Here is a 1,153,433-nt window from a genome sequence, read left to right on the forward strand (position 1 = left end):
ACTGAACCTTCTTGACCATGTGGGACCTTGTCAAGTGCCAATATAAGCCATCAAGGGTATGGGATAACTTGGTTTCTTTTTCAAGGATGAGCATTTCAGTTGTCAAAGTCTTGACTGACCAGATGTTTTGGAAACAAGTGAGACTAGCTTGGGTGGGAACATAGATTCCTCCCTATACATCTCTCATTAAGAAAGAACTAATTTTAGAATTGCAGCACCCTGGAATGAGTAGGTTAGAAAAGAAGTGTAGGCTTTTTTGATTGTATAAGTGTGAACAGTGAACAAGCTCTTCAGACTCCTGTCCATGGACCGGAATTGCTATCGATGCCATAGATGCCTAATAGTTTCCAGGCCAGCCATCATAAGTTGGAGTCCTCAACTCAATGGGCAGAATGGTGTGAGCCTTGCTACTGTATTAATTATTCTGCACATTGTTTTAGACTTGTTGTTTTGTCAATTCTTACCATTATGTAGTGGACAGGTGTGGGACTTGTTTTATTAATTATTTTACACATTGCTTTAGACAGTCTTTTATATATTTCATGCTTTTTTTTCCTTATCACTTACAATAAATCACTTATCATTCTACCAAAATACCCTGCAGCAACGTTGGAGTGTATCTTTTCCCTCATTGATCTAAACCCTTTGAACCTGTTCATCATTCCCTCTGTTGATGTTCAGTCATTCAGTCCGACTCTTTGTGAGCTCATAGGGTCTTCGTGGCAGGATATGGAAGTAGATTGCAGGCCTTTCTTCCCCACAGATACTGCTGCTGCCCAGGTTGGTACCAGGCTGGGTTTAAGCTCTGGACCATCTGCTTTGAAGTCCAGTGCTGATGCCACTACACCACCAGCCCGTACCAGTTGTTTATCTGTAAGCATAGCTCTGAGCTTACATTTGCCAAGTAATTCAATTTTCCAATCCACTCCTGTTTAGACTTCTCTGGCTTTGGTCTGCCACAGTGTTCCAACAAAACTCATGTTGCAGCATCTCATCTTTAGCCCAGGTAGATTAGAGCATTCTGGACTTAATACTGAGTTTGGCAATTTCAATTTTTGCATTTCACATGCCAGCGTTTTTTGTTTTGAATGTTATCCTTTCTATGGCTGCTGATCTCAGATTTGTTCCACTCCTTATTAACATTTCCTCCAGACGTTCTCGCTATTCACCACTGCTTTTCCCACCCCTTGAGAACAACTCCATGATTGCTTTTGTCATTCACATTCTCCTGCTCTACACCTGATCACAGACCTTCCCTTTTTTTCTGTCATTCTTTGCATCTTAAAACTTCTGCTCCCAGTTCTGCCTGAAGCATTAACTCTGTTTCTCTTTGCATGGAGCCTGACCTGCAGAGCAATTGTAGGCTCTCAGTATCTGCATTGTTGTATTTCTGGGGTGCTTTCATTGTCTCAGTCTGTGTCACTATAAAGACTTCCACCACTTGGGAATCATAATTTACAAATCGCCGTTGGGAGTACCAGGTAGAGAACTGGGAGCCCGGTGGTATAGACCTTAAGATGTAGGAGCAGAATTAGGCAATTCAGCTCATGAATTCTGTCTTAAATTTGTCTCCACAATCCTCCGTGGAAATTAATTACATAGATTCACCGGCCTCTGGTTGAATAAATTCCTCTTCCTCTCAGTGGGACATTCCTTTATTCTGAGGCTTTCCCCTCAGATCATAGATTCTCCTACAAAAGGAAACAGTCTTCATGTCCAACTCTGTCCAGGCATTTTGGCATTTGTTTGGCTTCAATGAGTTCCCTCCCCCCCCTCGCCCCCACTCCATTAAGTACTCACTACAAGTCATCAAACTCTCCTCATGCATTAAATCTTTCATTCCTAAAATCATTCTGGTAAACCACCTCTGAACTCTTTCTAGGGCCAGCACATCTTTCCTTAGATATGGGGTCCAAAATTCCTTACAATATTTCAAATGCATTCCGACTAACTGCCTTATAAATCCTTTGCAGTTTATCCTTGTTTTTATAATGTCCCCTTGAAATAAATGCTAACATTGCATTTGCTTTCCTTACCGTTGTGTATTTAATTGGTGGCATCTGTCGGTCTCAAGAGACCATGGATCTGAACCTGGAGTTTCCAGGGTGCAGGCCTGGGCAGGATTGTATGGGAGACCGGCAGTTGCCCAAACTGCAAGCCTCCCCCTCTCCACACCACCGATGTTGTCCAAGGGAAGGGCACTAAGACCCAAGAAGCTTGGAACCGGTGACATTGCAGAGCAATGTGTTGTTAAGTGCCTTGCTCAAGGTCACAAGCACATTGCCTCAGCTGAGACTCGAACCAGTGACCTTCAGGTTACTAGTCTGATGCCTTGCCCACTAAGCCACGCGCCAACACATTGTGTATTTAATATTTCAGTAATATTGTATATATATTGTTTGATTAAACATTCTTTGATGTTTACATAATTCATTACAGGTTATATTTAAAAGTACATGAATGGCATATGTTATTACGCCACCACATCATAAGTGTGTGACTCACTAAAGTTAAGAACAAAGTCAGTTATCTCTGTGTTTTTCTTTCAATTAGTTTTGTGTTTTAGAGTTTCAAAACATAACAGAGGCGATGAGTAAGTTTTTAAATGAATCCAAGGTGACTACTTAACCTGTTGAAGTGCAGTACGATTTTTTTCTTTGCAAGGGGAGAGAAACAGTTGAAGGGAAAAAAAAGCACAGCATGTGGTTTTTTTGGGATGGTCGAGTTAATGCCAAAGGCCGAAAACAGTCAAAATTTACAGGTTCATAAACAACCAGTACTGGGTAATAATAAACATAAATAAAAAAAGCAGAAATGGCTGGCTACATCGGAAAAATAGAAGTGTTCAATAACACAACCCATAATTGGAAAATGTACACTGAGTGAGTTGAGCAGTATTTAAAAATAAATTAAGCAGCCAATGAAAAGTGAGTGCCAGTTTTTCTGAGTGTAATTGGTGGAAGAAATGCAGTTTTCTTAGAAGTTTAACTGCTCCAATCAAACCAGCTGAAAGGAGATTTGCTGATATCATGAAAGTAATGCAGGAACATTTAGAACCAAAACCACTGCTGATTGCAGAATGTCTTAGGTTTCATAAGCAGAATCAAAAAGTAAGGGGAGACCATATCAGCTTACGTGGCTGAATTGAGGAGATTGTCTGAACATTGTCAGTTAAGTGATGTGCTTAATGATGCACTGAGAGAGCATTTAGCTTGTGAAATCTTACAAGAAAGCATTTAAAAATGGTCCCTAACTGAAGCACAACCCACATTTAAAAGAGAGGTGAAATTAGTGTATCAATGGAAATTGCAGACAGAGATGCAATTGAGTTGCAGTCAGCAAGTCAGTGAGCATGAACAAAATTAGAACATCTAAACAGATGTCTGGCTGAACAAATTGTGTTACCATTGTGTAGGGGTGGAGGAGGGGTCAGATACACTAGATACAATGCAGATTTAAAGGCAAAATTTGCAGAAAATGAAACAAAGGACAGATACAGGGTGCATGTCAGGCAGACAAAAATAAGTGGACTGTACAGGGAAGAGAAAAAGATGTAAAGTCAAGTTGCAATTTCAAAAAAGAGAACTAATGTTGAAAAATCTGATAACAATGAGAGTGACACAGGACTAGGTACCGTTGAGCTATACAATCTGAAAACTAACAAGAATCAAGCAAACACGAGGAAATCTGCAGATGCTGGAAATTCAAGCAACACACACAAAATGCTGGTGGAACACAGCAGGCCAGGCAGCATCTATAGGAAGAAGCACTGTTGATGCTTCAGGCCGAGACCCTTTGGCAGGAATCAAGCAATATGGTTTACATCAGAAGTGAAAGGCAAATTAATTGAAATAGAACAGGTCACTGGCCTAGCTGTTTCAGTCATTCCACAAAGTGAATTTCAATGGTGTTTCATTAACACTGAACTGAAGCTTGAAGATATCCAACTAAAGACTCAAACTGGAAAAAATAACTCCTTTGGGAATGACATTTGTAACAGTAAAATACAACAACCAACAAGCCACATTGGGGTTGTATGTGGTTAAAACAGGAGGGCCAGCATCTTGGGGCCGTGACTGGCTGAGACAACTACAAATTGATTGGATAGCCATCAACTATTTGCATACCACATTCCCTGCAATGGAGTCAACTGAATGTAAATTAAAAACAGTGCTGGAAGAAACCGTAGCTGTATTCAGCAACAGCATTGGAAAACTCAAACATATCCAGGGTAAAATAGTGCTAAATTAAAATGTCATACCTAAGTTTTGCAAAGTTTGTCCTGTTCCCATATCATCCATGATAAAGATAGCAAGTGAATTAGATGGGATGGAGGCTGAAGGAATTCTTTCCAAGGTTGAGTGGAACCCATGATAATGCCAGCGCTCCTCGTAACCGAGAAGAATGGGTCTGTCAGGAACTGTGGTGATTTTAAGGTCACCATCAACCCAGTACTGAATGTAGATCAGTAGCTCTGACCAGGATAGAGGATTTCTTCGACCTTCACTAACTGAGGCCTACCTACAGGTGGAGATGGATGAAGAGTCCAAAGTGTTTCTTGCCATAAGCACTTTCAAAGGGCTTTATTGATTTTATAGGCTTATAGTAGCAACTACAGCAGCACTATGGCAGAAAGTTATGGACCTGGTGCAGTCAGTGTTACATGGATAACATCAGTATTACCAGAAAGGATGACAAGAAACCCCTCCAATATCTTAAAACCGTGTGAAAAAGATTAGAAGATTATGGGCTCAGGGCATGATGTGACAAGCATGAATTCTTTAAACCAAGCATCACTTACTGTGATTGCACCATTGAAGCATAAGATTTACACGAGTGTGCTGAGAAAATTCAAGCAGTGGTGGATGCCGCAAGACCAAGGAGCATGTCACAGTTGTGATCCTTTCCAGGATTTGTCAATTACTTTAACAGGTTCCTGCCAAACCAGGCTATTGTGCTCCACCCCTTAAATTCACTACTACGACTGGGAAGAAATGGTAATGGACAAAGCAGTGGTGCTGTCAGACATTGCACTCCCACATTATGATCCACATCATCCAGTGAAGCCTACCTTGTGGTCTAGGTGCAGTCATACCACATGTTTTGAGTGATGGAAGAGATCACCCTGCAGCCTTTGTATCACATTCCCTGACCACTGCAAAGAAAAATTATGTACAAATTGACAGGGAGACATTGAGTCTGTTTTGGGGTATAGACCATTTCAACCAGTACTTGTACGGGAGACAAATTACCGTCATTACTGTCTGTACCCACTAGTGTCCATTTTCAACCCACAGAGGGTGTTCCACTAACAGAAGCAGCATGAATGTTGAAGTGGGTTCTGTTTCTTGGAGGATACAATTACAAATTCAAAAGGACAATTAATCACAGAAATGCTGATGGATTTCCTATTTACCTTTGGAGAAGGAAAACATGAAAAATTTACTAAAGAGAGTATTCCTCTCAATATAATCTACCTAATGCAAATTGCAAATGTCTTTATTATGGCAGAGATAATCAAAATCGAAAACAGAAAAGATCCCACACTGTCTGAGGTCTACATGGTGACCCAAAATGGCTGGAATGGACAGCAGAAACTCCAATTCCTTCATTTTTACCAGTGTCAGTTTGATGGGAGGGTTGCCTTATGTGGGAATAGAGGGTTGTTGAGTGTTGGAGCTACTTGCCGGTCATCTAGGCATGGTCAAAATGAAAGTGTTGGCTCACAGCTTTGTCTGTATAGATCAGTAGATCGAGCATCTTGCCATGCGCTATGTGGGATGCTAACACGCCCAGAAGATGCCAAGACCAGCACTTCTCCATCCCTGGGAATGGTTTACAATGCCCTGGCAGAGGATTCATGGGGATTTTGTCAGATCATTCATGGGCACAGATTTCTTGGTGGTATTGGATGCAGATACAACATGGCCAGAAGTGCTCCCAGTAACTTTCACGACAGCCTTGCTTACTGCTGTTGTGTTGAGAAGCCCTTCTCAAGGACCGGTGTTGAAGATCACTTAGCGGTGGCTATGGACTACAGTTTGTTGTGGAACAGTTTCAGACATTCCCAAAAATGAAATGAATAAGACATGTTACATTTACACTGTACCACCCAAATAGCGTGGTCCGGAGTCGAAAGAACGCAATGTCTGCCGAACACAGTACGCTGACACTGAATCTGAGCTCTCCAATTTCCTTCTTGCTTTTCACAATGCAGCACACACGACAACCAACAACTCACCAGCCACGCTGTTCCTAGGTCACCCCTTGTGCTTTTCCTTGGATCTTCTCAAACCCAATCTCAGAAGGAGAAAGCAAGACGAAGAGCTGAGACAAATAAAGGGGTTTTCAAACAAGGAGGTTTCTCCCCTGGGCAAGAAATGCCGGCGAGTGATTACAGAGGTGACCAAGAGTGGGCATTTAGAAAGATTAAGGACAGAACTGGACCACTCTCTGACACAATGGAGATTGTGACTGAGATCAACTGGAGATGACACATCGATCAGTTGAAGAGAGTGGAGTCAATTGTTAGAGAAAAAGAGTGCAAGATTCAGGTTCCATTTATTGTCATTTAAAAACCACAAATGCAATGCAGTTAAAAAATGAGATAATGTTCCTCTAGAATGATATCAACAAAGCACATGACAAAATAGACTACACCAGAAAATCCATGTAACGTTTAGCAATCCACAATCCACAGTCTGGAGAGGCTGCTGCGTGTTAATATCGCGCTACAGTCTTAGCGCATTCCCCGGAAAGGGGCTCCAAATCCACCAGACAAAACAAGACCAAAAACTAAAGCTACAAGACCTGCACAAAACCACATAGTTACAACAGTACAAACAATACCATAATTTGATAAAAAACAAACCATGGGCACAGTAAAAATAGTCCAAAGATGTTAAAAGACTATAAGTTCGAAGGAAACCACCACACAGTTTCCACAAGTCCTCAGGGTCCTGATAGACTCATCATCTCACGTAGGCAGCAGAAGGGAATACTGTCAGAAGCACTTCCTGTAGTCCCAGAGTCAACACCTACAATTACCACAGAGGAAGCCACAAGTCTTTCCTGCCAAGCACAGTGATCCCCTTGTCAGGAAAGACGCTATCCTACAAGACTATGAAATCCTCTACAGAGATTAAATCTTTAGGCATGAACGGGATGATTTAAACTGTATTATGCTGTGGATGTGTGTACAGTATTTACAGACAGACAAACAGACAGAAAACTAGTCAGAGCGGCTGTAATAGGCTGCATGCATGGCCAGCGCATGCGCACATGTATTATATTTGATAGCATACTATGTATGAGCACAAACATAAATAAATAAAACAAACAGATCAATAAATATATATAAGACTAGACAGCAATGTATTATATAATTGAGTTGAGATATTGAGTTGGATTCTATAAGTCAGCAGGGTAGACTGTTGTGTATTTAATATGTCAGTAATACTTGAGTAATATTGTAAATATATTGTTTGATTAAGCACTCTTTGTTGCTTACATAATTTTTTGGAGTTATATGTAAAAGTACACGAATGGCATAAATCTGTCATAAGTGCACAACTCACTATAGTAAAGAACAAAGTCGTACATGAGTTATCTCCAGCTCCATGTTTTTCTTTCAATCAGTTTTGAAGTTACAAAACAGAACACTTACTACCATACCCTTCAAGTTAACCCTAAAGGAATCCTGAACTAGGACTTCCAAGTCCACTTGTACCTCTGATTTCTGAATTCACACCCCATTTAAAAATAGTATATACCTTTATTTTTCCTATACTCCCCTATTTCCCTAATCTCCATTCCACCTGGCACTTCTTGGCCAATATTGGTACCAATGACATAGGAAGGAAAAGCAAAGCGGTTCTGAAAAGAAAATTTAGAGAGCTAGGTAGAAAGCTGAGAAGCAGGACCTCCAGGGTAGTAATTTCTGGATTGCTACCTGTACCACGCGCCATTGAGGATAGAAACAGGATGATGTGGCAGATTAATAAGTGGCTGAGAAGTTACTGCAGGGGGCAGGGCTTCAGGTTCTTGGATCACTGGGATCTCTTCTGGGGAGGTATGACCTGTACAAAAGGGACAGGTTGCACCTGAACCCAAGGGGGACCTACATTCTCATGGGCAGGTTTTTTAGAGCTGTTGGGGAGGTTTCAAACTAATTTGGCGGGGGGGGGGGTGTTGGGGTAAGAGCCGGAGTGACTCAGGATAGAACGGTTGGTAAAAAACAAAGATAGCGTGTAGTAAGTCTGTGAGGAAGGGCGGATAAATGATAGGACAAATTTGCTGTGAATGTCAGTGCATTAGGGATGCAGGATCAAAATAGGGAGCAAGTTGTTACAGTGTTATATCTCAATGCACGGAGTATAAGAAATAAGGAGAATGATCTTGATGCATTATTATGGATTGTCAGGTATGACGTTGTGGCCATCACAAAATCATGGCTGAAGGATGATTGTAGTTGGGAGCTGAATGTCCAAGGTTACACATTGTATCAGAGGGAGAGGAAGATAGTTGGTGGGGGGGGGGGGGGGGGGCGTGGCTCTGCTGGTAAAGAATGGCATCAAATCAGTAGAAAGGTGGAAGATGTTGAATGCTTGTGGGCTGAGTTAAGAAACTACAAGGGTAAAAGGGCCCTGGTGGCAGTCATATACAGGCCTTTCAACAATAGCTGGGATGTGTATCCCTGATTACAATGGGAAACAGAAAAAGTGTGTCAAAAGGCAATGTTCTGATAATCATGGGAGAGTTCAACATGCAGGTCGATTGGGAAAATCAGGTTGGTAATGGGTCTGAAGAGAGTGAATTTGTTGAATGCCTCAGAGATGGCTTTTTAGAGCAGTTTGTCGTTGAGCCTACCAGGGGGATCAGCTATACTGGATTGGGTGTAATGTAATGAACCAGAGGTGATTAGGAAGTTTGAGGTCAAAGATCCCTTCAGAGACAGTGATCACAATATGACTGAGATCAACTTGAAACGATAGGGAGAAAGTAAAGTCTGAATAGCAGTATTTCAGTGAGGTAAAGAAATGACAGTGGTATGAGAGTGGAGCTAGCCAAAGTAAATTGGAAGGAGATGCTGACAGGGATGACAGCAGAGCAGCAACAGTGTGAGTTTCTGGAAAAAAATGAGGAAGGTGTAGGATAGATATATTCAAAAAACAAAGAAATACTCTAATGGCAAAGTGGTACAACCATGGCTGACAAAGGAAGTCACAGCTAATATAAAAGCAAACGAGAGGGCATACAACAAAGCAAAAATTAGTGGGAAGACAGAAGATTGGGAAGCTTATAAAAACTTACAGAGAGCAAAAGAATCATTGGAAGGGAAAAGATTAAATATGGAAGCAAGCTAGCAAACAATACCAAAGTGAATAATAGAAGATTTTTCAAGTTTGGAAAAATGAAAGAGAGATGAGAGTGGATATAGGACCGCTAGAAAATGAGGAGGGAGAAATAATATTGAAGGACAAGGAGAAGGCAGATGAACTAAATGGAGTATTTTGCATCAGTCTTCACTGATGACACCAGCAGTGTGCCAGATGTTGAAAGCTGTGAGGGAAGAGAAGCAAGTGCAGATACTATTTTAAGGGAGAAGATGCTCAAAAAGCTGAAAGACCTATGGGTACATAAGTCACTCGGACGAGAGGAACTGCACCCTAGGGTTCTGAAAGAGGTAGCAGTAGAGGTTGTGGAGGCATTAGTAATGATCTTTCAAAAATTATTGAAGTCTGGCATGGTACCAGAGGACTGGAAAGTTGTAAATGTCACTCCACTCGTTAAGAAAGAAGGAAGGCAGCAGAAAGCAAGTTATAGACCAGTTAGCCGAGGGGTGGGCAAACTTTTTGACCTGTGGGCCACAAAGTGTTCTAAAATTTGACAGGGGGGCCGGACCAGGAGCAGATGGACGGAGTGTTTTGGTAATACACCACAAAAGAGAAAATAAAATATCATGGGATATGTAGAAAACATGTGCTTTAATTTCAATTGAAAATGAACAAATGTATTACAACAAAATATCTGTCTTTGAAGTCCCATGGTATTTAGCTATTTATTGAAATGACTTTTAAAACACTGAAAATTAAATGAATAAAATACAGCTTTTTTAATAGTAACAGTTATTATTTTAAAGCTCTGAAAATTCTGTTATCCTTCAAGATATTATCATCATCACTCTCCTCCTGACTGTCTTTATTTCAAAAACGGTAGGAGATAAAGGTCTACTTGTCCTGCTCCTTCTTATTGAATTGTCCCCTGTGCCAAAACTCAACAACGACCAGCACAAGGACAGACCAGTGACAGCGCGCCAGTATGCGGAGCACGTTATTTGATCTGGAGCGCATTTTTTATTTTGAGAACATACGTGCACCTGCGCACTACTCATGTCCATCACTTAACAGAAATGACATGTAACATGTAAGGCTTATTGAAAAAAATATTTTCAAATGCATTTTTTACATAACACAACGAAGAAACTTATTTTTAATTTCAGTGGGAACAGTGTTGTTGGTCTCCCTTTTTAGCCAGCGCATCAAAGTCTGGATTTTGTTTTGTTGTGGCGATTCTCAGGATGGATCTGAGGTGTTGGTCAGTTAACTTGGATCTGTGGCTGGCTTTGTTGATGTTCATGACGCTGAACGCCTGTTCACACAAATAGGTCTGGCCGAACAAAGAGTAAAGCGCAAATGTGGAGTAATACGCTGCACCTCAACAAAGGTCAATGTATATAAAGTGCATCATCTATTGGGAAAACGCCAGAATTGCGGGGAAAAAAACGTTAACAAGGTTTATTAATATAATTTCATCAAGTCCTGCGGGCCGGATTAAAAAGCTTAACATATAAAAAGCATATGGCCCCCGGGCCGTAGTTTGCCCATGCCTGAGTTAGCCTGACCTAGGTGGTTGGGAAGATTTTGGAGTCAATTGTTAAGGATGAGGTTATGGAGTACTTGGTGGCACAGGACAAGATAAGACAAAGTCAGCTTGGTTTCTTTCAGGGAAAATCTTGCCATCAAACTGTTGGAATTCTTTGAGGAGATTACAGGTAGGATAGGTAAAGGTGGATGTAGTATACTTGAACTTTCAGAAGGCCTTGGACAAGGTGCCACATAGGAGGCTGCTTACCAAGAGCCCATGGTATTACTGGAAAGTTACCGGCATGGTTAGAGCACTGGCTGATTGGTAACAGGCAGCGAGTGGAAATAAAAAGATCCTTGTCTGGTTGGCTGCCAGTGACTAGTGGTGTTTTGCAGGGGTCAGTGTTGGGGCCACTTCTCTTTATGCTGTATATAAATGATTTAGAGGATGGAATAGATGGCTTCGTTACTTTTACACGGATGTGGCAGGAAGAACGAACCCAGGTGCAGCACTCTGACATGGAGGCAGGATCAAGAGGCAGAATCTCCATAGCGAGCACAGAATTGAGACCAGACTGAGTCAGGACTAGGGAGGCTTGATTCATGGAGATACGGGATTGAAGACTTGGAGCAAGGTTCCTCTCTTTCTGAGAGTCAACCAACAATCTGGCAAGGGCTGACTGGAGCTGTCGGGGTCTTATCCTCCGGTGGCTAATGGAAACCAGGTGCTGGTGATTGGGAAAGATTGGGAATCAAGTGTGGGGATTAAGGACCAATTAGATTAGGGAGGAAAGGGAAAAGGTGGGAAATGCCAGCCAGGACCATGACAGTTGCCAAGTTTGCAGATGATACAAAGATTGGTGGAGGGGCAGGTAGTGTTGAGGAAATGGGTAAGCTACAGAAGGACTAGGCAGATTCAGAGAATGGTCAAGAGAGTGCCAAATGAATGCAATATTGGAAAATGCATGATCATACACTTTATGGAAATTGTTATCATGGACAGCTGTGGAGGTCAGGTTGCTGTGTGTGTTTAAGGCAGATCTTGACATCTTCGTGATTGGACTTGGCATCAAAGGTTACGGGGAGAAGGCCAGGGAGTGGGGCTGGGGAAGGCATAAAAAGATTAGCCGTGATTAAATGGTCTCATTCTGCTCCTATGTCCTATGGTATTATGGATTCCTTTTAACATGTTCTTCTGCAGGTTCTCTGCCTCCGCAATTCTACCTGTTCCTCAACTCATTTTGTATCGTTTACAAATTTGCCTCTGCCATAAGTTCCTTCCTTCAGATCACTGACGTCAGCTGGTCGTCGGGAGCGCTGTTCTGGGAGTCGAGAAGCCGCAGTAATAGCGTCGGCTGGTCGTCGGGAGCGCTGTTTGGGGAGTAGAGAAGCCGCGGTAATGTCGGCTGGTCGTCGGGGGCGCTGTTCGGGGAGTAGAGAAGCCGCGGTAATGTCGGCTGGTCGTCGGGAGCGCTGTTTGGGGAGTAGAGAAGCCGCGGTAATGTCGGCTGGTCGTCGGGAGCGGTGTTCGGGGAGGAGAGAAGCCGCGGTAATAGCGTCGGCTGGTCGTCAGGGGCGCTGTTCGGGGAGGAGAGAAGCCGCGGTAATAGCGTCGGCTGGTCGTCGGGGGCGCTGTTCGGGGAGTAGAGAAGCCGCGGTAATAGCGTCGGCTGGTCGTCGGGGGCGCTGTTCGGGGAGTAGAGAAGCCGCGGTGTCAGCGTCACGACCATTCCCACGTTTGCCGTTTGAAGATGTCGCTCGCTGGTTGCGGCAAGGTGCCGCTGCGCTTCCTCTTGAGGGCTGGTTCGGGCTGGAACTCGCTCCGTTTCTGCCGGTCCAATAGCGGCTCCAAGGTGCAGTGAGCAAGGCGGGGCGACTCGGACTTCACCATGTGCTTCGGGTCAGAGAATGGGTGGGTCGTGGGGTCGTTAGTGTCTGACCGATAGTTGGACCTTCTGGTGTCTCCCATTGACTCTGAAATCAATCCCCGCTCTTTCCTCAGAGCCTGGTAATTGTCTCTACAGAAGTGCAATAAATTCAGTTTCGAACGTCCACCTGAAGCACTCCTATCTCTCCCCTTCACTGCTTCCAGCAACACAGGATGGGACAGTTGTTCAGATAAAATGCTTAAATCTCCGGGATTGTTTTGTAATGTTATTTAACACCGACAAAGTTCTTTAGGGAAAAAAATCTTAAGCTCTTGAGGCTGTGCTCTAATGGGTAAACCCTAAATTTTATCATTTCTGTGATATCTGGAATTGAAGCAGATTCTCAACTGTAGCCTAAACAATTTTCCCAAAGGATTTAGTACGATTTCTTTGGTGTTCTCTTTGCTGATAAAGCCAAGAATAGCATATGCCTTTTACAAGATCCTCAGTTTGTCTGGCAGCTTCAAAGACTACATCCCGCTGTGTTTGTTTTTGTAGCTTCAGCATTGTTATTGTTTTTCCTCGTTCTAACCAACAAGATGTAACATTTAATGCTTTTCGGCCTCGTGTCCTTACAATTATGTCTTGTTAAGTTCTATTAATATTTTGTTAAAATGAACAATTGACAAGATATCAACCCATGTGCAATTTTGTAGGATTTTCTCCAGCCTGAAAGTCATCCTTACTTTCTCCTTCACTGCCTTAGCCAATTTGATGTTCAAATTTTTTTTTTAATTGTAAGCACTTTAAATTTCCACTCAGTATTTTACGTGGGACTTGGTCAAGCACTTTTAAAAATACCTTTACACAATGATCACACTACTTTTGTCATCCTTTTTTTTCCAATGATGTTCAGGCAAGATCAGCATATAAACAGATGCTGGAGATTCAAACCAACGTCTAAAGTGCTGGAGAAACTCAGCAGGTCAGGCAGCATCTATAGAAATGAATAAACAGTTGACATTTTGGGTTGAGATCCTTCTTCAGGACTGAAAAGGAAGGGAACATATATCAGAATAAGAATTGGGAGAAGGTGATAGATGAAGCCAGGTGGGTGGGAAAAGAGAACTCTTATCACTTAAGCTGCCGGGAAGATGGGATGAGTGCGGCTGTAAAGGGAATAGAGCAGATGTGGGTGATAGCTACATCAATGGTGAAGGAAGGGAAACCCAGTTCTTTGAAGAAGGAGGACATCTCTGATGCTGTGGAAAGGAATGGGAAAGGATGTGGTAGAGACAAAGAAACGGAGAAAAGGGACTTGCATTTTTACCAGAGATAAGTTAGGAAGAGGTATAGTCAAGATAATCATGGGAATTGGTGGGTGTATAAAAGATGTCAGTTGATCGTTTATCTTCAGAGATTAAGAAAGGGGAGGGAGGAGTCAGAAATGGGCCAAGTGAATTGAAGGGCAGGGTGGAAGTGAGTGGTAAAGTTGATGAAATTGAGCTCAGCATGGGTGCATGAAAACAGCACCAATGCAGTCACTAATGTAGCAGAGGAAGAGTTGGGGGAGATAAACACATGCTGCTCATATGCCAAGTAATTTTTTTGGATTACTGCTTGTGAAATGACCTCCACTGCTTCTCTGGCAATGATCTGTTGGTTTCAGATGTTCACAGGATTGGACTGTAGCAGACTTGTTCTGCCATTTATGATGCAGCTGAATCTTTTTGCATGTGGTTTTATCAAACCCATCCAAAAATTCTTTTGTTTGTAGCTTCAGCAGGAGTATTACCTGCAATGGTAAAGTCCATATTCTTGGCAATTTCTGGTTAACTTATTGTTTGTTTCCGATTGGATTTTATTAGTGGTTGCTTTATTCCTGGTTCTAATCTCTCCCAGAAGCAGAAGCATGTTTGTATCTACATCTGTAGAGAGGAATGGTCAATTGACTTTTCGGGCTGAGAACATCTTGGCCTGAAATGCTGACTTTTTATTCCATATTTGCAGCCTTGTCTCTGAAGGTCCTGCAGCATTTTGTGTATGTTGCTCTGGATTTTGCTGTATGTTGCTGGGTTCAGAATCAGAATCACTTTATTGCCAGTGCATGAAACGTACCAGAAAGGATTGTGGTTCGGTGCCAAGCATAAAACACAGGATAGTACTGTAACAGAAAACAGTAGCAACCAGGAGTTTACAAGACAAGTGCAAACAGCCATGAGCAATGAATAATTAGCTGATACTCATGCAGAAACGTCAATAATCCAACTTAAATAATTATGAACATATGAGCACACTCAATAATTAAAAACACAACAAGGAGAGCAGGAAAGACCATTTAACAGATGTCCAGGGTTTATTTAGGGTATTACATCTGAGTGAGTTTTGTTGAGATGCTAGATAGCTACAGGAAAGAAGCTTCAGAGATGATGAGTAGTCCTGGTGATGATGGAATTGTAGCATCCCCCGATGGCACTTTGGTGAATAGGTGACTGCTAGGGTGGGTGGAGTGAGCAATAGATTTTCTGGCTCTTTGCTCTGTCAATGAACACGTTCTTTAGTGTCAGTAGCTGACAGCCACTGAGTGGACCACTCACTGCAACCTGAACTTGGAGCGGACAGAAGAGGCAGGAAACCATAAAGTGATAGACGTGGTCACAACACTCAATGATGGCTGAGTAAAAATCCATCAGAATACACTCCGAGATGCTAGGTTCCATAGCTGATGTAGGAAGAACAATCACTGCTGGGCCTTCCTAGTGATGATCATAACGTGCTTGTCCCACTTCAGTCTGTTAGTAATGGTAGTCCCCAGGAGTATAAATAACTTGACCACTGACACAGCCTGACAGTTCTAGTATTATCCTGCATTCTTCCCAACGCCCTTCATCTTCACATTTTTAAAGATGCCGCTATCGAAGATGCATTGGAAATTTGTGTTAAGATTTTCTATTAAATACATGCTTAAGTTCCCTCATTGGCTTTAGGTACTCGCGCTCTGAACCATGTGACAATATCTGCTTTGACAACTGCCAACCTTATTTTCAAATTACTCATCCAGTATTGTCTCTGTGAACTACTGAGCCGGTGGCATCTCTCCAGTGAAGACAGATACAAAAGTGTCCATTTAGGTTCTCATTCGTGCATTCTGTCTCTGTAGGATGTATCTTTTGTGCTTTCTAGCCCAGCTTACCTTGCATCCTTAACTACTTGTGAGGGTTACAAAGTTTTTTGTTCTCTTACCCCAGATGTTCTTTGGACTTGTACCCTCTTAACATCTCCCAAGTTTATTTTCACACCATTGCCTGACACTCTCATGAGCTTCCTTTTCTAACTTCATAACTAATTGGCCAGGGAGATGATACTTGCTGGAGACCTGTTTTGGCAGTAGGCAAATTGCTGTAGGTCGAGCTTGTTTGGGAGGCTGGAGTAGATGCGTGGCATGACCAGCCTCATGAAGCACTTCATGTTGGTGGTGTGGCTGCATCAGTACATGATTGCAGATTGATTAAAGGCAGTGCAGTAAAAATGATAATGTAGTATCCCTGGGACTTAGGTGGTTAGGCGGACTTTTCTGGAGTATGTTACTCTATTAGTACACAATATACTTGGCTTTCACTTTCTGCGACAAGAAACACAGTATTGCACTAAGTTTACCAGTGAACTTGTTGAGTTTAAAGGGCACTCCAGATCCTGTCTCCTGTAGCATATCTATTTGTTCCTGACCCCTGGACTTTTAGAGCTGATGCCAGCTTTGGCCACGCGCCTAGCCAGACGACATCTGCACTCCATACTCTCAGCGCTGGCTCCAAATCCTGCTTGTGCTCTGGACTGCGACACATTCTGAGCTAGTAAGTCAGCCAGATGCCAAATCATCAGGATTTCTGAGCAATTGGTTAAGTCTTGTCAGAGTTTTACTATTGTAAGCGTTAGTGTTAGATGTGAAAATCAAGATTGCGAATCAGTGATTGAGGAGCACAGAGAGAACACAAGGCAGAAAATACTGAGGGAATAATGATGTTGGACAACATACACATATTACATAGTGGAGCATGTAACATGTATAAAGCAGCAACTCGCACAATGTGCTGTGACTGATGAAGGTCTTGGTCCGAAATGTTGACCGTTTATTTCTCTCCATAGATGCTGCCTGATATGTTGAGTTTCTCCCGCATTTTGTGTGCATTCTTCAAAATTTCCAGTATCTGCAGAATTTCTTGAGTTTATGTTGAGAATTTTAATTTACATATAATTGAGGCAAAACAAATTTATTGAAGTAGCTTTTGAAGTATATTGTGTTCAATGTTTTTTGTTGATGCCGTTTTTGTGTAGGGCCTGGTCCTTGGTGTATATGAGGGAGGGAAAGTGGATGAATCTGTTCAGTTCACAAAAGCAGCAGAAGCTTTTGACTTTTCTATATCTGGAAAACTTGAGGAACTTTTGACCATGTAAGTATAATTTTCAAAGATAATTTGGAGACAAATTATGGGAAAGATATTTGATTGCTATGAATGAGTTCAATATATTCTTGAATCATTTGTTTATTGTATGAGTATACACTGTCGCACAGTAGAAGTGAAAAAAACTTAGAGGGAGATTAATTTGATTTGTCATAGGTACCTTGAAACATATAATGAGATGTGTCATTTGTATTAGGCACGTGTTGGAGCAGCCTGCAAGCATCACTATGCTTGCATGCCCCTGGTTTACTAACCCAAACTCAGATGACTTTGGAATGTGGGAGAATACCAGAGCATCTGGAGGAAAGCCATGTGGTCATAGGGAAAACGTATAAATCCCTTACAGACAGTAGCTGGAATAGAACCCTGATTGATGATTGCTGGTGCTGTAAAGCAATTCTGCTATCCGCTATGTTACCGTGCCTTCCCCCCCACCCTGATGCTGTTATACATGCAGATATTGGTCAAATAGATTGTAGGATCACTACATTATGGGATCATTTTTAACTTGGCAATACGCATGTTAAATTTCCCCAAAGTGCTATATTTGGATGAGAAGATTTGAGTGAAGTAATCAGAGATGAAATTGAAAATTGGCATTTTCAGTATGAGAAAAAGCAAAATAAAAGGGAGTTTGAGTGAAAATTTGATTTTATGATGACTGACAGTGCCACTGATTGTATAGGACAGGGACATGCTTGGAAAACTAAAAGATTTCCTGTGGATTGTCATGAGGGGTGGTAAGTAATGCAGCAGTAAGTTTTTTAACATTTTCATGTTTTAGTCTATTTACAATTATGTTTATTTTTAAGATCTGGTCCTGCACTTAAAAAAGGAAGAAGCCGGGTATTTTATGGACTGCATCAGGTATGTTTTCAGATTAAATCTGTTTAGTGCTTCATTCAAGTCAATGAAGAAATGTTAAAATACTGATTTTATTGATGAATGATGTGATTGAGTATATAAATTATGGAAATTATCTGATAATTCTAATTACTTTTTTACAAGCACATCAAAATGCATGGAGTTTTCTGTTTATTATAAATGTATTAGGTGATCTGGTTATTATAAGCTATTATTATAATACATTCAGAATTTAATCACACCGTCTCTTCATTATTTAAATTACAAAATTTTGTGCATGGTAATTACTTTGGAGTTGGCAATCTGTTATGAGGTTGAATACAGTTCAGAGCTTGCATCAATACAGTCTGCCAAAATACAGACATTGAAGAAGCTGGATAATTATTGCATTTCTATAATTCCTCCGTAAATTAGCTTTTCGTTGAAACCAAAATAATTATGTAGAACTAAAACCTGGGCAGGTGACAGAAGTATTTGTAGGGAAGCACTTTGGATCTTCTGATCATAATTTGATTAGTTTCAAAATAATTATGGAGAAGGATAGGACAGGTCCTCAGATTGAGATTCCAAATTGCAGAAAGGCCAATGTTGATGGCATCAGAAAGGATCTGGCAAGAGTAGATTGAGAAAGCTTGTTTTCTGGCAAAGGCGTACTTGCTAAATTTGAGGCCTTCAAAAGTGAAGTTGTGAAAGTATAGAGTTTGTATGCTCCTATCAGAATAAAAGTCAAATTTGACAAGTTTAGGGAACATAGGTTTTTTGAAAGATATTGAGGCCTTGCTTAAGAAGTTGAAGGAGATGCATAGGCCAGATCTACGCAGCTAGGAGCAAATGGAGTGTTCGAGGATTAAAAAAAAGAGAATATGAGGGAAAACAGGAGGGCTAAAATAAGCTATGAAGTTGCTTTAGCAGGCAAGGTGAGATTTCCAAGAGCTTCTATAGATATGTTAAAAGCAAAGGACAAAATTCGTCCCCTTAAAGATTAGTATTGTCATCTATGTATGGAGTCAAAGGAGATGGGGGGATCTTAATGGATTCTTTGCATCTGTATTTACTCAGGAGATGGACTGGGAGTCAATAGAACTGAGGAAAAACAGCAGTGAGGTCATGGACTATATACAAATTACAGAAGAGGAGGTGCTTGCTGTCTTGTGGCACATTAGGGTGAATAAATGGCCAGGCCCTCAGACCTTGTGGGAGGCTAGGGCAGTAGTTACAGGAGCCATAGTAGAGGTATTTAAAATGTCCTGAGACGCAGGTGAAGTGCTGGAGGATAGTAAATGTTCCGTTGTTCAAGAAATCCCTAAGGATAAGCCGGGATATTAAAGGCTGGTGAGCCTGACATCAGTAATGGATAAATTATTGGAAGGTATTCTTAGGGACTGGATATGTAGTAAGTACTTGTAGAGACAGGGCCAGAGTAGGGATAGCCAATGTGGCTTTATGTGTGGTAGGTTATGTCTAGCCAATCTTATAGAGATTTTTGCAGAGATTACCAGGGAAGTTGATGAAGGCAAGGCAGTGGATGTTGTGCAAGTGGACTTTAGCAAGGCTTCGACAAGGAACCACATGGGAGACTGATCAAGAAGGTCAGTTGCTTGACATTCAGGATGAGGTAGTAAATTGGATTAAACATTGGCTTTGCTTGAGAAGCCAGAGAGTGGTGGTAGATGGTTGCTTCTCTGATTGGAGGTCTGTGACAAGTGGTGTACTGCAGGGATCAGTGCTAGGTCCATTGTGTTTGTCATCTATATCAACAATATAGATGATAATGTGGTAAACTAGATCAGCAAATTTCAAAGTAAAATTTATTATCAGAGTGCATACATGTCACTACATGCAACCCTGAGATTCTTTTCCCACGGACATTCTCAGGTTTTATGTGTGGTGACATGCATGTACTCTGATAATAAATTTTACTGTCAGATGACATCAAAATAGCAGACAGCAAGGAAGACTATCAAAGTTTGCAGTGGGATATGGACCAGCTGGAAAAATGGCAGATGGAATTTAATGCAGACAAGTATAAAGTGTTCACTTTGGGAGGACCAGACTATGTGACAGTTTCTTCCCCCAAGCTATCAGACTCCTCAATACCCAGAGCCTGGACTGACACCAACTTACTGCCCTCAACTGTGCCTATTGTCTTGTTTATTATTTATTGTAATGCCTGCACTGTTTTGTGCAATTTATGCAGTCCTGGGTAGGTCTGTGGTCTAGTGTAGTTTTTTTTCTGTGTTGTTTTCACGTAGTTCAGTGTAGTTTTTGTACTGTTTCATGTAGCACCATGGTCCTGAAAAACGTCTCGTTTTTACTGTGTACTGTACCAGCAGTTAAGGTCAAAATGACAATAAAAAGTGACTTGGCTTGACAAACCAAACTTAGGCAGTGAATAATAGGGTACTAGGGAGTGCAGTAGAACAAAGGAATCTGGGAATACAGATCCATAAGTCCTTGGGAGTATTGTCACAGATACATGGGATCATAAGAGCTTTTGGCACATTGACCTTCATAAATTAATGTATTGATTACAGGATGTTACACTGAATTTATCTAAGATGTTGGTGAGAACTAATTTGAAGTATTGTAAAAAACACGAAAAGCTGTCTGGCCTGCTGAGTTCTGCCAGCATTTCATGTTTTTTATTTATTTCCAGCATCTGCAGATTCACTGGTGTTGCCTTTGAAGTATTGTGTTCAGTTCTGGTCACTTATTTATAAGAAAGATCAGTAAGATTGTAAGAGTGCAGAAAAATAAATTCCAATGATGGTGCTGGGATTTGAAGACCTGAGTTATAGGGAAAGGTTTAATAGTTAGGGCTTTATTCCCTGGAGTGAAGGAGAATGAAGAGAGATTTGATAGAGGTTTACGAAGTGATGACAGTAAATGCAAGCAGGATTTTTCCACTGAGGTTGGGTGAGACTAGAAATAGAGGTTATAAGAATGAAAGGTAAAATATTTAAGGGCAACCTAAGGGTTTCTCTCAGAGGGTGGTGGGAGTGTGGAGGGACAAAGCAGAATAATAGTTTGTCATGGATTAAATGAGTGAAAGGGCCCGTTTCTGTGCTGTAGTGCTTCATGAGACCAAATGCCAGAAACATTCAACAGAATCCGTGGAGGGTGAAACAGTCAATTTTTGTCATCAGTGATCCTTCATCAGACTGGAAAAGTCTGAATGCAAGCATATTTTTAACTTACAGAAGAGGGAAGGGGTGGAGTGAACAAAGGCTATGTCTTTGATGCCATGTGGGCCAAAGTAATCAAGGTAATCATTACTTTTAAGTAATGGCAGTTGGGGATAGTATAGAAATGAGGCAAACAAAAACAGAAGTATTTGTCCAAAAAAGATGGTTAGCTGAAATTCTTGAATTCATTGTTCATAGTGATATGAGATGTTCATAGGGATATGATGTGAGATGAGGTGCAAGTTTATATTGGACGTTACTGGAGCAGTGTCGGAAGCCAACAGAGAGATCAAAATGGGAGTGGGTTTGAGAAATAAAATAACTGGTAACTGGAAGCTCGCACTGAATGGAATTTGGGAAGCAAATTCAGAAATTAGAGGTACAATAGGACTTGGGGTCCCAGTTCAGGATTCCCTTAAGATTAACTTGTAGGTTGAGTCAGTAAAAAAGAAGGCAAATACATGTTAATCATTTTGAGAGGACTAGAATATAAAAGCAAAGATGTACTGCTGAGGCTCTACAAAGTGTTGGTCAATACATTTGGAATTTGGAGCAACTTTTGGCTCCATATCTATGGAAAGGGTTCAGAAAAGTTCCCCAAGAATGATTCCAAGAATGAAAGGCTTAATATCTGAGGAATGTTTGATCTCACTGAGCCTGAACTTGATGGAATTTGAAGGATGAGGGGGATTGTATGGAAGCCTATTGGATACTGAAAGGCCTGGATAGAGTGAACATGGAGAGGATGTTTCCATCAGTAGGAGAGTTTAGGATCTGAGGGCACAGCCTCAGAATAAAGGGATGTCACTTTAAAGCTGAGATGAAGTGCAGTTTGTTCAGCCAGATGTTTGTGAATCTGTGGAACCTGTTGCCACAGAGGGCTGTGAAGGCCAAGTAGGTAGATGTATTTAATGCAGAGATTGATAGTTTCTTGATGGATAGGGAGGTTAGAGATTAAAAGAATAATTAGTTGTGATTGAATGGTAGAGCAGAATTGATGGACTGAATGGTCTGACAGTGCTGTATTTTATGGTCATGTGAAAGCGTTCTGGAGAATGTTCCACCTTGTGTTCGATTTCTCCATTGCAGTCTTTTTTTTCCTTCTGAGGTGCAGATTTTTATTTAAGTTCTGGTTTTCATTGTAAGTTTCCACTTACAATGTGTTGCTTCACATCTGTGAAAGTACTCTTCTTGGATAGCTTCAGGCGTGTGTTGCTTCACATCTGTGAAAGTACTCTTCTTGGATAGCTGAACATAAAGTTACATATGTTTGGTATGTGCCAGGTCTGATTCATTGAATTATTATAATGGAGAAGGACTGACCATCTTTTTATTGTCCAGCTTTTGTTTTCAGTTTTTAAAAAAAATCTAAACATTGTGAATATAGCACAACATAATTGTGTATCCTTAACCACATTAGCCAGATCAGATAAAAGGAGCAGAATTTTTTCCAGCTGGAGTCTTACAATAATCTGGTAATTTCTGGTTATCATTAATGACTCTTTTTTCAGATTAATAAAAATATTAACTGGATTTAAAATCCATAGCTACGAGACTGAGGTTTGAACTCTGGATTATTTGTCTGGTAATTTAACCACCCTGTGGTCATTGTAGATCAACTTGAAACTTCAACCCAATGTTATTTTAAGATGTTTTAGAAGGAAGAAAAAGATTTACAGTAAAATATTACAACATCTGCCCTCTTATCATAAAAAAATTTGCTTTAATAGGATTTTCCCCATATTGTAGTTGTTGGTCTTGGTGACAAAAATGCTGGAGTTAATAGTTTGGAGCAATGTGATGAAGGCAAAGAAAATATTCGAGCTGCTATAGCAGGTAAATTCCTTAATTTATCTATGATTTTTATTAGCAGCTAAAAATACATTAAGATCAGTGACAAATCAAAACTACAGTTTAATGTGTGGAAATACTTTTAAAATAACAGAGTAATGGTACAATGAAGACAGGTTATTACTATTTTTGATATTTTTATCTTTTCCCAAGATCAAAAATGGTTAGTTGCTGGCTTGTGGCTATGTCAGAAATAATTCAAAAATTGTTGCTGCTTAAAATTCATGAGAACTTAATAACTAATTGCTTCATATTATATATAGAATGTATTTTTTAAAAGCCAACTTAAAAAAAATGGACTTTAGTTCACCTTCATTTCTTTTTTTTTCTGAAGTAGTTTAAAAAAAAACCCTCATCTCCCATTTCCCACACATCTACCCTATTCCATCCTCTCACTATCATAATAGCAATATGTCCATACTTAGAGCCTCATAAGACTGGATGACTACCCATTTCAATTCAACCTTCCATTCCCATTCTAACATGTCTGTTCATGGTCTCCTCTACTGCTATAATGAGGTCAAACTCGGGTTGCAGGAGTAACATCTCGTATTCTGTATGAGAGGCCTCCAGCCTGATAGCATGAACATTGATTTCTCTTACTTCCAGTAATTTCTCCTCCCTGCCCCCTCTCTCCTCTCTGGTTACCTTCTCACTCCTCCTCACATGCTCATCACTCCCTCTGGTTCCTCTTCTTCCCTTTCTTCCATGGTTCACTGTCCTCCCCATTAGATTCCTTCTTCAGCCTTTATCTTTTTTACCTATCCCTCCTAGCTTCTTACATTATCTCTTCCCCCTCACCTATCCATCTCTCCCCTCACCTATCCATCTCTCCCCTCACTTATCCACCTCTCCCCTCACCTATCCACCTCTGCCCTCACGTTATTTACATTTACATTGTTGTAAATGTAAATCAGGGAGCTTGTAATTGGCTTTCAGTTTTTTTTGTAAATTGCAAGCAGTATATTGAAGTTAAAAACACAGGCTGCTCCACAGACTGTGATTGTATATGCAAGAGTTAAGACAACGGGTTTGTGTTAATTGGCCTGCATCCGACCAGACAACATGGTTAAGTTATTTGCGTCATTGTGACTTGAGTGCAAGTGGGCAGACCAGATGAGTGTTGTCACTTAATGTATCAAACATATTCACAGGTATAGGCAATCAATAGTTTTTGTGTACATCCCATATTTGTGTACTCGGAGATAGCCCTGGCAATATTGATTTTAGGTGAATGACTCTGTTGTCAAAAGGTTTTGGGATATTTGTGCTTCTCCCAAAGAATGTGCAGTCACCTTGTGAAAAATGGCTGGTTTATTGTGGAATCCCTGGGAGACTGTGGTCCATGTGTACTGTTATCCACCTAGGGTGAAGGCAAATCAGTCTTGGGACTCGGGTGCTAATAGGAGCCCAAAATCCATTAACAATGTCCAGAGCTGAGAAAGTGTTATCTTCTGGAGACAGGTCATTCAGGATCGTGGCAGGGCTGAAGACAATGAGAGGCTATCTCAATATGGTCTTTTTGAGCACGGTATAGTCTATTGTTAACTGATATGATCTATCTGGTTTCTTTACTGGCCATATAGGTGAGTTAATGATTGATGAGGTCTCTTCATATTATCCCCTGATGTTTTAGTACTTCACTTTTCTCTGGACCACTGTCAGTGCATCAGTTTTTATGGGATATTGCTTATGGGGTTTATGTACATCCCTCTTTATTTTAACTGGGTTTATCTTTACCCAAGCAGGATTGAATCTAGCCCACAACTCTGGGGGTTGCCGCCAGCTATTTGTCTGACTGCGAGGCTGTGTTTTCCAGTTCTGTAATCTGGTCAACAGTCAGATTGGACAGAAGGCACTGTCAGGGTTGAGGACTTTGATTCTGTTGTAGTCTCTACATTTATTGGTGGATGACTTTCATGTCCCTTTCTCCTGTTAGGGCACTGTCTCTAGCCTGGGAGACTACAGCTGTCACAAATTATTGCCTCTGCCCTTCTATATCTAGCACAGCAGTCCCTCGCTACATGCCCTGGTCAGTGACAAACAATGCAGTGTTCCTGTGACTTCACAGCATCATGTCCGCACGCCACCTTGTGACCTTCTTCCCTCTCTCTTGATCTACTTACCCAGCTCATGAAATTACTTTGGAGTAGGTGGATCACACCATTATCCCCAAGTCAAAAACGTCCTGGTGGGTTCAGCTCAACCCTTCTTTTAACTGGATTATCCCTCCCTGGATTGCCAAGCCCTGAATCTTCTTCATAGGCCTGGTATTTTCACTCTGCATTGTTCATGGTAGGTTCACTGGCCTTCTGAACAACTGACATTATCACTCCGCACTCCTCCAAGTCATTGCCTCACTACTCCCTTAAAGTTCTGTTATCTTTCCTCATTGCTGGCATTCCCATGAGTTGCCCATGCTCCATCCTGCACATGTGGAATCATGCTGTTTCAGGTACTTCTTGGGCAGTTAGCTTTAACCAATATGTGTATATCTGTGGGGTAGGGCACAGCTGGTGGATTTTGATCATTCTTCTAACTCGTGCCAAAATTCTGCATTGCCACATGCAGCTCTAAAGAGGACACTTTGGATAGGATGCTCCGCTTTTCTCCTGGGGTGAAGAATTTGTGGATGGTGGTGAGGAGTGTGGATTCACTGGGGTTCTGAGCCTGTCATTGCCTGGTTTCTATAGATTCCATTCCAACAGACAGTACACGGTAAAACCTTTCCTGGTTGTGGGTCCTTTCCCACTTGTCAACTTCCCAGTTTACTTCATCTTCCTCAGAGGTTATTCCCATGGCTGCTTCCCACTGAGCACCCACCTGCTGGGCCTTTTCCCATTTACTTCTCAGTCTGTCCAGATCCCTTGCTGATTTAGTCATGTATTGTTCTAATTGTTCTGCCCATTTTTCACTTCTGTCTCTCTCTCTTCCTGTAAATGTTTAACTTCCTTTAATCTGTTCAGCTCTCCATTTGTATTCTGTCTCGCTGTTCCCTGTACTCATCCCTTCTCTTCTGTAGCTCTACTATTTGTACACTATGTGATTCCAGACACTTTGTTCTCTCTTGTAAATATACATGATATAGAATGACTGCTGCTTTATCTTCCTTCTGCTTTGATTGGCTTTTCCACCACTATCAATGTAATCTGGGGTCCAGCTTTAACCCACCCAGCTTTGTCCATTCTCTGTTCAACCTTCTTCTCGTGGTTACCAACCTTTTTAAGCCCAAGATCCCCTACCTCAGCCTCAGTGAAAGGCAAGATCGACCTACTAAATCACTTACACACATGCATGTGCACAGGGCAGAAGGGACCGGAAGTGGTGCCCCTCAGCCCCGGAAGCGGTCTCTCTTCGCAGGTGGCTTTCCGTAGCGGGAATGTTGCTATGTTACCATTATCTTAATTGGTATTACTTATTTTTATAATGCTTACATTACACCACCTTTAATTCTATGTTTTATTATTTAATTTTATTTCAACAGAAAAAATAAATGAATAAAAATTGACTGTTACACTCAGTGTGATGACTGGGGCTGAATAGTTTCTGCTAGTTCCCTGAAATTTGGCTCATAACTACAGACAGCCAGTTTGAGACAGTCTGTAAGGTGTCTGTCAGTAAGACGGCTCCTGTACTTGGATTTAATAATTTTCATCTGTTGCAGCACAGCCCCCTCGCAAACCTCCTGACAGAGGACAGTTTGTTAGACTGAATGTTGAATCTGCCACATTTTTCTGATGTTTTGTATTGGTAAACTATTGCTGGGACTGTAGTATAAGTTTCAGAGGTACGCAAGCTAATTACACTTTTTTTCATTTCCCAGTTCTTTTACCTTTGGGCAATGTTGGAATTTAAAGGGGGAGAAGTGTTGCAATGTGAGCATTATAAAGATAGGTTGATGCGGATTAGGATAATGGTGATGTAGCAGTGCTACCGCTGGGAGAGCTGTTTGTGGGGAGGGGTTGTTTCCGGGTTGCTTCCGGTCTTTTCTGCCTGGTGTGCATTTTTCTTTTTTTTTCAGGATCTACTGGGAAAGTCTGAAAGATCGATCGGTCGATCGCGATCGACTAGTTAGCAACCATTAGAGTACAGTATATACTCTGAGCTCTCCCCTCTTCCTAATTGAGCCCACAATGTTGCTATATCTCTTTTATGTAGACAGTTAAATATTTTTGCACTATCACGTGTATTAGGCTTTGATTCTCAGGTTTTCCCATGCACAATCAAACACACAAAAGAATTCCCTGAACATGTATACATGCACCCTCTGGCATCCCAAATGGTTTCACCCACAGTACCCAAGTGTTCTCAGTGGCCACACTGTATGTAATTCATTGCCCACTGAACAAGTAAACATGCACCCTCTGGTGTCATGAATAGTATCCCCCACACTTCCCAAGTATTCTTATTCGCCATGCTCCACTTACTATGTTGCTTAGCGAATTAGTATATACTTACCCTCTGTCATTCTGAATAGTCAGTAACCACCTATTGCCACTGATTTCCCTGTCTCATCAAACTACCATGTGTTGTCTGATAGATGGTTTCTTACACAAAACATGCGCACTTGCACATACACACACGCACATACTTTTGTATCTACTAGTTCAGCTCTCCACTGTGTCCTTTGATACTCTGTGATCCTGGGGTCATTTATCTAAAACAGATTTAATTATGGGTTTTTTCAAAATACTCACCCACTTAGATTGCTAAAATCACTGGCCACACTGTGGGTCATGATTGTAAACTGGACGTGCCTCCAGCTGTTATGACTGTGACTAAAATCACTAGAGAGACACTGAAGATGGTGATATAGCAGTCTTTATTCGTAACAACAGATGTCAGTCTGGAGACACTCTCAGTAGAGTCTCACAAACTCAAAAGTACATCACATTTTTTTTATATCCCTGAGATCTAAGATCACGGGTGATTCAATACAATTTCAGTACTTACAATGACATTATATACTTCAGCAGTTTGGATCGACAAATTGTTCCTTTGAGAGACATAGTGGAAGCACATTTAATTGATAAGACACCTCTGAAGGTCCAATTGTCTTTAGGAGAAACTAGTTAACACAAATATCCTAAAACCTTTTGACAACAGAGAGTCAGACCCCGAACATTACTGTTGCCAGAGCTGTCTCTGAATACGCAAATATGGGAAGTATACAAAAACTATTGATTGCCTATACCTATGACCATATTTGATATGTTAAGTGACAACATCCATCTGGTCTACCAGCTTGACCTCTAGTCACAATGGTGCAGATAACTTAGCCAGTTGCCTGGTTTGATGCGAGCCAATGAACACAACTCCATGATTTTAACAATCGGCTCTTGCATATGCAATCTCTCGGTCTGTGAAGCAGCCTGTGCTTTTTAACTTTAATTTACTGTCTGCAATTTACAAAAAAAAACTGAAGGCTAGTTGCAAACTTCCTTAACTTAAATACAATTACAAAGGAACTGAAGCCTGGATCTCATTTGAATTAATATCTGCTATATTCACATAACTCCAGAATACTCCCAAACAGCAGCCAAGTATCAATTCAGGTGCTTGACACCTGATCACCAGTCATACTTTGCATTGCCCCGTGCGGCAGAGAATCGTCAAAGCTTGCCCTCTGTTTCTATAATAGGTTTGTGTGAGTAGTGAATTTAGAAGCAGTGCAGTGAGTGACCTTGTTGCAGCTGTGTTTACATTATAATCTCAGCTCAATAACTTTCTGGGTGTTTACAGCTTTTTATTTACGGTTTAATGGCTGTTAGCAAATCTAAAATTATAAGTTTTTATTTGTATATGTCACACAAATTTAGTAATAACGATAAAATCTGATGTGCAGTATTAGTTTAATTGTTAGTCATATTTTTTAAGGATATGAGTCAGTTTTTCTAAAAAAACGTATGCAGGGCTTCAGTAGCAGAAAATTTAACTTTTTTATGTCTTTCAGTTGGATGTAGGCAGTTACAAGATCTAGAGGTTACTCATGTGGAAGTTGATCCATGTGGAGATGCCCAGTGTGCAGCAGAAGGATCTGTTTTGGGTTTATTTGAATATAATGAGCTAAAGAAGAAAAAGAAAACAGCGGTCACTGTCAAACCATATGGAAGGTATTGAAGTATTTTGTATATACAGAAACCCTGCTATTTTATAAAGAATTTTTTTTCAACAAAGTACTTAATTACTAATATTTTGCTGGGTTCTTATTTTAACCAAAATCTAAACATAGCAGGATTTATAACTTGTTTGCATCTCTTCTTACTGATACAATGCGTTCTCTTCTGGTTTCAGTTGTGATGTTGGTTAAGATTCCTTTGAATAATGAATGTTGTCTTCAGAGAAATGGAGACTGTTCTTCTAATGTCTCCAACTACTTTTGTTTGAGATTTAAAGTAATTGCACTTTTTCTGTTTTAGTCTTATTGGTTTAAGCTTTTAAAAAATATGGTATGTAATTATTTGTCTTTAACTTTTTGTTTTATTATTTGCCACTACTGTATGTGTGTGTATGGAAATTACATAATTATTTAATAGATTAAAGTAATGAAGATTCCATAATTTGATTTTTTTCATTAATTATTCTCTTCTCAAATTAGAACTTAATTGCTTAATATTTTGTTCGCCATTAAATTAGGTCAAATTTAGCAGGCACTAATTGAAAATACTCTATTTTTGCTAGTTTGGAAAATGAAGCATGGCAAAGAGGAGTACTATATGCAGAAGGGCAAAATTTGGCTCGGCATTTGATGGAAGCACCAGCTAATTACATAACTCCATCTAGCTTTGCAGAGATCATTCAAGAAACGCTGTATTCTACAAGTGATAACATTAAAGTGCACATAAGGTAATTCCTGCATTTTGTTTTAAATAACAAAATGAAAGATAGAATTGCAGAACTGATGAAAAATAGGTACTTTTGTAGTTGAGTATATTATTCTCAGGCATTGTTGAGCTATTAATAGTACCTGTAATTAATTATGAAGGTGAGTATTTATTGGACTTGTTTAGAGGCTTATTTATTAGTCAAGAATCTGAGAATCCAAAGTCAAATAATTAATTTCCTCAATTAAAACAAATGAAGTTTCAGTGAAAATGCCAATTTGTTGATAATCTCAGTAAGGGAAAGAAACTGTGGCTTACTTGGTCTTTCCTATTTATGACTTCAATTGTGCTGAACTGTGATTTCAATAATTGAGAAAGACACTGAAGAAACTAGGGATAAGTCAAGCCATCACTGCCAGTATTTCCAAGAGTTAGTGAATTGAAAATAATAGGTATTCTGTCTGATACTGACATACTATTTTCCATACATTTTTCGTAGATCCAAATCCTGGATTGAGGAGCAACAGATGGGAGCTTTCCTTAGCGTAGCCAAAGGTTCAGATGAAGAGCCAGTATTTTTAGAGATTCACTATAATGGTTCTGCAGTCCCCAGTGAATCACCATTAGTTTTTGTCGGAAAAGGTATTACATTTGACAGGTGAGTTCTGAACTTTTAGTTTTATATAAGCATTCTTCTTTAAAACAGTTGCTAGTGTGCTGACCAAAATGTTGGAGATTAAATCAAGTTATTTATTAATGTTCTGGCATGTTCATTTTGAAGGCAAGTGTTTTAGGAGAATGCCTTTGAGAAAATTTACAATGCAAATGCATAAGCAAAATCATTATTTTCTTAATCTGAGTTCACTACTATAAGTAAGGCTTCCTATTTTTCGCAATGGTATGGTAGACCTCAGCTTGAAGTATAGGCTCTTCCCAGCACTCTTACCTGATGCAGAAATGGGATGCTGGATGTCAACAAGTATTTCAACTCAAAAAAAAAATTAATTCAACTTTTAGTTTACCTGTTTTGTTGTATAGTAGTACTAATATTCTGGGTTCTTTACAGATTTACTCTCCAGCTATAGCATTACTTTAATAATAAATTTTGATTCTGTTGCAGAGATGTATTTTATAGTCTTCCACCTGGAATTGAGTTTAGCTAACATATTTCAACTTTTTCTTTTGTTAGTGGTGGAATTTCAATTAAGCCTGCATCGGGTATGGATGCAATGAGAGCAGACATGGGAGGAGCTGCAACAATCTGTTCTGCCATAATGACTATAGCATCTTTGAAACTTCCCCTTAATATTATAGGTAAAATATTGTTGTATAATTCACTTGGAATAATGAAAACTTTGAGGTATTACTAAGTTGAGGATCTAGACAATTGCTGTCTGTTCCTGCACAGTATTTATTAATTTAAGAAAATGTTATTAAAAAGCCATTGAGTAGTGAATTCTTTTTTATGTACTTGTGGAGACACTATTTGCATTAATATATTTAAAAGCTGTAAATTGTAAAGTTATGTAGCTTATTCTTGGAATACATTGTAATTTCTTGTCATTGCAAATATTCCTTTTGTCCCTATTCTTTAAAAAATGTCTTTAAAAAAAACTATGCTGGAAATCCCATTGTTACTAAGTTAGTACAGCCAAAGAAATGTTTGCCTCCAATTTTTCTACTTTGCTTTGTCCTGGAACAGGTCTTGTTCTGTTCATCTTTTGTTAACTGAATAACTTGGCTTTGAAATGTTCCCTCCCTTCCCTAGAAAGAGGGTTTGGGTCCATCTAGCCCTTCCCAGGTAGCTCTCAAATAAAGTATTCATGCTTCTCCTAGATGAACTCTTTATGACAGCAAGCACAATAGTAATAAATGGGTCTTTATTGAGTTCACTAACAGTTACTCATGACTAATGCCTTGGCCTCCAATGTATACTCACAATGTATACTCAGTGGCCACTTTATTACGTTTACCTGTACACGTCGCGTCATTAATGCAAATATCTAACCACCGAATCATGTACTAGTGACGCATTGTATAAAAGCATGCTGATATGGTCAAGAGGTTCAGTTGGTGTTCAAACAAAACATCAGAATGAGGAAAAAATGTGATCTAAGTAACCTTGATCGTGGAATGATTCTTGGTGCTAGACAGAGTGGTTTTAGTATCTCAGGTACTGCAGTGCTCTTGGAATTTTCACACAGAGCAGTCTCTAGAGTTTATAGAGAATTGCATGAAGAATGAAAAAAAACATCCAGTGAGTGGCAGTGCTGTAGGCAAAACCACTTTGTTAATGCAAGGGGCCAGAAGAGCAGAGCCAGACTGGTTCAAGCGACAGTACCTCAATAATCGAGTGTTATAATAATGGTGTCCTGAATATCATCTCTGAACACACAATGTGTCAATCATTAAAGTAGATGAGCTACAACAGTGGAAAATCACAAACATACACTCCATGGCCATTTTATTAGGTATAAGAGAGATATTTCTCTATTTGCACAGATTGTCATCTTTTGTACATTGGTTGTTGTCAGTCTTTATTATTCATTGATTGTATTGTATTTCTTTGTTCTTTTGTGAACGCCTTCAAGAAATTGAACCTCAAGTTAGTATATGGTGACATATGTGTCTTCATAATAAATTTATTTTTAACTTTGAAATATGCCCTCTCAGCAGGTGTTTGTACATCAGACCATGCAACAAAGTTACTGTATTGAATTGGTTTATTATTTTGTGGAAACCACCGAGGAATCTCCCTTCTGTCCACAGCTGGCAAGATTATGGTGAAGATACTGCTCAACTGGATCAAGATCATCTCAGAAGATGTGCTTCCTGAAAACCAATGTGGCTTTAGGGCTTGAAGAGCAACCACTAACATGATTTTTACTTTGAGGCAACTCCAGGAGAAGGCGGGAGAACAGCAGCAACCATTGTACATTGTCTTTGTTGATTTCTCACAAGCATTTGATATGGTAGACAGAGAAACACTCTGGGAAGTGCGCAAAACTTATGGCTATCCAGATAGGCTGGTTACGATGATCAAGTTGTTTCATGAGAACGTCTGGCAAAGTATCTATCAGAGGAGATGTCAGCAAAGCTTTCACCATCAACCACGGGGTAAAACAGGGATGCGTTCTTGATCCAACTTTGTTCACACTATATCTTGCTGCAGTTTTGAAAATAATGGACCATAATTTAGACAAAGGTGTGTACATCAGGACTCACTCAGATGGAAAATTGTTCAACCTGTCAAGTCTCAAAGCCTCAACCAAATCAAGAGAGATATGTGTCAGAGAGCTTCTGTATGCAGACGACTCAACCCTGGTTGCTACTGAGGTTAATGTGATTCAAGAAATTGTAGACTGCTTCTCGTTTGCTGCCACTCTTTTTGGCCTAAGAATGAATGTCTCTGAAACTGAACTTCTGTACCAGCCTCCTCCTTTGTGTAGACCCAGTGAGACCCAGCCACCAGTCATAATGGTCAATGGGGTAGCGCTGAAATGTTCTGACTCTTTCACTTACTTAGGAAGCACTGTGACCAACCCCAACTCATTAGATCTGGGAGTTGAGAGGAGGAAGCACTGTGACCAACACCAACTCATTAGATCTGGGAGTTGAGAGGAGAATTCAATCAGCTACGAAAGTCTTTGGTGCTTTGCAGAAGTGACTTTGGTCTCGCTACGACTTTAAAATGGCAACCAAGGTCAAAGTGTATAACACAGCTGTTTTACCATCTTTGCTTTATTCAGCTGAAACGATGACATTGTATTGACCAAGACACAACTCAGGAATTTACGCCAAATATTACGCATCAAGTGGCAAGAGAGGGTACCAGATGTGGAGGTGCTCAAACGTGCTGGGACAGTCAGTGCAGAATTGCTCATCACAGCCTCTCAGCTGCATTGGACTAGTCATGTCACAAGAATGAGCAATGATCATTTACCCAAAGCGTTCTCTATGGCGAGCTACATGAAGGAAAGAGGAAGCATGGAGGTCAGAAGCTGCACTACAAAGATGTGCTCAAGTGCCATATGAAGAACACTGACATGAATGTCAACACCTGGGAGAAGGATGCTTTGGACAGAAGAAGTTGGTGCTGCATTGTCAAGAAGTCAATCCCAGCTATCGAGGAGAAAAGGAGGAAGAAATAATGAAGCAGGTCATGAACGCAGACGTTCGGTGCTAGACCAGTCAAATCACAAATGCAACCGATGTGGGAGACAGTGCCAATCCAGTGCTGGTCTTGTGGCCCATAAATGTGCCTGCAAAGACTAAACTCTCAGCACAGTCAACATCAAAATCAATGGACAGCCGAATAGGAAGATTATTTTCATATGTACTGGGATACAATAAAAAAACTGTTCTGCATGCCCTCCATAGAGATAATTTCATTACATCAGTACACCAAGGTAGTACGAAGTTTTAAGTAGATTTGTTTGTGCATATGGCTTACCGTATACTACACTGAGATTCATTTTCTTGATGCTTTTACAGGTAGAATGAGGGCAGATCTCATTGAAACCTATTGAAAAGCCTTGATAGAGTGAAGGTGGAGAGAATGTTGCATCTAGGACCAGAGGGTACAGCCTCAGTATAGAAGGCTGTCTCTTCTATATCTACCTCTTCAACAGAGGTGACAAATTTCTTTAGCTAGAGGGTGGTGAATCTGAAATTCATTGCCACAGACGGCTGTGGAAGCCAGGTCAATGGGATATTTAAAGTGGAGGTTGATAGGTTCTTGATTAGTCGGCATCAAAGGTTATGGGGAAAAGGCACCGGAATGGGTTTCATAGGGATAATAAATCAGCTGTGATGGATAGGCAGAGCAGACTCAATGGGTTGAAAAGCCTAGATCCTCTTTATCTTGTGATTTTATAATTTTCAACTTTGTCAATGACATAAAACTGGGTGAGTTGTGAGGAAGATGCAAAAAAAATGTCAAGGTGAAAAAGACGAGGGCAGATATAATGTGGATGAATGGGAAATTGCTCAGTTGGTAGGAGAAACAGGAAGTTAGATAATTATTTAAGTGAGAGTGGATTAAAAAACGTTATTGCAGAATGCATGTTGGTTTTTTAAAATTTCTGTCACACCACAAACAATTACAAAAGCAGATAGTATGTTAACTTTTATTCCACAAGGTTTTGAGTAGAGGAGCAATGCTATCTTCGTACAATTATATAGGGCTTGAATTGAATTGACTTTATTTCTTACATCCTTCACATACATGAGAAGTAAAAACCCTTACATTATGTCTCTGTCTAAATGTGCAATCATAGTAATTTATAATAAATAGAACAGACAATGTAATAAGAAATACACTCAAAGCAGCGTAAGTAATCCGTCTGATGGCCTGGTAGAAGAAGCTGTCCTGGTCCTTGTTGGTCTTGGCTTTTATGCAGCGGTACGATTTCCCGGATGGTAGCAGCTGGAATAGATTGTGGTTGGAGTGATCTGAGTCCCCAGTGATTGATTTGACCATCCTTGGAGTACTATGTATACATTTGGGCTATGTCCCTAAGAAAGTTCAATAGAGTGTAAAAGTTTAATCAAGCTATTTCCCAGAATACTAGTATTTTCAATGAGAAAAGATAGACTTAAGTAGGCCTGTTTTCACTGCGGTTTACTAAACTGAAAGGGATCTTGTTGAAATTTTGACTGAGCTGCAGGGTATAGTCTTAAGATACACAGACAACATTTAGGACTTGGGTGAGAGGTTTCTTTAATTTTAGTGGTAAACTTGAGGAATTTGCTACAACAGTCCCTGGAGATCAAGTCACTGAATATATTGAAGAAAGAGCTTTCTAGACACAAAAGAATTAGGAGGGAAGGGGAGAGAACAAGAATGTAGTTTTACAATTGAGGATATGCCATGCTACTGAGTAGCACTAAACCAAAGAAAAGTGTTTTAAAATCCAGGCAATTATGTTGAAATCTAAATTTTGAAAGATTTTAAGATACTGAGTCAAAGATTTCTCTTTTCCTAATGAATTGTAATTCTTACAGCTGGAACTTAAGGAAGATGGCATGTGTAGTGGTAAAACATTCACATGTGATTAATGTGTCTTTTAGGTGTGACTCCATTGTGTGAGAACATGGTGAATGGCAGGGCAAATAAACCGGGTGATGTGGTGAGAGCAAAGAATGGGAAAACTATACAGGTAATGCTAAACTTATTAAAATGTTTTTCTAATAGCAAGCATAGCCATTTTCTACATGGTTACTTTTAAATGGGTATGAGGGAGTTCTGCCTTCTATATTACATGTTACAGATCTGATTTTGACATAGCTCCATATTTTCACTGTATGAATTATCCTATATTTTTTTAAGGTGGATAACACTGATGCTGAGGGTCGTTTGATACTGGCTGATGCCCTTTGCTATGCACATGAATTCCAACCCAAAGCTCTTGTAAATGCTGCAACTTTAACAGGTATTGCTTTCTTTGTAAAAGATCAGTAAGTGCATTTGATGACAATTTTAGACTGTAGGATATAGGAGCAGAATTGGACCATTTGGCTGATTGGATCTGCTCAATAAATCATGGCTGATTTATTACTCTCCTCAACCCCATTTTCCTGCCTTCTACTTGTACCCTTTGATGCCCTCATTAATCACGAACCTATCAACCTCTGCCTTAAGTATACCCAATGACATCGCCAGCTGTGGCTATGAATTTCATACATTCAGCACCCTCTGGCTAAAGGAATTTTTCCTTATCTCTTTTTTGAAGGGTTTCTTCTGAACTCCAATGTGTACAGGCCCAGAATCATCAGTCTGTACTCATATGTAAACCCTTTCATTCCTACGATAATTCTCATGAATTCTCTATGGACCTCCTCCAATGCCAGCATATCTTTTCTTAGGTAAGAGGATCAAAACTGCTCACAATAGTCTGACCAATACATTATAAAGCCTCAGCAGCATATCCTTGCTTTTCTATTCCAGTCCTCTCAAACTGAATGTTAACATTGCATTTGCCTTCCTTACCACTGACTCCACCTTTAGGAAATCATGTGCAAGAACCCCTAAGTCTCATTTTCTTATGGATGAGCTGGTGTGAAAATCATTCTAACTGCAGAAGGATTGTTTTGCACTGGATGCTTTCCGTGACAACTTACAAAATCTATTCAAAGCATAAAAAAAATCTATGAAACCCCGTGGTTTTCATAGATAACTGCTAAGCCAGCAGTTATTGTCCACACCACAGATGCTCTGAGAAAATACTGATGGATCTCCTTGAGTGACTGCAATCAGTGTGATATTGTGTCAAGACATTTGATGCATTAATATGACTGACTTGATCAGTTACTTCAGAAGAGAGTTAAGAATTAGGAGTAGGTGGTTATATTGACTGTTTATTCCTCTCCATAGATGTTCTGACCTGCTGAGTTCCTCCAGTGTTTTGTGCGTGTAATTCTATATTTCTGTACTATCTTCTGCAGAATCTCTTCTGTTTATTAAGAGTAAAATACATTTATGTAACCCTGTACTGCTATACTGACCAGGGAAGAGCAGCAGGTTTATTTCCCTTAGGAAGGTTGATGAACAGTTTTGATTTAATCAAGGTTAATTACTCAAGCATTTTATTAATTTAGAAAACTAAACTCTATTCCCTATTTCTTCTATGGTAGGATTTGAACATCTGATACCTGTTCAGTTTAATAAAATGTCCACTATAGTAGTATAACTAAGTGACCAGAGAATTATTCGGCACATGTAAGACCATGGTTAAATAACTGAGTTGCAAGCATTAATAACACCTTTAAAATGTTCAACAGCAGTGAATTGATTTAAGTTATTTTTAACAGGGGCTATGGATGTTGCCTTGGGGTCAGCAGCGACTGGAGTTTTTACCAACTCTGACTGGTTGTGGGAACACCTTAAACAAGTAAGATTAATTTAGTTTTATGCCAAGTATTTAAGATATAATTTGTACTTCTATGAGACTAATTTAGCTTTTCTACACTTGTGGAAGAAATCCAGAGCAGAAGAATGGCGTAGATCAGAGGCAAGCATGTTCAATTCTCCCTCTCGATTAACCTACAGTTTTTTGGGGGGACTGAAAAATAGTTTGCAGTATAATTCCATGAAACTAATTGGCCAACTTTTGCTGAATATACTGTGTAGAAATACAGTAATGGTTACAGAAATTTGTGAATAATGGTTTTCAACATCTCCATCAAATTAATTTTAAAATTTTGATATGGTTACAGAATGAATTAGTAAATTATCGCCATAATAATCAGAAGTGTTGTAAAACCATACACCGATTCATGTTGTAAATTGATGTAGCAGTATATAGTAGGATTGATTGGAGTCAAACAAACAATGAATACATGCAACTATGGGATAGGTAGGTCGCATCCGGAATTATTTCCAGGTAGCAGACAATTTCCTTCCATGTTGCTCTGACATATTGGGAAATCGTGTACTAGGCAAGTTACAGCAGTGGTTTGCCTTCTGCCAGGTGAGGTTTTTTTTTAGAAATCACCAGCTCTTAACGGGAGCTGGCTGGATTTGAACTTGGGACCTCTGGGCCAGCAAAGTCCAGTGCTGATGCCACTATGCCACTACAGTTCACTAGTTTGAATGTTGGCCTCATCAAACTCAGAATGGTGTAGCGTTATTGTAATGGAATATCTGAATATAGAGTCATTGAGCACTACAGTACAGAAACAGGTCATTTTGCCCATCTAGAAATGCCACCTATATTTCTGCCCAGTCCCATCAACTTGCACACATACCATGGCCCGCCATATCCCTTCAGATCATGTAGCTATTTAATTTTCTCTTAAATTTTGAAATCAAACTAGCATCCACTACTTCCGCTGGCAGCTCTGTCCACACTGTCACCACTCCCAAGTGAAGAAGTTCCTCCTCGTGTTCCCATTAAACATTTCAAAGTAAATTTATTATCAAAGTACATATATGTCACCAGAGATTCATTTTCTAATGGGGATACCTCAGTAAATCCATAATAGAATAATAACCGTAATAAAATCAATGAAAGAGGGCATTGAAAGAATGCCCAACTGGACATTCAACCAGTGTGCAAAAGACAACAAACTCTGCAAATACAAAAAGAAATAAATAATAATTTTCATCTTTCACCCTTAACCCATGACCTCTAATTCTAGTCTCACCCAACCTCATTCTCCTAAACTGTAGGGAATAAATTCCTAACCATTCAACCTTTCCATATAACTCAGGTCCTTAAATCCCAGCAACATCCTTGGAAATTTTCTGTGCACTTATTATAACTTCCCTGTAGGTAGGTGACCCGAACTGCACACAGAACTCTAAATTAGGTCTCACCAGTCTTTTACAAATTGAACATAACATCCTAACTCCTGTACTCAGTATTTTATTCCCAGATCCTTCTGTTCTACTGCACTGCAGCCCAACCGCTTATTGTGTATATCCTACCCGGGTTTGTCCTCCTAGAGTGCAACACTTCACACTTGTCTGCATTAAATTCCATCTGCCATTGTCCAGGTCCCACTACAAGCTTTGATAGCTTTCCTCGCTGTCCACTCGGCCCCCAGTCCACATATTTGCGTTATCATCCAGGTCATTGATATAGATGACGAACAACAGCTGAGGAAGCACTGATTCCTCCAGCATCCTGCATCACAGGCCTCCAGTCAGAGAGGCAACCATCTGCTATCACTCTCTCCGGCTTCTCCCGCAAAGCCAATGTAGGCTTTGCTAAAAATCTATGTAGAAAGCAACCACTTCCTTGGCTTCATCAGCTTTTCTGGTAACTTGTCAAAAAACTATAAGATTGGTTAGACAAGACCTACGATGCACAAAGCCATGTTGACTATCCCTAATCAACTTCCGTCTATTCAAATACTTGTATATCTCGTTCCTTAGAATACCTTCCAACTACTGATGTCAGACTTGGTTGTCTGTAATTTCCTGGTTTATTCAATAATGGAACAGTATTAGCTAACACCCATTTCTCCTATGGTTTATTAAGCTTTCAATATCTCTGCTAGTGGCCTGCAATTTCTGCACCAGCTTCCCACAATTTACCTGAACAGTAAACACCTCCTCCTCCATAATCTAATCCATTTTTTTAAAATACATTTTTAAGGTTCCGAAAATTTGCATGTTTTGAAGATTTGGAGCATCTTTTTTTGTGTCTATATGATCCACAATGTGTGCTCTATTTTGTGATGTGAGGAGTATCTTAGGAGTGAGCCATAATTATGCACTATTATTTACTATTATCAAGTGTAGCATGAGAATAAAAATACACTTATTGAACATTTATCTTTTGAGAAAGCCAACATGGATTTATTGAAGGTAAATTATGTTTAATAAGGCAGAGTTTTTGAAGTACAAAGAGGATCAACAAAGGAAATGTAATTGGATATTTCTGATCTTCCAAATGTGCTTGATAAAGATCCACATGAATAGGTTACCATCAGGATTGAACTCATTAATAAAAGGGGCTATAAGAGGATAGATATTAATGTGTCTATATAAGAGGAAAGAATTCTAGTGAAAGACTGTTACTGGGTTTGAATGGAAGCGCAGAGTTCAATTCCTTTTTGTAATATATATTAATAATTTGGTCTTGGATATAGATGTCATAACATACAACTTGGAGAAGATACAAAAGTGACGTAATGAAGAGGACAGAAATATGTTTAGAAGATATAGACAAGTTGGTTCGAAGGTCGAATTTAATGTCAGAGAAATGTATACAATATACATCCTGAAATGCTTTTTCTTCGCAACCATCTATGAAAACAGAGAAGACCTTGCGTCTTCTGGCCCACAGTGTAAAATTTTCCAGCCTCCTCGATGACACACGAATATCCTGCTACGACACCGACCCTCAATCTACCTGTCTCGAGAGTCCTGAGATCTTAGGCTTCCGGACACAATTGAGAATCTCAGGCCAATCCCTTGGCATGTTGAATAACGGCCAGTCGTGGAACCCCGAGAATGGGTCCCATTCCCACAAGAACCAAAGCCTGTGTGTAACTCCAGGTCAGGGTCTTCAAAAGAACCCTGAAAGGGGAAAAATAAAGATGATAATGATAGAAATAGAGCTGTTTCCGAAGATGGAAGCAAAGGAGTCGCCGTTAAGCTCTGCCCTTTTTTGGTATGGGTAAATAGATGACAAACAAAATATAAAATGTTGCACTTTTTGTGATTTTAAAAAAGCATACAGAACTTCGGGCTTTGAAAATGGATGCATAGAGTACAAGAGCATAGAAGTGCCAATTACCTCTTATAAAACACTCTTAGCTGTAACAGGATATTGTGTTCTTTCTGGGTGCTGTGCTTTAGGAATATTGTAAGGGTTTTTGAGATGATACAAAAAAAAATAATGATAGTTTTGAAGCTGAGAGAATTTAGCTATGTGACTGGACTGGGGAAGCTAAAGTTGTTAATGTTATAAAAGTATTTGAAATCAGAATGGTTACAGACATCAGAAAATGAGAAACTTTCACGGTTGGCAATAAGAGGGAACATAGATTGAAGGAGTGACTAAAGAATCAAGAGTCATGAGAAAAATCTTATGTAATTATATAATTCAAAAGAATTGTGCAAAGAATACAAACAATGGAGAGCTACAGGGAGAGGATGGGGAGTGAAACTAATTGGATTGTATGAACATCATGGCCTACGTCCAGCTTGTGTATTGACATATTGGATATGAATCTGAGCAACCTGGCCATAACATAATTTTGGGCTTGTGCGGTTTTTTTAGGCTAGTATTGTGACTGGAGATCGTGTGTGGAGGATGCCACTTTTTCAACATTACACCAGACAAGTCACAGAATCACAACTAGCAGACCTGAATAACATTGGCAAATACAGGTGAAAATTGCATCTTGTCATTAACTTTTAATGTTAAAGTTACATTGCTTTACATTGAAGGAATTGAATAATATGTATAACAAAGAGTATGTGATTTAGCCCTTCAAGGATGTTTGCTCCATTTTGTGAAATTGTGGCTTTTACAATGTAATTTTACCGAAAGAGACTGCTTACCACCTGCTATGCCTCTAGCATATAGGCCAGCAATGAAGGTCCAACTTCTCTGTCTGCCCTTGGCATTTTCTCTACTGTGCACCAGGTGTGGGTCGGGGTCCTCAATTCTGCCTCTGCAGTACGGCGCCAGGTTGTTTTAGGTCTCCTGCGTTACTCCACCCTTCAGGGGTCCAGTGAAGTGCTGTCTCAATGGAGTTGGCCTCACTTCCCATCATGTGCTCAATCCATCTCCAATGTTTCCTCATGATGACTGTGGCTATGTCTTCTTGGTGACCCTGAAGGAGAAGGGTGTGGTTGGAAATCTTTCTTGGCCAGAAAATAAGGAGGATCTTCCAGAGGCTCGTGGTGTGAAATGATGACAGCTTGGCAAGGTCACATGCTGTCATGCGCCAGAATTCTGACCTGTACAAAAGTGCGAACAGAACACAGCTCATACAGTGTCACCTTGTGGTGTAGACACTGTATTTGGTTGAACCCCATATGTTGCTCATTGATTTGAAGATGTTTCTAATTTTGCTGAGTCTGCACTGGATGTTGTCCTTGGTTCCACCTTCCTGCTATTCGGGTAGGTGAATCTGCCGGTGCTGGGTAAGCTGATGACGTATGCCTCGACGGAGGAGGAGACTCTGTTGAGGGTCACAGTCTCAACAGTTCCTTTTAATATCAGAGAATATATACAATATACAAACTGAAATTGTTATTCTATGCTGACCCACAAAATAGAAGAAAAACTCCAAAGAATAAATAACAGAAAAAGAAACACAAGAACCCCAAAGCCCACCCCGTCCCACGCACAAGCAAAAACATTTACCCTCCCTCCTCCCCCCCACTTATTCCAGTAGGGAGCATCAGTGCCCACCACACACCAAGCAAGCAATAGGAAAGCCCCAAAAGAGAGACTGACCTATTGTTCACTCAATCAATTTGAAATGCCACAGGCACTCTCTCACTAACAAGGGAGAGAGATATCAGTCCTTTCCACAGCGAGAGGGCAGACAAATAGCTTGCTGTTTCAATATTATAGTCTGAAGCGTCACTTTCCCCCAGTTCAAGAATCAGCAGCAAACTCTCACTCACCATCAAGAGAAAGAGCAAGAGTGATCACCTGAGTGCAGAGGCCTCTGACAGTCACACCCGCTGTTTCGAAGTTCTGGTCTCCCACGGCACTTTAGTTTGTGACACTGGTGAGAAATTGAGGCCACAGGGCCATATCCCAAAGGCAACTGTCTTCAGGCCACTCCTGGAGATATTGAAACCCTGTCGATCAGCGAGCTCCAAGAACAGGAACCCACCACCATGAAGAACTGCAGTTTGAATGCAGCTGTAGACCGAGGACTCCTGAAAGGACCCCAGCTACCTTGAAAAAGAAAGAGGCATGAGAAAGAAGAAGAATTTAAGCTGGTACACAAATTGGCTGGGAGAAGTCACTCTCTGGCTCCATGTTATCCTGAGTCTCAGTCTGTCTCTGGCTGACTCTGTCAACCTCAGACCAACCTGTCCACCAAAGGCACACAGGCGCTGAGTTTTCTCTGAAAGAGACTTGTACATACAAGTTGTTCTACGGGGGCCCGAGAGGTTGCTCAGCAAAGATTCATTTTCTATTGTTTAACACTCATTTTTGGCTCTGGAATACCTAATATTATTAAATGCCTTTAGAGGAAGGATAATGGATAATCAGTCAGCTGTATTGCATGAATGATGTCTTTGCAGAGTCCATCAGCAGAATGTGAAAAAACGCATCTTGAGGAGGGAAAAAAATTCTGACTGAGGTTAGAGACTGAACCAGATGCACGTCAGCTGTGGCAGGGTTTGCAGGCCAGTATTTCCTACAGATGAAACCCAAAATCATGAATGGCTGTGATACTTCACTCCCAGATGAGCTCAATACCTTTTATGCATGCTTTGAAGGGGAGAGTAGAGTGTTACACCTGTGTGAATGCCTGCAGCATCTGGTGACCATCCAACCTGTCTCAGAAGCCGATGTCAGAACATCTTTCAAGAGGGTGAATACTCGCAAGGTGTCAGGACCTGATGGCATACCTGGTAGGGCTCTGAAAACCTGTGCCAACCAACTGTTAGGAGTGCTTGAGGACATCTTCAATCTCCCATTGCTGCAGTCAGAGCTTTTCACCTGCTTCAAAGTGGCAACAATCATACTAGTGCCTAAGAAGAATAGGGTGAATTGCCTCAATGACTATCGCCCAATTACACTCACATCTACTGTGGTGAAGTAAAGAGGTTGGTCATGGTTAGAATCAACTCCTGCCTAAGCAAGGACCTGGACATGCTGCAATTTTTACATCGCTACAATAGGTCTATAGCAGATGTTATCTCACTGGCTCTCCACTTGACCTTAGATCACCTGGGCAATAGTAATACCTATGTCAGCCTGTTGTTCAATGATTACAACTCAGCATTCAACACAATCATACCCTTAGTTCTAACCAGCAGGCTCCAAAACCTCTGTACCCCCCTCTGCAACTGGATTCTTGATTTCTTCACCAGGAGAGCACAGTGTAGCACATCAGAAATAGCATCTTTTCCTTGCTGACAATCAGTATGGGTGCACCTCAAGCATGCACACCTAGCCAACTGCTCTACTCTTTTTACACCCACACCTGTGTGGCTAAGCACAGCTCAAACACCTTCTATAAATTTGCTGACGACACAACTATAGTTGGCAGAGTTTTAGATGGTGATGAGGAAGTGTACAGGAGCAAGATAAATCAGCTGGTTGAATGTTGTCGCATCAATGACCATCAGTAAGACCAAGGAATTGATTTGAAATTCAGGAAGGGAAAGTCAAGGGAATACACATCAGTCCTCCATTGAGGGACCAGCAATGGAAAAGGTCAATAGTTCCATGTTCCTGGGTGTCAACATCTCTGAAGATCTATGCTGGGCCCAACATATTAATGCAATTACAAAGAAGCACAACAGTGGCTGTATTTCATTAGAAGTATGAGGAGGCTTGGGATTTCACCAACAAAAATTTCTGCAGAGGGCGTTCTACTTGGCATTACTCTGGTATGCACAGGATCAGAAAAGCTGCAGAAACTTGTCTCAGCCAGCTCCATCATGGGCAGTTTCTTCCCCAGCATCAAGGACACCTTCAAAGGACAATGCCTCAAAAAGGCAGCAGTCATCATTAAGGACCCCCATCACCCAGGACATGCCTTCTTCTCTTCGCTGTAATCAGGGAGCAGGTACAGGAGCCTGAGGACACACACTCAACATTTCAGGAACAGCTTCTTCCCCTCTGCCATCAGATTTCTGAATGGACAGTGGACCTCAATTTTCTCTCTCTTTTTGTACTATTTAATTTTTGATATACGTATACTCATTGTAATTATTTTTACTATTACGTATTGCAATGTACTGCTGCTGCAAACCAACATATTTCACAACTTATGCCAGTGATATCAAACCTGATTTGGAGAAGTTGATAGCAACTTCTATTTAATTTTTAATTGATCATGTGCAGTTTCCTAAATTGTTGTTAGTTTAACAATGAACACTGATAGCCTTGATGTCATGAATACAAGTTACAGGACACTTTCAGAATATAGCTTAGCATCTATAGGAATTATAGATTAATGTTTCTTTGTCATTTTCTCATATTTCCTTATGAGATACAAGGGAGCCATTCAGCACATTGTGTTTATGCCATCATGTCCTTTTTCCCCAAAAAATACTGGGGGATCTCAGCAGGTCCAGGAGCATCTATGGAGAGAAATAGAGGCAATGTTTCTGGCCGAGACCCTTCATGAGTCCTGATGAATCGTGAAGGGTCTATAGGTGAAAATGTTGACTGTTCATTCCTCTTCATGGATGCTGCCTGATCAGTGGAGTTTAAACAGCATTTTGTGTGATTTCCAGCATCTACAGAATCTCTTGTGTTTGTTATCCCATTTCCCCACATTTTTTTCCCTGTAACCTATTAACACCCAAACTGATTCTTGTGCTGGCAAGGGTGATTTTCAGTCACCAATTAACTTAACCACCAGCATATATTTTGGAAGTAGGAGGAAACTGGAATACCTGGAAACTCATGTGGTTACAGGGACCATGTACAACCTCCACTCACAGTGCACAAGAGGCCAGAATTGTACCAGAATTATTTTCCCCACATTGTTTTCATTTAACAAATTGTATTTCTGCTAATATCAAGTTATAAAGGTGCCACAGGAGCATAGTTATATCCATGTTCTATTTTGTGTGACTTCTTATCTGTACTTGCTTTCCTTTGTTAAGACATATGTACAGTACATTAATGCTTTGGGTACTCTTTTCGACAAGCAGCTCAGCGTTTATAATTCTGAGAAGTCTGAGGGCCTAATGTTATATCATCTTTTTCATCATGTGCAGAAATTTTTTAAGAGAATCCAGATTCACAACTCCTCATCGTGTTGCAAGTACCCATCTCCAAAAAGCTATGCACATTTTTCGTTCTGTTGCTTACATTGTAAACTGCATGTTCATTTTGTCACTGTTTCTATTATTGCATTGGCTCATAATGCAAGGAATTTACATATTTTATTTAGTTTACTTCAGTCCATTTGACTTTCGCTTACTGTACCTCAGTAACTTCTTGGATATCTGTTTCAAGTCAAGTCAACTTTTATTGTCATTTTGACCATAACTGTACCATATGCTGGTACAGTGCATAGTAAAAATGAGACGTTTTTCAGGACCATGCTGTTACATGACACAGTACAAAATCTAGACCAAACTACATAATAAAAAAAATGCATATATACTTCATTATTAGCAGTTGGGCATCTAGCCATCTAAATATCACTTAATAGATTTTCTTCTTTACGCTGTTTTCCTCTTCTCTTAAAATTTGATTGACCACCAAGCTCTTAGGCCTACCTTTTAGTCACCTGTTACAGGTATTGCCATCAGGAAGGAGGTGCAGGAGTCTCAGGACACTCACCACCAGGTTCATTTATTACCCCTCAATCATCAGGCTCTTGAACCAGAGGGAATAACTTCACTCAACTTTACTTACCCCATCACTGAACTGAACACAACCTGTGGACTCAATTTCAAGGACTCTTCTTCTCATGTTCTTGATATTTATTACTTATTTACTTCTCTTTTTGTATTTGCAGTTTGTTGTCTTTTGTCCATCCTGTTGGGGGCAGTCTGTCATTGATTCTATTGTTTCTTGTATTTACTGTGATGGCCTGCAAGGAAATTAATCTCTGGTTTATATACGGACATGTACTTTGATAATAAATTTACTTTGAACTTTGTTTATGCTTTGGTAAGAATATCTGGACATGCTATATTCAGTGATCTTATGTAAATGCTGATCTATATTGTAGCTGAATTTTATCTTGGCATACGCAGTGGTGTCAGAATAAATGGTACAATATAACAAACTGTATAATTATGGAAATGAAAGTGAATTAGTCAACCACGAAACTTTATCCACCTCGTAGTGTTCCAGACAGTGTTACTTACAATCGATGAGCAGAAATTGAGGGGAACAGTATGACAGACCATCCCACAGAAATTGTTACTTTTGTGTATTATTTCTAGAAAGAGAATTTAAAGATATGTATTCACCCAGGCCACTTGTTAACTTTGACTTTGCTTTGATATACTCCAGCAGGTCTGGTGGAGCATGTACAGCTGCAGCTTTCCTTCGAGAATTTGTAACGGTACCTCACTGGGCTCATCTTGACATTGCTGGTGTAATGTCAAACAAAGATGAAGTTCCTTATCTACGCAAGGGAATGGCAGGAAGACCAACACGAACATTAGTGGAATTTGCAGTCTCCCTGAGCCAAGAAGATCAGAAATCATAAACTGCATATTTATTGAATATTTCACATGTTTTCCTTCTTCATTTTTAGAACAATGGCAAAATATACCAGTCACATTATTTGTGTCTGTGAATTAGTTTAACTTTACATTTACTCCTCACCTTTGAGCTAGAATTTGATAGTTAATTTTTAGAGGAGATTTTTTAAAATTAACTTTTATAATCATGAAGATAATTGCAGGGGTGGTTTCTACCCGTATTACAAATGATTTTATTTCCTGAACTATGACCTATCATGCTACAGAGGAATGTTTGTAGCAGCACCAAAATTGCAATGTGCCCTATCTTTCTTGTTCAGTTACAGTAATAACCTATCAGGTTTTGAAAAATACTGAATGTAATTGAGAAATGTCCAGTTGAAAGGAAAAGTCAATACTTGCCTTGTGCTTTTATTGTTTCTTTGACCTTTTATAATAAGCAAAGTTGAGCCCATACGTCAAATAAATGAAAATAAACTGTACATAATCCTTATTGATCATCCAATCATTGCTAAACACATTCAATATAGGCAAAGTGAATGTTGAATAATTAAACAGTATAAAGAAGGAAGGTGTGAAAAATTCCAAAGCTGTGACAATAGGACATGAGGAATAACTTTAAGTAGCATACTGAGAAACAATGGTAGAGACTTCTGGATGGATGAACTAAAATCATGCAAGTGTCTTCATATGATTTTGGAAAACTGAGACAATATTCTTTATGCATGATAAAAAGTGCTCTGCAAGTGCCACTGAAAGCTGTCCAGCCTAAAGCAGCACTTGAATATTTTAAGGTCTCTAACTAATTTCTTGTTTCAAAGTAGTGGTCCTGAACCTTCACTCTCTCTTACTCCACATAAAGAAGAAACATTTTACTCCTTTGCAGACCGTCGGATGTTCAAACAATTTGCTTGCATGCATCTTGATCTGAATAACATTCAGCCTTGGAGTTCTAAGTGGTAAGAAGCATTCAGATAACAAACTGCAAGGTGATGATTATCACAAGCAATAGAGAATCGTTACATTTTCTCCCTTTACATTCAATGGCACTATCATCTCCAAATCCCTCACATCATCATCTTGAGATCATTGTTGACCAGGAACTTAACAGGAGCAGGTTCAAGACTGGGCCTTCTGCATTGAGTGGCTGTTCCTCACTGGCTGAAGTTATTCTCTCTTCTAGAAGGCACAATTCAGGAAATACAGTACTGTGCAAAAGCCTTAGACTCCCTAGCTATATCTAAGTACCTCACTTTGCACAGTATTGTAATAATTTCTGTATTGTGCTATACTGCTGCAAAAAAATCAAATTTCATGACATAGGAGCAATGATAAACCTGATTCTTTTAGGGATCTCTATTGTGGATGGAGAGTGGGAAGGAGCCAGTGAAGGGGAATCATGGTTTGGAAAAGGGGAGGGAGTGGAAAGAACCAGAGAGACATTCTGTAATGATCAATAAACCAATTGTTTGGAATCAAATGACCTTGCCTGGTGTCTCATGGCTGGGTGTGTCTGCATCTGCTCTGTCTGCCCACCCCTGGCACTCCTCTGCCACCTGTCCCACACCCCTCCCATGGCACTCCATCCTTGCCATACATAACACCCTTGGCTCCTGCTAGATTTACAAGCTTGCTCTCTGCTCCACTTTGACATACAGTATTGTGCAAAAATTTTAGGCACCCTAGTGTTAAATGTATGTGCCTAAGACTTTTGTTACAGTACTGTACTCCAGTTGTAAACAAAAGATTCTGCAGATGCTGGAAATCAGAGCAACACACACAAGATGCTGGGGGAGCTCAGCAAGTCAGGGAACATAGTGGAGACCCTTCATCAGGACTGGAAAGGAAAGGGAGAAGATGCTACAATAAGATGGGGGAGGTGAAGGAGGAAAGCTAGAAGGTGGTAGGTGAAGTCAGATGAGCCTGCAAGGAGGGATGAAGTATGAAGCTGGGAGGGGATAGGTGGAGAAGAAGGAATCTGATAGAGGAGAGAGGGCCATTGAAGAAAAGGGAGGAGGATAGGTGATAGGCAGGTAAGAGGCCAGAGTGGGGAATTAAAGGAAAGGGGGAGGTAAAGATAATCTAAAGTTGGGAGAGATCAATGTTTACGCCATCAAGTTGGAGGCTACCTAGATGGAATATGAGGTGGTGGTCATCTAATCTGAGAATGGCCTCATCATGGCAGAAGAGGAGGGCATGGACTGATAAGTCAGAACGGGAATGGGGATAGGAATTAACATAGTTGGCTGCAAGGAAATCCCGCTTTTGCGAATGGAGCAGAGGTGCTCGGCAAAGCAGTCCCCCAAGCTACGTCGGGACTCACCAATGTAGAGGAGCACGAGACAGAGTGGATGATCAATTGTCGGTATTTCTATAAATAATCAAGAATCTTAAAGCAGCATGCCCATTGGACATTCTGTCATATCCTAAACGTCCCCAGACTGTACCATGTACAAAACGGCCAGAGGCATCTTGCTAAGGTTATTCAAAAACAGTACATGGAGAAATAACTTGCACCTTTTTTTCACTTCAGTATTTGCTTTTATATTAATGATCAATAATAATGTAGGTAGTAATAATGCATATTTCATTATACCCATTTTACTGGATATTCTTTTCTGAAATCAGTAAGAAAGTTGAGAATAATATTTAAGTGACATGAGATCTGCAAATCTGTTGAGTGAAGAATGACTGCCCATAAACAAAATTACCCATAATGCAATCAGTGCTAATTTACTGTACAGTATTAACCAACTGCACCAGATTTTAAGTCCTCTTGTTTTTCACTTAATAGTTGTAGAATACGTTGGCCATCGTTACTCTTTGTCAACTTTCATTAGTTCATTTCCACTCTCACTTCCTTTCCACCCATTCTTTCCGAGATTCACCTATAGCTTGCCGGCTCTTCGTCTGCCTCTTCTCCCCTTGCCTCTTCTTTCAGTCCAGATGAAACGTTTCGACTCTAAATTTTGACGGTCCAGTCTACCCTACAGATGCTGCCCAACCTACTGAGTTCCTCCGGCAGCTTCTTTTGCTTTATTTGTTTAATTTTCGAATGGAATTTGAAGCAATGCTTAGGTTGGTTTGTTGATATCAGATATGGTAACACCATGGTAGTGTTTGAACATCAATTATCATTTCAAAGGAACTTCATGAACTGAACTGGCAACCAACACGTAGTGCAGATTCCACAAACTATAGTGATTTAACATAGCGATTAAATATTAGACAGGGTCATAATAAAGCGAAACTGTCATTAAAAATTAAGACACCCGGACAAAGCGTCAAAATATAAATCACAGGGAACTTTTACACGAATATGACAGAAGGGAAAACCAATAGGTCATCTCGACGTATTCACTCGGTAATCAAACTCCTTTAAAATTTGCTATTCCCGGTTAAGGGTCGAAAGAACTGTCCAAACTCCGCCTGCACTTTCTGCGCAGACTCGGGGCTGCGCGTGCGCACCGAGATCCCGGAAAATGGCGGCTTCGCTGTCGGGGATGTTCTCACACCCGCCGCAAAACCCCAACCCGCCACCTCCACCGCCGCCCCCCGGGTCCGGGGCCACGGCTGTGGCCTCTGCATCCACGGCCGTGCCAGTACGGCCTCCCAGCACCCTGGTGGACGAACTCGAAGCTTCATTTGAGGTAATGGCGGTGCGTGAGGGCCGGCGGTTTTTCAGCGGGGAAGGTGGCTGCTGTATCCCGGGACGGATGGGATGGGAGGTGCATGAGTGCTCTTAATAATCAGCCTTTTATTGCACCTGCATTTATTGCGAAAGAATGAATAAGCTGGATTTTTAGAAAAAAACGGATTTATATGAAGCAACACACACAAAATACACACATATAACGTGTGTAGCGATTAAAATTAGAGAAGATAAACTGGACAATTCAGGAGAAAGTTTTGTACTAGTAAACTTTATATAGTACTTTATATGTATGTAGGACCATTTGCCTTTTATTTCTATCAATGTCAGGTAAATTTGAAAGCATGTTGCACGAAGTATGGAGATAATTTCTTAAATTTTTTATTTATCATGGGTGATTAATTTATCAATTAGAGAGAATTCTGGATAATAAGTGAAACAGTGTTGACAGACAGACATACTTTATTGAACCCGAGGGAAATTGGGTTTCGTTACAGCCACACCAACCAAGAATAGTGAAGAAATATAGCAATAATTGTTGATAGTTTCTGTAGCACCATTTTCCAGCTGCAGGCTCTAACAGCTGGACGAGCAAAGACAGCAAATATATGCGATTGTCATGGTGAATTAGTTACACTGGAAAGCACACAGAATCTTGACTTGGAAATACATCATTGTTGGATCTGAATTCTGGAACTCCTTACCAAACAGCAGAATGGAATACATTCATCTGGAGGGTTGCAGCAGATCAATATGGTGGTTCACTCACTCTTTCACAGGGACAATACAAATTTTGGCAGACCATAAGAACATAACATATAAGAAATAGGAGCAGGAGTAGGCCATCTGGCCATGGACTCCTCTCCACCTACCTGCCTTTTCCCTATGACCCTTAATTCCCCTGCTATGCAAAAATCTATCCAACATTGCCTTAAATATATTTACTGAGGTATCCTCCACTGCTTCATTGGGCAGAGAATTTCTCAGATTCCATACTACTGTGTTCTTTTGTTATTCTTTAGAATCCTTTGTATGTTGTACATCTTCATTTTTGTTACAGTATAATGTTACTCCCAATACAATGGCTGGATGAGGTTTTACAATTCTTTGATAGTCTGAGTAAATCATGCCCTTAATCCTGTCAAACTTGTATCCCATTGGAGAAACACTTACTTTGGCTGCACTGCTCACAGTTCAGATTGTCATGTTCATATTATATTTAAAACTTAATGTTTGGAAAAGTTTCTTGTTTCTACTTTTTCCACAAGATTTTATTACACTAGTGTGATTGTTGGCTGCTCTGTCTATTTAATTGTTTCCCTTTCATGGACATGCTTAGCTTACCCCAGTTTAATAACAAGCTACCTCACAAATATTTTGCTGACATATTTGGTTACTTGCTATCCCTGACCTTGATTTGTACTCCAATTATAACATAATGGAAAATTGCTCTTGTGCTGGATTGTTTCTGTTAAATTAATTGAGAATTTCTTGTAGGCCTGCTTTGCATCATTGGTCAGTCAAGACTATGTGAATGGCACAGATCAAGAAGAAATTAGAACAGGTGGGAAACCTTGGAAGAATTTATGTAATGGTATAAATAATTATTTAAGCACTAGCTTGTCGTTGGACCTAAAATGATTATGAAAGCTCTTTCTCTAATGTGTTAAGTTCTGGCAGAAACATTTTTCCCAAATATATTTGCATTGTTACAAAGATGGAATGAACTGTAGTAATAGTTTTAAGGATACTGTATATATTATGTAGATGCTAACGTATTTTTGGTTGATTATTTATCTTGCTCGTGTATTAATAAAAGCAATGGCCTTATGAGGCACAAAAGGGAACATTTACATACCTGGGAACACTCAGACAAGATTGAAAATTAACCTTGATATTCTAACTGTAGTCTGCATAATAAGGGAAAAATAATCATGGATTAGGCGTTAACTCATGTTTGTGCTTCTTGAGATAACTTGTAAAATTTAGGACACATTGACCTGGATTTTGTGTGAGCTGTCTTACAGACATACAAATTTGGAGCAGCTGTATGACACTTAACCCCCAAACTTAAGATCATGACTATTCTGAAGTAATGTCTACTTCACCTTTATGTCGGCGTATGGTAACCTTTCATACTCTGTTTCTCTATCACACTTTTATATGTTGAAGTCTTATTTTTAAACAGTAACTCTTAGTTGAAGTTTCTCCAGCAAGAGAAAACATCCTCTTGACATCCACTCTGTAAATATCTTGCACAATTTTATTGCACTCGAATCCCCTTCACTCATCTATACTTCATCTTTAGAGGGCTAGCCTGTCTAACCTTACCTCTTAGACAATTCAACCATTCCAGGTAATTTTGTCTAGAAAACCTCTGAACTGTTTTCATCAAATTAACACTTTTTCTCAAATAAGGGGATCAATAACTTACATAGTACTCAAGAATTGGTCATACTTCTGTCTAACGTAACAAGCTTAACTTCCGTACTTGGGTATTCAATTCTCCTAGCAATAAAACAATGACATTCTGTTTAGCTTTGTCAGTAACTGTACTTAATTATCATTTGGAATCGTGCACTAGAACTCCCAGATCCCCCTCTTTCTCTCTGTCTCTCAACACTGGTAAGCTGTTAGGGTGACCTGATAGTAAACTTTTTCATTTTCCTATCAAAATGGACAATTTCACATTTTACCACATTTTGCTGGATCTTTGCTTATACACTTAACCTCTACTCCTTTGTACCCTCCTTAACACTTCTCACAACTTTTGTATTTTGAATTATTTGCATGTTTAGTAACTGTACTGTACCTTCAGTATAGTTTTCTTAAAAAAAAGTTCAGCTCCCAGTCATCCCATGCTGTGCATAGGTGGATGGAACTTCATTGGCTTTGGGATTTTGGTTTCAGCAAGAATTAGTGAGCTTTCAGTGGCAATTAGACTTTGGCTGCATTTTTCTGAGGTCTTGCTTCCAGCCATCTTGACGGAAAACAAAACTGATATCAAAGAATTTGGCAGCTTTTAAATGTCTGATTTTTAGTGACATTTATAAATAAAATATATGTAAACAATTTAAACACAATGTTATTAAGTTGATAAATGCCACCTAAAGTAAACAAAACCACTTCTGGGTCTTTAAAAATTTAAACAAATTAGAGTATTAAAAAAAAACACCCTTGGGAGGGATTGCGTCGACTAGGACTGCATTCCTTGGAATGTGGGAGATTAAAAGGTGACCTGATAGAGGCATAAGCTCATGAGAGACATAGAGAGGTGATGCTAAAAATAAGAGGTCATAGGTTTTAGATTAGAAGTGAGAGGTTTAAAAGGGACATCAGGGGCAGCTCCTTTGTGTAATGTGTGATATTTGGAAAGAGTTGCCAGAAATTGTGGGCAGATTAACAACATTTAATAGACTTCTAGATAAGTAACACACAAAATAATGCTGAGAAACCTCAGCTGGTCAGACAGCACCTCTGGAAAGGAATAAAGAGTCAATGTTTTGGGCTGAGACTCATCATCAAAAATGAGTTTTGTAAAGTCTTTCTGGAGTATCCGCCTGTAGCCAGGAAGGCTTGTGGTGTTCACAGATTTTAATCACCATTGCATGTTTCAGAAGTTCTTCATTAATTTAACAAAATAAATGCAAACTGCCACAGACTTATTAAGCATGTAATAGAGTCATTTGCTTCTAAACAGCTTACAATTTTATTCATAAATGTGTTCATCTATAATGCCACAGGTGTAGAGCAATGCATTCAAAAGTTTTTGGATGTTGCCAGGCAAACAGAGTGCTTTTTCCTACAGAAGAGGCTGCAGCTTGCTGTACAGAAACCAGAGCAAGTCATAAAGGAGGTAAAGAACTTATTTCCTGTCATTTTATAATTTATTATGTCTCTGAGGGGGAAAAAAATCAATTGAGTAATCAGCATTACGTGCTGAAATAAAGTTAACAGAGTTGGTGGATTTGAGTCTAAGATGATTTCAGGAGTCATGGATTTTATTAGCCTGCGTAATTGTCAAGATATTGAATTGTGTATATTTAAAAATCTGCAGAATAATGGGACAGTTGTTTATACTTTTAATACCCAAAAGTACACACAGGGCCCTATAAATTATTGGTGGAGTACTTGGAAATATATACAGTTTGGACAACAGGATCCTAAATTTGGATTGTACCCTACAACTTCCATAATATTGAGATGATACAATTGGCTTTAATGTTACTGAGCCTGTGACAGAGGAAGTGCAAAGTAGAGTTGGTAAGGGTGACAAGTACAACAGGCTTATGCTAACTTTATGTGGTCTTGTTACCCAAGTATATTACCTTGTTCCCATGTGTATTGTAAATAATGACACAAGTGACTTGGAAATCCTCACAGTGCTATAATGTTAAGAGTGGCCATTGTAGTTTGATGTCTTTCAACCAACTTTCCAACAAATTTGAGTTACCTAAATCTAACTTTTTTAGATATCTACAAATTAGAAATTTTTTACATAAAATTCTACCATCCTTCCCCAATTCAACTTCAATGGACTTTTTAGGTATGATTTTTACCTTAAATCCCTATCAGAAGGGATTAGTGGCTTTTATTTATAACATGATTATGAAGATACAACCAGAAATATCAGGTAGAATTAAACAAGAATGGGAAAAAGAACTTCAATATAATATATCAATAGAAAAATGGGAAAAAATTTTACAAATGGTTAATTCTTCTTCTATATGTGCTAAACATGCTTTAATACAATTTAAAATTGTACATAGAGCTCATATGTCTAAAGATAAACTTGCTCGATTCTACTCTCATATTAACCCTCAATGTAACAGATGTCATTCAGATGTGGCTTCATTGACCCATATGTTTTGGTCATGTCCCACCTTATATAATTATTGGAAGGACATATTTGCTACCATTTCCTCAATTTGGAATATCGATTTACAACCTCATTTTATTACTGCAATTTTTGGTATACCAAATGAGGATGGTATTAGATTCAATTAGATGAATGATTGCTTTTGTAACATTAATGGCCAGAAGGTCTATATTGCAAAATTGGAAAGAAGTAAATCCTCCTACCACATTTCAGTGGCTCTCTCAAACTATTTCTTATCTGAGCTTGGAAAAAATTAGAAGCACTATTTTTGACTCATCAGTTAAATTTGAAGAAACTTGGGGACCGTTCATTCGACATTTTCATATGAATTAATCTGACCTCTCCCAGACCTTCTCTCTGTCTATTCTTGTTCTGGTATGGAGTTCTGGAGTTTTTGGCACTATCATATACAAATAAACTGTTACTATTGCCCATGTTAGTTTAGTTTAGTATTTTTTTTTCTTAATATATATTTTTTGCTTGTATTTTTATAATTTTTTCTTTTTCTTTTGACGATTATTTTTTATTTTTTTCATATAATTATTATAGACTTGATTGATAATGTACTATGTTTTTCTGTTGATATTTTAATAGGATATTGTTATCCTACTATTAATTCAATTTCAAGTCTTATGCATTTATAACCTATTCATTATTATATTATGTTTTTTTTATATATGAAATTCAATAAAAAGATTGGAAAAAGAAAAAGAGTGGCCATTATGTGGAAAGGAGTGATTGATCTTGTGTTCTCTGATCTGAAGTCAACTGCCCTACTGACATCGGGGAAGATGAATTTTAGATCAGAGAAAGTGTACAAATGATCAGTCAGCACAAAGTAAATCTAACAAATTACATGAACAGCAAAGACTATCTGGACCTTGAAACAAACAGAGTATCTTCCAATTAAAAGGCTTTAACCATGTTGTCAGTTCAAATGCTTTGTACTACTCAACTGTTCCAATGCTTTACACTGCTCAGTTCTTAAAGTTTACCTTAATGTATGTTTTGTTTATAAGTTCCTTAATTATTTTGTAATCTTTCAAGGCTTAAACATTAAAAATATTCCTTTTGGAAGTATTCTTAACAATATGTATGCATTTTGTAGGATGTTTCAGAATTGAAAAATGAGCTACAGAGGAAAGAAGCCTTGATCCAAAAACATCTGAGCAAGCTGAGACACTGGCAACAAGTCCTGGAAGAGATTAATGTACAACCGAAAAAATCATCAGATCTTGCTCAAGGACCTTTAGCCTATCTTGAACAAGCATCTGCAAATATCCCAGCCCCACTAAAACAAACGTGATACTTGTAAATATCAACAAGGCAGCTGGAAGTTTCATATAAACTGTTCTCCTAAGTCCCTCCCCTTCCCCACCCTGTAGCCCATTTCCTTTAGTATCAGTTCCAAGTAATCCTTTGAATGAAGGTAGTTATAGAGTGTAAATATACAGTGAGTAAATCACATTGAAATTGTCTTCATTTTGATTTGAAGGCATAAATATTAGCTATATGCAATATTTGTATGAAAAAAGCTGTAATTATCTTGTGTATACAGTTGTTACAATAAAAATGTACAACAGATCTGTAGCAATTATATAAAATTGAGGAATTTTTTGCAGTTTTCAGAGCCAAGTTTGCATTGGAATTATTTACTAGATACATTCTATATAATGTTTTATAAAGCAAGTATTTAAAATATCTTTGTGAAAAGTATAGTACCTATACTTTGTTAACCGTGGAGTCTTTGAAGAGAAAAGCATTTGCCTAGTAGCATTACAAACAAGAGAAAATCTGCAGATGCTGGAAATCAAAGTATACACACAAAATGCTGAAGGAACTCAACAGACCAGGCAGCATCTATGGAAAAGAGTATGTTCAACATTTCAGGCTGAGAACGTTCATCAGGAAAACCCATCACCCTCTGTTGCTCCTTCCCCTTCTGTTTATTGCTTGGCTCTCTGTCCTCTCCTATCAGATTCCCAGTTCTCCATATCTCTTTCACCAACTGACTTCCCAGCTCTTTACTTCACCTATCAGCTACTACTTTGTACTATTTCCTCCCCTCCTCTGTCTTTTCCAGTCCTGAAGGGTCTCAGCCTAAAACATCAACTATTTACTCTTTTCCATAGATGCAGCCTGAGCTGAGTTCTTTCAGCGTTTCGTGTGTATTGCCTTGTAGCATTGGTGGAATTATGGTGAATACTCATTGGAATCCTTGGTGTTCAGATGCTGAAGCTAACATCTGTCCTTGTCTTTGCCCATGCGCTGCAAATTGTAGAAGTCTGGGACTTACAGGTTCAAAGGCATTTGTGTGGCAGAATATGAGTGGAGTTGATGGGATTAGGAATAGAATATGTTACAGGGAAAAATAGTAGGGAATCGGATTGTTCTGTGAGCTAACTTAGACTCAAGGGACCATGATAGCTTAGTATGTTGTAAGGAAACAATATATGGAGTGGAACTCAATAATAGCTTTCACAGCCATTCATGATAAAGAAATGTAAAAATTTGGAGTAAAGTAATTCCTGTCATATCAGTTCTAAACAGCTTACTACTTTGAGACTGAGATCTAGGTTGCTCAGCTAGGGGAAATGTCATTTGGTACCTCCAGACTCTTAACTAAATAACAGCTTTCAAAATTGTAGAACAAACAGGAATAGATTTAGTTGCCGGTTGTATTTACAAACACTTTGAGCTTGGTCTAAATTAAAACATTGTAATAGATCTAAGATCTTTTCACTTTTGACAAAATGACTTCAATGATCAAAGATTACAGAACACAGCACAGAAATAGTGGGAACAGACAATTGTACTTTTGAGTACTGCTCAGGTTTTTACTATATTAACTGAGCTGTTGATGTGCCATCTAACTACAGTGCAAATCAGCACCAATGAAAACCCTATTGCAAGTGTGAATAAGGCCAAAGAAGCTTTTCAGTGAATACACATATTTTTCTCTTAAGCAGGGATGTGATGATACTTTAGCCCATACAGTTAATTACTCAGTGAATGGAAACAAAGAACAACTTTTGCAACCACAGAATGCACTTTGGAATGTGCATTGTTTTACATATAAAGATGCACCAAAGCAAATAGTTTCAACACACATAAAATGCTGGAGGAATGCAGGACTCGTGAAGAAGGGTCTTGGTCTGAAACATTGACTGCTCCTCTCCGTAGATGACCGGAGTTCCACCAGCATTTTCAGAATGAGATTGAATTTCACTGGCATATGCCGTGAAATTTCTTGTTTTACGGCAGTAGCATATTGCAATGCATTAAAAATGAATTAGTGTAAGTGTGTGTGTGTGTGTATATATATATATATATATACACCCTTACTTACCAGACAGTGATGCAGCCAGTTAGAATGCTCTCCACAATATATCCGTAGAAATTTGTGAGTGCCTTTGGTGATGTACCAAACCTTCTCAACCTCTTTGTGAAATATAGCCGATGTTATGCCTTCTTTGTAGCTACATTGATATGTTGGGCTCAGGATAGATCTTCAGAGATGTTGACAGCCAGAAACTTGAAATTGCTGTTCGCTTCACTTCTGATCCCTTTCCAAGGACTGGTGGGTCTGCCCTTGTACTACCCTTTCTGAAGTCCACAATAGATTCTTTGACCTTACTGATGTTGAGTGCAAAGTTGTTTGCTGTAACATCTCCCAACCAGCTGATCTGTCTTGCTTCTATACACTTCCTTATCACCATTTGAAAGTCTGCCAGCAATAGTGTATTGTCAGAGGACTTACAGATGCCATTTGAGCTGTGCCTAGCCAAACAGCCATGGGTGTAGAGAGAGTAGAGCAGAGGGCTAAGCACATTATCAGTGAAGTGCAGATGTTATTTTCGATCAGCACAGACTGATTTTCCAGTGAGGAAGTTGAAGAGGGAGATAGAGGCCCAGGTTTTGAAGCTTTTTGTTCAGACCTATAGGAATTGTATTAAGTGCTAAGCTATGGTCAATAAACAGCAGCTTGACATAGGTAGTTGTATTATCCAGGTGATCCAAGGCTGTTTGAAGAGCCAATGAAATTGCATCCGCTGTAGACCTATTGCAGGAATAGTCCGGGTCCTTGCTGAGGGACCAGTTGATTCTAGCTATTACCAAACTCTCAAAACACTTCACTGTAGCTGCGAGTCCTGCTGGATGATAGTTAAGGCATCTCACCCTGCTTTCCTTGGGCACTGGTATGATTGCTTCCCTTTTGAAGCAAATGGGAACTTCCAAATAAGAACACTTGCCAGTTGCTTGGCACAGGTGTTTAGAGCCCTACCGGGTATCCCCTTGGGGCTTGTTGCTTTGCAATGGTTCTCCCTCTTGAAAGGTAATTTGACATTGGTCTCCGAGATAGAGATTGCAGGGTCACTGGCTGCTGCAGGGATCCATATAGATGCAGTTTTATTCTCCCTTTCAAAGTGTGCATAAAAGGCTTTGAGCTCCTCTGGGAGTGAAGCATCGCTTTGTAGAAAGTATTGGCCTGCAAACCCTGCCAGAGTTGACTTGCATCCAATTCCACCTCTAACCTTGTTTGGAATTGTTCCTTTGCTCTTCAGATAGCCTTCCGTAAGTCATACCTGGCCTTCTTGTCACCCTCAGCAGACTACGAGCCTCCTGCTTTATGCAAGGCTTTTGATGTGGGCATGTACAGTATGTTCTCATAGGCACACATTCATCCACACAGGTTTTCATGAAGTTAGTGACAACTGTGGCGTACTCATTCATACTCGATGGATCTTGTTCCCTTAGATTTTCAAAGGCCTTTGACAAGGTGCCACACGTGAGGCTGCTAAACAAGATAAGAGCCCATGGTATTACAGAAAGATGCTAGCATACGCAGCACAGTGGCGCAGAAGTTAGCATAATGCTGTTACAGTGCCAGTTGTCACCAATCAGGATCTAATTCTGCTGCTGCTTGTAAGGTGTCTGCCTGTTCTCCCTGTGACAGTGTGGGATTCCTCTGGAATCTGTAGTTTCCTGCCACATTCCAAAGGCACATGGTTAGGGTTAGTTGTGGACATGCTATGTTTGCACCATGAGTGTGGTGACCATTTCTGATTTGACTTGATGCAAAATGATGCATTTCGCTGTATGTTTCAATCTACAGGTGGCAAATAAAGCTAATCTATAAAACACCTATTTAAAATGTCTTATAAATGTAATTGTTCGAACCACTAGCACTTTGTCTGGTTATTTGTTTCACAGACCCACCACCCTCTATGAAAACTTGTCCCTCAGGTCCTATTTAAATTTTCCACCTCAAGTTAAATCTATATCATCTGAATTTAGACTCCCTTATCCTGGGAATTTTGTTCATGATTTTATAAACTAAGATCACTCCTCTGCCTCTTTCACTTAAAGACAATGGTACCACCTTATTCAGCTGTCCTTATTACTTAAATCCTCCATTCCCAATGATATCATTGTAAATCTTTTCTATACCTTGTCCAGCTTAATTATATCCTTCCTAATGCATGGCAACTATGACTACAAACAATATTCAAAATTCAAAGTATGAGGGGTAATTGATAAATTTGTGGCCCAAGGTAGAAGGAGTCATTTTTAGAAAACTTAGCACATATATTTTTCAACATAGCCCCCTCCTACATTTACACACAGTCCAGCGGTCGTGGAGCATACGGATCTTGAACCTCCAGAAAGTGTCCACAGCAGGGGTGATTGATAAGTTTGTGGCCTAAGGTAGAAGGAGATGGGTTATACAGCTCTTGTTACATGCACATGCAGTTCAACTCTTTGAGTGATTATGCAGAAAGTTTGAAGTTAATAACTCATCTCCTACCTTAGGCCACGAACTTATCAATCACCCCTGCTGTGGATACTTTCTGGAGGTCCAAGATCTGTATGCTCCACGACCGCTGGTTTAAGTGTGTAAATGTAGAAGGGGACTATGTTGAAAAATCAATGTGCTAAGTTTTCTAAAATTGACTCCTACCGTAGGCCACAAACTTATCAATCACCCCTCGTAAGTTTACGAGGTACATATATATGTTACCATATACATCCCTGAGATTCATTTTCTTGTGGGCATACTCAATCTACAGAATAATAATCATAACAGAATCAATAAAAGACCGTACAGACTTGGTTGTTCAACCAGTGTGCACAAGTCAAAAAATTATGCAAATACAAAAAGAAAGAAATAACAAAAATAAAGAAATAAGCAATAAGCGTTCAGAACATGAAATGAAGAGTCCTTGAAAGTGAGATGTAATCTCACCAATGTCTTGTACAGCTGTAAATACAGAAGTTATTATTGAAGGGTTAATCATTTTGGAAATGAATGTTTCTAGGGCTGGTTGAAATATTCCAGAATTTTAAAATTTTACAAGGGGTCATCCAAAAGGAATAGTTGCAGTTGTAGCACTGATATTAAAGAACCTATAGGGAGTAGAGAGTAAATCACATAGAATCATTCTGGGTGGAACTAATGAACACGAAATTCAAAATAAATTTATTATCAAAGTACACATATATCGTATACAACCCTGAGATTCGTTTTCTTGTGGGCATACTCAGTAAATTCAGGAACTATAATAGAATCAAACACACCCAACGGGCAAACAGCTGATATGCAAAAGACAACAAACTGCAAATAGAAAAGAAGAAATAATAATAATGAATAAATAAGCACAAACTATCCAGACCATGGGATGAAGAGTCTTGAAAGTGAGTCTGTAGGTTGTGAGATCAGTTCAGTGTCAGGGCAAGTGAAATTGAGTGGAGGAACCATCACTAACTCCCACTCAGACAGGAGTTGATACGCTTCAACACCAGCCTCCCAAAACACTTCATCACTGTAGATTAAATACCACTGGGCAAACTGTGAATTCTGTCTCTGAAGATGACATGCGAGCAGCCTTTAGGAGGATGAAGGAGATTAATTAAGTTGAAATTGTGCCCAGAGAGAACTTGAGATACTGTTCCTCACATTATATTGAGCCTTGTTGGAATAGTGAAAGAGGACATGGACAGGACACAGTAAAAGTGGATTGGAGACTGAGGTGGAGAGGGTCAACAACTTTAAATTCCTTGGAGGACCTGTTCTGGCCAAGCATTTAAGTGCAATTATGAAGAAAGCATGGCAACTCCTCTACATCCTTAGGAGTTAGCAATGATTCAGTATGACATCTAAACTTTTGACAAACTTCTACTGATGTGCAGTGCAGAGTATGTTGATTGGGTGCATCACACCATGGAATGGAAACACCAATGTCCTTGAATGGAAAATCCTACAAAAAGTAGTGGGTATAGCCCAGTTCATCGTGGATAAAGCCCTCTCCAGCACTGTGCACAGGAAAGCAGTGTCTATGATCAGGGACCCCCACCACTTAGGTCATGCTCTGTACTTACTGCTGCCACCAGGAAGAAGTTACAGGAGTATCAGAACTCACACCACGAAGTTCAGTAACAGTTATTATCTCTCAGCCATCGGGATCTTGAACCAAAGGGAATAACTTCACTCAACTTTACTTGCTCCATCATTGAAATGCTCCTATCAACCTATGGACTCACTTTCATCTCATGCTCTTAATATTTATGTGCCAACCAACTAGCTGGTGTATTCACAGGTATCTTCAACCTCTTGCTCCTTTAGTGTGTGGTACCCACCTGCTTCAAGGAGGCTTCAATCGGTACCCAAGAAGAGCATGGTAACCTGTCTAAATGACGATCGCCCAGAGGCACTTACATCTACAGTGATGAAGTGTTTTGAGAGGCTGGTGTTGAAGTATATCAGCTCCAGTCTGACTGGTGACTTTGAATCCGCTCCAATTCGCCTACTGAAACAACAGGTCTACAGGTGCTATCTCATTGGGTCCTCACACAACCCTAGAATGTCTGGAGAGCAAAGATGCATACATCAGGATGCTCTTTATCGAATCAGCTCAGCATTTAACACCATCATCCCCTCTAAACTAATCAGCAAACTCCAAGACCTTGTGCAATTGGATCCTGGATTTCCACATCTGTAGACCCCAGTCAGTTCAGATTGGCAATATCATCTTCACAATCTTCATCAGCACAGGAGCACCACAGGGTTGTGTACTTAGCACCCTGCTCTCCATGCTTTACACCTATGACTATGTTGCTAAATACAACTCCATTACCATATACAAGCTTGCTGATGACACCACTGTCCTGGGCTGTATCAAAGGTGGTGATGAATGAGCATTCAGGAGGGAGCCTGAAAGTTTGGCTGAGTGGTGTAATAACAACAACCTGTCCCTCATTGTCAATAAGACCAAGGAACTGATTGCAGACTTCAGGAGAGGGAAACCAAAGGTCCAAGAGAAGTGGAGAGGGTGAATAAATTCCTGAGTGGACCTCTCCTGGACCCATCATATAAATACTATAGCAACGAAAGCACAACAACACCTTCTACTTCTGCAGAGATTCGGCAGACCCCCGAGAAAGTAGCCTTGGCAAAGTTCTGTAGATGTGTGGTGGAAAGTGTGTTGACTGGCTGCATAATGGCCTGGTATGGGAATACCAATGCCTTTGAGTGGAAAATCCAACAAAAGGTAGTGGATTCAACTCAGTACATCACAGGTAAAACCCTCCCAACTATTGAGCACATTTACATGAAATGTTGCTGTGGAAAAGCAGCATCCATCATCAAAGATCCTCATCATCCTCTTTTCTCACTGCTGCCATCAGGTAGAAGGTACAGGTGCCTCAGAACTCACATCACCAGGTTCAAGAACAGTTACGACTCCTCAACCATCAGGCCCTTGAACAAAAGGGAATAACCACAATCATTTAAGGATTCTTCTGTCTTGTTATTTGATATTCGTTATTTATTGCTATATATTTATTATCTCCATTTGCACTGTTTGTTTACAGTTAACAGTTCCTGATCTTTACAGTTTATAGATCCTGTTTATGGTTACTGCTCTATAGATTTTTTAAGTATATCTGCAGAAAAAGAATCTCGGGGTTGTTTACGGTGACATATATGCACTTTGATAATAAACTTACTTTGAACTCTGAAGTTATCCCACTGGTTCAAGAGCCTGATGGTTGAAGGTTACTAACGGTTCCTGAACCTGGTGCTGTGGTCCTGAGGTTTCTATACCTTCTTCCTGATGGCAGCAGAGAGAAGCAAGCATTTCCTGGGTGGTGGGGATCCCTGTGACAGCCTCTGTGTAGATGTGTTCAATAGTGGGGAGGGTTTTACCCATCATTGACTGGGCCGTATCCACTACTTTTTGTCAGATTTCCCATTCAAGGTGTTTTCATTCCAGGCTGTGATGCAACCAGTCAATATACTGCTTACTGCACGTCAAAAGAAGTTTGTCAAAGTTTTAGAATCATGCTGAATACTAGCAAACTTCTACAGAAGTAGAGTGCTGGTGTGCTTTCTTCATTATTGCACTTATGTGTTGGACCCAGGACAGGTCCTCGGAAATGATAACATCTCGGAATTTAAAGTTGCTGACCTTCTCAACCTCTGATCCCTTGATGAAGACTGGCTCATAGACCTCCAGTTTCCTCTTCCTGAAGTGAATTATCTTAGTCTTGCTGACATTGAGTAGGAGGCTGTTACTGTGGCACCACTCAGCCGGACTGTCAATATCTGTCTTCTGTGCTGATTTGTCACCACTTTTGTTTTGGCCTATGACAGTGCTGTCATCAGTAAACATTAAATATGGCATTGGAGCTGTGCTTAATCACACAGTCATAAGTGTAAAGTGAGTAGAGCAGGGGACTAAGAACACAGCTTTGTGGTGCAACTGTGCTGAAGGAGATCGTGAAGGATATGTTGCCAATCCAAACTGACTGGGGTCTGCAAGTGAGAAAAAATACTGAAGGTCAAATTACACAAGGAGGTATTGAGGCCAGGTCTAGAATATTAGTGGTGAGAAGCCCAACCCCTCCACACTCACAAGGTAGAGATAATCAGGCATAGTATAAATTTGAAAATTAGAGGTGCAAGTATCAGAAAAATCATGAAGCTCTTCATTTCGGAGATGTACAAGGAATTTGCCAGTGGTACAAGTCAAGATCTCAAATTAATGACCAGGCCATTTGCATCTCAAATGATGGGAAATTAATTCATTTTGGGGGTGGTGGATCATCAGGAATCCAAGAGGGCTGCTGAGGCTCAGTTAATTATTGCATTCAAAACAGAGAAGGCTAGGTTCCTATCTATTATATGAATTAAGGATACAGGGGTAGAGCAGAAAAAAGATTAGCAAGCAACACACACAAAATGTTGGTGGAATGCAGCAGGCCAGGCAGTGTCTGTAGGAAGAAGTACACTCGACGTTTCAGGCTGGTGGCAGTAGATGCTGATAAGATTGGTGATGGTGTGGGAGACGATGGCCTGGTGCTCCTTAGTGGGGTCACGATCGAGGGGTAAATAAGAGGAGGTATCAGCGAGTTGTCGCAGAGGTGAGTATACCAGACTACTACAGCGCCCCCCTTATCAGCGGGTTTTATGGTGAGGTTGGGATTGGTGCGGAGGGAGTGGAGAGCAGATTGTTCGGAATGAGTGAGGTTGGAATTGGAACAGGGTATAGTGAGGTCGAGACGGTTGATGTCCTGTCGGCAGTTAGCAATAAAAGATATCTAGTGCAGGCAGAAGACCAGAACGGGGTGTCCAGGAAGAGGAGGAGGATTGAAGACGGGAGAAGGGGTCATCGGTGGGGGTGGGAGAGTTCCTGCCGAAGATAAGGCTTGAAGACGGAGCCGGCGGAAGAAGAGTTAAAGAGTCAGTTTAAAGTCGGAACAGGCTTGAAGGGTCAAATGGTCTACTTCAGCGCCCAATCCCTATGTTCTAGTGGACAATTATATTTTCTTGGCAAAGACGGGAAACACAGCGTTACGGGCGAAGTCTGGGACTCAATATCCCGCTGGTTACTGGCCTAGTCTTTCAAATGAGCACGTCTTCAAGCCCCGAAAGGGGGGTGGGGGTGGTGGTCTCGGCCCAAGACTGTTCATTCGCCTCTTTAGATGCTGCCTGGCTCCAGCATTTTATTTGTCAAGATTTCCATCATCTGTATAATGATGCAGAAAATGTCATTGGATCGTCGCCACGTAACATCTTACGAACTTAAGTTCAATGTATTAAATTAGGAATGAAGCCTCTTAAATGTTGTGAAAATATTATATTACCGATATTAGGGACGCGTTATAAGCGTCTCCACACCTCAGTGTAAATGTAGTGTATTCGCCGCAACTCCACGCAGGGACCCGTGACAACCAATCAGAGAGCGAAGCGGTGCCAGCAGCTGTCCAATCGGCGGAGGGGAAATTCAAACGGCGGGGCGGTTAATGTCCGCTCGCCGGTCCCCCGCGGCACGATGGTGAGGAAGCGGTCGCAAGGCGTGGTGCGGACCTACGGGAAATACGGCACCCGGACGGTGAACGGTGCCAAGTGGCTGAGTCCAGACGTGGGCTCCAAGCACCTCTTCTCGTCGTCGGAGTCCGCGAACGCGTCCTCTTCGCTGTCTCCGAACACGGACACCAGCGACGAGTCCTTTGTCGTCGGCAGGAAAAGGTGCCTGGCTCCGCTAAGTTTTCTTCTGGGAGGTGCGTGGGGATGGTTTTGGGGACAGGGAGAGGAGTCAGGAGTCAGATTAGGGTTCAGGACCAGGGACGTGGGCAATTGTACTGTTAAAAGTTTCCGTTTCCCCAGGAGGTCCCTTGAGTGTCTTTCTGGAAATCGGCGCATTAGGGTACTATAATCCCTTTGTATTTATGCCAGTCTACAGCATAATGTATTTTCCTGTCATTGTTAATTCGCCGCTTTCTCCTTGATGTTTAGTTTTCCGTCTCTCCTACTTCCTGTACGTGCCCCTGCGTTACTGCATCTGCAATCATATAAACACCCATTTTTTTCAAGACACTGTCCCAGCTGTCTGGTACAGCAACCAAACGACGTACTACATGTATTCTCATTCCTCATGTACTTTTTGAATTATATTATACTATTCTCCCTTTAAACAAAACCGTACAGATCATGAAATATATAGTGGCGTACTCGTCAGTATATAGTGGTAATTCAAACCATCATGATCTCCCGGTTCTCGTTGAAATCTTCACACGCTGCTCCACTAATCTTCTAACTATCCACTAAAAGTAAAAATAATTCTTACACATCTTATTTGTTGCTGCACATTTTATTCTGCAATTGTTGAACATAATTGTGATCTTATCCTTGAATACAATATATATTGTATAGCTCGAGTAGAATATATACTGCATCATTGCATGGATATCGCCTGTATACACCAAAATAACCTGGACATCATAGAATTTCATAATTTATCAACAACGGCAATAGGTAAATACTTTGTATTTGTCATGCTCTAATGCTCCAGCAGTCTCTGGTTAGGTTTTAAAACTCTCCATCTTTGCTTTCATACCTAGTATACTGACATGCTCTGAATGCTGTATCTTTCCTCTTCACTTCTTCCCCTTTTTCAGTCGTTTTAAAAGTTATCATCTTTTTCTGGATCATCTTCAAGGCTTTGAACAGATATGAAGTTGGTCTGTCTTGTGCTCTTGCTAGAATGTATTGGCCTGGCATTAATAAGCCATGACTGGTGTCCTGGCCAATAATAAATTAAAATAATTGAGCCCAGAACACATGCACTCTTAGGACACAAACATTTTTATTTTGTGCACAAGGAAAACAGTATAACCCCTGTCACCTGCTCTGTTCTGAAGGTTGAACAGAAAGCTACTACTGTCATAAATAATTGGCATTTTAGTTACTGTACTGAATATTTGGTAAAATATATTTGGAACATTTCGTAAATGAATTACTTGCAAGATCAATTACCATTCACAATTCAGGAGTTGAAAGTCAATTGAAACTACAAGCTGTTAGCTGATGACACTTTGAAGTTGGTAAAGCAGTTGTCCTTTAGTTGTTCAGTGTATTTCACATTCTTCCATTATTCTTATTTCGTCTATCTCTGGCACCCTCACAGAGGGTGGGATGCACAGACCCCTTGCTTAATGGTTAATTCCATGACATATAAAAAAGGTTGGGACATAGCTTCTCTGCAGAGTCTACAGGGAAGCTATGTTCTTGGTTAATTACACACTGCCAACACCTACCTGTCTGCAGTAAGCAAGGTAGGCTCCAAGTGGACTCACTTCAAAGGTCTCTGTTGCCTGGGTTGACTACACACTGCAGCAGTCAGTTTCTCTGGATGTTGTCTTTAACCTTTGCCTTACTGCAACTTCCATGCTGCTAAACATCGTTAAGGATCTTCAGAATTTGGAAATTGCCTCTGTGTTGCAGTGTAGCCCCTTTTTTTTTTAAAAAACATCTAACTCAATCTATGCTTGATTCAATCTATTTAGTTGTTCTGTAAATAGTGGTACAGTGGATTTTTGTTTTTTTTTTCCTGGAATGTGTAATTCTTATGTTATATGCCTTCAGTCTAATTGTAACATTTGTGTCCTGAGGGAGTGTTTGCCTCATTAGTTTAAGAAACAGAAGCAGGATTAGGTTATTATCTCTGTATCACTTTCCCTGGGCTTAACCATGTGCTGAATCTCTAATCTCCCACATTGTTTGTATTTTTTTTATGTTGTATTTAAAATTTATGAATGGTCTCTCTCATGATCAGCTGAATTACAGACTTGTTTTCTGACTAGTTGGATGGGTATATGCACAGGAAGGGAATGGAGGGTTATGGGCTGAGTGCAGGTCGGTGGGATTAGGTGAGTGTAAGCGTTCAGCACGGACTAGAAGGGCTGAGATGGCCTGTTTCCATGCTGTAATTGTTATATGGTTATAGTTTGTTCTCTCCAGTTCTGTTGTACGTCTGGAGACACAAGAGACTACAGATGCTGGAATTTGTTGAAAGTCAAGTCAAGTCACTTTTTATTGTCATTTCGACTATAACTGCTGGTACAGTACACAGTAAAAACGAGACAACGTTTTCCAGGATGGTTCTATATGAAACAGTACAAAAACTACACTGAACTATGTGAAAACAACACAGGAAAAAAGCTGCACTAGACTACAGACCTACCCAGGACTGCATAAATTGCACAAAACAGTGCAGGCTTTACAATAAATAATAAACAAGACAATAAGCATGGTAGAGAGCAGTAAGTTGGTGTCAGTCCAGGCTCTGGGTATTGAGGAGTCTGATAGCTTGGGGGAAGAAACTGTTACATTGTCTGGTCGTGAGAGCTCGAATGCTTCGGTGCCTTTTCCCAGATGGCAGGAGGGAAAAGAGTTTGTATGAGGGGTGTGTGGGCTCCATCATAATGCTGTTTGCTTTGCAGATGCGGCTTGTAGTGTCAATGTCCTCAATGGCAGGAAGAGAGACCCCAATGATCTTCTCAGCTGACCTCTATCCGCTGCAGGGTCTTGCAATCTGAGATGGTGCAATTTCCGAACCAGGCAGTGATGCAGCTGCTCAGGATACTCTCAATACAACCCCTGTAGAATGTGATGAGGATGGGGGGTGGGAGATGGACTTTCCTCAGCCTTTGCAGAAAGTAGAGACGCTGCTGGGCTTTCTTTGCTATGCAGCTGGTGTTGAGGGACCAGGTTAGATTCTCCACCAGGTGAACACCAAGGAATCTGGTGCTCTTAACGATCTCCTCTGAGGAGCCGAAGATATACAGCAGGGAGTGGTTACTCCGTGCCGTACTGAAGTCTCTTGTTTTGTTCACATTAAGAGACATGTTGTTGGCTTTGCACCAGTGTTAGCCACTGCACCTGCTCTCTGTATGCTGACTCATCATTCTTGCTGATGAGACCCACCACAGTCGTATTATTGGCGAACTTGATGATGTGGTTCGAGCTGTGTGTTGCAGCACAGTCATGGGTCAGAATTTAGAAGAAAAGATCTGCAGATGCTGGAAATCCAAGCAACAGATATAAAATGCTGGAACTCAGCAGGCCAGGCAGCATCTATGGAAAAAAAGTGCAGTCGAATTTTCAGGCCTAGTCCTGCCGAAGAGTCTCAGCCCAAAAATTCAACGACTCTTTTCTATAGATGCTGCTTGGCCTGCTGAGTTCCTCCAGCATTTTGTGTTTGTTGGAAGAACTTGTTGAGTCTTGCACATTTTTGGGAGGAAAGGAATTGTCTCCCTGATATGACCTTTCTTTTTGCCTCCTCTGTATTCGCTGTCCTGATGTATGGTTTCTATGATGTACATTCCTTTCCTCCCATAGATGCTGCTCTGCTGGATGAGTTCTTCTGTGTCTATTCCTCCACCTGCTTAGGATATCTTCTGGCCCAGGACTACATTGCCTTCATGATACTTATGTGCTTACCATTGCGTTGCTCCATCTCAAAAGAAAATAGTTGACGTATCTTGGATATTACAGACTGTTGTTAAATTATGATTATACTCAGTCAACAAAGTGGCCCATTGCTTATACTCCATGGAGTCAGAATATGTACCTTTAAGCTTTCTCATTTCAACCTAATTATTGTATGTGTTTCTGACACATGCATGGTTCTCCAGTGGAACTGTTCCCTTGTGTCTGAGCCATGCAGGAGCTATCATTTTTACTGGATATTAATTTCATATGTGACCATGCAGTATACTATATACTGCATTTGTTTGATGGGTAACTTGAATGGGCATTCTGTGGATGGTGGCTCATATAAAATCTGCAGTGAGCTCTGTTTTTCTCCATGTAATTAACCTGCAAAGAAGAGAACTATGCTGTCACTACATCTGTGGGTTTGTTACCTGCTTGTACCTTGCAAATGGCCTGAATAAAAGAACCTCACATCTTTAATCTCCATCTCTCTACTGATGGATATTATGCTTTCCCTTGAAGGTGAAGTCTATCACTTTGCCTGAATTCTTCCACCTACCATCATGTAAAGATGCCTGGTCTAGGATAGTCTTGAAATTTCCCCCCTTTTTTCTGCTAGTGTCTTTAGGCTGATTCACACTCTCCATCTGTTTCCTGTGGTTCCTTTGTTGTATATTGCAATGTTCAAATCTCTGGCTCAACCAAGGTTCACACAGCTCTATCAAGTAGCAACATCCCAAACTCAACATTTGTGTGGTTTCCTGTATGTCCCTTTGGTTTGCTATTTGCATAAGTAGATAAACATGTGAGTATTTTTAATTGAAGTTGATAACTTAGTAATATTTGATACAGTGATGCATTAGAGATGTACTACATGGTGCATCTTGAAGGTGTAAACTTACACTTTGTCTTGTACTTTTCTCAAAAGTGCCTAAGCCCCCTTTTTTGATGTTACTGAGGTGTTATGGAAATTTGAGGAAGGGAATTTGAAGCAAGTTAAGAATTCTTTCAAAAACAAAAGCACCAAGTTTTGTCTATGTAGAAGAGAGTGGTGTTAGGTAAACTATTAGTGCACTTCTCACCAGATTCCCTCATTCTATTCCCTGTAAATTTGAGGTCACCCAAAATTCTGCTGCCCAAATCCAAATATGGATCCTTTTGCTTGCAGATCTATGCTAGATTCTGGTCAACCAAAGCTATTTTCCAAAAAATGCTTTTGGCTGTTCCCTTCTCAAATGTCATGCTCTCCTTAAGCTTTATAAACCCTTGACTTAACTCTGATTCACCAATTTTCTCCTCATAAATCTTAATTTAATTCCTCTCCCATTGGTAGCTGTATTTCTGACAGCTCAGATCCCAAATCTTAGATTTGATCCTTAAATCTCTCTGCTGTTATATCTCTCATGAAGAAGCTTCTTTTTAATTTCAACTCTTGATCAAACTGGAGGACATCTCTACCATGTATGGCTGGTACTGTACAACATTTTAATGCTATTTGGCTTATTTTAAAATTTCTTAAATATAAGAATTTGGTTGTGTGGGGGGGGGGGTTGTAGACGAATTTGTGCAATTAGAGATGGGTTGGTATGACATTGTGGGCGTCACTGAGTAATGGCTGAAAGAAGGGTATGGTTGAGAGCTTAACATCGAAGAATATTGTACCGGTGCCAACCTGCTTGGGACCTAGTGCCCTTCCCTTGGACAACATCAGTGGTGTGGAGAGGGGAAGGCTTGCAGCTTGGGCAACTGCCGGTCTCCCATACAACCCTGCCCAGGCCTGCGCCCTGGAAAACCTTCTCACGAGACTAACGGATGCCTATCTATCTATCAGAGTTTAGAAATTGCAAGGGTAAGAAAACCAGTATATGAATCATGTACAGGCCTCCAAATAATAGCCAAGATGAGGGGTTGAGATTGCAAAGGGAGCTGGAGAAGGCATGTAATAACAGTAAAGACACAATTGTAATGGGGGACTTAAAAATGCAAGGAGATTGGGATAGATATGTCCCACAGAGCCATAAGTTCTCAAATGGCAGGGGTAGGCAAACGTGGCTGACAATGGAAGTTAAAGATTGCATAAAAGCCAAGAAAAGGGCATATAATGTAGTAAAAGTGCGTGGGAAGTTGGATGATTGGGATTTAAAATCCAACAAAAGGCAAAGGACTAGAAGATTGCAAATGTCACTCCACTCTTTCAGAAGGGAGGAAGACAAAAGAAAGAAAATTATAGGCCAGTAAGTCTAACCTCAGTGGCTGGGGAAGTGCAGGAGTCACAAAGGTTAGGTTTCACGGTACTTAAAGACTAATAAGACAAAGTCAGTATGGTTTCTGTAAAGGGAAATCTTGCCTGACAAATCTGAGAGATCTTCAAGGAAGTAACAAGCAGGGTGGACAGAGGAATGACAATTGGATCTCATGTACTTGGATTTTCAGAGGCTGTTTGAGGAGGTGCCAGACATGAGGTTGCTTAAGATAAGATCCTATGGCATTACAGGAAAGATATTGGCATGGATAGCAGAATAGCTGGCAGGCAGGAGGCAGCAAGAAGGAGATTTACAAGGATGTTGCCTGGATTGGCAGAGGGTGAGAGGTGACCTGATAGAGGAGTACAAGATGATGAGAGGCATTGATCGTGTGGATAGCCAGAGGCTTTTTCCCAGGGCTGAAATGGCTAACCTGGGGGTGGGGGGGGGGGGGAAGGAACACAGTTTTAAGGTGCTTGGAAGTAGGTACAAGGGGGATGTGATGCACCATCAATAACTCTCCCTGAGACGTGAAGTCGAGATATCGGCTTTTATTGACTGGAAGAAGGAACAAGCAGTAGTTGACCACCATACTACATCCTGGAGAATGAGGCCGGGCTCAGGCCTCAATTGCCTTTATACTGGGGTCAGTGGGAGGAGCCACAGGAGCAGTCAGCAGGGGGTGTGTCCAGACAGGTATATGTAGTTCACCACAGGATGTCAGAGCTAAGTTTTTCAGACAGAGAGTGGTTGGTGTGTGGAATGCACTGCTGGCAGCAGTGGTAGAGGTGGATACAATAGGATCTTTTAAGAGACTCTCGGATAGGTACATGGAGCATAGAAAAATATAGGGCTATGCATTTGGGAAATTTTAAGCAGTTTCTAGAATAGATTATTTGATCGGCACAATATTGTGGGCCGAAGGATAATGTGCTGTAGATTTCCATGTTTCTGTATAATAAATGGGGCCTTTTCTGGTTGACTGCTGATGACTTGTGGTGTTCCTCAGGGATCAGTTTTGGAACTGCTGCTTTTCTCATTGTTTGTCAATTATTTAGATAGTAGAATTGATGGTTTTGTGGCAAAGTTTGTGGATACTACAAAGATATGTGGAGGGGTAGGTAATGCTGAGGAAGCAATGCAATTGAATGGGCAAGAAAGGGGCAGATGGAGTACAGTGTTGGAAAATGTATGATAATGCATTTTGATAAAAGGCACAATAGTGGAGACTATTACTTAAATGGGGAGAGGTTCAAACATCAGAGGTACAGAGGAACTTAGGAGTCATTGTGCAAGACTCCCAGAAGGTCAGTTTACAGGTTGAGTCTGTGGTAAAGAAGGCAAGTACAAAGTTGGCGTTTATCTCAAGAGGAATAGAATATAGAAGAAGATAATGCTGAGCCTTTATAAGACACTAGTCAGACTACATTTGGAGTATTGTCAACAGTTTTGGGCCCCATATCTCAGAAAGGATGTGTTCTCATAGGAGAGAGACCACAGGAGGTTCACGAGGATGATTCTGGGAATGAAAGTGTTAACATATGAGGAGTGTTTGGCAGCTTTGGGCCTGTACTCACTGGAATCTAGAAGAATGTGGGGGAGGGAGGTAGATCTCATTGAAACCTACTGAATGTTGAAAGAGCTTGATAGGGTGGATGTGGAGAGGATGGTTCCGAAGGTGGGGGTATCCAGAACTGGAAGGTATAGCCTGAAAACTGAGGGACGACTCTTTAAACAGAGGTAAGGAGGAATTTTCCCTTAGCCAGAGAGCAGTAAATCTGTGGAATGCTCTGCCCCAGACTGTTGTAGAGGCCAAGTCGGTGGGTATATTTAGGGTGGAAGTTGACTGGTTCAGGGCATCAAAGGATATGGCGAGTAAACAGGTGCATGGGGTTGGGTGGGATCATGGATTGGCCATGATGGAGAGGCAGAGCAGATTTGATGGGCTGAATTGCCTAGTTCTGCTCCTATGTCTTATGGTGTGACTTTTTATAATGGAAGTTGTCACTGAAAATGGTAATACAGTACTGTGGATTGGATACTCCACACAGGAATGTAACTTTTCTGTTAAGTATTTATACTGTAGAAGGAATGTTTGAATTTTTTTTGTTTTGTGTATGTTGATGTTATTGCAGTTTCTACTACTTTGCCTTCCATCTTGAGCATTGTCATGTGCTTCTGCCCATACAACTGCAAACCTGTATGTGAGGTTGCTGAGAAATATTTTAATTGCTGGAATTTAATGTGCGGTCAATGATTCTAGAAGTATATGGGTTGTGAGGCAGCAGTTTTTTTTAGAAAAGTGCTTGTTGGTCATCAGTCTGAAGTTTGAATATATGAAGGAGATAAACTGACAAGGGGGAATGCAATTAAGATGGAAGGAGATTTTAATGATCCCCAAGTGTTTTGTAAGTCAGAAACCACTTCTGTAAATGAGAGTTTTACATAATTATTTCCCTTATTCATATTACCTGTTGGAAATTGCCTGTTAACTTTTGGTGTGAATCTGCTGGGAAATGCCATCTTTGGGTGATGTTCAAACAAGTCCAGGACTTTGCATGTTCTATTCAAATACAAAGGTTTGAATGCACTGCTAGATTTTTATCTGATGTAAGTGTAACTGCTTTCTTCTATTGGGATACTAACAGCTTCAAAATTTTGACATGAAACAGGAATGTGACTGTTGTTTAAAATTTATGGGGAGGCTTATTCTGACCTTCATCACCACCCCTCCCAGCCACCCCTTTCCCCAATCAGATAACATAATTGTTCCGTACCAGTTCTGGGTGGTGCAAACGACCTCAAATTGTGTCCAGAGCGCTCACAAGCAGCAAGTTTCCCTTTCTGGCACTGAGAAAGGTAAGCAGAGGCTGTATGGAATTTAGCCAGTAAGCCTTATTATATTCATTTGGGTCATTATATTCAATGCTGTTTGTATCCTTGTGATGAAACAAGGTATTTTGCACTTCAGATTGTGCTGTTACTTGTAGTATTAAGTAGCAATTCACCCTGTAATACTGTTTTGGGTCTATTAATGGATTCCCAGATTGATTATAATGTTGGTGCACTTCCCAAATCTCTGTCCCCATAACTAAGAATTGGGGGCAGATGTACACTATATGGCCTTTCCATCCAGCTCTACCTCTTAATATAATCATAATCTATCTCAGCCTTTCTTGGTCTTGAATCTATTTTATGAGTTATTCTCTGCAGTTATTTGGTACAGAGAATTAAAGTGAGATGTAGACTCTTGCAAGAACTACTCCATTATTTGTATGACTGCTTTTCTGTTTCTGGCTCTTGAATTTTGATCTCTCAATTGGGTTGAGGGTTGAATGATCTCTTAGATTATTATCTATTGTAATGCCTGCACTGTTTTGTGCACTTTATGCAGTCCTGGGCAGGTCTGTAGTCTAGTGTAGTTTTTGTGTTGTTTTACGTAGTTCAGTGTAGTTTTTGTATTGTTTCATGTAACACCATGGTCCTAAAAAAACGTTGTCGCATTTTTACTGTGTACTGTACCAGCAGTTATGGTCGAAATGACAATAAAAGGTGACTTGACTTGACAAGATCTGTTCCTGGGTGTGACCAGATTGGCTCCAGGCAATGGTCAATAGAGATTTTTACAGTGTCTGTACCTTTTGTCTAATTCTTCCGGCTGGAAACCAGATGGGAGTAATGTACTCTCTAATGTTGTGCTTGGTTTTCTATAATGGGTGCAAGGAGCGTCTAAAAATTGGAAGTTTTGATTTTGGCACTGTCATAATTTGCAGTATTTTCTCCTTTTTATTTAAAGTGGGCACATAGATTTCAAAATTTACCTGTTGCTGATGGTTAAATAATAGTATCTCAAATAGCAGCATCTTCAAATGTCTGTTTGTATGGAATTATTTCTATGAGTGCTCACCGACTGGCAGTTTTTCAATATCCCAAGGAAGTGGCCTAGAAGAGTGCCTTCAAGTTTCTGAGGCTGTGTGGCCCTTGGGATGAGCCAACTCTATGCCAGTGCTGCTGACTGAAGCATTGTGGGGAAAAAACGGAATATTGGGAACAGCGAATCAGCAGTCGGGGGCTCTGTACCCAGATTGTGCTCCCTCTTTCTCTGGGTGGGGGCGAGTTTGTTGCCGATTCTCAAGTCTGAGAACTCTGGTGGAAAGTGATGTGGCAGACTTTAACATTGTAAATCAACAAGTTGTTTTGTTTGTCTTCCCTCTTGTTGAGTGACATCTCTCTGCCCCTTTATTAGGGTGAGGGACAGCCTGTGGTATGTTGAATTGATGGGAGAATGCTTAGCTTTTGTTGTACTACAGATCATGGTCTTTCTTCGAGCCTTTGTTTGGTGGGTGGACGGTCCTGATGCTTTTTAGCTGTAGTAAGTGAGGAGAGTTGATGCTTCACTGCTGCTTGTGCGTGGGAGGAGGGAGCAGTGGGGGCTTTGGCGTCCTAATATTTTTACCATCACTCATTCGTTGGGGCACTCTACTGTTTCTGTGGGTGTTTGTGAAGAACAAGAATCTCAGGTTGTATATTGTATACATTCTCTGATATTAAATGGAATTATTGAATTCATTCCTAGAAAAGAAACATTTATTGGATCTAAAATGCCAAAGCTTCAATTTTTTTAATATGCATGAAATCTAAAGTGTTCCAGAAATTCTTACTTTATTTACTGTATACTTTTTGAAATCTTACTCTAAATCTTTTCAGACTGCGAGGAGGAGTATTGCGTAGCTTTTCAAAAGGCAAAGTGTTGAGAAAAAATGTTAAAAAGCAACAAAACACTGAAAGCCAAAAGAGGAAAAGTTATCTCCTCCGACAGAGAAGGGCTTTGCGATATAAGGATCATAGCACTACTTCCATAGAAGGCGAAAGTCAAGAAGACAGTATATTTATGGAGGAGAAAGAAAACCATTTTCCTCATGTTACCAGGTACATGTTTATATGTATACATATTTGCAAGTTTTTCTTGAACAGTTTTTAATGAATTGAACAGCTTTGAGCTGATATCTTGAATGATTCTTCAAAAATTAATGACGTACAAAGCATGTTGTTATTAATATCAGATCATAGTGAATGTGCTGGCATGCAACTCTGGAGGTTTTTCATGCTCTGATCAATCCACTACAATTGTGTACCCATTTCAAGTATATTGTGGGAAATTGAATACCTGTGACTTAACCATCGGTTTAGTTAAATAGAAAATTGATAGTGATTTAAAGTTTACAGGGTACTGCTATGCAAGACCGCAAGATATAGGAGCCGAATTAGGCCATTTGGCCCATCAAGTCTGCTCTGCCAATTCATCATGGCTGATCCATTTCTCCTCAGCCCCAATCTCCTGCCTTCTGCCCTGAATCCCTTCATGCCCTGACTAATCAAGAATCAATCAATCTCTGCCTTAAATATACATAAAAACTTGGCTTTCATAGCTGCCTATGGCAAAGAATTCCACAGATTCACTACCCTCTGCCCAAAGAAATTCCTCCTCACTTAAGTTCTAAAAGGACGCTCCTCTGTTTGGAGGCTGTATCCTCTGATTGTTGACACTCCCACCAGAGGAAACATCTTTTCCATATCCACTCTGTCACGGCTTTCCACCATTCGATAGGTTTCAATTAGATCATCTTTCATTCTTCTGATTTGCAGTGAATACAGACCCAGAGCCATCAAATGCTCTTCATAAGACAAACTGTTTAATCCTGGAGTTATTTTCTTGGACCTCCTTTGAACCCCCTTCAGTTTAAGCATGAGCCTAAGATGATGCACACAGTACTCCAGATGCAGCCTCTAGTGCTTTACAAAGTCTCTGCATTACATCCTTGCTTTTATATTCTAGCCCTCTTGAAATGAATGCTAACATTGCATTTGCCTTTTTCACCACAGACTCGGGCTGCAAATTGATCTTTAGAGAACCCTGCACAAGGACTCCCAAATCTTTTGACGCCTTAGATTTTTGTATTTTCTCTCCAGTTAGTCAACCCTTTTCATTTTTTCCAGACCCCCTGTGGAACACCACTAGTCACTGGCAGCCAACCAGAAGAGGCACCCTTTATTCCCACTCTTTGCCTCCTGCCAATCAGTCACTGCTTTATTCTCGCTAGAATCTTTCCTGTAATACCATGAGCTCGAAGCTTGTTGAGCAGCTTCATGTGTGGCACCTTGTCAAAGGCCTTCTGAAAGTCCAAGTACACAGCATAGACCGACTCTCCCTTGTCTGTCCTCTATTGGAGAATAAAGTTGCATCGTTTGCTGTGTGGCCAGAACTATGTGGCCAGCCTTGTGTTTGCTGTTTGCTATGTATCCAATTTATTGGCCAGAATGTAATCTCTGTTTTGCCTCTGTACTATTCAACGCATCAGTGCCTTAAGAATGTAGCTAACAGTGAAAAACCAGCTTTATAATTACCATGTATCCAACTTATTAGTCAGAATGTAATGTCTGTATTGTCTCTGTACAACTGAACGCATCAGTGCCTTAAGAATGTAGCTAACAGTGAAAGTAAGTATGTAGAGATGACGGTGGTAGACAGTGTCGTGGCGTGGTGTGGTGGTATGGGCACCAGTCAAAGCTGGGAAGGGGGACACGTGTTCCAGGGAGTAGACTAGAGCAAGTATGGGCTACTGAGCAGAAATATTGGTGGTGAATCGAGAAGCTAATGTGCTGGTGATAAGCGTTGCAAGTGGATAGGGTATGCTAATGTAACTGAGATAGGAGACGAGGGTATGCTAATGAAACTAAGATAAGAAATTACTATAAAGAATACTGTGAACTAGGCTAGGCGGGCAATTAGTGACACGTTCATTAATTGCCTCAACTTTTGTTTGCAAATAAAGGCTTAAATTTCTCGAAGAATCTTCTGCGTCTCCTGGTTATTTCAAGAAACCATGACACCTGCTTGTCATTTCCTCAAAGAATTCCAACAGATTTTCCCTGAAGGAAACCATGCTGACTTTGGCCTCTTTTAGCATGTGCCTCCAAGTACCCTAAAACCACATCCTTAACAATCGACTCCAACATCTTCCCCACCACTGAGGTCAGACAACTGGCCTATAATTTCTTTTCTTCTGCCTCTCTCCCTTCTTCAAGAGTGGAATGACATTTGCAATTTTTCAATCTTCTGGAATGATTCCAGAGTCTAGTGATTTTGTAAGATTGTTAATGCCTCCACAATCTCTTCAGCCTCTTCTTTCAGAACCCTGGGGTGTACACCATCTGGTCCAGGTGACTTATCTACCTTCAGACCTTTCAGCTTCCCAAGAACCTTCTCTCACACTTCATGAGCCCTGACACCTGGAACTTCCACCATATTGCTAGCATCTTCTATAGTGAAGACTGATGCCAAATACTTATTTACTACTTCTGCCATTTTCTTGTCCCCATTACTACCTCTCCAGTATAGTTTTCCAGCAGTCCAGTAACCACTCTCACCTCTGTTACGAACCCCGTAACTGGGTATCTTACCAGCAAAGATAGGAGTATCAGTTGAAGTCTGATGATACTATTTTTAATAGTATTTATTAGTAAAAATACACAAAAATAATATCAATGCAAATATACAGATAATATACAACATCAATACTAAACCTAAAAGTGCGGGTATAATAATAATCAATACGAAAGAAGCTCTATCGTTGTTGTCTAGGGGATAATGAATTGTCCGATGGAAATATAAAGTTCAGTTCAGTTCATACAGGCTGCAGTAGTTGTTGTTCACTGTGTTGCAATTGGCAATTGTTGGGGGGGGGAGAGAGAGAGAGGGAGAGAGGGAGAGGGGGAGAGAGAGAGAGACTTTCCTTTTACGATCTTGATCCATCTCCGTCCTTTAGCTAGACCGTTCCGTGGAGGACTCGTCACCCAGGCAAGGGTGGACACACACAAGCCCCCACCGGTTTTGTAGCGTCTCTCCTGGTGCATCTGAGGGGTGTTCCCCAGACCCTACTTTTATCTCCACTCACAGGGTCTCAGATGTCAATCAGGTTGGGATGATGCAATCCCTTAACCAGACCACTCTGGTTGCCCCCTGAGGGGTTTCAATGAATAGAACAGTACTCAATACACGATTCCTTCTCCAAGAGACAATAGCAGTAATCTCTCTCTTTGTCAATAGGAGACATTCCAACCCATGCTGTGCCCCTCTCTCATAAATTTCTATGAGCTGTTTATCTCTCTCATTTCCTTTGATAACAGCATTGGAATAGTAGCAATTTGCGATTCTCCAAAGGGGGGGGGGGGGCATTGGCGATTCTGTACCCTTCTGTCCATCAGAGTTGCTCCTAATTTGTAACACCTCTCATTTATATTTTATGTATCTGAAGAAACTTTTGGTGTCCTTGTTAATATTATTGGCTAGCTTATTTTCGTATTTCATCACCACCACCCTAATGACTTTTTTAGCTGCCTTCTGCTAGTATTTAAAAGCTTCCCAATCCCCTAACTTCCCACTAATTTTTCTCTATTATATGCCCTCTACTTGGCTTTTATGTTGCCTTTGACTTCCCTTGATAGCCATAGTTGTGTCATCTTTTCTTTGGAATATTACTTCTTTGGGATGTATATATCTTGTGCCCTCCAAATATGCTCCTGAGGAACGTGTTTTATATTAGAATGAATTATTTTAGTATTAGTTTGGGTGGAACAACCTGTCTAAAGGAACATAGTTCCCAGTTAAAATTTTACTTGAATCATATGAATTGTCATTCCATGCCATTAAAATGAATGGAGCTACTGAATCTGTTGGGAGATTCCCCGTCATAATGTTGGGAAGCACAGGAAGATCATGAGGAATTCAACACTGAAGAAGTTGCGAGCACTCAGCTGTGAGCAACTTCGGAATTTCTGCATGTTTGTACTTGGCTGGGTTCTTCTGTTTCCTAGTAGTTAAGGAGGAAAGTGCTGGGAGTTGAGTGCAGAATTGACAGTTCTCAGGAACATCAAAGATGAGCAGAAAATAGTTTGAGGGGAATTATTTTTGTAACATGATACATTCCAAATGTGAGCCACACTGGAGACTATCACTAAGCATTGAGGTATGCAAAGAATTAAATGGGGGGGGGGGGGGAATGAAATGGTATGAGAGGAGAGGCAGATCTGGGAAGTGGAATGAGTCTTTTCAAAGACTTGCAGATTTGATAACCAAATAATTTCATTGTATGCTGTGTCCTTTCTCAATCCAATTAATAACTGCAATACAGTTAGACTCTAGAAGGCATTCTGTTGTTGTGATTCTGTTCTGGAATTAGATTTATCAAGTTTGTTTTTTAAAAAACACACCTTCTGAAATAATTTGTTATTTTATTAACAATACCACTTAAAATCTTTCTTCTTTCCTTCCTTTCTCTCTCCTTTTGGGGGAGGAGGAAGGGTGAATTTAAAACAGGCACAAAGAACGAATCCCAACAATGCCACAGTCCAAATTTGTCACTTATCGCCGGAAACTACGGAACCACAAAATTGAGTCAAATCAAGTTAGAAATAGCCAGCTTCAGATGAGGAAAAAGGTAAGCTGGTATTTCCTATGCTTCCCACTGATACTTCGCAATCATCTTAAGTAACAATTCGAACCATGATTTTATAGGCGACTGCATCTGAGATGCAGCAGAATGCTAATTATAGAAATTAAAAATGATTCTGCAGTAATTTACATTGTGATTGGCTGTCTTACCAGCGAAAATATGTTCAAACCATCAGTCTGTGTATCACAATATAGACAATAAAATGTAATTAAAAATATTTCCTTCTTTCTTTCCCTCCACAACACTTCAATAGCCCTCTGTCTTGTCATTAAGGGCACTAGTTGGCTTAACTTGGAACAATGGATAACACTGGATTCCAAATTTAATTCTTCTTCACAGGTTAACTGATACTTGTGTTACTTTGGCAAGTGTATTCTTTGATTTAATTGCTCCGTCATGGGGAGATAAAATTATGCTTTTTTAATGCAATTACTCAAGTAAATGAGAATGATTTGGTTTCTCTCTGGTTTTGAGGGTTCTCTGGTGACTGATGAACTCAATATGAGAAGTGCAGCTTCTCCCATAACGGGGGCAGGAGGTAGCTGATGGGGCATTGAGAATTGGTGTTTACAATTCTAGAATATTTTTATTTTCACTGAATTGATGCAGGCCAGAGGTGTACAAGATTTGGGGTAGGGGCAGCAGGAGAGTGGCTACCTTTTCTTCTTCATGCCCCACCCCCAGCCTCAGTGCAGACTTTCAGCAACCCTTAAGTTAGTTCTTTTTATTCTGTTCACCTGGTCATTTTCAGAGAGACCTCCAATTCTTTATTTATTTCATGCTATTGTTACCTCAAATATGCAGAGAATGGGTGGGAAAGACTTGGGGAAAGGGCCATAAGTTAAGAGGTCTAAGGAAAAGTGATTGGGTGAAAGTCTGGCCAATGGAGTTTAATGCAGGGGGTGAGGAATACAGTGTTGTTCACTTAAAACTCAGAAACCAAGCGAAGCATATCAAAATGGTGAGCAGTTACAGAGCTCTGAAATGGAGGCAACATGCAGGTATGGCAAGTAACTGGGAAAGCTAACAGTATCTTATTATTTATTGGAGAGGGAAATGAATGTAATGCTTCATTTTTATAAGAAAGAAACACATCTGGAGTACTATGTGCAGTAATAGTCTCATTTCAGGAAGGAACCTAATTCATTGAAGGTTTAGTGCATTACCACCTGGAATGGGCAGAAAAGCTTGTGAATAAAGGTTGGGTAGGCTGGACTTGTATCTGATTAAAACTTAGAGTGCAAGGGGTCTTGATAGAAATGTCTGTTCCTAAGGAATTTTCACAATATAGATGTGGAGCAGAAACTTCCCTTGAGAGTATAGATGCAAACACAAGAAAATCTGCAGGTGCTGAAAATTCAAGCAACACACACAAAATGCTGGTGGAATGCAGCAGGCCAGGCAGCATCCAAAGGAAGAAGTACAGTCAACGTTTCAGGCTGAGACCCTTCATCAGGACTAACTGAAAGGAAAGATAGTAACGGATTTGGAAGTGGGAGGGAGAGGGGGAAATCCGAAATGATAGGAGAAGACAGGAGGGGGTGGGGTGAAGCTCAGAGCTGGAAAGGTGATTGGCAAAAGGGATACACAGCTGGAAAAGGGAAAGGATCATGGGATGGGAGGCCTCAGGAGAAAGAAAGGGGGAGGGGAGCACTAGCGGGAGATGGAGAACAGGCAAGGAGTAATTGTGAGAGGGGCAGAGAGAGGAAAAAAAAGAGGGAAAATGAAGGGGTGGGAATAAATAAGGGTATGGTATACTGCGTCTGGTGCTCCCGGTGTGGCCTTCTATATATTGGTGAGACCTTACGCAGACTGGGAGATCATTTCACTGAACACCTACGCTCTGTCCCATTCTGATACGTCTATCTGTGGCCTCCTCTACTGTCAAGATGAAGCCACACTCAGGTTGGAGGAACAACACCTTATATTCCGTCTGGGTAGCCTCCAACCTGATGGCATGAACATTGATTTCTCTAACTTCCGTTACTGCCCCTCATCCCCATTTTACCCCATCCCTGATTTATTTCCCCCCTTTCCCCTTTTTTTCCCTCTCTCTGCCCCTCTCACAATTACTCCTTGCCTGTTCTCCATTTCCCTCTGGTACTTCCCCCCCCCCCCCCCCTTTCTCCCTAGGCCTCTGATCGTCGCATGATCCTTTCCCTTCTCCAGCTCTGTTTCCCTTTTGCCACTCACTTTTCCAGCTCTTAGTTTCACTCCATCCCCTCCTGTCTTCTATCATTTCGGATTTCCCCCTCCCCCCCACTTCCCAATCTCTTACTATCTTTTCTTTCAGTTAATCCTGACGAGGGGTCTCGGCCCAAAACATTGGCTGTACTTCTTCCTATAGATGCTGCCTGGCCTGCTGCGTTCCTGAGAGTGTAGAACCTGGATTGCTTTAAAAATGTGGGATTGCCATTTAGGATAAACATGAGAATGTTTTGAGCACTCTGTTTCTGAAAATCTCCTCAACTGTTGATGGGAGGAGAACCTGAATATATCTGAGGCAGTGGTAGATGGATGCTTGATAGCATGTTTGGGGTGGAGTGATGAGAATTCTTGCTGTTAAAATTTGGAAATGCAGATTAGCCAAGAGCTGGATTGGTTGCTGAGGCGTCAAATGGCCTCTACCTGCTTCTAATTTGTTTGACTGTATTTGGCTGGTTGAAATCGCCCATTATCACCACTCTGACTTTTGTATATCCATGCAAATTTGCTTTTCAATTTCCTCCTCACTAGTTGGCAATGTATAGATGGTTCTAGTACTTTAATACCACCTCTATTGTTTCTAAAGTCTGGACATATGGTGTTTACTTTTGACCATTCCAGAACAACTTCTTCTCAGCAGCACTAATCTCAAGAGGCCGGTATTCGATACCCACCCTTCTGCGTCACCTCTTCAGCTACATATTTAGTTATACACTGCTCTTCTATACAATGCTTTAAGGAATTAAATAATCTGTTCTTTACTACCCTTTAGGTTTTGCTTCTTGGCCTCTTCCCTAACTTCTCAAAATCCACCTGTATAACCACAGTCCCTTTTATTATGTAGCAATCTCATTGGTTTCCAATAAAGATCACAACATTTGCCTGTTCGTATATCCCTTTTGGAGTTTTCTGCAACTGCTTAATGATGCCCTTGTCATGGCACAAGGAAAGCAGTATAATATTCTGGAATTATGACGGAAAATCTGACTGATCCCCTAACAATAGCAGCCCCTATACTTTTTGCTCGCTTGACTTTTTTGAGTAAATAATTTTTATAGTACAATAAATTGTAGTACAAAGTCAATGGAGATGACCAAAATGTAAATTTTCAAAGACATTGAGTGAAGAGCATGCCATTTCTATGTTTTGAATAGAACTGTTCCAAAAAAAATCGTGAAACTATCTTCGATAGTTTAGAGGCTTGATCATTGTGGTAACTGTTAATAATGAAATAAACACCTTTGAAACATTAGCACATGAAGCAGCATATATTAATGTTTCAGGAGGATAGCTTTTCCCAGTCTGATGAAAGGTCAGAAACGAATTTTATAAAGCAGAGCGAAGGAGAGAACAGTATTTGATAAAAATCAAATTCGGGTATAATTAAAGAACAGCTGTGGTGATGGTATTTGATGAAAAGGTTAAAGGGCTGTTTATTAGAGTCCTGCAGTTCAGGTGAGTGGGTAGTTAGAGTGGTGAAATAGGACTTAAAAAGCAGAGGGGAGAAGAGAGTTGGGAATGGATTGGGATTTATCCGTTTCAATGGGAGAGGAGGATGGCAAATTTAGAGAGAAGGGCAGTTGATTTGGAGGATCATCCTGGGTGAGTAAGGTTGAAGTCACATCGCTAAAGTGATTGCAATGACAGACAAATGCAGAAAATGGAAATATATGCAGGAAAGGCAGGCTTAAGGGTGATTTTTGTTTTCTGATTCCATTATGAATGAAAGTTGTGACATTCCCCAAAGAGTATTAAGTTGGTTTTCTTCAAAAGTGTACCTCACACCATGGATTTGAGTAATGGGCCAGTTTTAGCTAAGTGACATGAATATTAATTAAAGTGATTGTAATAGAAGAGTATAAAGTACTGATTGAAAGCAAGTTGAATACAAAATAACTGCTAAGATTCGTGATTAGGCCAGGACAAATGTATCTCCCTTCTATCTGAAGACAGGAGAATTTATAATGGAGAATAAAGAAATGGCAATAAATTAATTAAATTTTGTGTATGTTTTCATAGCAGGAAGCAGAAAATACCACCCAGAAATATGGGAGCTCTAAAGGGAGAATAAGGAACTGAAAGAAATTATTAGTTTTAGGAGTCTGAAAAAATTATTGATTCTAAGGGCTGATAAATCCCAAGGACTAGATGATCTACGTGAGCTGGCTGTCAAAATAGTAATCAAGTTCAAGCTTATTGTCATCTGACCATACATTTATATGACAAAATGAAATGAATTTCCTCTGGACCATGGTGCATCCACGCAACATGTATCACACACAGCACGTAAATCAAAATGTCATCCTGCAAATGGCGGCATCCATTAGTCTCGCGAGACTGTGGATCTGCCCCTGGAATTGTTTCCAGGGTGTAGGCCTGGGCAAGGTTGTGTGGAAGATGGGCAGTTGCCCATGCAGCAAGTCTGCCGTCTGCATGCCACTGATGTTGCCCAAGGGAAGGGCAAGGGCCGATACAGCTTGGCACCATTGACGCAGCAGGAGTTGCCAGAGCGAGATTGAAGGCAACATCGGACTGCCTTAGGGACTTCAGCTCTGGATTTGTCCTCAGGGTTTACTCCCGAAGCCTTTCCCATGAGTGGGTATGGCTGCAAGACAGCGGAGGTTTGAAATCAGAGTTTTCCCTCTCTTAGATGGACTGCCTTCCCAGGCTGGCGAGCTCCATCTACCCGATGCACTGGTTTTAAGGAGCCAGGACCCGCCTTCACCCCTTATCCTGTCAGTAGAAAGAGTTCTGCCAGGCTTGGAGGCTAAGCCACCCAAGACGGCAAATAAGTTAATAAAATATAATAAAAAATGCATATAGTAAATGGTAGTGCAGGTAAACTGCTTTTTTAAAAAAACTAAGCAGTTAAAAAGGGTATAAAAACAGTTTAAAAAAAAATTCACTGTTTAATAATCATCTTCCAAATTCAGCATATTTGGTAATGGTCCTACAGATAGGGCAGCAAATGAGGCTTCACTATTTGAGAAAGCTGTGACAAGCAGACCTCTCAGTCTATCATCAGCAGTGCATGTAAATGTACTATAATGGAGGATATAATAGAGCTCCTAGAAGAGGATGATGAGAATGATCAGGATCTGCTTGGAATAAGAGCTGAAGGCATTGACTATTCAATTGGAGTTCTTTGAGAATTTAACCAGCAGAATAGATAAGGAGCAACCTGTTGCTTTGATGTGTATCGATTTTCATAAGGATTCAATAAGGTGTCACAGAGGAGGTAAATCAACAAAGTTAAAGCCTGTGCAATCGGATAATGTGCTGATATAATTCTGGAAATTGGCAAAAAGCAGAGTGACAATTCCTCTTTCTCAAATTGACATGCTGTGTGAAGTGGGATACTTCAATGACAGGTGTTCGAGTGCCCCCTATTCACAATCTATATCAATAACTTCCAAGCCTGCTGCTATTATATTAAATGGAATTGTGAGTGGAGAGGAGAATGAAAAAGGAGATAAAGAATACGATGTGGAGGGATATGAAGCCATGAAGGAATAGCAGGCACATCATATAAGGAGGGCATGAACAAACTATGTCTGTATTCCTTATAGAGTTTAGAATGAGCAATCTCATTGAAACAAGCAATTCCTCAATGGCTCACAGGCTAGATGTAAGGAGGATCTTTGCTTTGGCTAAGAGGTCTAAGCATAGAGTATATAATTTTAGAATAAGAAGCAGGCCATTGAGACCTGGGCTGACAAAGAATTCATGCTGAGTATGGTGAGCTTTTGAAATCCCTATCCCAGTGGTCTGAATGCTTTATCATTAGCTGCATTCAAGGTAGAGGTTAATGGCTCTCTGAAGATAGGAGGAATTGAGGCATCTCGGGATAGTCCAGGGGCGTGCCATTGAGTTTGTTGATCAGATGTGATTCTGATCTATGATGGAGCAAGCGTGATAGGCCAGATGGGCCACTGCGATATTCTTATAAGGCAGGCTTGCTGAACAGATCTCGTGACCCATATTTGATCCGGCCTTGGGCACTTCTAAATAGAGCTTACACATTCTTCCTGTGAGTGCATAGATTTCCCTTGGCTGCTCTGGTTTCTGGCAGGCTGGCAGGTTAATTGGCAACAGTTGTCTAAGTGTGGGTGGGGGTTTTGAGATTTGTGGGGAGATGATGAGAATAGTTTATCAAGGTAATAATTAGTGGGGTAGGGATAATGGGAATGCTCTGACTTCTGGAAAAAAATTAGCTTGGTACAGATAGGGAACTTGATCTGTCTGTGTGGTGAAGAGCCTTTGTCATCAGTGGCCACTTTATTAGATACGCCTGCTCAGTAATGAAAATGTCAGTTGGTCAGTCCTGTGGCAGCAGCTCAATGTATAAAAGTGTGTTGACTTGGTCAAGAAATCCAGGTATTGTTCAGAATGGCGAAGAAATGTGATCTAAATGACTTTGTGAATAATTTTTAGTGCTAGATGGACTATTTTGAGTATTTCAGAAACTGCTTATCTAATGGATTTTCATGCACATCAGTCTCTAGAGTTGGTGCAGAGAATGGTGTTTATATATTAAAAAAATTCAGTGAGTGGAGTTCTGTAGACAAAAATGCTTCACCGGTGAGAGGTCAGAGGAGAATGGCCAGACTGGTTCAAGCTGACAGGAAGGGGACAGTAACTCAGATAAACAAGCATTACAACAGTGATGTGCAGAAGATCATCTCTGAGTGTACAACACATTGAACCTTGAAGTGGATGGGCTACAGCAGCGGAAGACTGTGAACATACACTCGGTGGCCACTTTATTACGTACAGGAGGTACCTGCTAAAGTGGCCCCTGAGTTTATGACTCTAATTTTATGTAATGAACAAATGCTATTTGTGGTACACGAATTAAATCTAATGGGTAAAAATGTTGAAAACTGGGAGGTATTCAAAAATTAATTATATTGAATTAATAGCCCCAGGAAGTCCGAGTTATATGTGCAACAAAATGTGCATAGTTGATTCAAAAGATAATGAACAATGAACAAAAGATAATGAACAATGTAACGTATGAAGTGAGAAAGCAAACAAAAGGGGAAAAAAAACTACCATACATCTTGGTAAATAGGATATGGAAGAGTGGTTAAGAGTAGAAAAAGTTGATTAAGCAGTTAAGAGCTCAGATGTTTAATAGCGGGAAGTAGTGATGGTTGAGTGTTACTCAAAGAGGAGGCCTATGTACATAGATAATTAAAATATCATAGACAGATGAAGTATAATTAGGTTAACGGGATGTTGAGCTTAAAGAGAACTGGCATGCAAGGAAATATACATTTTGCTATAACTGCCGAAGTAACTGTTGAGAGTATCTGCAGGTATGCCCCGCTTTTTGAAAGTTCGCTTTACGCCACTTTGCTTTTATGAAAGACCTACATTAGTACCTGTTTTCACTAACCAAAAGAAATCTGAAGAGGATTTTTGCTTTTACGAAAAAAGGCTAAAAGTGAAAATAGCGTTCAGAGTTTGTTTTGCAGCGAGCCATTATAGAGGCAACGCGCACCCCGAGTAGCGGGAGTGGTGCTGCCAAGCTCCTTCCCCAGGAACTACACTCAGCATCAAACCACCATAGCTTTGAACTGTGTCTGTGAGCATCTGTGCTTTATCTCCATTTATTGTGTGCAGCCATTAGCAAGATGTGTCCTAAGGTATCAGAAAAGCCTAGGAGAGCTCGTAAGGGTGTTACGCTTAGTGTAAAACTGGACAATTAAGCAATTCGATTGTGGTGAATGAAATAAAGATATTGTGCTTGTGCTGAACTTGCCTGCATCCACCATTCACTATTTACCTGCTTTTACTATGTGTTAATGTTACTTGGTATGATTTGGTTGGTTATTTTTTGGGTCTGGGAACGCTCAAAAATTTTTCCCATATAAATTAATGGTAATTGTCCAGTGACGTCATCGTCGAGAGTGGCAGCTTAAGTCACTAGCTCCTCCGGGAAAAACGTGTATTAAGCCCCATTAACCTGTCAAACATAATATTTTTTGAAAAATATTTGAACTGAAAAGAGGGGCAAGAATGGGGAAAAGGAATGGAAATTAAAAAAGCAACTCTGTGGAGCCTGCGTCCAAGAGGAGTGCAGTGAGCGGCTCTCCGACCCGACCGCGTGCGAGCGAGGCGGACGCTGAGCCTCATTCAGACGAAGCGGCAAGTATGTTCGAAATCCTGAAAAAAATAATGGAGGTCCAGAAAGTTGTAAAGCAGCAGCTCCGTGATATTAAGGCAGAGCTCGCCAGCGTTAAAAATAGTGGTGGCAGAGACTCGCATTGAGAAGGTGGAAGATCGCGTTCAAAATGTGGAACGGATACTGAACAAGACAATAAAAATCATACATCACCAAGAAAGTAAACTGCTTGATCTAGAGGGAAAATCATGGCAGAAAAATATCAGAATGTACAACGTTTCCGAATGAGCGGAGCGCCCGTCTATGACGGAGTTTGTCGGAAAGTTACTGCGGGACGCGCTGGATCTTCCCCTGGCTATGAAGCTGGAAATCGAGAGAACGCACCGCGCTCTAGTCCCAAAACCTACCTAAGATAGAAAACCACGATCAATTATAATTAAATTCCTTCGGTACAGCACCAAGGCGGAGATTCTACGAAGGGCCTGGGGTAAGGAGAGTGTTTTTAGAGGATAAAGTAATATATTTCGACCAAGATTACCCCCCCCCCCCCCCCGCGGTCCTCCAGAAACGCAAAGAATACTCCGAAGTAAAGTGAGTACTAAAGCAAAATAAGTTTAGATTTCAAACTCCGTACCCTGCTAAACTTCGAGTGTTTTATGACAACCGGATGCAGTTGTACCAGGCAGTGGAAGAGGCGACTACAGACATGAAGGCCAGAAGATTGTCCGTCAGCATGACCAAAACGAAAGAAAGCCTGGCTGAGGAATTGTCTCGCTTGGCTTGGGAAATAGTGCGAGAATCGAGAAGGCAGGAGACAGGAGGAAGCCGAGAGAAACATATCAGGAAGAGACTGAGAGTTTCCCAAAGACAGTCCTCACCCTGTCCAGAAGAGCCATAAGGTTTGGCTAACTTTAAAAGTGCTGAGAAGCTGAACAGAAGCAAAAATACAAGGTGATATACCTATCTCGAAAAATACTTATTATAATGTGGATTTTATATTACTTAGTTGTTATTCTTTATTCGCTCACTTACTCCTTTTTCCCCACCAAAATGAGAATATATATATATATGAAATATATGTGTGCATATATATGTGTGTGTGTGCATATATATGTATAGATGTGTTTGTGTGTATGTATGTATACGTGTATATATATATATATATATATGAGGAGTACACAGGGAAATCTTTTCTGTGTAATGGAATTGTTCACTGACTTTTACGAATACTGCAATGGGGGCCCTCAACTCACAAATAGGAGGGGTTATCCCCAACAGCTAGACATTTCCACTAGCTCAACGGAGGGTCATTTACTAGAGACCTCAGCCTTGAAATCACATGTTCGTTGCCATTTTTGTTATTATTTGAGTTTCTTGGTTCTTATTTGTTCAGAGAGTAGATGGATTAAGTTTTATTCTAATTTCAATGATTCATTGACAGATAAATACAGATGGCTAAGTACAAGGTAAAATTCAGTTCTTTTAATGTAAATGGGCTATTAAATCCAATCAAATGTAAGAGAATTTTATCCAAAATGAAAAAAGAACAAGGCCATGTAGTATATTTACAGGAAACTCATTTAAGTGATAATGAGCATAAAAAAACTAAAGAGAATGGGTTTCACCAATCTGTTTTTCTCCTCATATAAATCAGGACATAGGAGAGCAGTTGCTATTCTTATGTCAAGTAAGCTAAATTTTGAAAAAATATTTGAAATGTGAGATAAAGAAGGCAGATATATTCTGGTAAGGGGGAATATAGATGGCCATTCAGTTACTCTATTGAATATATATGCACCCTGGGGAAGTGATACTGGTTTCTTTTAGAAAATTACTGATATTATGATAACGGAAACAGAAGGTCTCCTGATATGTGGGGGAGACGTAAATTTACAATTACAACCAAAGTTAGACTCTTCCAAAAGAACAACCTATAAAACAAAATCTTTACATAAGAAAGTTAATACACTTTTTGAGGATGTTGGTTTAATTGATATATGGAGGGACCTTTTCCGTGATAGAAGGGATTACACTCATTATTCTGCTCCACATTCTGTATATACAAGAATAGACTATTTCATAACATTTGGAAAAGACAAAGACAAAATAAACACCTGTGGAATTGGGACAATAGATGTAAGTGACCATGCACCTATATACTTATCTGTTGATTTTGACCTACAACCAAAGAATACTATTTGGAAATTAAATTCAAGTCTCCTCAATGATCCCTATCTTGAAGAACAAATTAAAAAAGAAATTGGTCTCTACTTAGAATTTAATGATAATGGAGAGGTTTCACCTCACGTTTTATGGGATACTCTGAAGGTGGTCTTAAGAGGGAAAATTATAGCAATATAAGAAAAAAATAAGAAATAAAACATCAGAGGAATTACAAAATAAACTGAAGGAACTAGAGAAAAAACATAAATTGAATTTGGCACAGGATACATTAGGGGAAATTAAAGAATTAGGAATGAAATAAATAAATTGGCTACACAAGAAATCAGGAAAAACTTAATGTTTCTGAAACAGAGACATTATGAAAGTGGATCGAAATCGATGAAAATACAATTGTATACAAATACAAAATAGCAGAAAATACAATTCATAGAATTAGGGACCCAAGAACGAAAATGATAAAAAAAATAAGCTAAGTGAAATTCAATAAGCTTTTGAAGTGTTTTACAAAACACTATATTCCAAAGTTCCAGGGGGAAGCATAACCCAAATTGACACCTTCTTGAATTCTCTAGAGTTACCCACTTTAAGCGAAGAACAAAATAGAAGGATGACTGCTGACATAACTGAAGTTGAATTAAAAGCTGCAATTAGTAGGCTTAAATTAAGCAACTCACCAGGATCAGATGGGTATACGGCAGAGTGGTACAAATAATTTAAAAATGAGTTAATTCCTGTTTTACTCCCCACACTGAATTGGACTCTTAAAGGCTCAAATGCCACCCAGTTGGAAGGAAGCGATAATCACAGCTATACTGAAAGAAGGCAAGGATAAAATGGAATGTGGGTCATTTAGACCAATATCCCTTCTTAATGTAGATTATAGGTTATTTACCTCCATCATGGCCAAACGGTTAGAGGAGTTTCTACCCATACTGATACGTAATGATCAGACAGGTTTTATACGACAACTGCAGACTCGACAATATACGAAGGACACTTCACATTATGGATCATATACAAAAAAATAAAATCGAAGCAATAGTGATAAGCGTGGATGCTGAAAAAGCATTTGATTTAGTTAATTGGAATTTTCTTCAGAGTTTTACATAGATTTGGTTTCCAAGACACAATTATTAAAACTATACAGACACTATATGACAATCCTACTTCTAGGATTAAAATCAATGGATATTTATCAAATAGTCTTTCCCTCGAAAAGGGCATGAGACAGGGTTGTGCATGGTCACCTCTACTCTTCGCACTATATCTGGAACCATTAGCTTAATACATCAGACAAAATGAAGATATCAGGGGAATTACTATTAAAGGGACAGAGCATAAATTGGCTTGTTATGCAGCTGACATTTTGATCTAGCTGGGGCAACCAACATACTCTACCTAATTTGATGCAATCCTTTGAACAATATGGTCAATTATCAGGATACAAGATCAACATAGATAAAACCCAATTACTTTCATATTACTATAGCCAACTAAGAGAAATTGAAAGTCGATACCCCTGGGCACAGCACACAGAATCTTTCAAATATTTGGGCATCATTATGCCAAAAGATTTGGCAAAATTATCAGAATGTAATTATCAGCCTTTATATAAAAAAAAAATTAAGGAAGATGTGGAAAGATGGAGCCTGATTCATTTTTTCAGTCTCAGTTCAAGGATTGAGTCTATTAAAATGAATATACTGCCCAGACTGTTATCTCTTTCAGACCCTACCAATAGAGATTAATCAAAATCAATTCAATGAATGGAACAAGATGCTATCAAGGTATATTTGGCAGGGTTGTCTCAAAACTTTGCAATTAGCAAAGGAAAGGGGGGGGGATGGGGCTTGCCTTCTCTTGGAGATTATTATTTTGCAGCACAGATCAGAGCTGCGATATGTTGGTGCAACCCATCATATGACGCTCAATGGAAAAACATTGAGGAGCGGGTACTTCCCATCCCCATACAAGCAATTTTGGCTGATAACAACCTGCAAAGGTACATAAATACCATTGATAATGCATGGGTGAAATTGACTCTTAAAATATGGAAAACCACTATAAAAGAATATAATCTAGAGGGAGATATTGCAATTCTTAAATGGTGTGCATATGACTCTGATTTACACCAAATAAATTGGATGCTAGATTTAAGGACTGGACAGCTAAAGGAATAACAGTTCTTTGCAACATAATGAAAGAAGGAACACTGTTCAGTTTTGAAATGCTTAAAGAGAAACACTTAATAATAATAAAAAAAGATTTTTATCGGTATTTACAGATGTGACAATATGTTAATAAGACACTTAAAAATGTAACCAAGGCAAATACATGCTTGATAGAGCTCTTTAGAAAAGCATATAATTTAGATAATGGTAGTAGAATAATTTCAAGCATGTATAAGGGGTTGTCAAATCTTAAAACACACTCGACTTCACACATTAAAACAAAATGGGAGAAGGAAGGAGGAATAATTATATCTGAGGAAGAATGGACAACAATATGGAGATATCAATGGAAGTGTACCAATTCACAGAAATGGAGGGGGTTTGGATGGAAAAACTTGATAAGATATTTTATTACACCCTCTCTGAAATCCCATTATGGTAGTAACCTCCCTGTTTGCTGGAGAAATTGTGGAAATCAAAATGCAAATCATTATCATATTTTTTGAGACTTCCCTGTTATCAAAAACTATTGGACGGGGATACACAATGCCCTACAAGACATCTTTAAATGTGAAATACCCTTGGAGAGTAAGACCATATATTTTGGATATATACCCCAAGAATGGTTGAAAACAGATAAATATTTAATGAATATACTGTTGGTGGCTGGTAAAAAGACTCTTACTAGGAAATGGTTATCACAGGAGAGCCCAACTTTAAATACATGAATGGAAATTACAATGGACATTTACAAAATGGAGAAGATAACAGCATCTGTTAGTCATAAGCTGGAACAATTTGATTCATTCTAGGAAAAATGGTTTAACTACATAATGCCTCATAGGCCTGATTTTATTCTCACAAATCAATGAATATGTTGTAAAAAAAAAGATCACTCCCTACTTGTACATAGTTCTTTCCTTTTGCTTGTTTTTTCTTTCCACTCTTTTATATAAGTGTATACCTCAGATAAATACTTCATGGAGATTTGTGATTTATATGATGTATATGTACAATGTCTGAAATACATCTTAGGGAAATGTTTGATGAACTTCAATAAAAAAATAAATTACAAAAAAAAATAAATTAATGGTAATTGCTTCTTCACTTTACGCCATTTCAGCTTACAAAAGTTTTCATTGGAACGCTCTACTTTCAGATAGCAGGGGAAACCTGTTTCATGCTTTTCTGGATATTTAAGAGGGAAAACAGCATAATTATAACCAAGGCTCTAAGGGTTACAATGTAGTAACTAGTAATGTAAAGTTAGAATGTATGGAATGATTGGACTGAGGTGATTGAGTAGTTGGAGGAAAGCTTTTTTCTGGTTGGGAGCCAAGGCTAATTTGAATAGTCTAGTAATTACTGAATTTGGAAACTTCTGTACATGGGATGGTGACAATTTGGAATTATTTGATAAATAGCAGATGATGCAGTTGGTAAGTTTATTTTAACAGATATGAATTATGTCACAGTTCAAAAAATGAACTACTGGAAGAATTCAGCAGATCAGACAGCATTTATAAGGGAAATGGAAGTCATTCCTTGTTTGAGGCCCTTCATCTGGACCCGAAACACTCATTGTTCATTTCCCTCACAGATGCTGCCTGGTCTGCTGAATTCCTCCAGCATTTTGTTCATTGTTCAAGATTCCAGCATCTGCAATCTTTTTTTGTCTCCAGGTCACCGTTCAGCTCTGATCTCATTAAATGGCAGAATAGGCACAAAGAATAAATTGTCCATAGATCCAATATTGAGCTTAAGGGGGTGCTGTGCAGATTTAACAAAATTTATATTTACATTTGAAGAGTCAAATGACAGGTTATTTGAAGTTGCTGTGCATTTCCTTGATAACAAGTTTGAGTGGGTAATCTGAATAAGTTGAGAAAATACTGAACATTCAATTGGGAGAGATGATACTGCTTTAAAAAGAAAATAAATTACAATCAGGACAACATGGCCTAAAATGTTAGGTAGTATATGAATGGAAATTAGGAAGTAGTTGTCTGTGTGTATGTGGCTCATTTGAATAACTGAGGTATGATTTTTTTCATTTTTTGTGGACTAAATTCTGTAATTGTGCTGAAGTGAGATGTATTAAGTTTATCGAATAATTTAAAAAGTAACAAAATGAAGATGTGGGTTAAGACTGGTCGGCGCGGATAAGAAAGTTTGGGGTTTGGACAGAGTGGGGGAGTGGGATCAAAATCAAGCGAGTGATGCATTAATGTAGGTTTGTTCTTAACAAAAAAAATTAGTTGGCTTTGTGCAGAAATACTTAAAACTGTTCACAAAACAATCAAACCATGGAAAGTATAATTCTTAAAGACTTTAAATGATGCATTTTAATGAGGGTCAATGAATTGAATCTACTCAAGATTCAATGGCAGTTCCATTGTTAAGTCCCCTTCTTGACATCCTGGGGGCGTGGTGGAAAAACATTCAAGAAGGTAGACACTTTACAAGGTAGTCCTCTTAATTGTTACTCCATTCACCACTCTCTAAACATTTATTTCTTCCACCATTGGCACACAGAGAATGTAATGTACCATCTGCAAAATGCATTGCAGTTATTTGCTTGGATAATAAAATTCATGTCTACTACCATTAAGAAGGGATGTGAATGTTCTATCTTTGGAAATGTATTGTCATTGCCATGAAAGTGAATTTTGGAACCTTCCTGCTGTTGGAGTACCCTCACCAAAAGGAATGAGGTGTTGGTGACTCCAAAGGAATGAACAAAAAGAGTTGCATATTGAGCACAGCACATTATTGTGCTTGAGATTTATTTGATATTGTGATTAGTTTGGTTGTGGTTGCCATGTGACATTTTTTGCAGTATTGTTTGCAAATATGAATTATAACTTTCTGCATTTGGGGATACTAATTTTGGGTCTGTCAGATTTGTGTGTATGGAACACAATTCTGATTCATCAAATTTAAACCCGACAAACCTATGGTTCTGTTTTAATTTGCTTTGTAGATTAAGGTATTAAGCACAGATATATGGTCTTTTAATTTGGTCCAAAAATAATGGTTTATGTTTCAAGGAATTTCAAAATTATAAAATGTAGAGTGCTTCAGGAGCTCAGTAGTCCAGGTAGCATCTGTAGAGGGAAACAGACATTCAATGATGTGGGTTTAGACCCTTTAGCTGGTTGACTGTTTTCCTTTACAGATGCTACTTGGCCTGTAGGGATCCCCTAGCAGTTTGTTTTTTTGCATCAGATTCTAGCACCTGCAGTCTCTTTAGAACTGTATGCAACTGAGCTGTGGGCTGTAATTTAAAAGCATAATTTGAATGTTGATTTCATAGTTGTCTTGGTATTTGTACCTAAATCAATTACTTTTCTGACCTTCTGTTCCAGGGTTTCATTAGAAGATCAGGTCAATCTACCGAGTCATCACTTTGCTGTGATAAGACGAAAGTGTCGAATCCCAGCTTCGTAAAAAAGCTCAACAGACTTCCGTTGCAAACCAGCACACCCTCTTGTACTCAGAAAGTGAAAATGAAGAAGCCATCAAGATGCTTAATTTCTGTTGATAGTGAAAATGAGGAGGATTACGCGTGGAAAAGCAGTGTTGAGCCTTGTACTGTTGAAACGACTGACCTCCCTAGTGTGGTGGAAATTTGCTGCTTCAGACAGAGTAATTCATTATGTAAGGAGCTTGTCTCTACAGAATTTTCAAATTATTCAGAATTCCTTAGACTGTCTCGTAAAAAGCTGGAAGCTACTTGTGGTTTTGAAACTGACCATAAACCTGTGGCTTCAGTAGAAGATTTTGAACATGTAAATCCAGTAACTTCTCATCCATTTCAAGTTCAGAACGATGGTCGACATCAAACTTCACACAGGTCGTTTTACAGTAAAGAATTATTTTCTGATGACCCTGAAGAATCTCAGATATCTCCCAAGGTTGGCTTAATTCATGAAACAAATGATCTGAAAGTACTTGTCAAACACCCTTCGGCAAAGTCTGGATTAATTAACTCTGCCTTAAATCTCAATTTAGTAAATAAACAGGAACACTGTGAATGTGAAAACAGGGATTCCAATTTGAACTTCCAGCCTGTAGTAAAATTAGATAAGTTTTCAGTAGAAAACTACTTGCATAATCAAAGCTCATTGACCACTGAGCATGGTTTTTCTAAAGCAAGCTCTTCCCAAAGAGGTGCTGAAAAGAAACAGCAGATTATTAATAATCTGCATGTAAAACTCACACCCCAAAAATGTTTGGTAAAATCATCTGAAAGCCTTGTTTGGAAGCCTATTGTGTTACTCCGCCATCTTGAACTACAGCAGCACCTGCCACAAAAGAGAAGTTCAAGAAATTCACTATGTGTATCTGATGTTGATTTTGATAAATATAAATACTGTTGTGAAACGTTAGGTAAAGAATACGCGTATCGAGATAGCAGCTATGTAAATTCACATCCATCTGCAGTACATCTGAATTTGCAAACTGATTGGTTAGGTGCGGAATCAGTTCAAGGCAAGTCTCTTAAAGGGTCTGTAATTGACAATAATGTTCTTCAAAATATTGGAAGGCAAAACAACAAAACACTTTCAAAGGGAAATTATTGCCAGATGAAAACAAAGAGGCTATCTAGCCAAAATAATCTTACGAGTAGCTCCAGTATACTGGGTGAGCAGAATACTTTCACTAAATCAATACATCAAAAAAGGTCAAGTCCTATTTCAACAACAGTGAAATGTCAAGAGAAATCCTCACTGGATGCACTTAAGCCTACACTTCTGCCAGCAGCAGAGGTAAGGAACTATAATAATCATACTATTGCTTATTTGTTTGCACTAGTTTGTAATAACTTGTCTCAGTGAAAATCTTCTCCAAGTTGGGGATTGGTATGTTCAAGTCCTACTCCAGCATCTAAGACCTGTACTCTTGAGACAATTCCATTTTTACACTATGTAATCCATATTGAATGCTTCCATCATAAAGGAAGCACATGGGAATAAGCCATTAAGTGTCATTGGAGTTCTATTCTCAAAAGCAATTTTTTCCTTGGGCTTTGTGCATCTCCATATAACATGCTTCCTTTAGTGTCCAAAAATCTATTTGTATAATTTGTAGTTGAGTGTTGCCTTCCAGGATTGATGTTTCCAAAGATTCGCTGCAGAAGTTTTCCTTCACTCAGTCCAAATCCTGGTTCAAAATGGGAACTGCTTAAACTTTTGTTCTTAAAGGCTCCTATTTGAGGTTGTTGGACAAGTCTGTGGGCCGGCGATATTGCTGACATTTGTGCAAATGTATCAATGCATGGAATCCTACTGGGCATTTGTAATATGAAATATGCATGTTGTACATTTAAAATTACTTTCCAAAAGTCCAATTTGTACTCCATGCCTACAAATGGCACAGGCCTCAAATGCTGAGAGTGAGTAAACCAGAGTTGTGATGTGCTTTAACGTTGGTTGGATTTTCTGACTTTACCTGCCTTTTTTTTGTAATTTATTTTTTCTTGAAGTTCATCATCAAACAAACATTTTCACAAGATGTATTTCAGATACTATACAAATATATAATCATATTTGCCACAAATCTCCACATAATATTTATCTGAGGTATACACTTATAGAAAAGAGAGGAAAGAAAGAACAAGCAAAAGGAGAAAACTATGTACAAGTAGGGAGTGATCTTTTTTTAACAACCTATTCATTGATCTGTGAGAATAAAATCAGGCCTATGAGGTGTTATGTAGTTAAACCATTTTTCAGTTTCAACTTATGATTAACAAATGCTGTTTTCTTCTCTATTCATCCATGCTTTTAAGGTTGGGCTCTCCTGTGATAGCCATTTCCTGGTAAGAGTCTTTACCAGCCACCAGCAGTGTATTCATTAAATATTTATCTTTTTTCAACCATTCTTGCAATATATACCCAAAATATATGGTCTAAGGGTATTTCACATTTAAAGATGTCTTGTAGGGCATTATGTATCCCACTCCAATAGTCTTTGATAACGGGACATTCTCAGAAAATATAAATGTCAAAATTGGGTTCCATCTTCCTTACTATTTTTATATATAGGCAAATAATTGCATTTTGATAATTTTGCCAAGTCTTTTGGCATAATGATGCCCAAATATTTGAAAGGCTCTGTTTGCCATGCCCAAGGATATCTACTTTAAATTTCTCTTGGTGGGCTACAGTTATATGAAAGTAATTGTGTTTTATCTATGTTGATCTTGTATCCCAATAATTGACCATATTGTTCAAAGGGTTGCATCAATTTAGGTAAAGAATATGTTGGTTACTCTAGAGAGATCAAAATGTTATCTGCATAACAAGCCAATTTATGTTCTGTCCCTTTAATAGTAATTCCCCTGATATCTTCATTTTGTCTGATGTATTGAGCTAATGGTTCCAGAGAAAACATAAAGAGTAGCGGTGACCATGCACAACCCTGTCTTGTGCCCCTTTCTAGGGTAAAGCTATCTGATAAATATCCATTAAGTTTAATCCTAGCAGTAGGATTGTCATATAGTGCCTGTATAGTTTTAATAATTGTGATATGTAAACTCTGTAAAGAAAATTCCAATTAACCGAATCAAATGCCTTTTCAGCATCCATGGTTATCACCATTACTTCAATTTTATTTTTTTGTATATGATCCATAATGTGAGGTGTCCTTCGTATATTGTCTTATGTTTGGTGTTGTTGTATAAAACCTGTTTGATCGTTATGTATCAGTGTGGGTAGGAACTCTTCTAATCGTTTGGCCATGATGGAGGTAAATAATTTATAATCCACATTAAGAACAGGTATTGGTCTAAGTGACCCACATTCCATTTTATCCTTGCCTTCTTTCGGTATAGCTGAGATTATCGCCTCCTTCCAGCTGGGTGGTATTTATGCCTTTTAGAGCCCAGTTCAGTGTGGGGAGTAAAACAGGAATTAATTCATTTTTAAATTATTTATACCACTCTGCCGTATATCAATCTGATCCTGGTGATTTGCTTAATTTAAGCCTACTAATTGCAGTTTTTAGTTCAGCTTTAATTATGTCCAGTCATCGTTCTATTTTGTTCTTCGCTTAAAGTGGGTAACTCTAGAGAATTCAGGAAGGTGTCAATTTGGGTTATGTCTCCCCCTGGAACTTTGGAATAGTTTTGTAAAACACTTCAAAAGCTTCTTGAATTTCACACAGCTTATTTTTTTTATCACTTTTGTTCTTGGACCCCTAATTCTATGAATTGTATTTTTTGCTATCTTTTTTTTTTCAGTTTCCACACCAGTATTTTCATAGATTTAGATCCACTTTCACAGTGGCTCTGTTTCAGAAACATTAAATTCTTCCTGATTTCTTGTGGTAGCTAAACTATTAATTTTATTCCTAATTTTTGAAATTTCCTCTAATGTGCCAAACTCAATTTGTTTTTTTCTAGTTCCTTCAGCTTATTTTGTAATTCCTCTAATGTTTTATTCCTTATTTTTTTCTTTTATGAAGATATCGCTATAATTTTCCCCTCTTAAGACTACCTTCAGAGTATCCCATAAAATGGGAGGTGAAACCTCTCCATTATCATTAAATTCTAAGTAGAGACCAATTTCTTTTTTAATTTGTTCTTCAAGATAGGGATCATTGAGGAGACTTGAATTTAATTTCCAAATAGTATTCTTTGGTTGTAGGTCAAAATCAACAGATAAGTATATAGGTGCATGGTCACTTACATCTATTGTCCCAATTCCACAGGTGTTTATTTTGTCTTTGTCTTTTCCAAATGTTATGAAATAGTCTATTCTTGTATATACAGAATGTGGAGCAGAATAATGAGTGTAATCCCTTCTATCAGGGAAAAGGTCCCTCCATATATCAATTAAACCAACATCCTCAAAAAGTGTATTAACTTTCTTATGTAAAGATTTTGTTTCATAGGTTTTTCTATTGGAAGAGTCTAACTTTGGTTGTAATTGTAAATTTAAGTCTCTCCCACATATTAAGAGACCTACTGTTTCCGTTACCATAATATTAGTAATTTTCTGGAAGAAACTAATATAACTTCCTGGGAGTGCATATATATTCAATAGAGTAACTGAATTTCCATCTATAATTCCCCCTTACCAGAATATATCTCCCCTCCTTATCTTCCATTTCAGATACTTTCTCAAAATTTAGCTTGCTTGAGATGGGAATAGCAACTCCTTTCTTATGTCCTGATTTATATGAGGAGAAAAACAAATCAGTGAAGCCATTAATTTTCCATGCGCATTATCACTTGTGTGTTTCCTGTAAATATAGTGTATGGGCTTGTTCTTTCTTCATTTTTGATAGGATTTTACTGCGTTTGATTGGATTTAACAGTCCATCGACATTAAAAGAAATGAATTTTACTTTGTCCTTAGCCATGTGTATTTATCTGTCAGTATTCCACTGAAATTAGCAGAATAAAACTTAATCAGTCTACTCCCTGAACAAATAAGAACCAAGAAGTGCAAATAAAAAGAAGGGTAACAAAGGTGTGATTCCAAGGCTGAGGTCTCTAGCAGATGACCCTGGGTTAAGCTAGAGGAAACGTCTAGCCGTGGGGAATAGCCTCTCCTACCTGTGAGTTGTGGGCCCCCACTGCAGTACCCATAAAAGTAAGTGAAAAAATCTATGTTCACTACACAGAAAAGATTTCCCTGTGCATTCCTCCCATGTATATATTCTCATTTAAGTGGGGAAAAAGGAGTGAATGAATAAAAATAAAATAATTGAGTCATATAAAATCCATATTGTGATATGTATTTCTTGAGATAAGTATAGCACCGTCAGTTTTTGCTTCTGTTTAACTAATCAACACTTTTGAAATTAGTCAGACCTTATGGCTCTTCTGGAGGGGGTGAGGGCTGTCTTTGGAAAACTCAGTCTCTTCCTGATATTCTTCTCTCGCCCTCCTCCCATCTCCTGCTTTCTCGATTCCCTCACTGTTTCCCAAGCAGAGCGGGATAGCTGCTCAGCCAGACTTTCCCTCGGTTTGATCACGCTGACGGGCAACCCTCTGGCCTTCATGTCAGCAGTCGCCTCTTCCACTGTCTGATACAGTCGCATCCCACCTTCATAAAACACTCGCAGTTTAGCAGGGTACGGAGTCTGGAAGATAATCTTTCTTTGCTTTAATACTCGCTTTGCTTCAGAATATTCCTTGTGTTTCTGCAGGATCACTGGGAGGTAATCTTGATCAAAATATATCAAATTCCTGTTCAAAAATTCCTTCTTTCCCCATGGTCTTGTGCAGAATCTCTGCTTTGGTTTTGTGCTGAAGGAATCTGATTACTATTGACCATGGCTTACCCTCCCTGTCTCCAGAAGGCCTCGGGACGAGCGCTTGGTGTGCTCTCTCAGTGTTGAGTTCCTTAGTCGAGGGAATCTCCAGCATGTCCCGTAGTAACTTTTCTAAAAACTCCACCATAGACAACCCCTCCGCTCCTTCAGGAACATTATATATCCTGATATTCTTCCATTGTGACCTTCCTTCTTGGTCAAGTAGTTTATGTTCTTGTTGATTTAACACTTCTATCATCTTACTTAGCATCCGTTCCACGTTTTGAATGCGATCTTCCACCTTTTCAGTTTGTGTCTCTGCCACTGCTATTTTTTGATTAACGTTGGTGAGCTCTGTCTTGATATCATTTAGTTGCTGTTTTAAGTCTTTTTGGAAATCCCGTATCTCTTCCAGAATTTTTATTAAATTTGCCATTTTGTCTGAATGAGACCCAGTGTCAGCCTCGCCAGCACGCACACGTGTAGGATGGATCACCAACCTTTTTTGCACCGCGGACCGGTTTAGTATTGACAATATTCTTGCAGACCGGCCAACAGGGACGGGGTGGGTGGGGGTGTTAATCGTGACCAGATATAAGTGATAAGTCAACTATAAGTCACTTACAAATGGCTAATACACTCAATTTCGTTTCTAAAAGGTAACAAATTTAATATTAAACACACAGCGCATATTTTCTTCAGATGAACATAGTGATAAGTCAATAATAACTCACTTGTAAATCAATAGCATCATGACATTTTAAGTAACGTTTGGATATTAAACACACAGCGCATATTTTCCTTGTATGAACATATGAAATCATTGCAACACACCAATGAGAGGACAAGGTAAGGGCCGGAGGTCTCTGTGCCGGGGCTGCAGTGGTTGCAGCCCAGAGAGAGCGACCGACTGAACAAGGAGTGTGACAGAGCGTGTGCTTGTCCCCCTTGTAGGTAGGTAGGTAGGATCTATCTGCCGACTAAGGTTTGGCTCGAGGGATGACTTTCAGTAGATCGCAGCGAGGTAGTTGCTCTGCTACTTACGAAACCCTCAGCCCAAATTAGGTTGCCTGTGAATATTTTAGCACCGGGTTCCCCATGAACATTCAGTGTGCTAAACAGGTTTAGAGGCAGCGCCCATCTGTCCACGCTCCTGACCAGTAGCAACGGTACTTCCTGTCGGCTGCATGAGGCGGCTGGTTACCTGACGCCAACTAGTGATCTCTGGCGCGAGGGTATCACTGTGTTAAGACGACTGATGACCTTGCTTGCGTAATAACCTTGGGTGGGTTCAAGTTCAACAGTGGGTGTGACAGGGAATGAGGAAAGGTGCAGCTGACTCGTATCGTTTCATATCACCAAATCATATTGTTTCCTCGTGGCCTGTTAGCACATGCTTTGCGGCCCGGTGGTTGGGGACCTCTGGTGTAGGAGAGCTGCTTGCTGTACCCCTCTCGTCTACAGACTCCGCAATGATGCTTTTTTTGTCTCCATTCCTTTTCCCCATTCTTGCCCCCCTTATCAGTTCAGATATTTTTGAGAAAACTTGTATTTGGCAGATTAACGGGGCAAAATAAACGTTTTTCCGGAGGAGCTATATTTTAGGCTGCCATTCTGAACGATGATGTCACTGGAACCGGCTTTACCTGGCTCGTTGTGAAAGAGTCAAAGAGGCATCCACTTTCCTCCAGACAGGTCCCTTTTAAAATTTCCACCTGAATTTCTCCCTTTGCAGAAAACATCTTGGACCTCACAGGAGAATGCCTGAGACTAATACAGTTGGCCCTCCTTATCCGCGAGTTCTGCATGCGCGGATTAAATCAACCGCGAAACGAGAAAACCCAGAAGTTCTCTTCCAGCACTTGTTGTTTGAGCATGTACAGACTTTTTTTTTCTTGTCATTATGTCCTGAACAGTGTAGTATTACAAATATTTTACATAGCATTTACATTGTGTTAGGTATTATAAATAATCTAGAGATGATTTAAAGTATACCGGAGGATTTGCGTAGGTTACCGTCGATCGGGATTTTTAAAAAATCGTAAGTTCTCTGACTATGAAAGTCGGAACAGGTACATCCGGTATTATTTAGCGTCAGTTAGTCAAACATTTGTCTTAGTATATAGTACATATTTTACCTTTCTATACATATAAAATGCTTAATAATGTATGTTTTAGCAACCGGCTCGGGAATGGAAGTTCCTGAGTTCGATCTAGTGACAGGTCGCTCCCGAACGCGCTCTCCATCCGTGTCTGGTTAATGTGGAGGATCAAAAACCCAAGACCCCAAAATCCAATAATTAAACCACTGCGTTGCTTAGTAGTAATTATAGCTTTCATCGGGGCAGGGCCATTCTCACTTTATCCTTTAAAATTGTTCCGATCATTGACCAACTGTAGCCTAACACTTTTCCAAAGACCGATGGCGTTTCACCTCTGTCTGATTGCTTTATTATTTCCACTTCATTTTCAATCGTGATTATTTTCGTGAACAGAAACAGTATGGATTCCGAGCTCTGCCACCGGGCCCTAATGTCCACCCCACAGAGGCAGGTTAAATAAGGTCTGGGGTTCTGCTGGGTCCTAAGGTCCACCGCATTGAGACAGGTTGAATAAAGGACTTGAGCATCTGCGTTTTTTGGTATCCGCAAGGGGTCCCGGAACCAATCCCTTGCGGATAAGGAGGGCCGACTGTACCTTATTTTCTGGCTGTCCAACTTGGTGGAAAAGAGTCTTATCTCCTCTGATAAATTAGAATTTGTATTTCAGTCTGACCCCTTCTTGTTGTTCTAATCATCAGTAAATATAGTGTTATTCTATTTGGTCTCATTATAGGGTAACCTTTCTTGTGGATCAAATGGAATTGAATTTTCGTTAAGGAGAGTATCATCCTTAAGTAAAGATGGTGTGTCTCAGGAGAACCCTATATCATTGCCTTAAATTTTCTGTTGTGACACTTAAATTACCACAGATGTCTGTGGCCCTATTCAAGAAGGTATTGTAGGTAACTGTTCTGATCAAGATATTCAATCAATTGAAAAATTATCTAATTACTTATCCCCACTGGTTTGTGAAGCATTGCTGAATGTTAACTGGATGCTATCAAAAGTACAAGTGCTTTATTCATAATAAGCTATTTAAAGATGTCTTGAGGAGATGAAACAAGTAATACAACTGTTAACTACAAAAACACGAGATTCTGTAGATGCTGGAAATCTTGAGCAAAGCACACAATGCTGGAGGAACTCGGTAAGTTAGGCAGTATCTATGGAGGGGAATAAACAGTCAATGCTTCAGGTGAAGACTCATCTGCTCGCTTTTACACCTGTCTCTTCCCCTGCAATTTTATTCTGGTTTCTGATTCCTTCCTTTCCAGTCCTGGTGAAAGGTCTTGGTTTGAAATGTCGACTGTTTATTTTCCTCCAATGATGCTGTCTGACCTGCTGAGCTCCCCCCAGCATTTTCTTTGTGTTGTTAACCTCAAGATTAATTTCTTCATCTGTGTTTTTTTTAAATTAAGGTCAACTCTTCTAGGAATTTTTTGTTCAACAGTTTGCAAAAGAAACCTCTTAACTATGTTCTGATATACTAACAATCTGAAACTGCCACAATATTTTTGTTTTCAACACATTTTTAAAATTTTTTTTCTTTTGCCTTTGAGGGAGGCAATTTGGCCCATCAAGAAAGACAAAAACTTCAGGTACTGTACCTGCAAGATGCACAATGCCCTTGGAATTTGGTTTGAGTGTGAAAATTAGAGCAGATCACAGAACTTCCTTGCTGTTGGAGTACCTTCATCAATAGGAATGCAATGTTTCCAGAAATTAGTCCATTTTGGATTGAGTAATCTGCTGACCTTGCTGGTGACTCCCTGATTTCAAAAGAATGAATTAAAAAAAAAGTTGCCTAAGTTATTATTCTTGTTTAACATTGTGAAAAGTTTGTGAAGAGCTTGTATTCTGTTTATCAGAAGATTTGATTTGATGTACAAATCATTCATTGGGCTAATCCTGTAAGTGCACTGATGTCAGAATCAGTTTTAATATTACTGGCATATGTTGTGAAATGTGTTGTTTTGTGACAGCAGTACATTGCAATGCATAATTTAAAGAAAACCTATATATTACAATAAGGAACTTGCATAAAAATTAAATAAGTCATGCAAAAGGAGAGCAAAAAAATTGGTAGTGTACATGGGTTCATTATCCATTTAAAAATATGATGGTGGAGGGGAAGAAGCTGTTCCTAAGCTGTTGAGTGCGTGTCTTCAGGCTCCTGTACCACCTCCTTGATTGCAGCAATGAGAAGAGGGCATGTCTGAGTGATGGAGCTCCTTAATGATGGAAGCTGCCTTTTTGAGTCATCGCCTTTTGAAGGTGTTCTCGATGCTGCGGAGGCCTGTGCCCATGATGGAGCTGGCTGAGTTTACAACCTTTTGCAGCTTCTGAACCTTTATAGTGGCCTTTCCGTACCAGATGGCAATGAAACCAGTTAGAATGCTCTCCGTGGTACATCTGTGAGAAATTTTCGTGACAACTTATTTTATACGAAACATAAAGCACATTCTGCAGATGCTGGAAATCCAGTGAGACACACAGAAAATGCTGGAGGAACTCAGCATGTCAAATCCTCTGCACAAGATTGGGAAAAGCTACAGTGGGCCCCTCCATATCAGTGATGCAACATTCCCACTACATCTGTAGAAATTTGTGAGTGCCTTGATGATATACCATGTGTCCTCAAACCACTTGTGACATATAGCTGCTGTTGCCTTTGTAATATGTTGGGTCCAGGATAGACCTTAAAAGCTGTTGACACCCAGGGACTTGAAACTGCTCACCCTTTCCGCTGCTGATCCCTCAATACAGACCCTTTAAGCAGGAGTTGATTCAGGCCATCACCAACTTCTCAAAGTACTTCATCACAGTAGATGTGAGTACAAGTGAGTGATAATCGTTCAGGCAGCTCACCCTGCTCTTGGGCACTGATATGACTGGAATAAGTTAACGGAAATCATGTAGCTCCTTTGTTCCGTGAAGTCTACCTGATGTACTTGCATTCAAGTTGGGCAGACAGATGGGTCTTGGGGAAGAATAGTTCTCCTTTATCTCTCTATCCTTGAGTATTTCTTTCATTTGGTTGTGCTAGTGAGGCCAGCTTACGATAGGGAACTTGGTGTTAGATGACCTGAGGAGTCCTTGTGCTTAGGGCACCAATACTGTTTTATTTGATAGATGTTAAGATAGTTGTATGAATGTAACAAGATCTGGTCATCATTTGAACTTAATTTGCCATCATAGTTCCATCACACTCCATTCATACTCTGCAATAATCAAAATGGTAAAGTAGAAGGCTAGCCATTGCTTCCTAATATTGTCAGTCTCCCAAGTATGCAATTCTGAAGAGGTGTTCCTTGCCAGCTGAACAACAGTGGGTACAGAGCAAAGCAGGCAATGCTTTCTGTGTCTGAAACTTATTTGATGCTTATCCTGCAGGTTTGCAGTCTGTATCTAAATTTAGTAAGTCCTTGCCATTATTTGAACTGAATAATTTGCCGTAATTCCTGTTTACGCTTTGTGATATCCCCAGTGAAAGTCAGTTAATTTTTCCTTCACCCTCATTAAATATAACATTGTCAATATCACCAGCAGCATTATTCCAAGGAATACCACTGAACAGAAGATGATCATGACTAGATACCTGATTCCTGTGCCTGTATGTTTGTAATCCATTGAGGAACTTAACAACTGTTGAAACATCTTAAAGGAAAAGCCTGTGAGATTCCTCCCCAATTGTTCCAGGACAAGGCAATTTGCTGTGCATTAACCAACTTACACTTTCTACTGTAGTCTAATGACAAAAGGTCTGCATGATGTGTCAGTTACTAAATAAATGCAGCAACTTGACTTAACTTGATCTCTATCACAGAGGTTTTTGGCCAAACTACTCAGCTGTCAGTTGGATAGACTTAATAGTAGTAAAGTCGACTTGAGTCACACAACACGCTGAGCTAGCAATTTTTCTTTACATTTTTACATTTGTTCATTCACCATATGAGGCCTGTTGCATAACCAAAAACCCCACATCACATTTCAAACAGATTTAAAAAAAAAATTGAATCCACCGCTTTGGGCAGTCGGATTTGGATTTCTGTACTTCACTTATCACAAAGTGGGAAGTAAGGAAACAAAAAAAAAGCATCAGCATAGCAAACATTTTTTTGTTGAGAGAAGAGCAGGCCTAACAGGTCCACACTTCAGATGTGATAGGGAGGTGTGTAAAAGAAGTGGGTAGTTGCACTACTGCTTAGGGAGAATGTCACAGGGACACTTGAGGACATCCTGCAAGGCCCATCCAGTGAGGCAATATGGGTAAAGTTTGGGAATAAGAAAGCTGCCATCACTGTGATGAGTTATATGATAGCCTCCCAGTCACCATTGGGAGCTGAGAGATATAAAAACAACCCAGTGGGCGAATATAATTTTCTCTAGTGGTGTCAGGGTCTCCCTCTTTGACAGAGGTTTTATTGGGGCAGAAATTGTTTGGTCCTTGGAGGGTTTTTGATGTTATATGTAGATAATCCAACTGGGGAAGAAACCATAACCAGACCTTGCTTTGGGAAGTGAGCCTGTTCAGGTGATAGGTGTTTCAGTGTGAGAGTATTTTGAATAGTAATGATGACTCTGGACGTTGTACGATTGATATCGATAAGGCAGGACGTCAGTGGTGCGTGTTGAATTGAAAGAAGGTTAATTATGACAGTCTTGGGTGATAGTTTGGGAGAGTAGATTTTGTGCGACTGTTGTTAGGCAAGTCCATGTCCGATTTGTGGGAGTTATTTGGAGATCAGGACAGATACATGGGATTCTTAAAATACACTGGAAAAATTCATGGTAAGCCATTGCCACCATATCAGGAGAGAGCACCTTTACTTCCCAGCTACAAAGGCTTAACATGAATATTGCATTGTAAAACTTTGCACATTGTGCTGTTTGCTCTATACTCAATAAGGTAAACAAGAGATATGCAAGTCTAATGTGTTGACTGGTGTTACGCCCGTGCCCCAACTCTGAGGGGCCGAAGGGTACAAAGTAGCCCCCTCCTTTTTGAGAATTGCAAGATCGCTTTTAATTCAGGTCAGGAGACCCAGGAAATGAGGGAAAGACATGCAGAATCCACAAGGGGTTTGGAATGTCCTCGCCCCTCAGCGATACAAAGCCACGGGAAATGGCCATTGTCTCTTGGAGACGGAATTATGTATTGAGTACTGCACTATTTATTTGAAGCCCTCAGGGAATGACCAAAGTGGGCTGGTTGAGGGATGGCATCATTCCAACCTGACTGACATCTGACACCCCGTGAGTAAGGATAAAAGAAGGTCTGGGGAACAACCCCTTTAGATGCACCAGGAGAAACGCTAGAAATCCCATGACAGCATTTAATAGCAACAGCCGGTGGTGACTCGTGTGTGTGTGTGTGTGTGTGTGTGTGTCCATCCTTGCCTGGATGACGAGTTTTCCACGGAACGGCTTAGCTAAAGGACCGACTACAAAAACGGAACTCTTGAAGGATTGACATCATAAAAAGGAAAAGCTGGCAAGTTTTAAAAATCTGTCTCTTGACTCCAACCAAAGGCTGCAGCCCGAATGAACTAAGTGACTTTGATATTTCCATCGGATAATACATTATCCCCATGACAACGATAGAGCTTATTTCTTATTATTATTATACCCGCACTTTTAGATTTAGTATTGACAATGTATATTATCTGTATGTTTGCTTTGATATTATTTTTGTGTATTTTTACCAATAAATACTGTAAAAAATAGTACCATCAGACTTCAACGGACCTCTCTGTCTTTGCTGGTAAGTGACCCAGTTACGGGGTACGTAACACTGGTAACTAAACATGACATTTAAAGTCGAACTTCTTGATGCCATATTGTAATTAGTGAACTATCGGCTGTCTTGGGTTACGTAAAAGTTCAATTTTGTAAGCCTAAAACTCTAAGTCAAATACCTGTTTTTAAGAGAATTCACTTTGCATTGTTCTTTAAATACTTGCCATAATTCTTTCATTTAATTGAATAATGCCCCTAAACCTAGTCATAATTAACCTATTGGAATATATACTGTATAGAGTTATTAATGAATGCCATGAAACATTTTTTTATTACAAGAGTGCAAAATACTTAAAATAGATATATGTAAAATTGCATAAAGTTAGATTTTGGTTGTTAGGATATGTGTAACCCAAGAAGGCCCTGCACTTTAGAAATTACATCTTGATAATGCATCTTTTCGTCTGGTCCATCACAAAAGTATGCTCCATCTCTGATCAGTGTTGTCAGGCAATGATGATCATAAGAACTTGCAGTTGAATTTTGTTGCACTTTATAAGTTATAAAAGTCAGGTTGCTTTATCACAGTTGTTTGGATAAATCCATTTTGGCTCAGTAATGTTTTAGTTACCATATTAATGTAATATTTATGTTACCACTTATGATGGAAAATGCATTAGTCACCATCAAGTGTTAGATCTCTCAGTGGGAGAGCATTTTGGAGCTAGTGATCACAATTCTATCTCCTTTACCATAGCTTTGGAAAGGGATAGGAACTGACAAGTTAGTGAAGTGTTCAATTGGAGTAAGGGGAAAAATGACCCTATTGGGCAGGAATTTGGATGTATAAATTGGAAGCAGATGTTCTCAGAGAAATGTATGGAAACGTATGTTCAGGGGATATTTGTGTGGAGTTCTGCATATTTATGTTACAATGAGACAGGGATAGCATGGTAGGGTACAGGAACTGCGCTGTACAAAGGGTGTTGTAAAACTAGCCAAGTAGAAAAGAAGAGCTTACGAAAGGTTCGTAAAAACTAGATAATGATAGAGATCTAGAAGATTATAAGGCTAGCAGAAAGGAGCTTAAGAATGAAATTTGGAGACCCAGAAGGGGTCATGAGAAGGCCTTGATGGGCAGGATTAAGGAAAGCCCCAACACATTCTACAAGTATGTGAAGAGGATAAGACGTGAGAGAATAGGACCAATCAAGTGTGACAGTGGAAAAGTGTGCATGAAACTGGAGGAGATAGCAGAGGTACTTAGTGAATACTGAAGCAAAGTATTCATTATGGAAAAGGATCTTGGTGATTGTAGGGATGACTTACAGTGGATGGAAAAGCTTGTGCAGGTAGATTTTAAGGAAGAGGATGTGCTGGAGCTTTGGGAAAGTATCCAGTTGGATAAGTCACCAGAACCAGACGAGATATATCCCAGGCTACTGTGGGAAGCAAGGGAGGAGATTGGTGAGCTTCTGGCAATGATCGTTGCATCATCAATGAGGATGGGAGAGGTTTCGGAGGATTGGAGGGTTGCGGATATTGTTCCTTTATTCAAGAAAGGGAGCAGAGATAGCCCAGGAAATTATAGACCAATGAGTCTTACTTCAGTGGTTGGTAAGTTGATGGAGAAGATCCTGAAAGGCAGGATTTATGAACATTTGGAGAAGTATTATATGATTAGGAATAGTCAGCAACCCTCCAGTCCTCTGGAACCTCTCCCGTCTTTGTCCCGATATTTTTCTGTGAGGAAGAAAGATAAGATGGCAATGTAACCCAGGTTAATTAAACCTAAAGATGTAATGTTAGAAAGCTGCACCTATGGAAAGGTGAAAGCCAAGTTTACCAAATTAAAAATAAACTTTGTATTAATAAAAGCTATTTGAGAACGGGGCATGTCTGATGCAGTGCGGGAAAGCAAGAGAAATGCGGTAAACTATTAGAAGCTAAAGATATAAACTGTTAAAAGTAGAATTTGTAGTAAGTATCTCTACCTTACTTGAAAACCTCAGAATGAAATCCCTGGAGGAGAGACGATAGCAATAAAAGATCTATTGAAACTACAGCTATGACAAGCAGCAGCTCTAATGAGACAATATTGGCAGAGCTGAGTGTCCAATATCATGTTACCAGGAATTAGTTCCATTAAATCACACCAAGGGATCTAGTCAGGTTTTTTTTTGAAGAAGTTTGTGAAATGAGAGAGAATTTAAACAGGAAGTCAGAAGTGCTGAAATTGGTCACAGAAAGCCTCTGTATAGGATTAAATCCCAAAGCCTTTTGCATGTAGATTTAAAAACGTAACGCTGGAGTTGGTGCAACTACCTTTTGACAAAAGAGGGAGATTGACTATGGCTCCAAGCACGATGTGTGAGATGGCAAATGAATATTTCACATCTGTACTCACCAGAGAGTTGGGCATAGAAGCTAGCAAGATCAGGGAGGAGAATGTTCATGTTCTAGGTCATCTTGATGGCAAGAAAGAGCTGGCATTAGAGCTCTTAAAGAGCATTGAGGTGGATAATTACAGAGCCTGATGGGATTTATTCCAGATTACTGAGAGAAGCAAGAAAGGAACTTGCTGGGGCCTTGACTGAGCTTATTACCTAAGGCAATAAAGACAGACTGGAGGATTATATGTTGATGAGCCATTCATCAGTGGTAGGGAAATTATTGGAGAAGATTCTTGGGTATAGGATAAACTTGCATCTGGACAAGCATAATTAGCATGCTTTGTGCAGCATAGATAAAGTCTTGCAAACTTGATTTTATATTTTATATTATAATTTGGACTAAAATGTAGTTGGTCTGATTAATAAATTGCAGGTAACACAAAAATTAGCAGAGTTATGGATAGTGAGAAGGTTGACAGAAGATCCAGTACGATATACATTGATTAGAAATCTAGGCAGATAAGCAGTAAATGGAGATTAATTTGAACAGGTGTTTTACTTTGGGAGCTCAAATGCAAGGTGGAAAGTATGCAGTAAATTGCAGGTCCATTGCTCCCTGAATGTGGCAACATAAGTAGATAGGGGCATAAATAAGGTACGTGACATGATTGCTTTCATCGGTTGGGGTGTTTAGTTCAGAAAGTCATGTTGCAGTTGTATAAAAACTTTAAGGTACATTTGGAGTACTAGTTGCCATACCTCAGGAAGGATGTAGAGGCTTTGGCAAGTGCACTGAGGATGTTCACCAGGAATTGCTTAGATTAGAAAGAACATGGCCTGGATTAGCTACAAGAAGTGGTTTGTCAAGCAATCTTTTCTCTAAAGTGTCTGGGCCAGAGAGATGACCTCAGTACAGGTGTCCCCCATTTTTGAAATGTTCGCTTTACGACACCTCACTGTTATGAAAGACGTACATTAGTTACCTGTTTTCTCTAATGGTGTTTTCACCATTACGGAAAAGGCAGCGTCCACCCCGAGCAGCCGAGCTCCTCCCCCAGAACTGCTTTCCAGCCGGCATTACCTAAACACGTGCCTGTGAGAATCTGTGCCTGATGTCAATTTATTTTGGGCATCCGTTAGAACTCATCTTGCTAAGGTATCAGAAAAGCCTAAAAGAGTGCGTAAGGGTGTTACACTTACCATAAACTAGACATAATTAATCATTTCGATCTTGGTGAACAAAGTAAGGACATAGTGATTTTGGCAAAGGGTTTGTGGAAGTTGATTAAGATGATGTTGAAGAGGTTTTGGCATCCCATGACCAAGAACTGACAGATGAAGAGCTGATGAAGAGGAAAAGTTAACAACTAAAACCGAACACAGTAGTGAATGGCCCGAAAGTGAAGTCGTCCAGGAACTGAACGTGAAGCAATTGCATGAGATTTTCGCTGTGATTGACAACGCTGCAATGAATGCAGAAAAGTATGACTTTAATTTTGAAAGGGTATGTAGGTTAAGGGCATATTTGCAGGATTGTTTGAGTGCTTACAAAGAACTGTATGATAGAAAAATGCGCGAGGCTAAGCAGTCAAACATACTGTCGTTGTTTAAGCCATCCACATCAGCCACAGCAGACGACGAACCTCGACCTTTGACATCGAGGCAGGCAGACATTGAAGAAGGTGACCTGCCTGCCCTGATGGAAACAGACAACGATGAGATGACACCCCAGTCTCCTCTTCCTCCCACCACCCCAACCTCAGCCTAACACACCATCAGTGTGCTCAATGTCTTCCTGATTCTGCTAAGTGAAACTACACTGGATGTACATTCTTTCTACTTTATATAGGCTGTGTATTTTTATGTTATTTGGTATGATTTGGCAGCTTCATAGCTTAAAGGTTAATGGAAAGAGTGCTACTGCCGAGAGCACTTGGCGCCGTGTGCTTCTGCCAAGAGCTTTTGCCGCAAGTCTTTCCGCCGAGAGTGCTTGCGTGAGATTTTCGCTGCGGTGGACAGTGCTGCAATAATTTCAGAAGTATTCCTACTCTATATAGGCTGTGTATTTATCAGATCATTCCTGCTTCAACTATATGTTACTGTTATTTTAGGTTTTATGTGTTATTTGGCATGATTTGGTAGGTTATTTTTTGGGTCTGGCTCACAAATTTTTCCCATATAAATAAATGTAATTGCTTCTGCACTTTACGACATTCCAGCTTACAAACTATTTCATAGGAACGCTCTACCTTTGAATAGAGGGGGAACCTGTATATAAAATTATGAGGTGCATAGATAGTCAGAATATTTTCCCAAGGTGAAAATGTCAAATGCTAGAAGGCATAGTTTTAAAGGAGGAAATTTTTCAGGGAGACTTGTGAGGCAATCTATTTATTTATGTATTACAGCCAGTACTACTTGGGTATATCCAAAGTAAGAAAGGCATAAAATTTTGTCATATTGCAGAAAAGACACATGAGAGTGACATAATTAAATGATGTGAATTTTATATGATAGAAGAGATTGTGGGAAATGACATGGAGAAGTAATGATCTCCCACAGGTCAAGCAGTATACATGAAGTGGGATCAACAGTTGACATTTCAGGCTGAAGCCCTTCAGCAGGACCAGGAAGGAAGCTGGAAGAAGCAGAATAAGAGGGTGGTGGGGAGGGGTAGTACAGGCTAGAAGATGATCGGTTAAGCAAGAAAGGAAATTGCTGGGGCCTTGACAGATCATTGGGGGAGGGTGGGGGAGGAGTGGTGGTGAAGTGACAAGCTGGGAGGTGATGGCTGAAGAAGTAGGAATCTGATAGGTGATGAGAGTGGGCCATGGGAGAAGGGGAAGGAGGTGAGGCATGAGAAAGAGGTGATAGGCAAGTGAGAAGGGGTGAGAGGGGAGCCAGTATGGGGAATGGAAGAAGAGCGCGAGAAATTATCAGAAGTTAAAGAAATCGGCGTTCATGTCATCAGATTGGAAGATAACTAGACAGAATATGAAGTGTTCTTGTAACATGAGAGTGGCCTCATCTTGGCAGTAGTTAGTCACCTAGCTTGTACTCCTTTCCCTGCCCTGCCTTCTTCTGTCTGCGCTTTTACTCCTGACGAATGGTTTTACCCATTGTTCCTTTTCCTGACCTGCTGAGTCCTTCCAGTATTTTGTGTGTTGCCCTGGATTTTCAGCATCAGCAGAATATCTTGCTTGTATTAATAATCTCCAAAAATCTGCTGGCTCTGCCAGCCAAATTTATTAGCATTACCACTCTCATTTCCAGATAACCAGGCCTGGAGACAAGGTGGAGCCACCCAATGTCTATGTTCTGTACAATATAACTGATTATTTTTTTGTTTGCTTTTAAACCTAGAAAAAGAACTTGAAATCATCATTTATGAATTCATCAGTTTCTACACCCTTGGGCTCTCGTAATTGGTCAAAGTTCAAGGCAGCTCATTCACTTCACAAAAGAAAGCAAGGTTTGGAATTACTCCTCTTATCAATTGACTTTTCCAAAAAAACAAAAATGGCACTTGTAATAAAACCAGGTAGGATATGTGATCTGTGATTTATCTATTTTTTGACTTGGGGCCTGCATCAGCCCTGCCTATTTCATGTTGTGGTGGGGCTTCAGGTGTTTTTCCAGTTCATTGTTTCATGAAGGCATGGCAGTAGATTTGAGGTGGACTGCAAATAAAAATTCTAATTTGATATATCAATTCCCATTGTAAATGTTAGGTAGTAGTCTCATAAACAGTTTTGCTGTCCAAACTGTTGATTTTTTTTTAAAACGTGTTATCTCAGTATAGTTAACTTATTTTCTTAAAAGTGCTGTAAATAAAGGTTACCTTTTTAATCCTTGCACTTTGAACAAATTGCAGTTGTACCTGTTTACTTTAATGATGCTGCAGTGAAGCTGCTGTGTCATTTTTCCTAATCAACTATTAATTTGTAATCAAACTTGCCATTAAAGTTGAAGTAATTTTGAGTGCTTAACTACAGTCCGAGTTAACTTTCAATGTAAATTAAACATTTCTACGAGATTTGAGTATATGCGATGCTTAACTACAGTTTTGATATTGTTTTTTTTTGTTCCAGTTATTACGCCTGTGAAATTAAACCAAAGCATTCTGGAACTTGCATGTGCCTCACAAAGAGCAAAGAGCAGCAATCAAAGTAATTTGATTGCACCCCAGCGTACATTTGTTTCAATGGAAAACTTAACTCCAACTTCAACTTGTAGCAGCACAAAAAGATCTAAGTTATTTGAAAGTTCAGAAGTGGTGCGTATTGAGACTAGGCATCAAAATAATGCTTGAAAAATTTGAAGATGTTAACCTTAAGTAAAATATGCAAAAGTAAAAAGACAGGAAAGTCCTGTTTATACAGACTGAGTTTTATAAATTTCACTTTGACTTTGCTGAAGTAAAATTTTAGCTCTTTGTCTTTTTATGAGAGCAATTATAAATCATCTGCACAGTCAGAATATTGCACACCAACTTTCATTTGATGTCTTAACATTTGAAAGGCTTGTGTGGGATATTTGGAGCCAAAGAAAATTGTGAATCAGGTAATATGAATTGCAAGGACCCATAATGTTTGTCCATTTAACCACAAAAGATTCATGAAAGCAGTGAGCAATTGATTATCTCTTTTCAGGATAGTTGCATGTTTTAATTGTTTTTATTTGTATCTTTTAAACCAATTTGAGTTTTGTGATATAATTCAAACATTTGATTTAAAATTTTCAAATATATATCATGCTAATAAGTAATTTAAACATTCTGAAACATGGTTCCACAGAGCTATTGAACAGAAACTGCCAAACCTTGACTATTTTTCCCAAGTAGCCAAAAATATTTTTTTTTTGCTCTGATCTTTCCATGGGTGTTTAAGAATGGGGATTAATGGTGGTTTTGCCAGTGACATTTACATCATGTAGATGAGTGAATAAAAACAAAAATGGAATGTGCCAAATTTTCTGGAGCTGGAAGGGCATAAAGAAGAGAGTGGGCGGCTGAACAGATGGATCATGCTGATTAAGATGTTATGCATGGAGGATGAATTTCCTTGGGCCACAATTATTCACTGGCAGAAGTATCAGTCACTAAATGTTTTATAATTCAGTGCCCCAAAAAATTGTTTCTATGAAGTCATACTTTTTGGAAATTAACTACATGAGATGTAGGATGTAACAAAGAATGCTAAAATATTTTCAAGATTATTGCTGCTTTAGCCTTCCCTACAACTACGAAGACTTTTAATATTTTTTGATCCTGTTAGTGCTACTAAAATATATTTCAATTGACCTATTTAATATCAGAGGCTTGTGGAATTTAAGTTGTGATAAATATTAACATGCAAATATTTGAATTGTATCATACAGCTCTTTTTCAATTGCCCTTCAGGAAAAATTGTCATCTGCATTACTTCTATCAGTAATTCAATCAGATGAAGAGAGAGTGTACAATGAATGTCATCAAAATGGACCAATTACTTTTAAAGAATGCATTCCATTATCCAAACTCGGGAAGTGTGAAAAAGTCGGAGAGGGAGTCTATGGAGAAGTTTTTCAGACAAAAAATAATGGAAATGATGTGGTCTTCAAGGTATGTCAAGTGATGATTTCATAGAGGATTTACAGTTGATATCAGAATTTTACAGCAAGGTAAAAAGTGTTGCATATGGAATGTATATTGTTTGAAGTATGGCTTTGTACTTCTCAAGAGTATTAACGTTTTTCTTTTCAATACTTCCCTTTCTAAAAGGTGTTGTCACGATAGTTTTTGGTAGTGCACATTAGAACCATTTTCAAAAAATGCTTTGCAATTGCAAAATCAGCGAGGATTTTGCCGTATGCAACGTCTTCCAGTGAGATGGTGATGTGTGTGGTTGCAGCGGCTTCTATGGTGTTAACAAAAGGTGCTTCTGCCATATTTAAATGTATTTTTAATAATCGCAAGATCATGTTGAATATTAAGAACTTAAAAGTACTGCAGGTCTACCCCATCGGGGAGCTGCTTGCTGGCAGAGGAAATGAGGGAGCTGTGCAACATGCTGGCTGGGTTGAGCGAAGAGTACAGTCAAATAGTGAGTGACTGTCTTGGTTCGTTTTCTTGTCATCGCGAGACTCGTTTGAAACATTAAGGTGGTATGCAGCAAGTTTGATTTATTGGCGGAGTGTAGGGGCAGATGGTGGGGGAGCTGTGTGACCTCAGTTGCAGCAAGGGCTAGCCTCAAGCCATGGTGTTGTCTGTTTACAGCCGCTGATGCACCCCACTGAGTGTGGCGTGGCACAGCTTTTGGGCTAATACCCCCCCACCCCACTCCAGTGTTTGCTTGGCAGGACAGTAGTCTCAGGGTCTGGACGATATATATACATTTATAGTGTGATTATATTTTATCGATATCCTATAAGTGTTTGCTATCTTGTACGTGTGAGGACCAATACATGGTGTCGTCTGTTTACAGCTGCCGGAAAGAGGTGGAGTTGGTGCGCTCCGCTGAGGTGTTAAGGCTGGAGTTGGTGCTGGTCCCCCTCCCTCCCACACCCCCCCCCCCCACATGTTTGCTTGACAGAAGAGAAGGTCGTCTACAGATTTTGGCAGTGTTGGATGACTCGAGTTTGGACTTTTTTTTTTATTGAGTGGCAGTATCTTTCTATCTTATATGTGCTATGTGTGCTTTGTGCTGTGTGTGACTGTTAGTTCTGTATTTTGCACCCTGACCCCAGAGTAATGCTGTTTCATTTGGCTGTAGTTTTGCATGGTTGGATGACAATTAAACTACATCTCTCAGTCACTCTGACAGCACCTCCCATGTATTCTTCCATAAGAAAGACAAGGGCAGTAGGAGCTTTGGAATCTCACTACTTGCAGACTCCTGGCCTAGGTGTGCATTGTCTTGATTTGAAATTATATGACTAGATCTAAAAACTGGAATTTCACGTCCAACAGCACTGAGAGTACCTTCAGAAAGACTGGCGGTTTAATAAACCCCATCTTCTCAGGCAAGAGTAATAAATGTTGGCACTGCCAGCAGTGCTGTGATCTTGAGTAATGGATAAGTAATTAATAACTAAGCTTTGGCATCAGCTTCCCTTTCAAGCTATAGTGCATCGTCTTTACCATGAAGGATTGGTTTCAGTGAATGCCAATTACTACATTTTAATTTGCAATGGCAGCTTTAATTTGTAATCTTGTTTTAGACTAATTTGAATTGTACCCTGTATCCATCTGATAAGACCTTTAAAAATAGAAAGTGTTTGTTGTTCATCTCTGAACCTGCTCCATCATTTAATTGGATCACAGCTGCTCTCTACCTCAGTGCAGAATCTAGCATGCTTGGACCTTTGGTGCTGGACAAACAGATGCTCCAAACTATTAGATGTTATTTTATTTATAACCCTATATACTTTTAATTACGTCTATCTGTTCCATTGAAGCTGGCAAGTTTAAAATGAGGTTGGAAAGGAACACAGAAGGATCATAGACAGCAGTTGCGTTTACAAGGAATACTGGAACCTGGGCACCAGTGAGTGGGTGGGTAGCATAGCAAACGCCACCTGATGACCAAAGATCCATATTTTGGAATATGCAGACGTGGATTCTCAGAATTTTGCTATACCATCCCCAGATCCCTTTAGGATGCCTTAATGACTGTCGCCCAGTAGCACTCACATCTACAGAGATGAAACGCTTTGAGAGGTTGTTCATGACTGGACTGAACTCCAGCCTCAGCAAGAACCTGGACCCATTGCAATCTGCCTATCGCCACAATAGGTCAATGGCTCTTCACACAGTTTTAGATCACCTGGACAACACAGGTCAGGGTGCTGTTCATCGACTGTAGCTCAGCATTTAACACCATCATTCCCACAATCCTGATTGAGAAGTTGCAGAACCTGGGCCTCTGTATCTCCCTCTGTGATTGGATCCCTCAACTTCCTAACCGGAAGACCACAATCTGTGCTGATTGGTGATAATATCGCCTCCTTGCTGACAATCAACTCTGGTGCACCTTGGGGTGTGTGCTTAGCCTACTGTTCTACTCTCTCTACACCCACGACTGTGTGGCTAGGCATAGCTCAAATGCCATCTATAAATTTGCTGATGATACAACCGTCATTGGTAGAATCTCAGATGGAGACAAGAGGGTGAGCAGGAGCAAGATAGACCAACTAGTGGAGTGATGTCGCAGCAACAACCTGGCACTCAACATCAATAAGACTAAAGAACTGATTGTGGACCAGGAAGGGTATGAAAAAGGAACACATATAGTCGGCCCTCCTTACCTGCGGGGGATTGGTTCCGGGAACCCCCACGGATACTAAAATTCGCGGATGCTCAAGTCCCTTATTTAACATGTATCAGTGTGGTGGTCTTTAGGACCCAGTGGAAACCCAGACTTTATTTAACATGTCTCCATGCGGTGGACATTAGGACTTGGCAGTGCAGCTCTGAATCTGCAGTGTTTCTGTTTACGAAAATAATCACGATCGCGATTGAAAATAAGGTGGAAGTTATAAAGCGATCAGAAAGAGGTGAAACACCATTGGTCATTGGAAAAGCGTTAGGCTACGGTCGGTCAACGATCTGAACAATTTTAATGGAGTATGTGAAAGACCCTGCCCCGATGAAAGCTATAGTTATTACTAAGCAATGCAGTGGTTAAATTATTGAAATACTTATGTTTATTAAGTGTTTTATATGTATAGAAAGGTAAAATATATACTATATACTAAGAAAAACGTTTGACTAACTGACACTAAATAATACTAGATGTACCTGTTCTGACTTCAAATCCGACTTAAAGATGGACTCAGGAATGGAACTCATTCATAACCCGGGGACTGCCTGTACTTTTAAGTCATTTCTAGATTACTTATAATACCCAATACAATGTAAATGATATGTGAATAGTTGTTATACTGTATTGTTTAGGGAATAATGACAAGAAAAAATAGTCTGTACATGCTCAAGCAACGAGTGCTGAAGAGAGAACTTCCGGGTTTTCCCAATCTGCGGTTGGTTGAATCCGCGCATGCGGAATCCGTGGATAAGGAGGGCCGACTGTACTAATCTTTATAGAGGGATCAGAAGTGGAGAGAGTGAGCAATTTCAAGTTCCTGGGTGACAAGATCAACGAGGACCTAACCTGGTCCCACCATATCGATGCAGCTATAAGGAAGGCAAGACAGCGGCTATACTTCATTAGGAGTTTGAAGAGATTTGGTATGACAACAAAAACACTCAAAGTTCTATAGATGTATTGTGAAGAGCATTCTGATCTGCTGCATCACTGTTTGGTATGGCGTGAGGCAACTGCCCAGGACTGAAAGAAGCTGCAGAAGGTTGTAAACTTAGTCAGTTCCATCTTTGGTACTAGCCTCCAAAGTACCCAGGATATCTTCAAGGGGTAGAGTCTCAGAAAGGGCATTATTAAGGGCCCCCAGCACCCAGGGCATGCCTTTTCTCATTGTTGCTATCACGTAGGAGGTACAGAAGCCTGAAGGCACACACTTAGCGATTCAGGAACAGCTTCTTCCCCCCCGCCATCAGATTCCTAAGTGGACATTGAATCCATGAGCACTACTTCACTTTTTTTAATATATATTTCTGTTTTTGCATGATTTTTAATCTCTTCAATATACACATACTGTATTTGATTTACCTATTTAGTTTCCTTCTAGATTATGTATTGCATTGAACTGCTGCTGCTAAGTTAACAAATTTGATGACACGTGCTGGTGATATTACACCTGATTCTGATTCTTATCCAGAAATTTATCACTTTTGAATGCAATCAAAGCCTCTTGGGTAGGAATTTCCTAAGCACTCCATTAATATGGCTTCTGACTTTTTCCTAAATGACCTATCCTTTATTTTGGACTCTGAGTAGGATATACATCTGCCCTGCTGGGCTCTGTCTCAATGATGTCACTTCTCATTCTGCTAAACTGGAAGCATAACGTGGTCAGCTCAGTCTTTGTATGTGCGTTTGACTGGCCGTTCCAGGAACGAATCTGGTGAATTTTTGACATACTCTCTTTAGGGCAGGTATATCCTCCTTTGATAATGTAACATGTGGTCTTGTCAAGGCTCTATGTAATTGTAGTGAGACAAACCTTTTCCTATATTGAAATCTTTAACTGTCAGCTAACTATTACTTGGATTGCACTACCTGTATGTATAATCTATATTTTCATTTATATTTATCATTATTATTGTTACGAGCAAAGAGACAACATCTGCCAGAAGTAAATTCCTTGTGTGTGCACAGGTACTTGGCGATTAAAGTCTGATTCTGAAGGTCAGGATTCATTTTGTCTTCCTTATTGTAAATATACATTCTCTTCTGGTTACTTTCATACAGGAGACTCGGGGTCCGTTAACTTCAATACTCTCCAGACTCTCAACATTTAAAAAAAAAAGTACTTGACATTTAAGTTTCATTAACAGTGTGTTCATAAACACAATTTTCCATATAGTGTCCATCTTCCATATCATCCACTCATTTGGCTACTCTATATCCTTTTGAATTCTTTTTACAACCTCATTGTTACCAACTAATTACTCACCCCCCCCCCCCCCCCCCCAGATTCGCTGATAAAACATAGTCATTATGTGCCATGTCATATGTTGTGGGTGATCATGGTCTTCCTATCCCTGACCACGTTTGTTCTTGGCAAATTTTTCTACAGAAGTGGTTTGCCATTGCACCCTTCTGGGTAGAGTCAAGGCAGGTGATCCCAGCCATTATCAATACTCTTCAGAGATTGTCTGCCTGGCATCAATGGTTCCATAAACGGGACTTGTGATATGCAGCAGTTGCTCATACAACCATCCATCAGCTGTTCCCATGGTTTCATGTGACTCTGATCGGGTGCTAAGCAGGTGCTATACCTTGCCCAAGGTAACCTGCAAGCCAGCAGAGGGAAGGAGTGTCTTATACCTTTGGTAGAGTTGTATCCCCACCCCACCACCCATAATAATGACACAAAACTATTATATTTGTTCTTTCAGACAAATCATTAATATAGAACATGTAAGGACTTAGAGCAGTAATCCCTGTGTTATCCTACAGTCAACCTGAGAAGGACCTTTTTATTTCCACTTATGGTAGTTTTTTTATTTCTTAACCCACTTTGTCTATGCTGGTTTATATCCCATTGCTCAGTGACTATGTGGGACCTTAGGAAAAAAATCATCTGAAAATCATTGCATTTACATCTATTTGAGTAGATACCTCCAAAGAATTCCAATACATTGGGCACGATTTCCCTTTCATAAATCAATGTTAACATTGTTTAATTATATTATTTACACAAATTTTGATGTTGCATCCTGTAGTACAGATAATTGGGGAAATTTTGATATCTTTGACAAGCTCACAGGTTGGTAGTTCTCTGTTTTACTTTCTCCTTTATTTCTTAAGGAAAATTGGGTCACATTTCCTTATATCTGCTCAAACCAGTCCAGAGTCTATAGAATTTTGGAAGATTATGGGCAGAACAAATACTATTTCTTTAACTACCTCCACATTAAAGTCACTCGTATCCTTTGTTACCCACAGCATAGTTATATTTGAGTTGCTGAAGGATTAGAATTGGGTTAAATGCCAGTTATACTAAATAACCAAAAAGAAGCAGAAATGAGATTTAACCTGTAGGCATCACTTTGTATCAGTCAAGAACAATGAAAGTCTGGACAGCTTCAAATGTTGTCTGTATTAAAGTGGCAACATTATTATAAACAAAAATGTTTTTTTCAAAATTTTCTATTTTTTAAAATATTGCACCTTTGACTAATATGGCTGCTAAAAGCCTGAGATTTTTGTCAGATGCTTGGGTATTAAGATTATGGAGCTAATATTCATGTTTCATTAGCTACACTGAAGAGAAAAGCTACAATTATGTATATATTTTTGTTTCCAAAAAATGAAAATTGACTTTTAGATAATACCTATTGAAGGCAAGAAATATGTGAATGGTGAACCACAGAAGAGGTTTGCAGAGATTCTTCCTGAAATAATCATTTCCAAGTAAGTGTTACTTTGTTAAAGATTGGCATTTAACAATGGTTCATGATTATTACAAAATCAAGATGAAGACATTTGCTGGTGAACAGACCATGTCTCATAATATAGTGCAGAAAAAATGTATGCAACAGTGAAAAATTCCCTTTAAGTTGGTTAATGATTTCTTTTGAACATTAAAGTCTACAGGTATATTATGTTATGAATAGGGGGTTTTGGTAATCAATGTCTTCATTATAGTGACACAATATTATGTACAAAGGCTAGTAATCCTGGAGCCTGCATTTGAATTCATTTCACCTCAAGACAGTTGAGACAGTTAAGTTTAATCGAATAATAAACATACTGATAATGATCATGTAACTATTAAGTAGTTGTAAAAATTCATTAAGTTCTCAAAAATCTTTTAAAAGGATATATTTTCCTAGTCTAGTTTAGTTGTGACTGTCCACCAGCACCAAAAGATTTATTTCTGAATGCTGAAATAATAGATCAGGTGATTCAGTTGTGTTAAAGCCTGTAGGTGGTGTGGGAGAGCTTCCACCCATATTGCCATAGGACATTTGGTGCTGAGTGATAAATACTGGCCTCGCTGGCAATATCCTAGTTTTGTTTACAAGAAAAAATGCACTTCACATTTACCTTTATCCTATACCTGTCAATATTTATGGAACTGTTATTTATCAAAGTTTTTAATGTTTTGGTATGAACTTACCAGCACAGCTTCGAGATTTTTCTAAAGTATTGCAGGAAATATTAACTTGCTCAAAAGGTGATTCTTTGCTTTCTGTCCTTTAGCCTTGAGGGGTCCCTTTGACTGTAGCTTGTCTGGTTGCTTCTGTATAGTTGCAGCAGTTACTCTGGTTGATCTGATAGATATCCCTTCCATATAATATTAATGTTGAAGGCTATGAGTTTTCTCCCTTTTGTTTTCACAAATTAAGCTGTAAATGAGAAATTAAAATGCACGCAAAAAACCAAAATGCTCATGCACTCTTTAATCTGCCAAGCAATGCAAAACATTAAAGATAGAGTACATGGCCTTATGATCTTTTATTGGTCAGGGCTGACCATAGATTGTTTAGAGCTAAAAGCCAGGGCAGAATGATATGGAGAGCAAGCTGTTGCCCATGTAGCAAGCTCCCCTTCTTCACACATCAGATGAACCCAAAGGAATGGCAGAGACCGATTGTGGTAAACTATGTATACCTGTCTGGACTCGCCCCTCTGCTGACTGCTCCTGTGGCTTCTCGCAAAGACCCCTGTATAAAGGCGATTGGAGGCACTGCTCCCCCCCCCAGTCTCCGAGATGCCGTGCTCAGTTTTGCTGCTAATAAAAGCCTATTGTTCACCTCCTGTCTCCGAGAGTTATTGATCGTGCATCACCGATACAGTTTGGCACCAGCAGCATTGCAGGAGCTACCAGTCGATGTTGAACTCGGCATAGGACTGCCTTTGGGACTCCAGCTCTGGATTTTTGCTTTGGGGTTTACTTTCGAAGCCTTCCACACGACTGGGTATAGACGCAAAGCAGTGAAAATTTGACAAACCCCGTCTGCCCGAAGTGATTGGTTTTAAGGCATCAGTAACCTGCCTTTGCCCCTTCTCCTGTCAGTAGAAACAGTTTCACTGGACTTGGTAGCTAAAGCACGTGAAGACCGGCTGAACTTGGTTGTCAGAGGCTGTTTGAGACGCATGCCATTGGGAGGATTTAATAGGTAGTGGGGATTCATCCCTATTACCACCCTCTGGCTGTAAAAACTTTAAGGAACCAATGCTATATGGTACAAATGAATTTCACTAAGTTTGGGCACATTTTTTGCATTTTTGTAGCAAGTACTATTTATCTCTGATAGTTTGTCTAAGGCTCTCAGCTACATATTCAGGTTGTATAGGCCATGCTTTTTCTCTCCACTGGTGTCTTTTTCCTGCTGATGAATCATAAATGAAGCATGTTCTCTACTTGTGTGAGGAATAATACATGGAATTAGTACTTAAAAGGTATTTGGACAATAGTTTCCATACATAATGTTTAATTGAGCAGGACCCTTGAATTGTTTGTGGACCTGCATCTAGAAAGATTGGGAATAGACTGTTGCACTGTGCAACTGGCATAACTTAACACCTTCCCCCTCCCCCTCCTCTGTTCACTATTTATATGCCAATCAAAATTATGGTCATCTTCATCCAGCTTCCCCTTATTGCCACTTATATATGTATATCCCTGCTACACACTAGTTATGCGCTGTAATCCTGTCTGGTCAAGAGCATACTTTGGTGTAATATGCATTTTTTAAAAGGATTTCACTGTCTGTTTCGTGAGTTTTCAAATTTTACACTGTAAAACTCCAGTTTGCAGGAATTCTTTTACTGTTTTGACATTACAAACAATTAGTAATCCTAAATAGAATTTATTTTTCTCTCCTAGGAAACTGAGTCAACTGAATAAAGGAAGTGAAAATTCCACTGTTGGATTTATTTCTCTGTATTCGTAAGTAAATACGACATTTTCAAGTGGTTTCCACAAGTCTATTTTCATTTGCCATAAGACTCAATTATGATGTGTTAGTAAATGTTGTTTTTGTTCTATGCAATGGTTGTTTCAAAATGTTGACAGAACTTTTACTGCACTCCTAGAATTTTCTGTGGAAATTTATTTTTGGACTTCCACAGCTTTGTTTTTTTGGTGAGTGGTAGAAAATTGGGATCATGATATTAATGCCAACCTACTTCATCTCATTTCTCTTTCTTGACATTTATATCAAAAGAAATGTGATTGTAATCACACACCAATCAGTAGATGTGCTGTTATGTTTGTGATTGTAGTTGCTCATCAATCAGTACATTGTTTTGGTTGACGAAGCAGACACACATTTCTCAGAAAATAAAGTGCAATTGACAAATTAGCTTTGTTAATAAATTGATTTGCTTAATCAGTAAATGAGGAATTAAATGGATTTCTCTGATAAGATGATGGAATTTTGTTGTACTGTACTGTTAAAGGCTATTCGGCCTCTCCCACTTTTATCAGTATAGCTAACCAAAAGTTAACTACGGCCTGTGATTTATTCTTCTGCCTTTAAATATATGTCTGCACACTACCCCAGATCTTCCCACTTCAAATTCTCACTAGTAAGTCCCATTTACTTTACATTGCCTCTATTTGTTATTCTAACTGAAATATACATATCCACTTCACATTTCCTGGTCAAATCTACATATTCTGACAGTCTCTTTAGCTTTGCCTAATATCTGGAACTATGCCTCTTGGTGTTTATTATGTTCTTGCTTAATATTTTCTCCAAATGTAGATGTATTTTTTTTTTCTGTCTTGGGGATAGAAGGGGCAATTCAAAGTCACAGTAATTCCATTATGAACCCTTAGGGATATGACCTCCAGTCCAAAAGCTAACCATTAGTTTACCATTATGTATCCTTAATTAATTTCGTAGTTTGTAAATAATTGCAGGGTATTTTGTTAAAGGAGCATGTCCAGCCAGAGGTTGTGGTCCATATTGGTGTCTTTGACATATTTGGGATGATAGATGCATCCTGTAAACATTTCAGGGAACTAAGAATAACATTTTTAAAGAGTAGCATTTCAAAAGTTGTAACCTCTGGAAACTCTGAGCAGATGAATGTGTGACTGGGGGTGTGTGTGGGAGGAGGTGTGCGCATTAAGTTTCTGTTGTATTGGGAGCATTTTGATGGGTAGTGGGATCTGAACAGGCCATATTAGCTGCACTTCATCAGGAATGGGAGCAATGTTGTCACGGAGGGGTTTTGTTAAAGTTGCTGAGGAGGTTTTGGACTAAATTGTCAGGAGAATTGGAGTCTAAAAGTAAAATCCAAAGTGAGAAAAACTAAATTGGAAATAAAAGATAGGGATTTAGGTTTGGGGGCAATTTTGAAGATGAAAATAAAAGGTAAATAGTGCAAAGCAATGTCAGTAAAGGACAAAGCTGAACAATGACACAATTTAAAAAAAACTTGTGATCTGTTGGTTCAGAGAATTGTTGCAAGGTGATTCAGGCTGGTCAGGACTATTTGACAGTTTGGAAGGAGAAGCTGAAAGGAGGAGGGTTATTCTGAGTAATATTGTTTCTCACTATTGCAGTGATCTCATTCAGTAGCCTGATGGTTGTTGCTAAGTAATTGTTCCTGAACCTGGTGGTGTGGGGCCTTCATCTCCTGTACCTCCTGTCCAATCATAGTAGCGAGAAGCGGGCATGCTACTTATAAATGTTCTTAGTGGTGGTGAGGGCTTTGACTGTGATGGACTGGGCTGTATCCACCACTTTCTATAGACTTCCATTCCTGTGCTTTGGTGTCTTCACCAATTTGTGTTAAAGGCAAGCGATGTCTGTAAGCAGTAAAACTTGAATAATGTTCAGGGCTAATTGCAGAGTTAAACTTCATGTCTGGAATGACCACCTCCAACATAAGTTGTCTTGATGTTTAATGAAATTACTATCACGAAGGTCATCACTATCAATATTTTTGGGATCATCATCGAACAGTGAAACTGGATCAGCTGCACACATACCATGATTTGAAGGACAGATCAGAACTTTTATCATCTCATTATGAGTCACTGACCATGCAACTCAAGTCTTTACACTATAATGCAAGTCAAGAACATGATGGAATATTTCCCATTTGTTCAAGCTCGGTGCCATCTAAGACAATATACCTACTTAATGGGCATCCACTCCTCCACTTTAAGCTGTCACCTCCTCCGGTCCTGCTGGATCAGAGGTGCAATTTATGCGCCATCTCCAAGACACTGTCAAAATCTCTTCAAATGCGTGACATCTGGCATCTAGAAGATTGAGGAAGTCATGCACGTGAAAATGGCTTTGTCGGAGAAATTCCCTGTAACTTGAACAAAATCCTGAAGGGAAACTGTTATTGTTCCATCATCATTACTGGTTCCAAATCTGGAACTTGCTAACATTAATTGAGTTCTTTTCAATATACAAAATGCAATAGTTTGCAAGAGGTGGCCCAGCACCACATTTTCAAAGTAATTGGGTAGGGATCAAACATACTGACATTGCAGTGAGACACAGTTCCCATAATTGAATAAAGGAAAAGCTATCACATTGTAACCTCATCAAAGTGCTCAAGTAATGAAACACCACTGACCTTGAACAAATCCCGACTGGCTATAATTGATTAAACCATGTGACAATTAATTTTGTCCCTGCTTGTCTTCAAAATTTTCTTTTAACTGATGAGTAGTTGACTGCCCTGAAATTATGATAAGTTATTTATCCTGTGACAGTTTCTGTTTGAAGATATAATGTTGTTTAAACTGAATGTCTTTCAAATAATAAGCACAAGATCCCACAGATGCTAAAAATCCAGAGCACACACGCAAAATGCTGGAGGAACTCAGCAAGTCAGGTAGCATCTTTGAAGATGAATAAATATTCACCGTTTTGGGCCCAGATCCTTCCAATCTTAATGAAAGCTCTTGGCCCAAAATAACAACTGTTCATTTCCATAGATGCTGCCTGACCTGCTGAGATCCTCCAGTATTTTGTGCGTTTCTCCAAAGAAAGTTGCATTTATGAGACTAAAAGAGATCGGAATAGAATTGGGCCATGTGGCAAATTGAGTCTTATCTGCTTTTTGATCATAGCTGATTTATTTTTCCATCTCATCCATATTCTGCCGCCTTCTCTCCATAAGCGTTGACACCCTGACTAACCAAGAAGCTATCAACCTATATTTTAAGTATACTCAATGACTTGGTCACCACAGCCATCTATGGCAATGAATTCACATGATTCACCACTCTCTGTCTAAAGAAATTCCTCCTCCTCTGTTAGAATGGAATACCCTTTTATTCTGAGGCTGTGCTCTTTGGCCCCACTACTGGAAGCATCCTTTCCTTGCCCACTCTAACCAGGCCTTTAAATATTTGGTAGGCTCCCCTTATCCTTCTAAACCCCAGCAAGTGCATTTGTATCATGTAAAATTATTCTATCATTTGCAGCCAACTATCTTGAAACCTCATCCTTAATAATAGACTCTAAAATGTTACCAACTAAAATCAGGCTAATCAGTCTATAATTTGTCTTTTCTCTCCCTCTCTTAGAAGAGTGACATCTGCAATTTTTTAGTCTTTTATTATCTCCTCTGGTCAATTTGCTTTGGTATCCCATTACATATACACATTTAGAAGCATTTAACATTTGACTATTAGCAAATCAACTTTGTAGGTGTCAGCGCATAACTTTTAAGTATATTGAAATCTAAATTTCAAGTTCTATGGCTATTGTGGCAGGAGAGCAGGAAAATGGGGCAACCTCTGATACGCCACTATACATTTGGCCAGGCAGCTGACATTGGGTCCAGGCCGGGGAAATGGCCTGTATTCCCAAGACCTCTAACAGTGTTTTTTGTGAGTTTTAATGTAGCAAGTTTGGAATGAGCTGAGCACTCCTCCAGACAATCTAGTGACCCTTCAGATCCAAGAGTTATGGAAAGCAGTACCTGCTTCTTCCATGCTAATTGTAATCATACTTTGGCAATGTTTTTAGCTACTTGGTGCTTTGTATCTGGTCTCTTTGACCTAAATTATGATACTTGTTTTGTGTAACTGCTTAAAGTCAATTAGAGTTCTTGTTTTATAGCGTGCATTGTGTCAAAGATTCTTACCCTCCAGAGCTACTTAAAGCTTGGGATAAGTATAATCAAATCAAGACTTCAGAGAATGATCGCCCAGGTAAGAATAGTAGTTGCTTATTCTAAAATGCTGCAGAATGAGTCGTTGCACTCAAATATTTTGGTACATTTAAGAATAAATATGACCATTCCAACTGCTGAAGCAGACACACATAACTCCCTTGCAACTTTCTGAAAGTCCTTTGCAAACTTTGTGTAAAGAATATCCTAATTGCTTCATGTCATTATAGGTATCCAATAAATTCAGAGGAAGGGAAGGTCAATTAGCAAACGAAGCCCACTTTTTCCAAATCAGGACTTCTCACACCTAATGTTAGCAGAGTTTTTCAACTCAAATCATTCATACCAACCATGATACCTATCTATACTAGTGCTCATCACTTACTTGGCAAATATAATTTCATTTTCCATCACAGCAAATATTTATGGGGAAAATTGATGTAAAGTATTATAGCACAAACGTGCTCAACCAGCTTATTCCCTACATTGTAAGTTAATCTTGCATATTTCCTTAATTCTCAAGTCTTAGTTTCCCCTTTCCTAACACCCACCTATATTCTTAACATCTGTTTTGTTTTGGGCATCAGCTAGGAGTGCATAACTTGCAAGTTTCCTTATCCTCGCCCAATGCTCTTACACACTTGTTCTGTCAATGTAGATGCCACTGATGTTTTCATTTTCTTACAATCTTCAAACTTAATTGTTTGTATTTTCCTTTTGATAAAACGTTTTTCAATTTTTCATTTATTTTTGTCCTTGTCATTCTAATGACATGTTGTATCCAAGCCTGCATTATGTGAAACCCAGAAATGCCATGGTGCAATAGAACTAACAATTTAGATTGAATTCAATGTTGCATCAGATGGAATTAACTTTTGTTGGAATTAACAAACACCTCATTTTCTCCTTGCAATGGATAATTGCTGAAATAGTTGAAGGTGGTTATGCTTTGGTCATTGCCCTTGAGAAACTCCTGGAACAATGCTGTAGGCATCTCATAAAATCATAACCATATTGTAGAAAATTTCTTGATTTTATTTTGACTTGGATATTTAAAAATTTGCTCTTGATTCCAAAGCATATTGGCTCTGTCCACCCTTTAAAGTTGTCTGCTGCATACTTCCACTTCACAACCCTGAGGTGAATTTTTAAATTGTCATCTTCTGTCGGTGCTTTGGTGGCAATGATTAAACAGCAAAATTGGTGAACTTTTTCGGCAGTATCTCTTAAATATTTTAACATAATCCTTGCTGAATATTCTGCAAATTCCATTTATTGTATCTTTTCAATAATTTCATGTTTTTTAATATTTGTATATGAATGCACACTTTTTCACCATTTTTCCTCTTTGTACAGTTTATAAATTACCAGATAGCATTTTAAGTAAAGTGTTGAACAACAATTCAAAATAATTCATTGGCCCATACACTTTTCATGTGTTACAATTGGCCTTCAATTTGCGAAGTTTAAACTTAATATTCAATAGGCAAATAATTGTAGACTACAACTTTCACAATACAATTTAACAAGTCAATCTTTGTAAAATAATGATGAAAAACTTGTAACTGAAGAAACTTTTTAAAAGAAGCATTTTGAAGTAATATAAAATGTATAATGGTGGAGGCAAAAGCAGTAAACATAGGGGAAAAAAAACCTACAGCATAATACAGGACCTTCGGCCCACAAAGCTGTACCGAACATGTCCCTACCTTAGAAATTACCTAGGGTTACCCATAGCCCTCTATTCTTCTAAGCTCCACGTACCTATCCAGGAGTCTCTTAAAAGACCCTATCGTATCCGCCTCCACCACCTTTGCCGGCAACCCATTCCATGCACTCACCGTTCTCTGCGTTTTTAAAACAAAAAATAACAACTTTCCCCTGACATCTCCTCTGTACCTTCTTCCAAGCACCTTAAAACTGTGCTCTGTTGTGCTAGCAATTTCAGCCCGGGGAGAAATCCTCTGACTATCCACGTGATCAATGCCTCTCATCATCTTATACACCTCTATCAGGTCACCTCTTATCCTCTGTCTCTTCTAGGAGAAAAGGCTGAGTTCACTCAACCTATTCTCATAAGGCATGCTCCCCAATCCAGGCAACATCCTTGTAAATCTCAAAGAGAAGGATTTTTCAATTTCTGCTCAATAAAGTTGGTTAATAATATCAAGGATTTTATGTTTGAACTAACATCTTCTAAATTATCGATTTAAAATGTAAGTTATTTCAGAGTTTACAAAGTAATTATTTAATGGTGCAAAGGCTTAATTGTCTTAATTCCTGAAGTTATTAATAGTCCTTAACAATGTACAGTGAAATGCATTCTCTTCCCTAGATGAATTGCAGAATGACCAACTTTACATTATTTTTGAATTTGAATATGGCGGATGTGATCTAGAAAGTATGAGAACAAAGGTATTTTTAATACTTATATCAAATTTATTAAAATTCTGCTGTTACTGTAGGTACTTTCCCCTTTATTGAATTTACAACATCATCCTATTCCAACAGGTACCTTCCCTTGAAGAAGCAAGAAGTATACTACATCAAGTAACTGCATCCTTGGCTGTAGCTGAAACAACTTTAAATTTTGAGCACAGGTAAGGGTGTGGAGGAAGGAAGAATCTTGCACTAACCTTTGCAAAATAAGAAGACAAGGCTAAAAATGGACTCCAATATACTTGGGGCACGTGAATTATATCTTGAAGGTGTGGGTTTAGTTCAGTGACTTGATTTTCTGTGACAAGGATATTGAGGACCGTAGTGAATATATATTAGTGCTCGGAAAGTCATTTATAATCCAGTTGCTTACCGGAATAGCCAAAGGAACTGATCTGTAGTACCTATGAATATAACAGCCATTGCTTGGTATTTTTTTCCTTTCCGCAGATATTCGGAGCTTCTCTTCTTAAAATCAGAGTTTTACGGAATGTTTTGTGGATTATCTTCATTGTGCTGATCGCTGGTTCTGTTCATGAAATGAGCTGAGAATGTTTGCTTTTAAATCCTATGTATGCCTCTTCATAGGTGATGACAAAGTTTCTGAATAAGCGTTGATGATTTGTGATATTAAATTGCCATGGAATTCTAACTTAGGAATGTATTTACTTCTGTGTTTCCCTTCCAAAATTTACAAAGAACAGAAGTTATCTATGTTGTGTCTTTAGTATGGTACAGAAATTAACCAAGGTAATTCATTTTACAAAATTTGAGCCATAAATGTGTTAGGTCTCTGGAAAAGTTTAGAAAAGTAATTTAGAGGAGAGATGGAAGCCTAGAGACTTGAGGATACTTCCAAGTTTTGGGCTTAGTTATGTGATGAAAGGGTTGTCATAGGTTAATTGAAATTAGACTGTGCTACAGGCGAGAATGGAAGAAGTACAGAGATATGAGGTTGTAAAGCTGAAGCCTGTTGCAGAGTTAGAGGAGTAAGGCTAGGGTAGAGGAGCAAGGCAAGGTCTGGGTTCCTGCACTCAATCTGCTAAAATTAGTGTGACATGGTACTGAAATACAGCAGATGAGAAATCCAGGACGCAAGTATCTGACTTGTGCTGATCTCTCCAATGGCTGTAGTTAGACATTGAGTTGGAAGATTTAAAATCAACCACTTGTTAAGTTCACTGTCTAATGGAAAGTGCATGTGCTTTTAAAAGTTGATTTTCCTCTTGCACTATCTTATAAATGTGGTGGAGAGTTGCATGTCCGTAATGCAGTTCGCCTTAATTTCTGTGTATTTAAATACAGTGAGGGAGAGTACTTCTGATGAGTGATCCTTCATGGGATATTTTCTTGGCATTAGGACTGGTTCATCTTTGGCTGATTTGGAGATTTTGATTGCCTGCTAGTAACTGTTTAGGAAGATGCTTTGGGGAATTGTGTAGAAATAATACTTGTCAGTCATTTCTTTTCTCCATAAGACATATCAACTTGAAGTATACTCTGGAAATGTGGCAGAATATTTCATTTACTGATGCATAATTATGAAGTTTATCCCTTTGTCATTGTATCATGGACCAGTATGCATTCTTCACAAAAAGCTACCTAAAATGCTACAAAAAATGGACCTTGTATCTTGTACCAAATATCTGGCATCAGACGAGGAAATCTGCAGATGCTGGAAATTCAAGCAACACATGCAAAATGCTGGTTGAATGTAGCAGGCCAGGCAGCATCTATAGGAAGAAGCACTGTTGACGTTTCGGGCCGAGAGCTCCTTCCTATAGATGCTGCCTGACCTGCTGTGTTCCACCAGCATTTTGTGTGTGTTATCTGGCATTAGAGTTAGCTTAACATGAAGTGTGTGTGTATATTAATTAATTATTTTCAGGCTTTACTACCCCTGAGCAGAACTACATTTCATTCCGTTGGTAGCTTTTGACCCTCCAAATCTGAGCAAAAGGTTGGAACAAAAGCTGTCTGTCCTTTTTTTTTAAATTACCATTTGTGGAAATTATTATCAGATGGAAGTTCTTGATTTTGCATCATTTTGTGGTTCCCTTGCTGGAATTGCATTGAATTATCCTTTCTACCTCAGGAATTGTAGAGCTTAAATATTTTTAAAAGCTGCAATTTTTTTTATGTGAACTGTGCAATTAATTCCTAAAATTCAATTTCAGAGACTTGCACTGGGGTAATGTTCTTATCAGGAAAACCAGCACCAAAGAAGTTGAATACAGGTTGTGTGGGAAGACTTTCAATGTTAACACCCATGGATATGTAGCTCATATAATTGATTATACCCTATCAAGAATGGGCAAAGGTTAGTAATGTTAAATTGTGTACTGGAAAACTGTACATTTGTATTAAATAGTGTTTTTTTTTGTTAATCAATTGAACATAGTTTTTTCATGTTCCTGATCTTAACTTGAAAATTAGAAGCATTGAAAATAGCTTTTAGTTTAATGTTAACTTTATATTGCTTAATATACAAAAGCCAGGAATAAGTTTAATACAAGCCTGTGTACAGTCCTTTTTAACCTTAATGTTCTCAAAGATGTAAAACATTTCAAGGTTATAATTTATGTTGGCAGGTTTTATTTTCAACCTATTAACACAAAGCATTTTCATTTGCTGAAAGGCAGTTCAGATGTGAAGATTAATTAAATTGTCAAAAATCAGAGATTATTGTCCATGTACTTTTATCACTTGATATTCTCAAGTTCAATGAGCAAGAATAGTCTTATTTATCATTGCTTATGATAGTACCTATTGGTAATCAGAACTAGATGGCAAACTATATTTTCTCACTTAGTTTAAATATTATTTCTAGCAATACAGTAAAACCTTATGATGCAACACTGCAGAAAGTTTAAAACTACTCCACCCCAACATAAGTATAATATATATTTGATGGGAAAATAATTATAGAACTTGATGAAGCTTTGTTATTAAATTTCAAGGCTAAAAATTAGGACTTTAAAAATGGGACCAGTTACCTAAAACTAAACATTTGCTGTAATCATTGGTCAGTAAAATGCTTACATTTTGAAATAAGAGGTCGCGTTTGTTAAAGCACTTCATTTCCTCTCTTACTACCTACCAATCTACCCAACCATTTAAATTATTGGGTAGAAAGTTGTTTGATCAGTTTTAACAACGTATATAACTCTAAGCTTATGTCTATTTTTTTTTTTGAAATCTTGTACATTATTTGAGTGTGCTTCATGTTTGTATTATCTTTTATTATCACCAATTACTTTTCTCTCAAGTCCTCACGCTGCTAGCCTCAGTTTCCTACCTCAGTGGGTCTTGTTTCAATATTGTACAGAAATCGTTTCATCTAAGAAGATGTGTTCTGTGGAGGATCAGCAGTAATACAAAATGTTATGCCACAGGAGTTATAGGGAAAACTTTGCCTGCGATAAAATATAATATTGATCCACCCTGCTCTTTCCCTGCAAGCTTGTATATACTTAAAGAATTCCTGTTTTTGATTGTAATCAATTTTGAATTCTAGTTTTGTTTTTAATACTTTGCCAAGTAACTTCAGTCTGTTGCTTTGTTACCAGCTTGTCGGTAGGAAACAGTTTCTAAGTCACACAGCAGAATTTTTAAGGCATTAATAAAATCTTTTCGTACTTTGAGATTCATTTGCCCATCTGTTTGCACTCCTCCTCAGTTCACCAATCACCTCAGAATCCTTTCTATTTACACCCCTTATCTTCTCTAAGCTGGCCATCTTGCCTCTCCACTCCCAGTCCCCTTGAATATTGATCATTTGTTGTCCACTGATGCTGTTTGACCTACAGGATTCTAGTACTTGCAGCCTCTTTTGTCTCCATTCCTAGACTCTCCACATAAATTGAACTTCCTCAGCTCTATTCTGCGCCATTTTCAATGCTTTGGCATCCTTAATAAAATGTGGTACTCAGCGTTTAAAATTCAACTGAAGTTTCAATAATGTTAAACATAATTTCCTTTTTTTGGTATTTGTATTCCTTTATTAATAAACATAATTAAATAACATAGTTATTTAAAAAGCCTTCTCAACTCATTCTTCGTCAATGGGATGTATGGAAAGGGGGCTGTGGATTTTCAGGTTTCCCTGTCATACCTTCCCTTCACCCACCCACTCAGCGTAATGAGCATATGTTGTTTCAGAGTATGCTGGTCTGCCAAAGTGAACAAGTTTATGCACAGAACCTTGGTCACCCTCAAGCACTGTCCTCTTTCTTCTTTTGCCAATCAGCACATCTTACATATAGTACCGGCATTAAATTTCATCTATCTTCCTGACGTCTACAATGGATCTGCCTCATTTTCTACATTTGAGTTTTGTAGCATCTACAAACTTGGATTTGTGCTGTGTATGTTTAGGTTCAGGTATGTCAGAAAAAGGAAATAACACATTTTATTTGAGTTTCAAATCCAAGTGACCACCATTATTCTCAGCCTCTTAACAATCTTTTAATTTTATCTGTGGTGTGGGGCTGTTGCTTTTAATGCCAGAGACCTTGGTTGTGGAAGTATGTCCTATATGTGGAATATACATTTTAAATATCTCATTGGCAAATGTCCCGAACTAGTCAAATAAATGCTGATAATCAGTCATTTAGCTCATTGGTAGTTGATTTTGTTGCTATTTTTTCTCTACTGCCAACATAAAGCCTCCATAACAAACTAAATGATTGCAGGAGGCTGCCAAAGCACTTAAGAGCCAACAATACTTTTGTGGTAGTCATAGTTACACTGTAGAAAGGAAATGACAGATCTGTGACCCATAGTTTCTAACATGAAAAAAGGACCAATTAATTTTAAATGAGGGTTAATTGATTTAATAAATGCTGATGAGTGTAATGAGGTAAATTGCCTTAAATGATTTTATATATTCTGATATATCTTTTGTGACTTTCTGACTTGATAGAACACATTGAGTGGAAATATACCAAATCTGACTGTGCTGCGTGAGTAAATTGAAGTCTAATGGCATCTTAGAGAAAGCATCGCTCCTAGTTTATGTTTTGAATGTCTCAATTATTATACATTTCCAGTACTCATTACTTTTTGCCATGAAATCATTTCTACTCCTCAGATGTTGTGTACTTCTGTGATCTTTCTGCTGATGATAGTTTCTTCCATGGTCAAGGAGATTACCAGTTTGATATATACAGAAAAATGAAGGAAGAAAATCTGTGAGTAATGAAAATATTGAAATAATTACACTTTTATTTATCAAAAGCATGTATTCATTTTGTTATGTTATTGGATTTTGCTCAAAATTGTTTATAGTTCTAATGTATAACCTGTTATGTAGGAAACTGCATTGAGGTAGTTCAGTTGTCAGAACAACAGTGGGCATTTTTGAATGTTCTTTTGAGATGGAGATTATTTAGAAAAATCATTATGGTTTGGAATTGGGAAATGGGAGGTGAAGGTGCCTGGGTTGCAGGGGAGAAACAACAAACAATTGTGTCTACGATTTGTGATGCACTGACAGAGAAAGAGTCCAGTTGGTAACATTTTACTGAGAGTTGGTCTTAGCCTGGGATATTGCCTTGGACATTGAGCGAGATCTTTCTGGTTTTGGTGTGGTATAATGTCCAACTTATTTAACTCACATGTAAAAATAGTGGGTTTATTATCACCTTTGTTAAATGTTTTTGTATTTTTACAGTATTTTCAAGCTAAGCTTTGAGATTATAAATGTTCAGATGAGTGCCACTGATCAGAGAAATGCTTGGCATAAAGGAGCATCAAACTAATGTTAATTTTTTTTTACATGCCTTTTTTATATATAATGGCACCTTATCTCCTTGCCGGTTCATCACCTCCCTCTGGTGCTCCTTCCCCTGTTTTTTCCATGTCCTTCTGTCCTCAGCTATCATATTTCCCCTTCTCCAGCCTTTTATCTCTTTTACCAATCAGCTTCCCAGCTTTTTACTTCTCCCCTTCCCCTCTCTAGGTTTAACCTGTCACCTACAACCTTGTAATTCTTCATCCCCTCCCCCACCTCCTTATGCTGACTTCTCATCTCTTTTCTTCCCCCCAGTCCTGATGAAGGGTCTCATCCTGAAACATTGACTGTTTACTCTTTTCCATAGATGTTGCCTGATCTGCTGAGTTCCTCCAGCATTTTGTGTGCGTTGCTTTGATTCAACTATAGCAGCCATCAGTTTTGATTTCTGGTTATCCACGATACTTTCAAAATGCATTTTTGCATTAAAACTTGTAAATCACTAACTTTTATGGAATAATTATAGACTTGCACTCCCAAGTTTATTAGAAGTTATCCACGCTCTGAATCTTAAATAGCAATACTGCATATATTTCTTTACTTTCTACATCCCTTTCTCTTATTAAACCTTTTTTTCTTTTTAGTAACAATTGGGCAGACTACAATCCACATACAAATGTGTTATGGTTGCATTACCTAGCTGACAAAATGTTGCACATGCGTTACAAGAGAACAGCCTCCAAGACTCTCAAAATGCTTAAAGGAATGTTTCAAGAGTTCATGAAGGAATCTCTGGATTATAAGAGTGCTGTAGATTTACTTCAATCCAGTCAACTCTTTCAACAAAACTAAAATATATTGACTTTAAATGTAGTAATGTAAATAAACTTGCATAACTAATAAAGCTTTTAAGAATATTGTAAAATATGTACTGTATTGTCCAAATAAATTTGCATTGTAAAGTAAAAACAAAGTGCTGTTGATACTCTGGTTGGATAATTTCTGTATTGAAAGGGCTGATGTATCTAGTTTGTATTTAGTATTTGGTTCTGAAGAAAGTAGTCATCTGGGTTGTTAAACCTTTAACTTTATTGCACTCTGTACATACAACTGACTTGAATGTCTCCAGCACTTTCTGTTTTTATTTCTGATTTTGTCAGTTTTTTTGTTCAGTATTTATGTAAAAGCTGTCACGCAGTCTCAGATTAATCTGATCTTTAAGACTTGTTGCCAAAATGAAATTCCATTCTGAATCATTTGTTATTGACCAACAAGTAATGAAATATAACCTTTCATCACTGAGTTTGAAAATGGCTTTTAAATATTTTGTTTACCATGTGCACAAAGAAGCCAGGCAGTTTATAACACATTGAAACTGACCAGCATGTGAAAGTAAGTTATTTCCTTCTGTGTTTTAGCCTGACAGTTGATACTTGCAGCTAATTGCACTATAGGGGTTCTTGTGGCTGTTTCATTTCATAAAATTAAAAAACACTTTAAGGCAGTTGGCTGCTCTTCAGCCCATTGTCTGAAGGAAGCTCCCCGCCTTATTGCATTTTTCAGCACTAGGGCAATTAGCTCTGTTGGATCTTCTAAGGCACACCCACACTGTTGGGGGCAGTGTTGCTTTACTAAAAATAACAATTTTCTGTAATGCAAAGCTTTCTCATCTGTGAAAAGTTAAATATATAATTTGTTTAAATTAGTTTTTCCCCACATGAAATCCACTCATGGGATTTATTCTATACCTCAAACGCTGAGTACTGATTTATAATTCTGTAAGGTCAGATTTGTATTACACTAACACCCATGGAGCAGGGATCATATGTACATTTTAAATGTGATGTGGTTTCTGTCTGTCATTGCCTAAATTGTGACACTTCCAGGTTCTATCTTCCTGCAAGATAGAAGGAAAATTACTTGTATGTCTTACGGTTTTCGGTAACTTTACTGGGTGTTTTTTTTTATATAGAGTGCCCAATAGTAACAGGGATATCAAGGAACAGATAGAGATACAGATCCTGGAAAGGCGTAATAATAACAGAGTTGTTGTGATGGGTGATTTTTAATTTCCCAGATATCAATTGGCATCTCTACAGCAAGGGGTTTAGATGGGGTGGAGTTTGTTAGGTCTGTTCAGCAAGATTTCTTGACACAATATGTAGATAAGCTTACAAGAGGAGAGGCTGTACTTGATCTGGTATTGGGAAATGAACCTGGTCAGGTGTCAGATCTCTCTGTGAGCATTTTGGAGATGGTGATCATAATTCTATCTCCTTTACAATAGCATTGGAGAGAGATAGGAACAGACAAGTTTTTTTTTTAAAAAAAGCATTTAATTGGACTAAGTGGAATTATGAGGCTATCAGGAAGGAAATTGAAAGCTTAAATTGGGAACAGATGTTCTCAGGGAAAAATATGGAAGAAATGTGGCAAATGTTCAGGGAATATTTGTGTGGAGTTCTGCATAGGTACGTTCCAATGAGACAGGGAAGCTATGGTAGGGTACAGAGGCCGTGGTGTACAAAGGCTGTAATAAATCTAGTCAAGAAGAAAAGATAAGCTTACAAAAGGTTTAGAGAGCTAGGTAATGTTAGAGATCTAGAAGATTATAAGGCCTACAGGAAGGAGCTTAAAAAGGAAATTAGGAGAGCCAGAAGGGACCATAAGAAGGCCTTGGTGGGCAGGATTAAAGAAAACCCCAAGGCATTCTACAAGTTTGTGAAGAGCAGGAGGATAAGACGTGAAAGAATAGGACCTATCAAGTGTGACAGTGGGGAAGTGTGTATGGAACCGGAGGAGATAGCAGAGGTACTTAATGAATACTTTATTTCAGTATTCACTATGAAAAAGGATCTTGGTGATTGTAGTGATGACTTGTAGTGGACTGAAAAGCTTTGGCATGCAGATATTAAGAAAGAGGATGTGCTGGAGCTTTTGGAAAGCATCAAGTTGTATAAGTCGCCAGGACCGGATGAGATGTACCCTGGGCGAGGGAGGAGATTGCTGAGCCTCTGGCGATGATCTTTGCATCATCAATGGGAATGGGAGAGGTTCTGGAGGATTGGAGGGTTGCAGATGTTGTTCCTTTATTCAAGAAAGGGAGTAGAGATAGCCCAGGAAATTATAGACCAGTGAGTCTTACCTCAGTGGTTGGTAAGTTGATGGAGAAGATCCTGAGAGGCAGAATTTATGAACATTTGGAGAGGTATAATATGATTAGGAGTAGTCAGCATGGCTTTGTCAAAGGCAGGTTGTGCCTTATGAGCTTGATTGAATTGTTTTAGGATGTGACTAAACACATTGATGAAGGAAGAGCAGTAGATGTAGTGTAAATGGATTTCAGCAAGGCATTTGATAAGGTAACTCATGCAAGGCTTATTCAGAATATAAGGAGGCATGGGATCCAAGGGGACATTGCTTTGTGGATCCAGAACTGGCTTGCCCAGAGAAGGCAAAGAGTGGTTGTTGATGGGTCATATTCTGCATAGAGGTCGGTGACCAGTGGAGTGCCTCAGGGATCTGTTCTGGGACCCTTACTCTTCGTGATTTTTTACAAATGACATGGATGAGGAAGTGAAGGGATGGGTTAGTAAGTTTGTTGATGACACAAAGGTTGGAGGTGTTGTGGATAGTGTGGAGGGCTGTCAGAGGTTACAGGGGGACATTGATAGGATGCAAAACTGGGCTGAGAAGTGGCAGATGGATTTCAACCCAGATAAGTGTGAGGTGGTTCATTTTGGTAGGTCAAATATGATGGCAGAGTATAGTATTAATGGTAAGACTCTTAGCAGTGTGGAAAATCAGAGGGATCTTGGGGTCAGAGTCCATAGGATGAACAAAGCAGCTGCGCAGGTTGACTCTGGTTAAGAAGGCGCATGGTATTGGCCTTCGTCAATCGTGAGATTGAGTTTAGAAGCTGAGAGGTAATGTTGCAGCTATATAGGACCCTGGTCAGACCCCACTGACCAGGGCTCAGTTCTGGTTGCCTAGCTACAGGAAGGATGTAGAAGCCATCCAAAGGGTGCAGAGGAGATTTACAAGGAGGTTGCCAGGATTGGGGAGCATGCCTAATGAAAATAGGTTGAATGAACTCAACCTTTTCTCCTTGGAGCAATGGAGAATGAGAGGTGACCTGACAGAGGTGTACAAGATGATGAGAGGCTTTGATCGTGTGGATAGTCAGAGGCTTTTTCCCAGGGCTGTAAATGGTTGCCACAAGAGGACACAGGTTTAAGGTGCTGGGGAGTAGGTACAGAGGAGATGTCAGGGGTAAGTTTTTTATGCAGAGAGTGGTGAGTGCGTGGAATGGGCTGCCGGCAACAGTGGTGGAGGCGGACACGATAGACTCTTTTAAGCGACTTTTGGATAGGTACATGGAGTTAGAAAAATAGAGGGCTATGGGTAAGCCAAGTAATTACTAAGGTAGGGATATGATCGTCACACTTTTGTGGGCCGAAGGGCTTGTAGTGTGCTGTAGGTTTTCGATGTTTCTAACTCTTTCCAATTTACTCTCTCCAGGCTGCTCATGATTTTATACATCTCAATCAAGTTTCTCCTCAAGTTTATCCAATCTTTCCACATGGTTGCCATTTCCAATTGGATTGTTCTCTACAAGATTTTTTTGTCTCTCCACATCACTGAATATACCATTCTATGCTTTGATATACTTCCCTAAAAGCACTTCCACACATCCAGTTAGTTTTAAGTATGGTCAATGTATTGCAGTAACTTTTGGGGTGTTGTCTTTGTCTTTACCCTGCAAAGTTAAGTTCAAAGTTTCAAAGTACTTTTATTATCAAAGTATCTGTACAGATTCACTCTCCTACAGGCAGCCACAAAACAAAGAACCCATTTAAAGAAAATATCAAATGCTCAATGTGTGTGTGTGTGGGGGAGGGGAGAGGGGTGAAGGAGGAAATCACACAAACAACAAAAAAAAGTGAGCATATTACACACAAAATTTTAAACATCAAACGACAGAGTCCACGAAACAGTCCAGAAACGATAGCCAGAACTAGTTGGAGAAAGGCTTTAAAAGAAATGGTGCAGTGCTAAATACTTTTAAATAGAAGTACTAAGATATTCAATCTATGATAATGAAAGCACAACAAATGCCAGATGGTGTGTGATTTGCAGGTGATTTTCCAAAAAACCTGTTGTCCTTGTTGTCAGCATATTTTTGTGAGATGCTGTTGAAAAAGCTCTGCGTTGCTGTTGGAACTTTTGCCTATTTACAGATTGCAATGTGCTGCGATAGTGATGGGCTACATAATCAATTCGATGATAAACACTTAGACTGCATTGACCTAGATGTATTAAGTCTCTTGAGAATTGCAGTAACATCCAGTGAGCCAAATGTCAAATGTTATCATTCCTATTTTGATGATGGAGAGGTTTTGAAGGACAGAGAAATTAATTGTTTGTGGCAGAATACCAGATATGATGTCAAACAAAAGCTAAATGCTGGGGAAGACCCTAAGTCGGGCAGCATCTGTGGAAAGGGGAAGTCAGCAGTTTGAGTATGCAGCCCTTTATGACTTTTCTCCCAGTATTTTCTGTTTTCTTTTGTGCAAATACAAAGAAAATAAGTAACAGTTCAGTGTTGGGGTGAGTGAAGTTATCGCCGATGGTTGAGGGATAATAGCAATTCCTGAGCTTGGTGGTGTGGTTCAGTGAGAAGAGAGCACGGCCTGGTGAGTGTCCTTGATGGACAGCTCTCCATGTTAATGTGCTCAATGGTACAGAGGGCTTTCTCTGTTACCGGCTGTATCCACTACTTTTTTAGCATTTCCCTTTCAAGAGCATTGATGTTTCTATGCCAGGCCCTAGTGCAACCACTTACTATACTCTCCACCACACATCTATAAAAGTTTATCACACCAAATCTTCACAAACTTTGAAGGAAGTAGAAGCACTGCAGTGCTTTCTTTGTAATTGTACTTGCGTGTTGGACCCAGGACCAATCCTTTGAAAAGATAACATTGAGGAATTACCACCTGAAGAGGAATGGCTTATGAAGCTCCAGTTTTCTCCTCCTTAAGTCAATAATCAACTCCTTGGTCTTGCTATCATTGAGTGGTTTTTCTGGCACTTCTCAGCCACAGTTTTAATCTCCCTCCTTTATACCAGCCTTGATTCAGCCAATGACAGTGGTATTACTGGCAGACTTAAATGTGGCACTGGAGTTGTGTTTAGCCTGACAGTAGAAAGCATAAACAAGTAGCACAGGGGGCTAAGTATGTAGCCTTGTGGTGCACCTGTGCTGAGGGAGATGGTGGAGGAGATGTTGCCAATTCTAACAGACTGGTGTCTGCAAGTGAGGAAACTGAGGATCCAATTACACAAGGAGGTATTGAGGCCTAGGACTTCAAGCTTATTGATTAATTTTGAGGGGATATAGTATTAAATGCTGAGCTGAAGTCAATGAAGAGCATCCTGATAGATGAATCTTCACTGTCCAGCCAATGAAATCGCATATGCTGCAGTGGTCCTGTTGTGAAGGTAGGTGAAATGGAGTAGATTCTCAGGCAGAAGTTGGTTGATGGTTGGGCTGAGCTGCTCTCTAATCTTGGTAATTTACTTTCCAAACATTTTCTCATCATATGGGGAGCCATCGTCAGTGTGCTACTGATTGTGGTGCGTTCTCTGAATGCTTGGCCTTTATACACTTTTCAATCAGCTGATTGGATGTCACTTCAGAAACTCAATTGTGTGATGTGGGAAAGAAATCTCATTGCTGATTGGCTTTGTGGTGAACTTAATGCATTGTGGTCTGCAACTTTGCCTGTATCAGCTCACAAATAGGATTGCAGTCTACGTGTCTGTTTACTGAATTATTTGCGGAAAGCCCCGCTTTGAGGAATTCTCTTGCATGCCATATTTGCTTGTGCCGTGACTTTCACTGATGCCCAGTCCTATTTGGACCCCTCTTGATTTTCAGGGGTAGAGACTTGGGAGAGTTGGTCATGCCACTTTACAGAATGTCTGTAATGAACAAGTTTTAGTGGAAGCATCACATACAAAATGCATTTTGTGTGTGTTGCTTGAATTTCCAGCATCTGCAGATTTCCTCGTGTTGAAGTTTTAGTGGAAAATGGTATTATTTAAAAAAACTAACCTGAGCTATTAAAGCTGATAAAACTGATCAGCTGGTCCTGAGAACGTTGTAATGAGTACTCTCCACAAGATTTGAAGGTGAATGTAAAGATTTGGTAAGTTTGAGTCAGGCCTCCAGTTTTTCTCTGCAAAATAGTTATATTAAATTACAATTTTAATTTGAAACTAGAAGTACACTTGGGTTTGGCAGGGAGCATTCCCTAGAAAGCTGTCCATATTGTGATATATATTTTTTTTGGTAACAAGAACCTCCTCATCTGCTTATGTGTCAACTAATGCAGCTTGGAAAAATTGTTTATTGACTTATCCCACTAATTTCAAGTGAATTATTCTGTATTTGAGAGTTTTTGTAGTGGTTTGAAAATCTATAAGGAAAAATTTATGTTGGCTCAACTGCCTTAATGTGTGCCCTAACTGTATATCCACAATTGATCAAGGTCTTCTGTTCCAATAATTTTGTTCATTTTCTCCCGTCTCATTCATTGTAAAGCACCCAGACTTTGTGCCATCATTCTATCTCAGTGAATGTAATATGGGCCCCATAAGTCTGTACTGCCATCTAGAAAGATGACAACTGATCCTCATTTATTAATTATTAATCTTTCTCATCTCAGTCTGAGCAATATTGGGTGGGTTATAAGCTCTGACCCCCGAGGGCTCTGATGCTCAGGCAAAGAAATCTCTTTTTGAGTCCAAAATGATTATCCATTCTGAGACTGTTCCAGGTTCTTGGTCCTCCAGCTTCCAGAAATAACAATTTATTGGCATTTACTCAGCCAACCCCTCACGGAATTATCCACATCCGAGGTCACATCTCATCATAACTCCAATGAAGACGAGCCAATCCTTAGAAGTTCAGGCCAGCCTTTCCATGCCAAGAATTGATCCAACCAATTTACAGCAGAAAGATTCCAAGGCAAGTTTACATCCTTGGATACACAGAGGAAAATCACTCCAGGTGGGTTCTCTTTACTATCACATCAATTTGTGAGTTAATTCATAATATTGTGAATCTAAAGCAGAATAAAAATTAGCCTTTAACATATTCCAGTCTTTACAATCTGATATAAATTTATCCAGTGATCACAAAGGAATTGGTGAATGAATAATTGTTATGATTAGTATAATAGTTGTATTGTCTGAGGATTTGATTATGTTGATCCCTATTCAACTGGTTTTTAGGTGTAAGTAACAGCATTCTTTCTGAGTTTAGTTGACAATGCTCAAAAACTGTTTTGTTTATTTTTATATATGTATATTTACAGCATCATTGCAATTTTAAAAACTGTACAAATAGCACCATGTTCTCTGGTTACAATGCAGCACTTATTTCATTAACAAAAACATCACGAGTCCTATATTTCCTTAGTGATTACTTTGTGACATTAACAATATGTAATAAGTTTCAATTGCCCATAATTTCTGGCTGTCACCCGCACTACTTGGGTAATAATCGTCCTGTGCCATAGTTCTATGTACACTCTGCAACAGTGTTATGGTTTACTCAGAATGGTTCCTTTAGGTCATTTAAACCTTTATAATCACCCCAGAATTTATCTTTGCAAACAGGATCTTTTCGTTAAAGGAAGAAACAAAAGTCTGAGATAAGGGTTCAGTTATGAACAAGGAGTAAAATTTGTTCAATTCTAACATTCAAATAAATGAGTATTGTCAAGCGTCAATAAGCAGTCAATTATTTCCATTTTGTTCTTTTGCTGCTAACCCCTTTAGCCGATTCTGTAAATTAACACCTGCTCTAAGAATGAAGACATGTAAGCTTGCAGTACTGTGTACAATGTGAAATAGCGTATAACACAACACGATTAAATAACAGGACTGTTTTAGTACTGCATTCTGTAACTTTATCTTTTCAATTACTTTACATATGAGGTAGTCTTTCATTTTTGATCTTAATATCTTGCTTTTGAAGTTTATCTACATTTGCCTTTCACTAATTAAGATAAATGCTAAAACCATATGTACTAGTACATTTAATAAAAGCACAGATTACCTACATTTTCTTTTAAATTAAACAATTTTTCAAAGATTTTCTGTATTACCAAAACCAAAATTGACAGTATAAAGTGCAAGAGATTTTTTTCAAAGGAATAGCATGCTATCCTATTTGAGCTAATATTTGTATCAGAATCTTGAAGTCAGCAATTTTCCACACAGACAGAGGGACAGGGAGAAATGCAAAGGGGCAGAGAGGGATGGGGGGGGGGGGGAAGAGAGGGATAATTGTCAAACAATATATATTGATTTTAGATTAAATATGACAGAATTTAATTACTTCATGCTCAGAGCAATATTTATATATGCTGGTGAAAATTTCCTTACCATTTTAAGATGGAATATCAGAACTGTGAATTGAGGACATCACAAAAAATGTAAAATGAAATTTTATTTTAAAAAATGTGCATTTAATTCAGTTTTAAAATGAAAAATATTTAGTGAACCATTCTTGTTGCTGAGGATATTTTCCTTTATTTTGATTTTCGGTGCTATCATTTGTAATGCTGTAACGTGAACAGAAAAAAGTTAATTTGCAGTCTTAGATATCATGTGATCTTCAACAGCATGACATCAGGATGATGTCTTAAAAGGGCATTTTAAATGGTCTTTATGTAATTAAATAGTCATAGAAAAATACAGCACAGAAACGGGCCCTTTGCCACATCTAGTCCGTGCCAAATCATTTAAACTGTATATTCAGAGTGACCTGCACCTGGATCATAGTCATCCATACCCCCCTACCATCCATGTACCTGTCCCAAACTTCTCTTAAACATTGAAATCAAGCTTGGATGCACCACTTGAGCTGGCAGATCATTCCACACTCTTGGGGGCCCTCCAACAGAAGAGATTTCCCCTCTTGTTCTTGTTGAGTGTTTCACATTTCACTCTTAACCCATGAACTCAGTTGTAGTCAGTTGAGTTGTAGTCCCATCCAACCTCTGAAAAAAGCCTGTTTGTATTTACCCTAACTATTACTCTCAGAATTTGCTATGCCTCTTATCAAACCTCTCCTCAATTTCCTGCTTCCCAACAAATAAAGTCCTAACTTACTCCATATTTCCTTGTAATTAATTTCTTCCAGTTCTGGCAACATATTTGTAAATTTTCTTTGTACTCTTTCAACCTTACATCTTTCCTGTAGGAAGATGATCGAAACTATAAACAATATTCCAAATTAGGCCTCACTGGCATCTTAATACAACTTAACGTAACATCCCATCTCCTTTACTTAATACTTTGATTTATGAAGGCCAATGTGCCAAAGGCTTTCTTTACAACCCTGTCTGCCTGTACCACCACCTTCAATAAATTATGGGCCTATATTCCCAGTTCCCTTTGTTCTGCCACATTCCTCAGTGCTCTACCGTTCACTGTGTAAGACCTACCCTGGCTGGTCCACCAAAATTCAGACAAGTGTGAGCTGTTGCACTAAATTCTATCTGCCATTTTTCAGTCTGTTTTTCCAGCTGGTCCAGATCCCACTGCAAGCTCTAATAGTCTTCCTTGCTCTCTACTATATCCCCAATCTTAGTGTCATTTGCAAACTTACTAATGTAATTAACCACATTATCCTCCAGACCATTGATATATAGATCTCAAACAATAATGGACCCGCACTGATCCCTGCAGCATTCTGCTAGTCAGATGCCTCCAGTCAGAGGCAACCATCTACTCCTACTCGGACTTCTACCACATAGCCAATGTCTAATACAATTTACTACCACATCTTGAATGCTAAGTGACTGAACCTTCTGACAACCTCCCATCTTGGACCTTGTCAAATGCCTTGCTAAATTCCATTTAGACAGCATCCACTAGCTCCTTGAAAAACTCTACAAGATTGGTTAGATACGACCTACCACACACAAAGCCATGTGGACTAGCCCTTATCTGTCTGTGTCTATTGGGTACCTTTGGAATACCTTCCAATAACTTCCCTCTTCTGATGTCAAATTCAATGGGGTATGATTTCCTGGTTTATATTTAGAACCTTAAACAGTGGAATAATATTAGCTATCCTCCAATCTTCTGGAACTTCACCTGTCACTAATGATGATCTAAATATCTCTGCACAGGCTCCAAGGGGACTTGTCAGTCCCTGGGGATATATCTACCAAAACCTCCTCTTCTGTAATCTGTAAAGGGTTTGTGACTTTGCTGATTTGCCTCACTTGTATTGATTCTGTGTCCATTTCCTGAGTAAATACTGATGCAAAAAATCAATTTAAGATCTCTCCTATCTGCTTTGGCTCCACGCATAGATTACCATGCAGAGGACCTTCAAAGGGACCAGTTATCTCCTTTGCAATCCTCTTCTCTTAACATATCTGCATAACCCCGTGGGATTCTCCTTCACTTTGTCTGCTTGTGTAACCTCATGCCTTCTTTGATCCCTCCTGATTTCTTAAGTGTTTTCTTGCATTTCTTATACTACATGACTACTTCATTTGTTCCTACCTGCTATGAACCTCCCCTTTTTTCATAACCTTAATATCGCTTGAAAACCAAGGTCCCCTGCACCTGTTGTCTTTGCCTTTTATTTTCACAGGCACAAACAAGCTTTTACCCTCAAAATTTCACTTTTGAAAGCCTCCCACTTACCAAGTACACCTTTGCCAGAAAAAACAGCCTGTCCCAAGCCACTCTCGACAGATCCTTTCTGTTACCATCAATATTGGCCTTTCTCCAATTTAGAATCTGAACTAGTGGACCAGACCTATTTTTTTTCCATATTTACTTTGAAACTAATGGCATTATATTTACTAGATGTGAAGGGTTCACCTACACAAACTGTCACCTGCCCTGTCTCATTTCCTAATAGCACATCCACTCTCTCATTGAGACTTCTATGTACTGATTAAGGAAGTTTTCCTGAATGCATTTGATAAACTCTTTCCCCATATAGTCCTTTTGTAGTATGGGATTCCCAGTCGCTATGTGGAAAGTTAAAATTGCCTACTATAACAACTTTGTTTCTTACAACAATCTGTGATCCTTCTACAAATTTGTTCTGTTAAATCCCACTGGCTGTTGGGCGGTCTGTAATATAGCTCCATTAATGTGGTCATACCTTTCTTATTCCTCATTTCTACCCATAATATCTCACTAGATGAGTTCTCCAGTCTGTCCTGACAGAGCACTGCCATGACATTTTCCCTGACTAGTAATGCCACCCTTCCTTTAATTCCTCCCACTCTATTGCATCTAAAACAACAGAGCCCTGGAATATTGTGCTGCCAGTCCTGCCCCTCCTGCAACCAAGTCTCACTAATAGCTACAATATCATAATTCTCTGTGTTGATCCATGCCCTGAGTTGATCTGACTTTCCTACAATACTTCTTGCATTGCAAGAAGTTGCTATGCAGCTCAGGACATTAGTCACACCTTGCTCAACCTTTTGATTCTTGGAGTTCGTAACAAGATCTCTCCACTATACTTTAAATCTGTAGTTTAGAGAAGTATTCTCAAAAAAATGGAGCAATTGTCATTTCTTAACACTATTCTCCAAATGAAGTTGGTAAACAAGAAATTTAATTTCAATGGTTACCTTGTTACAATAATCCCTTCTTGAATACTTTATAAATTTAATCTAATTTTCTTCAGGCATCAAGTGATTGTCACTAGAATTCAAAGAAAAATACCTGCTGATAATTTTGTTCAGTCGTACTGGAAAATAAATCTTTCACGATTTGAGATATTGATTCAGAGTACCATGGGTCATATGTTTAAACAGTCTATCAATTTTCTAGTACTTATTTCTATTATTTCCAACTAAAATATTGATTATAATGCAGGTTTATTATTCCCTACAATTTGGCATCACCTTGACTCAGCAACACACAAAATTTACGACGGGCTCGATGAAGTGGTTTCCCAATTTACACACTTCATCAAGCACCTCCGCACCATCCGCCAAAATCAAAACTTCATGGTGGTCATATATTTGAATTATGATTCCCATTCTGACATGGTAGTCTGTGGCCGTCTCTTATCCCAACATAAGACCACCTCAGGGTGGAGGAGTAACACAAGACCGTAAAATATAGGAGCAGAATTAGGCCATTTGGCCCAGTGAGCCTGCTCCACCATTTCATCCTGGCTGATCAATTTTCCCTCTCGGCCCCAATCTCTTGTCTTTCTCCTGTATTCCTTCGTGCCCTGATCAATCAAGACTCTATCAACCTCTGCCTTAACTATTACATAAAGACTTGGCCTCCACAGCTGCCTGTGGCAACGTATTCCACAAATTCATCACTCTCTGGCTAAAAAATTCCTTATCTCTATTCTATAAGGATGCCCCTGATTGAGGCTGCATCCTTTAGTCTTACTCACTCCCACTGCAGGAAACATGCTCTCCACATCAATTCTATCAAGGCCTTTCACCACTTGATAAGTTTCAATTAGGTCACTCCTCATTCTGAATTCCAGTAAATACAGGCCTAGAGCATATAAACCTTCTTCATATTTAAAACATTTAACCATTTAATGCTGGAATAATTTTTGTGAACTTCCTTTGAAGCCCCTTTAGTTTCAGCACATCCTTTCTAAGATGAGGGGCCCAAAGCTGCTCATGATACTCCAGATGAGACCTTACCAGTGCTTTATGAAGTCTCAACATTACAACATTGCTTTTATATTCTAGTCCTCTTGAAGTGAATGCTAACGATCAGAATTGGAATCAGGTTTATTATCACCAGCATTTGATGTGAAATTTGTTAACTTAGCAGAAGCAGTTCAATGCAATACATAATCTAGCAGAGAAAAATAAATAATAATAATTGTAAATAAAATAAAAAAATAATAAACAAGTAAATCAATTAGGTATATTGAGTAAATTGAAAAAAATATAAAAACAAAAACACTGTATATTTAAAAAAAAAGGTGAGGTGGAGTCCAAAGATTCAATGTCCATTTAGGAATCGGATGGCAGAGGGGAAGAAGCTGTTCCTGAATTGCTGAGTGTATACCTTCAAGCTTCTGTACCTCCTACCTGGTGGTAACAGCAAGAAAAGGGTATGCCCTCAGTGCTGGAGGTCCTTAATAATGGACGCTTCCTTTCTGAGTCACGGTTTCCTGAAGATGTCCTGGGTACTTTGTAGGCTAGTGCCCAAGATGGAGCTGACTGGATCTACAACCTTCTGCAGCTTCTTTTGGTCCTGTGCAGTAGCCCCTCCATATCAGACCTGATACAGCCTGTTAGAATGCTCTCCATGGCACATCTATAGAAGTTTTTGACTGTATATGTTGACATGCCAAATCTTTTCAAACTCCTAATAAAGTATAGCCGCTGTCTTACCTTCTTTATAACTACATCGATATGTTGGGACCAGGTTAGATCCTCAGAGATGTTGACACCCAGGAACTTGAAGCTGCTCACTCTCTCCACTTCTGATCCCTCTATGAGGAATGGTATGTTTTCCTTCATCTTGCCCTTCCTGAAGTCCACAATCAGCTCTTTTGTCTTACTGACATTGAGTGCCAGGATGTTGCTGTGGGACCATTCCACTAGTTGGCATATCTCACTCCTGTCTGCCCTCTTTTCACCACCTGTGATTCTGCCAACAATGGTTTGTATCATCAGCAAATTTATAGATGGTATTTGAGCTATGCCTAGCCACACAGTCATGGGTATATAGAGAGCAGAGCAGTGAGCAAAGCACACACCTCTGAGGTGTGCCAGTGTTGATCATCAGCGAGGAGGATATGTTATTAACAATCTGCACAGATTGTGGTCTTCCGGTTAGGAAGTCGAGGATCCAATTGCAGAGAGAGGTACAGAGGCCCAGGTTCTGTAACTTATCAATCAGGATTGTGGGAATGATAGTATTAAATGCTGAGCTTTCGTCGATGAACAGCATCCTGACGTAGGTGTTTGTGTTGTCCAGGTGGTCTAAAGCCACATGGAGAGCCATTGAGATTGCATCTGCTGTTGACCTATTGTGGCGATAGGTGAATTGTAATGGGTCCAAGTCCTTGCTGAGGCAGGAGTTCAGTCTAGTCATGACCAACCTCTCAAAGCATTTCATCACTGTCGATGTGAGTGCTACCGAGCGATAGTCATTAAAGCAGCCTACATTATTCTTAGGCACTGGTATAATTGTTGCCTTTTTGAAGCAAGTCGGAACTTCCGCCCGTAGCAGTGAGAGGTTGAAAATGTCTTTGAATACTCCCGCTAGTTGGTTGGCACAGGTTTTCAGAGCCTTACCAGGTACTCCATCGGGACCTTTAGCCTTGCATGGGTTCACCCTCTTTCAAGACAGTCTAACATCGGCTTCTAAGACGGAGATCACAGAGACATCAGGTGCAGCAGGGATCCTCACAGCTGTAGTTGTGTTCTCCCTTTCAAAGTGAGCATAGAAGGCGTTGAGTTCATCTGGTAGTGAAGCATCGCTGCCATTCATACTATTGGATTTTGCTTTGTAGGAAGTCTTGCAGATACTGTCAGAGTGTCTGATGTTGCCTCCAACCTTGTTCACATTTGCCCTCCTCATCACAGACTCAACCTGGAAGTTAACCTTTAGGGAATCCTGCTTAAGAACTCCCAAGTCTCTTTGTGCCTCAGATTTTTGTATTTTCTCTCCATTGAGAAACCCTTGCATTTGTTCTACCAAAGTGCATAACCATACACTTCTGGACACTATTCCATCTACCATTTATTTGCTCATTCTCCTAATCTGTCTAAGTCCCTCTGTAGACTCTCTACTTCCTCAAAACTACCTGCCCCTGCACCTATCTTCATATCATCAGTAAACTTCCCAACAGTCATCAAGTCCATCATCCAATTCATTGACGTATAATGTAAAAAGAATCTGTCCCAATACAGACCTCTATGGAATGCCACTAGTCACTGACAGCCGACCAGAAAAGGCTCCCTTTATTCCCAATCTTTGCCTCCTGCCAATCAACTACTGCTTTATCCATGCCAGAATCTTTCCTGTAACACCATGAGTTTCCAGCTTGTTGAGCAGCCTCGTGTGGCACCGGGTCAAAAGTCCTAGAACCCTGGGGGGTATGCCATCTGATCCTGGTGACTCTTCAGAGCTTTCAGTTCCCCAAGAACCTTCTCTCTAGAAATGGAACTTCACACACTTTATGACCCCTGAAACCTGGAACTTCCACCATATTTCTAGTGTCTTTCACAGTGAAGACTGATGCAAAATAATTATTCAGTTTGTCTGCTATTTCTTTGTCCCCCATTATTACCTCTCCAGCATCATTTTCCAGTGATCTGATATCCATTCTCACCTCTCTCTTACACTTTTAGTATCCTCTTTAATATTATTGGCTAGCTTAATTTCTTATTCTATCTTTACCACCATAATGATTTTTTTTTAGTTGCCTTCTGTTGATACTTAAAACTTCTCCATTCTTCTAACTTCCCACTAATTTTTTCCTATTATGTGCCCTCTGTTTGGCTCTTACGTTGGATTTGCCTGTCACCACAATAGGTCAATGGCAGATGCAACCTCTCCGCGCGGCTTTAGACCACCTGGACAACACAAACACCTACATCAGGATGCTGTTCATCAATGAAAGCTCAGCAGTTAATACCATCATTCCCATAATCCTGATTGAGAAGTTGCAGAACCTGGGCCTCTGTACCTCCCTCTGCAATTGGTTCCTCAACTTCTTAACTGGAAGACCACAATCTGTGAGCATGGATGATAAAATTATCCTCACTATCAACAATGGCGCACCTCAGGGGTGTGTGCTTAACCCACTGCTCTACTCTTTACATACAGATGACTGTGTGGCTAGGTATAGCTCAAATACCATCTATAAATTTGCTGAAGATACAACCATTGTTGGTAGAAACTCAGGTGGTGATGAGAGGGTGTACGGGAGTGAGATATGCCAATGAGTGGTGCTGCAGCAACAATCTGACACTCAATGTCAGTAAGATGAAAGAGCTGATTGAAAGAGGTTCAGGAAAGATAAGATGAAGGAACGCATACCAATCCTCATAGAGGGATCAAAAGTGGGGCGAGAGCAGCTTCAAGTTCCTGGGTGTCAAGATCTCTGAGGATCTAACCTGGTCCCAACATATCGATGTATCAATAAAGAAGGCAAGATGGTGGCTATATTTTAGGAGTTTGAAGAGATTTGGTATGTCAACAAATACACTCAAAAACTTCAATAGTTGTACGGTGGAGAGCATTCTGACAGGCTGCATCACTGTCTGGTTTGGAGGGGCTACTGCACAGGAATAAAAGAAGCTGCAGAGGGTTGTAAATCTAGTCAGCTCCATCTTGGGCACTAGCCTACAAAATACCCAGGACATCTTCAGGAGGCGGTGTCTCAGAAAGGCAGCTTCCATTATTAAAGACCTCCAGCACCCAGGGCATGTCCTTTTCTCTCTGTTGCCACCAGGTCAGAGTTACAGAAGCCTGAAGGCACACACTTAGCGATTCCAGAACAGCTTCTTCCCTTATGCCATCTGATTCCTAAATAGACCTTGAAGCTTTGGACACAACCTCACTTTATTTAATATACAGTATTTCTGTTTCTGCATGTTTTTAAAAATCTATTCCATATAACGTACAACGTGCTGTAAGGTTTCATTGCTAATGTAATGATTTCTCTGTAATGTTCCACTGCTGAGGTAATGGTTTCTCTGTAGCAGCAATGTTTGAGTTATGACTGGAGGTAACAGGTCATGCTAGCCAATGAGTGGGGTGTTCTTTTTTGTGGGTCTTGTAGAAAGGGAGGATGCTGCAGAAGGAGTGTCCACGGAGTCGGTCTGGGTGGAAGTCAGAAATAGGAAGGGATCAATCACTGTGCTGGGAGTAGTCTATAGGCCCCCAAATAGCCCTCGGGACACCGAGGAGCAGATAAGCAGGCAGATTTTAGAATGGAGCAGGAAATACAGGGTAGTAGTTATGGGCGATTTCAACTTCCCTCATATTGACTGGCACCTCCTGAGTGCAAGGGGAATAGATGGGGCTGAACTTGTCAGGTGTGTTCAAGAAGGATTCCTGACACAGTATGTTGACCGGCCGATGAGAGGAGAGGCTATACTGGATCTAGTTCTGGGTAATGAACCTGGCCAGGTGACAGACCTCTTGGTGGGGGAGCATTTTGGTGAGAGTGACCACAACTCCCTTAACTTCAGCATAGCTATGGAAAGGGATAAAATCAGACAAAATGGTAAAGTGCTTAACTGGGGAAGGGCTAACTTTGAAGGGATGAGGCAGGAACTATTGAGAGTAAATTGGAAACAGATGTTCAAAGGGGAAAGCACAGAAGTAATGTGGGAGAAGTTTAGGGACCACTTGAGCTGGGTTCAGGATAGGTTTGTCCCACTGAGGCAAGGAAAAAATGGTAGGAAAAGGGAACCGTGGCTGATGAAACATGTGAGGCAATGTGTCAAGAGGAAGAAGGAAGCATATGTTAGATATAAGAAGCAGGAAGTAGGAGGAGCTTATGAGAAATATAGGGTAGCCAGGAAGGAGCTAAAGAAAGGACTTAGGAGAGCTCGAAGGGGGCATGAGAAGGCCTTGGCATGTTGAATTAAGGAGAACCCCAAGGTGTTCTATGCGTATATGAAGAACAGGAGGATGATGAGAATGAAGGTGGGACCTCTAAAGGATAAAGAGGGCAACATGTGCCTGGAAGTGGAGGAGGTTGGGGAGGTCCTAAATGAATACTTTGCTTCAGTATTCACAAGTGAAAAGGATCTTGATCAGGATGAGGTCGAAGTAGAGCCGGCCTGTGTGCTGGACAATGTGGAGATTAAGGAAGAAGTAGTGCTGGATCTTCTTAAAAACATTAAGATTGACAAATGCCCAGGGCCAGATATGATACACCCCAGGTTGTTGTGGGAATTGAGAGAAGAAATCGCAGGAGCATTAGCTATGATCTTTGAACCCTCTTTGGCTGCAGGGGAAGTGCCAGAGGACTGGAGAATGCAAATGTAGTTCACTTGTTTAAAAAAGGTAATAGGGAGAAACCTGGGAACTATAGACCGATGAGTCTTATGTTGGTGGTATGCAAACTACTGGAAAGGATTCTTAAGGATAGGATCTACGAGCATTTGGAGAAGTACAGTCTACTCGTGGATAGTCAACATGGCTTTGTGAACGAAAGATTGTGCCTCACAAGCCTGATTGAGTTTTTTGAAGAGGGAACAAAATAAATTGATGAGGGTAGAGCAGTGGATGTGGTCTACATGGACTTTAGCAAAGCATTTGACAAGGTCCCTCGTGAGAGTCTCACCCAGAAAGTCAGGAGGCATGGGATAAGTGAAATCTTGGCTGTTTGGACAAAAAATTGGCTTAAAGGAAGAAAGCATGGGGTAGTTGTAGAAGTAAAGTATTCTGCCTGGAGGTGGATGACTAGTGGAGTGCCGCAGGGATCTGTCCTGGGACCCCTGCTATTTGTGACTTTTATAAATGACCTGGATGTAGAGGTGGAAGGATGGGTGAGTAAGTTTGTGGATGACACAAAGATTGGAGGAGTTGTGGATGGAGCTGTAGGATATAGGCAGGCTGCAGAGTTGGTCAGAAAAATGGCAGATGGAGTTCAATCCGGACAAGTGTGAGGTGATGCATTTTGGAAGGACAAACCAGTAGACTGAGTACAGGATTATGGTCAGTTACTTAAGTGTGTGGATGAACAAAAGGACCTTGGGGTTCAAATCCATACATCCCTCAAGGTCGCTGCGCAGGTTGATAGGGTAGATAAGAAGGCCTATGGGATGCTAGGCTTCATAAATAGGGTGATTGAGTTCAAGTGTAGAGAGGTCATGTTGCAACTCTACAAATCTCTGGTGAGACTGCACTTAAGAGTATTGTGTTCAATTCTGGTCACCTCATTATAGGAAGGATGTAGAAGCTGTGGAGAGGGTGCAGAGGAGATTTACCAAGATGTTGCCTGGTTTGGAGAACAAGTCATATGAAGCAAGGTTAACAGAGCTGGGACTTTTCTCTTTGGAGCGTAGAACAATGAGAGGGGACTTGATAGAGGTCTAGAAGATTATGAGAGGCATAGATAGGGTGGATAGTCAGTACCTGTTTCCCAGGGCACCAATAGCAAACATCAGAGGTCATATGTACAAAATTAAGGGAGGGAAGTTTAGGGGAGACATCAGGGGTAAGTTTTTTTTTACACAGAGTGTTGTGAATGCCTGGAATGAGTTGCCAGGGATGGTGGTGAAGGCTAAAACATTAGGGGTATTTAAGAGCCTCTTGGACGGGCACGTGGATGAAAGAAAAATGGAGGGTTATTGGGGTAGTGTAGGTTTAGTACTTTTTTTAAGGGTTATATTGGTTGGCACAACATGGAGGGCTGAAGGGCCTGTACTGTGCTGTCGTGTTCTATGGTTCTATGGGTCTGGGAGCTGGGAATTTGCAGTCTTGTGCCGGGGGAGAGATGAGGAGAGAAGATGTGAGTGGAGAGAGTTGGTCGGCCATGGACAGAGTGGACTTGGAGTGAGGGTCTGAAGGTCAGCAACGATCGGAGGAGGTCGATGGTGGATGAACGGCCTTATCAGTGAGCTCCAACATTGCGCATTAGACTGTTATAGAATGGGCCCTTTTTCTGTTTTTTTGTTATCTTTCCTAACCATATAGTCAAATTAAGAATTATAAAGCTCAGTTGGTTAATCACATATGGTGTACTGTTTGTTATTTCTTGGTACTGCCTTGTAACAAGGAGGACACATTGTACAGCATCCACCCAAATGAGATTTCTTAAGTTTGGCTGGGCCGGGGGGGTGCTATCATCCCCTATATTAAGCCACTAACCAAAGTGGGAGTTACATACGTAATTGATTTACTTGTTTATTTATTATTATGTTTTATTTTATTTTATTTTATTTATTACGATTCTTTTTTTCTTGCCTTTAGAATACTTCTTCCTCTTTGGGATGTTCCAATCCTGTGCCTTCAAATTGCTCCCAGAAATTCCAGCCTTTGCTCCTCTGCTGTCTCTTCCAATCAATTTTGGCCAACTCCTCTCATGCCTCTGTAATTCCCTTTATTCCACTGTAATATTGATACATTTGACTTCAGCTTCTCCTAAGATTTCAGAGTGAATTTGATCACTTTCCCCAAAGGGTTCTTTTACCTTAAGCTCTTTAATCAATTCTAGTTCATTGCACAACATCCAATCCAGAATTGCTGATCCCCCTAGTGGACTCAACCTTGAGCTGTTTTAATAAGCATCTCGAAAGCATTCTAGAAATTCCCCTCAAGAGTCCTGCATCAACCAATCTACCTGCATATTGAAAACCCCTCACGACTATTGTAACATTTGGCATCCATGTTCTGTCTCCCATGGTAACTTGTAGACCAAATCCTTACCATTGTTTGGGGTTCTGTATACAACTCCCATGAGAGTCTTATTATCCTTGCAGTTCCTTAGCTCTGTCCATGTAACAGTTTCAGACTCCGCAATACCCAGAGCTTGGACTGACACTTTACTGTCCTATTGTCCTGTTTATTATTTATTGTAATGCCTGCACTGTTTTGTGCACTTTATGCAGTTCTGGGTAGGTCTGTAGTCTAGTGTAGTTGGTTTTTTTTTTGTCTGTGTTGTTTTTTACGTAGTTCAGACTAGTTTTTGTACTGTGTCATGTAACACCATGGTCCTGAAAAATGTTCTCATTTTGTAATGTACTGTACCAGCAGTTATGGTCGAAATGACAATAAAAGTGACTTGACTTGATTCAACAGCTTCCAACCCTACGTCACCTATTTCTAATGATTTAATGTAATAATTTAACAACAGAGCCATGTCAACCCCCCCACTGCCTTCCTGTCTATCCTTTTAATACAATGGGTATCCTTGGATGTCAAGCTCCCAATTATAATCTTCTTACAGCCATAATTCAATGATGCTTACAACGTCATACCTGCCAATCTGTAACTGTGCTACAAGTTCATCAACCTTATTCTATATACTGTGTGCATTCTAATATCTTTAATCTTTTATTCACCATTTAGGATTTTTTTCCACCTTTTACTTTGCCACATCTTCAATTTTGTCTTCTCATTAGTCTCTCCTTGCTAGGAGTCTCACCAACCACTGCATCTGTTTGTAAACCAACGACCTCATCTTCAACACTATCATTCCAGTTTCCATCCCCCTGCCAAATCAGTTTAAACACCTGAACAACTCTAGCCAACCTGATCGCAAGGATATTGGAGCCCCTCAGGTTCAGATGTAACCTGTCCCTTTTGTACAGGTCATACCTTCCCCAGAAGAGATCGCAATGATCCATAAGTCAATACTCCTGCCCCTTGTGCCAGTTACTCAGCCACACATTCATCTGCCAAATCATCCTATTCTTACCATCACTGGCACATGGCCCATTCAGCAATCCAGAGATTACTACCCCGTAGGTCCTGTTTCTCAGCTTTCTACCTAATTACCTAAAATCTCTCTTCAGGACCTCTTCACCTTGTCTACCTATGTCATTGGTGCCAATACGTACCAAGGCAATATGAGAATGCCATGGCATAATCAGAGATATCTCTGGTCCACACTCCTCTCCTATCAGATTCCTTCTTCTCCAGCCCTTTATCTTTCCAACCCACCTGGCTTTACCTATTGCCTTTGAGCTATCCTCCTTCCTCTCCCCAAACCTCTTTATTCTGGCGTCTTCTCCCTTATTAGTTCCGAAGAATGGTCTCAGTCCCAAACATGGACTGTTTATTCATTTTCATAGATTTTGCCTGACCTGCTGAGTTCTTCCAGAATCTTGCATGTGTTGCTTTGAATTTCCAGTAGCTGCAGACATTCTTATGTTTATAACATTGACTCTTAACTATTTTTCATTGTTTTAATATTCAGGGGAGTGAAAATGCTGCATTTAGTTACAAGGACTTAGTCATGATGAAATCTTGTCTTTAACTTCCTAATGTGTTTGTGGTGCTAATGTTTTCACAATGGTGTTAGGAAGGAGATTATAACATATTGACTAAACAGTACTGAAGAAATAAATATGTTACTTAGGATTGAAATGGAATATTGGTCCTTTTGGTTTTCTCTGATTGAAGCTACAGAGTGGATGGTTCGATTACGGTTGGCCTTTAATTGCTGCAGCACATTGTATTGGTTAACATTTTGCATCGAGAGGGTGTTGTCAATGCAAAGGAATGTTTTGTCAGTATGCAGCTGGTCAATTTTGCAGATGTTTCTTTCAACATGATTGATGGATCTTTCATCAAATTCCTATTGAGATGTAGGTGACAGAGTTTTCATTTTACTCTTGCAGCCACAGTGTTTATGGTCTTTAGTCAATGAAAAATCCCCTCAACCACCTCCAAGATGTTGATAACAAACATCCTTTATTATTGGGCCCTTACTTTCCATATTTGAAATGGTATTAAAAGAGTGTTGCTTGACATACATTTACAGTGCCTATAAAAAGTATTCACCCCCTTGGAAGTTTTCATGTTTTATTGTTTTACAATATTGAATCACAGTGGATTTATTTCAGCTTTTTTGACACTGATCAACAGAAAAAGACTCTTGTGTCAAAGTGAAAACAGATCTCTACAAAGTGATCTAAATTAATTGCAAATATAAAACACAAAATAATTGATTGAATAAGTATTCATTCCCTTCAAGTCAGTATTTAGTAGATGCACCTTTGGCAGCAATTACTGCCTTAAGTCTGTGTTGTTGTGTCTCTTAGCTTTGCACATTTGAATACTGATTCTTTTTCCCCCCATTCTTCTATACAAAATTGCTCACGCTCTGTCAGATTGCATGGGGATCGTAAGAGAACAGTCCTTTTCAAGTCCAACCACAAATTCTCAATTGGATTGAGGTCTGACTTGGCCTCTCCTGGACATTCCTTTTGTTTTTAAACACATGCCATTCCCTATTCCCAGTTCCTCCATCTCCACTGCATCTGCTCCCAGGATGAGGCTTTCCGTTCCAGGACTTCTCAAATGTCCTCTTTCTTTCAGGATCGTGGTTTCCCTTCTGGCGGCATCAAAGGTGCCCTCACCCGCATCTCCTCCACCACCTGCACTTCAGCCCTTAACCCATCCTCCCGTCACCACAACAAGGACAGGGTTCCCCTTGTCCTCATCTACCACCCCACCAGCCTCCTGATCCAACACATTATCCTCTGCAACTTCCGCCACCTTCAACAGGACCCCACCACCCAGCACATCATTCTCTCCCTACCCCTCTCAGCTTTTTGCAGGGATCATTCCCTCCGCGACTAGCTGGTCCACACGTCCCTCCCCACAGAACTCCCACCTGGCACTTACCCCTGTAAGCGCAAATGCTACACCTGTCCCCACACCTCCCCCCTTACCATCATTCAGAGCCCCCGAGAGTCCTTCCAGGTGAGGCAACACTTCACCTGCGAGTCTGCTGGAGTTGTCTATTGCATCCGGGGCTCTCAGTGCGGCTTCCTCTACATCGGCAAGACCCGACGCAGATTGGGGGACCGCTTCGTCAAGCACCTCTGCTCTGTCCGTCACAATAGACAGGACCTCCCGGTTGCCACCCACTTCAATTCTGCCTCTCATTCCCATCTGGATATGTCCATACATGGCCTCCTCTACTGCCATGATGAGGCCAAACTCAGGTTGGAGGAGCAACACCTCATCTACCATCTGGGTAGCCTCCAGCCTGGTGGTATGAACATTGAATTCTCCAATTTCCAGTAATTCCCTCCCCCTCCCCCTATCTTAGGTCCCTCTCTGCCTCTCTCCCCTTTCAACTTACTGCTCCTTTACCTCTACAGTTCTTTCATGCTTATCCCCTCCCTCCTTTATCCTTCCTCTGATTGGTTCTTCACCTGGCGCCTCTAGCCCTTCCCCCCCCCCCCCCCAATCTCTATTACTGGGCTTCGGCCCTCTCTTCCCCCCATTCCTGATGAAGGGTCTCGGCCTGAAACATTGGCTACTCTTTTCTCATGGATGCTGCCTGACCTGCTGAGTTCTTCCAGCGTCGTATAGGTACCCTTTGTTTTTAAGCTATTCCTGTGTAACTTTGTCTTTATGCTTGGGGTCATTGTCTTGCTGGAATTCAAATCTTCTCTCAAGTCTCATTTTGCTTGCAGACTGCATCAGGTGTTCCTCCAGGATTTCCCAGTATTTTGCTGCATTCATTTTACCCCCTACCTTTGAAGCCTTCCAGGGCCTATTGCAGTGAAGTGTCGCTACAGCATGATGAGCCACTACCATGCTTCACAGTAGGGAAGGTGTGCTTGTGATGATGTACAGTGTTTGTCTTATGACAAACATAGTGTTTAGTCTGATGGCCAAAAAGCTCAATTTTGGTTTCATCAGACCATAGAACCTTTTTCCAACTGACTTCAGAGTCTCCCACGTTCCTTCTGGCACAAACTAGCCAAGATTTCTTGAGTTTTTTTTCAACAGTGGCTTTCCCTTTGTCATTCTCCCATAAAGCTGTGACTGGTGAAACACCCAGGCAACAGTTGTTGTATGCACAGTCTCCCTCATCTCAGCCACTGAAGCTTGTTACTCCTCTAGAGTTGTCATAGGTCTCTTGGTGGCCTCCCTCTCTAGTTCCCTTCTTGCATGGTCACTCAGTTTTTGAGGATGGTCTGTTCTAGGCTATTTACAGCTGTGCCATGTTTTTTCCATTTCTTGATGATTGACTTCACTGTACTCCAAGGGATATTCAATGACTTGGAAATGTTCTTGTATCTATCTCCTGACTTGTGCTCCTCAATAAACTTTTCACAGAATTGCTTGGAGTGTTTCTTTGTTCTTTTGTTTTCATGGTGTAGTTTTTGCCAAGATACTGACAGATACAGGTGTATTTTTATGACAATCAATTGAAACACCTTGACTACACACTGGACACAACAGATCTCCATCTAACTAATTATGTGACTTCTAAAAGCAATTGGCTGCACTACTTATTATTTAGTGTGTCATATTTCCCCTATACCAACTCAACCCAGGTAGCACAGATAAGAGTTCCCTTTGTCTTGCCTTTCACCTCAACAGTTTTCTCATCCAGTGCATCATCCTTCCACATCATTTTTGCCAGTTGCAACAGAATCCCTTCACCATCTTCCCCTCCCTACTATTTCCTGCTTTCTGCGGGAACCACACTCTCCACTCTCCATGATACCATGGCTTGCTAATCCCTGTGTCCATTCCCTCCCCATCCCCTTGAACTTTCTCTTGCAACTACAAGAGGAAAATATGTCCCTACACCTCCCCCACCACCATTTTGCACATCAAAATTCACATGAATAGCCTCCAACCTCAATTACTACATTTGGTGTTCTCATGACCTCCTCGATGTCGGCATGAGTGTGTGTAAACTAGGTGACCATTTTGCAGAACATTCATGCTCTGTCTGCAATGGCCATCCTGACCGTCGAGTTGCATGTCACTTCAACGCTAACATCTGCCTTCTTCATTCTCTACTACCTGGATGAGGCCCAATGCGGGCTAGAAGAACAATCCCTCATTCCTTCAGGTGTTAACAACCAATGGTATGAACACCAAATCTTCAGACTTCAGGTAAACTACACTCCTTCTCTGCTCTTTTCTCTCTCCTTCTAATTCTCACCTCCTGCACCTGGTTCCATAGGCCTATCAATCACCTACTTCACCTGCTTCTTCTATCTCGTCCCCCATCATTTCTCATCTCAGCATTCCTCCCTCATTTGTTTCATCTTCCTGACATCAGGTTCCAACATTTGCAACCTCTTATGTTTCCACTTATTACCCTCTAGTCTCAACCTCCCACCTCTCCTTTCTGCCTCCAGCTTGACTTCAACTGCCCACAATCTCCCTCATTTCTTGGTTCACCATTTTACCTGGGGTCTAGTTCTCTTCCTGTTCTAGGTATCTGGAACAATAAACACCACAAACCTAATACTTGACATTTTTCTACTGTCAATGCACACTTAAAATAGAAGCATTCAACTCAGATAATAAAGTACCTAACACCAAAAAATGTTGTAAGAGAGGTTTAAAGGAGGATAGGACAGTGAAATTATTTAGTCAGGGAATCCCAAAGATAAAGATCTTACCAGCTGAAGTGAGTGCAATGAGGATGCTCAAAAGGCCAGAATTGGAGGATTGCAGACGTAAGAATGAAAAAATGACAGATTACAAAAAGAAAATTGAACCCAGTGCCCCAGAGGGATTTGAAATCAATCAATCCATTAATTGTGACTCTTTAGGCAGGAGACTGTCATGCCATGTATAAAACACATTGAGCCATGAATTCATAGGAGTTATTGAAATAATCAAGCAGGTGGCTGAGGAAGGCACTATGGAAGGTTCAACCCCAGAGAAGTTTGGTACTGATGTAGTCAAACAGCGTATCACATATGAATAGACAGTGTTAACAGATGGTCTAGATACGTGAAGCCTAATTCATCTCTGTCAAAATGATACTGAAGTGCAAATCCTCTTGCTCTGTTAGACCCATGGAAGGAAGACAGCCAAAATTGATGGTGAGGCAACACTGCTTATAGCAAGGATTGGAGAAGATAATGTTAATTTTAGCAGAAGAAAATTTGTTTATCTTGTAATTCCCTCTCCTGGGGACTGTGGACCTCTCGGTTAATGGTAGGTGTCCAAGGCATAAAGAAGGGTGTAAACCCCGGCTGTAATTGATGTTAGATGGTCTGGCTATTTTGTGGCTATGATGGTGCTGATAGAGGTTGGTGTTCCAAAGGCTGTGGGCTGTCATTGTGACTGTCTGTCAAAACCGATGGTTTATTTCATAATGTTTGGTTGCATTCCTGTGAAGTATCTTAAAAAGGATCTATGTAAATAGATGGCAAAATCTATTGTTAGATTACAATTGTATAACATCAAAAATCAATACAAGATTCAATGCATTACCATGGGGCTGGTTTTGATGGCTGGACTTGTAGAAATATTCTTGATGCACTGTTGAGATTTTGGTCCAGGCTTGGAGATTTAGTGATCGCAGGAAACTTATTGATCGAACATGATAAGCTTTTCTCACATGAAGTTAGGTTTGGAACACTGACCACCCGGACTGGTACATCTTCTGTTCTCTTCTAAAATTCAAGTTCATAAAAGATACATGCTATTAAATCTCATTAATTACATCTCGCGCTATAATTGTTTTAATGAAATAGTTCTATCACTGAAATGTTCCCACAGCTTATGGACTCATTTTCAAGGACTTTTCATCTCATGTTCTCAATATTTATTTATAATTATTATTTCTTTCTTTTTGTATTTGCTCAGTTTGCTGTCATTGGCACATCGAGTGACTACCCAACATGGTGCAGCCTTTCATTGTTTGTATTATGGATTTAGTGAGTATGCCCATGAGAAAATAAATCTCAGGGTTATATATGGTAACATGTGCGTACTTTGATTGTAAGTTTTCTTTGAACTTTAGATTTTATCATATATATAATCTCAGAACAACTCAGCATTATTAATATGCAAATCCCCAGCAATTTATGGTTAGGAGTAGATGCCCAGTGATCTGTGAAAATGCTACCTTACCTTTAAATTCTTAATGATTTTTATGAAGCCAGTATATTTGCACATTAAATGTCCAGGTGAGCATGCCATAGGAATTCAAGTTAAATAATTTTAAAAAACAGTATAAATACCTCATCTGGCAACATGAGGTAAAGACTGTTAATTGACTGCCCTTGCGCATCTGTAGTACTTCATTAAAGCTACGAGTTGTAGGACACTTTAAACATTTCAAAAAGTAGCCTTATCCTTACTTTCACTTCCTCTCTCTTATTCCTGATTTTCTTTTAGATTTCTTTGCTCTATTGGGCTCAGCATTGAACTAATTCCCTCAAATTTATCTTTATCTCCATCCTTCCTCAGTTTATTTCTCAAATGCTTAATCTCCTAGATGATCTATTGTTCACTGAGTCCTATAATGCCCTATTTTCCCTCACCATACTGTTTTTCTTGCAGCTCAAACCTAAATAATTGGAAACAATGCTGATATTAACATGCATGAAGCCCATAATAGTAAAACCTAGACCAGCAATAGCCAAGTCTGGACCAGTGTTTTAAATATGAATGTAAAAAGTTCCAAAGTTCAAAGTAGAACTAATAATCAGAGTACATACATGTCAGGACATACAACCCTGAGATTCTTTTTCTGTGGGCATACTTAGTAAATCTATAGGACAGTAACTGTAAACAAAATCAATGGAGGACAAATTGTGCAGATGCAGATATAAATAAAGAGCAAAAAAGAAAGAGCATGAAATAACAAGAGTTCTTAAATAAGTGTTCAAGAGCCTGATGTTTGAGGGGCAACTGTTCTTAAACCTGATGGTGCGAGTCCTGAGGTACCTGTACCTTTTACTTGACGGCAGCAGCGAGAAAAGAGCATGGTCACCAATGGGTGATGGGGATCTTTGATGATGGATGCTGCTTTTCTACAGCAACGTTTCATGTAGATGTGCTCAATAGTTGGGAGGGCTTTACCCATGATGTAATGGGCCAAATTTACCAAGTTGTAGGATTTTCCACTCAAAGGTATTGGTGTTCCTATGCCATGCCATAATGCAACCAGTCAGTACACTTTCCACCACACATCTATAGAAGTTTGCCAAGGTTTTTGCTGAGATACCAAATCTCTGCTGACTCCTGAGCAAGTAGAGGCACTGTAGTGCTTTCTTCACAATTATATTTAAATAACAGTGTGCCATCACTGGTGGTTACTTATCAATAAAAGGTTATTCATGGCCTTTGGTAATTTTATTATAAAAATGCACATCAAGTAATTGGGTTGGATTAGATAAGCCACTGGGTATTTACATGAATATTCTTTTCACTATCTTGCCTGGCCCACTGAGTTCTTCCAGTAAGTTGTTGCATAAAATCTTTCTGCGACTGATTAACAGAAATTAATCATATAAATTCAAATAGTACCTTTTCAGAAACTGCCTTATCTGCTGAGTATTTCAAGCATTTTCAACTTTTAAAAGTGCAAGCGAGGTGCCGGTGTGTGGTGGTGACATAAGTAAGAGAGGGACAAGTCATCTCACTGTTTGCTCAGGTGCGATGGGACGTTGGTACCGAAACGGTTAACAGTGCTAGCCAAAGTAAGATTGTAAAAGTTTTTAAAAAGGTACAGAGGAGTTGCTGAGTCGTGGAACTGTTCATCTCAGAAGTGGGACCTTCAGCCCATCCAGTCCTTGTTGACTATTTTGCTGGTCACTACTAATCCCATCTGCCCACATTAAGTGCATATCCTTCAATGCCTAGCCTATTTAAGTGCATGGTAAATATCTTTTAAAGATGCTGATTGTTTTTTTCCTGATTCCATTACCTGTTCTCAGCATGTTCCATGTATCAACCATTTTTTGTGTTTAAAAATAAAGGAAACTTTCCATTCAAATCTGGACCAGCTGGAAAAAATGGCAGATGGAATTTAATGCTGACAAGTGCAAGGTGTTGCGCCTCAGTAGGACCAACCAGGGTAGGTCTTACACAGTGAACAGTAGGGCACTGAGGAGTGCAGGAGAACAAGAGGATCTTGGGAATACAGGTCCTTAATTTATTGAAACTGTTGGCATAGATCGATAGGGTCATAAAGAAAGCTTTTGCTTCATTGACCTTTATAAATCAAAGTAATAAATACAGGAAATGGGATGTTATGTTGAAGTTGTATGAAATGTTGCTGAGGCTTTATTTGGAGTATTGTGTGCAGGTTTGGTCACCTACCTACAGGAAAGATGTCAATATGGTTGAAAGAGTACAGAGAAAATTTACAAGGATGTTGCTGAACTGGAGGATCTGAGCTATGAGGAAAGATTGACTAGGTTAGGACTTTATTCCTTGGAACGTAGAAGATTGAGGAGAGATTTGATAGAGGTATACTAAACTGAGGGGTATAGATATGGTAAATGCAAGCAGGCTTTTTCCACTGAGCTTGGGTGGGATTAAAACTTGAGGTAATGGGTTAAGGGTGAAAGGTGAAAAGTTTAAGGGGAACATGAAGGGAAACTATTTCACTCAGAGCGTCATGAGAGTGTGGAATGAGTTGTCAGTGCAAGTGGTGCATACAAGCTTGATTTCAGCGTTTAAGAGAAGCTTGGAAAGTTACGTGGATGGTAGGGGGCTATGGAGGGCAGGTCAATGGATGAAGCAGTTTAAATGGGCCTATTTCTGCGCTGCACTTTTCTACGCCTCTAACCCCTTTAAAGCACCTTTGGCTCCCCTTAAACCCATATCCTCTTGTTTTTGATATCCTTACCACGGAACAAGTATCCAGATTATCTACTACTTCAACCTCCTTCAACTCGGGGAAAACAACCTATTCAATGTTCCCTGAAGTCCTCAAATTCAGTAACATCCTGGTGAATCTGCTTTGTACTCTTACCAGCTCAACCACATCTTCCCTAGTGTGCTGAATGGAACTGCTCACCATAGTCAAAGTGAGATCTAACCAGTCTATACCCAATCTAAAATAGGTTAGCATGTAATATCCCTTCACCACCTTCTGGACTTGTGTTGCCACAACAACAGAAGAGAACAAGGAAAATCAGGCACAAAAATGTGTTTTTTTTTTAAAAAAAACTTTTATTGAACTGAACTAGAATGACGTGAGAGGTGAAGGGAAATGCATGGCCTAAAGAATTAGAGTGTGATGAAATAGATGAATTCTGTCTTTGAGGTGGGAGTATACAGGAGGATTGAGGGAAGATTCAGTAGGAACATATGGGAAATAGAGTGTAGTACTATCTTGAAGCATTGGATAATTGAAGGGGGCAATGATGACTAAGTTCAGAACATAGTACGAATATTTTTCTACTTAGCCCTGGAATGGTTGAACCTCCTTCCTGGGTTACATTAAGTAGTCCCTCTCCTTACTAACTGAAGTCATTGTCTTCAAAGAACTTTAGCTCTGGATATTAAACTGGCCACACCTCCTCTGTGTGAAACACCCCCCTGTCATAGAATCTCTTTCACACAGCCATTGGAATAAGAGCACAACATTGTGGAGGGAATTTTGTGGCCTTAAAATTACACTTCCTATTCAATAACACTCCAGCATCAAGTTAATAAGCACTTAACACAACAATGTAGTATTCAAAATGCTTTGTTTCCTTACAAATTTGTAATTATTAATCTCCATCTAAATTCACTGCTAGAGATGCCATATCTTCCACATATTTAACAGATTGAAAAAACAATTTACCTTCAGGTTTGAAGTGAAGCTTCCAGGTGTAGGACTTTGGATAAAAGATCTATTGATGTTACTTTCACTGTTTGCCAAGGAAATTTGCTTAAACCTCCTGTCATCCTATCAGTTAGATGGAACAGAGTTATGATAGATGAAAGTTTTGAGTTTGTAAATAAACCTTATTTACTTTAAAAAATAAATCTCAAAGTCATAAAATACTTAAGAATCAAGAGAAAGTTCCTCTTAGAGGTTTTAAGGTGGTGATATGAAAAGATGTCTGGAGGTTAAATGCAGCAAGCAGGATATTTTCGGTTTTGTAACTTTTTATGGGAAATGGAATGATACAAGGACAGAGATTTATGCCCAAGTGAATCTGAAGGATTTTGTGCTGCATTTAAAGCTTCGATAACCGAAGCTGCCGAAAACAAGATACTGGCAACATTACTGTTGTGCCTCCAGGCGTAAAAAGTGGACTACTGAAAATGTGCACTTTTTAGACAAGACAAGAATTGTTTTCTTAGCATGCAACTCAGTGGGCTACTAAAAGGTGAGTGACCATACCTTTATCTGAAAACTGACTTACTGGATTCAGTTTTCATCTTTAATGCTCTTGGAATAGAGTTTTATGCATGATGAGGTATGTACTGGAAGACAGATGAACAGTATGGGTGGTGATATTAGGGTTGTGGTGTGGGGACAACAAGCATGACTGAATACTTCTGAAATTCTGCTGTAAGATACTGAGCGCTGCAAATTCTTAAGGTTGTTTCTAAAAGCACCCTGATTCTGTGCAACTGATACCACTGGTTTGTTTGGGAGATAAATCTGCTGCATTGATGTACTCCAGCTGACTCACACAACTGTAGGATTCTGAAATTGATAAGTGTTCCTGGGGCCTGGTGACAGGTGCTCATGAAGTCTGCAATAAATCCTTGAACCTACCTTTCCCATTGCAAAAACACTGCTGAGAAACTGCAAAGAAATTATGCCCCTGGCATAATGATTCTAGCCAAAATTTAAATAAGCAATCTCTACATAATGTTCCTTCCACCATCAAAAGACTCAAATGTAGTTGCTCTGTGCTGTGGCCACTCAGTCTATATTTTGTTTCTGTGCCAATGCAGCATACCAAATTGAAAGACATACAATTGAAATACATCTTCACGTTTGAGTCTTTTAATTTAATATGCTGCATTTGCACAGAAACAAAATATAGTTTGAGTGGCCAAAAGACAATAAGACATAGGAGCAGAATTAGGCCATTCAAGTCCATTGATTCTGCTCCACCATTCCATCACATGGCTGACATGGATCCCACTCAACCCCATACACCTGCCTTCTCGCCATATCCTTTGATACCCTGACTGATCAGGAAACTGTCGACTTCCACCTTAAACATACACATAGACTTGGCCTCCACCTCAGTCTGTGGTAGAGCATTCCACAGATTTACTACTCTCTGGCTAAAATAAAAATCCTGCTTACCTCTGTTCTAAAGGGTGACCCCTCAATTTTGAGGCTGTGCCCTCTAGTTCTGGGCACTCCCACCATAGGAACCATATCTCCACATCCACCCTATCTTGTCCTTTCAACATTCGGTAGGTTTCAGTAAGATCCCACCCCTGCATTCTTCTAAATTCCAGTGAATACAGACACAATTCTGCTCCTATGTCTATGGCCACATTGCAGAACTCTTCCATTCAGTTTACAAAAATGACTAGGTTTCTAGTTACCAGTCACTTTGATTTATTCCACTATAAGTATTCCAAAGAGGCTCAACGTAAATGCAAGGAACAGCATCTCATCCTCCCACTGTTTCCATTAAAGCTGTCAGAAATCAAGAATGAATTCTATCATTCCAGGTAAAACAACTTTTACATTTTGTATTAGAACTGAATCGTCACTTAACTGAAAATTGTACTTTTTTTCCCTCCATGAATGCTGTCTGACCTGCTGGGTATTTGTTTTTGTCTCTGATTTCCGCAACTTTTTTTGCTTTTGCTCATTAATAATTTCTTCATGGGTTTTGAGTATTCTACACCATCCCTCTTTAAATAAAAGGATACCACCAAGATTTCGATGCCAGGGACATTACACAAAATGGAAATGCTTTTTTCCATCAATGACGTCTTGCACCTTGGTGAACTTGTTTCACAGGTTCTGTGTTTCATAACTCTGCTGGCAGCTGGTGACTTTTTAGGTTGAATGTACCATAAATAAATGACCAATGGTCAAGAGTGTGAAAGCAATGGATGAGGCTAAGAAACAACACACACACAAAATGCTGGAAGAACTCAGCAGGTCAGGTAGCATCTATGGAAAAGAGTAAACAGTCGATGTTTCAGGCTGAGAGCCTTCATCAGGACTGGAAAGGAGAGATGAGAAGTCAGAGTAGGGAGGGGAGGAAGAAATACAAGGTGGTTGGTGATGGGTGAAACTGGAAGAGCAGAGAGGTGAAGTATAGAGCTGGGACATAGGTTGATGAAAGAGATAAAGGACTGGAGAAAGGGGAATCTGACTGCAGAGGACAGAAGGCCATGGAAGAAAGGAAAGGAGTGGAGCATCAGAGGGAGGTGATGTTCTGGTGAGTAGATAAGGTGAGGGAGGGAAATGGGAAGGGGCTTCCACTGCGAGGTTGGAAAATCCTTGAGTAGGAGGGAGGCAAAGTGACCATACTGGCTTATTCCAATGCCAGAGTGCGAAAAAACAACTCTGGCATGGATGGAGCAGTGAAGACAAAATCTGCCTCTTGACGACAATGCTCAGAGCATGGTTTTGTCATAAGAAGCATTCTACTTTGCAGGAGACCTGATTCAGATTATATTATCATGCAAACAAGAGACTGAACTAATGTTAAAATGACTTGTGCTAATGATGGATACAGATCAACTGCTGGACTGGTCACCACTTAATGCACTGACAGTATAAGTGAATTAGCATGAGTGTCCTTTCCCAACAAACATCCACAGCAGTGAAGCCCTAGTTATACTCATTTGGTTCCCTTGGGTTAGCTACATAATTCACTTAGCTCACACCAGAATCCTGAAACTGACACTGTTCCAAACTCTGTCATGGTGGACAACCAGTATTCCCTTGAGTTAGAGTGGTATTTGTAATCTTTCCTTTGAACTTTGAAGTGCTTGAGGAAAAGTTGTAAATACCCTTCTAACTCAAGGGGTTCGCTGTTTCATGTCAACTCAAACTGAAAAAGAATGATTAGAATGGTGCTGAGAACTAAATGTCTAACATATTTGGCAGATGAAGCACACCACCCTGGAAACTACACACTAGCCAACGGGCACCATCTGCCCCATCTGTGAATAAATCTGCATGTCCTACATCAGTTCCCCTAATAATGCCTGATCCAACATGCAAGCAGACCATCCTCAATTATGTAAATGTGAACAATAACTGCAATATTTCAACAACTCATTCATTGGAGAGAGGTTAGGGGAAAAACTGAAGTCACACAACACAATATTAGTTAGCATGTTTATCAGAATTGAAATCCTTAATAATCACAATGTGATTAGAAGATTGAAGCATTATTGGCAGAAGAACTGCTTGAAGGCTTGGGAGTTGTGCCCTAAATTGGTACACATTTCAATTTGCAAACAAGTGCAAGCACTGAAATCTGCAAACCCCATTTATCTTATCAAATCTGGGCAAGGAAGATAACCAGTACCGTCACAAACCAGTTAATTGCACAGTCTCCACAGAACATTTATTTCAGTAATAGATAAGTGAACTACATTTTGGTGACACAGATTTTCTATTTGAAGCATGACAGCTATCACTGACGAAGATAACCCTTTCTCTCATGAACCACACTTGAACTTCTAAGTGGCCTCCATAAAGGTTTATTGTGCGGAATAGCAGCTCAACCAGCACGATACAAATTCCTTTGAGTTTTTTAAAATTTTGAAAATGAGATTGAAGTAATTTTCTGTTGGAAACACTACATTTTTGGTCTAGAGAAATTTTCTATGCATAAAATGTAGGATATTTCAATATGCTTGCTATGATAATTTGCTGAAAACAAAATGCATTTTATTTCCCTTGCATAATAGAGATTGTTGCAGTTACATTTTTAATTAAGAAGTAAACCATATTAGCTGAATAGGAACTGAGGATTTTTTTTCTCCCTGGAGCAATATGGGTCAACATTTTGATTGTTTGACTCTCATTGAAATGTCCCAAATCGCAACCACTTACCAAGAGTTTTTTAATAACCTGATCACGTTCTGATAGCTTATCTTGAAGCTTATTAATGAGGTGCAAATCTTCTGGTTTGGATTCATGCTTTTTTGATTTTTCTTCGATTTCTTTCAGTCTGCAAATGATTGCAAGTTTTAAAGAGTTTGTTATGAGTCATTTATAAACAGATTGGTGTAATTAATTACGCTGTCACTCGACAGGAGTTTGCACAAGGCAAGATAAATAAAGTTGGATGAGTTATTTTATCCTGTGGCAAAAATATCTTGCTAGGTTTATATTTCATGCACCACGTACTCAGATGATTTCACCACTGCACACAGTGAGGTATTTTTTACACTATGTCACAGTTAAGAAAAGGCAAAAAAAAGCCTGAAATTCTAATGATGTCAGGTTAATAATGTCTTGTCAAAAATGTAGTTCTCATATTATATAGCAACAAATGAAGTTCTCTAGCCAATTTTGATTCTACACAATGCTGTCAATTCTGTTTCTCCACATATTCTCTCTCACAGGTCCATTAACTACCTGCTAATACTCCTACCACTGCTCAGGTTAGGGGTAATTTACATTGTCTACTGACCCTAGAACCAGCACGACTTTGGGCTGTCGGAAGAAACTGGAACACCCGAGAGGAACCCACCTAGCTACAAATAGCACAAGTTTCACACCTCAGAGCCAGAGGGCAGAATTGAACCCAGGTTGGTAGCTGTGCTTCCTGCCACACTGCCAATCTACTTTCTTTGAAATACTTTTATAGATCATCCCTTATTATAACTGGCAATGAGCAAAACTGAACTGCTTGTTTGGTTGATTCAGAGAGGATTTAAGTAAGAATCGATCACATTGGTTAGGAAGAAGTTAGAATGAACAAAACTGGGTCAAAATTGCAGAATTCTCACCACCCCCCTCCCAATGACCATCACACAGGATGTACATCAGTCTGAAATGCCACATCACTAGGTACAATGGTTGAAGCTTCTCTTCAACCACTTGGTTCTTGAACCAACTTGGACAACTGTAACCACTACCTCAGTACAGTAACACTATGACCTCTTTTTCCATTTTGCACCACAATGGACTTCTGTTCTAATTGTGTTTTCTTGTATAGTTTATGTTCAATTTGTATTTTCCTTGTGAATGTTGTCTCTGATGCTATGTACCTGTGATACTGTTGCAAGTTTTTGAATTTTGCCTGTGCATATGTGAACTTGCTAATAAACTCAACTTCACCTAATAAACCAGATGTGTTAATGACAATCCACTGTTTCTATGGTCATCATAACTAAATCTAGTTGTTTTTCTTTTAAGTTCCATATATAGATTCTATAGGGCCCTTGTGGAAAATGAATTCTGATCTTGAGGTTCGTTAGGTTAGGTTTTTGGTACCTAAACTGGCAAGTTAACAATGGCATCAACACCCCATCATGCTCCATCCATCTAGAAAGTGGAAATAAATTTCTTAAAATTGCATTTGTCCCAGTTGTTTCCAGAAATTCCAAAAGTGCAGTATGAACTTAGTGGCATTGACTTGGCCTCAGATCTGAGCACCATCAAATTGACCACAGAACTTCCATGCACAGAGTTGTTGATTTTCACATACATCTCAAAGCACTATTTCTTATTTCATTCTAGTGGTTTAACAGGGAACACTTACTCAGTTTCCAAGGAAACTACTTTTGCTTGGAGGCTGGTTTGGGAGCTACTGAAATCAGACACAATGCCTTGGATTTCTTTTAAATGATTTTGTTTCAGCAAGTTGACTTCCTTTTCATGTTCTGCCTTCAACTCTTCCAATGATCTATAATATGGGAAAATAGAAGTCGGGTAATATTGTAATACCAAAGTTCTTTTATTAAAAAAAAGCATAAATGTTTACATAAGATCACTTGTCGGATGATTAATCTTACAAAATATTCTTTGTTTTGCTACATTCAGAAGCATTCATTGTCCTTGACCAAGTTAACAGCAGAGCCCAGGAGTGTGGCTTAGTCAGATTTTATCCAGTTATTTTGTGGGCAAGTCTTTTTCTGGCTCTTTTTCCCCACAAGGCATTACTTTGGGCAAATCATTTTCCCCCTCCCCCTTCCCACTTCTTCAGTTCCCCACTCTGTTCTCTCTCTTACCTTTTCACCTACTTATCATATCCCCCGGTGCCCCTTTTTCCATGGTACACTTTCCTCTCTTCCTCTCATTCCTTCTTCTCCGGCCCTTTGCCTTTTCCACCTATCACCTCCCGGCTTCTTACTTCCTCACCTTCCCCCACCTGGCTTCACGTATCACCTCCTAGCTTGAACTCCTTCCCCTCCCGATACCTTCTGGCTTCTGCCCATTTCCTTTCCAGTCCTGATGTAGAGTCTTGGCCCAAAATGTTGACTTCCATACTTCATAGATGCTGCCTGACCTGCTGAGTTCCTCCAACATTATGTGTTACTTTGGGCAAGTCTCTGATGCGGGGCATTTACAAAGGGCTGGTTCACACCAGTGGACTTGGAAATCATCAATACATTGTCAGAAAACTTTGTTCCTTCATTCACCAAGTCCAAAGCATTCGTAGACACCAGAAAGAAGCACGGCCCAGATCAGAGCACTTCGTTAAATCTGAGCACTTTCCCTTTTATCCCATTCCCTTTGCTTTCTCTAACAAAATACATCTTGGTTAAACAAAAGCTACTAACTTGTGATGCTCCTGTTTAATTCTCTGCCGGAGGGCTTCTTGATTCTTTAATTCCAGTTCCTGGCTGAGCCGTTCCACATTGTACTGAAGGAGCGTCCTTTCTTTCTGCAGCTCAGACATTTCACTCTGGGACATTAATAAAGCCTCTTTCAGTGTCTTTAGCTGATGCTGGTAGTCATCCTCCTTCAAAAAAAATGTTTACAATCATAACACTTTGCTTATTTATATAGCCACTACCTTCACCTGCAAACACAAATCATGATTTTTCTAGCAACTGTGCTGTTAAGTAACCAGGTTTGAATGCGCATAGTCATTTCCTATCCTTTCTCATGACTGGACGTTAAACATGGCACAAGTTGCTTATCAGCACTGTAAGAACACAAATTAACTACAAACTGAAGTATGTGGTTCATCATCAAGTTCCTTAAGGGCATCAAGAGCAAGCAGTAAATTCTCATCTTGCCAGAGTTGCCCAAATCCCCAAAATAAACATGAAATAGCATCAACCCAGACTTAGCATTTACCAGGGGAAATGAGAGGAGGCCTGATTTTTCCAATTTGACTGATGCTTACAGAATTATAAAGACTACTGCATGGAGGGAACCTGCCAGCATCGCAATAAGAACATTTTCAGCTGGTCCCACTCACTTTTGCTCTCTTCATACCAATGCAATTATATTTCCACTGAAGTTTTTACCATTTCCATTTCAAAAGCAGTATTTGAATCTGCCTTGCAGCTACCCTGCCAGTGCATTCTAGATACTAAACATTCCCTGTGCAAAACATTTTTCCTCTTGTCACTTATGGATCTTTTATCAATTGCCTTCACTTTATAACCTCTGATCTTTAACTTTTCTACCATTTGAAACTGTTTCTCACTGTCTACGCTGTCTGAACTTCTCATGATTTTAAATACCTCTCTCAGATCTCTTTGCAAACTCTTCCATTTCAAGGGGCATAACCCCAATTTCTTCAGACTATTCATGCAACCAAGGTTGTTAATCCCAGGAATTATTTCTGGTAAATCTCCTATGCAGCCTCCCTAAGCTTTTCACCTTATTATTACAGTAGAATATCCAAAGATGGACATAATATTCCCCTTGTGGTTTGCTACTTAATAGAAGTTTATTGGAACAGTGGCAAAAATGTGTTTTTAACAGCTATGTGGATCAAACTATTGCTCTGAGCAGGAGATTTTTACATGGCCTGACACAGCAACAAATGCTATATATACAGAAGCATTTCTGTGTGGCTGTGCAGCTTAAGGGGGACACTGACTGTCTTTCAAGCAGCTGATTAACTATCCCTTTTGCCCTACTTAATGAGCTCTGTTCCAGGGGTTCTCAACCTGGGGTCCACAGGTCTCTTGCTTAATGGTATTGGTCCATGGCAGAAAAAGATTGGGAACCCCTGCTCCCTTCCTTCCCACCTTCAGCTGCAGAGATGCTGAACAGCCAGTGATTTTCAGCAGCCAGCACTGCCCTGCGGAATGGATCCTGGACAACAGGAGCTACCGCTTACTTCCCCGGATCTTCACACTAATTTGTACTCCTGCTACAGCAGCAGGGCACATAACAATGGAAACTGTGAATACACTGAAATGATTCCAAAAGTGGGATTGCATGTCTTGTATCAGACAGGGAACTCCCTGCAGTATATGTCCACCAGACATGGAGACTAAACTGGTGGCTGGTGTAGTGCACAACCTCATCAACTGAAGACACCGTTCGATGCCAAAGGAAGAGCAGTGAGGAAACTCAACACCCAAGTGCAGCTTGAAAAGCAGAAGAAGCGAAGAAGGCCCAGAGGGTGTCAGCGTCCATAGCCTGAGGAGGTGGTGGCTGTCTGTACAGATTATAACGATCTCTCTGACAGAAAGATACTTCATATAGGCAGACTGCAAATTCATGCCTCCAAAGCAGCTCAACTGACCCTTGTCATATTCCAATGGTTGGCAACAACATAGTAACCAGGAATTAGTAAAGCAGTGAAGATGGTATTTAATAATAAGGACTGTATGGAAGTGTAGCAGTAATGCATTACAGCTGTAATATCAGGGATTGATTCCCACAGTTGACAGTGAGGAGTTCATACTGTGACCATGTGAGTTTCCTCTCACATTTCAAAGATGTACTGATTAGGATTAGTGAGTTGTGAGCATGCTATTTTGGCACCGGAAGTGTGGTGACACTTGCACTCAGCACGACCCTCGCTGATTTGATATTATTCACGCGACACATTTCATAGTATGCTCCAATATGCATATAAGTAAGGCCAGTCTCTTTTCTGCTATGATTGAAAGGCATGGATGAATGTGTGAATCCCTTATCCATTTATCCAAATGTCTTGCTTGTTCCATCACTTTTCAGTTCTCTGGCATCCTGACACTTTCTGTGAGGATATGAAATTTATTTTCATATTGCTGAGCTGGGTGGTGACTGTCTTCCCCCATCCCCCACTCCCAGAGGAGACACCTCTCTCCTGACACTTACCTCAATGCTGAGAATTTCCAGGTCATTTTTAGTAAAATGAGCATCTCATTTCCCTCTCCCCTCCAGTGTCTGATACTTGGATGCCAGAAATAACCAAGTATCAGGTTGTCAAAGGCTGGTAGGAATGTGCTGGGAAATTACTGTATCTGTTTTCACCTGATGTCCTGGCCATTCATAAGTATCCACTGGGCCCAACTTGTCTCAGAGGATGCAGCTTCCTCTGATACTGGGGCCTGTGCATGTGAATGTCATAATCGTTGTCTGAACCTTTGGACCTCAACACCACCAGAACAGGATTGACACTGAGATGGGAAGTCCCCCAATGTTTACTTCCATTAAAGAAATCTGTTAGAGCAAATTGGTTACAACTACAAACGTTTGTATTACCTGCTGTTTACTTCCCTCCTCAATTTTGAGGGCTTGTTGTTTTAGGGTCTCAAGCTGGGATTTAAGATCCTGATTTAACGAAGAGACGTGCTGAACATTCTGCAGGAGAGTTTCCTTTTCTTTAGCCAACTGGGATTGAAGCAACTGGACTGTGGCTTGGGAAATAGTAATTTGTTGTTCTAAACTCTTCTCTGTATCTGCAAGCTGAAATAAAAAGAGAATAAGAATTGAAATCTTTGATATTTTAGCTTTAATTCATTTTTTTTTAAAACACCTATGAATAAACTCATGATTTCCAGGATCAAGTTTCAAATGTTAGTATTTAGGAAAGGTTGTGGTAGACCATCATCTTGAGCAAGTGAAGGTCTCTTGTTGAAGATACCCCCAGAGTACTGTTGGCCTGGCATATTAAATATAGACCTAGGGATGATGAAAGACCAGTGATATACTTCAAGGTCAAGATGTTGTGACTAGGAGAGGAAGCTGAAGGTGGTACCATTCTCCATTTGTGTGAAAAGAATAATCAACTGCCTCAGCTGCAGTGCTGCAAAGGTTTTGAAGATAATTTTCTGGTCTTAGACTTCCTGTCTGCTTAAGGTAATTCTAAAATGCCTTTAATAGTTTAATCTTCCTTACGCAAGGATTTCAGCAATGGAATTTTCACTGGTTACCAGAATGGAAGGGGATGCGGCTATTGAAGCTTCATGAGCAGCAGTTTCAGTGAGAGCAGATAGTGGAAGATGAGCTCACAGGAATTCCCAATCCTCCTGCTTATTTTACAAGTCCAGGACAATGTCCCCGCACGTTTCTGAAGAACCGTGGATGCCAGAACTTTGCTTTTCCAGGAGAACATCATAGTAATGTCACCTCCTGTGATGTGACTCTACATCACTTCTCTTGCTAGAATGTACACCGACACACTGAGCTTCCTTGACCACAACTCCTCCAGAGAAAATATTAACGGCATTGATTTGTGGGTCATAACTTACCTGCCTCTCGCCAGTCTTTCATCACAGCCATTGGCCAGCAACTTCTTTGCCCCATTTCAGGTGGGTTGGCTTAGAGAAGAGTAAGGTTGCGAATGAGGCCAAGGACTTAAACAGTAGATTGGCCTCCAAGTAACAGTCAGGTGGACCTGACCTTGGCTCTGCAGTGCATCTGTTCAAAATTCATATCTAAGTGATATCCAGCTCAGAGCTAAAACACACCAATTTACTCATTCACTATTTTAAATCCAGGAGTTTAAGAGGAAGTGTTGCTGTCTCACTGATAATTGCTTCAGGCAGGCGAAACTTGCTGATGCAAGTATAAATTTGTAAACTGCCTAATTGGCAGTTGCCCCCACATCTGTTTACCTTTGCTTCAAGTGCTCCTGTTACGTCTTTCCACTTTTTCTGCAGGGTTTCCAGTTCAAGTTCTTTCTCCTGCTGCAGGTGAGCTAGGGCAGTCTGCTTGTCACTTGCATGTTCTTTCTTCAGCCTTTCCTGCAGCTTCTCGCCATCACATCTGAGGAAGGCATTAAAAAGAGCTTTCACTTTTTAATCCAGAGCTAAACTGCTCTAAAGCTCCAAAAAAAAAATCTGCCAGTCTTTTAAGAAACAAATAAAACTGAATGCAGTGTAGAAACTAAAGCGACTCAAAAAAGGATCAGCATCAGGCTCTGCATAGGTTCCTTATCTGCAAGTTTTGTATTTTTCAAACTGGTGGTTGTGTGTGTAGAGGGGACTGGATGAGACTGAGATCCCCAGACTGGCTGTATTTGCTGAACATTCCTTCTCTCTCATACTCACATACAGCTATGCCTAAAGTTCTACACTGGCAAGATGGGTACTCAGTTTATTGTTATCCCTGGTCCTCTCCTATTGAGGGAGATACCCTGAGGTTCTTTGTGTCAAGGCGAATGCTATAGAGGTAGATCATTTAGTAGATCCAAGACAAATTAAGGGAGAAAAGGGGGAAATAAAGAAAACCCATCCCTTTGTGCGCTACAGCTACAGAACAGCTTCTTTCTACAAGCCATTAGACTTAAATTCACATGTCTGTACATTGCAACAGGGTCATAATGCAAAGATTTTTACTCATGTTGTGGGATGAATGTAAATAAATTCTAAATTCTACAGCTCCTAGTGTTCAAAATGTAGCGGAATGGAATGGGCATCACTCACTAGAATATGGGTAAACTGGACACTCTGGGGTTTTACTCCTCGGAACAGAGGAGGAGGAGAGGGGATCTGATAGGAGTATTTAAAATCATGGAGTGTACAGGCAGAGAAACTGAATTGGCAGTGGGTCATGGACCAGAAGATGAATGGCAAAACAGCCAAAAGTGACGTGAGGAAAAACCATTTATTTTTGTTTAGCGCAAGGGATTAGGCGCTGGAATACGCCACCAGTATTGTGGTTGCAGCAGACTCAATCCCACTGCTGCAAAGAGAAGGAAGGATTTACAGGGTAATGGGCAGAGGGTGGGGAAATGGAATGAAGCTGAATCACACTCACTTAAATCTTCTGTAATCTTTTTGTAATTCAGTAATGTATCATTCTCCAGATATAGACAGAGACAATCCTAGAGGCTCATTCCCATGATATTCTGACCATGTGCAAGTTCATGTGATATGGTGTCGCATTACATTAAGTCACCTGACTTTTATACATACAGGCCAACCCCAAGCAACATATAGGTTTTGATTTTATAGATACCCATGATTTTGTCCATAAGTCAGAAAAAAAGTTCAATTGATTTGCTAACCACACCTTCACAGTATTGTCATAAATGACATCACAAGCATATAAGATTTATAACACACAGTCACTGAAAGTGGAAAGAGAGTAGTAACAAGATGTGCCATTTGTAGGAATAAACATATATATGTTTGTTGGACTTTTGATTCCAATATTATGGGAGCTCACTTGTACAAATATCTATGAGTCAGGTGTTCATATATTCAGGATAACCTGCGCAGGAATAATCTTATAAAGGACACTTGCTAATGGAATGGTTATATATGGTTTCAGGCCATGTGTCTAACCATTTTCAAGATGCAGGAAGCCCCCAAATATTGTACAGAACAGGGTCAAAAAAAGGGCCAAAAGTATGAAGTCTATTCTCCATGTCTTTCCCTACAACTCCCTGTTTTCACTTCAACCCTTATCCGCACATTCCCCATTAGTGAAACTCCCTCTTCTCTTTGTCCTGCCTCCAGGCTCCCTCTTGCCCCAAGCTCTCGAGACCTTGAGATTTTAGGGCTCGAGGCTCCTGTTACAATAGGTTAAATTCAGATTGTAACTCCAGCCCATCTCCATTCTACCCTGTAAAATCTATTGAATTGGCTGGTAATTACCCCCACCCTCATCCTAAGACCTCTGTCCAGTGATTTCAAAGCCCTGATTACTAATTTCCCACCTTTTATCTTACTGAGATCTCAGTGGCAGAGGAAGCTTTCCATCAGTGTGAGGGAAATGCACAAGTTTTTAAACACACAGCTCATTATATTTATCCACCGTAGTGAATACCAGGCAAAGAGATTTCACTCCATCAAAGCCACTGCTTTCATGGACTGTGTGTTGAAAGTTGTCTAAATCAACACTGAATGTTGCTGACAAGGCTAGCCATTATTGTTTGCCTCATTGCCCCTGGAAATGAATAACCTATTGTTCAGAATGCAGCCCAGAGTGAAGCACACTGTGTCTAACCTGGCACTGATGATAGTTTGCTGTCACTGATGGGCATAAGTGAACCAGACGAATAAAGTCGTTCTGATTTCGCATCTTTTACAATGTTAATTTTCTTGGATGAGCAATGTATATATATATACTTTATATAGGTGAGTATCTTTAGAAGTGTTTGATTTAGACATGACATGGGAACAGAATTAGGCTATTCGGCCCATAGAGTCTGCTCTGCCAATCCATTATAGCTGAAATATTTTCCCTCTGATCCCCATAATCTTGGCTTCTCCCCATAACCTTAGCTGTCCTTACTAATCAAGAACCTACCAACATCCACTTTAAATATATCATAGAAACATAGAAAACCCACAGCACAATACAGGCCCTTTGGCCCACAATGCTGTGCCGAACATGTCCTTACCTTAGAACTACCTAGGCTTACCCATAGCCTTCTATTTTTCTGAGCTCCACGTACCCATCCAGGAGTCTCTTAAAAGACCCCATCGTTTCCGCCTCCACCATCGCTGCCGGCAGCCCATTCCACGCACTCGCCACTCTCTGCGTAAAAAACCTACCCTTGACATCTCCTCTGTACCTACTTCCAAGCACCTTAAAACAATGCCCTCTCATGCTAGCCATTTCAGCCCTGGGAAAAAGCCTCTGACTATCCACACGATCAATGCCTCTCATTATCTTGTCCACCTCTATCAGGTGGTCCCTCATATCAGATGACTTGGCCTTCACAGCCATCTGTGGCAATGAATTACACAGATTTACCACCATCTGGCTAAAGAAATTCCTCCTCATTTCTGTTCTAAAGGGACTTCCTTGTTTTCTGAGGCAGTGACCTCTGGTTCTAGACTCTCCCATTATTGGAAACATTTCCTACATATCTGCTCTATCTAGGCCTTCATTGATAGGTTTCAATGAGATCCCCTTCTTATTCTTCTAAACTGGTGAGTATAGGCTCAGAGCCTTCAAAAGCTCCTTTCATTCCCGAGATCATTCTCGTGAACCTCTTCCAATGTCAACAAATCCTTTATTCGATAAGAGGCCTAAAACAGCCCACAATACTCATGTAAGGCCTCACCAGTGCCATATAAAGCACATTACCTTCTGATTTTCATATTCTTCTCCTCTTGAAGTGAATGCTAACATTGCATTTGCTTTTCTTACCAACGACTGCAAAGTTAATCTTTAGGGAATCCTGCACGAGGACTCCAAAATCCCTTTGTACCTCTGGTTTCTGAATTTTCACTGGTTTAGTAAGTAAAGTTAAAAATTAACTTCACTTCACTTTAGTAAGTAAAGCTAAACTGCTTTTGTTTAGCAGAAAAACTTTTTAAAAATTACTGCTTTTGTTGTATCAAATACAATTAGAAATGGACATCACATTGCTAAAAAAAAAAAGCATAATTGTGTTTATCACATTCACATAATACTCTGGATCTACTCCAATATGTCTACCACTACAACTGGTAAACAGCAGATGTGATCACTTTGTCTCTTCTCGCTGCTCTGGGCCATCTAGACAACAGGAATTTGCACATTAGGCTGGTTACAGCTTGATGTTCAACATTATCACCCATCCAGACTCACCATCAACCTTCAGGACCAAGGCTTTTGTAACTCCCTCTGCAACTGGATACTCAACTTCCTCACTGCCAGAGAAGAGAAAATCTACATATCCTTATTGCCAGGTCTCAGTGGGTAAGGATTGGTAACATCATCTCCTCCTCGCTGACAATCAACACAGGTGCTGTTTATTTAGCTCCCTGCTCCATTCTCTGTACACACGACTGAGTGGCTAAGCACAGCTCCAATGCTGTCCTCAAATGTGGCGATGCCACCAATGTTGTTGGATGAATCATAGTTGGTGACGAGTCATCTTACCAGAGCGAGGTAAGTCACGTGGTTGAGTGGAGTCGCAAAAACAACCTTTTGTCCAACATAGCAAAACTAAAAGAGCTGATTGTTTACTTCAGGAAGGGGAAGGAGGTGAACATCCACCAGTCTACAGTGGGGGACTGGCAGTCGAGACAGTCAGCAGATTTAAATTAGTGGGTGTTTGACCCAGCACATAGATGGAATCATAAGGACAATATGCCAGCACTTTTTGGAGGTTAAAGAAGTTTGGCTTGTCACTGAACTTTAATGTACCTATACAGATGTACTATTTTCTTACTGACTGCATCATGATCTGGTATGACAATTGGAATATAAGATGCTGCAGGGAGTAGTAGACTCTGCCTAATATATCATTGGCACACCCTTCCCCACCAATAGGAGTATCTACGGGAGATGCTATCTCAAGAGGACAAGATCTTTCATCAGACGTCCCTACCACTCGGGCCATACCATCTGTTCACAGCTACCATTAGGCAGCAGATAAAGATTCCTGAAGACCCACCCCATTAGGGTCAAGAACAGCTGCTTCCCTTTAACCAACTGGTTCTTAAAAGTAACAGCGAAACCCTAATCACTACAATTTAGAAACACCGTGACCACTCCGACCACTATGCACTAAAATGGACTTTTGATATTTATTGTTCTAATTTTGTAAAAATAGTGCATAATTTATGTTTACTTTGTGAATGCTGCTATATGATGCTATTGCCCCTGATACTGCTGGAAGTAAGCTTTTCACTGCATCTGTGAATAAATGTACCTGTGTATTGACAATAAATTGAACTCGGTTTTGACTTTACTCATTTTATTTGGTCACATGTCACTTCACTGCAATGAGGAAATAGAACGGACCCCAAAAACGATAGATTAGCACCAAACCTTCAATAGTGGTTGTGTACTTTCATGATAAACATTACCACAGAGGAAGAGGTAACCAATTATAAATATAAAACTTCATTCTTCTCATCTCACATAAAAACCAAAAACCATATAAACTCTGCAAGGAAAACCACTCAGTGAATTAATCTCATGAAATCCTTACTGGATTTTTTTTCATTTCCAACACATTGACGCAGCCATAAAGAAAGCAAGACAGCTGCTATATTTCATTAGGAGTTTGAGGAGATTTGGTTTGTCACCTAAAATATTTGAGAACTTCTACAGACCGTGGAGAGCATTCTGACAGGCTGCATCACTGTCTGGCATGGGGAGGGGCCACTGCACAGGACCGAAAGAATCTGCAGAGGGTTGTAAAATTAGTCAGCTCCATCTCGGATACTAGCCTCTGTGGCATCCAAGACATCTTCAAGGAACGGTACTTCAAAAAGGCACCATCCATCATAAAGGACCCACACCACCCAGGACATGCCTGCTTCGCATTGTTACCATCGCAAAGGTACAGAAGCATGAAGGCACACACTCAGTGGTTCAGGAACAGCTTCTTCCCCTCTGCCATCCGATTCCTAAATGGACATTGAATCTCTCACTACTTTTTGTTTAACTTCTGTTTTTGCAGTACTTATCTTAATTTAACTATTTAATGTACATATATAGATACCTACTGTAAATCGTTTTTTTCCACATTTATCATGTATTGCATTATACTGTTGATGCAAAATTGCCACATTTCACAACAATTGCCGGTGATATTAAACCTGATTCTGATTCATTCCTCCCTGGAATCTTTGCTTCATTTATTTAAATTTCTCACCACTGACATTGTTAACGATTGATCTGCTTTCTGTTCTATTTTGCAATGGCTCCACACAAAATGTTTACTTGAGAGTAATTAAGGCGAGTATTGTTAGGCGAGTATAGAAATCTAGAACTGAGAGACATTGGTAAGTATGTATTTTGGGAGAATTGTGAGAATAAAAATGGACCATTATATAACTTCCCCTTTATAATATCAGGAATTACTGAAGTAATTCAGTAGATTAGGTTTACCTGCCACTTGATACTTTCTGCCGCAGAATAACACCATCACAGCATTCAGGCTGGAAAGAGGTGGCCCAACACGATTATTGAATCAGTTGCTCTGCATCATTTACTCAACTAAAATTCTACACTATGTTAACCTGCCAAATTTTATATTATTCACATAAATCAATAAAGTGAATGACAAATCATAATGATCTCATTTATGCTATTACCATTTCTGGTTTCAGAATTGACTTTATACATACATGCCCCGTGCACTAATGGCTCTCAGGATTATATGGACCAAGACTACTATTACTAATGCAGTGGTAAGTAGTTAATTAAAACATCTGCTATGGGATACGGTGTGCTGCACTAAAAGATCCATTTATGGCAATCTACAGCCCCGAGTACAAGTGCATTAATGTGTGCATCGTGATGATTTACTTCTGACAAAAGAATGGTGACATGAAATTACTTAGTGTGTCATATATTTCAATTTATTGAAGAACAATTTTTAGACGAATATGCAGTATTTACTGTGAGTTCTACACATAACTCTGGTCTTAACCTTCTAGGCTCTCTGTGCCTGCAGTGCCACCATTCACGCCTGCTCAGTGTTGCCTTATAGCATGCAACATATTTCTGGACACCACTTTCTGGACTTTGGATCACAAACACATGACCCACAGATGGCAAGCATAACTCTCATAGAAGTAGATGCTTGTAGACCTAACTTAGCATATTTTAAGGTACGTGAGGCCCAGAGCTGGAAGCCCATCTTGGGGATGTCCTCTAAGTCATACACAATGTTGTGTCTGTGCACAACTACACATATATTAAATAAAAGCACACCCATGGGAGATGGCTTTAACTGGTGTGTTCACATTGCAGAGGAGAGAGAGAACAATGTGCGTGGATAGATAACCGTCCATGCACAGATCAATAAATAGGGCGAAGGGGAGGGGGTCATTACTCTAAAAAAATATAGATCCATACATTACACTTCCTCCTCCTTTAGATTAAATCAACATAAAAATGTATATGTACAAAACATTCAATTTCCCTTTTATAAACCCAGATCTCAAATAAACATACATTCACAATAAAAGTTCAAAACTAACTTCATAGTCTTCTAACTTCATAGTCTTCATAGCTCTCTTTCTTTCAGGATAGTACTTGTGAAAGTGTGGAGTGGCATCAGGTTTGCTATCTTGTCTAAGAAAACAACATTCTCGGTTGCTGGTGTCACATTGCTATCAGTGACGTGATCATCACTGAGAAGTAAGTCCAGTGACTGTAACGTGTCCGCCTTGTTGGATGTGGTCAACTCAGGTGTGATCTTCGGTTGAGCATCTCCATATCTGACCTCTGGGTGTCCACTTGTCTTCTTGGTGATCACATGCTGGGACTTCCTGACCAATCTCAAAGCTCCTTGCTGCTTCACTTGGAAACTGGCTGAGCTGATAATTCTGCACTTCCCTCTGTAGGTCTGGTTTCAGGAGGTCTATGTGAGATCTCAGATTCTTGCTCATGAACAGCCTTGCAGGTGCTCGATTTATCATCACATGAATGAAGTTCCGATACACAAAACAGGAAGTTGTCCACCTTGTGCTGTCCTCCTCGTCCGTTGCTTTAATGGACTTCTTGAAGTTTTGGATAACCCTTTCAGCTTGCCCATTGGTGGGTGGTGAAGAGCTGACTTGCTATGTCTGATGCTGTTTTTCTTCATGAACTGTTGGAACTCTTCTGACGTGTTTTGCAGTCTGTTGTCTTTCACAATTTTTTTCTGGTAAGCTGTTTCTGGTGAAGATAGTCCTCAGAGCAGACAGTCTTTGGTGATGTAATTGACTTCATTGGTATAACCTCCAGCCACTTTGAATGAGCATCCACAGCAATCAGAAACATGGCATCCATGAATGGCCCAGCAAAGTCAATATGTACTCTTTGCCATGGTGAAGACGGCCATACCCACAGGTATAATGGTGCCTGTGGGGTCTGTTTATCTATTCCTGGCCACCATATGTAGCTCCAGGCGAGACTCTTCATCTTGACTGTACCCAGGTGTCCTTCATGCTGATTTTTTAAAACTCTGGCATGCAGCTTAAAGGGAACCACAAAATGAGATCCAACACACCAGGGTTCTTTGACATACTGATAGTTGGTCTCATCTCGCTGAGAACTCTGGAAACATAGGGTTACCGTGAGCTGGCCATCCTTGCTTGGTGAGTTCTTGGCCTTTGACAATGTCCGGTCATTCCTTGATTCCCGTTGTATTTCAGAATTTGTTACTGGTAACTGGTCCACCAATGTGTTGTGGAGCACCGATGCTGGGTCGCAGTATGAAGACTTCTTCCCTTCAGTTGCCAATAGAGGAAGATGTGACAAGCATTTGATGCAGCAGTGCAGCAATGTTTGGGAGAAACCAGTGGTGCTAGTTTACAAGGCCCAAGTATGGCCTGAGTTGTGACACATTTTCTGGTTTGGGTGCCTGTAGCACTGCTTCAGTTTTCTCTTGTGACTTATGTAAGCCATGTCCACAATGACATGTCCACAGTATGAGATTTCATTCTTGAAAAACTCACATTTCTCTCTTTTTGAGCACAGACCATACTCGCTCAGCCTTTCACTGTTACTAGTGTCTCTGACTGCCTCCTCGTATTGTCTAACTCTCGCTGTTCGGTCCCATAACTGTCAGTGCAGTTGGCGATATTCTCTGACATTCATACTTGTCGCCAATTTGTTGTGTCGGTGCACAACTACAATCAATTAAATAAAAGCATGCATGCGGGAGATGGCTTCAACTGGTGTATTCTCATTTAGGGGATGGGGAGAACAATGCACATGCGTTGACAACAGCACAAGTGCAAACTACACACACAGCATACGAGCTGTCTTTTGGGACTTTTGTCACTTTCATGATTCCTCTGAGCAGCACGGTCCTTGCGTGGTCCAATATGCTGTCCGCCAAAGGGACAGAGGTTGGCATCAACACCTGTTTTTTGGTATTATGTCAACTTCTTGTTACCCTGACCTAGAACTTCGAATGTAGACCATTCTCTTTGCCTTGGGAGTTCTCATCCATGATCCAGACTGCAGTTTACATACCACCAGCAACTGATATTAAGCAAGCACTTGCAAAACTGCACAATGTCATCTGCAGTCAAGAAACAGCCCAATTGAATGCATTTCAAGTTATATTTAGTGACTTTAACTAGGCCCGTTTGAAGAAAACTCTGCCAAATCTTCACCAGCACCTAACCTGTTACACCAGAGGTCCCAACACATTAGGCTACTGCTACACTATGATGCCTATTGCTCTTTCCTGAGACTGCATTTTGGCAAATCAGATAATTAGGCATTAATTCTTCTACCTGCATACAGACAGAGCCTAAAGAACAAGGCTCCAGAGATCAAGACAACTAAGAAGTGGTTGCAAGAGGTGGAGGAGTGGGCTGGGCCCTGTTTAATAACTCATCTGAGTACTTGAATGACTATACCAGGGTCTGTAATGATTTTATTAAAACATCCGTGAGTGAGGATAGAAATAGAAACATAGAAAATAGGTGCAGGAGTAGGCCATTGGGCCCTTCGAGCCTGAACCGCCATTCAGTATGATCATGGCTGATCATCCAACTCAGAACCCTGTACCTGCTTTCTCTCCCTACAGGATGTCCCCTCAAAATTGTTCAGGGTTTTTCCCCAGTCAGAAGCCCTGGATGAACAATAAAATCTGGAATCTGCTGAGAGCCAGATCGAAAGCATTCAAATTTGGAGTTCAAGAATGCTACAAGAGGTGCAGGTATGATCTCCGGAAAGCCAGTTCAAGGGCCAAGTGAGGATTCTGGACTGGACTGGAATCAGTGAGAGATGCTTGATGGTTGTGGCAGGGTTTGAACGCCGTAATGTCCTACAAAGTTAAATCTTGCCACATAGGGGACATCAGAACTTCACTTCAGGATGAGCTCAATGCTTTCTATGCTTGCATTGATCACCAGAGCAGGGAGGAACTATTGCGCACCCCTCATGTCCCCTGATGATCCCTTGGTCTTAGAATCTGAAGATTATGTGCAGGTTGCCTTCAAGGGAGTGAACCCAAGGAAAGTATCTGATCCAGTTGGAGTATCTGGCTGAGTACTGAAGACCAGCTGACTGGTGTATTCACAGCTATCTTCAATCCCTTGCTCCGGCAGTGTGCGGTACCCACCTGCTTCAAGCATGCTTCAATTGTTCGGGTACCCAAAAAGAGCATGGTAATCTATCTAAATGACCATCAGCCAGTGGCACTTACAACCACAGTGATGAAGGGTTTTGAGAGGCTGGCGTTCAAGCATATCAGCTCCTATCTGAATGGTGACTTGGATCCACTTCAATTTACCTAATGAAGCAACAAGTCTACAGCAGATGCCATCTCATTGGCTCTTAAAGAACCCTGGAACATCTGGACAGTAAAATGCATATATCAGGATGCTCTTTATTGGTTATAGCTTGGCATTTAACACCATCCCCTCAATATCAACGTGTGCAATTTATGCAAAGTTATAACTTATGCAAAAGCATAACATTTATTGAAAGAAGAACAAAGGAGGAGTTTGAAATGTTGGTCTAACTTTGTGTTTACTTTAAGTACGGCACCACGCAGTCACGTCATGATGTATGCAATTCATTTATTTTTACCTATAACCTGTAATGAGTTATTTACACCACACCAACAAGAATGCTTAATCAAACAACATACTTACAACATTGCTGAAATATTACTGAAATATTAAATACACAACACTGACGAAGCGTCTCAAGCAGAAATGATGACAGTCCATTTTCCTCTACAGGTGCTGGCTGACCTGCTGAGTTCCTCTAACAGTTTGTATTGCACCCAGGGTAAGCTTCTGATATGATGAGATAGGTTCAGGATTGTAATAAATATATTCCAGTGCAAGTGCTATTTTGTAGAATGTAACGTACCGCATTTTCTCTCTCCACTTAGCTTCTACTTGTTGTGTTTGTTGAAGGTGTTCATTTTGCAAGGAGGAAACCAAAGCTTCATGTTGTTCTTTCTGCTTCTTCAATATCTCCTGATAAATCAATAAAAAAAGATAATAAGTTACCTATATTTATCCCATGTATATCAAAACATCGAAACAGACAGTGAATTGCATTGTTTGAATCAATGACCAATACAGTCAGAGGGCGTGCTGGGTGCAGCCCACAACTGTCACACACTCTGTTGCCAACACAACATTCCCACTACTTACTAGCCCTAACCTGTACTTCTTCAGAGAGTGGGAATAAACCGGAGCACCCAGAGGAATTCTACATGGTCATGAGTAGAACTTTACAGAGAGCAGTGGAAATGGAACCCCAATCTTATGATCACTGGCACTTCAAAGCATTATCCTAACTGTTATGCTATTGCGCCATCCCCCAGTGAACCCTTAAAAAAATAGTGGAATTATCATATGATTAGCTGCTATTACTTAAGAGATGATTATTCATTGACTACAAACTTTTAAGGAGTACTTTTAGACATGTGTTGAAGGGCTATTGCTGAAGTTTTCTGCACATTTAAAGTAAGCACAGACTGTGCCCTTTGGCACCTTTCTACCACCTAAACTAATCCCATTTCCCAGCATTAAGTCTGTATGCTTCTGTGCCTTGTCTGCCTAAGTGTCTGTCTTAAGCCTAGAATTGCATATTGCTCCACCATCTCCTCTGGCAGCAAGTTCCAAATATCAACCATTATCTGCATAATAAAACTTTCCTCTCTTATTCCTTTTCACACTTTTCTTCTCACCTTAAGTGTATATTTTTTGAAAATATAACTACCATGGGAGAAGGTTCTGGTAATCCACTATATCTATGTTTCTTATACTGGCAGATAATTCAGCCTTCCCGTTCCTGAGAAACAAGCCCAGTCTATTTCATCTCTCCCCAAAACTAATCTTCTCTCATCCAAGTAACATCCCAGTGAATCTCTTCTGTACTCCTTTTTAGTGAACAGAAATGCACACGAATCTCTGGTGTTTTGTAAAGGTGCAAAGTAACAGCCAACTATTACATTTTATGCCTCAAACCATGAAGGCAAGCATGCTGTGTGCTTTCCTCACCAGCCTATCAACATAATGAGGAAGGAAGTGGAAAGATGCAATTGAAATTTAAAGGAAAAGTGGATGTAAACATATGTGATAACTGAACTTCCAATATTGTTATTCCCCATTCATCATATCTGAACTGAAGTTTATATTTTGATGGTTTTATTTATCATTTTAGCATATTATGAATTTGAGTTTGAAGTGTCTATTTCTCTTTTCATTGGAAAAATAGTGGGAACATGAGACAGAGAAACAAGGTTTTTCCAAGACTGTAATTTCATAATTGGGGAATGTGGAGATGGGTATTCACATACATGTCTCTGCTGGAACCAACTACGTTAACACAACAGAAAGGGAACATTCAACACATAAGGTCTGCCAGAACAAACTAACATTATTGCCTTCTACTTGAAAATTGCTTTTCATTTGGCACTCTAACTTCCATGAGAGGACGTTCTGTATGGCAGGAACTTGCAGGGCAGAATAGCTCTGCCTCACTGTGCTAGTGGTCCGCATTTGCACTGGAGAAGGCTCCAGCTGAAAAACAGCAGAAGAAATTTCCCACTGCTGCCAATACTCCAGTTTCCAGCATTTTACAATCCTGTCACTGTCACTGTAGAGTCAATGACTCAGAAAGCTCAGAAACAGGCCTTTCAGCCAATCATCTGAACCATCAAGCCTTCCATACCCCTCTTATCCATGTACCTGTCCAAAAGTTACTTACATTTTACAGCTGAACCTGCATCTACCATTTGCACTGGCAGCTTGTTCCACACTTGCACCGTGCTCTGAATGAAGAACTTTCCCCTCAGATTCCCCTTAAATATTCCACCTTTCACCCAAAACCTATAACCTTTAGTTCTAGTTGATCCACACTGATCGTGTGGATAGTCAGTGGCTTTTTCCCAGGGCTGAAATGGTTAACACGAGAGGGTACAGTTTTAAGGTGCTTGGAAGTAGGTACAGAGGAGATGTCAGGGGTACCTTTTTTTATGCAGAGAGTGGTGAGTGCATGGAATGGGCTGCTGGTGACGGTGGTAGAGGCGGAAACGATAGGATCTTTTAAGAGACTCCTGGATAGGTACATGAAGCTTAGAAAAATACAGTACTATGGGTAACCTTAGGTAATTTCTAAGTAAGTACATGTTTGGCACAGCATTGTGGGCCGAAGGGCCTGTATTGTGTGGTTTTCTATGTTTCTATGTTTCTCTCAAACAACCTGAGGGGAAAAGCCTGCAAGCAGTCACCCAATCTATATTCATAATTTTGTAAATCTCAATAAGATCTCCCCTCATCTCCTGCACATCAGGGAATAAAGTCCTAACCTATTCAACCTTTCTGTATAATTCAGGTCTTCGAGTCCTCGTAAATTTTCTCTGCACTCTTTCCAGCTTTTTGATATCTTTCCTGTAGGTAGGGGACCAGAACAGCACACAAAACTCCAAATTCAACCTCACAAGTGTCATATACAACTTCAACTGTTTGTTCACTGTAACATTGTGAATTGAATTGAATTGACTTTATTACTTACATCCTTCATAAACATGAGGAGTAGAATTGTTACGTTACTTCTCCGTTTAAATGTGCAATATGCAATTGATAGTAGGTTCAACAGGCAGAATCCTAAGCTGGAACTGCAGAACATTTGTGCTTCTGCACTGGGACTCCATGAAGACTTCCATATTCATGTGAAGTCAGCAAATCTTTGCTGAGCATCTCGAAGATTTAAAGTTCAGGCTTTCATATCCACACACACTCTGCACAGCCGCCCCAGCTATTAGCCACTGACATAGAGAAACACTAGCAATTCCATGCAGTAATAAATATGCAAAAAAAGGAAACTAGTTCATTAAACTCTCATGTAACTCTGCCCTGAGACAGCAACAGGAGTTAAAACCTGCCTGTCGAATCTATAGCAGATTAGATTAGCAGGCTTGGTAACTCCATTTGCTCCAAAGGAGAGTTTGAGGGAGAGAAGTTGCAGGCAATTCCTAATTATTTGAATTCCCTTTGGTACTTTAATCTATTTATTTGGTTTTAATTAGTTTTAGGTATTTGCTTTTTAAAAGTTATAATAATTGTAATATTCCTTTAATTGGGTGGTTACTTTGAATTGCCTCTGAACGATTTTAAATGTCACTGAGATTGGGGAGCCTGGGCATACCTAATTTCCAATGAGTTGAATCCCCTTTGTTATTTTAATGTTCATATTTATTTGGTTTAGGGTCTTACTTAAAATTGTTACATATCATGGTGGCTGGGGCCTGTTCAGATGCCAATGTGTAATGTTGTTTGCACTGGGAAGGCTGGAGTTGAGGAGGATGTTGATGCTTGCATGGTAGAAGGAGACTGAGCAAGCAGGTGAGTGTTGAGCATGGGTGTCAGGAAACCTGTGAAAATTGAACCTGTTAACCTCACCATGTCCTCCTCAAATCAGAGATACACATCTGAGGAAGGCCCTTCAGCTCCAGTCTGTGCTGACGATCAAACATCAGTTCACACTGATCCTACAAGGGAAGGAAGGAAAGTGCGAAGCCCATCTGACTACCCTGTTAAGAACTGTGTTTTGTATTTCATTGCACCATCTCTACAATCTCCTTCACTATGTTGTCAAGAAATTTTGAAACATGTTTGCAAAATCCTATTTAAAAATCACCCACGCAAGTTGCGGACAAAGGCCATCTCAGCACTGTATGTGCATTGTTCTGATCCCTCCTCCACTTTGAACAACTCTCACTGACTCTCAGGGCAGGAATTCAATCTGTTTCCCATTTGTAAGTAAAAATAATCTGTTTAGAAACATCCTCACTCTATGTGTGCATTTCTTCAAGAGCTCTATTGGTCACAGTACATTGAACATTATTTGAAAATCCATCTATACTATTCCCTTTGTCTATCCATCCACTTGTTATTACATTTTTAAAAATATGACTTGCTTGTAATAAACTTATGTTCACTTTCCTCGATTAACCTATCAATTTCTAAATGATTTTATAAAGGAATTTATAAATTCCATTCAGTATAATTGCTTCATTCAAGTCAACTATCAATTGTTCAATGTCATTCAACAATACAGTCACTTTCCCATTTCATTATTTCTGAGGTTTACAGAATGGCATTGCACTGAAAATGGGCACTCAGCCCATTGTGCTTTTGTCAGCTCTGGTATGCTATTTTTTCCCCACTATATTGCAAGATACTTCCCTTCAAGGATCAATCACACTGCATTTTAGAGGTTCTGAAATGAATGATGAGTCCTCTGGAGATGCAAGGGTATTACCGGGAAGGATAGAGCATCTTGAAGGGGTAGGGTGTGGGGGGGGGGGGTGTAGTGCTGGTGTGGTTAATAGGATCTCACACACTCCTTTTTGTGATTGGCCTGTAGATATTGCTGTTGGAGAGTGCTGGCCTTCAGCATCTTCCCACCAGCTGCATTTTTAGGCCACTAATTGCAGTCTTCAGCCATAAATTCCTATGAACCAGGGCGGAAGCAATGGGGGTACTTTGTTCATCATCCTGGAAATCCAGTCAGAGTACATAAAGGAGATAAGGTTGTGAAATGACATTAGAGATAGCCCTCCATCATATCTTAGTACTGGTTGAGACTTTGCCTGCACCAGAAGCCTTTTTCTGTTTTACTGTCGGATAGCCTTTACCACCAGTTCTTATGACAGCACTGAGGTTGTAGCAAACATGCAGAGAGTTGAGGGCACTCAAGACACAGTTTTGATGAACAGATATTCCAAATTGCTCTGTAAAGGAGCACCGACTATCTCAGAGCCTTTATGAGATCTCCTCTGTTCATGGATCATAGATGGGTAAGTCCTTGAGACTTTGGTTTATGGAAAATCTTGACAGTGCTGACTATCAAGACACTGTACTGGGTACAGTTGCTGGTTTTATATCTTATTCTTCAGATGGCTATAGATCAGTTTATCCCTCAATGAGCTATGATGGTGCTCGGAAGCTTAAAATGGATCTCATTAGTGCTTTTGGTGGCCAAACCAGGTACTATGGACATTATGATGCTCCTGTTGGTTAAGGAGTTATCGGATTGCTTGTGTGAAGTGTTGGAGAGACCAGAGTTTTCTTTGGAGGTTTTTTAGTATTGACTTTCCTGTAGCAGTGACTCTGTGTTTAGGGGTCAAGTTTACGGAAATGACTGGACAGATTAGGCAGAATTTCATCCCACAGTTGTGAGCTTCATTCACGTCGATCAATATTACTCAGCATGGTTTGGTGCAATCATATGATGAAACCATTTTTTCGGACCTGAACTGTCTAAAAACCTCAGCTGTTTCGTTTTTACTACGTGCTCCAGGGCAAAGCACAGAAATAAATCACTGCCCTTCCAGCTTCTCAAAAGCTCCAGTGGGAATGTTGCAACAGGTCAAAATAGAGATGTTTAGGCAGTTCCTATGTTAGGCTCAATTGGTGTCCATTTTGCTGGAGGTGTCAAAGACTGATTTATTTATCTGCAACTTCATCCCTACTCAGCAATATTTTGGAAATACTTCTTTCTTTGAGTGTTGAATCAATTGATTTTAGCATCACAGATTCATACAGCATGGAAACAGGCCCATTGGCCCAGCCTGTTCTTGCGAACTATACCATATAACAATCACAGCACGGAAACAGGCCATCTCGGCCCTCCTAGTCCGTGCCGAACTGTTAATCTCAACTAGTCCCACCTACCCGCACTCAGCCCATAACCCTCCACTCCTTTCCTGTCCATATACCTATCCAATTTTACCTTAAATGACACAACTGAACTGGCCTCTACTACTTCTACAGGAAGCTCATTCCACACAGCTATCACTCTCTGAGTAAAGAAATACCCCCTCGTGTTTCCCTTAAACTTTTGCCCCCTAACTCTCAAATCATGTCCTCTCGTTTGAATCTCCCCTACTCTCAATGGAAACAGCCTATTCACGTCAACTCTATCTATCCCTCTCAAAATTTTAAATAACTCGATCAAATCCCCCCTCAACCTTCTATGCTCCAATGAATAGAGACCTAACTTGTTCAACCTTTCTCTGTAACTTAAGTGCTGAAACCCAGGTAACATCCTAGTAAATAGTCTCTGCACTCTTTCTAATTTATTGATATCTTTCCTATAATTCGGTGACCAGAACTGTACACAATATTCCAAATTTGGCCTTACCAATGCCTTGTACAATTTTAACATTACATCCCAACTTCTGTACTCAATGCTCTGATTTATAAAGGCCAGCATTCCAAAAGCCTTCTTCACCACCCTATCTACATGAGACTCCACCTTCAGGGAACTATGCACTGTTATTCCTAGATCTCTCTGTTCCACTGCATTCCTCAATGCCCTACCATTTACCCTGTATGTTCTATTTGGATTATTCCTGCCAAAATGTAGAACCTCACACTTCTCAGCATTAAACTCCATCTGCCAACGTTCAGCCCATTCTTCTAACTGGCATAAATCTCCCTGCAAGCTTTGAAAACCCACCTCATTATCCACAACACCTCCTACCTTAGTATCATCGGCATACTCACTAATCCAATTTACCACCCCATCATCCAGATCATTTATGTATATTACAAACAACATTGGGCCCAAAACAGATCCCTGAGGCACCCCGCTAGTCACCGGCCTCCATCTCGATAAACAATTATCCACCACTACCACTACTCTCTGGCATCTCCCAGCTAGCCACTGTTGAATCCATTTTATTACTCCAGCATTAATACCTAATGATTGAACCTTCTTAACTAACCTTCCAAGTGGAACTAAGTTAACTACCTCAGCTGGTCACATTTACTTGCCAGTCCCATTTTGGTTTTTATAGACTATTTTTGCTATACAAAGACAGTTTGTTCTGAGTCTCATGCCTCGTCTCAACTCTACTTATTGGCTGGTGTTGTGCTTTCAATGAAAATACTACTAAATCTATCTATATGAATGTTACCTTCATATATACCTCAGAAAAATACGTGCTACAGTGTAAGTTTTTCCAACATAGCTTTGTCCCTCCGTTTTCCTCTAGGAAATGTTACACCTTGAGCACTAGGAATGCAGTGAATATCCCTGAAGATTCCATTATCTGAGAATGTCCATTCCTCCAGAACGTTCACATGAGTGCAGGTAACAACATTGCAGTTAGGGATTGCTATTTGTTCAGCTGCTGGAATCCAGTGAGTGTGCCTGAAATTCTGATATTTTCCCTTTACTTTTGATAAGGAATCTTCACAAAAAGCCCATGTCAAATTTTACCTCACACAATGAGCACATTCCCTATCATTCCAATAGAAATTTTAACCCTGAGGGATTAAGATAAGTATTAATTAATTCAGATTAATATAGGTATTGTTTTATTTGTGTTTTAAGTGCATTATATTAAAATATTTTTAAGTTTAACAGTCATTTTATGGTTTAGAAAAGATTTAGTAGTTCTTGGAGGTTAGGGTTTGCCAGCTTTGAAACTTCTGGCTAGACCAGGGCTAGAAACACAAGAGAATGCAGATGCTGGATTCTGGAGAAACATCAGCAGTTCAAGCAACATCTATGGATGGAGATTAAGAGTCATCATTTTGAGTCAAGACCCTTCACCTGGACCCGTCATCTTCTTTGTGTGTTATGGGATGGCTGGTTGTCAACGTTTCTCCGCCTTTCTTGGCTGGGCTTTTCCTGCCCCTCCCATCACATGCTGTGTCTCAGGGAGTCAGCGAACACTCCACTGCAACTTCTGATTGTCCAGATTGTTCCAGATAAGTTGAACTTTATTCAGAGGTGAGCCTCAACCATGGGCAGTGCTCCTTTGATTTTTACTCTAGCCCATTAGCCTCTCAGTCCTGTCCAAATTAAAGCATTGAATGCATTTTAGCTACCATGTGGTATCCCTCTATTGTTATCAATAATAATAGATTTTTTTATTCAGTTGTTTGTGCATAACTATGCATACCATCCAATATTGAATTCAATATTTTCAAATTTTCAAGTTTTTATTGACATTTTCTTCTATTAGTTTCCCCTCCCTTCTATAATTGTTTACAGCTTTTGATTTTCTTTCACCATGATATTTTCAATGATTCATTCCAGGTTTAATAATCCTGCTGTTCATTCTTATTTTCTGCAGCATGCTGCTGCTTTAAATACTTCCCATTGCTTTATATACCTTCTCCACAAGGATACTAGTGCCACGTCAGTGCGGCAGAGGTTGCCTTTTGCAGAATTTACTCACACTGGAATGCCAGTCCTTCCCTTTTTGCCCAGTGGGGCAGTTCTCTGTGGCACTGTGGTACAGTTGGTAGAGGTGCTGCATCTGAGCTCCAACAATCGGGGCTTGATTCCAACCTCTTTTGCTGTCTGTGTGGAGTTTGCACTTCCTGTAACTGCGAGGGTTCCTTCAGGGGCTCCAGTTGATCCCTCATAACAAACAAGTGCAGGTTGGCTCTTAATGTACTACAGTAAAGTATCCTCCGTGTGGGGGCAAGCAATAGAAACTGAGGGAATTGATGGGAATGTGGAAAGAATAAGAAAAAAGGGGTCAGTGTAAGTTTAGTGTATACAGTATATGGGCATGATGCTGGGAGCAGAAGTGATAAAACAAAGGACCTGTTTCCATGTTACTTTACGGCTGTGTGGCATTTCCAGTTACAAGGGCTAAAAGCAGTCTTGTCTGACTCAGATGAAGTTTTGTTTTAGAAAGTTATTCAAAGGCACTTACTTGCATTCTGAGCTGAACGTCAAAGCAACACTCATTTATCAACCTTGCACATTGATAAGTGCCTAACCCAATACGCAACTTTGAAAAATTGAATATGTATGAAAAATGACACCCATGCAGTGGAAGTAATCCAGAAAATTGCATCAATTCCAAGTAATTAAGTTTACATAAACACATGCCTTCAAATGTTGTAATAAACTGCGATTTGACATGGAAGCTGGCTGGATAATTGCCTTTGCTCCAAATGTCATATTTGACACCGGTCCAAGTATCAGTGATTTAATGATAGCTCATTCCAACATAGTTACTATAAATACTGATCACATTACAAATATGAGCAAGATTTTGTAGCATGTGTCTTGGAGTGCAACCATCCTTACTGTTGATCCATTGCCACTGCAATAAACAACTAATTTTAGCTAAATTACCACCTCTGATATCCACACTCACCTGCAGATCTGATATCCACACTCACCTGCAGCTCTGATATCCACACTCACCTGCAGCTCTGATATCCACACTCACCTGCAGCTCTGATATCCACACTCACCTGCAGATCTGATATCCACACTCACCTGCAGCTCTGATATCCACACTCACCTGCAGCTCTGATATCCACACTCACCTGCAGCTCTGATATCCACACTCACCTGCAGCTCTGATATCCACACTCACCTGCAGCTCTGATATCCACACTCACCTGCAGCTCTGATATCCACACTCACCTGCAGCTCTGATATCCACACTCACCTGCAGCTCTGATATCTTGTTGAGTGCCTGTTCCCGATCCTTCAGTACGCTTTCATAACTTGCTTGCAGTTGTGTACAGTGAGGGTCAGGGTGTTCTACGCCCTTATTTCTCTGCTCCATTAAGTTTTCCATCCTAGAAATCTAGAAAGCCAACCAATGTTGAGTAAGAATAAGCATGCTAAGCTGCTTTCACCTGCAGGTAGTTCTGGAGGAACTCACCTGCTGTAGGGAATCCTGAAGTCGATTATGAAGTACCTCCTTTTCTTTCTCTAACAGACGCCTTTCGTTCTCGACTTTGATGTTAATTTCATCCAGCTGATTTTGTAGTTCCTGCAGTACCAACGTTAGTTATTGTAGATGTAAACCTTACATTATATTTTTGCAGAATCAAATTATTTGAATTAACTGTCTAAAAACAATTTTCCATTACAGTAACTAAAGTAGACAACTGAACCACTCACAGCAAAGGTTACACAGCCTGTATAAAGTATGGTATTAGCTTTCAGGCACTGATGTCTTCTGCAGTAACTACCATGTCTTTTGTTGCTGTAAGATTCACCATGAAATGAACTGTCATAAAAAATCCTGTAATTGAAGTGGGAGGAGTGGTTACCACCTACAGTAATCCTTGAATGTTTTATATCCCTTCAGCTTGATTGGATTCGATGTTAGTTTTCAAAACCAGACAGGGTAGCACTTGGTTAGAATTAAAACACATCAACGTGTCAGCTTCGACACAGCTCAGCCACAAGCCGTGGATACTATTCCACTGCACACCTGTGACATTTGCAAGTCCCATGCAAACCACAAAATGTGCAGACTGGTAAAGGTCACTTGCAATCTATATGGTCTGGAAATTTATTGCTGAACTATCTGCATCCTTCCTTTGGAAAAGAATATTAATTAATTATTAAACATTTCTTTCTACTGGTCTGAGAGATAAGGTTTGGATTTCAAAACCAGATTTCATGGTATTTTAAATCCTGTTTTAATTATTCTTATTTTTATATACATTACCTATAAATTTATTTCTGCATTACTTCAGACTATACTAGTAACTTCACACCATCCTGCTGTTTCGTACTAATCCTTGTATTTATTGTTGCATTTATTATTACCGGTTTCTTAAGGTTGTCATAGCTAGAGGAGATAACGGGGATAAGCTCCTGCTACCTATAAAATACTTCTGGTGGCATGTGACTCAACTAGCCTCTGACAACCAAGTCTTGCTCCTGGCCTTCAAGTGTGTCTTAGCTACTAAGCCTGTCAGAGCTATTTCTACTGACTGGAGAAGGGGCAAAGGCCTGTTACTGGCACCTTAAAACCATGTGCTTTCAGCATGTGGGTCTCATCAGACATGGTTGGCAGCTCATCTAGGAGAAGGAAAACTCTGATCTCAAACCTCTGCTGCCTTGTGACTATACTCAACCACAGGGAAGGCTTAGGGAGTAAAGTCTGAAGAAAAATCCACAGCTGGAGTCCCCAAGGCAGACCTATGTTGAGTTTAATGCTGACTGGCATCTCCTGTGATGCTACTAGTGCCAAATTGTATCTGTATATGCCATTCCTTGAGACTCATTAGCTTTGTGGAGGGGGGAACCCACTGTATGGCGCCAACTTGCTCTCCATATTGTAATGTCACGGTGTGCATAGTGGCTTGTGTATCATGTAGACAGTTGGAGGCAACCTTGAACAATGGAGGGTCTCATATCATTACCATGCCTGCTGTTTACACTGTGAACTTAACATGAACAATGAGTTTCATTGTACCCTGGTGTCTGTGACATTAAGCTACTCTAATGTGGATCTGAAGCCGTGTTATACAGTACACCAAATGCAGCATAGGTAAGAAAAGCTCAGGCAGCCATGTACCTTCTGCATTCTTTTCCTTTCTAATTCCATTGAGGTCTGTACTGCCTTGATCTCAGTGGTATGCTTCTTTACCAGCTCCTCCAGCCCTTTCATCAGCTGCTCCTTCAGACGAAGCTTCTCCTCTTCTGCCACTCGCTTCAGTTTCTTCAGCTCCTCTTCATGCCTCTTATGAAGTTCCTCTTTCTCACGAGCAAGAGCCTCGATGACCTGTAAGATAGCAGATTCTGAACTGAACTGCTTCAAGGTGAGATTCCCAGAACTTACTGATTTTATTTCAGAGTTCCAGCGCCTGTGGCTTTTCGTTGAATAAATGTAACATGGAACTAAAGTATCAGCAATTCCTAACAATGTTAATGAACTGAACAGTAACAGCTTATATCACGTAGCCTCCTTAACACAGCAACATGTCCCAAAGTAGGTCACTACAGGGTAAAACAAACAAAATTTGGCCACAACCGACATAAGGAACCAAGCGTTAATCTGAAACCCTGTTTCTCCTCCCACAGATACAGCCTAACCTGCTATGAATTTCTAGCATCTGAGTACTATTTTTGATTTCCACAGCTCTTGTGTCCATTTGGGTTCATCCTAACAAATTGAAATGCACTGCAAGAATGAGGGGATGAGCTCCCTGGAAATTACTGGTAAATTCTGAGAATTTGGGCAGAGAACTGAGAGTGAGAGGAAACCAAGGTGGGAAAATAGGGACTGAGCAACGTAAACCAAAAGAAGAGAGAAAAACACAAACAGATGGGAGGAAGATGTACTGGAGAGGAAGAACTCCTGTTGCTGAATGACTGTAACCTACAAGCTCTGGTGTTCATCCTGAAGGTTGAACTTCACCTCCCCAAAATGAAGGTCCAGAATAAGCAAAGTAAACTAGATTTGGATTTGCTTTTATTTATAACTTCTGTAATTTGCTGTGTTTTGCGAAAAGTTATAAAATACTACCTGACTTATATTAGTCTTGTTGAATCAGTGAAACTTTCTTGGTTGGAGGCAATACGGCCAGCATAGCAGAATATTTAAAGTTTTAATTCATACAACTTATTTTTAAATCTTTTGATTTTGACTTCCAATTTCTGTTGTTATGAAGCAAATGATAGGTTGCTGGCTCTACATTTTGGGACTCCTTACTGAAAAAGAATGTAGAAGCACATCCAACAAACATAGCCATGGATGAAGAGCGATGATCATTACTGCTTCCTCAGGGGCAATCGTGATGAGCAATAAATAATATGGCAACAATCTTTAAGTGAACAACATACGAATTTTGCCCACTCAGTTATAGTGAGAGTGTTAACATTTGTATGGTAATCTTGTTGGGAGAAGTTCTATTTGATTTCTCTAGTGGTGGAATGAGGACAAAAACTAAAATGGGTCCATGCATAGTAGCACATGATCAAATACACCATGAATGTTGTACTTGTTTGAGTTTTAAATATTGTTAACAAGGATGAAAAACATTAACCAGAATGATCCAGAAGAAAATTTTGATAGACTCTCATGTAATTTTTGCCTTTTTTCTTTGAGCAGGAGCAGTTTAACAAGACTAAATTAGATTTGACTGATTTGGCCTTTACTGCTTACAAGCGCAATTTAAAATAACCACCATTGATGCTTTAGGTTCTTTGATGTGCATTTGCATCGTGGATGTAAGTTTAACAGGGTGTTTTTTTTATTACAAATGACATTGCAGAAGAGATGAAGAAATTTCTTCTGGTCATGTCTGTGCCAGGAAGTGAAATAGTTGAAGAATTGGTTAAATTAGCTGAACTAGTGTCCCACACCCAGTACTATAGTGCAAAGAAACACATTTAGCAGCTGGAATCAGTACCCAGATGAAGGTACTGCTGATGTTGCAACCAATTCAAGATGGATTACTGAGTTTGAAACTAAACTGGTAAGATTTTCCTGTGACTGCATAGTCTGTAGAATCTGGGGCATGGCAGGTGCTCAGCGAGAAGAAACTGAATTTTTTTAACCAAATGTTTGATATTACCCAGGCACCAAAGATAGTGACCAAGCAATCATGAAATTTGCAGCACCCCTACCCAGCAAAAGGCTCAGACTGTTGACATGACAGTGCCCAGCTTTTCATAACCTTTGAGAAAATGAAGAACTGCTTGAAGTGGAAATGTTATGATTGTGCTATCATGTGAAGTGGAGCTAATGTCAAGTCAAGTTTATTGTCATTTTTCTATATACACGCATATAATGTATATAACCGCATAAAGTATATAGAAATGAGGTGTTTCGATTCAGTTCTCAAATCGGTTAACTCAACCTCTCTTTGTGCTCGCCACTGCCTTTTGCAGTTTAAGATTGTTCATAGAGCCCATATGTCTAAATCTAAACTATCTTGATTCCACCCTAGCGTTAGTCCGCTCTGTGGTAAATGCAAGAGGGGCGTGGCCTCTCTCATCCATATGTACTGGTTCTGTCCTAGCTTGGAGAAATTCTGGAAAGATGTCTTCACTACGTTATCGTGTATTCTGAATCAGCACCTAGAACCAAACCCCTTAATTGCTCTGTTCGGTTTTTGGGGCGAGACAGATTTATGTCTGGGTCCGACCAAATGCCGAATATTATCCTTTGCCTCACTCCTGGCTAGACGCTTGATCCTCCTCAGATGGAGAGATGCTGCCCCGCCCACTCATGCTCAATGGCTTAATGACATCATGGCCTGTCTGGACCTCGAAAAAATTCATTATTCAGTTCTCAATTCAGATCTAAAGTTCCATAAGGTCTGGGGACCTTTTATCGAGTACTTTCATAACCTTCCTCTTGACTAGGGTTTTTTTTTCTTTTCGGTCCCTTGCTTTCAGCTCCTTTTTTTTTCTGGTAGAAGGCATTATTACCCTCTGTTGCTGAGTGTATTCACAGTCTGGGAGTTTGGCTGTCCTGACTTATACTCTCTATATTGTGTTGTGGTTAGTCTGGAGTTGCTGTTGTTTTTTTCTTGTGTTGTGGGGCTTGGGGAGGACACTAAGCTTACTTGTCTTTAATTTAGGTGTTTTTTTTTGCTAAATTCTCTTCCTTTGCAGCATATTGTTATTGTATGCTTAATTTTGCACTGTTTTAATGTTCCTCATTGGGATTTGGGGTTTTTAATTTGTAAAATGTTTTGAAAAACTAATAAAAAAAAATTAAAAAAAAAAGAAATGAGGTGTTTCTCCAACCTAGGGTGTAAAGCACAGTAGTACACTTAATACACAATAACTTATGAAAGTAAGGAAAAAATCTACAGATGAATCACACATAAATAACAAATTAAAGCACATCAATATAAAATATTGTACTGGAACAGATTAACCAATGACACTTCGAATATGATGTGGCAGGGAATTCAGAAGCCTGATGGCCTGAGGGAAGAAGCTGTTTCTCATGCTGTCCGTTCTTGTTTTTATGCATCAGTGTCTCCTGCCTGATGGTAGAAAGTCAAAGAGGATGCTGGAAGGATGGCTAAGATCCTTATTAATACTAAGGGCCCTGAGGACACAGCACTTCTGATAAATGTCTCTGATGGATGGTAGGGAGACCCCTATGATCCTCTCAGCTGTTCTCACTGTAGGGGCATCTGGTCCGATGCTCGACTGCTCCCAAACCAGATGGAGATGCAACTTGTCAGGATGTTCTCAGTGGTAAAATACAGTTAAGATGGGGAAGGTGGGGGGAGCCTTGCTTGCCTCAATCTTCTTAGGAAATGGAGATGCTGCTGTGCCTTCTTGTTTAGGGAGGTGATATTAAGGGACCAGGTGAGGTCATCATGATGTGAACTCCCAGGAACTTAGTGCACTTAACTCTCTCTGGAGGGGCAGAGGGCGATGGTTTGCCTGCACCTTCCTGAAGTTCACAATGATTTCCTTTGTCTTCTCCATGTTTAGGATTAGATTGATCTTCTCACACCAATCCACCAGCCATTCCATTTCTTCTCTATACTCCGACTTGTCATAATTCTTGATGAGGCCAACCACTGCTGTGTCAACTGCAAACTTAGTGGCATGGTTTGAGCTGAATCCTGCAACACAGTCATGCATCAGCAGTGTGCATATCAGCGGGCTGAACACACAGCCTTGGGGAGCGCCAGTGCTCGGCGTAATGGGACTAGAGACGTTGCTGCTCACAGGGACTGACTGTGGCCTTACTGTTAAGTCCAGTATCCAGTAGCAGAGGGAGATGTTGAGACCCAACGAGGACAGTCTCCCCACCAGTTTCTGGGTAATATGGTGTTGAATGCAGAACTGAGTCTATAAACAGCACTGGCATATGAGGCCCCATTTTCCAAGTGGGACAGGATAGAGTGGAGGGCAGAGGCTATTGCCTCATCACTGGATCAATTTGAGCAATAAGTGAATTGGAAAGGGTCCAGTGTATCTGGGAGAGAGGCTTTAATGTGTTCCATGACCAGCTGCTCAAAGCATTTTATAATAGTTAATGCTAATGCCACTGGATGCTGGTCACTTAGGTAGGTTACAATTGCATTTTTTGGCACTGGAATGACGGTTGCCAGCTTGCAGACTGAGGGGACAATGGATTGTTCCAGAGAAATGTTGACTATATCCATCATCATCTCTGTCAGCTGAGCTGCGTAGCCTTTCAGAACCCGTTCTGGTATATTCTGCCCAGGGTCTTCCACACCTTAGCTTCAGCCAGATGGTGTATCTGATTTCCTAGGGGGTAAGGGTGCCTTCCTTGCCAGGTGTACAAGACTTCTCAGGGAGTGAAGCATCCTGGTCATTGACGTGCATGGTAGACTTGTAATCCGTAATCCTCTGAATTCCCTGCCACGTGTGCCTTGTGTCTCTGGTATCACAGAAGTAGCTGTAAATTAGAATGCTCCCATTTCACTTTCCTGATGGAGTGGAACTGTTGCATTTCCGATCTAAAGGCAGCATCACCATCCCTCAGCTGTGCATTGACCTCTGCATTAAGCTATTGCTTCTGATTTTCCCTCACCTGGATGTGTTTTGTGATAGTAACATCCTCAGTGAACTTCTCTATGTTGCTGGTAACAGAATCTACATATTCCTCAATGTTAGCATGGTTGCCATAGCTAGCAGCCTCCCTGAACATTCTCCAGTTCATATTATCAAAGCAATCCTATAGTTCAGAGCTTGCACCCTCAGGCCAGGTTTTCCCACCCTTAGAACTGGTTTGATCCGTTTGATCACTGGTTTGTATGCTGAAATTAACATTACAGATAAGTGATCTGAGAATCCATGAGAATCTGAGAGTGCATGGTAGACTTGTAATCCATAATCCTCTGAATTCCCTGCCACGTGTGCCTTAAGGACTGCTTTATAGGCATCTGGTATGTTAGAATAAACCAAGCCTACTATGTTTTCACCTCTGGTAGCAAATTCAACATGCTGGTGGAATTTAGGCAGGACTGATTTTAGGTTTCATGGTTACTTCTGGGGTGCCTAGGGATGACTCATGTAGCACCAGTACTCTCAATGGATACGATTAAATATTCCCGTTTCAGTCTGATACAGCTAAAAAGCACAACTGCTTATAGGGTCAGTACAGTCAACAAAGATGTCTTAATGCATTTGAACAAACTCCTGCTGCTTAAAACCAATGGAAACAACACCAATTGTGGTCGGAAGTGCCCATGGAGGACACCTTGGAGGAACTGCAGGCGTAGATCGGGGTTACAACTGCGTTTAAGGAAATGGGGTTTTAAACTCCCTGTACCGTCTATCTTACTGGCAAACATGCAGTTTCTGGTGAATAAAATCAATGATTCAGCTAGGTGCTGAATCAGAGGGACATCAGGACCACGTGTGTCACTTGTTTCACGGAACCCTGTTTAACCCCTTCGGTACCAAATGCAGCAATCCAGATTGACGGGTTTAATATATGCCGGCAGGAGAGATCTATAGAGTCTCTGAGAAGCAGAGGTGGAGGAGTATGCCTCATGATCAACTCCTCTTGGTGCACAAATATATCAGTGCTGTCCTAATTCTGCTCACCAGACCTGGAATACCTAGCAGTAAAGTCCTTTCTGCCTACCACAGGAGTTCTCTGGGGTCATTCTGGTAGCAGTTTATATTCCACCTCAGGCCAAGCAGGCTTTAGATGATCTGAGTAATAGGATCAACATGCATGAAACAGCACACCCTAACACCCTCACCATTGTTTTGGGAGATTTTAACCAGGCCAGTCTAAAAAAAATCACTATGCATCTACCATCAACAGGTCACTTGTAAAACAGAGGGAACAACACACTGGACCATTGCTACACCACCATCAAGAATGTCTACCATGCTATTCCACACCCTCACTTCGGGAAGTCTGATCACCTGGCTGTACTTCTACTCCCTGAGTACAGGCAGATGAAGACTATGGCACCAGCAGTGAGGACCGAGAAGGTATGGACAAGGGAAGCACAGGAGCGCCTACAGGGACTGCTTTGAATTGGTGGACTGGACTGTATTCAAGGATTCATCTTTGAACCTGGATGAGTAAGCTGCAGTTGTTCCTGACTTCATTAAAACCTGTGTGGATGAGTGTGTGCCTACAAAGACTTACTGTACATTCCCAAACCAAAAGCCAATCTTTGAGGCTCTTACTAATCGAGTACCTATCAACCTCTGACTAAAGAAATTCCTCCCCATCTCTGTTCTAAAGCGAAGTCCTTTAAATCTGAGGCTGTGCCCTCTGGTGCTAGACTCCTCCACTACGGCAGACATCCTTTCTACATCCACTATATCTAGGCCATTCAATGTTCAATAGGTTTCAATGAGATCCTCCCCTTATTTTTCTAATCTCCAGCAAGTACAAACCCAGACTCATCAAATGCACCCTTTCATTCCCCAGATCATTCTCATGAACCTCCTCTGGACCCTCTCCAATGCCATATCCTTTGTCAGATAAGGGGCCAAAACTGCTCACTATTCTCTAAATGTGGGCTGACCAATGCCTTATAAAGCCTCAGCATTACATCTTTGCTTTTATAGAGTCATGGAGTCATAGAAAAGTACAGCACAGAAACAGGCCCTTCAGCCCATCTAGTCCATGCCAAACCATTTAATCTGTCTACTCCCATCGACCTGCACCCAGACCATAGTTCTCCATACCCCTACCATTCATGTACCTGTCTAAACTTCCCTTAAACATTGAGATCAAGCTTGCATGCACCACTTGCACTGGCAGCTCATTCCAAATTTTCGTGACCCTTTAAGTTTCCTTTCATGTTCCCTTAAAATTTGTCATCTTCAACCCATGACCTCTGGTTGTAGTCCCAACCCAACATCAGTGCAAAAAGCCTGCTTGCACTTGCCTTTTCTAAACCCCTCATAATTTTATATACCTCTATCAAATCTCCCCTCAATCTTCTACGTTCTAAGGAATAAAATCCTAACCTATTCAATCTTTCCTTAGAACTTAGGTCCTCCAGGCCCAGCAACATCCTCATAAATTCTCTCTGTGCTTTTTCAACCTTATTTACATCTTTCCTGTAGGTAGGTGACCAAAATAGTGCACAATACTCCAACTCAGGCCTCACCAACGTCTTATATGACTTCAACCTAACACCTCATCTCCTGTATTCAATACTTTGATTTATGAAGGGCAACGTGCCAGAAACTTTCTTTATGAACCTACCTACCTGTGCTGCCACTTTCAATGAATGATGGGCTTGTATTCCCACATCCCTTTGATGTCCCACACTCCTACCATTCACTGCGTAAGACCTAACCTCACAATGGTCTGCTTTAAATTCCATCTGCCATTTTTAGTCCATTTCCCAAGCTCTGATTGTCTTCCTCAATGTCCACTAAACTCCTAATCTTGGTATCATTCACAATTTGATAATCCAGTTAACCACATTATCATCATTGATATAGGATACAAACAACAACGGACCCAGCACTGAAGCCTTTGGCACTCTACTTGTCAACCATCTACTACCACTTTCTGGCTTCTACCACAAAGACAATGTCTAATCTAGTTTACTATCTCATCTTGAATGCCAAGCGACTGAACCTTCTTGACCAACCTCCTAAGTGGAACCTTATCAGATGCCTTGCTAACATTCATGTAGACAGCATACACTGCCATGCCTTTTTCAACCTTGCTGGTAACTACCTGGAAAAAATCTTTAAGATTGGTTAGACACAAAGCCATGTTGACTATCCTTAATCAGCCCATGTCTTTCCAAATACTCATATATCTGATCCCTTAGAATACCTTCCAATAATTTTCCCACTACTGATGTCAAGCTCACCAGCATATAACTGCTTATTTTTAGAGCCTTTCTTATACTGCGGAACAACATTGCCTATCCGCCAATCTTCCAATACTTCACCTGTTGCTAATCATTGATTTTAATATCTCTGCCAGGGCCCCCACAATTTCTGCAGGCCTCCCACAGAATCTGAGAAATCACCTTGTCAGACCCTGGGGATTTATCCACCCTAATTTGCCTCAGGTACAGGGTCCATGACCTTGTTGCTACTTTGCCCCACTTCTAAAGGCAATGTGTCCATCTCTTGAGTAAATACAGATGTGAAAAATCAATTTAAAATCTCCTCCATCTCTTTTGGCTCCATGCATAGATTACCATTCTAATCTTCCAGAGGACTAGTTCTGTCCCTTGCAATCTTCTTGCTCTTAACATATCTGCAGAATCGCTTGGGATTCTCCTTCACCGTGTCTGCTAGGGCAATCTCATACCTTCTGTTAACCCTCCTCTTAAGTGTTCTCTTACATTTCTTATACTCCATTAGTACCTCATTTGTTCCTACCTGCCTATACTTGTTATGCACCTCCTTTTTGTTTCTTAACCAGGGTCTCAATATCTCTTGAAAGCCAAAGTTTCCTAAATGTGTTACCTTTATCTTTTATTCTGATAGGCAAAAATAAGCTTTGTACTTTCAAAATTTCACTTTTGAAAGCCTCACACTTACTAAGTATACCTTTGCCACAAAATAGTCTGTCCCAATCCACGCTCTGATACCATCAAAATTGGCCTTTTTTCAATTTAGAATCTCAACCTGTGGACCAGAGCTACCTTTTTCCATAGTTACTCTGAAACTAATGGTATTATGATCACTAGATGCAAAGTGTTCCCCTGCCTTGTCTCATTCCCTAATATTCTAGTCCTTTCGAAATGAATGTTAAAATTGAATTTGCCTTCCTTACCACCGACTCAACCTGCAAATTAACCGTCAGGGAATCCTGCATGAGTATTCCCAAATCTTGTCTGACACCTTGGTCCTGCTACAATGAGGCCACTCTCACATTGGAGGAGCAACACCTCAAATTCTGCCTGGCTAATCTCCAACCAGACGACATCGATTTCTCTAACTTCTGGTCATTTCTAACCCTTCCCCCTCCTCTCTTTCTCCATTCCCCATTCTGACTTCCCTTCTCATCACTTGCCTATCATCCCGCCCTAGTGCCCCCCCTCCTTCCCTTTTTCCCCAAGGTTCACTCTCGTCACAAAACAACACATTTCACAACATATGCCAGTGATATTAAACCCGATTCTGATATCAGTACACGTATAGGGTTAGCCCAATGGATAACTTGCACATCAATTCAAACTTTCTGATGAGCAGAATACAAATTCTTTACAAACTTACCACAACATTAAACAAGAAAAATATCTCAAGCTTGAGAATAGTGCTCAATATGCAACTTATTTTTTTCATTCATTCTTTTGGAATCAGGGAGTCACCAGTAAGGCCAGCAGTTATTCTTTTCTCATTGTTGCCATCAAGGAGGAGGAACAGGAGCCTGAAGACACACACTCAGTGTTTTGGGAATAGCTTCTTCCCCTCCACCATCAGATTTCTAAATGAACACTACCTCACTACTTTTAGTTCTCTTTTTGCACTACTTATTTAATTCTTTTATGTATATTTCTTATTGTAATTCACTGTTTCTTTATTATTATATGCTGCAATGTGCTGTTGCTTCATACCAACAAATCTCATGACATATACCAGTGATATTAAACCCGATTCTGATTGTCAAAAATTTTATCTTGTGACCAGGAATGGATGAGAAGCTAGGGAATACTATGAAGGAGTATAAGCAATGTCAAGAAAATTTCAAGTATCCAAAAATAATTTCAGTTGCTGGATTTAGCTGAAGGAACCAAGGACTATCTCAGCACATATCAAGAAGGCTCTCAATGTAGTTAACATAAAATATATTCCGCCGTCCAAATATAAACAAATAGATGGGTATAGATTAAAGCTAGTTGTCAGTCTGACAGAAATGTGCAGTTTGCAGGCAATTGGAGACCTCTTTTTTTTTTACAAGTACCCTTGACTCAATCACCATTTGCTACAAACCTCATAGAAGGTGGTCAAGATCTAAAGCAAGTTCAGACTTTTACTGAGGTAAAATAAAATGACCCAATCCCTCAGGATCAATTCTAAGTAAGAAGTGCAAACTCTCCCCAAACTGCCAGATTAAAAGTACAGCTTCAGCTTTCACAGTGCAGCACAGAACCAGGAATATAATGCACTAACATACTCGGCATAGGAGCACACACAGGATGTAAATAATTAAGGTTTGGAGACATATTCAATCATATGTATAACCCAAAAATCCATTTTTATAAAGAGCCATTAAAGGTTTTGACATGAAGAGTGGAATTTTTTCCTGTAAACATTTGTGGATTTGAAGAAGAAATGGGAAGCAATGCAGTATTTACCAGGCTACCAATCAAGATTGGGTGGAATTGGAAATTGGCAAAAGGTACTGGAAGGAAAAAAAATGTAGAGCAAACTTGAAAGATCACAAAGAGAGGCCGGCTAATAAAAAATATCAATGGTCAAATGGTGGCTGAAGTCAGGGAATATAACTAGCATTGTTTATCACTATTTATAAAGATATGAAGTCAGAAATTCCAGAATTTGCAGTAGGAGTGAATATGATCTAAAAACTTAAAACCACAGGAGAAGCTGCATTTGGGAAGTTGTTAGGGCCAAATGAGTATTATTTGGAAATGTTCAGAGGGCTAAACAATTGGTTTCAGTGATAATGGAACATAATAGAGATTTTATTCCGACTCTCCTGGATGCAGACTAAATCCGGAAGATTGGAAAATGAAATATGATTCCCATCTTCATTGGTATTGGGATCAGATTATTGGTTTAACATATACCAAAATACAAGGAAAAGTTTGACTTTCATTCTGTTCGTACAGATCAAATCATCACAGTTCATTGAGCCAACATAAAGTAAAACAGTAACAGGGTGCAGAACAAAGTGCAACAGTTGCAGAGAAACTGCATTGAAATGAATCCTTGAAATACTTTCCCTGTTTGAGCTTGGTCTGAAAACATTACAAGGAACCTCTTTTTGAGGCATAAATTTTCTGAAATACCACCATTCTATGACAGGGAGGCCATGCATAATTAACTTAATGCATAATCTTTAAGAAGTGAGCAAAGTAATAGATATGGAAGTGATAATATGTACTGCCTCCCTGAATTTCATATATTCCTGTCATGCATGCAAAGTGTTTTTATGGAGCTGGTTTAAAGAACTCTATAATAAACTGTGGCAAGATGTGTTATGTTTGAACTATATGTTGAGCTTTTAAAAAAAAACTTTCTATTTTTATACATCTTCTCAAAACTTTGTGCATTGCAATTCTTTAAGCATGATACTATTAAAATCAACTTCGCCGTGATAGCTTCCCTTCATTAACTTCAAAGGTCAAAGTACATTTATTATCAAGTATATAACCTTGAGATTTGTCTCCTTACAGGCAGCCACAGAACAAAGAAATCCAACAGAACCCCTTTAAACAGAAGACCATGAAACACCCAGTGTGCAAAACAAAAGAACAATTTGTGCGAACAATAAAATGCAAGCGTATAACATTCAGAACTAAAGTTCATGCAAGTGAGTTTATAGCCACAAAGCCAGTTCATTGCTGTAGCTGGACCAGGAGCCTGTAGTTTCAGACCTCTGACTCAGTTCAGTGCAGACAGGAGTAAACCTTGCTGAACACCTGCCTGTTCCTTGCCTCTGGCCCTGACACCCCAACCTTTTCAGTATGATACAGCACTTAAATCAGCTGAACCTTGTTCTTGAAATCAGTTCCTCACCCTCAGACCCAGGCCCTGATACTTCGATACACTCTTAGGTCTGGGCCTGACCTTCCCAATCTGGTCCGGTACTTAACTCAGGCAACCATCAGCTTGTTCTTCTTTCTTGGGTTTGGGCACCGCCACCTCGACTCTGCCTTGTCTCACCTCGGATCTACTGCTTCAAACTGGCTACAAGTCCTCTCCAGCAATGGCTAAATATTGTCATGTCTGCACTCTAGAGCCTGGGCCCTGTCACCTCCATTTGCCTCATACATGATGTGTCACAATCGTCCCTCACCTTTGAAACCTTAGTTCAGACCACAAAAATGCCACATTGCATAGGTGGTTCAAAAGCTCAAATCCAAAAGGGAAGTTAAAGGCTATTGATTGCAGTGATCATTTTCCAGAAAAAAGTGTGATTTTTAAAGTAGTTAGTTGTTCTGTTTGCTACCAGTAAGACATTGCTGTTTTACTCCAGTGCCATCTTAAACCAGATCTTCTTTGAAATAAGAGGGCAGATGGGGAGAGATAGGAAAGTGACCAGAGTACACTCAGGCAGCAGTCATTTACAATCTATACACAGACAAAGGCACATCTGCCTGGCAGTGATCCTGCAGACATGTGTCCATGGGTACTGCTTCAATGGAGGATTAAAGTCAGGCTTTAAGGAGATAATCATCCAGAAAATGATAACGAGCCAGAAAAGTGTTATCACTGAATAGATCAAAAGCATCAAAGCATTGATTTTTAATGAGGTTTATAATGAAAAAAATACAGCATAGGCTATTAGAAGAATAATTCCTTTTGGTTAAATTATTAATATCATTAATGCTAATAAAGGGAAAGAAGACAAATAATTAAAGAACATTTTGTTCTATATTAAGAAGATATCATGATAGTTCATATTTGCATGGAAACAACTTTTATAGAGGCTTTAAGATGCCAATTGCAATGAGAAACACAAAAACATAAGGACATGGAATAGGTGCAGGTGATTTGGCCCACCAAGCCTGCTCTGTCTTTCATTGAGGCAATAAAACACAAACTGCAGTGTATTAATCACTGTAAGTTGTCTAAAGATCACCAACTGACATTAAGTTTCCAAACAATTTCAGCAGTTGTTATTATATGAGGGGTGATTGATAAGTTTCTGGCCTAAGGTAGTAGTCAATTTTAGAAACCTATCACATTTACTTTTCAACATAGTCCCCTCTCACATTTACACACTCAGTCCAGCGGTCATGGAGCATACAGATCTTGGACCTCCAGAAGTGGTCCACAGCAGGGGTGATTGATAAGTTCTTGGCCTAACGTAGAAGGAGATGAGCTATTAAATTCAAACTTTCTTTGTAATCACTCAGAGTTGAACTGCATGTGCATGTAACGAGAACTGTATAACTCATCTCCTTCTACCTTAGGCCATGAACTTATCAGTCACCCCTGCTGTGGACCACTTTCTGGAGGTCCAAGACACCAACGTCTACAAAGAAGGGATCTGTATGCTCCACGACCGCTGGACTAAGTGCGTAAATGTAGGAGGGGACTATGTTGAAAAATAAATGTGTTGGGTTTTCTAAAATTGAATCCTTCTACCTTAGGCCACAAACTTATCAATCACCCCTCGTATATTGTAGGTCATGATCATAAAAATAAAACAAAACTAAGCATAATTCATCAGCTGCCACAACCTATAAAAGAAACTCAGATTTGGAAAGGTGAACACATCACCTGCATTGAAATATTCATACAGCAACCCATATCTAAAGCTGACATGAACTCATGAATCTTCCCATTTGTACCCCCTCCCTTCTGTTTTCTCTGGACCCATGGAGTCTCCAGGTTTTGACCACCATTATCAAAAATGCTAGCAATGTAGAGTGCTGCAAATACTGTAAAAATATACAATGTTCAATTAATGCCATTGGATATCAAGCTGATGAAACAGAGTAATGCACGTGAACTGTCTATGCCAAGGTCCTAGCAGCAACAGCTGAGAAACGGGTTATCCACTGCCCTCCAAAGAGAGAGGATTTGGAACCCTGGTAGCAAAGGCCCCTAGATTTTCAGACAATGGCATGAAGCACCCGACCTGAGGAAGAGTTGCTCTGGACTCAGTATAAATGTGGACATCTTTGCTAGTCCTCCTGGCTGTATGAAAACGTGGAGCTCCGCGGGGTGTGAACAGTGCATGCTCTGACTATATAGCTGTTCTTGGAGTTATGGGAACCATATTGATATATAAAAAGTTACCCACAGCATAAATCAGACTGGTACTTCATAAGCCCATATTTGGTTTCTCAATGTTGATCTTAACAGCTGGTAAATCTATCAAACACTGAGACCCTTGACATCAAACAAGCCACGCTCATTTACCAGTCAATTTTTGTTGCGTTGCTTTACAACAAATGTAATATTAGATTAATTATAGAAGTGTTAATAAGCACCATGATGACTGTGTTTAGCTTTTGGCAGCTGGCAGCCAAGGAAAGACACGTACTTGATGTGTAAAAGTAAGACATTTATGAGGATATTTTGGAAGGTTGCCAGCTAGAAGCTTGGAACTCGCAAGTAACAGCACATGGGAAGGAATCTGAAAAGGTGACATCATTTTGAGTGGAGAAGAGGAGATGGGGTGTGTAAAACTTACAATTGAACAATAACATTCAGAATACATGTCTGGATTTGATGGCAGGAGAGGAGTAATAAGAAGGGTGGTGCTGGTGGAGGTCTCGACCTTGCTCAACCAGCTTTAAAAATTCAATTACTGTATAATCCTGTCCTGTTGAATGACAGCAAAATGCTTCCTGCAGCTGAAATTACAGGAGCAATTGTAACCCCAATGAGCCATGTAAGGCATTCAAATGAAAGGTTTTCAAATATGGATCCATCTTGCCTCATAACCATCTTCTTAAGATGCTAATGGAAAGAGGACAGGGTGTAGATATTTTTAAAGTATTTTAATGAGGCTGGACTCTTGTACTTTTTCTCTTTTTCCAGTTTTAGCACTAAACTCTAGAAATCTGGCAGCCAAAGGACAGTGTGGAAGAGGACCATCACTGAAGGATGCCCATGAAGAGCAGGATTGCTTTTAACCTCTGCATCAATCAGATCTCCGCCATCAGCCAAAGTCCATAGGGCACAGGAGCAGAGTTATGCCAATCGCCCATTTAGTCTGCTCTGCCATTTCATCCTGATTGACCTATTTTCCTTCTCAACCCCATTTTTCTGCCTTCTCTCCACAACCTTTCATGCTCTGACTACGGTAATTGAGAAACTATCAACCTCCGCTTTAAGTATGACCTTGCCCCCATAGCTGCCTGTAGCAATGAATTCCACAGATTCACCACCCTCTGGCTGAAAAAATTCCTCCTGATTTCCGTTCTAAGTGGACACCCCTCTATACCGAGGCTGTGTCCTCTGGTCCTAGACTCCTCCACTATAGGAAACCTCCTCTCCATATCCACTCTATCTAGGCCTTTCAACATTCAATGGGTTTCAAAGAGATCTCCTCTCATTCTTCTAAATTCCAGCAAGTACAAGCCCAGGGCAATCAAACGCTCCTCATACAACAACCTTTTAATTCCCAGAATCCTTCTCTTGAACCGCCTCCGAATTCTCTCCAATGTCAGCACATACTTTCTTAGATAAAGGGTCAAAACTGCTCACAATATTCCAAGTGAGGCCTCACCAGTGCCTTATAAAAGCTCAGCATTATATCCTTGCTTTTTAAATTCTAGTCCTCTCAAAATGAATGCTGACATTGTATTTGCCTTCCTCACCACCATCTCAACCTGCAAGTTAACCTTTAGGAAATTTTAATCCTTCTATCAAAGTGCATGACCATACACTTTAAAACACTGTATTCCATCTGCCACTTCATTGCTCATTCTCCTACCTAAGTTCTTCTGCAGCCTCCCTGTCTCTGTAACACTACTTGCCTCTCCACCTATCTTTGTATCATCCACAAACTTGGCCACAAATTCATCAATTCTGTCATCCAAATCATTGACATATAACATAAAAAGAAGCGGTCCCGTCACCGACCCTTGCAGAACACCACTAGTCACTGGCAGCCAAACAGAAAAGGCTCCTTTTATTCCCATCCTTTGTCTCGTGCCAACCAGCCAATCCTCTATCCATGCTAGTATCTTTCCTGTAATACTATGGGCTCTTATCTTGTTAGACAGACCCATATGAAACACCTTTGTCAAAGGCCAGCTGAAAATACGCAACATCCACTGAGTCTGTTTTGTCTATCCCATCCCTCTCCAAGGAATCTGATGCCATCTGTGGGTTAGGAATTGACATAAGACTTCTCACTTTCCCCATGCCACCGTTCCTGCTCGTACCCCACCAATCACTTCCAAGGACCTCCTTCAATCACTTTGCAACACCACATAACCTCATGGTTAAGCGTTTACCTATGTTCTCCCTCCTCTTCTAGCCTCAATGCTCCCTATCTGAACTTGGTACTTCAGTTCTAACAGCCCAACAGACTGCTAGCCCTTTGCTGATACCAAGAAGTTGTTTGTTCGCAAGTTGAGAATAGGTTCTCACAGTTAAATCCAGTGTGTTGTGAATTTAGTGTGGACATTCACTAACACACGTTAAGATTAATTTGCCAACTGGTGTAAACCATAAACCTTCAGACTTAGGGACAGAATTAGACTAATTGGTCCATTAAGCCTGATCTACCATTCCATCATGGCTGATTTATTTCCTTCTCAAACTCATTCTCCTGCTGTCTCCCCGTATCTTTGATGTCTTTACTATCAAGAACCATCAACCTGCACTTTAAATATAAATCTGAAATAAGGTAAATAATTGTTAAGAATGATTCAACATTAGGAAAAATACCTTAAGGGAGAGTAGAGAAAGTAAGGACCAATAAGGAATAAAAGGAGGTTCCTTAAAAATACCTTTTATGCCTTAACAGCTTTTTGGATACTTGTTTTGATAAATTCTTTCTAACAAATAATCTTACAATAAAGATACTACAATATATCACTAACAAACAAGAGAAAGTCTGCAGATGCTGAAAATCCAAGCAACACAGACAAAATGCTGGAGGAACTCAGCAGGCCAGGAAGCATTTATGGAAAAAAGTACAGTCGACTTTTTGGACTGAAGTTCTTTGTGTGTGTGTGTGTTGTTACAATATATCACTATTAACTTTGTAATATTGTACAGTACTACAGACTGCAGAAGAAGGTAAACTAAAAAGGATGCAAACACTGGAAATCTGGGACAAGACAAAAAGGCTGCAGGGACTTCAGCAGGTCAAGCAGTATCTGTGGATGGAAGTCGACAATTGACACTTTGGGTCTGCTTTCACCAGGATGGATAGAAAGTGATGTGATAGTCAGTGGAGGGAAGGGGTTAATACAAGAACTGAGAGGTGATATGTGCATTCAGGCCAAGGGGTGATAAGCAGATGAGGGAGGGAGGAGAGTCTATCAGAAGCTGGGAAGTGATAAAGGGCTGAAGATGATAGAATCTGATAGTAGAGGATGGTGAAGGTAAACTAAATTGTCATCTAATTGCCTAGAGACCTAAGAGTTAACAGTGAGTTTGCACATGCCTACAGAAAATATTTGGTGATAATTCCATTATCTTAATTTATTTTGTGTGAATGAGTTGTTTTGATCTGACTCATACCTGTGTTAGCTGCAGACTGTGCTCAGCCTGAACATCTTTATTTCCTTGCTGCTGTTGGTCCCATACTGTTACCTGATGCTGTAGCTCTGACACTTGATTCTTTAAGTCATCGAGTTCAGCCAAAGCATTGAGTTTGGACTTGGAAACTTCCTTGTTCTCGTCTAGATATGAACAAAATAAACAACAGTGTAAGAGTAAAATGAACTCCGCCATGAATGGTCCCAAGCCTGGCTGCAAAAGGAAGAGGTTTAGGCATGGGGCTAGGAACCCCATCCTGTGAAAACCCAGTACTGTACTACAGAAACTCCAACAGAAGCTCCAAAGACCTGGTGGGAGTTATATACAAACAGTGGCCAGGATGTAGGATTAAAATAAAATGGGGGACAGAGAAGCATGTAATAAGGACAATGTTACAATAGTCATGGGAGATTTCAATATGCAGGTAGATTTGGAAAATCAGGTTGGTGTTGAATCTCAAGAGAGGGAATTTGTAGAATGTGTGCACGATGCCTTTTATGAGCACTAAAGGAAAGGCAATTCTGGAATTGGTGCATTGGAACAGATTTAATTAGGGAGCTTAAGGTAAGAGAACCTTTAAGAGACAGTGACCATAATATGATAGAATTCACCCTCCAGTGTGAGAGGATGAAGATAAAGTGAGGTTTATCAGTATTACAGTGGAGTAAAGGGAATTACAAAGGCATGAAAGAGGACGTGGCCAAAGTTAACTGGAAGGAGACATAAATAGGGACGACAACAGAACAGCAATAGCTGGAATTTCTGGTAGAAATTTGGCAGGTGGAAGATAGATACATCACAAAGATGACGAAGTATTCTAAACAGAACACGAGGAAACCACAACAGTCAAAGATAGCATAAAAGCAAGAAGGACATACAATAGAACAAACATTAGTGGGAAGTTAGAGAACTGGGTTGGGAAGTGTTTAAAACCAACAGAAAGCAACTAGAAAACATAAGGAGGGAAAAGATGAAATATTAAGGCAGGCTAGGCAATTATGTAGAAGAGTATACTAAAGTTCTTTTTCAGATATATAAAGAGTAAAAGAGAGCGAGAGTGGATATTGGACCACTGGACCATGATATTAGAGAGGTAGTAATGGGGATAAAGAAGTGGAGGATGAATTAATAAGTAATTTACATCAGTCTTGTCTGTGGAAGATGCCAGCAGTATGCTAGAACGAGGGTGTCAGGGGACAGAACTGAGTGCCAGAGGGCAGAAATGAGTGTAGTTGCTATTAGTATGGAGAAGGTGCTTGGGAAGGTCTGTAGGTACATAAGTCACCTGGACCACATGGACTATATCCAGGATTTTGAAAGAAATAGCTGAAGAATTTGTGGAGGTATTAGTAATGACCTGTCAAGAATCACCAGATTTTGGAATGGTTCCAGAGGACTGGAAAATTGTAAGTGCCACTCCATTTTTTAAGAAGGGAGGGAGGCAAAAGAAAGGAAATAATAGGCCAGTGAGCCTTAATTCAGTGGCTGAGAAGATGTTGGAGTTATTATTAAGAATGACGTATTGGAGGCACATGATAAACTAGGCCAAAGTCAGCATGGTTTCCTTAAAGGGAAGTCTTGCCTGACAAATCTGTTGGAATTATTTGAGGACATAACAGGCAGTATAGACAAAGAGTCAGAAAATGTTCCTTACTTGGATTGTCATAGGCCTTTGACTAGGTACCACACATGAGGCTGCTTAACAAGATAAGAGCCCATGGTGTTACACAAAGAATACTAGTATAGATATAAGATTGGCTGACTAGCAGGAGGCCAAGAGTCGGAATAAAGGAAGGTCTTATTTTGGTTGGCCACTGGTGAATAATGGTGTTCTGCTGGAGTTGTTAATCGAGACCACGTCTTTTCCAGTTACATGATAATAGTTTGAAGGCATTGAAGGCATTTTTGTGAAGTTTGCAGATGTTACAAGGATGGGTGGAGGGGCAAGTAGTGTTATAGAACATAGAAATTTACAGCACATTACAGGCCCTTCGGCCCACAATGTTGTGCCGACCATGTAACCTAATCTGGAGACTACCTAGAATTTCCCTAGCGTATAGCCCTCTATTTGTCTAAGCTCCATGTACCCATTTAAGTCTCTGCAAAGATCCTATTGTACCTGCTTCCACCACCACCAGCAGCAGTGCATTCCACACACCCACCACTCTCTGTGTGAAAAACTTACCCCGGACATCCCCTCGGTACCTATTTCCAAGCATCTTAAAACTATGCCCCCTTGTATTAGCCATTTCAGCCCTGGGAAAAAGCCTCTGGCTATCCACACAATCAATGCCCCCCATCATCTTATACACCCCTATCAGGTCACCTCTCATCCTCTGTCACTCCAAGGAAAAAAGCCAAGTCCATTCAACCTATTCTCATAAGGTATGTACTCCAATCCAGGCTACATCCTCGTAAATCTCCTTTGCACTCTCTCTATAGTATCCACATCCTTCCTGTAGTGAGGTGACCAGAACTGAACACAGTACTTCCAAGTGTTATGAATGCAGGGAGTCTGAAGAAGGACTTGGACAGATTGGGAGAAAGGGCAAAGAAGTTGCAGATGGAATATTGTGTAGAGAAATGCACTTTTGTAGAAGAAATAAAGGCATGCACTATATTCTAAATGTGGAGAAAAACAAAATATCAGAGTTGCAAAGGGACTTGGGAGTCCTTGTGTGGGCTTCCCCAAAGGTTAACTTGCAGGTTGAGTCAGTGGTAAGGAAGGCAAATACAACGCGAGGATTTACTTCAAGTGTAAGTTCGAGAATTCAATGTTCATGCCATCAGGTTGGAGGCTACTCAAATGGAATATAAGGTGCTGTTCCTCCAACTTGAGTGTGGCCTCATTGTGACAGGTGAGGAGGCCATGGAATGTTATATTGGAATGGGAATAGGAAGTGGAATTAAAATGGGTGGCTACTGGGAGATCCCACTTCTTCCAGTGGACTTCTTGAAGGTGCTCAGTGAAGCAGTCTCCCAATCTATATCAGGTCTCACTGATATACAGGAGGCCAAGCCGGGAGCACCGGACACCGGATACCGGACAACAGACTCACTTGCTCTGCTTGCAAGGATAAGTGCCAGGAGGGAGATCAGTGGGGAGGGACAAATGGACAAGGGAGTTGCATAGGGAGAGATCCCTGTGGAAAGCAGAGTCGGGGGGTGGGGAGGAGAGAAAGTTGAAGGTAAAACCTGAGTTACGGGCATAGCCAAGCACACTCAATTCTCAATTGCTAGGAACTTTCAAACTATTTTAATGGTGTTTAGTATTGTGGCTTTCTGGGGATTTACATAAATATTGCCGTGTAGGCTTCATTGTTTATTGTGCAGTAACTTTGGGATGATACCAGTTGTAGATATTACTATTGGGTCAATGTATATCTCATTCATTTTCCATCATCTTTCAATTGCCTCTTTTAATACAGCTTATACCTGATGCTTTCCCACTTATTGATTTCTGTATGTTGTGTGTGTTTGGAATGTCTGTATTTACTAAGTAAGTGGTCCTTGCTTGTTTATCTTGTAATATTAAATCTAAACAGTTATTATGGATTGCCTTATCTGTAATAATGGATTGGTCATAATATAATTTGTAAGACTGTCTCTAAAACTGGATCAGGTTTGTATTTATAGCAAGGTGTGTTGTCCTTTGACTCAGTATTTTAAAGCATGATTTTGGTGAATGATGACTGCCACTTGCTTGTGCCTGTGTAAGTAATCAGACTGAGTTCACCTGCTGTAGATGCGTTGGATTTTTTCTGGTTTCTCTTGGCATTTTCTGCATTTATTGTATTTTATTATAATCTCTTGTCTTCACCCCCAGTCCTGCCTGGCCACATGGAACCCCTCTGTTTCTGGGAAAAGGTCTCCAACTCTGATCCAGGCATTCGACGCTTCACCATCACTACCCAGTCTGCTCAGATAGTGGGGATGGCTTCCGTTGTGGGTCGTGTTCTTCCATTGGTTCACTTTTTCTTCTGTAGTGATAGTTTCTTGATTTTTCATTTAGAGTTAGTGGTGTGTACTTCTTATCAGAGTTGCATATGCTCACACTGAGTGCTAAATCCTGTACTTGTCGGTGAAAATATATTCTTAGGAGTTTTATCTGACTGTTGTGTAATATTTTAATGTTTTTTATTCCCATTCCTCCTTCTGTCCTACATAGTGTTAATCTAAGTGTGTTTGAGCATACATAGTATTTTCTAAAAATTGTAACTTCAGTTCTCATTTTTGTTTGTAAATTTTCCAGATTGGTTTCTCACCAAGATATTACGCCAAAAGAATACATTAATATGGGTATAGCTAAAGTGTTTATTGCCTTTGTTATATTTTTACTGTTGAGCTGCTTGGCAGGTTTTCTTAAACCTTGAAGTAAATTCTGTTGAACGTTTTCTCTTTATTGCACTATGATTTATTTTCTTTGCTTGTTGATATCCCAGAAACAGTACATATACGTTTCATAGTCATCCATCAGTTGTTAAGCTGCTCTGCTTTATATTCTACTAGCTCTATTGCACCTTTCCTTGTTTAATCTAGTCCAAAGTTCATGGTTATATCTTTAGAATATAATTCTAATATTTGAATTAATTGCTTTAGCTTTACTGTTGAAGGAGCGTAACATTTAAAATTTAACTAAGAGAGCACATTTGTGAATCTGCATGAGCGAAGGACGTTGAGAATGGTGATGGTGGAGTGCCGTAGGAGGGATGTGGGACAGATGGTAGATAAAGAGTGCCAGAGATGGGGGGGGGGGGGGGTGGTGTGGGGGCAGACATACCCAGCCTTCAGACATCATACAAGGTCATTTGATTCCAAATAATTGGTTTATAGATCATTACAGAACATCTCTCTGGTGCTTATTGCTCTCTCCCCTCTCCCTTCCCCCTTTACCAACCATGATTCTCCTCTCTCTGCCCCACTGCCTCTCAGTCAACAATACAGACCCATATCAGAATCAGGTTTATCTTCACTCACATAACATATGCCATGAAATTTGATTTTTTTTTGCAGCAGTACAGTGCAAAACCTATCTATCTATGTATATCTATACACACACACACACACACACACCTATATATATATATAAAAATAATATATATGTATGTATGTGTGCCTTAGACTTTTGCACAGTACTGTATATGAGTGCCAAGGTATAATTCATTTGTTGTCTCAGATTTGATACCCTAATTATTATTGTAATTATTATTTTTTCTTCTGTATTTTCAGTTTGTTGTCTTTTGCACATTGGATGTTTGTCCATCCTATTGGGTTTAGTATTCCATTGATTCTGTTGTGTTTCTTGGGTTTGCTGTGTATGCCCACAAGAAAATGAATCTCAGGGCTGTATATGATGACATAAATGTACCTTGGTAATAAACTTACTTGGAACTTTGAAGAGAGAACTCTGGCGAGTTGCTGTTGGGGTGATAGGCTTAAGAAGAAGGAATTAATGAACAGAAAAGCTAAGAGGGGTGAATGGCAGATAATAGTTCTTATGCATTACTCAGAAGTTACATCTTACACTGGCGCATTGATCTTTTCAAGTCTGTGGAAGCCAAATTTTTGGTTTCCAAAGTAGGCGTGGCAATGGAGTATGCAATGAAATTGGCTTTACTTGGTGAAATACAGGTAGAATGCCAACCTCATGGTGCTTACAATGACTGGAGCGACCTGTCAGTAATCACACCGCTCTCTGATTGGTTTCCACAGCAGGGCAACGTACTCCAGTTAATGCTAACCTGCTTTGAGACATACACCAAGCCCCTTGACCCACCAAATCCATGCTCAACATCAATCATCCACCCACAAATATACTAAAAGCTACATTAATCCCATATTTTCAATCTCATTTTCTCATCAAGTCCTCCCAGATTCTTGCACTCACCTACACACTAGACTGTAAATTCAGTGTGGACATTGTCCATCACACCTTCTATGCCACTGTTTATGATTAATTTGACAACCAGTGTACTAAGATTTAAGTATGCTGTAAAGTAAGTAATTGTTCAGATTGATTCATCAGCTGGAAATGAAATAAAATTTTAAAAAATGGAAAAAGTTGAGAAAACAATGAGTAAAGTAAATCAGAGGAAATGAGAATTCTTAATAAAATCTTTTATATTTAATATCATTTACTGTGGCCAAGCAACAAACCAATCTATGTGAGTTTGGGATGTGGGAGGAAGCCAGTGTTCAAACTGGAAACCCATGGGCTCACTGGGAGAACATACAAAATCTCCACACAAGCAGCATCCAAGATTAGACCTGGATCACTGGTGCTGTGAAGTAGCAACTCTATTTTGCTTCCATTCAACTGCACCTTCTTGTGGCCAGGGAAACATTTAAGAATGGCATACTGGATCTTTGCATGTTGTCCCGGAGGCTTCAACGGAGGAGTTGGAATGGGATTTGCAGAACCAGAATCTCCAGGAGCTCTGGAATCCTCCAGACATGCTCAGAAGGCAGTAGGGACAGATGGTTCAGAAGGTTAATACCATTAAGGAGCTGGCTAAGTGCAGGAATAAGGTCTGGTAGTAGTCAAGATCCGTGAACACTTCTTCAAAAATATAAACCACATTAGCCTTAGGCACTACTCAAATCACCATGCATCTATCACACACATGGCGTTTTTTTTGCTAATTAGGGCTCCTCCCCCATTGTCCACCTATACAATTGCAAACTCACACCCACATCTCTCAGGGGAAGAGGAAGATGGGCAGACAACTGGAGGACAAAACTCTGGATGTGCTTGGATTCTGACTATTTTAATTTTGTCTTTAACAGCATTGTCTATAGGGATCACAGTGAAATAGTTGGTGGAAGCTCAGATTGAAAGGTCAGGCCTGTCATCTAAAGCAAGATCCAAGAGTGTGAAAGGGCTAGCGGGCTGTTAGAGCTGTCTGGATTTCTGAGGACGTGGCAGTGGGACACAAACGTACATCCTCCTCTCTCAAGATGACAGCTTAACCGTGCCACTCTTCCTGGGATCTTGTTGTTGCCTTCGAGCTGCTCGTAAGATGGCGACACCCCATGCTGTTCAAGGTCACCCTTTAAAGACAGCTGCTCTCTCCTCTAGTGACAGACAGCAGCTTTCCCCGATTCAGACTGCAGCCCCTCAGTCTGAATGAGCACTAAACATGGTTAGTATTATAGTTATAGATCCAACTCTATATAGCAGCCTACTTAGCAGATGTAGTTCCCTAGGTTAGTAATAGCACAGGATTTATACTCTACTGTCAGTAGAATGGTGGGAATATAGAAATGATGTGGCAACAAAACTAATATTTTGCAAACACTTCTGTCACAGAAAAACACAGTCAATAAAGCTGTGAGATTCACTGTTTATGCATGCAACTGTTTGTACATTTTACATTTGCAGTTCTGAGCAAAGAAATTATAACGGTGCATAAAAGAATAGCACTGCAAGAACATGAGTATTAAACTGAAGGTGTTAAAATTAAAGGGGCAGAGTATAAAGCTTGTCCATCAATGAGTGAAGAGGTAAGTACTTTTATGACTACAGATTGCTCCCCGTGACCATGTTAATGTTGAGGCAGGCTGGAACAACAAAGTCCTGTCAACCCATGCAAGTCAGAGTCTCAGACTCTTGCGGCAAGGGTTCCATATTTAACAAATATCGACTGCAAGTTACCTCCCAGAGAAAACAACAGGATCCCTATCATTTATGTAAAAGAAACACGGTCAAATTAACATGCTCACACCTACATTGCTTAGTGTGTGATAGACTGCTGATAATGCTGGCTGATTATTAGTGTGTAACAGCTGGAGTAACAATGGGCCCTATAATTAGCAATGTCATTGCAATGCATCATCTATTTCCAAAATCTTTGGTATTATCACAATTGTGACAGTGTTGTTTTATATCTGCATTATGTCAATGTTAAGAATCTAATTAAAAATAAAACAACTCCTTTGCAATAACATACATAAATGGTCAAGCAGTTGAGAATAAAGCAACCATCACAGCCATCACATTGTAATTGTTAGTGCATGAATTCCACACCTGGGTCAAATACAGAACAACTTCTAACAGTAGGTCAAGGGCACATAATGCAGACATTGAATGTTTAGTTTAAGTCCAACATCTAGCATGTAATTATTGGTGGATCTAGTTCCAACTTAACATAGAACATAGAATAGTACAGCACAGTACAGGCCCTTTGGCCCACAATGCGGTGCCGACCCTTAAACCCTGCCTCCCATATAACCCGCCACCTTAAATTCCTCCATATACCTGTCTAGTAGTCTCTTAAATTTCACTAGTGTATCTGCCTCCACCACTGACTCAGGCAGTACATTCCAAGCACCAACCACTCTGAGTAAAAAAAACCTTCCTCTAATATCCCCCTTGAACTTCCCATCCCTTACGTTAAAGCCATGTCCTCTTGTACTGAGCACTGGTGCCCTGGGGAAGAGGCACTGGCTCTCCACTCTATCACTCTTAATATCTTGTATATCATGTCTCCTCTCATCCTCCTTCTCTCCAAAGAGTAAAGCCCTAGCTCCCTTAATCTCTGATCATAATGCATACTCTCTAAACCAGGCAGCGTCCTGGTAAATCTCCTCTGTACCCTTCCCCATCCTTCCTATAGTGAGGTGACCAGAACTGGACACAGTACTCCAAGTATGGTCTAACTAGAGTTTTATAGAGCTGCATCATTACCTCGCGACTCTTAAAACTCTATCCGTCGACTTCTGAATACTAACACCCCATAAGCTTTCTTAACTACCCTGTGAGGCAACTTTCAGGGATCTGTGGACATGTACCCCCCGATCCCTCTGTTCCTCCACGCTACCAAGTATCCTGTCACTTACCTTGTACTCTGGCTTGGAGTTTGTCCTTCCAAAGTGTACCACCTCACACTTTTCTGGGTTGAACTCCATCTGCCACTTCTCAGCCCACTTCTGCATCCCATTAATGCCTCTCTGCAATCTTTGACAAACCTCTACACTATCTACAACACCACCAACTTTTGTGTCGTCTGCAAACTTGCCAACCCACCCTTCTACCCCCACATCCAGGTTGTTAATAAAAATCAGGAAAAGTAGAGGTCCTAGAACAGATCCTTGTGGGGGATCACTAGTCACAACCCTCCAATCCGAATGTACTCCCTCCACCATAACCCTCTGCTTTCTGCAGGCAAGCCAATTCTGAATCCACCTGGCCAAACTTCCCTGGATCCCATGCCTTCTGCCTTTCTGAATAAGCCTACCGTGTGGAACCTTGTCAAATGCTTTACTAAAATCCATGTAGATCACATCCACTGCACTACCCTCATCTATATGCCTGATCACCTCCTCAAAGAACTCTATCAGGCTTGTTAGACATGATCTGCCCTTCACAAAGCCGTGCTGACTGTCCCTGATCATACCATGATTCTCTAAATGCCCATAGATCCTATCTCTAAGAATCCTTTCCAACAGCTTTCCCACCACAGACATAAGGCTCGCTGGTCTATAATCACCTGGACTATCCCTACTGCCTTTTTTGAACAAGGGGACCACATTCACCTCCCTCCAATCCTCCGGTACCATTCCCGTGGACAACGAGGACATAAAGATCCTAGCCAGAGGCTCAGCAATCTCTTCCCTTGCCTCATGGAGCAGCCTGGGGAATATTCTGTCAGGCCCCGGGGACTTATCTGTCCTAATGTATTTTAACAACTCCAACACCTCCTCTCCCTTAATATCAACATGCTCCAGAACTTCAACCTCACTCATATTGTCCTCACCATCTTGAAGGTAATCTTTTGACTGCACTTTTATGAATAAAGTAACCCCAAAATGTTAACTGTTTCCCTTTCCGCAGATTCTGCCTGAGCAGTTGAGTGTTTCCAGCAATTTCTGCTTTTATTTCAGATCTCAGAGAAATGTACAATGGAAATATGGAAGTTGTTCAGGGAAAATTTGCATGGGGTTCTGGATAGATTTGACCCATTGAGGCAGGTTAACAACAGAAGTGGAACGTCTAGTCAACAGGAAGAAGGAAGTAAGGATGTGAAAAGGCTCTTGAGAGTTATAAAGTAGCCAGGAAGGAGCTCCAGAATGTACTGAGGAGAGTTAGAAAGGGGCATGAGAAAGCCTTAATGAATAGGATTAAGAAAATCTTCAGTGTGTTGTACGTATATGTGGAGAACAAAAGGATGACCAGAGTGAGGGTAGGACTGATCAGGGATAAAAGAGAAAATGTGTCTGGAGTCAGAGGATGTCCTTAATGAATACTTTGCTTTAGTATTCACCAGGGAGAGAAACTTTGATGAATGTGTGACAGTGTAAAACAGGCTACCATGCTGAAACTTGTCAATGTTAAGAAAGAAGATGTGTTAGAACTTTTGAAAAACATTCGGAAAGATAATATTAGGGGCCAGACAAAAATACCCTATGTTACCACAGGAAGTGACGGAAGAGGTTGCTATGCTTTTGATGATGATCTTTGCATCCTCACTGGCCACAGCAGCAATACCAGAAGATTAGGGGGTAGATAATAGGGATAATCCTAGAAATTATAGACCGGTGAGTCTTACATCAGTGGTGGGCAATCAACTAAAGCGGATTCTTAGAGACACAATTCATAAGCATTTGAAGAAGCGTCGTCTGATCCAGTATAGTCAGCACAGCTTTGTGAGGGGGAGGTCATGCCTGCCTGAATTCTTCAAGGCAGTGACAAAACAATTTGATGAAGACAGAGTGGCTGGTGTGATGTATATGCACTGTCATAAGTAGTTTAACAAAGCTGCCCCCAGTAAGCTCAATCATAAAGTGAGGAGGCATGGGATCCAGCAAAACATGGCTGCATGGACTCTTGATTAGCTCACTCCCAGAAGGCAGAGGGTAGTAGACAGAATGGATTCTGCCTGGAGGTTGGTCCCATGCCTGGGATTCCTGTTCTTTGTGATGTTTATAAATGGCTTGGGTGAGAAAGTGGAACAATGATTTAGTAATTTTCCAGATGAATGAAGGTTGGTGGTTTTCTGTACAGTGTAGAAGGTTCTCTTGGTTACAGTGGAACCAAGATAGGATGCAAAGCTGGGCTGAGAAGTGATAGACTGAATTCAATCTGGAAAAGTGTGATAAACTTTGGAAGGTCAAACTCGAAGGCAGAGTACAAGGTTAAGGGCAAATGTCTTAGCAGCATTGAGGAACAGTAGGATCTTGGGGCCCTTGTCTATTGATCTCTCCAAGTTGCTGTACAGGTTGATAGGCTGAAGGTGTACTGTGTATTGGCCTTCATTAGTTAGGGAATTGAGTTCAAGCACCAGAGGCAATTCTATAAAACTTTATTAAACTCTGGTTAAGCCACACTTGGATTAGTGTGTTTAGTTCTGGTCACCTTATTGCAGGAAGAATGTAGAAGTTTTAGAGTGGGTGCAGAGGAAGTTTACCAGATGCTTCCTGGATGATGCAGATGGGTGCTCAGTCATGCCTTTCAGCCCAACTAATCCATGTTGACCAAGATGCCCATCAAGCTACCCCCATTTGCCCCATATCCTTCTGATCTTTTCCCATCCATTTACCTGCGCAACTAGCTTTTAGCTGTTGTTATTTAATCTGCCTCAACCACTTCTTCTGGCAGCAAACTCCACCTGCATCCCACCCTCTGTGTACCCTTTGTAGAAAGTATCTTTTTTGTGTACCTCATGATGTTATACACACGAGATCATTCCTCCATCCCCTACGTTCTGCATGGGTACATATTCTTTGCAGTTTAGAAGAATGTGTGATGGCCTTATTGAAACATAAGATCCCAAGTGGGGACATGACAGGATAGATGCTCAGTTTGTTTTTACCAGTGGGGGAGTCTTGAATGAGGGTATTGATGTACCATCAATAACTCTCGGAGATGTAAGTCAAGATTGGCTTTTATTAGCTGGAGACTGAGGGAGGAGCAATGCCTCCAATCGCCTTTATACAGGGGTCTATGGGAGGAGCCACAGGAGCAGTCAGCAGAGGGGGGGGGGGGGGGGCGTGTCCAGACAGGTATATGTAGTTCACCACAGGTATGTATTTACAATATACTGTAAGTGGCAGATCATTCAAAATTCAAAATGAAGAGACAATAAAATCTTTTTTCACAGACAGTGGTGAATCTTCATAATTCTCTACCCCAGGGGTTCTAAAGGCTAGATCATTAGAAATGTTAAGCTAGAGGTAGTTTAATTTTTGAAAGATCAGAAATTCAGGGCCCTGAGGAGCTGCCACAGGAGGGGTGTTGAGGCCAGCATTGATCAACCATGATCATATTGAACACAGGGCAGGCTTAAGGAGCCTGGTGGCCTACTCCTATTTTCTGGTGTTCAATAAATAAACTCAGCTATTTCTGCACAGCTGACAGCTATATTAATTAAAAATCCACAAATTAGACATAGGGATATCTGTCTAAAATGATTACTGCCCTATAATACATCTGGATTTGCTTCACTTGGCTGAACAACTTGTAGAAATGGATTTGGCAGACTTTAATATTTATGTTCATGCAACTCATCTCAGGAATTTGTGCCTGAAGCCATAAATTCTATAGACATCTCCAGCCAGAGATTGAAGTCGTAAAATCCCAGCTGAAATATTTTCTCTTCTTTTGAGCAGGTGTATTTAGGTCTTGAACCAATGTTTCCTTGAGAGATACTGGAAGAATATGATAAATAATGATGTGGGGAAGCCAGCCTGCATACAATTCGATGCCCCAAGGCTCGACGCAGTGAATACTAATGTTCTGTAGGAAAGCACCACAGTAAGGAAGTTCCTTCAAACAATGAAAGGGGTTTCACTTCATGGAGCCATGTGAGTGGCAAAACAGCAAAGTATAACAACCATAAATTTACATGTTTTTGCACTCTCTTCCTTTGTATATAAAGTATATTTTTATTATGAATAAAATCTAATATTAAAATTAAAAAAGGGTTTTTACCCCAATCACTATTACTGATACAAATGGATCTCAATTTATTTATTTATTTTCTTTAAACTCCTTAGCATTCATGATGGGATTTGCACTCATGTCTCAAAATCAATAGTCAAGGCCTCTGGCTACTCAACCAGACACAGAAATATGTCAAACACGAGGAAATCTGCAGATGCTGGAAAATCAAACAACAACAACACACAAAATGCTGATGGAACACAACAGGCCAGGCAGCATCTATAAGGAGAAGCGCTGTCGACGTTTCGGGTCGAGACCCTTCATCAGGACTAACCGAAAGGAAAGATAGTAAGAGATTTGAAAGTAGTGGGGGGAGGGGGAAATGCGAAATGATAGGAGAAGACCGGAGGGGGTGGGATGAAGCTAAGAGCTGGAAAGGTGATTGGCGAAAGTGATACAGAGCTGGAGAAGGGAAAGGATCATGGGACGGGAAACCTCAGGAGAAAGAAAAGTGGGGGGGAGCACCAGAGGGAGATGGAGAACAGGCAAACAACTAAATATGTCAGTGATGGTGTAAGAAGGGGAGGAGGGGCATTAACGGAAGTTAGAGAAGTCAATGTTCATGCCATCAGGTTGGAGGCTGCCCAGCCGGTATATAAAGTGTTGTTCCTCCAACCTGAGTTTGGATTCATTTTGACAATAGAGGAGGCCATGGATAGACATATCAGAATGGGAATGGGACGTGGAATTAAAATGTGTGGCCACTGGGAGATCCTGCTTTTTCTGGCGGACCGAGCGTAGGTGTTCAGCGAAACGGTCTCCCAGTCTGCGTTGGGTCTCACCAATATATAGAAGGCCACACCGGGAGCACCAGACGCAGTATACCACACCAGCTGACTCACAGGTGAAGTGTCGCCTCACCTGGAAGGACTGTCTGGGGCCCTGAATGGTGGTGAGGGAGGAAGTGTAAGGGCAGGTGTAGCACTTGTTCCACTTACAAGGATAAGTGCCAGGAGGGAGATCAGTGGGAAGGGATGGGGGTGATGAGTGGACAAGGGAGTCATGTAGGGAGCTTCCCACCATCAACTCTGCTCTCAAACACATCTCTCCCATTTCCCGCACATCTGCCCTCACCCCATCCACCCGCCACCCCACTTGGGATAGGGTTCCCCATGTCTTTATCTACCACTCCACCAGCCTCCCGGTCCAATGTATAATTCTCCATAACTTACGCCACCTCCAACGGGATCCCACTACCAAATACATTTTTCCCTCCCCCCCCTCTTTCTGCTTTTCGCAGGGATTGCTCCCTACGCGACTCCCTTGTCCACTCGTCTCGTCTCCCCACCCCCATCCCTTCCCACCAATCTCCCTCCTGGCACTTATCCTTGTAAACGGAACAAGTGCTACACCTGCCCTTACACTTCCTCCCTCACCACCATTCAGGGCCCCAGACAGTCCTTCCAGGTGAGGCGACACTTCACCTGTGAGTCGGCTGGTGTGGTATACTGTGTCCGGTGCTCCTAGTGTGGCCTTTTATATATTGGTGAGACCCAACGCAGACTGGGAGACCGTTTCGCTGAACACCTACGCCCGGTCCGCCGGAAAAAGCAGATCTCCCAGTGGCCACACATTTTAATTCCACGTCTCATTCCCATTCTGATATGTCTATCCATGGCCTCCTCTACTGTCAAGATGAATCCAAACTCAGGTTGGAGGAACAACACCTTATATACCGGCTGGGCAGCCTCCAATCTGATGGCATGAACATTGACTTCTCTAACTTCCGTTAATGCCCCTTCTCCCCTTCTTACCCCATCCCTGACATATTTCGTTGTTTGCCTGTTCTCCATCTCCCTCTGGTGCTCCCCCCCCCTTTCTTTCTCCTGAGGCCTCCCATCCCATGATCCTTTCCCTTCTCCAGCTCTGTATCACTTTCACCCATCATCTTTCCAGCTCTTAGCTTCATCCCACCCCCTCCGGTCTTCTCCTATCATTTTGCATTTCCCCCTCCCCCCACTACTTTCAAATCTCTCACTACCTTTCCTTTCGGTTAGTCCTGACGAAGGGTCTCGGCCTGAAACGTCAACAGCGCTTCTCCCTAAAGATGCTGCCTAGCCTGCTGTGTTCTACCAGCATTTTGTGACAGAAATATGTCTCTTTCCATTATGGCTAGTTTGTGCAGAGGTTCTGTACACCAGCTGCTTCTGGTGGTCAGATCAATCACGGTGGTCTTGGCGATGATGGAACATCGGTGTGGGAGAGAGAAAAGAAGGTTGTAAGTGCCCTTTGGGAGTGAGCCTGATTATACACTGTGACTGTAGTTTTTCCCCAGGTTGTGCAGTGGCAACAGTATGCTCAGGTCAACCTGAGGAGCAACAATTTGCAGTTTGCACACTCAGGCATCACAGAGGGCTCTAAAACTCAAAGCCTCTCACAAATTTCTACCAATTTACCTTACTGTGGAGAGCATTCTAGCTGGTTACACCTTTGTCTGGTATGGAGGGGCCACTGCACTGGGTTGGAAAAAGCTTCAGAAAATTGCAGACTCAATCAGCTCCATCACAGACACTAGTCTCCCCAGCATCAAGGACATCTTCAAAATGTCGGGCCTCAAAAAGGTGGCATCTATCACTAGGGACCCCATCAGCCAGGACATGCCCTCTTCTCATTGCTGCCATCATTGAGGAGGTACAGGAGCCTGAAGACACGCACTCAACATTTTAGGAACAGCTTCTTCCCTTATGCCATCAGATTTCTGAACAGAGAATGAACCCATACATACTGCCTCTCTATTTTGCTTTCTCGCTTTTTTGCACTACTTACTTAATTTAATATATATATTTCTTACTGTAATTTATAGCTTTTAATTATGTATTGCGAAGTACTGCTACCACAGCACACCATATTTTATGATATATACCAATAATATCAAACCTGATTCTGAGGACTGCCAGCACTAATTGTCTTCTCTGACAGTTATAGGGAAACTTTTTTTATACAGATAAAGCAACAACCTGTGGGTCGTTTTAATTCACATCTAGTTTGCTGCTTTCAAAGTGACATACTCCATATTTTGTTGTAAGTTAATTTTGGAAGTTGTAAGTAAAACCTCTCTATCTAATTTCTATCAGCAATTAATTAATATGAGGCACACTGTATGTCATCATATATTCAAAACACATGGGGAATTGAGATGTGTAAATTGTGAGAGGGAGTGCCTGGTTCAATCTCACAATGGTTGAGGCATCAACAAGAATTGGGTGCAGACAATATCTAGACATATTGTACATGTGCTAACTTAAGTAAGGAGGTCTGGCAGATAGCATCTGGCTGAATACCTCATTGCCAGATCTGACCAACAAGCACTAAGACCTCACTTGGTTTGATGGTGAGAGGAGCCTCCACTGTCATTGCCTTCCTCTGCAGATGTCATATCATCCTCAATGTGCACTTCCCTCAGGATGGCTGTAGAGGGGAAGAGACGGTCACCCACCTCTTTGCAGGCAGTGAATTTGTTAAGAGGGTGAGGAGAAGGATACAAGGGTCCATGCCATAGTTCATCCCCTGCAGTTGTGTGTCGGAAGACTCTTTGATACATCTGTTTCACACTGAGACAGACATCAAGTGTTGCTAAAAGGTCATCAACTTGGCGAAAGACCCCCTTTGGTCTTCCAGTGCAGCAAACTGTCTGTAAGGGAATTGTGGTGAACTACATATGCCTGTCTGGATACGCCCCCTGCTGACTGCTCCTGTGGCTCCTCCCACAGACCCCTGTATAAAGGCGATTGAGGCCTGAGCCCGGCCTCTCAGTCTCCAGGATGTAGTATGGTGGTCACTCACTGCTTGTTCCTTCTTCCAGTCAATAAAAGCCGATATCTCAGAGTGAGTTATTGATGGTGCATCAATTTTATTGACTGGAAGAAGGAACAAGCAGTGAGTGACAAGCTGTGGACTGGCATAGCAACCCGATATTCAACTTCCACATCACCCAGTCCGGCTTCTGGTTTCCTATAGATGCCAGGAGGCAGTGGTTGGGGAAATGCACTGGTGCGACGTCAGTGGATCTGACCGTGACTGGCTTCAATGTGAAGCAGAAGTCTATCTGGGACTGTCCTGAGCTGCCCGAGTGTGTTACGGTTCAGCTCCCCCTGCATGGGTGCTGAAGGTCGGACACATCTTTGCATCTTTAACCGTTTCCATCAGGAGTCTGGAGCTGCTGCCCAGCCTCCTGTCAGTCCGACTGAGTTGTCCAGCTACATCAGCAATGTGTTTGAAGTCTTCAGCCGGAACGGAGGATGTCTGGCAGGGACTTTGCTGGCCGTTCGCTCAGCACAGCTGAGGCATACACGTTAATTAGCTGCAGCCGATTGTTACTGTATTTTACACCAGCCACATGGAGCTGTCCACCCATTGCCTCATTGACACCAGTGACAGAGAAGTTGCCTCCCCACAGCAGAATCCCCACAATATCATTTCCCACCCCCGACCATACAGATGATTCCCGGGACCATGGTCTGGGTCCCTTGTAGCAGTGCTGGGGGAGGTAAGTGAGTATTCCTTTCTAATCTCTGGTTCTGAATGGTCTGTGCCCTCCATCTCCTGGAGCTGTGCTGCTCTCCAGGATCTGGGGGTCACGGATGGGTGATAGATTGGGATCTCAAGATGGCTGGCCTTTCCTCAGTCCTGGTCTCAGTCTTTTCTGGTGTCTCCATACTGGCAGGGAGTAAGTCAGCATTTTTCTGGGGGTTGTGGCGTTGGGTCCACCTCTAGGCTGAGGTACAGACACAGTTGGGCAGGTTTTACGGAGATTGCAACTTTTGCTTGCTCTGCAGTCCTGCTTGCAGATGACTGTAGTCCATTGGGCTACCACAGTTCCAGGCCTGTTGCAGCTACGACACAGTCTGGGTTGAGCAGGCATATGCCACATAACCGTGGTTCTCTACGATGGCAAGCACTGAAGGTGGGTTGATGACGGCTCCATTAGCATCCACCCTTAACTTGACCTTCACCTGGTACTTGCTCGTCCAGGTCCAGAATAGGTCCTCGAAGTCCACACAGCTCCCTGCTCCCTCGAAGTAACAAACTAGAAAGGTGAAGACATGCACAATGGGTTGGTTTGAACATGTGGGTTGTACAGGTGACCATCATCACATCCTTCTTGGCTGGGAGAGTGAAGGATAGCTACACCTTCCTCAGTATTAGTGGAACCTCATTCCTCTTCTCCCGAAAGTCCAGTAACATCTTCTGCCACCCTGCAATGGTGCATAAAGGTAACGTCAAAGTACCCATTACCTGTTAAGTCCTGGAGGGAGTAGATAAATTTATTTAGAGATACAACGTGGAACACACCCTTGCAGCACAAGGAGCTGCACCACCCAGCATTTCACCTATTTAACCCTAGCCTAATCACAGGACAATTTACAATGGCCATTAATCTACTAACCGGTACATCTTTGGATTGTGTCCTTCACGTTGATCTTGCAGCACTCCAGCTGGATCTTCTTGGTGACGAGGTCCCTGGTGAAGGACCTTATCTGCCACCTTCACAGTGTTTTAGATCCTCTGTCCTCCCGAGGCATTTGTCGCTACAGTCACCCTGATGGATCTGGTTGGCTATCGCAAGTTTAGTTGGTGGAAAGAGGTATTAGGTTAGTATCCTAACTAACATTAGGATCCAGACTTACGTCAGCAGGTTAAGCTATCATTAGGCAGCAATTTGATTGCAGAGAGTCACTGTTGTCTTTCTTCTTCAACATCTGAGTTCACCCACGAATCTGCTTCGGAGATCTGTCTCTCTGATAATAGTCCTGCTAGATCTTGGGAAGTTGGCCCTGGTGATCACCAATTGTCCTCTGCCATGTAAGCCCCTGAAAACTTTTAGTAAAAGGGGAAAGATTCATACAATACTAAGATTGTATCATTTCTGGTCACCTCCTTACAGGAAGGATGTGGAAGCTTTAGAGAGAGTCAGAGAAGACTTACCAGGGTGCTCCTTGGATTAGAGAGCATGTCTTATGATGAAAGATTGCGCGAGCTAGGGCTTCTTCTCTTTAGAGGAAAGGAGGATGAGAGGTGACTTGACAGAGGCATATAAGATGGTAAGAGACTACAGTGAACAGTCAGCACCCTTCTCCTAGGGCGGAAATAGCTAATATGAGTGGAGGATAGTTTAGGGAGAATTAGCGAGGTAAGTGTTTTACCCAGTGAATGGTGGGTGCATGGAACACACAACCAGGGGTGGTGGTAGAGGCAAATACTTTAAGAGTATTTAAATGTCTCTTAGATAGGCACATGGATGAAAGAAAAGTGGATGGCTATGCAGGAGAGAAACGTTAGGTTGATGTTGAAGTAGGTTGAGAGATCAGGATTACATGTGGGCCAAAGAGTCTTGCAATGCTATATTGTTCCATGAAGAGAACCTGGAGTAAACTCATCCTAAGAGAACCAAGTTTCTAATTGTGGTCTCTCCCTTGAAAGACTGTTCATCAGTGTTGTTCACAGAAGGAAACAAACTATTCTTAGTCTATACTGGTTTTGTGAGACCTTTAATCTATTTCAGTGTGGACGATTATTTCTGAGTGAGTTCACCAAGCCACTCAATTCAGAGTTTATTAGGGATTGGCTACATATGGGCTCGGCAGTACCACTTATATCCTACATTCAAACAAGCAAAATATTGTGCAAGTTCATTGGAACCGCTGGCACTCTTGGTGGGGCGGGGGTCTCTTCTGTATTTGTATCAACAGCCAAATTTTGTTGGCTTTCAGAATCACTTTCACCACTGATTTCAGCCACAAAAAAACCTTCCATTTAAGGAAAGAGTTAAGGTTTTGCTTATACAGGGAGAATATGTTTCTGGAGGCAAGACCAGGTACAAGGTGTCGAGGATTGTAAAAACAGGGCCACTCAACACTTCTTAAAGAGCTGCTCCTCGCTTTTAAGTGAAAGCTTGGGAATACATTATGTCAGCTAAACTGAGGAATGTGTGGTAAGTGGCATTTATACTTAATTTAGGAAAAAGTAAATTGTTTTCTTTCAAGCTGAACTCTTGCAACTCCCAAAGCAGAGTTACAGTTTCCTGAACAAGTCAATGTGTCTCAGACATAATAGGCACAAGTTAATGGACATAACTTTACACAATGTTGGATGAACAGTTAATACCTCTATAGCAGCACTTATTCTTCATTAAGATATGGCCCCAGTGTTACTGTTTCCTGCAGAAAATTTATAAGACAGGAGGAAATTCAGTCCATCATATAAATTTATTTACTTAATGAGATACCACATAGAGTAGCAGCTTCCAGCCCTTCAAGCTGCACTGTCCAGCAATCCTCTAATCCAATCCTAGCCTAATAATGGGACAATTTACAATGACCATTAACCTAACAACTGGTACGTCTTTGGACTGTGGGAGGAAACCAGAGCACCCAGAGGAAACCCACATGGTCACGAGGAGAACTCCTACAGGCAGTGGCAGGAATTGAACCTGGGGTCACTAGTACTATAAAGCATTGTGCTAACCACTGGGCTACCGTGCTAAGATAGCTACCCAGCCTAATCCAGTGTCAAGCATTTGGTTCATATTCCTGTGGTTATACCACTTGACATACGTATACGAGTTTCCGTTCTGATCCTTCAGGATAACTTTTATAGAAAGCATATACTACTTTTTGACAAATTCTTGTGTTCAATAGAACAATCTAGGGGTACAATGAAGAGCTAAAGGCAGGAACTCTGAACAGAAGCTGATGGCCACAGGTTGGTCACCATTGGACAAATTAGTTCTTGTAATCTCCTTGCACTGCCACCTTCTTGACAAGTGGAATCAACAATGTACCCTACCTGCTTTATGGATTAATACAGCTTTCTGTTCTAAAAGTCTCCCTCTCAAAAGCTGAGCTTCATCTTCCATCTTTTGCAGATTTTCACTTGACGTTGCCAATTTATTGTCTGCTTTTTGAAGTTGTTTTTCCAAATCCTAAAATAAATATTAAAAATATATGATTATGTGGAAAACCTGTAGGTTCAAAGTCAGAATCATGTTTAACATCACTGGCATATGTCATGAAATCTGCTATTTTGTGGCAGCAGTACACTGAAATGCATACTAATGACAAAGTATAAATTATAGTAAGAAAATATTTTAAAGAATAAAAATCACATTAAATTAATTAAGTAGTGAACAAACTTTCCTATTGCTGATCATTTGAATGTGATACCAATGTACTGAAATGTATTAGGATTGGGTTGAATTCATAGTCTTTCCATCCAGTAAATGTTTTCAATCTGTAAACATTTTTAGATTGTACTTTGGGAGGTTTACATTATGTCTAGAAGTATGTACAATATAAGGTTAAGATATGGCTTATATTTTGTAGAACATTAGAGAGTGAGAGTGAGAGACAGAGTGGGGGAAGAAAGAGAGGGGGAGGGGGTGGGAAGGGGGAAGGGAGAGGGGTTGGTAGAGGGGGAGAGAGGGGGGAGAGAGAGGGGGAGAGAGAGGTGGGAGAGAGAGGGGGCAGAGAGGGGGAGAGAAAGGGAGAGAGAGAGGAGATGAGGCAACAGAGCAGTTATCACACATTTTGTGTTTGTACGGGAGAGTACTATGAGATGGGAAGTGATTAGTGGAGATAGAAAAGCAGATGAGGGAATGGCCCCATGCGGAGATTCCATCACCAAACACATCTTCTTTCTATTTTTAGTGTTCCCTAGGGACCGTTACATGCTTCTCTTTTCAAAGATGCTGCCTAACCTGCTGAATGCCTCCAGCATTTTCTGTTGTTATTTCAGATTTCCAACATCTATTGATTCTTACTTCAAATTTCAATAATTATTTTACAAGGATATTATTCCCTGCTGATTTTCCTCTGCATTGCCCTGTAGAGAAACAATTATAGTCCTGTGGAATTTGAAATGTACCAGTGCAGGTCACTTTAATAACTCTTAAGATCAGAAAACATCTTTGTATAACCTGCCCTCTTTATTTGCTGAACAACACATGAATTTGGAGCAGAATTAGTCCACTTGACCCATCAAGCCAGTTCTTTCATTTAATAAGATTATGGCTAGTCTGATTAAAACTCAGACCTGTGTCCCTGATTCATGGTTCTCAAAGAAAAAAATATTTGTTTTACCTTTCTCTCATGGGCAACCATTTATTTTTAAGCAGTGACCTCTAATTCTAAGTTTGCCCATAGAAAGAATGCTATACCCATCTTTAATAATATGTACAAATTATAAATAGTGCACTGTTCACTAAATAGAATGCATGGTTGGTGAAGCAAATGAGATGATTCCAAAAGGGTCCTTATATAAAACATTTCTTCAGATCGCATAATTGAGATATAACTTACCCACTGAATGCTATTAAAATACAGAAGAAACAACTTGCAGTAATATAAAAGAAAATCCCAAATATTTTCTCAGATAAGGTAAGGAAATGTTCCATGTGAGGAAAGGTAATGAGCTGGGACAAAACTTTGTGGAAGTCATTAAAATGAGGAACATGTTTATGAGCAGTAGACCAAGGGGCCTTTGGAAAAGATGGCTAAAAATTCTAGTGCTAATATTAGTTTGAGGGAAGGGCAGAGGATTGGGAATCGGAGAAGCCAAGGGAAGAGGGAGACACATGCAACAGTGAACATACTAGCCTAGAAATTGGATTGCACCCTTTTCTGTGCACTGAACACCTGGTGTGTTTACAACTAACAGCTAATTAAGTCTCCTACAAAAACTCATGAAATCGGTGCCCCAGCTTCATGCCTGAAGAGGACCCCATTGTTCCCATCAGCATTAACACGAAAGCTCGCAAAGGCTGTAGTTTTATTGAACAGATCAGACTTTAAAGAAGCTCTAAATCAGCTACAGCATACTTGTATTAAAAGCTCTGGTGAGCAAAGAAACACATGGGGGGGACACAGTGATCTCCTGTAAAAAGTTCCTTCCTACAAAAATACAAGAAACTCTGCAAATGTTGGAAATCCAAAGCAATACACACGAACTGCTAGAGGAACTCGGTTTCTCGACCATTATATGTGCATTCCTTTCTACACGTTTGCCTGACCTGGTTGCATCTCTCGTTGTGAGAGTCTCCAAGCCACTGAGAACTGCAGATGACCACAGGACAGGGGTGCAGCCTGCAATTCCAATGCAAATTATATAAAAGCTAAGGGAGGACCAGTGGTGTCATTTCCATTATCCTTACCAGTGAAAACGAGGCTGGCATGCCCTGTGTACATCAATGTCACAGTGTCGATCCTTTACGTAACATTTCACTGGGGATTTCAGGGAGATGTACTTCCAGATCTTAAAGTGAGTTTTTAACAGAGGGGTAGCTTGCCCCTGAAAACTCCAATTTTTGCAGACAATGGGGGAAACCTGCAGTGCAGGACTTGAGACATCAAAGGTACACCACTGTTATCATGTAAACAGCAACTGCAATAAATTGAAGTACATTGAAGTGCCGGGCAATTTCACCTGAAACTGATCTCTAGAGTGACCTACTTGGGTGAAATCTCTTCCATTTGCAATTTATGCATGAAAGCTTTCCTTCTAATAGATTCAACCTTTAGGCTCCGAAACGCCAAACAATACACCTGTGTTGAAATTGTATCAAGCATGTCATCCCACTGAATAAGTAGTCTCCAAAATATGAATCCTGATGGAAGGATGCATTAAAATATATTAATTCCACTGATAATCAATTAAAATGGTGCTGAAGAATTTACAGCTGATTAATTCGCTTTAAGGGTAGTGAAACATTTCAAGTACACCTGCTCACCTGGATTTTGAGCTCTGCAGCGTTCAGCAGTTCCTGATATTTCTGACATTGGGTTTTAGACTCATGCACGATTTGGTCTTTGAGTTCTACATCTCTCTCCAGCTTCTTCAGTTTTAGCTGCAGTGCCACCTCCTGAGCTTGCAGACTCTTCTTCTGTCCAGTCTGCCACTGTTTCAGCGTCTCAGTTACTGACTGTTGCAAAGCCTTTTTCAGAGATTCCAATTCCTTTTGATGTGAGACTTGCAGTTTGCTTACTTTTTTCTCAAACTCTGTGGTTAGCCTCATTTTTTCTGATTTTAGGACTTCCAGCTCTTGGTTCAAGCACTGAATATCCATTTTGTGCTTCTCTTCTAACTTAAACTTTTCATTGAAGCAGCCTCGGAGCACTTTGCAATTTTCCTGAAGGCTTTCTGACTCCTGGTTTACTTTCACAATCTCTGTTATTGCCGACTGTTTGTCTTGCTCTAGCTTGTGCTGGATCTCCATGAAGTGTTGCAGGTTGCTCTCAAACTCCTTCTTAATATTAAGCATCTCCCTTGACAGTGCCACTATTCTTTCTGCGTGTTCTCTCTCCATGTTCTTCTCCCGCTCTGCTACTTGCTGTTTGTAAAATTCAAACTGTGTCAAGACCTCTTCCTTGGCTTTCTTGTGTTTCTCCAGGGTGTCCTCAAGAGACTGAATTTGATGTCTGAAATCTATTTCCTCCCTCACTCTGTTCTTATATTTTGAGATCTTACTCTGTGTCTCAGCAAGGATGTGTTGGATCTCCTCCTGGTGAACTTCCTTAAGAGCCTGCAGGGAAGCCTCATGCTCATCGCTTTTGGTATTTAGTGAATATATGACCTATAAAAACATTTAAAAAAACACAGTGGTTAAAATAATGCGATATTAGACAGTTGAAATAAAAACCAAATCATGAAGCTTGCATGTCCAATCACAAACAAGAGACAAGCTGCAGATGATGGAAATCCAAGCAACACACACAAAATGCTGGAGGAACTCAGCAGGGCAGGCAGCATCTATAGAAAAAAGTATAGTCGATGCTTCGTTCTGAGACCCTTCATCAGGACTGGAAAAAAATATGGGGAGTTAGAGTAAGGACGTGGGGGAAGGGGAAGAAGAAACACACGATGATAGGTGAAACCTGGAGGGGAAGGGGTGAAGTAAAAAGCTGGGAAGTTGACTGGTGAAAAAGATACAGGGCTGGAGAAGGGGGAATCTGATAGAAGAGGACAAAAGGCCATGGAAGAAACAAAAAGGGGGAGGAGCATCAAAGGGAGGTGATAGACAGATGAGGAGTTAAGGTGAGAGAGGGAAATGGGGATGGGGAATGGTGACCAGAGGCAGTGGTGGTGGGGTGGGGGAGGGGGGTGCCATTACCAGAAGTTCAAGAAATCAATGTTTATGCCATCAGGTTGAGGCTACCTGTACAGAATATAATGTGTTGCTCCTCCAACCCGAGTGTGGTCTCATCCTGACATTAGAGGAGGCCATGGACTGAGATGTTGGTATGTGAATGGGAAGTGGAATTAAAATGAGTGGTCACTGGGAAATCCTGCTCTTTCTGGTGGACGGAGCGTAGATGCTTAGCGAAGTGGTCTTACAATCTGCACTAAGTCTCACCAATATACAGGAAGCCACACCGGGAGTTCTGGATATTTGAAATGTGTATGTTTGGTCAGAATTTGACAGAGGAAGATTAAGATCGATGGTGGTGGGTGTGTTGTTTGTCCTATTGTATCTTGGTACGTGGCACAAAATGGAGCCAGTGAGAGCAGGAAGTGGCAATTGCTGATTCTGAGTGGAGCAGCGACTGGCTTGCATATTCTTTGTCAGTCAGAAAATGGGTTCTTGAGTAGAGACCGTATTATGTGTGTAGCATGACACGCACACACAGAAAAGTTTCTCATTGGATTTTATAGACAATAGGTGCAGAAGTAGACCATTCAGCCCTTCAAGCCTGCACCGCCAATCTGAGATCATGGCTGATCAATTCCTATCAATACCCGGTTCCTGCCTTGACCCCATATCCCTTGATTCCCCTATCCATAAGATACCTATCTAGCTCCTTCTTGAAAGCATCCAGAGAATTGGCCTCCACTACCTTCCGAGGCAGTGCATTCCAGACCCCCACAACTCTCTGGGAGAAGAAGTTTTTCCTTAACTCTGTCCTAAATGACCAACCCTTTATTCTCAAACCATGCCCTCTGGTACTGGACTCTCCCAGCATCTGGAACATATTTCCTGCCTCTATCTTGTTCAATCCCTTAATAATCTTATATGTTTCAATCAGATCCCCTCTCAATCTCCTTAATTCCAACATGTACAAGCCCAGTCTCTCTAACCTCTCTGCGTAAGACAGTCCAGACATCCCAGGAATTAACCTCGTGAATCTACGCTGCACTTCCTTTACAGCCAGGATGTCCTTCCTTAACCCTGGAGACCAAAACTGTACACAATACTCCAGGTGTGGTCTCACCAGGGCCCTGTACAAATGTAAGAGGATTTCCTTGCTCTTGTACTCAATTCCCTTTGCTGCACTTGCTCATTCACCTTCAGTGACTAATGAACAAGGACTCCTAGATCTCTTTGTATTTCTCCCTTACCTAACTCTACACCGTTCAGATAATAATCTGCCTTCCTGTTTACTCCCAAAGTGGATAACCTCACACTTATTCACATTAAACGCCATCTGCCAAGTATCTGCCCACTCACCCAGCCTATCCAAGTCACCCTGAATTCTCCTAACATCCTTATCACATGTCACACCGCCACCCAGCTTAGTATCATCAGCAAATTTGCTGATGTTATTTTCTATGCCTTCATCTAAATCGTTGACATAAATCGTAAACAGCTGTGGTCCCAATACCAAGCCCTGTGGCACCCCACTAGTCACCACCTGCCATTCCGAGAAACACCTATTCACTGCTACCCTTTGCTTTCTATCTGCCAACCAGTTTTCTATCCATGTCAATGCCTTCCCCCCAATGCCCTGAGCTTTGATTTTACCCATCAATCTTCTATGTGGGACCTTATCAAATGCCTTCTGAAAATCGAGGTACACTACATCTACTGGATCTCCCCCGTCTAACTTCCTGGTTACATCCTCAAAAAACTCCAACAGATTAGTCAAGCATGATTTACCCTTGGTAAATCCATGCTGGCTCGGTGCAATCCTATCACTGCTATCTAGATATGCCACTATTTCATCCTTAATAATGGACTCTAGCATCTTTCCCACCACCTATGTCAGGCTGACAGGTCGATAGTTCTCTGTTATCTCCCTCCCTCCAATCTTAAAAAGTGGGATAACATTAGCCATTCTCCAATCCTCAGGAACTGATCCTGAATCTAAGGAACATTGGAAAATGATTACCAATGCATCCGCAATTTCCAGGGCTACCTCCTTTAGTACCCTAGGGTGCAGACCATCTGGACCTGGGGATTTGTCAGCCTTCAGTTCCATCAGTCTTCTCATCACCGTTTCCTTCCGAATGTCAATCTGTTTCATTTCCTCTGTTACCCTATGTCCTTGGCCCATCCATACATCTGGGAGATTGCTTGTGTCTTCCCTAGTGAAAACAGATCTAAAGTACTCATTAAATTCTTCTGTCATTTCTCTGTTTCCCATAACAATTTCACCCAATTCATTCTTCAAGGGCCCAACATTGTTCTTATCTATCTTCTTTCTCTTCACATAACTAAAAAAGCTTTTGCTATCTTCCTTTATATTCCTGGCTAGCTTGCGTTTGTACCTCATTTTTTCTCCCCGTATTGTCTTTTTAGTTAAGTTCTGATGTTCCTTAAAAACTTCCCAATCATCTGTCCTCCCACTCACCTTAGCTCTGTCATATTTCCTTTTTTTTAACGCTATGCAGTCTCTGACTTCCTTTGTCAACCACTGAGGCCCCTTTCCCCCCTTCTGAATCCTTCCTTCTCTGGGGGATGAACTGATTTTGCACCTTGTGCATTATTCCCAAGAATACCTGCCATTGCTGTTCCACTGTCTTTTCTGCTAGGCTATACGTCCAGTCAACTTTGGCCAGCTCCTCCCTCATGGCTCCATAGTTTCCCCCGTTCATCTGCAACACTGACACCTCCGAGCTGCCCTTATCCTTCTCAAATTGCAGATAAAAGCTTATCATACCTCCTAATGGCTCCTTTACTGCAAGATCACTTATCAATTCCTGTTCATTACATAACACTAAATCCAGAATAGTCTTGTCCCTGGTCGGCTCTCGTACAAGCTGTTCCAAGAATGCATCCTGTAGGCACTCTACAAACCTCCTATCCTGTGGTCCAGCACCAACCTGATTCTCCCAATTCACCTGCATGTTGAAATCCCCCATAACTACTGCAACATTACCTTTGCCACATGCCAATGTTAACTCCCTATTCAACTTGCACCCAATATCCATGCTACTGTTTGGTGGCCTGTAGACAACACCCATTTGGGTCCTTTTGCCCTTACTGTTCCTCAGTTCTATCCACACAGACTCTACTTCTCCTGACCCTATGTCCCCCCTTGCAAAGGACTGAATCTCATTCCTCACCAACAGGGCCACCCCACCCCCTCTGCCCACATTTCTGTCCCTACGATAGCATGTATACCCTTGTACATTCATTTCCCAGGTTTGATCTCCCTGCAGCCATGTCTCCGTTATCCCAACAACATCATAGTTACCCATTCGCACCTGGGCTTCAAGCTCATCCGCCTTATTTCTGACACTTCGTGCATTCAGATATAGAATTTTTAACCCATTTCTCCTCTCTCTGTTTGAATCGCTGCCTATTGTGCTTAACCCAGCTCCCCGAACTCCCATCGGACTATACGCCCCTAGAATTTTGTTGTCCTTCCTAAGTTTACTTATTCTTTAAACACATTTAACTCCATGTTCCGTCAGACCATCCCTCTGTACATGAGTCCTCCTTATCACTTGTTCCGCCTCACCTTCCTCTACTACACACTTAATATTCCGGAACTGTGTAGTCCCCACCTGTCCTTTATTCTTCCTCTCGCTATCCTCTCTCACATTCTGGATCCCCGCCCCCTGCAAATTTAGTTTAAACCCCCCCCCCCCAAAGAAGCACTAGCAATCTTCCCTGCAAGAATGTTAGTACCGCTCCAGTTCAGGTGTAAGCCGTCCCTTCGGAACAGATCCCACCTTCCCTGGAACAAGGACCAATTATCTACAAACCTGAAGCCCTCCCTCCTGCACCATCCTCTCAGCCATGGATTAATCTTTATAATCCTCCTGTTCCTTGCCTCACTCGCACGTGGCACAGGTAGCAATCCTGAGATTGTTACCCTGGAGGTCCTGCTCTTCAGCTTCGCACCTAACTCCCTGAACTCCCTACGCAGGACCCCCTCACTCATCCTACCCATGTCATTGGTCCCAACATGGACCACAACATCTGGATTCTTGCCCTCCCTCTCGAGAATAACCTGCACCCGATCTGAGATGTCTCGGACCCCGGCACCAGGAAAGCAACATACCGTCCGAGACTCCCGATCTTCCCCACAAAATCTCCTATTCGCCCCCCTGACTATAGAATCCCCTATCAATACCGCTCTCTTCCCTTCCCTCCTCCTCTTCCTAGTCGAGGGTCCAACCTCAGTGCCAGAGACAGGACCACTGCAGCTTGTTCCTGGTAGGTCATCCCCACCAACAGTATCCAAAACGGTATACTTATTTGGTACACATGACAATAATACAAGCAACACCAGGAACAGTGGCAGGGATCGAACACTGTCAGCTAGCAAAATCACAGGCCGGTAACCTCCAGTTATTTGTCCATTGGAGATGAAAAGTTGCAACCTGCACACCAGTAGTACTGGAACTTACAACGCGTACAACTTCTGTTCCAAACTGAAATGCAGAATCAGATTATTCCTGGCAATGGAATAACATTTTAGTATTTGATGCAGGACATAACAATTGCTTGTTTATGGTTAACTCATGGATGGCATGGCTATGTAATATGTTTTCAGCACACAGAAGAATGAGAGGCTGTGCACAGAAAGAATGTGAGTAAGGGAAATATAGCTCTAATATAGAGAGAATTTGTCTATATTTAAAATTTGTTTAATGCCATTGTATTAAATATTCAAATCAAATAATTAATTCATACAGTCTGCTTTGTTGAAAGAAAAGGCCCATGGTAACATAACTGTTTACACTTATGATAATGAAGAAGCACAGAGTTCAAAAAGATGGAGACAGAGGCAGAGAGAAAACCACAGACAGAGCAAAGACAGTATCTTCTTTCAATCCTGTTTGAGTCCTATCAAAGACTGTGAATTTACACTAGTGAAGCAAATAAGGCTTCTTTGGTGGGGAAGGAGAGAGAAGGATCGAAACTGACAGCAGGTAAAATCAGAAGAATCAGAATCAGATTTAATATCAGTGACATGTCATGAAATGTGTTGCTTTGCAGCAGCAGTGCATTGCAATACATAATGATAACTACAAATTATAATTAAATATTATATATATATATTAAATTGAATAAGTAGTGCAGAAAGTGAGGAAAAATATTAGAAGGGTATGAGTAGGTTGTAGCCAGCTATTCAGGAAATTAATAATGACAGTCAATGGGACAAGTGCATTGGAACAGAATTAGTAACTGCAGGAAAGCATGGTCCTAGAGAGTGAACAGGCTGGAACTGTTGAGGACTATTTTATTCTCACTACACCTTGGTCCATCCATCATTAGAATGAAGAAAAAGACATGAAGAATTATTTATGTAACAGGTAATAATTCCAAGAGGAGAGAAATAATGATAACATTGATGTGTGAGAAATACTATAGTCTAGAAATTGGACCATGCATGGTCCAGGAAACTGACTGAATAAACCATCATTGGGGAGATTGCTAACCCCACTTTAATGCAAGAAAATTTTCAGGTTGAGGTTTTCTAATGTTTGGTACAATAAGATGAAATAAATTGAGCAGTGGAAATTAAGTTGAATTCTATTTAGGTGATGTGTTATGGACCAGATCTTGATAGAAAATGCCAGCTGACACTCACCCACATAAGCTTTGGAACTCACAAGTGAATGCTAATATCCCAAACCTGCTGGTCGCCCTACACTACAGCTATGGAAATCAGAGTCCCTGCCTTTCCCAAGTTGAGAAACTGCACGTTGAAACTGGTGCAGAAACAGTGTATTAATTCACTTCCCTGACGAGGAGTAGCTAAATATGACAAGGTGTAGGTTTGAGATATTTTACATTTCCTTGAATTAGATGGATCTCATGAAATGTTTGAATTGCCTGAAAGCACTTCAATTGTTTTTTAAAATTGTCTATATTTTACATACCTTTCCAATTGCTTCGTTGATTTTCTTGTTTTTTTTAATATTAGGGGTAGCATATGTGGTCAGTGCAGTGATTGCAGGTGAATACAATGTCAGTTTTCCAAGCTGGTTTTGCCTGAGGACATTTTCTGGTCACGTGACCACATTACATCACACAAGTACCTCCTGCTGCACAGGGCCTCACAATTTAGGATTGGAACTTTCAAGTGGCAAGATGATATACACTGGAATTACATCAGTGTGTGCGATGAAGAAATATGCCAGTGAGTACCATGTGGATCAGCAGAGCGTCATTGGATAAGTCAAAATCAAGCTGCTGTGCAAAAGCATTACAGGTAGATAGTTTCAGATACACAACGTACCCAAGGAAACATAAATTAAGCATAAATTATTTTTTTTACAAGAAATAACACAGATAGATTTTTGTCTAAAGTAATCAAAGTGTTACTAAGTTGTAGTGATTAAGGTGTTGTCAGTTGGTTCTAGAACTGAATGGTTGAAGGGAAACTGCTGTTCTTGAACTTACTGGTTTGGAACTTCAGGCTTCTGCACCTCCTGCCTGACGACAGCAAGCTACAGAGCTACAGAATAACATTGAGTGTCCTTTAAGAGACAGCCTTCTGAGTTGAACTACAGTCATCTGTGCATTAGTTGGCACTTTGGTCTGAAGTGACATTTACCATGATGACAGCACTTGCATATTTAGGGCTTGAAAGCATAGAACATTTACAGCTCTGTACACTCCCTTCAGCCGATGTTTTGCCAACCATTTAACCTGCTATAAGATCAATCTAATCCTTCCCTCCCACAAAACCCTCTATTTTTCTATCATCCATATGCCATCTTAGCATAAGTTTGCAAGCCTGATTTCAAAGGGTCAGCGTTAATGCAAAGCGTCACTTCCAAACCATTGTCTTTTAAATCTGAACTGCACAGACACATCCCTGGAGAGAAGCAGCAGAGATGGACTTTAATGGGAGTTGGTGTAGCCTTAGTTTTATTTCCTACTTAGCCTGTTTATTCTTAATCTTTTGGTGCTTCCAAAGTAAGGAGTACAATGAAATAATTGTGCATGACCCCTTGGCAAAGGAACAATTAAAGATGGATTAATGGAATGTAATTGTACACTATTCAGGCAAACGCTGATCATACTTTATTTAGTAATCTTTTGGATTTAATTTGCCACTAGTAAATTGCATACAGCAAGTGAATATTAACACTGCTTATAGATAAGATTGGAAGTGATTTGGGAAAGAAATTAATTCTACAGAACTATCTAATTGCCAGCACCTTCAACTAATCATGACAAGTGGTATAGCAAAATTAAATGAGGAAAGCTGATTAATGCTATCAGGAAATAAGGTTTGTGAATGGATATGAATGCCTAAGTCATTTTTTTAAATAAATGCAGACTTCATTTTTTCCAGCCTTGCAATTGTTGATGTTATGGTGCAAAAGCATTGTTATTAGCAAATCATTTAGCTTCCTAGTGCTGACTACATTCTTGGAAATGCATGTGTAGGAATTGGATGAAGACTGAATCAATTTTGGTTTGATTTGGTTATGGTTGTACAGCTTGGAATCTCATTTATTCTGGCTTAAATCAAGTTAGGGAACAGAGTGAACTGAGTTATCGTTCTTGTAATTGTATTTTAATATGAGTTAATGACTTCAGAATACAAAAAGAACCTATTCAAAATTCAAAGCAGCCATAATAAAGAATAATAAAGAATCGATTTCTTTTTGATTTAGATGGACTGTGTTATGAAGCTTAAAGAAAATCACATTTCTTCAATGGTTTCAAAGTCACGTAGCTGGATGTTTGCATGATCAAAGCTATGCACACTAACAGCTTAAATGTTTGATAGTGCGAATAAGTAAAAATAGCTAGAAACACGTTTGGCCGTGCAGAATGATTAAAGAAGACAGCTAGAGATTGGATATCTGGGCAGATAGGTTATAATCTGATGAATGGGAAGGCTTAGGACTGGTTAAGATATGTTAAAGTTCAAACAGAGTGCAAATCCTAATGAAGAAATGTACTGTGTTCAGAAGATTTTATTCCTATGTAATCAAAAGGCACTCTTCTGGAGGAATACAAGAAAGCAAGCAGCAAAAAGATTCACTAGGTATAAATTAAGCCAGAATACTTGTTTCAATTTACAGTAAATGATAATCTACACACAAATTACAGATAAAATTTTGTACTGAACTTTTAAAATTCTAAAATCCCCATTTAGTAGTTTCTGAAAAGTATCAGTAGAAAGATCTTAAGTGACCATCATTTTGTTTTGCATGATCAGAGAGGGCTCAGTGGTTATGTAGGATAGCTATTTTGTGAGGTCATTCCTTTGGTTCTATTACCTATTCGTTAAACATCGATCTGGAATTACATTTTTTCTGGTTAGTCTGATTGAAACCATATACTGTATTGAAAATTTCAGTGAAGATCAGCCAGGTCCTCTGTCACTGAGGCGTGCATAATGAGACCATGTCTCTGGGGTGGCATGGTAGCGTGGTGGCTAGCAAAACTCTTTACTGTACCAGTGACCTGGGTTTAATTCACTTTGCTGCCTGTAGGGAGTTTGTACATTCTCCCCGTGACCATGTGGGTTTCCTCCCGGTGCTCCAGTCTCCTCCCACATTGCAGGTAGGTTAATTGGTCATTGTTACTTGTCCCGTGCTAGGATTAGACTCGGTGATTGCCCGGCAGCATGACTCGAGGGGCATCCTCTGTGCTGTATCTCAATAAAATAAAAATTATTCTGAATGCTGGGTATGTTGAGTAAAACATGCCAGTGATATTGCATCTCCCACAAGTTTGCTAGGATGAATTGCCTCCCAGTGGTGACCCAAGAAACATGTAGCTCACAGATCAGCATCCACAACAACAAAATTAAGAAGCAGAAGTGGCTGTGGATTCTGAAAAGAAATAGCTGAAGCTATGTCATATTATTTTTACCTTTCTGAACCAATGAAGAGAAGACCTAATCTTGTAGCATCCGTGCTAATACCAACACCGATCCCAATCCAACCATCTACAGTACATTCATTCTCTTGTGTTCTCATGACCTCCCTCCCCCCCCCCACCCCATGATATGGAAATTTTGTGAGGGTCCCAAGGCAGATTCAGAAATACAAGAAACAGGAGATTTTGTAGGTGCTGGAAGTCTTGAGCAACACACACAAGATGCTGGTGGAACTGAATGGATCAGGCAACACTACGGAGGAAAACGGACAGTCGACATTTTGGGCTCAGAGTCTTGATGGAAGCGTCTCGGCCCAAAACACCGACTGACCATTTCCCTTCATAGATGTTGCCTGACCTGTTAAGTTCCTCCAGAATTTCATGTGTGTGTTGCCTACAAATAGAATTTGTCTTGTTCAATTTCCCAGTTGCCATGATTTGATTCAGAAGTTGCTACTAATGTGACTTACTCTGGGTAAAATCATTTTACGATAGAGCAAAGCTGAAATTAAAATGCTGATCAAGTTATTTTTGGGCACTTGTTCTTCACCATTCAGTTAGCATTACTATAAACTACCTTCTCCAATTATGGAAGAGACCAGAGCACAAAGTAATTGATGTTTATGTATAAACCAAAAGAAGGATCCTTACTCTAGATCACCTCCAGTGTGTGGTTGAGTTCTGCATAGTTCAAGCAGAAAACCTTTTCTCTCTTGAATTCTCCAGTGCCGGTGAAGAACAAAGCATCTGAATACTAGACTTCATATCACATGCAGTTTTAACCATACACTTCTAACATTGTCAACAATCAAACATATCTCTCATTGTTTTACTCAGGAGTTTGTGCATCTATCCTTGAGTTCCACCAGTGAGAGGACCAGGGATTCTAGAGATCCTTGTTAATGCTGTGATATCATGAAAACTCTTTGTCTCTTGGTTTAATCCACTCCATGTGATATGGATTGAATGCAGTGGACACAACCTTTGGATTGGGCTGCAGAACAGTTATTTTTCTGATAGTTTAACTTTGTTATGCCTGATTGTATTTTTATAGAATCACCCATATACATGCAAGTTTTCCACTGGTTAGCTAGTGGAACTTCAATGGATTCAGTGGTCTGGTAAAAGAAGACGAGACCACCTTTGTTTGCACTCTTTTCTCTTTGTCCCTCACAATGCTTCTCCCTTTGTTCTAGTAACACTTAGTAAAATGATCATAAGCAACAAGTTGAATGCCTCATTCTCAACTTCCAAATGCAACACCACCTAATCTATGGACTCACAGCAACAGCTTGGCTGTGTTGATAATATATCTGTCCTGTGGAAAAAAGATGCTCAAAACTTTTAAGTAAGCAAGACAAAGTGCACTTGCCATTAAACATTGTGGAAAGTTGACCAAACCTTACCTGTCTGGAAAGTTGGGAAAATCCAACCTACTCACTTTCAAGTCAAGTCACTTTTTACTGCTGGTACAGTACACAGTAAAACTGAGACAATGTTTTTCAGGCTATGGTGCTACATGAAACAGTACAAAAACTACAGTGAACTATGTAAAAACAACACAGAGAAAAAAAATTACACTAGACTACAGATCTACCCAGGACTGCATAAAGTGCACAAAACAGTGCAGGCATTACAATAAATAATAAACAAGACAACAGGCACAGTAGAGGGCAGTAAGTTGGTGTCAGTCCAGACTCTGGGTATTGAGGAGTCTGATAGCTTGGGGAAGAAACTGTTACATAGTCTGGTCATGAGAGCCTGAATGCTTTGGTGCCTTTTCCCAGATGGCAGCAGGGAGAAGAGTTTGTATGAGGGTTGCGTTGGGTCCTTCATAATGCTGTTTTCTTTGTGGATGCAGTGTGTAGTGTAAATGTCTGTAATGGTGGTAAGACAGACCCCGAAGATCATCTCAGTTGACCTTACTATCCACTGCAGGGTCTTGCAATCCGAGATGGTGCAATTTCTGAACCAGGCAGTGATTCAGCCCTATCATCCTAGTGGAAAGAGACACCAACAGCAGAATCAAATATTATTTATTCTCCAAAACCCACTCAGATATTCAGCTTCTGGTGACTTAATTCTAGCCCTCACTACAACTTGGTCACAGAGCCCTCATTTAAGTTCCATAAGTCAGTGCAAAGGTACCGCCTTAGCATCCATATGCCCTTCAGCTGAACGTGGCAACAAATAACTCAACTAAACTGCCAGTGGCTGGTGGTATATGTGGCACAATGGACAATGGTTGATGAATGCCAGCTCCGTCAACACCTGCTGCAAGAATTCCTTGGGCCAATAATTTAAGCACTACAGTCTTCAGCTGCTTCATATCAAATATTTTGCTGCCCAATTTAAAGTGTGTGTTTGTGAGGGAGGGGTTGGTGGGGTGGTCATAATTGCAGCGCTTATCTTGACCTGCCCATCAACATGGACAACAATCAAGCCTAAGCCCGAAGACAAGTTAATTTTGTGCCACACAATTACACTTATCAAGAGGGAGAACCTAGCATCATACATAGACCCCTAAACATCATACAGTATTACCATGTCCACCAGCTTAAAGTTCTGGGATCATCATTTCCCAGAAACATAAAGATTTTGCCTACTAAAAAAAGTCTGGAATTATGCAACAAGTAACTCGCCTTCCTGTTCAAAACCTCCAGCATCTACAAGACTAATGTTAAGAGTATAATGGAATTCTTTCTATTTACTTGAAGTTGAAACAATACTCAAGAATCTGAGCACTATTCGCACCAAAGCAATGCACTTCACTGGGATGTAATCCACTGATTTAACTATCTGGTCCTTTCACCAACGGAATTTCACAGCTGAAATGTGTAGCACATACAGAAACACAACTAAGACTTCAATAGCTGTACTCAACCATTAGAATATCCTAATCAGCTCATCGCTTCTGATTTCTCTGTTAATAACCGACCTCACAACAATCGTGGCCTGAACCCATCACAGAAATTCCCTGTGTCATCAGAACTGGCAAAGAGAAAAAAAAAACAACCTTAGACCAGTCGTTCTCAGTTCCAATGAAGGGTCTCAGAATCAATATATTGTGGCAAGCATTTGGCCCATGATGACAGACAAGAAGAGCTCATTTATCTCAACTGCCATTTTTTATTGCGACAAGCAGAGTAACAGAGTGCCATTGCTCAGTGAGAACCAACTCAATCACATACAGATGGGGAGGTCATTATTAAACACCAAGGTTACAGTCAGGGTGACCCACAAACACACAAGCAAACAGCAGTGTAACCTGAGCTAATACGTAACAATAAATTAACTTGAACATCTCACCATAATTCCACGAACATATTTAAAAACAAGAACAATATGTAGCGCTGGCCGCTAGGAATGCAGGGATGAGCTGTTGACCACGCCCCTGGAGGGGCATAATATTAACCATTTCTCTTCCCAAAGATATTGGAGACATTATCTGATCTACTGATATTTTCCCCAGCATTATTTTTCTTTCAGATTTGCAGCATCTGATTTTTTAAAAAATTCTTATTAGTAATTTCAGCTTTTAATCTTCCTGCCTACTCAAATATTTTGCTTTCAACTTATTTCACCAGATATGTTATTCATCCTTATTAAAACTGACCCTCCCTAAATGTGCACTTGTAGAAGATTCTGTGCATTGTCTTGAAGAATATATGTTCTACCTCACACTCCCCCCCCCCCACCAATAACAGTTAGACTAAATACTTTGTTACTTGTCCATTGATGTTTGTGTGGTTGTAATAGGTCTGCTCACTGAGTCACCCAGCACTGAAACAAGGCAAAGACAGCTTCTATCCCATAGTAAGAAGATCTTGAATTGGACCTCTGGCATGATAAAGATCAGCTTTTGATCTCTTCATCTACCTCATTATTGCCCTTGCACTTGATGTGTCTACCAATACTGCAATTTCATTGTAGATTTCTGTATTCTGTTATTGCCTTTCCTTTTGTACTGCCTCAATGTGCAATGATCTGTTTGCAATGATCTGTCTGGATGGCATGTAAAACAAAGTTTTGTATTGTAACAAACCAATTTTCAAATTGCCCATGCCCCTTCCACACTAATCCTGTTCACCCACATTAGGCCAGTAGCCCTCAAGTGCTTAGAATTTTAAATGATTGTGACAGCATCTGCCTCCACCACCCCTTCAGCTGAGCATTCTGGATTCCAAGCACTCTCTGTAATAAAAAAAAATCCTCTTTAAATCCCCTTGAAATCTGTGTCTTCTCATCTTAACTTTGTATGCTATTGTCTCTGATGCTTTCACCATGGAAAAATTACCATCTACCGTCAATCTATTACCCTTCTCATAATCTTAAATACCTCCATCAGCTCTCCCCTGACTCTCTTCTGCTTCATGGAAAATAAAATCTGTTTTTCAAGTCTCTTCTTATAACCCATAATTAACTCCAGTCCCGTCAACATCCTGATGAATCTCCTCTACACCTCTTCCAGCTGTCTATCACGCTTGTTCAAGTCAGCACAGTGACTTAGTAATTAATTGTGCAAGTTCATTCTTTCTTCCATTATCATAAAGCCAGCTGATTTCTGCATTTAATACTATATTATTGTGTAGCAACTCACATGTGAAACAACAGAAGGGGATTATGTCCTAACATCTTTGTCTATTCTCCCTAAAGGTTCTTTTGATGTTCCATCCTGAAATCTTTATACTTGTTCCCATCTCAATATAGAATGTAATTTCAGAAATTCTTAAGGTTCCAAAAGAGAGTCATAATGTAATTAAAGCATGCAGCAACATTTTCAATTGTTAAATATACTTTCTTTGCAGACTGCTTACACCATCTGGATCTTAACTCCTGACAGATGGTCAGGAAGGAGATGTTTTAATGACTTATTGAAACTATTCCAGAACTATCTGACAGGAGGTGAGATTCAAGCAAGATTCCATTTACTTGTCCTGAAGAGAAATGATCCATGAAATTTGGCTCTTGGGATTTAATATAGTTAAAATCTTTTTTTAAAAAAAAGATCATCATTTGCTAAGAGCAATAAAAGTAGTGGTGCGCAAAATGCCCTTTACCTGCTAATAGAATGCAGACCTTCAAAGGCAGCATGTAGGCTGGAAAAACATTCAAAAGATCCAAAACCATCCATCACATCCTGAATTATCAGTGACACTCACTAAATTATATTTGTGATTATTATATTAGATGATATTTTGGTTGCTGTCTGAGAAAAGGAACAGAATAATAAAAAAAAATGCAAACTCAAACATTCAGTAAAGCAGCTGTTGGAGCACTGTTCTATTCTCACATCTAACTATGTGCCAGATATAGGAAACTTACTCAACCTGTCATCAGGAGATGAGTGCCACTTGATTCCTGATCACTAGCTACTGTCTGCGATAATGTAGACTAGACTGTTGCTAACATGGCATCTTTTGCTTTAAAATTAGCATGCCTGTATATCAGATTTAAGCCAAAAAAAAATAATGCTATCTTATCTTAAACATAATTTATGTTTTTATAGACCGTTACAGTTGCTACAGACCGACATCAATCCTTCCACAAGGTGAATATCTACATGGCATGCACAGTGTCAAGTCTTATAATTTTGGTTCTTGCAAATCTCGGTGATATTATCCTCACTGCAAAATAAAGCACACCTGAGGACTCTGCATTATCAAACTGATGGTTTGCTAAAATATCTTGAAATACTCCTGTGAATACAAGCTTAGTTTTGTATTCAGTATTACAGTTGAACAAAGGGAACTATGGAGCTATGAGGGAGGAGCTGGCCAAAGTTCAATGGAATAATACCCTAGCAGGGAAGACAGTGGAACAAAAATGGCAGGTATTTCTGGGAATAATGCAGAAGGTGCAGGATTGGTTCATTCCAAAGAGGAAGAAAGATCCTAAGGGGAGTAAGGGGCGGCCGTGGTTGACGAGGGAAGTAAAGGGCAGTATAAAAATAAAAGAGAAGAAGTATAACATAGCAAAGATGAGCAGGAAATCAGAGGACTGGGAAGCTTTTAAAGAGCAACAGAAGATAACAAAAAAGGCAATACGCCAAGAAGAAATGAGGTACGAAGGTAAACTAGCCAAGAATATAAAGGAGGATAGTAAAAGCTTCTTTAGGTATGTGAATAGCTAAAAAATAGTTAAGACCAAAACCGGGCCATTGAAGACAGAAACAAGTGAATTTATTATGGGGAACAAGGAAATGGCAGACGAGTTGAACAGGTACTTTGGATCTGTCTTCAATAGGGAAGACACAAACAATCTCCCAGATGTAATAGTGGCCAAAGGAACTAGGGTAAAGGATGAACTGAAGGAAATTTATATTAGGCAAGAAATGGTGTTGGATAGACTGTTGAGTCTGAAGGCTGATAAGTCCCCGGGACCTGATGGTCTGCACCCCAGGGTACTTAAAGAGGTGGCTCTAGAAATCGTGGATGCATTGGTAATCATTTTCCAATGTTCTATAGATTCAGGAACAGTTCCTGCTGATCGGAGGGTGGCTAATGTTGTCCCACTTTTCAAGAAAGGAGGGAGAGAGAAAACAGGGAATTATAGACCAGTTAGCCTGACGTCAGTGGTGGGAAAGATGCTGGAGTCAATTATAAAAGAGGAAATTATGACACATTTGGATAGCAGTAGAAGGATCAGACTGAGTCAGCATGGATTTATGAAGGGAAAATCATGCTTGACTAATCTTCTGGAGTTTTTTGAGGATGTAACTATGAAAATGGACAAGGGAGAGCCAGTGGATGTAGTGTACCTGGACTTCCAGAAAGCTTTTGATAAAGTCCCACATAGGAGATTAGTGGGCAAAATTTGGGCACATGGTATTGGGGGCAGAGTACTGACATGGATTGAAAATTGGCTGGCTGACAGGAAACAAAGAGTAGTGATTAACGGGTCCCTTTTGGAATGGCAGGCTGTGGCCAGTGGGGTACCGCAAGGTTCGGTGCTGGGACCGCAGCTGTTTACAATATACATTAATGATTTAGATGAAGGGATTAAAAGTAACATTAGCAAATTTGCTGATGACACAAAGCTGGGTGGCAGTGTGAAATGTCAGGAGGATGTTATGAGAATGCATAGTGGCTTGGACAGGTTGGGTGAGTGGGCAAATGTATGGTAGATGCAGTTTAATGTGGATAAAAGTGAGGTTATCCACTTTGGTGGCAAGAACAGGAAGGCAGATTACTATCTAAATGGAGTCAAGTTAGGAAAAGGGGAAGTACAACGAGATCTAGGTGTTCTTGTATATCAGTCAATGAAAGCAAGCATGCAGGTACAGCAGGCAGTGAAGAAAGCTAATGGCATGCTGGCTTTTATAACAAGAGGAATTGAGTATAGGAGTAAAGAGGTCCTTCTGCAGCTGTACAGGGCCCTGGTGAGACCCCATCTGGAGTGTTGTGTGCAGTTTTGGTCTCCAAATTTGAGGAAGGACATTCTTGCTATTGAGGGAGTGCAGCGTAGGTTCACAAGGTTAATTCCCAGAATGGCGGGACTGTCATATGTTGAAAGATTGGAGCGACTGGGCTTGTATACACTGGAATTTAGAAGGATGAGAGGGGATCCGATTGAAACATATAAGATTATTAAGGGATTGGACACGCTGGAGGCAGGAAGCATGTTCCCGCTGATGGGTGAGTCCAGAACTAGAGGCCACTGTTTAAGAATAAGGGGTAGGCCATTTAGAACAGAGATGCGGAAAAACTTTTTCACCCAGAGAGTGGTGGATATGTGGAATGCTCTGCCCCAGAAGGCAGTGGAGGCCAAGTCTCTGGATGCATTCAAGAGAGTGTTAGATAGAGCTCTTATAGATAGCAGGGTCAAGGGATATGGAGAGAGGGCAGGAATAGGGTACTGATTGTGTATGATCAGCCAAGATCACAGTGAATGGCGGTGCTGGCTAGAAGGGCCAAATGGCCTACTCCTGCACCTACTGTCTATTGTCTATAGTCCCAGCAAAGGGATCTAAACAAAGTGTGTAGTCTAGTGATTATTGTACTGATCTCAACATCTCAGAACTGGATTTCAAATGAAGGCAAGAAAATAACCTCATTGAAGCAGATCTACTGATTTTGTTGGTTAACACCAGAAGAACTCATCATGAGAACTGCTGGATTATCCTCAAAACTCAACTGGAAGAAGACATTCCTTGTCCTCCTACCCTCATGTTATCTGTTCAGTTCCTTCTGTGATGGATTTTGAATGCCCTGAAAACAGCTAAAGATGGAAATTTTATGCCAATGATCCAAGAAACTCACTAGCTTTTGCAATATTATTAATTAACTTGATAGGCCAAAAGGCCTAATTCTGCTCCTGTATATAATATTGTGGTTTGTTTTATCAACGCCATCTTAACTGCATTCGAGGGTTGACTGTGCAAGCGCGTGGACGTTAGTGAGTTAGACCAGCGTGAAGAGTTTAAAAGGAGAGAGCTTTATAGAGCCGGCGAACAGAGTAGAGACAGACAGCATAAGAGGGCTTTGGCTCAATGGGACTTCGGCGATAACGGATCAAGGCGAGGTAGGTTACCTGTGAAGAATAGAAACAGGAAGTATGCCTGTGAGGCTGGTGTTCTGTACTGGGTGTCAGATGTGGGAAGTACATGAGAATCCCAGCCGGCTACATCTGCGCCAGATGTGTCGAGGTGCAGCTCCTTCGTGACCGGGTTAGGGAACTGGTGCTGCAGCTCGATGATCCTTGTCTGGTCAGGGAAAGTGAGTAGGTGATAGAGAGGAGCTATAGGCAGGTAGTTACACTGGGACCTTGAGAGACAGGCAAGTGGGTGGCAGTCAGGAGAGGGAAGGGCAGGAGTCAGGTGCTAGAGAATACCCCTGTGACTACCCCCCTTGACAATAAATACTCCTTATTAGAGTATTGTTGGGACGGACGGCCTACCTGGGAGAAGCAACAGTGGTCATGCCTCTGGCACAGAGTCTGGCCCTGTGGCTCAGAAGGGTAAGGAAAGGAAGGCAGTAGTGATGGGGACTCTGTAGTTAGGAGGTCAGACAGGCGATTCTGTGGACGCAGGAAAGAAACTCGGATGATAGTTTGCCTCCCAGGTGTCAGGGTCCAGGATGTTTCAGATCGCATCCAAGATATCCTGAAATGGGAAGGAGAACAGCCAGAGGTCGTGGTACATATTGGTGCCAACAACAAAGGTAGGAAAAGGGAGGAGGTCCTGAAAACAGACTACAGGGAGTTAGCAAGGAAGCTGAGAAGCAGGACCTCAAAGGTAGTAATCTTGGGATTACTGCCTGTGCCACGTGACAGTGAGTGTAGGAATAGAATGAAGTGGAGGACAAATGTGTGGCTGATGGATTAGAGCAGAGGGCAGGGATTCAGATTTCATGGATCATTGGGACTGCTTTTGGGGTAGGTGTGACCTGTACAAAAAGGACAGATTGCACTTGAATCCAAGGGAGAACCAATATCCTGCAGGGAGGTTTGCTAAGGCTATTGGGGAGAGTTTAAACTAGAATTGCTGGAGGGTGGAAACTGAACTGAGGAGACGGAGGAAGGGGCGGTTGGCTCACTAATAGAGAAAGCTTGGAGACAGTGCAAGAGGGAGGATAGGCAGCTGATAGAGAAGGGAAGCTCTCAGACCGATGGTTTGAGATGTGTCTATTTTAATGCAAGAAGCGTCATGAACAAAGCGGATGAGCTTAGAGCGTGGATCAGGTACTTGGAGCTATGGTGTTGTGCCCATTACAGAGACTTGGATGGCTCAGGGGCAGGAATGGCTTTAGATGTTTCAGAAGGGACAGGGAGGGAAGCAAAAGAGGTGGGGGCGTGGCACTGCTGATCAGAGATAGTGTCACGGCTGCAGAAAAGGAGGAAGTCATGGAGGGATTCTCTACTAAGTCTCTGTGGATGGAAGTTAGAAACAGGAAGGGGCCAATAACTCTACTGGGTGTTTTTTATAGACTACCCAATAATAACAGGGAATTCAAGGAGCAGAAAGAGAGACAGATTCTGGAAAGGTGTAATAACAACAGGGTTGTCATGGTTGGAGATTTTAATTTCTCAAATATTGACTGGCATCTACCTAAAGCAAGGGGTTTAGATGGGGTGGAGTTTGTCAGGTGTGTTCAGGAAGGTTTCCTGACACAATATATAGACAAGCCTACAAGAAGAGAGGCTGTACTCGATCTGGTATTGGGAAATGAACCGAGTCAGGTCTCTCAGTGGGAGAGCATTTTGGAGATAGTGATCACAATTCCATCTCCTTTACCATAGCATTGGAGAAGGACAGGAGCAGACAAGCTTTGAAAACATTTAATTGGAGTATGGGGAAATATGAGGTTATCAGGCAGCAACTTCGAAGCATAAATTGCAAACAGGTGTTCTCAGGGAAATGTACAGCAAAAATGTGGCAAATGTTCTGGGGATATTTATGTGGCGTTCTGCAAAGGAACGTTCCAATGAGACAGGGAAAGGATGGAAGGGTACAGTAACCATGGTGTACAAAGGCTGTTGTAAATCCAGTCAAGAAGAAAAGATTATGAAAGGTTCAAAAAACTAGGTAATGATAGAGATCTATAAGATTATAAGGCCAGCAGCAAGGAGCTTAAGAATTAAATTAGGAGAACCAGAAAGAGCCATGAGAATGTCTTGGTGAGGAGGATTAAGGAATACTCCAAGGCATTCTACAAGTATGTGAAGTGCAAATGGATAAGACATGAGAGAATAGGACCAATCAAGTGTGACAGTGGGAAAGAGTGTATGGAACCGGAGGAGATAGCAGAGATACTGAATGAATACTTTGCTTCAATATTCACTACGGAAAAGGATCTTGGCGATTGTAGAGATAACTTACAAAGGATTGAAAAGCTTGAGCAATATAGACATTAAATAAGAGGACGTGCTGGAGCTTTTGAAAGCATCAATTTGGATAAGTCTCCGGGACCGGATGAGATGTGCCCCAGGCTCTCATTGGAGGCGAAGGAAGAGATTGCTGAGCCTCTGGCAAAGATCTTTGCATCATCAATGGGGACGAGAGAGGTTCTGAAGGTTTGGAGGGTTGCAGATGTTGTTCCCTTATACAAGAAAGGGAGTTGAGATAGCCTAGTGAGTCTTACTTCAGTGGTTGGTAAGTTGATGGAGACGATCCTGAGAGGCAGGATTTATGAACATTTGGAGAGGCATAATATGATTAGGAACAGTCAGCATGGTTTTATCAAATGCAGGTTGTGCATTACGAGCTTGATTGAATTTCTTGAGGATGTGACTAAACACATTGATGAAGGAAGAGCAGTAGATATAGTGTATATGGATTTCAGCAAGGCATTTGATAAGGTACCCCATACAAGGCTTATTGAGAAAGTAAGGAGGCATGAGATCCAAAGGGACATTCCTTTGTGGATCCAGAATTGGCTTGCCCACAAAAGGCAAAGAGTGGCTGTGGATGGGTCATATTCTGCATGGAGGTCGGTGATTTGTGTTGTGCCTCAGAGATCTGTTCTGGGACCCTCTCTCTTCATGATTTTTACAAATGACCTTGATGAGGAAGTGAAGGAATGGGTAGTAAGTTTGTTGATGACGCAAAGGTTGGAGGTGTTGTGGATAGTCTGGAGTTCTGTCAGAGGTTACAGCAGGGCATTGATAGGATGCAAAGCTGGGCTGAGAAGTGGCAGATGTACTTCAACCCAGATAAGTGTGAAGTGGTTCATTTTGGTAGGTCAAATACGATGGCAGAATATAGTATTAATGGTAAGACTCTTGGCAGTGTGTTAAGAAGGCATACGGTGCATTGGCCTTCATCAACCATGGGATTGGGTTTAAGAGCCGAGAGGTAATGTTACCCCACTTGGAGAACTGTGCTCAGTTCTGGTCACCTTGCTACAGGAAGGATGTAGAAACTATAGAAAGGGTGAAGAGGAGAATTAGAAGGATGTTGCCTGGATTGAGGAGCTTGTCTTATGAGAATAGGTTGAGTGAATTTGACCTTTTCTCCTTGGAGTGGCGGAGGATGAGAGGTGACCTGATAGAGGTGTATAAGATGATAAGAGGCATTGATTGTGTGGATAGTCAGAGGCTTCAAATTAAAAATGGTTCAAATTAAAGACCCTTCACCAGTTTTGAGCCAGATGCTCCCCCAAGTGCTGGCGTGTGGGTTCCTGCATTTCTTTGCTTTTTATTTCAGGATAGGACATGTGTGCATCAGCTCTGGACTCAGTAGCAGAACAGGAGGTCAGCTGCGAACGCAGAGGATGGGGATGAGCCTACCTGCAAAGAGAATATTAGAAGCAGTTCTCTACACACAGAATGAAGAACATTTCAGAATGGGATTTATCATCATTGTCTTATATGACATGAAATTTGTATTGTATTGCTGATACAAAATGGCAATGATATACATAAATCAGAATCAGAATCAGGTTTATTATCACTGGCATGTGGCATGAAGTTTGTTAATTTAGCAGCAGCAGTACAATGCAGTACATAATATAGAAGAGAAAAATCCCAGAATAAAATAATGATAATAATAAATAACTGAATCAATTAGAGTATATGTATATTGGATAGATTAAAAATTGTGCAAAAACTGAAATACTATATATTAAAAAAATGAGGTAGTGTCCAAGGATTCAATGTCCATTTAGGAATCGGATGGCAGAGGGGAAGAAGCTGTTCCTGAATCGCTGAGTGTGTGCCTTCATGCTTCTGTATCTCCTACCTGATGGTAACAGTGAGAAAAGGGCATGCCCTGGGTGCTGGAGGTACTTAATAATGGATGCTGCCTCTCTGAGACACCAGTCCCTAAAGATATCCTTGGGTACTTCGTAGGCTAGTGCCCAAGATGGAGCTGACTAGATTTACAACCCTCTGCAGCTTCTTTCGGTCCTGTGCAGTAGCCCCTCCAAACCAGACAGTGATGCAGCCTGTCAGAATACTTTCCATGGTACAACTATAGAAGTTTTTGAGTGTATTTGTTGACATGCCAAATCTCTTCAAATTTCTAATAAAGTATAGCTGCTGTGTTGCTTTCTTTATAATTACATTGGTATGTTGGGACCAGGTTAGATCCTCAGAGATCTTGACACCCAGGAACTTGAAACTGCTCACTCTCTCCACTTCTGATCCCTCTATGAGGATTGGTACATGTTCCTTCGTCTTACCCTTCCTGAAATCCACAATCAGCTCTTCTATCTTACTGACGCTGAGTGCCAGGTTGTTGCTGTGACACCACTCCACTAGTTGGCGTATCTCATTCCTGTGCGCCCTCTCGTCACCTTCTGACAACAATAGTTGTATCATCAGCAAATTTATAGATGGTATTTGAGCAATGCCTAGCCACACAAACTCCTATAAATTACAAAATAAATAGTGCATAAAAAAGGAGGAAAAACAATTCAGAAATCTTTTGGCAGAGGGGAAGAAGCTGTTTCTGAATAGTTGAGTGCGGGTCTTTAGGCCCCTATACCTCCTCCTGATGGTAGTAACACAGAAGCCATGGTGAGGGTCCTCAGTGATGATGCCACCTTCTTGAGACATCCTTGACAGTGGGGATGGTGCACGTGCCAGAGCTGCCTGAGTCTATGACCCACTGCCACCTCCTATGACCTGGGTATTGGAAGCTCCATAGCACAGTCACCGGTCAAAATGCTCCCCACTTTCAGAGGCCCCGGATTAGAAGCTTGTTGATTAATACTAACGGGATGGTGGTATTGATCGCTGAGCAGTAAACAATAAACAGCAGCTTGCCATGCGTTTGCTGTTCTCTAGATGCTTCAGAGCAAACTGGAAAGCCTATGAGATTACATCTGCTGTTGACCTTTTGCAGACGTAGTTGAATTGTAGTGGGTCCAGGTGCTTTCTCCAGCAGGAGTCATAACCAACCTTGAAGAACTTCTTTACAGTAGATTTTAGAATCTTTTTATTGATACATAATCTTCCACAGCCACTAAAGGATACAAAACTTCAACAAACTGATATATATATATATATATATATCAATAAAGCTGAAGAAAAAAAGCTGATTGTAATATATGAAAATTATAAAAAATATATTTTTATAAGGAAAAGAAAGAAAAAAGAGAACCCCAACGAAGTAAAAAAACCCTACTAACTACAAAAAAAAGAAAAAAGGAAAGAAAAACCATTAGGAATCAACCCCCAGAACAATAGTGTGTGTGTGTGTGTGTGTGTGTGTGTGTGTGTGTGTGTGTGTGTGTGTGTGTGTGTGTGTGTGTGTGTGTGTGTGTGTATAGAAAAAGAATCATCAACTGCCAATTCATGTTTATATAGAATAAAACTGGAAGGAAACCATATAAAATAATTCAAATTAAATGATAATATTTGGCAAAAGAGCCCCAACTTCTCTCAAAATCGAATCGAGGATCAAAAAGTTCTACTAATTTTTTCCAAACTGAGACATGACATTACTTGCATTTGTTACATTGTTGGCAAGAAGAGCTATTTTATTAAAATGGAAAGATACCTCTGTCCCTACATTAATCCAGTGGTTTTCTCAAGTAATGTTATGTCTCTTTACAGTAGATATGAGTGCTACTGGTCAATAGTTGCAGAGGCTGCTGACTCTGCTCTTCCTGGGCAGCAGTGTAATTGCTGTCATCTTGAAAGAGGTGGGAACCTTAGACCACAGCAGCAAGAGGTTGAGGATGTCCAGTAACACTTCAGTTATGTGGTCAGCATTCGCCCAGGTACACCAGTGGGGCCTGGTGCTTTGCAAGGGCTGATTTTTGCCCATCAATGGAATTGCTCACTCATTCTGTGATATTGTTTTCTTGATTCCAGTTGTTAAATATAATACATGCACAAATGCACTGTTTAAGTCACAGACTTCAAAACTTTATTCATTAAGCTGAGTCCTGAATGCCTTCTCTGATCAATACATAAAACGCCACTATTCAAATCAGGGGGCTAGCTCCAGTCCACACACAGCAGGCCATATTTAACCGTCATGGTTAAAACTGATCACTTGAACACTTACCTCACAGCTAATGTGAGACCTTGCTCTGTGAAATTACACTGTTACACATTCCTATAATACAGCTGAATCAACATACACCATAACACTTTTGTTTAGAACACACTTTGACGTATTTGGGCAAGACACTGTACAAATAGTTTGTAAGAATTAAAAATAATATGCCTGTTGAAAATACAGCATAATATTTCAAACTGTATGCGTTGACATTTAGCATTGAGAAGTGAAGGTAAATGGAAAGCAATACACATTGAACAACATATGATTTAAGTAATTAAGAGACACTAACATAAGAGTAAGATGCAGTGATCATTGCAAAGCCTGGTCTATAAGATGGATATGTCTAGAAAATAGTCATTCCATGCTATGTAGTTTTGTGAAAGGGCAATTGCCCCAATAAAAGCAGCAGTTGCAAGACTGAAAAGGAAGAATTTGAATAAAGGTCATCAAGCCAAAGAAATACAAGAACTAAGGGGAAAAAAATAATTTTCACTGATTGCGATTATCTCCAGAAAGACAGCTGTAATTGAGAGAAGATGTCAAATAAATGGAAATTTTAGGGAGCATTTATCAGAAATAAAATGTATTGTAAGAGGAGATTTTATCTTTCACACAGTAGTAAAGTTCAGTGAAGTCCTGGTGTTGGACCGAATTTGGATAATTTTCTGGAATATAATGCACGAGTTCTGGCTAGGAATAGGTTACATTAGATTTATTGATGAATATCAATTCAGAATTTTTTCATCAGCATTTTGCAAATGATGGCCGTAATTGAGAAAGTAAGGAAAGTCACAAATTTTAAAGGAATACTATTGCAGTCGAATGCACCTAACATGATCTCATAGCTATTTGTGAGGGTTTGCTGTGTTGAAGGGAAAAGATGTTGCATATAATATGCAACACGAGTGAATCTGCAGATGCAGATTTTTGTCTCCTGTAAAAACGCTCTCACAGCTACCTAGACTATTCCTCCTCCCACCTTGTCTCCTGCAAAACTGCTATCCATTTCTCTCAATTCCTCCGCCTCCGCCGCATCTGCTCTCAGGATGAGGCCTTTCTTTCTAGGACAAAGGAGATGTCTTCCTTTTTTAAAGAAAGGGGCTTCCCTTCGTCCACTATCAACTCTGCCCTCCATTGCGTCTCCCGTATTTCACGCACCTCTGTCCTCACCCCATCCCCCCGCCAGCCCACCAGGGATAGAGTCCCCTGGTCCTCATCTATCACCCTACCAGCCTACAGATCCAATGTATAATCCTCCGTAACTTCCGCCACCTCCTATGGGATCCCACCACCAGACGTCTTCCCCTTCCCCCCACTCTCAGCTTTCCGCAGGGATCGCTCCCTAAGTGACTCCCTTGTCCATCGATCCCCCCATCCCTCCCCAACAAACTCCCTCCAGGCACTTATCCCTGCAAACGGAAGAAATGCTACACCTGCCCCCACACTTCTTCCCTCACCACCATCCCAGGCCCCAGACAGTCCTTTCAGGTGAGGCACCACTTCACCTGCGAGTCAACTGGGGTGATATACTGTATCTGGTGCTCTTGATGTGGCCATTTATACATTGGGGAGACCCGCCGCAGACTGGGAGAGCGTTTCACCGAACACCGGTGCTCAGTCCTCCAGCAGTGGTGGGATCTCCGTGGCTACACACTTCAATTCCACAGACCACTCCCACTCCGACATGTCTGTCCATGGCCTCCTCTACTGTCAAGATGAGGCCACACGCAGGTCAATGGAGCAATACCTTATCTCCTGCCTAGGTAGCCTCCTACCTGCCAGCATGAACATTCAACTCACGGACCTCTGTGATACCCCTGACCCCCCCCCCCACCCCCTCCCTATCTATAATTTTAGTCTGGTTCTCTTTCTCTCTCTTTTCCCCCCTCACTATAATCTCCCCCTAGCCCTACCTTTCTTTCTCTTTTATTTCCCATAATTCTCCACCTTCCCCCAGCCTATCACTTCCCAGCTCTCTACTTCATCCCTCCCCCCACTTCTTATCCCCACCTCGACCATCCCATGTTATTTCACTCCTGATGAAGGGTTTCGGCCCGAAATGTCGTCACTACCTCCTCCCATAGATGCTGTCTGGCCTGCTGAGTTCTGCCAGCATTTTGTGTTTTTATTTGCATATGTTACACTTACAAACAATGCAAATGACTCAAAGCAGTTTTCTGCTACAACACAAAACTGGTTCCTAACCACCTAAATGCAGAAGCTACAATTTTGGGGTTAATCAGCAAATATTTTAAGAGACATTGTCAAACTAGAATGAAAGGTTTACAAAAAGTCACAGTAAAAATGTACAACATTTATACATGAGACAGAGACAGTTGGGGGGAGGGAAATTTATGTGCTTATGAATGAGAGTAAATAAAAAAGTATAAGAAATTGATAGATATGTAGATAGATATAAATACTTCATTGATCCCAAAGGAAATTAATAGTCATAGTAGCATTACAACTGCACAGATATACAAATATTGAAGAGAAGTAAGAAAGAATAAAAAAATAAGTCACTTCAAACTGTCCAACAGGAGGGGGTCATCACTTCCCCGGCTTTAGGTTGACTCATTATAGAGCCTAATGGCTGAGGGTAAGAATGACCTCATATATCGCTCTTTGGGGCAGCGCAGTTGTCTTAGTCTACTACCAAACATGCTCCTCTGTTCAGCCCACAGAGGGTGAGAAACATTGTCCACAATTGCCAGGATTCTCTGTGGGGTCCTTTGTTCCACCTCAGCCTCTAGTGTATTCAGTTTGACTCCTTTAACAGAGCCAGGCTTTTTAATCAGTTTACCGAGCCTGTTGGCATTACCTGTGTTGATGCCATTGCCCCAGCACACCACCGCATAGAAGATTGTACTGGCGACAACAGACTGGTAGAATGTGTGAAGGAGAGGCCTGTGTACTCCAAAGGACTTCAGTCTCCTCAGGAAGTAGAGGTGACTCTGCTTCATACTGCACTTTAAATCTATTTTATTGTAGAGTACAAAGAAACAGCAGTACAAATTTGGTAAGAATTTATTTGATTTAATATACTTTAAAATGGTAAAAGAGGACACAATGGGAAATACTGATAACTTTCTAAGGCTTGATGGTTTCCACTGCAGAGTATGAAAAGAAAGAGGTGGGAAAATAGTAGATGTATTTAGTCATAATTTTCTGAAGCTTTGTACAGTATATGAATTGAAAAATTGAAGTTGGCATTCAATTTAAGAAAGGATGTGGGGAGAAATGGACTTGATGGCAATTAGGAACTAGGGAGATGACATTTTTATATGGCAGTAACATTATGATTTGATCTAGATGGTACCATTTGAGATAACTGGATATGGCTTTTGAAACTTTCAAAATGGAATTGGACATGTGGATGAAAATAAAGAATGTGTAAGATTATGGGAAAAGTGCACAGGAATAGAGTATTTAGGAAAACAATTCAGCTACTCAAGCTATTTTCACTTTTCTATTAGATCATGGCTGCTATATATTTTTTAGCTCCATTTGATTCCATTAACACAATGCCTTTATCTGATAAATAACTATCAACATCAGTCTAGCAATTTTTATTTGTTCAGTTTCAACAGCATTTCCAATTAATCATTTCCCTTTAAGAGAAGTTATATCGGTATAAAGGTCAAAGAAAGTAAGCAGGATTTATGAAGTTTGGGTCATTACAAGGAGGTCATTGGCATGATGGACATAGGGACGGACGTTCTCTATGTGGACTTCAAGGCTTTCAAAAAGAACATTGACAAGCAGCTTTCAATATAAAATGGAATCCAATTCAACCTTCTAATGTGAGTAACTGACTTGGAGGCGGGAAAATGAGCAGAGACCAATAATAAAGATAATAATTTCAATTGTCATTGTGTGACAAAATATATTACTGTTTCATTATCAACATCAAGTATTTCTGGAAATACATGGCAATTTGAAAGAGGACATGGATCAATTAGAGTGATGCTGGGCTTAAGAAGTTAAAATATGAGGACAAATCATATAGTTGTAATCCCTTGAGGTTTGCCATTCTAAGGTTAAACAAAGGGTTGTTTAAAATGGATTAGGTAAAATATTTTCAAAGGAATGCACTTTCTTTGAATCCAGGGAAAAATAAAGGGAAAATAAATGTTCAAATTAAATTCAAATCCAGGACATATCAAAGTGAATTAAGGTAAAAATCTTTCAGAGTGTCGTGGAAATCAGTAACTGTCTTCTCTAGGTGGATAATAGAAATCTTCAAGACCAAGATCAATAAAATGTTGTTAGATGAGACTCTCAAGTCATATGGATCGAAAGACAGTAAATGAATTTGAAGAATAAATCCCCCAGATTCAAACTTCATGAATGTCTGAATGGTCTGTTCCCAATATAAATACTTCTGGTGTGCAAAAACAAGTTAGTTACAGAACTAAGTATAGCAACTAGGGCAGTATTAACAGTGACACATCTGATGAATGTGCATGTTATAAATCACACTGCCTCAACTATTAACAATGTTCCAGCTGAAATAGGTTCTAAGAATTTTTAATGATACAGCAGTTATTATTGAGATGCAAGCTGAAGCAGGGTGTATTTATTTTTACATATCAATCTCTTTTTTAAAAGTATAAATAAGGCCATAATGTCCACAGCTGATGTAATGAAATCGTGGACAGACAATACTGAATTAATGGTGGAAGTATAGTGATATTATTGCATTTGTTCCTATAGTTCTCCCATACGCTGGAATTATTCATTGCAAATTATTCCTGCCAGTGGTAAAATGTATCCATAGAGACTAGAATATTTTAGCAACAGCCTATCTTCAAACCATCATACACATGACTTCTCTTAATTTTATTCTTGAAAATGGGAACCCAAACCATTAAATCGGAATAAATGCAAGAGCAGGTTGAAAGTCTGTGGATCCATTTAAAGATGGTGCAGCAAGCATTCCTCGAGTTGCTGACCATCACAGCTGGCCACCTTTGAATCCCAAGATCTTTCACAGATTTGGCATTGCTATAGCCATCTGTACTGCAAGCATTTGCCCATAGTTGCAGCAGATCATACTGCAATACGACATCTACAAGTTTGCTGACAGCATCACAATTGTTGGCAGAATTTCAGACGTCGACAAGGAGGCATACAGATCAGCTGGTTGAGTGGTGTTGCTGCAACGATCTTGCACTCAACATCAGTAAGACCAAGGAATTGATCGTAGACTACAGGAAGGTCACATTGAGACCAGTTCTCATTGAGGGATCAGAAGTGCAAAGGGTGAACAGTTTCAAGTTCCTGGGGGTCAAAATCTCCAAGGATCTATCCTGAGCCCAACAGATTGATGAAATTACAAAGAAGGCACGGCAACAGCTATATTTCATTAGGAGTTTGAGGTGAACTGGTATGTCACCAAGACGCTCGCAAATTTCTACAGATATACCATGGACAGCATTCTAGCTAGTTGTATCATATTCTGGCATAGAGGGGCCACTGCACAGGATGGGAAAAAGCTGAAGACAGTTGTGAACTCAGTCAGTTCCATCATGGGTACTGCAGCTGCAAAACAGCAAATTTCATGACAATATGCAGATGACATTAAACCTGACTCTTGATTTTGATATCCTGAAAATGAAAACTAGTGCCTCAGGAGAAAGACTGTGCCATTTCTGCATTGTGAAAGACAGAATCTCTTTGAGAATAGTTGGTTTTGATGCTAGGCTAATCACAAGTCAACAGCAGGATTGACACTTGACCTCAGGGAGCTTTGGGCATAATTCATCAAGACTGTCCCAGAATTGTCTTAATGTGAGTTGTACATATGGGGGAAATACACCTAACACCCATTCCTTAGAGTGTGATTTCTTGTGAAACTGCAGAGGAAGAGAAATAAAACAGATTTGTGTTGTACCTCAAATTACAGCAGCCTCAATTTTTCCCTGGGTCAGTGGCTCTGGGCTCTGATCTATCATTAAAACTTTAAATTCTTCCACAGAAAACATATTACTTTCAGTAAACATCAAGCATACCTTCATTCTGTACAATAATTGCTATTTATCCATATTAAGTTTCCAGCTATCACAGATCAAAACTCTTTATAATGCAGGTGAATTGTCTTAACACTAGTTTAATTGGGGGAAAATGAAGCAGCATCTGTTCAGCTTTGTGAAAGATCTCAACCCACCTCATTTACATGATGTCTGTGACTACCCAACTCTAAATGAATGATGTATGCATATTTTTTCACTAAAGCAAAGCCTTCAGGCAAATCTATTGCCTCACAGTAAATGAAAGCAACAGGAATCCTAATTATTTCCTTGGCTAAACTTGTTTTTCTTTCCTTGATGAAAAGGAGAAGGAAAAAGAAAGGGAAGAAAGGAAAATAACTTTCATTTATTTACTGCCTTTCACTGTCAGAGAACAAGCCGACCCAATTTACAGCTAGCAAGTAAAACAAGGTGCAGGAAATTCTCAGCATATTTGGGAGCATTCGTGGTGAGGGCAAACGAGTTAACATTTAAGACTTAAGGTCTATCTTCAGAGTTGCAATGCTAATTAAAAAAAAACTTCAATCAGAAATTTTAGCAGCAGAATGTCTTTTATCCCCTTCAGCCATCAGTAGGACTACGGCTGTTGTCGCACCCTCTTTCCAGCTCAATTTCTAATCTTAGTTTTGTTTCTCTCTTCACAGATGCTGTGTGACCTGAGGACTCAGAGCGTTTCTGATTTCTCATGTCTAGCATGGAGTATTTTGCTTTTGTAGAGCCAAAGTCTATTTGGAATTTGATCACTGAGTGATGTATGGCAGAAGGAGCCCATGTTTTACATCCTAGCTACTCTGTCCCTTCGGTAAAACGATTTACTCCATCTGCCTGTTCTTTTCCCCCAGGGCTCTGCAAGTTTCTTACCTTCAAGCATTTATCAAATGTTGATTTGAAATGTACTACTGAATTTACCTTTTTTACTCTCCCTGCAGGGCACTCCAGACCTCAGTGATTCGATGGTGAAGAACACGCTACCTTATGTCATCTCTAATTCCATTGCCAATCACTTTAAATCCAAGGTTCCAGTTAACATCTCCTCTATCACTGGAAGCAGTTTCTCTTCGCTTACCCCATCAATACCCTTAAGCTCTGGAGGACAGTCTCACTTCCCGAAAATGAGCTCATCAGACCCCTGAGCCAGCAGGGCTGACTGGATACGATGTTGTGGTACCACGAAAGAAGTTCCCACAACCCCTCCTCCTTATATGCTGCTGGCTGTTGGTAGCTGTTTTTTTACTGTTGCATGTACCAAGTTACAGTGAAAAACTTTGTTCTGCATGCTATCCATACAGATCAGTTCCCCGCATCACTGCGCTGTGGTGGTACAAGGGAGAATGGTACCAGAATGCAGAATAAAGGGTAACAGTTACAGTTACAGGTAGACAAAGGCCAAACAAGGTAGATTCTGAGGTCAATTAAGACTCCACCTTATCGTACTAGAGGACCGTTCGATAGTTTTATAACAGCAGGTTAGAAGCTGTCCTTCGCAGTGCCTAGTATCACCCAGCATGAGGTGAACCCTCTAATCTAACCTGTTCCTTTAGAGTACCAGTATTTGAGAAGGTGCTCTGTGAAGACAGGCTTCCTGGCACAGTGGGGGCTTGCTACTGCACTTGGTAGTGTCTGTAATCTCCTGTAGGCAACTTCTCAGTCTGCAGGGGAGCCCTGGAAAGACCATATGTGTTAGGGAGCTCTGCAGTCTTGTTCACCCGGGGATATACCATCTCACCATCAAACATGCCTCAAAACTGTAATGAGAACATTTGCAATGTTGTGCAGTCTGCATCTTCCTGCAAATGTTGATTTCAGGATATCTCTGAAAGGACCATCTGTATTTATTGAGACGCAGCATGGAATACGTATTTCCAGCCCTCAAGCCATGCCGCCCAGCAACCCCCTGATTTAATCCTTGCCTAATTTACAATGACCAATTACCTTACTGACCGGTATGTCTTTGGACTGTGGGAGGAAACAGCAGCACCTGGAGAGAATGTAGAGAATGTACAAACTCCTTACGGGCAGCAGTGGGAATTGATCCTGGGTTACCTGTACCGTAAAGCATTGTGCTAACCACCATGCTGCTGCACTACCATTCTACTCCAAGGGATAAATGGTGCTGATGCTAATGACCCAGGAACAGCTGCCCCTACTGGACCTGAATTTTCAAATAAAGCTGAAATCATTTCTGGCGATCCAAGGTTACTTGTATTTGTCTTCTTACACACTTTGAACACCAATCTATGGTACAACTGCAGTAGGAATTCACAAAGTGCGTCCTTACCTATTTCTCCCATGTAATATTTGCATAGGACTAGTATCTGGATACATGTGTAGGGGTGATTTCTATGTTAAAAGCCATACATTTAGGTTGGATTATATGTGAATGCTTTGATGTTAGACCCAGGAGTGTGCTACCATCTCCTTCATGTGCTGAGCTGGATTGCAAAGGAAGCATTGATGTGGACTTGCTTCAATCCCCCAATCTTTGACTCTACTGTAACCATTTTATCTGGACTTGACTAAGGTGTTGATTAACATACAACTGATGCGGAAGAGCCCATTCAATGGGTGTGCTTGAAAATGAGGCCTCCTGGGTATGATTGCAGGAAAGATAGCGGCACTAATGAGTGAGGTAGTACTAAGGTACAATGAATTCATGCTAAACAGATTTTGGTAAGGCTCTTCTTCTGATATCTGGGGCTCAACCACCCCAGAACCTTTCACGTCCAGCACTCTCTCCACCAGAGATGCCAACATGTCTTCCTGAGGGGCTCACCATCCAGTCACCTGTTTTTGGTGATCTTCACTGAGAAAACACCGCCAGTTTGTGGCAGCAGTGGGGTGAGATGGTGGCCGCTTTGGATAACTGTGCACAATTGTTATGGAGTGTGTGTAGACGTTTGGATGTGGGGGTAGAGAGGAACAATGTGCACAGCTGAGTCAGAGAGTAAGTGACTGGCAAAGTTGTTGGCAATGCATGCGAGATAGTGCAGTGGAAAAGGGGTGTGGGCAGAATTAACTTGTAGAAAGTGTGCTGGAGGGGAGAGAATGACAGCAGAAGCATGCATGACTTCTTCCTCATCACCCTTCAAGAATGTATCTAATTCTCATTTCAATTTAATCAATTATCTAATAGATCAGCAACACATCACAACATTCTATTATTTCATGCTCAGCCAGTATTCAATCAGCACTGTATTTTTAGTTGAAAAGGAAATGAATCTCTTCTTAGTCAATTTAAGAGAGAGAGAGGTGGAGATAGATAGACATAGGACAGTCGGAGTAGGAGCAAGTATGACAGAAGGGAGACAGATGAAACAGAGGTTGCAGTGAACAGAAGAGGGAAAAATGTTAATGTAAGTTTGAGAAGAGAAACAGCATTGTTAGATCTTAATTTTTTTTGAAGTTTTCGCCTTGTTCCTACCTCATAGGCCCTTCACAGCCCTACCTGAAACTTCCGAACACTAGCCTCTGCATTAACCACCAGGCCTCCTCACTCCCCACAGCTGCAGACTGCTGACCCTCTGTTGTGTGTCCTAGTGCCCCATTTACAAATAGACAGTGCCCAGAAGAGTGCCGGTGGTGCTCTGTGCTAGAGAGTAGCCAGCCATTGTCACACGGTATAATATACAGTAATCATTAAAACAGGCAAGAAACAGCGTTTAAACGTCTTTCAAATGAAACTTGTAGGCGAGGATTGGTCATGAAATTACAAGGACAGCTGTATGAGCAAATACCCCAGTTTATGAACGGCTAAAGATTTTCAAATCACTCCCCATAGCTCCGTGTGGATTTTGTAATTGCCGCTAAAGATTATGCTTGTTTTGCCCTAAACATTGTTCTTAATCCACTTGTGTGTGCCTCGCCTGCCGATCACCAGTTGGTGTACGCAGCAAAATTTGAACCTGTGACGATGGCGAGGTAAGAGCTCGATGGGGAAGTTCAGCATAGGTCTATGTACTAATGAAGTAGACAGCATGTTGAAAGAATGTAATAGACTGTATGATAGTATATCAATTAGTCATTTTAGTCCATTAACATAGGACAGGTGCACATATTTGTTGCAATTCATGCTTTTTGATCAGTGTAATAAGGACAGCTAGTAGAATATTATACAGTAGATTAATGTGTGAGGGAGAGTCAGCAATGTAACACTGGAAGTGCCAGAACCATTAATTTAGAACTTCAGACCACAGAGAATTACTGTATAACTGAATAATGTCGTTATAACTTCCAAGACAACCAGCTCTGCGGTGAAAAATCTTGTTTACTTCCCAGGTTTTGCAGATTTGAATCACAATTTCACACCACAGGAGGCCACTTGCCCATTCTACCTGTGTTTATTGGTAGAACTGTTGAAAATGAACCACTCATCTTCTTTCCCATGACCACTCAAGAATTTACCTAATTATCTTTTGTCTCAATAAATTCTCTAACAACTTTGCTTTTGCCATCCATCCCTTTGCTCTGCATTCCGTTTAAAGAGAAAATTCTATGTAAAAGTCTTTCCTCACATATTTTCTTAGACCTTTAGACACAGGAGCAGAATTAGACCATTTGGCCCATCAAATCTGCTCTGCCACTCTATTGTGCCTGATTTATTATCTCTCCCAACCCCTTTCTCCTGCCTTCTCCCTGTAATCTTTGACACTCTTACAAATTAAGAGCCTATCAACCTCTGCTTCAAATATATCCAATAATTTGGCCTCCATAGCTGTAGAAATGAATTCCACAGGTTCACCATCCTTTGGCTAAAGAAGTTCCTCCTCATCTCTGTTCTAAATGAATATCCTTCTATTCTGAGGCTGTTCCATATGGTCCTAGACTTCCGTACTATAAGGAGGATCTTCTCCATATCCACTCTATCTCGGCCTTTCCATTATCAATAGGCTACAATGAGATTCATCCCAGTGAATACAAGTCCAGAACCATCAAACACTCCTCATGTGTTACTACTTTCAACCCCAGGATCATTTTCGTAAACATCTTCTGGACCCCCTCCAATGTCAACACATTCTTTCTGAGATATGGAGCCCAAAACTCCTCACAATACTCCGAGTGCAGTCTGATCAATACCTTATAAAGCCTCAGCATTGTATTCTAGTCTTTTTGAAATGAATGCTAACATTGCATTTTACCTTCCTTACCACCAACTGAACTTCAAAGGTTCATTTATTATCAAAGTATTCAACTTGAAATTCTTCTTCAGGAAGCCATGAAACCAAGAAAGAAAAGAAAGGCAACAGGATCATCATCCCCAATGGAACACCCAAATCATCTCCAAATTTACAAATCACAGACTCCAACAGTTCCAGACTCACTTCCAAGATGAAAAACATAAAAGACGTAAAAGAAGTGAAATATATGGCTTCCATGATCTATCCAGGAGATGCTGACCGAAGGAGCATTGTACACAGGTGCCATCTTGACTGGAAGGTTAATCAAATTCTTTACAAAACCCCTTCAGCTTGCCATTTGATTGCATTTGTTACATTAATACCAGGAGATCCATTTTATTTAAATGGAAAGATTCTAATCCCCCTACTACATTTCAGTGGTTTCCCCCAAACTGTAACATGCTTAAACTTGGAAAAAACTAGGAGTGGCACTATCGACGCTTCGGTTAAATTTGAAGAAACTTGGAGACCATTTATTCAACATTTTCATATGATGTAAGCTGACCTTTTCTGAATCCTTCTCAATAACTTTTTGTTCATGTATAGAGGAGTTAATGACAAATAACGATTCTAACCACTGAAACAAGGCAGCCCAGCTTTTGTTTGGTTTTGTTAGTTTAGGGTTTTTTTTCTCCTGTAAAAATCTTTTTTCTTTGTATCTTTTTCATGTTCAGTTACTAAGAGATTGGGAGGCTTAGATTACACATGTTACTCGGAGTCTGTTGATGTATACGTTAACCGTTATTAATGTAATCTTGATCTCTTTGTATCACTATCATTGTTTGAAACTTAATAAAAAAGATTGATAAAGAAATTCTTTACAAAAACTTGCAAACCCTTAAGGAATCCTGAAGGTCCCTTTACACCTCTGTTTTCTGAATTTGTTTCCCATTTAAAAAACAGTGTATGCCTTTTTCTTGAGTGTACATTTTTCATGAACTCTCATGGTCCCAGAACACATTTAACACATTCAGGAAAGCTCACCAAAGCTTCTACTCTCTGAGGAGGCTGAAGACAGTTGGACTATGCACTTCTATACTCATGTTCTTCTAGATTTGTGCAGTAGAGAGCATCCTAACATACAACATCTCTGCATGGTACAGAACCTACAGTGCAGGAAGGCTCTACAACGGGTAGTCAAAACTGCCCGACGCAACACCAGCACACCCGCCAACAAGGACATATATTCAGTAAAGTGCCTGAAAAGGCCAGTAATATCATGAAGGATACCACCCACTCTGCTCATGGTCTGTTTGCCCTACTCCTGTTGGTGAGGAAGCTAGATAGCATACAGGCAAAGACCACCGGACTCAAAAACAGTTACATTCCTCAACTAGTAAGGCTGATCAATGCCTGCATCCACTAATCCAAACCTTCACAACCCTCAACAACACTTCTTTATTATTTCCTGTCTCTCTTGTGCCTAGCTTCTCTTTATGGTGTGTGTGTGCGTGTGTGCGTGTGTGCGTGTGTGTGTGTGTGTGTGTGTGTGTGTGTGTGTGTGTGTGTGTGTGTGTGTGTGTGTGTGTGTGTGTGTGTGTGTGTGTGTGTATATAGTGATATAGTGATTTTTATTATTGTGTTCTTTATTGTTTTTCTTTTTGTGCTGCATTGTAACAACTGCTACTACTACCACGTCGACTCAGGCCTAGGGGGTCGGGCACGATGACGGATTCTCCACTCCCTCTCCCTCATCAGTGTGTTCAGTTCATCTACATTAGCCACGCCGCTATCTTCTAGGAGCGTGTTGACCGTAGTCTTGGGAGGGCACCCAGGGTTCATCCTCCCATGCAATGACTAGGCTGGCGGGTAGCTCAGGGTGGCGTAGACAGTGCCCCGCTAGTTGCAGTCTTTTCGTCTTGATTTTAGTAGTGAGCATCAATAGGTTGTCATGGAGCTTGATGTTCTTCATGTGTTGTCAAGAGTCATCTGGAGCATTCGTGTATAGCAACCATCTAGTGACTTTCTCATGGTCTTGGTGAGTGTCCACGTCTCGCATCCGTACGTGAGACTATGAAGATCCTCTTTTTGAGCCTCTGGTCAGGTTTGACCTCCAGATTTCCTTCATGTCGTTCATAGCCCTCCACGCCAGCGCCTTCCGTATGTTTATGTCCTTCTCCGAACTCATCATTCTTGACCTGAGGTACTTGAAGTCTAAGACTTATTTAATGCCCAGGTTGGACTGGAGGATGTTCCATACTCATACCACGACTTTACCAACAGAAATGGACAATGCCTAGTTGTTTTCATCGAGGAACATAGTCTCATTCCCGCCAACACACAATCTAAGAAGCGAGCTGGTAAACTGTGAACATATGAAAACAGAACCTCCGTCATCAGGAAACATTTCGACTACATCCTCGTAAGAACAAAATGGCGTAATTGTGTGATCAACACAGAAGCCTACAGCATCTTGAACTCTGTCAGTTCTGACCACAGAATAGTGTCAATGCAAGTGAGACTGAGCCTGCGGCAACCCAAAGCCACAGGAGAAGATAGACTGGAAGGCATTCTCCTCACAACCTATTCTTCAAGCCCAGTACACTGTGGAAGTGAGAAATCGCTTCGGCCCACTGGAGAGGGAGGAAGAAGAGACTGCCACCGACCGCTATCAATGGCTCATAGACACACACACAGATGCAACAAAGTGTCTGCCTACTGTGAAGCGAATCAAAGAGAGCCGGATCTTGAAACATCCTGATGTTGTTGCAGCAAGGAGTGTGGTCAATGCTTGTCATGCCGAACTTAGAAGGAGCTAAAGGGAAGAACTAAGAGACAAGTTCAAGACAGTAAGGAAGAATCTCTTTGCCGTCTCTGACCGACTAGCTGAGGGGATTAGAGGGGTAGAGGCTACTAATGAAGGCAAGCAGCATGGTGCCTAGACAACAAGATCAGCAGTCGGAAGATTGGAACTGCAGTAATAATTATTTTGTTCTCTTTTACACTTGTGTACTGGAAATGACATTAAACAATCTTGAATCTTCTACCAAAGTGCATGACCATACTCTTCCCCACACTGTATTCCATCTGGCACTTCTTTGCCCATTCTCCTAATTTGTCTAAGTCCTTCTTCAGACTCCCTGCCTCCTCAAAACTATCTGCCCCTTCATCTGTCTTTGTATTGTCCACAACTTTGGCCACAAAGCCATCAATTCCAGCATCCAAATCATTGACATACTGTATAATGTGAAAAGAAGTGGTCCTAACACCGGCCCTGTGGAACATTAGTCATTTTCAGTTAACCAGAAAAGGCCCCCTTTATTCCCACTCCTTGCCTCCTGCCAGTCAACCAATCTTTTATCCATGCTAGTATCTTTCCTGTAATACCATGAGTTCTGATCTTGTTTAGCAGACTCAAAAGACTCCTGAAAATCCAAATAAATAACATTCACAGACTTCCCTTTGTCTATCACATCTGTTACTTTCTCAAAGAATTCCAACAAATTTAAAGGAAAATTAAGGAAACTGTGCTGACCTTGACCTATTTTATCATGTGCCTCCAAGTACCTTGAAATCTTATCCTTAATAATGGACTTCAACATCTTTCCAACCAGAGGTCAGGCTAATTGAACTCCATCACTGAACTGTTTTCACAACCTATTGACTTGCCATCAAGGACTCACCATCTCATGTTCTTAATATTTATTGCTTATTTATTATTATTGTTATCATTTCTTTACATATTTGAACAGTTTGCCCTGTTGGGTGTGGTCTTACATTGACTCTATTGTGTTTCTTGTATTTACTGTGAATGCCCACAAGTAAATGAATTTCAGGGTTGTATATGATGACATATATGTACTTTGATAATAAATGTACTTTGAAATTTGAACTTGAATTTCCTGTCTTTTGCCTCACTCCCTTCTTAAAGAATAGAATGGCATTTGCAATTTTGCAGACCTATGGAACTATGTCAGAATCTAGTGATTCTTGAACGGTTAATAGTAATGCCTCCATAATCTATTGAGCTGCCTTTTTAGTGCCCTAGAGTGTAGTCCATCTGGTCCAGGAGATTTATTTACCATACTTCTACTCTGCTAATTCTTAAAACCCATGTCTTCTGATTGGCTCTCTGAAAGCAAGTCAAAACAATGAAAAATTTATTTGTAAGACAAGGATACTTGGAAGCAAAAGTTTATAAATCAAGAAGTGTGATTTTACAAATTTATACTCCATTCCGGAACTGTGAATGCTGAAAATCAGTCACTTTCTGAATATCTGAAACATTTGAAGTTTGTACAGCTTAATTGTTTTATTTTTGTTACTTACCAGAGATAGATTATAGAACAGAATAAATATCATGAAGAAGATCCCTTAAAATATAACAAAACTTTCAAGCATCCATTGCCACCTGAGTCTTGACAACTGATTGTACATCTTGAAATTCAGCAGGTGCCATTCACCCTTAACGGAAAGACAGAGTGAAGAGAACTGCACAGAAACTTTTCATACCCTTATAATGGACAATCTGTTCGGGGGTGATCATGAAGTCAAATTGGAAATTACAAATTCTGTAGCTCAGCAGGCCCTAGGGATTGAGAAGATCACAGCAATGTGGAGGAGGCATTGGTAGAATTTGCAATGATAGATGAAAATTCTAAAATTGAGCTGTTGAGTAACTAGGGCTCATTATGGATAAACAAGCACTGAAATGATAACAGAACTCCAGCAAGTTAAGATAGCAGAGTTTAGAAAACCTGTAATTCATTGAATTAGGTTAATCATAAAGACAGAAATGTGACCTGCAATGTTAACTGTGTTTCTCACTCCACATATGCCACCTGACTTACCGAGCATGTCCAGATTTTTAAATTTTTATTTCAGATCTTCAGCATGAGTTTTTTTTTTCTTTTCCTATCCTTTGACTAAAACCTAATTGACATAAATGGAACCAGGTTAGTGTGATTCCAACTAGATGAATGATGATCGAGCGATCAGCAGATCAACAACATGGTGAACTGAAGACAAGCAGGTTGAAAAGAACAATAAGTTATCTTATTCTCCAAATATAAAAGGTGGCATTCGTAACTATGAATAGAGCAGTAACTGATGGTGTGATATGCTTAGAAAACACAACTGTCTGATTCTTAAGAGGAATTTTTGTTAAAACAAACATGTGTTTAGTGATAGGAAAAGATTAGACATGTGATTAGTGACCACATGATCTATTTTTAAAATGTGATTCTTCCCAAGTTTTGTCATTTCCCTAGGCTGACTTTCTATTAGACAAAGCATGGAAGTACTAGCTTTTTGAAATAACTATAAATTATGACAGCCATAAAGTCTATAGTCACATGTTAATGTTGTTAATTATGCCATAGAACATTGGATGGCATAATAGGTATGATCTCTTCTATGTTATATTTGTTTAATATTTCTTTGGGCTTGAGCCTGCTTTCTGCTGATATTTTTTTAAAAAATCAGATTTAGTTTTATGGAATCCTAGCTGGTAAGATCCTGATTCTAAAAGGCAAGGCTGAAATCAAACTTTGCCAGCTGTTTTGCTGGAGAATCAGTCTGCCGAAACTGCTGAAGATTAGACCTGTCACAGGAACAGTGATTCTATTCATTTTGGAAGCAGAGGAACTGCTAAGAAGCAAGGGTAAACATAAAGTTACTGATTTGGTTTAAATCATTTGCTTTGCCATTAATGGATTGTGAATGCTTCCAAATGGCAAAGCCTATTAAAAATCAATCATACAACAAACTAATTTAAAAGGGAATGACATTTTTCTAAGAACAATAAAATTAAAATTAAATCCATTAAATACTTGTAAATGGCAAAAATTATTAAAGTAACAACTGATTCAGAAATATTCAAGTCGTTTTATACTTGTCCTTCTCCATCACGGTGTTTCCACTGCATTGAAGTGAATAGGTTTGCTTTTCCCATGTAGTAGCTAATCTTGTAAGCAAGTAAACCAGCAGATATGCCAGGGGTTTGTAGCAAGATCATACTTAGCCCCCAGAGTCACTGTGAAGTCCAGTGTTAGAACACAATGAGGGAACTGTGTAGGAATCCAAACTTTCTGACACTTGAAGAGGGCAGGTTTTGGCTTTGTGTCTCACTTGATTAACATGAAATGTGACAACTACTGTTAGTTACAGAATAAGTAATATCAATGGAACTAAGAACTTCCAGACTCTTCTTCAAAAGGTACCTTCATGGCCAAATGAGCAGCTAAATTAATCTCCGGTTCAATGATTCATCTGAAAGGTGTCACATTTGATGGTGCATTACTATCTCTTACAGCATGGAAAAAAAGCAGCCTAGATTATGTGATTAAGCCTATGGAGCTTGAACTGACAATTTTCTGAGTCAACAGGAAGAGTTCAACCACTGAACCTTATCTCTTTCTCTTTCACATATTCATACACACCCATCTGATACCTTTAGACATAGGTATGCTTACACAAATATAGAGAAAAGGTTCAAAGGCTCATTTCTTGTCAAAGCATGTATCCATATACAACTGAAATCTGTCTTCTCCAGATAGTCACAAAACAAGGAACATGAAAGTAATTATGAAACATCAACCTCCCCCCCACATAAAAAATGTCTTCCCAATCATCAAACCCCCTCCCCCACATAAAATAACTAACAGAACATCAACCCTCAAACACGCTCCCCTCACACAACAAAACGGAAAAGGAACAGGTGATTTAAAAAAAACACAGAATATAAAAACCTTAAGTCTGAAAGTGCAACGGAGACACATTTTCAACGTGGCCAAGGAAATGATAAAGGTAATGCAAAGAAAACCTTTAGAAATATGTAAAGAGCAACTATCAGGGCACCTTTATGTTTGATCTGTACGTATTCCCCTTTCAAGTTTGCATTTATTATCCATCCCTGCTTGTAGTGAGAATATGCTGGTAAGTCTTTGGGTTCCATCGCAACAATTTTTTCTTTCCTTTTTGCATTTTAATGCAACTGTATGATTTGGTAGCCCCTGGAGAATTACCTTAGTGCACAAGCACAGTCACATACACACTGCGTTAGTGAAAGATGTGCTTGTCTTGAAATTTCGCTGGTTTAGTTTTTTACTCTATTTATTCCCTGAGTTTTAGTTGAAAGCCCATGCAAGCCTTCACGTGCTAATTAATCACAGCTAATCCCATTATTTTATTTTCACTGCAGCTAATTATCATATTGCCAGGATATAAAATTGACACAAAGTTATTTTGGAAAATAAATTTCAAATAAAATTATACATTGTGATTATGGGAGAAATTCAACAGAATTGATAATCAACACCAATAATAGGTGAATAATCATGAGTGTGGTATGATGAACCTCAACTCTTGTCGGTTTAAAATTGTGTTGTATGATGGTCATGAACATGGTCAACATTCCCGTTTGGCCATTCTCCACCCATCACTTTAAAAAAAGAAAATGAAATCACGCACAATGACAATAATCCACCAGTCACTATTTCTTAATAAAATTCCAAAAGAAGACACCATGGTTATATTTGCTCATGTTCAGGAATCATGTTTGCTCTGTCCAGGAATCTGTTGGATGTTATACAAAGAATATATATAGTCTCTCTTGCAATTTGTATGTCAAAGAGGTCAGTTTAAAGAATGACTTTATCTATTGCTTAAAGTCTTTATGTTCACAAATAAATAGAAAAAATCTAGTTGACAACCAGCCCTCAGCAAACTAATTTCTAGCTTCAATAAACTGAAACCTAAATAATGCATTAATCTTTGTATCTCCATTCATTTCTGAGGCTTGCTTTTGATTGAATTTGTCTATTAATGGCCTCCTGCTGCTTCGACTGCACTACTTGACTTCTTTACCCTAATAAGGATTTATTTTTCTCCTCTTTGAAGTTAATTTACTGTATCTAAATCTGAGGAAATATTTTATTGTGGAAAGGAAAGTTAATTCAGGCATGCTTCCAAAAAGGTAGAATCTGCCAAACGCCATTAAAATGTTGCTACTAATTCACATGTATGTTAATATCAAATGTTGGACTGAGCACCTGACAATAATCCTCTGGCCTCAGGATTTAAGAAAACTCAGAGACATGTCCATTCAGTGGTCAGAACTGCCGGATTGTGCCAGATCCACCCAAAAGGCTGCAGCAAGAATTTTGTGACCTATTTGTCAGTGGGACAAATTATTAACCTAAATTTAAATTGTTAACAAAAGTAGAAATTACTGCAAATATTCTGCAGACCGGCTGTTTTTTTTTCCTCAACTGGCAATTTGGAAAGAGTACTTTACAAAAAATTGCACAAAAATTATTGCCTCTTTTCATGCTATAGTAAACCATTGGTTGCACCACCAAAATTACGGCTTGGATTTACCACTTGCTGGACTTCAGGTTTACATTGGAGAGCTGGAAAAGCATGGAGAGTTGGAGCTGTGGTTCCTTGCCCAGAGAACCTGACTCCTCAGCACTCTGGATATGGTAAGTGGTGCTCAATGATTACATGGGATTCATGAATCCTGAAGCAACCTAATTGGAAAGTTCAAAGAAAACGTCAAAATAAATAAACTGTACTTACTAGCTGCCTGAGCAGTGAGGTTTGTAGTTTCCAGTAACAATGATAATACTAACTCCTCAAGGGGAGGGTTGTTAGGAGTTTTAGCAGGGTATATTTTTACTGAGGGTGTACAAATAGCCTTCTATTCAAACGAGGTTCGGATTTACTGGATTAGAATACTGTCACTATAGAAATTAATCAACAGTGACGCAGTGTGGTGCTGCTTCTGTTATGGAACAATGTGATGGAGATGCTCAAACTAATGTTAGAGCTGGGCAGAGCAGTGACTCTGGTGACTGAAGCTTCAATAGAGAAGAAACATTGAAAAAATATTAAATACAAGAACATAGAACAGTACAGGACAGGCCCTTTGGTCCACAACATTGTGTTGACCATGTGCAATCTAACATTTCCCTTTGCATACCCCTCCATTTTTTTCATCTATGTGCTTAAGAATATCCTAAAAATCCCATCTACCATCTGCCCTGGCAGTGCATTCCACACACCCACCTCCCTCTGGCTGTCTCCCTGTGTTTTCCTGCAATCACCTTAAAATCACCCCCTCTTGTATTAGCCCCTTCTGCCCTGGGAGAAAGGTGCTGGCAGACCGAGCCACTTTCGTCTTTCCTCATTATCGCAGGTAACATCTTGGTAAATATCTTCCAGCACCATTTCTGGGAAAAGCACGTGACTCCGGCAATACTCACTTCCAGCACCTGCCACTGCCCAGAGGGGAGTCTGCCCCCTCCCCTCCTGGTGCTCTCCGGCCACGGCAGCTCAGAACGGATATATCAGAGAGTTGCACGAGTATCAGGGTGGTAATGGAGAATGTTGTTCGTGGCCCCAAGGTGAATTGTTGTTGCCCACACCAGTCTGAGAGCACCTTACACACCTAACATTGTCATCAGCCACACATTACACAATCTTGAGGGACCGATCATATTGAGTTTGAGTGGACCTTCTTCCCTCAAGCAGGGGGAGCTTCTTCACCCAAACGGTGGTGAGATTGTGGGACATGAAGCTGGCAGAGGTAGTGGATGCGGGTTTGATCTCAATACTGAAAAGATATTTGGATAAGCACATGGATGGGAGGGATATGTTCCAGGTGTGGGTCAATGGGACTTAGGCACAATATCAGTTCAGCACAAAGGGTTTTTTTCTGTGCAGTAGTGTCTTACCACTTCAACACTATCAATAAACTATTTCCTGATTCTATAATTATGATTTGCAACAGAAAGGTGCTTGATTATCAACAAAAACCCATGCTCAAAGTACTCTTTTTTTGGAATAGTGCTGGTGAATAGGTCAAGATCAGGAACCATTTAGAAAGCTGGTCAATGTCAGTAGTCACTGCTCAGTGTTGTAGGCACAGCAGTTCAGATTAATGTCATAGCAACGTATCAGTAAGGTTGACGGTGAAAGAGTGGAGGCTAGCAGGATAGCAAGAGCAATTGCTCATGACAGTCCAACTGAAATTCATTTTAAGCTGTTGTATCAATTAGCCTCACCATGGGATATGAAGTTTCAAAATTGATTACTCCGCTTACTTTACATGTTCCAAGATACAGTGCGAAGCACATCTTGCATACTGTTTATACGGATCAAAGCATTACACAGTGCATTGAGACAGAGCAAGGTAAAGCAATGATAATGCAGAATAAAGTGAAACAACTACAGAGAAACTGCAGTGCAGGAAAGCAATAAAGGCTTTTGATCCTCCACCTGATCGCTACTTTACTGAGGCAGTGAGAAGTTTAAACAGTGCATAGAGGGAGAGACTGGTTTCCATGATGCTTTGAGCTGTGTCCACAACTCTCTGCAGTTTCTTGTGGTCACATGCAGAGCAGTTGCCGTATCAAACCACTTTGCATCCAGATAGAATGCTTGCTATGCAGCATCGACAAAAATGGGTAGGGGTTGACAGGGACATGCCAAATTTCTTTGCCTCCTGAGGAAGTAGAGGCGTTGGTGAGCTTACTTGGCCATGACATCAGTATGGTTGGATCAGGACAGGCTGTTGGTGATGTTCATTCCTAGGGACTTGAAGCTCTCAACTGTCTGAATCTCAACACTTGATGTGGACCGGAACAAGTGCACCATCCCCCCTACCTCCCCACTCCCTTCCTGAAGTCAGTAAGTTTCATGTTTCACTCAGGTTTTCAGAATTGTGTGTTGCTACTTCCGGGCTGCTTTGTTTGGTGTACCCTTAGGGGCTAATGCCCTTTCATGATTGCTACTCAGTTGGGTTCTGAGTTGAACGTGTTCCTATCAAGGACAGCACAGGCTCCATTTTAACACTTCCCTTTGGGTGTAAGGTAATCAAACATTGATTCGGGTGCCTCACTAACCAATCTTTTTTTGAGCTGGCCCCAACTTTAAATGCAATCATGTATCTGATGCACCATCAATAACTCTTGGAGAGGGGAGGCAAATGATAGGCTTTTATTAGCTGCAAGAGACCACCACACAACATCCCGGACACTGAGGGAGGAGCAGTGCCTCCAATCGCCTTTATACAGGGGTCTGTGGGAGGAGCCACAGGAGCAGTCAGCAGAGGGGCGTATCCAGACAGGTATATGTAGTTCACCACAGAATCCAAATTCTAAGCAAATATATTCTGAAAGTTGCAGGGATAAATACTGGCTAAGACTTCATTCCTTCTTCAATATAGTGCAACTAGCTCTTTTACATACCTAAAAAAGACCTGAGAGCCTTCACTTCCTATTTTAATGAACTTTCTTATTTGAAAGATGGATCGTCTGATGGTTCAGCCCTCTCTCCATGCTGCACTTTGGTATTAGCATGGATTTTGACTTCACTTCCCATGTCTCCCCTCCCCCTATTTTCTTTTCTGACCTCCACTGAAACCTCCTGCATGTTTCCCCTCTGCAACATCAGGTGAAAACCTTCCTCATCATCCAATACATCACCTACTTTTACTACCCTGCCCTACACATTCTTATCTAATCAATGACAAATAATAATGGGTCCAGCATCAATCTCTGAGGCACATTACTAATTGTAGCCTTTCAGACCGAGGAACAATGTTCCACCACCACCACCCTCTTCTCTTAAAAAAAAATCAAGCCATTATGCATCCAATCAGCCAACTCTTCCTTGATTCTATTGGACTTAACCCTCCAGAGCAGGCTATCATATGGAACATTATGAAAGGCGTTGCAGAAGTTCCTTTATTTAGTCGGGTTAGCAAAGAAAAACCTGGGAACTATAGGCCCGTAAGTCTGTAATCTATGGTATGCAAGTTACTAGAGAGGATTCCTAGGGATAAGGTACGTACATCTGGAAATTAGCAGATTAGCCTCATTTTGATGATACCTTTGCTGCCTTCCCAGTTGAGGCAAGTTCATTGGCTATATTTAAGAGGGAGTTAGATATGGCCCTTGTGGCTAAAGAGATCGGAGGTATGGAGAGAAAGCAGGTACAAGGTTCTGAGTTGGATGGTCAGCCATGATCATACTGAATGGCAGTGCAGGCTCGAAGGGCCAAATGGCCTTCTCCTTCACCTATTTTCTATGTTTCCCATCCACCAATGCCTGATCCTTGTCTAATGATGATGCAACTATCTCAGCTAGGGCTCCTGTAACAACTTCTTCTAGCCTCCTATAGTGTTCAGAGATAAACTTAGTCAGGCCCTGGAGATCTGTCTACTTTCATACCTTTTATGACTTTCACCACCTCCTCTAATGTGACTATCCCCAAGACTTCCTCATTTATTTTTCCTAGTCCGAAGTATGCATATCTCTCTATGGTAAAAACAGAAGAGAAATATTCATTTCTTATGTTTATTTTCAATATTTAATATTAATGTCTCATAAATATTCTCAATATTTGCCATCTCCTATGATCCTTAACAAAGGCGTCCCTTTTGGTCTTTTTGAGGGCCCCTTATTCCCTCTGTAGTTAGTCTTTGTCCCTTAATATACTTTAAAAAATCTCTTTGAATTTTCTTTAATCTTGCCTGCAAAGCTATCTGATGCCCCTTTTTGCCCCTTAATATCCTTCCAGAGTACACTCCTGCATCCCCTAAGCTCCTCCAGCAATTTATTTGATCCCAGCTGCATGTACCTGACCAATGCCTCCTTCTGTTTCCTGGCCAGGGCCTCGTGTTCATTTTCTGAAGTGTGGACATCATTGACAATGCCAGCACTTATTGCCCATACCTAACTGCCTCTGAAGAACGGCATCTCCCGCCTTTTTCCCTGCCTACACTCACTTATTGCTGAAATGTTCATCTCTGAGATTTCCTTGAGCATCTAAATGAATCTATTTCATTGTGATCTGCTAGCCTGCCTTATTGTACTCTTAAGGCCATCCAGCATGCCAAGTCCCAGCTCATACAAAGTCCTGTTGACCCAGCACTCCATGTTCACTCAGTCATGTCAGCTGTCCATAAACAATACCTTCATCTTAATGCTTTCACCCTTGGTTTTGATCCCCTTATGTACTTGCACTTCTCCCTTTCTTCTTAACTTCTCTTCCAGTTCTGGTGAACATCCCTGCATTTAATTGCTGCACCATGGCAGTTTTGTCTTCAGTCAGCAAAGCATCAAGCTCAAGAAATCCTTCAAAATTTTACCACATTTCTGTTCTCCACTGGGGTGCTTCATAAAAAAAGAACACTTCGCTACCCATGTTTTAGTCTTGTTAGGTGTTATTTTTAGACAACATTATATAAATTGAAGCTGCAGTTACAGTAATGTCCAAATTTCCAAAACAGGGTGGAACCCCACCACCTTTTGAATTGGCACTGAGAGTGTTAGCCTCCCATTCACAGCAGATGCATAAGATAATTTGTTGGGCATTTGCCTCTACAGTGATTTCAACATCAAAACCGGAAAGGGAAATGCTTTGCAGGTCATTCTGCATCCGTGGGAAAGAGAAGCAGTTAACGTTTAGGCTAAAGGCTCTTTGAAGGAACTAGGAAGGAGAGAAATTAAATTCACTTAGCTGCAGGGAGGGTGCAGAGGGGATTGTCTCAGAAACGGTGTCAATCGAGGAGAGTGAGGAAGGGGATGTCTCTGGAAGGGTAAACCAGGGTGAGCATGGAGAGGAACTGGAGCAAGCTTATCTGGTAAGTGAGTGAATGAGAGGTGTTTGAGAATGAGGACATTGACAGAAGTGCAGGGATTTTAAAATGCCAAACAGGAAGACTTGTGTTTTTTTTTGGTTGATTTCACTTTTGCCTGTTAGTTCTTAGTTTCTCCCCCTTCCCAGCCTTATCAAAGCCTACTAAGTGCACTGGCATCTGAGGCTTTCCAGAGACATGGAGGATTCTTATGCCACTCTTTGACTACATTCTACTAACAAACAATTGCCTGCTCCCACATTTCTCTCAGCCATCTTAATGTGCACAGAACTAACCTCGGTAATCAGCTGTAGACATCAAACTTCTAGTGAACATATCCAAAACCTGTAAATAACCATTTCAGATCAAATTATTATGCAAGTAAAATGTTTAGGCTAATTAATCCCAGATATTTTTTTGCCTTGCTTGGCAACTAATTTAGCATTTTGATTTATATTTTATTTTGCTGGCTTACATTTTTGTTTAACAGGCAAACTGAGCCTATTTCAATTATGCTGTTTGTCTGGTTGACTAGTGACAGTGATGAACTGACATATGGCTAGTTGCGTGCATGTATTTTATGCCTTGCTGATTTCAGTGAAGTCAGATTACTATTATAGAATGGGGATTCATTTCTGATTGTATTGAGACTAATATTCAATTTCAAGAACTAACATGTTGCTGCTGAACAACATCAACTTAAAACCAATTCCGTTAAACTGTCCTGCCGACAGCGCTTCTCCCTATCGATGCTACCTAGCCTGCTGTGTTCTACCAGCATTTTGTGTGTGTTGTTCCGTTAAACTGTGTCGCATTCACTGGAAACTTATCCATTAAGAGAATTCTGTGTGTATGTGTATTAAATAAAATCCAGTTTAATCCAAATATATTTTAGTCCAGGGATTTTGTAATGGTACAGGAAACTCTTACAATTTTCAGCCTAAAAATTGAAAAATGTAATTATCTGGATTTCTTTACCCGAGAAATATTCTGAAATTTTACGCAATTTAAGTACTTGGAATGGTCTACATATTTTTATGAATAGCAGACAATGCAGAACAACTTAAATTCCGCCACTCTTGGAAGGGCAAGTTATGCATGTTCCTATTTTGCACACATACACAAGTGTCCCTAATATGCCCAGTGACTGGCTCATGCATTTATTTCCATGCACTTCCCTGCAACCATATGCACATTCTAGATGGGCAAAGAAGCAAGTCAGCACCACTGGCTGAGATGGTACTAATCACCATCTCCAGTACTCAAGCAGAAGATCTCAACAAATAGCTTTAGTCTTCAACATGGGAAATTAAAACATTTTTAAAATAACTCTATCATAAAAACTAAACTGGTAACTTAGACAAGCACAGGCTACAGGCTTTTTCTGGTACAATCCTTTAGAATTTTTATTCCTGGGGTGAAATGATATCACAATTCACTTGAGCACATTTGACATTGCTACTGACAATTTCAATTAGAACTTCCATTTTGTTTTGGCTTATTTTAACCAAGGAACTCCTATTGGCCAAATAGAATAAAATTAAAAGCTCATGGAATTTTAAAAAAATCTCTGGAACACGAGGTTCAGCTGCAAAGCACACTTGGTTTGGTTTGTACTTCCATCTTATAAATGAACACAGTATAAACAATGACACATATTCAGGGAAAGGTCCCTGCTGTGTTAATTCGACAGTCTAGTAAACAAAGCATGTCAGTCTATCAGACCTGTGCCAGAAAGCATTTTGAAATGCTTAGAGGTAGACTTTTTCTAACCACCACTATTGGCATGTGGTGAACTACATATACCTGTCTGGGCACACCACCCGCCCCCGCTGACTGCTCCTGTGGCTCCTCCCACAGACCCCTGTATAATTGCGATTGGAGGCACTGCTCCTCCCTCAGTCTCCAGGATGTTGTGTGCTGGTCTCTTGCTGCTAATCGTGGTCTCTTGCAGCTAATAAAAGCCTATCGTTTACCTCCCGTCTCCGAGAGTTATTGATGGTGCATCATGGCAATAAATTTGAATTCTGTATGATCTTGTAATTCTGAAATTCTTGGATGAATATTGTAGATGCAAGCCTTTTCTTGTTACCCTTGAAGCAGTTTGCAAGATGTCTTCTTCTCAGCAACGGTCTGTGCCATCAACTGGCTGTTGAAACATTGCTTTCAATTTGTCTGAGTGATAAATAACATATGTCCACAGCATCACAGCCATAACCACGCTATTAATGATGTTCATGTTGGTGGATTGATACCTTTTTATAAGCACAGTAGTAACATACTATATTCTCCTGATATTCATCATCTTAATTTATAAGAAAAATCATGCAAGTACAGACAACATCAGATGAAGTGTCTATTTTGGTGTGGAAATTTATTTTTCTGTAGCTTTTGTAGAACATTTTTAGTTGCCTCATGTGCCAATATCCAGTTTCTGTACCCATTATAAAAATGCAGTGAACTGTGATTAACACAAGGCTTCACATTGCAAATATTGTCATAGTTCATCTTTTCACTTGAAATTTTAGTTAGACCAAGGGACTGGAAACTAAAGATGTAGTCATACCAAAACACTGAATTTTAAAATAAATACAACTTGCTCTGAGCCATTAGACAAGAACACAAACAATTTTAAAATTACATTAGGTTTGTAAAAATACATTTTGTTGTAATAACCACAGAAAATACCGAAAACTCTCAGGTCAATGCAGAATGCTAAAGAGAAACAGTTAACATCCAAGATGCTGCCTTGACCTGTTAAGTGCTTCCTGCAATTTTAATTTCAGATTTGCATCTGTAGTTTTGCTGATTGATCACTGTAAATCAACATTTAGTCTAGGTAGGTGGGAGATAATCAAAAAGTAGAAGGCATATGAGAAAGAATAGACTATTGAGGTACAAGGAATAAAACAAAGGGACTGGTGGAAATGCTCCCTTTGAGCCAGCAGGGATGTGATGGGATGAATGGTCTCCTGTATGCTGTTCAACCTCAATGATCTGTGTTTACGAACACTTACCCATAAAACAATTATGATTTACTAATAATAGTTTCCTTTGAAAATCCTGTTCAAAGGACAGAGATCTGTGACCTCAAAGCTTCATATATGACCTCACATACCCTTGTTAACTTTGCCCTTGGATGTCAAGGTTTACTCAGATTCCTTCTCTCAGGGTCATTCTAGGTTGCTGCTGCTGCAGATGTCTGCCATGCCTCTCAATGCACTGTCCTATTTGGGAAGTCAGCAAAACTAGAATTCAGCATGGCTTTACCTACTCTTGCCTTAGGCACAAGAGCAGATAGAGTTGGTGCAGCCAATTACTTGCATTACAGCCTTCTCCAAAGTGTAGGCATTTGTAGATTACACAACTCCTTAAGCACAGCCCTGTTCATTTACACAAGTATCCTTGACTTCAAGTTCTCTATTCAGTCCTATCCTGGGCTATGAAGTCAAAAAGCCCTTTGGAGCAGAGCTTAAGTTCAAAAACTTGGTGGCAAGGAGCTTAGTCACAAATCTAGAACCTCACCATCCATTGCTGTAAGAAAAAGGGTAGGCCACAGGTTCTCAAAGAAGCCATAACTGTGACTATCTTCAAGTTAGGAGACAAATCTGACTAAAATAACAAAAAATGGTTGTCCCTGCTATCTACCAGAGGGAAAGACATCATCACAGATCCTGTCCAATTATAGTATGAATTCTGTCCATTTAGAGGCACTGTGGATATGGTCTTCCCCTACCTGACAACTGTACGTTAACTCCAAGGGAAATACAGGGAGCTTAACAGGACCTTTTTCAGCTTCACTTTTGACTTTGACTCATCAATCAGGTGGATATGTGAAGAGGCTTCTTCAAATTTGGATGCCAATAGAAATTCTTTTCCACCTTCCATTTTCTTCAGGCTGTCAGGAAATGTGGCAGAGAGTTGGCCCAAAAGCAGAACAGCAGAGATAATTCAGCAGTAACGCTAGACAGCAAAATAGCCGACACGACACGACACGACACGACACGACACGACACGACACGACGCGACGCGACGCGACGCGACGCGACGACCTAGCTGGTTCAATGAGTGAACAGTTCAATGAGGGACAGTGGATGAGAAATGGGGTTAAATAGGCAGCAGGTGATGAGTCAAGCACAAGCAGCAGGTGGATCCTATTAGCTGAGTGGAGACTGGGAGGTGCCTGCAGGAGCAGACCTGACACATACATGTCCAGCATCCTAACCAACAGATTCACAACAGAGCCAATCTTAGTTAATCTCAATATCAGACAAGGTTATATCACTAACCCAAAATTTGTCTTAACTGTATTGCAGCTCTTCACCTCTAACAAACCTCCTACTGGAGGAGCAGACCAATGGTAAATTATTCAGCCTTAGTGTCAGGATTTTCATTAAGTATGTGCGAGAATGAGCTTTGAATTCAACTGGCCAATGTGCTTCCACTGTACAATACTGCCTTCTAATAATAAAGGATCATGGTGAGACCAGAGCAAGTTTCAAACTTAAAGAGAATGTTGGTCTTAGTGCAATGTTTCTATACCACCCCTTAATGGGCAAGATGAGGACTTGGGAGAGAGAGAAAGGAATTGCAGCATAACCTTCCCACAGCACAGCCAGCATAAGGATGAAGGAAAATGGTTGCCTGGAAACCAGAATTCACTGTCTTTGTGCATTAAATGCATGTTCTATACAGTACTAGCTCTCAGTCAAATAACTCATATATAGTCAGGAAAATGGTTAAGCTTTTCACCCTGAATCACCTTTACTTGTGTGGTTCCCAGTGGTGCATATGCCTGTAGAGAACACATATGGGAACTGGGTATCTGTTCTATAAGGGGAGATTAAGCATGCTGGGCCTAGAAATCCACAGCTTAGAAGAATGAGAATTGATCTCACTGAAATATATATTTCTTACAACGCCTGACAAGCTATCAGCAGGGTTGATGTTTCCTCTGGCTCAGATGTCTAGAGCCAGTGGTTACAGTTTAAAAATGAAGGATCAGACATTCATAATTAAGTAGAGAAGATGTTTCTTCATTCTTTGGAGTGGCTACATTTGAGGTCTTTGGGAGCTCAGTCATTTAGTACATTCAAGACAGAGATTAAAATGTTCAGAGAAACTAGGTGTTCGTGCAGGGAAATAGATTCAAAGTAACAGACCAGCAATGACTAGTGGATCAATACATCTATTACAAAACAGCTCTCCACATTTCTGAAGGCTGAGAAACCTGCTTCTGTGTGTTACAATGATGATATTTGGCTAAATGAAATCTGTGTGCCTGTAAGTGTGCACAGCAGTTAAAATATGCCTCCTTTTGGAGAGGCACTTGTACACATCTTTTTTGTTGTGTGGTAAGTATGTGTTTGTGTGTCTACATCATCATATTTCTTTGATGATCAATGGGTGGACACACACCCCAGCTTCACCCCCATGATATGATACCCTTGACCAAATGGCACTTCAGAAGTTTTCAGAGGGCTTGTCATGGGACATGCACTGGCACAGCAGCTTGAGTAGCACCTACTGGAAGCAGTGTTCCCAGTGCAGCCTCCTCTGCATTGGTGAGGCCCAACATAGTTCGGGGGCAACTTTGTCTAGCACCTTCACTCTGTCCACAACCGGGAGGACTTCCCGGTGGCCAATCATTTTAATTCTATTCCAGACTCCCATTCCAAATTGTTGGTACATGGCCTCCTCTCCTGCTATGTTGAAGCCACTCTCAAGCTGGAGGATCAACACCTTATATATTCATTTGAGTAGCCACCAACCTGACAGCATGTATTTTGATTACTTCAATGTCTGGTAGTTTCCCCTACCCCCACACTTACTTTTTTTCCCTTTTCCATTTTCCAATCTTAGCTCTTCTCTTCTCCTCACCTGCCTATCAACTCCCTCCTTCTTCCCTTTCTCCCACGGTCTACTTTCCTCTGCTATCAGATTCTTCCTTCTTCAACACTTTGCCCATTCTACCCATCATTTCCCAGCCTCTCAGTTCCCCCATCCACCTGTCCTCCCCTTACCTGACTTCACCTTCTAGCTTGGCCTCCTTCCCTCCCCACCACCTTCCTATTTTGGCCCCTTCCCCTTTCCTTTCCAGTCGTGATGAAGCGCCTCAGCCTGAAACATTGACTCTTTATTCCTCTCCGAGGAGGCTCCCTGAGCTGCAGAGCAGTGTTCCTCCACCATTCTGTGTATGTTACTCTGGATTTCCAACATCAGCGGAATCTCTTGTGTATTGATTACCACTCAGTTTCCTTCTCTAACCACTCAGATAATGTCTTTTATCTGTGATTCAAAAGAAGAAATTCAGCACCTTGGGCAGCACCTGTGTAGGCAAGAACAGAGTTGCCGATTCATTCAGGTGGGAAACCTTTCACTACTTTGATGAAAGGTCATCAATCTGAAATATTATCTTCATTCAGTCCTGCTGAAGGGTCTTGACCTGAAACAAGGACTCTCTGCTTCCACAGACACTGCCTGACCTGCTGTTTCTCCAGCAGTTTGGTTTCATTTTGCTCCAACCTACTGTATCTGCAGTCTCTCGTGCCTACATTATGAGCCTTCATTTCTGTATCTCCACAGTACTTTGAATATTTTTGTCCATACAGCTGTAAATGATCATCACGAATGCTCAAGGTTCACATTTAATAGTTGGATATCAGTTGATTGCTAATACTGTAGAAAGCCTGGCCAGAAGTTGCAATAACTTTTTTCAAATGTGATTGGTAATAACTCAAATTATCGAAACATGTTTTAAATTTCAAAATAATCTGATTGGATGAAAAGCTCATCGTATCATATCAGTATCGTGTTCTCTATCATAAACTTTTGGAATCTGTGCAAGATAAGTATAATGCACTGCAGAGCAAATTGATGAGTGCTTTAGGCAGATGGCTCTCTTGTCATTACATGACTATTTAAGCTAATAGCTCAGCTTCAACATGCCAATTACACCACATTATCAGCAAATAAAGGTTAGCAAAGGACAAATCAATAAATTACATTCTACTATTAGTGGACAATGAATGGTTACATATTTAAAACAAATGGCTCTGTAATCCAAGGGTACGACTATTCTGTTAGAAATCTAGAAAGAAAGCTGAACAAGCATTGTAATTCAGCTTTTTTTTTAAACCAGGTCTATTACTTCTGTCTGTGCAGCAAATTAAAAAAAAAAATTGGAGAGGAACCAAATGAAATATCCAAGGATATCAGGTAATATGGAAGGAGAGGCAGGAAGGTAAGGGAGGTGGGGTAGCTCTCTTAATTAAGGATGAGATCAGGGTGATAGTGAGAGATGGTATAAGATCTAAGGAGCAAAATGATGAATCCATCAAGGAAGAGATCAGGAATAATAACGGGAAAAATATCACTGGTGGAAGTTGTCTATCGGCCACCGAATAATAACATTACAGTGGCACAGGCAATAAACAGAGAAATGTCTGAGACATGTAAGAATGGAACAGCTGCTATCGTGGAGGACTTTAACTTGCACATAGATTGGGTGAATAAAGTTGGTCGAGGCAGTATTGAGGAGGACTTCATAGAATGCACCCGTGATGGCTTTCTTGAACAGCATGTTACTGTACCTAAAAGGGACCATGCTATCTTAGATCTAGTCCTGTGCAATGAGAAAGGTAAAATTAGTGATCCTGTAGTTAGGGATCCTCTTGGAAAGAGTGATCACAGTATGATTGAGTTTGTCATACAAATAAAGAGTGCAATAGTTTTATCTAAAACCAGTGTATTATGCCTGAACAATGGAGACTACAATGGGATGAGGGAGGATTTGGCTAGTGTAGATTGGGAGAACAGGCTCTATGGTGGGACAGTTGAGGAACAGTGGAAGACTTTCAAAGAGATTTTTCACGGTGCTCAACAAAAGTATATTCCAGTTAAAAGCAAGGACAGTAAGGGTGGGCAGAGCCAGTCATGGATAACTAAGGAAATAAAAGAAGGCATTAATATAAAATCTTGTGTGTAAAAAGTCATCAAGAGTAGTGGGAAACTGGAAGATTGGGAAAACTTTAAAAAGCAACAAAGAACCACTAAGTGGGAAATAAAGAAAGGGAAGATAAATTATGAAAATAAACCAGCACAAAATATAGAAATGAATAGTAAAAGTTTTTCTAATTATATAAAGCAGAAAAGCATGTCCAGGGTGAATATAGGTACCTTGGAGGATGAGAAGGGGGAATTGATATTGGGTATTGAGGAAATGGCCGAGGCTTTGAATGACTATTTTGTGTCAGTCATCACGGTGGAAGACACATCTAACATGCTGAAGAGAGATGTTATAGATGCGATGGGAGGTGGGGACTCGGTACCATAACTATCACTAAAGAGGTACTGCTGAGCTTGAAGATAGGTAAGTCCACAGGGGACTGAAAGAAATGGCAGGTTATAGTAGAGGCTTTGCTGACAATTTACCAAAATTCTCTGGACTCTGGGCATGTCCCGGCAGATTAGAAGATGGCGAATATCATGCCACTGTTCAAAACAGGATGTACATAAAAAGCAGGTAACTATACGCCAGTTAGTAATATCTGTAGTTGGGAGAATGCTTGAAGCTATCATTAAAAAAGTAATAACGAGGCATCTGGAAAGTATGGATCCATCAGGCAGACACAGCACGGATTCAGCAAAGGCAGGTCTCTTTTGATAAACTTACTGGAGTTCTTTGAAGAAATAACAAGCACAGTGGATAGAGGGGAACAGATGAACATTATTTACTTGGATTTCCAGAAGGTGTTCGATAAGGTGCAGCTTAAAACACTTACCCATGAGATAAGGATTTGGGGGTGATGTATTAGCATGTAAGAGGACTAGATAACTATTAGAAAGGAGAAAGTTGGGATACATGGGTGTTTCTCTGGTTGTTAATCAGTGATGAGCAGTGTGTCCCTGGTTTGGTGCTGGGCACTCAACTGTTCACAATATATAATAACGATCTGGAAGAGGAGGCCGAGTATAGTGTTTCTAAGTTTGCTGATTATACTAAATTGAATGGAAAAGAAAATTGTGCAGAAAATGGCAGAATATAGCACTAATGGTAAGACTCTTGGCAGTGTGGAGGATCAGAGGGATCTTGGGGGTCTGAGTCCATAGGACGCTCAAAGCAGCTACGCAGGTTGACTCTGGTTAAGAAGGCTTATGGTGTATTGGCCTTCATCAATCGTGGAATTGAATTTAGAGCCGAGAGGTAATGTTGCAGCTATATAGGACCCTGGTCAAACCCCACTTGGAGTACTATGCTCAGTTCTGGTTGCCTCACTACAGGAAGGATGTGGAAGCCATAGAAAGGGTGCAGAGGAGATTTACAAGGATGTTGCCTGGATTGGGGAGCATGCCTCATGAGAATAGGTTGAGTGAACTCGACCTTTTCTCCTTGGAGTGACGGAAGATGAGAGGTGACCTGATAGAGGTGTATAAGACGATGAGAGGCATTGATCATGTGGATAGTCAGAGGCTTTTTCCCCAGGGCTGAAATGGCTAACATGAGAGGGCACAGGTTTAAGGTGCTGGGGAGTAGATACAGAGGAAATGTCAGAGGTAAGCTTCTTTAACTCAGAGTGGTGAGTGTGTAGAATGGGCTGCCAGCAATGGTGGTGGAGGCGGATACGATAGGGTCTTTTAAGAGACTTTTGGATAGGTACATAGAGCTTAGAGAAATAGAGGGCTATGGGTAACCCTAGTAATTTCTAAGGTAGGGACATGTTTGGCACAACTTTGTGGGCTGAAGGGCCTGTATTGTGCTGTATGTTTTCTATGTTGCTAAGATATGGAGAGTCTGTAGAGACATATAGATAGGTTAAGTGAGTGGGCAAGTGTCTGACAGATGGAATATAATGTTGGTAAATGTGAGGTCATCCACATTGGAAGGAAAAATGGAAGAGCAGATTATTATTTAAATGGTAAAAATTTGAAGCAAGCTGCTGTGCAGAGGGACTTGGGAGTGCTTGTGCATGAATCACGAAAGGTTGGTTTGCAGGTGCAGCAGGCTATCAAGGCGGCAAATGGAATGTTGGCCTTCATTGCTAGAGGGATTGAATTTGAGAGCAGGGAGGTTGTGCTGCAACTGTACGGGGTACTGCTGAGACTGCACCTGGAGTACTGCATGCAGTTCTGGTCTGCAGTTCAGTTCTGGAAGGATATACTGGATTTGGAGGTGGTACAGGGGAGGTTCATCAAGTTGATTCCAGAGATGAGGGCGTTAGATTATGAGGAGAGATTGAGTAGCCTCAGACTGTACTTGCTGGAATTCAGAAGATTGAGAAGAGATCTTATAGAAACATATAAAATTATGAAAGGGTTGGATAAGAGAGAAGCAAAAAAGTTGTTTCCAGTGATAAGTGAGACTAGAACTAGGGGGAATAGCCTCAAGATTTGGGCAAGTAGATTTCAGATGGAGATGAGGAGGAACAGCTTTTCCCAGAGAGTGGTGAATCTGTGGAATTCTCTGCCCAATGAAGCAGTGGAGGCTACCTCAGTAAATATATTTAAGACAAGGTTGGATAGATTTTTGCATAGTTGAGGAATTAAGGGTTATGGGGAAAAGGCATGTAGATGGAGATGGGTCCATGGCCAGATCATCGAATGATGGAGCAGTTTTGACGGGTCAGGTGGCCTCCTCCTGCTCCTATTTCTTATGTTCTTGTGTAATTAATATAGTTTGAACCATGCTTCCTAGCATCATAAAATTACACCCTGGTTTGTCTGTGAATGGATGTACTAGTGCATTTCATGTCAGATGTTCCAAAGAGTTAGCAATGAGCCCTCAAAGAAGCAAAGATGATGCTGTGTGACTAAAACTACAAGATGGCAGAATTTCATCCTCAGTCATAGGAATTAGAGTAACACATGAGCATTGTGGTCAGTTTTGAAAATCTGGTTCTTCAAAGTAGTTCTTCAAAATATGCATTCATTACTATATCACAGAGTCATAAAGTCATATTAACACAGAAACAGGCCCATCAGCCTAACTGGTCTTTGCCAACCACAGCATCTTTCCTGCTGGTCCCAGTTGCCCATAACCCTCCAAGCTCCACCACCTTACATATGAGGGGTGATTGATAAGTTCATGGCCTAAGGTAGAAGAAGATGAGTTATACAGCTCTCGTTACATACATGTACAGTTTAACTCTTTGAGTGATTATGCAGAAAGTTTGAAGTTAATATCTCATCTTCTTCTACCTTAGGCCATGAACTTAACAATCACCCCTCGTAGTTACCCAAATGCCTGTTAAATGTTGCCAGTTCACTGACCATAACTTTGAACTGTTTCTAGGACCTATTCAGTCACTTTCAAGGACTCTTTCACAACTTAGATTCTACTGTACGAGTTTGATTTTCCTATAAATGAATGGAAGAAAATGAATTTCATGATAGCATATGGTAAAATGTACATACTTTGATAATAAATTTACTTTGAACTAAATCCACCTAGATCACTTCCTCGGTCAATCATTCCAGATACTCCCTACCCTCTGTGTTTTACCATTCAAATCCCTTTTAAATCTCTCCCTTCTTTTGTCTGTGTGCTTTAGTTTTGTACTAGACCTTGGGGGAAAAGACCATTTACTTTATCCATATCCCTCATGTTTTATACATTCTATGAGGTAATCCCTCATTCTCCTGTGCTCCAGTCTCTCCCAATTAATTAGACCCTCTAGTCCAGACAGCATCCTTGTACATCTCTTCTACACCCGCTCCAGCTTGACAATGTCTTTCCTGTGACAGGTTAAACAAAACTGTATGCAGAACTCCAAATGCTGCCTCACCAATGACGTGTAACTGCAGTGTAATGTCCCTACTCCTGAACTCAAATCCTGGACTGATGACAGTCAGCATGCTGAATTCCTTCTTCAGCACACTGTAATCTTGCATGGATGCTTTCAACAAACTGTGCTCTTGTATTCCCACGTCCGTCTGTTCAGCCACACTTGACAGTGCACTGTCATTCACTGCATGAGTCCTACCCTTGTCAGAATGCGCAAAATGCATCGCCTCACACTAAGCTAAGTTGAAATCTATTTGCTATTTTACAGCTCATCTCCATAACCGATCAAGATCTCTTTTCAATTCATTGTAGCCTGCTTCACTATCAACAAAACGCAATTCTGAATCCCTGTTGTGAGCCTCCTCTCAAATCCCATGTGACCTAATTTTCTAGACCAGCCTGCCATGTGGGACCTTGTCAAAAACCTTACTACGATCCACATAGATTCATTAAAACCCGACCAATTAAAATGTAAAACTTAAACATCTATTGTCCTTTAAACAATCAATAATTTGATTGAACTGAGTCCAACCAGCTGAAAGCCTACAATAATTCCTCTCATTACAGATGAATTAAGCTTTTTCTTCAGATACCACGTATACTTCCATAAGTATTCTGGTTATAACTTTATAGCAATGAATAGGCTAAAATTTAGACACCTCCTTATAAATTTTCAATTGTTGTACTTCTAACAGAGAGACTAGGGTTGCAATCCTATAATTTGTGCCCTCAGACCCAAATTCTCTTCAAGGAGGGATTGGTGAATTATTAACTTAGGTTTTGTGATTAATCAATAAGGACTTTAGTTTATTTCTAACCCTGTAAGTCCAGAATAAAATATGAATCCTGTTAATTCTTTCTAGTAGATCAGTTTCACAAGATATATTCCTTCAAATGGTATTTACAGTAGACTGGAGGAAAAAAATACACATCTTTAAAATATGCAAAAGTAATTCCAAAATGCAATCTATTTTCTCTTGCTTTTGAATGTTTAATTCAATGACATTATTTATAATTGCTTTCTTATTTGTATACCTCAGTGACATTTTCAAAGTTCATTGGAACTTGATTATATCCCAGTGGATTGGACTGTAATGAATGTGATTCTGGGTCAATGATCTGTAGGCAAGTTCAAATCCCTCCGAATCAGCTGGGGTATTGGAAGTAAATAATAATTTAATAAGTCTGAAACTTTACCTTCAGTAATGATGGCCAAAAATTGATTGAATTTCACAAAAATCACTGTAGGTTTCCTATTGTCCTTTCAGAAAATAAATTTGTTGCCGTAATGCTGTCAAATCTATATTGACCACATACCCATAGCTGTGTGATTGACTTTTAATTTGCCTTCTGAAATGACTTGGTATGCCACACAAATCAAAGGCAATTAAGGATGATCAATTAATGCTGGTGCTGACAGAGCTTCTGACTTAATAAACACAAACTCTCAGATCATGATGCCTTATTTTAATTGTGTGGAAAGGATTTAAGTTTTTGATGAAAGGAAGAATAAGAGAAGGTTTGGCCTTATCAGAGAGGGTGGGCATTGAAAGTGAAATGTAATAGCTGATTATTTCATGGACATCTCTAAAGGAACTGGAGATGTGGTGCCTTAATAGTAGATGCAACATACATGGTTTTCAGACACCATCTGAGAAAATTATGTACTTTTTACAAGATGTGCATCCAGTAGATGATGAATATTACATGGCTGAAAACGATATAGCTGAGGCTGACAATTAATGTGGCCATGTAGGTTGCCAGTAGATTAAAAAATGTAAACACTGGCCATGTTTGATATATCTTAAATATACTTAAGGTCTCAAGTATTCAGACAGAAGGCACTTTGAATATAGTGGCCAATGCCACAAAAGCAGCCTGGACAGGCAAGGTAAATAGTTGAAGAGATGTTGTCCATTGTCGGAGATTAGCTTTATTTGCCTTCTGTATGTCAACACATACAGTGTCATTTGAACCAATGGCCAATAAAGTCCGATATGTGCAAGAGGCAGTCTGCAGGTTTTGCTGTGCTTCCAGTTCCAACAAACCATGTCCACAACTTAATAAACCTTACCAGCCCATGAGACTTCGGAACATGAGAGGAAACTGGAGCACCCAGAGGAAACCCATGTGCTCATTGGGAGAAGGTACAAACTCCTTACAGACAGCAGTGGAATTGAACCCAGGTCGCTGGCACTGTAAATCACTACTATAAGACCAAAAGACATAGGAGCAGAATTATGCCATTCAGCACATTGAGCCTGCACCGCCATTTCATCGTTCATCCTGGATCCCATTCAACCCCACACACCTGCCCTCTCACCATATCCCTTGATGCCCCGACCAATAAGGGATCTGCTTTAAATATACCTACAGACTTGGCCTCCACCGTAGTCTGTGGCCGAGCATTCCACAGATTCACCACCCTTTGGTTAAAAAAAATCCTCCTTACTTCTCTTCTAAAAGGTCACCCCTTAGTTTTGAGGTTGTGTCCTCTAGTTCTGGGTACTCCCACCAGAGGAAACATCCTTTCTACATCAACCTTATCTAATCCTTTCAACATTGAGTATGTTTCAATGAGATCCCCTTGCATTCTTCTAAGTTCCAGTGAGTACAGGCCCAAAGCTTCCAAATGCTCCTATGTTAACCCCTTCATTCCTGAAATCATCCTTGTGAACCTCTGCTGGACTCTCTCTAATGACAATACATCCTTTCTGAGACGGGGGCCCAAAAAACTGTTGACAATACTCCAAATGTGGCCTGACTAGTGTTTTATAAACCTTCAGCATCATCTCCTTGTTTTAATATTCTATTCACCTTGAAATATATGACAGCATTGCATTTCCCACAGACTCAACCTGTGAATTAACCCCCAAACCTCATCCTCCATAATAGACTCCAACACTTTCCCAAACACTGAGGTTAGGTTAACTAGCCTATGATTTCCTCTCTTTTGTCTTCCTCCCTTCTTAAAAAGTGGAGTGATATTTTCAATTTTACAGTCCTCCAGAATCAAGTGATTCATGAAAGATCATGACCAATGCATCCATTATCTCTTCAGCAACATCTTTCAGGACTCAGGGCATGTAATCCATCTGGTCTTATCAAGCTTAAGACCTTTGAGTTTGCCTGGTAGTTTCCCCTTGCAATAGTAATGACATTCACTCCTGCTCTCTGACACTCACAGACCTCTGGCATACAGCCAAGTGTCTTCCACAGTAAAGACTGAAGCAAAGTACTTTCTAAGTTCATCTGCTAATTCTTTGTCCCCCATTACTACCTCACCAGCATCATTTTCTAGTGGTCCAATATCAACTCTCATCTCCTTTTATTCTTCATATAACTGAAAAAACTTGCAGTATCCTGCTTTATATATTGGCTAGCTTGCCCTCTTATTTCATCTTTTTCCTTCTTATAGCTTTTTTAGGTCTCCTTTGTTGGATTTTAAAAGCTTCCCAATCATCCAACTTCCCACTCACTTCTGCTACATTATATGCCCTTTCCTTGGTTTTTATGCAGTCCTTTTCCTTTGTCAGCCACAAAAAAGTCATTCCATAGACATTCAACAAATTCCCTCTCTTGCGATCCAACACCAACCTGATTTTCCCAATCCCCTTACATATTGATGTCATTACAATAGTGACAATACTCTTATTATATACCCTTTTGAGCTCCATTTGCAATCTCAACTCCACATCTTGGAGACCTATGCATGATTCCCATAATGATCTTTTTATCCTTGCTGTTTCTTAACTCCACCCACAAAGATTCGACATTCTCTGACTCTATGTCACCACTTTCTAAAGATGTAATTCCGTCTCTTACCAACAGAGCCACACCACTGCCTATGCCTTCCTGCCTGTCCTTTCGAAACAAAGTATATCCTTTAATGTTAAACTCCCAACTATGATCTTCTTTCAGCCACGACTCAGCAATGGCCACAACGTCATACCGACCAATCTCTAACTGCGCTACGAGTTTGTCCACCTTATTCTGAGTGCTACATGCACTAAAATACAGCACCTTCAGTTCTGCATTCTTCGCCACTATGCCGCCTGTACCATGCTATTAATTGTCCATTACTTATCTAGAGATACAGCGCGGAACTGGCTCTTCCAGCCCAACGAGCTGCACTGCCCAGAAAGGCAACTATTTATCCCCAACCTAACCTAACCCCAACCCTAAATTACATCGACCAATTGACCTACTAAACCATATGTCATAAACTGCAGCATCCAGAGAAAACTCATGCTATCACAGGGAGATCGTACAAACTCCTTACAGTCAGCTCTGGAATTGAACTCTGAACTCCATTGCCCCAAGCTGGAACAGCGTTGCACTAACTGCTACACCACCATGGCAAATTCAGCTAAAGACAGACAAGGGCCAAAATATCAACAAAGTGAGAAAATAGATCACAGATTAATGCACCTGATTTTTAAAGAGCAAGGAAAAATTACCAGCCTTCACCATGCCTATTTTTTGTGTCTCAAGACAAATGGAACTTTATTACATGGACAAGGAGGGCTGCAAAGCTCCTTATGAATTCAGAAGGCTGTGCGAACAGGAGAAGCCATGTTATACATCAAAATTGACAGTATTTCTAATGGAAAAGAATAGATGTGGAAAAACTACAGCCTTTGTACTGTGAAAGTGGCAAAAATTATTGCTTGTTCCCAAATGTTAATTCCATTCCTTACGGCAAACCTATCTAAACTGCTGCATTTCCAGACGCAACAAGATCCCACCAGGAGCCACATACTCTCTTCCCCACCCATTTCCACCTTCTGCAAGGATCATTCCCTCAGTTGCTCGCTGGTTCACCTATACCTCCCCACGCCCCTGATCTTGACTTCTGGCACTTTCCCTTGCAACAACAGGAGGTGCCATACCTGTTACCAAGCCATCTCCCCTACTGCACTCTCTCTACAATGGCCACCCCTAACTTCCAGTTGCAGATCATCTCAAATCTTCTTCCCATTTCCGCACTGACTTGTTGAGCCTTGGCCTTCTCCCCTGACAGGCTGAAACCAAGTATAAACTACAGGAACTATAACCTCATTCTCTACCTGGATCGTCTACAACCCAATGGCATAAACAATGAATTTTAAGATTTCAGGTTGTCCTCACCTCCAGTTCTCCCCAGCTCTCCTTCTGTCCTCCCATTTTGGTCCCCTTTCCCATACATCCCCGAACCCCATCATCCATTTTCATCCCTCACCTACTCCTCTTACATCCTTCTACCAGCTACACACATCACCCACCAGACAACACACCCCCCCCTCCCATTTCATTCTGATTCTATCAGGTCATCACCTTTCCCTTAGTGATTCACATTATCACCTCCCTTACTTGTAACTTTTGTATTCCTGCTGATCACCCTCCCAGCTATATCTATACTTGCCCTCCCATCTCTTCCCACCCCACCTGCCTTATTTTTCTCCCTGTCTTCATTCATCATCTACCTGCCTCTGTCACCTGGCTCCACCTCTTCCCCTCCCCAATCAGGCTCAATGTGCTTACTATCCCTCACACCTTCTCGGTTCACTAATTAACTACTGACCCTGTCTTATCACTCGTTCTCTCCTCTTAATACTGGCTATCTTCACCCCTCCACTCTCAGATGTAGGATTTTAATCTCAAAATCCCTTTACTCCACCCCCCCCCACAATCAAACCACACTTCCTCCACAAATATTGCTTGACATGAGATCCTCCAGTTGACTGTTGCTCCAGATTCCAGAATTTTCCATCTGTTACTTCTCCATAATTATTATTATACTTTGTACTATTTTACAAAAGAGACCAGAATACTGTAAAAGCTGTCAAGAGTTTTGATAAAGTAACAGGTATGAGGCAATGCATTAAAGCTGGCAGGAAGAAATTATGTCTCAAGAGTTGCTTTCATTAACAAAAATGTGAAAAATTCGATCAGCTGCTACAAAAGTCTGGCCTTCCTCCAGAAGACATTTACCACTAGTGGCGCAAATATCAAACTAAGTCCATGTCAACGCATTAAACGTGACGTGCATTGCAAATATAACAATGATGTTCAGTTTTTAAAGCACAGAACTGCAAGACACTCATTCACACTCAAAGGGATTTTAAATCAAGCTCTGAGGATTAAATCGACAGTATGTGAAATGTAAGCACACAACTTCAAGTCTGATGGAGCTGGAAAGCAGCCAAACATTTAGTCTGAACATCTGGCTCATAATTAGAAAAGCATTCCAGCATAAGTAACTGAAGCCATCTATTTAAAGACCTTCAATTATGGTAAGGGTTCAAATTATATTTCACTTGTCAGCCTACCCTTCACAGAAACATAACTTGTACAAGGGAACACCAAAACATATCATCTCTGCAGTCTCAGGCAGGAGACAGGAATTCAACATCACCACAACTCTCCATGTTGTGAATCAAAGCTGATATGTGGAAACAGGTGACCACTGCATTGATGGGATTCTGATCAAAAAGCACATGCCAAGATCACAGCATTTTGTGCGCGTTGCTTTGGAATTCCAGCAATTGTAGATTTTCCTCCTGTTTGTGAGGCCAAGATCAGCCTAGGTTGCAGACACAAGAAGATCCACATACTCCAAGGAACTCACAGGTGGACAGAAAGTAGGGCAGAACATACCTCCCTTCACTTGACTATTGCCACAGTGAAGGATACTTCCTGCAGGACAGAGAGAAGAACTATTCATAATACTTGCTTTTTAGGCACAAAGCAGATGCTTACATGTTCAGTAGGGCATGTTGGACGTGCACTCATTATATGCAGGAAGGACACACTAGTCATATTGAAGGGAAACTAACATGCAGGGCCTTTATATAGTTAAATATATTTCTCACAACAAAGAGGAAGGCCATTTGAGTCAATGCCAGCTGACAGCCATCCTATCCCACAGTCATTTCCTGGTACAGTATAATGGTTCTCACTCAGATCCTCATTGTCTGCACCCTAGTTTTCTGACTGCTTGTATATTCCAGGGGCAATTTTATGCTAAGCTATTAACATAGCCATCGGCATACTTGGGATATGGGAGGAAACCGGAGCATGTGAGGGAAAGGCACATGATCATGAAAATTAACACAAAATATTCATTCACCTCTTCTACCATTACCTTATTTCTGAATATAATTTTTCCTGTCTGAGTTAATAAAGGACTTGAATTAACTTTTGCTAATCTTTTCCTTTTTATACAGAAACTTTCACAGTCAATGTTTGCTTTTCTTGTATTGTGTGTTCTCAATTTTTTTTGGTCATCCTTTGCTGAAATCTGAAACTTTCCCAATGCCCAGGCTTATCCACCTTTTTAACATAATAGAACCATTTTGTTTCTTTAACAATAACTTTAGTCTCTTTATCTAGCTGTAGCTAGGCCCAACATTCAATTGTGTGATTAAATTATACTATAAAATCAGCAGAAAATGCAATGGATCTGCAATGCTATGCATCCACGTTAAAAATCCTTTGCATGTTATGCATCTGTGTATAGACAATGTTTGAAGAAGGGACATTGATTATGTTTAAGGCATCCGATGTTAACTTCATACACAGATATGCAACAAACACCTCGTGAGGACCACCGAAAGTAAAGTAGGGCCCGAATACCGGGGATAAGCCAGCTCTCATTTTATTTAAGGAGTCATCAATAACAGGAAGGTTTGTCGAGTGTGGTTTGGTGGTGAGTTCTTTGCATAGAATGAAGCTGAGGACATCCTGAATGGCCTTGCTGCAGACTCTACGTCTGCACCTTGAAAGCCAGTTGAAAGAGGTCAAGGGGCTGGTGGCAGCGGTGAAAGAGCAAATCTTGCCTTCCATTAGGAGAGTAGAATCATGCAGTATTGTCAGTAGAGCCTCCCACATCAAGGCATTTGCTGGCCGAGCAATCCGTTGCAGGATTGTTCACTTTAGCACTATGGCTACATATGGCTGTGGTTGCAGATCTAAAGCTCCAGTACTGCCCTACTGGTGACAACTCTGCTATCAGCTGATGCATTCCATTTGTATCTGAGGATATGAGGATCTCCATGAACACCTTCATGTCAGATGGAACTCCTGTAAAGGACAGACTTTGCACACAGTTTGTGCAAGAATAATGCTGGACTGCTCCATGCTCCGGTGTTGTACAGGCTGGGCAATGCTCTGAATCTCCACATCTAAGTCATGTGATATAGATTTGGTGTGTGACTTCACCCTTTCTCCTCGGCTTGGCTGGTCTAGAGATTGGCACTTTCAGAGATCTTCCTGATAACCATGAAAAATCAGGAGATCTTGGCAAGATGCAGTGACACAGTGTCTTCTTCCTCTTCTGACTACTGTGGTTGTGCTGCTGGATCCTGGCCAGTTAGCACATTTTAAGTATCTGAATTGAGAGAGGCACAAGAAAGGATAAGTCAAGGAGACAGATCAGGGTTTACGTTTGAAACTTATGGGTACTGTAAGAAAGAGATACTGTGGGGTGAGATTCAAATGGGACAAAATGTTCCTATGTTGCCACCCCATTAGCCACGATGATTCCAAATCCATTGCTGGCTACCTGCTCATAGAGCCAGTCCATTTTAGACCTTCTCCTGCAACAAGGTTGGCAGAAACTTGCTGTTCATCAACTATAGCTCAGCATTTAATACCATCATTCCCACAATCCTGATTGAGATGTTGCAGCACCTGGTCCTCTGTACTTCCTTCTGTAATTGGATCCCCGACTTCCCAACCAGAAGACCACAGTCTGTACAGATCGGTGAAAACATATCCTCTTCGCTGACAATCAACACTGGTGCACCTCAGGGGTGTGTGCTTAGCCCACTGCTCTACTCTCTGTACACACATGATAGTGTGGCTAGGCACTGATCAAATGCCATCTATAAATTTGCTGATGATACAACCATTGTTGGTAGAATTTCAGGTGGTGACGAGAGGGTGTACAGGACTGAGATCTACCAACTAGTGGAGTGGTGCCACAGCAACAACCTGGCACTCAACATCAGTAAGACGAAAGAGATGATTGTGGACTTCAAGAAAGGTAAGATGAAAGAACACATACCAATCCTCAGAGAGGGATCAGAAATGGAGAGAGTGAGCAGTTTCAAGTTCCTGGGTGTCAAGATTTCTGAGAATCTAATGTGGTCCCAACATAGCGATATAGTTATAAAGAATGCAAGATAGTGGCTATACTTTATTAGGAGTTTGAAGCGATTTGGCATGTCAACAAATACACTCAAAAACTTCTATAGTTGTACGGTGGAGAGCATTCTGACAAGCTACATCACTGTCTGGTTTGGAGGGGCTATTGCACTGGACCAAAAGAAGCTGCAGAAGGTTGTAAATCTAGTCAGCTCCATCTTGGGTACTAGCCTACAAAGTAGCCAAGATATCTTTAGGGAGCAGTGTCTCAGAAAGGCAGCATCCATTATTAAGGACCTCCAGCACTCAGGGCATGTCCTTTTCTCTCTGTTACCATCAGGTAGGAGATACAGAGCCTGACGGCACACATTATTATTTTTTCTCTCCGCTAGATTATGTATTGCATTGAACTTCTACTGCAAAGTTAACAAACTTCACATCACATGCCGGCTATAATAAACCTGATTCTGATCCAATTCTGAGAATGTTAGTGACTGACTCACAATCTGTGTGCATGTAATGCCTGCCATGGTCAAATAGCATGAAGAATTTATAAGATCGAGATGTACTGCAAGTGTTTGAATAATGGCAGGTGGGATTTATTGCTGTCTCGGCTGCCCCTGATCAGGTGTGTGAGGACACCCTGAGAATCTCAGCTAACACTAATCTCTCTGGCCCTCACCTTCACTGGCGTTTTATTTTCAACCTCAGGTAGTGAGTAGTGCATCCTTTTGACTTGCCCTTTAGGAGTGCTGTTCGTGAAATGCATTGCCTGTTCTGCCAAAGGTGTAATCAGTGCTATCCAAGAACAACTAAGGTTCCAGTGGTGATTAAATTTATTGCTCCTATTGCCCTTAAGGGACAGCATATGAATTAACTAAACTTGGAGATTATATTTGATAAGATTAGGCAGTTTTTAAAATGTTGATTTAGTAGGATTTGTTTTAGCACAAGATAAACTGCACATTTTTAATCGATGTTATCTGCAAAATTCAGGAGATCAACAGTATGCAAAATGAGCTCACAGTTTCCCCCAAAGGAAAGGATCAGGGTTCTGATATTGCAGACGAAATGACACAGCAAAGTTTTGTAATCAAAAGGCTGTAAACAGAACAAAGAAGCTACTTAACTCAAAGTTAGCTCCTTGCAAGGCCATTTAACCTCATCCCAGTTTCCTGATTTTTACCTCTATCCAAGGATATTTTTATATCAACTTCCTTTAACGACCTTTCCTTTTTTGTAGGTCTAGTTCTGATTTTTTGCCCCTTGATATTAATTGACCAGTAGTAACAATCAACTGCAAGCTGCATCATCCAAGGCTTTCAGAATGTCGAATATCTAACAGACTTCCTGTGGTGATACATGTAGCTTATTTCTACAAACCTATCATCAGAAAAATGGCAAAGTTTAGTGGCACAGAAGTACATGCACAAAAAAATTACTTCTTATTTGCCACAGTCTTGCTAGTGCATGATTTTTAAGCATTAACACTGTTCAAAGATTTAGTGGTGAGGAGACACCAATCATGAATTTTTCCCCATTAGTGTGCACAAAGTCTGAGTAATTTCATGATTCCTGACCACCTGCTGAAATAGATCATTGTGAGGTGTTAAAATATACCAGTGGTTGTCTAGTCTTCATGCACAGGGACAAGGTGAAATAATTGTGTCTGTTTCCAGTGTTTGTTTTTATGTCTACTCATATCTAATTACTTCTGTGCAGCCTGCTCCACAGAAATAGCTCTATTATATGAAACTTCAAAGAAAAGTTTCATTGTCTTTGATATAAAGTAGTTATTGTACAATAAGTTAATCAAGGCTTCACACACAACGTAGTATATTTATTGTACTATAATAAATTAATATAGTATGATTTATCACACTATAATAAATTTCCTGCTAGGATAAAATCAGAGACTTATACATTTATGCAATATGGCATAATAACAACACAAGAGATTAGCTTATATCTAATAAGTAAGTATGTTCTACAAGGCTGTGGTGGCCAGTGCTATCACGTTTGCTGTTGTGTGTTGGGGCAGCAGGCTGAGGGTAGCAGACACCAACAGAATCAACAACCTCATTCATAAGGCCAGTGATGTTGTGGGGGTGGAACTGGACTCTCTGACGGCGGTGTCTGAAAAGAGGATGCTGTCCAAGTTGCATGCCATCTTGGACAATGTCTCCCATCCACTCCATAATGTACTGGTTAGGAACAGGAGTACATTCAGCCAGAGACTCATTCCACCGAGATGTAACACTGAGCGTCATAGGAAGTCATTCCTGCCTGTGGCCATCAAACTTTACAACTTCTCCCTCGGAGTGTCAGACACCCTGAGCCAATAGGTTGGTCCTGGACTTATTTCCACTGGGCACGATTAACTTATTATTATTTAATTATTTATAGGTTTATATTGCTATATTTCTTCACTGTTCTTGGTTGGTGAGGCTGTAACAAAACCCAATTTCCCTCGGGATCAATAAAGTACGGTATATCTGTCTGTCTGTCTGTTAAACATTCAATACCCATCTAGTGTAATTTCTGATACAATGCATGATACAGGAAGGATTATAAATTGTCAAATTAAATGGGCTGCTACTGTCAGTCAGCTCCAGCAACTCAAGTTGAATCCTGGCCTCCAGGGCTGCCTGTGTGAAGTTTGCACGTTCGCCCTGTGACGGCATGGGTATCTGCTGATGCTCCAGTTTCCTCCCATATACCAAAAAGGTGTTGGTATGTTGATTGGCAATAGTAACCCATCACTTATCACGTACTGTATTTAGTTTGGTGGGGTGGAGGAAGGGTGCGAGTAATGGGTAAATGAAGGAGAGTAGACAGTAAGGGAATAGATTGGGGAATGAGATTGATGGAGTTGTTCTGAGAAATGGCATAGACTTAATAGGCCGACCAGCCTCATTCCATGCCATAAATAAGAAAAAATGAAATAAAATAAGAACACAGTGACTGTGTTTTTAGCGTGGATTGGGCTTCACTGAAGCAAACTGGTTTTAGCTAAACGAAAATAGATTATTTTGTTAACATCACCCTGTTGTTTACGGGAGTGTGCAGTGCACAAGTTAGCTGCTGCACTTGTCATGTTGGAACACTTCATCAAGTAGCTGTTCGGCCGTGGCCTGCTTGGGGTGTCCTAAGGTCGTGACAGGCTCTTTCAAAATGATGCATTAAACTTTCCTCAATGTGACACTAAATTTGCAGTATCAATCTTGAATCAAAGTCGATGATCCATATATAGAGCGAACATTCAATCAGTAAGTGGTTTCACATTCTTGGAGATTGACAATGCAATGACATGTTGAATCTGTTTTACAGAGAAACCATGGATTTCAAGGACTCCTTTCTATTTTAGTGAACCAAATTGGGTGAAACAAGGCACAATAGATTTTGCCCCAAGTCAATCTGTATTTGAAGAATAAAGATAGACTAATATTTTATTTATCATCCTTCGTCAGAAATGTTATCATGATGTTAGCAAAGGAAATTGGTGAAAATGTAAATTAATTGGTTTTTCCATCACTCGCAATTTCTTTCGGGCATATGGTAAAATCTAATGACCTTTAAAAGTTACAAGAAAGATCTTTAAAATAGTTTCAATCCTACCTTATGATTTATCTTCAGAAAAGTAATCTTACTATAAATACATATAAACTATGACACAGCTACAAAATCTTGTGATTAAATACAACAGAATTTCCATTTCTCGGTCTATTTCTGTTAAATATTAGATACAGTACATTTCACTGATGTGATTAGGAGAATAAGAATCATATTCAGATTTCATATTCTCCTAATCACATCAATGTAAAAAATAGATATAGGGATACTCATCTTGTTAAAAAAAAATCACACTCCTATTTTCATTATTGTCCTGGCAAGCACAAGGTAAACTTTATAAAACAGTTCATAGAACATTGCTTCGTTGTGTCTCTGCGTATCACACCGGCAAGTACTACAAGATGCACGGAAAGCCCTTTGGAATATAATTTAGAATGAAAAGTAACAATCCAATATAAGTGCTGCTTTAAGTCGCACAAACACTGTGTCAATTCTGTCAAAAGCACTTCCTAAATCCTTTGATCCCAAACATGAAAGAGGAAGAAATACGCTTACACCTGGAAGAAGATAATTATAGTTTTTAATATTGTTTAGATTTCTTGTGTGGCAATTAAGCCTAACACAATTCTAACTGAAGAATCACGGTAACATGCTGGCATGTTCTCTCTGCGGTGATTCACTGCTGTCATCTGTTGAAATGGATTCAGAAGCTAGAAATGATCCTTGAAGAATCAGACTTGTGCATTCCATGTAAGTAGGCATGCTATGTGGGATGAATGAGTTTCTTGAGTCATGATGCAGTTTCCTATTATTTTACATTATACTTTTTAGTTCCACGTGTCAAAGGCAGTATTTCCCACAACAGATATAAGGTGCAATTATCAAGACTTACAAAAAAGCTGGATGAACTCAGCAGGTCGGGCAGCATCCGTTGAAAGAAGCAGTCAACGTTTCGGGTCGAGACCCTTCATCAGGACTAAAGAAGGAGGGGGCAGGGGCCCTATAAAGAAGGTCGGGGGAGGGTGGAAGACCAATCAGAGGAAAGATCAAGGGGTGGGGGAGGGAAGCAGGGAAGGGATAGGCAGGAGAAATGAAGAAGGAATCTACGGGAAAAGCACTACGGGTAGTAGTAGAAGGCAGCATTATGAGAGGTGATAGGCAGCTAGGTGAGGAGACAGAGTGAAGGTGGGATGGGGGAAGGGAGAGGGAGGGAATTACCGGAAGTTGGAGAATTCGATGTTCATACCAAGGGGCTGGAGACTACCCAGATGGTAGATGAGATGTTGTTCCTCCAACCGAAGTTTGGCCTCATCATGGCAGTAGAGGAGGCCATGTATGGACATATCCGAATGGGAATGTGAAGCAGAGTTGAAGTGAGTGGCAACCGGGAGATCCTGTCTGTTGTGGCGGACAGAACATAGGTGCTCGACGAAGCCATCCCCCAATCTGCGTCGGGTCTCGCCGATGTAGAGGAGGCCGCACCGGGAGCACCGGATACAATAGATGACCCCAACAGACTCACAAATGAAGTGTTGCCTCACCTGGAAGGACTGTTTGGGTCCCTGAATGGTGGTAAGAGAGGAGGTGTAGGGACAGGTGTAGCACTTACGCTTGCAGGGATAAGTACCAGGTGGGAGATCTGTGGGGAGGGACACGTGGACCAGGCAGTCATGCAGGGAATGATCCCTGCGAAAAGCAGAGAGGGAAAGATAAAAGAGGAAAGATGAAAGATGAAAGGTGCAACTATCATTAGCTTAACCATAAGTAAAAGGTAACTTTCTCATCACAATGGGAGTCCTATTCATTATGCCACTTCATGCACTTATGAAAGCACACTGCAACTTAAAAACTCCAACTGAAGCACAGTTGAATTCTTCCAATTTTCAAGAACCCTGTGCAATGTGATTATTGCAGGTTCTTACAATTGCAAAACACCATGCAATATTCAATAACATAATTTTCAACTTCCTGTAAAATAGATTTAGTATTAGGAAAACTAAGGACAGACAGTTATGGAATCCATTTATAAAAGCAGTGCAGGTAGGAGTGAAGTACTTTCCCCTGTTTTGCATTATGAAACTAGATCATTGTCAGCTCTCACAGCTTTCATGCAAAACTTTCATTTCAAGTGATTTCCCTCCAAAATTGATGCTCTTGATGGGAGACTGAAAAATAATTGGCCTCTTGTGTTTCCCTTAGTTACATGTTTAGTGCTTTGTATTGTTATGATCTTTTAGGTACCACCCCATCGAGACTGAGGAAGGGGTGGCTACATCGCAATGGTGCTGACATTGAAGTGGCCATAAAGCACTTGGCTGTCCTACTCTGGTGAACAATGCAATATAATGAATCAGAATCAGGTTTATTATCACTGACATAAGTTGTGAAATGTGTTGCTTTGTAGCAGCAGTGCAGTGCAAGACATAAAAATTACTATGAGGTACTTAGCGGCCAAACCAAACCAAAACAATTGCCGCTGCTGGTGACGCAACGGATTTGTTACACTTGCATGACGCAGCCTCATTCTAATAATGATTGCTCCAGAAATCGAGGGTATGCATTCGGCCCTTTATTAGCAGTTAGCAAACATGCAATCTTGAAGCGATGAAACTTCAAGCATACCCAAGTGTAAGCTAAGCATAATTGAACATTATTGAGCGGTCAGCAAAAGACATGACATGTGTCGACCCCCACCCCCAGCTGCTACAAACTGCAATGAACATAGCACAAATCTGAGATTAATATTGCCTTCACTTTTACCACGCCACCACTCATGTCACAGATTACCATAATAAACATAATAAATGAGCAACACAGAGTACAATGCAACTAGAGCACAGATGCATGGCTCCTACAAGGTTTAAATAAACAAACAAAAGAGGAATAATGAGGTAGTGTTCATGGACTGTTCTGAAATCTGATAGCAGATGAGAAGAAGAAGGATTGTTTCTTTTTTTCTGGATTTTAGAGATATTGTGGCCTGTATTTCATTTTGAACTGAAATACACAATTTTATTGAAAAGCAATAATGTTTGATCTATGTTCCATTCCATAGGACCAAGAGACAACACCTTCATTTGCCAAATTCCTGTTGCTGTCCACACCATCTGTGTAGAAATAAGCCTCCACAGATTTCTGCCAAGCCAAAAAGTCCTGAAATCCATTTTTACAACCAATTTCCCAGTTTCGAGAGGTCAGCATACACCCATAGACTCTGAAAACTAGAACTCCACAGATATGAACAAAATGGGACCTACCTCTGTACAAATCCCACAGTGTTTGACAGAAAGAAGCTGAGCATAAATTAGTGAACAGTTTATAAGAACTTTTGCATTATCAAGAGGATTATCCTAAGAGTAAATTATAAGAATTTATGAGATAACTAACAAAAGAGTTAGGAGCAAGAGTTGGGGGTGTGAATATGTGTAATCACAACTTCTAACCAGAGAATAGCACAGATCTCAATTATACTGCACAAGTATCAGAATCTATGAGGTTTAGATTGTGCTATATAAAGTATAATTGCTGTGAATGATATAGACCAGTTAAATAATTTTCAATAGGGAAAGGTAAGTGGCACAAACTGAATCACAAGCTTTCTGTCATATTACCAATTCCATACATTACTTCTCATTTTCAGATTTACAACTGCATCTCACTAAATGCTGCTTCCTGCAGCATTTATCAATAAATTGATAACTGATTGCAACTTGTTGCAAAATACCACTCTGGTTCTAGAATGCTAGTTCTGGCTTCCAAATAAACTGATTCCTAAGCACTGGAACCTGGGTCTTAGCACTGAGATCTGCAGCTGGATCTTCAACTTCCTCACAGACACGACCCACGCGGTAAAAATAGGGGACAAGCTCCCGTCTACAATCACTCTGAGCACTGGTGCCCCACAAGGCTGTGTACTCAGCCCGCTGCTATACTCACTGTACACCCATGATTGTGTAGCTAAGTTTCCATCGAACTCAATATATAAGTTTGCTGATGACATCACAACTGTAGGCCGTATCTTGGGTAATGATGAGTCTGAGTACAGAGAGGAAATTAAGAACTGGTGGTATGGTACGAAGACCATAACCTATCCCTCAACGTCAGCAAGACGAAGGAGTTGGTTGTTAACTTCAGAAGGAGTAGCGGACCACACGACCCCATCTACGTCGGTGGTGCACAGGTGGAACAGGTCAAAAGCTTTAAGTTCCTCAGGGTGAATATCACAAATGACCTGACTTGGTCTGACCAAGCAGAGTCCACTGCCAAGAAGGCCCACCAGCACCTTTACTTCCTGAGAAAGCTGAAGAAATTTGGCCTGTCCCCTAAAACCCTCACTAATTTTTATAGGTGCACCGTAGAAAGCATTCTTCTAGGGTGCATCACAACCTGGTATGGAAGTTGTCCTGTCCAAGACCGGAAGAAGCTGCAGAAGGTCATGAACATAGTCCAGCACATCACACAAATCAATCTTCCATTCTTGGACGCACTTTACACCACACGCTGTCGGAGCAGTGCTGCCAGGATAATCAAGGACACAACCCACCCAGCCAACACACTTTTTGTCCCTCTTCCCTCCGGGAGAAGGTTCAGGAGCTTGAAGATTTGTACGGCCAGATTTGGGAACAGCTTCTTTCCAACTGCGATAAGACTACTGAACGGATCCTGACCCGGATCTGGGCCGTACCTTCCAAATATCCGGACCTGACTTGCACTACCTTACTTTCCCTTTTCTATTTTCTAATTATGATTTATAATTTAAATTTTTATTAGATTTACTTCAATTTGGACTTCAGGGAGCGCGAATCGCAGAATCAAATATCGCTGTGATGATTGTACGCTCTAGTATCAATTGTTTGGTGACAATAAAAGTAAAATAATATTACGGAATACTGGTAGCTTGGGTTGGCTATTTGGAAGTTTGATCGTCAAACTTGGAAAAAGGTTTGCAAATACTTCAACTCCAATTGAGAAGCCATCTGATGTAGTCAACTATGCATTTCATATTATTTGAAGGGACCTTTGTCAGCTGCGCCATGCTTTACACAAGTGTGGATTTAGTAAGAAATGGTTTCAACTGATATAAATATATAGGATTATGTGAGGCATCAATAAGGGAGTTAGACACAATCTTTTTCTGATGATATGGGTATCAAAAACAAGAGAGCAGAGCCTTAAGGTGAGAGTAAGGCATTTTAAAGGGTTCTGAGGGATTTTTTTTTTAAATGCAGAAAGTTATTGATATCTGGAACTTGTTGCCAGAGAAGCTGTGGAATAAGAGACATCTGAATGGTCACTTAAATAGGCCTGCATAGAAGGATATGGACCTAACTCAGGAAAATAGAACTAGATGGGCAAAATGATTGGCAAGGATATGGTAGGCTAGACCCACTTCTGTATTGTATGACTCCATAACAACTACAGACATATTTTTAATGGTTTGTTTGAGTTAAAGTTAGTTATCCCTTAACCTTATACGATGCAGCTAAATGTGGAATATTTTTGTCTTGCAAGAATAATTTGTTCAGAATTCTAGAGCCTTGGAACACAACATTTAGCTGCTTTGCAATCTTGTTCCATGCAAATCTTCATATCAACATTTTATGGAAGATGCCACTCAGAATAAAAATCGGCAGAACTCTGCATACATCTCAGTTATGGGGAAAGTCCTTCCACCTGTTCTGGCTATGAAGATTACAATACTGAGTAAGAAAAAAAAGATATCAACTTTTTTTATCAAAGTTATCAAAGCTATGAAACAAGCAATGTGCCTTTTGCCCCAGCTGTAGTGATAAGACTCCAAAATTTGCCTTGAGTTATTAATAAAATAGGATGGTTCTATTAGCTAGAATCTTACATACTAGAATCTTAAGATACTTGGGGCAGAAAAACATATTGCTTCACGTGACTGCAGAAAGCTATTTTAAAATGTTATGAGGATCTGCGGCCTCTTTCATTTTTGGATTTTTTGTGCCGTTGCAAACTTCAATATTAGCTTTTTATATTTTATGGAAAGTTACAATTAAAAACAAAAATACACACATATTCTACTTAAATTCCTTCCATTTCCTCTCAACTCCATTGATGAGGTTTGCAGTGTGGAGCACTTGATTCAGTGGTTGCATTTAATATGCCAATGCATATATAAAAAATAAAACTCTATGTTCAACCTTGGAGGGATACAAACTTCATACGAATCCACCTCCAGCCTTACACAATGACTATACGCATATACACTTCCACCCAGGCAATGAACACAGAACAGTACAGCACAGGAACAAGCCCTTCAGTCTACCATGACCCTTAGAATCTTCATCAATATTTTCCCTACCATTGGTGTTTGTTCTTTCTAACCTTGTTAGACAAAGGAAAAATTGGCTGTTCTCCAGTCTTCTGACATTCACTCATGGTTAAGGAGGATACAAATATCTGACAAAGTCCTAGCAGTCTCCTGTCTTGCTTCCTTCAGTATGCTTGAATAGATCCTATCAGATCCAGGGGATTTACACATCTTAACGTACAGTATGTCAGGACACCCAACATTTGCTCCTCCTCAATATCAACATGTCCTAGAACAGGTGTGCCCAACCTTTTTTATACCATGGACCCCTACCATTAGTCAAGGGGTCCATAGACCCTAGGTTGGGAACCTCTGCCCTAGAAGGTCAATATCTCCCTCCCTAATTCACCATCACCCATGTCTTTCTCCTTGGTGAATATTGATGCAAAGTACACACTAAGGACCTCACCCACTTCCTCTAGCTCCATGCATAAATTCCTTATGTATGCATACTTGACTCTGTTTTATTAACAGAGTCAACTCTGTTAACTCCATCCCAGTTTAGTCCCTTCCTATCTACATCCATGGCATTTGATCTTTTGATCACACTCTTGATCCTTTCAATAACTTCAAGTTCCTTGGCCTTGGTCATCTCATTTTGACTATGGATGTCCAATCCCTATACACCTCCATTCCCCATCAGGAAGGCCTCAAAGCTCTCCGTTTCTTTCTGGACACCAGACCCAACCAGCTCCCCGCCACCACCACTCTCCTCTGTCTTGCAGAACTGGTCCTCACTCTCAGTCATTTCTCCTTTGGCTCCACCCACTTCAAACAATATAATGTAGCCATGGGCATTCGCATGGGTCCCAGCTATGCCTGCCTTCTTGTTGGCTACATGGAACAGTTTATGTTCCAAACCTACACCAGTATCACCCCCCAACTTTTCCTATGCTACATTGACGATTGCATTGGTGCTGTTTCCCGCACCCATCTGGTGTCATCGAGGTTATCAATTTTGCCTCCTGCTTTCAACCTGTCCTGGTCCACTTCTGACCTCTCCCTCCACTTTTTCCAATCTCTCTGCCTCTATCTCTGGGGACAATTTAGATACTGATATCTTTTATAAACTCACTGATTCTCGCAGCTACCTGGACTATATCTCTTCCCACTCTGTCACTTGTAAAAATGTCGTCCACTTTGGCAAGCACCTACACTCAATCCGCCAGAAAAAGTGGGATCTCCCGGTGGCCATCCATTTCAATTCTACTCCCCATTCCCATTCCGACACGTCAGTCTATGGCTTTCTCTACTGCCATGAAGAGGTCACACTCAGGTCGGAGGAGCAACAGCTTATATTGCATCTGGGTAGCCTCCAACCAGATGGTATGAACATCAATATTTCAAACTTCTGGAAAATGCCCCCATTTCCCCTTCACCATTCCCATTTCTCTCTCTTATCTCCCCACTTTCTTCCATGGCCTTATGTCCTTTCCTATCAGAGTCCCCCTTCTCCAGCCCTTTATCTCCTTCAGTAATCGGCTTCCCAGCTCTTTACTTCACCCCTCCCTCTCTCCTGGTCTCACCTACCACCTTGTACATCTTCCTCCCCCCTCCTCACCTTCTTACTCTGACTTCTAATCTCTTTTTTCCAGTCCTGATGAAGGGTCTCAGCCGAAGTGTTGACTGTTTACTCTTTTCCATAGACATTTCCTGGCCTGCTGAGTTCCTCCAACATTTTGTATGTATTACATAAACTCCTTCCTTGGTCCTTTTCCCACCTATTCTCTTACTTCTGATAGACATATAAAATGTCTTGTGATTCTCCCTAATTATACTTGTGAAGAACTTTTCATGGTCCCTTCTAGTACTAATTTCTTGTTTAAATTCTTTCTTCCTTTCTTTATATTCCTCAAAGGCTGAGTTTTATTTCAGTTTCCTCAACCTCACATATATTCCCATTTTCTTTTTGACTATAGTTACAATATGTCTTGTCACCCCACGTTCCTAAATCTTGCCATCCTTACTTTTTACCCTCATAGCAACATGTTGGTCCTGAACAAACAATTGGGCTTTAAAGGCTTGCCTTTTGTCAGATGTGGCTTTATCCTCAGTCACTCCAATCTACTTTCTCTAGTCTTTGATTAACACTGTTGTAATTATTCTTCCCCTCAGTTAGTAGTTTCATCCAAAGACCAGTCTTAACTTTATCCGTAACTATTTAAAACTTATGCAATTTTGGCCACTGTTGCTAAAATGCTCTCGCACTGAAACTTCCATCGCCTGGCAAGGCTCATTCCCCAAAATAAGATCCAGTACAGCCTCATCTCAAGTTGGGTTATCTGCATATTGTTTCAAGAAACCCTCCACGAGGCACCGAGCAAGTTCCAGTTAAAATTACCCACCACAGAAACCTTGTTACTTTTATATCTTTTCCACATATCTGTTCCTCTAACTCCTGGTGGCTATAGGGAGCCTATTGTGGTAAACTATGTATACCTGTCTGGATACACCCCTCTGCTGACTGCTCCTGTGGCTCCTCCCACAAACCCCTGTATAAAGGTGGTTGGGGCACTGTTCCTCCCTCAGTCTCCAAGATGCTGTGGTCCCTTTTGCTGCTAATAAAAGCCTATCATTCACTATCTGTCTCCGAGAGTTATTGATGGTGAATCACCTATATTATGTAACTCCATCACAGTGACTGCACTTCTAAAATTCCTGAGTTCCGTCCACATGGCCTCATTAGATGACCCCCTCTAAGGTGTCCTCTCTTAGAGCAGTGTGACAGTCTCCTTCATAAGTAATGCAACTTCTCTATCTCTTTTATATTCCTCTCTGTCACTTCTGAAAAACCTATACCCTCGAATGTTAAAACTGCCAGCCCTGTCCTCCTCTCAACCAATACTAAAAAAAAAATTGCTTGTAACAGAGGTGAGTAACTGAATGTTGTAAGAAGCAATTAGAATTTTTTTTGTTACAATTGTATGCAGATTGCAAAAACGTCTGCTTTGTCAGAAAAGCTCCCTGACAGCCCTCCATTTTAGCAGGCAAAAGGGAGGCTATTAGATGAGATGCATTACATTATATAAAGTACTTTAACAGTACCAGCCTAAACTTTGACAATAACACATCTGAAAACAAGCATTATTTCACCTACTAAAGTGCCATGGATTGAAGTTAATTTTGGATTTGCTATTTGAATTAATTCTAATGCTAAGGTGTCACTGTTCACAAGCATATTCTCACACATATTCTGCACAGTTTTTCTAAAGTGCACCTTGTCCCTAATCCCACACTGCATTTCCAGGATAATCTAGCAGAATGCTCCACCCTAAAAAATATTACATTTTATGTTAGAGTTTGTAAGAGGGGAATTATTTGTGCGTGAATGCACTCACCTTCTGATATTTGATCCTATTCACTTCACTGACTGGAGATCAAGGATAAGTTCCTCACTCTGTCTGTTTAACTTCATGTTAATCTACTTTCCCTCCTCGGCTTTTAAACAAAAAAAAACCCATAAATTACATTCGTTTTCATGCATATCAAACCAAAAAAGTATTTTCCCTAAAGCCAATCCAATGACCATTCCCATATCTTCTTGGAAAAACATATCCCTGATTTCCAGATTACTGGGCTAACAGTTGCCCCCTCCAACACTTCCAGTTCACAAAATTATTTTTTTATTCCCAATATGATGCATATTTCCTTCTCCCCTGCACTAACTCTTAGTCCCTGCTCCCATCTCTCCAATCAAAAGACACAGTGCTTTATCTGCCGCTTAGTTCATAAAGACTCCCGTCTCCTTTCGCAAACGCTTACTGTTAGGCCTGGCTACAGTTCAAAACTGACATTCCTGTTAAAAGCAGAAAATAAAAGGTTCTCAATAGTAAAATTGAAGTGCCAAAACTTACTTCTGTGACTCTGTCTAAACTTGAAGGGGAATTCACAAATTTCAATCTTGTGAATAATATGAGAGCAGGGTATACCGGGGGATCTATTTTACCACTTTCTGATGTTTATATAAAAGATTTTTATCCTACACAATACTGTCTGTACTATAAATATCAGAGAAAGATGATAAATTAACACAGGATTTCTGCAAGGAATATTGCATTAAGTAAAGGGAGGGGAGAATGGAAAGTAACCTCCACCACTGGTGGAAAAGCACCAGTAAACTAACGCTGCTAGATTCTCCTGAACACGATGGGTTGTATCACTGGGCCCAATGGAAGTAGTCTTAGAGACAGCGAACAGGATGATTGTAATCCACCGAGATTCTCTTAGTCTGCAGAGGTCCACGAGGATTTGAAAATTTGAAATTAGAAACCATTATTCAATAAAGACAGGTTGGCCTAACATATGCCATAGAGAAAAAACTGAAATCAATAGTAACATTTAGAAAATGATAAGACAATCAAGTAGAGACAACACGGCTTTCTGAAAAAGAAAGATTAACTACTGTTCTTACGTATGTTATAAATAGAGTGGATAATGGGAAGTTGGTAAACATTGTGCATTTGGGTTTCCAGAAGGCAGCCTAAGGTGTCAGTTAAAAGGCTACTGCAAAAAAAGTCGCAAGATTGGGGGTAATACATTGGCCAGGATAGGGAGCTGACTAACAAATGGATTATTTTCAGGGTGACAAGAAATAAATTGTGGATGCCACAGAGGTTAGAGCTGGGGCCTCAGTTACCTATAAGCAATATTAATGGATTAGAAGAAAGGACTGAGTCAAGTGAGCCAGATCTGCTGATGATACAAAGACAGCGGGCCAGCTGGTTGCAAGGAGGATGCAAAAAGCCTGCAAAGGATAATAAGTAGGTTGGCAGTGTAAATTTAAAATGGATGTTTTGATGCATCTTCAGAGGATGCTGGTGAAGCCACTCCTGAAATACTGTTCACAGTTTTGACTTGGTTTGAATTTATTACGTACATCCTTCACATACATGATGAGTAACAATCTTTACGTTATGTCTGTCTGAATGTGCAATGAGCAGTTTATAGTAATTTGTAATAAATAGTATGTACAACAGGCCAGATAATACAATTGTATTGGTGTGAATTAATCAGTCTGACGGCCTGGTGGAAGAAGCTGTCCTGGAGCCTGTTGGTCCTGGCTTTTACGCTGCCGTACCATTTCCCAGATGATAGCAGCTGGAACAGTTTGTGGTTGGGGTGACTCAGGTCCCCAATGATCCTAAGGGCCCTTTTCGCACACCTGTCTTTGTAAACATCCTGAATAGCCGGAAGTTCACATCTACAGATGCGCTGGGCTGTTTGCACCATTCTCTGAAGAGTCCTGAGGCCTCTGTTACCTATAAGCAATTTACTGTTCCCATACCAGGCAGTGATGCAGCCCGTTAGGGTGCTCTCAAATGTGCCCCTGTAGAAAGTTCTTAGGATCTGGGGGCCCAAATCAAACTTCTTCAATTGTCTGAGGTGAAAGAGGCGCTGTTGTGCCTTTTTCACCACATAGCTGGTGTGTACAGACCACGTGAGATCCTCGGCGGTGTTTATTCTGAGCAACTTAAAGCTGTTTACCCTATCAACCCCAGATCCATTGATGCCAATAAGCGTTAGCCTGTCTCCATTCCTCCTGTAGTCCACAACCAGCTCCTTTGTTTTTGCAGCATTGATGGAGAGGTTGTTTTCTTGACACGACTGTGTCAGGGTGATAAGGGGAAGGAAGTTCAAGGGGGATATTAGAGGAAGGTTTTTTACTCAGAGTGGTTGGTGTGTGGAATGCACTGCCTGAGTCAGTGGTGGAAGCAGATACACTAGTGAAATTTAAGAGACTACTAGACAGGTATATGAAGGAATTTAAGGTGGGGGGATATATGTGAGACAGGGTTTGAGGGTCGACACAACATTGTGGGCCAAAGGGCCTGTAATGTGCTGTACTATTCTATGTTCTTCTCTGTGGGCTACCTCATTATTATTTGAGATTAGGTCAATCAATGTAGTGTTGTCAGCAAATTTAATTAGCAGATTGAAGCTGTGGGTGGTGGCACAATCATGGGTATAGAGAGAGTAAAGGAAGGCGCTTAGTACATAGCCTTGAGGGACACCTGTGTTGAGGGTCAGAAGGACAGAGGTGAGGGAGCCCACTCTTACCACCTGCTGGAGATCTGATAGGAAGTCCAGGATCCAGCTGTACAAGGCAGGGTCAAGGTAGAGGTGTCTGAGCTTCTTGTCGAGTCCGGAGGGAATTCTGGTGTTGAATGCTGAACTGTAGTCCAAGAACAGCATTCTCACGGTTTGTAGAGCTGTGGGTATTGGGTCATCTGTTGACTGGTTGTGTCAGAAGGCGAATTTTGGGTGGTAGCAAACTGCAGATGTAGTCCTTGACCAGCCTCTCAAAGTATTTGCTTATTATTGAGGTGTGTGCGACAGGATGCCAGTTATTCAGCCTTGTTGCCTTGGTCTTTTTAGGTACAAGGACAACAGTGGATGTTTTGAAGCAGGAGGGCACTCTATACTGGGGGAGGGAGTGATCAACATTGAAGGAATTACATACTTCATAGTGCAGAGAAGGTTCATCAGATTGATTTCTTGGGTGAGAGGGCTGACACATGAAAAAAGAATGAGCAGGTAGAGCCATCACTGAGTGGTGTTTAGGTGGTCTCAATGCCACAAAGGATATTCAGAAAGGATTGAGAGGTTGTTTCCCCTAGTGGGGGGCACTTAGAGTAAGGAGGCACAGTTATTGAAAATGTGGTTGGCCACTTAAGATGGAGATGAGAAGGAATTTCTCTCTCAGGACGTGGTAAATGTTTGGAGTTCTTTGCCATAGAAAGCTGTGGAACTGGAGTTGTTGAAAATATACAAGGGAGCCAAGGAACAAGGTGTGAGGTTGAAGCCAGCAAGGGATCAGCCATTATCCTACTGAATCACTGAGCAAGCTCCTGCTGCTTATGTTCTTACATTTTTAATACACGTTTCATGATTGGCTTCATAAAGGGCAGAAAAGTCAAAGTAAAATGGATTATCAAAGTATGTATATTTTACCATACACTGTCTTGAGAAACAATTTCTTGTAAGCAGTTACATGAAAATAAAGTAATACAATAACTTTATGAAAAACGACATAAACAAAGACTGATAAACAACTCATTTTAATTTCATCTAACTAGGCGAGTTTCAGGTTTTGCCACTGAGTGTGAGGACAGAGCTAGAATCTCATAACAATATGACTGTAAATGGATTCACATAAAATTTGTCAATACCTCAGAGCAAAACTTTGTAATTTACTGTCTAAATGTCAGGTTGTGCTAAATAAAGCAGCAGACACATATAAGAGTTCAGACAGGTTTGAAGCATTTCAGGAAACATTTTTAAAGCATCTAATTCACAATTTCAACATGCAATAAGGTAGAGGAAATATAAGGTAGAGAAATATATTTACTCTGCTTTCAAAATGTCATTTCATTGGAGGAACAAATTGGATTCGTAGACGAGCTGTATTAGAAGTGGGAATAAGAATGCCCAGCTCCTGTATACAATGCATATTTAGCACAAGCTACCAAGGATAAATTTTACCTCAAATACTACAGGTATTGGTCCTAGGAACAGAAATAAAGGCAATAAAAATGTGTTAAATTAAGGTTAGTAACCAGTACCATTTATCAGATGGTCCAAGACTGCTTTGTACAAAGTAGTACATATTGTCTTGCTTCATTTACTCTATTCATAAATGCCAAATTTTCACATAGCCTTACAACACTTTCATTGCTCCCAGTACAGATCCATACTTCAGTAGTGCATGCATTTGAAATGTATCTTACAAATTTAAGAATGCACATAAAATCACCAATAATTGAACTGCATGAGGCAGGGTTACTTCCTATTGCCAGTGCGGACTAAATATTTACTTTTGTTTTCCATTATGTCCTTCTTTAACACGTCAAGCCTAATTATGTCCTTTCATGAAAAGATGCCACATCAAAGAAACAGCCTGAAATACAGGCGGGAACAGAAATGACAGCTCCTTACATCTTAGAAAAGGGAATAATAAAGGTACTGGAAACCATAGAAACAGAGAAAAATGGCATCAATGACCTTGCCCAAGTTTAAAATGATCAATATATTATATAAAATAGTTAGCTACTACTTTTCCACTTTATCTCAAGACAAGGAACTAAAATAGGTTCAATTTGTGTTGCATCTGAGAAAGTCATAATAATGTGGCGGTCAGTGGTGTTAGGGAGCAGCAGGTAACAGTATTAGTATTGATTTATTCTGTTCACATGCACCAATATACAGTAAAAGCTTGTTTTGCATGCTGTTCATACAGATAAATTAATTCATAGAGTATTGAGGTAGAATAAGTTAAAACAGTAACAATGCAGAATCAAGTGTAAAAGCTACTGAAAGTGCAGTGCAGGGAAATGATAAAGTGCAAGATCACAACAAGATAGATTGTGAGGCCCAGAGTCCATCTTATCATACAAGAGTATGATAACACTGGGGTAGAAGCTGTCCTTGGGCCTGGTGGTACGTGCTTTCATGCTTTTGTAACTTGTGGCTGATGGGAGAGGGGAGAAGAAAGAATACCTGGACTCGGGTGCGTCTTTGAAAATACTGGTTGCTTTACAGAGTAATGAGAAGTATACACAGAGCTCATGGAGGGGAGGCTGACTCTTGTTATACACTGAACTGTGCTCACAACTCTCAGAAGTTTCTTGTGGTCTTGTGCAGAGCAGCTGCCATGCCAGACTGCTATGCTTCCAGACAGAGTGCTTTCTATGGCACATCAATAAAAATTGGCAAGTGGCGACAGGGACATATCAAATTTCTTTATCCTCCTGGGATATTGTGAGAAATAACCCAGCAGTAATAGATGAAAATCAGAGAACTTTTCTGTCAAAAGATGAAAGCCTTGGTCTTTCCTGTAGTGGAAAAGGTTGGGTTTCCCTTTAATGCTAAAGGAGGCCTGACCTCCAGTGAGAGCTGCACAATTTATAGGCCTCCAATATGCACAACAACTGATGTTAAAATGGGTGCTGAACATCAGTTTCTGCCACTACAGATTACTAGCAACCTTTCAGCATGACAGATGAATGAACATAGAACATAAATATGGAAGTACGGTATCAGGTTATGTTATATTTCTGAGATGGCACCAGCAGAATAACTCATCAAATGGTGACATCCTGCGGACAGTTCACAAACTATTTCTACTACAAAACTCTGTGTGATTGGAGCCTGTAATTTACATTCTGATGATGTGAGTTTGGGCCAAATATGTTATCTGATGCTTTTGCTGTCTCTGGGAGAATTCAGCGCGGTTGAGAGCAGAGTGCATGACCCCAAGTTATAGCACGAATCTACGATCGGCTCCATCACCTCTTGCCAATTAAAGCTCGAGCAAGTCTGAAGTTCACGAGGACAAGAGCAGAAGGTGAGCGGGTATTCAGGATCTTCTGCCTCTGTTTCACAGGTCTCCCGCTCCCTCTCGCTCGCTGCTGCTGGAGGGAGGAGTAGGAGTTTTGGGTCCCAGACTGCAAGGTTTGATCAGCATGGCTTGTGACTGTGGACTCGTTTTTGGAGGACTCTGCAGTTCATGTTACATGTGTTTCTGGATTCTGGTTACTTTTTATTCGATTGGGGCATTTCATTGTAGATTGGCTCTGCAGCCTGCAGTCAACAAATGACACAGCTCTCGGCTGAACTGAGCTGAACATTCCTACACCGTTTTGAGGACTCTGCGGTTTGATATTTAATATTCTGTGTGTTATTCACTCGCTTTTTGCCGTTTGCTTCATTTGTTCTTCTTTTGCACTTTGTTGTTTTCTTTGAACAGGTTCCATGATACTTCTTTGCTTCTGCAGGAGAACAAATCTTAGGGTTGTATACTGTACATACTTGACTTTCACTTTGAATATGTGAACTCTGCTCCTGTTCACTAAACGCAATTGTTTTTTTAAATATAGATTGATATTACACACAATAAAATGAATACAGTTCAAGGCCCTTGGATATGCATTTACTTGGCACATTCTGAAGATTCATCTTGCATAAACTGTGGTGCTGCAAAAGTAATCATCCAGTTGTGAAGAGAATGACAACAGAAGCTTCCCATTGGTTTATCACTCAAATACCAGCATAGTTATACAGGATCTGGGAGGAGCAGCTGGTTCGTTTTCATCAGTGACTCACAGTGCACAGAGCATGTAATGGTCCAAGATTAAGATTAAGCTGGATTTCTAATAGCCAAATGATGCCATCAGTGTAATTTGGGAACACATCAGTATGGTGATATTGGAACTGGAATCGGTTTATTATTGTCACATGTACCGAGTTTGTGATATTTGTTCATGCCACTGGACCCGGCCTTCTGATGTCAAGAGAGCGCAACAGCTTTTGCATGTTAAAAACTCTCACACACTGGTTTCCTGTCATCGTCAGACATGACGGACAGCCACCACCAAGGTACAATGAAAAATACGTCTTGCATACTTTTCATACAGATCAATTATTACACAGTGCCTCAAAGCAGCACAATGCAAAATAACAGAATAAAGTGTAACGGCTATAGAGAAAGTGCAGTGCTGGTAGACAATAAAGTGCAACATCATAATGAGGTAGATCGTGACACCAACAGTCCATCTTACTGCATCATACTAAGAAACCATCCAGTAGTCTTATTACAGCGTGACAGGAGTCCTTGAGTCTGGAAGTATGTGCTTTCAGGCTTTTGTAGCTTCTGCTCAATGGGAGATGTGAGAAGGATGTCCAGGCTGGGTGTGGGCTCTGGTTACATACGGAGCTACGACCAGAATCACAGGCAGAGCAGTTCTACGCCAAGCATGATGCATCCAGATACGAGGGTTTCTATGGCATCAATAAAAGTGGGTGAGAGTTGATGGGGATATGCCAAGGTTCTCTAATCTTCTGAGGAAGTATATAGGTCCTGGTGAGCTTCCCTGGCATGTCACCTGTGTGATTAAATCAGGACAGACTGTTCACTCCTAGGACCTTGAAACTCTCAACCCTCTTGACCTCAACACCTCTGATATGAACAAGATCACATGCACCATCCCCTGAGGGAAAGGTTGTTACCATGTCTCTAAGCTCTGTATCTGCTTCCTGTACTCTGATTCATCATTATGTCAGATACGACTCGCCCCAGTGGCATCAACTGCAAACTTGTAAGAGCTGAATCTGGAGACCATAGAGAGTAGAGAAGGGGACTGATGACACTGCTTTGTGGAAAATAAACAAGGTGGAGGAAATGCTGCCTTACTGATTGTGGTCTGTGGTTAAGATAAGGATGCAATTGCAAAGGGACATGGAGCCCGGTGTTGAGTCTGGTTTGAATTATAGTTTGAAAGTGGAGTGTAGCCAATAAACAGTAGTCTAATGTCGATGTCTTTACTGTCCAGATGCTTCAAAGATGAGTTTACGACCAGGGAGATGACAAACACTGTAGACCTGTTTCACTATTTGAGAAAATGGTGGATGTAGGGCACCTGGATCCATTAGCCTGACCTGGCACACAACATGCACAATCAACACCATCCATGTTGCCAGCTCCTCTTCACTACACTCAGCCTCAGTTTTTCAGGAGTGCCATGGATTCCCAATGTGGGTACAATGATGACGACAGAATGGAGAGCACAAAAGGGAAGGAAAGGTTCGCAAAAGACCATTAACAGCATCAGCTGGGGGAATAGAGTTGAGAAGCTTATCATGGATCAGGTTGGTCCTACACAGACATGGACTCCATGGGAATAGTGCTATGACAGTACCATGGCCTCAGGACTGAAAGCACGTCAACACTCTGAAGCAGTAGTGTGATGATAGTTGCTGCAAACAAAACAAAGGCAGTTCAAAAACCATGATACCCATCATTTGATTCACCTACCACAAACACTCCATTGCTTAGGGACATTCAGACCTAAGCTCTCTAGACCACAAAAGAAGCAACAGGAAACAAATCTGAGCAGTTTCATTCCTGATCTAAGCAACAGAAGATCAAGGTGTAGTGCAACCAGTCAGTCACATGTCCTCACATGTGCTTCAGCTCCAACATAGTGGGATTTTGGGTGGGATTTTCCTTGACGGAGTAGCACTGTGGCACACCTAGTAGAGCCTCTGAATCACAGCTTCCGTGATCCAGGTTCATCCTAACCTCTAGTACTGTCAGTGCAGATCCTGTGACTGCGTGAGTTTCCTCCAAAATCCCAATGACATGAGTTGCTGGATTGATCCCCTCTACTGAATACAAGAGTTGTAGAATGAGAACGACAGGGGGAATTAATAAGGTAGTGGGATTGCTTCGTGAGCCAACATGATCTTGAATGGCCATTTTCCTCCTTCTGGAAGAAATTGGCACAGACACCAGGATACAGGCTCAAAAAGAAAACCCATGAGTGGATCCAGAGCAGAGGCTAAAAAGGTGAACTGGGAAAAGAGAGAAGCATGGGTTAGGAAGAGATGAGGGAAGTCAGGACACAAGACAGTATTGAACAGAGGAGGAAGGCAGAGAGGGTTAATAATGGCAAACACAAAGACTAATACCATTAAACTGATGATATTCTGCAGTGTGCCAAACATCATAGCAAACTGTATTTGTTGTGGCTATTAATCAGTTATTACATGTTTATGTTACTGTTTACGAAACCTGTGTCCTGTATACAGTGTGTTCAGATTTATGGTAATGATTATGTTAATATTGTAATTACAGAAATGCTAAGTAAAAAGCATTGTGTATGAACAGAATAAGAGAATGAGTAAATTCGTGGTTAAATTTAATGTGCAATAATCAGTAAATGTAATTTAATATTTAAAGTAGGGTATAATTTAGTGCATGTAGAGGATTTCATATCTATGTTCTTTGTAAGAAGGAAGCTGAATATTAAGCAGTGTGATAAAAATGGAAAACAGAAAAAGCTGCAGAAGGAAACATATCAGGTCAGGCAGCATCACAGAGGGAAATGAAACAGTGTTAATGTTTCCAATCAAAGATCTTTGCTTTATTTCAAACTTCCAGCATCTGTAGCTTTTAGATTTAGATTTTCTATTACATATTACCTTTGATACACCAGTGTACACTGAGGGATGATCTTGAGAGATTGTTGTTCCAGATGATGCTATTTGCTTGGTGAATTGTTTTATTTAATAGAGGACATTCTGTTGCCTCCGCTCACAAGTCTGTATGATAGTGTTTTCAGTAACACCAAAGAAACTACAGAGTTTGTTTCCTCAGTTATTTTTGCCAAACCATTTTTAAATGAGTGTGCTAAACAACACTGGCAGGCAGGATTCAAAATCTTTAAAAAAAGATTAATTTCTTTGCAATCAAGGAGGGGCCATCATCCACAGCTGTTAGTTTTTATGATAATTCCATTAAACTGTTGTTCTAATAAATATACAAATCGAACATCCATTGTGGAAGGCATCCTCTCAAAGCAGCTGTGTGTAAACCATGGCAATAAATGGCTGAAGTTATCAGTTGCAATGATGCCAAGAAAACTGAAGCAATGCTGGAAAATGATTTATGACTTCACTGGGCTGGGAGTGTAAATATGAGACTCAGTGTTTTCCTATTTGTGGATTGGAACCTTTCTAAAAAAAAACACCACAGATATTCTTCAAACTCATGATTGAATCAATTAGAAATGCTGTCATCTGACAGCCAATTTTATATTCAGAAATGCTGGTGTCAAATAACATTACAAAATATAACAGTGTTTCTATAAACAACAATAAAATTCAAATTGTAATCAAGATCTGTCATTAGTGTATAAAAAGTGATAACTGCACACACCCCTACACATATCAGAATGGAAATTAATGCTTACTACATCACAAGAACAAATATTATTTAGTTTCAGTGCAAGGGAGTTCTGTGGTTTTGCTGAGATTATGAGCTTAATCCAAGAACAACTTTCAAAGAGAAATATTTAATTATACATAAGACGAAGAATGAGACTATCTAGATATCAAAGAACTGTCACAGACATTTTGGACAGAATGGCTTTCTTGTATTCTACATCATTCTAAGTTTTTTTAAATGCACCGTAAACTGCGTTGTCTCATTGTGGCACACAGAATGTCAAAATCAAGTACTTCATTCAGATCGAGCATTGTTAGAAATATGATGGGATTAGAAACACCTGGAAGAGCAGAGAATGAAGAAAGGGGATGGCGGGTAACAGGAAGCAAACATAGAGATGAAAGTAGTTAGGGGAAAACTGAAACAGGACAATGGTTTCTTTGGGAAGATCAGTAGTATGAGGTAGGTGTAACAAGTACTTTCTTGTATGGTGAAGGGAGTGAAATCCCCAAGGTTCTGCCTAGTAAAGCTGAAATAACTCTGGCAACTTGAGTATCTTCCATTACAGCAGATCTGGCCTGTGGGTTAATCTGTGTAGCACTGTGGGTTGGTTGTGAAATCAATGCCTATGTTGTTCAGGAGTTAGATTTCATGCAGTGGGTGGTTTACTGGGTTGGAATGTATCTGTCCTGATAAATTCACAGGAAAAAGAAAATCCTAAAAAAGGTATTATTATTTTCCTTTGGTAAACTGATTAAGTGGATTCTATACCACTGTCAACAAAAAAGATGGCAATACCTTTTCCTCTAAGAATAATGTTAAAACAGTTAATATTGATGGTTTCTATTTAGCAGGTTAAATTGAATATTCTTTAACAAAAAACATCTGTAAGTGATACAAACTGATTGAAGTAAGATGGCAAAGACAATGCATTCTCAAAATACAGTGTTTGCAGAACTGGATTAGCCAGAAAGTTTCACCAAGTTAAATACCTGAAGAGAGCTGTGTCGAATAACTCAGAATTTGTTGATGCTGTCTTGCTGAGTGAATAATGTTCATGTTATCATACATGTTAACTTTCCAGATTCATGTACTGAAGAAACATGAATTGTTGGAAGTTGCTTTGCAACCTCCTTTGTTATACATTACTTACAATACAATATTGTAAGATGCTTTACTTGCATATTGAACTCAAATAAAACTAAATATGGAAAGTTAAAAATTAGCAGTAAACAGTGTAAGTAACCATTTAATATGGAGTAGCTGATAATACAATGCCAATTGACTGCTTTAACCCTTAGTGCACTATAGGAGCACAGTAATTATGTTACTAAACCAGCAATCCAGACAGCTGAACTAATGATTGAGAAAGGCATCGAGTACTTTAGAGTTTCATTGTCCAGCACTTGTTTGGGGAATCTGTAGGATGGAAGGGTTAGATTAATCTTAACAGTAAGCTAAGAGGTCGCCACAACATTGTGGGCAGAAGTGCTGGTACTGTGCTATACTTTCTATGTCTGATGTTCTTAAGCAGCAAAACAGCCAGGTAAGTACCATGTTACTGGACCACATCAAAACCAATGTCTGGCGACTGTGTACTGTTGGTCTTGACAGTTAGAATTCTTCAGTAGAAATCCTGTACTATACACTACAGACACAAATTTAAACTGAAAAATCTTTTACCCTTAACACTAGGTTCTTTGGCACTTTGCCTTATTTTAATCAATTTTCTGTCTTTTAATTGTCGAGATACAGACTATAAAATATTCATATAAAGTTTTAAAATTCCTACTTAGTCAAATGGTAGGTTGTTATCTATTTTCTTTGCTTTTAGCACCAGCTTCCTTTGCATTTAACTACTTTCATAAAACACTTGCATCTTACAGACCCTTTTGAATTTCCTAAGAATGTATAAGCACATTTGCCCAATGTCTTTTTCCAGTCTTTTTTTCTGTAATTCTTTAATTCTTTATTCTGTATTGAGATAACATATTCCAGATTCAGCTTAAGGTCCTATTCCTTTCACACATAATTACTTTATGGTAGGAGAAGGAATTTACATCTTTTAAACCCTGTGAACAACGGAGCTCCTGCTTTTCTGGGCTGGTGTGTCATTTAAAGATCTCTTATCCTGTTGATAGCTTAAAAGCCTGAAGCTTCATGTCTTTGCATTTTAAAAACAACCAGTTTTTACCCAACATTCCTTTGCCATTTTTACAGTAACTTGGAGACTAAAATTATATACCAAAAACTGCAACTGTTTCCTTACATTATTTCTTACTGTCCTTTATCATCATATATCCAATTATCTTACTAGAGAGATACTGATCGTATATCTTAAAATTAAAACTTAATTACTTACACATTATATCTAATAGCTCATAATGAGCAAAACAATCAAAACTGGCATTCTGTCTACAGCTTTCATTATAGGCTCTGTTGCTTATTAGGTGATTTATGGTAAGTGGACCCCTACGATGACTTAACAGTTGGCAGAGGTCAAGAAGGCAATAAACTAGGATGTAGAGTAATTAACACAGATTAAATTGCTTCTGATACTAACTGGACTTCATTCCAATTTCATTTAATTTATCTCTGTTTTACAGGCAGTACGATTAGAATGTAGTAAGTAAATTAAACTTTTTAAGTATTATAATTTGATGAGTTCATATTTTGTTTATGCTCTGCTGTTTGTACACTAGCAATGTAGTGATATAACAAAAGGGCTATTTAAAGTGGAAAAAGATTTTGCATGGTTGGCATATGCATGCACTTTTTATGTAGCCTTATGAACTGATTGTGAATTATTAAATCATGTGTGTTAGTCGCTGTTCACTGCTAGTCAAATCGAAAAAGCTGCTCCTTTGGTCTTCATCAACCTGTCTGTCAATTATGGCATTTGGTAGGAGTAACTATAGCATTGTCCTTCTGAAGATAATGGCTCTTAAGATGATTTTTATATTTGTTGTAAACTCGGTGCGACGTGGCAAGTTTTAACGATACATCCATCAGTGCTATGGTTTGTCAATGGAACAGAATTTGATTCTACCTCGAGTTCACGGCACAACACATCCTTCACTCTACACAAGCCTCTTCAATGATGAAGGAACGACTCTGGCAACTTAATGAAGCCATAGCAAAAGTCTACTTGACAAAGCATGGAAGCAGGATGGCATGTACAGAACTAAGCAATCCCATAGACAATGAGTTAAAGCTTTGCACGTCTTCCGGTATCCAATCATGTATGGTGGGCAATTAAGCAACAAATGGGTGGAAGAGGAGGAGGGTCTGTGACTGTCAGAAGAGCCCAGTGGATAAAATCCACCATAGTTTACTCTGAGATCTCCATATCACTGAACACAAACTAATTATTTGATTCAAAGCAATACACACAAAATGCTGGAGGAACTCAGCAGATCAGGCAACATCTAATGAAATGAATAAGCAGTGGACGTTTTGGCCCAAGACCCTTCTTTAGGACTGAGAAGGTAGGGGGAAAATGCCAGAATAAAAAGTTGAGGGGAGGGGAAACAGGCTAGCTGGAAGGTGATGGGAAAGGTAAAGGGCTGGAGAAGAAGGAATCTGATAAGAGACACTACACAGGTTTATCCTCCACCTTGAGGGTGGTCTCATTTTGGCACAAGAGGAGGCCGCGGACTGACATGTTGGAATGGGAATGGAAAGCAGAATTAAAATGTTTGCCCACTCGGAAGTTCTGCTTGTGGCAGATGGTGCAGAGGTGCTCAACAAAGCGACCTGAATTTTCAGTGGGTCTCAGCAATGCAGAAGAGGCTACAACAGGAACACTGGGCACAATAGATGACCACAGCAGGTTTGCAGGTGAAGTGTTGCCTCATCTCGAAGGACTGTGTGTCAAAAGCACTAAACAAGGACAGGAGAGGTAATTATATGCTCCAGAACTCATTGCTGAGATTCAACCCAAGCTACAGTATTTACATAAAAACTTGTAAAGTTACCTTGGCATGTTTTGTATATAACAAATGATAAAAAATAAGATATGGATTTAGACAGCCTGTCACTCATTTCTGAAAATGATGGAGGTGGTCACGTCTTGGTTGTAGACATTGTACATCAAGAAAGTTGAGAATGTCATCAAGAAGCCTTCATAAAAGCAACATCAATAACAAGAGAGACACTTGCAATGTGTCTGAATGAAATTAGATGTGATCTCAGTCTCTGTGTAGGAGCTCCCCCAAGCAGTATCATAAGCCCAACCATGATCACCTGCTTCATTAATGATATTTCCTCCTTCATGTGGTTATAGAAACATAGAAAACCCACAGCACAAAACCGACCCTTCAGCCCACAAAGCTGTGCTGAACATGTCCTTACCTTAGAAATCACCTAGGGTTACCCATAGCCCTCTATTTTTCTGAGCTCCATGTACCTGTCCAGGAGTCTCTTAAAAGACCCTATTGTATCCGCCTCCACCACCACCGCCGGCAGCCCATTCCACGCACTCACCACTCTCTGCGTGAAAAAAAAACTTACCCCTGACGTCTCCTCTGTAACTACTACCCAGCACCTTATAAATGGGACTTTTCATTAACAGCTGCATTCATTCATTCATTATGTGCCGTGTCGGTATGACATAAGCGATCAAGGTCTTGACTATGATTGCTCTTGGCAAATTTTTCTACAGAAGTGGTTTGCGATTTCCTTCTTCTGGGCAGTGTCTTTACAAGTTGGGTGATGCCAGCCTTCCTCAATACTCTTCAGAAATTGTGTGCCTGGCATCATTGTTCGCATAACCGGGACTTGTGATATCCACCAGCTTCTCATATTTCTATCCACCACCTGCTCCTATGTCTTCACGTAACATTGATTGGGGTTGGGGGGGGGGGGTGGGGGCTAAAAAGTTGCTACACTTCGTCCAAGTAGCGGAGGAAAGGAGCATCTTACACCTCCTTTGGTAGAGACGTATCTCTAGCCAGCCACTCAATGACTGCATTATCTGCACACAAAAAATGAAATCTGTCCTGCAAGATCTGGACGTTATTCAGGCTTTGGCTTAGTAACCAGCAATGTGTGTGCCACTCAATTTGACAGAATTACTATTTACATATTCAGTTTATACTGGTCTGTACACATACATGACAATTCAACCGTCAAAACCATCAGGTATCCTGTATTTTCCAAACACTTTGATTATTGTTACTCAAAACACAGAATAATCTTGGGTATAGAAATCACTTAGATCATTGAATAGCAACAATGGATATATAAGCATATCAACTATTTTATTTGCATAAAACTGAAGCAAATGGAAATAAGATAAGCCCGTTCAAAGTCATGATAGGATAATGGTTCTACAGAAATGATTAGATCAAAACGAACAAAAACTTTCCACATTTTAAAACAATTAGATTAGTCGATTAGTCATTCCATGGCTTCCTCTCATGCCATGATGAGGCCACCTTCAGGGTAGAGGAACAACACCTCATTTTCTGTCTGGGTAATTTCCAACGTGGTTGCACGAATTTTGATTTCTGCTTCCATAAAACCATACGATAGAGGAGGAAAGTTAGGCCATCTGGCCCATTGAGTCTGCTCTGCCATTTCATCATAGCTGATCCAATTTTCCTCTCAGCCCCAAGCTCCTACCTTCTCCCCATATTCCTACATGCCCTGACCAATCAAGAAACTATCAACCTCTGCCTTAAATATATATAAAGACTTGGTCTCCACAGCTGCCTATGGAAATGAGTTCCACAGATTCACCATTCTCTCGCTAAAGAAATCCCTCCTCTTCTCCATTCTATAAGGACATCTCTCTATTCTAAGTGTGTGTTGTCTGGCCTTAAACCCTCTTCACATCACTCTATCAAGGCCTTTCACCATTCGACAGGTTTCAATGAAGTCACCCCTCATTCTACTGAATTCTAGTGAATAAACACCCTGAGGCATCAAACACTCTTCATATGACAAGCCATTCAATCCTGGATCATTTTCCTGAACCTCCTTTGAAGGCTCTCCAATTTCAGCACATCTTTTCTAAGATAAGGGGCCCAAAACTGCTCACAATACTCCAGTAAGGCCTCGCCAATGCTTTATAAGATAACAACATTACATCCTTGCTTTTATATTCTAGTCTTGAACTGAATGCTAACATCACATTTGCCTTCCTCACCACAGACTCAACCTGCAAATTAACCTTTAGAAAATTCTGCACAAGGACTCCCAAGTGTCCCTTTGTACCTTAGTTTTTTGTATTTTTCTCTCTATTCAGAAACTAGTCAGGCCTTTCATTTCTTCTGCCATACTGTATTCCATCTGCTATTTGTTTGTCCATTCTCCTAATCTGGCTAACTCCTTCTATAGCCCCTCTACTTCCTTAAAATTACCTGCCCCTCCACCAATCTTCATATCATCTGCAAACTTTGCAACAAAACCATTAATTCCATCAACCAAATCACTGGATATATAAAGTAAAAAGAATCAGTCCCAACACAGACCGCTGTGGAACACCACTAATCACCAGCAGCCAATCAGAAAAGGCTCTCTTTATTCCCACTATTTGCCTCCTGCCAATCAGCCTCTGTTTTATCCATGCTGGAATCTTTCCTGTAATACCAAGGGCTCTTAGCTTACTAAACAAACTCATGTGTGGCACTGTGTCAAATGCCTTCTGAAAATCCAAGTACACAACATCAACCAATTCTCCTTTGTCTAACTCGCTTGTTAATTCCAACAGATTTGTTAGGCAAGATTTTCCCTTGAGTAAACCATGCTGCCTACAACCTATTTTGTTATGTGCCTTCAGGTACCTTAAGACCTCATCCTTAGTAATCAATTCCAACATCTTCCCAACCACTGAAGTCAGACTAACTGGCCTATAGTTTCCTTGCTTCTGCATCGCTCCCTTTTTGAAGAGTGAAGTGACATTTGCCATTTTCCAGGCTTCCAGAACCATTCCAGAATCTAGTGATTCTTGAAAGATCATTACTAATGCCTTCACGATCTCTTTAGCCACCTCTTTCAGAGCTTTGGGATTTACATCAGCTGGTCCAGGTGACTTATCTACCTTCAGACCTTCCAGTTTCCCAAGAAACTTCTCTCTAGTAATGTTAACTTCACACACTTCATGACCCCTGATGCCTAGAACCTGCACCATTTTGTTAGTGTTTTCCACAGTGAAAACTGATGCAAAATACTTTTTCGAATGATTTGATTTCATTTTTTACCAACAGAACAATGCCACCCCCTCTGCCTTCTGCCTATCCTTTCGATACAATTAAGCATCCAGCTATAATCTTTCAGCCAAGATTCAGTGATGACTACAACATCATACCTGCCAATCTGTAACTGTGCTGCAATTTCATCTACCTTATTCTGTATTCTACACGCATTCAAATACAACACTTTCAGTCCTGTATTCACTGTTTTTGATTTTATCTCCTTTTACTTTGCAACTCATCCCGATGACTGCAATGCTGCCCTATCAACAGCCTCTCCTCACTACACGTTGCCTCTGTTTATAAACCAGCTAACTCATCTTCAGCATTATTATCTGCCTTTCCTACGATACTTCTTGCATTGAAACATGCACAGCTCAGGACACAGCTGCACCATGCTCAACCTTTTGACTCCTAACTTTGTCTGAGTTCTTACCAACATCTGCCTCCACAACCTCTCCACTAACTGTTCTGACACTCTAGTTCCCACCCCACCGCAACTCCAGATTAAACCCCAGCATGCAGCATTACCAACCTTCCCATATTAGACCCCATCCAGTTTAGGTGCAAACTGCGCCTTCTGTACAGGTCCCACCTTCCCTGGAAGAGAGCCCATTGATCCAAAAACCTTCTGACCTCCCTCCTACACCAACTCTTTAGCCAGATATTAAACCGTATAATCTTCCTAGTTTTGGTCTCACTAGCACATGGCAAGGGTAGCAGTCCTGAGATCACATCTCTGGAGGTCCTGCCCTTTAACCTAACTCCCTGAACTTGCTATGCAGAAGCTCATCACTAGTCCTACCCATGTCATTGGTACCTATATGGGCCATGATTTCAGGATGTTGATCCTCCCACTTAAGAATGCTGAGGACTTGATCTGAGATATCCTGGACCCTGGCACCTTGGGGGCAAGATAACATTTGGAATCTTGTTCTCGCCTGGTAAAAAAAGTTCCCTCCTTCTCCCCTCTTTTCCTATTCCCCAATCAGGCTTACCTCTCATCTGCCGATTACTTCCCTTTCTCTGATGGTCCACCCTCCTCTTCTATCAGATTCCTTTCCCTCTCTACCCCTTTACTTTTCCTATCCACCTGGCTTCATCTATCTCCTTCCAGCTATCCTCCTTCCCCTCTCCCCGCCTTTTTATTCTGACATCTTCCCCCTTCCTTTCCAGTCCTGAAGGAGGGGCTCAGCATTTTATGTGTGCTGTTGTAGATTAATGTTCAGGTGGGAATGGGGTTGAAGTTTATAAAGGTAAGGATAAATTAAAATAACTAATGAAAAATGCCCCTAGTCCACTGAGCTACTTGTTATAAAATAACTGAAGTCTGTCTATGGATAGAGTTGAAATTTAGGTATGAGAGGATGGAATTTTGCTTCAGTGGGTTTCTCGGTGCTTGTGAGGACAATGTACAGAGCCATCATTCAGGAAAGGAAATTAATGTGGAGGGATCTATAGTAGGTTGGATGGCACACTTGCTCTGGAAAACATTACTTTTTCTTCTGTCATTATGTCATAAATTATTAGCAGAGTAGATCTGATGAAGTTCAGGCTCTTTTCCAATCCATGTACCGTATGTTCTTTTGCAGTCCAACTTTAATATTTTAATTCAGAAGATTAGCTTAGAAATCTATACATCCAATAACTGAATTTTAAATTTACAGACAAAAAACTTGTCCAAATGTTAAACCCGTCACAGTTGCTATTTTTAAGTTTATTGACATCATCAAAACAAGACTGAAATTGCCATTTCTGAAACAAGAGAATTTATCATCTTTGTAAAATCAATGCAGATCTTGCTTAGACATGTGCACCGTTCACAGATGTATTATTAAATATGTTTTATCCCAGGGGCAGTAATTGAATGAGTTCCTGATGCAGCTGCTGATTTGTTACTGCCAGAGATCTGACCAGGAAATTGCTGCCTTTTCGCTGTTTGATGACTTCTCGCTGACAGTCCCAACTTCAGCTTGAGCATGGCTTCGTCAGCGGGCTCTGAGCAGGGGACTGCTAATGAGAATTCCTTCTCTAACGGAACATTAGGAATTATTACCCAAAATAAAGAGATTTGCCCAAAACAATGACAGTCAGGAGCTATGATCAAGTTCTCATATGTACATAAAGTGTTTCTCTAAATTAGAATCCTTTTGTGAACTGCGGAGAGTTTAAGAATAAGACTTCCTCTACATGGGGTAATAATTTGGCAAATGTGTAGCTCGGGTTGTTGGTTGATGTCTTGCTGCTGACTCTCCGATCTTGGCAATTTACTTGCAAATGTTTCGACACAACATCGGCAGAGCGCTTCTGATGTGGTGTGTCCTGCAAATGCTTCGTCTTTGCATACTTTTCAATCTGCTGGTCATTGCAGACTGGTTGTGATGTGAGGGCGAAGCCACGTCGCTGACTGGCGGTGGTCAGGAATTTTGCCTGCATCAAAAGGGATACTATGTCTAGGAGCCTTGTGAATGATGAGGATCAATAGTAAACCATGGAGACCATCTGACTGGTTACATCCAACCTGCCATGGAGGCTCCAATGTGCAGGATCGGAAGAAGTTGCAGGGGGTTGCACGCTCAGCCAGCCCTATCACGGGCACAACCCCCTCAACATTAACATCTTCACAAGGTGTTACGTCAAGGCAGGGGAAGAGGGTCCATCACTAAGGACCCTCACCGTCCGGGACATGCCCTCTTCTTGTTACTACCATCAGGGAGGAGGACAAGGAGCCTGATGATCCGCTCTCAATATTTTACCAAGTTTCTTTCCCTCTGCAATCAGATTTGTGAACAATGACCCATGAAAACTACCACCCCGTTCCTCTTTTGCACTCTTTTTGTTTTTTTTTTTGCATCGTAATTTTTATGTCCTGCACTGCTGTCAGAGAGAAACATATTTCACAACATAAATCAGTGATAATGAACCTCATTCTGATTCTGAAAATTTAGCTCAATGCATTGTGAACTGTATAAATGGAATGCAAGACAAGCTTTTCACTGTATCTTGGTACATGTGACAATAATAAACCAATAATAACATCAGTGCTGACTCATGATCATGCAGTTTTTGGGAAGGTGACGACTGGCATTGTCTGGTGCATATGGACAAGTGTAAATCTTTCCTATATTTAAAAACATTCAAATCGATATTAAGATACTTATCTTTAAAATTAACAGGAAATCACCATTACCACATAAAGACACAAAACTAAGTAGAATATTCATCTAGAATGTTTCTAAAAAGTTTTTGTCATCAGGATTTGGAGAAGTAGGAATAATATTTATATAATTCCAAATTTACTGTCTCTGCCAACGAAAGTGATCTCTATGTTGCTCCCTTCAGTCTATTTTCACCTAGCAACAATCTATTTTAATTTGGAGTATCGTGTCAACATATAGTGCTAAAAATTAAACAAGTCCAATTTAAAAAACAGGTGTATAGAATTAGTTACATGGGTGAACATTACCACCTGCTGCAGTTTAAAATATTCTGCCTCTGAAATGCATTATTGCAACTAAAATATAATTTGCCACAGCCTTGACTATGTTATTTCATTTTTTATAGAAGTTTTTCTTAAATCTAGTTCAAAGCTTGTAGTGAATACTCAATAAGTATCCCAGCTATCTTCCTACCAGAGTTACTGAAAGCAGAAAGTATTTTCCAAAGCATATTGAATGCAAAATGAAATACATTTAATACACAAATAGGAAAACCACAAACTGAAAAGTGATATTAACTTCACATATCTTTCTATATTAAGTTCAGTCGTTGTGTTTTTAATGAGATGAAATTAACCAGATTTTTATTTTTCCCACAGTTTAATAAAAGTAGATAAATAGCGTTCATGTATCTAGGTATGACATACTGAGGTCAAGAAGTAAAAGGAATTTACCAAAATAATCAAATGAAAATCCTTGCATGGGCTCCGTCCCTGCTTATCATTTTCCTCAGAAATGTAGACTGTAACAATCGCGGGCAACAACAAAAAATGTATTTTCTCCACCATATGCTTGCATTAGGAGCTTCAAAGATTAGTATTTTAGGGGCATGCTTATAATTTCTGGAAAGAGCTATATTATTTTTGAGAAAACTTGAAAGGAGGAAATGTTCCTCACAAACCTGGTCATACACGCTTCATGAACGAAAGCACCCGAGGGGTTTCATTTGCATTCTTTATGATGAACACCAAGTTTCTGTTGTTTGATCTGAGGGTTTTGTTTGCCAATAATGACAACAATCAGCTAACTTTCATTGCGCTAACGTGGCAGAAAGGTCTATTGGGAAACAGACGTTAATCACCTAAAACTTTGCAGGCGAATTTAATAAATTAACCTGTTAGCCCGATGAATGGAAACCTCATATCAAACTCTTCGACATTTGTTGAATATTATATATTTATGATATTGTTTTAAAACCAGAGTTTTGGTGTTACTGAACATTAGAAGTGCAAGCAACGTAACAGCAATTAAAATTGGACATGTTCCAATCTGCAGGTCGCGCTTGCACCTCTCTAATTTTGAAATGCGTTTGCAGCCACGGTCCTTACCTTGGTTAACTGGGCGATCTTCTTACTCATTTTCAAATGCATATCGTGGTCGTAGTGCAGCAGCGGGTGCGCGAGAGTTGTTTTCGAGCCGTTGCATTTGGCAGCGTGATCTGCCCAGCTCACTCCCGTCGCCATGGTTCCCAGGCTGGCAGAGCCCCGGGGAAAGCGCAGCTCCCCGTGCCCAAGGCAGGCTGCAGGCGAGCGCTGTCTAGACTGCTCTCGCGGATGGTCAAGCCCCTCATGGAAGGAGCGCAGTTGCAAGGCAAGAGCGGTGCATGCAACGCCAGAACTGTTCAGTCAAATGATAGTTCAGTGCCAACCGTCGGGCTGGGCTGAGGAGGCATCAGTGGGTGGGCGCTGTGTCTGTAAACACGGGGCAAAGTTTTCAAGAAACATCTGTTCCTTAACGTGATGTAATGCACACAGAACGTGTAGAACTCCGTGGGGAGGGAGTTAACAGACGCGTTATCTGGATAATTTATTTCACAAATGTTTAAATAAAAATTAAAGGCAGTTCACACACTTATCTCTTTAATAAATGTCCAGATTTGGGGAAAACACGTCCAATCCAGAAGCAGGATTCGGCAGACAGGTGTATATTTGGGTGATACGTCTAATCGGGGGGAGGTGGTCTTCCAAAGAAGAGTATTTGGAAAGTCTGCAAGCCGTGCCGCCTACTATAAGCGCTACAGACTCGAAAGTCACAGAAGCAATGTTATTACTGAACTCTGGTGACCTCTAAAATCAGAGAAGGTTTAAAATTTTGAAATAAAAATAGCAGGTGATGGCCTGCTTTCTCATTCCCTCAGAAATCTGGGTTATGGAAAATTGGTAGTGCTGCAGTTAACATGCTTTTGAGCTGATAACTTCGCTGTGATGGAATCAAAGTTTATTTGAGGAAGTTCAAATGTAATGAGAAATATGTTCTAAATCATCTAAATGTTCTTTCAAACTGTCCCCGTTGTACTCCCAGTTTCCTGTGCTTCCCTGGTACAAGGGGAAAACATATCACTACTTAAAAGTTGCTAATTTGATTGGCAGGTTTATATCATGGGGAAAAAACGAAATTGGTTGCATTTCCACACATACATAACAAAAAAAATACCCCAAAACCAAATACATGAAGTGTTTCTGGTTAGGCCACACTTGGAGTACTGTGTCCAGTTCTGGTCGCCTCACTATAGGAAGGATCTGGAAGCATTGGAAAGGGTACAGAGGAGATTTACCAGGATGCTGCCTGATTTAGAGAGTATGCATTATGATCAGAGATTAAAGGAGCTAGGGCTTTATTCTCTGGAGAGAAGGAGGATGAAAGGAGACATGATACAGGTATACAAGATATTAAGAGGAATAGATGGAGTGGACAGCCAGCGCCTCTTCCCCAGGGCACCTCTGCTCAATATAAGAGGACATGGCTTTAAGGTAAGGAGTGGGAAGTTCAAGGGAGATATTAGAGGAAGGTTTTTCACTCAGAGAGTGGTTGGTGCGTAGAATGTACTACCTGAGTCAGTGGTGGAGGCAGATACACTAGTGTAGTTTAAGAGACTACTAGACAGGTATATGGAGGAATTTAAGGTGGTGGGTTATATGGGAGGCAGGGTTTAAGGGTTGGCACAACATTGTGGGTTGAAGGGCCTGTACTGTGCTATACTATTCTATGTTCTATGTATTTCTCTCTGTCGTACTGTAAAATAATCAAATTAGCAAAAGGATGCTTATTCAACAAATAGGCTTCAAGTGAGGGACAGTGACATGTTGCAACAGAGAGTAGCTGGTTACATACTATAATTCTTGAAGGAGTACCATATGCTTTGGAAATAGCTGTCCTGTTTTCAAAACCTATTGGACGGGGATACACAATGCCCTACAAGACATCTTTAAATGTGAAATACCCTTAGAGAGTAAGACCATATATTTTGGATATATACCTCAAGAATGGTTGAAATATTTAATGAATATACTGTTGGTGGCTGGTAAAAAGACTCTTATTAGGAAATGGTTATCACAGGAGAGCCCAACTTTAAATACATGGATGGAAATTACAATGGACATTTACAAAATGGAGAAGATAACAGCATCTGTTAATCATAAGCTGGAACAATTTGATTCATACTGGGAAAATGGTTTAACTACATAATGCCTCATAGGACTGATTTTATTCTCATAAATCAATGAATATGTTGTAAAAAAAAAGATCACTCCCTACTTGTACATAGTTCTTCCCTCTTACTTGTTTTTTCTTTCTACTCTTTTCTATAAGTGTATACCTCAGATAAATACTTTGTGGAGATTTGTGATATATATGATTATATGATATACATGTACAGTGTCTGAAATACATCCTGTGGAAATGTTTGTTTGATGATGAACTTCAATAAAAAAAATTACAAAAAAGGAAATAGCCAAAGCCACATTGTAACATAAAGTATAGTATTTTTTGTGAAAGTCCAAAGTAAATTTATTATCAAAGTACATATATGTCACCCTGAGATTAATTTTCTTGTGGGCATTCATAGTAAATAGAAAGATGCACAATAGAATAAATGAGTTGGACAAACAACCAATGTGCAAAAGACAATAAACTGTGCAAATACAAAACTGAATTGAATTGACTTTATCACTTCAAATACATGAAGTAAAAATGTTTACATTACATCTCCATTCAAAAATGCAATAGGCAATTACAGTAATTTATAATAAATATTATGAACAACAGGATAGTCAATATAACATAGAAATACAGTAGTATCAGCATGAATTAAGTGGTCTGATGGCCTGGTGGAAGAAGTTGTCCTGGAGCCTGTTGGTCCTGGCTTTTATGTTGCGGTACCGTTTCCCTGATGGTAGCAGCTGGAACAGTTTGTGGTTGGGCTGACTCAGGTCTCCAATGATCCTTCAGGCCCTTTTTACACACCTATCTTTGTAAATGTCCAGAATAGTGGGAAGTTCACATCTACAGATGTGCTGGGCCGTCCGCACCACTCTCTGCAGAGTCCTGCAATTGAGAGAAGTACAGTTCCCATACCAGGCAGTGATGCAGCCAGTCAGGATGCTCTCAATTGTGGCTCTATAGAAAATTCTTAGAATTTGTGGGGGGGAGCTATACCAAACTTCTTCAACCGTCTGAGGTGAAAGAGGTGCTGTTGTGCTTTTTTCACCAGACAGCCAGTATGTAGAGACCACGTGAGATCCTCGGTGATGTACGTGCCGAAGAATGTAAAGCTGTTCACCCTCTCAACCCCAGATCCATTGATGACAATAGGAGTTAGCCTGTCTCTGTTCCTCCTGTAGTCCACAACCAGCTCCTTTGTCAGGGTGATGACTTCTTCTCTGTGGACTGCCTCATTATTATTTGAGATGAGGCTGATCAGGGTAGTGTCATCAGCAAACTTAATTTGCAGATTGGATCTGTGGGTGGTGACATAGTCATGAGTATACAGAGAGTAAAGTATCGGGGCTTAGTACACAGCCCTGAGGGGTACCTGTGTTGAGGGTCAGAGGTGAGGGAGCCCACTCTTACCACCTGCTGGCGATCTGACAGAAAGTCCAGGATCCAGCTACACAAGGCAAGGTGAAGGCCGAGGTCTCTGGGCTTCTTGTTGAGCCTGGAGGGAATTATGGTGTTGAGTGCTGAACAGCATTCTCACATAAGCATTCCTGTTCTGCAGTTGTGTAAGGACAGTGTGTAAAGCTGTGTCTATTGCATCATCCATCGATCGGTTGTGTAGGTATCGGAGCTGTAGAGTCCTAAAGAGGTTGTGGAATCAGTTCAGCGTGGGGAGAGTGAAGTTTAAGAGCCTGATGAAGTTCAAAATCCTCTGGTTCAAGAGTCTGATGGTTGATCTTAAACTGTTCTTAAACATGGTGGTGTGGGACTTGAGGGTCCTGTACCTTCTTCCTGATTGTGCAAGAGAGAAGAGAGAATGCCCTGGGGTGTGGAGTTCCTTGAAAATGGAAGCTGCTTTCCTGCTGCAGTGCTGCACATATATGTGCTCAATGGTGGGCAGGGCTTTACCTGCAATGGACTGGACTGTATCCATTGTATATTTGTAGTTTTGTTTCTGTTCAATGGCATTGGTGTCCCCAAACTAAACCGTGATGCAACCGGTCATTATACTCTTAACCATACATCTATAGAAGTTTGACAAATTTGAATCTGAACAAACTTCTAAAAAAGTAGAGGCCCTGCCAAATACCTACGTCAGGATGTTGTTCATACTATAGCTCAGCATTTAATACCATCATTCCCACAATTCTGATTGAGAAATTGCAGAACCTGGGCCTCTGTACCTCCTTCTGTAATTGGATCCTCGACTTCCTAACCAGAAGACCACAGTCTGTACAGATCAGTGATAACATATTCTCTTCGCTGACAATTAACACTGGCGCACCTCAGGGGTGTGTGCTTAGCCCACTGCTCTACTTTCTATATACACATGACTATGTGGATAGGCATAGCTCAAATAACATTTACAAATTTTCTGATGGTACAACCATTGTTGGTAGAATCTCAGGTGGTAATGAGAGGGGGTACAGGAGTGAGATATGCCAACTAGTGGAATGGTACTGTAGCAACAACCTGGCACATAACGTCAGTAAGACGAAAGAGCTGATTGTAGACTTCAGGAAGTGTAAGATGAAGGAACACATACTGATCCTCATAGAGGGTACAGAAGTGGAGAGAGTGACCAGCTTCAAGTTCCTGGGTGTCAACATCTCTGGGAATCTAACCTGGTCCCAACTTATCGATGCAGTTATAAAGAAGCCAAGACAGCGGCTATACTTTATTAGGAGTTTGAATTGATTTGGCATGTCAACAAATGCGCTCAAGGAACTTCTATAGTTGTACTATGGAGAGTATTCTGACAAGCTACATCACTGTCTGGTTTGGAGGGGCTACTGCACAGGACCAAAAGAAGCTGCAGAAGATTGTAAATCTAGTCAGCTCCATCTTGGGCACTAGCCTACAAAGTAGCCAGGATATCTTTAGGGAGTGGTGTTTTAGAAAGGCACCACCCATTATCAAGGACCACCAGCACCCAGAGCATGCCCTTTTCTCACTGTTACCATCAGGTAGGAGGTACAGAAGCCTGAAGGCACACACTCAGCGATTCAGGAACAGCTTCTTCCCCTCTGCCATCCGATTCCTAAATGGACTTTGAAGCTTTGGACACTACCTCACTTTTTTAATATACTGTATTTCTGTTTTTGCACATTTTTAAATAATCTATTCAATATATGTAATTGATTAACTTGTTTATTTATTATAATGTTTTATTTTTTTTTTAAAACAAATTTCATGTCACATCCTGGTGATAATAAACCTGATTCTGATTCTGCTTTTTTGGAACATTTACCTGTTGGAGACAGGACCCCTGAAGCGGTAATGCCAAGGAATTTGTAGTTGCTGACTCTCTCAGTTTTGTTATGCTTTTTGTCATTTCATAGACCGAACTGTTGTTTTTTACTGAACTTTCTGTTTCAGCTATTAATTAACATCAACTGATAAATGTGAAGATGTATTAACCGCAAAAATCTCATTTTTGTTCTGGTATGTTAATATTTAGATTTGTACCAAAGGATATTAACCTATAAATTTAGCTATAAAGATAAAGAAAATTTGTGTGTTCCTCTAACTGCAAAGAGTCGACCATAACATTCTAGTGAAACGTCTGATGTGGATTTAAAGACAAATCAAGTTGAATTGAGTTCATTGTTATGCATACAAGTACAGTAAGGTGTTTGCAGCCGCACCACGGGCATTTTGACTCAGAGTGCACAGAAAACATACGTTTCCGAGTGGAAGAAAACTACACAGCAAGGGATTAATGTAAAAAAAATCCGTAACTAGAATTCAAAAAGTACAATCAAACTATCCATGGTAGTGCTAGAGATGGTCCCTAATGTACCATTGCAGAGGTTAAATTAGGGTGTGCAAGTGGATCCTAAAGCTTAATGGTTGTAGGAAGGTGGCTGTTCCTAAATTGGTGATGTGAGGCTTGAGGCTTTTGTACCTCCTACCTGATGGTAGTGGTGAGAAGAGGGTTCTTGATCGCAACACCTCCTATATTGTAATTGGACTTGATTTATTATTGTCACAGTGAAAAGTTTGTTTTGCGCACCTTTCATATAGATTATTTATTACACAGTGGATTGAGGTAGAAGATAACAGAATGCAGAATAAAGTGTTACAGTTACAGAGAAAATGCAATGCAGGTAGACAACGAGCTGGACAATAGTAGTAAGGTGGATACAGAGATCTTATCGTACCTTGTATAGTGTTACAATGACAAGATAGAAGCTGCCCTTTAGCCTGGTGGTATGTGATTTTGTACCTTCTGCCCAATGGGAGGGGCAAGGAGAAAGAACGTCCAGGGAGGTTGGGGTTGCAGTACAACAGGCTGCTTTACTGAGGTAGTGAGGAGTGCATAGAGGGGAGGCTGATGTATGTGATGTGCTGAGCTGTCTCCACAACTCTTTGCAGCTTCTTGTGGTCACAGGCAGAGCAGTTGCCACAAGATGTATATCCATCTGGTATTCTGTACATGCTGTCAATGATGGGGAAGGCTATGCTGTGTCCACTACTCCATGCAGTCTCTTGCATTCCTGTGCATTGGAATGGCTGATCCAGGCCTTAATGCAACTGGTCAGGGTATTTTTCCCTTTTCCAGTGTTCATTGCATTCTTGCCATCAGCAGCAGGGGAGGTATAGTTGTGAAACTATTGAGTTAATGCACTTGTACCATAATTTAATAAACCCATGTCAGGTCTCCCCTTAGCCTCCAATGCTCCAGAGAAAATAATCCAAATCCAATAATCCTGAATTCTGTACCATTGATCCTGAAACATACATTTGATTTGCATCAAGCCAAGTAACAAAATAACAAAGTAAGATAAACTATTTATGTTATATTTATGTATATTTAAGGCAGAGGTGAATAGATTATTGATTGTTCAAGGCTTGGAGGGATGCTCGGAGAATCCAGAAGATTGCAGCAGAGAGGAAAATTGGATTAGTTATGATGAAATGCAGTGCTGACTCGATGATCCAAGTTCTGCTCCTATACCTTATGGTCTAAAATATCAAAGTAAGAATGGAATTAAAGCTGGTTTCCATAACAATAACCATGAAGCCACCAGACTGTCATAAAGATACATTTAGTTCACCAGCATTAATCCTGAACTGGTCTGGCCTGTATGACAAGATCCACTGATTAGAGTGGCTTGTAACTGCCTCCTCGGTTCAGGGATAATTAGTAATGGACAATAAATGCTAAACATTTTCAGTTACATTAACACCTGCTGAGCACCTAAGATAAAAAAGGGTAACAAAACAATGAGCAAAATTTAATATTTATAAGACATTTTATAGAATAAAACGAAGATCAAAACATACATATAAAAAGGTGAAATAACATGAACAAAAAGAAATCATTGTTTTAAAAAGTACAATAACTTAAACCTTGAAATAATTGACTATCCACACCTGCGCAATAATTTTTTTCAGACCACAGAGACTGTTGAGCAGTGTTTATGGCTTGTTTCATTATTAAAAATAATTTTCTTTATATTCCACTCCACATATAATTTTTGTTCTTTTTTGCAGAACAATGGCTTGCCATAAAGTTGACCTTGTTATTTTGTTGATTCAGATTCAGTTTCAGAATCAGGTTTATTATCACCGGCATGTGACATGAAATTTGTTAACTTAGCAGCAGCAGTTCAATGCAATACATAATCTAGCAGAAAAAATATAATAATAACAACAACAACAACAACAATAATAATAATAATAATGCAAATCATATTTGGTATACTTTATACATACAGTATACATATATTGAATAGATTAAAAATCATGCAAAAAACAGAAATACTATATGTTTAAGAGAAGTAAGGTAGTGTCCAAGGTTCAATGTCCATTTAGGAATCGGATGGCAGAGGGGAAGAAGCTGTTCCTGAATCACTGAGTGTGTGCCTTCAGGTGAGAAAAGGGCACGCCCTGAGTGCTGAAGATCCTTAATAATGGATGCTGACTTTCTGAGACACCGTTCAGAATGATGGTGTTAAATACTGAGCTATAGTCAATGAACAGCATTCTGACATTGGTGTTTGTATTGTCCAGGTGGTCTGAGGCTGTGTGAAGAGCCATTGAGATTGCATAATCCGTTGACCTATTGTGGTGATAGGCAAATTGCCATAGGTCCAGGTCCATGCTAAGGCAAGAGTTCAGTCTAGCCTTGCCCAACCTCTTCAAGCATTTCATCACTGTCGATGTGAGTGCTACTGGGCGATAGTCATTAAGGCAGCCCACATTATTATTCTTAGCCACTGGTATAATTGTTGCCTTTTTGAAGCAAGTGGGAACTTCCACCTGTAGCAGCGAGAGGTTGAAAATGTCCTTGAATACTCCTGTCAGTCGGTTGGCACAAGTTTTCAGAATCTTGCTAGGTACTCCATCGGGACCTTCCACCTTGCAAGGGTTCACCCTCTTTAAAGACAGTCTAACATCAGCCTCTGAGACAGAGATTACAGGGTCATCAGGTGCAGTAGGGATCCTCATGGCTGTAGTTGTGTTCTCCCTTTCAAAGCATGCATAGACCATTGAGTTCATCTGGTAGTGAAGCATCGCTGCCATTCATACTATTGGGTTTCACTTTGTAGGAAGTAATATCTTGCAAGCCCTGCCAGAATTGTTGTGCATCCGATGTCACCTTAACCACGTTCAAAATTGTCTCTTCACCCTTGAAATAGCCCTCCACAAATCATAGCTGGTTTTCTGGTACAGGCTTGGGTCTTCAGACTTGAATGCCACAGATCTAGCCTTCAGCAGATGACGTACCTCCTGGTTCATCCATGTCTTTTGGTTTGGGAATGTGCAGTATTCCACACAGGTTTTAATAAAGTCGGTAACAACTGCAGCATACTCATCCAGGTTTGAAGATGAATCCCTAAATACAGTCCAGACCACCGATTCAAAGCAGTCCTGTAAACGCTCCTGTGCTTTCCTTGTCCATACCTTCTTGGTCCTCAATAAATGAGAGAAGGCTGCAACTTCATAGTATGTGGAGGAGTGGGAAATCTTGGTCAGTACCTTCTCAATTTCTGTATTTGGTTGCATTTTGGTACACAGAAGTCACAGTCAAAGTTGGATTATTTTTTTTGGTGCACTGGAGACTGGGGGAGACCTGACAGAGGTTGATAAATTTATGAGAGGCATGGCCAGTGACCTTTTTCCCCAATGTAGAAATGTTATAGCTTCAAGGTGAGATGGAGAATATTTAAAAGAGATGTGTAGGGTAAGGTTTTTTTTCCCACAGAATGATAGGTGCCTGGAATGTTCTGCCAAGGGTGTTGATGGAAGTTGGGGAAAGAGAACACATTCAAAGGAGTATAAAAGCTATGAAGTAAGGCAGTTAGAGAGAGGAGAGACAATGCAAAAAGTCTGGAAAAGGAAAACTGCTGAAAACAGTTTAGGCTATGCTGGTGCAGACAGAAAAACTGAAGCAATGTCACAGATGGGCCACCTGCAAAATAACTAGCCAATTCTAATTCAGACAGAGAAAACAAGTTAACTGAAGTTGTTGAATTCAGTATTTAATAAGAAGAATGCAGCTTACCCAGACATGATAAAATCAGAATAACAGTCAGAAATCGGAAGGCACAGAATTGTAGAATAAAAGTGACAGCTAACTGGAAGCTGAGGAAAAGTCTTGCCAATTGAATGCAGGTATGCACTTTGCAAAGTGGCTTCCCAGTTTATTGGAAGCGAAATAAATTTTGGGCGAGCCCATGAGATTGAAGTATAACATGGAATGTTATGAACTTATTTTTAAAAATCAGAAAACCTTGGAACTTCTGTTTTCTAGACTCATGCAATTAATATCTCAGAGCCAGAAAGTGTGTTCCATGGCAATTATGAAGCCCAGCACTTCATTAAAATCTTAGTCACAACTTACTCAACAACAAGTAACATTTTCTCACCTTTTTTATAGTAAGAATTGACATTCTGATTAATTCATGGATTTCTTCAATTGCTCAAGAGAAGGTTACAAAGGTGCTGTAGTGAGTCAGCATTTTGATTTTTGTACTCAACTTCACTTGTACCTACATCAGAATTTCTGTCAGATTTTGTTTATTGCTAATCTCACAGTTATTCTCATTGCGCATTCTGGACTGTTGGTTCCTGCACTGATCAGAAAGGCCGTGACAAATCTGTACAGTGAAACATAACACAATTTCAGCAGTGTTGCCTTCCATTTTGACTTTCTGCTTGTATGACTGCATTATGGCTTGATTCTTTAATTGATTTTCTCTTTCTTTCCATTCTGAATTGCTCCCTAAATCTTTCCTGCAATTTACACCGGCTGCCTAGACAGACAAACAGATTCAGAAGTTTGATTTAGGAAAGACAAGTAGATTCTTAAGGAAATTAATGATCAAGTTAATTTTTCTCAAAAATTGATGTGACCATTTAAAAAATTGCTTTCACAAGTTATTATGACATGTGTGTGTAATTTTAATAAAGACATTGTCCTATTTTGTGTGGCTATTTTCATTTTTAACCTGTATTGTGTGGAACATTGTTATAGATGGTTCTTGTTGCTATGTGGGGTAAGGGAAGTGGGGAGAACATTATTCTGCCTTGTCAGTTTCAGTCAGTTCAGAGGTCAATAATGATTCATTAGAGTTCCCATTAACCATAGGATACTGGACCCTGGTGTCTTTGGGGCAATTCTGAAGGAAGCAGCGCAATCTATGGTACATTTTTTCAAAATTCCAGATGTATTTCATGCAGCAAACTGTTTCAAACAAATTACTTTTTAGTTATTTTGTTAGGGCTACACATGCAGGCTCCTCCCAGTCTCCAGCCAGCTAACAGGAGTCAACTACCTTTTGTTTCCAACTCATCACCCACAGCCTATTTAAACCCAGCTCTCATCTACAATCCTTATTCACTCGTACAAACTAGCCAGCCTCAGCCAGTTGCTCTTAGGCTTCAGTTACCTTGTTGTGTTAAGTATCTGTTCTCTCTTGTTTTGTGGCCCCACATGGCTTGTTATTTTGCAGTTTATTATTAAGGTTATCACTCAGCACTGCATTTTTTTTTAATCACCTTTCAATTCTAAAAGTGTCTCTAACCAACCCAAATTTGACCATAAAATATTGTATTTTTGATGTAAGTGTTTTATATGAGCAATCCCAATGGAGGCCATGATTATACATTCCTGACCAGGATCTGTTTATCCTGGTCAGCTGCCTATGTGAAAATGATCTGACCATTTTCCAATCCAGTTGATCCCATTACAAGAACTCCAGTAGAGTGGTTATTTTAAACAGTTCAGGCAGCTGTTTATTTTGCGATTATCTGGCCACTAAGTAGTAAAGTCTTGTGTTAGTCTAAAGATGTGACATTAATTACTTACTGAGAAGCAATTACCCATTCAATAAACTATTATGAGTTGTAAGCATTTGTAAAAGATTATTTCAATTTAAATGGGGGGATTATTGGAAAAGTGACAACTTGTATCACCATTTGCTCCACATAGGGTCACCTTCAATCACCCAATCACAGTCTAAATGAGCCTTTATACAGTTGGAGGGCTTTAGTTTAATTAGTATTTACAGGCCAATAACTTATTGTCCTGACACATGACTTTGTCATCATTATTGCAAAAACTTGTTTTGTAAATGCATCTCTGTGATACTTGATTATATCACGAAGTCTGTTGGGTGTTCTACCATTATGGATTGACAGCACATTGCATTTACGTTTACTTAAGTAAATTATCTAATTAATTAACTTGTCAATAATCTTGCCATCCTGGTAAAATACTTCCCTAAAAAATTGTTGACCTTGCAAAAGTTAAACTGTTGATGGCTTCAGTTTTATAAAAAGCAATAGATTTTATTAGAAAAATTTAACATAAATGATTTTAGAGGGAAAAAGATGTATTAACTTTTGAATTGCTCTTACATAAAAAGGATAATTTTAACTGCTTTGATTTTTAAAAGGGTTACTTTAAAATTATTGAAATTTTAATTTGCTTAGCAATCCAACTGACCTCTTTTGGTTGAATACTTTTATTTGAAAGTTGTTGGAGAGAAGGAATACTGATCAGATGCCTGGGTCTAAACATACATTTTCATAGTTTTATGCAATTGAAAATAGATCTAACTCAGAGTAGAGCAAAACTTCTATGCCACTCAGCCTGCATGAAAAAGTTTACCTTTTATATCAGGATGCTTCCTATCATTTGAATTGTTGCTCCAGTGTTAAACTTGACACATAGGCAACCATAATGCTCGGCTTTAGCTTTCCAGTTTGATTGTCAAACCTACTTGTGTGCATACTCATTGAACTATTAGCTACTAACTATCTCCAAAGGGATCCACCACTAAATATATTTTTACCTCCTCTCTCCACATTTGGTAAGGATTGCTCCATCCACGATTCTCTTGTCCATTCATGCCTTCCCATTAATCTCTCTCCCAGCTCTTATCCCCACAACTGGCCTAAGTGCTACACCTGCCCATACACCTCCTCCCTCGCCTCCATTCAGGGCCCTTAACCATCTTTCCAGGTGAGGCAACACCTCATCTGCATATCTTCTGGGTTTGTCTATTGTGTCCAGTGCTCCCGATGCACCTTCCTCTACATTGGTGAGACCTGTCAACAATTGGGGCTCCGCTTTGTTGAGCACCTCTGCCCCATCCGCCACAAGTGGGTCTTCCAGTGACCAAATATTTTACTTCCCATTCCCATTTCAATACGTCAATCCATGGTCTCATCTTGTGCCAAGACGAGGCTATCCACAGGATGGAGGAACAACACCTTATATTCAGTCCTCCAACCTGATCTCGTGAACATCAATTTCTCCTTCTGATAAACAAGTTCATCCCCCCTTCCTCTATTCCCCACTTTGACCTTTTACCTCTTCTCACCTGCCTATTACTTCCCCATGGGTCCCCTCCCCTTTCCCTTTCTCCTACGGTCCACTCTCCTCTCCTATCAGACTCTTTCTTCTCCAGCCCTTGACCTTTCCCACTTACCTGGCTTCACCTATCACCTTCCACCTAGCCTCTTTCCCCTCCCCCCACCATTTTATTCTGGCATCTTTCCCCTTCCCGCTCAGTCCTGAAAAGGCATGAAATGTCGACTGTCATTTCTTCTCCATAGACGCTGCCTGACCTGCTGAGTTCCTCCAGCATTTTATGTGTGTTGCTTTGGATTTCCAGGATCTGCAGAATTTCTCATGTCTGTGAGCTACTAGCGAAAGGTGTTCTTCAGGAAGCCATTCTGTTTAATGACAATCCCAACTTGGACTTTATTTTTTTGCCGGGCTGCTGCAATGCGATCTGTAGCCTCATTACTTTCACTTAAGGCTGTTCTCACTCAAGATTGAAACCGCATCGCACCTTCAACTACATTTGAAAAACTCAGAATACACAGCTCACCCTTGGCTTTCTCCATTTAGGTTTGCAAGGTCACATGCTCTTATCCACAATTCTCTGCAAAGTTTTGTTTATGAAGACCATGGATAAACAAGAATACCCTGAATGAGATCTTTGACTTTCTGCAGCCTGAAGTTCAGATTCACAAACTGGCTTGGATAGCTCATAGAATCAAGGTCATAGTTGATTTTAATTTCCTAATAGATCATTCCAAGCTATGCCACATCTCATAATTTCATGCAATCATGAACTTCTGTCTGTACGTGCGTATTTGAGTTTATGTGTACATTCAGTGGCTGTTTTATTAGGTATACCTGTACACCTGTTCTTAATGCAAATATCTAATCAGCCAATCATGTGGCAGCAACTCAATTTATAAAAGCATACAGACACGGTGAAGTTGTCGTTGAGACCAAAGATCAGAATGGGGACGAAATGTGATCTAAGTGACTTTGACCATGGAATGATTGTTGGTGCCAGGCGGGTGGTTTGAGTAGCTTAGAAACTGCTGATCTCCTGAGATTTTCGCACACAACAGTCTCTAGAGTTTACAGAGAATGATATGAAAAACAAAAACATCGACTGAGTGGCAGTTCTAAGGGTGGAAATGCCTTGTTAATGAGAAAGGTCTGAGGAGAATGGTCAGATTGGTTCAAGGTGACAGGAAGATGACAGTAACTCAAATAACCACGTGTTACAACAGTGGTGTGTAGAAGAGCATCTGCATCTCAACGCACAGCACATCAAACCTTGAAATGGATGGACTACAGCAGCAGAAAACTACAAACATACTCTCAGGCTAGGTACCTAATAAACATGAACATAAAGAACATTGTGTGTGTGTGTTGGGAGGGTGGGAGGGTTAGTGAAAGTTTGTAAAGAGGAAGTTGAATGAAGGAATGAGGATTATTGTGAGTGTAAGAGAGTGCGTAGAAGCAAAGAGTAGGTGGAGTTAAATCCCAAATGAGGACTTACTTGGAATATTGTACAGTCGGCCCTCCTTATCCGCAGGTTCCGCATGCACGGATTCAAACAACCGTGGATTGGGAAAACCTGCAAGTTCTCTCTCCAGCACTTGTTGCTTGAGCATCGTTTGCCTTGCGTCTCGTGTACAGACTTTTTTTTCTTGTCGTTATTCCCTAAACAACACAGTATAACAACTACTTACATAGCATTTACATTGTATTAGGTATTACAAGTAATCTAGAGATGATTTAAAGTATACGGGAGGATGTGCATAGGTTATATGCAAATACTACGACTTTTATATAAGGGACCTGAGCATCCGCGTTTTTTGGTATCCGCAGGGGGTCCCAGGACCAATCCCTCACGTATAAGGAAGGCCGATTGTATGTCATTCTTGTTGCTACACTGCAGAAAGATATAAGAAGAAATTGGATAGGCTGTGCCTGTTTACCTTGCAGCAAGAGCCATGGGGAAGCATGATGGAGGTTAATCAAATTATGAGAGGCATAGACATTTTAGATAGCCGGTTTGTTTCCATGGTAGGGGTGTCTAAAATTGGAGGGTGTGGGTTAGCGGTGAGAGGGAGGTTTAAAGAGATCTGAGAGGTAAATCTTCCACACAGAGTAGCTGGTATGTGGAATAAACTGCCAGAGCAGGACATGGAGGCTGGAACAATGACAGCATTTAAGAGGCATCTGGACAGATACTTGAACAAACAGAGGAAGAGGAATATGGAATTAATGCAGGAAAATTGCATAGACCCACTAAGCACCTGCAGCATTTTGTGTGTGTTGCTCAGAATAATATACAGTACATAGTTATGATGGTTGGCATAGATCTGATAGGTGGAGGGCCCTGTTTTTGCACATCTAAAGAGCAGCACTGGTCTTTAGGCCGAGCACTACTCCCTGGATCTCCCTGGAAACTCCTGGCAGGAACACTTGACTGTAGTCCTGACCATGCCTCCTGAATGTTAGCAGTCAGTCAACTTTTCAGGATCGCTCTCTGAGAAGCACAGAGCTACTGCCTCTCTTCTAAAACCAGTGCACCAATCATCTTGAAGTATCTTTCAGTTATTGCAGCAGTTGGGCTTGTATTGTGCATGTGGCCTTTGCAGGATTAGCTCTGACGTCTAAGTACAAGTCACTATACAATATTGAAAGACATTGATAGCTTTGTGCAGAGCATGATGGATATTACTTCCTATGGAAGGAAGATCACGATTCCTACCTGAATATTTGCAAACAGCAACTGCTGAAACATTCTGTAGGCCAAACAGCATCTGTGGGAGGAGAAACAGTTACTGTCTGGGTCTTTCCACAGATGTTACCTGACTTACTAGCACTTGCAGGGTTTTTGATTTTCATTAGTAAACAGTATTTGAATGCTTGGCAACACAGTTTTAGCCTGTCTCAAAATTAGGAAAAGAATTCATAGGACCAAGTCTTTCCAAATGAAGAGAATAAAATTAAAGACAGAATATTCATTTAAACACATGAATTAGAAGCAGGAGAAAGATACTCAACTCCCTGAGCCTGCTTTGCCATTAACTAAGATCAAGAGGAAACCAATTATAGCCTCACTTGTCAGCTTTCATTCATTTCCAAGTAGCCAACTAACAATTATATTTAGATCATATCATTAATACACTCTTTTGGCCACAATCTATGCATGTCCTGTGGAAAAGCGGAAAAATACTTGAATACTCTAAATACAAATTAACTAGTTAAAGTACTTATGAAAGAAACAGTATTTATATTATCAAAGTGTGTCAACAGCTCAATATTGGAAATTATTTTTATGGAAAAAGATTATATGTAGCACAATTTTCCCTGTGTTTATGAACTATTTTCATATTATGAATATAGTTGTTGCTCAGTTGAAAGCCAATTTTCATTTGTATTGTCCCTCACTGCCCTCTAGTGGTAAATATTTGAACTTTGAGTCTAATTTTTTAACTATGGAAGGATTTATTAAAAGCCAGAAATAGCTTTTATACTTGAGGATTGATCAATACAAATACTAGAGAGGTAAAACAGTGTTGTATGTTTCCTTAGCTTTTCTCATGTTTAAGGCAAGAACATTGAGATTGAGGTGTTCTTTGAAAAGTTCTTCCAGCAGATGATGATTGCCTCTCTACTCTTGATAAGTTAATCTTATTGCTACTGTATTATAGACAGATTTGACAGTGTTGTAAAATCTGTGCCTGTCATGCCATTACTCTTTCCACTCATTGTCTATTCACCATCTCTCTGACCTTAGATTTCTTGGATAAAGCTGGTTTTCTCCCTTGAGATGTGGTAAAGCTTCTAACTGAAGACCATTTTGTTTGAATATCTATCACCTGCCTGTCAAGAAAGAAACTCTACAACCAAGCTCTGACAAGGGAAGATATTATGAATTGAGGAAAGCATTCAGTGATGTTTCAAAGTCTCCTTGGGAAAGTGTAACATCCCTACTGACTCTTGGGAATCTTTAGCCACGCAAATTCAAAGTGAGGGAGCACGAGGACAAGCATTGAGAACATCAGGTCCGTTCACTGAAAATACACTGGAGCCTAACATAAGTGATGGAAGGTGCACAGTACCTCCCCAGCTACTCACCCGTCCACCTCATTAAGTACTCCTGGACCATCTGTAGCAAGCTTTTGGATTCCATATTGACTTCAAAATCTATAGGATTAGTGTGGAAGGAAGTCATCTTTGGTCCCAAGAGAACTTCACAGAAAGACCCAAGAACAATTAATGTAGTAAAAGAGACTTCACAGTAACATGAACAATCACAACAAATATATTCCTGATCAAATGGGGGAAAAATTGGGACATGTGAACTAAAACTTCATTTCAAATCTGTGTTTTGGTGGCAAAGATGGAAGGAGGGGGTGGAATAGAGACCTAGGGGGTACAAGAAGTGAGATTGGAAGGACACTGAATTCTTGCTGCACTAGTGGAACTTACAGTCATAGAGTTTGGCTGCTGCTGTGGAATCATTTGAGCACACTGATGATGATTTTATATTTGAAGTATGGAAGGACTATAAGCCAATGTAGTTTGCTGATTTCTACCAGTTGTGCCCTTTTACAATTTTCCAATTCTTGGCACCTTCTCTGCCAGTCGTACCTTGGCTGAACAGTCCTAAAGCTCAGAAATTCCATTGCTATCATTTGCCTTATTAGCACTCTCTTGCTTTGTGGCTTTATGGTATACTTCAGGAGCTGATGCAATTCCAAACAGAAGCCTAAGAAAACGGTATCAGGCAAAAGATGTGTTAAAGGTACACAACTTTGAACTTGGTTCATGTAGTTTAAGTTGCCAGAATCCAGAGGATGCATCTAATTTACTAAAGTACTTTGCATTAGCAAACTGTGACATAATCTCTTTACGAATAGGCATTTTGAAATGCTCTCTTTTAATGGCTCGATTCAGGTCTCTTGGATCTAACCAAATCCTCAGTTTTCCAGTTTTCTTATCAACAATGACAAGCCAATTGACCCATTCAGTCAGTTCATCAGTTTTTTTTATAACTCCTAATCGTTCCTGCTTCTTATATCTAACATATGCTTCCTTTTTCCTCTTGACGAGTTGCCTCACATGTTTTGTCAGCCATGGTTCCCTTTTCCTACAATTTTTTCCTTGCCTCAGTGGGACAAACCTATCCTGAACCCAGCTCAAGTGGTCCCTAAACTTCTCCCACATTACTTCTGTGCTTTCCCCTTTGAACATTTGTTTCCAATTTACTCTCACTAGTTCCTGCCTCATCCCTTCAAAGTTAGCCCTTCCCCAGTTAAGCACTTTACCATTTCATCTGATTTTATCCCTTTCCATAGCTATGCTGAAGCTAAGGGAGTTGTGGTCACTCTCACCAAAATGCTCCCCCACCAAGAGGTCTGTCACCTGGCCAAGTTCATTACCCAGAACTAGATCCAGTATAGCCTCTCCTCTCGTCAGCGGTCCACATACTGTGTCAGGAATCCTTCTTGAACACACCTGACAAATTCAGCCCCATCAATCCCCCTTGAACTCAGGAGGTGCCAGTCAATATGAGGGAAGTTGAAATCACCCGTAACTACTACTCTGTATTTCCTGCTCCATTCTAAAATCTGCCTGCTTATCTGCTCCTCGGTGTCCCGAGGGCTATTTGGGGGCCTGTAGACTACTCCCAGCACAGTGATTGATCCCTTCCTATTTCTGACTTCCACCCTGACTGAATCCATGGACACTCCTTCTGCAGCACCCTCCCTTTCTACAGCCGTGATACTATCCCTGACCAGCATTGCCACTCTCCCCCCCCCTTTCAACCTCCCATTCTATTCCTTTTAAAACACTTGAACCCCGGGACCTGCATTATCCAATCCTGCCCTTCCTCCAACCAAGTTTCAGTAATGGCTACAACATTGTAGTTCCACGTACTAATCCATGCTCTAAATTCATCCTCCTTGTTCCGAATACTCCTAGCATTGAAATAGACACATTTCAACCCCTTTAACTGGCTACAATTATGTTCTGTCCCCTGCTTGTCTTTCCTCATCAACTCAGAACTCTTAGCATCATGCCCTTGTCCTTCTACCTTAATCCCTTAACTCATATTCTGATTCCCACCCCACTGCCAAACTAGTTTAAACCCTCCCCAACAGCTCTATCAAACCTGCCTGCCAGGATATTGGTTCCCCTGGGATTCAAGTGCAACCCATCCTTTTTGTACAGGTCACACCCGCCCCAAAAGAGGTCCCAATGATCCAGAAATCTGAACCCCTGACCCCTGCTCCAATCCCTCAGCCACGCATTTATCCTCCACCTCATTCTACTCCTATTCTCACTGTCGCGTGGCACAGGCAGTAATCCTGAGATTACTACCTTTGAGGTCCTGCTTTTCAACTTCCTTCCTAACTCCCTGTAGTCTTCTTTCAGGACCTCTTCCCCTTTCCTACCTATGTCATTGGTACCAATATGTACCACAACCTCTGACTGTTCTGGAATTTAGAAAACTGAGGGGGGATCTTATTGAAACGTATGTTGGGGAAGTCCAGAATGAGGGGTCACAGTTTAAGGATAAAGGGGAAGCCTTTTAGGACTGAGATGAGGAAAAACTTCTTCACACAGAGAGTGGCGAACCTGTGGAATTCTCTGCCACAGGAAACAGTTGAGGCTGGTTCATTGACTATATTGACTAGATATGGCCCTTGTGGCTAATGGGATCAGGGGGTATGGAGAGAAAGCAGGTACAGGGTTCTGAGTTGGGTTATCAGCCATGATCATGCTGAATGGCGGTGCAGGCTCGAAGGGCCGAATGGCCTACTCCTGTACCTATTTTCTATGCTTCTCCCTTCCACCGCAGGATATCTTGGACACAATCAGAGACATCCCAGACTCTGGCACCTGGGAGGCAAACTACCATCCGAGTTTCTTTCCTGCTTCCGCAGAATCGCCTGTCTGAACCCTTAACTATTGAGTCCTCTATTACTACTGCCTTCCTCTTCCTTTCCCTACCCTTCTGAGCCACCGGCCCAGACTCTGTGCCAGAGACACAGTCACTGTCGTTTCCCCCAGGTAGGCTGTTCCCCCCCCCCAACAGTACTCAAATAGGAGTACTATTGTCAAGGGGCACAGCCACAGGGGTACTCTCTAGTACCTGACTCTTTCCCTTCCCCCTCCTGACTATAACCCACTTGTCTGTCTCCCGTGGCCCCAGAGTGACCACCTGCCTATAACTCCTCTCTATCACCTCCTCACTCTCCCTGACCAGACGAAGGTCATTGAGCTGCAGCTCTAGTTCCCTAACATGGTCCCTTAGGAGTTGCATCTCAATGCACTGGAGTCTAGTTCTCTTAACAGATTTTCTCTCAGACCATTATCCAGAATATGGCAAACAATTCTGCCTTTAATGAGGGAGTTTGTCAAGTCTGCAAACTCGCATGTTTTACTGCAGTTTCTCAACTCGGTAACAAATTAATCAATCGTTTGACCAGTTTTCTGCTTACATGTAAAGAATTTGTACCATTCATACGTCACATTGCGTGCTTCAAACTTGTCCATTATCGCTTTTAGATTCAAATTATCTCCATTTTTAGAAATAAAATGGTTATATACCTCAATTGCCTCATCCCCTATTACGTGGAGAAGGATCACTGCTTTCGGTTTTTTCTTTTTTTTTATCTGCTCCGATCGCTAAAAAATAAATTTCAAATCACTGTTTAAATCTTCTTCAATTTTCAGCTACATTTCCAGTCAGCTGAAGTGTTTTTGGAGGTTGCCACCCTTCCATTTGTAAAGCTGTTAGCAAACAATAAAATTAAAGTTTGCGCTCTATTTTGTTTTCAATTATCTTTGCTTCTCCCGTGTTTAGCGAACGTATTATTCTTCCAGACCAACTTCTGACACTATGTTGTGTTCTTTACACATACCGTGGGTTTCCAATACTGAAACATATTCTGGAAGAATAGAACTAAAACATTTATTTACAACAGCAACAACTACAAGTGTGTCTTACATCGCCATGCTTCTTGATGTTTCTAGATCTTTCTCAGATTTCTGCGCATGTTCCGAACACTGTCCAATCACGTTCTGACGTGTGAAATCACCACACTATCAATATCTAAAAACCTATGTATCTCCATCTTGAAAATGCTCAATGAGGGTAAAACGATTTCTTCTCATTCTCCTTGAATAGCCCATCCTTTATTTTGAAACTGTAACCTCTGGTGCTAGATATCACAGTCAGACAAAAATAAACAATGAGAACAGTGTATGTGTATTTTATTAAATTAATACATCATGGACATAGATCAATGTGTGTAATTTACTACTTTCATTACCTATAAAGGTGGTTGAGACCACTGGGTTTCAGTAGCACAGAAGGACTAGCAACATTGCATGTAGCAGAAAACTTGCACTGGAGTCCAGGGAAAAAAGAAATCCAGCCTATTTCTAATCCAAAACCCAACAATTTTGAACAATTCTTATAACCCAGATCACAAAGCTGCAAGCATTTTGTTAAAATGGAGAAAAGCTGTGAGCAGTGGAGACTCAAAAGAGGTTCAAAATACCATTACCACTCAAAGGTAGCAATTGAGGGAAAAAAATCACAGAAAGCCAATGCAATGCTAGACCTTATATTCACGTTAAGAATATATAGTTGGGATTTGAGTTCCTTGAGTCTACTCCACCCAAAGAAATTGCGGAATATATGCACACCAATTTCTTCCACTTAGGTTTCCACTCCATTATTGTTCTTGGTTAACAAAAATAATCTACAAATCTTACAGCTTTTGTTCTGGTTGTCTTTTTGCTCTCCTTCCCTTTTAGTTTGATACTTGCAGAATAATGCTTTTGTAATACAGGAACATATCCCAGCTTGCGCTGTAACCTAAAGAATACAAGAAAAGCAACAGAGACAGAAAAAAAGATGTCCAAAAGAGAAAACTCCAATTGATTAAACCAAAGTAAGTTACAAAATCTATCAGCTCCCTTCCTAATTTATTCAGCATGTGCAGTATTAGCTTATGCTTATGTGGTTTTGGCAGTCGAGTTGGCAGTTTAAGTCCGCTTCAAAGACACTGAAGTAACAATCCAATGCAAAGGAAATGCAAAGATGCCAGAAGTACCATTATTTGCTTAAGTGTGTTCCTTCTCCAGTAGACAATTAATTTGTAAAAAGTTTGTAAAATCAGACATCCCACCTCTCCTGGAAGTTCCGGGAGTCTCCTGCATATTGATACCGGCTCCCTGACACCCACAATTATATACAATATCCCGGAAATCGATTCTTTTGTGAGCGAGCCAGCGAACAACGAGGGGGGAAGTGAGTGACAGACAGAGCAAGAGAGTGACAGAGAGAGCATCCTGATTGGTCTCGCTTTATGCTAAGTAGACATCAGTTTTCTCTGTGGGCGGGCTTTACAATCGACCCCCCCCCCCCCCCATTGTCCATCAGTTCAGTTTAGTGTCCTGCAGCAAAATGGCAGAGTGTTCTAAAAAAAGAAAATATAAAACGTTCTTCACCCCAGACTACACTAAAATGTACCCCTGCCTAATAGGGGTCAAAAATAATGACAGTGTTGCTTGCTGCACTGTTTGCAACAGTGACTTTTTTGCTGCCCATAGTGGGTTAAATAACTGTAAAAGACATGATGTGAGTTTAACAGGTGTCATTCATTCATTAGAATAGCTAACGTTATTTGAATTAGCTGGCTAGCTGCTAAGGAGCTACTCTATTGATATCCTACGTGATGAGGCCAAACTCTCTGTAGACTTGCTTAAAAGTTGTAATAGAAAAGCTATTTGTATTAGCATTTAGCTATTAGCATTGAGATTGCCAACAAAGTACTGAACAAGGAATATATGTGTGTGTATATGTGTAAATAATTTCAATACGTAATCAAATAAATTGTTGTGTTCTTTCATAATTGAATGTCCTGTATACATAAACCCTTAGAGGTGGACCGGGGGCGGGGGTGGTGCTGCTACCTCCCTGAAATGAGTTTTTGCAGGGTGGGATGTATGCAATTACTGTATGCCGAATTTCCCGGGGAGCTAGGAGATTCTTTTCCGTGGATATTAAATACCGTCACTTCACAAGGAGGTGACAAGCTATAAATTAATTCTGTTATTTCACCAGGAAGATTTCTTTCACTAAGAGAGAATACACACATTTACTCTTCCCACAGCTGCCTCACAACCCTACCTAGTACGAAATTAGGAGCAAATCGCTGCACTTTATGTTTCAAGCCCACAGACATTTGAGGCGATGCTTCTCCCGCGAAAACGTTTATTCCTTTATTCGCATTTCCCTCGGCAGGACTTTGGCAGCGAGGGGAAGTGGCCGCCGTCCCTTAAGCCGGAACAACAGACGCAGCACTTCCGGCCGTTGCCTCGGGAATCTCGCGATACCCGATTTGAAATTTCGGGCGGTCGTTTGTGGTGCGGTTGTTGGGAAGCTGGAAATTTGGACGGACAGGTGAGAGAGGGTAACTCCGGCAATCGGAGTGAAGTTGGGATGGCGGAACTCCGGCAGCGGGAGGAGGATGTGGGGTCTCCGGCCACCGGAGCGAAGTGTGGGCGTGGGTGGTGTAATCTCAGCAACCGGAGAAAATTTTGAGGGGGTTGGTGTAGGCCCTGCAAATTTGGGAGGAGGGGGAGGGATTGTGTAACCCTGGCAACTGGAGAGAATTTCGAGATGTTGCTGTAACCTCAGCAACTACAGGAAGGAGGTCGCCCTAGTAAGAAAGGGTGAGGGGACTGGAGGAGAGGGGAAACTCTGGCAATAGGAGAAGGACAGTTGATACACAGCAACTGTATGCAGGGTATGTCAGGAGGTCAGGAAGTGGGACTTGCAACCTCGGCAAGGAGGTGGTGAGCTTGGAAGGGAGCAGAGTAAGCCTAGTAGTGAAAAAGAGGAAGAAGGTAAGTTCCTTATCTTCAACAACTTCAACTCCATCATGGACACTAACGTCCCTAGCATCAAGGACATCTAAAAAGGCAATGCCTCAAAATGGCAGTGTCTAGCATTAAGGATCCCTGTCACCCAGGACGTACTGTCATCTTATTACCACAAGGGAGGAGATGCGGGAGCCTGAAAACACACACTCCACATCCAACGTATTATTTTCTATTTCCGCCAACTTAAATGTGATCCTGCAAATCTTTTCCTCTGCCTCTTCTTGGTTTATGTAAGGACCACTGGAAGTTACTCTGTAATTGCAGATGTAATCTGTGATAAAGGTTCACCTGTCCCTCTTCTAACCTGTTCCACTATTTTGAATGCTCATGATGTGGCCTCCTGTATATTGGAGAAAGCAAGTGTACTCCAGGCAACTGTTTTTCAGCACATGCAGTGACCATTATATGTTTCCATGTCATTTTAACTTTATCTCCCACTTGCATACCAACTTGTTTCTTCTTTCCTTTCAGAACACAAAAGATTCTGCAGCTGCCAGAAATCTTGAGCACCACGCACACAAAATGCTGGAGGAACTCAGCAGGTCAGGCGGAATTAGTTGAAGGAAATGAACAGTTGACATTTCAGACTGGAACCCTTCTTGAGGCCTCGTCCCAAAATGTTGACTGTTACATTTCCCTCCATACATGCTGCCTGACCTGCTGAGTTCCTCCAGCATTTTGTGTGTGTGTGTGTGTTTTTTTGTCTTTTCTATTTCAATGGAGTAGCTATTTGCAAATTAAAAGAGCAATGTCTTGTATCCTGCTTGGGTAGCTTTTACCCCAGTCATATGAACATTTAATTTTCCAACTATGTAGCCCACAGCTTTGCTGTTTTTCTCCCACATGCACTTGCCAGTTCAGTTTTTCCTCCCTCTTCTTGTATCTCCTCCCCTCCCTCCATTGACTCATCATTTCCCTCCCACCTGATTTCACTATCACCTGTGATTCTCTGTCTCATGTCTGCCTTGTACTACTCTACGCTGGCTCAGTCCAGATGCAGAGTTTGATCTAAAATGTCAACTTCTGTTTCTTGCTTCTGCAAATGCTGCTCAACCTGCTGAGTACTTACAGCTTCTTATTTATTTAGAGATACAGCATGGTGACAGCCCTTTCAGCCCAACAATGCTGCTCCACCAGTTAAACCAAGGCAACCAATTAACCTACTGATCTATATATCTTTGGAATATGGGAAGAAATGGAAATGCTTAGAGGAAAATCACAAGGTCATGGGGAGAAAGTACCAACTTCTTGCTTCGATAGATTCTTGAACATCTGAGATCATCTAGCTTTCTGTTTTTATTCTAGATTCGACCGTCTTTTTCTACTAATCGATTTATTTTCTCAGTCTGTGATCTAAGCTCAGTAACTGTTTTCTGTTACATCAGCAAGCAACTTAAGCTCTGTTAGAGGAGGTGTAGAAAACTTAACTTTGAGTACCAGTGCCCTTTCATTTAGCAAAATGGTCATTTGATAGATGACTTTTGTTTCAGCTTCTCAAAAGAAGTATAGTTTATGATTCATTAGCATCTTTTCTTATCATCCATGGTAGATCTATCCCTCAAAAGTTAAAGGCTTACTGTACTTTATGAAATTTAGCACTACAGAACTTGCTGTCTTCATTAATTTGGGTGGAATGTAATTCAAATGTACATCTGGGTGAAAAATTATCTGGGTTTCTTTGGAATCCTAGGGTTCTGTGAGAGATTGTGATTTAAAAAAAAACATAATTTTTTGAACTCTGCACAAAGCACGATGCTAGCGCTCATACTGGTGGACAGTGACTGAGCAACCCTGTTAGCAAAGTGTTAGAGGTCTCTCAGTGTGGCAGTGCGCAGTAGGAATGTGCTGACTTGGTTGAGTTCTCTCCCTCCCAAATTGCCTCCCCTGCTGTGTGCTGCCCACTGATTTAAGGATTTGAACAAACTCTACTGGTGCAGTAGAAAATTGGATGGTAATTTTTATTCTAAAGGTAATCCAATGAAGAGGAGGATTCTAGGTGTAGGTCTACGGACAATTCTGATAAGGTTTATGATGAAGAATTACAATCTTCTGAGTCATTTCACTGCTCTAGTGCAACAACAGACACAAAGAAGTCTGTCTTATAAGCTGATTGTTTACTGATAAGCTACTTATCCATGGGTTTTACATTGTCTGGTGATCCAATTGTCCTATTCCATTGTGCCTAGTCTGTGGCAAAACAACTTACAAATGTAGCAGTGGCTCCAGCAAAATTGAAAAGACACTTAACTGCAAACCACAGCCATATGACACATAAAATTGCAGATTATTTTAAATAGCTATTGGAATCTCAAAACAAACAGAGTAAAGCTTTTATTAATGAAGTCACAGATAGTAAAAGGGTTCAGGAAGAGAGTTAATTAGTAGCAGAAAAAGAAAAGGTTGGTGGGAGCCTGATAGTACCAGCATGTAAAATTATAGTGTGCTAGGACAAGATGCAGTATGAAAAATTGAAAAGGTTTTGCTCTCAAACAGTACACTAAATGGATGTATTGATGACATGTCACACGATGCTGAAGAGGTTTTGTGTGATAAACTGAAGAACAGCTTCTCAATCTAGGTTGATGAGTCAACAAATTTCACCAAGAAATAATCATGTTGTAGCATTTATAAGATTTGTAAATGACGGTGAAATTCAAGAGAACTTTGTCTGTTGCCAAGAGCTACCCCAAGCATGCAAAGGCCAAGATATATTTAATGTTTTGTCTTCATATCTGGAAATAAAAAAGGAACTGTGTTGGCATCTGTACTGATGGTGTCTCAACAATGCTGGCTCCATGAGAAGTTTTGTTTCTCTTATATAAAAAAGGAAATTCCTGACGTCGTCACAACATACTTTCTTCATAGAGAGGTACTGATGTCAAAAGCACTTGGAGATGAAATAAAGGTTCTGGATGATATAAAAATGGTTAACTTATTAAACAAATACTAGTTCACTTGAGAATATTTAAAAAACTGTGAAAACCTGGCCAAAGAGCACACCATTCTCCTGCTACATACAGAAATCCAGTGGCTTAGCATTCTCAAAAGAATGTTTGAGCTGAAAGATGAATTGCAGGAGTACTTCCAAGAAGATAGTAGGCTGGATTCTGCTGAGAGCTTTGAAGGTGAAGAATGGCTGCAGAAACTAGCCTCCTTAGCAGACATTTTTCATCATATGAACCAGTTGAACAAGGTCTTGGAGAAAATGTTTTGACTTCAAGTGATAAGGTTCTTGGATTATAAAGGAAATGGAATCTTTGGAAACATCATATTGCAAAAGGAAATCTTGAAATGCCTCCACTGCTGAGATTGAATTGAATTGACTTCTTGCATCATTCACGTACATGAGTAAAAATTTTTATGTTACATCTCTGTCTAAATGTGCAATCATAGTAATTTATAATAAATAGAACAGTCAATGTGATATAGAGTACACTCAAATCAGCATAAGTTAATCAGTCTGATGACCTGGTGGAAGAAGCTGTCCCAGAGCCTGTTGGTCCTGGTTTTATGCTGCAGTACCGTTTCCCGAATGGTAGCAGCTGGAATAGATTGTGGTTAGGGTGACTTGTGTCCCTCCCTGTCTTTGCAAATGTCCGGAATCATGGATATCAGAAAGTCTTGAGCCTTTTTGAAAACCACCTGGTAAAACTGCAGAACAAAATTGAACAGGATTTTTCCTACCTTTCAACACAAGAATATGTGAGGGACCCTTTCTTTGAATCTTCTGGTCAGCCTGAGAACTTGACTTTGAGAGAAGAGGAAGAACTTTTTGAGCTGCAGTCTGATTGTGGACATAAGATGAGATTTACTCTCCTGCTCCTGGCCAGTTCTGGATTTCTGTGAAAAAAGCATATTCTGCCTTTCATAGGAAAGCAATGAACATTTAGCTGCAGATTTCAGCTTGTTACATGTGTGAGCAAGCTTTTTCTTGTTCAACAAGTATCAAGAGCAAGGATCAAAATAGTCTTCTTTCAGTTGCAGGTGAAATCTGTGTGTGCTTATCTTAAGTTCGATCCAGAAGTGAGTATTTGTGCAACAAAAACAAGCTCAGGTTTCACATGCTAGTCCTGATCATGTTACTTAGCAAGAAAATGTTTTTTCAAAGTCTTCTGTAAAATTGTCTTGGGCTGTATTTTTAATCATTGTTTTGGCTTACGGTTTTTAGTAACTTTACTATTCAACATTGCCAATAAATTTGTTGTGAATAGCATTAATGAAAATCAATTTACAACCTGTATTTAAGTTAAATCTACCAAGCCTACCTTTAGAAAAATTAAATCCTATTTTGGCTTAAGCCAGTTATTTAACAGAGATTTATTATGTTTGCCTAATGAGTTTTTAAAATTTATGAAAGGGGAAGAAAGTGATTAACTTCAAGAAAGGTAATCTCAGTTAAGTACCTGTTTTTTTGTTCAAGAAAGGTTGACAAAATTGATAATTATTTTTGGATTTTATCTATGACTTAATGATCACGCTAATGTACCATGGGCTGTTGATATAATAATTTTTATGCAGGGGTTCCCTGAGACCTGAAAATCATTTCAAGGGTTCCTGCAGGTCAAAAAGGTTGAGACAGGCTGATCTAGATGGACAATTCCATTGTATTATTGAAGGAGTGCTGCTCTGTCAGATACACTATTTTGTATGGCCCTATTGTGCCTTTTGGGTGAATGCAAAAAGTTGTATTCCATGTAAAACATTTATCCTGGTTAAGATTTATCAAGCATTTTAAGTATCTGGTTGTGAACCTCTTGTTATTTGCAGGAGCTGCCCATATAGTTGTTCCTACTTTATGGAAGTGGTTACGTTTCCAATTGTATCAGAATATTAAATAGTTTGGCCAATTATTGACCACATTCCATCTGGACTAATTGATTCCCCACATTTAGATTCACTTCTAGCTTGGAGAAATAGAGTTTCAATTTAATTCTTTTTCAGCCTAATACTTACGTTTGTTAATTATTGGAATCTTAGACTGAGAAGTGTATTTGTAGACTTTTTGGTCTTTAATTTTCAAAATAATATGATGCATCATTTTATAAAGTATTTTTTCTTTTTTAAAACAAAAATTTGTGATTTAATGTATATTGCTTATTTAAGCCTTGTTGAAAAATGGGGAAACAAAAGAATCAACAGCTTCAAATTTGCCGAGCCTTTGAAATGGCCCAGAAAGGACATCAAAACCTGGCAAAGCTGGTGGCAAGTCTTAAGAAACTATATGATCAGGTAAACTGGAGTGTAATTTGTTCTGGAGAATTGTGGTATTTGTTGTATTTTGTGTTTGTGTCAACCATCTGTGTGCTTCAGTTTGTTAAGTTTTACTGTCTTAATCTGAATGAAAATCGTACAGTGCCTTGTAAAAGTACTCAGTCCACAACCTTTTGATCAGATGAATTAGTATTACAATCAGGGATCTTAACCAATTTAACTGAAAGATTTTACTTGTGAATCACGGTAGAGCCCAAAAAAACAAGGAAAATTGTAAAGCATGAGAAACTAAAAATTCAAAATCTGAAATGTCAGTAGTTCAAAAGTACTCAACCCCTTTGCTCAGCCCTTAGTTGAACCACCTACTGCAGCTATTACAACCAGTAGTATTCTTGGATAACTCTTTATTAGTTTTTCCCATTCCCCCTCACAAAATTGCTCAAGCTGTGCCAGGTTAGTTGGGGAGCTACAGTAGACAGCAGTCTTGAGGTCTTGTCAGAGATATTTGATCAGGTTAGGTCAGGTCTCTGATAGGCTGCTCTAAGACATTAATTTTCTTCATTTGAAGCCAGTCCATGGTTGCTCAGGCAGTGTGATTTGAAAGTTGAGCTTCCTCCCCAGTTTAAGCTTTTTAGCAGAGGCTAGCAGGTTTTTATACAGGATCCCTCTGTATTTAGCAGCATTCATCTCCCCATCAATACTGACCAGGTTCCCAATTTCTGCCGCTGAAAAGCATTCCCTTAGCACAATGCTACCTCCACCGTACCTTACAGTAGCAATGGTGTTACCTGACTGATGTGCAGTATTAGGTAAATGCCACATGTAATGCTCAGTGTTGAAGTTGTAACTTACTGCCAACAAGTTACACTTGAGTCTCATCCAACTACAAGACCACCTTCCACATCTTTGCAGTATCTTCTAAGTAAAGCTTTGCAAAGTCTTACGGGCAAGGATATGCTTTTTTTAAGCCAGGGCTTCTTCCTTGTCACTCTTCCATTGTGCAAGACTCTAGAGATTGTGGAGCCATGAACTTCATCTCAAGTTGCAGCAACTGACTTCTGCATTTCATACAGTGATTGTTGGCCTCATAATAGCTTCTCTTACAAGTGCCATTCTTCTCTGTCAACTAAGTTTAGAGGTGTGGCCTGACCTTGGCAGTGTGGCTGTGAGGTACTATAATAAGAGTTGATTGGAAATAATTACTTGAACTGGAATGTTAGTCTACTCTTAACTGACTATAGCTTTGCCTTCAATATTACAATTCCGAGTAAACTCATCTCCAAGCTTCAAGACCTCAACACCTCTGTTTACAATAGGATCCTTGATTTCCTAATCAACATACTGCAGTCAGTAAGGTTAAGCAACAATACCTCAGCCACAATTATTTTCAACACCCTCAAAGTTGCGTCTTCGGCCCCCTACTTATACAGACACGACGGCCATGTTCTCTTCTGACAGGTTTGTAGATGATACCACCATTGTGAGTCCTATCTCAGATAATGATGTGATAGAGAGTCTAGTGAATAAATGTCATGACAACAACCTTTCTCTTAATGTTGGCAAAACAAAAAGAGCTATTCATTGACTTTGGGTGGTGGGGGGGATGTGCATGCTCCTGTTTACATCAACACCGCTGAGGGTGAGAGGGTTGACGGGTTCAAGTTCCTTGGAGTGAGCATCACCATTAGCCTGTCTTGGTCCAAACATGAAGATGTTATTGCCAAGAAAGCTCATTAGTGCCTCTAGTTCCTCAGGTGGCTAAAGAAATTTGGCATGTTCCCTTTGATACCCACCAATATTTATTAAAGTACCGTAGAGTGCATCACAGTCTTGCCTGGAAACTGCTCTCTGTAACTACAAGAAACTACAGAGTGTTATGGACACAGCTCAGCATGTCAAGGAAATCAGCTTCCCCTCCATGTACTTTGTCTATGCTTCTTGATGCCACGGTAATGTAACCAGTGTGATCTAAGACCCCATCCTTAACGGACATTCTCTAATACCACCTTGCCTTATTGGGCTGAAAATTTAAAAAACTCTAAACGTGTGCCATCAGGCATAGGGACGGCTTCTACCCTGTTGTTGATAAGTCCCTTATACAATAAGATGGACTATTGACCTCACAATTTACCTCATTACAACCTTGTACCTTAGTTTTCATGTACTGCACTTTCTCTGTAATTGTAACACTTTACTCTGCATTCTGTTATTGTATTACCTTCTATTATCTCCATGCACTGTTCTAATGAATTGATCTATATGAATTTTACGCAAAACAAGTTTTTCACTGTTTTGAACAAGATTTTAACCTCCATATATGTGACAACAATGAACCAATTTACCAATATTAATCCTGTAAAATAATGGGAGATGTTTAAAAGGGGGTAGTAAGGGTTTGGGGCAAATATATTTCCAATAAAAGGGTAAGATGATTAAATCTAGAGCTCATAAGAAGCTGAAGGGAAATCTGATTAAATTTAATATCAGGATTTAATAACTTGAAGTATATAGTGTTTACTTGATAGCTATATTACTTGGTTATTTTAGCAAAGTTTAGTTAATTTGAGGGCTTATTGTGCAAGATCCTATTCTCAGTAGAGAATTTTGCTGGATTGAGTGGTGTTTCTGATGCACTGCTTTTTTGTTGCATTTACAGTACCCAAGATAACTCATTTTAACCCATTTCATTTATTAATCATAAATTTAACAATGTTGCAGGATGAACTTAAAAGTTCTTTTCATGAAGAATTTATCAATTTGCTGAAATATCCCATGACCATTTATAAACGGGAACCAGCAGTAGAAAGAGTGATTGAGTTTGTTGCGAGGTTTGCAACTGCATTTGAACAACCTGAGGATGAGGAAGAAAGTGATGATGATGAAAGCTCTTTCATGCTTTACCTCTTTCAGTTTCTGCTTAAGGTATGGTGTTTTTCATAAGGTACAGATACTTGTTTCTTTTTATTCTCAGATTTTATTTTTCAAAGTACTACTTTTAATTTATCCAACAAAAGACTAATATCTGTATTTTGTGTAAGATTTAGTATTAGCAGTGTCCTGGGAAATTGTAATACACAGAAGAATTTAACAAAAGCAGTAGTTTTCATAATATCTGACAAGTTGACATACAAAGATTACAGACTAGAACCTGTCCTATTTTGTTACAAATGCATCTTTCAAAAGAGATAAATTTTACTAGTTGGAATAAAAAATTGCAGATGCTGGAAATTTAAAACATAAAATGTGGACAGTACTCAGCTTTTCAAGGTGTGTCAGTGTTGAGAGGAATAATTTAGGACCATTTAGCAAAACTGGAAAAGTGAGAGAGCAATTGTGTTGGGTTGTAGTGAGGTTGAGATGATGGTGGGAATTTAATGCAGCACAGACCAAAGTGGTTAAGGTGACAATTTTTTCACAATTATAGTACAAAAGAAGTTTTAAAAAAAACAAAGGTATAGGCATGTGCAATATGAAGAAGTTAGCACAGTTACCTGGCAGCCCTGAGGAGCTAGGTTTGTTCCTGCCCGTAGGCTTTCAAACACCTTTGTTCTTGTTGCTTCATAGTTCCTGTAAATTATTCCTTTGTGTCAGGAGGTGGCACTTGGGAAAATGCAACTTTTACTCTTTTACATCTTCTTCATCCATTATCCAATGACACAAACAGTTGTGTCTTTGTTATTGTGAGTGTTTATGCCTGTGTAAATGTTTGCATGTGTTTAAAAGAGGAGAAATGAAATGCAGGTTGTGTGATTGGTAGCACATTTTGTTCAGCCTGCAAGGATGACCGAGTTTCTACTTGCCTGTCACTTCAGCTTTTTCCAGCATTTTGTTTGTTTGTTTTAAAATTTTCTAATGTTTTGCTGTGATTTTTCACCTTAAATTTTTCTCAACAGTCTCACAGTGCATGCAGCCATTCCGTTCGATTCCGTGCCTGTCAACTTATCAATCGCCTTCTTGGTAGTATGTCAGAGAATGCCCAGATTGATGATGAATTGTATGATCGTATATATGAAGCCATGCTTGTGAGGTTGAAAGATAAGTTTCCAAATGTGCGAATACAGGCTGTGCTTGCCTTGGCCAGACTTCAGGATCCCACTAATGAAAGTTGTCCAGTAATTGATGGTATGAATTCAAATATCCAATGCATATGAATATTTGTTCTTGTAAATTTTTAACTGTTTAAAACTGTATATAATTCTGTAAATGTTTTGCATGGTGTACATACTGGAATATCACCATCCTCAGGATTGAAACAAAAGTGGTTTGGCTACACTGCAGTCCTGCTCCAATGCTGTTTTTCAGAGTTTTAAGTATCTCCCTGGAACTCCCAGGGGAATTAAGTAACTCCCTTTCAAAAATTGGAGTTTCGTACAGAAACAGCTAGTTCTTGAAGTAAAGGAAGACTATCAAAGTTTTCAGCAGAATCTGGATCAGCTGGGAAAATGGGCTGAAAATGGCAGGAATTTAATGCAGGCTGGTGTGAGGTGTTGCACTTTGGGAGGACAAACCAGGGTAGGACTTAGACAGTGAGTGGTGGGGTACTGAGAAGTGCAGTAGGACAAAGGGAATTTGCAGTACTGATCCATAATTCCTTGAAAGTGGTGACAAAAACTTTTCTCACATTGGCCTTCATAAGTCAAAGTATTGAGTCCAGGAGTTGGGATGTACGCTGAAGTTGTATAAGACATTGGTGAGGCCTAATTTGGAATATTCTAAGCAGTTTCGGTCACCTACTTACAGGAAAGATATTAATAAAATTAAGAGTGCTGAAAAATTAACAAGGATGTTGCAAGGATGAGTTATAAGGAAATGTTCAATAGATTAGCACTTTATTCCTTAGTGTATAGGAGATTGTGGGAAGATCTGATAGAAGTGTTCAAAATTATGAGATGGATAGATACGGTAAATGCAAGTAGGCTTTTTCCACTGAGGTTGGGTGAGACTAGAACTAAAGGTTGTTGGCTAAGGGTGAAAGGTAAAATGTTTTAGGGGAGCATGAGGGAGAACATTTTCACTTGGTGTTGAGAGTATGGAATGAGCTTCCAGTGGAAGTGGTTGATTTGGGTTCAATTTCAATTTTTAAGAGAAATTTGGATAGGTACATGGAATGGGAGGGGTATGGAGAGCTATGGGCCGGGTGCAGGTCAAGGGAACTAGGTGGATTAATAGTTTGGCACAGACTAGATGGGCTAAAGGGCCTGTTTTGTTCTGTAGTACTACATGACTCTATGTCTATGACTCAAATAAGATGTTAATGTACACAGGTTGAGTACTCATTATCTGAAATTCCAAAATCTGTAAGCCTCCAAAATCTAAATTTATTATGAACGCTGACCTGACGCCACAAATGGAAACCCCCACAAGATGCTAGGAGGATTCCCTGGTGATGTGCGGATTTCTGCACACCACAGACAGTTCCAAGAACTGACCTCACATATGTAAAGAGCAAGTTAATATAAATAGAAAAAAACTGCATAAAGCAACAAATGAAGATCTTGATTGTGTATTGAAAGAGTGTATTTGTCAGTGTCAGAGAACATGTGCCACTTAATGGTATGCTGATCATGAAACAAGCAAAGATCTATCTTGACGAACTTAAAATTGAAGGTAATTGTAAATATTCAGCAGGCTTGTTGCAGAAATTTAAGAAAAGTAATTGCATTACATTTTTAAAGATTTGTGGCGATAAAGTGCCTGCTGATCATGAAGTAGCAGAGAAATTAATTGATGAGTTTGCCAAGATCATGAAAATCTAACATGCAGAATTGCTGCATCTGTACATGTGTGCGATGAACAAGTGTAAGGTAAAGACTACTTACCATTAACACAAATTCAGAGTTGGAAGTAATGGCAATCCCAGGCTATCTTTATATATTCCAAAATCTGAAATCTGAAACTCTTACGACCTCAAGCATTTCAGATAAGCGGCACTCAACCTGTGTCAACCTATTGTCTTGATGAAATGTGATGAAGATTTTGATATTTTAATTAAAATACACTAACCCAATGTAATTTATTTAGCATACATGTATTTGATTGAATGTGACACCAATCCAGAGGTGAGAAGAGCAGTGTTGTCTTGCATTGCACCATCATCCAAGACTCTTCCTAAAATCATTGGACGCACTATGGACATTAAAGATAATGTCAGAAAGTTGGCCTATGAGGTGGGTGGTTTTAAAAAGTGGCTATGAATATTGATGCATGCTATTCCCTGTACCTGGTTCCTTCTCTTTGTTCTATCAAATCAATACTGAGCGTGAATATTCATTGGGAAGCAGGTCATGAAGTGGGGAAGAGGGTCAACCTCAGAAAGATGATAACAAGAGTAAGAGAGTATAGGAAAGATTATTGGGGATAATTAACCTGTTGTTTGATATCGTAGTGGTGACTTGTGAATAGACCTAGGGTTTGATTGCATAGGTGGTTGGAGAATGGATCTAGGAAAGGAAAGATATGCAATGCTTTGAAGACATCCATGATGAAGGGATTAGATAGGTTGCACTGCTAAGAAAAAATGCTCAAAGATTAACCTACCTGGAAGAAGTTGGATGTCTTGGAGTTCATGACAGCTATCAAATAAAGTGGAGCTTCCTTTACAATAAAATTATTAAAATAATCCTCAGTCCTGATCTTAAGTTGGTCAGTAAATTTGATTCATCCTGTCTGGACCTGGAGTATTCACTACAGGCCTATGCAAGTGATTTCAACACATGTATTCAAGCCAATTGATATTATTGTGTATGCTTGTGGGCCTCTGTGTATGGAAGAACTGGATATAAGGTACAGGGATTAGTGCTTATGCACCAAATACATAGACCTATATCTTAAATGTACAGTATATCATTCTCTCATTTTATATACCAGGTGCACTGGCACCAAGCTCTGCAATTCTCTCCCTAAGATGATCCTTGAAACTAATTTCTTTCATATGATTACCCCTCAGAATCTCTTAATTTCATCTATAAAATATTTTGGAATACTGGTCTAGATTAATTATGCATTTTTTAATAAATTACTATCAATATGAAAAGAGATTTTCATATGTTTTGCCAATGATAATTTGTTTAAATTAACACCAACTTTTCAACATTTAACATAAAAATTGAACAATACAAATTCAGCTATGTCATCAATTGTGTCTTTTAGGTGTTGGCGGAAAAAATACATATAAAAGCATTTTCCATTGCCCAGAGAGTAAAGCTTCTTAAGCACGGTTTGACTGACCGTTCGGGTAAGTTATCAACATATAATGTTGTCACTAAAATGTATGGAATTTTAAAGGCTTCATATAAAACACTTATTCAGAGAAATCTATTGTTGGTCAATGGAACTTAAATTTTCACAATGGCTGCTGTACAACTGAGAAACAAAAGATTCTGCAGATGCTGGAAGCCACACAAAATCCTGGAAGAACTCAGCAGGTCAAGCAGCATCTATAGAGGGAAACAAACAATTAAAAAGCAATTATGATCTGATGAAAAGTCTCTGTCCAAAATATCCACTATTTCCGCCCAGACACTTCCTCCAGCATTTTGTGTGTGCTGAAGCAGTTGTTGATGGAGTATGTATTTGAAATTGGTTCTCTTGAGGTCAATGGCAACAAATCCTGTAAGTTACTATACTACCATGCCTTTAGTAGGATAAGCCACTTTAGACAATTGACTTATATAATGTACTAAAGAATTCTGAGAAGTATCTTGCCCAAGTTTTTAAGATTCACTCCATGCTCTAGATATGGAAATACTTCAAATGATGATGTGATCTTGTTTTACTCTTATTATTTTCATGGATTTTATCTTTCTAGATCCAGGATGGTGATATTGCTTGGCAGAGGGTACTTAATGGAATCTAAGATATTTCCTTATGACAAAAGAGTGTGTTTATTGTCACAAGTCATGTACAGTTTAGCTCAGTTGAAATGTACCTATTCCTGCTAGGAATGAAAGTAGCTGTAGATAATGAGGCAAAACAATTATGCAGTTTAAAAGTAGAGAAATGTTTGAGATGGAAATGTAATTTAATGTAAACACAAAAGGACCATAAGGAAATAAAGTGAAACATAATATAAAAGTTTGCTGAGATGAAACTTATAGAAAATCTTCACTTCTGGCATACTTCAAAACTGCTTTTTTCTGTTGCAATGTGGCTTAGTTATTAATGCTAAAACCTATAAGCATCATGAATGCCAAATTTTAAAGAAAAGTTTTAATTGTTATTTTATTCTTTCTTTCTAAATCTTTTTATTATTATTAATAATATGGACAGAATACAAATGATATATTAATAAAGAAATTACAAACATACAAATTCCATTTCAGATGAAAAAAGACATAAACAATAGTTACAGTATAAATGAGTTTACCAAGACATAAACCATACAGTATATGTATGAACATGGTAAGTCTAAATATTTCATAATATATGATATAAAAAACAGAAAAAAGAAAGAAAAAAATATAATGCAAAATTAGCTAATCTACTAATCTAATAACTAATAAAGAAGAAAAAAGAAGCAAAAAAAAGAAGAAAAAAAAAGAAACATTGGAAAAAGAAAGAAAAAAAAGGGGCTGTATATAATATCTCACAAGAATAAATATTCATCAATGCCGTCACTTCCGGTCCTCTCAACATACATAAGCTAAAAGCTGGGAAATCAAATGAACTTGGAACAGGGTCATATTACATCATATGAAAATGTTGAATAAATGGTCTTCATAACTTTTCAAATTTAATAGAAGTATCAAAAACACCACTTCTAATTTTTTCTAAATTTAAACATAACATAGTTTGAGAGAACCAATTAAATACAGTGGGAGGGTTAATTTCCTTCCAATTCAACAATATAGATCTTCTAGCCATCAGAGTTAGAAATGCAATCATTCGACGGGCAGAAGAAGATAAATGCAGTGAGTCTAACATTGGTAAACCAAAAATTGCGGTAATAGGATGAGGTTGTAAATCAATATTCAAAACCGCAGAAATAATATCAAAAATATCTTTCCAATATTTTTTCAAAAATGAACAAAACCAAAACATATGAGTTAAAGATGCGATTTCAGATTGACCTCTATCACAGATAGGATTAATATAAGAGTAAAAATGAGCTAATTTATCCTTGGACATATGGGCCCTATGTACGACCTTAAATTGTATTAATGAATGTTTGGCACATATCGATGATGTATTAACTAATTGAAGAATTCTATCCCAATTCTCACTAGAAATAATAAGGTTAAGCTCTCTTTCCCAATCATTTTTGGTCTTATAAAGGTGCTCTGAACGTATCTTCATAATTATATTATAAAGTTTTGAAATAAGCCCTTTTTGAAAAGGGTCTAATTCAAACAAACTCTCCAAAGTATCTGAAGGCACAAAATTTGGAAACATAGGGAGTAGAGAACTTAAAAAATGTCTAATCTGTAAATATCTAAAAAAAATGAAATCTAGGCAAGTTATATTTGTTGGATAATTGCTCAAAAGACATAAAACAATTGTCCAAAAATAAATCAGAAAATCTTAGTAATCCCTTAGTTTTCCAAGCCGAAAAAGCTTGATCTATAATGGAAGGGTGGAAAAAACAATTAGATACAATAGGACTATTTAAAACGAATTGAGTCAACCCGAAAAATTTCCGAAATTGAAACCATATACGTAGTATGTTTAACTATCGGGTTGTCAATTTGTTTCGGCAATTTAGAAAGAGCAAAAGGGAGAGAAGTCCCTAAAATAGAACCCAGAGCATAAGCTGATACAGATTTAATTTCTAAACTCACCCAATGAGGGCTGAAAGATCCACCCCAATCTTTCAACCAACATAACAAGTATCTAATATTAACTGCCCAATAATAAAATCTGAAATTAGGTAATGCTAACCCACCTTCCTTCTTTGTCTTCTGTAAATATATTTTACCTAACCTGGGATTTTTATTCTGCCATATATATGAGGAAATTTTTGAGTCAACATTAGTAAAAAAAGATTTCAGAATAAAAATTGGTATCGCTTGAAAAATATATAAAAACTTAGGTAAAATAATCATCTTAATAGCATTAATCCTACCTATTAGAGATAAAGATAATGGTGACCACTTAGTAAACAAACCTTTAATCTGATCAATTAAGGGTAAAAAATTAAATCTAAATAAATCTTTATGGTTTTTTGTGATTTTGATCCCTAAATAAATAAAAGAATCATTAACTAATTTAAAAGGTAAATTTCCATAAATTGGGACCTGTCTATTCAAAGGAAACAATTCACTTTTATTAAGATTTAACTTAAACCCAGAAAACTCACTAAATTGAGCCAATAATGATAAAACTGCTGGGATAGATTTCTCAGGGTTAGAAATGAATAGTAATGAATCATCTGCATACAAAGATAACTTATGAATGTCTGTCCCACGATTAATACCCAAAATATCCTGTGATTGTCTGATGGCAATTGCCAAAGGTTCTAAGGCAATGTTAAATAGTAATGGACTAAGAGGACATCCTTGTCTAGTACCCCGAAATAGGCGAGAAAAGGGAGATCTTTGATTATTGGTAAACACTGAGGCTACTGGAGTGTGATAAATCAATTTAATCCACGATATGAATATCGGACTAAAATTAAACTTCTCCAACACATTAAATAAGTAAGGCCATTCAACTCTATCAAATGCTTTCTCCGCATCTAATGAAATCACGCATTCTGAAATGTCATGTGAGGGAGTATAAACAATATTCAATAATCTCCTAATGTTGAAAAAAGAATAGCGATTTTTAATAAAACCGGTTTGATCTTCTGAAATAATTTTGGGTAATACCTTCTCCAATCTGGATGCCAATAACTTGGAAAAAATCTTGGAGTCTACATTCAATAAAGATATTGGTCTATAGGATGCACAGTTAGTAGGGTCTTTATCTTTCTTCAATATTAGAGAAATGGAAGCTCTATAAAAAGATTGTGGCAAATTTCCCAATCTAATTGCTTCCTCAAAAACCTTACATAACCAAGGGGAAAGAGTAGCGGAAAAATTTTTTAAAAATTCAACTGTATAACCATCTGGACCCGGTGCTTTCCCAGAATTCATTGAGGAAATAGCCCCTTTAATTTCTACATCCGTAATAGGAGTATCCAATATTGAAAAATCATCAGATGATAATCTTGGAAAATTTAATTTCCCAAGAAAATCACACATGGTATTACGATCCTGAGGAAATTCAGATTGATACAGGGAGGTATAGAAATGCCTTATTTATCTCATCATGATTAACTGTCAAATTCCCATTCTGCTGACAAATCTTAGTGATTTGACGTTTAACCAAAGCATTCTTCAATTGACTAGCTAACAGTTTACCAGATTTATCATTATGTATATAAAAATCAGATATGATTTTCATTAATTGATTTTCAATCGAGGATGTAAGTAATAAACTATGTTCCATTTGAAGTTCAACCCTTTGTTTGTAAAGCTCCTTACTAGGAGCAATCGAATATTTCTTATCAATCTCTTTAATTTTATCGACCAATAAAAGAGTTTCCGCCTTAGTACGTTTTCTCAAACCGACAGAGTAAGAGATAATCTGTCCACGTATATACGCTTTAAAAGTGTCCCAAAGTGTTCCGCAGGAGATATCATCTGTGGAATTAGTTGAAAAGAAGAAGTCGATCTGCTCCTTCACAAATTTTATAAAGTCCGAGTCTTGCAATAAGGTAGAGTCAAATCGCCATTGTCTGGCATTAGAAACTGTATCCGTAAATTTCATAGAAAGTAATAATGGAGCATGGTCAGAGATAGCTATAATATCATAGTTACAACCGATTACCAATGGAATAAAACAAGAGTCTACAAAAAAATAATCAATTCTCGAATAAGAGTGATAAACATGTGAGAAAAAAGAAAACTCTGTCGTTAGGATGCCGAAATCTCCAAACATCAAAAACTGCATTGACAGTCAAAAAAGAGTTAATACAAGTGGCCGACTTATTAGGTAAAGTCTGAATATATAAAGATTTATCCATCAAAGGATTTAAACAACAATTAAAGTCACCACCCATTATTAACATATTCATTTAGATTAGGTAAAGAAGTAAATAAGGACTTAAAAAAGTCAGGACAATCCACATTTGGAGCATAAACATTAACCAAAGCAACCTTTTTATTACAAAGTAAACCCATAATTAACAAAAATCTACCATTCGGATCCGAAAAAATATCATGTTGAACAAATGGAATAGAGGAGTCAATAAAAATTGAAACTCCTTTTATTCGAATTTGCATGATACTGTTGACCCCGCCAAAATCTAAAAAAACAAAATTTGTCCTCCTTCCCCACATTAGTTTCTTGTACAAAAATAATATGAGCATTAAGTCTTTGGAATACTTTGAAAATCTTCTTTCGTTTAATTGGATGATTTAAATCATTAGTATTCCAAGACACAAAATTAATGGTCTGAGCCATAATTATAAAATCAACACTTTGGTATAGAAAGGGTTAACCAACTTGTAAACTCATGCACCCGGAAGAGGAACAAAAGTAAAGAGAGGACCCGGAAGTGACGACAACGCAGACATATTTGAAGTTCAAAAACAGCCCAAATGAAAAAACTAACACAAACTGATGCAAAACAAATAGAATTAGGAAACAGACCATCCCCCCCACCCCCCAAGAAAAAGAGAAAAAGCCAAAATATGACTTCAAAAAGGAAAGAATGAGACTAATTCTACCCCTATGTCAGCAGAAGAACACTCCGTATATAAAGGATATATAAAAAAAATCACCCCAACTTTAAAAATTAAAATCGCTATAATAAAAACCATATTTCTAAGTATAGTCAGTTGTAAAAAATAAGAATACAGTCACTAAAAAAAAAACTTATAAATTTGGCTCTAGCCCAGACAAAACAAAAAATATTTAAGCTATGATAAGCGATGCATTGTAGGAAGAAGACGAAAAAAAGAAAAAAAAACGCCATCTTAAGCAAAACCAAAAATCTTTTTCAAAAAACCATCTTAATCACAAAAAAATTCACCTTCAAAGGGTTAAAAATATACCTTCGAAGGAACAAAGTTAATAGACAAGAATGTAGTATAATGGTTAAAATGTATAAGACAAAGCAATTGATATGACGAAAACACACTTTAACTTAAGTATAAAGTATAGGATAAACCTACACCAAAAACCAGAGGTTAATTCTGGTTTAAGAAATCAAGAAGCATCTTACACGATCAGAATCGTTCATTTATTAAAGAGTGGTGTCTATAGCAGTAGGGAAGTTCTTCTCCAGATAATTTCTCGCTTCTGAAGTTGAAAGGAAAACCTGGCGTGGAGCATTCAACGGAGAAATTCGAAGCTTCGCAGGGTATAGGAGCGCAGGTTTCAGATTTTTCTCATAACATTCAGCCATCAACAGTTTAAAAAGAAGCCTTTTTTTTAAAAGATCAGGACTAAAGTCTTCAACCAGATGGAAGCAGTATTCTTGAAATTTAACCATTCCTGGCCGACGAGCTGCACGTATAAGTTGTTCTTTGTCGTGTACATAATGGAACCAGACAATTACAACCGAAGGTTTGTCTGTAGCACTCGGTGATTGACGCCGAATTCTATGTGCCCGATCCAATAAAGGAGGGTTATTCGGGAAAATTGTCGGAAACGCTTCTTTTAATAGTTGAGCAAAATATTTCAAAGGATCATCTTTTTCTATGCCGTCTGGAAGACCAAGTATACGTAGGTTCTGTCTTCTGGACCGATTCTCAAAATCGTCACTCTTGGCTTTAAGGGCTTCCATCAGCTTAATGGTCGAAATTAAATCCTGTTGCAGTTTTTCAATAGTCAGTTCTCGCTTCCGAGCATCTTCTTGCAGAGATGCAATAAGAGCTTGTTGCTGGTTAATTACTGAATCCGTCTTAACCATGTAATCTTGAAAAGCCTTTATATCTTCTTTAAAAAAATTGTTGTAGTTCATCAAATTTTTTGTCCAAAACCTCCATAAACAACTCATGTTAATTGAGTGTGTTGTGGCGGAGCCTGCTTCTTTCCGTTACCGTTCGGATTGCGTCCGGGTTCTCGTCCTTTAGACCTGAGAGACATTTCTGTTTGCATATCTTCAAAAGTTCACGACAAACTCTTAACAGTGAGTTCAAAAAAAATTAACAAAGAAACTTTCGGCATAGGTAAAAATAAGCTGAATAAGGGTGATCAAAGGTTAAAAAAAAAAGTAAAGGTTGTGGAGCGAATCCAAAACAGTACTCACTCCATGAGTGTCTCCCGCTGACTCTCAATTGTTATTTTAAACATTTGGAATTAACAATTTTGTTAACTATCAGCAAATTTGATCTTTGGCGTTATGTAGGAGCTTTTGTGTTTATGGTACTTTTAATATGTATTTTACCTTTTCAAGTAATGCAGTGATTTTTATTTCATTTATAGATGCTGTAAAAGAAGTGGTAAAGAAAAAGCTGTTGCAGGCTTGGCTTCGCATACTGGATGGCAATGTTTTAGACTTGCTCCATTGTCTAGATGTGGAAAACTGTATTGATGTGGCTGAGTCTGCACTTAATGCTTTGTTTTCTCAAAGCCCTCTTGAAGAATTAGTTAATAATTGTCAAAATCTAAATAATGGGTGCGTTTAATATGTTTGCTCTAATTGTTGATGTTAATAGTTTAATATGACAAAAGGCATAATTTACCCAAGCTTGATAACTGATCCAAAAAGGCCTGGAGATCATCGGTTTCCTACCATGGTTATTTACCACAAAATCAAATAGAGAATTCAGAAGAAGATTCTGTACCAGAATGTTTGGAACATGGAACTCACAACTGTGGAGTAGAAAATGAACATTACAGATGTACTTAAGGCGAATATTTGAGAGAGGATACAGAAACAGAGGGGATGTGCTGATATTGTATAGATGATGAAGAGAGGAGAAGCCTTAGTTGGAATATAAATGAGTAATGTACTATCTGGAGTGAATGTTATCTTTATTGCTATATTTTCTACATAAAAGTATCCCTGTTTTGACGAGGGTGGATTTACAGTTTTACAGTATAGGATGCAGTCATCTTGCCCATTGTATTTTTCACATTTACTTTCTATCTGTTGGTCTCTAACCCACTAATGCATGACACTTAATGCACATCCAAATAGTTTTTAAATGTGATGAGGGCTTCACCACCCTTCTAGGGTGCCACTGTCCTTGGAATGACTTCTCTTTTTAATCAGCTCTAGTCCTTCTACAAGCTATTAAAATATTTGTTTACAGTTACTGTTTTTGCTGAGGAAAACTAATCCCTCCCACTAACTCAAAGTTACTTCTCTAATAACCTTATTGCCCCAAGCTATATGTTGATAAACCTAGCTTGACTAATCTTTGTTCTCAAAATTCTCCCACCCTGCCAACACCCTCAAAAATTGATGTCCAATTTGTGCCCTCTTTATAATGTGATTGAATTTGTTCCTAATTGGTTGATCTGTGACCCAGCTAGTTTTTATGTGGTTCCAGCATAATCATGTCCTAGTGTTCTATTTCCTGCACCCTTTCCTTACCATTTTGTGGCTATGCATTCCAAACATTTTGTATTCCTTTATACTTATTAGTGCTTTTAACTTTTATAATGCCATCTAAAAGGAGACTGTGTGTCCTCCCTGTATAACACGCGAGTTTTCTCTGGGTCCTCCCACAGTCAATTGGTCATTGTAAGTTGTCCCATGGTTAGGCTAGAGTGAAATCAGTGGGTTGCTGGGAGGCACAACTCAGTGTTGGAAAGGCTTATTTTTGTGCTGTATCTCTAAATTAAAAAAAAGTTTCCGTGTCCTTCCCAATATGCAGAAACTGATCTACAATGTCACTTGCAGTTTGTGGGTTACTACTTCACAAAGATTGGTTACAAATGATCTAAATCATTGTGCCAACTCCAAAATAAAAAATATAGTGAATTACTCAAAACAAATGCTTCATATGTTTGATTTTTCAGAATAATAGTGAATTACAGCATTTTAAAAATCATTGACCTGACTTAGTGTGTTTTCTGCCTTTCAGGAAAATAATACCAGCAGAAGATCTAACTTGTGAAAATGCCCTGTACTGGAGATGTCTCTGTAACTATGTGAAATCAAAGGGAGATAAAGGGGAAGAAGCCTTAGAAAAACTTTTGCCTGAAGCAGCTACATATGCATCCTATCTGTTGAGGTATTCCTTTTAAATTGCTTATGTATTTTAAAATGTTTTGTTGTCTATATGATTAAACAATGCTCTGAAAAGTTAATAATTCTACAATTATTGATCTTTTCCTATTTCTGATTTGATTTGTACTGCCATCTTTATCAATACTAAATCATCAAAAAACATCACTCAGTGGATTTTCAAAAGAAAGTAATGTCAGTAGAGAAATAAAAGTTCTTATAAAACAGGAAATTTTGATTGTAAGTTTGCTGGCAAAGAATTGAGCAAATCAGATGTCATGATACATTAATTATTGTTGAGATGCAGTCCAATCCTGACACCTTGATCAATAATAAAACCACAATTGGAATATGAATGAGTTCTTGGTGACAGTGTGTGTAAATATATGTGTAGAATAGTTAGCTTCAGAAACTTTTAAAAACAATTGGTCGTTCTTCCAACAAAAGGAGAAACAAAAAGATAGGTAACTTTATAATTCTGGAAGATTAGGTAGTGTAGGCTATTGTTTCAGCTAATCAGAGAAGTAGAACCAGAGGATCATGGTACTTGAAGTCACATAGCACACATAACTGCTACCTCTCAATGCCAGCAATCCAGGTTCAATTGTGGCCTCAAGTACCATCTGTGGAACTTGCACATTATCTCTGTTGTGGCCTGTTTCAGCTGTTGGTGCTTCTATGCCCTTTCGAAAGACTGGTAATGTAATTGCCCTTTCTGAATTATTTCCTGTTAGTAGAGTCTTTGGGGGAATTTATGAAAATATTGTGTGACTAGGGAATGGCATTGCCATTGGTATACAATGAGGCAAATGGCTGCTTCCTATGTCATAAGGAAATGTTGAAATTATGTTTGATTGGGATAAATATTTGGAATACTGTATTTAGCAGTCACGTCTAAGTAGCTTCCTGAGGAAGACAGAAGAATGAAATGATACTTATTCAGGTGCATATTAGTAAGTTTTAGCAATTGGCATGTATTTCAAATATCTCTGGTACCAGTGCACACATGAATTCAATCTGAATTAATTTTAGTCATAATTGCACCTTGGAACTTTACAGTCTTGCTTTGGAGTGGACATGTCCTAAATGTACAGTCCAATTGACTATGAATCATTCTATTCCTTCTGATTGGCTGATTGAAAACATAAGTCCGATGCCCAAATTATTATTAAGTTTTGGTTAAGTCAGGTCCACTTGACACAAAGGGACTGTACAGATTCACAATTGGAAAGGAAAGGATAAAGCTGGAGAACTACCAGCTATCTGATCTACCTGGTTTTCAGACAGAATTTGGACATCAAACTTTTACATAGTGAGTACAACAGCATGGTATAGGAATTTGGCCAGTGGTGCTAGTGAGGTATATTTTGATTGGCTTCTCAGGTTAGTGTATTGTGTCTCCAGAACATTCCTGCATTGGTGATTTTATTTGTCCCTGTATGTCTGTCATAGATTACATTTCTACTTGTGTATTGCATGCATATAATAAGTGTCCTTATCTTAATTTGTAATTCTACTTTTGCAGTTTCTGAGAGGGGTGAAACTAATTAAAATTAGCTTACGATTTACTATTTATTCTTTCTGCTGTTAGTTACCTGAAAAATCTTCCTGTTCTGAAAGAATCGATGAAAGCCAACTTTGCAGAAGTTGAAGATGTAATGAAGAAAGAATTCATAAGCCAAGAGCTGCTTAATCTTGTTGGTTGCCTGGATACATCAGAAGAGGGTGGCAGGTATGTTTTGATAAATTTACTCTAAATTTTCAGGAAGCTTGGAGAATAAGTATCCAATTAATTAAAATTGGATATGACCTGATGAGCTATTTTTGTGTATTATAAACAGCTTAAGAGTTTTTGATTTAACAAAAATATTGGAAGTAGAATGGAACAGAAACCCTCACGAAATTCTCTAGTCATTCTTAAATTTAGTGGTATGCACAATGATGGAACTATACATGGTTAATATTAATGTTAATGACTGTAGCTTGTCATGTTCAGTGTTTGTAAGTACTGAGGGATGGAAGTAAAACTTGTTTTTCTAGAGTAGGCATCTTTTGTACACCACACACAATTTTACTTTTCATTAACACTACTACTACATGGAATACTTTGACATGGTACTGATTATTCTTATAGCTGAACTTTCACAAAGTGCTTTAATAATTTGCAATTTTCCTAGCCATAAGACATGTGAACAGGAGAAGGCTGTTCAGCACCTCTACCTGCTCTATCATTCAAAAAGATCAAATCAGCCATGATATTTTTTAAATCCATTTTCCTCTCCTTTCTCCTTAACCTTTGATTCCTTTAGTTCTGTATTTTTTTCAACTATTTATGCAAATTCCTCTTTAAAAGTTTGTTTACTCGTAAGTTAACCCAGTTCAATTCTCATGCTGTCTCAAGAGATTGTCAGTTTCCTCCATGGCAGTGTGGGTTTCCTCCAAGTGCTTTGGATTACTCCCACATTCCATAGATGTATGGGTTAGTAGGTTAGTGATCACGTAAGTGTAACTGCTGGTGTGGGCTTGTTGGGCCAGAAGGCCTGTTCCATGCTGTATCTCTAAATAAAAATAAAGAAAGAATCTACATCACTCTGTGAGTTATTGAGCACAACAACTTGCTCTGTTCATTTTCTTTGAATAATTTTCAGTGTTACTCTGGTTCATTCTAATTACTTAACCAAATATTAGAAATGATTCGTTATCTGTCCTTATGAAATTTCTTGCCAATTTAACCATTCTATCAAAACTCTCCATGATTTTTCTTTGCCATAAGAACATTGATGGTTTCTCTATGAACTAAAATTACAGTTCTTTGATACTGTTCTACTAAATATCCTCTGTGCATTCTCTATCATATCAACACTGAGAGCTCTCCACAATGGCCTAACTGATGGTATAACCAGTGTTTTATAAAGTTTGTTATTGCTACATGTTTTGTCTTGTTATTCTTTTATTTATGAAGCCAAGTGTCCTCTGAGCCCTTTTTAGTCCACTTTTGCCTTCTTGACATCCTCAAGTGTTATTCAAATATCTATCTTTGTTACTCCATTGCCTTGAAAATTGTCCCATTTTGATTTCATTGCTGTTATTTTCTCAAAAGTATATTTACTTTATGCTTCTGAGTTAAGTTTTAACTGCTTGGTATTTGCCTGTTTCTTATGTTCTCTTTGTATCCTCCTAAAGTTTGCTGCTACACTTCCCCCTATTAACTTAATTTTTGATTCTTGCATTCTCTTCAAATTTTAAAAATAATGTTCCATGTGTTTAAGACCTGGTCATTAATGCATTAGAAAGACCAGTTGCCTGAAAGCATTGTTGCACGTTTCTCTTCAGTATGAAAAGCAATTGTTCAGATAAGTGTTTTTCTGTTAGTCCAATCAAAACTACCTCCTCTTTGATTTTGTGGACTTCTTGATTTTGTAGACTTGTAGATTTTGTAATATATCTGTGTGATGCTTTACAATGCAAGTGGATCCAGAACTGGCTTGTCCACAGAAGACAAAGAATGGTTGTAGACGGGTCATATTCTGCATGGAGGTTGTTGACCAGTGGTGTGCCTCAGGGATCTGTTCTGGGACTCCTTCTCTTTGTGATTTTTATAAGTGACCTGAATGAGGAAGTGAAGGGGTGGGTTAGTAAATTTGCTGATGACACAAAGGTTGGGGGTGTGTGGATAGTGTGGAGGGATATCAGAGGTTACAGTTGGTCATTGATAGGAAACTGGGCTGAAAAATGGCAGATGGAGTTCAATCCAGATAAGTGAGGTGGTTAATTTTGGTAAGTCAGATATGATGGCAGATTATAGTATTAATGGTAAGACTCTTGGCAGTGTGGAGGATCAGAGGGATCTTGGGGTCCGAGTCCATAGGACACTCAAATCAGCTGCGCAGGTTGATTCTGTGGTTAAGAGGGCATATGGTACATTGACCTTCATCAACCATGGGATTGAGTTTAAGAGCTGAGAGGTAATGTAACAGCTACATAGGACCTTGGTCAGTCCCCACTTGGAGAACTGTTCTGGTCACCTCAATACAGGAAGGATGTGGAAACTATAGAAAGGGTACAAAGGAGATTTATAAGGATGTTGCATGCCTTATGAAAATAGGTTGCGTGAACTTGGCCCTTTCTCCTTGGAGGATGAGAGGTGACCTAACAAGGGTGTATAAGATGATGAGAGGCATTCATCATGTGGATAGTTAGAGGCTTTTTCCCAGGGCTGAAATGGCTAACACAAGAAGGCATAGTTTTAAGGTCTTGGAAGTAGGTACAGAGGAGATGTCAGAGTTAAGTTTTTTTATACAGAGCGTGGTGAGCGCGTGGAATGGATTGCTGGTGATGGTGGTGGTGGTGAATACAATAGGGTCTTTTAAGACACTCCTGGAAAGGTATGTGGAGCTTAGAAAAATAGAGCGCTATGGGTAACCCTAGGTAATTTCTAAGGTAAGGACATGTTGGCACAGTATTGTGGGCTGAAGGGCCTGATTTGTGCTGTAGTTTTTCTATGTTTATGGAATGAATGCAGTCTGAAGTTGGAGCTTGTGAAACTGCATGGAATTTCTTTTAATTTAATGGAATTTTTGGTGCAGGTGGATTCTGCAGATGCTGCTTAATTCTGATTTTTATTTTGTGGTCTGATTTGCCAGGAAATGTATGCTGTCAGTGTTGAAAGAAATTCTACTCTTGTCCAATACCCCAAGTTCTCTTGTAGCAAAACTGATGAAACAATTGCTGAACATACAGAAAGATGATGATAGAAGGATTCGGCTGGTAAGAGTGTAGTTCTGCTATGAACATTTCTATGTGAAAATGTGTGTTTCACTGAACTATTAATTCAAGAAATTAGTCATTTCATCGGGAAAGTAGAACTATTGGGTGTTTGAGTCCTGAGCAATAGACTTTGTTTTGACTTGGATAATGTGTAAATGAGCATAATCATCATTTTAGAACAAATTTAAGCACTGAATCCCACTTCACATTTTCTTCCAGAAATCCAAATGATATTACAAGTACTTGATTCTAGAGTGCTAATTGGACAGTTGTTCTCTCCATAGTACAGTGCATCAGTAATTTATTGTAGCATCACCATACTAAGTTTGAGTGCTGAGAGAAGTGCAGTCACAAGGGTGAATTTGCATTTTGGCGAGTTCTCGTATGATATGATTATCACAAACATTTGTACTTTGTTCCATAAAACTATCCTGTGACTTTGACAAATCAATTTAATGACACATGCTGTGAATACTACTTTCTCAAGGCCTGCCACTTATAAAATTTCACTGTGCCTGCTACAATTTGACTTTTTCTTGTTAGGAGTTGTCTGCCACAAGTTGTGATGCCTAAACTGCAAGTCTGATTTCAACTCACTGTTGTCAAAATTAGACTGCATACAAAATTTATCTGTCTGTTGAGAGTGTAAGTTAAAGTCCTTTAGACTAAGAAAACAAGTTCATAACCTTCATATGATGACAAAAGAGATAAATTTTTCATCAATCATGACTCTCAATGTAGTAATTTAGGAAATTTCAAACAAGCTAGGCCGGTGAGCACTGGTAGAATCACTAAGTGCACACTGGTGTGCTCGAACCAACACTGTTGTCTGGAGAGAATTATTAAGGAAAGGAGGACTTTGTCAAGGATCCAACCTCAGGAACTCTAGAAATGGTATATGACTTTTCTTTCACTTGCACAGTTTACACAGAGTTTGCTTCTGCCATTAGAAGATGAATCTCCTTTTTAGAAAAGACATCTGCTACAACAAGATGTGATCTACCCACTATAAGATATCTGGGGCCAGCACCAAAAGCCCTTTGATTGTGATGCAGCATCAGGTGACTGGTCTGCTTAGCTGCTCAGTGACTTAATTACTGCTGCAAGCTTTCGATAGGATCCTCAATAGATACAATTTGACATTGAAAAAGAAAATCAAGATCCCTTGTGCCTGCTTCACCATTTACTAGGATCATGACTGATATTTTACCTCTACCGCTTTCTTGGACTAATCCTGTAAACTTGATTCCCTTGGAATCTAAAAAAAATCTATATTGATGTATTCAGTGACTGAACTTCCATTATTCACTTGATTGGTGAATTCCAACCTCTTTAGTGAAGAAATGCAAGCACGTTTTTTCTGTTGATGCTGCGTGAGCCAGCATCAATGGTGAACAGTGAAATGTTTAAGGGGAGTATGTGGGACAACTTCACTGAGTGCAGAACGAGCTGCCAGAGTAAGTGGTGGATGCAGGTTTGTTTTCAACATTTAAGAGAAATTTGGGTAGGTACATGGATGGGAGGGATATGGAGGCTATGGATGTAGATCAATGGGACTAAGATGATTAATAGTTGAGCATGGACTAGGTCTGAAGGACCTGTTTCTATGCTGTAGTGTTCTGTGCAGTATTTTTGGTGAAGACAGATGTGAAGTACTCTCTTAATACCTTAGCTATCTGCTCTGCTTCCATGAGCACATTTCCTTTCTATTCTTAGCTTCTCCTTTTTGCAACCCTTTCCCTGTACCAGGTTTGAGCAATAGATAAATTATTATTTAACAATACAGGTTGCAGAAATAATATCAGAAGTCCGTGAACCCGCTATTGAGGTGGATGTACCAGAGGATGCTGATGAAGAAAGGAAGAGACAAGTCAAGGTATAGCTATGTAGGCTAGTGGCTACTTTGGCTATATATGATTTGTAACATTATGTATCATTTAAAATTAAATTAAGAATTGAGATGCAACACACCTGAAAGCTATTTTATTACATTACTTGCCAGTGAATAACTTTAAAGTGAAGTAATGATTTACAGAATTTCAAAATGGATAAAGACTTTTATAGACAAGACATGAAAAGATCTGAAGATGCTGAAAATCAAAGTAATACACCCAAAATGCTGAAGGAACTCAGTAGAGTTCCTCCAGCATTTTGTCTGTATTATAAAGACTTCTTTCGTGATGGTTTTGAAAAATTGGTTTTGAGATCACAATTTGTGTGGTGTTTTTGATACTAAGAAGGAAGTCAATGTTGTAAGGTTTTGTATTAGAAAAATAGACAAATGATAAAGGAGATCCAGGCTAGTAGTATTGGTCTTATTATGGCACAAAATCAAACTTTCAAAAGAAGGAATTGTGCCTAGATTTTTAGAATTTAGCCAAATAATTATGTTGGGCATGAAAACATCCATATCAAGTACAGTGTCCTATTAGTTATGGCACCAATGTTATGGTTGCAACAATGGTACCAAGTTCCATTGTTGCAACATGTGACATTTGATTCAAAATTGTAACAGAAGGGATCAAAGAGATGGTTTTAATGTGATTAAGAAAAATCATCTATTATGTTGATGTATAAGTTATTGTTCATTCTCAATTCCATTGTAATTTCAGCAGACTAACATTAAGAGTTAGAGATGTTAAAAAGACAAATCAGTGAACTATAATTTTATTAAGAGCTGAGCAGTTGCAGCTCCAGAAATGGGCTGAAGCATACTGGGAAATGCTGGTAGTGTGATCAAATGCTGCCAGTGTTCACCCTCCAAAGCTGAAGTGCATAAGTTCTGAACTTGTTAACCAAGTTCTACTGTCACTTTCTTGGCTGCAAATAAGCTGGGAGTTTAGTAATGGAACATAAACATTGAATTCCACAGCCGTTAATATACTAAAAAAAATCTGCCAGCTGAATCCTAGCCTATCATTTCAATTGAGAGGATAGACTGTGTGGGGGGCCGGGGGGGCGAATAAAGACAACTCGCATTTTTTTTGGAGAGATTTCTTTAATTAAACAATATTTTAGTTGTTTAAGTGTATTGAAATGAATTTAATTTTTAATATTTGAAACTGGTAAATTGCTTAATAGTTATAGAATGCTTTTAAATATTAAGGACACTTCGAAGAATTCTTAGTACTGTAAGAAGGCAGGTCTAATTTTCCAGCTCTGCTTACTGTTAATTCATCTGTTGTGATCCTTATATTAAAAAATGCATAGATTTTTATACACCACCTCCAAGAATGATTGATCATCCCACCTGCAAATTCTAGCCCACTTTTATGAATACCTGGATATTACTGTGTTAATATGGCTCTTTTCCTTTTCTAATTCCTTTTCCTAGCTTGCCAATATTAAAGTTCAACTGATAGAAGCAAAACAAGCACTGGAAGACATCATAGCTGCCCAGGATTTCATTTCTGCTTCAGTGCTGAAGCAGAAAATTGAGGAATTAGAAAACATCAAAACTGAAATGATGAGACCAACTGAACAACCTGAAGTTGAAGAAGTTACCACTGAAAAGGTACATATTTTAAAAGACTTAATAACTAATGGTCATCATTACATGTTAAGTAGATATGAATAGAAATATGCAATTTACTAAATATTGGCCTTATCATGCCATAAACTAAAATAATAATTGCCTCTAGGTCAATCCTACTCTGAATACTGTTTGTTCAAGATTAAATTCTGTGTTGTATTTGAATCCTGAAACCTCAAAGATATTTGTCGTCAAGTTTATATGAATGAATCAATATATGCATTAGATCTTTGTTACACATTCTAGGTCAGCTCTAGGTGACCCAATACAGAATTGTTATTCCATCCATAGTTAATGTGTGCCCTCCACATCTCCTCTCCTATGTCATTCTCTTAACATGGACTAATTTCTGCACCAGCTTTTCTTAAAAATAATTCAATTTTAGAGGGTGTCAGTTAATTATGAGATTAAATTTTTGTCTTGAAGTATAACTGCGTTGGTTTCAAATTGCATAATTGAAAATATTCCGATTGACTATATTGCTATGTTTTGTTAATAAATATGATTATGAAAAATGTAGCTTTTTTCTCTCAAGACACCATAAAATAATTTCTGAAAAATGCTTGTTCAAAAAGTAATTATTTTTATCTAGCTGTGTTATCAATGTAGACCAGTGGTCCTCAACCTCCGGGCTACAAAGCATATGCTACTGGGCCGCAAGGAAACAATATGATTTGGCGATATGAAACGCTGTGAGTCAGCTGCACCTTTCCTCATTCCCTGTCACGCCCACTGTTGAACTTCAACCCACGTGAGGTCATCATTCGGTCATTAACCTACAACTACTCGATGAGTAAAAAAATAAACGTCACTTGAGAGTTTCTTTGGAAGAGGTGGTAGGGGAATAAAAGGCCTAACGATGATAACACAGAGACAGCTGAGGCCGAGACTGCAAAATAAAACAAAGCTTTCTTCAACAGAAAATACGCTGAGTTGTACATAAAGTACGTAAAGTTGTACATAAAGTCGCATTAATGCGACTGGTGACTCGCACGCTCCAAGCCCCTTGTGTGTGGTATGTGGACAAGCTGTCTAATGAGGCAATGAAGCCCTCAAAACTGCTTCACCACCTTGAGTCCAAGCACCCTGCACTTAAAGATGAACCCGTTGGGTTTTTTTTGAGTGGAAAAAATGTGAGCACGTGGGACAGCAGCAAGTGCTGAGAGCCATCACCTCCACAATTGCTGCTGCTCTGAGAGCATTGTACTTAGTGGCTAGCCGTATTGCTGAAGTGAAGAATTGATTCTGCCTGCTGCCAAGGACATGTGCCGTGAACTGTTGGGAGAAGCTGCAGCTAACAAGATGGTACAGGTTTCTCTTTCAGCTACCACAGTTTCAAGGAGAATCGATGACATAGTGGAGGACATCAAAGCTCAGCTGTTGGAACGGATTACCGAGTCACCATGCTATGCTATCCAGGTCAACGAGTCTACCGATGTCAACTACAAGGCAATACTGCTGGTTTATGTGCGATATATATTTCAAGACAGTGTGCACAAGGATATGCTGTGTGCACTGCCGCTGCCAACTAACACAACTGGGGCAGAACTATTCAAGTCTTCAAATGACTACATGTCAGGCAAACCGTACTGGTCATTCTGTGTTGGAATATGCACAGACGGGGCTGCAGCTATGACTGGACAGCTGTCTGGTTTCACTACCTGAGTCAAAGAGGTTGCTCCTGAATGCCAGTCTACACACTGTGTCATACACAGGGAAATGCTAGCTAGCCGAAAAATGTCATCTTGTGGCGACCCACTTCCTAGCGTACTCGAACTGGCTCACAAATAGCCAGTGCGCAGGCACAAAGGCCAGGTCCGCAACAAAGGGAAAAAGCCTGCAGGGGTTTGTGAGTACGTGTCCCTTACAGCATCCGTGTCTGGGGAGGGCAGGATGAGGGAGGCTTTAAAGCAAGACTGAAGTTCGAATAAAATCATCTTTAATTGCAGTTTACCGACTCCGTGTCGTTATTTTAGCGCTGCGTGTAGCACACCGCTACAATCTGATCTTAACAGCGTATTGAGTGACGTTGAAGCTATCAATCACATCAAAGCTAAAGCCCTTAACTCACGTCTGTTTGAGCAGCTTTGCAAGGAAATGGGTGCACAGCACAAACGCCTCTTTCACACTGAAGTCAGGTGGCTATCAAGGGGGAAAACCCTGGCCAGGGTATTTTGAGTTAGAAGAGCTGCTACAGAGATTTGTTTCAGGAAAAAAGTCACCACTGGCAGCACACTTCAGTGATGCGGAGTGGATAGCAAAACTCGCTTATCTGTGTGACATACTCAACCTGCTCAATGAACTCAATTTGTCACTTCAGGGGAGAATGACAACTGTCTTCAAGTTGGCAGATAAAGTGTCTGCTTTCAAAGCCAAACTGGAACTGTGGGGACGGCGAGTGGACAGGGGCATATTTGACATGTTCCCAACATTAGCTGGGATTTTGGGAGAGACTGAGGCTGCACTGTCCTTCTCTCAGCTGGTGTGCGATCACCTATTCCATTTCCAACATTATATCTCTACGAAGCTGGGTTTTGTGCAATGAATGCAATGAAAACTAAACTGCGGAATAAACTGAACATAAGGAACCCCCTTCGAGTATCGCTATCTTCCATCACCCCTCGATAGGACCATCTTGTTGCATGGAAACAAGCCCAGAGCTCCCACTGATTCAGCAATATTGGTGTGTTGCAATGATTTTATATGTTCATATGAGGAAACTATGTGCTGTGTGTTTAGTATCCAAGCGTTACTTAAAATGTTATGATGCTATTGACTTATAATTGACTCATCACTATATTCATGTGAGGAAAATATGCACTGTATGTTTAATATTAAATTTGTTAGATAACCCCTTTCAGAAACGAAGTTGACTGTGTTAGCCACTTTATAAGTGACTTATAGTTGACTTATCACCTATATTCTGGTCGTGATTAACACCCCACCCCCGTCGGCCGGTCCGCGGTGCAAAAAAGGTTGGTGACTCCTGAAGTAGACAGTGGAAGTAAATAAATTTATTAATATCTTGGATCTAGTGAAGGCTTCACATCAAACCTGAAAGGCTGTTTGTTATCCACAAACTTTCATGGAATAGTTAAATTGATATTATTTTCTTGTGTTTTCTCTTTTATTTCTTCATAATTAGGATGACCCTGAAACAATGTTAAAATGCCTGATCATGTGCAATGAGCTTCTCAAAGAAATGACTGTTACAAAGGGTCTGGGTTCAACCTTGAATGGAATCACAGAAGCTTTGGTATGGCTTTCATTTTTACCCCTTGGTGTCTTAACTCTATCTTGATTAGTCTGCAAATCAAACGTTCTGGATTGAAGTGAGATTTTAGGACGTGTATTTTGTTCTCAATGCCATGAAAAATTTCTATATAAGATTGTGAAGGGTGAGAGGTTATTAAAATATTAAAAGAGCTTAAATCTTATTAATTTAAAATTTAATCTTCTGGTATCCATTAAACTTTTTTTAAAATATGCTAGAAGTAGTGCTAACCCAAAACTTGAAAATTCAGACAACAAAACCAATGCAATAGGACTGTGCAGCAATTTTTATGTGTTTCTGAAATGTAGGTATTGTAAGCAAAGTCAACATTTAATGTCTGTCCCTAACTGTTATGAAGGAAGTGATTGTGAGTTGAAGGTAATACATTTCCAAATCAAGATGACATGTGACTTGGAAAAGAACTTGTATGTGATGCCATTTCATAGTTCTAGTTGTCTAGAAGACGTGAATTCTGTAATCGTATGTAATACAAGTAGTGTTTATGTGGTAGAGGCAAATGTTCAAGTGCCTATCAAATGGTCACTTTGATCTGAATGGGTGGGACATACATTTAACTAAGCTTATCTAAATGGTGGAAAGAAATTAATTACAGAAGTGTGAAAAAAGAACGGTGAACTGCCATCAGAATCCACCTGAAGCAGATGATTTAAGCATGAAAGCAATGGATAAATCTATTTAATCGTGTCCTTATCAATCTGTTTGTCACTAGAACTGTTCCCAAGTTATTTTGCAAACTGTGTATCTAATCTGTGATTAGACATCTGAATGCCTAACTGGAGAAGGTAGTGACTCAATGATACCAGAACCAAACACTTTGGGTAGGGGAGCAAAATATAAGGGTGTACCCAAAAGTTTTGAATGGGTGATCTCACAATCTTCCAAGATCACAAGACATAATAGGAGCAGAATTAGACTATTCGGACTTTAGTGTCTGCTCTGCCATTTGATCGTGGCTGGTTTATTATCTCTTAACCCCATTTTTCTGCATCTCCTCATGATATTTGACATCCTTATTCTAATCAAGAACCTATCAACTTCAACTTTATGTATGCCACTGACTTTGTCTCCACCATCATCTGTGGCAATAAATTCTACAGATACACCACCCTTTGGCTAAAGAAATTTCCTCTTCATTTCTGTTATAAAGGGACATCCTTGTTTTCTGAGGTTGTGCCCGCTAGTCCTACACTCTTCCACTATTGGAAACATCCTTTCCACATCCACTGTATTTAGGCTTTTAAATATTCAGTAGGTTTCAATGACATCCCCACTCATTCTTCTAAAAAGCAGCAAGTACAGGCCTAGGGCTATGAAACTCTCCTCATACATTAACCCTTTCAGTCCAGGATCATTTTTCGTGAACAACTTCTGGACCCCTCCAATCTCTGCATAACTTCTCTTAGATAGAGCTCAAAATTGCTCACTAATACTTCAAATGTGGTCTTGTCGAATACCTTTTAAAGCCTCAGCAGTACATTCTGGCTTTTATATTCTAGTCCTCTTGAAATGAATGTTAACGTTGGACTTTGAGTCAGTAATAAATGTAGGTTAACCTTTAGGGAATCCAGCATTAGAACTCCTGAGTCTCTTTGCACCTCCAATTTCTGTATTTGTTCAACCAACACACACAAAATGCCGGTGGAACGCAGCAGCCCAGGCAGCATTTATAGGGAGAAGTACTGTCAACATTACAGAGGCATGAGAGGGGAGCTGGCTATGGGTGGTTGGAAGTGGACACCAGCAGGGATGACAGTAGAACAGCAATGGCTTGAGTTTCTTGGGGCAGTTCAGAAAGTGCAAGATAGATATATCCCAATGAAGAATAAATATTCCAATGGGATGATGAGGCGATATTGGCTGACAAGGGAAGTCAAAGATAGCATAAAAGCAAAAGCGAGGGCATGTAATAGTGCAAAAATTAGTGGGAAGTTTGAGGATTGGGAAGCTTTTAAAAGACAACAGAAGACAACTGGAAAAACCATAAGGAGAGAAAAATGAAATGTGAAGGTAAGCTAGCTAATGATATTAAAGAGAATACCAAAAGATATTTCAGATTTCTAAAGAGTAAAAGAGAGGGAAGAATGGACATTGGACCATTGGAAAATTGCACTGGTGAGGGAGTAATGGGTGACAAAGAAATGGTGGATGGACTTAAGTATTTTGCGTCAGTCTTCTCCATTGAAGTCGTAGAGGTATGCCAGAAATTCGAGACTGTCTGGGGTCAGAAGTGAGTGTACTTGCTATTTCTATGGAGAAGGTGATTGTAAAGTTGAAGGGTGTCAAGGTAGATAAGTTAAACTAGACTGGATGGACTATACCCCATAGTTCTGAAAGAGGCAGCTGAACAGAATGTGGAGGTATTAGTAGCAATCATTCAAGAATCACCAGATTCTGGCATAGTTCTGGAAGACTGGAAAATTGCAAATGTTACTCCATTCTTTAAGAAGGGAGGGAGGCAGAAGAAAGGAAATTATAGGCCAGTTAACCAGACTTTAGTGTTTGGGAAGACATTGGAGTCTATTATTAAGGATGAGGTTTCAGGGTACTTGTTGGCACATGATAAAATAGGCCAAAGTCAACATGCTTTACTTAAGGGAAAATCTTGTCTGACAAATCAGTTGGAATTCTTTGAGGAAATATTAGGCAGGATAGACAAAGGAGTGATATTGTTGTCTTGGATTTTCAGAAGACCTTTGACAAGGTGCTGCACATGAGGCTGTTCAAAAAGATAAGGGCGCATGGTGTTACAGGAAAGATACTGGCAAGGATAGAAGATTGGCCGATTGGCAGGAGGCAAAGAGTCAGAGTAAAGTGGGCCTATTCTGATTGTCTGCCATTGACAAGTGGATTTCAGCAGGGCTCTGTATTGGGAGCACTTCTTTTCAACAATTTGGATGACAGAATGGATGGTTATGTGGCCAATTTTGCATATGACAGGAAGATAGGTGGAGCGACAGGTAGTGTTGAGTAACCAGGAACTCTGCAGAAGAACTTGGGCAGTTTGGGAGAATTAACAAAGAAGTGGCATATGGAATAGTGTGTATGGAAATGCACTTTGGTGGCAGAATAATGGCTTAGACTATTTTCTAAACAGAGAAATTTCAAAAATTGGCTGCAAAGGGACTTGGGAGTCATTGTGTAGGATTCTCCAAAGGTTAGCTTGCAGGTTGTCGGCGCAAGGAAGGCAAATGCAATGTTGGCATTCGTTTCAAGAGGAATAGAATACAAGAGCAAAAAATGTGATGCTGAGCTGTTATAAAGAATTGGTCAGGCCACACAGTGTATTGTGAGCAATTTTGGGCCCCTTATCTATGAAAAGATGTGCTGGCAGTGGAGAGAGTCTGGAGGAGGTTCGTGAGAATATTCCTGGGAATGAAAAGGTTAACCTAAGACGGGCATTTGATGGCTTTGGGCCTGTACTCACTGGAGCTAGAAAGAATGGGGGGGGGGGGTGGGAATCTCATTGAAACCCTATCGAATATTGAAAGACCTAGACAGCGAGAATGTGGAGAGGATATTTCCTTTTGTGGATGAGCTTAGGACCAGAAGGTCACAGCATCAGAGTAGAGGGACATACATATAGAACAGGGATGAGAAGAAATTTATTTAGTCAGAGGGTGGTGAATCTTTGTAATTCATTGCCTTGGCCAGCTATAGAGGCCAAGAGATTGAGTATATTTAAAGCAGAGGTTGATAGGTTTTTGGTTAGACAGGGCATTAAAGGTTACTGAGGGAAGGCAAGCTAATGCATTTGAGAAGAATAATAAGGCAGCCATGATGGAATGACTGAGCAGATTCGGGCTGAGTAGCCTTATTCTGCTCTTCTGTTTTATGGTCTTTTCAAAAGGTGTAGAGGTTGGTAAGTTAATTGATGCATTGTAAATTACCCCTTTGTGTAGGTGGCTGTTGAACCTGAAGGAAATTGAGAGAATAAAATGGCAGTAGTGTAAATGGGAGCTTGATAATTAGCTTGGACTCAGTTGGCCAGGGTTTTTTTTTGTGTGAGGGAGAGGATTTAATTTACTTTGTGTGTGGTTGTGACCCTTGCTGGTTTTGATTTGAATGCCATTTAACTATACCTTTTAATTGTTATAGATCAATCGCATTAAAACCATATTTCACAATGTTGTATTTCTTTTCTCTCCAATACATTTCTTTTAGATACTACCTAGTATCGCAAATGTTAATCCTGCTGTAAGAAATATGGCAGTCTTATGTTTGGGTTCATCTGCATTGCACAATAAAGATTTAGCACTTCAACATCTGCCATTGTTATTGCAGGTAAGTAATGGACTGGTCTGTACTTGAGTAAATATTTCATTTCAATACCTTGGTTGTGATTTACTGGAATCACTGAGTGTTGTAAGGATTGTCAGGACAGCAACGTCTCATCAAACGGTTTGGGAGGGAAAGAAGAATGATATTCATTTTCATATTCATTGATCACCAAAGCACAGAAACGGGCCCTTCAGCCCATCAAGTCCATGCCATCTTGTTTTCCCACTTAGTCCCTCCATACCTTTCATCCATGTCCTTATCCAAACTTCTATTAAATATTGCAATTGAACCCACATCATTCCACTGACAACTTGTTCCACATTCTCACTACCCTCTCGAGTGAATAAGTGTCCCTCAGGTTCCCATTAAATGTTCCACCTGTTTCATATGACTTTCAGGTCTAGTCTCACCAATCCTCAGCAGAAAAAGCCTATCTATGAAAAAACCCTATCACTATCCTTCATATATAATTTTGTATTTCTCTAAGACCTCCCCTTATTTTCTTATGCCGCAGGGAATAAAGTCTTAACCTTTCCTTATAACTCAGGAGGTCCTCAAGTCCCGGCAACATTCTTGTACGTTTTCTCTGTACTCTTTCTGTCTTGATATCATTCTTGTAGATAGGTGATCAGAACAGCACAGAAGTGACCAAATGTACTTCACTAAAGTCTTATACAACTTCAACATAACATCTCATCTCCTGTACTCAAGTACTTTAATTTATGAAGGCCGATGTGCCAACAGCACTCTTTATAACCCTATCTACCTATGATACCATTTTCATGGAATTATGGAGCTGTATTCCCAGATCCCTCTGTTCTACTGCACTCCTCAGTGCCCTACTGTTCACTGTGCAAGTCCTCCTTGGTTTGTCCACCCAAGGTGCAACATCTCATACTTGACAGCATTAAATTCTATCTGCCATTTTTCAGCCCATTTTTCCAGTTGGTCTAGGTCCACCTGTAAACTTTGACAGCCGTAATAGGTTTAATAGGTTGTTCAGGTGGACAAAAAAGAATTCTAAGGGCTACAAACACTCAGTTTACAGTTTACAGTTCTGTCACCTGCCCTAACTCACTCCCTAAGAGGAGATCGAGTGTTGCACTCCTTCTCATTGGGGTTTTGCATATTGATTAAGAAAGCTGTCCTAAACACATTTGGCAAACTGTATCCAATCCATTCCTTTTACAGTATAGTAATCCCAGTCAATAAGTGAAAAGTTAAAGTTATCTACTGTCACACCTTACTTATTTTGCTATCTCTACAAATAAGCTCTTCTAAATCTTGCTGACTATTGAATGGTATATAGTGCACACCTGTTAACTTGGTTATCCCTTTCTTATTCCTCAGTTCTATCCATATTGCTTTAGTAGACAAGCATCCATTTTGTTCTCACTGAGCACTGCCATGACATTTTCCTTTCACAAACAAGATAAAATCTGCAGATGCTGGAAATCTAAGCAACACACACACAAAATGCACAAAGGGTTTTGGCCTGAAACATCAATTGTACTCTTTTCCTAGACACTGCCTGGCCTGCTTAGCCTCAAGCATTTTGTGTGTGTTGCTCTGATGACACTTTCCTTGATGAGTAATGGCTCTGAACCCTCTATCATGTTTAAAGTAATGTAACCCCAGAACATTGAACTGCCAGTCCTGCCCATCCTCCAACCAAGTTTCACTGATGGCTCCATCATTATAATTCCATATGTTTATCTCAGCTGCATTACTGACAATACTACTTGCATTGAAATGCTGTATATGCAACTCAGCACATTAGACCCACTGTGCTTGGCTTTTCACTTCCTATCTTTGCATGTAGGCTTTACAACCACTCACCACTCCCACCCCCAGCCCCCCCAGTCATTCCACTTTATGTCCTGCCATTTTGTTTCTTCCTGCCCCAGCAATTCTAGTTTAGTCCTCTGGAGCAGCACAAACAAACCTTTCCAGAACGATATTGGACCCTTCCAGTTTAGTTGCAAATCGTCCCGTTTGTACAGTTCTCACCGTCCCTGGAAGTTAGCACGTAACATGGGTAACAATCCTGAGATCATTACCCTGGAGGTATTACTCTATTACTTGGCATTCAACTTCCTGACAACACACACAAAATACTGGAGGAACTCACCATGCCAGGCAGGATCTATGGAAAAGAATTCCTCTTGACTGTACTCTTTTCCATAGACGCTATCTGGCCTGCTGTAATCCTCCAGCATTTTGTGTTGCCTGGATTTCCAGCATCTGCAGATTTTCTCTTGTTTGTGACTTAACTTCCTAAACTCACTTTTCAGGACCCTGTCACCTTTACTGCCTATGCCATCGGTAGCAATGTAGACCACGACCTCAGGGTGCACAACCTCCCTTTTAAAAATGCTATGGATTTGATCAGAGGAGCCTCTGTCTCTGGGAGGCAACATACTATCCAGGGATCTCCTTTCTGTCCCTCTAACCAGTGAATCCCCTATCACCAATCACCACTGCTTACCCTTTCTCCCTTTTTTTTCCCCCCTTCTGAGTCACAGAACCAGTCTGTGCCAGAGGCTGACTTCTGTGGCTTTCCTTTTGCTAGGCAATCCCCTCCAACAGTATTCAAAACAATATACTTGTCATTGATGAGAATGACTGCGGGGGTACCCTATTCCCTTTCCCTCTCCTGACAGTCACTCGGTTATCAGTAACTGCCTCCCTGTTCCGCTATTTTCCAAATGATCTGTGGATCATCCAGCTGCAGTTCCTTAATGCAGTCTGTAAGGAGCTGCAGCCATAAGCTCTTGCAAGTGTAATCATCGGGGTCACTGGAGGTCTCCCTGACTTTCTACATACTGCAAGAGGAGCATGCCGCCACCCTGGGTTCCATTCCCACTGCTCTACTGATGCAATAATAGAAAGAAAGAAAAAAAACTTAACAGAAACCTGCACCTTAGCCTCTACCTCTTGAACCAAAACTTCAGTTGTCCACTCTAATCCTGTCCAGTCACACTATGGCACTTTGAAGGTAACCTTTTTTTAATTGGCCCTTGCAATTTGCCTAACTACCCATTTACAAATATGAATTCATATTTGTGCCTCCTTTAGGCTTCACTACCTGAAAATGAACAGAAAGTCTTGACAGAAACACTTTTTAGAATAATATAAGCAACACCATGAGAGGATTGACTAAATGTCACTTACTTAAATTTTGTTAATCTGATGATTGGCGCTCGGCTGTTTTTTGGTGTTTTTTGGCTCTATCTCTATCTCTCCTTTCCTGTCACTAGCATTTCTTAGCAGAAATGATGGGCAGAGTAATAGAGAATTGATTGACATGTTTTGCAAAGCCTGACTTGTTTCCTACTTTTATCATTCTCTGAATACAAAGGAAAAGCAGATGATGCCGTTTCCATATTTAACAATCTTTTGAATTTATTTGTTTTTATAATAAAATTTTACTGATCACATGATGTACTCTTGAGAGAGACCCAAAAATGCAAGATCTAATGAGCCACTAACTTAAGCCATCCAAGATGTATGCTGGAGGAAGCTGTGTGAATACTGGTACCAGCAGTGTCTTAATAACAGACTGAGTTTGCTTGATGACGTTGAGCTTGCTTGATAGATTTTTGAATGTCCACAACAAATTTTCAAACAACAAAAGCCAAGAGCATGGTTATCAGATGCTACATTTTTACATGGTCTTCATGTGAGCCAGAGTTGCTTGTCTCAAACTGTAAGGCTGAAATCCAGATCTCTCTCTGGCCCTTGACTATCTATTCAGGGTTTTTACAAGACCTGCCAATAAACATTTTGTGTGTATCCCATCAGCTTTCTGTAGGCTGTTTGTTCAGAATGTACATCTGCAGTGAAACCTGTATACATCTTTACCCGTGAGTGAGTGGGACTTGGGCTTTCCTTTCCCCTGGTCTAACTAGGAGCCACTCAAACCCCAAGAATAATTACATACTGATTTTGTCTCAATGTTAATAGCTAAATTAAGTTTGTAATTAATTATAGTGACTATAAGTGTCACATAGAGTTAAGGATTGTAAGGTTAAAGGGTGTGAGGAGGATTTGGTATGAGAATACAGACATTTTCAAGGTGTTCAGTAACTCCTACTTCCACAAACCCCCATCCTATCCCCCACCACCTTGTCCCTAATGGCCAATGATTAGCAATAATCCCTTCACTAGAATGAGGTGATACAACTGCCACCATGCAGTATCTTATGAAAGAGATTTTAGGTGTGACTGACTGTCTCCTCCTGTCACTTTCACATGTGTGAGAGCTTCTTGATCTACAGCTGATGCCAGATAATGTGTTCACTGTACATCTCCAATTGCCAGTGGCTTCAGTGCAATGTTGGAAAACAGTAAAACACTCATTCTTATCTATTACGTGATACCTCTCGGGTCAGAATGAGTTCCAGAATGCCTGTCAGAATTCTATGTAGCCACAGTGAGGCTTCACTTTTGAGAGTTGCGGGCTGACCTTTGTCATTGCCAATCATAACATTCGAGCTACTGCTGAGTCATTGAAGAGTATGTTAAATATTGCATGCACCAATCATGTAATTGAGAAGGCAACGTGAAATTAGTGTACTGCCTCCATAAGAAATAATCGCACTTTCTTTCTTTGCAGCTGTTCTCAGTTAAATATTCAATTTGCTGTAGTGACTTTCTTCTAACTAAATAAACTCTAAAATGTCTTTTTTGTACATTTATAGATAACTCAACTAGATGAGGCCAGGGTGAAAATCAGTGCACTGCAGGCAGTTTTTGACATTCTGCAAGTATTTGGGATTGAGGTTTTCAAACCTTGTAATGACACATCACAAGTATCTCAAAATGAGGAGATTGGCAGTGAAACTGAGAAATCGACATCTGAAGAAGTAACAGAGAATTCTGTGGAAACAAACACAGTTAGCAGTATCCTTACACTGCTTTTGGGATACTTAGACAGTGAGGTAAGGATTACCATTGACTTTTGAAATTGAGTTTGTTGTATCTGGATGGTAATGGAAAAAAAATCATGGGAGAGTGAAGTTTTGAATATATATGTTTTATGCATGTAAAATTGGATCATTTGCAACATTTCTGCTTTAATGTTTTGAAGAACACAAAAAAAAGAAATGCCCTGCTCTGCCATTTGATAAAATTCCCCGTTGCAGTTTTTTGTATTTATTTTTTTCCTGTTTTTACAAATTCATTCATCGTCTACCTATTGCCACCTTGCCAATTCACTAACCCTGACTGTATACCCCTTTGCAAGCACTTTGTTTCCTCCTTGAGGCTTAGTTCTTCAATGCCCTACCATTTACCATGTATATCCTAATAATCCAAATAGGACATACATGGTAAATGGTAGGGCATTGAAGAATGCAGTAGAACAGAGTGACCTAGGAATAATGGTACATAGTTCCCTGAAGGTGGAATCTCATGAGGTTAGGGTGGTGAAGAAAGCTTTTGGTATGCTGGCCTTTATAAATCAGAGCATTGAGTACAGGAGTTGGGATGTAATTTTAAAATTGTACAAGGCATTGGTAAGCCCGAATTTGGAGTATTGTGTACAGTTCTGGATCACTGAATGATAGGAAAGATATCAACAAAATAGAGAGAGTACAGAGAAGATTTACTAGAATGTTATCTGGGTTTCAGCACCTAAGTTGCAGGGAAAGGTTTGACAAGTTAGGTCTTTATTCTTTGGAGCGTAGAAGGTTGAGGGGGGGGACTTGATAAAGGTATTTAAAATTATGAGGGGGTAAATAGAGTTGACGTGAATAGGCTTTTTCCATTGAGAGTAAGGGAGATTCAAACAAGAGGACATGAGTTGAGAGTTAGGGGGCAAAAGTTTAAGGGTAACACGAGGGGGAGTTTCTTTACTCAGAGAGTGGTAGCTGTGTGGAACGAACTTCCAGTAGAAATGGTAGAGGCAGGTTCGGTGTTGTCATTTAAAGTAAAATTGGATAGGTATATTGACAGGAAAGGAATGGAGGGTTATGAGCTGAGTGCAGGCCAGTGGGACTAGGTGAGAGTAAGTGTTCGGCATGGACTAGAAGGGCCGAGATGTCCTGTTCCCGTGCTGTAATTGTTATATGTTTATCTCGTTGTCTAAGCCACAGCGTAATATTATGTGGATTGTAAATGATTGTCAAGTTACCTTTGCTACCATCTGGCATTTGGTCAATTCCTAAGGAATTTGGGATGGTTATCAGTAATTATGCACCATCTCTACAGCTAACTGCTTTTACAATATTAGGTCAAGATATACAGTCGGCCCTCCTTATCCACGAGTTCCGCATGTGCGAATTTAACCAACCGCAAAGCAAGAAAACCCGGAAGTGCTCTTCCAGCACTTGTTGTTCGAGCATGTACAGACTTTTCTTTCTTGTCATTATTCCCTAAACAATGCAGAGTAACAACTATTTTACATAACATTTACATTGTATTAGGTATTATAAGTAATCTAGAGATGATTTAAAGTATACGGGAGGATGTGCGTGGGTTATCGTGGATCGGGATCGAAAAAAATCATAAGTTCTCTTACTAAGTAAGTCGGAAAGGTACATCCGGTATTATTTAGCGTCAGTTAGCTGAACGTTTGTCTTAGCCTACAGTATATATTTTACCTTTCTATGCATATAAAACACTTAAGAACGTATGTTTCAGAGCCGGGATTGGGAACAGAAGTTCCCGAGTTCGATCCAGTGACAGATTGCTCCCGAGCACGCTCTCCATCCGTGCCTGGTTGATGTGGAGGATCCAAAACCCAATAATTAAACCACTGCGTTGCTTAATAATAATTGTAGCTTTCATCAGGGCAGGGCCTTTCTCACTTTATCCTTTGAAGTTATTCTGATCGTTGACCGACTGTAGCCTAACGCTTTTCCAATGACCGATGGCGTTTCACCTCTTTCTGATCGCTTTATTATTTCCACTTTACTTTCAATCGTGGTTGTGACTATTTTCGTGAACAGAAACACTGCAGATTCAGAGCTGTGCCACTGGGTCCTAAGGTCCACCGCATTGAGACAGGTTGAATAAGGGATTTGAGCATCTGCGTTTTTTGGTATCTGCGAGGGGTCCCGGAACCAATCCCTCGTGGATGAGGAGGGCTGACTGTATGCTAAATTTTAGTCCTTTTACTCTCTTGTTTAGTGATACAAATTACTATAAGCTTGGTGCTTTCATGAATACACTCTCACTGGATCTCTGAACTAATGTTTTATTTTGTCTTTTGTTATCTCCTTTTACCAACCACATTGCTTATACTTCTTGGTTATATCATTCCTTATGTCTGCCAATATGTTATCCGTTATTATTAGGTGTGCTCCAATATTCCTATTTCCCACTTGCCCTTCCACCAGCCTTCTGCGTCCTCCCATCCCCCTCCCCTTCCCACATGGTTACTAATGTTATGGGTGGTATAACTACTTGTGTTTTGTTTAGACAGCAGAACTTAAGACTGTAGCTGCTGAAGGTTTCGCGAAACTACTTTTTTCTGGAAGACTTTCTAGTCCCAAACTCCTTTCCCGGCTTATTTTATTGTGGTACAATCCTGTGACTGAAGAAGACACCTTCCTTCGACATTGCCTAGGGGTTTTCTTTCCTTTGTATGCTTTTACCAACAGGTTTGTAATTTATCTACTGTTCCTGTTGTTTCATACATGTTTTCAGATATTCTTTATTGTTTTTGGGAGTTCCATAAAATAGAAAACTCTTGTTACACTCTGAATGAAGTGTAAAACGTTATATGGTGGTACTTCACTCAATGCTCTGAATGTGCTCCCAGGAACGAAAACAGCAATACAATTTGTGCAAAAAGTGGAGCTTATAAAAGAGAGGTGAATTACTAACAACGCTGATATCTAACACTGATCTGACACGAATCCCCACCTCCAGCGTTGAATTGCACTGTTTAGTGTGGAGAAGCAGTGTGTGAGGACCGGTCCTGAGTGGGGTGTTGATGCTCAGTGCTGAGATACAGGGCTTGATTGATTGCACTGGCCGGTATGACGAGTGTGGGCCATTGTTGGAAATTGGCAATGCCTGCACTGTATGTTCAGCTGTCTTCTCCAACATTTGCTGTGCACCCTACAACCCCTTCTTTGCCAAACGGCAAAACCCTTTTGCACCCAGAGGGTTTTTATTGTAATAGGCTCAAGTGAGAGTTCAAGCAGCAGCTTCCATCACATTAAACAGAAGATAAGGGCGTTGTCATTCAAGTAGTTAAATATGTTCAAAAGGCAAATGACAATACAGGAGCAGGGAACACTTACAGTGATTAGGTGAGACTTCACCTGGAATATGGTGTAAAGTTTTGGTCTTTTTACATAAAGATATGCATGCCATGGAGGTGGCAAAAACTCAATTTGCCATGAGTGGTGAGATTTACAGATGAGAAACAGTAAGAAAATTGGATTTGTATTCAGTGGAGCCTGGAAAATGAGAAGGGACAAAATTAAAACTTAGAAAGTTCTCACAGAACTCAGAATGTGCAAAGGATGTTTTCCTAGCTTAGCAAGCTAAGAGGTTCAGGACTGAGAAAATGAATTCACACCAGGATTTGAAGGCTCTGTGGAGTTCACTGCCATAGAAGGCAGAAGGCCAAGTCGTTGAGCAATATTAAGAAGAATAAATTAGTAGGTACAAAATGTTTCAAGGAGTTTATGGAGTAAGTGGGAATATGGTACCAAGACAGTCTTAATCATATTAGAAGGAAGAGCAGGCTCAAAGGCTATGTGGTACACTCCTGCTCATTTCCTTTAATGTTTCTGTTTTACCATTCCCCTGCCTTAAATGCCGGCCATGATTCAGGCACACCACCATATACTGTGAGTCAAAGACTATAGATTTGAGCCCCACAACAGACACATCACAAAGATCTAAACTAACATTGTTACCTCCCATTTTGCTTTCAGAGGGTTCATCTTTAAGAGGCAAAGTTATGCCAAGTCCATATCCACTTGAAAGGATAGGATACTGCATTTGATATCCAAGCTATTATTTATCCATCCATTAGCATCACTGAAAGAAATTATTTATTAATAACATTACTGAGTTGATTTCCTAAAACCACATATCCACATGTTGTGCATTTCTGTGGTATGATGATGATTTGGTTGTAGTAGTAATGACTAAATGTTACCACGTATGTACCATTTATCATGTTTTTTTGTGAGAACTTGTATGTGTTTAGCTCTGCTTGTGTGTACTGTAGAACCTGTTTACAGTCAGTTAATTTTGCTGTTACTAAGGCTACGTCCACACTAGACTGGATAATTTTGAAAACGCCGGTTTCATGTAAAAACGATAGGTGTCCACACCAAGTGTTTTTGAAAATACCTCCATCCACATTAAAGCGAGTATTTGAGTGAATCTCCTCCTACCGGGCATGCGCAGGACACATCTACAGAAAACAAGTGACATGTTTGGGGTTGAATCTCGCCGTGAAAGGGTTGGTGTGCGTTTGTGCAGTTACAGACTAGAAGAACTTAAAATGAAATTGCCAAACGACGGACAGCTATTCGCTCTCATGCAGGGGGACTTAAAACTAGAAAAAAAGACAGGAGTGTATGGAGACAACCGACAGGGAGTTCATGGAAGTATGACCTAGCTGACGACGTACATTGAAAAACTGACTGACTACTATTTTCCTTTTTTGGCCTTAACATTTTCACATCTATGCCAAACATAAGCTACTACTTAAAAATGACATTTTGGAAGTAGTGACAATTGCATCTATTGATCGTTTGCACAAGCAATACATTAACAAAGCACCTTGTTAAAAGAATAAAACATGTCTGCATCAGTGTTATCTTGTATTTCCATACAATGTTACATTAGGCTGTAACACATCTGTTGTCAGAGAAGTACTTGCATTAATAGGTAAACCACCTTCAATAAAGCAAGGACAGAAAACAGGGCAAGGTAAGTATACTTATTTATTCAGTAAGTGCCCACTGTGTTCCAAGCGAGGAATCCTGGAGCACATCCTCAGCGGTGCACAAGATCATTTGGTGAGGGACGGTACCGATGGAGGCATGATCAGGTCCTGAAGACCATTGCTGAAGCCATCAGTGCAGGAGTTGAGTGGGCGAAGTGGTCCCGACCCTCCAAGCAGACCATTGCCTTTGTCAGAGCTGGAGAACAGACAATACCCGCCAAAAGAACATCTGCAGGTATCCTGACATCTGCAAGGGGCTGGCAGCTGTTGGTGGACCTCGAAAGGCAGCTGAAGTTACCCAACCATATTGCAGCCACCACCCTGCGACCAGACATTGTCCTTGTGTCTGAGTCTACCAAGCAGGTGGTGATGCTCGAGCTGACAGTCCCATGGGAAGATCACTTGGAAGAGGCCTTTGAAAGGAAGCTATCTAAGTATGCAGGACTGGTCAGCAACTGCCAGCAGGTTGGATGGAGAGCGAGGTGTCTCCCAGTGGAAGTTGATTGTAGGGGATTCGCAGCCCATTCCTTAGCCAGAGCCTATAGCAATTTGAGCATCGAGGGAGAGAGGAAGAGGAGAGCCATCTGCAGTACCACCGATGCGGCAGAGAGGGCCTCAAGGTGGTTGTGGCTCAAGAGAGGGGAGCCATGGAGTCACGTGTAGCTCGTTATCTGGACACAAGCTGGGGTCTGATCAGCCCCGGCTGGGTCACCTGGAGGAGGGCGTATGATGTTGAAAGACCCGAAACACCCGATGATTCCAGGAACATTACTGATGCTGTGTCCAGAAGCATCAGTAGATGTATGCACACAATTGGGTCAAAGTATTTGGTGAGTACATTTCTAACTCTTCTAGCTTCAGTCTCATCGCCATCTGTTCTGAAATTGTTAAGTTGTGTGGGGGTGGGGGGGGGTTGTGTTTAAGAAAACAATGAATTGCCGCCGTCTGTTCTGGCATGTCATAAAAGCGTTTCTAGAAATCTGGTAACCCCGTCTACACTACTCTTGCCCATGAGGCATTTTCAAATTTACATAGTCTGGAAGACATTTTAGAAAAGCTCCGTTTTTGGGGGAGGAAAATGCTGTTTCAGTGTGGATGGAGGGCCAAAATGAAGAGAAAAAGCTTCAGTTACAGATTTATCTGGTCTTGTGTGGATGTAGCCTTAGTTGCAGAATATGAATCATTATGTTTCTGTCTCAGATGCTGTGCACGGTGTTGAAAAGTTGCAGCACATTGTTTTTATCCTGGATTTCCAGAGCCCGTTTTGAAATTGCTCATTATTGTGTTACTTTATGGGAGAAACCCATTTTATAGTTAAAACTTCAAAACAAGTATTGATCAGTAAAACTAAATCAAGCTTATGTTAAATATTTACAATAATTCTCCTAGGAAAAATCAAGAATGTTTCCAGGAAGCTTTCTTACCTACTTTGAGGACCCTGTTCTATGCACCAGCTTCTTCTCCTTTAGCTGAAGTTAATACACTTCATGTGGCAGAACTTTTTGTGGATTTGACTCGTGTAAGTGCAGCTAATTTGAAGAACAAACAAACAGAAGACTACCAGGTATGCTACAATAATAATATGTAGATAAGCAGTACCTTTCATTTACATAATTGCTTTGGAGTTATGGAAACAAGTATTTGATAGAATTAAGCCTGCTTTGGTAATGTAATAGATAATGAACTAAATGTTTGGTATTTTGGAATTTAACCATGTGGTGCAAGTGACTTGGAGAAATAGATTCTTAAACTGGAAACTGCAAAAAGGGAATTGGCTATATATAGATATTAAGGTATGCAAAGAAGATGGTAATAATTTGGACAGTTAAATGAAGTGATGCAGCTGGAAATGAATATATATGTCATGTGTTTCTAACAAGATCTTATTTGTAGATTACTGAACTGAGATAGACAATGATTTTAAATAAGTTACAACTTATTATACATCTATGGTCTTCTAGTCCTGACGAAGGGTCTTGGCCCAAAATGTCGACAGTGCTTCTCCTTATAGATGCTGCCTGGCCTGCTGTGTTCCACCAGCATTTTGTGTGTGTTGTTTGGTCTTCTATATGGTAGCTTGTGATGCTCTCTAAAATGTTATTTTATTTGCATAGGAACTTACAATTCATGATAACTTGGCTGTGAAGATTTGCAATGAAATATTGAAAGATCCAGATTCTCCAGATGTTCGAATATTTGTCAAAGTTCTGGCATTGCTTGATCTTTCGACAGGACTGCCATCACACACAGAGCAGTTGTGTGTTCTCCTGAACAAAATTAAGGTTATGTTTGTGATTTTTTTTTTTTTTACACATCTATATTGGAAAGAAACAGATTGCTTTTTCTTAGAATTTGAATTAATTGAGTTTACTTTGGAGCTTAAGTTTAGTAAACTTGCTCTTATCCCTTGGGTTGATAAAAATAAACAAATTATTCAGTAACATAGCTTGGGTTATCCCTGTAGCAATATACAGTAGCTATTCAGTCCCTTCATGCTGGTTTCCTGTGGAGAAATACTATTAGTCCCATTTCCACTCCATATTTTCCTCACTTTTCTCATGGCCTGTCCTGGACTGGAAGTGTTGGGAAGCTCCCAGGCATACTTCCTGATTTTTCTGATATCATGGCTTAGCTCTGGTTACTTCATTTTTTGTTCTGTTCAAAGCAGTGTAACCTGATATGAAGTGTCCTGAAATTAATTTGAAACGCACATCTTTTTCTCTGTTCCACCACCCAAGTCTCCTAGTGGAAGCTAACAATTCCCATACTCTCATTTTAAGCCTCCTTCCACCGCATCATCAATTAACATTGATCTTTTGTTGAAAATTAACAATGTAACTGCAGTCCACTACTATTGTATGTCAATATTTGAGTAATGTTTAAAATATTTTAAAATATTTGGTAAAGTTATCTATCACAATTTCTGCCTGCCATATCACTTATAAAGATGTTTGATTATCTAAACTGAAATAGATGGTATTGTTAAAGCAATGGTTATTAAAAATTCCAAATTTTGATAAATACGCTAGAAATAATTTTAGTATATGTAATGGTATCTTTGAAGAATGTGAAAATATGGAAATTACAGTTTTGATATGAATTTGAAACTTAAATATGTTAATACTTATCTCCATGTAGGAAATGAAAAACAAAATAAATCAACGAGTCATTGAGAAAATTATTGCTCACTTAAATGGAGGATTAAGAGAAGGCGAAAAGCATAAATGTGACAACACAATGGAAAGAACAAAAGAAATTAACAATGGTATGGTCTGCTTTAGAATTTGTAAATTTAACCTTAAAAGGCATATGAATTAGGAATAGGAGAACGCCACTCACGGTCCCTCAAGCCTGCTCTGCCATTCATTAAGATAATGGCTGATCTAACTATCACTATTTTCTATAGTGATGGAGTCTGGGATCAGAATACATAGCCTTATGATAGAAGGGTGTTCTTTAGCTGGATGGTGATGAAACTGTGGAACTAGTTGCCACAGATGGCTGTGAGGGCCAAGTCATTGGTATATTTAAAATATAGATTGATGGGTTCTTGATAGTAGGGGTGTCAGTGACTATGGGGAGAAGGCAGGAGAATGGAGTCGAGTGAGTGACAAGCAGGAGGCAACAAGTGGGAATAAGGGGGTCCTTTTCTGGTTGGCTGTTAGTGACTGGTGTTCCTCAGGGGTCAGTATTGGGACCACTACTTTTCACATTGTTTGTCAATGATTTAGATAATGGAATTGCTGTGTGGATGATACAAAGATAGGTGGAGGGGTAGGTATTGCTGAGGAGGCAATGTGTTTGAAACAGGACTTAGACAAATGGAAAGAATAGGCAAAAAGTGGCAGATGGAATACAGTTTTCGTAAATGTATGATAATGCATTATGGTAAAAGGAACAATAGTGCAGACTATTATCTAAGTGGGGAGAAAATTCAAAGATTAGAGGTACAGAGGGACTTAGGAGTCCCTGTGCAAGACTTCCAGAAGGTTAATTTGCAATTTGGGTCTGTGGTAAAGAAGGCAAACACAACGTTGGCATTTATTTCAAGGGAATAGAATATAAAATAAAGGAGATAATCCTAAGCCTTTCTAAGACACTAGTCAGGCCACACAGAGTATTGTCTCCATAACAGTTTTGGGTCCCATGTTTCAGAAAGTATGTGTTCTTACTGGAGAACGTCCTGAGGAAGTTCACCAGAATGATTCCGTGAATGAAGGGGTTAACATATGAGGAGTGTTTGGAAGCTTTGGGCCTGTACTCATTGGAATTTAGAAGAATGCAAGGGGATCTCATTGAAATCTACCAAATGTTAAAAGGACTATATAGAGAGGATGTTTCCTCTGGTACAGGTATCTAAAACAAGAGGACACAGCCTCAAACTTTTAGAACTGGAGTAAGGAAGAATTTTTTTAGCCAGAGAGTACCGAATTTGCAAAATGCTCTGCTACAGACAGCGGTGGAGGGCACGTTGTGGACATATTTAAGATGGAAGTTGATAGTTTCCTGATTGGTCAGGGATTCAAAGGATATGGCAAGAAGGCACGTGTATGGGGTTGAATGGAATCCGGGATCAGCCATGATGGAATGGCGGAGCAGACTCGATTCTCTGAATGGTCTAATGGTCTATGTTTTCTGTTTTACCTTCCTGTCTTCGGTCACTGTGCTCAATTTGGATCTAGTTTGTCAACAGTCCTCTAATCCCTTGCAGTTTAACTTTGAGGGCAAAACTAGCATACAGGACCTTGTCTAAAGCCTTACCAAAGTCCATGTAAACCATTTTTACTGCTCTGCTTTCATCAGTTTCCTTTGTTACTTCTTCAAAAAAAAAACCAAATCAAATCTTTGAGATATATTCTTGCCTGCACAAAATCATGCTCCTGCTTCTGGGTCCAGTGCTATCCAATTTGTATTCCAATGTACATACAAATCTTTTTATAATTAATAATTATCTAACATGTCAAATTTTATGTGGTATTTTTATTCTGTGCAAGGAAAGAATTTAACAGACTGAGTTGAGTATTAAGCCTATAGGGATTAAGAATAACACAGAATGTTGGAAGAACTCAGCAAGTCAGTCAACATCTTAGAATAAATTGTTTAGATCTCTTGCATAGGCTCTTGTGCAGTCATGGCAGGTTAGGAAAATGCTATCTCAGGTAAATAATGCTGTGGTGGTATGGGCATTGGATAGCCTAATATTCTGTCGTGAGGCTGGAAGGTGCTCCGTGATCATCTCATGAAGGAAGAGATCAATGTGTGTAATTCTCATGGGTTACTTTACTATTCAGTCGTTTCTGTTTCTACCAAGTGTCTACATTTTGAAAGCTATTTTCTATATTTTGAGAATTGAGCAGTATTGATGTATCACATGCAATCTTGGGAACACTAATTCACCATCCCCACAAACTTGTTTTAAAATGTGATCTTTTGACTACTTTGCATCATTGAAAGGATTGAAGGGAACATTTGACTGTTTCCTTTATTGCAGATGAGAATAAATCCCAAGTTGAAGAGAGTGTAAATGTTTCAGAACATCAGAATAATGAAACAGTAAATGGTAAGTGGGGGCAAAGAAATGAACAAAACCACTGAAGAAGGTAATTTTAATTTATTTTACGCACCATGGCTGCTGCAGGGTTATAGAAAGGTGCATTAGTCGTCTTCAGACTTTTTTTTTTACAAATGTATATCTATTGTACTTGTTGCCAGTCTGAAGGAAAAATGGAAAATACTGAATGTACTCCATACTGACAGAATGCCATTGATGGTAAACTTAATTCTTTTGTAGCATAGGTGGTGTGTGATTATATATTATTTCCATAAAATAGTTTTCATTTCAATTTGTATAAACTGATTTTTATCCTAAATTTTGTCTTTACATATAGTTGGAATATTAATATAGAATAAAGTTTATCCAGATGTTATATCTACCAGAAATGAGATGTCTGTACTTTGCTTTATAACAAGGTAAAGGTGTATCAACTGCCAAATCTGTAACCAGAAGCAGAAGGACCAAGAAAGTACCAGATCCCTCTGATGAAAGGCAAGTATTGATAAATTGTCAATGATTGGAAATGCTTTAAGGTTTCTATAAATGCACTGATTTATGATCTTTAGTGAAATAAGTTAAGATGGATGTTAGTGTTGAAAATCACCTCAGATTAGCTGACAAGACATTTATTCTGTATTAATTGAAAAATCCATATATCATAGAAAATCTAACTAAAACACATATCCACCCTGGTCTGTATGAAAGCACAGATCAAACATTGGAGGTATTAGAAATTAGGATAGAATTTGCTATTTTTTTGGACCCATATTGTGATCGTAATGCTGAGTTGATGAGTTTTCATAACATACTTCACATAATTTAAAAAGGAGAGAATCTTTATGATTTATAATACAGATTGACAATTGTATAAAAATTAGCCAAAGCAATTAACTACTGTAGAAATAAAAAATAGAAATTGCAATCTGTTTATAGTAAAATAAAGAATTGAATTGACTTTATTACTTCCATCTTCCATCTACATAAGGAGTAAATATCTTTATGTTATGCCTTTGTCTAAATGTGCAATATGCAATTTATAGTAATTTATAATAAATAGTATGTACAACAGGATAGTCAATATAACATAGAAATACAGTGTGTCAGCATGAATTAATTGGTTTGATGGCCTGGTGGAAGAAGCTGTCCCAGAGCTTATTGGTCCTGGCTTCTGTGCTGCAGTACCATTTCCCGAATGGTAGCAGCTGGAACAGTTTGTGGTTGGAGTGATTTGGGTCCCCAATGATCCTTCAGGCCCTTTTTACACACCCGTCTTTATAATTGTCCTGGATAGTGGGAAGTTCACATCTACAGATGCGCTGGGCTGTCTGCACCACTCTTTGAAGAGTTCAAATAGATAATGGACAATAATGGTGCCATTCTCTTCCTTCCTCTGTGTGGTGAACTACATATACCTGTCTGGACACGCCCCTCTGCTGACTGCTCCTGTGGCTCCTCCTACAGACCCCGGTATAAAGGCGATTGGAGGCACTGCTCCTCCCTCAGTCTCCAGGATGTTGTGTGGTGGTCTCTTGCAGCTAATAAAAGCCTATCGTTGGCCTCCCATCTCCGAGAGTTATTGATGGTGCATCACTCTGTCCCATCAAAAAAAAATCATTAAGACCTAATCCATTACATTTGGCACAGTCCAGTATACTTAAGTATGGACTACGTTCAGTTTCCTTTGAATTTTTTATAAGGGCACCTAAGAAAGTACTTATATTAATGTTTTACAATTGTGCGATGTATTTTCTTGTACATTGTAAGGAAGCTTTTTGGAAGTTCAAAATTATAGTGTCAAAAAACAACAATATCCTTGTGAATTACAAAGATTTCACTAAATGTTATACAGTAACACTAACTTTATCTTTATGTCAATAATATATTTAGCAGGGCATTTTCTTGGTAAGAATGAAAACTGTTTCCTGAGTAGTTAGTCTGCAAGTACAGGGAAATTCGGATCTAGATTGAGGCTGTGCATTATCTGGAAATATTTAACAATACCCACGTGAATGATTTAGATAGGTGAATTTGATACCTATGCATCATTTCTTTGTGTCTGAGAAGCAGAGAGTAGTCAGGAACCACCATAATGGGAATTTGTACATTGTACTAGATGAAAAGTAGCAACACCAGTTGCTTCATAAAATATACAAGTTGTGTGGAATATGTAATGTGTCATTGTGATAAAATACAGTCAATTTTGAGATTACTTGAGCTGGAAGGGCGACTGCATCAAAGTGAGTAGATAGATATATTTCAAATGGGAAATGGTAGAAAAATTTTCTTACAACAGTCTTCCTAACCTTCTGCTGTAGCATAGATGAAAGTAACTGATTTTTGTTGACCTTGCAAAAGTATTGAAGTTTATAAGCATATTTTGGGCAATTACATTTCTAATTCCAATATGTCTTAGTAGTATGTTGTTTCTGCTTGCACGATAGGGTGAGTAGGTAAGCATCATGTAAGTGAGGCAAGAACAGTTTTTCAACTTCTAAGCTTTAGCTTTTAGTTTAAAAATTTGCTACACAAATCTTAAAGAAAACTGAAAATCGTGGGTTTTGCACACAATCTCCTTTTTCTGTAAATGTTTTGCTGAAACTCTTGAGTTTATTGCCTCTTGAATTTGATTGTAATATTAATAGCATGATTTTATTTCAGTGACAGCCCCGATTTTGTAACTCCAGCTCCTTCAGTATCCACAAGATCTTCAAGACGAGCAAAAACAGCAGTGCTGGAAAAAACAAAAATTAAACTTTCTCAATTACTGGACGAAGGAACTGATTAGCCTCAAAACTATATTGCAAATATCTGCTATTGTAATATATTGTGACTTTTCTATTACCAAATAATTCAGCTGTTGCATTTATTAGCATTAAATTGAAATGCTACTATATTTAGCATTTTTAATTGCTTTGCCATATATATAAAGTAATATTCTTTACAAGTAGCATTTCTTATTTTGGCATAAAATTTGCCAATATATCAATGGAAAAATATTAGAATTATTTCCTTATTATTGCATTGGAAAATGGCCTTTCGAAAGAGTGATTTCTTTCTTTCCTATTGCTATGTTGTCAACTTAGTGTTTTCTACAGAAGAAATTGCTTAAAATTATACTACAAATTAAACAATGCTTTTTTAATTGGGGAAATGTGTTGTTCGTGGTTTAACATTTTATTTTAGATCATGTCTATAGAATAACATATTTTGATCTTTTAAAAACAGAAGTTTGTTGTTATAAATGATGCTGCGTAGCTCAGAGTTAAACCTGTACCTTAATCAGCAGTAAAACTAGATGAAGGAATACAAAATTTCATTGACGTTTTCTACAAATGAACTGTCAAAACAAGATATACTTTGTATTGACTTAATAACCAGTCAGTGTAGACGACAAGAATGCCATATTCCATGGGTCAATAATTGAAGACATTGAAGTGGTCTTAATGGGTCCTATTGAATTTATCCTGTTGAATTGTTGGACTCTAGTTAAGTGAACACGGTTTAATAACTATCTCAAAATAAATAAGCAACAACTCTTGATTGGAATAACACATTGAACAATCGAAGAACAACATCGTTATGAATAATGCTACCTTTTCACATAACATATCCAACTGCTGAGGAAGCTGCCCTCCTCAAAAACAATTAGTGATGACCAATATATGTATACTAGGTTTGTTTATACCCTTCTCATCCTGTGGATGAATTGAAAATGCAACTTCATTTGGTTTTGTATTTTAAAAGTAGACTTTGTTGGAATTAGAACAGGGAAACTTACCGAAGGCTATTACACAAGAAACCAAAAGTGGTGAAAACACTGGTGAAATGAAATTATGATGAATAATCCTATATCCATTCAACCTTTGCTATGTACCTGCTAGAGCTGTACCAATGATAATCTCTTTCCCCAAATGTAAAACTTGGGTAGATTGGCTTTGCACATTTTGTGCAGAATTTCAGTGTAAGATTAAAGGTCACATGTATACAAATTACTACAGGTTGAATTTCCTCACTTCTGCAGGTTGCCTGATACAAATGCTCAAGTCTCAAGGTATTTTTAACAGGATGCAGCTATTTTTAATCTTTCCTCTTGTTGCTGCTTTATTTTCCCATTTTTTTCCATTGCTAATCATATTACCAGCATCTTGTGTACAAGACACTCATTTAGATGTAATCAGAGCACAAATCAACTGAACCGTACAATAGGATGTTCCATTAACCTAGTCTCAGCATCTTCATTTTATAGGTTTATTCTGTCCTTTGTGTAAAGAAGTACTCTCCATTGGTGAGTACTTATTGCTGAGATCATATTTTATTACTGCTATTTCCAAACTTGCTACTAGAGTTAATAATCCTCTATGTAGTTAAAAATTTTAATCATAAGTATTTCAGTTAGGTCATTGTTAAATTTTTCCATTTGAAAATATGTGCACTTGCAACCTGTCCTTAACATAACCCATTCACCAGTTTGCACAGAACACCTTGCAAGACCAGTATGAGCAGGACTGTACTTCACTGGGGTTTGAATTAAGAATTTATACAACTAATATGGCTTTGTTTCCTTTTTATATTACAACAGTACTAAGATAACAGCCCAACAATATATTTTTTAAATTCTTTCTACCCAATTGCCATCTTCCTGTGATTTTCTCTGTTTAGATCCTTAAAGATCTTACTTCCTCAATGGTGCTTATTTTATAAATATTCTGATCCATACATCCAAGATGGATGGCCTCATGCTTCTCTGTGTCCAAGTGAGTAGAAGGGATGGTAAATACTTTGGAGCAAATTCAGAAGTAAGGGAGCAAGGCTTGATTTCATGGTCCTTTTAAAAGTGGCAACTTTAATTGGCTGACAATGTTGTGGTCTCTTAATTTACAGGAATTAATGTTGTAATATTGATGATTAACTGTTTGTTTCCAAATTGTATCAATTTGCTATTTTATGCCCTGAGACAGAACACTTCTAAGGTAATTTTAAATCAGACAGATGAAAATGACTATAACCTTAAATATCAAATCACTTAAACAATTAACCATTTACTAAATATTAACCAATACTCACCCTTGTCCATGGAAGTTACTTCTCCCCATTGAAGTGAATGTACTTGTTTGCCTTACACCAGGTATAATTGAATACAGGTTTAGCAGGTAGATGCTCCAGCACCAGCTTAGTTTCGGAGTGTGGTTAGGAACTTTATGAAGAATAGCTAGCAGGTTTGGAGCTATTGCATTTGCACAGGAATCCTGAACTTCCTGGCACACATCACTTACCAGCTAGCAATCTCTGCCAAATTTAAGCTAAATGCTTTCTGAGCTTGCATAAAGCTGAGCTCTTCCATCTCCTTAGTCTCCATCCTTTTTGTTTGGTCAGGAATGGTTGAGCTCCTTGCTACAGATCTCTAACACCACCTTGTAAATATTCCATCCAGCTTCCAGGACTGAGAGCATAATATGACTTGCAATTTCTTTCCTCTTAAACTCCACTAGGGTAGATCTCTATATTCACCATAAACATTGTCATTAAAACTTGCTGACAAGGGACTTAGGACAGAACAGAATGTTGCAAGTTTGAGCATGGGGAAAAAATACTATGTTCGCTATTGTTAAAGGATGAAACTAAGGACAGATTTTGAGTTGAAGGATAACCTCAGTGGAAAAAGTAAAAGAACATTTGAAGCAGGGAATGCATCAAAGGGTTAGTGAAGGAGAAGAATGACCCTCTTAGTATTCAGGGTGTGTTGAATGTAAGAATTCTTGACAGTTGAAAGGAAGAAAACCCTTATTGTTAAAGCAACGAATGAGAATTGCAGCTCAAGAAACTGACGAACAACAAGCTGTTGCTGCAGCAGGAGACAAGTTGGGAACATGGGTGGCAGTGTCTTTCACTGAGTGTGGCAGCTTCAAGGATATTTAATCATCATGGATGGCCTGAATTGTGAAAGGTGAAATTAAAATACGGATCCTTATGTAACAGGTCAAAGCTGCAGCCGATTGATGAGAGGTGTAATATATTTCCAAATTTAAAATCAAGGGAAATGATGTAATTGATAAATTAAGCTATTGCAGTGTTGAATTACTTTTCAGACTGATAACTTTTTAGAAAATTAGATGTAAAAAATTTTTAAGATGCAGAGAAAGTAAGGTAGTGAACCAAAAAAAGGAATATATAGAGTAAGGTACAAACTCAAAAGGGTTTGTTAGTAGCTAAATTTGTATACAAAGGGTATACAAGTACTAATAAAATAAGTTAGATCTGAAGGAAGAGTACAAAGCAATGGAGTTGTTAGTCTAAACTTCACGTGCGACATTTCCTTTTCTATGTAACCACCAGTATGCCCAGGACTTGCTGGGAGATGAAATCCTGGGCTTTCAGGAGTTATTAAAGTCTGGTTAAGAAAAAAAAGGTGCGTAATAGGTAGGAACAAATGTACTTGTGGAGTACTGTATAAGAAATGCAAGAGAACACTTATGAAAGAAATCTAAAAAGAAGGCATGAGGTTGCCCAAGCCGGGGGTCGGCAACCCGCGGCTCCGGAGCCACATGTGGCTCTTTTACGTCTGTGCTGCGGCTCCCTGTTGCTTTGGGAAATAATTGGTTGTGGCGACCCTTTTCCTGGCACATCCGAACCGATTCACAATTAGATAGCCTACGGGGGTTTGCGAGCACAGAGCTTTGGAGCCTCTGCGCCATGGGGGGCAGGTTGAGGGAGGCTTAAAAGTGAGGCTGAAGATTTCGAATAAAGTTTTTTCCTTCGACTGCAGTTACCGACTCCGTGTCGTAATTTTAGCGCTGCGTGTAGCACACCGCTACATGGTCAGTATTTAATTAAAATGTATTTTATGTTAGTTTGTTAGTTTTTGAAATGTAAATCTAAATTTGAAGATTATGGTGATCTTGTACAATCTAAATAAGACGTTGTGGCGACCCATTTCCTGGCACATTGGAACCGGCTCACAATTAGCCAGCGTTCAGGCTAAGGGAGATAGCCTATGGGGGTTTGTGAGTACGTGTCTTTTGCAGCATCCGCGCCCATGGGGGGCGGGTTGAGGGAGGCTTAAAAGGCTGTTTAGTTCGAATAAAGCTATCTTTGATTGCAGTTTACTGACTGCGTGTAGCAACCACTACAACGTGTTTTTATCGCTGGCTGTCCAGAGGGGAGGTGCTGAAACGCTTTGTCGCGTGTCTGGAAGAAGTGAAAACTTTCCTGGGCAGCAAAAGGGCTCAACTTTCCTGAGCTGGAACAGCCAGAGTGGCTGGAAAAGCTACACTTCATGGTAGACATGACAGCGCACCTGAACACGCTGAACACAGCTCTTCAACGGGGTACAGCCCTGCACATGTTGGAGGATGTTTTGGCATTCGAGCGCAAGTTGACGTTGCTTGCCAGAGATTTACAGAAAGGCACATTGTCTCACTTCCCCAATTTGAGAGAGTTCAAACAATGTCACGACATGATAAATTCGGAGTATTTACATTCTGCAATCATTGCAATGCAAACATCGTTTGGGAAACGCTTCTGTGAGTTCAGAGAGGAAAAAAACACATCATCCTTCCCGGTCACTCCCCTAAGCATCGATCCATCCCTACTGAATACGACTGCATTGTCAGGTGTGAGTCAACCTGACCAAGTATGATAAATATTTTAATTGCCTATTATTTTACGTATATTCATATGTTTTCATTGTTCAGTGAAATAGTCCTTTTATTTTTCAGGTTGACAGCTGGCTGACGTTATTTTTGGTTTGCTGCTGGCGGCAAATTTAAGTTTGGCATTTTTCATAAATACAAGAAGGACTCAAATAGACGTAGAGTATTTTACCTAAAAGTAACCTTCAACCCAACGTCTTTTTTTCGGAGTTCAAAATGTTTTTGTTGCATGCAGAAATGTAATTTCGTTTTCTCTGCAGGAGTTCATCAATTTCATAAATGCAACACATTATAGTTTGTTTATACATAGCATAAAGGCAAAACAAAAAGTTGTATGCAGTGTTATTTCATTTTAAATGTCAAACGGGTTTTGCGGCTCCCAGTGTTTTCTTTTCTGTGGGAAACGGGTCCAAGTGGCTCTTTCAGTGGTAAAGGTTGCTGACCCCTGGCCCAAGCAGACAAGGTGAGGGAGAATTCAAGTGGACTCTTTGGTAATGTTGAGAGTCGAAGGATCGCAAAAGGGATATTGGTCCTCTGGAAAATCAGAATGGTAATCTATGCATGGAGCCAAATGAGATGGGGGAGATTTTAAATGGATTTTATGCATCTGTATTTACTCAGGAGATGTTTGCTGTCTTGATGCAAATTGGGTGGATAAACCCCCAGGCCCCGCCAGTGTGTTTTCTCGGATTCTGGGAGGCAAGCACAGAAATTACAGGGACCCTAGCAGAGATATTTAATTCATTCTTAGTGACATTTGAGGTATTGGAGGTTAGCTAATGTTCCGCTGTTTAAGAAAGTTTCTAAATATAAACCAGGAATTTATAGACCGGTGAGCCTGACATCTGTAGTGGGAAAGTTATTAGAAGGTATTTTATGGGACCAGATTTATAAGTATTTGGATAGACACAGACTAATTAGTGATAGTCAATTAGTGCCTAATGTTATAGTGTTTTTCAAGGAGGTTACCAGGAAAGTTGATGTAGGCAAAGCAGTGGATGTTGTCTATGTACATGGACTTTGGCAAGGTCTTTAAAGAGGTCTGCACATGGGAGGTTAGTCAGTAAGATTCAGTCGCTTGGCATCCAAGATGAGGTAGTAAATTGGATTAGACAGTGGCTCTGTGGGAGAAGCCAGAGAGTGGTAGATGATTGCCTCGCTGGCTGGAGGCCTGTGACAAATGGTGTGCCTCAGGGATTGGTGCAGGGTCCATTGTTTGTTGTTATTATCAATGATCTGGATGATAATGTGGTTAACTGGATCAGAAAAATTTGTAGATGACACCAAGGCAGTGAGGAAGACTATTGTAGCTTGCAGTAGGATCTGGACCAGCTGGAGAAAAGGCAGTTGGAATTTAACACAGATGTGTGTGAGGTGTTGCACTTAGGCAATGGTAGATCATACACAGTGAACAATAGGGAACTGTGGCGTGCAGTAGCAGAAATATCTGGAAATACAGGTCCATAATTCATTGAAAGCGTCATCATGGGTAGATAACGTGAAGAAAGCTTTTGGCACATATTGAATACAGGAGATGAGATGTTATGTTAAAGTTGTATAAGATGTTGGTGATATCTAATTTGGAGTATCGTGTACAATTTTAGTTACCTAACTACAGGAAAGATGTAGATAATGTTGAAAGAGTACAGAGAAAATTTACAGGGATGTTGCTGGGACTAGAGGACCTGAGTTATAAGAATAGATTGAATAGGTTAGGGCTATTCCTTGGAACAATAGACTGAGGGGAGATTTGATAGAAGTAAATGAAATTATGAGGGGATTAGATAGGGTAAATGCAAGCAGACTTTTTCCACTGAGGTTAAGTGGGACTACAACCAGAGGTCATGGGTTAGGGGTGAAAGGTGAGAAGGTCAAGGGGAACATGAAGGAAACTTCTTCACTCAAGGGTGGTGAGAGTGTGGAATGAGCTGCTGGCACAAGTGGAGAATGCAAGCTTAATTTCAACATTTAAAAGAAATTTAGATAGGTATGTAGATGGTAAGGGTATGAAGGGCTATGGTCCAGGTATAGGTCAACGGGACTAAACAGCTTAAATGGATTGGATGGTCTAGATGGGCTGAAGGGGCTGCTTCTATGCAGTACTGTTTTATGACTATGGGGCTTTCTCAACCCATAGCTAGGTTCTTTAAGGAAATCAGTGGCTAAGTCCTGTCTTGCTCAGATATCACACTGGGAACTTTGGATTGTGCAAGATTTGAGACTATTGATGTTAGTGGGCATTGTAGTACTTTGAATATGAAGTCAGAGCATTAGTTACTTAAAGCTCCCTGTTGTAGTATAAGTAATTCTATATTTCTGTCTAGGTCGCATTCATACTAGGACCAAGGTTAACCTGAAATACCGGCCTGAAAATGTTAAAGGCTGAGCTTCAAGTATTCATTAAACAATAGCAGCCGCTGATGAGGACAAGGCTCTGGACTGCTTCCTGTAGCACAAGTGTCACCCATTAATGAAGGTGAACAATTGAGGTGAAATTCACAGTTGCCTCTTGTGAGTCTTTGGCTGTCTGAGAAAAATGTATTTAAAGATTGTACCCTCAAAATCTGGCAACAGCTGATACTGTACTGGGTTGCTGAAATTGTTATATTTTTGTACGCTATTGAGCCATGGAATACATTGGGGAGGCTTTGCAAACCCCTGAGTAGATACCACGAGTGCCTTCTCCATACAAAAAGAAAATAAGTTGTAACAGCAGAATTAGGCAATTTGGCCCATCTAGCTCTGTTCCACATTCAGTTACTTCTGATTTATTTCCCTCTCAGTCCCATTTTTCCACCTTCTCCCAGTAACCTTTAATCCCCTTATCAATTAAGAACTATTGACCTCTGCCTTCAATACATCCCATGAGAGGAGATTCTTGGACCTGGCTGCCTCTGCGCCAATGAATTGCACAGGCTTGCCACCTTCTGGATAAAGAAATGCTTCCTCATCTTAGTTTTAAACAGGTGCCTCTTTATTTTAAGCCTGTGCCCTCTGATCTTAGACTCTTCTATTGATGGAAACATCCTCTCCACAAGGCCTGCAGCATCCTTCCACACTACTGGTTAGGGGACACACACTTGGAACTTAATTGGTGCCATGTGAGCAAACTTGCTATTAATACTTCAACACTCTTTTTTTGTGATGTTGTACAGTCAATGTTCCAGTGAACCTGGTTGGTTTAAACTTAGGATGCAGAGGAAGTAAAAAAGACATGAGTTTCAAGGGAGTATGAGAAACAGGACTCCACTGTGTTTTCAGGGACATCACCTGGTGAACCAGCTGTTGAATCCCTGGGATCATTGTATAGTTGGATGATTAGAGTTTTACTGTAACAGCAGAGTCCTCTCCATGACGAATGTTTGCAACATCAAGGCCCCAGTTACACTCAGCTAAGATACACAAACATATTGTTTAATATCAAACTCCCAAACACTCACTCTAATCCAAACTGTATCATGGCAAGATATTTCCAGGTGGATAGAGGAAATGACTTAAGGTTGTTCTCAAATATCTTTTACAAAGTTTAACTTCTTATCAACTTGTGGGAATCTCAAGACTATTCTAATTGAAGAAGATGCATTCAGAAACTTCTCAAATAAGAAAGCTGCTGGGAGCTCACAGAGGCCTAGCATGATAGGCTCAGCACCTTCCCAAATACCATCTTGCTATGCACATGTGTCCCTGCATTACTTGTAGCAGAGACTGCACTGATGCAGGGTTTCAACCCAGAACATTGGCAAATCCTTTTGCTTCACAGATGCAGCTCAATCCTCTGGCAGGTTTTGTGCTGCTCCAGATTTGAGCATCTGTAATCTGTGTCTCCAACTTATTTTTAAAAGTGTGTTTCTAGTTACCTTTAATTTTGTAATTAAAAATTTTACATTATTATGATGCTTGAATAATTTTCAAAAATCATACACATTTTAAACTATTACAAAATTTATCAACAAATGAGAGAAAATCTGCAGATGCTGGAAATCAAAGTGATACACACAAAATGCTGGAGGAACTCAGCAGGCCAGGCAGCATCTATGGAAAGGAGTGAACAGTCAACATATCCTGATGAAAGGTCTCACGCTGAAACGTTGACTATTTACTATTTTTCCCAGGTAAGTTTCAGTTTGTTTCAAAGGTGAGCAGTGCTTGCCTCTGAATACACAACCTTCGTCATTAGACCTAATGCAGTCACTAGTTGCTTACCTTGTGAAAAGTTCAGGACTTTACATTGCAGGTTGGAAAGAAATTATATAGGAATATAGAGACGCCTGTACTGCAGTCATGGGGCAACCCATTTCCTGTTTAGATAAAGTGTGTGCTGTTGCATACAGTTCTGTTGTAAACCCCCAGCTGTGACATTTGACTGAAATTTTGGATGCTTTTCTTCAATTGTATTGGAACAACATAAGCAGAAAGCATATGGAGTATAAATCTTATGGGAGAAGCTTAGGGTCATACTTAGGCCAGGTTAAAACAAGCTTAGTGAAACAGCTAAATGGCATTCAGTTTCCCCTATAAAAGAACCAATACCATGCATAGCAAATAGAGTATATACTGTACATTAAAATACAATTACATCTATATATTGACTATCACAATACTTCCCTTTTGTTCTCCTTTCCTTTTTCCTCTCTATACTTTTCTAAACTGGTTATATCTGTAACAATTCCAAGGTGTAGTTGAAGATATTGACCTTCAGTAACTCAGTTGATTTTCAGTATTCAGACACTAAATCAAACCAGCAGTCTAACAAATATTACCTCTATTTAACTATTGTTTTTTGGGCAGTCCCTTAAATAAGTCATTTTATTTACTGGATCCTGTTTCAGTAGGATGGTATAACACATATTGTTAAATCTTATTGCAGTTCTAACTAAGGAATTAATTCTAAGGAATTGCAGCCAAGTAAGACTGGCCACATGGAGTCCAAGCAAAATTAATTCAGAGCCTTTGAAACAGTTGGAAAAGGAATTCTACGTGTTTCCAATAATGGCCAGTAATTCAAAATCTCTTGCAGACATTTATAACCCAATGCTTCCGGAAAATAGGCAAGTACAACTCACGCTGGCAAAACTTATAAATTTTAAATACCTTGGGACATATAATAAGTGCAAAAACAAATTATAATAATTAAAAAATAACATTGAAGGATCTGCATCAGATTTCGCCCAGACGAATAAATGTCCTTGCATACCTTTGTAGAAATTAGTTTTCATAAAAATTTCCCCAGATTATTTAATCGTAAAATTGCTCTGAAAAATATATCTGGTTTCACAAGTCATGACCCTTTTAAAATCAGTGCCAAGTACTGAAAGAAACGTTAACAGCATAAAATCAACTAGTCGAAGGCAATAATGTGGAAATCATTCTGAAGACTATAGCTTCTGTGCAATGATATGACTTCACATACAAGCTACTTAAAAAAGAAACTCTAATTCAGGATTCTGATTGTTTTATTTCATCAAGTATTACTTACAGAGCCAAAGATCTTAGAAAATGACATTAAAATAATATGTACACTAAAATAAATAGAAAAATATTTTGCAGTGCAAATACATATATTCCTGAAATTTTTGCTTTTATAATTTCTTTTGGTAAAAGTACACTGAAATTAGCACCAAGATAAACAGGACAACAATTTTTAAAAAATCTTTCACAGTTTAAAGGTGCACCAAGTGACCTAGAAGGTATCAATTTAGAATAAAACAGTACATGGATTCCATAGCAAGGTTTATTTTAAAAATTAACAATGTCCCAACAAACACGTAAACTAAAGGTGGACATAGCCATTTTATTTTCATTTCAGTTCCTCTTTTGGCTTCATTTGCTTTTTCTCTGCAATTTTGCTTTTGCTCTTTTACAAATTCATCACACTAATGCAATATGTTGAAAATACATGCTTCAAACTCAAGCTCATTAGTAGTTAATGTACCATTTCCAAATACTAATTACTGCAGGGGGAAGATGTGCAATGATGAAAAGTAATTGAATTGAAAATCTGACCCAGATTTTGCAGTGATGGTATTAACATTTATAATCATTACCCTGCAAAACTAATAGTAACTGGGATTTCCATGCATGTGTACAAATGCCATTAGTTTCTCAGTAATTTGCAGTGAGGCAATGGGGCTGTTGAGTGAGGGAGCACGAAGTTGCTACTTGCTCACTGTTGGAAAACTGACCCGCCAGTGCAAGAAAGGGACCTCCCTTCAATGAAAAGGAGATGCTACGAGAAAGCAGGGTAAATGATAATCTTAAAGCACTCTCAGCTGAGTTATTAAGTTTGCAAATAGTCTTTCAAAGATTTTGTTTTACTCTATGAGCTTGTTAATGTAACAGTTCCAAAGGGGTTTAAATTTGTTTTTAGGTTCTTTTGATTTTCGTTTAACTTATTGAAGAGATTTTAAGTATTTGGGATTACTGATGTTTTTGAATATTTCCAACATTTAAATGCTTTTAAGGAATGTGAATTTGCTCTCAATTCTTTCTTCGTTTTCTGAGTGGAATTAGCTTAGTCCATTATACATGACACCTGTACAATGAGGGCTCTTGAACATAAGGCTTTGTCTTGGGAAGGCTTCCTTGTTTTTATTTCCATTTGATCACTAGTTAGTGTTGTATGTTTGGCAAATGACGTTGATTTACTGGTGTCCAAAAAATTTGGATATTAAAGCCTTATCTACAGCATCTTCCTGTGAGTATTTTCAATGCTTTATTTTTATTTTAATAATGTTCTTATAATATATTGTTTTATTTTAATAATAAGGCATCCACAATCATTTCCTTTTTATATTATTTAATATAATTGGCTATGATAGGAATCGTTCTGAGGTTATTAAATTATGGATAGCCTAATTATGGATTAACTAAAATGAGAACAAGTCTTCAGGAAAGAAAATCTGTACATAATTTACCTTCATGGCTAGTGAAACGGAACATTGGCTGTGGGACATACTCTGCCCCATTGGAACTACGTAGGAAAAGACAAAAGATGAATGTCACAGCTTTGAGTGCATAGTTAAGGTGTATCCCTGCCACTTAAGGCACAGTCCAGCACAGGTCTGTTTTATATCATTTAACCTTCTGTTCAGGGTCTGGAGCCTTCCCTCAACACTGTAGCAAAAGGGGTATACTTCGAGTGTCTGGAGTTAGTATTCAAAGGATTTTGGAATACACATCAGTATTGAATACTCAAAGGGGTTTTGCAAGTTGGATGAGCTACCATTGTAAATATGTAATTCTATAAGTTTACTTGACATATAGATTCAATTTCAATGGCCCTTCAATCAACTCTGGAACATCTGGACAATGAAGGTGCATACATTAGGATGCTATTTATTGACTACAGTTCAACATTCAACACTATCGTCCCCTTGAAAGTAGGTGATTATAGCAATTGAAACAGTAGTTAATCATTTATTGTTATCTTGGTATTAAGAATTATAAAACATCATGTCAGGAAAGTAAGGTTCTTTTCGATTCACCTGTACTCTCTCTCTCTCTCCCCCCTTTCCTGGGGATTTGTTGTAAAGACTATATTTCCCAATTACAGTTTCAGTGCAGCTCAGTTTTAGTCAGTCACAACAGTTAATATTACACAAAATGTAATAATTTAGTGTACTAAAAGGAATGCTGTAGATTAATAAAATGACAACTCAATTTTGGACTTAAATACTAAGAAACATATAGTTCTATTTAATTGTCAGAGTTCTGCAACTGCTAAATTTTGGAATAGCTAGATCACAGAGGTAAGGAAGGCTTATTCACATTGTTTTCCTTTTGTGGAATGGACCTAAATTCCCTCTAGGGACACTCTTTCTCAACCCTTTCACATCACCTTCCGTGAACAGCCAAGCGAATGGCTGCACGATAACAAATATCTGGAGGTCCTTTTCTAAACCTCTTTAGTTCTCTCGTCTTCCCGAAAATCCAACCATCCTTGTCCTCAAGTTTCATTAAACTACCATTTGTTTTTATCGTAGCATGATACTTTTTTGAATATACTTCTCTTAAGTATCCTAGAAAATTTTTCTTTAGTGATTACATACTGTTAAGGCTCAATGTTATGATGAGTGTGAAATAAAATTGAGATAGTTGATTAGAAAAGAGGAAATGTAAAGAAAAACCGGAGGAATTCTTAAGAAAAAAGATAGAAGAAAACATTGTATAAAATGGCCAGTAATAAAGTTTGAAGAATATTTTCCACAAAGATTAAAAGAAGCAAGTTGATAGCTGGGTACAGTGGACAAATAAAGAATTGAGGACAAATTGAATTAATGAAAGATGCATGCATCTAATTTGCAATTAAATGAAATGGAGAGAAGTGTAAAGTTTTGAAAGTGAGAGAAACTATAACAAAATTATCAAGGAACATAAATGGCATATGTAAGAATTAAACTACTTCAATTGTCAAAGAATAAGCAACCTAAACACAAAACAAACAAAGGAAATGACAGGTACTGAATAACAAATTTGACTTTTACTTTAGGTTTTATTAAAGGGGTTAATTCTATTAGCTAGTGAAATTATTAAGAGCAAAATGCAATGAACAACCTGCTGGAGGGACTCAGCTTGTCGAGCAACATCTGTGGGATGATCACTGCAATGAATGGTTTCAGCCCAAAACATTGACCAAAGCTGCTTGACCTGTTGAGTTCCTTCAGTAGAATGTGTGTTGTTTCAGTTTCCAACATTTGCAGTCTCTTGTGTCCTAAATAAGAACATAAGTTCATGTTGGAAAGAAACAGAGTAAGTAGACAAACAGTGGTATGCATATATTATCAAAAAAAAACACCAAGGGAGCAGATAGTAGAGATATAACAAGATAAATGATAACTGGCTCAATTGGTAAACTTCCCAAAGTGCTTTATTGTACCGTAACAAAACTGTTGCCAAGACACATATTTGGGTAGAAGTCATGTTCTAAGAGGAGCTTGGTCAAAGAGAAGTCCTTCTAAAAGAGATAGAGAGACACAGATTTTTAGGATGGAAATTCCAGAGCTTAGAACATTTGTTAGTGATGTGGACAAAGGTTCCATACAGTGGTGCTTGAAAGTTTGTGAACCCTATAGAATTTTCTCTATTTCTGCTTACAGTTGACCTAAAGTGTGATCAGATCTTCACATAAGTCCTAAAACTAGATGAAGAGAACCCAATTAAATAAATAACACATAAACATTACACTTGTTCATTTATTTATTGAGAAAAATGATCCAATATTACACGTATTTGCTGGAAAAAATGTGAACCTTTGGGGTAATGCCTTTTACAAAAGCTATTTGGAATCAGGTGTTCCAATGAGCAATGAGGTAAGACTGGAGTGTGGGTTGTAGAGGTGCCCTGCCCTATAAAAAGGACAATGTCAGCTTATTGATGGAGCCTGCTCTTCTCAAGAAAGGTCTGTTTATGTGTACCATGCCTTGATCAAAATAACTTTCAGAGGACCTTAGAAGAATTGTAGAGATGCACGAAGCTGGCAAAGGCTACAAGAACATTTCTAAAGATCTGAGTGCTCATCAGTCCACAGTATAATTGTCTACAAATGGAGGAAACTCAGTACTGTTGCTACTCTCCCTAGGAGTGGGCATCCTGCAAAGATCAGACCAAAAGCACAACGTGCAATGGTGAAGGAGGTGAAAAAGAACCCAAGCAAAAGACCAGTAAGAACCTCTGGAACTTGTTAAAGTCTCTGTTTATGTGTCCACTATAAGAAAAACACTGAACAAGAATAGTATTCATGAAAGGGTGCCATGGAGGAGTCCACTGCTCTCCAAAAAAAAAAAATTGCTGCATGTCTCAAGTTTGCAAAAGACCACCTGATTGCTCTGCAATGCTTCTGGGACTATGTTCAGAGGAAAACAGGCACTGCACACCAACACCAAAACCTCATCCCAACTGTGAAGCATGGTGGAAGGAGCATCAAGGTTTGGGGCTGCTTTACTGCCTCAGGGTCTGGACAGCTTGCAATCGTTGAAGGAAAAATGAATTCAAAATTGTATCTAGACACTTCACAGGGAAATGCCAGAGTAGCAGTCCGTCACCTGAAGCTTAATAGAAATTGGATAACGCAACAAGACAATGATCTGAAACAAGTGTAAATCAACAGAATGGTTTAAAAAGAAGAAAATTTGTGTTTTGGAATGGCTGAGTCAAAACCCTGACCATAATCCTATAGAAATGTTGTGGAAGGACCTGATGCAAGCAGTTCATGCAATGGAAGTCCACCAACATCCCAGAATTGAAGCAGTTTTGTAAGGAGGAGTGGCCTAAAATTCCTCCAAGGCGATGTGTAGGATTGATCAACTGTTACCCGAAATGTTTGGTTGAAGCTATTACTGTATAAGGGAGTCACACCAGTTACTGAAAGCAAAGATTCACATGCTTTTTCCAACCAATGTAATATTGAATAATTTTTCTCAATAAATAAATGAACAAGTATAATGTTCTTTGTTATTTATTTAATTGGGTCCTCTTTATCTAGTTTTAGGACTTATGTGAAGCACTGATCACATTTTAGGAGATAATTATACAGAAATAGAGAAAACTCTACAGGGTTCACATACTTTCTAGTACCACCGTAGATGCAGGTGTGCTGAAATTCAGAAAACTATTAGACATCTAAAATTGTCCCATTTAATAAAATAAATAAAACAACGGCTATTAACTTCCAAGATATGATGTTGGAATCTTTATTTGATTAGAGAAGAGCACATCGGGATGGAAAATATAATTCAATTATATATTGAAAAGAACACTATAAAATCTTAGACAATTATGAAGGCATGAAAGCAGAATTATATCAAATAAACAGACAAATTAGGTTCAGTGATCCATTGATTGAGATGCAGAATCAGAGATTGAAGATCTGCAGAATACACAAGATATATAACAAAGAGAAATTCTAAATAGAGCATCATCTTGGGAAAATTAAATTTAAAGAAAAATAAATGACAGTACAAAGGTAGAGTAGACCTCCAGAAGATAAAGCAACCTGTCTTAATAATTACCATCTGGTGGTGGACATCCATTATCACAAAGTCCTTTAAGAGGTTGGTTGTGGCACACATTAAGCCCAACCTCCCAGACAACCTCAGCCAACTGTAATTTGCCTATTGTCAAAAACAAACCATGGCAGATACTATTTCCCTGGCCCTATACTGTACTTATGTCTGGATCATCTGGACAGTAAAGACACCTATGTTAGACACTGTTTATTGATTACAGCTCCATCTTTAATACTATGATTCCAAGCAAACTTATTTCCAAACTACTAGACATAGGACTCAACACCTTTAGTTTTAACTGGATCATTGACTTTCCTGACTAACAGATTATAGTCAACACGGTAGCATAGCGGTTAACATAACACTATTACATCGTGAGTAACCCAGGGTCAATTCTGCCACTGTCTGTAAGGAGTTTATATGTTTTCCCTGTGACTGCATGTGTTTCCTCCCACGTTCCAAAGACATAAGGATTAGTAGGTTAATTGGCCACATGGGTGTAAATGGATGGTGTGGGCTCATTAGGCTGGAAGAACTTGTTACTATGCTGTATGTACCTCTAAATAAATAGAAAATATTCTCAACAGTAGTGTCCCAAAAAGCTGTCCCCTACTTGACTTCCTATACATCCATGACTGTGTAGCTGGATTCCGTTCTAACTCCATGTACAAATTTACAGATGACACCACCATTGTGGTCAAACCTCAAAAAAAAAGATGAACTGGAATACAGGAAGGAGACGGACAGCTGAAGGGCTTGTACAATGCTGTCTTGGTCTATGTATTTAAGATACAGAAGCCTGAAAGCATGTACCAGCAGGTGCAAGGACAGCTTCTACCCAGCTGTTATAAGAAATGTTAAGATGGACTCTTAACTTCATAATCTACCTTGTTATGGACATGTAACTTATTGTCTGCTTGCATCACACATTCTTTGTATTTATAACACTCCCTATTCTGCATTCTGTTATGTTCCCTTGTACTTTCTCAATGCACTAAGTTTTTCCCAGTATACCTCGGTATATGTGACAATGATAAACCAATTCACCAGAAAATGAAAAATTACACAAATATGACTAAATACAATAAGGAAAAAAATAAGAGTATGAGGCAAAACTGGACAATAATGGAAAAACAGAAAATAAAAGTGTATATAGATACTTAAAATGAAAAGTTAATGTATTGTGTATTAGGCTATCACGAAGTGAGTCTGGAAATACAATGAGGTGATGGATGAATGAGAGGATACAATTTACATTCTACGAATTGCTGGAATTGAGAAGAGTTGAGCATGGGATAATCATTATCACTGCCGCAATAGCAGAGGGCAAAACATTGAAACTGCATGTTGTGGAGTCTTGATAGATTTCAAATCCAGGATCTTAAAAGAAGTGATTGAAAAGCAATCATTCCCAAGAACAGGTTGAGTTGCCTCAACAGCAATTACCCAGTAACACTCACACTGACCATAACGAAGGGCTGTAATCATACCTAGAATTAACTCCTGCACGAGCAAGGCCATGTACCTGCTACAATATACATACCACCACAATAGGTCTACTGCACATGCAATCTCACTGGATCTCTACCCTGTTCTGGAACATCTAGACAACAGCAAAGCATACATTAGGCTCTGTTTATCGATTATAGCTCGGTATTATCCTCTCAGTATTAATCACCAAGCTTCTGAACCTGGGCCTCTATATCTCCCTCTACAACTAGGTCCTCAACTTCCTCATTGTGAAACCACAAGCAGCACAAATTGGTGATAACATCTCCCCACTAACAATCAACATTGCTGCACCTCAAGAATGTGTGCTTAGCTCACTGTTCTACTCTCTGTGTGGCTAAGTGCAGATGAAATGGCATCCATAAATTTTCTGATGACCCCACTGTTGTTTTTAAAATATCAGACAGCAATGAGGAGACATCCAGGGAACAAAATAGATTGGCTGGTTGAGTGATATTGCAACAACTTCACACGTAATATCAGCAAGATCAAAGAACTAACTGCGGACTTCAGGAAGGGAGAAGTTGGGGAAACATACACCATTTCTCATTGAGAGGTCAGTGGTGGAAAAGGTGAGTAGCTTTAACTTCTGGGTGTGTAATCTCAGAGGATCTGTCCTGGGCCCAGAACATTGATGCAATCATGAGAAGATATGCCAGCAGTACTACTTTGTTAGGAGTTTGAGGACATTTGGTATGTCACCAAAGACTCTTGCAAATTTCTATGGTACGGTAGAGAGTATTCTGACTGGCTGTATCATAGCCTGGTGTGGAGGCTCCAATGCACAGGATCACAAGAAGCTGCAGAGGGCTGTATACTCAGCCACCTGCATCTTTGGTACAAGCATTCTCATCATCGAGAGCACCAAGAGGCAGTGCCTCAAGAAGGTTGCATTCATCACTAAAAGCCATCACCATCTGGGATATGCCCTCTTCTCATTACCACCATTAGGAAAGAGGTAGGAGGCACAGGAGACTGAAGACTCACACTCAATGATTCAGGAACAGACTCTTCCCCTCTGCCATCAGATTACTGAGTGTTTTTTTTCCAAGGTCCATGGTCTATCGAGACTAATGGAGGCCTACACACACTGAGCGGTCCATGAACCCATGAACACTATATCATTATTCTTTTTTTTTGCACTATTTATTTTGTAATTTATGGTAGTTTTATGCCTGTACTGCTGCCACAAAACAACCCATTTCACAATATGTAATACCGTGGAATTAAACCTGATTCAGATTCTGAGAAGTAATTAATGATATAGTTGACATCTGGATTTTAATGCTTTGAAATTCCCAAGATTAAGAGAAGGTTCCATCTGATTGGATAATGGCAAATGTAACTTTCTTTTTCAAAAAAGGGAGCCAGAAAATAGGAAACTACTAGCTACTTAATATCTGATATACAGAAAATATTAGAAATTACTATTCAAATGTTATAGGAAAACATTTAGAAAAATTCAAAGTATTTTGGCAAAATCATATGACTAATTTGTTGGAATTCTTTTAAGTAACATGCTATGGATAATCAGGATGGGCAAACTATTTAAATTTGCAAAAGGCTTTGATAACATTATTGTTGAAAATAAAAACTTATATTCGCATGAATAGACTGGCTGGCTCATAGACAGCAGGCCTAAGTCGGTCTTCTGGTTAGTAATGTGTTTATTTGCTTTTAATACAAGAGGAGGCTATTCAGCCCACTGGATCCATGCTGGCTCTTAGATTGCCTTTTATAAAGTATGGTATAGGACATTTAGGAAATCAACGTGGAGTTCGGAAATAAAAATTGTGTCAACAAAGATACTCAATTCTGAGTATGAAACTAGTACAATACACAAAAGACAACCACTGTTTTATCAGAAAGCTTTTGATAAAGCCCCAAATAACAAGTTGAAATGTAAATTGAAGTCTGCATAGGGATGGGCTGTGGGCGGGTGGGGGTTAATAGTTTCATGGATTGAAAATTAGTTGACAGACAGGAAACAGTAGTAACTAGCAGAGAACCACAGGAATCCGAACTTGGACCTCAGCTATTCATTAGATACTAAAATGATTTGGATGAGAGAACCCTATGGTATACTTCACAGTTTCAAACTTAATTTTGACAGTACAAGACAGGCTGAATATTTCCATGGCTGGGGCACATAGAACAATGGGTCAAGGCAAGGGAGTTCTGACTTGAGATAGATGATGAGCTGTGATTGTATTGAATGGCAAAGTAGGAGCAATGAACCAAATGGCCTACTCTTGCCCTATTTTTTTTGTTTCCCAGCACACAATCCCATTTCCCCTTAGATGTCAATCTGCTTGCCTTGACTCTTTTGTTCCTTATCTCAGAATCAGATTTAATATCACCCGCATATGTTGTGAGATTTGTTACTTGCTCTAAGGAGTAATCTACATTCAGCAGTTAATCCAACTGAGGCACTAACAGCTGCAGCACCAAATTGAGTGAAACATTTTTATTGCTAGTGGAAGTTAATACAATGGTAGAGAGTTTATGCTTCAGTCATATACGTCAATGCCAAGGCTACGGAATCAAAGTTAAGAATATTTGCATCCAATGCATTAATATTATTCTATAAACAAGAAAGCCAGTACTGGCCACGGTAGTCTCATGAGTTCCATGGTATACCAGACCATTATCTGGAACGGGCAGGTTGTCATATGAGAAAAGATTGGACATATTAGCCTTGCATCTGCTGGAGATCAGAATGATTAAACATACAGGATCCTGAGGGCTCTTGGCAATGTGATGTGGGAACATTTCCTAGCGGAGAATCAGAGTTAGAGTTTCATTCGCTTGCTATGTGCTGTGTTTTATGATGTGGGAGATCATGGCCTTTCTATGATCACAATTTTCTTGGCACATTTTCCTACAGAAGTTATTTGCCATTGCTTTCTTCTGGACAGCGTCTTAGAGGTAACTTTTAAAAATGAGGTACTACTCATTGAAGGAAGCAACTCTTTGAATATTTTTATCAATCATGGTCTCCCCATTGGACCTTCACCATCCAGTACATGCAGACTTATTACTACCAGGAGGGAGGAGGTACAGGAGCCTGAAGACCTACACCCAACAATTTAGGAACAGCTTCTTCCACCCTGCCATTTGATTTCTGAATAGTCTATAAATACTACCTCATTATTTTTATTTTTGCAGTTTATTTTATTATAGAATTTGTATTTCTTTGCACTGTACTGCTGCCACAAATATCACTTCATATATATTAGCAATTATAAATCTTATAAGATGAAGTTATTTTATATAGTATCAGGAATGTGGCATTGAGGTTACTAGCAATCAGCCATATTCTTATTGATAGCAAAGAAGCCTCAATTCTTAATTCATACAAAATTTCTAATGTCCTGCAGATCTATTGTAAGATCATCTTTCTGTAGTCTTTCCAGCAAGCAATTATGAAGACAAAAGCAATGTTGACTTCTTTTGAAAGAGGGTGGAGTACACAGCTAGAAAAATATTGCTACAGCTGTATAGATAGATTGTTACAGGGCTTTGATCTCCTTATTCAAGTTAAGACATACACACCTTGGGAGATGAAACCAGGTGAGCACTTACACAGTGGACAGTAGGGGAGTGTGGTGAAAATATGGATCTGTGAGTACAGATCCATAGTGCCTTGAAAGTGGCATTACAGGTAGATAGGGTCACAAAGAGAGCTTTTGGTACATTGGCCTTCATACATAGAAATACTGAATACAGGAGTTGGGATATTATATTGAAGTTGTAAAAGACATTGGTGATGCCTAATTGTATTGTATTGTATGCCGTTCTGGTACTCTACCTACAAGAAAGATATCAATAAGATTGAAGGAGTACAAAGAAAATTTACAAGCATGTTGCTGGTACTCGGGGACTTGAGTTATAGGGAAAGGTTGAATAGGTTAGGATTTTATTCCATGGAGTGTACGAGAATGAGGGGGGATTGGATAGAGATATACAAAATTATGAAGAGTATAGACATGGTAAATGCAAGCAGCCTTTTTCCACTGAGGTTGGTGAGACTAGATGTAGGTCATAGGTTAAAGGTGAAATATTTAAGGAGAACTTCTTCACTCAGTTGGTGCGGAAAGTGTGGAATGAGCTGCCAGCAGAGGAGTTGGATGTGGGTTAAATTTAAGATAAATTTGGATAATTACATGGATGGGAGGGGTATGGAGGGCAATGGTCTAGGAGCAGGTCAGGTCTAGGCAGAGTAACAGCTTGGCATGGACTACATAAACCAAATGGCCTGATCCTGTGATGTAGTTTTCTGTGACTCTTTAATTGTTCTCCAGTGACCTTGGGTTCTTAGGTTATGAAATAATTCAGCTGCCTCCAGTATCTTCCCTTTAGTGTAATTGTCCTTTATCACTCAGAATAAAGACTTAAATATGGAGAATTGGCTCAAGTAGAAGAACCTGAATTATACTATAACAGGAGTCCAATATTGGTGATGAAATTAAGTACTTGCTGAGATCCTCTGGAAGCTGTTTACTATAAACATGAAAGACCAAACTGATGACATATGGATGCTTCGATTAATGAATATTAAATTAAAAGGAACAATGACTAGTCAGTAATGGATGTTTAATTGGGCAATGGAGAAAAATTGAATGCTGCATGATTCTGCTGTATGAATGTCATCTTTCATAATCTATTAAGTGCTCATTAGTTCATAGAAAGTGAAATCCAATATTGCACTTCACAGTGAACACATGTTCAGAATCAAGATATTTTGTAGAAGGTGATGTTGTTCTAAGATTTTTACTGAAAAAGCAATTAAAAGTTAGACAACCAGCATTTACTGGTGTGGTAAAAGGTAGTATAAGAAAAATAGTGAGTGATTAGCATATTGTTACATATAGTGGACCAATAAACTTTGGTGCAATAATCATTCCTTCAGAAATAAAGGGGAGGTGGCCTGTCAGATTTTCTGGGCAGATATATGATTTCTTCTAAGATCATCTTTCATGTAGTCTTTGCAGCAAAAAAAACAGGAAGACAAATGTAATGTTAACATCTTTCACAAGTAGACAGATAGATGAAGATATCAAAAAAGAGGGCTAATGACTATAGTTGAAAATGCTAGTGAGATTATATTGAGAGTTGTGAACAACTTTAGACCATTGATTTATTAAGACACATAGATTTTAGAAAAGTCAACATTTATAACTCAAGATTACTGAGCTTCACTTGCTTTCATTTAGGGTGGGTAGTTAAACAATTAGAGAGAAAAAGAACATTGTTGCAATTAAAGATGGTGGGTTTTGACTTTCACAGAGATAATCAAAAGTCACTGACAGGAAGTCCCAATGGAGATGCCACCTTTCATACAGGTAATTGAAAAGGGGAAACTGCATCTTTATTATTAAGGATTTAAGAATACATAGAAATGCATATTTTTGCTGTAGTCAGAATATTTTACACTGAGGTCGGAGGAAATCTGATCTATGTTAAGAATCCAAATAACTGATGGATTATCGGCTGACAATATTACTAGCTTTTGGGGGGGGGGGCAGTTATCCTTTGTATTATTAATCATAATGCATAAATGAAACAACTTATAAATACCATCTTAAGCTTGGGGAATGACTAAGTGATGTGATCCAGATAAAAATAGAAAGCCATAATTCAGTTTCACTGAAGAATGTATGAGATTTATAAAGAATAATAAACAGTAAAGAAATCATGAAAGGCATTTTTATTTTATCAACAAGCTAAAAAATATCTCATTCAAGAAAAAGTGAACATTACTGTACAGCAAATTAGGATGAAAATTAACAGCGTATAAGGCAGTAAGCAGATGAACTGCCCTTTGCTGTAAATCTTTAAAGAAATGACCCTGCAGACAGATTTTGTTCTATCGGTTATCACATTCAACGTAGTAACATTTTATCACAGGGTGCTTCTATCAGACTAAATAATCTGGAAACCAAAGCACATGTTTGATTTTCCCTGAGTGAAATGTCACTAAATGAGAGTACTGATACAAGATTGTATACCTGGGCCTTGTTTTACAACGACCAGTTTTTTTTAGGCCTGCAACCAATTTATTGCTGTTGATATTTACAATCAAATGAAGCAGATACCAGTGTCTACATATATTATATCTATAAATCCCATTTCCCCATAAAGAAAAGGTCAGAATATGCTCGACATTTTGAGGTAGTTTTAATCCTGCAATAAAGCTGTTTCCATAAAAGAACCATTTAAACTATTTAAAACTTTGAGAACTTATTTAGCTATATTGATACAAATTATAAAAAAAATTACAACACAATATACACAGAAAATTAGTAAAGTGTGATGTAAATGGAGTACAATAATTGAAGAGCCTTACTTTCCAAAAACATGGGACAGTGAAGATAAATCATATTCCATAATTTCCCTTTCAAAACAAGTAATACAAACTTTTAATGGATTATGATTTACAGTCTATATGATTTGGTGAAACTTGACTTCTGAACAGAAAAGCTTAAAAAGAATGAATAATTAATCAGTTATTGCTATAGTTATATACATGTATGAGACCTAGCAGTAACCTAAAGGAACATTAATTTGTAGATAACTCTAATGGGCTCTTGCGAGGCAATAAGCATGAGATTTTTTTTTTGAATAAAGAGAATTAGTGCAACTTCAATATCTACAACATTGTTCAGACAGCTTCAGGTTTTGGCTACAAAGCAGCAAACAGAAAAAGATACTGCTAAATACATTCAACCTGAATCAATAGGCTGAATTAAGGCACTAATTAAATAAATTCTGAATGAGATAAGACAACTTTCTTCTTAAAATTCCAAATTTACAGTAAGATGTGCCATGTCTTGGTAGCAATGATGTGTAATCCCAGCCATCCATTATAAGGGTATAATTCCGCATCAAGTTGAGTTGCCTATATGAAAATTTAAACACATTAAAACATGCTAAAATATGTGAATAAACTTTTCAGCATCATTCAATGGCATTTATATTCTAAAACAGGGGCTTTATCTACTCGCTAATTTTCTTCTTCAAATTAAACTGATTTTTTGGTCCAAAAAGCTCTTTCATTATTTTGCCATGCGTTCAATAACCCATTGAAAAAAAATTATTCATTTTACTTAATTTGCTCAAGAAAGTCGAACAAGTATATTTTCTCTTCAACAACTATGGAAAGGAAACATAGAACTATTGCAGTAATTAAGACAAATTGATTCTGTACTAGTTCATAGTGGGGCAATTTCATCAGATCCATTTCCCATTCTTTTCCCAATTTCTTTAAAGACATCAATTATGTTTTCAAAGGCAAAAAATTCTATAATATAATTATTTTCTATATAAAGTGCTTCTTCACACTCACCTTATGCTTTTCTTCCCAAACTTGCAAACCAATGACTCCAATTCTTGAATCATCCACTAAGCAGAACAGCTCCTCTCCACCTATCCAATTTAAGCCAATTATGCTCCTATACACCTCTATAAAATATCTTAACCATCATTATTCATGAGTGGAATCCCAGTTTCTCCACATTCCTTAAAGCTGAAACCCACCTTTCCTGGAACCATCCTAGTAATTTGTTTCTGCATCTTACATCAGACCATCATATTCTTCCTAAAATTATGCAACTAGAATTAGATTAAATATTCTAATAACTGGCTAATTAAATTTTCTCATACAAACTTCCATTGTTTCTGTATTCTACACATCTATTTCTAAATCCACTGATTTCAAAGACTTTAGTAACCACTCTCTCAACATGTTCTATGATTTTTAAGGATTAATGTACATATACACCCATGTCCCTGTTTCTGCACATCCTTAAAAACTGCCATTTCCTCTGCATTGCTCTCATCCTTCGTGGTAAATTTAATTCCACAGACCTTACTTTTGTTAGCTAGCCTTATTTCACTTTACCATTCCGGCACTACACTGTTCATTGAACATTATAGTTCTAAGTTTCATCTACAAAGTTCAAAGTTTTTTTCTGGTTTCCACGTGATCCCAACACCAACACTATATAATAACATTGTTTACTTCCTTCTGATGTGGAAAATAATCATTCATCACTATCTTCTGTTTCTAATCCTTTAATCCTGTGGACAGGTTTGCTAATTATTATTACATGACGCTTTATTGACTGCGATTTGAAAATCGATACCCCTGCCATATCACCAACAAATTTTAAATCAGTCAAACATGATTTTGCATTAACAAACCTAGACTGGGAGCAAGCAGCTTTTCTATTTTTTGCCCTTCCAAAATTTTTAGAACCTCTACTTTTAGGTCATTCAATGTGTCTGCCAACCTCTCCATTACTGTGATATTGATTGTATCTCTTCATGTAGAATATAAAGCACAGAATTAAGCAATTCAGTGCGAGCAATCTATTCTTTCACACACTGTTATCGGAATTTCCCTTTATCTTCATATCTTTAACTACCTTTCCCTTTATTCTATGCAAAATATTTGCCTCATCTCCTTTGAGAGGCGAATTCCACATTTTCAACATTCACAGGGTGAAAGAGTTCTTCTAAATTCCCTATTTGACTTAGAACACAGAAAATTACAGTAAAGTACAAACCCTTTGGCCCACAATGTTGTGCCAACCTTTAAACCTACTCTAGAACCATAGAACATTACAGCACAAAAACAGGCCTTTTGGCACTTCTTGGCTGTGCTGAACCATTTTACTGCCTAGTCCCACTGACCTGCACCTGGCCCATATCCCTCCATACAGCTATCATCCATGTACCTGTCCAAGTTTATCTTAAATGTTAAAAGTGAGCCCGCATTTACCACTTCATCTGGCAGCTCACTCCACACTCCCACCACTCTCTGCGTGAAGAAGCCCCCCCAAAATGTTCCCTTTAAACTTTTCCCCCTTCACCCTTAACCCATGTCCTCTGGTTTATTTCTCCCCTAGCCTCAGTGGAAAAAGCCTGCCTGCACTCACTCTATCTATACCCATCATAATTTTATACACCTCTATCAAGTCTCCCCGCATTCTTCTACGCTCCAGGGAATAAAGTCCTAACCTCTTTCTCTGTAACTCACTCAAGTCCCGGCAACATCCTTGTAAACCTTCTCTGCACTCTTTCAACCTTATTAATATCCTTCCTGTAATTTGGTTATGAAAACGGCACACAATACTCCAAATTCGGCCTCACCAATGCCTTATACAACCTTATACAGAGTCAACCTGCGCAGCTGCTTTGAGCGTCCTATGGACTCAGACTCCAAGACCCCTCTGATTCTCCAAGAGTCTTACCATTAATACTATATTTTGCCATCATATTTGACCTACCAAAATGAACCACTTCACACTTACCTGGGTTGACCACCATCAACCACTTCTCAGCCCTGTTTTGCATCCTATCAATGTCCCGCTGTAACCTCTGACAGCCCTCCACACTATCCACACACCTCCAACCTTTGTGTCATCAGCAAACTTACTAACCCATCCCTCCACTTCCTCATCCAGGTCATTTATAAAAATCACAGAGAGTAAGGGTCCCAGAACAGATCCCTGAGGCACTCCACTGGTGACTGACCTCCATGCAGAATATGACCCAACTTTGCCTTCTGTGGGCAAGCCAGTTCTGGATCCACAAAGTAATGTCCCCTCGGATCCCATGCCTCCTTACTTTCTCAATAAGCCTTGCTTGGGGTACCTTATCAAATGCCTTGCTGAAGTTCATATACATATCTACTGCTCTTCCTTTATCAATGTGTTTAGTCACATCCTCAAAAAATAAATCAATATACCTCTCCCCTCCAATGAAGCCCTCCATTTTTTCTTTTATCCATGTGCCTATCTAATAGGCACTTAAATGTACCTAAAATTGGAACTCTGGAACAATTGGAACAACTGGAAGCACATTCCACGTGCCCACCACTCTCTGTATAAAAACTTACCTTTGACTTCCCCACCCCATACTTTTCTCCAATTACCTGTCTGTTATGAATTTGTACATTCTCCCTGTGACTGCATGGGTTTCCTCCAGGTGCTCAGTTTCCTCCCACAGTCCAAAAGATGTACTGATTAGTATGTTGTCCTGTGATTAGGCTAGGGCTAAATATATGGGCTGCTGGGCAGTGTGGCTTGTTGGGCTGGAAAGGCCTGTTCCACATTGAATCTCTATTTCCACTGGGAATGAGTCTCTGCCATCCACTCAATCTATGTCTCTTATCATCCTGTACACCTCTATTAAATCACATCTCATCCTCTTTTACTCCAAACAGAAAAGCCCTAGCTCACTCACCCTATCCTCATACAGCATGCTCTCCAATCCAGGCAGATTCCTGATAAATTTCCTCCGCACCCTCTCTAAGCCTTCCACATCCTTCCTATACAGAGACAACCAGGACTGAACACAATATTCCAAGTATGATCTAACCAGAGCTTTCTAGAGCTGCAACGTTACTTCACGGCTCTAGAACTCAATCCCCTGACTAATGAAGGCCAACACACTCTATGCCTTCTTAACAGCCCTATAAACTTAAGTGGCAACTTTGAGAGATCTATAGATATGGACCTCAAAATACCTCTGTTCTTCCAGGTCGCTAAGAATCCTGACATTAACCCTGCATTCTGCCTTCAAATTTGACCTTCTAAAATGAATTACTTTTCATTCTTTTCTGGACTGAACTCCATCTCACCCAGCTCGACATCCTATCAGTGTCCTCCACAACCTTCTACACTATCCACAAAACCACCAATTTTTGAGTCGTCTGCAAACTTACTAACTCACTCTTCCACTTCCTCATCCAAGTCATATACAAAAATCACAAATGCCAAGAGCCCCAGAACAGATCCCTGCAGTACACCACTGGTCAATGATCTCTGGGCAGATTATGCTCCATCTACATCTACTTCCTATAGATAAGTCAATTCTGATGCAACATAACCCTGGATTTCCCTGGATTCCATGTTTCCTAACTTTCTGAATGAGAACCTTATCAAATGCCTTTTTAAACTCCATATATACCATATCCACTGCTCTACCCTCAATGTGTTTTGACACACTCTCAAAGAATTCAATCAGGTTCATGAAGCATGATCTTTTCCTCACAAAGCCAAGCTGATTATCCATAATCAGACTATACTTCTCCAAATGCTTATGAATCCTCTCCAATAGTTTGCCTACCAGTGAGGTAAAAGTCATTGGTCCATAATTTCCAGGGTTGTCCTTAATGGTCTACTTGAACCAAGGAGTAGCATTTGCCACCCTCCAATCTTTGGTACAACCTCTGTGACCAGTGAGGTTGCAAAGATCATCACCAAAGGCACAGCAATCTCTTCCCTCAATTCCCATAGTAACTTGGTATATATCCCATTTGGACCCAGGGACTATCCTAATGTTTTTCCAAGATTCCAGCATATCCTCTACCTTAATGTCACCATGTTCTAGCATATCAGACTGTTTTACGCTGTCATCACAAAGATTAAGGTCCCTTTTACTGGTGAATACTGAAGCAAAGTATTCATTAAGGACTTCCTTGACCTCCACTGACTCCGGACATGTGCTTCCTCTTTTATCCCTGATCGGTCCTACCCTCACTCTAGTCATCCTTGTTTTCTTCATATACATGTAGAATGTCTTGAGTGGTTTCCTTAATCCTACCTGACAACACATTCGCTTGTCCTCTTCTAGCTCTCCTAAGTCCATTCTTAAACTCATATCCTGGTTACTATCTTACATTGACATTTTCTGGTTTTGTTTCTAAAAGTAGAAACATGATCAAAATGTAACTTGCTACTGTGTTAAAATTTGGCCTGAACTAAAAGAATGGAGACCAAGTCTATTCCTTTGATTTTTCATTTATTACTGGTTATATATTTACCCAGCAACCTATTCTCACTTATTCCCTATCATATTTTCTTTAAAATATTTTTCTATACTTTTTGAAGTATATTTACTATTAAGTTTCCCTCTTTTGTATATATGTAAATGTATACATTTATTTTTGTATATATGTATATATGTAAATATATATTTATTTATGCAGTGAACTCCTATATCAGTTCTTTTCTCAAAGGTGTAGATCTAACCCATACCTGTCTTTGCCTTGAAGCCCTAGCACTGAAGGTAAAATAGTAAATCTTTGATCCAATTTAATTTCCCAAATTAAATTTAAATTGGCCCGTCTTAATTTGAATACCATGACAGATTTTTCTTTAGGTTTTTTTCTAAATCTGATACTTTTTCCATTAAAAATCTGCACCTTTGTGCATACACTGCAGGGGCCCTAGCAGAGATATTTAAAACGCCCTTAGCCACGAGTGAGGTGCCAGAGCATTGGAGGGTAGCTAATGTTATTCTGCTGTTTAAGAAATGCTCGAAGAATAAGCCAGGAAATTATGGGATGGTGAACCTTACATCAGCAGTGGGTAAGTTATTGGAAGGTATTCTAAAGGACCAGATATACAAGTATTTGGATAGATAGGGACTGATTAGGGATAGTCAACATGTCTTTGTGCATGGTAAGCTGTGTCTAATCAATCTTATAGAGTTTTTCAAGGAAGTACCAAGAAAGTTGAAGGCTAGGCAATGGATATTGTCTACATCGACTTCAGCAAGGCTTCTAAAACAATCTCGCATGGGAGGTTGGTCAAGAAGTTTCAATTGCTTGGCATTCAGATTGAGGTAGTAAAATAGATTAGGCATTGGCTCTGCGGGAGAAGCCAGAGAGTAATAGTAGATGGTTGGTGTGCCTGTAACTAATGGTGCTGTGTCCGTTGTTGTTTGTCACCTCATGTATAATGTTGATCTGGATGATAATGGGATAAACTGGATCAGCAAATTTTCAGATGCCAAAGGGATGCAGTTGGCAGCAAGTAAGACTATGAAAGGTTGCAGTGGGATTGGGACCAGATGGAAACATAGACTGAAAATGGCAGATGGAATTTAATGCAGACAGTTGTGAAGTACTGTACCTTGGGAGCACAAACCAAGTGGGACTTACTTCGTGATCAGTAGGGCACTGAAGAGTGCCGTACAACAGAGGAATCTAGGAATACTGAACCATAATTTCTTGGAAGTGGCTAAGTTGCTAAATAGGGCCGTAAAGACAGCTTTTAGAGTCATAGAGAAATACAACACAAACCCTTTGACCCATCGAGTCCATACCAAAAATCTTTTAAGCTACATTCTCCCAACGACCTGCATCACAACTGTAGCCCTCCATCTCCTACTATCCATGTACCTATCTAAACTTCTCATAAATATTGAAATCGAGCTCACTTGGATCACTTGTGCTGTCAGCTTATTCTACACTCTCATGACCATCTGAGTGAAGTAGTTTCTCCTCAAGTTCCCCCTAAACTTCTCATCTTTCACCCTTAAGCCATGACCTCTGGCTGTACTCCCACCCAACCTTAGTGGAAAAAGCCTGCTTGCATTTACCTCATCTATGCCCCTCATAATTTTGTATACCTCTATCGGATCTCCTCTCAACCTTCTACATTCTGAGGAATACAGTTCTAACCTACTGAATCTTTCCTAACGACTCAGGTTGTCCAGACCCAGCAACATCCTTGTAAATTTTCTCCGCACTCTTTCCACCTTGTCGACATCTTTCCTGTAGGTAGGTGACCAAATCTGCATGCGATACTCCAAAGTAACCCTCACCAATGTCTTACAGAACATCAACATAACATCCCATAAATAAATACATTGATTTATGAAGGCCAAAGTGCCAAAAGCTTTCTTTACGACCCTATCCACCAGTGCAGCCACTTTCAATGAATTATATACCTGTCTTCTTAGTTCCCTTTGTTCTACCACACTCCTTGGTGCCCTACCATTTACTGTGCAAGACCTACCCTGGCTGGTCCTACCAAAGTGCAAAACTTCGCACTTGTCTGCCATTTTTCAGCCCATTTTCCAGCTGATGCAGATCCCTCTGCAAGCCAATGTAGCCTTCCTCATTGTCCACTATACCCCCACATTTGTGGGTGTCACCCACAAATTTGCTGATCCAGTTAACCACATTATCATCCAGGTCAGTGAAATGATGACAAACAAAGGACCCAGCACAAATCCCTGCAGAATACCACAAGTCACAATTCTCTAGTCAGAAAGGCAACCCTCCTTGATCACTTTCTGGCTTCTCCCACAAAGCCAATGTCAAATCAAATTTACTACCATATCCTGAAAGCTGAGCAACTGGACCTTCTTAACCAGCCTTTTGGCCATTAGCCTTCACTGAGCACTGTAACATAAAAACACAGAAAGCCTACAGCACAATACAGGCTCTTTGGCCCACAAAGCTGCGCTAAACATATCTTTACTTTAGAAATTATCTAAGGTTATCCATAGCTCTCTATTTTACTAAGCTCCATGTACCTATCCAGGAGTCTCTTAAAAGACCTTATAATATCCGCCTCCACCACCATCACCGGCAGCCCATTCCACGCACTCACCACTCTCTGCATAAAAAAAACTTAACCCTGACATCTCCTCTGCACCTACTTCCAAGCAACTTAAAACTGTGCCCTCTCATGCTAGCCATTTTAGCCCTGGGAAAAAGCCTCTGACTATCCACAAGATGAATGCCTCGTCATCTCATACACCTCTATTGGGTCACCTCTCATCCTCCGTCGCTCCAAGAAGAAAAGGCCAAGTTCACTCATGTACAAACAAGCTGGATGAACTCAGCAGGTCGGGCAGCATCCGTTGAAATGAGCAGTCAATGTTTCGGGCCGAGACTCTTCATCAGTCCTGACGTTTCAACGGATGCTGCCCAACCTGCTGAGTTCCTCCAGCTTGTTTGTACGTGTTGATGACCATAGCATCAGCAGTGTACTTTGTGTTTGCCGAGTTCACTCAGCCTGTTCTCATGAGGCATGCTCCCCAATCCAGGCAACATCATTGTAAATCTCCTCTGCACCCTTTCTATGGTTTCCACATCCTTCTTGCAGTGAGGCGACCAGAACTGAACACAATACTCCAAGTGGTCAGGGTCCTATATAGCTGCAACATTACCTCTCGGCTCCTAAACTCAATCCCATGTTGATGAAGGCCAATACACCGTATGCCTTCTTAACCACAGACACAACCTGTGTAGCAGCTTTGAGTGTCCTTTGGACTCTGATCCCAAGATCCCTCTGATCCTCCACACAACCAAGAGTCTTACCATTAATACTATATTCTGCCATCATATTTGACCAACCAAAATGAACCACGTCACACTTATCTGGGTTGAACTCCATCTGCCAATTCTCAGCCAGTTTTGTATCCTATCGATGTCCCACTGTAACCCCGGACAGCCCTCCACACTATCCACACACCCCCAACTTTTATGTCATTAGCAAATTTATTAACCTATCCCTCCACTTCCACATCCAGGCCATTTATAAAAATCACAAAGGGTAAGGGCCCCAGAACAGATCCCTGAGGTGCATCACTGGTCACTGGCTGTAGATGGGTCATACCACTGGTATGACCTGTCTACAACCACTCTTTGCCTTCAGTGGGCAAGCCAATTCTGGATCCATAAAGCAATGTCCCCTTGGATCCCATGCCTCCTTACTTTCTCAATAAGCCTCGCATGGGATACCTTATCAAATGCCTTGCTGAAATCCATATACACTACATCTACTGCTCTACCTTCATCAATATGTTTAGTCACATCCTCAAAAAATTCAAACAGGCTCTTAAGGCAAGAGCTGCCTTTGACAAAGCCATGCTGACTATTCCTAGTCATATTATGTCTTGCCAAATGTTCATAAATCCTACCTCTCAGGATCTCTTCCATCAACTTACCAACCACTGAAGTAAGGCTCACTGGTCTATAGTTTCCTGGGTTATCTCTACTCCCTTTCTTGGATAAAGGAACAACATCTGCAACCCTCCAATCTTCCAGAACCTCTCCCAGCCCCATTGATGATGCAAAGATCATCGTTAGAGGCTCAGCAATCTCCTCCCTCGCATCCCACAGTAGCCTGGGGTACATCTCATCCAGTCCCAGTGACTTATCCAACTTGATGCTTTCCAAAAGCTCCAGCACATCCTCTTTGTTAACATCTATATGCTCAAGCTTTTCAGTCTGCTGAAAGTAGTTGAGATGTTACATTGAAGTTGTATTAGATGTTGGTAAGGCCCAACTTGGAGTGTGTAGTTTTGGTCAACTACCTGCACTAAAGTTGATGGAGTGCAGAGAAAATTTACAAATTCACAGGGACTTGAGGACGGACCTGAGTTATAGGGAAAGGTTGAACAGGTTAGGATTTTATTCACTAGTGCATAGAAGAATTCGGGGAGATTTGATAGAGGTATACAAAATCATGAGGGGGATTGATACGAAAATGCAAACAGGCTTTTTTCCAGAGGTTGAGTGAAAATAGAACTAGAGGTCATGGGTTAAGGGTGAAATGTTTAAGAGGAACATGAAGAACTTCTTCATTCAAAGGGTGGTGAGAGTGTGGAATGAGCTGTCAGTACAAGTGTGGATGCAGGTTCATTTGAGAAACTTGGATAGGTACATGGATGGGAGGGGTATAGAGGGCTATGGTCCAGATGCAGGTTGATGGGACTAGGCAGATTAATAGCTTTGCAGGGATTAGATGGGTATTGTAGTGTTCTGTGACTCTAAGACTTTGCCGTTCACATTGCCTAAGCTAGATCCAGTATTGTCTCTTTTGAGCTAGCGACACAATGACCACAAAAGCTCTCTTGTACATATTTCAGGGAAGTGCTACTTCTTTTGGTTCTTATATGACTTCTTTTTCCAGTCTACATTAAGATATTTGTAAGCCCCACATTGTCTTCACTATAAAGTTGAGGACTGCATTTTGGTTAGAAATTCACTCATCTGTCTCTTTCCAACTTTATGGTGGCTCTTATTATGTACTTAAACAAGAACATAAGAAATAGAAGCAGGAAGGACTCAGCCATCTGGCCCATCGAGCTTGCTCCGCCATTCAATGAGATCATGGCTGATCTGGCCTTGGACTCATCTCCACCTACCTGCCTTTTCTTCATGACCCTTAGTTCCCCTACTGTGCAAAAATCTATCCAACTTTCTCTTAAATATACTTACTGAGGTAGCCTCTACTGCCTAATTGGGCAGAGAATTCCACATTCACCACTCTCTGAGAAAAACAGTTCCTCCTTATCTCTGTCCTAAATCTACTCCCCCAAACTTGAGGCTATGTACCCTAGTTCTCATCTCACCTACCAGTGGAAACAACTTTCCTGCCTCTAGCTTATCTATCTCTCTCATAATTTTATGTTTCTGTAAGATATCCTCCCATTTTCCAGAATTCCAAAGAGTACAGTCCAGGTGACTCAATCTCTCCTTACAGTCTAACCCCTTCATCTCTGGAATCAACCTGGTGAATCGCCTACAAAACTAGTATATTCTTCCTCAAGTAAGGAGACCAGAACTGCCTGCAGTATTCCAGGTGCAGCCTCAACAGTACCCTGTATAGTTGCAGCATAACCTCCCTGTTCTTAAATTCAATTCTTCTAGCAATGAAAGCCAACATTCCATTTGCCTTCTTGGCAGCCAGCTGCACCTGCAAACCAACCTTTTGTGATTCATGCACAAACACTCCCAACTCCCTCTGCAGAGCAGTATGCTGCATTTTTTCCCCATTCGAATAATAATCTGTTCTTTCATTTTCCCTTCCAAAGTAGATGACCTATCATTTACCAACAATTGTACCCCATCTGCTAGACCCTTGCCCACTCAACCTATCTACAGCTCTCTGTATCTTCTGCACAATTTGCTTTTCCATTCAATTTGGTATCATCAGCAAATTTAGATACACTACACTCGGTCCCCTCTTCCAGATGGTTAACGTATATTGTGAACAGTTGCAGGCCCAGCACCGACCCCTGTGGTACACGGCTCACCACTGATTGCCAACCATAGTAACACCCATGTATCCCAACTCTCCGCTTTCTATTAGTTATCCAATCCTTTATCCATGCTAATACATCACCCCAACTCTCACTATCCTTATCTTATGGATAAGTCTTTTATGCGGCATCTTACTGAACACCTTCTGGAAATCCAAGTAAATAACGTCCATCTGTTCCCCTCTATCCACTATGCTTGTTATAACCTCAAAGAATCCATTATGTGCCTGCCTGATAGAACCATTTAGTTGTTCTATTGTTTTTTACTTTGAAATTCTTTTATTAATTTTCCATTTCTAATCCTATACTTTTGTGAAATATTGCCAGCATCTGTTTTTCTTACCTCAATATCATTCTTGTCCAAAAATCTAAAAAAGAGGGTGGCATGGCTTTACCCAACTTTCGTTTATATTATTGGGCAGCTAATATACGTTGTGCTACCTTCTGGTCTTTCTTCCATGGCCAACCCGAGTGCCCTAACTGGGTGGCGATGGAGCTGAGCTCCACTAAAGAATTATCTATCTCTGCACTTCTTGGCTCTGCACTCCCTAGTAGTCTGCCCAGATCAACAGCTAATCCTCTTGTTTGACACACTTTGCGTATATGGGCTCAGATCAGGAAGTGCTATGGTTTCCAGGGGTTTTCAGTTTTCAGCCCTGTTGCTCATAATCACCTTTTTTTACCTACTACATACGGTTCAGCATTCCAGGTTTGGTATAGGAAGGGCATTAGACATTTTGAAGATCTTTTCATTGATAATCGCTTCGCTTCTTTTCAGCAGCTCTCTGTTAAGTTCAATCTGCCCAATGCTCATTTTTTCAGATATCTCCAAATCCGACACTTTATTGCTCCTTTAATTCCTAACTTTCCTGAAATGCCTGCGAAAAATGCTATGGACCTATTTCTTTCCATGAATCCACTAGGTAAAGGCTTAATATCAATCATCCGAGATAAACTAGCAGCCTTATGAAAGGCCCCCATTGATAAAATCAAAATGGCCTGGGAGCAGGATTTAAATATCTCCTTATCTGAGGAGAGCTGGGATTCAGTTCTCAAATCGGTTAACTCAACCTCTCTTTGTGCTCGCCACTGCCTTTTACAGTTTAAGATTGTTCACAGAGCCCATATGTCTAAATCTAAACTATCTCGATTCTACCCTAGCGTTAGTCCGCTCTGTGATAAATGCAAGAGGGGCGTGGCCTCTCTCATCCATATGTACTGGTTCTGTCCTAGCTTGGAGAAATTCTGGAAAGATGTTTTCACTACGTTATCGTGTATTCTGAATCAGCATCTAGAACCAAACCCCTTAATTGCTCTGTTCGGTTTTTGGGGCGAGACAGATTTATGTCTGGGTCCGACCAAATGCCGAATATTATCCTTTGCCTCTCTCCTGGCTAGACGCTTGATCCTCCTCAGATGGAGAGATGTTGCCCCGCCCACATGCTCAATGGCTTAACGACATCATGGCCTGTTTGGACCTCGAAAAAATTCATTATTCAGTTCTCAATTCGGATCTAAAGTTCCATAAAGTCTGGGGACCTTTTATCGAGTACTTTCATAACCTTCCTCTTGACTAGGGCCTTTTTTTTCTTTTTGGTCCTTTGCTTTCAGCTCCTTTTTTTTTCTGGTAGAAGGCAATATTATCCTCTGTTGCTGAGTGTATTCACAGTCTGGGAGTTTGGCTGTCCTGACTTATACTCTCTATATTGTATTGTGGTTGGTCTGGAGTTGCTGTTGTTTTTTTCTTGTGTTGTGGGGCTTGGGGAGGACACTAAGCTTACTTGTCTTTAATTTAGGTGTTTTTTTTTGTTAAATTCTCTTCCTTTGTAGCATATTGTTATTGTATGCTTAATTTTGCACTGTTTTAATGTTCCTCATTGGAATTTGGGGTTTTTAATTTGTAAAATGTTTTGAAAAACTAATAAAAAATTTAAAAAAATATCATTCCTGAATACCCTGTACCCGTCCTTGTTGGACCACCATTTCGAAATCTCAAGCTGCAGCTCTCCAAATGTATTTATCACATCCCATGTATTTGCAGGCATACACTGTTAGCACATTTTAGTCTTTTTTACTATTTCCTTCTCTTTGATCTTGCTCATTTCTGAACAAATCTTTATTCTCCCAGTCTTTTAGGAATGGTACATGTTCTCATGTTCTTTACCTGTTAAATTAGTTTTAACAATTTACTAAAGCATCTGTTCAAATTAGGTCCAAGCCCTGCAAAGCTGTAATCAATCTCTCTTGACATGGACCCTGTTGCTCTAGAATGATGTGATTTCAGTAAAGTCAGCTAAAGTTGTACATCATTTATTATTGGTGTTACTGAGTTCTGGGGCACGGGAAGGACATAGGGGATGAAGATTTATAGTAGCAAAGAATAAAATACATTTTATTTGGTTATTTTTAGGGAAGATCAATGATATACAAAGGCTAAGTATCTCATTCAATCTAAGATTTCAATTGCAAACATTATCTTGCTCTTTTCTCACTGCCCTGCAAAAATTTCCTATAAAGCATTCATCCAGTCAAAAACTAGATTCATTTTTAATGAGGCAAAACACACATGAATTAATCATATTTATAATTCTGTGTAACTTCAAATAAATCTCAATAAAAATCCACAGGTAATTAAATGCAAAAAGAAATGTAAAATCTCTGTTCTTGAATTGTTCTTAGAAAGGTTTAATGCTGTATCTCCATTGCACTGGCATTCATAAGATTGGGTACAATCAACATAAGCTGTCACAGTACCTTATAAGTACTATAAAACTTGTCAAAAGTTTTCAGCTTTCTCACCTTAATTTGCACTTTCTCTGACCATGTCCCTTCTGTATACAGAATTCCAAGTTGGCACATCAGGCATCCATCCTGGCTTCACATTCAAAACTACTGAGCATCAAGTGTTACTGTAACTAATCAATTAGTTGTGTGATCGTTTTATTGTTGAATACTTCAACCATGTCAAAACGAATCATAATGAACAGCTTTTGCATGAGACCAAAGGGATGATTTGTAATTATAATGTAAAGTCGTGTGCACCCGGATTGCAGACAGGACATGAATGTTCCCTATACTATACCAGCAGTTTCTATACCTCACTTCCCCCTGAACAACTTTTATTTCTTGGCACTTTTTTTTTGCACACAGTCACTTCCCATGAGTAGCAATATGGTGACAAGAAGTCAACCTTTGATTTATTGGTCTCAGTTACCATCACAGGATAGAACAATACACTGAAGATGCAGAATGTTAGTAAAGTGATCAGCAATCATTGTACTTTCTTTAAACTTGCATTTCCTTAAGTAACATAATAGAACTCCAAAGTAAAAGCAGGGAATAAATATGTCAGAATGACACAGGAATTCACTTTCCCATTATAATAAAACTTCAATAGTTGAATCTTACCTATTTGGAACTGTAATCTATTACATGACAATCTTTGTTCAACAGCTGATTCTCTCATCCTCTTCAATGAAGTTGCACCTGTGTTGACGTCTGTATACATTTTCACTCTTCCTGCATTACCTTTCACTACTTTTGCATTTTCCTTTTGTGTACTCATCTCGTTTACTGAGCTTGTCTCCAGTGAAGGAAAGAAATTGTTGTTGACTTGGCAAATCATTGACTGCTTGCTTGCAAAATACTTAACTTTTTTAGATGATGAACAACTTAGTCCATTCTCATTATTTGCCCTATCTGTATGCTTTCTCTTTCGTTTTGGTTCACGTAGGTTATGACCTACAGAGTTTAAACTTTGTGATTCAAAAGTACTGACAACAGGATTATTTATTTCTGTACCCGGATTGGTATTTACTTCAGTGTATCTTTGAAGGTTATTCGTTACTTTAATATTAGATGAGTTATTTTTGGAAAGCTTCCATACACCATAATTTCTTAAACAGCTCTGATCCAAAGAGTTAATCTTCCTTAGAAATACCCTGCATTCTTTAAAGTTTGCCAGTTTCCAGTTCACGTTCCTGCAAATATTTTCTTGGTGCCCACCCACAACAGATGCTTCCTTTTCTGAATCCTTTGTTGTACCATCAGTTATTTTACATTCTGAGTTTTTCAACAAATTTAAATTCTTTAAATCAGCACCTTTGTTGTTCAGAGTGGTTTTATCTTGGTTTTCATTTTCCTTTCCATTGGTCAGCAACATGGATTCTTTTGCAAATGAAAAGCCACTTATTTCAGAATCTTTTTTTTGACTGCCTTTGCTTTTTGAGTTTACTAGGTCAGGTTGGTATGGTGTAATTTCATTTAAATGCTTCCAAGCAGACTTCCATTGCTTGCATTGAACTCTGTTGTGCAACATTTTGCGGTGTGGTTTACAACAAATCCTTTTGTTATGTTCTACCAGAAGCCTTTTGGGTTTATAAACTTTAAATTTTGACATTCTGTTTGACAGATGAAAATGTCCCCTTGGCCTTACAGGCAATTCTAGTGCAAACTTTTTAAGGTGCTTTTTCAAACTTTCTGCATGAGGGCTGTAGGCAGAATCAACTAGATTTCCTGATGCAATAATTCCTTTAGCATTGAGAACCTCTAGGGGATCGCGGGCATTTTCTTTCCTTACAATGGCTAAAGAATGAGTTTCTGTTGTTTGCATAAACCATGCACGAATTTTATCCATATTACAATGTCCCTGAAACAACATTTGGATGGGGGAAATTTGAACCTGATTCTTATTATCTGCAATCATCACTGATTTAGTGACACCTTTGAAGTGAATTGGGTATTTTCTTTTGTCAGAAGAAATCATCAATTCTGTGGCATCAACAGGGCGCCAGCCACTATTGATTTGTCTAAATCGCAGCTCAAGTTCTTCCTGCAGAGTTTGTTCTGAAGTGGAGCTGTGCCACCACCTGAGTGAAGTGCCTGATATGAAAACAGGATCTGTTGACATTTCAAAATCAGAATCAATTTCAGCTACTTCATTTTTTGTTTCCTCCTTTTTACTTTCCAATGTAACATTTGAGCAGGTATTTTCAGCTGCTGTTTTATGACCCAACTTTCTGCTTTTAGCAAGTTTATTTCCTGCTTTGTTTAAAAGCAGCTTTCTAGATTTACGTACTAGGGCACTGCTTTGAGAGAATGAACTGGAGTTTGCAAAGGAATGCAAGTAGTACAGAGCTGGCTTTCTAATTCTAACCGAATGCCTCAGGGGGAGATTATGTTTTACTTCCTTTTCAACAAGATTTTCCTCTGATCTTATTCCACAATTACTTTGAATGCTGGAAGTCGTCCCAATACAACTTTTGATAATTGTATCTTCGTATTGTTTATATGAAGGTGGGGACTCCTGTTCTAACGGAGGTAATATACTATTAATACAGACTTTTCTTTCTCGTGGTGATACAGCATTAACAGTCACAGATATACCCGAAATCTTCACTTTAGCAGGGCGTCCAGGTTTTCGCTGTCCACTTTTGCAAGTTTTAGTTGGAGGCTTGCTACTTGGACAGACAGCATTGCCAGTGGTATGAAGCGAAACTGGTTTATCTTTTATGGGCCTAACTAAATCATATCCATATTCACATTCAGTCAATGGTGATGCAGAACTATCAGTCTTGCCATCAAATTCCTCTGCAGTGGAATTCTGCACACTTTCATTGCATTGCACTATTTGGTTTTCACAATTCTGTTTCAAATTACTCTCGTTAGCATTTCTGAGGTGATTGTTTGTTAACTTCTTATCGTTCTCAGATACAAGCCTTTTGAACCTTCTCGATCTTCCATAAACAACAGTAATTTTAATATTACGACTCTCATCTGTGGAAGGGGGATTGACTTTTTCAGTATGTGCATCTTCAGCCACATACTCAATAGCTTCCGATAATTCTACTTTCGGTTTTGGTGGTCTGCCCTTGGGCCTTTTAACCTGCTTTTCCACTGGTGGGCCTAATTTTTTGGGTCGACCAGGTCTTCTTTTTAGAATGGACTCAGCCACTTCCTTTGAAGCCAATGTTATTTCTACCGTCTGCGTGTTTGAACAAGGAGAACCATTACAGCTGAATGAATCCAGATTGCAACTTACATCCTCACAGGCTTTTAAACAATTTTCCGAACAACTGTCCAAGCAGTCTGCTGCATTAGATAAATTTTGGTAACATTCCACTGTATCAACACTTTCAGAAGCAGACTGATTTTGGATATATTCAGCTGTTTTATCACTTTCACAGGCAGGATTTTGGAAAGACTCTATTGTATTATCATTCTCGCAACCAGATGATTTGCCTGCCTCTGGCTCTTTAAGATGAATTTCTTCAGGGTGAACTCTTGAAAGATGATTGTTGATGTTAAGCTTTGAAGAGGACACAGACGTCAGAGCATATTTAACTCCTTTATCGCTGTTTATCTCAGAAAGAAACATAAGCTTTATAGGGCTGTTGTAATAAAGGGAACAACTCTTATTCATTTCTATTCTGTTTAAAGGATCAGTATTCTTATGAATCAAGGTATCACAAATTGCATGACGTAGACACTTTTGCTGCAATGGCGGATTTATGCTCTGGCAGCCACTGGGCAAGAACAAATTGGAGTCAAATATGGCACCAGAATCAGGGCTACTAGAAAATAAATTATTTACTGTATTCTCCAATGTTTCCAATTTGGCAACAAGTTTTGAGTTACTATTGTTACAAACATCAGAGTCATGATGATCCACGGAAGAAGCAGGATTCAATGAATCAACATTTAACACTGTGGGTGTTATTTCCTTCCTATTATTGTATTGATCCACAAGTTCATCTGGTTTTTGTGATGCATCATGTATTATGTCAGGAGAATTATGCTTGCTTGTACGTTCTTCCATATCTAATAAATCATTGGTTCTTTTACTGTTACTATCTTTGCCCTTCAGTAGCATCAACTGAGTAGAACTTGCTTCTAAATCTTCAGGAACTTCACATACATTCTCTTGCTCTTCACTATGGAGCCTTATCTTCATGGAATTGGCAACATCAGGCATTTCACAAGCACTACTCTCATAATCCATGCCAGATTTTTTTGCCTTAATGGATTTTCGTTGGAAATTTTCAGGAAAACAGGCAGCATAGAACATTTTTCTTGGCTCAGTAATATATATAGAATATCTTTCTGGAGGCAAAATTTTTCGTTTGGCCCTTCCAATATTAGATCTATAATCCATAGGAAACTCCTGAAAACCATAACCAGGTTTCTTAGTATTCTCCCTTGAAATCCCCATTCTCATTTCATCCAGCTCAGGAATGTACAACAGATCGGAGTTTAAACTTTCTTTTGAACTGGCACACTCTGTCACAACTCTGGTTTCATTTACAACAAATTTTAAAGATGGTGTTATGTCACTAAATTCATGTTCACATTGGTCAGGCAAATTACCAGGATGCAGAGTAATGTTATCAACATTCTGCAAATCTTTATTGAATAGTAAAGATTCTTCTTCCGGTGAACTTTCTTGAGTATAATGCTCTGTAAATGTAGATTCTTTTTCTGGTGAACTTTTATCTTTATTACTGCTCCTTGCTGACTTCCTTCCAAATTTTTCAGGTGCTGATTCCTTCTTAAAAAATAGTTGATCAAGATTTGCAAGGTCTCTTTTTATTTGAACCGTCTGCCGTCGAGATGATGGTGAATCGGGAGAATTATGCAGAGCATTTAAAGTTTCTTGCCGCTTCCGCAAACGAGTTTGAATAATTCGGTTTTTCTCATGTTGCTTAAGTAATTCCATTAAGCTAATATCACCGAGTTTTGCTTTGTGTGATAAAGATGATGTGATTTCTCTCAATTTAAGACTATCATTATTATTACAAGGATCAGCATTAGAAAGGTTTGCCAAAAGTTGGCCTTTATCTGATGTTTCAATTGATTTCAATCTTTCATTTATCCGCTCCATCACCTCCTGAAATGAGGCAGAATGTTCACCTTTTTCTAAGTCATTCAAGGATTCTGATGACCTACTAATTTCACTTCTGACTACTTCAAATTCATACATTCCTGGTTGGAGTTCATCTGCTGACTTTGGTCTGGTCTGAGTTTGATTTGAGACCCCAGAGTTACAACATTCTTCCTCTTCTGGTGAAAGAGAAGGAGGCTGTGTGATGATAAATTCAACATTATTGGCATCTAAGGTAGAAATGGGTTTGTTGATTCTATCAATTTCAAAACCATCCGTTTCAACTGGTGATAAAGGTGGAGGAGAAGGACTTCGTGGTCTACTGTAATCTTTGACTCCGTATGTGGGGACCGGAGATTCTGTTGCTGTTGTGTTGGAAGCCCCTTCAATTGGAAGTTCGCTGCAATCTTGAACAACTTCTCTGCCCAAAAAGCTTTCAGTAAAATGTTTAAATGTCCCAGTGCAAACTTGGTATTTGTTGATTTTGCTACATTCTTTGCAAACTCCATTATTTATTATTGTAATGCCTTTTTTGCATGATGAACAATGCGAGTCTTTCATACAACTATGGCGAGGAACCCATGGAAGAGGAACCGACCAATTTTCATACCATTTCAATCTATTACAATTACATGACTCCTCATTTGGTTTAGTTTCACTGAAATTAAATAAGGAATGTTGACGTTCTGGGCATCTTTGTTCTCTGGATCGTACATTGAAAGCACCTCTTTCTTGTTTTAGACACTTCAGCATTGTTATAAGAAGTTTCTGATGAATATGGCACAATGTAGATAAAATTTCATTCAATGTCGTTACTCTGTAGCTTATGCAACCAGCTTTGTTGGTAGAGTCAAATGTTCTTCCTTTATCAGCTTCTAAGCCATTACTGAAAAGATAAAATAAATATAAGTAAAACACAATATTGCAATTTTTTCTACACAATTCATTAAGTTGATTGTTAAAATTTAATTGTTTAAATGCATCACTCGAACATCAATGTACTGAAGTAATGTTCAAAATCTCCTTTCAGTATATGTTTACTTATAAAGTTGGGTCATTTTTACATAAAGTACCATGCCCAACTTTTAGACCTACTTACACAAATAAGAAATAAATGAAGGCTGTATTTTTTGTTTTAAACACAATTTCTGCTAACAATTAGAAGAACTTTGCAAAATGCATACAAGAAAAAGAAATTAAACGGGAAAAATTATCAGAGAATGTCAATTTTATGGGGTTGAATTATTTAGAAAGGCCTACAAAGAAATATCTTCAAGATTTCTATTTTGAGTGCATCCGTACATCTTTTGTACACTTAAATTGTCTGCTATAAAACCCAGTTAATATCAGTTTGCACTGAGCCAAAATAATTTTGCATAATGACATTATGTTAATAACATTAATAAGGGCTCTTCATCAAGTTGTTCAACATGAAGATTAAAGAGTTGCTATAAAAATGTCATATCTGAAAAATGCAATCATAAATGAAACTTTTACTCATTTATTAATCAAAACAAATCTTAATTTTCTTCTTTAACCAGTTTAAACAAGCACCCCAACTCAGAAATCTTCTTTAAATAGAAACTGGATAGCATTGATTGAAGATTGGTGAGAAGCACTTATTGTATGAAAATCTACTCGCACTATTTAACAATTACAGAACATTGTTTTGAGTTTTGCATTCCAGAGCCATCAGGTATTTTATGCAGATTTATGATATCAAATGATTAACTTTGTCTTTTTTTTGTCCATTGATAATACAGGAACATTTTAGAACACTGCTTCAATGATTAACATTTTTGTTTTAAAATATTGATTAATTTATAATGATCACATTTAGAGTTGCTGGGTAACTGAATATTTACTTCTAGCTAAAAGAAAAGCTATTCAGCATCAAAAGCACCTCAGCTTTTGTGCAACAAGTACAATGATGCTGGATAAAATTCAATTAAGAGACACCAAAAATAGTCAACTCTAAACTCAAGAATTAGTATTGCTAATATACAAGTAGCAATGAAAATTAAAGCTATTATAAACAAAATTAAGAAAAATATAACACTAATTTCAATTAGTGTTCCTGAGGGGATTTTTGAACCATCTATTCATCTTGAGCCTTAACATTTTAAAAAGTAGAATCTGCATTATATTGCACCACCTAATCCTAAGGATATAATTTAAGTTATTCAAAAATACTATTGTCTATTGCCTAAAAATCATCCATTGTCTATTGCCGTGTAAGTCACATTATTTAATTCATTTATTTGCAAATAGCAAAATGTTTGTGCTGAAATTTGAGTTAAACAAAATTAATGGTAGTTCATTGAAAAATAGGTTAGAACAACCAACTGTACCAAAGGATTGGGACAATTCACTAACCTAATCTTCCAAGAACTTGGCCAAAAATACAGTCAAGTTGCTATGGCAAGCCTTTACTGAGGCTGTGGTAGTATAGGTTCCTGTAAATAAGATAATGAAATCAAAAATACTTCTGAATTTTATATATTGCATGGCTGAAAATTGCTTTAAAAATTCATTATAAATTCTAAGAGTATCTATCTTGCACTTCAAAATGTGTGCAGATAATTTTTAAATACAGGAACTGGACTACTTGTAATTATCCTTCACAAAAGAACTAAAGGAACATACTTTTGTTTAAGCTTAAAACTTACTTTGAAAAAGCATTCAAATAATTTCCTAGGAAATTAATTATCTAGTCTTCTTTCAGTTATAAAAGCTAGATTGGCTCATGACGTTTTTTTTATAACATAACTGTTATAAAAATAGACTGTATGTACAGAATACCCCTCTTAATGTGAAATGCCTTTCACAAAGCCACATACTTCCATAACTTCCCACAATCATTCAAACTGCTTTGAGAAAAACATGATCACTGACAGGCTACTTCCTCTCTACTAAAACATATTTCATGGCAGAGGAACAATACTGTAATTTCACACTGTTAACATTTCTTTAATGTATTAGTGGCTGATATACCAACAGTGGCTTAGCATTTTCTAACTTTATTTACCTCATCACATCTCAATTCAAAGTCATCCTACAGAAATGCAGCAAAATTCTCAAGTCATTTTAAATATTTCGAAGTGGGACCAGTTTAAGCTGGTTTAAGCCCCATCCTCTAACCTGTAAAGCATTCATAATTTTATTAATACTGTTAACATCAAAATATATGTTGTAAGGTGATTGTGGAAGTACCATTTCATGGTGGAATGAAAATGTAAGCTCATTGATCAAAAAATGTAGAAATCTGAGTTAATCAGCTTAACTCTTCTAAAAGATCTACATTAAATGTGATTTTTTAATTGTGTTAACGTCAGCACCATTCTAACTATATTTGTTATAGCTTACCTCTACTATGAAACAAAATGATAAACTTTTATAATTGACTGCTGCATTAGATTTAAAAACAATGATAGGATAAATCTGCTTTTTTATCAGTGGCAATAATGAAAAGACATGTCATCTATACATATTTCTCAACACAGTTAATGAACTTATTGATCTAGAAAACTGCTGATGTGATGTATCTTCCTGGTTTGGTATGATGAAATTGCTGTGAGTTTCATCCAAAATTCACTAGTTCATTAAGGGTTTAAAGATGAAAGTGAAACATCCATTGAACAGTTAGTTTAGTTAAAAATAATTTATCATAGCAGCCTACGAACTTTTGAATCAAGTGTTCTCTGCTGATGATCAGTATATATAAGATTTGCGTTTGCATGAAGTAATAAGTAAGAAATTACCTATTACTTTAAGCTAATTTAAGTTTTTGGATGAAATGCCCAAAAACTTATTATTAATGTTTGCTTCTCAGTTAATTAAAATCTTTGTTTAAAAACACTAAACTCAATTTAAAATTGTAAAATTACAATTTTATCTTACATAGTTGTTGTTTATTTAAAAAAAACTTTCAAGCATCCACCTGGCGCTCATAAAACCGGTAATGGTGTACATTTCCTGACGTTAGCAATGGCATTTCACTTATATTTTTCCTCTTGTTGCAATTGGACTTCAGTCATCATATCAAATTTGCAAATTCACCATCAAAAGGGGTGTGATTTTTAATGACATCATTTTACAATTAGAACTTTCAATTAAGAATTGGTGAAAAGTAGCATTAACAAAGAGTTATAGAGCATGGGAAATAGCCCTTCACCCCAACAAGGCAGTGCTACATATCAACACCTATTTACACTAGCCCTACATATTTATGTACTTTTTAAAAATTCTCCCCAGATTCTACCACTCATCTACGCACACTAGGTGCAATTTCCAGTAGCCAATTAATCTACTAAACTACATCTTTAGGATGTGGGAGGAAACTGGAGGACAAGGAGAAAACTTATATAGTCACTAGTCCATGTGAGTACAGAGGTCAGGACTGAATTGGAATCTCTGGTGGAGTGAGGAATAGTATTTAACAGTTATTGCATTGAAAGGAGAGAGAACACAGTATTTTATTCAGTATAATCTGAAAATAGGAGAGAAATGTGTACTGCCTTTCTATTAAAAGTTATCCACCATGTATAAATTCATCGCATAAAACATAGCTTCTTTGTGATAAGTTACACAAAGTCCATATTTCAAACTGCTCATTTCTGAGCACTGTCTCATTAAATTATAATTACTTGTGCTCTTTTCTATTTGTATATGATCACTCTAAAAATTAACCTAGCATCTGTGTTCAGGATTCCAACAGACCTTAAATGTAGCTGTGGCAGTCATGGACAGCTTCTATTTGTATATTGTTATGTTTTATTTGTTCTCACTAATCTTTTGTGAAAGTTAGCTTTCTTCTTTATTTGGGATTATTGTCCCGAGTTTCTTTGTAGAACACAACTGGGGAATTAGAAGTACAATTCTTATACATGTTAAAAATCTTGAAGTTGCAACTCATTTAACAATTATGTGTAATATATGCATCAAATCAGCTTTTCAATTTTTAGTGAGGCATGCCATGAAATATATTATTGGATACGTTTGATTTTGGAGATTGGAGTTACAACTTCTATGGGCAGAGATTCATTCAGAAGGAGCAATCAATGAACTTGTAAAAGATCAAAGTGATTCGGATATATTGTAGCAGTGTGCACAGCTAACATATATTCAGTTGGAGATCTAAGATACAAAGATTCTTCATACCCAGTTATGAGGATATGGAGAAATATGGTGGAAATCCTAAGAAATGAATATTCAGACTTATCGAGACCTAACTCCAACTTCAAGTAATTCTAGTATGCTTCACCTTTCTTTGTATCCACTTACAATCACAGATCTCAATAGTAATCAACTCAGAACGTTTCGTACAAGGCATTACATTGTTTGAACAACACTGATGTAATTATGAGCAACCTCACTCATCCCCCATCAACAAAATAAACTTTTTCCTTCATTCATTTACCAAAAAATAGATTCACATGAACCCTGGAAGTTAACAATTTCCTCCTTTAACCATATCTTGTCCCAAAATGTGTGCCACTGAACCATTTTATATTAGCAAGGTCCTCTATTCCATTTCTCAATGCCACAACAAATATTTCCAGATTAAAATGATAAAAACCTTGTCCATTATCACTCTCTGATTGCTTTTATTTTGGAAGTTACTCAGTGCTTAATATGAGAACAAATTCTACTAAATGGAGAACTTGAATTAGTTTCATTGTTCAAAGCTGGAGCAAAGTACTTGAACCTGGGAGGAATAAATTGTTACACTGATTGTAACTGCATGAAATGGACCCAAGACCAGAGTTGCATAGATTTTGAAACAATAAGGATATTAGGTGATAAAAATATCAAAGGAATTTATGTATAGTCAGCATCCATTTAACCTGGCCATGTTTGCCAAAGAAAACGATTTAATCTTACTTCTTAGAACTCACTCCACCATTTTCAGTTAGCCACATCTCAGTAATTATTTTGATGTTATAAGTAGATATAACACTAGTACAGTAAAATGGACTTTTGACCCAAAAATCGACCTCACTACGCTCTTGCAATTTATTGTCTACCTGCCCCGTACTTTCTCTGTAGCTGTTGAACTTTATTCTGCATTGTTTTTTTTCACACTGTGCTACCTCAATGCACTGTGTAATGATTTAATCTGTATGAACAGTATGCAAAACAAACTTTTTACTTTACATCAGTACATGTAACATTAATAAACTAATTCCAATTCTATTTTCCATTTAAATCCCCCAATTATTTTAAATTTATGCCCCTTAGTTATTGACTTTTCTGCCAAAGGAAATAAATGCTGCCTCTTCATTCTTCTGAAGCTTCTATTTTCTGTTTTCCTTTATTAACTCTCTTCTCAGCCATTATAGTCCCAAAGAACCCCACCCTAGCCAATTTTTCTCATAATCATCCCAGCAACAACCTTGAAAATCACACCCGTACTCTTTATTATATTCCTTTAACATCATATCAGGAAATGCACATAGTATTCTAGATTTATTCTTAATAATGTTTACTTAGTACCAATATGATCAAATAGCTTGTAGATTAGCCAAGGGAGCTATTGTACATTTTAAATATCCATCCTTATGGATCAATGGTTTGCACCCAAAAGTCCCCATTCTTCCGTATATCTCAATGCTCATTTCACATTATCTTGCACAAATGAATATAAAGAAAGGTCAAAAAAAGCCAGTAGTTTTGTTTGACATGGTTGAAAACCTGCATTTATCCTTCCGTTCCACCCCTCCCTCAGATGCCTCTTAACCTGCATGTTTCCTCCAGCAAATTGTTGCTTCAGATTCTAGCATCTCTAGAGTTAGTTATTTAGAGTGCCTTTTGCTTAAGAATACACTACATTTGTCAGGAAGTTAAATGACATTCAGGAGAGTTTCTGTACTCCCCCCAAAAAATGCAGAAACTTCCTTAGAATTATCTAAACCTTTCTACAGTATTAACCCTTCTTAAGCTTTTCCTTAAGATCTTTCACAGCAATATCAGCTAATGTGATAAACAGAACATATACATTGCTGTTTTATTTCTAGTCACGCATCTTTCCAATCTCTTCTCCTTGACTTCTCATCTTCGAGTTAATAGCTTTCAATTCTATTCTTCCACATGGTTCCACCTATTTTGCTGCAACATACACAAAATGCTGGAGATCAGCAGGCCAGGCAGACAGCACCTATGGAAAAGAGACACCTATTTTGCTCTTTGCTTATCTTATTTTTGGCCGAGTTTTCTCAAGCTTCAATAACCAGGTAACAATTACAGCATTGAAACAGGCTATCTCGGCCCTTGTAGTCCGTGCCGCCCATTCTGCTTTGTATTTCTTTCTCAGCCAACTTTTAGTCAGGTTCACTCTGTTGACATTCAATAGAACTTCCAATACATGCCTTTTCAAGCTTAGTGAACAGCAAACTTCAATGCAACATCTCATTTCCCAAAATAAAAGCAGAAAATGCTGGGAACACTCACACCTAGGAGTTCTGACACAACTAGTGAGGAGAGAAAGTGTTCTAACATTTCAGGATGATGATCCACCTGCTGAAGAAAGATCATTGACTTGAAATGTTAACTCTTGTGTCTCTCTCCACAGAAGCTGCTTCACCTGGTTAGTATTTCTGGCATTTTTTGCTTTTATTTTGGATTTCCAGTCTCTGCAGTTTTACCCTCTAATATTCTTTTAACTTCACATCTACTTTTATTTTCCATTACAGCTTGTTTTTTGTGCTTACCTTCTATTCATTACACTCACCATGTTTTACTACAAATGATATGATCTCACTCCCATGCATAATTTTCCTTGGTTTATTTCAACTCTATTAAGGTGCCAATTTTTTTCAGTTTCCTCTGTATATACATTTAAAACACAAAGCTGCTTTTGTACTACAAACACAACACAGGAGAGAATTTAGAACTTTCTTCATCCTGAAGGTAGTGAATCTTTGGAATCAACCACCAAAGAAGACAGTGAAGTTCAAGATGGAGATAAATAGAATTTTAGATATTAAGAAAAATGAAGTGGTAAGTAATTAGTGGAGAAAAACTGTGCTGAAGTTAAGGTTAGCCATGATTATTGAACAGCAGAGCAGGTATGAGGGGCTGAATGGCTTCTGGTTATTTTTTATTTCTTGTTCTGTTCAATGATTCAAATATATTGTGCATTGTTTCCATTACAAAACAAACTCTTCTTCAACCTATTAAATTTTACCGTCACAAAATTTAAAATAAGAGAATTTTAATCTGAATATTCCAGGTAAGGCCTAAAAAAATAGTGCTCAGATTGATTATGCCTCTACATGTTTACAAGTTTATTCCAAGACAACAGCTTATAATTCATTTTTCAGCATACATGCACAGAACTTCTGCTACTCCAATTTGAGAAAGTGTAAAGATGTAACCAAAAGCAAAGCTGTCTTTAATTCTTACCGCAGAGTGTCTGTCTCCTAATCAGGGATGCATCTTCTCAGCAATTCCCTTGCCACCCCGCTGCTGAAAGCAATGAAACAATGCAGGGTTGGGGAAGGGGCGGTGGGAGAATAAGGAAGGGAAAGGAGCAAGAAGAGAACAAGGGAGAAGAGAAGAATATCAGGAACAAAGGTGAATGCCATATTTGCTTTGCCACCCAATCTCATATTAAATGAAGTTTTTTTGATCAGGAGATCAGTCTTTAAATGGTCAACTTTTGCATAAATACTTCAGAAACACAATGCGAGGCATTGTTTTGAAGTAATTGTTTTAATTTTGCACTGGAAATTTTGCAATTTGATTATCTTTCAAAAAGGATTCTAACTGTTCTCCAAAAAATCCTTGCACTAATCTAATAATAAATAGAGTCAGGTGCAAAAGGAATTATGTCTGATATACACACACCTATGGAATCTAATTGTGGAACTAGAAAACAGAATCGTGGAATGACACAAGATCACTTGAGGTATTGTTTCTGTACTGGATCTTGACAGAACTACCCAATTAATCCGACATCCCTGTTCTTTCTTCACAACCCTAAATTTTGCCTTTTCAAGTATTTATCTAGCTTTATTATCAAACTCATTTACAGTCATATTGAATAATTCATTGCAGAAAACTAGTCGATTTGTAAATCATCTTTCCTTGTGTAACATCTGTTTTGTTTGTCATTTATCTTAAACATGTACCTTCTGGTTATTTTGAACACTACAATCAATTCCTCTCCCTTTAATCTTTCTATTGCAAAGAGGAAAACCCTGTTTATATGAATTTTCCCCATAACTTACATCCCTTATGCATGGTAAAATTGTAATCTACTCTACACTCCTATGCTTTTCACATTCTGTCTAAAATTTAATACCTAGAGGTTTGCACAATATTCTAGCCAAGACTCTAACAAAGACCAACTGCTTGTGCACTCTCTTTCAAATAATTCATTTACTTAATATTGTTCTCTCACTCTTCCTATAAATATGAGCAACCTAACACTTCACTACATTAAATTTCATTGTTCATATAACTGCCAAATTCACCAGGCCTATTAACTTCCCATTTATAGTTTAATAGTTTTACAGATTTCAAACTTTGAAATTATATATAACAAAGCACAGGTATTTCCTGTAAATCACATACAGCAATGGTCCCACTACTCGCCCCTGGGGATATCACTGCATATACTTCAGACTGGAAAAATAAAACTATTCTTCTACCTTATGTCACTTAGCCAATAACCATATAGTTCATGACCTCTTAATATCATAGGCTTCATTTTTTCAATGTTAATCCTAATGCTCTCACTATATGACTCCAAGAACTAAAGTACATCCTAAGCTTGTCCTTTTTAACAATTATGCTATTCTGATTGATGAATAATGGCCAAGTTTGCATTTTGTATTTTTGCACAGGGGTTTCAAGATGTGCCAAGAGCTTTTAAGACTTTCACTTATACTGTCTTTGGTAACCAAAGGTGTATTTTATCAAGAGTAGGTAACATTTTTATATTTTTCACTGAAAATCTTTTAAGTATTTCCTTCTACTTTCATTATTTCAAATTCTCTATTCTTCTTCATTTACGTGTTTGGAAACTACTTCTCTTTTGTGAAGACAGATCTAAACTACTTATTTTAACACTTCAGCCATGCTTTCTGCTTTCATAAAGTGGTCACTTGTTTAGTCTCATCTACTAGGGCATCATTCAAGTTATTAGAGAAAGATTTTCCGGTTAACTTTCATAAACACATATTGTTATTCCATATCTTTCTTAGCAAATCCTTTTTCTTGTATTGTTTATTTTTACTCGGAATTAGCAGCTCAAGGTCAAACACAGCAGTATGATCAAACAATCTAGGCTTGTTGTGGAACTGGAATGGAACTCAGTACTGATTCCATTCTCTTCATGCTTTTTTATTTGACTAAGTTCCACCTGGCAAGTGAAGAAGTACTTGGCCAAAGAAAAATATGAAGAGATTGTTTTGGAGGATATAGAAGTGGCAAGTGGATTGCAACCTAGAGAAGTGTGAGGAAATGAATTTGGGGGGGGGGGGGAAACAAGGAATGGAAACAGATAATAAATGAGAAGACAATAAGTTGTAGAGGAATAGCTAGCTCTGGGAACACACATCCAAAGATCCATGAGATTGGCCAGTGAATGAAATCAGGTAGTTCATACGGCATCAGGGCCTTACCACGATTAGAGAAATAAGAAAAGGGTGATTACGCTAGGGCTGCATAAACCATTAGTTAAGGTACAGCTTAAGTGTTGTGTACCACTCTTGGCACCAACTTAGAAGAAGATAGCATTAGAGAAGGAGTAAAGAAGAATTACAAGGATGCTGTAAGAGCAAGAGTAGAATTATTTTTTGGAACAAAGGAAACTGATAGATTTAACAGAGGAGCATATAGTCATAAGATATCTAAAAAGGGGGAAAGTACTGTGCTTATTTCTCTTGGGTCAGCTGTTAGTTATTAGGGTGCACACAGTTAACTTAATCGGTAGAAGGATTAGAAGGAAATTAAGTAAATATTTCCTTCATCCAAAGAGCAGTTGGGGTATGAATACATTGCAGATCTGGAGCTCAAGGCTGAAAGGGTGATGGAAAGGTGAGAAACAATCATCATATGTAAAAAGATCCTAAACACTTGGAGAGCTACAACCTACAAGGGTACACATAAAGAATTAGGAAATAGGAATAACCTAATTAGATCAATTATTGACCTGCATGGACAAAATGGATTAAAGCCTTTGCTTATGCAGCAATACTGTAAATGCATGCTTAGAACATTTTGGCAAATTCACAGTTGCTTTGAACTTCTGTAAGACTTCCATCCTGCCAAGTGTCAAAATTCCCTCAATGTCCTCTTATTTTAAAGGCTATAAATTTTATCTGATTGCAATATCCACAATTCTGTTTGTATAGATTTATATTGAAAAAATGACAGGGACTTATGGGTTAAAAAGTGTTTTACATTCCCTCAAGTAATGAAAATAGCAAGGAGACCTTGAATTTCCTGCACTTTTTTCAAAAGATGATATGGATAAACCATATCCTTCAGAAGGGAAATTAAGAATGGCAGATAAAATTAGAGTTAGGCAAAATATGAGGAAGTATGTTCTCACACATGATGCTCTTAAAAAGCTGCAGGTGTAGGGAAAACAAATTTTTAATAGAGTTCAATAGATTCTATTAGATTGGGGTATCTAACGATTAAGGAGTATGAAGAGATAAATTGAGGTATATATCAGAGTAGACTCAAGAGACTGAGGAGTATGTTTTTGTTTCTGTTCCACTATTAATAAACTCTGTGTGTGTGTGTGTATATATACTTTAACAATAAATTGTTTTATACATTCTTCTACTTTCTCAGTACTTCGTTAATAATCGAGAGTACAGTAGTTTTGAATTTTTTGTGTAATACTAATCACACAGGAGGTAGCTATGGATATTCACAGACATGAACACCAGCCTAATTCCACTGATCCTATTTCAAAATAAAACTATGACACCACTTCAGTACCCACTACATCCAAATTTTACTACTACACCATGGAAAGACATTATTTAGACCACTGAGCAACCTGCACCCTCCCAGCCCCAACTACCTGCAAAAGTAAACCAATCAGCTCCATTTCAAAGCCATTTTATCTCCAGAAAAACAAAAATCCCTCAACTGATCCCAATACATAATCTTCAAATCTGATAGGAAAAATTATATATATGAGATCTATATACACATGCTTCAAAAGCAAAAGAAAAACTCCTTGACTAACTGCATCATGCATACTGTCAATAATGCTTGCAGTGCAGCGAGATCTGATCGTCAATATGCTTTAGTTAGTATAACAGGACAACAGAAGAAAAAGAAAACTTAAGTATTAGTTATGTTAAATAATTTCAACAATTTTCTTCTCTTCTGTCTAGTGGGATGCAGAATAAAGAACATGGAAGACACAACTTCACGATCTACTGTACATAAAAAAATAACAACAATCACATTTTACTAGTTTTCAATTTTATGTGCAAAAGCATCAAAGTGCTTTACTACAAATTACAACCTATAAACACAATTAAAACAGCTGAAATCTGTACAGATTGAGCATTATTAAACAACACATCATAGGAAAACAGAATCACAGTAAATGTATAACACCACAAGACATTGTCCAGATAACATTGTTTTCATTAGAAAATATTGTAATAAATAATTCATGAATATAGTGCAATTGATTTATGCATAAATATAACTAATCATCTAAAATCAGTTTTACATTAACCAATTTTTAAAATCAAGGCAGCCACAGAGTTTAGCTATATTACTGTGATAATGGAAATACTGCACTGCAATTTGAAAATAAACAGGTGATAAATCTGTATTTACTATAAACTAAAATTAGTTTTAATAAACATAATATATAATATAAAATTTCCCCATCATCTACCAGAAAATGGTTTTGAACATTACTGAGCAGTAGTTCTAAAAACAGAGGCACTGTTTTGCAATACAAAATTTTTTTCAGAAACATTCTTAAGTACTAAACTTGGTTGTCACGATATTAACATTATGGGGAAATCTAATTAAAAATAGATAGTGGCACAGTAGTCAAACATGTAGTGTTTCAAAAAACTATTTTCCTACCTCTAAAGATAATCAAAAACTTGTGTTTTATACACATTACAAAAGGCTAAGAAGCTCTCATAAATTTAAGAAAAATGTAATATCACTAAATTTATATTATTCAATTCCAAGGCCTTATTTCAATTAATACTAGCAATATTCTAAAAAAAAATGTTGTCCCTATTTTAAATTATGCATTCTCTCCATTCAACCTAAACTGCTTTAAATTGTTGGTTATTTTAATATTTTGATTTGAAAATAAGAAATGAAATGGCATTGAAGTGTTTGACTCAAAAACGGTGACAGTTCCTTTTTTTTAATTGAAGTCTGAATAAGACTGACAATGTAAAACAGCATGAAATGATTTAAAGGATTAAGAGAACATTATTCATACTACAAGAAAACATAATATCGTGACATCCCTAGTACTAAGCTGGAACCATATTTAAAACGTATTTTGTAAAGCCTGAACTTAAATTGTGACCAAATTCTAAAAATTAATAAATTAAATAATGCCACTTCTGTTTTTTTATGGCAAATTAGCAGAATGCTGCCATGTCTATACTGCCAAAGCAAAATAAGTCCAATCTTTCATTGTATCTGAGATTTTAATGAGAAAAGGTAACTTCATCTAATCTTTATAATTCTGAATGGCATCTCCTACATCTTTAAAAACCTTCCATATGAGCTACAAAGGTACGACCTTAAATCCAAATTCACACAAAAGTATTTTTCTTTTAAATCTTCCCTATTCTAAGTCACAAATTAGAAAAATGGATCATTAGCAACACAAGAGACTTAAATCTGTCCAAAGCTTTTCTTATCTAATCATAGAGACCCTGAATTCAAAAAGCTATTTTCTATTAAATCTATATCAAAATGCAACAGTTGAATTTGGTAGTCTTTCAATGATAATGCATATGATCAACAAAAACTGAATGCACAGATTAGCTTTGTAAAACTAGAAGAAAAGCAGCGGTTGGTTTTGTATCAAGAATGATGTAAGGATGAAAAAACTCATTTGTAAAACAAAGCATTTTTAAAAGTCTCTGACAAGAAAACACTTAACTTAGCAGCAGGTAAGTTTACAGTTAGCAAATTCCGCTATGGGAGTGTGAAAAATGCAACCTTGTTATCATATACTATACCTACATTTTTCATTAAATACAGACTAACAAGAGCAATAAAACATACTATTCTCTTCAGTGCATCTTATGCATCATGCTCTGTACAGTGCTATTAATTTGTTAGTCATTTTGTCCACCTATAGCTTATCCAAGTTTCAATAAAATGAAGAATTTTTCAAATTTTCAATTTAAGCATCTTGAAATAGGAGCATCAATTCAGGGATTACTTCCCTTCTTAAACTTGCAGCATGTGACATTATACATTGTTTCCTCATACAACTATGGGTGATGGGTACTTAAAAAGCTGACTAAAAATGAAAATTTAAACCTTTGTTATGTTCTTAAAGATTGAGCTTGCTGAAGTATCAATCCTTTTAAGCATGGACACAGAAAGATTAATGTCCCATTTTACCGAAATGCCAATTTCATCCACTGTGTCTCCATGCAAGACCGATGGGGGCAGGGTAGAGAGTTGGGGAAAAGAAAAATCTCCTCATGATTGCAGTGAAGTCAGCCAGTGGAAGGCACGGAACTTGAGAGTGGACTGTTGCCTGCAAAGTAGCACATGGTTAAGTGGACTGGGGAAATTACATGGGACAAAAGGAGGAAGCGGTAGCCTCATGAAAAATAAATAAATAAATATTTTGCCAACAGTACTGAATACTTAGTACAGAACTTTACAGCTCTTTGAAAAAAGTATGTTTAAACCAGCCAATCCCTTTGTTGGCATTCTCTAATTTTGCACTTTAAAATGTGAAATGTATGTCTGCTTTACTACACAATTTGAAACATACTGTGTAACTTATACACAATGGCCCAGACTTAAACATAGCACACAATGTGCTCCAACATCTTCATTGATTAAAACATGTTTACATTTATCTTTACGTTTATGAATTTACTATACCTTTCAGTTGGCAGGTTGATTTTATAGTTAAGAATTAAACTTCCTTACTAGTCAGTTTGTTTCTTTTCCTGACTTGGGCTCAGTGAGCCAATCCTATAAATAATGCTATGTTTGACTACTATTTGTGTCTTTCAACCCAATCACTGAAAACACTTATAATGTGGCAATTTTCTTACTACAACTTTTCTAAACACAATCAATTAGTATTATTCTACAAGAGCATTAAGATGAGAACTAGCAAATATGACTGTACTTAAGTATATTCCTTTTGAAGTATAGTCAAATCCCTGCTTGAAATTATGCTTTGCCTGAAGGCCAAAGGGTGGTTTTACAATATTAGTTAAATAGCATTTACTGTATGGTGAGGTCCATCTGAGTTACATCCCTTAGGAGGATTTATGCAGACTTGTTGCTACTTTTGGAGCTGCTTGTCCCTGAATTTGTCATACTGAACAACCCAGCATCTGTTAATCTGAGCTTCTTCTTCGGAGGTGTCTTCAGTGTCCCAGATCGTTCTTTTACTTTGTATTCTAAAGTGCTGTGAGGTACACCATAAATCCCTTGTGCTTTAGAGACACTCATTTTTCCACTCATTACCATTGTAATAGCTTCTTCCAAAATGTCATGATCATATTGCCGATAGCGGCCACGTTTTTTTCGTGGTTGTTTACTGTCTTTTAGGCTAATATGATCCTGACTATCGTTTTCAGATGGCACATCAATTGTGCCATTTTTTACATTAAGACATAGCGGAGAAAGGTCTCCATGCAGTAGGTAGGAATCAACACTAGAACGAGTCAAAGGTAAAGAACATTCAATTTTACTCTGCTTGGGTAGGATAGTTTTGAGCTTTTGAAGAGCTGATCCTTCCAGCAGTGAAGAGGTTTTAGATACCTGGTACATAACATCGAGGAGGCCACAGCTGTCAGACTGGGATTTGGGCACAGAGCTTGCTCGTACCTGAGGAATTTTTAACTGAACAACAGAGCTACTGACACTTTCGTTATGAAGGTTGTCATCTTTTTCTTTTAGCTGCGTAACCATTCTTTGCAGGGTTAACTGATGGAGGTAACTGGAAGCAGTGGGGAATTTCAATTCTGAGGTTTCTAGATGTGAGAGTTTTCGGTATGTGCTGCATTGATCAGGACTACGTTCTGCCTGAGCTCGAGCCCACAATGCAACTTTTTGTAGAAGAGCATTAGGTTCCCCAAAGGTCTTCGAGAAACAACCTTCTCTGGTGTCTCTTGTTTTACTTTTCAATGGTGCTGCTCCTCCTGATAAGGCTTCCAAATGATAAAGTAAAGTCTGGTGAGGTATTCCATAAAGTATGGCTGCTTTGTTCATGTCCAATGCCCCTGACTGAATGTCTTTCAAGGCCTTTGAAAGCAAACCATCTGCAAATTCAGCACTTCGTTTCACGTGCTCTTCAGTGTTTTTCTGTAGTCTCCTAGGATGGATGGAATGAAACGATGGTAAGCTGACGCATGAGACTGGCACACAGCTATGGAAGGGTAGGGTCCACTCCTTTATTACAGGCTTGCTTGGGTAACATCACTGCTTCTCTCACTGTTTAAGTCTTTGCGTTCTGGTTGTGATTGCTTAAAGTTGCAAAAGGTTACAGTTCTGGTGGGCAGTGCAAATGTTTGATTGCACTTCTACAGCAGTCTCAGCAAGAGCTTTATGTTACAGTTCAATATTTGTGTTAATGTTTCTTGAAGTTGTTATCTCGTGATAGTTGCTTGCAAAACAAAAATACAACTTTCACAGTTTTAGAGCTTCAATTAATGTCCTTTTCAGCTAATTCCTAAATCAATGTGTTAGTAGAAACGTGACGTTACCGCTAAACAAGTAATAAAAGAGTCAACCCTCTTTTGTTTCCAGGCAGGGTATTGCAATCACAACATGCTAAGATCATTTTTTTCCAAAATATTGCACAAAACAAAGCACAAGCCACAGTAACACTGCACAATAAAAATCCACAGTGACAATCCAAATGTGACATTTTCAGAACTAGTAATTTTAAACACATTCAGATAAACAGATAAGGATGCAATTCTAGTTTTGGCCACATGCCATTGCAGTAAAAAAACATCATTTGTTTTGCACTTTTCATTAAAGAAAGGCACACAAAGTCTTTACAAGTGTTCAAATATTAAAGACAATTGTCCTAGAAGTACAACTTTCTTTCAAGGTTGCTTAGAAATACATTAAGTGCCAGAAGTGTCAATATAAATTAAATTAGTTACATTAGTGTGTAAATACTAAAGAATACATTACAATTATTTAACAGTAACTTGTATGCTTCTAGCTCAAGGAACTGTAACAACACCGATAGGCATTTTGCTGAAATAATTTCTGCAGCTACCTACAATTCAATTGAGTTCAATTTTTCAAATTTTAAGATAATGTTCTTAAATGATGATACAAATATTATATTGGTAGTCTTATTAAATACTGAGTAGATAATTGTGACAGGTAATAAGAGCAAGATACGGCATGGAGACAGAAACTTCAGCCCACTAAATTCATGCTGATCATCAATCACCATTTATATTAACCCTTCATTAACCCTATTTTATCTCCACATTCCTATCATTCCCCTCCACCCAGATTCTAACACTCACCTACACACAAGAGGCAACTAACACTGACCATCAAGCTCACGTCTTTAGAATATAGATTGAAGCAGACCACCTGGAGAAAATTCACAAGTTGGCGAGAACATACAAACTCCACATAGACATCATTACAGGTCAGGATTAAACTCAGATTTCTGGTACTGTGAGGCAGCAGGTCTACAAGTTGCACTACTGCCACTCCACCACACTACACAATAAACAAGCTGGAAAAGAATCCCAATTGCCAGCAATTCTATAAACATGATTAATTGTTAATAGCACAATATTGACAAAGTATTAATCATCAATGCCTGAATTGATTTTGCCCCTCATATGGTAAAATTACACAAGGTAATTTTATTTCCCCTTTGAAAGAGCTTTTGATATCTTAAATGTGAGAATCATAATGCTTTAGGGGCAAACAACCAAATTGATCTACATGGGCGCTCCTGAAATGGGTGTAAACTAACATTAAACTTCATGGAAACTTGATTAAAGAGACAATGTATTCAAACCTTAGTTTTGGAGTTCCCATCATCGTTCTCCAATTAAAAGTACCTCTCTGACAAAATGGTTTTTGACCTGAAAACGGTGTTTCTCTTTTCGTGTATGTGTCTGAACTTACTGAATGTCTCTAGCTCCCTTGTTTCCATTTATTATAAATGTACCACAAGATGCTATACTGAATTACTCTAAAAGATAAATAAAAATGAGGAAAAGTAAAGTAAGCTACATGATCCCTTGAGCTTGCTATGTTATTCAAAAAGATAATTTCTAGTTTTCAACCTTGATTCCATTTTCTTTGCCCATTTTTTTATACCTTTTGATACTCTTGGAGCCTAAAATTATTTATCTTTTTAAAGTATACTCTCAACAATAGGGTATTCACTGTTCTCTCCAAAGATCAGGACACACAATTCTTGATTAATAACAACTTAACAAGATATTTTGGTGGTGACCTGACAACTAGGAAGTGATTGCAGTAAAACATCAGAACAGCACACCTGGTGAAAACTAGTCAAATGAACTATTAATATAAACAGGAATATTACAGATCTGGCATAACGGACACAGGAAGACTGGAAGGAAGCAAGGCAAAAATATACACGAAATTTAACTTTACAAAATCTCATCTCTTTTGAACCTTGTTAAATTTAAGCAAAGAACATATTACAATATACAATTCAAAATCTAGATATATTTAGACCAGTTCATGTTGAAAATGTTGAGAATTAGTTACTTAAATATCTTGTAGAAAATTACTATTACTTACTGCAGAAAATGCAATCTCTCCTACACTGGACGCAACAACTGTAGATTTAGTGATCACTTTCTGTTGCTGAATACTAACAGTGAGTCCACAGCAACACCATGAGCTCCTGGTTATCCTCTACTTTAATTCTCTGCACCTCTCCCACCCTAATCCATCTGTCTTTGTCTTCATATACTTTTTCACTTAAGATCAAGTTCAAGAGTGTTCTCTAGTGCTCTTAACTTGACGATAAGTTTTACAGATTCATATCTAATCACCTCGACACCTTCCAACAGCAGGTGCTGATTATGGAAAATATTTGCATCAAGCAATGAGAATGGAGATGGTGAGGCTATTGCCTGGACCAGGGCCTCATTTTGATACACAGTATGTGGGTGGTCCACATGTAAAGCCTCAATGCAATCAAAAGGAAGGCAGCCAACTTTACTTCCTTAGGTGGTTAACGAGGTTTGCAATGTCACCCTAAACTAATAAACTGCAGATGTACTGCTGAAAATATCCTGACTGGTTGCATCAATGTCTTGTACGGCAATTCAAATGCACAGAAATGTTAGAATCTGCAGAGAGTAGTGGACTCAGCCCAATACATCAATGGAACATTCTCCCCTGCCATCGATGATATCTATACTTCAAGGGGACCATCTATCAAAGATCCTTTTATCTGGGCCATGCCATCTTCTTGTAGCTACCATCAGATAGGAGTACAGAAGCCTGAATTCCCATAACAGCTACACCACTTCAACCACCTGGCCTTTGAACCAAACACTACAAGTATAGCAATACTTTGACCACTTTGCACTACAATGGACTTCAGTTTTTTGTTCTAATTGCATTTTCTTGTATAATTTTGCAGAACGTTTTTTTTCTTGTGAATATTTTGTATCTGAAACTACATGCCTGTCATGCTGCTGTAAGGAAGCTTTTCATTTCACTGTGCATACACATATTTGTGCATATGACAATAAACACCACTTTGATCTACAGTATATTTCATAAGCTTCAGTGACTCTGCTCTGCTGGTCTTTCCAATGCTTCCCTTCCCTTGAGTATTCTGCCTGTGACATTTAACTTGGACCTATCTTGTTTTGACTCAATGGAATCTCCTACTTAATTTCCCCCCCTTTTTTTATCACTTTTGTTCTCCACTCGACCAGAAAACCTTTCCTTTAACTACTAATACAACTCATACCTCTCCTTTGCCCCCAGTTCATCTCTTTTGCTTGGCTGTGTTTTTGTTTACATTCCCAGTTAATTTCATTTAGGATACTTGCAACTAAAACAGCAAAAGGGTGAATTAGACTTACACAGTTAGGTTGGATTTAAAATCTCCCATGAGAATTAAGAAGTGTATTAACTCAGTGTCATACCCACATTTGTATTTTCATTCTCAAAACACAAATTCAGAAATGCTATTAAAGGAACCACAACACTAAGTAGCCAAGTCAATGACTTTATGAAATATATATGTAATAATGGGACAAATCATCTGTGAAATTTTATGCTAGCATGAAATTCCACAAATTCTCCACCTCTTATGCTGAGGGTGATCTCCCTAAACCTGTTCTTTATAAACTGGATATAAATGTGGAGAGCCCTTTGAAATCAACGGGCTTTGAATGCAAATGTTTGTGGCTTTACTCTTCTGGCCTACAGCAATATATTTAATTTTTAATGGGTTTTGAGTGATTGTGAATGTTGGTGAACAAAGATATTTATAAACTTTCAATTTAAACTGCAGATTTGACAGCCAGCAAGCGTGTGGGAAGGACCTCACTATTCTTGTTTGCTTTACTGCATATTTCTCTTAGATCCAAAAAAGCATAATAAACAAAAGTATCCTGATCAACTGTCCTTCTCATCAGCCTGCCATAAAATTATCAAAACTAAAGCCAGTAAAAAGTAAGTTCATGAAGTATCTGTTCAGAATTAACAAAGGTATCTAAATTTTCTTTCTGAAATTGGTTAATGGCAGGCATAATGAATGAGGACCGAGATTTGATAATGGGAAAAAAGGGGTGCACCACTAATGTAAACAAACATTATAAATACAATATAAACTAGTGTCTCTAGTTGGAGACAGGGTGTAAAATACCCTAATATTCCAAATTATGGCATTTATCCTTTATCAACAGAAATAAAATGCATATAGTTTAAAGTGTCATTATGGAACTAAGAAATAATTCTCCATTTGATCTTTACCATTTCCATACTGTGGAAGATTTCTTTTTTGATCAGACAATAGTTCGTATTTAAAATTGAGCTGAGAATATAGTCTGGCTCTATTTTTGTTTTAAAAAAACTTTGCAGATGGCAATTCTGATGGATGCAAATGTATAGACAGAAAAGTTGTTTTTACTAATGGTGTTTGTCTAAGGAAATATAATTCTATACAGAACGCAAGCACGTTAAAGCTACAATAACGTGAGCATTGATTATTTCAACTCTTTAAAATGGTCTAGCTATCCACATATCAACAGTGGGGCTGTAAAAGGGCTGGAGCAAGAGCTTGTATTAAGGAAGTACCATTTTGTTTTTCATGCCTAATTAGTTTTGTGCTCCCACTCACCTCCTCTTAACTTTCCCAGATGCCAAGGAGTCAATCTTGCTAAACTTACATACTTGTCTGGCAAAGCAGCAAATAGGCCACAACTGGAAATATATTGGAACATTATATGCCTAGTCAATTTTAATTACTTTTGTGAGAATACCTAAATAAGACTATATGATATAGAAGCAGAAGTAGGCTATTCGGCTGATCGAGTCTGCTCTGCCACTCAATCACTGGCCGATCCAATTCTTCCAGTCATCCCCACTCCCTAGCTTTCACCCATACCCTTTGAAGCTCTGGCTAATCAAGAACCTATTCATCTCAGCCTTAAATATGACTTGGCCTCCACTGCCACTCATGGCAACAAACTCTACATATTTACCATCCTCTGACTAAGGTAATTTCTCAGCATCTCAGTTCTAAAAGGATGTCCTTCAATCCTAAAGTCATGCCCTCTTGTCCTAGAATCCCCCACCATGGGAAATAACTTTGCATATCTAATCTGTTCATGCCTTTTAACATTTGGAATGTTTCTATGAGATCCCCCCCCCTCATTCTCCTGAACTCCAGGGAATACAGCCCGAGCTGCCAGACATTCCTCATACGGTAACCCTTTCATTCCTATCAGTCAACTTTCCAATCTACACCATTCTAGGATCTGCTGTGATTATGAACAAAATAATTATACCCAGACTTGAATTTGGGCAAATTCCTTTACCATCTTGATTCTGATATACTCTCAATCTTTAATGGCAATATGAATTTTATTATGTGTGTGCCTGGAATAAAGCATTTAAGAACAAGGTTAAAGTGCTTAATGATCAATTAAAATTTAAGTCGCGAAGATGAAAGTAAAACAAATGGGATATAATATGTATTAGTGGTTTTTATTTCAAAACATGTTGCAAGAAGAAAACTTATAATAGTATTATTTTAAATACTGAAAAAAGTAACAACAATCTGGCTAAACAAGTTAGCACTGATATTTGACACTTCTGGCACTTTAAAAGTTTTCAGATACTGCACTAGTACGATATTCCAAAATAAGTTCTGTGAAGGTGGAAAAAGATAAATAGTATTTTTTGTGCATTCCTTGTGCACAAAAAAAAACTACCAACATACAGGAGTACAAAGTTGTTCAGTGATCTACCATATGAGTTTCTATTACAAAATTCTCAAACATGCAATGCAAATTGAGTCAGTAAACAGTTAGAAATTGTTGTTTAATATTCACTGCAATCAAATCTACTGTCAGTATATTTGTCCCTGCGTCATAACATAGCACCTATATAACAAAGCAAAATGAAACATAATAGAGTTTAAGTTTACTTGTCAGAACTATATCTGTAAAAAGAAAAATCACATCACAGAATTCTCTTTTAAGTAAATTAAAACCAACTCAAACCAGCTCATTTTGTCATTAGAAATTTCTTTTTGTAATAATGAATGAAATTCAGTTGACTTCATCTGCAAAACAAGCAAACTAGCAGCTAGAATTCTTGCTGCTTTATTAGAATGCCACAACGGGAAAGGTGGGGGTGGGAGGGCAGTTCCCACTTGAATAACTCTGATATTCAGCTTTTTGTTTCCTATATGGCTTGTCTTTACATAGATTCTGTATCCATATCCACTCTAACAGTTTACATCCAGCCTGTACAAAGGTTCTAAAGTTTTTACATTATAAAATACTAAATGTTGAGCATCTTTTGGAGAATAGATCAAATATTGTACAAACATTAAAAGTATTATACAGGAAGATTAGGTACTTAGCTTCCTGAGACTTATTGCTCAATTTATAATCGAATCAAGATGCATAAAAACAAATACGCCAACTATTAACTTCAGGCATAATTTTGATGACTCGGCAACACCACTGCCAGCTGGTTTGAAAAAGTTTTTGACAGATCCTTCTAATTCTTAATGACAAGTATTCCGGTAAATGCTTTCACAATAACAAAGGTTTTCAGTACAAGTGTTCTGCAAATACCGTATGTGTATAAAATCAAAATGTACTTGATACTTCTAAATCTTGATGACAATCGAAAGTCTGGATGAAGGCTCCCAAGACATGACCACACAACAAATCACAAATCTTTCATTAAAGAAATACTTCCAGTCTATATTGCAACACCCATAGAAATTCTATATGTTAATATAATTCAAAGTGATAGGGAATTAACATGTTCATAGAGCTTTATCACTCTCAAAATATAAATCTTATTTCAGAAGCAAATACAATTCACAGTCACTGAGTCATATAAATAATTTGCAACTTAGATTGTTTATCAAAGTAAATAAATTTTAAACTTAATTAGTTTGAAGAGACATGAATATAGACTAATTCCCTTTTAATACAGAATCTGTAACAAAGTCATAATGGCAATACTCTTGGAACACAGATGTAACATTGACTTGTGTGGAAGGAACAAAACACAAGTTTAAGACAAAAGAAACAAGAAAAATAGGTCACGTGCATATGGTTTAAATGTAAACCCTTTGGATCAATTTCTTCAATGATACTTACCCTGATAATTTGGTAGTGGTTGATGTAAGACAAGATCCAGTTGATAGTGTGGAATTTGTACTATTCTTCTTTGTTGACAGATCAAGCACTCCATCTGCTAATAGAAAGTTTGGTTCAATTTTTCTAGAATACACTCTTTAAGGTGTTTAAAGTTCAGTGATATTTACATCTTGCTCTTTACTAAATAACAAAACCAAACCTGTCAGCTCAAATCTTCAGATAAAATTCCAGTTAAATATTAAAGATGCCATAATCTTTATGGATGCCTACTGACAATTTCAATTTTTCAAAATGTAAGAAATAGCTTTGAATTATAAATAAAACTATTTATGCATTAAAATCAATAGACAGGGATTCAAAAAAACATCAGCAACTGAGGATCTCCAACATGACCAAACTCCCTGGATAAAAGGGAATGAATTGAACATCTCGCCTCCACTCTTTACAAATAAAAAATAGGGCCACTTCAACTAGGGATCTCTTATTAAAGCAGAGAGAATGCCAACACTTTGAACATTACCAAAATAAGCCTAATATGGAGAACATAAGAATGGTGTAAGTGCAAGCAGAGAAAGCAATTATTCATCTTTGACAGAGAATATTTCCTCCGTCAAGTCCATGAAAATCATTAGTCTCTTGTCACAGAGATAACTTCGAGGGTTATTCATTTCATTTCAAATTTAATAACTAAGTTCATTAAAAATATTGGTGAAAAATTGAAATGTCTGACATTAAAATAAATTTTAATCTGTTTTGAAGAAAAAGCATGTGAAAGCTCTATGAAAGTCATTTTCCAATTTTGGAAAGACAATTACAAAGATGAACATGCAGTATTCCAAAATCTTTACTTCCAGTGCAGTGTTGCTAACTTTGCAAAAATAGCTATTGTATCACCAGAACTTTTATACAACTTCTATATATCTTGTAGAGCTGAGAATACTAACAGATCAATGGAGTTTCCTCTTCCAAGTTTGTGGGAATGCCAATGGAACTCAACAATTTTATTACCTTTGCTACTAACTCTCATCTTGCTCTCAGTTTACTCAGACTATTTTGAACATTTGTCTGCCTTTTCTAAAAGAGTCTGTCTCCATTTCAGGAGACAAACTAGCCACAAGTATTTACTATCACCCCAAGGACTCTCACAGCTCCCCATCTTGTGTCTTATAAGGATGTCATCCCTTTCTCCCAGTTTCTCTAACTCCATCATATCTGCTCTCAAGATAATGCGCTCCATTCCATGACATCTGGAATATCTTCCTTTTTCAGGAAACATCTCTTCTCAAGCGCTCTCTCGTATTTCCGCATTTTAGGACTTCTTTCATTCCAACTCTCTCCAGACAAGAGAGAGATAGAAATACCCCATTCCTCGCCTTTCACCCTCCTAGCCTCCACATCTAGCATATGTATTATCCTTTGTCATTTCAGCTAGCCCAATGCCCTTGAAAAGAAAAGTAGTGGATACAGTCCAGTCCATCATAGGTAAACAGCACCTCACAACTGAGCACATCTACAATGGTATGTAACCCTCAGGTTTGGCCACTTCCCCAGACTCAATTCCAGCAGCTGATTTATCTTCAGAGCAATCAGGTTACAGTAAACGTGGGGAATGGTGTCATCAGAAGCTCCCAATTGATCCACTGCTTGATCTTGACCCTCCTTTCCCTTTGCCTTCACGGTGATGGCAAACTGACACATGGCCTTCACCCCAGGTCTGCAATGCTCTCCCATTCCTCGTCCCTGCCCAGTCCCTCATGCACCTGTTGGGACAAAGCATCAGCATCAATGATCCTGCTTCCCGGCCGGTACTTCAGGCTGAATTCAAAGGCAGACATTGCCGCCAACCATTGATGCCCTTTGGCAACCAGTTTTGTCGAGGTCAGGATATAAATCAGGGGATTGGTGTCCGTCCTCACCTCAAACTTGGCCCCATAGAGGTAGTCACTCAGCTTATCCACCACTGCCTATTTCAACGTCAGAAATACCAACCTGCATGCGGGATAGTTTTTCTTGAAGGGTGAGACTCCGACTGACAAATGCAACAGGTCTCAACACAGTGCCCTGATCCTGATACAGGACACCCCCTAAGTCCTCTTGGCTGGCATCCATGATGCAGTACATATGGTAATCGGGTGGTTGGTCCTCAAAAGCCAGCACCGTGGTCAGCAGCTCCTTCAGCAACTGAAAGGCCCCCTCACATTTTGCATCCCATCTTGGTCCAAAGGGCCCCGTTACTTTCCACCCTCCTGTCCTTTTCTCCCCTCCCCTTTCTTCTCCAAGGGAGGGCAACCACACAGAAGCTGATTCAATGGGTGACTCACTTTCGCGTAGCCCTTCATGAATCTCCGATAGTAACCACAGAACCCAATGAATGAGCGCAGAGCGTTCACAGTCTGGGATCTTGGCCAAGTGGTCACTGCCTCTAAATTAGCCAGATTTGTAGCTACTCCATCCCATGAGACTATGTACCCAACATTGCTAACAGATTTATTTGCGGGGGTGGAGTTTCAAGATGGCGATGTAAGCATCTGCCTTTTAGGCACTCTTTACTTTTTCAACTATAATCACCCTTTAATTAAATCTTTTTGAACCTAACCATATGAGTTGATACCTTTGATTAACTCTTTTTTTCTAAAACAATATTTGATTTAATCTTGTCAAACTTAAAATGGCTACAAGCAAGAAATTGTCTAAGGATCCTCTATCCATCGACGCTATTTCTCATCTTCTGGACGCTAAACTTGCAACTCTGGAAAGCAGGCTAGAAAGTAAATTGGAAAGTAAACTGGCAAGTTTGGAAAATAAGCTTACCACGAAAATATCTGAACTCGAAGGATTTGTTAGATCGCTTGATACTAAGCTTCAATCGCAGGCATCAGAAATTCAGCGGCATGAAGATAAGATCACGACTCTTGAAAAATTAATTTGCGAAAAAGTACGTACAATTGAAGCGCTGGAGAAGAAGGTACACTCGACTGTTAAAACATTAGATCAGTATAAGTTTAAAATTACTGATCTTGAAAATCGATCTCGCAGACAGAATTTGCGAATTATCGGGTTCCCCGAAAAAGTTGAGTCCGGTGATTTAACTGAATTTTTCTCTAAATTATTGTGGGAAATTTTCGGTGCTGAAGGTTTGCATACTAAACCTGTTATTGACCGAGCTCACAGAGTTGCGAGGTTTTCAGCTGCGAGTGGCAAACCACGAGCTGTGATTGTTCGCCTTCATTATCTTCGGGAGAAAGAGCTTTGAATTCGATTAGCTCGTAAAAAAGGTATGATTTCTCACAACAGCAACACATTTCGAATTGTTGAGGATTATTCATTCGAAGTAATGAGAGCGAGAATTGCTTTTAAACCAGTGATGGCAGAGATTCATTCGATTGGACTTAAACAAGCTTTAAAGTTTCCAGCGAATCTTAGAATTACGTTGAACGACAACAGTCAGCAATTTTTTAATACTCCGGAAGAAGCGAAGAAATTCATTGAAGAATATCGATCTTCTAGTGCAAGTTGAACTATGTGTTATGCTGAAGATTTTTTGGAGAGAAGATGCCATTTCATTTTAAGTTTTAACCTATGAAGCTGGGTTATAACTTCTTATCCTGATCTACGGGTCTGGTTTCTTTTTTTTTACTATCACCATCGTTTATAGATGCTCTTTTAACTTTTTATAATATCTCTTTTTTTTTATTATTCTTTTTTCTGTTTCGGATATACACGTTTATATTTTGTAATAAGGATTTACTTCTTTTAAGATGTCGTTTCTTCTTCCCATAAGACTTTACTTTCTGTAAACATTTATCTGTTTGCCTGCACTTGGAAATGGGACGAATGTTTTGGATTTTTTTGGTCTTTTTTTAAATTAAATATTGTAGTGTCTATTAAATTTTTTTTAATCCTATTTTGATAACTTTTTTTTCTATTAAATTTTTTTAATAGATCGTTGAACTTACATTTATATTTTGTAATATGGCTTTTTCAAAATGTCGTTTCTTCTTCCCATAAGCTTTTGCTTTTGAAACGTCATTTTTCTTGTATTTGAACATGGAATCTTTTTTAAAGGTATATTACACTTTCAAATTTTAATGTTTATACCTTTTTTTAATTAATGATCGTTTGTTTTATTATATTATTTTTTTTCATTCTGATTGATATACATTTTCTCTTTGCAACCCTATATTTAAATCTGGGTGTTATATAGTTTTCTTTTAATCTTTTCATGGAGCTGCCATCTTGAAATGGGGTTAATATTAGTGTTAGTTTATGCACCTGCCGCTTGGCTTTCTTTCGAGGGGTGGGGGGAGGGGTAGGGATCTTTTTTCACGCTTTTGCTTTTTATTTTTTTGCTTTTAGTTTATGGGCCGACTTTAAATTATTAATATTGTTGAAGTATCATGTTCTTCGGTTGCTCCTGTACCATTTTTCCTTCTTCCTGAATTATGGGTTATGTGGTTTTTTTCAACCTTTCATGGTATATACAATTAATATTAGCATGATGGATAAGTCTATTAATTTTATTTCTTGGAATACTAATGGTTTAAATCATCCAATTAAACGTAAAAAAATATTTAAAGTATTCCATAGACTAAATGCTAATATTATCTTTGTACAGGAGACCCATATTAGGAGGGAGGATAATCAACACTTTTTTAGGTTCTGGAAGGGTCAACAATTTCATTCGAATTGTACTGCTAAAATTAGGGGTGTGTCTATTTTTATAGACCCCTCAATCTCGTTTATACATCATGAAATTAGGGCAGATTTTTGTTGATTACTGGTTCACTTTTTAAAAGTGGCTTTAGTTAATATTTACGCTCCAAATTTTGACTGCCCTGAATTTTTTAAACGTTTATTTACTACCCTTCCTAATCTAAATGAATATATGTTGATAATGGGTGGAGATTTCAATTGCTGTTTGAATCCTCTGATGGATAGATCTAAACCTATTCGAACTCTTCCGAATAGATCAGCTTTACTTATTAACTCTTTTATGGTCGATTCGGGAATTACTGAAATATGGCGGTTTTTGAACCCTAAAGATAAAGAATTTTCGTTTTTTTCACATGTATATCATAGTTATTCTAGAATTGATTATTATCTTATCGATCATCGTTTATTAGCAGATGTTATTGACTGTAAATATGATTCTATTACTATTTCGGATCATGCACCTTTGAAGTTATCTATCAAGATTTCGGACTCTTTCATTAATACTAGATCTTGGGAGACTCAACGCTACTCTGTTTCAAGATCCAGAATTTATTACCTTCATAAAACAGCAAATTGACTTATTTTTTCAACAAACTATACTGAAGAGATTGACAGAGGAATACTTTGGGACTCTTTTAAGGCTTTTATTCGCGGACAAATTATCTCATATTCTGCTGGTAAAAGAAAACAAAGATATTTAGATATAGCTTTATTGGTGGATAAAATTAAAAGAAATTGATAAGATTTATTCCGTTACTCCTACCAAGGAACTTTATAAGAAGGGAGTTGAACTGCAAATGGAACATAGCTTACTGTTATCTTCTTCAATTGAGAATCAATTGATTAGGACCAGGGCTCAATTTTATATCCATAGTGATCGAACTGGTAAATTGTTAGCTAATCAATTAAAAGCTATTTCGACTAAGCGACAAATTATTAAAATTTGTAAACAAGATGGTAGTCTGACTACGGATCATAAAGAAATTAATAATACCTTCCAAGATTTTTATAAATCTTTATATCAATCAGAATTTGATGGTGATCTGTCTATGATGGATAATTTTTTTAACAATTTGAATATTCCCAAATTGACAGATGAAGATCTAAGTTTATTTGATGCTCCTATTTCTATGGCTGAGGTAGGAGAGGCTATTTCATCGATGAATTCAGGGAAAGCTCCTGGCCCTGATGGTTATATTATAGAATTTTTAAAAACTTTTTCTTCTTTGCTTTCCCCTTGGTTATGTGAAATCTTTAATGATGCATTTATTAAGAAGAGACTACCCCAGTCCTTTTATGAAGCTACTATCTCTTTAATTCTTAAAAAAGTTAAAGATCCTACTTTATGTGCATCTTATCGCCCTATATCATTATTAAATGTAGACTCTAAGATTCTTACAAAAATTTTAGCTATTAGGTAAGAAAAGGTACTATCACAGATTATTTCAGGAGATCAAACTGGTTTCATTAGGAACCGATACTCCTTTTTTAATGTTAGAAAATTAATTAATATAATTTACACTTCCTCACCCACAACCCCAGAATGTGTTATTTCATTAGATGCTGAAAAAGCTTTTGATAGAGTTGAATGGACATACTTATTTAATGCTTTGAAGAATTTTAATTTTAGTTCTAATTTTATATCATGGATTAAATTAATATATTATAAACCTGTTGCTTCTGTTCTTACGAATAATTATAGATCCTCTTTTTTTCAATTATCTCGTGGTACGAGACAAGGTTGTCCCTTAAGTCCTTTATTATTTAATATTGCATTAGAACCTTTAGCCATTGCTATTCGTGAATCCCCTAATATTTCTGGTATTACCCGTAATGAGAAATTATACAAGTTATCGCTCTATGCTGATGACTTGTTGTTATATATTTCTGATCCTGATAATTCTATTCCCGCTATTCTATCCTTGTTGGCTCAATTTGGTAGTTTTTCTGGTTACAAATTAAATTTGGATAAGAGTGAACTTTTCCCTTTAAATGCACAAACTTTACTGAATGACAGGATACCATTTAAAATTGTTACTGATAATTTTATTTATTTAGGTGTAAAAATTACCAAGAAATATAAAGATTTATTCAGATTGAATTTTTTACCTATGCTTCATCAAATTCAACAACTTACTACTAGATGGTCTCCTTTATCCTTATCATTGGTTGGTCGGATCAATGCTGTTAAAATGATGATTTTACAGAAATTTTTATATTTATTTCAAGCTTTACCAATTTTTATTCCTAAGTCTTTTTTTGATAGCATTGATTCAAAAATTTCCTCATTTGTGTGGCAAAATAAAAACCCCATATTAAGTAAAAGACAGTTACAGAAATCTAAAAAAGATGGTGGTTTAGCTTTACCCAATTTTAGATTTTACTATTGGGCGAATAATATTCGGAATTTATTATACTGGAAATTAGATTTAGATTTACCATTGTGCCCACAGTGGGTAAATTTAGAATGTAATGCTACACAAGGATATTCTTTATTTTCTGTTCTTGGCTCTTCTCTCCCTGTTGACTTAGCTAAACTTAATAAACAGATATCTAACCCTATTATCAAACATACATTACGAATTTGGTTTCAATTTCGTAAATTTTTTACTCTAAAAAAACTTTGTTCTTGATAGCCCTATCTTACTTAATTTTTTCTTTAAACCCTCTTTAACAGATCAAGCTTTTAGTATATGGAAAAGGAAAGGTATAATATGTTTTCGCGATCTTTTTTCTGAAGGTAGTTTGATCAACTTTCTAACAAATTTAAATTACCTAAATCTAATTTTTTTTAGATACTTACAAATTAGAAACTTTTTATATAAAGTTTTACCATCCTTCCCTAATTCAACTTTGATAGATTTTTCAGATATGATTTTTACTTTAAATCCCTGTCAGAAGAGATTAGTGGCTCTTATTTATAATATGATTATGAAAATACAACCAGAGATATCAGGTAGAATTAAACAGGAATGGGAAAAAGAACTTCAATACAATATTTCAACGGAAAAATGGGAAAAAATTTTACAAATGGTTAATTCGTCTTCTATATGTGCTAAACATGCTTTAATACAATTTAAGGTTGTACATAGAGCTCATATGTCTAAAGATAAGCTTGCTCGGTTTTATTCTCATATTAATCCTCAATGTGACAGATGTCATTTAGATGTGGCTTCATTGACCCATATGTTTTGGTCATGTCCTACTTTACATAATTATTGGAAGGACATATTTGCTACCATTTCCTCAATTTGGAATATTGATTTAAAACCTCATTTTATCACTGCAATTTTTGGTATTCCAAATGAAGATGATAGTCGATTCTCTCCTCCAATTAGACGAATGATTGCCTTTGTAACATTAATGGCCAGGAGATCTATATTACAAAATTGGAAAGAAATAAGTCCTCCTACCACATTTCAATGGTTTTCTCAAACTATTTCTTGCTTAAGTTTAGAAAAAATTAGAAGTACTATTTTTGATCCATCAATTAAATTTGAAGAAACTTGGGGACCGTTCATTCGACACTTTCATATGAATTAATTTGACTTCTTCCAGACCTTTACTCTTATTATTCTTGTTCAGGTATGGAGTTCCGGAGTTTTTTGACACTACCATATACTTATAAACTATTATTGTTGCCCATGTTAGTTTAGGTTTAGCTTTTTTTTTATTATTTCTTTAAATATACATTTTTTCTTATATTTTACATTTTTTTCTTTTTCTTTTGATTATTTTTACTCTTTTCATGTATAATCAATATAGATTAGATTGATATTGTATGATCCTTTTTCACAGTTAATAAGATATTGTTATCTTATCAATTCAATTTTAAATCTATTGTATTCATAACATATGTAATATAATATTATGTTATTTTTTTTTAAATTAATAAAAAGATTGAAAAAGAAAACGATTTATTTGCCAGACTTAAGGGCAGATGCTAACTCAGAATTCTTCCTCTCCCCTGGGGAGAACAGTCTACTTCTCAATGTTGGAGCTCATGGTTTTCCTGTCTGTTCGTTCTCCATTGATTTTCTCCCCGGGTGTCGACTTCCAACTCCATTCCAAGTCCACTCCATCCTGCAGTCTACAACTTTCTGTTCTGGCATCTTCTCTCTCCATGTTCCACCGAACAAAAGACCGGAAAATCCCTTCCCTCAAACCCACAAGAAAGACCAACCTGCCTCTCATTGGATGGCACACATTCCAAAGCCCCCGTTATCTCTAGTCATAACCCAAATTTTGCTGCTAGAGAAACCAGTACATTAGCAGTGAAACATTACAGAGGGGCCATTACAATAGCAATGAAACCTTACAGCACGTTACAGGTAGATAGTAAAAGAAAGCAACATCCTTCATCAAGGGTCCCCACCGCCAATGGGCATACAGTCTTCTCAATGCCACCATCAGGAAGGAGGTTCAGAAGCCTCAAGACCCACACCACCAGGTTCAGGTAGTTATTATCCCTCAACTATCAAGTTCTTGGAACAGGAGGGGATAACATCCCCCATCCCAACACTGAACTGTTCCCACAACCTATGAACTAACTTTCATGGGCTCTTCATCCTAGGCTCTCAATATTTATTTCTTATTAATATTTTCCTTGTTTTTGTTTTCTTTTTTGTATTTGCACCATTTATTGTCTTGTGTACATTGGTTGTTTGTCTTGGTGTAAGTGGTTTTTCATTGATTCTATTATGTTTCTTTGTATTTACTATGAATACCTGCAAGAAAATGAACCTCAGGATAGCATTTACGTACTGAAGGTGACATACATGCATTTTGATAATAAACATATTTTTTGAACATTGAGTTCCAATATCAATACCACCATCTCTTCTTCTCCTACCACCCTTTTCCCATGGTCCCTCTATGACTTCCTGGTCTGGTCTTCCCTTCCCACCTATCCATTCTTTCTGAGCAACTGGCACTCTTCCCTAGGACCACAGGTAATGCAGCACTTGTTCTTACATCTCCTCCTCCTTCACCATCCCAGAATCTAAACAGTCCTCCATGTGTACCTCCTCCAGCCTTGTATATTGCATTTGGTCCATCCAATGTACTCTACGTTGGCAAGACCAGCACAAACTGGGCAATCAATACATAAAACATGTTTTCTCTGTCCGCAATGGCCAGCTAATCTCCCAGTTGCATGGAATTTCAATTCTACTTCCCATCCCATGCCAACCTGCCCATCTTTGGTCTTCTCCAGTGTCCAGTTGAGGTCCAACAAAAAAAATAGAAGAACAACACATCATATTCCATTTGGTTAATCTATAACTCCATGGTAGGACAATGAATTTCCCAATTTTAGTGGTCACCACCAGTCCCCCAAGCTCCCTACTACCCTCCTGGTTCCACCCACAACACACACAGTTCACCCACTGGATTCTTTACCCTCACCCTCCTCATTGCTTTCATTTTCCTACTTTCCTAATAGTTCCCATTATCACCTTCCTTATTTATCTGATTCCAGCTTTTGTGTTCCTGCTCATCACCCACCCAGCTGTCTCCACCTTCATCCTCTTTTCTCCCAACTTGGCACATTCTGCCTCCTTTTTTTTTTGCCTGTCTCCACATATCAACCATCTGCCTTGGTCTCTGGGTGGCATGATATGTAGTGGTTCATGAACACTTTACATCCCCAGCGATCCAAGTTCATTTCTCACCAGTCTCTGTAATTAATTTCTATATGTGTTCTCACAGTAACTGGTTGGGTTTCTCTGGTGCTCCAGTTTCTTCCCACATTCCAAAAATGTATGAACTAGGGTTAGTAAATTGGGGACATACTATGTTGGCGCCGAAAGCATGGCGACACTTGGGGATGCCCCAGCACATCCTCAGACTGTCTTGATCGTTGACATTTCACTGTACATTTCGACATACAGAAGACAAATAAAACTAATCTTAATCTCTGTCTCCAAAATTCCTCCACTCTCCTCCCTTGCCTGGGTCAATTTCCCTGTCATCCTTTGTCCCTCCTTGTCCAAAATCACCGCTGACTGCTGTCCTTCTGCTCCTCTTCTCGGCTTTATAGTGGCTATTACCCATCTCTACTTTCTACTAAAGCAGATTATGGTCTTTTGACCCAAAATGACAATTCCTTCTCCACACCATTCTCTCAACCCACTGAGCTCCTCCAGCAGATTAATTATTGCTCCAGATGCCAACATCTGCAGTCACATGGCTGCCTGATTAATTCCATTGTATTTCCTTATCTTTTATATGGAGCTGACACCTGGAATTCCTACTGCTAACACCATAAACCCCAGGTTGGGAACCCCAGCTCTACAATGGCCAGATTGTAATTTTTACTGCAAGACATTTCAAGGCTCTGCGGGAAAAAGAATTATTAAAATAAATCACACAGAGGCAATTTCTGTTGTTCCTGACTTTGACCAATAATATTTCATCCCTAAGATTGCATACTGCTCTTTAATATTCATGACAATGTCCAGAATAAGTGCAGCTCTCAACTTTGATGCAGAGGTGGAGAGGTCCTTACTGCAGGGTCATATTACATACTGTTTAGAGGATTGGGTGTAGAAGGCTTAAGTAAACATCATGTAAATGTTTTAAATTGTAATTAAGTATTTTTTTCTTGACTGTTTCAAAATTTCTAGTCTTTGCTCAAGCTCCATTTTTACCTACCAAGCGTTCCAAAATTTTGTCACTCTGAAACAACTCTCTAATGGCTATTCGCCATATTTATTTCAATCCGTTCTGTTGTAACTGCCTTATGCATCAGGATAGTGCTATAAGCTTTTCTTTTTGGCCACTATTTCCTAGAACGTGAAGACTATTTGTAAGGTTAGCTCTTTATTCTGTGCTCAATTTTTAACCCAGATACCTATCCAGTTATAAGATTACAAAGCAAAGAGCAAATTGATCACCTAGTCACTGAATCCATGCTGGCTCTATGCAAGAACAATTTAGGAAACACCACCATTTAATTTACTGTTACTGATTTTATCTTTTCCAGAATCATCCTATGCCACCATGTCTTAATTACCTTACAAGCTTTTACTAGTTACCTGATTAGTCACAATTCATCCAAAATTGCTTAAGATGAAGGTCATCCCATCTCAGCTTCCTATTAACCCAGTAAACAGAGCCAATTGCTCAATAAATCTTAACCCCTGTGCCACCTACCTCTTTCAACTACTCATTTAACCTCCTAACTTTTTTAGTCTATTATCAGTTCTCACTTTAAAAAAATCTATTTTCCTGGAGTGGGCAGCTTTGGGAAGGCAGCATTTTTGTGCTTATCTGTAATTACTCGCACACGTCATCTTCATAGATTGCTGCTGTTCCTGCTGCTGATGGAAAAAAAACTCTCCCTGCTGGATAGAAAATAGCAGTATTTAAACTCAGCGATAATGAAAGAGCAGCACCCGTCCTACATGTCTTCACCAAAGCTTCTTTCCTATAGCTATCCAGCTTCTCAACAAAACTCGCTCAGGTGTTGTACCCTAACTGTCCCCGTAAAGTGGCCTTTCCTGCTCTCCTTGTTCAGTTGATAATTATTTAGTCTGTTCATATGTTCACATTTATTTTAAGTTTGATTATTGATGTTTGTGCATTTGACCGTTCTGCTAATTGTTGATTGCTCACAGCTGTCTGCACTATTGCCTTGTAAATTGTTGGCTGCTATTGTGTTTTCTGTTGTGGTGTTTTCCTGTGTTTTATGCTTGGCACAGAACCACAATCAATTCTCGTATGTTTCACATACTGGCAATAAAGTGATTCTGATGCATTTTCATGTCAGGCGGTTTGTGCCTTAGAACATTAGAAAGCTTTTGACAACAGGCCATTCAGTACAACAAAGCTTGCCAAACTCCTATTAACACAGTGTATTGAATAACTATCAGTTTAGATTTGAAAGTCCCTAAGGTTCTACTCTCAACTATACAACTAGGAACAGTTGAAGTCAGAAATTTACATACACCTTAGCCAAATACATTTAAACTCAGTTTTTCACAATTCCTGACATTTAATCCGAGAAACATTTCCTGTCTTAGGTCAGTTAGGATCACTACTTTATTTTATGAACGTGAAATGTCAGAGTATTAGCAGAGAGAATGATTTATTTCAGCTTTTATTTCTTTCATCACTTTCCCAGTGGGCCAGTTTACATACACTTTGTTAGTATCTGAACGGTGGCCAATTAGGAAAAAGGGAGATGCAACGAGACCTGGGTCTCATTGTACACCAGTCATTGCCTTTAAATTGTTTAACTTGAGTCAAACATTTTGGGTAGCCTTCCACAAACTTCTCACAGTAAGTTGCTGGAATTTTGTTCCATTTCTCCAGACAGAACTGGTGTAACTGAGTCAGGTTTGCAGGCCTCCTTGCTCGTACATGCTTCTTCAGTTCTGCCCACAAATTTTCTATCAGATTGAAGTCAGGGCTTTTGTGATGGCCACTCTAATACCTTGACTATGTTGTCCTTAATCAATTTTGCCACAACTTTGGAGGTATGCTTGGGGTCATTGTCCATTTAGAAGACCTATTTGCAGCCGAGCTTTAACTTCCTGGTTGATGTCTTGAAATGTTGCTTCAGTATATCCACATAACTTTCCTTCCTCATGATGTCATCAATTTGGTGAAGTGCACCAGACCCTACTGCAGCAAAGTACCCACACAACATGATGCTGCCACTCCCATGCTTCACGGTTGGAATGGTGTTCTTCGGCTTGCAAGCTTCACCCTTTTTCCTCCAAACATAATGATGGTCATTACGGCCAAACAGTTCAGTTTTTGTTTCATTAGACCAGAGGACATTTCTCCAAAAAGTAAGATCTTTGTCCTCATGTGCACTTGCAAACTGTAGTCTGGCTTTATTATGGCAGTTTTGGAACAGTGGCTTCTTCCTTACTGAGCTGCTTTTCAGGTTATGTTGTTTACAATATATATTAATGACTTAGATGAGGGAATTAAATGCATCATCTCCAAGTTTGCGGATGACACGAAGCTGGGCGGCGGTGTTAGCTGTGAGGAGGATGCTAAGAGAATGCAGGGTGACTTGGATAGGTTAGGTGAGTGGGCAAATTCATGGCAGATGCAATTTAGTGTGGATAAATGTGAGGTTATCCACTTTGGTTGCAAGAACAGGAAAACAGATTATTATCTGAACGGTGGCCGATTAGGAAAAGGGGAGATGCAACGAGCCCTGGGTGTCATTGTACACCAGCCATTGAAGGTGGGCATACAGGTACAGCAGGTGGTGAAAAAGGCAAATGGTATGTTGGCATTCATAGCAAAAAGAATTTACAGGAGCAGGGAGGTTCTACTGCAGTTGTACAGGGCCTTGGTGAGACCGCACCTAGAATATTGTGTGCAGTTTTGGTCCCCTAATCTGAGGGAAGACATTCTTGCCATAGAGGGAGTACAGAGAAGGTTCACCAGATCGATTCCTGGGATGGCAGGACTTTCATATGAAGAAAGGCTGGATCGACTAGGCTTATACTCACTGGAATTTAGAAGACTGAGGGGGGGATCTTATTGAAACGTATAAAATTCTAAAGGGATTGGACAGGCTAGATGCAGGAAGATTGTTTCTGATGTTGGGGAAGTCCAGAACGAGGGGTCACAGTTTAAGTATAAAGGGGAAGCCTTTTAGGACTGAGATGAGGAAAAACTTCTTCACACAGAGAGTGGTGAATCTGTGGAATTCTCTGCCACAGGAAACAGTTGAGGCCGGTTCATTGGCTATATTTAAGAGGAAGTTAGATATGGCCCTTGTGGCTAAAGGGATCGGGGGTATGGAGAGAAAGCAGGTACAGGGTTCTGAGTTGGATGATCAGCGATGATCATACTGAATGGCGGTGCAGGCTCGAAGGGCCGAATGGCCTACTCCTGCACCTATTTTCTATGTTTCCATCTGTCATTTATCTGCCCACATCTGGATTTTGTTTAGTTTTAACTCTACTGTTTCTGCTGCCCGAATGCTATCAGCCTGTCCCCCTAATCTTGTTTCATCGGCAAACTGTACAGGCAGTCCCCGGGTTACGTACGAGTTCCGTTCCTGAGTCCGTCTTTAAGTCGGATTTGTACTTAAGTTGGAACAAGTACATCCGGTATTATTTAGCGTCAGTCAAACATTTGTCTTAGTATATAGTATATATTTTACCTTTCTATGCATATAAAACACTTAAGAAACGTATGTATTCCAATAATTAAACCACTGCGTTGCTTAGTAATAATTGTAGCTTTCATCGGGGCAGGGCCTTTCATATGCTCCATTATTTTCACTTTTATCCATTATTCTTTAAAATAGTTCCGATCGTTGACCGACTGTAGCCTAATACTTTTCCAATGACCGATGGCGTTTCACCTCTTTCCAAACGCTTTATTATTTCCACTTTATTTTCAATCGCAATCGCTTCCTGTCAATGGAACAGAAACACTGCGGACAATGGGTCCTGAGGTTCACTGGGTCCTAAGGACCACCGCACTGAATTTCCCCGGGTCCTAAACTCCACCGCGCTGAGCCAGGTTAAATGGGACAAGTGGGGGGCTGTGCTGGGTTTGGGTATTTGATCCTCCACAATATTCTGCATGGGAATTTAAACTGGAGGTGGCAGTGTTTTTTTTTAAATGAGGTCGAGTTGCGAGCTCGACATTAACCCGGCACGGGAGTGGTCTGTCACTGGATCAAACTCAGAAACCTCCATTCTCAAGCCCGACGCTGATCTCATTGCGCCACCAGCTGACTGGAATTTGGGGGGGGGTTACAGGATGAATCTTACTAACAAAAATTTAAGCCAAATACAAAGTTAAACACTCAACACAGTGTCAACGGCAATGACTTAAAATGGTGGACGGTGTTGTGATCCTACTTAAAATGGCAGACGGCTTTCTCCTTCCTCAGTTCGTAAGTACGAGTTGTCCGTAAGTCGGACATTTATAACTCGGGAACTACCTGTAGTTTATTTGTTACATGCTTATCCAAATCATTAATGTAAATTAGAAACAGTAGCAGCCCAAAAACTGATCCCTGCAGAACCCCACTTTTAACATTCTCTAGATGTGAAAATAAACCACACCATAACTTGTTTTCTGTTTTTGAGCAATTCTGCACTCATTTGTACACCCTGAATCCCCACTTCCTGTAATTTGATTATTAATCTCTTGTGGGGTACCTTGTTAAAAGCCTTCTGAAAGTCCAAGTAAATGATGTCAACAGCTCTATTGTTATCATACATTTTAGTTGCCTCCTCATAGAACCCCAGCATATTAGTAAAATATGATTTTCCCTTTCTGAACCCATGCTGGCTTTCTGCTAATATGCATGTTCTTATCAGCTGCTTTTCCATCTCATTCTTTATTACTGCTTCCATTATCTAACCTACGATACACATTCAGCCTACTAGTCTATAGCTACCAGGGTCACTGCAGTCACCCTTCTTGCATACCGGAATAATGTGTCTTGGAGACGTACCTTTAGGAATGGCATTCTTATGTTGCTAGGTCTTCATGCTGATAGACAGCAAAAATCCTTAAGCTGATGAATAAGGCTTACGTAGTTGAGATTTTAATTAGAAAAATTTGACTTCTCCAGCCTGACTCATTTGAGATCCATCTGTCTGACTGCTAATATGACTTGTAACACCACCTAACCTGTGAATAACTTCATAATCAAAATGCTTGAGTACTTTCCTTCTCACCAAGCCTCAGAATGTCTACACATTGGATTCTAGATCGAACACTCTTCCTTAAATCATTTATTTAAAAACATTTATTGTACGAATACGACTGTCAACAGCACTAACCACTTATTATTTATCCAAAATTGCCAGACAGTAACTTAAGAATGGGTCTGGAAATGGACATAGAAGACTAGACATAGTAAGTACATTAACTTCTTTTCTTGTAGGAAATTAATGAAACTAATACAGGTTCTTATAGCAATTAAAGTTTTATGGTCATATCAAAAGTAGCTTTAATTATGTGAATTTAAGTTCCGCAGCTATCATATTCAAAATTTTGTCTCTGTTTTTTTTTATATAAAGTAAATCTCTGGACATTAGTCCAATAACTACAATGGTACTCTATGCCAATAATCTTGTACATCATTGCATATACAAATTTAAATAATATTTTAATGTTTCTTTTTTCTAAATATTTGATCTTGTGATACAAGCTCCATTTATGTAGCTACAATTAACTTGAACTCACTCGCCCCATGTCCATAACACAATCTGCACTCTTTTTATCTATTTCTTTTTTTACTTGTAAAAGGCAAAATTTCAAAACAATAGAAGACTTTATTGCATTTTCTGTGAGTGCTCTTTTAACTACTGTAAGAAATGCAATTTCTTGCAACTATTGCAACTACTACTAAGAAATGAGGGCTGATTTTGTAATCAAGGAAATTTAGTACTGAAATGATTAAATCTTTAAAAAGAATCAAGTTGCTTTTGATCCCTCAATGTGTGTATAGACATTTAACTTGCTCTAATATGGCATGTTTTAACCCCAAAGCAAACTAATAGTAACACAGACATGCATTTGAATGCCTTGACATAGAAGGCTGTGGAACAAATGATGATGAATGGGATTAGAATAGATGGATAGTGTGAACCTGGTGGGCATATGAGTTAATAACAAATATCATGACATATGCCAGTGATATTAAACCTGATTCTGATAATGAGAGATTTGAAGCAAGTTGATTTATTTTTAAAAATCTCAAAATTTTAACTTTTCCCCCAGTTATTCAATAAAGCAAATACATGTCAACCTTGTGCAAGATTGTCAATCTTGCCAATTGGAATTGGATTGTCAATTGGAATTTGCATTCATTCAGAATAAGGCTGAGGCAGTTTCATTCATTACATCAATTTCGACCTAGCTTTGGAACCAAACTGCAAATGACAGGATGGTAATTTAGAGGAACAGTTTCCATTAAATTACTTCAATTATGAACATCTTAAACACGCAAACTCTCAACATTCTTCCCACCCCATCACTCCAAATCCCTAATTAAAGAGAAATTTAATTACCTTGTTGAAAACATTTCTGTTGATTTTTATTCACAGTGAGGTCTAATGGTCCCTCCTGCTCCTGATGAAAGGAGTTCTGGGTTTGGTTGGCAGGAGGGTCATTTGGGACCGAAACAGATTCATCGGCTGATCCAGTCTGAGTTCCATGAACACGATTACTTCTGGATATATATTCAATTGCAAACTGACGAATCATTCTTTTCATTATTTCCTGAGCAACTAAAGGAATGTTGCGATCACAGTTCTGAGGAAGGTCTAAAAATAATACAGTAAAATAAAAATTTATGATATACATGTTCATTTGCAATTAGGGCACATAACATCACATTTTTCCTTTCCAAATATACAACACTATAACATAAAATGCTGTTAATTTAGGCCAACAAAGAACAGGTTCAACATAATAATAATTTAAAATTGCCATCTAAATTGTTCGTACTGGATTTGCACTAGTCATGAATCAACCTTTTCTACCACTTTCACTTTTAGCTGTTCATTCACAGCACATGCTCCTTCATTCAAAAATGCAGCGTTTTGGCATTTAATAATAAATAATGGGCCATTCAGTGACACTGTAATTATCTTCAACCTAAGTACCACTTTCCCATGACAGCAGCATAAGACTTGATGATTTTTAAATATTAAATATCAATCACTCTCTTTGACAACGAGCCTTTGTGGTCCTTGAGTCGAGAACCTGGATCTACCCTAGAGGAAGAAATTTCTTTTTACCAGAGTCCTGAACTGACTGATCCTACGCTTTCAGATCATTACTCCTGAAGCTAGATAGTCCAGGCATGATAAATCTTTACAGCATCTATCCTGTTTAGCCTAATATTTTTTTCTAAATGTTTTCAGTTTTATCACTTTTCATTCTTCAAAACTCAAGAGAATAAAGGCCCAGTTTATTTTAAATCTCCTCATAGAATAATCCTGCATTCCAGTTATCAATTTAGTAAATCCTCATTGCATCCCTTTGGCATAAATCCAGTAATATATACAAGACCAGTAAATCCAGTAGTGCAAGGCCAGACTTGTACTTAATTGCCCTAATGTCCTCTTTCCAGGAACTCATAATTACAGAAAAATATCATTTTCCCACTCAAATCATCTTGTTATAAAGGCCAACACTGTTTGACTTAACTTTCTTGTTACTGTATATTAATTTTATCATTTACATACAAGGACGCACAAGATCCTACATCACTGCCTCTAAATCTATTATTTTAAAATGGTGGATAACTTCATTTTTCCATATTATATTCTAATACTGTATCAAATTTCTAATTCCTTTATCCTGTTTCCATCTTCCTGAAGCCTCCCTTATTTTCTTCACAACACACACTAACAGCTTGATTGATAAACTGACCTATTATTGTCACACGTACCAAGGTATAATGAAAAACTTAGCTTCATATAGATTTCAGTATTACAGTACATTGAAGTGGTGCAATGGAAAACAATGGAATGCATAGTAAAGTGTTACAATTATAGAGAAAGGGAAGTGCAGGCAGACAATAAGGTCCAAGGCCATAACAAGGTACACTGTGATATATTACACTTGATACCCTCAAAGTCAGTGACACATCCTACCATCAGCTGGTGCCATAACAAGCTGGGCCACCCCACTAGTTACAAGCTCCAGAGAATTATTATCCCTACTGTTTCAGTCTGTTTATCAGTCTTCATTCACATCAGTGTATCATCTCCAATCCCATTTGTCATAATTTTGTTTGATAACGTTATGCAATTCCTCTGGAAGCCCAATACACCACATCAGTTGGGTAGCTCTTAGCCATCCAATTAATTACAATCTCAAATTTAAAAAAAAACACAATTTGCCTTTCAGAAAGACACGTTGATTCTGCTCAATCTTTTACTTCCTTCAAAAAAAAATGCTCAGTCTCCATCTCCTTTAAAAAGAAACTACCAATTTTCACACTATTGATGTCAGGTCAACTACAATGAAGAAATAAAGTTCCCAATTTTCTCAGTCTCCTATAGCTAGTGGGATTAAATTTACAACCTTTTAAAATTGTGGAAATCATTCTTGAATTTAGATACCAGGGAAATTACCATCAATTTCAAATATCTGCATGTTTGAAATTTGCTTTTACTCCCCATTCTCTCCCCAATGGTCCAATTAATACTAATTTGTTTCAGTTTCATATTTGGTTTTGCTCTGTTCTTTCTGGGTGGCAGTTTTATGAAGGAAGGCAAAATATTGCCTGAATCTCTCCACATTCAGTCTTCTAATTTCAGTTTTGCTAGCCTTTTCCTTTTTACCCATCTTTTGCAAATGTTATTAAATTATTCTCATATTCTACATGACTCTTCCTTTTTAGTACCTTGGTCTTGGATTGTAGAATTCAGAAACATTCTGAGTCATTAGTCTTACTACTCCTATTGGTAACATTATACACTTTTCTTAGATTCTTTAACTTGTTATCCACAGTTGGACTATATTTTCCCTGTTGGATTTTTGTACATTAAACTTGTTGCAAACTATGTATCAATTCCATCTAGACTCTCTGCACTGCTTTTATCCCATCCTTTGATACCATGGTCAAACCTCAACCTTTTTGCTGCTGACTGATCAATAATATTTATACCAATGATATTTATGACTAATTTTAAGCAGTAAGTTTTACACTTTTATCTTCAGTTCTGCAATAACATGTTTATCTCTGGATTTTAAAAGCAGCAGAGGATTTCATGAACAAGATTTTAAGACTGTTCTGAATATTTTGAATGTATTAAGAGCTAATGCTATGTCCATTCTTCCTCCATTTAGAGTTTTAATTGTAAAAGAACAGCACTATTTTAAAACAGCACTTCTGCACTGATGTGAGCAACTTATAAAAGATTACAATGCCAAGTATTATTCCCTTGTGACCACACAAAGTGATGTAAAGATCAGGATGAAGGAACATCACATAGTAGAAGAAAATAAGGTCAAGTGCAAAGTTATGCATTTAGACCCAGAGCTCCAGACTATCATGTGTTTCCACCAGAGATAGGCTGTCTATTTAAATCCCTTCAAACTCTTCCATTACCCATTGCAAATGAGGCTGCAAGGCTGGGAAGAACCACCATAAGACCTTTGACTTTCTGACTAATCAAGAACCTATCAACCTCTGCATGAATAAACCCAGTGACTTGGCCTGCACAGCCATCTGTGGCAACAAATTCCAGAGATTCACCACTATCTAAATGGGCTTCCTCTATTCAGAGGCTGTGTCCACTGGTCCTAGGCTCCACTGCTCTATCTAGGCTTTCAGCATTCAAAAAAGTTTCAACAAGATCCCCCCTCATTCTTCTAAATTCCAGTGAGTACAGGCTCAGAGCCATTAAATGCTCCACATACAAAAACTCTTTCATTCCCAGAATCATTCTCATGAAACTCCTCTGAACCCTCTCCGATGTCAGCACATCCATCCTTACATAAGAGGCCCCAAAACTATTCACAATAGTCAAGTGAGGCCTCACCAGTGCCTTACAAAGACTCCTTCCACCAAAGTGCATGACCACACGCTTCCCAACACTATTCCATCTGCCACACTTTGCCCACTCTCCCAACTTGTCTAAGCCCTACTGCAGCCTCCCTACTTCTTCAACACTACCTATCCCTCCACCCTTCATATCATTGGCAAACCTGGGTGCAAGGCCATCAATTCTGTCTTCTAAATCACTGACATAAAACGGTCCCAACACCGATCACTGTGGAACACCACTAGTCTCGGCAGCCAAACAAAAAGGTTCCCTTTATCATGACGTTGGCCTATTTTATTATGTGTCTCCAAGTACCCCAAAGTCACATTCTTATCAACCAACTCCAACATCTACCCAGCAACTGTCAGGCCAAATGGCCTATAATTTCCTTTCTTCTGCCTCCCTCCATTCCTGAAGAGTGGAGTGACATTTGCAATTTTCCAGTCCTCTGGAACCATGATAGAATCTAGTGACTCTTGAAAGATCATTACTAATGCCTTCACAAACTCTTCAGCTACCTCCTTCAGAACACTGAGGTGTAGTCCATCTGGCCCAGGTGATGTATTTTCCTTCAGATCTTTCAGCTTCCCAAGCACCTGCTCCTTAGCAATAACTGCATTCACTTCTGCGACCTAACACTCTAGAAATTCTGGCCTACTGCTAATGTCTTTCACAGTTGTGAAGTTTATCTGCCACTTCCTTGTCCCCCATTACTACCTCTCCAAGTCCTTTAAATGGTCAGGTGTCCATTATGCTATAAAAGGATTATCAAGAACGATAGCTTTCTGTACTAAGGAGACAATTTGGCCTTGAAGAATACCTGAGAGGTGCAAGACCAAAGGAAATAAAGATACCTGACACGTGTGACCCATTTCCATGGAATCAACACCACCAGGAAAGGCAGATAACTGTTCCTAGTTGAGGTATTCAGTGCTAATTGCTGCAACTTCAGGGCACTTCTATCAGCAACTTAAAATTGTTCTCTGGACTTTTCCCTCTGTGAAGGTAGCCATAAAGACAAGATCAAGCAATGCAAGAAACAATTCAGGTATGCTTTAAGCCTCAACAAGTGAATGGTCGAGCTGAAAATAGTGATGTGTTCTATCGTTGTAGCATATACACAACACTTCAATGTGATCCTCACAGCTGTGGCTGTGTCAAAAGGCTAGCAGTAACATTACTATTGATTAAATATCAAACTAAAAAATTACTGCAACATTAAGTGCACAATTCAATGTTTATTCATTCTTAAAAAATGTAAACAATCAGCGGCAATAATTCAATTTAGGTAACATTATAACAATTCACAGTAACAGTTAAATGACAAGAGCAACTAAACAGAGAAAATCATAAACTAGTAACACCTATGTCATACCACACTGCAGCCGCAAAATATATACAGCAGTAAAGGCTCTCAAGCAAGTGCACATTGTCACTAATCCTTGAACTTTTGCGTAGCATCAAGATAGTATTTTTCTAACAATATTTTGCCCGTTTTTTAAAATCAAGAATATGGAGCCAGATAGGATGACCAAGAACTTAATAATCCAAAATAGGGATATTAGGCTGAGCTGCCATTCAGGGTATAGCAACTGACACCTGGAATGCAGCAGATGATGACTGTACTTCTGAAGCAACCTCAGTCTGTTTTATTTTGGCTCTGGGGTTGGTTTGGGAAATGTGGAAGGCAGCAAGCGATGCCCCATTGACAGTGGATGTGCAGCTGTGATTGGCAGCTGACTTGCCAATGCCACAATTTTCCATGCCCTCCAATGAATCACTAACTGCTCAAATGCTATGGTCAAGGATATCATAGATGGCTTGATGAAATGGTTATAATTCACAAAAATGCTCTGTGCCACGTTATAAATGGTTCCAAATAATTGTTGATATTGCCTAAGTTGTTCATTTACTTGGAAAGTTCCTGGAGCATTTACCTTTCCAAATGCAAACATGTTAAATCTGACTAGCAACCCACCCACTGCCCCCCCCTTTCCTTGAGTTGCCTTGGAGAAGAGGCAATTATTACCCCAAACTCCATTCAACCATTTCCTGGCCTCTGAATTGACAGTCGACCAGGTTACTTACTAGGCTTCATCATTACAGCTGCACCAGGCCTGGATCTGCCAAACACAAAAGAGCATAGTAGGTTGGGGTAGGACTGCTGGAACACCAAGAAACAACAAAAACAAAAAGCTACTCCTATGCGCAAGGGGATGCACACTTTCCTGCTACATTAGAATTTACATGGTGATAAGGACAAGAAGACAGTCCTTTTTAACTATTTTGCTTGGAGGTGATCATCCTCGTCCTGTCTTCCTTATAATTCTTTCCTTCCAGGACAAGGTAACTTGGCTTTGCTGGCCCTGTGAGGATAAAAGCATGGTGTGAGAATGGATGCAGTTTCCATTTTAAGTGGAAAGCAAAAATGTGTCAAGTCCTCTAACGCTGCATTTCAAGTCCTAACACTTAGTGCTGCTGACCTTAGCTGTCATCTTAGTCAGATTTGCAGACAACATGGAGATTGGTGGAATTAATGATAGTGAGGAAGGTGACAGAACAGCATAGAGATCAATTGGAAATTTAGGGAGAGAAATGACAGATGCAATTTATAATGCAGCACCTCAAGTGCAAGACATTTGTTGTGGCAGGGCAAATGAAAGAGAGAAGAATATATTAAATGACTCTTAGGAGCACTGATGCTTAGAAGAACCTTGGGGTGCAAACCCATAGCTCCCTGAAAATGGCAACAAGTGGATATTATGGTAAAGGTAACATACAGCAAACTTGCTTTCATCCATTGGTATGGTTGGTATAAAAGGAGGTCACAATAACTTTCTATAGAACTTTGTGTGTGTGTGCGATTGCTACACTATACGAAGAATGGGAAGGGTTCAGAAAAGGAATATTAGGATTTTTTTTGGAGTATTCGCTACAAGAGAATTAGACAAACTGATTGCTTTTACTAGAGCATCTATTAGGATGCCTGTCAAGCTCTGAAGTACAGTGGATTCTAGTTAATTGGGCCATCGGTTAATCCGGGCAGCCACTTAAAAACCAAAAATTGAGAAACTAGTTATAATTCCCTTCAGTTGTTTGGGACACTACAGCACTTAATAGGGATGGGGGCAGTTGCCAAACAGTTTCTAATTAGAGTCAGTCGTGTGCACTTGTGTGGCCATTAGACATGACACCTAGCTTGGAGTGAAGATTTTCAATAGTGAAAAAGGATCTAGTGCTTTCTCGGTGGATATGAGGTATGAACTCTTCTCGGGCTTTCAGCTGGCTACAGGTATTGATTTTAACTGTTTTAATGACAAACTCTGCTACCTTTATCAGGGATAATGTCTAGGCATGTTTAGCCCAGTGGTATACAGTGGCATGCAAAAGTGTGGGCACCCTGGTCAAAATTTCTGTTACTGTGATAGTTAAGTGAGTAGAAGATGAACTGATCTCCAAAAGTCATAAAGTTAAAGATGAAACATTCTTTTCAACATTTTAAGCAAGATTAGTGTATTATTTTTGTTTTGTACAATTTTAGAGTGAAAAAAGGGAAGGAGCACCATGCAATAGTTTGGGCACCCCAACAGATTTTAGCTCTCGGATAACTTTTACTAAGGTCTCAGACCTTAATTAGCTTGTTAGGGCTATGGCTTGTTCATAGTCATCGTTAGGAAAGGCCAGGTGAAGCAAATTTCAAAGCTTTATAAATACCCTGACTCCTCAAACCTTGTCCCAACAATCAGCAGCCATGGGCTCCTCTAGGCAGCTGCCTAGCACTCTGAAAATTAAAATAAACGATGCCCACAAAGCAGGAGGTTATAAGAAGATAGCAAAGTGTTTTCAGGTAGCCGTTTCCTCAGCTCATGATGTAATTAAGAAATGGCAGTTAACAGGAACAGTGGGAAATCATTGAAAATCTGTGGATAGACCTCAAAAGAGCAGTGCACGCAAGATGGCCCAAGAATCTCACAGAACTAGAAGCCTTTTGCAAGGAAGAATGGACAAAAATCTCCCAAACAAGAATTGAAAGACTCTTTAGCTGGCTACAGAAAGCGTTTACAAGCTGTGATATTTGCCAAAGGGGGTGTTACTAAGTACTGACCATGAAGGGTGCCCAAACTTTTGCTTCAGGCCCTTTTCCTTTTTTATTATTTTGAAACTGTAAAAGATGGAAATAAAAAAAATCTTGCTTAAAATATGAAAGCAATGTGTCATCTTTAAAGTTATGCCTTTTGGAAATCAGGTCACCTTTTACTCGCTTACAGAAATTTGCCAATCATTTGCACGCCACTGTATATATCCCTGTTGTCCATCCCTCCCGATTGGTTAGTCCTCATCTTAGCCCGATGGGGTGCACAGTGAAAACCAGTATCAAGGTGCACAAGAGATGTACCTGTTTTGGTTACCCAGAGAAATTGGGGGTAGCAGAACACTGCATTTGCAATGGCTGTAGGATTGATGTCAACAGCACAAAACCACTGTGCTGTGCCATTTGCTTTTACCCCGATGAGGATGGCAAAGTTTGTCACCCAAACACTGGTTAAAATTGATACCTGTAGTTGGCTGGAAGGCCAAGAAGCATTTATTTGTTTTTCCAATAGCATTAATTGCGTGTTTATGTTCATAAAGCATTGATTTTTGTTTCTGATAGTTGGCAAGAAATAAACAGTGAGACAATTGAGAACTGTTTTGCTCACTGTGGTTTCAAATGTTCAGGCTTGGAGATGCCAGAAACTGTTGGGAGTGAAAATGAGACGACTTCACTACTTCAAGTTAGCAACTATGAAGAATGTAATCATGAAAAGCCTTGTATGAAGGCAGTCCATTCTCTCCACTAGGAGTCTGCACTGATGTTGTTTGCTAACAGTCAAAAGAACATGGCAGCGTACACTAGATGAATTCCTCCGTCAATAACTATTAGGGCCTAATAGTTTCATAGTACTGTAGTCATATTGATCTAATGTGTTCTGTATTTAATTTAAATATGTAATTTGTCTTTTTTGATACCTTTTTAACTACTTCCATGAAACTTCGGTTAACTGGGGCAGCTGCCCCATTGGGCCAAAATGTACTGGTCCTGATTTGTCCCAATTGAATAGAATTACCTGTACATAAAATCATGAGCAGTACAGATAGGGTAAATAAAATCTTTACCCCAGGATGGACAGGTTAAATACTAGAGGGCATAACTTAAGGGGAAGGGGAGCGTTTAAAAGTGTATATGGTTTCATTTTTTGTCTATACAGAGAGTGGTAGATGAGTAGAAAGCCCTGCCTAGGGAGGTGACAGAAACAGATACATTAGGAAGTTTAAGAGGCACTCAGATAGACACATGAACAAGCAGGGAAGAGGAGGATATTCCCAAAATGATTGGAGCAGTTTAGATTTGCCTCATAGTTGGCACACATTCTACGAAACACCAGGAACTTGGAAAGCTAATGACATCAGGATTCTGGTGTGCAAGGTACTCCACCAATGTATCTTTCTCAAAGCCACAATACTTCAACATGCCGTGAAAGGGCACAGGAAAATTTAGGAGAGGTACTTCATATAGAAAATCAGTGCCAACTAACAGTCTTTGTAGGGGGCATAAATAATCACAAGATTAGGCAATTAACTTGCTCTTATTACTCAATGTGCTGGTTTTAAATCAAACATTAGTTAAGCAATGAAACACAAAGTTCTGATGTCCTCCAAGTAGAGGCAGATACCACTGTTGCTGACTCATCACCTGCTTAGGTAGTGGCTGGTGAGACTGCAATGTTAATACCAGGTATTGCTCAAAAATTTATGTTCAGGTTTGAACTTAAAAGGCAGAGAGCAAGGAAGGTGCCTTACCTTATCAGCCTTGATCAGGTTGCTTAACTTCTTGCGTCATCATTTAGGATATGTGCAGACTCAAAGATTTCTACAAAGAGCAAGCAAGGCCTCTTTCAGGCACTCTGGCTAACTTTTAAGGAGACTGCATCCTTGCCATCACTCAACTCATCTTTCTACAGCTTGATTTTCGCCAAAGACTGCAACACTCCTGCCAAGCAGCAGTGCTGCTACCTCTTTTCACTGTAGGCCCCTGGAAAAAAGGAAACAAAATTGAGAGAAAGGAAACAACCTTTATAGCAATTTATATCAAATATTGTTTGGCAAAAGGAAATTACTGGCGACTCACCATAATTGCCATGCCTCAATGTTGGTTGTTAGTCTATTTTGACTTTTTTGGTATTGCTCGCTTCCAAGGGTAGTAATTACTTACACCTCTTCTGAGCTTCTTGCTATATCAGCTTATGTGCTCCAGTATAATGCTAATAACATTCTCTGGAAATTGTACTGCAAGCGTCTGTAAGATTAGTGTAGAGACTTGCGTAAATTTTGGCCTAACTTGCCTTTATGCCAATCCTGGTATTTCAAGGCCTATTAAGCCACTAAAAAATGACAATCAAAACAGAAGTTATTTTGTGAGCAACCAGTAGATGGTGTCAGTGTATCTTCAAAAAATTAAACTTGGCTGGAAATGTAAAGCACTATTTGGAATATGTAAACAATTGATCCAAAGTGATTTATTCATTGGAAGGTACTAGACACAATGTTAAATAAGGATGTACATTTCATGCTACTTCCAGTATATACTTTTATCTATGTACATCAATTGCAATAAAAACCTGAACATATTTAGTTCAAACAAAATTGCAGAGTAATTTCTCATCAACAAAACTGAAGATTCAATTAGTTTTAAGAATCAAAGCATAAATATTATACCTTTTGTATGAAAGATAGCATTAAGAAATTTGTCTGCTTGGCATTCAAGCTGTTCAGTGTGGGACTGCCCCTGAGATAGAGAATCCTCAGTAGATGTCAGTGTTGGAGGTGCATTCACAGATGAGATATGCTCCTAGAAACATAAAAGAATTATGCTCAGAAATAGCTTTAAAATAAAAGGAACAATAAAACGGTTTTAGATTTCACATCGAAAACATGCCATATTTGATCACCAGTTACTATTTTTAGTCGATTTTAAATTAACCTAAAAATTTAGCTCCTTGTACAGGACAAATTTACAATTATGAACCCACACATGTAAATTATTTTAATGAACAGTCAAATAGGCACTCCATTCGTGCTATTGTTTTATTTTTTTGCTTTTATCCAAATGGTCACTCATCTAAGTTTGTGAAGGTTCTATTTATTGCTTTAAAATTAAGACTTAGATTGCTATTGCTTCTCTTAGTAACCTGCGCACCTTCTATACGACTTCAAAAATTCTAGGATGTATGTCATGGCCTGATTCTCATTTTTCAATTCCACAGCAGCATTACATCCTTGCTCGAGCTTGTTCATTCGTTATGCCACCATACTCCAAGAACAGTGTTGAGTGCATCTATTATTCCTTCACTCTGAGACTGAATTATATCTTTTTTTATTTGAACTAATTTCAGTTTTGTATTTTCCCCCAAATAATTTGTTTCACTTTGTAAATTCCAGCTCTTGTCAAAATCACCCCTCTGTGTTGGCTTATTAATATCTCTACTTGTAAAGGTGCCATGGTAAAGGCTAAAGTTTCTTTTACAAATGAGATCTTCACATTAACCGTAATTATCTGTATGATGATTTCCCCATTTATCATTTTTATTTTCAATTCATCTTGGAAAGTTGCTTTCTCATTCTTATTATCTGATTTTTTAAAAATGTAATAAAAGTGGTTACTGTTTCCCTAAACTTAGCAGATTATTTATTTATAATCCACTGAAAATTCTCACTGGTTTTCTCCAATTCATCCTCTAGTGTCTTTCCCCATTTGGCAGTGGTATACTTCACTCCCAACTGCTTGACAGCTTGTTCCTTGTTCTCAAGAATTCAGGTTTTGCACTATTCTTATAGTTTCTACTAGGGACCAAATTCATTTCTCACAAAATGTATAATTACAAATACTCTGGATCCAGTTGCAACCTGGTCCAAACTAGCTAAAAAGCATTTATTGAAACTTTCTCACTGCCTACAACAATGTGTGCTACTTCCTATTTAATTTTATTCACAATTTGACCCAGGCCAACCTTATTTGGAATGCCTAGAATGGATGGGTTACCTTAAAGTTGGACAGAGGAAAAGGGGCACTACGCAACAACACCAAACCCTCATCTCATCTGTGAAGCACAGTGCAAGCATCATGGTTTGGGGCTGCTTAGCTGCCTCAGGGCTAGGATAGCTTGCAACAGTTGAGGGAACAATGAATTCAAAATTGTATTGAGACATTTTACTGGAGAATGTTAGGGTAGCAGTCAATCAACTGAAGCTTAACAAAAGTTGGATAATGCAATAAGACAATAATCTGAAAGACGAGAATAAAACAACAGAATGGGTTTCAAAAGAAGAAAATATGTGTTTTGCAATGATTGAGTCAAAGTCCTGACCTTAATCCTATAGAAATGTTGTGGAAGGACCTGAAGCAAGCAGTTCATGCAAGGAAACCCAGAGTTTAAGCAGTTTTGCAAGGAGGAGTGGCCTAAAATTCCTCCAAGCCGATGTGCAGGACTGATCAACTGTTACTGGAAACATTTGGTTGAAGTTAATGCTTTACAAGGGGGTCACACCAGTTACTGAAAGCAAAAGTTCACATACTTTTTCCAATAAATACATGTAATATTGGACAATTTTTCCAAATAAACAAACAAGTATAATGTTTTTGCGTTATTTATTTATGTTCTCTATCTAGTTTTAGGACTTAAATGAAGATCTGATCACATTTTAGGTAATATTTATGTGGAAATAGAGAAAATTCTACAGGGTTCACAAACTTTCTAACACCACTGCACATCATGAATATTCCCAAACTTGACTTGCAATCTAAATACAGAAATTACTGTTCTGGATAATGATACAGTTTGGTCTTCCCTTACCAAACTTCCAAAGACTTTTACATATTCAGTATTAAAGTAGCAAGGTGGCATGTAGCGGTGAACAGATTAGGGCAGAGGTTCTCAAACCATTTTATGCCACGGACCAATACATAATGCAATGAACCCCTGGATTAGGGGCTAGCAAATACCTATATAACAAAAAAATCTGCAGTTATGCTGACTATACATTCACTTATTAATTTATTTCATTCCACCATAGCAACTGTCAAGAAAAAAAAGTTTTGTAACTACCAGCCTTAGACAGAAGGCACAAGCAAAGACCAAAAACAGCTTCTAATCTCACCCAGTACTGTGCACCAGTTTAAGGGTGAAAGATAACTTAAACTTCATTCACTGGATACAGAAATTGCAGTAATTTGTAGGTCACTTGTACTAATGAAGTGCGAATCCAGGTGATACAGCTTTTTTAAATTGAGATTCACATAACAAATAAATGTAGCGCTAATTTATGCAAAACTATTTCAGCAGCTAATTCAAAAAGAGCAGGTCTCACAATCAGCATTTGGTGATTTTTGTGGAAGAAATACTGGCTAGGTAAATTGTTGGTAATGAACAAATAATACCAGTGATTTCCTAACATCTACTCAAGTTTCAAGCTGGGATTCAGTTAATGTTGACTAAGACTGACACTTCCATTATGCAGCATTCCTCCACTGCCGTGCCTTTTTCTAAATGTTCACTGTTCACCCTCATTTCCTACAATAACTTAGAACATACTCTATAGTAACTTTGAGCAATACTGGAATTTATTATTAATTTATTCTCCATTCATTTTGTCTACTACCTTTCACTTTACAAGTGAAATTTCAGCAGCATTCTCATTGGTTTTTTAAAAAAAACAGCTATAAAGTTGAAGTTTTCCAACCACACATTCTGCTTTTATCTATTGATAATCTTCATTGCTATGCGAGTAATAGGCAAGTAACAAACATCTTTTAATGTTCACTTTTTTAAAATGCCACATTCTATCCTCACTTTTACCCTACTGACCTCTTTTACCTTGCTTCTCATTTTGGTTCTTGTTAACATACACTATAAGCACGCAGTTCACCTGATCAAATTTTCCCTCCTACAACCATCACTGAATGTTGATTGTGATCATGCTCTTTGCAAAAATCCTAGTTCAAAAATAACATGAATACAAAAATATGGATATATAACAAGTAAATGTAGAAGCCGTAAGTTATATAGTTCATCGAGACAAACTTAAATTTTCCTTTGGAATCACACAGCTTTCGACTTACCTTGACTTTTTCTCTCCTTATGCAACAAAATGAACAGTTTTCATTCATAGACCAGTCAGTCACTTCTTCGGGTTCACAGTCTTCAATGAAAATAAAAAATATTTTAATCTATTATTCAGTACAAATCAAATGCATTTTCTGTAACTACCAAAAGACAATCAACAACTATGCAGGTGACAGCCTTTCAGCAAAGCATTAAGTCTGCAATTATAGGGATGTTAGTTTAAAATCACACTAATCTTCCATGGACCAACTTTTTTCTGATATGTCACTGGAAACTTGATCGCTGTGCAATGCCCTGGGGGCAAGAATTTAAATTATACTAAATATAAAAATCTTCTGATTTAGAATTTTCCAGGAATTGTAGAAATTAGATGTTGCACTAGGTTGACAATTGAACCTATCAAAGTTTCATTTCTATTATAATTAGTTTTTGCCACAACAGCAAGCTATTTGTTAATCACACAATTCTGAAAATAGCAACATCTGCAAAATGATGATTTAACTGTTTTGCGATGGTTAACTAATAAGCATTAGTTATTTTTCAGTACCTGAAAATTCTTTTGTCTATATGCACATCACAGAATTAGCGGAAATCAAGAACTGTAGCTTAATGTCCAGGTGTGTTGCTTGCAATGAGAACAGAGTCAAAGGATATACATGTCTGATGCTCCATTCACCACCCCCACCCCCCGGACTGTTACAGTGACAAAAATGGGTTCATGCTTCACCACCATAGTCACTGGCAGTGAGTCAAAGAGGCTTCCAGGATTCATCATCACTTCTTCAGGAACCAGTGAATGAACTGCACTAAAACTGATAGCACAAAGACAAGTGTGATAGTCACAAAGCACAGAAACAGGTCTATTAGCCTAACTGGTCCAATCGAACCAAGCTACTCACCCAATCTAATCTTATTTCCCAGTGTTTGATCCACGTCATTCTAAACCTTTCCTATACACATGCTTGTACTACTTCCTACTGCATATCAACAACTTCTCTGTGGAGAGTCGTGTTGACTATTCCTAATTTGGCTATGTCTATTCAAATACTTATACAGGTCTCTTATGATAACTTCAAATCATTTTCCAATGACTGACGTCAGATTTACCATTCCACAATCTCTTGGCTTGTTTTTATAGCCTTTCTTAAAACAAAACATTAACTATCTTTCAGACCTTTGGCATGTCACTCATGGCTAAGGACATTTTAAATATCCCTGCCAGGGCCCTGCACTAAGCTCTCACAACATCTGAGGGGACACAATGGAGATTTATCCACAAAATCATGAAGACAGCAAGTACCTCTTCTTCTATAATCCATGACCTCACCACTTATACCCATAGAAGTCCTTGTGATTTTCAATCACCCTGTCTGCCAGAGTAGCCTCATCCTTTTTTTAGATTTCCTGATTTCTCAAGTATTCTTGCATTGCTTGTACTTGTTAAGTACCTCATTTCATCCTAACAGCCAACTCCTTATATGAACTTCTTACTTTTTTGTTACCAGGCCTCAATATTCCTTGATAACCAAAGTTTCCTAAACCGGTTAGCCTCATCTTTTATTCCAACAGGAACCTACTGTATATATTCTGTGCTTAGAATATTTTACTTCTGAAGATCTCCCAGTTACCAAACATCTGTTTCAAAACAACCTAACCCAACCCCATGCAAGTTCTCCCTAAAACAACTTCACATTTCAGTCCTGCAATTCCTTGAGTACATCTGTTCCAATCTATGCTCCCAAGTTTCTGCTTAATTGTATCATAATTTCTCCTCCAATTAAATAGTTCTCATACCTTCCACTCCTATCCCTCTCCAAGACCATGATAAATGTCAGGGAGTTGTGGTCACTATCTCCAACTTTACTGAAAGATCCGTCACTGACCTTGTTCAATCCCTGGTATCAGATTCAGTATGGCCGCTCCTCCAGTCAGCCTATCTGCATATTGTATCATGAATCCTTCCTGGATAGACTTAAATTCTGCTCCTTTAAACCTTTTGCACTAAGGAGGTGCCGATCAATGTTAGGGAAATTGAAGTCACCCATGACAAAAACCCTGTTGATTTTGCACCTTTTCAAATTCTGCCTCCCGATCTGTTTCTGAATGTCTCTGTTGCTACTGGTGGTCTGTAGAATACGCCCATTAGTGATTGCTCTCTTTTAGTTTGACTTCACCCACACCGACTTAGCAGACAATCCCTCCACAACAGCCTCTTTTTCTGCCACAGTGATACTATCCCTGATTAGCAATGTCACTCCCCCACCTTACTCCCTCCCTGCCCTTTTTGAAAATCTGCACCCCAGAAGATCCAGTAGCAATTCCTGTGCCTGTGACAGCTTCATCTTCGTACGGCCACAGCTTTATAGTTCCATGTACACACCTATGCTCCAAGTTCATCACTCTTTTCCCCAGATACTTCTTACATTAAAACCCACACTTCAAACTATCCATTAACTGCAACTTTGCTTATCCTGCCTCACAGTCCCTCTATATGCTGCAACAACCCATACACCAACTTCTCTGGCCAATCACTCTGGTTCCCATTGCATGTGAAACTAATTTAAACCTTCCCAAACAGCTTTTGCAAATCTGCTAGCAAGTATATTGGTCCCTCTCCAGTTTAGGTGCAAGTTATACATTCCCCAGAATCCCAGCGATCTGCAAATCTGAAATCATGCCCCTGCTCTGACACACATTCATCTACCAAATCACTGCATTCTTACCCTCACGGGCACATGGCACAGCTTGTAATCTAGAACTTACTACTCAAGGTAACACACATAAAAAGCTAGAGGCAGCATCCATAGAAAAAGAATAAACAGTCAACATTTCAGGGAGAGACTCTTCATCAGGTCCTGAAATGTCAACTGTTTACTCCTTTCTATAGATTCTGTCTGACCCGCTGAGTTCCTCCAGCATTTTGTGTGTTGTTTAGATTTCCAGCACCTGCAGATCTTTGTGTACAATGTTCTGTGTATGTTACTCAAAATGGCTTCTTTGTCTGATATGCTGATATGGGAATTGTATTCATTTGTTAACCAATGGGGAATGTTATTTTGTCTTGTGAGGCTGGGAGCTTGGAGGGTTTTCGCTGGTTTTCAGGGGAGGCGGGAAGGTGGACTTGCGCTGCACTGCTCGGTCGACCACCGGGGGTGGTCCCAGGTGCGAAGACGTGGAGGTCAGAGGAAAGTGACGAGGGGTCAAATGGTTTGATGGTTGAACTCCAACGATGTGCACTAAACTGACTGAACTTTGATAAGTTGGCACCTTTTGCTTTTTCTTTTCTTTCATATATATTGTATTGCCTAGTACTCTTAGTTTTAGTAAAATCTTTAAAGTATTTCATAACGGTATCTGATGTGAATTTGATACTATGTGCATGCGCGAGGCATAAACTTGATTCCCACAGCACCTGCGCGTACGGGAGGTGGGGGTGGTGTGTGGCTGGATCTCATTTTCCCCTAGACATATACCAGCCTGTTGGGTGAGTGTTACATTCGTGTTTTTACTATTCAAGGTCCTGCTTTCAGCTTCCTATACTCTCTCTTCAAGACGTCATCTCTTTCTTACCAATGTCATAGGTGCAAGTGTGCACCACAGCTACAGCTTCTGGTTGCTCATCCTCTAAACCCCCCCCCCCCCCCCCGTTAGAATGCTGGAGACAAAATCTTAGATGTCCCTGACTCTGGCACCTGAGAAGCAACGTACCATCTAGATGTCTCTTACACGCCCACAGAATCACCCATCTGCTCTCCTGACTATTGTATCCCCTATCACCACAACACCTCTTCTCCCCCACCCCCTTTTACTTTGAGTCTGGCTCTACAGTTCAGTCGCTGTGAACTCTATTCCATTCAGTCCTTTTACAGTATTGAATCACGTCCATTCTTGTAATTTTTTTTAAACACACCCTTTCTAGTTTAATAACATGCTTCCTACAGCAAGGTTGCAAAAACGGAATACAATACTCCAAGTGCAGCCTCACCACCAGCTTGTATAACTGCACCATGATCTTCCAACATTTATAAGCAACTTCATTTTTGCCAGCATGTCAAAAGCCTTCACCATCCTGTCTACCTAGAACTCCACTTCTAAGAACCCATGTACTTGAATTTCAAAATCCCTTTATTCTGCAACAAACTCAGGGCCATGCTGTTAACTGTCAAAGTCCTACCATGATTTATCTTTCCAAAATGCAACACCTTGTACTTATCTGAATTAAATTACCGTCATTCTATGGCACATTTACTGAGCTGATCGAGATCCTCCAGTAATTTTTGTCAACTTTCTTCACTGTCCTCTATCCCAACTATTAAGTGTAATCTGCAAAATATTAACTAAGCCTTGTACATTCTTATCTAAATCATTGATATAGATGACAAAGGGCCAATGCACATTTGTCAAGGACCTTTAGTCAGAACAACAATCTTCCATTATCACCCTTCACTTCCTACAATCGAGCCAATGCAATCTACCCTTCCAGAACAGTCTACCACATAGAAAAATGAAGGCCTTACTGAAATTCACATAGAGCACATCTACTGTCCTGCCCTCTTCGACATTCTTGGTCACCAAAAAAAAAACTCAGTGCTGTGCTGCCTACCCCCTAGTTAACCCAACTTTCCAGTACAGGTACCCCCAGTGGCCACCACTTGGTACATCTGCTCATTAATTCAAAACTAATCAGCCAATCTTATGACAGCAACTCAATGCATAAAAGCATGCAAGCGTGGTCAAAAAGTTCTGTTATTGTTCAGACCAAATATCAGAATGGGGAAGAAATGTGTTCCAAGAGACTGTTGGTGGAATGATTGTTGGGGCCCAGACAGGGTGGCTTGAGTGTCTCAAAAAACTGTTGATTATGTGGGATTTTCATGAAATCTCTTGAGTTTAGAGAATGGTGTGATAAACAAAAATATATCCATGGAGTGGCAGTTCTCTGGGTTTAACAGCCTTGTAAAATGAGGTCAGAAAAGAATGGTCAGACTGGTTCAAGCTGACAGGAGGGCAACAGTTATTACCTGACAACTATCAAGCTTTTAAACCAATACAGATAGCTTCATTCACTACAACACTGAACTGAGTCCACAAACTACACTCACTTTCAAAGACTCTAGATACCATGTTTTCAGTATTTTTTGTACAATGTCTTCTGCACTTTATTTTGTCAGTCTTTATATATAGTTTTTTTTCATAAATACCATTATTTTCCTGTAAATGCCTGCAAGAAAATGAATCAAGGTAACATACAGTTGCAAGATAAAGTTTGTGAACCCTTTGCAATTACCTGGTTTTCTTCATTAATTACTCAAAATGTGGTCTGACCTTTGACTATGTCACAATAATAGACACAATCTGTCTAAACTAAATACATAAACATTGTACTTATTCAATAGAGTACACTATTTAATATGTGAACCTCTGGGATAATGCCTTCTACAAAAGCTAATTGGAGTCAGGTGCTCCAATCAATGAGATTGGAGTGTGGGTGGTAGTGGTGTCCTGCTCTATAAAAAAGGACAATGTCAACTTACTGACAGAGCCTGCTCTTCTCAAGAAAGATCCGTTTACGTGTACCATGCCTCGATCAAAACAACTTACAGGGGACCTTAGAAGAATTGTAAAATGCACAAGTAGGAAGAGGCAACAAAACGATTTCTAAAGACCCTAGTGTTCATCAGTCCACAGAAGAAAAATTATGTACAAATGGAGGAAATTGAGTACTGTTGCTACTCTCCCTAGGAATGAGCATACTGCAAAGATCACACCAGGAGCACAAAGGACAATGCTGAAGGAGGGAAATAAGAATCCAAGGATACAGCAAAAGACCCACAGATAATCACTAGAGGAGGAAACTATAGCTCACCTAAAAAAGTCAAATAAACATTGTTGTGTGTCTCAAGTTTGAAAAAGATATTGTACAACGCTTCTGAGACAACGTTCTGTAGAGCGACTAGAAAAAAGTTGAACTTTTTGGCAAAAATGCACACCACTATGTATGGAGGGAAAAGGGCAATGCACACCAACACCAAAACCTCATCCCAACTGTGAAGCATGATGGAAGTCGCATCATGGTTTGGGGTTGCTTTGCTGTGCCAGGGCCTGGACAGCTTGCAATCACTGAGGGAACAATGAATTCTAAATTGTATTAAGTCATTTCACAGGAGAATGTCCGGGTAGCGGTCCGACACCTGAAGCTTAATAGAGATTGGATGATGCAACAAGAGAATGATCTGAAACAGAATCAACAGAATGATTTAAAAAGAAAAAAAGTGTTTTGGAATGGCCAAGTCAGAGTCCAGACCTTAACCCAACTGAGATGCTGTATCCCAGAAGTATTGATAAACTGAAGCAGTTTAGATTGGAGAAATGGTCTAAAGTTCCTCCTTGCCATTGTGCAAGTCTGATTATCAGTTACAGGAAATGTTTGGTGGGGGTTATTGGTGCTAAAGGAGGTTCTACCAGTTATTAAATACACGGGTTCACATTTTCTCCCAGTCTGGACTGTGAATAATTAAACAATGTGTCCAATAAAGACATGAACACTACAATTGAGTGTTATTAGTTAAGGCAGATTGTGTTTGCCTATTGTTGTGACTTGGATGAAGATCAGATCACATTTTATGAGTAACTAATGTAGAAAACCATGCAATTTCAAAGGGTTCATAATTTTTTTCTTGTAGCCGTATGTAATTCAATAATAAATTTAGTTTCACTTGACTGGTTGACAACAGCAATAACTGGCTGTTTACTGGTTAGTCTGACATTGTACTTCCTGTCTTGGAACCTGTAGTTTCAACGGCTCTTCTGAGAAGCTGAGCCTTCTTCACAGGATGAAGAAATGCACTGTGCAGCATACCACCATAATCTTTGGCACTACCATTCCACCTCCAGATCCCCTATCAGATCATTGAGCATGCACATGGTTGTTGCTTGCACATGTTGCTTTGAAGTGAAATACAATAACTACTACATCTCCCAGACAAAACTGTTTTTCTTTTACAATATATAGCATTATATAAGAAAAAAAAAACACTGCATGGGATTCATAGGATAGCTCACATTTAATGAGATGTGACCAGCTTGAAGAAAGTGAAGGTTTTGGTGGTACATTGGAACATACAAGGCAGAATCAGATAGTTCAAGAATTGAGGTTGCAAGAAAAAAATCCTACCTCTGTTTAAAATAATCATAAAGCAATGATTTTGAGAAGGGTTAAAAGTTACCAATATTGTTTTCAACTACATATTGTGGGCAAAGTCATAAATTTAATTGTATAACAACATGTCAAAAGTACAAAAATATCATAAAGGATCGACCCATTATATTGAGAGATTTGACCATTAGTCATGCCAGATACAGAAAAATAAACTTTATCCCCTCTCTGAAACAGTAAATTGTTCATGTTAGAGGATAACACTTTCATGTCAGCAAGCTGAACACATTCTTGTGCATTCACCCGTAAAAAAGTGCTTCAGTTTCATCTAGATTATTCACATATTCCCATCTCAAGTAATTGTTAAAATCGTGTGGGAGGGCAACACAAAGATGGTGGCTATAAGAATCTTACAGCCCACTGTGCTTGTACCAACACATTAAAAGAACTAAATTTTGCAGTTGATACTGGAGAAGCCTGTGGAAGACTGTCAGCAAATAGGGTCTACACTGAAATCGGAAGCTACCATTTTTCCACCTCCTACAACCTATCTTGCCTACCAGTTACACAGTCCCACAAGTACAGGCTTCCAGTGAAGAAACCATCAACAGCAACATCCACAGCTATCCTCCAAATCATAAGAGTTAACTGGATGGTGACAAAAGTAGATCATTTTAAGGAGTTGTAACAGTAACAAGGCTTCTTGGATTCTTCCTACAACTTCTGCAGATTTTACAGGAAAACTACCTTCTGTATTAAAAATTTGTCTCCCTGACACAGAAGTCCCATACAATATAGGACTGTCGGCAAACCAAGTGACCAGTACTAAACTCAAAATTAAGGCTACCATAAAACACAGAATTATGGCATGCATTATACAAGGATTTCCAGAAAACTTTTGTCCACTACTCTTTTGAAAGCCAGAAACACAAGTAAAACTTACATAATTAAGAAATGCTCGAGATAAATTATCTGAACTTCTTAACTTTTTTAATTACATTAATTATACCATAGGAATAAACTATTCAGTAACCAGAACAGCTTACAAAAAATATTTTCAAAATCATAACAATTTGCAAATCATCCACATTTGGTAATAAGGAGATTAAGGCATTAATACCAGAAATCTCGATTAACATAACAATCCGAGCCTCCTTTGCAGATCAAGGAGGATCCCATTAAATGTCATTCTAGGATTTCCAGTGATCTACATTAATAATATTTAGCAGATGTTCAAATATAAAAGCAAAAACTTTACATATTTTATATGCATCTTAATTTCTTGCACACTTACAAAAAAATCCAATTTGATGTTATAATTAATGATACAAAGGGCATGACAAATTACTTGAACAGGATGCAATCTTTGGTTAACATCAGAAGCTTCCAATTGACTTAGCATAATCCTTTTCCAACCTCCATAAAACAATGTCCAACATAACTTGAAGTAACGAAATTCCTTATAAACCCTTCTGGGCAAAAGCAAAGCCACAATCATTACAGTAAGATTGTTATTTTGTTATTAAGAATTATTCAACAACAAATTGTTCAGGGAAAATATGAATATATTGGACTACTAATTCCTAATTTCACTAGAAAGACTGGTAGTTGTCTTCTATAAAATGACTCTTGAAAATGTAGTATTGACAAAAATAGAGTACTATCAATCTGTTAGATTCAGAGGACTACAACATATAAACAGGCCTATGGCCTAGTTTTCTGCTTTGCCCCATCTACCTGCACTCAAACCATAATCCTCCTCACCTCTCTCTCATCCAGGTCCCTAACAAAATTCATCTGGAATGTTAGAATGAACTCACATTTACCTATTCTGTTGGCAGTTCATTTGACACTGACTCTAACCTCTGGTGAAAGTAGTTTCCCCTCAGATTCCCCTTAAATATTTCACCTTTCATGTTAAACCAATGACCTCTAGCTCTAATGTCAACCAACCTCAGGGGAAAAATCCTACCTTCAGTTCTTTTTCAGATTAACACTATAGTGAAGTATTTTTACACTTCTAATAGCTTGGAGTAAAGATTCAATTTCATAATTTGCATTCAGTGGCCAAGTTTACAGACAACACGAAGGTAGGTGGAGGGCAGGTAGTGTCGAGTAAGCTAGAAGTCTGCAGAAAGACTTAGATTAGCAGAATGGGCAAAGAAGTGGCAGGATGGAATATACTGTTGGGTGAGTCTGTTTGAAGAAAAATGAATAAATAATGTGGGACCTTTTAAGATAAAGTATCTAAGAGTAGCATGTTCTTGTTATGAAGGTTAAACCTGACAAGCTTAGAGAACCATGGCTGACTAAAAATATTTACAAGTTGACTATATCTAGTTAAGAAAAGGGAAGCAAACATTAGATGTAGGTGGTCAGCTGCAAGTGAATCCCTTGATGAAGAGATTACGAGGGGAAAAAGGACGAAATAGATCAGGCAGGTAAGGTACGGTTAAGGAAAATCCCAAAGGGTTCTGGAGATGTATCAGACAGGAGTTAGGAAGAGAGTTTGTCCCTTATAGATCAGCAAGGCTACTCATGTCTCAAGACACAAAAGAGGGGTGGGATTATAAAAAATATACCTCTTTGGTGTTTATACTGAGAAATTCTTGTACTTGCAGCCTTTGCACATTAAGGCCAATAAATCCCTTGGATCTGACCATGTGAATCATTGGACTTTGTGGGGAAACTTGAGAAGAAACTGAGTCTCTTGCAGAAATACTTGCTTTATTGCTAGCCACTGGTGAAGATCTGAAGACTGGATGGCAGCAAAAGCATCCGGCTGAGATGGTGTACCTGGCCGAGTACTGAAGACAGCAATCTGGCTGTAGTGTTTATGGACATCTTCAACCTGTTGCTTCAGTAGTTTGAGATACTCACCTGCTTCAAGCAGGCTACACTTATACCGGTTTCCAAGGAGAATCTGATAACCTGCCTCAATGACCATCATTCAGTAGCACTTACAGTGGCAAGAAAAAGATTATGAACCCTTTCCAATTACCTGATTTTCTCAATTACTCATAAAATGTGGTCTGATCACAATCTCCTTAAACTAATAACACATACATTTGTAGTTTTCATGCCTTTATTGAAAACATTGTTCAATGATTCACAAGTCCAGGCTGGAAAAGTATGAAACTTTATATTTAATAACTGGCAGAACCTCTTTTAGCTGCAAGAACCTCCACCAAACATCTCCTGTAGCTGCTAATCAGACTTGCACAATGGCGAGGAGGAATTTTAGACCATTCCTCCACACAAAACTGTTTCAGTTCATTAATACTTCTGGGATAACTTGCTTGAATATCACTTGCATGATCACGACACAGCATCTCAATTGGGTTAAGGTCCGAACTCTCACTTGGCCATTCCAAAACAAATTCTCTACTGTTGTTAATTTACTCTTGTGTTTCAGATCATTCTCTTGTTGTATCATCCAAGTATTAAGCTTCAGGTGATGGACCTCTACCCTAACATTCTCCTGTAAAATGTCTTAATACAATTTTGAATTCATTTTTCCCCTTCAACAATTGCAAGCTGTCCAGGTCCTGAGGTGGCAAAACAGCCCCAAACTGCGATGTTCCTTCCCCTATGCTTCAGTTGGGATGAGATTTTGGTGTTGGTGTGCAGTGCCCATTTTCTTCCAAACACAGCCCTGTGCACTTATGCCTAAAAGTTTAAATTTTGTCTCATCTGTCCCCAGAACATTTGCCCCAAAAGCATAGTGGAACATCCAGCTGGTCTAGAGAGCAGTGTCTTCCATGAGCACCATTCTTGTTTAGTATTTTTTTTCTTATAGTGGACACATGAACAGAGAAGTTCTACAGATTTCTGCAGGTCTTTTGCTGTTACCCTCGCGTTTTTGTTCACTTCTTTCAGCATTGCACATTGTGCTCTTGGTGTTAACTTTGCAGTATGCTCATTCCTAGTGAAAGGAGCAACAGTACTGAATTTCCTCCATCTGTAGATTATTTCTTACTGTGGACTGATGAACACTCAAGTGTTTAGAAGTGTTCTTGTAACCTTTATTTTTAGAGCATATTTGCATCATGCAAATATTTAAATCCAGTCTGTATTTAAATCCAGAATTGTATTTTAGAAGTAATCACTGCAAGAGTGTGAATGGTTTTGTTGTTGAGATAGTTACACTATGTTTTCTAAACCATATGATGGGGCTAGGTTTGAAATATTTATACATTGGAGATAACATGTTGACCTCTGCCCTCTGAAAACACACACACACACAGACAGAGTAACCCTTGGGCTCCCCCAACTCGCATTTGTCTAGGGGAATCGGCCTTCGGCCCTGCCAAACTGGGTAATCACGTTTGTGTGGATGCTGTGTAATGTACCCCCAGTTACAAACCCAGAACACTAAATATCAGACAGTACACCATATGCAATTAAATGATAAGACTTCATGAATCTTAATCTGAATATAGGGTTAGTAATGAAAATAAACAAAAACAAAAAAAAAGGGCCCAAGTCAAAGTCCTCGTTGCAGCTTACTCAGAAGTCATCCTTCCACCATTGATCTCCTCTGAATGTCACCAACCTTCAGACCCTCAGATCCCAGTCCACTCCCTCCAGTGTTCTACCAGCTTCCGCACAAGGCTTCACAGTCATGGTAGTCTTTCTTGGGGTAAACACAAGTTTAAAATGGGCGCCTTTTTTCCTGAAAGTGAAAATCCTCTTCAGATTTCTTTTGGTCTTTCATAAAAGCCAAGTGGCGTAAAGCGAACTTTCGTAAAGTGGGGGACGCCTGTACTCATTTAGTTCATCTGCCATCTCCTTGGCCCCTATTATTATTTCTCCGGCCTCATTTTCTAGTGATCTTTTATCCACTCGTCTCGCCTTCTCATCGGCATTCAACAAACTCACTCCATCTCCAACTGATTTTCCCAGTCGACCTGCATGTTGAAATCTCCCATGGCTATCATAATACAGGTGACCCCTATTTTTGAACGTTCGCTTTACGACAGCTCACTGTTACGAAAGACCTACATTAGTACCCGTTTTCGCTTTTACAAAAAAAAAAGATGCCTGCTTTATACGTGTATTTACCCCGAAAAACACTACCATGACCATGAAGCCTTGTGCGGGCAGTTGTGTGCGCATACGTGTATTTATGCAGGCATGTAATTACGTAGGTGTGTACGTGCCAATTTTTTCCCCTCCAAATTGATTTTGGCTCGCTATCTTCCCGATTTTGATAAGTGAAACTACACCATACATACAATATTTCTACTTTATATAGGCTGTACATTTATCATATCATTCCTGCTTTTACTATATGTTAGTGTTATTTTAGGTTTTATATGTTAATTGGTATGATTTGGTAGGTTATTTTTTGGTTCTGGGAACTCTCAAATATTTTTCACATATAAATTAATGCAATTGCTTCTTCATTTTACGACATAATGACAAACAGTTTCATAGGAACAGTCTACCTTCGGAAAGCGAGGGAAACCTGTAGCCCAATTCTGCTCCTATTTCTCATGGTCTTATGTATCCTCGATTTCCTCACTTGCAGGTTCCAGTGAGTACAGATTGACAACATCTGCACAATCACCATCATCTGAGGTACACCATAGGGCTGAATGCTTAGCCCCCTGCTCTGCTTACTTTATACCTATGATTGTATGGCTAAGAACAGCTTAAAAGTCTAATTTAAGTTTGCTGACAACACTACTGTTGTTGGTTGAATAAAATGGTGAAGAATTGGCACATTTGTTATTGAAAAGCTGGCTGATGGGTGCAACAACCAACTCTCACTCAACATCAGCAAGATTAAAGAGCTGATTATTGACCACAAGAGGAAGAAGCAGTCAGAGATCAATGAGCCAGTCTCATTGGGGGTGGGGGTGGGGTAGAGAAGAAAATCTGAGGTGGAGAGGGTCAGTAACTAAATCCCTGGGCATTATCCTGCCAGAGGACTTCTCCTGGGACCAGCATGCAAGCACCATCACAAAGGCAGCACAACATTGTCTCTACTTTCAAAGAAGTTTGTGTAGATTAATCTAAAATTTTGACAAACTTCTACAGAAGCTCAATGGAGAACATCCTGACTAGTTGCATCACAGCCTGGTATGGAAACACAAGTGCCAAGGGATATGAAGATCTGCAGAAAGAGACTGATACTGCCCAGACCATCACGGGGAAAGCCCTCCCCACCACAGAGCAGCATATTAATATGGAGCACCACCACAAGAAAGCAGCATTCATCAAGGACACCCGCCTACTACCCAGGCCATGATCTTTTCTCACTGTTACCATTAGCAGGAGGTACAATAGCCTTAGGTTCCACACCACCAGGTTCAACCTACAACCATCAGGTTCATAAACCAGCATGAACAGCTTTACTCTCACTCAACTTTAAACTGATTCCAGTAAGTCACTTACTTTCAAGGACTCTACAAGTCAAATACATGAGCATTTTAATTATTTTTATTTGCATAATTCTTTTGGATTGGTCATTTTTAAGTAGTGTTTCATCAATTCAATTGTGTTTCTTTATTTTCATACAAATATCTGCAAGGAAATGAATTGCAGGGTACTACATGGTGACATAAACATAGTTTGATAGCAAGTTCACTTTGACTTTGATGTTGTTCTTTTGTTTAAGGGTACCAATCTATCAAACTAATGGAAAGAGTAATAGACTGTTGAGGAAAACAAACGTCTATAGATTTTTACGTTTGAGTAAAAAGCTGTTGTGGCACCACTCTGCCAGATCTTCAATTCCCTCCTTTAGGCTGATTAGCTACCACCTTTGATACAGCCTACGATAATGGTATAATCAGAACATTTGACCTTAGCATCGAAGCTGTGCTTAGACACACAGTCATAAGTGTAAAGCCAGAAGAGTGCATAGCCTTGTAGTACACCTGTGCTGACTGAGATTGTGAAAGTGATGTTGCCAATCCGAACTTACTGGGATTTGCAAGCGATGAAATAGAGGATCCAATTGCACAATGGTTTTGATCCTGCAATACTACTTGCTGCTTTAAGTTCATGAAGACCTCTTCCCCCATTCACCTTCATAAAGTTCCTCCTGCCCTCTAGTAACACTGTTCTCCAATTTTAGCCTCAGAAAGCTAAAGAAACAGAAGACTAAAAAAAGTCAAAATTTAACTGGAGGCAATATTTTCTTTAAAGATGACCTTCTTTCTTTCCTTTTAGGATGGCTTCAGGATATCATGGAAGCAAAAAATAAAGTGTCAATTGAAATTTCTACATAAACACATAGACACAAGTGCTTTAGAATTTAGACACTATTATCGCCCTCAGTTTATTGGTAAAACTTGGGAACCAGGACACTTCACTACAGAAACAAAATTTCAGGAATACAGACTATGAAAAGCAGATACCAATCCATAACGAATGGAATTTAACTACAAATTTCCACAGTCACCTATCCACTTTCAATACCGTAAGTTGCAAACAAGCTTGCCTTCAAACTCCTAGACTTAAAACTCAGCACCATGAACAACAGATCACAATGAGTAAAGATGGACAGCAACACCATGATTCTCTTCAACACTGGTGCCCTGTAAGGTTGCATTCTCAGCCCTTTACTTCAGACTGCATATGCTCACAGATCTGTGGCAAAATTTTGCTTGAACTCTTATCTACAATGCCGTAACATCCGTAATGGGCCAGATCTCAAACAACCATGAGATGGAGTATATACAGTTAGAGAACTAATGCAATGGTCTCAAAAAAACAACCTTTTCCTCTATGTCAACAGGTTTAAGATTTGTGGAATACTGTACAAGGATGGGCTACACCGATAACCGAGGGGACCAACATCATTGTGGCCAATTTTGCCAGAGCTGTCAGGGAGGGCTCAAACTAATTTGGCAGGGAGATGGGAACTGGAGTGATAGGATAGAGGATGGGACAGTTGGCATACAAGTAGATGCACTGTGTAGTGACACAGAGGAAGGACAGGCAGATGATAGGGCAAAATTTCAGTTAGTAGTACGAGTTGAAGTACAACATGGGGAGCAAAAGTTGAAAAGAGTAATAAATAGAGGCCTGACTCTGTTATATTTGAATGCACACAGTATACAGAATAAGGTAAATGATCTTGGAGCAAAGTTAGAAATGAGCAGGTATGATATTATGGGCATCACTGAGTCATGGCTGAAACATGATCACATATTGCATCAAAAGGACAGGCAGAAAGGCAGAGGGGGTGGAGTTGCTCCATTGGTAAAAACTGAAATCAAGTCCTTAGAAAGATAACAGAGGAAATGATTTTTTATGGGTAGAGTTAAGAAACTGCAAGGGTAAAAAGACCCTGATGGAAGTTATATGCAGGCTTCTAAGCAGTTGTCAGAATGTGGGAAATAAAATTAAAATGGGAGATTGAAAAGGCATGTTAAAAGGGCAATATCACGATAGTGATGGGGAATTTCAGCATCCAGACAGATTGGGAAAATCAGGTTGGCAATGGATTCCAAAGGAGGGAATTTGTAAAATGCCAATGAGATGGATTTTTAGAGCAGCTTGTGGTTGAGCCCACTAGGGGAAAAAGTAATTCTGGATTCAGTTTATGTAATGAACCAGATTTGATTAAGGAGCTTAAAGGTAAAGATATAAAATAATTCACCTTGCAGTTTGAGAGGGAGAAGCTAAAGTTAGATGTATTATTTCAGTGGAGTAAAGGGAATTATAGCACGAGAGAGAAGCTGGCCAAAGTTGATTAGAAGGTGACACTAGCAGGGATGACGCCACAAAAACAATGACTGAAGTTTAGAAGGTGCAGGATAGATATATCCCATGTATGAATAAACTGAGTAAGTTTTGTGTCAGTCTTCACTGTGGAAAATACTAGCAGTATGCCAGAAATACGAGTTTCAAGGGGCAGAACTGAGTGCAGTTGCTATTACTAAGGAGAAGGTGCTCGGGAAATTGAAAGGTCTACAGGTAGATAAGTTACCTGGACCCGATGGACTACACCAAGGTTCTGAAAGTTAGCTGAAAAAATTGTGGAGGCAAAGGCATTAGTAATGATCTTTCACCAATCACTAGATTCTAGAATGGTTCAGGAGAAGAGCAAGTTTGCAAATGTCACTCCATTCTTTTAGAACGGAGGAAGGCAGAAAAAAGGAAGTTATAGGCCAATTAGTCTGACTTCAGTGATTGGGAGGAAGTTGGAGTCTATTATTATGAATGAGGTTTTAGGGTACTTGCAGTTTCCATTTGCTGCATTGGATGACGGAGTGGAGATATGTCTCTACCGGTGTAAGGTGCACCTTCCCTCCACTTGCCTGCAGGTCACCCTTGAGCAAAGTGTAGCACCTTTTTAGCCTCCCTATCAAAATCACACAAAGCCATGAGAGCAGGTGGTGGATGGTTGTATGAGCAGTTGGGACAACCCTGGGACCACTGACACTGGACAATCTCTGAAGAGTTCTGATAACGGCTGGGTCAACCGTCTTGTAAAGACACTGTCCAGAAGGCAGCAATAGCAACCACTTCTGCAGAGCCATTTGCCAAGAACAATCATGGTCATGAGACCATTATCACCTACATCATACAACATGGCACATAATGATGATGATGGTTTGCTGCACATTGTTCACTACTGCTGTGACAGAACCTAAAAAAAAGGGGTTGGTTGACTTGGATCAAAATTATTCCAGAACTTGGGCTGGAATAATTTTGCATACCTGTATGCATCAACTATTGTCACTATAGTGGGCAATTCAAGAGAAATTAGTATTTTAATGGTTCTCCCTCTATTTGAGAAATCAATTAACTAAACAACCAGAGTTTCAGTTAGATTCTCAGCTGAGTATTGAGGCCAGACAAATCCTAGCAATTTTTGCCTAACATGACTCAGAGCTGCATAATGTAATTTTTATTTGTTCAAACTTTTAAGTTTGGAAATTAGGTATTACCCAGCTTTCTCCCCCCTTTCAAGTTCTAAAAGATGAATTTTATTTGAACTGGAAGTTGTAACAAATGTTGTATGTTATGTGCAGAAATGGGAAGAGAGGTAGAAATATTCCACTATGTGTATAAATGCAGTCATTAATAACTTGCACACAAAAGTATGGACAGAAAATGCTTGCCATAATATCAATGGAGGAAAATAACTATACAAAATGTAATGTCCCTGGTGCAAAATAACGTAACTCATATGGTATTAAAAGAATAAGAATCACATTGACTGTTTCAAGTTCTGCAATTGTTTTCACTTTAAGACAGTTACATGACAGAATTACAAATTTGTCAAAAGTTAACTTGTCAGTTGTCAATTACACGCATAATTGTTTATTGAAGTGCCCTAGCAAAATGCTTTGCTCAAATACACATTTGATAAGAAAAATAATGTTTCAAGAATCAAGAACCTGCAATTCTTAATGGAATTTTAGTTCAGCTGGAATATAGTGAAATCCATACAAAGAGAAACTGAAGTAGTTTAATTGTATACTTTAACAATATTTATTACTATTGTTATATTTAGAAAACAAAACACATTTTACCATCAAATAAACTGAGGTCTCTGAGTAACCTTGGTCCATAAAGCCCTTCTAAGATGCTTTCGAACCCTGTAAATAAAATATCAAAATGTTAGTTCAGATGTGCAAGAATTTTGATAAAAGATAAGGTCATCTATAAATGCTTAGATCGTGGCCTTGGGACCCCTTCTGTAACTGACTTCTGGACATCCTAACCAGCAGACCACAGTTGACTAGGATTAATCATAACATTATCAAACTTGGCATTCAACACTGTTGCTCTTCAGGATTGCTCAGGTCCCTGCTCTACTCCTGTGTATAAACGTGACTGTGTGACCAGATGCAGCACTATTAATAATGATATCAATCCATGATACCACTTTTATCAGCTGCAGTCAGACCAAGTACAGAAACAAAATGTTGAATGTCAAATTATGATGTCAGATAACTTGGCCCTTAACCAGTTGTTGACTTAAGTTAGGTGAACAGAGCCTTCATCAGAGCTAATGTAGAGATAGTTGATAGTTTCAAGTTCTTTGGCATCCAGATCCCCAGCAACCTCACGCTCTCTTCCATGATGGGGTGATCAAAAAAGTGCAACAGTGTATTCACTTTGTTAGGCATCAGAGAAGATTTGGTGTATCCACAAGCATTCTCTTGAACTTCTACAGATGAACAGTAATAATCTGACTGGTCACATCTCAGCCTGGTACAGCAACTGCTCTGCTCTGGGCCAACCAAGCCTGGAGTGGCAAGCACAGTCTATTATAAGTCCATTCAGTCCATCTTCATGATGCTTTGCTTCAAGACAGTTAATAGTATTGCCTCTTACATTCTGAAAGGAGATACAGGAGTCTGAAAGCCCAGATGTCTACACTTAAGAATAGCTTCTTCCTCACTGTACTAGACGACTGAACCAAATCACCTCTTCTGAGTGGTAATGCCAGGCTCCTGAACTCTTAATTCTACATTCCTCGGTTATCCTGTTATTGTCACTTCTGGGTTTTTTTTTGCGGTACTCCAGATTGCACCATTTACACAACTTCCTATATTAAGCATTTCATTTACTTGTGTCATCACTTACACTATCTATTCAGCTTCATAAAAAACAAGGAACTTAATTGCACAGTGGTGTAAAAACAACTAATATAACGTACAAAACTTTTTTGACTACCATATCATCCATCTTTATCATTTCTGCAGTATTAGCAGATCAGTCAATTAACTTGGGCTCAGTTACAGAAGTAGAGATTCAGGATTTTAATTTCTTAGTTTAAAACTCTGAAGTAACACTCCAAAACATGAAAGAAAACCAGGTAAGCTGCTTTTCTTTAGATATTCACATCTGATTCTAAGAGGGAAAAAAACAAATTTCTGCCAAGTCAGGAACCTGGATGCATTTTCTTCCATCTTCCATAACCACTGCATTTGCAGCATCAGCTTAATCTGAAATCTATAAATTTAAATACCAATCTCTTTTCTAGCACAAGAGAATTTTGTGATGGAAGCTAGATAGCAATGCCAATTCCAAAAATTGTTTACAATTTATTAAATCCATAATAGCTCTTCAAAACATCTCTTTGGAATGGCAGCCAGCATAAGCAAGATATCTTTGCCCACCAATGCATACAAATATCATACAGTAAAAAAAACCCTTAACCTACAGCAGAGTACATTGGGAGTTTAAAACAGTACATAGACACACAAATCTAGACTGCAACCAAGAGCACAGAAGTCATAAATGCTCCAGTTTCCTGTGTTAGATGGGGACCAGGACCTGACATCAGTTGTCCTCAGACTGGGCAGATAGTGGAAGCAGTATTTTAACTCTAGATTATCAGTTGCAACCTCTCCCTCATTACTTGGCACAAAGTTTCAGGATAAACAGAGTAATGTCACTAGTTATTTAATAAAGAAGAATTAAGACTGGTGATCTGTGGCTTTCCCCAACAGTCTCTTAATTTTAATAAAAAATGGCACCCCACATCTTATACATCTAGTTAACTTTCCTGTCGGATACAGTAAGCCCAACACCAAAGGATTATTAACAAGTATACTTGTTTTATTTTGACAATCTGATGTTGATGTTAATATTGCACTTGAACTGATGTTAGTACATTACTAACCAAATTTTTTAAATCAATCTACATAATGGAAAAATGAAAATTAAACTGCAGATTTATGCCACATTCACCTCAAATGTTCTGTTGTGAATTATAACACTGTGCAAAAGTCTTAGGCACCCTAGATTCTTTTTTAAAAATATATATTTTGTTTTAAATATTTATTTCTTGTCTTCATCATGTGTGTCAGTTGAAGAAAGGAAATTTTAGATTTACAAACTTTTTTTTTGTATTTCATTAAAGTAACAACATGTAATAGACCACTTTTCAAATAAAAAATGGTTACTTTGTAGGTATTTAGCCCAGTGCATGATTAAGCATAGATAGCATTCAAGTGTCAATGATCAACAACATGAGTTGAATGAACTAAAATGATTAACTGAAACAGTGTAGAGGAATCAGACTGGGCCAAGGACAACCAAATTAAAAGGCGAGGGTGTGGCAGATGTGACAGTTTATCCTTAAAACCGTCAATTCCTACACCACAGCAAGAGTGAGCTTAGCAACATAGTAATGCTGCATCACAAAGTCTCTTCCAAGCAGAAATTTAAGGACAGACAGGTGTTTCAAGATGTTCTGTCCAAACCCTTCTGAAGAACCACAAAGAAATGAGCAAGTTTGAGGGCCAGAAATCTAGTGGCTAGCCACAGAAACTGAGTGCAGCTGATGAGAAATACATCAAACCAATGTCCCTGTTAAATCATAAGTTCTGCTATCAGCTCTGAACTCACAGAAACCACTGGAACCCAAGTACACCCCTCTACAGTCTGGTGGCCCTGGCTTTTACGCTACGGTACTGTTTCCCAGATGGTAGCAGCTGGAACAGTTTGTGGTTGGGGTGAGTCGGGCCTCCAATGATCCTTCAGGCCCTTTTTGCACACGTCTTTGTAAGTGTCCTGAATAGTGGGAAGGTCCTGTGTGGGTGGCAGCATGCTACAGATGTAGTCCTGCCAAAAAAACGATTCCTCCAAAGTGGAAACAAAACCAAGTGGCTCATCTACACACAAAAACACAAGGACTAGTGTGTTGAACATTGGCAGCAGATGCTCTGGACTGACAAGTCAAAATTTGAAATTTTTGACTCCAACAGGAGGCAGTTTGTCTATAGGAGAGCTAGAGAGAGATACAAGGATGAGTGTTTACAGTTAACAGTGAAGCACGGCAGAGGTTCCCTGCAGGTTTAGGGCTGCATTTCTGGAAATAGAGTTGGTGATCAGGTAGGAATTAATGGAATCCTCAATGCTGAGTAGTACAAATTGATTCTTAATCATCACAAAGTACCATGAGGGAGATATCAGATTGGTCCAAATTTCATCCTACAGCAGGATAATGACCCGAAACACAGCCAAAGTCATAAAGGCTATTTTCAGCAAAAAGAAACAGGAGTTTTGCAATAAATGGTATCAGTATCAACTTCAAGGCTGTCTGGGATTACCTGGAGAGTCGAGCGAAACAGCCAAAGTCTGCAGATCTGTGGCAAGTTCTCCAAGATGCTTGGAATAACCTACAAGCCGATTTTCTTATAAAACTGCATGACATTCTCTTGGTGGTCTAAGAGAATTGATGCAGTTTTAAAGTCAAAGGGTGGGTCACACTAAATATTGATTTTATTTTAATATAGTGGCATGCAAAAGTTTGGGCACCCCTGATCAAAATTTCTGTTACTGTGAATAGCTAAGCGAGTAAAAGATGACCTGATTTCCAAAAGGCATAAAGCAAAAGATGACACATTGCTTTAATATTTTAAGCAAGATTACTTTTTTATTTCCATCTTTTACAGTTTCAAAATACAGGCAGTCCCCAAGTCTGACATTTTAAGTCATTGCCGTTGACACTGTTGTGTGTAACTTTGTATATGGCTTAATTTTTTCTTTGCAAGATTCACCCTCACCCCACCTCTTTTCCAGTCAACACTGCCCCCACTTGTCCCATTTAACCTGTCTCAGTGCAGTGAACTTTAGGACCTGCCGCCCGCAGTGTTTCTTTTCCGTTGACAGAAAATGATCACGATTGAAAATAAAGTGGAAATAATAAATTGATCGGAAAGAGGTGAAACGCCATTGGCCACTGGAAAATCATTAGGCTACAGTCAGTCAACGATCCGAACAATTTTAAAGCCCTGCTCCGATGAAAGCTACAATTATTACTAAGAAACACAGAGGTTTAATTATTGAAATACATATGTTTCTTAAATGTTTTTATTTGCATAAGGTAAAAAATATACTATATACTAAGACAAACATTTGACATGCTAAATAATACTGGATGTACCTGTTCCTACTTGCGTACAAATCTGACTTAAAGACGGACTCAGGAATGAAACTCGTTTGTAACCCTGGGACTGCCTGTAACAAAAAGAGGAAAAGGGTCCAAAGCAAAAATTTGGGCATCCTGCATGGTCAGTACTTAGTAACACCCCCTTTGGCAAGTACCACAGCTTGAAAACACTTTCTGTAGCCAGCTAAGAGTCTTTCAATTCTTGTTTGGGGGATCTTCATCCTTTCTTCCTTGCAAAAGGCTTCTAGTTCTGTGAGATTCTTGGGCTGTCTTGCATGCACTGCTCTTTTGAGGTCTATCCACAGATTTTCGATGATGTTTAGGTCGGGTGACTGTGAGAGCCGTGGCAAAACTTTCAGCTTGCGCCTCTTGAATCCATTGTGGATTCTGAGGTATGTTTAGGATCATTATCCTGTTGTAGAAGCCATTCTCTTTTCATCTTCAGCTATTTTACAGATGGTGTGATGTTTGCTTCCAGAATTTGCTGGTATTTAATTGAATTCATTCTTCCCTCTACCAATGAAACATTCCCCATGCCACTGGCTGCAACACAAGCCCAAAGCATGATTGATCCACCCCCGTGCTTAACAGTTGGAGAAGTGTTCTTTTCATGAATATTCTGCATCCTTTTTTCTCCAAACATACCTTTGCTCATTGTGGCCCAAAAAGTTCTATTTTAGCTCAGTCAGTCCACAGGACTTGTTTCCAAAATGCATCAGGCTTGCTTAGATGTTCCTTTACAAACTTCTGATGCTGATTTTTGTGGTGAGGATGCAGGAAAGGTTTTCTTCTGATGACTCTTCCATGAAGGTCATATTTGTGCAGGTGTCGCTGCACAGTAGAACAGTGCACCACCACTCCAGAGTCTGCTAAATCTTCCTGAAGGTCTTTTGCAGTCAAAAGGGGGTTTTGATTTGCCTTTCTAGCAATCCTATGAGCAGTTCTCTTGGTCTTCCAGACCTCAACTTGACTTCCACCATTCCTGTTAACTGCCATTTCTTAATTACTTTACAGAGGAAACGGCTATCTGAAAATGCTTTGCTATCTTTTTATAGCATTCTCCTGCTTGGTGGGTATCATTTATTTTAATTTTCAGAGTGCTAGGCAGCTGCTTAGAGGAGCCCATGGCTGCTGATTGTTGGATAAGGTTTGAGGAGTCAGGGTATGTATAAAGCTTTGAATTTGCATCTCCTGGCCTTTCGTAACAATGACTGTGATCAAGCCATAAACAAGATAATTAAGGTCTGAGACCTTGGTAAAAGTTATCGGACAGCTCAAATCTCTTGGGGTGCCCAAACTTTTGCATGGTGCTCCCTTCCTTTTTCCCCACTCTAAAATTGTACAAAACAAAAATAATACACTAATCTTGCTTAAAATGAAAAGAATGTTTCATCTTTAACTTTATGACTTTTGGAGATCAGTTCATCTTCCACTTACATAACTATTCACAGTACAGGCAGTCCCCGAGTTACGAATATCCGACTTACGAACAACTCGTACTTATGAATGGAGGAAGGAGAATCGTTGACAACATTGAAAATGTGTTGAGTGTGTAACTTTGTATTTGGCTTAACTTTTTCTTAGGAAGATTCACACTGACCACCCCCCCCCCCACCCCGTTCCAGTCAGCACTGTCCCATTTAACCCGTCTCAGTGCGGTGGACTTTAGGACCCGGGCTGCTGAATCTGCAATGTCTCTGTTCCATTGAAGGAAAATAATCACAATTGAAAATAAAGTGGAAATAATAAAACAATCGGAAAGAGGTGAAACGCCAGTCAGTGGAAAAGCGTTAGGCGGCAGTCGGTCAATGATCGGAACAATTTTAAAGGATAATGTGAGAATAATGGAGCATGTGAAAGGCCCTGCCCCAATGAAAGCTACAATTATTACTAAGCAATGAAATGGTTTAATTATTGAAATACATATGATTCTTAAGTGTTTTATATGCATAGAAAGGTAAAATTATATACTATATACTAAGACAAACATTTGACTAACTGACGCTAAATAATACCAGATGTACCTGTTCCGACTTGCGTACAAATCTGACTTAAAGACTGACTCAGGAACAGAACTTGTTCATTAACCCTGGGATTGCCTGTAACAGAAATTTTGACAGGGGTGGCCAAATTTCTGCAAGCCACTGAACTGTTTACGAACATTTATAGTAATTTATTTTAGTATTTAGAGACTTCATTTCATTCTTGAAAGCATCTTCATTTTACATTTTTAAACATGTGTCTAAGACTTTTCCACAGTATTGTTATTCTCCAAGCAGTGTGAATCCTACAAATGGGAAGACACTGAATGGTCTGAGCTCTGGGATATAAACCGACAGATTAAACAAAACCTTAAGTAATTCCCAATCCATGATATAGAGAAGCATTTAAAAACTAAGCAATGAAATAATTGAAACATAACTATTACCATTAAAAATGTAAATGATCAAATAACTTACCTAGATCCTTTGTTTAGTTGCAATAAAAAAGTTTGTGAACCCTTTGCAATTATCTGGTTTTCTACATTAGATCCTCATAAAATGTGAGACATGGGAAATCTACAGCACAATACAGGCCCTTCAGCCCACAAAGCTGTGCCGAACATGTCCTTACCTGAGAAATTACCTAGGGTTACCCAAAGCCCTCTATTTTTCAGAGCTCCATATACCTGTCCAGGGGTCTCTTAAAAGACCACATCGTGTCCACCTCCACCACCATCACCGGCAGTCCATTTCATGCACTCACCACTCTCTGTGTAAAAAAATTACCCGATATCTCCTCTGTACCTACTTCCAAGCACCTTAAAACTGTGTCCTCTCATGCTGGCTACATCAGCCTGGGAAAAAGCCTCTGACTATCCACATAATCAATGCCTCTCATTGTCTTATACAACTCTATTATGTCACCTCTCATCCTCCTTCGATCCAAGGAGAAAAGGTCGAGTTCACTCAACCTATTCTCATAAGGCATGCTCCCCAATCCAGGCAACATCCTTGTAAATCTCCTCTGCACCCTTTCTATGGCTTCCACATCCTTCCTGTAGTGAGGCAACCAGAACTGAGCACAGTACTCCAAGTGGGGTCTGACCAGGGTCCTATATAGATGCAACATTACCTCTCGGCTCCTAAACTCAATACCATGATTGATGAAAGCCCATGCACCATATGCTTTCTTAACCATAGAATCAACCTGTGCAGCAGCCTTGAGTGTTCTATGGACTCAGACCCCAAGATCCCTCTGATCCTCCACACTGCCAAGAATCTTACCATTAATAGTATATTCTGTCATCATATTTGACCTACCAAAATGAACCACCTCACACTTATCTGGGTTGAACTCCATCTGCCACTTCTCAACCTAGTTTTGCATCCTATCAATGTCCTGATGTAACCTCTGACAGCCCTCCACACTATCCACAACACCCTCAACATTTGTGTCATCAGAAATTTACTAACCCATCCCTCCACTTCCTCAACCAGGTCGATCCCCGAGACATACCACTGGTCACCGACCTCCATGCAGATTATTACTCATCTAAGTCCACTGTCTTCTGTGGGCAAGCCAGTTTTGCATCCACAAAGCAATGTCCCCTTGGATCCCATGCCTCCTTACTTCCTCAATAAGCCTTGCATGGGGTGCCTTGTCAAATGCCTTGCTGAAATCCATATACACTACATCTACTGTTCTACCTTCATCAATGTGTTTTGTCACATTCTCAGAAAATTCAGTCAGGCTTGTAAGGCACGAGCTGCTTTTGACAAAGCCATGCTGACTATTCCTAATCATATTATGCCTCTCCAGATGTTCATGAATCCTGCCTCTCAGGATCTTCTCCATCAACTTACCAACCACTCACTGGTCTATAATTTCCTGGGCTATCTCTACTTTTTTCCTTGAATAAGGGAAGAACATCTACAACCATCCAATCCTCCGGAACCTCTCCCGTCCCCACTGTTGATGCAAAGATCATAGCTAGAGGCTCAGCAATCTCCTCCCTGGGGTGAATCCAACTTGATGGTTTCCAAAAGCTCCAGCACACCCTTTTTCTTAATATCTACATGGTCAAGCTTTTCAGTCTTCTGTTAGTGATCCCTACAATTACCAAGATCCTTTTCCATAGTGAATACTGAAGCAAAGTACTCATTAAGTACCTCTGCTATCTCCTTCGGTTCCATACACACTTTTCCACTATCACACTTGACTGGTCCTATTCTCTCACACCTTATCCTCCTGCTTTTCACATACTTGTAGAATGCCTTGGCGATGTCCTTAATCCTGTCTGCTAAGGCCTTCTCATGGCACCTTCTGGCACTCCGAATTTCTTTCTTAAGCTTCTTCCTGCTAGCCTTATAATTCTCTAGATCTTTATCATTACCTAGCTTTTTGAACCTTTCATAAGCTATTCTTTTCTTCTCGATTTGATTTACAACAGCCTTTGTACACCACGGTTCCTGTACCCTACCATCCTTTCCCTGTCTCAATGGAATGTGCCTATGCAGAACTCCATGTAAATAACCCGTGAACATCTGCCATATTTATTCTGTACATTTCCCTGGGAACATCTATTTTCAATTTATGCTTACAAGTTCCTGCCTGATAGCTTCATATTTCCCCTTAATCCAATTAAACGCTTTCCTAACTTGTCTGTTCCTGTCCCTCTTCAATGCTAATTATGATCACTATCTCCAAAATGCTCTCCCACTGAGAGATCTGACACCTGACCAGGTTCATTTCCCAATACCAGATCAAGAACAGCCTCTCTTCTTGCAGGCTTATCTATATACTGTATCAAGAAACCTTCCTGAACACCCATAATGAACTCCACCCCATCTAAACCCCTCGCTCTAGAGACTTCCCAATCAATGTTTGGGAAATTAAAATCTTCCACCATGACAACCCTGTTATTACACCTTTCCAGAATCTGTCTCCCTAGCTGCTCCTCGATGTCTATATAAAAAAACCCAGAAGAGTTATTGATCCCTTCATGTTCCTAACTTCCACCCAGAGACTCCTTAGACAATCCCTCCACGTCTTCCTCCTTTTCTACGGCCGTGACAATAGTGCCACGCTCCCACCTCTTTTGCCTCCCTGTCCTTTCTGAAACATCTAAAGCCTGGCACTCGAAGTAACCATTCCTGCCCCTGAACCATCCAAGTCTCTGTAATGGCCACAACTTCATAGCTCCAAGTACTGATCCACACCCTAAGCTCATCCATTTTGTTCTTAATACTCCTTGCATTAAAATAAGCACATCTCAAACCATTGGTCTGAGTGCGTCCCTTCTCTATCACCTGCCTATCCTCCCTCTCGCACGGTTTCCAAGCTTTCTCTACTTGTGAGCCAACCGCCTCTTCCACTCTCTCTTCAGTTTGGCTCAGCATAACCCGTGCTTTTTGTACAGGTCACTCCTGCCTCAAAAGAGGTCCCACTGATCCAGAAATCTGAATCCCTGCCCTCTGCTCCAATCCCTTAGCCATGCATTTATCCTTCACCTCACTCTATTCCTATACTCACTGTCACATGACATAGGCAGTAATCCCAAGATGTGGTCTGATCTTCATCTAAGTCATAATAAAAGACAAAGACAATCTGCCTAAACTCTCAACCCAAACAACTGTACTTTTCATGCCTTTATTGAACACATTGTTTAATCACAGTCCACGCTGGAAAAAGGTGAACCCTTATACTTAATAACTGGTAGAACCTCCTTTAGCGGTAATAACCCTCACCCAATGTGTCCTGTAGCTGCTGATCAGACTTGCACAATGGCGAAGAAAAATTTTAGACCATTCCTCCTTTCAAAATTGTTTCAGTTCATCAACATTTCTGAGATAATTTGTATGAATATGCCATTTTCAGATCATGCCACAGCATCTCAACTGGATCAAGGTCCGGACTCTCACTTGGCCATTCCAATACAAATTCTCCTTTCATCAAACTATACTGTTGTTGATCTAAAAAGCAAACACGAGGAAATGTGCAGATGCTGGAAATTCAAAAAAACACACACAAAATGCTGGTGGAAAACAGCAGGCCAGGCAGCATCTATAGGGAGAAGCACCGTCGACGCAAAGAGTGATGGGCAGAGAGAAAAACATTGACCTAACTTCTGTTAAGGCCGCTCCTCCCCTTCTTACCCCATCCCTGATTTATTTATTCCCCCCTCCTTTTTTTCCCTCTCTCTGCCCCTTACTCTTTGCTTGTTCTCCATCTTCCTCTGGTGCTCCCCTCCCCCGTTCTTTCTCCCTAGACCTCCCGTCCCATGATCCTTTCCCTTCTCCAGCTCTATCCCTTTTGCCAATCACCTTTCCAGCTCTTGCCTTCACCCCACCCCTTCCGGTCTTCTATCATTTCGTATTTCCCCCACCCCCTCCTACTTTCAAATCTCTTACTACCTTTTATTTCAGATAGTCCTGACGAAGGGTCTTGGCCCGAAATGTTGACAGTGCTTCTTCTGTCGATAATGCTGCCTGGCCTGCTGCATTCCACCAGCATTTTGTGGTTGTTGATTTACTCATGTTTCAGATCATTCTCTTGTTGAATCGTCCAATTTCTATTAAGCTTCAGGTGACAGACCCCCTACCCTGATATTCTCCTATAACATGTCTGATACAATTTTGAATTAATTTTCCCCTCAATAATTTCAGGGTGTCCAGGCCCTGAAGCAGCAAAACAGCCCCAAACCATGTTGCTCTTCCACCATGGTTCAGTTGGGATGAGGTTTTGGTGTTGGTATGCAGTGCCCAGTTACCTCTAAACATAGTGTGCATTTCTGCCAAAAAGTTTAACTTGTGTCTCTACTGTCCACAGAACATTGTGCCCAGAAGCATAGTGGAACATCCAGGTAGTCTTTTGCAAACTTGAGACATGTTTGTTTTGGGGAGCAGTAGTTTTCCTCCATGAACACCATTCTTGTTGAGTGTTTTTTCCCTCTTAGTGGATACATGAACAGAGACTTTAGCAAGTTTTAGAGATTTCTGCAGGTCTTTTGCTGTTACTCTTGGCTTCTTTTTCACCTTCAGCTTTGCACATTGTATTCTTGGTACGATCTTTGCAGGACACCCACTCCTAAGGAAAGTAGCAACAGTACTAAATTTTCTCTATTTGTAGGTTCTTCTACTATGGACTGATGAACACTTGGGTCTTTAGAAGTGTTCTTGTAGCTTTTTCTAGTTTCATTTATCTCTACAGTTCTAAGCCCTCTGAAAGTTGTTGTTATTGCAGCATGATACACATAAACAGATCTTTCTTGAGAAGAACAAGCTCTGTCAGTAACTTTTTTTAAATTTATTTATGTATTTATATAAATGACTCAAAATAACTTTCGTAGAAGACATTACTCCAGAGGTTCACATACTTCTTTTTGAACCTAGACTGAGATTAAGTGTTACTCAGTATTGACAAAAAGTAGTACAACTGTTTGTGTGTTATTAGTTTAGACAGATTGTGTGTGATTATTATTGTGACTTAGATGAAGATCAGACCACATTTTATACTTAATGAAGAAAATCAGGTAATTGTAAAGGGCTCACAAATTTTACTTGTAACTATACCTATTTCTTTCTGAAATAAATGGGTTGTTTTTTTCTCTCCAAATTACGTCTAACCTGGTGCAGATTTGTCAGGAAAATTCATTTGAATCCTGAACATGCTGGCCCTACGGTGCAAATATCACAGCAGTTCTACATGAAACTGTCAGCTCTGATCCAATGCAGCATTCTAGGAAACCCGACTTCTCTGCTCTAACTTAGCCAACTTGCTGATTGAGTCAACTGTGAGTGCCACAACCTTCAATTAGAAGTCAAAATATTGTTTATTACCATTTTCTCTAAGTACTAATAAAATTCAGAAAAATCCAGAGGCTTAAATTGCTATGAGCATGATGGCTTAGATTTAGTCAACTCTTGGTAAAACCACAAGAAAGCTGTTGTTGTCAAAGGTACATTATGTCTTTACAGAAAGTTGTGTGATGGAGAATCCCATTTCCATGTAGTAATCCTATTGTGTCCAGCTTTGTGCTGTTCATCTTTTGCCTACACTGTTTATTGTTTTCTCCAGCTTCGCTATTTCCATTTAGGGAGAACTTGAACAGAGAGAATGAACACACCTGGAAATGGCATTGTCTGCCTTTCATTTCTACACACCACTGCGTTTATATTACTTCAAATTTCCACATGACCACCCAAGTATCCTGCTGTTGGGTCTCAGCCCGAAATATCGACTGTACTTTTTCTGTAGATTCAGCCTGGCTTGCCGAGTTCCTCCAGCATTTTGTTAACCGCCACTTTATCCTGTTTACACATCTTGCATGTTGTCTCTAATCCCCAGCAGGTGGCAGTCTATTACCCTGCTTGACATCTTTTGCTTCAGAAACTGTTTTGATTCATTACAAAAGTGAACTTTTAGAAGGAATTGCCATTTAGAATTTCACAATAATAACATTACATTTGTTTAAAACCTTAATTTGGTCTTGAGCAAAATAAATGAAACTTTACTCCCCTCCCCCCAGAAACCACCGAGAATGTTTGGGGATAGTGCAATCTGCCTATTAAGTTTAACAACAAGTTCAGTATGTTCATGTTTACAGAGGCCATTCAACCATACACACAAATGCAGGCAAATGTACCTCTGGGGTCAAGGTGCAAAACAGTGCTAACGGTTATACACAGCACAAGACATAAATAACTGCATATAACAAAGCATACAGTCGCAAAAAAATATATATAGCCTAAGTCCCATGTATAGGTCGGTAGTGCATGGGATACTGTCCTAGAGCCAGGTTTCTGCAAGAACAAGCATGAAGCAGTTCTTCTTCATGCACTCATGCAGCTGCAGACAAATGCAATCCAGCTTAAATGCCACTGAGTGAACACTGGAGAAGCAATGACAGGTGAGGCTCGCCCCCAACTCAGCTGCGCCACCTTTCGCACCCCGCCTCTCAGCAGCTGCAACCGGCAACCTACGACATGAGGGCCAGGAACACACAAAAACGAGGTCACCACAGCTCCCCCACTAGTCTCACCAGTGAGTGGGACTTGGAGTATTCTACATTCCCAATGTCCAACAGGGCCTTATAATCACAAGAAACACATTGAAGACAATGATTTGCATTGTCTCTGATGTCTTCCTCCTTGGGTGGTTGTAACAGATGACATGGTACACAAATCCAGCTCCACCACTATTGAGCAACTCACTGACAGAGTGAACCTGTAGTACTTGATGCTAGTAATATCTAGCAGTGTCTTGTGATTGTAAAAAAAAAGATTGAATAACAATTAAAACAAACTAATTAATGAAAGGGTGCCACAAAAAGGTTTATAGTTTTAAACCATACTTAACTAATCAAGGAAAGTTTTTAAAAACAGACTATGGCATTACTTCCAAGGCTGAAATTCACATCCAGCAGGGGTATAAAATAGCTGTTAGTACAATGAATGCCCTTAAAACCACTGCTCAAATTTCATGAGCGTCAGCAAACACTGCAGCACAAAAACAGACCCTTCAGCCCATCTAATCCATAATAAACTATTAATCTGCCTAACCCCATTATCTGCACTCACCTAGACCATTCCCCCATTACTCCTCACATTCACGTTACAATCTAACTTCTCTTAAATGTTGAAATTGAACCTGCATCCACGCTTCCTCTGGCAACTTGTACTGAGTGAAGTACACCTCGTGTTCCTCAAACATTTCACCTTTCATCCATAACCCATGATATCTAGTTTTAGTCTCACCCAACCTCAGTGGAGAAAGCCTTCTTACACTTATTCTATCTATAAGCCCTCAATTTTGTATATTTATACCTCTATCAAATCTCCCGTTGTTCTACACTTTAGGTAACACAGTCCTAACCTATTCAATCTTTCCATATAGCTCAGATCCTGGTAATATCCCTTGTAAATTTTCTCTGCACTGTTCCAATCTTATTGTCATTATTCCTGTAGGCAGGTAACAGAACTTCACACAATACAGCAGATTCTGGTTAATTGGGACACATCAGGGCCAATACATTTGGGCCCAATTAACCAAAGTTTCACGGACATATAAATAAACTCAGTTCAGGCTCCCAGCTGGGTACAGGTATCTGGAAGCCAGAGAAGAGTTTATTCGTCATACATGCCAGGAAAGCACTAGATCCCTTTGAGGAAATAATCAAAAAGGTAGAGTATTAAAAATGCAAACTACATAAACAATTTATGTATTAAAATAAAATACAGAACAAATCAGACCACCATCAATGCTACTTCAGTAATACAAAACTATTAGTTCCTAATAGTTATTGGAGGAATTTAGTGTACACTACTTTTTGTTTGACTGAATGTAAATGAAGAAAAATAGCTTTTAATTTGGTTTAGTAAGGTAATTTTTTCAGCTAGTGTCAAATCTTTTTGTGGCATCTTACCAAGGGTCTGAAATGATCAAAAACCACTGCCAAATTCAATAACTGGCATTCATCAACCCAATTGGATAACATATACACACTCAACTGATGCCACTGAAAAACTTTGCTCTGTCACGAATGCATGCAATTGACACTTATTTGAAACTGTCCCAATTAAGTGTCATAGAGTCCCAAATTAGCAGCTGCCCTGATTAACCAATGGCTCAATTAACCAGAATTCACTGTGCTCCAAATTAGACATCAATGCTTTTTACAACTTCAACATAATATCCCGATTCCTGTACACAATACTTAAGATTTAGGAAAGCCAATGTGCCAAAAGCTTTATAATCTTATCTACCTGTGATGCCACTTTCAAGGAATCTATATTCCTAGATCCCTATGTTCTACTGCACTTGGTGCCCTAGCGTTCACGGTGCAAGTCCTACCTTGATTTGTCCTACCAAAATGCAACAGCTCACTTGTCAATGCCATCTGTCATGGAACACAGCACATGGAAAACAATACAAAATGCTGAATAGCAACATTATTATGATACATTTTGCTTTGCAGATAAGTAGGGAGAATGGTTAAAGAATAACTGCCACCAACTAGGAACATCTTTATGACAGAGTCTCAAACATAATCAAAGAAAATGATATACAAAAGGATCACCCAAATATAAAATTAAAAGCACTCCAACATCTATGAAAATCAAGCAGTATGTGGCAAAGGAACCAAAGATCAATGACAGATTATTGAACTGAAACAGCACTATTTTCCACCTACAGAAGTGTTAATAAGTTTAACTTTCACCTGTGCCAAGATTTTTGTTTGCTAAATATCTTACAAGATATATTAAGAAACCACCTACTCCCCTCCCCCTTAAAAATTTAGGCTAGAAATTGGCATCTGTATTCAGAGGGCAATGGAGAGGTTAATGGAGAGACAATCATCCATGTACAGGGCCAATACCATCCTATAGGGCCTAGAAAACAATCTCTCCCTCACCTCAAAACAAAGCTAATGGCAAAAATTCTCTACAAAGCATTAAAGTTTGAACTAGAACAAAAAAAGGTTCTTTTTTCTTAAAAAATGCAAAAGTAACCAGTATAACACAAATCCAGAACACCTGTTCAAAACATTACTTCTGATTTAAAACTGAGAAGCAAAATTAATATAGACATTGCCACAACAGTTTTACAAAATAACCCACTTTCCATAAAAAGAATGCTAATGGTCAACAGTTCATAATACAGGACGAATGACACTATCATAAATGCCAATTCCAAAAGGTGGTACTTAATCTACATTAAGCCTACTATTTCAAGCAGATCAAGCAGCTGCTCACATCTCTTTACTGAGATTACCCTATTATTAAATGCTTTCAAGCAGTGCTATCACCTTTATAGTCTCTACAATTCCTGCTGACAAATACCTATCAGCTGCAAAACTGGCCCGAAATGAAATAGATAAATTATTACATACTTCAGTTTTGAACAGCAGAACTAAAAACAATGCTTCCTCTGGACACAACAGTAGATGGGGAGCAAACTGCTACCCAGATATCAGATAATGTATTGCTTAGTCTGTTAAGATTCAATTTTAAATTTCTGTAATTACAGGAGTCACTGGCACAATGGCCACAATTAACATACTACTCCTATCCCCAGAAGAAAACAGCATCAAAAACTCCATGATGCATTTTGCCCTACCTTTTTCATTTACAAATATTTTGTTTAATGAAACATTTATCATGAACTGATTCAGTGTATCCTTCACCAGAAAACACATCTATCCTACTTGAGAATAACAGGCCATAATAATAAACTAGTACTTCACCCACCACAGGAGCGTGAACTTGCACTGCCCTAGCCTCTGGGTACAATGCTTGGCCCCCAAACACAGCCCTTTCTGAGACATTGACACAGACCAGTGGAAAAGATCTGTCTCAACATGCAGCCATAGGTGCAATGACTACCTGATTAAACAGGTTTTGACAAACACCTTCAGTAAGCACTTTGGTCTAGTTAAATAAAACAAAAATAAATTTACAATAAATACTTACTCTCGCGCCCCTCCCTTCCCTGCATCCTGTACTGACTGATCTTTTCTAATCCTTTGAACAGCAACTGCTGGTGTCTTGATAAATTTATCACAGGCTTAGCAGGTAAATTTGAAAGTGCGATCCAAGAAGCCTGCAACAGACTCTGCTTCCTTAGTGGATTCAACACAACAGGCTCAGCCCAATCTCTGGAAACCAGGATATCTGGTTAACTCCCAGCAGCAGTCTGAAAACAGGATGGAGACCTGCCCCTACAACTACCAATGAATGTGCAAATCAAGTTGGCTGCAATCTCCATCCAGGTGCTCAACTTTTAGTTCCCAATATAATGTCAACTATTGCCATTTCTCTTATAAGCAAATTTTAAATCTCACCAGAAAATTATAACTGATGTAGCACTGATTTGCTATTGCAGATCTTCAATTTTTAAACTCAATTTCAGATGAAGGTTTTCTATAGATGCAAGACTGTACATTCTATACAATCTGAAAGCTACCTTCCTGGCTGGGTATCTTTTTTGCATCAGCCTTTTCTACTTTGTCAACATTTTTCAATTATATCCTTGCAATTATCAGTTAACCAGAGGCAATTCTATAATCTTAACTATTAAACTTCAGCTATGAACTCCAATTCTCCTGTGTTAGTTCAAATCTCAGTGAAGTCTTGCTCTTAATTTTCACTTTCAATAAAATGTAGTGCATAGTTGTATTACTGTTCACTAAATGGATACAAGCTCTGGGTATATTTTAACAATGTCTTTATGTTTTGCAGGATGTATCTGTCACTAGCCAGGGCAGTGGCAAACCAACTGCCTGAACTTCTGTGAAGTTAACCCCATGGATGGGAGGGACTTCTAAGACTAGATGCAACTTGGAAAACCCTGCACAATATCTCCATCTATATGTCACTTGAACAAGGGATCTTAATAGCATCCTGCTATACATCAAATTTAATCAAAATCCTTTGTAGTATAGTTAGTGAGGTTAACAGGTGCTGCCAGAGTAAAGCAGAAAAATTAGTGAATCTTGCAAATTAGATATTGTACAGATGATGGAATAATAAACAGTGAAGGCAGTGGATGAGGTGCCCGTTAAGCAGAGATTTCCCACTGTATGCTATCAGCTTCAAAGCTATCATTGGAGCTGCATTCAGACGAGAGGATGGTATTACAGACTGTACATGACTTGCACCTCAATGCTCGAAAGGCATCAACATCATAGGAAAACTGCCCCTGACATGCAATGGTAAACCCTAGAATACTGGGAAGGGAATCAGTGATGGGAATGTCATTGAATATCAAGATAAGAATTTAAGCTCTATTGTATTGGAAATGGACATTTACTAGAACTTGTAAGGCACAAATGATATTTATCATGTGACAGCCTATATAGCTTAGGTCTTTTTGCATTCAGTCATGGACAGCTCAATTTTCTGAGGAGTTGCAAGTGAAAGGGAACATGGTGCAATTATCAGCAAACAACCTTACTTCAGATCTCACAATAGAAAGTCATTGATGACAAAACAGGTGAAGATAGTTAGTGGTAGAAAACACAAACCTCGAGAACTCCTGTGGTAATGGTTTGGGTAATAGATAATTGAACATTTAACAATCATAGCCATTTCTCTTTGTGCAATACCAACCAAGATACCCTGATGCCACCAATATATGCTGTGCTGTAATCACAATAAAGACAACATTCCTCCCAGAGTCCAAATACATACTGGTTAGTGAGTTAATTGGTTATTATAAAACCAATTAATTAGGCTAGGTTAACAGGTGAATTGCTGGGTAGTATGGCTCATTGGGCCAGAAGAACCTGCTCTATGTTGTATCACTAATTAAAATTGAACCCACTTTCCAACATGCCTTTTCCTCTCCTAACATGGGTTTATCTTCTCTTTGGCCTAAATGAATCGTTCTGAGAAAATTTAACCAAATGACATTTATGAGCCAAAGTTAACTTGATTTAAAGTGCATAAGGATGGTAAAAAGGATGCAAGATCAGGAGTAGGTCACCTGTCTCACTGATTCTGTTACTGTTCTAAATATTACTATTCTCTGTATAACAAGATCTTCTTGATATTAACCTGCATTGGTCTTGTTATAGGTATTGACATTGGCTCCCTTGGTGTCTCACAACATCATGTCAAAATGAAGTGCTGATTATCTGTCATGATCTTCTGATGAAGAAATTCAGTCATTCTCATCAATGCAACAAGATGAAACTTAAATATTACAAGTGACCACAGCACATGAAGATGAACCCTTTCTTCACAATCACTTACATGTGTGACACTATAAACAAGAGTAGATTTGTCAGATTTAAAATGAGCAAATTAGAGGCAGTGTAGGATATTACAACAGAAAACTTTGCATTCTGCATCACAGCCACATTAGGTGATAACACTGAATGAAGAGAACGAGAACAGTACTTGACATACCCTCAGATGATGAACAGATGAATACTTAGCCATGATATAGAATCTACGTAATCCTAGAACCAACAGATTAGACTAAAGCTCTCTAGTCCAGTTGTTAGTCATAAATAATGGAGCACAATTAAATAACTATCAAAGCTTACTCAGACAGCAGTGCTTAAAGTGTTGAAATATTCACAACAATCATAAGAAATGGATCATTCATCTCAGCCACAGAGCAAGGTCCTCAATGTTACATGAGCTAGTCTTCAGCCAACTCAATCCTAAAGAAACTGCTGAATGTATTAGATACATAAACACCATTAGTTGGAGAACACTACCTCAAGTACAATTCACATTTCAGCCACATGCACATAAAAAAACCAGCAAAAATCAAGTTTCAGTCAAAGTAGCACAATGCCATTTATTTGGCATAGATCCAAAGTTCAAGTCCAAAATGTCTGAATACCATTAGTTTACAATCAACTCTACCCAAAAGTAAGGTCTTGGGCAGGGGAGGAAGGTGGAAGAAAAGGGGACATTTGTGGCTACATGAGATGGTCAGATACTGGTTATTCTGTACAATTGACATTTCTTAACTAATTATTAGGATTGCCCTGCTTAATAAGTCAGAAAACTTATGAAACTAGTATCCTTCCAAGACAAGACAGCCCACTTGATGGGCCATCCATCCCTTCACCTAACATTCACTCCATCCACTAACAACGTGGTTCGACTGCATGCTAACCATAACGTGTACTTGAACAATCATGTTTCAATAACACCCCAAACCCACATCCAGTCAAAAGCAACAGTACTGAACTTCCAGATTAGTCTGAGGAAAGCACTGTTCCTCTCTCACTGCCAAGCCTGTAACTGAGAACTCTCAATGAAACAGAACTATGAGTGGATTCCCAAGAACTGTGACGGTTAAAGAACCAGGACCATCAGTCTCAAAGACAATTATAAACAGGTAACAAAGAGCTCACCTAGCCATGATTACTCTAATAGAAAATTAAAAATAAAACTAGCCTTCAATGCAACTGGAGCATTGCAATATCTAGAATTGCATGACCATCTGTTATTTGTGACTTCTGTATGTGCCATCTCAAAATCTGTTCACATTAATATGACTCAAAGTAGAAAAATTAAGTTTTAAGCATCAATACAGCAATTATTTCACTCTTGCCTCCCATTTAGAATCTTCTACACAAACACCATAATATACTGTACCTGGAACCAAAATCTTTTTCCTCGGATCAAAGTAGTAGAACCTGCCCTTGTGTGACATCTTAAATTAAAAATAACCATTGCACACTAGCTACCACACTCCTGAGAAAACTGATGTCTTGGTCCAAGGCAAGTAGGTTGAGGACAATAAGAGACTAAGTTCAGCTGCACATACTTAGCACTTGCAGTACATTCAATAAACTCTGACCAGTCATTCACTATGAATGACAGATACAATTCTGTACAACTCCCTTCCCTCATCTCTGTCCATCCCCCCAAAGGTGATCTCCTCTGCCAATGTCCCCACTCCCTTTGATCCTCAATCCTCTTGGCTCTCTCCTGCTTTCATCACCTTTCTGGGTTAGCTCATTTCACCATGCCTTCTCTAACCACCATCATCACTGCTCTAGTCTCTAGCTGCCACTGTTCATTTTTGCCAAGGACAAGGTACACTGCTATGGCTCATACTCTTCTAGGGTCATGTCCCAATTGCTAAGGTACCCAATGTCTGCTTTGTAGGAACCATTTGCTCCAATTGAGGAATATGGTACTTAACCATACTGTAGCGATGCGCTACACACAGCGCTGAAACAACAACACGCAGTCGGTAAGTCGTTTCGAGACTAGTTTATTTAAACTTCGCGGCACTGGCATTTAATCCCCAGCGCACGCCCTCTCCGGGCGGAAATGACATCAGGGGTGCATTACCAAAGTCTCCCCCCACGCGCTGGCTATTTGTGAGCCGGTTCGCCTGCGCAGAAAGTGGGTCGCAACATAACCCCTCCCTCCCCCAGAACCGGTGATACACCCCCCAATGTCCACAATCTGGATCAGCCTCTGTTTGGGAGGTCTGCCTTTGCGCCATGGTACCTGAACCTCGACCGGCTGCGCCAAGTCCACATGGGCTGGTTTGAGTCGGTCCACCGTGAAAACCTCCTCTTTTCCCCCCAATGTCCAGAACATACGTGGACCCGTTGTCGTTGATCACCTTATACGGCCCCTCGTACGGCCGCTGTAGCAGTGCCTGGTGTCCGCCCCTACGATAAAACACAAACTTACAGTTCTGCAGGTCTTTGGGAACACAGGTCGGGGTCCGTCTGTGCTGTGAAGTCGGTACGAGGACCAGGTTCCTGAGCCTTTCGTGTAGTCTGTCCAGGACTGCTGCGGGTTCCTCCTCCTGCCCCTTTGGGGCTGGTATGAACCCTCCTGGGACGGCCACAGGTGCACCGTACACCAACTCGGCCGACGAGGCGTGCAGATCCTCTTTGGGCACTGTGCGAATTCCAAGCAGGACCCAGGGAAGCTCGTCCACCCAGTTAGGTCCTCTCAGGTGAGCCATGAAAGCCGACTTCATGTGACGGTGGAAGCGTTCCACTAGTCCGTTCGACTGTGGGTGGTAGGCAGTAGCGTGGTGTAGCTGCGTTCCCAAAAGGCTGGCCACAGCCAACCACAGGCTGGAGGTGAACTGGGCACCTGTCGGAGGTAATGTGGGTCGGTACCCCGAAGCGTGCTACCCAGGTTGCAATCAGTGCTCGGGCGCAGGAATCGGCAGGTGTGTCGGTGAGCGGGACCGCCTCTGGCCACCTCGTGAACCAGTCTACCATAGTTAGGAGGTACCGTGCTCCTTGGGACACTGGTAGGGGGCCCATGATATTCACATGAATGTGGTCGAACCTCCGGTGGGTAGGTACGAACTGCTGCGGCAGGGCTTTAGTGTGCCGCTGCACCTTGGCTGTTCGGCACTGCGCGCACGTTCTGGCCCATTCACTGACCTGCTTGCGAAGTCCGTGCCACACGAACTTGCTGGAGACCAGCCGGACGGTTGTCCTGATAGATGGGTGCGCCAAACCGTGTATGGAGTCAAAAACTTGCCATCTCCAGGCTGCCGGGACGATGGGGCGAGGTTGGCCGGTAGCCACGTCGCACAGGAGGGTCCTCTCACCTGGGCCAACGAGAAATTCTTGCAGCTGCAAACCCGAGACTGCGGTCCTGTAGCTGGGCACCTCATCGTCCGCCTGCTGCGCCTCCGCCATGACGTTGACCTTTCCCGAGACATGCTGGATGTCCGTCGTGTACTCGGATATGTAGGACAGATGTCGCTGCTGGCGAGCCAACCAGGGATCGGACACCTTCATGAATGCGAAGGTCAACGGTTTGTGGTCCGTGAATGCGGTGAACAGCCTGCCTTCCAAGAAGTACCTGAAATGCCAGATTGCCAGATACAGTGCCAACAGCTCCCGGTCGAAAGCACTGTACTTGAGTTCGGGTGGTCGTAGGAGCTTGCTGAAGAATGCCCAAGGGTTGCCAGCGCCCCTCAATGAGCTGCTCCAGCACCCCACTGACTGCTGTGTCGGATGTGTCCACCGTGAGTGCGGTCGGAATGTCTGTTCTGGGGTGCACCAGCATCGTGGCATCTGCCAAGGCTTCCTTGGCTTTGACTAAAGCGACTGCAGCCTCCTCGTCCCAAGTAATGTCCTTGCCTTTACCTGACATCAAGGTGTACAAAGGGTGCATGATATGGGCTGCTGAGGGGAGGAAACGGTGGTAGAAGTTCACCATACCAACGAACTCCTGCAGGCCTTCGACTGTGTTGGGCCAGGCAAAGTGGCGGATCGCGTCTACCTTGGCGGGCAGAGGTGTTTCCCCGTCTTTGGTAATCCTGTGGCCCAGGAAGTCGATGGTATCAAGACCGAACCGGCATTTGGCCAGGTTGATCGCGAGGCCGAAATCACTCAGGTGGGAATAGAGCTGGCGAAGTTGGGACAGATGCCCCTGGCGACTACTGCTGGCTATAAGGATGTCGTCCAAATAGATGAACGCAAAGTCCAGGTCGCGTCCCATCGCATCCATTAGCCGCTGGAATGTCAGGCCGACCAGCATTCGGAGGAACTCAAACAAGCCGAACAGGGTGCTAAGTGCTGTTTTGGGGATGTCTTCAGGATGCACTGGGATTTGATGGTATCCCCGGACGAGGTCTACTTTGAAAATATTCTTGCCCCGTGCAGGTTTGCTGCAAAGTCCTGTATGTGCGGCACGGGGTAGCAGTCTGGAGTTGTAGCCTCGTTCAGTCTGCGGTAGTCGCCGCATGGTCTCCAACCCCCAGCTGCTTTGGGCACCATGTGCAGGGGGGAGGCCCATGGGCTGTTGGACCTCCATACGATCCCCAATTCCTCCATCCTCTGGAACTCTTCCTTCGCCAGGCAGAGCTTTTCCAGGGGGAGGCTTCGTGCGCGGGCGTGGAGGGGTGGTCCCTTGGTCGGGATGTGGTGCTGTACCCCGTGCCTGGGCATGGCTGCCGGGAAATGCAGTGCCAGAATTGATGGAAAGTCCGCCAGGATTCTGGTGAATTCGTTGTCCGACAGCGTGATGGAGTCCAGGTGTGGGGCCAGTAACTTGGCTTCACCCAGGGAGAACATCTGGAAAGTCTCGGCATGTACCAGTCCTTTCCCTTGCAAGTCGACCAGCAGGCTGTGAGCTCGCAAGAAGTCCGACCCCAGGAGTGGTTGGGCCACGGCAGCCAGTGTGAAGTCCCACGTGAACCAGCTGGCGCCAAACTGTAGCTGCACTGTGTGGGTGCTGTAGGTCTGTATTGTGCTGCCGTTTGTGGCCCTCAGGGTGGGTCCTGGCTTCCTGTTGTGGGTGTCGTACCCCATCAGGGGCAAGACGCTGATTTCCGCTCCGGTATCAACCAAGAAGTGGCGTCCTGACTGTTTGTCCCAGACGTACAAGAGGCTGTCCTGGTGGCCAGCCGCCATAGTCATTAGCTGCAGCTGGCCCCGGCCCTTACAGGACGGGCGACAACGGCGGGCTTTTGTGCCCCACCGCTGGTGGTAGAAAAGCCACTGTTCACTGTCCTCCTCACTCCTGCCTCTGTGTTGTGTGCGCCCCCCTGCCGGGCCTGGTCTGGTCCGCTGTTGGGCACGTGGCCTGGTAATCTGACCAACGGACGCCACACTCTCCCCTCTTGGCTTTCCACAGCACGTCTGCCCGGGCCGCCACCTTCCGGGGGTCGCTGAAATCTGCGCCGGCCATCAGCAGATGTATGTCCTCGGGCAGTTGCTCTAGGAACACTTGCTCGAACATGAGGCAGGGCTTGTGTCCGTCAGCCAGGGCCATCAATGCTGACAGCAGTCGGTCTCCCAAACCGTCCAGGTGAAGCAGGCGGACACCCCGCTCATGCTGTGAGAGGCCAAAGGTCCCAATGAGCAGCACTTTGAATGCTTCATATTTGCCTTCTTCCGGGGGCGACTGTATGAAATCCGCAACCTGGGCAGCTGTCTCCTAGTCAAGGGCGCTCACCATGTGATAGTAACACATGGAATCAGAAGATATCTGCCGAATCTGGAACTGGGCTTCTGCTTGACTAAACCACATGGTGGTCGCAGTGTCCAGAAAGTTGGCAGTTTTAGCGAAACTTTGTGAACAGATGAAGAGTCGGTCATCTTTGGTCCAAATCCCATTTGGACTGTCAGGGTCACCAATGTAGCAATGTGCTACACACAGCGCTGAAATAACGACACGCAGTCGGTAAGTCGTTTCGAGACTAGTTTATTCAAACTTCGCGGCGCTGGCATTTAATCCCCAGCGCCCGCCCTCTCTGGGCGGAAATGACATCAGGGATGCATTACCAAAGTCTCCCCCTGCGCGCTGGCTATTTGAGAGTCGGTTTGCCTGCGCCGAAAGTGGGTCACCACAATACTATGAATAGGTACCCAATGCTTTTTGCCAACTCACTGACTGGCAGGGCCTATTCCATGCTGTATTATAAAAATGCCAAAGCTGTGTTTTGACAAGGCAGGGTTTAGTCAAAAGTACCTCAAACATCATTTGAAGAACTCATGAACTGGCTTCAAATGTCAGAGGGATCATAAGTGGGGGGGGAAGAGAGAGAGAGAGAGCGAGAGCGAGAGAGAGAGCAGCTTCAAGTTCCTGGGTGTCAAGATCTCTGAGGATCTAACCTGGTCCCAACATATTGATGTAGTTATAAAGAGAGCAGCTATACTTTATTAGAAGTTTGGAGAGATTTGGCATGTCAACAAATACACTCAAAAACTTGTACTGTGTGTGTTGTATTGTGGAGAGCATTCTAAGAGGCTGCATCACTGTCTGGTACGGAGGGGCTATTGCACAAGACCGAAAGCTGCAGAAGGTTGTAAATCTAGTTAGCTCCATCTTGGGCACTAGCCTACAGAGTACCCAGGACATCTTTAGGGAGTGGTGTCTCATAAAGGCAGCATCCATTATTAAGGACCTCCAGCACCCAGGGCATGCCCTTTTCTCATTGTTACCATCAGGCAGGAGATACAGAAGCATGAAGGCACACACTCAGTGATTCAGGAAATGCTTCTTCCCCTCTGCCTTCCGATTCCTAAATGGACATTGAAGTTTTGGACACTACCTCACTTTTCAAAAATATATACAGTATTTCTGTTTTTGCACATTAAAAAAAATCTATTCAATATATGTAATTGATTTACTTGTTTAATTATTATTTTTTAATTTTAATTACTATATTTCTCCAATAAATTATGCATTTCATTGAACTCTGCTGCTAAGTTAACAAGTTTCACTTCACATGCCAGTGATATAAACGTGATTCTGAAGTGTGATGTGTAAGTATAAAGTATACTGGATTTGTAATTACACTGCACCAAATCTAGAACATACAACTTAAAATACCAAATAACTCCATCTTTCTGAGTTTTTTTTTCCTATATACATTTGTGGGAACAGGCTCCCCAACTTAGGATAATCAATTGTTATTTGGGTTGATTTCACTAACATTTAAAGATGTTCCCCTGAAAACTGATGGGTTTTACCTACTAAGCCATGCAGAAGCTTAGGACTCCCGAATGAAAACACTTCAGAGCAGATCAATGCTTTTGAGACAATTTTGCTCTCCCGTTAGGCTCAACATGCAATCCAGCAGGTGAGAGAAAGGAAAAGGAGTACTGTGATCCTCCACAGATAGCCTAGCACTGCACACAAGGATCTCCAACAAGCACATCCATTTTAAAGGAAAGCAACAACTGCAGAGAAGCAGTTTTTTTAAAAAAAACTGTTTCATTGTGTTATAAGGTATTGTTTAGTATAAAAATTTTAGTGCTTGTTTGCCAGCATTCATTCAGGTATTCAGTATGTTTCCAATCACAAAGAGAAAATCTGCAGATGCTGGAAATCCAAGCAACACACATAAAATGCTGGAGGAACTCAGCAGGCCAAGCAGCATCTATAGAAAAAGTACAGTTGCAGTTCAGTCCTGCCAAAGGGTTTCGGCCGGAAACGTCGACGGTACTTTCTTCCCTATAGATGCCACCTGGCCTGATGAGTTCCTCCAGCATTTTGCGTGTTATTCAGTATTTTTAACAGCTTTAAACAGCTAGTAAGCCTGCTGATGTGACTTGCCCAGTTCAAAGAACTTGCTGCTTGTGTCTGTAAAAAAAACTCAATCTGCACTGAGACCTGACAATTAGCCAGAAGGGAGCTTCCTAATAGGAGACTGCACCGATGACACACTTCAGGAATGAACCAGCAGGCAAGCTTAGACAGCATTTCAGTTAGAATTCTGAGCTATTAACTATAAAAATCAATCTCCATCTTCAGAAAGGTAAAGCTGAGCATAACGAGTCAGCAACATCTAGTCCTCAGATACAGAAATATTTGATATAGTAGCTAACAAAAGTAAATGACATTCTATTGACCTGATTAAGTAACAACTTTAGGAGTGATCCATTGGTTAAAACAAATAGACAAGACTTGTATAACCACTCATCTAATTCCACTCTTATTTATTCAACCATAGCCAAAGAATTACTTAACACTGGAATCACTTGCTTCTCTCCTCACATCATTTCCAGATTCCCCACAGAAACTAATTGCTAACAAGTCTATCTTCTCATTTCTCATCTAAATGCTGATCCTTCACAACATTCAAAACCATCTCTTACATACACCAAGTAACACCCAACTTTGTGTTGTGACCTCTCTCCAACCCGAGCTGTCAGACTCATCTGATATCTGGTACTAGGCAAATACAAATTCCCCTCAACTAAACGGAAGGATTATCAAATTTACTGCCTCAGCCCCTATCAGAGAAAGCCTCATGGCTCTAGATGAAGCGAGTAAGTCCACGGGGATCTGCAGCACATGCTACATGAACACAAGTTGTGGCTTGATCAACCATGGCTAAGTCACCTGGTGAGTGTCTAATGTTGAAAGACCCAAAACACTCGATGACCCCAGGCTACATCACTGATGTGTTCAGAACATTGTAAGATACACTCTTCAAAAGAGAATTATTAAATTCACTACCTCAGTCCCTATCAAATTTTATTCCTTCAATAACTTCTGACAATTTCTTCTACATCTCATCAAAACTTGAATCCAATTGCTCTCATTTTGATATTAGTCTAAGATGAACTACAAGCCATATACTCACAATATCATTGGGACTATGGTAATTCCACTACCCAACTCCATTCTTCAATCATGCCTTGTGTTATCAACTTTTAAAATATCCTTGGATGTCAATATTTACTTAATATTAGGTATATTTTGCTATATTAAAGACACTAAAATTACAGCTATAATTAATCAAGGATTCTTGGGTTGACAAGAGACAGGAATTGAAATATTGGTCAATGCACAATATTGGAATGAACATTCAGCAGTTGGTATATTCATCTCTATTGAATGCAGCAGGGACCAAGTAAACAGGAAATTACAATAGAGAAGGATTATTAGAGGCATTGAAGGCAACAACATTCTAAACAAATATTAGTATCAGGTCCTAGTAGCTTGCAAGAATGGTGAAACCAAATCAAGGAACTGATTTACTTTCAAAGAATACAACTCTGCTCAATAATAATCTATGAAAATATGATTTTGGAATTTTGTTATTTATTTTGGGATAGATTAGTTTTTAATTTAATGAAAGACATCATATTTGATAATGTAGTCCATTGCAGAAGAGCTTTTGAATATCACCTGACATATTTGCTTTCAAATGTCTGGAAATGAATTTGAGTGGTTTCTAAATTAATGAAGGATGAGTGTTAAGAAACTAAACCACAAGGGCCCAAATGAGGTACCTGACAGCAAGAAACAATGCAAACTCTTCCCATGAAACAATATGGACAGAACATTTTAAGATCATACAAAGGATTGCAGCATTCTTGTGAAATGTTACAACGGTTGACGGATTAAATGTTAATAATATAGACTTGTTCTGGTTCAAGAACGTAATCTTATTTCCAAAGCAAACAGGAGGAAATCTGCAGATGCTGGAAATTCAAGCAACACACACAAAATGCTGGTGGAACACAGCAGGCCAGGCAGCATCTATAAGGAGAAGCACTGTCGACGTTTCAGGCTGAGACCCTTCATCCTGCTTCTCCTTATAAATGCTGCCTGGCCTGATCTTATTTCCAAAGTTGGTTACTGAAGAATTTGAGGCTTCCAGTGATAGCACAAGGTAATATGTTAAATGAAGAAAAGTATTGCTACTGTTGGATGATGAAACAATCCTGGTGATATAAACAGTTAATGTTTTAGACTAATGAACCTCCATCAGAATTTACCAATGATATTAAAAAAAGAAATGTGAAGCTCAGCCATTTATGTCAATTGTGCCTATTCAATGTGATTGAACTTGGCTATACAATTTCCTTGCCTGTTCCCTATTACCCCCTATTGTCCTGAATATAGTCACTGTCACACCTTTCACAGTTCAGTGGGGCAACCCATGGTTCATAATACGAAGAAACTAAATTCCTGATCATCTTAACCAGACAAACTCTTGTTCTGAAACTAAGCTCCCCGATTTCAAGAGACCAAATATCCAGTCAACATTAAATAACTCTCTTTCAAGAAACCAACAGGTGTGCACAGATTTTGTTCTAGTGAGAAATACGGTGATGCCTTTCTGTGAATCTGGTGCTTTCTTATCCAGAATAATCTCTTTTAAAAAGAAAAAGCCGTCGGAATAAGTGACAAATTTATAAAGTCGCAGAAACAATGGTCATCCACCAGGCTTCATTATAGAAACAAGCCAGAAGGTACAGGAATTAAAGGGAGACTACAAAGCCGCAAACCAAATTGTTTCAAAGTAAACGACAGTCGCCAGCAGAAAGTATCTAACGTTGTTGAGTGAAAGAGAATGCTACTGTAAGGACGTGTGCAAGTTAAGCTGTAGCCCTGTGATCTGGTGGATTACAGGGCTAGGGGCTCGGGACAAAAGCGCGCAGCGAAATGGCGTACGGGGGCAACACCGGAACGTCAGTGGGCTGGCACTGCCGACATATCCCGCCAGATACAGAAACACTGAAGCAGAACCGGTGCGCGAACGAGTGGCACCAGGGACTCCGCGCAAACAGCGAATTTTTTAAAAAAAACTTCACGAAAAGTTTCCAGAATCATAAAGTTCAATCCGCTACTCAAAAAAAAAACACACTGGCTGGCGGTAACCAAATAAAGGGGGATGGAAGTGAGGAGGGGTGGGCGGTCACTGCTGGAGGGAAGAGAGATGAAGGGGTTATTTATAACCACAGGCGTCACGTGACTTTTTTTTGTCCGTCCGGCCGTTGAGACTCGGGCCGCCACTCCCACAACATTCGGGGCTTGACTGCCGACAAAGGCTGGCGCCGCCGCCAACTCGCCCGAGTTCAGCCGCCAAACTTGCGAGCCCAACCGCCACGCCACCAGCCCGTCAACTCCGCAACCGCCGCCGTCGGAACACCCGTGGAAGAAGAGGCGCCAACAACGGGGGGAGGGGGGAGGAGAGCAGGGAAAACAATCCCAAAGCACCCCGACAGAAGCCAGTCGCCCTGCCCCGACCGCTCCTCACCTCTCTCCCCACGTCCGCCGGCCAACTCCCCAGGGTGTGCTGGATGGACACCCGGCAGAATGGCGGGGGCTCTCGGAGTCAAACAAAAGAAAATGGAGCCAGGTACCTCCGGAGGAGCAACTTCAGGGCCAATCCGCCAGCAAGCACATTCCCACTCGCCCGGCCGCCGAAGAGTGGGCAAACAACACGGCCAACACGGCGCCGGAAACTCCGGGCGCAGACGCCACCCTTACCTACACAGTGTATCAGTTTATACCGCCAGGAATCTAGTTCCCGCCGAAAACCTCTTCTTTCTGCCGTACATCTGGGGCTACCGCACTGACTCGCCATTCTGTCTTAGCCCTGGTGTGCGTCTGACGTCACGCCGCCGCTATTTACATAGGCCGCGGCGCGCGCTCGTGTGATTGGCGTGTGTCAGCAGCCCGGTGGGTGAGAGTGGGCACTGCGAGCGTGTCCGACACACACGCCGTGTGCATGCTGATGGGTGGGGTGCGGACAAAAGAGCTGCTCGCCTTGACCTGATCCCCTCGGTCAGTTTTAAAAGGAGTGCACTCGTACCGTACTACTTACACCTCGCACAGATAAAGTATGGTCCCAGCCTTGTTTAGGTACGGTTTGATCATTTACGCTGAGGTTAAGTAAGTGGCGAGCCTTTCAAAAGAAACGGGCGGTCTAAGCAAATCCTTTTCCTTTGTTTTGATGTCAAGAGCACGTAACGACTTGAATTATAAGGATTTTCTGATCACCTGTATTTGCGAATGTAGGTAAATAACGCCTGCCCTTAATTTTAAGAATCGATAATACTGCACTGTAAATATGTCACTTACTGTAGGCATTGTAAGACCTTACAGTAGTACCTCGGTAAATTCCGATAATTCTATGATTCACATTGAGTTTGTTTTTTTCTCAGGAAAGCTGTTTGTCGTTATTAGAGATCATAATCTGAACATTATCAAATAGTTTTATTTCCGAGAGCGAAAGACAATGCATTAATCCATGCTGATAGTGTTGCAGTCGGCATCTGACTGGAAATCTAATATCATATTTTACTGGAAGGAAAGAAAATTGTTACATTTTCACGATAAGATTAAAAATTAATTCTGTCTTTTCATTTTTTTTCACTTGTTGAGGATAGAAAATCAGAGAAAACAAAGCAGAGACATATCAGAATGACGTAAGTGTGAAGACATTCCCAGTTGTTAGTGGCTGCAAGTATTAACAAAAGACTAAGACTGTTAAAATCCCGATAACAGAAAGCGGACTCTCCTGCGTTCTGTATTCCGTGAATTTTCCCTCAAGTTAGACAGTATTGCTTCCTGCGATAATCAATGACGATGGACGTTGCACACATGCTCGCTGACGGAAGCGCGTCCCAAGCTCATAAAATAATTTTATTTATTCTGCTTTTTATTTTAGATTTCAATAATTTCTGTTCTATCGCAACACTGCTTCCAGTTTGCTGACTTCACGGATCTATCAATTTTCGCCTATGATTGAGAGTTGTCATTAAAAATGACATTAATGTTTGGGACATTGATCGTTACACTGACTGATAGGGTCGTTTCTTGGCACTTTCCAGATGCGCATGTTACTCCCTGCTTATCAACCAATGTCGGAAAGTTGTCTTGGTGTGGCTCTATCCAGGCATGGCTTACTTTATTTTGAGGAACTGCAAGACAAGTTGGACATTGACCAATATTCAGCAAGTCCCCACCTCTGACTTGATGATGGAAGTAATGTGCTTCAGCCCAGAATGCTGCTCCAAGAACCCACTGCACCAAAAGCCTAGTGGTGGAATGATTCATCTCCAACAACCACAAACCACCAAAAAATTCAGTATTACTATGAATCCTTGATACCAAAGTCTGCCTTAAGGTTGAGGGTGTAACTACTGCCTCACATGTAAAATTCTGTCACTTGGTCCATGTTTTGACAAAGGCTAAAATAAGGCCTTTTTGTCTATTTGTACATGTTTAGAAAACAATTTCTAAATTACATTCTTGTAAAAGGAATGCAGCCGTAAAGGAATTAAGCCCTTAATGGTGCATGAAACAAAGTTTCTTTTCATATTCTCCTAATCAACAATTAATCATTGGAAAATGTTTACAGATTTTTTAAAAATAATTATTCAGCAATTTGAAATTGCAAATCTGGTTTTATTGGACATTTTAGTTTTCCAAATTGTTAACTTTTTACAAAATCTTTGAAATAAAGATTTTGAAATAAAGAAATAAAATAATCATTTGATTTAAAACAATCATATGAAAAAATAGTTTAGCTAGTGCTAACTAATAACAGAAAATATAACCTTCTGTCCTGCGAAGAAAGGTGGCTGATTTCATTTTTATAGGATTGATTTTGTCTAGTGGTGTAATAAAACCAATATTGACTACAGCATTCAGCCCAGAGCTAGTTTCCCCACAGGTGCCGAATTGACCTCAGCTGTTCACTCTTTACAACGTACTCCGTCATGTTTGGGTCAATAGGTTACTGTTCCATTTAACAATTACAATCAGTATTACTGAAATATGGGGAGCTTTGTATTAAAAAAAAACTAATCTAATATCTCACAGTGCTGAGCGTCCCCCAGCACTTTACTTAGACCTGCCAGAAAGAATGACCAACCTGCATAGACCAACACAAGCACTGAGGGTGAAGACAAATAAGGAGAGGCTTTTAAAATATATTGAAGAGCAGGAGATGATCAGAGAGGCAGTAATTCAAGAGTGACACAATTTTGTTCATGAATGATAACAAGGTGTATCAACTATTGTTCACAAAAAGTGAAAGTTTTCACTTTTCTGAAATTGCTTCTGCTCCCTCTTTTGACTGCAAATGTGCACAGAATGGTTTAAAAGTTAAACTCTTATAAAGCATTACTAATAATTTCTCTTTTATAAAGTAAAATTGATGATTTAACTTATTAAAATATCTGAGCATTCCTTCCATCAACGTCATGCAGGTGACTTTATATCTGTTGCACTTTATCCAAATATCCTTATATTTTCTAAACTTCCAAATTATGAAAGTCAGAAATCAACTTTGGCTTATAATGAACAAGGATACCAAAAGGAATAACAAAAAAAATCATATACTGTTTTCCTCTGAAGTAATTTCAGAATTAGAGTAATATATATTACTATACAAGAGAAGACGTATTTTTGAAGTCAGAATTATGCAGCGAGAAATGAGCCTTTTGGCTCACCTTGGCCATGCTGACACTTGCTCATTTACATGAATCACATTTACCCACACGAGGCTCATATTAATTCTATGTTTGACTGTTTCTTTCTGTCTAAATGTCTCTTAAATACGTTGATTGTATCTGACGTCATCTCTGTGGCAACCACTTTCAGGTTTCAAGATTCAAAGTACATTTATTATCAGCCACAAAGCAAGAAACCTGAAATAACCCGATTAAAAAAAAAGACCAACACCCGATGCGCAGAGAAAGAGAAAAAAAACAAATCAAACAAACAATAGAAGGGAAAAGCAGCATTCCAAACCAAATTGAGTCCTTGGATCCAAATCCCCGGAATAGGCCCAGAGCCTCAGTCTCAGTTCATGATATTGGCAGGCAAATCGCCGCGAAGCTCGCAGACTCAGCGCAGCAGGTGGGGCAATCTCACAGTCTCAGTGCAAAATTGGCCCAACCATTGCCTTCAGTCCTGACACCCTGCCTTTCTGGTCTACTTAGGCCAACATTTGAATTGTCTCAGCTATAGATTGTGCCTTGTATTAGAAGCGGTGCTCTGCCACAGCAATACGCTCTGGGCTTAGGCCTCACCATCCAGCCCGAAGCTGTTCTTGACCTCTCGTAATCGGTTTGGTGCTTAAGGTGATCCAACCTTGCACCCGAGTTAGTTGGACAGGCTTCAAAGCTCCTCTGCTTCGACTCCTCCTCTCTGACTCCAACGCCATCTTCGTACTCGTCTCGAACACGTTACGCTTCAGCTTTGCATCACATCAGCATGGCTCATCTTGCCAATCAGCTCACCTCTTCATTATTTGCGGTGAAAGTTTACCACAATTTGCTTCAGAAAAGATGTTATTAATAATGTTTCTTGCCTTTTGAGCTACCCATAAGCTGTCGTCTGCCCTCAATAGTGCCATCTTAAACCAGAAGTTTCGAAGCACCCTCTGTGTAAAAAAAACCTTTCTCCTCAAATCCCCTTTAAAGTTCTTCCCTCTTCATTTAAGACTCTGCATTCTTGTTTTTCATATCCAAAAAAGATTCTGACCTATCTGATCTTATAATTTTATATGGTGCTATTAGGTCACTTATCAGTATTCTTTGCTCCAGAAAAAACAAACCCAGCCTATCCAGTCTTACCCCATAACTAAAGTCCTCCAATCTTGATAATATCCCATCAAATCTCCTCTGCACTGTCTCCAGCACATCTTTCCTATAGTCCCGTGATCAGAAGTGTTCACAGTAATCCAAGTTCAGTCTAAACATTTTGTAAAGTTGAAGCCTAACATCCCAACATTTATACTCATTGTCCTGGTCTATAAAGGCATGCATGCCCCATGCTTTCTTCACCATCATATCTTCTCACGTTGCCATCTTTCAAGGAACTACAAACTTGAACTCTAAGGTCCCTCTGTTCATAACCATCCCTCAACACCATCTCTACATGACTTCCCAAAATGAAACATCTTCTATTTGCTGGGAGTAAATTAATTTGCCAATGCTCCATACAACTATTCATCTAATCTCTTCTTCTCTGGCCTTGGGCAATCTTCCTGGCTATCCACACCAATAATTTTTATGTCAACTTTAATGGATTTTTTTTCCAAATGGGCCTGATGAAATTATGATTGCTTCTAACAAAACATATTTCAATATAATACATGTTCCCATGAATTTCCACTGTAAAAGTCAATTACGTATACACAGCTTTGCAGACACTTTGCAAAGCAATATCTTGTGTTGGCAGTTTTTAAGATAATATTACAAAATTTATATTACCTCCAATTAAGTTTAAATAATCCAAATCTTTTGATGAATATATGACAAAAGGTCATCATATATGTAAACAATTATGACAAAAATTGCTACATTTTAGCCTTTTAGAGGTTCTTCTCTCCATGACTCATATTTTGATTCACATTTATAACATACTGTGGATTATGAAAATCTTTGAAGTGAGTATTTGCTTTTCAGGCCCAAACTATTTGCAGAGCAGGTTGGCTTTGAGGTATTTTACAGGATTGATTGATTTCAATTACAAGTGAACATCATATCCATCATTTGATTTGAAATGGAAGAGAATAAATAAATATCTTTGGGTATCATAGCAGTTTAAAAACGTTCATCTGAGCAGTTTTTTGTTCCAGTGGGGGATATTTGATGGAACTGGTTTCCCAAGAGAAGTAGGGTAAACATGAGTAAAAATACAGAATCGTAAAGAGTAGTCACTCTAGTTTGTTTCATAATGTCTAAAATTATTTGGTATCTCTAAATGCAAACTATACTATTGATACAGGTGGGGCCAGTGCATGCTTTGTGTAGAGGGCCATGGAAGCAATTTCTGCGTTAAAGATACCCCTTGCAATGGAATGAGCTTCATTGTCAAAAACATCCAAGAGTGTCCAGTGAGGAGGTGAATCAGTTAGGTGGTGGAATTGAGGGTTGGTAGTGTAATGGTTCAGAAGATTTGGACTGAGGGGTGGGGTGTATACAGTGGTGGATCAGCCTCTCCAAGGTTAGATCGGAGAAACAATAAGCTTAAGTCCATGTGGTCATAGATAGAGGTAGGAGGAAGCAACATCTGTTTGAAGGATGGGTGCATTCGAACAAAAGGATAATTAATAATCACAGACCTACCTGCAAGGGGAGCCATATGTTGGATCCACACAAGGAGAACCAGAAAGCAATTCAGTGAATGACTATACTTGGTGCCTGCAGTAAATACATGACCACATGTAGCAGTCATAGTTTTGACGAACCTCCTTAACACCGCAGATATAAAGGTAAAAAAAGTTCCAGTCCCTTCAACTTCATATTAAGAATATTACCTAATACTGTTGCATTTCCAGGAAACACTTTGAGAGGGGTTAAGTGCCTAAAATCTTTCTAACCCTCTTCTCCATGCCTGTAATGTACACCCTGTCTAAGAACCAGTCAAGTTAAAATTTGAGTGCATACAGAAAATCAAACTACTATTCCTACTTGTCTTGAATCCTATTCTCCAGGAACAGAAAATGCACACTTTAAAATATATAACCAATGTACAGAACAGTTATCTGGAAGATAAAACTTATAAAATAAATAAATATTTTATATGCTCCTTATGGAGAACTTTATGCCTAGATATCAGTGAATCTAATTTTTTAATGTTTGTAACATAATGAAAAATTCCAATCTGAACAATGTGAATTTTGGTTAAAGTCATTGATCTAAAATAACCACTTTATTGTTAATATTATAAGATCAGTGGTTATTTAGAGCAAGGAGCAGTAAGTTATCTTCCTTAATCATTTCTTCCAAGATAGGTTAAAAGCTTTTTAATGTGTTTTTATTGTCTGTTAATTAAAATGGTTAATGAAAATATATTTTATCTTTTTAGTACAATTCATTCTCATCAGTGGAAGCAACAAAGAATCAGTTAGGATATACACTTAATAATTCTTTCTTGCTTCTATCATATTTTTAATAACACACATGGAAACCAGTTAGTCCAGTGTTATCTGTTCTAGACAATCTGTTCCATTCCAAACTATCCAATGCCTTTTGCCTCCATTCAGATTGTTGATTCATTTGTGAAGTTTATATAAATTTCACAATGATAGATGCTTCAGACGCTGTGCCAATCTATTTCTTTGTGGTTACTCAAGGGAAAACGGGGATGTCTTTCTTGGTGTGGTGCAGCAGTCTAACAGTAATGGAGCTCATCAATATATTAGGTAGTATTTACTCAGAAACTGTTTCGAGGTGTGGCTGAAGTTACATAACCAAACAAAAGCAGCATAATAGAGAGGTTACTTATTAGGAAACCATATAATAAGTATAATCATAAACATGGATATATAAACATCTAAAGCTGGTTGTAGTCAGTAAAATTAATTTATTTGGATGTGTTGAATCAGCATATCTTAATATGAAGTATTGTTGAAGCTATGTAGTTAAAATATTAAGGAATAAAAATGTAGTGTGCCAAAACAGGGAAGCTCATGATTTTCTAAGTGTAAGCGTGCATTGTACTTACATTCATAGACTGATTCAAAATAAAATGTGATTCTATTCAACAATTTTAGACTCTGACAGGTTCTTCTATTCACCTAATAGCAACATAGAATTATAAAATTAGTAGAGAGAAAGACTCTCTTAATCATTGGGCATGATAATATTGGGCAAGCTTGAACATTTGTACATAATATATTCTGTAGTTTCCAAAACACACATACATTGTATTCTCCCTTACTGATTGTGACAACTATATAATCTCTAACTGATAAATGCAAAAATATCCTATCCATATTCACATTATAGAGCTACGAGAGCCAGCTGGTCTACAACTTCCATCGGAGCAGCACTGGCTACCATAACAACCAGCATTGCCACCCCCACCTGAAGCTGAATGAATACAGACTATAATGATACTGCACTAGTCATCATCATCATTATGTGCCATGACGTGGGCAATCATGGCCTTATCCATAACTATCATAGTTCTTGGCAAAGTTTTCCACAGAAGTGGTTTGTCATTGCCTTCTTCTGGGCACTGTCTTTACAAGATGGGTGACCCTAGCCATTATCAATACTCTCCAGAGATTGTTGCCTAGCATCAGTGGTCTCATAACCAGGACCAACTGCTTATAGGACCATCCACCATCTGCACTCATGGCTTCACGTTACCCTGATTGGGAGGGGGGTGCTAAGCAGGTGCTACACTTTGTGCAAGGATGACCTGCCAGCTAGCGGAGGTAAAGAGTACCTTACACTTCCTTTGACAGAGACGTAACTTCCCTTTCCCAACCCCACCACCCAGATTGGAATTGAATAGAGATGAATAGTTGCAGGACTCAGGCCTTAAATCTTGCATAGCTTTATTTAATAGTATTTAGTTAGTTACTTTTTTAAAAACTTTGTTGGATGTACTCTTTAGTTGAGGATTTTTTTAAGCACATACAGCTTGGGTAGTTATTTGCCTTCACATATTCAGTACACTCAGTGGTAGAAGATGCTAATGAATAAGATTAATTTGGCAGTCATGCTTCGCCAACCATTTGGTCAATGTTTACAAACGGCCATCAGAAAGAAACACTCAAACCTATTCACCGCTTGGGGAAATCAATGGGGATGGTGTGGATGTGCCCTCCAGTGGCATATATGGAGAAACACAATAATAGTTTGGTTACCACTCATGTCATGTCTGCTCCATGCCATTATGTACTAATGGACAAGTGAAAGTCTCTGAAAGCTGTGATCCTCGTCATATGTCAAAAACTGCTGCTGCTGTTTTAAGTAAATCAAATGCAGTTAGTGGAATATCTAAATCTCATGTAGCAGCATGGTGAATGAACTTAAGCAGTAATGTTGAAACATGGCACTTCTACAGGGATGATACACAGGTGCATGAATTGAGTAGAAAGTGACTACAAATGCTTGCATCATATACACACAAAGTTATCCTAATATACTATTCTTGTGCTTGTCATTTCTATGTTGTGAAATGAAAAAATGCTCTTCTTCCATGATGATGAATGCATCATTCTATCTGTTTGAACAAGATAGACATTTTGGACAGCATCTACTTATATGAGGATTCCAGCTCTTTTTCTGTATTTATAACATTCATTTAGCAATGATACTGCAAATGGCCTTTTTGCTTTGATGTCACTTCAAGAAAAAAGATTGGCACATTGATATCATCCAAAAACATTCATATCTTTAATGCCTCTGTTGCCCTCATCACTAGTTTCATCACATTGTTCTCTTCAAACTAAATTGGTGCAAACTTTCTAATTAGTGGAAGGAGAAGATTCCCTAATCACACTGCATCAATCCAAAATATGCTAATTCTCTGATGATACGTGAAGGGTAATCATTGAAAAATTATATCTAACTGGTCAGTTGTTCAAAACTAAAGCTAGTTAAACATACTTAATTCACAGCAAGTGATGAAACAATGAGTGCAAACATTTCTATTATGCTTGATATATGGCTGAAGTGACATCTGCAGAGTTTGTTGCAGGAAGTTACAAGACTAAGGCTAGTTAAGCAGTTAGTTTGATCAAATTGTGTATCTCCAGAATTCACTGTAGAGTGCATCACCTATCTTTCTGCCTATGTAGCACTAACAGAAAACTGATAGGACTATTCCACCCTTAAGTTTCCATGAGCAAGCCAAAAATAATTTAAAATTACTTGGCTAACTCAGACAATTCAGTGGGCCACTTGAAACCTCCAATGTTAGTATTAGAAATGTATACTATCTGATCTTCCAGAATAAAGGCTTACTGCAGCTTTTAAAATACATTTCAAACAAGTTGTCCTTCTATATTTTGCCATCCAGCAATATGAATGTCTCTGGTTTTCCTTTTTATTTGTGTGGTACCCACACTGAGTACTTCCCCACCTGCTTCTCTGAACTTTGGATCAGTTACTGGATGATAAAATTCATGAAGGAGATTTACCTTATTATACTCAATTTCCTGTAGGAGATTGAGGAAGTTCTGAACTCTGAACTTAATTTTCATTTCTATTCCCTGCAGTACAGTTCTGCCTTAGTTTCACATGAACTGTATTTAACAAACCTCCAGTGAGAACTGTTTTGTTAATTAACATTAATACAGAAAAGGATGGGGGTAATGGCTGGTAGAGAAAGTTTTCTAGAGCTGTCAACATTCAGGTGTGAATGTCCAGTAACGCGATGATGATTAAGCTCAGTTCTTTGTGGTCAGTTGATTTCAATAGTTACTTATGATTCACTGTGCAACTTTGACCCTGTGTGCGGAGCTAACCAAAGTAAATGAGAATATAGGTTGGATAATCAGCCGCATGAATCTTAAAATCACTTATGAGTAATTGGGGGCTTGGGAAGCTCAAACTCCTTTAGACTTTAGAATTTTGTGTGATAGTGGCCTTTGCCAATTTTAGAGGAAGGAACTGCCAGACAAAATGATATGAAAATAAAACATACCCAATGGCATAAAATGGAACTGCAAACCCAATTTTTAGTTTCATGAAGTGGAAGTGATGATTAAGTGCAGTAAGAATAGACCTGTTTGGCATCCTAGAGTAAGCTGACTTTTGAGTACAATGCGGCATTTCTGCAATGAGTCTGAGCCCTAACAACTAACCCACAGCCGACACCATCTACTTCACAACAAGAAACCTTGCTGCCATTGCCTCCCTGTTCTTGTTGTCCAAGTGATGTTTTTAATTAATTCTATTGTATTTCTCTGTCCTACTTGAATAACTACAAAAATGAATTTCAAGATGGAATGTATATGGTGAAATATACTGTACCTACTTTCATAATAAATTTACTTTGAACTTTGATACTGTTTGTGCTCCATTACATCTTTATTATGGCTGTTTATAGGCTAGAGACACGCAGAAAATTCCAACTATTTGAAATACTAAAAGGTGAAATATTGTTTTCCAGCAGGCTGGCTCTTTCTTTACTGATGTCTACTTTGTTGTTTAAAATCAATACATACTGGAAAGAAAACCCCCTAAGTGGGAAAATTAGAATGCTTCAGTGGCTCTATTTAAAAGGTAGTAACTTTACTTCTTATTGTAACTATGTGAGAGTACAGATGCCACCAGCACAGCAAGGCCGGTTCAGCACAGTAAGTAATACTTTCAGCCTGACATAATGCTTAGTTAAACCAAGGATTTAAGCATCCATTATCAGTAAAATTATAAACAAGACTTTGGATTTCTTACTTTTACACTTCACTATTCAATATTGTGTTACCAAACACCACGAAGGTATAACATTTATGCAAGCTTTTTCAAAGCATCTCAGGTCTTCTCAAGTCACAGAATTCCTGGGTGTAATGGATCTACTAAATCTCTTGGCCAGTCTTAATCCTGCACTTCATATGAATTAGCCACATCAACAGCAGAGGAATAATCAACGGTGTCATTTCCTATTGGTATACACAGATGATCCTAACTACCAGGATAGTTAAATTTATTTGCTACGAGGAACATTCAGCATATTATAACACAAAATTAAAACCTGCTTGTTGTGATCCTTACGCCAAGAATAAGTGAGCCATTGCCTCACGCTGACCACATTATGGTATCAATGAAACTGTAACATGCTGGGAAGATGTACCTTTTGTACTCATTAGCTGAAGTCTTTTGACATTAATGATTACAGCTAATTGATTAGAAGTACACTGGCTTCCCTCTGCATAAAGTGTGCAATATGGCCTAGAAATTGTGTGGGATGGGCCGATGTTCAGCGAGAAGTACCTGTCTCTGGGCTGAACTTAGGCTGTGGCCAGCAACTAATGGGCTCCCGGGCTGGCTTTGTGGCTGTGAACTCACTTCTGTGCACTTTAGTTTTGAATGTCATTTGTTTACTTCTCACTGTTTGTGCAATTCGTTCTTTTTTTTTGCTCATTGGGTGTTTGACAGACTTTTTTAATGGGTTTCACTGGATTTCTATGTTTTGTGGTTGCCTGTAAGGATACAAATCTCAAGGTTGTATATAGTGCACATACTTTGATAATAAATGTACTTTGAGCTTTGGTATTTTATAGGCTCTTTGCCCCGTATGCTAAGAATTACTTTTGAAAACCTCTGCAGCTGATATTGGTATGCTATTGAACATGGTACCTGTTGCAGGAAAACTGGAGGCAAGCAAATGGGCAATTTTTAACCTAGTTTGCCCAGTGGCATTATAATTTTGGTTTAGCAGAAACTGACGGGCAGTGAAGGTTTGGCCTGGGGTGGTTGGAAGTGACAGGGTAGTGTAAGGGATTGCCGGCTACAAGGAGGCCGACTTGGACTATTGCTGGATTGGAGAGGTACTGGCTGCTTTGAGATGAGCAAAAGGACTTTGATCTGCAAATTGATTAGGGAGTTGGGAGCTGAGTGCCTGAACCCATCTGGCTTGAGGTGTAAAGATTGACGGGTGGAAGAGCTAAAATCCCTGGGGAACAGAGGACTGGAATATTGAAGAGTGCAACTTAACTCAGTGAGTCTCAGCCCAGAGAATTAAACACTGTTTGTTCAAAAAGCAATTAGTGGCAGGTACCTTCTCTGGTAAACATTCAAAAGGAGTGCTGCTTAGGCAATTTGATGTACATCCAATGTTGATATCGTGCTAGATGCATAAGGCCGATTATTGGCCAGAAGTGCTGGTTATGAGAAGGGTGTGATTAAACCAGGAAATGGGAACAATCAAGTTCCACTCTGGGGTAAAACAATTTTTCAGTTATATAGTACCACACAAAACAAAGCAATCTATTTGATCTCTTAGGTCTTTATACGTAAATACTTGTAGAAAATAATGGCATGATCCATGTGTATTTTATTACTCAACATTTCAATCACTTGGCTCCCATCTATCTAATGGCAGATCTACATTGTTGGAAAATTAAATCAATATAGAATGACACCATGGAGTAAGAAAAGAAAACACCGACTGGAATTGTTAATTCCATTCTTCCCCTCTGCAATCAGATTTCTGAATGGTCCATGAACTCATGAACACCAACTCATTATTTATATTTTCTGCATTATTTATTTACTTTTGTAACTTGTCATAATTTTATGTTTTGCACAGACCTGCTGCTACAAAACAGTACATTTGATGTCAGATATCTCAGTGAAAATATATCTGATTATGATACTTGATCTTACTTCAGCTTCACCCAACATCCTTCAGTTCATGATGAAGAGATACAATGATAGGCAAATTTTCCAATAAGTAGGATTTCTGAATTATTTCCTGATTATAAGGAAGTAGACCAAGAAGTAGTTCTTCCTTGTAATTTTTATTATCATTCAACCATAATCTATCAATGTGGCAGTGATGTTTCATGCTCCCAATACACAGCAAATATAGCTTCACCAGAAAACTGAAGTCATCAATATCCATAATTACAATTTAGGCCATGTTCTTAATTAAAATTCTTTTAAAACGTGTTGAATTAGGATTTGTTGCACTCTATGAAATATTGTTTATTATTGAAAGTAAATTTCTTCTGGTCATAGACAGGTTAATGTACACTGTTTAAATTAAATAACATATTTTAATAAGTCTATTATAGTCTAGTTAGTTGCTTTTCCTAGTGAAATTATGTTCAATTGCATCAGCATTCAAGATGCATCAAAATTCACTTATGCTTCATCTATTTTGAACTCTCTCCTTTATACCAACAATTTGTTTTCTACTTTTTCTCCTTTTTTTTAAAGTTCTGCCACTCCACAATGGACCTGCCCCTCTCTAAAATGAATCCAGACATTTTGTCAGTTTTACTTTTTATTGTGTGTGTGTGTGTGTGTTGAGAGGGCAGAGGTCAACATGTTATCTTCAATGTATAAATATTTCAAACCTAGCCCCATCATATGGTTTAGAACACATAGTATAACTATCTTAAAAACAAAACCATTCACTCTTACAGTGATTACTTCTAAAATACAATTCTGGATTTAAGTACACACAATAGCATGATCCAAATATACTCTAAAAATAAATCATTATATTAGGTTGTGGAACATTAATAGAATTGCTAAATAAATTGAAAAATATATGCACAGTTTTTGTCATCCCAGGCAATTTCAATTTCAGTCAATTCTTTCTTTCCTTCCTGGGCCATAATGTTTTGGTTCTCCTGTGGTGTTGTCCCATTAAAGCACTCAAGTTTATACATGATTACATCACTGACAATAAAGATTATTCTGTTCAATCACTTTTCAGCTATATCAAGGATACATATTCAACAAACAGTTCCATCTCCATTCACCATTGTACAGGATTCAAAGAGTTTTATTTTGTCTAAACACTTGTGATGGCTTAATAATAATTCTAATTTTAGAAGTATTTATTTTGAAACATGGCTTAATTACAGCAATTCATTGTGAGAGTCAATCAAAATCTTTACAGAATGTTAGTAAACACTGGAAATCTAGAAGTTATTTACTGTATTCTGCCTTACAATTATTCTAAGAGTCAAAGAGAGTAAATGCTTTGAGGATAATGTGACATAATTTCATGCAGTCCTGTTAGCAGCTCGCCCCAAAAATGTTTGTCCCAGGTTCAGCATGTTTTGTAGGACACTCACAGACTGGGGTATTCCAGAACAGATGTGTCCAAGGTATGTGCAGCAGAGTTGACAAAAACAAAAAGCTTTTTCTGTTCTATCTTCCCAGACCCTCCATACAGTTTTTTAGAAGAAAATGAGACTTGGAGATTTAAAAAAATTCCATAACTTGTTAAAATGGTAGGTGAACTCAACAATTTAAGCAGCATCTGTGGAAGGAAAGAAACTTTCAATGTTTCGGGTTGAAATCCTACAGCAGGACCTGAAGCAGAATTTTGATCCAAAATGTCAGTAATTTCTTCCCACCCACAGATGCTGCTTCACCTGCTGAGTTCCTCCAGCAGATTTTGTGTTGTTTTGGATTCCAGCATCTGCTGCTTTTTGTGTCTCTAATGGCAACAGAAATGTTATCACTAGAAAATCAGTGTGGAATGTCTGAAGAACTCCACAAAGAAAACACTTCCATGACCGATGTTGAGTGACAACCCGATAACCCCTAACAACAGGAACGACAGAGTAATCATAATGCCTGGACTACCCTGAGGTTCACTGTAATTAGGAAAGGTTTCTAGGGATATGGGTTATAGATGGGAAACATATGTGCAATGAAGAGTCTGTTTCCATGATTCCATGACACTATAATTATCACTTGTGAGTAGATGCTTGTTTTTTTTAACCAGGAAACACTATGAAAAGAGATCCAGAAGCTAAATCAGCACAAACACAAGGTGTGTTGAGATTGGAAAATCCATCATGCCTCACGCAAAAGAAAATAGCTTTACAGCCACCTGAAGGCCAAGGTCCAACAGAAAATATGTGATTTAAATGTTGATGATGATTGGAAGGAATGCTTAGGCATCAGCAACTCACTGAAAGCCATGGCATGTTTATTCGGCCTCGTGAACGTTAATGTTAATTTAATACCACAGTGAGTGAAGGTGTATGACAAATATTTTCTCAAAGGAATTGGCTTGAACTGCAAGGGAAATATTCTGATAATCCGTGCACATTTTTATGATCTTTAGTATTCAGCTTGCCTCTGTACATAATAAGCTTGAAGCTCTGCCTTCATAACTTTACAAATACCGTATATCTAGGACAGTGGAGTTGATCTTCTCTGCTTGGTAGCAACTGAAATTGAATGTCAGCAAGAGTGGGTTGATGTGGTACTTATTAAATAACTCATTTGTTGACATTTTGTTTAAGTCATTTTAGTGGCAGCACAGGTTCCCACTGAGAATAAAAAGGAGCCTCGTTATGAATCAAGGTCCTAAGGTATTGATAGAAGTAAAAATTACATACTTTATAAAAGGTCAAAATAGATCCCAAGCTCACTTTTTAAGATTATGTATCATGAAAAAACCATTACCTTCAACTTCTTCTTCCACTTATGCACCTTTCTGATAAGGAAATTATTGGTATACTTTTCTCATCACTGGCTCAAAAGCCTTGAACAAGACATGGCACAGTGTTTTAGGAACTGATTACCTAATGGCAAATAAGAAAAGCCAATCAATGCTAAATTTGCCAAAGATTAATGTGATAATAATAAACAAAAAAACGCTGATTGCTTGAAAGAGAAGTGTACGTATGGTGATAAGTGTTGGTTGAATCGTGAATAAGTGGTAATGGTGGATGTATGATCTGAAGGCCTGCTTCTGTGTTACAATGTCCATCTAGTTCAAAGTTGTTTGTCCATATACAGTTGTGTGGCATTTTCCGTTTTCTGAGGAAAGAAGAGAATTTGATGGAATTCACATGCAAACTATGCACTTTGAGATTAATTGGTTGAGTTAACCAATGTAAAATAAATGTAGGCTAAAACATTATTTTACAAACTCATGTAGACATGGTAAAGGAAATAAGATTAACAATATACTAGGTCTTTTAAAGGTACTTGATTTTGACAATAGTTTAACTTTTGAAAAGTAAATTTGTTTGAATAACCTATGTGTATTTAGTTTACCATTTCAATTTGCAGTGAGTTGCTTGAGCCAGTGAGCCTGAAGCCAGAGCCTGGAGTTTGGGGTCTTGTCATCAGCTAGTCCAGTCTTCGATATCAATGGTAAAAGCTCGGAATTTTGGAAGTCAAAGCCCCATGGCCGAAGCCTGAAGACTGGCGACTGACCTGTGGTTGGAGTGGGTGAGTGTGGCTGGCTGGTGGGGGAGGAAAGGGGCTTGTTTTGCTGTGGTTGCTCTGTTGCTTGTTGTTGTTTGTTTTGTTGTGCTCTGAGTTGTTCTGCCGAGTGTTGTGGGCGTGCTACGTTGATGCTGGAATGTGTGGCGACACTTGCAGGCTGCCCTCAGCACCTCCTTAGCTGGTGTTGCATTTCTCTATTTGTGGTAAGTAATGAATCTGTGTTCTTTGTCTGACTGGCAACTCCTGCTGGCGCCAAACTGTATTGGAATCTACTGTTCCATTCATCAGCTGGGTGGAGAGGGAGTGCTTGCTGCATGGGCAGCACCTCATACTGCCCCAGCCTGTACATCAGCTTTGATGGATACAGCTAGAATGCAACATCCATGATCCATCCCAACCAACGGAGGTCCCTCAGTCTATTTCACATTTTGAAGTGTAAACAGTTACTCATCAGTTTGGGACCTGTCATGGCAAACAGGAATATCAACATGGGAAACAGAACAAAAGTTGAGGAAAAACTTGTAGTGAGATCAATCCAAATCAGTCCAATTTATGTAAAGCAAAAGCTTCATAAACTTTTGTGCTTGTCTTCCTTGGTTGGGGCTTTGAGTATAATTGCAGAAAGTTGTGTTGCAGTTGTTTGGAACTTTAGTTAGGATGCACTTAGAGTATTGAGTGTTGTTCTACAGGAAATATGATTAGGCATTAGAGTGAGTGCAGAAGAGGTTCACTGGGATGTTGTCTGGATTGGAGAGCTTTAGCTCTAAGGAGATGTTGGACAAATTACTATTAATTTCTCTGCAGCATCGGAGGTTGAAGGTGTATGATGACGTAATTGGGAAAAATGCACTTAATTATTCACAACTACTGACATTGAGTTGGGTTTTTTCTTTAAGAGGCTGGTCTGACATGATGATGTTCTTATAAGAGGATTTTTAGTGCACTTTGGTTTTTAGGCTTTGGAGTTCAATAAAATGTGTTACCGGTTTCATTGTACATAAAATGCCTCACTTCATTTTATTTGCAAAACCCTACATTGGTGGTCTAGGATGATTCTAGAGTCATTGAACATGTCAGCCAATGCAGTCACTTTGAAACTGCCAAAGTTTTGGGAGCAAAATGCCGTTGCTTGGTTTGTACAAGCTGTGGCCCAGTTTGCTCTGCGAGAAATCACCGCCGCCGACTCCAAATTTTACTACATGATAGCATTGCTCAGCAATTCCAGGCTGTGAAAGTGGTGAGTTTGCTGGAACACCCGCCTGAGCATGATAAAAACTGATCACTGAAACCTCCCCTTTTAAAGACTTTTGGATTATTGGAGTCTGAGCATGCCAAACACTTGCCGTCCATACCTGGGTCTCACAATGTTAGCCCTTTGGAGCTAATGGACCACATGCTATCTCTCCTGCAAATTCACCATCCTTGTTTTATTTTTAAAGAACTCTTCATGCAACAAATGCCTGATCAAGTTTGCTTAGCCCTCACTAATGCACCTGTGATGGACTATGGGGAGCAGGCTAAAATGGCTAACCACAAAGTGCACTGCAGATGCCGTGATCAAATCAAGATGGACAAAAAAGCTGGATGAACTCAGCAGATCGGGCAGCCTCCATTGAAAGAAGCAGTCAATGTTTCAGGTCGAGACCCTTCGTCAGGACTAAAGAAGGAGGGGGCAGGGGCCGTATAAAGAAGGTGGGGGAGGGTGGAAAACCAATCAGAGGAAAGATCAAAGGGTGGGGGAGGGGAAGCAGGGAGGGGATAGGCAGGAAAGGTGAAGAAGGAATCTAAGGGGAAAGCTCTATGAGTAGTAGAAGAAGGCAGAGTCATGAGAGGTGATAGGCAGCGAGAAGAGGAGACAGAGTGAAGGTGGGATGGGGGAAGGGAGAGGGAGGGAATTACTGGAAGTTGGGGAATTCGATGTTCATACCAAGGGGCTGAGACTACCCAGACGATATATGAGATGTTGTTCCTACAACCAAAGTTTGGCCTCATCATGGCAGTAGAGGAGGCCATGTATGGACATATCCGAATGGGAATGTGAAGGAGAGTTGAAGTGGGTGGCAACCGGGAGATCCTGTCTATTGTGACGGACGGAGCGGAGGTGCTCGACGAAGCGGTCCCCCAATCTGCGTCGGGTCTCGCCGATGTAGAGGAGGCCCCACCGGGAGCACTGGATGCAATAGATTCCCCCAACAGACTCACAAGTGAAGTGTTGCCTCACCTGGAAGGACTGTTTGGGGCCCTGAATGATGGTAAGAGATGAGGTGTAGGGACAGGTGTAGCACTTACGCTTGCAGAGATAAGTACCAGGTGGGAGATCTCTGGGGAGGGACACGTGGACCAGGCAGTCGCGGAGGGAACGATCCCTGTGAAAAGCAGAGAAGGGTAGGGAGGGAAGGATGTCCTTAGTGGTGGGGTCCTGTTGAAGGTGGCGGAAGTTGCAGAGGATATTATGCATGATCCGGAGGCTGGTGGGGTGATAGGTGAGGACAAGGGGGACACGGTCCCTTTTGTGGTGATGGGAGGATGGGGTGAGGGCTGAAGTGCAGGAAATGGAGGAGAAGTGGGTGAGGGCATCATTGATGATGGCAGAAGGGAAACCATGTTTCTTAAAGAAAGAGGACAATTGGGATGTCCTGGAGCAGAAAGCCTCATCCTGGGAGCAGATGCGGCAGAGACGGAGGAACTGGGAATAGGGAATGGAATTTTTGCATTTGGCAGGGTGGGAAGAGGTATAATCAGGGTAGTTATGGGAGTCAGTGGGTTTATAGAAGTTGTCAGTGGACAGTCTATCTCCAGAGATGGAGAAAATGGCTAAAATAGTTAATAGTCTACACTCAGCTAGGCAATGGTGCGTCATTCCTTCTCCTTTCTCTGTCTCAATAAGCCCAGTCAGCACGTCCCCAATGTAGGGATGCCTACACCTGCAAAACAGACGATGTCGGGCCTGTGCTTTTACCATGCTTGCTTTGGCAGAAATGCGAGGAAGTGCCGACCACATTGCAGCTTCGACAGTGCCAGTGCATTAGGACATCAGAGGTCTGTGAACACCGTCGGTTCCAGCTGTGATGGACGTCTGCTGTTCATTACAGACACCCTTCTAGGGTGACACTTTTTGTATGACACGGGTGCTCAAGTGGGTGTGCTGTTGGCATCGCCTATTAATGAGAAGGCAAAGAGCGATGAAACCTCGCTGGAAGCTGCCAACAGCAGCAAGATCCAGACTAATGGGACATGACGGGTGACACTCTGCCTCACTGGGTGATTTTACACATGGGACTTGGTCCTGGCTAAAGTAGCTAGACCTATGTTCCCAAGGTCTGTTGGTTTACCTTAAGAACTGCTGACTTGTTAATGTAAAGGGCATTGGGTCATTGCCCTGCTCCCCCAGTAGGTTCCCCACAATGACTCTGTCAAGTGCATGCACCACTGCATGTGAGTTCACTTGACGGCAGGGTGAATTCCCAGACCTCAACAAGCCCACATTCTCCACCACAGTCATAAAACATGGCCTTGAGCACCACACTCCCATAGGTGCCCATGTTCGGAGGACATTCCCAAAACAGATGTGATAACCCCACTTGGCCTTTTTGAGGTTCGTTTGGACTGGAAAAGGCAGCATAGACTTTCGAAGAGCAGATGGACTCTGTATTAAAAGACATAGACTTCCCTTTTGTTTACCTAGATGACATACATGTTGCCAGTGTGTCTAAGCCCGAACACGTATCTCATCTCTGCACACTTTGAGTGCTTAAACCAACATGGGTTGATTACTAAATCTGCTAAACCCCAGTTTGGGTTGTCAACCATTGACTTCCTCCGCCATCGCATCTCTGCAGAAGGTGCGAAACCCCTCCCATCAAAGGTAGCCATTATTATGGATTTCTCACCCACTGCCCCGCACTACTAAAAATCTACAGGAGTTTTGCTCTCTCTGTATAATGCACTTAAAGGCAATACCCCTAATCAAATGTTTGACTTTTCAGTGGACATGACCAGGGCGCTTGATGATCTCAAACAAGCTCCTTCTAGCGCAACCATCATGGTGCACCCTCTCCCCAATGCACCCAAAGCCATTACTACGGACGCATCAGACTACGCAGTGGGTGCTGTACATGAACACTGTTCAGAGGCAGCTCCATCCCCCCCAAAAGGAAGTACAGCACTTTTGGCTGTGAGCTTCTCGGAATCTATTAGGCTGTTATTTTTTTCTAGAAGGTCACCATTTCACAGCCTGTGTTGACCACAAGTTCCGTGTGCCTATGGCAGCGAAAATACCAGACCCTTGGTTTGCACAGCAGCAATTTCACCTGGCCTACATTTCAGAGTTCACAACTGATATACAACATATCAAGGGCAAAAATAGAACCATTGCCGATCACCTCTCACGGCCAACCGTTGAGGCTGTAAACATAGCGGTTGACTGTGCCGTCATGGCAGCTGACTTAGTTTCTAACCCAGAGGTCCAGGCTTACAGAACAGCCTGGGCCTACAGCTGGCTGGCATTAAGTTCAGATAAGCTAGGAATTCTCTCTTGTGCGATGTCTCAACCGGTTGCCCCATTGTGCCCGCGAACTGGACACAGACTGTTCTCAACTCCATACATGGCCTCTTGCATCAGTGCCAGAAGGCCTCACAGAAACTGGTTGCGCTAAAGTTTGTTTGGCACTGCCTCAGAAAGGACATGCACGATTGGACTGTAGCCTGTGTGGAGTGCCAACTAGCAAAAATTAACTGTCATGTTCAGGTGCCAATAGCACCCTTTGAGGTCCCTGAATGTCGGTTTGAACGTGTCAAAGTGGACCTTGTTGGTTCTCTTTCCCCCCTCTTGCAGTTTCACGCACCTTCTCACCTTGGTGGACCATGCCACTGGGAGGCCAGAGGTCGTTCCCCTAGCAATGATGACAGCCACAGGTGCAGCTTGGGCATTGATCAGCATCCGGGTTGTTCGGTTTGGCACCCCAACTGATATTTCCTCTGACCACAGTCCCCAATTCATTGCAGACCTCTTGGCTATGATGGCCTAGAACCTTGGCATTAGGCTACATCACACCACAACGTATCACCCGCAGTCCGATGGCCTATGAGAGCCATTTTACAGCTCCTTAAAGGCTGTTCTGAGGGTTTCCCTGACCAATGCGTGTTGGTGTGATCGTCTCCCATGTGTCCTACTGGTGTGCAGAACTGCTCCAAAAGAGGACCTGCAGTCTTCCATGGCTGAGTTGGTATACAGGCAGCCGTTAAGAGTGCCAGGTGATTTCATTCCAGCTGCCATGACTGCTTGGTTGATCTCTCAACAGTGGTTCACAGCCAGTAAATTCAATTCCTTTTCACCTACTCCTATATCCCATCATGGTGTACAGCACTCTTGGGTTTCTGTTGACCTACATTCTGCCTTGTTCATTTTCATATGCCATGATGCACACCAACACCCCCTTAGGCCCCCTTACAATGGAGCGTTCCACATTTTGGAATAGGGAGAAAAGACTTCTATCATAGATAAGAGAGTTCAACCTGAACATATTTTGGTAAACCGCCTTAAAGCAGCCAACTGAAATTTTTAAGTATTTTGCTGCCTTGACCCTGGCTTTACAACATGACCATGAGCATGTTAACGCACCTCTGGACAAGCCAGAACACCTGTGGTTCCTGCACCCGTGGAACACAGGACCCAAACCGGGCGGCTCGTCCGAGCTACAAACAGGCTCACAATGGAGGTGGCTGTGTAGGGTAACATACTTAGCAGAAGGTACATAATTCAATACCACCAACACTGAGTTAGGGTTTTGCTTTAAGAGGCTGGTCTGACATGATGATGTTGTTATGTAAGAATTTCTAGCGCAGTTCGGTTTTTAGGTTTTGGATTTCAATAGAATGTGTTAAGGGTTTCATTAAACATAAGACACCTCAGTTTGTTCTATTTGCGAACAAAGTGACTTGGTTGAAGTTTATAAAATTATGAGAGGCATGGATAAGGTAGATAGTCACAGTCTTTTCTCAAGGCCAGGAAAGTGAAATACTAGAGGACATTGGTTTAAAAGACAATGGAGAAAATTTTAAAGGAGATGTGTTAGGCAAGTTTTTTTCCATAGAGTCTGACAGGAATATGGTGCTAGGGGAAATGGTGGAACTAGATATGATAGCAACATTGAAGAGTCATTTAATTATTCAGATAAACAGTAAAGGAATAGGGAGATATAAACCATGTATAGGCAGATGGGTTTAGTCAGATTGGCACCATAGTTGGCATAAGAATGATGAGCGGAAGATCTATTTCATGTGCTGTATCTGTGTTCTATGTCCTCTGTTCTATATCTCAGTCAATATTATCCGTCTAATTTAGTCATTCTAATGCAGCTTGAAACTAATTTTTTAAGAGAGCCTTTGTACCTCTTTCTTGGTCACCTCTGGAGTTTTTCTATATAGAGTCATCAGGTTATCGTAGAAATATGAAGAGTTCTGAGATGTACACGCTTGTTAAATCAAGAGTAAATCCACTTTTTAAAATATATAATTTAAAATGAACTGTGATTAACAGTAATATTACTGTATATAAATTATTGATGTGTTTATTTATAAACTCATTAACTTTTGCACAATGCAGTACTTCAGCAGTGCCATTTTACTTTGATAAACTGGTAAATTGGTTTACCGAGGTAGAGGGGAAAAGTTGCCTTGCATACAGTTGGCTGAGAAGAGCGATGGTGGTAAAGGTGATATCTGACTAAATGGCTTATTATCACACCATGGATAGAAAATGGAGACTTGGAAAAAGAGTTTAAGCATTCATGGGTTTGGAGAGGTTTAGACATTAAGGAATCTGTGTCACCGACAAGATTGGGGATCAAGTTAATAGGAGAGCCAAAAAGGGGGGTGTAGTAAAGGGAGACCTTGGCCAATAAAAAGAGTGGATTGGATGTGGTAGTGGGTGTTGTTGTAGGTGGTAGATGGTTCATTGTGGTGATGGGTATGCTCTTGTGATGGTGGTGGTAGAGCAATTGGGGGCGGGGGAGGGCTGTAATGAGGACTCAAAGAAGAGCATGTAATGTGTGTAACGTGCAATGTGGGAATGATAGTGTATGCTATGTTTCTAATGTGAAAATCATGCAAAGATAACCCCTGACTGGAACTTCCCAATTGAACTTCCTGGAAGGTGCAGTCTGACTGAGGAATAGTCACGTTTTTTTAAAAAATTCACCTTGGATAAGAGTGATCTTCAGAAGCATGGTTCTGAAAAAATACAGCTATTCATTCATTCTCCTGGCTTGTTTACTTTGGGCAAATGCATTCTGTGCTCCCAGTATTTTCAGCAGGAGGTTATGTGGATTGCTGGTAGCTGGAAGAAAGGCTACAATATAATTTGCTCTTTCATCAGCTGGAATGATAGTAAGGGACTGGGAAGTCCTGACCATTACCATAATAGCTGAATACATTTTCATCTCAATTTTATTAAAAACCCCAGTACAAACAATAATTTATTTTTAATGCTTTTTATATTTTGCAATTGTCACACACTAGATGATACTGTTATTTTTAATAATGTGTAAATTTACATGAGCATTAATGTACGAGACTTGGAGAAACAATTTACTGACGGAATATAAAATATGTTCAAATGGTGGCAGTTATGTTTGCTTCACAGAAATGTTCAAAGTTTGAGATATTCTGCACACCAAATGTAGATTAAGGAATGAATTACCAACCATCAAATGAAATGCAACACATAGCACTGTTTAACCACTTCGACAATCAACTCTGCTGTAATTATGGTCCTACTCACTTTGTCAAATTTCATTCATGTGATCAGTAAATTAACATTAACTGGTACTTAGTGATATATCATTACACCAGTCTGATTCTAATCTTTAATAAATAAATGCTGCTGGTGATGTTGCATGTGGTTACTTCAATATTCTTTCTACCCTCTGTAACGAAAACATAAACCTTCTTGCTTCATTTTAAAAGGTTTGCAACTTCTGTTAAAAAAAGGGATGGATTTGTCTCACAGACATCTGTTCCTACAAAAACGTCACTGATGGTGTTTGCTAATTGAAATGTTTATGTAGATTTTAGCAATTTACAACGTGGAAAGCTGAGATTCTCTTTCTTGACGAGAGTGTATCTTTAGGTGGTACAATGGTTTCAATGTAGTACTTGCATGCCTGTGTTTAAATTCAGCCAGACTAATTAGAGGGAAAGTGCCCTGTATTTGATGGCTGCGAGGGGTCTTAGATAATGTGAGCTTGGGCTGTTAAAATCCACTTCCACTATTGCAGAAATTGGAGTCATTTTTATTACTATTATAGGTCTGCTGCTATCCGATTCCAGTTGTTCCCAGGGGAGCAATGTTAAAAGGGGTGAATGGAAGGAGAATCCATTAGGAACATGAGCAGTATTCTTCATCAGCCTTTAAATATGATAGGTGGGGAAAAGGCTTCTGTTGGCAGTCCCACTGGGAGCTGGAGAACATATATTTAGTTCAGGATAGTAGTCCTTATCACCCCAACTTTGACCCTATATCCATTGCTATCTTGAATAGGAGAGGAGAGAAAAATCTTACTGATTGACTCCTGGATAATTACAATTTAGAGTTTCCTGTTCACATTCTACCTTTGATTCCTCAAAGTGATTGAATTTGCATTAAATTGCATTTATTCTTGTTCTCGACCCTTTTTAATATGATAGCATGATTACTGCATACTCAGTATACTTCCCTGAAAATAAGGTGCATCTCAACCAACACAGAAAATGTGGCTTGGTGCCGCTGGTCAGCATTTCAGTCCAGCTCCTGCAGCCACAGATTAAGCAGTCATGGAGTGAGCATGGAGGATTAAAAAAATTTGATTCACAAATAAGATATCACAATGGGAAAGGTGCACCAAAATGTCATGTATCCTGTACTCCATCAGTTATTATTAATTGATGCACAATGATAGGTGTGCCAGTTCCCTTTTTATTGATACCAGGAAACTTCAGGTAAAAGCAATTTAAGGTTTATAAATTATAAAAATACTTCTAAAATGTTTTTTCATTATTTATAATTGGTCATTCAGGGGGTGATTTATTAAAGAAAAGAAATACATTCAGTTAAGAAGGAATATGTAGGACCCAAGAATGTTTTAGGTTAAGTCGAGGGTGCATAAGATAGTTGATGCATCATCAATAACTCTCGGAGATGGGAAGTGAATGATAGGCTTTTATTAGCAGCAAAAGGGAGCACGACATCTGGGAGACTGAGGGAGGAACAGTGCCCCAATCGCCTTTATACAGGGGTCTGTGGGAGGAGCCACAGGAGCAGTCAGCAGAGGGGCGTGTCCAGACAGGTATACATAGTTTACCACAATAGTGTCTTGATGGATGGAGGCAGATGGGAAAGGAGAATCATGGCTTTTAATTTGCAGTCCAAGACATCAGTAGGTCAGGAGTGAGACTGGTGTTATGATGGCTTGAATGATAAAATATAATAAAGGGACTTCATCTAATGCGGTCCCAATCAAACATGGTTTATTAAGACCTATTTGTCCAAGGACAATCCAACAGCGATCATTTCCAGGATAACATGGTTTAGTTTCACCAGATGCTCCAAAAGGAGCAATATACAAATGAATGATGTTATCTCATGTGTGGATAACATGGCATTATGTCAGAAGCACAAGAATGGGAAACATATGGTTGCATTTCTAGAGTGTTACGACAGGTGGATTTTTGATTACATAATCCTGAAAAATAGAAAACTGTATTGTAGGGTAATTTAAATGGTGGAGATGTACGTAATTCACAACCACTGACATTGAGTTGGGCTTCACTTTAAGAGGCTGGAATCACATGATGACGTAATTATATGAAGTTCTGTCACCGCACTTAATGTTCAGTTTTTTGGAGTTGTTATGGTTTTTCTTAAACATAAAATGATTCACGTTGTTTTATTTATGAAAGCCTATATTGGTGACCCCAATGCTCTAGGATGATTCCAGAGTTATTCAACATGTCGGTCAATGCAGTCCTTAGAAATTTTTGGCACTATGGGAGCAAAATGCTTGCTTGGTTTGTACAAGCCAAGTCCAAATTCACGCTTTGAGAAATCACTGCTGACAATACCAAATATTTCTGTGTATTAATGTCACTCAGCAGTTCTACAGCGTCGAGAGTGGTGGGTCTACCAGAGCACCCGCCTGAACACGGTAAATACCGATCACTGAAAACTCACCTTTTATAGAGTTTTGGACTATTGGCATCTGAGCATGCCAAACAGTTGCTCTCCTTGCCTGGTCTCTGCAATGCTAAGGCTGTGGAGCTAATGGATCACATACTGTCTCTCCTGGGAAATCCCCATGCTTGTTTTATTTTTAAAGAACTCTTCATGCAGCAAATGCCTGATCAAGCTCACATAGTCCTCACTAATGCACCTGTGATGGAGCTTGCTAAAATGGCTGAGAGTCTACATTCAGCCAGGCAGAGATTCAGAATTTCTCCTCCTTTCCCTGCTTCAATAAGACTGGTCAGTATGGCCTCCAACATAAGCCTGCAAAACAGACTATGTCGGGTCTGCCTTGTGTGTGCCAGGTCTGTGTTTTTACCACACTCACTTTGGTACAAACACTAAGAAGTGCCAACCACCCTGCAGCTTCAACAGCGCCAGCGCATTGGGGACATCAGAGGTCTGTGAACAATGTGGGTTCGAGCTGCCAGGGATGTCTACTGTTCATTATAGACATCCTTTCAGGGCGAGGCTTCCTGTGTGACACAGGTGCTCAAGTGAGTGTGCTGCCAGCATCAGCTATTGATGAGAAGGCAAAGAGTGACGAAAGCTTGCTGGAGGCCGCCAACGGCAGCAAAATCCAGACTTACGGGACACAACAGGTGATGCTCTGCTTTAGTGGGTGATGTTACACATGGGACTTGGTCCTGGCTAAAGTGGCCAGACCTTTGCTTAGTGCAGATTTCCTATTGACCTACATTCTGCCTCGTTTGTTTTCGTCCTCTATGATGCACACCAACATCCCCTTAGGCCCCCTTACAACAACCTATTCCACATTTTGGAGTAGAAAGAAAAGACGTTTATCATAGATATGAGGGGTAAACCTGACTTTGTTTCGGTAGATCACCTTAAACTGGCCAACCAAGATTTGGAGGATTCCGCTGTCATGCCCCTGCCAGTACCACATGACTATGAGCGTGTCAACACACCTCTGGACGAGCCAGAAGCATACATAATTCATGACCACCGATATTGAGTTGGGGTTCACTTTAAAAGGCTGGTCTGACGTGATGATATAATTCCATGAAGTTCTGTTGCTGCGCTTCGTGTTCGGTTTTTATAGTACAATAAATGATTTGTTACGGTTTTTAAAAAAAAAGCATAAAATGACTCACATCGTTTTATTTGCAAAATCCTACAGCATGACCAAATTTTTGGTCACTCTTCATGACTTAGAGCTGCAGTTTCTAGCACCTGAAGTCCAGATGTCCAGATCTATGAATCCATGAGAGTTAGCTTTTCTATTTGAAATTAGAATTCAAAGTTTCAGAAAAATAATCAACTCTGAATTATTTATTAAAATTAAGGAGCAATGATGGCTTAGAAATTGAACTTTGTGGTAATGTTCGTTCAGTGCTAGGTGATTAAAATGTACTTTGGAGTGAATGAAATATGATAACATCTATTTTCAAGCTGTATTTGTCACTTTGGAAAATATACTCGATGTGTATCATGAATTTAGAATGCTAAGAAAATTAGTTCACGTTGCCACCCAGTTACTTCGGTCTCCTTCCCTGTAAGCTATTAAAATCCCCAATCCTCTGATTCCTCAAGACATTAGATTATCCAATTGCTTTAAGGCCCCAGAGGAGGCCCTAATCTTCATTCTACCTTGTGTTCAGGTCTCATCATTGGCAAATCTTGTGACTGAGGCCTGGAGTTCAGGTTTTCATCCAGGGTCCTAATTCACTATTATCAGGGAGTCCTTGGATACCAAAGATCAAAACCTGAAAGTCAATAGGAAGTCCAGATTGAAGCTCAAAAGTCGATCAGAACTGAGGAAGTTGAAGGCCCATTGTCTGTGAATCTACGAGTCTGTTGGAGACTGGAGATCGAAGAAGATGGTCTAATTGGGATTAGAGTTCTGTGTATGTGCATGTGTGGGTGGCTAGATGGGAGGAAACACCCAATTTCTGACTGCCCAATGCCTGATTATGAACTCCGTTCCCTTGCCCTCCAAACCTTAATCTCCAATAACCCTCAGGCACTGATCAGGCCACTGACGATAGGCCGTCCTGACTCATCAAACCAGGCCTAAGTCGCACGCTGATCGTCACACATTCTGTAGTGGATGCAGCATTCCTGAACTACTGAAATTTGCAGCAGTTGTACTTCAGTAGTTCATCAATCATACAGTGCACCCAATCTAGCACAGTACAGATACTGGGACAGTGTTCACAAGATTTATATAGGTCCACACTGATTGTAGGTTTGGGCACCAGATATGATTTGTTTCCGTGCTCCAGGATTAGCCATGATGTCATTGTAGAGTGGAACAGGTCAGAAAGACTGTACAGTCTATCATTACCGCTATTTTTGTGATAACTTATATTAATGCATTTCTGCATCCATGTTAACCTTGTAGATTAACAATTCATATTCACACATTAGTTGGCGATATGTGTAAATAATCCAGTTTGTGTTGTGAAAGTGATCATATTCCCTCAGCTTCAGTTCAAGTTTAATTGTCATTCAACCATACAGAGGAATACAGCCAAATGAAACGACATTTCTCTGGGGCTGCAAAACACAGTACCAGCAGTCACACACAACACACAGCACATGTAATTCTGATAGCAGAGAAAAAAACAGTTACAAAAAGCATATTAAAAAAATAGCAACATAGTCCAAATTGCTGAATGTTACGGCCTGCAGGTTAACGATGCATAGTTTTGTCCTGGAGCCACATTGCTACAAAAATAAGCCTCATCAGTTCCTCATTTCGAGCAATTACAGGCGCAGATGAGCACAATCCCACTTGACTTCCTGGGAGTGAACACTGGCAACTGCAAGAGGCAACTCTGAGGCATAAGGGCTTTGTCCGTGCAAGAACCAAGGCAATGCAGCTCCCCCTTTGAACCGGTGAATGGGACTCAGAGTATTCTGCATTACCAACGTCCAACAGGGTCTTGCGATGAGAAAAACATCCAAGCCAATCATTTCCACCTTTTGTTCAATTGTGCGGTGCCTGGGAGGCTGGAGTAGACTGCAACATGGCACACAACAAGCCCAGGTCCTGCAACTCGCTTGTGGCTTACTTGATGTTCATGATATCCACTAGTGCCTTGCAATCGTAAAAGGGACATAAAGGACAAACAATTGCACCTTTGTTTGGATCCGGAGAGGCCGCAACGTCTGAGCATGCCGCCATCTCACTGGCGGTATAAGCAGAATTTTGGATCATTCCAAAGAAAAAGCCACAGTGTCTTTCTGTCATTTACAAAAAGTTGGCGGATTAAAAGGCAAGCAATGTGTGATAAAGAATCAAAGGTAACATGAAATAGATTTTAGTCCTTTAAAAGCATCTTTGAACAACATCTTAATAAAATATAGGATTCAAATTAAATGCCAAATAATTTTGTAAAGTAACTGGCCACAAAATTCAACTCTGAAGTACACTTCTCAGATGAAACAGGATCCCAACTGGTTCCAGAAACGAGACACAAGATGCTGATGCTGGAATCCAAAGCAACACAAAAAGCACCGGAGGAATTCAGTGGGTTGGACAGCATCAATGGAGGGAAATAAACAATCAACGTTTTGAGTGAAGTCTCTGTATCTGGGCCAGGAGTGGTGTCTTTGCAAGTGGCAGAGTGGGAGGAAGTGTAGTTGAGGTAACTGTTGGAGTCAGTGGGTTTATAGAAGATGCAGTGGGCAATTGATCTCCTGAGATGGAGACAAAGAGATCAAGAATGAGGAGAGAGATTTTGGAGATTGACCAAGAGAATCTGAGGGCAGTTTGGACGTCGGAAGAGAAGTTTATAAATTTTACAAGCAATTGTCAATGTAATGGAGAAAGTCTTGAGTGCTGCCAGAGTAGGTTTGGAACACGGATTTTTCCATATAGCTAGTGAAAAGGTAGGCACAACTGGGGCTCATGCAAGTGTTTATGACTGGAAAGAGCAAAAACAATAACTGTTGAGGTCAAGTACAAATTTTGTCAGGCAGAGGAGGGTGACAGTGGAAGGAAACTGGTTGGGTCTGGTTTCTAGAAAGATGTAGAGAGCCCTATGTCCTCCCTAATGGGACATAGAAGAGTACAGGGACTGAATGCCCAAGGTGAAAATTAGGTGGCTAGGATGAGGGAATTAAAAGTTATCGAAGTAATGGAGAGCATACTGATGTGTCATGGGTGTCGATGGGGACAAGGTGGAGGCCAGTCCAGTTGAAAGGTATTGATGTCTACAGTCCATTTCTCTTCAAAGATGCTGCCTGACCCATTGAGTTCCTCCAGTGCTTTTTGTGTTTCTGGTTGATGCTGATATTGTGCACAATTAATAAAGTTCTGAATAAGATAATCCATCTTCAATATTAACTCACCTTTCCCCTTGCCACTACACTGCTTGACATAGTGGCTATTAGAACTCTGGATTACCTTCTCTGCAACAACTCGGGTCTACACATCACATCTTTGACATATCCCTTGTTTTTTTTTACACTTTAACTGTCATGTGAATAGCATATCATTACAGCACCGCTCTCTCTATTAGAGACAGTTTCTCTGTCTATCCATACTTCTCTCATCCTCACTGCAACCTCAAACTGATCTGACTTCCCGTCTTTCCAGGGTAACACATGAAAAGTGCTGGAGGAACTATAGAGGGAAGTAGTTAATGTTTTGGGCTGAGACACATTGGCCCATCAACTGTTCATTTCCCTCCATAGATGCTGCCTAACAAGCTGAGTTTTTTCAGCACATTTTGTATGCTGCTCCAGATTTCCAGCATCTGTCTTTCTTCTGTCTCTTTCTTACTTTTCCAGTTCTGATGAAAAGCCTTTGATCTGTAATATTCCTGACCTCCCTTAAAATATACAGCATTCATGATTTACTTTTATTTTATCTTGGGAAGGTGCAGATGAACCATCCCCTTCCGTGCATACATGGATCCTCCATAGAAAGAGCCAAATGCCCAAAGTTCCTGGGAATTCACATCACAAATTACTTCACCTTATCCCTCAAATTCACCTCCGTGTATTAGAAGGACAGCAGCACTTCCACTTCCTGAGGAGATCGAGGCAAGCTAGGCTCCACCTCTGCCCCTCCCCCATTTTAACTGCATTATACACTGACAGCATCCTGACAAGTTGCATCTCCATCCCCATCTGGTAGGGAAACAGCGAGAACGGCCGAGAGGATCATAGCGGTCTCCCGACCATCCATCGGGACATTTATCAGGAGTGCTGTGTGTGCCGAGCCCTTGGTATTATCAAGGAACCCACCCATCCAGCCAGCGTCCTCTTTGACCTTCTACCATCAGGGAGGAGATTTCGTTGCATAACGGTCATGAGGGGAAACAGCATCTTCTCTCAGGCCATTCAGCTTCTGAATTCCCTACTGCATCACATTCAAGGTGTCACTGGATAATTTGTACTGTACCCTACAGCATATAATTTATGCACATAACTTTGTTTATCTATAAATAATTCATTTGTAGATTTAATATTTACTTTCCTAAGTTATTGTGTTTTATATGTGTGTTATGTATACTACTGTGCTTTACACCCTGGGTATGGAGAAATGTCTTATTTTACAGTTTATATGTATATCGTTAAGTGACAATAAACTTAACGTGACTTGACTTAATTGCTTAAGATCTGTGAACAGGATGTACAGTAGTTCTGCCTAAGAGTCTTGACCTGAAATGTTGACTGCACTTCTTTCCATAGATGCTACCTGGCCTGCAGAGTTCCTCCAGCATTTTGTATGTGTTGCAATACACATTCAGGACTATTCACAAAATCTTGCAGTTATTATTGACCCTTTTTTTTGTAATGGAAGGTGGAGAAAAACTGAGAAAGGTTTAAATAATGTCCAGTTTGCTTTCTGCTGTTTTGTCATATGACCATTTCAGATGGGTGAATTTATATTTGGCAACCCATCTACCATTTTCTGCTACTTTATTTGTTATCTTCTAGGGTCCTATAAATGAATATTTAAATAAACATCTGCTGAATTGGACGCACCAAATAGAAAATATATTCAGACTCCAAGCTAATATACTGTACTTCTGGAAAGGGAAGACTTCTTCCTGTTTTCTTTTTATTAGTTGCTATAATCCTCTTCAAAATGGCTGGCTTTGTGAGAAAATCTAGAGCAATTTAGCCTTAGGGGCCAAACAGCAACTAGAAACAGAAGGAATTTTCTTCAGTTCCTGTTCTGGTTTCTGATTTGGATGTTCAAGCTATCTCTTTTTATGGTAGCAACATGGGAAAGATCTGCTTTGAAAAAGGAGACATTTTTAATACATTTTTGGAATGTCTATTGAAAAGTGACAATTCCAGAGGTAAAGTTTGAATCCAGGGTTTTGTATTTTTTCTCTATCAACCTGTGTAATTTTGAAACTATTTAAAATCTCTAGTAAAGTACCAGAGGGAAGAATATCAATTACTTTCAGCAGTGGGCATGACTTAACCGGTGATAGTAAAAGTGAAAGCAGATAGCCTTCCACTTGTTCTGCTTTTACATTAGAATGGTAGTTACTAAAGAATGGACAGTTTGAGAGAAATTTTATTGCTGCAGAATTGAAACAGTCAGTCATCAGGCATGTTTTTACATCCGGTATGAATAAAATTAAACAAAAAATTAAATAAAATTGAACATTTTGAAAATTGTTGCACAGCTGGACAATCTGCACATATTGGTCAACAGAACATAAAGGTTTTTTAAACTAAATTGAGAATATGACAGTTATGTTATGTAATACTGATAGATGTGCAAGCACATGTACACGAACTGGGGAGAACTTATCTTTAATAGCTAATGTTAACCATCTTTGGAGGTAGTACATGGTTACTCACATCCAGCAGGTTAAGGTCAAAGACTTCAATCAAAGTAAATGAGTAGGAGATGAGTACAATTACTAGTTGATAATCTGGCAAGGAGTGAACTTTAGGAGATTTTTAGAACTTGGTTTCTTTTTCTATGTGAAATAAACCTCCTTCATACTCATTGCTGGTTAAAGAAAGCTATCCTGATATTGGGACACAAGTGCTGAGTTTAGACAGAGTCATAGTGATTTACAGCATGGAAATTTGCTCCTTGACCCACAGTATTCACAGAGACAAACAGTCATTTTTATGCCAATTCTCCCCTAATCCTTTTACTCTTCCCATCAATTCCACCCCGCCCCCAAGTTTCTACCACTCACTTACACACAGGGATGAATTTACAGTGGCTAACAAACCTACCATCCATACATCTTCGTGATATGGCAGGAAACCTGGAATTTCTGAAGGAAACCCACACAATCACAGAGAGTATATATAAACTTCACTGAGACAGTACAATGTCCTACAACTCTTTGTAAGTCAAGACATACTGTACTTTGATTGTAGGGTCTTACATAAAAATACCATTCACATGTCCATTGATCACCCATTCCTTAGTAATCTGACCCTTGCCCTTCCTCAGATAGCCAATCATCACTGTCCTTAAAAGTGAGTTCATAGGTTGTGGTATCAATTTAGTGTTGGGTGAATGAAATTATCCTCCTCTGGTTCAAGAGCCTGATGGTTGTGGGGTAATAACTGTTCCCAAAACTGGTAGTGTGGGACTTCAGTACCATCTTCTTTGATGGCAGCAGTGAGAAGAGAGCATGGCCTGGATGGTAGGGGCCCTTGATGATGGATGCTCCTTTCCAGCGACAGCGCTCCTTTTACTGAGCTTGGAGAGAAGTGGTGGAAGGTTTTGATTTCTACCACTTTAGCAATCATTTGACTAATTAAATTATTCCAACTTTAAAACATAGCTGAGATGCTAGAAATAATTTTTTCACTTCTCTCGAAAGTAGCACACTCCCTGCTGAGTTAGAGGTTTGTGGGTTAGAATCCCATTGCAAAGGCTGCTCATAATAGCCTGCTGTGTTGGATGATACAGGGCTGGAGAAGGGGAGTCCAATAAGAGAGAACAGAAGGCCATGGAAGAAAGAAGTGGGGGAGGAGCACCAGCAGGAGGCAATGGGCAGGCAAGGAGATATGTTGAGAGAGGGAAAAGGGGATGGGGAATGGTGAAGGAGAGGAGACCATTACCAGAAGTTTGAGAAATTGATGTTCGTGCCATCAGGTTGGAGGCTGCCCAGATGGAACGTAAGGTGTTGTTCCTCCAACCTGAGTGTGGCCTCATCGTGACAGTAGAAGAGGACATGGACTGACATATGAACTTCTTAGAACGTGCTTTAACTTAAAAGTATATTTTTTTCTCATTTATTGTGAAGGGTATTTTGAATAATTAATCTTTCAATGTCCAGCATTTAGATGTCTGAAAGTCATTTGCCATACATGAGTGAACTGCTGAGGATCAATTAAGGAGGGGAGTATGTCTATATAACTGGTAGGAATTGACCATTCTCCTCCTTTATGAAATACAGATTAACTACCTCAAGAATTTCAACAAGAGCAGAATTTTGTGTAATCTACATAAAAATATTGCAATATTAAACCATGTTCAATTCTGGCAGTTACTAACGTGGAGCATTGGAATTATCCCAACTGTTTGTTCAGCTGAGACTAAACTTTCTGTTACTTGTAGATTATCTGAGATCAGCTGGGGAGAACTAAAACCTCCACACACATGCTCCCATCATAGAATAGAAATGAATTATCATATCTCTGCACATCTGCTTGACTCTGATTGAATCATTCTTGCTTTGCCGATATCTTGGTCCCATTGGGACCCCACTGATTGTTTTCTTGAGGAGTATGAACACTAATTGCTCATCAGACAACTGGGTTTCAGTTTTAGCAAGGATGGTAATGCCCACAGGTGACAGAGTGGGCAATAAATTTTACCATAACAACCAAGAGAAAATCTGCAGATGCTGGAAATCCAAGCAACACGCACAAAGTGCTGGAGGAACTCAGCAGGCCAGGAAGCAGTTATGGAAAAGAGTATAGTCAACTGTTTGGGCTGAGAGCCTTCATCAGGACTGAAAATATGTTGGTACATGAATAGTGTTTTCCTCGGCATACTATGGACACACATTACATCCATTAACGGTACCGTTAATTGGTGTTACAGAGCTTCAGCAGCAACTACTTGCCTTGCTGTAATACATTTTAAATGACCATTAATTCCTAGATGTGTGAGCAAGTGCTCATATGCATGGACTTCAGGTTAGATCCTTTTATTCAAACCCAGTGTCTCATTATCAGTCATTCCATCAACGCCCGCCTTTATTATGTAGGAGTGTCTGATGCTGGGAAAACTGTGATGTTCAGATAGCTTGGCCTCTGTGTATTTGAAGAGGGAGTTTGTCAAAAAAGTGTACATCTGATTTGTTGTTGTCACCACCTCCTCCTCCTCAGGTAATGCACAACAAACTGGCAATGGCTGAATCCCTCCTCTGTAACACTTTCTTATTTTACAATATTTTACCTGCAGCTTAGCTCTGATATGGATTATGGAGAATTTAAGCAAATCTTACATCCCTACTGGCTCTGACCCATGAACTGTATGGAGGATGATTATACTGTATAGTGCAAACTTAACTACATTAAATTTTTTTCCATAATTGAGGAAAGATTACAAAGACAATATTGGGACTCCGGTAAAATATGAAAGCCAAATCAGGAATCCATTCAAATCCCTGGATGTGGATATGAATTAGTCTATCATCAACTGCAAATTAAGAATTTCCATTGATATAATTTGCGCAGTTTGTGATTGTATTTACTGTTGTATAACTTTCTTAAATGCTCCAGAGGTCATATCAGACACAAAATGCTGAAGGAACTCAGCAGGCCAGCCGGCAGCTATGGAGAGGAGTAATTACTTAACATTTCGGGCCAAGACCCTTCATTAGGACTGATTCCTCCAGCATTTTTGTTCTGTATTTCCAGCATCTGCAGAATCTCTTGTGTTTATACCCTAGCGGAATATTTCACCATGCTTTTGACGTTCAGCAGGTCTGAAATGTTTATTAAGACAACACAGTACTCTTCTACCAAAATAAAATCATGTTGAAGTTCATTTAATGGGTCTGAACTAATACATTACAGCAGCCGTCTGAGAATTAATTGATTTTTATCTTTGCAACATGTTTTACTGTTTACGGCAAGATGCTACCCTAGATGAAGATACCAACAATATATTTTTAATAATCTAACATAAAAATGATTCTACCAGTGAATATTTTCATAATCTGCATTCACATTGGTAATTCTTCTTTTTTGATTTTCATGCTACATTGATGCTCTGAAGAAACCTGTCACTTTCAATCAATATCAGGACACCGTTCCACCAGTTTTACACATTTCTCAAGTTAAACCTAATATCTTTGATCAATTCCTTTTAAATCTCTCAACTTTCATTTTTTTTATGTCAGTACCCAGATATAGAAAACAACCTGAAATGTGAGTATTACATCAACGATCAAAGGTAGTGGGCCGTTATCTATTCTTATGTTATTGTAAGTCAAAGTTATTTAATGCCAAACCATTTCAGCTTTTGCCACTATCAATGAGAGGTGCAGTATAATTTATTTTTCAAAGGTAGCTCAGACTAGACAGAAGCAAATTGATGTAACCTTTATGGAAGCAGCAGTACTTCACGCATGTCGGTCTTGATGCGTATCAAAAACTCAATATAAGAAAAAATGACAGTGAATTACAATTTTAAAATGATTTTGACATGTTAATTGTTAGTTATTTAAGGATACTGTTTTGTATGACATACACAACAGTGTTTATAAAACTGAACAGGAGACAATGTATTAATGGATTTAATTTATAAGGCACAATGATGCTTTTGTAGGCTTTTGCACATGAACTGGTATTTGTAGTAAAAAGCATTATGCTGAATTTCTGTAGAAACTGAATATTATTTTGATTCAAGCATAGAACAATTTCTGCATTATCTACTTAAGAAAGAAGCCATTTTAATTTTGTGGCTGAAAAAAGAATGAAAAATTGTTTTCATTCTTGTAAAATGACATTTTCCAATTTATGTTGTCTGTCCTATTTTTTTTTCCAAAAATTTTACATCTTTCATTAATGTTTTATGATAATTTGAAGTTACTGAAAAATCATTTAAAAGAGACACTAGTCATTTTTATCCTGCTTCTTCTAGTGTACACAATAAAAATAGGCTGGCAATCAGGGATAGGATTATCTTTTCAAATAATGCAAATTTGTATCTTAGAGGATATAATCACTGTATCATTTGATAATGTTATTAACATTACTAATAATTGTATAAACTGTTAGAATTTATCAGATGGCTAAAATGTTTGCCTGTTCGGCATCAATGACTGAATAGTAAAAATGCTTTACTCTGTCATTCACTGGTTGGAATACAGAGCACACTTGAACCCGACGAAACAAGACCAACCAAACAAATCCAGACATTTAAATGCCGGTTGTCACTGGTGCTACCTCTTTATAGAAACTTACTTGTTCAAAGCTGGAAACATTCTGTGTTTTGTGGAGGAGTCTGGTTTCCTTTGCTGGATAAGGAAAAAGGTGTTATTCTCCAGTAAAATTGACCTTGATTGCCTTACATATTGGGTATTGGGCAGCTGTAAGAAACAAATTCCCTGAATGACTAACAGAAACACGAAAATCAATACAAATTTTGTCACTAAGTTACACTACAGAATTTTGGAACATTTGAGAATAGGCCACATCCTTAACTTTTCATTTGGGTGGCAGGACATAATTTGGGTCAATTTGGAAGGGTGGAAGAATTATAATAATTATCAATCATGATCAATTATTCGATCATAACAGTTACTGATGAATTATGATATAAAAAAACTTATTATTGATCACTTCTGATTATTGAGCTGCTGAAAAGTGCATTTTCAGTGTAGTTCTATGATATCTGTCTGTTACATTTTTTATATCCCTTTCCAAACTCATGTGGAAATGTAATACAAAACAGTGAAATATGAGGTAGCCTTTTCGTTTGTTTCTTTATCTCCTTAACTGGAATATATTTGAGGTAAAATTCCTATGTGTAATCCTTCAGTTTTACCTTAAAATTTATAAAAGAATCTTCAGGTTACCTGTAGATATATGAAACTATAATCAGTAAAAACCTAGTTTCTGCCCTGACATGAGGATCAAGTTTCTTCTTGAGACAGAAGAACATTTCCTTCCATGAAATATTAGGTTTTCACACACCATTGAAGAGTTCAATAAAGGAATTCTTTGAGAATACACAAAGATGATGGAAATACAAACACTGGATTGTCTATGATTATTTTGATTTTGAGTTTTAATGCTTTTTATGATGATTTTGCAAAGGAAAAATCTGTTTTCTGAGCAATTTGTGGTTTGAGCTTATACTTTTTCTTCACCAAATTCTAGATAGAAATAAACACCTGATGTTTTAAGCATCTGTTCCCAGTTGACGTTGCTACATAGAATTCTGGGAATAATGATATTAAGCCCTGGAGATCACCTCTCTATAATGACCCCATAATGTCAGCTCTTGCAGTGCATGACTGATTTAGATTTGAATATATGTAAGGAACCCACCTGTCAATTGAAACACCTGGTTTAGTCCTAGATATAGCTGTCAAAATCAGTCCTGCTGCTTTCAGAAATGATACAACTTTAAAATATCCGGACATTCATATAATTAAAATATATGGTGCCAAATAATGTTTAGTTTGAATATTTAATAAATCTATGAGTACTACAAATGGATCTTACTTAATATTAGCAACAACAGAATAAGTAGGCCATCTAGGAAATATAATTCCTAGTTAAAATATGTGTCTTTTTTAATCTCCATGTATTATATCATCGGTGAAAACTGCAAAATTCAGCAAAGATGGAGAGTATCTTTTATAAACGTGTGTGAATGTGACTGTGTGGTAAAGGGATTTGTTTTGTTCTGTTGTTGCTGTTGCTTGTTTTGTTCTGCAGAATGTTGTAGGCATGCTATGTTGGCGCCAAAATGTGTGATGACACTTGCAGGTTATTAATGTAAATAAGACATTTTTGATATACCTGTGACAAATAAATCTGGACCTGAACATCTCTCCACTTCCCTCTTGACTGGCGCCCTCACAATCTTGTATATATCTCAATCAGGTTCTCTTTCAGTGTTCTAAACTCCACTAGATATAGGCCTAGTCTGTCTGACCTTTTCTTATAAGACAACCTTTTCCAGGTATTTATCCAGTAGATCTCTAAATTGGAGTGCAGTAACATCCCTCCTTTATTGAGGAGCCAAGTACTGAACACCAGGTGTACTGTAGTCTCACCAATGCCTTCGATAACTGAATACAGCATTGTGGCCTCCTTATGTTTGCTTTACTATTTACATCCTACCTATCTGCATCATCAGCAAGTTTAGCAACCAAACCATCAGCGCCTTCATTCAAGTCAGTAAATTTGATGGAAAGACTTCAACTTGAAATATTAACTCTAGTTGTTCAAACATGATTTCCCTTTCACAAAAACATGTTGACTTTGCCCGATGATTTTGTATTTTTCTAAATGCCCTGCTTTAACATTTTAAAAAATAGCTTACAGCAATTTCCCTATGACAGATGTTAAGCTAAATGACCTGTAGTTTCCTGATATTTATTTGTCTTCCTTCCTTTTAGAATAAAAAGAATTCATTTGTTATTTTCCATTTGAATGGACCCTTCTCTGAACTTGGGGAGCTTTGTAAAATTAAAATCAATGTATCCTCTTTCTCACTAGGATGAGTTTATCGGGACCCAAGCACAAGCTAGACTGCTGCTTCAACAATTTACTTAGAACCACTGCCTCAGTCATTGTAATTTTCGTTCTTCCTACCTCCTTTCTGATTCCTACTTTGCAGATACCTGGGATGCTCTGTGGTGAAGACTGATGCAAAATACCTGTTTAATTCAACTGTCTTATATTCCATTATTAATTTCCAAGATATAATTTCTGTAACACATAACATTTTCATTGAAACTCTTACCTTTCTTTGTATTTCTAGCTAGCTTACTCTCTAGTCTTGTCTTTATTCTTTGATTTGCTACATTAAAAACAAATTATAGATAAAGCCCTCCAGCCCAACAATCCCACATTGTCCAATTACATCCGTGTGACCAAGGAACCTACTAACCCACCTGTATGTCTCTGGAAACCTGAGCACCCAGAGGAAATCCACATGGTTACAAACTCCTTAGTGGCAGTGGGAATTGAACCCAGGTTGCTGGTGCTGTAATAGCATTATGCTACCATGCTGCCCCCTGCTCTACTTTGAACCTTGTTGTTCAGTCATTAAGTCGAATCCGACTCTCTGAGTCCATAGGGTTTTCATGGCAAGATACAGAAGTAGACTTAAGAAGTAGCTTCCTTCCACACAGATACTGCTGCTGCCCAGGTTGGGACCCAGCTGGGTTTGACCTCAGGACCATCTGCTGATGCCACTACACCACCAGCTGGCCCAATCACTTTAATAGTTGAGCTTATACAACATCTTTTGCTTCACCTGGACTTCCAAGGTGGAGCATGCTTGATGGATTGTGATGCATAATTTGCCTGAGAATGAGATCAAAAACTTTCCCAATATTTCACTTGTCCAGATGGCTTTGTACGTGGCTGCTTTAAGCTGTGCATAGAACCAAAATACATGAACAAGTGTTACATGAACATGAAAATACATGCTGAGTTCTATCTTTTTCTTGATCCTATGAAGGATGGGTCCTGGCTTTTATTCATTTGGACTCTGCCATGTTACTTGTCCTTAATATGTTTTTTTTTCCGACAATTTTGATCATCAGGTAGTGGTCAACACCAACTGTCATGCAGGACTTGCAGGGGAAGGGCATAATGTATCCTGTGGAGTTATTTCCCAAACAGACAGTAAAAATCAGTTGGTAGAATGCTTCATTGCCAGAACTCAACAATAAGCACCAAGAATTTGCTTGGTTTGCAGTGAGAGGGACCAGCTCCCTCAGATTCTTTCTGCAGAGTTGGAGTGCCATTCCTAAAATCTGCATTCCTTGAGAAGGCTGTGGTATGGACTACACCATCACGTCTTTGTGGACTACGTGTTTGCAAAGAAGGTCTGGCAAAGATGCAAAGGTCCTTATCATGTTTCATCCCGAGCAGTGAGCCTCTGATCTATTGTCTGCTCCCAGGGTTGTAGACTGAAATGAACACCTAATTCTGTTGAAAGATCACCATCTCTATGAAAGATGTTCTTTGCTTTGGCCAAAACTTTTTAGTCTTTCAATACAATGAGAAGTCCATAAATGAATGCTGCCATCTGGAACATTCCAGGCAACAGGAGTATGTGTTATGAGACACACTGAAATTTGGTGCAGTCAGCACAAAGGGTTTGTGGGGAAGCACTGGAATCAGAAGTCCATTTGGTACTGGACGTTGAGAGGCTGGGTCCTGTGTAACAGCCTTGCAAACTGCACTTGATGAGTGTATTACCTAACGAGGCCAAATAAGTGTCATTGATACATTGTAGATAGAAAGTACTAACTTGATGGTGCTATTTACTCAAACAACACCATTGATGTATGGAACTGACAAAACTATGAACACAAGGAAATCCATGTACTATTTTATATTTCTTGTAGAGTACATACTTTATATTTCGTATTTTTTAATGTAGCTTATTTTTAAAATTAAAAAGGAAGTTGAATTTTTGCTAGCATTACTTTAAGAAATTTACTCAGATTTGTGGGATGTTCTTCCCAAAAATCACACACAATTCTTACGTGCATCAGCTGGGAAGCTCAGTAGTTGCATTACTCTGTAAACGAAGCCTTCGACAATAAGTGCCATTTAAAATCTTCCTTCTCTGCCACTGAAGCAAACTGGTGTACAACTTTAATACAGCACCACTTTAATGCAAGTTTCCAGCTACAAATAAATTTCTATTATTGTAGGATGTTAGAAATTAAATCAATTGTCAGTGATGATTCTAAGCTAACTATGTGCTTGCATTTGACAAACCTGGCAATTGTTTGTAGTCCAACAAAACTCACATAGATCTTCACTTCCAAATGTATCCTTGTTTCAGCATCAATGTACTTGAATAGGAATACAATTACAGTATTTCTTCATGAAAATGAAGTAGATATCTTCTCAAACACGAGGAGATCTGGAAATTCAAGCAACACACACAAAATGCTGGTGGAACACAGCAGGCCAGGCAGCATCTATAGGGAGAAGCACTGTCGACGTTTCGGGCCGAGACCCTTCGTTTGGACTAACCGAAAGAAAAGATAGTAAGAGATTTGAAAGTAGTGGGGGGAGGGGGAAATGCAAAATGATAGAAGACCGGAGGGGGTGGGATGAAGCTAAGAGCTGGAAAGGTGATTGGCGAATGTGATACAGAGCTGGAGAAGGGAAAGGATCATGGGATGGGAGGCCTCAGGAGAAAGAAAGAGGGGGGGGAAGCACCAGAGGGAGATGGAGAATAGGCAAGGAGATATTGTGAGAGAGAAAGAGAGAGAGAAAAAATATAGGGATGGGGTAAGGAGGGGAGGAGGGGCATTAACAGAAGTTAGAGAAATCAATGTCCATTCCATCAGGTTGCAGGCTACCCAGACGGAATATAAGGTGTTGTTCCTCCAACTTGAGTGTGGCTTCATCTTGACAGTAGAGGAGGCCATGGATAGACATATCAGAATGGGAATGGGACGTGGAATTAAAATGTGTGGCCACTGGGAGATCCTGCTTTCTCTGGCGGACCGAGCGTAGGTGTTCAGTGAAACAGTCTCCCAGTCTGTGTTGGGTCTCACAAATATATAGAAGGCCACACCAGGAGCACCAGACGCAGTATACCACACCAGCCGACTCACAGGTGAAGTGTCACCTCACCTGGAAGGACTCTCTGGGGCCCTGAATGGTGGTGAAGGAGGAAGTGTAAGGGCAGGTGTAGCACTTGTTCCACTTACAAGGATGTGCGAGGAGGGAGATCGGTGGGAAGGGATGGGGGGACGAATGGACAAGGGAGTCGCATAGGGAGTGATCCCTGGGGAAAGCAGAAAGTGGGGAGGAGGGAAATACGTGCTTGGTGGTGGGATCTTGTTGGAGATGGCGGAAGTTACGGAGAATTATATGTTGGACCTGGAGGCTGGTGGGGTGGTAGGTGAGGACAAGAGGAACCCTATCCCTAGTGAGGTGGCAAGAGGATGGGATGAAAGCAGATGTGCATGAAATGGGAGAGATGCATTTGAGGGTAGAGTTGATGGTGGGGGAAGGGAAGCCCCTTTCCTTAAAAAAGGAAGAGATCTCCTTCGTCCTGGAATGAAAATCTCATTCTGAGAGCAGATGTGGTGGAGATGGAGGAATTGAGAGAAGGGGATAGCATTTTTACCAGTAACAGGGTGGGAAGAGGAATAGTCCAGGTAGCTGTGAGAGTCTGTGGGCTTATAGTGGACATCAGTAGATATAATAAATATATCAGTAGATATTTTCTCTTTATGTTTGTCTTTCTTTAAGTTGGGAGTACCCATCAGTCTTTAGAGCTGATTCTTACAATGGTAGAATGAAACTATTAATCTTTTATGTTATTCATATAAAGTTTGCAACTAGCATGATGGGCTTTATGAGTTTTTCTTTCCATTTCCAACATAACCATAATCTGCTTCACATAATTGCATAGGGGAACAGTTTATTGCTTAAAAGAACCAAACAGTCATAGTAAGTATTTGCAGAAATACTTAATTTTCTGCAGAATTATAGTATCTCATTTACTTGGAGCCAAAAAGCACTACCTTTAACATTGCGTTGTTGTTCCTGGCAATTGAATATATTTTATCATAAAATCTATCTCTGCCACTGTCATTGTAAAACAAATGTTTTTACAGCTAATATATACTTTCACATGTCAAGTTACAAATCTGGTAGTTTAGAAAGTAAGTTCAGTGTGTCAGGAAAGCTGTAGATCACTAATGACTTGAATTCAGTTTGACTGTTCTCTTTTTTGCACTCTGTAGGATGTCAGAATATTTAATTCATGATGTTAAAAAGATCCTTAAATGTCAGAATAATTATGTCACAGCAGGCATTTAAAACACTGGAAAATGTCATCTGACAGTGCATTTCATGCTCTTTGTTATTTTAGAAAACTAATGAGTGACTGACATATATAGGGGTCATTCTGCAAATTACAGCTGTGACTAAAGATGCATCATTTGCATAATCCAAACTTTACAATGCCCATCTTGCTTTAACTAGATCAGATGTCTACACACTACATTGTATCCCATGCCTTAAACATTTTTCATTATTCTAAAACAAGGCAACATCTATTATTTTTATAATATTAAACAAAATGTTTCTGTGAATCCTCCATTAGAGTAATGGGCACCATTTCACAGCACCATAGCATTTTTGACCTTTTGCATTCTTTCAAAAGATGAAATATATGTTTTTTTTTGAATTTCATACTAATTATGCAAAGAGGATTTTGAGGTGATGCAGAATGCTGGTAGTCAAGGAAACAAGGTCAAAGAAATCATCTTTTTGGATTCGCACTGCAACAGAGTCCACTCTAGCATTTCCAACGTATAATAAATAATATGATTTCCTCATTATGTTTAATTTTAAAGCTAAAATTTAAGAGTATGAATATTTGTGATAAACTGTAATAGGCTGATTATTACACAATGAATTTGCAGTGTACCTCTTGAGGTAAATGATTGGTGTAATCAAAGAAAAGCTCCTGAAAGAGGCAAGAGGAGATTTGGGAGTAAATTAACTTTAGTATTTTATTCCTAGGGTTTGGGCATCAGTGGTAAGGATGTTAGATGTTGCCTGTTCAGTGTTTTTTTTTGCTTGGGTTGAATGAGTAACTTGCTTTGTTAATTAAGATTTAACAGCATTTGGTGTGGGACTGGAATCACATGAAGGTGGTGTGGTAGGACAGGAATGAACCCCATTTGTATTTTTACAGTCCAATAATTTTATGAGCAATGTTACAGACTTTAAATTCCAGATTTATCACCATATTGAGTTCAAGTTCTTATATGGCTGTGATGGGAATTGAGCTTATATTTTTTGTTTCATCAATGTCTTCAGATTACTGGTCCAATAACATGGTCAGTACATCATTATCCCCTACACTGCTCTGGGCATATTATATTAATTAGTATACCCAGTATATAGAAGACAAAAAACTAGTCATTTATCCATATTTCAGCTGAAGTAAGAGGTCAAAAAAATATGGGGTTTAATGGAAGACTAAATGGAAATGATAAAAGCAAGATAAAAACAGAAGATGGTCATTTTCCCTTAACATTTCCACAAAATTCCATCTGATTAGGTTCTCAGGTCCATTTACTGCTCTTGATTAAACTCTCTTATTCAATTAAAACTCCTCTTTACATGAATTTCTTCAACTAATAAAAAACATTGATGTATATTCCCTCCATAATATAAACATAAAAGTAATTTCCCTCCTTTAATTAAAAAAAGGCCAAACCTTTTCAATTTCCTTATTGCCCACTGTTTTCTGTCTCAGCATTTGTTGCCATACTCTTCCCATTGTGTTCAGCAGGAATATGAGTTCCGTGGTGTAACAAGGCTTCTGAATGGCCGATAGGAAACCTCACTGTCCTTGTCTTCTAGAATGCCCTCAAAATCATTCAGGTGTAACTAACACTACCTTCCTTTGGCCTATGATTGATTGATTGGTGTTCATCTTGTAACTGACATTTAAGTAGCAAATGGGGACGATTCTGATTACCTTTTAAGTGTCCATATGAGTTACTGCCCATGTTGGAGTTGAAGGAAAAGAGGATGCTAACATACTTGCTAGGCAATCATTTATAATTAAGGATATAAATGTAGTGGTGCCTTTGCATGAACCATAATTAAAAGGTCTATTGAATCACTGCAGCAACAAAGCTGGGATAAGGAAAAGAAAAGACAACATTTATATAAAATTCAGAAGATGATGGAAACTCAGCTGGTAGATGGGTATAAAAGGATAGAAGTTATACTTAGTATGCCCATGTATTGGGCCTACTAGGTTGAATAATTCCCTGCTCGGAAGTAATATGCATGATACAGGCATCTGTAGGGAGTGTACTTGTCCAAAAGTGATACTGCATATATTGTTTCAATGCAGTTCTTATGAGAAACATCTAATTGCTAAATTGAGATCTTTGGGAGAGATGGAGTTGAACATGGAAAGTTTATTAGAACATCACTGCTATTACAATGTATATAAGTGTGTATTTGACATTCTGAAAAACATTAGACTTTTTGATATTAAACATAAAAACATAGAAAACCTACAGCACAGTAAAGGCCATTCGGCCCACAAGGTTGTGCCAAATACGTCCCTACCTCAGAAATTACTAGGCTTACCTATAGCCCTCTATTTTAATAAACTCCATGTACCTATCCAAAAGTCTCTTAAAAGACCCTATCGTATCCGCCTCCACCACCGTTGTCGGCAGCCCATTCCACGCACTCACTACACTCTAGGTAAAAAACTTACCCCTGACATCTCCTCTGTACCTACTCCCCAGAACCTTAAACCTGTGTCCTCTTGTGGCAACCATTTCAGCCCTGGAAAAAAGCCTCTGACTATCCACAAGATCAATGCCTCTCATCATCTTATACACCTCTATCAGGTCACCTCTCTGTTGCTCCAAGGAGAAAAGGCCGAGTTCACTCAACCTGTTCTCATAAGGCATGCTCCCCAATCCAGGCAACATCCTTGTAAATCTGCTCTGCACCCTTTCTATGGCTTCCACATCCTTCCTGTAGTGAGGCGACCAGAACTGAGCACAGTACTCCAAGTGGGGTCTGACCAGGGTCCTATATAACTGCAATATTTCCTCTTGGCTCCTAATTTCAATTCCACGATTGATGAAGGCCAATGCACCGAATGCCTTCTTAACCACAGAGTCAACCTGCGCAGCTGCTTTGAGCGTCCTATGGACTCGGACCCCAAGATCTCTCTGATCCTCCACACTGCTAAGAATCTTTCCATTAATACTATATTCTGCCATCATATTTGACCAACCAAAATGAACCACTTCACACTTATCTGGGTTGAACTCCATCAGCCACTTCTCAGCCCAGTTTTGCATCCTATCAATATCCCGCTGTAACATCTAACAGCCCTCCACACTACCACAACACCTCCAACCTTTGTGTCATCAGCAAACTTACTAACCCATCCCTCCACTTTCTCATCCAGGTCATTTATAAAAATCACGAACAGTAAGGGTCTCAAAGGGTCTGAGGCACACCACTGGTGACCAACCTCCATGCAGAATATGACCCGTCTACAACTACTCGTTGCCTTCTATGGGCAAGCCAGTTCTGGATCCACAAAGCAACTTCCCCTTGGATCCCATACCTCCTTGCTTTGTCAATAAGCCTTGCATGGGGTACCTTATCAAATGCCTTGCTGAAATCCATATACACTACATCTACTGCTCTTCCTTCATCAATGTGTTTAGTCACATCCTCAAAAAATTCAATCAGGCTCGTAAGGCACGACCTGCCCTTGACAAAGCCATGCTGACTATTCCTAATCATATTATACCTCTCCAAATGTTCATAAATCCTGCCTCTCAGGATCTTCTCCATCAACTTACCAAACACTGAGGTAAGACTCACTGGTCTATAATTCCATGGGCTATCTCTACTCCTTTTCTTGAATAAAGGAACAACATCCGCAACCCTCCAATCCTTCAAAAACTCTCTCGTCCCCATTGATGATGCAAAGATAATCGCCAGAGGCTCAGAAATCTCCTCCCTTGCCTCCCACAGTAGCCTGGGGTACATCTCATCCCATCCTGGCGACTTATCCAACTTGATGCTTTCCAAAAGCTCTAGCACATTCTATTGTCTTATCTTCAGGCAGCGCTTTACAAAATGTGAAATCCACTCCCTCATCTCTGTGTTCTGCCTCTCCACACCTCTGCTGATCTCTGTTGAATTTTTGGCCTCTTCTTGGCTGCCCTCTCTTGCCTCTTGAATTCTTCTTCCTCTGTTTCTTCCTGTACTACGCTGATCTCACATCCACGGACCTCCTTCGTTTAAATATTGGCCTTCCTCCTCCAATTTCAAGTCTTCTGCTCAGTGGTGCTCTTCCCTCTCCCATCAACACCATCAGGGCTTCACCTGACCCACAACCTGGGCTCTTTTCATCATTTGCATTTGTTGTTCGCCACCCACTGCGTGATCCTCACTTTCAAATCTCACTTTCTGTTCTGTGACAATTACATTGTCTTTGTTTTCATTTTCCACTTTCTTCTCTGCAACCATTCCTGCTTTGTGGCTTCCATTTATCATGTTCTTATCCCAGGTATCCTCATCTTCACCCACTTGGTCATTGTTGGGCTGGCCACCTCTGGAAGAAATTTCCCGAGAGCTGGCTTAGGACCTGGCTTACCATCTGGCTGTTCCTGAGGACTAATTCCATGCTGCTTTCCTTCGTCCCTTTCTTCCATATTATCAGCCCCAATATTATCTGAATTTTTTTGGGATGTGGGGCATTTAGTGGGTATACATCCTGTCTCTTTGCTCCACACTCCAACACAGAAGGTGGCGGTAATGCACCGGATGTTGCTCTGCCAACTGCCTTTAAACCTTTCAAGAAGAAGTAGAAATGAGCACCATTTTGTTTTTTTGTGCCTAATTCAGCTGTAGATGAGCTAAGCAAGTAGTCTTAAATTTATACTTGTGGGTTACTAGGAGTCAGCCCAAGAGAGAGAGAAGGAATGGAGAGAATTTCTCCTCCAAGATCTTTTATATCAGGTTGGCTGTTACACATAGCTTGTCATTTTGAATGCTTAGGTTCAGTGTAGAATCAGATAAGAAGGCCTGAATTTATTTGGATTGGATTTGCTTTTCTTTTTAAAGTTCATTATCACATTTGAATGCTTTGAATTTTGTGCTATCACACAATGTCCAATAAATAATTGTTTTCTTCAGTGACTGTATAATCAAGAGCAGAGATGTTAAAATAGAAATCCAGTTTTCAGTTGCTCGATTGACACATTTTATGAGACCCTTTGCCACATTTCTTAGTTTTTGATGATTTAATCAAGAGTTTTGAATTATGGGGCTGGAGATATACGAAGGGTAATTGAGAAGTTTGTGGCCTAAGGTAGAAGGAGTCAATTTTAGAAAATCTAGCACATTTTTTTTCAACATAGTCCTCTCCTACCTCTACACACTTAATCCAGTGGTCATGGAGCATACGGATCTTGGACACCAGAAACTGTCCACAGCAGGGGTGATTGATAAGTTTGTGGTCTAAAGTAGAAGGAGATGAGTTAAACAGCTCTCGTTACATGCACATGCAGTTTAACTCTGAGTAATTATGCAGAAAGTTTGAAGTTAATAACTCATCAGGGATGATTGATAAGTTCATAGGCTAAGATAGAAGGAGATGAGTTATTAACTTCAAACTTTCTGCATTATCACTGAAATAGTTGAACGGCAGGTGCACGTAATGGGAGCTGTATTGCTCATCTCCTTCTGCCTTAGGCCACAAACTTATCAATCACCCATCTGTGGACACTTTCTGGAGGTCCAAGATCCGTATGCTCCATGACCGCGGACTAAGTGTGTAAATGTCGGAGGGGACTATATTGAAAAATGTATGTGCTAGGTTTCCTAAAATTGACTCCTTCTACCTTAAGCCACAAACTTATCAATCACCCCTTGTATTCCATGTAATGGTTACAACATTAAGTGAAAACCCCAGAAGAATATGGACTTGGAGTCAACACAAGAGATTTAGACTTTAATGAATTTTATTTATCTCCTATTGAAGGAAGTGTGAAAGTATAACATTCATTAACACTTCCCAGTGAGAAAAACCTATTAGGCCTCATCCATGTGTTTCCAACAGAGACCATTTCCAGGGATGCCCTAAGTCAGCAGGCAAAGAGTCAATGTGATTGACATCTAGCTATCCACGCTCCAGGTGTGAGAGCTGGAGGAGGGGCAGAAATTAATCCTATGATTTCCAAGTTAATAAAAGAGCACAAAGCACCAGCAGGAATCTGTGAGGTCTGCTTAAAGAATGATAGCTAGGAGCAAAAATACTGTTCTGAAACTAAGATCTGTTCAGTACTAGAGAAATTACTAGTTAAGTGAATTCTACCTAACATGCTGTAAAATACAGTGTCCTATGCTTTACTATTTTAAAATTACAGTCAGGATGGATTAGAAACATACAAAATCTACAGCACAATACAGGCCCTTCGGCCTACAAGGCTGTACCGAACATGCCTCTACCTTAGAAATGACTAGGCTTACCTATAGCCCTCTATTTTACTATGTACCTATCTCAATGTCTCTTAAAAGACCCTACCATATCTGTCTCTACCACCATTGCTGGCAGCCCATTCCATGCACTCACCACTCTTTGAGTAAAAAACTAACCCCTGACATCTCCTCTGTACCTACTCCCCAGCAGCTTAAACCTGTGTCCTCTTGTGGCAACCTGTGCACTCTTGTGAAAATGGGGGAGATCTTAAAATGTTTTTTTTTAAGTCTGTATTTACTAAGGAAACTGGCATGGTGTCAAAGGAAATAAGGCAAACGAGTAGTGATGTCATGGAACTTATACAGATTAAAGAGGAGGAGGTGCTTGCTGTCTTGAGGCAAATCAGAATAGATAAATCCCCAGGACCTGACAGGGTATTTCCTTGTACCTTGAAGGAGACTAGTGTTGAAATTGCAGGGGCCATGGCAGATATATTTAAAATGTCAGTATCTACAGGTGAGGTGCCAGAGGATTGGAGGATAGCTCATGTTGTTCCGTTGTTTAAAAAAGGCTATAAAAGTAATCTGGGAAATTATAGTCTGGTAAGTTTGACATCAGTAGTAGGTAAATTATTGGAAGGAGTACTAAGAGATAGGATCTACAAGTATTTGGATAGACAGGGACTTATTAGGGAGAGTCAACATAGCTTTGTGCATGGTAGGTGAGGTTTAACAAATCTATTGGAGTTTTTTGAGGAGGTTACCAGGAAAGTGGATGAAGGGAAGGCAGTGGATGTTGTCTACATGGACTTCAGTAAGGCCTTTGACAAGGTCCCGCAAGGAAGGTTAGTTAGGAAGATTCAGTTGCTAGGTATACATGGTGAGGTGGTAAATTGGATTAGACATTGGCTCAATGGGAGAAGTCAGAGAGTGGTAGTGGAGGATTGCTTCTCTTAGTGGAGGCCTGTGACTAGTGGTGTGCCACAGGGATCAATGCTGGGTCCATTGTTATTTTTTATCTATATCAATGATCTGGATGATAATGTGGTAAATTGGACCAGCAAGTTTGCTGATGATACAAAGATAGGAGGTGTAGTGGACAGTGAGGAAGGTTTTCAAAGCTTGCAGAGGGATTTGGACCAGCTGGAAAAATGGGCTGAAAAATGGCAGATGGAGTTTAATACAGACAAGTGTGAGGAATTGCACTTTGGAAGGAAAAAACCAAGGTAGAACATACAAGGTAAATGGTAGGACACTGAGGAGAGCAGTAGAACAGAGCAAATAGGAATACAGATACAAAATTCCCTAAAAGTGGCGTCTCAAGTAGATAGGGTCGTAAAGAGAGCTTTTGGTACATTGACCTTTATAAATCAAATTATTGAGTATAAGAGTTGGAATGTTATGGTGAGGTTGTACAAGACATTGGTGAGACCAAATTTGGAGTATTGTGTGCAGTTTTGATCACCAAATTACAGGAAGGAGATTAATACGGTTGGAAGAGTGCAGAGAAGGTTTACAAGGATGTTGCCGGGACTTGAGAAACTGAGTTACAGAGAAAGGTTGAATAGGTTAGGACTTTATACCCTGGAGCATAGAAGATTGAGGGGAGATTTGATAGAGGTATATAAAATTATGATGGGTATAGATAGAGTGAATGCAAGCAGGCTTTTTCCACTGAAGCTAGGGGAGAAAAATACCAGAGGACATGGGTTAAGGGTGAAGGGGAAAAAGTTTAAATGGAACATTGGGGGGGCTTCTTCACACAGAGAGTGGTGGGAGTATGGAATGAGCTGCCAGATGAAGTGGTAAACGTAGGCTCACTTTCAACATTTAAGAAAAACTTGGACAGGTACATGGATGAGAGGTGTATGGAGGGATATGGTCCAGGTGCAGGTCAGTGGGACTAGGCAGAAAAATGGTTCGGCACAGCCAAGAAAGGCCAAAAGGCCTGTGTATGTGCTATAATGTTCTATGGTTCTATCCACATGATCAATGCCTCTCATCATCTCATACACCTCTATCTGGTCACCTCTCATCCTCCTTCACTCCAAGGAGAAAAGGCTGAGTTCACTCAACCTATTCTCATAAGGCATGCTCCCCAATCCAGGCAGCATCCTTGTAAATCTCCTCTGTACCCTTTCTATGGCTTCCACATCCTTCCTGTAATGAGGCAACCAGAAATGAGCACAGTACTCCAAGTGGGGTCTGACCAGGGTCCTATATAGCTGCAACATTACCTCTCCACTCCTAAATGTAATTCCACGATTGATGGCCAATACACCATACGCCTTCTTAACCACAGAGTCAACCTGTGCAGCTGATTTGAGCATCCTATGGACTCTGACCCCAAGATCCCTCTGATCTTCCATCCTGCCAAGAGTCTTACCATTAATACTATATTCTACCATCATATTTGACCAACCAAAATGAACCACTTCACACTTACCTGGGTTGAACTCCATCAGCCACTTCTCAGCCCAGTTTTGCATCCTATCAATATCTCGCTGTAACCTTTGACAGCACTCCACACTATCCACAATTACTCCAACCTATGTGTCATCAGCAAACTTACTAACCCATCCCTTCACTTCCTCATCCAGGTCATTTATAAAAATCATGAAGAGTAAGGATCCCAGAACAGATCCCTGAGGCACAACACTGGTCACCGATTAGATGGACTGAAGGACCTTTTTCTGTGCTGTAGTATTCTATGACTCTAAGTGGATTCAGGGTGGGTAGATGACACAACCTCATGACAATAGTAAGTGATTTAATGGGTGGTACCATTCAAAAGCCTACATCTAAGTGATGTCATTCCTTTGAGAGGAAAAGACTCCCTGTTATTTCTAAAGAAAACTGATTTCATGGAAACCAAGCTTAATTGTTGGACATGGATGTTAAAATAAGCACAAAATACATTGCAACATTAATTTGCTAGAATCAAAATGAATTAAGTCATGGCACCAGATGATATAGGGGAAAAATGATTATCTCCTTCTTAATAATGGACAAAATGAGATTTGTGGTATAGAAAGGAAATATGAATGTAATTCCTGCCTGTACTTCATATCCTTCCTGTAATTCCTTTGTGTGTTGATTTTTAGCTATTTGGCAAAAAAAAGGAGATTTTCAGTCTCTTACATCTGTTTGGTCCTGTTTCTCTGTCTGTCGTGGCTATCTTTTCATATACTGCAAGTTTGTGACAAATTCTTAGCAACAATATATTGCATTTGTAACCGCATGCCACGATTTCAAAAGAACCAAAAAAAGTCCTTGAGCAATGTTTATGGATTTGGAGGATGTTTGCGAATAAAACCCTTTGTTCCCTCAGTCAACAGCAAAACCTAAGTGCCTCAGTGTAACATTAGACTTTTATTTCTACAGCACAGGCATGATTAACATAGTGAAATAAAACAAGTGTACTTTTACTCATTTTAAAATTTTGTATCCAGATAAAATTGTCCTCTTCTAAGGTTTATGCTTTAAGAGCTTAAAAATGAATTTTGCATACATTCAGAAGAATATATTGAAAAAGAAACTGTAAATACCTCAAAAATAAAACTGAATTGTTGAAGGTAATTTCTAATCATGAATAAAACGCTGTGATGCAGCATTAATATTCTATCATTTTGTCAAGAAATCTATTTTTTAATAAAATACATTACGGTGGAGATTTAGGGGTGGATTTGGTAAGGATAAGAAAAATCTCTATCTTCAAAATTTGTTATGAATATATAATAAATTCCCTCATCCTGGTAACATTGTTTTCAGAAAAAGAAAATAATGCCAATTCTCAGAATGTGTTTCAATCAGTTTGATTGTCAATTTAAAATAGTAAAGAATATTAGCAACAGAAGATGTCAATTCTAGTTTGTGTTCTTGACAATATTTTAATATGGCATGTTTCAATTTGCTTGTTTCTGTTCTCTGCAGGGAGGTTTGAAATTTAGGTGGGTGTCTATGTACTTTGAGTACATAACTTGCAAGTCTCTGTGTGACAGATTCTGGAGTCAGGAGTAAGCCAGCTACCATCATACAAATCTGCAGGAGAAAAAAAATCCAAGATATGTCACGATAATGACCTTTACTTGTGATGATGCTGAGTGACTTTTGTTAATATTCGAAGGCAGTTTGCTTGCCTCAGTCTTTCTGCATAAACCCCATATCCATGAGTTTGACACCTGAACATTTAAATTTTCCCAATCTCTCCTGCTGGCTTTGCATCTTCCATATTCTATAAAAATTCAAAACCCCATCAAATCCTGATCTGTACTTTCTGCTCTACATCAAGTCTCTGTTCAGCAGTAAATGAACAAAACAGCAACTTGAATCAATGACAGAAAATACGGGTCAGGCAGCAGCTGTGGGATGGGAAACAGGCTGCTCTCTTCTTTAACAGTGTCCTGATTTTAAACTTCTTTTTTTCTGTTCAAAGGCTGAGATTTATCTCAAGACTTCTACATGTTCCACAACTCATCAAGAATTGTTCCTCCAACTAACGTCCCTTGTACATTCCCCATTTTCTTCCTTCCATCACTGAATGGATTATTAACATCTGCCAAACTTTATCTCTCAGAAGACCCTCCCTAACCCTCTTTTTTTTTATCTTTGCTTCTCTATACTTAATCATTTTAAGGTAAGGTTCTTATAATTCCTGTTAACACGTGTAACTCTAGCTTCGGCTAGCGGCTTAATATAGGAGATGATAGCCCTACCCACCCCTCACCTGGCCCGGCCAAACTCAAGAAATCTTGTTTGGATGGATGTTGTGCAATGTATCCCCTGTTACAAGTCAGTACCCCCAAATAACAAACAGTACACCAAATATGATTAAACAATTGAGCTTCATAATTCTAAATTTGACTGTTTGTTAGTAAAGAAAACAAAACAAGAAAAAGGGCTCAGTCTCATGAAACAGTCTAATGAACAGTGTTGGAGCTCACTGATAAGGCCGTTCATCCACCATTGATCTCCACCGGTCATTGCTGACCTTCAGACCCTCACTGCGTCCGCTCCGTCCGAGGTCTACCAACTCCCTCCATTCATGTCTTCTCACCTGATCTCTCCCCAGCAAAAGACCGCAACTTCCCGGCTCCCAGACCCACAAGAAAGAGCATCCTGTTCATTGGCTAGCATGCCCCATTGTCTCTAGTCATAACCCAAACATTGCTGCTACAGAGAAACCATGATCTCAGCAGTGGAACATTACAGCAAAGCCATTACATTAGCCTGAAACCTTACAGTGTGTTACACACATAGAAAATAGGAAAAGAAGCAGATTATTTGCCCCTTGAGCCAACATACCATGGTGGATCATCACCCTGTCCCAGACTCCGTGATATAGAAGGGGGTGTGCTGCAACCTTAGGGCAAAGGTGGGTGGGGGTGTCTTTATACCAGATTGTGGAAAAAGATAGGACCTTCATGGATGGATGGAGGATCAGCCAAGTACAAATGGGCTGGAAATATCGCAGAGAGATCTGGAGTGTTCTCCTGAACTGTGATCAATAAGGATTCCTGAAAATATTTTTGCAACCACTCTCTAGTAGAAAGAAGTGGGAACTGAGGGCTAAACTTTTTCTTGTTATGTTAGTTTCATGGATACATTCATTAAATGGTGGAAACTGAAACCTATCCAATGCTGAAAAGTCTTTATAGAGTGGATGTGGAGAGGAAGTTTCCTATGGTGGGTTTGTCTAAGTCCAGAGGATGCAGCTTCAAAATCGAGGGTGCCCTTTTAGAACAGAGATGAGGAGGAATTTCTTTAGCCAGTGAGTGGTGAATCTGTGGAATTCATTGCCACAGGCAGCTGTGGGAGCCAAATCATTATGTATATTTCAGGCAGAAGTTGGTAGATCCTTGAATGCTCAGGGCATGAAGGATATAGGGAGAAGGCAGGAGATTAGAGCTGAGAGGGAAAATTGGATCAGCTATGATAAAATGGTGGAGCAGACTTGATGGGCCAAATGGCCTAATTCTGCTCCTATATCTTATGATTTTATGGTCTTACGGAAATAAAGTTTGGGGTCAAATGTTGTTTGTCACAGGTGCACTTATGTCAATGCAATTTGTTGTTAAACACACTAATCCTTATATTGGCTGAAGAATATTTAAGTTCTGTCATTCCTCTTGGAAGGAGTTGCCTGAATGCTCCTAATTTTCTTGCTCTTCAGCGTTTATGGAATAATGTTTTACCTCTGCAACACTGAATGGATTAAAGAAAGTATAATAATGGCAGCTTTTGAGGAGATACTGTATAAAATGTAGCAAATTTCATCTTTGTTTAACACTTTATTTCCTTATCTGCTAATGAAATTGAGTTTTGTGGATAGTTTACCCCAGCCATATCCCTTCAATATTTTCTTAAGCAGAGTGGTGGGAACGCTCGGATATAGCTGGGGTCACAATCAATAGATTTTTATCTTCCAGAGTAATGTGGAAATGTTTTGAATTTTCACCCAAAATGCTAGAGGAACTTAGCAAGCCAGGCAGCATCTATGGAAAAGAATAAAGCTGACATTTCAGGCTGAGACCCTTCATCAGGATTCTCTCATATTTTTGAGTCCTGATGAAGGGTCTTGGCCTGAAACATTGACTGTTTACTCTTTTCTACAGATGGTCCCTGGCCTGCTGAGTTCTTCCAGCATTTTGTGTGTGTCGCTCTTGATTTCCAGCATCTGCAGATTTTCCCTTGTTTTTGAATTTTCATGCTCACCTTTGAGGTTTATTTCTTAAATTCACCAGAGATTATCAATATGTTTTGACATATAGACCTTCAACAATGATACCAAATTTCTGGGTAACCTAAGCTTAACATTGAGCAAGTAAATACAATCTCATTGACACCATTCCAGGAAGAATCATTAGACACTTTAAAGTACACCAGCAGCAATAATCCCAGTGCAGCATAAGAGACCAGCAAAAGGTAGATGGAAGCCCTATGTTCAATGATTTCAGTGTTCTTGTCTCATTGGTAGGGGTTTCCACTTCAGCAGAATTCTCCAGTAGATTGAGAAAAGTCAATTTAATATACATTAGAGATAGAATAATCAGATTTATCATCCATAATAGAAATCTTGTTTTAGCTCAGGAAGTTGTTTTTCTTTGTAAAATACAATGTGGCATTCGTTAGTCTCGTGAGACCATTGATCTGCACTCTCTCCGGGGTGCAGGCCTGGGCAAGGTTGTATGGAAGACTGGCAGTTGCCTATGCAGTGAGTCTCCCCTCTCCACACCGCTGATGTTGTCCAAGGGAAGCGCAAGGGCCGATACAGCTTGGCACCAGTGTTGTCGCAGGAGTTGCCGGAACGAGATTGAAGGCAACGTTGGACTGCCTTAGGGACTCCAGCTCCGGATTTGTCCTCAGGGTTCACTCCCGAAGCATTTCCCATGAGTGGGTATGGCCGCAAGGCAGCGCAGGTATGAAATCAGAGTTTTCCTTCTCTTAGATGGACTGCCTTCCCAGGCTGGTGAGCTCCATCTACCCAAAATACAGAGTCCACAAATAATTGCAGGTCTAAATTATTCTACCCTGAGTATCTAGATTCGCCTTTCCTTTATTAAGTGACTGTTTAAGTCGTATTATCTGTAACTTTCCAGTGATAAAGCTGTTGCCTAAGTTAAAGCCAATCTATCTTCCTTTCTAGACTTAAATTAGATTGATTTTATGTATGAATATTACAAATGTGATCTTATATTCCCTAGTCCTTGAACTTTGCCCAGATAATATCCCTTAAATTTTTTAGAACACACAAAAAGCTGGAGGAACTTAGATGGTCAGGAAACATCTATGGGGGAAAATGGGAAGTTAATATTTCTAGTCAACATCCTTCATCTGTCTTGAGAAAAGTAAACTAGTTAGTTGGGAGATGCACAAGTGAGTTCCTTTTGCTCCACCTACAAGAAAGGGTGCATGAAATGGAAAGAAGTTCTCAGAATAAATTTTGCCAAATGATACAAATGTTTAACAGTTCTGATTGGAAACAAATGTAACAACCAGCCTTCAAGGTAATTCATCCCCGATCACCTGTTGTTTCCGTCAGTGTCAGTTGTGATTCAGTTGGCAGCACTTGTATTTCTTTGTGTCAGAAGTTTGTGGTTTCAAGACTCAGGTCAGAAACTTGAGCACACAAGTCCACACTGGCAGGCCAGTGCAGTAGCAAGGAGATGCAACACTCAAACTGTGCTGTGTGGTTGGCAGTGCTGTCTTTGGATGAAATGTTAAAACTGCTTAATTAATCTCTTGATTTAAAAGATTTCATGGGAGAATTCTAAAGAAAAGTTATTGTGTGGGCTTGTGCAATACTTTCCCTCATTTAATATTATGAAGATATATTATCTGGTCCTTAATCACATTCTGTGAGTGGGAGATGGACATGGCATGAGAAATTGCTTGGAGTGTTTCCTGCATTATCACAATGACTCTCCTTCAAAAAAGTGATGACACAAACTTATGAAAACTGCGTAAGTGTAAGGCTTTCTTTCACTCGAGCAGTCTGCCAAACCTTAGGGCTTAAGGAGAACCCAGAAGGAGAAGAAATTAGATGGCTGGAGTGTTTAGGAAGAAATAAACATTTGTAGTCCTTGAGAAGTTCCTATCTCCAAAAGCCAAGAAAATTTTAGAGTGTTTTACAATTAGGTTTTACTGAGGGATACATGGCAATTGGGGCTCCAGGGGGTACTCCACACTCTTCTCCAAAGGGCCCCTCACAAGGTTGCTTAGTTACGATTGAGCAGGCAGCAAGGTCATCAGTGCCTCATAGTTGACAGGCAGCACTTTCAGGAACGTAGCGCTCCCTCAGAATTGAATAGAATTGAGAAGAATTGACTTTATTTCTAACATCCTTCTCAAACATGAGGAGTAAAACTCCTTACGTCGTGCTTCTGTCTGAATGTGCAATGTTCAATTTATAGTAATTTGTAATAAATCGTATGTACAACAGAACAGTCAATATAGCTTAGAAATACAATTGTGTCAGTGTGAATTAATCAGTCTGATGGCCTGGTGGAAGAAGCTGTCCCAGAGCCTGTTGGTCCTGGCTTTAATGCCGCAGTACCATTTCTCGGATGGTAGCAGCTGGAACAGTTTGTGGTTGGGGTGACTCAGGTCCCCAATGATCCTTTGGATCCTTTTTATCCACCTGTCACTGTAAATGTCCTGAATCATGGGAAATTCACATCTACAGATGTGCTGGGCTGTCCACACCACTCTCTGCAGAGTCCTGTGATTGAGGGAAGTACAGTTCCCATACCAGGTAGTGATACAGCAACTCAGGATACTCTCAATTGTGCCCCTGTGGAAAGTCCTTAGGATTTGGGGACTCATACCGAACTTCTTCAACCGTCTGAAGTGAAAGAGGTGCTGTTGTTCTTTTTTTACCACACAGCCGGTATGTACAGTCCAAGTGATACCCTTGGTGATGTTTATGCCGAAGAACGTAAAGCTGTTCACCCTCTCAACCCCAGATCCACTGTTGTCAACAGGGGTGAGCCCGTCTCCATTCCTCCTGTAGTCCACAACCAGCTCCTTTGTTTTTGCAACATTGAGGGAGAGGTTGTTTTCTTGACACCACTGTGTCAGGGTGATGACGTCTTCTCTGTAGGCTGCCTCATTATTATTTGAGATTAGGCCAGTGTACTGTCATCAGCAAATTTAATTAGCAGATTGGAGCTGTGGACGGTGACACAGCCATAGATATACAGAGAGTAAAGGAGGGGTCTGAGGACACAGCCCTGAGGGCCACCTGTGTTGAGGGGCAGAGGGACAGAGGTGAGGGAGCCCACTCTTACCACCTGCCAGTGATCTGACTGTAAGTCCAGGATCCAGCTGTACAAGGTAGGGTGAAGGCCGAGATCTGGAGGAAATTATGATTTAAATGCTGAACTGTAGTCCAGGAACAGCATTCTCACATAAGATCCCTCTTCTCCAGGTGTGTAAGAACTTTGTGTTGAGCTGTCGATTTGTTGTGTCAGTAGGTGAATTGTAGGGGGTCTAGTCTGGGTGGTAGCAAGCTGCAGATGTAGTCCTTGACCAGCCTCTCAAAGCATTTGCTTATTATTGAGGTGAGTGCGACAGGATACCAATTGTTCAGACATGTTACCTTGGTCTTTTTAGGTACAAGGACAATGGTGGATGCTTTGAAGCAGGAGGGCACTCTACACTGGGAGAGGGAGAGATTAAAAATGTCTGTAAACACATCTGGCAGATGAGCCGCGCACATCCTGAGTACCACCCTGGGGTGCCGTCCGGTCCCACAGTCTTGTGACTGTCCACTGGTTGGAAACATCTGCGTACCTCAGCCTCAGAGATGACCAAGGTGCAGGTCACTTTGGGGGCTCAGTGTTGGCGACATTGAACCGAGTGTAAAAGTGATTTAGCTCATCTGGGAGAGAGGCAGGGATGTTGGAAACTCCATTGCATTTAGCTTTAAAGTCTGCGATGGTGTGCAGACCTTGCCATAAGCTGTGTGGAGGAAAGTTGTGTCTGGCTCTTGTCCCTGTATTGTTGTTTCTAGGTGTTCTTGTACATCAGTCAATGAAAGCAAGCATGTAGGTACAGCAGGCAGTGAAGAAAGCTAATGGTATGCTGGCCTTTATAACAAGAGGAATTGAGTATAGGACCTTCTGCAGCTGTACAGCGCCCTGGTGAGACCCCACCTGGAGTATTGTGTGCAGTTTTGGTCTCCAAATTTGAGGAAGGACATTCTTGCTATTGAGGGAGTGCAGCATATGTTCACAAGGTTAATTCCCAGAATGGCAGGACTGTCATATGTTGAAAGATTGGAGCGACTGGGCTTGTATACACTGGAATTTAGAAGGATGAGAGGGGATCTGATTGAAACATATAAGATTATTAAGGGATTGGACACGCTGGAGGCAGGAAGCATGTTCCCGCTGATGGGTGAGTCCAGAACAAGAGGCCACAGTTTAAGAATAAGGGGTAGGCCATTTAGAACAGAGATGCGGAAAAACTTTTTCACCCAGAGAGTGGTGGTTATGTGGAATGCTCTGCCCCAGACGGCAGTGGAGGCCAAGTCTCTGGATGCATTCAAGAGAGAGTTAGATAGAACTCTTATAGACAGCGGGGTCAGGGGATATGGGGAGAGGGCAGGAATGGGGTACTGATTGTGTATGATCAGCCATGATCACAGTGAATGGCGGTGCTGGTTAGAAGGGCCAAATGGCCTACTCCTGCACCTACTGCCTATTGTCTATTGTTTCACTCCCTTGATGACTTTATATAGATTGTAGCAGCATTTTTTGAGTTCCTGTTGGTTACCGGCAGTGAAAGCTTTGTCTCTTGTGGTAAGTGCAGTATGCACAGAACTGTCTGGGTTTCTGGTTTGGACCCTGATTAATTTTTACATGAGGTATCTATAGTTAGTGAGCTGAAGTCCTAGACAAAGTATTTGTGTGCAAACTCTGATCATTCTGGAGCCAACAGAAGAAATCAGCTGGACATTAGACTAAGAGTGGCAGGTAGGATATGTGTCAAGAGGCACCAGGTGTAGGAGGTTGACATGGAAGATAATGGAGGACTGGGGTGAGGCAGAGGGAAGATTATATTGGGATTGTTTAGCAAGATGATGAAGGCACCAGTGACTGTGGTGACAGTAAACTCCCAAAAGACTATTTGAAGGAGGCTAGCCAGAGGAGGATGGACACCTCAGCCAGGTATGAAAAGACCCTCTTTAATTCATGCTGAAACCAGCCTCAATTCTTCAGGTGTGGTTTTTGAGGCCTTGCTGTGTTATATCCAAGTAAGCCACGGACACGTTGACATGGAATAAATCTCTTGAATGTGTAACTGGTGTGATGAAGTTTTGAGGAAAACTTAGTCACACTTGAATGATCCACCAAGTGATAGTAGCTTTGGTCAAAGTGCTTGCCAGTGTGTCAATATTTTCAGAAGTCCTGGAAGCGTTCAAATAGCCTCAGGGCGTTCTCATAGAAAAACATTAGAAAACCTCTTTCAATATTAAGAATTGGAAGTTGAACTAACTTATTATGAGAGGCAGCCTTTCTCATTTGTGCCTGTGTGCAACACTCAGAGAATACACGGATGGAAGGAGTCCATCTGTAAGAGAACACCTTATTTTTTTCATCTGACAAATCTTTCAGTGGAAAATAGTATTTGTTCTGATAGAGGTGTCCCCTCAGCACTACTAATTTTCAAGTCACACATGGGGACCAAATAATGTCAGCTGCATTGAAATGTTGCTGCTGGATTTGTCTGTATGCATTAGATAACCTATCTAAATATAGCTGCTATATATTTATTTGAACATGCAGATATTAGTAACACTTCCTGTACCATTTCCCTGTCATCCTTTCTCTGCTGCACTTTGACTGCTTCAAAGGAAGCAGCAACGCATTGGAAACTAAGTCAGAAGTGAGGAAAGATGAACAAAACTACCAACAGAAATTTGCTGCTGTGTCTGAAAACCCCTAATATTGAGCAGAGCCTGCAAACAAAATAAAGAAGAAATGGCAATAAGAAAGCCCTGAAATTACTTGTGTCCACAATTGCCCAGAAAGTAATTTAAAACAAAATTGCAAATTATAGGCTTCCCAATTTCTTTAAGTCTACTATTTTATTTTTTTACCAAGTTATCATCAACACCAGGATAACCAGAATGCTGCCACTGGATTTCTAAGCTTCCTTTTCCAATTATTTTGAAAGCTTGTTGTGCCATTAATCTTAAGACATTTATTTGAATATATTTTCACATGCAAGCAATTAGCATGTCCTTAATTCAATTTTTGGACTATTGGTCTGATATTTTATGAGAATGGAACTGATTGTTCCTTTCAAATAATGAAATGTTAATAATGTAAACATCAATTTGAGACTTCTATTTCAAGAAAATTGCTAAAAAAGGACAAACGACAACATGAATGGAAATCTAGCTGCAACATTAATGGAACTGGTTGTTGACTTTAGAATCTACTTTCAATAAAGAAGCTTGAGCTTGTTGTATGCGTTCAGTTTTCTGCTTATATTTAGAAATTATTGTTTACAGAGTGTGATTAGAATTCTCAGTATAACTGTCTTACTGTGTTTTTATTCAGTGTGCAAATATTTTACTGCTTTCCTCCCCCTAGGTCTGTGGTTTTAACAAGCTAATCTGAAATTAATGGAGGAATTGTAACTCCTGGAAATATAACTCTTCTCAGGCTTCACTCTGGGCACAGGTATTGATTATAACCAATGGTTCATCCCTGAAGAAGATGTAATCAAAACATTGGTTATAATCGATACCTGTAACCGGCTGGAAGCCCGAGAAGAGTTTATTCGTCTTATATGCCGGGAAAGCACAAGATTATTTTTCCTTGGAGAAAGTTTGCTTGAAAGCATGAGCCAACCTTTTGGGGATTGTTATGAGTGACCCAGTTCATCTTAAGGTAGATTTCATTAGAGGGCATGAACTCTGCACTTGAACAAGTTTCTTGTGTTTGACTGCCCAATGTCAGACCAGCTCAGAGCCATCCTGACTTGCATGTGGACACCAGACGGAGGTTGGGAAGCTATCATGGGCAGAGGTAAAATTAAATCACGGCAGATTGGCATTAGAAGGTGGCTGAAGCAAACAATACAAACGGGTTAAATGAGCAACTTGAGGCATACAACCATATTGGTAAGAAAATTAGATTCCTTTGACCCTGGGTAGGACACATTGAGAGGTTTATGAAGATGAAGAGCCAAGCATTCTTGGGTCAACAGAGTCTGAATCTTTCTTTATGAAATCTGCGCAAGGTAAGATTTGACCTTACGTTGTTAGGCTTTTCACTCAGTAAGTTCATAAATACATTTGTACTTTCTCTCCAAGTGAATAATTTTGAAACCATCAAGTGAAATAAACGCTGAATTGAAAACGGGAAGGTAGCATAAAGTCTACAGGTCCCAGAGTGGTGGGCTTTCGAAATATTGAAAAGACTGCAGATACTAGAATTGGGAGAATAGGATAAGATCCTCGAAAAGAAACTTGGATGGGGGGGGGGGTGTTGATGAATAGTCAACATGTGTGTGGGAGTTAGTCAGTTTGTAATGGATGTTACTAGCTAGTCTATCTCCTGGGATGGAGAAATTCAGAAAAAGAAAGGAAGAAATAGAAATGGTTATATGAAAGTGCGGACAGTATGGAAATTGACAGCAAAAGTAATGAAATTGTGGAATTCTGTATGAGTAAGGAAGTGTCATCAATGTAATAAAAACATTTCATCTTAATACTGAGCTGGACAGTGGGGTAGGTGTCATAGCAGATGCTTTACTAAAAGTGAGGGTGTAGGGCTAGCAAATAATGAGGAAAACTAGTAGAATGTTCACATTTATTGCAAGGGGAATTGAATGCAGAAGCAGGGAGGTTATGCTTCAGTTATTTAGAGTGCTGATATGACAAATCTGAAATGTGGTGTACAAGAAAGAAAGGAAGTTTATTGACAACAGTTCAGACTTGTACTGGGAATGGGCAAGTTACCTTATGAGGATCAAATGGACAGGTTAGCCAAGAGAGAGAAGAGACATCGGAAAGGGTGAGCAGTTTCGGGTTCCTGGGTGGCAGCATCTCTGAGAATCGATCTTGGGCCCAATATATTGATGCAATTACAAAGAAGAGACAACAGCTATACTTCATTTGGAGTTTAAGGACACTTGGTATGTCACCAAAGACACTGGCAATTTTCTATGGATGTACTGTGGCAAGCAGTCTAACTGGTTGCAACACCATCTAGTATGTAGGGGCCACTGCAGAGGATTGGAAGAGGCTGCAGAAAGTTGTAAACTTGCCCAGCTCCATGATAAGCTGTAGCTTCCTCAACATCTAGGCCACCTTCAAAAAGGAAGCATCCATCATTCAGGAGCTCCATCACCCAGGACATGCCCTCTTCTTATTACTATGATCAATGAGGAGGTCCAGAAGCTGGATTACACACACTGAAAGTTTCAGGAACAGTTTCTGCCCCAGAACCATCAGATTTCAGAATGGCCAATACTACCTCATTTCTTTTTCCTCTCTTTTTGCACTACTTACTGAATTTAATTTTTTAAATATATACTTGCTGTAAATTATGATTTTTATTCATAAACATTGAAATTTACTGCTGCCACAAAGCAAAGAAATTCATGACTTATGCCAATAATATTAAACCTGATTCTGATTCAGAGTCTAGGTCCAGAGGTCACAGCCCCAGAATAGAGGGCTATCCATTTAGAACAGAGGTGAGCAGGGCTTTCTTTATTGGCTTGGATGGCTGTGGAGGCCAAGTCATTGCGTATATTCAAAGTGGAGGCTGATAGATTCTTGATTATTCAAGGCAGGGCGCCAAAGGTTACGGGGAGAAGACAGGAGGATGGGGCTGAGAGGGATAATTAATCAGACATGATGGAATGGTAGAGCAAATTCAATGGGCAGAATGGCCTGTTTCTGCTCCTAAGTCTTATGATCTTGGAACACCTTCATATTTAAGTTACTCAAAACACAATGACTTTGGTCGAAGTATTTGTGATGTGGTTGCAGCTGACAATCTTCCACACGTTCAGGCTGGCAGCCAAAGGAAAATTTCTTCCCATTTTGTCTTGGCTGTAGATTACCTAGTGCAGAGCATGACTGCCGAATAGAATCCAGAGAGAGCACCTGTTGTAAAGGAGGTCAGTTGCAGTTTCAGAAAGTTGAGACAAGCAGCTCCATTTCATTTGTTGAGAACTCTGTAAGGCTCTGATCCTGAAGTATTCCTCATTTGAACTACCCCTGGACTTGCCACTGAGATGTGTAATAAGAAGATATTATAGTTGCTGTCTGTGGCTGGACAGGTCTCTGAGCCACATCGAATTTACTGGATATGATAGAGGAGATTCCTGTCTTCTGGATATTAATGGACCAAAAATATTTTCTCAAACAGCTGATGTTTGTCTGCAAGGCTGTTCTGGGATGGGAACTTGGCTGCGGATATTGTTTGCAACAACATAGTGAACTAGAATGGGAAGGTGCTGTCAAAATCTCTAATCATTTGTATTACAATGTGCTTGATTGTACATAATGAGTCTTGTTACATCTTTTATTTTACTACCACCTTTATTCAGCTGTAGCTGCATTGGAGAGTTTTTGTTTCCTGGAAGCCACAACTGCTGTATACTTTCTCCTTCACATATTCCTCAAAAAGAAAAAAAATCTTAAGATGATAGCTCAATACCTGCAGGTTGAGGAGTAGAAAGGGATCTGCATAAGACCCTATAAACCTGCAGCATGAAAGATACCTATAATTTCTGGTTCAGCATTTTTACACAGACAATCCAAAAAAAAAATCTTTCTTTACTTTCTCTTCTGAAGTCTTCCCAGGTGTGTAATATTCATTCTGTTTTCCTTTAAAAGATGCAGAATTTTATGCCCCACTCCACTATGCATCTTGCTCCAGCAACCCACTGACAGAGTTTTACAGATGTTGCCTGGCCTGCTGAGTACTTCCAGCGACTACAGTCTCCTGTGTCTCTCTAACACCAAGCTTCCCTAACCTCTCCGTATGCTGTAAAAAAGGTAACATGACATGGCTGCAGTGGATGAACATTTTCACATTGTGGCAGCTGGCTATAGAGCAAGTGTGGTGTCTGCACCTACAGCCATTGCCATGCAGCACAAAAAGGCACTGTCCATCATTCATAGCACTAACTCGATTTTATTTTCCTCCTATTCTTAATAAATACCCACCCCAGAATCTACCACTCACCTACACACCACGGACAATTTTCAATGGTCAATCATGCCGCCAACCTGCACATGTTTAGGATGTGTGTGGAACATGGAGCGCTGTGAGAACACCCGCGAACAGATAGTAATTGAGGTTCAGATGGACCCAGGTTGCTCATAGCTGTGAGTCAGCACCACTACTTGCTACTGTGCTACTCTGCTGCTCCTCTGACAAACAGATGAAGTCAGCTTTCTTCATTACGTAATTTGCATGAACTCCCTACTACAATGGTAAGCAGTGACCCAAGCTGTGGTGGGACCAGTGGGAAAAGCCTTGAATGATGTTGCATCTAGGAAGCTGAGATTGACCGTCACTCCTGGTCTACAGGGGCATATCAGTCATGGTACACAGCTGTGTTTGTATTTGGGTTTATAGGGGTTCACAGATCTCAATTAGGCCAAAGAATGTAGCTTGAGGGCATTTTACCCTTTAAACAGCAGAGCTTCACAGGGAACAAGGGTAGTAAGACTGGGCTTAGTAGAGGAAAATAAAGAACTGGCACCTCTCAGATCAGTGAGCTTGAAGATTTCATTAGAGTTGGGTTTTGCATGTTGCATTGTTGTTGGTGGCAAAATAAGATGCAAGGGCAAATAAAACCCCTTGCTGAAACATAAGATGTAAAATTTACCAGTGGGTACATAGACATGTGTAAATTTGCACAAAATTGTTCTGCTTTGAGTTTAGCCAGTTTCCCGATGCACAGTACAAGTTTATTCTGGAGTTGGAGAAAGGTGTTTCAAGGCCTTGCTGCTTTTATTACTGGTTGGGGGTTCCTTTTACAGAGACCCCAGAATTGAAAAATAAGCACCGATGTTTCTCATTTGTAAAGAATTGTCAAATGAATATAAAAAAATTGGTATGTACTTTATATTCTTTGATTTTTAAAAAATATTTATTAACCTCCTTCTTAAATATTTGGCTTGGATTCTTTGGATACTTGATAATATCCTTCATAACTGAATAATATTTTGTTATCATGGGAGGATGGTAAGAATTTCTTATGATTAGTGTAATTTATTTTAAGCATGCTCTAGTACATTTTTATTTCTCTTGAATTTATTAAAAATAGCCTTGAAAATTGATTTTAATTATTGCAACTCATATTTTTGTATTTCCTGTCCTATATAAGATTTATAATGTAGAATAGATTTGCAATTTGCAGTATCACTGGCATTTACTGAAATGTTTCCATGAAATGTATGAGTTAAGTTCTTTAACTGCTCTTAAAAATAACATCTTAAAATACATTAATTAATATAGAGAGATTTTAATTACTTTCAATCATCTTTAATTTAATTTAGAATTAATTTCAACATATTAATCAATTTAGGAAAAAATATTATATTACTATTCTGGGTTTAGAATTATACTGTATGTGGAAGGTGTGGTATATTAAGGTATTTATTTCATAATTCCATATCTCATATTTTATAATATTGTCTACCCTGTCCAACAGTAACAGTAGACAGTTTAAATTAAAATTTCCAATGCTTGACCTTTAATATGGTAAGTGTTTTTTCTCTTAATACAGTGCTGTGTGCTTCTGTTCCTATGCAGCAGAAATCAGGACTGTATTTATAGTTTGTAAGGTTATTATTCTGATAGTAACTATGATATAAAAATAAATCACTGATTTTTAAAATCACCTTTCTACTCTAATTCTACGGTATAATATAGTTTCCAAGATACCTAAACACATATCAAGCAATTATAGAATCTGTTAATAGAGGTTTATTCAACGAGAATTAATTTTTCATAAATAATGCTGTAACGTTCTCCTTCGCGTGTGACGAACGCCGAATTTAACGTCGAGATAAACCACAGTTAATAAGAACCAGATCGCAGTAAGATTAACCATTTACTGTTCACTCTTCACATTAACATATGGTGAAAACTGTTGATAAAACAATACAAGATTGATACAATATTTGTTCCTTCCTTAATATCACATTTCAAGTGTAAATACTTGCAAAGGTGACTATAACTACATTACACTAAGGTGCAGTATACAGGGAGAGTTTACCTGCTCCATTGACTACTTTAAATACACTTCCATGCAAACTATCCGCGACTCTTTAACTAATGAAAGCATAAACATTATCTACCGTCGTTACTTCTAACAGGATCGGCATTAACATCTTAGTTCAATATATCGATTATCTATTAACTTACAGCGTTGCTCTCACTGTGATTTCTCATGCCTGCAAAACAACTTCTGCTCGGGTCTGCCTCGTGGTAAGCCCCCACCCTCGCGCTAATTCAAACCGGTATTTTCCCACAAGACGCGGCGAAACCGGATGTGACGTCATCGCATGCCGATATATTTTACATGCAATGAATATACTTTAAACACTTCTAATTCTAACTAGAAAATACTATCGAATGAATTACTAAGCAGAAATATTATAAACTAAATAACTGTCGTAAAGACAGCACAAATGCTTTTGGAAAATCCTATTGCTACTCCCTACAAAGGATTGTGAGGGCTGCTGAGAGGATCTCTGGGGTCTCCCTTCCATCCTTTAGAGATTGTTAACATGAGCGCTGTGTACGTGGGGCCCTTAGCATTGTCAGTGATCCTTCCCAAGAGTCCAACAATTTTTTTGATCCCCTGCCATCAGGCAGGAGGCACCGTGGCATTAGGACAAGAACTGCTAGGATAGGAAATGGCTTCTTCCCTCAGGCTGTAAGACTATTGAACTCTTAGGTAACATCACGTATGAAACACCAGTAGCGTTGTAATGTTTACTTTTTAATTTGTGCCATAAATACAGATTATTTGTTACTTTATTTATGGTAATATTACCTCCTGTGTATGTGTACTGTGTTGTGCACCTTGGTCTGGAGGAACATTGTTTCATTTGGCAGTATACATGTGCATGGCCGAATGACAATAAACTGAACTGATTGCTTACAGGTAATATGAATGGTGGGAAATTCAACATCCCCTAAGTGAGTGTGAGATGATCTGTATTTTGTGTGGGCCCTCCTGAGGACTGAGTCATTTTTGGTTTAGTGCTGCTCTAAGTTGTTGGTGTCAAGCAGACATCCATTAGTGTCAACAGGGGTGCCACATTCTTCCTCCTTGACCCACAAATCCAAAGCCTGGAGAATTCTTTCAGTCCCTTTAAAGATCATTAATATAACTAGTCAAAGCTCACAGAGAGTAAATGAATCTCAACTCAGTTTTATATTGGGGGTCCTAGTTAATTTTCCCAGTTTCCCAAATTGCCGATCTGATGCAGATATTAGATCAGTTTTCCAGAGAGTAATCTCCCTGAAGGAATCCAGCCTGGATGGATACTCTGGTTGTGTCCTTATATCCCATGCAGATCAGCCAGCAGGGGTATTTGCAGACATTCTTAACCTCTCCCAGCTTCACTCTGAGGTCCTCACCTGATTTCAGAAGACCACTATCATTTTGGTATCAAATAAAGTGCTTTAATGACCACTATCCACTGCCTCTGAAATCCACAATCATGAACTTCTTGAGGAGGCTGTTCATGACAACTCTAGTCTCCCACACAACATTGCCCAACTGCAATTTACTTATCACCAAAACACGTCCGTGGCAGATGCTACCTCTCTCTTCCTGCACTTACTCCTGGAGTCACAGTAAAGACATCCAGAATTGGACTTATTGTGTGTATTGACTACACCTCTACCTTTAATAATGTAATTCCAAGCAAACTCACCTCCAAACTTCTAGACCTTGAACTCAAAACCATCCTTTGCAAATAGATCCTTGACTTCCTGCCCACTAGACCACAATCAGTGAGGATAGGCATTAACAACTCCATCATGAATATTCTCAACACTGGCTCCCCACAAAGCTGCTTCCTCAGCCTCCACTCTTACTCCCTATACACTCATGACTGCTTGGTCATGTTTTCCATCTACAAGTCTGCAGATGACACCATTGTAGTGGACTGTATCTCCACAAACAAGGTGTTGGAGTATAGGAAGGAGATAGAGAGCCTAGTGGCATGCTATCATGACAACAGCCTTTCCTTCAATGTGAGCTGGTCATTGACTACAGGAAGACGGTGGTGCTCGCACTCCTGTTTATTCCTTTTGAAGTTTAATGGATTGAGAGTTTTCTGGTCCAATAATGGAGGCATCATAGCTAATAAATCTTCCCTGCTCTCCTAATTCTTCAGGACACAAAAGGTATTTGACATGTCCCCCTTTAACCCTCCCCAAGTTTTGCTGACACACTTTAGACATGATTGTATCTGGATGCATCAAGGCTTGGTACGACAATGGCTCTACCCAAGACTGCAAGAAACTGTAGAGAGTTGTGGACACAGCTTGGAAATCATAGAAATCAGCCTCCCATCCATGAACTCTGTCTGCATTTTTTGCTGTTTCGGTGAAGCAGCCTACATATTCAAAGACTCTAACAATCATGGGCATTCCTTTTTACTCTTCCTTCCCAACAGGTAGAAGGTGCAAAAGACTGAAAGAATGTTCTACTAGGCTTGATGCTAGCTTTTATCCCACTGATATGAGTGCTGAATGGCTGGATAGTATACAAGATATATTCTTGACCTCACTATCCCCTGGGTTTGGCCTTGTACCTCACTGTTTGCCTGCTCTGCACGTTCTCTGTAACTGTACTGCATTATTCTGTGTTCTGTTATTGTTTTCCTTTGTGCTAATGTGATGAAGAGATGTGTATGGTTGGCATGCAAAAGAAAGCTATTCACCTTGCCTCTGTACAATACTAAAGCAAACTTATCAATTTTAATTTAACAATTTACAATCCATCTCATGGGACTTCAGGGAGTAACGTCAGACAACGGGTGGACCTTGGCCCTCACTCCCCCATGGCAGCACTTCCCTCTTTTGTAATGTAACATTGATGGCTGTTGCCCAGATGGAGACTGCAAAGGTAGAGTTTGAAAAGGCAAGGGAGACTGGAACATGCAACTAGCAGATGGTAGAGAAAGGAGAGCAGAAGATGGCAACAGAGGACAGAGAGCACATTGAAGGGAGAAATGAACAGGTGTTTGGGGGGAGAGTTGGGAACTGTCCAGCTGTCATATGGTCAGAAATCATGTGATTCAGTTTCAACGATACCTCTAAGCAGCCCTGATTATGGAAGGATTTTGAAATAATTATGGTTACTAAAATGTGTGAGCATTGTAAATGAGGATGGAGGAAATGGTCAAAGGGCAAATGGACTAAAATATTAATAAGTAAGAAAAGAAGACTTTGAGAAGAAAGGCTAACAGTTGTCAATCACATTTTAAGAATATCTCATTGCTTCCTTTCAGAAAAGCTAATTGTAGATCAGTGACATTTTATTTCATAAAGCAATAATTTATGTCAATTAAAATCATAGTTGTGCAGCTAAGTTCATGGAATTATAAAACAAGTCAATTCTATTGCAGGACTAAGGAATCAGCCTTGGATACCTTCAAGACCTCCTCTGGAACGTGGCCACCCATCATCTAGCCTACTTATTATTTGGAGTCCTGTATTGAGGAAGTACAGCAGAGCGACACGTGTGGTATACCTTCTCATTCTAAAGATCCCCTTGCATTATTTAGGAGGGTGGGAGAGTTTTCTGTAATATTAGGTCAATATTTGCCACTGGACCAATGTCACTATTTGGTAATTTTTCCATTGTTATTTTTGTCATGTTGTTTGAAAATTGGCCGCCAGTTTGATTCCAATTGAAAGGCTATAAAAGGCTTTATGTCACTCTAATTGAGTTCAGTTATGGTACAGGACTCGGTGAAAGCAATGGCAGCTGGGATCTCTTCAGCAATTGCTTCTGGGACCACATGGGTCCTGTTTTAGAATCAGAATCAGGTTTATTGTACTAATAAAGCGATTTTTAAAGACAGATTTCCCAATTGCAATTTTCTTTAGGGTTTTCTTCCAAGCAAACCATCAGTCCATTCAAGTGCCATTAATGTGCCAAATCGGCACTTTCCAGGCACTCAGATCAAACATTTATTAGAAGTGATAAGTGAACCCAGAGCACGAGGAGGGTAGGCTGAAGCATGAAATTTATGGATATGTGTTGTGACCTTAAGATGTGGATCAGCTTCCAGGTCAGGTCTTATATGGGATACAAAACATGTATTTGTGGTCAATGCACTGCTTTTATTCAAACTAACGAACAGCACTAATGACAGTGTGCTGATACATATTTGGGCTTTCAAATATACATTAGTTACCAGTGACTTTGGTGGAGTTACTTTATTTCCACTTTCTACTTGAAAACTAGCAACATTTTTGGCAATATTATTGTTACTCCTGCTGAACTACATCGGAGCTTTGATTTTTAACAAGTGAAACATTGTCAGCAGCCTTGTAAAAGTTAGTGTAGAAAAATGTATGATGATAATGGAAGAACTTGGGGAAATGCCACAAGGTCAGATATGATGAGAATTGTTTGGGAACATGGTAACATATTCTTTTTAAAAAAATTTCCTTATTGAAGTTCTCAGTGGAGTGACTTACGTACACTCTGAAGTGAACAGATTCAAATGTACAACAAAAATACAGGGTCTGATGATTACATTAAAAATGCTGGTATATATTACAGACTGTTCTGCTCAATTCAATGGATTGCAAAACCCCTGCCCCATCTAACCATTGTATTGACAAAAATTGACTATTCCATCTCTCAGCCAAGCTATTCCATTGAATTAGATTTACTTCAGAGCTATCTCCTGTTAATGTTCTGTTTTCTGTTGATCTAGGCTTTGGCTCTGTTACTTGTACTTTCATCTTGGGAACCAGAAGGTTGTGGGTTCAAGACCCACCTTGGAAATGTAAGTACCCAAATCTCCAGAACTGCACTGTTGGAGATGCTGACATCAAAGTAAATCATTATCTGCTTTCTCAAATGATACCTTGGCATTATTTTAAAGGGGATCAACTAAAGGGCCTTGGATGTTTTCCCAGTGTCATGGAAAATGTTCCTCATTGACCATTACTAAGAATGGTTATCTTATCATATTCACATTATTGTGTCAGGGAACTTGCTGCATGAGAACTGGCTGCAGCATTTGACTACACATTACACTGCTTCAATTTTATCAGGCGGGCAGACTTTTTGGGACTGACCTGTTGTTGCAGACATGTAAGTAGTGTAATGCATAACCAATGAATGCGTTCCAGTATCTGCTATCCAAAAGTTATCATCTCCACCTTTCAGTCCATAACTTATTTTTCTCAGTCACTACTGCACAGGAAACAGCTATCATGCCATCAACTCCATTCCAACCTTTCATAGAAGAATCCATTTAGTCCTGTTCCCTTGGCTGTTCTCTGTAATTATGTAAATAATTTTCTTCAATCCTTTCCAATTCTATTTGGAAAATTAAGGCATGGTTGCTCATCACTCATTTTACAGACCTTTGATCAACAACCATCTCTCTAGCTTGTTGTATGGAACAGCCACAGTATAAACCCTGTAGTTAAACATTCCATTGATTAGCTCAATTAACTTAAGCTTTTGAAGCAACTACTTGTAATTCAATGGGAAATAGAGACTAATGCCAAGTAAACAAATATAAAAATTATGGTCAACATTCAACAACTTAGCAAAGTAGTATAGTAGAATATATTTTTCATTTTTATCTTTGTTTATGAACTGACTAATTCAAATCAAATGTGAGATTTCATTAAAAACATAGTGCTCGGAAACTGGGCATAGGCTTCACTGGGTACATGAATGAATGTTAGTCATAATCCTTATCCTAGAAATGTGAGGCTTACTCAGCCTTTGATACATATGAATGGGGCCAGCAAGCTGAACATCATAACTTGTATAATGTAATTGAAAATTAAGACATAGCAGTGCTTCTCAAACAAGAGAGAAAAGGTTTGTAATTTGGTCGGGAGGTAGCAGAGGTCGGTTGTGGGCAGAATGTAGCTATATTATTGGAGAAAGGATGATATTAGCTCCAGACTTCAAATACTTCCCTATATTATTGGGGTCATAGAGAACACATCCCCTGCATTGTCAGACAGTTAAGTTTTGAACAAATGGTTATTTTGAGGGGGAGTGTGTCAACTTGCCTCAGGGTAAACCAGCTGCAATAGGGCATCTACCAATATTAATCTCCTTAAATATATAGATTGCAAATGAAATCCAGGCCTGTTGCAGCTTATGTAGGAATTCTGCCTTCCTATTTTGTAGGAAACTAAAGCAGATACACCACAAATTGCAAAGTTTAAAACTCAAAAGACAGTTAAAATTAAAACTGGCTTACTTTCACTTTTGTATTAAACATAATAGAATAATGACCAGAAAATTATAATGTTGCTGCGAAATAAATAGGTGCTTATTAAGTTTCTTTACCATTATAAATGTCACTGTTAGTTGCAGGTCAGTGAATAGTGTATTATGCCTGTTTGGAGAGATGTATGCTTAAAGCTGTAACTTTCTTACAATCAGTTACCAAACTGAACATGACACCACTGTTCATGCGTTATAGTGAATAATTTCTTCATATGTGACAGGGAATCAGCTGCTGCTCTATAGGTAGCTGAATAGTGCCACAACAACAAACTGTCACTCAACGTCAGCAAGACCAAAGAACTGATTATTAATCACAGGAGGTGGAAGCTGGAGGTCCATGAGCAAGTCCTTATCAAGGGATCAGAACTGGAGAGTATCAGTAACTTTAACTGATCACTTCAGAGGATCTGTCCCGGGTTCACAACATACGTGCTACTATAAAGAAGGCATGGCAATGCTAGACTTTCTTAGAAATTTGCGAAGACTCTGTATGTCATCTAAAACTTTGACAAACTTTCAGAACAGCACAGTGGAGAGGCCGCTCCAACTTGTGTTATCTACATCTGGTATTTCTGTTCAGTATCTCAGTACTTCTATCGTGCATTTAACAAAACTTGGCCCTTTTTCTTGTTGGGTTTCAGCATTTCTGTACAGAAATTATGAACTCCAAAGCTGCATCAAAGGCTGTGTTGATAACTTAACAGCTAAGAAAAATAACTTGTAGGTAGTTGAGAATATTGCAGCTGGGCTTTCTCTCTTTATATGAATTTCAGAGTTGAAATAACCATCATGTTTTAATTTCAGGTCCTTCAACTTAAAGAGTCTGTTACCTGCTAGAGGGCAACTGTAGTTTCCAAGAATTTGGGGGTAGCACAGTATTACGAGTCCTGTGATTAGTGTTATACAGCCAGGAGCCTGGCCCTTTGGCTAACTCATCCATGCTGATGAAGTTGCCTGTCTGAGCTCATGCCATTTGCCTGCATTTGCTGATATCCTTTGAATCCATGTAGCTGTTCAAATGTCTTTTAAATGTTGCAATTGGACTCGCCTTTATCTGACAGCTCATTCAAAAGCCACCAATCTTTGTATGTAAGACCTGCCCCTCAAGGTCCCCTTTAAATTTCTCTGCTTTCCTTTAACTATGTATGTTAACTTTTGACTGTCCTACCCTGGGAAAAGTAATGTGACTATTCACCTTATCTCGGTCATTCATGATCTTGTATACAGTATACAGTATAGCCTGATACAGTCTAGTGCAAAAGTCCTTGCCTATCCAGTCTCCCTGTCACTTCAGATTTAGATTTATTTATCACATGTACATTGAAACTTTCAGAGAAATGCATCGTTTGTGTTAATAACCAACACATTCCTGTCTCCATTTGTCAACTTCAGTCTTCAACTTTCTGGCTTCTACCTCCGTTCTTGCCGAGCTTTGGACTTTGACCTTCAGTTTTGTCCTCTGGACTTTTCCAGCCTCCGGGTATTGACCTCAGGGCTCTGTGACCATGGACTTAACTTCCGGGTCTCGACTATAAGACTTGCCAACCATGGGCTTGACCTCAGCTGCTGGACTCACACAGACCATTGGTCTTCGTGACTCTTGCCCATGTGAACCTCTGACCTGGAAACCATTGACAATCAGGTATAGCTTTAAGTTACCACATGTACATTAGGAGGCTCTCTTTAGGATCAGTCTACTTTGTTTAGGATTGAAAGCCAGTTGTTGGGTTGGACACAAATGGTTTACCTGCAAAGGTATAGCCTGCCCTGCATAAGCTGGGTTATACAATAAATTATTGATGTTGGGGATGGTGGTTGGTGGAATCAAACTGGTCTGTCTTATGGAAATTCCATCTAGGCCTTTGTCAGATGCCTTGCCAGGGATTCCAAAACCCAAATGCACGATGATCTGTGTACGTTGGCTCCATGTAAAGTCAGAGTACCTTTGGGATTGGTGCAGATAGAGGTAGCCCTCATGATCTAACATAATAAGGGCGAGATTGTATGTTCTCTTCCATCTAGCTGGAAGGTTGAACAAAGTTTCATATCATGCACAGGGTGAATGTTTTGGGCTGCCCTCTAATCTGACAGAAATTTCCATTATATGGTGACTATTTGAGTCTCCTGTGTGGATGCTGAGGAGGTGGGAGAGTGGGATTAGACTACTCTTCATTGAGTTTTTTATGGATATAGATAAGTGACAGGCACCAAACCTGATGGCTGCTGTGGTGGTGCCCAGATGTTTAGTGCTTAGATATGGTGTAATTGGTTAGCTAGCCCTTAAAGCAACTTGTGTGCTACCCACAGCTACGAAAGAGCAATGATTTTCTTCACCTGAGCTGCAAGTGTAAGTCAACGCAGAAGACTTGCTCCCAGATTTCCAAAAGGGGGCTGTAGATCAAGGGAACTACAGCGTGCCATTGGCAGCTGTGTGTTGGGAAGCCGCCAGACAGATTGTTGTAGGGACATCAACACAATCGATGAATGCCTGCACTTTGGGGAGGCCTGGAAGCAGGTGAACATCCTTGGCCAGTCTGCTTGCCCACACTGGCTGAAGGAGAAGTACTTGACCTTTGATCTTGGGGATTAGAGATATATCAGTGTTCTCTCTAATGATGAAGTGAGAATCAAATTGTGGTAAAATGGGAAATACCAGCTGCTGGTTGTAAATGTTTCTCAAGCAAGGAGGCTGAGGGTAAGGGTGCTCTTCTAAGTCTGCAGTGAGATTGGACCAGGCATGGGAGGGAACTTCTGCTTGAAGTGATCTGAGGTCACTGATGTGAGAACATTGGTTGCTATGTGTGGCTTAGCTTGTGTAGACATTAATCCTCTGATATGTGGATAAGGGCCTAGCTGTCAGTGGGGCTTGGATGGTTAAGGTGGTGAGTTCTTGTATATTTCCTTTAATGTGGACTGTGGAACCATATGGCCAGACCATGACATACATGATGAGAAGGGTTAGGTCTAATTTTGGGAAAGCAAAAATGTTTGAGGAGGTTCAGTGTTCAATGTGAGCAGATAAGCTATGAGACAGTGATGTGTGCAGTGGTGTGAATGCAGGTTCAGTGTGGTTGCCAAGTAGTACTGTTTACGAGCTAGCTATAGTAAAAACAATGTAGAGTAAAAGCAGCAGTAAGCGTTCACCCAGTGAAGGAACGTTAATGGAAGTACAAATAAGATTGCATATGAACTGAAGGGTGTCAGACCAAAGGGCTGACTCCATAGATGTTGATTTACCTGCTGAGTTTGTTTAGCATTTGTGTGCATTGCTGACTGGACATTAACATCATTTTTTTCAGACTACTGCATTCTGAATCTCACAGAAGGCAAATCTCGGACTGAGAATACAGTTGACTTGCATTCGCAGGCTTGATAATAGAGAAATATTTTCAATAGTTATGTATGTCTTGCCCCAAAATAGCTTATTGACACTGGGAAATAAAGTTAAATTTTCCTTGCCCCATTAACATGGTTTTCAACCATACTATGGCAATACACAGGCAAGTTTACATCCTGCGCACTATATTTTCTAAACTTCTGTGACATTCCCATAAATCAGTCAAGCAGAAAAACTCATAATGTCAAACTATCTAACTTGACTTGGACATCGAAAGTCCACATTGAAAAAACGAGGACCCATTGAGCTCATTTTTCTAAACATTTTTTTAAATGTCTGGAAGCACGAGTGCAGAGTCTGCCTTGGACTTTGATAGACACTTCTTATTGACAAGAGAATATGATGTCTTTGTCATACCTCATTCATTTGGGCATTATTCACAGCAAGAGTTCAAGCCAATCTGTTTTGACTTAGTTTCTGAATCTCATCAGTTAATAACTCATCGGGGTGATTGATAAGTTTGTGGCCTAAGGTAGAAGGAGATGAGTTATTAACTTCAAACTTTCTGCATAATCGCTCAAAGAGTTGAACTGCATGTGCATGTAACGAGAGCTGTGTAACTCATCTCCTTCCTCCTTAGGCCACAAACTTATCAATCACCCCTGCTGTGGACACTTTCTGGAGGTCCAGGATCTGTATGCTCCACGACCACTGGACTAAGGGTGTAAATGTAGGAGGGGACTATGTTGAAAAATGAATGTGCTGGGATTTCTAAAATTGACTCCTTCCACAAACTTATCAATCATCCCTCGTATGTTCATTGACTGTTCTATTTATTATAAATTACCATGGTTGCACATTGCATATTAAGATGGAGACATAACATGAAGTAATGTTACGTATGTGAAGGATGTAAGAAATAAAGTCAATTCAATTCAAAGGGACAGAAGACTAAGCTTAGCTATCAGTGATCTGATCAACAGAAGTTATAATGGTGTTTGTTTAGTTGATAAGATGCAAATTAATAAGTGGTAAATCTCCAAAGATTCTGAATAGTCTGTGGAGCAAGGTGGTTTGAGGCTGTTCATGAAATAGAAAGGTGCTTCATTAATTAATAGGAAGATTCTTATCTCTCAAGATAAAGTCTCAGCCAGAAAGGAAAGTTATTTAGAATGCTAAAGTCCAATACAACAAGCTGAGGGAATACTAAATGCACAATCATCGGAACACTTTTCTTCCCAGAGAGTTTGGGAAAAAAATAATGTTTTGTCACAGAGTAACAGCACTTGATGAGAAGGCTAAAAAAAAAATGAGAATCTGGATTGATGACCAAAGTCTCTGAGAAGGGTAATTTTTTCAGGTATAAATGTGTGTACTTGAATGCAAGTAGATGCTGTAATTTGAAATGTGCTGAAGTACAACCCAAGGCAGAATTGCTACCGATTATTTTCTCATTCCTACGCACAAGATACTACTTTACTGAGCTTGAGGCAAAAACTGATTAAATGCCATATGGAATAAGGTTGAGTATTAATGTAGTGTAAGATGTCACACGTCACAGAATGCAAAGTCAAGTCTCTCTGAACTAATGGATCAACTGCGCATTGTATACTTTTATACTATGGCATCTTTCTGGAATTATTGTGTATTTTGGATAAAATTGGATAAAAATTCCTAGACCAATGGTAACAAATTTGATATCTTTGAAAAGAAGTTAAATCCATATATTTTCCATTATCTCTTGCTTCTCAGACTTCCAATGCTATAACACAGGATAAAAGTCATTCAGAATTTGAACAGAAGGCACTTTTTTACTGGTAATAGGTAATTGATTTATTATTGACACCCGTAGTGAAATACAGTGAAAAACTTTCCTTTATGTTCCATCAGGTAATTTCAGAACACAAGGATATTCATATAACCATATAACAATTACAGCATGGAAACAGGGCATCTCGGCCCTTCTAGTCCATGCCGAATGCTTACTCTCACCTAGTCCCACTGGCCCGCACTCAGCCCATAACCCTCCATTCCTTTCCTGTCCATATACCTATCCAATTTTACAGTAAATGACAATACTGAACCCGCCTCTACCACTTCTACTGGAAGCTCGTTCCACATAGCTACCACTCTCTGAGTAAAGAAATTCCCCCTCGTGTTACCCTTAAACTTTTGCCCCCTAACTCTCAACTCATGTCCTCTTGTTTGAATCTCCCCTACTCTCAATGGAAAAAGACTATCCATGTGAACTCGATCTATCCCCCTCATTATTTTAAATACCTCTATCAAGTATCCCCTGAACCTTCTGCACTCCAAAGAATAAAGACCTAACTTGTTCAACCTTTCCCTGTAACTTAGGTGCTGAAACCCAAGTAACATTCTAGTAAATCTTCTCTGTACTCTCTCTATTTTGTTGATATCTTTCCTATAATTCGGTGACCAGAACTGTACACAATACTCCAAATTTGGCTTTACCAATACCTTGTACAAGTTTAACATAACATCCCAACTCCTATACTCAATGCTCTGATTTATAAAGGCCAGCATACCAAAAGCTTTCTTCACCACCCTATCCACATGAGATTCCACCTTCAGGGGACTATGCACCATTATTCCTAGATCACTCTGTTCTACTGCATTCCTCAATGCCCTACCATTTACCATGTATGTCCTATTTGGATTATTCCTACCAAAATGTAGCACCTCACACTTATCAGCATTAAACTCCATCTGCCATCCCTCAGCCCACTCTTCTAACTGGCCTAAATCTCTCTGCAAGTTTTGAAAACCTACTTCATTATCCACAACGCCACCTACCTTGGTATCAGCTGCATACTTACTAAACCAATTTACCACCCCATCATCCAGATCATTAATGTAAATGACAAACAACATTGGACCCAGTACAGATCCCTGAGGCACACCGCTAGTCACCAGCCTCCAACCTGACAAACAGTTATCCACCACTACTCTCCGGCATCTCCCATCTAGGCACTGTTGGATCCATTTTACTACTTCAATATTAATACCTAATGATTGAACCTTCCTAACTAACCTTCCATGTGGAACCTTGTCAAAGGCATTACTGAAGTCCATCCACTGCTTTACCCTTGTCAACTTTCCTAGTAACCTCTTCAAAAAATTCAATAAGATTTGTCAAACATGACCTTCCACGCACAAATCCATGCTGACTGTTCCTAATCAGACCCTGTCTATCTAGATAATTATATATAACATCTCTAAGAATACCTTCCATTAATTTACCCACCACTGATGTCAAACTGACAGGCCTATAATTGCTAGGTTTACTCTTAGAACCCTTTTTAACAATGGAACCACATGAGCAATACGCCAATCCTCCGGCACCATCCTTGTTTCTAATGACATTTGAAATATTTCTGTCAGAGCCCCTGCTATTTCTACACTAACTTCCCTCAAGGTCCTAGGGAATATCCTGTCAGGACCCGGAGATTTATCCTCTTTTATATCCCTTAAAAGCACAAGTACTTTAATCTTTACTTGTCATAGTTTCCATAACTTCCCTACTTGTTTTCCTTACCTTACACAATTCAATATCCTTCTTAGTGAATATCAAAGTAAAGAAATTGTTCAAGATCTCCCCCATCTCTTTTGGCTCCACACATAGCTGTCCACTTTGATTCTCTAAGGGACCAATTTTATCCCTCACTATCCTTTTGCTATTAATATAACTGTAGAAACCCTTTGGATTTATTTTCACCTTATTTGTCAAAGCAACCTCATATCTTCTTTTAGCTTTTCTAATTTCTTTTTTAAGATTCTTCTTACATTCTTTATATTCCTCGAGCACCTCATTTACTGCATGCTGCCTATATTTATTGTAGATATCTCTCTTTTTCCTAACCAAGTTTCCAATATCCCTTGAAAACCATGGCTCTCTCAAACTTTTAACCTTTCCTTTCAACCTAACAGGAACATAAAAATTCTGTACCCTCAAAATTTCACCTTTAAATGACCTCCATTTCTCTAATACATCCTTCCCATAAAACAAATTGTCCCAATCCACTCCTTCTAAGTCCTTTTGCATCTCCTCAAAGGTAGCCTTTCTCCAATCAAAAATCTCAACCCTGTGTCCAGTTCTATCCTTCTCCATAATTATATTGTGATCACTGGACCCGAAGTGCTCCCCAACACATACCTCCGTCACCTGACTTATTTCATTCCCTAACAGAAGATCCAACACTGCCCCTTCTCTAGTCGGTACTTCTATGTATTGCTGTAAAAAACTATCCTGCACACATTTTACAAACTCCAAACCATCCAGCCCTTTTACAGTATGGGCTTCCCAGTCTATGTGTGGAAAATTAAAATCTCCCACAATCACAACCCATGCTTACTACAAATATCTGCTATCTCCTTGCAAATTTGCTCCTCCAATAATTGTTCCCCATTAGGTGGTCTATAATACACTCCTATAAGTGTTACTACACCTTGCCCATTCCTCAATTCCACCCAAATAGACTCCCTAGACGAGCCCTCTATTCTATCCTGCCAGAGCACTGCTGCAATATTTTCTCTGACAAGCAACGCAATACCTCCCTCTCTTGTCCCTCTGATTCTATCACACCTGAAGCAATGAAATCCAGGAATATTTAGTTGCCAATCACACCTCTCCTGCAACCATGTTTCACTAATAGCTACAACATCATATTTCCAGTTATCAATCCATGCTCTAAGCTCATCCACCTTTCTTACAATGCTCCTAGCATTGAAATAGATGCATTTAAGAAATTCTCCACCTCTTCCTCTGTGTTTATCTTTAACAGTACAAAGAACTTTACTGTCTTCTTTTTCTTCCTTCTCCCATACATCAGTTCCTACACTGTGGTTCCCCTTCCTCCTTGTATCCAGTTTAAATCCACTGGAGCTTCTCTAGCAAACCTACCAGCAAGAATATTTGTCCCCTTCCAGTTCAGATGTAAACCGTCCCGTCGGAACAGGTCCCACCTTCCCTGGAAAACTGCCCAATTATCTATAAATCTGAAGCCCTCCCTCCTGCACCACGTCTTTAGCCACCTGTTGATCTGCACTATCTTACTATTTCTAAACCCACCTGCATGTGGCACTGGTAGCAATCCTGAGATTGCTATCCTGGAGGTCCTGTCCTTTAACTTGGCACCTAGCTCCCTAAACTCACCTTTCAGGATCTCCTCACACTTCCTACCCACGTCATTGGTCCCTACATGGACCATGACACCCTCCCTCTTGAGAATACTGAGAACTCAATCCGAGATATGGCGGATCCTGGCACCAGACCATCTGGGATTCTCGATCTCTTCCACAGAACCCCCTATCTGTCCCCCTAGTTATCGAATCCCCTATTACTACTGCTCTCCTCTTTTCCCTCCTGAGCTGAGGGTCCAGTCTCAGTGCCAGAGACGCAACCACTGCAACTTGTCCCTGGTAAGTCGTCCCCACCAACAGTATCCAAAATGGTATAATTATTGTTGATGGGAACGGTCACGGGTGCTCTGCTCTTCCTGTCTATTCCCCTTCTCTCTCCTGACAGTCACCAAACAACCTGTCTCTTGACTCCTAGTGGCGACTATCTCCCTGAAACTCCTGTCTATTTCTGCCTCTGCCTCCTGAATGATCCGAAGTTCATCCAGCTCCCGCTCCAGTTCCCTAACACGGTTTGTCAGGAGCTGCAGCTGGATGCACCTTTTACAGGTGTAGTCATCAGGGACAGCTGTGTTCGCCCTGACTTCCCACATACTGTAAACAGAGCACTCAACTGCCCTAACTGCTGCCTCCATTACCTACTCCTAATGTAACTAATTAAAGGAGCTTACCCGTCCTTACCTCACCTGGAGTGAAGCTCGTACTCAGCCTCTGCTCGCTTTTTAAATTCCCCCGCTGATCTCAGAGGCCGACCTTCACACACTTGCGCAGTCGTGCCCCGTTCAGCCTCGCCTCTGCCTGTTCTCGCCGGCCTAATTGAGCCAAAGCCGTCCCACTCTGCTTCAGTCCACTCCAACAATGGCTGCTGTATATGGAAGTCTTTCTTTTAAACCTTTGGCGCGCTACGTCACCTTCTTTTATCTCTTCCCTCTCCACCTCTTGCTTTGATTTAAATGACTGTTGAAAACTTCCTCTCCTTTTTAAGCCTTTGGTGAGCTACATCACGCACCTGCGCAGTCTAGCCTCTTTGCCGCGATCAGTTAAAAAACAGCTTCTCTCCGAGTTTCTTTTACATCTTCCCTCTCTGCCTCTTGTGCGATTTAAAAATTCAAGGTAGTGTGATGGGAAAAGCAACAACAAAATGCAGGATATCTTGTTACAGTTAGTAAAAAAGGTTCAGTGCAATAAGATGCAAGGGCCACAATGAAGTAAACTGTGAGATCAAGAGTTCATCTAACAAAGATATCCATTAAATATCCAGAGCACTATAGTTATGAAGCAGCTAGTACAACACTACTTCATCTTGGGGCTTTGGAATTTGGAGTTCTTCTGATGCTGTCTGTAAGAAATTTGTATGTCCTTCCCACGAGCGCCTGTGTTTCCTGTGGACGCTCTGCTTTCCTCCCACATTCCAAAGGCGTTAGTAGGTTAACTGATGACCCTAAATTGTCCTGTGATCTGGGTAGTGTTAAATAGGTGGGTTGCTGTGTTCCGTGGCTCGTTGGGCTGAAAAGTGTTTTATCTCTAAATAAATAATAAATAGTAAGATAGAAGCTGTCCTTGAGCCTAGTGCTGTGTCTCTTTAAGCTTTTGCATCTTCTGTCTGATGGAAGGTGAGAGAAGAGCGAATCATGGGAGAGGCCTTGAATTATATTTCCTGTGGAAGTGTGAAGCATAACCAGTCAATGAAGGAGAAACTAGTTCTGTGATGAACTGAGCTCTTTCCAGAACTCTTCACAATTACATGAGCAGAACATTTTCCACAATACAATTGATGTTTCTGGACAGGATGTTTTCGATTATGTATCTAGAAAATTTGGTGAAGGCCAATGGAGACATACTGAATTTCCTTAGCCATAAGAGGAAGTAAAAGTGCTGATGTGCTTGCTTGACTATGGACCAAAACAAGTTATTAGTGTTATTTAACCTGTGAACTTGAAGCTCTCAACCATCTGCACCTCAGCACCATTGAAGTTAGTAACCAGCTCTATTGTTTTGTGACATTGGGAGAAAAGTTGTTGTCTTGACACCAAGTCACTAGGCTCTCTACCTTCACCTCATTATTATTTGAGATCCAGCCCACTATGGTAGTGTCATTTGTGAATCTGTAGATGGAGTTAGAGCAGAAACTGGCAGCACATATGGTCTGTAGTACTGATAAATGTTAATTCTCCATAGTTTCTTTTCCATAAATATCTCCTGTTTCATTGCTGCTATGGTGCAGGTAGTTTGTCACCATTTTCATTAGTACACCTTTCTGTTTTAATTTCCATTTCTATTACGGGTGGTTGTTCACAATTTAGCAACCATTCCTATAAAATATTGTGTAATTGATGCTGCGATCGTTTATTCATGGAATTATATTGATTAAATTTCAAGGCCCTCTTTATCATACTCTTTTGTTAGTCTGTTGAAGTGCAGCATTGTGGTGGGGAGACTGAGGAGGAGGGGATGTGCTAAAGTACTTTGCAGCAAGTACTGACGTGGGAACAATTTATTTCCACGTGATAAACTTGACTTTTTATTGAATTGATCCAAGGATTTCCTCCTTGTTAGCCTGCTGAAATGTCACCATTTGACACAATCATTGCATTGTTAGAATTTTAGCAGGTGTATAAAGCACAAGCAGATTGGCAGACTTTGAAGTTCAAAATGAATACTGACTATTTTCACTTTCTAACCTACGCCACTTAGAAATAAGTTCAAAATTAAATTGCCATGTGCTTTTGTGCTTCTTCAGGAACCTTAGTCCCTAAAAAGAAAAATAAATTGCCATCAGAACTCAAGTGCAATTTTGCAATCACTGAAATAAAGTGTATTGGACTTCATCTTAGTCTGACTTATCTGCTGCATCGCTTTGTTAAACTTCTGAAATATTTCAAATCAAGGGGTCTACTGATCCTCATTCATCTCTAAATATAATAGTCAAGTATATTTAATTTCTATTCTTTCTAGAAACAAGATTGAATGGTAAGAATAGTAATTAGACCTAAGAGGGACAACGAGAAACTCATGTAGCCAGGAAAAGAATTACAACAAAAATGGTATATAGCAAAATTATCTAATAGGTGTATTTTCATAATATATATTTAATGAAATTCCAAAATTTAGAATGACCAAACCTAAATAGTGAGATAAATAAAATTACTATATTTAGATATAGAAGAGTTCTATAACAATTGATAGTAGTAGAACATTTTAAGTAATTTAATATTACTTTTGGCTGTAATGCAGCCATTGAGGTTATCAGAGGATCATACTACAACACAAAAAATGCCTTGAATATAAGAACATTTGCAGATACTTTTAACCCCTCACTGCTTTAATCTGAAGTCCTCACCTACTTTAAGTGGTTTATTATCATCCTGGTACCTAAGAAACACAACATAATCTGCCTTAATGACTGCCTCCCAATGGTGCCTACGTTGATCATCATGAAGTTCTTTGAGAGGTTGGTGAAAGTTCAAAGTAAATTTATTATCGAAATACATATATGTCACCATATACAACCCTGAGATTCACTTTCTTGTGGGCATACACAATGAATCCAAGAAACACAATAGACTCAATGCAAGACCATGCCCAACAGGATGGACAAATAATCAATGCTCAAAAGACAACAAACTGTCGAGATGCAGAAGAAATAAAAATAATAAATGTCAAGAACATGAGATGAAGAGTCCTTGAAAGTGAGTCCACTGGTCATAGCATGCACTAACTCCAGCCATGAAGGCAACTTCAATCCACAGCAATTAACCTATTGCTGAAACAGATTTATGGTGAACACCAACCCTCTGGTCCGACAGTCATCTTTGGAGCATCTGGACAGTAAAGAGAATTATGTTATACTACTGTTTATTGACTATAGATCTATCTTTAATCATATAGTTCCAAGCAATCTCATCATCATATGGCAACTAGGACCTTGACTTCCTGACCAACCTGAAAAGCCTGAACCACCAAACTCAAAGACAACTCCTACCTACTATCATAAGACTATTGAATGGTTCTGTTGGCCAGAAGCAACTGCAGTCTGATCAAGGACAGGGGAAGCAGACATGCCAGTTGTCTTTGTTTCTCCCATTTTGTGGACTCTGAACAGTTTCTTGTTCTTGGATAATCTAATCAGAGGAACTGAATGTGGACACAGGAAGCTTCAGGTAATGATCTGCTAAACCTGAGACCATTCTCAAACAAGTTGCCACTTGTAATGTAAAGGGAATGGACTCTGAACTGATCCTTGCCCTGGGACAATCTAATCAGAGCAATATACCTGAGACCATTCTCAGAGGAGTAGCTACTTGTTCTGTAAAATGTCAGACCTGCAATCGGTAATCTTGTGAAACCCTATCTGAGTTGCCTCATTTAACTGGTTTGGACCAGTCAGAGAGTAAATACACAAATACACGAGGCGGGAGTGGGCAGAACCATGAAACAATGTTGGCTGTAGCCCTGTACAATGACCAGTAAATGGTTGACCCAGGTAGTTCAGGTGATCTTGAGCCAATGGGACAGAGATCCAATGGTTCAATTGAAGAAGAACAAGATAAGTCTCCAAATACGCAGGGACGATAACTCTCTAGCAGCCAGAGACCAACCATCACGGATAAGGAGGACCCCACGGACACGTGGAGATCGGAGCCATGAGGACCGCCTGGCCAACGTAGACTCCTTTCCTGGGTAATATCCATTTCTCTTCATTGACTGTTCATGGACTGTCAGGGAATTCTACTAGGGTGCACACAGAGACAGTTTGTGAACCCATGTGCTTTTAGTTGAAACAATAAAAGTTACTTGTCAGTAACTACGGATTCTCTGTGCCTCACTGATCATTATTATGTGGGGTGATTCTTGTAACAGTTCCCTAGCATGATAAGACAGACACTTGATCACATAATCTAATTCATTACGATCTTGCAACTTATTGTCTACCTGCACTGCACTTTCTTTGTAGCTTTTACACTTGATTCTGCATTCTGTTATTACTTTTCTTTGTACAGTCACAATGCACAGTGCAATGATATGATCCATATGAAAAGTACAGAAGACAGTGTATCCAGACATTTATAAGTTAAACTCTCCATCTCAGACAGCTTCCCTATGAATCTCCTCTGCACTTGTTAGAAGTGTAAAGCTGGTAAGAGGCATAAATTGATTGGTTAGCCAGAGCTTTTATTTATTCCAGGGTACAGAATGGTTAACATGAAGGGGCATAATTTTAAGGTGATTGGAGAAAAGTACAGGGGGTATGTCAGTGGTAAGTTGTTTTTTACACAAAGCATGGTGGATGTGTGGAACATCCTGCCAGGGTTAATGGTAGAGGCAGAAATATTAGGGGCACACGGATAATAGAAGAATGCTGGGCTATGCAGGCAGGAAGGGTTAGATTAATCTTAGGTCAGCACAACATCGTGGGCCAAAGGGCCTATACTGTGTTGTAATGTTCTATGTTTTATGTTTTCCTTCTCTCCAGTGCAATTATCCCCTCCTAGTGTTCCATCCAGAACTGCACATGGTATTGGAGCTCTGACCTAGCTGATGTTTTATATAGTTGTACCATGACCTTCCTGCTCTCATGAAGTGTACACTGTGCTTCTTAACCTGAGATCACAGATAATGCAGAAAAATAAAATAATCTTAAAAATAGAAGTGAAAAACAATGCAAGATGCTAGAGAATGACTAGATACCATGACTGACCTGTATGGTGTGACTAGATACGTACCTTTACAGATCTACCAGTGTTATTTGCTGCATCGGCTTGTCCAAATGCAAGCTGGAAAGTCCTTGCAGAGTATTGTGCTCATGTTCAATCAGTTCAGAGGGGTGCCTATACCAGAGTGGATGAAAAGAAAAGTCCTGCATACAAAGCCCTGGAAAAAATTGACAGTTGTCAAAGCCACATCCATGTGTAGCTAAGGCTTAAACTTGTTGTGGCCCTTGAATGCTAAAAACATCCAAAATTATTAATAGTGTAAGAATGTAGTCAAAATTCAAAGTTATAAAAATACAAGAGAACACATTCAAATTTAAAATCACTTTAAAAACCGCTGGAAAAAAATATTGAAGCAAACCCAATTAATCAGAAAATGTGTATTTTATACTCAGCTGCATCCTTCATAAATTTTCCACTCCATTCACATAAATGGCCTCAATGTTCCCGTGCCAGCTCTAGTCTGGCGCAGGTTCAATGGTCTGCAGTTAGTTTGCAATCATATCTTATCCTCCCTGTGATTGACACAGAAAAGGCCATTTGTCCCATCATCTATAGTGGCTCCCAGGAGATCAACCCCAAAAATCCCATTTTCCCCTCTCCTTACTTCCCAGCTTAAATGTATTCCCTTTTGAGTTAGCCTTTTGATATTAAGTATACCGCAGATACCCTCTTGATTCTTTTCCCAAAAGCCTATGCTAAGGGTTAGTTTACAGCAGTCAATTAACCTACCACAGGACTCTGTGCAGAAACAAAGTTGTAGACAGCAGCAAAGGGCAGACAGCAAGTTTGGATCGTAAGTACATTCCCAAGCTCAGATAGTGCTGAGAACTATCTGTTGTCCTGTGTGGAATTGTCAGCTTTCTCCCTCAAGGACTGTGCTGTTACTTTCAGGTTCTAACTTGTTTCTGTTGAAACATACTTTAGATTTTGACTGATAAGTTTATCACAAATGAACAAATGATTATTTGAACTAAATTCAGAGTAACACTGCTTACTATCTCCACTATGTTACAAAATAGAAGAATTGACAACCAGTATCTGATTAATATGAAATCAAACTGAATTTTTCATGCAACTAAACACAGTGACTTACTAATGACTTACAATAAAGTTTGGTCAAACCACTAGACTAATATACTGTTGAACACTGTAGTATTGCACACTAAATCTTCATTGTACAATTTACATCAGAAATAGCTCTGCTGTGAATCTAATGTTATACATATATCATTTAGGTCAAGCTAACTTTGATTAGAATTTCTTTGTTCTCACTGATGTGGCTAAGTTACTAATATTAAAGTTTCTTGATAACAGGTGTACTACCTAGAAACACTTCAAATACACTATGTACCCATCTCTCACTGTACCCTCACCTACCACAGTGATTTTCAAATGATACCCCGTCTTTAGTATTTAGGAATGAGAATATTTAAACAATATCACCTAGGAAACAAGCATATCACTGAGCTGCAAGCAGAACAGTGCACTGCATTTAATGCTCAGTAACAACGTTTCCAGATTGTTTCCTGCTGCCTAATTTGTTGCTTCTAAACAAACACGGTGTATTGAATGCAGCAAACCTCGACAAAGGGGAAAATTATATTGTATTCATCAAACATTGAAGGTTACATTAAAATTATAAAAAGGTTCTAATATTTTCATTATATTTTGCATTTGCGCTGGTCACCCTTAATCAGAGCTGACCACACCATTTGCTAATAGGCAGAGACTAACGTTAGATCACTGAGTGTCACTGGCTGTTGCCTGTGGAGAGGCACTCCGTAGGCCACAGCTGATGGGACCTCACTTACAAGATTTGATTCTTATTTACTGTTATAGCCAAAGAAGCATCTCAAAGACTTCTCTCCTTCCTTCTAGGTTGTTGATTTCTGTTGAGTTATCAGTGATCTAATGTTGGCCTCTGCCTATTTCTTATCCACTTACTGACCCTCAGCAACCTGCTAGAGGTTAGCAATGTCCAGCTTGACCTCATCATCACCCCTCTCCGTCTTTCTGATGCCTTTAAATTCTCGATCTTTTTTCGCAGCACACCTTTTGGACAGGCAAATGTTTTCCTCTCCTAAATATTGTGACACCACTGTGTTCAATATTCAACACCAACTCTGTTCAATGAATTCATCCCCATCTTCTTGATCCATTTGCCAGAATTGTCTGAGGTTGAAATGGATTTTTTTGCACACCTGTCTCCATGGTTGGCACGAAGATGAGATTCAGATTGGATACATGTGATTTACATTACAGTACCAGAGTTCTGGGTTCTTGATAATCAGCACAGATGTGATGGGCTAGATTTTATGATTTTATTATTTCATATACTAATAAAATTTCTTATTTTTACTGCTATTTTACCTCTAGCCACTCTTCCCTCTATTTAACTGTTATTGACACCTGCAAGAAAGACCTTTGTTTCGTATCCTTTATTCCAGTTTCCCTGTTATTCAAAGCCCTGCTGACTGTGTTGTAACGCCTGCTATATCCTATTCACCCATTACCATGTGCTGAATTCCCAGCTAAGCAATGATTTGATTTTAAAAATACCAACCTTGTTTACAAAGCACCTCCATGGCTTTGCCTTTAACTGTCCTTGTAATCTTTCCTGCCCTATAATCCAACTGGATGACTTAAATAGTTTTTATCCATTCTGCCAACGTCAGACATTCCAGATTTAATTCTGTGGCAACTTTGCTCTACACTCGAGAATTCACTCTCTTCATCCCTCAAGATGCTCCTTATAACTTACAGCTTTGATGAAGTTTTTGTTGATTTATCCTGATGTGAGAGAGTGTGGAAGTCCCATCCAGAGCATTCTTAAAATGGTGCTTCATAGACACTTAAGGACCTGAATTCTGTAAGAGTCTCAATATTAAATTTGCATGCTTGTGCCTGCAAAGTTTCCTGTTCTGACTGCCTTGGCTAGAAAATGAAAAATTCTGAGTCGAGGAGTCATTCTATTCATTTGGACAAATCAGCTCGCTGTCTGTAGATACTACATTGGTAAATGATAAAAAACATTTTGTCTGTGGAAAAGTTTCTCAGTGCCATTTGATACCACTTATCACAGCTCATGGACACGTTTCCACTTGAACAGGTAATGTGAGAAGGAAATCAAACCATTCACCTTGATGAAATAGTGTAACGGTAGTGTACAATATTACCCTGTCATACAGAGGAAATGCAAATGAAATGTGACTCTGAACCTGGGAGGTTAGAAATTTAATTAGATCTTGATTATGTAATCATATTGCCAAAACTTTAAATTTTACAACCTTTGGAATAAAGTAACAAAGGATGCAGGATTTCCTGAAGTTAAAGCAAACATTTTTTAATGAAAGAAATAATTATGTTGTTTGTTGGCTCCACTTTGCAAAACAGCTTTGCATACATGAGGAATTACAACCTTATGTGACTGATGCACCATCATTAACTCTCGGAGACTGGAAGTGAATGATAGGCTTTTATTAGCAGCAAAAGAGAGCACGACATCTTGGAGACTGAGGGAGGAGCAGTGCCTCCAATTGCCTTTATACAGGGTCTGTGGGAGGAGCCACAGGAGCAGTCAGCAGGGGATGTGTCCAGACAGGCATATGTAGTTTAACACATTCACCCCCCCTTTGTTTTAAAAGAGAGTCCGCATGGGGCTAAGTTATTTACAAGTATATTTACAAGTATATTTACAAGTCTATCAGGTGGTCGAGTCTGTCGCTGCGATCTACATAGCACCGGTGGTGATTACACCAGTGACGGTGGTTGTGCTGGCTCCAGCCTGACTTGAGGTGCCAGCCCATTAGGCATCCGTGCGTGGCGCCCGGCATGGGAGTGTCGTGAGGAGTCTGTGTAGGTCTTGGAGTGCACAATGTCTCGTGGGTATATACATGGGTGGGTACGGGGTTCATAGTCACCATGGAGTGTTCGGGGTAGGGGTCTGCTGCTCCTGTGGGCACCAGGTCGCGGATGGAGACCGTGTCTTCCCGCCCATCAGGTAAGACCATGTAGGCATACTGGGGGTTCGCATGAAGTAGGTGAACCCGCTCGACCATCGGGGAGTATTTATTGCTCCTCGCATGTTTCCGGAGCAGCACCGGCCCTGGGGATGTCAGCCAAGCCAGTAGGGTGGTCCCGGTGGCAGACTTCCGGAGAAAAGAAAAGAGTCACTCATGAGGGGTGGCATTGGTGGACGTACATAACAGGGAGCGGATGGAGTGGAGTGCCTCGGGGAGGACCTCCTGCCAGTGAGAGACCGGCAATCCCTTTGACCTAAGGGCTAAGAGTGTGGCCTTCCACACAGTGGCATTCTCCCTCTCTACTTGTCCATTCCCCCGGGGATTATAGCTCGTGATCCGACTAGTAGCAATATCCCTAACCAGCAGGTACTGGCGCAGATCGTCACTCATAAACGAGGACCCTCTATCACTGTGGATATAACAGGGTTTTCCGAACAGAGTGAAGAGCTGGTGCAGGGATTTATGATGGACGTGGCAGTGGTATCGGGGCAGGGGATGGCAAAGGGGAACCATGAGTCCTCGTCGATTATTTTAAGGAAGTACACATTGCGGTTGGTGGAGGGAAGGGGGCCCTTAACGTCGACACTCAGTCACTCAAAGGGGCGGGTGGCCTTGATAAGTTGTGCCTTTTCAGGACGGTAGAAGTGCAGTTTGCGCTCAGCGCAGACCTGACAGTCCCTGGTCATTGTCCTGATTTCCTCAAGGGAGTAAGGCAGGTTCCAGGTTTTCATGAAATAGTAAAGTCGGGTGACCCCCAGGTGGCAAAGATCTGCATGGAGTGTGTACAGCTGGTCGAGCTGTGCGCTAGCACACACTCCCTGGGATAGGGCATCAGGGGGCTCATTGAGCCTTCCAGGCCGGTACAGGATGTCATAGTTGTAGGTGGAGAGTTCTATTCTCCACGTCAAAATTTTATCATTTTTGATTTTGCCCCGCTGTTGGTTGCTGAACATGAACTCAACTGAGCACTGGTCGGTCAGCAAGGTGAACCTTTTGCCAATGAGATAGTGCCTCCAGTGCCTAATAGCTTCCACTATGGCCTGGACTTCTTTCTCCACCGCGGAGTGCCGAATTTCAGGGCCTTGAAGGGTACAAGAGAAGAATGCTACTGGCCTTCCTGCCTGATTGAGGGTATCAGCAAGCGCGAAATCGGAGGCGTCACTCTCTACTTGGAAGGGAATGGTCTCGTCCACCCCATGCATCGTTGCTTTGGCAATGTCCCGTTTAATGCGGCTGAAGGCTGCGCAGGCCTCGGCAGAGAGGGGAAATGCAGTGGACTTGACCGGGGGTGGGCCTTGTCTGCGTAGTGAGGGACCCATTGGGCATAATAGGAAAAGAAGCCCAGGCACCGTTTGAGGGCTCTGAGGGTGGTGGGAAGACGGAGTTCCAACAGGGGGCGCATACGGTCGGGGTCAGGGCCTTTCTCCATGACATACCCAAGGATAGCAAGTTGGGTGGTTCCAAACACACACTTGTCGCTGTTACAGGTAAGGTTAAGAGCTTTGGCAGCTTGGAAAAATCATTGGAGGTTGGTGTCGTGACCGCAGATGGTGATGTTATCCAGATATGGGAATGTGGCCTTCATTTGGCACTGGTCCACCATCTGGTCCATTTCCCTCTGGAAGACAGAGACACCATTTGTGACACCGAAGGGGACGCGCAAGAAGTGATAGAGCCTGCTGCCCGCCTCGAAGGCAATGCAGGGGCGGTCCTCCAGGCGGATGGGGAGCTGATGGTAAGCGGATTTCAGGTCTATGCTTGAGTACATCTTGTACTGAGCTATCTGGTTGACCATATCCGCGATGCAGAGTAGGGGGTACGCGTCAAGCTGCGTGAACCTATTGATGGTTTGACTATAGTCTACGACCATCCTATTTTTCTGCCCGGTCCGAGCAACAACCACCTGGGCCCTCCAAGGACTTCTGCTTGGCTCAATGATCCCCTCCCTGAGCAGCCACTGCACCTCTGACTGAATGAAGGCCCTGTCCCCCACGCTGTACCTCCTGCTTTTAGTTGCCACAGGTTTACAGTCGGGGGTCAGGTTGGTAAACAGCGGTGGGGGAGGGATCTTGAGGGTGGAGAGGCTGCAAGTGGTGTCGGTAGCGCAGCTGTCGGCCTGGTGCTGGGTGGGATGTGTGTGTCGATGTGTGTGTGTGGTCAGTAGTGGGGTATAAGACGAAGTCCCACAAAACTGAGGATTTCTGACAGTGATTGGTGGGAGGGGCCCATCATACTCCATTGTCACACTTTTCAGGTGGCTCTGGAAGTTGAGCCCCAATAGCACAGGGGCACACAGTTGAGGCATGACCAGTAACGCAAAGTCCTGATATTCTGTGCCCTGCACCACAAGTGTCGCCACACAATCCCCCTGGATGTCTGTGGAATGCGATCCGGAAGCCATGGTGACCTTCTGGCTTACTGGCCATGTCACGAGTCCGCAGCGTTGCACTGTGTCCGGGTCAATAAAACTCTCAGTGCTGCCCGTGTCAAACAGGCAGCTAGTCCTGTGCCCCTCCACCAGGATGTCCATCAATGACCTTGCAAGCTAGTGTGGGGCGCTCTGGTTGAGGGTTACGGAGGCCAGAGTTGAATCGCCATCTTGGTGCCCGGTAAGCACCTGTGGGTCGGAGGCAGGGCGAGGTGGCACCGGCCAAGATGGCCGCCCCCATGCCTCACACGCGGCGGGCAGGCAAGATGGCGGCGACCAAGTTGGCGACCCCTATGCCTTGCATGTGGCACTACTCGACCCCGCACATGGTTTGGACTTACAGGCCTTGGCGAAGTGGCCCTTCTTGCTGCAGATGCAGCAGGTAGCTTCTCGGGCTGGGCAGCGTTTTCAGGGGTGCTTTTTGAGTCCGCAGAAGTAACACTGTGCAGACTTGCAACTGGCAGCTGCTGTGGTCGACTCACCAGCGGGTTGCAGGGACTTCACAGACTTGTGACTGGCAGCAGCTGAGGTTGATTTGCTGGCGGGTTGCGGGGTCTGCAGCTCACTTACCCTCGCAGGGATGACAGTGAAACAACAATGGGAGGTATTTCTGGGAATAATTCAGAAGGTGTAGGATCAGTTCATTCCAAGGGGGAAGAAGGATTCTTAGGGGAGTAGGGGGCAACCATAGCTGACAAGGGAAGTCAAGGACAGTATAAAAATAAAAGAGAAGAAGTATAACTTAGCAAAGATGAGTGAGAATCCATAGGACTGAGAAACTTTTAAAGAGCAACAGAAGATTACTAAAAAGGCAATACGGGGAGAAAAGATGAGGTACGAAGGCAAGCCAGCCAAGAATGCAAAAGAGGATAGTAAAAGCTTCTTTAGGTATGTGAAGAGAAAAAAAGTTAGTTAAGACCAAAGTTGGGCCCTTGAAGGCAGAAACGGGTGAATTTATTATGGGGAACAAGGAAATAGCAGATGAGTTGAACATCTGTCTTCACTAGGGAGGACACAGACAATCTCCCAGATGTAATGGTGGCCAGAGGATCTAGGGTAATAGAGGAACTGAAGGAAATTCACATTAGGCAGAAAATGGTGTTGGGTAGACTGATGGGACTGAAGGCTGAAAAATCACTAGGCCCTGATGGTCTGCATCCCAGGGTACTTAAGGAGGTGGCTCTAGAAATTGTGGATGCATTGGTAATCATTTTCCAATGTTCTATAGATTCAGGATCAGTTCCTGAGGATTGGAGGGTGGCTAATGTTATCCCACTTTTTAAGAAAGGAGGGAGAGAGAAAACAGGGAATTATAGACCAGTTAGCCTGACATCGGTGGTGGGGAAGATGCCGGAGTCAATTATAAAAGATGAAATAACAGCACATTTGGATAGCAGTAACAGAATCGGTCCAAGTCAGCATGGATTTACGAAGGGGAAATCACGCTTGATTAATCTGGAATTTTTTGAGGATGTAACGATGAAAGTGGACAAGGATATTGTGGATATAGTGTACCTGGACTTTCAGAAAGTCTTTGATAAAGTCCCACATAGGAGATTGGTGGGCAAAATTAAAGCACGTGGTATTGGGGGTAGGGTACTCACATGGGTAGAAAATTGATTGGCAGACAGGAAACAAAGAGCAGGGAATAACGGGTCCTTTTCAGAATGGCAGGCAGTGACTAGTGGGGCACCACAAGGCACGGTGCTGGGACCGCAGCTATTCACAATATACATTAATGATTTAGAGGAAGGGATTAAAATAACCTTAGCAAAATTTCAGATGACACAAAGCTGGGTGGCAGTGTGAAATATGAGGAGGATGTTATGAGAATGCAGGGTGATTGGACAGATTGGGTGAGTGGGCAGATGCATAGCAGATGCAGTTTAATGTGGATAAATGTGAGGTTATCCACTTTGGTGATAAGAACAGGAAGGCAGGTTACTATCTAAATGGTGTTAAGTTAGAAAAAGGGGAAGTACAACGAGATCTAAGTGACTTTGTTCATCAGTCACTGAAAGTAAGCATGCAGGTACAGTAGGCAGTGAAGAAAGCTAATGGAATGTTGGCCTTCATAACAAGGCGAGTTGAGTATAGGAGCAAAGAGGTCCTTCTGCAGTTGTACGGGGCCCTGGTGAGACCACACCTGGAGTATTGTGTTCAGTTTTGGTCTCCAAATTTGAGGAAGGACATTCTTGCTATTGAGGGAGTACAGCGACGGTTCACAAGGTTAATTCTTGGAATGGCGGGACTGTCATATGTTGAAAGATTGGAGCGACTGGGCTTGTATACACTGGAATTTAGAAAGATGAGAGCAGATCTGATTGAAACATATAAGATTATTAAGGGATTGAATACACTAGAGGCAGCCAAAATGTTCCCGATGTTGGGGGAGTCCAGAACCAAAGGCTACAGTTTAAGAATAAGGGGTAGGCCATTTAGGACAGAGTTGAGGAAAAACTTTTTCACCCAGAGAGTTGTGGATCTATGGAATGCTCTGCCTCAGAAGGCAGTGGAGGCCAATTCTCTGGATGCTTTCAAGAGAGAGTTAAATAAAGCTATTAAAGATAGCGGAGTCAAGGGATATGGGGAGAAGGCAGGAACGGGGTACTGATTGTGAAATTTTGCAGGAATCCCTTTGGTTCTTGCACAGGTAGATTCCAAGAAGCTAATTTTTTGTGCTCACTAACGTGCATAAAAACTGAAAACTAATGCCAGGGGAACAGCCCTTAGCCACAATTAAGTGATTTGAAAGAACAAAGGTAGAAAATCATAGGAAACATAACTTTATGTAAGCTACATTCGTCTGTATGTTAAAAGTGTTGATGATTTGTGCTGAATTATTACCATAGAACAGTTTTTAGACCAATCAATAACATTTGTAACGTGACATATGTCTTCGAAACTATTGCAGCTGTTCAAAGAAAAATCGGCATATCGGAGGGAGGTTGAAATACTTGCTGAGTGGTATCATAACAACACCCTCTCACTCAATGTCAGTAAGACCAAAAAGCTGGTTATTGACTTCAAGCGGAAGAAACCAGAGGTCCATGAGCCAGTTCTCATTAGGGGATCAGAGGTGGAGATGGTCAGCAACTTTAGTTCAGAGGATCTGTCCTGCCCTCAGCACACAAGTGCAATAATGAAGAAAGCACGGCAGCATCTCTACTTCCTCAGAAGTTTGTGAAGATTCAGCATGACATCTAAAACTTACCAGTTAGAATGGGGGTGGTGGTGTAACTCCCCTGTTAGTTCAGTTTGGTGACTAAATGGCTAAGACTATTTTTAGGCACTTACTGTACATTCTGATTACACATGACTACCGAGCCAATCACACAAGTAGTCACGTTATCAAGTTCACTAGGCTCATCACCAACACTGATGAAACAGCCTGCAGAGAGGAGGTGGAAAAGCTGGAAGTCTGGTGCCAGGCAAATAACACCTTCCTCAAAGTCAGCAAGACAAAGAAGATGGCTGTTGACTTCAGGTGAACCCACACTACTCAACACCCTCTTTACATTGGCGGCACAGCAGTGGAAACTGAGAGCAGTTTCAAACTCCTTGGAGTCCACATCTTGCACATTCCCTCATGGCCCCAAAACATATCCTGCACACTCGGGAAAGCTCACCAATTCTGAGGAGGCAAAATGGAGTTGGACAATGCACATCTATACTCACGTCCTTCTACAGAGATGCCATAGAGAGGGCTGCATCACTGCATGGTACCAATGCAGCACTGTGCTGGACAGGAAGGCTCCACAATTGGTAGCCAAAGCTGCCCAATGCATCACCAGCTCCAGCCTAGCCACCATCGTGAAAGGTGGGGGAAAGGGCCTGTAATGTCATGAAGGATCCCACCCACCCTGCTCATGGACTACATAGCATCCATGCCAGGACCACCAGACTCAAAAACAGTTACTTCCCCAAGGAGTAAGGCTGATCAACATCTTCACTCACTAACCCACACCCACCACCACTACTTTATCATTTCCTGTCAGTCACTGTCGCATGCAGACACTCCTGTACCTAACATCACTTTATAGACATAAAATCAATCTATGTATACAAGCATTCTTATATATTTATATTTATTGTATTTTTAATTATTATCATGTTATTTATCTTATTGTGTTTTTTTTTGTGCTGCATTGGACTTGAAGTAACAATTATTTTGTTCTCCTTTACACTTGTATACAGGAAATGATATTAAACAATCTTGAATAATCTTTTTATAACTATACTCCACTCACTGTGTTTTTTGAAAGAAATTATACTGCTTTTAAAGGAGAAATTGCAGCAACACCTCAGCCACTATTACCTTTAGTACTGGTGCCCCACAAGTCTGCCCCTGTACACTCAAAATGGTGGCCAGATTCTGCTCTAACTCCATCTACAAGTTTGCAAATGATACCACTGTAGAAGGCTGGGTCTCAAACAACGATGAATAGGAGTACAGGAAGAAGATAGAGAACCCAGAGACATTGTGTCAGCAGAGCAAAAGAGCATGAAAGGGGGCGGTGCAAATATTTCTGCTTACACTAATGGTGCTGAGGTTGAGAAGGTTGAGAACTCCAAGTTCCTGGGAATGAACACCACCAATACCCTGTCTTGGTTCAAGCACATTGACACCTTGAGTTAGAGGGCTTCCCAGCACCTCAACCTCCTCAGGAGACTGACGAAATTTGGCGTGGACCTTTGACCCTCACCAGTGTTTAAGCGTGCACCATAGAAAGTATAATGGCTGGGATGGCAACTTGTGGGAACCATGGTGGTGCAGCAGTTAGTGCGACGCTATTACAGCTTGGGGGCTTCGGAATTCAGAGTGCAATACTGGCATTCTCTGTAAGGAGTTTGTATGTCCTCCCCGTGAATGTCAGAGTTTCCTTGGGGTGCTCTGGTTTTCTCACTCAGTCCAAGGACGTACTGGTCATAAGGTTAATTGGTCATTGCAAATATTTTTGTAATTAGGCTCGAGTTAAATAGGTGGTTTGCTGGGCAACACAACTTGTTTGGCCAGAAACGCTTGCTCCACACTGTATCTCTAAGTAAACCGCTCTGCCCATGACCACAATAAACTGCAGAGAGTTGTCATGGAAGCTCAGCCTATCACAGAAATGAGTGTTCCTTTCGTGGAGTCTGTCTCCACTTCTCATTGCCTCAGTGAAATAGTTAGCATAATCAAACCTGGGCATTCTCTCTTCTCCACCATTGTGTCCTTCACCCCCAAAGATACAACAACCTGAAAGCATGTACCACCAGGCTCAAGGACAGCTTCTGTCTCACCATTATAAGATTATTGATCAGTTCCCTAGTTTGAAAGGATGGATTCTTGACCTCATAATCTACATCATTCTGACCTTGCACCTTATTGTCTACATACACTGAATTTTCTCTGTAACTCTAATACTTTATTCTACCTTCTGTTATTGTTTTACCTTGTTCCAACTCAATGCAATATTATAATAAATTGACTTGTAAGACAAGCTTTTCACTGTATCGGAAAACATGAAAATAATAAGCTAATTTAACAATTTATTTTCCAATGAATATTTAGCATTAAGCGTAGTTTATTTTCTTTATTTTTGTATTGAATGTAATAAATGCATATTATCAAAATAAATGTTTACAGGCTGCCAGGTTCAAAGGAGGGAAAAAATCATACATGTAAACCAAAATGATAATTGAAAAAAGTTCAGAGATTCATTTCATAGAAATTCCTAATGTGGAAATGATTACTGTGCTTTCTTGCTTTTTGGCAACTACATTTAGGTTGAATTTAGGGTAACTTTGAGAGCAATATTCCATTATTCATCTAGAAGACGTAGGAGCGGAATTGAGTCTGTTTTCCCATTCCAACAAGGCTGATTGATCATCCTTCTCAACCCCATTCTCCTGCCTTCACTTTGTAACTTTTGATGCCCTGATTAATCAAGAACCTATTAAACTCAGCTTCAAAAATTCTCAATGACCTGGCCTCCACAGCTGTCTATGGCAACAAATTCCACAGACTCATCATCCTCTAGCTGAAGAAATATTTCCTTATCTCGGTTCTAAATGGATATCCCTCAGACTAGAGGCTGTTCCCTCTGGTCCAAACTCCCCCAGTATATGAAACATCCATATTCACATTGTCTAGGCCTCTCAATATTGGATTGCTTTCAAGGAGAATCCTCCCCCCCCCCCCCCGCCCTCATTCTTCTATACTACTGTGAGCACTGGCCAAGAGCTGTCAGGCACTCCTTATATGTCAACCCACCCTTTCATTCCTGGAGAATACTTTAAGTGCTGTCTGACCGATGCCTCAGCATTACATTCTTGCTCTAGTTTTCTCTAAATGAATGCTGACATTACGTTTTCCTTCCTTACCACTGACTCATCTTACAAATTGACCTTTAGGGATTCCTGCATGAGGACTCCCTAGTTCCTTTACACCTCTGATTTCTGAATTTTCTCCCCTTTTACAAAATAGACCACACCTTTATTCCTTCTGCCAAAGTGCATGACCATGCACTTGCCTGCATTATATTCCATCTGCCACTTCTTTGCCCATTTTGGCAATCAGTCTAATTCTTTCTGTAGCCACCCTGCTTCCTCAACACTACCTGCCTCTCAACCTATCTTCGTATTGTCCCCAAACTTGGACACAAAATCATCAACTCCATCACCCAAGTGACTGACATATATTGAGAAAAGAAATCATCTCAACACTGATCTCTGTGGCACATCACTACTCACTGGCAGCCAACCAGAAAAGGCTCCTCTTTTTCCCCACTTATTGCCTCCTGCCAATTGGCCAATGAGCAGCCTCGATACTAGTACTTTTCCTGTAATAGCATGTACTGTTATCTTGTTCAGAAGCCTTATGTGCGGCACCTTTACAAAGGCCTTCTGAAAATCCAAATACTGTAAACAACATCCTCTGATTCTCCTTTGCCCATCATGCCTGTTATTTCCTCAAATAATTCCAACAGGTTTGTCAGGCAGGGTTTCTCCTTGAGAAAACCATGCTGAAGCTGATCTATTTTATTATGTGCCTTCAAGTACCTTGAAACCTCATCCTTGATAATGGATTCCAACATCTTTCTAACCTCTGAAGTCAGGCTAACTGGCCTATTATTTCCTTTTTCCTGCATCCCTCCCTTCTTAAAGAGCGGGGTGACATTTGTGATTTTCCAGTCCTCTGGAACCATTCCAGAACCTAGCTATTCATGAAAGATCATTAGCAATGCTTCTACAATCTTTTCAGTGCCTCTTTCAGAACCCTGGGATGTCATCCTTTTGGTTCAACGTTCAGATATTTCAGTTTCCCAAGCACCTTCTTCTTATTTATAGCAATGTTATTCACTTCTGCCCCCTGACACTTCTGCATTTCTGGCACATTGTTACTGTCTTCCTCAGTGAAGACTGACACAAAGTGCTTATTAAGTTCTTCTGCCATTTCTTTGTTCCCCATTACTTCCGCACCAGCATAATTTTCCAGCAGTCTGATATCCACTCTTCCCTCTCTTTTATTCTTCACATATCTGAAAAAAACTTCTTGTGTCCTCTTTTATATTATTGGCTAGCTTGCCTTCATATTTCATTCTTTCTCTCTTTATGCTTTTTTGGTTGCCTTAGGTTGGTTTTTAAAAGCCTCCTAATCCCCAATCATCACACTAATGTTTGCAATATTATATGCCCTCTCTTTTGCTTTTATGCTGTCTTTAACTTCCCTTGTCAACTATGGTTGCTCTACCCTCATTTTAGAATACTTCTTAATCTTTTGGGATGGATCTATTCTACACCTTCTGAATTGCCCCTGAAACACCATTCATTGCAGTTCTGCCATCATCCCTGCAAGTGTCCCCTTCTAATCAACCTTGGCCAACTCCTCTCTCATGCCTCTGTTATTCCCTTTACTTCACTGCAACACTGATACATCTGACTTTATCTTCTCCCTCTCAAACTGCAGGATGAATTCTATCATATTATGATGCAGTGTGAACTCTTTCTGGAGGTCTCCCAGTGTTCCCACATCACTTACAAAGAAAATACCACTATGTCAGAACCCATTCTCTGGGCAGTAGATACACATTAAAAGAAAAAAAAACAACTTATAAGAAACTTGCTTATTTTGAACCTCCACCTGTCCTTGTCCAAGACTGCTCTTGCCGAAGCCTGTTGAGCCAACGCCTGACCACAATAACACTGGCCCACTCCAAAAAAGGCCGCTCCCATAATGGTCTCTCCTGTTACAACTCCCTTCTTTTTATTAGCCCTGTGCTGATTGCAGCCTGCTGAAAAGAGCCGAAAGCAGCAAAGCTCTTTTAAACCTTATGCTGTGTCACCAACAAACAGCCTGTGCTGATTGTAGCCAGACAAAAATAACTGATATGTTTTTATAACCATGCCATTCGATAAGGAATTTATCACTTTCACAATAAGGGTAATCCTTTTTAAATTTAGATCAATTATAATACATAACCATTGGGAAGACTAAAATGAAGCTTTGAGATATTTCTAGTGAAATATATGCAACATATAAATTTCTTTATTACATTCCACTAGCAATTCTAAAAGAGCAAGAATGGAGCTGGAATTTCAGCTGTCTTATGCAGTACTTCCTATCAGGCAGACAGCAGCTTAGGTCGTTTGACAAGCTTGCTGGAGTTCTTTGAGGATATAGTGCATGCAGTGGATTCAGGGGTTTGTTACGGTTGTCATAGTAGGTGTGTTGGGGGATTAGTGGGGATGAGCTCCCACTACCTTTTAAGTGCTCCTAATGATGTGCATCTGAAATAGCATCTGACAATAAGTGCACATGTGGCTTAGCTATGAAGCACAGTGGATCTGTTTCTACTTACAGGAGAAGGGACAAGGGTAGGTTACAGGTGCCTTAAAACTAGTTGTTTCCTCATCCATGGCTGGCAGCTCACTTAGGAGAAGGAAAACTTCTGTTGCCTTATGTCTATACCTGTTGTGCATTTTAATTTCAGCTATATTTGAATAATGTTGTAAACATATTGTTTGAATAAGAATCTTTGTTATTTACATAATGCATTGCGAGTCATCTGTAAAAGTATATAAATTGCATATGTCATACGCGCGCACCTCATTTAAAGTAAACACAAGTTTAGAAACAAAAGGAAGTCTGCAGATGCTGGAAACCCAAAGCAATACACCCAAAATGCTGGAGGAAGTCAGCAGGCCAGGCAGCAGCTATGGAAAAAAGTAAACAGTCAACATTTTGGGCTGAGACCCTTCTTCAGGACTGACAATTCTGAGGAAAAGTTTTGGTCTGAAACATTTGAAGAAATTAAAAGGGTTAAAGAGTAAATGTGTGCTGACACACCAGAGGATGTGGTGTTAATTATACACTGTTTTCTGAACATACTAGATATTGTTCTCAAAATTGCTAGACCAAGGTTTAAATAAAGAACTGCCTGATGAGACAGTGTCCTAACATAGGTTCTTAGAAGTTAACGGGAACTATCAATGCTAAGCAGGTTCTTAGAACAATGATTCGCTAAATGATTAATTACTTTATAAGTACCTTATGTTCCTGTTGCTGGTCAAGTAAAGAAGAAATTGCACAATTGCTTAACAAGTGTACGCGACTACCTGTGTATGAACGAGCCATGCTTGTACAAGTAATTGGAGATTCCTATGCAGACTCCAAGAGAGTGCTGAAGGAAGGTTCTCCCTAGTAGCGAGCTACTAATAAAAAAGCTTTTGCTTTATCTTCCATAGTACTGCGTGTTCTTGCATCAGGTAATGAGTAATAATCAGAAGTAAGGTTTGGTGAGCCAGCCAGGAGTCCAAGACTCATAAGACAGCATCAGCGATCGGCTCAGTGGCAACGACCTGAGACGGATGGGCCTAAAAGGTAAGATTGACCCAGATGAGGAGTATGACTATGACGACCCCTTCGGTCCTGGCCCGGGGGCAGGTGTGTTCCCCAACCGCATCATCCCTAATCCTCATGGAGATGCCCAGAACCCTAACACTATGGTTTATACCCCATGGAAAGCTCATGAAATGTGCATGATTATGAGCAAGGCGCCTAACCGTAGGATAAATCCTGATGATTTTATAGACTATATAATAAGCACCATTCAAGTGTATCAGGCTACTCTCCAAGATCTTTTCAGTCTATGCTCTATGGCCTTCACTGAGGATGAACGGACTAAATGGTATGAGGGACTAGACAATCACAATAATTGACAGGCATTTTCGGCAGTGAACCAAGACCCATGGCAACAGGTGGACAAAATTAAATGAGCTCTTAAGACAACCCTTCAGCAGCCTGTTGACATGACCAAAGTCTTAGAATGTAGACCCAAGGAAATGGAAGACGGTACTGACATTTGGGACCGTTTCTGCTCCACCTATGCAACCTATGCTGGGGATACTGCGTGTAATGCTGGTAATCCCTCACCTCAGTTTAATGCTATTCTCTTGTAATGTCTCCCTGAGAATATTGCTGCTGCCATCAGGACCAACAATATGGACAGGTCAGATAATTCCCGACTCCAGATGAAGCGAGCGCTCATATACTATTGGAACCCAATTAAAGATTCCAAACCCACCAAAGTAAAATGTGAGATGGTCCAGCGACCACATCAGCCTCCCCGCTGGAAACCTGACAATATGGGGTACCAGGTGAAATCCCAGTATCGCGTCCCTGGATGTGTGGACCAATTAGGCCATGGGTACGCAGTCCACCCTAATGGACCCAGGGCACCAGTATATGGGCCGCCTTATGCTCCAAGTCCTCAGCCCCATGGTGGTCGAAGACCTCCGCTCCCCCACCCTTCTGACCCGGCCCCGTTCAGTGTCCGGTTGACAGGATGCTTTCACCGTGGTGCCGTGGACCATTGGAGAAAGGATTGCCCCTACCGCTTAAACAACCCACCAGGAGGGGCAGAACATCCAGGCAGGCAACATTCTTTTAACACGGATAATCCATTAAACACGGATACCCTTAAGGAAGGTAATAGATGAGGCCACAACAGTCTCCATTCTGTACTCCATGAAGCATTGTCCACCAGCCTCTGTGCCTCTGGTTGGAAAGTATATTGCACCAAGGAAGAGCCATGCTGCTCAGAGGAGTTGTGAAAGTTATGAAAGCAGTGGTCCAGCTATAACAGTTTTTGTAGGGAACATATCTTAGTAGGCTTATGATATGATAATTCAGCAGTTACTTGCGAAATGTGGCTTGGTTTTAAGCTGGGAGAGTGTTCAAGGAGCTTCAGGAAAGTTGCAAGCGTTCCACTCTTGTGAGTATGAAGAACCAGAACCTACTCTGCCTACATTAAATTTATTGTGTGAACTTGAAGTGGGAGACAAAAAGCTGCTTGCAAAAGTGATGCAAAGACCAAGAGGCCAAAAAGTGAAGAGTCAATAGAGAAACAAAAATGGACGATTCGTCAGATGATATTGCGGATGAAGACAACCAAGTGGAGAGATCAGATTGTTAAGGGAGCAATATAAGGATTAATAAGAGAATACTCAGTGAACTAAATGCACCTTCCCAAGATCAAGATGCACTAACTAGAAGAAAAAGGAAAGTGAATAAAGGTGTCCAGAACAGTCAAAACCACTTCCTGCAGTCTCAGAAGCAACTACAACTACCACAGAGGAGGTCCCAGAACCTGACACTGTTTTCACAGCCACAAGTCTCACCTATATATATCTATATAATTTGAGATGCATTCTATATTGAGTTGGAGTTTATAGATAAGCAGGGAGGTGTGTAATTATTTCAGTAATATCTGAGTAATATTGTAAATACTTTGTTTGATTAAGCATTCTTCTTTTGTTTACATAATGCATTGGGGATTATTTGTGAAAGTACATAAATGGCATATGTCTTCACACCACACATCATATGCACGCCCCTCATTTAAAATAAACATGAAACTAGACTCGCATTTTGGACTTTCTGTCTTTCCCTTTAAATTATTTTTATGTTTTGGAGTTACAAAAGGTAGCAATACCCACTCAACGGGAAGGCTTTGGGAGTAAACACAGTAGGAAAAATCCTAAGCTGGAGTCTCAAAGGCAGATGGGCAACTCCTGTGATCTTGTTGATGCCATACTGTATTGATCTTTGCCATTCCTTTGGATACATTAGCTGTGTGGAGAGTTGGAGCTTGCTGCATGGGCAACAACTTGCTCTCCATATTGTACTGGCCTGGGTTGCATATTGGCTTGTGTATTGACTTGTGTAGACAGCTAGGACAACATCTTTGATCGACCCCAACCAATGGAAGGCCTCCTCCAGTGGATAGAGAGAAACAGGTGGATGTTGTATACTTGGATTTTCAGAAGATGTTTGATAAAGTGCTCCATAAAAAACTTATCCATAATATTAGGATGCATGGCTTTGATGGTAATGTATTAGCCTAGATGGATGTTTAGTTATCCAATAGAAGGTAAAAAGTTAAGATAAATGGATGTTTCTCTGGGTGGCAATCAATGCTGAGCAGAGTTCTGCAGGGTTTGGTGTTAGGCTGCAACTGTTCAAAATATTCATTAAATCTTTGGAAGAGAGAACCAAATGCAGCATAGCTAAGTTTGCTAATGACACTAAATTTATTTATTTTTTAAAAAATATATTAGACTACAGGGTGAAATAGTCCCTTCTGACACTTTGTGCCATGCCATCCAGCAATCCTCCAACTTAATGTTGGACTAATGACAATTTACAATGATCAATTAACCTACCAACTGGTATACATCTTTGGACTGTAGGAGGAAACTGGAGTGCTTCAAGGAAATGGCGGGACTGTCATATGTTAAAAGATTGGAGCGACTGGGCTTGTATACACTGGAATTTAGAAGGATGAGAGGGGATCTGATTGAAACATATAAGATTATTAAGGGATTGGACACGCTGGAGGCAGGAAGCATGTTCCCGCTGATGGGTGAGTCCAGAACTAGAGGCCACAGTTTAAGAATAAGGGGTAGGCCATTTAGAACAGAGATGCAGAAAAACTTTTTCACCCAGAGTGGTGGATATATGGAATGCTCTGCCCCAGAGGGCAGTGGAGGCCAAATCTCTGGATGCATTCAAGAGAGAGTTAGATACTCTTAGATAGATAGCGGGGTCAAGGGATATGGGGAGAGGGCAGGAACGGGGTCCTGATTGTGTATGATCAGCCATTATCACAGTGAATGGCGGTACTGGCTAGAAGGACCGAATGGCCTACTCCTGCACCTACTGTCTATTGTCTATATTGTCTATTGAAACCCATGCAGTTACAGGGAGAATGTACATACTTCTTGCAGGCAGTGGCGTGAATTGAACCCAGGTGACCTGTACTATAAAGTGTTGTGTCAATCACTATGCCATTGCTCAGCCAGTAGTGGAAATTTAGTAGGAAAGCAATCTCTGTAGAGGCTGCACAGAGTCAGCCAGAGATATATAGCTAGATTAAGGGGACTGGAAAAATTATGGCAGATGGAGCATCATGTTGTCAAATGCGAAGTGCAGTTTAGAAGAAAAAGTAAATGTTTATTATTTCAATGATAAAAAGAATTTGCAGCATGCTGTTATGCAGGAGTACTTGGGAGCACATGTTCATGAAATGTAAAAGATTGGTTTGCAGGTGCAGCAGGTAATCAAGAAGCCAGATGGAATGTTGGCCTTCATTGCTAGAGTGATTGAATTTAAGAGTTGGGAGGTTGTACTGCAGCTATACGGCATTACTAATGGGGCTGTATCTGGAGTACTGTTGGCAGTTCTGGGGTAGATAAGTTAGAGGTTGGAAAGTTGTTTCAGATGTTAGTTGAGACTAGAACTAAGGGATATAGCCTCAAGGTTTTGGGGAGCTGATTTACGATAGAGATCTGCTTTTCGCAGAGAGAAGTGAATCTGAGGAATTCTCTGCCCAGGGAAGCAGTGAAAGTTACCTCATTAAATGTACTTCAGACACAGTTCGATAGATGTCTGCATAGTAGAGGAATGAAGGGTTATGGGGAAAGGCAGGTAGGTGGAGCTGAGCTGGCAGCCAGATCAGCCGTGAACTTATTCAATGGCGAAGCAGGCTCAATAGACAAGACGAACAACCCTTGTTCCTAATTCTGATACAGCATTATAGGAAACTCCATCTGGTCTGTGTATGTGCTTGAAAAAAGAAGTGTGCCCTGAGCTAATTTGAAATCATGACGTGGATCTTATATGTAATGTATAGGGGTGAGAAGACAGAAATGTGCATGATCCACAAGACTGCCCTCTGCTCTCTGTGAAGTCTGCTATTTGATATGTGAGCCTGTCCATAAGTGAATTTAAGCTCCTTCTAATTCAGTCAGTGATATATAAAGCCTCTGCTTGACCAAGCTTTCAATGTTTTGTTTGAGCGATGCCATCAATTTATTTGTCAGGAATTTTAAAGTGAGAGACTATAGATTACCATACAAGCTAAAAGAAAATAATTAATGCAAAAAGGAAAATGAATGAAGATATCTTTAGTGTTTAAATTCTATTGATGAATGATGGTAAACTCCATTCCCCGTTAGCAGCACATTGGAAATGTGTCCGTTATTTCCTGGTATTCAGTATCACATAGATATTTTATGTGTAAATATTAATTTTAAATCATTGGAAGTGGTAAATATACTGGAGAATACAATCATAGATCCCTGACTTATAGAAAGACATAAGATATCTGAAGAAAACATTAAGATGTAACTGGGGTGGTATTTAATTTGCCACTTAGACAACAAGAGGTATCAAGAGAAACATTCCATTTATTCCATATCATCTTTGTTCTGATAAAATATCTATAGTCGTGGCATACTGTTTGAAGTGTCTTATTGAAATTTTGGCTTGAAAGGCTGTTCACTTGGGCACTCAGTGACATTTGTGATGCTTGTCAATGGAGATTCCTGTTGGGCAGGTGCAGGTGCATCATGCTCTGCTGGGGATACATGAGAAGGGAAGTGCTCCTGACAATTAGACTGAAAAGTCTTCACTGAAATATGCAGGCTGTAAAACAGGAAATGCAAGTTCTATATGAATCGTTATCTGGCAAGAGAAAGAGAATTGGGCCAAGCACTTGGGATAAAGGGAGAAGAACACAAGAAATAAACAGAAAAAATAGAAGAAACAATTCTTTTAAGATCTGGGATTTTAGAAATGCAGTTTTGCTTGCATTATGTTTGAAGTGAGAAGCCAGAACAGGATGGATTGACTCCTCTAATTTCTATTGCTGAAGTGGGCCCTGTGTACATAGACCTATCTCCAAAAGCTCTCAGGAGGATACGTAGAAGCCCTGGAAAAGCATAAAGCTAGCAGAAGCCATAGAAATAGCTTTAATTTCTTTATGGCCAATTATTTGTTGGGAAAGTGGGTTTCTCCTTGGAGTCAGGATTATTGTGTCCTTTCAATTTTGACACATAGGGAATATCCTTTGTTTTCTTTGTAACTGATATCCATGCTGTTCAATACCAATCCACGACTTTACTACTGTAATTTTAAAAATATTTCATAGAATATTGCTTGTTGTAAAAAAAAGTGCATTGCATCTATAATGTGGCACATAGACGTTCCAAATATCCACATGAGTTTCCATTGTGGCTTAGCAACTGAAGGCATCACTAGTATAGCTTTGCATCCCCTGGGAGTAAGGTGATAGGCTTAATTTCCTTTTGGTGCTGTTAGATTTTCCAAATGTCATGAGGATGGAGAAGGGGACAATTACTCCTGATTGCTGGGTAGGGTCTTTTGGTAGGTACTGTGAGTATTGATCATTTAGTTGTGGCTCCCTCTCCAATACCAACTCTCACAGTTGAGGCTTATAAAAATTGTTTACTAGGGTGTTATGCTAGATGATTGGTTATATTCTTGGAACTGAGAAAATTAGGAGAGGGTAGAAGGAAAGTGAGATAATATAAGATTTGCCTCAGAGAGAGTGATTTCCAAGCATTGATATAATTTATTATATAATAAATGAGATTTGCAAATCATAGATTATGTTTGTGAAGAAGCTGTCATAACTGACAGACTTCTATTTAGGAAGATCTATTTTCTTGAAAGAATCTGCCGTAATAAGACCTATGTGTATATATTTTTTCAGTTGATTATGATCACTGGAATTAAGCCACAAAAATTGTAGACATTTAAATTTCAACTTCACACTTGCTCCTTATTACTCTAACTAATTCAGCAATTGCCGGATGTCTTTTTTCTCTCTCTATTTCAACAAATTAGGCTTATAAGTAGGTACAGGAGGGGAAAGGAGTGAGGTTGGGAAATAATTCATAATAAACCGGCTTATGATTAACAACGAAAGAAAATTTCCATGACAACCACAAATGATATTAGTATTATTAGCTGAATATCTGAATTAATTTGAATAGAATGGGGGAGGGGTGTGTCACTGCAATCCCCACACAAAACAAGAGTAAACTCTTATGCTATATGAAAATGAAACCTGTAATAAAAAGACTCAATTTACATTTTCACAAAATTCTAAGGATTTTGTTTTTTACTATACTGCATATGGAAGTTAGAAAGCAGGAAACATAAACACAGTAATTATTCAGAATCTTTAACATATTTTAACATGTCTCAAATAAATTCAACTCTTAAGGCAAAATTAATCTTGCTAGCTCATCCCAAGAACAATTTGGTGTAAATTCCAGCTACATCAACACAAATATAGCATGTGGAAATATGATTTCTTCAAATACAAGTATATATAAAATGTGTAAAAGGGGTGAATTTAGTATACATTAAAATTGTGGATTTGTAAAGTCATATACAAAAACAAGTAGCATCTTTGAAAATACGTTTTTTGAAAAGAGTATCTTCTCATCAAAAATCTGAACAATAAAACCATGCAGGTTTTGGAGAAATAGTTGAGAAAGTCAGTTCTAACCACCAAGCCTTATCACAGTTGCATACAGCTCTGTCACATTATGTCTGTGACCTTGAAACATGCAAGTTGTAACGACAGCTTAAGGTTTGTATAATACATACTTTTGTTGTGGTCTGTCAATGTTTAGTTAGTGTGTTTTCAGACATTTAATCTTCTGCAGAAAGTACTTGAAAATCTTAAACTCTGTCATGCTGTGCTTAACATTTGACTGCAACTAATTATGCTGCCAATTAGCCAAAGAGTAATATAAATAAAAACAAGTAAACACTTACAGAGTTTTGAATGCCTTTAGGTTCTAATGCTACATATTGACTGTAGTCCAGAAACCAAAGTTACTTCATTGCCCGAACAATTAGAAGAGAGTTAACAATACGGCAGGAAGTGCTTTGATGTAATTCTCTGCTCAACTGCCATCATTTGGTAGACGTCCAAGATGAAATGTTTAACAGTCAGAATGAAAAATTTATGGTGTCTCATAATGCGACTCATTTGCATTATGAACAACCACCCTACCAATCTATATGTGTCTAGTTGACCTTTAATCATTTTAATGTTTTGACTTGTCTTTGCAGAGTAATTTATAATCACAAGTAACAAAATGCATGCTTATTGAGGATTCGCAGCTTTAACCATACAAGTAGAATATGATTTTCAGTGTGCGCACACCAAGGACATTGCCTTTTTTTCACTTGATTGTGCTTTCACATGAATGTGTAGAAGTGCCTCCGGGCACTCTTTGTAATACATATTGTATGGAAGTGTTTCCATTTCTTCAATATTGTAAAATAGTGAGTTGTTCTTTATTACAGATTTTATGTCACATGTCACAGAAATAACCAACAAGCCAGTATTTCCTTTGAACGCTCTCCTTTAACTCACAAACTTCCAATTAGCAGTTACTATATCTAAAGTGATTTAATCACCAATTAAACATAATGACCTTGGAGACTTGAACTGTAACTGTTTAAACACTCCTGGCAATGCACTGAGGTAGACAATTTACCACTGAAATATATTAGCATTGGCAGTAGGCCAGCACAGTGAAATGAGACTTTATATGCAGTAGCCAAGTATATATTTCTGTAAAATTATCTCCACAACGGATACTATCCAATCAGCTTGAGCAATGCCATATTCTCTGGACATGCTTCAACATGCATCTTGTTACTCTTTAGCTTACCTTAGCTGTCTTGTAACATTAACCTTAATCTAGCATGGTTTCAGTGTCAGTTTACAGTTCAGGCCTATTTCAAAGACAGAATCAAACTGGTATTGTTCAGTTATTAATCATTTGAGGTAGTTAGTTTATAATGAGAAGCATGGAAGGTCAGAAGCAATAAAATACTTAAATGAAATCATCGAGCTGCAGCATTTTTATTTACATGTGAAATACAGCTTGTCCAGACATGTATTTACATCCTGCAGTTTTCTTTGTAAAGGGTGTGTAAACCCGTTAGTGTTTGGTTCATTGACCCGGAATGGCCAAACAACCATTGTTTTTCTGAAATGTCTTTTCTATTGAGCTTTGCTCAGTTGGGTTCCCTAAACTGAATCCCTCGCTCTCATAAACTGACATGATATCACTATACTGGAGAAGGCCAATTTGACTGTGCAGTTTATCCATTCAGAAAGACTCTTCATACTCTGCATCACAACGATTCCGAGGCTTACCTTTACCCAGTGCTTTCTATGTCTAGAACACTCTCTGATGATAGTCCTAAATTAAATTTTACCATTCAACCATGATTTTCCTTATTCTTCTCTTAAAAATTTCTTTTTGGGAGTATGGATTTATCTTTTCTTTTCTGGCTTTTGACGTGCATCATTACATCCACTGTTTATGTCATAGTGATTGGTTGCCTGTGCTATATGTACCTAATAAAGTGGCCACTGAGTGTATGTTAATTGTTTTCTGCCGCTGTGGCCCATCCACTTCAAGGTTTGACGCGTTGTGCATTCAGAGATGCTCTTCTGCACACCGCTGTTAAACGCATGGTTATCTGAGTTACTGTCACCTTCCAGTCAGCTTGAACCAGTCTGGCCATTCTCCACTGACCTCTCTCACTAACAAGGCGTTTTCACCCACAGAACTGCCGCTCACTAGATGTTTTTTTTTAGTACCATTCTCTGTAAACTCTAGAGACTGCTGTGCATGAAAATCCCAGGAGATCAGCAGTTCCTGAGATACTCAAACCACCCTATCTGGCACCAACTATCATTCCGTGGTCAAAGTTACTTCGATTACATTTATTTCCCATTCTGATGTTTCATGCTTTAATGCATTGAGTTGCTGCCACATGATAGTCTGCTTAGATATTTGAATTTATGAGCAGCAATTGTGGTACAAAATAAAGTGGTCACTGAGTGCGTATCTCCTTCTCTGTTTTCACAATTTAAAAGTCCAGGTTTCAGATAGGATGGTTTGAATATCTCCGAAACAGCTGATCTCCTAGGAATTTTATGCACAACAGTCTCTGGAGTTTACAGGGAATGGTGTGAAAAGCAAAAATAAACTCCAGTGAGCAGCAGTTCACTGCTTCATTTTAACTTCAATGCTTCACCTTAACTCAGGACCTAACCACTGGGCATCAGCTTAAGCCTCATAATAAAAGACTTGCACCACATAAATACACTTCTTTCCTTCTCATGGGCAGAACTGGACAGAGTAGTCAAGGTTGATTTTCAACCTTGCATTGGTTTAACAAGTTGATCATTAAACCCATTGAATCTCTTCCATAACCTTCAATTTAAACCTTAGATTCTTTCATCCCATCAGTGGGCCATACACTGTTTCTAACCTGACCATGTTAAGTTCATTCACATTGATTTTTTTTATCTGCTATTAATCTGCCTACATTTTTTTCAACATATTTTGTATCATCAGATGCTTGTTGGAAACTACCTATTTTGTATCACAAGCTAATTTGACAGAATTCATAAGAAATCAGAATAATTTGGCTCTTTGAACATGCTTTGCATGAAGATCATGATTGGTTTTCTAATTTAGTGCCACTTTTGCACATCATCCCCATATCAATTGATTCAATCTCCATTTCTAACAAACTCGATGACTAAGCATCCAGAGCCCTCCGGGATAAAGAATTCTAAAGATTTAACTCCATGTGATCTTTATTCCCACTCTTTGTTTTCTGTTCAGTGACTAATTACCAATCCATTTCAGTATATTATACCAAATTCTGTTGATCAACCTTTTATGTAGGGTGAATAGGGAAAGAAATGGCTGATGCAGGTCAGGAAACAACTGTTTCTCTTTCCTCAGATGTTGCCTGACCTTCTATGTGGCATTCATTGAAAGGTCTCAAAAAATTTAAATACATTTCATCTACCACTTCCTTCTCTTCTATTCTACTAGTCATATTCTCAAAAGTACCCAATAGAATTTATCTTCTTGAATGGAAGCTGGCAGTAAACCGAACACCAGATGATAGAGGGCTTTCTTCACAACTCTCCCAGCTTGAAATAACCTTCCTAATCATTAACCAGTTGTTTAAATACTACAGTTAATTGCTTGTTCATTCTTAAGATTTCGAAAGAAAAATGTATTTACATATCACTTCTCAAATTATTTCTAATCTCAAGGCACCATAGCACCAATGATTATTTTTCAAAAGTAATTTAAGTTGCATTCTGTATATAAACAAAGGAGGCCATTAAAACATAGCATGGCTCCTAAGAAGCAACTTACATGATTAGGCAGATGATAAAATTTTGGCAGAGTTACCAAAGGGACTGATTGGAAGGGAACAATAAACATGAGTCCAGAGGCTGCCCTGTTTAACTCCATTCACTAACAATCGGATTGCAAATAATAAAGAGGGATAACTGTTCCCCACTCAATTAAGTTACATTTACATTTGTAATGTGTACTTCACAGGCGATAATACTCTGCACAGGAGATGATTTTGGGTATCCCTGAAGAGCAAAACTGGAAATGTACGTGCTCCTGCTGTGCTGTGAATTGGCTGCAATGCCAGGCTTGCAGGGAAGGGGTATGCACTTCGTTCTCCTCTCTCTGATCTTCATCTCCAGCTGCACGAGTTAATGCATTGGAGGCACACTGTGCATCAGCAGCTAATGTATAAGAGGAACTTGGTACCAGGAGTTAATGTATAGAAGTCCTGCTCTGGGTATCAGCAGCTAATATATTAGGAGGCACACTGTACATCAGGAGTTAATATATAGGAGGTGCGCTCTGTGCATCAGGAGCTAATGCATAGGAAGAGAGCTCTGAGCATCAAGAGCGAATGTATTGATGGAACTGTGCATCATAAGTTAATGTATGGGACGGCTGTTCTGTGCAAAAGGAGGTAATGTACTTGAGGCACACTTAGTGATTCAGGAGCTAATGTATAGAAGGTACAGTCTGAGCACTAGAGGCGAATGTATAGGAGGCGCGCTCTATACATCAGGAGGTAATGTGTAGTAGGCAATTTCTGAGAGTTTGGTGCTTCAGCAGCTAATGTATTAGAGGAAATTAGTACACTGAGTAAATATGTAGGAATCCTGCTCTGGGTATCAGGAGCTAATATATAGGAGGACAGCTCTGTGCTTCAGGAGCTAATGAATAGGAAGTGTGCTGTTGTGGTGAAGTACATATACCTGTCTGGACATGTTCCCCCCCCCCCCCGCCCCCCCGCTGACTGCTCCTGTGGTTCCCCCCACTGACCGTGGCTCCTCCCACGGACCCCGGTATAATGGCGATTGGAGGCACAACCCCGGCCTCAGTCTCCAGGATGTAGTGTGGTGGTCAACTACTGCTTGTTCTTTCTTCCAGCCAATAAAAGCCTATATCTCGCCTCACGTCTCTGAGAGTTATTGATGGTGCATCAATTTTATTGACTGGAAGTTTTAAAACATGGAGAGTATTTTACATCTGGAAAAATTAGACTTGGATCCTCAAGCTCCAGAAGCAGTTCTTGCCTTTGAACTCTGGCTTGCATGCTTCCAATCATACTTGGAAGAGATACCCGTGACTGAGCCTGCCACAATGCACAAAATCCTCCTTTCCAGGGTCAGCCCAAAAGTATTCTCCCTTATCAGGGACCTGCCGACCTACCAAGGGGCACTGGACACCCTCAAAAGACAGTACCTGTGGCCGACGAACACCGTCTATGCAAGACATCGCTTAGCGACACGGCAGCAGCAGACCGGCGAGTTGAGCGGGGAGTTTGCCTGAGCCCTACAGACACTCGTGCGGGCCTGAGACTGCAAGGGACCGATGGCGGAATAGCATGCGGAGCTCCTAGTATGAGACGCCTTTGTTATGGGGATCAGGTCAGTGTACGTGCCCCAGCGGCTGCTGGAAAACGCAAATCTTACCTTACACTCGGCGACTGAGATGGCCGACACGCTGGAGGCTGCTCTGCACCACGCTGACGCTGTCCAGCCACGTGGTCCCCCGCCGATTCCGTGGACGCTGCAGACCCCGCCACCTGCGAGCGAATTGACCTCGGCTGCTGCCAGTCACAAGTCCGCGCCATGTTACTTCTGCGGACTCGAAAAGCACCCCTGAAAATGCTGCCTGGCCCAAGAAGCGACCTGCTCCAGCTGTGGAAAGAAGGGCCATTTTGCCAAGGTCTGTAAGTCTGAACCATGAGCGGGGTCGGGCAGCGTCACATGTGAGGCATGGAGGCCGCCATCTTGGTCACCACCATCTTGCCTGCCCGCCTTATGCGAGACATGGGGGCGGCCATCTTTATCGGCGCCGCCTCGCCCCGCCCCCGACCCACGGGTGCTTACCGGGCACCAAGACGGCGATTCAACTCTGGCTTCCGTAACCCTCAACCAAAGCGCCCCACACCAGCTCGCAAGGTCAATGATGGACATCCTGGTGGAGGGGCATAGGACTAGCTGCCTGTTTGACACGGGCAGCACTGAGAGTTTTATTCACCTGGACACGGTGCAACGCTGCGGACTTGTGACACGGCCGGTAAGCCAGAGGGTCACCATGGCTTCTGGGTCGCGTTCCACGGACATCTGGGTGGGTTGTGTAGCAACATTGGTGCTGCAGGGCACAGAATATCGGGACTTTACATTACTGGTCATGCCTCAACTGTGTGCCCCTGTGCTATTGGGGCTCAACTTCCAGAGCCACCTGAAAAGTGTGACAATGGAGTTTGACGGGCCCCTCCCACCAATCACTGTCAGAAATCCCCTGTTCTGTGGGACTTCGTCATATACCCCGCTACTGACCACACACACACACTGACCCACACATCCCATCCAGCACCATGCCAACGGCCGCGCTACTGACATCTCTTGCAGCCTCTCAACCCTCAAGGTCCCTCCCCCACCGCTGTTCGCCAACCTGACCCCCGACTGTAAACCTGTGGTAACTAAAAGCAGGAGGTACAGCGCGGGGGACAGGGCCTTCATTCAGTCAGAGGTGCAGCGGCTGCTCAGGGAGGGGATCATTGAGCCAAGCACAAGTCCTTGGAGGGCCCAGGTGGTCATTGTTCGGACCAGGCAGAAAAATAGGATGGTCGTAGACTATAGCCAGACCATCAATCAGTTCACGCAGCTTGACGCGTACCCCCTACCCCGCATCGCGGATATGGTCAACCAGATAACTCAGTACAAGGTGTACTCAACAATAGACCTGAAATCTGCTTACCATCAGCTCCTCATCCGCCCGGAGGACCACCCCTACACTGCCTTCGAGGCGGGCGGCAGGCACTATCACTTCCTGCGCGTCCCCTTCGGTGTCATGAATGGTGTCTCTGTCTTCCAGAGGGAAATGGACCGGATGGTGGACCAGTGCCAACTGAAGGACACATTTACCTATCTGGATAACATCACCATCTGCGGTCACGACTGGCCGGATCACAACACCAACCTCCAACGATTTTTCCAAGTGGCCGAAGCTCTTAACCTCACCTATAACAGGGACAAGTGTGTGTTTGGAACCACCCGACTCGCTATCCTTGGGTATGTCGTGGAAAACGGGGTCATTGGCCCTGATCCCGACCGTATGCACCCCTGTTAGAACTCCCTCTTCCCACCACTCTCAAAGCACTCAGACGGTGCCTGGGCTTCTTTTCCTATTACGCCCAATGGGTCCCTCACTACGCAGACAAGGCCTGCCCCCTGGTCAAGTCCACCGCATTTCCCCTCTCTGCCGAGGCCTGCGAGGCCTTCAGCCGCGTTAAAGGGGACATTGCCAAAGCAACGATGCATGCGGTGGACGAGACCATTCCCTTCCAAGTAGAGAGTGACACCTCTGACTTCTCGCTGGCTGCTACCCTCAATCAGGCAGGCAGGCCAGTAGCATTCTTCTCTTGTACCCTTCAAGGCTCTGAAATTCGGCACTCCGTGGTGGAGAAAGAAGCCCAGGCCTTAGTGGAAGCTATTAGGCACTGGAGGCACTATCTCACCGGCAAAAGGTTGCTTACCGACCAGTGCACAGTTGCATTCATGTTCAGCAACCAACAGCCGGACAAAATCAAAAATGATAAAATTTTGAGGTGGTGAATGGAACTTTCCACCTACAACTATGATATCCTGTACCAGCCTGGAAGGCTCAATGAGCCCCCTGATGCCCTATCCTGGGGAACATGTGCCAGCGCACAGCTCGACCGGCTGTACACACTCCATGCAGATCTTTGCCACCTGGGGGTCACCCGACTTTACCATTTCGTGAAAGCCTGGAACCTGCCTTACTCCCTTGAGGACATCAGGACAATGACCAGGGACTGCCAAGTCTGCGCTGAGTGCAAACCGCACTTCTACCATCCTGACAAGACACAACTTATCAAGGCCACCCGCCCCTTTGAGCGACTGAGTGTTGACTTTAAGGGCCCACTTCCCTCCACCAACCGCAATGTCTACTTTCTCAACATTATCGACGAGTACTCGTGGTTCCCCTTTGCCATCCCCTGCCCCGACACCACTACCACGTCTGTCATAAAAGCTCTGCACCAGCTCTTCACTCTGTTCGGATATCCCTGCTATATCCACAGTGATAGAGGGTCCTCCTTTATGAGTGACGAGCTGCGCCGGTACCTGCTGGCTAGGGGCATTGCTACTAGTAGGACCACGAGCTATAATCACCGGGGAAATGGACAGATGGAGAGGGAGAATGCCACAGTGTGGAAGGCCACACTTGTAGCCCTTAAGTCAAAAGGGTTGCCGGTCTCTCGATGGCAGGAGGTCCGCCCTGAGGCACTCCACTCTATCCGCTCCCTGTTATGTACGTCCACCAATGCCACCCCTCATGAGCGACTCTTTTCTTTTCCCAGGAAGTCTGCCACTGGGACCACCCTACCAGCTTGGCTAACATCCCCAGGGCCAGTGCTGCTCCTGAAACATGCGAGGAGCAATAAATACTCCCCGCTGGTCGAGGGAGTTCACCTTCTACATGTGAACCCCCAGTATGCTTACGTGGTCTTACCTGATGGGCGGGAGGAGACGGTCTCCATTCGTGACCTGGCACCCGCAGGAGCAGCAGACCACTACTCCGAACACTCCACGGTAACTATGAACCCTGTACCTGAGGTGACACCGCACACACCAAACCCTACACAGACTCCTCACGACACTCCCATACCAGGCGCCTTGCATATGCATGAGGGATCACTGATGCCTAGTGGGCTGACACCTCCAGTTAGGCCGGAACCAGCACACCCACCATCTCCGGTGCAATCACCACTGGCACCTGTGCAATCACAGCCGGTGCTACATAGATCGCAGCGACAGATTCGACCGCCCGATAGTCTTAACTTGTAAATATACTTGTAAGAGACCGCCCCATGGGGACTCTCTTTTAAAACAAAGGTGGGCTGAATGAGGTGAACTACATATACTTGTCTGGACACCCCCCTCCCCCCCGACTGCTCCTGTGGCTCCTCCCACAGACCCCGGTATAAAGGCGATTGGAGGCACAGCCCAGGCCTCATTCTCCAGGATGTAGTGTGGTAGTCACTTACTGCTTGTTCTTTTTTCCAGCCAATAAAAGCCTATATCTTGCCTCACGTCTCCGAGAGTTATTGATGGTGCATCATCTGTGTGCATCTAGAACTAATGTATGGGAGGCCTGCTCTGTGGATCACGTGCTAATGTATAAGAGGTGTGCTCTGTGCATACGGACCTAATCTACAGAAGACATGCTCTGTGCACTAGGAGCTAATGTATAGGAGGAGAGCTCAGTGCTTCAGCAGCTAATATATAGGATGCACGCTCTGTGCATCAGGAGTTAATGTATAGAAGGTGTGATTTGTGCATCAGGTGGTAATGTATTTGAAGCACACTTGGTGGTTCAGGAGCTAATGTATAGGAGGTATGCTCTGAGCCAGTGCATTGGGTGGCACACTGTGCATCAGGAGCCAATGTATAGGGTGCCTGCCCTATTCATTAGGAGCTGATCTATAGGAGGCGTGCACTGTGCCTCAGATGCTAATGTATAATGGGCATATGGTGTACTAGGAGCTAATTGACGGGATGCACGCTCTGTGCACCAGTAGCTAATGTATACGAGGTATGCTCGGTGAAGCAGGAGCTAATACACAGTAGGCATCAGGAGATTATATGCAGGAGGCTCACTATGCATTAGGAACTAATGTATTTCAGGCATACTAGGTGAATCAGGAGCTAATGTACAGGAAGCAGACTCTGTGCATTAGAAGTGAATGTATAGGAGATACACTGTGCTTTAGGAGGTAATGTATAGGAGGTTTGCTCTGAGCATCAAATGAATGTGTAGGAGGTGCGCTCTGTTCATCAGGAGCTATGAATAGGAGGCCTGCTCTGTGGATCAGGGGCTAATGTATAAGAGGCACGCTCTGTGCATTAGTTGCTAATGTATAGGAAGCATGCTCTGTTCATTTGGAGCTGATGTATAGGAGGCATATGCTGTCCCTCAGGAACCAATGTATAGTGGGCACAATGTGCACCAGGAGCTAATTTATGGGTGGCGTGCTCTGTGCATTAGAAGTGAATGTATAGGAGACACACTTTGCTTTAGGAGGTAATGTATAGGAGGTTTGCTCTGAGCATCAAATGAATGTATAGGAGATGCGCTCTGTTCATCAGGAGCTATGAATAGGAAGCATGCTCTTTGCATCTGGAGCTAATAAATAGGATGCCTGCTCTGTTCATTTGGAGCAATAGGAGATGTGCTGTCCCTCAGCAGCCAATGTATAGCGGGCACACTGTGCATCAGGAGCTAATGTATACAAGGCACACTCTGCTAAACAGGAGCTAATATATAGGGAGCACACTCTGTATAGGGTGATGCACTATGCATCAGGAGGTAATGTATAGGTGGTACACTCTGTGCATCAGTTGCTAATGTATAGGAAGCATGCTCTATGCATCTGGAGCTAATGTATAGGATGCCTGCTCTGTTCATTTGGAAGCTATGTATGGGAGGCATGCACTGTGCATAGTGGGCAGAATGCTCACCAGGAACTAATTTATGGGAGGCGTGCTCTGTGTATCAGTAGCTTATGTATGTGAGGCACGCTCTTGAAACAGGAGCTAATGTATAGGAGGCACTGTGCATCATGAGTTAATGAAAAGCGGGCCTGCTCTGAGCATCAGGAGGTAATGTATAGGAGGCATTATCCTTGCATAAGAAGATTATGTACAGGAGGCTCACTCTGTGCATTAGGAGCTAATCTATTTCAGGCATGCCTGCTGCATCAGGAGCTAATGTATAGGAGAAAATGTGCATCACAAGTTGTGTATAGGAGGCCTGCTCTGGGCATCAGGAGCTAATGTATAGGAGAAAATGTGCATCACAAGTTGTGTATAGGAGGCCTGCTCTGGGCATCAGGAGCTAATGTATAGGAGAAAATGTGCATCACAAGTTGTGTATAGGAGGCCTGCTCTGGGCATCAGGAGCTAATGTATAGGAGAAAATGTGCATCACAAGTTGTGTATAGGAGGCCTGCTCTGGGCATCAGGAGCTAATGTATAGGAGAAAATGTGCATCACAAGTTGTGTATAGGAGGCCTGCTCTGGGCATCAGGAGCTAATGTATAGGAGAAAATGTGCATCACAAGTTGTGTATAGGAGGCCTGCTCTGGGCATCAGGAGCTACTGCATTGGAGACACAGTGTGAATCAGCAGCTAATCTATGGGAGGTTTGCTCTGAGCATCAGCTATTGTATAGGAGGCACACTCTGTGCATCAGGAGCTAATGTATAGGAGGTGCACTGTGCATCAGGAATTAATGTATAGGAAGAGAGTTCTGTGCGTCAGGAGCTAATGTATAGGAGATATGCTCTGAGTATCAGAAGCAAATATATAGGAAGTGCGCTTTGTGCATCAGTAGATAATATATAGGAGGCAAATGGTTTGTGCATCAGGCACCTTATAAGGGTATGTGCTTAGCCCACTGCTCTACTCTCTCTATTCCCATGACTGTGTGGCTAGGCATAGCTCAAATACCATCTATAAATTTGCTGATGATACAACCATTGTCGGTAGAATCTCAGATGGAAACAAGAGGGCATACAGGAGTGAGATATGCCAATTAGTGGAGTGGTGCCACAGGAACAACCTTGCTTGCAACATCAGTAAGATGAAAGCACTGATTGTGGACTTCAGGAAGAGTAAGATGAAGGAATACACACCAATCCTCATAGAGGGATCAGAAGTGGAGAGAGTGAGCAGCTTCAAGTTCCTGGGTGTCAAGATCTCTGAGGATCTAATCTGGTCCCAACATATCCATGCAGTTATAAAGAAGGCAAGACAGTGACTATACTTTATTAGGAGTTTGAAGAGATTTGGCATGTCAACAGATACACTCAAAAACTTATATAGTTGTACTGTGGAGAGCATTCTGACAGGCTGCATCACTGTCTGGTATGGAGGGGCTACTGCACAGGACTGAAAGAAGCTCCAGAAGGTTGTCAATCTAGTCAGCTCCATCTTGGGCACTAGCCTACAAAGTACCCAGGACATCTTTAGGGAGTGGTGTCTCAGAAAGGCAGCGTCCATTATTAAAGACCTCCAATACCCAGGACATGTCCTTTTCTCACTGTTACCATCAAGTAGGAGATACAGAGGCCTGAAGGCACACACTCAGTGATTCAGAAACAGCTTCTTCCCCTCTGCTATAAACGGACATTGAACCTGTGAACACTACCTCACTTTGTAAATATATATTATTTCTGCTTTTTGCATGATTTTTAATCTATTCAATATACATATATTGTAATTGATTTACTTACTTATTAATATTAGTAGTATTTTTTTCCTCTGCTTCTAGATTATGTAATGCATTGAACTGCTGTTGCTAAGTTAACAAACTTCACGTCACATGCCGGCTATAATAAACCTGATTCTGATTCTACTACAATGGAGGTAAACTCTCTGCATCACGAGTTAATGTATAGGAGGCCTGGTCAGTGCACCAGGAGCTAATGTATAGGAGACATGCTCTGTGGTTCAGGAGCTAATGTATAGGAGGCACTATGCATCACAAGTTAATGTATAGGAGACCAGCTCTGGGCATCAGCAGCTAATGGATAGCAGGCACACTATGCACCAGGTGTTTATGTATAGGAGGCACTGTGCATCATGGGTTAATGTATAGAGGGCCTGTTCTGAGCATAAGGAGCTGATGTATAGGAGGCATGCACTGTGGCACTAATGTATAGGAGGACTGCTGTGTGAAACAAAAACTAATGTATAGCAGGCATGCTATGTGCATCGGGAGGTGAAGTATAGGGGGCCCACCACTGTTTATCAGGAGCTAATGTATAGAAGAGAATGTGCACCACAAATTAATGTTTAGGAGGTCTGCTTTGTGCATCTGGAGCCAATGTATAGGAGGCACACTCTGTGCAACAGGCACTAATGTATTGGTGAAACTGTGCATCACGAGTTACACATTGGAGTCCTTCTCTGGGCATCAGGAGCTAATGTATAGTGGGCACGCTCTGTGCATTTGGAGTTAAAGTATATGAGGCATGCTCTGTGCATCAGGAGCTAATGTACAGAAGGGAACCTCTTGTGTTAGGAGCTAATGTATAGTGGGAATGTTCAGTGCACTAGGAGCTAATGTATAGGAGGCATGCTGTGCATCAGGAGCTAACATATAGGAGGTGTGCTCTGTGTTTCATGACCTAATTTTTAGCAGGCACACACTGTGCATCAGGAGCTAATGTATCGGAGGCGCCATCTGTTCATTGGAGCTAATGAATAGGAAGCACACTATGCATCAGGAGCTAGTGTATAGGAGTCACTGGGCAGCACAAGTTAGTGTATAGTAGGCCTGCTCTGAGCATCGGGAGCTAACGTTTAGACGGAGAGTTCCCCGCATCTGGTGGTAATGTATGGTAGGCACTCTGTGTGCGCAGGAGCTAGTGTACAGGAGGCCCACTCTGTGCATCAGGAGATAATTTATAGGAGGCCTGCTGTACATGAGGAGCTAACGTATAGGTGGTGTGCTCCATGCATCAGTAGCTAATGTACGAGAGGCACACTTTGTGCATCAGGCGGTGATGTAGAGGAGGCATGCTGCTTACATCAGGAGTTACGCTCTGAGAATTAGGAGGTGGTGTATAGGCCTGCTTTATGCATCTGGAGCTAATCTATCGGAGGCATGCTACATGCAACATGAGCTAATATATAGGAGGCACACTCTGTGCATCAAGAGGTAATGTATAGGAGGCATGGTCAAGGCATCAGAAGCTAACATATAGGAGGTGTATTCTGTGCACCTGGAGCTAATGTATAGGAGTTTCACTCTGAGCAACAGAAGCTAATATATAGGGGGCACAATGTACATCAGGTGCTAATTTATAGGAGGCCTGCTGTACATCAGGGGCTAATGTATAGGAGGCACTTCAATATATCAGGAACTCATGTATAGGAGGCATGCTTTGTGCATCAGGAATTAATGTATAGGAGGCACTGTGCATCACAAGTTCATGTAAAGGTGGCCAGCTCTGGGCATCAGGAGCTAATGATAGGAGGCAAACTGTGCACCTGGAGATAATGTATAGGGGGACAACTCTGCACATCAGGAGCTAATGTATAGTATGTGCATTTTATGCTTCAGGAGAGAATGTATAGGAGGCATGAGCAGTGCATCAGGAGCTAATGTATTGAAGGTGCACTCTGTGTATCAGGTACTAATGTATACCAGGCCCGCCCAGTGTAGTAGCAGCTAATGTATATGATGCATGCTGTGCATCAGGAGCCAATGTATAGGAAGTATGTTCTGTGCATCATCAACTAAAGTAATGGAGTTACGCTCTGAGCATCGGGAGCTTGTGTATCGGAGGCACACTGTGCATCACGAGTTAATGTATAGGTGGCATGCTTTGTGCATCAGGAGCTAATGTATAGGAGGAGAGCACATTTCATCAGATGGTAATGTAAAGGAGGTACGCTCTGTGTTCAGGAGCTAATGCATAGGAGTCATGCTCTGCGCATCAAGAGGTAATGTAACGGAGACAATGCACTAGAAACTAATTTATAGGAGGCTTGCTGTACATCAGGAGCTAATGCATTGGATGCATACGCCATGCATCCAGAGCTGATGTATAGCATACACACTCAGGCATGTTCTGTGCATTAGGAGCTAATGTATAGGTGGGACACTCTGTGCATCAGGTGCTATTGTATAGTTGGCCCACTCTGTGCATTAGATCTGCCTGGAGGGAGCATTGAGCAGAAAAGGTTGAGGAGGTGGCATCAAGGATGTGACTGCACAGTTTATAGTCCAGATGTTTTTCACCTGGTTCCTGGGAATAGTGCAGGATGAAAAGCACAAGGTTGGTGCTATTATACTTAGAGCTGGACCACTGCTTTGTAATGGCCACAGCTGCTGCATCCATAGTCTTTCCACCCAGCCCTGCCTGTCTCACTCTGGCAACCATCTCTGCAGCTCTTCTCTTTTACTTGTAATACCTGAACAACTTTCACAGCTCTGGGGGCATTCATTACACCAACAATTGAGCTATGACAGTCATGTTAATCTAATAAAGACCCTCTCTTTTCTGTCAGTCAGCTAACTTTCCCTCCAGGGCAACACAGTACATTACCTCATACCCGTAAGCTCTAACCTTCAGGTGTGACCTTTCATGTGGCAACCTATCTGGCCTGGAACTCTAGTCACAACATCTGTTATCCACATACCAGCTGTCACCGCCTGAGAAGATGTGATCATCAGCCAACCCCTTGTGATCCAGATCAGCTTTTTCTGCCTTCGAGCCATTAGCACCCCAACCCAGAAATGTTCCACAGCTACAAAAAAAAGCACTGCTTAAAAATGTTGCATCAGCAAACCAGGTTCAGAACCAGAATCAGGTTTAGTAACACTGGCATATGTCGCAAGCTTTTTTTTGTGGCCGCTGTACAGTGTAATACATAATAATAGAAATGAACTGTGAATTGGAGTAAGTATATATATATATAGTTACATTAAATAATGAGTACAAAAACAGAAATAAAAAAGTAGCAAGGTAGTGTTCACGGGTTCAATGTTCATTCAGAAATCGGATGGTGGAGGGGAAGAAGGTGTTTCTGAATTGTTGAGTGTGGCCTTCAGGCTTCTGTACCTCTTTCCTGATGGCAGCAATGGCATCTAGGCACCCAGGCATATCCTGGGTGATGGGAGTTCTTAATGTTGGACACAACCTTTTTGAGAGATCACTCCTTGAAGCTGCCCTGGATACTAGGTAGACTAGAGCCCCTGATGGAGCTGACTAAGTTTACAACTCTCTGCTGCTTATTTCAATCCTGTGCAGGAGCCCCCTCCCCCCTACCACCCCCATAGCAGACGGTGATGCAGCCAGTTAGAATGCTCTCCGTGTTACATTTGTAGAAACTTGTGAGTGTATTTGGTGACGTGCCAAACCAAGCTGGAAGTATTGGTATTCGAGTTGGTTTATTATTGTCACATGTGCCAAGAAACAATGAAAAAAACTTGACTTACACATTATTCATGCACATCAAAGCACCACGTTGTGCATTGATGGAGAACACAATACAATAATAAGAGAAATTGCAGAACAGGAAGATTAGCCACATCAATGTATAGTATATAAGTGCCTTTGATATTAAATTTGTAACTTTTAAGGTCAATGCAGTACTTTGTTCAAACCATTCTCACCTCAGCATTTCAATAAAAAGTGCAGATGCACTGACTAGGATGGTTTTGGAAAGATAGAGCAGTGCATGCTGCAATATGTTTAAAAGTGACCACATTGTGGAAATTGTCTGATTTAAACTGTGCACATTCTGGGGGCATCTTCAACAGGGTTACAAAATAATTGCAGGCTAAAGTGAATTTCTGAAATATATGGATAATGTTATAAATGTCAGATTTTAAGTTCACATTCCAGTTGTCCATATTGTGCCATTATTTGAGTATCCTGCCCTTTATTCTTAAAGATGCAAAATTATAGACATCACTTACAGGAAGCAGATGTTGCAGAAACCTTAAAGGTGATCCGTTAGTGGGGTTTTATTAGAAAATCAAATGTAGACAGAAATAAAAATGGGTCAAGAGATGAAGACATCCCAATGGTTCCATAATCATCTATAGCTATTGTAGCGATTCATAGCAATTGGATGCTTAGGCCATTATATTTACACACATTATGTTAAATTAAATGTCAACTGTTGATTTTTTTTCGTGTATTGGTGAGATCACTGTTCATCAGCGGAGCGGTGAAATGTTTAAATGGAATGGAAACCTTAGCGGGGTCCATTTCAGAGCTTACATATCTAGTTCTGTGGACCATCAAGTTGCACATATTTCCCTGCATTTTTAACTTAAGCATTAACAATAAGTGCCGTACCTTGCTGGCCCCTAGGACAGGACATTCCTCCTGACCTTGAGGACTGGTCAACTATCAAGTCTACCCAGCTGCAGAGTCTGACATAACACAGCCAGAGGTGTAAGACTTGAAAGGCTGAAACTTGAACTATACTGAGCACTGGCTGGTGCCCAGACAACTGTCAGAACTCAAACGCTGGAGCACAAGGATTGGTGTTGGTGTTAAGGAGAATCCCATAGCCAACTGTAAGTGCCTTACAAACAAAAGAGTAGCTAAGAATGGAATGCAACCTCTCAGAGACAAAGGAATGATCTATGGTTGTGGCCAGGGAACATAAGCAAGATCCCTAAAGAATACTTCTCATCAGTATTTACCTGGGAGAGGAGCATAGCACTTGGAGAGTAATGGGAGGGATACACTAACATTCTGGAGCATACAGGGTTGGTTTAAAAAATTTCCCAGAGCCAGATGAACAGGATCTAATCAATGATGCCAAAGAAATAGCCAGAGTTAGTGGTGTGCATTGGCACCAATGACAGAGGTAGAAAGGGGGAAGAGGTCCTGCATAGTGAGTATGGAGAGTCAGGGAAAAGGCTGGAGAGCGGAACCTCCAAGGTAGTAATCTCTGGATTACTCCCAGTACCACGTGTTAGTTAGAGCAGGAATAGGGTAATGGTACAGTTGAATGAGTGACAGAGGAACTGATGTAAGGGGCAGGGTTTTAGATTTTGGGATCATCGAAATCTCTTCTTGGGAAGGTATGACCTATACAAAAAGGATGGATTCCAATATCCTTGCAAGCAGGTTTGCAAGAACTGTTGGGAACAGTTTGAACTAACTTGGCAGAGGGATGGAAGTTCTAGTGTGCAGGGGGCAATTGCTGTACACGTAGATGCAGTGTGGAGTGAGACTGTGAGGAAGTCACAGCAGAAGATAAGGCAAAGTTGCAGTCAGTGGGACAAGCTGAAGTGTTAACATGGGGGAGAAATTGAAAAGCATGATGAGTATAGGACTGAAGGTGTTATATTTGAATGCATGCAGTATAAAGTGGATCTTGTAGTGCATTTAGAGTTTGGCAGATATGTCTTTGTGGACATCACTGAGTCATGGCTGAAAGAAGATCATAGTTGGGAGCTTAACATCCAAGGATACACATTGTATTGAAACATCAGGGGAGTAGCCAGAGGGGATGGATGTCTCTGTTGGTAAAAAAAATCAAATCATTAGAAAGAAATGATATAGGATTGGAAGATGTAGAATAATTATGCATAGATTTAAGAAACTGCAAGATTAAAAAGACCCCGATGGGAATTATGTACAGGCTTTCATACAGTGGGCAGGATGTGGAATATAAATTACAATAGGAGTTAGAAAAGGCATGTAATCAAGGCAATGTTACAATAGTCATGGGGGATTTCAATATGCATCTGGATTGGGACAATTAGGTTGGCACTGGATCCTAAGAGAGAGAATTTGTAGAATGCCTATGAGAAGGCATTTTAGAGCAGCCTCTGGTTGAGTCCATCAGGGGAATGGCAATTCTGGACTAGGTGCTTTCTGAATTGTGTGTTGTGTAATGAAACAGATTTTATTAGGGGAGCTTAAGGTAAAAGGACCTTCAAAAGTCATTGATCCTCTTCCTGGTCTTGGCATGGTTTCCTTAAGTGGAAATCTTTCCTGAGGTTTCTGTTGGAATTCTTTGAGCAAATAACAGACAGGACAGACAAAAGAGAGTCAGTGGAAATTGTTTACTTGGATTTTCAGGAGATCTTTGACAAGGAGCTGCATGTGATGGCTCCTTAACAAGATAAGAATCCATGCCTATTCTGGTTAGATGCCAGTGACCAGTGGTGTTTCACAGCAGTTGGTATTAAGACCACTTCTTTTCATGTTATACATTAATGATTTGGATCATGGAATTGATAGGATTGTGGCCAAGTTTGCCAGGGATACAGAGACAGGTGAAGGGGTAGGTAGTGCTGAAGAAGCAGAGAATCTGCAGAAGGACTTAGACAGAGTGGGAGAATGGCCAAAGAAAGGGCAGGTGGAATATTGTGTAGGGAAGTGTATGATCAGGCACTTCGGTAGAAGGGATAAAGATATGGACTGTTTACCAAATGGGGCGAAAATTCAAAAATCAGCAGTACAAAGACAGCATAGTACAATAGGTTCTGTTTTCTTATTATTATTTTCTTACTATTATTGCACATTATTGCACATAGGTACATTATTATTGTGTATATTATTATTCTTTACTTTGTTATTAGTTCATATTATAATAATTATTCTATTTATTATTATTGCTAAGTGTGTTTTAAAATTTGTTGCTGTGACAAAACAATTTTCTGCTAAGGATCAATAAAGTACTTATTATTATCATTATTAAACCCTATGAAGGAAAAAGATATAGCCTTTATTTCCCAAGAGCCAGTGCTCTGAATAGAGCAGCAATTGAAATGTATCAACCATTATGCTTAAGAAGGAGAATTCTTTCAGGGTCAACTATGACTTGGACATCAACTGTTTTCAATTTATCGAGAGCTCTTGATTCTGAAGTGGAGCCTGGAGCACCACACGACTGCAGCCTATCACTTCCTGAGCCTCCAGGAACCTGGAACTCTCACAATTCTGAGTACATGGTCAGCCTGACTGCTTAGAGTCATAGAAAGGTATGGAACAGAAATAGGCCATTTGGCTCACCCAGTTCATGCTGAACCATTTAAACTGCCTACTCCCATGGACCTGCAGAGATCATCAGTGTTACCATTACCGTGGTTGGAAATATGGCCCAGGTGAGCCACCTCTTCCCGGAGTGCTTTGGAGGTTAGAAAAGTCAAGCTAAAAGTGGCAGAAAAAGAAATTGTGGAAGAATTCAGGCACAGAATCCATGGAAAGAGAGACCTGTTTACATCTCAGGTCAGACACCCCTCTTCAGAGTGGAAGAAAATAAAAAATGTACAGTGCAGCTCGACAAATATAGTACAAGGCCATGCTGAGGTGGATTGAGAGACCGAGAGTGCATCCTTGTGACATAACAGGTTCACTTAGGAATCTTATAACATCAGGATAGAAGGTGTCTTTCAGCCTGGTGGTATGTGTTCTTCAGCTTTTGCAACTTCTGCCCAATGGGGGGGGCGGGGGAAGAAAAGAGAATATTCGAGTTGTGGTTGGGGGGAGTGGGGTTCATGATTATGTTGGCTGCTTTCCCGAGGCAGTGGGAAATGTAGGCAGTCAGCGCAGAGGAAGGGAGTTGTGTTAGAGTTGTGGGAGTTGGTCATATATTTATCAGATTCTCACTGAGATATCTGTATATAAAGTAGATTCCCATTAATTTAGATGCATCAGGACCAGTACATTTTTGTGTTATTAAGTGGCTGCCCCAATCAACTGAAATTACATGGAAAAAGTTTAAAAGGTATAAAAAAAGGCAAATTACCATTTAACTGAGTAACAAGTTATGCATTTAAATAAAATACAGAGTAAATTAGAACACTATCAAAACTACTATGGTACTATAAAACTATGTATTAGTTCCTAATAGTTATTGATAGAGGAATTCATTCAGTGCAAGATGACATGTTCTTCTATCTGTAAAAATGAACAAAATCAGCATAGATACCTAGTGCAGATAGTGAACTTCAAATAGTGCTTTAGAAGATTGTATCCTCCGAATATTCATTTTAATCATATCTTCAAAGATGATTATCAATACCTTCAAAGTTTTCATAGTTCTTAAATTACTGAAGTTGTGAAATTGTTGTATTTTCACTCCCAGCTGTTTCTGGCATCTCCAAGCCTGAATGTTTGAAATCGCAGTGAGCAATATAGTTCTGAATTGTCTTACTGTTTATTACTTGCCAACTATCAGTAAAAATAAACTGTGTTTTGAACACAAACACAAAGTGATGCTATGTAAAAACAGTTGTCTCTAAGCATGGTGCAGTGTCTAACAGCCGTGCAAATGTACAAAACTGATGCTGGTTAACAAATATTCAGAAAAATCTCCTGCCCCATTTAAACAGCATAGTGTCCCTAATAAACAAATGGAATTTTTATGTTTTGTAATTCCAAACCATGAAACAAATTGAAAGAAAAACAAGGTAGCAGAGACATAATGTGTCTGACTTTGTTTTTTCTTTAAGCAAGTTGTGTACGTATGATGTGCTAGCATGATAATGAATGCCATTTACATACTTTTACATATAACCTGCAATGGATTATTTAAATAAAGAATGCTTAATCATACAATATATTACAATACTACTCAAATATTATTGAAATATTAAGTACACAACACTCCTTCCTACTTAGCTATAAACTCCAACTCAATATAGAATTCATCTCGATTTATATATATAACAACTATTATATGGAAATCCACACGTAGTAAATTTTAAATTGTATCGTTCAGGCTCAAAGATTTAATCGCTGTGGAGGATTTCTTACTTTTGTGGGATCACGTCTTTGCTGTCAAAGGGGAACACCCGGCAGGAGAGACTTGTGACTATGAAGCAATCTCAGGCTCTGTGATGGTTGTAGGAGTTGATTCCGGGACTGCAGGAAGTGCTTCTGACAGCTTTGGACACCTCTCCTCTGGGCATATTGACATCCCGAAAAATTCATGGCAAGCTTCACTGGACAATCTGGATCATAATGTGTGAGTACAGTGTCTGAAGTCACCATTTCCTTTACCTTCTGGAAAGCCACCTCACACTGCTTTGTCCATTGCTATTTTTCCTAATCTGCAGTAATAAGTTTAAGGGCTGGAACAAAATAGTGAGCTTTGGCAGGAACTTAAAATGATGCAAGTGTAACACACATCCTTGGGCCTTGGTACTTGAATTATCTCAGCACATTTGAGTAATTTGTTGTGTTGATGGTGTGATCACAGTAAATGATGCTTAGTTTAAAGAACTCACACTTGTTGGGTCATGCTCTGAGCCCATAAACCTGATCTTTTTTTTTGAGATTTTGGAGATGTTCCTTGTGATCCTTACCAGTAACAATGACGTCACCTAGGTAACGAGGGACAGCCTTGCAGCACTTGGTCCATAGCTTTATGCCAGCGTGCAGGTACAGTGCTACTCCAAAAAATAAGCCTATTATATCAATAAAGCCCTTTGTGAGTGTTTATGCTGAGAAACAGGTTGGACTCTTTTTCCACCTCCATCCGTAGGTAGGCCTCAGCTAACTTCACTTTGCTGAAGTGTTTTTCTCCAGAAAGGTTTGCAAAGATATTCTCTATTCTGGGCAAAGGGGATTGATCTACTTTCAATACTAGGTTGATTGTAACCTTAATGTAACCGCAGATCCTGACAGGTCCATTCTTCCTGGCTGCTGGGAGAACTGGCATTTCCTATTGGCTGCACCCAACCTTGGAAAGAATTCCAAGGTTGTTATCTAGCTCACTGGCTACTTTATCATGGATGATATAAGGAACTGGATAGTCGTTGTAAAACTTGGGTGTGGCATTTTCATTTAACATTATTTTACCCTTGATATGTTTGAGTTTCTCAATGCCATCCTTGAATGCTGCTGTGGCACCATCCTGTACCTTTCTTAATTTTCTTTCAGTTGATGCTCTTGCAGGGGATCTGGCATGCAATTGGTGGATGGATTTCGAATCGAGTTGTAATTATTCTCAGCCAGTCACAATCATGCAATGCAGATTCTCCTGTTTTTACAACATAAAGCTCAGTGTGGTTTTTGCTTGCTGTATTTCACTGTTATGGATGTCATTCCAACAGGAGTTATTTTTTCTCCAGTACAACTTCTTAGCTGGATATCTGCAGGCTTCAGTTCAATATTTTTGAGCCTTTCAAACTCATTTTGTGGAATGACTGGAACAGCCAAGCCAGTGTCCAGTTCCATTTCAATTAATTTGTCATTCAGTTCTGGTGTAAGCCATATTACTTGTCTGTTGTTAGTTTCCACATGGTAAATCTCAAGAGAACTCAGTCCTGCCTCACTCTCATCATTATCACATTTTTCATGCAACTTTTTATCTTTCTCTCTTCCCTATGCAGTCCATTTACATTTGCCTGTCCAACATTCTCCTTGTATGTGTGATGCACCATCAATAACTCACTCTGAGACGTAAAGGCGAGATATCGGCTTTTATTGACTGAAGAAGGAACCAGCAGTGAGTGACCATCATATTACATCCTGGAGAATGAGGCAGAGGATTAGACCTGAATTGCCTTTATACAGGGGCCTGTGGGAGGAGCCACAGGAGCAGTCAGAAGGGGGCGTGTCCAGACAGGCACAAAGTTCACCACATTCACCCCCCCTTCGTTTGAAAGAGTCCCCATGTGGTGAAGTTTCTTACAGGTCAAGTCTATCAGGTGGTCGAATCTGTCGCTGCGATCTACGTAGCACCGACTGTGATTGCACCGATGCCAGCAACATTGGAGATTGCACAGGAGACGGAGGTTGTGCTGGTTCCAGCTCATGCATGTGCGAGGCACCTGGTATATATGTGTCATGAGGAGTCCATGTAGGGCCTGGTGAACACGGTGTCACCTCGGGTACAGGGTTCATAGTTACCGGAGAGAGTTCAGGGTAGTGGTCTGCTGCACCTGCGGGCGCCAGGTCGCGGATGGAGACCGTGTCCTCCCGCCCATCAGGTAAGACCACGTAGGCGTACTGGGGGTTCGCATGCAGAAGGTGAACCCTCTCGACCAGCGGGGAGTATTTATTGCTCCTCACACGTTTGCGGAGCAGCACTGGCCCCGGGGACATCAGCCAAACTGGTAGAGTGACAGACTTCCTGGGAAAAGAGAATAGGAGTTCGTGGGGGGGGGGTGGGGCCACCATCCGACCACCTGGGCCCTCCAAGGGCTTGTGCTTGGCTCAATGATCCCCTCCCTGAGCAACCACTGCACCGGTTTACAGTCGGGGTCAGGTTGGCGAACAGCGGCGGGGGAGGGACCTCGAGAGCGGAGAGACTGCAAGTGGTGTCGGTAGCGCAGCTGTCGTGTTGGATGGGATGTGTGTGTCGCTCTGTGTGTGTGGTCAGTGGTGATGAAGTCCCACAAAACTGAGGATTCCTGACAGTGAGTGGTGGGAGGGGCCCGTCGTATACCATAGTCACACTTTCGAGATGGCTCTGGAAGTCCAGCCCCAATAGCACAGGTGCGCACAGATTAGGCATGTCCAGTAGCGCAAAGTTCCGATACTCTGTGCCTTGCACCACCAAAGTCGTTACACAACCCGCCCGGATGTCTGTGGAATGTGACCCAGAAACCAAATGGATCTTCTGACTTACTGGCCGTGTTGCGAGTCCGCAGCGTTGCACTGTGTCAGGGTGAATGAAACTCTTAGTGCTGCCCGTGTCAAACAGGCATCTAGTCCTGTGCCCCTCCACCCGGATGTCCATCATGGACCTTGCAAGCTGGTTTGGGGCGCTTTGGTCGAGGGTTACAGTGGCCAGAATTGAATCGCCGTCGGGGTACCCGGTAAGCATCGGAGGGTCGGGGGCGGGGCATGCTGACGTCGACAAAGATGGCCGCCCACATCCGGGCATGCAAGATGGCGGCCCCCACATTTCACCCACAGCGCTGCTCTCCGCTCGCAGTTTAGACTTACAGACCTTGGCGAAATGGCCCCGCTTTCCGCAGCTGGAGCAGGTCGCTTCTCGCGCTGGACAGCGTTTTCAAGAGTGTTTTTTATGGCCACAGAAATAACAAAGCACAGGCTTCTGACAGGCTGCCGCTGTGGTCGGGTTCGGGGAGCTCGTGGAATCGCGACTGGCAGCGGCAATTTCGCTCGTGGGAGCCAGCGGTGGCGGGGTCTGAGGTGTCCACGGAACTGGCGGGGAATCGTGCGACTGGACAGCGTCGGCATACTGCAGCGCAGCTTCCAGAGCGTTGGCCATCTCGATCGCCGAGCATAAGGTAAGATCTGAGTGTTCCAGCAGTCGCTGGCGCATGTACACTGACCTCAGTCCCATCACAAAGGCGTCTCGCACTAGCAGCTCCGCATGTTGTTCTGCCATGAGCGTCTTGCAGTCACAAGCTCGGACGAGTGTCTGTAGAGCTTGGAGAAACTCGGCGCTCGATTCTCCAGGCCGCTGTCGCCGGGTAGCTAAACGATGTCTTGCGTAGACGGTGTTCACCGGCCGCAGGTACTGTCTTTTGAGGGCGTCCAGTGCCCCTTCATAGGTCGGCAGGTCCTGGATAATGGAATAAACTTTTGGGGTGATCCTTGAGAGGAGAATTCTGTACATAACGGCAGGGTCAGTCGCACGAAGCTCCGCCAAGTATGATTGGAAGCATGCAAGCCAGTGTTCAAAAGCAAGAGCTGCTTCAGGGTCTTGAGGGTCCAAATCCAACCTTTCCGGACGTAAAACGGTTTCCATGTTTTAAAACTTTCAGTCAATAAAATTGATGCACCATCAATAACTCACACTGAGACGTAAGGCGAGATATCGGCTTTTATTGACTGGAAGAAGGAACCAGCAGTGAGTGACCATCATATTACATCCTGGAGAATGAGGCAGAGGATTAGACCTGAATCGCCTTTATACAGGGGCCTGTGGAAGGAGCCACAGGAGCAGTCAGAAGGGGGTGTGTCCAGACAGGCACATAGTTCACCACAATGTGTCCTACTTGGTTGCATTTTCTGCAAGTTTCACCTTTAAACTTGCCTTGATCTGGTGTAAGTGACCCCTGCCACAACAGTAACATAATTTGTTCGGCCAAGACAGTTCCTGTTTAGATGCTGCAATTTTCTTCACACTCACTTTCATTCCTTTTTTAAAAAAACTTTTTAAATTAAGTTTTCAGATGATTACAGAAAGAAAAAAAGAATGCCCTTCCCCCTCCCCTTAGCCCCTCCCCCCTAACATCCCTATAGAAGAAAGAAAGAAGGAAAGAAAGAAAGAATGCCTGGATATTGGAAGATCCCCACATGCTCCACGGAGTTCGTAATAACTTTAGTATATATATTTTTATTTCTTTCCCCAGATAACCAATTATTTTATCTTCAGAGCACCTATATATTTAATCCTGTCTTTTGTAAATAAGGACGCCAAATTTTCAAAAATGTTTCGTATTTATCTCTTAAATTATAAGTAATTTTTTCAAGTGGAATACAGCTGGAAATTTCATTCTTCCAATGATCTATACTTAAATATGCATCTGATTTCCAAGTAACTGCAATAGCCTTTTTGGCTACTGCCAGTGCAATTTTTATAAATTCTTTCTGATATTTATTCAATTTGGGTTTCGATATTATCCCTTCAATTTCGCCTAATAAAAATAATATTGGATTATGTGGAAGTTGTGTTCCAATAGTTTGTTCCAATAAAACTCTTAAATTTGTCCAAAAAGGTTGAATTTTAGAACAAGACCAAGTAGAATGTAAAAAAGTACCAATTTCTTGGTTACATCAGAAACACTGATCAGATAAATTTGGATTTAATTAATTTATTTTTTGTTGTGTAAGATATAATTGATGTAACAAATTATATTGCACTAATCTTAACCAGACATTTATTGTATTTGTCATACTATCAAGACATAGTCTTGACCAATTTGTTTCTGCAATTTTAATATTCAAGTCACTTTCCCATTTTTGTCCTGACTTATGGACTCCTTATTTAGTTGCCTGTTTTTGAATCAAGCTATACATACAAGAAATAAATTTTTTAGCTTTTCCTTTTTGAATTAAAGTTTCTATTTCACTAGATTTCAGCAATAACATTGTTTGACCAATTTTTCTCTTAAATAAGCCCTTAATTGGAAGTAACAAAAAAGAGTGTTGTTTGATACTTTATATTTATTCTTTAATTGATCAAATGACATTAATATACCTCCTTCAAAACAATCTCCTATATATCTAATCCCTTTTTGAAACCAGTTGTATAAAAGTTGGTTATCCATTGTAAAAGGAATAAGTTTATTTTGAATTAAAGATCTCTTTGCTAATAAAGATTTCTTTATCTCGTCATCAATCAAATGTTTTAATATTGGAGATTCTTTCTTTTCCCGGATCCATTTAGATTCCCACTTATATATAAAATCTTCTGGTATATTTTCTCCTATTTTATCTAGTTCTATTCTAATCCATGCTGGTTTATCTTCATCAAAAAAAGATGCAATTAATCTAAGTTGATTTGCTTTATAATAATTTTTAAAGTTTGGAAATTGTAACCCTCCGAGGTCAAATTTCCATGTCAATTTTTCCAACGGTATTCTTGACATCTTACCTTTCCAAAGAAACTTCCCCACATATTTATTTAACTCTTGAAAAAACTTCTGGGGTAATTGTATTGGTAGTGATTAAAATAAGTATTGTAGTCTAGGGAATATATTCATTTTTACAGTATTTACTCTACCTACTAATGTTATTGGTAATATCATCCACTTATCAAGATCTTCTTGAATTTTTTTCAATAATGGTAAGTAATTTAATTTGTATGTTCTTTATATCATTATCGACTCTTATACCTAAATATTTTATACCATTTGCCGGCCATCTAAATTGAGTTATTAATCGACATTGACTATAATCTCCTTTAGTAAGAGGTAAAATTTCACTTTTATCCCAATTTATTTTGTAACCTGATATTTTCCCATATTCTTCTAATCTATAGGATAATTTACGCAACAAGTGCAATGGGTTTGTTAAATAAAGCAGAACATCATCAGCAAATGTTAATCTTGTATTCTTCCTGATTAACTCTGAAACCCTTAATATCTGGGTCCATTCTAATTAATTCAGCTCATGGTTCTATCGCCAACACAAATAAAGCAGGTGATAATGGACAACCTTGCCTAGTTGACCTTGTTAACTGAAATGATGTTGAAATTTGACCATTTGTCACTACTTTAGCTTTGGGAATAATATTTAAGTTTTTGATCCATTTTATAAAAGATACCCCTAATCCATATTTTTCCAATACCTTAAATAAAAATCCCATTCCAATCTATCAAATGCTTTTTCTGCATCTAAAGCAACTACCACACTCATTTCCTTCCTCTTTTGAGCCAAATGAATTATACTAAATAACCGAGTTACATTATCTGCCGATTGTCTATTTTTAATAAATCCTGTTTGATCCATATGTATTAATTTTGGTAAGTATTTAGATAGTCTGTTAGATAAGATTTTTGCTATTATTTTATAATCAGTATTTAACAAAGAAATAGGTCTATATGATGTTGGCTTTAAAAGATCTCTATTTTTTTTGACAATACTATTAAAATAGCTGTCGAAAAAGATTCTGAAAGTTTATGCGTTCTTTCCGCTTGATGTATTAACTCCATAAAAGGAGGAATTAATAAATCTTTAAACTTTTTACAAAATTCAGGAAGAAAACCATCTTCTCCTGGAGATTTATTACTTTGAAATGATCCTAAAGCTTCTTCAACCTCTTTTAATGTAAAAGGCATATCTAATCTCTTCTGTTCTTCCATATTTAATTTTGGAAGAGTTATTTGTGATAAAAACCTTTCTATCTTGACATTATCATTTTGTGATTCTGATTTATACAACTCAGAATAAAAATTCTTGAAAGTTTCATTAATTTCTAAAGGTTTGTAAGTAATTTTATTTGTTCTTGTTCGAATTGCATTTATCGTTTTAGAAGTCTGGTCTGTTTTTAACTGCCATGCAAGGAACTTATGTGATCTTTCACCTAGTTCATAATATCTCTGTTTAGTTCTCATAATTGCTTTTTCTGTTTGATATGTCTGAAGTGTACTATATTCTTATTAATAAGTTGTCTTCGTTTTTCTTCTGTCATATATCTTTGAGATTCTTTTTCTAATTTTGTAATCTCTTTTTCCAATTGATCTATTTCTATCATATATTCCTTCTTAAATTTAGAAGTATAACTTATTATCTGACCTCTCAAATATGCCTTCATTGCTTCCCACAATATAAATTTATCATCAACTGAATGTGAATTTGTATTTAAAAAAAACTGAATCTGCTTTTTCATAAAATCACAAAAATCTTGATGTTTTAGTAACATTGAATTAAATCTCCATCTATAAATTGATTCCTCTTTATCTATCATTATCATTGTCATTATCAAAGGAGAATGATCTGACAATATTCTTGCTTTATATTCCATGTTTTTCACTCTATCTTGCATATTCGTTGATAATAAGAAAAAAATCTATCCTTGAATATGTTTTATGTCTATTTGAATAAAATGAATAATCTCTTTCTTTTGGGTTAATTCTTCTCCATATATCAATCAAATTTAAGTCTTTCATCAATGATAGAGTTAACTTTGCTACTTTTAATTTTGTGACAACCTTTGTTGATCTATCTAAAACTGGATCTAAACAAAAGTTAAAATCTCCACCTATTAATATTTTGTCATGTGCATTAGCCAAATTCAAAAAGACCTCTTGTATAAATTTTACATCATTTTCGTTTGGTGCATAAATATTCATAAGAGTCCATAAATCTGAAAAAAATTGACAATGTATAATTACATATCTCCCCACTGAATCAATTAATATGTTTTGTATTTTAATTGGTATATTTTTATTAACCAAAACTACAACTCCTCTTGCCTTTGAATTAAATGAAGCTGCAATAACATTTCCAACCCAGTCTCTTTTTAATTTCTGATGTTCTATCTCTGTTAAGTGTGTTTCTTGTAAAAAAGCTATATCTATTTTCATTTTTTTTATGTATGTTAAAATTCTTTTTCTTTTCACCGGTCCATTAAGCCCATTAACATTAAAATTTTAAAAATTCAGTAAATTAGTCATTATTTTCAATTATGTTATTCCAATCTATAATAATACCTAATCTTTCAACTTTCATGGTATCTTGGGAAATCTTTCTAAAATTCTCCATGTTGCTATGTGTGTCCCCACCGATCATCCAGGCAGAAAGATAGAAGAAAATTAGAGTGTAAAGAAAAAAACAAAATACCCCCCTACTAATGTTGTGAAAAAAAAGAACACAACATTACCCCCCTCTGTTGTACGGGTCATGGCGATCGCCATGATTACACACGTGAATCCCATAGTAATCGATCCAAAGCTCCCCAGCCCCCCCCCCGCAACATAAAAAAGTATATATATATATAAGAAGAAAAAAAATACTATTCTCAATTAGTATATCTGAAATTTTGCTTTTCTCCCCTATGTCATCCTTAAATGTCCATCACTTCCATTCACTGTCTCTGTCTTCGTCTTTAATCCATTACACTTGGAAATCTCTATGTGTAATTAGTGGGTAGTTGGAAGTTTTTGTGCGAACTCCTCCGCTTCTCGATAATCGGTAAAAAATCTTCTTTTTCTCTCCTCCAAAAAATTTATCAGTGTTGCTGGGTGACATATTGTAAATTTATAACCCTTTTCCCATAAAATTCTTTTCGCTGGGTTAAATTCCTTCTTTCTCTTCAAAAGGTTATAACTTATATCAGGATAGAAAATAACTGCCTTCCCTGCTATCATCAATGGCCCGTTTCTCTTTTTGGCACATTGGGCAGCCACCTTCAGGATCTTTTCTTTATCTTGGTATCTTAAGCATTTTATCAAAATTGATCATGGATTTTGGTCAGCTTGAGGTCTTGACCTTAAGGCTCTATAAGCCCTTTCAATTTCAATTAGAGTTTCTCCTTCCATTTCCAATTTTTCAGGAATCCATTTTTGAAAAAAATTTATTGGATCTTCTCCTTCGGTATCTTCTTTAAGTCCAACAATTTTAATATTATTTCGTCTACTAAAATTTTCAAGCTTATCAACTTTTTCCAACATTTGTTTTCTTTCTGATGTCCAGGCAGTAAAATCATCTTCCATTTTATTCATTCTTTCAACCATGTCTTCTGTTGTAGTTTCCAAATCTATAATTCTCTTTTCCATTTTTTCCTGTCTTTTTGTCATTTTCTCAAACATAATCTCCACATTTATCATTTTTTTGATTACTTTTAACGCGCCTAATTTACACATTATTTGCATCAAAGTCTTTTCTATATTTCTAGAAGAACTTTTACTTCCATCTTCGTCTGATTTTTCCAGAGAATCTGACTCTCCCTCAGATTCACTTTCACTTTCGGTTTCAGTCGTAACTGGGATTTGTAGTTCAGGTTGTTCTCGTTTGCGCATGCTCCTTCCTTCACGTTTGCGCAGTTCTCATTGGTCTTTTTCTTTAGAAATGGTCGATGTTGCCACAGTTTCCTGTTCTGTATCGCTGGTGGTATAATGTACCTGAGCCCACGGTTCTTTGGCAGAGGTGGGCCTTGATTCTGTTCCAACTTGCGTTGTCTTCACGGTAGTAGTTTTCTTCATCTTCTGTTTATTAGGCATAACTTCAAACAATCCGGAGTAGTTTATAAATAACTTCTAGAAAGTATTAACTAACTTTTCTTCACTTAAACATTAATTTACTGATTTTTTACGGGAGAGCTGGGTTCCAGCGTCTCGATCCTACGTCATCACGTGACGTGACTCACTTTCATTCCTAACTGGAACTCAGTTGTGTCTGTCTGCTGTTTCCATTGATAGAGCTATTTCAACTGTTCTTTTAAATGTAACTTGTGCTTCTGTTAGGAGCTGTTTTTGAATGCTTTCTTGTAAGATTCCACAAATTAAACTATCTCTCTGTGCATTATTAACCCCATTACTGAACTGCAATGTGCAGACAATCTCTTCAATTCAGCTACGAATTTTGAAGTGCACTGCTCTTCCTTTTAATTCCACTTATGAAACTTGAAACATTCTGCAATCAGCAATGGGTTTGCTTCCAAATGTTCCTGCATTACTTTCACTACATCAGCATAGCTTATTTCAGATGGTTGAGTTGGAGCAGTCAAACTTTTAAGCAAAGTGTATGCCTTTAATTTCAATTTATTCAGCAAAATTGGTGCTGGCTCCTTATTAATATCCCATTTGCTTTAAAATACTGCTCAATTTGCTCAGTATACTGTATAATATCCTGTTAATTTTTTCAATGTAGCCAGCCATTTCTGCTCTTTTTGAAATTGTCATTATCCGCAGTATTTACTGTTTATGAACCCATGAATTTGTTCAGTTTCTGTCTTGTTTCCCTGTGTCTGTCCCTTCTGAAGCGTGATTTCCTTTTTACTCGACCACCTCTCGCTGCACTTCAACAGGACGGAAAACAACTTCCTCGTTTCCAGTGTTACATTTTGAAACTCCCAAACATGAATCTAATTGAATGGAAAACGAGAGAGCTGAAAGATAAAGTGTCTAACTTCACTTTTACTTTAAGTGAAGCAAGTGTATATGATGTGGCAGCACGTTAGAAACACAGAAAACATACAGCACAATACAGGCCCTTCGGCTGTGCTGAACGTATCCCTACCTTACAACTACCTAGGCTTTACCCACAGCTCTCTATTTTTCTAAGCTCCATGTAGCCATCCAGGAGTCTCTTAAAAGACCCTATCGTTTCCACCTCCACCACTGCTGCTGACAGCCCATTCCACACACTTGCCACTCTGTGTAAAAAACTTACCCCTGACATCTGTTTTGTACCTACTTCCATGCAGCTTAAAGCTGTGCCCTCTCATGCTAGCCAATTCAGTCCTGGGAAAAAGCCTCTGACTATCCACACGATTAATGCATCTCATTATCTTGTACACCTCTATCAGGTCACCTGTCATCCTCTGTCGCTTCAAGGAGAAAAGGCCGAGTTCACTCAACCTATTCTCATAAGACATGCTCCCCAATCCAGGCAACATCCTTGTAAATCTCCTCTGCACCCTTTCTATTGCTTCCACATCCTTCCTGTAGTGAGGCAACCAGAACTGAGCACAAAACTCCAAGAGGGGTCTGACCAGGGTCCTATATAGCTGCGACATTACCTCTCGGCTCTGAAACTCAATCCCACAATTGATGAAGGGCAATGCCCAGTATGCCTTCTTAACCACTGAGTCAACCTGCGCAGCAGTTTTGAGTGTCCTATGGACTTGGACCCCAAGAACCCTCTGATCCTCCACACTGCCAAGAGTCTTACCATTAATGCTATATTCTGCCATCATATTTGACCTACCAAAATGAACCACTTCACACTTATCTGGGTTGAACTCCATCTGCCACTTCTCAGCCCAGTTTTGCATCCTATCAATGTCCTGCTGTAAACTCTGACAGCCCTCCACACTATCCACAACACCCTAAACCTTTGTGTCATCAGCAAATTTACTAACTTTGAAGTGAGGAAATAGTTGCCGTTTCGAGCTGATACCCTTCTTCAGAACTGGAAAGGAAGGGGGAGATGACAGAATAAAAAGGTGGAGGGAGGGAAAGGAGGAGAGAGAGAGAAGGTGATAGATGAGGCCAGGTAGGTAGGAAAGGTAAAGGACTGGAAATAAAGGAATCTGATGAATAGGAGAATGGACTATAGGAGAAAGGGAAGGAAGAGAGGATACAGGCGGAGGTGATAGGTTGGTGAGAAGAAGTAAGAGGCCAGAGTGGAGAATAGAAGAGGGGAGGGGGAGGGGAGGAAACAAATTACCGGAAAAATAAACCAATATTCATGCCACACACAAAATGCTGGTGGAACGCAGCAGGCCAGGCAGCATCTATAAGGAGAAGCACTGTCGACATTTCAGGTCGAGACCCTTTGTCAAGACTAACTGAAAGGAAAGATAGTAAGAGATTTGAAAGTCGGAGGGGGAGGGGGAAATACAAAATGATAGGAGAAGACCGGAGGGGGTGGGATGAAGCTAAGAGCTGGAAAGGTGATTGGCGAAAGTGATATAGAGCTGGAGAAGGGAAAGGGTCATGGGACGGGAAGCCTAGGGAGAAAGAATGGGGGAGGGGAGCACCAGAGGGAGATGGAGAACAGGCAGGGTGATGGGCAGAGAGAGAGAGAGAGAAAAAAAAGGGGAGGGGAAAAACTAAATATATCAGGGATGGGGTACGAAGGGGAGGAGGGGCATTAATGGAAGTTAGAGAAGTCAGTGTTCATGCCATCAGGTTGGAGGCTACCCAGCAGTATATAAGGTGTTGTTCCTCCAACCTAAGTGTGGCTTCATCTTGACAGTAGAGGAGGCCATGGATAGACATATCAGAATGTGAATGGGATGTGGAATTAAAATGTGTGACCACTGGGAGATCCTGCTTTCTCTGGCGGACAGAGCGTAGGTGTTCAGTGAAACTGTTTCCCAGTCTGCATCAGGTCTCACCAATATATAGAAGGCCACACCGGGAGCACCGGGCGCAGTATACCACACCAGCCGACTCACAGGTGAAGTGTCGCGTCACCTGGAAGGACTGACCCGACACAGACTGGGAGAACGTTTCGCTGAACACCTACGCTCGGTCTGCCAGAGAAAGCAGGATCTCCCAGTGGCCACACATTTTAATTCCACGTCCCATTCCCATTCAGATACGTCTATCCATGGCCTCCTCTACTGTCAAGATGAAGCCACACTCAGGTTGGAGGAACAACACCTTATATACCGGTTGGGTAGCCTCCAACCTGATGGCATGAACATTGACTTCTCTAACTTCTGTTAATGCCCCTCCTCCACTTCTTACCCCATTTCTGATATATTTAGTTTTTTCCCCCTCCCCTTTTTTTCTCTCTCACTGCCTATCACTCTGCCCATTGTCTACCTCCCTATGGTGCTCCCCTCCCCCTTTCTTTTTCCCTAGGCCTCCCCTCCCATGATCCTTTCCCTTCTCCAGCTCTGTATCCCTTTTGCCAATCACCTTTCCAGTTCTCAGCTTCACTGCACCCCCTCCAGTCTTCTCCTATTATTTTGCATTTCCCCCTCCCCCTCCTACTTTCAAATCTCTTATTATCCTTCCTTTCAGTTAGTCCTGACGAAGGGTCTCGGCCCGAAACGTTGACAGTGCTTCTTCCTATAGATGCTGCCTGGCCTGCTGTGTTCCACCAGCATTTTGTGCGTGTTGCTTGAATTTCCAGCATCTGCAGATCTCCTCATATTTACTTCCACTTTGTCATTTATAAAAATCACAAAGAGTAAGGGTCCCAGGACAGATCTCTTAGGCACTGCACTGATCACCAACCTCCATGCAGAATATGACCTGTCTATAACCACTCTTTGCCTTCTGAGGGGAAGCCATTTCTGGATCCACAAAGCAACTTCCCCTTGGATCTCATGCCTGCTTACTTTCTCAATAAGCCTTGCATGGGGTACCTTATCAAATGCCTTGCTAAAATCCATATACACTACATCTATTGCTCTTCCTTCATCAATGTGCTTAGTCACATCCTCAAAAATTTCAATCAGTCTCATAAGGCACGACCTGCCTTTGACAAATCCATGCTGACTATTCCTGATCATATTATACCTCTCCAAATGTTCATAAATCCTGCCTCTCAGGATCTTCTCCATCAACTTACCAACCACTGAAGTAAGACTCACTGGTCTATAATTTCCTGGGCTATCCCTACTCCCTTTCTTGAATAATGGAACAACATCTGCAACCCTCCAATCCTCCGAAACCTCTCCCGTCCTCATTGATGATGCAAAGGTCATTGCCAGAGGCTCAGCAATCTCCTCCCTCACTTCCCACAATAGCCTGGGGCACATCCTGTCTGGTCCTGGTGACTTATCCAACTTGATGCTTTCCAAAAATCTCCTGTGCATCCTCTTTCTTAATATCTATATTCTCAAGCTTTTCAGTCCACTGCAAGTTATCCCTACAATCGCCAAGATCCTTTTCCATGGTGAATACTGAAGCAAAGTATTCATTAAGTACCTCCGCTATTTCCTCTGGTTCCATACACAGTTTTCCACTGTCACACTTGATTCTCTCATGTCTTATCCTCTTGCTTTTCACATACACATACTTGTAGAATGCCTTGGGGTTTTCCTTAATCCTCATGGCCCCTTCTGGCTCACCTAATTTCATTCTTAAGCTCCTTCTTGCTAGGCTTGTAATTTTCTGGAATCATATCATTAGCTAGTTTTTTGAAACTTTCGTAAGCTCTCCTTTTCTCCTTAACTCAATTTACAACAGCCTTTGTGCACCATGGATCTTGTACCCTACTATCCTTTCCATGTCTTATTGCAATGTACCTACTCAGAACCTCACGCAAATATCCCCTGAACATTTGCCACATTTCTTCGGTATATTTCCCTGAGAATATCTGTTTTCAATTTATGCTTCCAAGTTCCTGCCTGATAGCCTCATAGTTCCCCTTACTCCAATTAAACATTTCCCTAACTTGTCTGTTCCTATCCATTTCCAATGCTATGGTAAAGAAGATAGAATTGTGATTAATATCTCCAAAATGCTTTCCCACTGAGAGATCTGACACTTGACCAGGTTCATTTCCCAGTGCCAGATCAAGTACAGCCTCTCCTCTTGTAGATTTATCTATATATTGTGTCAAGAAACCTTCCTGAACACACCTAACAAACTCCACCCCATCAAAACCCCTCACTCAAGAGAGATGCCAATTAATATTTAGGAAATTAAAATCTCTCACCACAACAACCCTGTTATTATTACTCCTTTCCAGAATCTGTCTCCCTATCTGGTCCTCGATGTCCCTGTTACTATTGGGTGGTCTAAAAAAAAAACACCTAGTAGAATTGTTGATCCCTTCCTGTTCCTAACTACCTCCCACAGAGACTCTGTTGACAACCCCTCCATGACTTCCTTCTTTTCTGCCACCGTGACACCATCTCTGATCAACAGTGCCATGTCCCCACTTCTTTTGCCTGCCTATCCTTTCTGAAACATCTGAAGCCTGGCATTTGAAGTAGCCATTCCTGCCCCTGCACCATCCAAGTCTCTGTAATGGCCGCAACATCATAGCTCCAAGTGCTGATCCACGCTCTAAGCTCATCCGCTTTATTCATGATACTCCTCACATTAAACTAGACACATCTCAAACCATCGGTCTGAGCGCGTCCCTTCTCCATCACCTGCCTCTCCAAGCTTTCTCTACTTGTGAGCCAACCGCCCCTTCCTCCATCTCTTCAGTTTGGTTCCCACCCCCCAGCAATTCTAGTTTAAACTCTCCCCAGTAGCCTTAGCAAACCTCCCTGCCAGGATATTGGTTCCACTGGGATTCAAGTGTAACCAGTCCATTTGGTACAAGTCACACCTGCCCCAGAAGAGGTCCCAATGATCCAGAAATCTGAATGCCTGTCCCCTGCTCCAATCCCTCAGCCACACATTTATCTTCCACCTCATTCTATTCCTACACTTACTGTCACGTGCCACAGGCAGTAATCCCAAGATTACTACCTTTGAGGTCCTGCTTCTCAGCTTCTTTCCTAACTCCCTGTAGTCTTTTTTCAGGACCTCCTCCCTTTTCCTACCTAGGTCGTTGCTACCAATATGTACCACGACCTCTGGCTGTTCACCTTCCCACTTCAAGATATTGTGGACACGATCAGAAACATCCTGGACCCTGGCACCTGGGAGGCAAACTACCATCCGCGTTTCTTTCCTGCGTCCACAGAATCACCTATCTGTCCCCTTAACTATAGAGTCCCGTATCACTGCCGCCATCCTCTTCCTTTCCCTACCCTTCTGAGCCACAAGGTCAGACTCTGTGCCAGAGGTGCGACCACTGTTGATTCCCCCAGGTAGGCCGTCCCCCCCCCAACAGTTCTCAAGCAGGAATTGTTATTGTTAAGGGGACAGCCACTGAGGTGGTCTCTAGTACCTGCTTTCTTGCCCTTCCCTCTCCTGACTGTGACCCACTTCTCTGTCTCCTAAGGCCCTGGTGTGACTACCTGCCTATAACTCCTCTCTATCACCTCCTCACTCTCCCTGACGAGATGAAGGTCATCGAGCTGCAGTGCCAGTCCCTAACGTGGTATCTAAGGAGCTGCAGCTCGACACACCTGGTGCAGATGTGGTCGTCTGGAAGGCCAGGAGTCTCTAGGACCTCCCACATCTGACACTGAGCACAGAAAACCGGCTTCACACACACATTCCCTGTCTTTATTTTAAACAGATAACCTACCTGGCCTCGATCCTTTATCACCGAAGCCCCTTGAGCCAAAGCCTTCTGATGCACCATCAATAACTCACACTGAGACGTAAGGCGAGATATCGGCTTTTATTGACTGGAAGAAGGAACCAGGAGTGAGTGTCCATCATACTATGTCCTGGAGACTGAGGCTGAGCGTCAGGCCTCAGATCGCCTTTATACAGGGGCCTGTGGGAGGAGCCACAGGAGCAGTCAGCAGGGGGCGTGTCCAGACAGGCACATAGTTCACCACACCTTCCTACTCTGTCTCCCTCTACTCGGTCGCCCGCTCCTCCGATGCCCGCTCAGTAAATCTGTCTTCCTTTCAAACTCTTCCCGCTGTTCTCACTGGCCGACCTCCACTCGCTCGCGCAGTCGTGCCACGTTCAAACTGCCGAAGAAATTGCGTGATGATGTTTGCTATTCACGTACTAATACATATACCTCACAATGAATTATTTAAAGAAACGAAGAGTGCTTAATCAAACAATATAGTTACGATACTACTCAAATATCTTTGAAATATTATATACATAACAGGAATCCCAGCTATTTTCTCCAATTGTTTTTGTTTTTGAGAGTTGTCCCAAATAAGTGGCTGTCCTGATTAACTGATAGCCCTATTAACCAGAAACTACTGTATTCTAGACTCTGACTGTATCAAGTCTCTACATAATTTCTTTAATTTTCCAAAACATGATGCATTGTGGAGATGTTAAACCCAAAGGGGAGGTGTTGGAAGAGACGGGTTGAAAGTTATTTGATTTATTGCATGAGCTCAAGCATTCCAAACATTCTCTTGGGGTTTACCAGATGTTTTTGGATGGTGGTGAAGTCAGGTGCTTAATATTGCATGTGAGCAGGTATTTGTTGGTGCGATTGATATCCTGATGGGGCAATTTATAATTGTTTCATATTTAATTCCAATCTTTGCTCCAGCATCAAGGATTTCCTGGGGCACAGGCAATTGACAAGGGAAATACAAGTGTGATTGAGCCACAGTTCAGGCCTGTATTTAAACTTGTTGTCTTCCCATCTGAATAAAAAATCATTTATCGCAGCTGATATGTCAGTTCCCTCTGGGAAATAAATAGCAGAAGCTTCTTGCAGCTTTTCTCAACCTATAAAACTTTCAGAGTGACAGGATCAGAAATTGGAGCTGTCTTGGATGAACCTGCCAGTAAATCAGAGAAGGCAGGGGATCACTCCTATCCACAGCATTGACAAGTGGTCTGGCAGCTAGTCAGAAGGGAAGGTGCAGAAAAGGGAACCCAAAAGACAAGAGGATCAAGGGTGGGCTGTATCCTGGAAGTAGTTTCAAACAAAAGAACTGCATGTGGAGGAAGAGACAGAAGAGGGGCTGAGGTTACAGGAGGCTCACATTAATCATTTAGACAACATCCCAGAAACTTGAAATCAGTTCCTTGGTCTTCTCAGAATAATAGCCCTTCCATATGCTGTGTAGACTGTTCCTCACATTATTGAATTGACTTTATTTTTTATATCCTTCACATACATGAGGAGTAAAACTCTTTATGTTACGTCTCCTTTTGAATGTACAATGTGCAAATTACAGTAATTTGTAATAAATAGTGTGCACAGTAAGTTATACAACAGAACAGGCAATATAGATTAGAAATACAATTGTGTCAGTGTGAATCAAATCAGTCTGATGGCCTGGTGGAAGAAGCTGTCCTGGAATCTGCTGGTCCCGGCTTTTATGCTGCAATACCATTTAGTGGATGGGAGCAGCTGGAACAGTTTGTGGTTGGAGTTACTCAGGACCCCAAAGATTGTTTGGACCCCTTTTATGTACCTGTTGGTGTAAATGTCCTGAAGAGTGGGAAGTTCACACCTACAGATGTGCTGGGCTGTCCACACCACTCTCGGCAGAGTCCTGCGATTGAGGGAAGTACAGTTCACATACCAGGCAGCGAGACAGCCAGTCAGGATGCTCTCAATTGTGCCCCTGTAGAAAGTCCTTAGGATTTGGGGACCTCTTTCACCTCAGCCGTCTGAGGTGAAAGAGGTGCTGTTGTGCTTTTTACACCACACAGCCGGTATGCACAGTCCATGTGAGATCCTTGCTGACGTTTATGCTGAGGAACTTAAAGCTGTTCACCCTCTCAACCCCAGATCCATTGATTTCAAGAGAGGCTAGCCTATCTGAATTCCTCCTGTAGTCCACAACCAGCTCCTTTGTTTTTGTGACATTGAGGAGAGATTGTTTTCTTGACACCACTGTGTCAGGGTGATGAATTCTTCTCTGTAGGCTGCCTTGTTATTATTTGAGATTAGACCAATCAGTGGAGTATTGCAGCAAATTAGTTAGCAGATTGGAGCTGTGTGCGGTGACACAGTCATAGGTAAACAGAGAGTAAAGGAGGGGGCTTGATATACAGCCCTGAGGTGTACCTGTGTTGATAGTCAGTGGGGCAGAGGTGAAGCAGAGATCTGACAGGAATTTCAGGATCCATCTGTACAAGGCGGGGTGAAGGCCAAGGTCTCTGAGCTTCTTGTCGAGCCTGGAGGGAATTATGGTGTTGAATACTGAACTGTAGTTCAAGGACAGCATTCTCACATGAGCATCCCTCTTCTCCTGATGTGTAAGGATGGTGTGTCGAGTCGTGGCTGTTGCGTCATCTGTTGATCGGTTGTGTTGTTAGGCAAATTGTAGGGGTCCAGTGTGGGTGATACCATACTGCAGAAGTAGTCCTGAGTGCGGCAGGACGCCAATGATTGAGACAGGTTACCTTGGTCTTTTTAGGTGCGGAACAATGGTGGATGTTTTGAAGTAGGAGGGCACTCTACACTGGAAGAGGGAGAGATTAAAAATATCTGCAAGCACACTTGTCAGTTGTGCTGCGCACATCCCAAGTACCTTCCCTGGGATGCCATCCTGTCCTGCAGCCTTGTGAATGCCCACTGGTTGGAAACACCTGCGTAGTTGGGCCTCAGAGATGACTAAGGTGCAGGTCACATCAGCAGTAGGTCTCCTCAGGGGCTCAGTGTTGGCAACATCGAATTGAACGTAAAGGAAAGATTTAGCTTGTCTGGGAGAGAGGCAGCAATGTTGGAAACTCCACTGCACTTAGCTTTGAAGTCTGTGATGGGGTGGAGACCTTGCCATAAGCTGCATGTGTTGTTGGTGGAAAGTTGTGTCCAGATCTTGTCCCTGTATTGTTGCCTCACTACCTTGATAACTTTGCATAGATGGTAGCTGCAATTCTTGAGTTCCTTTTGGCTTCTGCCAGTGAAAGCTCTGTTTCCTTTGGTAAGTTCAGTGTGCACAGAACCACTGATCCAGGGTTTCTGGTTGGGATAGACCCTGACTGATTTTCGGGCAACAACGTCCTTGATACACTTCCAGAAGAAGCTCGTGACCTCTTCCGTGAACTCGGAGACATCCTCGTCACGAGAGACATTCCAGTTGATGCCATCAAAGCAGTCCTGTAGCAAGGAGACTGATTGGTCAGACCAACCGTGGACGGTTTTAACTGTGGCCACCTCTTGTTTCAGCTTCTTCCTGTATGCGGGCAGAAGCAGGGAAGAGTTATCAGGCTTCCCAGGCAGTGGATGGAGGAGCACTTTGTAAGTGTTGTGGAGGGGAGAGAAGCAGTGGTCGAGTATGCTATCTCCTCATGTGCTCACCTGGGTGTGTTGACAAAACTTCGGAGAGACTTCAGTCAGTGATGCTCTGTTAAAGTCACTGGTGACGATGATGGCAGCCTCCGGGTGTACAGTCTCCAGGGTGATGATGGTCCTTGTGAGCCAGGTGTATCAGCCTGTGGTGGAATATACACTGCTGTGATTGTAACAGCGTGAACTCCCTAGGCAGCCAGAAAGGTCCACACAGCAGCACAAGGTACTTCAGATCTGGGGAACAAAAGGATTTGAGGGCCTGCACATTCCAGGGGTTGTAACAAGTATTATTGACCATGAAGCATACCCCTCCTCCTTTACTCTTCCTAGAGGGGTTTTCAGACCTGTCCGCCCGGAACAGGGAGAACCCAATGGGCTTGACGGTGTGATCCGGTATCTCCTCCATCAGACAGGTCTCCAAAACATTACACGCCTTTGTTTCCCGCTAATAGGGGATTTTTGGCTCTCAGTTCGCACAGCTTATTGTCCAAAGACAGAACGTTAGCCAGGAACATGCTAGGGAATGATGGCCAGTTAGTACGCCATCTCAACCTCACCAGGACGCCGGCCCTTCTCCCTCGCCTCTGGTGCCAGTCCCGAGGTAGCAGCAGTGTGGCAGATGAGATTCGCATGGATTGTGTAAGCAGGGGCTCCTAGTGTAGAAGAATCGGCACGTTGTGGGTAAATGCCATCTTCCCAATTTTCAGAAGAGTCAGTCGATCATATCTGATGTGACCATCAGCTTCTTGAATGAGAATCGCGAAGGAAACAGCAGAAACCAGCGGCACACTGTAACGTCGGTGTAGGGCTTGCAATGCGGCTGCCTTACGCAGTGCCATCTTGGTTTACCTGTATTATGAGGATGAGTGATAATTAATCTCAATTTTTTCTGCCTTTGGATCTAACCATAGATTTGCATAGGGAATTCCCAGGATCTCCCGTTCATAAGGCCATAAGACAATAAGACACAGCAGCAGAATTAGGCCATTCCTGTCACTGAGTCTGCTCAGCCATTCCATTGTGGCTGACATTATCCCACTCAATCCCATTCTTCTGCCTTCTCCCCATAACCTTTGATGCCCTGACTAATCAAGAACCTATCAACTTCCGCTTTAAATATATTTAATGACTTATCCTCCATATTCGTCTGTGGCAATGAATTCTGCAGGTTCAGTACACGTTGGCTAATGAAATTCCTCTTTACCTCTGTTCTAAATGGATGTCTGTTTATTCTGAGGTTGCTCATTTGGTTCAAAACAAATTCACTATTGGAAACATCCTACCAGCATCCATTCTAACTAAGCTGTTCACTATTTGATCGGTTTCAATGAAATCCCTCCTTATTCTTCTAAACTCCAGCAACAATAGACACAGCGCTATCAAAAACTTCTCATATGTTAACAATTTCATTTGCAGTTTAATTCTCATGATTCCCCTCCAGACACTCTCCAATGCCAGCACATCTTTTCTTAAATAAGGGGCCCCAAAGCAGCTCATAAGAACCCAAGTGCAGTCTGAGAAAACACCTGATAAAGCCTCAGCATCACATCCTTGCTTTTATATTCTAGTCCTCTCAAAATGAAAGCTAATGTTGTATTTGCCTTCCTTACCACTTACTCAACCTGCAAGTTAATCTGTAGGAAATTCTGCACAAGGACTCCCAAGTTCCTTTGTATCTCCGATTTTTTGAATTTTCTCCTGTAAAGAAACAAGACTACACCTTTATTTTGTTTACCAATGTGTATGACCAGACACTTCCCTACGCTATACTCCATCGGCCACTTCTTTGTCCATTCTCCCAATCTGTCTCAGTCCTTCTTCGTATCGTCTGCAAATTTGGCCACAAAGCCATTAACTCCACCATCCAAATCATTGACATATAATGGGAAAAGAATCAGTCCTAACACTGACCCAGTGGAATACCACTAGTCACCAGCAGCCAACCAGAAAAGGTATGCTCTATTCCCATTGTTTGCCTTCTGCCAATCAGCCACTCTTCTTTCCATGCTAGTAGCTTTCTTGTAGTTCAATGGGCTCTTATTTTGTTAAGCAGCCTCATGTGCAGCACCTTGTCAAAGGCCTTTTGACGATCCAAGTAAACAACATCTATTGGCTCTCCTTTGTCCTGCCTATTATTTCCACAAAGAATTCCAACAGATTTGTCAGGCAAAGTTTTCCCTTAAGGAAATAATACTAACTTTGACCTATTTTGTCATGTGCCTCCAAGTACCCTGAAACCTCACACTTAATAATGGACCAACATTTTTCCAGTCATTGAAGTCAGACTAACTGGCCTATAGTTTCCATTCTTCTGCCAACCTCCCTTCACAAAGATTGGATCAGTTGGATATAAACAAATAAGCTGGATAAAGTCAGGTTGAGCAAACAATAATGTGAACTTCCCATTGATGACAGAGTGAACAGGCACACAGTCTGGCCTCTGGCTGGACTTGCTCCAGTATAGGTTCCAGCAAGTGCACAGATGTGACAATCACAAATTCACAGTGTGTCTAGAAAGATTATAAAGCCACTGCAGTGGACATTTGTCAATCAATGTATAGTCTGCGAGTAAGGGCAAGAAGAAGTTCGCATGGATCAACGCTGGATTCCTTGAGATCTGTTATGATTCCCAATCCAGACTTCCTCATTCCAGTTTGCAGATTTAAGAGCTGATCTCTCAAACTCTTTTCATAAAGGCCATGAAAAATCCTATCAATGAGATAGAGAACATTATGGCACTACTAGGGTTGTCATTCAGTAGTACTTCCAGTGTCCAGGTGTGTCCCTTATTGTCCTGTATAGGACTTGACACTTCCTTGTCAGCAAGGTTGCCGGAAGGGGTTTTTCTATGTGTGACATGTCCAAGCAGAGGGGACTGCAGATGGAGAAAGATGAAAGAGTTCACTTCCACCCTAATTGAGGACATTCAGAAATAGGGTCAGAGAAAGAACAGGAAAAGGAGATTCACAGGTGAAGCTTTGCCTCACTAGAAAGTGAGGTGTGAGGTGCTGAATGGAGGTGTGGGAGAATGTGAATGGGCAGGTGTTCTGAATGGAGGTAGGGGAAGAAATAAATAGGTAGGTGTGACAGCAACACTTCATCTGCAAATCTGTTGACGTTGTCTATTGTATCTGGTGTTCTGATGCGGCCTTGTCTACATTGGTGAGACCCGATGTAAGTTGGGGGACTGCTTTGCTGAACACCTCCGCTCCATTTGCCAAATTCAGAATTTCCTGGTGGCTAATTACTTTAATTTCTATTACTATTCCTGTTCTGACATGTCAGTCCATGGCTTCCTCTTTTTCTACGATGAGGCCACTCTCAGGGTGGAGGAGCAAAACCTCACATTCCATCTTGGTAGCCTCCAATGGCATGAACATTGATTTCTTTTCTGTTTTTTTTTCCCTACTCCCTTCCCTCTTCTTCTATTCCTCACTCTGGCTGTTAGCTCTTCTCCTCACCTGCCTATCACCTCTCCCTGGTCCCCCTACTTCTTCTGTGTCTCCCATGGTCCACTCTCCTCTCCTTTCAGTTTCTTTCTTCCCACCTGGCTTCATCTATCAGCTTCTAGTTAGTCCTCTTTTCACTACCCCACTTTTTTATTCTGGCATCTTCCCCACAACCTGACTGATACTCTGGTATTCCCAGCCCGGATTATGTCACAGTTGGTCTTGACTGGATGAATTTACAACACTTTACTTCTTTTGACAGGAGTTCTGTGATGGCTCAAGTGCAGAGAGAGAGACACACAAGATGAATAGCTAGCTCACTGAATTTTAGATGAAATACAATTACCAAGAACCTAGTTAATCTGGAATGCGGATTCTTATGTGCATGGTTGCTAGCTTCTTCCAGCTGCTTGCCAGCACCCGTATTCTGCGACAGTGTCTGTGGCTGTGACCGGGACCCCTCCCTAGGTGCAGCTCCCAAGAGACCAGATGCCGCTGACCACTGGAAATCCTGGAAGAGGGACCTGTCCAGGATGTGTCCAGCTTGAACTCAAAAATGTTCCTCTTGGCCATATCCTTCCCAATCCATGCCCTGCACTCTGTGAGATGCCAAGATGCGCCACACAGAATAGATCAGGTACCCAACAATCAAGCTGGTAGCGGGGTGACTTGAATAAGGGTGGAGGAAGTCATTGGTTTGAGATGGGAGACATGGAACACTAGGTGAACCTTCATTGTTGATGGTAGCCGCAGTCTGTTGATAGCCTTCTCCACCTAGCATGGGGCTAACTTGTGGCTCTCTATTCTCAAAGTAAGATCCCTAAATTCAAGCTAGACTTTTTCACCGGCTTGAGATGCCTCACCTGTTGGTGAAGCCAATCAGCTGCTAGACATATTGTTTCTGAGTGTGCTGCAGAGAAGCCCTAGCCCATCTCTATGTGTGCTAGTAGTGTTGGACCAACTGTTCAGCAGCAGGAACTTCCAAATCAACCTCTTGGTCAGGGAAGAGCAGTGGCTAGAATCCCTTTTGCTATTCAAAGGGGGACATACCAGAGGAGGATGACTGGAGCTTATTGTGGGCAATCTCTGCCCAAGCCATTTGGGAGCTTCATGTTGTGGGCTTGGCATGGTTGTCTCCAGCTCCTGGTTCACTCTGGCTGTTAGACTGAGAGTGGAAACCAGATGAGAGACTGGCTGTGGCTTCCAATGGAGAACAGAAACCCTTCCAAAAATGGGATGTGAGCTGCGGTCCCCGATCAGACACGACATCCTGAGGGAAGCTGTGCAACTTGAACGTGTGTTTAATCACGAGGGTGGCGGTTTCACAAGCGGCCAAGAGATTGGGGAGGGGAATGAGGTGGGCTGCTATGGAGAACCAGTCCACAACTACCTGAATGGTAGTATTCCCGTGTGATGGAGGCAGACCAGTGATGAGAGCCGCCGAGAGGTGAGACCAGGGCAGCGGGCAGAGCAGACCAGCGGGTCGCAAACATGACACCTTGTTCCGGCCACGAGTAGGACAGGCAGAGACAAAGTTGGAGACATCTTGGAACTTAGGCAGACATTAAAATTGTCTCTTTATAAATTTCAGAGTCTGTTGAATCCCCAGATGACCAGTCAGATGGGAAGAGTGACCGTACTCCAACACCCTGGGATGCATAGTGTCAGGGACAAACAGCCGGTTGGGAGGTTCCCCTACCTGGGTCTGGATCTGCCTGTTGGGCTGCTTTCACCCCTGTTTCTATACCCCCAATCACCAGAGCAGCTCTGCATGAGCGAGGGGGAATGGGCTCCGAATTGGTTTTGTCCTCAGATGTCAAACCAGTGGGACAGAGCATTAGCTTTGGCATTCTTTCGACCAGCATGGTAAGTGAGGATGAAATTAAACCAGACGAAGAAGAGAGCTCAAAGAGCTTGACACAAGTAGAGTCTCTTGGTGTCAGAGATGTAGGAGAGGTTCTTGTGATCTGTCCATACCAGAAAGGGATGGCCTGCACCTCCAGTCAGAGTCACCATGGCACCATGAATCCAAAGCCTCCTTGACAGCCAGAAGTTCTTGGTTCTCATCATATTTGCACTCTGCAGGATTCAAACAATGAGATGCTGCTGATTAGATGAATGCTGGTGGAGTACAGCTCCAATGTCAATATCCGATGCATGAGCTTGCACGATGTATAGACAGGATGGGTCTGGACATTTAGCTCTGAGTTGTGACTGGCGTATTGCTGGGGCAGGACAGTTGCAGCATGTACTGGGCTGCAGTCGCTGGAGCAGATTTGGAGGTAATTCAATGCAGCGGAGCTAAGGAGGTGCGAGGCTTGGAAGTATCTGAGGTTTGATCAATTTAAGAACCAAGCAGAATTGGAAAAGTCAGGTATTTCAATGTGGAGGAGCTGAGGCCAGGTGTGGCAAGGAAAGATCTGAGGTTAAGAGCCAAGTTGAAATTCAAAAGGTTGGGTACTGGCTACGTTGAGGCGGTGGAGCCCGTGCCCTTGGGTGAGGAATGATTGAAGTTTGGATGATTTAAGTGTTGGGCCAGATTGAAATGGTTGGGCTTTTGGATTCAGAGGTGAGAGGTGCACCTTATCATCTCACTGCTCCATAGGGTTTGCTCAGCTCTGTGCTAGACTGAGACTGTGGCCTGAAACTAGTGAACTTCTGACTTGCCTGCAGTAATGCCTGGCATTATGAAATTCAGTTCTGAATGCTATTTGTTGGCTTTATTGGTTGAACGATCTTTTTTTTCTCTCTCTGCAAATTGGGTGTTTGACTTCTTTTGTTTTTAATGGGCTGTGTTAGGTTGATTTGTTTCGTGGCTGCCTGTAAGGAGGTGGATCTCAAGGCTGTATGAAGCATGCATGCTTTGATGATAAAATGTACTTTGAACGTTGAACTTCCTTGCTCAGAAAATGAAGCCCATCCCTGCTGGTGAGGTAGAAGGATGGATAAATCCTAAAGCCAATGCCGTCTTGATGTATTCTTTCTTGGCCACCATTTCAGGACGACAGAAGGAAGAGAGCAGCTGTGATGAGGATGAGAAACTGGCAGCATGTCAATGGTGCAGTCATATGGCTGGTGTACAGGCAGGGAGTTGGCCATTTTCTTACTGAAGACTTCAAGAAAGTCAATGTATTTGGTTGGAAAACCAGACAGGCCCACAGGCTCTGAGAGGTTATGCTGACAGTGGAATGAGCTGGATGCAGATAGGTCAACAGACCCGCAAGTGCCCATTCTTGATGCACCTGTAGAGAGCAATCGATTTATGGGTTGTGCCCATGGAAGGCCAATCACTAGTGGGAGTTCAGGTGAGTTAATGAGAGATAAGGAGAGCTGCTCCCTCTAGCATGTTGGAGGGGTATTGTGGAAAGGTGGAACATACCAATGCCCAGACACTGAGCCTTGATACCAAAATTTTCTTTCAATTGTTGGCTGGGATATCCCCATCTTTGAGTCTGAGAGAGATCCATGATATTGCTGCCTTCTCCAGAGTTAAACAATACCAGTAACTCATGGGTCTTGGACCACCCCCTATGACAGGGAAGCTGGGGGAATTAGTTAATTACTGGAAGATGCCTGAAGAGAGAATAGACCTGTCAGAACTCTCCTTCTTGCTGACTAGTCTCCTCCTTTACCAACGCCTGGGACAGGATGCCCGGAAGTGTCCTGGAGAGGCAGCAACGTGTTCTTCTGTGCTGGCCACATTCCTTCTGAGATAGGTGCCGGTCTCCTCCATAGGCTACTCCATGGATTGTGTGTTGGGGGACGAGAAAGTGGGTGAGGACAGATGGTGACCTAAAGAGCAGCAGGCTTGGGGCATTCTCTCTGTGTGTCACTTAGCTTCCCAGTTGTCCATTCAGATAGCCAGAGGTATCAGGGTATCCAGGCTGTCCTGTTCATCACACGCCGTGGTCTCATGTCAGACCTTTGTACTCAGCCCATGCGGGAAAGCAGTGATGAGACATCTCTCATTCCACCCGTCTCCACTACAAGAGTGAGGAGCTTTACTGTGTGATACCTCAAGACTCTCTCCCTTGGTGCAAGTCCAGGAGTTGGTGGGCAGCTTCCTGACTCCATACTGGAAGGTCAAACACTCTTTTGAACTTGACTACAAATTGCTGGAAAGCCTGGGCTGCGGGAGAACCTTGTTCTGTTAGGGCGTTGAACAGGGTGAGTGGGAGTCCGTCTAAGAGATTCACTATGTATTGCATCTTCATGGAACGATCCTGACTGGGCTTGGAAATTCAGCTGTGTGATACAGTCTCTGTGCCTGTCAGGGTCACTGGAGTATCTGCCTGGTGGAGGGATGGTCAGTTCAGGTCCAGACGCAGCTAAGGGATTTGGGCATTAGTAGCTGAGGCAGTGAAGGAGGAGGGTGGGAAGGAATTGGTGCTCAAAGTGGTGCTGTCCCAGCAGAGAGCTGCTGAGTAGTGGCAGTGAAAGCAGTAATTCTGGCTGTCTGTCGTGAGTTGTCGAACTTTTGTTGTGAGTCAAGGCCCCTATTTTTCCAGCCTCAATTGGGCTTGCTGCTCTGAGAGTAGTTGTCATAATACCTGAGCCATTTCTGCCAGCCCAGCCTCCATTGACTTTAATTTCACCTGACCAACAAATTTTGGTTTGGATTGGGCTTGCTGCTCTGGGAGTAGTTGCCGTGCTGTGTGAGCCACTTCTGCCAACCACACTTCATCAAAATTTAACTTCTTGCTTACCCGACCAATGAAGTTCAGGGCTGACTTCTGCTGTTGTCTCTCCGCTGGGTCTACTTTGATTGGCCAAGTCTTGCTGACAGGAGTTCGGTGGTGGTCTGAGTGCAGAGGGAGGAACACAGAGGTGGAACGGGCAGTTCACTGAATTTTACTAAGAACTGTACAGAGCAAGGAAAAATAATAAAGTCTAGGTCAACTGGGCAGCTAACTTGATCTCTCAAACTAAAAGCTAACTGCATCACTGTTGCTTGGAAGCAGTAACAATACTAAATTAATACCACCCTTTTGCAGTGTCTATCTAAATTATTAACCTTCTTTCCCTGAACATGGACTCAGGTAAGCAGGGAGCACTGCCATCGCAATGCTTCAGTGAGGACTTGACGAGTCTGAAACAAAAGGAAGGGAGTTAAATACAGTTATTAAGAAACCCAAATTGGCTGGAATGTGCACTCGCACATGAGTGATGGCCAACTTCTGACGACTGCCCACCGTCAACTGCGCCCGTTTTCCACAGCAGTGTCCACAATTGTCACACTTCTGGTACGTTCACTCAGAATTTCATCTTGGACGTTCCCTTACAGATGAAACATGGAGTGGGTGAGGCATTTGGCAAAGTCATATTTAAGGTGAAATTAGAGAGGTACTTGACAGGAAAAGGAATGCAAGGACAGGTTGACAGGGTGAGAAGTTGCTCATGTCCGTATTGCTGGTCACGTCAGACGTAAGTAGGACCATAAGAAATAGGAGATGAATTAGGCATTTGACCCAATAAGTCTGCTCTGCCACTTGACCATAGCAGACCTGTTCCATTCTCCTGCCTTCTCCCTGTAATTTTTGACACCCTTACTAATCAAAAACCTATCAACCTCTGCTTTAAATAAACCAAATGACATAACCTCCACAGCCATCTGTGGCAAAGAATACCACAAATTTACCACCCTCTGGTTAAAGAAATGACCAGCTATCTCTATTCTAAAGGGATGTCCTTCTATTCTGATCCTAGACTCTTCCCCTACTGGAAACATCCTCTTCACATCCACTCTATCTAGGTCTTTCAATAGTTAGTAGCTTTTAATGAGATACCCCCTTATTCGTCTAAACCCCAGTGAGTACAGGCCCAGAGCCATCAAACTCTCCTCATATGTTAACCATTTCAATTCTGGGATCATTCATAAAAACCTCCCTGAACATTCTGCAATGCCAGTACATAGTTTCTTAGTTATGGGGCCCAAAACCAGTCATAATACTCCAAATGTGGTCTGACCAATGCATTACATCTTTGCTTTTGTCTTCTAGTTCTCTCAGAATGAATGTTGACATTGCATTTGCCTTCTTTACTACTGACTCAAACTGCAAGTTAACCCTTAGGGAATCCTGCATTAGAACTCCCAAGTCAGTTTACACTTCCAGTTTCTCAATTCACTCCCCATTTAGAAAATACTCAACACCTTCCTTTCTTCTACCGAAGTGCATGGCCGTGGACTTCCTTACATTGTATTCCACCTGCCACATTTTTGCCCGTTTTCTTAATCTGTCCTAATCCCTTTGCAGACTCCCTGCTTCCTCAACACTATATTTCCTTCCACCTATCCTGTATCAACTGCAAATTTACTCACATATCCATCAATTCTGTGAAGCAGATCATTACAATAAACTAAGCAGCCCATTTCAATGACAAGAAATTCTATGTAATTGTATGTCCTACTCACCACTTTGAATCCCTGTGCAAGGCACATCTTCTCTCCTCCTACTCACCCTCAGCCTTTGCCCAATTGTAGCAGTCTGACCTTAAGTCAGAAAATTGTTGATTTGTTCTCTCTCCAGAGAGATCTCTCACAAATCTTACATTAGTGAGTATGCTTCACTGTCAGTGGTGCCTTCATTCAGTTGATGTGGTAACTTGTGATGGTTTGTGACCCGTCAGGCTGATATGTTGAAGTATCTGTATAACAGGCATTGTATGGGTCTTGATGCATTGTACAAGGCATTGCAGTTAGTTTCTACTCTTGTGAGTGGTGGTAGACAATTAAACCATCAATCGGAGCAGGAAGCTCCAAGAACATTCCTGGTGATGATGTTTCTGGGCATCTGAATGACAAAGATGAGAGCATTTTCAGCCAGATATGGCAAGTGGAGCTTCCTCCCGAGATCCACATCTTCACAGAAGCCACTTTCACCCTACATAATCCCAAGGCACACCTGAGAGCATTGGATATGTACCGTGCCATGGAGCTATATAACATCTTGGCTGCAAGTGCTGAAGACTTACTTTCTCTGAATCTAGCTTAGCTTTTCACCACAGTTAAAACAGTGGCAAGGGAACATTCGAATCAGGAGCAGGTCATTCAGTCCCTCAAGCCTGCCAAGTTATTCAATAAGATCACAGCTTATCTTTCACCTCAGTATCACTGTGCTGTCTTTACGACAGTTATTTAGTTTATAATATTTCCGCTTAGTAATTCATTCGATAGTATTTTCTAGTTAGAATTAGAAGTGTTTAAAGTATATTCATTGCATGTAAAATATATCGGCATACGATGACGTCACATCCGGTTTCGCCGCGTCTTATGGGAAAATACCGGTTTGAATTAGCGCGAGGGTGGGGGCTCACCACGAGGCAGACCCGAGCAGAAGTTGTTTTGCAGGCATGAGAAATCACAGTGAGAGCAACGCTGTAAGTTAATAGATAATCGATATATTGAACTAAGATGTTAATGCTGATCCTGTTAGAAGTAACGACGGTAGATAATGTTTATGCTTTCGTTAGTTAAAGAGTCGCGGATAGTTTGCATGGAAGTGTATTTAACGTAGTCAATGGAGCAGGTAAACTCTCCCTGTATACTGCACCTTAGTGTAATGTAGTTATAGTCACCTTTGCAAGTATTTACACTTGAAATGTGATATTAAGGAAGGAACAAATACTGTATCAATCTTGTATTGTTTTATCAACAGTTTTCACCATATGTTAATGTGAAGAGTGAACAGTAAATGGTTAATCTTACTGCGATCTGGTTCTTATTAACTGTGGTTTATCTCGACGTTTAATTCGGCGTTTCGTTACATGCGAAGGAGAACGTTACAATCACTTTCTATACTATCTGCATATCCCTTGAATTCCATACAATTACAATAGCTCCTAGTCTCTGTCTTGAATATACTCAGTGAACGTGTTTCCATAGAACTCTTCCAAATATTCCCTACCACCAAAGGATTTCCTTTTAACCTCTATCCCAATTCTCTGATCCCTTACTATTAGGTTCCAGACATTCCCGTCAGAGATCAACAGAGCTTAATAAATACTGCGAAGATCAACTCTGTATCTATCAGCCTCTTTAAGGACAATTAAATCTGTCTTGTGCACACAAGACCATGACAGCTGTACTTTTCCTCTCCAAGTTCCTCTGCATAGTCAAAGAGAGGTCATTAACTCTGGTACTGGGCAGGCAGTGGGACTCTTGTCTGTGGCTGCAGAAGATGACAGTTATCTGTCTGACTATACTCCTCCCTATCACTATTCCATTCCTTTCTGTCCCCCTAGCTTGAATAGCCCATTGCTTCAGGATGCCCTGATCACCCTGCGATCTCTGCTCTTGTCCACACAGGTTGCCAGAATGACGTACCTGTTGGACAAGTGCAAGGTCGGAGGGGCCTCTGAAGTTACACGTCTCCTATAATTTTATAGACTCCATGCTTTCCTCAATATTAATTTCCCAATAATGGGAAAATTGTTCTGAAACACACACTCTGCTTCTCTTTATATCGATTGTGCCTGTCGGTTGAGTGTTTTCAATGTTTTCTGCTTTATTCCAGATGTCCAGAATTTGCAGGCTTTTTGATTTACAGTGAATAAAATTGCCCACATATATCTTGTGAGGAAAATGACAGATGAAGTCAGTCTGGCTAATTACCCCAAATTAGGCTATGCACAATTATCAACAAAGTGGTAGAAGATGTTTTCAAAACTGTGAAGTGATATTTACTTACCAATAGCTAACTGATGGGACATCTTTGTTCCAGATGTTTTTATAGCCTTGGACTAAATATGGACCCAAGAGCTGAATGGTAGAAAAGAGATGAAAATGCTTGTCTTTAAACTCCAAGGGCAGCAGTTGACCCTGGAAGAATATTGTTTGAGAAGAGAAAGGTAAGAGGAGAAAGAGAAATGGTTTTGAACCATTCAGAGTGTGGTGCTTCTATTAATGCCATGAGTCACAAGCAGAAACAGTTAAAACCTGCGGAGTAAGATACATCTTAATCTGACACCACCATGAACTGTTAGTTTGATATGTGAAACCAGGCACCAGAGGAAGTAGCGGATGAAACCTGGTCAGGCTGTGGATGCTGACTAAAAGTTGAAATTCCCAAGCTACTTTAGATTAGATGTCATGGAATCAAACAGAGAGCTGTTTGGATATATTAGGCAATGGAACTCTACTCAAGCTCTTTCTCTGGCTGGAGCGTCTAAAACCACACGACAGCGTCTAAAAATAAGGTATAAGACTTTTAGGGTGGAGGTAACAAGAAAATTATTTGCACCATTTGGTTGAGAATATTTGATAGCTTGATCTTAATCCTTGATTAAGTCATGGATTGATTCGGTCTTAGACTTCGGGGTGCACTGGTTCCACCCAACTACACTGCTGGTCAGGTGGGCTTGAGAGGTGTTAAGTTTCCTACTCAGAGGCACTGCCAGACCAGGACTACAGGCCGTAGATCCAATAAAATAGTGGCGGAAAACAATAATATCCCCCAGTGCCCTGAAACGCTGGGTGAAAGTGACACCAGTGCTGTGGGGAGCTGAGTGAAGATGCAGGTAGAATTGCACTGGTACCAGAACAGTTGTAGTTTGAAGCCTATCCAACTGGCAATGTGAAGCTTGGGCTGGAAGGTGAACTATGCTGTTAAAAGGGGGACCTTCCTAGCAGATGTACAGCATTCAGCATAAAAGCAAAATAGAGGTCACCCAATACAATTATTAGTGGGATGCTAGAGGATTAGAAAGCTTTTAAAAATCAACAAAAGGTAACTAAAAAAACAGTAAGGAGAATAAAGATGAAATATGAAGTTAAGCTAGCAAATAATATAAAAACTAATAATATACATTTTTGCACAGATGGAACATTTAATATTTTGGATTTAACCATTGATTAGGTCATTATTCGGATTTGGTCCCTTGGATATTGGATTTTTTTCTGAACGGGTCATAACACTGAGCAGCGAAGAGATACGGGAGTGTCTCAGCCTTCAGGGAGCATTGGCTTCACCCAAATATATCCAAAAGTTTGAAATGTTCTGGAATATATCCCAAATATATCCAAAAGATTTTTCAGATACATAAAGTGTAAAAGATAGGCAAGAGTTAACAATGGACCACTGGAAATGTTTTTAAGGATACAGCAAGGAATAGGCTTTGCCTTTCCTTTGAGCTGTGCTGCCCAGTAACTCCCGACAACTCCAATTTAACCCTAACCTAATCATGGGACGATTTAAAATGACAAATTAACTTACCCAGTTAGTCTTAGACAGTGGGAGGAAACCAGAGCACCCAGGGAAAAGCCACACATTCCACGGGAGGAAGTACAGAGGCTTCTTACAGGAAGCGCCAGAATTGAACTCTTAACTACAAAGCTCTGACTGATTAAGAATAGCCAGCATGCCTTCATGTGTGGTAGGTTATGTAAAACCAATTTTATACATTTTTTCAATGAAATTACTAGGAAAAAGGATGAAAGCAAGGCAGTGGATGTTGTCTACATGGACTTCAGCAAGGCATTTGACAAGGTTCCACATGGGAGGCCTGTCAAGAAAGTTCAGTCACTTGGCCTTCAGGATTGGTGCACCATCAATAACTCTAGGAGACTGGAAGTGAATGATAGGCTTTTATTAACAGCGAAAAAGGGAACACGACCATGTTGAAGACTGAGGGGGGAACAGTGCCCCAATCACCTTTATACAGGAGTCTGTGGGCGGAGCCACAGGAGCGGTCAGCGGGGGGGGGGGGGGAGGGGGGGCGTGTCCAGACAGGTATACATAGTTTACCACATTCACCCCTCCTTTGTTTTAAAAGGGAGTCCCCACGGGGCGAAGTTTCTGTCAAGTATATTTACAGGTCAAGTCTATCAGGCGGCCAAGTCTGTTGCTGCGATCTACATAGCACCGGTGACGGTGGTTGTGCTGGCTCTGGCCTGACTAGAGGTGCCAGCCCGTTAGGTGTCAGTAATCCCTCATGTGTGTGCGAGGCGCCTGGTATGGGAATGTCGGGAGGAGTCGGTGCAGGGCTGGGTGTGCGCGGTGTCTCATGGGTAGGTGTCTCGTGGGTATATACATCGGTGGGTACGGGGTTCATAATCAGCATGGAGTGTTCAGGGTAGGGGTCTGGTGCTCCTGTGGGTGCCAGGTCGTGGACGGAGACTGTGTCCTCCCACCCATGTAGGCATACTGGGGGTTTGCATGAAGTAGGTGAACCCTCTCGACCATTGGGGAGTATTTATTGCTCCTCGCACGTTTCTGAAGCAGCACTGGCCCTGGGGACGTCAGCCAAGCCGGTAGGGTGGTCCCAGTGGCAGACTTCCTGGGAAAAGAACAGAGTCGCTCATGAGGGGTGGCATTGGTGGACGTACATAACAGGGAGCGGATAGAGTGGAGTGCCTCAGGGAGAACCTCCTGCCAGTGAGAGACCAGCAATCCCTTTGACCTAAGGGCTAAGAGAGTGGCCTTCAACACCGTGACATTCTCCCTCTCCACCTGTCCATTACCCCGGGGATTATAGCTCGTGGTCCGACTAGTAGCAATACCCCTAGCCAGCAGGTACCGGCGCAGATCATCACTCATAAACGAGGACCCTCTATCACTGTGGATGTAGCAGGGATATCCGAACAGAGTGAAGAGCTGGTGCAGGGATTTATGACGGACGTGGCAGTGGTATCGGGGCAGGGGATGGCAAAGGGGAACCACGAGTACTCGTCGATTATGTTAAGAAAGTACATATTGCGGTCGGTGGAGGGAAGGGGGCCCTTAAAGTCGACACTCAGTCGCTCAAAGGGGCGGGTGGCCTTGATAAGTTGTGCCTTTTCAGGACGGTAGAAGTGCGGTTTGCATTCAGCACAGACTTGGCAGTCCCTGGTCATCGTCCTGATGTCCTCAAGGGCGTAAGGCAGGTTCCGGGCTTTCACGAAATGGTAAAGGCGGGTGACCCCCGGATGGCAAAGATAGCGTATAGCCGGTCGAGCTGTGCGCTGGCACATGTTCCCTGGAATCGGGCATCAGGGGGCTCATTGAGCCTTCCAGGCCGGTACAGGATGCCATAGTTGTAGGTGGGGAGTTCCATTCACCACCTCAAAATTTTATCATTTTTGATTTTGCCCCGCTGTTGGTTGCTAAACATGAATGCAACTGTGCACTGGTCGGTAAGCAACCTTTTGCCAGCGAGATAGTGCCTCCAGTGCCTAATAGCTTCCACTATGGCCTGGGCTTCTTTCTCCACCACGGAGTGCCGAATTTCAGAGCCTTGAAGGGTACGAGAGAAGAATGCTACTGGCCTGCCTGCCTGATTGAGGGTAGCAGCCAGCGTGAAGTCAGAGCCGTCACTCTGTACTTGGAAGGGAATGGTCTCGACCACCGCATGCATCGTTGCTTTGGCAATGTCCCCTTTAATGTGGCTGAAGGCCGCGCAGGCCTCGGCAGAGAGGGGAAATGTGGTGGACTTGATCAGGGAGCGGGCCTTGTCTGTGTAACCCCCTGGGTCACCTCAGGCTCGCTCAGCTTGTTCTCGTCTAGGGGGAGCAGCCTTTGGCCCAGCAAACTGGGTAATCAGCTGGTGTGGATGCTGTGTGATGTCCCCGCCTCGCCCAAAAACAGACAGTACACCATATGCGATTAAATGAGTACAATTTATACAAGTTACTATAACTAAGTGATTATTAACGATACAGTATATATGAATGAAAAAAATATAAAGAAAAGGCGCCAAACTTATCAAAGTCCAAACCACTTCGTGCGCAACCGTTGGAGCTCAATTACTGAAATTTTCTGGCCACCATTCGATCCCCTCCGAACTCCTCGACTTGCAGCTCAGGACCACCTGAAGTGGTCAACTAAGCATATCTATCTTCGTCTCCTCTCCTCGGGGTACCTCCTGGCCTCGGACCTCCCCTTGGGGTCTGTTCCTCGCCCAGTTTACAGCATTGCGTCCTCTCCCTCTCACCCCCTCATGCTGATCTCCCCAAAAGCCCGCCAGCGATAGCTTACAGACTCAGAAGAAAGAACAACATTAATCCCAATTGGTTTACAAAGGAATACAATTCCCATTATCAGTAAATTTTAACCCAAACAAGCTTCCAGCACTCTCTCACAACAAAGAAGCATTCCTACTTTTAACAAAACAAAGAAGCCATTTTGATTACATACACAGTAACAAAGAAAAAAGTAGAAATCCCCTTTATACTCTCTCCCCACCAAATAAAAGTCATGTCCTCATGACTATTAAATAACTCACCACCTTTCCTACCAACACATCTTAAATCAAGCACAAACAGAGACATCTCCTCCCCACACAGTAAACCTCTTGCCCTGTTCCTCAGGCGCTACATAGGCCAACTATCTGGGAGTTCCCTAATCCTTCTGAGACCTCTGTACCCCCTCACCTAAACCCTTCAGGCTCGGATACAACTGGGGATACCTTGGGCCCGCTACCAACTCCTCTCTCAACCTCTCACTCATGCCCCCCCACTGCACACAGCTAACCCTCCCCACTACACCTGACTCAGTGGGAGAAGGGTCTCTTCCTCAATCGAGGGAAAGTCAGCAAAAGGCAGCATGTACCGCATATCCAGCACATTATCCATCGAATTTGTATCCTTCCTCATTTCTGCGATTGGTAGCTGCTGTTTGATCTTCTCCAAATGGAAACATGTGGCCTGCACTGCTCCTGCAGTCTCTTCAGCCTCCAGTTCAGTATTCACTGCACTTCTCTCCAGCTTTTTCTTCCTCATGACTTCTTCCAGATCAACTTTCTCCAGTCTCTCTGTCTTCATTTCAAACTTGATTCCGTAGAGACAGTCATTCACGAGCTGCCAGCCCTGGCACGTGTCCAGAAAACACTTTAACTCTGTAGTTCTCATCGCTCCTGCAATGACCTCACTTTATATTCTCCTGAGGCAAATCCAAATACCAAGAGCTCATCCACATACACCAAAACTCCAAATGCCTCCACATCCCCATAGTCTTCCACATGCCCCACGGGAAGGTTTCAAGGGCTCTGGATATGCCCTGTGGCATCTTTTCAGACCGGAAGACACCCAGGGAATTTATAACGGCCATCTTCTCCTTGTTGGCCCCACTCATCGGGATCTGGCAACATCCACTCCTCAGATCCAGCACCATTGCCTCTCGGCCCTCAGGGCCATATTCTGGTCACTGACAGTGCGCCTCTTCAGTGCAATATAATCCACACGCACACTGCCTACGTCTTCAGGGGCCAGTCACCGTGACCTCTCTCACCGAGGGGTCTTCAGCGGTCAACTCCCCTCCCTCGTGGTATTTTGCAGTGTCCACTTAAGAGGGTCTCACCCTCAGATACTTCCCCCAGACCGGACCACCACCGGCTCTTGTTTGAATTTGGTATTGGCCCAATGCTGCTACACACGTCCGCACAAGCAGCTCGAAACTCTGGGTGCATCGCCAATGCCTCCAAACAATGCTCACCCGCCTCCTCCAGGCAGGCCCCCAAGCGCACCAGCAGGATATTGGTTCTCTCCAGAACCAAAACGCTGCCCGTCTCAACAGTGTCCGGACACATCAGCATTAACGATTCACAAACCTCAGTCACCTCCACATTTGCCTCTAAGAACTCCATTTTCACTGACCAACAACCATCGTCTAGATAATCACTGGCACTGGTACCCCAAATCTCCAGTGCCCTCAATGTCGTCAAGGGTAAATGCTTCCAATAACTGTTATAAAACAAACTATACAGCAACTTAACCGGCGCCCCGGTGCCAAGGATGGCTTTAACTTGACTTCCATCCATCCTTAACAAAACCTGTGCGCTTGGTCCCTCTAAGCCTTTAGGAATAGGGTCTGTTCCTTTCGGGAGTTCCTTGGTACATTGCTGGGAACGTGCATCCTGGACTAGCCCCCACAATGTAACCCCCTGGGTCGCCTCAGGCTCGCTCAGCTCGTTCTCGTCTAGGGGGAGCAGCCTTCGGCCCCGCCAAACTGGGTAATCAGCTGGTGTGGATGCTGTGTGATGTCCCCGCCTCGCCCAAAAACAGACAGTACGCCGTATGCAATTAACTGAGTACAATTTATAAAGGTTACTTTAACTAAGTGATTAATAACGATACAGTATATATGAAGGAGAAAAAAATAAAGAAAAGGTGCCAAACTCATCAAAGTCCAAACTACTTCATGCGCAACCGTTGGAGCTCAATTACTGAAGTCTTCTGGCCACCATTCGATCCCCTCCGAACTCCTCGACTTGCAGCTCAGGGCCGCCCGAAGTGGTCAACCAAGCACATCTATCTTTGTCTCCTCTCCTCAGGGTACCTCCTGGCCTTGGACCCCCCCTTGGGATCTGTTCCTCGCTCAGTTTACAGCATCACGTCCTCTCTCTCTCACCCCTTGTGCCGATCTCCCCAAAAGCTCGCCAACAATAGCTTACAGACTCAGAAGAAAGAACAACGTTAATCCCAATTGGTTTACAAAGGAATGGAATTCTCGTTATCAGTAAATTTTAACCTAAACAAGCTTCCAGCACTCTCTCACAACAAAGAAGCATTCCTACTTTTAACAAAACAAAGAAGCCATTTTGATTACATACACAGTAACAAAGAAAAAGAAGAAATTCCCTTTACATCCGTGTGGTGAGGGACCCATTGGAAGCCCAGGCACCTTTTGAGGGCTCTGAGGGTGTTGGGAAGAGGGAGTTCCAACAGGGGGTGCATATGGTCAGGGTCAGGGCCAATGACCCCGTTCTCCACGACATACCCAAGGATAGCAAGTCAGGAGGTTCTGAACATACACTTGTCTCTGTTATAGGTGAGGTTAAAAACTTTGGGCGCTTGGAAAAATTGTTGGAGGTTGGTGTCATAATCCTGCCAGTCGTGACCGCAGATGGTGATGTTATCCAGATATGGGAACATGGCCTTCAGTTGGCACTGGTCCACCATTCAGTCTATTTCCCTCTGGAAGACAGAGACACCATTCGTGACACTGAAGGGGATGCGCAGGAAGTGATAAAGCCTGCCGCCTACCTCAAAGGTGCTGTAAGGGCGGTCCTCTGGGCGGATGGGGAGCTAATGGTAAACGGATTTTAGGTCTATGGTCGAGTACACCTTGTACTGAGCTATCTGATTGACCATATCTGCGATGCGGGGTAGGGGGTACGCTTCAAGCTGCGTGAACTGATTGATGGTCTGGCTATAGTCCACGACCATCCTATTTTTCTGACCGTTCCGAACAACGACCATCTGGGCCCTCCAAGGACTTGTGCTTGGCTCAATGATCCCCTCCCTGAGCAGCCGCTGCACCTCTGACTGAATGAAGGCCCTGACCCCGCGCTGTACCTCCTGCTTTTAGTTGCCACAGGTTTACAGTCGGGGGTCAGGTTGGCGAATAGCGGTGGGGGAGGGATCTTGAGGGTGGAGAGGCTGCAAGTGGTGCCAGTAGCGTAGCTGTCGGCATGGTGCTGGGTGGGACATGTGGTTTGGTGTGTGTGTGGTCAGTAGCGGGGTATATGACGAAGTCCCACAAAACTGAGGATCTCTGACAGTGATTGGTGGGAGGGGCCCATCATACTCCATTGTCACACTTTTCAGGTGGCTCCGGAAGTTGAGCCCCAATAGCACAGGGGCACTCAGTTGAGGCATGACCAGTAATGTAAAGTCCCGATATTCTGTGCCCTGCACCACCAGTGTCTCTACACAACCCACCCAGATGTCTGTGGAATGCAACCCAGAAACCACGGTGACCCTCTGGCTTACTGGCTGTGTCACGAGTCCGCAGCGTTGCACCGTGTCCGGGTCAATAAAACTCTCAGTGCTGCCCGTGTCAAACAGGCAGCTAGTCCTGTGCCCCTCCACCAGGATGTCCATCATTGACCTTGCGAGCTGGTGTGGGGCGCTTTGGTCGAGGGTCACGGAGGCCAGAGTTGCATCGCTGTCTTGGTGCCCGGTAAGCACCCGTGGGTTGGGGGCGGGGCGATCTGTCGGGTCGTAAAATTCGTTCCACGTTTTAAAATCACTGTTAATAAAATTGATGCACCATCAATAACTCTAGGAGACTAGAAGTGAATGATAGGCTTTTATTAACAGCGAAAAAGGGAGCACGACCATGTTGAAGACTGAGGGGGGAGCAGTGCCCCCAATTGTCTTTATACAGGAGTCTGTGGGCGGAGCCACAGGAGCGGTCAGCGGGGGGGGGGGAGGGGGCGTGTCCAGACAGGTATACATAGTTTACCACAAGGACGAAGTAGTAAATTAGATTAGACATTTGCTTTGTGGGCGAAAGCAGAAACTGGTAGTAGAGGGTTGCCTCTTCTTCTGGAGGCCTGTGACTAGTGGTGTGCCACAGGGATTGGTGCTGGGTCCTTTGTTGTTTGTCATCTATTTCAATGATTTGGATGATAATGTGGTTAACAGGATCAGCAAATTTGCAGTTGACACCAAGATTGTGGGTGCAGTGGACAGTGAGGAAGGCTATCAGGGCTTGTATCATCCGGGAAAATGGGCTGAAAAATGGCAGATGGAATTTAATGCTGACAAGTACGAGGTTCTTCACTTCGGTAGAACCAGCCAGAATAGGTTGTACACAGTGAACGGTAGGGCACTGAGGAGTGTGATAGAACAAAGGGATCTGGGAATACAGGTACATAATTCATTGAAAGAGGCATTGCAGGTGGACAGTGTTGTAAAGAAAGCTTTTGGCACATTGGCTTTCATAAATCAATGTATTGTGTACAGAAGATGGGATGTTATGTTGAAGTTGTCTGAGATGTTGGTGAGGCCTAATTTGGAGTATTGTGTGCAGTTTTGGTCACCTACCTACAGAAAAGATGTAAACAAGGTTGAAAGAATGCAGAGAAAAATTACATGGATGTTGCTGGGTTTGGAGGAACTGAGTTATAAGGAAAAATTGAATAGATTAGGATTGTATTCTTTAGAATGTAGAAGAGTGAGAGGAGATTTGATAGAGGTATACATAAGTATAAGGATATATATAGGATAAATACAAGCAGCTTTTTCCAATGAGGTTGGTTGGGACTACAACCAGAGGTCATGGGTTAAGGGTGAAAGGTGAGAAGTTTAAGAGGAAGATGAGGGGAAATTTCTTTACTCAGAAGGTTGTGAAAGTGTGGAATGAGCTGCCAGCACAAGTAGTGCATGTGAGCACAATTTTGACATTTAAGAGAAGTTTGGATAAGCACATGGATAGTAGGGATATGGAGGGATATGGTCCCGGTGCAGGTAGATGAGAGTAAATGCTTAAATGGTTAAATGGTTTTAGTATGGACCAAGTAGGCCAAAGGACCTATATATGGGCTGCACTTTTTTATGGCTCCTTGACAAAGGAAATAGAGGGAATATTTTTCAGAATGAAGCCAAGGGTTGAAGTGAATGGGAAGGTGATGATGCCAGATGTGGGCTTATAATAAGAATTGGTCATATCAGCAATGAATACCTTAGGAAATATAAAGATAGCACACTGGAAGGCCACAGATTTACAGTGTTGACTGTATTTCTGTCAGTACTGGCTGAATATTGTTTATTTCAGTGCAGATAAAGCATTAAGGTGGCAGTAAAATACTAGGCAGAGTCACTTCGACCTCAGCACAAGGCAAAGCAACAGGCAGGCTGGTCTGAGGATGAAGTACACCAGCAGGAAAGATGATCTGAGGGGGCTAGTCCATTAAGCTCAGCTTGATACAATGGCATCACTTCAACAGTGACCTTGTGCTTCAGAGCAATGGAAACATTCATAAACGCTGATACAAGAGATTTGAAAGGATGAATCCATAATCTGTTCGAATGATCAGAGAAAGTTAGTTCATGATGACTTTCAGGAGAATAAATACTATTAGAAAAAGGTGAGAAACAATTCCAACTGAGTGTGACATTGCCAAAATTGATGCAAAATGTGGGGCTGTAAGCACTTTGGGAAAAAACTCCCCATTTACACAAATCTTTCATATCTATTGAATGAGGAGCCTAGCTCAAGAACAGGTTAAGATTTCACTTTCAGATGAGCTCAATGCCTTCTGTGCTCGCTTTGATGGTCAAAACTTGGAGAAACCTCCATGAATTCCCACAGCCTCCAAAGTTGTGATTTCAGTCTCTGAGGCCAATGTGAGAGCGTCCGGCCCAGCTGGGGTACCTGGCCGAGTATTGATCAACATGGCTGGAGTGCTCACTGAGATCTTTAACCTCTCACTTTGGCAGTCTGAGGTACCCACCTGCTCCAAGCAGGCTTCAATTAAACCGATCCCTGAGAAGAACATAGTAACCTGCCTCAGTGACTATCGTCCAGTAGTACTTATATCCACAGTGATGAAGTGTTTTGAGTGGATGGTGATGAAATATATCAACTCCTGGCTGAGAATTGACTTGGATCTGCTCAAATTTGTCTACCGGCACAACAGGTCCACAGCAGATGCCATTTCACTGGCTCTTCACTCAACCTTAGAATGTCTGGACAGCAAAGATGCATAAATCAGGATGCTCTTTATTGACTACAGCTTGGCATTCAATACTATCATCTTCCTCAAAACAAACCAGTAAAGTTCAAGACCTTGGCTTCAATACCTCCTTGTGCAATTGAATCCTTGATTTTCTCATTTGCAGTCCCCAGTCCATTCGTCTTAGAAACAACATCTCCTCCATAATCTCTTACAGCACCGGTGCACCTCTGGGCTGTGTGCTTAGCCCCTGCTCTACTTGCTTTATACATATTACTGTGAGGCTAAAGCACAGCTCTTTTGCCACACTTATGTTTGCTGATGGCACCACCTTTGTTGGTCGAATCAAAGGTGGTGTACAGTAACGTATAAAAGTCTTAGATATATATATAGAGCTATGGTGCCTAAGACCTTTGCACAGTACTGCAGCAATTTTATGTGTTGCACTTTACTGCTGGCGCAAAAAGAGAACAAATTTCATGCCATATGTGAGTGATGGTTTGCATCTCTATTATGGACTGAGAGTGAGAAGGGGCAGGGAAAGGGATGGAGGGAAGCACCAGAGAGACATTCTGTAATGATCAATAATCCAGTTGTTTGGGATCAAATGACCATGCCTGGTGTTTCAGGGCTGGGTATGTTTGCACTTGCACCACCCACCGTCCCTGCACTCCTTCTCTGCACCTGATCCACACCCCTCGCCATTCCCAACATTCTTCACTCCTGCCAGATTTACAAACTCACTCTCCGCTCCACATTGACAAGTAGATTACTGTGCAGAAGTCTTAGGCACCCTAGCAATGTACGTGTATTAAAGCTTGCACAATACTGTAGGAGGGATATTAAAAATCTGATTGATTATTGGCTCCAGGAAGAGGAAACTGGAGGTCCATGATCCAGCCATCAGTGGTCAGCAACTTTAAATTACTTAATGGTATTATTTCAGAAGATCTGTCTTGGGACCAACAAGCAAGTTCAATTACAAAGAAAGGATGGCAGTGCCTCTCCTTACTTAGAAGTTTGGATGTCATCTAAAACTTTAGCAAACTTTTTTAGATGCGTGGTGGAGAGTATATTGACTGGTTGCACCACATCCTGGTATGGAAACACTGAACTCCTTGAATAGAAAATCCTACAGAATGTAGTGAATATAGTGAATCTACGTGGAGCACTGTCACTGGATAGCAACATCCATCATGAAGGATTTCCCACCACACATGCTTTCTTCTCACTGCTGCCAGCAGGAAAAAGGTACAGGAGCCTCATGGCCCACAACACTGGGCTAAGGAATGGGTATTACCCCTCAAACATAAGGCTCGTGAATCAGTGGGGATTACTTAATTCAACTTTGCTCAACTTCACTCACCCCATCACTGAACTGTTCCCACAACCTATGGATTCACATTCAAGGACCTTTCATCTCATGTTCTTGGTACTTATTGATTACTTATTTATTACTATTTCATTTTTCCTTTTGTATTTGCATAATTCATTGCCGTTTGCGCTTTGATTGTTTGTTTGTCCTGTTTGGTGAGACCTTCCATGGATTCTATTATGTTTCTTGGATTTACTGAGTATGCCTGCAAGAAAGTGAATCTCAGGGTTGTATATGGTGACATATATGTACTTTGATAATACATTTACTCTGTACTTCTTAAGTTTGATGCTTTAAAAGAGAAGCTGTTCAAAAGCAATGAACACCCTATGTGGAATGTCATACAGATATGGACTTAATGTTGACACAAAGCCACTCTGCCACAGTACAGCAAAACGGATGGAAAACTGTTATAGCAGAGCTGAAAGCTCTAGAGACTATCGAAATAGAGGGCCTTAGAGGAGATAGTTTTGAGATTTCAAAAAGGAGAGCAAAAAAGAAGGAAGGTGCAATTTTACGGTGAATCAGAGGGGGAGTCACGATCTAAGGTGGATGCTGCTTGGGCCTGCTAAGCATAGAACATAGAAAATCTACAGCACGTTACAGGCCCTTCAGCCCACAATGTTGTGCCGACCATGTAACCTACTCTAGAAGCTGTCTAGAATTTCCCTACTGCAAAGCCCCCTATTTTTCTAAGCTTTATGTACCTATCTAAAAAGATCCTATTGTATCCACCTTGACCACCTTTGTTGACAGTGCATTGCACGCATCCACCACCCTCTTTGTGAAAAACTTATCTCTGAAATCCCCCTCATACTACTTCCAAGCACCTTAAAACTATGCCCCCCTCGTGTTAGCCATTTCAGCCCTGGGAAAAGCTTCTGGCTATCTACATGATCAATGACTCTCAACATCTTATACACCTCTATCAGGTCACCTCTCATCCCCTGTTACTCTAAGGAGAAAAGGCCAAGTTCACTCAACCTATTCTCATAAGGCATGCTCTCCAATCCAGGCAACATCCTTGTAAACCTTCTCTGCACTCTCTGTATAGCATCCAGATCCTTCCTGTAATGAGGTGACCAGAACTGATCACTGTATTAAAGTGGGAGCTAACTAAAGTCTTATATGGCTGTAACATTACCTTAGGGCCCTTGAAATCAGTCCCACGGTTGATGAATGCCAACACGCCATAACCTTCTTAACAACCTGTGAACCTGTGCAGCAGCTTTGAGTGTCCTATGGATATGGACCCAAAATCTCTCTGATCCTCCACACTGCCAAGAGTCTTACCATTAATACTATATTCTGTCTTCAAATTTGACCAACCAAGATGAACCATCTCACACTTATCTGGGTTGAACTCCATCTGCCATTTCTCAGTCCAGTTCTGTATCCTATCGATATCCTGCTGTAGCCTCTGAAAACCCTCCAGACTATCCACAACACCCCCAACCTTGTGTCATCAGCAAACATACTAACCCACCCTTCTACTTCTTCTTCCAGGTCATTTATAAAAATCATGAAGAGTACAGGTCCCAGAACAGGTCACTGAGAAACACCACTGGTCACCGACCTCCATGCAAAATATGAACCATCTATAATCAGCTTTTGCTTTCTGTGGACAAGCTAGTTCTGGATCCACAAATGCAAGGTCTCTTTGGATCCCATGCTGCATTACTTTCTGAATGGGCCTCGCATGGGAAACCTTATTAAATGCCTTACTGAAATCCATATACACTACATCCACTGCTCTACCTTCATCAATTTGCTTTGTTACATCCTCAAAGAACTCAATCAATTTCACAAGGCATGATCTGCCCTTGAAAAAGCCATGCCGATGATCCCTAATCAGATTATGTCTCTCCAAATGCTCCTAAATTCTGCCTCTCAGGACTTTCTCCATCAACTTGCCCACCACTGAAGTAAGACTCACTGGTCTATAATTTCCTGGGTTATCTCTACTCCCTTTCTTGAACAAGGGAACAACATTTGCAACTTTCCAATCCTCTGGTATTTCTCTCATCCCCACTGATGATGCAAAGATCATCGCCAGAGGCTCAGCAATCTCCTCCCTCAAATCCCACAGTATCCTGGGGTATATTGAATCCAGTCCCAGTAACGTATCTAACTTAATATCTTTCAAAAGCTCCAGCACATCGTCTTTCTTAATGTCTATACAGTCAAGCATTTCAGTCCACTTTAAGATATTCCCACAATTGCCAAGGTCCTTTTCACTGGTGAATACTGAAGCAAAGTATTCATTAAGTAGTTCTGCTACCTCTTCTGACTCCATGCACATGTTTCTGTGTTTCTGGTCTCATTCCTGATTGGTCCTATTCTCACAAGGCTCATCCTTTTTCTCTTCACATATTTGTAGAATGCCTGGAGTTTTTCTTTAATCCTGCTCGCCAAGGCACTTACACATTTTTTGTTTCTTTTATTTCTAATTTCCAGCATCTGCAGTATTTTTATTTCAATGATATATAATTACAACTACTATTGTAAGCAATGAGAATTATTCAACCAGTTGTGATCATTATATGAGCAGTTTCATGTGTACAGGTGGCACAAGAAAGATGTCATCAAGCATATGTTATGTAATATATTTGCAGATATGAAGAAAATTATGTTGAGGAAACATTTACAGAATGCAAAATGAGATTAGATAAGTGTGGTGTCTTTGTGGGAGGGTGTTTGACTGGAATTGTCAGCACCTAGAGTGAATAAGTCAGAAATATCAAATGATTTTTACAGTGACTATTCCATGAACAAAGAAGCCCAATGACTGAATGAATTTATAGTTAACTGAATATCATTGTAAATAGTTAACTATGCAAATAGTTGATGGTTTTATAGGTTTATAACTTTCATTTAAAGGGAAGCTGTGTTATGTAAATGTGTAAATGTACTTTTAAAAACTAAGTGGGTCTTTTAATCATTGTTGACCCAGACTCTGCTGTTAGATGTAAGTTTACTGCTTTCACTAATGGATGTTCTATTGCTAACTCTGCCTCTGTTATCTGAATTTGTGAACAGCGACCCTGAGGTGTATACAGATCTAAATGTTCCCAATACAATCTTTTCAAGGATAAGGAGCAGAATTATCCTGCTGTGTTGGCCAAGATTTATCACTTAAGCAACATCATGTCATTATCCCATTGTTGTTTGAGAGTGGCCTTGGTCTGCTCAAACTGATCACTGTGTACCAATGTCACAAAAAAGATTTCATTTCAGAAGTAATTTATTGAGTGTAAATGACTTTGGGATGAACTAAAGTCATAATAGAGATTGTATTCATACATGCCTTTCTCGCTATTTTTTTGTGTTAATGTTATCGATAAACATTGGAATGTTAAAGTTATTTTCACCTTTCTGGACGTGGAAAGTTCTCTGATTCCAGTGAAATCACTTGTGTTATTTCATACTAATGCTTTTGAATTCTGTCATTTTACTTTAAAGATTGAAAGAACTCAAATCTCAAAAAAAGTTTGAATACTTCAAGCACTTACAAGCCCTTATAGTCATTCTAGTGCATTAAAAGAATTAAATTAACACCGATTAATCTTTGCTCTATGCAGCTCTCCCAATCAATGAAATGAATGGTAAAGCAATTCCTGGAACAAGTCCAACTAAAAGAAGCCCTTGAGAATCGTAGGATGGATTTTCCAAAGAACATTTGGCAAAAAATGTAGGAAAGCACTGACCACAAGTCTGGGGCTTGAGCATTTACACAGAAGTCACTCATAATGTTGACTATCCTATGTAGAACTATCATCACTTCTCTTCAAAACCTAGGGTGTGGATCTGTAGTGATGTCTGAAAAACATGCTGGATCTACCTTAGAGTATTTAGTTAATGAAACATCTGCAACAACTATGCTAAAATGATTGATGGATGCAAATTGAAGTTCACAGCAGGCTGAAATGCTTGCCAATGTATCTTACAATTACAACAAGTGTGTCGTTTCTTTTATTCATACATATACCTGATAGTGACTCAATCAGCAACCTGCAATCATATATTGAGTTTCACAGAGGGAAAATCACTGTTGCTATGCACACTATCTCAGGGGTATAATTATACATAATAGGCACCCAGGAGAATGCACTGATGTATCAATTACTGCAATGTAGTCATGTTGTTTTCTTTGTGCATATAGGATCTGTTAAATTTATGTGCTATTGATTTAGCTTTGACTGAAAAGCATACAAATCTACACTGTTGTTTTCTCTACCATTTATCTTACTGTATAATTTAATTTGAGAAATAAATCTACCCTTCAAATGCGGCATGCAACAATTACTAAAACAAAATATTACCGATACTTTTGGGGAACCAATAATTAGGGCTCTGGTGGTCTACTGCCAGAAGCGGATATCCTTCCCAATATGAACTACAGATATATTTAGAACAGGAAGTATTTTATTTTTAGCTTTTCCAAATATAATCTCTCACATTTACTATTAAATTATACTTTTACTGTATAGATGGAAGTTCTCTTTACAACATGGAATTCACCGATCAAGATAATTTTATACAATGACTTGTTGCTGACTTCCTATGTATTTTCTAATATTTGCAAACTTCCCTCAGATCCAGAAGTTTAGATGATATTTTCCCAGTTGTGGAACACTCCGACAGATTGCAGTACAGGAGCACTATAGTTGTATGCTTTGATTGTCTTTCTAGCAAGTGATATGTAACACTAACTGTTATCAAAGAGGGGTAATTTAGCAAGTTGGACTGAAACACAGTGGGATTATTGAATGAGAAAGGAGCTTAGTAAAAAAAATGATGCTATTGTAATGACCAGTTGATCTTGTCATATTCAGTTCATGCATATATTTAGAAATAGTTCCCTCCATACTTCCCCAAGGTTTAATGGGATATTGAATATTGCTGTTCCCGACAAATAAAAGCCAGCCTGATTTATATTGCTGTAAAAAAATCCTACGGAGAAATAAAGGAAGAAAATTGTGACCAGACTGTTATCATATAGCAGCAAAGTAAATGAAGAGTGACATCAAGTTTTACAGAAAATAGAGAAAAATACTCAGTGAGTTAGGTAGCATTTGCAGAGAGAGAAAAACCAGAGTTAATATTGACATTGATGATGTTTCATTTGATCTGAAAAAGCTGAAAATCAAACACTTCAAGACCCAAACGTGAGGGAGACAAGGGTGAAAGTAAGTAAAAAAGGTCACAGCTGGTCTGCTGTGAGGAGATGTAAATGGCAAGAGATAAATGAAAACACCAAAGAAGAGAGAACAAGAAGTGTAATGAGATCTTCAAACAAACTAACTCAAATGTGGAGTAAACTCAAGACTTGAAGGTAGAAAGTAACGATGAAGATTTATTTGAAGAACTTAACAGTGGAATAATAAATGACTCAGAGCGTACTTATTTGAGAGGGCTAGAGTACACAAAACCGAAGTTCACTTGGAGCCCAAAATCAGGACTCAGTGATGAACGCTATTTATAGTGAACTTAAATAGTTCATATAGAATGGGGACACAATGAGTATCAAAAACTCATTAAAAAAAAAACAGATTGCTCGAGGAATCTGCATTCAAAATACAAGTAGCACAAAAAAACACAAGGAGGGCTTGTTAACAACTCGTCAAGAAGTAAGACAGTGATGTTCAGGGACGTTGGAGCATTCTCAGACACATTGTGCTGATCTGAAGAGTTCATGACAAAGAAGAATGTGGAGCTATGTAATGCGATGTTGGAAATGTGGAATAAAACAGAACCTGTTGGAAATACTCAGGAATCCAGGCACGCCTGTTGAAAGAGGAACACGTACATCAAAATATCAAAGCATACAGTGAAATGCGTCATTTTGCATCAAGTCAATTCAGTGAGGATTGTGATGGGCAGATGCAAGTGTTGCCTCGCTTCCAACATCAATATAGCATACCCACAACTTCATCCACAACTCACTATCCCACAACTATGCACACAACTCACTACTTTGGCCATATATCTTTGGAAAATGGGAGAAAATCGAAGCACCTGGAGGAAATCCATGTGGTCACGGGCAAGATGTGAAATTTTCCAGACACCAGTGGATTTGTACCTAGTTCACTAGTGCTGTAATAGTGGTATGCTACCATACTGACCATAGTTTCCAAGTTTCTGTCACTAGACTACACACAGGGACAACTTGCACTAACCTCCCAACCCACATATCTTTGGGATGTGGAAGGAATGCAACCTACTCTCTCTGGAAGTCATTGCTCTGACAATAGGGGTTCATGTTGAGTCAGCCAAATGTAGATTGATCCCCACGTCTCAGGAGCCACCTCTCAGAAATCTTCATTTTCAGTGTGCCAGCATAGTTTTGACCATTTTGGAAGTTTGAAGGTTAAGCCCTTCAAACCTGGCACAAAGTCTAGGTTTAATTGTGCAGCTTTAATCCTATATTTAATCCTACACAGGTCACCCCCAGATCGCAAATATCTGATCTGCTTATAAACAAACTCCCATATTATTAAATTCAAAAGTCTGACATGCATACTGTGTATGCCTCCATTCCTATGAATGACAGAACTAGTTTTTTTCCTGTCTCCTTATTGTGTTTTTTACACTTTATTGTGTTTTTTGTGCTTTTGATGGCATTCTTTACAATTCTGTGGAGATATGGTTACCATTTTGAGTGATTTTCTCTATATTAAGACTAACAGATAAAATCCACTTTAGACATTTGTAAATGCAGAACCTGTTTGTTATCTCGGGATGGCCTATATACTTAAGGTGTCTGCACAAAGTAGATCATGGATGAGATGCCACAGATGTTACCTCTGCAAATTCTTCCAAACTCAGTAGCAGGATATGAGCCCTCTCCTTTGGTTCATTGTTCTTTCTCATAGTTCCCTTGAAAAAGTGGAACATTCTGACAAACTTGTGAGAATCCATAAGACCATAAGACACAGGAGCAGAATTAAGACTTTTGGCTCATCAAGTCTGCTCTGCCATTCCATCATGGCTGATTTATTATCTCTCTCAACCCCATTCCGTGCCTTCTCCCTTTGACACCCTTGCTAATCAAATGTACCCAAAGATGTGGCCTTCAAAGCCATTTGTGGCAATGAATTCCACAGATTCATTGCACTCTGGTTAAAGAATTGCTCCCCATTTCTGTTCTAAGGGGACACTTCTCTATTCTGAAGCAGGTTCCTTCTTGTCCTACACTCTCCCACTATAGGAAAGATCCTCTCAAAATCCACTTTATCCAGGCCTTTCAATATTTGATAGACTTTAATGAGATCCCTTATTCTTCTAAACTCCAGTGAGTACAGGCCCAGAGCCATCAAGCACTTGTATTATGTTAACACTTTTATTCCTGGAATCATTCTTGTAAACCTCCTCTGGACTCTCCAACGCTAGCACACCTCTTCAATACTCAGTGTGGTCTGAAAAATGCCTTATAAAGCCCCAAAAGTACATCCTTGCTTTTGTAATCTAGTCCTCTTGAAAGGAATTTGAACACTACATTTGCCTTCCTAACCATCGACTCAACCTGCAAGTTATTTTGTAGGGAACCCTGCATGAGAACTCCAAAGCCTCTTTGCACCACTGATTTTTGAATTTTCTCTCATTTAGAAAATAGCCTACAGCTTTATTCCATCTACCAAAGAGCACGACCAAACATTTCCCTGCACTATATTCCATCTGCCATTTGCTGAAATCCTTTGCAGACTACCTCTCCTTTCACCTCTCTTCATATCGTCCCCAAACTTGTCCACAATGCTATCAATTGCATCATATAACCTGAAAAGAAGCTATGCCAGCACCAAACCCCATGGAACACCACATGTCTCCGGCCCCCTTTACACCCAGGCTTTGCCTCTTGCCAGTCAGCCAGTCTTCTATCCATGCTGTTATCTGTCCTGTAATACCAGGGCTCTTATAAGCAGACGCATTTGCGGCACCTTGTCAAAGGCTTTCTGAAAACCCAAGTAATCCCTCAGTAATGACTTTACAAAATGAGGAGGGAGAATTCAGGGTGACATTGTGAATAGTTAGTCCATTCATTGGAAACCTAAAGAAGACCAGTGTAAATGGTGTAAAGAACGTACCACTTAACACCTCCTACCCTATATGTGGCAGGGTTTGTGGGATGCATTTTGGTCTCCTTAGGTATCAGATGTCCCAGAAAGTTGGAATGGAAACAAGTTATCCCTGATTTCAAGGTATAGTCAAAGGAGGAGAAGGATGCTCCCAGCAACTCGAGCAGCACATCTTGTCAATAGATGAGAAGGACAACTGGATGTTGATTTTGATTGTAATTAGTTTGCCAAAATATTGTGGGCTGAAGGGCCTGTTCCTTTACTATACTGTTCTATGTTCATTGCAAAAGGATTTAAATCCGGGACCAGAGATAGCTTGTTCCAAAATCTTTGGCCATATCAAGAATATCATCTGAAGACCTGTTCTCCTTACCTCAGGAAGGATAAATGTGATAGAGGGAGAGCACTGGGGGTTCACAATTTTTATTCTTGTAGTAGTAGCTTTGTTCAAAGATTAAGCAGACTGGGTCTATGCAATCTAGAACTTAGACGTTTGAAAGCTGATACCATTGACATGTACAAAATTTTATGGGTGTGAAGGGACTTGGCCCAAAATGTCAACTTCCTTTCCACAAATGCTACCTGACTTATTGAGTCCTCCAGCCTTTTCAGCAGCTGCAGAGTCTCTTGTGTTGATGCAGAGATAATGTTTTCATTGCTGGAACCAGAAATCATAGGCCTAAAATCAGAGCTCACCATTCAGAACTAAGATGAGACGAAATCTTTCTTTCTAAAGTGTAGTGGAGTATTCATTCATTCATTCATTGAATTCATACTCATTCAGATAAGGAACACTGAGTTGAACTGAAATATGCCTTTTGATTTTGTGTTTTATATTCTGTGTTTTTCACTCTTTTTTATTGCCACTTTGTTGGAATTTAGCAGAGTTTCTCCAGTAATTTGTGTGTGTTGCTGAGGTAACCAATCAGCCATAGTCTTACTGAAAACTGTAACAGGTACAAATGCCTATATGGCTTCCTTCTGTATCTTTTTCCTGTTTCATTTTCATTAACTATTTCTCCTAGCTTTTTCTGGAGGTGAGAAAACCTTCACAAAAACATTTGCATTTTCCTATGCACACTACTAAACTTCGGTAATCAACAGAAGATCAAGTTGATTAGAAGGGAACTGTTTTTCAATTGAGCACCTATTTTCTGATCACTACGGTCTTCATATGGACAATACATCAAAGTTTTGAAAATCAAGGAACAAACTTGCATTGAAAAGATCTATAGTTGCTATGCACATATATTTGGAAGCTTATCTTACGTATGTTATTTAAAAATTATTTTCATTAATCAGATTGCATTTTCTGAATGTATGAACAGATGTGCAGTTTCATAGACCCTCGTTTATTCCCGGCTGGTAAACTTCAATGGTCGTAGTGAACAAACAATTCTCCTTTATATCTGTTTTTGTTGATATGTCCAATGGAAGGTAGAATATACCGTGGGGGATATCAAACTGCAGTTTGCTAAGTTGGAAAAGTGATTACATTGTAATACCTGCTGTGCAATTATGATTATTTCTTCATATTTTCCTGTAAGGATGTTGTTTAGAATTTGAAATAATTATAGACATGTGGTATCTATTTAGCTTAATTACTTTGTTTTCACAGTTGTTCGTATATGCAGAGGAATTAAAAAAGGGGCCTCTTGGAATGCACAATTCAAAACCAATAATAATAACATGATTTCATAAATGTCAAATAGTATGTAGAAAATGCATTATGAGAATTCCTAAGTTGACAGTTAGGTGTAAATTTTAGATATACAAAATGAGAAGTACCAGAATCCATTTCACTAAAATCAGGCATTTTCCAGCTTATAAACTGTTTATAAATCTGCAATATTTTCAGTCTGATGAAAGGTTTTTGATCTAAGACCTTAATTATGTTTCATCCTCCACAGATATTGTTGAGTTTATATGAAATTCTTGAAAATAAAACATATCTGGATTCCATAATGAATAATTGATAGGCAAGAGCAGGTTTACTGGTAGGCGTCAGGTTGATAATCTACAATCAATATATAGAAAAACCCATTCACATCAATTTCAATAGGGCAAGATTTCCATGAATGGAATGGATTCGTTGATCTTCCAGACCCATTATTTACCATATGGAAGGGCAAGAATACTGGAGCAGCGCGGTTTCAGAATCTCTGTCTTTGCTACACTGCATTCTGGCTTGGACATATAACACCAGTCTTTCACCATTATTGTATCAAAACCCCATCTGTGCAAACCTGACAGTGCTTTGCATCATGCTGAAGAAGAAATCCACTCAAATCCAATTCATCAACAACTAGGGGTAAGCAATAAGTGGTCCACTCACATCTGAAAACCATACCTTGAGGATGAATAAGACAAATATTGTTATAATTCTACGTAGCCTTGTGGCTTAGCTTGGAATATTTTCTACCCCTTGATCTGAATAGAAAATGCCAGTAATCTAATAGAACATAGCAGTTATTTTTGAAGGTTGGAAAATGGACACACATGGCAGTTTTAAACAGATTGCATTTTCTAAGATACCCCTTTTTCAATGAGCTCAAAACATGGACTTCTTGCTTATCTGATGACTAAATAGAGGTTGTTCTCTTATGTCTCCAGACCTTCATTCTTTTGAAAATCCTGATATACAGTATCATAATTCATTCAAGTATGTTATTTGCATTATATAGGTTAAAATAATGTTATCAGTTTGCAAGCTTTGGTACCTTGGCCAGCATTGCTTCAATTTTGCATTTACTGAAGTTCAGTAGTTTATCTGTTGTGCTGATGCATCATTCAAGCATCTATTTCTTTTTCCAAATGTATTGGGCAAAGAGCATCAGGTACTGAATTTATTATGTATGGAGGTTCTCTATTCTTTCAAGGAGTAAATTGTTCTTTGTTCTTTTTAGTTGCTTTTAAAACAAGCATCAAAAAAATTTTACATTGAGAAGTCCAAAATTCTTCATTAAAGAGTAACTAATTCGCAGTTATTTCCAAATGGTGTTGCATGCACAGGTCTTGTTTGCGGTTACAGAACTAGTGATAAGAATAGGGAAAATGACAGGAAAGTCATTGTTAAGCTTTTTTATAGGACATCTCCAAAAGATGACAGAAATGCATATGAATGCTTAAGGTTTTAACCAGATACATTGCTACAACACATGACTAAAATTTAAGCAGCCTTGAAATTGACGTGTTATATTGCTATGGTGCCTTGGTGCAGTGCATGTTGTCATGGTTAATAAGTGCTATTCACCAGTCTTAGTATCTCTCTTCACTGTTTTCAGTTGGAAGACATTTCAGAAAAGCCCATATTTTTTGCAAAATTATATGTTGCTTAGTTGCATAATTAAACAAATGCCACAGCTTTAGTTACAGGATAGTGGCTGGAAAATCTTCCCTACATATTCTAAATGTTTAAGCACTGCCTTTTGGTGTTTCATTTATTATTGTTTTCTAAAGAAGAAACCTTCAGTGTAGTTGAGAGTTAATTTGAGACTGAAGCAAAAAGAAACATTGTTTTAGGAATAAGAAGGCTATCTAGAAAACATTTTTTTACATTAAGTATAATGGACCAATGTTTTGCATTTCTTCAAGTATAAATGGTATAAATTTTCTTTGGGGAATTCGTTTAGATAACTGTGGAAGTGTGCAGAGATAAGACCTTTACCATTTGACAGATCAAACCTCTTGGGATTGATCTTAACTAAATGATTTCAGTGGGCTCTTTAGTGTACCATCAGGATATGTCAAAAATTTTAATTCAATGGTCAAGTATTGAATTTTGCAGGGAGTTTAAGCTGAAAGTGTGTGTGAGTATATATTTGCAAATATAGACCAATGGCTAGGTAGAAATATATGCTGAGTTTCTTTCTCATTTTCTTACATGAATATTAAAGTTCTTAATAAGTAACATTCATCTGTTAAAAATAGCTGTGATATTTCCCCTCTCCCTCTCTCTCTCTTCTCCATCTCATTTATATTTGTTGAGACTATTTCCACAATCACAAATGACCCTATTAAAATGCTAGTGTTCAGATAGCTGTGTTCTTTTACATGTGGCCCTCCTGCAGCACAAATCCCTCAGATCAGATGTTAAGAATGTGAAATGGTCCCCAGCTGTTTACTCTGGTGACCCCATTGTTGGCACCACTGGCTGTATGTTGCTTTCACTCTGAAATTTATACATTACTGCCTCCACACTCATTGTCTAAATACACAAGGTACTTGTAACATGTAGACTCAGTGCTTATGGATATTGGTGTCCGAGGAGGCATTGGAAACAGTTCCAATAAAATATCTGTGGCAGCAGAGGATATGGAAGAATCATAATGCTGACCTTTTTAACTTCGCCAATGTGACAAGTTATACATATAAAAAGCCACGAGAGGATGTATGCATGAGAGATAAGAAGATGATACAATTGGCACTCGGCGTGCCTTTGGACAAGGCTGCCTACTTCATCTGGTTTTGATTCAGCTAAAGTGTTTATAGCTATGACTTGCAGTGTGGTGTCTTAAAATCTGTTCAAGTGCCCGTTCTTAAATGTGAGCTCCCATGACGAGAAAGCTTTGAAACAGTTAAGGTGTCAAAGATTTAAAAGTGTATATAAATCGGTGTTTGACAATTCATTGTAGCTGTGAATGTATACTGTACACTTATATGTTTGTGACACATACACTTAGTTATAACAATTTGTATTAAGTTCATTAACAATGACATTGTGGTAATATTTTCTGGTAAAATTGGAACTGCAGTTCTTCCCATTCTTCAGGTCAGGTCTTCCAATAATCTGCAGAGTTATCCGAGTGGAAAGCAGTTGTTTATACAACGAGTTGTTTTCCATTTTCCTTGAATTGCAATAATCATGGGTATTCTTTTTTTGTTTGTTCTTGCTTGCATCCTGTTTCCAGATTTAGATCCAAAATCTTTGGATCATTTCTGCAGTGCTGACCCTTTACTCCACCTTCTCTCAGAGGGTGAACTTCGGAGTAATGGCTGCAAAAGAGAGAGCTCTGTTATTTCCATTCAGCATTTCAAAAGTCAGTTGCTCTATTCCAACACGTGCACCCATCAATGGATATTGTATCAGTTGCAACTGCTAAAACTCTTTATGATAGCAAAACCGTATGGGGATCCAGGCTGGGGTTGGTCCTAATGCATATCCTACCAGGATCTTTATGTGCGTAGGGTGTTTGACCTGCATTATTAGGGCACAGAAGAGGCACCTTCCCTGAGGTCTCAAACTGTAGATAGCATATATCCCTGGTGGGGAAAGGGGCTTGCAGGAACAGCTATAAGACAAAAATTTCTGGGAGATCTAAGACATGTTCCTGCTTTAGACTAGTGTGCAAGGTCAAGATCTATCCCTCTTCTCCTCGAATCAGGGAAAGAAGGAAAAGGTGCTACCACGATGATTTGTTATTGTAGCAGCCACTATGTTGATTCTGACTTACTGTAAGCAGAAACTATTTAAACAGTATCAAAGAATACCACCTGTGGACAGTTGCAATATAGTGATTGTTGCATGAAGGTGTGACCAGAGTCTCGGGAAGATAGAGTAATAGAAAACTACAGCACGGACACAGGACTAGCAGTCCATCTCATCCATGCCCAAACATTTGAACTTCCTAATCCCATCAATCTACACCTGGACCATATCCCACAATACCTCTACCATCCATGTACCTATCCAGATTTCGCTTAAACGTTGAAATCAAAATTGCTTCCACCACTTGTGTTGACAGCTTATTCCACATTCACCACTCTCTGACTGAAGAAGCTTCTCTTCATATTCCCCTTCAATATTTCACCTTTCACCCTCAACCCATGACCTCTAGTTGTAACCTTGCCCAACCTCAGCAGAAAAGATTGCTTGCTATACTCTATCAAATCTCCTCTCAATCTTCTATGTTCTAGGGAATAAAGTTCTAACCTATTCCACCTTTCCTTTTAACTCAGGTCCTCCAATTCAGGCAACATACTTGTAAATTTTCTCTATAATCTTAGAATTTTAGTTACATCTTTCCTCTAGGTATGTGACCTAAACTGCCCACAATACTTCAAATTAGGGTATCACTGACTTCCTCTGCAACTTCAACATCATATCCCAACTTCTGCACTCAGTACTTTGATTTTTGAAGGGCAATGTGTCAAAAGCTTTCTTTACAACCCTATCTAACTGTGCTGCCACTTTCAATGAATTACGGACCTGCATTCCCATACTCCTTTGTTCTATTGCACTCCTCAGTGCCCTATCATTCACCATGTAAGAGCTACCTGGTTCGACCTCCTAAAGATTTCACGCTTGTCTGAATTAAATTCTATCTCCCATTTTCAGCCTAATTTTCCATTGGGTCCAGATCCCACTTCAAGCTTTAATAGTTTTCCTTACTGTCCACTACAACCCCAATTTTGGTGCCTTCTGCAGACTTGCTGATCCAGTTAACCACGTTAACATCCAGATTATTGATACAGATGACAAACAACAATAGACCCACCACTGATGCCTGTAGTCATAGGCCACCAGTCAGAGAGGCAACCATCTGCTATCACTCTCTGGCTTCTCCCATGAAGCCAATGTTTAATCCAATTTACAACCTTTTCTTGAAAACCAAGCAATTGAACCTTCTTGCCTAATCTCCCATGTGGGACCTTGTCAAATTTCTTGCTAAGGTCCATGTAGACATCCATTGCCTTGTCTTCATCAACTTTCCTCGTAACTTCCTCAAAAAGCACTATAAGATTGGTTAGACATGACTTGCCATGCACAAAGCCATTCTATTTCTAATCAGTCCCTGTCTATCCAAATACTCATGCATCCAGTCTCTTAGAATACCCTCAGCTAACTTTCCCACTACTGATGCCTCCTTTTAGTCCTCCTGATTTCTTTCTTAAGTGCTCTCTTGCATTTCTTATACAGCTCAAGTACCTCATTTGATTCTACCTGCCTATACCTGCTGTGCATCTTAATATCCCTTGAAAACCAAGGTTTCCTAAAACTGTTTTCCCTGCTTGTTATTCTGACAGGCACATGCAAGCTTTGTACTTTCAAAATTTCACTTTTGAAAGCCTCCCAATTACCAAGGACACCTTTGCCTGAAAATACCTTGTTGCAAATTGCACTTGCCAGAACTTTTGTGATATCATCAAAATTTGCCGATCTCCAATTAGAATCTTAACCTGAGGACCAGATCTAACTCTTCCTATAATTACCCTGGAATTATGAAAACTTTGCATCATTCCTTAAGAATGCTTTGGGATATATCTTTGGAATGTATCTATCCTGTGTCTTTCAAACTGACCTCAGAAACTGTAGCCATTGTTGCTCTGCTGTCATTTCAGCTAGAGTTCCCTTCCAATTAACTTCAACCAGTTCTTCTCTCATGCCACTTTAATTGCCTTTGCTCCAATTTAACACTGATACATCTGACTATATTTTCTCCTTTTCAAATTGCAGTGTGAATTCTATCATATTATGATTACTGGCTCCTAAGGACCTCTTAGCTTAAACTCTCTAATCAAATCTGCTTTATTATGTAACACACTGTCCAGAATTGCCTTTCCTCAAGTGAGCTTAACCACAGATTACTCTAAAATGCCTTCTCATACAAATTCCACTTCCTGCCAGAGCAAGTCTCTCTCCTCCTTCTGCTCCCAGTCTGGCCATTTCCACCACCCCGGGAGAGGAACTCATGCAGCTGGGACGGAACCACCTCTCTCCTGCTGAGCGACTCTGGAGATTGAGAGCAGGTGAGCGTCTATATTGCAGCCAGTCTGGCCACTTCCAAGTTACCTGTCCCCTTCATCCAAAGAAGGAAGGCTCACCAGTAGAAAGGGGGACCCTGGTGAACCAGACAATGTTCCCTTCCATTCCCAGAACCTGGATGCAGATCCCGGCAACCTTATGTTACAACAAACAATCCCTGCCTCTGTCAGCTCTACTGGGCTCTGGTGCTGAGGGGCAATCTTCTGGATGACCAGAAACCTCTGGAAGCCTGGGCACTGGACAGTGGGCTTCTGGCCCAGGTCACCCACTGCACACCACCCCTGTCTGTAATTCTCTCTGGGAACCATCAGGAACAGGTACAATTTAACTTAATTTCCTCTCCTCAAGCTCCTATAGTTCTTGGGTATCCCTGGTTGGTCCGCCATAATTCTCACATCGACTGGTCCACCGGGAAGATGGCCAGCTCGAGCCCGTTCTGTCACTCCACGTCCTCAATCAGCCCTTTCCCCTGCGAAAGTCACCGCAACCTCATCTGCCGCTGGGGCCCCTGACCTATCCAAGGTTCCAGCAGCGTACCACGATCTGGGAGAAGTATTCAGCAAACAACAGGCTCTTGCCCTGCCAGGACACCGCCCTTATGATTGTGCTATTGACCTTCTCCCCAGAGCCCCTCTACCCACCAGTCGGCTGTATAACTTGTTCCGGCCAGAAAGGGAGGCAACGGAGGCTTACATAAATGACTCTCTCACAGCGGGCATTATCCGGCCCTCATCCTCCCCTGTTGGTGATGGTTTCTTCTTCCTGGGAAGAATGATGGCTCACTGCATCCCTGCATTGATTACCGAGGCCTAAATAGCCCCTTCTCAACTCTGCTTTCAAACCACTTCACGGAGCCACCATCTTCTCCAAGTTGGACCTACGAAGTGCCTATCATCTGGTCAGGATAAGGGAGGGAGATGAGCGGAAAACCACATTCAATGCCCCTCTTGGTCACTTCGAATACCCGGTCATACCATTTGTCTTCACCAATTCCCCCACCGTTTTCCAAGCCCTGATAAACGATGTCCTTAGAGATTTCATTAAATGCTTCATGTTTGTTTATTTAGATGACATTTTAATCTTCTCCAAAATCTTCAGGAACACACCCACCATGTCCGCCAGGTTCTGCAGAGGCTTTGGGAGAACAAACCATTCATAAAAGCCAAGAAGTGCGAACTTCACGTTCCTTCAGTCAGATTCTTAGGATACATTATCGAGAGCGGACAAGCGAGAGCAGATCCTGAGAAGATCCGGGCGGTAGTGGAGTGGCCTACACCCGCAACAGTGAAGCAACTCCAGTGATTTCTGGGGTTCGCAAACTTTTACCGTCGCTTCATCAGGGATTGCAGCCGGGTGTGGCAGCACCCCTTACACGTCTCACCTCTCCTAAGACCGATTTTCACTGGGATCACGAAGTGGACGCTGCCTTCTCGGAGCTGAAGAGGCGTTTCACCTCCACTCCCATCCTGGTCCAACCAGACCCTTCTTGTCAATTCATTGTGGAGGTCGACACGTCTGACTCTGGGGTGGGAGCTGTCCTCTCCCAACATTCAGGCCCTGACCAACAATTTCATCCCTGTGCCTTCTTTTCTCGCTGGCTGTCCCCTGCTGAACGAAAACAGGGAACCGGGAGTTGCTGGCAGTCAAACTTGCTTTGGAGGAGTGGAGGCACTGGCTGGAGGGAGCAGAATATCCATTTATCGTCTGGACCAATCACAGCAGCCTCTCATAGATTCAAACCACCAAACGCCTGAATTCCCGCCAGGCCCGTTGGACATTATTTCTTGGTCGGTTCAGATTTACTCACCTATTGTTCGTGGTCCAAGAACAGGAAGCCCGATGCACTGTCCCGTCAATACATTTCCAAGGAGGGCCTTCCCAACTCTGAGACCATCCTTCCACCATCCTGTGTAGTGGATGCCCTCACCTGGGAGATTGAGGCCATAGTCAAAGAGGCTCAACGGACTCAGCCAGACCCAGGCAATGGACCCTCCAATCACCTCTTTGTGCCCGACTCTGTTTAATCTCAAGTTCTCCAGTGGAGGCCCAGGTCTTGTTTCGCCTGCCATCCTGGGATTGATCGGACTCTGTCCCTCCTGAAGAGACATTTCTGGCGGCCCTCCATGGACACTGACACCCGTTCCTTTGTCTCTGCCTGTTCTGTTTGTGCCCGTGGAAGAGCCTCCCGCCAACCACCTGCTGGATTGCTTCATCCCCTACCTGTTCATAGCCATCCTTGGCTCACATAGCACTGGACTTTGTTACGGGACTACCCCCTTCACATGGGAACACTGCTGTACACACTGTGGTGGACCGCTTCTCCAAAGCTGTGCACATTGCAGCCCTTCCCAAACTCCCTACAGCTCGTGAAACAGATGACCTTCTCGACCATCACATCTTCTGCCTTCACGGGATTCCCTCGGACATTATTTCTGACCGGGGCACCCAATTCATCTCTCATGTTTGGAGATCTTTTTGTCAAGCTGTTGGAGCCTTAGTAAATCTTTCCTCTGGCTTTCATCCGCAGACAAATGGGCAAACAGAGCGAGCTAACCAGAATTTGGAAGCAACACTGTGCTGCGTAACCACAGCAACCCATCTGCCTGGAGCAGCCATCTCGCTTGGGTAGAGTACACCCACAACTCCCTGGTCAGCGCCACCACTGGAATGTCTCCCTTTGAATGCTCCCTCGGTTACCAAGCCCCTCTGTTCTCTGCTCATGAAGAGGACATTGCTGAGCCTTTTGTTCAGGCCCATCTCCGCCGGTGCCGCAAGATCTGGAAAGACACGCGTGCAGCCCTGCTCTGTTCAGCCGACCACAACCAGAGGATTACTGATCGCCATCAGATTCCTGCACCTGATTATCGGCCTGGGTGGAAGGGAACCATTTGAGACTGAGAGTATTATCAACCCCTCGGCGGTCCAACTCAAACTACCCAAATCAATGCATATCCATCCTACGTTCCACATTTACGTATTGAAGCCAGTATCTGTCAGCCCTTTGTGCCCTCCTGCTGAACCCCCTCCACCTGCCCGGGTCACTGACGACCCCCCAGCGTACACCATCCGGCGATTACTGGATGTGCACCGCCAAGGAATGTTCCTGGATTCCCCACTCCTCTCCTTCATCTTGGACCCTTCCCTCATCTGTGATTTTCATTGGGACCATCTGGGCAAACCTTGTGGATTGTCTGGAGGCTCCTGTTGAGGGGAGTGGGGTATTGTCATGGTCCCAATTGTTAATTTCCTATCATGCTCCTAACTTTCTTTGATTATGCCATGATTCCGATTGTTAATTTCCCAAATTGCTTCCAATTCTCTTGAATGATGGCACACCTAGTTTCCATCAAAGACTCAGTATAAGAACCTCTATGTCACAACCACTAGTTGCCAGTTCATTGGTCCTTTTCCTGTGAATAAACTAAGTTTCCTGATCGCTTAGGACTGTTTGTTCTAAGTTTAGCTCCAGTTTCAAGCTACCTATGAGACTTCGTTTCTGAGTCAAGGTTCCGCATCAAGTTTCTGAGTCAAGGCTCTGTATCAAAGCTCCATGTCAAGATCCTTTCTGCTTGCTGTTCGGCGTTTACGCCCATGTAAACATCCAAACTCAATCTCTATGCCTGTGTCCTGCACTTGGGTTTGCCTCAGTTGCTCATTGCAACACTTTTTACCGTTACAGTTTATTAAATCTAAAAAAACAGGGAATCAACAAATTACAATTCCATATCACCTCTTTCTAACTGAGCTACCCCACACCCTCTGACTAACTTCCTGTCCCTTCACATAGACCAGAAGATAAAGGAGCAGAATTAGACCATTTGGCCCATCAAATCTGCTGTGTCATGCATTCATGGCTGATACGTTTCCCTCCTCAGCCCCACTCCACAGCCTTCTCCTCATAACCTTTGATATTGCCTCCAATCGTGAACCTATCAAGGTCTGCCTTAAATGCAGCAAACAATTGAAATGTTTCCATACGATCCCCTCTCATCCTTCTAAATTCCAGCAAGTACAGTCCCAGAGCTATCAGACGTTCCTCATTTGATAACCGTTTCATTCCTGGAATCATTCTTGTGAACGTCCTCTGAACCTTCTCCAATGCCAGCACATCTTTTCTTAGATGAGGAGCCCAAAATACTCAATACTCAAGCTGAGGCCTCACCAGTGCCTTATTAAACCTCAGCATCACACTCCTGCTCTTGATATAATTGATACTTCTAATGATATTTCCAGTTGCTCTCTGTAGGGTTTTAAAAGCTTCCCAATCCTCTGTCTTCCCACTAATTTTTGCTTTGTTGTATGCTCTCCCTTTTGTTCTTACATTAGCTTTGACTTTTAATATAATGTGTATCCTTGAATCATAGCTGCCCGCTATGATCTTCTTTCAGCCATGACTCAGTGATACCCACAATGTCATACTTGCTGACTTCTGACTGTGCTACAATTCCTTCTACCTTGTTCAGTGTACTGCATGCATTCAAATAGAACACGTTCAGTCAAGTGCTCATCACCCTTCTTGATTTTGCCCCACGTTACACTTCAACTCATTCCACTGTCTGCAATTTTGTCCTATCATCTCCCGTCTTCCCTCACAGTCTCACTACACATTGCATCTACTGGTATATGAACTTCCCATCTTCAGTCCTAGCACTTCGGTTCCCATCCCCCTGCCAAATTAGTCTCAATCCTCCTCAAAAGCTCTCACAAGCCTCTCTGCATGGATGTTGGTCTCTGCTGGGTTCAGGTGTAACTTGTCCATATTGTGTAAGTCATACCCAGAAGAGATGCCAATGATCCAGAAATCAGAAACCTTGCCCCTACATCAGATCCTCAGACACTCACTCATCTCTACTATCATCCTCTTCCTGCCCTGAATAGTACGCGGTTCTGGGAGTAATCCATAGATTACTACCTTGGAGGTCTTGCTCTTCAACCTCTTCCCTAACTCTCTATACTCACTACACAGGATGTCTTCCTCTTTTCTACCTACAGTATGTCATTGGTGCCAGTGTGCACTGTGACCTCTGGCTGCTCACCTTGAGAATATTCTGTAGCTGCTCTGAGACACCCTTGACCCTTGCACCTTCCTGGAGTCTTTTTCACAGCGGCAGATTCTCTCGTTCATCCCCCTGACAACTGAGTCTCCTGTCATTATTGCACTACCTGAATTTACCATTCCCTGCTGCACTTCAGAGCTGGCCACAGTGCCACTGGCCTGGCTGGTGTGCCCTGATAGGTCATCCTAACAGCAGTATCCAATGGGGTGTATTTGTTGCTGAGGGGAACCCTACACTGATTGCCTACTCTCCTTACTTCTCCTGGTGGTCACCCATCTTCTATCTAAAGTCTGCACTCTGGGTGTGACCGACTCAGTAAAAGTCTCATCTATGAGGTTATCATCTTCTGGGGTGGTCCTGAGCACCTCCAGCTCCAGCTCCAGTTCCAGTTCCTTGAGCTTGTCAGTCTTGCTGAAGCTGGGTGCAATTCTTGTAGATATTGTCATCAGGGAAACTTTTAGATACTCTGCTCTCCCACATCCTACAGAAAGAGCATTACCTACCATCCTCCCTACCCTTGCTATACATTTGGGTCTAACCTCTAAAGCTTCAATTCTATAATCAACTAAGTGACTCCAAAAGACGCACCACATTTAGCCTACGTGTATTCTCTCCCAAGGTTGTTAAGCCAAAGCCCGTCTTCTCTAATACTGACCCGCTCCAACAAAGGCTGCTCCAACAATGAGTGCTCAGTTTATACCTTCTTTCTTTTTATTGATTCAAATAAGACACACTCCTGACGAGACTGACTGTTTTTGAATGGCTTCCGCCTTGCAAGATGTTGCTCTCTCACTCGCCTCTTCAAATAATGCTTCACTCCTGACAGAACTTGCTGTTTCAAAAATGACGTTAAGCAAGCAATGGTAAACTTTTGAATAATTAATGCATAGTTTACAGTAAATGGGTTGTTTGGTCATGGCTGACAAAAAAATGGATTAATGGGCAAACAAGAGAAAATCTAGAGATGCTGGAAATCTAAGCAACACATACAAAATACTGGAGGAACTCAGCAGGCCAGGAAGCATCTTTTAAATCTTCACCTATCATCTTGCATTTCTCTCTCACCCCCATCCCTCCCAACCTTTTAAGTCTACTCCTTGTCTTTTTTTCTCTAGTGCTGTCACAGGGTGTCAGGCTGAAAAGTCAACTGTACTTTTTTCTATAGATGCTGCCTAACCTGTTGCGCTCCTCCAGCATTTTGTGTGTGTTGCATGGATTAATGGAAAAGGGTTAAACTGTTGCTAATAAGAAAGTTAGTCCCACCTTTGGGAAAATTTCACAGTTCAGCAAAAAGGGATCGAGGCATGAGGGTCCACTTTTGGGATGAAAATAATCCAATGAGAAATATAAAAATGAGCTGTAAAAAGCAAGGGAACAGCAAAGTATGTTCACTTCAGTGAGACACTTGCAGTTCCAGTGATGGATGAGATTAAAGCTACGAAAAACCTATAGAATTCCAATGGATGCTAATGGCGAGCAAATACTTTTCCAGAATAAACCAGCGGTTTTAAGCGAAGCTAAGTTTTCACCTGGAAAATATTTCATTGCATGGAAAAGAAACTTGTCAAGGAGATACCTATCTGATATTCATGCCACTGAAATGCACATGCCATTTTACAGTGAGACCCAACATAAGTATCAAGACCAATGGCTTAGATTTTCTGGTCAATGCTGGAGGGACAATGCTCACTACTGACCTTGAAGAAACATATGCATTGAGTGAGCTTTGCAGCAGGGATTTTCTTTTCCTCCCATGACTTAGAATTAATTGTTTTGATATTAGACCTGTGGCATCTCGCAAAAGTAGGTCAGAAAGAAGATTGCTCTACTAACCTGACTGAAAAAAGTTGTATGGACAGCAAGCAAGGAAGAAGAAAAAACATTCTTTTATTGAACTTTTAAAATATTTTCCAATAGAAAGGGTGCAGAGGAGAATTACAAGGATGTTGCCTGGATTGGGGGGGCAATACTTATGAGAACAGGTTGAGTGAACTTGGCCTTTTCTCCTTGGAGCGACAGAGGATGAGAGGTGACGTGATAGAGGTGTATAAGATGATGAGGGGCATTGATTGTGTGGATAGTCAGAAGTTTTTTCCCAGGGCTGAAATGGTTGCTAGAAGAGGACACAGGTTTAGGGTGCTGGGGAGCAGGTACAGAGGAGATGTCAGGGGTAAGTTTTTTTACTCAGAGAGTGGTAAGTGTGTGGAATGGGCTGCCGGCAACGGTGGTGGAGGCAGATACGATAGGGTCTTTTAAGAGACTCCTGGATAGGTACATGGAGCTTAGAAAAACAGAGGGCTATGGGTAAGCCTAGTTATTTCTAAGGTAGGGACATGTTTGGCACAACTTTGTGGGCCAAAGGGCCTGTATTGTGCTGTGGGTTTTCTATGTTTTTCTATATGGTTCTATAAGGGCTGAAAGACATATATGGGATTAGGAAGAAGATGACAAAAAAAAACAAAAATTTAACAGAACATTTATTATAAAGCCATTTTTAAATTATGTATAGGCAATAAAATTAGTATTCATAACAAATCAGTTTTATGAAGGTTCTAGAAGTTGTTCAGCAGTAATTAGAGCCTAATATGCTTTCGCTGACTTACGTAGTTCGATCTCATTCAGAGATGCTTATAATTTTCAGTGATGCTCACTGCAAAAATAAAGTTTAAAAGTTGAAGTTCATCACATCTCTGGTTCTGAGCTAATTACATCTGTGAAGATTGCAGTGACGCATCATGTGTGGGAGCAAGGATTGTTGACCTCAACTTCCAAATCCCTGTATTTAACAATGCAAGTGCAGGACCTGGAATGTGCTGTCCGTTTCATAGAGTGCCGAATATCAACTGGGCAACGTCTCATCTCAGACTAAAGCATCCAATTTGGAGATTGACATGATATATCCTTGATTTTAAACTTGGTTCTGCTTCACATTGAGACTTGCACAAGAGCTTGTATTGTAGAGCCGCTTTAAGCAGAGCCGGCATTTGTAATATTAATTTCTAATAAAAACGAGTAGCCAATAAACAGTATAGTGAGCAGAGGCTCCAGGCAGTGACTAACAAATGAATAGGTTATCAAGACAGTGTTCTGTTGCTTGATTTCAGTGTTGGGTTAGTCATACAATATGATCTAATCTCATATCCATTAAGCGCCATTGTCGAGATTGGACATTAGTCATATCATGTCATGACAGTTAAAGAGATGAATAAATTATCATAGCCATTTCCTTGTTGCCCATTTTCCTCTACAATACCTGTACTTCTAAGGGAAAATATTCCAGTTTGGAAAAATTCCAGTGAATGTCAGATGAAAGTACCAGGGCACCGCATTTACTCTTCCACCTGCTTAAAGATTAGGCTAGTATCCCGAAAGGGATTATCATGTGGGATGAGATAAGATTCCAACATTACTTAGAGTTTCATTTGATTCCTTTGTTTTACATTTCCTGCAATGTATTTGTAAAAGGAATGGTTCATGTTTTACATTATATTCTTAATTGCTTTCTTGTGCCTCGCATTCTCCTTGGCCAAGAGGGTGCTAGGCCTCCACTTTTGTAACTCAAGCTCATTCAGCTGGCTACTGTGGCTGGGATGACTGCTCCTCGAGTTAATCTGATGGGAATCTACTGCCTTTGCTTGGTGTCCATGGCAGCACAGCTTGAACTGGAGACAACTGTGAGGAAATTATTGTGTTTTAAAGCTAATTAATACACATTCATTCAGAGGCCATGGAAAAATAATTAGCTGCTAAGCACCCCTCATCCAAAACTACTTGGGGTCGGAAGTCATTTAGATTTCATATTTTTTCATATTTTATAATAATTGCAACTACATGATGAAATATCTTATGGATGGGACCTAAGTCTAAACAAAATTCCAGTTACTTTACATATACAGATTATACATATACCCTGAAGGTAGTTTTATATAATATTTTAAATAATTTTGTACATGAAACAATAATGTGTACATTGAACCATCACTACCGCAGCTGTTCAAGTGGACAGTCAGTGGTTGTGTGACATCCCAATCATTTTGACTTTGAATTTATGTGCCAGAGATAAGTGGTCTTTGTCTTACACTAGTTCATAACACACATGTATTGATACAGCCATTCAGCATGTTAGATTTTCCTTACCAATGATCTTGACAAAGTCATCAATTAATTTCGCTGCAGCTTCATGATCTGCTTTATTACCACAAATCTTTAAAACTTTAATGCTTTGCTTTTTCTTAAATTTCTGCAGCCAGGCTGCTGAATATTCACATTTGCCTTCAAATCAAGATTACCATATTATAGGATTCCTATTACCAAGTTCCTCACAGTTACCTGGTATGGATTACTTCCATAGAATCCTATCATTAAACTGTAGTTATAGAGAGTATTTGGCCCTTTGTATACAGACTTCAGTTTAATCCCACTTCACAGCTCTTGGATCCAAAACCCACCCATAGCTTTCATAAGCACTGCCTTTCTCTTGTGGGTGTTCAGATTCTCAAAGAAACTGAAAATGGTGGGGTTAATAACCATAGCATCTCTGAAGCAGCATTCACCAACAATGTGATGACCTCTTCCACTAAATCTGGCTATTATGAAGGAGGATAGTGCTCAATGTTTAAAGTTCAAGGCAAATTTATTATCAAAGAACATATAGTATATGACACCATATCCTACCCTGAAATTAATTTTCTTGCAGGCGCTCACAGTAAATACAAACAATGCACAATACCATCAATGAAAAAGACACACACAAGACCAACGAGCAACCAATGTGAAAAAGACAACAAAATGCAAATACACGAAGGAAAGAAACAAAATAATAATATATAAATAAGTAATAAATAGCAAGAACATGAGATGAAGAGTCTTTGAAAATGGTCCATAGGTTGTGGGAATAGTTCAGTGATGGGGCATGTGAAGGCGAGTGAAGTCATCCCCTCTGGTTAAAGAGCCTGATGGTTGAAGGGTAATTACCGTTCCTGAACTAGGTAGTGTGGGACTTGAGGCTCCTGCACCTCCTTGCTGATGGCAACACTGAAAAGAGACTGTGGACTAAGCACCTGGCCTGTTGGTGCACATGTGCTGATGTTGGAGGGGATGCCGCCAATCTGATCTGACTGGAAGTGACAAAAATGAGGATCCAGTTGCACAAGGAGGTATTGAGGCCAAGGACTTGGAGCTTGTTGATTCGTTTTGAACGGATATTGAGTGCAGAGCTGTAGTCAATGAAGAGTACCTTGATGTATGTAATCTTTACTGTCCAGATGTTCCTGGGTTGAGTGAAAAGCCAATGCAATAGCTTCTACTGTGGACCTGTTGTGATTGTAGGCAAATGGGAGCAGATCCAAGTCACTCCTCAGGCAGAAGTTGATGTGGTTCATCATCAACCTCTCAAAGCACTTCATCACAGTGGACGTGAGTGTTACAGGGCCGTAATCTTTGAGGCTGGGGTTGATGTTGGGTTTAGGAGAGATTTCTTTCTGTCTGCCTCTTTGGTTATCCATGAAAATCCAGTGTCCTGAAAGACTCAATTAACTTGTCAGATCACACTAAATAGTCAGTAGCTTGAACCCAAGATGGGAATTGTGTTCTGATCTGAGTAAACAAAAAAGAAGAAGTCTTCTGGGTTAGAAGAATTCCAGCATCCTTGATCAGGCATTATAAACTTTGTAGCATGGTCACAGGCTAACCATGTCCATAATGAGTGTGATTACAAAAGTTGCCATTGCAGAGGACCACTTCTAATCGCAGGGTTTGTCTTGGGTTGGCGAGTCTCAGTAACTTCCAAGACTCAGCAGTTTCCCTACACATTCTCAATTGACTTTAGTCTACTTTCCAATATTCACTTTTGGCTGAGTACACTGAGAGACTTCATTGAAAATCAGATCAGAATCTCAAGTCACTTCCTCTATTTGGAAACAACTGTAAGACATTCCTCATTGTTTGTTTCTGAGCATGACTACAAGATCAAAAGTATGTTTTTGTCTTAAAGATAATATAATTCATTAATCTGTATTAATTTTTCTGTTTACAAACAACTAGACAAATATAGAGACATAAGAATGTAAGTAGATGGATCATCTCAACTCTGCAAAATCATGGCTGATATATTTTAACTGCTTTATCTCTATATCACTGATCCATTGACCTAAATATTTATTAGCCATTCTTTCAATGAAGAAATTTCCCTAATTCCAGCTATAAATGGCCTACCGTTGCTTTGGCCAGAGCTTCTACATCCCTGAACCAAGGGAACGATCTGCTCTGTATCCCCCTTGCCAAGCTCTCTAAGAATTTTATACATTCAAGTGAGGTCTCTTTTTATTCTTTTAAACCCAAACAGTTACATTTTAATGTCAGAGAATTTATACAGCATACAACCCGACAGTTTTCCTCTTGGCTGACATCCACAAAAACAGAAGAGAACCCTGAAGAATGAACCTCCTAGCTACAAGAAGCTTGACGGAAAGGTTTATTGAGAGTCTAAGGAATGCATTATAAGCAATGTCAACAGAACACTCTATACCGACACTGAATCAGAAGCTCGTCAATCTCCTTCTTGCATATCACAATGCAACACACTCCAAAGCAACAACTCACCAGCTATGCGGTTCCTCAGCTGTTCCTTGCACTCAAGCTTGTATATCGTCAAACCCATTCTCAAATGGAGTATGCAGGACGAACAGCTGAGACAAATTGAGGGTTCTTCAAACAAGGAGGTCTGATCTTTCTGGACAAGCAATCCTGGCGAGGGTTTACAGAGGTAATGGGTACTTGGAAAGATTAAGTACGGAAATGAACCATTCTCCTACACAGTGGAGATCACATCTCACGTTATCTGGAGATGACACATCAATCAATTGAGGAGAACATAGTTAATTGTTGGAGGAGAGGTGTCCAGAATTGCCAGAAACACTTCCTGCAGTCCCAGAGTCAACTGCTGCAAACACCATGAAGGAAGCACTAGAACCTGAGATTGATTCACAGTGGGGTTAAGTGGGATCCAGGATCAGCCACGATGGAATGGCAGAGAGACTCGATGGGCTGAATGGCCTAATTCTGCTCCTATGTCTTATCATCTGGCCAAAAATCTCATCTGCTAAACAAAATGATCCCCTTTGTCAGGAAAGACATCATTCTACACGAGAAAGAAAGCCTCAACAGTGATTAAATGTTTAGGCCTGAGAGGGACAATATAAAACTTACTAAGCTATGGATATAGTTGAGATGCATTCTATGTTGAGTTGAAGTCTATAGCTAAGCCGTGAGGAGTGTTGTGTATTTAATATTTCAGTAATATTTGGGTAATATTGCTAATATATTGTTTGATTAATCATTCTTTGTTGTTTACATAATCCATTATGTAAAAAGTATGAGAATGACATACGTCATTAAACCACTACGTTGTAAGTGCTCGTTGCACTAAGATAAAAAGTAAGAGTATACGTTTTCCTGGGCTCCTGTGCTTTTCTTCCAATTAGCTTTTTGGAGTTACAAAAAATAGCAGGACTAGAATATAAAAGCAAGGATGTAATCCTGAGACTTTATGAGGCATTAGTGAGACCACAGTTGGAGTATCATGAGCAGTTTTGGACCCCTTATCTGAGTAAAGATGTGCTGGTATTGGAGAGGGTGCAGAGGAGGTTCATGAGAACGATTCTGTGAATGAAAGGATTAATGTATGAGGAACGTTTGAAAACTCAGGTTATATACTTGCTGGCATTTAGAAGAATGAGGGGGAGTCGCATTGAAACCTATTGAATATTGAAAGGCCTAGATATAGTGAATGTGGAGATGATGTTTCTGATAGTGAGGGAGTCTAGTACCAGAGGGCACAGGCTCATAACAGAAGGATGTCCATTTAGAACAGAGATGGGGAGGAATTCCTTTAGCCAAATGATGGTGAATCTGTTTAATTCATTGCCACAGATGGCTGTGGAAGCCATGTCATTGGATATATGTAAAGCAGAGGATGATAGTTTCTTGATTAGTCAGAGTAACAAAGGTTACCGATAGTGGGGTTGAGAGGGATAATGAATCAGTCATGATGGAATGGTGCTGACTTGATGGGTTGATTGGCCTACTTCTGCTCCTGTGCCTTTTGGTCTTAATAACTATTGCCTAGTGGGTAATATCCACCATCATGAAGAATTTTGTTGGACTGATCGTGGCACACATCAATTCCAGCCTCTCAGGCAACGTCAACCCGACACTGAATTCTCCTACACTGAAACATGTCCATGACTCCTTCACCCGGGCCCTACAATCATCTCTGTAGCAACTGGATAACAAAGATAACTTATGTTGGACTTCTATTGATTGCCTGCAGCTCTGACTTCAATACCACCATTCTAAACAAACTAATCTCTGAGCTCCTAAACTTCAACTACTCCTTTTGCAACTGGATCCTTGACTTTCTGGCCAGCTCACTGCAATCAGTGATGGTAGTGGCAGCAATGATTTTCCTGAATGCAGCTTTCCCATAAGGCTGTGCCCACAGCCTGCTCCTTTATTCCCTGTACACTCATGGCTGTGTGGCCAGATTCCGCCCTAATCCAGCCATGAGTTTTCAGGTGACACCACAATAGCAGGCCCAATCTCAAACAATAATGATCCGGACTACCGGAAGGAGACAGAGAGCCTGGTGGCATGGTGTCATGGCAACGGCTCTTGCCTCGATGTCAGCAAGACAAAAGATCTGGCCATTGAATTCAGGAAGGTTACACATACTTCTGTTTTTATCAATAGTGCCGAGGTTGAGAAGATTGAGGGCTTGAAGTTCCTGCAGTATAAAATCATCAACAGCTTGTTGTGATTCAATCAAATTGTTGCCCTGGCTGAGGAAGCTCGCCAATGTCTTTACTTCCTCTGAAGACTGAGGAAATTTGACATGTCCCTTTTGGCTCTCACGAATAGAAAGCATCCTATCCAGATGCATCGCGTCTTGGTATGGCAATGGCTCTGCCTAAGCTGGCAGAGTTGTAGGCACAGCTCAGCCTGCCCTGAAAGTCAGCCTGCTCTCCATGGACTCTGTTTGCGCTTCTACCTACTTCAAGAAAGTGTAACTAACATAACCAGAATCCCCTTCTGGCCCGGCCTTTCTCTCTTCTACCCCCTCCCTCAGGCAGAAGATATGAAAGTATGAAATTATAGACCGCTATAGTCAAGGGCAGCTTCTGTTATAAGACTATTGATTGGACCATTTGTACAAAAATATGGACTTCTGACCATGCAATCTACCTCACTATGCTCTTGTACCTACTATCTGACTGCACTGTACTTACTGAAATTTTAACTTTATATTCTATATTTTTTTATTGCTTTTCCCTTGTACGACCTTGATGTATTGAGAAAGTAAAATGATCTGTATGTTTTTTTTACTGTACGTTGGTGCATATGACAGTAATAAACCAATTACCAGTTCTTTTTTGAAAGTGAAGTGAATCTCTGCAGTTCTCTGACCATGAGGATGGTGGAAGTCAGATCATTAGATATGCGCTCAGTGGCCACTTAACTATATCCTAATGAACTGGCCGCTGTTCATCGTCTTCTGCGGCTGTAGCCCATACGCTTCAAGGTTAAATGTGTTGTGCATTCAGAGATGCTCTGAAGCACAACACTGTTGTAATGCGTGATTATTTGAATTACTGTCGCCTTCCTGTCAGCTTGAACCAGTTTGGCCATTCTCCTCTGAGCTCTTACATCACAAGGCATTTTCGCCTACACAACTGCCACTCACAGGATGTTGTTTGTTTTTCACACCATTTTCTGTAAACTCTGGAGACTGTTGTCTACGAAAATCCTAGTTTCTGAGTAGTTTCCTCAAGCCACCCTGCCTGGCACCAAGAGTTATTCAACCATCAGTCACTTAGATCACATTCCTTCCCCATTCTGATGTTTAGTTTGAACCACAACTGAAACTGTCAACCATCTCTGCATGCCCTAATGCATTGACATGCTGCCACTGATTGGCTGATTAGATAGATGCATTAAAGGACTGGTGTACAGGTATACCTAATAAAGTGGCCACTTGGTGTACTGAGGCTAGAATTGACAGTTATGGGAGCTGACAGAGGAGTGTTGCTGAGGCAAGATCATGCTGAGCAGCAGGGCAGGCTTGAGGGACATACTCTTTATCTTGTGCTCTTTTGTTCAGCTAAGGCAGCATTCATCACTAAAGGCCTTCTCTGGTTAGGCCAGTAATTGAAAGCCGACTGTCTTATTTTCCCCTCTCTATCCAGGTGCAAGTTCTTGTCAAGGAGAGGAGCATTGCCAGATGTGCATTGTTCCCCTAGCTGTCAATATATATGTATCGATGGGTTCATATGCAGTGCAAGAATCAATATGTATTTCCTGCAATGGAAAAAAGAACCTGGCAGATGGATAAAAATTGGGGCCTTTTGGCAATATTCTAATGGGAAGAATGCAGAATTCATTAAAAACTGCAAATAAAACAAATGGTTCTATTGGTGTTGAATGTTCACTGTGTATTAATAATGATCAGACATGCAGTCTCAGATAATTACATAGGTACCAGCAGCCAGCAGGCCAGTACATCTCTTCCACTCTGCGATAACTGCTTGGGACAGAAAACGAAGGAGTCATGGAATCTGCACTGGTGCCCTCTGTAAATGTTGTCTCTCTGATGCAGTTTGAAGCCATGGATAGCTGGCAAATGTAACACAATCCTATTCTAATGAATGGGGTCGCAGACCTTGATGGAAAATCCATATGCCAGAAGTAGTAGCTTGTCTTATTTTCTTTATTTTACTAGATCTTAATGTTTATTTTTTGTTTCTAGAATATTGTTTAAGATGGCGCCAAGTGGCTGCCTCTTCGAGCTCATCAGCAGAAAGCTTAAATTCCACCCTTTAATATCTTTTCAAGTTGGATGGGGTCCTATTGGGGGTGCCTTATCAGCAATAGCACTTAAAACTGCCCTTTTTTCACAGCAGATGATTTCCCGCTTCCGGTGTTCATTACCTGGCTGTTTTCCAACATTCCCCAGGTGTGGCTTGGTAGATGGCTTCTTGGGGTACGGCCCTATGGACGACCGATTCCAGGCTGGTGTTGTCAACTGGGAAGTCGCAGGAGAAAGAAAATCAGGATTTTGCTGTGGCGGGTGTGTGGATGGAGGTCTCCATGGTTGAGAGATCACACGCTCTCTCTCTTTCTGGTGAGGAGGGTTTGCTGTCAGTTCTTGAGTTGGAGAATCTTGGAATAAAAAGGTGGCATGGCAGACTATAACACCATATCAGCGGCTTTTAGTCACCCCTCCGCTGTGAAATTGGCTCATCGCTCTGTCCCTTGTTAGGGAGGGAGGGAGAGAGAGGGAGAGAGGGAGAGAGAGTGAGAGTGTTGGGGCAGAGGGGGGAAGCAAGGGCAGTGGTACGGCTCGTTGATTTAAAAATGAAATTAAATCATTAGAAAGAGGAGACATAGGTTCGGAAGGTGTTGAATCAATGTGGATAGAGCTAAGAAACTGCAAAGGTAACGAAACCCTGATTGGTGTTGCGTACAGGCCGCCAAATAGCAGTAAGGATGTGGTCTACAAATTACAACGGGAGATAGAAAGTGCATGCCAAAAGGGCGATGTGCCAATAGCCATGGGGGTTTTCAATATGCAGATAGGTTGGGAACATGAAGTTGGTGCTGGATCCCAAGAGGGGAGAATGCCTACGAGATGGTTTTCTAGAGCAGCTCATGGCTGAGCTCACGAGGGATCAGATATTCTGGATTAGGCATTGAGCAATGAGCTGGAATTGATTAGAGAGCTTAGGATAAAGGAACTTTTGGAGGAAAGTGATCATAATATGATACAATTCACCCTGCAATTTCAGAAGGAGTAGCTAAAGTTAGATATATCACAGTGGAATATAGGGAATTACAGAGGCAAGAAAGAGGAGTTAGCTACAAAAGGTTAGAAAAAAACCACTGGCAGGGATGACAGCAGAGCAACAATGGCTGGAATTTCTGGAAGCTATTCAGGAGGCGCAGGATATACGGATCACAAAGAGGAAGAAATATTCTTAAAGGCAAGATAACACAACCGTGGTAGACAAGAGAATTCAAAGCCAACAAAAAAGCCAAAGAGCAGGTATATAATGGAGCAAAAATTAGTGTGAAGTTGGAGGTTTGGGAAGTTTTTAAAAAAAACAACAGGAGGAAACCAAAGAAGTCTTAAGAAGGAAAAGATGGATCACAAAGGTAAGCTAGCCAATAATATCAAAGAGGATACTAAAAGTTTCTTCAGATATATAAAGTGTAAAAGGGATGTGAGGTGGACCGTTGGAAAATGATGCTGGAGAGGTAGTAATGAAGGACAAGGAAATGGTGGATGAACAAAATATGTTATATTTGTTTTCACTATGGAAGACACCAGCAGTATTCCCGAAGTTAGAGAATGTCAGGGGGACAGAAATGTGTGAAGTCGCCATTACTAGGAGAAGGTTCTTGGGAATCTTAACATTTGAAAGGTAGATAAGTCACTTGGACCAGATGCTGTACATGCCAGGGTTCTAGAGATTGTGGAGGCATTAGTAATGACCTTTCAAAAATCAATTGATTCTGGCATGGTTCTGGAGGAATGGAAGATTGCAAATGTCACTTCACTCTTTAAGAAGGGAGAGAGGCTGAAGAAAGGAAATTATATGCCAGTTAGTCTGACCTCAATGTATGGGAAGATATTGGAGTCAGTTGTTAAGGATGTGATTTTGGGGTGCTTGGAGGCACATGATAAAATAGGTTATAGTCAGCATGATTTCCTCAAGGGAAAATCTTGTCTGACAAATCTGTTGAGATTCTTTGAAGAGATAATAAGCAGAATAGACAAAGGAGAATCAGTGGATGTTGTGTACTTGGATTTTCAGAAGACCTTTGACAAGGTGCCATACATGAGGCTGCTTAAAAAGTTAAGAGCCAATACCTTTGCAGGAAAGAAACTGGCATGGATAAAGACATGGCTGATTGGCAAGAAGAAATGAATGGGAATAGAGGGAGCCTTTTCTGGTTGGCTGTCGGTGACCAGTGGTGTTCCACTGGGGTCTGTGTTGGGGCTGCATCTTTTTACATTATATGTCATTGGCTTGGATAATGGAATTGATAGTTTTCTGGTAAAGTTGGTGGATGATACAAAGATAAGTGAAGCGGCAGGTAGTTCTGAAGAAGTGGAGAGGCCACAGAAGGACTTAGACAGATTAGGCGAATGGGCAAAGAAGTGGCAGATGGAATACAGTGTCAGGAAATGTATGGTCATATACTTTGGTATAAGAAATAAAAAGATAAATTGTTTTCTAAATGGAGAGCAAATACAAACATCTGAGGTGTGAAGGGACTTGGGAGCCCTTGTGCAGGATTCCCTAAGAGTAAATTTGCAATATGAGTTGGTGGTGAGGAAGGCAAATGCAAATTCATTTCAAGAGGACTAGAATATAAAAGCAAGATGTAACGTTGAGGCTTTATAAAGCACTGGTAAGGCCTTACTTGGAGTGTTGTGGGCAGTTTTGGAACTGAAGAAAGGATGGGCTGACATTGGAGAGATTTCAAAACAGGTACAGAAAAATGATTCGGGATTGAAAGGCTTGTCATATGAAGAGTGTTTGATGGTTCAGGGATCGTATTCACTGGAATTTAGAAGAACGAAGGGTGACCTCATTGAAACCTATCAAACTGAAAGGGCTTGATAGAATGGATGGGGAGAGGATGTTTCCCATGTTGAGTAAGTCTAAGACCAAAGGACACAGCCTCAGAATAGAGGGGCATCCTTTTAGAATGGAAATAGGAGAAATTTCTTTAGCCAGAGTGTGGTGAATCCGTGGAATTTGTTGCCACAAGCAGGTGCGGAGGCTAAATCTTTATTTACATTTAAGGCAGACATTGATAGATTCTTGATTGGTCTGTGCATAAAAGGATACAGGGAGAAGCCAGGAGATTGGGACAGAGAGGGGGAATTGGAATAGCCATGATGAAATGGTTGGCTGGTGGCGCAGTGAGATCAGCGCCGGGCTCGAGAACAGAGGTTCCCAAGTTCGATCCAGTGACAGACCGCTCCTGAGCGCGCTCTCCATCCATGCCGGGTTGTTGTCGAGCTCGCAGCTCGACCTTGTAAGAAAAACACTGCCATCTCCACATGGAATAGGGTGGAGCATCAAATACCCAAACCCAAACCCAAACCCAAACAGCGGAGCAGCCTGGATAGGCCAAATGGCCTTATTCTGATCTTATATCTTATGGTCTTATCAATACCTTGACCTTACTGATGTTAGTTTAAATCTCAGTCTCCTCCTCATCACTAAATATGCCATTTTCTTCAATAACTCCCCTCAATGGTTTGCCATCCTTAAATTGATAGCACCTTTAGCTCTAGGCCAGAAAACTGTGGTTCACCAACACGAAAATGAGAGTGATATTCATATGCATTGATGAGGGGTGGTGTGCAGCTGGAAGTCTGAATTTCAGGTGGGCTGCTAAACCAAGGCCCTGCTTGCTGCTTCAGCTGATGTGAAAGATCCCAGTGCACTATTTTGAAGAAAAGGAGCATTATCCTCACCATCTTGACCTTTATTTATTACTCAATCATCATCAATAACCATATTATGACAGCCTATGGCAGATTGCCTAAAAGCTTATGTGCAATGTCAAGGAACACTGAGAATATAACCATATAACCATATATAACAATTACAGCATGGAAACAGGCCATCTCGGCCCTTCTAGTCCGTGCTGAACGCTTACTCTCATCTAGTCCTACTGGCCTGCACTCAGCCCATAATCCTCCATTCCTTTCCTGTCCATATACCTATCTAATTTTACTTTAAATGATAATACCGATCCTGCCTCTACCACTTCTACTGGAAGCTCATTTCACACTGCTACCACTCTCTGAGTAAAGAAATTCCCCCTCATGTTACCCTTAAATTTTGTCCCCTAACTCTCAAATCATGTCCTCTTGTTTGAATCTCTCCTACTCTCAATGGAAAAAGCCTATCTGCGTCAACTCGATCTATCCCCCTCATTATTTTAAATACCAGTATCAAGTCCCCCCTCAACCTTCTACACTCCAAAGAAAAAAGACCTAACTTGTTCAGCCTTTCCCTGTAACTTAGGTGCTGAAATCCAGGTAACATTCTAGTAAATCTTCTCTGTACTCTCTCTATTTTGTTGATATCTTTCCTATAATTCGGTGACCAGAACTGTACACAATACTCCAAATTCGGCCTTACCTATGCCTTGTACAATTTTAACATTACATCCCAACTCCTATACTCAATGCTCTGATTTATAAAAGCCAGCATACCAAAAGCTTTCTTCATCACCCTATCCACATGAGATTCCACCTTCAGGGAACTATGCACCATTATTCCTAGATCACTCTGTTCTACTGCATTCTTCAATGCCCTACCATTTACCAAGTATGTCCTATTTGGATTATTCCTACCAAAATGTAGCACCTCACACTTATCAGCATTAAACTCTATCTGCCATCATTCAGCCCACTCTTCTAACTGATCTAAATCTCTCTGTAAGCTTTGAAAACCTACGTCATTATCCACAACGCCACCTACCTTGGTATCATCTGCATACTTACTAATCCAGCTTACCACCCCATCATCCAGATCATTAATGTATATGACAAACAACATTGGACCCAGTACAGATCCTTGAGGCACACCACTAGTCACTGGTCTCCAACCTGACAAACAGTTATCCACCACTACTCTCTGGCATCTCCCATCCAGCCACTGTTGAATCCATTTTACTACTTCAATATTAGTACCTAATGATTGAACCTTCCTAACTAACCTTCTGTGCAGAACCTTGTCAAAGGCCTTACTGAAGTCCATATAGACAACATCCACTGCTTTACCCTCGTCAACTTTCCTCATAGCCTCTTCAAAAAATACAATAAGATTTGTCAAACATGACCTTCCATGTACAAATTCATGCTGACTATTCTTAATCAGACCCTGTTTATCCAGATAATTATATATGCCTTTCTAAGAATACTTTCCATTAATTTACCCACCTCTGACATCAATCATAGAACATAGGAACAAGGAACAAGTTGTTTTGTCCACAATCCGTATGATGCCAAATTAAACTAAATAGTTTTGGCCTGTATGTGATCGACATCCCTCTGCTTCTGCATATTCATGTGTCCAGAAGCTTCTGAAACATCACTATCACAACAACTAGCACCACTACCCTTGCTAGTCTGTTTCACTCTCTATGTAAAAAGCAATCTTGCTCTGCATACCTGATTTAAACTTCTTTCCCCTCACTTTCCTTCAGTATTTGATGTTTCTACCCTGGGAAAAAGTTTCTAAATGTCTAACATACATGCTTATTCATGCTTAAATTTCTATCATGTGTCCCTCAGCCCCTGATACTTATCCAGCCTTTCACTATAGCCCGTATGCTCTAATCCAGACAGTAGTGCACCACCAATAACTCTCGGAGACGGGAGGCAAAAGATAGGCTTTTATTAGCTGCAAACATGACCACGACATCTTGGAGATTGAGGGAGGAGCAGTGCCTCCAATCGCCTTTATACCGGGGTCTGTGGGAGGAGACACAGGAGCAGTCAGCAGAGGGGCATGTCCAGACAAGTATACACATTGTTTACCACAGACAGTTCCCTGGTAAACCTCTTTTCTATAGTTCCCAAAGCCTCTACATACTTACTGTAATGGTGCGACCAGAAGTGCATGCAAGAAAAGTCCAATGTTAACTTCACAGTGATTGGAAACTATCTATGCACCAAGAAAATTGTGCACAATTCTGTTAGAACAACTGTAGAAACAAAAGCAAGGCAGCCCCCTCATCTTTAGGTTACATTGCAGCACAGACAGCAGCCATTTAACATGTGAGGGCAGAAGATCAGAATTCAGTCAAAGCATCACACCCACTGATGCCCTTCCCAAAATGCTGTTTGGCACAAAGGATCTCAAAGGACTTATCAGAAGATGCAATCAGGAAGACTCTAAGACAAATGTGAACTTATTAAATAAAAATGCTACCAACATGATAGAGTCCTCTGAATAAATTATATTAGAGTGCATGAGTTAACTGCATTATAATTCAGAAAGCTCTCATTGTAACACAAAATTCTGTTTTTTTGGCAAAGAGGTCCAAGGCAGTAAAGGGGACTGGAATGGAATTTATTTTTGTTTAATTTATTGAGATACAATGTGGAATAGGCCCTTCTGGCCCTTCAAACTGCACCACCCAGCAACCGCCCGATTTAATCCTGGACTATGGGAGAAAACTGGAACAGCTGATGGAAGTCCACAAGGTCACAGGGAGAATGTACAAGCAGTGGCAGGAATTGAACCTAGGTCCTCTGTACTGTAAAGCATGTGCTAACCACTACTCTACCATGCTGTACAGGAACAAACAAAAGGCTGCAAGACAAATCAGAAAAGGTAAGCACGAAAGAGATTAGGCAAACAAAGAAACACAGATTATAAGGGTGGATGAATTGATTAACACAGTATTAGAATAGAGTGTTCTTATTACTCCCACTCGCTATGAGATGAACCCCAAGTTCAGACATTTTGTGTAGGTGCTTAATGCAAAGTCATTCATCATATGTGAGATTATGACTGAACGTTCCCTAAGTCAGAAAGTCGTCTAAGCATTTAAAAAAATTGAGCCAGAATCAGGTCATCTACAAATATTTTAGCATTAGCATGAGGATGACGTGTTGGTTTTTGGGATGGACATTTATGATAATCCCAGGACTGAAAGATCATTGCTTATTACATCTGAACTGAGCAGGCAGTTAAAACTGAACTGCATGGGTGTGTCTGGAATCATAAACAGGCTAGTATAGGAAGTGATAATAGATTTTCTTTCCTGAATGATAGTTGTGCAAGAAAGTATGTTTTTCTAGTCATAGTTGAGTTTATTGTTGTATGCACAGGAACATGTATGCACGGATGCAATGAAAAGTTTTCTTACAACTACACACATCAACAGGTAGGCAGCATTCAACAGAAAAATCACAATTTAAACATAAATTATACACACATTTTACAAGAAACAGCACAAGTAGAACAAAATGATGCTGCCTGGCCTGCTGAGTTCCTCCAGCATTTTGAGTATTTTGTTTGGATTTCCAGCATCTGCAGATATTCTCTTGTTTATCACAGCAAACGAGTAGCTTTATGATTGTTGTTACAAAGTTTAGAGCCTTCTTTTATAATTTGATATTTATTAAATTCTTTGAATTTTAATTGCTCAGCTGCTACTTTGGGATATGAGCTCATGTGTTTCGATCAATGGTTCCTTGTGTAGTAATTCAACAAAGTGCAACTGCACTTAATATTGTTGATGAAACTTTCACATCTAGAGCATTAGTTACAATTACTGGTCTACTTCACTGCTTCTCTGATTTTGGATGTGAGATATGTTCTCATTAAAAAATAACATAAATTAATACATATTTGCAACCACATCCAGAGGGCCACAAAACAGCTGATATATATAAGGGATTATTTTGGAAGACCAAGCATGATCTTATCAAAACAGGCTTGAAACAGTGAATGGCTTCAACTCTTACTCATACTTCATATAAACTTATGTCAAACAGTGTAGGCTGAAGTTTGTGGTGTTCCATACTTGAAGAGTAGAAGAACGTTTACACCTGGTTTTACCAAATCTGATTATTGCTAATGATAACATTTATCAGATTAATGAGCACAAAACTTTGAAGTAATGATATTTCAGTCAACTTGAATTTCTCAGTTTCTTAATATAGAACAAAGGGTTGATTTTTTTTATATAAAGGAGTTCTGTAGACCTTATATATCTTTAAAACTTCAAAATACCTCTAGGGCAACAGACGCAAAATGCTGGAGGAACTCACCAGGTCAGGCAGCAGCTACTGAAAAGAATAAATAGCTGACGTTTTGTGTCGGAACACTTCTTCAGGACTGAGGAAGAGCCTCAGCCCAAAATGTTGACTGTTGATTCTTTTCCATAGATGCTGCCTGACCTGCAGAGTCCCTCCAGCATGTTGTGTGCATTGCTTTGGATTTCTAGCATTTGCAGACTTTCTCATGTTTAAGATGCCTTGACAAAGTTTAAGTATTGTAGCTCTCATTTTGCAGGAGCAAGGCTGTTAGTTTCAATTTGTTTCAACCGCATTGAAACAATAATCAGATAGTATGTCTTTACGTGATATTACTTGCAGAAAAATATTGGCTGGGACCACCGTAGAGAATGCATGAACTCTGCATTGCGAACATTTGTTTGGAGAAGGTGGATAGGATCTTAGTTCAGCCATCTGCCGGACTTTATTTCCTGAGGTAATCAATCTCCATAATCCAAATGCCATTTCACATTTGCAATGTTTTGTTCAATTAATCATATCTTTATTGGCTTTATGACTGTTATGCCCAGGTAGATAATTGATAACAGAGATAGACAGGCAAGATATGAATTGCAAACAGAGTTGATTTGAAATATTTCCATTTTCAGTTTTGTATTATCATATGCATCAGCATGTGGTAGGGAAATCTGAGCTAGTACAGGCCATTTATTATCAGAAATGGATGAGAGGCTCCATGTTGCTTTTTCCACAAAATGATCTGCAGAGATCCAAATCCATTTACCACAATCATAATAACTTTGAGAACTTCTGAGAAGTAGGCTTTCCTATGGACAAGGCTTCACCCTAACTGGACATACCTGAAACCTAACTGGGCATACCTGAATCCAGGCAGTGATCATATATTGAGCTTTGACAGGAGTGCAGTAATACCAAGTAGTATGACTTTAGTTTAGTTTCGGTAGAATGATTTTTAATTTTTGAAATAACTTCTTTAACTGAATGTCTCAGTATGATAACGTAAGTTAGAATAAATGTAAGTAAAGCTTGCCTGGAAATACTGTTTTTGGATGTATATGATAGGACTGCAGCATATTTTTCTGATAAAATTGGGCTTAGTTTGGAATGTAGTAATTTTTCTTGGCTCCAGAGTGGTCTCTTGCATGTTGTTGGAGGTGACCGTATTTATAAATAGTTGTCTTTTAGAAATTTATTCTCCTATTTCCTGAAAATCCAAAATTGAATACCTTCAGCTATGTTTCTGTTCCTACCATAGGTTCAACATGCCACAATTGAACTCACACATGACATTGTGTGGGATTGTGCCCTTTGACATCTCTGCTGGTTAATTATTCCATCCTTGACCAGTGTATCTTCTGCTATCCAGGTCAGTTATTACACTTGTGCCTTATAAGTTTGATCTTCTGCAGTAGCTTTTCTTCCTGTCCTTCTGCTCCTACTACAGACGACAGCAATAGTCTATGCCTAAGTCTGTTTCTCATTCTCATCAGCATGCTGTCCCTTAGTGACTTTCTCTGAAGGGTGGGGCTGGGGTGAACATCCTCTAACACAGGTGCTGGATATTCAGGGCAACGCATTCAAAATGCTGAAGGAGCTCAACAGGTCAGGCAGCAACTATGGAAAGGAATAAGCAGTCAACATTTTGGGCAGCGATCTTTCCTCTTCCTCTTCTTTTTCTTTGGCAGCCCCTTGGGATTAGGCTTCCTCTTCAGATCTCTGCTCTAAGAAGAGGAACAAAAAGAATGTTGGATCTACTGATTTTATTAGAGATAAGGTGTGTCGGTAATTTTGGAGATGATACACTCTTTTTGATGCTTACACTAGGCCTCTATAGGTCCTGACCAAAAATCCCACACAAAAACATAAGAAAACAGAAGCAGAAGTTGGCAGTCAGGCCTCTCAAGCTTGCCCTGTATTTATGGTTAACTTATACAGGCTTCAACCCTTTGTCAGTACCACCTCTCCTCAATCACTCGATCCTTCAAATACTTAACTCTCACCACCTTAGGTATATCAAATGCTCTGGATCAGGGAGTTTCTGAGGAACACTGTCCTATGAGAGAAGAAATTTCTATGGATCCCTGTTTTCAAATGACAGGCCTCATGCTGAATATGTGAAAACTGTTTTTCTCAGCAGGAAATTAATCCAGTATAGCATTCCTTCTTGGAGTAAACCATGTTAAAGAATAAATGGACTAGGACACTTGTTACTCTTTACAGGCCCCAACTTGGCTAAGTGTAGTTTTAAATTACAGGCACTCATGACTTCCATCTAAAACTGAAGGCTTAATATTACTAATTTGGAGACTCTTTTTAAGTTTTTTAAATGTGAGTTCAGCATTACTTGATAGCAGCAAGAATTTCACCCATATAATCATGCAAAGTATATCATGAAAGCAGTTAAAGTAATTAAGTGAATTGTTTTGCCATAGAGAGTATATTTTGCGGAAGGCGTAAGCAGTGGAAATGGAGTAGGCCACATGGTAACCTTATCATTCATATCACTGGTTCATTAATGTTGTTATAGCCGGGGGTGACAATGGGGATAAACTTCCGCTACCTATTAAATGCTCCCAATGGTGTGCATCTCAAATAGCCTCTGACAATTGTCCAGCTCCTGGCCTTCACGTGTGGCTTAGCTACTAAACCTGGTGGAACCGTTCCTACTGACAGAAGGAGCAAAAGTGGGTTCCTGGTGCCTTAAAGCTTCAAGCAGATGGGGCTCATCAGCCGTGGTCGGTAACTCATCTAGGAGAAGGAAAACCCTGATCTCAAACCTCAGCTACCTTGCAGCTAAACCCATTCATGGGGAGGGCTTCAAAGTCAACCTTGAAGGAAAAATCTGGAGCTGGAGTCTCTACATGAAACATTTTCATAGAAAAGCAGCATCCGTCATCACAGATTCTCACCCCACCAGGCCATGCTCTTTTGTCACTGCTGCCATCAGCTAGAGCTTACAAGTGCTTCAGAACTCATGGCATTAGGTTCAGGAACAGTTACTACCCCTCAACCATCAGGCTCTTGAACAAAAGGGGATAACCATACTCATTCTATTTCTGGTGTTCCCATAACTAAAGGTCTTGCTTTAAGGACTCTTTATTTATTATTATTTATTTATATTTGCATTTGCACAGTTTGTTGTTCATTGATTCTGTTTACAATTACTGTTCTATGCGTGTGTGCGTGCACGCCCTTACATCCTGGTGGAGTCGTCGGGGCACCGTCATGACAGGCTTTTTGCACCGATCTTTTTGGTGATTGCTCATTGTACGGTGTGTCTCCGGCATCTGAAACCTGGCGGAGCCCATCCCTCTCCAGGTTTTTTTATGAGGTCGAGTTGCTAGCTCGATACTCAACCCAGGCGTGGATGGAGAACGTGCAAGGGAGCCAGTGGGTTTCGAACTTGGGACCACTCGCCCCGAAGTCCAGCGCTGATGCCACTACACCACCAGCTGGCAGTGTTCTATAGATTTGCTAAATATGCCTGTGGGGAAAAAAACATCTCAGTGTTGTATGTCCTCTGATAATAAATTTTACTTTGAACTTTGAACTAAGGCAGTCCTACTTTGAGTTTGACAGGCAACTCCTGCAATGCTGCTGGTGCCAAACTGTATCGGTCTTTGCCGTTCCTTTATGTTCATCAGATGTATGGAGAGGGCGAGCTTGCGACATGGACAATGGCTTGCTCTCCATATTGTACTGCCCAGGCTTACATATTTAGACAGCTAGGACAGAACACCCATGGTTGACCCTGAGCAACAGAGGCCCATACCATACCATTCATTAAGCTCATGGCCATTTTTTTTTACCTCAGTGCTCTTTGTTGGTAATAGCTCCATATCTTAGATTCCATTCATGATCAAACATTCACAATCTCTTCTTTGAATATGCTCAATGTCTAAGATTTTGCAGTAATCCCAGCAAAACCGTACTGAAGATTCACAATACACTGAGAGAAGAAATTTCTTCTTGTCTCTGCTTTAGACACTGTGGTGAAGCCTAAGCAATATTTATTGTCTGCTTCATATTGGTACCATCAATTGGCAGAGGAGGACAACAATATCTGACTCTCAGCTGCTACATCGTGCTCAGCAGTCTGAATAGATGAAGGGTTAATTTTTAAGATTTTTATGCTCCCGGCAAGCACGCTCAGCTACCGAGAATGCATCTCAGACATTAGAATGTATTTTGTGCCTGATTTTATGACCATTTAGAATTATTTCTATTCACTGCTTGAGGCAGATAAGATTTCCAAATGGGACCACAAAATCGATAAATTATTCCTCATGAATCATAATTATTAAGAAAGAACTTGGTCATTATATTCTTAATAGACTCCACCATTAAGTGTAAAATGAATTATGTTAGTTCCTGATAAACTCTTCTGGCAGTATTGATCCTATATTGAAAGCATTATTTTGCATTTATGATGAACTATTCTTTGATGGCCTCATTATAAATGGCTCTTCTTAAGATCCATGTGTTTTTGAGATCCAGTGTACTTGGTTCTTCAATAGCTGCTGAGGTAATTGGCCACCCACATTGTAATTCCTCTGGGCTTTGTACAAGCCTTTCAGAAAATTGCAAGAGACACAACTGCCTTTATTTCTGTAATACCAAGCAAGGCCTTTCTTAAGTGTGTGAAAGCATTGATCACTAATCTTATGCTGGAGTTGGTGATCATGTTGCCACTGGCAGTCAACCTGCTGCAATTTTCAAGAGGATGTAGTGCGGCTGCAACCAGTAGGACTCTAATTTTCATTTTCTAATTAACCAGTGGTAGCGTTTTGTGTACTTTCTCACAAATTTTTTTGGCACTAGAGTTAGAAAGGTGCTGGAAAAGAAGATTTGATGTCCTCTTGGATGGGGCTCCCTGGTAATCAATACTACTGATACACTGCACTTCACCTTCAGATTCATTCATGACCTTTGTACTCTTGGACGTTTTGCTGTCTGGCAGTGTGAAAAACATCAGCTGATATCTTCAACCCCATTAAGTAAAGGCTGAGGCTCCCAGTGATTCCTAGTTGTATAGTTGTTATGTTAGTTTATTGTTATGCTATGTTAGTAAACTGCATGTCCTAGGCATAGACAGTATCTTGGGTACAAAAAAAAGAAAGCAGCCATTCTTTACATTGAGGTAAACAATATATAACATGAGGAATAAGCATTTGCAATTTTGAATGTAACTGATAAAGGAGTACTTTGAAGGACATTTGTTCTCAGTTTGTGTGCATTTCACACAATAAGTAATCTTGTGGTTGATTTTTGATTTGGATTATAGGATTTTTGCAGCAGTTTCTGTAACTAAAGGCAACCTACTATTGAGCTTTATGTAACTCACCATTTTATTCTGTCCATATCAGAATAATTCCTTCCTGTGCAAACATGAGGAAATTTGCAAATGCTGGAAATTCAAACATCAACACACACAAAATGCTGGTGGAACACAGCAGGCCAGGCAGCATCTATAGGGAGAAGCGCTGTCAACGTTTCAGGCTGAGACTCTTTGTCAGGAATTCCTTCCTGTCCTCATTTTGCCTCAGTTTTTCATTTTATTTGTTTCTGTAATCTGGGTATGTCCCATAACCTCACTATTGATAACACACTCAGAGAAGCTTAATGCGCTTCTAACTGCTACTCAAACTACTCTACTAACCTATATGGTCTCAATCTATCCTATTCCCTTTGTCCTATTCATCCTTCCTCCACATTCATCGTTACTGAAAACTAGCTTGCTTACCTCCCCTTCTCCAATTCAGATGAACTGGCAAGATCCAGGACTGAAATGTTAGCATTTTCTTCCCATTTGCAGATGCACACTGACCTGCTGAGGGTATCTAACATTTTTTTATTTCATATTTCAAACATTAGCATTTTTGTTTATTTCCACATCCTAGACCCCAGCTCTGACTGCACAGATGCAAGAGTCAAACATCCCCAGTTTACGCTTCCTCTTCTTGCTCATGCTCAGAATTGCTGGGCTGCTAGTCCACCATGCCACCTTTAGAACACTCATGGCTTTTGTGAAGTTTCAAGTTCACTTCTAAAATTTCCAAGCATATTTTGTAAAATAACTACCAGTTATGCCTCAAGTTCTGAAATCTTGAACAGAGAATTTCTACATTGACAACCAGAACTAGTCCATGATGTAATGCATCTCTTATTCTTCTTCCATCATCTTCCAGACCATTTAATTCCACATGAGACGGTATTATTACTGTTTTGGCGGGATTTTGCTATACTTTAGGGGCATATTAGTGATGTTGATCACAAAATTCGGACAAGAAAATCAGAATTACCCGCTTGGAGTACTGTGCTCAGTTCTGGTCGCCTCACTCCAGGAAGGATGTGGAAACCGTAGAAAGGGTGCAGGGGAGATTTATAAGGATGTTGCCTGGATTGGGGAGCGTGCCTCAGCCTTTTATCCTTGGAGTGACTGAGGATGAGAGGTGATCAGACAGAGGTGTACAAGTTGATGAGAGGCATTGATCGTGTGGATAGTCAGAGGCTTTTTTCCAGGGCTGAAATGGCTGCCACAAGAGGGCACAGGTTTAAGGTGTTTGGGAGTAGCTACAGAGGAAATGTCAGGAGTAAGTTTTTTATGCAGAGTGTTGAGTGCGTGGAATGGGATGCTGGCAACAGTGGTGGAGGCGGATACGATAGGGTCTTTTAGGAGACTTTTGGATAGGTACATGGAGCTTAGAGAAATAGAGGGCTGTGGGTAACCCTAGTAATTTCTAAGGCAGGGACATTTTCAGCACAACTTTGTGGGCTGAAGGGCTTGTATTGTGCTGCAGGCTCTCTATGTTTTTTATGTCTTTTCTAATTGAGATTGCACTGATAGAATGGCAGAGGAGTAACAGGAAAAAATATATTTCAACTCCAATTCAAGCAAGTGGATACTTGTGGAAGGCAATTAATCCCCTCTGAGACCAATTACTGTATTTTTTGTGGTTACTATTAGAACCTTTTTAAACTGGAAAGTGGATTCTGATGAGTCTTCCGCTAATATGAATTAGGACACAGTAGGAACATTTCCCCAAACATGTGATTGGAAACATGGGAGAACTTCCCTCTATTGTTCCTTGAGAATTTAAAGGCTCATTTTGGTTGCTTGGGATGCTAGGAAAATCGTTGCCTGCTGAAATTGCCTCTTTTGCTTTGCGCTAACTTTGGAATTTGAATTATTTTGTGTACTAGATTCTATTTCCATCTCAGATAGTTGTATTCCTAAAATAACCAGACTTTTCAAACAGCTGTGTCTGAATCTTAATCCAAATCTTTTATTCATTTCATTTCATTTTTCAATCTTTTTATTGATTATTGAGTAAAGAACATACAAATCGGAAGAGGAGTTTAACAAGTAGATAAAATAAAATACATATAAACAGCAACAGTAAAAACAAAAAGTATATAATATCAAAATCAAATAAGTTAAATATTATGCTGTTATATATACAATGGTAAAAAAAACTCCTCATAGCAATCATGAAAGAAAAGATTGGAAATTTTATTGATAAAGAAAAAAAAGCCCCACTAACTAAACTGAAACAAAAAATTAAAAAAAAGAAAGATGAAAAAAGGAAAGAAAAAGCAAGATTGGGCAGTCCAATTGAGGACAAAATTAGAAAAAAACAGAGACAGAAAAAAAACCACATCCTTCCAGTCGTCTCCGAACCTTCATGGATAAGGATTTTCCCCAAAGAGAATAGAGAAAAATAAATAAATAAAAATAAGTTAAATCATGTGAAAATATTGAATAAAAGGTCTCCAGACTTGTTCAAAATTAAAGGATGTATCAAATGTCCGGCTTCTAATTTTCTCCAAGCTTAGACATGACATATTGGAGGAGAGCCAATAGAAAACAGTACAAATCTTTTAGCAACAACATCTGTCCTATTACAGCTACCTTAGGTGCAAAAGAGTTTGATCTATGCATTTACAAAGCAACTGCTATACTGTGACACCAGATCACAGTTCTCTCTAAGCCACGCCATAATGAAATGCAACCATGCACACAGTTGTTGCCATGCAGCTGGAATTTACTTTTATATAATATTTTATTAAAGTGCTGCCCAGTTTTCAAGTTATGTAAAAAAAATCCCGCACTGAGCAATGGTTGGTACACGTAGCTGTAAAAATAACAGAGGGAATGTTGCACAGAATTAACTTTACTGAAGAGATTGCAGAAAATATGGTGATTACTAATCTTTGTTTTGTGTCCAAGGTTGGGCTTAGAAATGGTGTTGAATCACTTAAATAAAAAATGTTTCTGGAAATGTATGAAGTCGCACACAAGTCAAACAGACACTCTATAATGTTGTTCAGTTAGGTGTTTCTGGGAGATACGTAGGAGTGTAGGGTGCTGGAACCTGCCTGAGGAATTCATTGGGTCAGGCAGCACTTGTGCAGGGAAAGGAATCGTAAACGTTTTGTGTCAAGGCCTGTGACAGTACATTTCTAAGAGCCTATTGTTGACCATTATCTTTAAGATTTTGTCATTATCTGAATGCAGCTACATTGCTTGCAATAAATAATACATCTGCTCAAATCATTGACGTGACACAATTATATGGTTTTTTTGAAACTTACCCAAAGAGATTCCCTAAGAGATTTTTGTTGTGTGGTTTGCAAACAACCACAACAGTTTGGACAAAAGGTAGCTAAAGAAAAGGTAGAAAAGTAATGTTAGACATTAAATCCCAAAAATAGAGATGTTCTGTTTAAGTGTTGGAATTCTTCAGTTACTCAGAATAAATTTCCAAACACATTTCAGTCAAATGGAAAATAACAATATCAACAATATTTTATACTCTTATAAAGCACATAAATACGAGGCAGGAATAAATATTCTATCTTTTGAAGAATATACCCCATCTGGAGAATAGATATGTTTATTCTATTATGGATTACATTTTTGCATCTATTGCTGGTTCAAATGCAGGGATCGTTATTTCCTATTCTGAATTCTCCCATGCAGAAAACCAGATGATAGAACTTGTCTTTACAAAATGCTCAATCACTTTCTTGACAATTGTTGATCTCTTGCAAAGACGCCAATTGTCCAATACTAGAGTAGTGTTTGCTATTCTGTGGGGGATAAATGGCCTCAATTTTAAATGAAGGCCAGTTTTCAACAGATAAGTTTAGAGGAAGTTCAGAAGTTACTTGCTGCAATAAAATCTCGTTGGATTATTTTTATTGTAATAAAACAGAGAACGCTGGGAAAAGAGCAGGTCAGGCAACAATTTGGTAAAGAGAAGATATTGCTATTTTAGATCTGGAACTTTAATTTTGCTCCAATGCCTTACTATTCAGGGCATCAAATGTTCTGGGGAGAAGGTGGGAGAATGGGGTTGGGAGGGATAATACATCAGCCATAATGGAATGGCAGAGCAAACTAGATGGGTCAAATAGCCCAATTCTGCTCTTATGCTCTTCCTCAAATACCACCTAACTTGTTGAATTTTCTGTTTTTCTGTTTTTATTTTTACAGCTTCAGCATCAGCAGTTTTCTTTTTGGGTTTTCACTCACTGGAATATTTTTTCCCCTGGCTTGTGCATGACAAGATTTGTGCTCTTACTTCCTCCATGTAATAGCCTATCCCCCAAAAGAATTTCTTGGCAGCAGGATCAGACGTTGGCCTGTGCCAACGGAAGAACGTTTCTACAGTGTTGGACTAACTCACACTCATTTTCTACCCGAGCTTTGTGTTGTGTGCGAGTTATAGGTACTGTGTTGTGCACTTTGGTCCAAAAGGAACATTGTTTTGTCTGTAAGTGTGCACGTTTATGGTTGAATGACAATGAATGGGAACTTGAACTTGAACTTAAAAGCAGTGTTGTTGATGACATCACTGTAACACGATAGTGTCACAGATTCAGGAGATCAAGATACTCAAGGTTAGTGCTGGAAGATGGCACTAGATAAAGCTATCAGCCATGATGTCATTGAATGACAGAGCAGACACTAAGGCCGGCTCTTCCTTCTCCTTTTTTTATGTTTTCATTTGTTATTAAGAACATCACAAGCAAAAGAAAGGCTGCTTTCGACACCTGCTTAAAATACAAACGTGTCTTCTGCCAGTGTCTCCAACAAGTGTCTCCAACGGATAGTCACACGACTATAGTGTTGTAACTGGCATACTTGAGTCCTGAATGCTAATTGTCTCTGGGCATTGCCTCGAGTGACTCACTTGTAGAGAGCTGGGTGCAATGAACTTTAAGGCTAAAGTGTTGGGGGTTCACAGAGTTCCATTCAGACATTCACGTTGTCAGGCATATGCAAGAATCATCTCTTTAGATGGGCCTCCAATCCACCTCATTAAACCCAAATAAACTTGTGCAACCACAGTACTGTTTCTTTATGCTGCTTGTTCATTAGGTAGGTGACATGTTCACTGTCACTTAAGTTGCAGGAAGTTTAGCAGCTCACCGTTTCTCACCTCCTTTCTTGCCAAAGGACAAGACAGACCTCTAGACTGATCAAACTTAAAGAAAATAAATAAGAAGCCAAATGTGATGGAGTATTATTGCTGTGGAATCTTAACATCCCAATCAGCCTGAACGCAGTCCTGAAATGGATGCACCATTGTGATGTAGTGAACTGAATTTATTAGACTTAACTTTTCAGGGCCTTTGATACTGATCTACTCCAGAAGTCAATGTGTTCCACTCCACTGGGAGCTCGAAGGGCAGTACAATAGTTTCTCAGAAACACTCCCTGCAGCCTCCCACTCAGTTCCTGCATTACAGGGGTAATTTTCTGTGCACAAGCTTGTCCTGCCAGCAGCACACATCAGCAATTCAGTCGCGTGCTGTGAAGGGATTTTCAATCATTATTTTAAATGCCTAGAAACTCTGAAACAGCGTGTGTCTGAGTTTCCGACATGTGCAGCTGGCAGGCGAGGAGCTTCTGTGGTCACTCACAGTCAGTACACCGCCCTTCATTGCCAAACTGGCTGAGCACGGGTTCAATAAGTAGCACTGTTAAAGCAAAGTCGACTTGCTGGCTTTATCTGTACATGTGAATGTGGTTTAACATCTGTTAATCACAAAGAAAGGATCAGGCACAAATCCTATTATGTGCTATTCATGCATACAAAGGTGATGCGAGATTTTTGTTTGCTCGGTGCAAGGTGGCCATTTGTACCAATTCTTGTCAGGATCATCAAAATACATTTCAACTGTATACAAACTGATTAGCGACTTAGTTGATACTGTAGCACATGCATTGTAATGCTAAGATATATTTAACATGCAGTGTTGACAGAGGAAGTCTACAGGACCACCCCATGAAGTAGGAACAGATTGTCATACTAGCACCCGCTTCAAAACATATCGAAGATTTCTACACAAGAAGAGAAATCTCTTTAATTTTCTGGTGCTATGAAATTACTTCCATGCACAATTTCTGGGAAGTTCATAGAAGACTGGAGCTCAGTAGATTTGTTTTATGAAACAGATTTTGCTCATGCCTGAATCTGAAAAAAAGAGTGAAAGTATTTCTAATATATCATTAAGTACTTTTAAAAAAGGTGCTTTTTCTCAGTTGCCAAGGCTTATTTTCTTTCTAAGTCTACATTGTGAAATGATATACTTCTAAGTATTCCAACATAATAAACCATTGTATGAATATATGCATTATCCAACATATATCTTTGTTTTTTTGATAAATTTCTCATCCAGAAATTACAGATCTCTTCTAATGGTGTTAAATGTCATTGAAACATAGAAACATAGGAAACCTACAGCACAATACAGGCCCTTCAGCCCACAAAACTGCGCTGAACTTGTCCTTACCTGAGAAATTACCTAAGGTTACCCATAGCCCTCTATTTTTCTGAGCTCCATATACCTGTCCGAGCATCTCTTAAAAGACCCTATCGTATCCACCTCCACCACCCATTCCACACACTCACCACTCTGTGTGAAAAACTTACCCCTGACATCTCCTCTGTACCTACTTCCAAGCACCTTAAAAGTATGCCCTCTCATGCTAGCCATTTCTGCCCTGGGAAAAAGCTTTTGACCATCCACACGATCAATGACTCTCATCATCTTATACACCTCTATCAGGTCACCTCTCATCCTCCGTTGCTCTATGAAAAATGGCTGAGTTCACTCAATCTATTCTCATAAGGTATGTTCTCCACTCCAGGCAACATCCTTGTAAATCTCCTCTGCACCCTTTCTATGGTTTCCACATCCTCCTTGTAGTGAGGCTATCAGAACTGAGCACAGTATTCCAAGTAGGTTTGATCAGGGTCCTATATAGGTGCAACATTACCTCTCAGCTTCTAAACTCAATCCCACGATTGATGGAGGCCAATGCACCGTACACCTTCCTAACCACAGTCAACCTGCGCAGCTGCTTTGAGTGTCCTATGGACTCAGACCCCAAGATCCCTCTGATCCTCCACACTGCCAAGATTCTTACCATTAACGCTATATTCTGCCATCATATTTGATGCACCAGAATGAATCACTTCACACTTAACTGGGTTGAACTCCATTTGCCACTTCTCAGCCCAGTTTTGCATCCTATCAATGTCCCGTTGTAATCTCTGACAGCCCTCCAGACTATCCACAACATCCCCAACCCTTGTGTCATCAGCAAATTTACTAACCCATCCCTCCACTTCCTCATCCAGATCATTTATAAAAATCACAAAGAGAAGGGGTCCCAGAACAGATCCCTGAGGCACACCACTGGTGACTGACCTCCATGCAGAATATGACTTGTCTACAACCACTCTTTGCCTTCTGTTGACAAGCCAGTTCTGGATCCACAAAGCAATGTCCCCTTGGATCCCATGCCTCCTTACTTTCTCAATAAGTCGACTGGTCTACAATCATCAATGTGTTTAGTCACATCCTCAAAAAATTCAATCAGGCTCGTAAGGCACGACCTGCTTTTGACAAAGGCATGCTGACTATTCCTAATCATATTATGCCTCTCCAAATGTTCATAAATCCTGCCTCTCAGGATCTTCTTCATCAACTTACCAACCACTGAAGTAAGACTCACTGGTCTATAATTTCCTGGGCTACCTCTACTCCCTTTCTTGAATAATGGAACAACATCTGCAACCCTCCAGTCCTCTGGAACCTCTCCTGTTCCCATTGATGATGCAAAGATCATTGTCAGAGGCTCAGCAATCTCCTCCCTCACCTCCCACAGTGGCCTGGGTTATATCTCGTCTGGTCCCGGTGACTTATCCTCCTTGATGTTTTCCAAAAGCTCCTGCACATCGTCTTTCTTAATATCTACATGCTCAAGCTTTTCAGTCTGCTGTAATTCATCCCTACAAATGTATGTGTTGGATATTTCTTTATTCAATACTCACTGGAGTGAACACAGGTTACTGTTGTGCTGACTTGGAAGTTCTTTGAAAAGTCTTAAGGACTTGGAACATCAAAATGATGTTTGGCCAAAACTATTGTTTTTAGTACTATGGTGCTCAATCCATTTTTGGTGGTGTACTTTAAGTGACTGATTCAGGAAAATGCACAAAATAATAAAGTGGTAGTGCCTTTCCATGAAGTTCAAATATTTGGCACCTGTCTAGATCACATATGTTTCAAATTACTAATTGCTATGCAGTATTGGCAAGGAACCCATATCTCTGCTTTCATCTGCTCTATACAGCTGCCATCAGTGTATCTGCAGACTATTGTGTCTCACGATATCTAATTTTTCCCAGCTGAGTCAATCATTAATACGTGGTTTCATTGGGAAAGAAACCTGGGATGGATTTCTGCTCTTCCATATCAACTTAACCAAATGTACCACAGAGCGGGTGAAGAAGGTGAATGTGAAGGACGATCGTCATTTATATATTTACCTCCTCTGCCCCATCTGGCTTTTGTTAGGGGGAATGAGAAGACATTATGGGGTCTGCGCTGTTCAAAGTCTTCCAGCAGGTTTAAGCCTACTCCTTCCCAACTTAATACAAGATACAATGCTTCGTTATATTGCCACACATACACAGTTACTTCTCACTCATTGTTGTTGGTATCTAATGCTGCTGTCTGAGATAAAATCTTTGCAACTGTACATGCCATTTCCCTTGGATGGTGAATTAGGTCCTCAGTCTGCATTTAATTACTTGAACACAGTGACAAAGTTACAAATGTTCAAAGTAAATTTATTATCAAAGTACATATACAGTATGTCACCATATACTACCGAGATTTATTTTCTTGAGGGTGTTGAGAATAAATACACAGAAACACAATAGAATCAATGAGAAACTACACACAAACAAAGAGAGACAAACAACCAATGTGCAAAACACATTTTGCAAATACAATAAGAAAAACAAAATAATAACAAATAAATAAATAAATATTGAGAACATGATTTGTAGAGTCCTTGAAAGTGAGTCCGTAGGGTGTGGAATCAGATCAGTGTTGGGGTGAGTGAAGTTATCCACTCCGCAGTAATGTTACAATTGACCAGACTATCTTTTCAGTTAGTCTGTAGAAAATCACCCCTTGTTCATAGATCTAAGCCACAGCTTGTGACTTATTTGAGGGTTAATGCTTCAACTAACTCCCTCTCGTAAACTTGCAGAGCTGAGCATATGTTAACCAGTCATGCTGTTTAAAGAAAAATGTTAATTGTTTACACATTAGTTACAAATTGACTACTCCTGGCTGTTGTTGTCATTCCACAAATTTTTGCTACACAGTCGCTTGAAGTTTCCAAGCGCCACAGACAGAGGTGTGGCAGATGCTGAATTAACACTTGCTTCAAAACTTTCATACAAGTTGGGTTGCTAACAGGCCTTGGTGCACCTGTGGTATTCCCTTCACCTATCAAACAAGAAGTGTAGAAGAGGAAGAAAGAGACATGCAAGGAGACGGAAGCAGAACGAGGGAACGCAGGCTAGATTGTTATGTATATGAAGAATAATAAGGCATCAGACAGAGCATTAAGTAGAGGGGTTAGGAAGTTCTGTTGAAATTTTATAAGATGTTGGGGAGGCTATACTTGGAGTACTATGTACAGTTTAGGTCATAGGAAAAATATATTCAACTAGAAACAGTGCAGAAAAAAATTACCAGGATGCTGCCCAGACCTGGGGGCCAGAGTTAGGAAGACAAGTTATGTAGACTGGACTTAATTCAAGTATAGGATCGATTGTTTTTTTTTTTGCCAACTTCTTCGCCAAGTTCTTCGGTATGCTGTCAGAAAACTTGGTGCCTTCTCTGCCAAGTTTAGCCATTCATCTACTTCTACCGCTAAAGCCTCACAGTACCCTTCGCAGACAAATGCACTTCCCCTTTAAGAGATGCAAGCAACTTTAATAATGCCAACACATATTACATTTGTGCCCACTGCTGATACTTGTGGCCAATTACTGAGTTTGTTAGTGTGGAAATTCATAATCTTGAGCAAGCAATGTGAAGAGGTTCTGCTGCTTTTGATACATCCAGTAGGTATAGAGTATTGCAAACATAAGCTACTTTTCGGCTGCTATTCAGTTGAGTTCCCAGGTTTTGGTCCCCTTTAGCTACTATCATTAATGTGAACAGTGGAGCATTGAGCTTTGAAGTATTGGAGAATTGTGAGGTCTAGGAACAGGTAAACTTACCATAGAGGTGAGGCACTCTGCTCACTCTGCGAATGCAAATATCATTCAACACTGAAAGATCAAAGAGGACACTAAGCGTTGAGTTAGATTCCCAAGTGGAGTGAAGCCTCCAATGAAATCCTTCAGGAAGAAAGCACTTGAAATAACCAAAAAATAGTATATCATTGTTAGAAATCAATATTACTATCAGGAAAACCTGTTAAAATAGGAACCTAACGTACTGGAGCTGGTTAAAGCAGGAAAATAATACCACATTGAAGTGGACCACAGCACTTTTTTTTTCCCTGAGACCATGTGGAAGTTAATCCTAAATTATTAACTGTGAATATTTATGATGTTTCATTTTACAGCCAAATAACTTTCTGCCGTGTTTCTCAGGTACAATTTCAAATGTGCGTAATTCATCATCAGCATTAACGACATGATAGAGTACAGCAGTTATATAACATATTAATCCTCAGCTTCATATAACATATTGGAATAACAAGCCTTTACTCTTAACCCCATATCTTCACACAGCATGTGTCGCTGCACACCAGTTCAAATGAATAACGCAACACTCTCTAGAATAATTTGGTGATATTCAGTCAACGATAATCAAACATCTGCCCACGAAGGAATCTTTGAGAAATTAAGGTAACTTTAACAAAACACTATTGTGATATAATTGTCAGAGTCACTAAGTTTAATTAATTTCTGAGATAGTAATTCCCCTAAGACTTTCATTGTGAGAATTTTTTTTGTCAAACAGCAGCAAATAATTAAAATGTAAAAGAAATAGAATTTTAATTCATCTTATGAAAAAACCTTTGCAAAAGTGATGACATTGTTCAAATTTAATTTGATTTGCTTTGTGCATAGTAATTTTATTTAGGGGAAAAATCAAGTGCAGTTATTTTATAAATCTATAAATTTAACTGGAGAATACAACCATAATATCCCTTAGTAACACGAAAACTAAATATGCTTTTGGATTTATTAACGCTATATGACTGAAATGCATGAAAATCTGTGTGTAATAATATTCCAAACACTTATTTACATATTCATAATTTGTTTGCAGTATATTTTAGAGCTGATTGGAAGGTATTATAAACAATAAAATTTGCATTGCTAAAGAGAAAGATAATTATGAATACAGGCAAACCCCATCCTAAGTTACAAAAGGATTCTGTTTCTGAGAGCTATTTGTTAGATAGAAATGAATAAAAGCAATGTATAGGAGAGGATCATGGAAACATCCTATAAACTCTAGAGTCTGTTATGTATGGAACTCCCAGAACAGCAGTGTCTGAGATACTCAAACCATCCCGTATAGTACCAACAATCATTTTATGGTCAAAGTCACTTAGATCCCATTTCTTCCCCATTCTGATGTTTAGTCTGAGCAACAAACTGAACCTCTTGACTATGTTTGCATGCTTTTATGCATTGAGGTGCTGACAGATGATTGGCTGATTAGCTGAATGTGTAAACCAATGTGTAGTTAATAAAGTGGCACTGAATATATATTGTACCAAGATTCTCCAGCCACACATGGGAAGAAATTCAAAATATACCATTCATTATGAATACTAATAACACTTATAATCGGCTGACACTACTATACTGACTCTATTTCATTGGTGCATAATGACCTCAGAACTCTGTAAGTACTGTGAAACTCACATTCCCATGGCATTTGATAAATTGACTTCAAGTGAAATCACTGCCATTCCAGGTAAAAAATAGTTTTAAATTTAAGATTTTACAAACACGAGGAAGTCTGCATATGCTGGATATCCAAGGTAATGCATACAAAAGGCTGCAGGAACCCAGCAGATCAGGGGCCATCAACAGAAATGAATGATTGGCCAAGACCCTTCTTCAGGCCTTAAGGTTTGACAGAAACAATGCTTTTGGACCATCTTTGAACTACGAACGCTTGACTCAAAAGGAAACTAACCCTTGTCATGCATTTTTAACTTAAGACATTTCACTGAAGTAGTGTATATTCCACAATGAGCAATTTACTTTGCCAAGTTATCGCCATTCGTACTTTTTTCATGTCGAAAGAGGATGATTCAACATTTCTCCTGTTTTATATAACTTTATTCCGTAAGTTTAATTCATAGATTTTACACCTTTTGTTTCAAGTTTATTGTATTTAAGTTTGCATCTATTTGCCCACTGTGGCAAACATCACATTGCAAAGAGCAACATGCACAAAATACTGGAAAAACTCAGCGGGCCAGGCAGCATCTATGGAGAGAAATAAATAAGAATTCAATGTTACAGGGTGATTGTTTATATCTCTCCATTGATACTGCCCGACTAGCTGAGTTCCTCCAGTACCTTGTGTGTAATGCTCAGGATTTCCAGCGTCTGCAGAATCTCTTGTGTGCATCTCATTGCAATGGTTTTACATTAGCATTTTATTGGCTAATTGACCACTGAAGTATTTCAGTGAATGAATGAAGTGAACTGGATTGAATTAGCTGTGGTGAAAACTAGGAATTTTAGTTTATGTAGAGATACAGCATGTTAACAGGCCCTTCCGGGCCAATGACTCCACATCACCCAATTACACTTATGTGACAAATTATTCTATTAATCTATACATCTTTGGAATGTAAGCTTTTTAAGTCTTGCACAAGAACTTTGAAAATAGGGAAATCAAGTAAAGTTTGTGTCACTGGGGAGAAGTGGAAAAAAACAATTTTTACATGTCAAAAAAAACTTAATTGATATCAAATACAAAGAACAGGTGGAACATAAGAAAGACAGATAAAGAAAAAGTCAATTTCAATTATGACATTTTCCCACCTTAGTTAATGCCAACAATAACTTTCAGTTATTCATTAGTTTTAATATGGCTTTAAGATACATCAAAGGAGTGCTATTAAATAAAATTGACATTGAGCCATAACCATGGCGATTGTTGGAACAAGGAAGCAAGATGCAGTAAACCATTTTAATAACATCTGTTAATATGCCAAACAATAGAATTGCATCAGAGTGAGAAACTAATGCTGCTTAGGTTCAATTTGAGCAAGTTTAAAAAAAACACTTGATTGTAGAAATGTAACTAATATCTGATAACTTTAAATGGCAAACAGTACAAAACATTAGTGAGATAAAAAGGAGTAAATGACAAAATTACATCATTTTAACATATATTAATTTACAAAATAATTCACAATATCATTATTGGAACACGTTTTGATTTGATTGCCCATGTTTGAACCATTTAACGAAATGGTGAGCTAATGATTTCAAGGCGAAGCGCACACACGTACCACACGTGTAAACATCTGGTAAGTTACTGCTGTTAATTTGTTTATCCTTCCAAGCTAGGGGGAGAAAGTTTGCTCTTAGCTTGCAAAAAACACGCTGACCTAGTTATTAAGTAAAATTGCTGCTTCTTGTGTCATGAAGTTGAAGCTGATTCTATTTTGTTTGTGGCATTTTCCATACAGTCTATCTTGTTGCTTGCAACAATGTTTTCTGCAGGCAACGTGGGCATTTAGTGTATGTGGTACAACATACTTCTTTAAATGGGCAAGTATTCCTAAGCTGAGTATAACTGATAATAACTGCAAGTATGAAATGATTGGTTTAAATCTTGTATGCTTCAAATGTTAGATGATCACCAGGTCATAATGGAGGTAAGTGTTAATATCATTGCTCATTATAAAAGCTGTGCTCTTTGCATTCTGTTCCAGATATAAAAAAAATGGGGTGATTTGCAAATTATGAGACAAGTGTGCCACAATAGTTGCACTCTGGCTGTAAGTTTCAAAAAGTCTGCAGTTCTGTTTATAACTTTAGTATGGACATTGCTTTTTACACATTGTTGTTGACCTGAAAATTTAAGGCTCTCTTTAGTGCCTTTGTGGGCTGAAGTATGGCATCATTTATGGATGCTAATTCTTCTGTTTATGAGTAAATAAAAGCATGTTACATAAGACTAAAAACTTGCATTATGCCAAAGTAAGAGTGGAAAAGAGCTAGAATCATAGAAGTGTACAGCACAGAAAAGGACCCCTTCGGCCCAGCATCCCAACTGCGATGCCTCAGTGCCAGTCCCATCGTCCTGCATTGGACCCACATCTCTCCACTGCTTTCTTATTCAAGTACAGGTGCGAATGCCTTTTAAAAATTCTAATTGTACCTGCTTCCACCATCGAGTTATACAGTATTTTTAGCACAGACACAGGCCCTTTGGCCCATCTGTTCCATGCTGAACTATTTCTCTGCCTAGTCACATTGACGTGCATCGGGACCATAGCTTCCTATACCCCTCCCATCCATGTCCTTATCCCAAATGTTGAAATCAAACTCACATCCACCACTGCCACTGGCAGCTCATTCCACACTTTTACAACCCTCTTGAAGAACTTCCCTCTCATGTTCTTCTTAAATATTTCACCTTTCACCCTTAACCTATGACCTCTGGTTCTAGTCTCACTCACCTTCAGGGGAAATGCCTGTTTGCATTTACCCTACCTACACTCCTTACCATTTTGTATACCTCTCCCACATTTCCCCCCCATTCTTCAATGCTCCAGAGAATAGATTCTATCTTTCACTATAACTCTAGTCAACAATTCCCAGCAAAGCACTTGTGAATTTTCTCTCTTTCAATCTTATTGATCTATCTTTAAAATTTACAGACAGTGTGGGGAAGGTCTTTCCTATGCAGGCCGTACCACCCAGCATCCCATCTATTTAACACTAGCCTAATCAAATAACAATTTACAATGACCAATTAACCTACCAACCAGTACATCATTGGACTGTGGGAGAAAACTGGAGCACCCGAGGGAAATCCATGAGCTCACGGGAAGCTGATAGAAATTTTCTTAGAGGACATGGGAGTTGAACTCTGAAATCCAACGCCATAAGCTGTAATGGCATTGTGCTACCCTCTGAGGTACCATTGCACTATACTATATCTTTCCTGTCAACATTTCGGGCCAAAATCCTTCGTCAGGACACTAGCGTTGGTGTCCTGACAAAGGGTCTCAGCCCAAAACATCAACAGTGCTTCTCCTTATAGATGCTGCCTGGCCTGTTGTGTTCCATTAGCATTTTGTTGTCACAAGGGAATGTGGAGACTGGATCCAAATGCAGGACACAGGCACTGAAGTACTAGGGGCAGAACAGGAACATCTAAAGGATAGAACAAGATGGGGAGACCATGGCATGCAACAGTGATCCTGGGGTTCAGAGAGTTCATGGCAAAGGCAGGACCTTGGCTTGGCTAAAGGATGGGTCTATGGGACAAGGAATGCTGGGAGGATAGCCCCCTGGGCAGGGCCACCTCCCAGGCAGGAACACAGGGGCCTGGGCAGGTCACAGGGCACCTGGGCAGGATGCAGGTCACAACCCATCAGGAGCAAGGGGTAGGAAAGGGTCAGAGTCCTCAGGGCAGGCCACATAGCTCCTGGGCAGGGCCACCTCCCAGGTAGGAACACGGGGGCCTAGGAAAGACACAGAACACCTGGGCAGGTTGCAGGGCACCACCCATCAGAAGAGAGGGGTAGGAGTCCCCCACCAGGCAACAGCAGCCCAGCCTGCTTACCCAACAGAGGCAAGGGATCAGAAGGGAGCTCAGACCAGGGTGACTACAAGAACAGTCTTACAGAACTAGATAATTAACAGTGGGTAATACACATACATACATACTTAAGGGTGAAAGGAGGGATGGCTACAAGACCCGGAGTCCGGAGTCTGTAGACTGGATCAAGACCCAGAATGCAGGCTCCGGACTGGACCATAACATTTGTGTGTGTTGTTTGAATTTCCAGCATCTGCAGATTTCCTCGTCTTTGCACAATACTCCAAATTTGGCCTTACCAATGCCTTGTACAATTTTAACATTACATCACAACTCCTATACTCAACGCTCTGATTTATAAAGGCCAGCATACCAAAAGCCTTCTTCACCACCCTATCCACATGAGATTCCACCTTCAGGGAACTATGCACCATTATTCCTAGATCACTCTATTCTACTGCATTCTTCAATGCCCTACCATTTACCATGTATGTCCTATTTGGATTATTCCTACCAAAATGTAGCACCTCATACTTATCAGCATTAAATCCATCTGCCATCTTTCAGCCCACTCTTCTAACTGGACTAAATCTCTCTGCAAGCTTTGAAAACTTACTTCATTATCCACAACGCCACCTACCTTGGTATCATCTGGATACTTACTAATCCAATTTACCACCCCATCATCCAGATCATTAATGTATATGACAAACAACATTGGACCCAGTACAGATCCTTGAGGCACACCACTAGTCACCGGCCTCCAACCTGACAAACAGTTATCCACCACTACTCTCTGGCATCTCCCATCCAGCCACTGTTGAATCCATTTTACTACTTCAATATTAACACCTAAAGATTGAACGTTCCTAACTAACCTGCTGTTCAGAACCTTGTCAAAGGCCTTACTGAAGTCCTTATAGACAACATCCACTGCTTTACCCTCGTCAACATTCCTAGTTACCTCTTTAAAAAATTCAATAAGATCTGTCAAATATGACCTTCCATGCACAAATCCATGTTGACTGTCCCTAATCAGACCCTGTCTATCCAGATAATTATGTATACCATCTCTAAGAATACTTTCCATTAATTTACCCACCACTGATGTCAAACTTACAGGTCTATAATTGCTAGGTTTACACTTAGAACCCTTTTCAAACAATGGAACAACATGAGCATTATGCCAATCCTCTGGCACCATTCCTGTTTCTAATGATATTTGAAATATTTCTGTCACAGCCCCTGCTTTTTCTACACAACTTTCCTCAAGGTCCTAGGGAATGTCAGCATCTGGAGATTTATCCACTTTTATATTCCTTAAAAGCACCAGCACTTCCTCCTCTTTAATCATCATAGTTTCCATAAATTCCCTACTTGTTTCCCTTACCTTACACACTTCAATATCCTTCTCCTTAGTGAATACTGAAGAAAAGAAATTGTTCAAAATCTCCCCCATCTCTCTTGGCTCCACACATCTCTCTTGGCTGTCCACTCTGATTCTCTAAGGGACCAATTTTATCCCTCACTATCCTTTTGCTATTAATATAACTGTAGAAACCCTTTGGATTTATTTTCAGCTTACTTGCCAAAGCATCCTCATATCTTCTTTTAGCTTTTCTAATTTCTTTCTTAAGATTCTTTTTACATTCTTTATATTCCTCGAGCACCTCATTTACTCCATGCTGCCTATATTTATTGTAGATCTCTCTCTTTTTCTGAAACAAAATAATATTTGTATTTCTATGCACCTGTAATGCTGCTGTTACTCTGTAATTTCCTTTGCGATCAATGAAGTAGCTATCTATCTATCCTGGTTTGTCCTCCTAAAGTGCACCAGCTCATACTTACCTGCATTAAATTCCATAGGCCATTTTTCAGCCTATTTTTCCAGCAGGTTCAGATCCTTCTGCAAGCTTTGATTGCCTTGCTGGTTGTCCACTATGACAGCAATTTTGGTATCATTCAGATTATTGATTTTGATGACAAACGCCAATGGACCCAACACCAACTTCTGTGGCACACAACTAGATCAAATAGGTTATGAATCTGGAGTACACCAGGGCCTGCATTCAAACCATCTACTACCACTCTCTGGCTTCTCCTGTGAAGCCAGTGCCTAATCAAATTTACCTCCTTATCTTGAATGACAAGCGACTGAACCTTCCAGACCACCAACCTCCATGTGGGGCTTTGTCAAAGGCCTTGTGAAAGTCCATGTAGACAGCATCCACTGCTTTTCTTTTAGCAACTTTACTGGTAGCTTCCTCGCAGAATTCTGTGATAAGGTGCCTAAGACTTTTGCACAGTACTGCACAGTATTTATCAACATGGAGCGATGAGTGAGTTTGTAAATCTGGTGGAGCAAAGGATGTTGGGACTGACTGATCAACTAAATATTTGATGGCGGTACATCACTATAATATTTTCATTTTTTATTTATTGTATTCACTTAAACTCCTAAACTAGAAACTGAGATGTGTTAGATATGATCTTGAAGACTAATTTGTCTTGTAAATATGCATTATATAAAAACCATAACAATTATAAAGGAGAGAGGGAGTGATGTTACTGAAGTTAATTTCCATAATAAAGCTGGGTCAGTTAGTCTAGAAATTCAAGCCCTTATAAGTTAGAATGTCTTTATGATATTGCCAAAGGAAATGAGGACCAAAATAAATCGGAGTAAACTACTGAAAATTCTAGGTGGGACTAAGACAAGATGGTGCTAAATGGCAACTTCTTTGCTTGTATCTTTGGAAGCAGCTTTATTTCTATCTTAGTTATCTCTTTTTCCCATTTTCAAGGTTCTTTTGAAGATCCTGACCCGGAGTTACACACTGACTTTGGTTCTTTGCGGGAATGGGTCCTGATCTCAGGGCCTCACGACCGGCCGCTTTTTGATATCCCAAGGACATGGCCTGAAAGATGAGTGCGCCTTCAGGGTTCCGAGATTTCACGGCTGTGGGGATATGTTGGTTCTGGGCTGGTGCTCCTGACTGAAGCCTCGCAAGAGAACACGGAAGATTGGGAGCAGCGGGTCAGCTGCCAGGGGTTGTGTGCCTGGAGAGCTGCGCCTTTTTGGTGCCGACTCTGCAAGGCAGAACTCGGAAAAAGTGATGCAGCTGATTTTTAACGTCGTAAATCAGTGAGTTGTTTGTTAAGTCTCCCCTCTCGCTCGGTGGAGGGGGGGTACTAGTGATTTTTTGTTGGTGGGGGAGCAGCTTTGCTGCTGCTTGTGTGTGGCAGGGGGGAGTGGGGGAAGGCTTTGGGGTTCTAACATTTTAACTGTCATTCATTCTTTGGGGCACTCCTCTGTTTTCATGGATGTTTGCAAAGAAAAAGAATTTCAGGATGTATATTGTATACATTTGTCTGACACTAAATGTACCTATTGAAATCTTCCAGCCACATTAACCTGAGGGTTATTTAGTAATTTTTCTTTAGTCCCCATGTTTATCTCACCATCCAGCCAGGCTAACATCCTTTGGGATGCTGATCTGCAGCAACTGCATTCATCCTCCTTTGTGCTAGCAGAGGCTTTTCCATTGGATTTCTGTTTGCTATGTTTCTGGTCAAATGCTGCCCTGGTGTCAAAGACTGTCATTTTCTCCTCTCTTCTGGAATACATGACTTTCACCCAGGTGTACGGCAAAGCTGCAGTGAAGCTTGGAGCCATGGTACCCTGAAAAGAACACAATGAAACACCTTTGAAGTGTGCCATGGTGTAATGGAGGAGGCAACTGATTCACAGCAAGCTCTCACAGGTAGGAAAGGCTTTTGCAATGTTTGTTGAAGAAAAGTGGGCAAGAATTGCTGCTTGCCCATTGAGATTTTGTGGAAAACTGCTGCCTTGTTGCAATGGCTGGCTCAGAGCTTCTCCAGCACTGAAGCTGGGTGAGTTGGAAGTTCAGCTGCCAGTGCATATGATGCTTTGCACTAGCATTACATCCCACTTGCCTGAACATGTAACCAATAAGGATTGAGAAATTAAGTGATGTGTTGATTTATTTTCATTTTACTCAGTCTTTATGGGGTTGACTGCTTGCTCCTATGCCACACGGTGTGGGCTCTGGCACAGTTTTGTGCCCTGAGACCAGCTCTCTGTAGTTGGTGTAACTCCACGCGGTACCAGCACTAAAAGATGGCGAAGCCCCAGACAGATGGGTTGTCAAAACTGTCGGCATGATGGGGCCATTGAATGTGCATGCATGTATTTAGCACTCACAAAGTTACAACAGCATTTAATACACAATAAAAGAAAAAGTAATTAAAAAATTGAAAGAATGTTACTTCTTTACATTAAGAATAATGAAGTGCAATTCTGCACTAATGATCAAAGTCATAAAAACTAACAAATAAGCATTCAAATATGTAAGTGCTTCCCTTTCTCCTATAGGCAAAGGGATGGCTATGCTAGCACCTAAGAGGTGAGAAATCTGTGGAGTCTCACTTGCTTATGTCTTTGGAAGTAATGGGGAGTCAACTAGAGAAAGACAAGGACAGCTCCAGGCACAATTGGCTGAGCAATACAAACTACCGCTGATTAAAGCCAAGCAGTGCTTGAAATTGGGAATTCAGTGAAGTTACCTGCGCAGGTTTCAGCAATTATTTCTGTCCTGCCATGAAAGACCTGTCCCATTTTTTTGGGGTAGATTTCTGTAATGTTAGTGTATTTTTCAGTAAATTTGATCATTCTAGTTTTTAAAATCAATTCTTTAATGTCAACTGGCTTTTATCATCTCTAATAAACATACACAATTGGAAAACAGTTCCAAAGACCCTTGACACCATCAAGCTGTCAAAAGGCCGTCATCAGTATGAGCCCAGTTTCTGCTCGCGAACTCAGCAGCATGTTTCATAGCACCTCCTCAGTAGGAAAGGCAAAGTGATTGAGTGAATCTGTGAGTCACAAATTGTTACGGTGGTCACGGGAATAATGCAAGTACAAGCAGGCAAAATGTTTTGTATCATGCATGATCTATCTCATTTTTGGTCAGGGCATTAAGAACAGTGCCCCTTCCCATTTTTGAAATAAAGCCATGGGAATCTTTAAGAAAGGGTAAAGACTTGATTTCCTCCACACTGCACCGAAGTGCCAGCATTGACTTTATGTGTTGAAGAGTCTGGTGTGAGACTTGGACATGGAACTTTTTGACTTAGACTCCTTGCTCTTACATAAGAAAAAGTTTTTGTGTGGGACTAAGAAAGTCAACTAGTCTCAATTCCATTTTGATATACAGAAAAATTGCTGTATACTGTGGTGGGGGTGGAGATGGAGTGCAGAGCGTGGAATCTCAGCAGTTACATTTAACTTATTAATATGATATTATTATGCCTAATAGTAATATTATACTAATAAGATGGATGTTAGCTGCTGAGAATGTTCATCAAGCAAGGTTAAGGTTCAACAATTGCACACATTTGCAATATAATTAAAAAAGAAATGTTCATCATGCATGGCTCGGTGGAGGAAGTGACCCACATGGACATTATTACAATCCGACCCAGCTCCTGGTGGGACTGAACACATTCACAAATTGCTCTTCTGTAAACACCCATGTAAATACTTTGTTAAGTTAAACCCAATGACAGGACCAGTAGCTTCCAAATCTTGCTTTCTTCTCATCAGCAATCTGCCCTTGAGGATTTTACAACCTGAGGCAATAATTTGTCTTGCTGAGCAAGTCAGGTGGACTTTCTGCAATTAGACCTTCTGATTTGGAATTATAACTCAATCTGACAAAATTGAATTAAAGCAATCCAATTTTGCAGCACCATTGGTCTCCTATTGGAATGCTAAGTATTAACACAGACAAGATTTATTGACAGAATCCTCTGAACAGGAACTGCTACCGTACTGATGGATCACATTCTCAGTCTTCCAAAACTAGCTGCTCCAGATCCAAAAGCCTCCCCTTTTTGTGGACTATGTCCTGGATCCAGTAGAACTGTGAAAAATGTGACGTGAGCAGGCCATGATACTCCTCTGGGGGTATTTCATTGATGATTAACCCAGCTATCAGCTTTGCTCTTTGTCAAAGTAGTCAATATTTCCCAGATATTCAGAAACATTTAAAACTACTAAAAGTGAGGTAAAGAGTAACAAAATAAAGAATGCAAGATCAATTAAAATAGCTGGAAAAATTTTAAAAAACCTTTAAAGCAGACAAAAATAGTTAAAGAAGTACTTCTAAGTCACCTCATTCTTATGTTTTCTCCTTATAGCTTTAACACTGATTCAAATGAAAATGGCTACAGCTGCTACACCAGGTCTAACCTGATATCGGGTATGAAAGCAAATACCCTAAGCCTAAGCACCGAACATCGCTGACAAATTGCCAGCAGAACCTCGCCTGCGGGAACAGGATCTTTGCATTCACAGTGGGGGGATCTTGAACTTGCTGGTAGTTATGTGGGTAAATGCCAGCAGTTCCATGCAGAACTGCTAGCATTTAACAGCAAATGACAGGCCAGTAGTGTTCCATTTGCAATAATAATAAAAAGGTGGAAGGAATGAAGTCTGACTTTGCGCTCCCAGCGGGGGAGCTTTGTCTGGTGGGAGTGCATAATTTCCTGTCCATTAATTTAAACGGTTGAAAAGTGATGCAGTATGTGCACCCAAATTGCTGGTAGATGGTGCTGGCAGGTACAGTTGCCTGGCGGGAGGGCAAAGTCAGACAATTAGTCCAATGGAGCACAAAAGATCAGCAAGTATTAAGAAAATGGAATAAATAAAGCCAGTGAGAGCATCATAATCGGCCAATTATCTTTCACTTGAACATCTTAAAATGTGATGGAAATACTCAAAGATGTAGTGAATAAAATCTGTTTCAGTTTGCTTTGACCTTCTGGTGCATTTTTGTTAATGGCATGCAGTATTATGTTATGAAGAAATCGAAAAAATTATTTTATCATATGTTTGATTATAAAGTAGAACTGGTAGGGAGCTGAATTAAAACCTATTCTTAACCCAGTAAGTGTTTCTAAGTCAAGATTTTCAAATAAACTTCTAATGTTTAACTTAAGTACACAATGAACAATACTACATATACAATACAATAGAAAAATATTGTTTATGTGTAAAATGTACCTTTGGAGCTTTATGTTTCCAGAAGACCATGTGACCTTAAGACATAGGAGCATAATGATGTCATTCGGCCCATCGTGTCTGTGCCATCATTCAATAATGGCTGATTTAGTTTCCCTCTGAACCATATTCTCCTGCTTTCTCCCTGCAACCTTTGATACAGTAATCAAGAATCTATTCATCTCCACTTTAAATACACCCAATGGCTTAGTCTCAACAGTCATCTATGGCAAAGAGTTCCACAGATTCTCCAACCACTGGCTAAAGAAATTCCTCTTCAACTTTGATTTAAAAGGATGTCCCTCTATTCTGAGACTGTGCCATCTGGTGCTAGACTCTTCTCAGCCTCTTCACATTCACATTCCCTAGGATTTTCAATACTCGATTGGTATCAATGACATCAGCCTCATTCTTCTAAACACCTGTGAGTACAGGCCCAGCGTAATCAAAAACCCTTCATACGTTAACCCTTTTCATTCTCGTGAATCTCCTCTAGACCCTCTCCAATGCCATTACATCCTTTGCTAAAGATAGGCTCAAAACTACTGATAATACTCCAAGTGTGGTCTGACCAATGCCTCATAAAGCTTCAGCATTACATTCTTGCTTTATGGTCTGCTCCTCTCAAAATGAATGCTACCATTGCATTTTTGTTCTTTACTATCAACTCAATCTGCAAATTAACCTTCAGGGAATCCTGCACTGGGACTCTCAAGTCCCTTTGTAGCTCTGCTTACTGGATTTACTGTCCGTTTAGAAAATAGTCTGCACCTATATTCCTTCTACCGAAGGGTATGATCATACACTTCCCTACACTGTAGTCCACCTGCCACTTATTTGCCTATTTCCTAATCTGTCCAAGTCCTTCTGCAGACTTCCCTCTTCCTCAATACTACCTGCCCTTCTACTTATCTTTATATCTTCTGTAAACCTAGCTACAATTCCAAAATCCAGATCATTAACATATAACATGAAAATTAGAGGACCAAACACTGACCTCTACTGAACACCACGAGTCACTGGCAGTAAAGGACTCTTTATTTCCACTCTCTGCCTCTTGCTAGTCACCAGCCAATCTTTTGACCACGTTAGTCTTTTTCCTGTAATATAATACACTCTTATCTTGTTGAGCTGCCTCATGTGCAGCACCTTGTCAAAGGCCTTCTGAAAATCCAAGTCAAATGCATCCACTGTCTCTGCTTTGTCTATCTTGCCTGTCATTGGCTCTGTGAACTCCAACAGATTTGTTAGGCAATCTTTCTGTTTAAGGAAACCATGCTGACTTTGGCCAATTTTATTGTCTGCTTCCAAGTGTCCCGAAAACTCATCCTTAATAATGGACTCTAGCATCTTGCAAAGCACTGAAGTCAGGCTAACTGGCCACTTACTTTCTGTTTTGTGCCTTCCTCCTTTCATTAAGAGTGGAGTGACATTTGCAAAGTTCTAGTCCTCTGGAATCATTCCAGAATTCAGTGATTCTTGAATGATCACTGCTAATGGCTCCACAATCTGTTCAGCTATCTCTTTCAAAATCCTGGTCTATGTGACTTATCTATCTTCAGAACTTTCAGCTTCTCAAGTACTTTCTCCTTAGTAATAGCAACTATGCTCACTTTTGCCTCCTGACACCTGAATTTCTAGCATGTTGAAGACTGATGTAATATACTTATTCAGTTCATCTGCTATTTCTTTGTCCCTCATTACCAGCTCTCTAGCATCATCTTCCAGTGGTCTCATGCCTACTCTCTCTTTTGCTCTTTATATATGTGAAAAGAATAATAATTTTGGTGTCCTCGTTATTACTTTGTGGTTGCCTTCTGTTGCCTTTCAAAAGTTTTGCAGTCCTCTAGCTTCCCACTAGTTTTTGCTATATGGTATGCCCTTTTGACTTCCCCTGCCATTCACAGTTACCTCATCCTCTCTTTAAAATGCAGCTTCTTCTATGGGATGAACCAACCCCGCATCTTCCAAATTACTCCCAGAAACGACAGCAATTACTGTGAGTGTCCCCTTCCAATCATCTTTGGCTGGTTCCATTCTCATGTCTCTGTGGTTACCTTTACTCAACAGTGATACTGATAGTCCCTATGTTATCTTCTCCAGCGACATCACCCCGCTAGTGTCCCTTTCTAATCAACTTTAGCTGGCTCCTCTCTTATGCCTGTATAATTCCCTTTACTTCACCATAATACCTGCCAGGTATAATATCGATGTTTTGAGCCAAGACCCTTCATCAGGACATCATGACTGTCCTGATGAAGGGTCTCAGCCTGAAACATCAACTATTTATTCTTTTCCATAGATGCTGCCTGGACTACTGTGTTCCTCCAGCATTTTGTGTGTGTTGCTTTGGATTTCCAGCATTTGCAGATTTTCTTGTGTTAGTGATAGCTAGTCTAGAGTTGCCTTTTTCCTAATGGGCTCACCCACAAGCCATCTCATTGACATTCTGCAAACTTCTTTTCTTGGGATCCAGCATCTACCTTATTTTTCCAAATCTACTTGCATATTGAAATCCTCCAATACCAGTGTAACATTGCCCTTTTGCCAGGTCTTTTCTATTTCCCTTTGTAAATTGTACCCCTGTTTCCTGGCTACTGTTTATATGGGTCCCATCAGCGTTGTTTTACCCTTGTAACTTCTTAACTCCACTCCCAAAGATTCTACTTTTTCTGATCTGATGTTACTACTTTCTAAGGATTTGATTTCATTTTTTGTCAACAAACCACCTGTTCTCCTCTGCCCACCTGCCTGCCCTTTTGATACCATGTATATCCTGGGATGTTAAGCTCCCAGCTATGATCTTTCAATTACAAATGCCCACAACATCATACCTGCCAATTTCTAACTGCGCTACAAGATTGTCTACCTTATTTTCTATATTGCATGCATTCAAATATAATACCTTCAGTACTGTATTCACCACTTTTCTTCTTTATTCTGTCTCCATGTTGCCTGAAGTTAAATTTATATCCCTTTCTAAATTCCATGTCCTATTCGTTCTTCAGGAAACTCCAGAAACCTCTCCTGCACTCTCCTTGTTTATTTTATCCATTCTTTTCCAAGCTGTTGAACCAATCTCCCTATTATTTAGTTTAAAGCTCTATCCACAGCCCTATTTTTGTTTTATAAGATTGATTTAAAAACAAGAGACTCTGTAGATGCTGGAAATATTGAGCAACACAAAGTTGCTGGAAGAACTCAACAAGTCAGGCAGCATCAGTGGATGGGAATAAACAGTCAATGGTTCGCCAGGACTGGAAAGGAAGTGGGTAGGACCCAGAATTGGAAAGGGCTGGATGGGAAGGAACACAAGCTGGAAGGTAACAGGTGAGACCAGGTGAGGGGGAGAATGTGTAGGTGAGGAAGATTGTTTTGAAGTAAGAAACTGGGAGGTGATTTGTGTAAGAGGTAAAGGGCTGAAGAAGAAAGAATCTGATTGGAGATAGAAACACAGAAACATAGAAAATAGGTGCTGGAGTAGGCCATTTGGCCCTTCGAGCCTGCACCGCCATTCAGTATGATCATGGCTGATCATCCAACTCAGTACCCTGTATCTGCTTTCTCTCCATACCCCTTGATCCCTTTAGCCACAAGGGCCGTATCTAACTCCCTATTAAAAATAGCCAATGAACTGGCCTCAACTGTTTCCTGTGGCAGAAAATTCCACACATTCACCACTCTCTGTGTGAAGCAGTTTTTCCTCATCTCGGTCCTAAAAGACTTCCCCTTTATCCTTAAACTGTGACCCCTCGTTCTGCACTCCCCCAACATCGGAAACAATCTTTTTGCATCTAGCCTTTCCAATCCCTTTAGAATTTTGTATGTTTCAGTAAGATCCCCTCTCAATCTTCTAAATTCCAGCGAGTATAAGCCTAGTTGATCCAGTCTTTCTTCATTTGAAAGTCCTGTCATCCCAGGACTCAATCTGGTGAACCTTCTTTGTACTCCCTCTATGGCAAGAATGTCTTTCCTCAGATAAGGGGACCAAAACTGCACACAATACTCCAGCTGTGGTCTCAGCAAGGCCTTGTACAACTGCAGTAGAACCTCCCTGCTCCTGTACTCAAATCCTCTTGCTATGAATGCCAACATACCATTTGCCTTTTTCACCGCCTGCTGTACCTGCATGCCCACCTTCAATGACTGGTGTACAATGACACCCAGGTCTTGTTGCACCTCCCCTGTTCCTATTCGGCCACCATTCAGATAATAATCTGTTTTCCTGAACTTGCAACCAAAGTGGATAACCTCACATTTATCCACATAAATTGCATCTGCCATGACTTTGCCCACTCACCTAACCTATCCAAGTCACCCTGCATCCTCCTGACAGCTAACACCGCCACCCAGCTTCGTGTCTTGAGATGAGAGTGGAACATGGGCAAAAAGGGAAGAGGAGGGGCAGCAGGGGGAGGCAGATAAGGAGAAGAGAAGTGGCAAGAAGGGAGCCAGAATAGGGAATAGAAAAAGAGAAAGGGGTGGGGTGGGGGGAGAGATATTACCAGAAGTTAGAGAAATTGATGTTCATGCCATCAGGTTGGAGGATACCCAGATGGAATATGAGGTGTTGCTTCTCCAACCTGAGTGTGGCCTCATTGTGGCAATAGATGAGGCCATAGACTGGCATGTCAGATTAGGAGTGGGAAGTCAAAGTGAAATGGATAGCCGATGTAAAATCCTGCCTCTTATGGCAGAGAGAAGGAGCCTGCAAGGTAGTTACCCGTTTTAAGTTGGGTCTTATTGATATAGAGGAGGCTGCACCAGGAGCACCAGCTATAATAGATGGCCCCAACAGATTTCTCCACTACAGGGAGTGTAGCCTTACCTGGAAGGACAGTTTGGGGCTCTGAATTGAGTTAAGGAAGAAGATGCAGGGACAGGTGTAGGTACTTGTCACACTTGCAAGCGTGGGAGGGAGATCAGCAGTCATGTAGAGAACAATCCCTATGGAATGGGGTGAGTGGAGGGGTGGGCAAAGATGTGAATAATGGTAGGATTCTGTTGTAGATGGCATACGTTATGGAGAATATCGAGACTTGTAGGGTAGTAGCAAAGAACAAGAGCAAACCTAGCCCTGTTATGGCAGTAGGAGAATAGGATGTGGGTCTCGTTCTGGGGTAGGTAAGAACAAAGGGAATTTTTAAACTGTCCTAATTTATGTCAATTTTAATTATCCTTTTTCATGTTTGTTTTGGTGCATGGAGGAAGGTTTAAAGATGATTAAGTAACTTCTTAATACTTTTTAAAATTGCAGATAGGACAGTAATACATAAGTTAAGATACTGAACTAGCAGTAGGATTTCCAGAACTTTGATGCAGAGACTTGTGTTCATACAGCAGCTAGGGAGTTCAAGTTTCTAATACTTAAGTAAATCCAAAGTTTAAAAAGAAATAGTAATAATGACAATGTAACTGCTTGATTATTATAAAGATATAGTAATTTTGCTAAAATTCTTCAGGGAAGGAAATCTGCCATTCCCTTATTGGGTCTATCTGGAACTTTAAACCTACATGTGTTGAACTCTCAGATACCTTTGTACATCAATAAGTAAACGCTGCCTTTCACGTCATTTCTCCACTCCCTGGCAATGAAAAAATCTTTTCCTTATTCCAATTTACCTACTATAAGATTGGCTCCTGCTACTGCTACTTTTTGTTTGTACAGATTTTTTAAAAACTTCTTTTGACTTCTTTTGTCTGTACAGATTGTTGATTCATATCAACAATGGATGCCACTCTCTGCATTTGATGAGAGTGCATCAAGATGATAAGAAGCATACATAGTCATCCAGTGCCTTTTATCCCAGTATGGTAATGTCTAATATGAGAAGCTCTATTTTTAAGGTGATTGGAGCAAAGAACACACTGATGGGGCTGGTAGGAGAGGCAGATCTATCAGGGACATTTAAGAGACTCTTAGATAAGCACATAGATTAAAAAAATGGAGGGAGATGTTGGGTGAAGAGTTTGATTGATCTTGGAGTTGGTTAAAAGGTCAGCTCAACTTTGTGGACCAAATCACCTGTGCTGTACATTATATATACAAATATACAAATTATATATACAAATGAAGTCAATGAGGAACAAGGAAGCAACCCTTCAATGTCTGGAGGCATACCTCCAACAAAGGAAGATGCTTTGTGGTGAAGCATCAGTATGAAGTTAATCAGTAGTCACAGCACATCACTGCAAGAGCTTGTCAAGGCAGTGTCCTAGGCCTTCTCAACTTCATCTCTTTCAACAATAAACTTCGTTCCATCATAAGGTTCGAGATGAGGATGTTCACACAATGTTCAGTCCATTCACAACTGAAGCAGTCCATGTCTACATGCTACAAGTCCTAGAGAACTTTCAAGTATTAATTTGATAACGGCAAGCAATATTCACGATGCATAATTGTCAGATAATGTCTTTAATGAATAAAGAGTCCATCATTTACATTGACAGGCAAAACTAATATTATCATTGAGTTCCTAACAGTCTATGCTGATGTTATTCAACTTAACTAAAAACAATTCTGTGCCAAAGAGAGAAGATCCAAGACTGGGTATACTGTGGTGAGAATGTTTCTACCATCTGCTAAGGACAAACAGGAGAGAGATGAAATGCTATTGGCTTTCTTGAATGAATGCAGTTCTAACAGCACCCATTATGGTCAATACCAGCCAGGGAAAAGCAAACTGTTTGTCAGACTTTCACCGTCTTAAACATTCACCTTCTCAGAGTCCACAGACACCTGAAAAAAGGGTCAAAGACATGAGCAACAGCATTATGATCATTTTCCCTCCAAATCATATTTCACCCTGATACAAAATTATATCACTGATTTTGTCAGCATCACAAGGTTGATCTCCTGGAACCTTCCAAATGTGCTTTCAGAAGATCTGCTGCATCTAGAGTAGATTAATAGAGTGCAGAAACAGGCCTTTTCACCCAAATGCTTCCTGCTGTTCACAGTATTGTCCCTGCTAGCCTTAGTTGTCTGTGTTGTGCCTATAATCCTCCAAGCCTCTCCCCTTTGTGCACCTATCTAAATGCCTCTTAAAAGTTGCAATTGAACCTGTTTCAACCACTTCCTCTGCTGACTCACTCCAGATGCTCACCTGTTAAATGAACTCACCTGTTAAACCTTTTTTAAATCTCTCCCCTCTTATCTCGTAACTGTCCTCTGTAGAACTGGACTCATTAACTGTGGAAAAAGACTAATTCTTTACCAGACTCTTCATGATTTTATAAGCTTCTGTGAGGTCATCCCTCATTCTCCAGAACGCCAGAGAATAAAGATCCAATGTGGTCAACCTCTCCCTCTAACTCAAACGCTCTAGTCAAAACAGCATCCTCGTAAATCTTCTCTGAACTCTGTCCATCCTGGCAATGCCTTTCCTATAAGAGTGTGACCAAAACTGTTCACATCAGTCCAAGTGTGACCTCACCATCAACTTACATAACTGCAGCATAATGTCAACTACTAAACTTGATTCCATGTGCGAAGGAGAAGAAGAAGAGGAAAGCCCTTAATTCTGAGTGGAGTCATCGGGACGCCATCACGATGGCGCTGTTTCTAGCAGGCTTCCTTGTTTTTACGAGGCCGAATTGTTACCTCATCACTCAACCCAGCACTGATGGAAAGCATGCAAGGGAGCCAGCTGGATTCAAACTCAGGAGCCTTCGCTCCAAAGCCTGATGCCACTGATGCCACTACACCACCAGCCAGCTATGAGTGAGGGAGGCCAGTGTGTTAATCATATCCTTCACCACCCTATCTACTTCTATGTCCACTTTCAGGCATTCCCAGGTCCCTCTGCTCCATTGTACTTAACAGAGCCCTGCCATTCATTGATAAGTCCTACCCTAGTCTTACCCTAATTTGACCTAGCTAGCTTACGATTATCTAAGTTGAAATCCATTTACCGTTCCTCAGACTTCTCCCTAATTGATCAAGATCCCTTTGCAATTCTTTGTAAACTTCCTCACTATCAACAAAACCCTGAATCTAGCATAATCGGCAAACTTGCGAATCATTCTATGTACATTCATAATGAATAATAGAGGTCCCACTCTGACCACTGGGCATACCAGTAATCACACACCTTCAGTCAGAAAATTGACCTGTAGCTATCATCTTCTGCATCCTATCATTGAATTAATTCTCAATCCACCTTGTTAGCTTTCCTGAATTGCACTCAACCTAACCTTCCTGATCAAAGACCTTACTAAAGTCCATACAGACAACATTCACTGGCTCACCTTCATCTATCACCTTAATTACCTCTTCAAAAAACTCCAAAAGGTTCACTTTAGATACCTCCCATGCACTAAACCATGCTGACCATACCTGATCAGGCATTGACTACCCATGTGACAGTAGGTCTTCAAAAGGTCCCTCAGATTCCCTCTGAATTCCCTTTGGTAACTTTACAACTGAAGTCAGACTTACCAGCCTGTTATTCCCTGACCTGTTCTTGCTCTTCTTGAACAATGGAACAATATTAATGAAAACACAAAATGCTGGAAGAACTCAGCACGCCAGACAGCATCTATGGGAGGAGGTAGTGACGACGTTTCGGGCCGAAACCCTTCATCAGGAGTGAAGTAACATGGGATGGTCGGGGGGGATAAGAAGTGGGGGGAGGGATGAAGTAGAGAGCTGGGAAGTGATAGGCTGAAGGGAAATGGGCTAGGGGGGAAGGTGGAGAATTATGGGAAATAGAAGAGAAAGAAAGGTAGGGCTGGGGGGAGATTAAAGTGAAGGGGGAAAAAGAGAGAGAAAGAGAACCAGTCTAAAACTATAGATAGGGATGGGGTAAGGTGGGGGTAGGGTTATCAATGGAGGTCTGTGAATTGAATGTTCATGCCGGCAGGTAGGAGGCTACCGAGGCGGGAGATAAGGTATTGCTCCATCGACCTGCGTGCGGCCTCATCTTGACAGTAGAGGAGGCCATGGACAGACATGTTGGAGTGGGAGTGGTCTGTGGAATTGAAGTGTGTGGTCACAAGGAGATCCCGCCACTGCTGGAGGACTGAGCGCCGGTGTTCGGCGAAATGGTCTCCCAGTCTGCGTTGGGTCTCCCCGATGTATAAACGGCCACATCGGGAGCACCGGATACAGTATATCACTCCAGTTGACCATCCTGTTTCGTGGAACTTCACCAGTGACTAATGATGAACCAAATATTTCTGAGATTTCTTCCTGTGGGAGTGCAATTGGTCAGGCCTTGTGAATTCGCCCACCTTAATGTACTTCTATGCTGCAAGTACCTCCTTCTTCATATTATGCATATGATTCAAGACCCCATTACTAGTTACCTTCATTTCTTTGGCATCTGTGATATTCTCCTTAGCAAAAACTTCGGAAAATTGGACATTAAAAATGTCAGTCACCTCCTGCAGCTCCACACTTAGGCAGCCCTGATGGCACTTAAGAGGATTTAGTCTCTCCTTAGTCACCCTTTTACTGTTAATATAACTGAAAACTTTCTTGGAATTATCTTTAACCCTGCCTGCCAAATCCATCTGAAATCCTTTTTACACGTTCCTGATTTCTCTCTTAAGCCTGGTCTTAAACTTTTTCTATTTATCGAGGGTTTGATTTGTAGCCAGCTGCCTAAAGGTGATGTGCACTTCCTTCTTTTTTTCTGTACCAGAGCCTCGATATCCCTCATCAGCCAGGTTTCATTGAACTTGATATGCTGATCCTTCTTCCTAACAGAAACATGCTGTCCTTGGACTCTTCATATGGCCCTTTTAAAGCATCTCCTACTTGCCAACTGTGCCCTTGCCTTTAAAAAAACTCACCCAGTTCCCCTCTGCTAGATCCTGTCTAATGCTCTCATAGATGGCGCTGCTCCAATTGAGGACTTTAACCAGTAAATCTTTTCCTATCTTTTTTTCCATAGCTAGTTTAAACCTAACAATATTGTGTTCCAAAGTGTTCCACAACTTAAGTTCCTTGGCCTACCACGTTCCTGAAGACAAAGTACAGAATTCCTCTTTCCCAGTTCGGTTCCTCTATATACTGGGTGAGGAAACGGTCAGGTGCATCACACAGATTCTGCCCCGTCCAGCTCCTTTGCACTCTGGGTGATCCAGCTGATGCCAGAAAAATTGAAATCTCCCACAAGCACTTCCTCACTATTCTCGTAACTGCAAGCAATTTCTTGACACTTTTGCTTCTTAAGTTCCTGCTGACTATCGGAAGGGCAACAATGGACTATAACCAAAGTGACTATACCCTTCATATTTCTGATTTGTACCCATATGACTTGTTAGATGATCCCTCAAGAATATTCTTTCTAAGCAATGCTGTTCTGTCCTCTCTTATCAAAAAGTCAAGAGCCCTTCCATTCCTATCTTTTTTGCCACACCTAAAACATCAACACCCTGGAGATTTGAGCTGTCAGCCTGCCTTTCTGCTTCTGTTATGACCAGATCCCCTCAAGAACAAGACTGGTTACCTTTCAAGGGCAAGGGGCTGATTGGTTAGGGCAGTGAGGGGTGTGGGACAGGACATTCCATTGTAGTACCAGCAGAGACTATGAGCTGGTAGCCCAGAGCCCCGGTCAATTATTCATCCCTCCATTTTGATTTTACGGCAGCATGGTGCTATTTTAGTGCCACTGACCCAGGTCAAATCCGCTGCTGTCTGTAAGGAATTAGTACATTCTCCCCATGAACGTGTGGTTTTCCTCCACGTGTTCTGGTTTCCTCCCACATTCCAAAGATGTAGGAATTAGTAAGGGTTAGGAAATTGTGGGCATGCTATGTTAGCACCAAAAGTACAGCAACACTTACAGACTGTGTTGGTCATTGACTCAAACCACAGGTTTCACTATGTGCTATGAGGTTTTAATGTACATGTGACAAATAAAGCTAATCTTCTTCTTGTTCTTCTTCCAAAGGCAATTCATAATGAGCAGTGACACCCCTATCTATAAATGATGGGGGGGGGGGGAGGAAGAAATAATCCCTCTGCATGGAAAACCTCCAAAATTTATCTCTTCAGTTACGTTTTTGGTCATTTCTCTTTGTTCCCTCAAAGATTTCTGTTAATCTCCTATGATACAAATTGGATCTTTTAAAAAAAATTATTTGGTTTTAATATTGCATTTAAGTAATTGCAATTTAAATATAAATGACCTGATGGCATAAAGGAAAATACTAAATGTAATTTTCACTTCTTATTCTGTTTGCTCTATTTAATTAAATATCTTTCAAATATCAAATTTCCTTTCTAAACTACCTTCTCTTTAAAACTTACCATCCTGACCAAGCTTTTTGACATTTGTTAATATATTTCATTTATTGATGTGGTATTGATCTTTTCTCCCTTTTTACTTTAGTGAAATGGTTTAAGGAATTTTCTATGTTCTTGTTATTTAAATGTAGGAGAGCTCACAAGAGACATTAATTACCATTTAAACTTCTGAAGTGTGCTCCATGCAGTCAAAACTCTCTTCCAGTCCATCAGTGTTGAAAACATCCTCATAAATGAGGTACATAAATTAGAACATTGCACCTTTCCTTGGGTAAAAACTGAATATGATTGTTCTTTCCTTTTTCACCAGTTGTACGATGAAGTGAAGGATGAGGAGAGGTTTCCAATGTCCTGGATGTGCACTAAATGTAATGTTGCCCAGGGGCAAGTTGTTGTTTCAGAGGAGATCCCAAGGCTCTGATATCCTACTGTGCATGAGTCCTAAAGTTCTGAGCATGTTAGAAAGGGCCTTTCACATGAAAATGTGCTCAAAGGCCTTTTCCAGTCCAGCTTCTTCTAGAGTAAAGATGGAGGTGTGGTGGGCACACGTGGTGAAGAGACAATCAGGGTGAAGGTTTGCCTGACAAGATGATCAGGGTGAAGGTTTTCTGAGGTAGTGATTGGGGTGAGTGTTGACCTGAAAGAGATGACTGGGGAGCTTTCTGAGGAAATGTCCGAAGGAGGGAATGAGGAATTGATCATGAAGGAGCTGGGTAAATGATTGGTTTGCTCAGTGCCTTGGCCCACTCTGCAACATCTCATGTATGCTTGTGACAAGCTTGTGCCAAAAATGGTTGTGATTTTACAGTTAAGGTTTGCTTTCACATTCAATGATTATGCTCTGCTTGAAGTGTGACAGAATTACACCCAAATAATATCTATCAAATGAGTATTGTATTCTGACTAGTGCTCTTTGAGTATGTATAAAACATACATTTGGAAATTGGGACTGAATGCAAAATGTCTGCTGAGAACACATATTTGGGTTTCATATGAGATTGTTTTTGATGAACTAAAATATTGCACTGCACTGTAGGATTTTGAGGTCAAATTATTTGCTGTAGACTCATCTTTGTTCTTTCAAATACATGATTTAAAGAGCTTCTTTGAATGTTAGACTAGGCCTCTTTTCATTGTCTGTTGATATCCAGCTTGTAATTTTGTCTGGGCTTGCTGAATAGCTGCCACAAATGACACCGAATTGCACCTCCCTTTTAGTTTTCCCTGTGTATTTGCTTTCTTATTTGGATCAAATTTACCCCATTTCTTATATGTTTCAGTACCTGCAAATCCTACAGTGAAGCACAATCCTAACCATTATAGATAAAGTTAATACTTTTGACTCCAAAAGATGAGCATTTTATCCAATCTGTTGAAATTGTGCATTTTATTCATGTAAGTTAATTTAAAAACCATTCTGAATTTGCTTGTTAAGTAGATTACGTGGTTGTGATGATGTAGTGACAAGAAATAAGCTCCAAAATCAATTAATTAATTGGCTTGATAATCTCTAATTGATATAAAAAATTGTGATCAGTGTTTTGAAACTTCATTTTTGTAGCCTACTTTATTTTTCAACAAATATTTTTTTAAAAAGTACAAAAAACAGTCTTCAGAACAGAAAATGAATCGCAAACAGTTAATTTTAAAGAAAATAAATTTTATTTTCATTGACATGTCTCTGCCTTGTATTAAATGATCTTTGTTGCCATGATGTGTTGAAACTCCCATTGTTGGAGAACGTCTCTTTTTCCAGTTTTATTATTGCATATTCCATTGGTGAAACAAAATCATTATGCAAGGCTCCTCATGGCAACCTGTCCATTTTGAACCCAAGGGAGTAAAGCAATAAAGAATCCCGCTGATTGTAATTGTCAATGTTACTATAGCAACTCTTATCCATCACGCAAAATAGGATTGAATCTTGCACTGATATTGCCACCTAATTACATGAAAATGTAATCTATGTTTGCATTTAGTTAGAAGTCAGCTGGACGTGCTTTATATAGTTCAAACAAGAATGTGTACTAGCTTCTAATTTTCCAATGTTTAATTGCATGGCATATGAATTTAATACTAGTGATGCTTTGATGCATTACATTAGTAATCTCCATTACTGTTCATGCCATAAACAGTTATTTAACTTGACAATCACAGTCTGTACCATCAATCACTTTATTCTTGTTGGAATGCTCCAGAAATTCTTGTGAGTTGCTAATGCAGTTAGTGTATTTTTATTGATCATCTGGTGCTTCTAATAACAAGCTCACAGTGGTTGATTTTTCTCATGCAAATATTCAAATGATTATCTGATAAAATTCATGATAATTCTGTGAGCATTTTTTAGGGTTTATTTCATATACTGTGATATAGTTTACAGCAAGCAGTTAGATGGAAACATCTATTTTTCTAATATTGAGTTTAGCCAGATGAAGTAATTAAATGAGCTAACATTGCTGAAATGCAAAGCGAGTTATTTCTTTGGTGTCACCTGAGATACGGCATTTTACGAAGGCACAAACATCAGATATACAGAATGCAGGCCTCATCTGTTGCTTCATTCAGATGACAGTATTTACCACCATCACTCTCCCACCCCCCCCCCCCCAAACCATGACCACTGAAAGAAATGATATCTTAATGGATCTTGCTGTGCACAAAATGGCTGTCAAATTGCTTTGCATAATACTTTTTCACAAAAACTCAATGACATACGAAACACAAAAGAAGCTGTTTTCAGGCAGAAAGGGGAAAACTGGTTTATTGAAATTTTGAAGCACAATTGATTTATTTTTCAAAACTAGATTTCTGAGTGTGTGTAACTTGTGCCTATTGTACAGTCAAGGAAGTCTAGCCTGGTATCTTTTATTTGTTCTGTAAAGAGCTCTGTGCTTATTCTTGCTAGTAACTTCTTTACATAAATCAAAGGCAATGTTTGTTACCTTCTGTTCAAGGGCAAGTGGAAAATGCAATGATGACTGAAAGAACTCAGTTATAATTTCAAATGACAAGATAGCTTTATTCTAGTATTGCTTTGGTAGGTTTTTGATAGTTGTGATCTATTCAATACCTTTAAGAATAATCACCTCTTTCCAGCATATAGGAAAAAAAGCCTCGTAAATTCACATAAGTTGATCAGAAGCCAAATTGGGTGGAGCAGTGTTAAAGTGCTGGGGATGTGGGTGTAGATTCTCAGTAGGTGGGTAGAGCTGATGCTGGGACAATGTTGATTGAGGTATTGGTGGGGATAGGCCATATCTGAACCGATCCAATCAGTTTCTTGAAGGTCTCTTGGGCCAGGCTGGCCACCAGGAAAAAGAAAGCAGAAGGTCTAGGAAATTAAGAAGCTTGAGAAAATTCTTAAGAAGGAGAGAGGGTAGAGTCAAAATAATTGAAAACATATCTCCGATTATTGGCCAGTTCTCATGTAAAATCAATTCTAACTCTAGTTTTCTTTTTTTCCACAGGTATTTCCTGTTTTGTTGGATACTTACAGCATTCTCTTCTGTTTCACGTTTTCAGCAGATAGTATATTCTGCCTCTTGCAGTTCCAGCCAGTTCTTCTGATTTTTATTTTCTCTCCAATTGTCCTCATTCATCGGTTGTCTAGATGGCTCCAAAAGCACTGTGACACCCGAAGAACTTCTTCACCATATGGAAGGAAGCTTCTTCTTGGATGTTTCTGTGGAGTATTCCTGCTGGGGAGATCCTCGTTGGGAGAGATTCCTGGGGCAAATTCCTGATTTCTTTCTTTGGAGAGATACTGCTAAGGATTGCTCCTTTTGGGAAAGTATTCAGCTGGCTATCAAAGTTAAATTCCAATGCTGTTGTTATACATTTTTAATTTTAGAAGTACAGCCTGGTAACTGGTCCTTCTGGCACAATGAGGGCTGTACCACCCAAATACACCCATGTGATCAATTAACCTACTAGCCTGTATATCATTGGATCGGTGGGGGGGGGGGGGTGGAACCAGAACACTGAGTAGAAACCCACACAGCCATGGGGAGGACAAACAAACTGCTTACAGACAGCGGAGGTATTGAACCCGGGTCACTGGTGCTGTTTGAGTGTTATGCTAACATACCACCACTTAGATTGACAATGACAATGTGGAAGGTTGCTGGTAAAGGACAAAGTAAGAGTTCGCCTTTTCAGTTTGCCATCATGCCTAGACAAATGTAGGATTGCATTAACTCCTTGAATCAGACAAGGAATATCTAGCCTTTCCTCACTTCTACAGTTACATTGGCTGCAGTTCTCAATGCCTTTGTCTGTGTTTGCTCACTTATGATCATTACATCCGCTGTAGCTGAGATCGCCCCACCCCCCTGGCCCGATAGTGGCTTTCATCTTCAAGCTGTAATTGGGTTTTGTTTTCAATTCTGAGATTTAGGAGATCTAAACTGCAGGGGAAGATCTGAATTTGACAGTTTTATTGTAAACATTATGAGATCACTAATCTATTGACCAGAAGATATGGAACATGGCTGGAGGGCTGTATGTGCTCAAACAATTAAGGCTATAGAGTTACAGTTGGTTACCCTTCCGAACCTTGATATCTCCAGCTACAATGGAGACACAGGAGATGGCAAGAGCTTGAAATGAGAGCAACAAATGATCTGCTGGAGGAATTCAGTATTTTGACCACAATTATTGACAATTTGTTTCCTACCACAAATGCTGCTCGACCCATTGAGTTCCTCCAGAGTTTATTTCTATCTCCAGCTATGATTGGAAGTGCTTATTTACAATATGAGATGGATGCAGAAAGTTCTTGGGACCTTGAACTCAGCTGTCACTAACTTTCGTAGGACAGGTTCCAGCAGTTTTCTTGAAAATACAATGGCTACATGTCTTTAAGATACTCTACTGAACAATTCTTTCACATTATTTACAAAGTGTTATGAATTCATTTTACAGGCTTTGGTTGTCATTAATAAGACCAGCTTTCATTGCCCATCCCTAATCGAAGGTAATAGTGAGCTGCCTTCTTGAACCACTGTAGTCCTTCTTGTGAGTGTACTCCCACAACATTGTCCAGCAGGGAGTTCCAGGATTTAGATCCAGGAGGTCTGAAGGAACATTTATGTTGAGACATCAGTCTCTGTTGTAAACCATATGTTGCAAAGCAGTCAAGCCATGTAACTCCTCTCTTTTCTTTTCAAATCTTTTTATTATTATTATTATCATTCAAAAATAACACAGGTACATCGAAGTAGCAACACTTACAATGCCTCAAAAAAAAGAAATTATCTTAAAGATTGAAAGCTTTTGTGAATTTAAAAAAAACCCTACTAAGCAAGATAAGTGAGAAAAAAAAAGAAACCCATTGCGAGTACAACCCCGGAGCCATGCGTCATGTAACTGCTCTCCAACACACTTAGGTACACAAGGTAGAACATGTTCAAGCTCAAGGGTACTGATCAAGCTTGTTGGGTGGGCATAATTCAGTTCTTTTTGAATACAAGCATATGATTTATTAACTCACTGAATCAGTAGTGAGGCGTACATTGGGAAGATCCAAAACAATGTGCTCACACACACACATACATATATATTCTTTATATTCTTTTAAATTTTGACAAATTATTTTGAGTTATTTTGTGGTGAGTGCAGCAACAAAAACTGACACCATGCCATAAAAGAAAATGTATCAGATATGAAGGTAAATTTTTAGGAATATCTTGCAGAAAGAGAATGAGGAATTAAAAGGAGCTAATAGGGTCATTCTTCTAAACTTTCTGAAAGGTTGCTTCTCTGAGCTAAAGGTTTGGCAATCACCATTACCAGATAAAGGATTAGCTACTTAGGCCTGAGCCAAAGAAAAATTTCTTCACTCTAAGGGTTGTGAATCCTTGAAAACCTCTGCCTATTGTATTCCTTGTCAATGATGGTATTCAAAATGTTATTCGATTGGAATGAAAAGCTATACAGATCGGACAGGAAAGCTGAATTAATGTTGTTCACTGAAGACGTGAAGGGTCATGTTCAGGGGGAAGATCATCAGAGTGCAAGCTATGGCATAGAATCTTAAATAGATGGGCATTATTAGTTCACTCTTCATCACCCCTTCTCCTTTCAGAAACACTTTAGTGGTAATGAACCTTACTGTCTTCAGTCCTTACTCACAGACTGAGTGCCTGTATCTTTTAGCAGACCTGGTGTGTCTGTTGTCTGTAAAGGTCATAGTGCATGGGCCCACGGAATCACTGTGTATGCATACTTCAGGGTCTGCTAATTCCCAATGTCCTGAAGAATCCAAAGTTTACATTAAGATTCAAGTTAATACTATGCTTGTTGTTGCAAAATGTAGTGCAATCATTCAAAGTTTGCAAAATGTGCAGTCTATGCAGCCTGTTATTATTCTAAGGTACATTTTGTTTAACAGCACACTAGTGCTGATCCCAGTGTTGGAGATGGCAATAAAATATAAATCACTTAAATATGTTGAAATGGAGTTACGTAATTTTAATACTCCCAAATGCTAGAAGCCTGATATTACAACTTAACATTCCTACAGAGATGTGCTTCAATGAGAATTTCACAAACAAAGAGCAATGTGCATAGAATCCATTGCCTGCACTTGGAAATGTTAATAAGGAAAACTGTAGCAGCCGCTGAAGCATAGTTGAAGATGAATGTGTTCAGTCTTATTGAACGCGTGGGAGTATTATGTTTTAATTCTGTTTCTGCTCTGTCTCAGATGGTATTTGTCTATCTCCACTTTATCATACCATTATTACTTACCTATTTGCATGTTTTGATAGCACTTACTTCCACGTAGCTGCATTCTTTACATCCCCTAATTCAAAGAAATAGATGAATCAACTCAAAAAGATGTCAAAAAAAGATTTAATTTGTCTGGATCCCTCAATTTCAAATATTTTTTTCTTCTCCCAATGCAGTCTACAGGTAGAAATAAGAAAAAATATCAGCTGAAAGTGAAATGTAAAGTTAAGATTTTTAAAAATTCCTGCTGAGTAATTTTAATTCTAGCATTATGAAGTGAAATAATACAAATATTGAATAGTAGGTCCAGCTGCAAGAGAATAAAACGATTTGGGAATGGAATCCATTCTCCATAAGGCAGGTGCATGCCTGTAGGTTCCTCCCGCTAGCTCTAATATCACGGCTGAACTTAAAGATCCCTGTCTTGAATATATTCAGTGAGTAAGCCTTCACAATCTTTTGGACAGAGTGTTCCATAGATTCACCACAGATGACATGAGAATATTTGATGGTTTATTTTGACATTGTGACGAGAAACCTCAGCTGGGGTAAATTCAACTCTGCTTCAACCTTAAGGTTTTTTAAATATTTCATAGAATTTTACAGCATGGAAACAGTTCCCTTAACTCACTGGGCACCTGCTGACCGTCAAGCACCCATTTGCATTAATCCCTCACTAATACCATTTTATTCTCCACATAATCCCACCACTGTACCAGATTTTACAACACTCTTACAAAATAGAGGCAATTTACAATTATCAATGCAGTCATCCCTCATCCTTCTAAATTCAATAAAATATTCTCAGTCTGACCATTTTCTCCTCATAAAACAAGCTCACCAACCCCATGGATGTGCAAGTGCAGACCACCAAGAGAGAGGTCACCAAGTGCGTCACTATTGTCACTTAGGTCATCGACTTAACTGCTGCTGAGGAAGAAATATGCTACCATCAATGACACAGTGAGAGGAAAGTTTTCTTCACTTCCTTTAGCAATGAGAGGTGACATGAAGAATAGCTTTCGTTTATGCAGCAAATTGCTAAGATGGGTAATGCAGCCCCTAAAATCATGCTGGCTGCACAGTTTCAAATTCTCAAGGAGTAGGAAGTTGGAGGTGGAGTCAACGGAGTTGAGTAAACTCAAGAAAATGTGTTTGACCCTAATGGCCCTCCTTATCCACAAGTTCTGCATCCGCGAATTCAACCAACCGCGAATTGAGAAAGCCCGGAAGTGCTCTTTCAGCACTTGTTGTTCGAGCATGTACAGACTTTTTTTTCTTGTCATTATTCCCCAAACAACGCAGTACAGCAACTGTTTTACATAATCTAGAGATGATTTAAAGTATATGGGAGGATATGCATGGGTTATTGTGGATCAGGATCGAAAAAAATCAGAAGTTCTCTTACAAAGTAAGTCGGAGCAGTTACATCCAGTATTATTTAGCGTCAGTTAGTCAAACGTTTGTATATACCTTACCTTTCTATGTATATAAAACATTTAAGAACTTATGTTTCAGATTCGGAATGTGCTGGGTTGATGTGGAGGATCAAAAACTCAAAACCCCGAAACCCAATAATTAAACCACTGTGTTGCTTAGTAATAATTGTAGCTTTCATCGGGGCAGAGCCTTTCTCACTTTATCCTTTAAAATTGTTCCGATCACTGACCGACTGTAGCCTAATGCTTTTCCAATGACCGATGGCATTTCACCTCTTTCCGATCGCTTTATTATTTCCACTTTATTTTCGTGATCGTGATTATTTTCGAGAACAGAAACACTGCGAATTCAGAGCTCTTAGCAAGGGTGCTGTTAGCAAGGTTAGCACGTATTGTCCTTTCCTAATTACCCTTGAGAAGATGAGAGTGAGTCACTGCAGTCCTTCGGGTAAAGGTACGTCTGTGGTAATGTTTGGATTGGAAGTTCCAGTATTTAGCCCTGTGATAATGAAGGGGAAGCAATGTATTTCCAAAGCAGAATGGTGTATATCTTGGTTGAGTACCTGCAACTGGTGGCTTTCATATCCACCTTGTGCTTGATAGAAGAAGTTGCAAGTGTGGAAGATGCTATTGGTGTAGCTTTGGTAATCCTGACATCTATTCGTGTAAGGGGTCGTAGGGCAAATGGATTTTAGATCCTTGTCCTGATTCATTGATGCTGATATTGAATGGTGTTGGAACTTGGTGGAAGATGGCACTTGAATTTGCCAGCATTGACATTGGCCATTTGTATCAGGGCTGCTGTGATCCACTGGTGCAGCTGTGACCTCCAGCCATTTGTTTACATGACCACAAAAAGGCCCATTTATTTTCACGACCATTCCTTTTCCCTGCATTCGTCACATTATAAGATGTAGAGTTTAGCATTTTCTGTTTTCCATTTACCTCTGTTTCTTTCTTTCTGTCCTATCTGAGGGTTTGGGTTCACTTTCACAGCAAAATAAAAGCTTAGCTTTATTTGTCTCAAACATCAAAACATAGAGTGAAATGTGTTGTTTTTGTCAAAGACTAACACAGCCAAAAACTGTGCTGGAGGCAGCCCGTAACTATGCTTCTGGTGCCAACATAGCATGCCCATAACTTTACTAACCTTAACCCCTACTGCACGTCTTTTGGAACGTTGGAGCAAACTGGAACACTTGGTGGAAACCCACGCGGTCAATAGGAGACCTGCAAACTTCTTATAGACAGTGGCAGGAATTGAACCTGATCTTCTAATCACTGGGGTTGCAAAGCCTTATACAAACCACTACTCCACCATGCTGTGGTATGCAGTTCGATTTGAAATAATGGTGAAGCATAGGTAGTATTAGTAGAAGATGTAACAAAAAGCCTGAATTACATTATTTGGTTGAGAGATCTCAATCATTTGTTTTTTTCCTATGATGAAAACTCAAACTTCTATAAAGAATAGAATGTGAGTATTAAATTGTCACATTTCTTCAGAGAATTACTGGAAAGTAAAGTACGTGAATCAAAATCCTCTACAATGAGCTTAAAGTCAAGACAGCCATTGTCAATAATTGCTGTGCATCCATTATATGACAAGCCACACAACAAAAGCAATTTAATCTTTTGGTACTTCAATTCTGCGCAAATTACTGAGACCTTTTTCCTACATTGGATTCAGACTATTTTGAGCTATTGACTCTGTCCTTTAATTACATTAATGAATCATATACCTTTGCACAATGAGAATGCTATGATTGCTTCCTGAATAAAGCTAAAGATGTGCATAATATTTCAATGGACAAAATACCAACCTTTCCCAGGGTATGATATGTATCATGCTAATGAGACAGCTCCCTGCCATAGAGCAATCTCATTCATCCCCTTCTCCAAAACTGCATGTTTCTAAATTTATTGAGCAACAAATTGTGTGAGATTGGTTACCGGTAATGCATTCTTCAACTCATCCAATCAGAGCTTCATTAAGATATGAAGATCACTGAAAAATTGGAGCTAATGTGTTTATTCAGGTTACTATGGCATCTAACTTCCTTTCCTGTTATGCAGTTGTTGGTATCATGATTTATTTCTATTGACTTTATGTACCATGCTATATGGTACACTGTATTCTTCTGAATGTTTCTGTTTTCAAAGAGACCTTCCTTCCTGGTGCAGCTTTTGAGATAAATAGTGTCCTATGTTTCTGTTAGTAGAAATAATTCCAAGAACTGACATGACTTCTGAACTATTGGCATTTATTTTCCACCACACTGTCTTTTATTTTACATATTGCTGCTGCTAATGTGCATTGCACATGAATATTAAGTTGTCACATTTCTTCAGAACATTACAGGAGAGTAAGACAACTGAATCATAATGCTCTACAATGAACTGAAAGATTTTTTTGACTACGTCAGGACGGCACTTGTCAATAATTACTATACTTCCATTCCATGACAAGTCACATACTGAAAGCAACTTGAACTTTTGGTAGTTCTATTTTATACAAGTTATAATTGCTGTTTGAATTAAAATTAGTTCTGACATTTTTTGCAATGCATACATTTTAGTATTCTTTCAATTCTACCAATTAGGAATCTGTCAGCGTAATAAATATTTTGAGTGATATTAATCTGGAAAGACAGGTTATGATGTCTACTTAGGTCAGTATGAAATCCATTATGACTCATTATTATTAATCAACATTTCACAAATACCTAAAATAGAATATCAGACAGGAGGTCTGACTGCACTCATAAAAACATATACAACTTCACTTCTTTTCTACTTTGTAAGAGACAGAATTTGCATTCTGAAAAAGGAATTGATTTAAGTTGTTTCCAGAATTATTTTTGTTGAAATGAGTTATGATGTTGCAATGCATTTATCATGTTTCTGGGTGGCATACAGGACACAGTAAAAGGCAGGCAGAAATGCAGGACTTCATTCATACTTTACCGAGGTAGTTCGGCATGAATTTGGAATGAATAATGATAACAATGGACACTGCAGCACAGGGCAATTGTGAAGCCAATTAATAAACAAATAGCCTTGAAATGTTTGAGAGCAAAGTCAATGCATTATCTTGGGAAAATCAAGAGGTCTCAATGGAAGATGATCAGATGATCTATTTTCAAATATCATACAAATGTGCTGTCTTCCTTTGCATGTGGCTACTGCTATTGTGAATGGCCATGGATATGAGATACGAGGACAGAGCCTTTCAGCTCCGGAACTGCCTCATGATATCATCAACGGAGACCGTGCACAGATAGTCTCATTTTCTATGCAGCAGGAACAGGGCAGGTGCATCATGAAAGCTGAACTGCAGTATTCTTGCCATGGTTTGTGGAAGGATCCTTGTGATGGGTGATCAAGGTGTCCATTAAATCTCACAGGGCCACAGAAAGTGAGATCACTCAGATGAAATTGTTCTGTTTCCTAACATTTTTGGTGGAGTGTGGGTGCTGTTAGCAAGGTTATTGTCCTTTCCTAATTGCCCTTGAGAAGATGGGAGTGAGTCACTGCAGTCCTCCTGGTAAAGGTACGTCTGTGGTAATGTTTGGACTGGTAGTTCCAGGATTTAGCCCTGTGATAATGAAGGGCTAGCAATATATTTCCAAAGCAGGATGGTGTATATCTTGGTTGATATCTTGCTTTCTCATCCACCTTGTGCTTGATAGAAGAAGTTGCAAGTGTGGGAGATGCTATTGGTGTAGCTTTGGTAATCCTGACATCTATTCGTGTAAGGGGTCGTAGGGCAAATGGATTTTAGGTCCTTGTCCTGATTCATTGATGCTGATATTGAATGGTGTTGGAGCTTGGTGGAAGATGGCACTTGAATTTGCCATCATTGACATTGGCCATTTGTGTCAGGGCTGCTGTGATCCACTGGTGCAGCAGCCATTTGTTTACATGACCACAAAAAGGCCCATTTATTTTCAGGACCATTCCTTTTCCCTGCGTTCGTCACATTATAAGATGTAGAGTTTAGCATTTTCTTTTTTCCATTTACCTCTGTTTCTTTCTTTCTGTCCTATCTGAGGGTTTGGGTCCACTTTCACAGTGAAACATTAGCTAACAGAGAAGGTCTAACATTCCTGGGATAATGCCAAGACCAATACCAATTACACTTTCACCCTCTCTTTTCCTTCTCTCGCTCCTTTCTATTCATCCACCTCCTACTTCTTTCCTTTTGTAGAAATAAAAATGGATATAACTGGGACATTAAATACACTCTATGACCAATAATGTGAAGAAAGAATGGTTCTCACTTACAACACAAATAATCAACTGTAAGGTTGTGGGTTAAAGACCATGCTCTTTTACCTACCTATTGTTCATTTGATTCCATAGAAAATACAGTTTTATATGGATTCGAATGTAAAGTCTATCCATTCATTTTCATGAAAATAATAATGAAGCAGCCATCCATATAATAGAAATTTGAAAAAGGAATTGTTGCACCTGGCACACATTACAAGGAAGTATGAATCACTCACTGCATTTGCAGTCATCTCAAATTTTCCACTCTATGCTCAATTGCATTTGTAACCTTCAAAAGATGCTCAATCCTTTCTGACTCCTCTCTACCTTTACACCTTATGCACTAACACTCACATCCTCACGAGTCCCCTTGACCAATGTCAAGCAAGCTCACTTTGTCCCCGGGAGATAGCAGCATAGTGGTTGCTTTAGTCGACCAGCTATTCAGCACTCTGTTGAATGGGGAAATCTCATCTCAGTGGCAATGAAATTGAGATTCATTCAGACAACAGCAGGAATCAAAAATTCCATCTTGGAAACCATTATTGGAAATCATTACAGAAATTGGTAATAATGGAAATTCCTCTAAGGGGCCATGTAGAGAAGAAAATCTTTACCAGAGTGGCCCACATGTATGTCCAAACCTTCAGCCAGGTGGATGGCACTTTGCTTCATGATCACTTTGGGGCAGCACAGTAACATAGTGGTTAGCACAATGATTCACAGTACTGCTGACTGGGGTTCAATTCCCACTGCTGCCCGTAAGGTATTTGTACATTCTCCCTGTGACCGAATGGGTTTCCATCGAGTGAAACATAGAGACATTGAAAACATACAGCACAATATAGGCCCTTCAGCCCACAAAGGTGTGCCGAACATGTCCCTAAATTAGAACTACCCAGGCTTTACCCATAGCCCACCATTTTTCTAAGCTCCAGGTAGCCATCCAGGAGTTTCTTAAAAGACCCTATCGTTTCCGCCTCCAGCACTGCCGCCGGCAGCCCATTGCACACACTCACCAATCTCTGCATAAAAAACGTACCTCTGACATTTCCTCTTTACCTACTTCCAAGCACCTGAAAAATATGCCCTCTCGTGCTAGCCATTTCAGCCCTGGGGAAAAGCCTCTGACTATTCACACAATCAACGCCTGTCATCATCTTATACACCTCTATATGTCACCTCTCATCCTCCAAGGAGAAAAGGCTGAGTTCACTCAACCTATTTTCATAAGGGCTGCTCCCCAATCCGGGCGGCATCCTTGTAAATCTCCTCTGCACCCTTTCTATGGCTTCCACATCCTTCCCGTAGTGAGGCGACCAGATTTGAGTAAAGTACTCCAAGTGGGGTCTGATGTGGGTCCTATATAGCTGCAACATTACCTCTTGGCTCTTAAACTCAATCCCATGATTGATGAAGGCCAATACACCATATGCCTTCTTAACCACAGAGTCAACCTGTGTAGCAGCTTTGAGTGTCCCATGGAATCTGACCCCAAGATCCCTCTGATCCTCCACACTGCCAAGAGTCTTACCATTAATGTTATATTCTGCCATCATATTTGATGCAGCAGAATGAATCACTTCACACTTAACTGGGTTGAACTCCATTTGCCACTTCTCAGCCCAGTTTTGCGTCCTATCAATCTCCTGTTGTAACTTCTGACAGCCCTCCACACTATCCACAACACCCCCAATCCTTGTGTCATCAGCAATATTACTAACCCATCCCTCCACTTCCTCATCCAGATCAATTATAAAAATCATGAAGTGTAGGGGTCCCAGAACAGATCCCTGAGACACTCCACTGGTGACCGACCTCCATGCAGAATATGACCCGTCTACAACCACTCTTTGCCTTCTGTTGACAAGCCAGTTCTGGATCCACAAAGCAATGCCCCCTTAGATCTCATGCCTCCTTACTTTCTCGATAAGCCTTGCATGGGGTACCTTATCAAATGCCTTTCTAAAATCCATATGCATTACATCTATGGCTCTACCTTCATCAATGTGTTCAATCACATCCTCAAAAAATCAATCAGTCTCATAAGGCACGACCTGACCTTGACAAAGCCATGCTGACTATTCCTGATCATATTATGCCTCTCCAATTGTTCATAAATCCTGCCTCTCAGGATCTTCTCCATCAACTTACCAACCACTGAAGAAAAACTCACTGGCTTATAATTTCCTAGGCTATCCCTTTTCCCTTTCTTGAATAAGGGAACAACATCCACAGCCCTCTAATTCTCTGGAACCTCTCCCATCCTTATTGATGATGCAAAGATCATTGCCAGAGGCTCAGCAATCTCCTCCCTTGCTTCCCACAGTAGCCTGGGGTACATCCTGTCCAGTCCCGGTGACTTATCCAACTTGATGCTTTCCAAAAGCTCCATCACTTCCTCTTTCTTAATATCTACATTCTCAAGCTTTTCAGCCCACTGCAAGTCATCCCTACAATCACCAAGATCCTTTTCCGAAGTGAATACTGAAGCAAAGTATTCATTATGTACCTTTGCTATGTTCTCTGGTTCCATACACACTTTTCCACTGTCACACTTGATTGGTCCTATTCTCTCACATCTTATCCTCTTGCTCTTCACGTACTTGTAGAATGCCTTGGAGTTTTCCTTAATCCTGTCTGCCAATGCCTTCTCATGGCCCCTTCTGGCTCTCCTAATTTCATTCTTAAGCTCCTTCCTCCTAGCCTTATAATCTTCTGGATTCCTATCATTACTTAGTTTTTTGAACCTCTTGTAAGCTCTTTTTTCCTTCTTGACTAGATTTACAACAGCCTTTGTACACCACTGATCTTGTACCCTACCATCCTTTCCATACAAAATGCTGGTTCTGACGAAGGGTCTCGGCCTGAAATGTCAACTGTACTTCTTCCTATAGATGCCGCTTGGTCTGCTGCATTCCACCAGCATTTTGTGTGTGTTGCTTGAATTTCCAGCATCTGCAGATTTTCTTGTGTTTACATCCTTTCCATATCTCATTGGAAAGTACAAATTCAGAATCCCACGCAAATATCCCCAGAACATTTGCCACATTTCTTCCATGCGTTTCCTTGAGAACATCTGTTTCCAATTTATGCTTCCAAGTTCCTGACTGATATCCTCATATTTCCCCTTAGTCCAATTAAATGTTTCCGTAACTTGTCTGTTCCTATTCCTCTCCAATGCTATGGTAAAGGAGGTAGAATAGTGATCACTATCTCCAAAATGCTCTCCCACTGAGAGATCTGACACCTGACCAGGTTCATTTCCCATTCCAGATCAAGTACAGCCTCTCCTCTTGTAGGCTTATTTACATATTGTGCCAGTTTCTTTTCCCATTCCAAAGATCTACTGGTTGGTAGGTTAATTGGTCATTGTAATGATCCTATGATTTAGGCTTAGATTATATCTGGGGATTGCTAGGTGGCATGACTCAAAGTGCTGGAAGGACCTAGTCTGTACTATATCTCAATAAGAAAATAAATAAATTTTATTACAAAATGTTCATGGTAACTAGGGAGTCCGACAGCAGTTATAGAGAGAAAGTCTTCCTTTTTATGAGTCTACTCCTTAAGATTCTCGTATAATTTCGGGTGAAATGGCCATTGGCACGGGCGAGATGGCATTCAGGATCTGGTGGGATGAGAAAGCCTGAACTTAAAATCTAGCAGTTGAAATAATTTTGCAATTTTTTTTCTCAGCTAATTCTGTTGAAGTGGAAGTGCTTAGCTGTTTCTGTAGTTTTTTACTCATCACCATTCTCTATTGTCAATTTGGTTTCTCTACAGGATTGTGGATCTTTAGCCTAAATGAGGGAACTTGTAGTTTGGAATAGAGTGTCTATATTTCCTCAGAACACAATCCTCGCAATGACAATGTTATCATATCTAGCCATGATGTCAGTGTAAATGCCATGGAGTCTGCAGTATCAATGTTTGTGTTTAAGAGCAAGAAACAGCAGGGAATCAACTCCAGAACTTGGCCAGAAATTCCGCCACTGATGCAAAGGTTGCCAAGGCCTTTCCACTTCCTTTCCAGTTCCATTTCGAATCTCAGGGGAAAAGTTAAAAACAATGTTGTATTCACTTCAAGAATATTGGGTTCCTCAATTGTAAGTGAGCTGACCCGGTGGCCCAGGTAGGACTGCCTCAGTTCATCAGACTACCAAGATTTAGTGAAGCTTGAATGAAACACCCGTGTTGGCATCCTCTGGGCTTCCTCCTCTTGCTGCAGTGTTTACCAGGAGAACTTGTCTGCCACTGGTAGAAAAATATCTCAAGAATGATAATCTCCAAAACTGAAAGCTAAGGAGAAATATCAGATTAACGGAGGCGGATTTTAATTATGGTGCTGTAAAACTTCTTTTAATTTCAATGTCAATAGCTCCCAGTAGATGCCTCATTGTATTCTGTGACTATTACTGTGCTTTTCCAACAATTGTGGGTTAAGTGTGCACATGTTCCCGCTTAACCAGGCTATCATATAAGCTAATGTACTTTCATTGCTAATCACTTAATGTGTGAAGATAAATTGCTCTAATTTAGATTTGGTACAGTTGGATTATTCCAAATATGATTTTTGTGGCTTTCATGTAATTCACACCTATGAATAATTTCATTGCCACCAAATCTTTCCTTATAATGTGTGCTGAAACTGAATAGTCTGCAATATTCACAAACTCAGACACATCTAACCAGGTAATTATTAAACTCCTTAATGCCTTGGTACAGTTCATGCTGCAACACACAACTCTACAAATTTTATGCCCAAAGAGAATGTGCTTCGCTTGATGCAGCAACTCCAACAATGAACTCTGATGTCCGGATTCTCCCTGGTACACAATCCATACTCGTAATGAGAAGGAATATTCTATTGAGAGGGTCTGTGCTTTGGGAGAAGCCCTGTATCTGCTACCAGCATCAGTTGTTCCTGTTAATTATTATGAAGTGTTGGTGAGGTTTGGAGGTGAAATTGCTGTAGCTAGGAAAGAATGTAAGAAGCTAGGAAAGAATCAGAATCAGAATCAGAATCAGACTTTAATCGCCAAGTACCTGTACACATACAAGGAATTTACTTCCGGCAGATGTTGTCTCTCTGCTCATAACAGATGATAAATATAAATGAAAATATAGATTATACATACAAGTAGTGCAATCCAAGAAATAGTTAGCCGACAGTTAACCGGCAGTTAACTGTTCAGCAAAGTGACCACAGCAGGGAAAAACTTCTCCAGTGCCTATTAGTCTTAGTCTGGAGGGATCCGAAGCGCCTACCAGACGGAAGCAGTTCAAACAGTCCGTCCGCAGGATGGGAGGAGTCCTTTATGATGTTCCCCGCCCTCTTCTTCAACCTGGAAGAGTACAGGTCCACAATAGAGGGCAGGGAGGCTCCAATGATGCGCTCGGCAGTCCTCACTGTGCGCTGTAGTCTGGTTCTATCCTGTTTGGTGGCGGCTCCAAACCACACAGTGATGGAGGTGCACAGGACAGACTCAATGACTGCAGTGTAGAACTGCAGCAGCAATTCCTGAGGCAGACCATATTTCCTCAAGAGCCGCAGGAAGTACATCCGCTGCTGGGCCTTCTTCAGGATGGAGCTGATGTTCTGCTCCCACTTCAGATCCTGAGAGATGGTGGTTCCCAGGAACCTGAAGTTCTCCACGGTGGACACAGGGCTGCTGAGGACTGTGAGGGGGGACATAACGGGGGGATGTCTCCTGAAATCCACTATCATCTCCTTTGTCTTGAGCGTGTTCAGCTCCAGATTGTTCCGACTGCACCAGAGCGCCAGTTGGTCCACCTGCTGTCGATATGCAGACTCATCACTGTTCTGGATGAGTCCGATGACGGTGGTGTCGTCTGCAAACTTCAAAAGCTTCACATAGGGGTTGGAGGAAGTGCAGTCATTGGTGTAGAGGGAGAACAGCAGTGGAGAGAGGACACACCTCTGGGGGGCGCCGGTGTTGGTGATTCGAGTATCCGAGGTGACCTGTCCCATCCTTACCTGCTGACTTCTGTTGGTCAGGAAGCTCTAAATCCATTCGCAGAGGTCAGGTGGCACAGTGAGGTGAGAAAGGAATAAGGAGAGCTAAAAGAGGACATGAGAAATCCTTGGTGAGTAGGATTAAGAAAAATTTAAGGCATTTCACATGTATGTGAAGAACAGGTGGATGACTAGAGTGAGAATAGAATCAGGGATCAAAGATGAAACATGCCTCAGGAGATGGAGGATGTAGGGGAGGTCTTTAATGAATATGTGCGTGCCTCACTAAAAGTAAGAATGAAATAAGAACACGTTACTCCTATCTCTGTGTTTTTTTAAATTCATTTTACTGTATGTTTTGGAGTTACAAAATATAACAGTGGTGATGAGGCAGTTTCAACATAAACTGGAGACACTATCTATCTGTTGAAGTGTGGCAAGATGTTCAAGTACATCGCCCTGGTTAAGATTTTTACTGCTATGCTGTAGGTATTTCATTTGAATGGTTCTGTAAGAGAAGGCTGTTCTTTCAGCCTGTTTGGGTTTGAGCTGAGATAAGAGGCTTTGTTGTTCAAATTAGGATTGTGGTGTCAGCCAAACAGGATGGTGGAATTGGGAGAAGGTTCTAGAGAATGCTGGGCGGAGAGGTGTCGTGAGAGACACTGGTGTGGGTTGAGCTCTTTGCTGGTGGGAGCAGGGAGAAGACATGAGGGAAGATGCTGAGGGTGCCGTCCCTGTTGTGCAAGATGCTTTGTGTAGAGGAGCAGCTCAAGGAGGAAGGATCAATACTCACATGGGAGACCCATTTGTTTGAGAAGGATTTCAAGCAAAATTCAGTAGGCGGTGTGTGCTTTCGCACAGACTGAGAGTCCAGTGCGTGATTGAAGGACAGGTTCAAGATGAGCTCCAACTTAAGTACACATTTGACCGTTTAGGAATAATGGGCACTTTTTGGATTTTTTCTTTCTTTCCTTTAACAACAGTTTCCTTAAGTTAACATCCTTAAATATACTTCTTTATAATTGTATGCAGTGAACGATCTGTTATTTCTTGCTGACAGGCGATTGCCCGGGGCAGTAAATCACACAGCGTTCACAGGGTTTGGGTGGATGAGACTTCCAACCTCAGGGATTTGGTAGGATCAAAGTCGTACACACCCTGAACAAACAAAGCCTGGGAGAAAGGTGGGTTTCTCAGCACTGGTGGGAGTCCAGTGGCTGTTGACGAGGAGCTAACGAACCGCATTTCCAGAGATGCTCAGGAGTAAAACAAAAGCACAGTATGTTCTCTTCACAAGAGGAGTGAAACAATTAAGTTAAAAAAAGCACATAGTTTCTTCAGAAAAGAGGAGAGGGGTGGAGTATAAAAGAAAGGCCGAAACTGATGTAATTCACTGGTTGCTAAACAATGAGTACCAGGTGATAATAACCATAATTTTTTTTAAAAAGCAGAAATGGCTCCCTACATCAGAAAGAGACACAATTGATTGCACAAGAGATAACTGGATATTGCATACTGAATGGATTGAGCAGTATTTTGAAGAAAATGGAACATCCAATGCAAAGCAAGTGCCAGTGTTGCTGAGTGCAGTAGGTGGAAAGGAAAACAGTTTGCTGAGAAGTTTGACTGCTCCAACCAAATCCCAGCTGAAATGAGCTTTGCTGAAATCGTGAAAGTAATGCAGTAATATTTAGAACCACAAACATTGTTGATTGCAGAGTTCTTTAGGTTTCATAAGCAGAATCAAAAGTAAGGGGAATCCATTTCAGCTTGTGTGGCTGAAATTGCCTGAGCATTGCCAGCTCAGTAATCAGCTTAATGCATTGAGATCATTTAGTTTGTGGAATCTTACAGGAAAGCATTCAAAAATGGCTCCTAGCTGAATCAAAACTCATATGTAAAAGAACAATTGAAATCGCTGTATCAGTGGAAACAGCAACCAGAGATGCAATAGAGTTGCAGTCAGGAATGAAATTGAGCATGAACAAAATTGTAACATCACAACAGAAATCAGCCTGGCTGAACAAACTGTGTTCCCATTGCGGCAGGGTCTCACAAACACGAGACTGATGCAGGTTTAAAGGCTTACAAGCTCGACAGGTTCTTTATACTATCCGTGGTGAGCTTGATCACATGGAGGCTAAAGGGATTCTTTTCCAGGATTGACTGGAACCCTTGGGCAATGCCAGTGGTTCCAGAAGCCAAGAAGAATGGTTCTGTCAGGATCTGTTGTGATTTTAAGGTCACCATCAACCAAGCACTGAAAGTAGGTCAATACCCTCTGCCCAGAATAGAGGATATCTTTGCAAACTCTTCTGGAAGAAAACATTTCAGCACAGTGGACTTACTTGAAGCCTTCCTACAAATGGAAATGGAAGATGAGTCTAAAGTGCTTCTCACCATAAGCATTCAGAAAGGGCTTTATCACTATAATAGGCTTACTTCTGGAGTGGCATCTGCACCTGCACTCTGGCAAAAAGCTATGGACCAGATGCTGTAAGGCTGCCCAGGCACTCAGTGTTACCTGGATGACATCATTGTTACCAGTAAAGATGACAAGGAACATCTCCAAATCTCAAGACAATGCTAAAAAGATTAGAAGATTATGGGCTCAGAGCACAATGCAACAAGTGTGAGTTCTTTAAACCAAGCATTACTTACTGTGAATCATACCGTTGATTCACAAACATTACACAAGTTTGTTGAGAAAATTCAAGCAGCGGTGGATGTCTTAAGGCCAAAGGATGTGCCACAGATACAATTGTTCTTAGGGTTTTTCAATTACTCTTACAGGTTCCTGCCAAACTTAGCTACTGTGCTTCACACCTTGAAATCATTACTATGGATTGGGAAGAAATTGGCAATGGACAAAATTGTGTGAGGTGGCTTTCAAAAAGGTCAAGGAAATGATGGCATCTGAAACCTGTACTCACACATCATGATCCACATTATCTAGTGAAGATTATCTGTAATTCTTTGCCTTACACAGTCATATCACATGTTATGAGTGTTGGAAGTGAATGCCTCATAGCTTTTTCATCACGTTCCCTTACTGCTGCAGAGAAACATTTGCACACAGATTGAGAGAGAGGCCTTGAGTCTGGTTGTGGTGTAAAACATTTCATGTACTTGTATAGGAGATTACTGAACAGCAATCACAGGAGTTCATTTTCAATCCACAGAAGGCTGTTCCACTAACAGCAGCAGCACAAATGGAGAGGTGGCTCATATTCTCAGTGGACACAATTACAAGATTAAATTCAAGGTGACAGCTTTTCATGGGAATGCTGATGGATTGTCCTGTTTACCCTTGGAAAAGGATGTATCTGAAAAATTTGCAAAAGAGGACACTTTTCTTTATGTGTTCTCCCTAATGCATATCGAAAGTTTCCCTGTTACGGCAGAGATGATTCAAAGGGAAACCAGAAAAGACCCCACACTGTCTCAGGTTTACATGGTAAGCCAACATGGCTGGAACCTGCAGCAGAAATTCCAGTTCCCCCATTTTTACCAGTGCTGGTTTGAACTTGTCTTTGACGGAGGCTATCTTATGCTGGGGATTGAGAGTTGTACCATCCAGGCAGAGAGCTAAAGTGTTGGAGGAGCTACACGTCGATCGCCTGGTCATGGTCAAAATGAAAGTGTTGGCTCAAAGCTTTGTGTGGTGGTCTGGGATAGCTTGAATAGAAACCATTTGAGATGTCAACACACCCAGAAGAATGTTGTTCAGAGCTGTCAGAACCACCTCCTGCAGTCCCAAAATCAACTCTACAGGCACCACAGAGGACGGCCCGGATCTGAGAGTCCTTCACATCCACAATTCCAACCTGCCAAGCAAAGGGAAAGACTTTATCCCAAAAGATGAAAGAAATCCTCTACAGCGATCCCGCATGTCCCATATGGGGTTAGTTAGGAAGATTCAGTCGCTAGGTATACATGATGAGGTAGTAAATTGGTTTAGACATTGGCTCAGTGGGAGAAGCCAGAGAGTGGTAGTGGGGGATTGCTTCTCTGAGTGGAGGCCTGTGACTAGTGGTGTGCCACAGGGATCAGTGCTGGATCCATTGTTATTTGTCATCTATATCAATGAATTGGATGATAATGTGGTAAATTGGATCAGCAAACTTGTTGATGATACAAAGATTGGAGGTGTAGTGGACAGTGAGGAAGGTTTTCACAGCTTGCAGAGGGATTTGGAGCAGCTGGAAAAATGGGCTGAAAAATGGCAGATGGAGTTTAATACATAAAAGTGTGAGGTATTGCATTTTGGAAGGAAAAACCAAGGTAGAACATACAAGGTAAATGGTAGGGCACTGAGGAGTGCAGTGGAACAGAGGGATCTGGGAATACAGATACAAAATTCCATAAAAGTGGCGTCACAGGAAGATAGGGTAGTAAAGAGAACTTTTGGTACATTGGCCTTTATAAATCAAAGTACTGAGTATACGAGTTGGGATGTTATGGTGAGGTTGTATAAGACATTGGTGAGACCGAATTTGGAGTATTGTGTGCAGTTTTGGTCACCAGATTACAGGAAGGATATTAATAATGTTGAAAGAGTGCAGAGAAGGTTTACAAGGATGTTGCCAGGACTTGAGAAACTGAGTTACAGAGAAAGGTTTAATAGGTTAGGATTTTATTCCCTGGAGCGTAGAATAATGAGGGAAGATTTGATAGGGTAATATAAAATTATGATGGGTATAGATAGAGTGAATGCAAGCAGGATTTTTCCACTGAGGCTAGGGGAGAAAAACCCCCAGAGGTCATAGGTTAAGGGTGAAGGGGGAAAAATTTAAAGGAAACATTGTGGGGGGGCTTCTTCATACACAGAGTGGTGGGAGGGTGGAATGAGCTGCCAGATGAAGTGTTAAATGCGGGCTCACTTTTAACATTTAAGAAAAACTTGGACAGGTACATGGATGAGAGCTGTATGGAGGGATATGGGCCAGGTGCAGGTCAGTGGGACTAGGCAGAAACATGGTTCGGCACAGCCAAGAAGGACCAAAAGGCCTGTTTCTGTGCTGTAATGTTTTATGGTTCCATGATTAAATCTCTAGGCTTGAATGGGACAAGAAATTTTACTCTGCTGTGGATGTCTGTACAGTAGTTGTATTACACCTTATCTTTAGCTGAAACCAAAACACTCCTAACAACAGGGCCCATGACTGTTACAGAAAACTGCTAAATTAAATTACCTCACAGCATAGCAGAAGAAATCTTAACCAAGGCAATACATTACATATTTGAGTTGAGATGCATTCTATACTCATTGGAGTTTATAGCTAAGCAAGAAGGAGTGTTGTGTATTGAATATTTCAGTAACATTTGGGTAATATTGTAAATATATTGTATGATTTGTTGTTTACGTAATTTATTACAGGTTATTTGTAGAAGTACGTGAATGGCATATGTCACCATGCCACCTTGTAAGAATGAAGTAGACATGTTAGTCCTGGCTCCATATTTTCATTTTGAATAGTTTTATATTTTGGAACCTAACAAGGGGGACTTTACAAAGCAAGAGGGAATTTGTCAAATGTGAGGACGGAGTAAAACAGGCTGATATGGTAGGTCATGTTGGTGTTTAGAAAGAGGATTGCTGAAGCTTATGATAAACATTGGGATAGATAAGACTCTGGGGCTGTAAAGGACATCTCAAAGGTTACTAGAGAAAGTGAGAGAAAAGATTGTTGTGTCTTTGGTGATGATCTTTGCATGCTCATTGGCCACAGGAATAGTATCAGAAGATTTGAGGATGGCAAATTTTATTCCTTTTTCAGGACAATGCTGATTGATAAGCTACAGAACCTGGGCCTCTGTATCTCCATCTGTAATTGGATATTTGACCTCCTAGTGGGAAGAATGCCATCTGTGCAGATTGGCACTGGTGCACCTCAAGGGTGTGTGCTTAGCCCACTGCTCTATTCTTCCTATACCCATGACTGTGTGGCTAGGTAAAATTCAAATAACATCTGCAAATTTGTTGACGAATCAACCATTGTTGGTAGAATCTCAGATAGAGACAAGAGGGCTTACAGAAGCGAGATATACTAGCTAGTTGAGAGGTGTTGCAGTAACAACCTTGCACTCAGTGTCAGTAAGACCAAAGAGCTGATTGTGGGCTTCAGGAAGGGTAAGACAAGGGAACACAAACCAATCCTCAGAGGGATCAGAAGTAGGAAGCGTGAACAGTTTCAGGTTCCTGGGTGTCAAGATCTCTGAGGATCTAACCTGGTCCCAACATATCCATGCAGTTATAAAGAAGGCAAGGCAGTGGCTATACTTTATTAGGAGTTTGAAGAGATTTGGCATGTCAACAAATACACTCAGAAGGAGGAAAGGTGTGTAGGTAATGTTATGTTTTACAACTGCAGAAACTAATTGAAAGAAAAACACAGGACCTGGGAAATGCCTTTCTATTTTGTTTTACTTTAGTGAGGCTCTTAAATATGACGTGGTGGTGTAATGGTATGTACCATTCATGTACAAACCTCTAATGAATTATGCAAACAAAAGAATGCTTAATCAAACAATTTATTTTCTATATTACTTAAGTATTAGTAAAATATTAAATACACATCGAGCAGGTTTGTAGGTGACACTATAGTTGGTAGTATTGTGGATAGTGTCGCAGGTTGTAGTAGGTTACATTGACAGGATGCAGAAGTGGGTGAGGAGTGGCAGATGGAGTTCAATCTGGAAAAGTGTGAACTGATTCACTTTGGTATGCAAACTTGAAAACAATGTACAGGGTTAATGGCAGGATCCTCAGCTGTGTGGGGAATAAATGTATCTTGGGATTGATGTCCATAGGTCCCATAAAGTTGTTTGCGCAAGTTAATTGTGTGGTTAAAATGTATGGTGTGTTGGCCTTCATTAATTAAGGGATGATTTCAAGAGGTGCAAGATTAATGCTATGGTCTTGTTGGACCATACTTGGAGAATTGTGCTTAGTTCTGGTCACCTTACTATTGGAACTGATTTCAAGAACTGTGAGGCAATGATGCAGCCGTATAAAATTCTGGTTGGACCAGACTTGGAATATTGTATTCAGATTTGGCTGTCTCATTATAGGAAGGGTACAGAAGCTTCAGAGAGGGTGCAGAGGAAATTTAACAGGATGCTGCAAGGCATACAGCTTCATCATCACTGATCTCCCATGTCTTAATATTTGAACAATATTCCTCATCGTTGAGGAAATAATCAGAAGATGAAATTAATATACATTTGGTACTAATGTCTGCATGTGGAGATATCACATAATCATGCCAATGTTTTTCATCAGCCAAGTGCAAAACTTTGATAGAAACCTGATCTACTTGCATCATATTAGTGTAGTATTCTCAATGGACATGGGGAATGAATGTACTGTAAGTGCAACATTTACATGGAATAAACAGCTCACCTGTAGCAGCCATCACGTCAAACCTCCCTCCAGATGAATATATTATAATTAGCAGGACCCAGAGGATAACACATAATATTTCAGACATTAGTACAGTAATGTAGGTAGAAAGGTGTGGGAGTCCTGTGCAGTGAGTATAAGGAGTTTGGGAAGAGGTTGAAGAGCAGGAACTCAAAGGTAGTAATCTCTGAGCTACTCCCTGTACCATGTGCTAGTCAGGACAGGAATAAAATGAAAGAGCAAATGAGTGAGTGGCTGAGGAACTCGTGTAGGGGAGAAAGTTTTAGATTTCTAGATCATTGTGATCCCGTCTGGGGAAGGTATAATTTGTACTAAAAGAATGGGTTACACCTCAGCCAGAGGGGGACCAACCTCCTTGTGGCCTGGTTTGCTAGAGCTGCTAGGGAGGCTTTAAATTAATTTGGCATGGGGATGGGAACTGGAGTGATAGAGCTGAGGATGGGGCTATGGGTATACAAGTGCCTGTACTGTGTAGTGAGACTGTGAAGAAGGACAGGGCAAAGTTTCAGTCAGTGAGATAAGTTGAAATGAAATATAACATGAGGGCAAAATCAAAAAGTGTGATGTATACAGGACTGAAAGTGTTACATTTGAATGCACGCAGTATATTGAATAAGGTAAATGATCGTGTAGAGATTGGCTGGTATAACTTTATGGACATCATGGAGATGTGGCTGAAAGAAGGAATGGTTCAGAGCTTAACGTTCAAAGAAACCTTGTATTGAAAAGACAGGCAGGTAGACAGAGGGTGGTAGGTTGGCTCTGTTGGTAAAAATTATATCATATCCTGAGAAGGAGGTGACATGGGATCAGAAGATGTAGAATCCTTGTGGGTAGAGTTAAGAAACTGCAAGGGTAAAAAAACCCTGGTCTGAGTAATACACAGGCCTCTGAGCAATAGTCAGGATGTGGGATATAAATTATGAGGAGATAGAAAAGGCATGTAAAAAAGGGCAATGTTATAAAAATTATTGTGGATTTCAATATATGGGTAGATTGGAAAATCAGGTTGGTGTTGGATCCCAAGAGAGAGAACTTGTAGAATGCCACAAGATGGCCTTTTAGAGCAGCTTGAGGTTGAGCTCACTAGGAGAAATGCAATTCTGGTTTGGGTGTTGGTAAGAAACCAGATTTGATTAGGGCCAGTGGGTAAAAGAACCCTTGGGGGCAGTGATCAAAATACGATAGAATTCACCTGTAGTTTGAAAGGGAGAAGTTATAGTCTGATGTGTCAGTATTGCTGTGAAATAAAAGAAATTACCAAGACCTGAGAAAGGAATTGGCTAAAATTGATTGGAAGGGAACACTAGCGGGGATGATGGCAGAACAGTGATGGCTGGAGTTTCTGCGGAAGGGGCAGGATAGATACATCCCAAAGATGAAGACCTTTAAAGGGAGGATGAGGAACTGTGGCTGACCAGGTAAATCAAAGACAGCATAATAAGAAAAGAGAAGGCATAAAATAGAGCTAAAATTAATGGGAAGATAAAGGACTGGGGAGCTTTTAAAAACAAACAGAAAGCAACCAAAAAATAAGACGACCAGTAAGAAAGGAATAAGAAAGGAAACTGGAAGTTCTTCCAGATATATAAAGAGTATAAGGGAGGCGAGGATGGATATTGGACAGCAGGGAAATGATGCTGGAGAAGAATTAATGAGGGATAAAGAAACGGCGGATTAATCTTATGAGTACTTTGCATCAATCTTCACTGTGGATGATGCTAGCAATATGCCAGAAATTCAATAGCGTCAGAAGGCAAAAGTACGTGTAGTTATATTATTAAGGAGAAAGTACTTGGGAAGTTGAAAGGTCTGAAGGCAGACAGGTCACCAGGATCAGATGGACTACACCCCAGGGTTCTGAAAGGGGTGGCTGTGGAGGCATTAATAATGATCTTTCAAGAATCATGAGATTCTGAAATGATTCCGGAGGACTGGAAAATTAGAAATGTTACTCCACTCATTAAGAAGGGAGGGAGGTAGAAGAAAGGAAATTCTCGGACAGTTTTCCTGTCTTCGGTGGTTGGGAAGATGTTGAGGACGAAGTTTCAGAATACTTGGAGGCACATGACAAAAGTCACCATGGTTTCCTTAAGCAAACACGAGGAAATCTGCAGATACTGGAAATTCAGACAACAAACACAAAATGCTGGCCTGCTGTGTTCCACCAGCATTTTGTGTGTGTTGGATAGTTTCCTTAAGGTGAAATCTTGCCTTACAAATCTGATTGAACTATTTGAGGAAATAACGGTTAGGATAGATAAAGGAGAGTCATTGAATGTTGTTTACTTGTATTTTCAGATGGCCTTTGACAAGGTGCTGTACATAAGGCTACTTAACAAGACAAGAGTCCATGGTATTGCAGGAAAGATTCTAGCATGGGTAGAGGATTGGCTGATTGACTGAGGGCAAAGAGTGGGCATAAAGGGATCCTTTTCTGGTTGGCTGCCAGTGATTAGCTTTGTTCTGCAGTGGTTGGATTTGGGACCACTTCATTTTACGTTATATGTCAACGATTTGTATGATGTAATTAATGGCTTTGTGGCCAAATTTGTGAAAAGCTAAGTAGAGGGGCAAGTTGTGTTAAGAAAGCAGAAAGACTTAGACAGATTGGGAGAATAGGCAGACAGAATATAGTGCAATGAAGTTATTGGTCATGCACTTTGGTAGAAGGAATAAAGGTATAGACTATTACTAAATGGGGAAAATTCAAAAACCAAAGGTGCAAAGGGATTCCTTAAAAGTTTACTTGCTGGTTGAGTCAATGTTATGGAAGGCAAATGGACTTTTACTTCAAGTGGACTAGAATATAAGAGCAAGGGCGTGATGCTGAGGCTTTATAAGGCACTGGGCTGATTGAACTTGGAGTATTGTGAGCCATTTTGGGCCCCTTCTCTAAGAAAAGATGTGCTGGTATTGGAGAGGGTCCAGAGGAGGTTCCTGAGATTGATTCTGGGAATGAAAGGTTAAGGTATGAGGAGTGTTTGGTGGCTTTGGGCCTGTACTCATGGAGCATCGAAGAATGAGGGATAATCATTTGAATGAAGATGCAATGGAATACAAAATAGTCATTGGATAAAAACTCTATGAAGAGCTGTTTCTTTGGAGCTCCTTGTAAAGATATACATTTATCTTCAAGCACTTTGACAAAAAAAGTATTTTGGATGCTGGGCATCTGAATAGAGTGCAAGTGGAGAGGATGTTTCCTATAGTGGGTGAGTCTAGAACCAGAGGATACAGACTCAGGATAGAGGGTCATCCATTTAGAACAGAGATGAGGAGGAATTGAATTCAAGAGCAGGGAGGTCATGCTGCAACTATACAGGGTACTGGTGAGGCCGCACCTGGAGTACTGTGTGCAGTTCTGGTCTCCATACTTGAGGAAGGATATACTGGCTTTGGAGGCAGTGCAGAGGAGGTTCACCAGGTTGATTCCAGGGATGAAGGGATTAACCGATGAGGAGAGATTGAGTCACCTGGGCCTGTACCCTCTGGAGTTCAGAAGAACGAGAGGGGATCTTACAGAAACATACAAAATTTTGAAATGGATAGATAAGATAGGAGTAGAAAAGTTGTTTCCATTGGTAGATGAGACTAGAACTAGAGGACCTTGCTTCAAGATTCAGGGGAGAAGATTTAGGATGGAGATGAGGAGAAACTGTTTTTCCCAGAGAGTGGTGAATCTGTGGAATTCTCAGCCCAGGGAAGCAGTTGAGACTTCTTCTCTAAATATATTTAAGGTACAGTTAGATAGGTTTTCACATAGGAAGGGAATTAAGGGCTATGGGGAAAAGGCAGGTAGATGGAGCTGAGTTTACAGACAGATCAGTCATTGAATGGCGGGGCAGGATCGATGGGCCAAATGGCCTACTCCTGCTCCTATTTCTTATGTTCTTATGAATTTCTTTAGCTACAGGATGATGAATCTGTGGAATTCATTGCCACAGATGGCTGTGGAGGCCAAGTCATTGAGTATATTTAAGTGGAGGTTGATACGTTCTTGATTAATTAGAGGGTCAAAGGTTACAGGGAAAAGGCGGGAAGGAGAGTGAAATTGGCAAGGATAATCGTTCAGCCATGATAGAATACTGGAACAGACTCAATGGGCTAAATAGTCTAATTCTGCTGCTATGTCTTATGGTTATATTGCCTAACAGCTGGAAAGCATGGATGTAATATATGAGAAAATAAATGGTTTTAAAACTTCAGCAAGGAGGACTAAAATGGATCTTTGCAATCCTTGCACATGTCTTATCAACGGGGAGCATCTATCAGAAATTTAGGCTGATTTTCTGATCATTAATTTAAAAGCTGAGATATATTCTATGTCTATGCAGTGCATGCCAACATTTCTGATATGTGCTTGTGATGGGCAAGCCTCAATGCTTGAAAAACAATTTTTGTGAATTAACTCACAGATCCTGAAGGGAGTAAAGTAAATCCTTTACTGTGAGAATCAGTTTTATTGGAAAAGGACAAAATAATTTCATATAATTAATTAATTATAATGCTTAACTTGGCTTTCTCCTTTGTAATTCTTGCATGCTGAAGTTGCTTAATTGCCCACTGGAAAAAGATTTAGCTAAATGTAGTGATTTTATGAAAATAACATTTCACCAACTTGAAATGCAAACTAGCCCGAGTGAACTTGATATGTACTACTGTTTAATCCACTGCAGTTGATTGTGCAATGTGCTATGTTCATTTGCTGATTAGAACAGAGCAAAAGATGCAACTTAGAGAAGTTAGAGAAGAGCCAAATGATTGGAAATTTCTTTATAGTGGGAATTGCAAGTGAAATCAATGAACTAATGTCAAATAATTATTCTTGTAGCTATCAACTACGGTCTGTGTATGTCATATTCCTGCCAGTATTAAATCTTGTATCCTGTTTAGTCGACTTTAGTCCCCTGAATCTGATCTCTTTTACTCAGCTGTGCAATGGATAATTTAGTTCTCTAATTTTTTAATCTCTCTTAAACACCATTATTTCTGTAGCCCAATGGCCACCTTTGAAAACCTCTCAAAACGAACATTTTCAACCATTCCCCTGGATATTGTATCTGTGCTTGGTCGCATGTTATCTATTTCCTTGTCTGTCATCCTGCATATTTTTGTAATCCCCACAGAGAGCACTTTGGATTAAAGGGACTGAGCTAGGGATTATAATTTATTACATAGAACAGAGAACATTACAACACAGTACATGCCCTTTGGCCCATGATGTTGTGCCAACTTTTTAGCCTACTCTAAGATCAATCTAACCGTTCCCTCTGACATAGACCTCCATTTTTCTATCATGCATGTGCCTATCTAAGAGTTTTTTTTTAATGTCCCTATTGTATTTGCCTCTACCATCAGCCCTGGCAGTGCATTCCACATACCCACCACACTCTGTAAAAAAAAAATTACCTCTAACATACTCTGTATGTTTTACTCCAATCACCTTAAAATTATGCCCCTCGTATTAGCCATTTCTGCCTGAGAAAATGTTTTTGGCTGTCAACTCAAATTTGCTTGAAACGTCCCTGAGCAGTGTGACATGTGCCAATATTGTTTTAGGCCCTGTGGAACTCTCGTGCAAGTTCTGGGCATGAGACCCAAGATGTTGTACAATACAGAGAAAGCCTTCTGTCACTTTTCCAGACGAAGTCTTACTTCAAGGTTATTTGAGGCTGGGCAACAATGAGCCATGGCCACAGACCTGATTCCATTTCTGCAGAGCAATCCAGCAAAAGGCCTCAACAGAGTGGATGTGGAGAGGATGTTTCCAATAGTGAATGAGTCTATGACCAGAGGGTGCAGCCTCCAAATAGAGGCATGTCTATTTAGAACGGGGATAAGACGGAAAACAAGAGAAAATCCGCAGACGCTGGAAATCCAAGCAACACACACAAAATGCCGGAGGACAATCCCAGGAAGCCAGCGACACTTTCAAACTCTGGCTAGCATACTTCGAATCGTACCTGGAGGAGATTCATGTGACCGATCCTGCCACGATGCGCAGGGTTCTCCTCTCCAGAGTCAGTGCAAAGGTCTACTCCATGATCAGAGACCAAACGGACTACCAGGGTGCAGCCGCTGAACATGGTCTACACAAGACATCGCTTAGCGACACGGCGGCAGTGGGCCGGAGAGTCAAGCGCTGAGTTTGTCCGGGCCCTACAGACACTCGTGCGGGCCTGCGATTGCAGGGGACTGACGGTGGAACAGCATGCGGAGCTCCTGGTACGAGACGCCTTCGTTACGGGGATCAGGTCAGTGTACATGCTGGAACTTGCTGATCTTACCTTACATTTGGCGATCAAGCTGGCTGACATGCTGGAGGCCTCTCTGCACAACGCTGATGCTGTCCAGGCGCGCGATCTCCTGCTGGCCCCATGAACGCTGCAGACCCCGCAACCCACCGGTGAATCAACCTCAGCTGCTGCCAATCGCGAGTCTGTGAAGTCCCCACAAACCGCCGGCGAGTCGACCAGGGCTGCTGCCAGTTGCAAGTCTACGCAGTGTTACTTCTGCGGACTCGAAAAGCACCCCTGAAAATGCTGCCTGGCCTGAGAAGCTGCCTGCTCCATCTGCAGAAAGAAGGGCCACTTTGCCAAGGCCTGTAAGTCCAAACCACAAGCGGGGTTGAGCAGCGCCCTGTGCAAGGCATGGGGGTTGCCGTCTTGGTCACCGCCTCTGACCCACGGGTGCTTACCGGGCACCAATACGGCGATTCAACTCTGGCCTACGTGACCCTCGACCAAAGTGCTCCACACCAGCTTGCAAGGTCAATGATGGACATCCTGGTGGAGGGGCACAGGACTAGCTGCCTGTTTGACACGGGCAGCACTGAGAGTTTTATTCACCCAGACATGGTGCAACGCTGCGGACTCGTGACACGGCCGGAAAGCCAGAGGGTCATCATGGCTTCTGGATCGCATTCCACAGACATCCGGGTGGGTTGTGTAGCGACATTGGTGGTGCAGGGCACAGAATATTGGGACTTTGCGTTGCTGGTCATGCCTCAACTGTGTGCCCCTGTGCTATTGGGGCTGGACTTCCAGAGCCACCTGAAAAGTGTGACAATGGAGTATGATGGGCCCCTCCCACCAATCACTGTCAGAAATCCTCAGTTTTGTGGGACTTCGTCTTATACCCCACTACTGACCACACACACACACCGACCCGCACATCCCACCCAGCACCATGCCAACGGCCGCGCTACTGACACCACTTGCAGCCTCTCCACCCTCAAAATCCCTCCCCCACCGCTGTTTGCCAACCTGACCCCCGACTGTAAACCTGTGGCAACTAAAAGCAGGAGGTACAGCGCAGGGGACAGGGCCTTCATTCAGTCAGAGGTACAGCGGCTGCTCAGGGAGGGGATCATTGAGCCAAGCACAAGTCCTTGGAGGGCCCAGGTGATTGTTGTTCAGACCGGGCAGAAAAATAGGTTGGTCGTGGACTATAGCCAGACGGTCAATAGGTACACGCAGCTTGACGTGTACCCCCTACCCCACATCGCGGATATGGTCAATCAGATAGCTCAGTACAAGGTGTACTTGACAATAGATCTGAAATCCGCTTACCATCAGCTCCCCATCTTTCTCTTCCTGTGTGTCCCTTTCGGTGTCACGAATGGTGTCTCTGTCTCCCAGAGGGAAATGGACCAGATGGTGGACCAGTGCCAACTGAAGGCCATGTTCACATATCTGGATAACATCACCATCTATGGTCACGACTGGCCGGATCACAACACCAACCTCCAACGATTTTTCCAAGCCGCCAAAGCTCTGAACCTTACTTATAACAGGGACAAGTGTGTGTTCGGAACCACCCGACTCGCTATCCTTGGGTACGTTGTGGAGAACGGAGTCATTGGCCCTGACCCCAACCGTATGCGCCCCATGTTGGAACTCCCTCAGTTGTGTTCATGTTTAGCATCCAACAGCGGGGCAAAATCAAAAATGATAAAATTTTGCGGTGGAGAATAGAACTCTCCACCTACAACTATGACATCCTGTACCGGCCTGGAAGGCTCAATGAGCCCCCTGATGCCCTATCCCGGGGAGTGTGTGCTGGCGCACAGCTCGACCAGCTGTACACACACCATGCAGATCTTTGCCACCTGGGGGTCACCCGACTTTACCATTTCATGAAAGCCCGGAACCTGCCTTATGCCCTTGAGGACATCAGGACGATGACCAGGGACTGCCAAGTCTGCGCTGAGTGCAAACCGCACTTCTACCATCCTGAAAAGGCACAACTTATCAAGGCCACCCGCCCCTTTGAGTGACTGAGTGTTGACTTTAAGGGCCCCCTTCCCTCCACTGATCGCAATGTCTACTTTCTCAACATAATCGATGAGTACTCGTGGTTCCCCTTTGCCATCCCCTGCCCCGATACCACTGCCACATCCGTCATAAAAGCCCTGCGCCAGCTCTTCACTCTGATCGGATATCCCTGCTATATCTACAGTGATAGAGGGTCCTCGTTTATGAGTGATGAGCTGCGCCGGTACCTGCTGGCTAGGGGTATTGCTACTAGTAGGACCACGAGCTATAATCCCCGGGGGAAATGGACAGATGGAGAGGGAGAATGCCACTGTGTGGAAGGCCACACTCTTAGCCCTTAGGTCAAAGGGATTGCCGGTCTCTCACTGGCAGGAGGTCCTCCCCGAGGCACTCCACTCCATCCGCTCCCTGTTATGCATGTCCACCAATGCCACCCCTCATGAGCGACTCTTTTCCCAGGAAGTCTGCCACTGGGACCACCCTACTGGCTTGGCTGATGTCCCCAGGGTCAGTGCTGCTCCGGAAACATGCGAGGAACAATAAATACTCCCCGAAGGTTGAGAGGGTTCACCTACTTCATGCGAACCCCCAGTATGCCTACGTGGTCTTACCTGATGGGCGGGAGGACACGGTCTCTGTCCGCGACCTGGCGCCTGCAGGAGCACCAGACCCCTACCCCGAACACTCCACGGTGACTTTGAACCCCGTACCCACTGATGTATATACCCACGAGACCCCGCACACCAAGCCCTACACAGACTCCTCATGACTCTCCCATACCGGGCGCCTCGCACACGCATGAGGGATCACTGACGCCTAGCGGGCTGACACCTCCGCTAGGCCAGAGCCTGCACAACCACTGTCTCCGGAGCAATCGCCACGGGCACCTGTGCAATCACAGCCGGTGCTACGTAGATCGCAGTGACAGACTCAACGACCTGATAGACTCGACCTGTAAATATACTTGTAAGAAACTTCGCCCCGTGGGGACTCTCTTTTAAAACAAAGGGGGGGGGGTGAATATGGTAAACTACGTATACCTGTCTGGACACGCCCCTCTGCTGACTGCTCCTGTGTCTCCTCCCACAGACCCCGGTATAAAGGCGATTGGAGGCACTGCTCCTCCCTCAGTCTCCAAGATGTCGTGGTCTCTTTTGCTGCTAATAAAAGCCTATCGTTCACTTCCCGTCTCCGAGAGTTATTGATGGTGCATCAGATTCCCACCCTCCTTATAGACTCACCTGAGCCACCGTTCATACTCTCCCTTTTGAGTTATCAGTTACTACTATATAATATTTAATAAGAAGGGAATCAGAACTGGATTAAGGCATTTAATGGGGAGTAACCTGCAGTAGTTTGGAAAATCTGCCAGTCTGCCGCATTGAAGTCCCAAGGGTGCGCTAGTTTCATTGAATATAAATCATCATAAATTTTCCCTTAAATCCCCTGAATAAATGTTGGGCTCAGATCATCAGGATATAACTGTCGACTGTTACCAGGGACTGCAGCTGTCTGAAGTTCAGCTGCACACTGCATACTCTACATGTGTATGGTGGAGTGACGATAAACTTGAACTTGAACTGATTAATGTTGCAAAATGGCGGCTGATCAGAATGAAGTGACCTCTGATTTGTAAGAGGATACAGTTCAATCTTAAACCATCCCTACTGAGTGAAGGGATGAAAACTGAAACCACAAAATTACAGTTCAAGAACAATGCTAGTCAATGTCTATACACTCAGGGAATGAACCTTATTCACAGGGGAGGCCTGATGGAAAGGAAATTCAATATCTATTGCTAATTTAATCTGTAATTTGATCTGGGACATCTGTGGCTTTTATCGGTTTGTTTGCATGAGGCTGGAGGAATTTTACCATGTGACCAGTTGTTCCTTTTGTTGCATTGCATTTTATGTATCAAATCAACTGCCTGTGTGCTTGCATACAAACAGAAAAGAAAATAATGATGTTCCTTCAGTAAATCATAAACCTCTTCCACCTACAACATGATTCTATTAACAAACCCCCACGCCCCCCGACTCTCTGTTTTCTGCAGGTATCGCTCTCTATGTCACTCTCTTGTCCACTCTTCCCTCCCCCCGATCACCGCCCATGATATTTATCCTTGCGTGCAGGACAAATGCTGCACCTGCCCCTTCACCTCCTCCCTCGCCTCCATTCAGGGGCCACAAACAGTCCTTCCAGGTGAAGTGACACTTCACTTGCAAGTCTACTGTATTCGGACCCCTGGTGCAACCTGCTCTGCATTGATGAGAGGCAGCACAAGTTAGGAGACCCCTTCATCAAGCGCCTTTGCTCTGTCCACCAAATTGGCCGGTGTTTCCTGGCGTCCACCCATTTCGATACGTCTTCCTGTTCGACGTATTGGCCTCCTCTACTGCCACAAAGAGGCCAAACTGAGGATTAAGGATCAATACCTTATATTCTGTATGGGTAGTCTTCAATCTGATAACAAAAACATCGATTGCTCTCATTTCTGGTCATTTCTCCCCCTCCCACTTCTCTCTCTCACCATTTCCCATTCCGGTTCCTCTCCAACCCCTTCTCTTCTCGCCTCCCTCTGATGCCACTAGTTCTTCTGTGGTCCACTCTCCCCTCCTATCAGAATCTGATTTCCCCAGCCCTTTCGGTTCACCTCCACCATCCACCCATCGACCCTCCCCTCTCACCTGCTTTCACTAGTCATCTCACAAACAAGAGACAAGCTGCAGATGCTGGAAGCCTGAGCAACACAGACAAAATGCTAGAGGCGCTCAACAGGCCAGGCAGCATCTGTGGAAACCTTTCAGTCTGAAACGAAGGGGCTTCCCTTCCACCATCAACGCTGCCCGTCCTCCTGCGACCCTCCCAGTTATAGGGTTCCTCTTGTCCTCACCAGCCTCCGCATTCAGCACTCCGTAACTTCCACCATCTCCAACGGGATCCCATCACCAAGCACATCTCTCCTTCCCCCCACTTTCTGCCTTCCACAGGGATCGTTCCCTTCCAACAAGACTCCCTTGTCCATTTGTTCCTCCCCACTGATCTCCCTCCTGGTACTTATCCTTACAAGCGAAACACCTACCCCTACGCCTCCTCCCTCCCTCCCTCACTACCATCCAGGGCTCTAAACAGTTCTTCCAGGTGAGGCGACTGTTCACCCGTGAGTCTGTTAGGGTCACTGACAGTGCTTGGTGCTCCGGGTGTGGTCTCCCTGTAGTTCTCTTGCCATTCCCATTCCGATATGTCCTTCCACGGCCTCCTCCACTGTCATGATGAGACCACTCTTAGGCTGGAGGAACAACACCTTATATTCCGTTTGGGTAACCTCCAATCTGATGGCATGAACATCGATTACTCAAACTTCTGCGAATGCCCCCAACCCCTTACCTTCTCCATTTCCATCTCTCACCAATCAACTTCCCACCTCTTTGCTTCATCCCTCCCCCTCCAGATTTCACCTACCACCTGTTGTTCCCCTCCCCTCCACCGTTTAAATGTACTCCTCAGCCTTTCTCCCCAGTCCTACCGAAGGGTCTTGGCCTAAATCATCGACTGTACTTTTTTTCCCATGGATGCTGCCTGGCTTGCTGAGTTCCTCCAGCATTTTGTGTGAGCTGATTCATTTATCATCTGCCTGCTTGTACTCCTCTCCTCCATTAGTCAGGCTTCTTCCTCCTATTTTTTCAGTCCCGATTAAGGGTCTCAGGCTGAAACATCCCCTTTATAGATGCTGACTGACCTCCAGCATTTTGTGTGTCTTTTTCTTTCAATAAGATGAGCTCTTTGCTAATTAGGTTTACTAGAAATACCCCATTAATCATAGAATGTGATCCAGGCATACAAGTTTATAGGAATATTCCTTTTGACCAAAATGTACTTAAGAATAGAGAAAACATTTTTCATGGTTAAATGTTTAATGTTTCTCTAGATATAGATTTTAGAGAACAATGTCAGTACAACAGCAGAGAACATAGCTCACTGATACCACAAAACATCAGCAAAAGCTAAATACCTTGTGAAAACGTGCCATGTTTTTCAAATAAATAAAAGTTCAAGTATATAACACATATGACAGACAGAAAAGAAAGTGCAAGCTACAAGGTCACTTATAGTCCTTAATTACCGGTAACATCGTACAATGCAGTATAATAAGAGATTAGAACCAGTACTTCTATAAAACAATGCTTATCAATATTCCTTTGAATACCTTTGCTACCAAGCTCACAAATCTTCCGAGAACTGCATTTGTATTTTTCCAAATAAGGAAATGGTGGCAAGCAATCACACAGTGAAATCTTATTCTGAACTGTAGAATGATGATTGAGGCCTGAAGGATTAGCGTGCATATATTTGGAATACAATGTGCGAAAAACGATAAGACCTTTATTTACAGAAGGACATCAGCACAAACCGAGACAGAGCCTACACTGAAAGTGGTAACTCATCTTTTCTCTACTGAGATGTTGACGGATTGCTTATGAAAATGTCTCCACAGTAATTTCATATTACTAAGCTCTAATTTTCTGCCCTTTCTATGAAAAAACAAATTCTGACTCTGTTATACTTACTTTCTATGCTGTCAAATCCATTCAACTCTGAGCAGCCTCATAATCTTCACTAACATTAAAGTTATTCTACGGTTAATTTTAAATCCTGTCTTTCACCACGTCCCAGTTCACCATCACCTCCTTTCTAAATGACCTACATTAGCACAAAACTGCCTGATTATAGCTACCAATAGCCTGTCACTCCAAATTTTTGTTATCTTCTCCAGCCTCAATCCCTGCCCTGAAGTTTACTTAAACCCAAAGCCTGAACTGTGTATGCATGATTTCTCTAACCCTTCTGCCCCTGTATTCTCCATTAGTGATGGCCCTTCTCTTGTAGTAAGTGTTCTGGAAATCTCCACCCTGACTTCTCCAACTTCTGAAGCACAGAATTTGATTTCTCTCCTATCAGGTATTTGTCCACTCCTATCAATACTGCCACATTTGTTTTGTTTCTGTTTGATGCACTTATTTGACAGCGTGATAGTGATATTACCCGGTGCTCTTCAAGGCTGTTCACGCTGCTGATGCACGACTGTGTCGCTGGATTCAGCTCCGAACGTGTCATCAAATTTGCAGATGACACAATAGTGACAGGCTACGAAGTCCCTGGGAGTTCACATGGCGGATGACCACATCTGGTTCCTTAATATCACCTCCTTGAACAAGGAGGCACAGTAGTTTTACACCCTGGTTTGAAGAAACATTGTCTCATTTCTATATACATTATATGGTTTTGTACGTTATATACCCCCAGGCCATTAGGTTTCTGAACTCTTTGATGCATCGTATTCGGAGTGTCACTGGTTAATCTGTTCTGTGCCTTACAATATTTAATATTAATGCACTTTAGTTTGTTATTTATGTGTGATACATCTACAGATTTTATTGTGTATCCGGTGTAATACTGTGCTTTACACACTGGTTTGGAGAAATGTCGTCTTGTTTCCATTATACATTGTGTGGTTATATACCTTATATACCTGTATATAATAATGACATTAAACTTGTCTTGCCTTGACTTGACTTAGAGAGAGAGAGTGAATTTTAGGTAGTTGGGGGAAAGGGTGGGGCTAGGTGGGCTTTGGAGTTGTTTCTCAGATGCAGACTCAGATGGGCTGCCCTCAAACTAAATCACACCTTGTGCATGCCCGATTCTGTCCGCAACTACGAAAGTCACAAATGTGCATTGTATGCCGTTGAATGCTGCTGTGTAATTCCAGATATCTGGAAGGAAAATCACGGAAGATGGTTTTCCTAGAAATCCTTTCAAACTGTGCATATAAGCAGAAAGCTAACAGATAGAATTTCTCATCTTTATATTGACTTCTTATTGCTTCCATGGTTAGGACTCTTTTCGTACAGGATAAGCATGGCAGAAAGCTCAGCAGACATCCCTACAGACTGAAAGCTAACAACATATGTCACTGGGGTCTGATGTGTCAGAATGAATTAGCCAACCACAATATAAAGGGGGAGGGTTGTAGGGCAGAAGTATATTCTGCTTTTATTGTTTGGTTGTCAAAAAACTAGATCCAGGGCGATTAGGGCCACCTGAGCCTCTTTTACATAAGATAAATGTCTAATTTGCTGCTAACATTCTTCACTGGATATTTGCCTCATAAATTAATGAAAAGGATATAAAAATAACTGACCATTTTTTTGACAGGATTGAATTCACTTCATACAAAAAGAAAGTATTAAGGCTCTATTTGTGTTCACAATTGCTAATCAGGATATTAAATTGTGCGCGTTAGTGAATGGTGCACAGATGGTTCAAGTACTGCCTTTTCCCCTGTGGTGATGGTAACCTCCAGCTGCAATAATGTCTGAAAGGCATTCAAAATATAAAATGTGACTCTAATGAGATGCAAAATCGACTGCGTATGCAATACAAAGCGTCCTCCGTGCTGCGGTTTGGCCTAAAGGGAATGGAGGAGTGGGAAAGGGAAAGCTAAATGCAGTAGCGTCCATCACACATTATTAACTCTTTTTTACCTACCATGCCACCAGAGAAACCCAGGAGGTGAGGGTTAGCTCCACTTGCTGCTCTACTTCAGTAACACTGGCTGGTTGTGGCGCTCCCCTGACAGAGGCGAATGTGTCATTGGCAATGCCAGCAAGCAGCGGTGGTCACTCCACCAGCGAAACTGACGCAGCCTCAAGCAGGTAAGCAAAAGGTTACTCCTCTATGAAGCATGCTTCTCTTGGACCTCTGTTTTCCTGGGATCTCCTACTCTCTGTTTAATTGCATGAGATTACTGCTGAACATTCTTTCTTCCAGCCCACCTGCCACTCTCCCTACCACCCGACACCTTACCTGATTACCAGGAGCTGACATCCTCCAGATGCCCAGTCCCCATCTGCTGGCAGCCAGATCATGATACATTTCATGCCAGTTTCAGCGGGCAGCTGGCCAACAGCACGGTAATGAGTGGACTATTAAAGGCACCAGGCAACCGTTCATCAATCTATCCCTTACCTCAGGAATTAAAGTATCCACCATTTGGATCTTCAACCCAGTCATTTGAGCAAAGTAACGCTGACAATGGGCTTTAAAGAAATAACCAGCTGTTGTGATGTGGACATCGTGGAGTTGCCCAGGACAGCAGGATGAGGTTGGTTGGACTTCTTCATTTGGCTCAAGTTGCTTCCCCTACATCTCTACGTTTTTGGAGCGTGGTACTTCCAGAGATTGACAGGTGTGCTGACACTCTCTTGCAATCAATGTGTTGAATGACATGATACTGCCTGATCAAAAAATAAAGCTGACTTTAAAAATGGAGACACAAGAGAGGCTGCAATGCTGGAAGATGCTGACTTTAGAAATCGATGCCTAAAAGTCTATAGGCTCTATGAAGAGATTAAGACCTCAATAAGTTAACAGAGCTAATGTATATTGCAGGACAGATTGGGTTGAATTGTACTCTTCCTTAAATTGACCATTAAAAAGGCAATTCCTTGGTTAAACTCCGACAGCTTTTTAACTCCTTTGTGCAGCTTTTGTGACAGTTCTGATTTGTAAACTAAATTATCTGTAATATTCATATCAAACTCACCTGATTTAAGCAACGATAGCTATTTCAGAAGTTGATGGAAATTACCAGACACAACACTCATAAGATAATTATCAAATATCAGTTATAAAGAGAGGAAAATGGTTCCATATGAAGCTAAAGGAATGCTTTATGCTGGGATTACTTGCAATCTGATGATTCAGTCCTCTAGCTGTTCTATAACTTTGCACTGGTTTGAAGTACGATCAAATTGTTCAAATTGTCAGGCTTTAGTCGCTACAGTGCATGTTTCTATGTCAGTTTTGAAATTATTTAAACTGTTGTTTAAACATCTCAAGAGAGTTGCACATCTGGACTTTCTTTCCAACTGCCTAAGCCTAGTATATAAGCCATAATTATATCCATGTGCCATAATTACTAGAAATCGGCCAGAAAACTGGAAATAAAATTATTTCTGCAATCTAATGAAGTGCACACAGAGATAAAACTGTAGAAGGACTGAAACTCAATAATTTTACTTGTTTTATGGCGCAGGCAAAGTTTGTTCACAATCTAAGTCACACTTGCTTATTCAAAGAGAAGGATATTCACATTTGCATTGTAAGAGAGCAGAAGATTCACAGAAGCTCAAGCCCATCAACTCTCTTACCATTTCGGTGCAACAAGTTCTTTGTCATCTTTGAGTGTTTGTCATCTTTGGACAAGAAGTAAACTGTTTTGATTTTCCTTTGAAAATTCTCTTCAAGGAAATTTGTGGAGTTTGTACGTGTCAGTCTCTAGCCATTTGCTGGAGATGTTCATATTTTGATGCTGTTGACTTTGAGGGGAAGAAGTTGGAAATTTGACCAGAAGTACAGGTCCTTTGAACGGAAGGGAATGAAGTGAGGGAAGTGGTTGGAGGGACGCAGTTACAGCAGCAGGCTGCCCCTGGCAAAACTGGCAACTGAAGCAGCAGTGTCTGACAGGGAGTGCTGTACAAGTTGGAAGGGTTCATTGTGTAGGGGACAGATGCTGCTCTTGGAAAAATCGGGAGGACATGCTGAGCAGGAGAAGGCTGAAGGTCCCGATTATGGACAACGGAGGGAGGGTGGATTGGATCGGGGTGGGCGAGGGGGGAGGGAAGAACGCACTGGGCAGGGAAGGCCAAAGGTCACTTTCAGAGTAATGTCAAAAATGTTCATTTATTGAATTGAGATATTGGCATGACTTTAACTTAAATGCAACACATGTTTCTGCTCCTGGTCGAAATTGGATTGATGGCTTCTTCTCTCTTCCTTTCCAGTCTTAATGAAGGGACTTGACCTGAAACATTGGCTATTTATTCCTCTCCATAGATGTTGCCTGATCTGCTAAATTCACCACATTTTGTGTGTGTTACTCTGGATCTCCAGCATCAACAGAATCTCTCGTGTTTGCATCACATACCTGGTCTGATCCTGCGGATTTCTCACGTGTTCCCACATTAAGCTGCTCTCTTGAACATATGGGAAGAGGTGCCAGAAGATGGAAATTGGATCTGACTTTCAATTTGCAAATTGGATCTTACATATGTCAGAAATTGAGGCTTAATGGGAGTTACAGGCTGGGTGGGATGCAGCATCTGCTATCTGTCAGGCAAGCTGGGCTGGCTACTGTATCATGATCTGGGAATAGCCCAAGGGACATTCTATGTTTACTCTATAGGCTAAAGTCTCAGGCTTCATTGTACCCTTGATCTTTGCTTCCAGACTCTTACCCATCCCAGTCTGAACCCCGAACTTCTTGGATGGTATGTAGTTGGTGGGAACATGCAAGTGACGGCATTCCACATGTCCTTCTTGATAGCAGAAGAAGTGGAGTAGGCTAGCAAGTGAATTTTGTGGAATATTTGGGGTCAAGGAAACAATATCATGTTAGCAGATTGCTTTTCTTGGAATCTTTTGACCTTTTTGAGTAATTGGGCTAGTGAAGTGAATTATATTATGTTCCTGACTTGTGTCTTGTGATAGCAGAAAGAGGCAACTCACCTGCCAGAGCGTAACTAGACTGTGATCTGTTCTTGTATCTGTGATATTAATGTTGCTAGTCTGTTAGAGTTGACCTATCACACCCCACACCCTCTACCTCCAGGCCTGCATCCTAATAATGCCATTGAATATGGTGGGTAGGAGATCAGACTCTCCACAGCTAGATGGTCATTGTCTGCCACTTTTCTGTGATGAATATTACTCCTATAGTTGTAAGAAGTAGATACATGTGAGGAAGAAAACAATGACCTGGCATTATTGTGTGTGCGTGCAAGCATGCGTGCATATGTGCGTGTGTGTGTGTGTTTGTGTGTGAGCGGTGATAGGGAAAGTATGAATAGAACAGATCACAGTTCTGACTGTGGGACTGTGAACTCCGTCCGATAGGGGAGTCTAAGGATCCCTAGTGATAGGAAATTTATTGTGGGTACATGTAACAGAAAGAGTGTGGGGTTTAGGCTAGTCTGTAGGCTCCCAGATGAGCGATACAGGGTAAAACCTGATGTCCCAGAGCACGTTATTGGAAGGAGTACTAAGAGATAGCATCTACAAGTATTTAGATAGACAGGGACTTATTAGGGAGAGTCAACAAGGCTTTGTGCGTGGTAGGTCATGTTTAACAAATCTACTAGAGTTTTTCGAGGAGGTTACCAGGAAAGTGGATGAAGGGAAGGCAGTGGATGTTGTCTACATGGACTTCAGTAAGGCCTTTGCCAAGGTCCCGTATAGGAGGTTAGTTAGGAAGATTCAGTCACTAGGTTTACATGGTGAGGTAGTAAATTGGATTAGACATTGGCTCAATGGGAGAAGTCAGAGAGTGGTAGTGGAGGATTGCTACTCTGAGTGGAGGCCTGTGACTAGTGGTGTGCCACAGGGGTCAGTGCTGGGTCCATTGTTATTTGTCATCTATATCAATGATCTGGATGATAATGTGGTAAATTGGATCAGCAAATTTGCTGATGATACAAAGATTGGAGGTGTAGTGGACAGTAAGGAAGGTTTTCAAAGTTTGCAGAGGGATCCGTACCAGCTGGTAAAATGGGCTGAAAAATGGCAGATGGAGTTTAGTACAGACAAGTGTGAGGTATTGCACTTTGGAAGGACAAATCAAGGTTGAAGATACAAGGTAAATGGTAGGGCACTGAGGAGTGCAGTAGAACAGAGGGATCTGGGAATAAGGATACATAATTCCCTAAAAGTGGTGTCACAGGAAGATAGGGTAGTAAAGAGAGCTTTTGGTACATTGGCCTTTATAAATCAAAGTATTGAGTATAAGAGTTGGGATGTTATGGTGAGGATGTATAAGGCATTGGTGAGGCCAAATTTGGAGTATTGTGTGCAGTTTTGGTCACCAAATTACAGGAAGGATATTAATAATGTTGACAGAGTGCAGAGAACATTTATAAGGATGCTGCCAGGACTTGAGAAACTGAGTTACAGAGAAAGGTTGAATAGGTTAGGACTTTATTCCCTGGAGCGTAGAAGATTGAGGGGAGATTTGATAGAGGTATATAAAATTATGATGGGTATAGATAGAGTGAATGCAAGCAGGATTTTTTCCACTGAGGCTAGGGGAGAAAAAAAACCGGAGGACATGGGCTAAGGGTGAAGGGGGAAAAGTTTAAAGGGAACATTGTGGGGGGGCTTCTTCACACAGAGAGTGGTGGGAGTGTGGAATGAGCTGCCAGATGAAGTGGTAAATGTGGGCTCACTTCTAACATTTAAGAAAAACTTGGACAGGTATATGGATGAGAGGGATATGGGCCAGGTGCAGGTCTGTGCTACTAGGCAGAAAAATGGTTCGGCACAGCCAAGAAAGGCCAAAAGGCCTGTTTTTGTGCTGTAATGTTCTATGGTTCTATGGGAAGAAATGTTGCAGGCTCTGATTATCACTTCCCAGTTCTGTTTGGCCCGAGCTGGGTTACTAGTGAACTATAGACCTGATGAACTACTAATTGGAAATATGAGCGGACTGAATTCTTATAAATAGCTCAGCCAAATGTTGATCATGTGCAAATCACTGGAAACAAAATTGTGAAGGAAGGCACAGGAAGTTAGTTAGCAGACATTAACTGGTGTAACAAATGCTCTGTAAACAAGCACATTAATGTACTTTTGATGAGATCTTTTATACCAGCTGATTTGCTTTTGGCTTGAGGTTATGTAGTTTAGAACTTGAGGATAAATTGAAGAAATGCATAACTTCAGAACTTTTCCCTTTTGAAGATATAATGTTACATTTGGGTTTGAGGGTTGGTACTCAGATTCAATGAAAGGACAGTGATCTTCATTTCATTCTCAACTTGTTGAATTTACATCATACTGCTTGTCTACATGTATTCAGACATCTGCACTTTCAGCACTTGGCTGAGAAATAGTTCCACTTTCTAAGCATGATTATACTTCTGACTTGAAGCACGATAGCTTTCTAAGGTAATGATTTGCATAATATCAACAGATCATTTCAGTAAGCCTTCAAACATTTTCTGTAGGATTCAGTTAGCTTTCCATCATACGGCTGTTGTATGTTTCTTGACAATTTTTCTATCGACCTTGTCTTGATCTGCCTCAAGTATAAGCCACTAAGTGCTTTTGGCACTCATCTGCCCCAGTTGATGGTAATATTAGAAGCAATTTTTCAAGAACCCTTTGAATATTTTCTACTTTTAGGTTAAATCTCCTGCCTTTATTTAGTTACTTAGAGATGCAACAAGGTAACAGGCTCTAATGGTCCAATGAGCTGATGCTACCCAATTATAGCCATGTAACCAATGAGCCTATTAACTGTGGGAGGAATCAGGAGCACTCTGGGTCACCAACGCATAGGAATATCTACATTTATCTATCATATATAGATAATCATACAAAGATTTCCAGTGCAATAAGAAAGATTAATTCCTATACTTAACTTGTAAAAAATCTAGCATGATTAATTCATATAGCTAGATATGAAGTAACTTGTTCAATATTCCATGTGGTAATACAATGCCTGATATCCAATTCCACATCCACTCTGTTGAACTGTAGTTTATGGCTTTGCTGAAACGTCTCCATCCATGCTCGCATTTCTACAAGATATACAACGTAGAGGTAATTTATACCTCAAAGCTACACACTCAGATGTTCCACAGACTTCACACATCAAAGTAATGAGCCTCTGCTATATCTGTGTGATGTAACACCACTGAAAGACATAGATATGTTTGCATGGTCCATCTGTATGTCACCCACCATGTCTATTTCCTGAAATTGACTAGTCTATGTACATAAAATACAGAAGAATATTTTCAGAGGGAGAAATATTTCTTGATTGTGGACATTAAATAATTCAATTTTGCTCGTATACTGGGAGTAACTTGGATTTTTAAAGCACAGATGGCTTTCTGCTGTTATACAGCAAATGAGACATATTTATACCTTAGGGAGAGAGAGTAAAGAAATGCTGATATCTGTGATTCTCTGGGTCTTAGATAACACTGAGAAAGCTCAAACTGTTTGCTACACACACACACACACACACACACACACACACACACACACACATCTCCTTTTGAACAAACTAGTGACCTACCTTTCGGGCAGCTGGATTATAGCTGAAGTTAATTGCTGGATCCGGTAATATGGAAGAAAGTTGTTCTCTAAAAAAAACCTACCTCAGTCAAATTAGTTTTATTTTTCCAGCAATCTTAAACTGGCTGATCAGCACTGATTGATACCAGTAAGGCTCCTTGTTCTTCAGACCAGCTTGATATGTTAATGAAGCCAAGAAAGTAATGTTTTAGAGTGAGGCAGAACACGAATTAGAAATGATCTTCCAGCTGTCTGAGTCAGGCAGGTCATCTCATGCACAACAAATGTATTCGTTAGAGTATCGCAAGCCTCTAGCAATTCTCGAGTGCCTTAGCCATTTGAAGTTTAGGTAAATTCAGAAGCAGAATCAGAAAGTTGTAAAATTTGTCAGCTCCATTTTGATACTAGCCTTTGTAGTATCCAAGACATTTTCAAGGAGTAGTGCATCAGAAAGGCATCATCCATAATTAAGGTCCCCTGTTATGTAGGATATGCCCTTTTCTCACTGTTACTATCAGGAAGGAGGTACAGAAGCCTGAAGACACACACTCAGCAATTCAGGAACAGTTTCTTCCCCTCTGCCATCGGATTCCTAAATGGGCATTGAACCTGTGAACACTAACTCACTTTTTAAAAAAATGTTATTTCTGTTTTGCACTAATTTTAATCTAACTATTTAACACACACACATACATACACACACACACACACACACACACACACACACACACACACACACACACACACACACACACACAGATATACTTAATGTAATTAATGTACTTACTTATTTTAATTTTTTTCTTTCTGTATTGTATTGTACCGCTGTCTCTAAGCTAACAAATTTTATGACCCATGCTGTTTCTGGTTCTGATTCTTTTGTGTTTAAGTTACCGGTTGTTTTATTCCCAAGATGATCAGGAATTAAAGTTATTTTGGATTAAGAATGAAAACAGACACCACGGGCCTTGTTTCTGACTTTATTCAAATACCTATTGCACATCTGTTGCAGATCATAATTTGAATTTACCTGGCAATTCAAAAAAGAAGTAACTGCAGGTTAAGCACTTAGACACAGATTAAAAGCACTCTTTATGTCCTCCTTCTATTACAACTTCAGTCAATAGGGACCAAGTAATAACAGCAACAAATTTTGTTACAAATTATACAACATTATGATAAACATAGATAGGGGAGACTGGAAGAAAAACATTTCCCGTATTAGAGGGCAGAATCTTATGCAAGGGGTAAAGGGTTCCCGCCCTTTTTATACCATGGATCAATGCCATTAAGCAAGGGATCCATGGGCCCCAGGTTGGGAACCCCTGGTTTAGTGGGAGTCTGCAAAAGGTTTCACCCAGAGGGTGGTTAGAATATGAAGTACACTGGCTGAGGTGAGTGATAGAGGCAAGACTCTTACAACTTTTAAAAAGTATTCATACAAGCAGTTGAAATGCCATGCTAGTCATTGTAATTAGTATAGATGAGTACTTGATGTCTGACACAACTGTAATGAGCCGAAGGACTTCTTTCTATGCTGTATGACTCTACATATACCAATGCTCCTTGGAGGTTTCTTGTTAGAGGAAGTAATGATGGTCTTAAATATTTTTCAGCTGTTGGACGAAAATCTGCTGATATTGCATAGTCTGGCCTACTTGCAACTTCAGACCCACTCGAGGCACCTAGGAAACCACATGTAGGAACAGGCAGTGAATGCTGGACCTTGTCAGAATTGCCCAAGTCCTGATGATGGATAAATAATGGGTGAGAACCCATAGGCATAATTTATAGATATTTTCAAAATAATTCTTTTAAGGCCATGTTCATGTAGGAAGAAAAAAAAGAGTTCACTCTGAAGGGGTTAATATATTAGCATAAATAGAAGATTAGTTTATTGGCAGGAGACAGTGGGTAGGAATATTTGAGTCATTTTTATGTTGTAAGAGTACTCCTTCAGATACAAGAAAACTCTGTTATGGGAACTCAATATTCATAAGGTATATTCACAACTTGAAGGACAGAATCTTGAGCACATAAATCTGAGCTGATACTTTGGGAGTACTGAGGAAATATTGCACTGTCAGAAATGCAATCTTTTGCATGCTGTCCTAAGCCAAATTCCCTTCCGCCTGCTCTGTTGGATTTACAAATCCATGGCGACATTTCGAAGAGTCTAAGAAGAGTGGAGGCATTCCCAGTGAGGTGACCAATGTTTCTTAATCAATTTGCATTGAGTAAGGCATTCCTCCTTTGCCATCTGTGCGAATTAGTGCGACAATTTTTTTTTACATTCCTTGCATTATAATGATGTTGGTTGCAATAGCTTTTGGAATGCCCTACATGAGAAGTGAAAGACTTGACATAAATGCATGGCTTTCTTTTTTCTCCCTGTAGCATGAAATGTAGAACTTAAAGACTGCAGAGTATTTAACATTGTTGATGATACAAAGGCAGCTGGGACAATGCATTGTGGGGAGGACACAGATTTAAACACCAGATATTGACGAGTAAACAGGTGCTGATAGAGTACAACTTGTGAGGTTGTTAATTTTGTAGGGAAGGTAGAGAAACAGAACATTTTTAAATGGTGAGAACCCAGAATGCAGAATGATCTTTTTTTCTGGTTCACAAGACACAAGATCTTAACAGATCAGTAAATAAGAAGGAGAAGGGATTGTCATTTATAGCAATAGAGTTGAGTAGCAGGAGCCTTTCTGCATTTGTGACAGGCTTTCCTGGAAGCATGATGTGCAGTTTTGCATTCTGCACCTAGAAAGGATGTACTTGCAAAGGAGTTGGCACAGTGTAATTTCACTGGATTTTTAGGACAAATGTTTCTCTAGAAGAAGTAATTGAATATATATCCTCTGTGGACTGATGATTTTAATCAAAGCTGCATGATTCTGAGATGAAGGGTGTGGATAGGTTCTGTTGCCTCTGACTAGAGAGCCATGAGTAAAGATGTAATTTCAGAATAAGTTTAGGAATGAAATGAGGTGATTTTTTTTTTACTCAGGGTGCTCCATATATTTGAATTTTCAGAATGTTTGGTGTTAGAGGATATATCAAGACTGAAATCAGTAGATTTATTGATGCTAACAGAAATAAAGTGTATGAGCAGGGACAATGATGTGGTCACACTTCAGGTACTGCATTTTAATTCCTTTACATGTGGTCTTTCGGAATGGTGGAGCATGAAATGTATGACTTTCTCCTACATCTATTTCTCATTTTTGTATTAATTCCTTTTGGAGTAATTACTGACTAAAGCTGAAGAATGAAAGAAATGATAGAAACATAGAAAACCTACAACATAATACAGGGCCTTTGGCCCACATTGCTGTACCGGACATTTACTTACTTTAGAAATTACTAGGGTTACCCATAGCCCTCTATTTTTCTAAGCTCCATGTACCTATCCATGGGTCTCTTAAAAGACCCTATTGTATCTGCCTCCACCACCATTGCCGGCAGCCCATTCCACGCACTCACCACTTTCTGCGTAAAAAAAGTTACCCCTGCCATTTCCTCTGTACCTACTTCCAAGCACCTTAAAACTGTGTCCTCTCTGTGCCCTGGGAAAAAGCCTCTGACTATCCAAATGATCAATGCCTCTCATCATCTAATACACATCTATCAGGCCTCCTCTCATCCTCCGTCACTCCAAGAAGAAAAGGCCGAGTTCACTCAACCTATTCTCATAAGGCATGCTCCCCAATGCAAGCAACATCCTTGTAAATCTCCTCTGCATCTTTTCTATGGTTTCCACGTCTTTCCTGTAGTGAGGCGACCAGAACTGAGCACAGTACTCCAAGTGGGATTTGACCAGGGTCCTATACAGCTGCAACATTACCTCTCTGCTCCTAAGCTCAATTCCACGGTCGATGAAGGCCGATGCACAATATGCCTTCTTAACCACAGAGTCAATCTGTGCATATAGATCTTGAAAACTTGTCTAATGTGTCTCAAACTTTTTCAAACTTACAGCACTGCTAGTCTTACAATTTGAGCTTGAAAACTTATTTGTGTCGAGCATACCAAGGCAGCATTGTCTTGTTAGTTTGAACTTCAGCAGTTCTCCAGGTAGGTGCTCCTATAACCTGCTTCACTTACACTGAACATTACCAGAATCAGCATTGCCATTCAAGATCTAATCTTGCTCACCTCAGGCAAATTCTATTGACCTTTTCCTTTAGATCTTTAATCTTGTTTTAGTGGGCAGGTTTTCCCACCCCTACTTTCTACTTGTATCCAGTATTCCAAATACAGTAGGTTTTGGTCAAGAATATATTTATCCTGATCAGCTAGAACATATGTGAGGTCAGGAACTTCCCTAACATTATAACGGCCCAGAACAAATTATGTCCAAAACAGTGTCGAGAACTTTGACTTGTGGCAAAGCCCTGTGATCAGTTTTTCGTCTCTCAAACTTACATTATTTCTGAACATTATAATATTCAGCTGTACTCAAAAATTAATTCAACTATATACCAAAATAAAATATTAAATCTGTTACATACCCCGTGGGTATCTTGTGACTGTCTTATGACCATGATGTAATTGAGTATCTGGTGAGCATGATGTAATGGTCTTGTGATGGTGAGGTGATGTAATTACCTGCCAGTGTGAGGTCATGTGATGACCTGTTCTCAACAAGTATAAAACTGGAACGCCTGCAGTGACGCAAGAGTTTTTGTGTTGAGTCGTCGTTCAATTCGTCAGTTATTCCGTTATGCTGTGTATTTGGTCTCATGACGCAGTTTCGTTTTAAAATGGAGTTTTACTTTCTACTGTAAGGTACAGGATTGTAATGCTGGCAGTTTTTGCTAATTGCTGCCAGTTTGTTCAATGTATCCTTGATTTAATTTTAAAGTCTAAGTGTTGGAGAAGATTTTACCGTAGTACAGGAACCTGAAAGATCGAGTAAAGTTCAACAGTTTAATACAGGATTGACCTTATTGGATCTTTGTTCAAGGAAGTAGTGACCTGCATCTGAGATAACCCCTGCCTGTAAGAGCAGAAAGGGTTGTGCAGTAGTCATTCGCCAAGAAAAAGGTCAGTTCCTTTAAGCTATTTTTATTTCCTTCATCGTGAATCCTCCGGGCAAGGCATATTTCAGCTAGGATCAACAGTACTGTCAGGTCATCGAGGAATTTGTTACTTCAGGAAAGTCTCTCCTAATTGACTGTATAAATCACTTGGACTTTTGTATTTGCCACATTTACAACTGTGTTTGCATTTACCACTTTAAGAACTGTTCGAGTTGCCATATAGCAGTTAACTTCCGGTTAAGTTAGTTGTTTGTTTACTTTTCATTTTTGTTGAGCAGAGTTTGATAATTGTTTATTTGTTTATAAAAACCTGACTCAACTCTATATCCATTGTTGCTGGAGACATATCGTAACAAATCAAAAAAATTAACAAATACCTCAAAACATCTTCGAAAATTCCATTATTTTTTCCTCACAATAATATCTTCATTAACACAAGTAGCAAGACAAAACAGATGCAGATTGATAAATAAATTCCACAGCAGAAGTACTTGGTCATCTTAGAAAGCTTATGCTTTGCTTCTGCCCTGTCAATCCGGCTGTGGAGCATAGTGACTGATTTGCTGGGATACCAGAGGGGTTGCAAATGCTGGGAATCTGAATGAACACTCACAAAATGCTGGAGAAACTCAGCAAGTTACATAGCATCTATGGAGGGAAATGAAGTCAACATTTAGCACCAAGACCCTTTATTAAGACTAAAATAGAAGGAAGCAGAAGCCAAAATAAAAGAGTAGTTGGAGGGGGAAGAGCAGGAGCTGGCAGGTGAATCCAGGTGGAGGGAAGGCAGATGGTGTGGAAGGGTGAAAAGAAGGGGGATAATGTCCCGAGCTGGGAGGATAAGGGCATAGCAAAGAGCTGAAGTAGAGGGAAACTGATAGGCCATGGAATAAGAGAAGGAAGTGGGGAACCAGAAGAAGGAATGTGAGGCGATGAACAGATTGTGAAGCTGGTGGTCAGGAATGGGCAGGGGAAATGGGGCCACAGGGATAAGAGAAAACTGACAGAAGGGTGGCAATAAAAAAAGCGAGTGGTTACTGGAAGTCAGAGGAATTGATGTTTTTGCCAATCAGATGGAATCTTTGTTTATAGTAATGTGACCTTTCAACCATTCTATGTCCCGCAATCATCTCTCCACCTTTCAACTTGACCAATGACCTGCCAGCCCTCGCTCCCTCATCTCCCTACACCTTTTTACACTGGCTTCTTGCTCCTTCCTTTGCAGTTCTGATGAAGGGTCTCAGCTCAATAGATGCTGCCCTGCCTGACCCATTGAGTTACTCCATTTTGTATGTGTTGTGACAGATTTGCTGCCAGGAATCTGTAGACAAAGTCTTAGGCACCCTAACTATATACAATATGTGCCCAAGATCTTTGCACAGTACTGTACATATAGAGACGCTTGCAGAGTTCCAGACTAGATTCTGTTGACCTTGGATCTGCAGGAGCTTAACAATAAGATCCAATGTGTTACATTCTGACAAAAGGTATCTCAGTGTATTAATTGCCTGTAGAAGCCATACTGAAATGAAAACTTTCTATATAAACCAAGGTTTTTATTTACAGCTGGCAATATAATATATAAAAATGTGCATAATTTTAACAAATACTTGCAGAACAATGCACACAAATTGCAGGAGGAATTCAACGTTATGTATCATCTACGGAAGTGAATAAATAGTTGCTGTTTCGGGCTGATACCCTTCTTCAGAACTGGAAAGGAAGGGGGAGATGACAGAATAAAAAGGTGGAGGGAGGGAAAGGAGGAGAGAGAGAGAAGGTGATAGATGAGGCCAGGTAGGTAGGAAAGGTAAAGGACTGGAAATAAAGGAATCTGATGAATAGGAGAATGGACTATAGGAGAAAGGGAAGGAAGAGAGGATACTGGCGGAGGTGATAGGCAGGTGAGAAGAAGTAAGAGGCCAGAGTGGAGAACAGAAGAGGGGAGGGGGAGGGGAGGAAACAAATTACTGGAAAAATAAACCAATATTCATGCCACACACAAAATGCTGGTGGAACACAGCAGGCCAGGCAGCATCTATAAAGAGAAGCACTGTCGACGTTTCAGGCTAAGACCCTTCGTCAGGACTAACTGAAAGGAAAGATAGTAAGAGATTTGAAAGTAGTGGGGGAGTGTGGGAAATGTGAAATGATAGGAGAAGACCGGAGGAGGTGGAGGGAAGCTGAGAGCCAGAAAGGTGATTGGTGAAAGTGATGCAGAGCTGGAGAATGGAAAGGATCATGGGACGGGAGGCCTTGGGAGAAAGAAAGGGGGAGGGGGGAGCATCAGAGGGAGATGGAGAACAGGCAGAGTGATGGGCAGAGAGAAAGAGAAAAAAACAACTAAATATTGTCAGGGATGGGGTAAGAAGGGGAGGAGGGGCATTAACGGAAGTTAGAGAAGTCAATCTTCATGCCATCAGGTTGGAGGCTACCCAGCTGGTATATAAGGTGTTGTTCCTCCAACCTGAGTTTGGATTCATCTTGACAGTAGAGGAGGCCATGGATAGACATATCAGATTGGGAATGGGATGTGGAATTAAAATGTGTAGCCACTGGGAGATCCTGCTTTCTCTGGCGGACCGAGCGTAGGTGTTCAGCGAAATGGTCTCCCAGTCTGCATCGGGTCTCACCAATATATAAAAGGCCACACCGGGAGCACCAGACGCAGTATACCACACCAGCCGACTCACAGGTGAAGTGTCACCTCACCTGGAAGGACTGTCTGGGGCCCTGAAAGGTGGTGAGGGAGGAAGTGTAAGGGCAGGTGTAGCACTTGTTCCGATTACAAGGCTAAGTGCCAGGAGGGAGATCGGTGGGAAGGGATGGGGGGCACGAATGGACAAGGGAGTCATGTAGGGAGCGATCCCTGCGGAAAGCAGAACGAGGGGTGGGCGAAAGATGTGCTTGGTAGTTGGATCCTGTTGCAGGTGGCGGAAGTTATGGAGAATTATATGTTGCACCTGGAGGCTGTTGGGGTGGTAGGTGAGGACGAGGGGAATCCTATCCCGATTGGGGTGGCGGGCGGATGGGATGAGGGCAGATGTGCGGGTTATGGGAGAGATGCGTTTGAGAATATTCATGCCATCAGGTTGGAGGCTACCCAGAATGAATGTAAGGTGTTGCTCCTCTACACTGAAGTTGAAACGGGAATGGGAATCAGCATTAAACAGTCTGGACACTGGGAAGTTCTATTTTTGGCAGATGGACTGGAAGTGCTCGACGAAACAGTTCCCCAATTTACGACAGTTCTCACCAGTGTGGAAGAGGCCACGTCGCGATCACTGGAAACAATAGACGACCACAGAAAATTCACTGGTGAAGTGTTGCTTCACTTGGAAGGATTGTTTTGAGCCCTGAATGGAGATGAGAGAGGAGGTGAATGGGCAGGTATAGCACTTTGGCTGTTTGGAGGTATATGTGGCTGGAGGGAGATTAGTGGGGAGGTACAAGGGAATCGCAGAGGGAGCTATCTCTGGGGAAAGTGGAGAGGAGGTAAAATATGTTAGGTGGTAGGATCCATTTGTAGATGGTGGAAATAGCAGAGAATGATGTGTTGGATGTGGCGGCTCATAGGATGCTAGGTAAGGGCAAGAGGAACTCTATCACTCTTAATGTGGAGGGAAGATGGAGTGTGTGCAGATATTCAGGAAGTAGAGGAGATGTGGGTGAGGACTGCATTAATGGTGGAGGAAGCGAAACCCTTTTCTTTGAAGGAGGATATCTCTTATGTCTTGGAAAGGGAAAGCCACATCCTGGGAACTGATGTGGTGGGCAGAGGGACTAAGAAAAGAGAATAGCATTTTTTACACGAAATAAGGTGGGAAGAGGTATAGTCAAGATAATTGTAGGAATCAGTAGGTTTATAAGAGATGTTGGTCAACAGTTTGGCTGCAGAGATGAAGACAGAGAGATCAGGAAAGGGAAGGAAGTGCTAGAGAAGGACCAAGTGAATTTAAGGGCACGTAGGAAGTTGGAGGGAAAATTGATAAAATTGACAAACTCAGCATGGGTGCATGAATCAGCACCAATGTAGTCATCAGTGTAGTGGAGGAATCGTTGGGAAGCATTACCAGGGAAGGATTGGAACATGGACTGTTTTACATAGCCAATGAAAAGGCAAGCATAGCTGGAGCCCATTTCTGGAAATATTTCAAGAAGTGAGCTTCTTCTAGTTATAGAGTCATATTGTATAAGCCTGTAAACATTTGAATGAAACATTTTCCAAGGAATTATGAATATATATATATACATCCTTTCGATGCTTGATGATTCTTGATGACTATATAAGCTGAAAATAAACTCGTTCAACTCGTATCAAACCTGGATTTTTTGCTTCTGGATGCTATTCTTGTATTTTTAGCTGCTCTGGGATCGCTCTTGATTTGCCTTAAACTCAAGTGATAATATAACATCACTGGCAAAAGGATTCCCAAGTCAATAAAATTCAAGCGATGCAACACTTCCAATCTGTGTTCTACAGTGACTTTAAAATCAATGCTCTGTGCCACTAAGAGGCAAAGAACAAATCAGTATTGCTGCTCAAGCTGTAATAGATTTAGTTTAGCAGTCACTTTAGTCTTGCTGCACTGTTATATTTATTTTAATAGCATCTCCTTTTACCACCATCGACTTTGACATGATGTAAAAAATTGAGCGACAGGGATGTGGGTAAGGCTGGGGTAAGCCTTAGGTACTGGAGCTGGACTGGTGGTGGGTTGAGGCCCCACTGGCAATATTTAAAGAGGACATGACCTTAAATATCCCAGTGCTGGTGACTGCAAGGCATCCATTTCATCACTAAAGCCTTTGGCCTATGTGATCGTTCCCATCCTTCCCTACTGCTGAATGCCTTCAGGCCCCAGTGATTCTGTTTCTGATGCCCGCCATTCACAGTCACCTTGCCCTCACCATGCCCTCCCACATAACTCCCACATCACAATCATCCCCCAGATGTCCCCAACCCCACCCCTTCCCTCCAATCCTTTCTATTCTGACCCTCCTCCCATTTTATCTCCTCCATCATGTCTTGACAACTGTCATTGTCTGTTTACCTAATCACTATCCCTCTGACCATCCCTCCTGTTTCCCCTCCTTCTCATGCCCAATCACCTTCCCATTGGCCTTCTTTCTTAACTCCCCAGCTGTCTCCACACTGCGCTCACATTCTTCGCAAAGACTCTTCCTACAATTCTCATTGTGTTCATCTCCTCGCTGCATTTCCTACTGACTCTCACCCAAATGAGCCCGGAATCTGGTGCATTCACCTCTAGCTTTGAAATCTACAAATGTGCTTCCTCGCTGCCCTGACTGATGGGGAATGCATTTGATGTTCCCAGTCATAGTGAAGGGTGAAGTGGAGGAGCGAAGCTGGTAAAAGTCTACAACTATTTTAACGTTCCTTGTGAGGCCATAGGATCATAATCTAGTGCAATGCTGCAGCTCATCCTGTTCTGACCCTCTCAATCAGCAGCATTCAAACGTTCATTTAATCTCACAGAATGTATGCAGTATACAATCTGACACAGACAGTCACAGGACAAGAACCCCAGAGAATGGATGATAGAAACATCGTAGCCCTGAAGGCCCCCTCTCCCTCCCTTTGCACCAGGAGCAGCAAAAGCAACAACCTCCCCTCCCCCCACAACAGCAAAATAGACCTTGATCCAAAGTCCATCAAACTCCCTCATCTCTTCCACCCTGGATGCAATCACGCACACTAAAGCCTCATTTGTCACCAGCTGTGATGCACTATGAATTACACCAAAAGACTGGAAGTAGAGTGAGAGAAATGATTAAATTAAAGACGGTACTTAAGGAGTCCATTTAGAATGTGCTGACACAGAAAGAGCGTGCAAAGCAACTTGCAGGGCAACGTATAAACCAATTTGCAAAATGAGGATGAAACAATAGCTTGCTGATTAAAGAAGCGATACGGGTAACGGGAAGACATGCTTAACGGTTGAACAATAACGGTCAAAATGCGCTGAGGCTGATAAGTGGGCCAAAGGGTAATCACATTTGTAATTTTGTAATGAGATTAAGGAAGAATGTCTGCACCTCACATGGGTGCAACTCACAAAGTCGTAAACAAATAGGGTATAAAAAAACTGTGCAAAGTGTAATTCGGCACTCAATCTAGCAGGAGCTGGTTGGGTCCGACTCTGCAGACTCGAAAAATAAAGTTTACCGTTCTGCAAATTGCTGAGACTCAGTGTGTTTCTGACATAGAGTAAATACTGAAAGGCTTTTATTAACAGTAAAATGGATCCACGTCCATGCTGTATGTCTGTCTTGGACAGTGGGAGGAGCAGTGACACAGTCGCCTTTATTCAGGGATCTGTGCGAGGAGCCACAGGAGCAGTCAGCAGAGAGGCGTGTCCAGGCATGTCCGGACAGATCACTCAGTTACAACCTATATACATGGTTTACCACAAGCTGCCAGGCAGCTTTTCGGCCATGCAATATGCCGCCACACCTTCATCTCCACCCCCAGTTTGGCCAACAGGATTTCAGCAAATCCATGCTGTTTAAATCTGCTGTATTTCGTTACTCAGAACAAGGATGTAGGAGCTAAGTGAAGGCGGAGCTTGGGAGGAATGATGGCACCTAACGATGACTCCTTTGCTTGCATCTTTGGAAATAGCTCTATTTCTACCTTTAATATCTTTATTTTTCCCTTTCAGGGTTCTTTTCAAGACCCTGACCTGGAGTTACACGTGGACTTTGGTTCTTTGTGGGAATGGGACCCGTTCTTGGGGTTCCACGACTGGCCGTTATTCAACATGCCAAAGGTTCGGCCTGAGAGTCTCGATCGTGTTCGAAAGCCTAAGATCTCGGGGCTCTGGAGACGGGCGGATCGAGGGTCGATGTCACGGCAGGAGACTCGTGTGTTGTCAGGGAGGCAGAAAAATCTTTCGCTGTGGGCCCCATGGCCTGAGGTCTTTGCAATCTTCGGACACAGAGCTTGAAAAATGTGATGAAACAGACTTTTAATATCGAAAACCAGCAGGTTGTTGTTATGTCTCCCGCTCGCTGTGAAGGGAGAGGGAGAACCAGTGGTTTGTCGAATGTCGGATGATATGTGAAGTCTTTGGGGTAACTTTGGTCTTTATCTTTGCTATTGTTTAGCACATGCTTGGGCTCAGTGATGGTACCAGTGCACTTTTGTTTTGCTGGTGTGGGGGAGATTCATTGCTTGCTGCCACTTACGCGTGGGAGGGGGGAGCCGGGGGGGGGTACTTTGGGGTTCTTATGTTTAACAGTCCTTCATTCTTTGGGGCACTCCTCTGTTTTCGTAGACTGTTGTGAAGAAAAAACATTTCAGGATGTATATTGTATGCATTTCTCTGACATTAAATTCAACCTTTGGACCATTGGACGCTTGGATGGAATGTTTGCATACCAACACAAATTCCGATCATTGAAGTTTTAACTGGGGATATTTCTCCAGGTTCCTAGTGAACAGAAATTTTGTACACCAAAATTATTTCATTTGCTGCTCCTAAAGACTCACACAAATGTTGGCGCTTTTACAGTAAATAAATATATCATTCATAGGTTCATTGTGCTTATTTGATAGTTCAATGTCTATTATATGGTAATTCATTATTTATACTTCTGTTTTCTTTAAACATGATGATTGCATTCACTAATTTTAGACCATAAGAACTTAAAGATCATAAGATATAGAGATAATAGGAGCAGATTAGGCCACTTGGCCCATTGAGTCTGCTCTGTCATTTCATTATGGCTGATCGATTTTTCCTCTCAGCCTCAATCTCCTTCTTCCCACCCCCTTCCCCTGTATCCCTCCATGCCCTGACCAATCAAGAATCAATCAACATCTGCCTTAAACCTACATAACGGAGGCCTCCACAGCTGCCCAAGGCTAAGAATTCCACAGATTCACCACTCTCTGGCTAAAGAAGTACCTCCTCATCTCTGTACCCCTGTATTTTGAGGCTGCGTCCTCTAGCCTTGGACACTCCCACCATAGGAAGCATCTTCTCCACATCCACTCTATCAAGGCCTTTCACCATTTGATAGGTTTCAATTAGGTCACCCCCCTCATTCTTCTATATTCCAGTGAATACAGGCTCAGACCCATCAACCGCTCTTCATATGACAAGCTGTTTAAACCTGGAATCATTTTTGTGAACCTCCTTGAACCCTCCCCAGTTTCTGCACAGCCTTTCTGAGATGAAGGGCCCAAAACTGCTCACAATACTCCAAGTGTGGCCTCACCAGTGTTTTATTCGGTCTCAACATTACATCCTTGCATTTAGAATCTAGTCCTCTTGCAGTGAATATGAACATCTCACTTGCCTTCCTCACCACAGACTCAAACTGCAAATTAACCTTTAGGAAGTTTTTGTATGTTCTCTCCATTTAGAAAATAGTCAACAGTTTCATTTCTTCCAGCACAGTGCGTGCAATACACTTTGCGACACTTATTCCATCTGCCAATTCTTTTCCCATTCTCCTAATCTGTCCAAATCCTTCTGAGCCTGTAGTCTGTCTAATTCCTCAAAACTACCTGTCCCTCCATCTATCTTCGCATAGTCTGCAAAATTTGCAACAAAGCCATCAATTCCATCCTCGAATTCATTGACATATAATGTGAAAAGAACTGGTCCGAAAACAGATCCCTGTGGAACACCACTAGTCATCATCAGCCAGCTGGACAAGGCTCCCTTCATTCCCACTACTTGCCTCCTGCCAATCAGCCACTGCTAGAATCTCTCCTGTAATACCAAGGGCTCATCATTTGTTAAGCAGCTTCTTGTGTGGCACCTTGTTAGGTGCTTTCTGAAAGTCCAAATACACATCAACCGATTCTCCTTTCTCTATACTGTTTGTTATTTCTTCAAAGAATTCCAACAGATATGAGAGGCAAGATTTTCCCTTGAGGAAACCATGCTGACTGGTTTATTTTATCATGTTCCTCCACGTACACTGAGGCTTCATCTTTAATAATTGACTTCAACATCTTCCCAACTGCTGAAGTCAGACTAACTGGCCTATAGTCTCCTTTCTTCTGCCTCTCTTCCGTCTTGAAGGGTGGAGTGACGTTTTCTTGGCTAATAATTCAATTGATATAGATTGGAGTTTACCAGTCACTAATTACTGGGTTGACAAGTGGCACAAGGAATTAATCATGAATTATTTTTTGGAATAATGAGCAGACTCAAGGAGTTGAAAGACTTGTTTCTATTCATAGCCTCTGGGTGTTTGATTGGCTTATGATGAAAATGATTCTTATTATTTCTGATCTGGGAAGGTGAGGCGGGATATGGGCTGAATTTTATTATTGATGTGTGTTGCGAATAATCTAATTTTATCCACATGGGAAATGCACCTGGTTCATTTTTCATTGACTAGTTTTATATAATTGTCTAGTATTGTGTTTGTGAACTGTAGAATATTGGCTTTGTTGACTGGTCCGAGGATCAAACTCTGGAGAGTTGGGCAGGTCAATTCTCCCAAGTTGCTTGGTAATTAAAGTACATAGGGAAAGGAGGAACAGAGGCATTGAAGATAGGGGCTGAGAATCTGAGCAGAGAGGAAAGAATTAATCAATGGTCAATGGAGAGGAATGCCTCAGATATGTCCACTGGTCAGCAGAATTACTTTAGTTGTGTATGTGAACTTCATCCTGAAGTTAATTGTTTTTAGTTGAAGAGATTTTGCACCATTGTTGTAATCAGTCTCTCATGATAAATTAATTTTGGTGTCAACACAATTTTTATTACTAAGATTGAATAGATTGCGCTTTGCATCTAAATTGTGACGAGACAATGAAATAAGACACCAGAGCTCCAACAGATTGAGACCAAAGAACAAATCAAAATAGAGGAGTCATTGTGAAGTAGGGAACTTTTATTATGATGGGGATCTCATGCCATTTTTCATGTTAATTCTGGGGTTTAATCAAAGGACAACTTGAACAATGAAAACTATATAATATATTTACTTTCTGAACTGATTCAGTTTTCCTCTACAATGCTTTATTGTTTTTCTTTTCTACTTTTATTTGCAAAATGGTACCTGTGAAATCAGCAGTAATAAATGTATAGTAACCTTGCAGTAAATGGACAAGCAACTCACACAACAGGCCAACAAGGTGTAAGGCTTAAGAATGCACCAAAGTTTCTAACATCAGTACAAATTGCTTCTCAGTTGAGGAGCAAGATTAGATTTTAGGGCAGTGGGGGCAATTGATGGCAGTGATGGACTCAGATTAAATACTTTTGTTAATAATGCGGTTAGCTCTTTTTAAAGCCTCATATTGTGAATGTGCCGTCTTTGAAACGAGAGTGTAGAGGCAGCAAGGGCATAGAGTAAAGCAAAAAGGAGGAGCTTTCTAAGGTACACAAAAATATGCAATAAATACTTAAATGAATGGTTAATCTTTAAAAAGGAACAATGAATTGATATCAGTCCCAGACCTTTGTGTGTACAGTTGACCTGGGCTTTACCACTGTCTGAGCTATGGAAACTCACCCTTACAAAATTCACAAGTCACTACCCAAATGGAATAATACCTGCTATTATGAAATTTATGTGAAAAAATAAATAAAGCAATGCAGGATTTTTAAAACAATTGCTTCCTGATGCATGTGCTGATAACACAGTGTCGTGCTACCGGAAATTGCGATATGGCCTAATTTCTTGGAAGACAGCATGAGGTCACCTGTATCTCATTGGCTCCTTCTGGTTTTTGATCAAGTACCTAAACTTGATTTCACAATCACTGCTCCTTCCTCAGAGAAACTCTCCAGCACCAACTGAACTAAAATTTCATCATGGTTACAACATTTTTCAAGATGTTCAATGATTCCCCAGCAACATTTCTGTCAGATTACAACACTATGCCCATGCTTCTGTCTTTGCATAAGCTGGATTCAAATACGCATTCAACAAGTTCAGATAGGCAACAGCTGAGGAGAGAGTTAGCATGCCAGGTGATGTGATATCAGGACTGGGAGCAGGCTTAAAGGTGCATGGGAAAGGGGATTTTATTTTTTGGAAATCCAGCTTGCTTTCCAAGTTCCTCAGGTCACTTCATAAATTATCCTCTGCAAGCTTTTGTTGCCTTTGATCAGCATCTGTTTTGTTTCTTGGTCTCCCTGCCTATGGCAGAGCTTCCTTTTAATTCTCCCTGGTCCACTAATAATGACCAAGAGGGACATCCTCCAGAAAGTTCATGGAACTACTTCGTTCATTTTTTTTAACATTTTTTTTCTTTCAAATGTGCTTCTGTTGTTATATGAGCCTGTGATCTACATTTTGGTGGTGTGATTTTGGGCCAGTTGAGCGATCTGGCACGGTTCTGTCTTTGGGGGCTTGTTCCATGAAGCTTTAATTAAAAGGTGTGGTCTCCGGGCCAAGAAGCATGGAGATGGGGTGCAAGCCCGTGATCGACTCTATTTCCCGCCGATTAAAGCACCAAGGAAGATTGAATAATGGAGGGCGAGTGCTTGTTCAGCACCACCTACCAGCCTGTCACTGTTTGCTGCCGGAGAAAGGTGCTTGCATGTGACCGTCTCTCTCTCTCTTTTTCTCCCTCTTGGTCAATGCTTCCAAAGGGAGGTGTCTGCTCTTGAATGGTCCCTGTTTTCACTTGTTTTCTTTTGTTGCCATTTGCATGATTTGTTTTGATTTGTGCATGTGGGCCAGGGGCTGGGGCAGTGATGTTTGTCTTTGAGTGGGTTCCATGGTTTTTCTTGTTTCGTGGCTGTCTGTAGGGAAGGTAACTCTCAGGGTTCTGTACTGCATACGTATTTTGATAATAAATGTACCTTAAATCTTTGTTATCTTTAGCTGAATTTATATTTAACTACTCCCAGGTCAAATGTCGGGCTGACTGACATCTTCGTTTTCTTCCTTCTCCGAAGCTGTCTAACATGCAGAGTATTTGCATCATTTTTGTTTTATTTCTAGTGTGACTACTGTCACTCATCTTTAAGCTCAGAAATTCAATAAGTATTTGGCACTAATGAATCCACATCCGTATCAATGCAAACTGAGCAGGTGGCAGGGTGCATATAGAATGGAAGCAGGTTCTTCGACCAAGATGCTCATTCAAGCTAGTCCCATTTACCCGTCTTTGGCAAGTGACCTTCTGAACCTTTCCTTTCTATGTACCTGCCCAACTGTCTTTAAAAAGTTGTTATTGTGCCAGTTGAACCACTTTCTTTGGCAGCTCACTCATACAAATATGAGCCTTTGTAAAACAGTTGTCCCTCAAGTTCTTATTAAATCTTTCCTTCAGCCCTCAAGCTATGCTCTCCTGTTCTTGATTGCCTAACCCTGGGAAAAAGACTGGGTACATTCCTACATCTATACCACTCATTAAAAAATATTTTGATTGGACATTAATGGCAACAGAAAATATGAGTATGATTGCATTTTCATGACCAGGCTTTCTGTCCTATTCCATTATTAAATGCAATCATGACTCATCATCCACTTCAATATCCTGTTCTTGTCATCACCTAATATCACTTTAGTATTCAGAGATATTTCCATTGCCTTCCTATATGTATCAACTCTCCCCACTGTCTTCTATGGCAGTGAACGTCACCAGTTCACCATCTACTTGGTGAAATCCTTTCTTCTGATCTTGGTTCTGAAGGAGATGCCATATATCTTGGGCCTATGACTCCAAGTTCTGGACACACTGCAGCCATTAGAGACATTCTCCCTATCATCTAACCAGACTAGTTCTGTTTGAATTTTCAATAAAATCACCTCTCATTCTCTTGGAATGTAGGCCTTGTCGATCCAATCTCTACTCATAGGTTCGTGCTACCATCCCAAGATCCGACATATGTACACAACATCGATAAGTGGAGCTACAATTTTATGTACAGAATTTCTCATTCACGTTTCTCAATAAATTAACATAAATGGATTCAACTGTTATGAAAGAATTAAGCCTTTATTAACGTCTCATTTCTTTTAACCAGGTGATGGTCTCCCTTTTGTTGATTACATTGGGTTGTGTAACATTGCTCAGCTCTTGTGTACATTTTTATTCCCCTGTAGAAAACAACATTGACATAATTTCAATTAAACAGTAGATGCACTATTAAAAAAAATGACTTTGACATCAGATGTCCTATGTTCTAATTCCAAATATCTCTCTAACTAACAAGCTGGCATTTTTAGAATGGAGCTCATTGATTTTTTTTCTGCATTGTATCTTTAAAATAGCTTCTTAAACTCTGGCTCGAACTTGCTCTTTCTTTTGTGATGACAAATATTTACCATGCATAGAAGGGTGCAAGAAAGCAACATTTAGAAAACCAACCAGGTTTAACATGGGTGACATAATACTTCTACAAGAATAAACTGGGGTTACGCATGATGCAATAAGTTAAACAGTAATGTGTGGCATAACCTAGGTTACTGTTAAGTGGTGTATAAAAATGAAGAACTCACTGCTCAGTATGTTAATGCTCACTGAGTTTGAAAAACATTTTTGCCACCAAGAATTCAATTCACTAATAATTCAATATGACAGCAGCTACTTTTCACAACACAGGATGTTCTGTGCATACCTATTTATATATTCATTGCAGTGCTTACTGACATTTGGCAGCAATATTTGCTCTATTCCCGCCCCTCAGTGGTTTAAGCCCACAGTGCACTGGCATTGCCAACTAAAGAAGCAAATACGCTTGCAGAAAACTTCTATCATTGCATGCAACTTGTTTTTTGAAACGTGCCGGAGAGTGTGATCAGCATATCATATTTCTTTTCTTTAAAATTTAACTGTCATTTCAAAGTTGATCAGCTTAAGGAATGTTTTTTAAATTTTTTTTTAAAAAACGCTATAAATACTGGAATTCTGAAACAAAAGCAGCAAAAAATGAGAGACACTTAGCAGGTTAGGCAGCTTCTGCCAAGAGTGACGCAGGATTAATGCTTGATGGCCTATTGTCGGAACAAGAAAAAAAAATTGGCATTTACGCATATTTTAAGTTGCAGAGAAGGAGGAGAGGTGAAAACAAAGCAGAGAACGTTTATGATAAGGTAAAGAGTGATAGTGATGCAGATAGTAGTGACTCCACATGCAAGAGGAGATGCAAGTAGATGAAGATTGAGGACAATGGAGAGAGGAAATAAGAGCTGGAGCCATGGGATGTCAAAGAATATAGTTGTGCTGTCTTTACGACAGTTATTTAGTTTATAATATTTCCGCTTAGTAATTCATTCGATAGTATTTTCTAGTTAGAATTAGAAGTGTTTAAAGTATATTCATTGCATGTAAAATATATCGGCATGTGATGACGTCACATCCGGTTTCGCCGCGTCTTGTGGGAAAATACCGGTTTGAAATTAGCGCGAGGGTGGGGGCTCACCACGAGGCAGACCCGAGCAGAAGTTGTTTTGCAGGCATGAGAAATCACAGTGAGAGCAACGCTGTAAGTTAATAGATAATCGATATATTGAACTAAGATGTTAATGCCGATCCTGTTAGAAGTAACGACGGTAGATAATGTTTATGCTTTCGTTAGTTAAAGAGTCGCGGATAGTTTGCATGGAAGTGTATTTAAAGTAGTCAATGGAGCAGGTAAACTCTCCCTGTATACTGCACCTTAGTGTAATGTAGTTATAGTCACCTTTGCAAGTATTTACACTTGAAATGTGATATTAAGGAAGGAACAAATACTGTATCAATCTTGTATTGTTTTATCAACAGTTTTCACCATATGTTAATGTGAAGAGTGAACAGTAAATGGTTAATCTTGCTGCGATCTGGTTCTTATTAACTGTGGTTTATCTCGACGTTAAATTCGGCGTTCGTGACACGCGAAGGAGAACGTTACAGTGAAAAAGTGGCATTATCAGGTGTTTCAAGTGCTGCAATGTCAGCTCGATCCAGGATCAAGTCGATGGCGCCCAGCGACAAGGGCAGTAGAACGACATCAAGTAAGTCCACACAGGCAAGAGCCAAGGCAGAAGCCGCCAAGGTGCGACTGCGTTACGCCAGACAAAAAGCAGTTTTGAAAATGAAACAGGCCACCAGAGCAGTCGAAATCCAGAAAGAAAAGGCCGCCAGACAAAGAGAAGAGGCTGCCAGAGAAGCCGAAATCCAGAAAGAAAGGGCCGCCAGACAAAGAGAAGAGGCTGCCAGAGAAGCCGAAATCCAGAAAGAAAGGGCCGCCAGAGAAGCCGAAAAGGCTGCCAGACAAAGAGAAGAGGCCGCCAGAGAAGCCGAAACCCAGTTGGAAATGGCAAAAATATCGACAGAGTTGCAAGTGCTGCAGCTAGAAAGAGAAGAAGAAGCTGCCATGGCGGAAGCAGAGTACATAGAAGAACCTGAAGGGTCGCGTGATCTGACCGCAGTAAGATCTACTTTAGAAAGGACCAGACTGGAACGCACAAGCGACTATGTACAATATCAAACAGACTGGCAGGCTCGTCTCCCCTCTCCATACGTATTCGATAACTTCCCCAGCTACGAGGAACCTCAGAGAGTCACGATTGCATCACATCCATACGAGGAAGGAAATTTACCCTCACGGCTCCGTGATGAAGTCAAGAATGAAAGAACTGACAACGCTCCTTCACCCCCACAACAGGACGGCGGGGAGGGAGAGGTTCACTCCAGGACAACAATTGTCAGCTCGAACTGTACAGAAGTTTGCGGTCAAACTCAGTCAAGCCGTTCTTGTTCCAAGATCTGCCTCACTGAGGTGTACCCTAAAGAAGCACAACAAGACATTACCAAGCGTAAAGTAACCGACGAGACGCTAGGTCAGTCAGTTTTCGTTCAAACCGAGCACGGAAACAAACTTGCACAATCAGCTCAAGATACCATTTCTTTAAAACCCAAAGACACCAAGGTCTTCAGAGATGAAGCAAATAATGGGGTTGCCCCATTGCCTTTCAGAGAACCACGCCAGCGCTCACCAGATAACAAAGAGCAGGCAGTCAAACGGTTCACGTCCTTACGGAAAACCCAGAAAAGGAAACCTGAGATGCAGCAACGCACCCGATTGGCCCACGAGGTACTGTGCACCCTAATGGCAGAGGTCACAGCCATTATAAACGCACAATCATTCCTACCTGTGTCTTCTGACCCAGAAAACCCCTTTATACTTTTGCCATCAACGCTCCTTACGCAGAAGGCAGGAGCACCTCCTCCACCAGGAGACTTCTCAGACAAGGATTTGTACACAAAGCAATGGAGACAAGTCCAGGCTCTGGCAAATCAGTTCTGGCCTCGCTGGAGACAAAAATATCTACCTTTGTTGCAACAGAGACAAAAGTGGACAGAACCCCGAAGGAATCTTCAAGTTGAGGACTTAGTCCTGCTCAGGGACAAGCAAATCGCCCGCAACAGCTGGCCAATGGCCAGAATCACTGCTACATTCCCTAGCGGGGATGGACATGTCAGGAAGATCGAATTGAAGACTACCAACCAAGGCGATGTGAAAATTTACCAAGGGCCAGTTACAGAAGTTATTCTACTTCTACCCAATGACTGATTAAGAGACTAAGTTTTGTACTCTGCTCATTGTGACCTTACAAAGGTCAAGCGGGGAGTGTGCTGTCTTTACGACATATGTTAATGTGAAGAGTGAACAGTAAGTGGTTAATCTTGCTGCGATCTGGTTCTTATTAACTGTGGTTTATCTCGACGTTAAATTCAGCGTTCGTGACACGCGAAGGAGAACGTTACAATAGTAGTTGGAAATTTGAAATAAAAGAGAAAGCTAGAAATGCCCAGCAAGTACTGTAAGGAGAGGAAAATGTGAGTTAATGTTACAAACTGATGACCTCTAATCAGAACTACTTTTTCTCATTCAAAAAGTTTCTCTGAACTAATTCAATGTTAGTCCCAAGGGCTGTAAGTTATTTGTGTTCTGCTTGTTAGAGGTAACAAGGAGAGGATCAAAGGGAAACTGCAAGATCTAAGTCTGTTTCTGGTCTGATGGACAACACACAATATTTTCTCTTACATATTGACAGCAATGCTAAATTACCATGAACGATTACGTTATGCAATAAGACTACACTCAACAAGAACACTGCTGGCTTACTGTTCTGTTTCCCTTCTTCACGCATGAGCGCATCTTTTAATTGAAGATGCCAATTGTTGGTTAAAAATTAAAGTCCTGGGAATTATCCAGCTGTTAGTTGGATTACAAATATCTGCCCATGGGACCAGGACTTGTTGAATAACAATTGCCATAATTCCACAGCATCTCCCCATCAGACTCCAGACCCACACTATCTCTTGCCAATGTAAATGAACCAAAAACAATAGTACATGTTTGTCCAACTTGTCTCTTTGTTAGATTCTCAACAAGAAAAATGGCTCTGGATTAAAACATGTACTGGCTTCTTTGTTTTTCTAGTTAAAGATGCATTGCAATGCCTTTGGAGAGAAACAAATGAATTGGCTAATGTTTGGCTGCCAGTAATAATACCTTTGTGTAAACTCAGTCTTGCCTGCCAAGTCCTCAAATTGCACCCAGGAATTTTCAACTGTCGTTGAATCTTAATAAACATGTAAAATCAGATGCCAAAGATGTCATGGTTGGCTTGAGCTTATTATAGACAACAAAAAATGAGTTATTTGCTGTATGAATACCTTTGTCCTGTAATCTCAGATGATGGCATTCATTTTGAATGTGTGTATTTCAAAACATAAGCTTTCAGAAAGGATATGAACGCAATGTGTATTTTTCTTATGCAAAAACAAAAAAAATACTGGAAACTGAGCAAGTCAAGCTGAGTCTTTGGAAGGAGAAACAGTCAAGTTTTCAGGTCTGCAATTCTTTCTTAGTATGTTTTTAAACTTTTGGTGCTTTTTTTTAGAAAGCACATTACACTTATCTGACTGATACCTGAAGACCAGGTCTCATTGCAGGTGAGTGAATGCAATCAATCTTAAGGCCTGAACTCAAATATTTCATTTGAGTTTAAACTTTTGGGGGCGGGGGTGGGGTGGGGTCTGGTTAAATGAGGGGATTACTAATCCAGGACCTGAGTTGTCAGTCCACAGATGGAATTTCATGTTCCATGGCAGCAGCTGGGGAACAAATTCATTCAACTAAACTATTGAAATGAGAAAATCACCAACATATATTGGTGACCAGTAAAGTGTATGAGCACTTTCAATATCCATTTGATTCACTGATGTCCCTTAGAATTTATTGGCAATGCCAGCATTTATTGTTCATCCTTAATTACTCCTGAATTAAGGGACCAGTTGAGAGTCAGACCAAAGCTGCAAGGTGCCAGATTATTGGAGTTTCACTGTAATTTGCAAATTTGCTGAAGTTATCACTCCTGAACATTTGTGGTACATCAAAACGTTCAAATATGGCCCAAGTGCGGAGAGAGAAAGGTACTGAAGTTGATCAATAGTTCATTGATTTTAATGAGAACTGTTCCAGAAATTATAAGAAAAGTAAAACAATAAATGTGCAGCCAATGGGGCTGTTAGCAAAAACCTTCAACAGAAAGTTAAATGCCAGCACTGTGGCTGGAAGCAATAACTAAATACTAAATAAATACCACTCATTCACAGTGTCAATCAAAACCGTAGTCTTCTTTTCCGGACAAGGTTAAGGGTAAGCAGGGAGCATAAATGTTGCTGTGCTTATGATCAACAAAACCAGAGTGAAAAGAAGAGAGTTAAATACCACCATAATGAAACAGTTCTCCACTGGAACGTGCATACTCATAAGCATGGTTTCTGAACCTGTCCCGCAGCCCGCCTGTGCAGACATGTAGACCCCATAAGATGTAGGAGGAGAATTAGGTCACTCGCTCCATCGGGCCTGCTTTGCAGCACTCCGCAGCAGAGTCTGGGGTTATGACAGTTCATCATAATTGCAGCTGTAAAGTGTGATCGGTGAGCTTTGGAAGATGTGATTAACTAAACAAACTTTCTGCCATACTTATAAAGAACACTGGCAAATTTCTTTATTACCAGAGCCAAGGTTCTCATATCTTCTCACGACACAAAGGGAGGCAAGTTAATGCTAGTTCTCAGGGCAATGTCAATTATGATCCCAGTCCTCCAGTTATTTCCCTGTAACCCATCTTCTTATAATGCACATCAATCCCACTACCTATAAGAGGGGAATTTTTATAGAAACCAGTTAATTGGCCAACTGTCACAGCTTTGGGATGTGGGAGAAAACCGGAGCAGCTGGAGGAAAACTAACATGGAGAAGGGGAGGACTTCATGCAGGCAGCAAACAAGATCAGGATCGAACTCCGCATGCTGGAGTTGTGAAGTGGCAGCACTTCCTGCAGTGCCACTTTGCCACCCTTACCAGGGATGCTCCAGGGGCTTATCTACGGGAAATAGCACCTAGGGCAAGCATTGAAATTGCACCCCTGTCCAAACATCTGACACTCATCTTTTAGATAACTTTACCATAATATCAGCTCAAAAATACAAGTCAAACTCGTTAATCTTTTAGTTAACAAATTATGGCACTGCATGAAAATTACAACTGCACCTTCCTTGCTTTCACTGATGCAAATTGGTCTATGATGTGATCAAAGTCAGTTTTTTCAATTTCTTCTCTTTCTACACTCAGCAGAGCAAGATCACAGAGTCTGTCTTGACCCATGGAGGCTCTCAAATACGAAAGTATTAGTTTTAACTTGCTGAATGATCTCTCACAGTAGGTCATGGAAACTGTGATGGTTTGCATTATCTGAATAGCAATGCGAAGATTGGGGAAGATGCTCTCATCTCCATACTGAACAATAAGTTCAAGAAGCTCTTCAGGTCTTGATATTTTCATGTTGACCCGCCTTGATAGCAACAATCTGCAATCCAAAATTTCTTTATATAGCTGCTGTCCATCAACATCAGAGCTGTACAATTTGCCTAAATTTTTGCACCACTTCTTTAGGTTGTTACTGTCGGTGCCCTAGCACAGTCCCTTGACATCGAGAAGGAACCCAAACTTGGTGTCAGTGTTGTGCAAATGAGCAAACCTTTTGTTCATTTCTCTGTGAAGACAGTCGAGTGTTCCCTTCATGACTCTTTCCATTTCCTCCTTAGCTGTTAATCCAGCATCTCTCAAGTTCTCATCAGCCATTTGTTTCTTTCATCTCTGATGTCTTTCCATTTCAATATTCCATCCTTGACAGAGACTGACTCCTTCTCTGAGTGACTCACTGACCACCACTTCTCTTTCATCATAAAAATAATCTTGGAGTGCTTTCAAATCCAGGGCAGCATCGTGGAAGTTCATGTTAGGATCCTGCAGCCTCTTTTGAATGTGGTCAATGCGAATGAGTACTTTGTTCCAAAATCCTAGCAAAATCAGAAAATTGTAACTCAGCATACGGTTGTACAGCTGCCTTGTGTCACTTCTTGTTTCACTGGTCTTGTATTCATTGTCTAGTATGTCCTGGAGAACTTGAAGTATCTCCTCAAGGTACTTGCTGATGGGCTTCACTGCTTCTGTCCTTGCACTCCACCTGGTTTTGGATTCCGACTTAACAACCACAGGCACGGCATTTTTGAGTTTCTCCCAGCGCTGTGTTGAACAAGAGAAAAACACGTAAAGAGCTTTGATGGTTCCATAAAACGTGACCATCATTGTATCCTGTTTGGCTGCATGTACACCCACCAAGTTGAGTGAGTGATTGTCGCAATTCACAAACACTGCCAGGTTGTTTTTCTCACTTATTCTTTGATGAACACCACTTCTGTGTCCAGTCATCACAGCAGTGTTGTCATAGCATGGTGACCCACAATCTTGTAGCTCCATTTCGTCCTTCTGCAACTGTTTCAAGTTATCTTCAACCAAGCTCTTTCTGGCTTACCTGGATAAAACCAAGGAAGGACCCTCTAACACGGACTGTTTTCCTCTCAAAATCAACTTCCACATACCTCACTACTTCTGACGTCTGCTCACGGTGTGCCTATTCAGGAGTCGAGTCGAACATGAGACCATAGTACTTGGCTTTACCAATGCTTCTCAGTAAACTCTGGCAAACAGTGGATGCCATTATGTGGATGAATTTGTTCTGGACATCTAGTGACAAGACGTGGATCCAGGATGACTTTCCAAATGAGTGAGGTGTTCTTTTATGACAAGGTCAGAGATGGACAGTAGTTTCAGTAAGCCAAGGAAATTTTCCACATTGGAGTCATCGTCTAGCTGACGTGACTTCCAGTGTCCTCGCAAAGCCAGGTTCCGAGTCGCAAGGTATTTTATGCAGTGAAGGATTCTCGTCAAGATATCATGCCACTTCTGCTTTTCCTTCTCAATCTGTGACTGAAATACCGTGTCAATAACTCTTTTGCTTCCAGCTAAATTTCTTTCCACTGTGTGAAGCATTTTCATGAATACAAATTCTTTGAGGTGCTTTCTGCTGGTTGAATCCACTTTCCTGCTCCAATGAGGATTGATGGTCTGACCGGGAATGGAGAAGACAACAGATACAAAATGCAGACTTTTTAGAAGGGGAATAGACCAGCCATGAGCGATTCACTTCCTCACCACGACCATTTCCCAATTTCCTCTTGAACCAAGTTTTGTTCATTGAGCAGTTATTTGTTGGTAGGAAAGGCCCCTCACTGTTCTGGAATTACTTCGAACCCAGCTTTATTATTTCTGTTCTCAATGCATCAGGCAGAAATGCTTTTCCAGTGTCCTTGTCAAACTTCAGAAGTCCAACGTCATGCTGTTCAATCACTTCTGGTATGACAGTTCGAGGCTCTTTGACACCATCCAGTTCACTAGATTCAGTGTCGTCAGGTTCAATCTCGTCAGGTGAAATCTCTTCAACAAACTCAGCATAACCACCACCATCATCATTTTCCTCTCCTGTCATGTCCATGTTCTCTGTGGCAGCCTCACTCTTAATCTTGTCATACTTGGCTTGTGACACATTTGTACTTGATCCACCTTTGGATTCTAATAAACTTGTAGCAGGTGTAGGCGACTCCATGGAACGTGTCGAGCTACTTGTTCTGGGCTTTTCAAAGAAGGGCATGAAGAACTTGCTTGACTTCTTGGCTTCCTCCACTTCCAACTTTCGTCTCTTCCGTTCCGTCCTTCAGCTCCACTTTCCTTCTTCTTCGTGAAGAAACGTTTCATGGCCTTCTTACACAATGCTCTGAAATAAGGCCATCCTAGTACTTTTCACCCACGATAATCAAAAGACAGATCATACTTTACAGAAAATACTTTTTTCACGATCCGAGGATGGCTTGTCTGACTTTAATAGAAACTGCTCAGTGGCACCCAGGGCACGTGCCATACCTGCCATACCTTAGATACGCCGCTGGGATGCTCAGAACTATGTACAGCTTTAAAGAGGAAATACACTTAGCATTTGAAACTCAAACCTCAACCATGTCTAATCTCCTCAATCATCGTCTAACGGGCTGCAGTGGTCCCTGTACACTTCAGAGGCATTGACCACTTGTAGTTTCTATGAAATCCTTCACCTCTACTGCCAAGATACGCAAGTCAAAATCAGCATCCTGTCCCACGCCAATAGTCTCAGGAATGAGACCTTAATTACATTCGGTCAGAAACAACGGGCAGGCTATATCATTTGGTCTGAACACAAAGGCTGTGCACAAATGACCAAGGCTGCTCTGGCATGAGAATAATTAATGGATGTATTATTAAGTGAACTGCTGGCAAACATCACTAGGTACTTCCAGGCTCCTTCACTTAGAGGATCCACTTATGAAGGATGTAACCCGAGCTGCAATCTCTGCTGAGATTATGGATCAAACTCAATGGCTTTTAAATTCATAGAGATGGTTTTGGGAACAGAGAGGGGAGTAAGGGCTCAGGTTACAGTTCATGGTTTGCGTTGTGGTGAATTAGAGGTCAGATTATAGTTTGGAGTCAGGTACGCGGAGGAGTTAGAAGCCAAGCCTCCACTCTGCTTTCCACATTTGAAGATCCAGAGAGGAGGACAGGTGATGAAAGATATCTGGAATCAAGGCCTGCACCCCAGGTTTGGGAGGCCAGCTATGTGGACCTGGGACAAAAACACCAAGCGTCCAGACCTTTGCTCTGTGCTCAAAAGACTAGCGATCTGGATATGGGGCGAAGGAGACCTGGAGTCCAGATCTCTGCTTCATGCTTAAAGGCCAGCAATGTAGACAAGAGGATGAAGGACATCTGTGGTTGTCAGGAGGTCCCAGGTCAGTGCATGTCTATGCACGAGAAGGCACGAGAGCTGGTCAGTTGGTGTGCTTGGAGTTTGATTGCAGGGTCCTGCTATCAGTTAGTCCAGGAGTCGATACTGCAGCTTTCTGTAAGTTAAACAGCAACGGCATTTTAAGTTTAAGGGAAACCAAATCATGATCATGTCATGATGCCAGGGGCATTGTTACGGAATCATCCAAGTCTTGGTGGTCCAGTTTAAGGTGATCTACCAAAACACATTTAGGTTTACTCTTCCGATTATGATAAAAGTCTTTAGTCTCCATTCCGATAAGTAGAAGGGGCCATCATTAGGGAGCCTAAGAGGATGCTGGTGTGTATCATGGTAGACAAAATTGAATGAAGCAGAACGTAGGTCAAGAGGAAACCAGGAGTGTTGTGCGCCATGATGGGAGGTAGGAATAGGCACAAAGGAATTGCGTTTTCTGAGAAGGGAAGAATGCTGTTGACAGGCTGATGAAGCAGTCGTGGTGTCACAAACAAAATCACCTGGCACTCGTAACAGCTGCCTGTATACCAACTCAATCATGGACAACTGCAGGTCCTTTTTTGGAGTCATTCTGAGCCCAAGTAAGCCCATGCCAGCACTCCTCTGTCAGGGAAGTCCTCAGAGCAGCCTTGAAGGGGAGGTGAAACCACTTGCACAAGTTATTGGACTGCGGGTGATATGCTGTGGTGTGTCGTAGCTTCGTGCTGAGGCTCTGGGCCATCGCACCCCAGAGGTCTGTCGTGAATTGGGGACCACAGTCAGAGGAAATGTCAGATGTGGTGTCAAACTGAGCAACCTCAGTGCTGATAAACGCCCGAGCCGCATCTGTGGCCGTCATCGATGCTAGAGGTATGACCTCTGGCCAACTGGCGAGGCCTCCACCATGGTAGGAGGTACTTGAAATTGTGGGGATGGGGGAAGAGGACCAGACAGGTCCACATTGATGTGATCAAACGATTGTTCAGGGACCTCAAAAGATGCCACTGGTGCCCAAACGTGATGGCTAATTTTTGCCCTTGACATTCAACACAGGGTGCACTCCAATCACGCACGTCCTCTCTAAGGTTGAACCACACAAACTTTAGTGCAACCAATCTCTGTGAGACCTTCCGGCTTGGATGTGAGATCCAGGAATGTAGTTAAAAACTGTCTGCCTCCACGTTGCAGGTATTATGGGGTGAGGGTAACCGGTTGAGATATCGCACAGGAGAGAAAACCTAGCTTCCCTGAACTTAATGTCAGCCAGCTGCAGGCCTGTAAGCCTGGGCCTCTGGGTCAGTAGCTTGGTTGACTGCCATGCAGGCATAGTCTACCCCAGTGAGCATGGCCTCAACACCTGGCCGCGAGGGTCAATTGGGCACGGCATTATTTCCCCTTGATATGATGTGTATCAGTTGTAAACTCAGATATGTAGGCCAGGTGATGTTGCTGTCATGCAGACAAAGAGCCTAACATTTTGGCCATTGTGTGTGCGAGGGGTTTGTGGTCAATGAATGCTGTGAAATGGTGACCCTCCAGAAGAAAACAAAAGTGGCGGACAGCCAGACCGAGAAGCTCAGGGTCAAACGTGCTGCTCTTCCTTTCTGGGAGATGGAGCTGCCGGCTGAAGAAAGTGAGTGGCTGCCACACACCTCCAACCAACTGTTCGTGCGCAGCACCCGCAGCATAGTCTCGAGCGTCAGCAGTAATGGCTACGGGTGTGCGCCAGGAGGGTCGTGTTGGATAGAACTCATTTGGTGCCATCAAATGTTCTGGTTATGTCCACTGACCAGTCAAGCATGTGATTAGGGGCATTGCCTTTAAGGGCACTGTACAGGGGGAGTTTAAGTTCAGCAGCTCATGGAATGAAGTGGTGATAGAAGTTCACCATACCCAAAACTCTTGTAGTTTTTTAGTAGTGCGGGGTGGTGGGAAATCCATAATAGTGAAGACTTTTAATGGGAGGGTTTTTCACCTTCTGCGGAGATGTGATGGCTGAGAAAGTCAAAGTTTGACAATCTAAACTGGCATTTGGCAGGATTAATAATCAACCCATGTTGGCTTAAGCACTTGAAAAGTGTAAGGAGAAATGAAACATGTTTGGATTTGGATGCACTGGTGGCAAGTATGTCATTCAGATAAACAAAAAGTAACTCTGTCTTTTAGTACATAGCCCACCAGCTGTTGGAAAGTCTGTGCTACATTTTTCAACCCAAACATCATGCCCAAAATCTCAAAGAGGCCAAATGGGATTATCACAGCCATTTTGGGAATGTCCTATGAGCTCCCAGGCACCTGGTGTTAGCCCCTAACTAAGTCAACTTTGGAAAAAGTTAACTTTCTGGCTAAACATGCCAAGAAGTCTTGAATGTGTGGAGCTGGGCAATGATGAGGGGGTCATTAAGTCATCGGTAATTGCCACATGGGTGGCAACCACCATGAGACATAGGGATCATGTGGAGGGGTGAAGTCCAGGAGTTATTTGACTGGTGTATAATGGCAAGCATTTCCATATTGACAAACTCTGCCTTTGTGGTTGCCAGCTTTTCTTGGTCCAGTCTATGTGTGCATGAGTGGAAATGTGGTTCTCAACCCCGTGTTTTTTGACTGTTGTGGAGAATGTGGGCTTGGTGTGGTGAGTGAACCCATGTACGGTGATGCATGCGCTTGAGAAAGAAGTTGTGGGGAGCTCACTGGGGAGAGCAGGGTGGCAGCACAAAGCTGGCTGTTCTGAAGATCAACTAACAGTCCCTGGGCACTTAGGAAATCTGGGCCGAGCAGAAGTTTAAACACTTCAACAAGGATGAAGTCCAATGTGTACCATCGCCCACTCAAGTAGAGCGTCATCCATTGTGTTCTGGATTGTGTTGCTGTTGGCGGCCTACAGTGAGGTCTTGTTGCTCTTTGCTTTCTGATCAGTAGGTGATGCTGGCACCGTGTCACACAGGAATGAACAGTAGATGTCCCAGATAGCTGGAACCCATGGTGTTCACAGACCTCTGATTTCCCAATGCTCTGGCATGGTCGAAGCTGCAAAGTGGTCGACACCAACCTGGCATTGTCTGTTTTGCTGCTGTGTTCGTGTGAGTGTTGGAGGCCCAACTGACCGGTCTTATTAAGGCAGGGAAAGGAGGAAGAACTATGCACCTCTGCCTGGCTGAGTATAGACTATCAGCCATTTTAACAAGCTTGCTATAGTCCTTCACAAGTGCATTGGCAAGGGTCATGCAAACTTGATCAGGCATTTGCTTCAAAAAGAGTTCTTTAAAAATAAAACAAAGATGGTGATTTCTCAGGAGAGACAGCATGTGGTCCATTAGCTCTGAAGGCTTAGTATCCCCCAGGCCAGGCACGGAGAGCAACTGTTTGGTGTGTTACTCTGATAGTCCACGAGTCTGTAACGGGTGAGTTTTCAGCGCACAATATTTTTCACATTCAGGTGAGTGTTCAGATGGACTCACCTGTCTTGCTGCTGTAGAACTGCTGAAATGCACTACTACATAGTAGTGCCTGGTGTCGTCCATGGAGACTTCACTCAGAGTGAATTGGACCTCAGCTTGTACAAACCAAGCGATGGCATTTTGGTACCAAAAAGTGACAACATTAGCCAACATGTTGAAAAAACTCTGGAATTGTCCTAGAACATAGGGGTCACCAGTGTAGGTTTTAGTAAATAAAATGGCAGAGGTGTTTTAAGTTTAAGAGAAACCGGGACAACTCCTTTATTGACAACCAAACACAGGACATAAAGTGCAGTAAAAAACACTTCACATCATTATATTATCACGTCAGATCAACCTCTTAAAGTGAATCCCAACTCAATGTCAGTGGTTGTGAATCATGCACGTTCCACCCATTACGTTGCCCTAAAATACCGAAGTTCGAATACTGAAGTTTGATCAGAAGTCCAGAAGTGGTAGCCCGGTGACCGAAGCCTGGAGGCCCAAAGACCCAAAAGCCTGGAGCCTGCCTTTGAGTTGGAGGATTGTCCATGCACACCACTATTGCAAAGTATGCTTATTTGGGTTACTGTCACCTTCCTGTCAGCTTGAACCAGTCTGACCATACTCTGAGCTCTTTCATCAATAAGACATTTTTTTCTCCACAGAATTGCGACTCACTGGATGTTTAAGGCCTTCAAGCTGTTTACCACTGACTCCAAGCCAAACACTTGAAGACAGAAAGTCAACACGTGTCAATTGGTATCTCAGAGTCTGCTCACCAGTAAAATTCCCAAGTGTAACATGTCAATGATATTTTTTTTCACAGTGCGGGTGTCATATCCATTTTCAGCTGGTGGAAAAGAAGAGGGAATTGTGGAGACCTTAAAGTGATGAGCAATACAATGTTCTCTTGTTCACATGGTAACAAGGCACTGTTTATCAGCATGTTACTTGTAGAGTAAAATGGATTGACAGTAGTGCCTTTAGTATTGAACACAATACACTGCTGCTAACGTGGCTCTTTATGTGTGTGAGCTATAGAAAAGAAGCCTTGTGCTTTTGGCATTGAGTAAGTGTTTTGATTTGCTGTATACAGTATTTGAAATAAGCAACAGAACCAATAACATATAAGACCCACGTGAATCAACACACTATTGTCACTTAAGTATGCTTGATATATTTTCTCCCATAAAATGTTACATGCAATTTTTTTCCATGTTTAACCCTTTATTTTCAGTTGCTTTCACTTTAAAATATTTAAAAATTCAACCTAATTAAAATAAAATTAGAAGGTAATGTATTAGTAAGTTTATTGAGTGATGGATTTGTATAATTCTGCAACCTCTCAGTTAATTTCACTTTTGTCTTGTCTTGCGGTGTTGCTGATCTTGCTTTAGGATGATGAGTTTTACTTCTGTGCTCTGTCTCCCACTCAGTGACTTAACAAAATGTAAGTCTATGCAGCATCAAAAAGTTATTCTTGAGTCCATGTTTTGGCATGCAATTATGCAATCTAGTTTTAGTCCTGTTGGACATCTCCTGAGAATAGGAAGTGCCCTGGTAAATTCTCTAACATGATCTTACTTTGAAACCTACAGCAAAGATTCATTTCAAATGCTGGGCCCACTCCTGAAAGTAGTGTCTGCCACACGTTGTCTATGCTTAAGTAATGGTATCTTGCATGCTCATGATGACTGCTTTTTCATTTTCTATATTTAACAAATTTTCCACTGTTATGCTTCCAAGTACTTGTAATTCCTGGTGTCTTACTTGTTCTACAGCTTTGCATTTGATAATTATAAAGAGATGCAGGGCTTGTTCAAGTACAAACACTTCACCCTGTGATTGAATTTCAGCTTCAAATGAGACCAGAAATTAAAAGACTGTTTTTCTTTAATTCCCTAGACAGGTGCAATTATCTGGAAATAATATTCAGTAGAAGTAATTAATCATTGATTAAAAGAGGATTTCAATGATACATTTTCCAATTCTTCATCTGCCAAAAATGTTTTAGAGGTAATGCAGATATGACTTCCTGCCACTAGTCTGGGATAAAAAAGACTAGTAAATTCAGTATCTATTTTTCTGGGACATCAATATGGTCCTTTCCTTGTTGTGCTAAAACATTGTTGAATTTAGGGCTAAGATCAAATTAGGTTCTCCTCAAAAAAATAGTGAAATTCATCAAAAACAGGGGTAGGGCGTTATGCACTCAGAAGAAACTTTTAAAACATTATGCAATTCCATACTTGGCCACACTGCATCTCCCAACACTCCGCTATAGCGCAACTGCAGAATGCTGTGAGCTCTTAAAAGAATAGTCCTCATGCCAGCAGAGAGCAGCAATACACATTGTGGCTTCTGTGGTGGACCGACAGGTGCAGTGGCAAGTGAAAGAGCTCTGTGGTCATCTGAAAGGCACTTTGAAGTGCTATATCTAGAAGGGAGGAGTTAGATCTGCTATCACCAATGTAGATGAGTCAATCAGGGAATGGCATTATTGGTCTACTGAAAGAGTGATAAACCATGAACAAATGAATAATGCACACAATGATTTTTCCATTGTCAGACACATATGAGCTGATGAAGAATTTTGGGGAACATCCTTGAAGTACTTTCTTTATCCTCCTGGAAATCACTTGATGTTATAGCCTGCCCAAAGGAGCTGGTGGGTCATGGTCTGAGCTTGAGGTTGGGAATGTTAGTCTGGAGAAGGATGCTGCTGTTAGATCGCTCACCCTACCTATGGATTTGGGCACTTCCATGATTCTAGTGCTACTTTTCCATTGCATTAAGATGTGTGCTGTAGGTGATACAGTTTGTGGAAGGATGGAGATTATCGAGGCTTGGTCATTGCACCCAGAGGCTTTGAGGTCTTATATTCAAAACATTCTTTTTCCTCAGTCGGTAGACGGCTGTACAAATGCACAAACAACTGTGGTGAATTTAATCATTTATGTTTCACTTTGAATGTGGCTTCCTGTCCATTTGTTTCATGAACCTTTTGTAAATATTGATTGTGGATTAGTAAAAACGAATGTTTAATCTCAGCGTCATCCTCTGGCATATTTCAGTGAAGCCGGTTAACCAATGATTGAGGGTCTGGAGTTTGAGAGTTTACTGTCATCTGCAGATTGTAACCCAGTGACCATGTTTGGAATGAACTTGCTTCTAGATTGGCGGTGATTCAAGTTTTCCCCTTATTTTGTAGGCGAAGTCCTCCACTCTTGCAAAAACCTTGTTGGAGGTGAGGTGCAGTATTGCAATTTGTAAGTTAGAGAAGAAGGTAGATGCACTGACACAGCCTTGCATGACTCCTGTCCAAACCAAGATTGGCAAAGAGATGGACAGCTGAGATAGGACCACAGATTCTGAGGGTGGTCAAATATGACAACACTTCTCCATTATTCCTTAGTTGATAAGATCAAAGTCTTTGGTGAGGGTGTGCTGTGGTTTGTGCAGATACTGGCATTTTTGTTTAATGTAGCACAACGAAGTTCATGCCTGTTATTGATCTGGAATAGCAGAATTTGCATTATGACTCTGAGAAACTCTGTAGCTAAATGGTTCCATAACTGAGGAGATGGAACCCAATCTGATTGAACACTCTCTGTGCAGTTCAAATCTGCCACGGCTATAGATCTGGGTGTACAGTACCTTGAATGATGGTGTGCCGCTCAGAATGGATATTCATGACAGTGTTCTGAGCTTTGTTTTGCCAGTTGACAGAAAATGAGGACAAAAGATTTCACAGTGGTCTGAACTATGCACCTTGTCAAGCTCCTCCTGCCCCATCAATGGCAGCTTCTGTGAGGCCATTTTTCCTTCATCATCCACCTCAGAGACCACAGAATTGTTGTAGAAGTAAGTCATCCTTAGTCTTGTGGGATCACTTCAGAAAGGACTTAAGGACATAATCATATTAGGGATTGGGAGGTGGACACTTGCCTAATCAACTTAGATCTGTAGAAAGGTTTTGTCAGAATATTGCGTATTTACTTAATGAGATTTGGCAGTATCCACAGAAATGACACAGTATACTCATTAAAATTGTACTTCTCTATTTTCCATAAGAAAGCATTTCAAAAATGAATATTTACACCCATACACCATGCCTACACACTAGAGTCCAAATAAGTTAACTGTAATTGCCATTCAGAGACAAGCCTGGATGCAAATTTGAATTGCTGATTGTATACATTCAAAGTTCAAAGTTCGAGGTAAGTTTTTTATCGAAAGTACATTTATGTTACCTTGAGATTCATTTTCTTTCTGGCACTTACAGTAAAAAAGAAATACAATAGACATTTTCAGAAAAGTTATATAATAGGCAAAGACTGACAAACAACCAATATGCAAAATAAGACAATCTGTGCAAATAAAAATGATAATGAGAACATGGGTTGTAAAGAGCCATGCACAGGATTGTAAAAAAACTGCAGAAAGTTGTAAACTTAGGCAGCTCCACCATGGGCACCAACCTTCCCAGCATCCAGGACACCTTCAAAGAGGCAGCATCCATCGTTAAGGACCCCCATTGCCCAGGACATGCTCTCTTCTCATTGCTACCATCAAGGAGGAGGCACAGGACACAGACTTAACATTTCAGGAACAGCTTCTGCCCCTCCACCATCAGATTTCTGAATGCACAACGAACCCATGAATAGAAACCTGTTTTTCTTTCCTTCTCTTTCTGCACTACTCTTATTTTACTGTTTATAGTAATGTATAGTTTTTATTATTATGTATTGCAATGTACTGCTGCTGCAAAACCACAAATTTCACAATATATGCCAGTGATATTAAACTTGATTCTGCTTCTGACGAGTCTTGAAAGTGAGATCATAGAATCAGTTTAAGTGTAGTTTAAAAATAAAACTTCTTCATAGCTCAAGAACAAAAAAAAAGAGACAAAATTAAAGGTCAGTATTATGAACTGCTTTATCTGAAGATTTATTTAAAGAATTTTTAAATCTGAATTTAAGATTTGAATTGAAGGAAGTGACAATAGGATATAGTAAAGCACGTTCTTTGCTTTAAGCTGAATGACACATGCCTTAACTCATGAAATGAATAAAGTACTTGATAGATGAATGTGTCATATTATTTTCTCTCATGTCAAAATAACATATAAAAAAATCACCATCCACTTCAACATTTGTGAGATATAATTTGTGTTATTATCTACCTGTTTCAATGTTGGATTTTTTTATGTTGTCAGTTCTGTTTTGGCTTGAAAGAAAAGAGAAGGCAACCCAGGATAGATAGCACTACATAATAAAGTTACTGTTTTTCATCTTTTGATGCATCATATACAGATGACAAGAAAGAAGGTGAGAATAGAAAGAAAATAGAGAGAAAGCTTATAGGACTGTTCATTAAAGTTAGATAAGGCAGATATAAAGCAATGTTATGAATTTTAAGTCAATTTTAATGTTGAAATGATGGTAATTCTGTAAATCTGGCCATCTAAAATGTTGACAATTTGTAATGACTTTGCTTGAGAATGTGGTATCTGATGTTTCCTATACTTCTGCAATTATATTGTCCAGGATCCCATAAGAAGTCACAATTGAAATTGGCTAATCATACAATACATCAGAGAAAGCTGATATGTGTGCAAGCACATATTTTATGGAACATTATTAATATTTTTCTATCATAGATAGACCAGTATATACAATAGTAACATGCAGATGTATAATATAGAGCCTTTGACAAATGATTCAGTGATACGAGTTCAAATTCCAACAAATGGGTACTCCAGTGACAGAGCTAGTGTAGCTGCCGCCTCACAGTACTAGCAATTGACGTGCAACTACTGCACATTTTCCCTGTGACTCTCTGGGTTTCTTTCAAGTGCTCTTCCTCTATCCCCACATTCCAAAGACATCTGTGTTGATAGGTTAATTGGGATTATATTTAACCTTCGTGTATTAGAATCTGGGGAGGGGGGAGATAGCACCACAGTTTGTAAGACAAAATAGAGGAATAGAGCGGCACAGTGAGCAGGCATAGATTCAATAGGTTAAATGACCTCCTATGTTACAAGGAAGTATGAAAAAAATGACAGGTGGCAAGTTTTAATTTAGGCAAGTGAGCTAATTGAATAAAACACCTAGTATTGAAAAGATAGGATTGTTATAGGCAATAGGCATCTGAGCTATTAGTGTCTTTTATGGGAAGAATATGCTATCGTTACCTGGTTTATTCTACTTAAGACTCCAGACCACAGTGTGTAGTCCCTGCTGCTCCAGGGCATGGCTTAATTCCAGGACATACAGGAATGGACAAAAATGTTGGCCTTAACTGTGTTTCCTGCATTCTATGTTGTATTTTGATGACTTCTAGCTCTCTGAATTGATCTAACAGAAAGAGGTAAATTTAGAAATTGTCTTAACGACAATTTAAAGAGTAGTAAACTACATAGATACAGATTTAGCATGATGAACATTTTTTGAGTTGTTGAATTTTCTGGTAAATTTCTGAAAGCTTTATATTCGAATATACACAAAATGCTGGAGGAGATCAGCAGGTCAGGCAGCATCTATGGGAATGAGTAACCATTTTGGGCCAAAGACTCTTCATTAGTCCTGATGAAGGGTCTCAGCCCAAAACTTTGACTGTTTATTCACTTGATCTGAAAAATTGTGATATATTTTGTTTTCTGCAAAGCATAGGATAATATTTTGTATGAGAATTATTTGAAGTTCAATCTCATCACTGGTGTTGTCATGAGATTATGCTCAGCCTTTGCTCAACCTGTTTATAAAGTAATATTTTCAAAAATATCTAGTTACAAAGTGTCTTAGTGATACCGTTCTTGTCCAAACTATATAATAAGAAGCAAATTGAAGAGGACCTCAGCAGGTAAGACAGCATCTGAGGAAAGAAAGGGACTGTTGACATTTGAGGTTGGAACCTTCACCTGGAATGAAGGATAGAGCCAGTGTAAAGAGAGAAGGATAGTGGGTGGAGCAAAGGGCTGGCCAGCGTTCGGTGAATCCAGGTGAGGAAGGGTTGATATACAGATTGGGACTGGAGAGTGGAAGTAGCAACAGAGCCTGAAAGGTGATTGGTGAAGACAACAAAGAGCTGCAGTTGATGGAATTGGATAGAAAAGGAAGCATGGAACCAATTGAGGGATGTGGCATGGGTAGGTGGGAACAGCAACAGGAGGAGACGTGGTGTGAAGAGTATGTAAGTAATTGGTAGATCAAGTGGGTGGGAGAGGGGGAAGAAAGAGTGTGAGAAAGACTGAGGTAGCTTTTGGATGAACTGGCTGATCAGGAGAGAGAAAAGGGAGAGAAATGTATACTGATTTCTGGTTACACTAAACCATGAATGCCTTTTCCTTTTTTGCTTACTAATTTTAATGGTCTTTCATTAAAGAGAAAGGCCCCAGATTGATCTCAGGTGCCTGAGAATTGAATTATAAATAAAAGAATCTTGGTTTTTGGTATCCCTTGTTTGGAAACAAGAAATAGCAACATCTTGCAAACAACCAAGGGGGCTACATGAAGAAGCAAATTAGATAGGCCTAGAAAGGTCAACTTAGAGAATGTCTCTAAATTAAATGATGAGTGAAGAATAAGAGAACCATTCAATCTAGTTCAAAGCAATTTTGGAATAGGTGTCAAGATGATTTTTCAAGTAATGAATAAGCAGCAGTTTGAATAATATTTGCAGGGAGAGAATTCTAGAGTTATTTAAGAAACATGCTGTGATGATGGAAATAGTCTTTTTTCTGCATGAACAAGCTAAAGTGAGCCAAATAATAAATAACAAAGTCTGGATGGATAGAGCTGTTTAGTCCAGAGTGTGGAAGTCCAACAGGTGATCTGAAGTGGTTTTAAAATTACTGTAGGTAATGAAGCCATTACTAGTTATGTGTGGATCTAAATCTAAAGATCATCAATGTAAGGTAGTTGCTTAAAAATATAAACTGAACTCAGGAGAAGTATATTCTTCCAAAGGGTTATGAAAATGTAGAGCATAAAATAGCTGAAATGAATAACACCGATGCACTTAAGAGTAAATTAGTCAACAAATTGAGGAATGGAAGGACGTATGGAAACAGGGAGATGAAGCAAAATAGATGGAAATTTTTGTACAGCATTAAAATCCAGCTAGATATTTGGGCTGAATAGTCCATTGCCCTGTTGGTATGATGCAACTCCTTATGTAGACTACGTCAGCTGCAATTGCCTTGATATTTCCAACAAAATATATATTGTGGAGGACTGCAAGTGTTGACTCCTAGAATAAAAGTACTTTTTGGGTGTAACCAATTAAAGGATTCATACCCAATTGATTCATTTGCTCTGGGTCTTCTGTAGAAGATTCTGGTCCCTAGAGTTCTAGAAAAGACAAATTATTTTTTTAACCTTCTGTAGTTGCTAGCTTACTAACAAGTTGCAGAAATAATGTGTATTGGATCATGCAAATGTGATTTGTTTGGCTATTAATTACATAGAAAACACTTAATTTTCAATAATAAAGAAACTTTCAACAAATTGATAGTACCTTTGTTCCACTCTAAAATGATTCATTGACACACACACTTTTCTGCTACCCACAGCATTGAGTGCTCCAGATTAAGGCTGGAGTGCTGGAATTCCATTGAAATTCCACTGGGCTCTTGTCAAACTCATGCATGAGGCAAGCAGAACTGTCAAAGAAATACTGGAGGTATGATGGACCCATCAGAATTTGCCAGTAGTTATCTTAAGTAACTTGCTTCATTGAAGGCTGTGTTTGTAAATAATTTGGGAAAGAGGAAGTACAAACCTAAGAATATGTATAGCCTGTTACTTCAAGATATGTCGTATTAAGCATTGAATCAATGAGAAGCTATATTATCATTAATGTGCTGACTAGGATCTCCAGCTGCTTATTATTACTTTATATAGGATTAATAACAGCTCAGTACTTAGAAAGATCATGTTAATACATTCAGTTTAAATGTTAATGTCAATGTATGTACGATATGCAAAATCATTAAAAGAAATCTAAATACATTTGAAAAAGAGAGTTTCTGATACCTTAATTAAGCTCAAGATACACTCAAGGGCTGTCTGGAGCATACTGCATTTGCTCCCCTAATCTAATTATGATGCTCATTCTCATTCATAGTACAAAACCAAATTACATCAGCTCACATAATCACTAAATAGTGAGCTCTACTAGATGACAGCTGAAGTCCCCACCAGCCATCGATATATTTTTTTAAAAACAAGATGAAATAATCATGTCCTAATATCTCTTTTAAATTTATAAATAAGAACTGAAGCAATGTTTAATGATGTTATCATTTATATCTTGGCAGGAACACAATGTACAGTAGAGGCTTGTTTCCTTGGAGATAGGTCATAGATCAACTATAATCACAAAACATGATGGAAGAGGCTCGAGGGAATGAAATGACTTGCTCCTGTTTCACTATTCAATCCTTTGAATCCATTGGAAAAGAACATTTATGGATGTTACAAGATTCTTCAAAAATGTTTCCATTATATAAATATTGTGTTGTGGTCCTACTTCAGATGTAATTTGACACCTTCAACAAAGGCTTCAATAATGTACCTATACAAAAGCTGATTATCATTTAATTGTTCAGCCATAATTGCTATATTGTTCTTTTGGGATTGTGAAAATGTTTCACTTTTCCTCCTCTGAGAGTTCAGTCATGTTACTCTGAGGCCCCATATGCAGAAGCAGTCCTCTGTTGCTCTGCCTAACAGCGACCCTTCGTGTTATAGTCCATGATGACAACTTCAACCAGACCAACGCTTGCTCTTACCAATGGTCTTCTGTTTCCATTTTCTACCAAGGGTCATGAAATTTGTTTTGATTTTGGTTTCTCACCTCTTCACAAGGAATGTTGAGGACAGATCCCTCTGTGTCAAATTGACTTGAGCTGATAAAGTCCATGAGTTGACATTAAAATGGCCATGTGATGGAGCTGTCTTCACAACTTTTACTTTTGGTGCTTTTGGTTGATGGACTGAAAGGAGATTAGTAGAATAAATTTTCTCTTCTGATCTTAACTGCTGTCACAAATGGCGATAATTTGAACTTACAGGGGCAATCTCCAAGCCCTGCCTCGAAACTAATACTATCACACTGATGCTGAATTTGGAAGTTCTGATCTTAATGCTGCAAGGAAACAGCATTTGGGTATCTACAGTAGTTCTGCTGAAGATTCACAAGGTCATCTATACATGGAGCCAAAAGAGATGGGAGTGATCTTAAATGAATTTTTTGATCTCTATTTGCTTGGGTGGCAGGCACAGGGACTATAGAACTGAGGCAAAAGAGTCATGAGGTCATGGACTGCATTCGGATTGCAAAAGAGGAGGTGAATAGATCCACTGAGCCAAGGTTTTTCTGCACACCTGTCGGTGACTAGTGCAGAAATTGCAGAGGCCCTAGTTAATACATCAACAACCTCCTTAGCCACGGATGTGGTGCTAGAGGACTAGAGGATAGCAAATGCTGTTCCACAGTTCAAAGAATAAATCACAAAATTACAGGTAATGAACTAGACACAGTCGTGGCTAGATTATTAATCAATGGGGTGAAAGGTTGTGTTGAACCAATCTTACATTTTTTTGAGGAAACTATGAGAAAGGGCAGTGGACTTAGTCTACCTGGTCTTTAGCATGGCTTTTGACAAAGTCCTGCATGGGAGACTGGAACCAGAAAGCTAATTCACTTGGCATTAAGGATGAAGTCATAAATTGGAATCAGCATTGGCTTAGTGGAAAAAAGAGAGTGGAAGTAAATGGTTGTCACTCTGACAGGAGGCCTGTGACTCGTGGTATGTCACAGGGACCTGTCGCAGGTTCATAGTTGTTTATCATATTAATGATTCAGATAATAATGTGGTAAACTGGATAAGCAAGTTTGTGGATGACACAAAGATTGGGAATCCAATGGACAACGAGTAATGCTATCAAAGCTTATTGCGTGCTTTGAAACTGGTGGAAAACATGGATTCAACAATTGCAGGTGGACGTGTGACATGTTGCAATTTTGGCAGGACAAATCTCAGTAAGATTTACACATTAAATGGTAATGGACTGAGTTGTGTGGTATATGAAAGGCATCTGGGAATACAAGTCCATAACGCCTTGAAAGTAGTGGGGTAGATGTGGTTGTAAAACGAACTTTTGGCACATTGGCCTTGATAAATTACAGCACTGAGTACAGGAGCTGGAATATTGAAATGGAATTGTATAAAACTTTAGAGAGGCTGAATTTGGAGTAGTGTGCAGTTTTAGTCACCTACTTCCAGGAAAGATAGAATATAGAGCAGTACAGCACAGGAACAGCCCTTTGCCCACAATTTGTGCTGAACCAATTAAATTAGTAATCAAATGGCCAACTAAACTAATATCCTGTGTCTACACAATGTCCTTATCCTTCTATTTTCCTCACTTGCATGTGCCTGTCTAAACTGCTCTTTAAAATCACTATTGTGTCTACATCTACCACCACATCAGGCAGCACAATCCAGACATGCACTACAATCTGTGTAAAGAATTTTCCCCTCAGACATTTCAGCCTGGGAAACAGACACCATCTGTCTACTCTATCTATGCCTCCCATATCTGACACACCATGATAAATTCTCCTCTCAGTCTCCACTGCTCTGGAAACCAAAGCAATCCAGACTTGTCCAGCCCCTCCTTATAGCACATGTCCTCTAATCCAAGCAGCATCCTGGTAAAACTCTTCCTCACTCTCTCCAAAGTCTTGAGATCCTTCCTTTAATGGGGCAACCAGAACTGTATGCAATACTTCAGATGGGCCTAATTAGAGTTTTATAAAGCTGCAACATAACTACCTGACATTTGAACTCAATACCTCAACTAATCAAAGCAAGCATGCCATATGCCTTCTAAACTAGCCAAAAAAGCTGCATAGCCACTTTCGGGAAGCTATAAACTTGGCTGCCAGATCCCTCTGCTCATCAACACTGCTAAGATGCTTGCCTTTAACAGTGTAGTATCTTACCACGGTGCAACACTTCACATTTATCTGGGTTAAACTCCATCTGCCATTTTTATGCCCATATCTGCAACTGATCTACACCATGCTGTATTCTTTGACAGCCTTCTACACTATCCCCAATTCCACCAATCTTGGTATAATCCGCAAACTTACTAACCCACATTTTCATTCAGGTCATTTATATGCATCACACACAGCGGAAGCCCCAGATCAGATCACCAATAATCATAGACCTCCAGCTGGAATAAACCCCTTCAACCACTACCTCTGTCTTCTATGGGAAAGCCAGATCTGAATCCAAATGGACAATTCACCATAGATACCATGCATCTTAACCTTCTGGAGGAGCCTCCCATGAGGGACTTTGTCAATCGCCCAACTAAGATCCATGTAAACAACATCTACTGCTCTACCTTCATCAATCACCCTTGTCCCTTTGTCAAAAAACTCAGTAAGACATGACATGCCCCACACAAAGCCATGCTGGCTCTCCCTAATTAGGCCATGGGTTTTCAAATGCTCATAAATCCTATCTCTAAGAATTCTCTCCAGTAACTTCCCTACCACTGACAGAAACTCACTGGTGTGTGGTTTGTAGTGTTACGTATCCCGTAACTGGATAACTTACCAGCAAAGATAGAGAGGTCTGTTGAAGTCTGTTGTCACTATTTTCAAACGTTTTTATTTATAAAGGGACACAAAAGTAGGGTTAATACATACATTCAGATAGTGCACATCGTCAACATTCAATCTAAAGCGCGGGTATAGTAATAATCATCATTAAGAAGTGAGCTCTGCTGGTGTCTAGGGGTTAATAGATTGTCTGTTGGAAATATAAAAGTCACTCTGAAAGTCTGCAGGCCTCAGCCCTTTGAAAATCGCTGGGTTTTGCGTGGGGCGACCGAGAGAGAGAGATTGGGGGGAGAAGAGAAAAAACTTGCTGAGTCTCGATGAATCTTCCGTGAAATCGGGGGAGCGTTGGTTTCCTCTCCCCGATGTTAGTTAAAAGCGGTTTTCTGTGATTCCAGCCACAAATTCCAATCCCGGAATCTAACGCACGTGGCTTCCTTCAGAATGGCTTCCCGCTGCTGCAGGACCACTCTCTCGTGTCTTCTGGGTGTGTCTGAAGGGCTGTCCCCCTGAGACTCTCCTTTATACTTCCTCACGGGGTCGCAGGTGTCAATCAGGTTGGGATGATGCAATCTCTCTCTCAACCAGCCCACCTTGCCCAAGGGCTTTTCACGTGGTCTCCATGAGACAATAGTCGCTGTTGTCTTTATTCTGTATCCCTGGTGTTACCTGCAATTTGGCACGTCTCTCTCTCTCCGACTGGGTCTACTGACCCACCCCCCCCTTTCGACAGGTGCTCTTGCGATTCTCACAAAGGAGGGGGCTGGGATCATAACAGTAGGATTAAGTCTGGTTATCTTCTTGAATAATGGAATGACATTAAATACTCACCAGTCCTCCTGGACCTTGACTATTGCTAATGAGGAGAAGATATTGGTTAAGGTCCCAGTAGTCTCTTCTCTTGCTTCCCTCAATAACCTGGAGTATATCCAACAGGCCCTGGGACTTAATGCTCCTTAAAACACCCAACTCTACTTCCTTCTTTACTTCGAAATGCCCTAGCATATTAATATGATTGGCACTATCCCCCACATCCTTCTTGGTAAATAATAATGTAAAATACTCATTAAGGACCTCACTCACATCCTCCATATCCAAGTAAATGTTTCCCCTTTATTCTGAATAAATATCAATAGATATTAATATAAACATATAGCGATGTGCCACACACAACGCTGAAATAACGACACGCAGTCGGTAAGTTGTTCCGAGACTAGTTTATTCAAACTTTGTGGTGCTGGTATTTAAATCCCTAGCGCCCGCCCTCTCTGGGTGGAAAAGACATCAGAGGTGCATTACCAAAGCCTTCCCCCGCGCACTGGCTATTTGTGAGCCAGTTCGCCTGTGCAGAAAGTGGGTCGCCACAAACAGATATTTATATAAAAATAGATATCAATAAGCTTGAAAACAGTGCAGTGAAAATTCACAAGGATGTTGCTGGGAGTTGAGGACATGAGTTATAAAGAAGGTTGAATAGGTTAGGACTATTTTCCCTGGAACACTGGAGAATGAAGGGAGATTTGATCGAAGTATACAAACCTATATGCTTTTCCCTTGAGTTTGGGTAAGTCCAGAACTAGGGGTGATAGGTTTAGGGTGGAAGGTAAATCATTTAAGGGAACCCTGAGGGGGTTCTTCTTCACTCAGGAGGTGTGGAACCAGGTACTAGTAGAAGTGGTGAATCTGGGCTCAATTACAACATTTAAGAGAAGTTTGGATAGGTATATGGATAAGAGAGGTTTGGAGGGTTCTAATCCGAGTGTGGGTAGATGGAACTACTTTTCTGTGGATTGTCACCTTGTCGTGGTGGAGAAGCTTGTGTGGTCCTGACATCCCAAGAGCAATGCTGTCTGGAGCTATGCTCCTGGTAGGGTCACCCATGGAGGTAAGGTCGAGGGTGAGGTCCCAGACAAAGAACAATCCAACCAAGACCTCAATGGTGGAACAGGCTGGTGAAGTTACATCAAACTCAATGGCTGTGAAGGCGGATGAAGTTTACAACAAATGCATCAGCTCCAGTCGTCGTGGTTTTCATGCCATTGGAATCAATTGGTTGATTTGTGAAGTATCGTGTGCTTCTTGGAGTGCAACATCAAGTACACATTAAACAAATACATGCTCAGGCATCTTTGCTTTGTGGAAACGGAACAAGACCATCATCCTCAACCTCGAAGATAGCCATGACGATGAGATGGGACTAGACAGAAAAACAGGTCGATGTGGATTAGATTGCCCATTGTTTCTGTGCTGTAGTGCTCTATGACTTTCAAGACTTTATACTGTACAAATCAAGAATATTGCTTATTCAAAGCATTATCCCACTAATATATGTAAAAGTTAATTCGGAAGTGAACCTTACAACCCACCCCCTCACTTCACTTTCCCATACCTTTAGTCACGTCAAAACATCCCATGTTAATTCACAGCAGCATTATGAAGCAAAAAATGATATCAAGATACATAAGACACATTCAGGCACATACTTGAAATGCTAGGAAAGACTTTAGAAGAGATAGTCATTTTATTGTTCATTTCAATAAAACACATTATATCACATAGGCAGAAGGGAAATGGAACATGCAATGGGTGTTAGGTTATTATTGCTCTTCAGATGCTTTTGCAGAGTTAAAATTATCCCCATAGTGTTTGTTAAAACAGGTGAGCAGAAAACTGAATTAGAATCTAGTTGGGGATTCAAGGCCTTCGAAGTTTCTGACAATTTGGACTCTCAGTGTTATATTGGTCTCAAAGATGGCAACAAAGGCTGTGAGGTAGGATCCAAGACAGGGAAGACAGGAGTATTTCGTGGAGAAAGTTATGATTATTAGGTAGATGTCAATTGATTATCACAACTAATAATCAATTCAGTGGGGAGTTGGATGGATGTTTAATAAAAAATTCAGTTGCTCGATTTCATCAATTGTTATTCTGTTTTTTTAAAAATTAATGCATGCTACATGAACTGAAATGTGTTTGTTAGATTCTTGTATTAATATGTCTGGTGGCTAAGGGGAAAATAAAATACAGCAGAAAATACGGAAGCATGAATTTTCCTCTTGGAACGTTTGGACTCAGTTGAGAGATCTCCAGCTACAAGAATATTAATAAACTTGCAATTTTCACCTCCTGAGTATTTTGCAATTGAATACAAATATGATCTACTCTTATTTTTTTTTGCAGTTTCAATGAGTTTTCAATAGTTGTAACCGTTCAATGGCATATAAAAGTTGGATTATCATCTGTTCTGTAAATTATTAATAGAAAATAGGTACTAAAACAGTTTACAACTTTGATTTTTACAAAAATTCACAAAGCTGTAGTTGGCATAGTCTTGGGAAGATGTTGATAATAATTGAGTTAAATGATCATTAGCCCTTGGAGCTAAATATTAGGACCAGTTGCACATTGCAGTAAATAGGTAGCGACAGAAGGCATGATAATTATGGTGTCAGACAGAAGATTTTGTAGCTGTGGGTGGAGAAACCACCCAGGTGAACAATTGCAGAATATTCTCAAGGGAGAGGATGACTACAGAGATCATTGTACACGTTGTTACAGGTACCCCACTAAGGAACACCAGGTCATTGTCCACCACACCATCACCAACTTTATTGACTCTAGGGATTTCCATCCACCGTCACCAACCTCATAGTTCCTGAACCACGCACCTCCCATTTCTACCTCCTACCCAAGATCCACAAACCTGCCTGTCCTGGTAGACCCATTGATTCGGCTTGTCTGAACTCATATCTCCATACCTTGACTCTGTTTTATTCCCCCTAATTCAGTCCCTTCCTACCTACATCCATGACACCTCACACGCTCTTGATCTTTGCAAGGGTTTCAAGTTCGCTGGCCCCCATCATCTCATTTTCACTATGGATGTCTAGTACCTATACAGCACCATCCCCCACCAGGAAGGCTTCAAAGCTCCCCATTTTCTTCTGGACACCAGACCTAACCAGTTCCCCTCCAGCATCACTCTTCTCTGCCTAGCAGAACTTGTCCTTGCTCTGAATAATTTCTTCTTCCTTCAAACAAAAGGTGTAGCTATGGGACTCGCATGGTTCCCAGCTATGCCGTCCTGTTTGACGGCTACGTGGAACAGTATATATTCCAAGCCTGTGCTGGTGACCCTCCCACTCCTTTCCTACGCTACATCGACGACTGCATTGGTGCTGCTTCCTGCACCCGTGACTTCATTACATTGCCTCTAACTTCCACCCTGTCTTCAAATTCATCTGGTCCATTTCCGGCACCTCTCTTCTCTTTCTTGATCACACTATCTCTTTTTCTGGAGACAGCTTATCTACTAATGTCTATTACAAACCCACGGACTCTCACAGCTACCTGGATTATACCTCCTCCCACCCTGCTGCCTGTAAAAATGCCAAACCCTTCTCTCAATTCCTCTGTCTCGACCGCATCTGCTCTCAGGACGAGCCTTTTCATTCCAGAACAAAGCAGATGTCCCCCTTTTTCAAAGAATGGGGCTTCCCTTCCTCTTCCATTAATGCTGCCCTTAACCACATCGCTTCCATTTCATGCATCTTTGTTCTTACCCCATCCTCCCGCCACCCTACCAGGGATAGTGTTCCTCTTGTCCTCACCTACCACCCCAACAGCCTCCACATCCAGCACATAATCCTCCAAAACATCTGCCACTTCCAACGGGATCCCACCACCAAACACATTTTTCCCAGTTTCTGCTTTCTGCAGGGTGTTTCCTTCGTGACTCCCTTGTCCATTTGTCCCTCTCCACTGATCTCCCTTGTGGCACTTATCCTTGTGGGCTACACCTCCTCCCCTCACGACCATCCAGGGCCCTAAACAGTCCTGCCAGTTGAGGCGACACTTCACTTGTAAGTCTGTTGGGGGTCATTTACTCTGTTTGGTGCTCCCAGTTTGCACTCCTGTACGTTGGTGAGACCTGACATAGATTGGGAGACTGCGTCGCTGAGCATCTACACTCCAGCACAAGCGGGATCTCCCAGTGGCCACCCATTTTAATTCCACTTCCCATTCTCATTTTGATACGTCCATCGATACGTCATGAGGAGGCCACACTTAGATTGGAGGAGCAAAAACTTATACGTATTCCGTTTGGGTAGCCTCCAACCCGATGGCATGAACATTGATTTCTCAAACTTCCTGTAATGCCCTCCAATCCCACCCCACCCTTTCTTCTCCATTTCCCATCCCTTCTTCCCTCTCTTACTATATCTCACCAATCAACTTCCCAGCCCTTTACTTCATCCCTCACCCTCTGGGTTTCACCTATCACCTGGTATTCCTCTCTCCCCTCCCCCTATCTTTTAAATCTACTCCTCAGCATTTTTTCTCCAGTCCTGCCGAAGGGTTTTGGCCCTAAATGTCAACTGTACTTTTTTCCATAGGAACTGCCTGGCCTGCTGAGTTCCTCCAGCATTTTGAGTGTGTTGCTTGTAAGAGCTTGTAAGAGGGAAAGGGCATGAGGTCCTGCAGAGTGAATATAGAGTTAGGCAAGATTACAAATAAACTGCAAATACAAAAAAAAACAGAATAATGATAATAAATAAATAATGAAAACAGGAGAAAGTGAGTCCATAGGTTGTGGGATCAATTCAGAGTTGGGGTGAGTGGAGTTATCCGCTCTGGTTCAGGAGTCTGAAGAGACCTGAAGCTATGAATCCGGAGCTATGAATGATGACATGAATCCAGAGGCTCCTGTGCTTCCTTCTCGATGGCAGCAGTGAGAAGAGAGTATGGCCTGGATGGTGAGGGTCTTGATCTTGGATTCAGCTTTCTTGTGATACCGCTTCTCGCAGATGTGCTTACAGGTGGTGCTGGACTGGGCTGTATCCAACTTGTTTTGTAGGCTTTTCAGTTCAAGGGTATTGGTGTTTCCAGACCAGGCTCTGATGCAACCAGTCGTATACTCTCCTCTGCACATCTATGGAAATCTATCAACATTTTAGATGACATGCCAAATCTTTGCTAACTTCTATGTACTGACAGGGAGAGGCTTACACATTCAGCTCTCCTTTTTGCAAGACCGCTAGCCAGTGACAGAAGCTGAAAGTGACAGTGACAAGCGCTACCCACTACACTACCACACTAGACACATCACAACAACCACCTGACACACAACAGTAACCAGGGAGTGAATATTTCCCCTTAAAGATCAAAGTGGTCATCTATGTGTGAAATTGTTATGTATATGTAAATATTTCTCATCTGCATTTACTGTGGAGAATGTAGGGAATTGAGGGAAGAGAACAGGAATGTCTTGAAAAATGTCAGCATTACAAAAGAAGAGGTGCTAGTGGTCTTCACGTGCATAAAGGTGACTAAATCCACAGGACCTGACCACGTGTAGCCTATGGCAACGTGGGAAGGTTGGAAATAAATTGCTAGGGTGCAGGAAGAGATATTTATATCATTGTTTGTCACCAATGAGGCACCAGGAACCTTATCATTTTGCTGTGAAAGTTCATAGGCTGGTACAGATGGGGACGGTTTTCCCATGAGCAGAGGCAGCTGAGAGGGGTGAACTTCAAAAGGTTTATAAAATCATGAGAGACATAGATAAGTTGAATGGCTATAGTCTTTAATTTTCCCAGCCCAAAGGCATCTAAAACTAGAGGGCATACATAAATTTCAGATGACAGGGGAAAGATTTGAAAGGGATTTGAGAGGAAGGCTTCTCACACAGAACATAGTGGATATGTAGAATGAGTTGCTAGGGGAGCTCCCACTGTAACTTTTAAAAGACATTTGGACCTTTATATGGGTAAGAAAGGTATAAGGACTAAACACTGGCCAATGGAACTACCTTAGATAAATATTTGAGTAAATATTTTACCAAGGACAGAACTTCCAGCAGATCTTTGCAGGCAGTTTCATATGAAAAGCAGGAGGGCAAAAAGACATAAGATAGTTCAGGCAGATAAGGTAAAGGAGAATTCTAGGAGTTTCTACAAGTATATTAAGAACAGACAGTAACTGGGGAGAGACTAGGGTGCCTTAAGAGTCAAAATGGTTGCCTATGTGTGGAACTATGTGTATGGATAGGTGAATTCTGAAATGAATGTTTCTAACCTGTGGAGAATGTCATGGAAGCTGGGGAATTCAGCGTGGAGAATGGTGACATGCTGACACATATCCAGATTACAAAGGAGCGCAATTTAAGGTGAATTATTTAGATGAACCACATTTTGAAATTAGATCAGTTGCAATGAGTCCTTTTGTATGATTTGTGTTCAAAACAGTTTTAACAGTTTTAGAACTAGAAATGATAAGGAAATCATATTCACAGTTTCTACAACATTGCATGCAAAATGATATAATATGGGAAATATATATGCTTATGCCAATGAATTTGGAATCATGAGAAGTATGCAAACATAAGGTAACAGCTGTGAAAAAAATTGACGACAGAAGCATAAAAATTGCATTCAGTTATTTGAAGTGGGTTGGAAAATGTGACAATGAAAGTACAATGGCTTAAGAGGTCTTCTTGCAGATAAATGATCTGTGTGATTAGATGGCACCACTACAATTATTCAAGTGATAGTGTTTTATAAGGAGGTTTCCTTCTTCAGTACTCCCTTGGGTTTGAGGACCATTTTTTTACAAGTTATGCCAAGTTGAATTTATCATCATCGTATGCACAAGTATGGTGAGATACAGGTTCAATGAAAAACCTGCTTGTAGCAGCAGTCGAGGCATGTAGGTTCATTACAGAATATAAATTGCACAAGAAAGTGAAGTAAAATACTCTGTAAAGCAAGATGTTCTGTGCAGCACAGTTCCCCAGGAGACATTGGATTGCTTAGCAGGAAAGAGAGTTCATATGAAGCAAACAGGAGCAGTCAGGACACCCTGCATGCCGTGTTTCCCCAGGAGATGTCGAGGTGTGCATAATTAGGCACTTGGCAAGGGTTAGGCTTAAGTTGGGCAGTCATTGTGTGACAGAGCCAGTGTTAGAGTGGAGAGCTCAAGCTTTGGCTCAGAGAGGCTTCGACGAGAAGGGACGGAGGCTGTGTGTAGATATTTTCATTTAATTTTTCTCATTTCTTCTTATTGAGCAATGGGAGATGCCGGGCAGGATCATAAAAGGCTCCTGTTGTAGGATGTGGGAAGACAGGGAGACCTCTAGTATCCTTAACGACTACACCTGCAGGAAGTGCATCCAGTTCCAGCGTCTTTTTGAGTACGTTAAGGAGTTAGAGCTCCAACTGAGTGAACTCCGGATCATTCGGGAGGCTGAGGGGTTGACAGACTGAACTTACAGAGAGGCAGTTACACAAAAGTTGCAGGACAGAGGGTAACTGGGTGACCATCGGAAGGGAGAAGAAAGAATCAGCAGCTAGTGGCCTTTCCCCTCAACAACTGCCTTGGATACTGCTGGGAGGGGTTGGTGGGTGGATGAACTAGCAGAGGAAAGCCACAGCAGTCTGGTCTCTGAGTCCGGTGCCGTGTCTCAGAAGCTGGGGGTGGGGGAGAAGAGGAATACAGTAGTGATAGGGGATTCCAGAGTTAAAGGAGATTCTGTTGATGAAAGAGACACTCGGAAGGTATATTGCTTCCCAGGTGCCAGGGTCAGGGATGTCCTGGATTGTGTCCACAACATTCTAAGGGCAGAGACTGAGCAGCTGGAAGCCATGGTACTGTATGTATTGGTACCAATAACATAGCTAGGAAAAGAGAGGGGATCCTGAAAAGAGAATATAGGGAGTTAGTTAGATAGTTGAGTGAGGATAAGAATAGGATGATTTAGCAGAGGAATTAATAGCTGAGGAATTGGTGCAGGGTGTAGGGTTTCAAGTTCCTGGATCACTGGGATCTCTTCTGAGCAAGGTATGAGCTATACAAAAAGTTGCATTACACCTGAACCCAAGGAGGGCTGGTATCTTTGCTAGATCTGTTGGAAAGGGTTTAAACCAATTTGGCAAGGGGTTGGGAACCAAAGTAATAGGGCTGAGATAGTAATGGGGACAAAGAAATGACAGATGAACTTAATGGGTACTTTGCATCAGTTTTCACTGTGGAGGACACTAGCACTGTGCCAGAGGTCCGTGAGTGTTTGGGAGCAGGAGTGAGTACCATTGCTTTACAAAGGGACAAGTGTTAGGTAAACTCAAAGATCATAAGGTGGATAAGTCACCTGGGCCAGATGGACTACATCCCAGAGTCCTGAGAGAGGTTGCTGAAGAGATAACGGATGCATTGGACATGATCTTTCAAGAATCACTTGATTCTGGCATGGTCCCAGAGGACTGGAAGATTGCAAGTGTCACTCCACCATTTAAGAAAGGAGGAAAGGAAATTATAGACCAGTTAGCCTAATCTCAGTGTCTGGAAAAGTGTTGGAGTTTATTATTAAGGACGATTTTTCAGGTTACTTGGAGACTAATGATAAAATAAGTCAAAGTCAGCATGGTTTATTTAAAGGGAAATCTATTAAAGTTCTTTGAGGAAATAACAAGCAAGGTGGACAAAGGAGAGGCAGTGGATGTCATTTACTTGGATTTTCAGAAGGTTTTTGATAAGATGTCACACATAAGGCAGCTTAACAAGATAAAATCCTATGGTGTTACAGTAAAGCTACTGTCATGGATAGAAGGATGGCTGACAGTCAGGAGGCAGTGAGTGGAAATAAAGGGGACCTTTGCTGGTTGACTACCAGTGACTAGTGGTGTTCCACAGGGGTCAGTATTCGGAGTACTTTCATATTGTTTGTCAATGATTAGGCTAATGGAATTGATGGCTTTGTGGCAAAGTTTGCTGATGATACAAAGATAGGTGGAGGTGTAGGTAGTGCTGAGGAAGCAATGTGATTGCAGCAGGACTTAGACAAATTGGGAAAATGGGCAAAAAACTGGGAGATGGAATACAGTGTTGGGAAATGTATGATAATGCATTGGTAAAAGGAACAATAGTGTGGACTATTATCTAAATGAGGAGAAAGTTCGAACATCAGATGTGCAGAGGGACTTAGGAGTCCTTGTGCAAGACACCCAGAATGTTAATTTATAGGTTGAGTCCATGGTAAAGAAGGCAAAGGCAATGCTAGCATTTACTTCAAGGGGAATAGAACATAAAAGCAAGGAGATAACGCTGAGGCTTTACAAGACACTAGTCAGGCCGCATTTCAAGTCAGGTCAAGTCAAATCAAGTTTATGCCATTTCGACCATAAACTGCTGGTACAGTACACAGTAAAAACGAAACAACGTTCCTCCAGGACCCTGGTGCTACATGAAACAACGCAAAACTACACCAGACTATGTGAGATAGCACAAGGCTACACTAGACTACGTAAAACAACATAAAAACTGCACTAGACTATAGACCTGCACAAGACTACATAAAGTGCACAAAACAGTGCAGGGCAGTACAATAATTAATAAACAAGACAATAGGCACAGTAGAGGACAAATTACAATATAATAATAATAAATGATGTAGAATAAATGATATGGAGTATTGTCAGCAGTTTTGGGCCTCATATCTCATAAAGGATTTGTTGTCATCGGGGAGAGTCCAGAGGAGGTCTGTGAGAATGGTTGCAGGAATGAAGAGGTTAACATGTGAAGAGCGTTTGGCAGCTTTAGGCATGTACTCATTGGAATTTATAAGAGTGCGTGAGGATCTCATTAAAGCCTACCAACTGTTGAAAGGACTAGATAGAGTGGATGTGGATTGGATGTTTCCTATGGTGGGGATATTTAGAACTAGAGGGCACAGCCTCAAAATTGAGGGGAAACCCTTTGAAACAGAGGTAAAGAGGAATTTTTTAGCCAGAAGTATGTAAATCTGTGGAATGCTCTGCCATAGACTGCAGTAGAGGCCAAGCCTGTGTGTATATTTAAGGCAGAAGTTGACTGTCTTCTGATCAGTCAGGGCATCAAAGGATATGGCAAGGAGGCAGGTATATGGGGTTGAGTGGAATCTGGGATCAGCCATGACGGAATAGTGGAGCAGACTCGATGGGTTGAATTGCCTAGTTCTGCTCCTATGTCTTATGGTCTTATAGTCCTATGGCTGAGCATGGGGCAGTTGGTACACAAGATGATGCAGTGTGTAGCGAGACCATCTCAGTGGACAGGCAGCTGTTAGGGCAAAATTGCAGTTAGTGGGATGAGTTGAAGTGTATCATGGGGGAAAATCAAAACAGATGATGAATACCGGACTGAATGTGTTATACTTTAATGTATGTAGTATACAGAATAATGTAAATGATCTTGTAGAGCAGTTAGAGTTTCACAGGTATGATGTTGTAGCCATCACTGAGTCGAGGCTGAAAGAAAATCAGAGTTGAGACCTTAACATCCAAGGAAACACATCATAACGATAGGACAGGCAGATAAACGGAGGGTATGTGTTGGGTGTGTTGGTAAAAAGATTAAATCAAATTGTTAGAAAGAAATAACATACAGTAGGATCATAAGGTGTAAAATCCTTGTCGGTAGAGTTAAGAAACTGCAAGGATAAAAAGACCCTGTTGGGAGTTATGTAAATACCTCCAAAAGTAGGTAGGATGTGGGGTACAAATTACAATGACAGATAGAAAAGACATGTAAAAAGGGCAATGTTATGATAGTCATAGGGCAATTTACATAGATAGAAAGGGGACAGAAGTGAGTGTAGTTGCTTGGGAAGCTGAAAGGTCTGAAGTTACATTAGATAAGTCACCTGGACCAGATGGGCTACACTCATTAGTAATGATCTTTTGGAATGGTTCCAGAGGAATGGAACATTTCAGATGTCACTCCACTCTTTCGAAAGGAATGGAGACAGAAGACAGGAAGTTACAGGCCAGTTAACCTGACTTCAATGGTTGGCAAGATGTTGGATCCATTAATAATGGCAAGGTTTTGGGGTTATTGGAGGCCAAAGTTAGCACGGTTTCCTTAAGGGGAAATCTTGCCTGACAAATCTGATGGAATTATTTGAGGAAATAACAAGCAGGATAGACAAAGGAGAGTCAGTGGATGTTGTGTACTTGTATTTTCAGAAGGCCTTTGACAAGGTGCAGCACATGAGGCTGCTTAACAAGCTATGAGCCCATGGTATTACAGGAAAAATACTAACATGGATAGAAGATTTGCATCTTCCATCCAATCCCTAAATGACCATTGGACCCATGAATACTATCTCATGTTTTTATTATTTCTGTTTTGCACTATTTTTAATTTAACTATTTTATATATACAAACACACACACACACACACACACACACACACGTATATTTACTGTAATTGATTTACTTATTTATTTTTTCTTTCAATATTATCATGTATTGCATTGTACTACTGCCAGTAAGTTAACAAATTTCATAACATATACCAGTGATATTAAACCTGATTCTTATTCTGATTCTGAAGATTGGGTGACTGGAAGAGGCAAAGAGTGGGAATAAAGTGGCCCTTTTCTGGTTGGCTGCCAGTGACTAGTGCTACTCCACACGGGTTGGTGATGGGATCACTTCTTTTCACAGTATATGTATGTCAATAACTTGGATGACTGAATTGTTAGCTTTGTGGCCATGTTTGTGGACAAAATGAAGATAGGTGGAGGGGCAGACAGTGTTGAGAAAGCAGGGAGTCTGCAAATGGACAGACTCGGAGAATGATTAAAGAAGGGAATAAAGATGGAATATAGAGTTGGGAATTGTATGGTCATGCACTTGGTAGAAGGAATAAAAGTGCAGACGATTTACTAAATGGGAACAAATTCAAAATCAGAGGTGCAAAATGTTAGGGATTATTCTGGAGTAATGTGAATATATCAGATATAAGTCAAACAAGAGCCAGTTTTCAGTTTTTAATGTGAATTATAACTTGCAAGCATTAATTTGAAATGAATAGCACGTCTTTGCGCTGTCTATGGAGCAAAATGGTGACCGTGGGAAGTTTGCATATGTATCAGCCAAATGATAAGGCAACGAGGTTGTGTTAATTGGCCTGTATCAACGCCGGTGACAGGGGCTCAGTTAGTTTCACCATTGTGTCCATGTTCAAGCTGGAAGACTGGGCTGATGCTGTCACTTAGCAACATGGTCACAGGTATAGGAAATCAATAGATTTTTGTGTACCCAGGACACTTGTGTACTCAGAGACAGACCTAACATTAATTTTGAGTGAGTGACTGGAATTTTTGTCCCCAGAAGCCTTTTGGCTATTTGTGTGAACTACTTTGTGGCCAAGGTGTGTGAACATTGAGAGAGGTCTCCCCCTGTAGCTGTGTAATCAAAGGAAGGATTGTCAACCTATCGAAGTAAACAATGTTATTGCAACTACTGAAATTGTATTGTATCACCTACTGTTACCATTGATCTTGAGGGCATAAAAATGAGATGTACTTTTGAGTTTGCGAGTCTCCATTGAGAGGGTTTTAATGAGAATGCCTGGTTGTGGTGATGAATGAATATTTCTATATCACCAGCTTCAGTGTCTCTCTGGTGACTTTGATCACAGTTACACCACGAAGAGACTTTGGAGTCCTTGCGTAGGATTCCCTAAAGGTCAACCTATGGGCTGAGTCAGTGAGAAGGAAGGCAAACGCAATGTTAGCATTCATTTCAAGTGGACTAGAAGATAAAAGCAAAGTTATAACGCTGACGCTTTTTAAGGCGTTGGTAGACTGTACTTGGAGTATTATGAACAGTTTTGGTGCCCTTATCTAAGAAAAGATGTGCTGGCATTGGAGAGAGTCCAGAGGAGGTCCTTGAGAATTATTTCTCAGAACGAAAGGGTTAACGTAAAAGGACTGTACTTGCTGGAGTTTTATAAAATGAGGGGTTATCTCATAGAAACCTATTGAATATTGAAAGGCCTAGGTAGAGTGGATGTGGAGAGGATGTTTCCTGTAGTGGGAGAGTCTAGGACCAGAGGGCACAGCCTCAGAATAGAGTGATGTCCACATAGGACAGAGAAGAGGACAAAGTTCTCCATCGAGAGTTCAGGGAGTTAGTTGCTAAGTTAAAGGGAAGGACCTACTGGGTTGTTACCTCAGGAATGCAACCCATGTCACTTACTAGTGAAGCTAGAATAGAAAGATTATACAGTTTGGTACATGGCTAAAGAGTTGGATTAGGAGTGAGGGCATAAGATTTTTGGATCATTGGTCTCTCTTCAGAAGGGATGGTTTGCTCCTGAACTTAAATGGAGCTAATATCCTAGTAGGAGGGTATGTTGATGCTACATGGTGGGCTTTAAACTAGAGTTGAAGGGGAATGGAAACCAGATGCCCAGAACAGTTAGTGGAGAGTTTGTGGAGGTAGATGTTGGTAAGAACTCAAACAAAATTAGGAATCAAAAGGTTAAGCATGGTGCAGTAAGAAAGAAAGGGGTGAACACAGGACCGAAGGTGTTGTACCTGAGTGTGTGCAACATAGGGAATAAGGTAGATGAACTTACAGCACAGTTGTAGATTGGCAGGTTTGGTGTCGTAGACATCATTGAATCATGGCTGAGTACAGATTATAGTTGGGAGCTTAATGTCCAATGATGCACATTGTATCTAAAGGATTGGCAGGAAGGCCAAGGGTGCGGCTTTGCTCTGTTGGTAAAGAATGAACTCAAATTATTAGAAAGAGGTGACACAAGGTTGGAAGATGCTAAATCGTTGTGGATAGAGCTATGGAACTGCAAAGGCACAAAGACCCTGATGTATACGGACCCCCAAATGGTAGGAAGGATATTGCCTACAAATTACAATGGGAAATAGAAAATGCATGCCAAAAGGGCAATGTTACTATAGTCATGGGAGACTTCAATATGCAGGTAGATTGGGAAAATCAGGTTGGTGCTAGACTCCAGGACGAAGGAATTTCTAGAGCGTCTATGAGATGGCTTTTTAGAGCAGATCATGGTTGAGAGAATTAGCTACTCTGGATTGGGTATTGTGCAATGAACCAGAATTGATTAGAGATATTAAGGTAAAAGAACCCTTTGGGCCAAGTGATCACAATATGATCCAATTCACCCTGAAATTTGAGAAGGGGAAGCTAAAGTCAGATGTGTCAGTATTACAGTGGAGTAAAGGGAATTACAGAGGCATGAGAGAGGAACTGGCCAGAATTGATTGGAAAAGAACACTGGCAGGGATGATGGTAGATCAACAGTGGTTGGACTTTTTGGAAGCAATTTGGAAGGCATAGAATATATGCATCCCAAAGAGGAAGAAGTATTCTAAAGGAATGATGACACAACTCTGGCTAACAAGAGGTGTCAAAGCCTATATAAAAGCCAAAGAGAGGGCTCATAATAGAGCAAAAATTAGTGGGAAGCTTTTAAAAACCAATAGAAGGCAACTGAAAAAGTCATTAAGAAGGTAAAGATGGAATATGAAAGTAAGCTAGCCAATAATATTAAAGAGGATCCCGAAAGTTTACTCAGATACATAAAGTGTGAAAGAGAGGCAAGAGTGGATATTGGTCTGCTGGAAAATGATGCTGTGGAGCTAGTAATGGGGGACAAGGAAATAGTCGATGAACTGAATAAGTATTTTGCATCAGTCTTCACTGTGGAAGACACTAGCAGAATGGTGGGTCAGGTGACATGAAGTGTGCGAAGTTACCATTACTGCAGAGAAGGTTCTTTGGAAACTGAGAGATCTGAAGGTAGATAAGTCACCTGGACCAGACGGTGTACACACTAGAGTTCTGAAAAAGGTGGCTGAAGAGATGAGTAAAGATCTTTCAAGGATCACTAGATTCTGGAATGATTCTGGAAGACTGGAAAATTGCAAACATCACCCCACTCAGCAAGAAAGGAGAGAGGCAGAAGAAAGGAATCTATTGGCCAGTTAGTCTGAGCTCAGTAGTTGGGAAGATGTTGGAGTCGATTATTAAGGGTGAGGTCTCAGGGTACTTGGAGGTACATAATAAAATAGGCTGTAGTCAAGGGATAATGTTGTCTGACTAATCAGTTGGAATTTGTTGATTTGTTGATTAGCAAGATAGACAAAGGAGAATATGTTGATGTTGTGTACTTGGATTTTCAGAAGGCCTTTGACAAGGTTCCTCATATGAGGCTGCTTAATGAACTATAAGCCCATAGTTTACAGGAAAGATTCTAACGTGGATAAACCAGTGGTTGACTGGCAGTAGGCAAAGAGTGGAAATAAAGTGAGTGTTTTCTGACTGGCTGACTAGTAATGTTCTACAGGGGTCTGTGTTGGGACTGATTCCTTTTATGTTATATGTCAATGATGTGGATGATGGAATTAATGGCTTTGTTGTAGACGATATGAAGACAGGTGGAGGGGAGTTAGTTTTGTGGAAGTAGAGAGGCTGCAGAAGGACAGACAGGTTAGAAAAACGGACAAAGAAGTGGCAGCTGAAATACAGTATCAGGAAGTTTATGGTCATGCACTTTGGTAGAAGAACTGAAAGGGTTGACTATTTTCTAAATGGAAAAAAAATACAAATGCTGAGACACAAAGGGACTTGGGAGTCCTTGTGCAGGCTTCCCAAAAGATTAATTTGCAGGCTGAGTCTTTGATGAGGAAGACAAATCCATTGTCAGCATTACTTTCAAGAGGTCCAGAATTTAAAAGCCACTTATTCGAGAAAAGATGCGCTGAAACCGGAGAGGGCTCAAAGGAGGTTCACATAAATGATTCCAGGATTGAATGGCTTGTCATATGAAGAACGTCTGATGGCTCAGGGCCTGTGTTCACCAGAATTCTGATGAATGACGGGTGACCTCTACAAACTTTTCAAATGGTGAAAGGCCTTGATAGAGTGGATGTGGAGAGTATGTTTCCTCTGGTTGGCGAGTCTAAGACCAGAGGACACAGCCTCAGAATAGAGTGGCGTCCTAAGATGAGGAATTTCTTTAGCCAGAAAATGGTGAACCTGTGGAATTTTTTGACACAGCCGGCTGTGGAGGCCAAGTATTTCTGTAAATTTCAAGTAGAGGTTCTTGATTGGTTGATTCAAGATTCTTGATTGGTTAGGGCATAAAGAGATACAGGGAGAACTGAGTAGATTGGGGCTGATTGGGAAATTGGATCAGCCATGAAGAAATGGCAGAACAGACTCAATTGGCCAAATATCCTAATTCTGCTCCTGTAACTAATGGTCTTAATTACTGTAGAAAGAGGGTAGTGAATCTGTGGAATTCATTGCCCCAGGTGGCTGTGGAGGCCAAGAGATTGAGTTTATGTGAAGGGGAGTTTGATAGGTTCTTGATTAGGCAGTATGTCAAAAGTTAGGAGAAGGCAAGAAAATAGGATTGGGGGGTGGATATCAAATCAGCCATAAAGGAATAGCAGAGCAGACTTAATGGGCTGAATGGCCTAATTCTGCTCATGTGTCTTATTATCTTAAAAGTCACAAGCAGAAGCCAGTCAATGGTATTACAGGAGCTGGTCCATTGTAATCCATTGCTGAGATAGGATTAGGACTATGCAGGTTGGTTGAAAAACATGACAGTTGCTAGAGAGTAGTTCCGGAATCTGGCAACGTGGGGCTTCAGGCTTCGATACGTCCAGCCCGATAGCAGCTGTGAGAAAGGGACATGGCAAGCATGGTGAGGATCCTTGAAGATGGATGCCATGGTTTTGAGGCAGCGGTGTGGTGGGATGTCTTGGTTCTAAGCTCCTTCATGAAAGGCAATAGTTGATCAGCTTCTTTCCTTTCCTTTTACTTCAATGTAATTCCATCAGTCAGTTCTAAAGTAATAGATGTCTTTAAAAACAGCACCACTGAATTTTACTACTAGTACTCAACTTTATTTTGGTTCACAAATCAATACAGAATAACTATTCCATTGCTTCTAACATTGGCCATAGTGGTATCTGCAGTTTACATTTGCTGTGTTAGGATACTCACTGAAGTGTTAGTTACGTTTTTAACAGCATGGATACACCGCATATAGAGATCTTGGCCTATACTGCAGAATTAAATGTTATGTTTCAACAATTTCATACTTCAGGCAGAATAAAAATATGGCTTTGCTATCTAACAGCATTGCTACCTTGTGCCTATATTTCAATGACCAATATTTTGCAAGCTAATGTTCATTCATGAATGCCATAATTTTGTTTTCATTTTATTTTAGCTATACAGTGTGGAATAGGCTGTTTGGGTCCTTCGAGCCACATCATCTCAGCAACCTCCAATAAACTCAATTAATTCCAATCTAATCACTGGACAATTTACAATTTAATGCTCAGCTATATCGGCTCATACACATCTAAGGGAGACCCTGTCCCCCGCCCAACCCTGTCTCATGGTTGCATCTGTTGCTGTGCAATGCCACCTGATACGGCCTCAAACATCAATCATCAGCCAGCACACAATGTACATTTTACAAATTACACTTTATAAATCTTACTTGGACCATGAAATTAATGAAGATACAATACAAAAAGGAATAAATGGAAACAAAAATAGGTGCCAGACTTATCAAAGTACAGTTTCTTCGTGCACACACAGTTGGAGCTCAGGACCTTCCTTCTTCCCCTGCAATCAGCTCCGACCCCACGACTCGGGACCACCTGAAGTGATCGACCAGAGCAGTCCCAGCACGTCTGTCTTCTTCTCGATCTCCCCTCCAACTCCCCAAAAGTCTGCACAACACTAGCTTACAGACCCACAAGAAAGAATAACATCTATCCCAATTGGTTAACAAATGAATACAATTCTTGTTATCAGTAATTATAACCCAAGCAAACATAGAAACATAGAAAATAAATGCAGGAGTAGGCCATTCAGCCCTTCAAGCCTGCACCGCCATTCAGTATGATCATGGCTGATCATCCAACTCAGAACCCTGTACCTGCTTTCTCTCCATACCCCCTGATTCCCTTAGCCACAAGGGCCATATCTAACTTCCTCTTAAATATAACCAATTAACTGGTCTCAACTGTTTCCTGTGGCAGGGAATTCCACAGATTCACCACTCTCTGTGTAAAGAAGTTTTTCCTCATCTCGGTCCTAAAAGGCTTCCCCTTTATCCTTAAACTGTGACCCCTCGTTCTGGACTTCCCCAACATCGGATACAATCTTCCTGCATCTAGCCTGTCCAATCCCTTTAGAATTTTATACGTTTCAATAAGATCCCCCCTCAATCTTCTAAATTCCAGTGAGTATAAGCCTAGTTGATTCAGTCTCTTCATATGAAAGTCCTGCCATCCCAGGAATCAATCTAGTGAACCTTCTCTGTACTCCCTCTATGGCAAGAATGTCTTTCCTCAGATTAGGGGACCAAAACTGCACACAATATTCTTGGTGCTCTCTCACTAAGGCCTTGTACAACTGCAGTAGAACCTCCCTGCTCCTGTACTCAAATCCTTTTGCTATGAATGCCAACATACCATTTGCCTTTTTCACAGCCTGCTGTACCTGCATGCCCACCTTCAATGACTGGTGTACAATGACACCCAGGTCTCGTTGCATCTCCCCTTTTCCTAATCGGCCACCATTCAGATAATAATCTGTTTTCCTGTTCTTGCAACCAAAGTGGATAACTTCACATTTATCCACATTAAATTGCATCTGCCATGAATTTGCCCACTCACCTAACCAATCCAAGTCACCCTGCATCCTCTTAGCATCCTCCTCACAGCTAACACCGTCGCCCAGCTTCGTGTCATCTGCAAACTTGGAGATGCAGCATTTAATTCCCTCATCTAAATTATTAATATATATTGTAAACCACTGGGGTCCCAGCACTGAGTCTTGCGGTACCCCACTAGTCACTGCCTGCCATTCTGAAAAGGTCCCGTTTACTCCCACACTTTGCTTCCTGTCTGCCAACCAATTCTCTATCCACATCAATACCATACCCCCAATACTGTGTGCTTTAAGCTTGCACACTAATCTCCTGTGTGGGACCTTGTCAAAAGCCTTTTGAAAATCTAAATTCACCATATCCACTGGCTCTCCCCTATCCACTCTACTAGTTACATCTTCAAAAAATTCTATAAGATTCGTCAGACATGATTTTCCTTTCACAAATCCATGCTGACTTTGTCCGATGATTTCACCTCTTTCCAAATGTGCTGTTATCACATCTTTGAAAACCGACTCTAGCATTTTCCCCACCACTGATGTCAGACTAACCAGTCTATAATTCCCCTGTTTCTCTCTCCTTCCTTTTTTAAAAAGTGGGGTTACATTAGCCACCCTCCAATCATCAGGAACTAATCCAGAATCTAAGGAGTTTTGAAAAATTATCACTAATGCATCGACTATTTCTTGGGCTACTTCCTTAAGCACTCTGGGATGCAGACCATTTGGCCCTAGGGATTTATCTGCCTTTAATCCCTACAATTTACCTAATACCACTTCCCTACTAACAAGTATGTCCCTCAGTTCAGCCATCTCACTAGACACTCGATCCCTTACTATTTCCGGAAGATTATTTATGTCCTCCTTAGTGAAGACAGAACCAAAGTAGTTATTCAATTGGTCTGCCATGTCTTTGTTCCCTATGATCAATTCACCTGTTTCTGACCGTAAAGGACCTACATTTGTCTTGACCAATCTTTTTCTTTTCACGTATCTATAAAAGCTTTTACAGTCAGTTTTTATGTTCCCTGCCAACTTTCTCTCATAATCTTTTTTCCCTTTCCTAATTAAGCCCTTTGTCCTCCTCTGCTGGACTCTGAATTTCTCCCAGTCCTCAGGTGTGCTGCTTTTTTTTTGCTAATTTATATGTTTCTTCTTTGGACTTGATACTATCCCTAATTTTCCTTGTCAGCCATGGGTGCACTACATTCCCTGGTTTATTCTTTTGCCAAACTGGGATGAACAATTGTTGTAGTTCGTCCATGCGATCTTTAAATGCTTGCCATTGCATATCCACCGTCAACCCTTTAAGTATCATTTGCCAGTCTATCTTAGCTAATTCACGTCTCATACCTTCAAGGTTACCCTTCTTTAAGATCAGAACCTTTGTTTCTGAATTAACTATGTCACTCTCCATCTTAATGAAGAATTCCACCATATTATGGTCACTCTTACCCAAGGGGCCTCGCACGACAAGATTGCTAACTAAGCTATGATTGCTAACTAAGCAAGCTGCAAGAGAAAGCACTCTCTCACCAGTTAACATAACAAAGAAGCCATTTTGATTAACATATGCAGTAACATAAAGAAGAAACCCCTTACACAATGAACAATTAACCTATCTGGTATATCTCTGGGAGGAAACCAGCGCACCTGGGGAAGCCACATACATTCCACAGGGAGACTCCTTACAGAATGGTGCCAGAATTAAACTTTCAACTCCAGAATGCCCTGAGCAGTAACTGTAACGCGTTAACCACTATGCTACTGTGGTCCCCAATAAGTGCACTTACTAGAAAAGTGGACAGAATATTTTGCAGTCCAGAAAATATGAGTTATATTTGGAATATCAACCATCACCATCATCATCATGTGCCGTGTCATATGACACAGGCGGTCATGATCAAGACGGTGATCGTTCTTGGCAAATTTTTCTACGGAAGTGGTTTGCCATTGCCTTTGTCTGGGTCATACCTTTACAATTCAGGAGAGCCCAGCCACGTTCAATACTCTTCAGAGATTTTCTGCCTGGTGTCAGTGGCAGCATAACCAGGGCTTGTGATATGCACCAGCTGCTCCTATGGCTTCATGAGACCCTGATCGAGGGGGCTATGCAGATGCTACATCTTGTCCGAGGGTGATCTGCAGGCTAGCAGAGGGAAGGACACCTTGCACCTCCTTTGGTGGAGACGTATCTCCACCCCGCCACTGGGAATATTCCATTTGGAATATTATCACTCATAAAAGTTGTGGTCAACATCCTTGCTAATACTTGACAATTTTCTTTTGATTTTGGCCATCTACTTGAATTTTAGCATGGTAGAAAAAAAGGTATTTACTGATAGTCTCTGAAATACCCCAGATTTTCCCTCTAATTTTATTCCTCTTAAAATTTGGTTTCTAATGTTAAGGATACAGCTTAGGAACCCAGGTTTTTAAATCAAGAAAAAAAAACTGACATTATGTTAAACTTCCAAATCCGTGACCTTCAGCTCTAATCGGGTTTGTCTCAATATATCGGGCCATAGTGCTGAGCATAATAATCCGTGACTTCTCTCCTTCTTGGTGATACTTCAATTTGCTTTTCATTTTTTGCAGAGATATCCGTCAAATTTTGAAATTGTCATTTTAATGTTTCACTTTTTAGTGCACCATCTTTACTTGCTCTGTCACTCCCTTACTATTAAATTGCAAATTTCAGCATTTGCAATTCTGAAAGAAGATTTTCACATACAGTAAGTGGATTTAATTGTATGTGCAGGATTGACTGTGTAATCCCCATGCTGCCACTGGCAGACCATTGGAACTGGTTCATTTTAAAATAAAGAGTTATTAAAACAATTATCTGACTTTGCAATCCACCGTGGTCTGGAATTCTGCACGGAGAGCTAGTTTTAAATTATTTGAAATAGGTATTTGTCTCCCAATATGATCAGAATTAAAATCATGCATCGCTTGTTTGTAACTATCTTTAAGGTGTAGGATCTCTGCACATAACACAGAGGGAGTTCAGAGAAAATGCAAATGAGTATGCCGAATACAGAAGATTATGGCTAGGTGCTAATTAAATAAACTGTGGCCAAAGCATTAATAGATGAAATATGAATACCTTCTAAATGCTCCATTGTGTCTTTGAAGTTGATTGATTGACAGCTCTGCATTCGGAAGGTTTTGCATTAGAATATATGCTGCAACCTTTCCTTAACAAGTGCGATTTATGAACTCAGTGCTAGCTGCTGGATGCTGATTTTACGTAGACAAGGGAACAAAATTGTTGTCTGTGCAAGCGAATTCATTTTTGCAATGTGGACATTCCTGATATCTTTTGATCAAATGATAATATCCAGAGACGTGGATACTATGCTTATAAATTCTCATGGAAAATGGGAATCTTGCCTGTGGGGAAATTATACATAGCAATCAAATGTGGAACCATTTCTGGTTCAGCTGGTCACTCTCCTCTTGGAATGTGAAGTCTGTAGATCAATTCCTGTTCCAGAGCTGACTTGAAATATTAGTACTTGAGGGAGTGTTTTGCCATCGGAGATGCTGCTTTTCTGGATTATATATTTACACCAAACGCCCTGACTGTTTTTGTCTGGTGATGTAAAATGAGGCACTATTTTGTAGAAGAACAAGGGAGCCATCCTGAACAACATTTACCCTTCGATCTCCTCAATACAGATTCCTTGCTGATTGTTACATTAATTCTGGGATCTTGCTGTAAGCAATTTGGTTGCCAAATTTTCTGTACCCAAAGTAATTCCATTGCAGGTCAGTTACAAATATCTTCAGATGTGCTAAGATCCATAAAGATGTCGTAGAAATGCAAGCCTTCCTGTTCTCAGCTTTAGCTAGCCCTTTGGATTCCGAACTGCTGATGGTGATTGTGGCACTCATCAACAGCATAGTATTAATGAATATCATCCAAGCCCCAGATCATTCAAATACCCTTGTGGATTGTCTAGGGTTGAAATTACCTTTCTGCCTTTTCATTCAGTAAGGTAAATATTACATGAATATATATAAAATATATTGGTGAGACCCGCCGCAGACTGGGAGACCGTTTTGCTAAACACCTATGCTTGGTCCGCCAGAGAAAGCAGGATCTCCCAGTGGTCACACACTTTAATTCCACATTCCATTTCCAATCTGACATGTCTATTCATGGCCTCCTCTACTGTCAAGATGAAGCCACACTCAGGTTGGAGGAACAACACCTTATATACCGGCTGGGAAGCCTCCAACCTGATGGCATGAACATTGACTTCTCTAACTTCCGTTAATGCCCCTCCTCCCCTTCTTACCCCATCCCTGATATATTTAGTTTTCTCCCCCTCCTTTTTTTTTCTCTCTCTTTGCCCATCACTCTGCCTGTTCTCCAGCTCCCTCTGGTGCTCCCCTCCCCCTTTCTTTCTCCTGAGGCCTCCCATCCCATGATCCTTTCCCTTTTCCAGCTCTGTATCCCTTTTGCCAATCACCTTTCCGGCTCTCAGTTTTACTCCACCCCCTCCGGTCTTCTCCTATCATTTTGCATTTTCCCCTCCCCTTCCTACTTTCAAATCTTTTACTACTTTTCCTTTCAGTTAGTCCTGACGAAGGGTCTCGGCCCGAAACATTGACAGTGCCTCTTCCTATAGATGCAGCCTGGCCTGCTGTGTTCCACCAGCATTTTGTGTGTGTTGCTTGTTCTAGAGATGATTATATTTGACTTCCAATGTGATGATAAAAATTCCCAAGGAAAAAGGTGCATTCAATTCTGTTTCACTGCAGGTAAGAGGAATAATACACTGGGCAATCAGCTGAAGTTACCAGAATCTGTTAGAAGTGACGAACGTTGTGCTCAGAATAAACAGAAGATACACCTACATTACTAATTTTACAGCAAGCTATTAACTTGACCACCAACATTTTTTTATTCTTCATCTGTTAGGAAACTGGACACCCCGGGGAAACTCTAGCAGAGCGTGCAAACTCCACACAGAGAGAAGTGGAGGTCATTATGTTGACTGCGGGCAGCAGCGTTGTGCTGCAGGTGATGATGCCATCTCAACTCTCCAGTTATCTCAGTTTGACACTGACCTCCACTGCTGTCTGTCTGTCAATAGAAAATATGAGAAAATAAAATAAACTCTGTCTCAAATTTACAAATGGTTTAAATGGTTCAATTTAATATCAGAGAATGGATACAGTATACATCCTGAAATTCTTACTCTTCTCAGAGATATGCCCGAAACAGGAAACCCCAAAGCAGGAACGATAGGAAGTACTGAACCCCGAAGGTCCCCTACCCCCTCCCACACACAAACAGCAGGGGAAATATCAACCCTTCCCCTCTCCCCACCCCACGCACCAGCAGAAGCACCCTCCCCTCACCATGCAAGTAATAGCAAAAGCCTCCAAGATCTAGAGACCATGAAAAACTAGTCACTTTGGTTTCTCAGACACGCTCTCCCTCTCCGGTGAGGGAGAGAGAGAAAGATCACTCTCTTCTGATAGCAGTTCACACCGCCTGGTGTCCCGATGTTTCAGTCTGCCACGACATTTCAGTCGGAGAAATCAACAATGAATTGGGTTGTCCACATGACCACACTCTGAAGGCACACGTCTTCCAGGCTGCTCCTGGAGATATCAAGCCACTAGTTCGCACGGCTGGGGCGAGAACCCACCACTTGTGAAGTTATAGCTGTGGGTCACAGACTCCAACAGAATCCCAGCCACCTTGAAAAGAAAAAGCTATTTCACAAATGATTTGGAAGAAGTTGCCTATGTCTACCTAAATCTCTGCTGCCATCTTTCCTGAGTTTGAAAGCTACCATGTTAGGTGTAAGCAAGGAAGAGTTCTATCTGGAATTAAGACACTGTTATGACAGGAAGAAGCCTGTTCCCGGAAAATAAGCAACTTACTGGTCACTTTTGCCTGTGCTCACCACAATAATATGTGAGATGCTGCACCAGGTCTTAATGAATGGGAGCTTTGTGGCAGGGTTAATATCCCAGATAATATTGAGATCTTGGTATTCAAGCCATTAATTATTGCTCACATAGATGTTCTGGTCCTTATCATGTTCATCGAGCCTTGTTATCTACATTATCTACAGTCTCTCTCCTCGTCAACAGATACGACTCTTCAAAAAGTACTTAACTTGCTGCAGCTTTGGAATGACTAAAATGATGAATATGATGCACAATTTGGGCCTGGTTTTAGCTTTGATAGAAGGCAATGGGAAACTGTAAAGTGCTACACAGAGCATAGAACAGAGAACATAGAACACTACGGGATGAAAGAGACTCGCAGAGCAACACACCCGTAATGCTGGAGGAACTCAACAAGTCAAGTAGCACCTATGGATGGAAATAAATCATCGAGCTTTTGGGTCTAGACCCTTCATCATGACCCCAATCCAGGCTATACTCTGTTCTTGCTGCTGCCATCAGAAAGAAGGCATAGGAACATCAGGACCCACAGCATCAGGTTAATGAACAGTTATTACCCCTCAACCATCAGGCTCTTAACCAGAGGGGATAACTTCACTCAACTTCACTGTCCCCCAACACTGAACTGTTCTGCAACCTATGGACTCACTTTCAAGACACCATCTCATGTCCTTAATATTTATTGCTTAATTATTTACTATTTTTAAAATTTTGCATTTGCACATTTTGTTGCCTTTGGCACACTGGTTGTTGGTCTGTTCTCTTGTGTGTGGTCTTCCATTGATTCTATTGTGTTTCTTGGATTTACTGTGTATGCCCACAAGAAAATGAATATCAGTGTTGTTCATGTTGGCAGAAACGCACTTTAAATATAAATTTACTTTGAGCTTTTGAATTTTAAAAGTGCTAGATTAATACAATTTCTCATGTGGATAGTTTATATAGAGATATTAGTTTTGTTCTCAGATATAGGAGAAAATACATTTTCAAAATTACTACAGAGGAAGGAAGAATATAGAATGTGATTGAGCTAGAATATTTACTATATTGGTTTCTGATGGGAATGAGTCATCTTTTACCTTTGTGCTTCTTGGCTTTATTTTAATCTTTTATGGTCACACCAGATTTGAAGAAAAGGTCAAACATCATGAAGTTCTGTTGTCTGCTTTATATTAAGAAAATTAAAGTGAAGAATCATAACTCAGAGAAGAGTGAACATTAAAGTTAACGTGTTTTGACAGATGGCTACATTGGAACCATCAGAAAATGCACAGGGGTAGGTTTAAGCAGCAAACATTTGATCCAGTGTAGACAATCCACCAAATGCTACTTAACATGATTTCAACATCTAGACAGTATATATACAGTAGGTCAATTTACACAGCTTTTATGTGCATTTTGAGACTATTTTATGATACTAAAAATGCACAGCAGAAGAACTTAAGATGAATTAACTTGAAAAACAATATATATAAACAATATAAATTAGAGATTAACCCAAGTTTGGATCGTAGTACGTACACTGAATGAGAACACATTGCTGTTTGAATTTCATTTAAGTTAAATAATCTTTGTCATAAATGGATCATTGGACCCCTTCCTTACATTTCACAGATCTCCGAGGCCACAAAAAGGTAATAATTTTTATGAGAAACAGCAGGCAATGCTTTCCTTCAGTCAAATATAATTATGCAAATATGAAGTATTCATTTCAATTGATCTGTGGTTGTACAGAAAGCTCAGCTGTTCAGAGGTATTTGAACTCTGACTTGCTTATACTGCCTTATGAAGTGGATCTAAATTACAACCCCTTTGCATCTCATGTCAAAAACAATTTTAGAGCATGCAAGAGCTTATAGCATAAAGGGGGTGGTCCTGGGTTGTATTCTGTTTGGTCGTATCGTGACCTGGAGTGGCAATTCTAACACAAGAATTCAAAAGGCCGAGAGCATTAGACACGCCCTTATCCATCAGCTTTCCCCATCACTGACATGATGGCATCTACATGAGGCAATAACTCAAGAAGGAGGCATCTATCATCATAGATCCCAATTATTAAAGTCATGACTTCTTCTTGCTGCTACCATTGGGCAGGAAGTACAGAATCCTGAAGTCCTCCACTCCACTATAAGGTTCAGGAAGAGTAACTTCCTTATAATCATCCAGTTCTTGAACTGACTTGCACAACTCTAACCCTAGCTTAGCAATGGAACACCTTAGACCATCATGGACTAGTATCTGATCATGTCTGGTTTACTGGACTTAACTTTGCACAGTCTTTTTATTCTCCTTCTCTTTCTCTTCACAGTTTGCTATAATTTATGTATAGCTTATATTCTGTGTGTTCTCTGTGGCCGGGAGTCTGTGATGTTGTTGTAAGTAAGTTTTCCATTGTATCTTTACATTATTGTACATGTGCACAGCAATAAGCTTCAATTGACTTGGATGGAGAAGGGAACAGCAACAGCATAGATTTCCATCAATATTATCATAGCAAAACCATCTCAATGCACATCATAGAAGGATCAACAAACAAAACTATATTATATAACATTAGGAAATATCATAGAGGACACTTGAAGCCTTAGTCAGAGAGGAGCTTCATAAAGACGTTTGGGAGAGCTAGAGGGAGGGAAATGACTCAGCCAGATACTTTGGTCCCCACTATCAGTGAGCTGTGGAGTCCTCCACTATTGTGGACAACTTGTTGTGATTAGCCTGGTTCTGGTGCAGTTCTCATTGGGAAGCATTAATGCATTAGAATCATATTTGGTGCAGTTCCAGGCTCTCATGCCCCATTTCTATGCTTGAACTGTAATCTGATATGTGATGTGAACCATGCTATTTGAAAGTTTAAAGTTCAAAGTAAATTTATTGTCGAAGTATGTGCTATCATCTTGCAATTCATTTTCATGCAGGCATTCACAGTAGAAGCAACAAATACAATATAATCAATGAAAAACAACATACAAAGACTGTTAAACACCCAATGTGCAAAAGATTACGAACTGTGTAAATACAACACAGAAAGAAATAAACAGTGCTGAGAACATGTAATAATTTCCTTGAAGTTGATCCATAAATTGTAGAGTCAGTGCAGTTTCGAGGTTATTCATGTTGGTTCAGGAGCCTGATGGTCGAAGTGTGATAACTGTTGCTGAACCTGGTGATGTGGGACCTAAGGCTCCTGTAGCTCCTTCCTAATGCAGAAGACTTATTTCAATGTGATCAACGTGAAATCTATGTCGTTGATCAGTGTCCTGGGAAGTGGGCTGTAATGATATTAATTTGGTATAAAAGCAAGGATATGGTTCTATCCCTTCCTGTCAGGAAAGGAATTCTTAACAGTAGGCTCAAAATAAAGGAATAAGCATGTCAATCAACTTGTCTGAAGGGATTGCAATTTGAACAAAAAGACTCAATGAAGATTGTATCTTTTTTTTGCTTGATAGTTTTCCTATGAAGTGGCTTTTGCTATTTTAAAGGTCTAATATTAATGGACAGCATTGTTTTGTTGTTCCCTTCATAATTCCTCACATTAATCATCTGGACTAATCCTTTGGATGTGAAATCTGCATGGATTTGGGATGGAAATTCAACCGAACAGAAGGCTTCAGCGCTCTTGGTGGTGATTTTACTGATAAAATTTGAACTATCTGATGAATTTTTTGAACAAAGTAACTAAGTGGTACAGTCACTTTAGCTGGTTCCATAGATTGCTGATATTGGCACGGGAAAAGGAAATGTTAGGTTGGAGATTGAGTATCATATTCCTCTGAGGTGGAATTAACAGAAACTTAGCCTTATGGGGAAACAGTTTCAATGAGATTTGGAAATAAATTGCTTTTTCAAGTGAACTGCATTGTATGTTGCTGTTATGAAAGGAAATCTAACTTTAAACATTGTGGTTTCTCACCACTTGAGCACTGATCATTTGTAATTTGTTTTACAGGTAGTGTGCTGGTATTACTTTTTTCTTAACATTGTTGTGGATTGAGCCATGTTATCTGAGGTTTGTATTCACAAGAATGTTTTGAATCACAAGTGGTAGAGGTGAGTTGTTTGCTGGAAATCTATCAAAGTCACTTCGTCATTTTAGGGGTATTAATGTTGAATGAACTGTTACATAAGATCCTTGTGTCTCCATGAGTTTTGTTCTGTCTAAGACAGAGACCCCTGTTACTGGAAAGGCAACTATTTCCAGGGAGCCGTTCTTGATGTATGAATTTTCTGAAATGTAGAATTAGATGATTATGTATGTATTGAGTCTCACAGGTATTTCAAGCCAGTTTGTCTTCCATATCTGAAGAGCATAATACAAAAAAAAGATCCAGGTGATTGCTGAGATAATTTGCTTCCTAGAAAAAAAAGTATGGGCTTTATTTCTTCCTTTTACCGAGGGGATCCAAACTCTTATGTTGAAGCACATAAAATTTCATAATATGTTAGGATTAATCAAAAACTGACAATTGGTCCCTCAAACATCTTAGTGATCCAGCTCCTTTTTTGGAAAAATCTCTAAAGCTTGCCAGAACTGGGCAGGATTGTTTGGTCTGTTAAAAGGATTTGCAAACAGTGTTGGAAGCATTTGAGAGAAGGTTTCCCAAACTGTTATTTGGAAGGGGCAGGTGAACTACATATACCTGTCTGGACACGCCCCCTGCTGACCGCTCCTGTGGCTCCTCCCACAGACCCCGGTATAAAGGCGATTGAGGTCTGAGCCTGGCCTCTCTGCCTCCAGGATGTAGTATGGTGGTCAACTACTGCTTGTTCCTTCTTCCAGTCAATAAAAGCCGATATCTCGCCTTTACATCTCAGAGTGAGTTATTGATGGTGCATCACTTATAGGATAGGCTTTTAGATGCTAGTATTCAGAAGACCAAGAGGAGCTTGATAGAGACATAGAATTTCATGAAGGTCTTGACAGGGTAGATGTAGGAAAATCCAGCACCATACACCACTGTGTAAAAATAACAGATCATCTAGCCTTTCTTCCTCAAAGGGTGGAAACACAGTTTTTGAAATTTTTAAGATGGGTAGACTTGTCAGGAACTACAGGCTGGTGAGAAATGTGGGGAAGTTTCTTGAGGGGTTTCTGAGGGACTGGCATTTGTAAAGGCAAGGACTGAATAGGGATAGTCAGTGTAGCTTTGTACTTGGGAAATTATGCCTCAGAAATTTGATATTGGTTTTTTGAAGAGATGACCAAATAGACCAATGACTGATAGAATTTTGTAAGGATTTTGACATGGTCTCACATAGTAGGCTGGTCTGGAGGGTTAGTTCACATGGAACCCTAGCTAATTGAATACAAAATTGGTTTGGTGGTAAGAGTCAGAAGATAGTAGTGGAGGGCTGTTTTTCAGATTGGAGGCCTCTAACCAACAATGTGGTGTGGGGATTGGCGCTGAGCCCACTTTTGCTTGTCATCTACTATATTAACAAGCTGTATAACTCAAGTCCTCAGGCCCTAGCAACAGAAATCATTTCTCCACTCTTTTTATTTTAACCATGTCTTTCCTATAACAATATTCCAAATGTGACCTCATCAATGTCATATAGAATTGTGAAATAATTTCCTGTCTCCTATACTCCATGCTATGACTGATGAAGGCCTGCATGTCAAACATCTTTTTGACCATAGTTGTTTACCTATGATGTTGCTTTCAACAAAGCTATGCACCAGTGCTCCTGGGTGCCTCTGTTCCATTACATACCCTACCACCCTCATATGTATAGTATTCTGTAAGTCCTATGCTGGTTTGACTTCTCAAAATGCATCACCTCATACTTATCTGTACTGAAATCCATTTGTGACTTCTTTGCTAACTTCCCTAACTGATCAAGATCCTCCTGAGATCTATGATAGCTTCCTGCACCATCAATGACATCTACTAATTGGGTGTCATGCACAAATTTATTAGTCAGGCCTTTTGCATTTGCCTCCAAATAATTTATACAAATATCAAATAAAAACGGTCCTAACACTTACTCCTCCAGGCACCCGCCTCTATTCCACGAAGCAATCTTTAAATACCACTCACAGATTCCTACCTCTGAGACAATTTTAAATCCACTTAACTATTTCTCCCTGGCTTCTATTTGACCTCATCTTCCAGACTAGCCTACCTTATTGAAGGCTTTGCTAATGTCCAAATAGATAATATTCATTGCCCTACCCACATCTCCTTTCATGGTTATCTCTTCAAAAAACTTTAAAACATCCATAAAGGATGATTTTCTCTGTCCAAAGCCATGCCTGACTCTTCCTTATCAGACTCTGTCTATCTAAATGTTGTTAGAATCTGTCTATCAGAATTGCCTCCAATTACTTCCCCATTGCTGATGACTGGCTGACTGGCCTGTAGTTTCCTGGCTTGTCCTTGCTTCCATTCTTAAACAGCAGAACAATATTACCAACACTCTTGCCTTCAGTGCTTCACTAATGAAACAAATATCTTCACAACAGTCTCTGCAATTTCTTCCCTAACCCCCCCCCCCCCCACCAACCCCACAAAATCCAAAGATGTCTCAGTCAGGCCCTGGGAATTTATGCACTTTAATGTGCTGGTGTAGGTAGCTGCTAATATGAATGTCCTCCAAAACATCAACACTAGTTTCCCTCATCCCTTGAGCAACCATGTATTTCTACTCAGTGAATACTGAGGAGAAAAATTCATAGTTTCCACCAGCAGCTTGAGACAAACTCTTTCGTTCAAGTATAAACCATCTCTCTTATACAAGTAACTTTTACCCTCGAAGGAATCCTAATAGTCTAAGAGCCTGAATCCTTGCCTCCTGCACCAGCTTTTTAGCCATGCATTCATCCAGCTTATCAGTCTGTTTCTAACCTCAGTATCGTGGCAGCAGGAGCAATCCAGAGATCACTATCCTGAAGGTCATGCCTTTTAGCATCTTACCTGACTCCCCTACTCAATCTGCAGGATAACATCTTTTGTGCTATTTGTATCAACATGGTCCACTCCCCATTCCCCTTGAGTCCTTTTTGTTCTTTTAGTATACGAGGCTGTGGGGTGACATCTGGGGGGTTTATAAAATTACAGGAGGGCTTATAATAGTTCCAGTCTTACTGCCAGGATAGGGGAATTTAAAAATTTGAATTTGATCTGAGGGCCAGGATATCAGAGGAAGTGGTAGACACAGATATAATTACACCATTTAAAAGACATTTGGACAGATGGATAGGTAAGAAACAATTAGGGGAAATGGGCCAAGTGAAGGCAAGTGGGACTAGCTCAAGAAGGCAACTCATTCCAATTTGATGAGTTGGGCTGAAGGTCTTGTTTCATGCTGAATAACTGAATAACTCAGTGACTCCATTCTTTATAAACAAGTGGATGAAAGATTAACAAAGGTAGTTGGGAATGCCCTTACAGAGGTTAAGTTAGACCGGCCATAATATTATTAAGTGGTGGAACAGACTCAGGGAGCTGAGTGCCCTCCTTCTGCTCCTAGTCTGTATGTTCATAATTAATGGAAAGCTGAATCCAGTCTTAATTAACTTTCTTTCACTTTTACATTTAACTCCATCACACAGCATTCTGAAGAATGGAAAGCAGAAATTTCGGAAGATATACACGGATGTACCATTTAGGTTGGAACTCAGATGCCCTTTCTATGTTTTATAACCAACTCTGCTGTTTTGTTATTACTGACTGGAAATTTTAGACTTGTTATTTAGTCACACTATTTGCCATGTATCAACACTCAGCACTCAGTACGGGCTGCATGGTAGCATAGTGGTTTGCCTAACATACAGCATCAGCTGTAAGATTGGGGTTCGATTCTTGCTGCTGCCTGTGAGGAGTTTGTATGCTCTCCCTGTGACCGTGTGGATTTCCTCAGCATGCTCCAGTTTCCTCCCACATTCCAAGGACATACTGTTAGAATTATTGAGTTGAGTTGAGGCCAAACTATGTTGGCACTGGAAGTTTGGTGAGTCCAGCACAATCCTCACTGATTTGATATGATGCAGATGATGGACTTCACTGTTATGTTTTGATGTACATATGACAAATAAAGCTAAATTTATCTTTTTCTCTGGCTCTGTGCTTGCTTGGACTCTGTTCATTTTAACGAACATCTTCCTTTATGTAAAGTCCCATTGTCATGAGACAGCAGTTCTTGCGTTCCTCTCATTGCAGTCTCACTAGGTTTGCTGAGCGTTTCCAGTGTTTTCTATATTTTGATTTGGCATAAGACTCAATGGCCATGCTAAGCCTGGAAACGACGCCAAGGTATTTCCGTGCATATTCTGAGAGCCAATTAGAAACAGAGATTGATTTTTATTTGCACAGATGGGGAATGCTTATAAGATTCATATTCTACATTTTGTTTAATTCTTCTGATTCTCAGATATTAGTAATAAACCACAAAGTCATGACAGTCAGACAAGATTAATATATATTCGACAATGGAAGACCCCTTCAGTTATGACTTCTTATGTAAAAGAGGTAAGTTATGCCCTGGAATGATAAACAGATAATATGCTTGACAAGGTGGATACAAAATGTCTGGAGACATTGCCAGAAAAATACAAATACCAATGAACTAGAGTGCAGCTTGAAATGATTAAGTGAAGGGGGGGAAGATTTCCTTTAACTTATTGGAGTATTTGGAATGAACATTGCCAAGAGAAAGAACTGCTCAGATTGCTGTGCCCATTAAAAGAACATTGGGATTTATTTAAACCAACATTTCAGGCTTTCATCTCAACCGGCCTTGGCAGGAACGATACAGCAGGGAGCTGCCAACATAACTAATAACTTAAGTTTTATGCCAACTGGAGCAGGTTGGGTAGTAACCTCAATTTGTGTACTCACCATTCTCAACTTCATCCAGGTGGCACAAAGACTAACGAACTTCACAATCTCCATCTTTGACAATTATCCTGGCTACAACTTGACGTGCAATAATCGTTAGTGTTTTCAGAAGAAAGAATAACTACAAAGTAGCCAGGTCCTTTGAGAAGTAGAGACTTCCTACACCATTATGTTTGCCAGCTCAGATCCCATTCACATGGACAGCTTTCCACGTGTAAACTTAACACATGACATGAGACTTCAGGACAAAAAGTATATCACAGATTGTTTTGACTTGGTAAATATGTTAAAAATAGCTTCTGTGTTATTTCTCAGAGATCTAATCCTAGGTCCCAGTCTTGACGGGTGTCTGGGTGTCTATGTCTCTGTAGATGGACCTCTTAGCAATGTGTTTCTCGGGTAAGTGTGAAAGTCGGGTATATTGCCCTCTGTAGTTAATGTAGTGGAGGCTTTCAACTTACTACTTTTCATTTGAATCAGATCAAGGATTTAGGAAGTTCCTTATTTTACTCACAGTCCCATCCTTGTTATTAACAAGCCTCATCATTCCCCTATATATTTGGAATTCTGGAATTCAAAATGCATTTACACTGATGAACCATAGTACTCTATGGTGCGCATGTCTTGAAAAGTTAATTTGGTTGGAAATACAATGTTAAGTCTAGGACTGCTTCTACTGTTTGGGTAGTCTTGAGGGTTGAATGGCACTATTCAAGGAAATTGGAGCCTTTTGGATCCTTTTTGCTATCGTATACAATCACAGAATCATAGAAAACTACAGCACAGAATCAGGCCTTTTAGCCTATCCAGTCTGTTCCAAACCATTAACCTGCCTAGTTGTGACTTGCTATTGGACCATAGCATCCCATACTCCTTCCATCCATGTACATAGAACATAGAGCATTGAAATTTACAGCACATTTCAGGCCCTTCAGCCCACAATGTTGTGCTGACCATGTAACATACCCTTGAAACTGTCCAGAATTTCTCTGCGGCATAGCCCTCTATTTTTCTAAGCTCCATGTGCCTATCGGAGCGGCTCTTAAAAGACCCTGTTGTATCCACTTCCACAGACACACTTCCACCACCGCTGCCAGCTGTGCACCACTCTGTCTGTGATAAACTTACCACTGACATCCTCTCAGTACCTATTTCTAAGCATCTTAAAATCATGCTCCCTCATATTAGCCATGTCAGCCGTGGGAAAAAGCCTCTGGGTAGCCACAAGATCAATGCCTCTCATCATCTTATACACCTCTATCAAATCATCTCTCATCCTCTGCCACTCCATGGAGAAAAGGCCAAGTACACTCAGCCTATTCTCATAAGGTACACCCTCCAATCCAGGCAACACCTTGTAAATCTCCTCTGCACCCTCTCTATAGTATCCACATCCTTCCTGAAGTGAGGTGACCAGTACTGAACACAGTACTCCAAGCGGGTGTCTGACCAAAATCTTATATCTTATATAGCTGTAACATTACCTCACAACTCTTGAACTCAGTCCTACGTTTGATGAATGGCAACACACTATATGTCTTCTTAACAACGCTATCAACCTGCGCAGCAGCTTTGAGTGTCCTATCGACACAGACCCCAAGATCTCTCAGATCCTTCACGCTGCCAAGAGCCTTACCATTTATATTCTGTCTTCAAATTGGACCTACCAAAATGAATAACTTCACACTTACCTGGGTTAAAATCCATCTACCTCTTCTCAGTCTAGTTCTGCATCCTATCGATGTCCCGCTGTAACCTTTGACAACCTTCCAGACTATCCACAACACCCCCAACCTTTGTGTCATCAGCAAACTTACTCACCCAGCCTTCTATTTCTTCATTCAAGTCATTTATAAAAATCACTAAAAGGAGGGGTCCCAGAACAGATCCCTGAGGCACACCACTGGTCCCCGACCTCGGTGCAGATACAAACCATCTACAACAACCATTTGCCTTCTGTTGGCAAACCAATTCTGGATCTACAAAGCAAGGTCTCCTTGGATCCCATGCCTCCTTCCTTTCTGAATGAAACTTGCTTGGGGAAACTTATCAAATGCCTTACTGAAATCCATATACACTACATCCACTGCTCTACCTTCATCAATGTGTACCTATCCAAATTTCTCTTAAATGTTGAAATTGAGCTTGCAAGCACCACCTGTGCTGGCGCATTGTCCACACTCTCCCCAAACTCTATGCACCTCCTTCCTTTTCTTAACGGGCCTCAATATCGCTCGAAAACCAAAGTTCCCTAAACCTGTTATCCTTGCCTTTTATTCTGACAACAGCAGATAAATTCTGCAATCTAAATATTTCACTTTTTATAGCCTCCCACTTACCAAGTACACCTTTGCCAGAAAACATCCTGTTCCAATCCAAGTTGCCATTTCCTTTCTGATACCATCAAAATTGGCCTTTCTCCAATTTAAAATCTCAACCCAAGGACTAGACCCATCCTTTTCCATAACTACCTTGAAAATAATGTCAATATGATGAATAGATGCAAAGTGTTCCCTGACACAGACATCTGTCACCTGCCTCTCTCATTCCCTGATAGGAGTTCTACTATCGCACTCTTTCTAGTTGGAACTATGTATTGATTAAGGAAACTTTCTTGAACATATTTGACAAACTCTCTCTCCTCCAGTACTTTCACAGTATGGGAGTCCCAGTTAATATGTGGAAAGTCAAAATCACCAGCTATCACAGCCTTATGTTTCTTGCAAGTCTGCAAACTCTACAAATTTACTCCCCTAAATTCCATAGATTATTGGGTGGTCTATAATATAATCCCATAACATGGTCCTAATTTTCTTATTCCTCAATTCCACCCATAAAACCTCACTAGACAAACTCTCCAGTCTGTTCTGACTGAGCACTGCTGTGACATTTTCCCTGACTAGTAATACCACCCCCTCCTCCTTTAGTCACTCCCACTATCTTGTCTAAAATAACAGAAACCAGGAAAATTGAGCTACCAGTCCTATCCCTTGGGCAAACAAGTCTCATTAATGCCTACAATATCATAATCCTGTGTGTTGATCCCTACCCTAAGCTCATCCACCTTTCCTACATTACTTCTTGCATTGATATATTTGCTGCTTAGAATGTTAGTCTTGCCGTGCCCAACCTTTTGATTGCTGACTTTATATGTAGGCTTAACAGCATCTTTCTCCACAACCATTCCACTATGTTCTGGTGCTCTGGGACCCATTCCCCTGCAACTCTAGTTTAAACACTTCACTTGCGGCACTAGCAATCCTTCTTGCTAGGATATTATCAGTTCAGGTGCAAACCATCCCTTATGTATAGGTTCCACCTTCCCTGGAAGAGAGCCCAATGATCCAAAAATCTAAAGGCTTCACTCCTCCACCAACTCCTTAGTCACGTGTTAAACTGTATAATCTTCCCACTTCTGGCCACACTTGTACGTGGCATGGGTAGAAATCCTGAGATTGCAACCCTGGAGGTCTTGTCTTTTTGCTTAGCACCTAATTCCCTGAATTCACTTTGCAGGACCTAGTTACTCCTCCTACCCATGTCATTGATACCGACGTGGACCATGACCTCTGACTGCTCAGCCTCCCACTTAAGAATGCTGTGGACTCGATCTGAGATGTCGCTGACTCTGGCACCCGGCAGGCAAAAAACCATCCAAGAATCTTGTTCTTGTCCACAGAACCTTCTTTCTGTTCCCCGAACCAACGAATCCCCTATCACCATAGCTCACCTCTTCTCTCCCCTTCCCTTCTGAGTCAGAGAGCCACACTCAGTGCCAGAGACCTGACCAGTATGGCATTCCTCGTATAGGTCACCCCCCCAACCCCTTGTTGTGGAGGGGAATAATAGGCAGCCATCGATCCTAGGAGATCATGGGTTTGTGCCTCTGGTAGAATATGTCCTCTCCAGGGGGCAAGGCTGGGCTTGAAGATTTGAAGATCCGGCTGATGCCTGTGCAGCGGTTCCCCCCCTCCACGTCATTGATGTAGTCCAAGAGAAGGGCAAGTGCTGATACAGCTTGGCACCAGTGTTGTCACAGAGGTTGCCAGAATGAAGTTGTAAACAATACCAAACTGCCTTAGGGACCCGGGGTCCGGATTTCTTCCTCGGGGTTTACTCCCGAAGCCTTTCCCGTGGGTGGGTATGAGTGCAAGGCAGCGGAGGTTTAGAATCAGAGTTTTCCTTCTCCTAGGCGGGCTGCCATCCAAGGCTGACGAGCTTCACTTGCCTGAAACAAATGGTTTTACCTGTGTCCCACACCTTAAGTGTAACTACCTCCCTGTCTGTTCTGCTTAACAATCCCTCAGCCACCAAATGATCTGGAACTGGAACTCCATCTCCAACATGATCTGTTAGAAGCTGCCGCTGGATGCACTTCTTGCAGGTGTAGTCATCAGCAACACCGGAGGTCTCCCTGCCTTCCCACATTCGATAAGAAGAGCATTACACTATCCTGTCTGGCAGCACCACTGTTCTAACTGTTCAATAAAAAATAAAGAAAGAGTAAATAACAAAAAAAAGTTTACCCATGGCCTACGCCTCTCCTTATCAAAGCCTGTATTCCCCACTCCAACTGTGGCCCACTCACACAATGACTACTCTCCTTACACCTAACTTCTTTTTATTGGTCCTTGCCAAGTGCCTAATTATGCACAATCCAAAGTATCCTTGGAAACAGCCACTAAATTGTGCTGACTGCCCCTGCTCACTTTTTTAAAACTCCCTCCCTCTAGACAGTCCGGTGTCTCCTTGGGACTGCGGTTTACATAATGTGTTGACAGTCCCCACTCACTTCTTTTAAGCTCTCTCTCTCCCTGTTTCTATGTTTACTTGGAACAGTGGCTTGCAATATGTACTGAATACCCCTTTAAACTTTCTCTCCCTCAACACAATTGAGCATCTCCCTGGGACTGTGGCGCAAAGAATCTTTTTCCATAATTACATTATTATTAAATTATTGCACTACTTAAACTACATTCATAGAGTAATTATATCACTAGTACCCTGAGGTCATTCATTAGTTTGTCAAGAAATATCAACAAAATTAGTTAACAATCTAATTGTAAAATTGGAATGGTTACCATAAGAATGTATTTTGTCATGCTAATGTTCTGCCTAAAAACCTAATGTACTATCAGCTGAGTAAACATTGCATACAGATATTGAAAATTAACACCATTTTGAATCTATATGGATCTTTCTGTGTCACCTGCGGAAACACCTGCTAAATTTATCTTGAGTTAAGTGATCACCTTGAGAGATCTCAAACTCAAGACGGTGCATTCTAAACAGTTCTCCATCTATTACAGCAAGAATTCACACAGGGTATGTTGATCTCTGCAGTCAGATTCTGGTTATGCATTCCTGTTATGTGGTGTTTTGTGTTCAACAATTAATCGAATCCTACTTGATGTTATCAATATGCTATGAATGGCTTGGGTTTTATTGTAATTAATGGGCACAAAATTACCAGAGTTCATCACTTTTATTGTTTAAAATTGACCACTACTTTGGGATTTTTTAAAGCCATAATGAGTAAATCCTGAATTTGCAGCTTTCTTCATCTCAGCCAACTTAGGTAGCAAATTATATGCTCTAAAGAATGATTTTATGTATGTATATATGCATGAAATTTTAGTTTAAAGTATACTTTAAATGAATATTAATGTTAGTGTCATTATTTTAACCAGTTGTACTGTGTATATTCCATTTTTAAACACATAAGGGACTGCAGCTGCTGAAACCTAGAGCAAAAGTAATCTGCTTGAGGAACTCAACGTGTCAAGCAGCCACTGTAGAAGGAAAGGAACTGTTGGTGCTATGGGTTGAAACTCTGCATTAGGTCCTGATGCAGAGTTTTGACCCAAAATGTCATAGTGTTCCGTTTTTAATATGGCATTATATTATGCAAATATTTGAAAAGTTCCTTTGAAAATAGTAATTGGAACAAAAATCTACAGATGCTGAACATCTGAAACCGAGTCAGAAAGTGAACAGGTGCTTTGGGAAGGGAACCCCTGGCAGAGAACTGGGAAAGTGAGTAAACAAGTACGTTCTGAATGCAGAGAGAAGGAGGGGTGCAGCAAAACGAGGGAACGTCTGTGGGCACAGTGCAGGCCAAAGTCGTCATGGTAACAATTGCGTTAAAAACTGGCAGTTGAAAACAGAAATGTAAAAAGAGAAGCAAAGTGAAACCAAAAGACAGAATAATAAGGGTGGCTACCTGAAATGATCAAATGTAGTACTGAATCTTGGGTTATCAATGTACCCAGACGGGAAGTTAAGGAAATTATGCTCTTGTTTACCATCCAACAGAATTACTCAATGAGATATATCCTTCAGCCAGCTTAATGATATTACAGTCAATGGACTCTAATTATACTACAAACTGACATCTGTTGGCAGGAAGTGCTGGAAGAAAGTAAGTCTTTGTGGGGATCTTTTAGTTTGATTGAATAGATCTACTTTAAAATATATTATCTATTTAACAACTAGTTATCTAAGAAATGTAATTACGAATTATAGGTGCAGGTCAAGTGTTCACAACAATATTGAAACTGCCTTTTTTGGAGCCTTTTACAGGTAGAACAGCTGATGATTAAGGTTGTTTCCACTAGAGATTGTACAGTTAGCCAATCTGCTATTCTGTGGAAAATAAAACTGAAGATGTTGGAAATACTCTGTAGGTCAGCCAGAATCTCTGGTGAGAGCAAAATACAGATACTGTTTCACCGATCACCCTCCTGGCACTTATCCTTGTAAGCGGAACAAGTGCTACACTTGCCCTTACACTCCCTCCCTCATCACCATTCAGGGTCCCAGACAGTCCTTCCAGGTGAGGCGACACTTCACCTGTGAGTCGGCTGGTGTGGTATACTGCGTCCGGTGCTCCCGGTGTGGCCTTTTATATATTGATGAGACCCGACGCAGACTGGGAGACCGTTTCACTGAACACCTACGCTCGGTCCGCCAGAGAAAGCAGGATCTCCCAGTGGCCACACATTTTAATTCCACGCCCCATTCCCATTCTGATATGTCTATCCATGGCCTCCTCTACTGTCAAGATGAAGCCACACTCAGGTTGGAGGAACAACACCTTATATACTGGCTGGGTAGCCTCCAACTTGATGGCATGAACATTGACTTCTCTAACTTCCGTTAATGCCCCTCCTCCCCTTCTTACCCCATCCCTGATATATTTAGCTTTCCCCCCCCTCCTCTCTTTTCTCCATCACTCTGCCTGTTCTCCATCTTCCTCTGGTGCTCCCCTCCCCCTTTCTTTCTTGCTAGGCCTCCCGTCCCATGATCCTTTCCTTTCTCCAGCTCTGTATCCCTTTTGCCAATCACCTTTCTGGCTCTCAGCTTCACCCCACCCCCTCCGGTCTTCTCCTATCATTTTGCATTTCCCCCTCCCCCCTCCTACTTTCAAATCTCTTACTATCTTTACTTTTAGTTAGTCCTGACGAAGGGTCTCGGCCCGAAACGTCGACAGCGCTTCTCCTTATAGATGCTGCCTGGCCTGCTGCGTTCCATCAGCATTTTGTGTGTGTTGCTTGAATTTCCAGCATCTGCAGATTTCCTCATGTTTCCTTCATCTTTTCCTGGCTGGAATTCTGTGTTTTTGGTGCCATCCCAGAATATAACATGTTTATTTATCAATATTGATCTCTGCACATATTAGGCATGCTTCTGCTGGTTTGGTTTTTAAAATGAATCATTATATCTGAATGTCCACTATCACCACCACCTCTACGTGGAAAATGAGCATCAACTGAATAGAATGTTCTCTTTTCCCTTCTTGAGCTTACATCAGAGAACAGAAGCTTTATTATCTCCCTTACAACTTTAATAATGACACATCTCAGGTTTTAGATTTCTGTCAGGAACATTGTATTTCAGCAAGCGTGGCATCAAGGGATGCACTTCTATGTGAAAGGATGGAAAATTAGCAATCATAGAATGTGGAACACACCCAGAAGGAAGAGAGGCAAAGGACTAGAATCAAATAACTAACTTTCTCTAACAGGATGGAGAAATGGATAATGGAAATTTGGAGGAAGGCTAAAGGCAACTACATAGTTGACAGCATACAGATGATCTGTAAATACAGTTCACAATTACTTCTATTGTATTGACTATTTTGAGAGTAAAACTGTAACTCTGAGATGCTGAAGGAATTCTTCTATTGATATTCTATAATCCAGCATTCTAGCCAAGATGCCACTGAGCTGTGATGTCTCTTCAGGTTGTATTTCAGACTTACTTGTACTTTCAGGCTTGTAGGGATGGTTTTGTTACAGGGCAGGGAGTTAGGGCTCAGGGACTGGGATGAGGGGAGTTAGAGGCCAAGGGCAGTGAATGGAGAGTCAGGGGAAGGAGCAGGAGTCCTGTTGAGAACACTCAGTGATCCCCACGGATGGATAGTTAGGTGCTAAGGACAAAGAGCAGCGGTCAATGATTGGGGTTGCTGGGTCCCGTGATGAACTCCGGGTTAGTGAGCCTCCCAGGGTTAGCAAGTCCTGGGATCTGAGCTCTGTGCAGGCAGGAGGCGCAAAGGCTGGTGACCCCCAGCTCAGAGAGTCCCGGGTTTGGGCTTCCATGCGACTCTGGAGTTCGAGGCCTGGATTTCAATTTCCCATCATCAGTGAGGCTGGAAGTCAAGTTCTGATGTCTGTGAATCTGCAAATCGGATGCCTGATGGCACTTCCATAAGTTGGAGGTCTGTGAGTCTCTGGGTCCAGATAAGGGTCTGGTGGTTGGAGGCCTGGAGGGGCCTATCCTGAGGACAGAGGAGTGTCTGTGTGTGTGAGAGTGGGTGCAGGGGTTAGAGGAACAAAAGAGGTTTATTTGGCAGTTGTTGTTTTGTTGCTATTGTTGTCGCTGCTTGTGCTGGTTTGCTGAACGTTGTAGGCATGTTCTGTTGGTGCTGGAATGAGTGGTGACACTTTGAGCTCCCCCAGCAACTCCGTAGGCTGTGTTGGTTGTTATCATAAACTACTCACTTCACTGTATGCTACAACATACATGTAATAAATGACTGAAAGAATGAATGAATTACACCTTCTACATAATAATACATACACCATTGTGTGAGGCATGATAGAATTTTGGTCACGTGGAAAAATGTGAATTGTTTTCCTTTGATGAGAAAAGCTGAAGAGAAGATCTAATGTGGTGTTCTATTAGAGGGGCAATTTCACACAGCAAGCAAAGTGTGATTACTTTCTCTGGTAAGTGGGTCATAACTTAAAGTGACTGGTAAAGAGGCTACAGTGAAAAAGTGAATTTTTATTTTTCCACTGAGGGTTTGATCTGGATCACACAGCTTGGATAAATGGTAGAAGCATGTTTTACATGAACTTGCAAGATGGAATTATATAGGAATTGGAAGAGAAACCTTTTTTTTAATTGAATTGACTTTATTTCTTACATCCTTCACATACGAGGAGTTAAAACCTTTACGTTATCTCTCCATCTAAATGTGCTATCAAAGTAATTTAAAATAATTTATAATAAATAGAACAACCAATGTAATTTAGAAATACACTCAAATCAGTGTGAGTTAATCAGTCTGATGGCCTGGTAGAAGAAGCTGTCCTGGAGCCTGTTGGTCTTGGCTTTTATGCTGTGTTCCCAGATGGCAGCAGCTGGAATAGATTGTAGTTGGGGTGACTCAGATCCCCAATGATCCTTCAGGCCCTTTTTACACACCTGTCTTTGTAAATGTCCTGAATCATGGGAAATCCACAACCACAGATGTGTTGGGCTGTCCACACCACTCTCTGCAGAGTCCTGCAATTAATGGAGGTACAGTTCCCATACCAGGCAGTGATGCAGCCAGTCAGGATGCTCTCAGTTGTGCCCCTGTAGAAAGTTTTTAGGACTGGGGGCCTGTAACAAACTTCCTCAACCGTCTGAGGTGAAAGAGGTGCTGTTGTACCTTTTTCACCACACAGCCGGTATGTACAGACCGCCTGAGGTCCTCGGTAATGTGGATGCCAAGGAACTTAAAGTTGTCTACCCTCTCAACCCCAGATCCATTGATAACAATAGGGGTTAGCCCGTCTCCATTTCTCCTGAAGTCCACAACCAGCTCCTTTGTTTGTGCGACATTGAGGGAGAGGTTGTTTTCTTGACACCATTGTTACCCAGTTACCCAGAAATAAAATCTAGTCAGTGGGCCCAAACTAGGCAACTCTTTCATTGAACTTGTTCTTGTGATGGGCCAAACAGATACAGTTCATGTTATTGGGTTTTATTATTCTACATTTTGTGATCTAATTTAGAATGAAACCAAAGTGCTTTTTATGGTGGTCAAGTGGACACTCCATAGACAGCCTGTCATTAGATTTAGTGGGAGGGATGAAAGAGATTGAAAAGAAGTGGGATGGACAGCTTGTAGCCGCACAAGTTTCTCTGCTTGCTTGAACCTCACATTCCAGCTCATAGAAATACTGTCTTATCCAAAAGGGTTTTAATACAATTACTCTTTGAAATGAGCCTGTTTTACTTTTGAAGAAAAAGCTATGTGTTGGAAAAAAATGCCATTCTGTGGAGGAGACAAACCAAGGAATGAATGCCGAAGGTTAAGTTTACAATGCTGACAGAGCTTCACCAGAAAAAAGAATGAATTTGATGTTGATATGTTATTGCTGCTGCATTAGTGAAATAAAGGAATCTTTGAAGGAGGCCAGAAATTACTGGCTAATGTGCTCACGTATTTGGGAACAAGAGAGGAAAGGTGAAAGACAGGGATCGATGGGCCCTTTCCACCACCTTCAGTTTCAGCAAGTAAACTGGGTTAAAAGGCCTCTTTCATTTTTGTCTGTACTGGGACATATATTAAATACAGAAAAAAGTATCAGAAGGAAAATATACAGTACATCAAAAGCAAGTCCTGCATGTTACCCACCATTTCAATATCTAGCTTCTGTGCAAAGGATTACTCATTCCCTACTGTCTAGGCACTTGGATTTATAGAGTATATTACATGTAACAATTACATTATGAATACTTTTGCAAAAAATCTGGAAGCCTCAACTTTTGCAATAACTGGTCTTTTGGCAGTCAAATATATAATAAGCTGCTCACTTTTAAACTAACGTATTTTTCCATTGTCCATGTCAATTGAGGATTAACAAGGTAATGAGTGCAGCTTCAATTCTTTACGTGTAAACATTCTACTTTTTTACATACCTAATATTCATGCATGCCTCATTTTAGGCCCAGTTAATAGATTTTATGCAAATAGTTGAACACCAGTCATACTGTCCCCTGTTGATATGAGCTGTCAGAGGTATGTTAATGAACCTTTTAACCCAAACCGCTAATATGTCACGTATTGCCAAAATCTCTCAGTAAAGGGAGTCACAGCTGGCAAATCTTGATTGGTTACATGCTTTATCCAATCAATCTCTCACACATTTGAAAGCCAACGTGAGGAAGTCATGCAAACAAAAATAATATGTAGGAAGGAGCATGATTCCATGAGAAGTTAGCTATTTACAGCAAAACTATAAATAAATCGGTTTTATTGTTCAGAAAGGAAACACTAATATTTCTTTTATCCCCAGATTTCAGAACGAAAAGCTCAGTTTTTAAATTTGGGATAATTAATATCTTTTAATGGAAAGCATTTTGCAAGAGCTTATACTCCCCAGATTATATGATTTTTTGTATTTGATATCTTAAAACTAATTATGCTTGCCGTGTAATAAGAATGAATGGGAAACTGCAGTAGAACTTGAATTCTCAGGCTTGCAAGGAAATTGTCAGGCTTCCTGTGATAGAACAGAAACATAAATTACCTGCAAAACAAAGGAGTTTAGAAACTGAGTTAACAGCTTGAAGGCAAAATATGATTTAAGGAGGTTAAAAGTTATTATTCCAAAGTCACAGTTGTGCTATTGTGGGATAGGGTGGTACCCAGTGGTTGAAGTGAGGAATTACAACTTAGCCTTGTATTGTTCCATGCAATTAAAGTTTGCATAAAGAACACTAAATAGTTTCATTAATTTAATAAGTTAAAAGTAATCAGCATAGAGTTGCTGTGGACTTGGAGGGGTATATGTCTAGGTGCTTTTAGCTGTTGTTATGAACTAACAAGTGATAACAGCAGCTGATGGAAAGTGCATTACAATTCCAGTCTTGCAGGTGATGTGCTCATGGTAATTGGGCAGAGATTTCTTCAAGCTAGCCTGACTGAAGTCCCTGGCAAGAATGTAAAAGGCATCAGGGTAGCCTAATCATGGCATTCAGTACATTGAGTGTTTACTTAACATCAGCCTTTGGCGGTATGTGAACTGCGTTTGGGATCATGTTCGAGAACTCTCTCAGTAAGTAGCACGGATGGCACTTAATTATTAGATGTTCCAGGTCAGGAGAATCATAGTGCGACAAGATTGCGACATCCATCAACTGTGATGAGTTTATTAAGAAACACTGATCACATCTCTTGCCTTCTTTGAATTAGCAGCTCGGTCCATCCGGTGGATTGAGAACATCTTGGGCTGCAATGCTGTATCCAGAGTGTTGGGGTGAGCCATGTCTCAGTGAAATAGAGAATGCAATAATCTCTCATTTCTCTCTGATACTGCAATCTTGTCCTCCAGTGACTGTACAATAGCTAACAGTATGCTGGGGAGAGGTAGTCACATACTCAATATTTTAATCTGGTTTAAAGTCCACTATTAATCTGGCTTTAAACGGAATTGAAGAAGTGTGTATCAGAAGAGCTAGACTGTCACCATCTGTAGATGCGTGTGTGCTGTGTTGAGATCACTGGGTCCATGGGGGAAGTGTACTGACGGTGCTTTATTATTGACATTGGCTTATTATTGCCACATTTACCAAGATGTACCAATGGAAAACCTGCCTTGCATACTGTTTGTACAGATCAAATCATTTTAGAATAAGGTAAAGCAATAACAATGTAGAATAAAGTGTAAAAGCCACTGAAACAGTGAAGTGTGTGTAAACGATAAAGTGCAAGATCAAAACAAGATAGATTGTGATGTTAAGAGTCCATTTTATCATACAAGAAATCCATTGAAAAGTCTGATAACTCTAGGATACATACTGTCCTTGAGCCTGGTGGTACATGTTTTCAGACTTTTGTATTATCTGCCCGATGGGAGGGGAAAAAGTCAGAATGTTGTGTGACCAGGGTCTTTGATTATGCTGACTGCTTTACTGAGGCAGAGTCTATAGAGGAGAGGCTGGTTGCTTTGATGTGCTGAGCTCTTTTTAATTTCTTGTGGTCACATGCATAGTAGTTGCCGTAACAAACCACTATTCATCCAGATAGAATGCTTTCTATAGCGCAATGATAAAAATTGGTAAGGGTCAACAGGGACTGCCAAACTTCTTTAGACTCCCTAGAAAGTAAAGGCATTGGTGATCTTTCTTGGCCTTGATATCAAAGTGGTTGGACCAGGACAGGCTATTGGTGATATTAACACCTAAGAAACTGAAGCTCTTGACTCTCTCAACCTCAACACTACAGGATCATGTGCACCACCTCCCTTTCTGAAATCAATGACCAGCTCTTTTATTTTGTTGACATTGACAGAAAGGTTGTTGTCAACCTGCATTGCCAAGGTGTTCACTGGGGAGTGTTTTGTGCATGATGGGGAAGCACCAGGAGATCTGAAACTAGATGGAATTTGAGCCTTGGAATCTTGACTTCTTACTGCAGGATCACTAAATCCACCCAATGCAAGCTCTTTCTCCACCCCTCTGCAACCACTGTCTCTCCACCATAATCTTTGTTCCAGTGCATTTCTGGGGAGTTGGAGGTGCTCTCTTTCAAATGATAGAATCATAGAGTCATAGAGCACTACACACAGAAACAGATCTTTTGGCCTGCTAGTCCATGCTAAACCACTACTCTGCCTAGTCCCATTGACCTGCACCCATACCATTGCCCTCCATACCCCTTCCAACTATATACTTATCTAAACTTTTCTCAGACATTGAAATCAATCCTGTATTCACCACATCTGCTGGCAGCTCGTACTACACTCTTACCAATCCCTGAGTGAAGAAGTTCCTCCTCATGCTTCTCTCTTACTTCCCTTTAACATTTCACCTATCACCCTTAACCCATAATCTCTACTTCTAGTCTTGCCCAATCACAGTGCTGAAAGCCTGCTGGCATTTACGCTATCTACACCCCTCATAATTTTGTATACCTTTATCAAATCTCTCAAAATTCTCCTACACTTCAGGGTATAAAGTCCTAACCTATTCAAACTTTGCCTATACTCAGGTACTCAGGTCCTGGTAAAATTCTTGTAAATTTTCTCTGCAATCTTTAATCTTATTGATATCTTTTCAGTAGGTAGGTGACTAAAACAGCACACAGTTCTCCAAATTAGGCCTCATCAATGTCTTACACAACTTCAACGTATCATCCTAACTCCTGTACCCAATACTTTGAGTTTGGCCAATTGAATTGAATTGACTTTATTACTTACATCCTTCATATACATGAGGAGTAAAAATCTTTACGTTATGTCTCTGTCCAACTGTGCAATTTATAGAATCAGAATCAGAATCCTTTATTATCGCCAAGTATGAGGATACATACAGGGAATTTGTTGCCGGTTTCCCTGAGCACTCTCTGTACAGAATTAAAAGCAAACAAAAACAATAGTGCAAATAATCATAAACTATATACAATGAGGTCCACCTCATTGAATGTACAGGTGGACTTGATTTATAATAGACTAAAATTCAAGTGTTCATAAGACTGATGGCATACGGAAAGAAACTGTTCTTGTGCCTGTTTGTCCTGGCATACAGTGATCTAAAGCGCCTACCAGAAGGAAGTTGTTGGAACAGGTGATGTCCAGGGTGTGACGGGTCTACAATAATGCTGCTTGCTCACTTCCTGACTCTAGACGCATATAAGTCCTGCATCGAGGGCAGCTTCACACCAATAATCCTTTCCGCAGCCCTGACGGTTCTTTGGAGTCTATTCTTGTCTTGTTTGGTAGCTGATCCAACCCAGACAGTGATGGACGAACAGAGAACAGACTGGATTATTCCTGAATAGAATTGAATCAGCAGCTCCTGAGGCAGATTGTACTTCCTGAGTTGACATAGGAAATACAACTTCTGCTGAGCCTTTTTGATAAGTGTGTCCACGTTGGGTGTCCACTTCAGGTCCTGGGAGATTGTGACACCCAGAAATCTGAAGGTCTCCACAGCAGACACAATACTGTTGAGTATAGTGAGTGGGGGGAGTATTGGGGGGCTTCTCCTGAAGTCCACTGTCATCACCACAGTCTTGAGCGTATTTAGCTCCAGATTGTTCTGACCACACCAGAGGGGCAGCCGTTCCACCTCCCGTCTGTATCACTGTCTCGGATAAGGCCAATGACAGTTGTGTCGTCTGCAAACTTCAGGAGTTTAACAGATGGATCCTGTGAGGTGCAGTCATTAGTGTAAAGGGAGAAGAGTAGTGGGGAGAGCACACATCCCTGGGGGGCACCGGTACTGATTGTCTGGGTGCTGGAGCTGATGCTCCCCAGCCTCACTTGCCTCATTTATAGTGATTTATAATAAAAAGTGTGTACAACAGAACAGTCAATATAATAAACAGTCGTGTCAACATGAGTTAATCAGTCCGATGGCCTGGTGGAAGAAGCTGTCCCGGAGCCTGTTGGTCCTGGCTTTTATGCTGTGGTACCGTTTCCCAGATGGTAGCAGCTGGAATAGATTGTAGTTGGGGTGACTCCGGTCCCCAATAATCTTTCGGACGCTTTTTACACATCTGACTTTGTAGATGTCCTGAATCATGGGAAATTCACAACTACAGATCTGCTGGGCTGTGCGCACCATTCTCTGCAGAGTCCTGAGATTGAGGGAAGTACAGTTCCCATACCAGGCAGTGATGCAGCCAGTCAGGATGCTCTCAATTGTGCCGCTGTAGAAAGTTCTTAGGATTTGGGGAACCATTCCAATGTACTAAAAACTCTTTTTATGACTCTTTATACCCGTGACACCACCTTAAAAGAATTGTGGATCTATATTCCCAGACCCCACTGTTCTACCACACTCCTCAATGCCCTAACATTCACCGTGTAAGTCCTATCCTGGTTTGTCATCCTAAAGTGCAACATCCAACATTAAATTCCATCTGCTATTTTTCAGCCCATTTTTCCAGCTGGTCTAGAACCTGCTGCAAGATTTGATAGCCTTGCTTACTGTCCACTGCATCCCCCATCTTGGCAACATGCTCAAATTTGCTGATCCAGGTTAACCACATTATCATCCAGCTGGTTGATATAGATGACAAACAGAAATGGACCCAGCACTGATCCCTGAGGCACACCACTAGTGTGCTGGTGTTCATGATTCATCTGGTTAACCATGGTCCTTCTTATTCTCTGCATGACATAAAATATTAAAAAAATCAATTCACGGAATAGAAGTTAGCTTTCTGTATAACATAATCATTATTTATCCATTGTTTTGGTGGATCTGGGCATGACTGGTGTTAGGAATTATTCTGTAGTTAATGAAATTATAGATAGCAGATATTAATTAAAATGAGGAATATAGAAACCATAGGACCAGCCTTGATGAAATAAAACCTGTTCACAACTTAACTTCAAATGTTACCTTACCATTGAACCTCTCCAGGGGGAGACAATAGATGAAAGTTCATATTAATTGGTAGTCATTGAAAACTTAGGGTGAGATCTGTGAAGACATGAAGGGGCCATCTCCCATATTAAGATATTGATAAAGGTGTATTCCTACCATTGAATACATTCTTCAAGACAGGGCTATTTTCTCACAATATTCTGGCTCAATACCTTAATAAAAGAGCTATACTTTGCATAAGCACAAAATACTCTACAGAAAAAAACATGCTGGAGGAAATTAACAAGTCAGACAGCGTCTACGGAAGAGAATAAATGGTTGATACTTGGGCTGAATCCCTTCATCAGAACACTTCCTCACACACTTTGTGTGTGTTGATTAAGGTATATTTTGGGTGTCTGGAGTTTGTGCTGAGAAGCTATTGGACTAACCACCAGTATTAAATATGCAAAGGAGTTCCATTTGGATTGTATCAACCTTTGAAAATGTATAATTCTGCATAGTTACCTGTCTGCATTCAAGATGTTAAAGTGGTGATTATGGCCATTGAAATTGTAGTTAATTGTTTATTGTTATTTTTGAATTTAAAACATTTAAAATATTGAGTTGGAAGAAGATTCTAGATTATCCCCAGAAGAGCTGCTGTATTGAATAAGTACTCTTATATCTCCCAGTTACAGCTTCCTTGTCGCTCAGTTTTGTCAGTCACAACAGCCGGCAAGACCAGAATTTATTGCATATCCTTAAATTCCCTGGAAAATCTGGCGATGATACGCATTCTTGAATCACTAGAGTCCTTCTGGTGAAGACACTCCTTTGCTGCTAAATAATGCAGCAGTTTCCAGAGTCTAGGATTTCCAACAGTGACGAAGGGGTGGCAACATATTTCCATGCAAGATAGATGTAACCCCACTTCCTTCTCCTTCCTGCTCGTAGATGATGTTGTCAGAGCGGTCCAAGTGAATACGTGCAACCAATGGCACTTACACAAACAACAGTCAGACTTTTTTTAAAATCCATTACTCATTCCTCATAATGGAGTGCCATTGCCCATGAGAAGGTGCTGGTGAGAGTCACCACCTTGGTGAGTGTGGAGTCCCCAGTATGCCAGATCAGATGAAACAGCAAATTTCTTCCCCTGAATAAGTCACGAGCTGGGTGGATTTTTACTGGTGGTTGTCATCATCATTGATATGTTTTTTTTCAAATCATTAATGTGAGGTTTAATCCCATCATTACCAAACCTAAATTTGAATTTGGGATTGCTAGTCCAGGTCTTATGTTTTAGTTCTGGTGGCTTAATGACTAGTAAGCAGCCGTCGATCCCAGGGGATCATGGGTCTGTGCCTCTGGTGAACTGTGTCCTTCCTATGGTGCAACCCTGGGTGGGAAGATTTGAAGAACCGGCTGTTGCCCATGCAGTGGGTTCCCCCTCTCCACATCACTGATGTAGTCCAAGGGAAGGGCAAGTGCCAATACAGCTTGGCACTAGTGTCGTCGCAGAGATTGCCAGAGTGAAGTTGTAAACAACGTCAAACTGCCTTAGGGACCCCGGCTCCGGATTTCTTCCTTGCTGTTTACTCCCAAAGCCTTTCCCATGGGTGGACATCACCATGAGGCAGCGAAGGTTTAAAAATCCAAGTTTTCCTTCTCCTAGATGGGCTGCCGTCCAAGGCTGATGAAACCCACCTGCAATCAACAACTGGCTTTGAGCCGCCAGTAGTCCGCCTTTGCCTCTTCTCATCAGTAGAAACAGTTCTGCTGGGCCTAGTAGCTAAGCCACACATGAAGGCCAAGAGTTGGACTTGGTTGTCAGAGGCTGTTAGAGTCACACGCCATTTGGAGCACTTTCTAGGTAGTGGGAGCTTATCTCTGCTACCACTCCCTGCTATGACAACCTTAGGAACTAGCTTAATGACTACAGCATAGCCATATCACCCTTCTGGTTGTGGGAGCTTGCTCTGCACAAGACTATTGTGTTGGTACAATGACTTTAAAGTACCTGCACCATATTTTTTTTTAACAAACTAATCCCTCTTCTCTGTCTGGCCCCTTTCTATTGTAGTGGTGTTGGGGTAAAATAGCCCCAAAGCCTTTGTGGAAGATTTAAGGTATCTCTTAGCCCCTTGAATAGGTGTGTTTGTAAAGGATGGAAGGTGTGAAACAAAATTGACGTGCATGTTGAGGACCTAATAACAGACCGAGAACAGAAGTTCAGGGACAAAAGACATTGAGCTTTGAGGTTAGATGTTCAATCATTTTACTGGAGACTAGAAACTTAAAACCAACTTCTCCATTAATTTGGTGGGGAAAAAAAAATCTACATTACTATTAATTTAAATGCACATGTTTAAGATGCAGTAGAAAAGAACATCAGACCTTTTGGCATTTGTTAAAATTACAACCCAAAAATAGAAATGCCCCTCCCTTGTTAAGATGCAGTGAACCTGATCCCAACTGATACGGACACAGTACAGATTCTAGCACTTTGTATTAAAATATTAAGAGCAAGGTCCTGGTTTACTTGCCGTACTTTCAAGGTTCTTTGTTGCTTACATGTTCATCACTGGGATGAATATATCTGGCATTTATTGCCTACCCCCAATTGACCCCTGACCTGAGTAGTTTGTGAGATCATTTTAGGGGAGGGCTGATAAGAACTTTACATCTCCTGATTTGGAGTCTCATATAGAGAACAAATCAGGAATACAGATTTCCCACCCTGAAAGTTTCTGTGACAATCCAGCAACTTCATGCTCATCATATATACCACTACCTTTTTATCACAGAATAACTTGATTGCTCAATTTTAAATTCTCAGGGATGTCTCTAGATCACAGGATACAAGACCAATAATTTAAAAAAATAAGTCATTGGCACATCAGCTATTTACTATTCCAGTTTGTTCCCATGTTCATGAATAAAAAGTAACCTTTTAAATTTAGGTCAGTGTTCAGTCCTGTGAAGCACTGGGAGAGTAAAACACCCACATAAATCAAAATAGTTCTTGTTATCATCAAAAGATGGTCACCCACTATTCAAATAAAGAAACCTATATGGTAATGTTTCACAAGCTAATTGTTTAGGATTCTGTATATTGTATTTACCTTACTACGAGCATGTTTCTTCTGGGTTATCTACTTTAAGAAGTTATATGTTTAAACAAATGTTTTGTTAAAGTCAACAGATTGTGCCACCAATCCGGGGGAAGGGATAATACCGTAAGTACAAAGGTTTCAGATTTATTGGGGCCATAAACTGGGGGTTAATCTAGCCCATTAACTAATACAAATGCACAGAAACATGAACAGAGTGGGGGCACTCATAGGAGAAATCTCCCTCCTCCTAAGTGGTTGCTCTTAAATACCTGAAGCACGCCAGAAGTAAATAGCAATTGTTATCAATTTGCCTTTCAAAGTTTAAATCTGTTGCAAAATCCCCCTAAAATAAATAGAAATCTGATTCTAAGAAAACTGGGTAATGCAACTCACAGTCCAGCTCTGCTTGCAAGAGAAACTCTTCAGAAAGATTACTGCTGAAACTGGTTTGCTTTCATTAATGCCACCAGATCACCTTCAGTGCATTGACAGTCAGAATTGTGTGATTAGCGGCTGCACTAAGACCTGTTCCTGCTTTCTGATCTAACACCATGAAGCAGCAATGACCCTCACTTCGAATGTGTTACAGTTGCTATAAATGCTGGGTTTAGGGACTGAAATTGAAATCAGTCTCAATGCAGACTGTGATGCTTCCACATCCCATAGGATATCTGGACTTGTGCACGTGGCTTGCCCGACAATACACCGCCGCTATCTGTGAGGAGTTTGTACGTTCTTCCTGTGACAACATGAGTTTCCTCTAGGTGCTTCTGCTTCCTCCCACATTTCAAAGGTGTATGACTGGGGTTAGTGAGTTGTGGGCATGCTATATTGGTGCTGGAAGTGTGGCGACCCTTGTGGGGCTTGCTGACTTGACTGCATTTCAGTGTATGTTTCAATGTACATGTGGGAAATAAAGATAGCCTTTAATCTTGAATCTTAATTTGAATTTTTAATGTCCACCCTTCTCAAAAGGAACTATTGATCACAAACAAGAGAAAATCTGCAGATGCTGGAAATCCAAGTACTACACTCAAAATTCTGGAGGAACTCTTTGTCTCCAGTCCTGATGAAGGGTCTCAGCCTGAAACATCAACTGTACATTTTTCCATAGATGCTGCCTGGCCTGCTGAGTTCCTCCAGCATTTTGTGTGTGTAGCTTGAATTATTAATCATTTCTCTCTCCCTAGAGACTGCCTGACCTGCTGAATATTACCAGCATTTTCTGCTGTTATTTCAGAAAAAAATTAAAATGACTCCTGGAGTTAAAACCGTCATAGGATTGAGTTAACCATGTCCTAAACAGTAACGGTATATTTCTCTTTGCTGTACATCTAAAGAAGAGCATATCGGAATCCATTGCCAACTGTCGCACAATTTTAGTTCTGCTTCAAGTGATTTAGCATTTCTTGTAAAAAAAAATAAAAGCCCTGGTGATCTTACCTTGACTTTCAAGACATTAATTGGCATCCATGTTGATCCAAATTTGAAAAAAAAACTAAAAAATCTACCAATGAGCCATTGAATTGAACTATTGAACCATTGAAATATATCATAAATAAGCTTCATTGTGTTTTTGACTCAGTTTAGGGGATCTAGTTAAACAAGATTATTTTTTTTAGAGGAACCATGAAAAACTGACCCATTCTTCCTAGGTATGTGCCACAATGATATTCATCTTCCCAAGTTGTGTCATTACTAAGTGATAAAACTTCTTCCTACTGTACATTGGTGTGTGAGCACATGGGTGACGGGTGAATTGAACTCATGCTTTAAGATTCACCCCTCCCCAGGGCTTTGGATGATTGGAAAGCAAGACCCCTATTTTTTTGGATCAATTTGCTCCACTGGGGTTCAGTGCATATTCCGAAATTGGAAAGATGTCATTAAACTGGAGGCAATGCAAGGGAGACTTATTTCATAGAAGAATTTCATAGAAAACATACAGCATAATACAGGCCCTTCAGTCCACAAAGCTGTGCTGAACATGTCCCTACCTTAGAACTACCTAAGCTTTACCCATAGCTCCTCTATTTTTCTAAGCTCCTTGTTCCTATCCAGGAGTCTCTTAAAAGACCCTATCATTTCCACCTCCACCACTGCTGCTGGCAGCCCATTCCACGCACTCACCATTCTCTGCATAAAAAACTTACCCTTGACATTTCCTCTGTACCTACTTTCAAGCACATTAAAATTATGCCCTCTCGTGCTAGCCATTTCAGCCCTGGGGAAAAGCCTCTGACTATCCACACGATCAATGCCTCTCATTATCTTGTACACCTCTATCAAGTCACCTCTCATCCTCCATCGCTCCAAGGAGAAAAGGCCAAGTTCACTCAACCTATTCTCATAAGGCATGCTCCCCAATCCAGGCAGCATCCTTGTAAATCTCCTCTGCACCCTTTCTCTAGTTTCCACATCCTTCCTGTAGCGAGGCAACCAGGACTGAGCACAGTACTCCAAGTGGGGTATGACCAGGGTCCTATATAGCTGCAACATTACCTCTTGGCTCTTAAACCCAATCCCACGATTGATGAAGGCCAATGCACCTTATGCCTTCTTAACCACAGAGTCAACCTGCGTAGTAGGTTTGAGCGTCCTAGCAGCGTTAAGTGATGAGGATATTTCCAGGTCTGGATTATGAAAGGGTAGATTGGGCCATTTTTCACTGCAGCTCAGGGAAATGAGTGAGTGGGAGGGTTCTTAGAAAGGTGTATAAGATCATGAGGGGCAAATGTAGGGCGAAATCGCACAATCTTCTACCCAGTGTTGGGGAATGAAGGCAAGAGAGCATTGGCTTCAGATGAGAAGGTAAGATTTAATAGGAAATAAGGGACATATTTTTCACCCAAAGAGTAGTCACTATATGGAATAAGCTTCCAGAGGAAGTTGTTGAGACCGGTGCATTAAAAATATTTAAAGAGCGCTTGAGCAAGTACAATGGACAGCAAAGGTTTAGAGAAATGGACCAAACGTAGGCAAACTTAACTAGCTTGGATGTGAATCTTGGTCCTCCGGGACAGTGGGCTGAAGAGTCTGTTTTTATGCTGCTTAACTTTCTGACTCAAATCAATACAATTGTGGATGCTGAACTTTGACCGATCCTTTTCATACAAGCAGATTATGATTATATGGACTGATATGTGCTCTTACTCATGATGTTAATAATTCACTCAGTGTCTCATGGTGTTAACAACTCCTCCAGCTGCACAACATAAAGGGCATAATCATTACCTACTCATCATTTATTCGTACACATGGGCACTGAATGAAAATGGAGCAAATATTATTCATTCCTTGTTGGTACAGATGTATTATTCTAGTAATTGCATGACAGCTTTTTAAATTTTAGGTTAATTTAATTAAGTCAATTTAAATTTCTAACTACCTTGTTGGAATTTAAACTTGTGTTCAAAGAATCATTATTTGAACCTTGAATAATTGGCAATAACTTAACCATAATACTATTATATGCCCACATAGTTATGGGTCTATTATTCAAGGCTTCTGGTTAATTAAAAGTTAATGTTTGGAAGATGTTTCAGGCGCTGGACTACTGTTGCAGACTTGTACAGCAGCGATGCATGTCTTGTTAAGCTGCCTTTATCCTTAGAGATGAAGTTGGGGAGGAGGTAACGATGACAGCAAAGATCAGGAGAAATTCATGCAAGAGAAGAGAAATGCTGGTCAGGAGACACAAGAGATTCAGTGGATGCTGGAAATCTTGAGTAATACTCGCATAAAATGCTGGAAGAACTCAGCAGGTCAGGCAGCAACAATGGAGGGCAATAAGCAATTAAGGTATTGAGCTGAGACCCTTCATCAGGACTGGAAAGGCAGGGGCAGAAGCTTCTGTCCCCTTTGTTTTCAGTCCTGATGAAAGGTCTTGGTTCAAAACATCACTGGTCAGGAGGTTATTCTTATCCTATATTTTCAGGGAGCACCTTAATCTCGTTGAAGAGACTTTGCCTGGGCACCTCTGCTTCATACGCACAATTTGTGATTTCAACCAGGGCATTACTGAAAATGTAGCAACAATACAAGGAAGTGTAAATAGAGTATGAACGCAGATGTATAGTTGGGTCCATTGATCACATTCAGTTTAATAAGGGATAAGATCTGAAGAAAGTCACTGTTGCACCTCCTTAATTGGGGCCATAAACTTCGGCCATGAGTGTCAACAGACAAGGATGCTTCCACTATCAAGGGAAATGGTGTTGAGGTAGCTTCAGCCTTTTCAGCCGTCGGCTCTCTGTCTGGAGTGTCGTTCTCCATCAAATAACAAGGAGTTGTGCTGTGTTAATGACATCATTATGAGTCACTCAGAGATCGCACTTGTTCTGGTTTTTATGCAATGTGGCAACACAATCGCAGTAAGTGAATAGGGGAAGAAGGAAATATAGAGGAAGATGATTTATCATTGTAGTAGAATGGAAGAAGGAATGTAATCTAGTGGACAGAAGGTTAGAGGTGTGAGCGGAGAACAAGAGAGCTGTATTGTTACCTTAATAACTTTGCTGATCGAATTTTGTATTTTCTCACAACTGATTTTCTAGCACTGATGCCCTTGAAGATATCTTGCCAGGGAGAAAGGGTGTGTTGCACAGATGATTTTCTGTACTCGAACTCCTTCTTTCACTTCCAAGCCTCCCCCATCTACCATCCCACAAACAAGGATAGACCGTCTATGCTATCAAGCGCCTGCAAATATTATGGATCTTGTTGGATGTTCTATTTGCATTTATTAGATCCATAGTATCTGGATTCAGAATGGATTTTCCTTAAAGAGGTATTGCCTGTCCTGTGCATTTGATGACTCTGGGCCTGTACTTGCTGAAGTTTAGAAGAATGGGAGTGGGGATTGCACTGAAACTTATCAAATATTGAGAGGCATAGATATTGTGGATGTGGAGAAGACGCTTCCTATCGTGGGAAAGTCTAGGATCAGAGGCCACAGTCTCAGAATAGAATGATATCCCTTTAGAATGGAGATGAGGAGGAATTTCTTTAACCAGAACATGGTGAAATTGTGGAATTCATTGCCACTGATGGCTGTAGAGGCCAAGTCATTGGGTATATTTAAATCGGAGGTTGATAGTTTCTTGATTAGAAAGGACATCAGCGGTTGCGGCAAAAAGTCAGGGGAGTGGATTTGAGAGGGACAATAAATCAGCCATGATGAAATGGCGGAACAGACTTGACGAGCTGAATGGTTTAATTCTGTTCCAACATCTTATGATCTTATAGCCTTTAAGGGATATCAAAGGTACCTTCACAACACTTATCACTAAGTAGTCATGAAGCCAATGAATAGCAGATTTTTTTCTGGCTTAACCCACTTATCTGCATTTACCATTATTTTTATTACTATTCATAGCAGTAGCATTAATGCAATTTTGAATGGATGACACTCAATTTTTCATAAAATACTTTCTTTATCCATCTCCTGATATACATTGAAATAAATGTAAAATCATCACATTATCTTTTATACAATGTTTAATGAAATATTGGAAAAGAATCTCTTGATACATTTCACAGAATTCATTTTAAGTACAGCTGCTTATCACAAAACCTTCATTATTTGAAAACTGTTACATTCTCTGCTTTAGAGTTTATGAAGCATTGTCCTTCTTGTCCTTGCCTTTCTCTGATAGTGTTCGACCTAACCTTCAAAAATCCCCACTTAAGAACAATAACATTCTGAATTTCTTTTTATTTATTATGAATGACAGATCTTTAATGACAAAGATCGTGGGAAGAATATCATTCTGGCATAGCTGAATTAGTCATGCAATATAAACACATATAGCTAATTGTAGAAGACATTCAATCAGAATTGCATTAAGAAAATTCTGGAGGACCTTAGCATATTTTTCTCCATGGAGAGACTAACAGCTATCTGACATTGATAAATGAACGGAAAATATTTAATTAGTGCAAAGTTAAATTTCCCACAGAGACTGTCTGTCTTATTTACAATGGACCTCCATTTTACCTTAATTAATTCAACACAAGGTTTTACAATAAAACATAGCTAAAATTTGTCTCTTTCGCTCTTTTTGTGAGTATTGATAGACATGCATTAAAATTGAGTTACTAAAAAGCTAACATTTCTGTTTTACGCTTCAATGATTTGCAGGATGGGTTATGTCAGCATGGCCAAAAACATTATATGGGCTCAGTTTAAATAGGAGACTGGGAGTTAATAATGTTGTCCATGGGGTGCTGGTGCCCTGTGCTATCAGGTCAAAAAGCATACTCAGCACCCGTTGTGTATTGTGCTTCCTATCACAATGTGGAAGGCTATGTGTGACTGAGAGCTGTGCACCTGCTGTGTGCTGGGATCATTAAGAACAGGAGAAAACCACTAATGAGGTCAAAGTCCCATAATGTGGTCAAAGTAGTAGAACATCACTCCAGGCATTCTTCGTTCATGTAACATGGGCACTGTATGGGAGGGGTACAGTCACCAAGTTGTGTCCTTCTTCTTAATAAAAACAAACTATTCTGTTCTTTTAATTTGCTTTATTTCCTTTAGCCCTGCAGCACCTTTTGCCTTTTTTTGTTGTGTCTGCAGAATCACGATACCTGAGCTTTAGGATGCTGGAACGTATCTCCAGGGGGTATATCTTTACAGGGTACATGGCCATCGCTTCTGCCTACATTTTATGCCACCATCCTTATGATGTAGCAGGACAGTCATACAAAATGGCCCTGATTTCATAAAAGTCATTGACCTGAAATATCAATTTAGTTCTCTCCCCTTGCATGAGCTTCTGATTATTTTTGGCTCTATCTGTTTTTACTATCAATTTGTATGTTAAAGGAGTTTGCTGTTCGACCCAGACTAGAATCACAATCACCAAGTAGCTGCTCATGTGAAAGGAAGACGAGGTTCACATTGTCAATGGGACCATGCTAGGTGTCCCTAGATTACACTAAAAAAATGCACGTTCATCATATCTTCTGTGCAGTTCAATCTATTCCACAACTCCTCACTATCGTTGTAAAGCAAAGCGAAGTCTATATTAATTCCTTGAATCATTTATGACATAGCCCATTTTGCCTTTGCTTAATTAATGACAGCTATTCACATAAGAACTATGTCAGATGATGCTCTTAAAGAATTTATAAAACCTTAGGATTTCTAGGTGTATTTTAAGAACACTAATGTAATTCAGATCACTTTGTTTTAAAATTTCATTGGCCTTGGACTAATTACAAGTTACATGTTGCCCTTATAAGAGTAAATTTCCTCCTCAATGTATGAATTTGTTTTCCATTCCTGAATGCAAATGGTTGTCACATCTTCTATTGGACAGTTAATTTTCTGAATGGTCTTTGTTTTAGGCATTGTCAAAACAAAATAAATGACAACCTGGTTTTAAAAAAATGATAAACTGACCATAACAATTGCCTAACACTGCAAATTAGCTTCCTTGCAAGCTGCTGTTGTAATTAAACTTGATAGGAACAGATGTTGTACACATGGCAGTAAACTAAGATCTTTGTTGAGCAGATGTTGGAGAAGGCACTAATGCGTACATTTCAACAAACTATATGGTGATGTTTTAGATAGCTTATACAGGCTCCATATGAAAATCAGATAAAAAATAATATTTCCACAGTCATTGTAAAATATAGCAGTGGGATGAACTTCATGGCTTACACTGTAATTAAGAAAAAGATAACACTAAAAAATCCTGCAGTGACTATTTGTATAATCGGTGACTCAAAAATTTCTTCAGAATGGTCTTAGAAGAATTCTTATGAAGGTCACAAAGGGCAATTGTAGCTGACTACAATGCTTGTTTTTGCATGTACAGTAAACCATATATCAATAAAGCTCTAGGGATATAATATTATTTTTCAGTGCTGAGTATAATTGATCTTCTGTGGAAGCATACCTGATAACGCATAATGTTAGTAAACACATAATAAAAAAAAGGAAAAGAACAAATTATAAATGAAAAAAAATAGAGCAGATGTGTGAACAAATCACTTCAAGGAAGAGGAGGAACAAGAAAAATAAATGTAAGGAAATGCTTGAAAATAACTGATCTATTCCTGATAACTTGAGCTCTTTTCTCCTGAAAAGTTTTCCAAGAAGCTTAAATAACAGCAAATGTTTACTGAAGGAAGAAAATAATTTAAAAGTAAGCACGTTTGAATTGATGGAAGTGGATTATAAAGGAACACCTGATAAAATACATACATTGCTTATGACCTCATAAATAACTCGTATAATCCACTCAGTGGCCACTTTATTAGGTACCTCTTGACCCTAATAACCTGACCACTCAGTGTACGTTTACGGTCTTCTGCTGCTGTAGCCCATCAACTTCAAGATTTGATGTGCTGTGCATTCATAGATACTCTTATGCACAGCACTGTTGTAATGGTTCTTTCTGTTCCCGTCACCTTCCTCTCTGCTTGAATCAGTCTGGCCATTCTCCTCTTACCTCTGTCATTAACAAGGCATTTTTGCTCACCGACTTGCCCTTCCCTTCACCCTATGCTTTTTTTCTGTTTATCACACCATTCTCTGTAAACTCCAGAGACTGTTGTGCGTGAAAATCGCAGGTGATCAGCAGTTTCTGCGATACTCAAACCACCCTGTCTAGCACCAACAATCATTGCATGGTTAAAGTCACTGAGATCACATTTCTTCCACATGCTGATATTTGGGCTGAACAAAAACTGAGCTTCTTGACTATGTCTGCATACTTTTACGCAATGATTTGCTGCCACGTGATTGACTGATTGGAGCAGGTGTACAGGTGTACCTAATACGAGTGGCTGCTGAGTGTATATTGATTGACTTAGTTCATGACCTTTATCTTCATAAGGCAAAATTAATAGTGACAATAGATTTATTGTTATGGCTGTAGTAACACTTACTTTTAAATTTTTCTCTCTACACTTTAATAATCCAGTTTCCTCATCCTTCAGCAACTTACATTAAATTTAATTCACTAAATTTCCCTCACCAAGAATGGCAAGTTTCCTTCCACATGAGAACTGATTTCAAAAGGATTCAAGAAGTTGAATAGTGGAGGTGAATTTTTTCGGTTGATCTCCCACTTGTTTAATTGCAACCTCAATGGAAAACTGGCTGTATATCGAATGCAAGCAGTACAGTATATAGCAATTTCCAAGGTATTGAACCTCTTCAGCTAAATGTTCACCCACCCTTCAACCCATCATGTTTCCCTCAAATGGATAGTATTGTCCTCTGGATTTTATTTGCATCCTGAGATTTACTACAAGCAAGTTCTGATCAAATTCATGTGTCAGATGAGAAAAGGGATGTGGTTTTGAAAAGCAGTTATCGACATGCAATACATGTTGCTTTTGCACTGATGCTCTGTTTGATCAATCAATGAAAAAATACCTTTGAAGCAATCTGTAAGCAAAACCAATTAATTGGAATGAAATCATTATATCATTGCCTTATTAAAATCTTCAAAGTTCAAAGTAATTTTATTATCAAAGTACATGTATTTCACTATATATGACCCTGAGATTCATTTTCTGGTGGTCATTATTAATAAATCCAATAGCCATAATAGAATCAGTGAAAGTCAGCACCAACAGGGTGGACAACCAATGTGCAAAAGACAACAAACTGAAAATACAAGCAGAAATAATAATAATAATAATAATAAACAATAAATATCAAGAACATGAAATGAAGAGTCCTTGAAAGTGAATCCTTTGGTTGTAGGATGGGGCATGTGAGGTTGAGTAAAGTTATCCCCTCTGGTTCAAAAGCCTGATAGTTTAGGGTCATAACTATTCCTGAACCTGTTGGTGTGAGTCCTGAGGCTCCTGTACCTTCTTCCAGATGGCAGCTGTGAGAAGAGAGCATGATCTGGGTGATGGAGTCCCTGATGATAGATGCTGCTTTCTTGTGACGATGCTCCATGCAGATGTGCTCAATACTGGGGAGGGTTTTACCCTTGCTATATTATGCCGCATCCACTACTTCTTGTAGGATATTCTGTCGAAGGTCATTGGTGTTTCCATGCCAGGCTATGATGCAACCAGTCAATAAACTCTCACCATACATCTATAGAAGTTTGTCAAAGTTTTAGATATCATGCTGAAATATCAAAAACTTCTAAGAAAGCAGAGGCCCTGTTGTGATTCCTTTGAAATTGCACTTACGTGCTGGGCCCAGCGCAGGTAATCTGTAATGACAAGGAACTTCAAATTCCTGACCCACTCTACCTCTGATCCCCTGATGAAGACTAGCTCGTGGACCTCTTTCCTTCTTCTGAAGTCAGTAATCAACTCCTTGGTCTTGCTGACATTGAGTAAGAGGATATTGGTGTGGCACAACTCAGCCAGATTTTCAGTCCTATATGCTGAAACATCACCACCTTTCATTTGGGCTACAGCAAATTTAAATATGGCATTGGAGTTGTACTTAGCCACACAGTCATTAAGTGGAAAGTGAATAGAGCAGGGGCTAAGCACCTGTGCTGGATGGTGATTGTGGTGGAGATGTTGCCTATCTGAACAGACCGGGCTCTGCAAGTCAGGAAATTGAGTATACAACTGCACAAGGAAGTACTGAGGCCAAGGGCTTGAAGCTTATTGATTAGTTTTGGGGAAGGTTAGGTTTGAATGCTGGGCTGAAGTCAATAAGGAGCATCCTGATTTATCCAACTTTGCTGTCCAGGTGTTCCAGAGTTGAGCGAGGAGCCAATGAAATGGTGTCGACTGGGCACCTGTTGTGTTGTTAGATAAACTGGAGCGAATCCAAGTTACTTCTCAGACAGGAGTTGCTTTGTTTTATCATCAGCCTCTCAAAGCACTTCATCACAGTGGATGTAAGCGCCACTGGACAATAGTCATTGAGGCAGGTTACCACAGTCTTCTTAGGCATCGGTATAACTGAAACCTACTTGAAGCAGGTGGGTATCTCAGACTGACAAAGCAAGAGATTAAAGATCTCAGTGAGCACTCCAGCCAGTTCATCAGCACAGGTCTTTAGTATTTGGCCAGGTATCCTACCTGGGCGAGATGTTTCCTTCTGAAGGATGCTCTTACACCGGCCTCTGAGACTGAAATCACAGAGTCATCAGGGAATGTGGGAGTTTGTGATGGTTCCTCCATGTTTTGACATGTGAGCATAGGAGTTATTGAGCTCATCTGTAAACAAAGCCAAGTGATAGAAGTCTTAGTCTATGCAGGAAATCAAAATAATTAAAATTAATCAGTTGGTTATGATGCTTCATCTCAAATTTACATGCCTCTTTTCACTTGCTATTGCATTTGTCCTTGCAAAGGTGGCTGACTGTGACTTCTAATAGATAACTAGACCAGTTTATCAGTGGTGCTGCTGTGCTCTATTTCTGAGAGTCTGGATGGTGGGAATTTCTTTTACTGCTTTCATTCATTGCAAGCTGTCCTTGATCATATAAGTATTTCTCATCATATAAGTATTTGATCTTCCTTTTATATACAGTATAACGTGAGGCAATAACAATTTTGCTTTTAGTTCACTTCTCATTATATCTGCTCTTAAAAAGCAGCTTAGTAAATTAATCTGCATTTCCTTTCTCATGCAAAAATTAAATAAATGAAGTATGTTCTTCATATTGCTGCAGAATTGAGAATTTCTATGCCGAGAAGCTTGACCCCGTTGATACATTACACAGAGATGTAATTGAAAATGTTTCAATTTAAGTTACTTTCTAGTTTTTATTGCTTTCAGAATAAAAGAGAGTTATGCATGTTTCTATTTTACACACCCATTTCTGTAGACTAATTGAAGACGCTTGCACAAATATTGCCAGATTCAATATTATAAGTAGAAACCCTTCTTCATGATAGCTAGGTTTTAATATTTGTCCTATAGAGGTGTTAACAGTCATAGAATTCAAAAGTATCTAGTGAAATCTTGTGCTGACCAGAGGTACTCAGTTAGTTGCTACATGAATCAGTTGTTACATTACTGGAGATATGGTTTAATTTATATTCAGTCATTCTTCCTGATGGCTGTCACAGCTAGGGAGAGTACTGAGGATAACTTCCTATTAAACGCTCTCGATGGCATGCGTCTCAGATAGGCTACGGCAACCAAGTACATCCAAGTAACCCTTCTTCGTGGCTTAGCTACTAAGTCCGCCAGAGCTGCTTCTACTGTCAGGAGAAGGGGCAAAGGCATGTTACTGGCACAATAAAACCAGTTGCATCAGGCAGATGGGGCTCGTCAGCCATAGTTTTCCATCTAGTTCTTATTTCAAACTTACACTGCTCCATGGCTATACCCATTCACGGAGAAAGCTTTGGGAGTAAACCCTGAGGAAAAATCCAGAGATAGAGTCCTGTCAACTCTTGTGATGCCAGTGGTGCTAAACTGTATCGGTCTCTGTCTTTGCTTTGGATTCATCAGCTGTGTGGAATGGGGGAGCCTGCTGTATGGGTAACAGCTTGTTCTCAATATCGTACTGCCCTTGTATGTGTAGCCAGCTAGGATGCAACATCCATCATTTAGTGCAAATGAAACCAAGGTTAATGTCAGATAAATGTATACAATATACATCCTGAAATTCTTTTTCTTCACAAACATCCACGAAAACAGAGGATTGCTCCAAAGAATGAATGAAAATTAAACGTTAGAACCTCAAAGCCCCCCCAGCTCCCCCTCCCACACATAAGTAGCAGCAGATCAATGACCCCCCCACCCACAACAAAAGCATTGATGCCCCCCACCAAGCACTCAAGCGTGCAGCAAAGCATCAATAAAGACACAGACTTGCAGTACCCCAAAGACGACTCGTTTGGCCTGTAATTTGACATACCACAGGCTCTCTCTCTCTCTCCCTAATAAGGGAAAAAGAGGTGTCTCTGTTTCACCGCGAGAGGGGAAACATAAAAAAACAGCTCGCTGATTTACGATGTTAAAAGTCAGCTGCATTGCTTTTTCTGAGTTTTGTGCCCAAAGAACTCGGGTCTCTGGGCACATCACCAGCAGCCAACTTGCTGCTTTCGATCTTTCATCTCCCACGACACACCAATTTCCTGCGGCAGCATTGACCTTGAGTCTCTCCGCCTCCAGAGCCACGAAATCCTGGAACCCCGATGGCGAGCTAGTCTCCTAGGCCACATCCTTGGCGTATCGAATAACGGCCAGTCGTGCAACCCCGAGAGCGGGTCCCATTCCCGCAAAGAACTGAAGTCAGTGTGTAACTCCAGGTCAGTGTCTTCTGAAAGGGAGAAATGGAGATATTAAAGATAGAAATAAAGTTCCTGAAGATGCAAGCAAAGGAGTTGCCATTAGGCACCATCGTTCTCCTAAGGTATTGAATGTATTAGCAGATGAATGCCATTTTAACAAAAATGCCAATGTTTTAAAATAAAGAAGCAAACCTTTCTTTGAAAATAGGTGAGTGGTAAACTTGAGGTGAGATGGACAATTGTTTTCTTGGTATTACTCTTTCAAGGCTATAAACGAATGTTATGGAATAGTACTGTTGAAGTGTGAAGTGTTCATAAAATTTCATTCTGTGTTTTTGCCTTCAGTAGATTTTATGCTGTGTAGTGTTTCCTGATTTTTTTAATATGATTTATTTATTTTAATATTTATTTATTTATTCATTTACAGGATATGGGCACTGCCAGCTAAGCCAGCAATTTTTGTCCAGCCCTAGTTGCCCTTGAGAAGGTGGTGATGAGCTGCCTTCTTGAACCACTACAGTCCCTGAGGTGTAGGGACACCCACAGTGCTGTAGGGAGGGAATTCCATGATTTTGACCCAGAGACAATGAAGGAACAGAGATATGATTCCAAGTTAGGATGGTGAGTGACTTGGAGGGGGATTTCCAAATGGTGGTGTTCCCAGGTGTCTGGTGCTTTTGTCCTTCTAGATAACATTCACAATATGGTGTATTCATTCTAAGATTATGAACAAATAATTAATAGCTTGTGCTGGAACGTGGTGTTGACGGATGCTAACCCAACAGCTGATTAAGAGGTGAACATGATAAACCAATGAACCTCTGCTCTCTTAACTCAAGGTGTATTTTTGTTGCGTGTTAAACAGAGGGGCTGGATATACTTGGAGATATAGGCGTTTGCTAATCCTGTATTCAGAGCAAAAAAAAAGAGGAACTCAAATGATTGATACTTTATATTTGATCCCTCAGCTTTATGCCATCCATAGCTGATCCCATTCATTCAATGAGACTGAGCTGTTGCAGGAACATTCAGCCCTAATTCCATTGGAATATAACTAGAAATGCTTATTTTAGAGGTGTCCATATCGTTGTACTTGAAGGTCCATTGTTGGATAGAATCAGAAAACCATGGACAGAAGTCATTGCTTACTTTTCCATGCATGTGACGTGCTAGTATGCAGGTGCAGCTGGACATGGGAGATGGTATTGACTGGCATAGGATGGTCAATGGCACCATACATGAAATTCACTTGTTCATACAGGGTCTATTGGAACACCGGAATCAGAACATTGATGCCTACTTTATGATTAAGCAATGGCACAGTCCTGTTTTCCAATGCCAGTAAATGCCAGTAAATCCAAGACAATATTCTAATCTTGGTAAGATATGTAGACAGGACATTGTTGTGTGAAAATTAGATGGCTTTCTTTCCACATTACAAAAGGAATAGGCCTGCAAAGTGCTTTCGCCACCCAGAGATTGTGAGAAATACTATTTTTCTTGTTGGATCTTTCTTATTTTTTTTTTCCTTTCCGTGTAACAAGGTGTAGGATTAGTGAAGTAGGAGTCATAAGGCCCTATTTATGATTCCACAGTGAAAAGATTTGTTATAGCTTTAAACTATATTTGGAGCTTGTGTAATATTGATATTCTTCCTGGATCCTTTTAGGAGCTGCAGCACACCCTTGATTGTGTTCTCAGGTAGCCTTGATGTCCTGTATCAAACCCATGCCATGGCCCACCCCACCAGACCACATACTCTGGGCCAGAAGCTTTAGAGTGAAGATGTTTCAGATCATAAGACTTCGGGAGGTCTCAGCTATATAGGTGTTCCTAGCTTTAAGCCTGGAAATAGAATTGTGATAAGAGATGACATTTAGATGAGAAGAAATTTCTTTGGCCAGAGTGTTATGTAGTTTCTTAATACCCTGTTTCAGAGGTCTGTGCGAGCATTCTCATTTGAGAGTATTCCATACTGACGTTGCCAAGACTTTAGAAATCATGGGGATCAGAAGATATAGGAATTCAGCAGAATCTAGGACATGAGGTGAGCGATTGTACATTATAGAAAGGAATGCAAGTTTGAGGAACTGTATAATCTATTGCTGCTTTTGTTTTTTATGGTCCTGGCCTGGAAGCCACAGTTGCTCAGACAGGTGAACTGACTGCATCGAATGATAAACAACTGCAGATGCTGGAAATCTGAAAGAAAACCAGGGCATGTTGAAAATTATAAGCACTCTGACAATTTGTCATCTGTATTAACTTGCTTGTCATCTATGTTAAATTGTTTGTCACCTATGTTAATGATCTGGGTGAGAAGATAAATGGCATCATTAGTAATGTTGCAGATGTCACTAAAACTGGAGGTAGATCAACTAGGAAAGTGGCCAATGAATGGCAGATGGAATTTATCTCGGGCAAGTGTAAAGTGTTGCATTTTGGTAAGCTGAACCTGGTTAGGACTTGCACAATAAATGGTAGGGTCTTTATGAGTGTCGTTGAACAGAGTGATCAAGAGGTACAAGTACATAGCTCAGGAGGAGGCAATGGTGCCTACGTCAACTCCTTCCCTTGCATCTTCAGAAACAGTTCTAATATCTCTATTTTTCCCTTTCAGGATTCTTTTGAAGACCCTAACCTGGAGTTACACACTGACTTCAGTTCTTAACGGGAAGAGGACCTGCTCTCGGGGTTTCACAACTGGCCATTATTTGACGAGCTAAAGATGCGGCCTAAGAGATTAGCTCACCTTTGGACTTCCGGGATCTCGTGGCTCTGGAGATGGGCAGTCCGAAGGTCAGTTTCCCGGCAGGAAATCTGTGAGTTGCAGGAGATGGAACATCTCTGGCTGTGTGCTTGGAGACCCGAGATCTTTGGACACAGATCTCGGAAGAAGTGATGCAATGGACTTTTAACATCGTAAATCAGCCAGTTGTTTCTTATGTTCCTCCACTTGCTGCGAAATGGAGACACCACTTTCTCCCTTATTAGGGAGAGAGAGAGCCTGTTGAATACCAGGTGAACAAGTGGTCTCTGGGGCACTGATAGTCCTTGTCTTTGCTGCACGTTTGAGTGCTTGGTGGCGGGTGCCGATGCTTGTTTTCTGATGGGGGGGGGACCATTGTTTTGCTGCTGCTTATGTGAGGGAGGGGGGAGCTGGGGGGGGGGGCTTCTGGGTTCTAACATTTCACTGTCATTCCTCTGTTCTCCTGGATGGGTGCGAAGAGAAAGCATTTCAGGATGTATATTGTTTACGTTTCTCTGACATTAAATGTACCTTGAAAGCCTTTGAAACCTTTGAAAATGGGTAACACAATTAGTTAGTGAAGATGTTTGACATGCTTCCTTCGTCAGTCAGGGCATTGAATACAAGCATACAAGACAGTGGTGAGACCATACTCGAAACATTGTATGCCATTCTAGATACAGAAATTTGTCATTAAGCTTGGAAGTATAAGTAAATATAAAAAGTTCACAAGGATGTTACCAGGTCTGAAGGGTTTGAGTTATGAGATTGGAGTTGGGACTTTTTTAAGATGGAACTGGTGAGACACAGTGACGTTGTACTGGCAGCAAACAAATCTACTAGCTACTCTATCAATCACACTTTTAATCACAGCGATCACGGTAGTCAATAGCCTGTAACTTCCCTTTTGGAGTTATGCTTTCGAACTGCCGGCACGGCCTTGCATTTCTGCACTGTTCTGGAGGATTCTGTGAACTGGACTCTCGAACGGTTGTGGCAGTGTGGCAGGTATGAGCAGAAATGAGGTGCTGGGGCCAAGGCCCAAGAGCAAGAAATGATATTTGGCCGTTGTTGGGGTGGACTTGGGGCTGAACTGAAGTGGCACGGTCCAGGCACGAGAGTGAGGAACGAACCAATGTATAGCTAATTTAAACACTGGGCCAGGTTGTAAAGGGCATGGTGTTGGGGCTGGAAGTGAGGGATGGGCTAGAGTTCAGCTCACTGCTACATGATTTCTTTTTTCACACATTGGGTGTTTTACAATCTTTTTCAACGGGTTCTGTTGGGTTTCTTTATTTTTGGGGCTGCCTGTAAGAAGAAAAATTTCAAAGTTGTATATTGTATACATATTTTGATAATAAAAATGTACTTTGAACTCTGAACTTTGAAGAGGTGACCTTATAGGGTTTATAAAATCTGGGGTATAGGTAAGACGAATGATCTTTTTTTTTGAGTGAGAGTGAGGTAGTCTAAAACAAGAGGGCATTGATTCAAATTGAGAGGGTAAGATTTAACGGGGATCTGAGTGGCAAGTTGTTCAGATGGAGGGTGCTGAATACATGGAACAAGCTGCTGGAGGAAGTAGAAAGCAGCAGGTGCTGTGTTTAAAGGATATTTGGACAGCTGCATGGATATGGGCCGCATACAGGCGATTGTGATTAGATCAGGGAGGTAATTCGGTTGGCCTGGTTAAGGTGGACTGCAGGGACTATTTCTTTGCTGTATAACTCAATTATACTGTGACCATATCTGACCTGCTGAATATTTGCAGCATTCTCTGTTTATTTTTTTAGAAGTTTTGTTGCCTATCTCAGTTCCAGCTTTGTTTTTGTTTCCCTTTCTCCTCCTTTATCTCCTTCTCCTTATATCTTCTCCGGATAAGCTAGTTATGACCAGTGAGTCTTCCCTACTTTTGCACAGGCAACACGAGCACTATCTCGACCATCTTGATCCTCCTGGTCTCCACCTATCACCAATTCCTTTGTTCGCTTCCATTCCCCTCGCTTTTGTTGTTTCCTCACTTTTCCCAGATCTGCTAGGATGGCCTGAAACGTTAACTCTGTTTCCCTCTTTACAGATGCTATCTGACTTGCTGAATATTACCAGAAGCTTCTGTTTTCATTCTGAAGTGCCTAGACAAGCATGTCTGGCACCAAAATTTTGTACATTAGGTCCAAACTTGAGGCGAGAACTGCACTGGTGTTCCTTTGTGCCAAGAACCAGGTGCTGATGAGCTGTTATCTGACAGCTAGGAAAATCTTTATCTCCCTCAGAACATGAGTGCAGGATTAAGACTCTTGCTTGTTAGAATGATGAACACCAACATGAACTGGAGAGGCTGAGAGATTTCTACAGAAAACCTCTGCTTCCTTTATGTGTGATCCTCATGCTTTTCTAACTTGACCTTGGCCTGATTTGATCTGCAGCTTTTGGATTTTTTTTCTTTCCCTGTATTTAACCTTGGTGCTCTATATGTAGCATGACCCTTCATCTTGCTTCTGTAAACAAAATCAATCTACGTCGTGAGGGGAAAGGTCTTCAGTTCACTTCCATTGATTTTTAAATACATTCTGTTCATGGAACCTTTAAAACCATCAGTTACAATTTCAAAATGTTGGGGTTATCTACCACAGGCAATGTGATGTGCACCAGCATATAAAACGTCTATGAAATGCTCAGGCTTTGGTGTTCCAATTACTAATTCACTGTGATCTTTAATATTTCAAGTCTGTAATTGAAATTGAAGTTCTGAGTGTCTCGAGGAATCTTTAATGTCTACAAGGAAGTTTAATGCTATAGACATGTGTTCTAGGGCTTTCCTCGTGTATCTTCTCCCACCAGCAATTGCAGCCTGCAGACTCGCATTATGGGTCAATTTCTAGATGATTTGCAGGTGTGTATAAATTGGATAAAAATATACCGACTCTCGCCAGGTTATTGACATCTTGAGGTATAATGACAAAAACGTGTAAATGTGTTTCAAGTTGTAGGTTATAGAACTGGTGTGAAAGTACACTGGCAGCAATATGTAGCCGGAGTTGATTTAATTTTCTTCTGCAGCCAATATCCATGAAGTGATGCTAAAATTCAGATGACTGAATGAGCACTGTTTTCACAAGTGGTGTCAATTGGCCACTCCTGTGGGTAAAACACAGCTACTGAAATTATAGGAAGTGTTTGGCAGTTTTCCTGTGATCTGATAAATTGCATAGTTAACAGTTAATATCAATTTGTGATAGAAATTCAAAGTACATTTATTATCAAAGTATAAATGTACTACTTTTTGTATTATAAATGTATTATTATACACCCTTGTGATACGGCTCCTTACAGACAGCCACAGAACAAAGAAGCCTTAACAGAACCCATTTAAAGAAAAGACTGTCAAATGCTCACTGCGTGAAGCAAAAAAAATCTTGCAAACATTAAAGGTAAGCAAATAGCATTTAAAGTTAAAGTTTTATGAAAGACACAAAGCCAGGCATCACAGCTGGAGCAGGCATTGCAGCCTCAGTTAATCATGGATCTGAGTATATGTTGTGGGACCACAGACACGAAGCCAGGCATCGCAGCCTCCGTTCATTGCAGAGCTGAGTATATGTTGTGGGACCACAGACACGAAGCCAGGCATCGCAGCCTCCGTTCATTGCAGAGCTGACTATATATTGTGGGACCACAGACACGAAGCCAGGCATCGCAGCCTCCGTTCATTGCAGAGCTGACTATATATTGTGGGACCACAGACACGAAGCCAGGCATCGCAGCCTCCGTTCATTGCAGAGCTGAGTATATATTGTGGGACCACAGACACGAAGCCAGGCATCGCAGCCTCCGTTCATTGCAGAGCTGAGTATATATTGTGGGACCACAGACACGAAGCCAGGCATCGCAGCCTCCGTTCATTGCAGAGCTGAGTATATATTGTGGGACCACAGACACGAAGCCAGGCATCGCAGCCTCCGTTCATTGCAGAGCTGAGTATATATTGTGGGACCACAGACACGAAGCCAGGCATCGCAGCCTCCGTTCATTGCAGAGCTGAGTATATATTGTGGGACCACAGACACGAAGCCAGGCATCGCAGCCTCCGTTCATTGCAGAGCTGAGTATATATTGTGGGACCACAGACACGAAGCCAGGCATCGCAGCCTCCGTTCATTGCAGAGCTGAGTATATATTGTGGGACCACAGACACGAAGCCAGGCATCGCAGCCTCCGTTCATTGCAGAACTGAGTATATATTGTGGGACCACAGACACGAAGCCAGGCATCGCAGCCTCCATTCATTGCAGAGCTGAGTATATATTGTGGGACCACAGACACGAAGCCAGGCATCGCAGCCTCCGTTCATTGCAGAGCTGAGTATATATTGTGGGACCACAGACACGAAGCCAGGCATCGCAGCCTCCGTTCATTGCAGAGCTGAGTATATATTGTGGGACCACAGACACGAAGCCAGGCATCGCAGCCTCCATTCATTGCAGAGCTGAGTATATATTGTGGGACCACAGACACGAAGCCAGGCATCGCAGCCTCCGTTCATTGCAGAGCTGACTATATATTGTGGGACCACAGACACGAAGCCAGGCATCGCAGCCTCCGTTCATTGCAGAGCTGAGTATATATTGTGGGACCACAGACACGAAGCCAGGCATCGCAGCCTCCGTTCATTGCAGAGCTGAGTATATATTGTGGGACCACAGACACGAAGCCAGGCATCGCAGCCTCCGTTCATTGCAGAGCTGAGTATATATTGTGGGACCACAGACACGAAGCCAGGCATCGCAGCCTCCGTTCATTGCAGAGCTGACTATATATTGTGGGACCACAGACACGAAGCCAGGCATCACTACAGCAGGAGCAGCCCTCAGCCTCAGTTCGGCAAATGTTGTGGAGCAGTGAGTATTATGCGTGTGTGTTATATGTACTGTGTTGTGCAGGTTGGTCTGGAGGAATGTTGTTTTGTTTATTGGTATACATGTGTATAGTTGAATGACAATGAACTGAACTTGAACTTAAGACTCCCGGCAACTAAGTTAAACATGTAAAATTGAACTTCACAGCTTTAATGTCTGGGCACAGTTAAACTTTTACATATCTGCTCAAAGTTACTGTAGCCTAAATGTACCATTTAACAAGCAAACCTTTTGGAGAGTTTAATACCATTTATAACTGCCAGGCAAGAATATTAGTGAAATTCTAATAAAGTAAATTAAGCTAATATGAAATAGAAAAAGCTTCTGATCTTTAATGAGTTCAGGCAGTCTTAGTTATTCCCAGTATATACAAAAGAATGAAACCATCCTGGTATTCAACACTAATTAGCACTAATTAGCTTAATACTATTTAAGAATGCCTCAAGGATGCAAAGAGTAGGAAGTGAAAATTTCACTTTGCTGAATCAGGGGTTTATTGTTAAGGAGAGAATGGAAATTTGCATCATGCCTGGCCTGACAGCATTTCAACCTGTAGTACAATGAAAGGTATTAATTCATAAACATTTACTCTGTTAATTATAGCCATGAACATTACATAAATATATGTTTCAATGTTGGGCGTTGTTGTGCCTCAGGCAAGGACATATGCTTCATTTAACAATAAATGAATGTGAAGAATGGAAAGGATGTATCTAAACTCAAAATGATACTGTCAGGAACAAGAGGTATCGGAGTTCAGAATTACCTTGGGAGCCGCTTGCTGCCAAACCCATGTTGCCAACACATTTAGAAATGTTGTTGTTTAGGGAGTAGATTTCTTGCTCAACATTAAACTGAATAAACATTAGGAAAAATGGCTGTCAGATTTCCATTCAAATAACTTTGACCTCTCCTTCCACTGGCACACACTTTATAGTTGCAGGTCGTTCTCTTTATTGCCAGCTTCATCAACTTGACATTGTTCAGCCTTAATCATTGGGATGCCCATTTGGCACATGCAATTTGGTGGCTATTGGTGAATGAAACTTGAATTCTATGTCAGTAGCTTAAAGTGGGAGCCTTCTCTTCGATATACCTCATCATGATGGCAATCAGTCAGCCAAACTACATAGAAACTACAAAGGGTTAGATTATCCTGACAATACAGCCCTCGACTCATTACTAATGGAACTAATAGATAGAAATGTACGCTCAGTGTCCACTTTACTAAGGAAGTTAGGAATGAAACTTGGTGTGGTCTTCTGTTGCTGTAGCCCAAGCACTTCAAGGTCAACGTGTTCAGCATTCAAAATTAGTTTTCTGCACACCACTGTTGCAACACTTCATTATTTGACTTACTGCCATCTTCTTGTCAGTTTGAACCAGTCTGTCCATTCATCTTTGACATCTCATTAACAAGGTATTTTTGCCCACAAAACTGCTGCTCACCGAGATTCTCTGTTTGTTTTGTTTTTCACTCCATTCACTGTAAACTCTAGAGGCTGCTGTGTGTGATCAGCAGTTTCTGACCAACCCATCTGGCACAACAATCAATCCATGGTCAAATCCACTTAGATCACTTTTCTTCCCTGATTCTCATATTTGGTCGGAACAGCAACTGGACCTCTTGACTATGTGTGCATGGTTTTATTCATTGAGTTGCTGCCATATGATTGGCTGGTTAGATACTTGCATTAATGAGCAGCCATATCTAATAAAATGGCCACTGAGTGTATATAATTGTTTTAAAAGTATGTATTACTGATTGTAATCCTGTTGTTCTGTGCATTCAACTAATCCAACTCTTGCACAGTATTCTGAGGCATAACTGGTAGAAAGCTACTTTGGTTGAACGCCGTGCACTTGGGAAGGTTGTAATCAACAAACTTAATGAGTTCCTGAGTTCAGTGACTGCCAGTTATACTTTGTTGGTCTGTTCTCCACTGGGTTTGCTCCTGTTTGGTATGCAGTGAAGACAGGTTTAGTCAGGACCTCTTATAGAGGATTCTACAGGTGAGTGTGGCTTCTTTGTGCAGTCAAAGGGGGGAAGAAGCAAATTGTGGGAAGGAGAAAAGAATATTGACTGGTGCTGATGCTTGAAAGGAGTCAATGGAGCCTTTATGTATATTTACCTGCTAAAGTTAATTGACACCTCCATTTAAGCTGTCTTTGAGCAGTTGTGAAAGCTGACTCCACATCACAGGATATCAAAGCAAAGAATCAGGAAGGATGAAGGATGATTCTTGGACAAACATTAGATTTTACTGACATAAAACATAGAAAGGTACAGTACAGTACAAGGTCTTCGGCTCACGATGAGGCACCAACCCTTTAACCTACCTGAAGATCAATCTAACTCCTACATATCTCTAAATTTTTCATTCATCCAATGAGCCTATCTAAGAGTCCCTTAGATGTCCCCAATGTATCTCCCTCTATCACCACCTCTGACAGCAAGTTTCAAGCACCCACCACTCTGTGCAAAGAAAACTTGCCTCTGACACCCCCCTATACTTTCTTCCCAACACCTTAAAGTTATGCCCCCTTGCAGTAGCTATTTCCACCTTGGCAAAAAGTCTGTTGGTGTCCCCTGGATTTATGCCTCCACGTCAGGACCACCAGACTAAAAGCAGTCACTTTCCCCAAGCAGTAAGACCGATCAACACCTCCACCCACTAACTCCATCATTATTTCCCATCAGTCACCTTATGTGCAGCCTAGCATCACTCATAGACATACAATCAACCTATGTAAGTTATATTGCGTATTTATATTCATTCTGATTTTAAAAAAATATGATTGTGTTCTTTATCTTTTGTCTTTTTTCTGTGTTGCATCAGATCTGGAGGACAATTATTTTGTTCTCCTTTCCACTTGTGTACAGGAAATTACATTAAACAATCTTGAATCTTGAATCACTTTGTATGCCTCTATCAAGTTACCACTCACCCTCTTTCTCTCCAAAGAGAAAAACCCTAACATTCCATAAGCCATGGTCTCTAATTCAGGTATCATTCTGGTAAATCTGTTCTACATCCTTTCTAGAGCGTCCTCATCCCTCGTATAATGCGGTGACCAGAACTGAACACAATAGTCCAAATGTTGTATAACCAGAGTTTTATAGAGCTGCAGTATTACCTTGTGGCTCATGAACTCAATCCTTAATGAAGGCCAACACTGCAAACAACTTCTTCACCACCCAATCAACTTGAGATGCAAATTTGAGGGTTCTATTGATAAGAACCTACAGCACAATACAGACCCTTCAGCCCACAAAGCTGTGCCGAACATGCCCTTACCTTAGAAGTTACCTAGGCTTACCTATAGCCCTTTCTTTTTCTCAACTCCGTGTACCTATCCAGGAGTCTTTTAAAAGACCCTATCATATCTGCCTCCACCACCGTCGCTGGCAGCCCATTCCATGCACTCACCACTCTCTGTGTAAAAAAACTTATGCCTGACATCTCCTTTGTACCTACTTCGAAGCACCTTAAAACTGTGTCCTCTCATGCTAGCTATTTCAGCCCTGGGAAAAAGCCTCTGACTATCCACATGATCAATGCCACTCATCATCTTATACACCTCTATCAGGTCACCTCTCATCCTCCGTCACTCCAAGGAGAAAAGGCTGAGTTCACTCAACCTATTCTCATAAGGCGTGCTCCCCAATCCAGGCAACATCCTTGTAAATCTCCTCTGCACCCTTTCTATGGTTTCCACATCCTTCCTGTAGTGAGGTGACCAGAACTGAGCACAGAGCTCCAAGTGGGGTCTGATCAGGGTCCTATATAGCTGCAACATTACCTCTCAGCTCCTAAATTCAATTCCACGATTGATGGAGGCCAATGCACCGTATGCTTTCTTAACCACAGAGTCAACCTGCACAGCTGCTTTGAGCGTCCTATGGACTCAGACCCCAAGATCCCTCTGATCCTTCACACTGCCAAGAGTCTTACCAGTAATACTATATTCTGCCATCAAATTTGAGCTACCAAAATGAACCACTTCACACTTATCTAGGTTGAAGTCCATCTGCCACTTCTCAGCCCAGTTTTGCATCCTATCAGCCCTCCACACTATCCACAACACAGCCAACCTTTGTGTCATATTTGCTTGCATTCTATGTATTCATGCTCTAAGCCTGATTGAAGATGTTCAGACTGGTGTACATAAAGGATCCGAATCAAAAAATAAAAAGTACACTGCAGATGCTGTGGTCAAATCAAGACGTACAAACAAGCTGGATGAACTCAGCAATGCGGATGCTGCCTGACCTGTTGAGTTCATCCAGCTTGTATGTCAAGGATCAGAATCAGATTTATTTTCAACAATTTATGCAGTGTGAAAATTGTTGTTTGTGTCAGCAGTGCAGTCCAAAGAAATAAACTTTCTATAAATTACAAAGAGTGAATAATTAGTGCAAAAAACCCAAAAACAAGATTGTGTTGACATGTTCAAGGGCTGTTCATAAACCTGGTGGCAGAAAGGTACTGTTTATGAATCATTCCGCGTGGTTTCAGGCTTCCTTGCCGATGGTAGTAATGAGATAAGTGTATGTCCCAGATGGTGAGGGTCCTTGGTGTTGGACGCCACCTCCTGAAGATGAGGCAGGTGCCCATAACAGCGCTGGCTGAGTCTACAACCCTCGGCAGCCTCTTCCAATTCTCTGCATGGGAGTCTCTGTACAGACTATGATGCAGCCAGTCAGAATGCTCTCCACTATACATCTATAGAAATCTGCGGGAGACTTTGGTGACATATCAAATCTTCTCAAACTACAAATGAAGAAGCACCACTAGCCTGCCCTTTTAATGATTGCATCAATGTGTTCTGCCCAAGATAGTTCCTCTGAGATCACCACACTCAAGAACTTGAAACCACTCACCATTTTCAATACTGGCCCCTCAATGCGGGCTGGTCTGTGTTCTGATTTCCCCTTCCTGAAGTCCATAATCAAGTCCTTGGTGTTGCTGACACTGAGTGCAAGGCTGTTGTGGTACCGTCAGCCAGCTGATTTATATGAATCCTGTACACCTCCTTATCACCATCTGAGAATCTACCAGCAACAATGCTGTCATTGGCAAAGTTATAGATGGTGTTTGAGCTGTGTTTAGTCAAGCAGCCATAATTGTGAGGTAACAACAGACTTGAAAACCCTTGAGGAGAAAGTGTGATGAGTGAGATGGATCAGTAATGTACAAAGATAGTCCTGTTGGGAATTTTTGAATACAGGGTGAATCATGAAGATTCCTTCTGCAATGAAGCGCCAAGAGTCAGAAATAACTGTGCAGTCTTGATTTGAAGGCTGTATCCATGAATTGCGCTCATCTGCAAGAAGAAAGAAGAAAAGTGACATGTTGGAGTAAGGAAAGAGAGAGGGGTGTCATTGTCATTAGCTGCCTTTTAATGACGTATGATACTTTGTGTTGAAAACATGCAGTAATTCATATTCACTGCTTGCCACATTTCATGGGCCCCAAAGCAGGTGCATCGAGATAGCAGCAATACAGAAGGTCCTCATGAAACTCACAAGATGCATGGGCATCTGGATAGCGCTGAAGTGGTTGCCTAAATGCTGTATGTATCTCTGGTCTAGTGGCAAGCTTACAGTGAAGTGATGGTCATGTTCACAGCGTGACCCCACTAGAAAAGAAGGAAAAGTGAGACCAGTACCTCTCTGAGAACAGACGAGTTATTTCCATGCCATTCTCTGAGGAGCGGTGCTTATGGACGATCCAGCTCTCATGCTAGCAATGGGCACTGGACCTTTGCTCCATAAGGGCCAGTTTTGGGGGAGATCTCCTGTCGCACCTCAACTGCTTCATTTTGTCAAATAATTCCCTGCTCTGTTTGACTCATGCCATCTAAGTATAAATTCTTTCTCTCTTTAGGTTCATAATTTAATGTAACATGTAACGCATGGAAGGGACCGTCAGTGTCTGACACACTTAGGTATAAAGTGACTAGAACTGCGATGCTACCTGCATACAGATGGCTTGGGCCTCGGGTGAATGGTCAGAAGTAAACGGGTGTTTGGTTCTGGTTTAGTTTTCATGAGCAGGTGATAAACACACAGCTTTCATGCTGATTGTTGGGTGCATTCATGTTTACCATACTGAGTAAATCATGTGGGTATAGAACATAATTAAGTCACTCTGCATATACATGATTTAAGTGTCCCAGGTTGGTGACACACTGTTCAGCCAGGATGAAGTATATGTTCTTGTCCAGAAGCTCTTGATATTCTGTAGTAACTAGAGATGACAAAGACTCCTCATAGACTTCAAGGCCCTCTCCAAGTTAAATTACTACAGGCAATGAGGACAACTTTGGCTTCCAAAGCATCTCAGCATTGGCAGCAACAGAAACGATCATGAGGTAATAAGGCATCACCAGACCTCTTCGCTAGCCACACATGTGACAGCAGCCTGCAGTACCCACTGGACCAGACACAGGAACAACATATACCCACTTGTGGTGTGAATCTGTGTTACTATCATAACAGCACCCATCTCCTGTGCACAGTAATTGATCTTTTAAGAGGACCAAATGTTACGCATGCTGGAAGAGATGGATCGTAGATACAGTCTTTTGAAATTGAAACACAATGCAACAGATCAGAGCTCTGTCTCGAACACAGCATCAGCTTCGAGAAAATTGAATTGAATTGACTTTATTTCTTTCATCCTTCACATATATGATGAGTAAAAATCTTTATGTCTCTGTCTGAATGTGTAACATACAAATTACAGCAATTTGTAATAAATCATATGTATGGTAAGATATAAAACAGAACAGTCAATATAGGTTAGAAATACAATTGCGTCAGTGTGAATTAAGCAGTCTGATGGCCTGGTGGAAGAAGCTGTCCCAGAGCCTGTTAGTCCTGGCTTTAATGCCACAGTACCATTTCCTGGATGGTAGCAGCTGGAACAATTTGTGATTGGGGTGACTCAGGTCCCCAATGATCCTTCAGGCCCTTTTTGCACACCTGTCTTTGTGAATGTCCTGAATAGTGGGAAATACACATCTACAGATGTGCTGGGCTGTCCGCACCACTCTCTGCAGAATCCTGACCAGGCAGTGATGCAGCCAGTCAGGATGCTCTCAATTGTGCCCCTGTAGAAAGTCCTTAAGATTTGGTGACTCATGCCGAACTTCTTCAACCATCTGAGGTGAAAGAGGTGCTGTTGTGCTTTTTTCACCTCACAGCCGGTATGTAGAGACCATGTGAGATTCTCAGTTATGTGTATATCGAGGAACTTAAAGCTGTTCGCCCTTTCAACCCCAAATCTATTGATGTCAATAGGCTCAGCCTGAGTCCGTTCCTTCTGTAGTCCACAACCAGCTCCTTTGTTCTGTGACATTGAGGAGAGGTTGTTTTCTTGACACCACTGTGTCAGGGTGATGACTTCTTCTCTGTAGGCTGCCTTGTTATTATTTAAGCTGTTCCAGCTGCTACCATCCAGGAAACGGAACTGTAACATAAAAGCCAGGAGCAACAGGCTCTGGGACAGCTTCTTCCACCAGGCCATCAGACTGATTAAATCTTGCTGGTATGACTGTTATATTGATTGCCATGTTGTACATACTATTTATTATAAATTACTATAAATTGCACTTTGCATATTTAAACAGAGATGTAATGTAAGGATTTTTACTTCTCATGTATATAAAGATATAAGTAATAAAGTCAATTCAGTTCATAAGGCCAAAGAGTGTAGTATCATCTGCAAATTTGATTAGCAGATTGGAGCTGTGGGTGGTGACACAGTCATGGGTATACAGAGGGTAAAGAAGGAGCCTTAGGACACATGGTTCATGTGTTGAGGGACAGAGGTGAGGGAGCCCACTCTTACCACCTGCTGGTGATCTGACATGAAGTCCAGGATCCAGTGCACAAGGCAGGGTGAAGGCCGAGGTCTCTGAGCATCATCTTGTCAAGCCTAGAGGGAATTATGGTGTTGAATGTTGAATTGTAGTCCAAAAACAGCATTCTCACATAAATATCCCTGTTGTCCAGGTGTGTAAGGATGGTGTGCAGAGCTGTGACTATAGTGTCATCAGTCAATTGGCTGTGTCAGTAGGCGAGTTGCAAGGGGTCCATTGTGGGTGGTAGCAAGCTGCAGCTGTAGTCCTTGACCAGCCTCTCAAATCACTTGCTTATTATTGAGGTGAGTGTGGCAGGGTGCCGGTCGTTCAGCCTTGTTGCCTTGGTCTTTTTAGCTACAGGGACAATGGTGGATGTTTTGAAGCAGGAGGGCATTCTACACTGGGAGAGGGAGAGATTAAAAATCTATTTTCTCAGAAGAAGTCATAAAGGGGAATCTAAACAAATTCTGCCTGTCACTGATGTTTTACAAAGTAAATTCTATGTTGGAATCAGAAGTATTGTGAGACAGCAGGACTTTAAGATCACAGTAATGATTTATAGAAATTCTTTATTAATGCAGATATACTTGGTTGCAGATCGTTTCATTGCAGAAGGATATCTATAACAACCAGATCAATTACTTACTCTTAGCAAGTAGCAGGTCTTGCCTCATTCAGGAGATGGTTTGAATATTTTATGGTAATATAGCCAGCATTTTGAGTTACTAATATTATGTGCTGGAGTATTCCAGTCATCCAACTCTGCTGGATAAGGAATGGCTTGCAAAATTAAAACTTAGGTGGAAGGCCACGTTTACAGAAATCCCCCCCAAAGCCATACTTACACAGTTTTCCAAATATGAGGATGCCTCCAGGGAAACAAAATGGGAATGCCTGATTGCAAAGCAATAATATGGTGTCAAATGAGTCTACTGTAAACCAAAGCCAGTTCCTTATTCCTTGAAGAACCAAGTGGAAGAGGTGTTTGAGAAATTGGAAAGAAATGGATCTCTGATTATAATTACTTACTGTCAGAGCCATTGTGGAACTCTGATAGTGGTTGTGCCTGAGGCAGATAGTGTGAATGTGGATGAAAGGAAAGGCTGGTAAGTGCCACCTTCCCAGGACCTGTATGACCTGCTAGTGGGATCTGAATAGTTTACAAATGCTTTACTGAACAGACTGTTGTGTAATTATCGACAGTTTGATGTGGACCGGGAGAGTTACAATTACCTCGAAATCAATACACATCGGGTCGCAAATGTGGAGTCATACCTCTAGCAAGGATTTATTTTTTTTTAACAAAATTGTTCAGGAATTGGTCACTGCCTTTTACAGCTTTGGAGAAATTACTGAAATGATTCCACATCACAACTCAAACTGAAGTTGATTTAATTGCACCATTGTAGAGCCAGCTGTGGAGATTAATGCTGATGGGCTGACAGCACTTAAGGATAATACTGATGCTATCATGACAGGCAAGGTACACAGAGAATGTTAGAGAGCTTTGTCCCTCCTGGAATGATTCACTGTCACTCCAGAATCTTGATTAATCTATCAATGTTGCATCAACTTCATAAGAATACAGAGTTGCAAGTTGGGATCTTGGTGAGGTAGTCCATGTTTGCCACTGAAATAGCTGTTTACCATGCTTTAGGAGTAAGACTAAAACTGCCCTTAATGACCAGAGGGACACAGCTTAAAAAATAACTTGAACAATTGTCTCTAATCAATTTATTTCTAATTTTCACATATAATCAGCCACTGCCGTAAAGCTGCAACAGTTAATTAAATCAAAAGGCTGTATGTTCCTCAGTTCAGGGAATTTTTACAACATCAGTGTCAACTTTTAAGCTAAGTAGGTCAGCATGACTAAGAAATCTAGTCAGTAATTGATTCTGTAACAACAGTGTGTTCAAGTGAAGAGAGTTAACATACCTATTTTTCGCTAAAAAAGTGACATTGTGTGTTTATGTAAAATATGTACATATGTTCTATATCCATACAATTTAACATCATCATGTTTATTTATCAACTAAGCACCACCTATCTATGTTCATCCCATTTCCTAGCATTTAGCCTATCTGCCTTTGTAATTCAAGTACTTGTCCATTGCTTTTTGACTGTTGTGAGAATACCTGTCTGCTCCACCTTCTCAGACACACCTTTCACATTGTAACCATCTTCTATGTGGAAATATTCTTCTTTAGACCCTGTCTAAACTTCCTACACTTCACCAAAGCAGTTAGCATAATCATAGACTCATCAGTTCTGATGAAGGGTCTCGGCCTGAAATGCCGACTGTTTACTCTTTTCCGTAGATGCTGCCTGACCTCTTGAGTTCCTCTAGCATTTTGTGTGTGTTGCTTAGTATAATCATAGACTCCCCATACCTTGGGCATTTTCTCCTCTTCTCCTTCCCATCAGGTAGAAGATACAAAAGCCTGAAATCACATACCACAAAGTTCAAGGACAGCTTCAATCCCACTATTACAAGACTATTGAATGTCTCCCTAGTGACATAAAATGGACTTTTGACCTCACAGTCAACCTTGTTTTGACTTTGTACCTTATTGCCTGCCTGAAGTGCATTTTCTCTGTAATTGTACCACTTCATTCATCATTCTGTTAATGTTTTACCTTGTACTGCCTCAGTTCACTGTGTAAATTGTTCTGTATGAACAGTATGCAAGACAAGTTTTTCACTGTACCGTGACAATAATAACCCCAGTTTACCAATATTGGTGCCATTACTGTTTAGAAACATCCTGTGTACTGTAAGTGTTATTCTGATTGGAGCTAACCAATGGTAAAAATCATGATCCAAGTTACATTGTGAATTGGCTGAGGTTGAGGTTGGTGTGTGGTGGAGAGGTTGAGCCAAGCACAGGCAGACATACACTGCAATTATGCCAAACCAGCAGAGAAATTGGTACATCTGTGTGACAATCATCAGTGTACCTTTAAGGGCCAAAGCTGAAACTAATCATTTCCCAGTACAAAAAGATCTTACACACTCTCAGTATTTTGATATTAAGAATACAGTCAGGATCCTAGAATAGAGTGGGGGCCCAGTATGTACAACGGATGAAATTCCTGCTTGGCAGATGCAGATATGCATTTGGCCTATCCACAATCCTGCCTGAAAGTGAGCTTAGGTATCTTCATGGTTTCAAACCTCCAGACTCCATTCCCCCGTCCCACCCTGCCCCCCCCCCCCCCACCCTTTACACACAAGTTTCACTCATGCCAGCTCTCATTTTTTCAGGAACAAAAAGGGCAGATGAGAGCTCTTTTATAAATGACCATGCTGGATTATGTTGAAGAAACTATGGCACACTCCTAATGTTTGCCATAAGGTTTAGTGATGTACTTGTCCAAAGACTACATAGAATTCTGAACTGATCCTATCTTTTTGACTCAAGATCAAATATTAAAACCAGTTTGCCATGTTTTCAAAAAAGAATTGTTTCTGGGAAAATAATATTCCTTTGATGCTGCAACCGGATTTAGCCCAAGCATTCTATGCTCCCAAGGTTAAATGACAGTTCAAAGTTTCAAAGTACAGTTATTACTAAAGTATGTTTATAGTATACAGCCCTGAGATTTGTCGTTCCACAGGCAGCCATGAAACAAAGAAACTCCATTGAAGCCACTTAAAGAAAACATTAAACATCCTATGTGTGGAAAAAGAACAAATCATGCCAACAGCACAACGCAAGCAGGTAACACATTGAACATTAAATGCCAAACTGTAGAGTCCCCGAAATGGTCCAGAAGTGACGCCACTGAGTCAGTTCAGTTTAGCACTGTGTTAATGACAACAGGCCACAGGCACTGAGACAGTTCTGCACAGAAGTGCCTCGATCAAATTGCACAAATAGCAAAAGGGCACACCAGACACACGTGAAGCATGAACATCAGAAGTCCCACAGACATGTAGTGTGCTCAGCACTGAGGACACTAAACATCAACAACAGAGTCCCCCGATCAGAAGTCCCACAGACACGAGACACGATTGAACTTTGCAGCGTGTGGCCCAGGGCGCCTGCAGCTTCTTCAGGGAGCAGTGAGAGAGAGAGACTGGTCAATTGCAGGCATGGGCACTCTCTTGCCTGCCACTCTCATCCTAGTCAATTTCAATCTTAATCAAAGCTTTAAATGGCGAGAAATAATGGAGCTGACCACGGGTTCACATTCCGCCATTAGGAAATAATGGCCGTACACTCTACTCTCAATCTTGCTGAATTCACAAGGAGGCAGCAAAAGCACCAGATCGCTCAGTCAGCCCAAAAATACATAATCAAAATGGAAGTTATGGGCTGCAATCGATCGCATTTCAGGAGAAGAAACATATTTAAAAGAAGAAGTAGTTTCATATGCTGTCTGCAGGATGTCACTGTTGGGGCGTTCTGGTCACTGCACCATCTTAACACCAAAAACTCATTTCAGAACCTTGGGAAAATATGACTGTGTTCTACATCGAATATGTTGGGAGAGAAATTTCCTCTTCCACTAGATGGCAGGAAGTTCACACAAAAGAGATTCACAAACCTAATGAATCGTGGCTTTAGCTTCACAAGAGTATAGGAGAGGATGGGAAAAAAGGGAAAGATTTTCTGTTTATTTATCTATCCAGTTTTTAGCAGTGGTGTTGGTTCAGATTCCATCTGAATCTTTCCTTTGGTGCTTGTTTTACGGCTTGAACGGAAAGGTAAAACAAATTTTGCGGATTCCTCCTCTGTCATTTGTACAATGTTTATTATTTCACATGAATTATCCAAATAAATCCTCAGTGCTCTCAAAATATGCTGACCACAGACAGCAGGGAAAATCAGAAGGGGGTGTATTAGCCTGAAGTGTGCAGTTCTGTCTGTATAGTACAGCAAGAAGTCAAGAAGCACAGCATGCTATTAGTGATGCTTAAATCAATACAAATAAATCAAAATTTAAAAATAATCACAGACAATTTAAGATTATTAGACGTTTCAAAACATAATTATTTCTCTTTGAACAGAGGTGTGTGAGCAGCAGTAGTTGATTTATTTAAATATTTGTCCCTGTCTGTTCTGGGCCAATGACTTACGATCTGAGAAGTTCATCTCTCTGGTCATCTGAATTCAGGTCAGTCTCTGATCCATATACATCCCATTCCTGATCCTACATGTCGAAACTTCTTGAAGGAAAACTTAGCACCTATACTAATTAACAAATACTCTACTATTATTGCATTTTGGACATTATAATCAATTCAATATATTCAGATGGCATTTTGTTCACATTCTCAAATTTGGAAATTATTTTCAAAGTGGTTATTCTGAAGTAATTGACTAGTCTTATATTTATCAAAAAATTAAACATCATAAACATCAAGAACTTGGTTTGGATAAACGAACAAGTATTCTTCTTCATCCCACACTGAGAGAGCTTGTTAAAACACTTCTAATCTTTTGCATTTTTGGCCTTGATCCCGGATTATGAATTCCAACTAAATTCTCTGACAGCATTCCACATCTTAGTTGTAATTATTTCTGCATTCTTTATATTTTCCACTGAAATGTACTGTATAAAAGATGTATTTGCACGAAGACCCTTTGTTTGACTAAGCAAAGCAAAGTAACTGCCAGTAAGTAGCTGTTTGTATTCTGTTGATAAAATGCCACTATAAACACAAACAGCTACTTATTGCCAGTTGCATTTCCTTGCAAGTTACCTGTGCTAAATTTGTTTTAAAGAAGTTACCTTCCTCTGTATGTAACTGGCAAGGGAAATGAATGGCATATTCTGTGCAACCAATCCTTTGGCTTGTTCAGAATTAGGAACATATACAGTGAATGGCTGGTTTTTGGGGAGTGTTGTAGAACAGGGAGACCTAGGGATATAAGTACTTAGTTCCTGAAAGTGGAAACACTTGTAGACAAGGTGGCTATGAAGGTATGTGGCAGGCTTACTTTCATTAGATGGAGAGTTAAGTACAAGAAAAGAGATGTTGTGTAACAACTGAATAAGATGTTGGTGAGACATTGCTTGGAACACTGTAGTTTTGTTTATCATCCTATGGGAAGGATTTCACTAAGCTAGAAATGTTTCATGAGGATGTTGCTGGAAATGGAGGGATGAGTTATAGCAGCTTCTGGATAGGGCATTTAGTCCTTGAGCTTTGGAGATTGAGAGGTTTTTTTACAAAAAAAAATGAATAGCTGAAGTATGTAGGGGAGGGCATAGGTTTAAGGTGATAGGGGAAAGATTTACAGGGCAACTGTGGGAAATGTTTTTCACATAGAGAGTGGTGGATGTATAGAACGAGCTGCCAGAGGAAGTGGTAGAGGCATTTATAATCACACCACAACATGTTAAAAATATTTCAACAGGTAAATGAATAGGAATAGTTTAGCGGGAGATGGCCCAAATACAGAGAAATGGGACTAACACAGGAAGGCGTGGCATGGATGAGCTGTGATGGAAGGCCTGTTTCTATGTATACACCAACCCCCAATTTCACCAAGCTGACATCTTACAATTTGACTTCAGGGGCATGCAGGCACATCTCAAGCCCATTTGGAATGTTAAAATGTATAATGCAAAGTATTTCATTTTCTCTTTGTGCTGTGACAGTACCCCCCTTCAAAACAACAAAATCATATCATATAGGGATTGATTAATGGAATCAGTTGCTTAATACAACATCGATGTAACAGGAAGTTCCAGCCAGCATGTAGCATCATTGTGTTTCCTCACTAAGCAATGTAGCCTATGACTGTTTGTGGCGACTACTGCATCTTATCCATCTCATTCTGAGTTGATACAACCTGATTTGAATGAGGTAAGGGAATAACAAGTTGGGATGGGGAACATCTTGCCCTCACGTCATTCCTTATTGGCAGTTGCTTTAAAAGCTGGTGAATGGAAATTCTTTTCCTTACTGGTTAAGTGGGAAGCTGTCCCAAAAACATGTGACTTGATTGGTTAGTTGGCATTGTAAGTTGTCCCTGTTGTGTAGATGAGTGACGGAATCTGGTGCTGTGGTTATCATTGGGAATGTGGCAAATTGAGCAGCTTATGGATAAATTCGAACCATCTCATGATATTTGCCAGAGGGCTTCTCCAACTACCCTTGGGCCTGTGCTGTGAATCCTAGTGCTCAGCTTTTCTTTGGGCTGGTGAAGGGGACCCTATCAAGGGTCTGCTTCAGCAGTAATTACATCAGCAGCGTCAAGTCCAATGATGCTCCACACTCACTTCACAGTTCTCTATTTTGTTATGTAATATGTGGCTATAATGATCTGTAGCTACAGTATTTGCCTCAGTAACACAGCCAAGGAACTCCTCAAATTGTGGTGACATGCCCTACACAGTGTGTGTATGTTATCATATTGAGCCACACCAGCAACAGCGGTGAAGATGCAACAGACACTGAAGACCCAGTGTTGTATCTAACACTTCCATATCATCTGTGACCTTTGGGGATAACACTGCTCAAAGTTGGACTTACTCACTGACCTTAGAAAAACTTACTCCCTTGAGTTTCTTGGTACCGTTCTTAGGGCAGAAACTGAATGTCAAGCACCAGTGTAAAGTGATCAACACTGAAAGACCTGAGACTTTTTATCCAGAGAATGGATGATAGTTCTAATAAACTACAAGCAGATTTTCTGCAGTGAGGACCCTCCTTGGTAAAGGTTTTGCAGATAGAGTTCAGCATGTAATGAGAATATAACACAAGAAACTAACTGGCTCAGCTCGTCTCTGCCAAATCTAAACCACCACACAGACCTCTGTGTATCATATTTAATCTAATCCCATCAGCACATCCTTGTTTTCTCCTCATTCATTTATCCAAATTCCTCATAAATGCATCTCTATTATTTGCTCTCTATGGTATCAATTTCTACACTCTAACCTAATTCGGGGTGAACGTAATTCTCTGGAATTATGCAAATTAATATTATATTTCCCTTCTTTAGTTCTGGATTCTTCTAAGGTCAAAATATTTTCACTACTTTAATCCTATGAGCCCACTTCATAATTTTAAAAACCATCTATCTACCAGCATCCCTCTCTCTTTGAGAGAAAAGAACCCCAGGGTGTTGAAGCTTTCCTGATAGTTGCAGCACCTCAGATCTGCTGTCATTCTTGTAAACCTAACTTTTTCTTCTGTTTGCATGGTGACAAATTGGCTGTGTATTTTTTGACACTTCCTGCTTTTAGTTCTGAAGGCAATGCATTACTTGAAAGCTGTTTTAAACTCGTCAGTCTTGTTTTATTGGAATGGCACCTGACACCAGATATACTCTCAGTGATTTGCTGGTCTTCATGCATCATTACTACATGTGTATAACAAAAGTCACTGGGCAGTCCCTCATCAATACATCTTCAATTGGCCTCGAGCGCTTGACATTTTGATGATTGGGAGACTCGCTTGCAAAGAAAATCTTTGCTCATGCATTTTGTACAATAGCATTGTGTAAAACACCACTGATCTGGATCAAAAAGACAATTTCTGGAGGAACCCAGTGAATCAGGCTACATTTGCGGAGGCTGTAGGTTAGCTGACATTTCAGACCAAGACTATACATCAGGACAGAGTGTAGAGGAGGATAGCCAGTGTAAGGAGGTGGTGGAGGGATGATACAAGATTGGTAGGCAATTGGCAGAACCAGGTAAGAAGGAGTCTGATGGGCAGAAGGAACCAGATGGACAGGAGAGAGATGAATTTAGGAGATAGTCTAGTTGGAAATAGGTAGAGACTGTTACAGGGGCAGGATTGTTTGCTTAATGTTATGGGGTTTAGCTGTTTCAAAAGGGATGAGGAGGGAAAAAGGAAGTAAAAGGTGGGAGAGGGGAAGTGGCATTCAGTGCTAATCACAGCTGCAGAAAGGGAGGACATTACGGAGGGGTGAACCACCAAATTGTGGTGGAGAGAGGAGCAATTGTTCTATTGGGAGTGTTTGAGTGTTCTACAGACACCCTCCCCAACCCCCTTGAATAGTAACGGAGATACTGTTGAGCAGATCAGGAAGCAGATTTTGGAAAGGTGTAAAAATAACAAGGTTATCAAGGAGGACTTCCCTAATATTGAAGGTTATGCCTCACAAGGCTAATTGAGTCTTTCGAGGAGATGACAAAACCAAAACTGATGAAGGCAGAGCTGTGGATGTGATGCGTATGGATTTCAGTAATGTGTTTGACAAGGTAGGTTAATCCAGAAAATCATGAGGCATGGGAACCAGGGAAACCTGTCTGCATGGTTTCAGATTGCTTTCCTGTAGAAGCCTGAGGATGGTAGTAGGTGGAACACATTCTGCCTGGAGATTGATGACTAGTGGTGTTCCACAGAGATTCCTGCTCTGGATGAGGAGGTGGAGGAGTGGGTTAGTAAGTTTGCAGATGGCATGAAGGTTGGATGTTTTGTGGATCGTGTAGAACAGTGGTTGGCAACGTTTACCACTGAAAGAGCCAATATGGACCCATTTCCCACAGAAAAGAAAACACTGGGAGCCACAAAACCCGTTTGACATTTAAAATGAAATAACACTGCATACAATAGTTTTTTTTGCCTTTATGCTATGTATAAACAAACTATAATGTGTTGCATTTATGAAATTGATGAACTCCTGCAGAGAAAACAAAATTACATTTCTGCATGCAACAAAAACATTTTGAACTCCGAAAGAAAGACGTTGGGTTGAAGGTTACTCCATAGTTGGCCTACCTTGGATCGAAGAATTAAAAGAAAGCGCGCACTGGCGGGTGTCAGGCATTGGCAGTGGTGATGTATATTAATAGCGATAAAAAACACGTTGTAGTGGTGTGCTACACGCAGCGCTAAAATAAAGACACTGCAGTCAAAGGTAACTTTATTCGAACTCAACAGCCTTGCTTTAAAGCCTCCCTCAACCTGTCCCCGTGGGCGCGGATGCTCCAAAAGACACGTACTCACAAACCCCCGTAGGCTATCTCCCTTAGCCGGAATGGTGGCTAATTGTGAGCTGGTTTGGATGTGCCAGGAAATGGGGTCTCCACAACGTTTTTAGATTGTACAAGATCACCATAATCTTCAAATTTTGAATTACATTTCAAAAACTAACAAACCACGGGGAGCCGCAGCACAGAGATGCAAGAGTTGAATGCGGCTCTGGAGCCGCGGGTTACCGACCCCTGGTGTAGAAGGTTGTTACTACAGGACACAGGCAGAATGCAGAAATGGGTGAAGAAGTGGCAGATGGAGTTCAATCCCGAGAAGTGTGAGGTGATGCACTTTGGAAGATCAAACTTGAAGACACAGTACAAAGTCAACAGTATGATTCTTGAAAGTGTGGAGGAACAGAGAGAGCTTGGGGCCTACCGTATGCCCATAGATCCCTCAAAGTTAACACATGTTGATAGGGTGGTTAAGAAGGCATATGTTGGGCTGGCCTTTATTAGTCACGGGACTGAGTTCATGAGCCATGAGTTGATGTTGCAGCTCTATAAAAGATTGGTTAGACCACACTTGGAGTACTGTATTGTGTTAGGGTCACCTCATTGTAGGAAGGATGTGGAAGCTTTCGAGAGGGTGCAGAGGAGATTTACCAGTATGCTGCCTGGAGTGGAAAGTACGCCTTATGAGAACATGAAGAAAGGTTGAGCAATCTAGGGCTATTTGAAGTGATGGAAGATGAGAGGTGATTTGATAGCAGTGTTTAAGTTTCCAAGAGGCACAGTTATAGTGGACAGGCAGCACTTTTTCCTCAGGATGACTATGGCCAATGCCAGAGCACATCCATTTAAGATGAATGGGAGAAAGTTTAGGGGAGAAGTTAGAGCGTGACAGTGGCTAGATAGGCATATGGGGGGAAATGTAAGAAAAATGGGGGTTATAGGCTGTATAGGAGCATAAAGTTAGATTAATCATGGGGTATGTTTGTGGCAATATTGTGGGCCAAAGGGCTGTATTGTTCTATGTTCTATGAACAATTCGATTACTGACCTTAAGGACGTTACTGTGAGCAAACCTGGAGAAAAATTGCAAAATTGTTCAAATTTTGTTGCTTTTTTTCAAAGGAATATTGTCTGACATGTTGGGAAGCCTGTGACAGGAATGCGGGACTGGGTATGAAGTCACATTAGGAATTCTCCGGGGACACGCGATAGGGGAGCTAAGCAATGATACACTCTGCAATCCTCACCAATCTCACTCTCATGCTTTGTGCTCTGTCAACGTAATGGTCATCACATTCGAAACTCTTTATTTTTATACTCTTTCCTCACCAGTTCAAACATGCTTCAATCTTGTTGGCTTGAGGTCACCTGACCAACCTGGGTCGCCTTTTTATTGGCTCTGGTCCAGGGCTACAACTAGCATTGTGCATTAGCTTTTACCCTCAGCCTCATGCCTTTTGTTCTTTTTAAGTCGGACTGGTTCAGACCGGGTGACCCATTCACTGAGCCAATCGAGCTCACCGACTCCTCTCCCGCAAGTCTGACAATTCACATTACACATAGTTACTTGCCTGAGAATACTCTCAGGTTTAGCAGGATTTTAGTCCCTACGCGACTCCCTTTTCCATTGTCCCTCCCCATTGATCTCCCTCCTGGCACTTATCCCTGCAAGCAGAACAAGTGCTACACCTGCCCCTACACCTCCTCGCTCACCACCATTCAGGGCCCCAAACAGTCCTTCCAGGTGAGGCGACACTTCACCTGTGAGTCTGTTGGGGTCATATACTGTGTCCAGTGCCCCCGGTGTGGCTTCTTGTATATCAGTGAGACCCGACGCAGATTGGGAGACCGTTTCACTGAGCACCTACGCTCCATCTGCCAGAAGAAGTGGGATCTCCCAGTGCAACCATTTTAATTTCACTTCCCATTCCCATTCTGATATATTCAATAATGGTCTCCACTACTGTCACGACAAGGCTATACTCAGGCTGAAGGAGCAACACCTTATATTCTGCCTGGGTAGTCTCCAACCAGATGGCATGAACATTGATTTCTCAAACTTCTGGTAATGCACTCCCCTAACCCCCCCCCCCCCACCTTCACCATTCCCCATCTGCTTTTCCCTCCCTCACTTTATCTCCTTGCCTGCCCATCACCTCTCTCTGGTGCTCCTCACCCCTTTTTCTTTCTTCCATGGCCTTCTGTTCTCTCCTATTAGATTCCCCCTTCTCTAGCCCTGTATCTCTTTCTCTAATCAGCTTCTCACCCCCTCCTGGTTTCACTTATCACCTTGTGTTTCTCCCTCCCCTTCCCCAACCTTTTAAATCTTCTCATCTTTTTTTCTCCAGTCCTGTTGAAGGGTCTCAGCCCGAAACACCAACTATACTCTTTTCTATAGATGCTGCCTGGCCTGCTGTGTTCCTTCAACATTTTGTGTGAACTGCTATTTTAAATGTGCTTACCACCTTATACATGCTATACGTCCTTTGTTCTGTTGGTACTGTGTTTTGTGCCTTGGTCCTGGAGTAATGCTGTTTCATTTGGCTGTATTAATCGGTATTTATCTATGGTTGAATGACAATTAACATTGAACTTGAACTTAAACCTACTTCTATTTCTCCCTCATAAGAACATTCCAAATTGAGAAATAGGTGCATACGCTGCTGATTCAACCCAATGAGTCTGTACACTTATTTAAAACAATGTGATCTGATATCAACTTTAATTTAATTTTCCTGACTGAACCCCTTAGCCATTTTCACCCTTACTGTGCAAATATCTGCCTATTTTTACTTTGTTATATTCAATGTTTCTGGCTCTGCAGCTCCCTTGGGCAAAGAATTCCAACGATTTCAGTCATGGGAGGAGAATGATTTCTCCTGTGAGGAGAAATACTTCTCCCTGTTTGTCTTAATATGCAAACCCTTAATCAAAACAATCCCTGCTGTACGAGAGGCATTCCAGAGCAAAGTGTCCCCGGAGTCTTAAATCCATCAAATCCTCTCAGATTCTTTTGTGTTTCAATAAGGTCATCTCCCATTCTTCCAAATTCCAAAGACTATTGGCCCATCCTGCTCAAAATTCTGTCAAAAGACAAATCCGTTCAGCTAGTAATCAACCATGTTAACCATGTTCAATGTAAGTATATCATTCATAAAATTAAAAGACCAAAGATATACACAGTCCTCCTGGTATCATCTCACTGAAGCACCATTTGTTTGAGGCAGTCCTTTGGGACTGAGTATTCCAGTTCTGAATGTTCTGGAGTGACTAGTGAGGTAAATGTGAACCCTGCATTCCCTGAAACAGGTAGGGCAGGAAGTGATTGATTGGCTTGGGGGAAGAACGCAGATGGGTATTTAGGAGACGCACTTCTTCTGACTTGTTCATGATGCAGAAACCTGAGACCCTTCCTGCCATCCCAAACACTCCTTCTCCACTTTGAATAGCCATGAGGAAGGATTCTGAAGAGTTAGTGAGGATGTTACTTTAAGAAGCCTTTAAGAGCATTTCCGAAGCATTTCATTAGTGAAATAAAAGGATTTTTGTTTACTGAAAAGAACTTGCTCTGATCAAGTGTCAGCCACGATCTCATTGCAGAACAGACAGGCAAGAGGAGCACAGTCCTGCTTTTAATTCTTATGTTTTCTTTCCTCTCAGAAATCACTTGCCATGTTAGAATTTGTATTTCTGCTGTTGGGAATGTGATTAATGTGGCTTACCCATCAAAGTTGATTGGGTGCAATTGGAGTCCCACCTCAGGGGATGTTAGAGTGGGTGAGAAACTGATAGTAATTCATTTATACCTGCCAGCAGATTTGGAGGATTTTACAATGGCAGCATTTTTTTATATCGCTCCAGTTCTTTCAAATGCTTGCTGCAAAGCACACAGGAGGATAAGAGACAACATAGCCGAGTCGATCATAAATTTTGTACTGCTTTTGAGATCCAAGTCTTCAAACACACTTTTCCGCAGAAAACCAAGTGTGTGCCGGCTTACTGAAGGGAAGAGCGAACTTTAGTATTCATCTCTGCTTTTACACAGAAGAAGTTTCCAAGGTTTAGAATGTAGTCCATGCTTTCCTAGTTCTTGTTGTGGACCTTTATTATCAGAAGAAAATGGTAGAAGGTATTCTTTCCATGCATCTCTAGTGTACATATACAAATACAAATACTTTATTGTCACCAAACAATTGATACTAGAGCGTACAATCATCAAGGTGATATTCATTTCTGCACTTCATGCTCCCTGAAATACAAATCGAAGTAAATATAATAAAAATTTAAATTATTAATCATAATTAGAAAATAGAAAAGGGAAAGTACCAACCTTATAAAGTATAGAAAGTATAGACCTTTTCCTTATACACTTCAGCAAATGAGTCAAATATTCTGGGTACTTTTGTCTCTAAATGTGCACATGTGCAAGCACCGTCTACATATTCCAGTTCAATGTCTGAGGTTGGAGTGAACTGAGTTCTGGAATGGAGGTAGTATAGGTTGAACAATTTCCCATTCTTCTAGGAATTTGTCCAACTCAGTAGGAAGCTTGTTGGAAAGTGTTTCAAACTAGGTCCCTGTCATTCCAGAACCATAGTGATCTGAACCTCTAATAATGAATTGCAATACACAGGAAGAATGGTGAGAAAGATGGGAATGGCTTAAAAGAATGAAATAGCCCTGTCCGATCCCATTTTGTACTGGGATTACGTCTCTGACAGGCCGATTCTTGATAATCAAGGCAGGTGTAAAATAAGCTGAACTTCTGAGGGCAGAAAAAAATTAAGGATTATTTGTAGTCCCTCTGCAGTTGATAGAGTCAAAAATGGCCACTAAATAGACTTGATGCTTCAGTACTTTTCTAAATATTGTCAGGCAGTGAAAGATCAGGCCCGTTCTGCCTTGAGATTGATGGGATATTCATTGTGATTTTGTGAGCAACACTATGGCACCACAAGCTAGCTGTTGAGAAAAATTCCGATGCTTTATTGTGGCAGACAGCAGGAAACACTCTACGTGATTGTCTGAATCAGATTTTCCTCCTTTCATGAAAATAATCAAAATTGCTGCATTCAACAGTGCTTTGCCAAGTCCTCCTCTTCCTTCATGTGGAATTTAAGGCTGTACATTTTTATTACAAATTCTTTTCTGCCATGCTTTAGAACAACAGCAAAGATGATGCTTACTCCCAAACTTTTGTTTTTAAGCTGATTTATGGCACTATCAGCATCTTGTCACACTGGAAGGTTGTGAGATTGGAATGGAGAGTGTGCTTTGGGATGGAATCAAAAACACACATATCAATGACAGGTCTCACTCAAGAGCTCTAGGACAGTTCCTTCTAATGGGTGCTGATAGCTTCCCGGTCCTTGATATGATCTCCTTCGACCTTCCTCTCCAGTGGAGTAAGTCCTTGATGTTGAGGTTGACAACATTGGTGAGTGAACACATGTCATGATTATTGATGAGCTGGTGGACCTCTCCACTCTCTCCACCTGCGTTCCTTTACTTAAATCATAAATTTTCTGTTTGACTTCAGCCTTCAAGAACCAGTCAGATTGCTTTCATTCCCTCAGGGTGTCCCAAAATTTCTGGATGATGGGGTGGTAAATAGGATTAGTAAGTATGCAGGTGATACTAAGGTAGGTGGCATTGTGGATAATGAAGTAGGTTTTCAAAGCTTGCAGAGAGATTTAGGCCAGTTAGAAGAGTGGGCTGAACGACGGCAGATGGAGTTTAATGCTGATAAGTGTGAGGTGCTACATTTTGGTAGGAATAATCCAAATAGGACATACATGGTAAATGGTAGGGCATTGAAGAATGCAGTAGAACAGAGTGATCAATAATAATAATAATAATAATTCCCTGAAGGTGGAATCTCATGTGGATAGGGTGGTGAAGAAAGCTTTTGGTATGCTGGCCTTTATCAATCAGAGCATTGAGTATAGGAGTTGGAATGTAATGTTAAAATTGTACAAGGCATTGGTAAGGCTGAATTTGGAGTATTGTGTACAGTTCTGGTCACCGAATTATAGGAAAGATATCAACAAAATAGAGAGAGTACAGAGAAGATTTACTAAAATGTGACTTGGGTTTCAGCACCTAAGTACCAGGGAAAGGCTGAACAAGTTAGGTCTTTATTCTTTGGAGCGTAGAAAGTTGAGGGGGGACTTGATAGAGGTATTTAAAATAATGAGGGGGATAGATCGAGTTGATGTGGATAAGCTGTTTCCATTGAGAGAAGGGGAGATTCAAACAAGAGGACATGATTTAAGAGTTAGGGGGCAAAAGTTTAAGGGTAACATGAGGGGGAATTCTTTACTCAGAGAGTGTCAGCTGTGTGGAATGAGCTTCCAGTAGAAGTGGTAGAGGCAGGTTTGGTATTGTCATTTAAGGTAAAATTGGATAGGTATATGGACACAAAAGGAATGGACGGTTATGGGCTGAGTGCGGGCCAGTGGGACTAGGTAATTGTAAGCGTTGGCACGAACTAGAAGGGCCGAGATGGCCTGTTTCTGTGCTGTAATTGTTATATGTTTATATGGTTAATCCAAGGACATTTGTGGTTAGCTAACTCCTCAATCTCCTGGTCATTCTATTCAAACCAGTCAAGAGACGAGGATAATCCCCACAAATGTTAATCATCCTTTTTATTGTGAGTCAGCATGTTGTGTGTGAAGTGCTGTTTGTATAGAGTCATCTTCATCATATCCTTTAAAAATTCAAAGTTGGTTTTCTAATGTCAGCAACCCCGGTTGCTGCTGTTGCTTTGGGATTTGGGCTGATGACAGTTGCAGAGAAAGTCAGGTTGTGGCATGTTATTCATAGTCTTCCCTTTGTATTGTATATATTCCAGTCACTTTGCAATAAATGTCAGCACCCCATTTGCCCTCCTAATGTGGTGGTTCACTAACACTAAACTCTCTCCATCACAACACTCCGCAATCTCTCTATTCCCCTCAATAAGACCATTTGAATTAGGAAAATCATTGAACTATTGAAAGGAAAAGAAGAAAAAAATATAAAATTGAGGAAGATACAGGGCTATGAGGGAAGGAGGAGGAATTACTTTGGTAAAGAATCACTATAAGATGATATTCCAAAGCCCTCTTCTTATTCATTAAATTTTAAGTTTCCATGTACACAATTAATACTGCTATAGTAGGAACCACTTGCTTAGAAGCTTCTCCACTGGCAAAGAATAAGATTAAGATTAGCTTTATTTGTCACGTGTACATTGAAACATACTGAATTGCATCTTTTGCTTCATTGTCCAATACCGACTGAGAATGTGCTGGGAGGTGGGGAGAACGGAGCCTATAAGTGTTGCTATTGTTTTGGCACCAAGATCACATGCCTACAGCTTACGAATCCTTACTCATACATCTTCAAAGTGTGGGAGAAACAGGAGCACCCAGTGAAAACCCACGTGTTCACAGAGAAAACATATGAACTCCTTACAAACAGCGGTGCAAATTGAATGCCAATTATGCAGGTGGCGTTGTAAAGCATTGCACTAGGCACTACACAACCGTGCCAATAGGGTGGCACTGAAGCGCAGCTGGTAGACCTCCAATTATCCTGGTTTCAGTTCTTTCTGTGTGGAGTTTGTATGTTCTGCTGTGTTTGTATGAGTTTTCCCTGGGTACCCTAATTTCTTTCCAAATCTCAAAGGTGTGGGCCTGGTAGATTAATATGCTGCTATAAATGGTCCCTATTGTGTGCGTGCTTGATAGAATCTGGGGGGCATTGATGGGGATATGATAATAAAATGTGATCGATGCTATAGTAAACAGGTGTACTTTCTCAGTACTTGGAGGGTCAAATGGCCTGTCTTGTGTTGTATTGCTCTATAACTCCCTGACACCATTGAGCATCATCTCTTCATTTGTTTCCTCATCACCCTATTCAAACTTTTGAAGGAGCCATTTTCTCCTAACTGCAAAAGTTACAAAGCATAATTCAAGACTATTGATTCATCCGTGCTCATTTGATATTCCAGTGGCACCACAGCCAGCTCTCCACCTCTCAGCTCCAACAGCAGAGAGCCAGTTCAGGACTCCTGTCATAATTTTATTTTCTCAACCTTACTTCTGACCCTGGATTGTTTTAAGGCAAGGCATATAAAAAATATCACTGGACTTCCTCAGAAAAAAAAAGGTTTGAACAGCTATTGTTTATTTAAACTTGAAATGCTTCAAATTTGTTCGTACATACATGCCCTGTAGGTTTTTAGAAGATCAAATATCTTTAAACAATTATGAGAAGCCATTTGTTAAAGCTCGTATATGGTTAGTGGATGTGAGAGAATCTTGATTAGATTCAGATATTCATAAAACAGGATTCTTCTAGTCTGAGAACTATGTCTCACATTAACCTCATAACCTATTTGTTTTGAAGCAATTTAAGATATGCTAAGGCGAATCGCACAAGGAAATGTTTGCGTAAATTTCCTGTAGGGTCATGATTTCACCCATTATTGATCGTTACTGTGATCAACGCCAGGGATAATCACATTTATGCATTAATTTGCTTTCCCCAATGTTTGTTAACATTGTGGCTTTGCATTCCATTTTCAAATCTACATCCGTAACAAAGAAGCTGCCAGACTCTAAACAAGTATGACTGATGACCTGAAATGACTCTGGTTTTGGTTCATCCCAATCAAACTTACAGTCAAACAAAACTATATTTAAGCTTTAAAAAGAACTTAATCAAACTGGTTATTAATATATTAAAGTGAAGTTAAAGTGAATTTCAGATATCAGTGTAAAGTATGCAAAATCTCTGCTGATTTTTATTCACATGGAATCAACTGAGTGAAAATTTTAATGGGTGCTTGAGGTGATGCCACCCATCTGACTGAATTAAATCCAGTGATGACTTTTACTTCTCTCAGACATTTAACAAGGCTCAATGGAATAACCAAGATGTGTCATCTTAGCCTTTTATTGCTGATTGCATGAGAAAATAATGACATTTCACTGAACAATGTTGATATGTGTTGAATGTTGAAGTAATTTGGTTTTTGATTTGTACTAGCTCTAAGAACAGATGATCCGGATTGAACAAGGGCAGTTTATATATTATTGATAAAAACTTATTATTACTTAATTATTTCAGGAAAATTATAAAAAAATGAAGAAATATAAACCTACAGCCTGCAGACACAGGTGAGTTGGGTATAAGAAGAAAAGTTCTGTAATGGACCTCAAGTACACTTGAAATAACAATTTAACAACAAGCACAGAGGTGTGCCTTCATAGATGTTGCAATCATTTAATACTTAATATTTCATTCGTTGAATTAGATACATATCCATTTCCACAACTGGCTCTGTGTCCAATATCCTTAAATGTGCCAGATCATTACCCATCACTCTGTAAAGAAGTTTATTAACACATCCCCTGCTATTATTTATCCATCACTTTAAGCTCATATCAGAGATACAGCATTGAAACTGGAACTTCTGCCCATCGAATACGCACTGACCATTAATGACCCATTTGCACTAATTCCAATTCTATCTCATTTTGTTTTCCTTACGTTCCCACTCACTCCCTGGATTCTATCACACATGGACGGCAATGTTCTCCTAGCTAATTAACCTACCAACCCACACAGTTTTGAGAGGTTATCCGAGCATTGGAAGGAATTCCACGTGATGACAAGGGGAACTTGCAAGCAGACAGCATGCGAGATCAGAACTGAACCTGGGTCTCTGGTGTTCTGAGTCAGCAGCTCTGCTAGGTGTATCATTTCTAAAGAATTTACTTTATGCCAGAATGTGAAAACCAACTGGGCCATAAATTGGTATTGTAACCAGTATGCTGCATGCTGGGTAAGTTGTGCTTTAAAATTGAAACCATGATTCCGTGGACAACAGTTGCTTTCCACCACCTCGGTCCAGATATGAGCCTTAACATTGATTTCCCCTATCTCTGGCTTTAAAAAATGGTAAACCCCAACTTTCGCCCGGTCTTGCACACTCTTTTGTGCAAAGATGAATGGGCAGTATCAGATATTAAATCCTTGGACATTTTCGGCTGTGTAAGTTTCTCATCTCCTGAAAAGGACATGAAAAGAAGTTTGCGTGCAGTGGAAATTTTTCTGGAATGAATCCAGGAGCCAGGGATTTCAGCCTTAAGTTCAACCGGTCAAGTTTAGGTTGTTCTACTCAGGATGTAAAAGTTTGAGAGATATTTGGCAGAAACAGACAAGAGTTACTGCAGTATGAGACAAATACTCTACTTTTGAATTTTTCTTTAGTGCCCAACTTTTTGTAGCTCCTCTTAACCCTCTGTGAACAGATTTGGGTCCTTTATCTGAGAAAGGATTGTCTGACACTGGAGAGGGTTCAGAGGAGGTTTGCAAGAATGAATCCAGGAATTAAAGGCTCTGGGTCTGGCTCTGGGTCTGTACTTGCTGGAACTTAGAGAATAAGGGGAGATCTTGCTGAATGTTGAAAGGCCTAGATGGAGAGTGGATGTGCAGAGGAGAGGATGTTTTCTCTTGTGGGGGAGTCTAGGAGCAGATGACATGCCCGAGCAATCACAACATCAGGTTCGCTGATGATACAACAACGGTGGCGCTCATCACCAACAATGATGAGATGGCCTGCAGAGAGGAGGTCGAAGAGCTGGAGGCCTGGTGCCAGGCAAATAACCTCCTCCTGAATGTCAACAAGACAAATGGAGGAGGTTAGATACTTCAGGAGATCTTGCACCACTCACACCATCTTTTATATCAGTGGCACAACAGTGGGAACGGTGAGCAGCTTCAAATTCCCGAGAGTGTACATCTTGCACAAACTCACATGGTCCCAGAACACAATCAGGAAAGCTCATTAGCACTTTTACTTTCTGAGGAGGCTGAAGAGAACTGGACTTTGCCATTCCATACTCACATCATTCTACCGACTGCGTCCTGACAAGCTACGTCACCGTTTTGCAGCGAAGGGCTCCACAATGAATAGTCAAAACTGCCCAATGCATCACTGGCACTCGCCACTTACCATTAAGGATATGTATACAGAAATGTGCTGGAAAAGGGCCAGGAATATCATGAAGGATCCCATACACCCTGCTCCTGGACTGTTCATCCCATTCCCTTCAGGGAGGAGGCAATGTGGCATCCATGCCCGGACCTCCAGACTCAAAAACAGTTACTTTCCCCAAGGAGTAAGGCTGATTCAACACCTCCACCCACCAACTCCACCACGACTTTACTATTTCCCACCAGTATCTTTATCTACAGCCTAGCATCACTTTCTGGACATACAATCAATGTTTATTGTTTGTTCTCTACTGCTATTATTTAGTTCTTTATCTTTTGTGTTTTTTTGTGCTGTATTGGATCTGGAGTAACAATTATTTAATTCTCCTTAGACTTTTATACAGGAAATGACATTAACCAATCTTGATTCTTATGGATACTAAGAACCAGTTGCCAGAGGAAGTGGCAGAGGCAAGTTACATGCACAATGTTTGAAAGACATTTGGCCAGCTAGATAGATTGGAACAAATTCGAGGCAAACACAGGCTGGTGGCACCAGGTCAGGAAGGCTCCTTGATCAGCATGGATATATTGAGCTAAAGGGTCTGCTTCTGTGTTGTATAAATCTATGACTCTATAACTCTAAATAACCCCACTTCATTTTACGCTCTCACTACTTCTGCGAAACTATTAATGCAGAGCTAAAATGGAGTAGAACATAATGCATTGTTTAGTGGTTGACATTAGCAGATGGATGGAGGTCAAATTAACTAAGGTTTTCTGTTGTTGCTGCACATGTCTTGGTCAAACTCCATCTGGATTACTGTTTGCAATTCTCCTATCTAATTAGATGAAGAAAATCATTGTCTTTGAAAGGTTACACTGCAACCAAAAATATGTCAGGTACTAGGAATTTCAATTATGACAAAATGTAAAGGAAATTGCATTTGTTTTCTTCGGAAAAGAAACTACTTTGAGGTAAACTCGGGGCAGTATTCAAAATTATGAAGCAATTGACAGAATTAATTTGGGTAAATTGCTCAGTGTGGCAATTCATTAAATTGCTAAGGGGATTTGAGACAAGATGAGGAAGTTAGGAATAAAAAGGGAAGTCAGGCATAACCTTTTTTCATCCAAAATGTAATAGAGTCATAAAATAAGTTGCCAGTCCAATGGACCAAATCTAAATAGATTCAGGAAACAATTGATTTGATTCTAGAGAGAAGGGGAATTGAGAGGCATGGGAATGAATTTGAACTTTCTCTCCTGGTGAAGCAGATCTGTTGCTCTTTAACAAACAAGTGTGATTTGTTTTACATTCAGTAGGAATGAAATTTGGGCCTGATTCCACAGAAGCTCACTCTAGCACATTACTGCTGAGGCTGCAATTTTGAGAGCTGAATATGTGAACCCAATGAGAAATGCCTTAAGTAGTGAGCACTACACAGAATTCTTTACAATGGCATTTACCGGATTATAATACATGCTGTGCAGAAAGCATACATGATATTAGTGGCAACTGTGGCTCCATGGGCAACTTACTTGGATCTGAATCAGCATGTATTGGCTCAAGTCCCAAGTCAAAAACTTGAGCACATAATCGCTGTTGACAAGTTGTTGCAGAATTCAGGGAGCGCTGAACCTCGAAGGGTCTGTGGCGACCCACTTCCTAGCGCACTCGAACCGACGTGTCGTTATTTCAGTGCTGCGTGTAGCACACTGCTACAGTGCACTCTTTTGGACAGGTGGCTAAACCGAAGTCTATTTGCCTTCACCCGCCATATAAGAACCATGTAGAGCCAGCATTAATCCTTGAGTCAACATCACCACTTGCCTGCTTGTTCATGTGGGGCATTGCCCTGTTGAATCTGGATATTGTGCTTCCAGTGGAACAGTAGTGTTACACTTTGAAGTATGGGCATAACACAGGTGAAGTAATGCCTAAAGTTCAAAGTAAAATTTAATATCAGAGTACTATATATGCCTGTCACCACCTACAAGCCTGAGATTCTTATTTTTGCAGGCATACTTAACAAATCTTTAGAAGTGTAACTGTAGCTGGCAAACATCAGGAACTATAAACTGTAAACAAACTGTGCAAATGCAGATCTAAATAAATAGCAATAAATAACAAACATGAAATAACAATATAACAGAGTCCTTAAATGAGTGCAACTATCCCTTTTTGTTCAACAGCCTGATGGTTGAGGGGTAGTAAATTTTCTTGAACCTAGTGGTGGAAGTCCTGAGGCTCTTGAACCTTCTACCTGAGGGCAGCAGTGAGAAATGAGCACGGCCTGGGTGATGAGGGTCTTTGATGACGGATGCGGCTTTCCTGCAACATTTCATGTGGACAATGGTTGGGAGAGTTTTACTCATGATGTATAGGGCCGAATCCATTACCTTTTGTGGGATTCTCTGCTCAAAGTCATTGGTGTTCCCATACCAAGTCATAACGCAGCCTGTCAACACACTTTCCACCACACATAAGACTATAAGACCTTAAGATATAGGAGCAGAATTAGGCCATCTGACCGATCAAGTCTGTTCTGCAATTCAGTCATGGCTGATTTTGTCCTCCTCAACCCCAGAATGACTAGAAATGCCCAGCAAAGGTTGCAACTCAAACTATCCATTCACAATCTGCTACTCTTTTGTTCCTCAACTCCTGTGACTTCCCATTGGGCTGCTGTAAACAGGCAAATAGGGTGAACTTCACTGATCCAATACCGATGAGAGTCTAATTTGCCTACTCCCGCTCCTGTGTTTCCGTGCTGTCATAGAAATATAAGATCTGCACAGGATGCCCAAGGTTAATTTAAGCGCTGCCCAATAGACCTCTTAGCTGAAGTAACATGAAATTTTCTGGCCCTTCATTGGTCAAGGTTGACCATGGACGTTGTGTCCTAGCCGCCTACATTGTTGGCGCAGTGCCGTCTGTCACCGGTGCGTGAGTGGTAGTCTCTGTTGCACGTCTCTAAGTGGACTCTGCCCTGCTGGAGATGCACCATTCCTTTTTCTTAGCCTATTTGACTTTTGCTGCTTTCAGGAATACTTTTTTTGCCTGACTTAAGGTGTTGTTTCAAGGTGATATGCCCCTGGTGTAGTTGGCTGCAATTTCCTTCCAGGACTCAGTGTTGATATCCAGCACCTTCATGTCCTGCTCGCAGATATCTTTGCAGCACAGTTGCGGGCGGGTAGTGGTTTCCTTGCCTGAAGTCAGCTTGCGGCAGAGGATATCTTTTCAGATGCAGCCATTCTGCATGTGACGGACGTGGCCTAGCCTGCCTACGGTGCCTGAGTAGGGAGGCTGGCATAGAGTGAACCATTTTCTCTCCAGGAGATGCCCAAAGTGTGACAAAAGCACCTTAAGTGGAAGCTGTTGAGCCTTCTCTCCTGCTTAGTGTAAGTTGTCCAAGTCTCGCTGCTGTACAGCAGTGTAGTAGTGACATGAGCGATGTACTCTGCCATGTTTGTTTTGACTGAGTGTTTGGAGATCTCGCAGACTCATGTGGTGAGGCAGGCAAGGGTTGTTGTTGCGCTTGCCAATTTCTGCATCCAAGGAGAAGTTGTCACTGATGATGGACCCCAGGCATGTGAACTGATGAACAACATCCTGTTTGTAGGTACCAATGGTAATGTCTGCTGGTGCCTCCACCTTGCATCCCAAGATATCTGCCTTTATCAGGGCTGATAGACCAAATTCCTTGCAGGCCGGAGAGAAGTGATCCATCAAGCTCTGGAGGTCCTGCGGAGTGTGGGTTGTGATTACTGCATCATCGGAAAATAGCATTCCTGTCATCATAGCATAGAGCACTTTGGTTTTGGCTCTTGGGTGGGCGAGGGTAAAAAACCTGCCATCTCATCCAGTGTGGAGGTACATCCCCTCTGTTGTAGTGCCAAATGTGCATCTCAGGAGAATGGCAAGGAGGATCCAGAGGAGTGCTGGGGTGCAAACACAGCCTTCCTTAATGCAGCTGCTTATGTCAAAGAGCTGTCATTGTACTGCACAGTCCCTTTCATGGTGTTATGGCAGGATTTGATCATTCTTTGTAGTCTTGACAGGAAGCCTGCCTTAGAGAGGATCTGAACAGGTTCATCTCTGCTGACTATTGCTGAGGTCGTAACTGTGTTCACTCTGGAGTAGAGGTCAGAGGAATGTTCTACACATCTCTCTATCTGTTTGGCCTTGCCTGTGATTACTTCCTCATTGATGGATTTGAGGGGAGGGAGCCATCTTGCCCTGAGAGGAGTCGAGATCTTTCCTGATGCCACCATACATACCCCTGATATGGGCTGTCAGTGCTACAGTCTAGATATCTTCACTGAGCTGCATTCAGTACTCATTGGCACAGCACCTAGCAGTCTTTTGAACAGCTCTGAGGATCTATAGGTTCCTTTCAGTTGGTGAATGCTTATACTCAGCGAGGGCAGCTTGTTTTGCTTTAATGACAGCATCATCTTGTCATCTTGTTGGATTTGGCTTCAAATTAGCCATTTTTTTTCAAGGTCTTTTTCCCAAAGGTAGCTAAGGCTGTAGTAGATGGTATTTTGCAGATGTTTCCATTTCTCTGCGACAGAGTTTCCTGGGTGCTTACTTCTTTCTTGAAGGACTAAGCAAGCTGCTGCGGCCAGACTGGGTGAGACATCTTGCTGACATCACTGTGAGGGTTTCCTTCTTTTGTTAGCATGATGGACTTCCTTTGACTGGAGTCTGTCTGGACAACACACCAGCTAGTGGTCTGTGCTGCTGTAGGAGTGTATGAAAAGCATGCAGCCGAGGAAAGTGTGTCTGACCAGGATCAAGTCCAGCTAGTGCCAGTGTTTGAAGTCAGGGAATCTCCAGGAAACTGTGTGTAGAAACTTGGTCTGGAGGAATGAGTTGGCGATATATAGATTATGATAGGTGCAGAGCTCTGCAATCACTGTCCATTCTCTCTCATCTTTCCACTCCTAGCCAGTGACCTTGGCAGGAGTTCCTTGTGTCATGGTCTACACTTACCCTGGCACTGAAGTCACCCAGGAGGACAAGATGTTCCTTGGTGAGAGTATTGTTAATGATGGCTACAAATGCTTCATAAGACTCATCCCGTGCCTCAGATGTGGAGTACAGTGTGTGTATGTACACATGGCAAGAGTAACTGGATCTTCCGTGGTTTTGAGGTGAAGAGTAAGAAGTATGCAAGCTGAGGCAGTACGATATGGAGAGCAAGCTGTTGCCCTTGCAGCAGCTCCCCCTCTCCATGCAGCTGATGATTCAAAATGAATGGTAGAGACTGATACAGTTTGGCACCAGCAGTGTCGCAGGATTGGCCAGTCAGCATTGAACTGCCTTAGGGACTCCAGTTCTGGATTTTCCTCATTGTTTTCTCCTAAAGCCTTCCCATGAGTGGGTATAACCGCAAGGCAGCAGAGGTTTGATCGTTGAGAACAGGAGGTTAGAGTGTTAATGGTGGCCATCACTCTAGGTTTCTATGCAAAGGAAGCGTAATAGGGAGTCCTACAATTTGCATTCGAGAAAATACGCCAAGAGGAGAATCCTTTTTTGTAAATTTTTCCTGGTATTTTCTTTACTAAGGTTAAATAGGACAGCATTTCTATGATTAGTCATCCTCTTGATTTCAATATTGTAATTGTGTCCTCAAAGAAACAGAACTATCGCTGCATTCATGCTGCTGCTGTTAATGGTTTGAAAATGGACACTAGTGGTGGATGGTCAGGAAGAAAGGTAAACTCTGTTTGAAACATTTTACACCCCAAACCAAACTCAAGGCCTTTCTGTCATTCTGCGCCCTTCACTGAACTGATTATGTTCAGACAAATTCCTCAATTCAGCTTTCCCCACTTAATGCATGCAGCAAAATTGGCACTTGTTATGCATTGGCTGTTTCGTTTGGTTGAAAATACTGCGTAATTTGTGCAATATACATCATCCAGTTATCCGCTGTGCAGTCAAATTTGTCTATCTTTCTGATGTAGCCAGCCATTTCTGCTTATTTTATTATTATTGTCACCTGGTACTCACTGTTTATGAAGTGATTAATGTTGATTAAGCATTCTCTGTTTACGTAATTCATTATGGGTTATATGTAAAAGTACATGAATGGCATACGTCATTCCACCACCATGTGGTATGGGAGTGCCTCACTAAAGAAGAAACTGAGTAGACACGTTTTCCAGGCTCCTGTGGTTTCCTTTTGATTAGTTTTTGGAGTTACTGAACTTAATAGTCGCAATGAATAAGTTTTAAAATGAACCCGGGACCAGGGAAGTGCAGTGAGATGCACAAGTAAAAATAAAAGGGTAGCAGTTGTTTCTTCAGAAAGGAAGGCAAACTGTTCAGTTTGAAAAAAGGCAGAAAATGGACAAAATTCATGGCTTCATAAATAGTGAAAACCAGGTGATAACAATACTAAATTTAAAAACGCAGAAATGGTTGGCCACGTTGGAAAGATAGGCATGTTTAATTGCACAACAGCTAACTATTTTGAATGAATTGAGCAGTATTTTAAAGCAAATACAATAGCCAATGAGAAGCAAGTGCCTATTTTGCTGAATGTAATAGGTGGAAAAGCATACAGTTTGCTAAGACGTTTGACAACTCCAACCAAACAGGCCAAAATGATCTTTGCTGATATTATGAATTTAATGTAGAATATTTAGAACTAAAACCATTGCGATTATATTTAGGCTTCATAAGTGGAATCAAAAGGAAGGGGAGTCCATTTCAGCTTAAGTGGCTGAATTGGGGAAATTGTCAGTTCAGTGACGACTTAATATGCACTGAGAGATCATTTAGTTTGTGGAATCTTATAAGCATGCATCCAAAACCAGCTTCTAACTGAAGTACAACCCACATTTTAAAGAGCAGTTGAAATAGCCGTATCATTGGAAACCAGGTAGAGATGCAATTGAATTGCAGTCAGGAATGAAAATGAGCATGGACAAAACTGCAACATCTAATCATAAACCTGCCTGCCTGAAGAAATTGTGTTAACCCACGTACACCAGACTAATGTACACTTAAAAGTGAAACTCACAGAAAATGCAACAAAGTAGAATGCATGCAAAGGTACATTGAGCAGACAAAAGTAAATGAACTGTACAGGGAAGAGAAAAAGATAAAAGGTCAAGTTGCTGTTTCAAGAAGAGCTGTTGATAAAAAAATATGATAGTGATGTGAGTGACACAGGACTGAGTAACGTTGAGATCTATAATGTGAAAACTAACTATAGATAATCAATATGGTTTACACCAGAAGTGAACAGCAGATTAATTAAAATGGGATTGGATACTGACTCGGTTGTTTCAGTCATTCCACAAAATGAGTTTGAACTGCATTTCACAGATACTGAACTGAAGCCTGCAGATATCCAACCAAGAACTAATACTGGAGAAAAGATAATTCCTCTGGGAATGACATTTATATCAATGAAATACAACAACCAGCAAGCCACATTGGGCTTTTATGTGGTAAGAACAGGAGGGCCTACATTGTGGGGTCATGATTGGCTGAGATGACGGCAACTTGATTTATGATCTATCCACAGTTTGTATCCCACCTCCTTTGCAACAGAGGCAAGTGACAGCTAATTAAGAAAAATACTGCAAGATGCTGCATCTGTGTTCCAGGATGGTATTATATAAATATTGTATAAAGGGTAAAATAGTGGTATATTAAAATGCCATATCCAGGTTTGACAAAGCCCATCTGGTTCCTTTATCATCCATGATAAAATAACCAGTGAGCTGCATTACATAGAAGTGATCCTCCTAGCAGCTAAGAAGAATGAGTTCATCAGGAAATGTGGTGATTTTAAAGTCACGGTCAGCCCAGTACTGAAAGTAGGTCAACACCCTCTACCCAGAATAGAGGATATCTGAATCCTTTCTGCAGGAAAACACTTCAGTGAAGTGGGCTTAGCTGAGGCCTACATACAGATGGAGATGGAAGAAGAGTCTGAAGTGTTTCTCACCATAAACACTCACAAAGGGATTTATTGCTATAATTGGCTTATTTTTGGAGTAGCATCTGTACATGCACTCTTGCAGAAAGCTATGGTCCAGGTGCAGCAAGTCTTCCCAGGCACTCAGTGTTACCTGGATGACATCATTGTTACCGGTGAGGATGAAAAGGAACGTCACAGAATCACAAAGCAGTGTTAAAAAGATTAGAAGATCATGGGCTCAGAGGGCAGAATGGCAAGTGTGAATTGTTGAAATGAAACATTGCTTACTGTGATCACACCGCTGATGCACAAGCATCACACAAGTGTGCTGAGAAAATTCAGGCTATCAGGGATGCCACGAGGCCAAAGTCAGTGACACAGTCGTCCATCTTTGGATTTGTCGATTACTATAACAGGTTACTGCCAAACCTGGCTACTGTGCTTCACACCTTGAGCTCATTACTAAAAATCGGGAAAAAATGGTAATGGACAAAGCAGGGTGAGATGGCTTTCCAAAATGTAAAGAAAATGGTGACATCAGACACTCTACATCATGATCAACATAATAATCAACATTGTCCATTGAAGCTTGCCTGAATCATTTCACCTTATGGTATAGATGCAATTATGACACGTTTTGAGCGATGGAAGTGAACGTTCATAGATTTTTCATGACGTTGCCTTACCACTCCAGAGCAAACTTACTCACATATTGTCAGAGAGTCCTTGAGTCTGGTTTGGGCTATGAAACATTTCAAACAGTACTTGTATGGGAGAGAGGTTACCTTCATATCTGATCGTCAAACACTAGAGTTCATTTTCAATCCACAGAAGTGTGTTCCAACAACAGGCACAGCTTGAGTACAAAGATGGGCTCTGTTTCTTGGAGGAGACATTTACAAGGTTGAATTCAAAAGGCTAACTAATCATAGAAAGTTTGTTGGGTTTGAGGAGATCCAAGTGCAAGCACTAGAGAGGACCCTGGACAGCATAGCTGGTGAGTTGTTGGTCATGGAGTGTGGTGAATTGTGATATGCAAGGAGGAAATTGATGAGCTTCTGATTCTCATTTACCCTTGGGAAAGGAAATACCTGAACAATTTACAAAAGAGGAAACTTCTCTTAATTGATTCTCCCTGGTCCAAATCAGAAGTCTTCTTATTACGGCAGAGATGTTCCAAAGTGAAACTAGAAAAGAGCCCACACTGTCACACATGGCCACTCAAAATGGCTGGACTGTGCAGCAAAAATTTCAATTCCCCCATTTTTACTAGTGATGGAATGAGCTTGTCCTTGATGGGTGTTGCCTTATGTGGGGATTGAGAGTTGCTTATCATCCAAGCTGACAGCTAAAGTGTCGGAGGAGCTACATACCAATTATCTAGGTGTGCTTAAAATAAAACCATTGGCTTGAAGCTTTGCTTGGTGACCTGGGATAGATCAGCAGATTGAGCAGCATGCCATGCACTGTGTGTGATGCCAACTTATCCAGAAGATGCCAAGCACAACACCTCTCTGGGAATGGCCTACATTGCCCTGGCAGAGAATTCATGTGGATTTTGCCGGGCCATTCTTGGGCACAAATTTCTTGGTAGTAGTGGATGCAGCTAGAAAGTGGCCAGGAGCGATTCCAACATCCTCCACTACAGCCTCATGCACTGCTGATGTGCTGAGAAGCCTCTTCTCAAGGACTGGTCAGTGACAATGGACCACAGTTGGTTGTGGAATGGTTTCAGTCATTCTAAAAATGAATGGAATAAGACATATAACATCTGCACCGTCACACCCAGCTACAAATAGCTTGGTGGAAAGCTTTCTCCAGAGTCTAAAGAGCATATTGTAAGCAATGTCAGAAGAACCCAATGCATTAACACTCAATCGGAAGCTCACCAATTTCCTCCTTGCATAATGCAATGCAGCACACTCAAAAACCAGCTGTACTGTTCCTGGGCCATCCTTGCACTCGTGCTTGTATCTCCTCAAAGCCAGTCTCAGAAGTATGCAGGACAAACAGCTGAGACTAATTTTCACTCCTGGACAAGCAGTCCTAGCAAGAAACCACACGGGTGATCAAAAGTGGAAACTAGGAAAGATTAAGGACTGAAATGGACCCTCTTTTACACAGTGGAAAATGCATCTAATGTCACATCGATGACACATCGATTAGTTGAGGAGAGCAGAGTCAATTGTTAGAGAAGAAAGGCGTCCAAAAGCTGTGCAAAACCCAGAGATTATTTCACAGCCATAATTCTCAGCTGCCAAGCAGGTTAGGAAAGACATTATCTCACAAGAGTAAGAAATCCTCCACAGAAATAAATCTTTAAGCCTGAATGGGACAATTTAAAATTTACTATATTGTAGATGTCTGTATAGTCATTGTATAATGCAATATTCTGTTTATGTATATGTATTACTTAGATGACTGGAGAGCAATACATCACATATTTGAGTTGAGATGCATTCTATGTTGAGTTGGAGGTTATAGCTAAGCAGGGAAATGTGTAGTGTATTTAATATTTCAGTAATATTTGAGCAAAATTGTAAATATATAGTTTGATTAAGCAATCTTTGTTGCTTACATACACCACCATGTCGTCATATGTGAGTGCCTCCCTGAAGTAAAACTAAGTACACGAGTATCCGCAGGTTTCTATGTTTTTTGCTTTTGATTAGCTTCTGGAGTTACAAAACAGAACAAGCATGTGCTGTGCTTATTTTTTAACACAACCATCTCGCTGCTCTTCAATACGTCAGTAGACATCTCGGTTTTATTTTAATACTTTCTTGTCGCCACTGTTATGAGGTTGAAGATGTGACGCACAATTGGTGCAGGATGTCCAAGAGATCAAAACATTCCTAGAATCCATCTTGCACAGGAGATTCTCATGGATAGAGCAGATTAATCTGACACCATTGCAGTTTAATCTGACGGTGTAGAGCAGAGCATCTGGAAAGAATTATAAATCCAATGTATCCAATCAGATTAACCTGATTTTGACTTAGCGTGACTGGCTATCTGATTGGATGCAGATCACTAGAGTTTAGTTCCCACGTTCTCAGGATAACCTGCTACAGAATATGCATGAACTTCCAACAATCCCAAACAGTCAGAACTTCAGAAAGTCTTTCCATATGGTAATGTTAAAAGGACTGCTTAAAAATTAAGCATGACTATTTTACTTGACTTCATAACAACAACAGTCAGTGACCTAGAAGTTATAAATAAGCAGGTTAAAAAGCTCACACAAAATGATTGCTCCATAAGTAGCACACAAAATGCCTCAGGAACTCAACAGGTCAGGCAGTATCTATGGAAAGGAATAAAAAGACAATGTTTCAGGTCGAGATCTTTTATCAGGACTGGAAAAGTCTGAATAAGAAAATTGGGGGCAGGGAAAAAGAGTACAAGCTGAAACATGACAGGTGAAGCCAGGTGAGGGGGAAGGTAAGAGGGTGGGATGGGGGATGAAGTGAGAAGCTGGAAGGTGATGGGTGGAAAATTAAAGGGCTGAAGAAAAAGGAATCTGATAGGACAGGAGACTGGACTATGGGAGAAAGAGCATTAGGATGAGGTGATAGGCCAGAGAGGAGAAAAGGAGGGGTAAGAGCAAAGACAGATTGGGGAATGGAAATGGAGATAAGAGGGAGGAGAAGAAATAGTCAAAAGTTAGAGAAATTGATATTCATGCCTTTAGGTAGGAGGCTACCCAACCAGAATATGACGTGTTGCTTGTCCAGTCTATAAGTAGTCTCATTGTGGCAGTAGAGAAAGCCATGTGCTGACATGTTGGAATGAGAATGGGGATTAGAATTAAAATGGCTGGCCTCAGGGAAGTCCTGCTCTTTGCGGTTGGAGCAAAAGAGCTCAACAAGGTTTGTTTAGTTTTTGTTTTCCAAATTTTCTGCCAGGTAATCAAGGAGAAAACAAAAATATCGTACTTCTAAGAATTAATCTGCATTCTTGCACACAACCTGAAACCTGGAATGCATCCAATTATGTACAATTACCTTTGGGTAATTACATTTGATGTTATGCTGATTTATGCTGTTCATGGGCCACTGCTAATCTAAAATTAGGAATACATGACACCTTACCTCTCAATGAAAGCTAATAGGGTATTGACCTGTGAGAAATGTTGAAGGTTTGCAAAGAAAGTCTCCACATAATAACATAATGTTATTGAAAGATTACGATGTGTTAAAATATCCACTTAAGTTGTCTGAAAATGACAGCATAATTTTTGATGGAATTATTCTACTGATATAGTTGGTCTATTAAATATTGTCAGTCCTTGGGGAAAACTATCATTCTCATCTAGCTGGTTCGAAGTGGCAGTTCTAACTTTCTTTTTAGTGGTTCTAACTTTCTTGTTCTCCCTGGCATTCCATTTAACACCATTTGCAAATGAGACAAGTCCCATTCATATGAGGAAGTGAACAGGATATTTCTTAAATATGCTAATTGCTGGTTGCTGAGGTTGATGTTCCTTTTGAGAATCTGTAGGTACAGCACCCTTTACATAGACTCAGTGCATTTGCAGAACGTGTTATGAAATCTTAATCAGAAAGGAGCTTAAATATTTAGTTCAATACCACAGGATCTGCTGTAGGCAGAATGTTTTTCCACTTGCAATGTAGCCGATGACATGGAGGGAAAGAAGCTGGGAAGTGACCTCTTCTGCTTTGTTCTGCCACAAAGCAGACAGGTTGCTCGGCTGAGCCAGCTACACTGACCAATGGAAGGCTTCAGAAAAACCCATCAAAGTATTTAATCAGAAACTTAGACCAACTAGAGCAATAACCTTGATTAATATGAGTTTAAACTTTAAATTTAACATTCAAGATGGACATGGAGGCATTAGATTGTATAGCAGGAGAGTTATCAGAAAAAGGAAGTGGGGGCAGTCAGAACATTGTGCACACCACATTTCCCTTGGAGAGATTGGATTGTGCATAATTAGGCACTTGGCAAAGGCCAATAAAAATAAGTTGCGTTTAAGTAGAGTGACCATTGTGTGAATGGGCCAGTATTAGATTGGGGCATTCAGGCTTTGGCTCATAGAGACTTTGGGAAGGAAAGGTGAAAGTTGTAGGTAGATTTTATTCATTTATTCATTTTTTATTTCTTTCTTATTGCGCTGTTATAGAGTGGGGATGCCAGGCAGGAATCTGCGATGCTCCTCTTAGGGGATATGGGAAGGCAGGGAGACCTTCAGTGTCCCTATTGACTACACCTGCAAGAAGTGCATCCAGCAGAAGTAGAGCTGGAGCTGAATGAAGTTCAGATCACTGGGGAGGCTGAGGAGCTGATTGACAGGCAATACAGTGAGGTATTTACACCCAAAGTGTAGGACATAGGTAACTGGGTGACAGCCAGGAGGGGCAAGGGGATAGGCAGCCAGTGCAGAGAACCCCTCAACAACAGATATACTGATTTGGATACTGTGGGGGTAAGGGATGACCTAGACGAGGAAAGGCACAGATCTCTGGCACTGAGTCTGGTGCTGTGGCTCAGAAGGGAAGCGGTGTGTGAAGAGTGGAGCTGTACTGTTAGGGGATTTATTAGTTAGAGAAACAGACAAGGGAGTGATAGTAGATGCAACATAAAATGGTATATGTATAAAACATTCAATTTCCCTTTCATAAACCATATTCCAAATAAACATACTTCCACAGTAACAGTCCATAACTAACATCATAGTTCTAAAGGTTCCGTCTTTACAGTGGTGCTCTGTTCCTTTCAGAATAGTGTCTCTGGGTCTGTGGAGTGGCATCAGGTTTGATAGGTGTCTTGTCTAAGACAATGTTCTTGGTTTCTGGTGTCACGTTGCTGTTAGTGACATGATCATCACTGAGAGTGTAATCCAATGATTGTAATCTGTCCGTCTTGTTGGATGAGGCCAACTCAGTGCATTCTTCCATTGAGCATCCAATATCTGCTTCACAACATGTCTCCATGTCTGACCTCCAACATCAACTGTATACATCGGTGGTCCACTTGTCTTCTCAGTAATCACACTTTAGGGCTTCCTGTCCAATCTCGAAGCTCCTTGCTGCTTCACTTGGCAACTGACTGAAATGTTTATTCTATACTTCCCTCTGTAGATCTGGGTTCAGGAGGTTTATTCAAGATCTCAGATTCCTCTTCATGAACAGCATTGCAGATGTTTGATTTGATTTCACATAAACAGAGTTCTGATTCACAAAAGGAAGTTGTCCACCTTGTGCTGCAGAGAAATATCCCCCTTGTCCATCGCTTTAATGGACTTCTTGAAGGTTTGGATAAACCTTTCAGCTAACCCATTCATTGCTGGGTGACGAGGAGCTGACGTGTAATGTCTGATGCTATTTTTCTTCATGAACAGTCAGAAATCTTCTGAAGTGTATTGTGGTTCATTGTCCCTCACAATTTGTTCTGTAGGCCGTTTCTGGCGAAGATGGTCCTCAGAGTGGAGACAATCTTTGCTAAGGGGGTGATTGACTTCATCGGTGTAACCTCTGGCCACTTCGAATGAGCATCCACAGCAATCGGAAACATGGAGTCTATGAATGGCCCAGCAAAATGTATAGGTACTCTTTGCCATGGTGAAGATGGCCACTCCCATGGTGTAACTGTGTCTGTGGGGGTGCATTTTGAACTTTTCTGCATCCCAAGGAGATTTTGGCCAAGACTTAGTAGCCATCACTGGAATACTCTTCCTGGGACTGAAATCTGTCACTAGCGTAAACTAGTAGTCAAGGAACATCTTTATTCCCCATACCAGACCAAGAGCCTCTCAGTCAAACTGTGTGCAGTTGCATTCTGCGCTTGTCTCTGATCTTGAAGCAAATGCAATTGGGTGTTCAGATCCATCTTTCATAACGTGAGGCAAAACAGCTCCAATGCCATAAGAGGATGCATCATCAATCTGATGTGCAGTGTTGTGTCATAATGGGTGAGCAGTTCTTTGGATGTTATTAATCTCTTTGTTTCTGTGAATGCTTTTTCACATCTTTCTGACCATTCCCACTTTGCTCCCTTCTGTAACGGTGCACGCAGCACTGCAGCAATGTTTGGGAGAAACCAGTGGTAGTAGTTTACAAGGCCCAAGTAAGGCCTGATTTGTGACACATTTTCTGGTTTGGGTACCTGTGGCACTGCTTCCCTTTTCTCTTGTGACTGCTGTAAGCCATGTCTACGATGACATGTCCACAATATGAGATTTAATTCTTGAAAGACTCACATTTCTCTCTTTTTGAGCACAGACCATCTCCCTCAGCCTTTACCAATGTTCTGGAGGTGTTCCTCATCCTTTTTGCCAGTCACGATAATGTCATCAAGATAATATTATGTTCCTGGGATATTTATAAGCACCTGGTCCATTGCTCTTTGCCAAAATGCTGGAGCTGATGAGATGCCAAAGATGAGGCAATTATACTGGAGCAGTCCCTAGTGAGTGTTGATTGTGAGGAACTTCCTGCTTGACTCCTCTGTCTCCATTTGCAGATAGGCTTGTGACAAGTCAGTCTTTGAAAACCTCTCCCAACCAGCCAAAAATGCAAAAATGTCTTCAATTCATGGCAGAGGATACTGCACAGCATGTGATACTGGGTTGATGCTCACCCCACCTATGCAAATGGTTCTGGCCTTCCCTTTCTTGATCACCGGGATGTACAACATTGCCTCTATTTCCTTAGGAGCCTGCAGAGATTTGGCATGTCATCAAAAACCTTGACGAACTTCTGTAGATGTGAGGTGGAAAGTACTGACTGGCTACATTAAGGCCTGGTATGGGGATAGCAATGCCTTTGAGTAACAGTGCATCATAAGTAAAACCCTCCCAATCACTGAACACATCTACATGAAATGCTGCTGTAGAAAAGCAGTATCCATCACCACCCAGGCCATGCTCTTTTCTCACTGCTGCCATCAAATAGAAGGTACAAGTGCCTCAGGAACTTCAAGAATAGTTCCCACCCTTCAGCCATCAAGCTCTTGAACAAAACGGGAAAACTGCACTCGTTCTATTTCTGCTGTTCCCACAACCCATGGTCTCACTTTAAGGACTTGTTATCTTCTTATTTCATGCTCTCGTTATTTGTTGCTATTTGAATGCAAGAGGTATTCTAAGAAAGATGAATGAGCTTAGGGCAATGCTCAGACAGGACAAACCTGAGAGTAATGATGTAAGGGTGGACCTGAGGAATAGGTAACGGATGACCATGTAAACGGGATTATATTATAGACCACACAATGAGAAGTCCATGAGAAAATTTGTAGAGAGGTGACCAACTGTTGCAAGAAACATAAGTAATACACATAAAATGCTGGAAGAACTCAGCAGGCTAGGCAACAACTATGGAAAAGAGTAAATATGTGACGTTTTGGGATAAAACCCTTCATCAGGACTGGAAAAAGAGCTGAGAAGTCAGAGAAAGAAGGTGGTGGGTGGGAGGAGAGGAAGACTTACAAGGTAGTAGGTAATAGGTGAAACCAGAAGAGGGAGAGAGATGAATTAAAGGGAAAGTCCCAGCCTAGAGGTGCTGTAGGTCAAGGTCCAGTTGGAGTTGGAGGTTGCACAATAAGCTCCTTGAAAGTGTCCAGGATTGTTGGAAATCACATTGATGGCGGTGGAGTCCAGGTTCTGAATCTGCTCGGAATTGTTAGAACTGTTGAGGTCAGCAGCAGGGTTCGCGGTTGGGGACATCCGTGGCTGCTGGTGTTGGAGGCAGCTGGTTCTGTAGCATGTAGATGGGCAATCTTGTGATCATTGCTGGACGTGAGAAAGGCGAAGAGCCTATGATTCAAAGTGTAGATCCAACAGAGTATAAAGCATCGGACAGGTTCATTGCAGGCGTCGCAGAGAGAATCCCGGAATTGTGGAAGAGACTGGGATCGGGACACCAGGTACCTCCTCATGCCAGTAAGCATGGCATATAGAATGCAGTGGGAGAAGCAGTCTATTGAATGTGAAAACCTGAGGTCCCCAGAGAGTCTGAATCGAGAAGCTTGAAAACGGATCTGGAAGCCATGTGGCGCAGGATAGCAGTGAAGACACATTCCCAGGAAGGATATGTGGCTGTGATAGTGGGTCAGGATGAGCACATGGTTGAAGAATTGGAGGGCAACAGAAGTCACAGAGGGAGCAGTGGGAGAGGGTTTCACTGACCTCCCATCGAACTTCTTCAGGGTAGGCATCGCTGGAAGGGACTTTGCAGTGTAGGAATCAAATCACAAACAAGAGAAAATCTGCAGATGCTGACTCACTGACCATGTGCTCACCCAGATCCATGACCACAGCCATGTATCCTTCCTGGGAACGTGTCTCAAAGGGACGGGATATATAAGCATTTGGATAGTCAGGGGTTGATTAGGGACAGTCAACAGTGATCTGTGCATGTTAAATCAGTCTTATAGAGATTTTCGAGGAAGTTACCAAGAATGTTGAAGACAAGGTAGTGGATGTTGTCTACATGGACTTTAGCAAGGCCTTTGAAAAGGTCTGCATGGCAGGATGGTTCAGTTGCTTGACATTCAAGATGAGATGGCAAATCAGATTAGAGATTGAGTTCATGGGAGAAGTCAGAGAGTGATAGTAGATGGTTGCCTCTCTGACTGGAGGCCTTTGGCTAGTAGTGTGAACAGAGATCTCTACCGGGTCCATTCTTCTTTGTCATCAACATTATTGATCTGGATGATAATATGTAAACTGGAACAGCAAACTGGATAACATTAAGAGTGGGGGTGTAGTGGACAATGAGGAAGAGTATCAAAACTTGCAGCAGGATCTGGAACAGATGGAAAAATGGGCTGAAAAATAGCAGATGGAATGTAATGCAGACAAGTGTGAGGTGTTGCACTTTGGGAGGACAAACCAGGGTAGGACTTAAGAGGGGAGATTTGATAGAGGTATATGAAATTATGAGGGGTAATGATAGGGTTAATGCAAGCAGGCTTTTTCCACTGAGGTTGGGGGAGACTACCACTAGAGGTCATGGGTTAAGGATGAAAGGTGAAATGTTTAAGGGGAACATGAGGAGGAATTTATTCACTCAGAAGGTTGCAAGAAAATGGAATGAGCTGCCACCATAATTGGTGGATGTGGGTTCAATTTCAATATTTAAGAGATATTTGGATAGTTGTATGTATGGAAGGGGTATTGAGGACTACGTCCCAGGTGTACGTCAATGGAACTAGGCAGGTTAACAGTTCAGCACAGACTACATGGGCTATGGGTCCTGTTTATGTGCTGCAGTGTTCGATGACTCTCTGACTCTAAGAAAGAATAAGGAATACAGCATCCATTTTTGAGATGAAGGGCCTGACATTTCCAGAAACAATGGAATTCCTACAGGTAAAAATAATATTAAAGTTTGAGATGGCACAGTTCCCTAGCTACTCAACCTTGTCTCATTGAAAGTTAGATAAGGATACATTGAAATGATCATGTATGCACATTCTGCTGTTACTAGGTTATTTCAGAAGACAAGAGACAAAAGGCCACTCCACCAGCTTATTAATTGCAAAATTTTACCTGAGTAATGAAGACTTCTGAAGGTTGTTTTTCTAAGTCCTTGCAGTGATACGGGTAAAGGCCCATCTATCATGAATGGTCTGTAAAATACTGATACACCTACCTTACAAGTTGGTCAGGGATATTAGTTTCAGTTCACTTTGATGGAAATCTGTATTTATGACTGAGCTTTGACCTCACAGGGAATTACTTTTCATCCTTACCTTTTTGGAAGTGAATGCCAATGGCAACCAAAGAATCGCCTTTACTATAAAATGATAATGTTAAGGTGCAGTTGGTATTCCTGGGAGAATTGATATGTCTCTCCAATGGAGGGTCTGTCATTTCTGGAGTTCAAGGTCATTTATTCCATTACTGCAGTGCTTTCCAAGGGACCATAACTCATTGCTGTACAGATATATCATGCTTCTCATATGCTGACCAACCTTTGATTTAGTTCACTCTCTTTGTCCTTGATGGCATTCATATTCTCTTATGTCAAAGGCCTACAGGCCCCTGTAGTTGTCTTTGAGGTCTAACTCTGCTTGTTTTTATGAGGAAGCAATGAAAAATAGGACTGCAATTTTATGCAGAGTGTTTGGGCTAAAATTCAACTCACATGCAATTTCAAAGAGATGGTGTCAAGTTATGGATATTATCCTTGGAAAAAGCTAAGGTTTATTGCAGATATATCTTGCTTATTAATTAGGCTTCCTCACTTGGCTTATTGGGGTTGCAGTAATAATGCAAATAAATGTAGCTGATTAGGTATTAGTTAGGAGCAGGAGAGGCCTCTTGAGTTCATTCTCCCATTTGTATCTCCATATTTACAATAAAAAGCAATTACTTTTCAATCTCCCTCCCAAACTTCCTATCAAAAATTTCCCTGTCTCATTCTCAAAATCCTTCAAAGAGCTCTACTTCTTTGAGGAGGTAAGCTCAAAATCCTCCACCTTATGAAAGAAGAAATAATTACCTCATCTTGGTCTTAAGTTGAAAGCCATGTCTTAGTTTGAGAAATCCCCACAAGAAGAAACATCCTCTCCCCATCCACTCTGTCAGGGGCACTCAGAGTTTATTTGGTTCAGTCAACTCACTTCTCATTCTTCTAACCTTCATCTCACATATGCACAGATTATTCAGGTTCAGTTTATTGTCATTTAGAAACCACAAATGCAATGCAGTTAAAAAATGAGACAACGTTCCTCCAGAATGATATCACAAAAGCATCTGACAAAACAGACTACACCAGAAAATCCACGTAACGTTTGGCAATCCCCAATCCAGAGTCTGGAGAGGCTGCTGCGTATTAATATCGCGCTACCGTCTCAGCGCGTTCCCTGGAAAGGAGCTCCAAATCCACCAGACAAACAAGACCAAAAACTAAAGCTACAAGACCTGCACAAAACCACATAGTTACAACAGTGCAAACAATAATATAATTGATAAAAAAAACAGATCATTGGCTCAGTAAAAATAGTCCAAAGATGTTAAAGGACTATAAGTTCAAAAGAAATCACCACACAGTTTCCACAAGTCCCCAGGGTCCCAACAGACTCTCCATCCCATGCCAGCGGCAGAAGGGAGTACCCCCACTATGGACTTCCATGGCGCTGCCCGACTCAGCCTCGCAGACACAGCACACAGTGAAAGCGCCCTGATCGCAGCGGACTCCGAGTCCGTCGAACCTCCGAGCCGACGCCCATCCCCTCCGGCACAGCTTCTCCGAGCACCATCCTCTGCTGAGCGTATTAAGACGGCCCCGCCAACGGCCATCGTCAACACGACCCCGAGGACTGGGGGCCTGTTCTTCCCAGCAGAGACTCAGACCTCATAGCAGCAGCAGCAACGAAGAAGGTCTTCCTGGAGATTTCCAGATGCTCCTCCGTGTTCCCACGTCCGTGTTCAATTGATTATGATTGCGCACGGCACCCCGCTTCACAAATAACAGATAATCAGCTCCGGAGTGGCCGCTGCAAGCTGCGTCCAGCTATTCCTTAAAAAATAACCTGCCCGTGGCACATATTAATTTTGTAAACCATCTGTGCATTTCTTCCTACGCGCTAACATCCTTCTATGCATCTTGACTCCAATTCTGAAAACATTGTTCCAGATGTACAGTAGTTTTGTCAATGTCTCTGTAAGTTTCTTAATTATGCATGTACCTCTCACATAACTAACATTTTGTTTGTTTCCCCAAATGCTTGATACATCTGCTTTTTGAGAATCATGCACCAGTACTTCCAGATCCCTCTGTATTTTAGAACACTGTAATCACATGGCATTTACATATTATGTGAGCCTTCAATTCTTTTACTAAATATTTCCCACTTTACACTCCAGTTGGCAGATCATTTTCCACTCACATAGCCTATCTACACCCAAGCAGCCCCCGCCCCACTATGGCTTTTTCTCAATGGACTTTTCTACCTACACTGGTTTTAAAAGTAATTACAACAACTTTCCGTGTTAGGAATAAAATCACCTGGTACCCATATAGGGGCTGCCCCTACACCAACTCAGTTATGGAGAACTGCAGCTCCTCTTTTGGGGGCGTTCTGAATTCCAGCAGGACCCATGATGCCCCAATGCATTGGCACTGTCAAAGCTGCATGGTGGGTGGCATCTCTTGTTGGTCGTGCTGAAACATTGTGTGATGAAAACACAGACCGGGCATTGTCTGGTTCAGGGCCATTGACGTGAGTCTGCTGGAGACTCTGCTGGTGGGACTTATTGAGACAGAGAAAGGGGGAGGAATGATTCACCTCTGCCTGGCTGAGTGTAGACTATTGACCGTTTTAGAAAGCACCCTATTGCCCTTCATGGGTATGTTAGTGAGCCCGGTGGCAACATGATCAGGTATTTGTTGCATAACGTGTTCTTTAAAAATAAAATAAGAATGGCGATTGCCCAGGACAGATAGAATGTGGCCCATTAGTTCTGAAGGCTTAGTGTCACCTGGGTCAGGCAAGGAGAACAACTGTTTGATACACTCTAATTCAGCAAATCTAAAATTCTGTAATGATGGGTGTTCAAAGTGACATATTTATCACTTGCAGGCAGGTCTTCTAGTAGACTCACCATTCTTGCTGCAGTGGAACTACTTAGCGATGCTCGGACATAGTAAAATTTGGTATTGTCCACGGTGATTTCTCGCAGTGCGAACTAGGCTCCCAGCTGTGTAGGTCATACGGTAGCATGCTGCTCCCAAATATTCTGCAGTTTCAAAGTGACTGTATTGGTCGACGTGTTGTTGAGTATCTCTGGAATTGTCCAAGACCTTCAGGGTCACCAACAAATGATTTTGTAAATAAAACATCCAAGAATCATTTTATCTGCTTAGCAAAAGCTGCAGCCTTTTTCCACCATTATGAACAAACCTAAAGCAGTTCCCTTACATTGACATCATTATGTCAGACATTGTCTCTGAAAATTAACACAGCAGATCAATGCCAGTGTTTATGAATTTGGTAGAACAGCTTCTATTATGAACAATATGTGTCATCTGTCACCCATTACATTACCCTATAATAGCATTCTCACATCAGTCAGCAAGCACACATTTTCAAAGCTCACCAAATATCAACTCATTTCCATGGACACACAAAGCTGAAAACTTGACATAGGGGAAGTTAACCTGTAACTAAATGCTAGCTCCATTATTTAGATCTTACTTTAGCTTGAATTAAAATACTGCCTTGGTATTTCTTCATGGTTTCCCTAAACAAAAGTGAATAGAAGAAAGAATACAGATGGTTGAAAGAAGTGAAGTTTCCAACTTATTATTACAACTTCACTGATGCCATTACTAAGATGTACATGTTAAAAGTACATTATAGGGGAGATGGCTTTGACCTTGGTTATAATATCAACTTGATTCAAAAGTCTCATTGATTAGGTCACACATTAAAAAAATGACAGTAAGCCTAATGCCCTTTACAGCTTACCTCAACATAAGTCAAGACCTGGAGATATGATTCAAGAAAAAGCTGTTCCAAGTAATGGAGGTCACACTATATTGTACCTACTTCAACTCTCAGGCAAAATAACACCATTAAAGTAGAAATGGCAGGAGAAGTCATCAACAGTTACTTCTTTAAGTCCTCATCCCAAACCTAGGAAATCAGGCATGTGCAGTCAAGAAGGCTGGATATCTGAACTCATCCCAGAGAATTGTGAAAAAAATGGGGCACTTCCAACTTTTGTTAGTTGTTCTGCCAACAACTCCAGGACTCCCATTGAATGTGGATGTCCGGAAATTACTGGCTGAGTTGCTGAATTCCATGTGGAGCCCAATGGTAAAGCAGGAGGAGGCTGGAATTCATCACCCATTTGGTCCTGTACCAGATTAGACATGATCCTAGATCAATGACCATGTATTGTTGTGCAAATGCTACTGCTGTGATGAACAAAGATGGGACTAAGGTCATTTACCTTATTATATTATCTGTAGTATTAGTTACAATTTTTTAAAAGTGAAGAAGGATCTAGTGCTTTCCCAGCATACTTGACAAATAAACTCTTTTCAAGCTTCCAGCTGGGTACAGGTATCAATTATAACTGATGGTTCGATGTCAAACTCTGCCATCTTCATCAAAAATAATGCCTGGGCACGTCTAGTCTGGTGGTATTCCCTTCTGATTTGTTAGTCCTCATCCAATCAGGTTTCCACTCTCCCACTCCAGATTTTACTAAGAGTAAAACCTTTGCCTTTTTTAAAACTCTGTTGCTCTGGATTATTTCAATGGTTTCCTTTACCAGGTGATCCCAAAAACCATTGGAGTGGCATAGTAGTTCTGTGCCGTTGAAGTCAATCCTACGGCCATTGTGAATGTAATGTTCTGCTACTGCTGATTTCCCTGGGTAACCCAGAAGTATACACCTCCCATGCTCCTTGATCCGTGTTTCCACCATGCATCCCATTCTGCCAATATACTCAGCTCTGCATTCACAGGGAATCCTGTAAACGCCAAAACGCCAGCTGACCTGAGTCCCAAATCATCTTTGACCCACATGAGCTGTCATTTGAGCTTCCTTACTGGTTTGTGGATGGGTATTAATCTGCTATTTCTTCAGGTTCCTGTGGAAATATAGGGAGAACAGGCGGTAGCAATGGGTTCCTCCTTGTTGTTAGGTTCACTGTTTTTCTGTTAGCCTTTTCAAGGTCCCGATTAATTTCCTTCACCTTGTACCATTCTGTAAGCATGCCCTGTATATTCAGCTTATTTCCTCGGGGAGAGTCTCTGGGTCTGAAATAGTTTTCGCACTGTTAATCAAAGTAGAAAGAACTGCTCTATGTTGGCAGGTAAGATGGCTGCTGTATAAATCCGTGTGAATGGGTTTCCAATAGAAGTCATGTCTGAGGCTACCGTCTGGCTTTGGCAGATCCAAGGTGCCCAGGGACTCAAGATGGCTGGTGTTTACAGGACATGTGGTTCGGACGGGACACATGGTGGAAACCCACATCAAAGACCACAGGAGGATTATCTGGAGAAATTGGCAGGAGCAGAACATTGCATTCGCAATGGCCATGGGATTGACTTCGACGGCACAAAACTACTGTGCCATGCCAGTGGCTTTTGGGACCACCTGGTAAAGGAAGCTACTGAAATAAAACTCGAGGAAAACAATTTTAACAAAGACAAAGGTCTTGCTCTTAGTAAAAACTGGAATTCAATCGTAAACAAGGTGGGAGAGTGGAAACCTGATTGGATGAGGACTAACCAATCGGGGGGACCAACTACAGGGGTATGAATGCCACCAGATTAGACATGCCCAGGCATTATCCTTGATGAAGATGGCAGAGTTTGTCATCAAAACATTGGTTACCATCGATACCTGTGCCTGCTGGAAGCTCGAGAGTTTATTAGTCTTTTAAAAGTGTTTTAAAATGCTATAATTTTTAATTCATGATGTTTTAAAACACGTGTCACACCTCTTCATCAGGTGCGGTTAAGTTTGCCCAGAGAGGGTCACCACTTGGAAGAAACACAGATAGTCAGCCACAACAGCACATTAGTGAAAGGGGTTTTATTTAATGACAGGTGGAAAAAGTGCAAAAGCTGCCCAAAAGTTGTGAGGAAAAATATTTACAAGTAGACTGATAGAAAAAAATGATGTATGTACAAAATTTACAAATATACAGAGGTTTTCTCCAGGAAACAGTTTGTCTTTAACTTTCCAATGTAATATTTCACCAACCATCAACTCCAACCTTCGGACCTCTCTAGCAAAGCCAGACTGAGAGTTTAAATCTGCATCAGCCTGGCCTACAAAGAAAAGGAAATTCTTTTGTTGGTCTGAGGGGAAGGTGTAATCATGTGACCAACCCATAATAATTATTTCAGATGCAGAATTGGAACAAGGATTCTAACATTCTGCAATTTTATTCCACAACAAATGCCTTAGTTAAACCCGTAGATCAGTGCCCACATGCTCAGACGAATATAAAAGAATAATGGCTCCTCACCAGTGTTACCTGGATAGGGTGCAGTGTGCCTGTTCCCACTAACCCAGGCATTGTTTTAGGACACCCCAAATGTTCTTCGGGTCTTTTGGGGCTGTTCTGCTAGCTACAAACCGATGTACCGGTGTGAGTGAAAATAAATGAAATAGTTTTGAATGGCTGTGTAGAATCGTTATATTTATGAGTTGTGCACCAGCAGAGCACGTTAACTGAAGGGATTGTTTCAAGTAGCCAAGTTAGCGATTGTTTTACTGTTTGGTGTGTGTGGATTGTTTTACTGTTAGCCAAGAACTGCAGAACGGTAGGGAAAAGTGTGTGAACTACTGGGGAAACGAGACCAGGGACAGAACGAGGAGGAGAGACTAACTGGGCAAAGGGTACATGTTAGTAAGACAATTAGAAGAATTAGCATTGCCAACTTGTTCTGTTACATGTGCAATCATTATTTTCTTTTATTTAGTGTTTCTGAATGCACCTAGAAGCTTTGAAAACCATTGGCAGATTTGAATGACAACTTATCCGAGGCTAGGGCTTTGCCCTCTATCAAAGTCTTCAGTGGAGTTTTGTAGATGGTGCTTGTTCCAGTTAGCCATGGGTCACACGAGGCTCGGAGGTCTCATTGCTTGGGTTCAAAATAGTGTTGGCACACAAGCTTATTTTCCTGAATGGCTCTGATTTAGTTGTTTATTGGCTAGTTTGCAGGAAACATTTATTCCATCACTGAACACAGATAAATACCCATACTACTAATTCATACTAGAAATGCTATTCATTCTTAGTCGAAAACAATATATGAGATCATATGTTTCAGTCTGATAGTTGAAAATGTAAACAGGTAAGCAAACTGGTCAAAATATCAAAAGTTTGGTGTTTGAAAATTTGTAGTAATGTACAAAGCTAATTCTATCAGGTAATACATGGGTTAAAAAAGACTTGGAATTAGAATGAGGCAGAATAAGATTCCAAAGCTAAAGTTTTCAGCAGTTGGATTTTTTATTTAAGTTTACTACTGTCTCTCGTATGGCCATCCTTTATTAATGGGTCTGTTGTAAAGATAAATACTTTCATTTCATTATTATATTGCAAGCAAATTTGTATGGTTAGAAGAAAATAAGGTGAAAATTGAGTGAAATAAAGTAAAAAACATACAATGTGACCATCTGTTTGATGCTATGATAACATTTCAGTGGGAGAGATTGGTGTTTAAAATATCGTGTGTTCTCTTCCAGGACTTTGGTGTTTCCGATGGTGGGGGTGGGGGGAGTCAAAGATTAACGGACACAGCACCAGAATAGACGGGTATCCTTTTAGATTGGAGATGAGCAGGAATTTCTTTAGCCAGAGAGTGGTGAATGTGTGGGCAAAGTCAATGTGTATATTTAAGGCAGAGGTTGAAAGATTCTTGATTAATCAGGGCATGAAGGGATATGGGGACTGGGGCTGAGGGAAAATAGATTAGCCATGATGAAATGGCAGAACAGAATCTGTGGGCTGAATGGCCTAATTCTGCCTCTATATCTTATGGTCTTAGGGGTGTTACATGGAGAATTAGCCACCATGAGATAGAACAAATGCCACAGTAGCTCATTAAAGGTCAGCAGAAGTGTTTTAAATGAAAACTGATCAGTTTAAAACACATCCAATCGCAGTGGAAAGGGGTTGGAGCTAAAGCAATTGCAGATTTTTGGGAAAAGTCACTCTGGCGGTGAGATTGGTAAGCTAACCTGAGGGGTACAGAGAACGAGAATTGCCATTGTTGAATTAGTCCATATTAGGAACAGATCAGGACATGATGAAAGGAGATGCAACTTTGACATAGAAGAATAGTTTCTGAGGAACCCAACCAGGCAATTAACTGCATTCACTACTTCAATTGTGTTTGTATTCAGCCAACACAAGGAACAAGAATGAGTACAGAATTTTCATATACAGCCACTGACTTCTTGGCAGGAAACAATTCTTATGTAGCTCACATTTCTGTCAGAGGCTTAAGGAACAGTCCCAGTATCCAGTCAAGGTAATGTAGCAAGTACGGGAATAGGGCAAGCTTGTTTATTCATTGTGTGTCATGCCGTAAGACGTGGCCGATTATGGTCTTTCCATGACCTTGATTGCTCTTGGCAAATTTTTTTACAGAAGTGGTTTTCCATTGCCTTCTTCTGGGCAGTGTCTTTACAAGATGGGTGATTCCAGACACTATCAATACTCTTCAGAGAATGTCTACCTGGCATCAGTGGTCGCCTAACCAAGATGCTCTAGGTAATCAAATACCCATCCACCTCCTGCCCCCATGTCTCCATGTGACCCTATTTGGGGGTTTAAGCAGCTTCTACACCTTGCCCAAAGGTGAGCTGAAGGTTAGCGAAGGGGAAGGAGCACCTTACACCTCCTTTGGCAGAGACGTATCTCCACTACACCACCCAGGGAATGGGGGTAAGTCCAGGGTATTGAAATCCAAATGTTTCCTTGCAGAATCAAGAATAACCATCACACTCAAGAAAGTTAAACATAAAACATAAAATGTATGTTTTTAGACCTTCCCAATCCCTCCCCTGCCTCGCCCCCCAACCCCAAAGCTCCTTCTGGTCTTGCAGATCCGAAAAGAATGCTGCATTGCCAATATGTTCAAGCATTTCTGACTTTAATTATGTAAGAAAGTGCTGTTATAAAATATTCCTAACCATAGAAAGCCCTCTCGGCAGTAGGCAATAAATACTACTCCTGATACCAAACCTGACAGAAGGACCGAAGCTGCAGCTTTGTTTTTATGCCAACCTTTTGCAGTGTTGAGAAATTTATTAAAGCTTATAATCAAATTCCCAAATCTATTTAAATGTTAATAGCAGATTTATGCTTTCTTTTTTTAACCTCAGTTTTACCACATAATTGAAGGGATGAACAGCATTTTTGAAAGAGGCAGTCTCTCTCCTACAATATGACTAAAACTTTCCTTTTAGGTTTTTAATTCTAATCTCTTATCAGAGAGGGTTATTTAAATCTAAATGACAGTTCATATCTAAATTATGACTTGTATTTGCCATAAAACTTCTTAATAAAGATTTTACTTTATATCAGTCTATCTCACAAAGAGAGCATTTTTTGATTTAATATCAAATTCCTTCTGTTCATATATCATAATTAATTTGCAATTAAATTATTGCTTAAAGGGTTTAATGGTTCGTCCTTAAGATCTATACATCTCTGCACGAGAGAGTCTTAAATCAGGTTAATACTGTAACTTGGTTAATATTAGAATAAAACATTAGAACATTTCTCACCAATTGAGCTTGAGTAAGTTTGTATTCCTACTGTGTCTAATATTTGGTGTGTATTCTGGAGGCTACAATCTCAAGTGGGTCCTCAGCCGCCTCTGGATGGCTGCATGGTACAATTCCAACGAGATGCGGAGAATAATTTCTGGAATGGACTGACACAATAGGTAGGCTCTCTATGATTGTGAAATGTCTCACAATGTGTTGTAATGCATTACATCCCTGGTTGTTTTTGTAGGATAATTTATCAGAGGGTGATCCCAGGCACATGAAGAGATACAATTTTGACCTACCCGAGTATCTTTCAAGCACAGAAATCTAACAGTACGCAAACCAAGCTTGAGAATTTAACAGTATGGATGCTTATCTTAGGAGTTTAAACTAAAAGAAGAAAATACTGGAAATACTCAGCATTCAAACAGCAACTGTGGAAAGACAAGATGGGTTAATGTATCAAGTCAAATTGTAACAACTTATACATATTTCTCAATTTTGAATATGAACAATTATCTACTAACACAAATAAATTATCCAAGGCTAGAATGCTTAAACTCATGTCGCTGGAGAGAAGGATTCAGGGTTTCAGATCTGTGCAGTTCAACTTCTGGAAGTAATAATTAAGAGTGGACTCCTTATTCCTTTCAATATTAGTCTGTGGAATCCTGGAAGGTGGTGAAATACAGTATCATCACTCCTAGTTTTATTAAATGACTAGGTTTATTGGTGGTCATCACTGGCACCTTGGAAGTCTGAACTCTCAACAGGCTCTGGCTGTGTTTTACCAAATAAACTGCAGAGTGTATTCTTTATTCTTGGCTTACACAGTCTTTTTCTCCTGAACTAGTTTCAGAAGTACAATATTGGATGGATATTGCTGCTGCCGATTTGTTTGAGCCAGTTTTAGACCAGCTCCACTGAGGACTCTTGCTCCACCTTACCTCACAACTTCTGTCTCCTCTCTTTATTTCCAGTCCTGGTGAAGGGTCTTGACTCAGAACATTGACTGTCCATTTGCTCCACAGTTGTTACCGGACCTGAAGGAAGACCAGTACTCTGGTTGAACCTTTTGCAACATCTCAAAGCATTAAGGAAATACTTCTGAGCTGTATTTAAAATTGTATTGTAGGAAACACAGCAAGGTTTCAAAATATGTTGTAATGAGTCATTAGTGAAATTGGTTGAGGGACACTGGGAAGTCGCTTGGATCTTCTTCTGCATCCACTTGGGAGAACACTTAGGTGTCCCTTTGGAATATCAACGCCTCTGCAAGTCAATTGCAGTGGCTGCCTGTTATTGGGTCAAATGTTCTGCAGCCTTTTGATTTCTAGAAGATTGTCTACCAACTGATCCATTTGTCACTGAAGGTCAACTGACAAGTTCTCTACGGGTAAGTTCTGTGCTACAATGGACAGCATGGAATTTCAAGCTGAAGGCTATGGGACCATTGTGTCTGCGATGACCCTTTAGAAGAATAATCTAATTCGTTCCAACCCCCTGATGAGATTTTTAAAATTGATATCCAATTTCCATATCATAGCTGCAAATGAATTTACTTTCACTATCTTTTCAAGTTGCACTCTCCACATGAACTCACTATGTAACCAAAAAATCTCCTTTCTACTTCCAGTAGATTTCTTCTCCCCAACTAATTTAACTCGGTGTCTTTATGGCAGAGATCTTGGCAATAATTTTTGTTTTCAAACCTGGTTGAAACCTGCCCACTTGATTTCTCCACCTGCATCTTGGCTGGCTTGCACCATCCTGTTACCTGCTATGATAATACTTACTGCAGAGCAGGTGCTAAAGTCTTAATAGCAAGTCATTAGCAAAGAAAAATAATATAGAAATATAAATTAACTAGTCCTCAAAAGTCTTCAATATACTTTGTAAAAGTTCTGCTGTTAGTATAATGTAAGAATATTACTAGTAAGAATTGTGCAGGTTTCTTGGGGAAATTTGCAAAAGTCGGGCAATCTTGCATAAACTGAGGAAATTTAAACCATAAACTTTGGCTGGCATCATTCAAGCTTTGTTCATCCCTTTGCTAATTGAGAAGATTTGTACTGGAATTTTGGCCTACCCACAAAGCTTATCAGGTCCACAGTTAATAAATTATCATGTTGGTTTTCTGTTAATTGCCGTCCTCTGTAGATTTTCAAAGATCTTAACATTATAAGTATATCTGTTGTGTAAGGATGCTAAGCACCTTTCAGAAGTTTAAAAAAAAATCTATTCAGGAATTTGACTACAGTTCAAAGTTCAAATTAAATTTATTATCAAAGTACATATATGTTACTATATACAATCCTGAGATTCATTTTCTTGTGGGCATACTCAATACATCAAATTATTAAAAACAATTTTAAGTTCCTTTGATGGATGCTGCTTTCCTGCAACAACGTAGATGTGCTCAGTGGTGGAGAGGGATTTACCTGTGATAGACTGGGCTGTGTCCACTACTCTTTGAAGGACTTTCCATTCAAGGGCATTGGTGTTTCCATACCATACTGTGTTGCAGCCATTTAATATACTCTACATTACACATCTATAGAAGGCTGTCAAGGTTTCAGATATTATCCCAAATCTTCACAAACTTGTAAGGAAGTAGAGATGCTGCTATGCTTTCTTAGTAATCGCACTTACCTGCTGGGTCACGACAGGTCCTCTGAAATTTGCCGACCCTCTCCACCTCTGATTCCCCAATGAGGTCTGGCTCATGAATATCTGGTTTCCTCCTTGTGAAGTCAATAATCAACTCCTTGGTCTTGCTGACATTGAATGAGAGGTTGTTGTTGTGGCTCCACTCAGCTGGATTTTCAGTCTCCCTCCTGCGTGTTGATTCGTCACCACCTTTGATCTGACCAACAGCAAACTTACAGTAAATATGGCGTTGGAGTTGTGCTTAGCCACACTAAGTGTAAAGCAAGTAGAGCAGAGGGCTAAGCACACAGTCTTGTGGTGCACCTGTGCAGATGGACAATTGTGGAGGAAATGTTGTTGCCAATCTGAACTGAATGGGGTCTGCAAGTGAGGGAATTGAAGATCCAATTGCACAAAGTGGTATTAAGGCCAAAATCTTGAGGTTTATTGATGAGTTTTGAGGGACTGAATGCTGAGCAGTGGTCGATAAAGAGCAAACTGACTTATGCATCTTTGTTGTCCAGATTTCCAGAGTTGAGTGAAGAGCCAATGGAATGGCATTTGCTGTGGATGTGCTGGATCCAAGTCACTTCCCGGGCAGGAATTGATATGTTTCATCACCAAACTCTTGAAACACTTCATCACAGTGGACTTAAGTGCTAGTGGACAATAGTCATTGAGGCAGGTTACCATGTTATTCTTAGGCACCGGTATAATTGAAGCCTGCTTAAAGCAGGTGGGTACCTCAGACTGCGGAAGCAAGTGTTTAAAGATCTCAGTGAACACTCCAGCCAATTGATCAACACAGGTCTTTAATACTCAGCCAGGTACCCCATCTGGGCCAGAAGCTTTCTGTGGGTTCACCCTCCTGAGGGGTGCTTTCACATTGGCTTTGGAGACTGAGATCACAGGGTCATTGTGGGCTCGGGGAGATTGTGATGGTTCCTCTGTTTTTTGATGGTCAAAGCGAGCACAGAAGGAAACGAAGCCCTGTTTTCACCTACATCACTTGATTTCACTTTGTAAGAGGTGATAGCATTCAAGTTTAATACATAATTGCCATTACGCCTGGCTTGAAACAATCCCATAGACACTTCTCTGCCTCCCTCGAGCACCTCCTTGTTGTCCTAATCTTTGGAACCTTGCTCTTTCGCCTTTGCCTATATGCAGTAGGAGGACAGCCAAATTATCAGATTTACCAAAATTCAGTCTGGGCGTGGAATGGTATGCATTCCTTCCCTTAGAATAACAGCACTCTAGCGTGTTGGCAACTCTGGTTACATAGGTTATATGCTGATGGTACTTGGGCAGGGATTTCTTCAAGCAAGCCTGGTTGAAGTTCCCGACTATGAGATGAATTGCATTGGGGTGGACATTTTCGTGTTTGATGACAGAATCATGCAAAATGTCAACCACTTGATTATGGTTAGCACTGCTAGTATTAAGCTGCTGTCAGAATCACAGAGGAGAACTATTTTGGTAAATAGAATGGTTGGTACACGATCATTAGGTGTTCAAAGTCAGGGGAAAATGAGTACAACAAAACCACCACAAGAAACAAACAACTCCACCTTTTGCCTTTTCCAATCAGTGGTTTGGTCCCTCCCATGTATGAAGAAGCCTTCGGGTCTGATTGCCATATATGGTATACTCTGAGTAAGCTACGTCTCAGTAAAACATAGAATAGAACAATTCCTCTTTTCCCTACTATACCACACCCTTGCCCCTAGGTACTTAATTTTGTTCTCCAGTGACTGCACATTTGCTAACATATTGTTTCTGAAAGAAAACTGAGTGTAATTTTTTAACATCTTCAATTGAGTTACTTAGAACTGCTTTGGTTATAAATGCTTATTATGAATCCATCTGTGGTGAAAGCAAAACGTCTACTCTAAATGAGAGAACAAGATAGCCCCAGTAATTATAGGCCAGTAAATATAAAGTTGACTGCAGCTGAACTTTTGAATCAATGACCTAGAAGGAAGTTTACTGCCACATGGATGTGTGTGCTCTTGCAGACTGCGGGTTGTGAAGAGGCTGCCGAGAAAGATGCAAAGGCCTGTGTCATAGTTCACCTTGAGCAGCTGCATGAGAGACGACTCTCAGAGGCTGTTCCCAGGAAAACACAGAGAAACGGATATCGAGTGTTGTTGGTAGGTCATCAACTCAGTGAAAGTTGATAATCTTCCAGCAACACTCGATGTTTGCTTCTCTGGCATCTCTGGCCTGCTCGAAACGTGTTGGTCTCTCAGCTCAGCAGTACTTGCTGAAGGACGCACTGAAACTTGGTGCAACTACTGCAAGGGCTAAGCGTGGGAGGACCACAGTACGGGGTTCTTCAGTACTGGACAGGGAGAGTCTGGGTTGGATGAGGAAACCCTTCATTATTGTAGCAGTGTAATACCCCAGGGGGCCACATGAGTTGCATCAGTGCTATTGGTTTTAAAAAATGTAATTGAACAATATGTAACATATTATCTAGGAATATAAAAATGAGAAGACATTGCATGGTTTATACTTGTCAATTTTCTTATGAATAACATTTATTTTGGTAAAAAAAATATGTGCTCTAATAGGAAACAATGAGCACAGATTACTTAGCGTCAATTTAAAGTAATTTCACTGAGGGGATCACAACGAACATTGTGCAACTGATGTTGTGTATATGGGTTTTCAAAAGGTACTCGAGAAGGTACTACAATACTGAAGACTGGGAAACTGGGGCAATATCAGTGCAGATGGAAAACTGGGAAAGCTGAAAAAGTACAAGAGGTCTCCCAAATGTTCTATACAGTTGGAAACACGAGACTGTAGATGGTAGTAGAATTTGGAGAAAAACTAAATTGCTTCAAACCCAAAATATTGACAACAGATTCCACCACCAACCCACCACCACAGAAGCTGCTCAAAAAATTATGTTCTTCCAGCAATTTTATTTTTCACTCTACATTTTTAGGGCTTTAAAGTCATCACTCTCATTCTGTTTGTTAGAGCTCTGTGAATGTAGCATATATGCTATATGCAGTATTCATTGTTTACAGTTTTTCATGTGACTATCTGCTCTACGTTCCTCCAACAACAACCTCTCTCTCAACATCAACAAAACCAAAGAGCAGGTAGTTGACTCCAGGAGGAAGAAACGAGAGGTTCTTGAGCTTGTTCTCATTAGGAGTGGAGGTGGAGAGGGCCAGCAGCTTTAAATTCCCTGGTGCTAACATATCAAAGGATCTGTTGTGGGACCAGCATGTAAGCGCCGTCACAAATTAGGTATGACAGCACCTCCACTTTCCTAGATTCAGTATGACACTAAAAACTGACAAAGCCAGTTTTTAGAATGGAAGCACCACTGCCCTGAAATGGAAAAGACTGTGGACAAGCCCAGTCCATTACAGGCAAAGCCCTCCCCATTATTAATTACATTTACACAAAGGGCTACCACAAAAAAACTGTGTTCCTCATCAAAGCCCCCCCCCCACCCCCAGCCATTCATACCACACTCTCTTCTTGCTACTACCATTAGACAGATGGTACAGACGCCTTCAATCCAACTCCACCAACTTCAGGAACAGTTATTACCCGACAATCATCAGGCTCCTGAACCAGCGTGGACAGCCTCACTCACCACAACTCTCATCTGATTCCATGACCTACAGAACTCACTTTCAAGGACTCATTGTAACTCACGTTCTCAGTTGTTTTTGTTATTTGCACAGCGTGTCTTCTTTTGCACGTTGGTTGTTTGTTCATCTTTGTTTACGTATGGTATTTCGATGATTCTATTGTACTTCTATTGTATTTTCCTGTAAATGCTTTCAAGAAAATAAATTTCAAGGTAGTATATGGTAACGTATGTACTTTGAACTTTAAACTTTGAATTTAGTTTGAACATTGTTAAGTGTAAAGCTTGCTATTGGTTTGCTTACCTTTGTGGAGAAAGACATGGGAAGAAAATTGTTGTCCCTGAACTTGTACGTATTTAATAAAGTGCAAATTACCATCTATTTCTCCAGTGACTTAGAGGAAAATGTCACCATTAAGAATGAAAAGGAAGTTACACTGTTCAGTGCATATCAGTGGTGCCTTGACCATTGCTGGTTTTCATATAATTTAAAGACTGGGATGTGGCAGTAAAGGTTTAGTTTTGAAATCTGGAAATGTCGTGAACTTGGATGAACAAATGCAGAGTGGAAAATACTGTGTCATTTGGAAGAAACGTCAAAGTGTTACGGTCCCATATTGTCCTTCAGATAGTAGATTTTGCAGGTTTGTGAGTTGTAAATATGATAGTCTCAGTGAGTTTCTGCTAAGCATTCTGTAACAGATATGCACACAACTAGAGTGCACAATTGTGGTTAAGGGAGTGGAAATTCAAGGTGACTGATTAGGTGCCAAATCAAGCAGGCTGCTTTGCCTGTATTTACCCAGGCAAGTAAAAAATATTCTGTTAGATTAGAACTTGATCAGACTTTCAGGAGTTAGTGGAGAGTAATTTGCTCGAGAACAGTCCTTCTCAACCTTTTTGCCCTGGAATCCTTGAAATAATTTTCAGGTCTCAGGGAACCTTTGCATAAAAATTATTATATCTAGACCTCACAGTACATTAGCGTGAGTAGAAAGTTATTTTTAGCTAACCTTTCCTGAAAAAAAAACAAAGGGTTAAGCTTTCCTTTCTTGAAATTACTCTTTCTTTCTCTTTCATAAATTCTAAAAACTCGTGAGTTTCTCAGTTCTGGGTTGAACCTAAGATAAGCACACATGGATTTCACCCTCAACTGAAATCAGACAATTTCTGTCCTTGCTCTTGATGTTTGCTAAACAAGAAAAAGTTTGCCCATGCATGTAAGAAGCTGAAGACTATGGCAAAACGTTCATTGCTTTTGTATGAATGGCAGGATACTCTTCTTTCATAGAAATCCAGAACGTGTCCAGGGGCAGGTCAGTAAATCTCATCTTGAGTGTATGATCAGAGTACAGCTCACAAGGCTCTTCCACTTCTTTCAAAGTCCAGTTCTCAGGCTGAGCAGAAGATTTAGAGAAAGGGTCCATCTCCCAGTCATACACTTGTGTTGAAAGGGAGGAAAATACTGTTCAATTTTGTCCTGCAGTTCTTTCAAGTGGTTTTCAATAAGACTCGAGACTTTCTGATATCCTTCCTCACTCTCAAGCCCAAGCAGCAGTGGAAACATTTGAAGATCTCCTTTTACAGTATGATTTTTCTAAAGGTTCAGTTTCCTTTTAAATTCAAGAATCATGTCACTTGAAGTCAAAACATTTTCTCCAGGGCCTTGCAGAGACTTGTTCAACTGGTTCATATGATGAAAAATGTCTACTAAGTAGGCTAGTTTCTGCAGCCATTCTTCATCTTCAAAGCACTCAGCAAAATCTGGCCTAGTATTTTCTTGAAAGTGCTCCAGCAATTCACCTTTCGGTTCAAACACCTTGTTGAGAACTCTTCGTCTGCTAAGCCTCCAGAAGGACCCTGCCCCATAAATGGGTTTAGCAGAGGTTCATCAGCAGCTAGGTACCTTCCATTCACAGTGCTTGTCCCGAAGCGGTGCTCCAAGTTTTCTGTGTGCACATTCCAAGCTTCTCTGGTCTGTGTTCAAGGTTGTCAAGGTTTTCTGGGTCTCCCATGGCCCTCCAGGTTTCTGAGGACTATTTTATGTTTCCAAGTTTTGATTCTATGTTCCCAAGTTATATGCAACATTCCTAAGTTATATGCAACATTCCCAAGATATATGCAAAGTTCTCAAGTTATATGCAACATTCCCAAGTTATATGCAATGTTCCCAAGTTATATGCAACATTCCCAAGATATATGCAAAGTTCTCAAGTTATATGCAACATTCCCAAGTTATATGCAATATTCCCAAGTTATATGCAATGTTCCTGAGTTTTCCAGCCCTGTCTTGAGAGCATCAGGTCTGTTTTGAATTTACCACCCCGTCTTGAGAAATTATACTGTATCTAGCGTAGCCTTCAGTTAAGGCTGAGCAATCAGCAGCCAGCAGCTGTAGTTTTATAGATGACCACAAGAGCAAAAGCAACATCAATCTTTTCGTGTGTTCTGACCACTTCCAGTAAGAAAGTATGAGTCGTCCATAATGTGTAAAGCATGACAAATAACTTGGAAAAGTATAGCACCACATACCGTATTGCATTTTAAACTCATTTATTTTGTTCCAAAGTATGGTATGCTCATTTTCATACCATACTTGGGATCAAAAATAAATGAACTTAAAATTTTACACAGTAAACTAGACAATGTTATGCTATTTAGCTGATTCCATTCTAAAGTATTCTATTGTACAAACCATTGTATGTTTACATTTCAAGGCTTTATTTTAACACAGGAATTGAACCTATTAGTTTGGTAGTAGTAAGCACACTGAATGTCGCATTAGAAATAAAGACTTTAAAATAAAACCTGCAGGCTAGACTCACCATGGAGGATAAACAGGGAAGTGATCTAGCCTTTGAAGAATAGATGGCTACAGTATAATCTCCCCTTAGTGAGGGTACCCATAGCTTTCTATACCGGGTAGGGCTTAGGATTTTCATCAAGTTTATTTTGACTGGCACAGATTTTCAGCATACTGTGATTATTTAAAGCCAGCTCCCAATTAGCACTGATTGCAGGGTCCTTGTATGTTTTGAGAATGATTTGTCTTACTGTGTCACTCGGTCGAGCTACCGATGTTCTGTTGGAATTCTCATGAATAACCTTTTGTTTCTGTCTCTACTTAGGAGTTTATCATTTCTCTACACCTGGGTTCAACTGTATGTCAGCACACACTGTGACAATTCCTTGACCATTCCTAAGAAGCCTGACTGCCCTCTAACATTTATACTATTTTTTTTGTCATTTGGGTACTTCATATGCATGTAATATCTTTTCAGGTACCTTTTCATATAGATAGTCTAAAAGCTTCTGGGGATTCAGACACTTAAAATTAATGCTGTGAAGCCTGACTCCCAGAGTACACATATCTTCCAACTATTTGCTACTTAATGTACCAAGTAATAGTATCAATCTTGTCTGCAAATCTTGAACTAAATAACTTAGCCAGTGTTATCTGGTTTGATGCAGGCCAATTATCATAACCTCATTGTCTAACACTGCATATCTTGAACAGTCAGCCCTGTGCTGTGTGTCAGCTGTCTGTGCTCTATAGACAATGATATTTGTTTGTTAAACTGCCCTTTTAACTTCAGACTGGTTACTGCTTACAATTTACATTAAGAACTGAAGACCGGCTCCCATTTATGACAAGAAGCTGAACAAAGAATATTGTTTGGAAATTTAACTTACTCAAAAACAAGACTTTGATCTCTAGAAGTGTAGGCTGCTGTATTAGAAAGCTGAGGTTGGTAAAAAAAAAAAGAAAGCCCCCAGCCCTGGGACAGTGAACATCCATCACAGTTTCATTTGATTGGATAGAACACCAGCTTTGCTCTGTTCACTTGCCTGTCTGACTTTTAGCTGTGCCTGTGCCCACAGAATTATTTTGCTCCTAGAACAGTGAGAGGAAACACGACAATGCTGGAAATTTGAAGTAAACAGTCGATGCTGGATACTAATTGCCATTTATATTTAAAAAATCAATATTATAATCTTTTAGACGTGGGTGTTGCATCCCTGAAGGATGTATCATTTGTAAAGGGAGATTCACATCCCTTCAGAAACTATTCTTCTCGTTTCAGATAAAAATAGGCAATCACTTAGGCTTTTGTGTTTAGTTCCAGGTCAAGGGTACACACATCTTTACACCTGGAGGGCTATTTTAAGATTGAAGCAGAAGTTTTTAAGTCAGAATTGTTGCTTGCAGAAGAAAGGGGAATAATATCCACTTACAGTATTATCAAACGCTGCATAAGGCTCACTTGATAACAATCCTGCATACATGGCCTACATGAGTATTGTTCGTTGCTCTCACAATCTCCACTTACTGCAATGTTTTCTTTCTCTGGTTACCCTTTACTGCCAATTCTGTCACACTGATATTCTCTATCACACTTCAGCAATCCCCTCTGAATCACATACTCCACAATTTCTACCCATCTGGAAATCATGAATGAAACTTCTTGATGGCTCAGGAACTCTGTAGAAAAATGACCAGCGTTCTTCAATAGAGCAATGGAAGTGTTGTTCTGGTTTCAATTAGATTCATGGCTCATCTTATTATGAGGTGCAGGAAAAAAGCTCCTTTTAATCAATTTTCTGTCTCATTTGAGGCCAAACTCTCTTCACCCTCTCATTCTTCCAGATGGTATAGGCCAATCCTTCTATATTGAATGATAATTTCATCCCAGATTCAATCTAGTGATTTGGTCATACACTGTCTCCAAAGCAGGTAGATGAGCTGACCAAAATTGCACCTAGTTTTATATGCACATAGAACTGCACAGATGTGAAATTCTTCATTTAGTGAGGCATAAACTAATTTTTAAATAATGGATATTGCTGCATTTTCTTCCAAACTAAATTTCACTCTACCACTGAAACATTCAAAGGGAGGCTGTACATGGACATTGACTGAAAGAAAGAAACAGAGGATATATAAAAGAGTTAAATGAAGATTGTTCGGAGGCTGTTTCTGTGGGCTGAATAGGCCATTTCTAAACTGAAAGATTTGTATGATGAATGGAGTAGAGCCATACACAATGTGCTTTTTTAGAACCATTGTGTATTTCAAACCACAAACTTACACATGTGTTTTGAAGCAGAATTTTTCTCAAAACTGCTCCCAGCTGGGGACTTGCTGCACATTATATAAAACCTGTAATTTTTCTTTAAATTGTTCTGATGTGCTAACATACTGAATCACCTCAGCACGCATAGTAAACTGCATCTCACTACTGGACCTTCCGTGAATTCCATTGGCACCTGCAAATGGCAAAGAACACTCAGACAAATGCAGGTCTCTGTATGAGACCAGTTGATAGAATTTAAGGGAAAGGGTCCTAAATAAATTGTGGTGCCCCGCATTGGGAAACATTTTAAAGGAGACAAAAACATCCAATTATACAGTACATTCTGTCACATCTTATTTCAAGAGTACAAAAGAAATGTGTGGTTAGCATTCTGTTAATATTTTCTCTTAGGCCAGACAGTTTAAAATAAAATTCAACAGAATGTCTTAATTCACATGTGCTTGTGATTTCTTCACCATTAACAGCCTGTAATTTATATATAAAATACTTGTCGGTCTTTCCATACTTTGCATGAGTATCAAATATTCCCACCCAAGGTGCAAACTCCTTCTCAAGTAAACTGAGAGACTGGAACAGTAACCATGGTGACAAATAATATTTACTTCTAATCATGAATTTATCTAATTCATGCAGTGCTTGAATATATTGGGTGCAAAGGTATTTAGTTTTGAAATATTTTTTAACCAATAGATTTTTTCCTCAAACTCATTGTTCAGCAAAGGAGAACAAAAAATATGTAACCTTTTCCGTCTCATCATATTGGTGACAGAGGCATGGAGAGAATTTATTGCATGTCCCTTATTGCTTGGTGTTTTACTGGATCACTGAAGAATCAGTTAAGAATCACTCATAGTCATATACAATTGTCATCATGTATAGGCCAGGCTGGTTAAAAGTAGTGGGCCCCTTTCTCTAATCATCTGGCAGGATTTTTATAAAAAAATTGACAACAATATGGTCACTTTTGCTGCTGCCAACTCTTTTATATCAAGCTTTTTAAAAAAAGGAAGGTTACGTTGCGATAGTAGAATTCAGCTTGCGTCTTTGGAATTCCTGAGCCTCAGGAATATTTAGACCTATCTTTAAACAGGCTGGCCTACATGTAACTAGATTTGTACATTTAATAGACCTGTTTTGTTTTTCTAGTCCACAAACATTACCACTGACCATACTGATCAGTACTAAATACATATGATTATGTAACTTTTGAATTGTTAAGATATACTCCAGATGCATTAAGTTAAAACTCTGATGCTTTCCATTGCATTCAGTATTGGCTACTGAAATAATTCCAATCTTACCCTAGCTGAACCTCTCAGTGGGATCTTGAGGTAAAGCTTTCTTTACTAAAATGACATGATATAATGATGGACAAAAAAAAATTAAAATAAAGCTCAATGCAGTAGGCAACTAAGCCATACCCATGAGTTGCTTCTAAACATTCTAAGCATTCAAATTTGTTCTTCTATGTCTTTGACTGTAAAGTGAATGTGCAACTGCCATATTGTATATGCCATCTCCCGCTGGCCATATGGTTGAAAATTACATCCAGGAGAATGTAACTTTACTGTGGCAGTGACTGTCCTGTCCTAAAAAAAAATCCAACTGTGGATCAATTTATTTATTTTATCTTTTATTGTGACTTTAGTAATTTTTATGTCTTGCATTCCACTGCTGCCACAAAACAACACTTTTCACAACATACTGTATGTCAGTGATAATAAATCTAATTCTGATTCTGATTCTAAAATAGATATTAATCTCCCTATTCTTAAGCTAAAATCTTTTATATCTCTCACACTGAAGTCTTTAAATGCTGTGGAATCACCAGAACAATTCAGTACCTAGGCATTTTGGGATATCTGGTGTTAGTGTAAATTTATTGAACCATACAGGGAATATTTTGAGCCTCATATTCATAGATATCCTCATAGAAATCTGGAGATCTTTAACACATGCATGACAAAATATTGGCAACTTGCTGCCATTTTTCCACAAAGTCAAAGACAAAGTCAGGAGATTTCTGTGCCTTTGTTGGTTAATTATATAATGAATTCTTTTCTTAAAATTTTTTTTAATTGAGTTTTCAAATGATTACAGAAAGAAAAAAAATTATCTACCCTTTCCGCCTCCCCTTAACCCCCCCCCCCAACATCCCTATAGAAGAAAAGAAAAAGAAAAAGAAAAAAAAGAAAGAAAGAATGCCTGGATATCAGAAGATCCCCACATGCTCCATGGAGTTCGTAATAGCTTTAGTATATATATTTATTTCTTTCCCAAAATAACCAATTATTTTATCTTCGGAGCACCTATGTATTTAATCCTGTTTTTTGTAAATAAGGGTGCCAAATTTTCAAAAATGTTTCATATTTATCTCTTAAATTATAAGTAATTTTTTCAAGTGGAATACAACTGGAAATTTCATTCTTCCAACGATCTATACTTAAGTATGAATCCGATTTCCAAGTAACTGCAATAGCCTTTTTGGCTACTGCCAGTGCAATTTTTATGAATTCTTTCTGATATTTATTCAATTTGGGTTTTGGTTTTATCCCTTCATTATATAATGAATTCTGTAATAGGATTGTAAACAGTGACAGAAAGGAAAGAGATTACTTAGAACATTAAGAATCAAAAAATTAGGTTTAATATCGCTGTTACTTGTTGTGAAATTTGTTGTTTTGTTGCAGCAGTATATTGCAATACATAATAATAAAGCAACTATAATTTACAGTAAGTATATATAAAGTTTAAATTAAATAAGTGCTACAAAAAGAGAGCAAGCAAAATTAGCGGGGTATTTTTTTCATTGGTTTCATTGTCCATTCAGAAATCTGACAGCAGGAAGGAAAAAGCTGTTCCCGAAATGAGTGTCTTTCTTGATGGTATCGATGAGAAGAGGATATGTCCTGGGTGATGGGGTGTTCCTAATGATGATGCTGCCTCTTTGGGGCACACCTTTTGAAGGAATGCTCAACACAGGGGAGCCGAGTGCCCATGATAGAGCAGACTGAGTCTACAACTTCCTGAAGCTTTTTCTATTATGTTCAGTGGCCCCACCGTACCAGATGGTGATGCAACCAGTTAGAATGTTTTCCACGGTTAATCTGTAGAAATTTGCAAGTGTCTTTGGTGTCATACCAAGTCTCCTCAAACTCCAAATGAAATATAGCCTCTGCCATGCCTTCTTAGTAATTGCATCAATATGTTCAGAGATGTTAACACCCAGGAACTTGAAGCTGGTCATCCTTTCCACTGCTGAACTGCTGATCTGCTGATCTGCTGATCCCTTGATGAGGGTGTGTGTGTGTGTGTGTGTGTGTGTGTGTGTGTGTGTGTGTGTGTGTGTGTGTGTGTGTGTGTGTGTGTGTGTGTGTGTGTGTGTGTGTGTGTGTGCCCTCGACTTCCCCACACTCAATTCTTTGATCTTACTGATGGTTTTGTTGTTGCAATATCACTCAACCAGCTAATCTATCTCACGTCTGTACGCCTCCGCATCACCATCTGAAATTCTGTCAACAATAGTTGTGTCATCAGCAAGTCTATAGAAGGTATTTGAGCTGTGCCTAGCCACACAGTTGTGGGTATAGAGAGAGCAGAGCAGAGGGCTAAGCATGCATCCTTGAGGTGCTCCAGTGTTGATTGTTAGTAAAGAGGGGATATTATTTCCAATCTGCACTGGCTGTGGTCTCCCCTATGAGGAAGTCAAGGATCCAGTTGCAGAGGGAGGTGCATAGGCCCAGTTTCTGCAGCTTGTTGATTATCACTGAAGGTATGAAGGTTTTGAACGCTGAGCTGTAATCAATAATCAACAGCCTGACATTGGTATTGCTGTTGTCCAGGTGATCCAAGGCCGAGTGGAAGCCAGCGAGATAGCATTTGCTGTAGACCTATTGTGGCGACAGGCAAATTGCGGCGGGTTCAGGTCCCGGCTTAGGCAGGAGTTGATTCCGGCCATGCCCAAACTGTCAAAGCACTTCACCACAATAGATGTGAGTGCAACTGGGTGATTGACGTTGAGGCAGCTCACCGTGTTCTTCTTGAACACTGGTATAATTATCATCTTTTGAAGTAGGTGAGAATCTCTGACTTTGAACACTCCCACCAGCTGGTTGGTACAGGTTTTCAGTTTCTTACCAGGTTCGCAATCAGGGCCTGACACCTTACGAGGGTCCCCCCCCCCCCGAAAGATGTTCTGATGTCGGCCTCCGAGGCAGTGATCACAGGGCCACCAGATATTGCAGGGATTCACTCAGGTAAAGTTTTCCTCTCCCTTTCAAAGTGTGCATGAAAGGTGGTGGGAATAAAGCATCACAGCCATTCATGATGTTAGTTTTCACTTTGTAGGAAGCAGTCCAAAACTAGTTCCATTGTTTTACTCTACATTCAACTCATTTCTAATCAAGAACTTACTTTCCAAAATGAGGATAAATTTATGAAAAAGATTCTCAAAAACTCTGGATAGAAAATCTTTGGGAGTTAGGAGGCAAGGAATTTAGGAAAGGAACAAATTTTGCAGTTATTTAAAGACCTAAAGACTTAAAGCTCTTAAGATTTAAAGATCAATTCTGATATCTAGGTTTTTATCAGGGTGTCTACATTATAACTCCTCGAACTCTTCTTACTCTCTCCTCTGCTGGGTGGCAAGGATCCCAGTGCCAGTGATATTTGAGAAATTTCACCATCAGTATAATTGACCAGAGTTTAGGAACAGAAGGGATTACGTCCAAGTTTATGGATGATATCAAAGTAAAGATGTGTGAAAATGAGAACGGAAAATTGGAAAAGGGGAGCTAGTTAAAGTGAGTTGGTGGAGTAATGGCAGGTGTAATTTTTCACTGCAGAATGTAGGCTGCAATCCTTCAGATGTAGGGGAAGTAGATGGATGTACAGAATTAACTGAGTAGGTGCAATGGAGTGAGGTTTGGTACACATTACAATGTAGGCTGAATCAGTACAAAAATGATGAAAAAGAATTTAATTGCATGTAGTAAATTATATAAAGGTAAAAACTAAATCAGAATCTATTCAGTCTGATAGTCAGACTTCACTTTTGAAATAATTGAGCAAAGTCTCTTAATGCGTGTTGTCAGTACCATGCCTTGGCATGCCAGGAACTTGTATTGGGAAATTGTTGCACATTCACCATAACTTTCCACTCATTAGCCTGGTACATATTGATTTAAACTTGCTAAGGAGTTTTGAAGTAACTATAAATAGTCTTATAACAAGGAACTTGAAATTAATTCAAAACAAATTGCTGAATGACCTCAGCGGTTTGAGCAACATGTTATTTGACCTGCTGAGTTCCCCTCCAGCAATTGTTTTTCTTGCTTCAGATTCTAGCATCTGAAGTCTCTTATCTCTCCAAGAAATCTGAGGTCACTGTTTAAGAAAAGAGGGAGAAAGAAAATTGAGAGCAACTGTATGTTGGTCTGACATCAGTAATTGGGAAAACATGGAAATCTATAATAAAGGATGTGCTATTAAGACGCTTAGAAGATAAGAAGCAAACTTCATTTATGCAGGAGTAGTTGTGTTTCACTAATCCAATGCCATTGGACGGTTCTAAAGGAAAACACCACACATATTTAAAAACAGAAACAAAACCAGAATATGCAGTAAATCATGGAAACATAGAATAGTTATAGCACAGGGCGAGGCTGTTCGGTCCATCATGTTCATGCCAGCTCTCTATCAGCAACAGTCTAGTCCTATACATTGGTTCTTTCTCATAGCCCTACAATTTTCCTCCACATCATGGTTCACAAGTTTCCTCTTGAAGGCCACAAAGGAACCTGCCACATCTATGGGCAATGCATTCTAGTTCCTAATGCTGTGTTTTGTTAAAAATAATTCCTTCTTAATTGTCTTGCCTTTTGTTTTTACATATGACGTCTAATCCTTGATCCCTCTCCCAAAACCAATAGCATCCCACTCTCCACGCTGTCCAGACTCCTCATAATTTTATTTCCATCCATCAGGTATCCCTTTAGTCTTCTCCAAAAAAAAAATGTTTCAGTCTCTTTAATATAGCCTTCTAAATGTGATAATTGATCATAGGAACCATTCTTGTAAATCTGTACCAGCCTCTCCCTAATGCCTTAACATGTCTAACCAATCTTATAGAGTTTTTTGAGGAAGTTATCAGGAAAGTTAAAGAAGGCAAGGCAGTGGATATTGTCTACATGGACTTTAGCCAGGCATTTGACAAGGTCCCGCATGGGAGGTTTGTCAGGAAAGTTCAGTTGTTTTGCAAGTTCTTGACCCTAAGGGCATAAATTCACTCAATTTTACTTGCCCCATCATTGTAGTGTTCCCAGAGTCAATGGACTCACTTTCAAGGACTCTTCATCTCATGTTCTTGACATTTATTGCTTATTTATCTATCTATCTATCTATCTATCTATCTATTTATCTATTTATTTATCTATTTATTTATTTATTTATTTATTTATTTATTTATTTATTACTATTGTTTCTTCTTTTTGCATTTGCACAATTTGCTGTCTTCTGCTCCCTGTTTGTATGCTCTAGTTGGGTGGGTTGTCATTGACTCTGTTATAGTTATGATTCTATAGATTTATTGAGTATGTCCACATGATGTTGACATATATGTACCTAGATAATAAAATTTACTTTGAACTTTGATTAGTGCTGGATTCACTGTTGTTTGTCATCAATATCAATGAGCTGGATGATAATGTGGTAAACTGAATCAGCAAATTTGTGGATGATACCAAGATTGGGGGTATAGCTGCCAGTGGGGAAGACAATCAAAGCTTGCAGCAGGATTTGTAACAGCTGGAAAAATGGGCTGGAAAATGGTAGATGACTTTAATGCAGGAAAGTGTCAGGTGTTGCACATTGGGAGGACTTACATGGTGAGAGAAATATATACAATATCCATCCTGAAACACTTTTTCTTCACAAACATCCACAAAAGCAGAGGAGTGCCCAAGAACGAATAACAGTTAAATGTTAGAACCCTGAAGTCTGCCCCCCCCAGTTCCCCTCCCTCCCTCATGTAAGCGGCAGCAAGCAACAAACCCCCTCTCCCCACCGGCAAAAATAATGCACACCCGCTACCAGCACTCAAGCATGAGCAAAGCAGTAGCGAAGTCACAGACTTGCAGTTACACCAAAGACTACATTGTTCACCCGATAATTCGACATGCTGCAGGCTCTCTCTCTCCTAATAAGGGAGAAAGAGTTGACCCCATTTTCCAACGAGCGGGGAGACATACAAACAACTCGCTGGTTTATGATGTTATAAGTCCATTGCGTCGCTTTGCTTGAGCTCTGCCCCTGAAGATCGCAAAGATCCCGGGTCCCCAGGCACACAGCAGATGTTCCAACTCCCCCAACGACACACGGGTTGCCTGTGGCGACACCGACCCTCGATCCGCCCGTCTCCGGTTCCTCGAGATCCCAGGCTTACAAATCAGAGCCAAAATCTTAGACCGAGACTTTGGCTGTCGAATAGCGGCTGATTGTGGAACCCCGAGAGCACATCCCAATCCCGCAAAGAACCATCATCAGCGTGTAACTCCAGATCAAGGTCTTCAAAAGAACCCTGAAAGAGAAAAATAGAGATATTAAAGATGGAAAGAAGACTGTTTTTGAAGATGTAAAATAGGAGTCGCCGTTGGGCACCATAACTACTTAGCTCCACTAAGGTGGGAGGAATGTGAAACAAGTTGCATTGGAAATAATGGATGTGGAATCTATTTCAACACTTTAGAGAAATTTAGATAGGCAGATGGATGGGAGGCATATGGAAGGCTATGGTCTGGGTGCAGGTCAATAGAATTAAGTAGATCAATAGTATGGCATGGTCTTTGGGGACACCAGTCACCTCAACCATAAACTGTTCTTTATGGGCCTGAATTTGAATTTATTTAAATCTTACATCCATCTCACAACGAGAGGGAGTAAAAATCTTTGTGTTATGCTGCTGTCGCAATGACAAACATGTGAATGTATAATTCTCGGCTTGTAGAAAGAAGCTGTCTTGTCGCCTGTTGGTCCTGGCTCGAATGCTGTGCTACCATTTGCCAGATGGAAACATCTGAACAGTTTATGGTTGGGGTGACTGGTGTCGCTAATGATCTTCCAGGCCTTCTTTCTGCACCTGATGCTGTAAATGTCCTCAATGGAGGGAAGTTCACATCCACAGATGTGCTGGGCTGTCCGTACCACTCTCTGCAGTACTCAGTGATCTACAGTGCCCTGTTTCTGTGATGTAGTGTTCCACGACTCTACAGTTCTAATATGGTGATCAAAACGGAACACAAAACTAAATCTAGGAAACACTATTATTTCAACAAGCTTCAGCACTACTTCCCTGCTTTTTGACTTTATAGCTCTGATGAGAAAGCCCAGAATTTTGTTGCCATTTTCTCAAACTGTCCTGATGACGAAGGGTCTCGGCCCAAAACGTTGACAGCACTTCTCCCTATAGATGCTGCCTGGCCTGTTGTGTTCCACCAGCATTTTGTGTGTGTTGTTTGAATTTCCAGCACCTGCAGATTTCCTCCTGTTTGCCCGATACATTCACATATGTTTGTATTTATTCATGTACGCTCCCAAGTCCTTCTGCTTCAACACACCTTACACATATTCTTTATTCACACTGTCTCACCTCATTCTTCCTCCCCGAATGCATCATCTCCCATTTCTCCATATTTCACTTAACCTGCCATGCTGCTGCTCATTCCACTGGCCTGTTTATATCAATCTGCAATCTATGGCTATTCCCTCAGCTGATGACAATCCTGCTGAACTTTGTATCATCTGTAAATTTAGAAAGTCAGAAACCACCCACCACCCCATCTGGATCATTAGCACGGATCAGATAAATGCAGCAGCCCATACACAATTCCTGCATTCTGCCGTCAAAATCTTAGGATGGATCCCATTTGATCCTGGTGAATAACCTACTTTAATTTCATCCAACTTTTCTAACACTTCTGAGTTATTCGATTTTAATGTGTTCAATGTCACATCTATCTCCTTTTTCATTCGAACTAGAAACCTGGTGAAGGAAGATGCAAAAGTCATTTAGTACTCTAACCATTCAACGTTCAACATCCTATTAATGGAACCAGTTACACCATGTTCTATATTTTTGCTATTCACTTTGCAAGCCTATGAGACACATTCAGATTCTTTTTTATGTTGTCAGCTGACCTTTTCCGGAATGTTCTCTTTGCCTTTCTTATGTTAAGTTTCTTTTCTGATTATTTTGTTGTCAGCCTTGATTAATGAGGGCAGGGTGCTAGATATTGTCTACACGGACTTTGGCAAGGCCTTTGACATTGGATTGGGTAACACTGGATTCAGGGTGAGCTAGCCAATTGGATACAAATTTGGCTTGATGCTAAGAGGTGGAGGATGTTAGTAGAGATGTGTTTTTTAGAGATGTGCCTCAATGATTGGTATTGGGTTCCCTGTTGTCAGTCATATATATTAATGATTTGAGTGAGAATGTAGGTGGCACCAGTAGTAAGTTAGTGGATGACAGCAAAGTTGGTGGTATGGTAGACAGTAAAGAAGGTTGTCTCGGGTTAGAAGAGGATCGAGCACAAATGGAATAGTTGGCAGAGGAATAGCGGCTGGAGACAAAAGTGACTTTGGATGCTGGAATACAGAACAAAGAAAAACTGCTGGAGGAACTCAATAGGTCAGGCAGTATCTGTGGAGGGAAATAGACTGCAATGTTTTGGATTGAGACTCGTCACCCAGACTGAATGCTAAAAGGAAGACAGCAAATACAGAGAGGTTCGGGGAAGGGATGGATTAAAAGCTGGCAAGTGATAGGTGGATCCAGGGGAGGAAGGATGACTGACAGGTGGAGGCGGACCAATTAGAAATAGTGACAATAGTGGGAGGTGATAGATGGAGGCAAAAAAGAGCTGCAGATGGTGGATTCTGATAGGAAAGGAAGGCTGGTGGGCAGATGCAATAGGTTTTGGAAAGGAGATAAGCAGGACGATGGGGATTGGGGTAGGTTGGGTTTGGGGGCTGAGGATAAGCTGGATAGATCAGGAGGAGGGACAAGAGGGGGGTGGGGGGAGAGAGAGAGCGAGAGAGAGAGTGAGAGAGAGAGAGAGAGAGAGAGAGAGAGAGAGAGAGAGAGAGAGAGAGAGAGAGAGAGAGTTACCTGAAGCTGGAGAAATCAATATTTGTGTCATTGGCTTATAGAGATTACCCAGAAGGCATATGGGGAACTGTTCCTCTAGTTTGTGTTTGCTGTCACCCTGGCAATGGAAGAAGCCAAGGAAGGACCGGTCAGTGTGGGAATGGTGAAGAGAATTATAATCAGGAGCTTCTGATGACCATGGAGCATGCTCAGCAAAGTGGCCTGCACTTGGTCTCACCACGAATGGCAGAGCACTGAATGGCAGTTGGATTTTAAATTAGACAAGTGCAAAGTGATGCATTTTGGGGGGGTTATACCAGGGCAGGATGCATACAATGAATGATAAGACTATGGGGAGTGGGCACAGAGGAGCAAACTCATAGTTCCCAGAAAGTGGTGACACAGGTATGTAGGGCGATGGTGAAGGAATATGGCATCCAGGCCTTTATTAGATTGGGCTCTGAGTGCAGGACTTGTGGTGTCATATTAATCTGTGCAAAGTGCTCTTGCGTGGTGCATGGTGTGCAGTTCTGGTCACCTCAGTACAGGAATGATAAAGCTAGAGAGGCTGCAAAAATGAAATCCATCACAAGCATGTCGCCAGGAGAGGAAATCCTGGGTAAAAAGGATGCACTAGATAGGCTGGGGCTGTTTTCTGTGGAGCAAATTATGCTGAGAAGTAATTTTACGGAGGTTTACCAGATGCAGGCAAAGGAGACTAGCTCAGTTAGGCATCTTAGTCCACACAGACCAGTTGGGCAGAAGGGTCTGCTTCTGTGACGTATAACTCTAACTCTATGACTATGTGGCTCTCATTTGATTTTCAGTCACTTGTAACTACTCAACAAAGCAAGGAGAATCCATTGTATAAACTGAAAGATGGCTTTCAACCTTAAAGGCCTGAAATTTCAAATTACTTACACAATCATAAACATAAAATGTTTCATGAACTGTAACAGTTGGACACCAGCATCGACTTGAATCTTTGAGTTTTTTTAACAAGCGTTTTTTTTGCTTTATTTAGTTTGGAATGAAACTTCAGACACCTTTGAAGAAGGAGAGTATACTGGTGAAGTCAGTCTCAGTGAGGAGAAATGATGAAGGCATCCACAGTAAAACACCAAGAAACATCTTTCTTTGCAGCTGCACCTGAAAATTTAGACTTAATTTTACCCTCATTTTGAACTATTTTAACAGAAGGAAAATACATAAGGAACTCTTTAACCTGGGATTGGTGCCATTACACTAAACCAGCATGCATTCAAGGGATGGAATTAATCTTGGGGATAAAATTATAAAGAAAGTTCATGGAAGCATAACTATGCATATAACAAACTAGTGTTGAACATTTGCTTTATGCTCTGATTAAACATATGTTTGAAGCTCAAACTGTTATGGACACTGCTCTTTTTTCCCCTTCAGCTGCACGTATCTGTTTAATTTTGATTCGTACTTTACAAGAGATCCTTCTCAGGTCATAATTCGGAGTGCTATGTTATACCATAACAAACTAGAAAAGTGAATCCTATTGATACATCAGACATGCAAGGCTGCATCCGGGCACAAGGGATGTCTTAATGCCTGAAGTAATCGGAAAACTTAATCATCGGTTGCTGTAGATCTTTGATTTGTTTTGTTTCAATGCTCCCAGTGTACTTGATTAAATAATGCAAATCATATAAAACAATTTTCTCAGGAAACAATATTATGGAAAATTCCTTCATGCTAACATCTGCTGCTGCTGCAGAGATAACTCCGTTTATTGGATTAAAACATTGAAGAGAAGTTAAATTGAAGTGAATATTAATATCTTTATGGATTAAAATTTAAGTGAATGTAACTTTATCACATCTATTCTCACAAAAGAAAGATATAAATATTATCTTTGATGTGGACACTTTCTCTAGGGAAATAGCAGTTCACTTGAAACTGAACTGCATTATTTCCGCATCAGTTGCCAATGGTAGTAAAGCTCAAATAAAATGAGAAAAATTTAAATGCCATAAGTCTGAAGTGCAAGCAAATAGCTGAAAATATGCAGCAGGTCTGGAAAAAAAATAGCTGATGCTTTGCCTGACATTTTTTCTCAGAATTCTGATGATAAATCTGTATCCTCTCTCTTGTTGATGGCAATGAACATATTGAATATTTTCAAAACTTTTCTCAGAAGGCTATCAGTGACGTTGAGAGAGTTTCTGCTTATGCTCTTGGCTAGTTTACAGAGTATTTTGTCTTTGTGTGGCTTCCCTAGATATATAATTTGTAAGTCCCAAAGGCTTGCATACATGTCCAGTTGAGAATACTAATGTCTCAATGTTCTTCTCTAGTGATTATCTCTCAGTGTAACAGCCACAATCTCCCAGTGTAACAGCCGCACTTAAAAAGTTCCTTGCAAACTTCAAATTCATGATATTTAATTAGAACAAATAAGTTGCCGACAGTTCAAATTACAATACTTAATAAGAATCTCACTGGTAGCTATCTTTAATGACATCAAAAAGATATGCATGAAAATATGATCTCTAAAAAATTATGGATTTGAAAATTTGGCTGCAAAGTAATATTTTCTCAGGGCATATTTGTGCTCTCATGGGAAATAATGAATTGGCAGCTCAAGTGCATGGAGAATCCATATATTTGCTGAAAGTACATTAGCATGTGAAGTAAACCGTCATTTATTGCACCTCCTAGTTATCTAGTGTATATAAGAAGTCACTTACATGTAATGTGACTAGATGAGGATGTTAAACTTTGTAGGGATGCCTCGTTAGATTTCTGGGGTTTCCAGTCATGTCTGATTGCTAGAAAGCTGCAAAGGTGGAAATTAGGGCCAAGTGATTTTTCTCCTGGGGTCAGACTTCTGGTGGTACAAGACTCATTGCAGATAATTTTCCCAGTGCAGGTTCATTTCAAAGGTACGATAATGGGGTGGATGAAATACTGTTAATAATTTGAGATTGTCAGCACTGGAGCGTAAATTTGTATTGGCTCTAAATGCTGGCAGACACCATCAGATGCTGTGCTGAAGGGCTTAAAGGCCCACAAGTGTCTTAGAATTTGGAAGCAAAGTTTTCACTGAAGCTTTTGGCAGGAGAGACATCTTCAATGGATAAATAAATAATAAACAGAAAAGATACCTGCATCAGACTATTATTTATTGACTACATCTTCACCTTCCATACCAAAATTGTCACCAAACTTTTGACCCTGGAAGTTGATGCTTCTACCAACTCAACCTGCAAGTTGACTTTCAGGGCATCCTGCACAAAAAATCCAAATCCCTTTGCATGTCTGATTTCCAAATTTTCCGCTCATTTAGAAAACAGTCTATGCTTTTATTCCTTCGACAAAGTGCATGACCATACACTTCCTTACACTGTATTCCATTTGCCACTTCTTTTAATTGGGGCAGAGAGACAAGAGCCTTAAAGCATATACAAACAGGCTCAGGACCAACTTCTATCCTATTATTAGAAGACTTAGAATACAAAAAGTAGATTTATTAGATGTTGTTTGCCAGGATTTTCAGGAGGCCTTTACAAGATGCTGCACTTGACGACTGCTAAATTAGGTAAGAGCCCATGGTATTTCTGGAAAGATACCAGCATGGATAGAAGATTGGCTGACTGGCAGGAGGCAAGGCGTGGGAATAAAGGGAGCCTTAGCATGAGAACATCTGCAGATGCTGGAAATCCAAGCAACACACACAAAATGCTGGAGGAACTCAGCAGGACAGGAAGCATCTATGGAAAAGAGTAATCAGTTGACGCTTTAGGCCAAGACACTTCACCAGGGCAGGAGCCAAAAAGAAAGCCTTCTCTGGTTGGCTGCCAGTGCCTAGCAGTGCTCTATAGGGATCAATGTTGGGAGAACTTCTTATCACATTATATATCAATGATTTGGATGATAGAATTGATGGCTTTGTAGTCAAGTTGCAGATGATGTGAAGATGGGTGGGATAGATAGTGTCGAGGAAGCAGGGAGTTAGCAGAAGGACAAGAAAATAAGGAGAATGGGCAAAGAAATGGCAAATGGAACATAGTATTGAGAAGTGTATAGTCATGCACCTTGGTAGAAGCAATAAAAGCATGGACCATTTTCTAAGTGGGGTGAAAATTTGGAAATCAGACATGCAAAGAGATTTGAGATTCTTTGTGCAGGATTCCCTAAAGATTACCTTGCAGGTTGCGTAGGTGGTAAGGAGGGCAAATGGAATGTTAGCATCCATTTCCAAAGGACTAGTATATAAATGCAAGGATGTAATGCTGAGGCTTTATAAGGCATTGGTTAAACCATGCTTGGAGTATTGCGAGCAGTTCTGGGCCCCTTATCTAAGAAAGTATGTGCTGGCATTTGAGAAGGTCCAGAGAAGGTTCACAACAATAACCCTAGGAATGAAAGTGTTAAAGTAAGAGTCAAGTCAAGTCAAGTTTATTGTCATTTCGACCATAAACTGCTGGTACAATACATAGTAAAAATGAAACAACATTCCTGCAGGACCCTGGTGCTACATGAAACAACACAAAACTACACTAGACTAAAGCTTTCGGCAGGAGACAGCACAAGGCTACACTAGACTACCTGAAACAACATAAAAACTACACTAAACTACAGACCTGCACAGGACTACATAAAATACACAAAACAGTGCAGGGCAGTACAATAATTAATAAACAAGACAACAGACACGGTAGAGGACAAATTATAATATAATAATAAATTATGTCGATGTCAGTCTAGACTCTGAGTATTGAGGAGTCAGAGGAGTATTTGATGGCCCTAGGCCTGTACTCGCTGAAATTTAGAAGAATGGGCGGGGGGGGGGGGCGATCTCATTGAAATGAATTGAATAGTGAAAGGCCTAGATAGAGTGGATGTGGAGAGAAAGCTTCCTATAGTGAAGGGAGTCTAGAAACAGAGGACACAGCATCAGAATAGAACAATGTGCATTTAGAACAGATATGAGGAGGAATTTCTTTTGCCAGAGAATGGCTGTGGAGGCCAAGTCATTGGGTATATTTAAAGTGGAGGTTGATAGATTTGTGGCTTGTAAGGATGTCAAAGGTTATGGGGAGAAGACCTGTGAATGGGGTTGATAGGGATAATAAATAGCCTAATTCTGCTCTTATGTCTTATGCTCTTATGACCTTATGGTCTATTAAATGGTCCCCCAGTACAATAAGATGGACTCTTGTCCTCACAATCTACCTCATTAGGATCTTTGACCTTATCGTTTACCTGCACTGCAGTTTTAACACTTTATTCTGTTACTATTCCCCCTTGTTCTACTTCAATGATAATGCACAGTGTAACTATTTGATCTGTATGATTAGTGTGCAAGATAAACTAGTCAACGTATTTCAGTATATGTGACAACAATAAATCTATTGCAATTCCAGATGATTGTCAGACCTGCCCGCTCAATGTGAGTACTCTGATTTCCTCTGCTGCTTCCTGGTTGAGCATCACCATTCACAGGGCAGCCCTAAGATGAGGAGGATGATGGGTAATTCTAATGGAGACAATTCTTACCCCACTATCTGCATTTCATGAGTGTGAAGAATTGATAAGGAAAGTTCACACCAGGGGAGAAAAATCATATCTACGAACTTAACTCCCAAATTTTCTTTTACCTTCTTCTTCATTCCCATCTGATTGGAGGGAAAATTGTGGAGGAGATTTTGCCTCGAGATCTGCTGTTAAATGAACATTTCAAAAGGTTTTAATGTTACATGATGAAGGCAATTATTTTATCCAATGTGATTGATTGTTCGGAACCGGACAAACTACCGTGATAAACCTGGACACCAGTCAGTGCAAAACCATTTTAAGGTCAGTTTAATTGCACGTGCATGTGTTACAGTTTGTCCCTGGATTACAAAAACTCAACTTCTGGTCATCCCCTTCACATGAACAAGCTCCCATAATATTATAAAATTCAGAAGTATGGCATATATACATTTATCCCATGAAAGACAGAACTAATTCCCCCCACCCTCCATTTCAAATAATTGAGTGATGTTTGTGTATTTTCTTACAGATAAGATCAGTTTTTGATGACTGTAGAAACTGAATCCTGTTTGTTATCTGCCTGCATTTAAATTATGAACATTTTGGTGTTAAGCATACTGCATTATACCATAAAACTGGGTAAATGGTACACAAGTTGCATGGCAATAAGTTGATACTTTAATGTATTTTTTTGCAAAGTGGAATGCAAATTAAAATAGAATTGCAGACATTTTTGGCTGTCTTTGGGAAAAAAAGGTCATGAAATTGATGGCATTTGCATGGTCGTTTTCCTTTGTCAGCTCACAGCTGACCTGAAGGATGTGTGAAGAGACGCATAATAAATTTGTCAGCATATATTTTTCACAACAGTGCAAAAATCCAGTTAGTTGCACCTTGGCTTTGAAATTACAACGCCCCCCCCAATATTGAGGTCATGATCAAAGTCAGCAAGTGATGCAGTAAACAATACTTAAATCCATTTTTCTTTGCCACAAAATCAATTTTTATTTGTTTTTTGTTTTTATCCATAAATTTAATTGCAATCTGAGTGTCTCTGATCCTTTAAATTAAGGATGTAAGAATGTGCAGTTGATCATGTTAATATGTTGTCGATCAGCAAGGACATGATTCTTTCTTGCTGCAGTCATTCATCCCTTGTGCAGACAGTTAATTTTAATAAATTCTGATCTATCATAGGCTGCTCTTATCTCCCTGATAATTCAGAAATTCTTGCAATATTAGATCCATTCCATAATATTTGTAAAAGCATACTGTGCAAGGAATGAACTGCCTGTAGAGGGGTTTCTGGTACTGCATGGTGTTAAGGGCTGCAACGTCGATAGTCAGCTTTGCTACAGTACATAGAAAGCAATACAATATCAATGGCTATGTGCTGATGACTATATTTACACTGAGGAAGAAAAGTATAGTTACACTAACGCTGCACTGAAATGGAGTGGTATCAAGATCTTCTTGAAGGGCCAGTTAGTCCGATCCGCTGCTCAGTGAATACTATACAACCACAAGGGGCTCTAAGAATATTTTTCAATCTTTTTCTCTATCCAGCAAACAATATTTTCTGTGACAAAGCTCAGAATAATTTATTTGTTTTAGTAGTCCAGTGTTAGTCTGTCGACAAAATAGTGTACCTTGCAAAAATAACTGGACAAAATCAGGGCTTGCTGAGGATGTTGATCTAGCAGAAGACGCTGAAGTTAATTCATTTATATTAGAACTTGCAGAAAACTTCTGGTGCTTCGAAGTACCTGTTGTACACTCAGTAGCCACTTTATTATGTCACTCCTGTCTCCTCGGAATGCATGTCATGGCCTTCTGCTGCTGTAACCCATCCACTTCAAGTTTCAATATATTCACAAGATCACAAGACAAAGGAGAAGAAGTAGGCCATTCAGCCCATCGAGTCTGCTCTGTCACTCCACCATGAGCTAAACTATTCTCCCATCCAGTTCCAATTTCCGGCTTTTTCCCAATATCCCTTGATACCCTGACTAATTAGACACCTATCAATCTCCTCCTTAAACACCTTCAATGATCGGGCCTCCACAGCTGTATGTGGCAACAAATTCTATAAATCCACAACCCTCTGGCTAAAAATTTTTTGTGTGTTCAGAGATGCTCCTCTGGACACCACTCTTGTAACACCTGGCTATTTGAGTTACTGTCACCTTCCTGTCAGCTTGAACCAGTTCAGCCATTCTCCTCTGACCTCTCACTACCAAGGCACTTTTGCCTACAGAACTCGCATCCACTGGAGTTTTTTTTTGTTTTTCTCTCCATTCTCTGTAAACCCTAGAAACTGTTGTGTGTGAAAATCCCAGGAGGTTGGCAGTTTCTGAGATACTCAAACCACCCCATCTGGCACCAGCAATCATTCCACTGTCAAAGTCACTTAGATCATACTTCTTCCCCATTCTGAGGTTTGGTCTGAACATCAGCTGAACCTCTTGACCATGTCTGCATGCTTTTATGCATTGAGTTGCTGCCACATGATTGGCTGGTTAGATATTTGTATTAAAAAGCAGGTGTACTGGTGTAACTAATAAAGTGGCAACTGAGTGTAAGTGGTCAAGTCTGGGAAATACGTAGGAGAGCTCTGAACACTCGTTTCTGCAAAGCCTGTGTTGGTGTACAGAAAGCAAGGGTGAATTTCACTGTCATTATCTGCCTTTAAAGACTGGTGGCCCACAAGACATGAGAAGTGGTTCACATTTTCCAAGAACACACTCAAAATGCTGGTGGAACGCAGCAGGCCAGGCAGCATCTATAGGAAGAAGTATAGTCGACGTTTCAGGCCAAGACCCTTTGACAGGACTAACGGAAAGAAGAGATAGTAAGAGATATGAAAGTGGGAGGAGGAGGGGGAAATCCAAAATGATAGGAGAAGACGGGAGGTGGAGGGATGAAGCTAAGAGCTGGGAGGTTGATTGGCAAAAGGCATACAGGCTACAGAAGGGGGAGTATCAATGGATGGAAGGACTTGGAAGAAAGAAAGGGGGAGGGGAGCACCAGAGGAAGATGGAGAGCAGACGAGGAGTTATTGTGAGAGGGAGAGAGAGAGAAAAAAATTAAAATAAACAAACAAACAAACAAATAAATAAATAACTAGGGATGGGGTAAGAAGGGGACAAGGGGCATTAACTGAAGTTACAGAAATCAATGTTCATGCCATCAGGTTGGAGGCTACCCAGACAGAATATAAGGTGTTGTTCCTCCAACCTGAGTGTGGCTTCATCTTGACAGTAGAGGAGGCCATGGATAGACATATCAGAATGGGAATGGGATGTGGAATTAAAATGTGTGGCCACTGGGAGATCCTGCTTTCTCAGGCAGACCGAGTGCAGGTGTTCAGCGAAACGGTCTCCCAGTCTGCGTCGGGTCTCACCAATATATAGAAGGCTGCACCGGGAGCACCGGACACAGTATATCACACCAGCCAACTCACAGGTGAAGTGTCACCTCACCTGGAAGGACTGTCTGGGGCCCTGAATGGTGGTGAGGGAAGAAGTGTAAGGGGAGGTGTAGCACTTGTTCCGTTTACAAGGATAAGTGCCAGGAGGACGATCGGTGGGAAGGATTGGGGGGGACGAATGGATAACGGAGTTGTGTAGGGAGTGATCCCTGCAGAAAGCAGAAAGAGGGGGGAGGGAAAGATGCGCTTGGTGATGGGATCTCGTTGGAGATGGTGAAAGTTACGGAGAATTATATGTTGGACACGAAGGCTTTCAAATCTCTTACCATCTCTTTTTCCCATTTGTCCTGACGTAGGGTCTCGACCCAAAACTTCCACTGTACTTCTCCCTATAGATGCTGCCTGGCCTGCTGCGTTCCACCAGCATTTTGTGCGTGTTGCTTGAATTTCCAGCATCTGCAGATTTCCTCGTGTTTGCATTTTTAAATTCACTACTGTGAAGCCTCTGCCAGTGATGCCTACACTGAAGAACTTTAAATCTTCTCTTCAATGGGAGTTTAGTGAAACCCTCTCTCACTGCTCCCTATCTGTAATTTCTTCGGCTCTTCAACTTTTTGACCACACGCTCACCCAGACCGGATATTACAGTTATATATGCTTCCTAGGAACATGTCTCTGCCACCAACTTACTCCAGTTGGCTTCAGGATTTATTTCTGAGCCTCTCAATTTGGAGCTTCTGAGGAGCCCAGGTACTCAGATTTAATTGACTCTGCCTCCCAGTGCTTCTCCCGTCGAGCTCGGAGGGTGACATTTTCCACCTGGCATCCCTATCCCAGTCCCTTCCTCACCTCCGGGACTCCCTCTTTGCCACTTGAGGGGGACCTGCCCATTATTTTATCCTCCGTCTGATCCATGCTTGCAATCGCTGTTTCTTCGACTTTGTCACGTCCTGCAAGGATCGGAAGATTGTCCGTCTGCAGACCCCAGGACCTGCTGTGACCGACGTTAGCAGGCGTGAGCTTCGGATGGCGGCCCCTGTCGTCGTTCTTGGTGGCTCTACCAACCCGGGGCATACTCAAAACCTGGACTCCAGTACCATCAATGAGAGTTCTAATGAGCATGGACACCTTCAAAGCAGTCTCCAACTGCAACTCCAGCCTTGAACTCCAGGCCGGGTCTTCACGTGCTGCTATTGGAACTCACATCTCCCCTTCCCCCACCACCACTCTGCAATTCCCTCTCCCTCAGAGCCCATCGTCAGCTTCTGGGCTCTCTGAGGTTCCATCTTCCTCTCACCCCAACCATCCCCTCTCCACTGACACTACCAACCTCCCTCCCCCCTCTGATCCCAGCTCTCATCTGGGCCAGATCTTCACCATCCCCCCGACCTTCCACTCTCTGAGGCAGAGTGCTCTGTCATCAGTAAGGGCCTCACCTTTGTCCCGCTGCTCACACAGCTCAGTGAGTTCCCAGTACGCCATGACAATGAACTCTTCTTCCGCCAGCTCTGTCTCCGAGCTTACTTCTTTGACAAGGACTCTCCTACTTCCACATTAACCCTTTTCCCATCTTCAACCCTCCTCCTCTTCATGGACACATTGCTCTGGTCTTCTGCCTGCTCTGGATCTTTTTATTGCTAATTGCCGATGGAACATCAACTGTCTCGACTTCACCACACTTTGTTCCAATTCCAACCTCACTATAAAACCCACTGATAAGGGGGGCGCTGCAGTACTCTGGCGTACTGACCTCTGGCTGGCCGAGGTACAGTGACAACTTGCTGATACCTCCTCTTATTTACCCCTTGAACATGACCCCACTAAGGAGCACCAGGCCATCGTCTCCCACACCATCACCAGCCTTATCACCTCTGGGGATCTCCCACCCACTGCCACAAACCTCATAGTTCCCACACCCCACACTTCCCGTTTCTACCTCCTACCCAAGATCCACAAACCTGCTTGTCCAGGTAGACCCATTGTCTCAGCTTGCTCCTGCCCCACCAAACTCATTTGTGCATACCTCAACACTGTTTTATCCCCCCTTGTTCAATCCCTTCCCACCTATGTTTATGACACTTCTCACACTCTGGATTTTTTCAATGATTTTATGTTCCTGGCCTCTAACGTCTTATTTTCACCATGGACGTCCAGCCCCTATATACCTCCATTCTCCACCAGGAATGTCTCAAAGCTCTCTGCTTCTTTTTGGATTCCAGATCTAATCAGTTCCCCTCTACAACCACTCTCCTCTGTCTAGTGGAATTGGTCCTTACTCTTAATAATTTCTCCTTTGGTTCCTCTCACTTCCTTCAAACTAAAGGTGTAGCTATGAGCACTTGTATGGGTCCCAGCTTTGCCTGCCTTTTTGTTGGCTATGTGGAACAGGCCATGTTTAAACCTGTGCTGGTATCCGTCCCCCTCTTTTCCTTTGCTACATCGACAATTCCATTGGTGATGCCTCCTGCACACATGCTGAGCTCGTCAACTTCATCAACTTTGCCTCCAACTTCCACCCTGCCCTCAAATTTACCTGGTCCATTTCTGACACCTCCCTCCCCTTCCTTGATCTCTCTGTCTCTATCTCTGGAGACAGCTTATCTACTGATGTCTACTATAAGCCCAAAGTCTCTCACAGCTACCTGGACTATTCCTCTTTCCACCCTGTTACTTGTAAAAATGCCATCCCCTTCTCTCAATTCCTCTGTCTCCACCACATCTGCTCTCAGAATAAGGCTTTTCGTTCCAGGACGAAGGAGATGTCTTCCTTTTTTAAAGAAAGGGGCTTCCCTTCCTCCACCGTCAACTCTGCCCTGAAACACATCTCTCCCATTTCACGCACATCTACTCTCACCCCATCCTCACCTACCACCCCACCAGCCTCCGTGTCCAACATATAACTCTCCGTAACTTCCACCATTTCCAACGGGATCCCACCACCAAGCACATCTTTCCCTCCTCCCCACACTTTCTGCTTTCCACAGGGATTGCTCCCTATGTGACTCCCTTGCCCATTCGTCCCACCCATCCCTTCCAACTGATCTCCCTCCTGGCACTTATCCTTGTAAGTGGAACAAGTGTTGCACCTCCCCTTACACTTCCTCCCTCACCATCATTCAGGGCCCCAGACAGTCCTTCCAGATGAGGCGACACTTCACCTGTGAGTCTGCTGGTGTGATATACTGTGTCTGGTGCTCCCAGTGACGTCCCTGTGTCTGGATGCAGACTGAGAGACCATTTCGCTGAACACCTACACTCTGTCTGCCAGAGGAAGCAGGATCTCCCAGTGGCCACACATTTTAATTCCACGTCCCATTCCCATTCCGATATGTCAATCCATGGCCTCCTCTACTGTCGAGACGAAGCCACACTCAAGTTGGAGGAACAACACCTTATATACTATCTGGGTAGCCTCCAACCTGTTGGCATGAACATTGACTTCTCTAACTTCCGTTACTGCCCCTACTCCCCTTCTTACCCCATCCCTATTTATACATCTCCCCCTTTCTTTCTTCCAAGGCCTTCCATCCATTGATACTCCCCCTTCTCCAACCTTTTAATCCTTTTGCCAATCAACTTCCCAGCTCTTAGCTTCATCCCTCCCTCTCCTGTCTTCTCCTATCATTTCGGGTCTCCCTCTTCCTATCCCACTTACAAATGTCTTACTATCTCTTTTTTCCATTAGTCCTTACGAAGTGTTTTGACCCGAAACATTGACTGTACTTCTTCCTATAGATGCTGCCTGGCCTGCTGTGTTCCACCAGCATTTTGTGTGTGTTGCTTGAATTTCCAGCATCTGCAGATTTTCTGGTGTTCACATTTTCCAGGACCTTGCTGTGAACTTTATTGTTGGAGGGCAATGATATGTACAGGGGAAGGCCAGTAGAGGATCTTCATTTTGTGTATCATAAGCATAAGACTTATCCACTTGTATCAGTGAACGAGTTAATGGTGACTTGGAACTTGATCTCCGAATGTGTGCACGTGCAAATATTATCTGTATCCTGTAGCTTGAGTACTCATTTTATGGCAACTTAGTCTAGAAGAGGAAGTGATGTTGATTGAAGAAGCTCCCATTTCCTCTAGGTTAGTTTAACTCCAGTAATGGGCCATATTGTGAAATATAGTTGGGACTGTGATGCAGTCTTGATTAACCCTTGACTGGACTGAGATTGAATCTTTTGTGCATTTGTTATGAGAATCAAAGCTGTGTTCCATTGGTCCTATTTGCTTGAATTGACACCATTGGATTACAAACAGCCCCCACCTGAGGTCAAGCAGAGATTGATGATTTTTTAAAATTTATAGCTGTGGCTTACTGATGTTTTATATAAACTGTGGTGTCTGCACAGAATGCAAATACATGACAGTGTAGCAACTAATGGATGATATTTGAAGAGTAAGGACAAGAGATTGAGACTAACTGAACAACTCTACCGATGTATTAGATTGGTCTTAGAAGGTTATCTTTCAATATTCTACAATATTATAATACTACAGTAAATTATCATGTGAAATTAAATTTGGCATAAATGAGAAATACTAAAATACTGAAAAATTAACAAGAAAACTTCAGCATTCAATGTACACTACCTACAACATAACTACAAAGGTGTGAGAGAGATATACAAAAATACGAAATAGGTTTTTTTGTTTTATTGTATTTTCCTTTTCTCTGATTAATACTGCTGTGTTCCAATTTAAGAGGAAGAAGAAAATACTAATTATCGCAAGATAAAATGATAGGATGCAGAATGTCAAAGGTGACATGGTGATAATTAACCTGCAACTGAAATAATATTAAACGCACAAAGTACTTAAATAATTTAATGGGGCTTGAACCAATGTCTTTTCCACTTGATATTACCTTGAAATTTCATCCTCATATTATTTGCTTACAGTGAATAGAGACATCAGCTTGTCAAATGTAGCTGCCAATTGTATTATTAATCTTTATGCTTATGCTTTTGAAAATGAATGTTCTTATGAATTCGAGATAAGCAAATGCTGTCATATAAAGGAAAAGATTATTATAATATTTTTGATTTAAATTCACACAGGTTAATAATTAGTCATAGTTAAAGGCAAAATTTGAAGTAAATTGAGTACAAGGTATTATGGATGAATAAAGCTAGATTTTGTTTTTTCTCCGTTAAGTAGGACAATATTTGGTGCTTTGATTTTAACTTTTATGATTAGTTTCTCTATGTACAATCTTGAAAGATACCTATCTAATTTTGGGATCAATATCTGGCCATTCCTCATTTATTTCCCGATGACCTTTTCTCTCTGACTTGATCATTAATTATTCTGCCACTTGTGTGCAATTTACAGGGCCACTAACCTCCCAACCAGCACAGCTTTGGTACACAGGAGGGAAGTGCAGCACCGGGAGGAAACCCACAGGAAGGGTGTGCAAACTGCACACGGACAGCACTGGAGTTCGGGATCTAATCATGGCCACCTTAATGTTGCATCTCATTAATCTGATGCTCATGTTCTTAGCAACTCAACTTAGGTAACCAAATGAATGGGCAAATGTCCTTCCTCAGGGTCTGATATCACAACTATAAACTAGAAAGAAACACCCACTTGACAGAGGTGTCTTCACCAGTCCCAGCATAAGGAAACAACTGTCAATAACATTTCCTGATATTTCCATAGTCCTGTCTTGATGAAGGGTCCCAGTCCAAAATGCTGGCTGCTCATTTACCTCCATACATGCTGCCTGAGCTGCTGAATTTCTCCATTATTTTTGTGTGTGTTATGTCCATCTCTTCTTCCATTCCATCACCTTCATTAGTAATAAGCACCATAGAAATGTAGAAATAGAAATGTAGGAGTTAGAAATTTGCTCTTACAGGCTATTGTATCATTCAGTACAAACATGGCTGATTATCTCAATAGCAGATTCTTGCTCTCTCCCTGTACTACAATGTATTTTATGTCTGGGAATCTAATCTAAAGTAGTTGTAACTTCCATGGGTTTTTTTAATCCAATATAGTCTCCTTTATAAACAGATTCAGTGATGATCTCAACAGCCCTCAATGGGATCAAATTTCATTGGTTAACCACCCGTCAAATGAAGAAACCTCTCCTTTCCTCAATTCAGAATGTCACAGCCTGCATGCTGAGACTGTGATTCCCAGCTCAAGACTCTCCACTCAAGGGAACTGTCTGTGTATGATGGCAGAATATAGCATTAATTGTAAGACTCTTGGCAGTGTGGAGGAACAGAGGGATCTTGGGGTCCGAGTCCATAGGACGCTCAAAACAGCTGCGCAGGTTGACTCTGTGGTTAAGAAGGTGTACGGTGTATTGGCCTTCATCAATCGTGGGATTGAATTTAGGAGCCAAGAGGTAATGTTGCAGTTATATAGCACCCTGGTCAGATCCCACTTGGAGTACTGTGCTCAGTTCTGGTCGCCTCACTACAGGAAGGATGTAGAAGCCATAGAAAGGGTGCAGAGGAGATTTACAAGGATGTTGCCTGGATTGGAGAGCATGTATAATGAGAATCAGTTGAGTGAACTCGGCCTTTTCTCCTTGGAGCGATGAAGGATGAGAGGTGAACTGATAGAGGTATATAAGATGATGAGAGGCAGTGATCGTGTGTCAGAGGCTTTTTCTCAGGGCTGAAATGGCTGCCACAAGAGGACAAAAGTTTAAGATGCTGGGATCAGGGTTAAGTTTTTTACTCAGAGAGTGGTGAGTGCGTGGAATGGGCTGCCAGTAACGGTGGTGGACACGAATACGATAGGGTCTTTTAAGAGACTTTTGGATAGGTACATGGAGCTTAGAAAAATAGAGGGCTATAGGTAAGCCTAGTAATTTCTAAGGTAGGGACGTGTTTGGCACAGCTTTGTGGGCTGAAGGGCCTGTATTGTGCTGTAGGTTTTCTATGTTTTTATCCAGCCGGTTGACCCTTGTAAGAATTTTGTGTGCTTCATTGCTGTCATTTCTCAATTCTAGGTCTAATCAATTTGACATCTCCTCATATAACAGTCCCTGTATCTGAGGAATCAGTTTGGCAAACTTTTCAAGAATATTCACAATGAAAAAAAAACAGGCAAAATTCTCCAAGTGTGGCCTCAGCAAGGCTCTGTTGCAATAAGATGCCATTAAGATACAATTAAGGCCAGCATGCCAAATGTTTGCTGCATCTGTACACTTGTTTTAGTTACTGGTATACAAGGGCACCTGAATCTATTGTACATTAACACTTCCCAATCAATTGCAGGTTAATTAAAAGTCTGTCCTTGTGCTCATCCCATCAAAGTGGATAGTGTTACACTCATCCATTTTATACTGCATCTGCCATGTACTTGCACTTGTCTAAATCATCTTGAAACCTCTTAGCGTGTTCTCACAACTCATAATCGTACTCAGTTTCATCAGCAGTCTTAGAAATGGTTTATTTGGCTTCCTCATCTAAATTATTGACATATAATTCAGCACAATGAGCTCTTTAATCTGAAGCTTTTGACACACAGGATAATGATTAACTGTGAGGAATGATGTGATATGCTTGATCCTAATGAGCTTTATTTTTATTTTCAAAGATAGCAGTATCTTTCTCATCATAAGGATGACAATAGCACTTCTCCCTTTGTCCAAACAAATCACTTACAATCTGTTGGTAATAACATCCATCCTTCATTTTCATCTAAAACTCTCAGACACAGCAATAGGAGCAAATTGATTGAGGTTGTGACCATATGGGTGGAAGTCAGGAGGCCAAGCAAATATTTCTGCTTCATTTATTGCAATCTTTTCATGACCTGAATCAACAGGCAGGTCATCATCTAGATGCTGAGCAAAAATGGTGTAACACTTACAAAATACTCAGCAGGCCAGACAGCATCTATGGAGGGAAATAAACATTGACTATTTAATTCCCCTCTCAAGATGCTGCCTGACCTGCTGAGCTCCTTCAGCATTTTGTTTCTGTTGGTCAAGACGTCCATCATCTGCAGTATCTCTTGTGTCTGTGAACAAAAATTGATCTCTTTATGGTACTCCCACTTCGCTAGTGTCTGTACATAGTCAAATATTTGTCCTTTAAATGAAACATCTGATAACCTGACACATTCACTGTGTTTTACTCTCTCCTCAGATTCCGCCCGACCTGCTGAGTACTTCTGGCACTTCTTATTTTTACTTGAGCACCCCTCCAAGTTGCACACGACACTAACTTGAAATAAATTACCCTTCCGTCATCATCACTGGATTGAAGTATTAAAACTCGTAAGGATTTTTGCATCCCATATATAACACAAAACTTTCCTCCCTCAAAGGATCCAACTGTGAGTTTGATTCAGCTCATTCAACATCTGTAAATAAAGAAGCCTTGTAAACTCACTCTCTTTCCCAACACTCAAGCAGTATCATTTCCCATAGTGTTGTTATCCAAAGATTGAAGTTAACTTATTTTGGCATTTTAAGTCTCTTCCACATCGCCTGTGGATTCTTGCAAAAGCATAGTGTTACGAATGTGGAGCAACTCTGATGGGCCGAAGGGTGCAAAGTCGGCCCCTCCTTTTTGAGAATCCAAGATTGTTATTATTTTGGGTCTGAGCCCCAGGAAATGAGAGAGATACACAGCATGTCAGTAATGGGAGAGACACAGGATAACATCAAGGCAGTTGTTATAGATACCACAGAATACACAAGATTTGGAATGTCTCCTAACAAAGTGGAATGGAACCACTGATTACTGCTATTGTCTCTTGGAGAAGGAATTGTGTATTTAGTACTGTACTATTCATTGAAACCCCTCAGGGGGCAACCAGAGTGGTCTGGTTGAGGAATTGCATCATCCCAACCTGATTGACATCTGAGACCCCGTGAGTGAGGATAAAAGGAGGGACTGGGAAACACCCCTCAAACGCATCAGGAGAAATGCTAGAAATCCAGTGACAGTGTTTTATAGCAAAAACCGATGAGAGTTCGTATGTGTCCTCCCTTGCCTGGGTGGCGGGCTCATCACGGAAGAACGGTTTAGCTAAAGGAGAGGTCATACTTGAATGGCCACAACAACGAGACACCGAAGGATCGAAATCATCAAGGAAGGTTGGCAAAACACTTAGCGGTCACTGTTCCCAATCTTCTCTCTCTCTCTCTCTCTCTCTCTCTCTCTAACTCTCTCTCTCTCTCTCTCTCTCTCTCTCTCCAACAATTGCAACACAGCGACAAACAAACGACGGCAGCCTGTGTGAACTGAAATGAACTTTAGATTTCCATCAGACAATTCATTATCCCCTAGACAACGATAGAGCTTATTCCTTATTGATTATTATTATACCCGCACTTTTAGGTTTAGCATTGACGACGTATATTTTCTGTATATTTGCATTGATATTATTTTTGTGTAGTTTTGCTAATTAATACTGTTAAAAATAGTATCACCACACTCCAACGGACATCTCTATCTTTGCTGGTAAGTAACCCAGTTACGGGGTTCGTAACAACTTGGGGCCTCATCTCGAGATTTGATACCAAATTGGAGGGCCAGTAAATTGGGCTTTTAAGTCCAAACTTGGATTTGGTTGTGCAGGTAACCAGATGGGAAACCAGCAAAGATGGACATAGACAAATTTATTAAAAACCCAACTCCGGAGGCTCTAGAGGCTGCCACAAAGTCGGACTTGATAAATATTGTGAAAGGACTAAATCTCGCAGAGGCGAGGTTGTCAATGAAAAAGTGGGCGGTGCGGAGGACCATAACTCAGTATTATATTGAGAAGAATGTGTAACGGCTGAGGTATTGGAAAATATCCCTGAAAAGGTACCAGCTAGTGGGACGGCTCAGTTAGAGTTGGATAAATTGAGGCTGGACGTGGAACAGAGGTATAGGGAATATGAGCTTCAGCTAAAGGAGTTAGAGGTGAAAAGGGAGAAGGAAAGAGCTGAAAAGGAGAAGGAAAGAGCTGAAAAACAGAGGGAGCATGAAATTATTAAAACAGCTGGAAGCAGCTGAAAAGGAGATGGAAAGAGCTGAAAAACAGAGGGAGCATGAAATTATTAAAACAGCTGGAAGCAGCTGAAAAGGAGATGGAAAGAGCTGAGAAGCAGAGGGAGTATGAGGAGAAGGAGAAACAGAGGAAACATGAGCTGGACATGGAGAAGTTAAGGAAAGAGTGAAGAGCTCAAGGGGCAGACTGAGAGGAGCGGTTTAGTGTTAGTAGGGAGTTTAGGTTAGTACCTCCGTTCGAGGAGACGGATGTTGATAGTTTTTTCTTGCATTTTGAAAAGGTGGCAGTGAGTCAGAAGTGGCCCAAAGAGCAGTGGGTGGCGTTGTTACAAAGTGCGTTAAAAGGGAAGGCACAACAAGCATATGCGGTGTTGTCTGTGGAGGAGGAGGAGTATGAGAATTACGAGGAAGTAAAACAGGCCTACGAATTGGTACCTGAGGCCTATAGACAAAAGTTCAGAAATTTAAAGAAAGTGTGGAATCAGACGTATGCTGAGTTTGCCTATGAGAAGGGTGTGCTCTTGGATCGTTGATGTGCAGCAGAAATGGTGGAAGAAGGTTTTCGGCATTTAAGAGAATTAATTCTGATTGAGGAATTTAAAGGTTGTGCTTCGGATGATATCCGGATGTATTTGAATGAGAAGTCGAATAAGTCTATATCAGAATTTGCTAGGTTCGCAGATGAATACGCCCTAACCCACAAGAAAAAGTTTTCCTCGAATAAGAGTTACCAGAAAGACTGTAGAGACGGTAGAGAAAGCCTGCTGGCTAAGGTAGAAAATAAGCCGGGAGCTAGTGGTAAAAGTAAGGAGGAAGAAAGGCAAACTGGCAGGAGGGTTCCTGGCTTGACCTGTTTTAACTGTGGAAAGGTTGGTCATATTGCATCTAAGTGCTTTGCTCTGAGGAAGGAGACAGGAAAAGGGAACGCAGCAGTCCCTACAGGGTGTATTGTGTCCATCAGCAAATCGGTGAGAAAGGCCCAGGTAGATAAAATACGAGAGGGGGCGTGAGAAATTTATTTCAGAAGGGACCGTGGCTGTGAAAAAGGGAGAAACCCCAGTTCCAGTGAGGAACTGGAGAGGTACTGGAGCTGAACGGTCATTGATTCTCAGTAAGGTACTAGATTTTGGTCCTGAAATGGGAGAGGTAGCTTTGAGAGGCATAGGAAAAGGGACAGAAGCTGTACCTTTGCATAGGATCATTATAAATTGTGAACTGTTATCTGGACCAGTTGAAATAGGGGTGCGATCAGAATTTCCGAGAACTGACGTGGATGTCCTTCTGGGTAACGATTTAGCCGGGGGTGAGGTTTGGTCAGCAAAGAAGCTGACGAGCAAGCCTGTGAGTGTTGAGGACCCGCCCCTAGATTCCAAAATTTATCCCGCATGCGCGATCACTCGCAGCATGTCGAGAAAGACAGCTGAGAAAGAGACCAGTTTAATTCAGGCCAGTATCGATTTGGCTGAGATGTTTTTACCGACCCTGTACCAAGAGGGGTTAGAGAGTGGTAAAACAGAGAATAGGGAGGTGAAAGAGAGTAAGGGAGAGGAGGTAGACCTACCCTTAGCCAGGAGGAAATTTATAGAGGCACGGAGTAAAAATGAGAAACAGATGAGGTCCAGGGTTGGACATGGATGATCTGTCTGGCTTGACAGAACTGTTTGAGGAAGTTGAAAATTTTAAAGGTGTTCCCGATAATGAAATAAGGGCAGTCCTAGATGAAAAGGATGCCATTACCTTGAAGGAGTCTGCTGGGTTGGCAGATGAGGTTGTTTCTGCCCGCAGGGTTGAGTTTACTCCGGAAGGGAGTTGCCCAGAGAGTAACTGGGAGGATCAGGGGAACTTAGAATTTGAAAAGGGGATGGGTATTGAAAGCCTGGAAGAGGCAGATGTCCCATTTGAGTGTATTCAAGATGTGGATGCACGTGGTACTGAACCTAGTAATGAAACTGATTTAGTTGAAAAGGAATGCGGTCCTTTTGGGTCAGATGGACTTGGTTCAGTGAAGAAGGGGTTAACCTTGGTACCAGTGGGAAGTGAGAATTCTCAGTTGTTTGTGTTAGAAGATATGTTAAAAGTTAGTGAGGAGATGGGAGCTGGTGATGTGAATATTATTATTGAAGGAGAATGGAAAAGTGTAGTTCCTAAATTGAATAAAGAAAATTTAAAGTCTGGATTGGTTTCAGAAGCAGTAACCAGGCTGAAGGAACAATGGCTTGTTAACAAGGCACCTATGAATCAATTTCAGTTTGTTTTGGAATTTAAAGGTAAACAACTTGCAGATGTTAAACTGAAAACTAATAGAATGAAGGGTCCTGAAGATGAAACTAACGACTTGCTTAAAAATAAAGAATTGTGTGGAAGTTCAGAAAATGGGCTAAGTTTGGAAAACATTGTTGCTAAAATAACTCCTATGAAAGGAGCATGCAAAAGCCTATTCCACACTGGTACCCAAACTAACCACATGGGATTTAAGTGGAAAAGGGGCGAGGGTTGACGGGATGCCACTTTAAATAACAGGATCCAATTTTAAGGGATTTCGACAAAGCATGTAAATAATAAAGACAACACCATGGACGATTGACTGTTAAGTTTGAAAGTAAAATAAAGATTAGTATTTGTAAAAAAACTTTTGTAATATACACGTAAGCTAAGATCACAACTCTTTAGTTTTGTTTTGCCGAAGAAAAGGAATAAAAATGGGTGGTTATTAAATTGGAGTCTGATGCTACAGGAATTTATTAAGGTACAAGATATTAAGATATTAAAGGAAATGACAATGTAATCGCTAACTGTTCAGATGCTGAAATGAATGTATAACTGTATTACTCTGTAGTGAACAAAAAAACCCTTTTGTATTGTGTTAGATTCTGAAATTCTGTAAGTCCCTGTAGTAGTTAATTTTTACCTGTGGTAAAAATCCTTAGAAGGAAGGGGGTGTTACGAATGTGGAGCAACTCTGATGGGCCGAAGGGTGCAAAGTCGCCCCCTCCTTTTTGAGAATCCAAGATCGCTATTATTTCAGGTCTGAGACCCAGGAAATGAGAGAGATACACAGCATGTCAGTAATGGGAGAGACACAGGATAACAGCAAAGGCAGTTGTTATAGACACCGCAGAATACACAAGATTTGGAATGTCTCCTAACAAAGTGGAACGGAACCACTGATTACTGCTATTGTCTCTTGGAGAAGGAATTGTGTATTGAGTACTGTACTATTCATTGAAACCCCTCAGGGGACAACCAGAGTGGTCTGGTTGAGGAATTGCATCATCCCAACCTGATTGACATCTGAGACCCCGTGAGTGAGGATAAAAGGAGGGTCTGGGGAAACACCCCTCAGACACACCAGGAGAAACGCTAGAAATCCAGTGACAGTGTTTAATAGCAAAAGCCGGTGAGAGCTCGTGTGTGTCCTCCCTTGCCTGGGTGGCGGGCTCATCACGGAAGAACGGTTTAGCTAAAGGAGAGGTCATACTTGAATGGCCACAACAACGAGACACCGATGGATTGAAATCATCAAGGAAGGTTGGCAAAACACTTAGCGGTCACTGTTCCCAATCTTCTATCTCTCTCTCTCTCTCCAACAATTGCAACACAGCGACAAACAAACGACGGCAGCCTGTGTGAACTGAAATGAACTTTAGATTTCCATCAGACAATTCATTATCCCCTAGACAACGATAGAGCTTATTTCTTATTGATTATTATTATACCCGCACTTTCAGATTTAGTATTGACGAGTATATTTTCTGCATATTTGCATTGATATTATTTTTGTATATTTTTGCTAATAAATACTGTTAAAAATAGTATCACCACAAAATAGTATCTCCAACGGACATCTCTATCTTTGCTGGTAAATAACCTTGTTACGGGGTTCATAACAATAGCTACTGTCCTGAAACTTTGATGAGCCATATACCTTGTACTGTCCAAAACAGTTTTCCAAAATGATCACAGTTGAGAACTGTGATTATTCCCAGTGTTCAATCATTGTCCACATGAATCAGCAGATATGATAGGGTCTGTTAAGAGGCTTTTAGATAGGTACATGGAACCTTAGTAAAATAGAGAGCTATAGGTAAACCTAGTAATTTCTAAGGTAGGGACATGTTCGGCACAACTTTGTGGGCCAAAGGGCCTGTATTGCGCTGTAGGTTTTCTATGTTTCTGTGAATCCTTGAACGTAATGTGGTCAAAATGGATTATTGTTCTCTTTGGGAAATCATATTTCTGGTTGCATATTGCTTAGTTCCAGAGGTTTGCATCTCCAGTTTATGGAGATCTCCATAGATATCTCAGTAATAAATAGTTCTGCCTTAGATTTTTCTGTCATTATAAAGCTTTGTCAGCTTTAATGATTACCACAGTGAAATGTACGCATGCCATTCTTACGACAGCAGTGCAAATCCATAGTTTTCATTGGATGCCTTTAATACGTACTTAGTTCTGAAAGGTATATTCTCTTATGTTATTTTCTGCTCTCTCTGTAAACACACTTCTAGGCATATCACATTCCCAATCTCCATCATGTGACCTCATTATGGTACTAAATTTCTTTAGTTTGTAACCTTTTGCAAACATAGCTCAACTTCCTCCTCCCTGACTTGGTTCCTCTTCCTCCTCCTTCTCTCAGGATGGTTGTGATTTTAACTGATAAGTGAATTCTTTAGCATAAGCTTTGTATTCCTTTTCAGACTCACATTTGTTAAATTCCATGGGCATAGTTACACATACCTTGGCTATCATAACCACCCCTATGGAGACAACTATCCACTTAACCATGCTCTCATTCAAAATTATATTTTCTCTTGCCTTCTCAAATGACAGTTGTGAAATGGTAATCGTTGATCTCTCCTTCATCATGATAACCATTTTGGAGCTGGAGATGGTGATTCCAGCAGTGGCTGTGATCTGGAGTCACCTAGGTGTCTCTTAAACTCACCTGACTAATGGTCGTTTTGGGCAGGGACAGTGTGCCATATCACGTGGATAATTCCAGATCTCTGCTCTCTGCCGTGACTTTCACAAATAATTCCTCAATCTGAATACCTCAATCCAATCAAAATTCAATCACTGGTGCATCCTTCTAGTCTGTCTGTCTCCAATAGCAAACCCAACATAGTGCTCTATGACTCGTTGACTCTAACAAATTGCTTCCCTTTTTCCATAGAGAGTGCTCCTGCGATCTATCTATCAATATGCAAACTCATCGTAGTGCCCCAATTAATACATTGTTTTGAATATACTGAAGTTATCTTTTTTTTTCATTCTATGATTAGAGCAATTGGATACTATCTCAATGAAGCCATTCCATATTCTGTCCTTCTTATATCTACTAAAAGCGATAGATAACTGTTTTTGCCGTAAGTTTCTCTCTTCAGGAATTAGCACACCTATACAATAAGTGCAAAGCTTCCCTTCAGCACATACACAATATGCCACATTATTTCCCATTCTAATGCTTGATTTTATAGCTTGCGAAAGGAAGACATTTGATTGCTGGAAATCAATCATTGTTGATTATTGTATGATTTTCAGTATTGTAAGTGAAAGTACCCGTCCATTATGTATACGACTATTCAGATGTGGTCTGAATTTCACTGCAGTCTCAGTTTCTTTCAGGTGTTTAGATATTCTTCTGTGGTTCAGCTGCAGTCCCTATTTCACTGCCTAGACAGCTGATGTGACTTTCAGGAGCTATTGCCTGTGCCTACAACAATAATGATTATGGAAATGCCTCAGAGATGAATAGCTTTTTTCATATCTATCATTGCTCTCCCATGTAAACATCAACTAGCCATTGTTCAGTCACAAATTCAAAGTTGCTTTTAAACCTGGATTACTTCTTGCCCAATTCATCCCATTGTGTTCACAACTGCTGGACTAGAAGTGTCCATTCTCAAAGGAATACCTAATTTTGTTTTTATTTGTTCATAATCGACTGTTTCCACACTGTGATTGAGGAGTCTTCCTTCTAATTTGTCTGAATATAAAATGCATTCAAGCATAACTCACATATTCTGGGCTTTTACTGAGGTGCAATCCAGTTCAGTGATAATGGTTATGACTGCCTAGAAAATGAAGTATTCCTGTCACTGTGGACTGAAAAACATCATAAAGAAACTGATATATGCTTATCACTTTCAATGACTGCAGTGCCTGAAAAACCTGCTTATAAAACGTAATCAAGTTCTGGCTCTCAGTGAGAATTTTTCTCATATGGCAGCATGTAAATGATAAGAAACAGAAATGATGGAAACATCACTACTAATTACAAATTGAGCAGAATTTAATGTTTGTTGGACGTGTCATTATTAAATGATAAGCAGTCATTAAAGAACAAAGGAGAGCAAATTGTTTCAAATGAACAACTGAGTATGTATTTAGTGCCCTCACTCCCACTTTATGCAGTTCATAGAACAGTTATTTTCAGTAGTGGTTATTCCCTTGAACCTTATTGTTTGTGTCAGATCATTTCCTAAGCACTGATCGATGGCATTGGGTTGCACCTAGGTATTCAAGGCTGGTAACTGACTCCTGTTATAGAGATGAAATACAAGCTCAGGCTTCGTCCCCACAAACTTGGTTCAGGAGCACAAACAAAGGAGATAGCAGACTGTATATAACAACAGATTATTGCCAGTTCCAACATTCCACTCAAACTTACAGGGCAAGGGAAATTGAATGAACTTTGGAAAGAATAAATCCTGGTAAGATCAATAACCCTTTTACTGGAAAGACTGCTTGAGCAACATCCTCTTAACAATGAAAACTAAAGCAAAAAATGGTGCATTTAGTTACGCCTAAACTTTGCCCAGATAGGTTGATCAGTCAGATAGTTTCAAAGACTGACGTAGCTTCTTTTGAGGAATGATTGATTGTTAAGAGCTCTGAAATGATCTTTTGATAATTAATTGTACATAGGGTATTGGCTCAGAAACTACAAGACATTGATGAAACACACCATTTTCTGCAAATTATTCTTCTCCCATATTATAAACCTGTAATCCTGTACCAACTGGGTACTTGGGTTTTTCTGGCTGAACATAGCCTAGTCAGAGTGACCCCACATGTTTATTCACTGGAGACTGAGGAGTGATTTTGCAATCTGATGTTTCTCATTAATTTTTGCAGGCAGGGCATCTTTGTTACTTGCAGGTTGCCAGGATATGAATTTCCATCTATTTTACTCTGTACATGCTAGTTCTCTAAGTTTCTGAAATCCATTCTTCATGACTGCAGCTCCTCATCATGGATGGATGGTGTGTGGCACGTGGCCAAGTGGATAAGACATTGGTCTAGTGATCTGAAGGTCGCTTGTTCGAGCCTTAGCTGAAGCAATGTGTTGTGTTCTTGAGCAAGGCACTTACTGCTCTGCGACAACACTGGTGCCAAGTCGTATGGGCCCTGATGCCCTTCCCTTGGACAGCATCAGTGGTGTGGAGAGGGGAGACTTGCAGCTTGGGCAACTGCAGGTCTTCCATACAATCTTGATGATCAGGTCCCTATTGGAACTGCCAGCAAGAAAACTCCTTTTGTGGCAGTAGGGTCAATAACTTGGTGGAAGGAAATTGCAAAAGTAGTGGCATTTCAATGATATTCAATATAGGTAAATAATCTGTGCAATTTCATTTTTAATAGGAAAAGCAGATCAGAATTGACAAATTTTGAACAAGAAGAAATTTGCAGATGCTGGTAATCCAAGCAACAAAATGCTGAAGGAACTCAACAGGCCAGACAGCATCTATGCAAAAGAGCACAGTCGATGTTTCAGGCCGAGAACCTTCATCGGGACTGGAGAAAAATAGATGAGGAATCAGAGTAAGAAGGAGGTGGGGGGTGGGCGAGAGGAAGAAGGTACACAAGTGATAGATGAAACTGGGAGGTGGGGAGGGGTGAAGTAAAAAGCCGGGATGTTGGTAGATGAAAGAGATAATGGGCTGGAGAAGCAGGAATCTGATAGGACAGAACTGAAAGCCATGGAAGAACAAAAAGGGGGAGGTGATAAGGAGATAAGGTGAGAGAGGAAAAAAAGGGAATGGGGACTGGTGAAGGCGGTGAGGGGGGGCATCACCGGAAGTTTGAGAAATTGATATTCATGCCGTCAGGTTGGAGATTACCCAGATGGAATATAAGGTGTTGGCTCATCACGACAGTAGAGGAGGCCATGGATAGACATATCAGAATGGGAATGGGAAGTGGAATTAAAATGGGTGTTCACTGGCAGATCCCACTTTTCCAGGTGGATTGAGCATAGGTGCTTGACAAAGAGGTCTCCCAATCTACGTTGGGTCTCACTGATATACAGGAGACCACACCAGGAGCACCGGAAATGGTATTTGACCCCAACAGAGTCACAGGTGAAGTGTCCGCTCACCTGGAAGGACTGTTTGGGACCCTGAATGGGAGTGAGGGAGGAGGTGTAGGGGCAGGTGTAGCACTTGTTCTGCTTGCAAGGATAAGTGCCAGGAGGGAGCTCAGTGGAGAGGGACAACTGGGCAAGAGAGTTGCGTAGGGAATGATCCCTGTGGAAAAAGAAAGTGGGGGGGAGGAAAAGATGTACTTGGTGGTGGGATCCTGTTGGTGGAAGTTATGGAGAATTATGTGCTGAACTCGGAGGCTGGTGGGGTGGTAGGTGAGGATGCCCGGGAGCCCGATCCCTGGTGGGATGGCGGGAAGATGGGATGAGGGCAGAAGTATGTGAAATAGAAGAGATGTAGTTGAGGGCAGCATTGATGACAGGGGGAGGGAAGCCCCTTTCTTTGAAGAAGGAGGACATTGCCTTAGCTCTGGAATGACAAGCCTCATCCTGCGAGCAGATGTGGTGAAGACGGAGGAATTGAGGGAAGGGGATGGCATTTTTACAAGTAACAGGGTGGGAAGAGGTAAAGTCTAGATAGCTGTGAGAGTTATTGAGTTTATAAAAGGCATCAGTAGATAAGCTGTCTCCAGAGATAGAGAAAGAGAGATTGAGAAAGGGGAGGGAGGTGTCAGAAATGGACCAGGTTAATTTAAGGACAGGATAGAAGTTGGAGGCAAATTTGATGAAGTTGACAAGCTCCACCCTGGGGGTACAGGACTGCACCAATGCAGTCATCGATTCCCATGAGGTGGTGCAGCACGGCAGCCGCGACCTTTCAGACCTGGTGTTACCTTCATGTAAGTAACCCCCTGGTAAGCCTCAGGTTCGCTCAGCTCACTTCCATCTAGGGGGAGCAGCCATCGGGTAATCAGCTTGTGTAGATGCTGTGTGATGTCCCCACCTCGCCAAATAACAGGCAGTACACCATATGCGATTTAATGATTACAATTTATAGATTGTACTGGAACTATGTACTTAATAGGGATACAATATAAAAGGAAAAGTAAAAGGCACCAAACTTATCAAAGTCCAACCACTTTGTGCACAACTGTTGGAGCTCAATTAACAAAGTCTTCTTGCCAGACTCAGACCTCAGACCCCCTCAGACCTCCTTGACCCGCCGCCTGGGACCAACAACGGTGGTCGACCAGACGCTCCACACAAATCTGTCCTCCTCTCCTCTTCTCGCCAAAACCCTGGGCCTTGGACCCCTGCTCGGGGTCTGCTCCATCACCCAGCTTACAACATCTCCCTCTAACCCCCTCGCACCGTCTCCCCAAAAGTCCATGCAACACTAGCTTACAGACCCACAAGAAAGAATAACATCTATCCTAATTGGTTAACAAATGAATACAATTCTCGTTATCAGTAGTTATAACCCAAACAAGTTTCCAGAGAAAGCACTCTCTCACCAGTTAACATAACAAACAAGCATTTTTACCTTTAACATAACAAAGAAGCCATTTTAGTAGCCTTAGCAGTAACGTAAAAGAAGAAACCCCTTACATTTAATTTTTTAATTTAAGTTTGAAACACAATTTTTGACTAGGGCACATGGATAACAGAACGACTATCTACCATCGCCAGATAATACTACAATATAGAGATTGCCCAAAAACAAATCTTCACAAAGATCTGTTGGGTAAATTACGTGACCTCAGCTTGCTGAGGGGAACAGGCCGACAATCCTCGGACTCGCCTGATGCTGGTAGCCGGAGATGGAGACGTCTTAAGTGATGTACGAGGAAGTGGAAGTGAGGCAAATGGGCATGGGTCCATGCTAGGCAAAAAGCAAACCCTAGCCAGCCGGCTCTCCCGTCCATTCTGCTCTCCAATGTCTGCTCCCTGGACAATAAATTGGATTACATCTGACTCCAATGGAATACTCGGCGGGAGTACAGAGTTTGCTGTGCGTATGTTTTTATAGAAACATGGCTCACTGAGGGAATTTCGGACGCTGCCATTCAGTTAGATGGGCTCACCTTGTTTCAAGCAGACAGGGATGCAGCTCTCTCCGGTAAGACTTGTGGTGGTAGCTTGTGTGTTCACATCAACACGGAATGGTGTAAGAACTCCGTGCTGGTTTCCAGACACTGCTCATCGCTAGTGGAGTTTGTGGCTGTTAGATGCAGACCATTTTATTTGCCACGGGAATTCACCTCTGCCCTTATATTTGATGTGTACGTTTACCCCAGCACTAATGCTAAGGGGGTTCTCTGTGAACTGTACGGGGCTATTAGCGAACTGCAGAACACACACCCCTATTGTCGCCGGTGATTTTAACCACACGAACCTTAAGTCAGTGCTCCCCAAGTTCTATCAGTATGTGGACTTTGCAACGGGGGGGAGAACGCGTTGGACCTGGTTTACAGAAACATTCCCGACGCGTACCGGGCAGAGCCCTGCCCCCACCTCAGATACTCAGAACACATCTCTGTTGTGCTAATCCCAGTATACAGACCGCTGACCAGGTGCTCCAGACCAGTTCAGAAGCAGGTGAAAACCTGGCCAGCAGGAGCCATCTCTGCTCTTCAAGACTGCTTTGAGCACACTGACTGGCACGAGTTCAGGGAGGCTGCAACCAATGCTGACTCTACCAACTTAGAGGAGTACACAGCATCAGTGACCAGCTACATCAGCAAGTGCATTGATGATATTTTCTGTCCAAGACCATCTCTATACGTGCTAACCAGAAGCCATGGATGACCGCAGAGGTACGTGCGCTGCTGAGGTCCCATGACTCCGCCTAAGACAAGGCGACAAGTCAGTCCAAACAACAACAAGGGCCAAACTGTGCTGGGCCATCAGAGGGGCAAAGCGTGCACATGCCCAGAGAATCCACAGTTACTTCCAGGACAGCGATGACATGCAGTGCATGTGGAAGGGCATCCAGGACATCACCAATTACAGGACAACATCACCTGACTGTGTGAGTGAAGCCTCCCTCCCAGATGCGCTGAATAACTTCTATGCCTGTTTGAGGCAGAAAATGACGTGGCGGCGAGGAAGTCCACCCCTCCTACAAATGACCAGGCGCTATGTCTCACCATGGCCGATGTGAGAAGAACCCTGTGCATCCCTGGCAGAGTGCTCAGAGGATGTGCAGACCAGCTAGCAGATGTTCTCACTGGCATCTTCAACATCTCCCTGAGCAGTGCCATCATTCCAATGTGCTTCACCATCGTCCCTGTGAAGAATAGGTCTTCAATGTTCTGCCTAAATGACTACCGTCCCATTGCACTCACATCCATCATCATGAAGTATTTCAAGAGGCTCATCATGAGGCACGTCAGGACCCTGCTGCCCCCCTCACTGGACCCCCTGCAGTTTGCATACCATCCCAACCGCTCAACAGACGACACCATTGCCATCACCCTCTGCCTGGCCCTCACCCACCTGGACAAAAAAGACACATACGTTTGGATGCTGTTCATAGACTTCAGTTCAGCATTCAACACAATCATCCCTCAGAAACTGACTGGAAAGCTGAGCCTACTGGGCCTGAACACCTCCCCCTGCAACTGGATCCTAGACTTCCTGACTGGAAGACCTCAGTCAGTCCGGATCGGGAGCAGCATCTCCAACACCGTCACACTGAGCACGGGGGCTCCCCAGGTGTGCTCAGTCCATTGCTGTTCACTCTGCTGACCCATGACTGTGCTGCAACTCACAGCTCGAACCATATCATCGCCAATGACACCACCATGGTGGGTCTCATCAGCAAGAATGATGAGTCAGCTTACAGAGAGGAGGTGCAGCGGCTAATGGACTGGTGCAGAGCTAACAATATGCAATAGACAATACACAGTAGGTGGAGGAGTAGGCCATTCGGCCCTTCTAGCCAGCACCGCCATTCACTGTGATCATGGCTGATCATACACGATCAGTACCCTGTTCCTGCCCTCTCCCCATATCCCTTGACCCCGCTATCTATAACAGCTCTATCTAACACTCTCTTGAATGCATCCAGAGACTTGGCCTCAACTGCCTTCTGGAGCAGAGCATTCCACATATCCACCACTCTCTGGGTGAAAAAGTTTTTCTGCATCTCTGTTCTAAATGGCCTACCCCTTATTCTTAAACTGTGGCCTCTAGTTCTGGACTCACCCATCAGCGGGAACATGCTTCCTGCCTCCAGTGTGTCCAAACCCTTAATAATCTTACATGTTTCAATCAGATCCCCTCTCATCCTTCTAAATTCCAGTGTACACAACCTCTCTCTGAATGTGAACAAAACAAAAGAGATGGTTGTTGACTTCAGGAGGGCACGGAGTGACCATCGACGGCTCCTCGGTAGAGATCGTTAACAGCACCAAATTTCTTGGCGTTCACCTGGCGGAGAATCTCACCTGGTCCCTCAACACCAGCTCCATAGCAAAGAAAGCCCAGCAGCATCTCTACTTCCACGAAGGCTGAGGAAAGTCCATCTCCCACCCCCCATCCTCATCAGACTCTACAGGGGTTGTATTGAGAGTGTCCTGAGCAACTGCATCACTGCCTGGTTCGGAAATTACACCATCTCGGATCACAAGACCCTGCAGCGGATAGTGAGGTCAGCTGAGAAGATCATCAGGGTCTCCCTTCCCGCCATTATGGACATTTACACTACACGCTGCATCCGCAAAGCAAACAGCATTATGAAGGACCCCACGCACCCCTCATACAATCTCTTCTCCCTCCTGCCATCTGTGAAAAGGCGCCGAAGCATTCAGGCTCTCATGACCAGAGTATGTTACATTTTCTTCCCTCAAGCTATCAGAATCTTCAATACCCAGAGCCTGGACTGACACCTTACTGCCAATTTATTGTCCAGTTTATTATTTATTGTAATGCCTGCACTGTTTTGTGCACTTTATGCAATCCTGGGTAGGTCTGTAGTCTAATGAAGTTTTTTTCTGTGTTGTTTTTTACGTTGTTCAGTCCAGTTTTTGTAATGTGTCATGTAACACCATGGTCCTGGAAAAACATTGTCTCATTTTTACCATGTACTGTACCAGCAGTTACGGTCAAAATGACAATAAAAGTGACTTGACTTGACTTGAAAAGTTGGGGAGCGATACAAGTGTAGGCTTGAAACATAGTGTTCCACATAGCTGACAAAAAACATTTGATAACTTTGCCATTATAATTTAGTGGTAAGACCATTCATGAAAACTCAAAACAATTATCCTGCATGGCCTTCCTTTTGGCCTTAAAATAAAATGTTTGTTTTTTTAAATTTAAAGTTTAAGTACATATCCCACTCAACTTTGAAATGATGCCTCCTTTACTTTTCGTTGGGAAGCACAGGTGTACGTTGGCAACCTTTCATTACAATTCTCGGCTTTTTGTCAACAATCATACCTAGAGGAGACTCACTGATTTAAATTTTGTTAATAATCCATGATCCAGCTCTCCAATATTTCACTGAATAACTCAATCATGCTTGTCTTTAACTTGTCTTTATGATGGCTGTCACATGTTCTTCCAGATTATGAGCTGCACAAGTTTACACTCCTCAACATTCAGACTGGGTAGCTGGTAGTTCTACTGGTGTATCCCTTCTTGAATGTGGTGATATGGTACAAATCCAAACCCTGGTCATTTGCCGCCTTTCTCAGGTTCTCAGGGTCAGGCAGGACTGAGCAACGTAGCAAAAGCTCCGCTATTTATGCCCTTACCACCCACGGCAATCAAGGATACATCGCATATGGAATAGATCATTTTGCTTAATTTGATCAATCCCTATCACTTAAGAGCTTTAGATTTAAATTTTCAGTTAGGGTATAATTTGATCGCAATTCTGATAATGCCTCCTTCTATTAGATGCAGGTCAGAGTGCTTGCTTTGCTGGAGATGCTATTAACTGGAGACTGCACAGGTAATACATCGATGGTGTTTTCCTAATAGTAAGAAAGTTTCTCATCTGACAGCCCTGTGAAAAATATTGGGTGTTCTTATTTACTGTATTGTTTTGTTATATTAATGGCATGAGAAAGCTATCACAGGAACCAAGAAACTCATATAGGAATGTACCAGATATATTCTATCACTGATGATTAATTGGCCCCAAAGAGATAATCTTCACTGTTAACCTTTCGACATCATATAATGATGCACCTCCATCTCTCCAGATGTTACCCAGTATATGAACGAAAACTGTTTCAATCATATATTCATTTTTAATGCAGAAAGTAATATATTATTAAACCTGCAAATGCTGTGGTTCTTGACATTAATAACATTAACCTGATGAAATCAGTGATTACAGACACAAATTATGCAGAAAAGGAATGGCTTAGTACATTTATTAATGCACATTATCTTCAATGGCCTTCAAGTCTGACATTTCCTGCTCATCACAATAATTTAATGCAGACTGCAGCCCATTTTCATTATACTTGCAGGTAATTTGAGCCTCCGTTTTTCTTTAAGGCACTCCCGACAAGAATTTCTGATTCCCTTGTCTTCTATATCCATGGGTGATTCTGATTTGGAAACTGATTAACTGTGAACTGCAAGGTTATGCTGGCTGGAACACGAAAAGCAAACAGGACTCCAACATCTTTCTTCAACTTCTCAGAGATTCTCTTGTATAAAATTAAAAAGAGTTTTCAAAAAATTATGTTTTTGACATCATAAAGCAGAATCTTTTTGTAAAAGTAAGCAAAATATTAAAAGTCAAGCTCTAAGATTCTGTGAAGGTTGGCAACAATGAAGTGGCATTGACTGCTGGGAAATGGGTGTCCTAATAATACTGGACACTTAATTAACTGACTAATCTTGACCTTTAGGGGTTAATAACATCTGGTCCAGTAGATTGGACTTGGTTTTACTAATGATGTTCTAATTTGCTTTCACTCAGAAATAGATTCTGAGAAAAACAGGCACAGATTCCACAGGCAATTTCTAAGTGTAGTGCCCTGTCAGGCAATGAAACAGCTAGGGATTGTGTGTCACTGATGACGGACAGGTGGAATGAAGCTTACATTGCAGAAAGCTTTTGCGGGCACAACGCCGACTGACTTTGTCGTCAAGCTCTAGCTGCATCTCAGCCTATTATGGTGCTGCAGCAAATGACCCATGCACATAAAGCAAAGTCGAAAGCAATATTATAACAGACTACAATGAGAGGATTTTCACTATTCTCAGCTCAAATGTCATATCTCCAGAAGATCCTGTGACTGAAGACAAGGCTCTAGAAATAATTCATAATGCAGCCATTTTTTTTCTAATCCATGTACTAAGATGGCTTCATTGGGCTGATCCCTTCCATGGGTAGGAACTGCTAAAAAGCCTGAATATGTCATTTAAAGAAAGGCTCAGTGCCTATGGGATGAGGATTTTGTAAAATTGAAATGGACATGGGCTTACTGCATGGTACACTAACGCAGTAATACGCAGGAAGGACCTCTGCATCATCAGTTATATGAGTCAAACATTTCATACATGTTAGTTGTTGGCTTATCCTGTTGGACTAGCTTTCTAGTTAGTATATTTTCTACAACCGAATTTGAATTGTTGCAATTGGAGTTTTGCTAAAGATCTCATCCTTTGTGTATTCAAGGATCAGAAAGCCTCTAATATTAACTATGGAGGAGGTGCAATAATCTGGGTGCTGCGAATGGTTAGCCAGTGACTGCATGGAGAACCAATAATCAAATGCTTTGTACGGGCCTGCATATTTCTAATTTTCACAACTGTGCATTCCAATGCAGACTGACTTTGTCATAAAGCTAGCTCTGTATCTCAGTCTACTGTGGTACTGCACCAAAAAACCCAGACACATAAACCATGTTGAATTCCTCCAGCATTTTGTGAAGTTGCACATAAAGCAATGTCTAGTTCTAGACATTGAACTGTCTGGTTCAGGAATATCCTGGAGATATTTGGGTCCTTGGTTTGATGCCAACATTTGCTGGCAAATTTGTGTTCATTTGAACGGGAGGACGGGGGATGGGAGTGAAGGAGTACTGATGTAGAAAGAAAAGATAAATTATGGTAAGTGATTTGTTCTTTTAATCATAATGAATGTTCATATTAATATTTTAAATTACTGTACTAATTTCAACATTTTCTAAATTTATTTCAACAGTTTCTAAATGTTACATTGATAAGAGACTTTTCGTAACTGTTGAAAAGCTATCTGACGGTCTTAGTTGTCAAAAGGCTATTACCTCCATCATCGCTGCTTTTCGAGCTCTGGCACCTAGTTGTTGTTCAAAGGATGACAAGCATCATGTTTGTTTTGATCTCAGCAGCTACAAGTAGTTAGTGTAGGTGGAGAAGCAGCATTTGGAAGTAAACCCAGGAGGTGAGCTGGGTCAAGCAAAACCCAGCACAGGAAGTTGTGTAGTGATTGCTAGTGTTTATAGAGACATGGACAGATTGGATAATGTATGGCAGAGGGAGCTAATGTGGCTTATAGGTGAAGAGGAAATGGGCCGTCAGCCTCAAGAATGTGTTCCGTCATCAGAATCTGAGTTATTTTTATTATCACTGACAAACACAAGTCATGAAATGTGTTGTTTGTGGCAGCAGTACAGTGCAGGTCAGACAAATTAGTACAATTTTCAAAAAAAATCAATGCCTATAAAAAGTGTTCACCCCCCCCAAAAGTTTTCATGTTTTATTGTTTAACAACATTGAATCACAATGGATTTAATTTAGCTTTGTTGACACTGATTAAAAGATTCTTTCATGTCAACGTGAAAATAATCTTTACAAAGTGACCTAAATTATTTACAAATATAAAACAGAAAATAATTGATTGCATAATTATTCATCCCCTTCAAGTCAGTATTTAGTAGATGCATCTTTGGCAGCCATGACAACCTTGAGTCTATGTGTTTGGGTCTCTGTCAGCTTTGCTCATCTGGACACTGTAATTTTTCCTCAAGCTCTGTCAGATTGCATGTGGATTGTGAGTGAACAGCCCTTTTCAAGTCCAGCCTCAAGTTCTCAATTGGATGAGGTCTGGACTCTGAATTGGCCACTCCAGTACATTATCTTTGATGCTTTAAAGCCATTCCTGTGTAGCTTTGGCTTTATGCTTGGGGCCATTGTCTTGCTGAAAAAGAAATCCTTTCCCAAGTTGCATTCTCTTGCAGACTGTATCAGGTTTTCTTCCTGGATTCCCCTGTATTTTGCTGCATTTAATTTATCCTCTACCTTTAAAAGCCTCCAAGGACCTGCTGCAGTGAAGCATCCCCACAACATGATGCAGCAACCACCATGCTTCACTATAGGGATGGTGTGGTTTTGATGACGAGCAGTGTTTGGGTTTCGCTAAACATAGCATTTAGTTTGATGGGCAAAAAGCTCAATATTGGTTTCATCAGACTACAGACCCTTCTTCCAGCTGACTTCAGAGTCTCCCACATGCCTTCTGGCAAACTCCAGCTGAGATTTCATGTGAGTTTTTTTTTCCAACAGCGGCATTCTCTTTGCCACTCTCCCAACTGGTGAAGCACCTGAGCAACAGTTGTATGTGTAGTCTCTCCCATCTCAGCCACTAATACTTGAAACTCATCCAGAGTTGTCATAGGTTTCTTGGTGGCCTCCCTCACTATTCCCCTTCTTGCACACTCACTAAGTTTTTGAGGACATCCTGCTCCAGGCAGATTTACAGCTGTGCCATAATCTTCCCTTTTCTTGATGATTGACCTATCTGTACTCCAATGGATATTCAGCAACTTGGAAATGTTCTGATATGTGCTTTTCAGTAACCTTTTCACAGAGTTGCTTGGAGTTTTCTTTTGTCTTCATGGTGGAGTTTTTGCCAGGACACTGACTCACTGGGTGCATTTTTACTACAATCAATTGAAACACCTTGACTGCACACTGGTGATCTCCATTTAACTAATTATGTGACTTCCAAAACCAATTGGCTGCACCAGTGATGATTTGGTCATTTTATATTAAAGGGGGTAGATACTTATACAATCAATTATTTTGTGTTTTATATTTGTAATTAATTTAGTTAACTTTGTAGAGATCTGTTTTCAATTTGACACAAAAGTCTTTTTCTGCTGATCAGTGCCAAAAAAGCCAAATTAAATCCACTGTGATTCAATGTTGTAAAACAAGAAAACATGAAAACTTCCAAGGGGGGGGGGGGTGAATGCATTTTATAGGAACTGCAAATGAGTAAATAGTGTAAAAGAAGAATGGTAAGATGGTGTTCGTGGACCACCAAGAGGAATGGTAAGATAATGTTCATGGGTTCATGGACCAGTCAGAAATGCGAATGCGATTGGAAGTTGTTCCCAATCATAGATTTCTGTCATAGAAGGATACATACAACTTTTATTCCATCATTAAAAAGAGCTAATTAAGCAAACATCACATTCCAGCACTTGCTTTGCTATTGGGAATTGATTTGCTACATGTTTTGAGATGAGGATCTATCTCTATAGGTACTTCTATCACTCATCCAAGTTTTGAGTTTAAGATTCCTAATACACCCTGGGTGAAAAATGTTCCTAGGTCCACACTGAAGCTTTTAACCACTAGCTTAACTCTACATGTATAGTCAATTTTTTTCTTGCAAATGTTGTATTTCTAATGCGAAGTTTTTCATTGCGCATGAACTTACACATACATATGATAATAAGCTTGACTTTGTCTGACTTTGAACAACTGGAGTTCCAAGAGAACAAGATATGTTCTTCTTATTAATCAGATACAGAACTGTCCTAATATAATGCTCTAAGTCCAGTAAATCTCCATTGCCTCCTTAATTTCAAAGAAAGTTACCCCAGCCTGACTGGTTGGCTCATTACTAGTACTTTCTAACTTTCATAAATTTCATCTAAAATCCAGATGCTGAGTCTCAAAGCGAAACTTTGACTGTCTAATTTTCTCCACAGATGCTGCTTGATCCACTGAGTTCTTCCAGCAAGTCACTTTTTGCTCCAGATTCCAGCATCTGCAATTTTTTGTGTCTTCCTATTAAAATATGTTCTGCATTTTCTGCAGTAGTTTTTTTTATCCTCCTGTAATGTATCAAATTGATCATATTATCATTTGCTCAAGTACTGTGAGACACAGGTACAAGGAAAAAGAACTTGCTTGCAGTAGTATCACATATGCAGAGATTTATATAGCACACTAAACATAAATTATGCAAGACAGTGAAGAAAAATGACTGTGTAAAACATGACATTAGTACAAAGAAAAAAAACACAGAGACAAGTATATTGTAGTACATGAAAACGTCTGCACAGGATTGTTGATTAGGGTAAATCGGTAAATTTGCTTATTATTGTCACATTTACTGACATACAATGAAAAACTTTGTTTTGCATGCCATCCATACAAATCATTTCCTCACATCAATGAATTGAGGTAGTACAGGGGTAAAACATGGGCAGGTTAGGGTTGTGCAAGAACCAGAGGGGGGGGGGGGGGTTTATGCCTCTGTACCTCCTGCCTGATAACAGCGACAAGATCCAGATGGTGGGGATCCATGATGATATCTACCATCTTGTTGTGTGGCACCTCATGGTTTCAATGGTGACAAACAGAACTGTAAACTTGAGCTGCAGGTTACTTAATATTTTAGAGTGATTTAGGATGATCTTTCTGTCCTTAAATTCTATCCATTAGCCATTAAAGCATTATTCTGTATGTCTTGTGAACCATAATATCATTTATTTTCAGGGATACGTGATGTTCCAAGTTGCCTCCATTTTTGCACACTTCACAGTTTCATAATATTGGTCCCATATTCCTTTCTTATTAACTATCTGTGGGGTCTTGGCATGGTGGATCTGAAACCAGTTCTCACTGATTTTGCCCATTTAAGACATAGATGGTGCAGTTTTCATTCGGAGCAGTATGAGTCTTTGGAATTCTTTCCTCGAAGGCTGGAAGAGGCATGGACTTAAGGCAGAGTGAAATGGATCTTTGAGAAGCAATGGAATGAAATGCACTGGGGATAGGTAGAAATTCTGAGTTGAAGTTACAATCACATGAGCTTTAATCTTATTGAATAATGGAGGAGCTTATTCCTCATTCTAATTTGTCTCTTCCCAAGTTATCCCCAAAGAAGCATTGTACAGTACTGTAGACTGAACTCCATTCGCATTTCCTTTTCTCCACCTGACTAACCTATTGATGTTTTTTCACAGTTCTCCTTTCCACTAGAAACCCCATTGACAATTGTAGCATTGTGTCAACACTGCAAAGCATGTTCAACTCACTAATCCATACTCTGCAAAGCCATGTATCTATTAGTGTACCCTGTGGAAACCTCTGCATACAGCCTTTCAATCGCTGCAACTTTATGTGATTGATTTTGTAAAGAACTTTGGAATGTCATCCTTGGACATTGGACTTCCACTTTCTCATTTATCTGCCCTGTTGGATGGATGCCTAGCACAAATCAAACATTAATCTTCCTATCTAACTCCGCAAAAACGTTCAATCCAGTTAGTTAGACAGGGCATTCACTTAACAAAGAACATACCTTTTTTAAAATAGGATATTATTCTAAAGAACTTTTTTTGAGTAAGTTGTCCACTGACAATATTCAGTCTACCTGCATTCAATTAGATCAGTGGTTTCCAACTTGGAGTCCATGGACCCATGGCAGAGGAAAGGTAGGGAACCCCTGTATTAAATCATGAATGTCTGTAACTCAAGGCAATCTACTCACACTCGCCCTCACATTAGTTAATACCCTGTCCAAATAATAAAAAGGAAATTGGTTTGTCTCAGTCATGAAAAATTCTTTCAAAATTTTTCTATTGAAAATCACTGTCACTGTCTTAAAATTCAGGAGCAATGTATCTAGTATACTGTGATTATACCTTAACAACAAGTAATAGAAAATTAAGTAACAAGCTGGCCGCACTCCATGAATGAATAAAAATAGCATGGACACCATAGTGCCCGTATGTTCTTTGTCATGTCCTGCTTCTGTCTTCCACTTTAGGACTCAAAATTATAAATGAAAGTAAAATTCAGTCATTAAATTTGTGAAACAAGACTGGTTGAGCTCCAGTCTGAAATTTCATTTTACTTGCCTTCTTGATCAATACATTTAGTAATTTATTTTGTTTTCTAGCATATCTCCTTTATGGAGGTTAAGGAATACAAATTTTAGTCAATTTCTAATCCAGTCAACCATTTAGGCCATGCTCTCTTCTTGGTGCTGCCATTGGGAAGGAGGTACAGGAGGAGCCTTAGGACCCTCACCACAGGGTCCAGGAACAGTTATTATCCTTCAGCCAGCAGGCTCCTGAGCCAGTGTGGATAACTTCACTCGCTTCAGCACTGAACTGATCACTGAACACAACCTATTGACTCATTTTCAAGAACTTTACACTCATGTTCTCGGTATTATTTATGAATTTATTTTTATTGTTTTTTATTTGTATTTGCACACTTTATCTTCTTTTGCACATTGTTTTGCTTATCAGTCTTTGCTGGTCTGTGGTTTCCCATTGATTCTATTATATTTGTCTGTTATACTGTGAATTCCTGCAAGAAAGAGCCTCAGGGTAGTCCATAATGACATGTATGTACTTTGAATGTTGAAATTTGAGATTGACATTGTGAATCACTGTCAATTATAGAACTTGCTTGATGTTCAATACAAAATCTCTGTGAATTCTTCTTAGGGATTTATACTTGTCTTCCTCTAACAACTCAAAGCACACCACATTCAGATATTCACACTCCCGAAATTTAATCAAATGACAATAGAATATCTGCCAATTGAATCTGATATAGATTTTTATAATTTCAACTGCACTGGAAGTGCACCCCCCAAGCCATTATCAAAAGATGAAAAATAAATTTAGAATGGATTGTTATCATCTCATAGAGCTCTGAGACTACTGACATTATTTAAAACAAACTAAAATGGATTCCCTCCCAATTTCTGAATCCTTAAATAAAATATGGATGCTAAAAGGCATGCCCATTAAGTGTATAGTTGCTATGCATTATATTCAGTGAATGCAGGAATTACATAGGAGGAATTTTTAATGGAATGAGTCAACTGGTATGCTGTACCAGGAAAATCTACTCACTAACTGTGAAATTATCCGATGTTGTGTATCACACAGTTTGAGCAGTTACACATGTTCTATTTCTGCTCAATTTTAGACATACTTATCTCCAATTATAGTATAAGAGAAATCTGAACTCCATCTATTGTCACTTTTTGCTACATATAAGAGATACATTTTTTTATCTGTAAAGAATAAATAAATATGAATTCTTTTGACAAACAGATTCAACACCAGAAAGATTGACATGAACATCTGAGTCATTCCTGTCTTCATTCTAGCTGTCTTCAGTTGGTGCTCTTCATTTCTTTCAGTGATATATGCCTTTGTTTTTTTTATGGGCTATAATTGACTTTTTAATTGTTACTAGAAATCATTTATAAAGGTGAAAAGCCACAATATGTCAATGCAAAGGGAAATGTACTTTAGGAGCAAAATGATGGTCTTCTGAAAGGATAAAGAACATTCCGGGATTACTCAGCACACCCAGCAGCAACTACGGAGAAAGTGTGTTTACTTTTTAAGTACTCATTATTTGCTAGTTGTTGGATAACTCTTATTGTAATTGTTGCCTTTCAGTGAGTTTCTGCGCAGCACATAGGGTGTGTAGAATTTAGAGATGTAATACTTTTTCTTTGCATATTTAAGATTTCCATTCTATTTATCATAGAATGCATGATAAAAGAAGCCTGATCACTTCTAGGCAATGTTTAATTGAAATTCTTCTGCATAATTGCTGCAATGGAGTATGTCTAGGGTAAGGCAAAGGAATGTCTGACAAATATGTTAATGTTATTTTTGCATAACAATTTACTGTATTGAAATTAAATTTTATGAATATAAATTGTAATTAATAATGCAATTAAGAACTGTGTACAATGTCTGAGTTTTCAACCAACACAAAACATCTTCACACTGTAGTTTGGATTTAGCCACTCTAGTTAATCTGCAAAATCTTAAGGGCAGGAAATTAATTTGGGATCCACAGTTAATTAAATAGTATGCAAAACAACAGCACCATTGTATACAACAGTACCTTCTAATAGGTCACATAACTTTGTGCCATAATCTTTGAACTCTTAGAAGGTTTAACATTAGGATGAATGATTGATGACTTCAAATGCGCAGTTTGTATATTTGGTGCTGTTAAATTAAGAACAATAAAGTGATAAAATCAATTCTGCATTTGCTGTGCTACACAAATAATGAGTGGGTCACTTCGTCAAGGGTCATTCTCCATTATGGTTTCCCTCCATATTTCTTTTGGAAGCACCAAATCTAAGTTTCATTTCTACACTATAACATGACACTCTGATGGCATGTCGTTACCTGTGTTTTATTAGGTTAAAGTTCATCATCAAATTCGCATGCACCATTTCTCAGAATTTTATCCTCAAATACTTTCCTGCTTTTCCTGTTCTCTAAGTGTGCTATAGTTGGGTTCCTCTATGCAAACACTACACTGTTCAAAAACCTGTCATAGTCAGGAGAATCATTTCCAGAAGGGATCATCCTTAATTGAAACCCTGAATTTACTTTAAGGAAGCTGTAACTCATATAAAGAGGGGAATTAACTCCAAAATTCTGTTCTGATTTCCCAGAAATATAGCACTGCAATAAATCTGATTACCAGAAGAGGTGATTATAGTGAAGTCATAATATCTCATTCCACTTGCTTTATTGTGGCAGGCCAGTTCTGAGATTCAGATACTTTCATCAGATTCCACACTGACCTAAAATTTGACTGATCTGATGTGCCTAAGTCCAGGATCATAAGTCAATGTAGTCTAGTGATTACAGGTTTTGTTGGAGATGTAAAATTCAAAAGCACAGTTGAACAGGTTGTTTTCTTTTGTCATAGTGGGAGAGCCACCGTTCATTCAAGTGTCTGACACATATAGAATCACATCATGCCCACCCACCTTCTAACTAAACTGCAAAAAAAAATGACACTACTAGAAATTATAGCTTGCATTTTTTTGAGAAACTGTGACACTTCACCATGGAGTAAAGACAACCAGGAAAATAGGCAAGAACATTTTATATAACTTACAATTTTAAAAGAGTCAGTGTATTTAAATATTATCAACTAATCTGATCTTTTGTGTGTTTTAGTCCTTTGATAACTTTTAATAGTTTTTGATTGCATTTGAATTATTTTAAGTATCTGAGACATTCACAAATAATCCTAGCTTTTTACAGTTTTGACATCCAGAAAAACCAGCGGTCATACATGAATTGGCTGTGAAAGCTTTTATCATCAGTTCTGTGGACAGGTTCGTTATGGGCTTGTAATGTGATAGCATTAATTCGGGGAAGTTCTTACACTTTGCTGGGCTTTCCAATGTGATTGAAGCCAGCTGTATTGAGGAACATGCCACTTGATTTCTACCAGGTACATGAGAGACTAGCACAGTGATTTTAATTCCATTCTATGATAGAAATGCAGACATAGTCCTATCCAAAGAGAATGAGAGATACACTTAGGTTGGAGTAAGTGCAGCATTGATTATCAGCTTGTTACACTGTGATGAGTAGGTTGTCCTTTGTTTTGGAATTGAATATGATTTGCATATTTCCACTGGAATTTAAAGGGGAATAGCTTACTTCATTTAGGTACACTTGCATGTATCACCTGCACTCTGCAGTTTATGGGATAATGAAATGGAAGTGCTTCATATAGATATCATCAAACAAAATCTGTGGCTACACCACTGAAGGGGAGATCAGGCAGGTGACTAAAAGTTAATCAGCGAATAATGCCTATGGTTATAATCATTATTGAAAAGCTAAAGATAAAAGCAAATAGTATTAGAGCAGCTTATTCTGGTGAAGTTGTAATACCAGACTGAAATAATAGAACAGCTTCCCTCTACAAGATGCCAGTTCTTACACAAAAATAATACTTGCCATGTTTGCCTTAAAGAATTAAAACAAAATTCCTCTAGAGCCGGACTGTCTGATGAGAACAGGATAGAATTGGATTTTATGTGTCAAGTTTAGATCAATTCAAATTGGTAATATGTTCTTATAACATAATTGAATTTGTGTTGGCTAGAGCTGTGTCATGCTGAATTTGTTCAAAACTAATATATCTACTTAAGGTCAGGTTGATTTACTTAAGTTTACCATAAGGGTAAGTTTGAAATTATATTTATGTCACTTGCTAATTTAAATATGGAAGGAAACGTTAGAAGAATTCAGGTTTATGCCGATTGAAATTTGGTCAGAATTGAATTTTAATTTCATATCTGAGTAGATATTCAATATTTTACTACCCCAGGTTACCAGATAAAATTAATAATCCATACTTCCACATTTTCTTTAATTAGCATATCATAATATTTAATAAATGTTACAATTTATATTTTTTAAGTATCTTTCTCTTGTATGCTCAGTGAATTCTAACTTTTGGCTTTTATTTTTCAAAAGTTCTAACTTGAGGTAGGTGTACGTTATGTTCTTGTAAGACATTTAATTAAAGCTGGCATATAGCTTGAAAATAAATATAATTTCAAACTTACCCTTATGGCAAACCTATGTGTACATTGACCATCAAAATAATGATGCAATATTCCTTTGGAGACATTTTTTTGGGTGGAAATTGTATTAAACAGAACCAGTGTTTCGTAAAGAAGTTAACAGCCTCCGACTGAAAGTTTACATGGAAGTAACTCATGCATATTTAATTGTGCATCTAAAACTCCTTTGAGTTTCTGACTTGATTTAGATACCAACAGTAATTCCCTTGATGTAAAGTACTGAAATTATTATACAAACTGACTGAAGGATTGGTCTAATGAAGGTATACGTTTCCTTTTTGAATGCTTTCACATTGTCACTGCACACAACAATCAGAATAGTATTTCCCTATTCTGTTTTCTTTTATTGAAATACAACCTTTTTAGAATTGGTGGCTTCCGTACATATTTATCAAGATTTGACCTTTGGACACTGATCATTGCAAATACCCACAACAAAATAGTCATAGCAGTGACTAGCTGAAAGCTGTTGAAAGAGACTGACTTTATATTGATGTTGTGTGTTGACAAGTTAAAACGATTCATGTAAAGAAGCAGGCTGTATAAAATAGGTCAATCAGTAATGGGGATGGTAGACAGTAACAATGATTGCTATTGATTCAAGTCGTTATTGCCGGCTGACCTATTTGTCTGCTGCTACTCTGCACTTACAATACATTATCTAAAAAAAGGCAATATTGACGAAGCATTAACAGCAATGCTCCAACAATCTCTGTGATTCATCAGTCCTATCCGTTCTGTGAGGTAGCATTCTGCATTTTCAACAATTAAAAATTCAGCAAATACCACCTAATGATTTTCATAAACACAAGAGTTTCTGTAGATGCTGGAAATCCAGAGTAACACAGAGTTCCTGCAGCATGTTGCGTGTGTTATCTAACAGACATCACTGTGGCCATGAATATCCATTGTATTATTAAGTTACATTTCAATTTTTATAATTTCAAATGCCACTTGGATAAGTATTCTCTGCTTTATCTGGATTTCTATGCCTGCAGATCACCGTGTTGTTAAAGGAGAGGTTCAACCCTTTATATTGTTGATCAATAACTGGAAGAGATAAATGACTACTTCAAATCACTACATCCCTATGTAAATGTTTTATCTTTTCTAAAAAATTTGATGTCTATATAGTAACTGAATAAAGAATTCCAATATCCTAAACACTTTCATTTTTTATGCATTCATTACAACACTGTACATAGCAACTTCAGCAATATTTCTTTACTCTTTCCTGTTGTTACAGAGGTATTTAAGAAATTGTTCTTGTCAACCTGGTGACATTTGTGAACTGTTCAATGAAACTCTGCAAATCATGAAAAATCTGCCTCCTCTCACTAGGTATTTCACTGGATCTTCAAGATTATTGTCCACTCACATATATCTGACCAAAAGAGAAAAAAGGTCATAACTACTTAAAACCCAGTACAGAATTCCTCTGTGTGGGGAAGTTTCTGTGGGCTGATAAAGAACCACTTACAGTGAATTTCTAAGTCTTTCTGAATTGGGCATATGCAGTTGCAGATTCACAACATGCTGTTCTCATATTTTCTTATAAAATAGAAGAAACAGGAGGAGGAGTAGGCCAATCGACCTCACAAACTGGAGTTCCTTTCTCATAAGTTAGTGGCTGACTCCATTTTGACCCATGTTGTCTCTCTCTCTCTCTCTCTCTCTCTCTCTCTCTCTCTCTCTCTCTCTCTCTCTCTCTCTCTCCCCCCCAACCCCCCCCAGTAATTCAAATGTCTGTCAGTTTCCACCCTGAACAAACTCAATGGCTCGGACTGCACAGCTCTCTAGGAGAGAGTTCTGAAGATTTACAACTCTGCGAGAACAAATTCCTCCTCATTTCTGTTTGAAATGGACAACCCTTTATTGTCCCCTCCTTTCATGTTGACATCCTTTCAACAATCACTCTGTTCATCACTCTGATGAGTTTTTGTAAGATCACCTCTCATTTTTATATACTGTACTCCAGTTGGCGTAGTCCTAACAATCTCAGTCTTCCTTCCTACAACAATGTCTTCATCCCAAGAGGACCTCTACTCAACTTGGTCCCAACATAACGGTGCAGCTATAAAGAAGGCAAGACAGTGGTTATATTGGGAATTTGAAGAAATTTTGTTAGTCAACTAAAACACTCAAAACCCTCTGTACATGAATCATGGAGAGCATTCTGACAGGCTGCATCACTGTCTTGTATGGAGGCGGCGGGGGGGTGGGGGGGGGTGCTGCTGCACAGGACCGAAAGAGACTCCAGTTGGCCATAAAGTTAGTCAGCTCCATCTTGGGTACTAGCCTCTTTAGTACCCAAGACATCTTCAAGGAGTGGTGCCTCAGAAAGTCAACGTTCATTAATAAGGACCCCCATCACCCAGTATATGTCCTCTTCTCATTGTTACCAGGAGGAAGGAGGTAGAGAGGCCAAAAGGCTGATTCAGGAACAGTTTTTTCCCCTCTGCCATACTATCTCTAAATTGCATTGAATCCATGAACACCACTTCACTTTTTTAATAGATTTTTTTCTATTTTGCATAACTTTTTATCAATTCAATATACATATATATACACACACACTCACACACACACACACACACGCACACACACACACACACACATCTATTACAATTGATTTACTTATTTCTTTCTATATTGTCACCTATTGCATTGAACTGCTGCGGCTAAGTAACAATTTTCACACCTGATTCTGATTCTGATCACAAACAAGAGAAAATCTGCAGATGCTGGGAATCCAAGCAACACACACAAAATGCTGGAGGAACTCAGCAGACCAGGCAGCATCTACGGAAAAAGAGTACAGTCAACCTTTTGGGCCGAGTCCCTATGACAGGACTGGAGGGAAAAAAGGTGAGGAGTGGAACTAAAAGTTGAGGGAGGGGAGAAAGAAACACAAGCTGATAGGTGAAACCGGGAGGGGCGTTGGATGAAGTAAAGAGCTTGGAAATTGGTGAAAGAGATACAGAGCTGGAAAAAGGGGAGTCCGATAGAGGGAACAGAAAGCCATGCAGAAAAGAAAAGTGGGAGGAGCACCAGAAGGAGGTGATGAGGAGGCAAGGAGATAAGGTGAGAGAGGGATAAAGGGATGGGGAATATGTGAAGTGGTGGGGGGCATTATGAGAAGTTCAAGAAATCGATGCTCATGCCATCAGGTTGGGGGCTACCCAGATGGAATAGAAGGTGTTGTTCCTTCAACCTGGGTGTGGCCTCATGGCGACAGTAGAGGATATTGGAATGGGAATGCGAATGGGAATTGGAATTAAAATGGGTCGCCACTGGGAGATCCTGCTTCTTCTGGCGGAAGGAGCGTAGGTGCTCGGCAAAATGGTCTCCCATTGTACGTCGGGTCTCAAGTGGCCACACCAGGAGCACCGAACGCAGTATGTGACTCTAATAGACTCACAGGTGAAGTGTTGCCTCAACTACAAGGACTGTTTGGAGCCATGAATGGTAGTGAGGGAAGAGGTGTAGGGGCAGGTGTAGCACTTGTTCTGCTTGCAAGGGTAAGTGCCAGGAGGGAGATTAGTGGGGAGGGACAATGGACAAGGGAGTCGCGTAGGAAGCGATCCCTGCAGAAAGCAGAAAGTGCTGGGAGGGGGATAGGGAAAGATGTGGTTGGTGGTGGAAACCTGTTGGAGATGGCGGAAGTTCTGGAGCATTATGTTCTGAATGGAAAGGCTGGTGAGGTGGTAGGTGAGGACAAGAGGAACCCTATCCTGGCAGGGTGACGGAAGGATGGGGTAAGAGCATATGTGCGTGAAATGGTAGAGTTGCAGTTGAGGGCAATGTTGATAGTGGAGGAAAGGAAGCCCCTTTCTTTGAAAAAGGAGGACATCTCTTTCATTCTAGAATGAAAAGCTTCATCTTGAGAGCATATGTGGTATTGATGGAGGAATTAAGAGAAGGGGACAGTGTTTTTACAAGAAACAGAGTGGGAAGAGGTATAGCCCAGGTAGCTGTGAATGTTCATTTTATAATAAACATCAGTAGAGAAGCTGTCCCCAGAGATAGAGCCAGTGAGACCAAGAAAGTGGAGGGAGGTGTTGGAAATGGAGGGCAGGGTGGACGTTGGAGGCAAAGTTGATGAAGTCGATGGGCTTGGCATGGGTGCAGGAAGTAATGCCAATGCACTTGTCAATGTAATGCAGGAAAAGTGGAGGACGGTCGCCAGTGTAGGCTTGAAACATAGACTGTTCCATGTAGCTGACAAAAAGACAGGCATAGCTGGAACCATACAAATACCTATGGCTACACCTTTTTGTTTGAAGGAAGTGGGAGGAGACAAAGGAGAAATTATTAAGGTTCAAGAGAAGTTGGAGGAGAGTGGTGTTAGAGGGGAACTGCTGGGGTTTGGTGTCCAGAAAGAAATGGTGGAGTTTTGAGGGGGATGGAATTGTATAAGGACTGAACATCCATAGCGAAAATAAGATGATGGGGGCCAGGGTACTTGAAATAATTGAAAAGATCCAGGGCGTGTGAAGTGTCACGGATGTAGGTTGTAAAGGCCTGAACCAGGGGAAATAAAACAGTCAAGGTTTGCAGATATGAGTTCAGTGGGGCAGGAACAAGCTGAAACAATGGGTCTACCTGGACAAGCGTGTTTGTGGATCTTGGTTAGGATGTAGAAACGGGAGGTGCTGGGTACGGAAACTATGAAGCTGGTGGCAGTGGATGGGCAGTATCTGATTCTGATTCTATTTCTGCCTGCACTTGTTTCCAAGACAAATATATCCTCCCTTAAATCTGGAGGCCAAAACTGTGATCAGTACTCCAGGTATCAGTAGTGCCCTGGAAAATTTCATGAAATCTTTTCTTATTTATTTACTCCATACCTCTTGCAATAAAGGCCAACTTTCTCGTGATCTTCCTAATCACTTGCTATATCTGCATGGCATCTTTTGATGTTTTAAGTAGATGGATCTACAAATCTCTTTGTACCACAATTTTTTGTAATGTGTCATTCTGTTGAACCAATAAATTGCTTTTTCATCTCTCCTTCCAATGTGGATAACCATCAGTTTTACTACATTAATTTCATCTACCAACCAATAGCCCATAGACTTAACGTCCATTTTTGTTTGCATACTCTTTGTGTCCTCACAATTTGCCAGCCACCTATGAGTCCCTAATGACAAATCCCTTTTCCTGAACTATAGCCCTTGTAATTTCCAGATATCCAAGTGGATGAATTAGCCTTTCAACAACTACAATTGTAGATTGTTATACGACTTAATGAGATCCCCCTCATTCTTCAATACCCCAGAGAGTAAATTGGCTTAATATTGCCACATGTACTGAGCTACAGTGAAGAACTTTATTTTGCATGCCATCCATGTAGTTCACTTGATGACACTGGTACAAGGGAAAAACAATAACTGAATGCAAAATAATGTGTTACACAGAAAATTCAGGCAATAACGTGGAAGATTATGAGTTCAGGGATCCATCTTATTATACTTATTATCTTATTATCGTACTATGGGACCATTCAATAGTCATGTAACAGCAAGGAAGAAGCTTTATTTGAGCCTGGATATACGTCTTCAGTCTTCTGCCAGATGGGAGAGGGGTGAAGAGAAAACTTGGTGTGGGAGGGGTCTTTAATTTATTGGCTGCTCCTCTGGGAGAGTGAGAAGGGCAGACAGAGTCCATAGGTCTCTGTGATAAGCTGAGCTGTGTCCACAAATTTCTGGAGTTCCTTGTTCAGTTGCCATACTGAGCCTTAGTGCATTCAATGTTTTCTGTGGAGCATCAATAAAAATTGGTGAGGGTCAAAGGGAAGATACAAAATTTATTTACGTCTGCACCAGTCCCCTTGCTGAAGCCAATGACCAGCTCTTCTGTTTTGTTGACAGAGATTGAATGATTAATGCTATGGTACCATGCTGCTAGACTCTCTATGTCCTTTCTGTACTTCTGTACTTTGACTTTTCATTATCTGAGATACAGCTCATTATGGCGGTGTCATCTGTGAACTTGTAGATGGAATTGGAGCAGAGAACAGCTGGTGAAGCTGGTACGTCCTTGAGAAACCCCCAGTCACAGAGAGAACATACAGATTTCCCTCAGACAGCACTGGGATATAGAATTGAATAGTGATGATGTAGCACTTTGGTCACAGGGTTTTGAACAATATCAAACTTACGAGGATAGAACGACATAGCAGAGTTATGAGTGCATTGGAGTAGATCCGTTCTGGATATGGTCAAACTGGTTATATCAACGATTTGGATTATGGAATAGATGGCTTTGTGGCTAAGTTTGCTGATGATACAAAGATAGGTGGAGGGGCTGGTAGTGCTGAGGAAACAGAGAGTCTGCAGAGAGACTTGGATAGATTGGGAGAATGGGCAAAGAAGTGGCAAATGAATTACAATGTCAGAAAGTGTATGGTCATGCACTTTGGTAGAAGAAATAATCGGGCAAACTATTATTTAAGTGGGGAGAGAATTCAAAGTTCTGAGATGCAACGGGACTTGGGAGTCCTAGTGCAGGATACCTTTAAGGTTAACCTCCAGGTTGAGATGGTGGTGAAGAAGGCGAATGCAATGTTGGCATTCATTTCTAGAGGAATAGAATATAAGAGCAGGGATGTGATGTTGAGGCTCTATAAGGCACTGGTAAGAAATCACTGTGTGCAGCTTTGGGCTCCTTATTTAAGAAAGGATGTGCTGACGTTGGAGAGGGTTCAGAGAAGATTCACTAGAATGATTCCAGGAATGAGAGGGTTAACATATGAGGAACGTTTGACTGCTCTTGGACTGTACTTATTAGAGTTTAGAAGAATGAGGGGGGGACACCTCATAGAAACATTTCAAATGTTAAAAGGCATGGATAGAGTGGATGTGGCAAAGTTGTTTCCCATGGCGGGGGAGTCTAGTACGAGAGGGCATGAGTTAAGGATTGAAGGGTGCCCATTCAGAACAGAGATGTGGAGAAATTTCTTTAGCCGGAGGGCGGTGAATCTATGGAATTTGTTGCCACGGGCAGCAGTGGAGGCCAAGTCATTGGGTGTATTTAAGGCAGAGATTGATAGGTATCTGAGCAGCCAGGGCATCAAAGGTTATGGTGAGAAGGTGCGGGAGTGAGACTAAATGGGAGAATGGATCAGCTCATGATAAAATGGCGGAGCAGACTCAATGGGCCGAATGGCTGACTTCTACTCCTTTGTCTTCTGGTCTTATGCTTGCAGTTGGGTTGCTTTAGGAGATGGAATTAGGTGGTCCCCATGATGATGTAGGTAAGTCATTTGAAAATCATCTGAAGTAATGTGGAATCCCAAAACTGTATCACTGTACTTGTTGAGTTAATTCCCAGTTGAGCTATGGCTGAGTTTAAAAATTCACATGATTGTTTTCATTTCCTCCATGTTCCTGTGCCCTCCAGATCTCTTTAATATCCTCCAAACCAGAAGTCACTGACATTATTAAGACCATCCAATTCCTTTTTCATCATTCCTTATTTTAACTTGACCCACACTGTCCATCATACCCTCAACAGCCAAATCCTTAAGCAAGCAATTAAGAGGCAAAGAAATTGGAGTGCAAAAGTAAAGGAATGCTTGTTGACATTGTAACTTATTTTGATGAGATCTAATTTCAAGATTGTGTGCAATTCTGATTGAATTTCATGTTGCTTTTCGGGAAAGTCAACTGCTCTAGTGTGGGATTTATGCTGGAGTCTGAAGGTGGGCGAAATTTCCCGAAGCTATTACCAAGATGCAGCATGTAGACTTTCTCTGAGGTGATATCCAAGGATAGATCCTTGGGCAACTCTGAAGTTTTGTTTCAGCAAGTGATTTGTGACCTCTGATAGGACACATTGCTTACCCACTGTGATAAGAAGTGCTGTATAGTGTGTTGCGTGGGCAAAGGGATCTGACTGAAAGGATCTTACATTGAGCTTCAATGGCATGGTTTTATGAGGTAAAGGAATGTACAATAGCAAAAGAAGCTACAGAATTGTTAGATGGAGCACAAGTCTGCAAAGATGGAAGGTGAAAATGGTTTTGTGATCAGAGGAGGACTGAAAGAAAGGGGACACGAATAAGTGAGCATACTGAGCAACTAAGCTGACTGGTCATTGGCAGTCTAGTGTGAATAGGAGTGACATAGGAAGAGGCGGTTCTCTGGCAATATATATCCAGCTGTATTCAAAAGAACATAAGCCTTTGGGTTTCTTTCATATTGCATTTCCGTGTATACACTCTCAATGTATACACTGAAATCTATCGTATTGCATTTCTGTGTATACACTCTCAATGTATACATAGAAATGGAATGCCTTGAGTGACTTTGAATGCAAGTTGTAAAGTTAAGGCATGGGAGAAACCAGGAGCCAACATGATCAATGAAGGAATGTGTGGTGTAGGATATTTAAAATAATATCAAATATAGCAAAGTTTAATTGAATAAAATAAACTTTAAAATGAAAATTAAAAAGAAGCAGATGTGGGAAATCTGAAATAAAAACATTTCCTGTTTCTGTTAAAAGAGATCATTTCTGGCCCTAAATTATCTTCAATTTTATTTGTTCACTAATGATGATTGTAGCTTTATTGCTAAGATTTTTAAGCTGAGAAGTTCACTTCCTAAACCTTGATCTTTTTAATTTTTTTTTAAAGGCACTTTTGTAGTTTGCTTCATAGACAGCGGTTTCAAAATGGCACTGGGGATGTATGGTGATGTTCTGTGGGCAACTCATAAAACTATCAGATACTCTACTACATCTACCTCTGATTTACCATTGCTCCAATCCACAGCCTGTAATTTCCCTTTAAGGAATTAACTTTTCAACTGCGTAAATCAACTAGCTCCTAAAATATTTGGTGAATGTAACTCTCATGAATGCAGGTACAGCCATCAAAGGAAGATAGGTCACTGAGGTGGACTTCAAGCCAGTCAAAAGCATCAAGGCCCAAAAGTGGAAAACGAACCAGCGTTCCCCCTCCCTGAGCCCGTCCACATGCCTGTGTTTGACCCTTCCCTCTCTCTTCTCACTAATCTACCACTGGGTGGGAGGTGGGGGAGTCTTGGGTCGACTCCACCAGATTTAGAAATAGCTGTTGTCATTAGCCTCTTGGAATGGTATGGATGGCTTCACTCTCCTCAGCACTGAACTAACTACACAGCCTGTGGACTCACTTTCAAGGACTCTGCCTTTGTAATGTATGGCTTTTCATGGGTTCTATTGTATTTGTTTATTTTCCTGTGGGTGCCTGCAAGAAAGTGAATCTCAAGTTAAGTCAAGACACTTCATTCGTCATTTTGACCATAACTGCTGGTACAGTACATAGTAAAAATGAGACAGTATTTCTTCAGGACCATGGTGTTACATGAAACAGTACAAAAACTAGACTGAACTACATTAAAAAAAACACACAACAAAAACTACACTGGACTACAGACCTACCCAGGACTGCATAAAGTGCACAAAACAGTGCAGGCATTACAATAAATAATAAACAAGACAATAGGGCAGTAAGGTATCAGTCCAGGCTTTGGATATTGAGGGATCTCATAGCTTGGGGGAAGAAATTGTTACATAGTCTGGTCGTAAAGAGCCTGAATGCTTCGGTGCCTTTTCCCAGATGGCAGGAAGGAGAAGAGTTTGTATGAGAGGTGCGTGGGGTCCTTCATGATGCTGTTTGCTTTGCGGATGCAGTGTGTAGTGTAAATGCCCATAATGGCGGGAAGAGAGACCCTGATGATCTTCTCAGCTGACCTCACTATTCGCTGCAGGGTCTTGCGATCCAAGATGGTGCAATTTCCAAACCAGGCAGTAATGCAGCTGCTCAGGATACTCTCAATACAACTTCTGCAGAATATGATGAGGATGGGGGGTGGGAGATGGACTTTCCTCAGCCTTCGCAAAAAGTAGAGACGCTGCTGGGCTTTCTTTGTTATGGAGCTGGTGCTGAGGGACCAGGTGAGATTCTCCGCCAGGTGAACGCCAAGAAATTTGGTGCTCTTAACGATCTCTACCGAGGAGCCATCGATGTTCAGTGGGGAGTGGTCGTTCCGTGCCCTCCTGAAGTCAACAACCATCTCTTTTGTTCACACTGAGACAGGTTGTTGGCTCTGCACCAGTTCGTTAGCCGCTGCATCTCCTCTCTGTAAGCTGACTCGTCTTTCTTGCTGATGAGACCCACCACTGTCATGTCATCAGTAAACTTAATGATGTGGTTCGAGCTGTGTGTTCCTGCACAGTCGTGGGTCAGCAGAGTGAACAGCAGTGAACTGAGCACACAGCCCTGGGGGGCCCCCGTGCTCAGTGTGACGGTGTTGGAGATGCTGCCTCCAATTTGGACTGACTGAGGTCTCCCAGTCAGGAAGTCTAGGATCCAGTTGCAGGGGGAGGTGTTTAGGCCCTGTCGGCTCAGCTTTCCAATCAGTTTCTGAGGGATGATTGTGTTGAATGCTGAACTGAAGTCTATGAACAGCATTTGAACATGCTTTTTTGTCCAGGTGGGTGAGGGCCAGGCAGAGGGTGATGGCAATGGTGTCGTCTGTTGAGCGGTTGGGATGGTACGCAAACTGCAGGGGGTCCAGTGAGGGGGGCAGCAGGGTCCTGATGTGCCTCATGATGAGCCTCTTGAAACACTTCATGATGATGGATGTGAGTGCAACGGGACGATAGTCATTTAGGCAGGACACTGAAGACTTCTTCGGCACAGGGACGATGGTGGCAGCCTTGAAGCACAGTTGTATACAGTATACCTTGATAATAAATTTACTATGAACTTTGAGTACAGGAAAGAAGAGTAAACTTAATATTCATGACTATTTTAAATTAGCTTAGAGGATACTAGAAATTGATTCAATTAGCATAAATGTATACTTGACGGCTGGCACAGGCTCAACGGGCTGAAGTGCCTGCTTCTATGTCAGATGCCCTAAGATTCTAACTTAAATCTGCAACACAAAGACAAGGTTACATTCTGCAGCCTGGTCTCGCCTTAGAATATTTTATTTTAAATGAATTAGATTGTGAATAAAGTTCAAAAGCAGGAAATAGAGTAAATATCTAAGAAATAACAAATGTGTAACCTGGCTAGATTACTAATGATTATATAAATTCAAAACTTTTATCTTTTGTGATTTCAATAATTGAAAATGAACACTCGTATATCTCTATGATTTCCATGACATCTGTAATATAATGCTCCTGAAGACATTTGCGTGAGTGTGTGTGTGGGCTCCAAGTTCGCCAAAATATTTTGACTCATTTTCTCATTCATTTTGTTCACATTGAATGTTTATTAATATCAGATTAATCTGATGCTTTGACTTAGTTTCCTACACAAATTCCAAATATGTTCAGGTCCAATGAACGTTATTGGCTTGGCCGTTGATTGAATTGGTTGCCATGAACAATGGTGTTAATTCAACTAACATGTGAAGCCCATGAAAGATTTGAGTAGATTGCCAAGACTTTTCATTCCAAGCAATTGACCACGTTCATTAGTTATTTCCAAATAAATTGTAAATTTGTTCAGAGAATAATGGAATTTATTCTCACAGTTATAAAGTGATTGTAGCTCATTATTGCCTTGGCTGCAATTTGAGACAAAATTCTACTTATTCTTCATTTCATCTGTTGTGAAATTTGTTGCAGGAGGGGCAGGACTGGCAGCTCAGTATTCCGGGGTTCCATTCTTCTAGAGATGACAAAATGGGAGGGATTAAAGGGGGAGGGGTGGTATTAGGGAAAATGTCACGGCAGTGGTCAGTCAGGAGAACCCACATAATGAGGCTTTATGGGTGGAAATGAAGAATAAGAAAGTATTCCCACGCTAATGGGCCTTATTATAGACCACCCAACAACCCCAAGATTTAGAGAAACATATTTGTAGAGAGATTGCAGACTGTTTCAAGAAACATAAGGTTGGTATAGTACGTGACTTTAACTTTCCACATATTGACTGGGAATCCCATACTGTAAAAGGACTAGATGTGATAAAGTTTGTCAAATGCATTCAGGAAAGTCTCCTTCATTAGTACATAGAAGGCCCATTGAGAGAGTGTGCGATACTTGACCTGCTAGTGGGAAATGAGACAGGGCAGGTGACAGAAGTTTGTGTAGGGGAACACTTTGCATCTAATGATCATAATGCCATTAGTCTCAAAGTAGATATGGAAAAGGATAGGGCTGGTCCACACATTGAGATACTAAATTGGAGGAAGGCCAATTGTGATGGTATCAGAAAGGATCCAAAATATGTATTGGTATGTGTTATTTTCTGTCAAAGGGGTACTCGGTAAGTGGGAGGCTTTCAAAAGTGAAATTTTGAGGGTACAAAGTTTGTATATGTCTGTCAGAATTAAAGGTAAAGGTAACAGGTTTAGGGCAAACTTGGTTTTTAAGAGATATTAAAGCTCAGGTTAAGAAAAAAAGGAGGTGCACTGCAGCTATATGCAGGTAGGCACAAATGAGTATAAGAAATGCAAGAGAACTCTTAAGAAGTAAATTAGGAGGGCCAAAAGAAGACATGAGGTTGTCACAGCAGACAAGGTGAAGGAGAATCCTAAGGGGTTCTACCGATAGGTTAAGGGCAAAAGGATTGCAAGGGACAAAATTGGTCCTCTAGAAGATCAGAATGGTAATCTCCGCATGGAGCAGAAAGAGATGGGGAAGATTTTAAATGGATTTTATTGCATCTGTATTTACTTGGGAGATGCACAGTGTCTTCACGAAGCAGCAATGAGGTCATGGACTCTATTAGATTAGAAAAGAGGAAGTGTTTTCTGTCTTGAGGCAAATTAGGATGGATAAATCCCCTTGGCCTGACAAAGTGTTCTCCTAGCAGACTCAGTTTAATCATCCTTAGCGTCAGGATAGGTACCAGAGGACTGAAGGTTAGCTAATGTTATTTCGCTGTTTAAGAAGGGCTCTAAAAATAAATCAGGAAATTATAGGCTGGTGAACTTGACATTACTAGTGGGGCATTTACTGGAAAGTACTCTAAGGGACTGGATATATGACTACTTGGATAGATGTGGACTGATTAAAGATAGTTTGTATGGCTTTGTGCATTGTAGATCATGTCAAACCAATATTCTAGAGTCTTTTGAGGAAGTTACCAGGAAAGCTGATGAAGACAAAGCAGTGGATGTTGTTTAAATGAACTTTAGCAAGGCATTTGACAAAGTCCTGCATGTGAAGTTGATCAAGGTGGTATCGTCACTTGGCATTCAAGATGAAGTAGTAAATTAGATTAGATATTGGTTTGTGGGAGAAGCCAGAGAGACATAGTAGAGAGTTACTTCTCTGACTGGAAGGCTGTGATGAACGGGTTGCTGTAGGGATTGGTACTGGGTCCATTGTTGTTTGTCATCTATATCAATGATCTGAATGATAATGTGGTTAGTCAGATCAGCAAATTTGCAGATGTCACCAAGATGTAATGTACAGCAAAGAAGACTATCAGAGCTTGCAGTGGGATTTGGACCACCTGGAAAAACTGGCTGAAAAATGGCAGATGGAATTTAATGCAGACAAGTGCGAGGTGTTGCATTTTGATAAGACCAACCAGTGGAGGTCTTACACAGTGCATGGTCGGGTACGGAGGAGTACAGTAGAACAAAAAGATCTTGGGATCAGGTCCATAATTCATTGAAAGCGGCAGCACAGGTAGATAGAGTTGTAAAGAATGGTTTTGGCACATTGGCCTTCATAGATCAATGTATTAAGTACGGGAGATAAGATGTTATGTTGAAGTTGTATAGGAGATTGGTGAGGCCTAATTTGGAGTATTGTGTGCAGTTTTGGTCACCTATCCACAGGAAAAATGTAAATAAGATTGAAAGAATACAGAGAAAAGTTACAAGGATGTTGCCCGGACTGGAGGACCTGAGTTATAAGGAAAGATTGAATAGGTTATGAATTATTTCCTGGAATGTGGAAGATTGAGGGGAGATTCAATAGAGCTGTACAAAATTATGAGGGGTATAGATAGGGTAAATGCACAAAGGCTTTTTCCACTGAGGTTGGGTGGGAATACAACTAGAGGTCATGGGTTTCAACTTTAAGAAAAGTTTGGATAGGTACATGGATAATAGGAATGTGGATGGCTGTGGCCTAGGAGCAGGTCACTAGGACTAAGCAGTTTAAATGGGTTGGCGCAGACTAATAGGCTTTATGTTGTCAGAGTTTCCCAATAAGTAGTGTAGTACTCTGTATGAGGCAGCCTACAGAGAAGAAATCATCACTCTGACTCAGTAGTGTCAAGAAAACAACCTCTCCCACAATGTTGCAAAAATAAAGGAGCTGGAATGGAGGAATGGAGACAGGATAACCCCTATTGGCATCAATGGATCTGGGGTGGAGAGGATGAGCAGTTTTAAGTTCCTCAGCATAAGGATCACTGAGGATCTCACGTGGACTGCACATACTGGCTGTGTGGTGAAGAAGGCACAGCAATGCCTCTTTCACCTCAGACAGTTGAAGAAGTTTGGCATGGGCCCCCAAATTCTAAGAACGTTCTATAGGGGCACAGTTGAGAGCTTCCTGACTGGCTGCATTGCTGCCTGTACTTCCCTCAATTACAGGACTCTGCAGAGAGTCATGCGGACAGTCCAGTGCCTCTGTAGATGTGAACTTTCCACTAATCAGGACATTTACAAAGACAGGTGTGTGTGTAAAAAGGGCCTGAAGGATCACTGGAGACCAAAGTCACCCCAACCACAAACTGTTCCAGCTGCTACAGTCCGGGAAATGGTACTGCGGCATAAAAGCCAGGACTAACAGGCTCTGGGACAGCTTCTTTCACCAGGCCATTATACTGTTTAATTCATGCTGATGCAGCTATATTTCTATGTTATATTGACTATCCTGTTGTACATAATATTTATTATAAATTACTATAATTGCACATTTAGACAGAGATGTAATGTAAACATTTTTACCCTCATGTATATGAAGGATGGAAGTAATAAAGTCAATTCAATTCAGTAGCAATGTAATTCATACAGAGAATTTCAGCACACATCTTCCAATCAGCAGGACATTGTTAACCCCAAAACATGGAGTTCGGGGTACCACTGAAAGACTGGTGATTGCTTTGATTTTAAGAAAACAATTGCTTATAGTGAGTGACAATGTTATTCAATGGCTGAGTGGGTATGATTGGATAACTACTGTCAATTAAGCCTATTGATGACTTGCCGTAAGTTACTGTGTTTAATGTTTAATGAAGCAATGCTCGAAACACTGCATTTTCCTGTAGACCTTACCCTGCTTATATTGGAAGACTTTCTATTGAAAGACTGTTCCTTTTGATCCACGTTCGTCCTCTGAGTATTAAAATTGAGAAACTGTTGTGAGTCCAAAAATGCACTCTGCTCCACGCTCAACTCACTTATCGACAGTGTGACACCTCTATATAAAGGAGCAATTTATTGCACAAAACCACTGGACAACTATAAAAGGAACCTTCCTGTTTCACTGATACTCTTCAGAGATGAAAGTCTGCGATCCCGACCCAGTTTGACACCAGATCCACCAAAGAGACTGACTCATAAACATTTTTTGAAGTGGCTCAGCAGGTTGTGCAGTTGTATCATAACTACTCAGTTGAATTAGGGAGAGAAGAACACTTTTGGCTGAATTGGCATGTGATGAACTTGCTCGTGACCTGGTCAACTGTATAAAGGTTCTCCTTGATAACATCTTAGGACTGGTGTACAAACTGTGAGCACTGTTCTATTGACATCATCATTCACAAAGTATTATAACTTATTGACAGTGTGCCAGACTCCTCTATCACATTCAAAAACATGATATTCTGGAAATACTCAGCAGGATTCCATTCCCATTCTGACCTTTATCAGTCGGTGACCTCCTGTAAAGTCATAGTGTGGCCCAACATAAGATTGAGGAACAGTACCTGATCTTCTGTCTGATCACACTGCAGCCTTTGGACTCAGTATTAATCCCTATGTTTTTCAGTCTGGATAGCATGGTTTCCCAGTCTGGATCTACCATCCATTTGAGAAATGAACTCGGCTTATTTTTACTCTGTCTGCAAGTGAAGGACTTATCCAGCCTGCTCTGCTGGGATAGCCCTTCAGCTTGATGTTTTGCAACTTCCACATTCTTTTGTCGATATTCTCACCTTCTGACTGCTCCTATTCACTCCGTGACCAGATAACCGTGTTGACATCTTAACATCATGATCACCCTTGTTTCACCCTATCAGAGACATCACCCTCTCCCATATCCCCTGCAGCTTTACCTGCCTCTCTTGTCTCTCTTTTGGTTCTGAACAAAGAGTTTCCAGCCTGAATTGTGAACTTCCTTTCTCTTCCCATGGTATCAGCCTGACCTGCTGAGTACTTCCAGCATTTTCTGTTTTTGTTTTATATTTCCAACATAGCAGTTTTGTTTTGATTGTCTTCCATCAGAATCCCTGGATACACCAGGTCCCAGCAACAGGACCCACGTACCAGAGGTTGGTATATTTTAGGGAGGGTGTAGCAATGGATGACCTCGAGTTGATTTCAGGCATAATAAAATGTCTTGGCATTAAGTCAAAAAGAGCAAAAAAAAATTTCCTAATTACTATTTATCATCCCCTCTCAGTTGAATAAGAGGGAGCTTCTCCATGTTGAACAATGCCTGGAAGAAAAATTGAAAGTTGGAGGACATGGTACATGGGGGAGGGGGAGTTTGGGCATGTAAGGTTCAGCAGTGGAGGTGCCCTTTATTGTCCATCAACGAGAGAGACTTGGTACTACCAGCAATGACTGAACAGGCCAAGTCCTACCTACAGGAAACAACTACTAGACCGGGTGTATCAGATGACGAATGAACCATCATGAGGGATAAACCTTTGAAATAAGAAAAAAGTAAATCATTGAACCAGCTGTGGCAGGTGAATCCCAAAGGGAATTATGGATGGGCTGTAAATACTGGCTTTTCCAGTTATACACAGGTCCCAAAAATGATTAAATAAAAAAGGATGTAATGAAAAATGTTATTTATCACACAATATTACACTTTCCAATACATATTGTAAATATTTAGTCTTGTTGCCCACTCATAGCACAATGCAGAGAATTACTAGTGATCCATATCATCAGCTGCCACCTGTTATCTTGAAACACTTGGACAAGCGTTAGGGTGCTCTAAGCAACTGTTAATCAAATAGAAAGTAAATAATAACGTATCACAGAGTGAGAAATGGAAGCTAAATTAGATACTAAAAATGCTACGTTTATTAAACTGGATGATGAACCATACACATTAAGGGACTAACATGTCCACAACAGAAAAATAGGAGCAGCAGAAAGTTAACCGTTCCTCAGATTTGCGGATGTGCTTTGCACAATTATAGCCACCGGGAGTTCGGCAGTCTAAAAGTCAAGTTCATTGTCATATGCACAAATACACACTTGCAGAGGTGCAATGAAAAAAATACCTGCATCAGCATCACCGGCACCGGCACATAACATCATGTAAACAACACTCGCTAGCAAACCATAAATTAATGCACAACATTTGCGTGAACGTTTAGATCAGAGAAAGACAATGTCGGTTTTGGTGCAGTGATCAAAGTGGTCAGAATGGTGCTCACCTGTAGTGGTTTGGGTTCCATGGGTTGATTCTGATGGATAAGAAAGCTGGAAAGACATTCTGCACACTCTTACTCATTGCACTTTATCACTTAAGGAACTTGGATCACTGGAATCACAAAAAGGATGGGTTGTACCTAAACTGAAGGGACAATCAAATATCCTCTCAGGGAAGTTGGCATGGGAGGGATTAAACTAAGTTGTCAGGGATGTGGGAAGCATATTAAGCAGTGCCACAGGTGGGGAGAAATCTGTGGAAGATAAATCGAACAATTCCAATGGGCAGAGCAGAAAAAAGAATACTAAGGAGCCCAGGAAGACTGCAAAGCTCATCTGCATTTGACCCTACCATTCAGAGTCACAAACTGTCCTTCCAGGTGCGGCGACACTTCCCCTGCGAGTCTGCTGGGGTCACCTACTGTATCCGGTGCTCCCGGTGTGGCCTCCTGTATATCGGTGAGACCTGACATGGGTTGAGAGACTGCTTTGGCGAGCCTGCCAGAAAAAATGGGATCTCCCATTTTAATTCTATTTCCCATTCCCACTCCGACGTGTTGGTCCATGGTCTCCTGCACTGTCGCGATGAGGCCACACTCAGGAGGAGCAACACCTTATATGGCATCCGGTTTGCCTTCAACCCGATGGCATGAACATCAATTTCTTGAACTTCCAGTAATGACACCCCTCCTTCACCATTCTCCATTACATTTCCCTCTCTCAACTTATCTCCGTACCAGCCCATCACCTCCCTCTGGTGCTCATTCCTCTTTTCTTTCTTCTATGGCTTTCTGTCTTCTCCTATCAGATTCCCCTTCTTCAGCAATGTATCTCTTTCACCAATCAACTTCCCAGCTCGTTACTTCACCCATGCCCCCCCCCCCCCGTGTCACCTATCACCTTGAGTTTCTTCCTCCCCTCCACCCACCTTCTTACTCTGACCCCTCATCTTTTTTTCTCCGGTCCTGATGAAGGCCCGAAACGTCAACTGTACTCTTTTCCATAGCTGCTGCCTGGCCTGCTGAGTTCCTCCAGCACTTTGTGTGTGTTGCTTTGACTTCCAGCACCTGCGGATTTTCGCTTGTTTGTGACTGGAGTCTCACAGGTAAATCAGATGAGCTTAAAGCATGGATCAGGACTTGGAATTATGATGTTATTGCATTCGCATCGACGTGGCTGAGGGAAAGGTAAAATTACAGCTTGCTGTTCTGAGATACAGAAATTTCAAATGTGACAAAGAGGAATGCAGCAGGAGTAACACTCCTGATAACGGAGAGTATAAAGACAATCCTGCGAAAGAATATCCTGGAAGGATCATCTAAGGAGGCCAAATGGACAGAACGTAGGATTAAAAGACAGGTAATTACATCGCTGGAGTTATACCAGACTTCCCAATGATCAACAGGAATTAGAGGAACAGCTGTGTTCGAGAGGTGTAAGACCAACAGGGTTAGAGTTGTGAAGCATTTTAATTTTCCCAACGTTGAGTAAATGCAAGGATCTTGATGGGGTGAAATTGCATCTGTTAGAGAATGTAGACATAGGACATCCTCCAGGAATTATTTGGGTAGCAGACACTAATACAAACAAGAACCAGTCTTCAAAAAAGCCTGTTCAAATGTAAACCACCAGCAGTAATCAGTTTTGAAACCAAAAGGACAGCTATGTAAACAAACAATCTTGTCTACAGAACATAGGCTACTGATCCATAGCAGGAGGCTGCTCAAGATTTATGGTTTGTAAACTGACATGACCACAAAATGTTCTCATATGCATCAAACTAATGTAAAACCATGTGGCTATTTTAATTGGGGGCCTGCATTAAATCAGGCATCAGATATCATCATCTAATTTACTTGAACCATTATGACTGAGATCATGGAAGTTTTCAAATTTATTTTGTTACTTAGCATATCAAACATGTTCATGAGCATACCCTGTTCTAACAATAATTGTTGCATTTGTCTTCTCGGAGAGGCAGCCCTCACAAGACTAATTTTGAGTGCTTGAGTTCTCTGACCACAGAAGCTTTAAGACCATCCACGTGAATTACTTTGTCCTAGCAAAGATGTTTGAAAATCCAGAGGTGCCTTGTCCTTTCCAGTGTGCTTCCACTGTAATTCAATAGTTCAATAGTTCCAGTTAATATCAGAGATTGTAAACTATTTACAGCCTGAAATTCTGCTTCTTCACAAACATCCATGAAAATCCATGATAATTTCTCAGACTCAAAACAGCATATGTCATTGTAGCTATTGAGTATAGTAAATCACCTTTGTTCTAAAGAAAGTAAAAGGTTAATGTACTTTAAGCTTGGAGAAATTCAACTGTTCATTGAGTTGAATAAAGATGTTTTGCTTCTATCATCTTCAGTCTCCACACATCCTAGAAAGCTTTTTGAGAAAATGTATATAGAGTCCTACTAGAAGCAGAGCAACACTCAACTTTATCTAAGCAACTGGGTAAATGGTTAAAACTTTGTGACAGTGACTACAACTCTGAAAGTTTCAAAGTAGACACGGAAAGGGATAAGTTTAACCCTGAAGTAAAGATCTTGCATTGAGAGACGACTAATTTCTTTACAAAAGAAAGGATCTAATGAGTGCTTATTGAGAGCAGATGCTTACAGGTAAAAGGAGTCTTTATATTAGAGTTAGTAAGAGTTCAGGATTGTTATGTTCCAATAACAGTAAAAAGGAAAAAACAGTAAGATAGGGAACATTGAATGACAGAGCAAATTAAAAATTTGATCAGGTGGAAAAGGAAACATATGACAATCCCAAAAATGAGGGAGTCTCTTGAGGAATATAGAGTGTGCAGAAAAGAACAAAAAAATCAGGAGGGTAAAAAGTGTCCTGAAAATATCTTTGGCAAGTATGATTGAGAAACCCTTTACTTTCTATATCATAGAGTTTATGGAGTAATACAGCACAGCAGGTAGAATTTTTACCCATGCTAGAGATATCAAAAACAAGAGTGTTTATGTTTCAGGTAAGAGGAATGAATTTTTAAAAAGATTAGGGAGGATTTTTTTACAGAATGGTTGATATCTTAAAATAACTGCAGAAGAGATGGAGTCAGATACAACCATTAAGTTGTTTAAGAGATGTTTTGACCAACACTTAAGTAGGCATGGGTATAGAATGATATGGACCTAATTGAGGAAAATAGGCTACAAGGTTAACATGTTTGTGGTCGATTAAAGGATCCCCTTCAGAGCTGCACTATTCTCTTGAGTCGTAGCTCAGCTGACGCCCATTTACAAACAACCAGAGTTAATGGTTATGACCTGATAACCTTTGTTTCAATGGACAGAAATCATTGGAAGAGGTTAGTTGTGATGTGCTTCCTGGGAACATACCGGATTATAAATTATCCCTGTGGGAGTTGTGTTCTTAAACAGTCTGATAGTGGTGATCAGATTGTCTGCACTGGATCACGTAGAGTGTTTTGGGATTGACCATGAAGTTAAATGGTGATAACATATTCTCAAGATTACAGTTTATCATTGAACAAAAAAGATTGATTCATTACAAACCTTACTTCCTGAGTTGAACTACATATACCTGTCTGGACACGCCCCCTGCTGACTGTTCCTGTGGCTCCTCCCACAGACCCCGGTATAAAGGCGATTGAGGTCTGAGCCTGGCCTCTCTGTCTCCAGGATGTAGTATGGTGGTCAACCACTGCTTGTTCCTTCTTCCAGTAATAAAAGCCGATATCTCGCCTTTACGTCTCAGAGAGAGTTATTGATGGTGCATCACTTCCTATCCACAAAACCTTTCTTGAAGCACATGCAAGTTATATACAGTAATCAACAAAAATCAATGTTGAATTCAGTGAAATCTGAAAGAATAAGGCAACATTAGGAGAAAACATGAAACATTAAATCTTCAAAATTGTGAATGGTGATGAACAATTAAATAACCAATGGAAGGAAAGAGGTTAATTAACAATATCCTTAAAGAGGACAGAGCTCACCACGCATGTGCAAAAAACAGGGCTAAAACAATCAGTCCTGACCAGAAAATTTGTCTTGGCCTCCTTTTGAAATTGCAACTGATGTTAAACCACTTTTCACTTCATTGATTTACTCTGTGTAATATTAAGCCATGGTCTCCATGGTCTCACAAATTGGATATGTAAAGAAGTGGTGAGACCTAACAACATCCCAGTGAATGTCCACACTACTCTTAACTCTGAACAAATTCCTGGATAGCTCACAACAGTAGCGGCTACCTGGAAAAATGCAAAATATTCTCGGTGTGTCCTGTCCACTAAAACAGCACAATATCAATCATTGCTAAGCACAAAGCGGTGAAGGGCATTGCAGAAAATTCTGTTAGTGCTGGTGCTCCATTTAGGTTCCAGCCTTCTTTCAAGATGAAGTCTATAGTTGAAGAGAGAGTGACTGGCTTCAATGTCAATAAAGATATTTTGCTCTTCTATTCATTAAGATCAAGTTTGACCTTTATTCTCAGCACAAATTTATCTTATGCCTTGTTTGTTTTACTGTCCAGAAATGTAGTGATCTGTGTTTTGAATGAACACAACAACTGAACATCTACAAGTCACCAAGATAGAGAATTCCAAAGGGTCACAGGTTTCTGAATGTAAAACATTTCTCCTCATGCCGGTCCTAAGTGTACAATGTGCTGTGTATGTAATCAAAATGGCTTCTTTGGTTTGCTAGAGTGGAATGCTTTTATGTCTGATATGTGTTTTTTTCTCGCAGTTGTTTAGCTTTGGACTTGCTGATATGGGGATTGTATTCATTTGTTAACCAATGGGGAATGTTATTTTGTCTTGTGAGGCTGGGAGCTTGGGGGGTTTTGCGGTCTTTTGAGGGGAGGCGGGAAGGAGACGCCGAGGAAGGTGGACGTGTGCTGCACTGCTCGGTCGACCACTGGGGGTGGTCCCAGGTGCGAGGACGTGGAGGTCAGAGGCAAGCGACGAGGGGTCAAATGGTTCGATGGTTGAGCTCCAACGATGTGCACTAAACTGACTGAACTTTGATAAGTTGGCACCATTTGCTTTATTTTCTTTTCCTTCTTATATACTGTATTGCATAGTACTCTTTTAGTTTTAGTAAAATCTTTAAAGTGTATTCTGTAATGGTATCTGGTGTGAGTTTGATATTGTGTGTGTATACGTGGCATAAACTTCATTGTCACTGCACCTGTGTGTACAGGAGTTGGGGTTGGTGAGTGGCTGGATCTCCTTTTCCCCTAGACATATACCAGCCTGATGGGTAAGTGTTACATTTGTGGGGGCTCGTCCGGGAGTGGATTGTCAGGGGCTGTGGAATCGCGCAGGCAGCAGAGGGGAGATGGACAGAGATAAGATTGTTAACTGGTGCGAGTTGGAGGATGTACCGGTGCAGTATGTCTGTGTAGTGAGTGGGGTGGATTTTCGAGTTTCGGGAGACGCGATAGTGCGGGGGTTAAGTTCGGTGAAGGGTATTGGGCAGGTAGAATTGGTAGCTAGACGATGTGGTAAAGAGGTGGAGTCTAGCTGGGTGTTGGTTCGTATTAGTTCTGACGTCAGGACGGTGGAACTGCCAGCGACGGTCAGAGTTCCGGGGGAGGCGGGGCCGTGGGGGCTCCACACCCTCTCCGAGGATGAGGATGAGGAGACACCGGAGGAGGAGCTAGAGCTAGAGGTGGACCCCAGAGAGGTGCCTGGCACTAGTAAAGGGAGGTTGGAGGAGGGAGGTGTGACTAGGCCCCGCCCCCACAGGGACGGTGGAAGCCTCGGAGCTGGCAGCCACACTTAATTCCCTGGTGGGGGTGGCCGAGAAGCCACGGCTGAAGCTGCGGGTGTTCTCCGGAGCCAAGCCTACCCTGGATGGGGAAGTGGACTATGAGACCTGGATCGAGCACACGTCTTTGATGTTAGAGGAGTGGCCAGGCTCGGAGGAGGAGAAGAGGCGGCGATTGGTGGGAAGTTTGAGGGGTTCGGCAGCCAAAACAGTCCGGGAGTTGAAAGCTGAGAAGCCCGGGGCTTCAGTGGAGGAATGCTTAGAAGTTTTGGAGGAAGCGTTTGGGTTGTCAGGGGAACCCTGGCTGCTTTTAGCAGAGTTTCAATGCCTAGAACAATGAAGAAGGGAAAAACTCTCCGAGTACATATTTCGGATGGAGAGGATG

At 40.5% G+C, this 1,153,433-nt stretch overlaps 7 protein-coding genes and 5 long non-coding RNA genes across 30 annotated transcripts; 9 read left to right on the top strand and 3 right to left on the bottom strand.

Moving 5' to 3' along the window:
* Window positions 1–12,560: 12,560 nt before the first annotated feature.
* lap3 (leucine aminopeptidase 3) lies at window positions 12,561–49,228 on the top strand. 2 transcript variants are annotated; one of them, XM_059988927.1, is made up of 13 exons: window positions 12,561–12,718; window positions 17,066–17,181; window positions 18,006–18,060; window positions 22,973–23,078; window positions 29,047–29,206; window positions 29,775–29,939; window positions 30,417–30,575; window positions 31,107–31,231; window positions 35,990–36,078; window positions 36,249–36,351; window positions 37,730–37,809; window positions 41,653–41,762; window positions 47,560–49,228. In XM_059988927.1, the coding sequence occupies exons 1-13, from the start codon at window positions 12,617–12,619 to the stop codon at window positions 47,753–47,755; spliced, it is 1,566 nt and encodes a 521-aa protein (XP_059844910.1). In that variant the 5' UTR covers window positions 12,561–12,616; the 3' UTR covers window positions 47,756–49,228. The 2 variants fall into 2 exon arrangements, with proteins under 2 accessions (XP_059844910.1, XP_059844909.1); XM_059988926.1 differs by having other exon boundaries at window positions 47,557–49,226.
* A 1,961-nt stretch (window positions 49,229–51,189) lies between these two features.
* med28 (mediator complex subunit 28) lies at window positions 51,190–57,865 on the top strand. Its single transcript, XM_059988928.1, has 4 exons — window positions 51,190–51,400; window positions 52,900–52,966; window positions 55,146–55,258; window positions 57,390–57,865. Exons 1-4 carry the CDS (start codon window positions 51,233–51,235, stop codon window positions 57,585–57,587), a joined length of 546 nt encoding a protein of 181 aa, XP_059844911.1. The 5' UTR covers window positions 51,190–51,232; the 3' UTR covers window positions 57,588–57,865.
* A 9,728-nt stretch (window positions 57,866–67,593) lies between these two features.
* haspin (histone H3 associated protein kinase) lies at window positions 67,594–143,707 on the top strand. The gene is made up of 15 exons (XM_059988524.1): window positions 67,594–67,811; window positions 78,509–78,730; window positions 83,178–83,298; window positions 99,372–100,775; window positions 118,868–118,976; window positions 119,596–119,780; window positions 120,906–121,106; window positions 127,454–127,539; window positions 129,962–130,024; window positions 134,178–134,269; window positions 136,565–136,644; window positions 136,741–136,829; window positions 138,846–138,988; window positions 141,761–141,860; window positions 143,047–143,707. Exons 1-15 carry the CDS (start codon window positions 67,615–67,617, stop codon window positions 143,252–143,254), a joined length of 3,300 nt encoding a protein of 1,099 aa, XP_059844507.1. The 5' UTR covers window positions 67,594–67,614; the 3' UTR covers window positions 143,255–143,707.
* Window positions 143,708–150,784: 7,077 nt separating this feature from the next.
* Window positions 150,785–356,185, bottom strand: fam184b (family with sequence similarity 184 member B). The gene is made up of 17 exons (XM_059988930.1): window positions 356,051–356,185; window positions 249,731–250,573; window positions 246,793–246,928; window positions 226,050–226,210; window positions 208,330–208,536; window positions 206,677–206,787; window positions 206,458–206,598; window positions 196,881–196,990; window positions 185,774–185,924; window positions 184,419–184,622; window positions 181,541–181,722; window positions 180,520–180,663; window positions 178,863–178,980; window positions 174,663–174,767; window positions 173,961–173,963; window positions 170,348–170,529; window positions 150,785–152,040 (listed from the first exon to the last, which is right to left on the bottom strand). Exons 1-17 carry the CDS (start codon window positions 356,183–356,185, stop codon window positions 151,956–151,958), a joined length of 3,018 nt encoding a protein of 1,005 aa, XP_059844913.1. The 3' UTR covers window positions 150,785–151,955.
* Window positions 189,688–211,416, top strand: LOC132404631 (uncharacterized). Its single transcript, XR_009515611.1, has 3 exons — window positions 189,688–189,989; window positions 192,164–192,244; window positions 208,894–211,416. It is a non-coding gene; the product is annotated as an uncharacterized LOC132404631 (long non-coding RNA).
* Window positions 356,186–363,387: 7,202 nt separating the features above from the next.
* LOC132404386 (uncharacterized) lies at window positions 363,388–379,309 on the bottom strand. The gene is made up of 6 exons (XR_009515516.1): window positions 379,151–379,309; window positions 376,958–377,171; window positions 373,075–373,188; window positions 371,702–371,753; window positions 370,481–370,644; window positions 363,388–365,238 (listed from the first exon to the last, which is right to left on the bottom strand). It is a non-coding gene; the product is annotated as an uncharacterized LOC132404386 (long non-coding RNA).
* Window positions 379,310–379,339: 30 nt separating this feature from the next.
* ncapg (non-SMC condensin I complex, subunit G) lies at window positions 379,340–436,664 on the top strand. 2 transcript variants are annotated; one of them, XM_059988931.1, is made up of 22 exons: window positions 379,340–379,423; window positions 385,009–385,134; window positions 387,835–388,038; window positions 389,010–389,238; window positions 391,138–391,283; window positions 392,266–392,350; window positions 399,529–399,721; window positions 401,139–401,288; window positions 402,873–403,013; window positions 405,925–406,048; window positions 407,835–407,924; window positions 409,383–409,562; window positions 412,726–412,836; window positions 417,037–417,156; window positions 421,857–422,096; window positions 424,579–424,760; window positions 428,465–428,639; window positions 429,190–429,357; window positions 430,214–430,340; window positions 432,567–432,635; window positions 433,046–433,121; window positions 435,288–436,664. In XM_059988931.1, exons 2-22 carry the CDS (start codon window positions 385,021–385,023, stop codon window positions 435,412–435,414), a joined length of 3,051 nt encoding a protein of 1,016 aa, XP_059844914.1. In that variant the 5' UTR covers window positions 379,340–379,423; window positions 385,009–385,020; the 3' UTR covers window positions 435,415–436,664. The 2 variants fall into 2 exon arrangements, with proteins under 2 accessions (XP_059844914.1, XP_059844915.1); XM_059988932.1 differs by lacking the exon at window positions 379,340–379,423 and adding an exon at window positions 379,840–379,869.
* Window positions 436,665–450,755: 14,091 nt separating this feature from the next.
* On the bottom strand, window positions 450,756–695,684 carry lcorl (ligand dependent nuclear receptor corepressor-like). Of its 10 annotated transcripts, none has more exons than XM_059988936.1 (8): window positions 695,500–695,684; window positions 551,609–551,674; window positions 533,950–534,029; window positions 530,550–530,682; window positions 520,302–520,556; window positions 502,579–502,675; window positions 474,055–479,411; window positions 450,757–459,691 (listed from the first exon to the last, which is right to left on the bottom strand). In XM_059988936.1, the coding sequence occupies exons 3-8, from the start codon at window positions 533,995–533,997 to the stop codon at window positions 459,678–459,680; spliced, it is 5,904 nt and encodes a 1,967-aa protein (XP_059844919.1). In that variant the 5' UTR covers window positions 533,998–534,029; window positions 551,609–551,674; window positions 695,500–695,684; the 3' UTR covers window positions 450,757–459,677. The 10 variants fall into 10 exon arrangements, with proteins under 10 accessions (XP_059844923.1, XP_059844919.1, XP_059844920.1 ...); XM_059988937.1 differs by lacking the exon at window positions 695,500–695,684 and adding an exon at window positions 619,947–620,071; XM_059988934.1 differs by lacking the exon at window positions 695,500–695,684 and adding an exon at window positions 582,159–582,347 and having other exon boundaries at window positions 502,579–502,672.
* Window positions 582,357–585,909, top strand: LOC132404635 (uncharacterized). The gene is made up of 2 exons (XR_009515612.1): window positions 582,357–582,533; window positions 583,342–585,909. It is a non-coding gene; the product is annotated as an uncharacterized LOC132404635 (long non-coding RNA).
* On the top strand, window positions 592,577–764,864 carry LOC132404637 (uncharacterized). Its single transcript, XR_009515616.1, has 5 exons — window positions 592,577–592,728; window positions 598,142–598,303; window positions 654,832–654,950; window positions 656,155–656,226; window positions 762,232–764,864. It is a non-coding gene; the product is annotated as an uncharacterized LOC132404637 (long non-coding RNA).
* Window positions 764,865–797,795: 32,931 nt separating this feature from the next.
* On the top strand, window positions 797,796–846,778 carry LOC132404636 (uncharacterized). 3 transcript variants are annotated; one of them, XR_009515615.1, is made up of 6 exons: window positions 797,796–800,932; window positions 801,731–801,841; window positions 824,430–824,770; window positions 825,267–825,389; window positions 840,101–840,207; window positions 843,437–846,778. It is a non-coding gene; the product is annotated as an uncharacterized LOC132404636 (long non-coding RNA). The 3 variants fall into 3 exon arrangements; XR_009515614.1 differs by lacking the exon at window positions 840,101–840,207 and having other exon boundaries at window positions 797,796–801,841; XR_009515613.1 differs by lacking the exons at window positions 840,101–840,207; window positions 843,437–846,778 and adding an exon at window positions 827,851–828,389 and having other exon boundaries at window positions 797,796–801,841.
* Window positions 846,779–905,978: 59,200 nt separating this feature from the next.
* On the top strand, window positions 905,979–928,992 carry LOC132404638 (GRB10-interacting GYF protein 2-like). Of its 6 annotated transcripts, XR_009515618.1 has the most exons (4): window positions 920,928–922,764; window positions 924,122–924,233; window positions 927,482–927,591; window positions 928,229–928,986. XR_009515618.1 is itself a non-coding variant. In XM_059988944.1 (2 exons), exon 2 carries the CDS (start codon window positions 907,177–907,179, stop codon window positions 908,800–908,802), a length of 1,626 nt encoding a protein of 541 aa, XP_059844927.1. In that variant the 5' UTR covers window positions 905,979–906,340; window positions 907,011–907,176; the 3' UTR covers window positions 908,803–909,847. The 6 variants fall into 6 exon arrangements, 2 of the variants coding, with proteins under 2 accessions (XP_059844927.1, XP_059844928.1); XR_009515617.1 differs by lacking the exons at window positions 920,928–922,764; window positions 924,122–924,233; window positions 927,482–927,591 and adding exons at window positions 905,979–906,340; window positions 907,011–908,901 and having other exon boundaries at window positions 928,229–928,982; XR_009515620.1 differs by lacking the exon at window positions 924,122–924,233 and having other exon boundaries at window positions 928,229–928,985.
* The last annotated feature ends 224,441 nt before the right edge of the window (window positions 928,993–1,153,433 follow it).

Source organism: Hypanus sabinus, chromosome 14 (genome assembly GCF_030144855.1).
Source record: "Hypanus sabinus isolate sHypSab1 chromosome 14, sHypSab1.hap1, whole genome shotgun sequence".
NCBI classification, from domain to species: domain Eukaryota; kingdom Metazoa; phylum Chordata; class Chondrichthyes; order Myliobatiformes; family Dasyatidae; genus Hypanus; species Hypanus sabinus.

What these genes read in the sequence shown, in the direction of transcription:
- lap3 (XM_059988926.1), top strand. Translation starts at nt 12,617, where the DNA reads ATGTCGCTCGCTGGTTGCGGCAAGGTGCCGCTGCGCTTCCTCTTGAGG. An exon ending in GGTCCAATAGCGGCTCCAAG is followed by an intron (nt 12,719 to 17,065) that starts GTGCAGTGAGCA and finishes GTTTTTGTGTAG; the next exon opens with GGCCTGGTCCTTGGTGTATA. An exon ending in AAATGCTGCAACTTTAACAG is followed by an intron (nt 36,352 to 37,729) that starts GTATTGCTTTCT and finishes TATTTTTAACAG; the next exon opens with GGGCTATGGATGTTGCCTTG.
- med28 (XM_059988928.1), top strand. Translation starts at nt 51,233, where the DNA reads ATGGCGGCTTCGCTGTCGGGGATGTTCTCACACCCGCCGCAAAACCCC. An exon ending in AACTCGAAGCTTCATTTGAG is followed by an intron (nt 51,401 to 52,899) that starts GTAATGGCGGTG and finishes AATTTCTTGTAG; the next exon opens with GCCTGCTTTGCATCATTGGT. An exon ending in TCAAGAAGAAATTAGAACAG is followed by an intron (nt 52,967 to 55,145) that starts GTGGGAAACCTT and finishes ATAATGCCACAG; the next exon opens with GTGTAGAGCAATGCATTCAA.
- haspin (XM_059988524.1), top strand. Translation starts at nt 67,615, where the DNA reads ATGGTGAGGAAGCGGTCGCAAGGCGTGGTGCGGACCTACGGGAAATAC. An exon ending in GGATTTATTTCTCTGTATTC is followed by an intron (nt 130,025 to 134,177) that starts GTAAGTAAATAC and finishes CTTGTTTTATAG; the next exon opens with CGTGCATTGTGTCAAAGATT. An exon ending in TAGAAAGTATGAGAACAAAG is followed by an intron (nt 136,645 to 136,740) that starts GTATTTTTAATA and finishes CTATTCCAACAG; the next exon opens with GTACCTTCCCTTGAAGAAGC.
- fam184b (XM_059988930.1), bottom strand. Translation starts at nt 356,185, where the DNA reads ATGGCGACGGGAGTGAGCTGGGCAGATCACGCTGCCAAATGCAACGGC. An exon ending in AGATCGCCCAGTTAACCAAG is followed by an intron (nt 250,574 to 356,050) that starts GTAAGGACCGTG and finishes ATGTTTTTATAG; the next exon opens with GTCATATATTCACTAAATAC. An exon ending in CAGGAGCACTTGAAGCAAAG is followed by an intron (nt 184,623 to 185,773) that starts GTAAACAGATGT and finishes TTTTTATTTCAG; the next exon opens with CTTGCAGATACAGAGAAGAG.
- ncapg (XM_059988931.1), top strand. Translation starts at nt 385,021, where the DNA reads ATGGGGAAACAAAAGAATCAACAGCTTCAAATTTGCCGAGCCTTTGAA. An exon ending in TGTCAAAATCTAAATAATGG is followed by an intron (nt 399,722 to 401,138) that starts GTGCGTTTAATA and finishes TCTGCCTTTCAG; the next exon opens with GAAAATAATACCAGCAGAAG. An exon ending in TTGTATGCTTTTACCAACAG is followed by an intron (nt 424,761 to 428,464) that starts GTTTGTAATTTA and finishes TAATTCTCCTAG; the next exon opens with GAAAAATCAAGAATGTTTCC.
- lcorl (XM_059988933.1), bottom strand. Translation starts at nt 582,255, where the DNA reads ATGGCGAGTCAGTGCGGTAGCCCCAGATGTACGGCAGAAAGAAGAGGT. An exon ending in TAAGGAGAGAAAAAGTCAAG is followed by an intron (nt 530,683 to 533,949) that starts GTAAGTCGAAAG and finishes TTATGTTTCTAG; the next exon opens with GAGCATATCTCATCTGTGAA. An exon ending in ACCACTACCAAATTATCAGG is followed by an intron (nt 479,412 to 502,578) that starts GTAAGTATCATT and finishes TTATCTTTTCAG; the next exon opens with TAATGGCTTAGAAGCTGATA.
- LOC132404638 (XM_059988944.1), top strand. Translation starts at nt 907,177, where the DNA reads ATGTCAGCTCGATCCAGGATCAAGTCGATGGCGCCCAGCGACAAGGGC.